This window comes from Canis lupus, chromosome 3 (assembly GCF_048164855.1).
Source record: "Canis lupus baileyi chromosome 3, mCanLup2.hap1, whole genome shotgun sequence".
NCBI lineage: Eukaryota > Metazoa > Chordata > Mammalia > Carnivora > Canidae > Canis > Canis lupus.
Genome location: NC_132840.1, coordinates 11,597,221 through 12,598,602, shown reverse-complemented (window position 1 = coordinate 12,598,602; position 1,001,382 = coordinate 11,597,221). Strand labels below are relative to the sequence as shown.

The 1,001,382-nt window shown below is 44.4% G+C and overlaps 13 protein-coding genes, 9 long non-coding RNA genes, 9 other non-coding genes and 4 pseudogenes across 78 annotated transcripts; 22 read left to right on the top strand and 13 right to left on the bottom strand.

Annotated features, from left to right (window-relative positions):
• Positions 1–11,954: 11,954 nt before the first annotated feature.
• Positions 11,955–62,474, bottom strand: ST3GAL2 (ST3 beta-galactoside alpha-2,3-sialyltransferase 2). Of its 3 annotated transcripts, none has more exons than XM_072818142.1 (8): positions 62,300–62,474; positions 27,130–28,507; positions 23,935–24,128; positions 18,866–19,045; positions 15,712–15,757; positions 15,295–15,414; positions 13,734–14,440; positions 11,955–12,890 (listed from the first exon to the last, which is right to left on the bottom strand). In XM_072818142.1, exons 2-7 carry the CDS (start codon positions 27,466–27,468, stop codon positions 14,267–14,269), a joined length of 1,053 nt encoding a protein of 350 aa, XP_072674243.1. In that variant the 5' UTR covers positions 27,469–28,507; positions 62,300–62,474; the 3' UTR covers positions 11,955–12,890; positions 13,734–14,266. The 3 variants fall into 3 exon arrangements, with proteins under 3 accessions (XP_072674243.1, XP_072674233.1, XP_072674254.1); XM_072818132.1 differs by lacking the exon at positions 62,300–62,474 and adding an exon at positions 61,729–61,940; XM_072818153.1 differs by lacking the exon at positions 62,300–62,474 and adding an exon at positions 61,729–61,940 and having other exon boundaries at positions 13,877–14,440.
• On the top strand, positions 14,141–20,359 carry LOC140628733 (uncharacterized). The gene is made up of 3 exons (XR_012026727.1): positions 14,141–14,377; positions 14,776–15,429; positions 20,012–20,359. It is a non-coding gene; the product is annotated as an uncharacterized lncRNA (long non-coding RNA).
• LOC140628743 (uncharacterized) lies at positions 36,269–38,327 on the top strand. Its single transcript, XR_012026734.1, has 2 exons — positions 36,269–36,551; positions 37,667–38,327. It is a non-coding gene; the product is annotated as an uncharacterized lncRNA (long non-coding RNA).
• LOC140631347 (U6 spliceosomal RNA) lies at positions 42,072–42,178 on the top strand. The gene has a single exon (XR_012028973.1). It is a non-coding gene; the product is annotated as a U6 spliceosomal RNA (small nuclear RNA).
• On the top strand, positions 62,195–74,352 carry LOC140628737 (uncharacterized). Its single transcript, XR_012026728.1, has 3 exons — positions 62,195–62,415; positions 62,759–62,871; positions 74,092–74,352. It is a non-coding gene; the product is annotated as an uncharacterized lncRNA (long non-coding RNA).
• A 2,151-nt stretch (positions 74,353–76,503) lies between these two features.
• FCSK (fucose kinase) lies at positions 76,504–97,480 on the top strand. Of its 10 annotated transcripts, XM_072818025.1 has the most exons (24): positions 76,749–76,917; positions 77,311–77,399; positions 81,145–81,249; positions 82,735–82,785; positions 86,121–86,246; positions 86,610–86,682; positions 87,075–87,172; positions 87,565–87,645; positions 88,244–88,363; positions 88,538–88,709; positions 89,046–89,158; positions 89,812–89,913; positions 90,026–90,196; positions 90,527–90,591; positions 90,982–91,352; positions 91,968–92,178; positions 92,355–92,521; positions 92,616–92,837; positions 93,192–93,335; positions 93,470–93,589; positions 95,413–95,600; positions 95,688–95,787; positions 96,293–96,516; positions 96,686–97,480. In XM_072818025.1, the coding sequence occupies exons 4-24, from the start codon at positions 82,783–82,785 to the stop codon at positions 96,770–96,772; spliced, it is 2,958 nt and encodes a 985-aa protein (XP_072674126.1). In that variant the 5' UTR covers positions 76,749–76,917; positions 77,311–77,399; positions 81,145–81,249; positions 82,735–82,782; the 3' UTR covers positions 96,773–97,480. The 10 variants fall into 10 exon arrangements, with proteins under 10 accessions (XP_072674133.1, XP_072674143.1, XP_072674126.1 ...); XM_072818032.1 differs by lacking the exons at positions 76,749–76,917; positions 77,311–77,399 and adding an exon at positions 76,504–76,726; XM_072818034.1 differs by lacking the exon at positions 82,735–82,785.
• LOC140631366 (U6 spliceosomal RNA) lies at positions 81,505–81,610 on the top strand. The gene has a single exon (XR_012028991.1). It is a non-coding gene; the product is annotated as a U6 spliceosomal RNA (small nuclear RNA).
• A 299-nt stretch (positions 97,481–97,779) lies between the features above and the next one.
• Positions 97,780–124,692, bottom strand: COG4 (component of oligomeric golgi complex 4). 2 transcript variants are annotated; one of them, XM_072818065.1, is made up of 19 exons: positions 124,513–124,692; positions 122,426–122,508; positions 121,602–121,716; positions 119,804–119,978; positions 118,831–119,024; positions 116,948–117,053; positions 115,666–115,823; positions 114,876–114,934; positions 112,710–112,843; positions 109,500–109,618; positions 108,837–109,003; positions 107,844–108,009; positions 103,352–103,414; positions 100,577–100,693; positions 99,910–100,002; positions 99,250–99,333; positions 98,921–99,022; positions 98,577–98,705; positions 97,780–98,355 (listed from the first exon to the last, which is right to left on the bottom strand). In XM_072818065.1, the coding sequence occupies exons 1-19, from the start codon at positions 124,678–124,680 to the stop codon at positions 98,221–98,223; spliced, it is 2,367 nt and encodes a 788-aa protein (XP_072674166.1). In that variant the 5' UTR covers positions 124,681–124,692; the 3' UTR covers positions 97,780–98,220. The 2 variants fall into 2 exon arrangements, with proteins under 2 accessions (XP_072674166.1, XP_072674177.1); XM_072818076.1 differs by having other exon boundaries at positions 124,487–124,688.
• A 46-nt stretch (positions 124,693–124,738) lies between these two features.
• SF3B3 (splicing factor 3b subunit 3) lies at positions 124,739–178,217 on the top strand. Of its 3 annotated transcripts, none has more exons than XM_072817976.1 (26): positions 124,739–124,844; positions 129,998–130,144; positions 131,187–131,513; positions 132,262–132,434; positions 132,962–133,103; positions 135,676–135,788; positions 138,019–138,156; positions 138,973–139,076; positions 147,176–147,341; positions 150,008–150,103; positions 153,170–153,242; positions 158,191–158,342; positions 158,637–158,792; positions 159,570–159,725; positions 160,241–160,384; positions 164,743–164,865; positions 165,592–165,746; positions 170,712–170,886; positions 172,074–172,279; positions 172,377–172,533; positions 173,508–173,633; positions 174,042–174,254; positions 174,956–175,054; positions 175,966–176,109; positions 176,938–177,042; positions 177,593–178,217. In XM_072817976.1, the coding sequence occupies exons 2-26, from the start codon at positions 130,075–130,077 to the stop codon at positions 177,731–177,733; spliced, it is 3,654 nt and encodes a 1,217-aa protein (XP_072674077.1). In that variant the 5' UTR covers positions 124,739–124,844; positions 129,998–130,074; the 3' UTR covers positions 177,734–178,217. The 3 variants fall into 3 exon arrangements, with proteins under 3 accessions (XP_072674077.1, XP_072674057.1, XP_072674067.1); XM_072817956.1 differs by lacking the exon at positions 124,739–124,844 and adding an exon at positions 124,925–125,074; XM_072817966.1 differs by lacking the exon at positions 124,739–124,844 and adding an exon at positions 125,504–125,635.
• LOC140631324 (small nucleolar RNA SNORD111) lies at positions 131,818–131,897 on the top strand. The gene has a single exon (XR_012028960.1). It is a non-coding gene; the product is annotated as a small nucleolar RNA SNORD111 (small nucleolar RNA).
• LOC140631325 (small nucleolar RNA SNORD111) lies at positions 137,663–137,747 on the top strand. Its single transcript, XR_012028961.1, has one exon. It is a non-coding gene; the product is annotated as a small nucleolar RNA SNORD111 (small nucleolar RNA).
• Positions 178,218–229,126: 50,909 nt separating the features above from the next.
• LOC140628692 (dnaJ homolog subfamily C member 7-like) lies at positions 229,127–235,775 on the top strand (annotated as a pseudogene).
• A 69-nt stretch (positions 235,776–235,844) lies between these two features.
• IL34 (interleukin 34) lies at positions 235,845–247,209 on the top strand. 8 transcript variants are annotated; one of them, XM_072818194.1, is made up of 6 exons: positions 235,845–235,987; positions 242,249–242,382; positions 243,323–243,400; positions 243,685–243,843; positions 246,210–246,345; positions 246,584–247,209. In XM_072818194.1, exons 1-6 carry the CDS (start codon positions 235,960–235,962, stop codon positions 246,754–246,756), a joined length of 708 nt encoding a protein of 235 aa, XP_072674295.1. In that variant the 5' UTR covers positions 235,845–235,959; the 3' UTR covers positions 246,757–247,209. The 8 variants fall into 8 exon arrangements, with proteins under 8 accessions (XP_072674295.1, XP_072674285.1, XP_072674277.1 ...); XM_072818184.1 differs by having other exon boundaries at positions 243,682–243,843; XM_072818176.1 differs by having other exon boundaries at positions 243,682–243,864.
• A 392-nt stretch (positions 247,210–247,601) lies between these two features.
• On the bottom strand, positions 247,602–268,785 carry MTSS2 (MTSS I-BAR domain containing 2). Of its 5 annotated transcripts, none has more exons than XM_072818102.1 (15): positions 268,649–268,785; positions 264,198–264,259; positions 264,034–264,107; positions 263,838–263,903; positions 263,128–263,212; positions 262,951–263,042; positions 262,794–262,868; positions 261,419–261,576; positions 260,904–261,011; positions 259,958–260,055; positions 258,300–258,522; positions 251,683–251,757; positions 251,181–251,357; positions 250,833–250,998; positions 247,602–250,745 (listed from the first exon to the last, which is right to left on the bottom strand). In XM_072818102.1, exons 1-15 carry the CDS (start codon positions 268,715–268,717, stop codon positions 249,997–249,999), a joined length of 2,277 nt encoding a protein of 758 aa, XP_072674203.1. In that variant the 5' UTR covers positions 268,718–268,785; the 3' UTR covers positions 247,602–249,996. The 5 variants fall into 5 exon arrangements, with proteins under 5 accessions (XP_072674203.1, XP_072674212.1, XP_072674204.1 ...); XM_072818111.1 differs by having other exon boundaries at positions 258,300–258,426; XM_072818103.1 differs by lacking the exon at positions 268,649–268,785 and adding an exon at positions 267,970–268,020.
• Positions 268,786–269,526: 741 nt separating this feature from the next.
• LOC140628740 (uncharacterized) lies at positions 269,527–288,374 on the top strand. Its single transcript, XR_012026729.1, has 2 exons — positions 269,527–269,903; positions 281,048–288,374. It is a non-coding gene; the product is annotated as an uncharacterized lncRNA (long non-coding RNA).
• On the bottom strand, positions 270,221–371,194 carry VAC14 (VAC14 component of PIKFYVE complex). Its single transcript, XM_072818087.1, has 19 exons — positions 370,840–371,194; positions 358,878–359,028; positions 358,426–358,593; positions 357,586–357,648; positions 356,749–356,856; positions 356,147–356,256; positions 355,743–355,849; positions 354,669–354,803; positions 354,032–354,184; positions 347,129–347,192; positions 340,082–340,226; positions 339,749–339,814; positions 321,699–321,855; positions 309,416–309,548; positions 279,650–279,824; positions 278,164–278,282; positions 276,897–276,976; positions 274,972–275,122; positions 270,221–270,807 (listed from the first exon to the last, which is right to left on the bottom strand). The coding sequence occupies exons 1-19, from the start codon at positions 370,941–370,943 to the stop codon at positions 270,645–270,647; spliced, it is 2,352 nt and encodes a 783-aa protein (XP_072674188.1). The 5' UTR covers positions 370,944–371,194; the 3' UTR covers positions 270,221–270,644.
• TRNAG-GCC (transfer RNA glycine (anticodon GCC)) lies at positions 352,945–353,015 on the bottom strand. The gene has a single exon. It is a non-coding gene; the product is annotated as a tRNA-Gly (tRNA).
• TRNAG-GCC (transfer RNA glycine (anticodon GCC)) lies at positions 360,754–360,824 on the top strand. The gene has a single exon. It is a non-coding gene; the product is annotated as a tRNA-Gly (tRNA).
• Positions 361,567–361,637, top strand: TRNAG-GCC (transfer RNA glycine (anticodon GCC)). The gene has a single exon. It is a non-coding gene; the product is annotated as a tRNA-Gly (tRNA).
• Positions 371,195–376,964: 5,770 nt separating the features above from the next.
• On the top strand, positions 376,965–385,976 carry LOC140628602 (uncharacterized). Its single transcript, XR_012026667.1, has 3 exons — positions 376,965–383,521; positions 385,081–385,209; positions 385,565–385,976. It is a non-coding gene; the product is annotated as an uncharacterized lncRNA (long non-coding RNA).
• Positions 377,708–760,838, bottom strand: HYDIN (HYDIN axonemal central pair apparatus protein). 7 transcript variants are annotated; one of them, XM_072817829.1, is made up of 87 exons: positions 760,701–760,838; positions 740,582–740,703; positions 681,202–681,359; positions 678,994–679,119; positions 671,447–671,566; positions 667,846–667,980; positions 658,453–658,652; positions 650,470–650,594; positions 634,614–634,815; positions 628,453–628,636; positions 615,311–615,410; positions 600,921–601,039; positions 595,708–595,931; positions 590,841–590,908; positions 584,552–584,787; positions 581,948–582,048; positions 579,107–579,242; positions 576,129–576,293; positions 574,284–574,436; positions 550,774–551,012; positions 547,739–548,012; positions 545,790–545,933; positions 539,645–539,788; positions 534,226–534,539; positions 516,437–516,571; positions 515,632–515,734; positions 513,512–513,631; positions 513,034–513,243; positions 510,676–510,813; positions 508,945–509,122; positions 506,282–506,403; positions 502,307–502,434; positions 501,738–501,874; positions 501,376–501,503; positions 501,035–501,226; positions 500,547–500,696; positions 497,628–497,867; positions 492,770–492,938; positions 489,792–489,971; positions 489,158–489,328; positions 486,491–486,661; positions 482,242–482,456; positions 477,345–477,482; positions 474,524–474,707; positions 471,913–472,054; positions 469,780–469,939; positions 467,551–468,174; positions 464,252–464,473; positions 461,801–462,009; positions 461,404–461,586; positions 460,150–460,269; positions 457,469–457,628; positions 457,194–457,366; positions 456,195–456,393; positions 453,959–454,058; positions 452,235–452,334; positions 450,185–450,353; positions 449,513–449,751; positions 447,671–447,788; positions 441,402–441,606; positions 440,408–440,643; positions 438,353–438,504; positions 438,050–438,239; positions 434,485–434,587; positions 433,981–434,259; positions 431,898–432,040; positions 429,249–429,467; positions 425,887–426,047; positions 423,772–423,869; positions 422,596–422,803; positions 420,851–421,063; positions 420,243–420,381; positions 419,003–419,168; positions 415,723–415,870; positions 415,077–415,284; positions 414,257–414,478; positions 409,251–409,420; positions 406,744–406,942; positions 404,533–404,691; positions 402,317–402,594; positions 400,863–401,082; positions 399,037–399,249; positions 397,931–398,094; positions 396,909–397,059; positions 386,843–387,073; positions 379,826–380,050; positions 377,708–378,290 (listed from the first exon to the last, which is right to left on the bottom strand). In XM_072817829.1, the coding sequence occupies exons 3-87, from the start codon at positions 681,334–681,336 to the stop codon at positions 377,808–377,810; spliced, it is 15,354 nt and encodes a 5,117-aa protein (XP_072673930.1). In that variant the 5' UTR covers positions 681,337–681,359; positions 740,582–740,703; positions 760,701–760,838; the 3' UTR covers positions 377,708–377,807. The 7 variants fall into 7 exon arrangements, with proteins under 7 accessions (XP_072673930.1, XP_072673939.1, XP_072673927.1 ...); XM_072817838.1 differs by lacking the exons at positions 740,582–740,703; positions 760,701–760,838 and adding an exon at positions 707,913–707,993 and having other exon boundaries at positions 377,708–377,974; positions 378,185–378,290; XM_072817826.1 differs by lacking the exons at positions 740,582–740,703; positions 760,701–760,838 and adding an exon at positions 707,913–707,993.
• LOC140628595 (uncharacterized) lies at positions 386,133–443,795 on the top strand. Of its 3 annotated transcripts, none has more exons than XR_012026665.1 (4): positions 386,133–386,258; positions 401,914–401,979; positions 402,562–402,730; positions 443,660–443,795. It is a non-coding gene; the product is annotated as an uncharacterized lncRNA (long non-coding RNA). The 3 variants fall into 3 exon arrangements; XR_012026662.1 differs by lacking the exon at positions 443,660–443,795 and adding an exon at positions 432,987–433,127; XR_012026663.1 differs by lacking the exon at positions 443,660–443,795 and adding an exon at positions 410,490–410,731.
• On the bottom strand, positions 461,295–461,389 carry LOC140631294 (U6 spliceosomal RNA; annotated as a pseudogene).
• On the top strand, positions 653,607–658,023 carry LOC140624476 (uncharacterized). Its single transcript, XR_012023954.1, has 3 exons — positions 653,607–653,749; positions 655,930–656,041; positions 657,637–658,023. It is a non-coding gene; the product is annotated as an uncharacterized lncRNA (long non-coding RNA).
• On the top strand, positions 708,003–711,911 carry LOC140628592 (uncharacterized). 2 transcript variants are annotated; one of them, XR_012026661.1, is made up of 3 exons: positions 708,003–708,271; positions 709,103–710,827; positions 711,571–711,911. It is a non-coding gene; the product is annotated as an uncharacterized lncRNA (long non-coding RNA). The 2 variants fall into 2 exon arrangements; XR_012026660.1 differs by lacking the exon at positions 708,003–708,271 and having other exon boundaries at positions 708,278–710,827.
• Positions 753,633–760,839, bottom strand: CMTR2 (cap methyltransferase 2). 2 transcript variants are annotated; one of them, XM_072817863.1, is made up of 2 exons: positions 760,701–760,839; positions 753,633–757,121 (listed from the first exon to the last, which is right to left on the bottom strand). In XM_072817863.1, exon 2 carries the CDS (start codon positions 757,100–757,102, stop codon positions 754,802–754,804), a length of 2,301 nt encoding a protein of 766 aa, XP_072673964.1. In that variant the 5' UTR covers positions 757,103–757,121; positions 760,701–760,839; the 3' UTR covers positions 753,633–754,801. The 2 variants fall into 2 exon arrangements, with proteins under 2 accessions (XP_072673964.1, XP_072673972.1); XM_072817871.1 differs by lacking the exon at positions 760,701–760,839 and adding an exon at positions 760,156–760,394.
• Positions 760,840–789,168: 28,329 nt separating this feature from the next.
• On the bottom strand, positions 789,169–813,067 carry LOC140624472 (uncharacterized). The gene is made up of 3 exons (XR_012023948.1): positions 812,935–813,067; positions 808,789–808,985; positions 789,169–790,162 (listed from the first exon to the last, which is right to left on the bottom strand). It is a non-coding gene; the product is annotated as an uncharacterized lncRNA (long non-coding RNA).
• A 749-nt stretch (positions 813,068–813,816) lies between these two features.
• CALB2 (calbindin 2) lies at positions 813,817–841,463 on the top strand. The gene is made up of 11 exons (XM_072811363.1): positions 813,817–813,981; positions 825,459–825,535; positions 828,025–828,114; positions 830,892–830,972; positions 834,497–834,553; positions 835,111–835,188; positions 835,672–835,727; positions 836,045–836,084; positions 836,470–836,523; positions 837,106–837,177; positions 840,877–841,463. Exons 1-11 carry the CDS (start codon positions 813,888–813,890, stop codon positions 840,991–840,993), a joined length of 816 nt encoding a protein of 271 aa, XP_072667464.1. The 5' UTR covers positions 813,817–813,887; the 3' UTR covers positions 840,994–841,463.
• Positions 841,464–861,648: 20,185 nt separating this feature from the next.
• Positions 861,649–861,721, top strand: TRNAM-CAU (transfer RNA methionine (anticodon CAU)). Its single transcript has one exon. It is a non-coding gene; the product is annotated as a tRNA-Met (tRNA).
• A 5,543-nt stretch (positions 861,722–867,264) lies between these two features.
• Positions 867,265–880,115, bottom strand: TLE7 (TLE family member 7). 6 transcript variants are annotated; one of them, XM_072817811.1, is made up of 10 exons: positions 879,845–880,115; positions 870,853–871,235; positions 870,732–870,754; positions 870,497–870,555; positions 869,570–869,779; positions 869,220–869,461; positions 868,879–869,020; positions 868,567–868,720; positions 867,968–868,031; positions 867,265–867,640 (listed from the first exon to the last, which is right to left on the bottom strand). In XM_072817811.1, exons 2-10 carry the CDS (start codon positions 871,137–871,139, stop codon positions 867,514–867,516), a joined length of 1,308 nt encoding a protein of 435 aa, XP_072673912.1. In that variant the 5' UTR covers positions 871,140–871,235; positions 879,845–880,115; the 3' UTR covers positions 867,265–867,513. The 6 variants fall into 6 exon arrangements, with proteins under 6 accessions (XP_072673912.1, XP_072673923.1, XP_072673913.1 ...); XM_072817822.1 differs by having other exon boundaries at positions 867,958–868,031; positions 879,845–880,113; XM_072817812.1 differs by lacking the exon at positions 879,845–880,115 and adding an exon at positions 879,210–879,385.
• A 1,976-nt stretch (positions 880,116–882,091) lies between these two features.
• Positions 882,092–917,941, bottom strand: ZNF23 (zinc finger protein 23). Its single transcript, XM_072811136.1, has 8 exons — positions 917,488–917,941; positions 917,210–917,388; positions 912,689–912,815; positions 912,046–912,159; positions 907,009–908,105; positions 889,954–890,104; positions 889,257–889,370; positions 882,092–884,353 (listed from the first exon to the last, which is right to left on the bottom strand). Exons 2-8 carry the CDS (start codon positions 917,309–917,311, stop codon positions 882,561–882,563), a joined length of 3,498 nt encoding a protein of 1,165 aa, XP_072667237.1. The 5' UTR covers positions 917,312–917,388; positions 917,488–917,941; the 3' UTR covers positions 882,092–882,560.
• Positions 917,942–920,718: 2,777 nt separating this feature from the next.
• On the bottom strand, positions 920,719–922,695 carry LOC140624466 (RNA-binding protein EWS pseudogene; annotated as a pseudogene).
• Positions 922,696–928,677: 5,982 nt separating this feature from the next.
• On the bottom strand, positions 928,678–928,784 carry LOC140631349 (U6 spliceosomal RNA). The gene has a single exon (XR_012028975.1). It is a non-coding gene; the product is annotated as a U6 spliceosomal RNA (small nuclear RNA).
• Positions 928,785–949,435: 20,651 nt separating this feature from the next.
• LOC140624347 (ragulator complex protein LAMTOR5 pseudogene) lies at positions 949,436–951,949 on the top strand (annotated as a pseudogene).
• A 4,403-nt stretch (positions 951,950–956,352) lies between these two features.
• Positions 956,353–982,876, top strand: CHST4 (carbohydrate sulfotransferase 4). 8 transcript variants are annotated; one of them, XM_072817796.1, is made up of 5 exons: positions 956,353–956,501; positions 958,380–958,503; positions 966,637–966,824; positions 968,193–968,268; positions 973,961–982,876. In XM_072817796.1, exons 2-5 carry the CDS (start codon positions 958,457–958,459, stop codon positions 975,114–975,116), a joined length of 1,467 nt encoding a protein of 488 aa, XP_072673897.1. In that variant the 5' UTR covers positions 956,353–956,501; positions 958,380–958,456; the 3' UTR covers positions 975,117–982,876. The 8 variants fall into 8 exon arrangements, with proteins under 8 accessions (XP_072673897.1, XP_072673893.1, XP_072673890.1 ...); XM_072817792.1 differs by having other exon boundaries at positions 956,373–956,600; positions 968,217–968,268; XM_072817789.1 differs by having other exon boundaries at positions 956,445–956,600.
• Positions 982,877–1,001,382: the final 18,506 nt, after the last annotated feature.

Here is a 1,001,382-nt window from a genome sequence, read left to right as displayed (position 1 = left end):
TGGAAACATTTATGGGTTTTTTTTGTTGTTGTTTTTAACATTTATGTTTTTAATCCATTCCCAACTTACCTTGCCAAAAATTTTTTTATCAATTTACATTATTGTAGTGATAGAAAAATACCTTCTTTCTCTTTTTTAAAGATTTTTTACTTATTAGTTTTGAGAGAGCGAGAACATGAGTAGGAGGAAGGGCAGAAGAGGAAGAAGCAGACTCCTTGCTGAGCAGGGAGCCTTACTTGGGGCTCCATCCCAGAACCCCAAGACCTGAGCCAAAGGCAGATATTTAACCAACTGAGCCACCCAGGCACCCCCCCCAAAATGCCCATTTTCTTACTTGCTTGCCAATCTTTTTTTTTTTTTTTTTTTTTTTAATTTTTATTTATTTATGATAGTCACACAGAGAGAGAGGCAGAGACATAGGCAGAGGGAGAAGCAGGCTCCATGCACCAGGAGCCCGACGTGGGACTCGATCCCGGGTCTCCAGGATCACGCCCTGGGCCAAAGGCAGGCGCTAAACCGCTGCGCCACCCAGGGATCCCTTGCCAATCTTCTCTATTACTAATTTTTACAAATTTGCAAGTTGAAAAATGAAATTGTTGCATTATATTTAGTGAGGTTTGGCAATTTTTCAGTTTATTGGATATTTGCATTTTTGTCTTGGGTGCTGCCCATTCTTGCCTCCTCGTTTTACTATTGGGTTGTCAGTCCTTAATGATTTTAATCCTCTGCAATTTTAAAGAAATTAGACTTTCTCTTGAATGGTGGATGTTCTCCTAGTTTGTCTCTACAAACTCATTTTTCATAATATTATTTAAAAGTTTAATGTTACTCAGTTTTCATTTCTGGATTTATGTCATGGCTAGGAAAGTTTCTCATCCCAGTATTATAAACCCCAATTTATCCTGTATTCATCCCAGTATTATAAATTATTTACTCATGTTTCCTATAGTGGCAATTCTTGAAGAGTAGATTTTCTAAGTTCTTGTAGGTCTTTAAATGTTTTTCCGGACTTATTTGCTGCAAGTGATTATTATGGCTGTCTCAAGAACAAGTGGGTGGCAGAACTGTGGGTGTGGGCTGGATTCCCTGCCACTAAGGGGGTGAGCATACAAAGGGTCCATTGGGAACAGATGTGAGTGAATGAAAGGCCGGGTGTCCATGCAGGTGTCACCAGGGGAAAGAGTGCCTGCAAGTGTGTGAGGGGTGGATGCAAGCGGGAGGTGGCAAAGGGGTTTGGAGAAGAAAGGTGGGCAAGAAGGGGAGCCAGATTCCAGAGAGATGGGACAAGAGGAGGGGGAAAGAGGTACTCAAGAGAGATGGCAAGGGAAGGAGGGAGGGGAGGGGAGATGGAGGAGGCCCGGTGGGGCACCAGCGTTCCAGTTAGGTGATACCTACTTTGACCCCAAAAGAGTGATACAGAAAAAAACCAGAGGGGAGCCTGGGAGGCTCAATGGTTGAGCATCTGCCTTTGGCTCAGGCTATGGTCCTTGGGGTCCTGGGATCGAGTCCTGCATCCAGCTCCTTGCAGAGAGTTCACTTCTGCCTATGTCTCTTGTGTGTCTCTAGTAAATAAAGAAAATCTTAAAAAAAAAAAAAAAAAGGTAAAACCAGAAAACACTCTGCCTGACCCAAAAACAAGATGAATATTTCTGTGGACCAGCAATGGGGTAAAAATGCAAAGCGGTGAGGCAGGGCTGAAGCCAAAAGCTTGCTCGGCTCCAATCCAGAAACAGTAGCTACGTCTATTAGGTCCTGTGGAGTAGAGGGCACCGGAAGCATTGCATATAAGACTGGAACCAAAGCCAGGCTCACTGCTGAGAGGGAGCTGGCCTGGAACTTGGCCTGCACGCTGGCTGGATGTGAGACCATTAAGGCCCAGGCCCATGAAGGCGTGGGAGGACTTGGACCACCCACCCCCTCTTAGAACAGGCAAGGGACACAATCCTGTTGACCGCCTACTGTGTGATATCCCCAGGTGACTGAATGTCAGCAGACCTGGTTCTAGAATAAAAGCCAAAAGGGCAGGAGCTGGATGGAGCCAACTGCTAAGCACCTGTGTGGATTGTCATGGGGAAGAAATCTATGCAGGCTGCAAACAAGATCAAATCCACCCCTGATAAAACTGTTAGGAATGGTCTGATAAAAGACTTTATATTTGAATGCTTAAAGAGAAAGAATACATTTCACTAAAAAAAGAGCATGCAATTATTAAGTAAATTTAGATAAAAGCAGTGGTGTACCAAAACTCAAGCTGGCTGTTAAGTCATTGATTACTGGCTCCACTGGGAGTATTTACCACCAAAGTCAGGAAACACTACAAATCAGGGTTTTATTTGGTTTTAAACAATTCACCAGCATACCACTGAAAAGAAAACAATATTAGAAATTTTAGAAAAGAGGAAGGTAGGCATTGAGATAAAGTCAATAAATGGGAATCCTAGATTTAAAATCCTAATTAGGGGTGCCTGAGTGGCTCAGTGGGTTAAGTGTCTGCCTTCAGCTCTGGTCATGATCCTGGGGTCCTGGGATCAAGCCCCACATCAGGCTCCCTGCTCAGTTTGGAGTCTGCTTCTCCCTTTCACTCCACCCCTCCCCCTGCTCGTGCTTATCTCTCTCTCACTCTCTCTCTCTCTCTCTCTATCTCTCTCTGTGAAATAAAAATCTTAAAAAATAAAATAATAAAAGTCCTAATTATACCCTTGGAGGCACCTGGCTGGCTCAGTCAGTGGAGCATACAACTCTTGGTCTCGGGATCATGAATTTGGCCCCACATTGGGTGTAGAGATTACTTAAATATAAAATCTTAAAATCAAAACCTAATTATTTTCTCATTTTAAAGACAATAAAAATCCAAATTTCAGTAGATTCACATAATAAAATTATTTCTTAGGGGGCCTGGGTGGCTCAGTTAAGCATCCAACTTTTTATCTCAGTTCAGGTCTTGATCTCACAGTTGTGAGTTCAAGCCCCGTGTTGGGCTCCACACTGAGCATGGAGCTTACTTAAAAAAACAACAAAGAAAAAAAAAAAAAAACAACAAAGAACTATTTCTTGTTTTAAAATCTAACATGAGGGATGCCTGGGTGTCTCAGTGGTTTGGTGTCTGCTTTGGCCCAGGGCATGATCCTGGAGACCCAGGATCGAGTCCTGCATCAGGCTCCCTGCATGGAGCCTGCTTCTTCTCTCTCTGCCTATGTCTCTCTCTGTGTGTCTCTCATGAATAAATAAATAAATAAACAAACAAACAAATAAATAAAATCTTTTTAAAATTATAATAAAAAATATAATTAAAAAATAAAGTCTAACATGGGAAGTCCAAAGGAACCATAGGGGCACCTGGCTGGCTTGGTGAAGCATGGTTACTTTTGATATCAGGATTCTGAGTTTGAGCCCTATGTTGGGTGTAGAGATTACTTAAAAATAAAATCTTTCAAAAATAAATAGGGGAACCTGGGTGGCTCAGTCAGTAGGATGTCCAACTCCTGATTTTGACTCGGGTCATGATCTTAGGGTCTTGGGATGGAGCTCTTCGTCTAGCCCCACATCCCATCAGACTCCAGGCTCTGCAGGGAGAGGGCTTGAGGATTTTCCTCCCTCTTCCGGTGCCCCTCCCCCTTTCAAATAAATAAATCTAAATAGGAAGGAAGGAAGATCACAGAAGTAAATTTTCATTTTCATCACATCATACCAAAGGCACATATAATCAACATGACATCAGTTGTGACCTGGCAGAGGTAATGTTTGTCAGGTTTTTCCAGTGCAAAATTATGTTCTTCTCCCTTTCCATACCTTTCTCTTTGAAAGGAAGTCGCTACATACATCTATGGAATGGGGAGCCATGCTCCCCCTCTTTGAGGGCAGAGTAGTTATGTAAATTATTTGGAATTATTCTATGTGGGAGATTTGTCTCTTCCCCATTTATTAATTTATTCAGTCGTGTTTTTATAGAAGTATGGACTGGTGATGTTAATTCTTGATTATTTGGCTACGGTGAGTTTGATATTTAAAAAAAATGAAAAAAATAAAAATAAAAATAAAAAATAAATTTAAAAAATGGAGGTACCTGGGTGGCTCAGTGGTTGAACATCTGCCTTTGGCTCAGGTCATGATCAGGGATCGTGGGATCAAGTCCCACATCGGGCTCCCTGCTTCTCCCTCTGCCTATGTCTCTGTCTCTCTCTGTGTCTCTCATGCATAAATAAAATATTTTAAAAAATTTTTAAGTATACTCGCATCTTAAAGTTTAGTTATCCTTCATAGCAAAGAAAGCTGAGATTCCAGACCCTTCCCTTGAATGGTCTTTAGTGTGGTGGTTCACGGAAACAGTTTCACAGGAAGAGCTGTGCAGACAAAGCCTGGGAGACTGGAAAAGTGGTCCAGAGTGGGTAGGGTTCTCTTTCCTTCTATAGAACCCTTTACCCATTTTATGACAAGTCATAAATACAAATGAAATATTGCACAAGCCTTCTATGTTTTACTTCATATATTTATGAGTTGTTTCAATTATTTTTGTAATGATTATTATTTTTTAATGTAAAATAAAAGACAAAGGTAGCAGAGTAGAGCAAAGAGAGGATTAAACTCAGAACCCTCTGAATGCAGACACCATATGTTTGCTCTACCTCCCAAGCCTTCTTGGAGAGAAGCCATGCTGCCAGAAAGAGCCTGTATTATTTTCCAGAACAGAAACAGTTGTTAGATGAAAGGTGTTAATTCTATATTCTCAGAGGAACAAGCTGGTCCTGATACCCATGGTTCAGCAAGAGTGGGGGGAGGGGGCATCTTCTTGCAATTATGTGGGTTAGTTGTCATCCAGGCGTAGACTTGCTGCAGAAACTGATTTTTCTGGAAGGGTAGTGAGAAGGGGCACCGATTCTTAAACTCAGAAAATAATATTTTAATTTTTTAAAATTTATTTATGATAGTCACAGAGAGAGAGATTGAGAGAGAGAGAGAGAGAGACATAGGCAGAGGGAGAAGCAGGCTCCATGCACTGGGAGCCCGACGTGGGATTCGATCCCGGGTCTCCAGGATCGCGCCCTGGGCCAAAGGCAGGTGCCAAACCGCTGCGCCACCCAGGGATCCCTATTTTAATTTTTAAAAATACAAGTTTAGGATCTCATCTTTTCCCTAACTTAGCAAGGAAAGAGGTTTCCTAACCTTGCCAAACTTGTCATAGGAAGTAGCGCCCAGCCTGCTGAATGGCAGTCTGCAGCTGTTCCTGCGACGGGTAAAATCCTTAACCCCTTCCTTCCCTTCCCCAACATCCATCCATCCCTGCCCAGACCATAAATCCAAGCACTTCTCTTCACAGAGCCCTCTGTGTCATAGACCGAGTTACTGCTCATCCAAATATGGTGCTTCACCCAGAGGAGAGTTACACATCTCTGCTAAGGGGCCAAAACTCAGGCAGGCCATGGAACTTCTTTGGCATCAAGGAGATATGAACTTGACAGAAGCCTTAAGAGCTAGTATGTGGCTCACCAGATTCTCTTTTTCCTGCTCCTGAGACCCAAGATCCATCACAGATGGTACCACTACCTGTCTGGGTCTTGAGTGACCATGATAAGCAGAGAACCCCGGGATGGAAATGTGGCTTAAGTGAGAAATAAACCTTGCTGTGTTGAGCCACTGGGAGTTTCAGAGGTGTTTGTTACTGCAACGTGATCTAGCTCATCCTTACCCCTCCACCCCCATGGAATGGCTGGTTCCCTGTCCAGCCACCTAATGCCAACCCGGAGTTCCCAAGCAGTTTCTTGATCCACTATTTCAGAGGAGAAAACAATCTTCAATTCCCAATTACTTAAAAAGCTTCCATTATGACAGAGAGGCGTTCAATAAGCAATTACAAAAAATCTACTCTGTGGAGACAGAGGGAAACCAAGGAAAGAAAAAGTGTCTACTAAGTACATGAATAAACATCACACATACCAAACTTTCCTTCCCACAACCCTTGTAACCTACAAGAATTGAAAAAGGAATAAACTCCCATGGACAAATCAAATGGCAATTACATCAGTAGAAAAAAAATTAACAAAATGTTTGGAACACACATACACACACACACACAAACACGATGAAAAAGCTCCCATTTTTAGCAATACAGAGGGCTATATAGAGCATGAATAAAATCCCATTCCAAATACCAATTACAAAGCTGAAATATGTATACAATCTGAACTTACCAAGCAGCTACCACTTTTAGGGTTTTTTTTTTATTTATTTATTCATAAGAGACACACAGAGAGAGGCAGAGACACAGACACAGGGAGAAGCAGGCTCCATGCAGGGAGCCTGACGTGGGACTCAGTCCAGGGACTTGATCCCGGGACTCGATCCCAGGACTCGATCCCAGGACTCCAGGACCACGCCCTGGGCCAAAGGCAGACGCTCAACCACTGAGCCATCCAGGGATCCCCCTCCCTTTTCTCCTCATCCTCATCAGCACTTCTCTCTCTCTCTTTTTTTTTTTTAAGATTTATTTTAGGAGGGAGGGGCAGAGGGAAAGAATCTTCAGACTCCTTGCTGAGCAGGGGAGCCTGCCACTGAGCTCAGTCTCATTATTCATGAGATCACGACCTGAGCTGAAACCAAGAGTTGGGTGCTTAACCAACTGAGCCACCCAGGCACCCCTCTCTCATCTTTTTGATAACAGCCATTCTAACAGGTGTGATATGATAACTCATTGCAGTTTTGATTTGTACTTCCCTGACGATTAGTGGTGTTGAACACCTTTTTATGTACCTGTTATAGTCGTCAGAGTATCTTCTTTGGAAAAATGTCTACTCAGATCCTCTGCCAACTTTTTAAACAGTCTATCATCTATCTGCTCTCCAATTGTAGGCATTCCTTATATATTTTGGATATTGCCCCTTATCAGATATGTGGTTTGCAAATATTTTCTCCCATTCTGGAGGTTGCCTTTTCATCTTGTTGAATGTTGTTTTGTTTTCTTTGCTGTGTAGAAGCTTTGTAGGTTGGTCGCACTTGTTTATTTTGTTTTTGTTGCTTGTGCTTTCAGTATCATACCCATAAAATCATTGCCAAGATCAATGTCAGGGAGCTTTTTCCCTATGTTTTCTTCTAGTTTTATGGTTTCAAGTCTTACATTTTTTAAAATATTTTATTTATTTATTTATTAATGAGACACACACAGAGAGAGGCAGAGACATAGGCAGAGGGAGAAGCAGGCTCCATGCAGGGAGCCCGATGCAGGACTCAATCCCAGGACTCTGGGATCATGACCTGAGCCGAAGGCAGACGCTCAACCACTGAGCCACCCAGGAGCCGCTCAAGTGTTACATTTAAACCTTAATCTAATAAAAATAAATAAATAAATAAATAAACAAACAAACCTTAATCTATTTGGAGTCAATTTTTGTGAGTGATAGAAGACAGAGATTGAGTTTCATTCTTTTGCATATGAATAAAAAATTAAGCCAACAATTCCACTTCTGGGTATGTATCTGAAGGAAACGAAATCTCTGTCTCAAAGAGAAATCTCACCTTCATGTTTAATGGGGTACTACAGTAATAGCCAAGACAAAGAAACAACCTAAGTGTCCATCAATGGATAAATAGATGAAAATGTAATGTGGTGTGTGGATATGGGTGTGGATATATACAAGAGTATCATTTAGTCATAAAAAAAAAAAAAAAGAAATCTTGCCACTTGTAATATGGATGGACCCTGAGGACATTTTGCTAAGTGTAATAAGACAAATACTGTATGCTCTCACTTTGGGTGGGATTTAATAGGTAGAGTCATAAAAAAAAAAAAAACTCATAGAAACAGCAGATTAGTGGTTGCTGGAAGTGGGGGTGGGGTGATGGTGGCCAAAAGCTTCAAACTTCGAGTTATAAGATAAATAAGTTGTGGGGATGTAATGTATAGCATGGTGACTATAGTGTACAATTTGTATGTTTGAAAGTTGCTATGAGAGTAGGTTTTAAAAGTTCTCATCACACACATAAAAATTTTTAACTATATTAAGATGATGGTTAACTCACCTTACTGTGGTAGTCACTTTGCAATATATACACATATAAAAGCACTATGTGGGATCCCTGGGTGGCGCAGTGGTTTAGCGCCACCTTCAGCCCAGGGCGCGATCCTGGAGACCCGGAATTGAATCCCACGTTGGGCTCCCAGTGCATGGAGCCTGCTTCTCTCTCTGCCTGTGTCTCTGCCTCTCTCTCTCTCTGTGTGCGACTATCATAATTAAAAAAAAATAAAAGCACTATGTTGTATACCTTACATACTTATACAATGTTACATGTCGGTTATATCTCAGAGAAGCTGGGAAAATAAACAACATTCTACTTTTTCTACTTCTTCTATATAACATGTTTGACTACCTCGTTTCTCCTTTTCTTTAGTCCATTTCAATAACCAAATGCAATGGAAATTGCTTTTCCTTTACCAAAGAAATCTATCTGTATTTATTTATTTATTTATTTATTTATTTATTTATTTATTTATATTTATTTTTTATTGGTGTTCAATTTACTAACATACAGAATAACCCCCAGTGCCCGTCACCCATTCACTCCCACCCCCCGCCCTCCTCCCCTTCTACCACCCCTAGTTCGTTTCCCAGAGTTAGCAGTCTTTACGTTATGTCTCCCTTTCTGATATTTCCCACACATTTCTTCTCCCTTCCCTTATATTCCCTTTCACTATTATTTATATTCCCCAAATGAATGAGAACATATAATGTTTGTCCTTCTCCGATTGACTTACTTCACTCAGCATAATACCCTCCAGTGTATTTATTATATATAATATTATCCTATCTTTGCTTTGCCAAATAAACTTACATTATGGAGCTTTTAAAAAATAACAATTTTTTAAAAATTGTTATTTTAAAAAAATAACAAAAACAAAGACCTCACAATTTGCAAATTGTGAAATTATCTATTTTTGTACATTTATCTGTATGTTCTTTTCTGCATATGTAGTATATCCCATGACAAAAATAGTTTAAAAACTTAATTTAAAAAATGCATTAGGGGCAGCCCCGGTGGCTCAGCGGTTTAGCACCGCCTTCAGCCCAGGGCCTGATCCTGGAGGCCTGGGATCGAGTCCCACGTCGGGCTCCCTGCATGGAGCCTGCTTCTCCCTCTGCCTGTCTCTGCCTCTCTCTCTGTCTGTTATGAATAAATAAAGAAAATCTTTAAAAAAATGCATTAGTGATTGGTACACCAATATCTTTGAGGAACTCTGTGGTGGCTGTCCTGTGTAAGAACAGAGAATAATGTGACCTCACTATCATAAAGGCCAAAAAGATATGGCCAACTAGTGTGTAACTGCTTGAGACTGTAGGCATATTTACCACAACAAACCACAGTATGGTAATTGAAGTTTTGACCTACAAGAATTTGGAACAAGTTAATGGACTATTAGAATCTCTAGAAATGACATAGATACTAAGCAGCCTACTAAGGTTCTGTTTATTAATGTGCATTTGAGGACAAATTCGAGGACTGAGGAAATGGAGTCACAGTGGATGAAGATTCACAGCTTCTCACCCAGTTCCCAGACCTAATTCAAGTCACACATGGAAATCTCTTATTCAAGGGGATCCCAGGGTCCTCTGAGGAGTGACTCTGACAAAACTCAGGTATGTAGCATAAATCTTCCGCAAGCCTTTCCTGTGAGACCCATTTTCCAAAGAAACAGTGTACTAGTGAAAGGGAAATACCCACAGAGCTTCAAGAGTTATCAGATATTAGCTCTGACATCTGAATACCAAAGTTGTCCACCAGTTAAGAGTCAGGGCTTATTATGGCAAATGACAGATGGAGCTCGGATCTAAGTCCATTTAATGGTGGGTCCAATGAGACCACAGATCCATTTTAAGGTATAAGCATACTTAGGGTGCTTGGGGCTCAGTTGGTAAGCATCTGACCCTTCATCTCAGCTCAGGTCTTGATCTCTTGGTCATGAGTTCAAGCCACACTGGGTTCCACACTGGGTGTAGAGCCTACCTTAAAAAAAAAATGGGTACAAGAATACCTCTGAGATATTGCAGGTTGAGTTCCAGAACACAGCAATAAAACGAATAGCATAATAAAGCAAATTTAAAGAATTTTTTGGTTTCCTTGTACATATGTTATGTTTACACTATAGTATAGTCTATTAGGTGTGTAATAGTATTAATTTTAAAAATATATATACCTTAATTGAAAATATTTTGTTAAAAAATGCTAACCATCTTCTGAGTTTTCAGCAAGTTGTAATCATTGATCACTGATTACTGTACCAAATATAATAATGACAAAGTTCGAAATATTGTGAGAATTGCCAAAATGTGACAGAGACACAAAGTGAGCAAACACTGTTGGAAAAATGGCGCTGACAGACTTACTTGCCACAGGCTGGCCACAAGCCTTCAATTTGTGTGTGTGTGTGTGTGTGTGTGTGTGTGTATATATATATATATATATATATATATATATATATATATATATATAAAAGGGTGGGGGATGCCTCCTTGAGCATCTGCTTTCAGCTCATGATCAGGGGTCTAGGAACTGAGTCCCCATTGGGCTTCCTGCAGTGAGCCTGCTCCTCCCTCTACCTGTGTCTCTGCCTCTCTCTGTGGGTCTCTTATGAATGGATAAATATTAAAAACAAAAAACAAAAAACTCCACAAAAAAGCAAAGACAAAGACCTCACAATTTGCAAAGTGCAATTAACATTGGTCATGCTTGTAATTTCTTCAGTCCCAAAAGGAAAGAGAAAACATTTACTACCTGGCAAAATTCCCATATTGGCAACCTGACCCATGGAATGAGGGTGATTATGAAGGATGGGCCAAACAAAAGTCCTTGGAACTATCTCCAAGATAGAAGCTCAAAAGAAAAAGAAAAAAAAAAAATCAATACCATACTCCAGCAGGATCTATAGATTGGTTCTGCCATCAAACTTGAGTTATACCAGGGGTGAGCGATTTCTTCCTCATTCCATTTACTCACCATCTTGAATCTTAGAAATTAAGTTGTTTATTGCAAATGCAATCAAATGGTAATTCCAACCTGTGGTTTCAGATGTGGTATCAAAGCAACACAGTCCTTGACCAACACGTAAAAAAAAAAAAAAGATACACAATTTGGTGGGACGCTTCATCTTGAAGGCAATAGGTACAGTATTTGGAAGTGCTGCTCCATGTAGGTGACCTATAAGGCAGTTTGCTTTGAGTGAAACCCAGACAAGAAATGTTTCTCAGCAGCCTAGGCTATGTGTGCACTGTCCTGTCACCAGGCCTTAGGATTTAGCCAACAAAATGCTATTAGTGTCTGTAGTACACAGAAATGGAGTCTCCGAGAACTCCAAGTACAAGAATTATAGCCCCAAGTTCTAGGGTTTTAGAAAAAGACCAAAGTATTCTCCATCTGAAAAGCAACTCCTAGCTTGCTCCTGGGCATTGGCACAAACTAAGTTGCAGGACACCAAGTGACTTTAGACTCTTATCTGTTGTGAGATCCATATTGTTTGAACCCAATGAACTATAAAATTGGATGTTCAGTGGCATTCCACCGCATAATGGCAGTAGACTAAAGGGGTCCAGGTATTTAAAGGAAATGGTATGAGGTGCCCCTGATGTCTGTGGCACCTCTCCTATCATTCTGTTGGCTTCCTGCCAACCCACACCTACAGCATCCACAGAACCTAAAAGTGTAAGGGGAAAAGCTCCAACCTAGTGTCTGCTGGATGCTATGGAGCCTCCTGCTGATCCACTCTGGTGTCCCCCAAATGGTGAAGAACCACCATTTCAGAGGGCATCTCAGGTTGGGAGGCCTCACGTATAAGCGGCAGGTGTCTGGAAGTCATACTCTTCCTCCTTCACACATTCCACCTGATGTCCTTAGTTCTTTAGTCACAGCTCTTCAGTGACATATATGTCTTCTTTCCATGATCGTACCCATTTCAGAATAGACAAATGACTATATAGGAGTTTTTTTTTTTTTTAATTCAGAAAGAGAGAGAAAGGGAAGAAAATAAAAAAACAAACAAACATTTGTTTAAATAACTATTGCAGAAAAGGAGATCTGGGCTGGATGCTGGGACCTACCTCTTCCAGAAAGGGGATTTATTAATGTTTTAAACAAAACAAAAAGAAGAAAAAGGAACAAAAAAGAAATAAATTATTCTGCTCAATACTGTTTGGCATAATTGCATTGTTTTTTTCATTTTCCGAACACTCCAAACAGCCTCTTCAGGAAGCACTGAGAGGAGACTGGCAAGAATGGCTGGTGCCTTGACTCTCTAAAATGGTGGGGGAAGCCCTGAGAGAGGCATTCCAGGATAGGCCCCCCCAAATCCACCCCCACTCGTTGCTCCTCCTACTTTTGGAATTGGGAAGGAACTAAGACTTAGGCTTAAGCTAAGTTCTCAATATATTAACTTTAGGGGTGCCCACTGCCCTGCCCCAATCCTCCTCTAATATACTCCCCTGCTGGTTACCCCAGCCAGCTGCAGGAATTACCCCAATGGCCAGGAGGCTGCTTGGTGGTATCAACTAAGATAAAGGGTGGTGTTTGTGTTCCTCATTGTTGGGAAGGGGGATCCTATTAGTGGTTTGGAAGCTTCACAGAAGCACTTTCCCCCTCCGAAACTTCCCCAACCTTGAAGGGTGAGAATATCATCAGCAGCTTCCTCTAGGGACTTAAGCTGGGTTCAGTCTTGGAAGTAACTTCCAGATGTAACTCCTGTTTGTAAGCGTCCCTGCCCTTCTAGAGCTGAAAATGGAAAATGGGTTGGAGAGATGAGGCAGGAAGTGAGCGTGGCAGAGGGAGGGGACGCAGGGGCAGGAGAGGAGACATGCAAGGCGGGCAAGTCAGTCGACTCCTCCCCAGCTAGGATCCCAGCAATTTGCATGGCCAGCCTGGAATTTTAAAAGAATCTTTGTTGGTCAGCCATCCCTGGTAACCTCAAGTTAACTAAATTAGGAGACCAAAGCAAATTCCACCCCCAAGCAAGAGGTTTCCTACTCCTCTTTGGGGTGATGGGCGGAGGAAAACGGTGCATGCACCAGGCAGCTGGGCTCCCCATCTCCAGCCTGCCTTCCTCTCCCTAGAGCCGGCTAAAGACGAGCGAGGAGGGGTAGGGGGTTGGAGAAGCCAGCAGTGCCCCACCCCCCACCCCCAATCCCAGGACGAGCAGGCTGGTGAGGAGGCCCAGGGCTTAAGAAGGGACACTAAAAAAGTTGTGGGCGAACAGTAAGGGGCCGCGAGAGTACACGAGAGTGAGAAGCACCTTACATCTGAAGTGACGGGGCTTCCGGGTCCCCTGCCCTGTTCCTTACCCCTGCGCTCGAGTTAGGCCATCGGCGAACTCCGAGCCCTAGCAACGGGTGAATACAGTTCTAGTTTCCAGGTGGGATGCTCAATGCCCTGGTCAGGAAGGCCATCCCATAGGGTGGCCAAAGGTGGGGATGGGGACAAGGGAGGACGAGGGGACCCACGCTCCACTGCCTTTCTTTGGTGGGTTTACACTCACCCATCTGGGCCCGACAGATAAAGGAAATACGCGGTCTAGAGTGCTCTGAGGCCTGAAAAGGTTTGAGAGGGATCTAGCTCTTCCCGGGGATGAAAGCGCGCTCCCCGGAAACCACCTGATTCCCCCCGGACCTCCAGAAGCGGGAGGCCAACGCCCCCGCCCCCCCCGCCCGCCCCGAGGTCGCGAGGGGCCCCCGGCCAAGGGAGGCCCAGCCGCTGCTGCCCCGCACCTTCTCCCCCGCTTCCTCCTCGGTGCCCCTGGCCGAGTACCGCCGACAGGCCACCGACACTCCTCCCGCAGAGCCTGAGGAAAGTACTCCACTGAGGCCGGAACCAACCACTACTCCTTAAAAAGCATAAAATAAAATCCTACCCAAAGCATAGGGGAGTGGGGATTCAGCGGCGGCCGGCCCGCCTCCGAAGGCCATTGATTGGAGGAGACCGGGCCCAGCGCCGGAAGTTCTCCTTGAGTCGCATGATTGGCTGGGAGAAAGAGCCTCCGCTCCCACTGCAGCGCTGATTGGGTGCCAGGCCTGGGCCAGCCCCCAAAGTCTCCTGATTGGCGGGGGACAGCCGGCGCTCGCTGGACTTGCAGCATGATTGGTCCAGACCGCGACTTGGCGTCGCTCCCAGGGCTGGAGACGCCCAACCGGGCGCCGCGCCCTCGCCAAGGCCGCCGCCCTCGGGCTGGCCGGGAGTCCCGGCTGCGGAGCGAGCGTCGCAGCCTCGCGGCTGGGCCGGAAGGGTCGCGGCGAGGCCGGGCTCAGTTGCCTCGGTAGACCTCGATCTTGCTGGCCTTGGCCAGCATGTCGATGATGTGGGCCTCGAAGTCGGCGTCGTGCACTCCCGTCTTCCGGAACTCGCCCGCATACCGGTTATTCTCCCAGTAGTGGTGCCAGTTGCCCCGGCTGTCGGCCCCGAACCCGTACACGTTCACCTGCAGGGGAGGGCGGCGCAGGTCACCCCGCGTCGGGGGCCGGGGGGCCGGGGCGCGGAAGAGCCTCGGGTCGTTGGCAGGCTGGGACACGGCGGCCGCGGCGACCCGACGGCAGCCAGTTGGCAGAGGCACCGGGGAGGCGGGACACCCAGGCCTGGAGCTGCGCACGCTGCCCGCTGCCCGCTGCCCGCTGCCCGGGGAAGGCCGCTGCTGCCTGTGGTTTCGTCCGCCCGCCTCCCCCGCAGCCCAGACGCCTCAGTCCGGCTAGGACAGCTCCCCAACCCTTGCTAACATCCCTTTCGGTTTTTGTCTTGTTGCTGTCGTTTGCAATGCAGTACTTTGACAGGAAAGCTGGTCAAGTACCCAGGACCACACTGAAGTGGGTGTGCTGGGCGTGAGCACTGCCGAGCGTGCACAGCAGCCCCGCTGGCTAGTGACATGCGGCTCCTGAACCACTGGCCTCCAGCGTTACACCCACAGCCGGCCCAGGGCCCACAGCTGTGGGAGAGGGCCATGCCCTGGAACTGAACTACATTGCTTCCTTTCTATTTATACTTTTGATTATTTTTTTTTTCTTTATGGCATGTAATAACCCATTATGGTGGTAGTCGTCTATTTCCTTTTTAAGTAAATTTAACTTTTCACTGAAGTGATTTAAGATTTGGTAAAATCACCAACGTCGTGAGTTTGGGAAATGAAGATGTATACTTGACAACCTAGAAATGGGGGAAATCAGAGCCACTTGATTTCTGCCTACAAAGCCACATTCCTCTTGCTCTGCTAAGCCCTAAGAAGGACTGACTCCCTCTGATCTGTGGGTGTCCCTATTGTACCCCTAACACTGGGCGACCCACCTCATCACAAACATGCAGGGCAAAGAAGAGCACCAGCATCCCTGTGGAAGGGTACCGCCCGTGATGCTCTGTCCACCGGTCGTGGATGTACTTGAAGAATGCCGGGTTGTAGATCTGAACCTGGCAGGAGAAAAGGTAACAGACCCATGAGGAGCTCTGGGAGCCTGGAGACTCAGGTCAAGGTGTCAGCAGCTTCTGCTTGTTCCTCCATGCTTGCCAGCAGACCTGTTCTTCCATGTTCCCTGGTTCCTCTGGCCTCTGAGGGGGTCAGGCATGCCAGCAGATGTGGGGGACTCAGGGGTCTGGAAGGGCACTGGGGGACACCTGAGCCACTGGACCAGACACACCGTAAGTCAAATCTGCACAGTTTCCTCCAATGAAATGGGGATGAAGAAGGGAAAGGAGGAGGGAGCTTACCTTTTCTTTGTCCACTCGAAGGAAGGACTTCACTGGCGCATAGGTGCTGTAAGCAGAAAGATAAATAACATTTAGGTGGCTCTTGGGATCTAGAAAGGCCCAGAGATGCCTTTCTTCCCTCTCAGGTCTGAGTGATGACAGCCTTAATACAGGTGCCTTGCTTCCAGACTGCTTCCCCATAACACATCACTGCAGTACCTTGCTCAGAAACCTTCAGAGGCTACCCATGTCCTTCAGGATAAAATAGAATGTTTTAGACAAACACTGGGGCCTTCTATTATCCAACCTCAACTTTGGTTTCCACAATACTCAGCTGTGAACTCTCCTCTTGATTTAGCCAATCATCTCATACCTACCATGTCTATGTCTTAGTTCTGCCCACAACGACCCTCTCACTACTATCCTCACATTTGGCACAAATCCCTCCTTCCTATTAATTAGCCCTTATGTCTCCCAAATATAAGATAAAGTCAGAAAACCGTAACTTTGTGTTTAAAAAAATACATGGCAGGACGCCTGGGTGGCTCAGCTGGTTGATCAACCGGACTGGGCTCCAGTCATGATCCCAGGGTCCTGGAATCCAGCCCCACATCAAGTTCTGTGCTCAATGGGGAGTCTGCTTGTCTCTCCTTCTCCCTCTCCCCTTCCCCATCATGTTTTCTCTGTCTGTCTCAATTATTTTTTTAAAGAATTTTTAGTTATTTATTCTAGGGAGAAAGAGAGAGAGTAAGCATAAGTAGGGGGAGGAGCAGAAGGGGAAGCAGACTTCCCGTTGTGCAGGGAGCCCAATGCAGGGCTTGATCCTAGGACTCCAGAATCATGACCTGAGCTGAAGGCAGATACTTAACTGACTGAGCCACCCAGGCGCCCCTCAAATAAGTAAAATCTTAAAAAAAAAAAAAATGTGAGAGATACCTGGGTGGCTTAGTAGTTGAGCATCTGCCTTTGGCTCAGGTTGTGATCCTGGAGCCCTGAGATCGAGTTCTACATCAGGTTTACCACAGGGAGCCTGCTTCTTCTGCCTATGTCTCTGCCTCTCTATCTCTCATGAATAAATAAATAAAATCTTTCAAAAAATAGAAATTTAGGGATCCCTGGGTGGCTCAGTGGTTTAGTGCCTGCCTTTGGCCCAGGGTGTGATCCTGGAGTCCCGGGATCGAGTCCCACATCGGGCTTCCTGCATGGAGCCTGCTTCTCCCTCTGCTTGTGTTTCTGCCTCTCTCGAATAAATAAATAAAATCTTTAAAAAAACATAAATTTAAAAAAATGTGGTGACAAGGGCGCCTGGGTGATACAGCTGGTTAAGTGTCCGACTCTTGGTTTTGGCTTTTCTCCTTCTCCCTCTGCCCCTCCTACTTGTGCTCTCTCTTGCTTAAAAAAAAAATTTTAAAAAGATTTATTAAAAAAATATGGTGACAGCAGGCAAAAAATGGAAACAGCCTAATTGTTCACTGATGGATGAATAGATAAATAAAATATGGTATATCCACATAATGGAATACTATCCAGATTCTAAAAGGAATGAAATCTTGTATATGCTAAAACATGGATAAACCCTGAAAACATTATGCTAAGTGAAATAAGCCAGACACAAAAGAACAAACACTATAATTCCACTTACATGAAGTATCTACAACAGTCAAATTATGAAGAAAAAAGACTAGTGGTTAGCAGGGGCTAGGTAGTGGGGGATATGGAGAGTTCCTGTTTAATGGGTACAATTTCCATCTGAAATTATGAAAAAGTTCTGGAGATGGATAGAGTGATGTTTGCACAATAAAATAAATTATTTAATGCTACTGAACCATATGGTTAAAATATATTTTATGGGGGATCCCTGGGTGGCTCAGTGGTTTAGTGCCTGCCTTTGGCCCAGGGCGTGATCCTGGAGTCCCGCATCAGGCTCCCTGCATGGAGCCTGCTTCTCCCTCTGCCCGTGTCTCTGCCTCTCTCTCTCTCTCTCTCTCTCTCTCTCTCTATCATGAATAAATAAATAAAATGTTTTATATATATATATATATATATATATATATATATATATATATATAATGTTACATACAGTTTTTTGGCTTATTTATATATATATTTTAATGTATTTTTTAAATTTTATTTATTCATGAGAGACAGAGAGAGAGAGAGAGAGAGAGGCAGAGACACAGGCAGAGGGAGAAGCAGGCTCCATGCAAGGAGCCCAATGTGGGACTCGATCCCGGGTCTCCAGGATCACACCCTGGGCAGAAGGCGGCACTAAACCGCTGCGCCACCGGGGTTGCCCTTATTTTTATTTTTGATGGAGAATGTGGGCAGTGACCTGAAAAAGGTAATTTTTACTTATTTTTAGTTTTTAAATAATCTCTACACCCAAGATGGGGCTTGAACTCACGACCCCGCGAATCACATGCTCCACTGACAAAGCCAGCCAAGTGCCCCATATGTTATATACATTTACTCTCACACACACACACACACACACACACACACACACACAGGATGAGACAGTAGGTTAGTGGTTGTTGCCTAGGGCTGTGGGGCAGGGGATGGAGGGAGTGAGGGTGATGCTAAGGGGTGCAGAGGTATCTTTAGATCTTTCATCTTCATCTTTAAGAAGATGAAATAATTCTAAAATAATTTGTGATGGTTATATAACACTATATTTAATAAAAGCCATTGACTTGTATACTTTAAATGTGTGGCTTGAATGGCATTTGAATTAGATCTCAATAAAGCTGTTAAAAATACTTGGTGATGAAACTAATGAAACATGCACCAACTAGACTTCAGTTAAAAAAAAAAAAAAACTTGGTGAATTGAATTTCCTGAGGCTTTTACCTGTGATTGGGCAACTGCCTCTAAAGAAAACTCTTAGAAGGCAGAGCTCCCACAGTCAGAAGCCACCTCCTGGAAAGGAGACCAAAATTTTCCCTCCCCTTTTTACCACCAGCTGGCTGTCACTATGTAGGAAGTGACAGTGAACAAGGGGTGGCCTCATCTAACCCACAATTTTGGGTCCTCCCTCTGAATGCCTCCCTCCTCACCAGCCCCTCTTGGTCAAAATATTCAGTTAAAGGAAGTCTAAGAGCCAATCCCTAGGAAGACTTTTCTCAAAATGCTCCTGTCTACCCATATTCCATTCCCAGGGGGCAGAGTGACTTACAATCTGATTTGCCCTGTGGACAAAGCGCTGGCAATCCATAGTAGGTCCAGAGCTTTGAAGGGCACCAACACAAAGCTGACGTTGGCAGGAAGGTTCTTGGCACTCTCGGGGTACATGAAATGGTGGGTAGTTCGGCTGCCAACATCCTGCTCAAAGCCCACGGTTGGCGCCTGATTCATCCTGCAGGGACAAGGAGGTGACATGAGAAAAAGTCTAGCCATGAAAACTGGTACAAGATTTTTAGAGGACAATTGGTGCTAGCCATCAAAAATGTGAATGAATGGGTGGGGGATTCCTGGGTGGCTCAGTGGTTTAGCACCTGCCTTCGGCCCAGGGTGTAATCCTGGAGTCCCAGGATTGAGTCCTGCATTGGACTCCCTACATGGAGCCTCTTTCTTCCTCTGCCTGTGTCTGTGCCTCTCTCTCTCTCTGTGTCTCTCATGAATAAATAAATAAAATCTTTTTAAAAAAATGTGAATGGGTGTACACTTTGACCCAGTAATTCTATTTATAGATATCCTACAAAAATGGTTGCATAAATCTGCAAAGACATATACAAAGATATTCAGTGCATTATTTTTTACAGTAGTGAAAAAGAGAATCAATTTAACAATAAAGAACTGGTCAGTGCATTTTGGCACACTCACATATGGAATACCATGTAGCCATGAGAATGAATGAACCAGATTTATATGTGCTAATAAATAAGTCCAGTGAAAAAAACAAGTAGTGTGAGGTATCCATCCCCTTCTTTCCTTTTCATACATATCTTTTGAATACTACTATGTGCTGCAGAGGGAGTTAACAACTCACAAAAGGAAAACTTAAAACTAGATAGTGTGAAACCATTTTGTGTAAAAATAGAAAAAGAGGCAGAAAGAGAGAAAGGAGGAGGAAAGAAAAACATACTTTTATATATGAATATAACAAAACCTGGAAGAGTACTAAAATTGGTTAAAAAAAAAAAAAAGGTTACTACTCTTGGGAGATGGGATGGGGAGGAGTAATTCATCTTTTAGTGTATACATTTCTGGACTTTTCCCCCCCAAGAACAGGCACATATTTAACTTTTTTTTTTTTTTTTTAAAGAAAAGAACAGTTTTCTACAGCTTCAACCTTACCTGGCTGTTCTGTTTTCTTTCCTAGAAGACAGTAGAAGTGCATAAGAAGCTGAAGTGTTCCTGGGCCAGATGACAGCCTCTATGCCGCCAGCACCAGCCCCTCCACCCCTGTATTTCAGCTTCTAGCTGCCTTTCTGTCCAAGGCCAAGAGGGATGCTCCGAATTCTGGCAGTACCCACTTTGGCTGTCCCCTGGTGATGTGCAGTGTGGATCTGTTTCTCCCACACTGCCATGGAGGAACTCAGAAACCCAGAGCAGGCTTGCCACCCTCCTGGGTATAATAAGCCAAGAAGGCTTTTACTGCCTTTCAACCAGTGCAAAACACAGGATCAATAAAATCAAGCTCCCTCTTTTGGCGAGCATCTTCAAAACAGGTGATTCAGCTTTGAACATAAACATGTTGGTCTTTTCTGCTGTGACTGTTTATGAGAACATTCCTGTCTTGTGTGAACCACTTTGCAGAATCATGACTACCCAGGGAGGTGACCATAACCTTGCCTTCCAGTGGGGAAAAAGGGACCCGGGAGAGAGGAAACAAAGTCTCCATGTGCTTTCCCTGCTTTTTATGCCTATTATGTAAAACCAGTATGAACATTACCTGTCCTTAAAATGGCTGGCACCACTTAGCTGGGCTGAATGAAGACCAGTCACTGGGGCTCCCACAATGCCTTCCTCCTGCTCCTCTCCCATTGGTAGCATGACATAGTAAAAGCATGTCCAGGGTACTCCACCACTGCTGGTCATATTGCTGTACCTCCTACCTCTCTGGTTCCCTTCCCTTCAGGAACTGGAGAGTGGTGGGGCTGGGAAGCCATAACTGAGAGGTGGCCTGATTTGGAACCATATAGTGAGTCTTTGTTCTTGGCCATTTCAATTCTAGTCTGGTTCAAGCAGATGCCTCAAATCTTCTCTGTAGGACCAACTATACTCTATTTCATTAGGTTAACTGAACTGCCCTCTGCCTCCTGTCTGGGTGCCCCTCTGTTCTCCTGGTCTTTAGAGTTCAGAGATTTTGTCTCTTAAAATAGCCTAGAAGTAGCTTTCCCCATGCATTAATGACAGTTTGCTGGGGCTACGATGGCTCTACATACAGCACTAGTGTCCTACGTCACCACAGCCAGAGTCTGGATCTGCTTTCTGCCACATCAGCCCTGGGGTCTGTGAGAAGCAGAGCAGTTTGGAGAGAAAGCCTTAAAAGGGATGGTGTTTCTCAGCTACCTGGTATATGTAAGGGGATAGCAGGAGTTGGAACACCTGAGTTGGTGTTGGTGATACTCAAGTAGGCTGGGGTCTGGACTGGGCGGGAGCTGGGGTCAAGGTTCACACTGGTGAGTACCTAAGAAACAAACCTCATTTCACCTGACATGGAGAGGCCAAACTGGTCCCACAGATCAAAGGGCTACAAGTACCCCAGGTTGGCCTCTGAAGACAATCCACCTCCCTCATCTGCCTTTTCCACTGCATCTGCAGCCACAGTTGTGACAAAGTCCCTTCTTAGACCTTCCACCTTCCTTGGGTCCCTCCCACTTGTTGGGCAGGCACCAGATTTCAAAAGTCTAGGGATGAATGGAGAAAGAAGTCCAAAAAGATGTTTCAGAGCCTCCAAGGTAGAGGGTAGGAACAGGGCATGCTTTTGAGGACAGGATATTGCATTAAGGCTCTGATTCATTCTGGAGAAGCCAAGCCCTGGAAAGGGGCCAGAGCAGGATGGAGGATGAACTACATCTCCATGACTCAGGAGAAAAACATTCTAGGATTCTATCTGTTCCTGGTTGCCTCCACCCACCAAAGCACCTGAGAGCAAAGGCACAGGAAGGGTGGATGTGGATTCATGCTTAGGGTTTGATATCTGGTCACCTAGTCTCTTTGATTCATTCACATATTTATGGTGAGCCTACAATCTGCCAGGCACTTGTTTGAGGAGTTGTGGATCTATCTGCTGGCTGGCTGAGGCAGGACCAGCTCGACTTCATTTGGAGTTGCTAGCAGGGCTCAGAAGACATAGAGGAGGAGGCAGTTGGGGAGTGGCGTAGGCAAATATGGATAACAGCTGTCATCTCACTGTAACTCAGCTCAGTGGGGTTTTATGTTGGTCCTGTTTCCAGGGAGCAGGGAGGTCTCCTCACTGGTTCCAAACCAAGACATGCCTATAAGTAAAGAATCACCTCCAGTACCATCTAGCTCTTTGTACAGATCAGCAAAAAAACAAAACAAAACAAAACAAAAAAACAATTCAATCTGGGTCAGCCCTTCCACAAAACATAAATCAGGTACTATCCAGATGTCATAGTAGCCAAGCTTTTTTTGTCTGCTTCCACCCTGGAGCTTCTCAACCATCACCCACATGCATAATGAAAGCATCTACTTGGTACAGGTGGCAGGGCATGGATGGCAGGAGCTTCAGGCACTCAAGAGCATTTCTCTGGGCTTCTGGAATGTCCCAGGGCTGCACAGAAGTGATGAACGTCTCATTTCCCACTTTCTTGGCCACTGTGTCTGGATGGAGAGAGCTCCTTCTCCAGCAACCAGCTTGCCTCCCTCACATTCTGAAAGCCAGCAACTGGGCAGGGGGGAGGGGGGGGAGGGGGCGACTCTCAGGTGGCTCTGGGTTCCTGGATGGGGCCTAGCATCCCTCCTCTCCCCCACCCCTTACCATTCTCAACATGAAAAAGGTTTTTGCAAGGAACGGGTGAAAAGCCTCAGAGACATACGGCTGCCTTGGTGTTGCCATGGAAACAGCAACAGTTTCTAAGACAAAGCCCTTCCTTCTGCCTCCTGGGGAACCTGGTCTTTCTGCAATGCTCATCCTAAGAGATGGTTAGTGAAAACTGGGCGTTTTCAGCATCTTTACTCTTAAGGCTCTTCTTCCACCAAGGAGTGGGATGGAAGGATCCCTACTTTGGCATTTCCTGTCCCCAAGTCTAGGGAGGAAGTCAGAAAACACAGGTTCAGGAGCAGAATATGCAGCTCATGTTCAAGTTACAAGTCTACCACCTAGGGACACCTGGATAGCTCAGTTAGTTAAGCATCCCACTCTTGATCTCCGCTCAGGTCTTAATCTCAGAGTGGTGAATTCAAGCCCTGTGTTGGACTCCATGCTAGGTGTGGTGCCTACTTAAGAAAACAAAACAAAAACCAAGTCAAACATCTAGTCTCCAGGGATCCCTGGGTGGCTCAGCGGTTTAGCTCCTGCCTTCGGCCCAGGACGTGATCCTGGAATCCCGGGATCGAGTCCCATGTCAGGCTCCCTGCGTGGAGCCTGCTTCTCCCTCTGCCTCTGTCTCTGTTTGTCTCTCTGTGTCTCTCATAAATAAATAAATAAATGAATAAATTAAATTAATAAATAAAATCTTAAAAAAAGAAATCTAGTCCCCGCTCACCTCCAGGCTCATAGCTCTGTTTTTGTCTGAAATGAACGCCCTCCTAACTCCTCTGCTTCCCTCAGGCTGGGTACAGATGTCCATTAAATGAATATGCCCCCACACAATCTAAGCCTTATGAAATAAAGGTAGGAGACAGCAGCCCAGAGCAAGCTCTGCCCAGGACCTCTGCCTTCTCTGAGTCTGCCAGAAGGAAACATCTGTGGTTATTAAGCAAGACACTAGTGTGGGGCTCTCACTCCCGGCCCAGCACTGAGGGGACCCAGCAGGTGAAAGGACCGCTGCTGGGACTTTTCACCAGAAAACACCAGGAGTCTACTCCCAGCCCTTTTAGGAGTAGACTCCAGTTCAGAGCTAGAAACTGAGTGCTGGCCTCAAGCAAGAATGGTGTACAAATTCTGGCTCCCCATCTACCCAACAAATAAGCCTGAAACTCGGGCCTTTATCGAAGGTTCTGGTATCCGAGACAGCAGCGGCAACTCCTCCACTGCCAGACAAGACTAAGGAGGCCAGTCCCTCCCTCTGGAGGCCTGTCCTGGGCCCGTCCCTGCGGCTCCCCAGGGCTCACCTCATGATGAAGTTATGCCCATCCACATCTGGGCCGTAGCCAGAGCCCCGCAGGTTGCCTGAGTTCCCCACTACCGCACAGCGCCGGCACTGGTGGGGGTCCCGGAAACGGTAGGGGTTCTCGCCTGGTACTATCTGGAACAGCTTCTCCAGTACCTCGTTGGTGTTGTGTGACTTGAACTGGGGCTGCAGCATCTGTGGACGTGAGGGGAGAAGGAAGGAGGGGGGATTATGCAAACAGGGAGGAATTCCTGCCTGCTGCCCTCACCGTCCAGTCTCAGAGAGAGCAATTCTCTCTGAACAGTTGAGGATGTTCCCCTTTTCAACAATGGTACAACATCCCCTTCAAGACTGGTGCCCTGCTCATCAGGAGTACTCTAATGCACTGGAGGGGCTCAGGGGTCAAGTGTTTCTGCAAAGCAAAGAAACTTCTGGGCTTGTCAAGCCTCCAGAGGCCCCTGCTCTGCTGTACTCTCAGGGGAGCTATGAGTCAGTCATTTTGAGGTGCAGTTAGCAGAGAAAACCCTGTGAAGTTCAGGGGCTCATTCCAAACCAGCCTACAGAGGGCGCCGCTGGGACTCAGCCTGAGGGCCCAGAGTTACAAAAGCCTCATCTGAGGCAATATCCAGGGATAACTGGAGACACCCCCTGAGCCCTGGAGGACAGGAGGCGGGAAGGCAGTGAAATATAGGAATTCTTTCAAAGTCAGAATGGCTGGAATCAAACTGGTTCCCTGCTCTTCCCACCACCAGTGACCGCAAAAGACTGTGACAGGAAGCTGGGGCAGCCCTCAAATGCCTACGTGCCAGGCAAGCAAAGCTCAGGAGTGAAGAGGCAGATGGGGCTTATGGCAAACAGGAGGCCTCCTCAAAAACAAGTGACATCAGCCAATGTTGCCATGTGGTATTGTGAGCCCAAAAGGACCAAATTTTCCAGTTTTTTGAGAAGCTGAAAATATAGATTTCATGTGAAATATCCTGATTTCTAAGTGTTGGTAACTATTGCAAATATTTTTTAAATATTTACAAGTGCGCCTGGGTGGCTCAGGTGGTTGAGCAGCCAACTCTTGATTTCAGCTAAGGTTGTAATCTCAGGGTCCTGGGATCAAGCCCCACTTTGGGCTCTGTGCTTAGCACAGAATCTACTCCAGATTCTCTCTTTTCTCTCCCTCTACCCCACCGCTGTTTGAGTGTTCTTTCTCTCTAAATAAATAAAATCTTTAAAAAAAATTTTTTGGGGGGCAGCCTGGTGGCTCAGCGGTTTAGCGCTGCCTTCAGCCTGGTGCCTGATCTTGGGGACCTGGGATCTAGTTCCACGTCGGGCTCCCTGCATGAAGCCTGTTTCTCCCTCTGCCTGTGTCTCTGCCTCCGCCCCCACCCCCCATGAATAAATAAATAAAATCTTTAAAAAATTTTTTTTAATTTAAAAAAATTGAACAGACTGGACTTGATCCACAAGCCACAGATCAGTAAGGTAGAAACTAGGGTGTTAAAATGCTCTGTGGGGGGTGTCTGGGAGGCTCAGTCAGTTAAGCATCTGACTCTTGGTTTCTGCTTAGGTTGTGATCTCAGAGTTGTGAGGCTGAGCCCTATGTTGGCCCTGCAATGGGCATGGAGTCAGCTTGAGGGTTCTCTTTTCCCCTCTGCCCCTCCCCGCTTCTTCTCTTAAAAAAAAAAAAAAAAAAAAGGCATAAAAAGCTCTGTATTCTGAGCCATAACACAAGGATTATAACTAAGCAGGAGCTGATCAGGGGATACCATAAATGAAGGAGACCACATAGGCCTGCTTCTCTGCCTCTCCTCTGCACACAGGAAATCCCCTAAGAACAAGAACACAAACTGAGTGTGGAAGGGAAGCTTAGCTCTGACACAGGAATTTCTAAGTTCATAGCAAAAGAGGGTGGCTGTGAGGAGTGAGAGCAGTGGTTTCTGCTGTGTCTTGGCCAAGGAACATGCTTGGTGCTTAAACTGCCCTGAGTTCCATTTCTACGGGAAGAAGGAGGCTTGGCCTATCCATAGGTCTACATCTGCCTAGAGTCCTGTTCTGCTCTTGATGACCACTACAGAGACCCATAACCTTGGGCAAGCCCTGTGCACAATCTGAACCATGATTTTCCTCACAAAATGAAGGCTGTGACTATGATTAACAAGCAGAACCCTTCAAAAGCTCCAGGCTGTTACAGGATTGGCCTGTGGGGCTCCTGATGATCCTTGCTCTGTAGATCTCCCCATTCTTAGGGACTCAGACAGTGGGTCAGGAAGTGGGATCTGTAAATTATTCTGATAAGCCTGATCACAGGAGCTCATCCTTATTGCTTCTCTGAATGTGAGAAACAGGGGAGTCATCATCCTCCCCATATGCCAGCTGGGGAAACCAGGAGCCATGAGCTGCTTCCCAAGGCCGCCAGTGGGGAATGTAGGTAGCCTCTGGGCCCCTAGGCTAAGTACCAATGTTGTTCTACCTGACACGACTGGCAACCAGATGGCCTTGGCAGAGCCTGGGGTGTGATACTCCAGAGATGACAGGGATGGAAGGCCAATTAAAAGCAGCTGAAAGGGGACAGGATCCAAAAGGGCAGGGAGCCTTGAACACGCCTGTCCTGTCATCCCCTCCCCTTCATTTCCCTTATCACCCACAGGAATTGACAAAGTTTTCTTACCCTGACCCGGAAGAAAGTCTTTCCCAGCAATTGTAAAAAGTCAAATAAGTGGCCCTCATGGTGTTTAAAATTATTGTGAGCCAACGTTTACAAATTAGGATAGTATACACAAAACAGTGGACTTCTAGGTTCTCTTAAAGGGTCAGAAGACCCAGCAATGATAGGTCACATCCCTGAAAGAGCACCAGTTGCTGCAGCTGAGTGGCTCCCTTCTTTATAAAGGGCAGACCGACCTTTTCCCTGCCATAATCCTTACCTTTCACCATCTTCCTCCTTGGGGCCTATTTCTCCTAGTTACCTCCCTGGCTACTAGGTATTTCTGGTCTCCTTGACCCTACAGACACTAGAAAACAGTTCTCTCCTTCCAGGCCAAAGCTCATCCTGCCTTTCAGAATCTGTGACCCTAGTAGGTGGCTCTGGTCAAATGAACGTAATATTTTGTCAAGGCTCTGGAGGTTCAAATCCCAGCAGGGGCTTGAAGAGTGACTCCCAAACAGGGGCCAGCAAAGGGGAGGCAGGAGGGGCTGCAGCTCTCACCATCCACCACCTCTGGACATCTGGAGGCAGATCCATATTCTCTCGGGTCCACACAGGGGAAATGTTGCTGTTGAAGTGGCTGTCAAACCAGTCAGAGGCGCCAGTGTCACCCATGCAGCGGCGGCAGGCACAGCTCTTACCGGTGAGCCCCTCCTTGCTGAGGCGCTGCAGACCAGCATAGCCAGGCACCAGCTTCACCCGGTGGGTACCGCCCAGGGCCCCTGAGTCCAGGTAGGGCAAGGTGGCCATGCTGTGGTGGGAGTAGGTAAAGAGCAGTGACATGATGAACACCAGCAGGAAGGCCACAGAGAGGAACCACACCCGCAGGGAGCACTTCATGGTTTGGCGCCCCGGGGGGCTAGACCACCAGCCTGGTGGGCGGGTGGGTGTCACCGTGGCCACTCCCTTCCCAGCCCACTGATGGGCCCGCCACAGTGTAGCCTGCGTCTCCTGGCACCACGTGCAAAGGGCATAGGGGCACGTGCTGAGGAGGGAACAGAGGCAGGGGTCCCTTACCACACCCTCCCTCAATGTAAGGAGAAAGCACAGTAGGCAGGAGTGGCTCTCCTGTCCCTGAGTCACTCGGGTGCCAGCTTATGGCCTCATCGGGTCTCTCTGTCACTAGCTGGGCCACAGAGGCTCTGACTCTCCTAATACCCTGGTGAGGGGGAGGTCAGTCCATCCCAGCTCTCTAGTCCCTTGGAGCTGCTGGCTGCCAGCTCTGGGGGCCCCACTCTTTGGTGGCTCGAAATGGTCCAGTCTGGAGCATTCGGGGTCCTTGTGGTTCATGAGCAGACACGGAGGCGGCCCCTCGTCCCCTGCAGTGGGGAAGCCCTCGAACCCCAATCACAGCAGAGAGCCCATGGGCTTCAAGTGGCCTGGATTCCATCCGAGAGTCGTCCCCACCTCAGCTGGCCCTCCTGGCCTACCCCCTCCACCAGAGGAGGAAACAAGGCCCCAGTCCTGAGAGGAGAAACCCAAGAAGCTCCACGGGTGTCGGAAGACTTTGCTGCAGAGACCAAGATCCTCCTGGCAGCAGGTTCTGCCCTTCTGCTTCCCATTCGAGGTGTTGGTCCCTTCTCCTGATGGTCACAGCCCCAAATGTGGTTGCTGAGGCGTTTGCGGTCCTCCAGGGCCTGGGAACAGCTGCTGCTCAGCAGGGACCTGCTTTGAATGCTGTCTGGGTCAGCTGAGCGTGTGCCGAGCTCCCTGCCAGGGCCTGGGCCTCCTTGGTGCCACTGGCCCAGCGTTGCAGGCAGGCTGCTATGCCCATCCCCACTCCCCTGAGGCCTGCTGTCCTGCTGTTAGCTCGTGCTAGCAGTAATCCCCTGGCAGGTTCCCCCTCACTCGTCAGGCGCCAGGCTGCCGCAGCATGACCCTAAAATTGCAGAAAGAAAAAGTAATGTGCAGATAAATTGCACACACACACACACACATGCTCTCTCCCAGCCCTGCCCCCACGTCCCAGAGAGGACAAAGCCAGCAGCAGAGGAGACGCCTATTTAACCAAAGGGTGGACGAAAGAAAGGGCTCTCCCCTTTACCCACCCATAGATAGCTCTCAGGGGCTGCAGAGGAAAAGATTAGCCTGCTCTCTCACTTATTAGCCAGAAAGTAAACAAGGACATAAAATGACTTCCTTGGAGTCCATGGCAAGTCACTGGCAGAACCAGGTTTAGAAAGTTCCTAGTGTAACTATGTAAGGTTAATTTCAGGTGAAACTGAAGAGAAAATGGTACAGAAGAAAAATCACAGGAGACTGAAGATATGGCTCCCTACCCTGGTGTTCTCTACCCTCTGAGTACCTGTGACAAGCTCTTCTGAGCAAGAGGTCATTGGGGGAGGACTGGGCCTCTGACCTGGGATTTGCCTTCTCCTCTCTTGACCCTCTATGGGCTCTAGATGAGGCATTTCTGGGTTAGTTCAGTTAACCATTAACAATCCTTCCAACTCTAGTATCAGGGAGAGATCCTGTCAGGATACAGAAGTGCTGGGCTCAGTGCCCCCACCACACAGCCATCTGGACAGCTGCCTTCGTCTATATGTTACAGATGAAATGAATGCCAGAGCCCCTGGGGCACGGACAATCTGAGGCCTTGTGCTGCCCTGGTGGGCAAGAATAGGGAGAAAAGCTAGCAGTTTGGGGATGGGCCCTGAGAAAAGGAGTCTGAATCCATGCCCTGTGCAAGGGAGCCTGGGTAAGAGTCAGGCACAAGGCTGAGAGCAGAGGCCCTGGGCCTTGGCTCCATGCCACGGGGATCACTTAAACCTGGCCACCTGCCTGTCCCCACCAGCTCTTCTTCAAATCCTGCTAGCCCTGGTTCTGACCAGTCCTGGGGCCTCAAGGCCCCTTGCTGACAGCTCAAGCTCCAGCCAGCCTTTCCAGAGTCCTCTGGCTGCTGCTCCTCTGAGACTGTGTTCAAGAACCTCAGCTGCCCCCTCCACACATGGCAGCTCAAATTTCTGGAGCCAAGCCAAACCACAAAGCCATCAGGGAATGGAACTAGCATGTTCCAATAAGGAAAACATTAACTGGGTGGGGAAATAATGTTCGCAGAAGTAAAGGAACTTGCCTAAGGTCACAATCTTGTGAGTAGAGGTGAGATCTGTGTCCAGGTCTATCTGGTTCCAAAGGCTGTGACTGGCCAGGGCACAGAAAAAGGCCTGTGAATTCTTTCAACTACCAAAGGGCTCTGGGACAAGTGACAAGGAGACATGGAAGCTGGTTCCCAAGGTCACGAGTAAAGCTTCCCTCTCACCCAGGACATCTGGCTCTAATTCCCAGGGGCTCCAGGAACACTGGCTCCAATGTACTTTACTTCTGATGTTTTATTGCACCCATTTGGAAGGCCAGACTCCAAGGCATGGCCTTTTGCTGATTGTCTGTAAATAGGAAGCCAGGTCATTGTCCCTTCCCATTCTCCCTTTGCCCCTTTCCACACCCAACATTTAAGTGAAAGAATTTGAGGTTTTACAGGTGTTGCTCCCAACATCCTGGGGCCTGGGAGCACCAACCTTGAGGGGAGTGGCCCAGGGAGGCATGACTTTCCAAGGGGCCTCTCCACAAAGACCTGGTTTCTGATGGACAGCCCACTGTGGCCACTGAAAGCAGGGGCTGGGCAGAAGCCAGTACGGAGAGGTCTCCCCCGATGGGGAAGTCAGTAACTCTTTGGGATTCTAACTCAATAAAGGAAGCACCTGAGGTAACAGGCTGCTTTGTGGGGGAGAGGAAAAGCTCTAGCTTCAACAAGGTGTTTGGGAAGAGCAGAGAAGTAGAGTAACCAGGAAAGCCCCTGCTTTGTGAACTCCATGGCCAGGAGCCTGAGTGGCTCAACATGAGTTGGGGGCAAAGACACAAGGAAGAACTGTTGCCGAGACCAAGAAACATCAGAGACCCTTAGACATGCACCTCAAACCCCAGAAGTCACCCAGTGCTGACCCTGTGAAGTGCTTTCATGCACCTTGTTTCCTCCAGTGGAATTCCTGTGCCCTCCAATTGCCCACTGCCTAATTCTGATTTCTCCCCTCACAGCTGCCCTGATCATTCACATTAAGTCCATGCATACACACATCAATATATAAAAATTGAAGGGAGGACACGCACTCTGGTACCACAAAGGGAATCAGATCAGGCTTCTGGTGCTACCTGGCTGCTGGGGAGTTGTTTGTTCATTCCACAGATATTTAATAGACCAGCGGTGGGCCACAGGGACAGTGTGGGACAGGACACACCCATCCTGTCCTCACAGAGCTTCTGTCTAGGTGCAAATACAAAGGGAAATTATAAAGACCCCTGAGAGAAAACAAAGAGTGCAAAAAGAATAAGAAGGAAGCAAGCCTGACCTGTTAAAACAGAGAACAAGAAGACCCGTGAAGCAGGAGATGGTGGCGAGGGTGGCGGAGAGGAAAGCAGAGCCAGCCACAGAGAGCTTTGAAGGGATTAGGATTTATTATGAAGCTGATGGCAGGGTTTTTGTTTTGTTTTGTTTTGTTTGATGGCAGGGTTTTGAAGAGGGCTGTGTCATGACCTGATTTACATCTTAAAATGGAGGAATTTTTGTTTTAATTCCAGTATAGTTAATATACAGTGTTACACTAGTTTTGGGTGTACAAAATAGTGAGTCAACACTTCTATACATCACCCCATGGTCATCAGGGCAAGTGCCTTCCTTAATCCCCATCACCTGTTTCACACATCCCTCCACCCACCTCCCCTCTGGTAACCATCTGTTTGTTCTCCACAGCTAAGAGTCTGTTTCTTAGTTTGTCTTTTTTCTTTGCTCATTTATTTTGCTTTTTAAATTCCACATATGAGTGAGATCATGTGGTATTTGTCTTTATCTGACTTATTTCACTTAGCATTATACTCTCTAGCTGTATCCACATTGTTGCAAATGGCAAGGCTGCATGCTTTTTTATGGGTGAATAATATTCCTTTTTGGGTGAATAATATTCCGCTTTTTTATATATACATATATCACATCTTTTGTATACATTCATCAATGGATGCTTGGGCTGCTTCCACAATTTGCCTATTTTAAATAATGCTGTGATAAACATAGGAATGCTTGTATCCCTTTGAATAAAAACACTATTTTATATTCTTTGGGTAAATACCTAGTAGTGTGATTGCTGGATCATAGGGTAGTTCTATTTTTAATTTTTTGAGGAACCTTCATACTGTTTTCCACAGTGGCTGCACCAGTTTGCATTTCTACCAAGTGCACGAGGGTTCCTTTTTCTCCACATCTTCGCCAACACTTGTTGTTTCTTGTGTTTTTGGTTGTAGCCATTCTGACAGGTGTGAGGGGATAGCTCATTGTGATTTTGATTAGCATTTCCCTGATGATGAGTGATGCTGATCATCTTTTCATGTATCTATTGGCTATCTGGATGCCTTCTTTAGAGGAATGTCTGTTCATGTCTTCTGCCCATTTTTTAATTGAATTATTTGTTTTTTGGGTTTTGATTTGTATAAATTCTTTATATATTTTGGTACTAACCCCTTTATTGGATATGTTATTTACAAATACCTTTTTCTATTCCACAGGCTGTCTTTTAGTTTTGCTGATTGTTTCCTTCATTGTGCAGAAGCTTTTTATTTTGATATTGTCTCAATAGTTTTCTTTTAAAGATTTTATTTATGTATTCATGAGAGAAATAGAGAGAGAGAGAGGCAGAGGCAGAGACACAAGCAGGCCCCATGCCGGAAACCCAACATGGGACTCAATCCGGGGTCTCCAGGATCACACCTTGGGCTGAAGGCGGCGCTAAACCCCTGAGCCACCCAGGCTGCCTGTGTCCCAGTAGTTTATTTTTGCTTTTATTTCCCTTCCCTCAGGAGACATATATAGAAAAATGCTGCTATGGCCAATGTCACAGATATTACTTACTGCCTGTGCTCTCTTCTAGGACTTTTATGGGAAAATAACAAAAAATAACAGTACCCAGAGTTGGGAGAAGATATGGAGTATTAACACTCACACACCACTGTTGGGACAATAAATTGGTACAATGCTTTGGAAAATAATTTGGCATTACTTAAAGACAGACATAAGTATATCCCAGTGGTGTTTTATGCTTTTTAAAAGAGAAATTAAAAACCATCTTTCTCACAAAAGGCATAGTTGGGAATAGAATGTGAGAGTAGAAAGTTCCCCTTGCTGTCTGGGCTAATTTATTTTATGACTTCCTTTGCGTGGACATCCTCAGAGATTAATCCTCCTCAGATTTGGGTGTGGGAATGAATGGCTTTCTCACTGAAAGGCTGAATACTTAGAATCATTAACAAATCCAGTGAGTTCAGTCTGCTTGTAATTTTAAGCAGATTTAAAGCTTAAGGTGAACTCTGACAACAGGTTAAGTATAGGGTTTCATTTTTTCCCCTGAAATCTCACCCCCACTTGGGACAGTTTTTTTTCCACTGGAATTTAATTCACATGTAATATAATGTAGAGATCTTTCAATGTAAACTTGATGAATTTTTACCTATGTGTACATCCGTAGAACCACCCATCAGAAAACACAGAGCATCCCGATCACTGCAGAGTCAGTTCCCTTGTACTCCTTGCTAGTCAATATCCAGCAATCCACCACTTTTCTGAGTTTTGTCACCATACATTACATTCACTTGCTCTTGAAATTCATATAAACACTTATTATGTACATTCTTGTGTGTCTGGCTTCTTTTGTTCAGTGCAGTGTTTTGGAGACTCGTCTATATTGTATCTGTCTATAGTCTGTTCTTTTCCACGTTTGGACATTTGAGTTGCTTCCAACTTGGAGTTGTTATGAATAAAATTGCCCTAAACTTCTTGTATAAGTCTTTTTGTGGACACTACTCTTATTTCTCTTGGGTAAATACCTGGGAGTGGAAATACTGGGTAGGTATATGCTAAACTTTACTAGAAATTACCAAATAGTTTTCCAAAGTGATTTTAGCATCTTACATTTCCACCAGTAATGTACAACATGTTGTTCCATTTGTTCCATGTCTGTGAATTTTTCTATTTTTTAAAAGCTTAGGCCTTCCTAATAGGTATATAATCAACTCTAGTATTTCTACTACCAGGTACATATGGATATGTACACCAAGAGACATACGAGGATGTTCAATGGATAAGAGCTGAAAACTGCAGACAGAAAAAAATGAATGAACTCTAGTTTCAGACATCAATAGGGATGAATGTAACCAAAAAAACTATTATATTGAGCAAAAAAAGTAAGTCAAGGATAAACGTCAATAGTAGGAGTTCACTCAAAAGTTAGAAAGCTTGCAAAGCTAAATGTATGCCTCCACATATAGAAAATAAAACAGTACATAAGATCAAAGAAGTGATGTAAAATTCAAGAAATTCCTCTGGAGGAACAGGATGGTAGATAAGATAGATCAAGGAGGGGCCTATAGAGGCTTCAGAAGTGCTAGGTAATGCATTACTCCTTAATCTAGGTGGTGGAAACAGTACTTTTTATTTTCATTCTTTTTTTTTAATTTTTTTATTTTATTATTTATTTATTTATGATAGGCACACAGTGAGAGAGAGAGAGAGGCAGAGACATAGGCAGAGGGAGAAGCAGGCTCCATGCACCGGGAGCCAACGTGGGATTCGATCCCGGATCTCCAGGATCGCGCCCTGGGCCAAAGGCAGGTGCCAAACCGCTGTGCCACCCAGGGATCCCAGGAATCCCCTTTATTTTCATTCTTTGAAGAATATGTATATGATATAAAATTTCCTACTAGGCAAATCCATAAGGCAGATAATGGTTGCCTAGGGCAGGGAGTTGTGGGGAGATGGATGGGGAGTGCTGCTATTGGGTTTGGTGTTGCCTTCTAGGTGATGAAATGTTCTAAAATTGTTTGTGGTATGGTTGCATAATCATGTGAATAGACTAAAACCCACTGAATTGTACACTTGAAATGGGTGAACTGTATGGTATGTGAATTATAACTCAATAAATGTTACCCAAAAAAGGAATGGGATAAAGTAGAATGTTAAGTTGGGAGATATTGCAGAATGTTTGTGTGCTGGTAGAAGGAAAAGTTAATGCTGCAGGAAAAAGACAGGACAGTCAAAAAGCAAAATCCTTGGGATGCCTGGGTGGCTCAGCGGTTGAGCGTCTGCCTTTGGCTCAGGGTGTGATCCTGGTCCTGGGATGGAGTCCCACATCAGGCTCCCTGTGAGGAGCCTGCTTCTCCCTCTGCCTATGTCTCTGCCTTTCTATCTCTCATGAATAAATAAATAAAATCTTTTAAAAAAACCACAGCAAAATCCATGAGTAGTAAGAAGGGATGGAAGCTGGTGCCTACATGGAAAAGGTCTACCTGAGAAACTGGAGGCAAAGCAGAGCATGAGGCACAGAGACAGGGAGTGATATGGTAATAGGAAATGAAGAGGGTCTCTTTATTGCTGGGGTTGGATATTGACAGAGACCAGATGTGAAACAGTCCTCTAAGAGACCAGGGAAGTCACATGGGAAATTTGGTAGGTAGCAGAGCAATGCTGTGGTCCTCTGACTGGATTGTGGTCACAAATTTAGCAAATTTGGTGAGACCATTCAACAATACATGTCCCCTGTAGGGCTGGCTAAGCTTGAGATGCTGAGCTGAGCAGGGGAACTGGTGATCAGAATTCAGAAGGTCAGGGGCAGCAAGGGCCTTGAACAATGGATGGGTTTCTCTCCCCTAGTGCTTTCTACCAATCAAAGGATGCATGCTTGAGCAACCAATGGAAACTAAAGGGGGCCTTTAGCTCACGGATAGAGAAGAGGAAAAACAGTCCTATGGGATCAAGCAGCAAAGGCTGGCCCAAAAGGAGAACGGAGGGACTGGCTTTTGGAGGGTAGGGTGGTTTTAGAGCCTTTCTTTGGTCAGTTCCCAGGAGACAAGCCACCGAATTAACCTAATGAAGCACAGGATAGCACAGCCTCAGAGCAGCACAGCTGAACACAATCTTCTTGGCAGGCAGAGAAAAGAAATGTCAAAATAAGGCTCGGAGGATGGGGGGAAGGGGAAGCTTGAATCTGGAAGGGGTGGGGAGAAAGGAAAAAAAAAAAAAAGCAAGATGCTGACAAAGTGCCCTCTTTCCACCCACTGACACACAGCCTGAGGATACGTCCCAGAGCCTCAACGTAAAGGCATCAAACCACAGATTACTCACATTGCATGATGTTGTATGCATTTCTGAGCATTTGGGGGCATAGCCTCTCATTTAGTATTCACAAAAATCCCAAGACTAACTGAACAAGGTCAGCCAGGCGGTAAGTGACAGAGCTTTAATGTCACTCCAGGCCTGATGGCCAGTGCTCTTGTCACAAGCACCCCCTGGCTACTAGAGTGGCTCTTCCTATTCACTGGGGTACAACAACTGAAGGGTTCTTTATGCTCCCAGATCCCTGCCAACCTAGTGACCCAGCAAACTCCCTGTGTCCTGGGTGTAGCAACAGCTTATCCTGGCAGAAGGTGTCCTGGAGGTCCAGTCACCACCATGAGGAAGAGACCTGAGGAAGAGATAGTCCCTCCCTCACACACATCTCAAACCAAGTGAGGCATCCTCTTGATGTGCCTGAGAACTGGTTGCTTTACCTCGGCACGATAGGCTAAGTGAAGTCATCTCATTGCAACATCCTGGCACCAGCTCCTGGCACAGACCCATCACAGTTCTCCTAGTGACTCAGGCCCTCCTGGCGCCCTAGTAATACACCCTCAGGCAGCCGCTGCCTCTCGAGTGCCTCCCTTCCTTGACTTCACATCCACTCTGAGCCCTCAGCTCTGGTACTTCTGCTGTAGCTGCTGCTGCTCAGGATTAGCAGTTGGGAAAGAGCAAACAAAGCCCATGGTCATCACTCTGGCTAACTTCCAATTAAGTCCTAGAAAAATAACCTGTCAGTCTTCGCTATGACAGGATCAGTGTTGCACCTTACAAGGTAGGCTCTCAGGGCAAGAATGCCGGGCTCTGGGGGATGGTGTGGGGGAGGAGGGGGTGCACTGGGATGTGGTATTCCTTAGTCAACTCCCTGCTTCACTCTGGCCAAGCTCTACTCCACACTCAAGGGGTCCAAGTGTAGTTCATTCTCATAGGGGAAAAGTCCAGGAATATGCTATACACATTCATACTAAGGTAGGAAGCAAAATCTAGAAAAACAATGTTATCCAAAGAGGGAGGCAGATATAGTCAGAGAAAAACATTTGGGAAGATAAGAGGAAATATGAGGCAAAGAACAGAAAGTTATTTAAAGAACAGAACCGCTTGGTGACAAAGGCCTGATAAGTCCCCAAGTCTGACAGGTCTCTCCACGCTCCAGATTACTTACTGGCTTTTTTAGCCAATGAGATAGTTTTTTTTTGTTTTTTTTTTTTTTAACATGCATTTAATCCATTACACTTATGCATTTGGACTTCTCCTATTACCTTATTTTGTTTTCTCTTTACTATTCCTTTAGTCGTTTTTTTCTTTCCCTTTAGTCCTTCTGTTGGACTGACACGCTATGCTATCCCTGATCCCACCATTCTTTTTCTTCCTGGCTTGGAAATTTTCTCTTTTTTTTAGTGGTTATCTTAAATTACTAGCATATACATTTTTTTAAAAAAAGATTTTATTTATTTATTCATGAGAGACAGAGAGAGGCAGAGACAAGGCAGAGGGAAAAGCAAGCTTCCCGTAGGGAGCCTGATGTGGGACTCGATCCCAGAACCCCAGGATCACGCCCTGAGTCAAAGGCAGACACTCAACTGCTGAGCCACCCAGGTGTCCCTATACATGTTTTTTTTTTTTCATTTTTTTTTTTAATGAAATCTCCAAGTTTTCAGCAGCACTATTCCCTTGAACAAGGCAGCAACTTGATGTGATTTAACAATGAATTTCCCTACTTCATTCTACCTTATTATTCTTCCCTGGCAGTGTGGTCAACAATTTGTTTTTCTTTTTTTCTTTAATTGAAAAGCAAATCAGACACTGGATCTGTGTGTGTTTTGCCATCTGTGGCATACACTGTTGATTGCCTATCAGCAGCTACTCCCCCTTTTATTTTCTTGTCAACAGAATCCTGATTTTGCTCAGGAAACAATGGAGCCAGTCCCAGGAGAGGAGGTGAGGCTGGTCAAAGCCAACCATAGTAAGCCTACTCTCTTTCATCTGGAATTAGTCTGAGGATGGACCAGCTCAGGCCAATGAGACATAAGGAGAGGTCTGCAGGGGCTTTCTTGGAAAGATTATCCTTCCTGAATGAGAGGCACATTCAAAAGCTTCCTTTCAGCTAGCATCTCTTTGTCTTCCTGCGTGGGATGTTATGGGAAATGATATGACACCTGGAGCTGCAGCAGTCATCTCAACACCATGAGGAGAGAGATCTTACACTCTGAGGATGGCAGAGGAGGAAGATGGAATGAATGATCCAGGGTCCTTCCTGTCAGTGCTGGACCACTGTCTCAACCCTGGAATTCCCTACCTCCATATTTTTCATTATAAAAGAAATATACATATATATACACACACATTTTAAGTCACTGTGGGTTATTCTGTTACTTATAGCAGAAAGTATCCTGATATATTGTCCTACAGTTAATTAAATTTATCAACATAATGTGTCAATTTCTGTGCTCAGGATGGTGCTAGCAATAAGCTCCTTTCCCTGGGTTTACTTTTCTTCTTAATAAAGCATACCTTTAGTATATCTTTTAGCAAAGGTCTAAAGGTGATAAAATTGCCTTAGTATGTCTTTATTTCACCTCATTCTTGAATGATAGTGGGTGGAGAGTTCTAGCTTCCCTAAGATACCCCTATCATCTTCTGGCATTTGCATTGATGAGATGTATGTCAGTCTAATGGTCATTCCTTTGAATTCTTGGTTTTCTCTGGTAGTTTTTAATATTTTCTCTTTATTCTTGCCTGCCACTTCACTTCATAGTGCCTAGATATCTATTTATTGTTCAGTATTCACGCTGTTTCTTCAATTCTGGAATTCTCAACCATTCTCTCTTCAAATATTAATTCTTTGCCATTTTCTTGACTCATATCTGGAATTCCTATTAGATGCATGCTAAAGCCTGTCAATCTGTTCTCCATGTCTGTGCGGCCTTCTGGATGGAATCCTCAATGTCAGCTTCCAATTCGTGGGATTCTGTGTGTCTAGGCTAGAGTTCTAATCTATTGTTTCAAATTCGAATGACACTATTTTTCACTGCTAGAATTTTTAGTACTTTTCATACTGACATTTTTCTATTTCTTTTTCTTTTCATAACTTTACTTTTCTTTTTTTTTTTTTAAGTAGGCTCCACACCCAACATGAGGTTGAACTCACAACCCCAAGATCAAGAGTCACATACTCCACTGACTGAGTCAGCCAGGTGTGTCTCATAACTTCGTTTTCTTTTCTTTAATGGATTTCATGTTTCTTTATCTCTTTGAGGATCCTCAATCTATTATATTAAAAAGACATTTTCTAATAACTGTTATTTTAATTTTTTCTGAGGTAAATTTTTCTTTGATTTTTATTGGTTCTTTTTTCTCACTAATTTTCCTCACTTTTTTTTTTTTTTTTTAAGATTTTATTTATTTATTCATGAGACAGAGAGAGAGGCAGAGACACAGGCAGAGAGAGAAGCAGGCTCCATGCAGGGAGCCCGATGCGGGACTGGATCCTGGGACTCCAGGGCCACACCCTGGGCCAAAGGCAGACGCCCAACCGCTGAGCCACCCAGAGATCCCTCCTCACATGTTTCTAAACTTTAGTGCATAAATTCATCTCCTCTCATATTTTACTTTTGCCTTCCCGTCTAGGGGTTTTCACCTTTCTCTCCCAACACCTTATGTCCTCTGCCTCTCCTAGGCTAGAATCAAATCTTATAGCAGCTACTCAGCTTAGGTCCAGGATGTGAGGTTCTTCTCCCTAGGTAAGCATCTTTATAAAACTCATAGCCCCAGGGCAGGGTTGCAAGCAACTTTTTTCAGCCTACTTTCCCAGCCCCTGGGTTCAAGCAGTGTACAACCTCTAATTCCATGGTTTATGTGGAGAACTTTACAGCTCTGTTACCCCAGATTTCCAACTGATTGTTCCTGCTTCTAGACTCAGAGACCAGCACGCCTTCAGCTTCAGCCCTGCTCTCCTCTTTGTGTTCCTGCTCCATTTCTCATTACAGGGATGTTTGTCTTTTCATGTGAGGGGAAGGAGGGGGAGTGTATGACTATGTTTTTAGAATTTTATCTTTTTGTGTATTACTGCTATGTGTTTAGATATAAATTTATAGTGCCATCTTGACTGGATGAGTTGGATTAAACCATCTGTACCAAGGAACTGGGGATCCCTGCCAATACCAGTCTCCTGGGAAGGCATATCAAACCATCTCTAACGAGATTCACAGAACTCCAGCCAGCACTCTGAAGGAAGCAGAATGAGATAGCCGGGCGTAAGCTGATCAAGAGCCCCAATTAAAACTGTTCTCCCAGGGCACCTGGGTGGGTCTGTGGTAGAGCATCTGCCTTTGGCTCAGGGCGAGGTCCTGGGATTGAGTCCTACATTGGGCTCCCTGCAGGAAGCCTGCTTCTCCCTCTGCCTCTGTCTCTGCCTCTCTCTGTGTCTCTCATGAATAAAAAATAAAATAAAATCTTTAAAAACAAAATAAAACTGTTCTCCCATCCCCACCCCATTTTCATTCCAGTCCACCTTGGGGGGTAGAGACAGGGGTAGGCACACATGCAAACAAGATCTTTCAGATGTGGTCTGACCAGGGCTTCACAGGGGAAGGCCACCCAAGTTGTCAGCTTCTCTTCCATACCACTTGACCACTTTGCAGTCTTTTATCTGGCCAGGGGGAAATGCATATTGGCTATAAGGACACCCTTGATGAAAGGCCCATCTGACTCTGGGAGTCCCTAGCCTGCCTACGGCAGGCTCAGCCTTCAATTTCAATTACATCAGAGGAGCAGTGGATTGGGGTGCCTGGCCGGCTCAGTCGGAAGAGCATGCAACTCTTGATCTCAGGGTCATGAGTTTGAGCCCCAATTTGGGTGTAGAGATTACTTGAATAAACAAACAAACAAATGGAGGAAGAGGAGAGCGGTGGATTCAGGAGTCAAATTCTAGTCTAGGCTGTCAGCAGGCAGCAAGCCACTTTTTCTTTTCAGGCCAAGATTCCTAAACAATCAGAAGAAAGCAATCCTACCCCCACCCTCTTTTTCACTATCTCCTGTTTGTTCCTGCTGACCACCACTTTCACTTCTAAGTCACTGCAATCTACTTTCTTGACTTAGACACTTCCTTGTTTCTTCCAGCTTGTAATGCATCCCAAAGGTTCTGCCCTCAGCCCTTTTGACTTCTTTGCCCCATCCTCTTCCAAATCTGTTGCTAGCCCGTATACTCTGGGTTTTATTATTATTATTTTTTTAGATTTTATTTATTTATTCATGAGAGACAGAGAGAGAGGCAGAGACACTGCCAGAGGGAGGAGGCTACTTGCAGGAAGCCCAATGTGGGACTCGATCCCTGGACCAGGGATCATGGCCTGAGCTGAAGGCAGACGTTCAACCACTGTGTTACCCAGGAGTCCCTACTCTGGGTTTTAGACCTACATTCTCAACAGCCTCTTCAGCATGTCTATATGGCACTTCAGATTTAACAAACTCATCAGGCTCCTACATCTAAAAGCCTATGAGATGGGGTGCTCACAAGGGCCAAGGTCAAGTTCTTTAGCATAGCATTCAGAGACCCTCAAACCAGGCCACCCTCCTAAGCTTCATCTATCCTCTGTATCCTATCCTCTTAGGGGTTATGAACTAGTTTGGAGCACAGACCAAATCTAGCCCATATTTATTAAGATCTTATACAGAGCCTAAAAAGACGCATACATACATATCCATCTCCTTTACTCAAAATATAAACTGTGCATAGACCATATTATTTAATTAATCATTTCTTTATCACTCTGGGACCTAGCACTGGCCTACATGTAACAGGCATTAAAAAATACTTGTCCGGGGATCCCTGGGTGGCGCAGCGGTTTGGCACCTGCCTTTGGCCCAGGGTGTGATTCTGGAGACCCGGGATCGAATCCCACATCGGGCTCCCGGTGCATGGAACCTGCTTCTCCCTCTGCCTGTGTCTCTGCCTCTCTCTCTCTCTCTCTGTGTGTGACTATCATAAATAAAAAAAAAAAAATTAAAAAAAAATACTTGTCCCTGGGACAGCTGGGTGGCTCAGTGGTTGAGCATCTGTCTTTGACTCAGGGTGTGATCCTGGAGTCCCAGGATCGAGTCCCATGTCAGGCTCCCTGCACAGAGCTTGCTTCTCCCTCTGCCTGTGTCTCTGCCTCTCTCTCTGTGTCTCTCATGAATAAATAAAATCTTTAAAAAAAATTGTCCAGCTGAGTATCATCTCCATATATAATATCTCAGCATTATAAGAATCAGAAGAAGTCATAGCAATGAAGATATGCTTTAAAATCATTTTACAGTGCTCGCTTTGGCAGCACATAAACTAAAATTGGAACGATACAGAGAAGATTAGCATAGCCCCTGCACAAGGATGACATGCAAATTCGTGAAGCGTTCCATACTTTTTATTTCAACGATTAGTCAAAATAAACATTCTGGTTAAATAAATAAATAAATAAATAAATAAATTCATTTTACAGGGACGCCTGGGTGGCTCAGGGCATGATCCTGGGGAACCGGGATCGAGTCCCACATTGGGCTCCCTGCATGGAGCCAGCTTCTCCCTCTGCCTGTGTCTCTGCCCTCTCTCTCTGTGTGTCTCTTATGAATAAATAAATAAAACTTTAAAAAATAATCAAATCAAATCATTTTACAAATCATTATATAAGGACACAGATGGAAGTGATAATTTTATTCTGCCTCCACTCTTCCAGTCCTGACATTCTAGAAATGAAAACTTTCTCCATTTTCTTGTGGACTACCAAGAAACATGTGGCCTCAAGTACAAACCAGATTTAACAAGTCAGAGGCAAAGGGAAAGGTGTGTATGTAAATGGTCTAAGTGCCCCACTCCTAAATTTCTGTCAGCAGAGACACACCAGGGCTGCTGAAATGAAACTCTCTCCAGTCACTCCCCTAGGCACTGCAGGCTACTGGTCGTAGTCCTTGCTAGCCAGGTCTTGGAAGATCTCTCATCTGTTCACCCCAGCTCAAAGCCCCTTTCCAGTCAAGCCTCCCAGAAGAAGAAAGCACTGGGAAAATCTTAGGCTCACATATGGCATCACCACTTGTCAGCTATTAACCATTTAACCTCTCTGATCTGTGTCCTTCTCTGTAAAATGAGAATATTGTCTCTGTAAGTGTTCCTATAAGGATGAAAGGCATAAAGCTTCTAGCTCAATGCCTGTGCACCTGGGTTGGTAGGTTTAGGGCCACCAGTCAGCCCCAGTTTGGGCAACTCTTCTGGGCTAGAGCCCCATGACCCTGGGTAGACATCATGAGGATAGCCCCCACTGCACAGCCCTGGCTCAGATTTCTCAGCATCCCCACTCCTACTCCAGCCTCTCCTGGGCCAGCACCATGAAGCTTTAGAGCTTCCTCTCCTGGCTAACCATAGGTACTGCCCCCTTCTCCCTACTTTGGCAGGCAGCAGCTTCCAGGGAGATGGGGTGATGTGTAGACTTGAGGTCTCATAGTCAGCTCCACCCTGGCTGATCCTTACCCTAGGCTGCGTAGAAAGGAATGCTATGTCTATCCTGTGGTAGAGCTTGTGAGTCACAGAGCCTGTTACATCTTTCCTGACTGCTACTTCATTAGACCATACAGAACACAGGCCTACCCTGAGATGGTTCTAAACAGTTCCTCAAGTCCCAACCATAGTTGTCTATGAGCTCTCTAGCCACAGTCTGAAGCAAGATTCAGGAAAAGACAAAGTTAATAAGGAGTTTCTCTGTAGGGCTGAAAACCTCAGACACTGAGAGGCAGGAGACAGGTGGAAGGCCCTGAAGGTAGGAGATTCAAAAATAAATCTAAGTTTCTCTGGGGACTTTTGGAGGAAGCAGGAGTGGGATGAATGAATGGTGGCCCAGGGCAAGCCAGAGAGGAGTCTGGAAAGCTGGGAGCTTAGATCTTACTGCCAAACTCTGCCTCCCTGGGACAATTAAACTTGACGTACCACCTCCCAGGGACAGGGGACTAGGATGCCTATAGTCCACTCTGACTCTTTACAGATAATGTTCAAATACCAGGTGGCTTGGCTATTCATCACTGTTTATGGTTTAGATCTCAGTCATGCCACAGATATATAACCAAAGAGCCGAAGAAAAGCTGCTGGGGCTTCCTTTTCCTTCTACACTTGTCTGGATGTCTGGGGTATGCTTTGAATCTCAAGAGAAAAGCAGAAGATGTGTTCATTCAACAAATATTTATCACCACCAAGAAGTGGCAGACAGCATGGAAAGGACATGGAAAGGACTTCAGTCCTCTCCCTCTCTCCACTGCCCCTTAGCAAAACCTCTCTCTCTACAGCTTTGTGGCTCTTGCTCTGTCAAAGAGCAGAGAATGGAGTTCATCTGTTTTGAGGACTTTCTCAGCCCCTCCAGCCTGCCTACCACCCAGGGATCCTTTGTTCTGCCACCCAGGCTTCCCCTAGGAGGGCTGCCCTACCAAGGGTATGCCATGGGGCAGATAACCTCAGAGACTGGCATTCTAAGTCCCAACTGTAGGTCTTGCCCTCTAAAGAGGTGGGACCTAGTGCTGTGTTTCCACAGCCTATTCCAGAAGCCTTTAGAGAGGCATATCAGAGCAATACCCACCAGCCAGAGCACTGGTTGAGGGCAGAGCTGAGGGCTCCAAGAAGGAAGAGATGAGACAATCTTCAACTTATGGCCTTCCTTATGGAAAAGGACCATGCTCTTCATCAAACTCACTCTAACCAAAGGGAGCCCTCCTTGCTCTTCTCAGAAATATGGATTAATCCAATTATCCTCAACACTGACTCCCTGCAAACACATACTCCCGCTACCCTGCAGAGGCAGGGGGGTGGGGGGAGTAGTGGGTCTAAGAGAAGGTTTAGAAAAGTGTCTTCTTGTACTCCATTCCCCTTACCAAGGGGAGTAAAAGGGAAGAGAAGTAAATGGTTTCTCTAGGTAACTTTCAACCCTCTTCTCCTTGAGCCCTACACCCACACCCACATGACAGGGAATCAGCCAGTGAAAACATGGCCCACCATAACCTAGATGGCTTCCTGGAACATTTCTAGGTGGGAGACAGCCGACTGAGAAGGAAGTTCCAGTGGCTGGGGGCAAAGGGCAAATGCTATCCTAAAAGAGTGTAAGTCATACAAAATGGTGGAGAGGGACAGGGCATTCCCTCCCTAACTCCCAATCAGCACTCTTTCTCCCAGCCCTTGGAGAGCAAAACCAGAATTCTTGACCACTTTCTAGTCACTTTTGCCCTCACTTTGGGGAAAAGAACAAGACTGGTATTTCTGCTTTCTGTCATTGTTCTTTCTTGCCCCTTTCGAAGCCTGGACCATCTCAAGGGACTCTGATAGGGTTCTCCCTTCCCTCTACCTGTAAGCACAGGAAGGTTGGTCACCTACAAGAAGGCTTAGGCCTTCAAGACCCCAGCAGGGAATGATGGAGAAGGGATGAGCTAGGGCACATACTAGTCTTGCCAATGTACACTAGGGAAGGGAGAAGCTATTCTAAAAGCTTCCAGGCCACAGTCACTGTGGTTCAAAACTCCAGCTAGGCTTTCGCCCAGGCCAAGTTAAAGAACTTCACTCAAAACTCTAGCATCGGGGATCCCTGGGTGTCTCAGTGGTTTGGCGCCTGCCTTTGGCCCAGGGCGCAATCCTGGAGTCCCGGGATCGAGTCGCGTCGGGCTCCCGGCATGGAGCCTGCTTCTCCCTCTGCCTGTGTCTCTGCCTCTCTCTTTCTCTCTACGTCTATCATGAATAAATAAATATAATCTTTAAAAAACAAAAAACAGGGATCCCTGGGTGGCGCAGCGGTTTGGCGCCTGCCTTTGGCCCAGGGTAAGATCCTGGAGACCTGGGATCGAATCCCACGTCGGGCTCTGGGTGCATGGAGCCTGCTTCTCCCTCTGCCTGTGTCTCTGCCTCTCTCTCTCTCTGTGACTATAATAAATAAATAAAAAATTTAAAAAAATAAAAAAATAAAAAACAAAAAACAAAAAACTCTAGCATCTATTCCCTCATCTTCTGTGAGAGGATAGGGGAGAGAATGCCAGGGAAGAGGTCATAAGCCAACTGCCAGGGCTATGAACCTGTAAGAAAGAGGTCCAGGAAGCAGGGTGCCCTACTGCTTCACTGGTAAGAAAGTCTGTAGGATAGGTCTATGCAGTCATTGCAGAAGACACGACCCAAAAGGATTCCAGGTCCTTGGCAAACCAGAGGGAAGATACCAGTTCTTCCTGGATGGCATAATAGGTTAGGCTTAGCCTAAAGCTCTAATGATTAGGACAAGCTATGACCTCAAGAATGATGACAGGGCTTCTGGGATATACAGGTCCAGAAGTGATGCTCTCTGAGTGCATCAGCTCTAGTTCTGGGATTCTCTCTCCCAGTCCAGGGGCTGGAAGTCAGGAGTAGCACACTCACTAAAAGAGGGCTAGTACTATGCATGAAGGTACAGGTGAGAGCAAGGCTCTCTGTCATCAGCTCCAGTAACATGTCATACCTCCCCCACTGGGCTAGTATGACCTTTGGTTTAGCTTTTCAGTTCTTGTGGCCTAGCTGAGCCACCCAGGTGGAATGTCTGCCAAAACCTCTGGGACCAGATAATATCATGAAGGTAACAGCCTGGGCTGTAGGCATGGAGGCCTACTCTGCACAGGGCAAATTTCTCTAAAGGGCTACAACTGTAGCAGAGTGGGGACAGGAGGCTGTACTGATGACAACCTCTCTTTTTCTATCCATCCTGCCCCCACATTTCCTTGTGAGGTGGTGGTTCTTTTGATTTTTTGTCTTTATCTGAACATTTGGTATGAAATGGGAGCATCGTGCATGCTGGCAGGCAGCAGTTTGGAGTGTGGAGACCTGGCTCCTGGGCACCATTCATGTGCCAGGCAGGACACAGAGGCAGTGCTGCAGGCTGAAAACAGCTTTGTGGCCAGGCTCTTACCTACTTCCTCAAGACTAGATGACTTGGGTTGTTTTTTGTTTTTAAACACAGACAGTCTTTTCCTCAATCCACCCAAAAAACTCCCATCGACCAGGCCCACTTCTTATCAGCTTCTATTCTTGTAGGCCAGGGGGAGGAAGGAACCAGGTGGGGAGACTTATGCAGTTCCTGACAAGATGTGATGTTGGAGAACCACCAGCCTTTCAATGGCAGCCGTGGGCTGAGCTGGGGCATAAGTACTGTGTCAAGAGATGGGTCCTATTACAAGGCTTACTTAGAATAAGACAGAACTCCTATAAGGTATGTTATGTAGGTGCCAATCCCCCAGCCCCCTGGGACCTAGGGACAAAGCCAGTGAGCCCTGGGTAGAGAGGAGAGTAGGCCCAAGCACTTGATCAGGAAGCAGTCCAGCTTGGGGAGGATTCATGGTAGTATGGGTTAGGGGTTGCCTTAGACAGGGAGACAGGTCAGCACTAGCAGGCCAGAGACTGTGGCCGAAGGGCATGCAGAGGTATGCCAGCCTGGAGGTCGGTATCTCTAGCAGTGGAGTACTCTGAAAACAAACCTGCCGACTACACTTTATGAGCCAGGCTGCTTTTATTCCCCATCTTTAGCTTTGTTTTGTTCTTCCTTTATACTTAGTAATGTCGTTTAGAAAGGTCAGCCGGTCCAGCTATGCTAATGGAAACCCAAAGAGAGTGTTTGCCGCCACACTTGGATGAGAGATTAAAGGGAAATGATGTCCCCTCTCTCCCTGGGAGTGGAGATAGAGAAAAGCAGAGTAAAAGAATGGAGGAGCCAGAATTGGGCCCCTTGTTTGGTCACTGTGTCCTCTGGATGTTGCCTTTCCAACGGAGACCTTGGAAGTTCCAGTTAGAGGCCCTGAGTCTGTGCTCAGCCTGGTCCCTTCAGTAATTTCCAGTACCAACCCTGAAGGTGGCTTTGGGAAGCACCCCTATCCTGTCCCCCTGGTTTTCTATGTGTTACTTCAGAAGGCAGAGAGCAAGTGGCCAGTAAATTGGAGAGCCCAGCTCTGGGCTGCGCCATACCCAACACTTGTTTTCATTTCTCCCTTGCTCTGGCTGAGCAATCTTCCTTTTTATTGACAAGTTGATAATATGTCAGACAAGGCCCCTGAGATAAGGACTATCCTCCAGGTTGCTAGGTAATGCTCTTCACCACCTCTGCAAAGTGGCAATATCAACTGCTATGAGAAGGGGCAAAGGGAGCTTTCCCCTTGCACTGCCTCTGCCCCTCCCTCCCATGGGAGGGGAGTCAGGGGTATGGAAGCAAGGAGCCCTCCACAGTCCTATTCTCAAGAAGTGACTCATCCCCCTGGATTTGGCGGAGATGATATCCATCATGACACGCATTACTGTTGTCAACTTTGGGGGGATGTGGAAGGGAGGAATACATAGACCAGTGTCCAAAAAAAAAAAAAAAAAAAAACCATAGACCAGTGTCCATTACAATGGTCCCCAGGGAACAATCTCTGTTGTCTGGTTTATTATGTATTTTGTGGTCACATAGTGATGTGCTTGTTTGGGACTGAGGCTATGCAGAGGCGATCTGGGGAGCCCAGGGCCTGCTTTCAAGCCTTTTGGTTTCCCTGGTGAGATTGGGGCATCCCTACCCCAATGTGTGCCTATGAGTTAACATTAAACAATGAACTCTGGACTAAACCCAGAGTATCTCAATTCCAGAAGTGGCTCCACTATTCAAGAGTTGCATCTTTGGGTAGATCATAGCTCTCTAGACCCCAGGTCCTCCAACTGTAAAATGAGCATGATAATGCCTGCCCCACTTGCCTCACACAGTCCCTGCCAAGATGAAATAAGCAATGACGGTAAGCTGCACTATGGACCCGAGGCAGCAGGGAGTTTCACCCTCACAGAGAACAGAGAGGCAGGAACAAGAGTGGACACTGGGGCTCAGCCAGAGGAACACGGAGGTCTGAGCCAGGCTGGGTGAACACTTGGAACATAGCCCCGGACAGAAACAGGCAGACTAGGGGGCCTCTGGAAGGTGAGCATGAGGGGCAGACAGAGCACACTAGTCAGTATGGGCCGGCAGACAGTTTGGGAGAGAAGAACTAACTGGCTGTCAGCAAATATCGAAGGGCAGGAGGGAAGTGGTGTGAGAAAATGGTCAAAATAAAAGACGAATTCTGTCCCAAACTCAGAAAAGCTCCACTGCACTCTCTTAGCACTGAGGACTTGGTGAGAATTGCCCTCAAGCTCCTAGAACTTCAAGCATTTTGTTAAATTATCATTCATGCTTTCAAATACCCTAAAGCTCCTCATGGGGACAGCCTTCCCTTTCTGGATCAGAGGCCACCCAAGGCAAGAAGGCTGTGTCCAACTGAACTTGATTGAAGCCTCCTCTTTCTAAGTTGGAAGCTCGAAGCCCTGAGCTCTTTCTATAATACCTTATTCCTGGCTCTGCCAAGCTTATTCTAATACCTGTTCCTTCACAAACTGGAGGTGATGGGAAATGAAGTAAAAATTGTGCTATTTGTCTATCTGTACCCAAAACTAGCACTGCTGTCCTGGGTATCCTTTTCCAAGGGAGAAAACAGAGGGGCACAACTCTCCCCAACGGGGAATTTCCCAACATAATCTGGAAAGTGCTTGATGCAATGAGCTCTGGGTGTTATATGCAACTGATGAATCACTAAATTCTACTCCTGAAACTAATCCATCCATCCAGAGCTACATCCCTATATAGGCTACACCAGAAAACAATACGGAGGAGGGTGAAAGTTGGGAAAGCCAAGAGGACAAATGAAGGCAGCACTAGGGTAGAAGCCCTCCATAGATGGGCTGATGCTTCTTCTGTTTACTGGGACCAGTATAAAACCAGAGTGAGTGTCTCCCCCATCTCAGACAGACCCCTGCATAACACTATGCATCATGCAGATGGCCCTGGCCCACCACAAAGAATGAACCCTATGCCATAATCCTCCTGCGTCAGTTCTTTGACCTGCAGTCCAAGGGATAAATCACTCCTTGTGGATGGGCAGCTAAAGGTGCTAGAAAACACCAAAAAAACCCCACTTCACACTGGAAAGAGTGAGTTTTGGTCTCAGTGCTGGGTTTTGGTCTCAGTGCTTCTACCTTCTGATCTGAGGACAGTGGACAAATGTCTCAACTTCAGATCTGTAAATGGAATGACTAAATGACTCTAAGTTCCATTCTATGCTTCAGTATTTAGCTTATAACAAGGTAAATTAATAAATGGCAATGAATCCTTAGTTTGTCTACGATGGTGTTTCTGATATGTGAGTCAGGCCACAGAACTCCTGCAAGATCTTCCTGAGTCCAAGAAGACACCTTGCACTGCTTGCTGCTATTTTCCTTTGAGGAGCCACCTCTCTTCAAATTTCCATTTCTGTGCCATGTCACCCAGGCCTGGCCAACCAGAGCATCAAATGCCCTCAGTCACAGTACTGGGTTCAGGGCTGGGTCCTGCCAGGAAGTCAGTGGGGACTACCAAGAATGGCATCACCAGAGAGAAGGGCAGAGGAAGATGGATGTTGTTTGAGCCCCGCATTTCCCCTGCATGCAGCCAGACATATAAGTCAACAGATTCCCATTTATCAATGGGCATTTCAAGATGCATTTTTAGTCTTTGTAATTTAGTAAGTCCAATGGATACTATCTTGTGCACATATATGGCCAGCTTCCATTTCATTTAAAAGAAATTTTTGGGCAGCCCGGGTGGTTCAGAGGTTTAGCGCCATCTTCAGCCCAGGGCCTGATCCTGGAGACTTGGGATCGAGTCCCACATCGGGCTCCCTGCATAGAGCCTGCTTCTCCCTCTGCCTGTGTCTCTGCCTCTATCTCTCTGTGTCTCTCATTAATAAATAAATAAAATCTTTAAAAAAAAAAAAAAAGAAAGAAATTTTTTAAAAGCCACAACAAACTGAGGGTTGCTGGAGAGGGTGGGAGTGGGGGGAATTGGGGAATTGAGTGATGGACATTAAGGAGGGTACTTAATGCAATGAGCACTGGGTGTTATATGCAACTGATGAATTGCTAAATTCTACCCCTGAAACTAATAATACAGTATGTTAACTAAATTGAATTTAAGCAAAAAAAATTTTTTTTGGTAAGTCACTTACTGTATAACTTGCCATCTGATGTCGAACTGCTCTGAACTTGTCCCTTTAAAATCCTATCCTTGGGATCCCTGGGTGGCGGCGCAGCGGTTTAGCGCCTGCCTTTGGCCCAGGGCACGATCCTGGAGATCTGGGATCGAATCCCACGTCAGGCTCCCGGTGCATGGAGCCTGCTTCTCTCTCTGCCTATGTCTCTGCCTCTCTCTCTCTCTCTCTCTCTCTGTGACTGTCATAAATAAATAAAAAATTAAAAAAAAAAAAGAAGTTGGAATCTTTAAAAAAAAAAAAAAAATCCTATCCTTGGGGATCCCTGGGTGGCGCAGCAGTTTAGCACCTGCCTTTGGCCCGGGGCGCGATCCTGGAGACCCGGGATCAAATCCCACATCGGGCTCCCGGTGCATGGAGCCTGCTTCTCCCTCTGCCTGTGTCTCTGCCTCTCTCTCTCTCTCTCTCTCTCTGTGACTATCGTAAATAAATAAATAAATAAAAATTAAAAAAAAAATCCTATCCTTGATAGGTCAACTCAGCTCAGAGGCCACACAAATAGAAGTCATCCTGGGATTCCCAGAAGTGGCTCAGTTCTGGCTAGGACCCAAGTCCTTCTCCAGTCAGGGACATTGCCCAGATATGCAGATGGTGAGAGAAGCTCTGACATGCATAGCTTTCCTGGGTGGTCTGGGGTCAGCACTGTCCACTGCCAGAGTTCCTCAACCCCAGGGAAGACTTAGCAGGGAAGGGTATTGTGCCTTTTACTGCCTGGCCAGGCCCTGACTGAATCAACTCAATCAGTCAGGGAAATAGAATATGACCCTGACCATGGAATACAATAGGAAGTGAGGACTCTAGATTCCCTTCCTTACCTGGCAATAGATTTTGGGGGATCCCCTTCCAAACCTGTTTCTCAACTTGTTAAGAGTCATATCTAGTGTCTCAAATGATGTCAGACATTCCCCTGAATTCCAGACCCATCTATTCCATTCATTTCTAGATGCTACTTCCCCTTGATGACATACCTTAGAAGTACCCCAAAATACCTCAAAACTCAACCTGCCTCAAACCAAACTCATGCATGCTCCAAGCCTCCAAACTTGATCCTTTTTCTGTGTTCCTATTTTCTGGGAAAGGGACATCATCCATCCAACCCTGACACCTGAAGGCCATCTATGACCCCCTCCTTCCTCCAACCTCCCTTAGCCAACCTAGTACCAAGTCCACCTGATTTTTACCACCTAGATCTCTCATCTTTCTACTTTTCTCTGTCTATCCACCTCACCATCCTTTATCTACAGAGAGAGCCCATTGACTGCTAAAGCATCAGACCTACTAGAGACCTTTCCAATGCATTCTCCACAGGGAGGCCAAAGTGATCTTCACAAATGCAAATTCCATCAGATCCCATCAGACCTGATCTCTGAATCCTCCCAGCAAAACAGCCAGAACTCCCATTTTACTTTGGGGCCAAGGAAGGATTCTCCAAATGCCTCTTGGCCCCAGACCTGACTGGGTGGTTGGCAAGGTAATCCTGAGACCAAAATAGACCAAGCAGGTCTGGGAGTCACCAGAGCCCTGACCCCAACCTGAGGTGGCTTCCCACCCTAGGGTCAGGCTCAGCATTGGCTTGGTCTTGCCAGTTCTGACCCCTCCCCCCTCAAGTGCAGGCCTCATCTACCACAGCTGGGAACGGGAACTGCCAGCTAGGCAGGGGAAACCCAGCTGGGCTGAAGCCAGGAACTGTGTATTTCAGGAAGGAGAGGAGACAGACCAAGAACAGTGCCACACTAGGCTGTCAGTATCTATGGGGCCAGCTGAGAGAAGGCAGCGGTTGGGAGTATAAAACTCAAGGAGTCTATCTCTTCCCTCTTATCAGACTGACCCTTGGCAGCCTCACTGCCTATCGACAGCAAACAGTCATTAACAACCCCTCCCACACTTCCATCTAGCACAATCCTTCTGTGACCAGCGCAGTCCTGCAAGAAAGCCTGTGCCTTCCTTCACTACAGTGGGTCTTGGGGCCTAGTTCTCGGCCAGACCCCTCCATCCTGGCCCCCCTTCTCGGGCAATTATCCAATATGCGTTATGCTTGATCCAAACTAGTCTCCTCAACGTCCTGAGTCATGTCCTGCCCTTTCATCTCAGGCCTTTAGTGCCCTTTTCCTCACTACCCTCCTTCTCTCCTCTACTATGAAGTCCTCTCCTATCCCCTTCCAAATGTCTTCTCAACTCCTGGCAGATTTGCCCTAGATCCATGCCACTGATGTGTCCCCTCCTGTGATCCATCACCCTGTGATCTCACCTCCCACCCTGGCTTTGGGGTAAAAAATCCTGGCTAGAGCAGAGCCCGGGGCATAAGCGGGTGAGGGGGAACTGGGAGAAGAAAGAAACAGGAACCCTGTAAACAGCCACCCCGAGGCCTGAGGCCTAACCGGTGGCCAATGAAGTAAGGGAGGAATGTGATGAAAGATCAAGATGGTTTTTCTGCCTAAACTCAGGAAAGAATCAGAGCAAAGATTAGAATATAAGGAGGAGGACAATGGGAGGCCTGGGGACAGATTTCCCAGCCACAAGAGCCCAAATTCTCCAGAGACACCAGAGCAGGCTGGCTGCTGTTTAATGCATTCAAGCAGGTTAGAAGAAAGGTCAAACTGATTCCCATTAAGTGTCCAGACCACATAGTGGCATCCTAGGCCCCCAGCACTGCCGCCTCATTCGGGACATGGTGTTCTTCTGTTGGGTCTACCAGATGGCTTGAGAGCAAGTCCCTGAGCAGGCCTTCAAACTCTGTACTCCTGAATGAAGACTCCAAGGCCTAGCGAGAGGCAGGGACTTGCCCTGGGTCACATAGCATCAAGCCACTGTGGTAGCAAAGGCAGCAAGGGTCCTGTATGCACACAGATAGAATGGGCTCTGGGCTGTGAAAATCATGGACGAGGCCCCCTCACCAAATAAGCTGCTTCCCCTCTAGAAAAGCCAAATACCCTTGAACTGAGGCTCTGAGGTCCTCAGCCTTGGCCTCATAGGTATCATAGCCTGCTGGCTGTTCCCTGTTTTGCACAGCATAAAGAGCAGGGTAGGCCTACAGATCCCAGATGGGTAAGAATTACTAGGATAGGTGGCTTGGGTGGAAGAAGACATCCTTCAAAATACCTCACCCATATGAAGGGAGGTGAGGTAGCTTCTTGTTATACACAAGAAATGTCAATTGAGAGATTAAAACTCAGGATGCCTGGGTGGCTCAGTGGTTAAGCATCTACCTTTGGCTCAGCGCGTGATCCTGGAGTCCCAGAATCAAGTTCCACATCCGGCTCCCTGCATGGAGCCTTCTTCTCCCTCCGCCTGTGTCTCTGCCTCTCTCTGTGTCTCTCATGAATAAATAAATAAAATCTTTAGGGATCCCTGGGTGGCGCAGTGGTTTGGCGCCTGCCTTTGGCCCAGGGCGCGATCCTGGAGACCCGGGATCGAGTCCCACATCGGGCTCCCGGTGCATGGAGCCTGCTTCTCCCTCTGTCTGTGTCTCTGCCTCTCTCTCTCTCTCTCTGTGACTATCATAAATAAATAAAAATTAAAAAAAATAAAATAAAATAAAATAAAATAAAATCTTTAAAAAAGAGAGAGAGAGAGAGAGATTAAAACTCCCATTGATCCTACAAGTTTACCCACTGCTGCTTTAGGGTCAGTTACTCTTCGCACTGAAGAAACTCTTTCATCAAAGAGCTGCCACTTTGGCCTTTGGCTGAACCTTCTTGATGTAAATTGTTTACTTCTCATTTCACAGCATCTTCCTGTCCAAGGAACATGTGGACTCCACTCCACCGAAAGAGCCTGGAAGAGGGTTCCCATCCCTCTCCTCACCTTTGTTCTCTCCTGTGGTACCTAAGGTCTCCTCCTAAGCAATGCCATAGACCCCAGGAAGTCAGAGGCTGAAAAGGCAGCTGTGGGTCCAGGCAAACACCAAGCCCTCTGGGATGGGACAGAAGAAGGTCAACCCCTGGAAAATCCCTCACAGCCTGGCAACCTCAGACTTGCATGGCTCCATAGAAAACTCAAGAAAGAGAGGAACCAGTAGGAGTTCAGGGGCTCTCTCCCTTCCCTTGCCTTGCCCATACAGCTTCATTCCCTTTAGCTGCTATTTTACCTGCACAGCCAAAGGACTCAGCACAGGCTCACAGACTTTCATTTCCTCCTGATTCAGTTCTAGATCACCATCAGCATCAAAGGATTGGTGTTTTGTCTTTAACTGAACTTGGGTGGGAATATGTGTTGGAGGGAACTCCACTCACTGGTCAGGAGGGATTCAAAGTTCTACTAATGTCCTTTTCAATCCAAAGAAAGCCTACAAAGAAGGAAGAAGGGTGTGGGAGTGGAGCTGTGGGGGTAATAGGGGTAAGAAGGGGGGCATCTCCAACCCCTTGCCCCCCTATCTGTGCCTCTTCCTACAATCCACCTCTCATCTTCCCCTCTTCACTACCCCTCCAAATCCCTTTAGCCATACAAATAACTTGTTGATTTTTCTTCACCAGAGCAGCTCCCCCTAGACCAATTAGCTATTTGCATTTGTTGCTGATTTTCTTCCTCAGAAGGCTGCTGATCTGCTCAAGCTGGAAGGATGTTGCCTGCTGGCGGTGCTAGGACTTTGTGGCTATAGGATTCCAGAAAGGGCAGAGCAGGATTAGGACTGCTCTCCAGGGTCCCTAGGTCATGTCACAACAGTTCAGGGTCCCCTGCTCTCTCTCAAGCCCTGCAATGCTGCTCTTTTGGGAGCAGGAAGGGCCTTGCCCCTTAACCACACAGAAGTGGAACTACTTTCAGTGTCCCTCTGGTATGTTGCTTACTCTGATCCGATAGAGGAAGAGAAGAGGAGAAAAGACACCCTAATGGGCGAACATGATAACCCAGGAAGAGATTAAAAACAGGACAACAGGACAGAGAACAAAGCAAAGCCCCTCAGGGCAGCAGACTCACTGGCTCTGGCTCCCTTCCCACCTCAGCAGCCAGTAAATGGCTTACCCTCCCTGGGCTTCCTCACTTGTAGAGTCTTGTCCCCCTGAAGGAAGAAGCTGGATTGAGTATGTTTTTATTTTTATTTTTATTTTTTTGAGTATGTTTTTAATGTCCAATATCAAAACTATTTGTTTTGTTTTACTATGCACACACAAAAAATTTAGCATTGATATCAAAATTAAAATGACATTTTTCTCTAAATTTCCCTTGTCCTCCCTTGGTTCACCTTATTACATATGGTACTATGCACTTCACTTATAGATGGTAAAAGATCACATATATTTGAATGCCAATAGCTGGAACTGAAGGAAGGAGTCCTCTTTACTCCAGGAAGATGACCTTCTCTCTGAGAACCTGTGGGGATAAAGTACCCTCTGGCACAGCACCTTCTGCCCTGCCCCAGAGAAGACCCTGATCCCTGCCTTCCATTCCTGTAAGAAAAAATTTCCCCAGTTCTCAGCTAGCAAATTGGGGTGGCCCAAAGCCCAGCCTATGCCCTGGAGTCTTACAGAAGATCTGTAATGGCAACATGAAGTCTCCACTGACAATATGCTGTAATTACAATAATGATTTATAAATCAGCACCAAGAAGTACTCTAGAATGACTGGTTAGGGACCCATGCAGGCATCCCTGGTGAGCACAGCATAACTAGAAGAAAAGCCTGCTTTCCCCAGATAGCAAGTTGAGACCTTCTCCTTCCAAAATGTCACTTGGAGATATCTGCCCTAATAGTTAGCAAGGACTTATTGTTAACAAGCATTCTGAGCAGAAAGGGAAGACAATCTAAAAACTAGTCCCCAGAGAGGTGGGCCAGGCCCTTTGGTTTGATAAGGGCTCAGGTTTGGAGAACATGTGGTAGGGAAGCTGAGGCATGGGAACTGAGAGTAGGGAAGGGGAAGGAAAGAGAAGCCCACCTCAGGCTCATGGGTAGAGAGAGAAGACATGCAGGCCTGCTCAACCTGGGCCACAAAGCCCCAGATGCTTTCCGGATGTGCAGGGCTCCTGTGGCTTTGGGACACACCTCCTCAGGAGTAAGGCCCCAAACCTCAGGCAGAGTGGAGTCAGAAGAAATGACCTCATCAGGGTTCCGGATGTGCTGTCAGCATCCTGTGTACAGCCCCTCCGAGGCAAGGGCGCATCACCTTCTCTTGCAAACACTTCCTCCTCCTGACTCCACCATGTCAGCTCAAGAAACCAACCTCATCACCCAGGCACTGAAATGTTACACCCCAGCCAATCAAGTGTCTGTTCCACAAGATGATAGCTACTTTTGCAATCTCTCTAGAATCAGTCTCTTCTTTTCCATTTCTACTGCCAAATTCCGTTTCACTACATCTCATCTGGACCGTAACTACCTAGTTTTCCATTTCTTCCCTCCCTTCTTTTCTTATCCCCTTATGACAGCCATATCCTGCTGCCAGTCTGTTCCTTGCCTGCTCAGTAACTTGTTAGAAGTGCTCCATTTGCCACCTGCCAATTCAAGTCTTCTTCTAGTGGCTTTCTGGACTGATCTCTTGTAGCGACCATTTCTTCTTCTTCTGGGGACTTTAACTTTTAGATAAAGTCCGGGAGGGACTGCCTACCATGCCACCAGGCCTCCCTGCTAGGCTGAGCCAACAGGACATTTCCTCCCTGGGATGCCCATCCCAAGCTGTGGGGATAAAATTACTGAGCATGGCTAGAGGAGATTTATCCTGGCGACAGTGGTACCTTGAAGTCAGCTGGCCTTTGGTTCCTGCTGTACCTACTCTGAGACCCTACAGGGGATTGGGTATTGAGTCATTCTCTGATTCTGGGAGTCCCCAGAATCTTCTAAGGAAGTCCTTTCCTGCCAAAGTCAGCAAAGCTGTTGCTTGTAAACAAAGAGGATTTTCTGGGATCCCTGGGTGGCTCAGTGGTTTGGCGCCTGCCTTTGGCCAGGGTGCGATCTTGGGTCCCGGGATCGAGTCCCGTGTCAGGCTCCCGGCATGGAGCCTGCTTCTCCCTCTGCCTGTGTCTCTGCCTCTCTCTCTCTCTGAGTGTGTGTCTATCACGAATAAATAAATAAATAATTCTTAAAAAAAAAAAAAAAAGAGGATTTTCTGGGATGCCTGGGTGGCTCAGTGGTTGAGCATCTGCCTTCAGCTCAGGGAGTGATCCTGGGGTCCTGCATCAGGCTTCTCACAGGGGAGCCTGCTTCTCCCTCTGCCTGTGTCTCTGCCTCTCTCTGTGTGTCTCTCATGAATAAATAAATAAAATCTTAAAAAAAAAAAAAGATTTTCTTAGTACTTTTTGACATACATTTCCTATGTTCCAGCCAAAAGGGAAAAGTCCCAATAAGTGCCATGATGGCCTTTTTCAGCACCCATTGGCCTGTACACCTCTCCAGCCTATAGGCACTGCTGAAGCTCTTCCTGCCAAAGACCTTTTTTGAACCCTTTATGGGGATGGCTTCTGCTTCCTTTAAACCAATAAGCCACTAGCTGCCCCTGCCTCCTTCCACTGTAGACACTGGGGTCTTAGCCTCCTCCTAGAGGACAGTGACTGGTCATTCTCCTCTCCACAACACCAGCAACCCAGCATAGTTTCAGGTTCAGTAAAATTCACCAGACTCTGGGGACAGACAACCCAAAGGACAATTACAGAATTACTGGGCTAAACAGAGAGCAAGTGATGAAGAATGTGGGGTGTTCCATGAGAAGGACTGGAGTTGGAATTGCAGATCCTCCATTTACTAGCTGTCTGAGTTTGGGCAAGTCTCATAAGTACTGTAAATCTCAGTTCTTCATCTATGAGGTAGTGACAACAATGCCAAACTTGCAATGTTCCTGTGAGGATTTGATGAACTGACATGTGAGGGTATCTAGCATGGTGCCTGGCTAATAGTAAGCACACAGATAACACCAGCCATTATTCCAGCATCTGGTTTAGCAGATGCTCTATTGGAGGGCTGGAATCAGGGGTCCTAGGGCTTGCTGTGTAACCCCACCTGTATCTGTATCTGCCTTTATAAGCCTTCTGAAAAACAACAGGTAAAAAATGCTTCACAAAGTAAAAGCACAATGGAAGTGATTCCTCCCATTTTTCTAAATTTCAGAAACTCCCAGGCGTCCTGTCCAGTGCGCAGCCATGGCAGGCCTTCACCTTGCAAATACTCCAACCTGCTCAGTCTGAGAGACAGAGTCAGGGCAAATGATGGTGTGGTTCAGTGTCTGCTTCCCCATATTCACACAGCCTTCCCTTTTCCAAAGTCTTAGTTCCTAAATGTTCTGCTTTTGTGGGGCCTTCCTTCAAATAACCATGGGGTAGTGTCTACTACAGGGGACTGCGAGCTCACGCACCACAATCACCCCTACCATTAACCTAGTCAACACTGGGCAGCATGAGAATGAAAGGCAAAGGCCAATACAGAGCAGCTGCCACAAGCCTAGGTTGGGAAGCAAGGTAGAAGGAAGTCCCTGTTTAAGACTTACATCTGCCTGAATTAATCTCCCAAGCAACTGTTAGAGCACAGACACTAGTTCTCAAAGTGTTCTCTCTGTGGAGCTGGGCAGAAATGCAAATTCGAGGCCCCACCCAGACTGACTGAATCAGAAAACTCTGGGAGTGGGGCCCAGCAATCTGTGCCTTAAACAGCTCTTGAGGGGACTCTGATGCCTGCTCAAGTATGAGGAACCTTGCCCTAAACCTTTAATGGCATGACCCGCTGCTTTAACTCAAGCATTTGCCAAACACTATGTGCCAAGGACCAAGCTGGGTGATGGTATTCCAGAAGTAAGGACACATCTGAAGAACTTCCACAGTCCAAAGGGGGCCCAAATCAAGTACACAAATACACAAGGCAGGATGTGGCATAAAAGAAGTCAAAAGAATCACTTTCCACTCCTCTCCCCAGACCCCTACTCCTCAGATCTGCTCTTGTCATAACTAGGGAAAAAAAACACCAGCTGTGGAAATCCACCCCCAGTGCTGCTATTTCGGACTTCTCAACCGCAGGTAGCTTTCTCAAGGAGATCCTCGCCCTGAGGCATGTCTCAGGTCCAAGAGCTTGACATGTGGGGAAATGCTCCCAAGGAGGCCACACACAGTGCTTCTGAGGGACTTCGAAATCAGCCCTATCATAGGTTTGGGCTCACAAAGTTCCTAGAGGGCCATGAACATGCCACAGCACATCACAACAATGCATTCCTGGGCAGGGTCACTCCCAGAGGCCCCTGGCAAGCTTGCACACGAGTGTGCAGATGGAGACATAAACACACAGACAGTTGGCCCCCTGGCTTCCCTTCCTCTAATCTCAAGTTACAAGGTTAAAGGCGTGCTATTCACAGCTAAGGGGGAGGGATCAAAAAAGGGGGTGCTGAAGCAGTGAGCCATCTGGTTCAGATCAAGATTGCGCATTCAGGACCCCAGCAAACTCTCAGAGCCTCCTCGAGCCTTCCTGGTGGCTCAGAGATTTCCCTCCCTCCCTCCCCCAAATTCCCACAGGGAAACTGAGGACTGGGCTGGAAAGGGGCGAGCCAAAGGCAAATTAGCCAAAGGAAGACTAGAAAACAAAAAACTGAATTAGGCAACTCTGTGTCACCATTCAGAGCTCTGGTTCTCTTCCCTTCAGATCCTGAACACCACGACTCAACTCGAGATCACCGCCTACAGACACTGTACCTTCCTCCACAAAGTGCTCAGGGCACCTAGCAGGCATCCTTCCTTGAATTGGCAACCCCCTCCAAAGTTAGCAGCAGAATCCAGATAAGTTTTAGGGGTGTGGTCTCCCAGACTCCTTTTATGTCACCATCTCCACTAAGGCAGGAAGTTCTCTCCATCTCAGAAGGACTTCAGGGCCCACCAGGCATAGTAAGAGGAAAGAATGACCAACTGGCGTCTAGACAATTGTCCCAAAGACAAGATGACAGTGTGAGTTACTGGCTAGGAATGACTATTTCCCAGGGGTCTCAGAGTGCCCTGAAGCCCCTCAGCAGCTTTGGCTACAAGAGGCTGCCACTCCCCTCCTGCCACCAGCACTTCTCTTCCCCCATTCTCCCAATACCTTAGAGTCTTATTTGGTGTTGTACGCAGCTGTAAAGCAAGAGACAAGATGGGAGATGGATGCAGTTGACAAGAAATAGAAATTGAAAGGCTATCTTGAGCAAAAAAGCAATGGGTGGGGGACTCTCTACAGGCAGAGAGGGTCAGAGGTGGGCTATGGGAAGGAGGAGCGGGTTAGCAGAAGTGGTGGAAAGCCAAAGGAGAACCTAAAGTGAGCTCAGCCCAGAGATGTAGCCGGGGGCTTGGGAAGTTTGGTCCAGTTACAGTGGAATGGCTGGAGGAAAGAAAAATGACTTCCATTCCAAAGCACGGTCTCAGGCCAGCCCCCAAAGGACTGGGGCATGGCCTTGACCAAGTTCCTGGTTTACTGTCATGCCTCAGTTTCTCCAAAGTGGAAAGGAGGTCAAGCTGTTAGATTTATCAGAGAGAACTGGGCCATTGGGGGTGGCCAGGGGGCAGTGCCAAGTAGGGGAAAGAGGAGAGAGGTGCTGATGGTGCAGACAGCCTGTGGCCAAGAGGAGCGAGGCAGGGGTCTCCAGGGGCTCAGAGGCCAGGAGCGCGCGGGGCTTGGGGGGACGAACCAGCCAGGGGGCAGGAAGTCGGGACTGGGGCAGGGGACGCTTCCCAGAGCTGGGGCTGGGGGCTGCCATCAAGGAGTGGAACGGCTTGAGGTGCAGAAGCAGAAGGCGGGGATGGGGACTGAGGCCAAGACAGGCGGACCCCGCTTCCCTGGGGGCACCCAGAGCTCCGACCCCGGGGAAGTTGCCGGGGTGGACCGGGCCGGTCTGGGCCGCTGGGCCGAGCCAGCTGCCCGCGCGCAAGGGGTTCGGGCAGCCAGCGGCCCGGGGCGCCCCGCATCCCGCCCGCCCTCATCCCGCCCGCGCACCTCAGTCAGCGCCGGGCGCCGCGCGGGCCATGCTTGCCGCTCCTGCCGCCGCCTCCGCCCGTGCAGAAAGCTCCGCCGCTGGCGACGTCCGGACCCGTTAGCTCCGCGGCTCCCCCGTCCGCCCGCAGCAGGCCAGTCCCGCCCTTGCCGGCTCTGCCCTCCCGGAGCGAGCCGCCGCCGCCGCCTCAGCCCGGCCCCTCCCCCCACCCCAGCCCGGCTCGAAGGGAAGGGTGGGGGAAGGGGGCGGCTGCCCCCTCCCCATTCACATCCTCTCCGTCTCTCCCCTCCCTCCTCCACCCGCACGCGCGCGGGCCTGCTGGGATATGGAGTGCAGGCGGCCCTGGGCCGCTAGGGGTGTCTCACATCTAGGACTACAGCTCCCGGAAGACAGCGCGCGCGCCCTAGGGATTGTGGGCTTTGTAGTTCGGCCGGGGCCGGGGGGGCGTCTACCGTGCAGGAGGTGGGGTCGGCAGAGGGGGGGATGGGAAATCTCGGTTCCCCGAAGGCTGGGTTCCCGGCGTCTGAAACAGAGGACGTGGGGTCTGCGGTGCCCCCGGTTCGGGTTGAATACCTGGAGTCCCCAGGGAGGTGCGGATGAGCCCTGGATGCCTCTGAGACGTGGCTGTGGCCAGCTGCGGCCGAGCCCGGCTGAAGGGGAAGCCTCCGGGCCCCCGAACGGCGCCCCGGGTACAGTTCCCACTCGCGCTCCCGGAGAGCCACGACCTGAGACCCGCTTGGCTTTGTGCCGGGCTCCGCAAGCCGGAGGAGCCGCGGTGGGGCCTCTGCGCTCGGGCGGGAGGAGAAGGAGCTCCCGGAGCGGCGTGGGCGTGGGCGTGGGCGTGGGCGTGGGGTCTTCCCCACCCGGGGAAAGGGAGCCGAGGGACTGTGGGTTTCCCGGAGCACCTCATTCCAGTCGCACTCTCGCTCTCTCTCTCTCTTTTTTTTTCTTTTTGGTCAGATGCTCTTAGCTCCCCTACTGTTTAGGGTAAGGCGCACACGTTTTAAATATTGTTTCCATGTCTTCTGTTAGCAAGTCCTTTCTCCAACTTCCAAGCCGAACTCAAACCCTTGATGAAGCCCCGGGTCGACCGCACTTTCACCCTCCAAGCTTCGTCTCTGGCAGAGCGGGAGCCTGTACTGTAGGTCAGTGGTTCTCAAACTTTGGCGTGTATCAGAGTCTCCTGGAGAGCTTGCTCAAGTATCGCTGGCCCCCACTCGCAGTTTCTGTTTCATTGACTCTAGGGTGTCCCTGGGAATTTGCATTTCTGACACTATGCCAGGTGAGATTGATGGCCTGGGGAACCACTTTGAGAACTGCTACTGCTGTTGCTCTTTGTTTGCTGGACTTCTGGCTTTGTCCTTCACGGTTAGGCCTGCTGCGGAATATTAGCCTCTGAAGAGCCAGGCCATGAAAGGCAGGGTCCTAGCGTAGTTTAGCACAGAAGTGCTCTTTGTAATTGTGATCAATAAACAAATCAGTTCATCCTGTAAAGAAAAATACGACGTGGACCATCTGACGGAAAGGTGTTTCAGACTTTAGCCCTTGATGTTTTTTTTTTAAGATTTATTTATTTATTTATGATAGACATAGAGAGAGAGAGAGAGAGGCAGAGACACAGGAGGAGGGAGAAGCTGGCTCCATGCACCAGGAGCCCGACGCTGGACTCGATCCTGGGACTCCAGGATCGTGCCCTGGGCCAAAGGCAGGCGCTAAACCGCTGAGCCACCCAGGGATCCCCCCTTGATGTTTTTTGTTGTTGTTTGTTTGTTTGTTTGTTTGTTTGTTTTAAAGCTGGGAAGGTTTTCTGTCGCCAAGGGCGGCAGCTGAGGTACACCTCGCGCTGACTCCACCCTCCACGCTCTCCCCTCCCTCGTAGATGTAAGCCAAGGAGTGTGATCTCAACTGGGAGTATTGTGGGTTTAGTAGAATCCATTACCTCTGGGCCGCTAGGACCTAAAACAGGCTGGGGAGGCGCCTGGGTGGCTCAGTCCGTTAAGCATCTGACTTCAGCTCGGGTTGGGATCTCAGGGTCCTGGGATCAAGCCCCACACTGGGCCCCCTGCTCAGTGGGAGTCTGCTTGTCCCTCTCCTCCCAATCCTGTTTTCTCTCTCATCCAAATAAATAAATAAGATCTTTTAAAAATAAATAATAAAAACAGGCTAGGGTAGTGAGAGGTGGGGAGGTGGCTTCCTGACCTCTTAGGTGAGCTTCTCCTTCCCACCTGCTGTCCTGATGTTCTGGGGAACTATAAACCCCTGAAGACAAAGTTTGGTGACCATCACACCACAGACACAATCCTAGAATCTCCCAGTTGTCAGGTGATAAAGATTCACTGCTTGACCAAACCCAAGCCAGGTTCCTCTGAGTTCTGTTCTCCAATAGGCCTCAACCTTGGCCTATAAAAACTACACTCCTCACCACAAATGATTTCATCCATCCTCCTTCCCGCACATTAAAGACTTAAACACCGTAATATAGTTTCTAACAACTCAAAGCCATTTACCTAGGATGACCCTAGCTCTACTAAAGTGCAGGCCAGATAAAGCTCAGGCCTGCTGGGAAAGAATTTACTGTTTGCTTTAGCCAACACCTAAAGATAAGAGACTACTCCAACTTAAGCATTTACTACAAAGGTTTTGCAACTGTGACTCCTTCTGTCCCTTTGAGATGTATATGTATCTCCTACAGCTCTGGTCTGCTTTTCCTAAGGACCTGAAACCCATTCCTTTGAAATGTAATCTTCAGGAAGAATAGGGCCTCTGTCTCCCAGTATCCATGGGAAGATAGAATCCTAACTTCCATAATTGCCAGCTAACAGACACAGCTGGCCTAAGCATTTACACTGACTAATCCTTTGTCATTTTTCACTTCCCTGACTCTATGGAGTCCCTGGTTCAATCTCCTCATTCCTCCAATCTCCCTCATTCTCTCTTTAAAATGCCCAGGCACCAGAGCACCTGGGTGCCTCAGTGGTTGAGCGTCTGGCTTTGGCTCAGGGCATGATGCCAGAGTCCCGGAATCGAGTCCCGCATTGGGCTTCCCTCATGGAGCCTGCTTCTCCCTCTGCCTGTATCTGTGCCTCTCTCTGTCTGTCTCTCATGAATAAATAAATAAAATCTAAAAAATAAAAATAAAATGCGCAGTCACCTGTACAAATAGAAAATGAGTTCAGTTCACATTGGACCCTCTTCCTTATTGCAGTAGTATATTCCTGGTTCAAATCTGTCCTTACCACCTTAGTGTCAGGCTTTGTTTATTTTTGACAAAGGGGGTAGGTACACTGAGTTCCCAGGGCCCAGGTTATCTAGACTTCCACCCATCTACTGAGAGCCAAAAAGCAAGTTATTCCTAGGTCCCTGGGCAAGTCGAAAAGTGGCCACCAGAGGCTTTGGACCTTGACTAAAATGAATGCCTCTCTGGAATGCCTCTCTGGAATGCCTCTCTGTTTCTTTAAAGATTTGTGTCTCTATCGCAGGCCAGTGGAGCCTAAGTAATCCTCATGCAACCTCATGCTCTGCCTATACAACCAGCTGCCAGGCCCTTCCTAAAGCAGATTGGTCTCAGTGCCTGAGTCATGTGCAATGACAACATTCCCTCACCTGCAGAAGGTATATGAAATTTTTTTGAGTTTATATCTATCTCCCAAATCTCTTTTGGCAGATGATTCAAGGAGAACTAAGATACCTTTTCTTTCTTTCTTTTTTAAACATTTTATTTATTTATTCATGAGAGACACACAGAGAGAGAGAGAGGTGCAGAGACACAGGCAGAGGGAGAAGCAGGCTCCATGCAGGAGCCTGATGTGGGACTCGATCCCGGGACTCCAGGATCACGCCCTGGGCCGAAGGCAGGCGCCAAACCGCCAAGCCACCCAGGGATCCCCTAAGATGCCTTTTCATGGGCAGGACAGAGGGACCCTCTCTCTACCTCAACTCCAACAGAAACCCTCACCATCACCCTTACCACCTCCCAATTAGATGTCAAATTGGTTTCACCCATTTTCCTCTTGTGGTTCTGCTTTCCCATCCCCTCCCCCAGTCCAAATTCTGTCTGTCTGAAAACTTTGAGTTTTCCTTCTTCGAGAAGGTTCTCCCCAACTGCCTCAGTGGAGCATTTGGATTTGTTTTTTTTTGTTTTTTTTTTTAAATTTATTTTTGTTTATTTATGATAGTCATACAGAGAGAGAGAGAGGCAGAGACACAGGCAGAGGGAGAAGCAGGCTCCATGCACCGGGAGCCCGACGTGGGATTCGATCCCGGGTCTCCAGGATCACGCCCTGGGCCAAAGGCAGGCGCCAAACCGCTGCGCCACCCAGGGATCCCGGAGCATTTGGATTTGAATCATTCATTGAAAAGCCTAGTTTTGCCAGTGAACTGTCCAGTGCAAGAGAGACAGTGGAACAGGAATTTGGGAGTTGGAACATGGCAGATGACAGCACAGGGCTTTGGAGGCAGACAGCTACTAAGTAGCAAGGCACAAAGAGGAGCTGGCTCCCTCCCTCCCTGAGTTTGGGGAACAGAAGCTTAAAGTCAGACCAATCTGGCAATTCCCACCCCTTTTATGCTGTGTGTGACCCAGAGCAAGTTACACAATTCCTTCAACTATAAAATGAGAATAATTAATAATAATAATAATAATAATAATAATAATAATAAAAGAAGACTTCATTGTTTAGAATTGTTATAAAGATTGGAAAAAATACGATCTTAGGTAGGAAGTCTATCCAAAATAAATCAAGTTAATACATAAGTTTAATGTGATTCCAGTGCAAGTACCAGCAGGTTTTTTGTTTGTTTGTTTGTTTTGTTCATTTTTTGGGAGATGGGATCACGAAGTAGATAAATTGATTTTTTTTTAAATTTTCATTTATTTATGATAGTCACAGAGAGAGAGAGAGAGGCAGAGACACAGGCAGAGGGAGAAGCAGGCTCCATGCACCGGGAGCCCGATGTGGGATTCGATTCCAGGTCTCCAGGATTGCGCCCTGGGCCAAAGGCAGGCGCCAAACCGCTGCGCCACCCAGGGATCCCTAGATAAATTGATTTTTAAAAATTATTCGGAGGGGCACCAGGGTGGCTCAGTGGTTGAGCATCTGTCTTTGGCTCAGATCATGATCCTGGGGTCCTGGGATCAAGTCCCACATTGGGCTCCCCGCAGGGAGCCTGCTTCTCCCTCTGCCTATATCTCTGCCCCTCTCTCTGTGTCTTTCATGAATAAACAAATACAATCTTTAAAAAATTATTTGGAGGGGGATCCCTGGGTGGCTCAGCCTGTGTCTTTCCCTCTCTCTCCCTCTCTCTCTGTGTCTATCATAAATAAATAAATAAATAAATAAATAAATAAATAAATAAATAATCTTTTAAAAATTATTTGGAAAAATAACAAGCAAGATAAAATTTTAAAAAAATTAGCAATAGGGACATCTGGGTGGCTCAGCGGTTGAGCGCCTGTCTTTGGCTCAGGGCGTGATCCCGGATTCCTGGATTGAGTCGCACATCAGGCTCTTTGCATGCAGCCTGCTTCTCCCTCTGCCTGTGTCTCTGCCTCTCTCTCGGTGTGTCTCTCATGAATAAATAAATAAAATCTTAAAAAAGAAACTAACAGTAGTAAAGAGTGTTGGCCCTCTCAGATATTAAACATATTATAAAGCCTACTCTTAAAATAGTATGATAGGTTAGTGACACAGACCTACTGGTCTAGAAATTACTCAAATACCATAGAAAAAAAAAAGCTTAAATACTTAAGGAAAACTGGCATATAGGAGAGAGATATCCTCAAATAAGTGGGAGAAAAGGTGAATTACTATATAAGGGTGCAGGGACAATTGGGGAACCTTTTGCTAAAATATTATGTCAACACTGAATGGATCAAGGTAAAAATCACCAATAGCTTTCAGTGTCATGAAAAACAAAAACGAGGAGCTTCATTTGAAGAAGTATGGAAGTATAATACTCTTAAAGCAGTGCTGAAGAGAGAAATTATCTCAAAGCTGACAACACCAATGTACAGATATGCTGGTATTAGAGGAACAAGTTACTTGAAACCATGGAAGATGTAATCAACAAAATGCAGTGAAAAACCATGCAGAACAAATGACTCAGCTTGTTCTCTGAATACCTTGAAAATTAAAAAGAGGGAGGGAGGGAGGGAGGGAGAGGGAGAGGGAGAGGGAGAGAGAGAGAGAGAGAGAGAGAGAGAAAAGAGAATCTATAAATTTTAAAAGCCCTATTAACCAATTACAATGTATGGACTTTATTCAAACAAACTGAAAAAAAAAAGTTGTTTTAGAATAGGGAAAATTTGAACACTGACCATTGGATATTAAGCAATTGTTATTAATTTTAGGTGTACTAATGACGCTGTGGTTAGTTTTTGTTTGTTTAAGAGACCTCATTTAATAATATACACGGAAATCATATTTATGGGATAATAAGATGTCTGGGGTTTGCTTCAAAAAATCCAGGGCTGGGTGGAGGTATAGACACAAGGTTGACGGAATTGATCATTGTTGGAGCAAGGGGATGATGGTTATTTGGGGTTCATTATAACATTTTTTTTTCTACTTTTGTATGTGTTTGAAGTTTTCCGTAATAAAATGGTTTAAACATCTTTTAGTAAGATCTCTACCCCATACTTAGCTAAAACCAACCACCAACAACAAAAACCGAGTTAATAGAAAATGAGAGGGAGTGTACCTGGGTGATTCAGGTTGCCTATGGCTCAGGTCATGATCCAAAGGTCCTAGTCTCTGCAGAGCCTGTTTCTCCCTCTTCCCTCTGCCTGCCACTCCCCCTGCTCGTGCTGTCTCTCTCTTTCTCTCTCTCTGTCAAATATATAAATAAAATCTTAAAAAAAAAAAAAAAAGGAAAGGAAAAAAAGGGCAGCCCCTTTTAAACAACAACAAAAAAAAGATGGCCTGGCGCCTTGGTGGGGGGGAGGGCATCCTGGAGACCTGGGATTGAGTCCCACATTGGGCTCCCTGCATGGGGCCTGCTTCCCTCTCTGCCTGTGTCTCTTCCTCTCTCTCTCTGTGTGTGTCTCTCATGAATAAATAAATAAAATCTTTAAAAAAAAAAAAAGAAAAGGAAAAAAGGGCAGCCCCTTTTATTTTTTTAATTTTTTTAATTTTTTTTTTTTTTATGATAGTCACAGAGAGAGAGAGAGAGGCAGAGACACAGGCAGAGGGAGAAGCAGGCTCCATGCACTGGGAGCCCGACGTGGGATTCAATCCCAGGTCTCCAGGATCACGCCCTGGGCCAAAGGCAGGCGCCAAACTGCTGCGCCACCCAGGCATCCCCGGGCAGCTCCTTTTAAACAACAACAACGAAAAAGGTGGCCTGGCGCCTTGGTGGGGGGTGGGGTGGTGGTGGTGGTGATCCTGGAGGCCCGGGATTGAGTCCCGCATTGGGCTCCCTGCATGGGGCCTGCTTCTCTCTCTGCCTGTGTCTCTTCCTCTCTCTCTCTCTCTCTCTCTGTGTCTCTCATGAATAAATAAATAAAATCTTTTACAAATAATAAAAAAGAAAAAAAAGGGGGGGATGCCTGGGTGGCTCAGTGGTTGAGCATCAGCTTTCAGCTCAGGGCCTGATCCCAGGGTCCTGGATCAACTCCCGCATTGGGCTTCCTGCTGGAAGCATGCCTCTCCCTCTGCCTATGTCTCTGACTCTCAATCTCTCATGAAAAAATAAATAAAATTTTTTAAAAAGGGAGACATTTTTGCAATTTATATTAAAAAGTGAAGAACTAATATAAAGTGCTTTTGTAAATCAGTAAAAATACCAAGAAACCCATAGGAAATATAAAAATTATATAAACAGTTCACCAAAAAAAAACCCCACAATGACTCTGATATGAAAAGATGCAGATCTTCAGTTTTTAAAAAAATTGTGGTAAAATATATGTAACATGAACTTTACCACCTTAACCATTTTTAAGTATACAGTTCAGTGGTTTTTTTTTTTTTTACAGTTCAGTGGTATTAAGTAACATTCACATTGTGCAACCATCACTGCCATCTATCCACAGAGCTCTTTTCATCTTGCAAAACTGAAAAGTTCTGTACCCATTAAACAATGACTCCTCACATTTCCCCCTCCCCCCGGCTCCTGACAACCACCATTTTACTTTCCATCTCTATAAATTTGACTATGAAGTCATATCAGCATGAGGACAGTGTTTGTCTTTTTGTGTCTGGCTCTTTTCACTTAGCATAATGTCCTCAATGTTCATCCACATTGTAGCATGTGTCAGGACTTCCTTCCTTTTTTAGGCAGAATAATATTCTATTGTCTGTATATTCCCCATTTTATCCATTTATTTGTCAATTGACACTTGGGTCACTTCCTTCTGTTGGCTATTGTAATAAAGCCACTGTGAACATGAGTATAAAACTCTCTTTAAGTCTTTGCTTTCAATTCTTTTATATATATGCCCAGAAGTGGAACTGCTGTATCATATGACAATTATGTTTTTAATTTTTTTAGGAACCATCATAATATTTTCCATAATGGCTGTACCATTTTATATTCCCACAACAGTGACAAGGTTTTCCATTTTCCACATCCTCATCAACCATTATCTTCTGAGCTTCACTCTTCATAGAATAAATGCAAATTAAAACCACACTGAAATATCATTTTTCACCTATCAGATTGGCAAAGACCAAAAAGCTTGATAACTATCTTGGCAAGAGTGTGCGGCACAGGATTCATAGCTGCTGCCAGTGTGACTGGAAATTGGTACAACCTCTAAGAAGAGTAACTTGGTAATATCTTCAGATTACACATACACACCATTTGACACAGTAATTTTTTTAAAAAAGATTTTATTTATTTATTCATGAAACAGAGAGAGAGAGAGAGAGAGAGAGAGAGGCAGATTCACAGGCAGAAGGAGAAGCAGCCCCATGCAGGGAGCCCGACGTGGGACTCCATCCCAGGTCTCCAGAATCACCCCTTGAGCCAAAGGCAGACTCAACCACTGAGCCACTCTGGCAGACCCTGACACAGCAATTTGTAAGAAAGTATCTTATTTACACATTTTCTTAGTTACTTACAGAGATGGCTATTTGTTACATTGAAAGAGCAAAGATTGAAAGTGATCTATATAAAAAAAAAAAAAAAAGAAAGTGATCTATACTTGTGGTGCTTGGGTGGCTCAGTCTGTGAAGCATCTGACTCTTGGTTTTGGCTCAGGTCATAATCTTAGGGTCCTAAGATAGAGCTTATTGGGCTCTACTCAGTGGGGAGTCTGGGATTCTCTCTCCCCCTCTCCCTCTGTGACCTCTCCCCCTGCTCACACTCTCCCTCAAATAAATACATAAATAAATATGTTAATGATCCAAATTAAAGATTAAATAAATATATTGAAGACATTCCAACTGATGGTGTCTTTTGTTTATCATTATCTCAATGGATAACAAACTATTAGAGAGCAGGGGACTGGCTTTTGTAGGTCTAAACAGACCTTCAAGAAATATTGATTAAATTAATGAAATTATTTCTTGGTCTCTGGCAGAACTGAATTGGCAGGCAGCTCGAGGAGGTTAAGTGACTCGTCCAAGGTCATTCATATATAATATGCACTACCTAGTCCTTATGTATAAAACACAGTGGGAGGCACTCTGAATTTGAAAAATTGGACCCTCCCTTCTAGGAGCTTGAGATCTAGTAAAGCACTCTGGCCCACACCATAAAAAATATCAAGGTTTTTGGGGGCACCTGGGTAGCTCAGTGGTTGAGTGTCTGCTTTTGGCTCAGGTCATGATCCCAGAGTCCAGGGACTGAGTCCTGCATCAGGCTCCTTGCCTGCTTCTCCATCTGCCTGTGTCTCTGCCTCTCTCTCTCTCTGTGTAACTATCATAAATAAATGAATAAATAATTTTTAAAGAAAAAGGAGAAGAAAATTACTAAAATAGAAGTCATCCTTCCATTAATACCCTATCCATGGTGCCCTAGGGATTTCAAGGGAACCATTCGCCATCAATATTCCATACACTGGAACAGGCTTCTCAAAGGTGTTCAGGTCCTGTGAGATGCTCCCCTATAGGAGGAGGATTCCCCAACCTGCATATGAAATGCTTTATGCATTAGATAAGGTTCAAGGTTCCCCATCCATATACGATTTTTTTCCTCTACCTTTGTTCAGTGAGAAGGCCTGGCAGCAGTGACGCCTCATTAGCAACAAGTGCGCAGAGCTTGTTGTTATTGTTTTTTAATTTATTTTTATTATTTTTAAAGATTTTATTTATTGATTTATAAGAGACACAGAGAGAGGCAGAGACACAGGCAGAGGGAGAAGCAGGCTCCATGCAGGGAGCCCGATGTGGGACTCGATCCCAGGTCTCCAGGATCACGCCCTGAGCCAAAGGCAGCCACTTAACCGCTGAGTCACCTGGGCGTCCCTGTTATTGTTTTTTTTAAATTGAGGTGAGAATCACATAACATAGAATTAACTATTTTGGTATCTTAATTTTAATTTAATTTTCTTGGAGGGGGCACCCAGAAATTAACCATTTTATAGCACACAATTCAGTGTATTTAGTACATTCATAATGCTTTATAACCAATACTCTATCTAGTTTCAAAACATTTTCATTATCCCAAAAGAAAATCCTGTACCCATTAAGCAACTATGCCTCATGCTCCCTCCTCCTAGCCCCTGGCAACCATTATTTTCTGTCTCTATGGATTCACTATCCTATATAATAAACAATGAACCCTTTCTGGAGAGCTTTTAAGTGTACTTCATCATTAAGTGGACCCTCTTCCCCAAAGCCTGACCACTGCCATTCATAAATATCTTGTGCAGTATTATTTCTGCACAAGATATTTATTTCATATAAATTTCATATAAATAGAATCCTACAAAATGGGGCCATTCATGTCTGGCTTCTTTCACTTAGCATAATATTTTCAAGGCTCATTCACGTTATAACGTGTCCATATTTCATTCTTCTTATGACTGAATACTACTTCATTGCATAGATATGCTACATTAAAAAAAAGAAAAGATTTATTTATTTGAAAGAGAGAGTGAGGGGATCCCTGGGTGGCTCAGCGGTTTAGCGCCTGCCTTTGGCCCAGGGCGCAATCCTGGAGTCCTGGGATCGAGTCCCACGTCAGGCTCGCTGCATGGAGCCTGCTTCTCCCTCCTCCTGTGCCTCTGCCTCTCTCTCTCTCTCTCTGTCTATCATAAATAAATAAATAAATAAATAAATAAATAAATAAATCTTAAAAAAAAAAAGAAATAGAGAGTGAGAGTGCAAGCTGGAGGCAGGAGGAACAGAGGGTAGAGGGAGAAGCAGACTCCCCACTAAGCAGGATGCCCAACACAAGCCTCCATCTAGGTACCCAGGATCATGACCTCAGCTGAAGGCAGACGCTTAACCAACTGAGCCACCCAGGCACCCTGAAATACTATCTTTTGTTTATCCGATATATTGGTTTCTTAAAATTGTGAGAAGAAAATAAGCCTGTCCACTTTTTTTGTGTGTCGACTTTTTTTTAATGGATCTACACCCCCTCTGCTGCAATGCTGGCTAATATCTTACAGAAGCATTCTTTGGAAAGGACTGCACAAGATATTTATGAATGGCAGTGGTCAGGCTTTGGGGAAGAGGGTCCACTTAATGATGAAGTACACTTAAAAGCTCTCCAGGAAGGGTTCATTGTTTATTATATCAAGTCTGTGTTTTAATTTTTACTTATTTTTTCCTTTAAAAAAAAACTTTAAAAAATTAAAACACATGGGATATCTGGGTGGCACAGTTGGTTAAATGTCGGACTCTTGATTTTGGCTCAGGTTATGATCTCAGGGTTGTGAGATTGAGACTCTCTGCCTGGCTCAGTGGGGAGTCTGCTTGAGATTCTCCCCCTTTGCCTCTGCCACTTCCCCTGCTCATGTACACACAGGCGTGCTCTCTCAAACAAATAAATAAACCTTTAAAAAACACTTTTATTTGTTTGTTTGTTTGAGAGAGAGTGGATCACCAAAGAGGAGGGGCAGAGGGAGAGGGAGAAGCAAACTCCCCACTGAACAGGGAGCCCAACGTGGGGCTTGATTTCAGGATCTAGAAATCATGACCTGAGCCCAAGGCAAACCATAAACTGACTAAGCCACCCAGGAGCCCCTAAAAAAATAATTTTTAAAAACCATACCAATGGCTTTATTTTTTCCCTTGGAAGACCCAGTAGAAGAGTTTAATAAACTCTATTTTCTTCAACTAGTTCCCATCTCTTTGTTACTCTTCCTGTAGTAAATACTGTGGGTTACACCCCTTTACAGCAATTGTGCACCCATTCTCTACTTTTCTTAGTTATTGTGTTGGCAGCTAATGACTCAGAGTTTCACCCTTCTCCAGAGAATTGTCCTCAGTCCACCTAAGCTGCTTCATCCAGATGCACCTGGGAGATTATGCTCCTGTTGTCCCAGCCTCCCAGGCACCCACAGCCTGTGAATGACTGAAGTGGGGTATGAAGTCCAGCTCCCTTGCTTCTGAGAGGAATAAATCTTGTGTTGCATTTTTATGCTTTAGAGCTCACTGTAGGATCAGATTGAGGCTAGACATCTTTGCTTGGCTTCTTCCCCTGCCCTATCCTGCTTCCCTCACTGCTAATAAATCACTTGCAAAAGAATTGCTGTCTCGGACTCTGTATCTAGGGAACCTAACCTCAGCTATCCCTGTGGGTAGTCCTGGTTCCCAGAGGTATTTCTGCTACCAGCATCTGGGATACATCTCATCTAGGGCCCTGCAGATTGCACCTCCTCAAAGAAGCCCTCCTGGACCTAGGCCCTCACACTCTGGCAGCATTTAATGAGGCAATTGGATGCCTCCTCTGGCTAGACACTGTGCTAACCCTTTTGTGTGCATTAGCACATAATCCTCCCAACAAACTGATTAGGCAAATACTATTATCTTCTCATACGAAGAAACTGAGGCTCAGAGCGGTTGAGTGTCTTGCTCACACAGTAAAGTAATAGAAACTAGGTAGCAAAAAAAAAAAGAAAAAGAAACTAGGTAGCATTTGTCTGATTTTCTGATTTCACACCCTTGTGTTTACCCACTATACTCTTAGATTATAGCTTCAGAACTTTTTATTTTTTATTTATTTTTTAAAATTTTATTTATTTATTAATGAGAGAGAGAGAAAGAGAAAGAGAGAGAGAGAGAGAGGCAGAGACAGGCTCCATGCAGGGAGCCCAACGTGGAACTCCATCCCAGGTCTCCAGGATCAGGCCCTGGGCTGAAGGTGGCGCTAAACTGCTGAGCCACCTGGGCCACCCCTGGAACTTTTATTTTTATGAGTCTGTCTACCCCAGACAGTGGGAGCTACATGTTGTTCTGTCTATTGCTGACAGATTGCACCGAGGGCTTCATCTTATTAAACATATTCCTTGAGTATCTTTGGTACTCAGACCAGGGAATTCTAGAGTGACTTTGGAGCTCCCCCCTCAGCATGCCTGCCCTGGGAAGTGGGGTGACTCCTTTGTCTCTCTCTGAGCTCCTTGGTGCACACCGTTGTCCTTGAGCCCCTGCCAAAGCCGTCGTTGTAGGCATCCCTGCCTTCCACTCCACTGCAGAGCGGGGATCTGCATTGCTGAGAACAGCAGCAGTGGGAGACAGCTTATCACTTCCCTGGAGGCTTCCTAGGTTCACAGAAAAAGGACAGGCACTGAAGTGGGGCCAAGTGAAGAGGGGGGAACAACGTCAGGGGGAGAAGACCAAGGGAAGGAGAGAGATTTAGGGGAGGAGGCAGGGTAGTGGGGACTGAGTAGGGAATCGTTGGTTATGCATTCATTTGACAAATCGTTTTAACCACTTACAATGTTCTAGGCACTGTTTTGGGGACTGAGGATACAATCATGGGCAAACCAAAGACCCTGCTTTAATGAAGCAAAGCGAGAAGAAGAATAAAAATAATCCTATTAATGGTTAATATCTTTTGAGCATTTACTACCAGTCAAGAATGGAGCTTATCCTCACAACCATCTCAGGCATTTGATACTATTATTAACCTGTGTTACAGATGGTGACAAGGAGACAGAGTAGCCAAGTGACTGGCTAAGGTTACGTAGAGTTGGAGCAGGGTCCCTCGTCTCCTTTGAGATTGATGCCAAGGCCTCAGGCTCCCTACCCAGACGAGACGGTAGATTTGGAAGGCATACTGTTGCAAGAAAAATCCAAACAATAGCGATGAAACTCAAGTTCTCCTGGCCCATCCCTAGCAATCTCCCTCCTGTTACGGAAACTGTGTCCATACACATTATTTTTGACAGGACCTGCTTCCTCTACAACTTGCCTCCCCCCCTAACGCTGCTCCCTACTGTGTAACACAGTTTTACTTCCTTCTTTCTAATTGCTGCATAGTATTCCATGGCATGGATGTACCCTAGAGAAAAGGTGTTTCCAACTTTTCGGTACAGACAAGGCACAACTTTTCCAAAAGCTCCGCAGATGCCCTTCCGACTGCAGAGCTGGAAAGTTTCTTCCGGAAGCGCCCGACTGATAAAACCCGCGAAAAGCACCAGCCAAACGCCAATCCGGTAGGAGCCGCTTATGATCCGGCAACAGCTGTTATTATTTATTTTACCCCTCAAAGGATTTTAGTTTCCTCCGAGAAAAGCAGCTGCCCCTGGTCCGGGCTGGGGGACCAAACAGACCCTTAAACTTGGAACCTCAAGCGCCTGAAACCGAGGCTGTGTCTTTAAGACGCATTCGTTCCTCTGGGAATTGTAGTTTTGCTGAGCAGCGGAGCCGCCTTCTCGCCTCACCTCCCTTCTCGATCTGAACGCGCACGCCCTTTAGGAAAGCGCGGCCCTCACCAGATCTGGGTACCCCGGCAATAAAGGGCAATAAAGAGCTCGGAGTCAGTGTTTTGGGGGAGAACGAGCCGGGACGGGCGGAGGGGTGAAACTACATTTCCCAGGGTGCGCCGCGAAGGGACGAGCAGCCCCGCGTTAAAGAGCCCGCAGCGCCCAACGCCCGGCGGAGGCTGGTAAGTGTGCCCGGCCGGCCCCCGCTCCGCACGCCCCAGCGCCCCCCACTGTTCTTCGGCCCTGGCTCTCAGACCCGCAGGACCGAGCTGGTCCAGTGGCCTCCGGGTTCCCGCTTCGGGACGAGTGTTCGTGAACTCGCCGGCGCCCCCGGGGTCTCCTGGCTGTAGGGGCGTCGGGAGGGCCTGCCTCGGTGGGTGCAGGTCTGGGACCGGCCAGCGCCGGGGCACCCGGGGGCGCCTGGGCGGAGGGTACGAGCCCCGGGAGCCCCTCACCCCAGGCGCTGCTGACTTTGCTTTGAGGCCACGTCTCTTGCCTCAGTTTACCCCATCTGGGCTCATCAGTTACGCACGAATCTCGATTATAGGACTTCTGTATAAGTTACTAAGTGATTTTACTCCGAGTCAACGTCTGTCTATTTTCCAGAAGGCAAATCAGATCCCTTCATGAGCCTGTTCTTTCTTGTTTGTTTGTTTTTACCTTTAAAGCTCTAAAATGCAAAATCCCCGCCCTACCTCTCTTCAAAAAGTATTTATGAAGAGGTTTTATTATTTTATTCTGTCCCTGGCTCCCCTTCCCTATCCAGTCTTCGAGTGCGGAACATTGGCCCAGCATGTTAAACTTGGCCTCCGTAGATGAAGCGTTCTTGAAAGTGGACAGAATATTGGAATAGAGGTCTGTATTCTCTCTCTCTCTCTCTCTTTTTAAATTTTATTTATTTATCCATGAGAGACACAGACAGATGCAGAGAGAGAGGCAGAGACCCAGGCAGAGGGAGAAGCAGGCTCCACGCAGGGAGCCTGATGTGGGACTGGATCCCGGGTCTCCAGGATCACGCCCTGGGCTGAAGGCAGGTGCTAAACTGCTGAGCCACCCGGAGATCCCGAGGTCTGTATTCTTTTCAAAGTTTTCTGTGAACGTCAGGCGTGACAGAGGGCATAGACTGCAGGAGAGGTGTCTTGTTCCAAGAGGACGGTGAAGAACGTGAACCTTGGTGTTGAACACATTTGGCCCGCCTGTACCAGCTGTATATGACTTTGAGCAGACTAATCTCCTTCAGTTTGTTACCTTATCTGTGTCATTCATGAGTGTGATAAGATCCAATTCCTAGGGCTATTGAAGGAGTCCTGTGAGCTGATTCTGTGGTGTCTTTGGCGTTGGTCCCTGTAAAAAGCCCTTCCTGAGCTTCAGCCACCAGTGTCCTTCCACTTTCTGTGTTGTCATAAAATACCCTTTTGGTTGATCTAGCAAGGCATGCTCCTTGATCCTGGCTTGATTTCCCTAGACCTTCCCTGACTTTTTCATCTTCAGGGGCACTTTTGGCCTGAAGAATGTTCAGAGCCTTCACTCCAATGGACTTCAGGGTCAAGTTGAACTCTCCTGTTCCCTTTCCCTGCTGGAGAGAGCTACCACTCATTGAGCCCCCACTGTGATCCACATCTTTTACGTCTTATTTAATACCAGCAGCAGTCTAGGAGGTTGGTATCTTTGGCTTGCAAGGGTGAGGTAACCTGCTCAGAATCACACAGGGAGAGTCAGTTATGGGAACAGAGCCCCAAGGGCTGATCTCAGCCCACTGCTCTTCTGCCCTAAGTCTCTGGGAGGGTGCAAGTCCAGATTGGCCTGCCCTCTGGCCAAGATCTGTCACCTGTCCATGTCTCCCAGTCACTATGCTGAGACTAAGATGAGGCTTAGATTTTCAGGGTCATTGGACCCTCCTTGCAGCATTTCTTCCTTACTCTCTTTCAGCATCTTTGCTTGGGACCAAATATTACCACCGTTACCTGTATGAAAATCGGAGTGACCCAGGTCCCAGTCTCCTGGCTGCAGCATCCATTAGCCTCTGTAAAGTGGAGACAATAATACTTATCCTGCGGGGGTGTTGTGAGGATGAAAAATCATAGTGTTTTAACTATGGACAGAGTGGTGAGCTCAGTCCCAGTGGCTTTTATCATTAACATTGTCTTCATTTCATTATCACCTTGTATTTGTTTAGGCTTTTATCATAATAGCTAATACACACTGAGCACTGTACATGTATTTACTCCTTTTACTGTTTCCTTGTGCCCACAAAGTAGATAGTGGTTAAGAGAATGGACTCTGGAGAAAAAAATGTCTGGTTCAAATTTGGCTGTGCTACCTGCTGGCTGTGAGACCTTGGGCAAGTTACTTAATCTCTCTGTGCCTCGGTTTCTTAACCTTTGAGGATAAAGGTAGTACTTTGCTGACATGAAGTTAGAGGTTCTTACAATGATTTTTTTCCTTTGAAGGTGGCAAGAGACAATCTGATATTATACTCCGCGCTTTGGTTCAGGTCCTTGGAGAGGCAGAGACCAAGATAGGACTAGACTTGCAAGAGATTTATTGGGGAAAGGGGAAAAAGGGGAGGGAGCTAGAGGAGACAGGGAGAGCTGTCAGGCTGCTGCCTCTGAAGAAGCACCAGAAGAAAGGAAGGGAGGAAGAGAGGGAGGGAGGGAAGGAGTGAAGGAAGGAGGTAGGGTAGGAAGATCTCTGACTGCCTTGCAGTTCTGAGACATTTCTTTTGGGTTGGTGGGGACCCCAGGATTCAAGGTTGCCTGTCAGAGGATCCTCATCTTGCAAGAATGGGTCTGTGTTCATGTCCCTAATGCATGGAGTCATTGATTGGTTGGGAACAGTTGGTGGGAAGTGTGGCCTCCACGTGAACAGGCTGGGGGCATTTGTCAGTTATACTCTGCCATGGGAGGCCTGAGAAGGTTAGGGGTGCTGGAGATCACACAGTGAGTTTGTGGCCAAGCTGGAATTCCTTGAAGCCCCTTTACTGGAAAGGCCAGATGGACATCCTAGAGAATGCCATTTTCCTCAGGTGGCTGGCCAAGGTCTCCAGCTCAGAATTTTCCCTCTGGATTTCCCTCCTGGGCTTAGCAGGAAGCAGAGCAATTTTTGTTAGTGGTAGAGGCTCTCCCCGAAAGCTGGTGGGAGTGTGGGTGTTGCTAAATGGTTGTATCTGTCAGCTCTAACCATAGGCTTAATGGCAGCAGAGTGTGGTATAAAAGGACGTTGCTTCTGTTGGCTCCTAGTGGGAGCGTGGGTTGACTACTGGACACACACTCTGGGCACCCCATCCTCACTCCCCATGCTGAGCTTTGGAAATCAGAGAGAAGAGGTGGGGTTGGGCTGCTTTGGAGGACAGCAGCTGGACCCCTGCCAGAGGTAGATGCCAGCGTACCTTTGAGGACTTGTCCGCAGATGGTCTTAGGGGGTCTCTGGAGTCACATTTGATTTCTCATCTGGTAGGAGAGAAATGTTGAAGGGGATGGGAGAGGGGAAAGCCATAGCTTAGGCCCACTTTCCCCTCACTTGCTCAGAGTGCCCTGGAAGAAGATGTCTGTCCCGTGGGTTGCAGCCCCCTTCTGGCTTGGAGCTTCTGGGAGGGGAGATCCCTTCTGAGGTCCCTGTAGTGGGCGCTGTTGACACCCCTCCACCAGCTGCTCCCTTCTCCAAGGAATTGCCCTTGGCCTCAGGAGCCTGGGAGGTTAGAACCTCCGTCCCTCTCCTCCCCCTAGCTCACAGGCAATAACTGAAGGATGAGGGACACCCTGGATATACACCGGCAGATGTGAAGGCTTATGTTCGCACTAAACCTGCACACAGTTGTTCGAAGCAGCTCTATTCATGATTCCCCAAACCTGGAAATAGCCCAGATGTCCTTTGATGGCTGGATGGACACACAGGCCATGGATACCAGTCCACGCAGTGGGATGCTGCTTGGCCAATAAAGAGAAAGTACTACTAATGTGTGCAGTCAACTTGGGTGAATCTCAAAGGCATTATGTTGAGTGAAAAAGCCAGTCTTAAAACATTATCGTCCAACTGGAGCTATGGAGAGCAGGGTGGTTGTCAGGGGTGAGGGATGGAGGGGGGTGTGCCAAAGGGATAGCATGCAGGAAGTTTTTGTTTTGTTTTGTTTTGGTATGGAAAGTAGTGGTATCCAGGAAACCTGGGTGGCTCAGTGGTTGAGTGTCTGCCTTTGATTCAGGTCATGATCCCAAGGTTCTGGGATCAAGTCCCGCATCAGGCTCCCCACAGGGAGCCTGATTCTCTCTCTGCCTATGTCTCTGCCTTTCTCTCTCTGTCTCTCATGAATAAATACATAAAATCTTAAAAAAAAAAAAAAAGAAAGTAGTGGTGCCCACAAGAATCTATACATGTGAGGGGGTTGGTTTTTTTTTTTTTTAGAGGGGGAGGGAGAGAGGCAGAGGGAAAGAGAGAGAGAGAAAGATCATGACCTGAGCTGAAATCAAGAGTTGGATGCTTAACTGAGCCACCCAGGTGCCCCTATACTTGTGTTAAATTCACAGAACTGTGTACCAGAAAGAATCAATTTTAGGGTAAGGTAATTGTTTTTAAAAGTTCACACACACTTATATCTCTGCTTCAGGGAGCCCCTCTACTTTGAACAGAATGGAGCAGCCGAAGGGGGTCGATTGGACGGTCATCATCCTGACATGCCAGTACAAGGATAGTGTCCACGTCTTCCAGAGAGGTAGGGGACCCTCCCTTCCCACTTTGCCTCTGATGTAGAATCCCCATCAGATACTGATCTGTACCCTTACAGCCCATGAGCCAGGAAGACCTAGGTTCAAGCCCAGATTCTGCTTCTTTCTAGCCATGTGACCTCAATACACATCATGTCATTTCATTAAGACTCAGTTTTTTCATCTGTTAAATGGGACTGGTTGTACTTACCTCATAGAGTTGGGTGAAGATCTAATGAGCTACTCCAAGAAAAGCTAACTAAGTGTTTACTTTGGCAGCACATATGCTGAAATTGGAACCACACAGAGAAGTTAGCATGGCTTCTCTGCAAGGATGACATGCACATTTGTGAAGCATTCTATATTTTTTCACAAATACTGAATCATTATGTTGTGCAGTGGAAAGTAATATAACGTTACATGCCAATTATAACTCAATTAAAAAGAAGCTCCTAAGTCAAAGAAGAGAAAGTAATGACTATCAGTAGATTTGCTCTAGATGCTTTGGAACAGGGTGGGGAGGTTGGGGGCCAGTCCCAGCTTGTGTTCTGACCACAGAGCTGGAAGTGCGACAGAAGCGGGAGCAGATCCCGGCCAGGACACTGTTACTGGCTGTGGAGGACCCTGAGACGCGTGTGGGCAGCGGAGGAGCCACCCTCAATGCCCTGCTGGTGGCTGCCGAACACCTGAGTGCCCGGGCAGGCTTCACCGTGAGTGCTCATGACGTGTTATCCTCTGCCACAGGTCCTGGTCCAAACAGGGATGGGGGCTCAAGACAGATTGTTTCCAGGGTCACCAGCTCTTTGGGCTCCATCACCTGGCCAGTTCAGCTTTTGGTACCAATTTCTGTACCCATAGATTGGACAGACTCATCAGGTGGGGTAGAAGTCAGGGCTGGACTTTCTAGTGCTTTTAGAACATCAGAGCCAGTACCTCAGAATTAGGCTTTCTGGCTTCTCTTGAAAATTTCCGTCTTACTATCCTGGCCTCTCCTTCCCCCATGGCAACTGTTTGCTGGAACTAGAATATGTGCCCTTTGTGTGGGGCACAGGGGTCAGTGTTCCCAGTGGGCCAGGTCCCCCCAACACACAGCCCCTTCGCTCAGTCACCTTGTCCTCATGGCACCCTGGGTGGTCACAGGAATGGACACGCTCTGGTGATGGATGTGGCACTGGCAGGGAAGGACAGCACTGTGTGGTTGCCATGGAGCTGACTTACCGTGAGTCACCCAGCTAGCCTCACATTCTTGCCTATAGCTTCCCCTAAAAAACAGGGACAGAGGAGTGTCCCAGGTGGAGGGCCAGTAGGCTCTTTTATTGAGGAGGGGGCAGGGCTGCCCCTTGCCTGCCTGTGGCCATTGGTCCTGACCTTGTCTTTTCTTCCTTTGGTACCTGAGTGGATTTGTGTTGGGGTATCTCCCTGGACAAGAGGACAATGTCCTTGGGTGCCATCTGCCCAGGATTCTGTCAACAGGGCTCTTCCACTTTTGACAGGTGGTGACATCTGATGTCCTGCACTCCGCCCGGATCCTTATCCTGCACATGGTTAGTAGAGGGCCATGTATGTCTTCAGGGGCCATGCAGAAGGCTGAAACCATTGATCCTTGGGGTTAGATAGGTCTTCTATCTTCGTGTTTGTGCAAGATGCTCATTGTGCAACTCCAGAAGAATCAGAATCAGAATCGATCCAAGGGTCTAGAAATAGGGAGCAGGCTGTATATATGCAGCGCATCCCCCTGGCGGAGTGTAGACAGTGATTTAAAAGTCCAGCTAACTCGGATCCCTGGGTGGCTTAGCGGTTTGGTGCCTGCCTTTGGCCCAGGGCGCAATCCTGGAGCCCCGGGATTGAGTCCTGTGTTGGGTTCCCTCCATGGAGCCTGCTTCTCCCTCTGCCTGTGTCTCTGCCTCTCTTTCTCTATGTCTATCATGAATAAATAAATAAAATCCTAAAAAAAAAAAAAAGTCCAACTAACTCTATGCATTGACCTGGAAAGAGACTTAACAGCTCTGTGACATTGGACAAGTCACTTGATCCTTTCTTTCTAGGTATTAGTTTCATCATCTGTAAAATGAGGTTGGCAACAGTTTCTACTTCATGGGGAAGTGCGGAGACGATCCACGGTAAATGCTTAAACGGGGCCTGGCCTGGCTCACTCTGAACATTCAGGGAATGTTTTCACTGTTTGTTTATTTATTTATTTATCTATTTTTTTAAAAATTTTTTTCTTTTTAAATTTATTTATTCATGATAGTCACACGGAGAGAAAGAGAGAGAGGCAGAGACACAGGCAGAGGGAGAAGCAGGCTCCATGCACCGGGAGCCCCATGTGGGATTTGATCCCGGGTCTCCAGGATCGCGCCCTGGGCCAAAGGCAGGCGCCAAACCGCTGCGCCACCCAGGGATCCCTGTTTTCACTGTTTAGTGGGAAAAGCCAGCCACACAAGTTATATACATTGATCTCAGCTTTTTATTTTATTTTATTTTATTTTATTTTTTTTTTTTTTTAAAGATTTTTATTTATTTATGATAGTCACACAGAGAGAGAGAGGCAGAGACACAGGCAGAGGGAGAAGCAGGCTCCATGCACCGGGAGCCCGACGTGGGATTCGATCCCAGGTCTCCAGGATCACGCCCTGGGCCAAAGGCAGGCGCCAAACCACTGCGCCACCCAGGGATCCCGATCTCAGCTTTTTAATTGGAAACTTTTTGCTAAACTTTCTTCAGCCATTCTTTTTGTTTGTTTAGATTTTTATTTTATTTTTTTAAAGATTCCATTTATTTATTCATGAGAGACACAGAGAGAGGCAGAGACACAGGCAGAGGGAGAAGCAGGCTCCATGCAGGGAACCAGATGCAGGACTCGATTCCAGGACCCCAGGATCATGCCCTGGGCCAAAGGCAGATGCTCAATCACTGAGCCACCCAGGCGTCTGTCTGTCTGTCTGTCTATCTATCTATCTATTTCTTATTTATTTATTTCTTATTTATTTAAAGATTTTATTTATTTGTTCCTGAGAGACACACAAAGAGGCAGAGACATAGGCAGAGGGAGAAGCAGGCTCTCTATGGGAAGTCTGATGCGGGACTCAATCCCAGGATCCTGGAGTCACAATCTGAGCCACAGGCAGATGCTCAACCACTGAGCCACTCAGGTGCCCCGGCTGTATGCTTTGTAAAGAAACTTATATTGGAACAAGGCAAAACCTGTTATTTTACATATTCCCTAAGGCTGGTTTTGACCTGCAATTACCAAGTTGAGTATAACAGAGACTATATATGGCCCCCTAGCCCAAAATACTGTCTGTCCCTTTAAGATCAGTGATTCAGAACAGGAAGTCCTTAACTAGGACTACATATTATGGTGTCTCCTGATCTGACTGGGGCCCCCAAATGTGGGGTGACCTGATCGAGTGGAAGCTGGAGGTGCAGACGGTGAAAGAATTCACTTGAGGTAGAACAAAGGAGATAGAAGTTTACTGAATATACCCCAAGGGAGCAGTGGGATATTGTGCACTGAGCCACCCAGGTGTCTCTAAGATTTATTTATTTATTTTAGAGAGAAAGAGAATGCACATACACACACACATGATCTAGGGAAAGGGCAGAGGGAGAGAATCTTAAGCAGATTCTCTGCTAAGCGTGGAGCCTGATGGGGGCTCGATTTCATGATCCTGAGATCATGACCTGAGCCAAAATCAAGAGTCAGTCACTGAACCACTTAACCAACTGAGCTACTCAGGTACCCCTTGTTTAGATTAAAAAAAAAAAAAAAAAAAAGTAATCTGTATACCCAACAGGGGGCTGTAACTTACAACCTCGAGATCAAGAGTCCCATGCTCTACCAACTGAGCCAACCAGATGCCCTTTTCATTGGAATTTTGGTTAAGATGAGGATAGATCCATGACATGCAAGAAATAATATGGAAAGAAGCCTTTGCAAACTTTGCCCAGATTCCCCCAGTGATGATATTTTTGAGAACTATAGTATAACCACAGCTAGGATATTGAAATTGATTTAATTCCCAATCTTTTCCCTTAGTTTTACTTGTGTGAGTGTGTGTGTGTGTGTGTATTAAGTTATTTTGTCTCCATCTTCTCATAATCTCATTAAAAAGTTAAAGGAAAACCTGCAAGGATATAGCTCAAAATGAAGGCAATGGCTTTTATCTCTGAGGAATTTTCTTCTTGCAGATCTGCATTTTCTAATTTTTCACCATAATCACATAGTCGAAAACATTATAAGAGAAAACACATTTTATTATTATTTTATTATTATTTTTTTATGATAGTCACACACACAGAGAGAGAGAGAGAGGCAGAGACACAGGCAGAGGGAGAAGCAGGCTCCATGCACCGGGAGCCCAACGTGGGATTCGATCCCGGGTCTCCAGGATCGTGCCCTGGGCCAAAGGCAGGTGCCAAACCGCTGCGCCACCCAGGGATCCCACACTTTATTTTATTTTAAGATTTTAAGTAATCTCTATACCCAAAGTGGGACTTGAACTCCACACACACACAAAATCCCAGGATCCAGTCGAATGCTCCACTGACTGAGCCAGCCAGGCACTCCAAGAAAACACATTTAAAAAGTCTAGCTTGGGATTCCTGGGTGGCTCAGCGGTTTGGCGCCTGCCTTTGGCCCAGGGCGGGATCCTGGAGAACCGGGATCGAGTCCCACATCGGACTCCTAGCATGGAGCCTGCTTCTCCCTCTGCCTGTGTCTCTGCCTCTCTCTCTCTCTGTGTGTCTATCATGAATAAATAAATAAAATCTTAAAAAAAAAATAAAAAGTCTAGCTTGATGGCTTCCTGCCTTTGCACAGCTGTCCCCAGGCTCTCTAACCCAAGGGTTCTTTCTCCTGTCCCTGCTCCCTCCCTAGGGCCGGGATTTCCCTTTGGATGACTGTGGCAGGGCCTTCACCTGCCTCCCTGTAGAGAACCCCCAGGCACCAGTGGAGGCTGTCGTCTGCAACCTGGACTGCTTGCTGGACATCATGAGTCATCGGGTAAGGCTGGCGGTGACCATGGGGCCTCATGGCAGAGAGAACCACACCTTTCCCACTGCACCACCAGCTATGTAGTCTGTGTTGGTGCAGACAGGAGGCACCAGGAAGAACAGCTTTGGAGGTACCTGGAGTTAGAGCTTCAGGAAGTTGATCTTGGCCATGTTGGTGGGAAGGTGTGGCCCTCAGAGTAGAGAGAAGGACCAGCCTTGGCACCACAGGGCAGGCGAGGCCCCATTATCTCAGCAGCCAGAGTCCTGGACAGGATGGCCACTGGAGCGCACACAACAAGTCAAGACGGGGTTGTGTGGGAGCAGAGGGAGGGCTGGGCCAGGCCACCAGCGGCATTCTCTCTCTCCTCCACAGCTGGGCCCGGGCTCCCCGCCAGGTGTATGGGTTTGCAGCACCGACATGCTGCTGTCTGTTCCTCTGGACCCAGGTGAGCCTGAGAAGGCTTGGGACTGCCTACCCCAGCCCCAGGCAGACACCTGTCTTCCTTGATCTCCGGGCCTGGCCTGCTGCCCTGCTCAGAAGGGAAGCTGTAGGGTGTGGAGCCTGAAGCCCAGACCCAGAGGCAGGGCTTCCCTTCCGCAACTGGGCTTCTGTCTGCCTGGCTATCGAATGGAGACCCCTAGCCCTGCCCCTTCGGCCCTGCCGGGCTCTGTGGAAGAATTTTGGGAGGGGAGGTATTGTCCTTCTCCCAAATGAATCTCCATTTGGCTTTGAAAACCATATTCCCTTTAGAGGTGTCTGGATGCCACTTGCCCTGAGCTCAACCCCCTTGCCTTGGGTTGGAGCCCTCAGGGAACCGCCTCACTGCCTCAATCACAGGGATCAGCTGGGACAACTTCCGGGGAGCCAGAGTGATTGCCCTTCCAGGGAGCATGGCCTATGCCCAGAACCATGGTGTTTACCTCACCGACTCCCAGGTAGTGTCCCTGGGGCAGCGCTGTGGGCAGCAGGACCATCAGGGTTGGCCTCCTAGTCCTATGCTTGGGGGAGCCTGTCCTCCTGGACTTCCTGGCATGGTCTTGGTTTGGAGGAGTTCCCCTCCAAACAGCCCTTGGGCTCTCTCAGTATTTTGCTAAACAAGAATTGTCCACTGGCCATGTGAACGGTTCTGTTCTTGGGTCCGTGAAGACATTCAAAACCTGCCCTCTACCGTTGGGGGTGGGAGTCTCTGGCGCTCGTGTCCCTGGGAGCACGCTAATACTTGTCAGATTTCTGTCCTTTGTTTTCATTTGGAGCACACCTTACCATGCCCTCCTTGCTGATCCTCTTTTGCTCCTTTCCCTAACTCTGTTTTCTCCCTCCCACATAGGGCTTTGTTTTGGATATTTACTACCAGGGCACGGAGGCAGAGATACAACTGTGTGCCAGGCCGGATGGGCGAGTGCCACTGGTACAGCTACCAGACCCACGCCGGGGGCTTTGGAGACCTTATGGGAAGAGGAAGGGAATATTTGCCTTCCTGCTCAGGGCAGAGATCTGCTCCTTCCAGAAGATTCTGGGGGCAGGCTAGAACCAGAATCTGAGTAAGGTCTAGAACTGGCATTCGGGGGAGCAAGTAGAGCTAGAATCTGAGGAAGGTGTGGCCTTGGAATTCAGGGTCTTGTCTTGAACCAGAAAGGCTAGAACTGGAATGTGAGTAATTTCTGGAATCTGACTTGGGGGATCCTTCTAGACCGAAAGACAAGGATAAGACTACTGGGTCAGGGTTTGGGACTGGACTTGGGGAAGATAGGGAACTATTTCTCGTTCTCTATCTCTAGTTCAGGAAGGCCTGAAAATTGAGGGGGGTCCCAGAACGTGCCTGTCGAGTGATCCCTGAATGGGAGCCACTCCCAGTACACCTGGAGCCTGGGTGCTGGAGTGGCCCAGAGACAGAGCGCTCTGCCTGGTATGGCAGCCAACCTTGCCTAGCTCGTCTGCATGTGCCCTTCCCAGCTCAGGCCCAAGCCTGGCCCCAGTGTCCCCCCAGCTGACCCTGACCTCTCCAGGTCTCCGGGGTTGCCTTCTTCTCTGTGGAGACTGCTGAGCACCTCCTGGCCACCCATGTGAGCCCACCCTTGGATGCCTGTACCTACATGGGCTTCGACTCTGGAGCCCGGCCTGTCCAGGTGACTGGGGGTGTGGGCAGGGGTCCCCTGGCCTTGGACAGAGGCCCTGATGCTGACAGCCTGGTCGTGTGGCCTTCGGCCAGTCCCTTTCCCTCTCTGGATCAGCGTTTCTGGGACTGCCCCAGCTCCACCTAGGAACCTTTCCAATAGCTGTGCTTCCTACCCTTGCCCCAGCTGTCTCTCTTTTTCGACATCCTGCTCTGCATGGCTCAGAATGTGAACAGGGAGGACTTCCTGTCAGGACATCCCCCGGAGATGGGGCAAGGTGACTCAGACATCGCAGGTTATCTGCAGGCTGCCCGGGCTGAGCTGTGGAGGGAGCTTCGCGATCAGCCCCTCACCATGGGTGGGTACTGCCCCTTGGCTCTCTGGGGTGGGGCAACAGGAGTGAGGACCCTAGGAACAGGCAGGCCTAGTGCACGCCAGACAATTCCCCTCTCCCAAACCAGAACCGATAACTCTTCTCTTCTTCCTTTGCCTCATTCCTGGGCTCCAGTTCCAATCTTTCTACTTTCATGCCATATGACTTGGACAGTGGCTGAGCCTCTGGATCTCAACTTCCCCACTGGCACAATGGGCTCATTGGCATTCCTAAAAAAAAAGAATGTGTTCTGGTGGGAGGTGGCCTGGCGGCAGAGCTGCAACAAGCATGGGGTTGGGGTCAGTTCTTGTATCTTTACAGCTTACGTCCCTGATGGCAGCTACAGCTACATGACCAGCTCAGCCAGTGAGTTCCTGTATAGCCTCACGTTCCCAGGGGCTCCCAGTGCGCAGGTAGTGCACTCCCAGGTGGAGGTAAGACCTGCCTGGAGGGAGGTGCACCTGCCGGGTGCCTGCAGACAGGTGGGGCAGGGCTTCAGGAAAGGGAAAGAAAAGCCCATGCTTGGAACAGACCACCTAGGAGTGTAGGCATCGTTATTTTTGTTCACATGAGGGAGGCTCAGGAGCCTCAGCGAGAGGTGAGGTGGCTTGCCTGAAGTCACAGCCGATAGGTGGCCAAGTCAGAACTCTACCTCCAGGTCTGCCTGACTGAGAAACTGGAGAAGACGCCCTCCACACTTTCTGCAGGGTCTGCCTGGGGAGACAGCACATGTGGGGTGATGGGCTGAGGAGGGGGTAGGGCGAGTTCGTAGGTGGCCCTCGGGGTGGCAGGGATGGGGGTGGTTGGATGGGTTGGAGAGGATTTCTGGGAGAGCCGTCAGCTGCTGGGACCTCCGTTACTGAGCGCAGACTCGCTCTGGAGGAGAACGTGGGCAGAGCGTGCCGGTGGGGGAGCAGCATGAACAAGGTGGGATGGGAGTTGGCGTGAGGTCGGGCCAGGGCAGAGGGATCTGGCTGGTCATCAGGCTCGGGGAGCTGCAGAAATTCGGGCTGGGGCCTTCCTTGGATGCGGAGGGTTGGGCAGCCCTGGGCCCTGGCCCCTCACGACCTCCTCCCTGGCTTCACAGGAGCCGCAGCTCCTGGGGGCCGAGAGCTCCGTGGTCAGCTGCCTGCTGGAGGGCCCTGTCCAGCTGGGTCCTGGGAGTGTCCTGCAGCACTGCCACCTTCAGGTGAGGCCCGAGAGCAGGGCCAGAGGGAGGGCAGGCTACAGGGGCCGGGGCCTGTGTGTGTTGGCGGGGGTACTAAGAGCCATGCTAGGATGCCTGCCTTTTCTTCTCCCAGGGCCCTGTTCACATTGGCACCGGCTGCTTGGTGAGTGGCCTCGATGCGGCCCAGTGTGAGGCACTGCATGGCTTGGAGCTGCACGACCTCGTCTTGCAGGGACATCATGTGCGGCTGCATGGCGCTCCCAGCCGAGTCTTCACGGTCTTTGGCCGTCTGGACAGCTGGGAGGTAGGTGTCCACCTGACCTCCCTCCTTGTTTGCTCTGTGTGGCGGGCTGGGTGGGGATTTTTATGCCCATGTTGCAGGCCAGACACAGGTTCAGAGAGGGTGTTGACTGCCTTGGACTGCAGAGCCAGGTATGGGGGATTGGGCCTAGAGGTAGGATACCGCTCCGGGTTCCTGAACTGGGCAGGCGCAGTGAGCCTCCAGGGCTTGATGCGGTGTTTCAGAACTTGCTCGTGTATGTGCCCATCTCCCTTCCTGTCCCCTCTGGCCTTCATGTCCATAACCCCCTTCTGTGGCCCCGGGAACCCTGACTGCCTCCTCCTCTTCCCCCAGAGACGGGGCATAGGAACGTATCTCAACATGTCCTGGAGTGAATTCTTCCAGAAGACAGGTGTTCGGTAAGGCGGATGGTCCCGCTGGGCCTCCGTGGGCTGAGGCAGCCAGGGTGGCTGCTTCCCTGAGGCTCATCCCTGCCCTTGTTCCTGCCCCAGAGCAGCACCTGGCCCCCCAACCATCCCTGGGCCTGGGGTTGTTTTGGGCAGCCTCATTTGCCCCAGCACCTTCCTGGGCAACTCCAAATTCCCACCCAGGATTGGGGATTTTGTTCACTGGTCTGGGAAAGGAGGCAAGGCAGCTGGGCCTCCATCTCTGAATTGTCCACTTGGGCTGCCTTAGAGGAATCTGTCCTGCCCCCATGAATGAGTCAACTCCCAGCTGATAGGCGGTCAGAGCTTGGTGACCAGAGCTTGCCCTTGCTTCTGCCCTAATGTGCCTTTTCCCCACATCAGATCCTGGGATCTGTGGGATCCAGACACGCCCCCTGCAGAGCGTTCCCTTCTTGGTGCCCGCCTCTTTCCCGTGCTCCACCCCTCGAGGACCCTGGGACCCCAGGACATGCTGTGGATGCTGGATCCCCAGGAGGATGGGGGCAAGGCCCTGCGGGCCTGGCGAGCCTGTTGGCGTCTGTCGTGGGAGCAGCTGCAGCCATGCCTGGACCGGGCTGCCACACTGGCCTTCCGCCGGGACCTGTTCTTCCGCCAGGCCCTGCTTAAGGCGAGGCATGTGCTGGAGGCCCGGCAGGATCTCAGCCTGCGCCCGCTGATCCGGGCTGCTGTCCGAGAGGGCTGTCCCAGGCCCCTGCTGGCCACGCTGGACCAGGGTGAGTGTGCTGGAAAGCCAGTCCCAGTGTCACCTGCCCTACTTGCCCTCTGGGTCATTAATCTGAGGGTACTAGGGAGCCATGAGACTTTAACGCAGGGGAGAGGTACAGTGGAGCGTACTCATAACTTTCTGGGAAGTTTCATCCCTGTCAGTGGGGGGTTTGATGAGAGGCTGAGGCCTAGGGCTGAGCCCTGGGGTCCTATGAGCATCAGCAAACCCTGCGTGTTTTGCAGTGGGCTGGAATGTGGCTGGCTGGATCTGGGGGTCCAGGCACACTGGCGGGGGGCTCAGCCTTAGCCTCATGGCTAAGCCACTTAAGTTGGTGGGTGGTGGGGCTGAGACTAAACCCAGGTGGTTTGATCCTGGAGCCTGAGCTCGTAACAACTATGGACATCTGGGTGAGGGGTGAAGAGGCACATCTGGGATGGGGCTGATGAGAAGACAGTTTCCACACAGAGAAGTGAGGAACATTCATAGGCAAAGGATACATCTTGGGCAAAGGTGAAGAGATGTGAGGGACCTGGAGTGTTTAGGGATTGCCGAGTAGTCTTCTGGGGGCGGAGGACTCTGGGGGCAAGCTCCTTCCCCCACCAGGTGACACCTGGTGTCTCAGTTGCAGCTGCTGCAGGAGACCCTGGTGTGGCAGCCCGGGCTCTGGCCTGTGTGGCGGATGTCCTGGGCTGCATGGCAGAGGGCCAAGGGGGCTTACGGAGTGGGCCAGCTGCCAACCCTGAGTGGATGCGGCCCTTCTCATACCTGGAGTGTGGGAACCTGGCTGGGGGTGTGCAGGCGCTTGCCCAGGAGCGGGACAAGTGGCTGAGCAGGTGGGTGCTAATGATCTTGAAACCTTTGGAGAAGTCCCTGGCCATCTCTGGAGGTAGAAACCCACAGAGGTAGGGTGTTCTACCCAGGGTTACCCAGGGCAGTCAGGTCCCCAGACCCAGGCAGTCCACCCCCAGCTTGGGGCTCCAGTCACCGTCTCTCCCTTCCCTCTTGGCAGGCCAGCCCTGCTTGTGCGAGCTGCCCGCCACTACGAGGGAGCTGGGCAGATTCTGATCCGCCAGGCTGTGATGTCAGCCCAGAACTTTGTCTCCACGGAGCCAGTAGAGCTGCCAGCACCTGGGCAATGGGTGGTGGCTGAGTGCCCGGCTCGTGTGGATTTCTCTGGTGAGCCCCTTGTCAGGGCTGGGGGTGAGGACAGCCACCCCAGAGCTGGGCTGGCAGCTCTTGTGACCAACTTGGTCTTGTCGAATTGCCGAAGGTGGCTGGAGTGACACGCCACCCCTCGCCTATGAGCTTGGTGGGGCAGTACTGGGTTTGGCTGTACGAGTGGATGGCCGTAGGCCCATCGGGGCCAGGGCACGCCGCATCCCAGAGCCTGAGCTGTGGCTGGCAGTGGGGCCTCGGCAGGACAAGATGGCCATGAAGATCGTGTGCTGGAGCCTAGATGACCTGCAGGATTACTGCCAGCCTCATGCCCCAGGTCAGGGCACTTGTGACATCTACAGGTGGGGATGGCACTCATAGCCAGCTGAGGGATGGGGGCAGAACCTTGAAGGCCCTGCAGGCCACAGAGGCTTGGCCTGAGGGTGAGCCAGTCTGGTGGAGGAGCCCTGAAGTCATCCTGCCTAGGTGCATACTGGCCCGGGAGGTAGGTCTGGGCACATCTGCCTCTGCTGGGAGACCAGAGGCCCTTTTATGGCCTAGAGATGGGGCCTACAATACTGCTGGGCTTTTGTCCCCTAGTGAGCCTCATGTTGGGCGGGCAATCGTGGAAGTAGCTTATGGTATTTGCTTCTGCCGTTGGAGACCAAATTCCTTGCTGGTCCTTCTGCAGGGGCTCTGCTGAAGGCAGCCTTCATCTGTGCGGGGATTGTGCATGTCGGCTCCAAGCTTTCGCTGAGAGAGCAGCTGCTGCATACCTTCGGGGGTGGCTTCGAGCTGCACACCTGGTCTGAGCTGCCCCATGGCTCTGGTCTTGGTGAGCAGGCCCTGTCTCCCCGCTGTCCAAAGCGCATCCCCTCCCTGGCCTCTGCCCAGCAGAGGGAGTGGGTAGGGCAGGACTGGGCTAGGCAGAGCTGGTTCATGGCTGGCACCTTCCTCTGCACCCTGCAGGCACAAGCAGCATCCTGGCAGGCACAGCCCTGGCTGCCTTGCAGAGGGCCGCGGGCCGGCTCATGGGCACAGAGGCCCTGATCCATGCAGTGCTCCACCTGGAACAGGTGCTCACCACAGGTACAAGATTGCCCTGGGGCAGGAGGGAGGTCATGGGTATTTTCCTAGGGCCCTCCAGGGGCTCCCTGGACTTGCAGACAGCCACATAAGTGTACTACTCCTTAAATTGGTTAGAACGTCTTCCTTACCAATCTGATCCCTTCTGGTGGTTTTCAACTTGAAATGTTTCTACCTACAAGGGCTTGATGCTTTAGGAGCCCCTATTAAGTGCTAGACTCTGTGCTGCACCTTTCATGTGTCTTGTTAGGTACCCATTATGCCAGGTGCTGTTCCTCATTCTTTCCCCACCTAGGACTGTCCCTCAGTATGGGGCTGGGCAAAGGTGGGTTTGGGATAGGGGACAGAACTTTTAGCTTGCCTTCTGGCAACTTGCCCGTCCCATGGGCTGTGGTCATTTGTGCCCTCCACTACCATATGGAGCAGGGCACAGAGAGCCAGTACATGGCTGGGATCATGATGGAACGTTACTAACACCTTCCTCCTCCACGCCATCATGGTCCCTTGGAATCCATGCACGAGGGAGAGCAGCTAGAGGTTTGTCTGACTCCAGATCATATGGCACTCTGGGCACTTCAGGATGCAGGGCCTCACCTGCATGATGCCAAGAGGGAAGCTGCTGCAAAAGACCAATAGACACCTGACTTTGGTATCTCCTCCAGGCACTCTGTAGCCCAGCCTCCTCCTTTCGTTGCCATGATTCACACCCCAGAATGCGTAGTCATTAGCAAAAGGGGCAGCCTTTTCACTTTCCTTCTGAGGCATACTATTCAAAGCCTTCAATTTGGTCAATTGACAACAAGTTATTAAGTATCCACTCAGTGTTGGGCCCTGAGGATAAAATGAGCAACAACAGGGTCCTTGCCCTCAGAAGTCTATAGTCTATTGGAGACAGATCTTAATCAATAACCACTCAAATGAATGTATAATTACAAGCTGTGCTAAGTGCTCTGAAGGAGAAGGGTGCTGGTAAGTTCTTGACATTTGGGGCCCGACACCAACCACCAGGTTTTGGCTGTAAAGTTCCAGATGCCTCCTGCCATTGGCATTTTGTACCTGCAGGCCCTTCCCCAGGTACGAAAGGCCTATCCCAGAATTATCTCAGGTAGTGTCACTTTTTTTTTTTTTTTTTTTATTTTTATTTATTTATGATAGTCACACACAGAGAGAGAGAGAGAGAGAGAGAGAGAGAGGCAGAGACCCAGGCAGAGGGAGAAGCAGGCTCCATGCACCGGGAGCCCGACGTGGGATTCGATCCCGGGTCTCCAGGATCGCGCCCTGGGCCAAAGGCAGGCGCCAAACCGCTGCGCCACCCAGGGATCCCCCTGGGTAGTGTCACTTTTATGTAGCTGCAAGAGGAAAAGAGATCCAAACCTTTCATTGCTAAAGCAAGATGTGAACAAGCTCTTTCAAGTTTAACAAGAGGTGCTGAAAGGCTGATTTCTAACATCAGTACCCTTTATTAGAAAAGACAGGGTGCAGAGGCCTGTTAGGCTGCAGGGAAAGTCCTATGTCATCTCTCCTTGAGGGGAGAAGTTTACTGTTAGGTCTCATCCTTTGATGTGGTTTACCCCAATTCCATTTACACACTGGGTCTGCAACAAAACTCAGGTCTTGTGAATTCCACTTGGCTTGAGAGTGAAACCCTTTCCCTGTGCTGGGCTGGTCCCGTTCCCTGGTCTGGGGGCAGAAGCTGCATAGCTCACCTGGCCCAGCCTGAGTGGGGTTAGCTGTCTTCCTATGCTGGTCCCTGCCAGGGGTGCAAGGCTGGGAGCCAGAAGATGAGCCAGATAGGCTCCAAAAGTGATGGGACCTTGGGCTTGCAGGAGGTGGCTGGCAGGACCAAGTGGGTGGTCTAATGCCTGGCATCAAGGTGGGGCGCTCTCGGGCTCAGCTGCCACTGAAGGTGGAGGTGGAAGAGATCACTGTGCCTGAGGGCTTTGTCCAGAAGCTCAATGACCACCTGCTCCTGGTGTACACTGGCAAGACCCGGCTGGCACGGAATCTGCTGCAGGTGAGCCCTGGCCCTAGGGGTAAGGAGGCAGGCAGCTGGCTCAGGTGGGCCCAGATCCCTACTGCATCCCTCCTGCCCCATCTGCAGGATGTGCTGAGGAGCTGGTATGCCCGGCTGCCTGCCGTCGTGCAGAATGCCCACAGCCTGGTACGGCACACGGAGGAATGTGCTGAAGCCTTCCGCCAAGGTGAGGTGCTTTTTGCCTGGGTCTCAGGGCACTAGGAGTACCTTGTGGTGTGTGGGCCTGAGGCCAGGAACTTTTGCAGGCTTTGCATAGGCTTCATGTATGAGGCCCCTGGGGGCAGAAGCCTACTGTCTTGTCCTCTGCAGGGTCTTACACTTATGTAGGGGCCATATCTTAGGATAACACATGCATCAGGAGGAAGGCCTCCAGCCCCACCTACCAGGCAGCAGCCTGGGGAGGAGGCTCATCCCCATTGCTGAGCTCCAGTCAGCTGATCAGGGTTCCATGTGTGTGGCTACAGTTGACTCAATACTGTACAGGGCACCATGCCGGCTGCTATATGCACTTTAGTCCTCGAACAACCCTGTTTTCAACCAGTACTGGGTCTAGGTTTTTAATCATGAAACTGGTTACATAGTGCCTATTGGCACCTCATTCAGTCTACAAATGGGTGTTGAATGAATATCCTGGTTCATGCATGCCGCTCCCCTCTCTGCCCCCTTCTCAGGGAGCCTGCCTCTGCTGGGCCAGTGCCTGACCACATACTGGGAGCAAAAGAAGCTCATGGCTCCAGGTTGTGAGCCCCTGGCTGTACGGCGTATGATGGATGTCCTGGCTCCCCATGTGCATGGCCAGAGCCTGGCAGGGGCAGGTGGCGGGGGTTTTCTCTATCTGTTGACCAAGGAGCCACGGCAAAAGGAGACTCTGGAGGCTGTCCTGGCCAAGACTGAGGTACCTGATGGTGTTGGGGGTGTGGTAGAGGACAGGAGCCCTCACTGTAGCCCACCACTAACCAGGGACTACAGGGCAAGTCCCCCTCACCACATTGCAGCATGTGGTTTGTGGCCTGATTCTTGCCTGGAGCCTCCTGTCCTCTAAACACCTTCTCTTTTGGTCCCAGGGCCTTGGGAACTACAGTGTACACCTTGTGGAAGTGGACACTCAGGGCCTGAGCCTGCAGCTGCTGGGGGATGAGACCTCAACCTGATGTTCCTTCCCAGAAATCTTATCCCTCTGTAAGAGGAGAAAACCTGGAGCTACAGTGGCCCCACCTTTTCTTCCCCCAAGGGAGTGTCTGTCAGCCTTCTACTCTTTACCTACCCTTTTGTGAATCTGCTCCCAAAGGAAGCCAGCCAACGTGAGTTTGGTCACAACCTTTTCTGGAGCTTGGTGAAACAGATGGTGCCTGGGAATAGGACTGTGATCTCCTGGTTGACCATGGCCTAGGTGAGGCCTCTGCTCCATCTGGACATAGGAAAGTCCTAAGCTCAGTGTCCCATGTAGCCTTTACAAATCCATGGCCCACCTTGGGCTTTGGCCTCCTCATTCTCCATAAGGGCCCAAAGAAGGAGTGGCAACCTGCTTTAGCAGATGGCTGGGGTCCCTTGATAAGGCCAACCCTGAAGAAGCTCATTGAGGCATTTCCTGTGGCCTTCCTTAGAGGTCAGGCTTCTGTTTGAGAAGAGTTATCCTGTTCAACACTCAGTCCTAGGATGACTTGATGGGGGAGTGGGAACAGGGGTAGGGGCTCATACTCCTTGTTTGTGGCCATGAGCCAATGCGGTCTTACAGCGAGTCACTGCTAATAGAGGCCTTAACCATTAGAACTACAGACTATGCCACATGACCCAGTGCCTATGGGTAGTTGGTTCTCAGGATTGCAACCTTCTTGGAATAAATTTGCTCTGCCCTTCCAGGTTGTTTTCATAAAGCTTTTTTTTTGTTCCTACCAGGAGTCATTCCCACTTGCCTTGGCACTGTGGGAAACTCCTCCTGATGATCCAGCTTCTCATGCTAAGGGCCCAAGAGGGGGATGAGGATCCAGGATTAGATGAGGTTGAGGTACCTTTCATGTGGGTCCTGACGGTGGCTGTACACTGCTCTGGGTGCGGGAGGAGGCTGAGACTTTAGGCTTTTGCCTTCACATCTCAGCACAACTGGTGGACTTGTCTTGTCCTACAGCATCCAGCCCTCCCTGGAAACAGCATGCTGGCATCCATCCAAGGAGTGTCTTTATTCAGGGTGATCATAAACATCACAGACTCTCCTCAGAGTAAACCTAATTCCCCCGGTCCCCAGATATACCCAAGTCCTTTAGGACTGGCAGGGAGGCAGCTGGTTTGCTGTAGTATCTAAGGAGAAGAGAACGACCACCCATGCAGAAAGCTGGCCTGCTTTGGCTTTCCCACATAATTAGAGGAGCCCAGGGGGACTCACCACTCTTGGTGAGGAGAGGCTGCCTGCAAAGCACCACTCAGACAGGTCTGAGTGCAGACAGCAGAGTGAGCTGAGCCTTATTTCCTGCTGTCTCAATGGATGGAACAGTCTGCACTGGCAAAGCTCCCCAAGCCAGACAGCCTTGCTCAGCTACTTGGCTGTGGCCACTTAGGGAATGGGACCTGAAGTATGACGGGCCAGATGGGCTCCCCCTGGCGGCTATAGGCGCAGCCTCTTGATGTCCTCGCTGCGGAAGTCTATGCGCAGAGCCAGCACCTGGCGTACTTCGGCAGGGGTGAGGCGCCACGTCAATGGGCCAGAGTTGGCGCCCCAGTAATCTAGGATCTCCGTGACCTGTGGGGAAGAGCGGCAAGTCAGCAACGAGAGGCCGTCCTGAGAGGAGGCCTTGAGCTCCATCAGAGGCAGAGCAGGGGTGGTGCCCAGAATGAAGGTGCTCTGTAGGGCTGGGCTGCTCATGGACACTTGGCATTGAGGGAAAAGCAAGGATCCAAATTTTGTCTCTGCCTGTCTTCCCAATCACCTTTCCCTCGCCAGGTCAAGGGAGCCACACATACCCGTTCCAGATTGAGGATTGTGGCCATCTGAGAGAGCCGGGCAAACTTGTCTCGGATGGTCCAGGTGGTCACCGTGGTAAGATAGGCAATTAGTGACCTCAGCTCCTTATCAAACTGCAGACCGCCCAGCTGCAAGGGAGTACAAGCTCAGTCACTGTTCAAGGCCTTGCCCTCATGTGGTATCTCAGTCAGCTTCAAGGCCTCAGATGCCAGGGCAGGACTGGGGTTACATATGCAGAGGCTGCAGGTAGCAGACAGAGGGCCTGCGAGTCCTCGGATTGCAGAACTTGTCTTCCTCAGAGGAAAAGCAAAAGAGCTAGGGACCTGTACTCCCTGAACCTTACCCGGTTAAAGGTGGATTTCAGCACCACTCTCTCCAACTCGACTGCAACAAGGCTGGTCATGAGGCCGGTCAGGCTGTCATAGATGACTGGGGACAGGCTGGCCTGCACACAGAGGATAGACATTAGCAGGAGTCCTACCTAAGTCCCTGTGCCTCCAACAGGAGTCTTCTGGGGGTGAGCACAGTTACAAGAGGCCATCGGGTATGTCTACAGGCTGGGACCTGGAAGAGTTTTCGGGGTTCCCAACAGAATGAGATGAGAAGCCAAAGGCTGCTGATTTGGGCAGAGGTAGGTAATTCCATACCCTGGTCTCTAGAGCCCCTGCTCACCTTGAACTCTGCCATTTGTTGCTCTAGGTTAAGGATGAACTGTTGTACCCAAGGGTCATTGGCCTCATAGTCGTTGAATTCTTCCTATTCAGGAAACAAGCTGGGTCACTACTGGGGGCCTCTCTAGATGGTACCATTAACCCTACCCCTACTTTCACCCAAGAAAACAGGGCTTTCCTCACTCATCCAGCTTAAAAGCAGCTTGGACATTCATGCTGGCATATGCTGCTGCTGCTTTTATATCATACTTCCAATCAGGAAATGGCCCTGGGCTGCAGCCGTGGCCCACACAATATGGTAAAGCTCCTGGCATTTTATTTCCTTTTGCATCTTATGTTCTACAGGAATGACATCATTAGGCTCGGAAAAAAAACAAAAACAGAAACAAAAAAAAACTCCCAAGTCTGATAGGTAGGGCAAAAAGCCTCAATAAAAGAGGATGTGTCAGGTCACGGCAAACCCCCTACACATGTTTTTTAGAGCCTCTGTCTGCAGGGACAACCTGTTTCTTGGGAACAACCTAGTTTCCAGGGTGAGGGAAGTGGGCCAGAGAAGTAGGCAAGGGCTGGTGTGTTCAGACAGCTCCACTGCCTTCCAGCCAGGGGGTTGGGAGAATGAGGAGTCATCCTGGGCCTGATGGCTGCCTATGGTCAGGCTGACCTCCTCAATGTTGTGGGAAACAGATAAGAAGGTGTTGATCCAAGGCTGCACTTGCGGCTTGATGGCTGTGCTGTTCAGCTCTGTCAGCCCTTCCTGCGGAAGGACAAGGCAGAGACGCATCAGACATAAAAGACACATAAACCTCTCCCTTCCCTTCTGCTCCATCCACCCCATGGCTGCCAGGGCTTTCTTCCAGTTCTCAGGCTTTCCTGTGGGCCTGTCCAAAGTCTACCAGAGATCATGCTAATCAAAGAGAAACAACCTGTTCCTTTGCAGATCTGTGCCAAATCAGGTCCAGGCCACGGGGGCTGGTTTGGCAAACGCAAGAGATTTCTGAATGCCTGGTACTAGGCGGGACCTTTGGCTAAGGGCAAGCAGCAGGTCTGAGTAACCACGTGGTTCCAATTCTTCTGAGCACCTTTCTGGGCTCTTGGCACTGTGGGGGCCAAGTGGAGACTCAAGGAGAGCTGAATCCTGGCTTGTCAGCATGACAACTGCTGAAAAACCTTTAATCTTCAAGGGACTCACATGAGTTCAGTGTCTTACTGCTATTCCCTCAGTCTTCCTTGTTTCCTTGTGTATATGGAGCCAGTAATAAAACATTAACAATATTCTCAGAGCAACATACAGGCACAGGATTCAGTCAGCATCTGATCCTGTGGCTTACCTGCAAGAGGTCTCGGAATTTGTTGGACACGGCAGCCAGGTCAGAAAGGCAGCTGTCAAACTTGGCCTGGGCCTGCTCCCCTCCAATGCCCTGGCTGAACAGCTTGGTGCAGTCACTCTAGGGGAGAGCACCCAGTTATAAGGCTTCCAAGCATGGCTGGGCCGTGCAGGGTGTGGGGAAGGTGGAGAGGATGCCCACGTATAACCAGCCATTTCTCCAACTCCAGCTTTCTCTGGCAGCAGCTATAGTTGATCCTAGGCAAGAGTTCTTTTTTTTTTTTTTAAGATTTTATTTATTTATCCATGAGAGAGACACAGAGGCAGAGACATAGGCAGGGAGCCTAGTGCAGGACCTGATCCTAGGACCCTGGGATCAGGCCCTGAGCCGAAGGCAGAGATGCTCAACCACTGAGCCACCCAGGCGTCCCCTAGGCAAGAGTTCTTGCTAGGTTTCAGAAAACACAGATTCTATCCCAGTGGCTAGCCATTTGGTTTCCTTTTAACTCCTTATAAGATGAGAGTATTGTATCAGGGAGTGTGAATAAGAAACATAAAAGCCAGAAGTTTTTTCATATCTTTAGAGCCAGACATTCTTGCTTCAAATCCTGGCTTAGCTACATATTGGTTGAGTGACCTTGGTCAAGTGATTTAAAGCTTCTGAGCTTTAATTTCCCTGTTTATAAAATGGGAACACAAATTTCTGTCCCCATGGTGGTTTGGAGAGGTGGAGGAGATGATGCACAAAGTGCCTAGTGCAGTTCCTGGCAAGTAGTAGACACTAAGGAGACACTAGCTTTCGTTGTTATAGTTTCTACTTTTTAAATAATTTTGGTCCCGGGAGCACCTGGGTGGCTCAATCGGTTAAGCATCTGACTCTTAACACCAAGGCACCCCAATAAATAATTCTTTTTTTTTTTTCCAATAAATAATTCTTTATAAAAAAAATTAAAAAATAATTTGGTCTGGCTGCCCAAGGAGATCATCATGATCACAGTTAAAATTTAAGTGCTTACTGTATGCCATATAACTTCTACTAACTAAAGTACCTATTTTATGAAGTAGGTACTATTACTATCCCTTTGTATAGATGAGGAAACTGAAGCAGAGAGAAGTTAATTTGTCTCACACCTCCCAACAGTTAAGTTGTGGAGCTGGGATTCAAGCTGGGATTCTGGCTCCAGAGTACCTGTTCCTAACCCCCACATTACACCTAGGCATAGAGAATACCACAAGGGGAACTGCTTGAAACTCATTATGTTTTGGTTTGCCAGGAGCTCCTTAGAAGTCTGTGCTGTTTTGGCTACCACAGGAGCCGCAGTGTGGAAGAGCTGCAAAGGGACGAATCCAGCAGGCACAAGCTTTAATTCCACAGCAGTTCCACAGCAGTTCCAATATGCACTATCTTTACCTAGTCTTTTAACCTCATCACACCATCCGACCTATGTCAAAGGGTTGCTGGTGGGCTTCAGAAAGAATACACATGAAATGCCAATCTAAGGTGGGTGGGATTTATGGGAATGGTTTTTTTCAGCTCTGCTAAACTTCTGTTCTTTCACTTGGCTAATTCTACTGGCTCAGTTCTGAATGTCTAGCATTTCCCAAAATATTCCTTCCAAATCCAATATTCCAATGTTAAGGACAAAGTCAGGAATACAATCTAAGGTGCTGTGACTCAACAATGATGACAGCTGCCTTGTTGAACACATACCGTGTGAGAGACCCACTATGCTTTTGGTACTTTGTAAGTATCATTCTTAATTTTATTCCATTTTAAGACCTTTTGGGGGTAAATTCCTAATCTGAAACTCCCACCTGGCCACTCTCCCTGAGCCTCCTTCAGGAATCCCATCAGTTACAAGGCCCTCCCGCCTTTGCTGGCTCCTGGCTGCCTGTCTGCCCAATCCTGAAGCCAACTCTTGTCATCAGCCTGTGCACTGAGCCCTGTGCCTCTGCAGCAACATATCCTCCTTGGAGTAGTGTCCAATGTGGTAGCAGGAGCCTGGCTTCTTTCCTCTCCCAGAGTTTTGGAGTGGGGGAGAGTTGGGCCCCTCATTTTATAACAGTTAACAAAATGAGTGCTCTGTGCTATTACTTGTAATTATTAGTATGATGATTAACTACCCCTGCGGCCTCTTACATACCAGGTATTCTATATTATCATATTCAATTCTCACAACTCTGCCAGGCAGAGATCATTCTCCCTATTTATACATGAGGATGCTAAGGCTCTGGGAGGTTAGAGAACTTGCCTTATGCCACACAACTGGTCAGCAGTCAAGTGAAGATATGAACTCCGGGATATCTGACTTCCAAGCCCAAGTAATTTCCACCACATTATGTAGCCTTCCTTTAAAAACTGGTAACAGCAACAGCTTTGTATAGGGTTTGGAGAACTCTATTTCATCTTAATTTCCTAACAGTTTTAGAGGACTTTATCTTTTTTTTTTTTACTTTATCATTTTTTAAAGTGCTTTCAATCCCTTTTAAATTATGCCCCTCAATAAACCCAAATCAGGGCAAGAAGGAGATCTGTTTTGTAGATGAGTGTGCTGAGGCTCAGGGAGTTAAGGGACTTGCCTGACATCACAGGTCAACTAGTGCTGGAAGTGCTAATTTGAATTTTGATCTTCTAACTTGTGGGTTGATTGTAAGTGAAGCCCCTCAAGTCGGCTGAAGGAAGACTGGCTTGATGCCAGGGAATGCACAGTACCCCCCTCCATAAGCAGGCCCAGAGAGGCTGCAGCTGCTGCAAACTGATAGGCAATTTTCTCCATACCTCCAGTGTCTTCTTCAGCGTGGAGATGTTTTCACTGCACACTTCCACGTTGTTCAGGGTCACCTGGGAGTTGAGGACAGAAGAATGTGACTTCCTGTTTACCAGTGTCTGTACCCACTTCAGTGCCAGACTGGCTACAGCTGTACTCCTGATGCTCAGAGGAGGTCTAAGGAACACCCATAGCAATGTCATCCGGAAGGGTGCTCGGTTCTCAGACTGGGCAGAATGGTGAACTAGGTTTGCCCTTCCTTCTGTGCCTGACACTAAGGTAGCAAAGCCATCTGACCTCAAGGGTAGTGACCCAAGGTTTCAAGTCTTTTTGTTCCATGTTTAGGCACACAGGACTAGGAGAAGTCCTGGGCTCCAAGCCCAGGTCTGTGAGGCAAAGGCTGACATTCATTTAAGAAATGTTTCCTGAAATCCACCCTGGCATAGAGTTCACATTCCAGAAGGCAAATCAGATAAGAAATATCAGTATATGTGCTGTCAAAGCGAGCATGGATAAGAAATATCAGGTAATGATAAACACCATGCAGAAAAATAAAGGCCTTGTAATAGGCCACAGGGCTAGAGCCAGGAATAGAAATCAGGTCTGTCTACTCACAGCCAAGAGCTCCTTCTTTCATAACTCTATCATAAGAAATGATAGCAGAGGGCAGCCCCGGTGGTGCAGCAGTTTAGCGCCGCCTGCAGCCCAGGGCATGATCCTGGAGACCCTGGATTGAGTCCCACGTCAGGCTCTCTGCATGGAGCCTGCTTCTCCCTCTGCCTGTGTCTCTGCCTCTCTCTCTCTCTCTGTCTCTATGAATAAATAAATAAAATCTTAAAAAGAAAACAAAAGAAAGAAGTGATAGCAGAAATACCAGTCATAAAAAACAGCATGTAACGAAAGTGATGATTAAGACACAAACTGCTATGCCATTTAGAAGAAACATTTTGGTCCAAGGCATTCAAGGAAAGCTCCATGGCAGAGCTGGTAACTGAGATGAACTTAATTCAGCTTGAAAAGGCTGGAGTAATTCTGACAAATGAGGGGGAGTAGATCTTTCCGCTCATAACAATGTTTTTCTAAGGCACTGTCTATCCCCTTTGATATTTTCTTAACGGTATTTAGAATTATCCAGAATTATTTTGTTTGTTTCTTGTTTGCCTTTCCCACTAGAATGAAAGCTTCATGAAGGCAGGGATCTATTGTTTTCTTTAGAGCTCTATCTCCAGTAGAACATTGCCCAACAGAACTTTCTTGATGATGGAAATATTCTAAAACTGTCTGGTACAGTAGTCCTTAGCCATCTGTACATTAGGCTAGTGAGCATTTGAAATATGGCTAGTTAACTCAGGAAGTGGATTTTTGGTTTAAATTTAAATTTAAATAGCCACCTCTGCCTCCTGGCTATTAATTACACTGGGCAGTCCAGTTCTAGATCTTAGAATGGTGCCTGATACATAGAAGCATCTCAGTATTTGTTAAATGAATGAATAAATGAACGTGTTCTGCAGAAAGGATAGCATAAACACAGTTGCAGAGTGGCAGGAAACCCTAAAACATATTTGGGGATCAGCAGAGTCATTGCACAGATATCTGCAGGAAATGGCAAGAGTAAAGCTGTAGATATGAGCTAAGTCAGACTGGGACTTGGTAGCTATGCTCTCCTGTGGCCAATGGGGTGGCACTGAGGATTACTACCTCCCAGGTGAATGCTGCATGAGCACAGCTGTGGCTTGGGAATATTAATCTAGAGGCTGTGGGGATGGAACTAGGATCTGAGAGAATCATATTGTCTCTGAAGTGGTGGCATGACCGTGAAGGCAGGGGTGAGGTAGCAGGGAGCCAATTTTTTTTTTTTTAAGATTTTATTTATTTATTCATGAGAGACAGAGAGAGAGAGAGACGCAGAGACACAGGCAGAGGGAAAAGTAGGCTTCATGCCAGAGAGCCCGATGTGTGACTCGATCCCGGGACTCCCGGATCACGCCCTGGGCCAAAGGCAGGTGCTAAACTGCTGAGCCACCCAGGTATCTTCCCAGGAGCCAGTTTTCAAGAGAGGAGTCAGAAGTGTCAGGATCTGGGGGTAAAAGAAGAATCCCAGAACCCCAGGGATTGAGATTAGGATGGCCTTCTTGGGTTCCCAAGAGTGCTTCCCTTATCACTGTCCTGCAGCCAATACTGAAAGATCGCGTTGTTGACAGTGCTGCTAAGGTCGCTTCCATGGGGGATGGATAAGACTGCATGCCTTTTGTTAGCATGCCACACACAAGGCTGCTAAAATCACAAGCTTCCAGAGAAATAAGTGCACTGTCATGACTGTCATGACAGCTCAAGGATGAAGGCCACAACTTAAATGTTTCCAAGGCATTTAAGGGTATAAGAAAAATCTACCATAAGGGGAAAATGGATTTGAGTTCAAAAGGTATTGATTTCAGAGTTTCCTTTTACTGACAGTCCTTGTAAGCATGGATTCACTAGGCTTATCCCTGGCTCATGACGACTGATATGTCAGCACCATTGGGGAATTCATCTTGACAGCCAAATGAATCAAGGTGACATAAGAAATAGGCGCTGCAGTGGGAGTGATGACATTTTAAGTACTTGGCATCGGGAAAACTAGAAACCTGTCACCAAGCATTTAGCATCACCTTTCTTGTTGGCCTTATCTTCTGGGCCCTCAAACAATGAAGCTGTCTGAGTGGCAGCCAGTGTAATGGGGACTTGTGGGACAAGTAGAGGACAATGGCACTAGAGTGACAGGATGGGAAGGACTCAGGGGGCTGTTAACAAACCACCAAAAAAGCTTTCAGGTGGTCGTTAGTAGGAACCATTTTTGAGCAGAGAAACGAAAAAATAAAAGTAAGTTCTATAGAAAATGAAATAACGAATGCAAACAAAATGAAAAATTTAAGTTGGTTCATGATCATATGAAGCTGGCTGCCAGACATTTTGGCAAAGTTGTCCAATGGTGTCGGATTTCAGAAGCTTCTTGGAGATGATCCTCTTTCTTGGAACAACCAGGACATCTCCAATCACCCATGCTCAGGGAAAATATTTTCAGTGACAGGAAGAGAGTGGAGGGGATCCCTGGGTGGCTTAGCGGTTTATCGCCTGCCTTTGGCCCAGGGTGTGATCCTGGAGTCCCGGGATCGAGTCCTGCATCGGGCTCCCTGTGTGGAGCCTGCTTCTCCCTCTGCCTGTGTCTCTGCCTCTCTCTCTCTCTGTGTGTGTCTCTCATGAATAAATAAATAAAATCTTAAAAAAAAAAAAAAAAAGGAAGAGAGTGGGGCGGCCTAAATAGACTCCAGAATGAATTTGTCTGAGGATGAGTTACTGTGGGTTCCCTTGCACAGGTGGGTAGAACACAGTGTGTTTATGCTTCTGTCTCTGAAAATAACAGCTCTTAATTCTTTTGGGGTCATAGACACTTTAAGAAGCTGATAAAAGCTAAGGATGCTGCTTTCAGATAAGGAAAAAAAAGGGACATGTTTGGCATCCAACCCCAGGGTGTTCAGAGACCCCCATCTATAGACTACTGAGAGCTCTGCTTTTGGATGTTTCCTTCAGACTCTGAACCCCAGGTGCCAAGTAGACTCAGACTCTGGCCAATGTGGGGGTAGAGCAGAATGACCTCTGACAGCACTGTTACCACTCATGCGAAGACAACACCTGCCAGAAAGAGCTGATTACAGGCTCAGGACTCTTCTGTATTCTTTTGGTTCATCACAAACTGGCTGTTAACCTTGTATAAATCCTTTCATCCTTCTATGCTTCTCCCTTCCCAGCTGTCATACAACTGGTAAGATTCACTGCTTCATCTTATCTGTCACTCTGGCTGAAGGCTTTAAAAAGGTCATGTTTTGGGATGCCTGGGTGGCTCAGTGGTTGAGCATCTGCCTTTGGCTCAGGGCATGATCCTGGGTCCTGGGATCGAGTCCTACATTGGCCTTCCTGTGTGGAGCCTGCTTCTTCCTCTATGTCTCTGCCCTCTTTCTCTGTCTCTCATGAATAAGTAAATAAAATCTTAAAAAAAAAAAAGAAGGTAATATTTCTGAGGAAATTGAAAGCCTAAGAAGTGAACTAGGTAAACAGCCCTGGTAGGCCTAAATGATCAGTATCCACCCATGTTGGGGACCGCCCTCAGAAAAGTGGTCTGGAGGCTTGGCACAGATATTACAGTTGATTCTGTGGCAGATACAAACCAAGCTTGATACCCTGAACAGCTTCATAGTGCTCTTGGGAATGAGCACTCAGGAGGGCTGAGGTGCCCAGCCTTCCAGGCAGGGAACAGTGATATCCTGGATTGGGCAGCTCAGAAATAGGTCCCTAGATAAGAAGTGATTTCAGAACCTTCTCGGAGGAGCTTTCCTTAAAGGAGTTTTCCTTCTATAGAGACACTAGATGAAAAGTCTCTAGTTGAAAGCTAATTATACTGTGGCTTAGAGGTCATAATTTAACTTCTTGAAATAAATGGACCAGCTCTCAACCTATGGGACTACCTACCAGGAAGGATAGCTTGGCCTCGTCAGTGCTCTCAATGCCTTTTGTGTCAAATTTGCCTTGCTGGAGGCTGCTGTGCATGATGTTCACGGCACTCGTCACCCCGCGCTGGATGTCCTGTAAGGTGGTGGCTGGGAAGCCCATCCTCAGCTTGTTACACAGAACATCCCTGGCGGGGCGGGGGGGGGGGGGGGGAAGAATGGCACATGGAGATTGACAGCATTCAATTGGCTTCCAGGACAGCAGGACCAGGAGCCCAAGACCCTAACCGAGTAGCATGAACTGCTCTTTGGGGGGAATAACCAATCCTTGAGATCACTGTAGGAGAACTTGAGCATCCAGGGTATGAAAGAGACCAATACCTTTTCAAAGGCACCTATATGATAAGAACATATAGAGGACACTGGCCAATTCTTTTCTCTCTATGAGGATTTCAGTTATCACCACTGAGCTCCAACAAGCTCAAGAGAAGGCTTAGTAAACAGCTTAGTGAAAGGCAATACCATGTAAGTGGTGAGAGAATAGAATAGGTTTTGGGAGTTAGTTCTGGGATCTATTACATATTCCACCATTTATGAGGTGTATGATCTCCCTGAGCCCTAGTTTCCTCATCTATAATGGTTCCTGCCTCACAGGGTTGTTATCAGGACTGAATAAGAGCAGGAAATTGGCATAGTGCCTGGCCTGTAGCAATGGTAACTATAACTGCTATATTACAACTACTGCCTTCAACTGAAGCTGCCTGTTCTCTTTCCTAGGTCTGAGGGCTAATAACCCTTCTAATCCAGTGCAGGGATCACAGATTTGGCTTGTAAGATATGTGGCTGCTGTAAAGCTGCCTGGAGCCAAGGATGCTGTACCATGAATAGGAGCTTATATTCTAGATAGCACTGAACTAGAATCATATGGAAGAAAAGGAAGCAACATGGGCCTCAGGAATCAATCACAACTAGGACCTTTTTGCTTCCTAGAAAGTAGAAAGGGAGTCAAACCTACCTGAAGTCAGACTCCAGCTCTGTAGTAGCAAGGTTGATCATGGCACAGAGACAGTCGATGCTGGAGCTAGACAGAGCCCGTCCAATGCACTTTTTAACAATGTAGAAGACATCATCCACCATGCTGGATGTCAACTGGCCTTTCTCATAGGTGTCCAGAGCCACAGCCTAACCGAAAGGCAAAGCAGCCATAAGGGCTCCAGTTCTGCCACTGTTCTAGATGGTTCTGCTCCCTTTTGAGCTTGTCCTTGTTTCTCCCAACATGGCTTACTCTGGTCACAACTTGGTGTGGATCCTTCTTGTCAAAACAGGACATTAAATTTTCAGGCCCTTTGCCCTGGGGACATTTGTTACATAGAATGTAAGACATCAGGAGAGGCCCTTCTTCCCCAAGGTTCCTCACCCACATACCTTCAGGGAGGCAGGGCACAGATAGGTTCCTTGAGGAGCTGAGGTGTTCTTTTGTGATCCTTGGGAAAGACAACCTAGCTGGGTCTTTGGAGGACATGCCAACTCCAAAAATGCCCTCTAACCATACAAAGGGGTACTGCTCCGTCTGCATGCAAGGATATTCTCAAAGCAGGACCAAGAAATGTGACATGCTTTAGCCATTTCCTTCTTAGACAGGAAGCCCCATTTCCAAGGGATGTGTCCTCTGTCCTACCTTATTGACAGTCTCCCTCATGAAGTACTCCTCCATGGTAATATAGAAGCCAATTAGCTCCTGCATGGTGCAGCTCAATAGGCAGTTATTAAGGAGTTTGTCCAGAGACTTCTGGTGCTCTAGGGAACAGTCAAGAAAGGGACACTCACCTTTCTTCCCCAAGAGAGAAGGTTCAACGGTTTTCATTTTCCCAGGTTCCTTCTAGTCTTTGTTCCCAATCTATGCATAATTTACATGGTTATAATCACAGTACAGATACAATTTTGTACTCTGCTTTAAAAAATTGTATCCTATACTCTTTGGGGAGCCTGGATAGCTCAGTCAGTTGAGCATGTGACTCTTGGTTTTGGCTCAGATTATGATCTTAGGGCTGAGATCAAGGTTGGCATAGGGCTCCAATCAAGGTGAACATAGGACTCCATGCTCAGCAAGGAGTCTGCTTGAGGATTGTCTCCTTCCCTCTCCCTCTGCCCCTCCTCCTACTCCTGCACTTGAACATACACACTCCTTCTTTCTCTCCCTAACATAAATAAATATTTAAAAAAATTATATCATATATATCTGAAACTACTGTAACATTGTGTGTCAACTATACTCAAACACAAAAATTTTTAAAAAAGATATATTTTCAATGTTCGTAGCTGCTTTTTTTTTTAAGATTTTATTTATTGGGCAGCCCCGGTGGCACAGCGGTTTAGTGCCGCCTGCAGCCTGGGGTGTGATCCTGGAGACCCGGGATCGAGTCCAGCATCGGGCTTCCTGCATGGGGCCTGCTTTTTCCTCTGCCTGTGTCTCTGCCTCTCTCTCGCTCTCTCTGAATGAATAAATAAATAAATCTTAAAAAAAAAATATTTTATTTATTTATTCATGAGAGACATAGGGAGAGAGACAGGCAGAGGGAGAAACAGAGAGACATAGAGAGAGAGAGAGAGACAGGTAGAGGGAGAAGCAGGCTCCATGCAGGGATGGATGTGGGACTCAATCCCGGGTCTCCAGGATCATGCCCTGGGCTGAAGGCGGTGCTAAACCGCTGAGCCACCTGGGGTGCCCACCTTCTTTTTTTTAAAGCTTACTTATTTTTAATGCCTGTGTGATACTTTATCAAGCAGATCGTCCAAATTTTTTAAAACTCTATTTAAAAAAAAAACAAAACTCTATTTTTAGACACCTGGGTTATTTCTAAATGTTTTGTCCTTATTCGAGATAATTGGAAACCACAGTTATTGGAGATTATGGTGATTTTTAAAAAATATTTTATTTTTAAGTAATCCCTGTACTCAACATAGGGCTTGAACTCACAACCCTGAGATCAAGAGTCACACACTCACATTCTCTAAACCAGTGTTGGTCCAACAGAATTTTCTGTGATGATTACAGTGTTTTGTGTTGTCTAATATGGTAGCCGCTATTAAGCACCTGAAATGTGGCTAATGTGACTGAGAAACTGAATTCCTAATTTTAGTTAAATGTAAATTTAAACAGTCACATGGGGCTGGTGGCTACTGTATTGGACAGTCATTATGAATAGCAATGAGCACCAAACTCCAAATGAGCATATAACCTCCCTTAAACACCAAATCAAAGCAATACCATTCTGGGTCATATAAAAATTCCCTTGCCATGTATTATTGAAACAAGTTATATAGAATGCCACAGATCCTGTGTTAGTTTCAAGTCTCTAGTTCAGAGAATCCTGCATGTACTTCACTAGCAGGAATTAAATAGTCTTCTTAAATACCTGGAGAATCAATTTGTAAATAAAACAAGACTGTGGCGCATATTTTTTCAATGTATTTTATCCGTTCAAAACTTTATTTTTTTATTTTTATTTTTAATTTTTATTTATTTATGATAGTCACAGAGAGAGAGAGAGAGAGAGAGAGGCAGAGACATAGGCAGAGGGAGAAGCAGGCTCCATGCACCGGGAGCCAGATGCGGGATTCGATCCCGGGTCTCCAGGATCGCGCCCTGGGCCAAAGGCAGGCGCCAAACCGCTGCGCCACCCAGGGATCCCCCGTTCAAAACTTAAAAAAGATTTTTTTTGACTTTTTATTTATTTTTAAAGATTTAAAAAAAATTATTTATTATTCATAAGAGATACAGAGAGAGAGAGGCAGAGACACAGGCAGAGGGAGAAGCAGGCTCCATGCGGGGAGCCTGATGTGGGACTTGATCCTGGATCTCTAGGATCACGCCCTGGGCTGAAGGCAGCACTAAACTGCTGAGCCATCCAGGCTGCCCCGTTCAAAACTTTTGACTGGAGGAACTGGAAGACTGAGGGAGGGAGTGAAAGGCTTTCTTTACACTATATACTCTTTTCATATACTCTTTATACTATATATTCTTTCTTCAGTATTATGACTAAATATTGAAGTTTTTAAAAAAATTTTATTTATTTGAGAGAGTGTGTACATGCATGAGCATGAGTGGGGTGAGGGCTAAAGGGAGCGGAACAAGAAGACTCCCCACTGAGCAGGGAGCCTAAAACGGGGCTTGATCCTAGGAGCTGGGATCATGACCTGAGCCAAAGGTCACTTAACCAACTGAGCCACCCAGGTGCCCCTGAAGTATTATTTATATACCATAAAATTCATACCTTGTATGTGTACATTTCAATGTTTTCTTAGCAGTAACTTTAAAAAGTTTTGTAACAGTAGTTACAATCCAGTTTTAGAATATTCCTATAACTTCCAAAAGTTCCCTTATGGAATTAAGTATATCTTTTTGCTCTACCTATATGTCATGTATACAAATCACTTACTAAGTTTATTCATTATTATTATTTTTTAAAGATTTTACTTTTAAGTAATCTCTACACCCAATGTGGGGCTCAAATCTATAATCCTAACATCAAGAGGCATATGCTCCATTGACTGAGCCAGCCAGGTGCCGTTTCACCTATTTAAATGCTAAACCTAACTCAGAGCTGGCAAGGAAACATGGTATGGAGAAAAAAATCAGAGGAAAATTAACCATTCTGAGTATTAGGTTTCCTCACCTGTAAGATGACTAAATAGGCTCAAAGATACAGTCCAATTCTAATATTTAGTAATTCTAGCTTTCCTTTTGGGAGTCAGTTTGCCCACAGACCACAGAGGCTAGAAGCTCTAGTTATTTTGTTAAGAGATCTGTGGTTTAACCATTAGAAAACAGTGCCAACTCTGTCCTAGCCCTCCCAGAAAATATTTCCTCCCAGGAAATGCCGTTTACCTTGCTTTACTTCTTCTGAGACCATGGAGTCCCCCACCTCAAAGTCAGAGCTGATCCTCTTCCTGAGGAAGCGTAAGTATAGCTCACTACGGGCATTCATAAGGGTGACCTCAGTCAGGATAGGGTCCAGTTCCCTGAGATACATGGAACAGAAGGAATAAGCAGGAGGGCAAACATAGTCTCAAACTCCCTCTCCCACTGGGCCCAGAAGAGTCAGCTCTGCCAGATGATCATCTTGGCTCTGCTGGCCCGACTGAACTCAGACAGCTGTCAACCACATATTCCACTTATCTGTTTTACCTGAACCATCACCTGTTAAAATACTGTCAGGGGCTGAATAAGACACTGGGATGTGTATTTTTGTTAGTGATTGGAGTAAAAATTATTTATGCATCACATGAAAGGAAACACATCTCCCCAACCTCTTATTTAGTGGTGAGATTTTAGAATACACTATTAAACTGTGTCCCACACCCATTCATCTACCCAGAGGAAGAGCCAAAACAAACTTGAAAAAAACAACAAAGTTGTAGGATTCATACTTCCCAATTTAAAAACTTACTATAAGGCTACAACAGTGAAGACAGGGTGGTACTGGCAAAAGGATATGCATATAGATTAGCTGAGAGTCTAGAAATCTTCACATTTACAATTAATTGATTTCCAATAAGAGTGGTCAGACAATTGACTAAGAATAATCTTTTCAACAAATTGTGCTGGGATAATGACGGATATCCATAATAAAAAGAATGAAGTTGAACCCCTCCCTTACATTATATACACAAATCAGCTCATTTTCCACATTGAACTCCAGGAGATCTTTTTATTTTATTTTATTTTATTTTATTTTATTTTATTTTATTTTATTTTATTTTATATTTATTTATTTATTTATTTATTCAGGAGATCTTTTTAAAACATAGATCTGGTCATACTGTAATCACATGATTTCTATAGGGCTTATAATATAGGACCCTGATTGGCCTGACTCTAATGACCTCTTTGGATTCACCTCATATGAGGCTCTGTCCAATTCTGTACTTCAGCTACACTGTCCTTTTAGTTTTTCAAATACACAGAGACTTTGCCCATGCTTTTCCTGCTCTACCTGGAAAACTCTACCTTTTTTTTTTTTTTTTAAATATTTTATTTATTAATGAGAGAGAGAGAGAGGTAGAGACACAGGCAGAGGGAGAAGCAGGCTCCCAATGGGGAGTCCAATGCGGAACTTGATCCCAGGGCCCCGGGATCACACCCTGAGCCAAAGGCAGACGCTCAACTGCCGAGCTACCCAGGCGCCCCAACTCTTTATCTCTTATGTCTAGTTACTCTTAAGGCCTCAGATCTAAGGTCATTTCCTCAGAGATTTTTCCTTGAACTTTATCAGCTTAAGTTATATCCCTTTATTATATGCTCTTCTGTACCCTACACTTAGTATATCATAATGATTAACAACATGAATTCTAGAGTCTGACTACTTGGATTCTATTTCTGGTCTGTAGTCTTCTAGCTGTATGACCTTGGGCCAATTACTTAACCTCTTCAGGCTTTAGTCTCCTCTGTAAAAAATGCTTCTGGATTAAATAAGTGATCCTCAAATGAAGGTAATTTTGCCCCCAAGACATTTGGCAGTGTCTGGAAACATCAGGCTACCAGCATCTCGTGAGAGGGTGGAGGCCAAGAATGCTACCAAACATCTTACAATGCACAGCACAGTCCTCCATAACAAAGAGTTATCCAGCCAAAATGACAACAGTACAGAGGCTGGAATAAATGACTGGATTATTTAAGTGCTTAGAACAATGTATGCCATATAGTAAACACTATATATATGTTAGCTATTATTATCTACTTTATAGACTACAAATGCCACAAGGAAAGAATGACTGTTTGGTTTGCTTACTTTGCTTGCTGTCACATCCCAGTACCAAAGACTAGTGTTTGACCCATAATGTGTACTCAGTAAAAATTTAGTGATCGAATGAATACAATTTTATGTTTGAATTTTCTTTTAACAAGCATATTACTTTTATTAGACAAAAGTAAAAGCTTGAGTCATAGATAAAATATTTTTAAAACACAGACCACATTGTAATAAAGTAGTCTCAGAATGGTGCACAATTACCAATCCAAATTCCCATGGGCTGAAGAAAAGAGGATTATTACCTTGGTTCTATTTTTTCTGTTGTAGAATTTCTCATCAAGCTGTTCTGGACATGCCGGAACTGCAATACACCAAAGAAATGAAAATGCTCTTCCCCACCCTCCTTCTATCTTCCTCTTGCTGGTCCCTCCAAAGTTTGGGCATACAAGAATGTTTGAGTTCAGTTTGCTTAACAGTAAGCTATTAGGAAGATAGGCCAAAGATTTACTTTTGCTTTAGATGCTAATGCTCATCTCTATTATTGCACTTAAAAGTGATGTTAATGATGTTCTAATGAACTACTGCCTAGTCGCCTAGAGTTCTACAAGTAAAACTGTATGGGTTACTTGTATTTCTAAATCCTACTCTTACTTCCTCTGCTCAAAGGAGAAAAAAAGTTCATGGAAAAGCAAGTGTTATTGTGAGCACTTAAGGAACTAAGAAGAAAAAAAAAAAGGAACTAAGGAGAAATCTCAGACAAATTACTTAACACTTAACAGGAACTTAAGTAAAATTTTCCTTATATCAGCAGAAGGCACTGTTGCACATTCTGAGATAGAGAGGTGCTCTAATGTTTCTATTTGTTTCTTCCAGGAAGCCCTTTCTACTTCTTTCTCAATTTTGCACTGTATCATCTTGAGAATACCTTAAATCCAAAGTAAGCTGGTGACAGGCAAGATGCAGTTTGCATTCAGCACTTATTTTTCTATCTACCTCTTTTTTCATCCCTTCCCTACCCCACCTCCAATTTATTGTATTCAGTATCAATGGCTCACACTGTTTCCAAACCCACCTGCAGCTTCCCCTGCTTACCTGCTGGTGGTAGTCCCTTTGTTTGATGAACTTGTCCACCACCTTTTCCACCTGTCTGTCACATTCCACCTGCAGATATTTTATCAGGGTGTAAAGTCTCCCTGGTCCATAATAGGTCTCCACTATTGGTTGGTGGGTCTCTACAATGCGGGCAATACCTACAATGGAGAAAATGAGAAGACTGGATTCCAAATATTCTTCCCATAAAATAAACTCCTTTCCTCTATCCGGGACTGATCTGGGGTCTAGTTCAATGCTTTAAGGCAATTTTAACTCCTAAAATAAATTACAAGTGGTTCTTGCCAGTGCTGGGAGTTGCCATTTAAACACTGCAGTGCTTGGTAAACCAGAAGGCATTTACATTACACTGATAGTTTTGTTTTTTTTTAAGATTTTATTTATTTATTTGAGAGAGTGAGAGAGAGCAAGAGCACAAGCAGGGGGAGCTGCAGGCAGAGGAAGAGGAAGAAGCAGGCTCCCTGCTGAGCAGGGAGGCCAGGCTTGATCCCAGGTCCCAAAGATCAGGACCTGAGCCAAAGGCAGATGTTCAACTGACTGAGCCACCCAGGCGCCTCTATACTGATAGTTTAATAGGAGTATTTTTGGAAATCAGCATCACTGTCCTCCCAATAATTTACTTTAGGGTTAAATTTACTCTTAGCATTTGGGTTTTGAGGGCTGGGGAGGATCAAAACACTTGAGAGACTCTAATTTTTCCTATTTAGATACTTAATTAGAAAGTTAATTAATTCTAAGGGCACCTGGGTGGCTCATGGTTGAGCATCTGGCTTTGGCTCAGGTCATGACCCTGGAGTCCTGGGATGGAGTCCTGCATCGGGCTCCTCGCAGGGAGCCTGCTTCTCCCTCTGCTTATGTCTTTGCCTCTCTTTATCTCTAAGAAAGAAAGAAAAAAGGAAAGAAAGAAAGAAGGATAATTCTACAGAGGCTCCTGGGTGGCTATGCCTTCAGCTTGTTAGGTATCTGCCTTTGGCTCAGGTCATGATCTTAAGGTCTTGGGATCAATCTCCACATTGGACTCCTTGCTCAGTAGGGAGTCTGCTTCTCTCTCTCTTTCTCCTTCTCCCTGCTTGTGCACATTCTCTCTCTCAAATAAATAAAATCTTTAAAAGAAAAAAGAAAGTTAATTCTCCGATGTATCAATACACAGCAAGCTACAGGATTAAACTAAAGGCATCAGGCTAGTGGGGAGAGAAGAAAAGCTAGGATGTGGGTGTTAGGCAGAAACATCTTTAGTCTTCTTCAAATGGAGAAAGAGGCTTGCCTTCAAAAAGAAGAGTGAGTGTATCTGCAAAGATGACTGCAGCTCTCCGATCACTCATGTCCGTCCCCAGCACCAACAGCAGATTCTCCTCAGCTTTACTGGCCACCTGAAAAAAGTGGAAAATCCACAGACAGTTCTCAAATCAAAGGCTAGCCTCAGTTTTCCAAAAAGACCTCCCACTGACTTTCTTTTTCCCATGTTTGCTTTGATCCTTGAAAGCCTAGGCAGCACAGAGGAACCTCTCTTAAGCTCGGAGTTGTCTGGGCCTCAGGCAAGACAAAGAACTTGAGCACAGCAGTAACTCTTCTTCAACTCAGAGATATAAATAATGCTTTCCTTTACTTTGAAGATATATATATTGCCAAAGAAAAGAATCCCCACTTCCAGTAATCACCTCAAAGTTTAACTCAAAGTTATCATTAATGGTGCTTCAATTGAGCAGGACAACAAATCTGGGTACTGCAGAGGGATTTTTTTTTTTTTTTTTATGATAGTCACAGAGAGAGAGAGAGGCAGAGACATAGGCAGAGGGAGAAGCAGGCCCCATGCACCGGGAGCCTGATGTAGGATTCGATCCTGGGTCTTCAGGATCACGCCCTGGGCCAAAGGCAGGCGCCAAACCGCTGCGCCACCCAGGGATCCCTGCAGAGGGATTTTTAAAGGATTAAAAGCAGAAGCCATTTCTAGGTCCCAGGTGGCAAAGTACTGATAAAAAAAAAGTGCCAGTCCTCCACCCCCCCGCTTATATTATATTTTATTTATTTATTTATTTATTTATTTATTTATTTATTTATTTATTTATAATATTTAATTCTAATTAATTATTTTAAAAGATTTTATTTATTCATTTTGAGAGAGAGAGAAAGAGAGGGAGCATGAGCAGGGGGAGGGCCAGAGGGAGACACAGACTCCCCGCTGAGCAGGGAGCTCAAGGCGGGGCTCAATCCTAGGACCCTGAGATCATGACTTAAGCCAAAGGCAGACACTTAACTGACTGAGCCACCCAGGTGCACCTTTAATTAATTTTTTTTTAGAATGGGTAAGACACACACTTAAACATTCCAAAGGAATAAAGGAATGTTCAGTGAAAAGCAGTTCTTCCCTTGGTTTCTCAGTCTCCTAAGTCTCCTCTCAAGAGATAACTGTTGTTAACCCTTTGAAAAATGCCCTATACTTATGCAAACATTTTTATTGACACCTATCATTTTAAGCAGAAATGCTGCATATAGTTGTTAACTTAACTATATGTCAGAGACTGAAATATGTCAGCACATATGGAACTCATTTTTCTTAATGAAGAGCAGTGTTCCATTATAGAGAATTTTGGGGGGAAGTGGCAGGATGCATTCTGATATATAGTTACAAACAATAACCTTTGCACTCATGCCTGCTGAGCTTTGCTTCTTTCCATCTAAGATCAAAGGGAAGATGCTGAGGCTTTAACTGAAACTTGTTTCTTTTTCAAGATTTAACCTTAAGTGACCTCACCTCCTTCATTTCAATGTGGCTGATTTTGATACTCAAGCCTGGTTATGAAGTCTTAAAATGACTAACAAAAAACTCTGAATGTTCTTAAAAGAAGCCAGGCCCTGGCTGATAGCTTAAAAAGGGTGATTCAACTTATCACAGAATTTACATTTTAATTTTCCTATGGTTTCACTTGGTCTGTTGGAAATGAATGTATATCAGTAGATGTCTAGGTCATGCCTAGATAAGTGCTGAATGAATGTGTGCATTCAGTCCTGCTAGGCTACAGTGAGAGCAAGAAAGGGGGAGTTAAATCCAGAAGAGAGAACATATCCACAGAAACTAGATCTATACAGTGCCCCAATCTATAGTCAGTGAACCATACCACTATCCTACCAAGCAGTCAGGGGCCATACCTGCTTGCAAAGGTATTCTGAGAACTTGCTTAATCCCTCCTCATGCAGACCCAGCAGTGGGAAGATCTTGAAGAAGCGTTCCACCTGGGGCAGATCCCCTTCTTTAGTAGCGATTGCAAACTTCTCTGTTACGATGGCTTTGAGACGCTGCTCAGCTTCCTGTAGCAATTTCAGGTTAGCATCAATCATGCTGCCTGCACAATGGGGAGAAATGGGAATGAATGTAAAGAATGGTACTATGTCAGTTCTATGCCACTTTGTGTACCACTATTCATTCGAAATATACATAGAAATTACAATCAAGCAAAAGAAATAAGATCCATGCATAAATAGATGTAACAAACTAAGTGTACGGTAAGTGTATAAGAATAGTGTCCACGAGTCAAGTTTTTGGTTGAAGTAATTATAAAGGTCTTCCTAGAAATGATATCCCATCTTTTAAAGATGGGTAGAGTTTTGATACCTGAATAGAAGGAACATAATGAAACAAAGGAACAGAAACAAAAAGATGAAAAAAGTATTTTTTAAAGTATTACAAGTAATACTCTGGCATAAAAAGGGCTCTATATATGCACAGTGAAAGGATGTATGAATGAATAGCATGAAACAAGATGAGAAAGACAGGGTGGGTTGAAATCACAGAAGGCCTAAGAAGCAGGGCTAAGAATTTAATTTTATAAGTAAGTGATATGGTCAAGTGGAAAGAACCCACTGGCCAGAGGAACAGCAGATCTGGATTCAGTTTCCTTTTCTATAAAATGGGAATAACAGCACCTGCCCTAGGGTGGTCTATGACCTATATAGGTTGAGTATTGGACAAGGAAATTGCCTAAGTTGCCCTTTTCTTGGTTGAGTTTGTCTTGTTCTGATTATAGCTGCTTGTAACTAGACCAGAAATTATAGGTGCTTACCAATACACATTACAAATGCTTGTAATGACCGTAGAAATCAACAGTTTGGGATGGATGCTCACCTTCTTTGCCCTGTCGGCTGAGCTCAATGACTGACTTGTCCAGGCACAAATAGCGATGAATGTGGGCTGCAGCCTGCTCATAATCTTCATTCCTCAAAGCAGTCTGAACTCCATCCATGCAGAATTTCAGGTCCAAGATATCGTCAGCTCTCTGAATGGCTTGATAGAGGCGATTCTGCAAAAAGACTTGATGCTTAGAAAAAATGTCCTATTCTTGCAAAACATCTGTTCAGAAGGTACAGAGATTCTGGGGCAGAATCCGGTTAACCAGAGGCCCTGAACCAAAACCACTACCACTCACAAAACTGTTATCGGTGATGATCAATAACACTAATAAGTATCATACAACTTTATTTATGTGACCAAATCATTCATTTTAATGGAAGCAGGAACAGGGACAAGGCATATTTATATTTGACTTATGTTGTTAAATTAATAATGGAATCAGAGTGTACTTAATATTTGAGAAGAGGACATTATAAACCAAATAATAAAATAGGTGAAACATGTAGAAAGTATTCTTCCTTTAGAATAAGCAAGATTTTTTTTTAAAAGTTTTATTTAGGGACACCTGGGTGGCTCAGCGGTTGAACGTCTGCCTTTGGCCCAGGGTGTGATCCTAGAGTCCTGTGATCGAGTCCCATGTCAGGCTCCCTACATGGAGCCTGCTTCTCTTCTCCCTCTGCCTGTGTCTCTGCCTCCCCCGCCCTGTGTTTCTCATGAATAAATAAATAAAATCTTTAAAAAAAATAAAAAATAAAGTTTTATTTATTTAAATAATTTCTATACCCAATGTGGGCCTAGAACTCACAACCCTGAGATCAAGAGTTACACACTCTTCCCACTGAGCCGGCCAGATGCCTCTAGAATAAGCAAGAATATTTTAAAGAAACCTTAACATGTGACTTGGTGGCTGTGTGGCTATAATGTATTGTTAAGTTACTTTTGCAGAATCTCAACAAATAGATCAGCAAGTTATGCTATTTCACAGGGGGTAAAAGGAGGCTGGGACTGACTTATTCAAGAGCCCAGATCTTGTGCTATTCGCTACAGTAGTCATTAATGATCTGTGGCCATTGAGTAATTGAGATGTGGCCAGTCCAAATTAGGATGTGTAAATCACACACTGGATTTCAAAGACTTAGTATAGAAATAAAGGTGGCAAAATATGTCAATACCGGTTTATAGTTATGTATGTACGTATGTTATGTATTTATTTATAAAAGATTTTATTTATTCATGAGAGACACAGAGAGAGAGGCAGAGACACAGGCAGAGGGAGAAGTAGGTTCCCTGCCGGGAGCCCGACATGGGACTTGATCCCTGGGATTACGCCCTGAGCTGAAGGCAGATGCTCAACCGCTGAGCCACCCAGGTGTCCCCATAGATGGCCTTTATCAGGTTGAGGAAGTTCCCTTTTACTACCAGTCTTTTGAGTTTATGCTTTTTCTGAGCTTATGAGAGGATTATGTGGTTGTTATCCTTTATTCTTTTGATACAGTGGATTATATTATTTGGGTTTCAGATGTTAACACAAGCCTGCGATCCTGGGATAGATTCTACTTGATCATAGTACAATCCTTTTTATATGTTGCTAGATTTGCTTTGCTGGTATTGTTGAGGGTTTTTATGTCTTTATTCATAAGAGGTATTGGTCTGACGCTTTCTTGTGGTATCTTTGTCGGGTTTTGGTATTTTGCATTAGATTTATATTGAATGGTGCTGCTCTAATTTCTAATGTGGCGGCTTTTGTACTGTGCTCTGCTAACTTCAAACATCAGAAGTTCAATGAGATTACCTTGGCCAAGTCAAGCTGACGGACTTTGCTGGACACATTCTCGGCTAGGTTGCAGGTAAAGGTGATCATCCCAGCTAGCTGCTTTGCATCTCCTTCAATCAACTGCAGGTTGGGACTGGAGACACATATCAGCACACACATATCCATAGGGGTAGAAGGTCAGAGTAAGAGATAGAAAATTTTTTACAGATGGTGACTATGATTTCTACTGTCTTTATACCTTCTCACAACTTTTAGCTCAGTTCACTCTACTCACAGCTTTTTCTGAAGAGTATTTTACTGAAACTCAGGCCTATACTAAGTAAAAAAATTACTTTTATATACTAAAGACTCCCCTAAATAGGTACTGCTAAAGAACTAGAGAACAAATACTCCCCACTGTGGAGTATAAAATGCACTAACCAACAATCAAAGAGGGTGATGAGGTTAAAAGAGCAATTTTTATGACTAGCAAATACACAAAGTTTGTAAAAACAGTGGTTCTCAAAACTTGAACCACACATCAGGATCACTTGGTGTGCTTGTGAAAAGCTTGTCAGATTCCCAGGTTCTACCCCCAGAGTTTCTTTCTGGTTCAGTAGGTTTTGAGTGGGGCCTCATAATTTGCATTTCCAACAAGTTTCTCAAAGATTCTGGTACTTACTGGTCCGAAGACACTTTTAGAACCATGTGACTAGGCGTACCTTAAGTATTTACTTAACCTTGAAATAATCCTCAAATTTCAAAATTAGATGGCATTTTATAATAGAAAGTTAGGAAAAACAGGAATTTATCCAGCAGAACTTGTTGGAATTACAATAGGTCTTGCTGAGATGGAGACTCACCCCATTCGGTGGAGAGTAACCATTTTACTTTCAATGGTATTTTGCTGTTCCAAAAGAGCATCCAGTTCTCTCTCCACCACTTTCTGAAACACAATCATTTTGTCATCAGAATGGTCAGAAGAAACCTTTTTTTTTTTTTTTTTTAAGATTCTATTTATTCATGAGAGTCAGAGAGAGAGAGAGAGAGAGAGAGAGAGAGAGAGATAGGCAGAGGGAAAAGCAGCAGGCTCCTTTTGGGGAGCCTGATGTGGGGCTCAATCTCTGGACCTTGGGATCATGACCTGAGCCCAAGCCAGACGCTCAACCACTGAGCCACTCAGGCGTCTTAATCAGAAGGAACCTTAAGAGTTATGTAACTCAACCACTTAGCTGAAGGGTGAATCCCATTTCAAATGTCTTTCACTTAATTCTCTTACAACTTAAACAAACAATACTTCATTTTTGTATTTATCACATTGCATAATGATTGATACCTTCTGTATATTTTATTCTCATCTAGCAGATGAATACCACAAAGGAAGGAAATAAACTCTTATTCAATATAGTTAGCATAGTATCTAACACAGGAAGGCATCTAAAATATAACGCCTAGGGCAGCCGGGTGGGTCAGCGGTTTAGCACTGCCTTCAGCCCAGGGGGTGATCCTGGGGACCCTGGATCGAGTCCCACATTGGGCTCTCTGAATGATGCCTGCTTCTCCCTCTGCCTGTGTCTCTGCCTCTCTCTCTCTCTCTGACTCTATGAATAAATAAATAAAATCTTTAAAAAATATATATAATGCCTAAACAAATGAAACTTTCAAAGTGGTAGTTAAAAAAGTCTCTTCATAGTGTACAGTTAGTACCCAGAAGGGATAAATACATAATCCTCTCAGCCAAGTTATATGCTGCATTACTGCAACTGACATTAACCTTAAATGCTTGACTTTCTTCATCTGTAGAATGTAATACATATCCTATAGGACTGCTGTATGAGCCAAACAAGGCAACAAACATAAAGTGCTTAACATAGTATGTGAAATATTGTTCATTAATAGCCATCAATATCAGTTATACATTTCTATTAAAATAACTCAGTAGGATTCAGAGGGAAACTTCCCCTTTGACATTCATCAAATACAAATACAGAACTAATATTATTCCATAAGATGGTCTTAATTTCACCTTAAACATGGACTCAATGAATGCACGCGTAGTACTGTTGGGAGTACTGAACTTTATAAAGCACAACTTGCTGAAAAAAATGTTATCAAACTGCTCGAGTTGGTGCACGTTAATATTTGAGAATATTCTTAGATATCAATAATCCCCTCTCCCTCCTGCTGCCTTTTGTACTCAATTAAATCTGAATTAAAAGTCTGGTTTCAGGAACAGCTACCAGCTCTGATCTTTTAGATCAGAGCTTGGATCTCTCTCTTCTGAGTGGCAAAGAACCCAAATGATTTTAAAAAATATATTGATAGCATCAGGTTGCCACGGAAAATGGAGGTTGCAAGCCATGTTCCTTATCTGACACAATGCAGAGGTGCAAGAGGTGAAAGGGACTAGTCCAAGATTAGACAGTTGTGCCTGTCTTAAGACCTCAAACTTCTACAAACCTGTGCATTTACCTAAACGCTAACTACCTAAATTGCATCCCCAAAAGTCGCAAAACGCTTCGAGTTTATTTGCGATGACTTCCTGCTTAACTGAGGTAACACGGTGAAAGCGTTTCATAATTTTTTTTTTTGCGTTTCATGATTTTTATATTGCTAAGTCAATGAAAGACTTATTTACTTATTCTTATTTCGAGAAACAAGCGAGTTGACATACGCTGTCAGTCTAACTGCTTTGGCCAAGAAATTTCCACCAAGGGCCTGGGCAATCAAGGGGAGCGAAGGAGATCGCCAGATAACAGGGAAAACAAACTTAGGGACATCAGACCAAGGGAACAGAGACGTCACGTCCCCCCTAATACGCTCAACTACACTCCTTTTTCAATTTATGCTTTTTTTGTTTCCCTCAGCAAAGGCAGAGAAAGAACTTCCCACAGCCCGGATTTCCCACGACTGACGGCTCCTACCCACTGCCCCGGGCTCAGCCCCACACCTCCTCGCCGCAGAGCCGTTCGTATACAGCCTCCAGCTCCTGCAGCTCGGTTAGGGAGCGAATGAGCTCGGTGGAGATTTCCGAGCAGCGGCCTCCTCCCATCCCCTCAGGCAGAGAAACCCCTGACAGCTTCGGAGGGGAATCGAGATCCGCCATCTTGGTTCCCATTTCGCGCTTCCGGCCCCGCGAGGCCCCCAGCCTCGTTTGAGCGCCAGGTCTTTGCGGCTGCCCAAGAAAATGCCCGATGGATTTATGTGTAGTTTTTTTTCTTTAAGTCCACTTTAAAGGGCGTATTTGTTTTCTGTTCTCCTGGGAAAAGTGACAGCCAAAAGGTATGTTTAATTTTCAATGTAGAGTCGAAGAAAGAAACATTAAAAAAAATTATATATATATATATATTCTTCAGGCGCTGGTTGGGGACTTTTTATACGTCGCGCGCCAGCCGGAAGGTCCCTGCCTTAAGAGCTAATGGCGGACGCCGGCTGGTTGGAGGTGGCGGTGGCTTAGGCCTTGAAGGAGCTCAGCATCTGTCGGATATCGACGCCATCCTTCCTGCTGCAGGGTAAAGAAGCAGCTTCCAAACTTCCCCGGACCCGGGGAGGCAGAGAGCGGTCAAGCAGGAGGGTTGGCGGAGCCTTTGGTCGGGTCTTTGAAGCAGGGTAGGCCCGTAAGGTGCCGGCAAAGCGGTGAGGTAGAGGGGAACGCTTGGGTCGAAAACGGTTTCCAGGAGTCCTCTCCCACTTCCGTTTCAAAGGTGGGAGCGAAGCTTGGATCAAAATAAGACTTCTGGAAATTGCCCAGCTCCTAGGCTCTGCGGGAGGTGAGGGAAGGGGCGGGATGGACGTACACGACACCAACTGTAGGGTGGAAAGATCTAGTGTGTTGAAAGCGTAAATAACGGAAACCGTTTTTGGTGCCAAGACCGACCCTCTTTTGAATTCGTGCTTTGGTACTCGGGCAGCTGTTTCAGTGATTTTCAGCTTTCTCGTTTGTAAAGTGGGGGACAGTAGTATCTGTTTGGAAGACTTCGCGAGGTTTGAATGCGATGACGTTCCTTTGGCACAAGGAAAAGGGGATGGAGGCAGCAATTAGAGGCGCAATTCGTGGCGATCACAGACAGGAGGTAGGATTGCCGGGAAATCATATTTACCAAGTTTTGGCCGTTAGGGGTTCCTGGTATATAGTTCTTGTGATTTTGTGCTGATCTCCCTCCAAAAGGCAACTTCTCCCATTACCTGATAAAAAAAAGAATAGCTGAGGAACCTGAATCCAAGTAGGTTTGAATTCTGGCTGTAATGGATGCCGGCAGTTATAAAAGGAACTGGAAAGTAGATGCAGTTCTTCAGGAGTTACAGAGAATGAAGAGTAGTAGGCTGGAAACTTTTACGGGCTTCAGAAGTGGCCTGTGGTTTCCTCTTTATTTTTCTTTTTAAAGATTTTATTTATTTATTCATGATAGACACAGAGAGAGAGAGAGAGAGAGAGAGAGAGGCAGAGACACAGGCGGAGGGAGAAGCAGGCTCCATGCAGGGAGCCCGACGTGGGACTCCATCCTGGGACTCCAGGATTACACCCTGGGCCTAAGGCGCCAAACCGCTGAGCCACCCTTTTTCTTTTTTTCTTTTTTATTTATTTTTTAATTTTTATTTATTTATGATAGGCACACAGTGAGAGAGAGAGAGAGAGAGGCAGAGACACAGGCAGAGGGAGAAGCAGGCTCCATGCACCGGGAGCCCGACGTGGGATTCGATCCCGGGTCTCCAGGATCGCGCCCTGGGCCAAAGGCAGGCACCAAACCGCTGCGCCACCCAGGGATCCCCCTTTTTCTTTTTCTAAATAGCAATTTCTTTCTTTTAGTTTAGTCAGTCGTGCCACATGGTTCATGTTGACATGATAGGGCTTTATTATGTTTTCTTGTTGATAACTGCAGTTTTGAAATTATGTTTGAAATTTTATAACCGCAGCAGGTTGTGATAGAACAAATTTAGCTTTGAGAATCACATTCCCTCCTTTTTTTTTTTTTTAATTGAAGTATAGTTGATCACATAACTATTTTTGCAAATCAGAGCCCTTACAACATATTCTTTGCCTCTTTTTCTTCAATTTTAACCTGAGAACAACTTTCCCTGGAACTTCTATAGAGTGTATAACTGCTAGGGATGCGAGTATGTCTGTGTCTCTGTCAGTGCGTTTTCTTAATTTTTCTTTTTGTAGGTCATTTCTCCAAATGCCCTCCTTTTTTCATCTCAACTTTTCTTTTATCTCTACCATTCTAGAATAAAGTTAAAGATGTTTCTTAATTTCAAGAAGGAAAATTTATACCTCTCAAGACCCGTTTCCAAAGTGGAGGGTTTGATCTTTTCCTATTTTATTTTATTTATTTACCTTTATTTATTCACGAGAGACACAGGCAGAGGGAGAAGCAGGATCCATGCAGGGAGCCCGATATGGGACTCAATCCCAGGACTCCAGGATCACGCCCTGAGCAGATGCTCAACTGCTGAGCCACCAAGTGTCCCTATTTTATTTTATTTTTAAAGATTTTATTTATTATTTGAGAGAGCACAAGCAGAGGGGGAGGGGTAGAGGGAGAGAGAACCTCAAGTAGACTTCCCTCTGAGCAGGGAGCCCAATGCGAGACCTGATCCCAGGACCTTGGGATCTTGACCTGAGACAAAGGCAGACTCTTCACCTACTGAGCGAGCCACCCAGGTGCTCCAGTCTTTTCCTCTTCTAACCATTTCTGGGCTGGGCAAAAGCTGGATGACTATTACTGTTATTATTTTTTAAAGATTTTATTTATTTATGAGAGAGAGAGAGAGAGGTAGAGGCCAAGGAAGAAGCAGGCTCCCTGCTCCAATATTGGACTTGATCCCAGGACCCTGGAATCATGACCTGAGCCAAAGGCAGACACTCAGCCTCTTAGCCATCCAGGCGCCCAGGTGACTATCATTTATGAAGCTGTTCACTCATAATTCTCTTTTCTCACTTAGAACATTTTTTTTGTGTTAGTTACACAGTGATTACTTTGGATTTTTCAAGACCTTTAATTGAAAAATAACTTTCATGGTAGTAATTGTATAGTTGTAGTTCTGGGTAATTTTATGGTAAAGGTACATTAGTTTGCAGTCTTAACAGTCTTGTTTAGTGAAAAGAATCCTTTTATGTGATTGTATGGAGAGGCCTCCTGAAATAGCAGGAATTGAGTTTTGTTTCAGTTTTTTTTTTTTTTTTTTATGGTGAGTAGATGCAAATTTTAAATTCTAATTGTCAAATACTGTGCTAGATAAGAGATGCAAAAGGAAACTACACTTAACAGTTTTATCTGTTAGATTAGCAAAAGCCTAGTTGTGCAGCAATAGAGGCTCATGCATTTCTGGGGATACAGACTGTTAGAATTTCCTTGTAAGGTAATTTGGTAATATTTGTCAGTATTTCGAATGTATGAGTCCATCAATCCAGCAATTTCACTTCTAGGGATTAATCTTAAAGATATAGTCATACAGGGACACCCTAGGTGGCTCAGTGGTCTGCCTTTGGTTCAGGTCGTGTTCCCGGGGTCCTGGGATCAAGTCCTGCATCAGGCTCCCCACAGGGAGCCCGCTTCTCCCTCTGCCTGTGTCTGTACCTCTCTGTGACTCTCATGTATAAGTAAATAAGGTCCTAAAAAAAAAATATATATATATAAATATATAGTCATACATGTATAAATGATCTATATAGGAGGGGTTTTATTTCTCTCTCTTCTTTTTAAGTTTATTGGGGCACTTGGGTGGCTCAGTCATTAAGTGTCCAATTCTTGATCTCAGCTTAGATCTTGATCTCAGGGTCATGAGTTCAAGCCCTGTGTTGGGCTCCATGCTGGGCATGGAACCTAATTAAAATTAAAGGGACACCCGGGTGGCTCAGCGGTTGGGCATCTGCCTTCGGCTCGGGATGTCATCCTGGGTTGGGGGATCGAGTCTTGCATTGGGCTTCCTGCGAGAAGCCTGCTTCTTTTCCCTCTACCTATGTCTCTGCTTCTCTGTGTCTCTCATGAATAAATAAAATCTTACCAAAAAAATGACAGTTTTTTTTCTTACTTAATCTCTACACCTCGTCTGTGATCAAACTCACCACCCTGAGATCAAGAGTTGCACACTCCTCCAACTGAGCCAGCCAGGTGCCCCAATTGAGAGATTTTCTTTGCAGCAGTATTCATAATAGTGAGATTGGGAACCTAAATGATTATCAGTAGGGTATTGGCTAAATTCAGTGAAGTACTCCATGGCTGGAAAACGAAAATGAGAAAGCTCTTTGTTGCTATCTTCAAAGTAAAGTAATAAAAAGTAAGTTGCAGGATAATATGAGGGAGCCTATAATATGTAGTATTCAAGCACTAGTTAAAAAGTATTAGTGTTAACATATTTTTGTGAAAATATCTGGAAGGACATATAACTAAATAAAATTGATTTTCTTGGGGAGGAGAACTGAATGGCTAGGGAATGGATAGAAGGAGCTTTTTGCTGTGTTTTTAAAGAATTCTCAACCATGTGTGTATAGCCTATGCAATCATAGGTACATGTAGAGCTCCTTAGTTTCTGTGACAGTAAAGGTAAATAGAGTTCTATTAATGGTACAGCGCCTGGGGGCGTTCAATTGGTTAAGTTTGCCTACTGCTCAGGTCGAGATCCAGGGTGCTGGGCTCAATCCCAAGATCAGCTCAGTGGGGAACCTGCTTTTCCCTCTTTCCTCTGCCTGTGTTCATGGGCATGTGTGTGCGTGCATGCATGTGTACGCTCTCTGTCAAGTAAATCTTTTTTTTTTTTTTTAAAGATTTTATTTATTTATTCATGACAGACAGAGAGAGAGAGGCAGAGACACAGGCAGAGGGAGAAGCAGGCTCCATGCCAGGAGCCCGATGTGGGACTCGATCCCAGGTCTCCAGGATCTCGCCCCGGACCGAAGGCGGGGCTAAACCTCCGGGCCACCGGGGCTGCCCTATGTCAAGTAAATCATAAAGAATGAATACTGGTACAAATCCTAAGATTTTACCGCTTGTTATTAATTTGACAGGTGATTTAATTTCTTAATTTTTTCATCTATATAATTAGTATAATAATGAGTTATTTATAGGTTCCTTGAGGGAATAGAGGCAAAGTATACAGCATAGTCCCTGGTATATAGAATACTTCCTAGTTATAAATCTGTTGTTAGTCAGTAAGCCTTACTCTGGGTTCTGCCTTCACCCTGAAGTTCCTATATAGAAACATCTGTTGGACGCCTGGGTTGCTCAGTGGTTGAGTGTCTGCCTTTGGCTTGGGTTGTGATCCTGGAGTTCTGGGATCCGGTCCCTCAACGGGCTCCTCGTGGGGAGCCTGCTTCTCCCTTTGCCTGTGTCTGCCTCTCTCTGTGTCTCTTGTGAATGAATGAATGAATAAATAAATAAATCTTAAAAAAATAATTGTTAAAGTAAGTTTCTCGGCTGATATTTTTCTGCTTTTAGGTCCTCTTAGCTTATTTTGACTCAATATAACTGAGGCCTGATTGTGGAGTTGTGAGTACCTCGGTGCTGCTCCCATCATGTTTCTATACAACTTGACCTTGCAGCGAGCCACAGGCATCAGCTTTGCCATTCATGGCAACTTTTCTGGTAAGATTTCTAGTTACTGTCTTTCTGAATTAAACATGTTCAAGATTAAATAGTTTCATGCTTCAGATTCCATTTCCAAATTCAAACTTTTTTCCTGAAATAAATTATAGAGAAAGTATCTTAATTCATCAGACAACATCATTTATATAATGCTTTACAGTCTCCAAAGCCATTTGAAGTACTTGATCTTATTTGATTCTGAGGGGACCATTGGGAAGGTGACCTGATAAGTAGTGGCCTTGAGCAAGTGAGAATGGATTGGGATGGATAAGAGTGGGATATCTGATAGGCTTGGAAGGCATTTAGACATTAGGTAGTAAAGACCTGTACTAGGAAAGTGGGGACAGATCGAGAAGAATATGAATTTCCAGCCTGGGCAGCAGAGAAAATGATAGTAACATTGATAGCAGGTTAGTTGGGACTAGAGAGGGAGTTTGGGAAGAAGGAATTTAGTTATTTTAAACCAGTTAAAAGTCGATGATGACAACATATCCAAGTGGAATTATGTAGCAAACAGGGAGAGATGGGGGAAAATTGGCTATTAAGCATTTAGAAGTATCAATAATGGTTATGAAGGCAAGTGAACTTTCTTAGGACTGACTTTAGAAGTAAATTATATATTTTACATAACAGCTTTAAAAGTTGTTTGAAATAATCCATCAAATTGCACAAAAAGTTAAAATGATTTTCTAGAACAATAGCCTTAAAGATGAGCTAGAAAGAGCCTTTGGAAATACTTAATTTTACGAAGCTAAACATTATATGTTAATACCATTTGTATACATCTCCTAATTATGCGGATTAATGACATTTTAGAAAAACTAAATGTTTTTTAAAGAACTATGTTGACCATTTTTAAAAGTTTTTTCTTTGATACCACTTTTGTTAAATCCTATCAATCGTGGGAATGAAATAGAATAAGAAAATTTAAAATACTGAGCCCCCGACTTACTTACATTTATTTTGAGGGGCATTTTGATCCATCCAGGTTATTTTTGACTAGTTCTGATTGTTCGTGATCTTTATTGTTTTGGTAATCTAGGAACCAAACAACAGGAAATTGTTGTTTCCCGTGGGAAGATACTGGAGCTGCTTCGCCCTGACCCCAACACTGGCAAAGTACATACTCTGCTAACTGTGGAAGTATTTGGTGTTATCAGATCACTCATGGCCTTTAGGCTAACGGGTGGCACCAAAGACTACATTGTGGTTGGCAGTGACTCAGGTCGGATAGTTATCCTGGAATACCAGCCATCTAAGAATATGTTTGAGAAAATTCACCAAGAAACCTTTGGCAAGAGTGGATGCCGCCGCATTGTTCCTGGACAGTTCTTAGCTGTGGATCCCAAAGGGCGAGCTGTTATGATTAGTGAGTAACTTGCTCTATTGAGTGTACTTCTGACTCTTACAGATGCTCAGTTTAGGGTAACAGTGCTGTGGTCTTGGCATTGTGCCAATAAATTCCTTACCTGGGTAAAGTTTGCACAATATTTGGATTAATGCCATGGTTTAAAGTTACTTTTCCTTTTAAAACAATGGGGAAAGTCGTCTTAACACACCTTTTCTATTGTCTGGTTGGATAAGGTGTTTTTTTTTTCATTTCTATATGTATAGCAGAAAGCCTACAATGAAATGATTTTATATAATTAGGCAGTGAATATGGTTGCTTTCATTAGCCTGAAGTGATGATTCACATTCATGTCTCTTCTCTGATAAATCTTTTGAAGGAAATTCTGTGTATCTGATCAGGCCTCTGGAAGGCAACTCTGGCAAGTGACAAAATCATTAGATCGAAGTTCAGAGAATAAAGCTGTCAATTTTACGAATTATTGTTTCCAGTATCATTAAATCTAGGGGATGCTGAAAAATTATGAAGAGTTAGTGGGATATTGAGATCCCTATTAGGAAATTCTGTTGTTTATTTTACTAATTCCAAGATCCTCTAAGTTAATACACTTGTAGAGTTAGTGCTGGATGTTAATGATTTTTTTTTTTTTTTTTTTTTTTTTTTTTGGATGTTAATGATTTTAAAGAAATAATTGTGGTGTGACTCTGGCTGTTCTGTAAGTCCTTTTATCTTCTGGAAATTTTATTTGTTTTGTCTCTTTTATGTATAGGTGCCATTGAAAAACAGAAATTGGTATATATCTTGAACAGAGATGCTGCAGCCCGGCTTACCATTTCATCCCCTCTAGAGGCCCACAAAGCGAACACTTTAGTATATCATGTGGTCGGAGTAGATGTGGGATTTGAAAATCCAATGTTTGCTTGTCTGGAAATGGATTATGAGGTAATGGGGACTCATTGACTCCATCCTCTCTTTCTCTCACTCTCTCCCTCCCTCTCCCCCTACATCCCCTTTAGGTTTCTTCCATTCATCTCAGTGCTTTAATGATTGTTTTCTTCATTGTTGATGTCTTACAGCTTTTGTTTTCCAAATGTCTTACTAATAAGATTTTTTGGGATGTTTCACAGCTTACCTAACGATATAATAGCACTTTACCTTGATTTGAACAGTCATCCTAAAAACGGTATTTATGGGAAACAGCGGTTTGAAAAAGGAAGTGAAACTGTATGTGGGGTATTTTTTTGCAGGGAGATAGTGAAAGGTGAGGCATACCATTTTTGCCTTTACTGGAATGCAGTAGCCTTGAGTAGAGGGAACCCTAGTCCCCAAAATAGGGGACCCAGTTTCTTGTTCGAGTTCTGCCATTGTCTAGTAGTGTGAGCTTTGGTAAACTGTTGAGGACCTTTGCTTCCCCATTTGTAAAATGGAGGAATCCTGATGCCTTTTTTTGCTAATGTACTTCTCTATAGGAAGCAGACAATGATCCAACAGGGGAAGCAGCAGCTAATACCCAGCAGACGCTTACCTTCTATGAATTAGACCTTGGTTTAAATCATGTGGTCCGAAAGTACAGTGAACCTTTGGAGGAACATGGCAACTTTCTTATTACAGGTACTTTTTTTTCTCAGAGCTGTTTTGTATCTTTTTATTTGGCTCATTTTATATGCAAACCTAGGAGAGTTTACTTAATGGGATTTGGAAACTATAATCTATTTCTAGTAAGTCTAATAAGTATCTTGTCTGTTTGGTGAAGTTAGAAGTACATGGAATGGTTGACTTTTATCTTATGATAGAGGCAAAGGAAGAAAGGATGGGGAAAGTACTCAGCTTGGAATATTGACTACTACTGAGTGCTCTGATATTTTTATTATAGATAGTCACTGTCATTAAGAAAATTAAAACAAATCTTTAAAAAGACAAATGAAATGGACAAATCAACAAGATAAAACTGTATTATGTCTGAATTTGAAAACTTAGGTGAAATAGGAATATTTTTGAAAATTGTTCCCAAATTGACTCTAAGAAATGAAGAACCTGAATAGACCAGCATCCATTAAAGAAATTGGAGCAGTAGTCAAAAATCTTTCCCAAAACATTTAAGGTCCAGAATTTTCAGGGACCTTAAATTTCTTTAGAGATTAGGAAAAAATTAAAGCTATCATACCACTTTATGAGCCTAATATAACTTAAGTATCAAAACTGAGAAAGATTAGTAACAAAAGGAATTCTGTATGCTAGTTTATGGTTATAAATAACAAAACCTGAAATCTTAGGAAATTGAAATCAACTTTATTTTTTTTTTTTTTTTTTTTTTTAATTTTTTTTTTTTTTTTATTTATTTACGATAGTTACACAGAGAGAGAGCTAGAGAGAGGCAGAGACACAGGCAGAGGGAGAAGCAGGCTCCATGCACCGGGAGCCCGACGTGGGATTCGATCCTGGGTCTCCAGGATCGCGCCCTGGGCCAAAGGCAGGCGCCAAACCGCTGCGCCACCCAGGGATCCCTGAAATCAACTTTAAATGATCATAGCTAAGTAAGATTTTTGTAGGAGTTCAGAGATGTTCACAGTTAGAAAATCAGTATCCGGGGCTCCTGCTTGGCTCAGTCATTGGAGTATGTGACTCTTGGATCTCGTTTTTTTTTTTTAAAGATTTTATTTATTTATCCATGAGAGACACGGGGGGCGGGGGGGGGGCGGGGAGGCAGAGACACAGGCAGAGGGAAGAACAGGCTCCATGCAGGGAGCCCGATGTGAGACTCATCCAATGACCCCGGGATCACGACCTGGGCGTGAAGGCAGGCGCTAAACCGCGGAGCCACCCAGGCTGCCCTGGATCTCAGGTTGTAAGTTCCAGTTCCACATTGAGTGTAGAGATTACTTAAAAATGGAAGTAAAATTTTTTTAAATTATTTTTTTAAGATTTTATTTATTCATGAGAGACAGAGAGAGAGGCAGAGACACAGGCAGAAGGGAGAAACAGGCTCCATGCAGGGAGACTGACGTGGGACTTGATCCCGGGTCTCTAGGATCAGGCCCTGGGCTGAAGGCAGCACTAAACCGCTGAGCCTACCTGGGCTGCCCTTAAAAATGGAATCTTAAAAAAAAAATCCGTATCAATTTTATTCATTATATAAAAAGACTAAAGGAAATGACTACTTGTACTCTAGGTTTCAGCAGGCATGGGGAAGACAGTGATCCTTTTTATGTGGAGTCATTTGTACTTCGATTGATGTCTAAAGTGAAATCTGTCTTTAGGAGGGAGGATTTTGGAGAATAAGATAGCACTTGTCTTTGAGTATTAAACCTTAGAAAGCAGCCATATATTAAACATTACACATTACATTACTTGCTGTAATATTACCTATATTTCATTGACAAGGGCTTCATTTGTTCAACATTTTGTTGTGTGCAAAGAAAGAATATGGTTCATTCAAAGAACTGGAAGCTGATTGTGATTGGATTGATAGACCTAACAGGCTGGGTAGAGGTTGTGGTGGGGAGGTAACTACTGAAAGATTTTGTTGTTACTCTTTTTGTTTCTGAAGGATTTTAAGCAGCGGAATAATAACTTGCTAAAGATGAACATTTTAGAAACATTACTTGCTTACATTTTGTTTAATTGAATAGAGGATAAGACTATAAGCCAGATTAGGAAGCTGTTTCACTAACCCAAAAGGTTGGCAGCATGAGCACTGCAAAGGAGTTAAAATCAATAGAGCTGTGAAGCGGGAGAGACTTGAGGAGTGACACCCAGGTTTTTGGTTTGGTCTGTTGGTTGATAGTCGTGTTCTTTGAGATGGAGGACCCAGGAGGTAGAACAGATTTGGGAAGGAACTTGAATTTGTTTATGAGTACAATGTATTTTTAAGCTGCTGTGGAATATCATTGTAAGAGTTTCCAATATGCAGTTGGGTTATAGGGCTAAAGATGAGAACTGAGTTTTGGGCTCGGAGCTAAACATTTTATTTTAGATGGATTCTCAGACATCTGGACAGGCTAAGAGCACCTGAACTGTGCTCATCCTTGTGTTATGCTAGTATCAGGGAAAAGAAATACTTTGAATGTTTCTCAGTCTCGGGCACTTAAACCTTCATTCAAATTGTGCTAAAAAGGAGAAGGAATTGAAAGATTAATTGTAAATCATGGTTATGTTAAATCATTGCTAAGTTTTTTTCTGATAGTTCCTGGAGGGTCAGATGGTCCAAGTGGAGTGCTAATCTGCTCTGAAAACTATATCACCTACAAGAACTTTGGTGACCAACCGGATATCCGCTGTCCAATTCCCAGGAGACGGGTAAAAATCTTTGCCATAAGGAAAGATATGGTGTTTGTGAAGTTTCTTTTTTTTTTTGTAATTACGATATAGTGTCTTAGTTTATTTGTTGTGAGGTTTTAGTTTCTTTGTAAATCTTTTTAATAAAGCTGGTATTTTAGTAAAAGCAAAATAAATTCTTTGAGAAAGGAAATTAAAAACAGTTTCCATTTTAGAAGAATCTCTGGATGATCAGTTTGAAATTCCTGCAAGTTGCTAGTTTGAAAAACCAGACATATTTATTGGAGGTATTTTCCATTGTTTGTCTTTTTCACCCCATTCCAACATACAGGAAATTTTAAAGAACAGAACAGTGAATTCCTGTTGGCGTTTTACATTCAGAAAAAAGATTGATGGGTGGCTCACCGGTTTAGCGCCTGCCTTTGGCCCAGGGTGCGATCCTGGAGTCCCGGATCGCGTCCCGTGTCAGGCTCCTGCAATGGAGCCTGCTTCTCCCTCCTCCTGTGTCTCTGCCTCTCTCTCTCTCTCTCTCTATCATGAATTTAAAAAAAAAAAAAAAAGATTGACCAATTTAATGTTTTACTGCATTTGGCTTTTTTTTCTTATGACATAGCTATATGCTTTTTTAGACAAACCGTTTGAATATAAGTTACAGTCATCACGACAGTTTAACTGTTCTTTCACTGTTTTACTGTTCTTTTTTGTTCTTTAGAATATTTTGTCTCACCTTTGCTTTTGGTCTTTTTTTTTTTAAAGATTTTTAAAAATTTATTTATTCATGAGAGACACACAGAGAGAGAGAGGCAGAGACACAGGCAGAGGGAGAATCAGGCTCCGTGCAGGGAGCCCGACGTGGGACTCGATCCTGGGTCTCCAGGATCACGCCCTGGGCTGCAGGTGGCGCTAAACCACTGAGCCACCGGGGCTGCCCTGCTTTTGGTCTTTTATTGACTTTTTTTTGAAGAGTCTAGGCTAATTGTCATGAAATTTGTCCCATCATGTTTTTCCTTATGATTATATCCATGTTAATTTTTTTTTTCATGTTAATATTTTTGATAGAATCATTACATAAGTGGTGACATATTTCCTATTTTATCACATTAGGAGCACATAATGTTGGGTTGACTTGTTGGTGATGTTAAATTAATCACTTATGTTAAAAGGTAGTGCCTGCCGGTGCTGCTTAATCATGAAGGTACCTTTTCCTTTTTATAATTGGTGTGGAAGGAGATGGTGAATTTTGAGATGGTAAATAATCTTTATCCAGCATCTTTTCACATAGTGCTTTTCCTCAGTTCAGTTACTACATTGGTGGTTGAAAATGGTATTTTATTGATTTTTTAAATTTTATTGATATTAATCTTAACAGTTTACTGTGGAGATTATTAAGCATATGCAAAAGTAGAATGTAATGAGCTGAGTATCCAGCTTCAGCTAATCTCATTTCATCTCTGCTCCTTCAGTCTCTCCTTTCACCCCTAGTTTTCTATCTTTTTAATATTAATTTATAGGTCCTGGGGTTAAATCTTTTAGGTCTTACTTAGTTGAACTAATATGATAACCTGGGTAAGATTCCATAAATTTTAGAAAATTTGAGAAGGAATCTATTAAATAAATTCTTGGTAAAGTGTGTGGGAAGTAATTCGATTTGGTTGATCAGACATTTATTGAGCGCCTAACTGCCAGGCACTGTAGGTGGCTTTGGGACTACAGAAATGTATAAAACATGTTTTGCCCTTGAAGAGCTGAGTCAGTGAGAGAAATACAAAATGTTGGAAACATAAAACAAAAACCCAACATCATAGTCAAGAAACTCCCTTGGAGGAATCAAGGAAGTTGATATGGAAAAGGGCTAATGAAGGATAATTTGGATGGACGTGTAAGAGTTTTTTTCATAGTCTGAAACGATAACTTTCAATTTCATGTCTTTGACATTTTTCTCTAGAGAAAGTTTTTTGTCTTACTCATTTGATGAGAATGTACAGTGAAATTGTGGCTGTTTTTTTGTACATAGGCTTTGTCACATTTACAGTAGACAAGCATTTTTGGCCATTGTGTTTTATTTTTGGCTGACTAGCTGCTCTGGGTCAAAGCTTGTATAGAGAGGTGGCAGGTAAAAAAAAAAAAAGAGAGAGAGGTGGCAGGTACTTCTAGGCCTTGGGCAACATGTATATCCATATTGGTAAGGTGCTACATTCCCTAAATAAGAAGAACTCCTTTCTAAATTGTTGGTTCTGTGTTTGACTTCTAGAATGACCTGGATGACCCTGAAAGAGGAATGATTTTTGTTTGCTCTGCCACCCATAAGACCAAATCGATGTTCTTCTTTTTGGCCCAAACTGAGCAGGGCGATATTTTCAAGATCACTTTGGAGACAGATGAAGATATGGTAAGCAGACCATGGATAGAGAAGGAAAACATGAAAAAACACTTTTATTAGGTTTAGTCTGGTTTGATAAAATGTCCTATGGTATTCTGATTTTGATATATTTAAGTAGCCTTATTTCAAAAACTTAAGTGTACATTTAAGGTTCACAAAGTGGTTTTATAAACCATTTGTTCATTGAAACTACTCTGAGATAGGACAATTAATACTTCACAAGTTAATAAAATGGAAACAGTGCCTTAAAGAGTGGTTGTCTAAGGTGTTTAAAGCTTTTAAAATTTGGAACTAAAAAATAAAATAAAATTTGGAACTGGTATATCGAATGTAGATTTTCTCATTTGGTTAACAGATTTCTGGTCTAGTAGTCTCATGAATGAGACCGAGTAGTGCCTCTTCTAGTGAGTAACAAGAGAAGACTCTGCTTGTCTAATGAAAACTGGTAATGACACTGTTACTGTTTTTGTCCTATGGAGGAACTCTGAACAACTGAGTAATTTTTTAGATATCTATTTAGCTCAGGAGTTGGCAGAATTTTTTTTTGTGAAGGCCTAATAGTAAACATTTTCAGCTTTTATGGGCCATATAATCTCTGACTCAACTATACAGCTTTGCTGTTGTGGCACTGAAGTAGCTGTAGGAAGTATGTAAACATTAGGCATGGCTGATCTTGGGTCTTAGTTTGCTAACCCTGGGTTTAGATACTAAGGATGATATTTTATTTGCTATTCTGTTTATGCTGTCTATCTTAAAATACTGGCTACCTTCTGTGACCTAGCTTCACTTGGCCTACATGCTAGAATATTTTTCCCCCCCTTCCAGGTTACTGAGATCCGGCTCAAGTACTTTGATACTGTGCCTGTTGCTGCTGCCATGTGTGTGCTTAAAACAGGCTTCCTTTTTGTAGCATCAGAATTTGGAAACCAGTGAGTAATCCTTTTATTACCCTAGTTCACCCTGATTCCTATAAAAGTTGACAGGTGGAGATGTGGTTGTAAGGCCATAGAACTTTCCACAAGAATGTTACAGTTTTTTCAAAAGTTTTGCCCTCCTTGACCCTTTACATTTTATTGGTTATTTACCCTACGTCAGTAGCTTTGATCAGTACCTTCAGGTAGCTGCAACCTCAGTATTTCTGTTAATGACTAAGGGGCCAGTTCTAACAACTTGAGTGTAACATCTCAATTTTTATGGATAAAAAAACAGTTTCATTTGAGTGCTAAAGTCTTTTTACTTCTGTATCCCTTTTTCTGTGGTGCTAATCTAGATTAGTTCACTAATTTTCTTACTAAGTTTAATTGCTTTTCCTGTAAAATTTAACCTTTTTTAGGGACGCCTGAGTGGCTCAGCGGTTTAGCACCTGCCTTCAGCCCAGGGCATGTTCCTGGAGTCCCGGGATTGAGTCCCACATCAGACTCCCTACATGGAGCCTGCTTTTCCCTCTGCCTACGTCTCTTCCTCTCTCTCTGTGAATAAATAAATAAAATCCTAAAACAAAACAAAAAACAACTTAACCTATTATAGTCATCTCATTCAGCAGCCAAGACCTAACCTCGATGAATTCCTTTCCCTTAACCCTGTGTGCGTAGTCTAAACTCTAGCCTTGGATTTAAGACCAGTATCTAAGTTGCCAAATTACCGGAGACTGGGTCTTGCCTTTTTAGTTTAGGTCTTGCTTTTTTTAGTTCAGGATTTGCCGGTATCTGCTAAAGTCTGCACAGACCACTTAACTATTGCTGTTTCCTCATAATTAAAATGAAGTATTCTAGGAATCTTTGCCATTTCTGCCTTTTCTCAAACTATTCGTCATTTCTTAGACATGCCTGGTACTCATCCTCACTGACTTTATTCTAGCTGTTTATTATTCATTTTCCATATTTATACCTCTTTTGTCATGCTTTTCATGCTTAGTCTGTTTTTTAGTCCATTTCCAATTTTCCAGTTTTTTCTTAACAAGGAATTTTCATTGTAGAAAAGTTAGAAAGTGCAATGCAAGCAAAAATGTCACCTGCAGTCCTTCTACCTGGATATAATATTTTTGTGTAGCCTTCCTGTGTGTGTATATATTTAAACGTTTTTTTGTTTTTTAAGATAAACTTATTTATTCACGAGACACACAGACACAGAGAGGCAGAGACACAGGCAGAGGGAGAAGCAGGCTCCATGCCAGGAGACTCACCCTGGGCTGAAGGTGGCGCTAAACCACTGAGCCACCCAGGCTGCCCTATTTAAATGTTTTTACAGAAATGCCATGATGTGTGATAAATTTATTGTAGCTTGCTTTATTCACACAGCAATACATCATAAATCTCTATGTTAATAAATATAGACCTATAACTCAAACTTCTTTAGTAGCTAATCTTTTTTCCTCCACTTTTTTGTGGTTAAGATACATAAAATTTGCCATTTTTTTTTTTTTTTTTTTTTTTTTAAATTTGCCATTTTAAACCATTTTTTAATATTCAGTTCAGTGGCATTAATTACCTTTATAGTGATGTGTTGCTATCTTTACAGATTTTTTCATCATCCCAAACAGAAACTTTATACCCATTAAGCAAGGACTCCCATTTCCCTCTCTTCTAGCTCTTGGTAACCTAAGTGAAGTCATACAGTATTTGCCTTTTTCTGTTTTGCTTATTTTACTTAGCATAGTATTTTCAGGGTTCCTCTATACTGGGTGTCAGCACTTCTTTCTGTCCCTGAATAATATCTTTTGTATGTATATACCACATTTTGTTTACCTGTTGATAGACACTTGGGTTGTTTAACACCTTTTGGTTATTGTGAATAATATTGCATTGAGCACTGGTATAGAAGTATCTTTCTGAGTCTCTGTTTTAATTGTTTTGGGTATATACCTAAGAGTGGAATTGCTGGGTCACATAATTCTGTTTAATTTTTTGAGGAACCACCAAATTTAGTAGTAGCTACATCATTTTACATTACTAGCAGCAATGCATGAAGGTTCCAATATGTACCAGTTGTTACTTTTCTCTTGATTATAGACAGTAGGTGTGAAATGGTATCTCTTTATTTTTTTATTTGTAAGACTTGTTTTTTATATATTCTGGATATTAATCCCTTACAGATACGTTGTTTACAAATAACTTCTCCCATTGTATAGCTTGTGTTTTCTTTTTTTTTTTTTTTCATTTTTTTGATATTGTCCTTGATGTTTTAAAGTTTTAAAGTCTTTAATTTTGATGAAGTTCAGTTTATCCATTTTTGTTTTGTTACTTGTACTTTTGGTATTTATAGCTAAGTATCCACTGCCAAATCCAAGGTGATGAAAATTTACGTCTGTGTTTTCTTCTAAGTGTTTTATGATTTTAGTTCATGTTTAAGTTGTTCTATTTTTTTGAGTTAATTTTTTATATGGTGTGAGGTAGGAGTTCATGTTCATTTTTCATTCTTGTGAAAATCCAGTTGTCTCAAACAGCATTTGTGGAACGTAGTACCATTTTTAGCGACCATACAATATTCTGTTATATGGACCTGAGTTAATTTGTTTAAATAAGCTTTTATTTGTTTTTGGATAGACTTTGCTTTTTTTTTTTTTTAAAGATTTTATTTATTTATTCATGATAGTCACAGAGAGAGGGGGGGGGCAGAGACACAGGCAGAGAGAGAAGCAGGCTCCATGCATCGGAAGCCCGACGTGGGATTCGATCCCGGGTCTCCAGGATCGCGCCCTGGGCCAAAGGCAGGCGCCAAACCGCTGTGCCACCCAGGGATCCCGACTTTGCTTTTTTTAAAAAATTGAAGTATAATTGACGCACAGTATTTTGTTAATTTCAAGTGTACAGCATAGCTATTTCACAAGTTCGTACATTATGTTATTTTTGCCACAAGTGTAGTTACGCTCTGTCACCATACGATGCTATTACAACATCATTGATTATGCTGTGTGTTAGACATCCATGATGATATAGTTACTGGATTAAAGAATATATACATTTTCAAAACTTTGAATTTTCCTGCTGAAGTTTGTGAGGATTTATACTCTTGCAGCAGTATGTATCCTATGATTTGTTACGTGTCAGCTCTAGGTATGTGCATGTTTTAAGGTTTGCTAATTTAGGGGGTTAAAAATTTATTAACTAAAGAGTTTGGACTTTGCACTTACTTGCCTACGAGTATATTCTCTGTTAATTGCTTACTCACATCTGCTTATTTTCTATGGTATTCTTTAGTAATGATCAGGGGTATTTTGGGGGAGGTGCTTTAACTTAGTGTAAACTCTGGAGTCACCCTGCCTGGTTGGGTTATTATCTTGGCTTTATGTTCTCTAGCATTATGTCCCAGTTTTCTCATTTTCCAAGGGAGATAATAATGATGTATATACTTCACTGGATTTTGTGGGTATTTAATAAGAATACAGATGGGTGGCACTATTACTTTGTGGTGTAAGCATTTAGTGAATATTGGTTGCCACCATTCTTGCTGTTTTACTCTGGCAATGTAGAAGGTCTTGGAAAATGAGTAAAAGAGTAAATAATAAAAAATCACCTGTAATCCTAGGAGTATTTCAGAATAGTCATACTAACACTTGTTGTATCTACTTCCAGTAGTTTTACTTTTTAGTTTTTCTATGTAAGAAGTGCATCATTCTGTAAAAAATTACTACTATTTTTTCAAATAAGCAGTGTATCTTAAAATTTTTTTTCTATCATAAATATTTTTCACTTAAAATTTTTATTACGGAAAGTTTTTAATAGGTACAGGAGAGAGAATAGTATAATTAATGAATCCATATGTGCACATCATTCAGCTTCAACAAAGACTAACCATGGTCAGTCTTGCTTTATTTATGCCCCACTGCTCCAAAATATAATTGAGAATACTAATTTCTGGGTGCCTGGGTGGCTCAGCAGTTAAGTTACCTGCCTTCAGCTCAGGTTGTGATCCCAGAGATTGGGAAGAGTCCTACATCAGGCTCCTGGCTTGGAGCTTGCTTCTCCCTCTGCCTGTGTCTCTGCCTCTCTCTCCCTGTCTCTCTCATGAATAAATAAATAAAATTAACAAAAAAAAATACTGATTTCTAATACTGATTTCTTGATATAATTAAATAGTATTCAAATTTCTTTGTCTCAACTTTTTATTATTTTAAGGATTTATTTATTTGAGAGAGTCTGCATGCATGCAAGGGAAGGGGTATAGGAAGTGGGAGAGTTTTTTTTTTTCTTTAAGGTTTTATTTATTTATTCACGAGAGACACAGAGATAGAGGCAGAGACACAGGCAGAGAGAGAAGCAGACTTCATTCTGGGAGCCCGACGTGGGACTCGATCCTGGCTCTCCAGGTTCATACCCCGGGCTGAAGGCGGCGCTAAACCGCTGAGCCACCAGGGCTGCCCAGTGGGAGAGAGTCTTTTTTTTTTTTTTTTTTTTTGGGAGAGAGTCTTAAGCAGACTCTGCTGAGTGGGGAGTCTGGTACAGGGCTCAATCTCACCACCCTGAGATCATGACCTGAGTCAGATGCTTAATTGACTGTGCCACCTAGGTGCCCTATCTCAATATTTTTAAAGTTGATTTGTTTAGATCAGGATTTAGCAAGACTCCTACATTGCATTTGGTACATAGAAAACATTTTTAGTAGCTGCATATTTTATGTCCATGCCTCATGTTGATGGATATTTAGGTTGTACTTTTGCTGTCACAAATAGTGCTGTAGTGAATATTGTAGGTGTATCTTTTGTATTAGCTGAACGCAACCATCATTTAAATTCATAAGTGCAGGATGAAATTTTGATAAGGAATGCTATATTGTCCTCTGAAAACGTGACATCAGTTTACATTCCTACCAATAGTATATGAGAGACCTTTTTCTTCTTGGTACATGACAGAGTTAATAAGCTCTTAAAAACCACCGAGAAAAAGACTAGTAGTTCAAGAAAAACAGGGACAGAATTTGAATATGCCTTTACAGTGAAAGAAATGAGTGGTCTAAAAGTATAATATGTAGAAGTATTTCAAACTTATAATCAAAGGAATGCCAGTCACACTATGTGTCTTTTTTCGCCTAGCAGATTGGCAGATATTAAAACTTAGATAATTGTCCTGGTAAGACTATGGGTGGAAGCAGTAATTGCATACAAAAGGTATCTTTCTTGCTCATTACCATATGCAAATAGTATGTTTGATAAGATTATACATTAATTTTATATTAAGTCTTATAAAATGATTTAGGAATAGGGACACCTGGTGGCTCAGCAGTTGAGCATCTGCCTTTGACTTGGGGCCTGATCCTGGGGTCCAGGATTGAGTCCCACAGCGGGCTCCTGCAGGGAGCCTGCTTCTCCCTCTGCCTGTGTCTCTGCCTCTCTCTCTCTCTCTCTCTCTCTCTGTCTCTCATGAACAAATAAATAAAATCTTTTAAAAAAATGATTTAGGAATAATACATTCATTCCTTCTGTTTTGGAGAATGATAGTGAAAATTTATCCAGCACTTGTCTGTATGTATCAGGCACTTTTCTAAATGTTTTTCTTATATTGTCTTGGCTTGAGTTCTCCTGCAAGCACAGCTTGAGACAAGGACTTGGATGCAGGTAGATTATTGGGGAGGAATTGCAAGAAGCAGGAGTTAGGGAGCAGTAGAAAGGAATAGGGAAAGAGGAAAAGCCAACATAAGGCTGTGACATGGAGATTCCTGCTGTCGGCAATAGGAACTTACTTCCATCAAGACCTGCTCCCAACAGCAGACTAGCAGAATGCCTCTGAGAATTGCCCACCTGAAGGTTAACAATATCTCTTCTCTCTTGGTTTGAGAATCACCTCTTGGAGCAGAGAATAGAAAGATTGCAGTATATAGGTGGATAATTGTCAGCGTGGGGTGGGTTTGAACTTGTGAGAAATTATCCATTGCTGCTAGAGTTGAAGTCTGGAACACTTTTATTTTTTATTTATTTATTTATTTTTAAAGATTTTATTTATTTATTCATGAGACACAGAGAGAGAGAGAGAGACATAGGCAGAGGGAGAAGCAGGCTCCATGCAGGGAGCTCGACACGGGACTCAATCCAGGGTTTCCAGGATCAGTCCCTAGGCTGAAGGCAGGTGCTCAGAGCCACCCTGGCGCTCCTGGAACACTTTTAAAAGGTGCTGATTTGGGGCATCAGAAACCTGTGCTAAGGGTATTAACTCAATTATAAAGCAACCTGTTTATCAGTTAGCATTTACAGTCCCAAGCATTGTTTTAAGCACTGCAAATAACACGAATGCATATATAATATTCCCAGTGAAACAATGCCCTTATCCCCATTTACAGTTTAGAAAACTGGGTCACAAAAAAAAAAAAAAAAAAGAAAAGAAAACTGGGTCACAGAGAAATTGTGAATTTATCAAAAATTTGATCACACACCTAAGTCCCAGACCCTTTGGTTCTAAAGTTCCTGTTCTGAAGCACTATACCATATTTATAGAAACTGTTTAATCCAGATTGGCCAAAGCAACCTTTCCTGTGATAGAGGTTGTGATGAGTCCAGCATCCTTTTGGTTATCTGGCAGTAGGTAGATGCTGGAAGTATCTTTGACAGGTGATCTTCATCATATGTGTATACACCTCTTGCCTGAGTAAGGGATTTATACTAATTAACTTTTTATACGTGTATCTTCTATTCTCCATGCTTTTGTACATTGTTCAAGGATAATGTTTACTTTTTTGTAATTTAGCATAAAGTCTTATTTGTTTACTAAAAGTGTTAAATGCTAAGGTTTATTTGGGAAACCTTTCTTGAATAGCTTATGTATTTCAGACGCTGACTTAGTCATATTAACCTGTTTCTAGAAAGCTACACTTAATGTTGTTAAAAGTGCTATGTATTAAAGGTCTTGGAATATTACTTATAGGGTAAACATGACCAGTGATTTGGTGTTTCTTTTTTAAATTGAGCTTCTTCCCAAAAGCTCCGTGCCTACTTAGCTTGTGATGGTATATTGTTACAGGTTATCTACTCTTCTTTTTTTTTTTAAAAGATTTTATTTATTTATTCATGAGAGACAGAGAGGAAGAGACACAGGCAGAGGGAGCATTCCCCCTGCGGGGAGCCTGATGAGGGACTCAATCCCAGATCCCCAGGATCATGCCCTGAGCCAAAGACAGATGCTTAACTGCTGAGCCACCCAGGTGTCCCTAGATTATCTACTCTTAAAGTTGCTTTATAAGATGAGTTTGTTGCTTATTACTTCTAATATGTTTGTTTTCTTTTGGGGAATGATACTGTAATCTCTGCATGCTATTATAAAGTGACCACCAGTTGTTTTCTGTTAGATTTGGCCTTGTTATTGGCTAGAATAGGAAATGGTAGTAGATTTTCTTTGGATTTCGTTTATGTATATTTCATTTTATTTGATACTGTTCCATGCCCTGTTCTAAGTATCCATTGAATTCTATGGGAAAGTGCTATTCATTTTTATAAATTGAGGCACAGTGAGGCAAAGGGATTAATAATATGCAGCTAGTTAAGGGGACAGAGCTGGGATTCAAACCTGGGCACTCTAGTGGAAGCCAGGTGCTTTTAACCACTGTGATGCTAAGGTTCTTCCTTTGTACCAATCTGAATCTAGTAGTCTTTTGTTTTTTTAGTAGTCTTTTTTGAGTAAGGTCTGTACCCAATGTGGGGCTTGAACTCAAAATCCCACATCAAGAGTCACATTCTCTACTGACTGACCGAGTCAGGTGCTCCCCGATTCAATAGTCTTAATTTCTTCATCCCATTCTTCTCTAGAGTTAAAAATCTTTTTTTTGTTTGTTTGTTTTTTATGATTTTATTTATTTATTCATGACAAAGAAAGAGGCAGAGACCTAGGCAGAGGCAGAAGCAGGCTCCATGCAGGGAGTTCGATGTGGGACTCTATCCTGGGACTCCAGGATCATGCTGTGAGCTCAACCGCTGAGCCACCCAGGCATCCTACATGTTAGAATTTTGATTAGATATTTGTAAAGTGCTCTATGAGCACTATGTCTGTAGCATGCATTATCTATAGACAGAAGGTGTGTAATTAAATTCTTCTCTGCTTTTTCCCAGTTACTTGTATCAAATAGCACATCTTGGAGATGACGACGAAGAACCTGAATTTTCGTCTGCCATGCCTCTGGAAGAAGGAGACACATTTTTCTTCCAGCCAAGACCACTCAAAAACCTTGTGCTAGTTGATGAATTGGACAGCCTCTCTCCCATTTTATTTTGCCAGGTGTGGGTCTTTCCAGTTACTTCCACAATGAACAGTGTCTGCCAAATGTTTTTGAATCTGAATGAGTTTAAAGCTGTAATTCCAGTTAGCTTTAACTGAGAGGTTCGTTAGCATATCTGTAGAATCAACAGAATGTAAAGGTGAAGCAATTAAAGGTGGAAGTTGGGTAACTAAAAACCATTACATCAATTCTTAGGGGTTTTTTTTGTTGTTGTTAATTCTATAACTCATGTTCAATATAAAAGTTCTAAACTGTGTAAAAGGTGACTGGTAAAATTCCTGCCCAATCTTATTTTCAACTTCCTATCCACTGAGGATGCTGTTATTAACAATTTATGATTGCTTCTAGGTATTTTCCCTGCATCCATCAGTGCACACGTGTGTGTGTTTGTGTTATATATTTCTTTTTATTATTTTTTAATAATAATAAAAGGAGGAGGGGGTGGGAAGAGAGAGAATCTCAAGCCGACTCCAGGCCCAGTGCAGTGGTTGATCTCAGGATCCTGAGATCATAACCTAAGCCTGAGCTGAAGTAGAGTCTGAACTTAATCTACTGATTAAGCTACCAGCCAGGTGCTCTGCCTCTTTTCTTTCTTTCTTTTCTTTCTTTTCTTTCTTTCTTTTTTCTTTTTCTTTTCTTTTTTCTTTTTAAGATTTTTTTTATTCATGAGAGACAGAGAGAGGCAGAAACACAGGCAGAGGGAGAAGCAGGCTCCGTGCAGGGAATCTGATGTGGGATTCTATCTTGGGACTCCAGGATCACGCTCTGGGCCGAAGGCAGATGCAGGCTGCAGATGCAGGGCAATGCAGGGTGCTAAACCACTGAGCCACCCAGGGATCCCCTGCCCCTTTCTTTTTAATGTAAATAGGCTCATATACTTCTCAGTGTTTTGAAATTGACCTTTTAGCACCTAATAGTTTAAGAATATTAATAATCAATACCTATGTCTATCTTATTTTAATACTGAGTTTCTTAAAATATTCCAGAGACATTGGGATCAGTCACTAATAGAACTTTTAAAAATACATCCTCAGGGAGGAACTAAAGGTGGCCAGGAAGGGGGACTGTGTCCCTATTGCTGGTGCTTAATTGTAGCAGAAATTTTGCCATGCCTTTGTATCCTGGATTGCTGGGTTTAAATGACCATTAGGTGCCCCCATACCCTGTCTAGTTGACCACACTTCTAATTGAGAGAGGTTTGTTGTTTACTGTGTTCTGAGGAACAAGTCAGCATTCAGGCACTATTCGTGGTAAAATTAACTATTCTGAAATTATCTGCTTGCTTTTTCTTTTTTTTTTTTTTTTTTTTTTTTGCCTTTTTGCTTGCTTTCTCTTTGAGAAAAGATTAACCCCATGGTAATAAAAAATACTAAGTAATTCCTAAGTAGATTTTTAGTGATTCCCCCCCCCTTCATTGAAATTTGAAGAAATAATTGTTTGTAGATAGAGAATAAAATTATTATAAAGTTTACGTATCTATAGCAGGGCTAAGCATTTTTTTTTGTGCCATGTATGCTGTTACCAGCTTGGTGGGGCAACTGTATTTCTTTTCTGAATAATATTTTTACTTATTTATTAAATTTATTTATTTATTTATAAAGCATGTGTGAATGCGCATGTGAACAGAGAGAGGGCCTGGAGAGGGAGGGAGAATCTTAAGCAGACTCTGAATAGTGCAGAGCCAGACAGGGGGCTCAGTCTCATAACCTGAGATCATGACCTGAACTGAAATCAGGAGTCAGATGCTTAACCAACTGAGCCTCCCTGGTTGGTGCTTCTGAATATTTTTAAGTGAATGTAGTAATAAACGTAAGCTAGCCAAGATAGCAAAATATTTGTAAGTTGTGAAAAAGTAATGTATGTGTTTATCAAGGCTTTAAATAACAAGATGATGCATTTGAAATAGATGAGTTAATTTTTTTAAAGAAGAGATCAGCGTGAAGGCAGTATGCACTCAACACATTTGTCCATATTACAGTGAACTGTATAGCCTTAATAGATCGTCAAGAATTTTCACTTGAACTGACCTGTTTGACAAAACTGCAGTATGGATGATTGGTCTCATTATATATTGACCAACAAATGTACTGGAAATGGAAAGCAGCTAGATGTCTGGAATACCAACACGAAAGTGCATGGCTTCCCCATCTGGTGGCTGAACAATCAGGTGCAGTTACCCAGTAGTTGGTCAGCTACATCATAGGAATATGTAGATAGGGCAACTTTGATAATGTGTAGTCTAACAGATCTAATGAAGGTAATTTTGAAGCAGTGATGAGAGGAATAATTAGAAGTATGTAATATGAATAAATGTGATTTTTATTTGTGACAGTTCCTGATACTGGTAATATTAGAGTATTTGTTTTTAGTTGAAAGGAAATACTAAATTTTAGTTTGAGGTTATATAATACTCATTTTACTAACTGTAAAAAAAAGTACTCTGCTCCCTGAAGAACTGGTATAAACCATTTTTGTTAGTAGAACTTGTTGCTTCAAACTGGTTTGCCTTTTGGAACATGAGGGTTTTTTTTCCCTTGCTACCAGGGTTGGTAGCCACTATATAAGCTTAATAAACTAAAAAGTACTTTGTCTCCTGAGAATAATCAGGGTTGGGTGGGAAAACTTGGTACAAGTAGACATTTTTTTTGCATTTTTGTCTGTGCAGATAGCTGATCTGGCCAATGAAGACACACCACAGCTCTATGTGGCCTGTGGTAGAGGACCACGATCATCTCTGAGAGTCCTAAGGCATGGACTTGAGGTAAAGCTGGGCATTTTTAGATCATCTGCAGGGTTTGGAGAGAAGCATTGAAAAAGCAGCTTATGACTCTTCCAATGACATCAATGATGTATTTAATGTTTTTATGAAAGGAAAAAAGTGTTTTTTTCCCTCTATTTCCATAACAGAGTTTAAATTTCTTGTCCTTTAATATATTAGGCACATTTTTAAAAATAGACAAATGTGGTTAAAAGGGAAAATAATCCCTACTGGCTGGCTCCGGGCTCACCAGCCAACTTGGAGGAAATCTGCATGGAGCATTTTATTCCATTTTCTTCTAGTCTTGGGTCTGTATTCAAAGTATTTATGTGTTGACTGTATTAATACTATGTATATTTGTATCTTATTAAGTTTATTCCTTATATGTTCTCTTAAGTTGTATTTTTTTTTAAGAGCTTCTTATTCATTTGAGAGAGCAAGTGAGTTTCAGCAAGGGGAGGGACAGAGGGAGAAAGAGAAGTAGACTTCCCTCCCACTGGAGCAGGGAGCTGGACTTGGGGTTGATCCCAGGACCCTAGGACCATGACTTGAGCTGGAGGCAGACGCTTAACTGACTGAGCCACCAAGGCGGCCAAAGTTACATTATTTTTAATGTTTCTGCAATATTCCATTATAGTGGATGGATCATAATTAATAAATCCTTTATTGTTGGATCTTTTAGGTGATATGGACACTCAGTGCCATATTCTCTTCTCACTTGGTTCTGAGAGGGTTGATGCTTTTTAGCAAGTTCCCTGGAGTTGATTTTAAGAACAAATTAAAGTTTCCTATGGCAGTTTGCTCTAGAGTTGGAGGTTAGCAGACTGTATAAGCTCTCAGTGGCCCACTGTCTTTGTAAATCTTTATTGGAACACAGCCAACATGATTGACCTTAGTTTTGAATTCTGGCTCTACTGCTAAATAGCTATTAGTAAGCTTTTGTTTCTCCTGTTTTATAAAGTGAGCTTAATAATGGTACCTGCTTTAAAGATTGTTGTGTGGGGACACCTGGGTGGTTCAGTGGTTGAGTGTCTGCGTTTGGGTCGTGATCCCAGAGTTCCAGAATCTGGTCCTGCATCAGGCTCCTCATGGGGAGCCTGCTTCTCCTTCTGCCTGTGTCTCTGCTTCTCTGTGTCTCATGAATAAATAAATAAAATCTTTAAAAAAAAGAAAAAGATTGTTGTGAAATTTTTTTTAAGATTTTAATTTATTCATGAGAGACAAGAGGCAGAGAGACATAGGTAGAGGGAGAAACAAGCTCCCCATGGGGAGCCTGACATGTTGTGAATTAAATGAGATAATGCAAATGAATCATTTAGATCAAGGTCTGACATACAGTATCTGTTCAGTTTATGCTAGCTATTAATACTGCCGTTTTAGGAAATTTGAAAGTTATTTGGTTCTGCCAAAACACTCATCAAGCCACTGAATTTTTTTTTTTAAGCCACTGAATTTTTAATGACTTGAACCCAATTTAGATAAATAGTTCCCAATTAGTTACTGCTCAGTGGATCCCATTCAGCATTTGACAAAAGCTCATATTCACTACCAAAAGTGCATAGATGCATTAACAGAAAATTTTGTGTACTGTGTAAGAGATAAAAGACCCAATTAAGAATGATTGTTTTTGAGACCCCCTCCCACTTTTTCCAGCTCTACAAAAGATCTCTTATACAGAAAAATATTTTTAAACTGTTAAACATTACTTTGTTCCTGTATATCTAGTTGTTGAACCTTGTTGTTTAGCTAGATTATGGTCTCATTTGAGCAGGGTTACTGTCACATAGTACATTTGGTGTAGAGTATAGCATTCTTAAACACTTATATTATTATTGGTGATGAAATTTTCCACAATTTTCCTGTACCATAATCAAGTATTCCTATTATTTTATCAGTAAAGTAAAAAAAAAAAAAAAATAATAATATCTTTAATGGATATACATGATTTCTGTCTATAAAATGTGGTTAATGGTATATAGTATATCAAGCAAATTGTTTTTGGTTGTTTAAAAATAGTAACATTTTTATATATTTGAATGGCTTTATGTTTACAGAAAAATATGGGATAGTACAGAGTAAATGTGTAACCTACATCTAGTTTTCCCCTCTAGATCATTTTTAGTTCATCTTAAATATTTCATTTTCTCTTCTGTTTGAGAACCCATAAGATATTCAGAGGATTCTTGACTCTAACTTTAAGGATCATAAAATCTAGTAAGAAGGACAGAATAATTCCTGGAATCACTTTTTAGATGAATGTCTTAAGAGGGGGTAATTGGTATTTCTGTGAGAGCTTATAGGAGGGGGAGTGGACTGTCTTACAAGAGGTTAAGAGAAGATTTTTCCTAAAGGGTATGACATTTTAATTGATCCTTGAAGAGAGATGGGATTTGGCCTTAAGGGAGCTAGGGAAGAAATGGGATGCTAATATAAATGGCCTAATTCCTTCCATGTGCTCTCTTTTTGAGGAGAATGCAGTCATGCCACACCAAAAGAAAGCATATGGTTTTTGCTGCAACAACTATCCTCTTAAATATTCTATCACCTTTTGCAAAAGTTTGTTATGGGGATTGCCAATATATCCAAGCCTTTTCGGTTCTTACGTTCTTCTTTTAAGTTTTTAAATTTTAATTTTTTGTGTTTTTTTGAGAAAATGATTCTGTTCTTTTAAAGATTAAAAAATTTTTAGGGGATCCCTGGGTGGCTCAGCGGTTAAATGCCTGCCTTCAGCCCAGGGCGTGATCCTGGGGTCCTGGGATCGAGTCCCACATCAGGCTCCCTGCATGGAGCCTGCTTCTCCCTCTGCCTGTGTCCCTGCCTCTCTCTCTCTCATGAATACATAAATAAAATACTTAAAAAAATAAAAATTTTATGTAATCTCTACAGCCCAACATGAGGCTCAAACTTAAGCCTCGAGATCAAGTCACATGTTCTATTGACTCAGCCAGCCCAGTGCCCATTCTTTTAATCCAGCATGCAGAGTGAGCATTGCCGTATTGGAATCTTATTATCTAGTGGGATGTAAGCAAGGAGCTAAGTTGGATCTGTGGTTGTCTACTCTCCTGTCAGGTATCAGAAATGGCTGTGTCTGAGTTACCCGGTAACCCCAATGCTGTCTGGACAGTGCGTCGGCACATCGAAGGTAAGCATCCCTTTCCCAATGGTCCAAGTGCGGGTCTGGGTGACACTGACAGTAGAAGGCTTAGAAGGATGCATTCATAATATTTCTATATTGCTTCATCTAGCAATATACTAGAAACATTTTCTGGCCTGACACCATGTTTATCAGTCTTTCTGAATCAGGGTGCCTTCACCTTTGTATGCATGAGTAAGGGGACTATAATCTTTAGGATTCTGGTTCCATCTGTGGAAGAGATGTGGTATGAGGGAAAGTTCTTGCTTCATATTTCTTCAGTGTTTTTCTCCTTTTGTGTTGAAACCACAGTGAAGTTAAAGGTGTTATTTTAGGTATTAAGAGATTTGACTTAATTTATTAATTAGTCCTGCTCAGTGGATATAGTGTGCTTTAAGAATGTTTAGATTAAGATTGAATGAAATCAGAATTTTAGAGCGGGTAGAAAAGAAGGGATGGAGTAAATAGTCTGAGCTCCTGGATAAAAATGGTTAACTTCATCCTAAAATTTTGAAATGTATGAGAAAATCCATGATAGTGCAGGAAAGTCTTGAGTCAATTGAATGAGAAATGAAACTTAATTCTCATTTTCCCTTGGATTCTTTGGGGGTGTAGGTCATTTCTATTCCTAGACTTCATCTTCCTCTTGTTCCCTCAGGAATGTGGGCCTGGTGAGTAAGATCACTCTGGCCAGCATACAAAACTTTTTCAAGAAGACAGCTGGAAATCTTCCTAATATTTTGATGTCCTGATATTTTGATGTTCTGATGTTTGATATTCTGGGAGCTGGGAAATGTGTAGGAGGGGAAATCTCTTCCTTTTAGTAGAATGCACATTGTGGTAGATTTTGTTTTCATGTGGGCATTTGAACCTGAGTTGAGTAGAAAGAAAAAAAAAGCAAATAGGAAATTAGTAGAATCAGTTTTGCTGAGAAGATAAGTGTTAGATGATTGATTTTTGAAAGATTTCCCCATTTTGTGTAATGTCTTCATATAGAAACTGCTCAGTATTGATGTTCACCTTTAGCTTTGTGGCTGGTTGATATTACAGTTCTTGATGAAAACATTGCCTAGACTTTGAGTTTTTTGAGCCTTTGTAATAAAACCTAGTATTCCTCCTTCTTGTGTTTTTGTTTCATTTTCTACTTTTTAAAATTTACTACAACATAAGTTTAGATTTACAGGAAAGTTACCCCTCATTTTTATGATAAAGGCAGAAAAATCACACACGTTGTCTTTTCCAAGATAGCAAATCGAGATAATAGAGGCTGAAAGCCCAGTCTCTGAACTTCCAATCCAGTGTTCTTTTGACTAATCCTGCAGTGGGTCTTGATGGTTCTATACTCTTATCCTGTAGTCTTTCAAGTGTCTACCTTGTACTTGAGTAATTAAGATAGGATCTTTACTCTTAGGGCACTTGCCATCTAAAAAAGAAGACAAGTATACAAAACTACTATGTGCTCTGATTTAATGAAGGCACACAGGCATGTTGCTGGGGCAGATTAGAGGACAGGGAATGGGCATATGTTGGAGAATCAGAAAAGTTTTTTTGGACAGTGCTTGATAAGTTAGTGATAAGCAGTATGTTGCATGATGGAACTTGAAGCTGAAAAGTTTTCTTCTCTAAATACCAAAATCTAGGAAAAGACTACATCCTAATTTTAGTTCTTTAGAAACTATAATTTGGGTGATCACCCACAGAAACAGATTAGATCCTCTCTGTTCATTCTTTCCAGATACTCCCAAGTTTCTGTTGAGTGAATAGCCCACATGTCCACACATGCTGTAGTCTTGCAGGCAACTACTAACCTTGGCTGGTACGTGGTGATGCACACTACCAATACCAAGCCTTTTTTTCTCTTCCACAGGTGGCTGGTGAAGGTGCTGATCACCACAGGTGTGTACGTACTGCTAGGGTCTACCATGGGGTCTTATAGTTTACCCAGGGAGAGGGATCTGCACAAAGTATTAAGACTGCCCTGATGGCATCTCTCAGAGGGTAATTTTGCAGTTGGCTGTCCTGCATTATAGTGATGCACACCCATCTGCTTGTATATTATGTGGTCTGAAGCAGGAATCAGCTTCCCTTATTTTTTTCCCTTAGTGGAAAATATGACTAATTTGTCTTTCACTAAGCTGAAAGAACCTGTAGCTAGGAAAACCTTAACTCCATATTCTCCTATGGAGTTTTGTATGTTCCAGTTGTTCTGACTCAAGCCCTGGAGAAAGCCACCTTTTTTGGGGGTATAATCAGGACTGCTGAAGCAAGACAGGCACCAAGTAGCCTGAGTATAAAGTGAGAATGAGATACTGGAAGCTAAGTCATCCATATCGTCACTCACTTTACCTTTTGGCATGAGCTGTTGAGCTACAGATACTAAGGCACAGGAAAGAAGAATAAAGCATTCCCTCCCCTGGGCTGCTTCAGCAGTGCTCAGATAGGAGTCCTATTTAAATGAAACAAAGATGCATTCTCATACCATAATAGATTCTTCACTGAGGTATGAACTAATATTCTTTTATATGAAACTTTTAACTTATGGAAAAAGGCAAGGTGGATATTAATGGTCATTTACCTTGATTTCATTCTGAACTCCAACTTTAAACCTATGACTACCCTAGGACATGAGCAACTAGCCTACTATAGGTCCTCCTGGCTGGAGAATGGAAAAGGGGAGAAGTTACAGTATGCTTAGTGTTTACAGGGTAATGGATGTTGTGAGGAAATGTGTGATGTAGAAGTAGCTCTACTACTTGTTGAATTGCTCAGTGAATGTAAGACCCTATTTAAGTTCACTGAGCATCTCTTTATATCTGAGCAGTCTGGGGCCTTGGGTCAAAGGGAAGACAAACACCTGGGCAGCCCAGCTTCCTCCCTCTCTTCCTTCTCTTGCATGTTTGTTAAAATTTGCATGGTCTCTTTGTTGGAAGTTCCTCCTTTTCCCCTTGACTAAAGGAAGAGACCAGAAATCTGGACCAGTTAAAAGTCCTTTGTTTGGCTTTAATTTGCTCTGGCACTGCTTTAAGGATATTAGGTTTCAGTAATGAGATAGTGGGAAAGGACATAATATTCATACAGTGTTAAAATTAAGCAATTCCTGTTATTTTTACACACTACAAATTTTCAGTTCAAAAACAGCTGGAGTAAAGCTTCCATGTTTGGTGTTGTGTGGAGGTTCATTTTGGTTTTGTTGTAAACTATTAAGACATCCATTTCAGGGCCAACCATGTCCTTACTCACATGATGGTGACCAATGTTGTCTTACAAAGCCATTTTATAAGGTGTCTTTAAAGCATGTGATACCTCTTGACAGTTGTAACAAATACTCTGAAACCAGCCATCCGCTTCTCCAGTGTTACTCCTTATGATTTGGGACTTGAATTCTTATTCTCCATTCCTGGTGTAGCCATTGGATTATACCCATTGGGAAAGATCTTTGATCCTTGCCTTTCAGCCACCTAGTCAATACACACATGTATTATTAAGTAAAAGTTTGGAAAACAGTACTCACCCTTACTGTGTGAGTGATTTCATGAGTAAAGCAATTTCATAAATTTTATTTATTCTATATATTTCTGTTTAAAATGGTATTACAGCCCATCAGGTTGAGTATGTCCTGCTCATATGCAGGATACTACTCTGGGCTACACCAGTGATACGTCTTCACTTGGCCTTTTCTATAAAGAACACTGTGCTGAACTAATTGAGTAATCTTGGTTCAGCTGAACCACCTTTAGAGCAGTCAGTCCAAACTGTCCTTGATATGGGTGGGATGGATTAGCCCTATGGTACTGAGCTCTGACAAGGGCTTAGGCATTGCAGGGTCCTATAGCTACTTCTGCAAGTGAGATAGCCACTTTAATACAGTACCTTGTCAAAAATTAAAAAAAAGAACTTAAGTTAGTACTTTGTCTACTTGTCGTTCTGTCCCTTGTTCACCTGATTTCTTATAAGGGAGCAGAGATGGAAAGGGGAATCGATACTGAAAATTCAAATGGAAAATAGGGAAATTTTAATTCTTCATGAAAAAATATGCCTTTCTTTATTCAGCATTTATCAACCTGTTATGCCAAACATTGTGTTGGATGTGGGAGAAAAAAAGAAACTGTTTTATGTGTGGGATGGAAAAATGGAAATAGGTAGCCTTTAACTCTGGAATCTGTATAAGAAACTTCTGGGATTGCCTGTATTCAGATTCACTGACTTTGAGAAACTCATTAGTGTTTGTTTATCCATAACTATGTTTTGTTAAATAAAAAGCAAATCCTAGTAGGGTTGCTCATGATCACCAAATAATTGCGTTTTTAAATAATGAGAGTAGAGGGGTCAATGACTAACAGTCTTAAACAGTCCCCTGCCTCCCCACTTCTTGTTAATGCTCTTATCTCATTCCTGTTGGGAAATTCTGGGATTCTCAGTTATGAACCTGAGAATGATAGTCTCATTGAGGCTTAAGTAATCTCTGTTTTATTCATTAGATTTTGTGTTCCCACATAAGCTTCTTTTGGAAAAGGCTGGGATCCTTTTCTGGGTGTAAGGATTATCTTTAAGAATGGATTGTGATTTGCATCTGGTACAAATAAACAAGCTCTAGCTTTCATATATATATAAATATGGTAGTATTCAGAATTTCTTCCTGCCTAGTTACCCTGCTTTGTCCTCTTGCATTTTTCCAGCAAATGTGTAAAAAAAAAATAGTTTTCAGAGTTACTGGGGTGGGTGAGTATATCTACTCACTAGTTTTAGGTATTTAAGGAAGCAAAGTATATCTGTAGACTGTTACAATTATCAGTTATCTTTTGGATCATTCTGTGCCGTTTGCCACATGAGTGTGTAATGGCTACACATAGAAGAAGTACCTTGGAAGGTTTCTGAAGAGAAAACGTAGTGTGTCTCACTTGGCTTTGTAACTAATGAGTTTTTAGCTGACCAACTCCTCTTCTTTTTCTTTTTGCAGATGAGTTTGATGCCTACATCATTGTGTCTTTCGTGAATGCCACACTTGTGTTGTCAATCGGAGAGACTGTGGAAGAAGTGACTGACTCTGGGTTCTTGGGCACCACCCCAACCTTGTCCTGCTCATTGCTAGGAGATGATGCCTTGGTGCAGGTGAGGATTCCCATAAAGTTACTTAATCACCTTTCTTTGTCCTTTCATTTTGGTGTTGGCTCCTGTGCTCACATTAATGAGCTTCAAACTCTTGAAGTGGACATTGCAAATGTGAACTTGTTCTAAGTTGACCTGTCTGGGCCCTGGTAACTCTTTTTTGTCATTGACTCACAAGGGGCAACTCAAATGCAGTGGCTCCACTCTGACAAGAGTGACCAGTCTGAGAGGTGAGGGGGACATGCTGAGCAATGAGTCACATTGGTAAAGTCCAGTTTCCTTCTGGTCACTGACTAGGTATATCCTGATGGCATTCGACATATACGAGCAGACAAGCGAGTCAATGAGTGGAAGACTCCTGGAAAGAAAACGATTGTAAAATGTGCAGTGAATCAGCGACAAGTGGTGATCGCCCTGACAGGAGGAGAGCTGGTCTATTTTGAGATGGATCCTGTATGTTATTTTATCATTCATTGTGGGACTTAGTGTTCGGGTTTAGAGGTAAACATGAGAGTTGTAGTTTGGTATTTAGATGATATTCACAAAAAGAATTGAGGAGGGAAAGTATACGTAAGGCAGTCCAGCTATTTGGGGGTGGGTATGGGATGGGAAGGGTAAGTTCATGTTGTAATTCTAACTGGAGTTACGAAATCCCATCTTAGTAGTGAAGTACTTGTTTTTTTTGCCCTTCACACTCTACTTTTCCACCAAATATTGGCCATGGGTTTTATTCAGTTTTTGTAATCTGAAGCCATTTCAGAAATTTGCTTTTGCTTTTCTGTATGGAAGGATGCTGGATATATTTAATTATCAGTCTCGGGAAGTTTCTGGCTGTGGCTAACCTGATAGTCTAACTGTACCTCTGATTGAGATTTCTTTGTCTTTTAAGTTCCATATTTGAATTCTCTTTCACCAAAAAGTATTCTCATGAACAGATAAGCAGTTTTCTGTATTTCTATTTGCTTTAGGAAATTTGTAGCAAGCATATTGTATTTGTCAAAGACAAAGATACTGTGTTGTCCCTTGAGTGTCTTGTCAGTAATTTTGCTTGCTGTTAGCCTGTAGAGTTCAGTCTTGGGATCTTAAGTAGAGAAATGCTTGGTCATTGATTATAATAAGAGGAGTGAGAGGAAGCACAAAGGAATTTAACAGTACCTCTTCCTTTCCTAGGCCCAGGGTTTAGGGGTGAGTTGGAGTGGTTTGTCACCTCTCTCTGTTTCATTTATGTAGTCAGGACAGCTGAATGAGTACACAGAGCGGAAGGAGATGTCAGCAGACGTGGTGTGCATGAGTCTGGCCAATGTGCCTCCTGGAGAACAACGGTCTCGCTTCCTGGCTGTGGGGCTGGTGGACAATACTGTCAGAATCATCTCTCTGGACCCCTCAGTGAGTGTTACCCTGGACTTCAAGGATCTTCTCACTGGAATCTGAGCTGCTGGCCCATTCCTGATGGGCATTTCTGGGATCAGCTAGGTTAGCCCCTGAAATCAGCATCTGCCACTTGTGATTATCATAGCAGCACACCTCAGGAGTCTTCTGCAGTACTTTAAAGATCCTGATCCCAGACTACTAAGTGCTTCCTTACCTTAAGCCTTGACTCCCTTTTATAGTTAAACAAAACCCAAAGACTTTGCAGAAAAGGAATCAGACTGGCTTTGGACCTTAGATAAGAATAAGTGCCCTTTGCTTATTTACATTTACCGTTATCCACTTTTATGGAAAGGAAAGCATGGTTCTTTCTAGAGCTTATTCTAACATTTGGTTTAACTAGTAGTAACCCATTTAGAACTCACTCTGTAAGATTCCCCTATCCACAAGAAAGTTGTTTCTTCACTCCTCAAATTAGATTTTTCCAAAATTGGTTATTTCCCATGTTTTATTCTTTTCTCTTTCCTCCTTAGGACTGTTTGCAGCCCCTGAGCATGCAGGCTCTCCCAGCCCAGCCTGAGTCCTTGTGTATTGTGGAAATGGGTGGAACTGAGAAGCAAGATGAACTGGGTGAGAGGGGCTCTATTGGCTTCCTATACCTGAATATTGGGTTGCAGGTAAGAGATCCAAGGCTCACATTGTTGTTTTTTTGTTGTTTTGTTTTTTATTTTTATTTAAAATTTTTTTTTTTACTTCTTCATTCATGAGAGATACACAGAGAGAGGCAGAGACATAGGCTGAGGGAGAAGCAGGCTCCTTCCTGGGAGCCCAATGGGAGACTCGATCTCAGGACGCTGGGATCACACCCTGAACTGAAGGCAGATGAGCATTGTTGATGTCAGGTCGTCTTTAGCTTTTATGCAGTCCTTGTTCAATATGGGCATTTGCTGAGCCTGTTCAGTTTACCACCTTATGAAAACTGAATGGTGCTGCTGTGTGTTCCTTTTCTCTTAGTACTAATCAGAAAGGTCAGGCCTAGGAAAAGATACTTTCATAAAGAAAGAGTCTTTGATATAAATGTGATCACTGCTTTGGGTCAGAACTAGAGGGAGTCTGAAGTGTCATCTGCAGTTTTCACAATATGCAGCTTTTGGAAACTAATACCTTTTGTTTTATAACGGACTCCTTTAGTAATAAAGGACCCCTAGATGTTTACTGTTGTCAAAGCATTGGGGCTTTTCAGAGCATGAAAAGCAGCAACCTAAGGATAGCAGAGTGTCAGTGTTTTTGACGATACACTTTTCGTTTTCCTTAATGATTATTTGTTCAGCTCCCTGGGTAAATAATCTAGCCCTGCTATGTCTTGCTATTTCTCAATTACTTCCTAATTGAGAAATTTCTCAAACATGCACAGGAGTTAGACTAATGTAACATGTACCCATCACTTGTTTTATTTTTTTATTGTATTTTTATTTTTTTAAGGATTTTATTTCTTTATTTATGAGAGACCCACAGAGAAAGCAGAGACACAGGCAGAGGGAGAAGCAGGCTCCCTGCAGGGAGCCCGATTTGGGACTCGATCCTGGGTCTCCAGAATCAGGCACCGGGCCGAAGGCGGCGCCAAACCGCCGAGCCACGCAGGCTGCCCTCCATCACTCGTTTTAATAGTTAACCAACATTCTACTGTTCTTGTTTTATCTATTCTTTGTTTTTTCTTTCTTCTGGGATATGTTAAAGCAAATCCAAGGTGATTTATCATTTCATCGATAAATCTTGAGAATGTAGCTCTACCAGATTTATGGGTTTTCTTTTTAGGCTTCAATTTTATTATCATGCCTAATACAACTTAACAGTTCTTTAATATCTGATACCTGTTTGTGTTCTGGTTTTTCTTGTTTCGTTTTTGTTTTTCCAGAAATGTTTTTGACTTTAGTTCTACCTAGGATCTGCATAAAGCTATCTGTAGTTTGCATCTGTGTGATCTATCCCTTTATGTTTCTTTTAATAAATTCTACTCCATTAAGTTTTTTTTTTTTAAAGAAACTAGATCATTTTTTTTTAATTTTTATTTATTTTATGATAGTCACAGAGAGAGAGAGAGAGAGAGAGAGAGAGGCAGAGACACAGGCAGAGGAAGAAGCAGGCTCCATGCACCAGGAGCCCGACGTGGGTTTCGATCCCGGGTCTCCAGGATCACACCCTGGGCCAAAGGCAGGCGCTAAACCGCTGCACCACCCAGGGATCCCCAGAAACTAGATCATTTTCTTGAATTTCTACCTGCTGGCTTTGGCAGAGTCCTTCCTTGTGTGTTTGATGTTTATCTATCCTCTATTTCTTGTAAACTATTGGGTGAGTCTAGACCATGCTATTCATTAAAAATATAATGCAAGTCACATGTGTAATTTAAATACTCAAGTAGCCACAAAAAGGGAACAGATGAGGTTAATCTTAATGTTTTCTTTAACCCAGTATATTTTAAATGTCATTTCAATTTGTAATCACTATAAAAATTAACATAACTCATGTTCTCTCTTTTTGAACAAAGTCTTATTTTTAAAATATTTTTTATTTATTCATGAGAGAGAGAGGCAGAGACAGAGACAGGCAGAGGGAGAAGCAGGCTCCACGCAGGGAGCCCGATGTGGGACTCGATCCCGGGCCCCCAGGATCACACCCTGGGCTGAAGGTGGCGTTAAACCTCTGAGCCATCCAGGCTGCCCCAGATTTATTATTTTTGGGGGGGCCCAATGTTTTATAAGTGGCACTCTTTACTTTCTATTATATCAGGAGGCATGTAATGTCTGGCTATCCTACTTGTAATGGTGTTAAGATGTTTGTATGTATTTTAAATTATTTGCTCCCTGTCAACCTTTTACCTAGCAGCAGCTGTCGATGCCCATTGCCTAGATTCATTATGTCATTAGGGATTGGGAAATGACGATTTTCTGTTTCTTTCTTTCTTTTTTTTTTTTTTTTTTAAAGCTTTTATTTATGAGCGCGAGAGAGAGAGAGAGAGAGAGAGAGAGAGAGGCAGAGACACAGGCAGAGGGAGACGCAGGCTCCATCCAGGGAGCCTGACGCGGGACTTGATCCCCGGTCTTCAGGATCAGGCCTTGGGCTGAAAGCAGCGCTAAACCACTGAGCCACCCGGGCTGCCCCGATTTTCTGTTTCATCTTCATTTCTTTAGCTGGAACTTGTCTCTGAAGACAAAATTTGCTTACCCCAAAGTATAGTTCGTATAGGGAAAGGATAAATACTTTGTTTTTCCCCTTGTTCATCTTATTTTCACAGTAAAGAGTTGGTGCCGTAGCAATCTCCAATGGGGGCTCAAGAAATCTATTTCTCTCTCTCTCTCTCTCTCTTTCTCTCTCTCTCTTTGATAACATAAAATTGCAGATTTTTATATATTTATGCTTTAAACTATTATGGTCTTTTCTCATTTTTGGATGCTAAATTGCCATCATTTTAGATGGGTGGGAGTTGGAGTTCCCTTTTGAAGTTAGCTTTTTTGTCCATTTAACATGATGCCATTATCTTTGGGTGCTTCCCTCCTTATGGTACGGTAGAGTGCCCCTGTATATATCTGGAATATTCTTGCCCTAGAACTGAATTAGCTGTTTCTCTTAAGAGTCTTAAGAGAGGGACACCTGGGTGGCTCAGTGGTTGAGGGTCTGTCTGTCTTTGGCTCAGGGCGTGATCCCGGAGTCCCGAGATCGAGTTCCACATTAGGCTTCCTACATGGAGCCTGCTTCTCCCTGTGCCTGTGTCTCTGCCTCTCTCTTTCTCTGTCTTTCATAAATAAATAAAATCTTAAAAAAAAAAAAAAAGCCTTCTGAGAAATGGCATGTAGAGATCACAATAGGCCTCGTTATTTTAAGTATGCATGTATCCTTTTTTTTTTTAAAGACTTATTTATTTATTTTAGTGCGTACACACAAGTGAGGGGAAGGGCAGAGGGAAAGAATCTTAATGAGGCTCCCCACTGAGCACAGAGCCTGATGGTGGGGCTTAATCCCACGACCCATGAGATCATGACCTGAACCAGAACTAAGAGTTGGATGTTTAACTGCTGAACCACCCAGGCACCCCTTTACTATGCATGTATCTTAAAATTTCAAATTATATAAAGAAGAGGGACGCCTGGGTGGCTCATTGGTTGAGTGCCTGCCTCTGCCTCAGGACATGATCCCCGGGTTCTGGGATTGAGTCCCACTCGGGCTCCCTGCGTGGAACTTGCTTATCCCTCTGCCTCTCTCTGTGTGTTTTTCATGAATAAATAAAATATTTTAAAAATAAAATAAAATTATAAAGAGGAGTAACATACATGGTAGAAAGAATTTTAAAGAATGTATAGTGGGAATGCCTGGATGGCTCAGCGGTTGAGTGTCTGCCTTTGGCTCAGGACATGATCCTGGAATGATCCTGGTATCAGGTCCCACAACAGGTTCCCTGCATGGAGCCTGCTTCTTCTCTGTCTTTGTCTCTGCCTTTTTCTCGTCTCTCTCTCTCTCTCTCTCTCTCTCTCTCTCTAAATAAATAAATAAATAAATAAATAAATAAATAAATAAATAAATAAATAAATAAATAATCTTTTAAAAATAAAAAATAGGGCAGCCCCAGTGGCACAGCGGTTTAGCGTCTCCTATAGCCCAGGGTATGATCCTGGAGACCCGGGATTGAGTCCCATGTCAGGCTTCTTCATGGATCCTGCTTCTCCCTCTGCCTGTGTCTCTGCCCCCCCCCCCCCCCCCCGCGTGTCTTGTGAATAAATAAAATCTTTAAAAATAATAAAAATAAAAAAATAAAGGACACATAGTGAAAAGTAAGTCCTTTTCACTTAGTAAACGTTCACTAACTACTTGAGTGACTGAGTGGTTTAGTGAGAGAGTGAATGAGTGGCTCGCTGATTATTAGGATATTCTTTAAACTACCAAGTCATTTTCTTCCACCCGTTCTGAACTTATGTATTCTGTGAAGTAGCCAAAGGAGCTTCCATTAGGGATAGGCTTCACCTACTCCTTTCCTTTTTATTAGAATGGTGTGCTGCTGAGAACTGTCCTGGACCCTGTCACTGGGGACCTGTCTGACACCCGCACTAGGTACCTGGGGTCTCGTCCTGTGAAACTCTTTCGGGTCCGGATGCAAGGTCAAGAGGCAGTAAGTAATGAAAGAGGCTGGGCAGCATGTTTTGACATTAGTGGCATCAACTGAGAAAAGTTCTTTTGGCATAAGCTTTGCTTTCATTAGTGCACCCATATATAGTTAGTTTGATATTAGCTCTCTTTTAGCTTTCCTATGGGAAGTCTTGGGACCCTTAATCCAGAGCTTTCCATGGCACTGAGCTATGCTTTGGTTATGGGTGGGATAGGTTAGCAATCTGTTCACTTTTCAGGCTGGGCAGATGGAGCTGACTGAGAAGCCCATTACCCATGAGCAACCTTACTTATATCAATACCTTATACCAGGGTTCACTATGTAATGTGAAAGAAATTGGGAAGCATTGTGTCCTTTGTAACTAAAAATGTTATTGTTGCTTGGGGCTTTGCTGGATCCTTACTTGTTACTGCATGTAATTCTTGCAACTATCCAGCCTTGTGATAGTTTTACCCATTTTACACATGGAAATTGAGGTTTAGAGAGTTTGAGTGATTAGGTCATACAGCTACTAGCCCATGCTTAGCAAATACTAAGCCATGCTGCCTTTTCTTCAGTCCTCTTTTTTTTTCTTCTCTCTCTTTCTTTTCTGCTTTTTTCTTAAGATAGCCTTTTAGGTTTCTAAAATACATTGGGTTATTCTGCAGATGGAAATTTGCAGATAGGCTGTTTGCTTAATTTCCATGTTTGTGCTTTCCCAAGCTTATTGGAGTATTTTTCTTTCCTCAGGTGTTAGCCATGTCAAGCCGCTCATGGTTGAGCTATTCCTACCAGTCTCGTTTCCATCTCACCCCCTTGTCTTATGAGACTCTCGAGTTTGCATCTGGCTTCGCTTCTGAACAGTGTCCTGAGGGGATTGTGGCTATCTCCACCAATACCCTGAGGTGAGAGTCCCACGGTTCAAGCCTAGTGGGAAGCCTTTCTGCCTAACCTAGTGGTTAGGATTGTGGTTCTGCCGAAGTATTGGAAGAAGTTATGAAGTGATGGCAGAGAGCCAACTCTTTACCATGGGACTAAGATGTTGCAACTGAAACCTTCTTTTGGCTCCGGATATTAAGTACCTGCTAGCCAAGTTTCGGTGTTTGGGGTTTTAGCTTCTGTTTAAATTTTCAGGGCCAAGTTTTAATATGCTCAGTAGTGCAGTTGAGTTTGCTTGAGATTTAAGCATCTTGTTTTCCAGGGCATTGCCATTGGATTAGTTTTAGAGTAGGCAGGCATTAGATCACTGATAACTTTTTCTCTTTCAGTCTTGTCATTTGCATTGTTACGTCTTCGAATTTTAACCTCAGTATGAATAATTTAGGCCTTTTACAACTTGACAGACTGTTATTTATGCTGATTATGTTGGAGTGAGCATTATTATATTGTGAGATGTCTATTCATTTTGAAAAATAAGCTGTGCAGTGTGACTGTCAAGTTTTGAGTTTTGTTTTTTAATCTTTTTTTTTTTTTTTTAAGATTTTATTTATTCACGAGAGACACAGAGAGGCAGAGGCAGATAGAGGGAGAAGCAAGCCTCCTCGCAGGGAGCCTGATACAGAACTCGATCCCGGAACTCCGGGATCATGCCCTGAACTGGAGGCAGATGCTCAACCGCTTAGCCACTCAGGCGTCCCTTTTTTAACATTTTAATGCCACTTATGTTCATGTCTTGGTTGTAACTGTTGGCTTTTCATAAGAAGAACTCTATCAAAAGGAACTAGAACCTCTTGATATATGGATAAATTACTAAGTGAACTCCCAGTTTTCTTTGCAGCAACTTTCAGGATCTTTTCAGTCATTGTTTTCTCTCTCTCTCTCACCCTTTCACCCTCTCACCTTCACACCTTTATGTACCTTCTACTTTTTTTTTTTTTTTTTTTGTACCTTCTACTCCAGCAGAATCACTCTCCCCTCTTGTTTTTTATATCTCTGTACCTGTCCCTAGCATGCTTCCCACACACATCTCTGCAGGTCAAGGCCTAGCCTCATTCATCAACATTTTCATGGTCTTAACTGGGTACTCCTTCTCTTCTCAATTCCTATAAATGTGGACACTCCCACAGATTTTTAAAAAATATTTTATTTATTTATTTATGAGAGTCACAGAGAGAGAGGGAGAGAGAGAGGCAGAGACACAGGCAGAGGGAGAAGCAGGCTTCATCCAAGGAGCCTGACATGGGACTCGATCCCGGTTCTCCAGGACCGTGCCCTGGGTCAAAGGCTGCGCTAAACTGCTGGGCCACCAGGGCTGCCCTCCAACAGATTTTTCAGACTTTTGTAGCAGTAGACCATTTCCTCCCTAGAACAAGAATCTTCAGGGAAGGTCTAACAGCAGAACTCTTAGGAACACCAGCATTTAGAGTACTTGTTGTCAGAACTAGTCACTTCTATTTTTGACTATTTATGAATAGTGCTGCTGTGGATATTCATGCATAAATTTTTGTGGGGGCATATATTTTTATTTTTATTTGGTTATGTACCTGAAAGAGTAGAATGGGTCATGTGGAAACTCTGTATTTAACCTTTTGAGGAATTGCCAGACTGCTTTCCAAAAGGGCTGCACTGTTTTGCTTTCCCACCAGCAAGGTATGAGAGTTTTAGTTTTTTCACATCCTCATCTACATGAATTTATTTGATTTTTTTTTTTTTTAATTTTTATTCCAACCATCCCAGTAAGTGTGAAGTGGTATCTCCTTGTAGTTTAGATTAGCATTTCTTTGATGCTTAATGATGAACTTCTTTTTTTTTTTTTTTTTTTTTATTTATTTATGATAGGCACACAGTGAGAGAGAGAGAGAGGCAGAGACATAGGCAGAGGGAGAAGCAGGCTCCATGCACCGGGAGCCTGACGTGGGATTCGATCCCGGGTCTCCAGGATCGCGCCCTGGGCCAAAGGCAGGCGCTAAACCGCTGCGCCACCCAGGGATCCCTGAACTTCTTTTTCATGTATTTACTTGGTATTTTTCTTTGGAGTAATGTCTGTTGAGGTCCTTTGCCCCTTTTTTTAACTGGATTATTTTTTGTTTTGTTAATGAATTGTAAGAGTTCTTTGTTCTAGCTGTAACTCCCTTATCAGAAAAGATTTGCAGATATTTTCTCCCATTCTGTAGATTGTCTTTTCACTTTTTTTTTTTTTTTAAGATTTTATTCCTGAGAGACACAAAGAGAGAGATGCAGAGACACAGGCAGAGGGAGAAGCAGGCTCCATGCAGGGAGACCGATGTGGGGCTCAATCCCGGGACTCCAGGATTACGCCCTGTGCCAAAGCCAGGTGCTAAACCGCTGAGCCACCCAGGCATCCCATCTTTTCACTCTCTTGATGATGTCCTTTGACACATAAAGGCGAAGTATTTTTTTTTTTAATTTTTATTTATTTATGATAGTCAGAGAGAGAGAGGCAGAGACACAGGCAGAGGGAGAAGCAGGCTCCATGCACCGGGAGCCCGACGTGGCATTCGATCCCGGGTCTCCAGGATCGCGCCCTGGGCCAAAGGCAGGCGCCAAACCGCTGCGCCACCCAGGGATCCCCTAGGCGAAGTATTTTTTAAAGAATTATATTGAAAAAAAATTTTTTTTTAAAGATTTATTTATTTATTCATGATAGAGAGAGAGAGAGAGTGAAAGAGAGGCAGAGACACAGGCAGAGGGAGAAGCAGGCTGCATGCCAGGAGCCCGATGCAGGACTCGATCCTGGGACTCCAGGATAGCGCCCTAGACCAAAGGCAGGCGCTAAACCGCTGAGCCACCCAGGGATCCCCTGAAAATTTTTTTTAAAGATTTTTATTTATTTGAGAGAGAGAGAATGAGCAGGAGGAGAGAGGAGAGAAGCAGACTCCTCACTGAGCAGGAAGTCTTAATGCAGACTTGATTGATCTCAGGACCTTAAGATTGTGACCTGAGCTGAAGGCAAATGCATAACCAAGTGAGCTATGCAGGTTCCCCTAAGAATTATATTTTTATTTTTTATTATTATTTTTTAAAGATTTATTTATTTATTTATTTATTTATTTATTTATTTATTTATTTATTTATGATATACAGAGAGAGAAAGAGAGAGAGAGAGAGAGGCAGAGACACAGGAGGAGGGAGAAGCAGGCTCCATGCCGGGAGCCCGACGTGGGACTCGATCCTGGGACTCCAGGATCGCGCCCTGGGCCAAAGGCAGGCGCTAAACCGCTGAGCCACCCAGGGATCCCCAAGATTTATATTTTTAAAAGTCCATCTGAAAACTGCCTGAAGTCCTGTTGGGTATCACCTGCGGCATAAGTTCTGCTTGGACAAACACTGGCTAGTCTCATATTTTCTCAGGAGTAATGCAACATGGGAATATCTGTGCTCCCTCTTGTGTGTCTCCCTGAGAGCAGGTGTTCTCTATGCTTAGAATTTGCCTGTTGTGGTGGTAGGGTGCCTTTATAAAACAGATTATTAGTGTGTGGGTTAGACCAAGAAGAATCAAAACTGAAGCATCAGTGGTTTTGATTTTGGTTTTATGTGATACTTTTTTTTTTTGCAGAACGACAACTTTTGATGCCTAAACACTTAGTTTCATTATTCAGATGTTTGTAAAATACTTGATTTATTGTTTTTCTCCAAATAGAGGAATATGCTAATTACTTGGAGAATATTTTGGATATCCCTGGAAGTCAGAATACTATTAACCATAGTGTATCAGGAAATAGTGTTTTTAATATTATACTCTTTGTTATGATTCTAAATTGGCTGTTTTTTCTTTGAGCACTTTGAAATGGTTTTCTTCTGCCTTCCATTGTTTTTTTTAAAGTCACTGTCAGATTGTATGCAATATGGAGAGAATATTTAAACTAGAAATAAAAATCCCTTGTTAGAGATCAAGTGACTGTGTGTGTGTGTGTGTGTGTGTGTGTGTGTGTGTGTGTGTAAAGATTTATTCATTCTGGGACTCCTGGGTGGCTCAGCAGTTGAGCATCTGCCTTTGGCTCAGGGCATGATCCCAGTCCGGGGATCAAGTCTCACATCTGGCTCCTTGTGTGGAGTCTGCTTCTCTCTCTCTGTGTCTCTCATGAATAAATAAATAAAATCTTTTTTTGGAAAAAAAAGATTCTTTCTAGAGAGGGAGAGAGAACGCACATTCATGCGCTAGCAGAGGGAGAGGGAGAGAAATCCCCAAGCAGACGTCCTGCTGAGCATGGAGTGTACAGAGCCCATTGCAGGGCTTCATCCCAGGACCCCAAGATCATGACCAGAGCCAGAATTAAGAGTTGGATGCTCGATAGACTGAGCCACCCAGGTGTGCCCCAAGTGACTATATTTTTAAGAGTACTTAGGTTCTGCTTATTTTGGACATAGTTTGGCTTAGGCACATCTCTTGGTCTCATTTGACAAAGGTTGTAGGTCCCCTACTCACCATCTCTTTTTGTATGGTTGCAGGTTTCCTGTTTTAGGTGATTTTTGTTCAGGAGAGCACCCACTTTATTTTAGGAAACACAGCACAAATACTACATGTTGAGGCAGTTTCAGTAATTTAGAATGAATTTGGAATTGACGTTCTTTTTTTCAGAGTTTGTCAGTAATAAGAGGAAGTTTTAACTCTTTACTGTCGCGTTATCACTGGAGTGACAAAAAAAAAAAATTTCACTAGTGAAAACCAGAATTGCAAAAAAAAAAAAAGGAAAAGAAAACCAGAATTGCTGTTGCTGAAGTAGAAGGCCCTTCTAGGATTTCCTTGTTTTCTGTGCAGAATCTTCTAGGTTAGAAGGCTGGTATTTGATGTTAATTTATGCTAACATGAGAGCTTTAGAGATTGATGCATTTGTGTGACTGGTTTTATACTTTTACCTGAGTTTCTAGACCCTGAGTGATCTATTAATTCCCTGCCTTTTGCACAATAGGATTTTAGCGTTGGAGAAGCTAGGTGCTGTCTTCAATCAAGTAGCCTTTCCACTGCAGTACACACCCAGGAAATTTGTCATTCACCCTGAGAGCAACAACCTTATCATAATTGAGACAGACCACAATGCCTATACTGAAGCGACAAAGGCTCAGAGGAAGCAGCAGATGGCAGAGGTAATGTAATGAGACTGGCCTTCAAGGTTCAGCTAAAAAGCATTCATGTGAAATTTTGTTGAAAAGTTTAAACTCGTGTAATTGTTGATTATATTCTGTTAGATTAAAAAAGACCCAGGCTGGGATGCCTGGGTGACTCAGAGGTTGAGTGTTTTGCCTTTGCTCAGAGTGTGATCTCGGGGTCTGGTGATCGAGTCCCACATCAGGCTCCCTGTGAGGAACCTGTTTCTGTCTCTGCCTCCTCTCTCTCTCTCTCTCTCTCTCTCTCTCTCTCTCTCATGAATAAATAAAATGTTAAAAAAAAAAAGACCCAGGCTTTTGTCCGGTCCTTTAAGCAGACCCCTTTGCCTGAATCCTTGTTTTTAGAGATTATCTTGTGACTCAGGACTAATACACTGACCTGGGTTTATTCAGTATTCAGCTTTCCTTTTGAAACAGAGTTCTTCAGTCCTTGAGCTTCCCAAACAGTTTATGTATGTGTTTCCTGGATTCAGGCCCAAAGGAGACAGATTTCGTTTTCTCCGTAACACTAGTTCTTTCCAGAAATCATCTCCTAGCAAAAAAACAAATAGCTCCAACCATGTAAAGCTGTGTCTGGCTTGGAAGAGATGAGACAAGGATTTGTAGCAAGGGAAATCAGATGCGATAGGTAGAAAAGTGGTGTTTTCATTTTATGTATCTCAGACCACTCAGGTATTTGCCGTAGTTGATGTTAGGGTTTTTTTAGGCATTAAAAAATGAAGTACCTGGTTTCCCCTTTAGTGGCTTTCCCTCTTCCCCTTATCTGTATACCTCTCCCTTTAATCTTTACTTTATAGGAGATTTGTTTTTGGCCTACAGACTTGGCTACTTACATGATATGAATTCCCCCTGGAGGTGTTGTATATTTGTCCACTTCTCACCCACTACCTACCTCTGAATATACCGACTCTTCCTTTTTTTTTTTTTTTTTTTTTAAGGTTTTATTTATTTATTCGTGAGAGATAGAGAGAGGCAGAGATCTAGGCAGAGGGAGATGCAGGCTCCTCTCAGGGAGCCTGATGCAGGACTTGATCCTTGGACCCCGGGATCACATCCTGAGCCCATGGCAGACCCTCAGCCGCTGAGCCACCCAGGTGTCCCATCTTCCCTGTTTTGTGTGTTTGTTTTGTGTTTTTGTGATTGATTGATTGATTGATTGATTTTAGGAAATGGTAGAAGCAGCAGGAGAAGATGAGCGGGAGCTTGCTGCTGAAATGGCAGCAGCATTCCTCAATGAAAACCTCCCTGAGTCCATTTTTGGAGCTCCTAAGGCTGGCAATGGACAGTGGGCTTCTGTGATCCGAGTGATGAATCCTATTCAAGGGAACACGCTGGACCTTGTCCAGCTAGAACAGAATGAGGCTGCTTTTAGGTAAGGAGCACAGGATGTCCAAGGTTTTGGGAGCTGGAATGAGAATACTTTATATTATAACTAATGCCTGACTCCTGCTTCTTTCTCTTTTTTGCAGTGTGGCTGTGTGTAGGTTTTCTAACACTGGTGATGATTGGTATGTCTTGGTGGGTGTGGCCAAAGACCTGATCCTCAACCCCAGGTCTGTGGCAGGGGGCTTTGTCTATACCTACAAGCTCGTGAACAATGGGGAAAAACTGGAGTTTTTGCACAAGGTAGGAACCAGCCAGTGGTACTCCTGTGTCTCTGGTCCAACTGAAGTCTCCCACTTTTGCTTAAGTTGTGGGTCAGGTCTTTTGGTGACCATTTTGGGAGCCAGCTCATTGATTATGTTCCGTCTCTTGGTGGGACACAGAAACGCTCTGGCTTTCATGCTCCAGTGAAGCTCCACTGCCCGGGGGTCCACAGGAAGCCTGTGTTCTAACCATCCACAATGATGACTTAGATACACACCGAATTGGCCCCTTGTTTATTGCTTTTACTAAGCAGACAGCAATTTGTGACCAAAATCTAGTAGATCTAAATAATTAATAATCTCTGGAGAAATGCCTTTAATGGATAGTTTCCCTTTGGAAAAATAAAGTTCTGGGGATGGTGGTGGTGGTTGCACAACAGTGAAAATGTTTGATGTTATTGAATTGTATACTTAAAAATGGAAAATTTTATGTGTATTTTATCGCAGTTTTAAAAATAAGGGAAAAATTTTCCTGTTCTTCCACATGGACAACAAATGCATGTAGTTCCTCTAGCCCTTTGAAGCACAGGGAAGTGTCCCCTACAAAATAACTACTTGTGGACTTTTTTTTGTGTTAAACTCATTGTATCTCCCTTAAAACTAAGAAGTCACTTGTCACTCCTTTCCCATCCCTCCACAACCAGCAGTCACTTTTTTGATATTGAGGCTTCACTGTTAGTGGCACCAGTTGAATTAACACAGGCTCTAAGACCACATTCATTAGGCTCCTTTGACTTGTGACATTGATCCATTTGCTAAGTGATTTGCAGTGTGTGGGACCTGTTTACGCAACCACCCCATTTCCTAGAGACTGTTGTATGTGTGGTTTATTTCTCTGATGAGCCAAAGGTGATCACTCACTGTTTCTTGTAAAAACATTTTTGGTTGAGAGGGTGGGGCTAGCCTATGGCTGGTGTCCTAATAGCTACATTACCTGCTTTTTTTTCCTCACAGACTCCAGTGGAAGAGGTCCCTGCTGCCATTGCCCCATTCCAAGGGAGAGTATTGATTGGTGTGGGGAAGCTTCTGCGAGTTTATGACCTGGGGAAGAAGAAATTACTCCGAAAATGTGAGAACAAGGTAAATATGCTGGTTACAGAACTTCAGATCTAGCTAGGGAGACAGGAGGAAACATTGACAGAACTGTGGACAGTAACTTAAAATCATGTGTCCTTAGTAGGACCTTGTATTTTCCCAATTCCAGCCTTATTAGGCCTTTTAGACTTGAGAAGGACAGAAGTTAGGTGGGTTTCTTGATTTCTTCATACTAAGAACCGGATTTCTGTCCTGCTTGCTTCCATAGGGTATTTGAGAATTGAACATATCCTTCCACTATAGTAAAACCAGTTCTTTTTCTATCTTTTAAGAGTTTATTGCTGACTGCCATTCTGTAGGCCCTATGTATATATTGCAGTCGGGGGAAGCTGGACTTTCTGTGGGTTCTGTGAATCTCAAGGTGACACCCATTGCTGTCCTTGTTTTTCCCAGCATATTGCCAATTACATCTCTGGGATCCAGACTATTGGGCACAGGGTAATTGTGTCTGATGTCCAAGAAAGTTTCATCTGGGTTCGATATAAACGTAATGAGAACCAGCTCATCATTTTTGCCGATGATACTTACCCACGATGGGTCACTACAGCTAGTCTCCTGGACTATGACACTGTGGCTGGGGCAGACAAGTTTGGCAACATTTGTGTGGTGAGTTGATGTTTACATGGGTTACATTGATGTCTAAGAAAGGTCTCTTTTCAGTGGTAAAGCCAAGGACCCAGGGCTATGATCTCTAATATGGAAAGTAAAAAATAGGTATAATATTTAATTCTATGAAGACTAGCTCTAAAAAGAAAACTTTGTGTTCTTGAAGCCTTATCAATATTTTATTTTTATTTTTTAAAGGTTTTATTTATTTATATATTTTTTACATTAATCTACACCCAGCGTGGGGCTCGAACTCACAGTCCTGAGATTAAGAGTCGCATTCTCTACTGACTGAGCCAGCCTGGCGCCCCATTCTTACCAATCTTTTAGAACTCTCTGTCCCCCATCCCTCCACCACCTATTGGTCCATCTTCCTCTGCCTTATGGAATATAATTTAATAGTAGGATATTTCGTTTGATCTAATGAGTAATATTTATTTTTACTTGGCCAACATTTTGGCTTCTCTTTCTGAGCCCAGTTTGACTTAACCTTATTAATATGTTCTATAGTCTTTGTTTTGTTCTTGCTCATGGGTTGATTTGTCACTCAGACACCAGGTTGCAGGAGATAGGCTCAGGCCTCTGCCAAAGGTGATGATGTTCCAGGCTTGCTTTCAAGGATATGGGGCAAACATGTTACTTGGTGATTTAGGTGTGTAGGTGCAGGACCCAGCCCTGTGACTTGTGTCATTTCCTTGTAGGTGAGGCTCCCGCCTAACACCAATGACGAAGTGGATGAGGATCCCACAGGAAACAAAGCCCTGTGGGACCGGGGCTTGCTCAATGGGGCCTCTCAGAAGGTAAGATTGCAAAGGATCCTGAAGGAGAGGTACCAGCCTGCAGGGTACATTTCCCATGACCCACATTGAGGGAACATTTTTTAGCTGCCTGCCGTGCACTGGGTACTCTCCTGTGTGTGGAAATCCTTTCAGTCATCAATCCTGTGATGCATATTTGCTGGGCCTGATGTAAAATGACCAAGTCACCATTTGATTTTTGTGACTGCAGAAATAGAATTTTTCCAGACATCTTAGTAGTGACTAGAGCATAGTGAGTTCCTTGGAAAAAAATTTGCACAGGGTCATTCTGATATTAGCCAGTTCTTCTCTCAGGGGTTGTTCTGGGCTCTTTTCTCCGGTAGGCATGTGCTTCTAGAGCATCTCTGAATTTTTAAAAGCTGATCCATTTTAGAGAGCAAATCTAATAATGATTGCTGCTTTTTAATAATTATTTGTGGATTTTTTTTTTTTGCAAACAAAATATTTTTGTTTTGTAATTTAACAAAATATTTTTCCATTGTAATTGTTCATCAGAAATGAACAACTGATCTAACTTTAGCTATGTGAGGACATTAATCTCAAATGTTAAGAACATTCTAAAGTACTTTTATTTTTTTATAAAGGTAATTTTGTTTTTAAAGATTTTTACTTATTTATTCATGAGAGAGAGAGAGAGAGAGGCAGAGAGAGAAGCAGGCTCCATGCAGGAAGCCTGATGTGGGACTCAATCCTGGGACCCCAGGATCATGCCCTGGGCCAAAGGCAGACACTCAACTGCTGAGCCCCCAGGTGTCCCCGCTGTAAAGTATTTTTAAATGTTAGTAATGTTTGGATTTGAAAGGAGGTGAAATCCTTTTGAGGCACTGCTTGCTCTTGGAAATCTGGAATGGGTGGAGGGCACACATTGTTACTAGTCTGTTTTTTACTTACAGGCAGAGGTGATCATGAACTACCATGTGGGTGAGACAGTGCTGTCATTACAGAAGACCACACTGATCCCCGGAGGCTCTGAATCACTTGTCTATACCACCTTGTCAGGAGGAATTGGCATCCTTGTCCCGTTCACATCCCATGAGGTGAAATCTCCCATACTCTTTGATCTTTGCCTTTTTACAAGGTTGATTCTTGGTGCTAAATCAGCCTAAGAGGGCAAATCTTTTGTCCCTACCTGCAACTAGTCATGTTCTGGAAATTTTATAAGGTGACAGAAGTGCCTACAAGATAAGAATCCTGATTCCCCCTGCTGGAAAGCCATTTGTTTTTATACTGTACCCGGGTTTGGTTCAGTTCTTTTTTAAAGATTTATTTATTTTTAGAGAGGGAGCGAGTGGGAGGAAGGGGAGGTTCAGAGCAAGAGAGGGAGAGAGAATCCTCAAGCAGAGTCTCCACTGAGCATGGAGCCCGCCTATGTGGGGCTCAATCCTAGGACCCTGAGATCATGATCTGAGCCGAAGGTCAAGAGTTGGGTGCTTGACAGACTGAGCCACCGAGGCACCCTGGGTTTGGTTTAGTTCTATTATGGTACAGGTTTTGTACAGATTAGGAATGATGGGTGATGTAGACTGTATTTACTGCCTCCTTGAATTGACTCTAGGACTGACTAAATTAGGTTTCTGTCATTTCAGCTTAGGAAGCTGGGATCAGGAATCTGACTTCACAAATCAGTCTATATGTATAGTGTTCTCTTGTGTTCTTCAAATATAGGTGGGGTTTCTTTCAGGCTTTAGGTATCTTGTAGGAGGAAAACCTGTAGTTGTCAGAGGAGCAATTTGATAGTTAACATCTGTTTGGATGGTTATTTAAAAAAGAATGGCTTGTCTGTTTGTTGTGCTTCTGAAAACCATAGACTAGTAGTTGAAATCACTTTCTTCTTTTAGTGACAGATTCATTATTTTTTCTACCAGGACCATGACTTCTTCCAGCATGTGGAAATGCACCTACGGTCTGAGCATCCCCCTCTCTGTGGGCGAGACCACCTCAGCTTTCGTTCCTATTACTTCCCTGTTAAGGTAGGTCTTTGTTGGAAATCTGGGCTGAAAAGGGAGACCCTTGGTCCATATAATTAGTCTTTTCTGTGTACCTCCCTCCCTTAAAAATCAGAAACAGTTGGGGCAGCCCCCGTGGCTCAGCGGTTTAGTGCCGCCTTCAGCCCAAGGTGTGATCCTGGAGACCCGGGATTGAGTCCCACATCAGGCTCCCTGCGTGGAGCCTGCTTCTCCCTCTCCCTGCGTCTCTTGTGAATAAATAAATAAAAAATCAGAAACAGTCCTGAACAAAGGAGCATCAAAGGAGTGGATTGATGGAGGCAGTAATGCGGGAGTGGAATGGCTAATGCTATTTAGGGACCTCTTCCCCCAGGGCAGACCACAAGCCAGAGAAAAGCCTTCACCCAGTTTTGCTATTCCGAACACAGGATACTAAGGATGAACTTAGTGTTCCTGGTTTTAAGACAGTGGTTCACATATCTGAGAGAATAAAAGCTTTCTTTACAGGTGCTTTAGCATGTGCCACTTTCTTTGAGAATCTGACCTCTTTCTTCCTCACTTTTCTATGTCTTAGAATGTGATAGATGGAGACCTTTGTGAGCAGTTCAACTCCATGGAGCCCAACAAACAGAAGAACGTCTCTGAAGAACTGGACCGAACTCCACCTGAAGTGTCCAAGAAGCTTGAGGACATCCGGACCCGCTATGCCTTCTGAGCCCTTCCTTTTCCTGTGGGGCTTGTGTCAGAGACTTTGTTTTGTTTCCCTCACCATCTGGCTCTGAACCAATGGCAGAGGAAGGGTGGCTGGATAATTAAGACTTTGTAATATTAATGCTAGTTAGTCTTTCCTATCCACTCTTTCCCTGGAGTGACTGGTTCCCCCTAAAACTGGCACTGAAATTTGCGCTGCTTCTTTCTGCCTAGTGCATAGTACTTTGCTCCTAGGTTTTGGTGTGTAATAAGATGTTCCCTCAGCCCCAAAGCCTTCCCTGCATTGATATTTCTGGCTCTCTTGTCTACTTTTGTATACACCCTTAGTTTTTAACTGGCTTTCCTGTAAATATAGTTTTGTACAATGTTATCTTTGTGGGAGGGAGGGTGGGAGGGAGTTAAGCTGAGGTGGGGACCAGGTGGAATATAGTGTAACTCCTGAGTTCTGCCACTCTGCACTCTAACCCGAAATACAAATCTAGTTTTTAAGGTGGCTTGTGTCCATGTGTCTTTTCTGGGGGCGAGAATTTAGATGGGAGATTTGAGCCTGAGTTGGAGCAGAAAGAATGGAGTATTCTTTTTTCCAGCTACCTGCTTGTACTTCTGGCACCCTGTGGCCTCCCACTCCCAGCTCTGTGGTGCTGGTTTGGCTTCCTCTAGTTCTTTTTGCTATGCAGATGCAACATGGGCTCTGTAATAACCATGTGGTGAGCCATGCCTCTTCGCATTGGATATTGAGGGTGGTGGCTGATTTCTTCCCTGTTTTAGCTTCCTTCTACTTTGAGGTCTTGGTATGCATTCCAGCTAGGTGGTCTCTTAACAGATGCTCCCTTTACTTCTACAGCTCCTGAAATGATCGTTTGCCATATGACTCCTAGGAAAGATCAGTAAGTACAGAAGAACCCAGATACTAACCTGCCCTTGGGAACAGTCAGTATATGTATGTGGTCCCTGTTTAAAGGCTCATGGGTAACCAACCATTGGGGGCGGGAGAAGGGGAGTCCTATCTTCAGTGGACATCTTAGACAAGCTCTGGAGGGCCTTGGAGTCTGAGGAGGTAGCACTATTAACCTGTCAGCTGCAAGTGTCCTGATGTCAAATGTTCTGGCCCACACCTGAAAAGGCAGCCTTAATCTTCCAGGCAGTCCCCCAGCTTCTTTGAACCTGGAGAGACCTTAGCTCACTGCTGTGAGCTCAGTCTTTCACAAAGTAAAATATTCCTGTGCGTAGGCTCAGCCACTTCCACAAACAGATTCTCTGTGGCTAGTACTGGTTTGGAATCAGGAATGGAGATGATTAGACAACAGCGTTTGGCCCTGGGCAGCCTATACTCCAGGGTTGAGAGGGTCACTGATGCTGCCCCTGAAGCTGTGGATCTCTTTAATCTTGATTAGGTTTTAGAGCCGGCAGTAGAAATCCAGATTTTGCCAGGAGTTGAATCCCTAGGTAACATTCTTTCTCAGTTATCTCACTGGTTCATTTAGCAGATGACGCTTTTGAATTGTTTTCATGGCCTAATTCCAGGGGTCTCATTTTTTTCTGTGGCCCCTACCTAAACCCATTTCGTTTAGTCTGTTAGATTGTATGATGTTAACATGTAGTAGTCTGGGAGACTTGGTGTTGATGTTTGAGTAGCAGTCCCTTAGTCCCAGTTTTTTCCTGAATTACTTCTTCCTATTGTCATTGGGGGTTTATGTAAGAAAGGAAAACTTGATTCTGTATAGAATTAGGAGTTGTCTTTTTTTGGATGGTATAAACAAGTTTATTAACAAAATCACAGCCAAGGGAAAGAGGACACTGCATACCATGCAAGGTGATGTGGGGATTGTACTTAACTCAGTAAATAGCTGGGGGCTTTGAGAGGGAGACAGGTTTTATAATACCAAGAAGGTGGGGTGCCTCCTTCCGGGGGGAAGATATGATTGTGATTGTCTTGTTTAAATAAATCCATAGACCAGCATGCGCTGAAACCTGCTGCCTAGAGGGGAGCAGGAACTGTCTAGTCCTTTGATAATGAGGGTTGTTTAGCTTAGGGAATCTTATTTGTTTTTTGTTTTGTTTTTTTAATATTTTATTTACTTATTTATGAGAGACCTAGAGAGGCAGAGACACGGGCAGAGAGAGAAGAAGGCTCTGTGCAGGGAGCCCGATGTGGGACTCAATTCTGGGACTCCAGGATCACACCCTGGGCCAAAGGCAGGCGTCAAACCACTAAGCCACCCAGGGATCCCCCCCGAGAACCTTATTCATAAGAGCAGAGTTGGGAGGGAAGCTTGCAATTAGGCCATTTGAAGCCTTTTTGGTTTTACAGCACTTAATATTAAATCTTAATTTTAGATCTTTTACCACTGTTGGGAAATGTGTTGTTACCTGATTATTGCCCCACTGGAGAGCTACAGGTAGGCCAGGGCAAAGGCTTCAATATTATGAGATTCTCTTTCCCATTCCTCTATTACCCAAAGCCCAGGAAAAATGATGACAAACTCAGTGGAATTGTCACTGAAATGTGGGTTGGGTATTGTAAAAGGTTAACTGGTAGGTGACAGCAGATCATGAGCTAATAATATTTTGAGTATTATACTAATAAAAAGCAACTAAGAAATTCACAGGGCCTGCTCAGTTGAACTTGATAGCCTAGTAAGGAGAAAAGGCTTTCACATGTGAAATAGTCAAAATGTGTTTATAGTAGGAAGCTAGGATCAGGCAACATCTGGTTTGGCCAGATAATAGCTGAGTTAATTTGGACAAACCATTTAAAATTTATGGGCCTTGGTTCCCAGATTTGTAAGTTTAGTAAAGGGAGAGATGTCATATAAGCTGCAAGCAAGTCCCTTAATGTGTTGCTTGGTTCCTAAAGAGTCCCAATATTTATCAAAAAAGAGTGACCCTGTATCTTCTGTTTGTATGTTTTATTTTTTTCTTAAGTTTCCCTAATCATGAAAATCATCCCTTAAGCCACTCAATATAGATTCCTGGGCATTTTCCCCTAAAGATTCTGAAACACTAAGTCTGGAATGGGAACCTATAAACAAGGCTAGACATGAACTCACAAGCCTGAGTTCAGTCAAGTCTTTGCCTTGCCTCTATGAGTAGATGTGAGACATTGTCTAGGCAGGTTGGCATCTCACCTGTAACATGGAGATAAAACAGAATTGTGAGGATAAAATGAGAGCATTTATCCAAAATGCCTAGCACATTGTAAGTGCTTATTAAGCCAAACCTGAGGTCTTAATATACTTGAGACTTAGGTCAGGAAGCCAGTGAAGTCTTGGATTTTCCTTTAGAAGTCACTGAAGAACCATAGACTGAGTCTCCTTCCCTCCACACCTTGTACATGTTACAATGTTTTCTTTCTCCCTTACATGATTTGCTTTTGATGTATATTGACTTTCTCACATTCTCTGTTGGTGTAACCACATGGGTGCTGGATGAGCTAGAGTTTTGAGGGATACACAGATAACATTTCAACTCCATAACTGAGGGGCCTTCGCTAGATTTGAGTTCTCTACCAGGATTTTAACACATGGAAAGACTTTCTTTTCTTTTTTATCCCCTCAGCTTTGAAATATAAGTGACATACATCACTGTATAAGTTTACTTTTTTTTTTAAAAAAGATTTTACAAAAAAAAAAAAATAATAAAATAAAATACAAAAAGATTTTACTTATTTAATTATGAGAGGCACATAGAGAGAGGCAGAGACCTAGGCAGAGGGAGAAGCAGGCTCCATGCAGGAAGCCCGATATGGGGCTCGATCCTGAGACTCCAGGATCACTGTATAAGTTTAAAGTGTACACAGCATAATGGTTTGACTTACATATATTTTCAAGTGATTATATTCACTATCTCCGATAAAAGGATATTAGTTTTTTTCTTCTTTTGAGCACTTAAGATCTACTCTCTTAACTTTCATATATATCACATAGCCGTGCTAAATAACTATAATCATATGTTACACCTCGAATATTTATGACTGAAAAAAAATTTTTTTTAATGACTGGGAATTTATACCTTCTGACCGACCACATTACTCTAGCATCGCTGCACCCTCCATTCCCAACTGTCTATTTCATCTCTTTTTAGGAGTTTGATGTTTTTTTAGATTGTACATATAAGTGAGGTCATACAGTGTTCTTCTGTTTGACTTATTTCACTTAGCATAATGCTCTTAGGGTCCATCAGTGTCACAAATGGCAAGATTTCCTGGTGATTTTTTTAAATGACCAAATAATACTCCATTGCATGTATGCATATATGTATGCATATACCAAAATTTCTTTTTATTAATTTTTTTTTAAAGATTTCATTTATTCATGAGAGACACAAAGAGAGGCAGAGACACAGGCAGAGGGAGAAACAGGCTGCATGCAGGGAACCTGATGTGGGACTGGATCCTGAAAGTATCTGAATGGTATCATCCAACATGATACCAGAATCATGCCCTGAGCTAAAGGCATACGCTCAACCACCGAGCCACCCAGGTGTCCCCAATTTTTTTTCCAGTTTAGTTAACATCAGTATTATATCGTGTTTCAGTGTTTGAGGTGTACAATTATATAGTGATTCCACAGTTCTGTACATTACTCAGTGCTCATCATGCTAAGTGTACTTATAATTCCTATCACCTTTTTCCCCTATTCCCCTCACCCACCTCCCCTCTGGTAACTGTCTGTTTCTGTAGTTAAGGGTCTGTTTCTTGGTTTGTCTCTCTTTTTTCTCTTTCCTCATTTTGTTTCTTAAATTCCATATATAAGTGAGATCATATGGTATTTGTCTTTATCTCACTGAATTTCACTTAGCATTATACTCTGTAGTGGCATCCCTGTCATTGGAAATGGCAAAATTGCATTCTTTTTTATGGCTGAATATTTCTTTGTGAGGATACACACACACACACACACACACACACACACACACACACACACATCTTTACTCATCTATTGATGGGCACTTTGGTTGCTTCATAATTTGGCTATTGCAAATAATGTTGCTATAAACAGAAGTGCATGTATCCCTTTGAATTAGTGTTTTTGTATTTTTGGGGCGAAAACCTGGTAGTGATTACTGGATAGTAGGGTAGTTATATTTTTAACTTTTTGAGGAAACTTCATATTGTTTCCACAGTGGCTGTACCAGTTTGCATTCTCACTAGCTGTAGGAGGGTTCCTTTTTCTCCATGTCCTCACCAGCACTTGTTTCTTGCTTTTGATTTTAGCCGTTCTGACAGGTGTGAGGTGATACCTCATTGTGGTTTGATTTGCATTTCTCTGTTAATGAGTGATGTTAATCATCTTTTCATGTGTCTGTTGGCCATCTTTGGAGAAATGTCTGTTTTTGCCTTCTCATTTTTAAGTTGGATTATTTGTTGTTTTGGGTGTTGAGTTGTATGGGTTATCTTGGATGCTGATCTTTTATCTAATATGGTATTTGCAAATATCTTCTCCCATTCAGTAGGCTGCCTTTTATTTATGTTGATTGTTTCCTTTTTTGTGCAAAAGCATTTTATTTTGATGTAGTCCCAATAGTTTATTTTTGCTTTAATTTCCCTTGCCTCAGGAGACATATTTAGAAAAACGTTGGCATGGCCAATGTCAGACATAACTGCCTGTGCTTGCTCTCAGGATTGTTATAGTTTCAGGTCTCACATTTAGGTCTTTAATTTTGAGTTTATTTTTTTATATGGTGCAAAAAAAATGGTCTTAGTTTCATTCTTTTGCATGTAGCTTTCCGGTTTTCCCAGCACTGTTGAGATACCACAAGTTCTTTATTCATTTGTCTGTGGTTGTTGTTTCCATGTCTTGGCTATTATTAATAATGTCGCTGTGAACATGGGGATGCACATACCTTTTTCATTTCTTTTGGATATATTCCCAGAAGTGGTATTGGTTAGGTCATAGGATAGATCTGTTTTTAATTTTTTGAGGATTCTGCATACTGTTTTCTGTAGTGGTTGTACCTATTTACATTCCCACCAACAGTACACAAGGGTTCCCTTTTCCCTGCATCCTCTCCAGCATTTCTTATCTTGTGTTTTTAATGGCCATTCTAACAGGCTTGGGATGACATCTCATGGTGGTTTTGATGTGCATTTCCTAATGACTGATGATGCTGAGCATCTTTTCATGTGTCTCTTGGCCATCTATTTACAATATATCTATATTGGAAAAATGTCTATTAACTTCCTTTGCCCATTTTTTTATTGAAGTATAATTAACATACAGTGTTACTAGTGTCAGGTGTGCAACATAATGACTCAGAAATTCTATACATTACTCAGTGCTCATCAAGATAAGTATAATCTAGAGGTGCCTGGGTGGCTCAGTTGAATAAGTAGCCAACTCTTGGTTTTGGCTCAGGTCATGATCTCAGGGGTTGTGAGATCAAGTGCCATGGGCTTGAGATTCTCTCACTCTCCCCCTCTGCCCATGCACATGTTCTTTTTGTCTCAAATAAATAAAATCTTTTTTAAAAAAAAAAAGTTTTCTTGATCCTCTTTATTTATTTATTTTTTTAAAGATTTATTTTTATTTATTTATGATAGAGAGAGAGAGGGAGGCAGAGACACAGGCAGAGGGAGAAACAGGCTCCATGCCGGGAGCCCGACGCGGGACTCGATCCAGGGACTCCAGGATCGCGCCCTGGGCCAAAGGCAGGCGCGAAACCACTGAGCCACCCAGGGATCCCCTTGATCCTCTTTATTTCACCCTTCCCTCCACCCCCTCCTTTCTGGGAACCACCAGTTTGTTCTCTGTATTTAAGAGTCTTTTTGTCTCTTTTTTCCTTTGTTCGTTTGTTTCTTAAATTCTACATATGAGTGAAATCATATGGTATTTGTCTTTCTCTGACTTATTTTACTAGTATTATACTCTCCAGGTCCATCCATGTGGTTGCAAATGGCAAGATTTCATTCTTGTGTATGATTGATAGAATAATATTTCATAGTACATATAAATATTTTTTTTAATTTTTATTTATTTATGATAGTTACAGAGAGAGAGAAAGAGGCAGAGACACAGGCAGAGGGAGAAGCAGGCTCCATGCACCGGGAGCCCGATGTGGGATTCGATCCCGGATCTCCAGGATCGCGCCCTGGGCCAAAGGCAGGCGCCAAACCGCTGCGCCACCCAGGGATCCCTCATAGTACATATATACCACATCTTTATCCATTCGTCTATTGATGGATACATGGGCTGCTTCTATATCTTGGTTACTATAAATAATAACTGCAGTAAACCTAGGAGTGCATGTATCTTTTTTCGTTAGTGTTCCCTTTTGCCCATTTTTTTTTTTTTACTATTGAGTAGTAGGAGGTCTTTATTTTGGATGCTTTATATATTTTGGATGTTAACTCCTTATCTAGGTACTTGGTTTGCAAATAATTTTTCCCATCCTGTTGGTTGTCTTCTCACTGTTGATTTTTCTTTTTTGTGCAGCTTTTTAGCTTGATACAGTCTCACTTGTTTTTCATTTTGTTGTTTGTGCTTTAGATGTCGTATACAGGGATTGTCACCATTGAGCTTCCTTCACTTTTTTTTTTTTTTTTTTTTTATATTTATTTACTCATGAGAGACACACACACAGAGAGAGGGAGAGAAGCAGGCTCCATGCAGGGAGCCCGATGTGGGACTCGATCCCGGGTCTCCAGGATCACACCCTGGGCCCAAGGCAGGCGCCAAACCGCTGAGCCACCCAGGGACCCGCTTCCTTCACTTTTCTGTCCATAAATTTGCTTCTTGTCTGCAAGTAGAATTTCTGGAGCACAGGCACAAGGAATTAAGCTTGAATATGTAGAGCTCAGGAATTTTGTCTAGTTCATAGCTGTTGCCCCAGAACATACAAAATGTCTTTAATAAAACTTGATGAGGGGCTTGGGGAGCCCTACCTTGTCATGTACCATCAATAAATTATACTGTACCCAGCCCCCCCAAAAAAAACAAAAAACAAAAAACTTGATGATAGGATGAGGATAAGTTATAAAACCCATCTATATAGGTGTTAAGGGGGACTAATCAATTCCTTTGGTTTAACTGAGCAGCCAGGTGAATGGGAACTCTGTGTAGCCTTATAAAACACATCAGAGCCTACATGGAACTCAGGAGGGATAATGCCTGAGTCATTTGCCCTTAGTTATTACTAAGATTGCTCCCATCCTATTGCTCTGTTAGGTTTCTGTAATTTGGGTCTAAGAAAGGACTGAAAAGTTTTCAGCTGCCTCATCTTTCCCTGACCTCATGGTTAGAGGTTCTGCGGATGTCATTTCCTTTGGAAGATCTCTTGCCAAGAATAGCATTCCTTGGGGGGAGGGGGCTCAAGTTGGACTATGGATGGAATGTTAGGTTTTTTTTAACGTGTTGCTAGCAAGACTGCTGTGGCTGGGAAAGGCTCTTGGAGTTCACTTCTCTCACGGGGAGAGTATTGGTCTTCAGAATGTGTGCTGCCCCTGTGATGTAGCCTCTTTTGAGTTTCTCATTAGTGGGAAGCCAGGAATGTTGGGAACATTCTTCAGATAAGATCAACCTGGCTTCCAGTTTTTTATTTTCTGACTTCCAATTTTTTAAAAAAATTGTAAATTCTATTTCTATTCAAAATAGAAATGACATGTGTTTGTCTAACTCATCTACTTGCTCACTTGCATATGGAATATTGTATTTGAATATTTTGTTTATCATACCTTTAAAATACATTCAAGGGCTATATCAAGACCTCAGAAGAACCATCTCTGCTACTGAAATCAATCAAATTGTCCAAAAAAAAAAATAATAGTGTGGGGGCCAGATAGCTTACTCTTGGGTACGTGGTAGGGCTTCAGTGAACACCTGTGGTCAGGGACTGATGTATATCTGAGGATCTGATAGCCCAATGTGTGGGGCTTTGTGAAGATGAGCTAACTGAAATCAGCAGAGACAAACTACACAGGAATCTGAAGAGTCCCCTTCACCAGTCTGCACCAGCATAGCCAATTGCTTGTATAGAAGCTTGAAAGCCAATGTCAGAAGACATGACCAATCCACTAGAAGATGCTGCTAAATTTGTTTATTCCTCCAGTATTTACCAGCACCTACTACGTACCACATCCTTGCAGGTCTGCTCTGTACCCAGAAGTTGAAGGAGAGTTATTATTTTATAACCTAATAGTTTTGGTAAGTCTGCTAAGAGAGCCTGGCAAGTTTCTGAAGAGCCTGTCTCATGTCTCTGGCAGTCTCAGATAAAACAGCCACAGCCTTGCAACTTCTGGGGAAAGTCAGAAGATCCCAAGTCGAAAAAATGGGGAGGTGGAGGGTGGGCAGCCAAAGGTTTTCAGTACAGAAATGCAAGGAAACCTGTGCAGTGGTTTTTAGCTCCAGCTAGATATTAGGATCATTTGTCAGATTGCTGGATTTTGTCCCTAGATTACTCTTAAATTTCTGCTGGTATCTGAGTATCTGTATATTTCACAGTCTAGTGGTCATCAGACTTGGAAATCGTTAAGTTGGGTGGGGAATGAGGGAGCAATGTTTCTTTTTCTTTTTTAATTTTTATTTATTTATGATAGAGAAGGGAAGAGAGGCAGAGACATAGGCAGAGGGAGAAGCAGGCTCCATGCACCGGGAGCCTGATGTGGGATTCGATCCCGGGTCTCCAGAATCACGCCCTGGGCCAAAGGCAGGCGCCAAACCGCTGCGCCACCCAGGGATCCCGGGAGCAGTGTTTCTTACTCAAAATGTAGCCAAATAAATAAATAGACCACGGTTGTAAATTCCAGTTTGGGGACAAAAGGTTGGGAGATTCAGATAGCTCAAAGCCTGTCCATACCATCCAAGCCCACCTTTACCCCTCAAATCCAGAAACCAATACACAGTAGGTTTTGTTGAAATCCCAGAGGCAAACCCATCTCAGTTCCCTACCTGTGCCTTCTAGAGCCTTCACATTTTCAATTCACAGGACTACCCAGCAGAACTTGTTGCCTTGTCTGACAACAAACAAAAGTCTCGGAATGGTTCACTTTGAATTAGTTCATTTGGAAAGAGTTTTCACACATTTAATAATTTGGGGCCATGAATAGATGTGTATAGGCTAGTGACATGATGGTCAAAAGAAGCATCAACATTTACTGTGAATTATTAGAATTTAGTGTTAAGGCAGTCTGGGCAACCTTTTCCCTTTATGGAGCTGTTGCTGCAGCTGGATAAAGGCCACTTAACCACAGAAAGCTGTCAGAATTAAAATCCTATCTGCCAAATGCCAAGTGGAGTGAAGGCCATAGAAAGAACCTTGGACACAGAGTCCAGTGACCTGGGTTCACTGGTCTCTCTGAGCATGGTCTCAGTTTCCTGTCTGTAAAGGAGAATAAAGCCAACCTTCAGGGGGTCATGGTAAGAGCAAAGTGGTTTTGCTGAGCTTCCAGAGCATTTGAGGAGGCATGGCCACTAAAGTTGGGTCTGGAACCCTGGGATGTCTAGAGCCATCCCCCATCTTGAACTGCAAGATGTAGGATACTTTGAAAAGAAGGGACATTTCAAGCCAAGAGGCCTTAGAGAGCACGGTGGAGTTTATTCAGACTTCTGTGAGGCTCTAGTGAGATCCTGTGACTGTGCCCTCATCATCTCCACTGTCTCCTGCCGTCCCAGCAGGCCACGACAGTATGAATCAATTTGGCAGAGCTTTGCCAAGGCCTCGTGGAGGGTGTGGCCAGGATAGCCACAGCCTTGGGGATGAGTGTGGGGAATTAGCCAAGTACATTTCTAGTGTGGGCCTTGTCCTGCTGGAAGTTCAGGGCCAAACCGGGAATCCAGTTTTGTCGACCCAATTCAGAAATCATTTCTTGAACTATTTTGCCAGGCATTGACATTCTGAATAAGACATGCTAACATGTATGCTAGCATCTTTCAAGCTAGGTGCTATGGAATCCTAGATGTTAATAAGAGGCCTCTTAATAAAAATTCTGTGCTCCCATTCAAAGAAACAGTACAAATTATTGTCTTAGATAGTTTACTGCTTTAAACAGAACCCTTCCCCTGTTCCCTGATCTCTGTTTGTAATGTCCACTGGTGGAGGAGCTAAAGGATCCTTTGAAGGGTTGGCCCACCCCTAACTCCAAATACAGGGATCTTGCTGTGAAAACAAGGTGATGGAGCTGCCCCATGGTGCCCACAGAACTCTGGGGGGCAGAGCTATTCTCTGCATTTGATCTGACCCAGGCAAAGTGAAAGTGCCCTAATTGGAGATGGGGCTGAGCAAAGGGCCTCCCTTCTATGCCCTCAGAAACTCCCTGTGCTGTGTGTCCTACCACAAATTACACCAAAACAGTCATGTCAGGAAGCCCTGACCGTGTGATCTTAGGTTAGATACTTCATTTCTGGGCTCGTGGCTACATCTGTATGCTGGGTAATTTGGTCCTCAACAGTGGTGATTATTTATCAAAGGCCTTTTCTCCATCTGTCCCTCTATGTACACATGCACTCCAGTTATTATCATGTCATCCAGTTTTATTAAGCTTTGCAGGGAGAGTATTTTTTGCCAGGGTAAATGTGTTCTAGAGAAGAGCTGGGGTAGCCCCTTAAAATGGCCCAACCTGCCTGGGAGCCAAAATTTGATCCTGCCATTAACTTGCCAGACGCCCTCAGTCAGGAAAGAGTTCCTGGCTGATCCTCTGGGTTTGTGACCCCCTCCTACCCGCACTCCCAAGGCAGGCTGGGGACACGTGGCCTTGCCCCGCCCTTGCTGGCTTCAGTTTCTGAATCGGCAGCTGCTGTGGCCTGCTTTCCCCGCCCTTCTCATCAGTCGGGAAGCCGGGATTGTGGGTTAGGGGAAGCCGCAGCCTTTCCCACCTGGCATCCACTGCCCCCAGTTCTTGGGCACCTGCTCCAGCTGTGGAGCCCCTCAAAATCTTCAGCAAGGCCCTAGAAGACCTCATCCTCATGGGTGAACAGGTAAGAAGGCATTCATTTTTTTTTCTCACGTGGTTTCCTTTTCCTGATTTCACCTCAATTTAGCTGCTGCTTTCACAGATCACAACAAGAGGGATTAGAGCAAGCCTTGAAAATACAGCCCCCGCCAAGAAGCTCTGAACTGTCTCAGAAATGGTGTGAATTCTCTGCGTGTTTCTTCAGCCTTGCAGGAAAAAAAGCAGATCCAAATGACCATAAAGCAAGTTACTTTTTCCATGTCCTCTTCTGAGTTTTGTATACCAACAAACCTACATTTTAAAATGATTGTTGTGGGTTACTGGGGGCTGCTTCACTACATACTGCCTTAGGTCATTAGGTACTATGGTGTGAGTTACCACATGCATGAATTCCCTGGTCCAAAATTAATTGATTTAAAGTTCTTTAAAAAAAAAAGGGCGGGGGAGGAGAAAAAGACATAGGTGAGTCTTCCTTATTCAGATGATATTCTGAAATTAAAATGAGTTCTACTTTTACATTTATTTTTTTTTGCATTTATTTTAAATGTATCAAACCAACTACTGTAGGTAATACTTAATGGTTTGTGCGGTATCCACTTCATTAACCCATCTTGGCACATGCATTCTTCGTCCCTCGGTTGTGAGGCTGGGTTGCTTCCAGGTGTTTTGCAATTAGTAATTCGGCCTTTACAGGCAACACTATGAAAATAACTTTTCCTGTTATTTTAGATTTTCCCCCTCTCCTTGGAGTTTATTCTCCATCCAGAATGAATGAAAACTTGGGCCAAAGGGCAAGAACATTTTTGTAGCTCAGCTCCTGTTGCACATGGGGTGAGCTCACTTAATTATGTGACTAATTCCTAATTTCCAGGACCATGATGGTATAAGGGGGTGGGTAAGGAACTTGCTTTCTCTGAGGATTTTCAGGAAGGAGGTAGTCTGGTGCTCACTTTGGCAGCACTTCTACTAAAATAGAAAGGAGGTAGTCTCCATAGTGCTTAAGACTTGACCTTTGAAGGCAGGCAAGCCTGGGTTTGTATACATAACGGCCTGACTTTGAACTCTCACCGAATAATTGTGCCTCAATTAGTTCACATGTAGAATAGAGATTATAAAATTTATTAGTGATACAGGATTTGTAAAAGCACTTGGCACAATGTCTGGCACTCATTAAGCACCCCTGGAAGGTTCTTCAAGCCTGTGGCTTCTCTTCCATTTTACTAGTTGGACAGAATAGGGGAGGTCATCTCAAGAGCATCTTCTTGACTCCCTGACTTTTTAACCCTGCCCCATTATAATGAGTGAAAGGCTTCACCCCGATAGAGGATTTTTTTTTGCCTTAGAACCCTATTTGGGTAATGGCTGGAGAGCTGGGTGTTGGAGGACAGCAGTTAATGTCTACATCTTTCTTTCTGAAGGTTTCTTGGCCTTTGGCCATCTGATCTAGAGGTCACCCTTCCATCTCTCAGTCACTTGTGTCAAAGCACAGGTTTAAAGGAGCCCTGGACAGAGTGGAGAATTCACCAGTGGTCTAGTGGTAATCCCTGTTTCCCACTCTAGTAGGTTACTGGGAGGCCATCTATGAGGCACAGTGGAATAAGCACAGGCTGGTCAGACTGGGTTCCAGTCCTATAGGTGGTCATTAGATTTCTCTGAGCATCAGTTTCTTCATCTGTGAAATGAAAATGTTAAGGTCTGTGCCAGGGAATTACATGCGATAACATAGGTAAAACATTTGGCACATAGGGGCCCATTACTGTGGAAGGTCAAGGTCATGCTCCAGAGCCTTTAGGAAAATACCAGAATTAGCCATAAAAGACAAGCAGAAAACTGACATGTTCATTTTCTTGGTTTACTGGGCTGGCTAGCCAGGTGCTGGAAACTCCATGTTCTTGATATAGACACAGTCCTTCATGGAACAGAGGAGATGGTGACTGAGCAGCCTGGGTGCTCTGGAACAGCCCCCTGCTTAAGAAGGAAGAATAAACTGTTCAGTAGAAGTGGGAGAAAGCAGACTTTGGGGGAAGGGTGGGAAGTTCAGGGGGCTGTAGGGCTGGAAGAGTAGGGTATGAAGTGAGAGGAGTCCGGGGGGGTCAAATTTGAAGGACCCTCAAAAGTCAAGTGAGAATTTGGACTTCATCTTAAGGATGTGGTGATTTAAGCCAATTTGGGGTTGCTTGTTCTGGCAGCTCTGAGGGATGGTATTGGAGGCCTGAAAAGTACCCATCCTTCTATCCCATCCCAGGGGCTTTAAAGGCACCCCAAATAAATAGGTGCACAGAGTGGGATTCTAAGGATAGGTTCAGTGGAGTGAATAGGTTCAGGAGCCTGGCCTAGAAGTTGAGGTGTTAGGTTCTGGGGTTCTGATCCCAGCCCTACCACCAGAATGGGTGGGTCTCTCTCTTCTGCCTCAGTTAATGGTTCAGGGCAATTAGGCTTCCTATAGCTCTTTCCCTCTGGGGGTGTGCAGAATGTCTTTGGAAATTGAAGCTCTCCCTACCCCGACCTCCCAGGCAACACTGTCCGGTGGCAGTCCCTGACTCAGTCTAGGTAGAGACATTTTGTCGAAGTGGACAATGTGGCCTTTTAACCCCAGAGACTCCCTGGAAGGTCTGAGAACTTGGCCTCCAGGCCCGTAGCTTCCACGGTTAAAGGTGGCTATGGCTATCTTACACACTTATGCATGACAGCCATGCCCACCAGTAGGGGTTTGTGTCCCCTGGGAACTGAGCTGCATTTAGCCTGGGAACCAGTCTCCTGAACTTCCCAGGGGCTACCAGGAAAGTTCTGTCTGTGCATCCCAGCAGGAAGAACCAGTGGCCACAACTGGAGAACTTACAATTTTTCCACATCTTCACCAACACTTACTATTGTCTGCTTTAACCAACTGAGTCACCCAGGCACCTGGATCTTATATGTTTGAAAGCGTTTTAATGGCCTTATTGGTTTTATAACATGTTTATTAGAAAAAAATAGTAACAATTCAGAAAAGCAGAGGAAGGAAAGAAAATCCTAATCCCACTCCCCTAGAGGTAACCATCCCCTAATAATATTTTACTGAGCAACTCTCCAGACAGTGCCTTACTTTATCACTTCTCAAACTGTAATCTACATGTGAATCACCTGAGGATTTTGTTAAATTCTGATTCCAGAGGCCTGCGGTAGGCCCAGTATATTCTATATTTCTTCTTTTTTTCTGTGTCATATGGGATCATCTATACATGACTTGTAATCTGTGTTTTACACACACACACACACACACTCATTTATTGCCATGGAAATGCCATATACTATCCCATTCCACGGTAGGATGCTAATTCAATCAATCCCTTTGGATGAAATTCAGTGTGCTACCAAATTATCACCGTTATAAATAATACAGTAGCAAACATCTTTGTGACTGTCTTTGTTTATCTGGAGGACTTACTGGTTTTTTTGTTTTTAAATTTTTACTTATTTATGATAGTCACACAGAGAGAGAGAGAGACAGAGACACAGGCAGAGGGAGAAGCAGGTTCCATGCACCAGGAGCCCGACGTGGGATTCGATCTCGGGTCTCCAGGATCGCGCCCTGGGCCAAAGGCAGGCGCCAAACCGCTGCGCCACCCAGGGATCCCGACTTACTGTTTTTTAAAAAAGTTTTATGAGTTTAAGTAATCTCTACACCCAACTTGGGGCCTGAACTCACAACCCTGTGAAATCAAGAGTTACATGCTCCTTGGATTGAGCCAACCAGGTGTTGCCTATTTATTTGTTTTTCTAAGAAACAGACCAGAGCTAATACATTCAGATGTGTTACTCCTGAAAGTCACTTGGGAGACCCGACCCTTTATCTCCAGGCTCTGCCTGTCCCCCATTTGTTGAGAGCAGAGCAGCATGGGATAGAGGTGGGGCAGGCAGGGGTATGGGAGGAGGCAGCAGGCCAGCACAACAGGCGTCCAGTCTGCAGCCTGGCATTGTGGATCTCTAGTACCCACAGCTCCCTGCAAGCTGTAAGTTAGTTTCCTGGTTTTTCAGAAGAAACTGAGGTGTAGGGCATACTAGCTTGCTCACGGTCATGTAGGTGGGACGTGGTAGTGCCAGGGATGTGCCAACTCTGCATCTGAATGCTAGTTGCTTGAGTAACCTCACAGGTCCTTCCCTGTAGCCCTACCCCTCCTTCCAGCCACTCTGGTCCTGGCTCCACTGCGCTGGGAAAAAACCGGAATTTATAAACTGCATGGGTACCCTCAGACCCTCCCTGCCTCCCCTCCTGTACTCCCTTCTAGATGCTGTGGAGCCAGCCTTGAACCCCACTCTGTTTCAGCCAGACCAGCCCAAGAGGGAGGCCCCCTAAAGAGGCCTCCAGATGAAAGGCTCTGCGGCTGTGCAGGGTAAGTCCTTTGTTGGATGCTAATTTCAGGGTCCACTGGGTCTGGGAGATCCAGGGCCTGGGGTTGTTGTGGGGGTGGGGAAGTCCTCTTCTATATCACTTCCTCCTCCCTAGCCAGGCCCTGAATGGAGCTCTGAGGACTTCCAGGGTGGAGGGCCACTGACCAGGTGGACAACAAGCATTTGCTGAGATGGGGGTTATTGAGAGCACTGGACAGTCGCAGACAGCCTCTATCCTAGCTCTGAACTGTGCTGCCTGTGGGACCTTGGGCAAGTCAGTGCTTCTCCAGTCCCACTTTGCTGTGAAGGAGGGATAAAAATAGACTCTCCCTATAGGTTGCATATGCTTTAGGATGGCTACTATTAAAAAACAAAACAAAAAATAACAAGTGTGGGCAGGGATGCAGAAAAATTGGAATGCTTGTGTGCTGTTGATGGGATTGCAAGATGGTACAGATGCTCTGAAAAACAGTTTGGCAGTTCCCCATCATACTATCATATGATGCAGCAGTCCCACTCCTGGATATATTCCCCAAAGAATTGAAAGCGGGATTTTGAAATAATAGGATACCCATATTTATAGCAGTATTGTTTGCAGAAGCAATTCAAGTGTCCGTCAAATAAATGGATAAACTAAATGTAGTATACACATGCAGTGGAATATTACTCAGCCTTAAAATGGAAGGACGTTCTGACATGGATGAACCTGGAGGATGTTCTCAGTGAAATGCACCAGGCAAAGAAAGGCAAATACTGTATGATTCCACTTACATGAGGTACTTAGTGTTGTCTAAATTATGGAAACAGAAAGTAGAGTGGTGGTTGCCAGGAACTGGAGGAGTTGTTATTTCATGCTTGTAGGATTTGAGTTTTGCAAGATGAAGAGAGTTCTGGAGATGGTTAGTAATGGCTGCACAAGAATGTGAATGTACTGAATACCACTGCACCGTACACTTAGAAATGGTTAAGGTTTTATGTACTGTGTATTTTACCACAATTTTAAAAATTGGGGTAAAAATAATACATCTCTCACAGGGGTTTTGTGAGGCAGTGCATATGAACTATTATTAGTGTCAGGTCTGGGAACACCCAAGACTTTCTGCCTCATGGACCCAGGTGTTGGGGGACGGAGGTGTCCTTAAAGGGACTGCCATTCTGCATGAGGTGCTCTGTGTGGGGCTCAGGAAGACTTCCTGGAGGACTGCGTGGGGCCCTCCTCAGGGTGATCCTAGCATTTGTGGGATGGGTGGATTCCAGACACTGGAAAGTCCCTGGCAGAAAAATCACTTCCACCGAGGGGCAGTTTGCAGCTCCACCTAGAGGACTTGTGGTCAAAACCTTCCAAATGTGGAACACCCCCCATTAGTGGAAGCATGGAAGGAGAGACTTGGCCAGCTGTGGAGGAGACTCATGCATGAGGCAGCGGTGGAGGCAGAGGCTCTTCCAGGCTCTGCACCTCTCTAATGTGATTCAGTCCAGATAGTTACACATTAACAGGCCGATGTGAAGGTGGGACCCAAGTCAGAGGGAGGGAGGGGGCAGGCTGGTAGGAGGGCTTGGTTCCAGCCCTCCCCTAAAGGACAGTAATAACAGCTGCTGCCATTTGCTCTGGGTAAGCACCATGTTTAAATGCTGAACAGGCTTGATATCAAATCCTCACTACTATGCTGTGCAGTGGGTGCTTCTATATCTCCATTTTATAGATGGCAGCTGAGGCCCAGGGTTTATGTCACTTGCTCAAGTTTGCCAGTAGGTGATGGAGCTGCAATTTGAACCTATACTCTGTCTCCAGCCCTCTGTGCTGGGTGGAAATCTCCAAAATCCACCTGCTACAAGTTGGCTGCTTTCTACCCCGCTGTGCCTGGCCAACAGTTCTCAGGCCCTGACACTCTCACAGGTATGGATTCAGCTGCTGCCACCTCCCCTTGCCAGGTGAGTCAGGACTGTCCCTCTCCCTCTGGCCGCTTTCTCTGTGGAGTCAGACCCAGTCTACTTGGGTCCCAGAGCCCAAGGATAAAACTGCAGACAACACTGGCTTTGATGGGGAGCCAGGCTCTCTGTTGCTCAATGACCCCCTTCTTCCATTAAATGGGACCCTCTTTAACAACTCTCTTCCAGGGCTTAGAAGTCTTTCCCACAGCTGTTGAGTACATTTTGCTTTTTTGCAACAGTGTTTTTTTCCTAACCTAGCTCTCTGGGTGCCAAGACCTTGTCCACATGATTCAGTTTGTCCAAGTTCCCAGTCCAGTACCCACAAGGCAATAAATTCCTTTCCTAATGGTGGCAATGCAGTGGCTTCCTCTGTCCTCAGAGCTGAGCAAGGAACCCTGGCAGGGATGGTGATTTATCTAGAATGACCCATTAGGCTGGGGTGGCATTCATACCTTATAAAAAGGCACAGGGAGCTCTCCCTTAAGGATACCTCTGTGCCAGGCAGGTTGCTAAGCCCTGTGCAGGTACTCCCTTACTGAATTGATACAGAAACTGGGAGATTAAGGACTGTGTTATTCCCATATTAGCGATGAGGAGACTGGGGATTGGGGAAGTTAAACCATGTGTTCAGGAACCCAGATTTTTCCCTCTTTTTGCAGCTGCCGTGAGACTCTGTATCAGTTGCTGGTATAGCAGCAGTAATTCCACTCACTGCTTGGTAGAATAATGACATTTAAGCTTTCTCTCCTACTGCCACCCTGGGAGTTGGCCTTGGTAGAGCTACTTTATGGATGAAGACGGTGATTAGGGGCTTTCCCCTTCCTACAGGAGAAGGGACACACCAGGGTAAGGTGGTGGTCCTTTTGGCCCTCCTTGCTCTGTAGGTACCTTCCCACCTCCACCGCCCTGGATTGTGGTTTATATAGCTAGCCCTCCTTCTTGCCTCCTTGGAGGAGCTGCCCCAGGCCCCGTGAAGCTGTGATTCATAGAGGCTGGCAGACTAGCTGGCCTGGTGAAGGCTGGACTGGGGCCAGGTACTTTCCAGTGTCTATTCACAGTTGGGAAACCGTTGAGTGACATCTCTGCAGAGGGTGCCTCTTGGTCCTCTCTGCCCTGTTCATCTCCTGGCCATGAGGCCACTCCTCTCCTTTTCCCTGGAAATTACATAGGCAACATAATTTTTGGCTGTCATACTGCAACGACAAGAGTTCTGGAACCCTTAACCCAACCCTATAAAGCACGACTCTTAAACCCAGGGGAGGAAACTGAGGCTGGTTCAGGATCTGGGACTTAAACCCTGGGCCAGCAAAGGACATAACACTGGCTGAATAATTTTTATTTTATGCTTTTTAAGCTTTCTTTTAAAAAACTATTGAGGGGCAGCCCAGGTGGCTCAGTGGTTTCGTGCCACCTTTGGCCCAGGTCATGATCCCGGAGACCTGGGATCAAGTCTCACGTCAGGCTCCCTGCATGGAGCCTGCTTCTCCCTCTGCCTGTGTCTGTACCTCTCTCTCGCTCTCTCTCTGTCTCTCATGAATAAATAAATAAAATCTTTAAAAAAATTAAAAAATAAATAAATAAAAAACTATTGAGGCTTTTAAGGATAGTTTTAGATTTATAGAAAAATTAAGCAGGGCAAAAAAAAAAATTAAGCAGGGCATAGAGTTCCATATAGGCATCGTACCCTAGACACACAGTATCTCTTGTTATTAATATGTATTATTAGTGTGGTACAATTTGTTACAATTGATAAATTGATACTGATACATTATTATTAAGGTTCATAGTTTATATTAGGGGTCACTTTTGATGTACATTCTATGGTTGTTTTTTTTTTTAAGATTTTATTTATTTGAGAAAGAGATCAGAAGCAGGGGGAAGGGCAGAGGGAGAAGCTGACTTCCCGCTGAGCAAGGAGCCTGATGCAGGACTTGATTCCAGAACTCTGAGATCATGACCTGAGCTGAAGGCAGATGCCCAACTGCCTGAGCCACCCAGGTTCCCTATTTTATGGGTTTTGACAAATGTATAATAACACTGTGACAGTTGTGATATTCACAATTACAGTATCTTACAGAATAGTTTCACTGTCCTTTTTTTTTTTTTTTTAAAGATTTTATTTATTTATTCATGAGAGACATACAGAGAAGGAGAGGCAGAGACACAGGCAGAGGGAGAAGTAGGTTCCATGCAGGGAACCCGACGTGGGACTTGATCCCGGGTCTCCAGGATCACACCCTGGGCTGGAGGCGGCACTAAACTGCTGAGCCACCCGGGCTGCCCAGTTTCACTGTCTTTTTTTTTTTTTTTTAAATTTTTATTTATTTATGATAGAGAGAGAGAGAGAGGCAGAGACATAGGCAGAGGGAGAAGCAGGCTCCATGCACCGGGAGCCCGATGTGGGATTCGATCCCGGGTCTCCAGGATCGGGCTCTGGGCCAAAGGCAGGTGCTAAACCACTGCGCCACCCAGGGATACCAGTTTCACTGTCTTTTAAATCCTCTCTGTTCCACCTATTCGTCTCCTTCTCCCCACAACCCCAGACAACCATTGATTTTTTTTTGCCATATTTGTAGTTTTGCCTTTTCCCAAATGTTGTATAGTTGGAATCATATAGTATGTAGCCTTTCTAGATTGGTTTCTTTCACTTAAAAATATGCTCTTATGGGGGTACCTGGCTGGCTGGGTTGGTAGAGCATACAACTCTCGATCTCAGGGTTGTAAGTTCAGCTCCACATTGGGCATAGAGGCAGCATTAAAAAAAAAAAAAAGACCAACAGTTCCTTCATATCCTTTCATGGCTTGATAGCTCATTTCTTTTAAGCACTGGAAAATGTCCCATTGTATGGATGTACTATAGTTTGTTTATCCATTTACTTATTGAGGAATATCTTGGTTGCTTCCAGCTTTCCATTATTGTGAATAAAGCTGCTATAAACGTGTGGTGCAGGTTTTTATGTGGACATAAATTTTCAGTTCAGTTAGGTAAATATCAAAGAGCATGGTTGCTGAATTGTAATGTAAGACTATGTTTAGCTCGTAAGAAATTGTCTTCCAAGGTGGTTGTACCCATTTTACAGGTGAGGAAATGGGCTCTGAAGCAAAACTTGTGCTTGTGCTGTAACACAGCGTGCTAGCACCCAGAATAGTGGCACACACAATAGGAGTCCTTCTCCCCAACTTGATACATTTGTAAGTGCCTCACTTAAACAGCTCAGATGCTGACTATCTGGGTGAGCTGAGACCCTTCCCCCTAGTTTGGGTCTGGGGTAGTTCTCTGGCTCTCACCTTCCTTCCTCCCTCCCTCCCTCCCTCCCTCCCTCCCTCCCTCCCTCCCTCCCTCCCTTCCTTCCTTCCTCTTTTTATATTTTATTTATTTATAGAGACAGAGAGAGAGACAGAGAGAGAGGCAGAGACACAGGCAGAGGGAGAAGCAGGCTCCATGCAGAGAGCCTGACGTGGGAGGGACTTGATCCAGGGTCTCCAGGATCACGTCCCGGGCTGCAGGCGGTGCTAAACCATTGCGCCACCAGGGCTGCCCCTGGCTCTCCCCTTTCCAAGTGGTCCTGCTTTGGGCCATTTATGACTTGATTATATTCTCAGGGCCCACCTTGTAAAAAGGAGTTACTCCTTCACAGGGTTCAATCAATTTTATGGTTCTTAATACAAATTGTCAAGTAGAGCCAACTCAGAAAGATTGCATTATTGTATCAATGAACATGTATCAGACATATGTACCTCTTACCAAATACATGTCTTTAATTCCTGGAGGCAGAAAGGACTCACTTAGCATGATAGTTACATTCTGTGCAAATGTGAGCACTGTATCCTGCATCCTGTGCTTCTACTGAATGGTAGCAATTTTATTTTATTTTTTTTAGAGATTTTATTTATTCATGGAAAACACAGAGAGAGAGAGAGAGAGAGGCAGAGACACAGGCAGAGGGAGAAGCAGGCTCCCTGCAAGGAGCCTGATGTGGGACTTGATCCTGGGTCTCCAGGATCATACCCTGGGCTGAAGGTGGTGCTAAACCACTGAGCCACCAGGGCTGCCCATGAGTGGTACCAATTTTAGTGAGTAGAAGATGGTTCTTTTATTTTTTTTTAAAGATTTTATTTATGTATTAGAGACAGAGAGAGAGAGAGAGCATGAGTGGTGGGGAGAGGCAGAGAGAGAAGCAGACTCCCTGCTGAGCAGGGAGCCTGACATGGGGCTCAATCCCAGGACCCTGAAATCATGGCCTGAGCTGAAGACAGACACTTTACCGACTGAGCCACCCAAGTGCCCCAGAGATGGTTCTTTATATGGCCTGGAATAGACCAGACAAATGTCTGGGTGGCCAACACTTTGAAGGGACAGTTCTTAAAAGGGCCTGGGACTCCATCCGGGCATGCATGGCCCAAAGTGCCTGGGAAAACTTCCCCTCAGCCCCTCCAGGCACATGAGCCTCCATTAGACACCTCTTAGGCTGTCTTCCTTCATCATGGGGCCTGGAGGGCTGGTTGGTATTCTCACCTCCAGCTTTTGCCTCCAACTCATCTTACACATCAGTGATCCCTAAATTAATGTGCTCATCAGTTCACTCCCCAGCTCAATAATTTGTATTGATTCCCTGCTGCCTGTCACAGCAAGAACTGCCTGGCTTTCAGAACCATCTATAGTCTGGCCTTGTCTTGCCTATTCAATATAAATTCCCATGACACCCCAACAGAGCTTCTTTGTTCCAGATAAACAGCCTTCTCTTTGCTGTCTAGAGTATCTGCCACATGGGCTTCATCCCCATGCCTTGTTCACTTGAGCCCCTCTTCTCCCTTCTCAGTGTCTTTTCTCATCCTCATTCTCTATCCTTCATCCTGTAGCCTGTCTACCCCTTTTCCTTGCATGAAGTCTCCTTTGACCAGCTGGCCAACTCCAGTCCATCCCTTCTCCAAACACCTATGATATTTATTGTTCACACCATAGAGACTAGTCCTTAAACATCCTATAGGTTCTTTGGGCCTGCCTCCAAGATCACCAACCTGACTGTGATTTCAATAAGGGTAGAGAACTGAATCCCACAGGGTGTAGGGTGGTTCTGGGCATATAGTGCCTGCACACTCACCATTAACAGTGAAACAATGCACATGGAAATATTCTGCAACCCTTAGGCAAGACAAATGCACAGCAGGGCTCTTAGTGTTACCATATTCCACAGATTATAAAATACACCTTTCTCCCACTCCTCGCATTTTGACCTCTCCTCTGAAATCAGGATCAATGGTGTATCATGATTTAATTGACAGTTTCTCCCTCTCTCTATTTCTTAGTGGAATATAAAATATTGGTGCCTTTTATAGTTAGTTATATACTATCTCATCAGTAGACTTGATGAAAAAGCACATTACTTGATGGAGATGCTGTTACTGGTTGATGTGAGAATCTGTCAATAGTGGTTTCTGGATTGTATCTTGGAGAATGTATTTGGGAGAAGTGAGATGATGTTGGGAAAGATGAAGAGACACTGGGAGATGAGGGTATGCTGGGAGAGATGAGGGATGCTGGGAGAAGTGGGGGTGTGCTGAGAAGGAAGGGGAGGGGTCCAGAAGCTTCCTGAATCACTCTGAATTGATTCAGCTCTTCCTCTCTTCCATTCTCCTGTCTCCCCTGTGTCTATGCTGCTTTAGAGGCTGATTCCTTGTTAATTGGAATTTCAACATCACCGGCCCGGGTGGGGTGTGAGTGGGTGGAGAGGCTGTCTTCCTTTGCCTGTGAGGAGCCTTCCCATGGCCTGAGATCCATGGATGCCTCTGACCAGCCAGCTGCCCAGCTAGGAAGACAAAAAAGCTGACCTCCCAGCTCCCAGCCCAGACAGCAAGGGACTAGGGGAGCCTCTGGGGCTCGGAGGCCACAGACAGCCTAGCCTCTGAGGAAGCACAGAATACCTCCCATCCAAGGTGAAAAGGAACAGCTCCTCTCTGGGCCCAATGGCTGGAGCTCTGGACAAATGTTCTGCCTCCACCAGCTCTCATCTTACCTCCAGCTCCAGGTGTTTATGGGCTCTATCCCCTGAGCCAGGCCTCTCTTGGGCATAGGCAGGTTCCTGTAACTGCATGAACTGCTGAGTGGGGTATGTGGCCATCCTTTTCCCTTTACCTGCAGGCCATCCTCTAATGCAGTTACCAGCAAGGTCTCTGGGGTCAAACATACTTAGATTTGATGCTTGCTCTCCAACCTGCTCCTGTGTGACCTCGGGTAACTTGCTGAACTTTCTTCTTCTTCTTGTTAGTAGGTGGTGATTTTAATAATAGCAAAGGGAATTAACATACAAAAGCTTGTCTTTTTTTTCCCCCGCATGTGAATTTTTTTTAAAGATTTTATTTATTTATTCATGAGAGACACACAGAGAGAGAGAGAGAGGCAGAGACACAAGCAGGCCCCATGCAGGGAGCCGGATGAGGGACTCAGACTCGATTCTGGGGCCCCAGAATCACGCCCTGGGGCGAAGGCAGGCGCTAAACCGCTAAGCCACCCAGGAATCCCCTCCTTTTTGTTTTTCATCCAGTAGAGTTAACATAAAATGTTCTATCAGTCTCAGGTGTAAAACATAGTGATTCAGTAATTCCATATATTACTCCATGCTCATCACCAAAGTGTTCTCTTAGCCACCGTGGCCTGTTTGCCCTGTCCCCCCACCCTCTCCCAGCCACCAGTTTGGTTTCCTCGTCTTTAATGTGAGGGTGATTCTCTAGTTGGTATGTGTGTGTGTGTGTGTGTGTGTGTGTGTGATTAAGTGACAAAGTGACTAACATTAGCCCCTATTTTTTAAAAAATATTTTATTTATTCATGAGAGGCATAGAGAGGCAGAGACACAGGCAGAGGGAGAAGCAGGCTCCTCACAGGGATCCTGATGTGGGACTCGATCCCTAACCTGGGATCACACCCTGAGCGGAAGGCAGATGCTCAACCACTGAGCCACCCAGGCATCCCAACATTAGCCACTATTATTATTATCATCACTGTCTCGTCAAAGGTGGTCCTAGCTCCATCCTAGGACCTCACCAACATTATCAACACAGGTTTTATGGGCCCCAAACATCCCTGAAGCAGAGGTAGCACGGTCTCCGCGTCCATCCCCTGACCCTGACAGAACGTTCTGGCTGTTTTCCCCTCATTCTACTGGTTTTCACTGAGCATTTCCTGGATGTACACTGGGAACTATGCCTGGTGAATGTCCAGACCTCTGGTTCTATTGAAGAAATGAGACAGGAGCCATGAAAAGTTAAGGCTAAAATAAACAGGAGATTCCTATCCAGCAAGATGGAAGATTTGATCATCTGTGGGGGAAAACTGTAAAACATCTAGAAATGTAGGACAGAAAGCACACATTTTATGCATAGCTGAGCTGCATGGAAATAGGATAGCCCTTGGGGAAGAGACAAAAGAGAAGTGAGGCTGCTCTGCCTGCCTGGAGGTCCCTTTGCTGGTCTGGAAATGCAGGGACTTGGGTTTAAATAGACCCAGGGGCGGGGACAATGTTTTGATCGTGTGTGAGGCAGAGGTAGAGCTGTGATGCTCACATACAGTGGGGATCCTCCAGGGTTTAAACTTCCAGTGGAAGTTAGGCCAGGGGCGCTAGGGTGGCTCAGTGGTTGAGCGTCTGCCTTCTGCTCAGGTCGTGATCCTGAGGCCCTGGGATCGAGTCCCACGTCCCGTGTTGGGCTCCCTGCGTGGAGCCTGCTTCCCCCTCTGCCTGTGTCTCTGCCTCTTCTCTCTCTCTGTGTCTCTCATGAATAAATAAATAAAATCTTAAAAAAAAAAAAAAAAAAAAAAGGCCAGGAAAAATACTCAGCTTCAAAGGCAGAAGAGAAGGAAACTCTTCTAATCTGGCTTGGTTTGGGGAAGGCCTCTTCTGAGAAATGTATAACAGCACTCCTGCCCTCTTTTGAATTTGGGATCCGATTTATACAATTCCTGTGAACCCAGAGCATCTTGAGCCAGGAAATGAATGTAAAAGCTATTCCTGGCTGGAAAATTCATAGAGACAGAAAGTAGGATGTTGGTTGCCAGGGGACAAGGGAAAGGGGAGATCGGGAGTTGTTTAAAGGGCATAGAGTTTCTGTTTCACAAGATGAAGAGTTCTGGAGATGGGTTACACAACAGTATGAAAGTACTTAATGCTACAGAACTGTATGCTTAAAAATGGTTAAGATGTTATGTTTCATATTGTGTGTATTTTGCTATAGTTAAAAAAAAAAAAAGAAAGCTATTTCTGACTAGTGTCTTTCTGGGACACCTCATAGAAGCAGAAGCAGAACCTCTTCGGAGGGATACACTTTCAACCCCGCCTGCTCAGGCTGCCTGTAGGATGCTTGTCAAATTTGAGCAAAAAGCCCAAATTACAAAATACATTAGGAAACCAGCAACCACGAGGGAGGCAGTAGCAGAATGAAAAAGAAAGCTAGAGGATAAATGTCACCAGAGGTTTACTGTGGAATTAATCAGAATGTCAAAAACAAAAAAACCCCAAAACAAAACCCCCCATCACCACAAACAGCTGGAAATAAAGCAAAAGTCTGGCAGCCAGGAAACATTATATAGCTATTAGAAGATTCAGAAGGATTTCCCTGAGGGATTTTATTACTGAGTGAGAAAAATAAGGAATGAAGATGGGTGCTAATATATTTTTTAAAAAGATTTTATTTACTTATTCATAAGAGACATAGAGAGGCAGAGCCATAAGCAGAGGGAGAAGCAGGCTTCCTGCAGGGAGCCCAACCAATGTGGGACTCAATCCCAGGACCCCAGGATCATGCCCTGAGCCAAAGGCAGATGCTTAACCACTGAGCCACCCAGGTGCTCTGAGATGAATGCTAATATCCCATTTTTGCAAAGCAACCCCACAGAAAGCAAATCTTGACCCCACATCCCACACAAGCATATATTTGTATATTTCTAAACAGATCTGTATGAAAAGGGAGCAAAGACTGCCCATTAGGATTGTTTGTGTGGGGCTGAAAGAGATGGAAGAGGAGGAGGGAAAAAAAAGGTTATAAGATTGCACTGAAAATATCTACAACACTTGGCCCTCAAAATATCTGCTATAATCCCATTTATGGAGGGTGATATCTGAACGTGTGTGTTCTAAAGGATTAACAAAATTATAATACTGACTTGCTGATTTGCCTACTGTGAAGTGGGGCAGGGGAGAGGGGACAAGTTCTGTGGATCTGGTTATTTGGTTTTATTAATACAAACAAGCAAACTTCCTCTATATGTGTACATATGTCCACATGTATTAGTGTGAGCGAGGAGAAAGATGGGGAAGTACAGGTGTTGGCACCAGTAATACTGCAAAGGAGAGAGAGAGAGAGGAACAAAGGGCAAGAGGGAGACATCAGATCTTGGGTCCTCCTAAGAAGAGAGACACAAGTACAGATGTCTCTGTACTGTATTGTGTTATTGGTGACAACAAACTTACATTGATTTGGAACACAAAAAACACCAAATAAGGACAACTAAAAACAAATGAGTGAACTGATGAAAAACTTACCTCCACTGCTTTTAAGAATGTCAGATGTCTGCTCTCCTTGGAGGGTCCTTTTGCAATAGCTTTCAAAAGTGTAAATTTTGTACCTGTTCCTCAACCCAGCACTTCTGCCTCTACCCGTGCATGTCTCCAGGGGCACTCTCCTGTCTGTACCAGGACAACCATCGCAGCATTAGCTGTGGAAGTGAAAGCCTGGAAAAGGCCTAGATGTTCATCAACAGGAGACAGATGAAATCACTTGTGGAATACTTAACAGCTAATAGGAAAAAACGAAGTGAGATAATGTCACTGTCTTCCAGACAGGTTGAGTCACAAGAGCAGAACAGGTTTGTGTTCATTTCCTAGGGCTGCAGTGGGTGGCTTAAAACAACAGATGTGTTTCATCTCACAGTTGGGGACTGGAAGTGAGATCAAGGGCCATGCTCCATCTGAATGCTTGGGAAGTGGGGGCGGGGGTGTCCTTCCTGGCCTCTTCCTAGATTCTTCTGGTTCCTGAAGTCTTTGGTATTTTTTGGCTTGCAGCTGCATCCCTGTGATTATGCCTCTGTCTTCCTCTGGCCTTCTTGTGTGACAGGTCACATTCTGAGGTTCCAGGTGGATGGGAACTCGGGGCTGCTATTCAACACACTGTTTAAGCACCGTGGCAGTCTACGTTTGGATTAAAAAGTAAGAGGGAGAGATAGAGATGCTTGTTTATGTCAGATGCTCTGGAATGGGAGGAGGAAGCAGAGGCTGTGGAAAGTGCACCTAAGGGATGTCTCTGGAAGAAAAAGCAAGTGAGGTCCAGAAGTAGGACCGTGACAGGGAAGGGAGGGAAGAGGATTTCAGTTGGAGTTCCTTTGGCTTTGAGGCCCACTGTGGGAAAGTCTGGGGGATTGGGTGAGGAGGAGGAAGCTGGGTGGTTGGTACAACCCAAAGTTGCTCATTCCCTGTATCTCTTTGTTGAGGATAGATGGGCCTGACTGCCAGCCTCTGGGCCCCTGACTCTGGTAACAGATATTTCTGAAAGTTCTGGAACAACCCTCCTTGCCTAGGCTGGGTCCCTTCATGAGGTACATGGAGCTGTTTCTCCTCATTTGTTGGAAGGTGGTAAAGGCCCCTTGCGGTTCCTACTCCAAGAAGCCTGCCAGCCCCTCCCTTGTCTCCTGTCCTTTCTGTACTCTTGCTGAGGCACCTATCTCCCCAACTTTTACCAGCCTGCTCTATGGTCAGCCCTCCCTCTCAGTGTCAGCCATTTGAGGCTGGGGCTTGCAGCTTTTCATCTTTGTGTGCGAAACCCTGGGCACTTGAGAGGCTCCCATTACAAATGCTGTGTATAGAACAGAATTTAACCCTGAAGTGGAGACTTCATGACCTGTTTAAAAAGTTTTGTGTTATTTTTTAAAAGATTTTAATTTATTTATTCGTGAGAGACACACACAGAGAGAGGCAGACACATAGGCAGAGGGAGAGGCAGGCTTCCTGTGGGGAGCCCAATACGGAACTCCATCCAGGACCCCGGGATCATGACCTGAGCCGAAGGCAGATAGATGCTCAACTGCTGAGCCACTCAGGTGTCCCCCAAAGTTTCATGTTCTTATACAAAGAAGTATGGACATGAGTGGGGCTTATGGGGGAGCCAGGCCAGTCTTGAGTCAGACTGGGCATGTGTGAGTGGGGAGGGGGGGTTGTGGTCTGGTGAGGAGGCTGGCAGCTCTCCCCTGGCCCCAGACCTTCCTATTCCAAGTGATGCAGGGACAGAGGCTCTATGTTTCATTCTTCCTTAGCTATGACATTGATGCATGTTAGCAGAAAAGATACCCAGCCCTTTGCTACACGCCTCCATGTGTCTCATGATAGGCATAGCTAGGAATTCAGGGGGGATGGTGTTCCTGCAGGGCAGAGAGATATGAAGCTTCAGTGAGTGATCATTTAATCACAGGTGCACTAGTTGTTACAAGCACAGGCCCGCATTGCTCGTGGAAGGTGTAACAAAACAAATTTGGAGGAAGCCCAGGTGGCTCAGCGGTTTAGTGCTGCCTTCAGCCCTGGGCCTGATCCTGGAGACCCGGGATCGAGGCCCACGTCAGCCTCCCTGCATGGAGCTTGCTTCTCCCTCTGCCTGTGTCTCTGTGTCTCTCATGAATAAATAAAAAATCTTAAAACAAAACAAATTTGACCATGAGCCAGAACAGGCCATCTGTGCACCAAGGGCAGGGGCACCCCCACCAGCATCCTTGGAAGAGTGAGGCTTGAACCCAAACTCAATAAGTCTGAGGCAAAGCTCTGCAGGAAAATGGACCTTGAGTGATCAAGGTGCTCCCCACAGTGGGGACCTGTGCAAACATCCCCATGTGCCCTCCCCTACCACTCCTCCTTCCACACTCACCTCACAGAGGAGTTCCCCAAGCTCCATTTTCAGATGAGGAAAGTGAAGTCTAGAGAAAAGAAATGATTTGCTCTCTGGGTCCAAGTCAGGAAGGGGGAGTCAGTAAGGAGAAGCCATGGCTAGGTTTCCTGGCATTCTGCATGGGTCTGCCCAAGTCTCCAGAGTCCGCCCTCCATGAGCCAAAAACTTAGAAACAAAGCTGCTCTGTTCACCAAGAATTCCATTTTCCCACATTTTTCTCCACTAGGGACATTCCTGAATTGGTAAAAAAGGGACTGGTTCAGCCCACATCTTGGCAGTTGATAGGCTGTGCAGGGTCTAAACTGGAATCTGAAAGTTGGAGATAAAGGGAGTTAGACAAAGTCTTAGACTTTAAGGGGCTCCCAGCTCAAAGATGAGACAGACCAGATGCACAGGACACTGTGATCAGGCCAAAGGACAAGGGCACCAGAGGTCTGGGGGCACAGAGGGACAGCCCCCTTCCCCTTGGAAAGAGGGACATCTGGAACAAGCAGAAGGCTGGCAGCCTTTTGTAGGTCAAGGGTGGCATGTGAGAACCTGGGTTGGAGGTGTGGGCATGGAAGAGGGAGAAGGTGGGAGGGTTGGCATGTGAAGAGGGAAGGGTATTCTGCTCAGGAACAGCAAATCCAAAGGGAATAAGGCCAGTCAGGCATCATGGAGGGGTGCCTGCTGCAGAGGTGGGGGCCTGACTGTCCCCTGGCAATCCTGGGTCCATGGAGCCAAGTATCATGAGGGCCTTGTTCTGTCAGAAGGGAGTCTGTCCTATGGGAGGAGGACTGTTTGAAACCTCTGAGGATAGACACCCCTTGATAGTTTGAGAATAGCAGAGAGCCCTCGTCTTTCCCCTCAAATGCAAGTGTCTACTTATATGCAACATTTTTGAGGGTTTTTTTTTTTACCTTTTTTTTTTAAAAGATTTTATTTATTTATTCATGAAAGACACACAGAGACAGGCAGAGACAGGCAGAGGGAGAAGCAGGCCCCATGCAGGAAGCCCGACATGGGACTCGATCCCGGGTCTCCAGGGTCACGCCCTGGGCGGAGGGCAGGTGCTAAACCGGTGAGCCACCCAGGGACTCCTTTTTTATTTTTACTTCTTAAAAATTGTGGTAAAATACACATAATATAAAAATTACCAGTGTAAGCATTTTTAAAGAGTATACAACTCAGTAACATTAAGTACATTCACCGTGTTGTCTAACCATCACCAGTAAATCTATTTCCAGAACTTTATCATCATCCCAAACAGAAACTACGCTCATTAAACAGTAACTCTCTTCTCCACATTCCCCAGCCCCTGGCAACCACCATTCTACTTGTCTCTTTGAATTTGCCTGTTGTGGGGACCTCAATTTATATGCAACGCTTAAAGAATAGCATACTGGGGCTCCTGGGTGGCTAAGTGGTTGAGTATCTGCCTTTGGCTCAGGTCGTAATCCCAGAGTCCTGGCATCCATCGAGTCCCACGTCAGGCTCCCCACAGGGAGTCTGCTTCTCCCTCTGCCTGTGTCTCTGCCTTTCTCTCTGTATCTCTCATGAACAGATAAATAAAAATCTTTTAAAAATAGCATATTGAGGGGAAATTGATGTACAATAAATTACACAAAAGTGCACAATTTGCTGATTTTGAATATTTATACCAGAACCCAGATAATGACTATATCAAGCACTGCCAGGATATTTTTTTCATACTTTGAAATTCCTCCCTCCCCGCCCACCCTCCCCACACAGCCACTAACTAGTGGCTTTCTGTCCCTATCGATTAGTTTGGATTTTTCCAGAGTTTTAAATAAATGGAATTACAAAGTAGTAATCTTTCTTTGGGGGATGTCTGGTTCCTTTCACTCAGTGTAACTATTTTGAGCTTCACTCATGTTGTGTGCATTGGTCGTTCATTCTTCCATTGTATTGGTCTCTCATATTTTTTATTCACTCACTGGTATATATTTAGGTTGTTTTCAACTTCTACTGTTATTAAATAGAAATACAATTGGTTTTTGTATGTTGATCTTTTGTCCTGAGGGTTTGCTGAATTTGTTTCTTGGTCATCTTGTTCCCAATTTTAGGGGAAAAACATTGCGCTTTCACCATTTAGCTGGAAGTTTCTCATACATGCCCTTTTTCAGGTTGAGAAAATTGCCTTCTATTCATTCATAATTTGCTGAGAATTTCTATTGGGAGTGGATATTGGACTTTATCAAAGGGGCCAAAATCTACTGCCATCTACTGAAGATGATCATCTGGTTTTTCTCTTTTAGCTTGCTAATGGGAGGAATTTACAATGACCGGTTTTCGAATGTTCAATCAACTCTTCATTCCTGGTACTGCATGAGACTAGGAGGTTAGAACATGGGGATCCTATCTCTTGTCCCCCAGTGAGTCTCAGCTTTGGGCACAGTCATCCCCACAGTGGGGGAGAGAGCGCTGCAAGACACTGCAGTCTTGGCTTGCCCAGGTGAGTGGCCCCAGGTGAACAGCCCCAGGGAGCCTCCAGCTAATTGAAGGTGCAGGAGGCTGCTCCCCACAGTATGTGTAGGGGAGACCTAGGGGAGACACCAGGGTCTCGCCCTAGGCATAGTGTGCTGCTCTTGAGCTCCCTGGAGCCCCCGGTTCTATACACTATACCTCTTGCCAAACCAAGATGGTGGTAGCTGGCCATGGGTTTTGGCCAGTCTGTGCACCTCATGAAGGGGTGCCTGGTGTAGTGGACAGTGGCCCACCAGGCCCGGGCCTTGTGACTAGTTCCCTTCTACATGAAATGAAGGTAATGATCTTACTTTTTTGGGCAGCTGTATAGTGACAAACCACTTAATGAAACTAAAGCATCCACAGCTGGGATTTGAATCCAGATGCCCCCACTCACTAGCTGTATGTCCTTCGGCCAGTGGCTGAATCTCTCAGTTTTAGTTTCCTCACTTGTAAAACAGATATGATGATACTGTGAAATGTGGAGTACCCACCATAATTCAGCATCATGCAGGTGAGTGAGCAAGTGTGCAACAAGCAGCTGGTGTGGTGCCTGGCTTGTGGAAAATGCTGCATAATCTCATAGGTGACCAGGGCCCTTGCAGGTGCAGTGGAGACTGTCCTGGAGCTTGAGGAGCTACAGAGAGGGCTAAGGGAGGGAATGGGGCCTTGCAAAGGGACAGGAATTTGCCCTCTGCTAGCTTAAGTTGGTGCTGTGTGCCTCCAAGGCTGACACTCTCAGCAACCCCTCCAGACTGGCACGATCACTGTGGCCCACTTGGGTACCTGTGGGGAAAGCGGTTCAGAGCTAGAGCTAGTAGTGGAACCCAGATGCCCCTAGTCATTTCAAGAGGTCTGAAAGGGGAAGGATCTCCCCAGGGTCGATGTTAACTCTGGCTCCAAATTGAGGGGTAGATGCTGAGAGAGGGAGCCGGGGGAGGAGAAAAGAATCAAGTATGCAAGGAAACTCTTGGTAGATTCTCTCCTTCTCCATCCTGCCTGGTTTTCCTCCTACTTCTTGGGGGTGCAGAGTGTTTAGCTAATGTACTCTGTTGGCATTTCAGCCTCTGGCTTAAATGTGCAATTCATTCATTTGGATGTTATTCACCAGGTGTTGTGGTCTCCAGTGTGCAAAGCCGGTATCAGGCTCTGGGGACAAGGCTCCTTGTAAAGGAAAGACCAGATAACATACAAGTGAACATAGTTGAGATAATGTCAGAGTGGTCAGTGCTGTGCTGACGTGCCACAGGAGGTGGGACAGGGAATGACCTGGGATGATCAGAGCAGGCCTTTCTATGTCAGTGATATTTGAGTTGACAAGAAGGAGCCAGTTGGGCAAAAAGTCTGGGCTGGAACATTTAGACAGAGGAAACAGGCAAAGTCCTTAGGGAGGAGTCAGTCTGATGTGTGGCTGGGCCATCAGTGCTGGGGACAGTGGGTGGAGCTGGGGGAGGAGCCACCTTGAAGGCTGCCGGGAAGTCAGGGCAGCAGTTAGGATATTCTAAGTGCAGATTCCAAGATTTTTGGAAATGAAAAAAAAAAAAAAAAAAAAGCTTGTATTCTTTCCTTATCTTCTTTCTCTCTTTTGTGATTTTTGGGGCTTCTTGTTTAGAAACACATCTGAGGCACTCTCAGAACAGGAGGCAAGGGTTGGCATCCACCAGATCCCCTTCACCCACTGTTGTACAGATTTCCCAGCAGCTGAGGGGTGGAAAGAATTGCAACCACAGCAGACCTATGTCCTCCTCCAAGTCACCTTGCCAGAGATACTTGGGGAGATTATACTCCTCCCCAACCCAGGGGGCCACTGAATGAGTCAGGGCCCAGCCTCCCTACTTCAGTTGGGAGGACTCTCGGGTGTTATTTAAAAATACTTCAGATGGGATACCTGGCTGGTTCAGCGGTTTAGCGCCTGCCTTAGGCCCAGGGCGTGATCCTGGAGTCCTGGGATCAAGTCCCACATCAGGCTCCCTGCATGGAGCCTGCTTCTCCCTCTGCCTGTGTCTCTGCCTCTCTCTCTCTCGCTCTCTCTCTGTCTCTCATGAATAAATAAATCTTAAAAAAAAAGAAATTGGGGTTCTAGGATCAGAGGACCAGAGGACCCCTAAGGGTTGTTCCTTGCAGCTCTGAAAGTCTCTAAAACTGTGATTTACTCAGTCATACAGCAGGTTAGTGGCAAAGCCCTCCCACAAGCTATTCAGAGCCATGAGGCACCAGGGTAGGGTGGAGCCTGCTGGTAAATGTGGTGCAGAGGCCAAGGCAGCTGCTGTGGTTTACCAGCAGCTGTACTCCCAGATCAAGCTCCATCTCAGGTAAGTCTCCCTCTGCCTTCATTAGTCCAGAGACCTTAGTGTCCTGAATTCTAGCCCTCTCCCTCTGTTTTAGCATAATTTGCTCTAAAACAAGAGAGATTGGCAGCTCAGAGACCATGCATCCTGAAAAGAAGATGCTTGTTAATCCAAGTAAATCTGTAGTTTGATGGACTCTTCAAGGTAATAAAGTGAGCTGGAAAAATGCATACAGCACAGGTGTATAGGTTTTGAGGTCATGAGGGAGCCATATATCAGGAGATTGTTTAGCTTTCCCAGGGATCTACTTCTCCCCACCCCTCTTTCCCCAGAATCCGGCCACACATGTTAAGAAATGCTGAGTGTCAAAAAAAAAAAAAAAAAAAAAGAAAAGAAAAGAAAAAAAAGAAAAAAAAAAAAAAAGAAAGAAATGCCTAGTGTCTTCTCAGGTTCCTGCAGGAGGGCCTGTCAAAGGTGTGAGTCACTGGAGGAGAAGGTGCTAAAAGCTGAAGAAATAATTTTGCCAAAAGTGCATTTTAAAAAAGAATGGACTGATGATTTGAGCAAAGTAAGCTCTCTGGTATGTGGCTTATTTCTCAGAGGATTGGAGGACTTTCTATGCTTTAATAAAATTTTTAAAAGATTTATTTATTTTAGAGGGGGGAGGGGCAGAAGGAGAGAATCTTTTTTTTTTTAATTTTTATTTATTTATGATAGTCACACAGAGAGAGAGAGAGAGGCGCAGAGACATAGGCAGAGGGAGAAGCAGGCCCATGCACCGGGAGCCCAATGTGGGATTCGATCCTGGGTCTCCAGGATCACGCCCTGGGCCAAAGGCAGGCGCCAAACCGCTGTGCCACCCAGGGATCCCCAGAAGGAGAGAATCTTAAGCAGATACCCCCTGAGTGTGGAGTCTGAAGTGGGATTCAGTGCAGGGCTCGAATTCATGACCCTGAGATCATGACCCAAGCTGAAGTCAAGAGTCAGACACCCAACCGACTGAGCTACCCCGGTGCCCCTGCTTCAGTAAATTTCCACGCCATCTACTAAAGCGTCGGCATCACTGTTGGTTCATGCAGCTTTGTAGGGTAGGAGTGGTGGCCACCCTGGACTGGCCCTCATCTGGTCTCTACCCTGACCATCCAGGGAACCTTGGGCAAATCATTTACCTTTCCCCAGACACAGTTTTCTGTCAAATGAATGGAATTGGCTATTCCATGAACCTTGGTATTCAGTGTGTGAAGAGGATTACCTGCAACACCTGGGAGCTTATTTAGAAATGCAGAGTCCCAGTCCCCATTCCAGACCTCTCGAATCAGAATCTGTATTGTAACAGAATTCCCAGGTGATTTATCCATACGTCACAGGTTGAAGTGCCTTGCTCTGGACCAGATTACTCAAATGTGTCCGTAAACCAGCCACATAAACATCGCCCTGAAATAGAAGTTCATTAGAGATAGGAGTTCATGGGCCCCAGACCTAGTGAATTGTATCTCTGAGGGTGGGGACTGGGAGCCTGTGCTTTCATAACCTCTCCCGGTGATTCTCACACTGACCTTTGAGAAGGGCTGACGCTCATGTCTAAGATGGTTCTAGCTGAGGCTCGGCGGTGGAGCAGCTGTTACATGCAAGAGCTTATTCTGCGCTGCTTTCCTGCACTCACACACCAGCACTTCACAGCAATTTTGTGATTTTATTTTCTCCTTATCTTTGCTGAGTTGAAAAGAAACTTAAAGGGAAGTTTAAGAGAAGTGAAGTGGGTTGCTCAAGAGCTTCCTTTCACACCGTGCCTTGGAATATTGATGTTTCTGGCAAACTCAGTGAACTGCTACAGGGTAATAAAACTCTTCGTAAATATTTAACATTACCTGATTATAAATGACAGAGGCTTTTGGAACAGGTGCTGGGGTAGCTCTTGGGGGTTTTGATCAAGAACCTCTTCTCTTTTACTGTTCACTGTTTTCATTAGATAATACATTCATATAGTTTTAACATCTTGTTAAAAAGGACTATACTGAAAGTTTTTCTTTTCCATAACCACCCAGTACCCTTCTCTCCTAGGCAACTGTTTTTAGTTTATTGAGCCTAATCTAATTAAGGCTGATCCTTGGGATAGCTAAGGAATCTCCTTATATATGGCTGCCCTCATGACTCCCAAAATCTCTGGATTTGCCCTATGCACATTTTTCCAATTCATTTTATCACTCTGACAAAAAGTCCTCCAAATGACAGATGAATGTATTTGCTTCTTAAGCACCCTCTTTAAAGGATGCACTATTTCTGGGAGGTTCTGAACTGCCAATCATTCATACTTCAGTGTGAATTTTTCTAATATAGAGTTTATGCAGATACAGGTATGCACAAGTGTACATATTTTATATAGTATATTTATATATACTTGTATATGATTGTATTTGCATGAATAAACTGTTTTATACATATATGTATGTGTATATATGTATATATATGTTTATATGTGTATATATATATATATATACACACACACACAATGCTTTGCTACCTCTGCTGAACACAATTTACAGAATAAAATACGTACTTCTGTGTGTTGCTTGTTTCCCTGAATATCATGCTATTCCTTTGTGTGGTGAACTCTCTCAGGCTGTATCCAGTCTGCTATCATAGATATTGCTTGTACATGTGGCACTTTGCAGGTGCATATTTTATATGCAGGATAGATGCCGAGAAATGGGATTCTAGGTATCTGCATTTGTAATTTAGGGAGCTATTGCCAACTTGCCCTTCATAAGATTAGTGCTCACGTGCATCTCCACCAGCTTTGGATGAAAAGTTACAGTTTTCCCACATCTTTGCCAATGCATTAAATTGTCACATCACTGGATTTTTACCAATCTGATAGGTGAGAAAGTGACTCAACGGAGGCTTAATTTAAATTTGTTATGAAAAGTTTTTTTTTTTAAAAAGATTATATTTATTTATTTATTTGAGAAAGAGAGAGAGAGAGAGAGAGAGAGAGAGAATATGAGAATGAGCAGGGGTAGGGGCAGAGAGAAGCAACCTCTCTGCTGAGTGCAGAGCCTGATGCAGGGACTCAATCCCAGGACCCTGAGATCATGACCTGAGCTAAAGTCAGATGCTTAACTGACTGAGCCTCCCAGGTGCCCCTGTTAAGAAAAGTTTTAAACTCATGATATGTTTAAGGACCATTTATTTTTCTATAGTTGACTTACTCATATTCTTTTCTTTGTTTTTAAAATTAGGGCAGCCCGGGTGGCTCAGTGGTTTAGCACTGCCTTCAGCCCAGGGCCTGATCCTGGAGACCCAGGTTCAAGTTCCACGTCAGGCTCCCTGCATGGGGCCTGCTTCTCCCTCTGCTTATGTCTCTGCCTCTCTCTCTGTGTCTCTCATAAATAAATAAAATCTTAAAAAAATTTAATTAAATTACTTTTTTTGTTTTATTGAAATATAATTAACATACATTGTTATAAAATTTAAGGTATATAGCATAATGGTTTGACTTACATATGCTATGAAACAATTACCATAATAAATTTATTTATTTTTCATTTGTTTTAAAAATTTAAATTCTGGGGCAGCCTGGGTGGCTCAGCGGTTTACCGCTGCCGCCTTCAGCCCAGGGCCTGATCCTGGAGACCCAGGATCGAGTTCCATGTCAGGCTCCTGCATGAAACCTGCTTTTCCCTTTGCCTGTGTCTCTGCTTCTCTCTCTCTCTCTTTCTCTCTCTCTCTCTGTCTCTCATGAATAAATAAATAAAATCTTTATTTTTTTTATTTTTTTTATTTTTTATTTATGATAGGCACGCAGTGAGAGAGAGAGAGAGAGGCAGAGACACAGGCAGAGGGAGAAGCAGGCTCCATGCACCGGGAGCCTGACGTGGGATTCGATCCCAGGTCTCCAGGATCACGCCCTGGGCCAAAGGCAGGCGCTAAACCGCTGCGCCACCCAGGGATCCCATAAATAAATAAAATCTTTAAAAAAATAAATAAAAATTTAAATTCCAGTATAGTTAACATGTAGTGTTATATTAGTCTCAGGTATACAATATATTAATATATATTAATATATTAATTCAATAGTTCTATATATTACTCAATGCTCATCCACAATAAGTATATTCTTAATCCCCTTCACCTATTTCCCCCATTCCCCAACTGTGATAACCACCAGTTCTTTATAGTTAAGAGCCTTTTTGTTTTGTTTTGTTTTGGTCTCTTTTTTTTCTTTGTTCAGTCTTTACTTATTTTTTTAAAAATTTATTTATTTATGATAGTCATCAGAGAGAGAGAGATAGAGAGAGAGAGAGAGGCAGAGAGAGAAGCAGGCTCCATGCACCGGGAGCCCGATGTGGGATTTGATCCCGGGTCTCCAGGATCGCGCCCTGCGCCAAAGGCAGGCGCTAAACCGCTGCGCCACCCAGGGATCCCCTTTACTTATTTTTAAAATTGGATGGTTGGCTTTTTCTTTTTTCTTTTTAGGAAGTGATTATCTATTAGGGAGCTTAGTCTTTTGCCTTTGATACAAATTGTGTCCAGTTTAGCATTTCTTTTTTTTATATAAATTTTTTTAAATTTATGATAGAGAGAGAGAGAGGCAGAGACACAGGCAGAGAGAGAAGCAGGCTCCATGCACCGGGAGCCCGACGTGGGATTCGATCCTGGGTCTCCAGGATCACGCCCTGGGCCAAAGGCAGGCGCCAAACCGCTGCGCCACCCAGGGATCCCAGCATTTCTTTTATTTTGTGGATTGTTTATTTGTTTTGCATGCCTGAATTTTTATTTTCATGTAGTCAAATCTGTCAGTCTTTTACAGCTTCTGAATGTTGACTTATGGGTACAAAAGTCTTTCCCACTTCAAGATAACAGGACACGTCCTTTATTTTCCTCTATTATTTTAACACTCAAATATTGATGCATTTGGAATTTATTCTGATGCATGCTATGAGGTATAAATCCAAAATCCCCCATCCCATTGCCTATCTCTTCCCTGCTAAAATGAGAAGCTAAGCTTTTTTCTCATGGTCTATGGGTCTCTTTCAGAATTAGCTAGTCTTTTCCATTGGTTTCTGTCGATTTATATTCATTAATTTTTCCACAGTTTTGCTTGGTAAGGTTTATAATATTTTAAAAAATATTTAGTATATGGAATTGCTGTTCCCCATATTTTTTTTTGTTCCCCATATTTTTAGTACATTTTGGGCTATTCTTGCTGATTTGTTTTTCTATTTGAACTTTAAAATCTTTTTATTAAGATTTACTTATTTATTTGTGAGAGACACAGACTCAGAGAGAGGCAGAGACACAGGCAGAGGGAGAAGCAGGTTCCTCGCAGGGAGCCTGATGTGGGACTCCATCCCGGATCCCAGGATCACAACCTGAGCCGAAGGCAGGCATCCACCCGCTAAGCCACCCAGGCATCCCTGAACTTTAAAATCTAATATCAAATTACACGCACATAGTTGGTGTTTTTATTGAAATTGCTTTAGTAAAAATTGAAGTATAACACACATACAAGAAAGTGAATGAATTTAAGTATACATCATGATAAATTATCACAAAGCAAACATAGTAAACTGTTACCCAGATCTGGAGCATAACCAGTGTGCAGAAGCCCCCTAACCTCTTATGAAAAGTAATCATCATCTTTATTTCTTTTTTTAAATTTTATTTATTTGACAGAGAGAGTACAAGCAGGGTGAACAGGAGAGGGAGAAGTGGGCTCCCTGCTGAGTAGGGAGCCTGATGCAGGACTCAATTCCAGGATCTTGGGATCTTGACCTGAGCCAAAGGCAGATTCTTAACCGACTGAGCCACCCAGGCACCCCATAATCCTCATTTCTTATGCTATAGATTGGTTTTTAAAAAGGCTTTATATACATGTACTATTTTGCTCAACATTATAACATTATACTTGTGAGATTTATTTATCTGTTCTCCAGGTGGACGTTTACATTGTTTCCAGTTTTTTTTTTTTAAGATTTTATTTATTTATCCATGAGAGACACACAGAGAGAAAGGCAGAGACATAGGCAGAGGGGAGAAGCAGGCTCCATGCAGGGAACCCAATATGGGACTCGATCCCAGAACCCCAGGATAATTCCCTGGGCCAAAGGCAGACGCTTAACCGCTGAGCCACGCAGGCGTCCCTCCAGGTTTTTTTTTTTTTTTTTTTTTAAGATTTTATTTATTTATTCATGATAGATATATATGTAGAGAGGCAGAGACATAGGCAGGGGGAGAAGCAGGCTCCATGCAGGGAGCCCGACGTGGGACTCCATCCCGGGTCTCCAGGATCACACCCTGGGCAAAGGCAGGCGCTAAACTGCTGCGCCACCCAGGGATCCCCACCTCCAGGGTTTTAAAAAAAGATTTATTTATTTGAGAGAGAGAGTGTGCATATGTGAGTGGGGGGAGGGGCAAAGGAGCATGGAGCCTGATTCGGGGCTACTATCCCAGGACCCTGAGCTGAAATCAAGAGTCAGCCACTTAACCAACTGAGCCACCCAGGCACCCCTGTTTGCAGCTTTTGGCTGTCATGAATAATGCTGCCACGAATAATGCTGCCACAAACAGCTTTTGATGTAACAGAGGGCTTTTGGTGCCCATATATACACATTTCTGTTGGATATTTACTTAGGAATGTCTGGGCCATGGGATATGCATGTGTTCAACCTGAGAAAACATTGCCAAACTGTTTTCAAATAGATATGTAACTATTTGCCCTCCTTCCAGTGGTGTCTGCAAATTCCCATTATTCTACATCCTTGTGAAACTTGGTTTTGTTGGTCTCTTAAATAGTATTCATTCTGGTGTATGTTGTGGTAATTAATTGTGGTTTTAATTTTCACTTCTCTAATGGCCAATGAATTTGAGCACTTTAAAAATATACGTGTTGGCCATTTAAATATCCTCTTTTGTGAAGTGTATTGAAATTGCTTTAAATTTGCACATTAACTTCATAGAAGGGACATTGAATCTTCCTATCCCAGAATATGGTATATCTTTCCATAAAAAAATCTTCTATGTCCTTCAGTATTGTTTATAATTTTTTAGTAAATAGCTTGTATATTTTTGATAAGTTTATTTCTAGACATTTTATCTTTTTTGTGGAGTCTTCTCTATTGCTTGTAGTAGTTTCTCAGTCAATTCTCTTGTATGGAATTCATACCGTATATAAATGGAAGCGATTTACCTCTATCCAATTCCTATATCTCTAATTTTTTTAGGTTATTTAATTGCACTGATTAGTACCTTCTGTATAATGATAGTGGGCACATGTGGATGTGCCCTGACTTTAGTGGGAATGCTTTTGGGGTCTTCCAGTTAAGCACAGTGCTGGCTTTTATCTGAATTTTATATGCCTTATCATGTTACAGAATTATTCATCACATCCTACTTTAATGAGGATTTTTATTTTATATATATATTTTAAAAAGATTTTATTTATTTATTCATGAAAGACACACACATAGAGAGAGAGAGAGAGGGAAAGAGAGAGAGGCAGAGACACAAAGGAGGCTCTATGCAGGGAGCCCGATGTGGGACTCAATCCCGGGTCTCTAGGATCAGGCCCTGGGCTGAAGGCGGCGCTAAACCACTGAGCCACCCAGGCTGCCCAATGAGGATTTTTATTTATTTATTTATTTATTTATTTATTTATTTATTTATTTATTTATCCGTCCAATGAGGATTTTTAAAATCAGAAAATGGTATTGAGTTTTGTCAAATATTTATTACATTTATGGCTCTCCTAGGACCTATTATTAAGTTGTATTAAGAGGTTTCCTAGTATTGAACCATTCTTGCACTCCTGGAATAAATGCCCCATGGTCTTTTATTTATTTATTTAAAATTCCCCATGGTCTTTTAATGGTGCTATGCCACTTTGCTGGAGAAGCTTTGTTGACTAAGCCAACTGCCACTGTGAACTCCTTATAGAATCAGTACATTTGGGCTGAAGTGGCCTTTACTCAAGTAAGGAATTATTAGTTTCTCTTCCAGGAAACCCAGCTCCAATCTCTTTCTTGGTGTAATGGGCAACAGAAACTGGAGTTGGAGCACCTGGCTGTCTCAGTTAATAGAACATGTAGCTCTTGATCTTGGGGTTATTAGTTCAAGCCCCAAATTGGGTGTAGAGCTTACTTTAAAAAAAAAAAAAGAAAAGAAAAAGAAAGAAACTGGGGTTTTCCACAAATTTAGGAAAAACTGCATGATTCTTATCTCAGACTTTTTATGTTTAGCTCCATTGTTGTTTTGATTAATTTCAAAACAAAACAAAACATATCAAAACCCCACAAAAAATGTAGCTAAGCAATCTTTATTCTATTATAGTCAGTTTTGTTTATGTAATACTTTAGAGGATGTTGCAATATGCTTTCAGAAACTCTGGGCTATTATAAACTTGGGACTCACTGCCCTAAGTTTTCTCAGAAAGGGGTGAAAAAGTTAAAAGAGTCTGGGTCTGTAACAAAGAAAAATCTTTGGGTTCTTGGTCACTGGAGGGATGGAGTCCCCAAGCCATAGAAGAGGTATCCACTTGGCAATGCAGCCTAGTGGTTAAGACTGAGCTTCTAGTCCCTATTCTTTGGTTTACTACCTGTGTGATCTCAGACAAGTTACTTCATCCCTCTGGTCCCTGGTTTCCTCATTGGAAAGTGAGGATGAGAACAGTTCCTACTTCTAGCCTCATTATAAGAAGTCAGTGAGTTTAATACATGGCAAGCTCTTTGCAGTAAATATGGAGGAGACTGAGTAGGGATTAAAACATCCAGTGGGGATCGAGCCAGGTGGTCCCTGCATTCAGTGACCTTCCTGACCCTCACTGACCTTAGTCCTCATGCAGATACCTGCAGGGTGTGCTTAGACAAGTGACCAGCAAGTTCTCAAGGTCAGGGGCTTTTAAGATGAAACAAAATATGAAGAAAAATAATCTTTTTGTCAGTGTCTGGGCTACAGAAGGCAGAGGAACGAAAGATTCCTTAAAGTTGACATTTCAGCTAATACATACGTGGGCTAAGGAAGAAGAGCTGGCCTAACACTCTTGGCTCCTGATCAGGTTTTTCTGCAGCCTTTACTTCCAAGACTTAGAGCTCCCTCAAGTGTGGGCTAGTTCGCTTTTGAATGCAGAGTCTGCAAGGTGGCTCTCTTGGGTAGCACTGCCCATACACAACTATAGTATCTGTTTTTGAGAGGGTGTAGGGGACATTTTTGCTGTGGGCAAAGGGGACAGCTTCTCATGGTGGATGAGTATGAAGGAAGTGAGGAGGGTCCAGCTGGGTAATGTCTGGGCTCTCCCACTGAGCAGCATTGGGCTGGCTCTCCATCAGGTGTGAAGCAGGAGCCAGGTTGGAGCCTTCAACACTAGCCTACTGTTTCCTTTTTTAAAAAATGTTTTATTTATTTATTTATTTATTTATTTATTTATTTATTTATTTATTCATTCATTCATTCATTCATTCATTCATTCAAAACAGAGAGACAGAGGCAGAGGCAGAGGGAGAAGCAGGCTCCATGCAGGGGGCTTGATGTGGGACTCGACCCTGGGACCGTGGGATCATACCCTGAGCCAAAGGCAGATGATGCTCAACCACTGAGCCACCCAGGCATCCCTAGCCTGCTGTTTCCAATGAGCTATTTAAAAATTTTTATTTTTTTAAAAAAATTTTTTTTAAAGATTTATTTATTTTATTCAGAGAGAGACTGAGAGGCAGAGACACAGGCAGAGGGAGAAGCAGGCTCCATGCCGGGAGCCCGACATGGGACTCGATCCCAGGTCCCCAGGATCACACCCCAGGCTGCAGGCGGCGCCAAACCACTGTGCCACCGGGGCTGCCCTATTTAAAAACTTTTAAATTGAAGTATAATTTACTTAAAATGCTCAGGCTTTAAATGTTCCATTTGATGGTATATTGTTTTCCTAGGGCTACAAGCAAAGTACCACAAACCTAGTGGTTTAAAAGAACAGAAATGTGCTCTCTCACAGGTCTGGAGCCAAAATCAAGGTGTCAGCAGGGCCATGATATCTGTGAAGGAAGGAGGAGGATCTTCCATTGCCTCTTCCTGGCTTCTGGGGGCTGCAGGCTGTTCCTGGCATTTCTTGGCTTGTAGACATACCATTTCAATCTCTGTCTTCATCATCACATAGTATTCTCTCACTCTTCATATAAGAACACTAAGTCATTGGATTAAGACCTACCCCTAACCTGGTATGACCTTACTCTGACTTAACTAATTGCATCTGCAAAGATCCTAATTTCAGATAAGGTCACATTCTGAGTTTCCGAGTGGATGTGAATTTTGGAATTGACACTATTCAATCCTGTACAGATGTTTTTAACAGTTGTGTATACCCATGATCACCACCCCAATCAAGAACTGGAACATTTCCATCATGCCCCTTTCCAGTGAATTCTTACCACCACCATCCACCCCAGACAACCACCATTCTGATTTCTGTCACCATAGGTTATTTTTTTTTTTTTTTTTTTTTTACTTTTCTTTTTTTTTTTTTTTTTAAAGGTTTTAGTTATCCACTCAGGAGAGAGACACAGAGGGAGAGAGAGGCAGAGACACAGGCAGAGGGAGAAGCAGGCTCCATGCAGGGAGCCCGATGTGGGACTCGATCCAGGGTCTCCAGGATCATGCCCCGGGCTGCAGGCGGCGCTAAACCGCTGCGCCACCGGGGCTGCCCTAGGTTATTTTTTTTTTTGCCTGTTCTTGCATTCACATAAATGGAATTATGTAGCTTGTGCTCTTTTGTGTCTGTTCTTTTGCTCATAATGTGTTTAAGATATGGCCTTTTGTTTTTCTCATGGATCAGTAGGTCTTTTTTCTTGCTGGGTGATGTTCTGTTGTGTTTTTATATCCTTTCTTTTGTTGATAGACATATCGATTTTTAGTTTTTGGAACTCTATATGATTCCAAATATGAATGTAGTGGCAATGCATATTCTTGTTCATTTTCTTGTGGACATATGTTTTGATTTCTTTCTTTTTTAAAAATATTTATTTATTTATTCAGAGAGACAGAGAGAGAGAGAGAGAGAGAGAGGCAGAGACACAGGCAGAGGGAGAAGCGGGCGCCATGCATGGAGCCCAGCGCGGGACTCGATCCCGGGTCTCCAGGATCACACCCCGGGCTACAGGCAGCGCTAAACCGCTGCGCCACTGGGGCTGCCCTATGTTTTGATTTCTATGGGTTAAGTATGAGGAGTGGAATTGCTACATCACAGGGCAGGTATATGTTTAACCTCATTCGAATTGCCAGGCTTCCAAAATGATTGTACTGGTTTACACTCCCAAGAGTGACGTGTGAGAATTCCAGCTGTTCTGTGTCCTCATGATCTCAGCTATTTCCTTGGTGCTAATTATTTTCTTTGATGCACAGAGAGGATAACCCTCTGCAGAGGTTACCATCCCCGGTGCTGTCAGGATCAAGACCCTCCAGCTACTGACTTCTACCTCACTCCTTTTTGCTTTGCTTTGTTTTCTTTTATCCTTGTTACTCCAAGGAAGTTTACAGGTGTTGAGATCTGCTGGGGTCCCTTTTTCTACTATCCCTTTCTTCCGAGAACAGCACTGTGTGGAGCCTCCATACTCTCTTCTTCCACTCTGGAGTCTCCTTGCTTGTTGGAGGTCAAAAGCTGGAGGTTAACATTGGAGGTCAGAGTCTGTCAGAGGGTCAGCAGCAGCTTTCTTAAAGTAGGGGCTATTTAGAGCATTCAGGGGTCCCACATGACTAGTTCCACACTGGGTTTCTTTCTTCTTTCACAATCAAGTAAGTGTTTTCCTCACAGATCTCTATTGATGGTGCAAAAGCAACAGCAATAAAGGGAATCATTCAAAAATAAAAGAGGAGGCATAAGTTTTCCAAAACTCATTTTTACTGCTACTTATAATAGTGAATACTAACAATGATAAATACTGAGCAAATCTGCACTCTACACCAGCTCATGGTCTGAGCTTTCCATAATAAGAAACTTTGTAAATCCTCATATAACCCTTTGAGGGTGAAAGTTCCTATCAAGCCCATTTTACAGATGAGGAGCCTGAGGCAGGAAGAGAATCCTCACCTCTCCCACCACAAGGCAGAGCCAGAATTTGAACTAAAGTGTCTCTAGCTTTAGAGTCTGTATCCTACAGACTTTTCCTTAGAGTCCTTTTCTTCCTTAGAGTCATTTACATTTCAGAAATCTAGCCACATTTATTTAAATGGGAGATCCATTTACCTGCTCTAAATAGATAACCACAAAAATGAATGCTCCGATAACATAATTCTAAGTTCCTCTTGGTCCTCCATCACCCCCCATTTTTTCCCATGGTTTGTGCTTTGGGTTTCATATTTAAGAAAATTTTGTCCATCTCAAAGCCACAAAGATTTTCTCCTAGGTTTCAGGTTATTTTTATGCATGGCATGAGGCAAGGGTTATGCTTAATTTTCTTTTTTTGTCTAAGGATGTCCAGGAGTTTCTGCAGTATTGGTTGAAAAGACTTCCTTCTCCTATTTTCTCAATCTGGTTTTTCTCAGTAAACAGGAGGGTTAATTCAGAGTTGCCACAAGGAGAAAAAGGTATAATCATTTTGTACACCCATTGGCACATGGTCAGCGCTCAATAGCAATTAGTTCTCAGATTATGCTAACTACTTTCCTGTGGTTTGGAAGTAAGCTATTTCCAGTGTTCTTTCTTCAAATGTAAATAGCAATGCAGTGGATATTCCAGGCACACAGCTCGCCCCTTATGGATCTTTATCAGTACTACAAGCTAGCTAGTGTTAGAAGTGTTTGGATCCTTGCCCTCTGATGGAAGCTGTGCATTTCCTTGCCATTAGTTCTGCTTCCAACCAAAGGGAGCTTCTTGGGAGGGTTAAGGATCGCAATCATTGTCTTTCCTGAGAAAACTTTTCTGCCTCTGGACCTCCATTCACCCCTGGTGATCCCCTGGTTGGTGGTTTCTCCTCTTCGGCCATACACACTTTCCAATGATGCTGTTTGTCCTCATTTATTTCCCTCTTGCCTCCGCCACCACCCTGTGTGCCTCTTACCAGAACCACAACTTACTAGATCCCAGCACGGGAGGCTTAGTACAGCAGTGACTGAACGAACGGTGCCCTAGTACTGCTGCTGGCCGTGTGGACCCCTCTGAAGTGAGCCTTCTGACAACAGTGTGCTTGGAGCACCAGTGGCTGGTGTTACCGCTGCTTCCATGGCACCTCAGCATTTCCAGCTTCTTCTAGGTGAGGGTATTGCAGCCCTGGTTAATGTTAGATGGTGTTACAGGGTACCTGGCTGATGCATTAAGTAACGTTGAATCCCAGAGGGAGGAAATTACTTTTCTGTTTGTTTTTTTTTCCCCCCAAGCCCTTCTTACTTATCTAGGAAGGGTTTCTCAGCCTCAGTGCTATTGACATTTGGGGCCAGACAATTCTTTGTTGTGGGGAGCTGCCTTGTGCATTGTAGGATGTTTATAGCATCTCTGGCCTGTATGCATTAGGTGCCAGTAGCACCTCCACCCCCAGTTGTGACAACCAAAAATATCTCCTGACATTGCCAAACATAACCTGGGAGACAGAATCCAGCTCCTGGTTGAGAACTACTGCTTCAGGGAAAAAAACTCAGTCTGTGCTAATATATTTTATTATTTTTTTCTTTTTTACAAGATTTTATTTAAATCTTCTAAATACCCGGTTAGTTAACATATGGTGTATTAGAAATTTCAGGGGTAGAATTTCATGATTCATCAGTTGTATGTAACACCCAGTGCTCATTACATCACATGCCCTCCTTAATGCCCATCCCCCAGTTACATCCCTTCCCATTCCCTTCCAGCAACCCTCAGCTTGTTTCTTATAGTTCTCTAACCCTTGCTAATCTCCCTTTTCCAAAAAGAGCAGATCCATAGCTCAGAGCCTTTAGCAGGCAGTTTTCTCACTAGAGTTTAATTACATTTATTTTTGCTTTCCTTGATATTGCCTTTTCTTTTCTTTTCTGTAAGATTTTATTTATTCCTGAGAGAGACAGAGAGAAGCAGAGACACAGGCAGAGGGAGAAGCAGGCTCCATGCAGGGAGTCCGATGTGGGACTTGATCCCGGGTCTTCAGGATCACGCCATGAGCCAAAGGCAGGTGCTCAGCCGCTGAGCCACCCAGGCATCCCAATATCACCTTTTCATTTTTGCAACTGACAACTGTTTTTCTCCTAATGAAAGTGTTATAAAGTTTTCTTGACAAGTTAATTTGAGTGAATATAGAGAAATATGTCTCACTATATGTAAATATGGTCCAAATAGTGTTGTGCTAGGTACCCAACTCTAGGGGAGAGGCTAGGTAACACATCTTCCTGTCTCAGCACTTCGATCAGCTGTAGTACTGGGCAGGTGTTCATGTTCTGTTTCATCTAAGACAATATACCTGGAAGCTTGGAAGTTCCCCTAGAGATCTGGCATGGGTGCCAAGCCTCCCAGTTGCTGCTATTAATCATTATATACCTGTGACACCTGCCAGAAGTACACTGCTTGCTGCAAGCATTTGGTCTGCGAACCCAGGAGTGAGTCTTGATAAAATCTTCCAGGTAACTTTGGATAAGTGTGAAGGCAGTGCATGTGTGGATCCCATCCAGTTTTGTCTGGGAAACAGGCATTTGAAAACAGATCACACAGGCCTGGAGCCGTTCTGATTTCATAGAGAGGTCAGATGTGGGAGGAAAGCACAATATTTCATTCATATCAGACATCTTGGCAAAACTGCTGATCTGCTTGCCTTGTGGGAAAGTCTTGATCGGAAGGATAGTAAAGTAAGTGGGAATATTACAGTTAGCAACCCTTAATGAATTAATGGGTCTAGGCATTGAGCATCAGCGGCCGTCAACATCAGAAAAGAATGATTATCAGATATTACATACCTCCTGTTGAAATAACCCAATTCCACTTATGCTGGTAGGGAGGAGTTTGAGTTTGAGCCTGATCCAACTGCCAATGTGCAGAAACAAAGGACAAGGACCATACTGAATTATATGATGAGTGTGCAATCAGCAAAATCTGGACTGGAGACATTCTACAGAGCAAATATCCTGCGTTGTTCAACAGATGAATTGTAAGGGGAAGAATGGGATGGAAGGGAAATCCCATAGATTTAAAGAGACTTAAACGATACATGAAATTTTAAAAAAGACAAAGTTTAAAAACTATAGTGTTGAGGGATGCACACTTGATAAAGTGTCCTGGGTGAAGCCATAAAGAAACCAACAAGGTGAGTGCTGTCATAGGATGGTGGTTACTCTTAGGAGGGAGCTGTGATTGGGATAGGTCTCATGGAGGGGCTTCTGGGGTACCTGGCCAACATTTATATTCTTGATTTGGTGGTAGTTCCAAGGCATGATTGTCTTATAATAATTGGTTAAATTGTACATTTGTTTTATATTATCTATAACTATGTTTTATTTTAAATATTTTATTTTATTATTATTAAGTATTCTCTACACCCAATATGGGGCTCAAACTCACAACCCCGAGATCAGGAATCATATGCTCTACTGACTGAGCCTGCTAGGTGCCCCTATCTGTGTTTTATTTTATTTTTTTAATTTTTATTTATTTATGATAGTCACACAGAGAGAGAGAGAGAGAGAGAGGCAGAGACATAGACAGAGGGAGAAGCAGGCTCCATGCACTGGAAGCCCGACGTGGGATTCGATCCCGGGTCTCCAGGATCGCGCCCTGGGCCAAAGGCAGGCGCCAAACCGCTGCACCACCCAGGGATCCCTGTGTTTTATTTTAAAATAAAAAGTTTTTAGGGGTGCCTGAATGGCTCAGTTGGTTAAGTGCCTGCCTTCAGCTCAAGTCATGATCTTGGGGTTCTGGGATTGAGCCCTGCATCAGGCTCCCTGCTCAGTGGGGAGTCTGCTTCTCCCTCTGCTTCTCCTTCTGTCCCTCCCCCAGCTCATGCTCTCTGTCAATCTCTCTCTCTCTCTCAAATCTTAAAAAAAAAAAAAAAAAAATATATATATATATATAAATAAATAAAAATAAATTTAAAAATTTAAAAGAATTAAAAAAAATCTCAAAAAGAATAAAAAGATAAACTAATTTAAAGATGGGTAAAGAACTTGAATCGACATTTCTCCAAAGAAGATATACAAATGGCCACTAAGCACATGAAAAGATGCTCAACATCTTTAGTCATAAAGAAAATGCAAGTAGAAACCGCATAAGATATCATTTCACACTGACTGACGGGTATAATAATAATAATAATAATAATAATAATAATAAAAAGATAATAACAAATGTTGACAAGAATGTGGAGAAATCAGAACCCCCATTCTCTGCTGATGGGATATATGAATATAAAATGGTGTAGCTGCTTTTGTTTTTTTTTTTTTTAAGATTTTAATTTATTTATTCATGAGAAACAGAGAGAGAGAGAGAGAGAGAGGCAAAGACACAGGCAGAGGAAGAAGCAGACTCCATGCAGGGAGCCTGACGTGGGACTCAATCCCGGGACCCCAGGATCACGCCCTGGGCTGAAGGTGGCACTAAACCACTGAGCCACCCGGGCTGCCCGGTGTAGCTGCTTTTGGAAAACAACTGGCTCTTCCTCAGAAAGTTGAACATAGAGTAACCAATATGACCCGGCAACTCTATTCCTGGGAATATACCCAAGAGAAGACATATATCCACACAACAACTTGTACATGGGTATTCATAGCAATATTATTCATTCAATATTATTCATTGTTATTCAGCCTCCCAGTGAAAACAACCCAGATGTCCATCACCTGATGAATAGAGAAAATGTGGTATATCCATACAATGGAATATTATTTGAGAATAAAAAATGAAGTGGTAGTCTCAGTGGTCAGATGGTGGTTGCTGCAGAGCACCATGTGGTAATGATGGCAACAGAGCCAGAGCTGCTCCAGGATGAAGTGAAGAGGGAAGCAAAGTCTATCAAGGAAAAAGAAAATGCAAACTATGCCAAGAAAGATTACAATGAAGCTTATAACTATTATACAAAAGACATAGATATGTGTCTTAAAATTGTTAGCTAAAGTGAGACTCGAGTAGATGCTCGAGCAGACTTGATGATGCTCAGAAGTTTCCAGGAAGCTCTGGGAGATGCATTGGCAGTGAGGCTGAATGACAGTTTTGTCTGGTGACATCTATGGAAAGGCAAATGCCCCCATCTTAGGGAATGCCATGACAGCATGTCATAATTTCTAGAGTGCCCTAGAACTGGATCACAGAAATGTTCAGGCACAACAGAATATATATGAACATGAGAAAAGACAGAAACAGATTTTGAGAAGCAGGATTTTTGGAAAATGGTTTTCTGCATAGACTATGCCCTAGAATTTGCCCTGCCTGCCATTGCTTCAAAATCACCAAAGCAGAATATTTAGCAATGCTGGATCAGTATCCAGGAGCGGTCTGCAGCCAGCGACATTCCACCAAATCCACGTTCTGTATGTACAAGGCCTCTGCCTTTGTTAAGAAGACCGTATGGAAAAGGCAGTTCAGTTTTTTGCACAGGCTCTCAGGATGGCTCCTGACCACAAAAATGCCTGCCTTGCTTGCAGAAATGCCGAAGCACTTAAAGCAGAGAAAGAAGATGGGAATAAAGCATTTAAAGAAGGAAATTCGAAGCTGGCCTATGAACTACACACAGAAGCCCTGGGGACAGACCCCAATAATATAAAAACAAGTGCCGAAGTCTACTGTAATTGGGGGATAGATCATTCCAAGCTTAGGAGACTAGTGGTGCAATAGAAGATTGCACAAATGCAGTGAGGCTTGATGCCACTTAATTAAAAGGCTCCTTGAGAAGAGGTCAGTGTTACATGGACACAGAACAATTTGAAGCAGCAGCACAGGACTGTGGAAAAGCATATCAGGTGGAGAAAACAGAACATACACAGCATCTAAAAAAAAATTCACAGCTGGAGCTGAAGAAAGGTAAGTAAAGAGGAGTGCGAGATTCTGGGAGTGTACATGGATGCCTCTGAGGACGAGGTCGAGAAAACTTAGCAGAAGTGAGCCTTGAGGGACGCCTGGGTGGCTCAGCGGCTGAGCGCTGGCCTTCGGCCCAGGGCGTGATCCTGGGGTCCCGGGATCGAGTCCCGCGTGGGGCTCCCTGCATGGAGCCTGCTTCTCCCTCTGCCTGTGTCTCGGCCTCTCTCTCTCTCTGTGTCTCTCATGAATAAATAAAATCTTAAAAAAAAAAAAGAGCCTTGAAGCTCCATGGAGACAGGCACAGGGGAGCCGATGCTGACCTCTAGGAGGAGGAGAAACGGTCCCCGGAGGTCAGAGGAGTGGCTCCTCTCCTCACTGAGCCAGAGGAGGACTCGCGGCGGAGCAGGCCCGGGGAGCAGGGCGCGGGTGGGCTGACTCGGACCCAAACCGCGTTTCCTGGCATTCCTTGGCGGCGCGGGGCTTCAGCTTTGAAGCGGCTCGTCGGGGGGACTTTCCTTTTTCCGTTTGGGTAAAGAGAGAAAACCATCCGGCACCAGGCGGTGTGGCCTGGCTCAGCGTGACCTGGAAGGTGGACGCCGCTCCCCTCCTCTCTTCTAGCACCTTCGCGTTCTTGGGGCAGTTTCGCTCCCTCAGTTGGAAACCCTGGGCCGTGTGAGCGCCTGAAGGAAAGGGGCCTGGCTGCAAGGGAAGGGCTTTGTGCATTTTTGCTTTACTGTTTTATTTTACTTAAAAAGGCTGGAAAAGGGGTGGGACACCTGGCTGGCTCTTGACCTCAGATCTTAAGTTCAAGCCCCACGGTGGTTGCGGAGCCTACTTAAAATAATAAATCCTCTTTTTTCTTTTAAAGATAGATAGATAGATAGATTTATTTATTTATTTATTTATTTATTTATTTATTTATTTATTTATTTATTTATTTAAGAGAGCAGAGAGGGGGCAGGAGCAGAGAGAGAGGGACAAGTAGACTCTACTCTGTGCTCAGTGTGGAGCCCGCTTCCGGGCTTGATCTCACTGCTCTGAGATCATGACCTGAGCTGAAATCAAGAGTGAAATGCTTAACCAGCTGAGCCACCCAAGCACCCCAATAAAATCCTCTCTTATTTTTTTAATCTATTTTTGTTTTTTTGAAGATTTTATTTATTCATGAGACACACACACACACACACACACACACACACACACACACACACAGGCAGAGGGAAAAGCAGGCTCCATGCAGAAAGCCCAATGTGGGACTCGATCCCAGGTCTCCAGGATCACACCCTGGGCGGAAGGCAAGCGCTCAACCGCCGAGCCACCAGGGTGTCCCTAAAATCCTCTTTTAAAAAGACAAAAAAAAAAATTGAAAATAAAATGTTCAACCCTTAAAAAAATAAAAGAGAGGGGCGCCTGCCCAGTTCAGTTGGAGGAATATGTGACTTCTGATTTCAGGGTTGTGAGTTTAAGCCCCACATTGGGTATGGAGATTATTTAAAAATCAAATCTTTTAAAAAAATTAAAAACAATTTTAAAAGGGAATGAAGGTTTTTTTTTTTTTTAAGATTTTATTTATTCGGGATCCCTGGGTGGCGCAGCGGTTTAGCGCCTGCCTTTGGCCCAGGGCGCGATCCTGGAGACCCGGGATCGAATCCCACGTCGGGCTCCCGGTGCATGGAGCCTGCTTCTCCCTCTGCCTGTGTCTCTGCCTCTCTCTCTCTCTCACTGTGTGCCTATCATAAGTAAAAAAAAAAAAAAAAAAAAAAAAGATTTTATTTATTCATGAGAGACACACAGAGAGATGCAGAGACATAGGCAGAGGGAGAAGCAGGCTCCATGCAGGGAGCCCGATCAGGGACTGGATCCCGGGGCCCCAGGATCATGCCCTGAGCCAAAGGCCACCCAGGCATCCCAGGAATTAAGTATTGATAGATGCCCTGTCTTAGCCTGTTTGGGCTGCCATAATAAAATGCCGTAGATTGGGTAGCTTAAAGAACAGAAATTTACTTGCTCACAGTTCTGGAGGCTGGAAGTCTGAGATCAGGGTGCCAGCATGGTTGGTTTCTGGTGTGGACTGTCCCCCTGGGTTGCAGATGGTTGCCTTCTCGTGTGCTCACACAACCTCCTCTCTGTGGGAGCATGCAGAGAGAGCGAGCAAGCTCTCTGGTGGCTCCTTAGAAAGGCACAAATCCCATCATGGGAGCTCCACCCTTGTGACCTCAACTACCTCCAAAATACCATCACATTAGGGGCTAGGGCTTCAGTATATGATTTTAGGGGGGCACATGGTAGGAGATGAATGAACATTGAAAGCATTCTGCTAAGTGAACAGACCATATGCCATATTACTCCATTGATAAGAGATGTCCAGAAAAAGCAAATCCATAGAGATAGAAAGCAAATTAGTAGTTACTTGACAGGGGCTGAGTAGGGGGAGGAAATAAACAGAGACTGCAAATGAATACAGTTTATTTTGGGGATGATGAAAATGTTGTGGAGTTAGATTGTGGGTTATTGTTGCACAACTTTGTGAATCTACTAAAAAAAGAATCCCACTGAGTTATACACTATAAAATGGCAAATTTTATGACGTGAATTACATCTTAATATTTTTTAAAAAAGAAAGGAAAAAACCGCAGAGACCCATCAGTCAATGGGCCTTGTTAGGCTCTAAATTCAAGCAAAGCAATTTAAAGACATTTTAAAAACAACCAGGGAAAATTGAACATGGGTTCTCTATTAGATGATATAAGGAATGATTAATTTGGGAATGTGCAATAATAGTAATGTGATTGTATTTTTTAAAATGCAGTCCTCACAACTGAACTGTGCAGAATATTCCAGCATCTACTTTCTTGCACACCCGTTCCTGTGTGAGCTTCCTAATGCCTGCTGTAAGCCATGGGGTAGACTGGGGTGGTGTGGGAGAGGCACATTCTCAAACTCATCACCTTCCCCCATGAAAGGAGGAAAGGGGGAGAGAGAGAGAGAGAGAGAGAGAGAGAGAGAGAGAGAGAAGGGTGCCTTGGGCTGTCGCAGGTGTGGGGAAGGCCACTGTCTCAGGCAGACTGCTCTCAGGCCACTGGTCTGGCCTCATTGGCTGGGGAGAGGCCCTGATTCTGGGGCCCTGTGAGCAGCTGGGTTGTGCTACCCCAAAGGCTCTAGCTCCTGTGTCATCAGGTGACTCCCACTGGTGACCTCCTTAGCTTTCACACATTTCCTCCCCTTTGGAGGAGTTCAAGGGCTAGAACCACAAAAGAAACCCAGGTTCAGGACTGTGTGGTGTGTGGAAAGGTGACTGTGACCGGTGTCTTACTTTCGTGGCTTCTCCATGGGGGTCTAGGGGGTCCAGGATGTGTGGTGGAGTTCAGTACTGAAGGCCCTTCTGGGAGATTTCTGAGTGAGGAGGCTGCCCAGAGACATTAGGGGGGCACAGGTGGGGGGCAGAACCTGATTCTGCCCTGCGAATGGGAGCCGGAGTTCTCGGTGGAGGTGAGCCCCAGGGGCGGGAGCAGGCCAGCAGCAGAAGCCCTCTGGGCAGCAAAATGCCTGCGGGCTGGCCCAGGAGATGGAAGCTTCTGTCCACATCAAAACCGGGATGCAGAAGCCAGTAGTGATTATTTTTAATCATCAAAAACTGGAAACAACTCAGATACCCCTCAGCTGGTGGCTGTAGGATGGAACAGTACTCGGGAAGCGAAGTGAGCGACCCACTACCACAACTGCCTCGCTGAATCCCAGATGCAGTTTGTCAAGTGAAAGGGGCCCGCACACAAGGGCACTCACGTTGTGTCTGTCTGGCTTTCTGGAAAAGGCAAAATGGTGGGACAGGACACAGATGAGTTATTGCATGGGGGTGGGGGTAGGAGGAGGGGCCGACCACAAAGTGGCGGAGAGAATGTTGCACACGGATGGAAATGTTTTATATCTTGATTATCGTAACAGTTATACAACTCTTGAGTTTTTCAAAAGTCCTAAAATTGTACACTAAAAAAGTGAATTTTACTGTATGTAAATTATACTTCAATAAGCCTTTATTTTTTTTTAAAAGATTGTATTTATTAATGAGAGACACAGAGACACAGGCAGGGACACAGGCAGAGGGAGATGCAGGCTCCATGCAGGGAGCCTGATGATGTAGGACTTGATCCCAGGACTCCAGGATCATGACCCGAGCTGAAGGCAGATGCTCAACCATTGAGCCACTCAGTGTCCCGAAAAAATGAGATTTTTATGGCCCAGCAAGATTCAATGGTGAGGATTCAATGAATATGAAGGCCTGAGCCCTGGGCCTCACCCATAGTGAGTACTCAGGAAAGGCAATCTCATTATTATCATAGGCTTGCTAAATTTAGCAAATAAAAATACAGGACTTCTGCTTAATTTAGAATTAAATAATTATTTAAATAACATGGAATCATTAAATCACAATTTTTTTCGTGTAAGTATGTCCCGTGCAATATTTGGAATATACTTATACTAAAAAGTACTATACACAATTATTGACATAATTATACAAAAAAATATGTATTGTTGGTCTGAAGTTCAAATTTAACTGGGTACCTGGTGTTTCGTCTGTCCCCCTGTTAAGAGGGACAGGGATTTGGGGAATAGGAGATTGGGACTAAGCCCGAAGGTGAGTAGAGAGATGAATGCTGCGCTGTTTTAACCTCCTGGCAGCCTGAGCCATGTAGGTACTTGACCTGCATGCAACCTCACCTCCTTCAGGAAGCGTCCTTGATTTAACCCGTTCAGCCATTCATTCCTTAGTCCTGCTTTTTGTTCAGACCCACGGCTGCCAACTGGTGTCATCGTAACTCACGCCTGGGCCAGTACTGCCCTTGGGATGTTCTGAAGTCATTTCTTGTGTACAGGCCTGTTTCCCCCAGTAGCCAGCCTCCGGGGCAGGGCTGCGCGCCTCCGGCCTTCCCGGGGGTCCCTGGCAGCAGTGGGCGCAGCGCACACAGACTCCCGGTGCCTGCGGCTGATGGCTGAGTGGCAGCACGGCTCTTACATAACCAGTTTCTCTCCTCCTTTCTCTTTCCAGAGCCAGATTTCACATTGAGCAGCTGCAGACGGAGAAATCAGAGAAAGCACAACCCAGCCCCAGATTCCGAGGGGACTGCTGGGGACTCTCTCCTCTTGCTCAAGAGGGAAGATCCCGAGGCCAGAGTCTCAGGCCAGGTCCTGGCTGCCATGGGACTCGCAGCTGCTGCCCCCCTGCTGCCCTCCACACTGCCAGGCAGATAAGGGTGGGCACTGCCCCAGGAGCACCTGCTGCCCCCTGCCGGGCTGCTCTTCTGTAGCCAGCCTTTCCCCAGCTTTGGGCCACCTTTGCTGACCTGAGGCCATGTAGGCCCTGCCTGGGTCTTTGTGGATAGACACACACGGCTGGGGACACTGCCTCTGCTCTCTGGGGACACAGCGCACCACCATGCCCCGGGGAATCGCCTGGCTGCACTGTGAGTACTGGGGGTGTCTGTGGAGACGGCCAGGGGGAGGCCTTGGCCCAGAGCTGGGCTCTGCCGTAACCATGGCAACCAGGCCATTCCTGCTGGTGACAAGTTGAGATGCTTCCCAGCCTAATAGCCTGGGGACTCCCATGGCCGCCCTCTGCCCTGCCTCTGGGCGACCCCAGCTCAGACCGGCGTGCTGGATACGAGGTCTAGGCTGGGTGGGCATGGTCATGGGAGGTCAGGGGGATGGGGCAGGCACTGGGGGCAAGTGGTAGCACCACCCTCTCAGACCCCTTGCTGCTGGGGTGTACTGGGTGGGGGGCGGAGGTGCAGAGAGGATTTCTGGCCTCCCTGGGTGTGGTCAGCTGGGGGCGGGAGCTTGTGAAAGTGGGCCTCGTGACACGTGGGGCAAGTGCCGCCAGGTGCTGGAGAAGGCAGCCTGTTCCCGCTGCCCCTCCCTCCATAATAGAACAAAATTAAAAGAAAGAGAACAGTGTTGTTGGTAAAAAGAAAAATAAGTTGAAATGAGGACAGAAAGCATCTAGAAGCCTCTCAAGCCTGCTGGTGGGAGGCCAGACCAAGATCCCTTCAGACTCCAAGATTCAATTGAATTGACTCAAATTCAACACATTTTTCTGGTGCCTCCCACATGCCCACTGGAGAGTTACTGCCATGGCAACAAGGACCTGGGCTAGCTCACGCCCCTCTCTGTGATGCCTGGCATGGAGTTAGGCGCTAGGACCTGTGTGCCTAATGGACAAGGTCCGCGGTTGGATCCTGCAAGGGATCCAGCCTGGCCCTTGAAGAGGGATACTGCAAAGGGTCAGGGCATTCAGAACACACAGAAGGACCAAGACCCAGTGTTCTGGAAGCTTCCAGTCACCAGAAGCCAGAGGAGCAGCATGGATGAGGTGCCACTTGAAATAGTTTCAGAGGTGGGCAGTGTTCACACAGGTAGATGTGGGAAGGTGAGGATGTGTCCCAGGTAGAGGGAACAGCATGAGCAAAGGTTCAGCAGTGAGACCGTGAGAGGCCACACTATAGTCGGTTTGGGCTCCGATGGTGGAGGCCTTGAATGTCAGTTCATGAGACAGCAGGGAGCCCTGGAAGGTTCAAGATCCGGGGATGGGCTTTTGCCTGGGAGTTACTCTGCTTTAGGAAATCAGTCCGTGGTATTTGCTGGCCCTGCTGTCGCAACCTTCTGGGCAGGAAGAGATGAAGGTCTGTTCCGGAGATGGACGTGGGAATGGAAGGCATGGTGGAGGCTGATTGCAGGCCTTGGCAAGGATCGGCTGTGGGGTGGGAGGCAGGGAGGGGTGTAGATGAGGGGCGTGTGGATGGGCTGGGTGCGGAAAGGGATGGGCTGCCGTAACAACTTGCCACAGCTCGGTTACTTAAAACAGTGGCAATTTATTCTGTCCCAGGTCTGGAGGCCAGAGGTCTAAAACTAAGGTGTGGGCAGGGCCAGTCTCCTCTGAAGCTCTAGGGGAGGCTCCTTTCTGCCTCTTTCTGCTTCTGGTGGCACCTGGCATTCCATGGTTTGTGGTGGCGTCACTCCAGTCTGTGTCCATCTCCTCCTGGCCCTTCCCTCTCTGTGTCCTCCCCTCTTCTTATGAGGACACTGGTCACTGGATTCAGAGTGGGCCTTAATTTTACCTGCAAAGACCCCATTTCTAAATAAGGTCACATCTGGAGATCTGGGTGAGCAAGGAGTTCTGGGGGGGGGGGGATGCTGTTCAACCCTCTCCTCAGGTTCAGATTTTGTCGCTGCAGGTGGGGTTGGTAGACAAGTCCCATTTGTCCCTGCACAAGGGGCTGTCCCTCGGGAGAGCACAGCCCCTCCCCTTCCAGCCAGAGACTCCGGAAGGGATCTCCTTTCTCACTTGCTCTTTCTTCAGCCTCCTCTTCTGTCTTGGGGGTGTCTTCCTTCTGGAGGACGAGGGGGCAAGACTGGCCCCCTTCCAGAGTTGGGGGTTGCACTGGCTATGGGACCCTCTGGGGTGCAGAGCACTGTGAGGCTATGGCCATGCTGGCCCTGGGTAGTTACCGGTTTGCTGACCTGTTTCTCGGGGTGGAGGCAGCAGAAGAGGGGCTTAAATTTGGAGATGGTGGTCATTCTGCAGATCTAAAGGAAGTCTGGGTCTGGGGGAAGGCAAAGCGTCCACGGACAAAGTTTCTGGCACAGCCCATGCATGCCAGGCTGGCACGTGGTGGCTTTCTATGACTTGTTCCCTGCTAGGGGCCCACAGTTGTTGGGCCCCAAAGACCCAGACCAGGATCTGGGTAATGGCAGTGAGGGTTAGATTTCAGGGGTTGACTAGGCAGCCATGGTGACTGCCCCATAGGAAGGAGGGCCAAGTGCAGACAGAGATACTGATTTTTATTTTTTATTTTATTTAGTTTTTACAAAAGATTTTATTTATTCATGAGAGACACAGAGAGAGGCAGAGACATAGGCAGAGGGAGAAGCAGGCTCCCTGTGGGGAGCCTGATATGCAACTTGATCCCAGGACCCTGGGACCACACCCTGAGCTGAAGGCAGACGCTTAAACACTGAGTCACCCAGGCATCCCAGAGTTACTGATTTTTAAAGACAAGATGCAAAGCTAGATTTTTATGTGAAATCTCTGAACCAGCTGTGGCCCACAGTTTGCAACTGTCTCTGGAGATCAAGGGCTCTGTGAGTATCAAAGGAAGGTCTCCAGACAGGCGGCAGCAGCACCTGGGAACTTGGTAAAAATACAAATTCTCTGGGCCCACCCCAGACTTATTGAATCAGTCTGGGCCTTAACCAGCTTTCCAGAAGATTCAGATGCATGTTTCTGATTCCTTGTTCAAGATGAACCCCCAAAGTGCTCAGTACACAAGACCATGTTGTGGTTAACTGCATTACGGATTCACGTAACAGGGGCCAAGTTGTCTGGTCAAGGAGCAAGTTGAACAGATGGTGCTAGAGACAGAGATTGTGGGGGCTGGTTCAGGCAGGGGAGCGCCTGCCGGGGGCTGGTAAGGAGTCTTGGTGAGACCTTGAAAGAGGTCTGCCATTTGAGAGGAAACCCGGGGAGGGGGGCAAAATGTGAGCAAAAACCTCGAACGGGGAGTGATCTTGACCTGCAGGGGTGCCAAGCTGAGGGCCTCAGTGATTTACAGACAAGATAGAAAGCCGGCAAAAAACACTGGGACGGTTTGTGTTTATCTGTTCTTTTGTCCAAATACCAGGACAAGCACTTGGGAGGAGACAGAGGAAGCGCAAGATGAGTTGCAAATTTGCAACCTTGAAAATATATGGCTGGCGGACTTCTGTGAGAAGGGCTGGTAGGCTGCAGCCGTCTTGGGCACAGGGCTTGTGTCCACCTAGGGAGCTCCTGGTGAGGACCCAGCCAGAGCACAGGCCTGGCAGCAGGGCTGCAGGTGGAGAGGCGGCAAGGAGCAGGCCTGGCGCAGTGAGGGATTAAGAACAAAAGTCTCCCTAAATTCCAGGGAGGTAAATGGAGAAAGTACAGTCATTCCTACTCATGACCAGGTAGGGGACAAGGATGACAGCTTGCCTGGCTATTTCGGGGAGGAAAGAAAAGGAAAAAAGAAAAGAAAACAAATGATTGCTTTTGACTATAGCAATAATATAGATATTGATTATATTGATTGTAGAATATAAAGTATGTCCTAAAGGGGCACCTGGGTGGCTCAGTGGGTTGGGCGTCTGCCTTCAACTCAGGTCATGATCCTGAGGTCCTCGGATGGAGCCCCATGCCAGGCTCCCTGCTCGGTGGAGAGCAGGTTCCTCTCTCTGCCTCTCCCCTCACTCGTGCTCTCTCTCTCAAATAAAATCTTAAAAAAAAAAGTCCTACAAAATATAAAGAATATAAATGTCTCCCATAGAGATTTGGTACATTTCCCTCTAGCACACTTGCACTGCATTTCTCACGCACACACAGATGTACGTAATCCACGTCGTGCTGTACACCCAGAGGAGGGATGTTGAGTCATGCTTTTTTTTTAAAAAAAATTATTTATTTATTCATTCAGAGACACAGAGGCAGAGACACAGGCAGAGGGAGAAGCAGGCTCCATGTAGGGAACCCGATGTGGGACTCGATCCCAGGTCTCCAGGATCACACCCTGGGCTGCAGGTGGCGCTAAACCGCTGTGCCACCGGGGCCACCCAAGTCATGCTTTTTAAGACTTTACTAGGCATGGGCAGGCCGGGTGGCTCAGCGGTTTAGGGATCGAGTCCCACATCGGGCTCCCTGCATGGAGCCTGCTTCTCCCTCTGCTTGTGTCTCTGCCTCCCTCTCTGTGTGTCTCTCATGAATAAATAAGTAAAATCTTAAAAAAAAAAAAAAGACTTTACTAGGCATGTCGTGAGTACTTTTCCTGTCACATAATCATATCATAAACATTCTTTGACAATGTGGTTTGTATTGGCTTCAGTCATCAATGAACATCGGGGCCATTTACAGATTCTCACTATTATTAAAGAGAATAATACTGCCACGGCACTCTTTGTCCACACAAATCTTTTGGTGATGACTCTCTTGTTTTCCTTCAGGTTTGCCCTTGAAATGAATTTAATGGGTCAAAAGATGCGAAGAAGTTTTTTAATTTTTTAAAAAAAGTCTGAGGGATCCCTGGGTGGCGCAGCGGTTTGGCGCCTGCCTTTGGCCCAGGGCGCGATCCTGGAGACCCGGGATCGAATCCCACGTCGGGCTCCCGGTGCATGGAGCCTGCTTCTCCCTCTGCCTGTGTCTCTGCCTCTCTCTCTCTCTCTCTCTGTGACTATCCTAAATAAATAAATTAAAAAAAAAAAAAAAAAAGTCTGAGAGAGGGATCCCTGGGTGGCGCAGCGGTTTGGTGCCTGCCTTTGGCCCAGGTCGCGATCCTGGAGACCCGGGATCGAATCCCACGTCGGGCTCCCGGTGCATGGAGCCTGCTTCTCCCTCTGCCTGTGTCTCTACCTCTCTCTCTCTCTCTCTCTCTCTCTCTGTGACTATCATAAAAAAAAAAAAAAAAAAGTCTGAGAGAGTGAGGCAGAGAGGGACAGAGGGAAAGTCCCAACCAGACTCCCTGATGAGAATGGAGCCCAATGCTGGGCTCACTCTCCCAACCCTGAGGTCAGGAACTGAACTGAAGCCAAGAGTCAGATGCTTAACCCCCTGCACTAACCAGATGGGTCAAAGGATGAGAATTTTTAAGGCTTAATGGGTCAAAAGGTTTGGACATTAAGTTCACTAATAATAAAAATTTCCAGATTGCTTTCCAGGATAAGAGCACCTGCCTCACTCCTTTGCCAGAACCAAGTGTTAGGAAAAAGAAAAAGAACCCCCCCCCCCCCCCCCGCAACAACTTTCCATTTTGATACGTGAAACATGGCATCTGATTGTTTTATTTATTTATGTTTAATTTTTTTTATCTGATTGTTTTAATATTATTTCTTTACCTCTATTGGTGAGTTTGATTTTTTGGATACGTTTCCTGCCCATCTATGTTTTCTTTCTGCTCTGATCAGTTGGACCGTTGTTCAGAATTTTTCTGTGTGTTGGGTTCCGGGCAATCACAAAAGCTGTTTTTAAAGCCCCGGTGCCCCCCAGCGGTGAAGGCTGGTAATGCCTGGGAGGCGGAGCCCGTTGGCAGGCAGGCAGGCAGGCAGGCAGGCAGGCAGGCAGGCAGGCAGGGCCCGGATCCTCAGGATGAGGATGAGCACTTCGTCAGGGCTGTGGTGATTTGTGCGTCTGAGAGGGATGCCAAGATCCGTTACAGCAGGGAGGATAATGGTTCCCAACAGTCACCTGTAGAGCTGGAACGAGCATCCCTATCTTCTGAACTCCCAGATGAAAACGCAGAGCCAGGCTTTGAGGACGCTCCCGCCCCAGATGCGGTGGGGGCTGAGGCTGCCCCGGGCAGGGGGCTGTGCCTCCCCCTCGGGTGCGAGTGTGGGGAGGGGGAGACGGGACGCTAACCTCGGGGTGGGACTGCTGGGGTGCTGGGCCGGCTGGGGCCAGGGGCGGGCAGGACGGCTCCTGCTCACCTGGCCTTGCAGGCTCTGAGCCTGGAGCCAGGGCAAGCACCGGTGGTGGCGGGAAGGTGGCGGGAAGGTGGCGGGAGGGTGGCGGGAGGGTGGCGGGAGGGTGGCGGGAAGGCCTCCGTGGGGCTCTGCGCCTCGGCCTCCCATGGGGCGCGGGAAAGGGAGCGCACACGCACAGCTTTGCACACGCGGGGGCACGTGAAGTGGCGGGGTGCTCATGTGTTCCTCTTGCGCACGGTCCGCAGATCTCGGGCTCCTCCTTGGCATGGCCTTGGGGAACCAGGGTTTGGAGATGTGGCCCTTGACCCAGAACGAGGAGTGTGCCGTCACCGGCTTCCTGCGCGACAAGCTGCAGTACAGGAACCGCCTTCAGTACATGGTAACGGTGCAGGCGGCGCCCTGTTCCCCTTCCCGGGCCCTGGGCTCTCAGGGCGCAGGCCTTGGGCGCCCCTCCTCCGTCGCCTCGGCCCTGAGCCCCCTGGCCCCTTTCTCCTCCTTTCCCACCGTACACGCCCGTGTACCTGGCCCCCAACACACTGTCCCCTCCCCTGCCAGCCAACCCGGAGGCCTCCACCCCTGCTGCTTGGTCTGACCTTTGACCCTACCTCCACAGGGCACTCACCCCACATTGCATGAATGGGTTCCGGGAAGCCTTGGGGGAACTCCAGGAGCTTATTAGCAGAGCAGATAAGGACCTAGAAATTGGAACACGCACCTCTGTGCAGGGTAGAGGAGCCCGGGGCCCTGAGGCTCTGGCAGCCTGCCTGTCTTCTTTTTTCTTTTCTTTTCTTTCTTTTTCTTTCCTTTCTTTTCTTTTCTTTCTTCTTTCTTTCTTTTTCCTTTCCTTTCCCTTCCTTCCTTCCTTCCTCTTTCCTTCCTTCTTCTCAGCTTTACTGAGATGTAATTCATATACCATACTATTCACCTGTTTATGTGTATAGCTCAGTGGTTTTTAGTATATTGGCAGATCTCTGCAACCAGCACCGTAATAAGTTCAGAGTAATCTTACTTAAAATAGTCTTCCTCACCTCCAACGAATATACTTCTTTTAGGGTAGTAGGTCCCTCAAATACTTCTTGGCCTGAAGTTTCCGCCATCATAGGAACTCCATGTTTGGCCTCAGCCTGGGTCCCAGGGGAAAGAGAGTTGTCATTGTCCTGGCAGGGAGCCGAGTGCATATTCTCTATGGAAGGCCACCTCTACCATCAAAGGGCTGGTCCTTGGTCTTCTCCTCCTACATCAAGTTGTCTGGGAGTTGGGGGGACCTGTCTGAGCCATTGCTGACTCTGACCTCATGGTTTGTTCTTGTACTTCCCCAGAAACACTACTTCCCCATCAACTACAGAGTCAGCGTGCCTTATGAGGGGGTGCTCAGAATGGCCAACATCACCAGGCTGGTGAGAATCCTGTCCTGGGCTAGGGACCTCTGCCTCCTGGGACACCCCACGGACCCAGCCCAAGGCACACTGGCCTCGCCAGTCCTGTTGCCAGGGGCCTTTCCCAGCTCTGCAAGCAAGCCTGCCCTTGGTGTCGGCCCAGGGGTGCTCCATGCCCACAGTGGATGCCTGTGGTCTGCTCTTGTTGTGGGGACAAGTTGGGTGGGGGTGGTCAGGGTGGTGGCAGGAAGGGCCCAGAGCCCCGTGTCTGTGGGCTTTAATGATTTCTCCTGTCCCCACAGCAGAGGGCCCGAGTCAGCCAGCAGGAGCTGCGCTATCTGTGGGTCTGGGTGAGCCTCAGTGCTACTGAGTCGGTGCAGGAAGTACTGCTTGAGGGCCACCCATCCTGGAAGTACCTGGAGGACGTACATACGCTGCTGCTGGATGTGCAGCAGAGCCTCACGGTGAGCTGTGCAGAGGTGCAGGTGGGCAGGTTGTGTTTGCGTGTTTGTGTGGTGGCTGAGGATTGTTGAGGGAAGAGGAAAACACATAGAAAGTTTCAGCATGTCCCGAAGGGAGAGAGAAATGAGAGGAAGAGATGGCCAGTGCCCAGTGGGCGGCCTGGGCTGGAGGACTCCTGCCCTTCAGGAGCCTCAGGATGTTCCAGGCTCTGTCTCTTGCTCTGTGATCCTGGGCAAGTCACTGAAGCCAGCCAAAGGAACTCTAAAAGTTCCTTTCGGGGGAGAGGGGAGGAGGCAGGAATAGGTGGAGTGATGAAAACAGGAGGTTTTTAGGGTAATGAAGCTTTTCTGTAGACACCGTAAATGGAGGATACATGACATCATGCCTTTGTCGAAGTCCATAGCACGTACACCACCAAGAGTGAGCCCTAATGTAAACTATGGACTTCAAATAATAACAATAATGATAATAAGGTTCCTGAAGTTTGCCTGCCCAGCAGGGTTGATCTGAGGCCTCAGGGATGTGTCCTCTGAAAAGCCTGCAGAGTCAGGTCACAAGATCAGTGTGAGCCCGTGCAGGCCACGTGCATTCTGCAGGACACCCCCCCCCACCCCGGTTTTGCCCTACTCCCCGATGCTAGCCATCCTCAGGAGCCTGCCCCGGGGAGCTGTGAGCTGTGGAGGGGACCAGGGTTTAGGAGCTCACCGCTGCTGGGAGTTCTGGGGACGCTTTGGTTTGGGCAGAGGCTTAGAGGCCCACTGGTCTCCTTCATGGCTCTTGTGCCCGTGGGCCATGTGAGCTGGATCTGACCTCGACCGACAGGTTTGTATCCTTGGTTTTCCTCGAGAGAGCCTGACCCTGAGTTCTTGAGAGCTGTCCACGAGGTTGTGAGTGGGCTGAGGCCTGCCCCCCACCATGCCCCCCCAGACTGTTCAGATTTAACCAGCGTTAAGTCTGTCTTCTTTCTCATGGAGTTAATGGCCTGTGACTCGCTCCAAATACGCCCAGTGTCTGGTGGGGAGTGGGCCATGGGGACAGACCCCTCCTTCCTCCCACCACACTCGCTTCTCTTTCCAAGCCTTTGTAGACTGGCTTTTCAGGATTGCTGTGACAAATTGCCAGTAACTGGTGGCATGAAACAATTGAAATTCTTCTGCCCCAGGCCTGGAGGACAGACACCCGCACTCAGGATATCAGCAAGGCCATGCTCTCTTGGAAGGCTCTAGGGAGGAAAGGCCCATCCTGCCTCTTCCAGCTTCTGTTGGCTCTACTGTTGTTGGCTTGTGGCCACGTCACTCCAGCCTCTGCTTCCACCCTCACACGGCCTTTCCCTCTTGTGTCCTCTTACAAGGACACCAGTCATTGGAGTAGGGCCCAACCCTAAATTCAAATTGATCTCATCTGGAGATGCGTAAGGACATCTGCAAATATGTTTCCTAATGGGGTCCTATTCACAGGTACTAGGGTTGGACACAGCTTTTTTGAAGGGGGATCAGGGTCACACAATTCAACCCAGTACATTACCTTAGGGAAGGTCTTGCCCTGGCTCAGGCCCCACATTTCCTTCCTATGCCATATCTCTTGCAACAGCTCTGGCCCCCTGCTCGGTCCCCCACTGTGCCTGCCTGCTCCCCTGTGGTGCTCCCTGTAAGTACCACGGAGAGACGCACCTTGAGCTTGGCGCCTGAGACTGGCCCGGCCTGTGTGCCTTGTACCTACGTGTCCTCACGATACGACCCTCAGGAGGGTCCTTGGATCTTGCTCCTTGCAGGCAGTGGAGACCTTTGAATCTTGAAGGACAGTCTCCCCGGGCCAGGACTCCCTGTGTGGTGCTGGTGGCAGGGCCTGGGCTAGAACAGCAAAGATGCCCCCTACTTCCCTATGTCCTCGCCTGCTCCCTGCAATCATTTTTCCTAAGATGGAAATAGAGGAGCCTCTGTGTTGGGCTTGGGTGAGGGGCATCAAGGGGGGACCCTCTGGGAACCATGTGTGGCGCAGTGGTTTAGCACCTGCCTTTGGCCCAGGGCGCGATCCTGGAGACCCGGGATCGAGTCCCACGTTGGGCTCCCGGTGAATGGAGCCTGCTTCTCCCTCTGCCTATGTCTCTGCCTCTCTGTGTGACTATCATAAATAAATAAAAATTAAAAAAAAAAAAAGGTGGGGGGAACCCTCTCAGGAAGGTTGGCGCCTGCAGGCAGGAGACAAATTACCCTCCTGGTCACAGGAAGTCCCCTTCCTCCCTGGTTTGTGCAGCTCCAAGCAGGGCAGCCTCCAGGGTTCTCCTGGGATGTGGCCCTGTCTCTTCACTGGTGTTGAGGGGCGGGGGTGCTGGTGATGCCCCAGGTCCTGATGGTCTCCTCCCTTCCAGGATGTGGAGGTCGGCCCCAAGGTGGAAGCGGTAGTGTCACTCCTGAGTGCCCCGAGGCTGAGCCTGAAGCTGGTGCGACCCAAAGCCCTCCTGGACAACTGCTTCCGGGTCATGGAACTGCTGTACTGTTCTTGCTGTAAGGAGCGAGCGGATGGGGCTGGGGCAGGACACCGGCCTTCTGAGCCTGGATCACTGAGCAGAGCCAGGACCCTCCTGGGCACGCAGCTCCCCAGGGCTCTAGGGCATTTCTGAAAGCCAAGATGGGCCCTGGGTATAGGAGCACGAACAACGTGGCTTGGTCTGGGGACGAGGGGGGCTGCTGACCACTCCTGCAGCCTTTTTTTTTTTTTTTTTTTCTCTCCTGTCCCCTGCAGGTAAACAGAGTTCTGTCCTAAACTGGCAGGACTGTGAGGTGCCGAGCCCTCAGCACCACAGCCCAGAGCCCTCATCGCAGTGCGTGGCTGCCCAGCTGTACCCCCTGTCCCAGTCGCCGCCTATCTCCCTGCCCCGCTCCCCACGGTCCAAGCCTGGAGCCCCAGCTCCGTGAAGTGCTGAGGGTGCAGGCAGAGGCCTGTTGCCCCTGGTGGCCAGTGGGGCGATCTGTGTGGGGCAGCTCGAGGTGCTCCCGCGGTTCAGTTGAGCCGGAGACTTGTCTGGGCGGTGGTGGGGAGCCCTCTCTTGGGGGAGGAACCCTCAGGAGAGTGTTTTTCCTTTGAGGGGGGTTCGGTGCCTAAGAAGGGCCCAGTCTCCCATTCGGTAGCTCACGTGGTCTCACCTGGAGCGGCAGGGGTCTGGGGGCACCTGAAGGTGCGCAGAGCTCTCTACGCCTTCCTGCGCCGCCCGGAGGTGGTGCTGAGCTGCGTGTCTCGGGTGGCCGCAGAGGCAAGACTGTGCCGGGTGGGCGGGGGCGAGACGGGAGAGGGCAGCGCCACACACCACATCTTGCCACAGTGGATGCTCTTCCAGTTTCTATTTTCTATTAAACACTTGCTTGGTTTGGTTTGGTTTGGTTTGGTTTGCATCCGCGAAGGTGAACCGCAGCGGGCTGAGAGCCCAGTCAGCTCCAGCTGGCCCAATGGTAGGACCCAGGAGACCTGGGGCCCGGGTCTGAAGAGTTGGATTTGGAATGGGTGAAGCCTTAGCCTGGGGGCCTAGAAATGGTGTTTGAGGGACTTGCTCCCAGACCTGCCCTCCTCAGTGCCTCCTGGGCAGGGACAGAGGAATTCAAAGGCATAGGTCCCGGCGCAAGACCTGGCCGCCCCTGCCCCTGGCCCACGGAGCCCGGGCTCCCAGGGTGCCCCTGCCCCAGGCCGGACCTGCGGCGGGAAAGGCGCCGGGGCTGCTGCAGGGGGCTGGGGAGCGGCCCTGGAGGAAGCCAGACGGAGGCAAGGGTGTTAATTACAGTACAACTTTATTAATACTGGAATCTTCACAGTGCATTTGTTACTTGTAGCAGTGACTATTTAAATCGAGGGGAGGGCGGGGTGGAGGGGGCAGGGAGGAGAGGATCATTTATCCAAAAAACGGACAGAAAGAAAAGAAACAAAATGGGTCAAATGGGACGGGGCTGGGTGGGGAGGGGTGGAGGGAAGAAAGGGTGAGTAGGAGCCAAGAGGGGAGACTCAGGGTGGGGAAATAAATTAAAAAAAGGAACAAGTTAACAACAGCACCAGAAAAGTTACTTCAGTCAAAAGACGCTTTTGAAAAGAATATTTCTCTGTACAAAAAAGAAAAAAAAAAAAAAAAAAGAACGTAAAGAAGTCCCCCAAACCAAAGTTTGTGATGTGGGATGGTTGGCTCGGATCCCAAGGGGGTGGGCCTAAGAGGTGGTCACTAACTGGGAGATAGGTGGTCAGGGGGATGGAGGAGTTATGTACACCCTGGGGTGGCTTGGAGGGGAGGAGGCATGAGCCTGGGGGCCCCTCCTCGGGCCTCCCAAGCCACCCCCCCCACCCTACCCCCCACCGCGCTCCTTACCCTGCTCACATCACACATCCTGCATCTTCCTCCCTCAGCCCACCGGGGTAAAGACCAGCACAGCCCTTCGGGGAGGGGCAGTGCAAACCCCCCACACCCCCGCGGCTCCTTACACCGGCCACCTGCTCTCCCGGCGCTCCAGGCCTTCCCGCACCTGGGCCCTCTCCAGGTGCCCTAACCCGGGCTCTCGGGTTGGTCTGAGCATTCAGCAAGGCTGTTCTCAGACCCAGCAACTTACAGAAACCTTTCTCCATCTGTGCTTGGGGAGCCCGGGGGGCTCCATCCACTCAGGAGCATCCTTGGTTCCCCAGACCTGCCTGGCCGCCTTACTTGGATCCCAGTTCCCTGCAGAACTACCAGGAGCTCCAGCCTGGCGCTGACTCAGACCCAACCCCACCCCATCCAGACCAGGAAAAGCCCGCTCTCCTGACCCCGGGAGGCCCCTGCCCTGTGGTCCTGCTGCCCTCCGAGCCCGGCCACCCTCTCTGCTGGCCTGCAGGACAACAGGAAGCCCTCCACTCGCCCTAGACTCACCTGCTTCTACCTGCTGCTTAGAGTTGGCGGGACTCGGTAAATGGAGGGGAGGGCACCCCCACCCTGCACCCACCGCCAGCACAGGACTGGGGGCCGGGGGGACTGTGCCGGGATGGCATCTCCTCTGGCAACAGAGAGTCAAAGCCAATCTCCCCGGATCACACCTCACCCCCATCCAAGTGGTCATGCTGGAGGCCCCACCTTGGCCCTCCCCAACCTTATTTTGGCTTTGCTCCAGAAACTGGAGGAAAAAACAACTACCCCTTGGCTTTGGGGAAGCCAATTTGGCCCTCCTCCTCCGGCCATGGGCCCACCGGGCCACTGTGAGGACCCCTTGTCCCTCAGGCACTCTCGGACACCCTGTACTGTCCACCCTGTCCCCACACATAGTCCTTGTCCAGTCAGCTTTATTTTATTATTATATTCATAAAATAACCCCCCATACCCTCTACAGCTCCAGCCCCTACCCCCAAAGGTGGCTGAAACCGTGACCAAAGTGCCACCAGAGTTAAAGTCTCATCTGAAAGCAGCTCCCAGAGGGCTGGCCAGATGACTGTCAGGCCTCTGGATCCTTCCCCACTGCCCTGCCCTCAACCTCAGCCACACACTTCAGCGTCCATGGCCTCCTCCACACAGTTCCCCAGGATTTAACTTGGGGCCCTGGGCCTGTGGGCCGCATTCCCCCCACAGCAGGGTGGACCTTCCCACCTCAGTCTGTGCTCCCCACCCAAATGCCATTTTGTGTAGCTTCAGTCAAATCTGACACCTTGGCCCGACTGGGTGCCTGGCCCCTCCACAGACAGCCTGCCTCCCTGACTGAGGGGAGCCGGGGAGAGGAGAGAAGGGAGGAGAGAGGAGCCCGGCCAGGGGCGGGGTGGGGGGGGGGCTGGCATTCAGGAGAAGCTGGGCCTGGTCGCCTAAGCTGCGGCCCTAGGGCCCAGACCAGGGCGCGCTGAGACAGGGAAAGGCAGGGCCTTGGAAGAGGAAGAGGAGGGCAGAGCAGGCAAGAGACGTAAAAAACAGGCTCCAAATCCAGTTCAAGGCCTGTAGGCTCAGAGCTGGCGAGCTGTGTTAAAGAAGTCACTTCCCGCTTAAGTACTGAAATCCAAGACACGTGTCTTTCCATCCAGTGGCTTTGCCTCATGTGACTTAAAAAACAAAAAACCGAAAGCTTGCCTGGTTCTGCTCTCCACGCTGTGCCTTCGCTCTGAGCGTCTGCTGTTCACCAGCCAGGCCACGGCCTCTCAGGGGGCCAGAGGGCGGGAGGGCGGCGCCATCACAAGATGCGGGGCGCCGACCTGTCGTTGGTGACGGTCCTGCGGAGCCGCACCCCGCGGCGGATGGCCACCAGCATGTCTTCGGCGGGGGGGTCCCCGGCGGCGGCGGGGGGCGGGCTGGGCGTCTCCTCGGCGGGGGCGGCCAGGGCGGTGGGGAAGGGGAACTGGCCCTCGCCCAGGGCGTGGGCGCCCGCCACCAGCTCCCCGAGCTTCTCCACCAGGCTGTGCCGGTTGGCGGCCAGCTGCTGCTGCTGCTCGTCGTCGTCCGCCGCCAGCCCGGCGTAGCTGGCCGCCTCGGGGGCCGGGCTGGCCCAGGCCGTGTTGGGCAGGCTCAGCCTCTTGGGCGACGCCTTGGCCAGGTCCGGCGCCAGGGGCGAGGCGGCCTCGTCGCTGTAGAAGACGCACTCCTCGCTGCCGGCCCGCGTGGGCCCCGAGTAACCGGGGGAGTCGGGCACCGTGGGCGTCTTCACGGGGACGATGGGCGGCCGGATGGGGATGGGGCCGGCGCTGGAGAGCGCGCGGCGCACGGCGGGCTTGGTGGACGGCGTGCGGCGGATGGTGGCCACGCCGGGCGGTGCGCCCGAGGCGCTGGGCAGCCCCGCCGTGGAGGCCGGGCGCTTGGTCTGGATCAGGCGGCGGTAGTTCTGGGCGATGTTGCTGTTGCGGGGGATGGTGGAGGACTTGTCGAACTCGGCGGGGCCCTCGCCGTCCGCGTCTCCGTTCACGGAGTAGCAGTCGTAGTCGGAGCCTGAGGGCACGGGAGGCGGTGGGCCGGGGCCGGGGCCGGGGCCTCGAAGGCCCGGTGACCCGGCCCGGCCCCGGCCCCAGGGCCTACCTTGGGACGGGATGGTGTCCTCAGAGCACGACGGCGTGGTGGTCTGCGTGCTGTAGCCGCTGGAATACTGCAGCGAGTCCCGGCTGCTCTTCTGGTGCTCCAGGCTCAGGCCGCGGGTCAGCACCATGGCCAGGTCGCTGGCTGCCGGGGACACCTCCTCACCGTGCTGGGGGTGGGAAGACTGCAGGCTGAAGCCGGCTCCCTGCTGCCCCCCCTCAGCCCAGATTCCAGGGGGCTCCTGCCGGGTGGACAGGGGCCGGCCCGAGACCACTTCCCGGGCCCTCCTGGCACTGGCCTGGGAGTGAAGGTGGGGCCCCGGGCTGGGCCACCAGGGGAGCGGGCACCTACCTTGGCTGCGATCGTGGCAGGGGACATGCGGGGTCGTGGGGCCTCCTCCCCACTGGGGCCCAGGGTGCCCCCGCTGGCCAGGCCTGCCTCTGTGTCTCGGGGGTGCTCAGCCCGGTCCTTCCTCCGCTGCAGGCTGGTGCCTGAGGGCTGTTCGTGGGGGCCTGCCTTGGCCCAGTCCTGCAAGGTGTGGCAGACAGGTCAGGGGGCCCTTGGCCCTGCGTCCTCGGTGAAGGATCCCCTTGTTACAGTTGAGGTTCAGGGTTTTCAGACCCACAAGGGGCCTCAGGCTCGTGATCGTGGCCAAGGGCAGAGAATGGAGGACGCCATGACCTCTCAGTCCCTCCAGGCCCGGGGTAGGAAGGCACGTCTGGGAGGGAAAGATGGTGTTGGGAGTGGCTGCAGGTGTGCCCAGGCAGCTCCTCCTGGGGGAGCAGGCACTGTGTGCACCCCCCGGGGTAGACCCTGGGCCCTCCCTGCATCCCACACAGGCGGGAGCACTGACCGAAGTGGGGGAGCTGCACTCGCTAACGGACTGGCAGGTTTCCGAGGCCTCTGAGGACGCGGAGCTGGAGGACTTCTGCCATGCGGGGGCAGGCGGGGAGGCCACGAGGAGAGGAGAGAACAGAGCTGGTCACAGCACCGGCATGCAGCACGGCCTTCCGCTTTGGCGCCCCACCCGCCACCCTGCGAGCATCTGCAGCAGACCTCAGCACCCCGAGTGCACGCCGCGGGCGCTGACCAACCCCGTGGCCTGGCCCAGGAGCCACAGGTTGTGAGGCTGAATGGCAGGACTCGCGGCTGACGGCCTGGAAGTGGTGGGCAAGGGAAAGACACTAGGGAGGGCAGCGGGGTTGACAGTGTCCCTGTCATGTCAGAAGGGCTGGCCTGCGGGAAGGAAAGAGCCCAGAGTTCCATCCTGAGCTCCCTGTTAGGTATCTACGCACAGATTGTGATTAGGTAACCGCATTTACATGTCTGGAGTTTAGGGAGAAGACAAGGTTGGAGCCACCGATTAACAGCCATGCGACAGAGTAAGGTCACTTCAGCAACAAGGGCAGTTAGAGAGAAGGTTCAAGGACCTCAGGCATGCCCATGCTCAGCGCTGAGAAGAAAAGGAAGGTCCAGCAAAGGAGAGGAACAAGTAGCTGCCAGAGAAGTGAGAAGAAAACCATAAGCAGATGATGTCACAGAACTTGGAAGGACCTACCATGTGGAGGAGGGACAGTTAGTGGTGCTGATGTTATGGGGGATCCTTCAGATGAGGGCAAAGAGGCATCCCTGGAGACCTCGAGAACCGTTTCACAGAATGGTGGGGGGAGAAGATCATTTTTGAGTCTACCAAGAGTGCAGGGGAGACTCCTGCTCCGGGTGGTAGGTAGCCTGGGAAGCCCCCAACTCAAAAGAAGACAGAGGAATGAAGACAAAAGCAGCCAGGGTAGGCACAGGGCCATGAAGGCTTCCTGGGGCACATAATGAGTGCGGTACAGTGGCTGGGAGACTGGGCAAGGGGCAACGTGGGGGGCTTGCCCTGTGATGGCCCGGACTAAGCCAGGGTACCTGGAAAGGATCCATTATTAGTAGCACGTCTGCCCTGCCAAATTCTCCATATTCTCCTTAATTTAGACCCCCAGATTTTTCTTACAGTTTATGATGAACCAAGATCACCAAAATAAAAGGAAACAAAGTACCATAGGCGAGGATTCAGATGAAATATGAAAATTTGGATTTTCACCAATATAATTGTTAAAGCCAACAAAAAACAATGGAAAAGCATTTGGAACACTCAGTGGAAAAATTCAAAGTTAGTTCATGAACAAACAAACTAGGGATAGAAAAGAGCTTCCTTAGTCTGATAATAAGGAATATCTACAAAAATATCAATGTATTTCCCTCTGAGAGTGGGGAAAAAGATAAGGATGCCCATGATCACCATTTCTGCTCAGTACTGGAAATCCTAGCAGGGCGGTAAGGTGAGAAAAAGTAACAGAAAGCAAAAGGATTGGAAAGGAAGAAAAAAGTGGTCATTACTTATAAAAGATAGGACTGTCACATATATAGAATACTCAAAAGAATCTACAAGTATTAGAAATAAGTGGTTTTAATAAATGTGAGTGTAAGGTCAATATACCAAAGAAAAAAAATCAAATTTCCAGCAGCCAAGAAACAAAAAACCTCCTCAAAAGCCAATAGAATTTAAAATAGCATCAATAGGGGTGCCTTGTTGGCTCAGTTGGTTGAACATCTGACTCGATTTCAGCTCAGGTTAAGATCTCAGAGTTGTGGGTCAAGCCCCACGTTGGGCTCCAAGCTCAGCATGGAGTCTACTTTTCCTTCTCTCTCTGTGCCTCCCCCTGCTCACTCCCTCTTTCTCAAATAAATAAATAAATAAATAAATAAATAAAACCACCAATAAACATCAAATACCCAGGAAAAAAATACCAATGATAGATGTGCAAGATCTTTACATGCAAACTACAAAACACTACCAAGAGAAGGAAAAGCCGAAATAAATGGAGAACAATCCCTAGTCAAAACCCCAGGAGTTGCTGTTACTGTTTTTTTTTTTTATGGAAACTGACAAGCAGACATTAAAAATCAAGGAATTTCTAAGGGCCAAAAGTAGATAAGGTGATACTGAAGAATAACAAAGATGGAAAACTTTTGTTACCACATATCAAAGTTTTGTATAGTTACATATTAAGGCGGTATAGTATTGGTATGAGAACACAAGTTAACCAGCAGAACAGAATACAAACTCCAAAAATAGCTACAGGCATGTAGATAACACCTGATTTATAACTGAGGCAACACTGTAGTGCAAGAGGGGAAAGATGGTCTTTTCAATAAATCACCAATTAGATATCTGTGTGGAAAAACAACCCCTACTTCAAATGACACATGTGCACGTGTACACATGCGTGTGCACACAATCAGTTCCTGATGAGCTGCACATCTAAATGAAAAAGGTAAAAAGGCTTTTTGAGGAAAATATCTTTGTGACCTTGGAGTAGACAAATATATCTCAGGCCAAAAAGAGCACAATTTGAAAAAAATGAATAAACTGGACAAACGACGTCCACTAAAATTAAGAATTTTATTTATTTATTTATTTATTTATTTATTTATTTATTTATTTATTTTTTAATTTATTCATGATAGGCACACAGTGAGAGAGAGAGAGGCAGAGACACAGGCAGAGGGAGAAGCAGGCTCCATGCACCGGGAGCCTGACGTGGGATTCGATCCCGGATCTCCAGGATCGCGCCCTGGGCCAAAGGCAGGCGCCAAACCGCTGCGCCACCCAGGGATCCCTAAAATTAAGAATTTTAGATCATTAAGAAATCCATTAAGAGAGTAAAAAGGGAACCCACAGAAACAGAGAAGATCTCAGATGAAGTAGTTGTATCCATAATATATAAGAAGTTCTCAGAATCAGGAAGCAAACAACCCAGTAGAAAATGGGCAGAAATTTGAATAGGTCCTTCATAAAAGAGGACAGCCCAGTGGCCTTCAGAAGTATGAACAGATGTTCAACCTCATTCCTCGTTAGGGAAGTGCAAATTAAAAAAATACTGGGCACTACCACTATCCACCCTCTAGAATGGCTAAAATGAAAAAGATGCAAAATACCCGGGGTTGGTGAGGATGAGGAACAATATGATGTCGTTGTGGTATTCTTGTCAGAAATCCATGACCTCAATCTAATTTTGGGAAGACACTAGACATACCCAAACTGCGAAATGTTCTAAAAGATACCTGATTGGTAGTCTTCAAGAGCATCAAAGTCATGAAAGGACTGAAGAATCACTACAGATCGGAGAAGCTGAAAGAGATATAACAACTAAACGCGACCTGGGGTCCAGCCCTGGATCCTGCACTCCTGGATCAGAAGAGGGAATTAGTGAGAAAACTGGCAAAATTTGAAAAAAGACTGTATCCACACATGCCGGTGTTTGTTCCTGGTTTGGTAGCTACATAAGGGGTTAACATTAGGGGAGGTTTGGGAGCAGCCAGTGGGAATTCTGTACTTTTTGCAACTTGTCTACAAGTCCGAAATTATTTTAAAATAACAAGTTAGAAACGAGCCTCAATGGAGAGGTTAAATTGCTGTTAACAGACAGAAAAGGAAACTGGAAGACAGACCTGCATAAATGATCCAGAACATTGTACAGAGAAGTGAGGGGATGGAAACTGTGAGAATTAAGAGAAGACACAGAAGGATAAATGAGGAGGTCTGATAACACGCGGAATTGGAATCTCAGAGGGAAAGAATAGAAAGGACGAATGCAGGAATACAGAAATAATGCCTGAAAATTTCCAGAACATGTGAAAGACATGAATACACAGATATAGGAATATAAACATATCAAATGAGGCTAAAAACAAATCTGCAACTAGACACAAACTGAAGAGCCAAGATCTTAAAAGTGATCAGGGAGCAAAGTAAGCTCACTCATGAAGGGCAACAAAATCTGGCGGACGGCAGACCTCTCAACCAACAACGGAAGTGAGAACACAGTGGAAAAATACCTTCAAAGTCTGGAGAGGGAATGACTGTCATCTCAGAATTGTGTCCTTGGCCAAACTTTCAAGAAAGATAACAAAATGAAACATGTTTACAGATAAACAAAAACCAAGAATTTACTACTACAGATCTGTTCTTTCTTTTTTTTTTTAAGATTTATTTATTCATGAGAGAGAGAGAGAGAGAGAGAGAGAGAGAGGCAGAGACACAGGCAGAGGGAGAAGCAGGCTCCACGCAGGGGGCTGGATGTGGGACTCGATCCCAGGTCTCCAGGATCAGGCCCTGGACTGAAGGCGGCGCTAAACCACTGAGCCACCCAGGGCTGCCCAACAGATCTATTCTAATAGAACTTCCAGGGCAGCCCCTGTGGCGCAGTGGTTTAGCGCCGCCTGCAGCCTGGGGTGTGATCCTGGAGGCCTGGGATCGAGAACCACGTCGGGCTCCCTGCGTGGAGCCTGCTTCTCCCTCTGCCTGTGTCTCTGCCTCTCTCTCTTTCTCTGTGTCTCTACGAACAAATAAATAAATAAAATCTTAAAAAAAATAAAAGTTAGAAAAAGAACTTCTAAAGGATATATTTCAGAAAGAAGAAAGATTTGAGGTGCAAGAAAAAATGATGAACAAAAAAAAATGTGTAAACATATGGATAAATCTAGACAAATGCTATGTGTAGGAAATGATAATGAAATTAAGAAGAAAAGTGTCATTTGTGTTACCAAAAAAGTAGAGATAACATATAATACCTTACAAGTTGGGGAGGAAGTGAGTGACTAAATTAAAATATTTATTAATGTTATTGAATTATTCAGAAGGTGAGCCTGTGTAAGGATGCATGATAAAATTTCAAAGTACCCTGTAAAAGAAAAGAAATAGAATACAATTTATAATCTAGTAGGGAGGAACGAACGGGAAAAAGAAAACAATCAAATGGCAAGGGAAGAGACAAAAGAGGCACAGAAAAAGCAGAATGAATAAAAAGACAGAATAAGTCCAAATAAGTCAGTAATCGTAATAAATATAAGTGGACTAAGAATACGGATTAAAAGATAGAGATTGTCAGACTGGATAAGAGAAAATCTGGACATCTGTTGTTTATAAGAGACTCATCTAAAACATACAAATATAGTGAGTTTAAGAGCAAAGAAGTGGGAAATGGTAATATAAATCTTGAACAGAACACAGCTGAAATAGCTGTAGTAACATAAAACAGACTTTAAGATAGAAAGCATTATAAGGAACAGAGGATCAACTACATCATGTTAGAAGATTCAATCCACTATGAAAAGCTGACATTTTAAACTTGTATGCATTTAATAAAACAGTCTCAAAATATATACAGCAAGTATGGATAGAACTATATGGGAGAAATGAACAAATCTAAAAATTTTCAGTCATAAGATAGGGGAAGCAGATAGGAGTCAATGGGAAATGAGGTAGAGATGTTTAGCGTGGAAAAATCTTTTAAGAAGTTCTGTTGTGAAGGATACTAGGTGGCTGGAGGATAACCTGGGGGAAGGGAGGGCTTTTTTTTTCCCTTTTTAAAAATTTAAATTCAACTTGCCAACATAAAGTATCATCCCAGTGCTCATCCCATCAAGTGCCCTCCTTAGTGCCCGCACCCAGTCACCCCCTCCACCCACCCTCCCCTTCGGCAACCCTTTGTTTGTTAGGAGTCTCTCGTGGTTTGTCTTCCTCTCTAATTTTTCCCCACTCAGTTTCCCTCCTTTCTCTTATAGTCAGAAGGGACGGCTTTTAAGATGCGTGATACAGGACGCCTGGGTGGCTCAGCGGTTGAGCGTCTGCCTTTGGCTCAGGGTGTGATCTTGGGGCTGGGGATCAGTCCCACATCCGTCTCCATGCAGGGAGCCTGCTTCTCCCGTTGTCTGTGCTTTTGCCTCTCTCTCTGTGCCTCTCATGAATAAATAAAATCTTAAAAGTAAGATCCATGATACTAGAGCTTGTGTGTATACTGATGGGAATGAGCCAGCACAGGGAGAGAGACTGGAAGTGTAATGGGGACATCCTTGAGCAAAAAAACCAGGAGAAGATAAAATACCCAGCCCAAATGGGGTACTAGCCCTGGTGGGGAGGAATAGCAGGCTGGATCCTAATGCAGTCGCTCCTGACACCCTCAGGATAGCCCCCTGGGCAGGTGGCTCGACTTCCCTTTGCCTTCTACTGGGCTCCCTCTGTTTGCCCATTTCACTGAGGCTGCAGGATCTGCGCCTGCATCTGAGGAGGTTCACGGGCCAGTCTCTGGGCTCAGCATGAGCTGGCCCAAGTGTACAGAAGCAGGAGGATGTGCTGGGGCTCCCGGGGATGCCTCCCACGGCCAGCCACCCCATCACAGTAAGCCTATGTGGGAGGAGGGTCACAAAGGATCAGAACTGCTAAGCTGTCCCCTCGGGGCTCCCCAGGCTAGGCGAAGGTGGTAGGTAAGGAGCCAGGGAATGGTGAGGAAGGGGAGCCACAGAAGCCCCCTGCTGACACTGCTGAGGCAGATGCTGGCCACTCTAAAACCTTCACCTCTCCTCAGCCAGGGTGGTCCCCAGTGAGGTGGTCCTGGGGACCTCCAGGCCCTGCAGATGCCTCCTCACCTGGCTGGTGATGTCTGAAGGCATTGGTGAGGGGGGCTTGGAGTAGGTGGCATCCTGGGAGACGAAGCCAGAGTCGTGGGAGGAGACGCTGGAGAGGCGGGCAGCGGCGGTGGCTGGCTGTGCCAGGCTGCGGTAGCGACAGGTGGAACTGGGTGAGTATGTTTGGGCACCCCCGGGCCACGGGGCTCCGCCACCCTTGGCGCTGCTACCACTGCTGGGGGCACTGGGGGGAGCGAGGGAGGAGGTACAGCAGCCAGATACAGGGGTACAGGGAGACACGAGGGTGTGTATGGAGGGGAGGGTGACAGACAAGGGTGGAAGAAAGAGGTGAGGGGCAAAGGAAGGAAAAGATAAAGTCAGACTACAAGTCCTGAGATTTAGGTGCCACAGAAGAGTTGGGTTGTGGGATGGGGGTGGGGCCCAGGCAGGGAACAGCCCCCAAGAGCTGGCCCAGTACCTGCCCTCGGAGCACCCCAGCATTCCAGGGCATTCTTAGGGCCGAGCAGTCACTTTGCTTCCTACTTTGCCATTAAGAACAGTAGGCTTTATGTTGGTGATGGGGAAACTGAGTCTGACCGTTTCTGGACTGCCTCCTCAAAGTCTGATCTTTGCCGTCAAACCCTAACTGGATACCTAGGATGTGGTGATGGTTTGTGTGGGTCCTGGACCCACTACTGTCCTCACCCCCTCCACCCCCCTTCAGTGTGTCAAGTCCTCCGTAGCTCACGTCCTCTGTGCAACCACTTCACTCTCGGGCAACGAAGGCTGCCTTCTTTTTGAACATGATCCTGAAGCTACTCAGCCCCCACCCTTGGTCACAGGTGTCCTCTGCAACCCTCCCTGCTGTGATGGACACCTACCCGGTCGTCCAACAAATCCTAGCTCTCCTCCCTCTACAGGAGCTGCTGATGGCCGTGCCTGGCTTACCTCTCGTGCCCAGATGCCCAGCCAGAGGTGGTTCTGGGGAAAGGGAGCCTGGGACAGAGGAGCCTCCCCCAATAGGGGGGGGAACTCGCCCTGTGCTCACTGCCTTCTTGCCCAAGGAACCTTGAATCTTAAATGTCTCCTCCAAATCCCACCCTGATGCCAGCCCTGGAGGCCTCCCTGATCCTGGGGCTGCGCGGTGACTGAATGAGACTCCGGGGCCAGGGTTTGGCCTGAGGCATTGGCTGGAAACCAGCCAGGCTGGAGTGTCCCTTTCCTTGTGGCCTCAGCACATGTTCCCAGAAGTGTCTGTGCCCCTCCCTCCTGTGTCTTAAGTCCTTACTGTCCTCCACCTGTACTGACTTTGCTGGATTGGGCAGAGCCGGAGAGTGAAATGCTGGGACCCCGCGCTTCAATTTCCCCTTCAGTGAAACGGAGACCATGGTGGGGTGAGGATTCAATGAAGAAAAGGCATTAAGCATTTAGTGTGGCAACTGGCACACAGTGACTGCTCCCTAAATGAAGCTGCTCCTGCCCGCTTCCTGCTACCACATGCCTGTGCTGGCAGCAGCCTGGAGACGGGGTACGTGTCCTCTACACTGGCAAATTCCTCCGTGACGTAGTTGTGTGAATCCTGGGGCCCTGAAGCAATTCTCAATGCAGCTTGGCTGGGAGCTTCCCCATCCCCCCTAGGATCCCCCTGCCTCCTCCGCCTCCATCAACCCCGCACTGACCTGCACATGCTGGACTTCCGTGAGCCAGAGCCGCTGGGCGACGACGGGGGGGTCTGGTAGGACCAGCTATAGTCTGAGCCCTTCAGGTCTTTGATCACCTGGAGAGGAACAAGGGTGGGGGTCATGAGAGGCGGCCCTGCTCTGCAGAGTGCCTTATCGTTTTCTGGGGGACCCCCCCAGAGGCCCCCCACTCTCTTCCCTAATGAGAGCCAAGCCCCAGGATACTTTGCAGGGGAGTCTGAAGGTGGGGGTGAGGGTGGAGCATCAGGGGAGACTCCTCCCTCTCGGCTTCTCAAGGATGCTGTCCCCCTCCTGGGCCAGGCAGGGGATATGGGAGAACCAGTGTCCCTGGGGACTCACTGGCAGGGGAGCCAAGACAGTGATCATGAGAGTCAAATCCTGGCTCTGTTGAGCCCCTTGGGCAAGTTCCTGGAACCGCACTGAACCTGCTTTCTCCCGTGATGTACAGCGAGTCGTCCTGTCTTGTAGGCCACGGGGTGGTTCACTGGGATGGCTGCGGAAAGTGCTCAGCAGAGGGCTGGGCACACGGGAAGGGCCTAGCGAGGGCGACGCCCCGGGCCTGTCGGGTGGAACTGACCCTAGTGCAGTGGGCGCACAGTGCTGAGCCGAGCAGGGTGGCCTGTGTCAGCAGGCCTGTGTGCCTGAGTCTAGGGGAGGGGACAGGTTCTGGGTGTGGATGACTGGCAGGCATCACCAGGTCTGGGGCTCACTGGCGTGGAGCCTGGGGGCAGAGGCGGGGTAAAGCCCCACGGGACCTCTGCCCATGTGCTCTCAGATTGAGGCCCCCACCCTCACCTGGGCAGGTGCTCCTGGGTGTCCCACAGCATGTCTGGGGACATGTCTGGTCCTCTGTCCTCTTTTTTCCTCCACTGTCCCCAGCCAATGGCAAGCTGCCCCCTCCACGGCCCTAGCTCCAGGACGATACCTGCTCGCTGGCGGGGGGCAGCTTGTGTGGTTCCGCGGTCAGCACCACTAGGTCATCGATGATGCCCTGCAGGTGGGTGATCTCTCCCAGCATGGTCAGCTCGCCGTTCTGAGGAAGCAGCAGGTGAGGCCCACCGGCCCGGCCCCTGTCCCCCTACCCCCCTGCCCCTGGAGGAATGGGCCTCCCCTAGCCTCTCCTCTCTCACCCACCACTGCTTGGGTCTGGCAGAGGTTGGAACGAGACACTCTGGGGCTAGTGTGACCATCTGTCCACTACGAGACCTGTCTGTGGGCTATGAGCACGTGGGCCCAGCTACCTATCACTGAGAAGTGGCCTTTCTCGGAGCTCAAGTGGTCAGCCCTGGGTCCGGCCAAGTGGCTGGGGCCTCTGAGTCACCTAGAACCCCCACCAGTGGTCCCCAAATTCTGATTCTTGGGATTTCCTGAGATTCTTGGAGACCCTCCAACTAGCACAACCGTGGGGATGCTCAGAACACCTGACTTTGAGGGACCCACCACCACGGGCTGCAGGAAAGTGATGAAGGTGCAGAAGCGCCCGCGCTCCTCGATCAGGGCCCGGCGCACCGCCTGCTTCTCTGTCTCCTCCAGCAGCAGGTACATGTCGTTGACGTCCTGCAGGGCGCTGTCCAGCTGCGGCTGCAGGTCTCCTTTCCCTGGAAGGGTTGGGAGGAGAGGCCGCGCTGGGGATGCCAGCCTGGCTCTGGGCCTATGGTGCTGTCCCTGGCCGTGGGGCTGGGGACCGGGGAGGGCGGCCAGGACTCTGGGGCTTGTGCAGGGGCTGCTCCCAGAGCAGGCAGAGAGGACAGACAGACACACACACACACAGGAAAGACACCAAAGCTGCAAAGCCACCTGGGACCTGGGAGCAGGTGTGCTCAGGCGAGTCCAGCAGGGGCCTCCCCAGCTGAGCCTTCCACCCTCAGGATACCCTCACTGCCCATGGACCAGCAACCCCTCACCTGACAGGGCACAGGGAGAGGGTGAGGGCTGGACAAAGTAGAACCTGGGGCTCAGCTGTGGGCCAGGCCACTGAGGGGCGTGGGGGTCAGGAGAGCTAGGGGGTGGGCCCCGGGGGCGGGGAAGGGGCTGTCTCGGTGGGGGCTCCCACTCAGCTCAGAGAGTGATGCATAAGGACAGCAACGGCGACACAGAGAAGCAGCGAGAGAGACAGAGAGAAGCAAGAGGATGATGTAGAGATGGTGAGACAGGAAGTGAGAAGGCGACAGGTGATTGGGCAGGCCTGGTGGGAGCGGGGCAGCCGGGGCCTATGCCCCCCCCAACCCCGCCCCCGCCCCGTCCAAGCCCTCTTGGCCTGGCAGACTGACCCAGCAGTGGCCTGGGACTCTTCCCTGGCCAGGGGCCCCCAGGGCCCCAGGGGGTCTGTGCCCCAGGCCCCTCCCTCGCTGGACCGACCGCCTTCCTCGCTCCTCCTTGGCTTGGAGAGGCTCCTTCCAATGGCCCTGAGCTGGGGGAGACAGACAAATGGGACAAGGACGGGAGGAGCAGCTGGAGGGACGGACATTTGACTTACCAAGTAGCTCTACAGGAAGGATGTGGGAGGAGGAGAGGAGGAGAGACAGAGAAAGAAAGAATGTGTGAAAGACAGCCGGATGGAAAGAGCCACTCCTGGGGCAGGGGTGTGGGTGCCTGGGCCTATTGGGCCTCCTGCTGCCTCCCTGAGAGGGGAGGGCCTGGGCCAGGTCTGGGGTGCAGGGAGGCTCCCTCTGTCCCACCCAGCGGGTTGGAGGGTCCTGGGTCCAGGAGAGGGCCCCTCCATCCAGGATGACGCCCTGGGGTGCCCCATAGGGTGTGGGGTATGTGGAGCAGGGCCCCGTGGGGCTACGCTTCCGTGGGCCACTGTGGGCTCTACCTTTGCGCGCTTTCTTCTGCAGCTTCAGTGTGTCTGAAGACTTTTTCTTGATCTCATGCCGGGCTCGTTTGTACTCTGTGCACGGGGTGAGAGAGGAGTGCTATGATGGGGGCTCTGCACCACGGGGACAGTAAGGCCGCCCGAGCCCAGGGCCCACCTTTCGCGTGGTCCTTGTCCAGCTGGTTGGCCGACTTCTTCCAGTCCTCGATGCGCTCTTGCAGCGGGTTGATGAGGCTCTCCAGCAGCGCGCTGCGGTGGGACGGGAGGGTCAGGGCCACCAACCGGGTGTCCCCGGCCCCGCGCCCACCCCCTGCCGCCCGCCGCGCCCACTCACTTGGTGAACTGCCGCAGCTTGGTCTCGATGCTGCGGTGGCGCATGCACATGCGCGTGAGCGCCGAGCCAATGTCCCGCGTGGCCCCTGGCGAGGCAAGCGCAGCGTGGGAAGGGGCCCGCCGGGGCATCTGCAGTCCCGGCCTCGGCCACGAGGGGGCGCGCCGGCCCGCGAAGGCCGCCCTCGCAGCCGCAGCCCGCGCCCCGCCCCCAGCTCTGGGCGCTCGGGCGGCCGCGCTCCTCCGAGGACCCTCCGCGGTCCGTGCGGGGATCGGGGATCGGGGATCGGGGATCCGGGATCGGGGATCGGGGATCGGATGGGTCCTCAGTACTTGCGAGGCTCCTCTGCGCTGGGGCAAGGCCCTGCCTATGCGGGCCGGGCCGCCTGCAGGGCGGGTGTTCCGGGGGCCAGCCCAGCGCCTCCGGCTGGGAACCCCGCGGGGGCCCAGAGGCAGGCGTGAGGGCGCCAAGCGCCCGCTACCCCGGTTCTCACCTCCCGAAGGAGCTGGGGCCCCTGTCCCTGCTACTTGAACTAGAAGGCAGAGGAGATGGCAAGGCCAACAGGGGCTCGCCTGCCCCGCGTGCCCTCAGACGCGGCAGAGGTGGGTGGTGCGGAGAAGCCGCGGCGGACCCCTGCCCTGAAGGCTGAACTGTGGCTGAGCATCCAGCCGGCCGCAGGGCGAGGGCGAATCCCCCACTAACATCCCTGTCACCTTCACACTCCTGCTTGCATGCCACTCGTGTTGGAGGCTCACTCTCTCCACGACCAGCCGATTCCACTAGGGAACAGAATTCAAGGTCCCAACTCTGGGCCCAGTGTCCTGTCTGTGGCTCCTACTCTGCTCAGCCTTTGCAGCCTCCAAGCCCAACCTGGGGCATACCCAACCTCCAGCCACGCCCCCTCCCCACCTCGGGTGTTGGTGGCCATGTCTGCCACTTTCTGGAAGGCATCCAAGAAGGCCACAGCAGCCAGCACAGTGGTCCTGGGGAGATGGACAGTGGATGGTCTGTGGGTGAGGTGTCCTCTCCTCTGCCCGTCCCCTCCCCAACGGGGGCACCCTCAGCAGCCTCACCTCAGCTGGGAATGCAGCTTCGTGGCCTTGGAGTTGAAGTCCTCCCAGATGGGGTAGGAGCTCTGCCGAGGAGATGGGAGAGGTAATGAGATTATGGAGACTGTAAGGCTTCACCTGGGCTGGGCTCCCCACATGCCTGTGTCCAGATTCTGGGCAGTTTCTGAGGTCTCAGCCCTGCCCCCAGGAGAGAGGCTCCTGGGCCTTCTGGGGCTGCAGAGGCCCAAGGACAGAGCCATGGGCCCTGGGAACAGGTGCCTTTGCTCATCCCTCCCTCCCTGACAGTCAGGAAGTCTGGCCTATTGTCTATAGCGGCCACTGTTTTGGTTCACACCCTCTCTTGGGGGAGGTGGAAGCAGTATATGGCAGGTCCTGTCTCCTGGGGGCTCCCTTGGGTTCCAGCAGGGATTCTGGGCTGAGCCGCATGAGGGGAACCGTGTCCCTCCTGACATAGGTGTAGTCCACATGGCACGAGGGCAGAGACATGGTGTGCCACCAGCAGGGCTCAGGCATGCCAGGTCTCAAGCGGGGCCTCTGCGGGCCCCCACCCTGTGGTCCGGAAGCTGTGGCCAGCCTGGCCACCCATCCATCCCAGGCCAGCCGCAGTGGCTCCCAGGCCTGGGGAGGCTGTGACTGCTGCAGGGCCCAGCCAGCCCGCCTGGGAGAGCCAGGCCCCAGGCTGAATGGGGCCTTGTGCGGCCAACAGAGCCACCTTTCTCCACCCCCGGCTCCCCTCCCCTCCTGGGGACACAGTGTGGCCTTTATCCCAGCCTGGCCCAAAGCTCTGAGTTGGGAGGGGGTTTCCTAGTAGGGAGACTGGGCTCTTGGCGACTAAGTTGTCCAGTGTGATCAAGGGGCTTTTCTGGCTAATGCGTCCTTCCATGGTGGCTGGGTCCTGGAGAAACCTCAGCCCTCGCCTGAGCGCCCTGTGGAGGCCTTGAAGCTTGAAGGGGAGCCAAAGGGCAGTAAAGTCCCAGCCCCAAAGGGCTTCTAACACTCCCTTCTATGCAGGCTGTGGAGTGGGCTGCTGGGGAAACAGGGAATGCAGAGACCCCAGCCCTCAAGGCTCCAGAAGCAGGCTCTGCCAGACTGGAACCCAGGGGCAGGTTTGAGATGGCCTCTCCAGCAGAGGACAGCCTGTAGGGGTGGAAGGAGACAGGACAGCTTCTGATAGCCTTAGAAACTTCCTCCCCTCCCAGCCCAGCCCAGCCAGCGCTCAGGGAAAGCAAATATTTGAGTTCACACAGGCTGGAGCGGGATGGGAGAGGTGGTGGGTGGGCTGTCTCCATGTGCGCGCAGTTCAGGGTAAAGGGGCCTGGTGGGTTGTCCCTGGCAATCCCAAGGAGCTGACCCTCATCTCGGCACCCCAAAGAGTCTTCTGAAAGGTGGCACCCTGACATCACTGCAACATCTCAGCCCCGAAGCCTTGCTAAGACCTCCGGGGAAGACAATGCTGAGGATGCAGGGATCTGGGGGCAGGTGTCCTGACCCAGAGCACCTTCCCAGCCACTGAGCAGCCTCTGTGGGACCAGGAGAAGCTGGGGACAGATAAGTTCCTACTCCATTAAAGTCCTCAGGCTGAGGTCCATTTCCCCAGCCTCTAGGCTCACTGCATCCCAGACCTTCATACTCTCAGCTCCCGGTAGGGAGGGGACAAGACAGGGCTGGGGGAGGCCAGGCCCAGGTCTTCCTCCTCCCCAGTCTCTAAGCCCGGGAGCCCACCCCCACCAGTAGGTCACTCCTTCAGGACCCTGGAGATGGAGAGGTGGAGGGGATGGAGCAGCCAGGGTCCAGGGGTGGGGGGAGGTCCCTGTGTTCCCCTGGGCCCCTACCCTCATCCTGGCCATGCGCTGGCTGGCAGGCTCTCAGACTGGCTTACCACCACTGGGGCAGTGACTGCTGCCGGCCAAGGGGCTGTGGTAGCCAGGCACTGCGCGAAGCCCATTTCACTGTGTGAGTACGTTGGGTCTTTAGCACAGCCCCATAAAATAAATATGCCCGTCACCCTCATTCTACAGGTCAGGAGACTGAGGCTCAGGGAGATTAACTGACTTGCTCAAGGCCACCAAGTGGCAGGGGCAAGATCTGATCCCATGTCTGACTGGTCACTACACCTACTTCCAGGGGGTACAGAGAGATGAGCATCTGGGCAGCAAGGTGGGGAGGGGATAGGAGCACAGAGACGGGAGAAACACCCACCCTTGTCCCCAGGGCCTGTTACCAGAGTTGCTCAGGTGGATGGCACAGGACCGAGGGGGAGGCCCTCGGAGACTGTCTCTGACCTGGCGGTGGTTGTCGTCCGGCATGGGCTGTGGGGGTGAGCAACCAACCCCACGATGGGATCCCAGGGACAGGGCTTTCTGGGGAATCCTGGACCAGGCCCCCTTCTGGGCCTGTTTCCTCACCTGTCACATCGGGCTGGGGGCTGCCCCCACGTCACTGGGTCCTAGGGGAGACTGAAGGAGACACTGCGTGGGAAGCACTTAGCACTGTGCCCAGGGCACAGTAAGTGCTCAGTTAACGCTGGCTAACCCCACGATCCCTGCCTCTCCACTAGAAGCCCCCCGCCCCTGCCCTGCAGCAGGGCCCATGTCTGGGCCACCTCCCCACTTTCAGGAGGAAGGCACAGTTTACAGCCCCCTTTTCTGGATGGGCCCGGGCTGAGTGGGAGGCCTCCTTCACTCCGTTGAAGGCACTTGGCCTGGTCCCGCCATCTGGGGCAAGCCCTTGCCCTCTCTGGGCTTCAGCAGGTGGCCTGGCCCCCCAGTGGGCATCTAGGCTGAGTTCAACAAGGCACAGAGGCAGGGAGCCCCAACCTTGGGCCGGTGCCCTCCCCCGACCCATCCGGCCTCCGGCCTCCGGGTGTAGCTGAGGGAGGCCTCCCTCCTGCTCGAGTGGACGTGCTGTGCACGGGCCTCACGGGCAAGCTCAGGCTCCTCAGCTCAGCCCCCTCTGTCTGGGGAAGCCCTGCTGCTTCTGCGGCTCAGATCACTACAGCCAGAAGCTGTCCCTCAAATCCAGGTGATCACCCTCCAGGCCCAGTCCCCTGCTCTGTCCCTGTCCTGAACACAGGCGTATGTCATAGGTCCCTGGCATCACCCCGGGTGAAACCCCCACGTTGTCAGAAAATCCTGCCTGAATCTCCCGCTATGTCTCCCTCTTCCTTCTGTCTGCTCTCAAAGTTCCCTGCAAATTGCCTGGAGAGGGGAGACAGTCCTGTCCCCGTCCTCTATGCAGAGAAGCTGCTGCTCCCCGTAGTGTGAGCAGAGAGGCTGCCAGCGGGAGGAGGGTGGAGGAAGGTCCCAGCCCTGGGAGTAGCTGGGAGAGGGTGCTCGAGGCTGCCTGGTCCTGGGAAGGAGTCCCGCGGCCAGGGCTGTGATGTCCACAGCACGGGAGGGGCTGCTGAGGGTGGAGGGGCCAGGACTCCTGACGGCTGCCCGAGGGGCACAGACGTGGGATGGCTAGGGACGGAGGTCTCAGGGGAGCACCCTATATGGGGGCGGAGGACGCCCATGTGCCGCTAATCCTGAAGTCCTAGGTGGGCATGGCCTCGGGCCCCTTCCAGGGGCAGGGGTCTGGCTGCTGTCCCTGGGGCTGACCCCTGGCAGTGCTGGGGGCCTCGGGAAGGGCCTGCCTGGGCACCGCGGGGCCTCCTCCTGGGCCTGTGATGTCCCCGTGGGACTGTGTTGGGTACTTGGGAGTGTGTGTCGGGGTGGGGGGCGCTCAGGAGTTCACGCGGAGGGCCCACTTCTTTCCCCTGCCCCCAGAATCCTACCCTCAGGAAGGGCAGGAGCGCCGATCCCCGCCGCATCCTATCACTGGAGCGGGAACCCCTCCCTGCCTGGTCAGCCTGGGCCAGCCCCCCGAACCCTGGCCTCTCCCCAGAGAGGATCTCCCTCGGCCGGATCCGCGGAGACGGCTGAGGTCAGGGACAGCGCCGGCCCATCTCCTTGGTGACCTTGAGCCATTCCCAGGCCTCAGTTTCCCCTCCTAGTGAGCCGGCGGTGGGCCAAGAGTTGGCGGCCTGCTCCTGCCCGGACCTGGACGGAGATGCTGGGGGTGGATGCGGGGAGGGTGGTGGCGAAGGCCGGGTGGACCCCAGCGCCTCCCTCCCCCCGCAAGGTGAGGCCAGAGGCCTGGGGACCCGGGCCCCGCCGCAGGGGGTCGGCCGGCGGGGAAGGAGTTAACGGCTCTCTGCTCTATTATTTTTCCCGGCTTTCGGTGGCGGTGACAGCATTGTCCGGGCCCCAGGGCCGCGGGGAGGCGGCGGGTGGGGAGGGTGCGCGGGGGGCGGGGGGCGGAGGCGCCGGGCCGGGCCGGGGCGCAGCGGCCGCGCGGGAGCAGCCTCGGCGGGACCCCGCGCCGGGACCCCCGCCCCGCCCCGCCCGCCCGCCCGGCCCCGGCCCCGGCCCCGGCCCCGGCCCGGACGAGGACACGCACGGCCGCCCCGTTACCTTCATGTCGTTGACGATGGCCTGGAAGAGCCCGCCCAGGGCGCCGCACTCCTTCTCCGCCGTCTCCATGCTCGGGCCGGGCCGGGCCGGGCCGGGCCGGGGGGCGCGGGGGGCGCGGGCAGGGGCCGGGGCCGGGGCCGGGGCCGGGGCCGGGGCCGGGGCGCTCCTCCGAGGCGGGGCCTGCGCCTCCCGGCGGCGCTCAGCGGCGGGGCCCGGGGCGCTCGGGGGCGGCGGGCGGCGGCGGGGCGGCGCGGGCCATGGCGCGGGGGGCGCGGCGGGCGGCGGGCGGCGGGCGGCGGGCGGCGGGCGGCTGGCGGCGCGGCCTCGGCGCGGGCACTGGCGCGGCGGCGGTAATCGGAGCCGCGGCGGCTCGGGCGTCACGTGGGCGCGGCGGCGGGGGGCGGGGGGCGGGGCGCGCTGTGGGAACGGCCGGCGGGGCGCGGGGCGCGGGGCGCGGGCCGGTCGGCGCCCGAGCGCGGCTCTGAAACCCGAGCCCGGCGCGGCGGGCCGGGCCGGGGGCGGCCGGGGGCGGCCGGGGGCGGGCGGGGCAGGGGCCGCGGGCGGGGGGCCTGTCGGGGGGCCTGCCCGGCGCCCTCTCCCCCGGGGCTCAGGCCGCGGTCTTCCCGCGCTTTTGGCGGCCGGCGGCAGGCTGGGCTCCTCCGGGGGCGTCCGGCGGGCGCCACGCACGGGGCGCGGCGGGGGGCGGGGGGCGGGGGGCGCCCGCCTCGGACGCTTCATCCCCGGCACCGCGAGTCCGGGCGGCCCTCCGGGAGCTCTTTGGCCGCTTTCCCACGCGGAGCCGCAGCCACCCGCGTCGGGCGGGGGCGGGGGCGGGGGCGGCGACCCGGTCGGGCTTGCTCAGCAGCGGGGCCGGTGCCCGACCGAGCACAGGGGGCTGCAGCCTCCGGCGGGCGCACGTGTGTGGGTCGCCCGCGCGCGGTCCTGGAGACTCCGGCGCAGATCCCTCCCTCCCTCCCTCCCTCCCTGCGCAGAGCCGGCCCCGGCGAAAGGCTCGCCCGAGCCCGAGCTCGGTCTCCCCAACCCCAGGGGCCGCCTGGGAGCTCATTAGACCGAGCCTGGGACCAGGTGGACTCGGCCCACGGCGGGTAACGAGGCTCACTGAGCCTGAGCCGCCCAGGCGGGCACCTGCTCTGGCCCTGGGCCGCGGGGTCCGGGCCTTCATCTCCAGGGACCGCAGCCTGCAGGGCGTGCCCTTTCATTCAGAAACTCCAGCTTTGGTTCATCTGTTCATTGGGTATGTGGCCCGTTCCCACGGGGGAATCCGGGTGGAAAAGTCGGAGGAGGTGCCTGGGAAGGCAGGGTTCAGGGTTTCAGGCCAGACCAGTGCTGGGCAGTCTCCAGGACGCGGTGGGTCCTCAAGGCGAGAACTGGCACCTGGAACACCCCATCAGGGCTGTGCGGTGCCCAGCCTCTCAGGTGCGGCCAGCGCTCCCTGGGGTAACCCCTGGCATCAGCGCCCCGGGACAGGCAACAGGGTCCTGGAGCAACTGCGGGCATCAATCAGGCGGGGAGCAGGTGCCAGGGGAAGGAGCAAGCAGGTGCGGTGGAGGGTTTTCTGTCATTTCTTTATTAGGGCAGGGGGTGTGCCATCACATGGACTTCCGTGCTGGTCCCTCGGTGCAGACAGGTGCGCATACCAGCAGGTGCACACGTCAGCACGGGGCCAGAGCTGTGGGCTCTGGAGCGGCTGGAGAGGTCGAGCTCCTTTACAAGAGGATATTAGAAAGAGACCAGTTCCAGAGAATGGGGCGGCACCTGAGGCTTCGGCCCCACCCTGGTGGGGCGCCCGCTCTGTGTGAAGGCCAGGGTGCAGCTGCCTGCCCTGGGGGCCCCGGGGGCTGGGCTAGGAAGGGAGCTTGGGTGGACAAGCCCCACCCCGCCCCCCAGGCAGGTCTCTGAGCTCCTGGGGAAGGGGCCTGAAGACCCTGAATGCTCCGTGGGGCCGCTCCTCCGGCCCTTCTCCTTGCCAGGCCCGTCAGAGGACAACCCTTCGGTCCAGGTGGTCCCCGCGCCCACTCCGCTGGTGTCTCACTTCCAGGTGCTTCTTCTGGACCTTCTCAAAGTGCCGCAACAGCTCTGCATAGTCGATGCTGGGGGAATCTGCTTTCTGTGACTTGGGGGTGGCCTGCGGACTGTCTCTGGGGGGAGAAGGACTCAGCATCAGTCTCAGCACACACAGGAGGGAGCTGGGGGTCAGGGGGCAGCCCCAAAGTAGGGGAGCCCGGCAACATCCCCTCCCCCCTCTTGCTGGGACCAGTCAACACTGCCGCTTGGATAGGGTCTTCAGTCTCTGGAGCAGCATCTCATCGGGAAGCATTTCCTGTTTACGACTGGCTCTCTTTGGGGTGAAAGCCAGGGCTAGCAGCCAGCCAGGAAGCCAGCTGGGCCCTGGAACAGGGTCCAGGGAGAAGGGGGAGGAGGCAGCCTGGCTCTTTCTCTGGGGCAGGACTAGGCCTGTAGACAACAGGGATTGTCTACCGCTCAAGAGTCTCTACTGGGCCTTCCTCTGGCTTGGCAGGACATTGATTTTTGAGTGTTGGGGTCCAGAGGCCTGTGGTCATTCCCTGTTCCTGGGGAAGGAGAGCTGCTTCCACCACCGGGCATGCTGACAATCTCTACAACTCCTGTTGTTACCACCCTCCCTGGTTGTTCTGTACAGCTGCACAGGTTGTACACAGCTACAAATGTGCGGGATGCCCTCTCGGGGTGGTGCAGTGTAGTAACCCTGTTCAGCTTGCCCCAGGGACTAGATCCCTTGGGCCCTGTTCCTAACCACCCCTCCAGTGGAATCTCAGGAAAGTCTGCTCCTCTCGCAATGTAGCCTCACTGGCTTAGGAAACAGATCTGTGTGGGCTGGAAAAGTATTTGCTTCTAGCTGCTGAGGCCTGGTGGCCCAGGTAACAGGGTCTCACGAGGGCCATGGGCTATTCATGAGAACCCTCGGAGTTCATGGAGAGACCCCAATACTGGGGCACACACAGCATCTGAGCACACGAGCTCAGTAAGCCTGGATCCGGCTATAACACGAGCACTTCCCAGCCATTTGACCTTGGACCCGGGACTCTGTTTCCTCATCTGTAAAGGGGAACTGCCACCGGAGCCACCATGGGGTGGTGGTGAGGATTCCTTCAGATTCAGCATGCCAGAGCTTAGCCTGGCGTCCAGCCCCAGCCTAGGTGCCTGCGGGGCAGCCAGTGGAGCTTTAGCTCTGCCCCGAGGGGAGGTCAGAAAGGGCCCAGCAGCCCCAGGCCTGCTGTTCATCAGCGGCTTAGTCCACTTTGGGGGAAACGATGGTTCACCCAAAGGAAACCCACACCAATGAGCTCGGGCCCTGATCGGCATCTCTGACCTGGCTGTGAGGGCAGGACCAGGGGCAGCGGGAACCCTTCCCGTGGTCAGGATGCCATGTGGAGCTTGGGGATGGCCCCCACGCCCCTACCCACTGTGTTCCCTTTCTGTTGAAGATGCTCCACCAAAGACACTTGGATGGTGGCTTGGCGGTTGCTCTCCTGGGCCTCAGGCGACGTTAGTCCAACAAAGATCAAGAGAAGCCAGGTGGGGCTGGCCCAAGGGGGGGCAGGCTGTGGGCAGCATTCTGAACTCTGGCTGCTGTATTCAGCAACCCTAGGAATGGGGAAGGGGCCGCCCTGTCACAGTAACTCTCTGGTCCAGGTGTCACTGCCCTGAGAGAGTAACCTGGGCTTCTGAGGCCACGTGTGACACCCTGCAGCTTAGAGCTCTAGCCGGGCACTGGCCAGGTGCTTCCTCAACCCAGTAGGCTGACATGCGGGAGAGATCCGTGGGCTGGGAAACACGAGCCCAGACAGGACACTGGCGAGTGTCGTCGGACGCTGGGTGTCCACGGGTCTGTACACCGCTCCGCTCCCCTCAACACGAACGACAAGCTCAGGCGTTAGGTCCCGAGGTAGTGCTGAGGTGAGGGGTTTCCATGGAGATGCCAACAATGGACAGCAAACCTGGGTGACAGGCACAGATGTGGCCAGGGGAGTGGGCCATACCTTGCACCCTCTGGGCCCTCACGGTGGCAAGTAGCGCTGCCCTCAGTGACTCGGCCTCCCTGGGCTCCTCCTGGCCTGAAGCTTATGAGTAGGGAGTGGGTCCCGGAGGGCAGGGGGAGGGCGGGCAACACACTCTGCCAGGAGCGGAGATGGGATTCCGGTACCCAAACCTGGCCCTCTTACCTGCCGCCCCACCCACCCACCTGTCACCAGGCTAATGCCGGTGAGCAGCCCCAACTTTTTCTTCAGGGGATCCCCCCTGCCTCACTGAGATGGTCTCTGGGGAGTGGCCTGGAAGCCTCAGAGGGGCCGGGGTCTCCGAGGCCTCCTGGCGCCTTGAGCACATGGGATGAGGGATGGGTGGCGGGTGCAGAACCCCCCAGCTGTTCCAGGCTTGCAAGCCTGTCAGGCAAGTCAAAGCCGGCTTCCAGCTGCCTGCCCCTCCCAGGCTGAAACTGTCCCAGTCCCCCTCTCCAGGGGGTGGCTGTCCCTCTGTGCCCAACCCTGTAATCTGACCTCTCCCCCAGCTGTTCGCAAGGCCCCCTCCCTGCTCGACGTCTCCCTGCCCATCCTAGTCCAGGCCTATGACCAGCCCACTGACCAGAGAACCCAGAGGCCTCAACCCCTTGGCCCGAGACTCCTCTGACTCTGACCACAGGAGGCTGGGAGAGAACCCTCGTTCCCCAGCTTCCGCCTGCAGATGTGTTGTACCAGGGCCTGGAGCACGCAGGGAAGAGTCCTACTAACGCAAGCTTTACACCCCCACCCCAAAACGGAGATGCTGTGTATAGAGCTCCAACAGGGGAATGGCCCTGAGCAGCACAGGGTCTGTGGGCAGGCTGGGTGGGGGTGGGGACCAGAACCAGCCCTCCCGCCGCCGCCGCCTCCTCCCCTCCAGCCGCACCTCTCCTCCTGAGTGCCTGCCAGGGTGACCCTAACGCCCCCCTGACACTGGAGACACTGCTGCAGAGGCCAGGCCAGCGAGGCATACTGTGGCTTCAGGACCTCTGGAGTCCCTGGGGTTAGAGGTTTTCTGAACAAGGGAATCTAAGGGCAAACCCAACTCCCTGCTCCCCTGGGAGAGTACATGGGTGTCACTATGAACAGCTTCGAGGGTGCCTAGCCCTGCCGCCCCAGAGCTCTGCTGTCTGGGAAGAGGGGTGGTGAGGGGGCCACACCTGCTGAGGACTCAAGCCCCTCCCACCGGCCCAGGGTAGACAACTTGTCAGGTGGCCCACACCCAGGCTCCAGAGAGGCTGAGCTGGACGGGAGGGTGGTGGGAGCCTAAGCCCAGGGCTCTGGAGAGACAGGGGCTTGGGTCCGGGGCCTCAAGCATCAGGCAGGCCAGGCCCATTTCGAGGCCGCCTGCATCAGTCCCAAGGGCCCAAACCCGAGGCCCTTCTGGAGAGTGAGGTGCCAAGCCTGCCAAGTGGCTCTAACAGCCTGGGAGGGAATTCTAGACACATAGGGCATCTGATGCAAGCTGGGTGCGCTCCATTCAGCGTAAATCTTCTCAGTGGCTCTGCTTGTTTCCATGGCGACCTGACAAGTGAAATTTTCCATCTCGGATGCCAAATGCCTGTGGATGAGGCAAAGCCTCCAAGGGTTACCAAATATAGACACAGCCCAACAGGCTCTGGAGGCCGGGCCAGCAGTGGGTTTGGGGTGGGAGCCGGGCTGGACCTCCACCCCCCCTCCAGCTCAGGGGGCTACAGCTCCTGCCTGGAGGCTGCCATGCTGGGCTGGTGGTGGAGGCATGCCCAGGACCTGTTCTTCCCATGGGCAGGACTCTAGCAGGGTAGCCACGGGGGCATCCTGCCTCCCACCCCACCCAGGATGGGGTTGGGAAGGTCACAGGGACACTGGGGTCTCCCTGAGGCCCAGGTTGGAGACTCTGCCAAAGATGTGGGGAGGGGAGGGCCACCTGAAGCCTGGCTCTCCTATCTGCCATGGGACCAGACACCATCTCTGACCGAGGACGTAAACTCCTCCTCCACCTTCTCCTGCAGTTTCTCTACAGGGGCATCTGTTTGGGTGACTGGCATGCTCTCATTTTCTAGATTAACTCAACCCTGACTGCTTACCCTCTGCCACCTTATAAATACTCCCAGGACCCCCCGACCTGGTGCTCTGAGGCCTCAGGGCAAGTGGCGGTGGGGTGGCCAGTGTCCACAGTGCCAGACGGATGTGATTCTGAGGCAAGGGAGACCCTTCCAGGTCTGACCTCTCTCGGTGACAAAAGCCACAGAGGCAGAGGGTGGCAGTCCCCAGCCCGACACTCACTCGGTCTGTAGCAGCTCGGGGTTGGGCACACACTGCAGCCGGTGGGAGAGCAGCTGGAAGGCTCCGCTCTGGGGCAGCAGCATGAGCAGGCCGTAGAGGGCCTTGATCAGGTACGGGTTGTTCTTCACGTCGAGCAGCTGCAGGCGCAGGTCTGTGGCAGGACGGAGGGTAGAGATTGGGGGTCAGGCACCACCCTGGGCTGCGCCTCGGCCTGCCTGGGAGAGGGGTCTACCCTGGGGAGGGCTGGGCAGGTGGCAGCGGCTTAGAGGGACGGAGGGGCTCCTCCTTGGCCAGACCCGCCCACCCTCTCCTCCAGCAGTGCCTCTGCTGTCCCAGGATGTCCTCATTCTTTCTTCCTGCCCACCCACCTCCACCTGGTCATCTGTCCTGAGAGTCACCTCAGCCTGGTGCCCCCCAGGCTGCTGCTGGGCCTTGTCCCTGAGCCCCTACACTCACTGCAGCCTAGTAATGAGGGGACCCGGGGCCTGTAGTGTAACAGATTCCCCGGTCTGCTCTGCACGTGCCAGCACAAGAGAGCTATAAATAGAGTGAGCAGGAGAGAAAGACCGGATTAGGACAGCTTTAAGGGAGGGCAGGATGGAAAAACGCTTGTGTGTGTGGCTAAACACACGCCAAGCTCAGAAGTGTCTGGTAGGTGCTTCTGGAAAGCCACCTCAGATACTAGCCCTGGGCGTACCCCACCAGATAGGAGAGGTGCCCCTGGGCCTGCCCAGTACCTGTCCCAATTAAACAGGCCCACGCTGCCCTCCTCTTGAGCCTTTCTGGGAGAATCCCTGGCTCCTGCCTTCTTGTATCTCTAAGGCCCAGTCCCAGACAGCCTTTGTGGACGATGAGCCACAAACTTCTGGAAAGGCCATGTCACCCCAGCAGCAGCTGTGTGTGTGGGGGGAGGTCTGGGTTGACGCTGGAGCCAGAGCAGCCAGGTTTTGCTGCCCCACCCCCAGCCCTCCTCTTGGCACAGGGAGCAGGAGCCACCAGTGGAGACCTGAGTAGTCATCTCTGGGAAAGCTGGGGCTGTGCGGCCAAGCCAGTCCCCAAGGCGGGGCCAGGCAAGCCAGGAGCGGGATGGGTGCCGAGCAGGCCCAGGGTGTGTCTATGTGGTCTCCCCGACGGAGCCCTGGGCCTGGTGAGGAGGTGTTTGCGGCTTCTCCGGGGTCACGCTGGACCTGGAGGCCCTGGGGGAAGTGAGATGTCAGACCAGGGGACCACTTGGGACAGGCTTTGATGCACACTGCTGGGAACAGGGTCTCCCACGCATCCCACTGTGGTGGCGGTTGTGTGGAGTAGCTTGGGCAGGTGAGAGGCGCTGCCAGAGCGCCGGGGGCCAGGGCAACCAGCTGGGCAGGAAGGAGGCCGCCGGGCGGGCTGCCTCCCAGCCTCCCCACCGTCCCGTGAACACAGGAGTTTGATTCAGCGGGCTGCCGGCTTTGGAGGGCAAGCACTGCACGTGCCGAGGCGCCAGGAGCTGCGCTCGCCCTAGCCAGCTGCCACTCCGGCACATTCAGCCTGGATGTTACGGTCACACCGTCGTGCCTGGGCCCCCGGCAAACGCCGACGCTGCCTTGCAGTGAGAGGAGCGGGTGGCTGCTGGGCATGGAGAAGCTCCTGCAGGTGGGCCCTGTCCCCGGCCTCGGAGAGCCCTGGGAACAGCTCCGGGACAGCTGCGCCCCCAGCCCCGCTGTGGAGACATTCTCGGCCTCAGGGTGGGTTTTGCCGTGCACTCGCCTGGGTCCACAAGACCCACCTGAAGATGCTCGGCCTGATGCCGCACGGACAGGGCTCCTTGGCCCTGACTTCTTACATTCTTGACATTCTAGGAATCATCCCTGGGGTGAGCCCCCCTCCCCCCCCACCCCCGCAGAGGCGGCCCCACTCCTGCTGCACGCAGGAAGCAGGGCTCTCACATGTGAAGATGGGGCACTCGATCAGCTGCACCAGCTTGTCCACCTCAGTGAGGAAATCCACCGTGACCTCCAGGTCCCCGCTGGCCGGTGGGTCAAGGAAAGGCTGACCACTGGGCGGGGACGGCCCCTGTTGGGGTGGGGGCAACCGGAGAGCTAGGCCCCAGGGCCATGTTCTTCCCACCTGAGCCCTGGCTCTGCCTCAGCACGAAGGTACACACAGGACACCAGTCTATTTGGCGCTTTGACCCCTGTCCCTCTAAATGAAAAAGGCCATGGCGATCTCTGCCCCCCCGCACGGGCACTCGGGTTCTGCCCCGTGGCTCTCTCCTCTGTGCCCTCCCAGCTCTGAAAGGCTCTTATCTCAGCCCTGTAGCCTGGGGGCGGGGGGCGGCTGAGCAGGAAAGGTCCTCTTTCCTCCCTGAGTGGACGCCTGTCAGCAGGACCAAGGTCAGGGCTGCGGCACGTGTGTGGCCTGCAGTCCTGGGCCAGGCCAATGGCTGAGAAAAGCAAAGCTAGGGCATGGAAGGAGAGCAGGAGCCCTCAGGGAGCGAGGAAGGCCACACCGACCCTCAGTGGAGGAACCTGAGGGCCCCTTTCTCCTTACCCCTAACTCCTGGTCCCACGAGCAAAGGAGGCCCATTGTGCATTCTAAGTAGCTCCTCGATCCTGGGTCACACGCCAGGCATTCAGAGAGAGGCTGCTTTGCTTCAGTGTTTTAAGAACTGTGACCAATCTGCCCATGGATGCCTTTCACAGGCCCTGAGGCATGCCGGGGGTGTTCACTCTGGCTGAGGCCTCTCACCCAGCCTGCTTCTCCCCTCTGCGTCACTCCCAACCTGGGTTCTCTCTGGTTCTGTGGCCCTAGAAGGTCCCTGAGCTCCTCCCCAGAAATGCTGATACACCAGAGCTCAAGCCCGCAGGCCTCACCTAGCTGCACCCACTGCAGTCCACCTGCCTTCCCCATTCCTGTGGTCTCTCCCAGCCCCCGCCCTGGGGCACCCCTCAGGCTGGATCCCTGGCTTACAAGGTGGGCAGCCCCAGCCACAAGACCCAGATGACCCTGTCTGTTGCCAACAGCACTCTCCAATCCGCCCCTGTCTGCGCCCTCGAAGGTCCTGATGTCACAAGGCCTGGAGGCAGAGCAGAAGGACAGGGGGATGGGGCAGAAGCGTGCCAGTGGGGCCTGCCACCTGGGCAGAAGGGTAGCACTTGGCCCCTGCCTGTCCCCCAGTGGCTGGATAGGAAGGATGGCGAGAGCGAAGGATACAACTTCTGGATGAGGTCGTAGGCGTGCCGGTAGTTCTGGGTGAGGAAGCACAGGGACACTGTTGTGACTGGGTTGTGGCACCAGGAGCGGTACAGGCAGCAGAACAGGTTCTGGCTCTCCTGAGGGGGAAGAGGTGTGAGCAGCTCACAGAGCCCCCACTCCTGCCCAGCCGGGGTCCACGTGGGGCCTGGGATCCAGGGGCCCTTGCGCTGTGCCGGGGAGCCAGCTCAGCACCCAGGGCTGTGTTTGGCAGCCCAGCTGGGAACAAGCTGTCACAAAGGAAACGCTGACAGCTCCTCCTCAGACCCTGTCATTACTCCCGGTCCCGCAGAGCCACGTGGTGGTGGCTGTGAAGGCCTGGTCAGGCGTGAGCCTGTCCTCTGCGCTGGCATTTCTGCCCTCGGCAAAAAGCAGCATTGTCCTCTCCAGATCTCTGTGGTCCTGGAGCCTATGGGGCTGGGAGGGCTCGGCCGCGGGGAGGGAGGAAGCTTCCTCAGGGCTGAGGCTCTCCAGCAACCTCCCATCTCATCCTCAGATGCCATTTCCTCCCTCCCCCGTGACCCACCTGGCCCTCAGGAACCAGCCCAGGAGTGAAGCCCACACCCAGGGAACCCCTGCACTGAGGAAAATTATTAAATCCTCTGCAAACGTCTGGAAAGAACCACAGGAAGAAGGCAGAGGTGTGGCTTGGATTATTCTGGGCTGCCTGACCCCAGATGCCCTAAAGTAGGCTTGGATGTCCTTGAGACTCTCTGAGTGGGAGTAGAGGCAGGGTCTGAGCTGGGAAGGAGGGGGTGGGGGGCAGAGACCACAGCCCACATTGGGAAATGAAGAGCCACCAGCACATCCAGAATAGCAGCCATTTCCAGAGGCCCCTGGAAGCTCAGCCTCCTGCCCTTGCCCGGTGTCTCTGAGCAGCCCCGGTGGGTCCTTATCCCAAGCCTGGGCCAGGTAGCACTGTGACAACCTGGCTTAGGATAGGGGGCCTTGTGAGACAGATGTGTTCAACTGTTTGAGAGAAAGGCCAGAGCCAAGGCGGAGGGTGGGGAGAGCAATAATCCCTGATGTCCAGCAACGGTTATAGCCCAGAAGCCTGGCTCAGACAGGGTGGTGTGGCCCCGAGGGCACGAGCCTTTGGCTCCCAGGAGCCAGTCTGCTCAGTGTGTGAGGGGGCAGTGCTGGAGTGGGGGGTGGGGTGGCAACAAGTGGAAAATGTATGGTCTCTGGCGGGTCAGGGAGGGCATGTGGACCCTAGAGTCCAGAGCCTTCCCTGGGCAGAGACCCCTGCAGCGGGTGGCCCCAAGTAAACTGGCTCTGACTTACTGCCATGGTTGGCATTCAGTAGGCAACCCAGGCAATCTCAGATTTCATCCCATCTCCCCCCTTCCCCCTGGGAGCCTCCTGGGGTAAGGGGCGGGCTACTGCGGCTCTGTGCCATGGGTATGCAGGATCGCACCCGGGGCCCGAGCCCGTGGACGTGGAGTACCAGAGTCTTCAGGTCCTTGAGCTGGTTCCTCAGCTGGAAGAGCTCTGTGGAGGTGAGCAGGATGGTGTTGAGCGTGTGGACCATGGTTGAGGCGAACTTGAGGTCCTCCTCTCGGAGCAGGATGTCTGCCATCGAGTGAAAGATGTTCTCTGCATTCAGCAGGAGGCAGAGCTGCCTGGAAGAGAGGCCGAGTGGAGGTCAGAAGCCTCTGGGCTTAACCTAGGAGGTCTCTCCCCGGTCCTGCAGCATCCTGATAGAACCTGCCCTTTCCTGGGTTTGGCCTGGGACCCCAGCTCTCGGGCCCGTGGGGGACGGTGGGGTGCTGCTCACACTGGGCCTGGCTCCAGGCCTTCCAACACTGCTCACCCGGGCCCAGCAACCCTGGAGCCCACCGGCTGGACTGACTTCTCTCCCTACCTCCAGCCCCAAAACGGAACTCTGCGAGCAAAGGCGGGCCTCCCTCTTCCTACCACTGTTGCCACAGAAGCCCCGGGTTACCTTTCTGATCTTCCACAGGCCACAGCAATGCCCCCCACAGGCCGAGGTACTCCCTACCCCTTCCCCCCTTTACTTTTTTAGAGATCATTTTCATGGGACAAGTAACACTGCACCGGTCATCTAGGTACTGTCCCCCTGCCTGCCATCCTGGGGTCAGGAACTTGTTTTGTTCACAGCTGCCAGCCCCCCACCTGGAGTGCATGGTGCCTGCTATGACAACCCTGAGTTTTATCTTTGCTGTTCAGAAAACGAAACTCTGGTGCAAGGAGGCAAAGTGACTTGACCAAGGTCATGGGATGAGTTAGGGCCACTTCTCCTTCCCACCATCTCTCTAGGAAGTCCTGCAGGGATGAGGCTCGGGCTGTGTGGAAAGGAGTCTCCATTCTATGAAAAGGAAAACAGGAAATCCAGAGAATGGAGAAAAGCAGATTTTTCAGGGTCCCTGGGCCAAGACAATGTCAAGTGAGAGACAGGTCTCAAGGACAAGTTCTGAGGAAGCCTGCTGACTTCCCTTCTTTGCTATGATGCCCACAGAGGCTCAGCCTTGGGGGAACAACCGGGTCTTCCTGTTGGGAGTCCAGGGATCCCACGACTTCTACAGACTGAGAAGGACCAGCCAAGGAGCTGGCAGGTGGGCCTGGAGGAGGGTGTGTGGCCACAGAGCTCCTGACGGCACCAGCTCAGCATCCCTGCCCTGTCTCCCCTTTGGGGTGCGCATCTGCTGGCCTCACTTCTAGTCCCTTCTCCTGGGAAGCATAGACTTGGACTCAGGCTTGTGGGGACAAGGGTCTGGGGCCTCAAGGTCTAGTGTGCTGATCAACATGAACCACATTTGGAGCCAAGATGCTGGACGCATAGCCATCCTGGGTCACTGAACTCACACTAAACTCTGCATTTCAGGGTCTGGTTTCCTGCTTCCCTCTGAATACCAGCCATGCCTTGGGGCCAGACAGAAGATTCTTCCCACCCCGGCTCCAGAAAAATCCCAGAGCATTTGGTAACAGAGAGGCCAAACCACGAAGTGCAAACACTGGGCAGGCCGTCTCCAGCCCAGGCCCAGCTGGAACCAGCAGCCTTGGGCAAGAACGCAGCAGAGAAGAGGAACAAGGCTGTTGGGGGGATGGAACTGGACGGTGTGGGTTGGGCTTTGCCATCGCCTGAGGGGCGCCCCTGCTCACCTCTGTGTACCCAGAGCCTGCTATGTCCGCCCAGCTGGGTGACCCCTTGTGTCTGTGCCACAATTTCTTCACCTCCTAGTTGGGGGTAATCCCCACCTGCACGAAGGGGGCGACTCAGAGGAGAGCGGCTCATGTGGGGGTGTATAATATGTGGCTAATGGGATCCCCGTTCAGTACCCTAGTGGTACCATGGGTCGGGGGGGACAGCCAGCTCCTAGGAAGAAGCCTGGCCTTTCTGTGGAGCACAGACAGTACTCCTTTCCCTCCTGGGCCTCCCACTCCTGGATGAGCCCTGTCTCCAGGGCCGTGGGATAGAAATGTTCCAGAAGGGCAGGCCAGAGAGGAAGGGGAGCATTCTGACAAATGGTCACAACTGCCCGTCGCCTGCAGCTGCTGCCGTCTCCATGACAGAGGGGGACAGCTGAGGCTCTGCCGGGCAGCGCTCTCCAGGGACCAGGGGGCACAGGGACCTGTGGCAGCCGGGGAGTGGGGGGTGGTGCTCTCACGTGAGGACAGCTGGGGAGGTGTGGAGGGGAAAGCAAAGGAGGTGGTGGTGAGCACAGGCAGGCGCCAAGACCTCCTGGTGTCCCTCAAACCTGGGAACACTGATGATGCTACAGAAGATCAGGGATAGAGTTTTCTAGAAATGCTCCTCTCTGACCACCAGTGAGAGCACACCGACCTGGCTCTGCTCCGGAGTGCACGTGCTGTCTCTCTCTCTCTCCTGTGTCTCTCGGTGGCCATGCCTGGTCATGTTTTCAAGGCCATCTCTAGATCTGGATCAGGGCCCCAGCACAACTCTCTGGCTCCCCGCCTTCCCATCTCAGGGAGCAGCGTCACTGCTGAGGCCACCCAGTTGCTCTGCCCAAACCAAGGAAGGAATCGGCCTTGATGCCCTGGCTTCTCTCTCCAGGGCACCCGCCAGGCCGACAAGTGTTGGCCACCTCTTCTGGTCAATTCCAAGCCATCTCCTCACTGTCTCCCTGCTGCTTCTCCCACCCCTACAATCCACCCTCCCAGTGTACTGCCCACCGGGGCAAGCCCTGGGAAGTGCTCATCAGAGCACGCTACTCCCTGGTGCTTTCCCACTGGATCGAAGCAAACCCCAGCTCCTCACCACGCCTCTAGGAACTCCTATCCTCTGGTCACTTCTCTCCAACTTCAGGTCTTACCACTTCTCTCGCACTCACAACAGGCTGGCCCCTTAGGCTTTTCTTCTGTTCCTGACCTCTGCCGTGGCCTGGAAAGCTCTGCTGAGGCAACAGCACGTGGCCAGCCTGCTCTGGCCATGGAGGTGTCAGCTCCAACCCCAGGCCCTGGGGAGGGCCCTGCCAGTGCACCTCTCTTGCCACCACCAGCCCTTTCTAAGGGAAGTCCCACGTCTTTCTGAGCATTTCTCACTACCTGCATCATCTGGGAGGCAGACTTGTTCGCTGGGTCCTGGCTGTCTCTCCCTCTAGAACGAGAGCTGCAGAAGGCAGGGCCCTGCCTGTGACCCTCATGAGGAGGGCCTGGCACTGAGGAGCTGCTCAGTAACCACTGCTGAACATTACCGCGTGGAGGAGCAGTGCAAAGGCCCAGAGATATTCCTGCGCCCTGCTCCGGCGCACCACCTTTGCTCATCCTGGGCAGGCCCCTGCCTGCTGTGCACAACTTGTCCGCAGACAGTAGCTTCCCAGATGTCACGTTTCCACCCTTATCACCCATGGCCCAGCTGGGGGCCTGTCCAGGGCATGTGGGAGGCCGACTCAGCTCAGAAGACCCCTGAACCGGCGCTGTCAGGACACAGCCACAACACGTTGCACCAAGGAGCCTCTCCCAAGCTCTACTCATGAAATCCCTGTAGGAGAAGGCAGAGGAGCCAGGAAGGCCCTGCCTTCCCACCCCCAGAGGAGCAGGGGGGAGTGGGGGGCACACCCTCTAGCCTCAAGCCCCACTGTGCTCAGGACGTTTGCTTCAGCAGGGCTGTCCTGCTCCCCACCCCTGTGGCTGGGCCAGGGGACAGGGAGGTTCTCAGAGGCAGGGGCTGCACCTCATCTCCTCTTATCCAGCTTTTGTCATCCTGTCCCAAGGTCACCTGAGGTTTGGGGAGAAGGAAAACAATTCCCAGATGCTGGGTCACGAAGCCTCCAGAAGGCAAGAACAGTGAAGTATTAGCTAGTGCACCGGGAGCTCTTACCACATGCCAGGCACTGCGCTGGGGGTGTTACATGCCCCTGGGGGGATGGGCAAGGGGCGATGAGCCTAGCTCATGTCTTTGTGGGCTCACTGGGTCCTGGGCATTTTAGGGGGCAATTTTGGTAGGCCAGCTCGGTCGTACCCTGGGGGGGCCTCTGAATTCCTGAATGGGACACTGATTCCTCTTTCCCAGTAAGAAGGGAGGTGGCTAGGGGGAGAGGGAGGCACCCAACTTTTCACTTCAACCCTGAGCCCATGAAATGGCCTGCACAGGTGGCCTCCAAGTCTCCAGAGGCCCAGACCCAGGGTCCTCCTGTGGCACCTCGCTGAGTCCTCACACGCTGCGGGGTGGGGGGTACGACTCACTCCACACGGAGAAGACCATGCTGTCAGGCACCTAGCTGATCGGGGGAGGAGGGAGGCCCTGACCCAGAGAGGCCACTTCCAGACCTGAGTTCCTGTTCCTACTCTGCCTCCCCGGTGCCCGTCCGTGCCCAGTGGGGGCCTGGCAGATGGCTGCCTTGCAGGGCTGCTGCGTCATCACTTCTGCTGAGCCCCGGCCCTCCTGGGCTGCCTGCCTGGCTCTCAAGCACAGCATCAATAATGGAACACAGCTTGCAAGCGTTAAACATTTGCCTGTATTTTTTAATACCCGTATTAAAGTACTATTCATCACGAGACAGCAGCTTGGAGAACTGGGGACGCCTAGAGAGATGAGGCAGGAGGAAGCCTACATGGGCCCTGGGAGGGCAGGACCCGCAGACCCGGCTCGGGGCTGGAGGGCAGGGGTCCACACTCGCGCCCTGGTGTGGCCTCTGGCACTCAGCCACTCACCTCAGGCAGGACTCCGCCTCTCCTTCCTCCAGCCTCCTGCACAGCTGCTCCCTGGCTTCTGGGCCTGGGATCACGCTGGGGAGGGAACAGTTCTCTTTGGTCCCCGTGTTATATATCAGGAGCTCGCTGGGGAGCAACCAGCCTCCAGCCTGACCCAAGAGAGGGACTCCACTTTCCCTAGTGGATTGAGAGGACACGCCTTGCCCAGGGAGATGGCTTCTTTGGGGGTCACTTCAAAAGGTCAAGGTCTATAGCAGAGCCAGAGGAAGGCACTCTGGAGCAGGGCCTGCCTGGAAAGGGCTGCACCACACCTGCCAGGCTGGTGTGAGCTTCGTGTCACTGTCCCGTCAACCACTAACACTGGCCAAGCATCCTCGTGCCCCAGGCTCTGACTCTGAATGGCCACCAGCCTCAGTGTTGTCCCACAGTGGAAGATGCTCTCCTGAGCCACTGTTTCAGGTGATATGTGGTCCAGAGCAGGTAGGAGGAGGAAGGTACCAACTAGCCTTACAGGTGGCTTGAGACTGGCCGGTCACACCCCGAGGCTATGCGCCCAGGCTGGCCAGGAGGATCCCGCCTATGAGGCAGCAGCTGCTGCCCGCTGCATGGGAGACAGGCATGGGCACAGGCTGGCTCCTGCTAGGCCAACCAGGAGCCTGGCACTGTCCTTTACCCTCTCCTGGCAGTAAGAAAGGGGCCACATGCTGCTTTTCCTCCAGGGACCTGGACAGGTCACCAACTCAGACAAGGCCAAGACTTGGGTTGGAGAAAGAAACCTACCCAGTGGTTGTGTGCCCCTGTCCCCCATCAGGGCTGTGTGCAGAGCAGGAAAGAAGAGGCCATTGCCACTGTCTGAGCGTGTGAGGTGGGGGCTGCTTCTGCCTCCAGATGCCTCTTTCCAATTAGCCAGCCCTGTCCCCCACCACCTCAGGGCCTGGGCAGGGCAGGAGGGGATAGAGTTCAGCAAAGAGGAAGACTGCTTTGGTAGTGGGAGTGGTAAAAAGAGGAGAGTGAGCAGTTCCTTTCAGGACAGATGACCCCCAGGGCCTGGGGAAGGCCATGGTGGGCCCAGAGGAGGGGGCAGCCGTTAAGTGGACTCCTTCCCAGGGCCAGGCCCACCTGCAGGGGCAGAGGCTCCATAGGAGGGTGTGGGCCCTGGAGCGCAGAGTCCTCGGCACGGATACCTTTCTTGGGGAGGAAGTGCTCTAGCTCCTTGCCATGCTGTGCTCTGGGGAATCTGAACCCTGCCATGTGGCTTGGGGGAAGATGTAGTGCTTCTTCCCATGGCCCCACTTCCCTGTGCCCTCTGGAAACAAGACCAGCAAAGTCACCAAGGTCAGAAACTGTCCTCCCCCTGCTTCGCTGTCAGCCGATCCTTCCTAGGTCCCTGGGCCATTTGTAAGACACTCATGCTGGTTTCCTCCTGTGGCTCTCCTCCACTCCCATCCCCAAGTAAGGGCAGGCTGATGCCCCCACCACCCCCACCTCACCGTTCTGACACAGTCCAGAGAGGAGGGCTGGCTGGGGAAGTGAAGTGAGCTAAGCTACACTCACTGCGGGCTGTTGCCCTCCACTCCCCTGCCCTCTCCTTCCACAAGCCTGGCTTTTTAAATAGAGATGGAAGCATAAGCAGATGGTGTGTCTGACCCTCGGAGGGAGTGCCTGGGGTGAACCTTCAGCCCAGAGGGTCCAACAGCAGTGGGCACAGCCCACCCCATGGCGACTCAGCCCAAGGCTACTGGACAGGGATATGGGAAGGGCACCAGAGAGATTCAAGTGAACTTTAAGGTGAGGCCTTTCCTATTCTTGACTGTCCTCAGCTAATGAGAAGGCCGCCAGCACAGGACATGAACAGCTGGCCTGATGGGGAGAGACTCTGGACAGTGGCACACTTGGGTGGAAAGAGATGCCAATGCTGAGACAGAAGCTGGAGAACCACCTCCCACCCCCAACCTCCCCCCGTTGCTATTCATGCCCTCTTCTTGCTTCAACCCTCCTGCCTCTTGGTGCCAACTGCTCCGTGATGAACACAGAAGTCGGAATTAGCCTTCAGAGAGTGGGCCCTGGCTCATTAACACCCCCATCTCCTGTGTGATCAAGGGAATGAGCCCTCTGGGCCGCCCAGACCCAGGAAACCGAGCCATTAGTGTCACATGGGAGGTGGGCGACATGGCTGATCTATCCGGCACCTCCGGCTGGGCTGAGCCCAGTAAACAGCTTCCCAGATAGAAACAGGGAGGTCTGTTTGCGGCCCCTAAACCACCTGCCCGATGCTGCCCGGCCCCACCTCCGCTTCTGTGCTCTTGCATCAGGAGTCCTGCCCAGGCAGGCCAGGACTCCAGCCACACTGGGCCACATTGGACATGGCTTGCGGCTCAGCTCTCTGGCAGGTGGTCTGGGGAGGGGATGGTTAGTTCTGGGGTGGAGAACACTGTCTGGCTGGGGTCTCCAGGGTGACTGGGCAGGCAGGCCTGGTTCTAGGTCCCTTGCTGAGGCTAAAACTGGCTGCTGCCTCTGAGGAAAGCACAGGATGGGGTGGGCCCCCTTGGGCCTCTGCAAGGTGGCTTCAGTGCCAGGCCCATAAGGGCGAAGAACAAGTTTCAGGTACCTCTTGTGCAGGTGTCCTTGGCAGTAGGGCCAAGTCATTTCTTTTTTCTTTTCTTTTCTTTTCTTTTCTTTTCTTTTCTTTTCTTTTCTTTTCTTTTCTTTTCTTTCCTTTTTCCTTTTTCCTTTCCTTTCCTTTCCCTTTCTTTCTTTTCTTCTTTCTTTCTTTCTTTCTTTCTTTCTTTCTTTCTTTCTTTCTTTTTCTTTCTTTCTTTCCCTCTCTCTCTCTCTTTCTAAGATTTTATTTATTTATTCATGAGAGACACACAGAGAGAGGCAGAGACATAGGCAGAGGGAGAAGCAGGCTCCATGCAGGGAGCCTGACGTGCAACTCAATCCCGGGACTCTGGGATCACACCCTGGGCTAAAGGCAGGTGCTCAACTGCTGAGCCACCCAGGCGTTCCATGGGCCAAGTCATTTCTGCTCAGAACCCTTCCCTGTCCCTCTAGGTGGGCCTCCTTCCTTTGTCTCCATCCCTAGCGTCTGCGTCCTGACCGCAGGATACACGGAGGTATGGGCCCTCACTTCTCTCCTCTGGCTGTGGTCCATATGCCCTCAGTAGTCTAAGGCCAAGGGGACATGGGCTGTCCCAGGAGACGCCTGGAGTCTCACAACCATAACTCCAAAGTGCAGCCTGATGTCAAGTATAGAAAACACAGGAGCCCAGAGCCACTGCCACCATTCCCGCTGCAAAGGTCCTCCAGCCTTGGCCTTGGCCCTGCCCCTGCCCAACAGCTGGGATCCTTTAGGAATTTAAAGAGAAAGTGGCCTTCAGGTCAGAGTAACATTAGAACGGGAAGTAGGAGTAGCCTCCCATCTGAAGTTCAGAAAGCGCCAGAGCCACACTGCCCCCACTTCTCCTCATCCCACCCCGCCCCACACTCCTCTTCTCTTCTAGTTCCCTGCTTCCCAAGTATGAAAATTGTAAATCTGTTTTATTTATTTCAATCAATCCTCAGCAGTGTGCCCCTCAGGGCAGAGGCAGCCATGGTAACCCTGCCAACTCATGCCTTAAAAATTCATCGTGTTTAATGCAGTCGATGTGTCTGATACGTTTAAAAGTTTCTTTGCGGGGTGGGGGGTGGTGGTGGTGGTGGTGGGAGGAGGCACGATGACTTGTTTTTCTGGGTCTTGCTGAGAGCTGATGGAAAGGGATGGAGGGAGGGGCACAGCATGACGGGGAAGAGGAAGAAAGGGGTCTTTTATCTACTTAGTTCTCTGTTGCTCTATTACAGAGCAGCATGGCCAGGCTCCTGGGGGCCACAGACACCCGGGCTGGGCTCATCTGGAGACCTCCAGGGAAGGCCTCATCCGGATGGGAGCAGCTAAGAAAACCAAACGGTCTCTGCTGCCTTGTGGTGAGCCAACCCCTTTCCAGGGGCCAAGATGAGTGTGGCTCTGAGCCAGGAGAGGTGACTCCCGGCTCATACACTGCCAGGGGGGTCAGGTGGCCCTTTCTACCATGTGAGGGGTTCCACTCACTTAGGAGAGAAGCTGTCTCCTGCACATGGCCCAGCTGACAGCCTAGGCCCTATCTGCCCTGTGCTCTGTCAGCCTGGCCAAGCCTGCTTCCCAGTGTCCATCCTTAGAGACCTCTCCAGTCCCCTTCAGGCCTTTGACCCCTCTCCTGCCTCACCTTGGCTAGTTGCCCACAATCTCCTTCCTTAAGATCTGCACAGTCCCTCTGAGCTTCACCTCCCAATATTTGCTTGTGTGTCTCCTTTCTTAACCTCTGCTTCCCAAGGCAGAATGAGCCTGGAACCACATGAGGCCTGGCCCAGGGATGGATACTTATGGAACAGGAGATGAACTGCCAGGAGGCTTGGATGACAGCTCTGGAACATGGCTTGCGTGAGGAACTACATGCTCAGAAGCCAGGGGGTCAGGGGGCTTTGAACCCTGCAGGGGGGTTGGGGTAGGCGGTAGGGTTGTGCAGCATCTAGTTCTGGCTGAAGCACTTACAAAATTTGCCAGGAGAGGCCTCTGAGGGGACTCAGCAGGTGTCTGACTTACAGACGAGGTCCAGGTTTGTGTCCCAGAAAAGATGCTCTACCTTCCATCCCACATGGTGGAGATACCCCAGAATGCAGCTGGATGCAGGTGCGATGGCAGGGGCAGGATCCCCATGCTGGAGGTGCTTGATACCCACAGGGCATGGAGGGAAGACCCTGGGGGCTTGGCTGAGCTGTGCCCGCACTGGAGGAAAAGGCACTGCTGGGGGGTGGGAGAGGTGGGAGGAGCTGGAGGCCCCCCCCCCCCGACCCCCGGGAAGCCCACGGCTCCTGAGCATTTCTTTCTTTCTTTCTTTTTGTATATTTTTTATTGAAGTTTGATTTGCCAACATATAGCGTAACACCCAGTGCTCATCCCATCAAGTGCCCCCCTCAGTGCCCGTCACCCAGTCACCCCATCCCCCCCACCTCCCCTTCCACCACCCTTTGTTCGTTTCCGAGACTTAGGAGTCCCTCATGTTCGGTCACCCTCTCTGATATTTCCCACTCATTTTCTCTCCTTTCTCCTATAATCCCTTTCACTAGTTTCTATATTCCCCGTATGAGTGAAACCATATAATGTTTGTCCTTCTCCGATTGACTTACTTCACTCAGCATAATACCCTCCAGTTCCACCCACGTTGAAGCAGCTCCTGAGCATTTCATCTTTTGAATAGTCAGCAAATAAAAGCAAAGGGAAGGGTCACTAACAGAAATCCTGTTGTTTCCACGACAATCGATTCTGAGAAACACCGACACATGGAAAGCCCTCGAGGACAGGTGGCTCCCACCTTCTCCTGTCACAGAGGCTCCTGCCCGGTAACGACCACACACGGCAGTGCTTCTACATTAGGCATGTCACGTACCTTGAATCCCATTAACGTGGGACAGGTGTAATTTCAGCTGCCCCTCTTAGCAGCGAATGAAAGCGAAGCACAAATGAGAGCCCTGCCAAGCCCCTGTCTGGTGGCCCAGCCCCGTCCCCCTATGCTCTTAGTTGCTGCCAGGCCACACACCCAGCCCTCGGGTCTCACAGCCCAACTGGCACAGGGGCTCAGACATGGTCATGATTTGGGGGTACTTTGGCTGCAGGTATCACTGGGCCCTCTGATGGACTGAAGTCTCAGTTTCTCCAGAACGTTCCTGTGGCTCTGGGGAAATTTACCTGCAAATCAGCTACTGCGGCCTGACCCTCAACCTGGGGCTGCCGCTGTGGGTGGCAGGCAATGACCGCACAGGCCACACCTGGCCAGGACAGTGCTGCCCTGTACTTTACACGTAGTTCCGATGGCTTTTCTCCAGGGGTCCATGGGAGGCAGAATCGGGGAAATGCACCCACAGCTCTGCTAGCCAGAACCCAGACTCAGATATGGCTGAGGTGGAGGCAGGGGAATGACCTCGTAGGGGTGACTCCATCAACAGCTTCCCAGACACCTCTGCTAGGAGCCCTGGCTCCTGAGTGCACGTCCCAGGCCGGCTGCTGCCTGAGGTCTGAAGGGAAGGGGAGACCGGGGCCCTGAACGCAGCCAGGGAACCAGTACGTCTGAGCCCCACGTGTCTGGGAGTCCCCGGGTTAGCCATTAGAGAATCTCAGACGGAGACTTTCTCTTCCTTTAAGGCCTCTGAGCTCCTACCCTTCCAAGCAGGATTTCCTCCCGAGGAAGTGCTCAGCCTCCAGCTCGTGAAGTGGCTGCATGCTGCCCTGATGTTAACACACAAACAGTTGGGAAAACTGTTTTCAGGCCCCAGATGTGCCCGCCCATCCACACTCCTGCCAGCTTCCAGCCACACGCATGGGGGTCCTCAGGGATCAGGTGCTCATGGGCGGAGGGCGAAAGTGAAGCCAAGCACTAGTCCAAGGCCACACTGCCATGCCTGCAGGGGAGCAGAGTTCCTGACCCCGAGTTCACGTTCCATTCTGCCAGACAGTCTCACACTGTGTGTCACCTGCAGGACACAGACCCCAGCGCAGCCCTTCTTTCCACCAGACTGAGGGCTCCAATCCTTGCAACTCAAATATCCAGTGCAGAGACACCCCTTTATCCCATGGCTTGTGACGCATTTCCAGGGAGAAGTAGATAAATAGAGATGTCTTACAATGTGTCTTAGGATGGGTAAGGGTAAGCACCCCCCGCCTTGCCCCATCTCTGCCATTTCCACTTCAGATATGGGGATGACCTTCTGAGAAATAAGGCAAGCAAATAAAATAAGTGCCAGGAGCCAGAGGAGCCCACCCAAGGCTGCTCCACTGTACCTGGGGATGGCCTGGGGACACCCCTTACCCCAAATGTCTTCCTGTTACCGAGTTGTTCTGTTCAGATTTTCTATTACTTCATCCCATTATTCCCAAATGAGTCCTTTGTTCCAGGCCAAGGGATTACTCCCCACTGCTGCTTTTATGACCACAAACTTTTACAGACGGTGAGCATCTCCCTTCCGCGTGCTGGGCACTGAGCCCAGACCCCGAGGCCTCCTTGCAGCTCTGCCTCTCTAATCTTAAAGCCACGCGCCCCACCTGTGTCCAGCAGCCCGCAGTAGTCACTGCACTGAGGCCAGAATGCCTCCCCCAGCAAACTCTTCATTCAAATGGGCTGGCTGTCCTCATGGTTTTGGGTCCTCAGTCATCACAGCGACGAAACCTCTATCTCACATTCCCCTGGTGACTTTTCTTTAAGGGATGTAACCTGCCCTGAATGGTTCCAATCAGGGGCTGCCATTTTGCTTTCTGGTGGCAGCCTCAGTCCTCTGCTCTAGGGCACTGGCCCCCCACTTCTCAGTAGGGAGCCATCACCCCCACGGCCCATCAGTGCCCTCACCTACCCACAAGGTCACACAATTACCTTTCAGAAGCAGGAAGGCCCTCCAAGCCAGGAACAGCACCTTACCAAGAGACCCCTAAACCTGGTCACCTGAAGACCTTATGGGACACCAAGTCCACCCTCAGGCCCACTCCAGGAAGTGGTGATCTGTGTGAACAGGCTTTATAGTCAAGACTGAGAACCACTACCCCCAAACTGCCTTCCCAGAGCTACAGCCACAAGCTCAGTGATAACGACTCTCGGTTAGAAATGGGGAGATTTAAAAAAAAAAAAAAGAAATGGGGAGATTTTATTAGCATCCCAAAGGGTGCGCAGCCTTGGAGCTTTGGGTAAGGCCATGGATGCTGTCGTCATGACGTCATGACGTCATGACGTAACCTCACCTCCCCAGAGCCCAGGTCTGGTTTTCCTAAGTTTCTACCCGAGATTTTGCTATTTCTCTGCTGGTCCACCCGAGAGGTCCCCAGCCCATTGTGCACAACCCCGACTTGCTCTGTTTGAACAGAAGGAAAGGAGGGCAAGTCAGGTCAGACGGGTGCTGCACCCTAGCCTCAGGCTGTGGTTTCTCTGGCAGTCATGTGCTGGGGTGTCCCCCAACCTCGGATAACCCCCGGGGAGGAAGCTCAGTTCACCAGCCACTGTGCTGGGCACATGCCACTCCTGCCTATCTGGCCTTCATATTGTTAGTCTTGAAGGTTTTGTGAAATTTTATAAACTGAGATTGCAGTCTGTAGCTCTTTACAAGTACCTGCTTCCAGGGCATGGAGATAAATGTCAGAAACAGAATGGCAAGTGCAACAGTAATACCCACAGCTGGTCACAGAGCAAGTCTCACAGCAGTCTCACTGCTGAGTCTCTTGGAAAATGGTAAGAAGATCAGAGAAAAAGGGCTGTGCAGAAAAAAGGGTCACAGCAGAGGTGACAGGACAAAGACAGCAAGGACGAGATTCCCTCAGTCCTTGGTGGCAGAGTGAAGTAGCGGGGAGAAGGGGAGGGTTCTCTTATTTGTACCTTCCTTCACCTCCTGCCAGGAAGCTGAAAAAATTCCTCTCGTGATCACTCATTTTCAGGGAGTTTTAAGACGCATGAAATGGGCTTTTCATCTGAATGTTCCTTTCCAGCCCAGGAAATCCGCACAGGATTAAATGAATAGAGCGAGCAAGGGCCCCAGGCGGGAAGCGTCCGTGGAAGTCCCTTTGGGGAAAGTGTCGGCAGGCTTCTGGAGTCCCAGGTCCCAATTACAGACCAGGTCCTGGCGGCAGAGGTGGGCCAGGCGAGTGGCCTGCTGGGGATCGGCCGTCCTGCCCTCCCCCGGCACCCGCCACTGCCATGGAGCAGAGGCCAGGCCGCCACATCCAGAGACAAGCGATGGAGTTGAATACGGCGAGGTGGTGGCCTTGGTAAGGGAGGGTGACCCCGAGCCAGTGTGCTTGGAGCTCAGAGCGCAGTGCCCCACAGCTCGGCATCCTGCGGGGGGCGCGCTCCGAACAAGGCGGGCTGCGGGGCGAGCCGGGGCCGGACCCGCTGCTGGCAAACCACAGCCACAGCTAGACGCGAGCTCGGCCAAGCTGTACATTTGTAAGCGCAAGACCAAGTTTTGGAAGGAAATACAGGATACTAAAGCGGAGGCTACTCTGGGGGAGGAGGTGGTGGTGAAAGGTCGTCTATGTTTTATGGTGCATCTGCTGCATTGTTTTGATTTTTATCTTACATGGTTTATATTTTTTTGAACCATAGATGAGAAGGAAGTTAGAATGCTATACTTCCGGGGATCGTCTGGACTGTCCTGGAGATTCTCAGGGGAGGAGCAGGGATAGGGTGCAGAGAAGGCGGTGCCTCCTCCAGCCGAGATGGCGGAGCTTCTCTCTCCCTGGTGGGGGCTGCTGCAGATTTGCAGATTTAACAATGGAAACATGCATTTTACAAATGAGAGGATCAACAGCCGGGAGATGGTATTTTTAGCTGCTGTGGCTCTTTGCTTCAAAGGCGTAGGTTTCATCTAAAACCAGGCAAACCTCCTACAAAGTCTGCCTGTTTGCAAGGAGTGATTAGCATAATACGAGCGAGCAGGAGAAAAGGCCTGGCTCCACTCGGAGGCAGGAGTGCCTACTACAGGGGAGGCTTTCTCCTGAAATAGAATCACGAGGAGAAAGTCTCAATGGAGACGAAGCCCCTGCCTTCAATGAGGAGAGCCACCCCACACGATGGCCCAGGCAGGCCGAGGATCGTGGGTGCAAGCAGCACACAGGGTGAGAGGTGCATCCACATGCGACCGCAGCTGGGCGCGGCAGGGCCACCCCCTGGGCTGCTAGTGTCACTAGGGCCCCACGCAACCACCTTCTTCCAGGAGAAAGAAGTACAGAGGATTTCGGGGCTGCCTTTCGAGATGCCCCTTCTGAGGGGTAGGGCAGAGCCAAGCCGAGGCTGATGGAGGGGGGGGGGGGCAGTCACAGCAGGAGGGCTCAGGGGATGAAAGCACAGGGAGCTGTCCTCCCTGGAGGCTATGCCAGGGCTCCTGGCCCTTGAGACGCAGCACAGCTGTGGGGGAGCCTGCTGTGCCCCCCCATGCCCCTCGGGCACTCATGCCTGTCGGGGGCTGTCCATCCTGCCCTCCTTTCTCTGGCCTCCCCTACTTCTGCCCTGCCATCGTGTTGGCTTGGGGAAGACTGCACATGTGGAGAGGGGCTTTTCTTCAAACACCACAAAATTCAATGAAAGCTGTGACCTTCTGAGAACCAGAATGACAGATTCTCATCCGGGGAGCCGAGCTAGGGACAGATAGCGCCCGGGCAGCTGCTTGGTCACACCAGTCCCTGAGCCCCATCCTGGGGAGAGTGTGACCTTGGGCTGCGGGTGGGGGGGGAGGGCAGGGGGGCGGCTGGGGGCAGAAGTGGCGGTGCTGCTATCTTGGGCACTATTGGCACAAGAGGGAGCAGCCGGTTCTCCACAGCCCCCTCCCCTCGGGGTCCTCATGGCAGGAAGATCACAGGTCTTCCTGCGGAGGGTCAGGGGACCGGGAAATACAGACAGGGCGCACGGCTGAAGCTCTAAGAAACCGATTACCACACTGCTGGGGGGCTGGGGGGAAGCAGAAGGGATGGGACCGGGGCAGCTGCTCAGGCTTCAAGGGCAGGAAGGAAGTGAGGTCATTCTAGGAACCGGCCAACTGTCTGGGCCAGAGGCTACTGACACAGGTGGGCAGGGAGGCTCCTTCAGGAAAGGGGCTCAGCTCACGTGGGAGGAAGAAAAAAGCTGACTCCTCTGGAGAAATGACTAGACGAGGCAAGTTGGCTGAATTCACAGGCACCTGGAATTAACTGGCTGAAGGCAGTGTCTTCTGGAGAGTCAAACAAGTTGGGGCAGGGATGTCTGGGGTGCTGAGAACGTTTTTAAATTTAGTCCAGATTCGCTGCTCAAAGTGCTGGTCCCAGTGACACTGAATCTTCTAGAAAGATGTAGCAGCCAGACCCCTGGTCAAGCAAGCTTCCCGAGCCACTCCTAACTAGTCTTTGGTGTTCTGGGGGGCGGGGTAATGAGGGAGAGACCTTAAGGTCAGAATTGTAACATAGCCCTGAGTATGTCCGCCCCCCCCCCCCCCCCCCCCCCCCCCGCCCCGGGCCACACTTCCCTTCCACTCAAAGGATGTTCTGGAAGCAGGGCAGGCCACTGGGCTCTCGGGAGCCAGCCACCTCAGCGTGGCCTCATGCAGACCCACAATCCTTCCTTGGCTGGGGGAGATGGGGGCTCACTCAGTGCCATCCTGAAGACTCTAGGGGTGGCCACAGATCAGTGGTTTCTCCTCTCAGTTCTTAGGGACACTCATAGCAGGTGGAGAGTTTTCTGAACCTGCTCAGTCCCTTTGGTAGGTCACTGGGTGCCTCAGGGCTGCTCTTGAGGCAGCCAGGAGCCTGGTCGCAGCCATACTCCCAGCTCCCTGCCATGCCGTAGGCAACCCTAATACCTGCCCTCCCAGAGGCTAGTGGCTTCCAGGCAGACTGCTTGCTATGTCAGAAACCCCTTGTCATCCCCCACCCCCACCCAGGCTCTATCTTTCAGGGCTCAGTTAGACCGCATCTCTTTCTAGAAGCTTTCCTGGACCCCTCCATCGGGGCTGGGCACTCCCTCTGTCCCTGGGAGGGCAGGTATTAGCTCTGTCCACTGTGGTGTCCTGCCAGTGGGCACTAAGACAGGTCTGCTCAGTGACAAATGGCATTTCCTGGCAGCCCCCTGGGGAGGTGGGGGCAGCGCTGGGGAAGAGGCTCTTATCTCTCCTCACCAGGGAGGGGCTGAGCGCTTGCTCTAGGCATTTCCATTCTCACAGAGAGGACTCTTGCCTGGCCTGACAGCTGTGGCCTAATTTCCAGGGCTATACCCAGGCTCCTTATTTTAACCCACTTGGTATTTTTCATTCCTGAAGCATGGGGGGGGGGGGGGGGAGGAGGTGGGGGGGATGGAGAGGGATTCGGGAATGGGGGAGGTGTAGACAAATGGAAGAGATGAGCTCAGTGGGGCTGGAGGACTCAGGCATTCTGGGGAGGGAAAGAGCCAAGAAGGAAAGGGATGGGGTGAGGAGGGCCAAATTGATTTTTAAAAAAGAATTTTAAAAAGGAAAAAAAAGTCCCAAATCCTACCCCCTTGATTTCCCTCAGTAAGCACTTTCAACAAGGTCACAAATGCACTGGCTCTATAGATTTTTGGCTCCAAACCACATTTCAGGCAGCCTTTAAAAGCCAGTTCTTGGCATAGCTTCAGCTGAGCCTGAGGAGAGGAAAAACTAGGGCACTTTTATGCTCCGAGAAAATATCAGATCCAGGTCACAGGTTCCTGGGTCTGGTGAAGCTATGGGGTAACTCCCTAACACAAGCCCAAACCTGAGGACCCCCCACCCCCACCCCATTTCCTCCAGAGCTCAAATCACAACACCAGGGCACACATTTCTTGGTCACTTGTCACCTGTCTGCCTATGTCCACTACACTGTTCCCTTGGTGAAGGGAGGAATACGCTGTCTCGCATGTGTGCAAGGCTGGAGGGGGGGGCCTGGCACGGTGCAGGCGCTCTAGGAACACTCATGGAAAGGACTTCGTGGGGAGTGAATCTTTGACCCTTACGCCCAGCTGGGCTAGCTTGAGCTCGTCCCTCTAACGGTGGACCAGATCCATCTGAGGCCCTGTCCGCTCAGTGTGTGGGCTGCGCTTGGGCCTACCAAGCCCAGGCTATGGCACGATGGCAGCACGTGGAAACAGTTACTGGAAAAACCAGAGTCTCAGTTCCTCATGTGTGAAAGAATTCAGTTGACTCTTAAGGTCTCTTCTGGCCACGCTGAACTGAGCCTAGAATTTGACGGAGACTCTCCTGGTCTCTCTTCAATCAGGGCCTGGAGCCACCATTCTGGGAGCACGCACCACGTGGCCCTGCTGGCAGGTGGTGGGCCTGTGTCTAAACAACAAGGCCACATCCAGCCACACAGCACACAATCTATAGTCTGGTGGGGTGCAGGGTTCAAAAGGAAGGAAGCCACAGAGACAGGATCAGCTGGAGGCTGAATTCCATTCTCTGCCTGCCCTTGTGGTGGTCTCTGGGAAGGTCACAAGTTGCTGGTCACTACACAGCTCCACCCCTGGACAGATGGAGGATTTGGCTGCTGGGAGAGTGGAGGGGATATGTCCTCTTTCTGCTGTCCCCCAGTAGGCCCTGCTTCACATCCTCCTTCAGTCCACATTTGGACCTAGACCACAGCATGGACACTGGTTGAGTCTCCCTCCCCTACCAGCAGCCTCGGGTTCTGGTTCCCATGAAGAACTGCTTTTCCTCCTGCATCTGCAGGTGGGCACAAGGTCCTGTCCTGGACAATCAGGGCACAGGCATTCTCCGGCCACAGTGACAGGCCCAGGAGAGCCAAGCCCAGCACCGCTGCTGAAGGCTGGGGCGCCAAGGGGCAGGAGATAGCCAAGAGCTGTGGGTGGCCATCCTGCCACAGGATTTGCTGACAGAAGAGGAAGAGGAGCCAGCTGTGGAGGGGAGAAGGCAAGACCAAGTCCTGAGGACACGAGGATGGCTCTTGGTACACATGAACCAATCCTTGTCCCTGGCTGCACCCCACCTTTCTGTTTTTCAACAGAGAGCCAGTCTTCTGTCACGTGCAGTCCAGAGTCATGACTGGGCAGCACTGCACAGGGCAGGGTCAGGGCAAGGGCAGAGGAAGAGAGAATGGCGGGCTCATGTGTTGGGTTGTTCAATGGCTTGCTCCCTTACTCTTCCTTAGAAAACAATAAACAGTAGAGTCAAGCCCAGAACACGGAGGGAGACGTGTGTGCCGCATTGGAGCGAATGAGCAGCTGAAAAGGGGGCGGGTGGGTGTCAGGCCTGGCTTGGCGGCCAGCGACCACCCACGCCCCAGGTCTCCGGGCTCCTGCCTGCACAGAGAAAGGGTAGATGCGACTCATCACAATTACTGTCACAGTTGCTGCTGGTACTTACTGCACGGTTGCCAGGTGCCAGACACACTTCTAAACACTTTGTTACGTCATCAAATCCTCCCGAGGATTAGTAGGAGATAACGATGCTCTGCATCTTCCTTTTCCACATTAGAGAACTACTCAGGAAAGCAGATGCGCGGGCCCCCGGTGGCTGTGGCTGGTCAGCAAATCCTTCCCTTTCTCATGGGCACAGTGGCTCCTTTCCTCTGGAGAGCTGTTGCTTCCTATTCCATGCGGATTCTGTTGGGGCTGTCGCTTGTAGCACCCGACCACTGCTGCCCCACCGAGGTGGGCATGTGACCCTGCATGAGCCAATGAGACCTTCTTCCCCTCAGCCTACCCTGTAGGGACGTGGTGGCCACATCTCTGCTACTTGAAGAAACCAAGACAACACGGCCGATCTCAAACAAGGGCCAAGAAGGGAGATGGCACCTCAGGGAAACGCCGAGTTCCCGGATTTTGCTGCTTTCCGCCTCTGTCTGGTCATGCTGGCTAGTCAAACTCCAACTCCCTTGCTCATTTTGGTACCTGTGACCTGGGTTTCTGCCCCCTATCGCTCTGAGTGCCGACCAATACTGCTAGATTAGTGGTTCTCAACTCCAGGCTGCAGCCCACTGCTGGCCTGGCTGCACCAGAAGCCCCTGGGATTCGGCCGGGTGGGGGGATGGAGGGAGACTACGACTTTTTGCTTTGACAAAGTACAAGCAGGCTGGACTGGGTGGCCTCCAAGACCCTGTCCAGACCTAAGAAATGATACCTTTGGGTATTAGGTGGATTATTTTCCAGCTCACTGAGAATGCTTAAGAAACATCAACCAGAAATAGGCAGCTTTATGGTTAGTTTTCATGGGCTCCTAATCCTCTGAAAAAGCACTACAAAACATAAAAAATGCTGAAGAAAAATGGATCACCTGAACTACATTAAAAATTAGTAACTTCTATTTAACAAGAGATACCATTAAGAGAATGATGAAGCATGCCACAGTGTAGGAGAAGATAACTATAGTATACACATCCGAGAAAGACTTGGATCTAGAATATATAAAAAAACTTTCACAAATCAATAAGCATCAAAAACCCAATGCAGAAATAACCTGAAGAGGCTCATCACAAAAGAGAGTATCCAAAAGGCCAGTAAGCAAAGAGGAGTTCTCCTTAGGCTTCAGCGAAACACAAATTAAAGCCACACGGTGATACCACCACCACACACCTGCCAGAATGGTTAAAAGCAAAGAATAATGACACCAGGCGCTGGTGAGGATGTGAGCCACTGGAGCTCTCATACATGGCTGGGGGCGTGGACACTGATGCAGCCACCTCAGAAATGTCTGAACTGCACGATTCTATTTATATAAAGTTCAAAACCAGGCAAAACAAACCCTATAGCGATAGAGGTCAGGGTAGCAGCTTCTCTGGGGAGGAGGAGAGGGGTCATAACTGGAAGGAAGGAGACACAAAAGGGACCTCTGGGTGCCGGAAATGCTCTACTTCTTGATAGAGTGCTCGTTATGTGGGAGTAGACAATTAGTGAAAAATAAGTGAGCGGTAGTACCCTTATGATTTGTGCATGTTTAGATAGTATGTTGTTCTTCAGTGAAAAATCTACATTGACAAAGGCATCACAGGCACCCAGGCTGCATGGGAGGGAGGGAGGGCTGCTGCACTGCCCTGGTCAGGAGAAGGGAAGAAGACAGATCTGGGGCACTGATGCAGAGTGGTACATGCTTGAGAAAGGAAGAGGGTTGTGCCAGAGAGATGCCAGAACAAGCAGTAAACAAGTCAGAGCTCCTGGGCATGGTCTTCTTTGAAGCCACATGAAGGCCATTCTTCCCTCACGGGGAGGGAAATGCAGACGGCAGTCTAGGGCACAGGGGTCCACCCCATGGCATGTGTCTACTGACCACAAGGCTGAGGGTGAAGTGCAAGTGGGAGTGTCATTATGGACTAAGGCAGCAGCAATCTGGGGGTGCACAATAAAGAGGCTGAGATGTCCCCACATTCAGGAAACTCGTCCTATGTGAGAGCTGGAGCCCCCTCTGAGGAAATGGAGAGCATTTTCCCACAGAACACCAAGCACATGGGAAAGCAGCCTCCGAGAGGAAAGAGAGACAAGGCTCAAAATAAACAGCATGGGATGCTTGGCGGCAGGGGACTGGAAAGAAATGAGGGAAGACTCTGGAGGCACCTGAAATCCATCTCAGCTCAGCTTCAGAGAGAGGCCGACACAGAAGGTGCAAGCAACTGTGATGAGGCAGAGGCAGCACAAATAATCTGGGATAAGGAGGGGGTGAGACAAGTCCTCCTGAGCAAGTCAAAACAGAGATTTAGACCAAGAAAGATACTCATTGTCCAAGTGCCAGGCAGTTCCAATGAGATTATGTCATCTAAATATAGACCGGAAGTAGGCCACGATAATGGACGGCAGGAGGCCGAGGCCCAGAAGGAAGACAGGAAAGGACACCTAGACTCAGCGTTTCACTTCTGTATGGGAGGCGGTAGCTAGCAGGATGAGCGCCCTCATAGAGGAGGCGGCTGCGGCCACATCAGGATGGGTCTTGGTGGGGATTTTCTGTGGGTTAACGACCCTGGGTGAAAGGGAGACGCCACAAGAGAGCACAGCTTAATTTTCATGAGGGCTGAGGAAAAGCAGAGTCCAGAGTGAAAACTGGGCAGTTTTCCCAAAGGGCCTCTACCACCCAATCTGTAAGATAGCCAAGATACTCAGCTCTGGGGTCTCTGGACCACTGTACAGCAGCCCCCTGGAGTAGGGAGCATGGAACATGTCCCAGGACTTGGGCTGAGGGCGTTCCTGGAAGGTGAAACTGCAAACTTTTAAAGGAAGTTCCATTATCCACTTTGGATCCCAAGAGCCTCTTCGGTGGGCCATCACAGCCTGGGTTACAAAGTGCCTTTCCCTGTGGATCGTAGGGACTTCACATGGGTTTGTGCTTGCCTCCTGAGGCTGAATTCTGCACAAAGGTTCTCCCAGGTGAGGGTCCTCATCATATATGCTGAGACAGGAACCCTCCTTCTATGTGGAAGGAGAGGCTGGTCTGAATGGCCTTTCAGAAACTGCACATGATAGAGACCTCCTCTATATTTTTCGGAAGACAGGGGCATGGTGTGTGTGTGTGTTCTTCATGGCTACCTGCTAAAGGAAAATGCTGTGGGGAGAGAGGGAAAAACCCACACAGGGGCACCCCAGAAAACCTGAGCTAAAATGACACCATGATAAAAGAAAGAACTTCCTAAGAAGCACTCTACGATGGGTGAACGGGACACACTCTAGAACTGCTGTTCTAGGAGTTCAGAAGCACCTTTAAAACCAAGGACACCTTTTGTCTGTCCTGGCACAGATGCAGCCCTACCCCAAGGAGGCAGGAGGATGGAAGCGGTTTCTAGGGGCCAATTCCTGTCACTGTTTTGTTGAGATATTATATTATGATACTCATCAGCTACTTGCTAATTAACTAAGCTGTCTGACTTACCAAGGTCAAAACTTTGTTAGTTTCTTGGCATCCTTAGGTAAAGTATAAACAGATTCAGAGAGTACTGTCCAGTCCATCTGGAAAACCTCTCAAACTTCAGAAGGAAATTCATTATCAAGTTCTCAGCCACTGACAACAGTTCCTGACAGTCACCCCCGCCCCGCAGGCTGCCTGAGCTACGGGCTGGGGAGCTGATGCTTCTTAGGTGTGGAGACTACAAGAAAGTGCCTTTAATCTGCAGCTGGAAAGAACTCTGCAGCTGCCAGCACCTGCACGACGGGGAGTCCAAGGGATGGCGTGTGATGGGCACAGATGAGCTTCCTGCCGGTCCACCCGAGTGCTCATCCCCTCCAGGAGCCTCGAGGTGCGTGGGGGACGGCTGGCTCCGTGGCAGGAGGGCTGCTTGGGTCACCCCTAACACCACCCCCCAACAAGTTCATCTGTGACCTCTAACCTCCCACAAGCTCTGCTAAAGCGAGCGGACCCTTGGCCTTCTTCCAGGCCTCAGTCATGGGGATCCATGAGGAGCCCTGAAACACGGAGATGCTTTCTTCTGAAGCTTCTCAGACCTCAGCGCCTACTGAGCCAGGCTCCCTCTGGCCAGCACTTCCTCTCCTCCTCCCTCCCCCAGTAGGACCTAATTAATCCCAGCCTTGCCTAACAAGGCCCACCACATGTGGTTCCCATTTTCCAGAAGGAAATACGCCCTTCTTACAGGGAGCGCCAGTGTGTGTGACAGTGGGCCCTACAGGGACAGCGTGGAGACTGCCCGGAGGATGCAGAGCAAAGCCACTGGCCCGCCTCCAGGTCTTCAGTCCTCCCGGGCACTTTTGGGTCACAGATGGTCTTGTGAGGTGCTGGGATGTGGCACCTCTCCATGGGCTAGGAGACTACAGAAACAGATCAGGTTGGGCTCTCTGGGCTGCCGGAATTTTGCCCTTCCCAAGGACATCTTTGTATTTTACTTTTGAGGGCAGACTCTTCTCTTACTCTTGCCTGGCCTGTCAGATCATCCCTGCCAATCACGTTTTCTCAGCATTGTTTCCAGTTAGATCAAAGCCAAGAGCTGGTTGTGCAAAACAGCTCCTGCCACACACTCCCTTTGCTGTCCTGCATCTCCACAAAAGCACCCCAGCCCCCTGGTCTCTGGGGAAAGGATGACTGTGGAAACCTTCAGAAGATTCATACAGGACTGGGCAGACTTAAAGTCAGCAAGAAGAGAAGCTTCTGAGAGGTTAGAAATTCCTTGGAAGGGATCCCTGGGTGGCGCAGCGGTTTGGCGCCTGCCTTTGGCCCAGGGCGCGATCCTGGAGACCCGGGATCGAATCCCACGTCGGGCTCCCGGTGCATGGAGCCTGCTTCTCCCTCTGCCTATGTCTCTGCCTCTCTCTCTCTCTCTGTATGACTATCATAAAAATTAAAAAAAAAAAAAAAAAAAAAAAAAAAAAAAAAAAAGAAATTCCTTGGAAGAATTCCTCCAACCCTGTTCAATGTCCCTTCTCTTTCCCCTCAGCTGGGGACCCAATCAATATGGCTTCAAACTAATAAAAGATCCAAACCCACCTGTATTCTGGGTAGGTGCATCAGGGTCCCTTCCAGCATACATACAGACTTTGGTTGGCACATGTTCGTCAAGGAAATTGATTTGTATTTGGAGCCAAAGAACACATCCCATTAAAGGGGAGCATGAAAGAAAGCGAGTAGGGCCTCTTAGAAGTTCTCTCCTGAGGGTTGGGGGCCAGAGGTAGTTTTCTAAAATGCCATTCGAACCAGGGATCTGGGTCTTGCCACTTAACTTGGATTCATCTTGCATTAGCATCAGCATAGTGGACTTTGGGGGGCCTGGCTAGTGCCCCCCTGGCATGTCAAGTGGCACATATGAACAATGTAAGAGGGGTACACGATGCCAATGAGCTCCAGAGGCTGGAAAGGTCTGGGAGGATGCAGAGTGAGAAGGGGAGCTGAGTGTGGGAGGGTCAGCCAGAGTGGGCTGCCCTAGCCACAGTGGTGACACAGCTGGCCCCAGCCGACGGCCTGTCTCACAGGTGGACCACATGAGGACAGCAAAGTGGAATTTCCCCATTATGGCATGAAATAGAGTTTCTTCTCTTGAGGCCCTCCCCCTGATGCAATTAAATACAACTCCAGTTTCTAGTGGCTTCCTAGGCCCTAGCTCCCCTGCCCCACCACCTACCTCAGCAGCCAATCGAACTCCTCCTTCCTCCCCCACCAAACACAGGGCTTTTATGCAAACCTGGGGCGGGGGGAGGGATGCAGTGGGGGGTGAGTAGGGCAAGGGCAGGAGGATTAGGGGTACACTTTAGGGACTGTGAGCATCTGCTGAGTTGGAAAGGCTGCGATGCCCTTGTGTATTAGAGGTGAGGGGGCACCAGAATGAACCAGAAACCTTATCTCAGGGCTTCTCTGGGCTCGGGTCTCATGGAAGAAGACCCACGCCTGGCCCCTGCTCTCCCACTTGGGCTCCCAGCCCATCCTCTTCAAACACTCTCAGCTTAGGGGCACCCATGTCCTCGGGATGGGTGCTCAGGGCCTCATCCGCCATCAGCTGGGCTGGTTGGGGTTGGAGCCTTCGAGTTCACAGCAGGCACTTGTTAAAAAGAAAGCATTCTCTCTCTGGCAAGTCCTCTCTGCGAGGCAGCAGGGAGGAAGAGGAGGGGGGGAAGCACAGTTGGTTAAGCCAAAGGACGGCTGGCCAGAGGGCCATCTTGGCGGGCAGAGTGGAGCGTCCTGAGACTCACTCACTTCCCAGCACAGAAGCAGGCCTTGTAAGGATCACAGCTGTTGGATCACGCTGCAGTTCATATCAGTTTATCAAACAGGCTGCGTTTTCTCCCTCCTCTCCCTTTCTACTGAGTATAAGTGGCCTGGTTCATGGGAAAACAAGCCCTGCGCTTGTTCTGCTGCATTGGCATGGAGGGTGGGAAGAGGCTGGAGGAGGGAAATGTACACCAACACCTACTTGGGACAGAGTTGTTTTAATGGGGCTGGGGCCGGGCTGCTGGTGGGAGCCCGTGGTGCCGGGGCTGTAGGCCGGGCGCGCCCAGGCCAGCTCTCGGCACGGAAGGTTTAATTATTTCATCCTCTCTGGAGTCTGGTTTCCCGTCCTCACAGACCACCATGGGAGGCAGAGGCCATGTCATGAGGCGGAACAAGAACTCTCCTTTGTCAAGCTGTGCCGAGCGCAACGGTGCGCATGGTCTTACGTAACCCTCTCTGCAAAACGACGACGAGGCAGGCACGACTATAGTAACAGCCAGCCAAACGGCCAAAACTGGAGGAATTGGGATTCGAACCCAAGTCTCTTTGACTCCAGAAGTTCCAATCTTAATCTGCATCCTGCAGACCTGCGGCAGGCCCATCTGCCCCATTTCCATGGAGTCCAAGAAAGGGGGAGAAGAGTGGGCAGGGCTGGGGGGTATCTGAGCCCCTCTGGTGCCTCTACCCCACGACCCCTTCCTCCCCATGTGGGCACAGCCTCAACTGCAGCTAAGAGAGGGCCTGGGCCAGAGTACATCTCAGCAAGGCTAGATGAGATGAGGCTTTGGAGCTACCCACTCCCCAAAATACACATGCGACTAAACTGTTATGTCCACTAGATAACAAGGCCACACAGACACAGAGGAGGTCCGACCTGCCCAGGGGCCTGGTGGGAGTTCGGGGGCCCTATTCCCACCCCCCCACGGAGGTGCAGCCTGGGAAAGCTGCGTGGGGGAGAGGAAACACTCCAGGGTCCTGAGGGAAATCATGCATCTTCCTCAACGCCAAGACGCCCACCAGATGTTTGTCTTTAACTCCGGCCGCTTTTGTCCTCTGGACGGCAACCACTCCTGCTCCCTGAGCTAAACGCACTACTGAAGAAACAGTGGCTTTTCACTCTTCGCCAGAGGAATCTCTTTCTCTCTCTGCGGAACACCTGAGGGGGGGGTTAAATCGCTCTGTGTTTCTGATCAGCAGTCTGCACGGACCATTATTATGCTTCTCTTTAAAGCCATCAGCAAAAAATAAGGAAATGAAACGAGAAGCAGACAGGCGGGCTGATACTCCCGACGGCTGGTTCCCAGCAAACTTCACTGAGGGGCCTCACCCCCCCTGTCTGATCACAGGAAGGAGGAGGAGAGCACATCTTCAAGGCCTCCTCCATGTCTGTCACTGTGTTGTGTGCCCCAGGAGCCTAGGCTGGTGGGCTGGGACCACAACCAGGCTGGTCAGCAGTGGCCTGGCACGCTGGCTTAACAGGCAGCCAGCCCGTAGAGCCAGTGCTGCCCAGAGGAAGCAGGTGCTGCTGCTGCTTCCAGGTGGATGGCAGGCTGGACAAATGACGCAGATGACTGGGAGGGACAAGTGTGAGGGGCCCAGCCACAAGGTTCATTCCATCCCAGCCCACTGGGTTCCTGTGCCAGTGCCAAAGGCCAGGAGACCGCTGGTGTGTGGTATAGCAGTGAGGCACAGCCTGGAGGTCAGGTTTGCTGCCTGAGGTCCCACTGTGGTCCCTGAGGGATATGAGCCCCAGAACAGGGAGTGATCGCCAGAATCTAAATCCCCAGAAGGATGAGGGAAGACCCCACAGGCCCAGAGGACCCTTGGACCCTCTGAAGAGCTGGGCTCCAGGTGGTCCTGGGCCACATGCTGTGCAGGGCCCCTCAAGGCATCTGGCCTCTGCAATCTCACAGAAAGGATAAAGCAGTGGGTGAGGAATTAGCAGTGGGCAAGGGTCTGCGCTCAGCTCCCAGCACACCTGGCAGGCATGTGGCTTTGTCTCATTTCCCTTCTACAAAATGAGGATTCTGGTCAGCCCAAGACACCGAGAAGACATGAGACAAAGCAAGTAAAGTCTCACTACTTTGGAGGCTGTAATGGGAACACAGCAGTGGCCACTGGGCCACTGGCTTCACGGAGCCCTTGGGTCCCTGAGGGGGTGCAGAGAACACCCACGCATGCCCCTGATGCCCACACTTCTGCTTGACGCAGACTGGGGATGCTGTTGACTGCTCTGAGCTCTCTCTCCCCAGGCCCCTGATGGGGCATGTGACGCTGCTGGAGGATGGAAAAACCCATTATGGTCCAGTTCTCCAGAGGGGAACTAGTTGTAAATGCCTTCTTCAAAGGCCTCTCTCTCCACTGGATCCCAAAAGGCTTCCAGGCAAGGAGGGCTCATCAAGAGAAGTGACACGTCTGCAATTTGGAAAACCATATAAACTGCCACTCATGTGGGGACAGACCACTGCTCTCCTGGTGGTGGTGGGGGGTCTCCTATACCACTTCTAATCCCCACTCTAGTCCCAATGACTGTCCAACTTGGTGGGAAGTAAAATTAGAAATCTTCCTCGTCTGGCCAATCAGGGTTAAGAATCCATTTCTGTCCCTGTGTAACTGCAGTTCTCACCTGGGATGATTTTGCTCCCCAGGGGGCATCTGGCAATGCTGGAAAACATTTCTGACAGTCCCAGCGGGGAGGGCAGGGGGTGCTCCTGACATCAGTGGGTGGGGGCCAGGGGTGCTGTTCCCCCGGGACGGGCACATGCGATGGTCCCACCCACCAAGGACTACCCAGCCCCAATGCCAACAGTGTTGAGCTTGAGAACTCCCGCTCTATGTGACCCCAGAAATGCAAGAGGGCCGTGACAGCCTCTTACCATCACAGGGACCCCTTGTGGTGGTCTGGACCATTAGAAGCCCGTTCCTCCCAAGGGGCAAAAACTCGGTGGTCCTATTTGTCCTTCTGGCCAGGCAGATCTGTCTCCTCCTACAACTCAGTCCTTTGGTCTATGCCCTCAACTCCACCCTCAGCTCTGGAGCTAGAGCCCTGGCAGGCAGTGGTAGATGAAGGGGCCAGGGGCTGCTCACTCCATTTCTTTCCTTCGGTTCGCCTTTATGGCTGGGCAGGTTCCTGGCATGGCTCCTGGCAGACCCCTGTGGGCCTCATCTCCCCTCACTGTCTCCTGCCACTCCCTTTTGCTTCTTCCCACCTCTTGGACCCTTTTTCTCAGCCTCTGTTCTTGCTTTCCTCTTCTTTTACACACTGGAGCTCCCTAGGGCTCTGCTTCAGGCCCCTCCTCTTCCGCCTCTGCCCCTATTACCACTGACTGTTCTTATTCCCTAAGAATGAAAGCTCCACAAGGACAGAGCCATCAAGAGCTGTTCTTGGCAGAGTCAGTACTCAGTAATACTATCTGCTGAATGAATGAGACATAAATGAAGGAAGAACTATGCTATCCTTTTCCACATTTGTAACTAGGGCATAGGTCCCTCTTTTGAGGGTCCAGGATAGCAACCTGCTTCTTCATCTCTCCTTTGATGTCACCAGAGCAAACTGAAACTGAAACTCAAAACTCCGCCCTCCCTCCTCTTCTAGAGCTCCCATCGCAGGGACTGCCACCACCATCCACCCCGTGCTCACACCAGAGTCCTGGGTGTCATTCCAACAGCTTGTCTTCTCAGGCCCTCAGGTAATCGATCATTAATCAATGATACTTCTTACAAATTATCCAATACTGCTGCTTCTTCCCATCCCCCTACCAAGCAGCCACCACCTCCCACTTGGACAACAGCCTCCCAACTGGTCTCCCACACATCCACTTTGCTCTTTCCACCCACCCCTTCTTCTCAGCAGCACAGTAATCTTTAAAAATCTTGTCTCACTGTCCCCCGCATCCAAGCCCTTTCAGTGGCTCCCCCCGGCCTCTGGGTGAGGCCTCCACCCTTGGTGTGGCCAGCAAAGGTGGGTCTCTCTCCCCTTTACCCTCTGAATCACAGCAAGATGAACTCTCCATGTTCTTTGCTAACTGTACAGGCTGGACCCTCTGCCAGCAATCCTCCTTCAACCCCTAGAGCCCGCAGATAGCCTTGGGAATCCTCCCAACTCCATGGGCCACACTGGTCTAGTCAGCTCCCCAAGCACCCCGGCCAGCTTTGGTACCCCAACACATTAGAAGTGCTTATTTCACACATCGGGCAGTGACTAACAGTCATTAACTAATAGTCACCCTCAGTGACTAACGGGCAGCCAGGGCTGAGAACTACTGCCATAGAGCATTAGAGGCCACTCAGACTATTTGCCAAAACTCTTCTGCCTGGCTTTACTGGGGAGCCTGAAGAAATCTGTGCCCCATCTAGATTTTGGTGACCTGAGGGGCACTCTTCAGTGACCCCGGCTCCATGGAGCTAAGGAGGAGGCAAAGGGCCAGACCTGGCCATACTGCTGGTGATGGGAGTTCTAGAGGCCAATAGGGGATGGGGCTCTGGGACTGACTGTCCGGGCCAGGCTCACATGACTCAAGATTCCAGCTCTGCCAGAGCAACTGTTACCACCAACTCTGGCCAAACCCTGTGCTGGCTGGGCACCTGAGCACAGCGCCGTTTCGTGTTCCATCTGGCTCACCTACTTTCTTCCCCAAAGACTCCAACAAGGGCGTGCTGAGAGGACATTTAACCTCAAGGGAAAACAGTGTCTCGACAAACAAAAAATTTACTCATTCGTTTGAGAAACGGAGACATTGACCTCTCTGGTGTTGGCAGCACCAGCAACCTAGTGTGAAGGGGGGTTCGGTTTCTTTAAGAATAAATGCAAAGGAAAAAGAGGGGAGAGAAGTGGAAGAGAAAATGGTTGCTTGGACCCCTTGCACTGTGTAAAGTGAAAAAGCGTGGCTGTGTGAGGAAGAGAAGGTGCGCCGCGCCTGACCTGATGATGAAAGCGCCTCTGGCCTCCAGGAGCTTGCGTTCACTGCTGAACCTCTTGAGAAGGTTGATCATGAACTTATAAAAGTAGGAGTTCATGGTGGGGGTGGAAGGAGAACATTCTAAGCCTTTGGTACCTGCAGAGAAAGGGACAGAGCTGAGACTTAGTCCATGGTCACAGGGTGTTGGGACCCCAAAGAACATACACAATTATAAATGCCAGAAAGGTGGTGGCGGCGGGTCTGTGTATAACAAGGTGAGGGAAAAATCTTCAATTCTGGGCCTCAGGTCAATGGCAAAAAAAGCCAAACTATACAAGTACGTACAAGCAAATACAACTGCTTACTGCACAAATACCCACGAACCCATCCAACTCTCCAGCCATCCCCCTATTACTTAGTGAATGCCTCCTATCTGTGAGACCCGCTGCTATGTGCTATGAATTTTTTATAAAACAAACCTGGACCTAGTATCCCAGTAAATAAAGTACACTTGGGCTTCATTTTGGCTGGTTAAGAACAGATGACAAGTCAAAGAGAAGTGAGGGGTGAACACCACCTTGACAGTCAACAACACACACTCTTTTCCCAGCGGTGCTCAAGGACAGGGCAACTGTGCACACACCTGCTAGATTAAAGACAGCTCACACTGACGAAATGGTACCAAGGGCTTTAAGCTTCACTCAATGTTTTAAAATCAGACATTCTTCTTTAGGCAAAGGTGCTCTTTTATTATTTTTTAAGCTTTTATTTATTTATTCATGAGACACACAGAGGCAGAGACAGAGGCAGAGGGAGAAGTAGGCTCCCTGCAGGGAGCCTGATAAAGGACTCAATCCAGGACCCCAGGATCACGCCCTAGGACAGGACCACTGAGCCACCCAGGTGTCCCAAAGGTGCTCTTTTAGACTAGTACTCTAAAGACTTTGAAAGCCCAGAGTTGGCTTTAGAACCAGAGGCACTTTCAGGGTGTCCCCTGATATGCACCCCAGCTGAAAATACCCTGAGGGCCAGATACAGTCTCCCTCCTAAGCTCACCCCAGCACATGCTCCCCTCCGCAAGATACCGGCTACGGAGGTGACAAGAGCAGGCTGTCAGAATGCTTGGTTGATCCCCGTGCGATCTCCTAGTCTTTTCCTCGTCACACAAGCTGACCTCAATAGCACTGCTGGAAAGAGGAATCCTTACTCCCTCTGCCTAAGGCACTAATAGGGCATTAACACACACACACCAGCTTAAAATATAATTCACATATAAAGTTCACCTTTTTAAACTGTATAATTCAGTGGCTTCTAGTATATTCATAAAATTGTGCATTGGGGGACCTGGATGGCTCAGTGTTTGAGCACCTACCTTTGGCTCTGGTCATGATCCCAGGGTCCTGGGATCGAGTCCTGCATCAGGCTCCCTGTAGGGAGCCTCTCATGAAAAAATAAACAAGAATCTTTTTAAAATTGTTCATTGATCACCACTAATTCCAGAACAGACCCAGTAAGAAACCTTGTAAGCATTAGCTGCCACTCCCCATTCTTTCCTCCACCAGCTCCTGTCAATCATTAATCTATTTTCTGTCTGTGGATTTGCGTATTCTGGAAGTTTTGTGTTAACGTGGCTTCTTTCACCTAGCATATTTTCAAGGTTCATTTATTTCATCTATGTTGTAGTATGCATCCATTCTGTATGCATTTTTGTGGTTGAATAATACTCCACTGTATGGATATACCATATTTTATCCATGTATCAGTCGCTGGATGTTTGGTTGTTTCCACTTTTTTGGCTATTAAGAATAATGCTGCAGGGTGCCTGGCTGGCTCAGTCAGTAGAGCACGTGACTTTTAATCTTGGGGTGGTGAGTCTGAGCTCCATGCTGGGTGTAGAGCTTACTTAATTAAAAGAAAAAAAAAGAATAATGCTGCTATGAACATTCATATGTAAGTTTTTGTGTGAACATGTTTTCATTTCTTTTGGCTATATACCCAGAAGTGCAATTTCTGAATCAGATGGTTATTCTATGTGCAGCTTTTGAGCAACTGCCAGATTGTTTTACATGATGGTTACGCCATTTTACATTCCCATCAGCAGTGTATGAGATTCCAATTTTTGCATGTTCTTGCCAACACTTGTTATTACTTGTCTTTTGATTAGAGCCATTCTTGTGAATGGGAAGTGGTATCTCATTGTGGGTTTGATTTCCATTTTCCTGATGACTAATGACATCTTTTTATGTGCTTACTGGCTATCTGTAGATCTTTGGATAAACGACTATTCAAGTCCTTTGCCCATTTTAAGATTGGGTCATTTGCCTTTTTATTGCTGAGTTTTAAGAGTCTTCCTAGATACAAGTCTCTTATCAAATATATGATTTGCAGATATTTTCCCCCATTCTTTGGGTTGTTTTTACTTTCCTGATGGTGTCTTCCTTTGAAGCACAGAATTTTAAATTCTCATAAAGTCCAATTTATCCATATATTTTTGGTTGCTTGTGCTTTTGGTGCCTTATCTAAGAAACTATTACCTATTCCAAGGTCATAAAGACTTCCTGATACACTTCCTTCTAAGAGCTGTGTTTTTTTTTCTTTTTCTTTAAATTTAGCTCTTATATTTAGGTCTTTGATCTATTTTATTTTTTGTTTTTTTTTTTGATCTATTTTAATTTTTGTTTATGGTATAAGGAAGGAGTCTAAATTCTTTTGCATGTGGATAGATATCTAATTGTCCCACCATAACATGATATCTGCTTTCTTTTCACTTTATAGATGCTTTGTTTTTTATTACTTTTACAAGAAGTTTTTTAAACATTATTTATTTATTTAAGTAATCTCTATCCTCAACGTGGGGCTCAAATTCATGACCCTGAAGTCAAGAGCCAGCCAGGTGTCTTGATGCTTTATTTTCTACATTGTATTTTTTTCTAGCTTTGCTGAGATAACATTGATATATAACATTATGTATACAATGTGTTGATTTCATACATGGACATATTGCAAAATGATTACCACAGTGCTGTGGAGTCAGCCAATACCTCCGTCACCTCACATAATTATCATTTGTTTTTCTATGGTGAGAACATTTATGATGTACTCTCTCAGCAACTTCCAAGTATAATCTATAGTATCATTAACTGTAATCACCGTCCTGTATGTTAGATGCCCAGAACTTATCAAACTCTAACTGGAAGTTTGTACCCTCTGACCAGCATCTCCCCAACATGGTATCTTAATAGGCAACCAAGAGCTACAACTTACCAGGGGCTGAACTATGTGCTATACATGTTTAAAACCTTCATGCATAGTATCTAATATAATCCTCAAAATAATCCTTGAAAATATGTGCTATTACTATTCTCATCATATGCATGGAGAAGCTGTGGATTATCCAAAGTCACAGAGCTGATGAGTGGTGGTGTCTGAGTCCATGCAGCTGGTCTCAGAGCCCACATTCTCAGCAGCTCCAGCATGCTGCCCATTACCCGGGCACTGGTGCTTGGGGAGGTTTGGGGTTAGCAGGTTAGCAGGTGGTATGTTCCTAAACAAGAGGCAGAAGACTGAAATTAAGGTCTTGCCAAGACTGAGGACAGATAGTGACACTGTCAGACACTGTGGGGGAAGTACTTGGCTGCAGCCCTCTGGGAACACAGGGCGGACACTGGGGAAAGCACAGCGGCCCACACAGACATTGCTTTCCAGGCTGGCCTCTCTCTCTGGCCCTAAAGCCCCAACTTCTGCCCCAGACCAGGGAGAGGGTGGTCACACACCTGCAAAAAACAGGGAACCAAGGGGTGCCTGGGTGAGGCTGAACGTCTGTCTGCCTTCAGCTCAGGTCACAGTGCCACGGTCCTGGGATCAAGCCCTGCATCAGGCTTGCTGCTCAGCGGGGAGTCTGCTTCTCTCACTCTGAGCACATACTAGCTTTCTTTCTCTCTCTCAAATAAATAAAATCTTAAAAACCAAACTAAACCAAACCAGAGAACTAAACTCGGCTGTGGGAGGGGCTATTCGTTCCTAGAAGCATCAGGTCCAAGCACACAACACGAATGTTCAGAACCATCCACGGTACTAGAAGCAAGGCCTATAGAGGAACCCCACTAGCTGACTCCGTTAGATGTCAGTGGCCAAAAGCAGCGGTAAAACCCTCCTTTCAGGAGCTTTTTTGCTTAGCTCAGACTTCTCTGATGTCCTTGCAAGGTCCTTGGGGGGGGGGGGGGCTGGGAATGGGAAAAGGTGCCTTTCTGCTTTGTTTTTCCCAGCTGTGCATTATTCTATGAGGATTCCTTACCAGGAGCCATACCTTCAAATTACTGTTCTTTCTCCTGAGAACCTCCTAGACAGCCCCTGTGAACTGAACTTCTTGATGTTTGCAGTGCGTTTTTCTGGGTCCCTGCCCAGAACAGCCTGGCCTGGGAGGTCCTGAGTGGCTCTGGAATGGCAAACAGTCTCTGCTCCCTGGCCCAGAGGGGCTGTTTGCAGAATCAAGTGTCACATTCTTACAGATCGAGTTACCCCGGGCCCAGCTGGGGCTGATCTCTGAAGAGGTGGCTGCAGATACAGCTGCTAAAGCCCCTCCTCCCTGTCCCCACACTGCCCCTGTGGTGGCCTGGCTGTACACCACCAACACTGGTGGTGGTGTGGACTGGAACCTTCTCTGGGACACTCATCTGTGATGGCTCCTGAGTCCCTGTCCCCTTCTCGCCAACCTACATCATTTCCAGGCTGAGGGCCATTTAGGTTCCAAAGTATTCCAAAGGACAAAGAGACCCAAATAGGGAGTGACCATAAAGAAATCTTCCACGATGTGGGGCCACAGTCTCCATTCTCTGGGGGCTGGGTTATCTCAGGCAGGTGGAAACATCGAGCACAGTGTTTAAGAGCAAAGCTGGGGAGTCCATCAGATCTGGTTCAGATCAGATATTTACCTATTATTGGCTGTGCGACTTTGGGCAAGTCTCAAAGTTGGCTCTCTCTTTGGGCCAGGGAGCAGAGACTGTTTGCCATTCCAGAGCCCTAAGCCTCAATTTCTTTCCCTGTAAGGTAGGGCCAATTAGAACCTCTATTCTTTCATTAAAAAAAATTTTTTTTCATTAAGTAATCTTTATGCCCAAGGTGGGGCTCAAACTCACGAGATCAAGAGTCCTGTGCTCCACAGACTGAGCCAGCTAGGCAGCCCCAAAAAGAGTCCCTTTAAATGAGACAAAAAATTTAATGCCCTGGGCCTGAGGCCTGCCACACAGTTCATTTCAGTGAATTGGGGCCGCTGCTGTTAGCAAACGTGTCGGAACTCTGAGCACTGCAAGGGGCAGACTGTTCCCATCTCTCAGTGTTGGAATACATGACTGAGGGCTGGGGGACAGTCTGGAAAGTCTGAGTGAAGAGATTTCAGACCTGGGACAACTTTACAGTCAGTGCTTTGCTGGGAGGCAGGGAGGCTGCAAGGGGAAGACTGAATCACCTGTAACTCCCCTGAGTGCCAGCCCAGCATTTGGGGAGGGAGCTGTGCCCACCTCTCGGCTGACAGCTGGCCCAAGATGGTGGAAGAGAAGGCTTGGGGCTGTTCTGAAGACAGCCTGGTCTTCTTAGCCATAGCCCCCTCTGGGCCACAGGATTAAGTCTCAATGTCCGGCCCCCATGGCAACCCCTGGAGCTGAGGCCCCTAGTGGGAGGGAGGAGGAGGGCAGAATGACATCTGGGAGAAGCCATGGCAAATGACTCACATTCTCACAGTGCAATGGTTGCTGGGAAAGCTTTCATAGCTCAGCCCTCCCAGCGCTCCTGTTTAAAGACTACAAAGAGCAGGAGGCTGGGTACAGAGTAGGGGCCGGGCCCCTGCCGGAGAGCCAGAGCCGGCTTATGGGAGTGTCAGGGAGTTACTGGGGCCTGCAGCTGTTGGGCAGAGACTTTTGTCCCTCAGGCTCCCACCCACCAGAATGGGCTCTCTTCGAGGAGGAGCCTCTGCAGGACTGGCCTGGGAGCTTGGAAAGCTCACTGCAAGGCCAGCCCGACTGTATAGAGATGACAGGTCTGGGCAGGAGAGGCAACCCTTCCCAGGTGGGCTGGTCGAGGACAGGGCCGCTTGGTGCTCACCATGCACAAGGTGAGGGCCTCCTCGGTCTCTCCTTCTCCTGTTCCCACTGGTTCCTCAGCCACTTTTCTGACTGACCAGCCCCCGCAGGCCCAGCTGGCTTGAGACAGAACCTGAGAGATGCTCTTGGGCAGAGCTGCAGGCTCAGAAGGGAGATGAGGTGGAGAGACAAGTAAACTCACGCCAGGAAGTGTTACTACATGGAATGACAGGCCTCTCTCAGCTGAACTAATTTCTGCCCAACCGCAGCCCACTCTTCCCCGTGGAGGGTACACAGTGCCTCATTGGCTACTGCTGCCTGCCTTTGGCTCTTGCTCACCTCACCCTCGACAGCAGGGCAGGGAATTGGCCTCTTTTCTCAATAGCTCTGCTAAGAGCCAGCTCTGCTTGTGGGGTCCTGGGCTAGGTGCTGCTGGCCCTTTAGGAAGGGGGCAGAGCCTGGCCAGAAGCCCAGCACCCAGTTCCCGGCAGGCCATCCAACACTGTGTCCTGAGGAGGTGCTGGGATGCCAGGGCCAGGAGGCTTTTGCTTGGGTGGCACTGCCAACAGCCTTCCAGGCCCACCAAAGAGAGGTCTGAGCTGTTCTGGCTGGGGCCCAGGAAGTGGGGTAGTTGGGAACCACCTGGCCTTGGGTCTCAATAGAGTCATACTCTTCAAGGGGACAGGAGAATGGGGTTTCCATTCCCTGATCCTGCCTAAGACCAGCCCCTCGGCTGAATGCCGCCTGCTTTGCATTTCTGATTTGGAGAAGTTTGGAGAAGTGGGCTCTGGCAGGAAGTTCACGTGACTGCTGGCTAGCCCAGGGGCAGACAGATGCTGTCGGGAGCGCTCTGTGTACAAAAGCAGGCTGGTGGGGTGGGCGGCCAGGGAGCCAGCCGTGCAGATGTTGCTAAGTGAAACCTGATGTGGCGACATGAGAATCTGCAGAACGTCTCACAAACAACCTTCCCTGGGATGTTTTAGATTGAGTTTTGTGGCTATGACGTGAAGGAGCCTCACATGTCAGGATAAAAATAGCTCTGGCCTCAATAGGCAAAGCAAGCTACAGTTCAACAAAACCAGATGTGAAGGCCTCCGTGGCCCAGCTCAGACCCGGCGTGGTCCCTGCTCAGCTCCCCACCCTCTTGCTCCTGTCTCCCCCGTGGGTTGGGGCCCATGTGCTCGGCCAGCCCCTCGGATGGGCATCTGGCTCTGCCACCCAGAGAATGTGGAGGAAAAGGCTGGGGGACCGGGGCAGATCCAGGCCCCTGGCTGACTGGCAAGGCAGGGTTGAGGAAGTGACACCTTCTCTGGGGCTGGTTCCTGTGTGTGAAGCTCACAGAGAAACAGAGCCTAGCACAGTGCCTGGTACAGGGATTGCACTGAGGAGGGGCTGTGTGACTGGGAGGCTAGCACAGAACCCAGGGACACAGGTAGGGAAGGGGCAGCTTCCCCTACTGGATCAAGGGGCCAGAGGGAGGCCAAGGACTCTGGTGCAGCGGGGTCTCGGGAGACATGGAGTCTGCTGAATCGGAGAGCCCAGACCTCACAGCTGCAGGGAAAAAAGAGTGGTGAAGATGTAGCAACGGCACCCTTGGGACTTGATCCAAGAGGCAGTCATTTTCTTTGCTGCGAGCCGGCCCAGCTGAGGCTGGGGAGCCCTCCACCCCGGGCAGTGACCCAAATCCAGGAGGCTTTCCAGCTGCCTGCCTCAGAGAAAGAGATAAGCTAATGGGCCACAGCAGGGCCCAGAAGGAGCTTCCAGCTGACAGGGCAGTAGAGAGGGGCTGCGTCAGGGAAGGCTGCTGCTGAGAGGGGCCGGGCCAAGAGCAGCACTGGAGAGACACAGGAGGCAGGAGCCTCAGGGCCATCGCTGAGACCGGGCCTGGGATGCAGAGGGCTACTGGCTCTCTACCTGGGGACAAGCAAAGACCTGGGTGGTGGTGCTGACACAGCACTGATGATGGGGTGGCCAGCTCTGGTGCCCCTTCTCTCCATCGTTGTAATGACTGTGAAATTACCCCGACTGGACGCCTGACTCTGGGCATCCAGGGATGAATACAGCCTAGACCCTTCTGACCCTGGCACCCATGTTGTCTGAAAGAGTATGTAGGAAGAAGGCCTTTTAAGATTCCAAGAGCAATGGAGAAGGCTTTTGGGGCTAGGAAGTAGGTCTGGTGTGGCTGGAAGAAGTGGAGGCACCAGAAGGCATGAGTTGCTGAGGTGGACAAGGCCAAAATAGGGTCCCTGATGTCACTATGCAGAGAAGGGAGATCTTCAAGGGTATGCCAGGCTGGGGCTGTGGCCCGCCACCCCAAAGGAGAAGCCTGGACTGCTGGCCTGGCCACCACTGCTCGGCTCCCCCTCCTTGGGTGGTGGAAGCTTCCAGTCCTGGGCAAGTGCTTTTGTCCTCTAAGCATGGGGTAAAGAGAGCAGACTTTCAGGCTGGGCTCCTGGGTCAGCACCAGCACCTACTGCACTCTTGTGTCAGGTAAGAATGACAATAGCGCTTCCTCTCACAGTTGTTGTGAGGAGTCGAGGGGTTACCCCACAGTGAGGTTCAGTAGGCCGACACATGGGAAGTACTCAGAACAGCCTCTGGTCCTAACAAGCTCAATGTATTATAGTTGCTGGTACTACTGGGAAAAATGCCCAGGGAGGGCTTCCTGGGTTTCTTCTAGAACTTGTTTGTGAATATGGCCACACCAGCCTGGGTGATAAGGAACGGAATGGAATCAGAACATTTAATTTCTGCCCCTGCTTTTAGAGCTGGGATCAAACTCCACCTTGGACCAGAGAACCCCGCAGGGCACTCTGACATGAGTAGTCCTCCACCAAGAATGCACCCCCTTGGCTAGAAGGGAAAGAAAGGGAAGACTGGGTTTTGGGGGCAAACATCAGTCCTGCAGTGACCTCTGATCCCAGATGCCACAGTGCTGCAGTTCCTGGCCAAGGCTGTTCCCTCTCCTGCGGTAGGAACATCCAGGCCCCAGGAGGGCCAGGCACGTCTCAACTGAGGGACTGATCCCAGAGGCCTCCTGCTTCTGCTGAGCCTTCTGTTGGGCTCAGGATCAGGCCCCTCAGGTCTGCTCGAAGGGGGCTCATCATCTGTTCTTCCCAGATCCTAGGAGGCCTCAGCCAGCATCCCCAAGTGGAGATAGGAAGAGAATACACGAAAGCCACTCAGTTAAAGGCGACCTGAGTGGTTTTCGTTTCATTTCTCCAAATCACAATTGGGAGACTGCAAAATGTTGGATCCCTCCACTGGCTTCCCTCAGGGCTGCCCACTCAGGCAGCTCCCCTCTGGAATGCCCCAGAAATGGCCCTCTTCCTGGCCCGCAACTCTGTGAAGATCAACAACAAAGTGGGGGGGTGGAAAAAGCAAGACCATCGCCTCTGCCCACACGCTCCACGCTGGAGAGAGATGTTCGCACTAGACCAGGTGGGAGGAACATCCCGCGTGGGTAACTTGCCCGTGGGCCCTGGGCCTACGGCTATGGTGTATTTAGGCCCACATGGGCAGCTTCCCAACCCTCGCATTAAATCTGCACCATTTGAGTTTATAGATCTAGCGAGCAGGAAGGACCATTTGGTTCCTGACAAATGTGCTGATTTTGTCTTTGCTAGATTCCCTGCTTCCTTGGCTTTCCAGAAAGACCCTTTCCTGTGGGGGTGGTGGTGCTCTATCCTAAAGGGACAGTACCGCACCCTGCGAGTTCTCAGAGCTGTGCCCTGGAAAGCCAGAGGGAAGTAAAATCCAAACAGGAAGAGGGTCTGGCCTTGCAGCCTCTGTCCACGTGCATGGCCAGATGGTAAAAGACAGAATGACCCTCTTACATGCCTGAGAAGCACTGGGAGAAAAAGCAGCCCACAGATGAATGACACTTCCTGCATGCTTTCTGACCTAAATAGCCACCCCCAACATCCTTGGTGCCGGGCCAGTGCCCTCCCCAAGGCAGCTGAAGCAAGAGAGGGGACAGGGCCCAGCTCTGGTTTTCTGTGCTCTTCTCTTACTGGTTTGAACTTGACCTTTTAAACATCATGGACCCATCTGAAAAATTTGGTGCCAGCTGTGGACACACATGCATGTGTGGTTCCCACACACTCTGCAGCAAACATGTGAGTCTCAGGCTCAGGGCACGTGGCCCATGGTGCTGCGTATCCTTGAAGAAAGAAATGTTATTAACTGTAGGCACTTCCTCAGTGTTCTGTCCAGGATGGAATTTTTTCTCATCTGGCATATTTCGTTGTTTTTCTATGAATTCAGGGTGAGTCCCTGGCTGGTATGAGCCACTCTGACAGGCATGGTGAGTTGGGGCAAATCTTCACCATCTCAGCCTCGCTAGTGGCTCACTCACCTTGGCAGGGCAAGGAGCCAGGGTTCAGAGCACTGTGTCCTCTGAGACTCCCCTCAGCTCTTGCTCCTCAGGGGCTGAGACTGCCCCTCATGGAGCTTCCTGTCTGGGCCTTCCCAGGGCACACACCCTGCCCTCTCCAGCAGCCCTGGGCCCCAAGCCATTTGCCAGGTCCATCTGTCCACTAATGAATAAGCATTTCAGTCATCAACTTCCTGAATCCCAGAGAAAGAAAAAAAACATGTTAGAGACAGAGGGACAGATCCTGGAGAGTCCTAGAGACGGAGGTCTCCTTTCCCTGCTTGAGGCTGCGCTGCCTCAGGTTTGGCTTCTCCTACTCTGAGGAGGAGAGAAGATTCCAGACAAGTGTTTCCTGGGGAGGGAGTCTGAAGGCTGGCTCCAACCCACAGGATGCCGTCCCCTGGCTCTACCCCTCTTGCAGTCACTTCTCACCCTCACCCCCCAGTTGCTGCACCTCCCTGCCTCAGTGAGACCCCACCCCCACACTGTGGCCTGGCGCCCACACTCAACCTCTGGCGTTCTTGCCATCCGCCCCAGGGGCTTCAGGTTGACCCCCCAAGTGCTGACGTGGAACACAGGATGGAAAATGGAATCCTGGGCTATGGGACAGAGGGTGGGGACCTCCCCAAGGGTCCAGGGTCAGGATATGGGAGCCTCCCAACCATGGCCTCTGATTGCCCAGAGGAAACTGGGCTCATGGGCAAGGAAGCCACTACATCCTGGGGAAACAAGAGAAGGAAACTAAGCTGCCACCAGAGCCCCTCACTCTTTCCTTGCTTTAGGTAGAAATAGACGGACACTTGGGACCAGTCACAGGCAGAGAATATGCAGGAGTGGTGACCTGAAGCCTGGGGTCCTATGTGGTACCCCACTGCAGGAGCTGGGGGAGCCCTTGACTTCACATGTCACCAGGGACACGTCTCCAATACGAGGGCCTTCTGTGACTTAGCCTGGCAGCCTTGGGATGCAGCCAGGCCTGCAGGGCTCTGGTGGCTCCAGCGAGCAGGCGTTCTCAGGGCCAGGTACCAGAGTGCCTCTGGGGGTGTAGCCTGCTAGAGTGGCAGGAGGGAAGCTGCAAGGTCCTCAATCTATTTGACATTTGGCTTCTGCATCAAAGGAGGAGCCATCTAGGACCTTGTAACTGGATGTCAAGAACCACTCAGGGGACAAAGAGATACCTCCAGGCAAACACCCAAGATTAACTGGGGACTTTCCTATAAACTTGCATCCTTGGCATTTCCTGGGATCACGTCACTGGAGAGAACTGGCGTTTGCCTGGGAGGGAGGAGCTGGGAGTTGCACTGGCCCAGGGAGAAGAGCCACCTGCTGTTTGAAGGACTCTGAGGGATGAGCCCCAGGAACACCATGGCCACCTTTATGTCCAAGGACTGCCCGGAAACATCCTGTTTGAATTATCCCCTCTCTTGCCTGGGCTGCCTGCCATGTTGTTTGCTATTTTTAGCTCCCCCTATGAGGAAGGAAATGGCTGCCTGGTCTTCCACCTGTGCGACCCAAGGCTCCAAAGCCCCCAGATTCCTGACTGGGGAGATGCTGCCCCAGCGAAAGAGACAATCAGCTGACTCAGATGGTTTTATATTTAGCCGGTGGCTCAAAAGTATGAAGGGTGCAGGAAGATGAGGAAAAGAGGATGTGAGGGAGGTACAAGGGGGTGGGGAGGCAACAGGAGGGCGAGGTCTGTCTGCCTCTCAGAGAGCAGAAGAAATTTCTGACTGCTCATATCCTAGCAGAGCTCTGGCGCTCAAGCGGGGCAGCTCAAAGGAGTGCTCGGTCTAGGACAAGACTGAGCACTAGCATTCCCCGGGTCCCTGAGGCTGTAACCAGAAGGGGACTACTTACCAGGAGTATTCAGTAGGTTGGCTCTGCCAGGGGTGGGCACCTGAAGCTCTGAGTGGCTGACCCGGAAGTCAGGGCCATCAAGGGGGCCTGGGTCATCCGTCTGGCCTGCAGGGGAGGAGGCAATTTCTGCCAATACCTCTAGATCCTTCAGGATAACCTGGGAGAGAAAAGCAGAGGATGAAGGACAGGAACCTCTGGAGAGCTGTGGTCAGAGACAGAGAGCTGCCTCCAGGGGGAGGGTGGGGAGAGGTCCGCAGAGGGTGACAGGCTGGTAAGAGCTACCAAGACTATGGCTGTAACAGTACTCAGAAAGTTCTGTAAAAGACACGATTGAAAAGAACACAGACAGGCAGAAGATGGGGGCAAGTGGAGGAAAGAAGCTGGAGTCTGAGGCATGAGAGTAAGCTTTGCCTTATGGTCACTCCTCTCTGGGCCCCTAAGCAGGGACTCGAGAGGTCTCCAGAGGATGTGAGACTCAGGCATCAGGGTGCGGTCTGTGAGGTGTGTGTCCCAGGATTCCTGGGCTGCCCATGCCCTGAGGTTAACCTGTGCGAGGGACCAATAGTGCCCTCTAGGCTGGTTTGCTGGCCACAGTTCAGCCCACCACCGGGCCATGTAACAGATTCTTTTTTTTTTTTTTTTTTTAAAGATTTTATTTATTTATTCATGAAAGACAGAGAGAGAGAGGCAGAGACACAGGCAGAGGGAGAAGCAGGCTCCATGCCGGAGGCCCGATGTAGGACTCAATCCCCGGTCTCCAGGATCACGGCCTGAGCCAAAGGCAGGCACCAAACCGCTGATCCACCCAGGGATCCCCGTAACAGATTCTTCTAGAGGTGACACCAGGCTACTCCTACATTCAGAACATGATTCTACGCTCCAAGATGAGGGACTTCCTAACTTCTGGACACACTGTTCAATTCTCCACCGCCTCCTTGATGTTCATATGTAGGCCTGATCCCTGCCCACTAAGTTCTTCCAAGGAAGACATGGAATTGAGCATGAGGAACAGCTGACTGTTAGCCCCAATCAGTGCTGTGTGTCAGAAGGTTCCCCAGAGCTGCCTCCGTACCCTCCATATCCTGTCCGCCATGCACAGGCATCTCCTCTTGCCCTTCATCTGACATTCATAGCCAGCAGGGCGCTGCCTCAGCAGGGCAGGGTGTGTGTGTGTGTGTGTGTGTGTGTGCGCGCGTGTGCGTGCCTGCATAGCACACCTGTCCCAGCTCTATCAGCAAGGCTCCCGCCACACTGCAGGTAGGGCTGCCTGCCCCTCCCCCACATTCATCTCTGCTCTGTGCCTGTCCTAGCACAGCTGTGCCAGCAGGACTGTCCATAGCACTCAGCAGATACCTGTGGGCATGGATGGGTGACTGTCTCTGAACCCAGGCTGAGAATTACTATGGCAATTGTGGGCTTTGGTTCTGGACTTGTGGCAGTGACACAGAGCATCCCCACGGGGAGTGGGCTGTGTGCGCCATGACAGACCAGCTAGCTGGAATATGGTGACAATAGTCAAGATAAGGCTATTCCAGGGCTTTCTATGAGATGGTGAAAATGATCTGGAGTTAGATAATAGTGATGGCCACACCACCTCATAAATATACTAGAAAACCACTGAACCATTTATTTTAAAAGGGCAAATTTTATCTGAAAAAAAAAAAAAAAAAAAAAAAGGATAAAGCTACTCCTCAAAGCTTCAAAGTGGTTCCTGTCTCAGTACCACCAGTGCGTCCTCCTGCCCAGCCCCAGTTGTCACTTCTGGTATCCTCTCTGCCAGCCCTGGCTCTCCAGACCTCTCCCAGCAACACAGTGTGCTCAGCACTCAACTGTTCCACAAGCCGGTGGTTTTGTTTTGCTTCCTGTCCTGCCACACTCCAGCCTCCCCCAGGCTGGACATAGCGCGCGTGCGTGCACGCGCGCACACACACACACACACACACACACACACACACCTCCCACCTGTGTCCTTTCCTTCATTCCTTCTCGGCTCTCAGCACTGCCTGAGCCTCCACTGTGCCAGCCACTGTGTGGGTGCTGGGCTGCAGGTGAGTCTAACATGCCTCTGCCCACGGCCTGGCAGGGAGACCCATACTCGCCTGCCCTTACAAGCACAGATACGTAAAATTTTGGAACATTCTGACTGCTAGGCCTGCAGGGGATGTATCCATGCTGGCTGAAGATCGTGGCTGCTAAGCAGCCCTAGACAGATGGCAGGAATGAGCACTGCCATGCCGAGGCCAAGAGCTGAGGGCCGGAACAGGTCTAGGCCCAGAAGCAGAGAGGCCCAGGCCATCTGCTCCCCAGGAAGCTCTCTACTTCAACAGTGGCAAGAAGAGGACACAGGGACAGGGTGGGATGGGGGAAAAGATAGCTAGACAGGCAACAGTGTCGTGCTACTTGACAGAGTGGCCCGAGCACGGGCCACACACTCAAGATCCTCAAGTGTCCAAGCAAGTCACTGTCTAAAGGGCAGGGAGGTGAAGGGAGACCTGGGAGTCCGGTGGGGGAATGGCTCACTCTAAACAGTGAGGCAAGAAGCAAGCCAACTGTGCCCTAAGAAGGTAAACAGTCACCACAGGTACACTTCCACCCCTAGCGTTTACCCAAGAAGGCCAAAAATGTGTTCACACAGGACACGTTACATAGAAATGTTCACAGCCTCAGGGATCATCATGGCTAGAAAAGGGAAACGACCCCCAAGGTTCTGATACCAATTCTGACGTGTTTTCTTCTGATACGGGCTGACCATCTTACAGTTCAACTCAATTCTGACCACTGACCTGGAGGTAGCGCCAGGTCCCACAGGCTGAGGGCCCAGTCCTACAAGCCTGCCCCCCTCCGCTGCCGCCCACCCCTGCTTCTGATGCCAATCCCAAGTCCAGGCTGTCATCTGTGCTTCTGATGACCAGCTACAAGAGCAAAGGTTCCAAAACCCCCTCCTTGGGTTTGACTAATTTGTTAGAGTGGTTTGTGATACTAGAAACACTGTACTGACTAGATCACTGGTTTATTATAAAAAAACGTAACTCAGGAACAGCCAGATAAAAGATATGCGAAGGGGCACAGAGCTTCCATGCTCTCCGGGGTGTCACTTTCCCCAACTCTCCATATGGTCACCAACCTGGAAACTCTCTAAAACCCATCCTTTTGGGTTTTTAAGGAGGCTTCATTACATAGGTAGAGCTGATGAAATCACTGGCTGTTGGCAGTTGATGTAACCTCCAGCTACTCTTTCCTCCTTGAAGGCTGGGTTGTAAGTTCAACCCTCTCATCACATGGTTGGTTCTCCTGGCACCCAGGCCCCCATCCTCTGGGCATCTCAGTCACTTCACTAACCTAACAAAAGTCACCTGTATTATTTTCAACACTTAGGAAATTCCAAGGGTTTTAGGAGCTCTGTGTGCCAGAACCAGGGATGAAGACCAAATATGTCTTTCTTACTCTATATCACAATATCACAAACCCAAATGTGTATCAACTGATAAATGGATAAACAGAACATGGCATATCCGTGCCAGGAACTATTCTTTGGCAATAAAAGGAATGAAATTCTGATATATGCTATAAAATGGATGAACCTTAAAAACATTTGCTAAGAGAAGCCAGATGCAAAAGGCCACATATTGTATGATGATTCCACTTATGTGAAATGTTCAGACCAGACAAATCCAGAGAGACAGAGTAGCTTGAGGCTGCCAGGGGCTGTGGGAGGGAGTCATGGGGAGCGACTGCTAATTGGTACGGGGTTTCTCTTTAGGGTGATAAAAATGTTCCAGAATTAGCTAGCACTGCTGTTTGCACAACCTTGTCAAAATACTAAAACCCACTAAGTTGTATACTTTATTTTTTTAAAATATTTTATTTTTTTAAAGTAATCTCTACCCCGAATGTGGGGCTTAAGCTCACAACCCCAAGATCAAGAGTTGCTCGCTCTGCCAACTGAGCCAGCCAGGTGCCCCTAAACTGTGTATTTTAAAAGGGTGAATTTTATGGTTGGTGAATTGTATCTAAAAAAAGAAGAGAAAAAAAAAGGAAAAAAAAAATTTAAATAAAAAAAGCAGAGAATCAAATCAAAACCTCCAATTGGCACCGTAAACAGTCCAGTGGTACCTCTGGAGCAGTCTGCCCTTGCTGTGCCCATGGGCAAGGTGGCAGGGCCTCGCTGCCTCCCTACCATCTCGGGCCTGGTTCTGACTCACAGGAGGGCTGAGAGCACTCAGGGAGGCCACTTGTGTCCCTACATCTCCTGGCATCTGCACCCTGCTGCAGCCCTGAGCTGCAGGCTACTCTCCCAGGGCTGGCTGTGCAGGTGGGCGGAGGCACATGTCTTCTAGGCAGCAAATCCTGGAGGTCAAATGTGGCCGAAGAGAAAAATGCAGAACGGCTGGGGCCAGCTTAGCACTCTGCCACATCCCAACCCCATGAAGGCCAACGTGGCCCATACCAGGCTTCTGGCGGGTAGTTCCTTCCCTAACATAAAAGATGCTCCGAAAGAACTACCAGCACCTGAGGCCTGGCCTGTGAGATGCTCCAACCCTCAGAGTAGCCCCGAGGCCAGGCTGCAAGGGACAGGGAGAGCCGAGAAGGAAGCTCTCCTCACTCCCGGCTAGAATTAATGCCTTCATCTGCTGTCACTCTCCCCATTGCAGAGTGACCTGCTCAAAGGATCAAGGAGTCCACTTCAAACTCAGCTCTGGCCCCCAAACCAGAGCCCTGTAAGTGACACTGGGCTTCGTGGTCAGACAATCCTGACGTCCAGTCAGTTAACTTTGCCCCTCCAGCCCCTCCCTCAGCATCTACTGATACCTACCCACTGTGGGCCAGCACCTGTGTTGACTGGAGATGTGAAGCCAAACAGGATGGCCCTGCCTCTCCTGACAGTGACCTTGGGGAGAGAGGCGGTAAACAAACACTCAGGATGCAGTGCATCTGCAACTGGAGCCAGCAACTTGGCCTGTGGGATCCGGAGGCTTCAGAAGTACCTGAGCAGCAGTTTGCCAGGGGCCCGGGGGTAGAGGAAGGCTTGCATTCTCTTACCTAGCATAAACCTTTCATGGACACAGAGGCAGAATCATGTGACACATTCCAGGAACCTAAGCTTCAATCTAGCTCTGGAGTGGGGCACGGGACTGGGTTGGGCGTTAAATAGGAGATAGCAGGCTAAAAATGGAGTCACTTGCGCTATATCCCATGACAACAAACCAAGACTTAATACCTAACTTAATTGCAGTTTCAACCTTTAACTTTTAAAGGAACATAGCCTTTGGCCAGTCAACATGGAATTACCTGGTCAACTCTGGTGAGATAATCCTCCTGGCAGACTGCTTTCTGTCCTCTTAGGAAGGGGACTTTGCCCAGAACAATGCATTCTTTGCTAGTACTTCTCTCTCTCTGCCCGCTTCCTGCCTTTAAAAACCTTTCTTCTCCTACAGCTTCCTCCTAGGCTACATGGGGATGCTGCTTGTTTCGAGAATTGTGGAATAAAGCCAATTTGATCTTTAAATTTACTCCGTTGAAGTTTTGTTATTTACCAGGGGGCCATGGCCAGAAACCAGGCAGAAGTCAGAGGCAGGGGCAGGACCCAGACAAAGAGGTTTAAACTTGGTTTTACAGATGATGGGGGGACGCCTGGGTGGCTCAGCGGTTGAGTGCCACCTTCGGCCCAGGGCATGATCCCGGGGATCCAGGATCGAGTCCCACATTGGGCTCCCTGCAGGGAGCCTGCCTCTCTCTTTCTCTCTCATATCAATAAATAAAATCTTTAAAAAAAAAAAAAAGCTTTACAAATGATGGGGAGTCTGTTTCCTCACATCTGCCAACAGAGATTCACCCTTGGAAGGCTGTCCTGAAAATTACAGAGGATATCCCTACGTTCCCCTTCGGTTACGAGATTGTTGGCACCACAGCGGAGTCTGGTCAGTGGCCCTGGCTCAGGGACTGGGCAGCAACACCAATGCATACGCGGAGGGCTTCAGATTTCATTTCCCTACCATAGAGAATCTGCATGGACATCTTGGTACCACCTCCTCCTCCTGCCCCACTGGAGAGCAGCAGCCAGCAAAACTGCATATTTTATGTTTTGAATTTCCTTATTTTGGAAAGTTTAACACCAAACGGCAAATGAATGCAAATTATACTTCAATTGCACAATTAAAGCTAGAAATGTTGTCTACAGGTTCCTTCAATAATTCCAGCCACTCCTCTTGTGCTTACGTATCAAAAGATTTGTTTCTGGTGCCTGGGGACTGGTAAAAAAAAAAAAAAAACCTGACAGCCCTGCTTGGGGCAACACTACGGGTACTTGTGGGCCTGTGCATGCACGCGCGTGTGCGAGCGCGCACACACACACAGACATGCACACACACACAGGGCGGGCACCCTCCTGGTTCTTTGAAATGGGAGTCTGAGAATAGTAGCGCCATCTCCTTCAGCCTCTGAGATATGAGGAGAGGAAGGGGCTGCCAAAATGGAGAGCAAGGTGTGGCTTGAAAAGAGTGAGGAATTTGTGGGGAGCCGTTCCAGGGCTCCTGTGCCCATCCAATCCAGATGCTGGTTCTCTCTTCGCTGACAGCAAATCCCACTGAGCCCAGAGGCTGGACTTGAGGCCATGGAGCAACGCTCCTGACACAGGCCCAGGCCAGGACTTGGCCTCTGCTCAGGGAGTGAGGTGTGGCCCAGGGACCAAGGAGGCGATGTTAAGGTGGGAGTGGGTCTGGGACAGGGCAACACAGGGGAGCTGTGCGCCACCCCCCTGCTGAACCTGGCTTTGCATCTCTGTGCCAGGCCAGGGGTCTGGTGCTGTGCCCTTCCTGGAGACCCCTGGGGTCTGTGGACAAGAAGCTTGGGACAAGGACACAGCAACCTCAGCAGCCTTGCTTGTAGGGCACCTGCTCCAGGCTTGGACGAAAGGCCCCCTGCTCGGCCTCTAGAAACACAGTTAGTCCCCTTCCAAGGAGCGGGCTGGCCCAAACCTACACTGGCCTATAATCCTGGCTCTGAGAACGAGGCAAGGCTCAAAGAAAGCAGGAGGAAGCTGCATCAATTAGTATGCGCTACACAGCTTTTTGCAAAATGAATATAAAACACTTGTGCTTTCTTTTTGTGTGAGAGAAAGAGAGGGGAGGGGGAGGAAGAAGGTTACAAGAAAGCAATATTCTGCAGGGGCAGGAGTGCCTGCAGTTGCCATGGCAACAGGCTGGCGGTGGGGGGGGAAGCGGCAGGAGAGAAGTGATGATGGGGAAGGCACATCAGCTGGTCCCTGGTCCTGGGGTGGGGTGAGCTGGAGCTGGCTATTGTGGGTCGGTGACAACTGGGTGCAGAAAACATCTGACAAAGCAACTCTGAGAGGAAGGCCTGGGGGGAGGGTGAGGCCGGCACACCCCCTGTGGCAGGCCGAGCAAGGTCAAGGAGGCCAAAGAGTCCTGAGAAAGCCCTTCCTTCCAGAAGGTGACCTGACACCAGCAAAGGGCCTATCTGAGCGTGGGAGGGCAGTCCCCACCTGCAGGCTGTCACCCTACTCACTGTACTCCAGCAGGCCGAGGACTGGATCTCTAGGACGGTGCCAGTTTCTTATTTTACTAGGCTGGCCAGGCCCTCCTAACACCTTGTCCACAGAGCGGCCCTGGAAAATTGCTCATCGTGGGAAGCTCCCTTCCTTCACTCTCCCTGGCTGCTCTTTCCCCACACTGGGAACGGCTGGAAGCCCATTCCCTGGGCCGGAGGTCTGTCCCGGCCTCCTGCTGAGGCTCCTGACTCTGAAGTCCCAGGACGAAGCACTGAGCAGATGCTGAATGAATACTTGCTGACCAGCAGCGCCAGGCAGGAAATGGAAACTGTGGATGGGTCTGAATAGCTTCTGCCAAGGGGATGGATGGAGAGGCCTCTGACTTCACTCTACCCACTTATCTCTAAGAAACTTTTGTCACAAATTTGGCTCTGCCCCTGGTCAGCTGATTAGGCCCCAGATGTCAACTGGCTCAGTCTTCCAGCCCTGCAAGGAGGGGAGGAAATCCCCAAACCAGGCCCCGTCTAGTCCCAGCCAGGAGGAAGCCCCAAGAGTGTTTCCAAGGGACACAGCTAGGTGTTGGCAGGAGAGGTGAACTCAGGCTAAAGGCCCTGGGGGCTAAGGTCTGGCCTGACCACTGCCAAGGCTATCTGAGGCCTCTGCCCAGAGCAATGGGGCCACAGGGCTGCGCGTGAGATCTGGGTCAGGTCGGGCTGCTCCTTGTTCTTGGGAAGTGGAGCTGAAATTAAGTGTGGAGGCATGGAGGATGGGCATCCACAAGTCTTGGGGCCCTTTGCTTCCGGCTGCCACACAGAAGCCTGTCCATTTCCTTCACAAGGGGTACAGGCCCAGTAGGTCAGGCCTCTTAAGACCTGACCACATACAGAATGGCTCCTGTGGCTTGTGGAGTCAGCCAAGGAACTGATCCTAGGAAGCCTGGTTGCCATCCCCAGGGAGAATCCCCTTGGGGGTGCCAAGGAAGGTCACAAGACCTCCCACGGCCCCAGAGCAGTCAACCGATGGAACTCTGGAAGAAGGCACCCACCAGCAGCAGCCAGCGCCAGGGCTGGAAGCTCCCGTCCTCGACACAGAGTAAACCTGAGCCACAGAAGGCAGCAATCGGGCCCTGGCCAGGCCCAAGAAATGGGTGGTCTTCCAGAAAAGCTTTGGGCTACAACGGGGTCAGAGCAGGCCACGCCCAGTACCTCCTGGGGGCGGTTCCCTCAGCCCTGCCTTCAGGGAAATCCAGGAAATCACTGCCAAAAATTTAGATTTGGGGGCAGGAGAGGAGTGCTTAGGCTTGGATCTATTTGATTTCCCATTGAGAAAACCACTCTGATGAAACACCTTTTAGGTCTTAGTAAAGCAACTTAAAAAAAAGGAGGATTATCGCTTTTTTTTTTTTTTTTTTGCCTAACTTTGAACACATGCTCATAGGAATCAAGACTACTTTCTTTTCTTCTTTCCTTCCTTTCATTTTATATACTCTGAAATTCTTCTCTCAGTGCCTATATGCAAAACGCCAGCACTTGGTGCCTACTGTTAAGTCCCACTAACAGTGACTGCGCAGTGTAAGTACTGGCTGCCTACACCCCTCTAACTCCATTCCTCGAAAGGGAGAAGAGAGGAGAAAGGCCAGCCTGGGTAAGACAAGTTGGAAGCCAGTTCTCAAGTCCCCCCAGTGTACCCCCTCACCCCTGGGTCTCCCTCCTGGTGAGGCCAGCCATTGCTCACTTGCTTCCTGCCAGGCCCGTCTGGTGTGGGTGGTGGTGGGGGTAGTATGTGCATCTCTCAGTGTTACACATTCTCCGAGAGCGAGCCAGAGGCTGGGGAAGGGCCCACTGTGCTCCAGGCAGCACGGGAGCAGCACACACACACCGTTAGTGCTCGGTTACCAGGTGATGAGCCGAGGGGCCAGCTGTCTCCGGGCACCGGTCCATGGCAACCGGGGGAGCAGCGCAGGGCTCCTTGTCTCCTGCCCTCCTCCAGGCCTCTGCTTCATGCCAGAGAACTTGCCAGCTACACACACCCTGCCCTGAGGAGGCAGGTCTTCTCTGGCAGGGCCAGGGCCCAGCAGGGTAGGGGAGGCCAGGGGGGTTTGGCTCACCATCCACTGCCCCTCCTATTCACTTTCTCCGAAAATGTTTCTGAGCACATACTACATGCTGTACACAACCTCTGTCTTCCCAAACTGTGACAAGGGCTATGGAGGGTCCGAGTGCACAGGATGCTGTGATACACAGATGGGGACCTCTCTGATATGCAGGAGGAGGGGGCGGTGTGTGACAGACAAGGTTTCATGGGGCATCTAAACGGAGGCCTTGACCAAATTACTTCACTTCTCTGAGTCTTGGTTTCTGCTTCGGTGAAGTAGGGGACACAACAGAAGCTACTCTGGAAGGGTTGCTGTGGAGATGTGCTAAGGTCATGCACACTCGATGATGTCCAGCACAGGGTCTGGCAGGCAGCAAGCGAATGGAAAATACCAGAACCCAGGCAACGACGCCCGACCTCAGAGAACAATTCAGGAGGTCTGGGCTGAGGCCTAAGCAGCTGGGTTTTAAAAAGCTCCAGAGGATTCTGATAGCAGCTCTTGTTTGGATGGCTCCACTGTGGGGCTGATGTCTGGGTTACTGGACTTGGGCCTTTCTAGGTAAGGTTATCTATCACTTCCTAAGCTCAAGGGGAGATGGGCTGGTGGCAGGCAGTCAGGCCCAGGGCCAGGTAGCGTGCTCAGCCCTGCAGGCCACTCAGCCCTGCAGCTTGGCTTTGTAAGAGCATCCTGCCCTGTCCCCGGGGGAAGGCAGTCCCCAACTTGGCTTCTCTTTGTGGAATCCTTCCTGCGATGCTGGGCCCTCCATCGGGGAAGCCAGCTTGCCCCCTTATTCTTCCCTTCCCAGCCCATCTCTGTCTTCCTTGGGAGCCCGTGGGCACCACGCAGTAGGCCCCCCTGCCTGCCCTCCTCCATGTCCACCAGTTACTGTGCCAGCTTTGGGTTCTCACTTGCACATCAGGGGAAGAAGTCCACACAGAAAGAAAAGCTAAAGACCCTCTGGGCACATAGACCTGCCTTCCCCAGAGCCGAATGCTGCCGGGCCAGCTGTGGTTACTTGGGTCCCCTTTTACCTGCAGCCTTCTCACCAGGTGCAATTCTGGAGCCGTCACCAAGGCAGTCCTCTCTCCTCCCTAGTAATGATCTGCTACCAGGACTCCTTTCCAAAGACCAAGTCTTTCTGAGACCCCTAGTAGTGACTGCTGGTGCCTCCGCTGGGCTGTGGGTCCTGGTTGGCTATCCCTGGGGACTGTGAGCCGAACCCCCGCTGGCCTTCTCCCTGCCAGTTCCTCCCTCCTCTCACTCTTTCAGAAGCCCTCAAAGGAAGTCGCAGTGTCAGCTACAGGGAAAGCCATGTGGAAGAGTGCCCTGTGTCTTTTGCATGGCTGTGGCGAGGGGGGACAGCTACGGTAGGCAAGGAAGGGCCCACACCTTTCCTGTTTGGGCTGTCCATGCTGGAACCCCACTCATGCCCCAAGGCCGGGGGGAATCTTGGCAAGAGGACCCAAGTTCTCGGCTCTCAGTATCCTGCCCCTTGGTTTTTCTGGCTGGTATCTGACCCGATGGCGTGACCTGATTGTAAAGCAATCTCGGGGACCGAGGCGGGGGTGGAGGAGTTGTTTTTGTTTGTTTTGGAGAGTGGATGGAATGAAAACTGGAGTGAAAGAAAAACTGAAGCAGGGATCTCAGGAGGAGCAAAACCCATTCTTATGGGAGACGGTCCACTCTGAGCAGGCCACATTAGTATTCCAGGGAGTGGGGTCAGGACCACACAAAGTCAGAGCTGGATGGGACGAACACAGACCAGGCCAACTGCACTTGATGGAGGCGTGGAGATGCCGGGGACTTGCCGAGTCCCATGGAGAGCGGGGGCAGCGCAGGGCAGAGGCCTGCCCTTGCTGATCCTCTCCAGGCCACTTCCCACACCGCTCCTCACCCACCCAGCTGCCAGCACCATTCCTTCCGCATGCACCCTGGGAGGGTGAGGAGCCCAACGGGGCAGGTCAAGGTTCAATGCTCAGAACTGAAGAGGGGAGTTGGGGCTGGCCTGAAGGAAGCTGTGCCTCCACCCTGCCTGGACTCCTGCTCTGCAGTAAGATCAGCTCTTGTGTGCTTTTAGATGTTCTAGAATCAGAGAGATCCATCTTCTGGCTCCTGGTGGAATGAGTTTGGGCAAGTTATCCTCCTCACACTTGGATGTCCTTTTACGTCAAACCGGGGATAATGAAAACTAGTCCAAAAGTGCCAGGCGGCGTGGTCAGAATAGAAACAATACACTCTGAATAGGGGGTCTGCCCCCATAAACTTTGCCTTCTGCCCTTTCCTGCTCCCAGCCTCCTCCCACAGATGCAGGGGTCTGAGCCCAGCATCTGCTGTGAATTCCAAAGGTAGCCAGCAGCAGGGGTGCTGGACGGGCAGTCGGCTCCTTGAGCTGCCCTCAAACGAAGGGGCTCTACTGAAGTGGAAGCCACCATTTCTGGGGCAGACACGGAGCGATGACAGATTTCACCAGCTGCTACCCCCCCAACCCTGTCCCTGCATGGTCCCATGCAGTCCCGGTCACCCGGGACCATAAGAAGAAGAACCCATGGGGATGCTCACCTCTGGTTGAGACCCCCACGCTGGAGGCCCTATCATCACTAACTAAACCTTTTTAGAGTGGAGATGAGCTCCTGGGCCCAGGTGGCCGACCCACCAGACCAAAGTGACAAGAGTCCTTGGGAAAAGCAAGGCAGAGGGAACACTCACAGGTACGGCGTGGGAAGAAGGGACAGGATGCGACAACGGGGCTGCCACTCCCGGGATCGAGGAAGCCAAGGGCAGCCTCTGCTTGCCAGTCAGGGGCGGCAGCGCCAACAGCCTGGCGTTTCAACGGTTCAACTCTTCCGCCAGCAGTGACCGGTCTCCTGTCGGGCGTGCGGCTCGGCCCCGGTGAGCTCTCCCTGTGCAGCCTGGAGAACCGCCCCATTTCCCTCGGGACTCGGATCATGGAAACATGAAATCCTCTCCCGCCTCCCCAAAGCCAGTCGCGGGGTCTGGCCACTCCCGAGCCGCGTGGTGGGGCCGAGGACGGGGACCTCGCGGGGTCCTGGGAGTCCCTCCGAGGGCCCCCCCTCGCAGCCAGTCTGCTAGCCCCGCATGGCCCCCCGCACTGGAAACTGCCCCTGCTGCCAGCGACGCCCCTCAGTCCCGCCCACCGCGCTTCGGACAGACGGCGGTTCTCGTTCTCTTTTCCTGCTTGGACGTCAGCCACTTGAGCCATGAAGTCCGCTCAGCAATGTCTCTTCGCGGCTACCGTGAGGCTAGCGGAGGGGAAGCGGGCCTCTCTCCCGCGGTGAGAACGTCTGCTCTCAAGTGTCAAGGACACCTCGGCTCCAAGAGGTGAGAAGACCCCGGGGCAGGTGCCTCCAGAGGCCCCAGTGGGTGTGCCCTTCTGGATCTCCGCGGACCCCGAGGTCTGCTTTTGCCTGAGCAGGCCCTCTGCTGTTCCTCCTCTTCCCTGGAGCCAGGGCCACCAGCTCCTCCCTTCCCCCTGTGATGCTGGGAACACAGCCCACTGACTTGGGGCATGGGCGCGGAGGAGGTTCAGTGACCGGTGCTGGGCCTGCGGCCCATTGCCTTCTCCTTGGTTTTTCTATGGCCTGGAGATGGACAACGAGCCCCTCAAAAGAAGTCTGTCCACCTAGCCACCTGCACGGGGCCTGCAGGTCCTACGACAGGCAGGGACACAGAGGGCAGAGACCAGCTTCTGCTGCAACAGCTGGGGCAGGAAGGATGTGGGGAAAAAAACAGAGCCTGTCTTCCTGGTTTCCATGTGCATCCTTGCCATTTTGACAGAAAGGAGTACCAGCATCAGAGAAGCTAGAAATTACTGCATGTTCACATGCATCGTATATTCTACATCCCTGACCTTTTTTAATCCTCACCTGGGAACCCAGACCTGAGAGGGTGCTTCTACCACTATTCTTGATTTTCGAATAAGCAAACTGGGGCTCGAGAGACCAACTCACCGGCTCAAGCTCAAGGTTTGGTAACTATTACGTGGGCAGCCAGGACCAGAGTCTTGGACTGCCTGATTCCAAAGCCCATGCTCTTAAACCATCAAGCTGCACTGCCATCTGGGGAGAAACTATTGCCGCAAAGGGATGCCACTCGGTATCACAACAAAATTTAAAATACCGCAAATAAACTTTATAATGAGTAAGACCTACAAAAAAGACCTGAAAGCTTTACAAAATGACTTACAGAAACAGGGACAAGCTCTGTGTCTGGGGGGAAGAGTTCAAGGCAGCAAGATGCCAGTTTCCCACTGAAGCACTCATAATGAGGGCGTTATGATGGGCGAGGATCTGGTCAGGAGCTTGGTCTCCTCTAACAAGGGCCTATGAGGCAAGTGTGGGCATCACCAGCCCCATTTCACAGGCCAATGAGGTTAGACTCCTTGCCCAAGGTCTCTGGTGAAGAGGGTGAGAGCTGGAAGTCAAGAGCGGTTTCTAGCGGCCAATTGTCTGGGGTGCTACGTTCTCTCAGGGCCACCAGACATCCTTCTAGCTCTCTTCTAAGACAGATTTCTTTTTTAAAGTTTTGCATTTTTGTTTTGTTTTTAAATATTTATTTATTCATCAGAGAGAGAGAGAGAGAGAGAGAGAGGGAGGGAGGCTGAGACATAGGCAAAAGGCGAGGCAGGCTCTTCACAGGAGCCCGATGCAGGACTTGATCCCACATTCCGGGATCACGACCTGACCAGAAGGCAGCCGCCCAACCACTGAGCCACCCAGGTGTCCCCGTTTTAAGTGGACTTTATTTTTTAGAGAAATTTTAGGTCCACAGTAGGATTGAGCAGAAGGTACAGAGATTTCCCACATACCCCTGCCCTCACCCCCGCATGGTTTTCTCCATAACATTCCCCACCACAGTGGTGTTATAATCAGTGAACCTTCACTGATACATCATTGTCCCCCAAAGTCCACAGTTTACTTGAGGGCTCACTCCCGGTGCTGTACGTTCTATGGGTTTGGACACTTTTATACCCCGTGGATTCTGAATGCAGGCTGGGAGGCAGTGGTGCTTGGGGTGGGTAATCAGGTAGGGAATCGGGGAATCAGGAACCACACTTTCAGGGACACTGAGAGGAGCCATCCCCTGGTGCTCATGGGCGGAGCTCACTCAGGCAGCTGCGGGCTTAAGAGGCAGCCAACAACTGGCATCTTCTGGGCAGGGGAAGAAGCAGGCCTACCACCCTACCAGGGTCCAACAGGAAGCTCTGAGCAAGCACCCTACATTCCACACTATTGAAATCAGGATTGCATTTTCACTTAAAAACATGTAATTGGATCTCTGGCTAATGGGAGGATTTCTTCTCTGGTGCCAAGAATTTTAATTTGACACCTGCAGATTCTTTCTGACAAAAGGGATTTTCATATAAAGTGTGCGAGGAGGAGGCAAAACTGAGGAAACAGCCACTTATCCTGAATGATGGAAAAGCAGAAACAACTGAGGATGCCAGAGGGTGTGGACTACCACACACCACTAGAATAGAACTGAGCAACAATGGCAGGCAAGACGCCCCAGCAAGGCCAAGTGCCAGTGGGACTACGGAACATGGTAGTGTCTCTGAGGCTCTGCCCTTCCCTGTGCCCAGCTCTTGCATCATTAACACCTGGGTACACTCCGTTTCCTGAGGCCAAGAGCCCTCACCAAGGGTAAGGAGCATATGAGTTTATCACAATTATCCTGGGGGAAAAAAACTGCAACATAGATGACAAACTGAAATGTCCCCAATATACAAAGAGCTTCAACAAATCAATAAGAAGATGGACAAAGGGTCTAGGGGCTGAAATCTGAAATTTTACCAGAATATACACTGCTCTTCACATCACATTGACAACTGTTAAGAACCTGTGGATTAGGAGAAGGCAGCCAGAAATGGGGATGATGATACAACTAAACACAAGCTCCCTACCTCCCATCTGGTTCTGATGGGACCAACATTGGGTGGAACACAGGCACGATTGTTAAGCAAGTTAGAGGATGGGCTTTGCAGTCAAACAGATCTGGTTTTGAGTTAAGCCTTACCACTTCCTAGCTGTTGTGTGGTACTTTACCTCCCTCAGTCTGAGTCTTCGGAACTGTAAAATGGAAATAGTAACAGTACTTCCCCAAGAACAGTCAAGGGTTCCCCAGATACCACCAATCAAAGGTCTAGCATAGTTCGTGGCATAGGAATGACTTCACACAAGTCATTACTAAGAATCATTCAAGACAATGGGATAACCTAAGCCTCAAGGCCCCTCGGCTGGATGTAACATTGTGCTAAATTCTGTTAGTGAAGGAGGTTCCATAAGCTGTTAAGAGGAAGGGGCCTCTCCCCACCAGTCTGGCTGTGGTCTGATTTGACTGAATGGGCTTTCAGGATCTTAACCTTGAGGAGCTCTGATTGAGATCAGGGCTGTGTTTGGAAATACTGGAAAAACCCACCAAAGAGTGGTTTCTAGATAGTCTAGAAAGGAAGCTCCAGGAGAAGGGGGACTTTGTGTTGTTCATGGCTGTATTTCCACTGCCAAGTACACAGTTATGCCCTCAAGGTTGCCAAAGAGACTGGGCAGGGGACACTTAGGAATGTGATCTGGTGAAGGACCAGAATGCAGCAGAATCAGGACTCACCACGATTATCATGGTCCCCAACTCCCTCCCCTGGAGAAGGGAAAGCAGGGACTCTGCTCCTGTTGGGTAACAACCCCCCTCCAGCCCTGCCCTGAGACTGTCTCCAACAGCAGCTGCAATCCCTTCCCAGCAGGGACCTGCAAGATGTGCCCAAAGCTCCGACAACATTTGGCACTTCAGCAAATCGAGTTTCCACAGCCCCAACCTGAACAGAGCTGTTTAATGGACTGCATCTCCTTCTGCTCCCTGTAAATGCACACGCACACAGAAACCCATCACGAGCAAAGAGAGCTGGATGGGATTAAACAACTCAATTTAAAGGATTGAAAACTCAGCTGCTTCCAGTGAAGTCCTAGGGAAGGAACCAATCAGCGAAGTTCTGCTTTTCCTTTCTGTACTGAAATGAGGGCTGTGACTACGCAGTGAGTCACCCCTAACTCCGGCAGAACCGGGCCGTGTCCTCCTGGGCCCCATACTGCAGTGAGGTGCTGAGGGGAAGGGAAGGGAGGCTGTATGTACACGCGAGTGCGCGTGCATGCGAGTAGGGCAGGCAGGAGAGGTCAAGGGCAGATGCCCAGACCATCTGTTTTAGATTTTTCTGGAAATGCAGGGTACTTCAGAGGATGGAGAGGTAGACACCTACCCATCTGCAATCTCTTTTCAGCTCAGGTTCCAGAATGTAAACTCAGGCTGCAGGAAGACTACCCTGGGCCTCACATAGTTTGGTACCAGCCTCAGGTGCCTCATATGCCTCATGCACAGGAAGTTGGGAACCAGTATCCCTCTCTTGTCCCGTTCCCCCCCACCCCAGGCCAGCTCCTGTCCACTCCCATGTTCCCAATGGGCCATGTGGGGGAATCTATGCATTCATGTGCCCATTGCCTCACAGGGCACACACCACTCTGCCTGGAGCCCACAGCTGCCCAGAGCCCAGAGGAGGGAAGGAGAGGGGTCAGTAGAGGCACAGCCCACCAGCATCCAAAAGGCAGCCTGGAGCTGGTATGGGTGGAGAGAAGGGATGCTACAGTGGCCGACGGCAACACCCAGCCACAAATCTTGTCCCTTGGCTGGGAGGCTAGGGAGTCCTGAAAAGAACTACCTTAGCCTAATTGCATGGAACGGAACGCTGCAGAGAATGGGTGGGGACCGGTGGGGCCTCCCCCAGAGGGCTGAAGAATGCAGGGCCCAGCTCTCCTTCCCTTTCTCTGGGTTAGCCTCTCTCTTTTGCCCTTGGTGACCCCAACAAAGCAAGCTTAAAGGGACAATTTCAAACCAGAGGTCAGAATGGAGTCTGGGGGAAATGAACAGAATGAGAGCTCCGGAGAGGCCAGCACCATGTGGCCTGGCACTCAGCATTTTCTGAGGGTCTGTTCATCCCCACAGTGCATGTGCTGCTACTGCTCCTGCTACTGAGCAGAGAAGGAACCAGCATGCAAGGTTGTGAAGCAACTTACTCACGGTCAGGCAGTTAAGTGGGGACAGACCTTGCTTTTGGGTGCCCACTCACAGCTGAGCAGCCCACCACTACGCTCCCTGCCTTCTACAGATAAGCCTGATGCCCCCTGAGCCTGGTGTCCTTGCTCACGTGATGACCCACCGTTCTTCAGAAGGGCTGGGAGAGTAAGTCCTTGTTCCCAAAGCTCAGAGCATGACAACACAGCTGTCCCTGTCAGTGACGTACCTTACCAGGTAGAATGAGAGCAATTTTCTGGGTGCTGATTTAGGAGAACAGTAAAACGAGCTCCTCTCATCTACCAGACCCCTCAGCCACTCAGAAAGGGAGGCTGGGCAGCCATGCATGGAAGGACGGGGGCACATGTGACCTACCTCATCAGATTCGTCCGATAACGTCTGCAGTAGGATGGGGAAGAGGCTGTCCGTGTGCCGGAACATCTGCAGGGCAGAGAAGCCGGGGCACCCATGAGCTCCCCATGCTCCGCCACTAGATTTAGCGCGGACGGGGTCATAACAGCACTGCAGGGACCACCCCACGCCTTCCCGGGGCTCCTCCAGCATCTGTCACTCTGCTTCCCCAGGGCTTTCCAGAATTGCACTGACCAGAATCCTACCAACCCCAAGGAGCCCCTGAAAGCCGAAGTGAACCCCAAGGCAGCCCCTCGCTTGGAAGCGGGTATGAGTGAGATGGGCCCAGGGACTCACCTTCCGGGGAGTCTTGATATACAGATGGTAGAGCCACTTCAGGACAGCAATCCTGGTCATCATCCCGATGGCCATGTCACTGAGGTGGCAGTTCAGGACCTGCACAATCCCATCGAGGTGGAGGGTCACTGGGGCCCTTTCAGTGCTGTGGGCAAGATCAGGGAGGAGACAGGAGTTGAAGGCACTGGAACCCCTCTCCCTAGGCTGCAGCACCACCCCGGCTCTGTGCTCAGAACCACACTCTGCTTCACTGTCGTGGGTGCAGTGGTTGGGAAGGGCAGGTGGCATACACCCTTGGTATGGCTCACGGAGGGCTGGTTTTACTCCTTGATTTCCCTCCTCCCTTTCCAAGGCTTGGAGCTGTGACAACCACAGGTGAGGTGAGAGAGCCAGTCTGCTGTGTGCCCACCCCACTTCCCCAGCACTAGCCCGGCTTGGACAGGAAAAAACCTCTCTGATGTCACCAAGCTGGGTCCCAGCAGACCTCAAGCCTCAAAGGCTGTTTAGCATTCTCAGAGCATTGAGTCCAGACCCTTCATTGATAAAACAAAACCACCACATCCAACGAGTCCAGGGGAAAGTCCTAAAAACAGCCCTTGAGAGTCAACAGGTTTTTTACCAGGCAGATGAAGAACTTTTCTCGCGTAAGAACAGAGGTCATGGCTTTAGATCTTGCCATACTCCAGGCCACTTGGACCAGGGTTTGGCTTGGTTGAGAAGCCTTGAGAGTTGCTTGTGAAGTTGTAACAGTTTTGTCTGAGCCGGGAAGAGGCAACACAGCCTCTGCCTCTGGGAAACAGAGCTTGTTGAGACTGTGCTTTGCTCCAGTGGGGCTCAGGTTCCCTGGCCCAAAGCCTCGGTGATCCCTGGGCAGAGAGAAGTCCTGCCGAGGAGCCCTCAGAGGGTCAGGGGCTGCTGGGACAGTGACACAGCCTTCTGCCCAAAGCATGGTTCCCGTGAAAAGGCTGGAGTTTTCAGGGATGGGGACAGCACGGGCAGAGAACCTAAGGATGTCAAGGAGTGGCTCCCTTCCTGCGACGAGTCATACCGTATTTTGCCTAAAGGTGTCCTGACAGGTGCAGCTCAGGGGCTGCCTTTCCTGAGGACCCAGGCCAGGTAGTTCAGCTGCCTGCCTGTACAAAACGGTCTTGTGTGGTATTTCTAGGCTGCTCAATTATTCATTTGCAGCAGGAACTCGATGCCTGTGCTTCCCTAATTCGCCTGCAGCCTCTCTGAAGCTCATCTGATGTGAATTCCTAAAGGGCCCCATTCTCAGCTCTGTAACTGCTCAATGGAACCGCTATTTACTATGGTTTGATGATTTCCCATGGTGCTCGTTTCAGGGGTGAGAATGTCACTTCTGTCCTCTAGTAGTGGGCAGGGGTGGGGTGGGGGGACTGAGTGTGCAAGTGACGGGACCCGTGGCCCTGAGCCTCTGGCTGGGGCTGTCACTGAGATTTCCCCAGGAGTCATGTGGCTGGGAGTTCTGGGATCTTCTGAGAATACCCAAACATCTAGATTCTTTGGGAGTCTAAGACAGATAGGGAAACTAAGGCACAGACAAGTCCAGGGTGGCAAACACAAGCTCCTAGCCAGTCTCTTCATCGATTCCTCTCTTATGCTCACTGTCTAATAGATCTATAATGTGAGCCACATGTGAAATTTTACACTTTCAAGTTTTGTACTAACGAGTAACAAGTAAAATTTTAATGATATATCTTTTAATGAGTTTAACACATACTCAAAGGGTATCATTTCAACACATAAACAATATAAAAATCAATATACACATCACTCATGGGATACTTCGTGTTTTCTGTGTCCCAAGTCTTTGAAATCCAGCATGCACCTCACCCCCTCACCCTGACAGCACATCTCTGTTCAGACCAACCACACTGTACATGCCCAGCAGCCCCATGACAGCGGCTACCGCCATAGACAACACAGTGCGGCAGTGTCAGGCTAGCGATCTACCCTACGGCTTCCAGAGCATCTTCCCTCCTTCTCTGACAACTTCCTAGACATTCCCAGTGTCTTCCTGCCAGTGACCAGGACTTACTGTCTTATCTCTAAGTGCCTCATTTTCCCGTCCTGCTGGCCTACCTGGCTCCTTCCAGCATGCTATTATAGCTCTCTCCTTGAGAAGCTGGAGAAGCTCTAGAAACCTAAGCACAGCCCACGGTCTTAACAAAGTAGGAGCTCAGGAGGCTGTGAGGAACGAGTGGAAGCCATCCCATCCCTGCCTCCTATCTCCTACCCTGGTGAGTGCCCAGCCCATAGTGAGTCCCTTTCCCTAGCAGGAGCTGCAGGACACTCAGCTGCCATATGGGGAGCTGCATTTTGTGCACTACCGTCCTCTGCCCTATCCTACAGCAGAATTCCCTGGACGTGGGCACCAGGGTGCCAGAAGGACCCTGTGCTTGGCAGGCCACCACTACTTTCTTAGCTGAAACGGCCCCCTTGGGGGCAAGGCCTTGTTTTCACTGCCCTGGGGGAGTCAGAACTGCACTGGCAAGCAACGGCTGTGTCCTAAGCTCTGGTGGGGAGGAAGGCAGTGCCAAGCCCAGCAGCTCCCCCAACTCCACCCTGCCAATCGGGCCCAGGAAGTGGTGAAGCCAGCAATTTTGAGTGTGAGCAGTCTGAGTCTAAAGCAGTCTTACCCACCACGCAGCCCTGCCTGCTAACGGGCCAGGCTCAGGAGAGTCTATTTCCAACTGTCCCCTGGCAGGGGCAGCAGAACAGTCAGTGGGCTGGCCACTCCCTGACCAAGTCAGACCCGGCAGCGCCCTGTGTACTGGAGGGAGAAAGGGGCTGTCACATACACCTTTCAATATATTTTTTTTGTCAGTACGGTAGACAAAGTCTCTATGTGGGGTGAGAGAGGATACTGGAAAGGCCTGGGGCTGATCTGTGGGGCGGGGGGTGGGGGCACTCCAGATCCAAGCAGCCCAAAAAGAGGTCCAAGACCCTAGATGGTCCCTGGGCCAGCTGGGCTCCTTGCTTCACTGTGGTCCCAACATGCTTCAGGCCAGCTCAGCATCTCGACTGAGGGACAAAGCAAGTGCCAGCCCATGGTGGCATCTCCCTCAGTTAGTAAAGCGTCAAGGCCAAACAATGAAGGATTTCATGGGCCCAGTGTGTGAGAACTGGCAGCATTTTGTGCACTACCATCCTCTGTCCTTCCTATAGCAGAATTCCCCGGACGTGGGCACCTTCAGATTGCTAGTGAGGCAGGTGTCAGCTTCAACCAGCCAAGAACACGGGAGCTAGAAGGGACCTCACAGTTCAAGTAACCTGATCCTTCAGTGCACAGATGTGACAGCACAGGATCTGTCCAAGGCCATGTGGCCAGGCAATGAAATCCCATTCCCTTAGAGCTCAACACTCTCCCTGGGGCTCGCTGCCCCTGGCTGGCTGGAGGGGAGTCTCATGGGAAGCAGGCACGCCCCAGACTGATCTTCGTGGCCCAAAGATCTCACTCACTGTAGAGGAGGCAGCTCTCAGTGGCTCCACTGGGTGGGGCTGGCTGCTGTGAGTGCGACTCCCCACCTGCTCTGCCGGCACTCCCGGAACTCTGCGAGAACCTGAGCCCTTCTTCCTCCGGAGGGCAGGCTGCATGGTGTACGGGCTCTTGACCTGCTGCAGGCCTGGAGTCTGGGATGGGGCAGCCTCCACCTGGGCTTCCCTTACCCAGAGAGCAGAAGGGAGCTCACTCATAGCTTAAAATACATTTCTGCGTCAGTTCCAAAAAGTCTAGACTAGTCACTCCTGGGGGCTTCTGAGTTATTTCAAGGTGTCTGCAGAACTCCATTTCCAGTGAGCATTTTTCTCATAAAGCATCTCATAACTAATGTCTTACATATACATATATGTACTACATTTTCCAAATGCATGGCACTACTGTGGCTATTAAAATACTGATTTTTAAAATAAGACTTCTGAAACTACCAACAAATAATGATAAATTCCAGTGGTTCTCTCGGAGAGGCAGTACTTCATCTAACTTCTTTTGGTACTCATGTTTCATCTCTAATCAAATTAGGACAAAGGTTAATAAAGAATGGCTTCTGAATTCAATTTTTTTTTTTATAAAGTATCTTTACAACTTCCTTTCATTAGTTGATGCTAAAGCTTGGGAAGCACTGAATTCTAGATCTTTCTGCTTGCCTTTATGCAGCCATCTATACCAGGAGACCTATCCTGAATGTCGCTGATGACACCATGGCCCTTGGCGAGGCCTAGGGCATTGGAGTGGAAGCCTGTGTGCATGGCAACACCTGTTCTGTGCTTCCATGTCAGGTGAGTGGGGGAGGCTGACATGCAAAGCTTCTGTAACTCTCCCAGTGCAACCAATAAAGGTCACACTGGTGGAAGTGGGGGTCAGACCAGCTGAGCTTGAATTCCAACTTGGCCACTAAGTAGCTGAGTGACTTCGGGCAAGAAGTTAACCTCTCTGGACTTGTTTCCTCTTTTGTAAAATGGGGATAATAATGAGGTTCTTGTAATAGTATCTGTAGCTAAAACATGTAAAGTGCTTTCTGAGGGCTGGGCACCATTCTATTTTCTTTACCTATTCAACTCACATGAGCTCCAAACGCCTGGGAGGTAGGTACTATCATTGCACCCAGTTTACAGATGAGGAAGCTGAGGCAGGAAGCAGTTAAACGGCTTGCCCAGGGTCACAGAGTCAAGATGTGTGCCCAGGTGGTTGGACTCCACTTTGCAGAGGATTCATGGGAGCTGAGGGCAGGCAGCAGGTCTGGATAGTCACAGGGTAGGTTTTGTTTCTTGGTGATCCTGGAAGGTGCCTTCTTGCCCAAGCTCAGTCCTCCTCTGGCAGCACCTACTGGAGGAAGCATGCACCAACCCTACTGTCCTTAGCTGCCAACTCCAAGGAGAGGGGGGCCCAGACACCGTGGCTTAAGTTTCATGACTCTGAAGGGCACCCTCCATCTGGCACAGCTACTGATTCAGATTGGCAGTTGCCATGAGGGTATCGCCATTTGTGGGAGACAGAAAACATGAGATGATTCGTTCTTGGTTTTTTAATTTTAGAAGGGGGAGGATTTGGCTCCTGAATGACAGGTATAAACCAAAGCCTGGTTCCAATTAGGTAGTTCCTAACCTCAGCCTTTAGACTTGCCCCAGCAAATGGCACCCCTGCCTCCCCAGCAAGGCAGGGGTGGGTCGTGCTCGCCTGCATGGTCGGGCAGTGATGTCTGATCTCTGCCTCTTCCTAGACCTCCCTTCACCTCCCAATGCCACTTTGGTGGAGCCGGACAATTTCCTGTAGCCTAGACAACAGTGACGAGTCAGCAACAGGCTCCTGTGCTCTTACTTTTGCCTCTCCCTCATTTACCCTCCTTTGGGCTGCCAGAGGACGTGCCAAGTCACAGGTCTGCACCTGGCAGTGCCACTTATCATCAGGCTCCCATGGCCTTCAGAACAACAGCTGACCCCTCTGCAGGGCACCATCTCCCCGCACCTCCATCCAGATCCCTCCCCCAGCTCCGGAATCTGAGATCCAAACCTGCCTCCTTAACCACCCCCGGGGGTACTCAAAGCCACATGGCACAGAGCCCTTGAGTGGCCCACTCACACACCTGTTCCTCCTTCCACCTCAGCTTGGGAAATGCCAGGATATCCTGAGTTGGCTCAAGCTCCGAATCTAGAAGTTATTCTTTCCCTCATGTCTCTCCTCTTACTCCAACACATGCATCTGCAAACCCTGTCACTTCATCCTTCAAAACAGATAAAAAAAAAAATCCAACTTTCTCCATGTAAGGCCACCTCTTTGGGCTGAGCCTCTTTCCCCTCTTACAGGGTGGCAGCAGTGGCCCCTAACTGGTTTGCATTCACTTGGCCCCTCCTAAATCCCTTCTCTACACAGCAGTCCAGATCTTCTGTCCCTCCTCAGCCCAAAAATGGAAATACTACTAATGACCCCCTGGGATTTAAACATCAGCAAAATCCAATGACGTGACACAAAGTACTTGGCACAGTGGGCCTACGAGGCACTCACCAAGTGATCATCCTTGTCAGCCACTATTCCAGCGAGCCTCAGCTCAGGCACCATGGCTCACCCCCAATACCCTGAGTCCCCCACCACAGAAATCACTGCCTGGTGTCTGCCTCCCCATCAGAGAACCTTAAGATTGGGGGCCACATTCAGGGATCACATTTCTACCTAGGAACCCGCAGGGCTGAACACATGCAGGTATGCTGGGGTATGTGACAACATAACAGGACAAGTCAATGAATTAATGGTTATTGACTTGCTCAAACGATTAGGAGCAAGCCACATTTATAGTCCGTACCCACACACTTTGAAAATCTCCACTGGGTCCTTAGAGAGAAGGATAAATGAAAAAAATGATACAAGAGGAGGAAAGATCCTAAAGGTCTGCGGAGTGCAGATTCTCTCTTCTTGAGAGACTAAACGGTTCCCCAGGGCTTAGGTTCAGTGTTGAATTTAGGGGGAAGAAACCCCCTGCAGGAGAATACCATCCATTGCGGCCCCACAGGTGCTAATTCTGCCCAAAGAAAAACTGACAAAGGGCAAGTCCAGCAGACTCAGATAGAGGCAGAATGGTGAGATCTCCCTCCAGGGGAAGGTCATCAATCACCCTGCATGCGGTACAGGGAACTTCGAGGAAGGGAGTGATCTTGCTGTTTGGCCTGCACCGCCCCCACGTGGAAGGCTGTGCTATTACAGCCGACCTGGCGCTTGGGGGAGGAAGCTCTTGCTGCCCAGTCTATGCAGTCTCAGACCCCAGAATGGCCTTCCCCTTGTCAGTCTCATTACCCTGACAAGCAAAAATTCCAGGCAGGGGCGTCTGCAAGGGTCTCCTTCCAGCCACCATCCATTGCTTATACTTTTACAACTTGTACTTACTGACCTCCAACACCTTCTAATCCCTCCCCAACAGAACTGGGTAGACTGGGTTTGCTCAGTTTCCCTGAGTCTTCACTGCCATTTCCTGCACTCAGGAAAGATCTAGACCATTTGTTTTCTACAAACACCTTTGGCTGGCACAAACCACTTACCTGGCTGGCGTGAAGACGCTGATGCTGCTACTGAAGCTTGAGTCACAAGAACCATCGGGGCCTCCTAGAGACAGTGAGAGGAACGAGGTGTCATGCTAAAGGGCTGCTGGGGTCTTCTGAATGAACACGATCCCAGATATAAGGGCACAGACTCTCTAGGTTCCCCGCACCTTGACTCTGGCTCTTGAAAAAAGACTGTAGCTCAGGAGCCCTGAGGACACAATGCCAATCATTCCCCAGAGCTTTCTGCATAGTATTCATGCTTGTATGTTTTTAGGCACGGTGATCTCAAAAGGAGGACACCAGTGCTAACACGTCTGGGAAATCTCAGAAAGGACTGCTGGCCCGAGGGCAGTGGATATTAAAAACGACTCCTGGGATAGTCTACATCATTAGCCATCAGGGAAATGTAAGTCAAAGCTGCAAGGAGGTACCATTTCACACCCACTAGGATGGCTGAAACAAACATAATAAGTGGTGTGAGAATGTGGAGAAATGAAAACCCTCGGATCCTGCTGGTGGGAATGTAAAATTGTGTGGTTGCTCTGGCAAACAGCCTGGCAATTCCTTAAGGGCTCAATGCAGTTGCCCTACGACTCAGCAGTTCCACTCCCAGATATATACCCCAGAAAAAGGACACTTCTGTCCATGCCGGAACCAAGCACCATGTTCACAGCAATCTGAATGTCTATCAACAGATGAATGGATAAATAAAATGTATTAGAGTCACACAATGGACTACTGTAGAGCAACAGAAAGGCATGATATACTGGCATGTACTACAACATGGATGAACACTGGAAACATGCCAAGTAAAAGAACCTAGTTCGCAAAAGCCCACATATCATATGATTCTATTTGTATGAAATGTCCAGAACTGGCAGATCTATGGAGACAGAACATAGAAATTGCTGAGAGCTAGGGGGTATTAGGCTGTGATCTCCATTCTCTTAAGTTAAAAAAACAAAAAACGTTATATTCTTAATAATTTTAGATTTATGAAAAGTTGCAAGAATAGTACAGAATTCTGTTTACCCTTTACCCCACTGCTTTTTTTTTTTTTTTTTTTTTTTTAATGAGAAACACAGAGAAAGAGGCAGAGACATAGGCAGAGGGAGAAGCAAGCTCCTTGAAGGGAGCCCAATGCGGGAATCAATCCCAGGATCCCAGGATTGTGACCTGACCCAAAGGCAGATGCTCAACCACTGAGCCACCCAAGTGCTCCTCACACTGTTGCTCCTCATGTTAACAAGATACATTATCAAACCAGTAAAGTAGCAATGATACAAGACTATTAATAACAAAACTACAGACCTAATTAAAATGTTACCGGTTTTTCCACTCACATCTTTTGTTCTAGCATAGAATCTGGGAGCACATACTGCATTAAGTTGTCCTGTCTCCTTAGTCCTCTCAAATCTGTGACCATTCCGCAAGCTTTCCTTATCTTTCATGACCTCAGGATCACTGAAGCCGTCAGTTACTTTGTAGAATATGTTGTCATTTGGGTTGGTCTTGTGTTTTCTCCTGATGAGGTTGAGGTTACATGTTTTTGGAAGAATGCCACCAAAGTGCTATGCTTTCTCCATGGATCATTTTGGGGGTATGTGATGTATGTCTTGTTACGGTTGATGCTAAACTGATCACTGACTGTGGCAGTGTCTGCTGGTTTCTCTCCTGTAAGTTGTCAGTCTCCTTTTTTGTAATCAATAAATAACTTGGGGAAGGTAATTGAGACTAGGCAAATATTCGTTTTTTTTCCTCAAACATTCCCCTGCTGATTTTGGCATCCATTGGTAGATCTATAATGATGATTGCTGTTGAGTTCCTCTAATGCTGATTTTCTGTTTTTCTCTGTCCTGCTATACTTATTAATTGGAATCTTTCTATCAGGAAAAGCTGTCCCTCCCCATCCAACCATGCATCCATCCATCCATCTCATTATGGGCATATATATATATATTTTTTTACTCTGTGAATTAAAAAATTAGAAGTTTTATATATTGTATATAAATATATACAGATGGTACCACCCTTGGCCTCTTAAAAGTTTTAAACTATACAAGTGAAATGTTCTCATTCTGAAAATTTCAAGCAAAACAAAGCATGCCCCATCTCTCCCTAACCTTCAATCTTACTTCACTCTATGTGCAGGCAACTACTTTACTGGTTAGCAAGTATCTCTCCTCATCTTTTGCTTTCTTTTTGTTCTGTAACGTAAATGGAATCAGAGTACATTTTCTGCGATTTTTTTTTTTTTAACACTTTGTACTATGTCCTAAAGCAGTGTTATTCTTGTGGATCATGGTAAAGGGGGCCTTGACTTCCATGTTGAACAGAAAGGCTCCAAGCTGCCTGTCTCCTCTAGCCCCAAAGGCCCTTGAGGGGCTGGGGCCTAGCTTAGTGGGGACAGGCATGGGCTGCACGTGATGGGACAGATCTGGGCCCAAAGGGGAGGAGGACTTGCAGGGAGGCCTGGGTGGGCTGGCCTGGCCTGGTGGCCTGGACTCCATGCCCTTGGCAGCCTCCTCCCTCTTGACTTCTAGAGCCATGCACGTTTGCAGATGAAATGATGTAATGTCAGACATCGGCTTCAAATTAATTTCAACTGTTTCCTACTTTTACTCTTATGTCTCCCCCATGTTTCTTCCTGGGTGAGCACATTTCTCCAGGATCCCGTGTGGGCAGTACTGTTGGGGAAAGGGTCAGGCATTTTATATTTTATTCCATATTGATAAGCTGCTCCTTAGGAAAGTTCTACCAATAATAAATGCACTTCAGGAACGGAGGAGCAGTCAATCCCCACCAAGCCTCACACAGGGATATTATGATCTTTCACATTTTTGCCAAGTTGATGAGTAAAAATGGTATATTGTTTTACTCTGCAACGTTCCCATTCCCAGTCAGCTGTAAATCTGTGGCTTCCCTGTTGGTATTAACTCCCTCCTCAGAGAACTGCATTATCAACAGCACCAACAGCATAGACTCAGAGCCCTTGGGCCTAAGTCTAAGCCTGGACTCTCCTCTTTACTAGAGGACCTCTTTACTGTGTGACCATGGGCAGCTGACCTGACTTCACCTCCAGCCCCTCCCTCACCTGTATAATGGGGTCACCAGTGCTTACCGCATAGGCTTGTTATGATGATAGGTGAGCTAACCTTTGTTAGGCATTTAAAATGAAAAACCTTACCTGTATCTCTATTTATTTCTTAAGGACAAATTCTTAAAAGTTTATGGCTTCTGACACGTGCTGCCAAGTGCATCTACCAGACAACATATTTTACTCGTTTACTCTGTGCTTCCCCTGCTAGGAAAGCTTCTTCTCCCTATATCTCTACAAGAGACATGTATAATATGGGGGTGGGGTGGGGGCAGAGTGGAAGCTAATGAGAAGGAAAAGATTCAGTTCAAATGACCTCCATGGCCACAGTCCTCTGTGACCACGTACAGGGCCACATCATTAATCAACTGTGGGTCTGCCCCTGAGCTCCCTACAGGCAGGACCTGGGTCTGATTCACCTGCATCTGCAGGGTCTGTAGGAGCTGCTGATATATCCAGTCCCATCAAAGTCTTACAAACGGATGGATTCCCTTACATGTCCACCAACAATGGTTGCAAACCCTCTGCTAGAAACTCTATTTACAGCTCTGCCCCTCACCTGCCACATGAACTTCTATCCCTAACCCTCTATAGTCCCTAATTTAGGACCTACCAGGGGCTCATTACCCTCTGGGAAATACTGGTGGTGGGATCCCTGGGTGGCGCAGCGGTTTGGCGCCTGCCTTTGGCCCAGGGAGTGATCCTGGAGACCCGGGATCGAATCCCACATCGGGCTCCCGGTGCATGGAGCCTGCTTCTCCCTCTGCCTGTGTCTCTGCGCCTCTCTCTCTCTCTGTGACTATCATAAATAAATAAAAATAAAAAAAAGAAAAAAAAAAAGAAATACTGGTGGTAAAAAACAAGGATACAAAAGCCCTGCCCTGAGAACTTTGCTAAGTGAATGGATATGTGATACACATGTATTAAAACAGTTTGACATGAAAGCACCTGTTGCTGAGAGTGTCTGGCCTTTGCCACATACTAAGAGCTTTATAAGCAAAAATCTTATTTAAAGCTCACCATCACACTATAAGTCTGATATTACTGTTATACTTGTTTAGCAAATAAAGAACCTGAGGCTTAAAAAGGCGAAGTGGCTTGTCCAAAGGCAACAAAAAGGAAGTCCTGTCACAGAGCCAGGACTCACCAGCAGGCCCTTCTGATCCCAGAATCTGGGCTAGGACACCTGAGACAATCCCGCAGCATCATGGAGAGGAAAGGGAGAGCTGTGGAAACTCAGAGAAAGGACAATGCATTATGTACCCCTGAAGTCACAGGGCCCAGGTTCAGCCAGAGCAAGCAGAGAGGGACTGGGAAACAGTGTGACTCAACGCAGGCCCCGTGCTCAGATGTGAGGCTCATGCACAGAAGGCTTGGCTGACAGCCTCATCATAGGTCTTGCCCTTCCACACCTTCCACAGACGGAACGAGGCAGGAGGTTTCTGCCCTTAGCCAGGTGACCGGGGCTGGAACAAAATAGTAATAGGAAAAAGAGGCAAAGGCTGGGATGAACCTATCAGCTAGACCAGCTGAATCATTGCTGTCTCCTGGCTTGCTGGGACCTTTTCCTGGCACTTTGATAAAATGGCAGTTATGAGCCAAGCAGGTCTGGAGTGGATATGGAGCCCCCAGATTAGCTGTGATCATCTCCAGGAACTACCATAAACTAAGCTTTGCATCTGCTGAAATGCTGTTTATGAGGCAGTAAAATCCAGGGCCAAGCTGCCTGAATGTATCCTGGTCTTACTGAGAGTATCCTAAGCAGAGAGCTGTTTCAAGAGTGCTTAGGAAAACTATCTAAGAGAATAAAATAAGCTGCCTTGGCTGACAATGGCACCCTGGCAGGTGAGGATACTACTGCTGACCCACCAATGCCCCAGGTGGCAGGTTTTTAGCAGCTGCCACAACCTGCGGAATACAGGGGTTCCTCCCCAGAGGGCCTGACTTGTTGTCACGTAAGCAGAAAAGGTGGGTTAAGGGCTGCTGGGTTCCACTTTGGGGGAAGAGGCAACAACATTATTTAAAAAATTGAGACACATTTCACATACATGAAGTTTCATAACATAAAGTTCACCATTTTAAAGCATACAACTGGGTGATTTTTGGTAAATCCACAAAGTTATTTAAGTGTCACCACTATTTCATTCTAGAACACTTCCACCACTCCCTAAAGAAACCAGTTATCCAGTTCCCTCTTTCCCTCCAGCTTGGCAACCATTATTCTACTTTCTGACTCAATCCATTAAGAGGCACTGACTTTTAGAGTCAGTATAAAATATTCAAAACTTCTGTAAGTTGCAACTTGTCAAGCCAAAAACAAAACAAAAACCAAAAGAAGCCTTCACACAAACAAAGCAGGATGTGGAATTATGTAAACCATATGATTTCATATGGTTTCCATATATAGTGGAAAAGAATATATGAATATGGAAAACATGTTGTTACATGTTACGTGTACATAATGGAAAAAATATTCTGAGATCACACTAATTGCCTCTTGGTGGGGACAGTCTTGCTTTTTTATATTTTTCTCTACTGTCTAAATTTTCTAAAATGAGAATCAAAAAATGAAAAGATAATAAAATACTCATACATCAGTGAAAATTTACAAAACATGTCTATCCCTGTGATTCTTCTAGGTTCTCCCAGTAAGAAAGCTCTGCCTTGGAGAGCCACACTATCTTTTCCAAGGATTTGCCAAAAAGTTCCCCGCATCTGCATTGGCCGGGAATCGAACCCGGGCCTCCCGCGTGGCAGGCGAGAATTCTACCACTGAACCACCAATGCTGCGCTGGAGTAAAGCCCTGCTTCCAGCTGTTTTGCTCTTACAGCTCACAAAGGCCATGCACAGCTGTAACCCGACACCTGGAACGCTGCAGTGTGGAATGCTGCCGGTTCAGCCAGCTGAGAGCACAGGAGGCCCAGGGGGCTCACATGCCCGCACACTGCTCACATGTGCAAGAGACGTCTGGGAAGGGCAATGGGAGAAAAATGCTTGAGAAACTCTTTTGGCTCCTGGACTTACAGGTTCCAGACTGAGTCCATTAGCCTTAAAAATACTGAGTAAGCTCTGCATCAGTTTACTCTCTGGCTGACTCCACAAGGAGAACATTACCCGCAAGCTGATCAGAGCCCTCTTAGTGAGGATAGGCCCCCTGCCCCGCAAAGTCAGAGTTCTAGATAATGTTGATAGAGTCAAATTTCAGACTTTAATGGACATAGGAGTGGCTTCCTTCATGTGATGGACAAATAAGACAGTAACGTTGGGAGAGGACGCAGAGCCATTTCATTTTGCAAAGACACCAACGTTGGTAGAACCCCAGGGCTGAATAAGCTGCATTTGTGGCTTTCTTAGCCTTCTGCCTGGGAGCAGCCAGCAGAGCAGAGGCAGGTGGCTTCTGGGTGGCTGGATGGCAATGGCCAAGACTCACATGAGCCCGGCAACCTGCACTCCTGCCAGACTCTGAACCTTCCCACATTGAAAACAACACAGCTGGACACAGAAAAGATTTTAAAAAGGCTTAATGCTTTTTGAGGCAGTAAGAGTTGAGAGCATGGGTTTTGGAGGCAGACTGCCAGGGCTCACATCCTGGTTCTGTTACCCTGTGGCGGCCAGACCCTGGTCCTGTTACCTGTCTTCCCTGTGTCCATCTGGGCAATAAGGAAGAACAGCAACTTCTACCTTACTGGATTGTTTCCAGAATTAAATCAAGTCGCATATGGGAATCAGCTCTGGTTGGTTAGGCGAGGCCCCAAGTCAAGTCACCCAGGGAGGCTAGGGGCAGGAGGCGGAGCCTACTCACCAGTGGCTGTCCCTTCCTGCTTGGCCACGGAGTCATCGGGATTGGGCTCTGCCTGCCTCTGTACCACTGGCTTCAGCTCGTCAGGCTCATCATCCTCAGGGGTAACCAGCTTCATCAGGCTTTGGTTACACACGTTGGCCACCTCCTTGATGCCTGAGTCCGCTGATGTAAGGAGTAGCCCCACCCAGGGGGTGTTCCCTCAACCTGAGGTCACTGGCATTGGCCAGGGACCTGGTCCTCCCTCGAGGTGGATCAGTGGGCAGTCTGTACCGAGTCCCCGTGAAATGCTCCTGTCTTCTTGTAGGACCCTTCCTGGTGGGCTTCCTACCAACAGGATATCCCCCACCCAAGACAGGGCAGTATGAGCTCAGGGGCTTGAACTGTGGGAACTGGGAGAGCTGCTCCAGTTCCCATACGTAACCAGGGTGAGGTTTAGGGCCAGTGGCAGGAGTGCCGTGGCCCCGGCACTGCCCTGGTGCTCCCAGTCCGTGCCCTGCTGTGCTGCTTGCTCCCTAGGTGCCAGGGGCTATCTGGAGGCGATGGATCCTAAAGGAACCCCCATCCCCCACGCCAGGATCCTCAGCTTCATAGTCTCCTTTGGGGCTACTCTGGTTTCCTCTCTCAGGGTGAAGGATACTTTTCTTGCGGTCATCGTAGGCCAGGCAGGGCAAGACAGCGGTCAGGATTCCAGATGAGTAGGGCAACATCACTCGGCCAGCCAGCTGGATGAACTCTCGCATCCAGCACATGGCTGTCAGCTGGATCAGGTCATCTGGAAGAGGAATTGGGTTCCAGGAGGGTTCCCATGAGCAGCCCGAGTGCTCCCTCCCAGTGACCATGCCTGGAGGATGGGACGGGAGGGGACCTGAGAGCTTGCCTTGCTTCTAGCCTCACTGATACTCTCTTGCCTTCCAAAGGTACACACAGGTACCAGGATGGGAGGGAACAACAATCTCGTAGCCAATGTAAGAGTAGCCTTGATTCTCTACCTTCCACACTCAGAAAAGGGCTCCACAGCTCCTTTCGTCAAAGGGTGAGTTCACTTCCCCACTGCTTGAATCTGGACTGGCCTTCCTACTATTGCCACCAGAAGATGTTGGAAGCGAAGGTGTGGCTGGTTTAAACCTAGGCCTCCAGAGGCCTTGCTCACCTCTACCATATGTCTTGAGACATATATATGTATCTGGGTTAGCAGGCTAGATGATGAGACATATGGACCAACTGTCCCGGCTCCCCAGGTGACAGCCAGTTAACTGCCAGACATCAGTGAGGCCACCCCAGACCACGCAGCCTCAGACGACCCTTCAGATGACTATAGGTGCATAATCAAGAGCAGTCAAGCCTAGCTCAAGTGAACAGAACCACTCAGCTGACCTATGGACTCATGACTAACAATAAGTGGCTGCTATATTAGGTAATCACATTTTTTGGTGGTTTGATGCTCAATGGAAGGTCACAGCTTCAGAGTCCCAACCTCCAAGCATTTCAATTTATAGTGAAATGCCAAGCTTCCCAGCAAGAGGGTCTCTGGATCTTATTCCAGGGTCAGAACAAGCAAAGGGCCTCCACATTGATGGAGGACCCTAATCTCTTTCTCACAAGGACCCAGCACCCCACCACCCCGGGTCCAGTGTTGTGCTGGTTTATACTCCTACCAGAGCTCTCTCTGCTTCTGAGGAGGTGGCAGTGGCCCTGCAGCCTTCACACTCACCTGTGGTCTGGCAGTGGATCACCAGGATGTTGGCCATTTCAGCAAACTTAACACTGGAGGGGTTCTTCTTGATTTCTTTCAAGAATTCCCCAAGGACTACCTCACACCTACCAAGGAGAGAAGGAAAATAGCACATGCCAGCCAGGGCTGGAGGAGCCTCTGCTGGTGCCCGCTTCCGCTCTGCGTAGGCTACCGAGAGGGGGACTACACCTCATAGTTGCCAGATGACTATCTTCCCGGAGGCTGGGGGCTGATGAACTCTTTTGCTCCTCGAGGCAGGAAGCACATGAGCCAGGAGGCAGAGAGGGAACTTATTCTCCTGCGGGTCTGGAGGTACCCCCGTCTGTCGGGTGTGGGGGTATATGTGCACACAGAGTGGCTGCCCGCCCCCTCCCTCCACTCACATTTTCCGAATCTCTTTGCCGTTGTCGCCCAGGATCTGGAAGAGTCCATCCAGGATCTCCGGCAAATAATCCAGCAGGTTAATGTCTGGCACGGACTCCAGAACCAGGATCTGAGCCAGGGTAGGAAACAAGGAGGGAAAATTAGACCAGCCTGTGAACCTTCGTCTCCTCCTCCGGTGCTCTGGGACTGGGCAGGGCGAAGGCAGCCCCGCTGAGGTAGTGGTGCACGGCACCACAGGTGCCCCCTGGCGGAGAGGGCTCTTGCTAAGTGTGCAGGAGAATGGTGACTTAGCTCCAAGAAAATTCTGATGCCACAGGGAAAAGGGAAGGCCCGGGAAAGGACAGCACCACTGGCTTCAAAGAGAAATGGAGGTGTTTCCTGGGGCAAGGAAAGAACTGTATCCTCCTTGAAGCAAACATGACAGGCTCTGGGGCAGGCTGGAATAAACATGTTTCGGACTACTTGAGGTTGTTGGCTATCAGAGGGATAATAACGAGGCTTCTCTCAGCCGCAAGAACTGCCCAGGGTGTGCCAGAGGGCGGATTTTACTAAACTAGAGGCTCATTACGGCTGGAGAAACTGTCGTGGGGCTGGCCCTTACCCAGGAGATGATGAACTGCCGGGCGTACTGGTTGTTGGAATAAATCCTCTCCCGCAACAAAGGGATGAAGCCCACCAGATCAAACTTGTTGCTCTCTGTCACAATGTCCTGTGGATCAAAGGCATTTGAGCGGCTGAGAGTCAGAAGCCAAGGGCAGGCTGACCTGACTGACCCCAGGGCTAAAGCTCTAGGGGGTCAGGTGGTCACAGAACAAAATGGCAGAGCCCATGCTAGGTAGCAGAGGTCCTGGAGGAACCACCCTCTCACAGACCAAAGGACAAGCAAAAATGCTGGAGTGAAAACAGGAATCAAAGTCAAGAGGACTGATCATCTGGATCAAATGCCCCAGGGAGCTCAGCATAAGCACCCCCAGTCATGGGGTGGAGGGGATGATGGTAGGTGGTGGGCAGTCTCCTTTGCCCTGAGTGGGGCTAGCACAAAGAGATGTTTAGGGTGACAGAATGTCTCTGTATTTTGATTGTGTTGGTGACATAGCTCTGTACACTTGTCATAGAACCGTATACCAGGGATGCCTGGGTGGCTAAGTTGGGTAAGCGACTGCCTTTGCTCAGGTCATGATCCTGAGGTCCTGGGATTGGGCCCTACATTCAGTCCCCTGCTCAGTGAGGAATCTGCTTCTCCCACTGAACCTCCCTCTGCTTGTGCTCTCTCGTTCACTCTCAAAAAAAAAGAACTGTACACCAAAGTGAATTTTACTATATGTAAATGAAAACATTTTTAACAATTAGGAAGAGCAGCCCCAGGGATACAGTTTATAAGCTATACAGACAGATGGAAGAAACACATTCCAAAACAAAAGCAAAGACCAAATACTACCTTTAAAAGGCGGTCTAGGAGCTCAGATCCACTTTTTACATTAGGGTCTGGGTCCGCCGCCAGCTATGAGAGATACAGAAACAGACGGTTACAGTCAATATATAGGACAAGGAATCTACAAAAAATCCATAGCCCAGGTCCCTGGCACAGTCGGGAATATAAATAGACATCTCTTTTAGGAAATAAACTGAAGCAAGGGAGGGGAGGTAGGGACAGGCAAAATGGAACCTGGCTAAGGAACCGAAATGCAGTAGACTTCTCATTCTGTTCTGGGACCTGCTGCCTCCAGGTCAGGTGCTTGTTCTCACAAGCCTTCCTCAAGGGTTTCCAATCCTAAAATGCTAGGTCCTCTCTCCACACCTGGAGGTGGGGCCGAGGCAGCTATGAGGCTGGTGCCCTGGAAATGACTGTGGTGGGCAGCAGAGCTTCCAGGCTATTCTGTGCCTCGGCGTGTACTTTGTGGGGCTGATCGAGGTGCTAAGGAGGGTGTGGTAGGGGCTCTGCAGCCTTTGTAAGTGCAGCTTTTTCTAGAGCTTACAGGCTGGTGCTCCCCTCACAGGGGAAATACAGTCTGTACTATGGATTCACCATCCTCACCTTCTATAAGAGGAGTTAAGGCTTTTCAAGCTGTTTTTCCCCTCCACTCTGTGGTGAACTGATGCTTTCATCAAATGCGATAAAAATCAATAGAGAAATAGAAAAACCCCGTCAAAAGTCAATACAAGGCCATGAAAGAAAATGGCAATGAGACTGAACAGACCAGTGTATGTATCTGTGATGCCTACATCTAGGAGACAGGGTGTGGGGACCCGGGGGCCCTGCCGCAGAAGGGGTGGTCACCTTGCTGAGCCCGTCGAAGAGCACGTTGAAATGAGGCAGCACGGCGCCACGGGCCACCTTGACGATGTTGTAGAGTGCCTCGCATGCGTAGTAGCGCAGCCTGCTGTCTGCATCATTGAAGCAGGTCAGCACCGGCTCAATGAGCTCCTTTAGGTACAGCCCTGAGTCCTGCAAGGGGGCAGGAGGAGACACAGCTCACTGTGGGCCAGGTCCCCGGCCCCTGGAGACATCCCGGCTCCCCTGCGTGGGGCTGGCCCTGAGCCAGGTAGGCTCCTGGGCCAGGGCCAGGTGCCATGCCACGGGATGAGACTTGCAGTGCCGCAAAGCCAGCCTTGCTGGTCTTAGGCGTGGTGAGAGTGGGAGGAAAGCAGCAGTCTACGGCTGCCTGCTGGGTCTGGGCGGTGAGAGAAGGCCACTGCTGCAGTGTCTGTCCCTTCGGGAGAAAGGCCCACCTTGCCCAGTGCAATAGAGCAGGCGGCCAGGCCGATGAGGCCCCCCTTCCGGCTGTGGGGGTGCTGGGACAGGGCGAACTCCTGAGACAGGGTCTGGATCACATGCTTGATTTGCACGGTGTTGTTCTGGGCCACGAACTCCCGGACCAGCCTGGAGAGAGAGGAGAGAGGGGCTGCAGGCCAGTGGAGTCAAGCTTACCCCCCCCCCATGCTGGCTGCTGGCTCCAGGGTCAGGGGTGTGGCAGGGAGATGACCTATTCAGAAAGAGGAATCAGGAGTCCTGCATCTCAGGGTGGGCCTCTCCCAGGTCTGCCGTCAACTGGAAGGTGCGGGCTGGGTCTCGGTTCGTTTCCCTATTCTGGGTCACGGTTTCCCTTGTGCATGACATAATGTGGAACAGCAGGGCTGCCTCACTTCTGGGAATCAGAGAGAATGCAAGGGAATGTCTTGTTGGGAACCAAAAACTGCAATGTGACCAGCTGGTCAACCACCTTTAGTTGACACTGGCTAACCCCCCCATTCCCACACCTGAGAGGTTCTCTGAGTCTGTGTCGTCATTTCCAGGGATGGCACTGAATCAGTGGGCAATATTCACATACACACAAGTAACTGTCATCATATGGTGCAAGTGATACCAGAGAGGCCAGAAAAATGTCATGCGCTGATCTCCTTGGGCTGAATGGGAGATGCCATTTGGGTCAGGTCTGGAAAACACCCACAGGCACTTTCCAGGTAGAGGGCAAGGCATCTCAGGCACAGGAAAGAGATGTGGTGTAATCAGAGAAGGACAAGGAGTTCGGCCTGTGGAAGGAGCAGCTAGACAGTTCAAGGAAGACAACCTAGTAACAGTTTTCCAGCAACAGGATGACATGCTTAGATCTATGTTTTTATTAGGTATCTCTGGTAGCAGCCCGGAGAGGCTGCACTGCATGGGCTGGCTTGACAGGAGATGGAAAAATCCCCATGGAACATCACTGGCTCTGGCCATTCTAGCCATGTCAGATTAGGGAGAATGGATCTCGCAGCATGGGTGACAGGGAAGCGTCTTATGGTTTTTGAAGAACATGGTGGAAGAGCATCTTGGGAAGCTGTGAGACGGATGGAACCCGTCCCATCATCCGAGGGTGAGGGACTGCTACCAGCGTAGCAGCCAAGGGGCTGTCTACAGAATACAGACTCCTCAAAGCAGCTGCCTGGACTCACTGTCTAATTGGTTTGTGTCCATCGTGGCAGGACCACTGCCCGCATGGGTCTCAAGTTGTTTCGAAAAATTTTAAGGACAGTTAAGTCCAATGGGTATCAATTAGTCTACGTGGTTCCAGCTCCATGTCAGGAACCTGCCAGTAATTAGAGCTGTTCAAAAACACACGTGCTGCCCTATGAGGCAAGAAGCCCTCCTACAAAACAGCTGCTCAGTGAGGGGTTGACACCATTAGAGGGGGATTTAAGGCAGCAAGTCATTCGGCACCTATTCTGTGCCAAACACCATGAGCGCAGGTGGGACCAAAACAGGCCTGGTTCCCCTGCTGGCGGATGTGGGAGCAGGGATGGCTGTTTCAGAAAGGTGCTGCACGAATGGCCTGCGAGGTCTCCCTCTGATCTTTACAAGGTGAAATTCCACCAAACCGGCCCCAGGGGGCTAGGAGCTATGAGCGGACCAACCGAGGTGCACGTTCAATGCCAGTTCCATAGGCCAAATCCCTCCCCCTCCTCCTCCCGGAGCAGGCCCAGCAAGGACGGTTCTCTGGACACCTGCCTGGCTTCCCAAACGGGACCGACTAGCCAGGCGAGGCAGGGACCGCCAGAGCTCCTGTGCGACTGTCCAGAGACACGGCCCCTTGAGAAAAGCCCTGCCGCTGCGGCAGGGAGCAGCACAGCATTGGTGGTTCAGTGGTAGAATTCTCGCCTGCCACGCGGGAGGCCCGGGTTCGATTCCCGGCCAATGCACGGCTGCTCTTTTGCCTTTTCCTGGCAGGCTTCCCATCAGAGATCCTGCTGGAGGAGCCAATCTCCTCACCGTGCCGCCTCCGGCAGCTGGGCCGGGGAGTCTGGCCTCGCCTCCCTGCTCTGGAGGAACCCGGGCTGTGGGGGCCTTCGTGCTCTCTGCCAGCGAGGGGCTCGGCCCAGGCCGGGGTCTGGCAGGGAGCTGGGGTGAAACCTGAGAACCGCAGGAACGGGACCCACGCTCCCCACGCTCCGAGGCTCCGAGCGCTGTTACCGAGGAGGGGCTTGAGCAACTCTCGTTTCTATCCTGAGGTCCGAGGCAAAGCAATCTCTCTCTCTCTCTCTCTCTCTCTCTCACACACACACACACACACCCACACGTACCCACACGCACACTCTAAGGGGCTCGAGCAACTCTCATTTCTATCCTGAGGTCTGAGGCAAAGCAATCTCTCTCTCTCTCTCTCACACACACACACACACACACACACACAAACACGCACCCACACGCACACCCTAAGGGGCTCGAGCAACTCTTGTTTCTATCCTGAGGTCTGAGGCAAAGCGATCCCCCCCCCCACACACACACAGACACACTCCCCCCCCCCCCCCAGCTTTCTGCTCTTGCAGCTGTGCTGACGTGGCAGCATCAGAGGCTGGCCTGGCATCCTGAGAATCGCGCACCCACAAGGAGGCTCCGGACAGGGGTTAAAGGGAGGCGCTCACGCAGCCGCTCACAGCTGGAGCATTGGTGGTTCAGTGGTAGAATTCTCGCCTGCCACGCGGGAGGCCCGGGTTCGATTCCCGGCCAATGCAAACAGCAAATATTTTTTTAAGCCCAGCAGACTGGATTTGGGATTTCACACTGCCTAAAGGGTACGTGGGTACAATCTGAGAAGTGAGAATGACTTGTTTCTAGCTTCAGGTTTAAATATCTTGGACAAAAAGTACTCAGTGCCTTGAATTCCACAAACATCTAGAACCCGTGTCTCTGTTCTTGAGGAGTCCAGGATACGGGGATCACCAAAGCCACTGGAGCGGCCGTGCCTCCCGCTCCTGTCCCCACTCCTTGCCCGGCTCCTGCCCGGACAGCCCGCCCAGGGAGCTGGCTGCTGAGAGTATTCCTGAGGAAGCCAGGCTGTGTTTCTGCTCAGGACAAGTTAGAGCAGCACCCAGGGTGGGAATAAGCACCCACAGGGCATCTGTGGCATATCCAGCTGTGCCAGCAGCACAGTCCATCCTGGAACCACGGCCTCACCTGTCTGCTTATTTCAGGTCGCAAATGGTCCCTGAGCACCTGGAAAGGGCACCCTCTCCTCTTTTGGAGCCAGCATAGGGATGCATTCCCCGCCATGAGGGGCTCTCTGCTGCGGTGAACATCAGGGAGGAAGCTAGACAGCACACAGGACTCGCATGCAAAGTGGAGACAAAACGATCTGCTGAGAAGCTTGTGAGGCGAGAAGCGCAGGCAAGAGGGAGCAGGCCTGCCACCTGGTGGGGAGGGATTAGGCATGGTTTCGAGATGGTCAGCATTTGAGACGCACTCTGAAGGATGAGCGTTCGTTCTGGAACTGTTTAGGATCAAGCAGCCCAGACAGAGGGAAGAGCGTGAACAATGGCTCAGAGGAAGGAGAGAGGCATTTGGCTTGGCAAAGAACACAGGTAGAAGAGAGGCGGGTGACAGGGCCGGGGAAGCTGCTTCCAGTCTTGTGCGTGGTAAAGGAATTGGCATTTACTTCTGGTGGTAGTAAGGAGCCACGGAAGCTAAGAGTAATCCTCAGTGATGGGTTGTTATGGGTCTGAATGGTGTTATGGAGCTTGGAAAAACCCAAAGGCTTACAGGGACTGCATAGTAAGAGAGTGTGAGGAACAGGGCTCTCGTGTTGGGGTAACAGCCTGCATGAGCATAAGGATCTCCCGAAGGCAGGGGATGGGCAAGCAGGAGGTTCAGATTTAGCACTACCTGACTCTGCAGGCCCAAGACTACCTTTCTCATTTGCTCAGTACCAGCTGGATGGCCTCCCCACCCTGAATCCTTTCAGGGCTCAACACAGGGCATCCCAGGCCACTGCAAAAATAGTGGCCCGTTTGGGGCACCTGGGTGGCTCAGTCGGTTAAGTGTCTGCCTTTGGCTCAGGTCATGATCCCAGGGTCTTGGGACTGAGCCTTGCACTGGCCTTCCTGCTCAGAGGGGAGTCAGCTTCTCCCACTCCCTCCGTCCCCTGCTTGTGCACTCGCACTCTCTCTCTCTTGCTCATTCTTTCTCAAATAAGTAAAATCTTTAAAAAAAAACAGTAACCCATTTGAGTCTGGAGGCCCCAGAACCCTGCACACTTGGGGGTATGTCCAGGAAACCAAGACAATGGTTCCCCTGGAAGGGAAGCCACAAGAACATGCTCTCACCAATGCTATCAGCTTGGAGAACATGGGGCTGGCTCTGCGGGTCAAGCCCTGGGGCCCCCGCAGGAACAGCGGTCTCACAAGCCAAGGCTATACTCTTTACCTGGCACTCAGGGCAACAGTGTACTCCAGCCAGACCCACCTACATCCTGGAAACCCGGACCCTACTCACTCTGTCCCTAGTGCCCTACTCTCTGGGAAAGCTCTGCTTCACATCCTACCCAGCCTTCAAAGCCTGGCTCAGATCCAAGCTGCTATTCTTTTGGACCATCCCAGGAAGGGGTCACTCCTCGTCTAAATTCTGAAGGACTCAGTGACCCTCTCATTCTCTTCCCAGCAACGCACTGGCAAATGTCAGGGCTCATTTTCATGTGTACATTTCTATCTCCGCAGTTCCTTGAATGAAGTCCTTGAGGACAGCCTGGGGCCATGACTGCCTGCGTCTCTCATGCCTGCCCTCTGGGAGTCTGGTGTCATGCTCAGTGTGGGGGACAGCCAGCACAGGCTGGGGACTGGGCTGGGAGGCTGGCGGCACCAAAGGATGGCACAGGTTGCCGGGTGAACACGGCCAGAGCCCCACACTGCCATATGGGTGACACAGGGTAGCCTAGTATTCTAAACCTAACCTGGTGGCCTAACCACTACCGTATCTGGGGGGTCCTAAGCTCTGAGTGTTAGGAGGAGCAAAGGGCACTCCACTGGGATCCCCGAAGGCGCATGGTCAAGGGCCCAGGTCACCAGAGCTGTGGCTGGGGAAAGATGCAGAAGCTATGGTATGTTCTGGAAACCACCTGCCAAGGGGCCAAGGGGTGCTGTACCCCTCTCTAGTACTCCAAAATAGGCCCACCAACCAGACTCGTCTCTCTGCTTCACAGGAGTGTGCACACAAAGATGCACTACAAAGGGAGGCAGAGTGAGTGGAGTTTAAACTCCAGCACTCCTGGTTGCAAGCCTAGTCTCTCTTCAAAAGACCACATTGTTTCCTCTTTCATCCACAGGCTGCAAGCCACAGGCAGGGATCTGAGGCTGCACTAGTTTTGAAGTGAATATCTGGCCCGGAAACTCTCACGATCACAAATCCCTGGGACCCTCCCTGACGTAAAGGTCACAAGTATTACTGTTCTATGTGCCAGAGAAGGGGGTCTGCTTCTGCCTGCTTCCTTCTGAAAAGGTGTGGAAAACCGAGGCTGATGAGGTGTCCTCAGAGGCTGCCCGGAACCTCCATTCTCATGGTCGGAGGCAGGAACACCTACTTCCCACAAGGCACAAACTCAACTTGGCAGCTCCAAGCTTGTGACGCGGCCGTCAACAGTGCGAAGCGCCACACCGACTCCCCCCTGACAGAAGGAACCCCAGACAGGGGAGGACGTATTTGGAACTGTCATCAGAAGAAACCCGAGGCCACCGTCTCAGCAACGCAAACACAGCCCCTCAGTGGACCCCTTTGGTCTCTGCAACAAGGCAATGACAATCACAGGTCACACAAGGACTGGTGATGGACCCCTTCCCAGGCACACACTCTACACTCTACTTCTGTTACCCCCTTGAATAACAACCTCCTTCTGCACTGATTACCCTCTCATCCTCGAGGTGAAACAGTCTCAGGGAAACCGAATCCCCTTCCCAGGGTCACGGCGGATCTGAACCCATGACACACCTCAAAGCCTGAGCCCTTTCAACTGTACACCAGTTCTTCTTGCCCAACTTCTTAAACCGCATCAGCTGCAAAGTGAACACACCCAGTTATACAGCAAACTTCCCTTGTGGAGAACTGAGGCCCTAAGTGAAATGCAGCTTTCTCCACACATTTTCCCATCCTCTTCAGTGTTCAGACATCCTCGAAGCATTCCCCCACCACACACACGGAGTATGGATGACGTGCAAACTTGAGATGTTTTGAAATGCTCTATAGCCAGGCTTCTACTGTGAAGGCAGGTAATAAGTAACCACTTGCTGAGCTCTTACTAGCTGCTAGGTGATAAATGCTAGATGCTTTACATACATTACCTAATTTAAACTTCAAATTAAACCACTGGGTCAAGTACTATATCACCCATTCTATAGATGGGAGAAACTGAGGCTCAGAGCCATTAAGAAACTCACATGGTCACACAACTTTGAGACAGGTATGGAAATGAAACCTAGGTTTTTCTGACTCCATGGTTTAAAGTCATTTCCACTATGTTGCACTATCCCCCTCCTCAAATATCACAGCTACCACCTGTTGGATGCCTACTGGGCACCAAGCACTTTATATTTCTAATTTTATTGAATCTGAACGCCTTTTCATCTGGTGATATCCAAATGTCCTAGTCAGCAGGTGGCAGGGGTTTTAGCCACTGCACTCATGTTCCTATGTCTTCAGAGGAGATGTCCTTGGTTATAAGGTGGGGCTATTAATTTCAGTGACCTTACACTGTTTTTAGAGAATAAAATAAGGCATATAATCTGCTCTGTGTTGCACATGCTCACATAGCGGTACCAGTGCAAACTCAGAATCAGAGAGACAAACTGTGATCTCACACACCACTCAAGATCACATTCATTCAGTAAAAGTTGACCAAGAACCTGTCATACCCCTGGCTCCAACAGAGGAGAGGAAGAGAAATCCAAAGTTGTGTTTATTCTTGTGTTGTAAAGCTTTCAGTATAGCCTTGGGGCTGCTGCCTTTTCTTGTCCTGGTTGAGTCCACTTATCCCTCAAGGTTTTCTATTTTTTACATCATGTGCCGTGTTCAGGAGGCATATCCAGGTAGCAACTGCCCAGGGATAATCTGGGGAAATATCTCCATCTGCTCTGCTGTATATTTAAGTAATTTGGTTTCCACTTGCTCACTAGTCTCCACTAAATGAACAGGGAAGTGGAACGTTTGCCTCTGGGTAAGGACCAAAGACCATCTGAAAAGGCCTCCGAGGTAACTGACAAAATACCCTGAGCTTCCACTGGATGGAATCGGTGGGAAGATCATAAAAAGGGGAAATGAGTCTGAAAGAGCAGCTGTTTGAAACTCAGATGACAATAACTGTGACCACTTAACAAGTGATTCCTTCACATTATAATAAAACACTACTCTTATTTTTTTAAAGCGCTGTAATTCACATATCGTAAACTCACTCTTACTGTGTGCAGTTCAGTGGTTTTTCGTGTACTTATTAGCAGTCACTCCCTGTATTCCGCAAACCCTGTCCCCTTAGCCCTAGCCAACCACTACTCTACTTTCTCTCTCTCTGAATTTGCCTATTCTAGATAATGCATAGAAGTGAAATTTTCATATAAATGAAACACATGGCCCTTCGTGACTGGCTCTTTTCACTTAGCCTAATGTTTTCAAGGTGCATTTGTGTTTAAGATGAGGAAACTGAGGCACAGAGGAATGAAACCAGAGTTCACAAACTCACATGCTCGCAGAGGCCAGGCAGGAGACACAAGGGAGGACAGGCTGTTGTGGACGCGCCAATACAGGAAGCAAACTAGGGAGCCCATGTCCTGGCCCACAGGGAAGCTCCTAGGTTGCCCGTACCTGCTATGGGGAACTGTGTGCCCCACAGAGACACACTTTCCATTCCTCAAGAGAAGCCAAAAACCTGAGCTTCACTGTGAAATTCCTCAATTTAAAATACCTTGCAATTCAGGTCAACCCAAACAGGTCTACCAGCAGGACAGAGTCCCTAGCTACTGGTCTGTAACCTCTAGATGGGGCAATTTGTGGAAGGCAGGGCTGGGTGGAGTTCTGACCCATACCTGCCTTAAGGCACTGGTGATACAGTGTCTCCTCGCAGCAGTGGTAGGCTCCAGAGCCAGGTCAAATTCAACAGTTACCCTTTATCTGCTCATAGTGCCAGGGATCCTCAGTTCCTCCCTGGTAGGCAAAGGATGCATTATCCCCCAGCCCCCACCCCCTCTTGGTCTTTGGTATTCTCAGGGGCATGGCCTGGGCACCTACTTACATTTGCTGGCTTTTGGAACTCAAAGTTCAGGAACACTAGAGACTGGGCACTGGGCCCATCTTTGCTTACCATGAAGGGCGCTGCCTCTCTCAGCCTGCAGTCAGGGGGCCCTGCCACCAGAGCATGGGGCATGGCACCCCTGGCAGAGTGAGCATCCATTGCAGTTATCCTAGTGCCTCCTGGCATTTCTCCCTAACACTACACTCTCCTGGAGAGCTGAGCCTGGGGTCTTACCAACCTTTGCATCAGGACTGAGCAATGACGATATCCCCTGAAATCGAGAGCCCACTAAACCTGAAACAGCCATCCTAAAATCTTAACCTAAGTGCCTTATCCTTTAGCAAACCGGGCACATCGTGGGGAGGCTATGCAGGAAAAAACTCTCCAGGACTGCACACAGCAGGCTGACACATGTAGTGATCAGATCTTGGGTCACTTGACCCGGCCTGCTCTTGAGATTCTAGAGTTCAAGGTTCTTCAACTGAGCCAAGCATTCATGTCTCTGCATTTTAATGTCTGTGAGGCCTGTCATCAAGAAGAAACACCCTCCTCTTATTATGAATTTTAATCACTTATTGGAAAACCATATGCAGCATGGGCTCTGTCCAACTGAGCAGATGATTCTGGAAAATCAAAAGTGTCAGTTAAAACCACTATGGAAATGCTCGAGTATGAAACATGCTTTATCAAATATATGTGCTCTTCTTGGCAGAGAAAACCATTCATTGTAGTAGAGAAGCTTTTCGAGACAGATGAACCCGGGGTTTCCTATCCAGGTTCTAGCTGTGAAACTCTGGGAAAAGTACCTAACCTCAAGGAGCTTCTGTTTCCTCATCTGTGAAATGCAACTACCTAGCTCATGTTTGCAGCCATGCAAAGTAAAGAGATGAGGGGTGTGCGGTGACCAAACAAAGGCTTCTCTCTATCCTCCTCTCCCCAAATTGGGCAGACAGTGCTTTACATGTAATCACTTAAAAACATATTTTATTTATTTATTCACGAGAGACAGAAAGACAGAGGCAGACATAGGCAGAGGGAGAAGTAGGTTCCATCTGGGGAGCCTGAAGTGGGACTTGATCCCAGGACTCTGGGATCACCAACTGAGCCAAAGGCAGATAGATACTCAACCACTGAGTCACCCAGGTGTCCCTACATGTAATCACTTAAAAAAAAAAAAAAAGATTACTATTACAGACTGAATTATGTCCCCATCAAATTCATATGTTGAAGCCCTAAACCCCACTATGACTGTATTTGGAGATATGGTCTATAAAGAAGCAATTAAGGTTAAATGAGGACATGATGGTATGGTCCTCATCCAATAGGATTAGTGTCCTCATAAGCAGAGACTCCAGAAAGCTCTTTGGTGAAGCACAGATAAGTAAATCTTTATTCCTAAGCAATTTGTGATACGTATATTTAGGAAAATATCAAATTGGGCACGCCTTATTTCAAACACAGCTGAAGAAGGCTAGAAACAGATTAAGGACCTCACCTAGGGATCTTATCAAAATGCAGATTCTGATCCAGAGGTCTGGGGTGATGCTGGAGAATCTCTTTCTGACAAGCTCCCAGGTGATCCTGATGCTGCTGGTCTATGGGATACACTTTGGGGTAGCAAAATCCTTAGACTGTAATGTTACTTCCCCACCAAAAATGTACGGTCAGGGATCCCTGGGTGGCGCAGCGGTTTGGCGCCTGCCTTTGGCCCAGGGCGCGATCCTGGAGACCCTGGATCGAATCCCACGTCGGGCTCCTGGTGCATGGAGCCTGCTTCTCCCTCTGCCTGTGTCTCTGCCTCTCTCTCTCTCTCTCTGTGACTATCATAAATAAATAAAAATTTAAAAAAAAAAATGTACGGTCATTCACTCATTAAGACACCAACTGTCAGATGCTGTGCCAAGTGCTGAAGATAAATAAAATAGGGTCTCCACTCTAAAGGAATCCATACTCTAGTTAAGGCCCTAGGAGGTTTCTCTGAATTCCACAAATTCAACCCCCTTGAATGCAAACAGAACCCCATTAAAGACAGAACCCTTACAGTCTGCAGAGTGAGAGCATTTATATGCGCTGGAGGCAACAGTAATGCTGAAATAAATACCTCTATTCACGGACTCAACAGATGATTCAAGCTATGATGAAAATCAGACATTCCCAAGAAGCAGACTGGGTGATGGCCAAACTCGGGTAGCAATGTAGCTTCAAAGCCAATAAAACCCATGGACATGGAGCCACGTCTATACATCAGCTCTGAGTCTCCTCCTTAGTGCATTGATACCCGACTTTAAGACTTGCTAGCATTAGTAAAAGCCAGGGCATAAATAAGTAGCAGTATGGAAACAAAGCAGTCAAGAAAGTGGTGCCTGATGAGAGAAGAAGCTAGGTGGTTTTGGACATACTGAATGTTAGCGCTGAATGGGAAGGTCCTCTTAACACAGCCTAAACCCTTTACATGAGGAACAAGGGAAAATCCAAAGCAGTTAAGACGGTGCTTCTCACCTGGGGTGATTTTGGACTCCCAGGAGACATTTGGAGACACTGTCTGGAGACATTTGGAATACTTCTGGTGGCTACTGGATAGAGATCAGGGATGCTGCTAAAAATCCTACAATGCATAGGACAGCACACCACAACCAAGACTTCTCTGTCCCAAAATGTCTATCATGCTGAGGTTAAGAGGTCCCCAGCGAAGCAATCTTCCCAAGGTCAAAGAATGGGCTTCACTGCATGGATTAGACTGGAGCTGTCCAATGTTCTGCAGTGATGGAAATGTTCTAAGACCTGTACTGCCCATTATGGTAGTCAACAGCCACATGTGGTAACTGGACATCCGAAATATGGGTAGTCTGACTAAGTAACTAGATTTCTTTTATTTTATCTTTAATAATGTATGTATAAATAGCTATGCATGGCCAGTGGCTACCCTACTGGAGAGGGCAGGACTACAGTCCATGTGTCCTGACTCCCAGCCTGGCATTCTTCCAAGTTTCACAGCCTGATTCTTTCTGCTCTTCTCAAGTCATCCAGCCACCTGACTTTATCACAAAGATCTGACTGGAAAAAAAAATACAAATATAAAATATTAGAAAATCTTAATGAAACATTCCTAGCTGAACATCTTGGGAAATAGAGCAAAATGTCAGGTCATGGTTACACATACGTGTTATAAGACTGTAGAAGTAATAAAGGTCAAGTTATTCCTACTTCCACCTGCAGGGAAGGGTGATACGGCAGAGATAAAATAAACAGCCCTCTAAGTCTTGAGATTTGGGACCTGATTTCTCCCCTTGGTCACCCAATAGTCTCACTTGTCAGAAGCTTGGGTAAGAAATGAGGCAGGTCAACATCATTAGCAGATTCTCATGCTTCCCACTTCCCTCTCATCACAGAGGCCCCTCTCTGATTTGCTGGTTTTGGTGGAGTCCACAAGACGCGCCGTGTGCCAGGCACCGTGCTGAGCACTACACTACACATTCGCTTTGTCGCTTTAATTGCACGGCAGTCCTTTGGGGGCACCAGGCGGTTAGAGAACTCGGCCCAAGTCATACAGCCCATCAGAAGCAAAGCTGGGACTCCTGATCCCCTGCACGGCGCTGCAGGGGCCCCGCATCACCAGGGCGGGGTCCTGGCTCCGCTCCCCACGCCCAAACCTGGGGGCCCGCGGCTCTTACTTCTCAATCTCCAGCGCTGCCACCTTCCGCTTTTCGTAGAGCTTGTCATTGAGGGCGCGCACGATGTTGGGCGTGAGCGGCGCGAAGTCCTTCTCCGGGTTCATGGTGGCAGCTCCAGGCGCTCCCCGGAGCCCCGCGACTCCTCAGCCCGCGGCTGCCCGGGCGGCGCCGGGGCCGGGGGAGTCAGCGGCTCCGCGCTGCCTCGGGCGCCGGCTCATGGACCACGCAGCCTTGGACCTGCCGGCCTTGCTCCGCCGCCGCGCGCCGCCTCGGAACCCGGCCTGGACCCCGCCCCCGGACACCTGCTCCCCGCAGCCAACGGCTCACGCGACCCGCTCCCGCCAGGCACCGGCAGTGCTCAAGGGGCAGCGGCCATGTTACTCAGATCATGTGACTCTGCGGCCGCTTCCGCCTTCCGCCCCAGGCCCCGCCCCCTGCCCGCCACGCCCCCGCACGCAGGCTGCAGGTGGGTTTCCCCGCCCCCACAGGCGCCCCTTCTCCTCCCGCCTGCTGGTGGTGGTCCGAAATCTTTTTTGTGTGTGTGCGTTTTTAAAAAAGATTTATTTATTTATTCATGAGAGACAGAGAGGGAGAGAGGCAGAGACACGGGCAGAGGGGGAAGCAGGCTCCATGCAGGGAGCCCGACGCGGGACTCGATCCCGGGTCTCCCTTATCACACCCTGGGCTGAAGGTTTCGCTAAACCGCTGAGCCACCCGGGCTGCCCTTATATATATATATATATTTTTTTTTTTTTACTGGAATTTGATTTGCCAACATAGAGCATAACACCCAGTGCTCATCCCGTCAAGTGCCCCCCTCAGTGCCCGTCACCCAGTCACCCATCCCCCGTCCCCTTCCACTGCCCCTTGTTTCCCAGAGTTAGGAGTCTGTCTCATAGTTTGTCTCCCTCTCTGATATTTCCCATTTTCTCTCCTTTCCCCTATAATCCCTTTCAGTATTTTTTATATTCCCCGTATGAGTGAAACCATATAATGTTTGTCCTCCGATTGACTTACTTCACCCAGCATAATACCCTCCAAGATGGGGTTTCTGAGGCTCGTGTCCCATGCACGCAGGTGCCCGCACGTGGTGCGCTTCTGTGCACCTTTGGGAGCACGAAGGGGTTCATGGAGCCTGAACTAAGCATAACTTTCTAAATACTGAACCCACTAGTTCATTTACTACTTAGTCAACAGTTTCGCATGTGGGAGTGTTTCCCAAATTAGAGTAATACCGTCGTGATTTTTGCCATAGTCTAGCCACTTGTACTGTTATATAAAAAAAAAATATTTTTCTCAAATCAACTTATTTTCGGAAATCTTATATTCTTTCTTTAGACTTGCTTATGTGCTGAAATCATGGCTGTAAATAGTTACATGTTTCTAAAACATTAAATTCTCAATTAAAAACAGTGCTACCTGTCTGCCATCTAAAATCTCAGGTGTCAACAGTGGCTGTCACCCCACCACTTGGGACTCAGGGGAGTCTGTTTGCCGTGCTTGGGTATCTTAGAGGGCTGGATTACAGGCAGCAGAAGCCCCAGATCTTCTGGGTGCAGGTCTCCAGATGGATCCACTGTAAAGCAGCCTTTCCAAAAGCTTTGAGTGTCACGCTAAATGGTGGAATAGAAATTGAAGCTCTGTGGCAAAATTTTAAAAAGCACTTTATGACATATTGTGGCTAACAGGGAGATGCATCAGAGTTCTTTATTGTAAGCTTCCATAGTGGACAGGGATTTTAGGACAAGGGCTAGACCTCAGTGGAGCACAAAAAGCATTAAATACCAGCATGATACATGATAGCACTTTTTTTCTACTGAGTGAAAAGTACTCACTCAATAGTGTGCATGTGATTCTGATAGCAAAGTTGAGAAGAGTCTTTTTTTTTTTTTTATGATAGTCACATAGAGGAGAGAGAGAGAGAGAGGCAGAGACATAGGCAGAGGGAGAAGCAGGCTCCATGCACCGGGAGCCTGACGTGGGATTCGATCCCGGGTCTCCAGGATCGCGCCCTGGGCCAAAGGCAGGCGCCAAACTGCTGCGCCACCCAGGGATCCCGAGAAGAGTCTTATCCTCAATCCGTAGATCAGAGTCTTTGGGACCCAGGTGAGGAGGGTACGCTAAGCAGAATTTTGATATGGCCCCCGATTCCCACCCCTTTGGGTAGGTGGTACCCTGTTTAATCCCCTCCCCTTGTGTGTGAACAAGACTTGTAAATACAGTGGCCTGTCACTCTAACAATTATGTTATATAGCAGAAGGAAATTTGTAGATGTAATTAAAGTCCCTAATCAGTTGACTTTGAGCTAATAAAAAGGGAGATTATCCTGGGTGGGTCCAACCTAATCAGATGAGGCCTTAAAAGTAGACAGAAGGCATTTGAAGCAGGAGAGAGATTCTTCTGCTGACCTTGAAGAGTAAACAGTAGCAAAAGTGAATGGTCTATGTTGTACCACATGGGAAAGACATTAGAATAGCCTCTAGTTGCCTAGAGGGATCTCCTGAGGGTTGTCAGTTGCCAAGAAAATGGGGACTTCAATCATAGGCTGCAAGGAAATGAATTTTGTCAACACATCAGGGGAACTTGGAAGTGGCTCTTTTCCCAGTTGAGCCTCCAAATAAAGATGCAGCTGGCTGGCATTTTGATTTCAGCCTGTGAGACCTTGAGCCAAGAACCTAGCTTAGTTCATTCCGGACTTCTGACCCATGGACACTGTGAGATAAGAAACTCGTGTTAAGCTGCTAGATTTGTGGGAATTTGTTATGCAGCCATAGAAAACAATGACAAATGCTAACCCAAAATTCAGTAAGTCATGGAGGAATTGTGTCTGGAAAAATCTGTGAAAACCCTTCCTTTACTGGTAGGGTTTTCACAGCTTTTAAAACCTTTGACAAAAAAAAAAAAAATAAAAAATAAACCTTTGACAACACAATGCAATGAATGAAGGTGGGTACACCACCAATCTGAAACTGCCCCAAATTTAGATTTGTCTCCAGTGAAAATGTTTTGCTTAATAGTTTCCTCCTCTTACCTTGGTACCAAGTGGCACTGATAAGTACATTTCCAAATATCTTTGCAAAGTTTTTGTCTTTAGAATTTTGATGATGGTTGATGCAAAACAATGAAAAACGATTAAATCAACAGGAATGATTTGGATCTATTTCTCTAGTATGTATTCATTTCCACTGGACCCATATCTAATATAGTGTTTCATCTGTTTCTTTTGCTGTTTGGTTTGGCTTTTTCTTAAAGGTGAACCAAATTTCCCAAGGGTCATAATGAGATACAGTTTTTAATAATTGAAACAGCAATGTTTTGACCAGAAGGAACTCTTTTCTCCTAAAATCACATCCTGGACATGGTTGCTAAGAAACCAGTTTATTCAAGGCCTAAACCCATGCTTTGTCCTGCCTTTTGTTCAGAAATTCCTGGGGAAAAAAAGTGGTTTCTTTTCTCTGATATCTTGGAAAGTACCAACTAATTAAGGTTATTTATGCATCCTGGAATTGGCTGTGGCATTGAGCTGTGGCATTGAGAAGAAAGCCCAAGGCCACCATTGCCTTCTCCATGTGCTCACGCCTCTAACCCTCGTGGCCACCCTGACTCAGACACTTCTAGACTAGCAGGTAACTGATATGCCTGGTTGCACACTAGCCATCATAATTCGCAGCTGTAACTCATCTGCAGCCATGTGACACCTGATTGTTAGTACATACGCTATGGACATGGTAGCAAGTGGATGCTGGTGACCACTGTGAGAAATTGTGCCCAAATCTTGGAACCATGCCAAGCAGTTTCTCCAATAGCAATGTAATTTTGCTGGAGTTTCAGGGTAACATGTTAAAGATTTTTTTTTATTTATTTATGATAGTCACACACACACACACACACACAGAGAGAGAGAGAGAGAGAGAGAGAGAGGCAGAGGGAGAAGCAGGCTCCATGCACCGGGAGCCCGATGTGGGATTCGATCCCGGGTCTCCAGGATCGCGCCCTGGGCCAAAGGCAGGCGCCAAACCGCTGCGCCACCCAGGGATCCCCCTCAGGGTAACATGTTGAAGGGGAATCCCACACTTGGTATCTGGCAGTGTCTCATAACATCACAATATTGTCACTCCGGACCTGGGGCCAGTCTTCCCTAAAGACAAGGTTAGATAGCAGGCCACACTCACCAGGGCCTCTGAGCTGAATGATGTCAGGAGCCCCCATTCACATGATGTTCTGTGCATCTGTTCCCTGGAGCTGTGTCAAACTGCAGCCCTGATGTCTCTGAACACCCCCAGTGAGATGCCTCCTGGTCTGCTTTGCTGAGAATGTATCCTTTCAGAGGTAATTTCCCCTAGCTTGTGTCAGAATGTTCATTTTCACTGCGCTTCTTCCCCAGCCCACTGTTGAGCTACTTTGTCATTTCAAATTTCCCAAAATGAAACAATTTTTGTAACTGTCTTTTTGAGGCAGAGGAAGTAGGAGAACAACCTCAAGGGAAGAGATGCACCACATCTCAAGTCACCTGGAAAAGGGGTGACTGGGGTGGGTCTGAGCAGACTCCGGTCCTAGGGAGAAGGCCAGCCTCCTCACTTGAGGCCTATGAGACTATGGGCTCTAGACTCAGTGGCTTGGGGAGAGCTGAGGCAGGGCTGAGGTAGGAGCAATTGTCCCTGGCCACCAGGCAGCATTTTGCTGGTAGTGACTTGGGAAGTGGCCAGTTTCCATAGCAGCCAGTGTCTGGGGCGGTGGCTGGGAACCTTCTGGCTCAACAGAACACACTTAAAGCACTGACCCTCATTGGGTGGGTGGGTGGTGGTGGTGGTTCCCAAGGCGAGTGTCATAGTGCTCTGCCCTGTTGTGGCTGACTTTCACACAGCTTTTTGTATCTTCTCTTCCATCTCAAACCATCTGCCATACCAGGTTTCAAACTGTTGAGAGGATGCCCCTTTTGAAGAAGGCGGTGGTAGGCAAATTGTTCCCCCACCCCCAGCTATGCCTCTGGTGGGAGGAGGGAGGAGGGATATATTGGGAAAGGCCGGTTTCTCGGGCAAGGTCAAAAGCAGAGTTGGTGAGAGTTGTTTCCAGGGTCCTAATGGAGAGCACCAGAGCTGTGGATTCCACAAAGGCCCAACTTCCGTAGTTGCCTTTAAGGCAGCCACTCTCAGCTGCAGAGCGCCCATCATCCCCTAGAGAGGGCTTATAATGCGAATTCTGATCCAGTAGGTGTGGGGCAGCTCAAGATCCTGCATGTCCAGCTCTGCCTAGCTCGTTCCCAGGTGGTGTTGGTGAAAGGCCGCTGAGGCTTCACAGCTGTGCTGGGCAGTGTGCTCCTTGGACCGTAGCAACGGCCTCACTGGGAACCCGGCGGAAACGCAAATTCTCGAGCCCACGAAATCTACTAAATCAGACCCTCTGAGGATGGGACCTGACAGCCTGTGGGTTAGCGAGCCCTCTGGGTGATTTTGAGAGATAATAAAATTTGAAAAGCACTGGTTTCATCAGATTCTGGGTGTTTGCTAGTCGTAGCACGTGCTCATTGATCTTGGTATCCTCTCAGATGGCTGTGTAGTGCATTCTTTGCTCATTTAACCATCTGGAAAATCTGTCATCTAGTTTTTGTCTTTATGCCCGTTAGCATCTTTAGTGGCTGTGCAAATGAACTATTACATGTAGGTCTGCAAATACTTTAGCTGAGTGTAGGATATACTGGGCTGAGGATTAGAAGAGTCTCCTTGCATTACAAAAACACATCTCTAAAAGCACTAAGGGCTTATTAAAACACAGGTTGTTGGGCCACACCCTTGGGGTTTCTGACTCCGCAGGTCTGGGTGTGCTGTGAGCATTTGCATTTTTAATAAATTCTAGGTGCTGCTGCTGTTCTAAGGATCATTTTTCAGAACCACTTGTTTGGAGCATTCGTTATCTCCTTTCATGCTTTCTCCCTCTCTCGCAGGTGGGCTATAGCAGATGTGAAGGGCAGAGGACCCTCAGGCATGCCTGTAGAAGCAAATCCACTCCAGGGCCAGTCTGCAATCATCTTTATTTCATCAGGTGGTGCCATAAGATAAGTGGTCCTATTATTATTATTATTATTATTATTATTATTATTATTATTAAGCGGTCCTATTAACACACATTGCAGGACCCAGTTGCAGCATTCATGGCCAGGTGGGTGTATGATCTGTAGCACTGGTTCTCAATGTACAGGTTTGGAAGAGAAAATGATGCCCACATCCCTCACCAGACCAATTAAATCAGAATTTGGGGTGGAAGGGTCTGCACCAGGCTGATTCTGACGTGCAGATGGGTAGAGAATCATTGTGCTGCAGGCTGCCAGCTATGCACAGGGCTGGGAGTGGGAGTGGGGGACGTGACCCTCAGTGAGAGCTTTCTGTGGGGAACAGATATGGGGTTCAGAGGTAGAGGGAGCATCCCCAGCCCCTGGCCCTGCAATAATGGCACAGGTGTTATGTGTGTTATCATTTTGAAAATAGTGTCTTATTTGGCTTTTATGTGAAAGCAGGATATAATATCGTATCAAAATAGAGGCATGTCTAAGGGCTCTTTAAGCCATTATGAATTTTTAAAAGGCACTGTGGTGCCCTGCCCCAGTGTTATGCACTACTAAGTGCTAGCTGATAGGGGGTCATGAGTGTGGTATCTGTGTCATCTTATTAAAGATAAGGATTATTACTTGAGCTCTCAGGATATGGTTAGAAGCTAAATTCAGAGACTCGCCCTGGCAAAGTACAATATAGCTCCATTTTTTTGTAGTTATCATGTGTAATATGACTATATATTTCATATATATATATTTGAAATGCATATAATATGGAAATAAGTGGCCCTATAATTGAATGAGGAGATAAAACAGTAGCAGTAGAATTCTGTTTTCTCTGTTCTTCACCAGGGTAGAATAATACATAGATTTTAAGGTTGAGGAGATGCCTTTACATTAACACAGCTGGTCTTAGGTACCACTAAGGGGTGATCCCCTTCAGATAATAAACCCACTTAATGCCTGTTTCGTTGCCTTCACTGGGAGGACAAGACACAATCAGCTTGCTGGTGATGGGTGTTTTGCTGCCTGATGGGTTTCCTTCGAAGTAGACTGTGATATTGTTGATCTTCTTGGGCCGCACAGAGTCTACAGCACGAACAGAGAAGGCTGGGTTCTCCACCATGAAGGAGAAGTTGACTGTCTGATAGAAAATGTTCTTGAAGGGTATGACTATGCTGTACCCTGCCCGGATCAGGAAGGGACCTTGGGGTTTCGGGGGCAGAGCCACTCCAAAGAGGGGGATGGTATACTCCCCGCCAGTAATCGATGACAGCATCAGGATGCCCTTGGTCTCACCCAGGTGGCTGGGCTCAAAGTAGACTTCCACGCTGACTTCGGTGCCTCCTTGAGCTCCTGGGGCTGCGGTAATGACTTTTTCCATGTGGAAGTCTTGACAGTCAGTCTGAAAGAGAAACAAATGCACTTGGTTCACATTCACACAGGATCCTAAAGGGCACACTGGCAGCTCGGGCCCATCCCTGGCCCGTCCACTCTCAGACTGGAAACAGCCTACATTTGTGTGAGGCTGAGCAGGTCATAAAAAGTCATGCCCTTACAACTCCCTTGAAGAGTAGGTAATACTAATTATTATACCCATTCTACTACAAAGAAATCAAGGCTAAGAGATGTTAAATAAATTGCCCAGATATACAAAGCTGGATTAAGTCAGTGCAGCATTCACTGGCACTACTCCCCCCTCTCTGGCTCTCCTTTTCTCTCACATGCACAAAAGACTGCACAGTCTGGTTCCTCATGGATGGAGGCAGGGGGACTAGTTCTTGACAGTTAGTTGCAAGCAGAAGTGAAAGGTGTCACTTCCACACCAGGGCGTCCAGTTGTCAGTGCAGGTCCCCATGGGATCTTTTCACCCCTCTGCACTGTGACCTGAAACATCTGAGCTGGTGGGTGCCCTTCAGCTTGGATCTCTGAATGGCTGTGATGAGCAGAATCCCCTGCAGAGTTTCACTGGATAGAGAGCCCAAATGAGGGACAAACCTTTGTTTTTTAAGCCACTGAGATTTTGACTATTTGTTACTACAGCATAATTTAGCTTCTCCTGGCTGGTATGACTGATCAAGAGCCTATGCCTCTTGACTGTAGCCATGGAACTGCTGAGGGCCACCCTGTGTGAAGGCCGAACCTCCTGGCTCCACTTGTTGCTAGGTGTGGTCTTACGTAGTGTTGTTCAAGGGAATGTGAGTGGAAGGGATATATATAGCTCCCTGCCACTCCCCTGTAGCTGGCTGGAATGCAGACATCATGGTAAGTCATCTCGGTCACTGTGGACCAAAGCAGCTCTTTACAGAGGAAAGAGCATCGGAGCAGAAGGAGTCTGCATGCCTGATGTCATGGAGCTACCATTCCAGTCCAAACTGCTTCTTATGTTCACACTGTTATTTTACTTTGTTGTTATTTTGGGTTTCTGTTTCAGTAGTTAAACCTGGATTCCAGTTTATATAATTGGAACATATATGAAGTATTTACTATGAGCCAGCTTCTATGGAAACAGTTTCATATGCATCTCTTAAAAGCCTCAGAGCAATCTTGTGAGGTTGGGGTATTATTGCCATTTCTGGAAAAGGTTAGAGAGGTTTAGCAAATCATTCATACAAAGATTAAGTGGAGAAGCCAGGGTTCAAATCCAAGTTTGCTGGATTTCATGGCCTATACATGACCACTAAGCACCACTGTCTCCTTTGGTGACCACTGTGCGTGCTGTGGGAAGCAAAACTGTCCCCACCCCAGCTTGTTAAGATAGCGTCTGTAAGGAAGAACCCAGGCCTGATTCTGTTTATTTCTAGCTGGGAGTTTCTCGGCTGGATGAAGCACCTGACTCCCTCCGAGTTTCACATTTCGGCACCCCCTGTATCCTCCTATTATTTTTAAGCTCCGACTTCTGGCAAGGGAAGGGCAGAGCAGGGGACAGCGGCTGCTCACCCTGCAGTAGTATTCGGTCTTCTGCCGGGTGTAATTGGTGAACTTGGCAAAGATGCTCTGACCACTGCCAAGAGTGGTCTGGAAGTGGATGGGCTTTTCAGGCAGTGCTGGCGTGGCCTTCAAATTGAGCTCATACAGGTAGTAACCCAAATCACTGTTGTGCAGTGTTAGTCTCCCAAAGGTTTCTCCAGCTCTCAGGGGCTGGAATTCAAATGAGAATATTCCCTGCAAGAGAAGACAGAGGCTCCTGTGATGCCGAGAGTCCAACCCATTACTACCCAGTGACCTCAGAGTAGGTTGGTGGCAGAAATGGTGCTTTATATTTATAGCAAATGCTCACACTGATCTTGAGCCCAGGGAATCTCTGTCCAACTTTTGGAAGCAAAAAACTTTTGCTTCCCTGTACCCTTTCTAGTTTTCCCTAGAAACACCCTAGAGTTATTTATGTTTCTGGAATCTCTTTGAATCTATGAGGTATTAGATCTTCTCTTGAGAAGCTTGCTTATGGAGATGGGGGTGAGTGTTGCCAGCAGGAGGGCTGAAGTCAGCAGCAACTTCTTTGCTCATAGCCGATCTCAAAACAGCTTCCTGGGTTCTACTTTCATTTGGAAAGATTTTTCTCCTTCCTCTATTATTGCCCATGGCAAAACAAAACAAGAACCAAAGAGTGTGGCTTATGAACTTGGCTAAATAGGGGCACCTGGGTGGCTCAGTGATTGAGCGTCTGCCTTCAGCTCAGGGTGTGATCCCTGGGGTCCTGGGATTGAGTCCTGCATCAGGCTCCCTGCAGGGAGGGAGCAGGGAGCCTGCTTCTCCCTCTACCTATGTCTCTGTCTCTCTCTGTGTCTCTCATGAATAAATAAATAAAATCTTAAAAAAAGGAACTTGGCTAAATAAATAATATCTACTTTGGTGGAATAGTATATATAGCCATTAAAAAGGAAGAGGCAGAGCTATAACCATTGCCATGAAAGGTGTTGATGATATTGTAAGTGAAAGGAAGGATGTTCCATACATGTATATGAGGCATGTGCCCATATCTATGGAGAAGAATATGTCTATGCAAGTATAGAAAAGAGTAAGGATGTATATCAAATTGTTAACAGTAGTTATCTTAGGCTGAGGGAAATGGGATTTGAGGACTTTCATTTTCTATTCCATATACTTTTATATAGTTAAAATCTTGTTTTTACCATGAGTAGGTATCATTTCTTTTAAAAAAAGAATTAGTTTTTCTCATTGAAAAATAGCATAAAAAGAGGATATCATTAAAGTTGTAGATGTTTAACAGAGAAGAATATTGTATACAAATTTAGATGATTTTACAATTAAAAGAATTAGATGAAGATGGACAAATGTATAAAAGATAAAACTTACAAAACCAGACTCAGTAGATAAAGAAAACCTAGGTAGTTTTGTAACCATTAAAGACATTTAACCAATAGTAAAAAAGTTTTCCTTTAACAAAATTCCAGGATCCTAAAGATTTACTTGTAAGTTCTATTAGACAATCTAAGAATTCCACACATTCTCCCAAAGAAGAGAAAAAGAACATGATTTTGATACCAAAATCCAACAAGGCTAATAGGAGAAAAGAAAATTGGATGCCAGTTTTTCTGAGCATACACACAAAGTGCCCAATACAAATGTTAATCCCGGCAGCCTGGGTGGCTCAGCCGTTTAGCGCCGCCTTCACGCCCAGGGTGTGATCCAGGAGACCCATCAATGGGATCGATGTCCGGCTCCCTGCGTGGAACTGGCTTCTCCTTCTGCCTGTGTCTCTGCCTCTCTCTCTCCTTGTGTCTCTCATGAATAAATAAATAAAATCTTAAAAAAATGCAAATGTTAATCCAACTGAATATAGCAATATATAAAGAAGAAAATGTTCTATGATGAAGTTGGGTTTATTCCATGAATGAAAAGTTTAATATTAGAATAACCAATCAGTTGCCACATTGACAAATTAGAAGTAGAACAATGATTTGAACATCTCAATAGATGCAGTAAAGGCATTTGATAAAACTCTACATCCACTCAAGGAGTTTTTTTTTTTTTTTAAAGCTCTTAGCAAACTAAGAATAAAGGGACATCCTTAATTTGATAAAGGGTATCTATTAGAAACCTAAAATAAACATAATAAATGGTGAAACTTGGAAAGCTTTCCCTTCAAGATTAGGAGCAAGAGAAGGATGCTTTCTATTACCTTTCTAGTCAACATTGTTTTTCACATCCTAGATAGCCCTACAAGGCATGAAAAGGAAATTAAAGGAAGAAGTTTATAATGGAAGAAACAAAATTGTATGTATGTACAGGTGATATGATTGTACATGTAGAGAATTAAAAAAAATCTATAATTGAAATTATTGATAAATGAATTATTTAAGGTGGTTGGGTACAAAGTCAATATTTAAAAAGTTAAAAATTGAATGACCCTATGATCCTGCAATCACACTACAGGGATTTACCCAAAGAATACAATACATGCACCCTAATGTTTATTGCAATATTATTTACAATAGCCAAGATATGGAAACAGCCCAATTGATGAATGGATAAAGACGTGGTATATATAGTCAATGGAATATTGCTCAGCCATCAAAAAGAATGAAGCCTTGCTATTTCCAATGACATGGGATGGATCTAGAGAGTATAATGCTAAGCAACATAAGCCAATTAGAGAAAGACAAATACCATATGATTTCATGCATATGTGGAATTTAAGAAACAAATGAGCAAAGGAAAAGAAAGAGAGACAGATCAAGAAACAGACAATTATAGAGAACAAACTGAAAGTTACCAGAGGGGAGGTGGGTAGGGTGATGGGTGAAACAGGTGATGGGGATTAAGGAGTACACTTGTGATAAGCACCAAGTGATGCATGGGATTTCTAAATCACTATATTGTACACCTGAAACTAATATAACACTGTATGCTAACTAACTGGAATTAAAACAAAAACTTAAAAAGCCAAAAACTAAAGGCCAAGTCAATATACAAAAGTCTCTAATATTATTACAATCTTGCAACAAATAGAAAACAAAATTTTGAAAAGATACCATTTACAATAGTATCAACATATATAAAACCTAGAAATAAATCTGACAAATAATAAGGCCTCTACATAGAAAATTTAAAAAATATTATTGAGAAAAATTAAATAAGACTTCAATAAATGCAGATCTGCTCATGGATTGAAGATCTCAATAGTGTAAAGATTGGAATTCTGTCTGTGACAGATATGCCCCCAGTGGTTCCCACATCTTGCCATTCACGGTCTTGTTTCTTCCTCTCCCATGTTGTGCCAGGGCTGGTCTGTGTGACCGCTAGTATATGGCAAAGAGATGGCATATCACTTCTGAGATTAAGAGGAAAAGACTGTGGTTTCTGTCTTGTGCACATTCTTCCTCGTTTGCTGTCTCATTTTCTCTCAGATCACTTGTTCTAGGGGAAGCAAGCTATCATGTAGAAAGCTGCTTTAGGGAGAAGTATATATAATGAGGACCTGAAGCTTTCAGCCAACAGCCAGCAAAGAACAAAGACCTTTCCAAAAACCACACGAAAGAGTTTGGAAGCAGGTTATCCAGCCCCAATCAAGCCTTTGACTGGGAGTCCTGCAGACAACTAACTGCATCCTCATGAAAGAGCCTGTGCCCAAACTACCCAGCTAAGCTGCTGCTCTTGGATCCTTTTATTTATGTATGTATGATGTATGTATGTATGTATGTATGTATGTATGTATGTATGTATTTATTTAACGCTTGGATTCTTGATTCTCAGAAACTGTGTAGATAATAAATGCTTGTGGTTTTAAGTTGCTAATTTTTCAAATAATTTTGAATCAACAGATAACTAATGCATTCTTAAAATAATACAATCAAAATCCTAACAGTTTATTTATTTATTTTTTTGGAGGAACATGATAAGCTGAGTTATATGGAAACGCAAAGAGCCAAGAATAGCTAAAATACTCTTGAAGAACAAGAATGTAAGAGATTATCAAGTCTTAATATAATGTCACCAGAAGGAATTATAATTTTAGTTTAACTAGTAATATAGCTTCAAAGTATTTAGAGCAAAAATATGACAGAACCACAAGGATAAACAGACAAATCTCCTATTACAATGGTGACTTTAAATACTCTCTTAAATCTGACCACACAAGTAGACCAAAATATCGGAGAATTAACACTGAAATGACAAACACGTGCTTTTAAAAAATAAATGGAGGGATCCCTGGGTGGCACAGCGGTTTGGCGCCTGCCTTTGGCCCAGGGCGCGATCCTGGAGACCCGGGATCGAATCCCACATCAGGCTCCTGGTGCATGGAGCCTGCTTCTCCCTCTGCCTATGTCTCTGCCTCTCTCTCTCTCTCTCTCTCTGTGACTATCATAAATAAATAAAAATTTAAAAAAAAATAAAAAATAAATGGAGAGTTAAAAAAAAGATCATATATTGGGCCATCAAGCAAGTCTAAACAAATTCTAGAGGACTGAAATAATATGGAATATCTTCCCTGACCACAAAATAATTTAAAAAGCAACACGTAGAAAAATCCATGTTTGGAAATTAAGAAACACTTATAATAACCCACAAGTCAAATAAAAATGAAGGTCAGAACATTTTTGAACTTATTGCTAAAAAAATGCTACATATAATATAAAAATTTGCATACTGTGGCTAAAGCAGCACTTGTAATCCTAATGTGTGTATGGGAAAATAAAGATGACTAGAAGTAAATGCACTTAACATTCATCTTAGAAATTAGATAAAACACTAGTAACCCAGAGTAAGCAGAAAGAAGAAAATAATTAAAAGCAGAAATCAAGCAACTAGAAAACAAACGTACAATAAAGAGTACCAACAAAACCATAAGATGCCTTTTTGAATATAACACTGAGAAACCTCTAACAAGACTGATCAAGACATAGAAGGCACAATAACCAATATTAGAAATGAAAAAAGGATGTCACATAGAAGAGGTAGTAAGAGGACATTAGCAATGTTATGCCAATATTTTGAATATATGGAGGTAACAGGCATGCTCTTGTTACTGATTCAGGAAGAAACAGAAAATCTAAATAGTTGAATAACTCACAAAAAGAATCAAATCAGTAGCAGACAATCTTCCCCGAAAGAAAACACCAGGGCTCAGTGGCTTCATCTGTGAGTTCAAGGAAGACAAAATTTCAATCTTTTATAAAAACTCTTTCACGGAATAGAGAAAGCAGAGAAATCTTTTTCTTTTTCGCTAGCAGAACTGACACTCCAATTGGACAAAGACTACATACAAGTAAGGAAAACTGGTCCATTTCCACTCATGAGCACAGAGGCAGCTCTGTTACACAGCCTACTACCCAACTGAAGTCAATTCTGTTTGTAAAAAGGTAAATGAAGGGATCCCTGGGTGGCGCAGTGGTTTAGCGCCTGCCTTTGGCCCAGGGCGCGATCCTGGAGATCCGGGATCGAATCCCACGTCAGGCTCCCGGTGCATGGAGCCTGCTTCTCCCTCTGCCTGTGTCTCTGCCTCTCTCTCTCTCACTGTGTGCCTATCATAATAAATAAAAAAAAAAAGGTAAATGAAGATCACAAGGAACTTTTAGTTTATCCTGAGTTTTCTCAGACTGGGAAACCTTTAAAAATCTGACAATGGCAAAAGTTGGTGACCTCTCATTACTGACTGGAGGTTATGATTGGCAGTTAAAGGCACACACACGCATGACCCAGTAATTCTCCTCCTAGGTGAAAACCATGGACATCAGGAAGGCACTTGTGCAGTGAAGTTCACAGCAGCATTTTTAATGGCAGCCAAACGCTGAAACCACACAGAGGTCCGGCTGCAGTAGAGTGGATATCCAAATGGTAGTATAGTCGTATGATGGAATATTCTGCAGCGATGGGGGATGAATGAACCTCCACTGCGTGTATCAACAGGATGACCATCATAACACATGATGTTGAGAAAAATTAAAGAATGCATATAGCACGATTTCTTTTGTATCAAGTACAAAAACAGGCCAATCTAAACCATTTGGCTTAAAAGCAAGAAATTATGACAAAATGACGACACTAGAAATTTTTAGGGGTGAGGGATCATACTATGAATGAAGATAGAGATTTCTGGGGTGGTGGTGGCAGTTTTTAATGTCCTGGCCTGGGGTTGGTTATACAGATATTACTGTATATTACAGATATACAGTAATTAAATAAACAATTACTTTCGTAGTTGTTTAAGTAAACATGTTTTAGTATTTTGTATACATATATGTACAATTCATTATATATGTGAAATATGTACTTTTATGTGTAGATTGTATAATTCCATGATGAAGAATATAAAGACAAAATAAAGGACATGGAGACTCTCTGAAGAACAAAATGGACTTTGGGTTCTGAAGGGGAAGGAAGAGCTCTAGTGAGCCCTGGGAAGAAGCAGGTAGGCTCAAGTTGGAGAAACAGAAGGGATTTTGATGGAATCTGGACAGCGAGAGTTTGCAGCCATACATCAAAAAGAGTCAATAGAAAGTTCATCTCCACATCAGCTCAGAATTCCAGGCCGTGTTTCCCCCACCAGTCATAGGATTTTTGTGCCATGTTCCTGAAGGGGTCTGGGCATAGGCAAGCATATGTATGAGACTGCACACGTGTTGTTCACTTGACATGCTGCTACTACGTTCTTTGCTTTCCTTTTTGCCCTGCATATTCCATGTTGCCTTTATAATTAGCAAAAAACAAAAATATTTTCAATTTGAACAAAGCAAGCAAGCATATGACAGAGGCAAGGGTTCCTAATTAAAAAGTCCCTTTGACACATCTGAGCCAGAGCTCTCGTGTGCCCGTGGGCGTGTGATGACTCAGGCATGAGGGGAAGAGGAAGATCAGGAGTGTCACTGAGGGATTGTCCCCCACTTCCCCAACCACTGTCAACCTCAAGGATGCAGAAGGCCACAGATCCAGAGGCCCTGTGGGCAGAGCCTCTGTCACAGATAGCAGGGGACCTCTGGGGGAGCCAGGGCTTACCTCAGAGTTGGCGGGCACCACGAACTGGGAAGGCAGGCTGATGTCAGGCACCCGGCAATCCGTGGAGAAGGTCACCGAATAGGGCAGAGGGTTCTCCACCTTGATGGAGGCTGACGTGCTCTGCCGCACAGGGCTCACCATCTCGATGGTTCTGATGACACCAGAAGGGATGACCCTGAAACTCACCATGTAGTATAAGAACTCACTGGTCACTTCGTTTCGGAAGATCACCTGGGTTCACAGGTAGAGGGGGAGCAAAAGGGGCAGAGGAGAGAGGTTAGTGGAGGGGCTCTGCTGTCTCATAGGTGCTTTCTCTCTCTTAGCATCGCCCAGGTTCGTGACGCATGGGTGCCTGGCTGACACCGGCTCTCCTGCCCGGTCTGCATCCCCATCCACCAGCCTTTCTCTTTGGGTGTTCTGCTCTGGTTCCTCCCAGGCCAGAGATGAGGAGACAGCCCAGGGTTTGCTCAGAAGAGGCTAGGGCAGCGCTGTCTAGTAGCGAAGGTGAAGGTGACCTGGCGGGGGGGTGGGGAGGGAAACACAGCTAGCTGACCCTGGAGAAGAAGGGACCTCCAGAGGTCCATGCTGTAGTGGGCTTCACTCCTGTGCCAGCTGCTGCTGGAATAGACGGTGATACCAGTGATGATAATGACAGCATCTAACATTTAATGAATGATTACTGAGTGCCAGGCACTAGGAGTACTTGCTTAATGTATACAGTTGGTAGGCAACATTATTTTTCCCCTTGCTATTTCCTTTCTTTCGTGGTCTTATTTTTGTTGTTGTTTTGTTTTGGTTTATTTTTATTTTTGTTTTTGTTTCAAGTCAAGGAAACTGAAATTGAACAGAGTTAAATATCTTGCCAAGGTCATGTGCAGAGAGAAGTGTCAGAGCCAGGATGTGAACAAGGTTGAATTACTCCAGAGCCCATGCTTGTGTCTGCAGTACATCGTCCCCTCACCCCTGTGACTGACACACTAAGCCGCTCACTTTTTTCTGTCCTTTTCCCTGGGTGATTGATGATGTGGGGTGTCTTCTCATGTGCTTATTGGTCATTCACACGTTACTTCTGTGAAGAAGCATCTATCTTAAACTCCTATGCCCCTTTTAATACTTTGAGTTGTGTATCTATTATTACATGGGAATAGTTCCTTCCATATGTCACTTTTGCCTTTCAACCTCTTCCTGTATTTAGCTTTAGAGTGCTTCTGGCACCTGTGTCTTTTACTTGGAGTGTTTATTCTTTTACATTTAAAATAATTCTTTCTTTCTTTGGGGTGAAGTCTGCCTACTTGCTAGTTGTTTCCATTTGTCTTATTTATTTGTTTGCTTGCTTATTTACTTATTTGTTTCTGTTGTTCCTTTCCTATCTTCTTTTGGAATTATATACAGTCTTTTGGAATATATTGTATTTCTTGTACTGGCTTCTTAGCTATATACTTTTTTTAGAGATTTTTTTTTTTAAGAGAGAGAGAGCGAGAGCTAGAGAGAGAGTGTGAGCACAAGCATATGTGTGAGCATGGGGGGTGGGGTGTAGGTAGAGAGAGAGAGAGAATCTTAAGTGGGCTTCATGTCCAGCAGGGAGCCCAAGGCAGGGCTCGATCTCATGACCCTGAGATCATGACCTGAGCCGAAATCAAGAGTTAGATGCTTAACTAACTGAGCCACCCAGGTGCCTCTAAATATTTTATTTTATTTTACTTATTATTTTTTTAAGATTTTATTTTTTAAGTAATTTTTATACCCGATGTGGAGCCTGAACGCTCAACCCTGAGATCAAGAGTTGCATGCTCCACTGACCAAGCCAGCCAGGCACCCCTATATTTTTTAATAATAGATTTTTTTAGTGGTTGTTCTAGAGCTGACAATATGAAGTTTTAACTTGTCAAATTTATTTAAAGTCAGTATTTTATCACTTCCCACTTTATAACTGATCCTTACGCTTTCTATTCACACTTCCAACCTGGCAAATGTATTGACCTTACTATAGTATAATCTCATTGACCTAACAACTCCATCTTTTGTACTTTTGTTGTCATATCTTTTACTTCTACATACATAAGAACACTCACCTTACAATGTTACTATGTTTGTGATCAAATGTTGTCATTTTAAGAAAGTTCTAAGAAGCAGCAGCATATATGTTATATATATATATATTATTTATATAGTATATACTTGCTTATTAATCATTTTGAGTGCTCCCTTTCCTTCCAATAGACCTAAATTTCTGTCTGGTATTATTTTCCCACTATCTGAAGAATATGTATTAGTATGTTGTCCAGTGATGCAAGTCTGTTGCAGTGACTTCTCTCATGTTCTTTTATCTGAAATTATTTCTGTTTTAAAGGATATTTTCAATAAGTGAAGAATTCTGGGCTGATAGAATTCAGCATTTTGCAGATGGCTTCCCCTATATAAGAGAAGTCAGGGGTCATTTTAATTACTGTCCCCTGTATAACAGATTTATTTATATCTGATTGTTTCAAGCTTTTCTCTTTATCTTTGGTTCTTAGCAGTTTTACTCCGATGGGCACAGAAATGATTTTTTTTTTTTTTGTATATCATGGTTTTCCTTATGTTTCTCCTGCTTGAGGTTTGCCATGTTTCTTGTATCTTAAATATATATATTCTACAAATCAAATCAGGGAAGTTTCAGATTTTTTTTTTCTGAATAGTTTTCTGTCCCATTCTCACTTTCTTCTCTGCTGGGACTCATATTACTTATGTATTAGAAAATTTTATATTTTTTCACAGGTTCTTGATGCTCTGGTTCTTTTTATTCAATCTGCTGTTAGCACATCCAGTGACATTTTAATTTCAGCCTATTGTAGTTTTCAATTCTAGAATATCTATTTGGTTCTTTTTTTTATAGTTTCCATTTCTCTGCTCAGATTCCTTATCTGTCCATATTTATTTGAAATACCGTCTTTCAGTTCTGAATATGTTTATAATAGTGCTTTGAGGTCTTTGTCTGCTAGATCCAATATCTAGCTCATCTTGGAGTCCATTTTCACTGAATGTATTTTTCTTGACTATGGGTCACATTTCCCTGTTTCATCATAAGTCTAATAATTTCTGCTGGTGCACTGGACATTGCTGATGATCATTGTAAAGATTCTGGATTCTGTTATCTTCCTTGTAAGAGTGTTGATTTTTATTGTAGGAGGCAGTTCAATCCTTGATTTATTAACTTATCACCTTAAACTTGTGTGGGTTTGGTTAAATGCTTTATTAGAGCAGATCTGTAGATAGCTCAAGGTGTTTCTCAAGACTTTCCAACTTGGTGGGATTCAATCTCTAAATTTTGTCCTTCCTGCATATCTTGCAGATACTTAGTTTTAGGCTTTTTAAGTCCCAAAAGGACTTATCCTAAGGGCATGGTCCATTCTTCTGGTCTTGCTGGTATTTCATCTAGGTTCCTAGGATGTTAATGAGATGTTAATGCAATCTCTTCACTCTGGCTGGGCCAAATTTCCAATGTTCCCCAGCATTGATTAATGTAGCTTTGTCCCTTTATCAATCTCTTTTGGAAGCTGCTCTCTGATAAATCTCATGTAGTCATCTTGTGCATGTGCAGGACAACTTTCAGCCAAAGACTTTGAAGGAAACTCCCATACAGACTTTTGTCTCTTTTCCCCCCAGCACCCTGCCACTCCATGCACTGCTCCCTCTGCTACTCTCACACTCTGTAGACACCAGCTATTTCAGTCGCACCAAACTCTGATTTCTGCGCTGTCAGTTCACTGGGGCAGCTGTGCTAACTCACTGCGCTGTAGTCAGGAAACTGTCCCTTGGCAGAGATCCAGGACAATTATGGAGATTCATCTCATTAGTTTTTCTTCTCTTTGATGGATTGCAGTCTTGTGCTGCATGTTGTTAATGCCTGAGAAGACTTGCCTCAGATATTTTGTCCAGTTTTATAGACATTTATGGTGGGAAGAGTAGTTACCCCATCATAATCAGAAGTGCTTTTGTTTTTTTTTTAATTTTTTTTTATTTATAATAGTCACAGAGAGAGAGAGAGAGAGAGACAGAGACACAGGCAGAGGGAGAAGCAGGCTCCATGCACTGGGAGCCCGACGTGGGATTTGATCCCGGGTCTCCAGGATCGCGCCCTGGGCCAAAGGCAGGCGCCAAACCGCTGCGCCACCCAGGGATCCCCCAGAAGTGCTTTTGATTAAAAAAACCTTTTTGTTGTTTATTTTAATGCATATTATTTTAAAGAGACTCTGATCTGGGTTCACCGTCATTTTTACTTAACACTTTAAAACATATATTTACTTATATTTTTCTGTTCACATGTACAGTTTATGACTATCTCTGTTCTTTCCTTACCCTTCTGATGAATGAAAAAACACCTTTCATTGCCCCATTTGCTTCCCACTGAAAGAGAAAAAAATTTTCATTGCCTTATTTTATTCCTTCCCTTGCTATTTCCTATATTGAGGTCATTTGAAATATTCATTTCAGATTGCTTTTCAAAAGTTATTTGGAATTACCTGTCAAATGAATTTTGATTCTTTGTTTAGTGTATCCTTATGTTTTCCTTTTGAATTCACTTACTTATTTAAAAATTTTTTCTAATTAAAAAACTTTTAATTTTACAGTACTTTTTAAAAAAGGGATTCTATGTATGGGTAGGTTACTTTGAGTCCTTGCATGTTTAAAAATGTCTTTATTTGCCCTTGTAATTGTTTTGTTTGGAAAAAGTTCTATATTGAAAATTACTCTGAATTATGTGAATAGCTTAGTCCACTTCCTTCTTTTTTTATAGACTGAGTGAGCATGTATGTGTGCACATGTGAGGGGGGGCAGAGGGAGAAGGAGAGAGAGAATCTTAAGCAGGCTTGAGGCTCCACGCTCAGTGCGGAGCCCAATGCAGGGCCCAAGCTCATTATCCTGAGATCATGACTTGAGCCAAAATTAAGAGTCAGACCCTTATCCTGCTGAGCCACCCAGGAGCCCCTCCACTCTTTCTTGCATTCAGCATTGCCATGAGAAATCTGATGTTACCATTATTATTTCCTTTTACTTTATCTAGAAACATTTAGGAATTTCTTTTTTATCCCAGTTTTCTACAATTTTGTTCTTATGTATTTAGATTCTTAGTTTGTTCTCTATCATTAAGAGTCTCTTATGGAAAAAAAAAAAAGAGTCTCTTATGGGTGACGGGCACTGAGGGGGGCACTTGACAGGATGAGCACTGGGTGTTATTCTGTATCTTGGTAAATTGAACACCAATAAAAAATAAATTTATTAAAAAAAGAGTCTCTTATGGCTTGTTTCCCTCTCTTCTTTTTTGCTTTTCCCTCTCCCCATATGTTCACCTGTTTTCTTTCTTAAATTCCACATATAAGTGAGATTATATGGTATTTGTATTTCTCTGACTGACTTATTTCACTTAGTATAGTACTCTCTAGCTCCATCCACTTCATTGCAAATGGCAAGATTTTATTCTTTTTGATGGCCAGGTAATATTCCATTGTTTATATTACCTCTTCTTTATCCATCTCCTCTTTATACATTCATCAGTTAATGGATATTTGGGTTCTCTCCATACTTTGGCTATTATTGATGATCTGCCATCAACATTGGGGTGCATGTACCCCTTTGGATCTGTATTTCTGTATCCTTTGGGAACATACCTAGTAATCCAATAGCTGGATCATAGGGTAGTTCTATTGTTAACTTTTCGAGGAACCTCTATACTGTTCTTCAGAGTGACTGCACCGGCTTGCATTCCCAGCAACAGTGCAAGAGGGTTTCCCTTTCTCCACATCCTCACCAATACCTGTTTCTTGTGCTGTTAATTTTAGCCATTCTGACAGTTGTGAGGTAGTATCTCATCATTGTTTGACTTGTATTTCCCTGATGATGAGTGATGTTGAACATCTTTTCATGTGTCTGTAAGCCATCTGGATGTCTTCTTTGGAAAAGAAGTCTCTTCTTCTTCCCATTTTTAAACTGGATTATTTGTTTTTTAGGTGTTGAGTTTCTTAGTAGGTGGATATTAGAACTTTTTGATTTATATTTTATGTCTCACATTTCCTTTCATTCTTCTTTTGAAACATCTTTATTGAGATGCAATTCACATACCATATAATCCACTCATTTAAAAGTGTACAATTTAGTGGTTTTTAGTATAGTCACAAAGTGGTACAAATATCACCACAATCAATTTTAGGCCATTTTCATCACTCTGAAAAGAAACTCTGTCCATTACCAATCACTCCCCATTTCATCCTAACCCATTCACTCTAGCCCTAGGCACCACTAATGTACTTTTTCTTTCTATAGAGCTGCCTAATGAATTTGGACATTTCATATAAGAGAAATCATACAACATGGGCATTTGTGACTGGCTCTGTTCAGCTACCATGTTTTTTTTAAAGATTTTTTTATTTCTATTTTTTACATTTTTAAATTTAAATTCAATTTGCCAACATATAGTATAACACCCAGTGCTCATCCTATCAAGTGCCCTCCTTAGTGCCCGTCACTCTGTTACCTCATCCACCCACCCATCTCTCCTTCCGCAACCCTTTGTTTTCCAGAGTTAGGAGTCTCTTGTGGTTTGTCTTCCTCTCTAATTTTTCCCACTTAGTTCCCCTCCTTCCCTTATAATCCCTTTCACTATTTCTTATATTCCTTATATGGGTGAAACCACATGATGACTGTCCTTCTGCAGTTGACTTATTTCATTCAGCATTACACCCTCCAGTTCCATCCATGTTGAAGCAAATGGTGGGTATTCATCTTTTCTGATGGCTGAGTAATATTCCATTTTGGTGTGTGTGTGTGTGTGTGTGTGTATATATACACACACACATATTGCATCTTCTTTATCCATTCATCTGTCAAGGACATTGTGGTTCCTTCCACATTGTGGACATTCCTGCTGTGAACATTGGGGTGCAGGTGTCCTGGCATTTCACTACATCAGTATCTTTGGGGTAAATACCTAGTAGCACAATTTCTGAGTCATAGGGTAGCTCTAATTTTAACTTCTTGAGGAAACTTCACACTGTTTTCTGGAGTGGCTGTACCAGTTTGCATTCCTACCAACAGTGCAAGAGAATTCTCCTTTTTCCCACATCCTCTCCAACATTTGTCTTGTTAATTTTCCCCATTCTCACTGGTGTGAGGTGGTATCTCATTGTGCTTTTGATTTGTATTTTCCTGATGGCAAGTGATGTGGAGCATTTTTTCATGTGCTTGTTGGCCACGTGTATGTCTTCTTTGGAGAAATTTCTGTTCATGTCTTCTGCCCATTTCATGACTGGATTGTTTCTTGGTTGTTGAGTTTGATAAGTTCTTTTTTTTTTTTTGATACGTTCTTTATAGATCTTGAATACTATCCCTTTATCTGATATGTCATTTGCAAATATCTTCTCCCATTCTGTAGGTTGTCTTTTAATTTTGTTCACAGTTTCTTTTGCTGTGCAGAAGCTTTTTATCTTGATTAAATATCAATAGTTCATTTTTGCTTTTGTTTCCTTTGCCTTCATAGATGTATCTTGCAAGAAGTTACTGTGGCCAAGTTCAGAAAGATTGTTGCCTGTGTTCTCCTCTAGGATTTTGATGGATTCTTGTCTCACATTTAGATCTTTCAACCATTTTGAGTTTATTTTTGTGTTTGGTATAAGAGAATGGTCCATTTTCATTCTTGTGCATGTGGCTGTCCAATTTTCTCAACACCATTTATTGAAGAGACTGTCCTTTTTCCAGTGGATATTCTTTCCTGCTTTGCCGAATATTATTTGACCACAGAGTTGAGTGCCCATTTCTGGGTTCTTTATTCTGTTCCATGGATCTATGTGTCTGTTTTTGTGCCAGTACTGTACTGATCACAGCTTTGTAATAAAGCTTGAAGTCAGGCATTGTGATGCCCCGGCATTGGTTTTCTTTTTCAATATTCTTCTGGCTATTCAGGATCTTTTCTGATTCCATACAAATCTTAAGATTATTTGTTCCAACTCTGTGAAGAAAGTCCATGGTATTTTGATAGGGATTGCATTGAACGTGTAAATTGCCCTGGGTAGCATAGACATTTTCACAATATTTATTCTTCCAATCCATGAGCATGGAATGTTTTTCCATCTCTTCCTTAATTTCTTTCAGAAGTGTTCTGTAGTTTTTAGGGTATAGATCCTTTACCTCTTTGGTTAGGTTTATTCCGAGCTAGCATGTTTTCAAGGTTACCCATGTGTTGCATGTATTAGCACTTCATTTCCATTTCTTTTTAGTGCCAAATGATATTCACTGTATTTATCCATTTGGATTGATGCACATTTGGTTCATTTCCATTTTTTGATTCTTATGAATAATGCTGCTATGAACAGTTATGTACAGGTTCTTGTGTGGACATATGTTTTCATTTTTCCTGGGTATATACCTCGGAGTGAAACTACTGAGTCACATGGCAACTCTGTGTTTAATCATTTAAGGAATGCCAGACTGCTTTCTACAGCAGCTGCACCATTTACACTCCTGCCAGCAATGCAGGAGGGACCCAATGTCTCTACACCTTCTCCAGCACTTATTATTTCCTTCCATTCTTGCCATTTTTCTGTGATCATGTGTTAAAGTCTGTGCTATTACCCAGCTCTATCTTCTAACTTCCTAGTAATCTCTTCAGAGTTCATTATACTACTCAGCCTTCCTCTATGGTTTTCTATTATAAACATTCAATTTGTTTTTAAATTTCCCGGGTCTTTAATTGATTGTTTTCCACAGTAGCCTGTTCTATAATGGATAGGATTATCTGCGTTTATTCCTTTGAGGATATTAATAATATTCATTAAAAATCTTTTGTTTGCTGGGATCCCTGGGTGGCTCAGTGGTTTAGCGCCTGCCTTTAGCCCAGGGCGTGATCCTGGAGTCCTGGGATCGAGTCCCACGTCGGGCTCCCGGCATGGAGCCTGCTTCTCCCTCTGCCTGTGTCTCTGCCTCTCTCTCTCTCTCTCTATGTCTATCATAAATAAATAAATCTTTTAAAAAAATCTTCTGTTTGCTTTAATAACTCCTTTATCTTAGGGGTTTCCTCTTTGCTGAGCTGGTATTTTCTATTTATGGTGGCTTTTTTTTTTCTTCAGATGTTTCATGATATGTTGATTTTAAGGTTCTCTGTTAGCCTGTGAATGTGAACTGAGTGGAGCAACCTATCTCAGTGATTGTAGGAGAGGAGATGACCTCCTAATGCATAGGTTTTGCTAGTATCTCTTCTGGAGGAAAGATCCTAGGTTCTTTGTTTTTTCACTTTAAAATCTTTCCTCAGCTTTTTTCATCTTCATGATAGCTTCTAAAACTATCTATAAATGAGTAATTTCTATGTATTATCTATAAATGAGTAGTTTCCACATATTATCTTAAGCCTTAACCTCTCCTGTGAGCTACTGACCTATATATGCTCCTTTTCTTCAAAGCATGTATTTCATTTTGTAATTATACATTCACAGTACCATTGTTTGGTTAAGACCCTTCTTCCTTTATTGGACTGTGCATTCCATGAAAACAGAGACTGTGCCAATTTTTTATCATTGCTGTGTTGCCCGCATTTAGTATAGTATGTGGCATATGTGCTTACAGATGTTTGTTGAACTAATGAATGAATTAGGAGAAACAGTTCATGCATGAAAGACCCCATGGTATGTTGGAGCTGATAGCTCTGAGTTGAGTCCTGGCTCTGACATTACTATCTATATATACTGGGTGTTCAGTACAATGTTGGCCACTATAAGCATTCAGAAAAAGGGATCTTTTCTCATTATTGTGGTCTGGTGTTTGCTGGCCTAGTGTTATATTCTGCTTAAGGATTTTCATGATTCTGCTGCCTTGAATGTTTGGCGTGTGTCTACATTATGGATGGAGGGCCCTGCATTTGGCTCCATCTTAAAGAGGCTGGGAATTCTGAAAGCCTTTTTGCCAGGTTACTAAATGGTGAGCCCAACAGGAGAAGGATAGGCTGACAGTGAGAGGACATCTTCACTCCCTAATACCAGGATCATCATCCTCAGGGGCAAACCTCCAGGGTCCCAGGGAAATGCCTTTAACGTGTGGATACCTTTGCACTGTATAGTCCCTCCTTGTGGGAAAAGAAGTTCAGCTTGTAGTCTTTCTTGGAGCCAGACAGTACATCAATGTAATCAAGGCCTTTTAGGGTGACGCTTAGGTCTGGCCTCTCTGGTTTCACCATTTCCACAATGACTCGGAATCTGGGGGAGCACAGTAGCACATGAAGAGAGGACAGAGAAAGTGAGACCATCTGCCCAAGGGAAAGAAGGAAAGGTGCTATATCTTTACTCTTGATTTTATGAAAAGCATGGGGGTCCAGGGTTCTGGTCTTCACTCTGTCTCTAACAGTATCAACAACTACCATTTATTGACACCTGTTATGTGCCCTGTTATGTGAAGTTAGAGCTGGTTCAGTGCTTTTCATGCATCACAGGCATTTAATCCTCACAGTGTCTGTAGGAGGTACATATAATTATCACCTCCTAATGAGGAAGTAGAGGCCAAGAAGAGGAAACACACTTAGATAAACATGACTGGTTATGGGTAGAACCAGGATTCAAACTTAGGTCTGGGCCTTCATCTACTATGCTACCTGGCAGCTTTCAGTAAGTCTCTTCTTCTAGTCTTTAGCTCCTTCTCTGTAAAAGAAGGGGACAAACCTGCTTGTCCTCAAGCTTTTCTAACCCTCCTCTTCTATTCTACTTCCACTGCCAGTAAAGATCCAAGGGATGTCCTTCTCTGGCCAGTGGCTTAGGCAATAAAGTAGAGCACTCAATAATAACCACCATGATTCTCATTTTGGTAATAATAATAACAGCTAACATTTACTGAGCACTTATTTTGTGCCAGGCACTGGCCCAGGAGACTCAGGTAATCAACTATTCACAGATAGCACTGACTGCCTGGAAGCTTAGAGTTCAGGCAATGCCTGGCCACATCAGGGAACTTTGTCTCTGATACTTTCAGCCCCTCAGTGTCCTCTAGAGGTGCTGACCAGGGGAAGGGCCAGGCTAGACAGTGGAAGTCCTCTCTCCATCTTCTCCACTCTGACACTTTGCCCCAGTCCCTCACCTCTGGGGCTTGTTAAGCCAGTTGTTGATTGGCAGGAGTTCCATGTAGGGTGTCTTACAGGGTACTTCACGGTAGATATTTGCCACAGCTTTGGGGAGCTCAGAAACCCCATGCAGCATGTATAGCCAGCCAGTCCCATCTGGGAGGGGGAAGAAGAGGGTGCCCTAAGGAGAAGAAACATGGTCAGAATGGCACAGAAGGTCCCTTATTATCTACCTCTTAGGCGTAGTAATGACATAGGGTTAACAGAGCCCCTCACATAAGCATAATTCTTAGAAAGCAGCTTGGTAGTAGATTTTAAGAGTCATAAAAATGTTCATATGTATTTGAACCAGGAACCCGGCCCCAAGGAATTTAAGAGTCTCATCCTCTACCAATTGAGCCAGCCAGTGGTCTTACTCTAGGGAATTTAAAAATTCCTTCAGAGGAAAAAGGTGCACACACACACACACACACACAAGCACACAGATATATTAAAACCATTTATAATATTGATGAAAATTTGGTAATAACTTTAATATTTATATTCAACAACTGGGGGATGTTAAGTAAATTATGGAACTCTCATTTAAAGAAATATTAGGTAATCATTAAACATGATTATCACAAAGACTATTTAGTTAAACAGAAAAATGCTCATGATATAATGTAAAGTGAAAATAAACAGAATGCAAAATTGGGTATGCTATGATGGCAGCTATGGTTATATCTGAATGAGGGTCGGTAGTGAAGATAGAAGAAAATAGTTCCCTTTTTTAGGGTGGAAGATTGTGGCTTCTTTCCTTTTCTATTTGTATTACAGCCACAATGATGGTATTTGTGCAATTAATCTAAATATTAATTGCTTGATCTTAGTCCAGGACTCTGTTCAAAACTGTGACCCTTGTTCCAACAGAATCCCCTATACATGAAAACATGTGCGTGCCAAGGGAAGCTTTGGACTCAATAATCTTCATGATTCCCTACTGTTCCAACATGATTCTTGGGGACCCCTCTCCTTTTAATATGCTCCGAGCTCCCAGACTCTGTCTCCTCACCTCTTTTGCACGACTCTCCCCTCCAACCACACAGAGGAACCACCATGGGTCAGGGGGGCCTCAGTCTACCTGATGTTTGCGGTTTTCCAAGTTCATGGTACGAGGTCTGTAGGTAATCTCATAGGGCTTGTTTTGCTGATGGGGCTCCAGGGTGATGAACTCAGGCCCCTCCCAGTGCTCGCCCTCAAAGATGGGGTGCAGATTCCAGGTCTGGTTGGTGCGGTTTGAAAGCATGATGGTCTGCGTGTGCTTGGAGCGAACCTGGCAGGTGAAATTCACTACCTGGAAGAGAGCAGGCATTTAAAGTAGGCAGTAGAATTTACAAGTGAGGAGTTCGAGGGAAGGTGCAGGCTGGAGTTACATATTTGGGAATTTCAGGGCATGGTGATTTTTTTTTTAAGGCCAAGAAACTGGATGAGATTGTCAAGAAGTGTTTTTAGGAAAAAGAAGAAATTTAATTCTTTATTGGCACACTCCAATGTTAAGAAAAATCAGAAGGGGAGATGAGAGGGAGCATCTAATAAGGTAGGTGGAAACCCAGGAAGGGGTGGTATCCTAGGAGCCATGTGGAGAAAGTGTTGGAAGGATCCTCCTTCAAGGGACTTGTTCAAGGTTTCACATGCTATCAACAGGTCAACAGTTGAGAACTGACCAAATTTAGTAATGTGGACAGTGTGGCATTGGCGGTAAAGAGAGTCAAATACGTTAGAAGATAAGACCAATAGACCTGCAGCTGTGGTCAAGTGGATTCTGACCAAGGTGCAAAGGTATTTCAATGGAGGAAGGATAATCTTTTCAACAAATGGTACTGGAACAATTGGATATCCATATACAAAAAAATAAAATGAAAAGAATTTTGACCCTTATCTTGTACTATGTACAAAAATGAACTCTAAACAGATTGGAGATCTAAATATAAAATTTGTGTCCTGAATATATGAAGAACTCTCAAAACTCAATAGTAAGAAAACAAACAACTCAGTTAAAGATAGACAGAAAATTTGAACAGATACTTCAACGTAGATCATATATGGATGGCAAATAAATACCTGAAAAGATGCTCAACATCGTTAGTCATTAGTGAACTACAAATTAAAAAAACACAAGGAGACACCACTGCATATCTATTAGAATGGCTAAAATTAAAACTGACTGTACCAAGTATTGGCTAGAAGTGATATAAGTGGAAATGTCAGACATTGCTGGTAGAAATGTAATATGACACAACTACTTTGGAAAACAGTTTAGTAGGTTCTTTAAAAAAAGTAAATATATACTTGCTTTATGACCCAGCCATCCCACTCCTAGATATTTACCCAAAACAATGAAAGTATATGTACTTGCCAAGACTTGTACATACATTTTCATAGCATACTGACTGATTCCATTTACATAACACTCTTGAAATAATGGAAATATAGAGATGGAGATTAGGTGTCATTTTTACCATAAGCAGTTTTTTACCAAAAGTGGAACAGAGTCCACTCTTAGGTTTCTATGGACATGGTCAGCAGAGGGTTAATCCAAGGCCCCCTCTTTTTTTTTAATGAGAGGAGAGAAGGGTGTTTACCCTTTACTTACAGAGCTTGTAACAGAATTTGATCTAGCCAGAGAAGTCAGTGCAAGCTTCCTTGAGAATGTGATGCTTGAGTTGAGAGCTGAAGAATGAATAGGAATTAACTAAATAAAGAAGGAAAATGAATATTGCAGTAGTGGGAATAGAATATGCAAAAGTCCTATGGCAGGGGTGGGGGAGCAGGTCTGAATGTTTGATGTTGGCACCGAGCACTGTTTGAACAGAGTCACTTGTTTCTAGAAGGCCTAGCTGAATTCACTCGTGGAGCTTGCTGGGCCCACTCTGACCACTGGCCCATCTGTGGGCAGCATCTACTGACCTCTTTTACTGCAGGTGGTCCCACGCAGACTCCAGATAGGGTTAGGCTCAGAGGACTGCCTCCCTGGATGAAGCAGAGCAAGTTTTTATAGAGACTTTCCTTGCCCACCTCAGTGGGATGGTAGGTCACTTCGAAGGAAACCTCCATGCCTGCGGTGATGTAGCCTTCTTCTGGGCGGATGGAGAAATGAGGCTCAAATTTTCTGACATCCCACTTAAACCTTTCCAAGACAAAGGAGACAAGAAAGACAGTTTACTAGTATCCTGGGGGGTCTCCTCAATGCTGCTGGTATCAACAGACTTTGCCTAGGCTTTTAGCTGAGAGGTATACTCCCTTGAACACTCCCTGGGACCTGGGGAAAAGATCTTCACTGGGTGCAGCAGAGGCTGGTAGGGACAAGAGCTAGGTCACCGCTGGGTAAGATGGCTTGGCTGCGTCTCAGACCTGAGCAGGGTGGGAAGTGGCTGCATCTTATCTTATTGTCCACAAGTGACTCATTGGGGAACAGGTGCATGAACATGCTAACACATGCGTGTTCAAGATCACACAGCTAGGAAGTGATTGTGCTAGGACTGGAACTCTCCTGAGACCGTGGCTATAAGCACCCCCTGCGCTTCCTCTCAGGTCAGATCCAGGAGGGCAGAGGGGATGCCCTCATGTGAGAGTTGTACTTGCTTTTTGTGAGAGCCCCATGTAGTCATCCCTCTGTGGGCCAGACAGGAGACAGAGGGTGGTGGTGCAGACCTGTGCTTCCAGCAGTAGGGCTGCCACACTGCATGCTCAGGGTGCTGTTCACCCTGAGGCCTGAATGAGGGTGCCCACTGCAGGTGTGCAGTGCCCACCCACATAGCCATGGTGGCATGCCTGAGTAATGACTGGGGTGGGCACCTGCTGGCCCGAGGGAAGAGTCTGGAAAGGAGAGCAGTCACAGATATATTTGGGTTCCAGTCCTGTCTTTCTCACTTCTGAGCTATGGGACCTCAGGTAAATCACCTGATCTCCTTGAGCCTCACCTTAATCTGTGAAATGAGGACAATATCATATCTTACAGGGGCCTGCCTGGGATAATTAAATGGGAGCTGATATGCAAGAATGCTCAGCACTGCACCTGCACAGCGTAAGTCATTGCTAAATGTATGACTTTGGTAAAGTAATCTCAGTTGTCTCATCTGTAAAATGAGATCAGCCATAGAACTGTCTGGGATTAACAGAGAGGAACCATGTAAAGGGCCTGTAACAGGCACCAAGCAAATGTTACTTATTACATTAATTTTAGTAATCCTGGCAGCAGCAATCACCCTAGCAGGGCCACTGTTGTCACATCTTGAGTGAGGGGAGGGGAAGGGAATAAAAATTTGGCCACACTTGCAAAACAAACATCCAGTTCAAGTCCAGGGCAAATTCAATGTCAGAGGGCTGTGCTCAGCCTTGGGGTGGGCACCCCACTCTCCTACCTCGCACCCACGTCACCCGTGTTCAACATAAGGATGCGACGCGTGGCTTGTGTCTGATACACGACTGGCCCGAAGGGGAGATGCTCCTGGTCCAGGGAGATCTCCAGGGCCTGGCAGCAGCCGCTGAGGAGGAAGAGGGGACGCAGGAGCCCCATACATTCCATGAACACCTCCTCAGAGAAGGGAGGGATGCGCTTCTTTGGGGCAAAGATGACTTCCAGCTTACAGACCTCTTTGGGCTTCAGGGAGATGTTGGAGAATGGTATCAAGGTGATGACCTGGACAAAACAACGAGACTCAGCCACTGAGGGCAGGGGTGTCTGAAGCTTCCATTCCTGGGTCTTGCTGTCAGGATGGCAACAGCCCAGGGGTCATATCCCTTTCTGCTCCCTCCTACTGGCGGGGTCACCTTTGGTAAGTAACTTAAGCTTTCTGTGACTTTCTCTACAGTGAAGATTTGGATCATCTGAATAAATGTGTGGCACACAATAGGCCTTCAATAAATGTTAATTCTCTCCAGCCCCTTGTAGCCAGTGACCCCTGCTCTCTGGTGGAGGAAATAGTAAGGTAAGAGGAAATAGAAAACACTCAGCTTTCTGGTGTCTTTCCAGAGCGCTCCCTGGACTCCCTGCAGCATGCTCCCTGGTGTGCTGTTTAAAATGCACATTCCCAGGTTCTACCCTGGGCCCACTGAATTTTGGGAGAATCTGGAACTCGCATCTTCAAAAGTGCCCTTACCCGTGTGTTCTAGAGTTTGAGAACTGCTGTTTAAATTCATCTGGCTTTCCCATCCCCCTTTGTCCTGGTAGGAATCAATCGAAATCAGCTTTAAGGAAGCTGAAGCCCCTTCCGTGCTTGCGCTGCCTGGGGTACAGGGTGCTGTGCAGTTGCCAGCAGTGGACCGGTGACGGTGTGAGTAACAGGTCACTTATCACCTGAAGAGGCAAAAGTGGCTCGGCCGATGGTCAGGGGCCTGGCCCAGCTGCACTGAGGACTCTGCCTTGGACAAATGAGGAAATGGAAGCAACGAGTCTGCCCTCCCTCTGGATGGCAGCCTGGGCCCTGACATGAGGGATGCCCACCAGCTCTCTTGCTCTGGCTAGCTCTCTCAGCCCATTTTCCCATATCTGGCAAGCCCCAGATGGTTTGCAGCACTTGTGCTATGCTGAATCACACCTAGATTTCCACAACCACAGACCCTTTGGAGCATATGTACCTGGGAGCATACTTCTCCCCAACCTGTCTGTCTGCAAGACATCTCTTCACTCTAAGCTTGGTACAGGCCTCCCTCCACCAGGAGGCCTTCCAACAGCCCGTGGCCATGCTCGAAATGGCCCTCTCCCAAGTCACACCCTGCCTCTGCAGTTTCTAGGCTGTTCTGGTGTTATTTCTGTGTCAGTGATCCCTGGAGACTGCAAACTCCATCAGACCACTCTGTCGTATTCATCTTTCTATGGACTAAATTGTGTCCCCCAAATTCATATGTGAGTAGTGCTCAGCCTTTAGGGTGTAATTAGGTTTATATGAGGTCATGAAAGTGGGATCCTCGTAATGGGACTAGAGCCCTTCCAAGAAGAGATGCCAGAGAGCTTGATTTCACTGTCTCTCTGCTGTGTGGGCATATGGCAAGACGGTGGTAGTCTGCAAGTGATTGTTTAGGGTGTGGGATTATGGGGAAAATGTTTTTCTTTTTTTAAAAAGATTTTATTTATTTATTCATGAGAGACACAGAGGGGGAGGCAGAGACATAGGCAGAGGGAGAAGCAGGCTTCCTATGGGGAGTGTGATGTGGGACTCCATCCCAGGATCCCGGGGATCATGACCTGAGCTAAAGGCAGACACTACACCACTGAGCCACCCAGGCACCCCCAAAATGTTTTTCTTTATGAGCTTCCATATTTTTCAAATTTTCTACAGGATATATATACTCATAAGAATTCATATCTATTGAATCCATCCCTTTTTCTTTCACTCTGCTGCCTTTTGACGTATGCAGTTTCTCTAAGCCTTGATATCCTTATATGTAAAATGAGAATAATAAAAGTACTAGCTCTCTACTGTTTTTCTGAAGACATTCAGAGGTAGCACATGGGAAGCTCTTAGAATGGTCTGGCACACAGTAGGTGCACAAGAAGTGTGAGCTGTTAGTGTTGCTAGCACAGTCATCTGTATCATTGTGAAGCACAAAGAGCCCACCGGGAGCCCTGAGCACCAACCTTGGGTTCTTGGAGTTCTGGAATTGAGAACAGGACTGACTGGCTAAAGGTGAGCTGGGTGTGGCTGTTGTTCATGATGGAAACCGTTTTTTTCACAACCTGTCCTGGCAGGACAGCTCCTAACTTCACAATCCTATTGGCTGGATCTAGGATCGAAATCTGCAGAAAGAGATTGGAGAGGAGGGTTCTATCAATTACCCAGAAAAATAATGATCATGATCATCTACTCTGGTGAGGCAAGTGTGGTTCCTCTCTTTCAGTGTCCTGCCTTCTTCATACAGGTGGGCATTCATGCACCCAGTAAACATTCATGTGCAAAAACTACTCCCCAAGCAGCTCATTAAACAACTACATACTTTAAAAAAATATTTTATTTATTTATTAGAGAGAGACAGAGAGAGCGAGCAAGCATGCACAAGCTGCGGGGAGGGGCAGAGGGAGAAGCAGACACCTTGCTGAGCAGGGAGCCTGACTCAGGGCTATGTCCCAGGACCCTGGGCTCATGACTTGAGCCAAAGGCAGATACTAACTGACTGAGCCACCCAGTGCCCCAACAAATACATAATTATAACGGGGTCAAGAGTCATGAAGGAAAAGCTCAGGGTACCTTGAGAGCGCATACAGATGCTGAACTGGCTGGGGGTCCTGGGGAGGCCTCCCTGAGGAAGGCATGTCTACACTGCATGGAGAGCTAAAGGCAGGGTAGGATCTAGTCAGTTTGAGTCAGGGTGTCTGTGAGATTGGAGGACACCCGGAGCCAGGGGACACCCCGTGGCAAGGCCCTGAGTTGGAGGAGTGGCTCAGTCAAGGCCTGTGGCCAGGAAGGAGGGGCACACTGAGAAGACAGGCTTGGAGGTAGCCAGGGTTTATGCTGGGAGAAGTGGGAAGCCAGGGAAGCATGGAATGACCCGATCAAACGTGTATTTTGTGAATGCTCTGGCTTGTCACTCTGTGAAGACGGGCTGGAAGATGGCAGGAGAGAAAACTTTGAGGAGTGACAGTAGCTGACCATTCAGACTAGAATGGTGGCAGCACAGATGGACCAGCAGACACGCTTCCAAGTCCTTATAAGGCATTGATTGCAATGCTGCCCTGGATGGATCAAAATCAGGCTGGGCCTCGCCCACAGGACAGCACTGACTCACACTCAGCAGCACCCACTGGTCACTGTCATTTGATCACTCACTAAACTGCACACGCCCCTGCTCCTCAGCTTCATTTATATCCAGCCCACATGTTTCCATTCTCTCTAAAAAGCTGAGAGTCTCTAGCAACAGCCTGTGCTACTGGAGGGCAGAGAACATGTTTAAGTCATCTCCGGATTTCCCCCAAAGTACCTAGCACACGGTGGGTGCAGAATGAGTGAGTGATAGAACGAATAAGTGATATTGGAAGAGACCTCCACTCCTCTGGCTTGGGTGCAGACACACCAGGTGGCAATGTCCTGTAGTTCCTCTAGCTTGGTGGGAAGGCATCCAGGGGACACATCCCCTCCATCCCTCCCACATCTCTCTCTCTCAGTGGCTGCAATGTTCTATGCACTACCTGAGCATCTTGGAAGGCCAAAGTCTTCCAAAACCTTCTATTAAAAATGCAGATATACCCACCAAACAGACTCCTTAAATGTTTACGAGACACTGGGGAGAAAGGGATTAGCAGCAGGATTTTCATTAGGAGCTCCTACTTGGAAGAGATGCCCTCAAACAAATATAATCCTGGAATTTGTACCTGGCTCAGGAATATTAATCAGTGTGGCTTTAAGGAGAGATGTTTCACAATTGAAACGTATGTCTGCATACATATCCCAAACAAACTGCTATCCAAAACAAATTTTGCCTATTTTTTTTTTCAAATCTTGCCTATTAAACCTGAAAACAAAACATGGCCTGATGTAAGAAAAGAAGGATGTGGTCAGGATTATACATCTGACAGTCCCAAAACAAACTTCTCCAAGAAAATGTTTCTCCGGTGCCTGTGATTAGTTGTAACCTATGAGACACGAAAGTTTGGTATTGAATAAGGTCTATGATTCACTTGAGTCAGATTTGACAGTTCATCTTTTGGAAGGGACTGGCTGGCCTCTGACAGAGGAGCTTGGGGGCTGGATATGGGGAGAGGGGAAGAAGAGTGGCCTCGGTGGCAGGGGGATAGGTGGCCGGGAGGGCAAAAAGGAGGATGCCAAGCCTGAGGATCTCCCCAACTGTCTCTTACCTTCATCTCGGTGCCTTTCCCTTTGATTTCAATTACTTGTTGTGAGAGCCCATTGATTTCAAAGGGGATGAGTTCTCGATAACTGATACTTTCTCGAGGATAAAAGGTGATTGGAATCTCCAGTGTCTTTCCCGGCTTGATCACATCAACACGGAAGTTCACCTCAAGGTGTGCGGTATTGGTGTAAAGACAGTCTAAGCTACAGAAAATCAGAAGGAAGGTGTGTAAATTAGAGGGTCCACATACTTCTTGTTTTCTCTACAAAGGAAGAGCATTGGCAGCACCAGCCTGTGCTCTTGGAGGTCAAAGACCAGAAAGACTGATTTTGTCCCCTTGGTTCTCTGAGCTGGGTACTGATAGTTTCCTGACCTGCTGCCCTAGAGTCACAGCATTTAAGGGCTGTGACTCAGCAGTGATCCAGCCCACACTGCCCTGGGCATAAAGTTACTTACCCCAAATCACACCCTGAAATCCTGGTAGAACCAACCCTCAAACTCAAAAGTGCCACAGCCCTTTGCTCAATGCTCTTTGCACTGAATTTGTCCTCTTTTTCTGGAAAATGCAGCTCATGGCTTTGTATCCTCTCATAAGAAGGACGTTTCCTGGGGTGCCTGCGTGGCTCAGTAGGTTAAATGTCTGACTCTTGATTTCAGTTCATGATCTCAGGGTTGTGAGATCGAGCCCTGTATCAGGCTCCATGCTGGGTGTGGAGCCTGCTTAAGATTCTTTCTCCTCGCCCTGCCGCTCCCCCTGTCCACCCCCCGCCCCCGCTTGCTCTTTCTCTCTCTGAAAAAGAAGAAGAGAAGAAGAAGAAAAGAAGAATAAAAGAGGGAGGAGGAGGAGGAGGGGAGGAGAAGAAGAAAGCACTTCCTAAGTAACTGGGTGGCAAAGCGCAGAGGAGTATGTGTTCTGAAGTCACACAGACAGGAGTTTGGATCTGGACTGTATCACTAACGAGCTATGAGATCTGAGAAAAGTTACTTGGCCTATTTGGGTCTCTGTTCCCTTATCAGTAAAGCTGAGACAGTGACAGCTACCTCATAGTTGTCGTGAGCATTAAAGGGAATACAGTGACCAAGTCAGTTGCTAAGCCGGGCACAGAGGAAATGTTCCACAAATGTTCTCATTATCACTAAGTGCTCAACTACACAGCACCTTCGAAGACCACATCCGCTCTGAAGACCATGGCCATGACCTCTGGCCCCTGGACCTCTCCATTACAACACTTCCTTGTCTGTCTTCCAGGTAGTTAGAGGAGTCCAGCTAGATCAATAAACCGCACTTAATGCCTTTGTGTAGGACTCCTATTGAATTAAATCATGCAGGAGAGTGCAGGTAGATAAGGTTTTTAATTAGCATTTCAAATCACATGACACTCTTGTAACTTACCCTTCAGGATGCTAACCATCATTATTACAGCAGCAGCAGCGGATAACTGAGCATTTCCTATGTTCCAGGCACTGTTCTCAGTACTCTCTCTAGAGGAACTAATTTAATCCTCCTAATAGGCCCATGGGTGAGATGCTATTATTATCCGCCATCTCAGAGGAGGAGAGTTTAACCTTAGAACTTAGGCTTAGGGGATCCCTGGGTGGCTCAGTGGTTTAGCACCTGCCTTCGGCCCAGGACATGATCCTGGGGATCTGGGATCGAGTCCTGTGTTGGGCTTCCTGCATGGAGCCTGCTTCTCCCTCTGCCTGTGTCTCTGCCTCTCTCTCTCTCTCTCTGTGTCTTTCATGAATAAATAAATAAAAAATCTTAAAAAAAAAAAGAACTTAGGCTTAGAACTTAGGCCTATGCTATCTGGTACAGTAGCTACTAGACACATGTGGCTATTCAAATTTAAATCCAAATTAAAATGAATTAAAATTTAAAAAATTAAAAATCCAGTCCCTCAGTTGCATCAGGCACATTTTATGTGCTCTGCAGCCACGTGTAGTCACAGGTTGCCATATCAGACAGCACAGATATGTAACACTTCCAGTGTCCAGGAAAGTTCTATTGCATAGTACTAACCTAGAGAGCTTTGAGGAAACAGGTCTCTGGGTCAGCCTCTGGAAATCCTGTTTCAAAAGGTCTAGAATAAGGCCCAGAAACCTGGACTGGAATATTCTACACAGGGATGGTACAGAGACGCTGGATTTTAATCAGAAGACTTAGGCTTGGTATAGATCTGTTATTAACTGGAAAATAATGGGCTGAGAAATTCACTTTTTAACTCTTCAGACCTTGGCTTCCACATCTGTTATGTGAAGAAAATAAATGCAAGCCACTGAGCCTCTTGTCGAGTCATCTGGCATTGCCCTCCTCACTTAAAGAAGATTTTTAGCAGAAATCTGAATCATGGCTACCCAAGCATTAGTTATGGAGAAAAGAAACTTCAGATTCTGGCCCAACTGTCTTTGACTCTGTACCATAATCTTTCTTTTTCTGTTTTGGCAAGACTTCACCTTTAGGACCCACAAGGAGCTACAGAATCATCTGGAAGCTCTGGGAAGTCTGCTTACCTCATAGACGTTTCTTCCTTGTTGGTGACAACCAGGATTTGTTTGTATGGGGGCATCCCAGCTTGGTAGATGAAGCAGGTCCCAAAGTTGTAACTGGTGAAGGAGAAATGAACGGCTGGGCTCACAGCGCAGCCTGAGATGCTGCACATAAACATCGGGCCATGGCTTATCTGTGGGGAGAGAATGGCAGGCAGAGAGTGATTAGAAATGTGAACAAAGGCTCCTCAAGTCCTCAGGTGAAAGAGGAAAGCAGTTGGTGCTTCCCCCCATCCCCCTGCCAAAAACAAAACAAAACAAAAAAACCCCAAACAGGTCCGTGGACTTCATCGGCAGAGATTCTGACTCACAGGTTAGAAGGATGTTTCTAGCAGCAATGTCCACAATAGCTAAACTGTGGAAGGAGCCTCAGTGTCCATTGAAAGATGAATGGATAAAGAAGCTGTGGTCTATGTATACAATGGAATATTCCTCAGCCATTAGAAACAACAAATACCCACCATTTGCTTCAACGTGAATGGAACTGGAGGGTATTATGCTGAGTGAAATAAGTCAATTGGAGAAGGACAGACATTATATGGTCTCATTCATTTGGGGAATATAAATAATAGTGAAAGGGAATAAAGGGAAAGTAGAGAAAATGAGTGAAAATATCAGTGAGGGTGACAAAACATGAGAGACACCTAACTCTGGGAAATGAACAAGGGGTAGTGGAAGGGGAGGTGGGCAGGGGTTTGGGGTGACTGGGTGACAGGCACTGAGGGCAGCACTTGGAGGGATGAGCACTGGGTGTTATGCTATATGTTGGCAAAGTGAACTCCAATAAAAAAAAACACTCAAAAAAAAAAAAAAGAAGTTTGTTTATGTGAGGAAAGCAAATTGGGTGCTCTGAGATCAGATACTGCACTGGTTCCCGCAGTGATGACTCAGGTGGCAGGCAGAGGGGTGAAAGACACTGCTAGTTCCTGCCCCACATCTGCTTCCCAAGGGTTCCTTACTCATAGGGCTTGGGTTAGTTGCCAATGTGATTGGGTGAAAATACTTGAGTTCCTATCCTTCCTTGACACTATGTCATCAGACATAGTTCTGGTCATCAGGATATAAACACAAGAGGACAAGACCGGTATCCTATTTTGAATACAGAGGCAGTCTTGCTGGGAAAGTTCAGTTGGTTGGTTGTTGTTGTTTTTTTGGTTTGTTTTGCCTTCAGGCTCTTCCCTCTTATTTCCACTTTGAATGCAGACACAGGGCATCCAGGGAATGGCCATCTTGTGACCAGGAAAGGACAAGAATGAGGTCCAAGGCTCCAGTGTGAAGGGTGAAAAAGTACAAGATATAAAGAGCAATGGGTCATACCCGGATTCTCAGCAAGATGACACATGTGCCTGTTGGGATTTGAACTTAATTTGCTCTTCAGAAATTTTTATAAAATGAAATTTTGTAAGTTGATAATTGATTTAAAACAATATACCCACTATTCATCCTAAACGTCATTAGAATAAACATAACGGTCACTGCTACAAGTTTTCATTAATGACTTTACAGTTGAAAACAGTTTCTTACTTAAGGCTTTACAAATTAAAAAGAAAATTGAATTCAATTAGCCAACATATAGTGCATCATCAGTTTCAGATGCAGTGTTCAATACTGTATCAGTTGCATGTAACACCCAGTGCTAATCACATACGTGCCCTCCTTAATGCCCCAAGCAGTTACCCCATCTCCCTGCCCCCGCCCCTCCAGTGACCTTCAGTGTGTTTCCCAGAGTTAAGAGTCTCTCATGGTTTGTCTCCCTCTCTGATGACTTCCCGTTCAGTTTTCCCTCCCTTCTCCTTGGATCCCCTTTGCTGTTTCTTATATTCCACATACAAGGGAAGCCATATGATAACTGTCATTCTCTGATTGACTTATTTCACTCAGCAGGATACCTCCAGTTCCATCTTTACTTAAGGCTTTTAAACTCTTTACATTTTGTGGCTGATTCCCTGAAAATGATTAAAATGGACCACCTTCGGCTTTTCTGCCAATTAGAGCAGGAAGGTCCTGTGACATGTGTGATATTTCTTTTTGCTGTAAGGCACAAAAGTTCTGAAAAAGATGGTTCTCAACAGGGATGGGCCCTTTCTGAGGTGGCGTGCCTGGCACTTGGCAGAGAAGATGGCTGTAACATTGCCCTTGAGTTCCAGGCCAGGAGTTTTACAGTTTTATTTTTTCTAATTGAAAAAAAAATTTTTTTTGGACCGTGTTATGACTTCATGTCTAAGTTATGGACTGGCCAGCAACTGACCTTGGGTTCCAATTGTTGTAACCCTGGTTCCCTATCAGTTGCCTTCTCCTTGAGGATATGAATAAAGACAATGTCTCCTTGCTCTGTTGATTGTTGCTTTTGCTGTGCAAAAGCTTTTGAGTTTGAGGTAGTCCTGCTTCTTTATTTTTGTTGCCTGTGCATTTAGTATCATATCCAAACCAATGTCATGAAACTGTCCCCTGATGTTGTCTTCTAGTAGCTTTATAGTTTTAGGCCTTATGTTTAAGTCTTTCTTTTCTTGTAAAATTTTTATTTATTCATGAGAGACACACACACAGAGGCAGAGACCTAGGCAGAGGGAGAAGCAGGCTTCCTGTCGGGGACCTGATGTGAGACTTGATCTCAGGACCTCAGGGATCACGCCCTGAGCCAAAGGCAGATGCTCCACCACCGAGCCACCCAGGCGTCCCTTATGTTTAAGTCTTTAATACATTTGCAGCTGACTTTTGGGCATGGTGTAAAAGGCTCAATTTCATTCTTTTGCATATGGATATCCAGTTTTGCCAGCACCATTTGTGGAAGAGACTATCCTTTCCCATTGTGCAGACTTGGCACCCTTGTCCAAGGTCAGTTGGCTGTATATGTGCGCATTTATTTCTGGGGTCTCTGTTCTGTTCCATTGAGAGTCAATGAGTCTGTCTCAAAGTTGGTATTTTACTATTTTGATTATGGTAGCTTTGTAATGTATTTTGAAATCAGCAAGTGGAATGTCTCTAGCCTTGTTCTTTTCCCTCAGGATTGATTCAGCTATTTGTGGTCTTTTGTGGCTTCATATGAATTATAGAATTATTTTTCTGTATTTGTAAAACAAATGCCATTGGTATTTTGATAGGGATTGCACTCAAACTATAGATGGCTTTGGGTAGTATGGACATTTTTACAATATTGGGGCTTCCCATCCCCAAACAAAAGATGTCTTTCCATTTGTTTGTCTTTAATTTCTTTCATTGATGTTTTGTAGTTTTCAACTTATAAGTCTTTTACCACTATAGTTTATTTCTGACAATTTAATCCTTTTCTGTGATATTGTAAATGAGATTGTTTTCCTAATTTTTTTCCAGATAGTTTCTTGTTAGTGTATAGAAAAGCAACTGATTTTTGTTTGTTGACTTTATGTCCTGCAACTCTACTGAATTATTTTATTAATTATAACAGATTTTTTTATTTAAAGATTTTATTTGTTTGATAGAGTACATGAACAGAGGGAGGGGCAGAGGGAGAAGGACAAGCAGGCTCCCCTTTGAGAGGTGAGCTTGATGTGGGACTCAGTCCCAGGACCCTGAGATCATGATCTGAGCCAAAGGCAGATACTTCACTGACTGAGCCACCCAGACGCCCCAATTCTAACAGATTTTTTTAAATGGAATCTTTTGGGTTTTCTGTAAATAAGATCATGTTGTTGGCACACAGGGACAATTTTACTTCTTTTCTGATTTGGATACCTTTTCTCTTTTTCTTGTCTAATTGCTCTGCTGAGGACTTCCAGAAGAGTGGGCATTCTTGCTTTGTTCCTGATTTTAAAGGAAAAGCTTTTAGCTTTTCACTGATGAGTATGATGTTAGCTCTGAGCTTTTCATATATGATCTTTATTATGTTGGAGTACTTTCCTTCTAATCCTAGTTTGTTCAGAGTCTTTGATGAATTTTGTCAAATGCTTTTTTGCCACTTCTACTGAGATAATCATATGATTTTTGTCCTTTATTTTGTTAATGTCAGATATCACATTAATTGATTTTTGTATGTTGAACCATCCTGGCATCTGAGTGATAAGTCCTACTTGGTTGTAGTGCATGATCTTTTCAATGTATTGTTGGATTTGGTTTATTGATATTCTGTTGAGGATACTGGCCTATAGTTTTCTTGTGGTGTCTTTGTTTGGCTTTGGAATCCAAAAGAATTGAAATGAGGATCTTGAAGAGGTATTAACACTCTCATGTTCAGTGTAACACTATTCATAGTAGTCAAGATGTGGAAACAACCTAAATGTTAATTGACAGATTAAGAGATAAAGAAATTGAGGCATCTACACACAATACAGTCATTTTTCTTGAATAAATGATCCTAGGAATGTTGCAAACCTTTTAAGAGTTCTGAAAAAGTTGATTTTGCTGGTTTTTGCCAGTGTTCTCATCACTGTGGAAGAGCAGCTCTTCAAGGGTCCTTTTCTGCCATTCCTGAGGACATCGTAATTCCTTGGGTTTTCATTCAATAACTTATTTTAGAAAATGTTACATATATTTTGTCTCTCTTGCTTCCTCTTTACTTCCCGTTCATCTCTCTTTTTAACTTATTTATGTTAAATATTTTGTTTATTTATTCATGAGAGACACACAGAGAGAAGCAGGCTCCCTGTGGGGAGCCTGATGCAGGACTTGATCCCAGGATCCTGGGATCATGACCTGAGCCGAGGGCAGATGCTCAAGCATTGAGCCGCCCAGGGGTCACTCCCTTATTAATTTTAATAGCTGCACAGGATTCCAGGGCATGGATGCTCAACTGCTTTTCAATGGACACTTATTCACCAGCTGCCTCAACTGTAGGTGAGGCCTTTATACTAGAGATTGTGAGACTGTCTCCAACACAACCACTGTCTAGGAGCTTCTGGCAGGGTAGAGAAGACAAGGGACATCCAGGAGAATTAATCTCTCAAGACAGAGTGCTGTGAGTGCTTTCAGTGTCAGACGATGTTAAATGGTCTCACCTTGATTTTGAGTTCCAGGCCTTTCAAGACACACTTCTTAAATGGCTGGAAAGACAGGGAGGCATGGGCACTCTGACCCACATCCACACTGCCATCAATGGGTGAAAATTCCAAGTACTGCAGCAGGGCTTTGGGGCCGGAGAGCTCTGCCTGGAAGCTGAAGTTGAACTTTCCAGTGTTGATAAAGCTGAGCTCGCACTGAACACATTCGTTCAACTCTACCTGAGGGACAGGGAACAGAGAAGTATGTTGATGGAATGCAAGTCATGGTTCCCTTCTCTGGGGTTAGGATATGTAATATGTTGGGGAAAATACCCTTTGGGAAATAGGGATGACAGATGATATTAGTGAGGTGAGTATCATGGACTTAATGTAGTCAGATGTACCAGCAAGAGCTACTAAGAGCTGGGGGACCCTCATACCTGAAGAGTGAGATGGCAATTTAATTCTTAGACCTCCCTTGGTAGCCAAACATCCTTCCTCTATGTTTAACACAAGTGTTCTTACCTTCCCTACCATCTATCCACCCCCTGAAAAATAAGTAAACTATATGCACTATATACACTAAACTATATGCATTCTGAGGATGGAGAAGCTTCTGGCATGTTTCTGTTCTCCTAGCCTCCCTGGAATTTGAAACAGATTCAGCTAACACTCACTTGTACAGCTTTTTCCAGCCAGTGTGAAGAGAATGAGACAGAGAGAGAGAGAGACAGAGGAGAGTGTAAGAGAGAGAAGGGGGTGAGAGAATGAATCAAGAGAGAGAGAGAGAGAGAGAAGGGGGTGAGAGAATGAATCAAGGCTCTCTCAACACTCTTACCTCATAGAAGTTGATAATGTTAGTCTCTTTGGGACTCAGGAGAGTGATTAAGCCAGTTCTGTCCTTGCACTTGACCTCTGCATTCATTGTGTATCCCTCAGCCTTGACATTTAAGGTCAGAGGCTGGGCTTTCTTTTTCACATTGCAGATCAAATTAAAGTTCACATCTCCTTCTTGCTTTGGTGTGAAGAAAATATCAATTGGGAATCTGGTCAGGGAAGAAGACAGCAGATTAGCTGACAAGGCCAACCTGCTATAACCTGCTGAAGAATATGAGCCCGATGGATTAGCATACCCACTATGAGGAAAAGGCATCATCATTCCAACTTACGATGAGTTTTGAAGATTTGCCAGACATGGCGGGACATTGCTTTATGAATTCACAAATACGGTAGATGGCAAGGAAAAAAATATAGAAATGAGAGAAAATATTGAGAAGAGAAGCTGAGAGTTCTCAGTGCTCTACAATTTATCAGGAAAATGAACAATGGGAAATAAGTAGACAGGGATGGGACTGTTCATATAAATTTTAGAGTTGGAAGAGACATGATATAGAGCACTCTGAGGGAAAAAGATTCTCCTGACTAGCAGGCTTAGAACCCCTGCTATATTGGGAGGGTACAGTCATGGGAGACTTTTGCTGTACCTGGACAGTGGTGGGATCCAGCCTTCCATGGGACATATCACCAGGCTATTGCTGAAACCTTCAGAATATCGGGAGTTGTCCTGGAATGCAAAGTGGAACCCCTGCTCCTCCTTGTTGATGATCTGAACGGTCTCCCTGGCTTCTCTGCCTAAGGCGGAAACACCAGCCCTCAGTGGAAGAAAGCCTCATGCCTGCTCCTGAAGTATCTCAGGAGACACTACTCCTCTTAGAACAAATTCTTCAACTTCTTTTCCCTCTCCTCCCAAGCTCTTCAGTTCTTGACTACCTCTCTTCTTTGATTCTGGTCTACAAGTGACCCTCTTCCCTTGGGGGAGATTCTACCTCTTACTTCTAGAACTTTATTCCATCGGTTGCCCGCTCCTGCTAGGTGGGTCCTCTGTCTTGCTCATGGCATCCTAGGTGACTCTGATGACTTTATTTTCTCTCCCTGTTTCCTTGGACCCAATGCCTTTCCCTGCTTTTGTTAGTGAGGGCTTCGCTTTCCCCAGTAGGCCCCTTAACTCTGCCCATATCTTTGTAAATAGTCTGCATTAAACTCTTTTGAATCAGAGCTCGGGTATGTCATGAGTGTCCTGACAGGGCCCTAATACAGCTTCTGTCATGATTTTGCTTTTTCTTACTTTCCTTGATTACTGTAGAGCATCTATTTTTTTTTTGCATATACTTTAGAATCATTTTATCCAATTCTCCCCCCACCCCTAATCCTTTTGGGATTAAGGTTGCCAGATTTAGAGGATATTATATTAGTATAAGTATGTCCCAACCATTGCATGGGACATACTTATACTGACATACTTATACTAAAAAATTACTCATTGTTATCTGAAATTCAGATTTGACTATGTATCCTGTATTTTATCTGGCAATACCAGTTGGGATTCTAATTGAAACTTGATTTTTTTTTAAATTTATTTTTTTTAATTTATTTATGATAGTCACAGAGAGAGAGGCAGAGACATAGGCAGAGGGAGAAGCAGGCTCCATGCACCGGGAGCCCGACGTGGGATTCGATCCCGGGTCTCCAGGATCGCGCCGTGGGCCAAAGGCAGGCGCCAAACCGCTGCGCCAGCCAGGGATCCCTGAAACTTGATTAAATTTGCATTTAATTTTGAGAGAACTAGTAAATGTTCACATCTTGTTTGGGGGCATTTTATAAGATTCCATAGTTTTCTTCATATAGGTCCTACGCTTTTCTTGTTACATTTATCGTTCGATATTATATAGGTTTTATCAATATTGAATGGATTTTTTTGTTTCTGTTTCTAGGTGCTTATCACTAAAAGAAAGAGAAACTATTTATTTTTACATAATTGTCTTGCATCCAGCCACTTACTAAATTATCCTATTGATTCTAGTGGTTTGTTTTGCTTTTCTCTAGAGCCTCTTGAGGTTTTCTATGTATGAAGTCACCAGCAACAGCAAATAAGACAGTTTTGTTTCTTGTTCCCTAATGTTTATGCCAGTTATTGAATTTTCTTGTTTTATTGTATCTGCTAAAATTATTAAGAAAGTATTCAATAATAATGGTGATGATGAGCATCCTTGCCTAATTCTTGATTTTAACTGAAGTGAAAAGAGTTTAGTGGCTTATTTACAGGATAATATTTGCCTCTTGATTTTGGTTAGTCTTTTTTTTTTTTTAAGAGAGAGAGAGAGAGAGAGAGAGAGAGCTAGCTCTTGAGCATATGTGTGAGCAGGAGTGGGGCAGAGGGAGAGAAGAATCCCAAGCGAGCTCCACACTCAGCACAAAGCCTGACTTGGGCTTGATCTCATGACCCTGAGATCATGACATCAGTGGAAATCAAGAGTTGGAGATGCTTAACTGATGGAACCACCCAGGTACTCCTGGTTCGTCTTCTTTAAGTTTTTCCCTCTATTCCTATCTTACTATTAGAATTTTTTGTTGAGAATTTCTGCTTAATTTTAGCAATGATTTTTAGTATATGATCACATGGTTGTTCTTTAATCTGTTGATATAATCATTATATTGAAATGCACCACCCTTGCATTCCCAGATTAAATTCTGTTTGTCTCGCTTTTGCTGTTTTTAGTTATTTAATTAATATTTAACATAACATACAGTGTTATATTAGTTTCAGGTGTACAGTATAGTGATTCAACACTTCGATACATCACCTGGTGCACATCATTACAAGTGCATTCCTTAATCCCCATCACCTGTTTTATCACCATCTCTCCAACCCCCCTCTTCCTCTGGTAACCATCTGTTTGTTTTCTATACAAGAGCGCTGTTATTATTCTTATACTATACTGCCCATTTATTTGTTCAGAAACTTCTGAAACACTATAATCTCTTCCTACCTACTTATATATATCAGTATAAGAAATGTATGGAAATATTACATAACAAACTGTCAACATTTTGTTTCCTTGATGGAAAGGATGGGTGGAAAGAGATTAAAATTTTATACAGATTGATTGTCTGATTATAAAGAATATTACTTTTCTAAATATAAAAATCTAATGAGTTACTAAAACATCTTCTGGCTTTAGTTGTATTTTACACACACACACACACACACACACTCCCCACATCCATGTGATAAGGGATTTGGCAATCACCTCCTTTATTTCCTTCAGGTCTCTGATCAAATGTCACTTTCCCACTGCATACTAGCATCCTTTATTCCCCCTACCCTGCTTTATTCTTCTCTAGAATACTTATTAACATCTGACATGCTATATATTTTCTTTTTTCGTAGTCTGCTTTCTATTACTAGAATGTAAGCACCATGAGGGTGGGGACTTTGGCTTTATTCACAGCATTTCTAGGTCACAGAAGAGTGCCTGGGTCATACAAGGGCTCGGTAATATTTGTTGAGCTGAATAAGTGCCTAAAAGGATGGCAGGAAAATCTGACCCCCTGTGGCACAGACTGAGAGGCAAATACAGCCCATATTCTGGAGGCACATACAAGTAAGATGGGGATAACGTGAGGCTCTAGAAATGAACATAGTCCAGAACTTCAAGGAATCTTAAGAGTAGGATCTGTAGCAAGGCTCCTAAATTTTCTTAGGTTATAGTGTGTGGGTTTAGAAGATACCTGATGGAAATTAGATTGAGAGATAAATACTTTGTGGCTTTGTGAACAGTGATAGAGCACCTCTGACATGCTTCTGGAAGGCACCAGAAAAGTTTCCCACCCAAGTCTGTTCCTGGAGTTCATTGCTGGGTCAGTCCCACTCCCCTCCCTCACAGGTCACACCAACTCAAACATAAACCAATGGGGCAGCCTTACCAATAAGGAGACAACTGAAATTGATGTGTGACTTGTCTAGATTGATGAGAGGATCGGTGGCTTTGCCTACCAGTAGAAAAGGGATGGTGATGTTGTGTTCGGGGATTAAGAAAGCCCAGAATGCTTCTGTGATGTCCAGATGGAAAGGTGTGAACTGGAAGACAATCTAAGGAGACAATTTGGAACAGAGTGGTAAAAAGCATTTAAGTTTGCTCCACATGCCCCTGGAAGCTGACTAGTGCTGGAGTTACAGTGGCTGATATCACCAGATCACCCCTACTCCTACTTTTCTACCATCTCTGTGAAGGCTATAAGTGTGGCTGTTCCAGCAATATCAATATCTGTTTGCCCTGCTCACAGGTCCTTCTGAGGGCCTCTACCCTACCCATAGCCTCTGATGGCTGGGCTGCCGTATTTTCACACCATGTCTTTGTTTGGCATGTGAAAAATAGAGAGAGTCTGATAAAAATATGGAATTTTGGCTTTTCCCAAAAAGTTTGGGAAAATTAGCAACACCAGGCCTACTTGTCTGTGTGGTGATCATCTGGCAGAGAAGCACTGCAGCCAGCCAGTGTTGTGCTCAGCATTCCCTATCATTGTACCCTTGGCCTGCTCCATGCATTTATTTGTGTGATCTCCCTCAAGGCATGTGAAATCATAATTTCTGTTTCATGGATTTGTTTCTGCCTCTGACATTCTCTGCATAACTTACAGGATACAAAGACCATAGATCTATTTTGGCCAATGAATTCATGTTTCTTTAAGTCTGACCCACACCCCAGACCCCTACGTAAACATGAGGACTAAACTGTGGGACATGACTCACTTCTCTCTTTTGCCCTTTGGCCTGACTGAGTAAAAACACATCTGTATCCTTTTACTGCTGTCAATCCTTGGGAAAAAAATAAGTCTTCATGTTACTCCATGAGTCCTTGAGTCCCCAGGCATTAATGTCCAGCTCTCCTTCCCTGCTTTAATAATTTCAGTTTTTAAAACAGCAAATACTAGAGCTCTCCATCTCTCCATGACCAACCAAGAGAGCACAGCTGTGTCATGTTCATAAGGACTGCCTAATGTCTATGCCACTCAAGAAATACGTATTAATTGATGTGCCCTTGGGCTGTCCCCCTCACTCTACCTGTGGTCTACAGCACACTTGCTATGTAGAGAAAGAGAGAGAGAGAGAAAGAGAGAGAATGATTAAAGTACTCTGTTGGGTGGTCTTCATTCATACACACACCTCAGCTTTCTTTTCAGGGTGGATGAGGCCCTTCTCTGTAAGGCATGTGAAGGCTGGAGGGTTCTGGAGACTTTCAGTTTCTTCAGAGGTCCAGCAGAAGGAGTAGGTGCTATTAGTGGGATTCAGGATTGTGAAAGTCCTGGCCGAGGGGGAAATAATTTATTGCAGAGAGTGAAATGTGGGCTGAGAAATAAGAGAAACTTTCTTAGGACCTTCCCTAGCACAGTTTCCCTATCTGGGAATCAGAACTTGTCTGGGCACTTCATTACCTTGGAAATGAAAACTGCATCTCATTTGGGGGTCCAGACTATGACTAGAGTTCTGGACTCTGGAGTAATAATGATGCCTAGGGCACTTTTGTCCCAGTGATCCTCTGTGGCTAAGGTGGTGGTCAGGGATTCTATTTTTATGTATTCTAAAATCTCCCCAGTATTGAAACCAAGGAGATAAATCCAGCTTCCTTATGGAGCAGTTCTCTAAAGTCCAAACCCAGTAGTTCAAGCTTGCTTCTAGGAATTAGCCTCACTCACTTCCCTGAATTCTTCCTCTATGTTCTTTAGAAGGATTGACTGGTATGAAATCAACTGTTGTAAACCTAGACAACTCACCGGAGACTCTTCCCTCCTATGCCCACACTGGTGAACTCAATGACCCGGGTGTTTGAGTCCAGAGCTGCACCACTAGGCCCTCGGAGATCTGGGTTGCGCCGATGACCACTGATGTAGTCAGAGTGTTTCAGGTCAAAATGGCAGAGGGGCAAGAAGCTCCGCCCTTTTACTAATAGGACTGGGCCTTGCTCTCCAGGTGGCAGGTTGGGAATCCTGAGAAGATAAGGTTATTATTACTTATTTTTAAATCAATTGTTGCTTTCTTAGTTGGCTGTAAATGAGTTATATCACCAGAGTGTGAGCTCCATGAAAGTAGAGACTGGGTCTGTCCTGGTCAACAACATAATCTCAGTCCCTGAATAGTGTGTGATACATGGTTGGTGTTCATTCATTAACTGTTTTTTTTTTTTTTTTTTAAGATTTTATTTATTTATTCATGACAGTCACACAGAGAGAGAGAGGCAGAGACATAGGCAGAGGGAGAAGCAGGCTCCATGCAGGGAGCCCGATGTGGGATTCGATCCCGGGTCTCCAGGATCGCGCCCTGGGCCAAAGGCAGGCGCCAAACCGCTGCGCCACCCAGGGATCCCTATTCATTAACTGTTGAGTGGATGAATACATGAATGGGCTGAGTAGGAGAAGGCTGAATTCTGGCTCCTTTTCTGTAAATAAGAGTGGCCCCAAGTTATTTCCTCCAGCTGTGGTGACAAAATCTCCGTGCTATAAAATAAGCTTACCCCCTGGGCGCTCTTATAGGCATCTAGTGAAGTATGAAAATTGACAGCGAAATCCTAAAAGAGTATCATGAGATCCTTGGAGAAGGTAAGGTGGATGTGAGCAGACTTAGGTCCAGCACCAAGTTTAGGTGGCCCAGATCGTAGGGGCTCCATGAGGCTCTTATGTCTCATATACATCTCACTACCCCCATGCCATGGTTCACTCAATTCCTTTGTCAGGTGGGTGTTCTGCACAGAGCTTTCCTGGGAGTGGTTAGCACATCAGGGGCTTTCATTGCTAGGAGTTATTGGATTGACTTTTCCTGAATTGGGTCTGAGCCCCCTCTATTCCTCATCTATAAATCAGCCCCACTACCTCCACTCCTGCCATGTGTGTTTACTGTGCTTATTGTGTGCCAGGTACTGTTCTAAGTCTTCACTTGAATTAACTCATTTAATGTTCATGATGCCCATACAAGGTAGGTATTGTTATTTGCTTTCTACATGAGGAAATCAAGTCTCAGAAGGGGTACTAGAAAGTTTTCCTAAGTTCATACATGCCCAAGGCCTGGAACTCATCTGTCTGTCAGCCATTCTGTTGTTCAGTGGAATCCTGTTTGTGGCTGGGAAGGGGGAAGGAGGAGGGGGAAGAGTCTAGAGAGTTGGTGAGTAACACAAAAGACCCAATTCTCTGTATCTTCCAAATTCTGGGCCCCTTTGAATCTCCCCAAAGGGGGGCACCTGGGTGGCTCAGTGGTTGAACATCTGCCTTTGTCTCAGGTCATGATCCCGGGGTTGTCCCACATGAGGCTCCCTGCAGGGGAGCCTCTGCCTATGTCTCTGCCCCTCTCTCTGTGTTTCTCATGAATAAATAAATAAAATCTTAAAACAGAATTTTCCCAAAGGGAACTGTGGCAATTTGGGGACTGTACAGGGGCCCCAAGGCTCAAAAGAATGGTGGTGGTAGTGGTGGGGTGGAAGAGAGGATAGGAGATGTGGAACTTTGTTCTGGGGACCAAGTCTCCTTACTGGCAGAAAAGATTGCTCTCGAAGTCTCCAGTCTCCAGTGGGGAGAATTTCACTTTGAGCTTCTGAGTCTTCCCTGCTGGCACAATGCCTGAGGAAGGGTCCACAGAGAAGGGTGGCAGGGAAACATCATTCCAGTGGTCTGTGGCACTGTCCAGAGTGCTGACCGTGTGCAGCGTGCCCTGGCTAAGTTCGTCTTTTTGAGAGGAACCTAGGGGCAAACAGACAGCCAGTGATATTCTGCATTTGCAGTGGGAGCGCAAGTCCTTAGGGACCCTCTGTGGGGTCTAAGGGCTCACCTCTTCTAGCAGATACATTTAACTTTGGGCACAAGGGGTAAGGATTGGCTCATATCTCCTGTAGGAGACTCATGAAAATACTTCTATTAATTCTATCAAGTTTTCAAAGTTGTTTCCTTTTGGCTTGAGGAGGTGGGTTGAGGAGATGTCTCAAGAAAAAATGGACTGTGAACATAATTTTTGGAGAATCCTTGTTTTAAAATAGGGATTCACAAACTAGCAGCCTATGGATAAGGGCCCATTTAGGGGATCCCTGGGTGGCGCAGCGGTTTGGCGCCTGCCTTTGGCCCAGGGCGCGATCCTGGAGACCCGGGATCGAATCCCACGTCGGGCTCCCAGTGCATGGAGCCTGCTTCTCCCTCTGCCTGTGTCTCTGCCTCTCTCTCTCTCTCTCTCTCTCTGTGACTATCATAAATAAAAAAAAAAAAAATAAAAGGTCTGGGAATCTCCAAAACTGCAACAAGAGTAATGGGTTATTTGTCTACTAAGTACTGAGGCCTTTTTCAAGTGCTTTATATGTATCAACTTGGGTCTGAGTGTATATATTTTGAGGGAGACCCCTCATAGCTTTCATCAGTTTCTGCAAGGGCCTGTAATCTCCCACAAGAATAAGGCCTAAAAAGACAAGATTCCCAGGGGTCTGTGACCATGCTGGCCCAGTGGATGGCCAGGGTCCAAGTTCTCCACTCCAGGAGGACTGAGGTCAGGTATTGAGTTTCTTAGGCATGTTTGGCTCTGTAGACACCATGAGACATTTGCTCTGCTTCTTGTTGGCTACTGAGGGGGCCATTGGAGCAGTGTTCATTGCTCCATGAACAAGGCTCTTCTACTAACTGGGAACTTAGTTCAAGCCCTGGGTTTTGCCTGCCATCATATTTACCTTGGTTATCTGGCTTTGCAAAACTGACAGCTTTTGCAGTATCTTCTGAGACCCAGTTGAATTCCAGCTGCACATTTCCTGAGTTAATCAGCTCAAGCCTGCAGATAGATCAGAGAATGGATTTGAGAAATGTGCTGTCGATGATTTTTTTTTTCTGTCTGCACATCATGTAAACTGTTATTTAACTTTTTAAGTCATCACTGTGTTTCTTAAACATTTTTTTCAAAAGGCAGCTTTTAAGCATTTTATCTGACGCCATGCATTTGCTATGCTATATTTTCTTCTAAAGCATGTAAGATATATACATGGCTATTAAAAGTAAAAAATCCAAATGTTTAGCACTTAAAATCATCTGGCACACAACCAGAACCCTATGCAGTGAGCTCTCAGCATGCATCGCTGTAATCCTGAAAAAATTCCATGAGAGAGGAATCAAAATGTTTCTGACAATGGTACCTTCCTTAGGTGCAAATGCCACAGTCCCTCCCTTCCTGAATCATGTCTCACTGGAAACCATGTCCCTGTGGTCAGAGGCTGTTTGACCTCTGCCTGAGATTAATTCACTGGCTGAGATTTGTCTCAAATTCTGAATTAGTGGAGCCTTTCTCACTTCAAGTTTCTCTGCATCTAAGATAAGAATAGAAAATAGAAGCTTTTTCTAGAATCACTTTTGAACTTGATCACAATCACAGGAGAAGGATGAGGCCTTGGCACCAGAAAAATGATTGTGTGAAAGAAAGAAACACAAGTGCTCTTCCTAGTTTTAGGGAAGAGCAGGAATTGAGGGTTAGGGGGCTGTAGGTCTAAGGTAGGGTGTAAGGATTAGGCTTCCATGATCTAATCCAGGTAGACCATGTAGGTATGCCCAAAGTCAAGTGCTTTGACTTCAAGGGCTTGCATTTATTGTGTAAAACTATGAGTACTGGCCATTATCTAGAGAAAATTTTTATAAATTGGAGCAATCTTAGTGGTACAGAATACTTTTGATAAAGAAGTTCTGGGTTTAGATTGGGGTTGACAAACTTTTTTTGCAAAGGGCAAGAGAGCATTTTTTTTTTTTTTTGGCTCTGTGTACCATGGGTCTTTGTAGCAACTACTCACTCTGCTGTTATAGTGTAAAAGCAGCCACAGACCACACATAAGCAGATAGACATGGCTGTGGGCTAAAAGAAACTTCATGTACAACATAGGCAGCTGGCTGGATTTGGTCTGTGGGCCACAGTTTGACAACCCCTGCTTTAGGTGAAATAGGTATCAACAGAAGGAAGGTCTCACTTCCTGCCTCATCTCTTTTGGTTCTATAATAATTTGAGAGAACATTTAAAGTGTAACAAAGGCAAAATGAGTTGAACAAGTTAATTACGAATTCTCATAAAGTTGAAATGTCAGTGGTTTACATTTTTGTGCTTGTAATTCTCAAAGAATAGTCTTTCACTGTCTTTGTATATATTGCTCTCTCTGCCTAGAAGGACTTTTTTTCACTTCTTCACCTGGGTACCTCTTATCCTCTAACATTCAGTTGGGGCACCACTGTATTATCAGGGAATGTTGTTTATAGTGAAAATGACCCCTGATTGGTAAATTGCATCTAGTCTGGAGGAATTATGATTCCCTGGAGGGAAGCCATAGCTTGGGGTTCTCTGAGAATAGCGACTCATAACTGGGCATGTCCCCTATAAGCATCTTGGAAGCTGTAGAATGGTTATGAGGATTATTGCCTTCTGTAGGTTGTGGGGCTTCTAAGCTAAGATGGACCCATTGCCTTTCGTGTGGATATTGTCCAAGCTGTCACCTGGGATCAGGGAGAAAAGAACAGTTCCTGGGGAGTAGTGTGGACTGCTGTAGGGACAGTCCCCACTGAGGCTGATGGCCAGCTGCTGCCCTCCTGGTGGACTGTGTTTCCTGACCTATATTTTGATTTTTGGGTGTGAACTTCAACAGCTTTGTGGGCCTGAGTGTTTCCCTGCATCCACGGAGTTACTCTGGTGCATGCCACATGGCTCTGATGCCTGGCATGTGCTATCATAGACACTGAATAAATGTGTGGTGAAGGAATGGACAAATGATGAAATGGAAGAGCTTCTCTGTGATGGTGGGGGGCTTTTGAAGACTCACTCAAACACTCGGGTCTGGTAAACCAGCGTTTCTTTAAAGTGCACGTTGCTTGTATGGCATCGATAGGAAGCGAAATTCACATTGGCACTAATCTGAAGATGCAGTTCTCGATAGTTCTCTTCTACTATGGAGTGGGCAGGCTCAGGGTCTGTCTCTATCACCTGTAACAAAGGTGGAGTCAGCTGACTGACAGGAATAAAGGGCTGGGATGGGGGTTTGGGGGAGACACAGTACAATATTTTACCTGTGCAAATGAGCACTAATGCATAAATTCAAGTTCTAGAGAAAATGATTAAAGCAAGCCTAACAACAAATTACTGAGAGCAGTAGGATTGCAGAGATAAGAGTTTTTTGGTTAGATGGACTCAGAAGAAGGTAGAAGAAAGGAAATCATAAAGATAGGGATAGGCATTAATGAAACAGAAAATAAATAAAAAAAGAGGACCAACAAAGCTAAAAGCTATTTATTTGGAATGACTTAAAAAGTCTTCGATGAGATTGGTCAAGAAAAAAAATGAGTAAAAAAAAAAAAAAAGAAAAGAAAAAAAAGAAAAAAATGAGTAAATACAAATAACCAATATCAAAAATAAAAAGGAGGACATTACCACCAATCCTACAGATTCAAACAGAGGATAAGAAAATATTATAAATAATTTTATGAAAATACATATGAAAACTTAGTCAAAGGGCAAATTTCTAGGAAAATAATTTAATAAAATTAACTCAAGAACAAATAAAAAGCCTGAAGAGTTATAATACTATTAAAGAAACTGAATAGTAGTAAAAAAATCAAAGAAGACCTAAAGAACTAAAATTTGTTAATAGATAAATTAATATTATAAAATTGTTAATTCTTCTTAAACTCACTTATAGATGCAATCCAATTCCAATCAAGCTTCCATTAGGGTTTCCATAGTACTTGGTTAGTGGGTTCCAAAATTAGAAAAATAAAGGACTAAGAATAACTAAAGCACTTCAGAATAAAACAGTATGGAAAAGAGGCTTGCTTCAGATACTGTGGCTGATTATGAAGCTTTTTTTAAAAAAGATTTTTAAAAAAGATTTTATTTATTTATTCATGAGAGACACAGACCGAGAGAGAGAGAGAGAGAGAGAGAGAGGCAGAGACACAGACACAGGCAGAGGGAAAAGCAGGCTCCATGCAGGAAAAGCAGTCCCGCCCAACGTGGGACTCGCCCAACGTGGGACTCGATCCCTGGACTCCAGGATCACGCCCTGGGCTGAAGGCAGATGCCAAACCGCTGAGTCACCCAGGGATCCCCTCAACCACCCAGGGATCTCTAGATTTTTTCTTTATTTATTTGAGAGAGAGAGAGAGAGAGAGCGCACAGGCAGGGGGAGAGGCAGGCAGAGGAAGAGGGAGAAGCAGGCTCCCTGTTAAGCAGGGAGCCTGATGTGGGGCTCAATCCCAGGACTCTGGGATCATGACCCGAGCCAAAGGCAGATGCTTAACCAACTGAGGCACCCAGGCGTCCCTGATAATGAAGCTATAGAAATTAAGGTAGGGTAAAATTGGCATAGGGATAGAAAAATTGACAATGAAATAGAATATTGAGACAAAAAACACCCTAGGTATATATGAAATTTAGATGACAAGGGAGTCATGGCAGGTCACTAGGAAACAGAAGGGATAAACAAAAAAGGGAGTTGGCTAGGTTAGTTATCTAGATGGAAAACTATGAAATTGGATCCTTGCCTCATACCATCATACATAAAATCCAGGTGGGCCAAGGGCTTAAATAGAAACAGCAAAGTTCTTAAACCTTAAAAAAATGCATATTTTTTCTTCCCTGATAGGGAGGGGTTTTAAAAACAAGACACAAATAATAATATATATAGAAGATGAGATTAATAAATGTATCTTTATCCATCAAAAGATACATCAAAGACAGTAAAAAGATAAGCTATAAATTTGGTGAAGACATTTGCAGACAAATAATAGGAAAGAATAGTAGAGTTTATCAAAAGTAAAATAACTCATACAAAGGATAAGCATCATAATTGAAATGACCAATAATCATATGAAGACATATTCAACTTTATCAGTGGTTAGGGAAATGCAAAATAGCCCCCAAAGAGACCATTTCCCATTCATTTAAATGATAAAAACCAAGAGGTCTGGCAATGCCAAGTTGTGGAGAGAATGTGGATCAGTAAGATCCCTTTGCCGATAGGAGTGTACATTGGTATAGCCATTTTGGACAACATTTGGGCATTACTTTGGAAAGCTGAATTTCATATATCCTATGGCTTGGCAATTCCACTTCGAGGAATATAAACGTTTGCAAATGAACACCATTTGACATGATCAATAATGTTCACAGAAATACTGTGCATGATAGCAAAACCGCAAATAGTTTTCAAAAGAAGAGAGAATGACAAATAACAGTGGAATTTTATATAGCAGTGAAATGGGTATACTATAGCCACATGCAATGATATGGATCACATGCATTACAACCTTTTTTTAAAAACTAAAGTTAAAGACTACAACTAAACAGTATGCCTTTTACAATGCATAGGTAGGGGCGCCTGGGTGGCTCAATTGGTTAAATGTCTGCCTTTAGCTCAGGCCATGATCCTTTGAAGCAGGGAGTCTGTTTCTTCATCTCCCTCTGCTGGTGCTCGTGTTCTCTCTCTCTCTCTCTCTCTCATTTGCTTGCTCATGCTCCCTCTTTCCCAAATTAAAAAAAAAAAAAGAAAGAGTGCATAGGTTAAAAAAGAAAGAAAAAATAAAAATCAAGGGAGTAAGTAAACAAGATTCAGGATCGTGATTACCTCTAAGAGGGAGGCATGGGGATGAAATGGCTGAGAAGCACACACCTAATCCATGTTTTACTTCTTATGTTGAGTGTGAGTTCATCTCTATTTATTCTACCATTAAAAAGAAACCAACCAAGGACTAATTAAAAGAGGGGCATGCTTGGACCACAGATGAGATTCCATCATGAACCAAAGATTATAACTGATCTAATTCTGGACACCCGAGAGAAAGAAGAGATAACTAGAAGGCTAACCATGATGTTGAAGAAGATGGGAGGACTTGCTTCATGAGGCATCCAGACTGAAACTAAAGCTGTATGGATCAGGATGTGCACGTCGTGAGGCTGGCAGGTGACATGCTTGCAAGTTCAGTTTGTCACTTCTGAAATCAAGGTCAAGTGAAATGGAAAACTTTTTTTGTTTTGTTTTGTTTTGCTTTATCTGTTGTGTGTGTTTGTGTGTGTGTGTGTGTGTTTTGTCTGTGAAGGAAGGAAATGATGAGACACTGCAGTGGGGAGCAGCAGGCACTCAGCTATATGGCAGGCCTCGTCAGATTTGTGCCTGATGTCCTCACTTACCTTTCGTTTTGTAGCAAAAGTCCCAGGTGTGTTTCTGTGAACATCCACCCATTTAACCGTGCGCATGCGGTCATCCCAATCAGGGACCTGGTCTGCAGGGAACTGAAATGTGATCCTGGAGAGCTTGCACTTGACCCCCATCTTCTTCAGATTGATGGGCACATCTGACTTCATGGTCACCGCTATATCCTTGGCACATCCGGGGTGGAGGTGGCCAATCTGGGGAAAAGCCTGGTATTAGTATTTTTGGAAATCCGAGCTTGAGGACTTTTGATACCTGATAGTGACATTCTAGAGAAGGGGTAGAGCCAAAAGTCTTCACAAAAATACATCATTCAAACCTGCATCTGTGAATTGTCTTAAATATGTACAAGAGGTTCTTTTTTTTTTTTTTTAAAGAGGTTCTTATATAGAAATACAATCCTAAAAACAAACCATTACTTGCCATGGGCACTATTCTAAACCTTTATACAATTTTGCTGATCCCCACAACAACCCTATGAGATGTATAGCTATTACCTCTATTCTATAGGCAAGGAAACTTGTAACTTGCTCATGGTCCTCCCATGAATACTGGAAGGTCTGGATTATGCCCCAGACAGTATGGCTCCAGGAACCACACTGTTAACCTGTGCTTCTTCGTCAGTGTCACCTGTATGAATTATGGACAGATGCACACAGTACATTAGCAGTTCTCAGAGTGTGATCAGGTGACCCTTGGGACCCCTAAGACCTTTTCAGGAGCTCATGAGGCTCAAAACTACTTTCATCATAATACTACGATGTTAGTTGACTTTTTCACTTTCATTTTCTCATGAGTATACAATGGAGCTTTCTACAGGTTACATGACATACAATATTGCCACAGATCCAACAGAGAAGCAAATAGGAGAATCTAGCTACTTCTATTAAGCCAGATATTAAAGAGATTTGTAAAACTGTGAAATAATGCCACTCTTTTCGCTAAATTTTTATTTTGGAAAACAGCCATGTTCATTAAAAAAATGGTATTTATATTAACATTAATGGGTTTATTATTTAAAAATGAATAAATACATGTTTTCAGATATTCTCAGTTTTAATTTATAATATGGTAAATATCAATAGACATAACCCACATAAGCAAAAGCTATTTGGGGTTCTTCAATAATGTTTAAAAGGGCAAAAGAGTCCTTAGGCCGAAAGGCTGCAATTCACTGAAGTATACCAGATAAATGGGAAATCTAATTTGGTCTATAGCATAAAATCATTTAGGTTTAGCATGTATAGGGGATCCCTGGGTGGCGCAGCGGTTTGGCGCCTGCCTTTGACCCAGGGCGCGATCCGGGAGACCCTGGATCGAATCCCATGTCAGGCTCCCGGTGCATGGAGCCTGCTTCTCCCTCTGCCTGTGTCTCTGCCTCTCTCTCTCTCTCTCTGTGTGTGACTATCATAAAAAAAAAAAATTAGCATGTATAAACACACACGTGTGTGTGTGTGTGTGTATACACACACACAATAGTCCTATCATATTTCTGACAGATATAGAAACTCTCCCTCTGCTGGAAGATGAAGGAAGAAGAAAGCTTAGTATTTTCCAAGGCCACGAATGCGTGTATGTGTGTGTGGGGTATATGCATGAGTGTGTGCACATGAGTACACTAAATAAATGGACTATCTGAAGCTTATCTCTACCTGTTTTGAGTGACACCTTACATCCCTCCAGGAAACAAAGCTTCCTGATAGCCCTCAAAGATTTAAAAGCGACAAAGGGGGCTCCTGGTGGCTCAGTCAGTTAAGTGTCCAACTCTTGATCTCAGCTCAGGTCTTGATCTCAGTGTCATGAGCTCAAGCCCTGTGTTGGGCTCCATGCTGGGCATAGAGCCTACTTAAAACACTAAAAAAGTGACAAAATAGGGTCCCAACTCTCCTTGCTCTATCCACCCTAGAATTCTATAGGTTTATTGAACAGACTTGGTGACTGAAACAGAGCAGGAGGCAGCAGATACATCTGGGTATATCCATTGTCCTGGGAACTCAGCAGTGAACTGTCTATGAAAAACAACAAGTAGCCAGAGGCTAGATCAGCTACTGTGTTGTCTCAAGCCTTGTATGATGTCAAACTTTGGTCAGCAATTTATAAAACGTGTGTGCTGTGAGATGCTAAAAGAAGGGGTCAGGAAATTCCAGGTAAAACAAGTTAACCAGGTTTGAGTATGCTGACTGGCCCTGGGCACCTTTAAGACAAAGATGTAATTTGCAGATTTGCTAAATCTCAGCTGTCCACAGAACCCAGTACCCCCATTTTAGCTTGGAGTGAACCACTTTGGCAGGACTAATGCTCTAAAGAACATACACCTTGGGGGATATAGGTCTACACTCTGGGATAGGAAGGCTGGGACCTGTTTTCATCCACACAGGCTTCTATGGAATTCCTCAACATCGGCCTAGCAGCCATTGTGGCGGAGCTCATTCTCTGTTCTGAGACTAGAGGAGACACAAACGGTGTCCTCTGGTACCTGGTCTGATTAAAGGGATGGTTACTGGGCTGTTTCTCAGCTTGAGAACCATCCATCCCATCCCATGTATTCATGGGAACAGACTGACAATCAAATAAGAGTTGGCTTATGCATAAAGAAGTCCAGAAAACAGTGAGTGGCTTTCACTTACCTGTGGGGAAAAGGAAACTGTAGCTAAAAGGGGCCATTCAAACCGTATGACGTTCACTTGGCTGTGATTAGTGATTGTGAAGCTCACGTTATAGCTGTTTCCAATGTGGCAGTCCCCAAACTGGATGTGGTCCACCAGAGCAGCTATGGATGGAAGCAGAAGGTGAGTCCTCCCTCACCTCTCCTCCTAGGGCTCACTTCCCTAGGAGGCAGCACCTGAAAGACATGGGGCCTCACCCTCCTGCATCCCTCCCTCCTTTGATGATTATTTTGGAAAAATTTAGAGTCCCTTAGCTTAAGCTTTCGCTCCTTGGGAAATCTGTTTGTCTATCCATCCATCCGTCCATCCATCCACCTTGGCCCTAACCTCCAAGAGAAAAATATAGGTCCCCAACTCTATTTGTTTGCTGAAACAATACTACTAACAGCTAAAAGAAGATAAAATAGGATAAAGAAGATGTGGTCTATGTATACAATGGAATATTACTCAGCCATTAGAAACGACAAACACCTGCCATTTGCTTGGACGTGGTTGGAACTGGAGGGTATTATGCTGAGTGAAATAAGTCAATCGGAGAAGGGCAAACATTATATGGTCTCATTCATCTGGGGAATATAAATAATAGTGAAAGGGAATAAAGGGGAAAGGAGAAAAAATAAGTGGGAAATATCAGAAAGGGAGACAGAACATGGAAGACTCCTAACTCTGGGAAATGAACTAGGGGTGGTGGAAGGGGAGGAGGGCGAGGGGTGGGGGTGACTGGGTGGCAGGCACTGAGGGGGGCACTTGATGGGATGAGCACTGGGTGTTATTCTATATGTTGGCAAATTGAACACCAATAAAAAATAAATTTATTATTAAAAAGATAAAAGAAGATAAAATACAAAAGTCTTTGTTATACTTGAATCATAGATAAATGATGAGTAATTTTTAGTATCAGTATGTCCCATATAATACTTTGGGACACACAAATAATAAAAAGCTCTTCTTTTTTAAAATCTGAAATTCAAATATAACAGGGACTCCTGTATTCTGATTTTCTAAACCTGGTAACCCTATTTTAAGTATCAAATCTGCTTTCTGAACTAGGGTCACTGCTGGCTCCTGCTTGACCCCTGACAAGAGAGATGTCACCTTGTAGCTGCAAATGGGTGAAACGCCATACATATGAGGAGTGTTGATTTTAAGCCATATCATATAGACTGTCTAATGCTACATTCTAGCACTATAATAAAGCTCCTAGAAAAAAACTATGAGAATGTGTTTATAACTCATTTCATACTAATTAGCTACACAATTAGGGTGCTTTTTGATAATAATGATGAAATAAATTTTCTCCTACCCCAAAGAATATAGTCAACCAAATGAAGCTGCAGTACTTGATAAGACCACAGAGGAGCAAGTCTTAAGCTTTAATATATGCACAAGTCACCCCAGGATCTTGCTAAATAAAATGTAGACTCTGCTTCAGTAGGCCTGAGGTGCAGGTGTGGCTCTGCCATTCTCATTTCTAACAACTCCTGGGTGCTGCTGCGGCTGTAGGTCCTCAGACAGTGCAGTGAGTGGTGAGGCTATAGAGAAAGATGTTCTAGAGACAGCACAAACCTACACCTTCTTTAATCAGGGAAGCCCACGGTTTCTCTTGGAATGTCTAGGATACACGGTTCCTATGGAACAGACAATGTAAATGCAAGCCAGCTGAAAGAAACAGGGAAAACTAGACAGATACATATCTGTGCTCCCTTAGCTAATCTAGAATATGAATTTTGAATTTCATGTTTTAGCTAAACTGAAATTAGCTAAAACTATAAGCTCCCCAAGGCAGAGACTCTCTTCTTGCTCTTTGGAGCTCCAGGGCTCAGCATGGTGCCTGGTACATACATGCTGATGCTCAATAAATAGTCCTTAAGGGAACATGTGATTGAAGTCATTGTCTGAGCCAGGAATGATGGAACATACAGTAATGAAGAGGAGATGCTTTCCTAAATTCCCAGGAAGCTGGATGATCTGTTATTTAAATTGTACTCTTATTTAAAATGACCTGAGCCAACAGTTGTCAATACCTTACTGCTCTTTCTCTCACCTGTTACCAAGTCTTCCATAGTATTTTCCTCGATGATCTCAGAGATCTCTGGGGTCTCGGGGCTACTGGAAACCACCAGCCCATGGATGTTGTCCAAGGTGATGTCATCCTCGTAACCCTCTCCTACCATGTGGATGATAGTCTCCTCATACTGGTTGTTGATCACTGACAAGTGGATGATACCTGTCATTCTCCCAACCTTCTGGGATTGGAAAACAACCTCAAATCCAGCTGTGTTTCCAGGAGGAACAACCAGAGAGGCTGTGTGAGCTTTCTTTGCTGCAAAAAGAAGAGAGAGACCATAGAGAGTGAGAAGCAGTTTAAAGGAAGATGTAACAAAAAAGATCCTGACTCAAGGGAGGGAATGTGTGGGAATGAGACTTACCTACAGAGGCCACTGGTGATGAGATGGAGCATCTTACTCTGGCTGGGTCCTCATTAGTTCCCTAACAAAACAGCTCCTGGGACCCGTTGCCCTCTAGAAGCTATACTTCCCCTACTTACCTTTTGCATGTGGTTTGTTTTCCTCTGTGATGTAGATGTAGGAGGTGGTGGGGCTCCGTTTCAGGGAGAAGACACCTTGTTGGTCCTTCAGATCAACATGTAGCTGGCAGAAGGAAAGCAAGGTTGAGTGTTAAGCTTACAGGCTGCTCATGGGTTTTGAGTCTGGATTGAGACACAGCACTGTTTGGGAAGTACCCAAAAAGTCATTGTGCCCAGTGTTCACTTTTTTGAATTTTTGATTAAAAGGTAGATAAAATAAATATCAGACAAGGGGAGGAAAATGAAAGTTTAGTTTAGCCCTTACTATCCAAGTAAGGAACTGGGGGTCCAGAGAGTATAAGTGACTTTCCAGATCACTCAGCTAAATAGTATCAAAACGGGCTTGCCAAGAACTCTGCTGTTGACAGAGCTGGCTGTAACATATACACTAGACTAATAAAATGGAAATTAATACTCATCATTCTATAAAGGCTTACATGAATATGAGTTCCTAAAAATCAGTATCTCCAGGTGCTAACGCATTAGTTGCCTGATAGTGTCATATTGAGCAGCCTGACAAGTTAAGAAGAAAACCAAAGTGGGCTTCTGGCCTAGGTGGAGAAAAGGGATGCTTTCTGGACCACCATAGCTGATTAAAAAACTAAAGTCATTTATCTGATTTTAGGTATGGCAACTCAGCAGACAGTTTTAGAAGATAGTAATGCTGGTACCATCACAAATATGATTGAACAGTATAAGAAGTGAGGCAAAAAGAAGAAAGAAATAGTGACACTTCAAAGGAAGCTTCTGAGAAAAAATATATGTTTATAAACAATCTTAGTAAGAAACTACATGGAGGATTTATATGAAAAAAATTGACATAAAAAGATCTTGGTAAATGGATGGGAACTCTAAATCTTGCTCTTGAGAGCCTAAATACTCTAAAGGTAGAAATTCTTCCCAAATAATTTCTAGGATTTCCAGTTGGATTTTCTGAGAAACATTATAAAATGATGTCTAAAGTTCATCTGAGAAACTAGATATGCAGAAATTGCTTAAAAATTAGAAAAATGGGGAATGGGTAAGCAGTAGTTTACTGAACTAGATGCTAGAACATTTTATAAAACTACAATCATGGTCTATGGGGTGAAGGTCACCATGGCAAAGGCATGTGAGCAGCTGACGACATACAGCTTATTAGGTTCCACTTCAATGGAAATAATTCAGGGTAATGGTACACTAGGTAATATGGATTCAAAACAAACAAAGTAAGATGAGAACAACAAGAGAAACACATTTTTAAAGCATCACAGAGCTAAGAACATAATGAAGAGTAGCCAGACCAAGGTCTAGGAGAGCATGGTAATCCAGAGAGGCCAGCCTAAATTTCTGAGGGTGTTTTTGACTTTGAGTGTTTGCCAGTCTAGAAGAGGCAGGTGGGAAGCTCAGTTGTGCTTTTGATGGCTTCTTGGTGCTAAGAGGGCAAAAATCTTGTGAAAGGTGGATATCTTCTTTCCTATAGACTAGGACCCCAAAGGACCTGCCAATAGGACCAAAGATAGTCTGGATATAAACCAGCTGCCCCAAGGGTAGCAATGCTGCTTTGAGTCATATATATAATCCAGAAAATCTCAAGCCCAAAACTAGTTTTTGTGATCCTGAGTTTCTAATGTCCCCAAGTACTTGGCAGAGGCAAATGAAAATGGTCTCTGAAGAAAAATAACATCACCCTTAGTCTTGTTATTTCTTTTTTTTTTTTTAGTCTTGTTATTTCTAAGTAATGTTTCAAGTATAATACTCAACACATGATTGAAGATAACCAGGCACATGAGGAGAAAGGACAACATGGGCAAAAATGAGCAGAAATAGCAGATATCAGAAACAGTTCCACAGGGATTCCAGATTTTGGAATTACCAGGTATAGATGGCACAATGGTTGTGATTACTATGTTCAAGAAATAAAGCCAAGTCTGAAAATTTCAGCATAAAACAGGAAATCCTAAAAACGGATTATGTGTATTTGAAAAGCAGCCTAACAGAAATTCTAGAACTGAAAAATATAATAACTTAAGGGCTCAATGGAAGGTTTAATAGAAAATTAGATACAGCTAAAGGGAAAGTTAATGAGCTGAAGATAAGTCCCAAGAAATTATGGAGAAAAATGGATGGACAATGTAGTGAGGTGGTGAGACATATAGGACACAAAGGGAAGGTCTTCCACACAGTGAATTGCCCCCTCCCCAGAAGGAGAGATGAGACAGTATGGAATAGGAATAATATTTCAAGACATGTTTAGAATTTTCCAAAACTGACTTAAGACATAAACTGCAGAATCAAGAAGCCTGGTGAATTCCAAGAAGGAGAAATGAAAAGAAATCCATACCTAGACACATCATAGTGAAACTGCAGATGACTAACATAAAGTGAAAATGCTAAACAAAGCCAGAAGAAAAAGATCGCCTTAACAGAACATTTTAGACACAGCTGGAATGATAGCTCTCATTTGCTGAAAGAAAACAACTGCCGAGTGAAAGTTCTATAGTCAGTAAAAATTACACTAAAAATGAAGAAGAAATGGAGATTTTCAAATACAAGCTGAGAGAATTCACTACCAGCAGACCTGCATGAAGGGAATAGTACCGGCTATTATTCTTCAGGAGGTAGGCAAAGGATCTCAGATGGGAGGATGGCTATGCAGGAGTGAAGAGCAATATAAATGGTGACTATGTGGGTAAGCTGAAATGAGCCTTGACTGTATAAACAGCAAAACCCAACAATGATAGTAAGAACATCTTGTAGGTTTTAAAATATAGAGAGAATCCAAAGCCTCCCACGAGTTGTCCTTATTCCACCCTTCTATGTTTATCTCCCACTGCTCTTCTAGTCCCTGTGCTCTCACGAAGCTGGGTGCTTACTCATTCCTGTTTGTACTGGACACATTTTTTGCTTTTTTGCCTTTGAATAGTTTTCTTCCTCCAGCTGGGATGCACTTACTGTCATGCTCCCTTCCTGAAACCCACCTATCCTGCCATGCCCAGCTTCCATGTCACTTTATAGTGAAATTTTCCTTGATTCCCCTAGATGGGAATAGATCACTTTCAAATGTCCTACAATTTTCTGTAGAACCCTTACACAATGTATGACCTTTTTTTGTGTGTGGTTAAATGAAAGCACAATTTAATCACTGAACTAAAATCCCTTCAGATGTGGCATTTCTCACCCCTATGGAGGTTTCTTTTGTTTCTTCCTTATTAAAAATGCAGTGCTCATTACAGAAAGAAGTGAAGGACAAAGAAGACACCAAGGACACCCATAGTCCTCCTCACTCTGCTCAGGGTATATCACTGCGCACTGGCTTCACATAGTAACTATCAGTGCGCTATGTAATCTGCTTCCTTACGCTCCTGGAGTGTGGATGCTATGGCTGACGCGGCTCTGCATGCCCCATGTCTCACACAGGTTAATGTAGGAGGAAAATCAAAGAAGTCCTTTCGAGGATCAGGTATGGTGGAGACCTCTATGTTAGAAGTCTTACTTCTGAATCATTCTTCTCCCTTTCCATCCCACACTTTGCCTCCAGCAGTACCTGGGCAGGGATGGTGCCATTATTCTTGAGGATGAGAGGCAGCTTCTCTGAGTGACCAAGCAGAAGCCTCTTAAAGAGGAGCAAGGGGTTTCCATATTGGTTGCAGAGGACTGGCCGCACTACGGTCACCCGAGGGAGGTTCCCTTCCCCGACGATATCAAACACAAGGCTTCGGTTCTTGGTCAGGCTGCTGCAGGGAACAGGAAGACAGAGGCCTGTCAGCCTGGCATGCCAGGAATGATGTTCCATAGAGGGTGTGGCCCGTAGCCCTGCCCCAGGAGAGGGAGCTGGGGGTGCTGGTACCTAGGCAAGCCATCCAAGGTAGCCTCGAAGATACACTGGTAGGTCTGCATGGTCTGCGGGGTGAAGGTCACCGTGGCAAAGGCATGTGAGCGGCTGGCAACACACATCTTGTTAGGCTCCACTTCAAAAATGTCAACGATTCGAGCAACGAGCTGAGGAGGAGGAGCAGGGATCAGCGTGTTAGCCACTTTGCATCTACATAGGGCTTCCTTCTTGTCTCGACTGCCCTTGCTGTGAAATCTTCCTCACCTCAACTCTGTGGTTGACAAGGTCCATTTCCTACATAGTCATACCCCTAGAAGGAGCAGCCTACACACTCTGGGACCCACCCCTGAGCAATAACTAGCGGGACTTGGCTACACCCATTTGACTCAAAGAGATGAATTAACCCAAATCTCAGATACCACCTCGCTCTCTCTCTCTCTCCCTCCCTCTCCACTCTCTCTCAAACAAATTAAGATGACCAGAGATCATTGGCAGTTGCTGATGGAGAGCTGAACTGAAGCCAGACTAGAGAATAGAACAACGGAGATACCATGAGTGAGTGGCATGTGGCCTTTGAGCTTCTGCTGGTTTTCTGAAAGTTGCATTACAGGTGACAGTTCCAGTCCCATACAGCTCTGGCTACAGGGTATGTTCTGACCTTTGTCTGAGGTCTCTGATTTATTGAAGCAAACCTTTCTTGTTTGGACTATCCTGAATTGGTATCTGCAACTCCAAGAGCTTTAGCTGCAACAACCTCCCATAGCATTTTATCTGTTCCCATCTTGTGGCAGATTTTTGGGAAGACCGTAGGGACTATAGGGACCCTGGTAAGGCCTCAAAATGATTTTTTTTATTCTTCAGAGTGACAAATGGGATTCAAGACTGACTATTCGCTCTTGTTTTTAAGCTGAAGGCACTAAGATTTCTTTGCTCTTTTCAAGGGATAGTCTGCAGATTAGGGAGGAGGAGACTATATGTCTACAAATCCCCTATTAAAAATCTTTTAGAAATCAGGCTCTCTCACTCTTTGTTTTTAGTGTAGAATAGGAAGAAACCTTCCCCTGTCAAAAAAAGGTCAGAGGGTAATGACTGGATGTCACCAGGGCCTGAGACAAGTCATACAAGGGATGAGATAGTCTTTCAAACCCTACCCCTCTGTAGTGACAGTCCCTTGGGAATGCACACCCTCTCTGCAGCCCTAGACTATGCCGACCCTGCAGTGATCTCCCCACCACTATCAGCCATGTGAACGATGCCAGCTCTGGGGGCACGAGGACCACCTGAGCTAAGAGTCCACTTTTGGGCAGAGAACAAAGTGGCCAAGGTGAGATTAGGCAGTATTTGTAGCACATCTGATTGATTGTTATTGACTGAGCTCTCTCTTTCTTGGCATCCTAAATTTTCTGTTCCACTGTGAGGACAAAGGATCTCAGTATGGTCTCACTTGGAGAGGAAGGGAACTCTGAATCTACAGGCCCTGAGAGGGACATTTATTATTTACCTCCTGTATGGGTAAAGCTTGGCTTTAAACCTAGCCTATATCCCTAGGCTTCATTTTCCTAATTAAAATGAGGAGAGTAATATAAAGTCTAATAATACAAACTTTCTGTGAGGGTGAACTGAGGCAATAAATGTAAATAACTTAACACAGTGCCTAGTATGCGGCAGGGGTCAATAGATGCTCATCCTTTCTCCTTGCCCTTATAACCTGACATCCCCCAAATTCTTACCGGACAAATGCACAACATGAGACAGCCTGCCTGAGCTGGCACTCATCTTTGGCTCTCCCCACAATGCTTCATCTATTACAGACAGAGCTGGGTGTTTGCTGGATGAGTGAGTTGCTCATCAGTGTGTACCACTCTCAAACCCAGAGGAGGCACCCACTGGGACAAATGTATACTCTTGGCCTAGGGGGAGACCGCCCAGTTACCTCACATGACTTCCAGCAGGGGTTGAGAGCCAGATAATCCCCACTCAGGTCTAGTGGCTCTAGATCAGGGTTTCTAAGAGCTCATTCCAAGGCTTCATGCCAACTACAGTGGGCCAGGGCCATTTGGGGCTGCTTACCTTGTTGGATACAGGCTTAACTACGATGTTCACATCGCAAGCAATCTTTCCCACATTGCTAATCTTGAACCGAGCCTTGGCCTGATGACCCACCAGGACATTGCAGAAGATGAACTTGTTCTCATCCTCCACGAACAGCCCTCCATTCTCTATTGTCTGTAGGATGTTGAGCAGGTTGGCACTGCTACAAATCTGGTGCTCCTCAAATATCAAGGCATTGTTGTCAGTCACAAAGGCTGGAGAGAATGAGAGACAAGGCCTGATAGCCCAGTTGCTGTTTTTCTGTAATTGCTAATGTCAAGATGTGGATTCTGATGGAGGACAGTCATATATAGAGGAGCTGTAGAGGAATTCACACAAGGGGGTGGGAGTGATGGCACAAATTCCATCTTCTCTTCCTTTTTTTACTGCTCTTATTTGTTGTCAGACCCCAACCAATATGTTTCTCCCAGTGGTAAGGAGAGGTTAGATCTGGGATCTGGGGTGGGCTCAGGAAGGAAGTGGGCATTTGGCCCATGTTGATGCAAAGCAACAGGGTTCTGATGGTCAAAGCAAGAGGAGTTCTCTCTGCACTTTACCTGAATCTTGCCTAGTTAAAGCTAGAGTATGCACAGTCATTGATCACTGCTCTCTGTACATATGTTGCCTATAGGGAATTGGTGGGCCGTGAGCAGGATTCAGTGGTCCTGGGTCTTGCGCCATATCCCATTACACCATGACTCCCAGATAGCACTATTTGTCTGAGAATTCCTGGACCAAACTCTAGAAGACTAGAAGTCTAAAGCTGCAAATCTTTTAGGTGTATATGCCTTGTAAGTCTTTTAAGGAAAAATATGGCTAAAGACACTAGAGGGAGTTCTAAGGACCCATAGGAAGCAGTGCAGCCATTTCGGCTAAACATTTGCATGGTGAGAAGGGGAGGGTCTTTTAAGAGGGTGCTGTCCAAAAAAAAAAAAAAAAAAAGAGGGTGCTGTCCATTCTGAGTGCTCAGTACCTGGCAGACAGGCTTCGGCCAGCAAGCTGTAAGGAATGCCAGCTGGCTGGTCTCTTGGGTCTCGGTCAGATATATCGATGGCTATGAATTCCTCACACCTTCCCACCGGGTCAGCCACGCAGTCGACAGTGATCACTTGAATTCCTCCGGAAGGGATGGAGCCGAACCCGGGGTACACAGTGAACATGCCATGGGTAAAGCGAGCCTGCAGGAAAGGTGGAGGGGTTGGGAGGGGTGGAGGTAGAGTGAGTGAGAGTCTAAGCCCTTACACCAGAGTTTTGAGATGGTGTTAAGAGGGGACTGGTGGGGCCTCTCCTCCAGGCTCTCTCTGAACCCCAGGTTTCTCCTGGAGGAAGGGAGGGAATGGGGAATCTTTAGGGACAGGCTCCCTCTGTGTTTCTTTCTATGCACATTCCTTCTGACCAACTGTGACTGGATGGGAGCTTAAGGAAACAGACATATTCCATGTCTGTACAACTCTTACCCAGATAGGAATCTGCTGGCAAAGGGGCACAGAACACTGTTAAGGTTGTAGATTTCTGAGTCAGATACTCATGAGTTTGAATCCTACCCCTGATATAGTTTAACTATTTGATCTTTGATAAGTGACTTTCCTGAGTCTCAGTTTATCCATGAAATGGGGCTAATGCCCCTACCTTGAGTTCCTGGAGGCTTCAGTGAAAAAGAAAAAATGTGTGTAAGGCATTAACATAGCATCTGGCAAGAATTAGTACTCAAAAAATGGGATATTATCGTACACTCTTCTGGTTCCTAGGAGCTTCCTTCCTCTTCTTCCCCCCACAACTAGCTTCACTGATATATAATTGACATATGACATTGTATTAGTTTAGAGCTACAATGTGCTAATTTGATACTGGTATATACCACAAAATCATTACCACAATAAAGTTAGTCAACACGTCCATCAGCTTACATAATTACCATTTTTTTTGTGATGAGAACATTTAAGATCTACTTTTAGCAACTTTCAAAAATATAATACAGTACTGTTAACTAGATTCACCATGCAAATATTAGATCCCCAGAACTTATTCATCTTATAACTGGAAGTTTATACCCTTTGACCAACATCTCCCCATTCCTCCTACCACTCCCAGATCCTTATGATCACATCGGGCTGAGGATAATCCAAGATAATCTCCCCAATCTCGAGGTTCTTAATATAATCATACCAGAAAAGTTGATCACCTATCATCTGGGAAATGCAAATCAAAATTATGAGATATCACCTCACACCTGTTTGAATGGATAGTATCAAAAATATATTGTGCACTGTTGGGGGAATATAAATTTGTAAGAAGGAGAAGGTTTGGGAAATAAGAACACAGTTGAGTGTTGTCTCAAAGGAGCTAGGTCACACTGAGGACAAAGAACAGCTGAGATGCGTAGACTTGAAGCAGTAAGTGGGGATAAAGGAATGATGGTCAGAGAAAGGAATCTTAGAAATCAAGAGTCCAGAGGTACCTAAGTTTCCTTTGATGTGAGATCCAGGGTGTGACCTTGTAAGTGAACTGCCAAGGTGAGAAAGCAGACAAGGCCATTGGAACTGAAAGTTAGGGTATTATAGAGAGGCTGCTTCACTGAGGGCAAAGAAGATACAGTAAGTGAAGAAGGTAAAACAAACAAGCAAAAATGAACAACAAAAAAACCCCAACCCCAAACATAACATATATTAGAAGGGATGAGAGTTATAGAAACATATGTAGAAAATTATGTATGTTAAATAAATTTTATTCTGTTAAAGAAGAAAATATTTGAGAAGACATAGAAACCAACATGTAGAAAATTCAATCCAAATGCAATCAATAATTACTGGTGTCCAGAGAGTGCAGAGTACCTACTTTCTCTTTATTTTTGCCTTCAGTGCATATTTGGTGGCTGGAGCTGCTACAGTCATGTTGGGGCCATGAAGAAAAGTTAGGAGAATCACAAACGCCAATGAGTCTCTAAGCCAACACAAGCAACTGCCTACCTTATTTAAACATAACCGAGGCAAACCATAAGAGACTCTTAACTCTAGAAAACAGACTGAGGGTTGCTGGAGGGGAGATGGGTGGGAGGATGGGGTAACTGGGTGATGGGGATTAAGGAGGGCACTTGATGTGATGAGCACTAGGTGTTATATGTGACTGATGAATCACTAAATTCTACCCTTAAGCTAATAAAAAAAAGAAAGGAAGAACCTCCCATATCCTATCTATTTAGATCACTAATGTTGGATTTTCTCTTACTTGTAGCTGACCACAATCCTAATATACAAGTAAATTTTCCTCCTCTGTGAAGCCTTCAATGACTTTTAACAGCTACCAGGAACACTAAGACTTCATTCCTTCACCTTTCTGGAGCTTTTTCCTCCACACACATCTCAGGTATAGTATTTGCCATGTTGTCGATCAATTGCTTATTCACTCTCTGCCTTTTATAAGTGTCTAAAATATTTCCTCTACATCCACTTAGAACCATATCAGACAGTGTTATAATTTTTTGCTTTAATTGATAAACATTATTTAGAAAATTCAACAGGAGAAGGGAAGTCTATTGAATTTACACACATAATTGCCTGTCATGTTTTTACTTCCTTCTTGATGTTTCCTAATTCCTTCTTTTTTAAAAAGGATTTTTAAAAAAGATTTATTTCTTTGATGGGGGCGGGGGAGAGAGTGAGGCAGAGAGAGGAGAGCCAGAATCTCAAGCAGATTCCCCACTGAGTATAGAGTTCAAAGTTGGGCTCAATCTCACAACCCTGGGATCATGACCTGAAATGAAATCAAGAGTTGGACGTTTAACCAACTAAGCCCCCACAAGTGCCCCCCAATTTTTTTCAAGAAATCTCTACCCCCAGCATGGACTTAAACTCATGACTCTGAGGTCAGGACTCATACATGCTCTATTGACTGAGCCAGCTAGCTGTCCCCATAATTCCTTCTTTTATTATTTACTTTATGTTCAGGGAACTTCCTTAAGCCAGTCTTCTGAGAGACCTGCTGGTAACAAATTAGTTTTCCTTCATTTGAGAACGTTTTAATTTTCCATTTGTTTCTGGGGTATATTTTTGCTGGATATAAGATTCAGGCTTCAGTTACCTGTTTCCTGCACTTGCAAAATGTTGATCGACTTTCCTTTGGCCCCTATGGCTTTTTATAAGAAATCTGCTATCATTCAAATAGTTGTCCCCCTATGCGGAAGGTGTCTTCTTTCACTGCTTTTAAGATTTTTTTGTCTTTATTTATTTTTTAAAAGATTTTATTTATTTACTCATGAGAGACAGTGAGAGAGACAGAGACATAGGTAGATGGAGAAGCAGGCTCCCTGTGGGAAGCCTGATGCAGGACTCAATCCTAGAATCCCAGGATCATGACTTGAGCCAAAGGCAGATGCTCAACCACTGAGCCACCCAGGTGCCCTGATTTCTTGTCTTTAGTGTTTAGAAGTGTGACTATGATGTATGTGGGTGTGGATTTATTTAGGTTTGTCCTATTTGGGATTTTCCCTGATTCTTGAATCTATAGGTTTATATCTTCTGCTAAATTTGGAAAGCTTTCGGGATCCCTGGGTGGCGCAGCGGTTTGGCGCCTGCCTTTGGCCCAGGGCGCGATCCTGGAGACCCGGGATCGAATCCCACGTCGGGCTCCCGGCGCATGGAGCCTGCTTCTCCCTCTGCCTGTGTCTCTGCCTCTCTCTCTCTCTCTCTGTAACTATCATAAATAAATAAAAATTAAAAAAAAAAATAAATTTGGAAAGCTTTCAATCATCATTTCATTGAGTACATTTTCAGCCCAACCCTATTTCTTTTTTTTTAAGGTTTATTTATTTATAATCTCTTTCCCAAAGTGGAGCTCAAATTCATGACCATGAGATAAAGAGTAACATGTTCTACCAACTGAGCCATCCAGGGTAGCCCCAGCCCAACTCTATTTCTTAACTCTTTCTAGAACTTCGATGACAGGGATGTTAGAGTTTTTCCACAGGTCCCTCATGGTCTGTTAATTTTTTTATTCATTAGACTCAAATAGATTTTCTTTTCTTTTCTTTAAGATTTTATTTATTTATTCATGAGAGACACTGAGAGAGAGGCAGAGACACAGGCAGAGGGAGAAGCAGTCTCCATGGAGGGAGCCCAATGGGGGACTCGATCCTGGGACTCCAGGATCACGCCCTGAGCCGAAGGCAGATGCTTAACCACTGAGCCATCTGGGTATCCCTCAAATAGATTTTCAACAGAACTCAAAACAGAGTCTATTTTCTCTCTGGTTTGGATTGGGCAGAATAATGGCTCCCCAAAGATGTCTACATCCTAATCCCTGGAACCTGTGAATATGTTACCTTATATGGAAAAAAAACTTTGTTGATATGATTAAGAACCTTGAGATGGGGTATTATCCTGGGACCAGTGTAATCACAAGGGTCCTTATATGTGGAAAAAGCAGGCCTAAGGTACATCATTATGGAGGAGGCTGGAGTCATGTGATGTGAAAAGAACTTGATCCACCATGGCTTGTTTTGAGGATGGAGGGAGGAAATCATGAATCAAGAAAGACAAATGTCTTCTAGAAGCTGGAAAAGGCAAGGAAATGGATTCTCTCCCAAAGTCTCCAGAAAAGAATACAGCTTTGCCAATACCTTGACATCAGCCCAGTAAGACCTATGTCAAGCTTCTGACCTACAGAAGTATAAGCTAAAAAGTTTGTATTGTCTTAAACCACTACACTTGAGGTAATTTGTTATGGGAGCAATAGGAAAGAGATACAGGAATTTCTATTGTTCTGTCTTCAAGTTCACTGATTATGTTTTCACTTTCAAAATTTCCATTTGGTTCATTATATCTTCTTTTTCTTTGCTGAGAACTGACTATGTTTTCATTTATCCCAAGCATATTTGTAATTGCTCTTTAACATTTTTATGTCACTGCTTTACAATCTTTGTCAGATAATTCTAACAGTTATATCAATGCTGGAACTTATTACCTGTCTATTTTCAGTTTGAGATCTTTCTACTTTTTGGTATGGTGTGTGATTTTTTGAGTTGAAACCTGGGAATCTTGGCAATTATGAGACTCTGGATCTTATTTAAATCTATTTGGGCTGACCTTCTCTGACACCACTCTGGCAAAGGACATGGGGGCACTGCCTCATTACCACTAGGTGGGGTGGTAGTCCAGATTCCTCACTCTTACAACTGCTAGGCAGGGATGATAGTTCCTGTTCCCCACTAGTCTTAGACAGATACATACCTGGTGGGGAAGGGTAGAGTGCCTTGTTGCTCTTCTGCTGATGCCTTAGGGTAGGGAAGTCCATTGTAGGGGAGGAAGGAACATTTCATTACCATTGGGTTGGGGTGGAAATCAAGGCTTCCCATGGGGTGGCTTCACTGACAATGGTAGGGGATAGTGAAAACCCTAGCTCCCTGCTGGGCATTCTCAAACACAACTTTGTCAGGGTTTTGGGGTACCTCATGAGAAGCTGGATAGGGTATAAATCTAGACTCCCCAATGTCCTTTGCTAGCAGAGATTAGGTAGGGCCACAGATTTTCCTGTTGTGTTTGACTGTAATAGAATAGTCCTTATCTGAAAGTTTCTATCCTGCTAGGCTGCTCTTTTTCCTGGTCCTTTGGCTAGTGGGAGCAGGCTTTGGTTGGGGTTTTTTTTTGGTCTGTGTCTATTGATGTTTCTGAGTTGCTGGCTCCTTTAGTACCCAGTTTTAGATACATGAAGCAAAAATAAAACTCAGGGAACTCACCATTGTGATGTTCATTGGGTCCCAATGGTCTGGGTCTGATTTTTTTCTCTCTACTTTTTAGTCTTCTAATGTTTGTTTTGCACATAATGTGCAGAGTTTTTAGTTGTATTTAGTTGGACAGAATAAAGAAAGGTATATCTACTTCATTGTACAAGAACAGAAGTCTTAAAATCTGCTTTTATTTAAGCTAGTCCAAATGGGCTTTCTTTCTTATAAACAAATGATTCTTGGTTATAATATATATGAAGGCTGAAACTTAATTTTAAGGTGATGAGGAGCCAATGAAGGTTTTAAAACAAAAGAGAATATCTAAATTAAAAGCCAATGGCTTAAAAAAATAAATATCAATGGCTTGTCTGAAAATGAAGTGGTGTTTCAATAGAACTAGTATTGCTGCCACAGTTGGTTCAGATCCTACTAGCTAGGGAGGTAGCTGTTGCAAGGCTTACTCAGGAGGGAACTAGTGGGGAGGTGGCCTTCCAGAGTTCTTGTGACAAGGAAAGGGTGCTCACCTGGTTTGGGATGTTTACTTCTTTTTGAACAGCATCAGAGAACTTGGCTGCTTTGGAAGGGCTAGTCTTGTAGAAGCTATCGCTTTCCCGGGATCTTGCATGTCTAATATGGCTGACTCTGATTAAGGAAGCAAGGGTACACTCTCAGGTTGAGGTGGTGACATTAAATACTACCTATCTACTAGTTCTATTGTCTCTTTTCCTAGGAAAGGGGTAGATGGCCACGGGGGTACCCCGTGACTTATAAATAAGTCAGCTTATTTATATATCATTAGCCAACCTCATTTAACAATTGTAAGAAAACTTTGTAGTCATTAGAGTTATTAAATATGATTCATAAGGACATTGAAAATTACTGCAAGAACACAATAATGTTTAAATGTTTACGTGAGTTCTCTGAAAAGCAGTGTGTGAAAATTATTTCTAGAAAATCATTTGTAGATTAACCTGATCTTAAAAAAGTGAAATGTCAAATAAACTTAAATTCTGTCCTTTTTTCTTCACATTTATAGTCATGGTGTTTTAAAACTGAGTTTAAGCAATAGCTTAAACATAGGTTCTGGTAGCTGTTTTACCCAATAATTAGTTTGTCTAGAGGCCACTTAACCTACAATGTCAAATGCATTTGAGGTGCAATCTTAAACTTTTGAGAGTTTTATACAGTTGAGCATTCACTTGCTTAATGACCATAACAACTAAGTTCAACCCCCTTTGCACATTTTGCATGAATTTGTACATACTAAAATGAAAACCAAACTAAAATTAAAAACAATTTAAAGCAAAATACAAATACATCTATAAACAGTATTAAATTATTATAAAATAAATGCTAGAAAATTAAGTTGAAATTAAATTTGGAAGAAAGAGACATTATTTTTTGTGTGTGTGAAGCAAATATCAGTATTAATAAGCAAGAATCGTTCACCAAGTTTTATTATAAAAGCCACTGAGAAAAAGGGTAGGATTTTTTTTTTCTCTTTTGAAAGAGTCTTTATATAGCTTAACTCAAAATTTCTTAATAGGTCCAAACTTAGCAAACAATGGAAGAGGATATCTACAAAAATGCAAAACGATTACAAACAAGGTGTGTCGGATTTAAAACAATTAATTGGAAAGTCCATTTCAAATTAATTAATTAGAGAGCCAATTAATTAGTCAGGACAAAGCGCCTTGGGAATGGGTAAAACTATCCTAAATTTGCCATAAAAAGAACATAACAACTAAAAGCAGTCAAAAAGGTAAATTGTTTCAGTGCATTGATTAAGAGCTGCTTTTTGAAGGATGCGGAGTTTTGCTGTTGGAACAACTAAGCTGTTGTGATACAGCATCTTCATGCAGAGAAGGTAAAAGCAAAGCAGTCCTGGTGGATAGAAGGTGTAGCATGCTTCTCTAGTCTACGTTTCCCAGGTACCTTCTGCACGCCCCCACATGAAGCACAGTTATGATTTCTTTTGACTTAGCTTGTGGTTATAATAGCCCCCCAGCATCCTACAGAACAATAACCAGGACAATGACTTCCTGTGAGTCTTGTAGCATTCTAGAAGCACCAGGGCAATAGACACAACCCCATGAGGAAGCCTTTACATCTGTTCAATTAAATTTATCATATATCTGACAGCAGTAAGAAAGCATATGAAATCTGTGGTCAGAGATATGGGTTCAGAACTGAGATCTACTGTTGATTTCTTGCCCAATCTTGGATGAGCCATTTTAAAACCCTATTGACCTCATCCCACAGAAGGGGATTGGGTGAATTTAGATAAAATAAATGAAAACTCTTTGTAAAAGAGAATGCGCTAATTAACCAGGGAATGGCCTGAGTTAAGTAAATACTTGTCTTACGCTTTCTTTTGATGAATGGGGCTCTCCCCTGTCAGCCTGTAGAGGGCGTACTTGAAGTCCGTAACACCTTGATTTTCTATGGTGAAGGTGATGCTTTTCCGACTGCCGCAGATCAAAGCGCCAAAGTTGATGATGGAGGAGGGGCTGATGTTGTATTTGGAGTACACTGCGTTCACAGAAAACTTAATTGGGATGCTGGCAATGATTTCACCTCCTTCTGTGATATTGGGCTCGATAATCTAGAAAGGGAGGAAGAAGTAGGAAGATGTCAGCCACAGTGCCCCAGGGTTCCCAGGACTGTCTATTTCATTCTCTGTTTTCATCACTAAAATGAAGTCAATTTCATTTTCTTTATGTTATTGCATCAACAATATTAGCAAACACTGATATTAAACTTACTATGTACCAGCCATGGATCAACGTGGACTGACTTGACCTCCTCTTTCACTTCCCCACTCTGCTCTTGTACTTGACTGAACAGGCTATATTGCCTGTCTGGCACTCTCGATTCCTGATGACTTTGCACTCCCACCCCCACTTGACCTACTTCTGCCTGCTAGCTTGGGACCAAAAACACAAACCCTGGAACATGGGCTAGACCATGTACTCTTCCTTTTGAAATGAGTCCAACAATCCTGCCACTGAGTGAATCCTCCCTGTGAGCTGTTGTACCTGACAGCGCAGAACTGGCTGGTGCTCAAACTTCACTTCCTTTTTGGCACGAAATGACACCTGGACATTTGTGGGCTTTTCCGTTGGAATTAATGAGCCTTTCTTGGGTTGGACTGAGATCATAGAATTTACATTGGTTGACAAAATCCCTAAGGAATCCACAGAAAAGCTGAAAGAGAGGAATGAAAGGTCAGCTGCAGTCATTATGGGGAACCCAAGATACTAGAGAGGAGACTCCAGACTGTTGAGTGTCGCTTTGCCTCTGGTCCTGCTTAAGCACTGCGTCTAGAAGTACCACTAGAGAGATCTTGTGGGAGATCTCTAACAGGGCTACTTGAGGCTGGATAAGGACCAACTAAATTAATTCATCCATTTGTCTGTCTGTCTCTGTATCCCTTCCTTTCCTCCTCCCCTCTCTGAGACTGAACACAGCCCACACACAGGGAACAGTGATGCAGAAGTCAGAGGATCTAAAGAGGGAGAGAAAGTGGAGGGAGAGGCCATTTAACAGAGGTACTTGTACAGGGAGGCCATGGCCCAATGTGGACGAGGTGAAAAGCCACAGAGAGCAGCAGACTCATGAGAATGACAGAGGGACTGGAGCAGGAGCAAGGAATACAAGCTGAGGTGGGACATCTGGAGTTGCTGTGGGGACCTAAATGGTGTTCCCACACTCTAGGAGACCTGGCCACTCCACTGCTACATGCTTGCTACCTGAGCTTCCTCCATTCTCTGCAAGTCCTTCCTTCCTTCCTTTTTTTAAAAAAATTTATTTATTTATTTGAGAGAGAGCAAGAGGGAGGGAGGGAGGGAGAGAGAGAGAGAGAGAAAGAGAGAGAATGAGTAGGGTGAAGGGCAGAGGCAGAAGAGGAAGAAGTAGACTCTCCACTGGGCAGGGACCCCAATATGGGGCTCAATCCCAGGACTCTGGGATGGTGACCTCAGCTGAAGGCAGATGCTTAATGGACTGAGCCACCTAGGCACCCACTGCAAGTCCTTTCAATGAATTTTGATCATCTGCTCCAACCTGAGGGTGGTTAGTCCATGTAACCTAGAAGAACAGAACTAATGCTCCATGATAACCTACAACAAAGCTCACAAGTGGCCAAGACTCCATTCAGTGCTAATTCTAAGGTGACAATGGCTTTCTTCTAGGTTTGTTAAGTTTATATTTATATTTATATATTTCAATGTATGGGTCTAGTTATGGTAGCCCTGAGGTAGGACCTCTCTCATTTCAGCCTTTTTTTTTTTTTTTTTTTTTTTTTAGCTGAAATGAAACTATCATGAATGCATGGAATTTCTTCTAAGTCTATGAGGGCAAGTCCCTTTATCAACCATCTATTCTTCCAGGGGAAGGACAATCTTCCCCAGAAGAGACTGGCCATGGGTGTTGGCACTGCCTGCAAGGGTTGTGTGGCCCTGCCTGAGTGACCTCCTCCCTCCCCCACCCACTGGCACCCTTTCCTCTCTGAGAAATCTCCCTTATTTAGTGTTTCATATTTTATCTCAGGAGATGAGCACAAGCTGGCACTCCTTTCCACCAGGCCATCATTTGGGTTCTACAACACAGTAGTTCTTAAAATTAAAAAAAAGAAAATTGCAAAAATCCCTTTTCTTCCCCACATGGAATCTTACGTGTAATGCCAACGTATGAAACAGATATGAGCCGAAAGGAGGGAAGGACAGCTGAAGGCCAGCCAGGTCCTCATCTCTAGTCTCTCCCTCCACCCTCAGGACCTTCCCTCACCTAGTACATCTTCCTCCCAACCTCTCCCTGTGAGTCTCTCTCCCACCCCCAGATCTCTGTGGCTCTGGGCGCTTCGAGAGGGACCTTAAGGTCCCTGTAAAGCCACAGAGTTGAGAGAAGTGTGAAAGTCTCTGCTCTTAATAGTTGGAGTTCCATTCACTTGAAGCCTGAGAGAGGCTAAAAGCAGAGATGGTTCTTATGATTTCCTCAATCAAGTTTCTGTTTTTTTATCTCTCAGATAACATTTTTCTCCCCATAAGTGGATGTGGATGACTATGTGCCTGATGGTTTTCAGGTTACCTGAACATGATCTCATATTTCCCACGGTTCTTCAGCTGCAGGGGCTGTTTCACCTCTTCCATGACCCTCACAATCCCGAAGTCGAGGCCTCCTTCAGCTCCTGCAGAGTCCAGGGGCCAGGATGGGGGGTGGGAAGGGTGAGAGGATGGCGAGGGAGTGAGAAGTGGGGGAACTTCTTTTTGAAGTCACATGGAAAATCCATGGTGACAAGTTCAGAGAATTTGTTTTCTGAAAACACTGTGGCTAAAAAGCCCTCCTATAATTGAGTTTCAGCAAACAAACAATAGACGCTGCTCTTACATTGAATTCAACTTCAGTAGCTCTAGCTTCCATCTTAGGACCACTGTATTTCCTGTCATGCTTTCTAATAGCTAAAGTTTTTGGTATTTAAATTTTTTTTTGCATCAAGTGTCTAAGAAATATAGTTAGAATATTACATTTAAATTTGTATTGTTTTAACTTAGCACTGCATCATAAGCATTTCCCCATATAATTAAAAGTTTCTTATAAATGTAATCTTAATGGTCATATCATATACTATGATATGCTATTTCACAGTTTACAATATTATTTCTATAGTAATAATGTTCCATCTTCAATAGATAGGTTATTTCGAATGTTCTATTATTACAAATAATGGTGCAATAAATATCCTTGTGCGTAAGACCAATGACATCTAGGCAAACATGTAGCTCTCATGTCCTATGAATCTTGCTGAGAAGGAGGGCAAGAATAATAAAAGAGAAGAAGGAAGAAGGAAGAAAGGAAGAAGAAGGGAGAATAAAAGAGAACTGCATGCTAAAATGGAGGGGCCTAATCTGGCATGAAGGCAGTGTGGTGGGCAGAATAATGCCCCGTGCTCCCAAAAGGTGTTCACGTCCTAATCTCTGGGACCTGTGAATATGTTTGGTTACATGAGGAATGATGGATGGAATGAAGGTTGCTAATCATCTGTCTTCTTTCTTTCTTTCCTTCCTTCTTTCCTTCCTTCTTTCCTTCCTTCCTTCCTTCCTTCCTTCCTTCCTTCCTTCCTTCCTTCCTTTCCTTCCTTTCCTTCCTTTCCTTCCTTTCCTTCCTTTCCTTCCTTCCTTCCTTCTCATCTGAGTTTAGAATAGAAAGATCTTGGATTCTCTGGGTGGACACAACATAATCACAATAAAATAGAAGAGGGAGACCTAAGTGGGAGAAATGGTGGCATGAGAAGGACCTGACCCAGGATTGTTGGCTTAGAAGATGGAGGAAAAGGAACCGTGAGCCAAGGATGCTAGAAGATAGAAAAGGCAAGGAAATGGATTCTCTCCCAGAGCTTTCAGAAAGGAATGTGGCTCCACTGACACCTTGATGTTAGCCCAGTTAGCTCAATTTTGGACTTTTGACCTACAGAACGGTAAGATGATAAATTTGTATTGTTTGGAGCCACACAGTTTGTGATAACCTATTACAGCAGTGATAAAAGGCTAATGCAGGTAGGAAGATAAGTACTTACTCTCGGATGGCTGTTCAGAAAAGAGTTCTGCCAACTTTATTATGGCCATCCTTTGTCATCTCCCGTTGGAGAAATTGAGATTCGTAGTCATGTTGCCAACATTACTCTGGGACTTGCATTACTATTTGCTGAAATTCCACACCCTCCCCAACAACTACTAGTCTTCTTCTACATAAGAAATCTATTGCATTAAAAGATGTGACTTCTAAATACCCTATCCTTGAAGGGGCCAACAGACCTTTGGGGAAGGTGATGTCTAAGGCGACGTCATAAGACTCTGCAAAGACCAAGATGTTTTCAATCTGAACAACACCAACAAGATTGTCTGCATCTAAAACCTGTTAGGATAAAAGGGATTCTTCAGTAAAAGCAAGATCCACAGGGACTTGGAGCTTGAACTATGTACCATGCAGTGGGAATGATGAGGAAAGAGACGTGATGGAGAATATTTTAAAAACGTATTTAGTTCTTGTCTTCACTGAGCATTTGGTACCATTAGTGTACCCTCATAACATCCTTTGGGAAATGCAATATGAGAATGGGGAAAAGGGACTGCATTTTTCATCTTGTCCATTTATGGGGTTTAAATTTTTTGCATGATTGCCACTACGTTATTGAAGTTGGGGCTGTGAGTATGCACTGCAGAAAAGTGTTCCTTGGAACTTATAAAATAAACCTGAGGGCATTTTTCTGATAGTTGAAATGGAAAACCTACACCTTGTAAATCATCCTTGCTTTACTAATTTTATAAATCTGAATTCTTCTGTTCTTTGTTTCTGCTTCAATCAATGGAAAAAGTGCTAGAGTTTCATATAAAATAAGTGTTTTACTGTTTCTCTTCAGGAAATTTCAGATGTTTTATTTAAATGAACACTTGTACTATTCCAGTTGGAAATGTAAAAAACAAAAAACAGACAAAAACCAAGCCTGCCCCCTCCCAGCTGCTCACTGTCCCCTCCTTCCCTTCTGTCCTGAGGAACACCTGAACTAGTGTTGGCTGTCATCTGGACTCAACTTTTAACTCTTGAGACAAACAAGGGGCAGGGGGTGATAAAGGGTCCATTCACCAAGGGGAAGAGCTGTTGGCAGTGAGGGTAGCTCTCCTGAAGACTCCCTGCCTCTCTACTGAAGTCTCAAGTTGAGAAATGAAGTCACCAGCAACCCATTACTTGTGCTTTGGTGTTGAGGGGGAAATTTATAGCTGTCACCAAACTCAAGTTTTAATTCAGTTTCCATCTTTTTTTTCATCACACATTTTGTCAATGTTTCTCAGAGCAAATTGAACTGACTTCAGTTTTACCTTCTTTTGCTGTTTACTCTTTGACAGAGATGACAAGAAGGACTGGCAGCAGGAGGGAAAAATGGGACAAAGAATTTGTATTATCAGCTCCAGAATTTACACCGTATCTTTCTCCTGATAGATTCCATGCACCCAGAGCGTTCTATTTCCTTTGCTTTCTTATTGGAGTGTGTGTGTGTGTGTGTGTGGGGGGGGTGGTGATGGTGGAGATTAAATTTATAATTGGGGAAAATAGGATGAACAATTTAAGAAGTGCACAAATAAAATAAAATGAGTTCACTAGAACACTTTTCAAATGGACCAGAAAGCAAGGCATTTCCTCATGTAGATGTTGAAGGAATATAATCTGGGGAAGAGAAGCCTTAGACCACTTTGAAGGGGCTTGAGGGGAAACCCACTGTGTCTGCTCTGACTGGAACACATAGGGATGCCGTATCATACCTAAAATTTAAAAAGTTTCCATATCAGTTGGTAAATAGCTGTCACTTGACCTCCAAGTATCTCCTCTTATCTGCCTCCCCCACCACTCTCACCATGGGAACCTCTAGAGTCTCCATGATCCAGCACCAGAAGGATGAAGCTGACACCAGCCATGTGGCCTGGGTTCATTGTGCAGAGACTGGTGTCTGGATGGAGACTGATGTTTAAATGTTGACTATCACCCTCTGATATTCACACACAATTGTTGATTAAATGAATCTATCAGTATCTGTGTTCAGCTATCTTAAGAACTGTCATAGGTGGGTGATAAGAGAGATTGGGTCCATTGAATGGGCCAAAAAGTAGAAACAGGATTAATTTATATAAATAACAGTTGGAAATCTGAACTCAACCCAAGGAAGAATTATTAATAGTCAGACCTGTTCAAAGGAAGATCAGGCTGCTTTGAGATGGTAACATCATTCACTGCCTCACTCATCACTCTGCACTCAGTGAATGTTTTGTTTGTGGCTTCAGGAAATCAGCCACTAACGAGACTGCATTTATGGAGCTTACAGTGATGTGCAGAGCAAGATACTGTGGGTCCATGGTTGTTAAACAGGGATCAATTAGGAGAGTGTAACAGGGAGACCTGGCTCTGTGTGTGTGTGTGTGCGTGTGTGTGTTGGTAGTGTGTCAGAGACCAATATGTACACATTTTGATGATCAGGTCTGGAAATGTGTGAAGCCTCACCTCTAGCCGGATCATCTTCTTGATGTAGACAGGTTTGGAGGGCTGGAAGTGCACTTGCAGGCTGTACTCAGCTTTCGGGAGGATGATTCCCTGCATGGTGGACACGGTGAAGTCATCACCCAGGTGCTCCAGGCTGGTGATCCTCCATGCCACAGGCAGGGGTGTGATGTTGCGCAGAAGAATTACCTTGGATTCTTTTCTGCAAAGACCAAAGGAAATTTCATGAGTTTTGAATGATCCTTTTTTTTTTTTTAAGATTTTATTTATTTATTTATTCATTAGAGACACACAGAGAGAGGGGGGCAGAGACATAGGCAGCGGGAGAAGCAGGCTCTCTATGGGACGCCTGATGTGGGACTCGATCCCAGGACTCCAGGATCATGCTCTGAGCTAAAGGCAGAGGCTCAACCACTGAGCTACCCAGGCATCCCATCAGTTTTGAATGATTCTGATTTATTATGGCAGGTCAGAAAAACCACCTCTGGTTATTTCAATCATTGCTTAGCTCAATAACCAGTGTTTATCAGGGATTGGGGCCTGGTGGTAATGTCAAGGAATGTAGGATACATCTCATAATATTCTCAGCCAGTAGCCCCCCAAATAAACATTTTCTATTTAGAATAATATAATGCCAGTGAATGAAATGTTAAGTTCCAGTTTGAGTCTAGTGTTCTCTGTGCTGTAATTTCTAAACCAAAGATTCTTAGCCTTTGAAGGTAATGGACTTCTTAGAGAATCTGAAAAAAAAAAAAAAAGAGTCCTGAGAAAAATGCAGATATGCACACACTTTGGCAGTTGATTTGGCAGGGGGTGAGTGGGTTTGGTCCTGGACATGTTACTAATCATCTTGGTTTGTATAGGACCAGAAGTATTCCCAGATGTAGGACTTTCAGTGCTAGAATGAGGAGAGTCCTGAGAAAAATCAGGATGAGTTGGCCACCCTAGAACTAAATGTTCTTTAAATCCCATCGCAATCCTCGGATCATCCAGAGCTCTAACCTGTGCAACAAGAGCCGGTCAAAATGCAATTGTCTGGGTTCCAGCTCTAGTTCTGGACGGACCCCTTGGCAGACTAATTTGAAGACAGCTGGCTCTGGGTTCTCCTTGATGCAGCAGATAATGCAGTCTTCAAAGACACCAGCTGCAGTAGGGTAGGCCCACACGTTCAGTGTCTAAGGGAAGCATTAAAGCAGTACATTTATGCAGAGAATGCCAAGACCTCAAATTTCCAAAGAAAGACTTGCCCTGGTGGACTTGTTACTATGAGACTATACCTGCTTCTCATTGGGTTTCAGAATCATGTTGATGGGCTCCAGGAAGTAGGTGCTTGCTTTGACATCATTCTGAAAACAGAAGAACACCTCCGCAACCATTGGGGAATTGTTCAGGATTGTCAGTGCCTCCATGTTACCTGGGAACAAGGAGGACTTGTACCTGGAAGTGAACAAAAATTAGGGATGCTGATGTAAGGATTGACTGGGAGTTCAGGTGGCAAAGGAGACTGTGAAGAATATGGCAATGCCAGAGGGTAGTGTGGTACACGGAGGCACTGGTGTGGCAGCTAAGAACACAAGCTTTGCAGCTGCGAAGACTTGCAGCTGGGCTTGACCTCCCTCCCTGCCAACCTTGATCTCCTCATCTCTAGGATGGGATGACAACACTTCTTAGGATTTCTACGAGTATTAAATGTAATGGTGCACCTAAGGCTCTTCAGGAAAGCTACAGATATCAAATGCCCAATAAATGTGAGCTATTATTGCAAAGAATTCTTTTTTAAAGTTTGTTTATTCATTTATTTAAGTAATCTCTACACCCAATGTGGGGCTCGAACTCACGACCCTGAAATCAAGAGTTGCATGCTCTATTGACTGAGCCAACGAGGTGCCTCATTATTGCAGAGAATTCTGAGAAATGTGTGGCTCTATCATTCCCAGGGCTTATATTCCCACAAGACATGATCCTATGAGAGTCACTTGTTATGTCACATCTGCCTTAGAGATTATCACATTTCCCTCCTTCTCTTAGACCCGTACAAGACCGTTACTGTTCTGACATGGATCCATGTGGCGTGGTTCACTTTTACGAGGCTGTTTCTGTTCCTTTGTGACTTAGGAAAAGATCCATAGCATTGAGCATTGTTGGCATGAGAAGCTGCTCAGTGAGTAGTAATGAACAGAAGAGGAACCACAGAAGGCACAGGAATGCCAGTGAAGATGCACATCATCAGAGACCAGAGCAAAGGCACCACAGCACTCATGGGTGCCTGGGAACAGTCTGAAAGCTTTTTGGATAGGTGGTGTTGGAGGAAGGAAGGAGGGCAAATGGCAGAGAACAAATCGGGGTCAAGGAGACAGAGTGCTGGTCTTCACCACCAGCCAGTACTGTGCTAAGTCTCATGTGCTAAGAAGTCATTATCTAGTGCAGCTTCCCAAATCTGTGGGTGGGTGTCATTATTTTCCCATTTTGTAGATGAGAACACTGAGGCTCAGCAAGGTTGAAGAAAATAAATAAATAATACCTGGTTGTACCGGGCCTTGTTTTGGGGCTGCTGTAGTCCCTCTCCTCCTGGACCAGGGCTGTCTGGCCCCAGATTCTGGGGGTTCCAGTGCTCTCAGAACACATGCCTTTCTGAATTTCCCTGGCTCCTGACCCTGGGCTGCTGTATCTATCATGTCCATCAACTGGACCCCCCTCCTTCTCTCTAAAGCCCTTCAACTGGGCCTTGAAGATTCACTGCATCATCAGCCAACCCTCTTCATCTTGGTTTTCTGGCCCAGCCTCTCAGGAAATAAACTCCAGGGATGAAGGCACTGGAGGACAGAGAGCATTCCTAGTTCCAGCAAGTCAGCATGAGCACAAATACTCTACTTCTCACAATAAATGCTAGACTGAACTGAGATGTGCTGAGAGCGGGGTCCAGCTTTGGTCTTGCCTCCCTGCCAGCACAGTAAGAAGTGTGTACACATCTGAAAGAACTGGTTATCCCTAAAACCGAATGACCATCGACCTCACTCAGGGCTCCCAGTTCTGTCTGACAACCTTAATCTGTTTCTCTAATATTCTCCCTCCTTCAACTTGCCACGAAAACTGTGGCACATTTTCTCAACATTTTTATCTTCCCTCTACTTCCTTCTCTCTTGGGAATGACCTTGCAACATGCGTCATGGAGAAAAGAGATGGTACCATTGGAACTTTCTCACAGGTCCAACCGAATCAGCACCTGAGGCCATCCACCTTCCTCTCTCCTAGTGGGAGGCAGTGGCTCCTCTTCATGGCAAAAACAGCATCTTTATATCCCATTGTGTTGTCTCAGGGCAGCTGTACCACCAATGGCACTTACATCCTCTTGAAACTCCAACCTCTGCCTCCCTGTGTCCCCTTAGCCTCCGAACAGCCTAAGAACAACAGTGTGTGAGCAGTGCTCCCTGGACTCCATGTCTCTTCCCATCCTTGACTACCTCTGTCTCTCTTCATAACCAAGTTTTCCAAAGAACTACCTCTATACCTTGTCTCTATTCTCTCACCTCCCACTGACTCCTCAACTCACTCTGCTTGGGCTTCATCCTTAGAGATCCCCAAAAGGCCCCTAGGGCCCCTAGGACCTGACCTCCATGTTGTTGAACCCCATAGATGTCCTCTATGAACCAAAACCACAGAGCTTCTTCCTTTGTGTGACTACCAGCTACACCTCCTTATAAGCATCCAAACAACATATCCCAAAGTGAACTCTTGATCCTACCCTTTCCCCACAAAAGGCTTTTCCAGCTGGGAAGATGGCAGCTGCATTCATCTGGGTGCTTAGCGGAAACTTGGAGCACCAGAACCCAGCTCTCCTGTGGTTCCAGGCTGACTGAGGCAGCACTGGTAAAGTTATGTCCACGTAGCAACCCTGTCTGTACTATTCCTGAGTCCAAGTGAGAGTCTGAAATTGGCACTGAAATAATGGAGCACTTACTTATCTCTTGATTTCCCACAAAGGAGTGGCCCGAAGTAAAACGTCCTGGTATTGATAATATACTTCTTAAAGATGACCTCATTTAGCTTCATGTCCAACTTCCGCTGAGGAAATACCACTCTGAACACAGGGGAGGGAGAGAAGAGGAGAGGCTGTCTGAGTGGAAGTTCCATGCCTCCACATGCTGTTGACCTGAACCCAATGCTCCCTGTTATGCCAAGGGTCCAGGTATCTGGAGACAGAATGATTCTTAATTTGAGGACCTCAATTAAGGCTTTATTCCTGTTCCCTCCCACCCGCCACCCCCAGGGATGGTAGTTCGGCTTGAACTTGAGAAAAAAGATTCCCAGGGGTGTCTTTCACAACGAGGGGCTGGTGATAGAGCTGAGTTAGATTTCCTGTTCTAGTGCGCCAGCCAGAAAAACTCCTGACAATCTCTCTGGAAAACTAGTTCTGGTGGATAGTAACTAGTTTCTGAGTTTCTTGTCCAGAATGGCCCCCTGGTAAGAACCACAAAAAAGCTCTTCTTGGTGGAGAAGCTATAAAAGGCATGTCCCCTAGAGGGCTTGTCCCACTAGCTTGCTCAGCCCGGTGACTTTCTGTTGTGCATAAAGGGCAGAGTGGTGTTCCATAGCTCAGAAAAAGGTCTGCCCAAGGAGATTCACACACTTAATCATATTATAGGATAAAAAGTCTGGCAGCACATATAAAACCTGCTGAAATGTGAGGATGATGTTTCCCCTGCCATCACACCCGGGAACATTCTCTGTAGCTCACTTTGATGGCTCATGCTGTTCCTGTGGCTTAGTCAGTGCCTAAGACACTGAAGGCCAATACGACCAGAGGGCCGGGGTGCTGTCCCAGTTCCACATTAGTAGTAAGAGCTACCTTGCTCAAAGTGGCATGGGGCCAAACAAAAATGTTTGTCAACTCATTTATTATCTATCTATCTATCTATCTATCTATCTATCTATCTATCTATCATTTATCTATTTATCATCTATCTATTTATTTAATTTATTATTTTCTCAACCTTCTCTCCCTTTTAAAAAAGATGTATAAATTGTTTATTAACAGACAAGGCCTACGAATTTATTTCTTCTTGGATCTACCCACAGTACAGCCACAGCAGCCCGCTGGTGTACAAAAACATGGGACCCTTCATGAATTTGCGTGTCATCCTGTGCAAGGGCCACGCTTCTCTGTATCCTTCCAATTTTATCAACTCTCTGTTATAAAGTAAGATACACTTACTTTGGGTCTTGGCAAATGTAAGGGTAACTGCAGACCCCTCGGCAATAAAGCTGGTACTGGCGGTGAGTTCCAAGGACCTCAAAGTTAAACGTCTGGTCAAAGTTCCCGAGGTCATTAGAAGAGAAATGAATCCGCAACGTCACCTCACCATTGGCTGGCACGATCCACCGGAAGTGATTCAGCCTGCAATGACCACAGGGCTTTTAAAGAGAGAAGGCTTCCTTCGGGCCAAGAGCCGAGAGGACTGGTGCCTGGGAGAAGTCCTGGCCTGCTGGGGTCAAGCACAGCAATCCAGAGGGGCCTGCTGGCAGGACAGCCCTGCTCTCTCGTGCTGTGGTGGCCACACCCTCTACTTGAGGCTTCAGCATTCCCTTCCCTGGGTGCTTCCGAGGCCCACCTGATGAATTTCTCCTGGGAGAACTGCCCAGAGAAGCTGTTCTGGTCCATATCTGACAGGGGGGCAACGGCTCCTGTCGTTCCCCCAGAAAGCGCCTTCTTGTTGATGGCCATGCGACGTTTGTCCTTCTGAGTGTCTCGGGCCTGATCTGCTTTTTCTTTTGGTTTCTGTCTGCTCCCCTTAGAGGAGGTGGCCTGCTCCTCCTGGGTCTTAAACACAAGCACAAGTCTTAAATATTCACTTACATGTACATGAACAGGAGACACAGATACCTAGCACATGTGTTAGGGTCTAGGAAGCCGGTGGCTGCTGGGGGCAGAGAAGGGCCCAGCCTACAGCACTAGAGCAGAAGAGGAGTACAGAGAAGTCTAGTGCTTTCCTTGGCACCCTATTCCTTGAGAAGGAGGCCAAAGCCTAGAGAAAGCTTCAAGCTGCAGGGAGTGTGTTCTTATACTGCATTTTGTTGTGGTGTGGTTTTTTGTACCTTTTACTCTTAGACCCCTTGCTCCTTCCCAATCACATTGACTCCTAGGCAGACCAGATCAATATTATTTTTTCTTTTTTTTTAAGATTTTATTTATTCATGAGAGACACACACACACACACAGAGAGAGGCAGAGACACAAGCAGAGGGAGAAGCAGGCTCCATGCAGGGAGCCTGACGTGGGACTTGATCCTGGGTCTCTAGGAGCCACTCGGGCTGCCCCAGATGGGTATTCTTATAGAATATTCTTTTTTTTAAAGATTTATTTATTTATTTATTCATGATAGACACAGAGAGAGAGAGAGAGAGAAAGAGAGAGAGAGAGAGAGAGGCAGAGACACAGGCAGAGGGAGAAGCAGGCTCCATGCCGGGAGCCCAACGTGAGACTCGATCCTGGGACTCCTGGATCGCCAGACCGCTGAACCATCCAGGGATCCCCCTTATAGAATATTCTACACTGAAATTTTCTGACTATTCTTAGAGTATCCTTTCATTCATTCCTTCATTCTCCATTTTTTTTTCTGTAGACTGGAAATTAGGCTTAAAAGTTTGATTAGATTCATAGAAGGTGCTGTATACATCACAATAAGGGGCAACAACAAGAAAAAAGCCACCTCAACCCATGATGACAGATGCACTGTGTTCACGTGGCTGGTGTGGCACCTGCCAGACTTGGCCTCCATAACACAGGCTTTCCCCTTTTCAGCTGGCTAGTCACCTGTGGGACAATGCTCTGGCTTGCAGGGAGTGTCTTGTTCCCCAACAAAGTACTGCTTTTTATATTAGTTGGTGCTTCTTAATTAATTAATTACTTCCCTGGGGATAACAGAATAGTGTTTTTCTATTTCTACTAGTCTTAGCTGCCATTCTTCTAGAATGAAGAGCTTTCCTTTGTCAACTGGGGATGAACTAGAGTTCCTCCTAAAATGGTAAGTTAAAGAATGCTTAACCCTTTCCTGTTAATGGTTAATTTTAAGGAAAGAGCTTGGTGTTATAATCACTTCTGATGATGGCAATTTTTTAATCTTTTTTTTTTTTTTAATCTGGACTTTGTTCTAGTAAAGGTCTGCCCACGCATGCCGCTCATCTCAGATAATTCTTTACTTATTTGTAAGTAGAAGTGTGAGGCATTCTCTTCACCTAATTCAGCATTAGGTGAGGCCTGCAGGTGATTTTATTTCCTACTGATTTTGTTATTCTTTGCTGATGGGATGTGCTTGGTTTGTGGGAGGCTGTGTGGAGAGATTCAAATTTGGGGCTACCATATTCTTCTGGGAATAAATAACTCCTCTTTAGTTTTTAATATATATACCTTCTGCATATTATTGGTCAAATCTATTTTTCTTTTGTGATTTATTTGATTAATTGCATATCAGCTTTCTTCTAGTCATGTAGGATTTTATTTGGATTAAAATATTTTTATCCAAATTTATTTAATATTTGAATTAAAATATTTTATATTTTTAACTCAGCTGCAACTAACTTTACTATATTGTGTCAGGCAAAGAGATAAAAAGTGAGTTTACCAAAATGCCCAATCTTCCCCTCATAAATTCTATGATAATCTGTCCTTTTTCTAGCACTGTGTCTGGTGATTCTTGTATTTTTTTACACTGTGTGAACTACCTTAGCTTCCCAAAACATTCTATTATCTTTTTAAAAAGAGCTGCCTTTACTTATTATTTTATTATTATTATTGTTTATAAGCATCAGAGCAATTCAATTCAACAAGTTCCCTAGACCATCCCACAGGGACCGGAAAGGGTGGAAGATGGGAATCAGCCATTTCGAGAGAGGCTTATGTGGGGTCCTCAGCCAGTATCTGGAACGAGTCAAGGGCAAAGGCATCAGCAAGCATGACAACCAATACCATACTTCGTTTTTGGCCTTGTAGAGGGTGACCTTTCCTGTCTGCCCATCTGAAGTCCTGCAAAGTCAGAAGAAAACATGACTGGCTCGCCCTTTACCTTCCCGGAGCCCATGGTGGTTGAAAGCTCTGCTTCTGCTTCTGCTTCCCTTTTCTCCTCCAGCAGGGAGAGCTCATCAGATGGTGGAATCACAAACAGGAAGTGCTTCAGGATTTCTGTTGTGGCTAATGGCAGCCGCTTCATGGGGTAGGAGATGATGGAGAACAAGGTGGGAGATGGGATGGGTGGTCCAGAGGAACCCAGACCCAAGATGTCCAGGATCTAAAGGAAAAGCTCATGGTTAGTTTCCTATGCAGAGAGCGGGCTGCACCCAGCTGCCTCCCTGAGTGAGCACAGAGTGGTTTAGACCCTCCTGCCTTTTCTTCAACTTTCATGGTAGTGGGAAATGCCACTACCATGGGCATGTGTTGGGGAAGGGGTGTGAAGTGCCTGTGACATAGCGCTCTGCAGGTCTTTCTAGACCCCTGTGCTCCCAGACCAGGCTGGGGCTCTTGCCGTGGGCGCTCACTATACTTCTCTTATCATGGTCTTAGTCACCTTATCGTGTCTGTCTCAGCAATTGGATGATAAACTCTACTGGGACAGGAGTCAGGGTGATATAGCACAGGGCCTAGCACACAGTAGGCACTCAAAGGATATGGTTTAGAGGCCAGCTCTTAAGATTCTGTTGTCTATAGTACAGAGTTGTTCCTTCTGCTTTCAGAGTCCATGTTAACCTTTCATTTACCTTTTTTTTTTTTTTTTTCATTTACCTTTAAATGTTCTCTCTTTCTGTTGCTGAAAGTAAGTTAGGGTTGGAGCAGGTCCGGTACAGCAAAGAAAATAAGCCAACGTTTTGGGAATTGGGTAAAGGATGGGAATAAGGAGAGAAGCCAAAAAGAAGAGAGAAAATTCATTCCCCTCTTCTTCTCTGATATATACTGAGTGAACATCCTCCAGAGCAGGCTGCTTGAAAATTTAGCAGCAACTCCCTTCTCAGCACAGAAACCCCTCAGAATAAGCATGCTATCTCTACGTAAGTTGTCGTCATGAGGGTACATGTGACAGCCCATCAAAGCATCCATTCTGTGGACCAAATGGGCAATTAGGCTGAACAGACACCTGTCTTCATGGAATTCTGGGTTTCTAACCCAGGTCAGGCAGCTAAAGACATTTCCTGACTAATGCATAGCCAGCATGAACTCCTAGGGCTTGAATGTCTGTGAGGGAAAGGAATGAATATTTGTGCCAATTATTAAATGGAGGCAGGGGTAAAGAACTGTAACCAATAGCCTAACCTGTGACTTGGAGTGTGGAGAGAATGAGAAAAGGCCAGAAGATAACCTTGGCTATAGTACTGGCGCATAAAACAAGGTAAGAAGAGGTTCTTTTTAAAAAACCCTATTTCTGGAGAGAAAAGTGGCCATGATTCCTCACTGCAGGCTGAGTGGAGGCAGAACAGTAAACGGAGTGGTATTGGTGTCACGTGTTCCCCAACTGTCTTCGGGCCTCTGGCCCACCGGGACCACTGCTGTGAGACTCTCATTGTGAGGCCACACCACACCCCAATCTGCCCCCTTGAGGAACTGCCTGTGTCTTCCCATCATGTTGCTCCCAGGCTCTGTTCCCTCCTTGTTAAGGCTGTCTAGTTTCTGCTAAACTAAACCAGAGATCAGCAAACTCTGGCCCCCTGGCCAACTCTGGCCTGTTAGTTGCTTTTGTAAATAAAGTTGTATAGGGATAGAATCATGTACACTGGTTTATATATTGTTGCTGGTTGTGACAGAGGTTGTCGGGTCTGCAGCCTGAAATATTTGCTTTCTGGTGTGTTACAGAAAAAGTTCATCCATGGACAAAAGGCTAGAGTGACCATCTCCTTCAAACCACCACCTAAGGGGCTTTGGGTATGCCATATTTTCTAGGATCAAAAAGCTGTGATTTCTGTTACTCTAGGAAGCTTGTAGGAACAAGATTTACAAGTAATTGAGACTCTTGCTTCACTCCACAATATATCTATCTTGCCAACCTGTAACACCAGTACTGTCAATATTAAAAATCTTCTCTAAAAATCTGTGATGAACTTAATAAACTCAACACTCCCAAAAGCCAAATAATACAGTTAAAAAATGAGCAGAAGGCACGAATAGACATTTTTCCAAAGAAGACATTTAGATGGCTAACAAACACATGAGAAGATGCTCAACATCACTCCTCATCAGGGAAATACAAATCAAAACCATGATAACATACCACCTCACACCTATCAGAATGGCTAAAATTAACAACACAAGAAACAGCAGGTGTTGGTGAGGATGTAGAGGCTTATGTGGGAGAAAGGGGAGCCCTCTTGCACTCTTGGTGGGAATGTAAATTGGTATAGCTACTCTGGGCAACAGTATGGAGATTCTTCAAAAAGTTAACAATAGAATTTTGATCCAGCAATTGCACTGCTAGGTATTTACCCAAAGGATACAAAAATACAGATTCAAAGGGGTACATGCAGCCCAATGTTTACAGCAGCATCAACAGTAGCCAAACTACGGAGAGAACCCGGATGTCCATCAACTGATAGGGATGGAGAAAGAAGAGGTGGTGTATATAGCCACCAAAAGGAACGAAATCTTGCCATTTGCAGTGATATGGAGAGAAGGTATTATGCTAAGTGAAATAAGTGGGTCAGAGAGGGGCATCTGGCTGGCATGGTTGGTAGAGTGTGCGACTCTTCATCTCAGGGTTAGGAGTTTGAGCCCCGTGTTAGACGTTAAGCTTACTTAAAAAGTAAGTCAGTCAGAAAGACAAATACCATATGATTCCACTCATATGTAGAATTTAAGAAACAAAACTGATGAACATAGGGGAAGGAAAAAAAGAGAGAGGGAAGCCAGCCGTGAGACTCTTAATGAGAGAGGACAAACTGAGGGCCGCTAGAGGGGAGGTGGGTCAGGGATGGGCTAGATGGGTGATGGTTATTAAGGAGCCCACTTATCATGAGCACTGGGTGTCATATGTAAATGATGAATCAGTAAATTATACTCCTGAAACCAATAGTACACTGTGTGTTAACTAACTAGAATTTAAAACTAAAAAAAAAAAAAAAAAAAAAAAAAAAAAAAAAAAAAAAAATCAACTCTATAGGCAATTTTTTTTATGAGGTTAGTTGGAATAATTTAGACCTGTGGAACTTTCTATGGATTTTTGCCAACTAGAAAAAAGTCCTGTTAGCCGCTGTTGTCTCACATCCAAAGGAGCCTCAGAGATGAGTGGAATTAAGGGGATACGGAAAGGAACACTTTAATGGCAACGAGCACAGAACCTGCTACCTGAGTCATCACATCTCCATCCTGGAGAAGAGTCTGTACCTGATCCCCTTTGGGGAGCCTGTCATTCTCCAAGGCCTGCTTCCAGCTCAAGCCTTCGAAGTCAGGCGTCTGGATGTTCATGAATGGCACCCCCAGATCCTTCTTCCCCTCGTGGTGCTCCTCCTCCCCCTCTCCCTCTCCTGCGTCGCTCCGCTCTTCCAGCGCCCTGAGCTTCTCCAGGCGCTCCCTCTCGGCCTTCTCCCGCTCCTGGCGCTCCTTCTCGGCTCTCTCCTTCTCTGCACGCTCCCTCTCGCGGTCCTTGCGGCCTCGGCGCCCCCCTGAAGGAACCTGGCGCTGGTCATCGGGCTCGTGGGGCATGTCCTCGGCGGTGTGGTGCAGCAGGATGCCCTGCTTCCGGTCCCAGTTCATGAGGATGTTCTGAATATCCTTTAGAGTCAACTCATAGGCCTTAAACTTCTGGGCCAAGTGCCTGTCGGCATCCTTCAGGAGGTCCCCTTCGCTGTCCTCTTGCTCCTGGGCCAGGGGAAACCCAAGCATATGGATATCTGCCAGCTGGTTCTTTCTTCTCCTGTTTGGATCCTCCTTCTCACTGATATGTTCCTTGACAGATGCTTTCCTTTCTAGTGCATCCATCTTGACCTCTAGTTTGGAAAAAGTCAGAATCTAGAAGGTAAAACACAGAAAGCATGCTTGAAACAGTTCTTTAAGGGAGAACAAACTGTATAGGAAGAGCAAGGTGACATTGTGTTTTGAAAGAAGGCCTCCCAGGATTCCAGGCACTTCTTCCATGCACACCAGGGCTGGGGCTGTGTCTGAGAATCACCGCGGGGGTCTTTGTTTAAAATATCCTTTCCATAGTCCTTTGTTGGGAACAGATAGGAGTTTAGAATTTGGCTATGCCCTCAGGCTTTTAAAAAATAAATATGTATTTATTTAATTAATCTCATGGAGAAACCAACTTGATTTTTTAAACTTGCTGTGGGCTCTGATTTTCTTCTCCCTTGGGTGAAATCCTTGGGGAGGCTCCATAGGTTTTTGGTCATTCTTTGGTGACCTATAGTCCAGTTGATTCTGATGATGATTGCCCTCAGTACAGCCCAAAGCCCCTTCCCCAGTGACAATACTGCATAAGGTCGGGCCTGGAGGCAGGCCTGGCCAGGGTTGGCTTTCCCCTTGCCTCACTGTACCACTCCTCCTCCACATATGTCTGCACCTCTACACAGACTGGACAGTGTGGACAGGTCGGTGCTGGCAGGGCTGTCTCGGTGAGCCGGGACGGGAAGGGCTTGGCTACCACTGTATCTTTCTCCTTGTCTCTCATGCCAAGACATGGAGAGTTCTGTTCAGATATCAAGATTTCAGGCAGAGGACTTTGTGTGGAAGGAGGGGCCACAGAGGGACAGGGAGGGCTTACACTTGGAAGATTTTGGGAGCCCAGCACAGAGCAGCCAGCGGCCAGTAACAGCCTATATAACTTCAGGCCTGCTTGCTTCTTGTGCTTGTTTTTGCTTCTTGAGCTCTATCTGCTTGTGAATCCTGGACACTAATTCCTCTGCTCCTTTGTCTACCCCGATGTGGTCACTGTCTCTTGCTCACTTACTGGGACCAGTCTGCACCTTGTCTGGGCGTCTGGCATTAGCTTCACCCACAGAGCCTCTGGTGTTGAGATAGCCACTGTGAACACCTGCTAGCTACCCTTCTGGGCTGTGAGCGCCACCCTGGGCACTGCCTTGGCTCTTCCGCCTTTCCCAGGTCATGGCAGTAGACAGGTGACTTCTAAACTTTGGCAGGCTGATAAACTATCGCTACTTGTCTGCCAGGTCAAGCTTATGTTAGTTGTCCCTGACTGTTGTCGAGATGAGCTCTCAGTAGAACACAGGGCCTCCACTGACTTTGTGGCTAACTGGAGGCAAGCTGTTAATACCAGCCTATTGGGCATCATCCAGCAGACTTGGGAGGGACAGTGGAGAGAGCAAGGTTTGTGGTCAGATATAAACTGGGTGAGGTCCTGGAACTGTCTCTCTCAACCCCAGATGGGGCTCAGGCCTCTGAACCCCCGCAGGGCAGAAGGGGTGCCATAATAAAGTACAAGCAGAGCTCTTGGCACACAATCAGCTTTCAACAAATGCTGGCCCCTTCTCTCCTACCTTCTGCTCTGCCATAAAATCTAAATAGTATTGGGTCAATTTTGTAGAAGGGAAGGGTACCAGATTGATGGGCTGGTTCCTCTGTTCTGTCTCAGGTTAAGGAGCAAGTGAGGGTTGCTACCTGCCGGCTTGTCTGAGATTTCTTTGGGATAGGTTCCTCCTTCACTGGTCCTTGCTTTGGCCTTTTGATTCTCCGTTTTTGCTCATCTTCTTCCCTTTGTCTCTCAAGCTCCTGCTGTAGCTTCTTTTCCTGCATCTCCCTTGCCAGTCTTTCCAGCTCCCTTCATCAAATCAGGCAGAGAAAACAGAGTTCAGAGCCCCTCCTCTGCATGGAGTGTCTAATGGAGGGACATGGGAAGAATTTTCTTGGGCATAAAAAGAAAGAACAAACAGAAGAAATCTGGGAAGGAAGGAAGGGAGGGGAGGGAGGGGCAAGGGAAAGGAAGAAGAAAAGAAAGGAGGGTCTCTGAATGGTCATTCAGCAAAACTGATTAACTCAAACTCAACTAAGAGGAATTCACAATCTATTTCTATTCCAATCCTCTTTCATAGGAGAACAAGGCAAGGGCTGAAAATAAGCTTGATGTGAGCGGTTTTTAAGAAGTAACTTCCAGAAGTGCCTGGGTGATGCAGTGGGTTAAGTGTCTGACTCAATTTTAGATCTCAGGATCAAGGAATCAAGCCCTGCATGGAGCCCTACCTACAGCCCTGCGTTGGGCTCTGAGCTCAGTGGGGAGTCTGCTGGAGATTCTCTCTCTCCCTCTCCCTCTGCCCTTTTTCCTGCTCCCGATTGCTCTCTCTCTCTCTCAAATGAATAAATAAATATCAGTTCAAATGAAGCCCAGCTTCCTACACTGTCATGTCTAATGTTCAGACAACAAGAAATTGTGTTTTAAATAGCAGTCCCTAAAGGCTAGCTTGGAGCCATGGCACTGGATCTGAAAGCCACATTCCTCTTTCTCTCTCTGTCTCTCCCCCTCCACCCTTCTTCCCTCCCTCCCAGCTATGGATTCAGCTATACCTGCCCTGCTGCCAATGGCAGGGTGGGTATTAAGTACAAACAAGCCTGGAGAGGACAGCATTTCTGAAAATACAAAACCTATCTGTTTTCATCTCTAGGAATCCCTGGTTGATCCTGGTTTCTGTGACTCTCTACCCACTGAAGCCAACTCTTCATTACTGTGTGTGTGTGTGTGTGTGTGTGTGTGTGAGACACAAATAAATCATTGCTGAGCTTTGAGGATCAGATTCATATTTTCTAAGTCTACCATGAATTCCTGAAAGCAATGACCTGGATGAGAAAGAAAAGAGACTCCTTAGGAATCCCAAAGCTATGCCTTTTTTTTTTTTTAAACTAGGCTTTTTATACTCTAGAGGATTAGGCATTTTTACAATGGATCATGCAGATAAAGAAATGAGGGCATACTATAGAGGCAGAGAGGACATAAAAGCTTTTTTGGGGTCAGTGGGAGTAATCAGAGGTAGAGGGAGAGGAGAGAATGAGGTTAAATAGTAGGGCAAATATCTTGGCTCTATCCCTTCCAATGTTTGGCATTCTATGGAGGGTAAGCAATATACCCTCCTCCGCTGGCATGTTTAAGATCTGAGGGCAGAAAGGACATATATCCTGCTTCCTGTACCTGAGATAGCCTATGTCTCCTGGGCCCCAGGTGGCATGGAGGGGATCTAATCATTCCTGTGTGGTCCCCAATGATGGGCACAATAATGGCCAAGAGCCTGCCTAGGGTCCCTGGTGAACTTCCCAGGCTGAGCATCAAGTGGGAGAGGCAGCCAGAATGCAGGGGACAGATACCACCACCAAAGGTCAAGATGGTGGCCGGGGAAGGAGAAATGGCCAAGTTCTGGGGAATGACCATTAAGCTCACGTTAAGAGAGTGGCCCCTTGGTCAGCAGCTGCAGACACCTAAGTACAGATGTGTGGGAGGGCAGTGGTCAGGGGAAGCTGGTGGGAGTTCCAGGACAGCACAGGGGCCAGAAGTGTCCCCCATTACATCATCTAACCTCCCCCCTAGTCTCAGATGCCCTCCAGAGAGAAGGAAGCAGTGGAGAATGGGAGAAACCCAGAAAGGCCGCAGCAAGGAGCACCCTCAACGGGTGGGGTGCTTTCCTGCTCTCAGCAGGTCATCCTCCTGGGTCTCCCTCTGCTCCCCGGAAGGTGATCCCAGTCTCCAGGATGGGCTGTGTGTTACTCGTGGGGGGACCACCTCCGCGCTGGCTAGTGCTTGCCTCTGACCTCTTTTTCCTCTCGCGGAGGGCCTGCTGAACCTCTCGATTGAACGTGACCTTCTCCTCCTCTGTCATGGCATCGTATTCTTCCTCGTCCATGTTCTGGAGCCGTTCCTTCTCTTTCTCCAGTGCCTCCCTGTGTCTGTGCTCTGGGGAGGGAGCAGAAACAGGGGGGCGGGGGGGGGGCGGTAAGTTCCCAGCCTTGGCTGCACGGACCCTCAGAGGCTTAGCTCCCAGCCCACACAGGCTGCAGAGGGTCTAGGCCAGGGAGGGGGAGCTCGTGCCACAGCTGCGTTCCTGATCTTGGGGGGCCTTCCTTCACTCTCACGGTTCCAAGCCCCGTCTCCATCTGGGACAGTAGTTCCAGAGATGTCCACATCCTAACCCCCAGAACAGTGAATATGTGGCCTGGCATGGCAGGAGGGATTTTGTAGATGTGATTACACGAAGGACCTTGAATTGGGGAGACTGTCCTGGATAGTCTGGGTGGGCCCAGTATAACCACAAGGGTCCTTGTGAGAGGAAGGCAGGAGGGGCAGAGTCAGAGAAGGAGATGAGACCATGGAAGCAGAGGTCAGAAGGCGGTGAAGTAGGCACCATGAGCTGACGAATGCAGGTGGCTTCTAGAAGCTCAAGAATGCAAGGGAAAGGATTCTCTCCATGGAGTGAGTCTTCCAAGGAACGTAGCCCTGCTGATACCCCGCTTTTAGGACTTCTGACTTCCAGAACTGTAAGATAGCAAATCTGTGTTGTTTGAAGTCATCAAGTTTGTGGTAATTTGCTACTGCAGCGATAGGGAAGTCATATGCCACCCATTGACTTAATCCATTAGGAACATATGCCACCACAGTCCTCGGGGTGACACAGCCAATTTGCAGACCAAGGGGAACCATCTTCCACACCCTACAGATTCCAGATCCAGAAGTGTGATTTGCACCCAGCACAAAGGCTTTCTCTTCACACTCCACTGACACAATTTCCCACCTTACATTCTTGTAGGTTTGAGCTTTGGGCTCAGAGAAATGTATCTAGAGATCTTTCTCTGACACTTACCAAAGGATAGAAACAGGTAAGAATAAGGATTCTTCTTTTACAGGCTGTGATGGGGATCAAATAAACAATCCTGTAAAGCATCTTGGCTGGTGCCTGGCAAATTCATAAATGTTCAGTAAAAAATTAGATTTTAATATAATAATGTTACTGGATGCTGCCTTAGGACTTTTTCAAAAGCAGATGATTTTGTGAAGAGGAGCCTATAATGCAACTGTGAAAAACTTCAATCTGCAGGTAATTGAGAAAATGAAATGGGACGTTTTCTTCTAAGTTGATGATTATGGGGAAATTAACTTTCTGGGAAGCCAGGAAGCTGGAGGTTGGACCACTGCTGGGGAAGCCTGGTCATTCTTCCTAATTTTTCTCTAGATGAGAATATAAGGAAGCAGTCTGAGCTCTGTTTAAGAACTAAGAGAGCTCATGTTTCTAATTATTTTCTTAAATGGAAAAGCATTATGATTTGTGTAGATTTTTCCAGAAGGGAGAGGTCAGGCCAAATAAGGAAGGGCAGTGAGTGATGTGACCAGAGCTGAGGGCCAGAGCAGGACTCTGCATCCCAAGGACAGGATGGCCTCCTCCCCTGGGGACCAAGATTTGCTAGGTCTGTGTCTGACCAAAGCGGGAACTCAAGCTAACATTACTCTGTGTGTGTGTGTGTGTGTGTGCCTATTTTCAGTCATTGAAATATTTTTCAGGCCACTGGTAATGACAGAAAAAGCAAAGGTTTCACAGTTACACAGACCATACTAATTTGCTGTATGATCTTTTCTTTTTTTTTAAGATAGATTTATTTATTTATTTGAGAGTAAGAGAGGAAGAGGGGAGAGTATGAACGGGGAGGAAAAGCAGAGGAAGAGGGAGAAATAATCTCAAGCAGACTCCATGCCCGGCACGAAGCCTGACATGGGGCTCAACCTCACGACCCTGAGATCCTGATCTGAGCTGAAACCAAGAGTCGGATACTTAACCAACTGAGCCACTCAGATGCCCCTTTGCTGTGTGATCTTACACTAGACTTTTGGTATCTCTGAGACTCATTCTCCTCATTTGTAATAGGGGGACAATGATCTTCAGAGATTTATTGAGAGGATTAAATCACCCCAACTGCCATTTAGAAACATTTCAAGAGTAGAGAACGTTGGTGGCAGTGCCTGGGATGTGGCAGGCTAAAATGTAGAAGTTGGTTTGTAAAGGTTATCAGCACCTCTAGACTGTCAGGAAATGCCTGGGTGCCGTAAACAAAACCAATCAGCCAACTGGTCACCTGAGTCAGGATGGGACTGGTGATGTGTTCCCCTGGGGTTGGTGGTGATCACAGAGAAGACAAAGGGACACAGTGTGCTGTTGGGGGAAAGGGGAATGTGTCTGTTATGGGTTCATTCCTTGTCCTGTAGTCTCTCAGCAGGTCACCTGCATCTGCCAGGCACCTCCCAGGGTGGAGGTGGGCACTGGTGCGATGGCAGATAGAATAGTGTCTTCTCCTAAAGGGTCGCCGTGGAGGGGGAGCATTGCAAAAGGCTTAAGGCTCTGCTGAAGGGACGGCCCAGAAGGGTACGGGGCCTCACCTTCCTGCTCCTTTTTGGCTTTCTCCTGGGCCTTCATGGCTGTGTAGTCCTGGGCCATGTTGATAACGTAGATGTGCTCCCGGTTGCCGATGGCCTTCAGCAGGCAGAGGAGAGCCGTCGCTGCGTTCCGAGCGAAGAGGGTCTCGACGCTGTCGAACACCACTCCTCGGAAGCAGTCGCTCAGCTGAAACCGCAGTAAGAGCCAAGACAGTTACAGGGATCTGCCCTACGACCAGCAATTGCACTGCTGGGGATTTAGCCCAAAGATGCAGATGCAATGAAACGCCGGGACACCTGCACCCCGATGTTTCTAGCAGCAATGTCCACTATAGCCAAACTGTGGAAGGAGCCTCGGTGTCCATCGAAAGATGAATGGATAGAGAAGCTGTGGTCTATGTATACAATGGAATATTCCTCAGCCATTAGAAATGACAAATACCCACCATTTGCTTCGATGTGGATGGAACTGGAGGGTATTATGCTGAGTGAAGTAAGTCAATCGGAGAAGGACTAACATTATATGGTCTCATTCATTTGGGGAATATAAAAAGTAGTGAAAGGGAAAAAAGGGGAAAGGAGAAAAAATGAGTGGGAAATATCAGAAAGGGAGACAGAACACGAGAGACTCCTAACTCTGGGAAATGAACTAGGGGTGGTGGAAGGGGAGATGGGTGGGGGGTGGGGGTGACTGGGTGGCGGGCACTGAGGGGGGCACTTGATGGGATGAACACTGGGTGTTATTCTATATGTTGGCAAATTGAACACCGATAACATATAAATTTATTAAAAAAAATAAATTGAAAAAAAAAGACAGTTACAGGGGCCACAGTCCCTAAGTTCTCTACGGAGAGCGCTGCTCGTTCTTTCCATTGGGGCTTTCATGGGGGCTGCGGTGGGCTCTGCACACCTGCGGGGCCCCAGTGAAAATACCATGAAGCCACCCTTCCACTTGCTACTTTCAATGTGCTGCTATGAAATACAAGAGAAACAGACACATATTTTATCAGTCATGAAGGATCTTTATTATCTGTATTTGTAGAGTGAAAGATTTATTCTGCCTCTATGGAAAATAAGGAGAGCAAACTGGGTGTGAAAGTGAGGGTCAGGCAAGGCCTGTGAGGTTCAGGGACCACAGACGGGAAGGCGCGATGTTCCCATCACCGCGTACCAGACAGCAGCAGTAGCAGGTGGGCACTTCGTACCTTCCTCCGCGTTATTAATGCCTTGCTGTGTAGTGATCTTGATAACACTAATCATTGAACGGCACCCTCTGCTGGAATGCAGTGTTACTCAAAGGGCAGTACATAGGCTGGCCACCCCTGGCTGGGAGCTGATCACTACCAGTTTTGCGTTTTTTTTTTTTTTTTAACATTTTATTTATTTATGAGAGAGAGAGAGAGAGAAAAGAGGAAAGGCAGAGGGAGAAACAGACTCCCTGCTGAGCAGGAAGCCCAATGTGTGGCTCGATCCCAGGACCTCAGGATCATGACCTGACCTAAAGACAGTCACTTAATCCATGGAGCCATCCAGGCACCCCATAACTACCAGTTTTTGATGAGACAAGAATCTTGTGTCAGAATGTAAATCAACAACATCACTAAATACATGATTTACATCAACTGCTAGTTTTTGTTTGTTTGTTTGTTTTCTTTGTAGCACGACTGCCAAGGAAGGAAGCAGTGCAAGCTTCATGTTTCATCAAAGATTGGTACGTTGAGTAGGACGGCTCGACAGGTTCACTTTGGGCTGTCCCAATGATTTAACCCAGGTACGTGGCATACCTGCACACCTATTGGCCCTCCTGGCTCAGATAAGCTAACAGTGACAGCACCAACACAGTAGCAGTTAAACATTACTATGAGTCATTTCTGGTGATGACATTCTTCCCCTCCTGGGAAGTTCAGGCCCTGTTTTGTTATATTTAATTGTGCAACTAATATTGTGGCCTTAATTAAAAAAAAAAAAAAACAAAAAAAAAAAAACAAGGCAAGTGGACAGCTCCAGGACCTGGTGAGCAATGTAGCTCTCTGTCAACCATAAGCAGCAAACAGCCTCAAGTGGTACCCCTCCCAAATCCTGCAATCTTGTCTTCTTTAACTTAGAAACTGGAAACATTTATTGTGTTTCTTGACTTTAAAAGTAATTATCACTGTGAAATAAGTCAGAAACGTATGGAGATAACTAAAAATCCACTATCCTGCTAACCAAAGATAACAACAGTTACATGTGCCTCTATAGTTTTGACTGTTTGTATGATATACACTTAGAAATATTTTTATAGAAATGTGTTTGTGTTTTACATACTATCTCATAACCTGCTTTTCTCAATAATATATATTTTTAAAGATTTTATTTATTTATTCATGAGAGATACACAGAGAGAGAGGCAGAGACATAGGCAGAGAGAGAAATAGGCTCCCTGTGGGGAGCCTGACATAGGACTCTGTGAGCCGAAGGCAGATGCTCAACCTTTGAACCACCCAGGTGCCCCTCAATAATATATTGAAGACAAATTTTTATACCAATTAATATAGTTCTAAGTTCTAACTTTCCATGGCTCCATGTTATGATTTTTAATACATTACTGTAGGGCTATATAATAACTCTTTCTCTCTCTCTTTTTTAAAATATGTAACCTGCTCACTGGTCCTTTAAGGTGAGTGGCTTCGGGATGCAGACTGCACCAGGGCCAGGGCCTGATGAGGCTGTCAAGAGGACAAGCAAATGAGTGTTGGGGCTGAAGGAACCCATCTTTCCTCTCCAAGGCCTCTGGAGATGGAGTGTGAGCCCTGTAGCTCTGTGGGGGTGGGCATGGACTCACCTGGATGCGCTCGGCCAGGATCTGGGTGAACAGGTCCTCAGGGAGCACACAGCTCATGAGCCCGGTCTCACCTCCGATACTGGCGCTGATACTGAGCCGGCGCTGTGTGGGCCCTGAAGGCAGCGGGCTGGAGGAAACCTGTTGGCAGGAGAAGGATCAGGAGTTAGAATCCAACGTGGTGTCCCAGCAGCTCTCACATTTACAAGCCGTATGACCTCATGAACATCGTGAAATCTCTCTGGGTCTCATTTCCTCATCTGTAAAATGGGGATTGTGTTGTAAAATGGCAAATTCCTATCTTCCTTAAAGAACTGTTGTAAGCTTCAAGTGGGAACACGGTGGGAGGTGTTTTGTACATGTACTGAACAGCATGAATTTATTCATTCATTCGACAAATATTAATTGAGCACCTATTATGCATAAGGGACCCCTCTAGCCCTAGGGATGCAACAACAAACACAGATGGCGGTGTTGAAATGGGGCAGCCAGAAAAGGAGCACATGATCTACAAATCAGCAGCACAGTCTCAGGTAGTGACAAGTTCCAGGGAGAAAAAGTGTGAGGTAAGGGGCCAGAGAGCGGTGACAGGGTTGGACAGTAACATGAAAGAACGAGACAAGAGTCTGAGAAAAGTCTTTGCGTGAGGGAACAGTAAGCTCCTTCCACATGAGTGTACTTGCTGGGGTCTGGGGAGCACATGGGAGCCCAGTGTAACCGGACTGAGTGAGCAATGGACAAGATGGTTGGGCTTCGTGAAAGTCTGAGACATAGTCAGGTGTGAGTATGCAGGGCTTGTAGACCATAGCAAGGAATCTGGATTTTATTCCAAGTGTTATGGGAAGGTGTTGGCATGTTTCAGGCAGATACGTAATCTGGGTTTTATTTTTGAAAGCCTACTGTGCTTGCTGCTTGAGGTGACAAGAGTAGAAGCAGGAAGCCTAGTTAGTTAGATATTTCTGTGCTTCAGGCAGGATGGTGGTGGCAGGGATGAGGATGGTCATGGTAGAGGCGGGGAGAAGTGGCTGATACTTTTTTTTCCACATCCCATCCCACAAGGACTTGGTGCCCCTCTTTCTTTCACCTCCACTCCCAACAATGAACTCCTTGAGTTTGGCCTGATCAAGTTGGAAAACAATAAAGTCATTTATTAAGAAAGGAAATACTGAGGGAAGAGCAATTTTTTTTGTCTTGTTCTGTTTTGGGGGTAGGCAAGGATCACTTTTTGGACACAGACATTTTGAGATGTCTCTAAGCCATTCTACAGAGATAGTGAATGTGAGCTTGGATGTATGAACCTGAGCTGGGGAAGAAATTAGGGGTGAAGATAGAAATTTGAGGGTCACACGCATACTTGAAATATTTAAGTACTTAAGCCATGAGATCACCTATAGAGAAAAGGTAGATAACAAAAAGAAAAGAGTAGAGGACTCAGTTCTAGCCTATTCCCAAATCCTAAGGATCTGGAGGAGGTAGAGAGGCTGGAGGAGAGGAGGGAGTCCTTGATGAGGCAGAGGGAAAGTTGGAAGTGTGTGGTATTCTGATGGCCAGGAAGTGCTTCCAGGAGGCGGAGTTATCAGATGCTATGACGTCACATGAGATGAGGATAGAATACAGGCGACTGGATCTGGCAAGATGAATGCCTGCGACCTTGAGAAGATTGACCATGGAAGGACAAAGGAGGCCTCCCTGGAATAAGTCAAAGTGAGAGGGGAATCTGGGGTCTTGGGGCAGATGAGCGGTAATACAATATGCATAGATGCTGATGGGAAGGATCCCATAGGACAAAAAGCAAATAGGAGAGAGGGGATGACTGGAGGAATTCAGATCTCGAGTGAGGAGTGGGGGAGGTCCAGTGCACACGTGCAGGGCTTAGGTGAAAGCTGGGACAGTGGCTCTGTGGCAGGGAAGGCATGGTGCTGGGCTAGGTAGCAGCTCGGCTCGTCGATCTGGTGGTGAGAGAATAAGGTGGTTGACTTCTGGTGTTGCTGCTCCCTCCATGTAGTCAGGAGAGAGATCATTAGCTGGGAATGGGGAACAGGAAAGGGCCTTAGAGGTTTGGAGAGTGATGACCTCAATAAAATAGTCATCTTGAAGAGGAGGAGGGCAAATTGCCCAGGGCAGACTAAAGAGTCTATGTGAGATTTGTGGTCTTAAGTTTAAACGAAGACCATTCAGGAGAGAAGAGGATTGTTCCTAGCTGTGTGCAGCCACCCTGCACAGAGGAGGTGGAGAATCTGGCTTACCAGGGATGAAGTTTTGCTTGCAGAGTATAATGAAGGGGAAGGGGCAAGGGAGTGCCTATAGTGACAGACATGGATTCCAAACTGGGTAAGAAAGGAAGTGAAGGGGGAGGCAGGCAGTGAAGATGTGGACTGGAGGCTTGCACGGGACCAGTAAGTCATCAGGAAAGTTAGAAGATGGCTGTCAGGAAGTAGGATGGGTAAATGCAGAGGTCTTGGAGTTTATAGGTAATGATAAATATGTTCTAGAACATGACCACAGGAGGGAAAAGCTGAGGAGGCCATGGAATTGAGAAGTAATAGTATTAGATTAAATGTCATTCCAAAAATTAGGATTGCCAGCGGGTGCTCTCTTAGAACATGGTGATATATAAATAAATGACCTTATATTAGGGATCATATCTTCATTATATGACATATTACACATTTCTTCCTTTTTTAAAAAAGATTTTATTTATTTATTCATGAGAGACACAGAGAGAGAGAGAGAGAGGCAGAGACACAGGCAGAGGGAGAAGCAGGCTCCATGACGGGAGCACAATGTGGGACTCGATCCCGGGCCTCCAGGATCACACCCTGGGCCAAAGGCAGGCGCTAAACCGCTGAGCCACCCAGGGATCCCCTACACATTTCTTCCCACTTTAGCAACATGACTAAACTTTTAGTCATTGGGGAGTTCATGCTTTAGGAGAGCTTTCGAAAACCAAACAGCCATCTCTGGGTGAAGCATGCTGACAGGGTGACAGTTGTCCAAAGCGTGAGTCCTGTCATACTGTGGCAGCCACATGGGGGAGGGGACAATCTTGAGCAGGTTTTAAGTTAACCTGTTTATTGAAAGGGATTTGGGGTCAGAAATGGGCTTTTCTGCTGCTCTGATATACTCTCAAGGCCTTACTTCACTGTCCAGATGGATGGAACCCAATAGAAGAAAATGATTCCTTACAACACCCTGTTTAATACAAATATGAGTTCTAGATAAGCCATAGACTTCTTTGTAAAGAACATATTAGATCTTGAGAAAGAAGGTTAAATAATGCTGCAAAAGGAAGTGAGTCAATGGTTTTAATTTTCATGGAGAAGAAGGTGTGACTGAACTGAAGATCAGAGACATCATCTGGCACAAATTCAGCCCCTGGGACATCCCATCCAACCTGCACACCTCCTCTCTTGTGCAGACCGTGGCTTCCACTCTGTCTACTTGCCCCATCCAAACTTCCACCTGCCTAGCCCATCTAACATGTGGGCCTCCTCTCCTTCAGGGGCTTTCACCTCTACTGGGTCTACCTCAGCCACCTCCTCCAAGATGCCTCCCCCTCCCCCCTCCCCCACTGCGCTCTCAGAAGGTAACGAGACCCATGGACTCTTCCTCTCTTCTTGTTTCTCCCATTCTGCTGCCCTCCCCTTGATTCCTTCTCTTTGGAGACTGGGCTTCCTGTATACTGATGCCACTCTCACCTCCCTTACCCCTGGTTCTAAGCACACTCCCGCCCCTACAATAAGAATTTCCCTCTCTACCTCTGAATGGAGGTTGCCACTTGCCGCGTAGGAAAATCTTAACAACTGTGAAGTTATGGCTTCCTGTCTCGGCTGGGACATCAGCATTTGCAACTTTCTTTTGTCCACCACCAATTTCTGGTTTTATCCCCCCTGCCCCCAGTGGACACTTCAATGCTTTGCCAACTTCCTCAACGCCTCCTACAAAGACTTTGTGTCCCGCATGCGTTCCCAGAGCCACTCAACAAGACCTTCCCCAGCCTCTGCTCTCCACCTTGCCTCCCCAATGCACAGCTGCATCTGTTTTCACCTTTACTGACTCTGGAAGAAACGGGCCTCTGACTGCATTGACTATGCTTTGTCCTGTGCTCCCTGTCTTCTCGAGGAATCTCATTCCCTCTTGGGCATATCATCACTTTATACCCCCCTAGCAGCTCCCTTCCTTATAGACCTGCTTGTGCCTCCACCTCCTTCCAGGGAGAGAACTCTCTTGACCCTAGGTCTGCTCCTCTAACAACTAGTCTTTTTTCCTTTTCTTTTAAACATGGTGGAAGCCTACACCCACCTGACTCTGCTTTCCCACTGGCAACTCCTCACCCACCTGTCTTTCATGGTGCCATGCACTATCTCTTGCTACAGCACCTGCTATCCCACCAAAATTGTTTCTCAAAGTCCCTTGGCTGAGGCTCAAACTCTCTGACTTCTTCACTTTCTAAGACTCCCGTGCAGCTCCCTAAAAACCCTTGCCCCTGCCCTGCCCAATTTACACAAATGGTTTCATACTTGGCATTCCTTTAGTATTAGGCTGAGCCATATGAAGTTGCTGTTCCAGCAGCGGAATGTTGGCTATTTCATATGGCTCAACCCAATTATTTTGGGTTTTTGTCACCAGTCTCATTCTATTGCAAGTATTTGAACATGTGGTTATCTCCTTCATCAGACTCTTGGCACCGCTGGAGTGCAGACTCTTGGTTTTGCTTTATTCATCTTCACTTGGTAGCACTCAACCCAGTGCCTAAAATTAAAGCTACTGCTGACCACCTCTTTGGACCTGCATCATGAATCTGCAGAGGCACCCACACCAATGGAGGCTGCAGGATGCCAAGGAGGAAGGACTGGGGGGAAGGACCCCCACCCTTATTGTGGGGGGCCCTGATTGGTACCTGCGGTGTTTCAGACGCGTGCTGGTGATGCTGTTTCTGAGACCCAGAGCCATGGCTCTCTGCCTTGCTTTTGGAGATCAACATGCTTCCACGCAGCGTCTTCGCAGGTTTCATTTCAGGGGTTACCAGGGTGGATTCTGATGTCAACTTGCCCAGGGTATCGCTGCTCAGTCGTGTTTGTCCCACAGCAGTTTGACCCGAAGCAACCTCCTGGGCTACACAGAGAGAGTGGATTTATATTAAAAGTTGCCTTAGGATAATAAGAAACTAATGGTGGGGATGGCACAAAACCTATCCCCACCTGGTGCAATTCTCCCGAGGAACACAAAACCATCTCTACCTGCAGCTGGCTGGGAGGAGCTGGGAGAAAAGGCTCCAGTCCCCAAGGCTGGATGACGATGGGCCTGGAGCCCAGGTTTCTCTGCTGCACATCTTCCCAATGGGTCCTATGTTAGTCTGCCCCACGTTCTCTTCCAGCCCAGAGGGCAACTCTTCTGAAACTGCTGGTACACTACAGCCCCGCCCTGGGACCCTAACACTAAGATGAGGTGATGCGGCTGCGCGCTGGGCAGCTTCATGTTTCTCCAGCGCACAAGCAGACTTGGGAAGACTCATTATTCCTTGTTGACTGTTTTGGCAAACAGACCCTCAGGACTCCCTTGAGAGTTGTCACTATGCTTTACTTCGCTTTATCTTGTTGTGCATCTCCCTCAGTCCTTCCCCCAGGAGATGATTATGGATACAAGGACTCCATGTTGCACCTGGAGGTGGCTGGGGGTGGGATGGGGGGTCAAGAGCCTGAAGCCACCAGTGGAACAGTTGTGCCTCGTTCTTCTGGCTGGTCCTGTGTTCATCCAGGCCCTGTCACCTCCAGCCCCTCCAGGCTCTGCCTCCATAACCACCACTCCAGCCTCCCCTACCTACTCACTTTGCCTTGAGTCCTGTGCCTCCCTGGGCATGGCCTTCACTGATGGCTGTGCAGTCTCTTCTGTGCTGTCCTTAGGCCTTTCAGCTTTCCCTACCCACGCTATCATTCCACTGTATCTTAAAAAGCCAGCTCTTCCTGGTATAATACTAACAAGAGTTTTCATTCCACTTTGCATTTCTTTTAAGAAATCATCATTTCATCTCCTCCCTTTCCCTCATTGCCCAAATTCTAAAACAGTAGTGTGGACCACGTCTGTCCAGTAGATATGTAATATGTATGTAATTTACAATTTTCTAATAGCTGCATTAAGAAAGTCCAAATGGATTTTAATGGTATATTTTCTTTAACCCAATATATGCAAAATGTGATCATTTCAACATGTAAACAATACGTAAAAATTGTTACTCTGTTATTTTATAGCCTTTTACTCAGACTACATCTTCAAAGAAAACCCCTAGCTGCACATTTCAATTTGGATTGGCCACATTTCAGGTGGCTAGTGGGTGCTGTGTGGGACAGGCAGGATTAGATTTGTCACTTCCACTCCAGGACAGCCTGTGGACTCCATAGGGAATAGCAGCTTTGGGGTTAACCCCTCCATTGAAAGGGTTTTCTCCAAAGTGCCCTCTGAACTGTGAACCACAGTGGCCCTCTCTAAGGGCTCCTTCTATCTGTACTTTCAGCTAACTCTGACTACTTTCACTTTTTGATTCAGTACATTTTGGGAAGTCTTTCCTCTGTGTCTACTCTGTGCCAGGCACCATTCTAGGTGTGGGGAATATATCAGTGAAGAACTAACATGCATCCCTGCTTCCAGCTGACATTCTAGTGGAGTCGACAGATAGTGGAATAAGGAAGTCAAGTAAGTGTTGTATGAACCAGAGACAAGGCCTATGAGACAAACAAGGCAGGAAGGGTCCCCCCAGGCCCCATGAAGTCTCTGGAGAGGTGTGAAAGCCCTTCTCACCCTATTCCCTCCCGCAGCTCAGTCTCCTTGACTTCCTTGTGTCCTGCTCTCCTGACTGCCCACCACCCTTCTGACCCTCCTCACTTTGCTTTCTTTGGACTCTTTGGCTTCTCTTCCATCTCCTACTCCTAAAATGTGAGTGTTCTCCAATGGCCCATCCTGTCCTTCCCATCCCTCTCCTCTTTCTGCAACTTTCTGGAACTTCTGGAACTTTGCTCTCTTCCAGCAGTTACACCTCTTGCTTTGTTGAGGAAGCCTCCCCCAGTTATGTCTTTAGCCTGACATTACCTTCTCAGATAAGAAACGCAAATCCAGAATTGGTTATGGGACACCAACACAGCTCCAAAGACCTCTGAAATGTAGTTTAATTGAGAGAAGAGGAAGCAAAAATCTAAGAGAACTAGAATTATGATGCAGCTTGGAGTTCCCACTAAAGGTAGCAGAATAGGTTACCCCAAAATATGACTTTAGGAGTTCAGGGTATGCCCCCTCAAAATATGCTGCTCTCTTTTGAGCTGTGGGCACCTGAACAACAGCAAATGCAGGGAGAAGTCTTCTCTGACCTTCCCTTATCAGCCTAAGGAGAGGCATCCAAAGGGAACTCATTGCTCACAAATCCTTGCCCTGGGAGTTCCATCTACCAGGAAGGATCCACTGACTCATCACAGGAGAGGAGACTACACCCAGACACACTTGTCACAAACTTTCTACTTTCATCCATTCTTCTATGGGACCACTCGTCTTTCTTAAAACTCATTTGCTCTCCCCCTAAGAGGACTATCTCCTTCCTCTTCTTTCCCGGTGAAGATGGTATTTAATTCAGAATTGTAAGGTACCTCATTTCCTCCTGAGTATCTCCCATGGACATGTGAAAGATACATGTTAATAAACTTGTTTTCTTCTTGTTAATCTTTCATCACAACAGTTTAAGCCAAGAATTCAGAAGGACAGAGAAAATTATTTTTCCTCCCTTACTCTACTAAAAAAGCTATTTCTCTTATCTTCCCAGCAAAGAATCCTCGATTTCCCTAAGCATCCCATGCAGAGTACTGAGGGGAGAGGACATACCTGAAAGCTGCAGGCACTTTCATCAATCAACTAGCAGTGCACTGCTAGAGATGATGTTATGCGGGCATCTGGGTGGCTCAGTTGGTTAAGCAACCAATTCTTGATTTTGGCTCAGGTTATGATCTTGCAGTTGTGGGATCGAGCCCTGCATTGGGCTCCATGCTGAGCATGGAGCCTAATTGAGATTCTCTCTCTCCCTCTTCCTTTGCCCTTCCCCCTGCTCTCTTTCTCTCCCTCTCAGAAAAAAGAAATGATGTTATGCTGTTATGAATATTTATATAGAAATAGTTCGCTCAGAGCAGTCACTCTACTTCAGTATATTTTCCCATTGAGCAGCCATTCCTCTGCCTTCTAGGTCCTTAGACAATCAAATGGAGCCAGGATTCCCAACCTCTGGTAGACAGGCCACATTAGGCCTCACTACAATGGGGTTCAAAAACTTAATTAATATTCTTCTCCAGCAAACTTTCTCCTCCTCCCATGTTTCCTATCTTGGTAAATTAAATGACATCAGTCTCCTGGTTTCTATGACTAGAAATCTCAATGTGACCATCTGGAATGCCTCTTCCCCCTTGGGGCAGCTGGCCCGAGCCTGTTCAGCCTCAGTATCTCCACTGCTTCCTTTACAAGACATTACAAGAGCTCCTGCCTTCCCACTGTGACTCTGACCATTTCTCCCGAGGGTGAAAACCACCTGACTCCTCTGTTCCTTCAAAATAAAATCCAAATTCTTACTCCTGGCATCAAGGTCAACTACGATGGACCTCAGCCTGCATTCTTACCTCTCATTTACTGTTGGTTCCCTTGCCTTCTCAGGCTGGAAGGTCCTTGTCTTCACCTTTGCCTGTCAATGTTCTCCTGCTCCTTCAAAGCTCATTTTCACGAAAACTTCCCCAGATCATGCTTGTTGGAACCCAGCCATCCCAAAGTTGCCCTTTGGCCCTTCCCATCCTGTCCTTCCCATCCCTATTACATTATTTCCCTGTGCTCTGAACAAACCCACGTCTGTTCCCCTTTCACAGGTCACCCTCAAAGGCGTAGGCTGCATCTTATTCACTGTCCTGTTCCCTGGAGAGCCAAGTGCATGCCTGTCCTGGGCAGCAGGGAGAGCTGTAGATGCTTGGTGAAGAGAATTCTTCCTTGGGCTATAAGCTGGGATCATGTTGTAAGTCAGCCTTCAACCGGGCTTGGGGAGAAAAGCTCAGTGGGGGACACAGAGAACCTGGGTATTAGCAGCAGGGGTACCAGCCACTTGACCACAGAAAACCAGGAGAAATGGCTCTTACCAGACTCTTCCTCCTTCATGGACTGCTCTATGGCAGCCCTGATGCAGAGCTCACGGGCCCGGATCCCCGGGATGTTGTTGCCGTCAGTGATCGCTTCAAGCACGATGGAGTCAATGTTCAAGCAGGCTGCATTGTAGTATCTAGCCATGCTGATTGCAGTGGCTGTCTTTCCTGCAAAAAAGGCCAGGAGGTTGAATTTCCTGGCTCTCAGGTGCCCCATGTCCTAAATGGAAGAAGCTTCTAGAACAGAGATCCTGGTGAAGTGATATCTCCAAGTGCTTTGCTGTTAAGTCTCTTGTGTGGCCAGAGGTGGAAGGAGAAAAGAGAAGGAAGACCTGAACCGCATGGGTTCTGGTTCTCACTCTGCTGTGCCCTGTGTGATGGCAACGCACAATCTCTCTGTGTCTTCTCCTCAGTTAAAAGGTGATTCTACCTTTAAAAATTTTTTTATTTTAAAAAAAATTTTGTAGCTCTACTCTGATTCTAATGGGAAGATTTTTTGGTTTAAAGGATAACTTGTGTTGATCTTTTTTGCCCCCTCCTCATTTCAAAATATCTGCTCATTAAAAAGAAAACAGAAAATTCAAATAACAAACAGGAGAAAAGAAAAAAATCCATAATCTGCTCATCCAGAGGTATTACAGTTAGTATATGGCTGCTAAGTATGCATATATAACTAACTTATTTATATTTCTCAGGAAAAAGAAATGGGTTCTGTGGTAGGCTGAACATGGACCCACCCCTGGCACCACCACCAAAAACATCCACGTCCAAATGCCTGCGACTCGTGAATATGTTATCTTATGTGGTAGAGAGGCTTTGCAGTTGCAATTGAGTTAACGATCCTGATATGGGAAATTATCCTTAATTATCCAATGTAATCTCAAGGGCCTTACCGGAGACAAGCAGGAGGGTCAGAGTCAATAGATGATGTGATGATGAAAAAGGAAGAGAGAGTGGAAGATGTTATGATGCTGGGTTTCGTTTTTGGTTTTTTTTTAGAGGCTTATTTATTTATCTACTTGAGAGAGAGTCATGAGCAGGGGGAAGGACAGAGGGAGCAGGAGAGAATATCAAGCAGACTCCCTGCTGAGCGGGGAGCCCACTGAAGGGCTCAAAGTCACGACCCTGACATCCTGACCTGAGCCAATTGGGAGTCAGATGCTTCACCAGCGGAGCCACCCAGATGCCCCCATGATGCTGGTTTTGAAGATGGAGGAAGGGGCCCCGAGCCAAGGAATGCTGATGACATTTCTAGAAGCTACAAAAGACAAGGAAATGGATCCTCTCCTATATACTCCCAGAAGGAATGCAGCCTTATGGACACATTTTAGATTTCTGATCTGTAGAAAGTAAATTTGCATTGTTTCAACTTATTAAGTGTGTGGCTGTTACAGAAGCAATATAAATTTAATACAGATTGTAAATCCTAAGTCTGACATTTTTTTCTCACTTAAAATAATGTATCATGTACATCTTTCCATTAATTCAACACACTTCTATGGCAACTTTTAAAAACTGTAGTGATATACATACAAAATTTATCATTTTAACCATATTTAAGTGTACAGTTAAGTTGCAAAAGCACATTCGTATTGTTGTGTGACCATCTCCACCATAGAGCTCCAGCACTTTTTCATCTTCCCAAACGGAAACTCTGTACACAAAAAGCACCCCCCACCCATCCTTCTCTTTGCCCAGTCTGGAAACCACCACTCTACTTTCTGTTTCTATGAATTTGACAACTCTAAGTACTTCATATAAGTGGAATCATACAGCAATTGCCCTTTGGTAATGATTTCACTGAGTATAACGTCTACAGTGTTCATCCATGTTGTAGCAGGCCCCTCTTTTCTGGGCCTATTACACCATATTTTGTTTTTCCATTCATCTGTCAATGGACGGTTGGGTTGTTTCCATCTTTTGGCTATTGTGAGTAGTGCTGCTATAAACATAGATGTATGAAACGCTGTTTTTAGTGGCAAAACAACTTACTATGTGAGTGTACTAAGGCTTAATTAGCCAGTCTCCCATACTGAAAGCTTCAGTATGGAATGGTAAGGAATGCTGCAGTGAACATTTGTGCAGTTAATCTTTGTCCACATCATTAAATATTTTCCTAAGGTAAATTCATAGAAGGAATATTGCCAGTTCAAAGGGTCTACACACATTCCCCCCCCCCTTTTAAATAATTTAATGTCTTGGATTTTTCTCTAATATTTTTAATATTTTAAATTATTGAAAGAATATAAGCTCAAACAATTCAGAGATGTATTAATTAAAAATAAAGGGTCCCTGCTCTTTTCTCTAGCTCTGCATCTCTGCGGTTGGCAATGTAGTAGTTTGGGGATAGTCCTGTGCTATATAAATTTCAAACAAAAGAGTCTTTTATTATCTCAAAAATTACATGTGCAACCTTCACCATAAACCCAATGGGGGGCAGCCTGGGTGGCTCAGCGGTTTAGCACCGTCTTCAGCCCAGGGGGTGATCCTGGGGACCCAGGATCAAGTCCCACATCAGGCTCCCTGCATGGAGCCTGCTTCTCCCTCTGCCGGTGTCTCTGCCTCTCTCTCTCTCTCTTGCTCTGTGTCTCTCATGAATAAATAAAAATAAAATCTTAAAAAAAAAAAAACCCAATGGGGCAACCCTTCAAAGTTATGGCATACCTGACAATGGCGTCCCATGGATGATAATGGCAATGCCTTTCCTGTTCTTGGTCATGCGGCCTTCTGCAGAAATATCAATGCCCAGGTGGCGAGCGATTGCCCTGCTCACTGGGTTGTTCTCTACTTCTCCAACTTCTGTGGAGTGGCTGTCAATGCTCTGTAACTTGTCACCTGCAAATTAAGAGTATATGTGTGCAAGTGAGTGCATGTGGACAGGTCTGGAATTCACTTGGTCTGATGGAAAGGTGAACAACATTTTCTTTTTCCAACACTATTGTACAATGACAATCTGCTACAAATGTTCTCACTCCCCCGTGCAGCATATGAGAGTGCCCTTTTTTGTTAATAATTTGTCCACAGCTACTAGAACTGAAAATACAGATACTTTCTGACTGTTAACTCTGTTTGGGGGGAATCTGCCCTGCTGAAAAAATAATACTAGAAACTAGCTGAATTTGCAGCATGACAGGAAGTGGCTGAATAATCGATGGCATATTCATACTGCAGAATTAATATGCAGTGTTGCAAGAAGGCTCAAGGGTGCATTTTAGGGAGAAAAGTAGAAAGGCACTGGACAGTCTTCCCATCTCTGTGTAGAGAGAACTGGTACCAAAATGACAAAATGCTTATTTACTTTGAAACATTATTTTTTCCAGGCTCTCCTCATCTTCCTCTTCATCAGGATAGGTCTTGGACTCGACTGTAGGGATATGCCGCTCTTCCAGGTTGGATGTGACCGAGATCCCTTGGCTAAGTGAGGTCCTCTTCGTACTGGCAGAGGTTCCCAACTCTGATGAAGGCATGTCTTCATCCTCTGCCAGAAAGCCAAGGACAAAAACACACGAGGAACAGTTGGGAGGGGGACAAGGGAGATGGGGACAGAAAGTGAGAGAGACAAAGTGGAGAATCACCTGGTTACCATCACCCCTGACTAGCCAACCCCAAGAAATAAGAACTGCAACTGCAATCAGTTGGCTGTTAAGAATTTTCTTTGCCCAGAGTGTTTCTACATCTTAACATTAAAAAAGTACTAAAATTATACAGTTGCTTCAGAAAATTTAGAAAATTCAGGAGAGCAAGAATTATAAAATTCATCTGTGAAAGAGACATAGAAAGGAAATAGTGACAGAGAAATTGCAGCTGTATTTTATGATACCAGTATAGAAGAGCCTCAAGCTCTCTGATTGTTCATTTCATTTCTCATTTTTCAAAGCTGAACTTGGGATCATATTGTATATTCCAATTTGTAGCCCGTGTTCCCTCATGAACATTTGTGCATGTCATTGCTAAGCACATGTACCGTTTTGTCTGCCCAGCACTCTCCCCACTGTTAGTCACTCACCCTACAAGTGGGCTGTGATTGCACGAAATGACCCCCTCTACCCTGGGGAAGGGGAGGGCAAGACATTGTCTTTGTTAAGAAGTTAAATTTGAAGCAAAGAGGTCAGTGCTCTTCCTTAACTCTCCTCCCTGGCCATGGTGCAGGAAGCAAGGAGGACAATCTGCACATGAGAGTGGAGGGAGTAGAGGCTCTGAGGAAAAGTACAGCATGCACCTGCCTGCTCCCTCTGGACCCTTGGGTCCCCATTCTTGGCCACTTTTCAATGGGGCAAATGAAAAAATGGACCCCTGACTGTCCATTGGGGACAAGAGTGATAGGGCCCTCCTCTGACTTCATAGTGCCCGTTGTACCTGGCAGCCCCTGCAGTTTTCTGCTCCAGGCCACTGGGCAGTGGTTTTGAGTTTCAGAATCTCTACTCTGCATTCCCTTCCTGACTCTGGCTCTCAAAGACAGGGCCTTGTTTAATTGATCTCTTTATAGTACTTCAGCTCCATTCTTGGAACATAGTTGGTGTTTGTTGTAGGCTTAACTGGTTCCCCTAAAATTCTTAGGTTGAAATCCTAATTCCCCAGTGCCTCAGAATATAACTATATTTGAAGATAATGCCTTTAAAGAAGTAATAAAGTTAAAATGATGTCATATGAGTGTCCTTCTCCACCCACATTCCAGTATGACTGGTGTTCTTTAAGAAGAGATTTGGACAAACACCCACAGGGAAGACCATGTGAACACTGGGGGAAGATGGCCATCTACAAGCCAAGGAAGGAGGCTCAGAAGAAAACAACCTGCTGACACCCTGATCTTAGACATTGAGCTTCCTAAACTGTGAGAAGATAAATTTCTGTTGATTAAGCCACCCCATCTGTGGTCTTTGTGATTGCAGCTCTAGCTCACTAACACTGCTCAATGACATTGACCAAGAGATTTAGGAGAGAGGTAGTCTTCTCTCATTTTCAGAAGCTAGCATTCTCTGACTAGCTTCCTTGAGAGGCAAGACAAACCCAAGGGTAGGAGCAAATGGACTCCATTCAATTTATTCATTCACTCTCCTGGCATGTATTTATTGGGCACCATGATGTATCAGGTGCTATTCCATGCTTTGGGTTTATAAGTGGGGAATGCTTGATCACTGCCTTTATGGGGGCTTCTCATTTGGGGAGCAGGCAGGTATGAAGAAAACAATTACACATGCAATGGCTGTTACATAGAAAAAGAGAGCATGTAGCAACAGGGAGGGCACTGAAATGTAGCATTTTCAGGATGAATCCATGGTAAACAGGAAGCAGAAGCATGAATCATTACAAGCCACACAGTGCTACAGGTCATTCAGGAGCTCTGATGCTCAAGTGCACACAGGGAGCCCATTGGTGGATGATGGGCCTGGAAGAGGCAGGTTACAAGTGCATAGTCCAGTTTTATGATTGAAGTTTGGCCTCGAGGACCATGGAGGGCCAACCTCTCCCTTGTGTGAACCTCTACTTCCTACCCTCTCTTAGGGCACCAAGTTGTACCCTGTGCGATGTGTTACCTCCCATCACCTGGGCACACCGAAGCTATGGAGCATTGTGGTTACCACCATGGACTCTGGAGTCAGAGTGATGTGGGCTTGAACCCTTCAAAATGTGGACCTGGGGCAGCCCGGGTGGCTCAGTGGTTTAGCGCCACCTTCAGCCCAGGGTCTGACCCTGAAGACCCAGGATCGAGTGCCACATCGGGCTCCCAGCATAGAGCCTGCTTCTCCCTCTGCCTGTGTCCCTGCCCCCCACCCCCGTCTCTTATGAATAAATAAATCTTAAAAAAAATGTGGACCTGGACTCTCAATGCGTTAGTTTCTCATATATATATGTAAAGCCGGCAGCACAAGGCTTGGTAACTAGCAAAGGTTTATCTATACCTATGTCTGCTGTTTTTTTAAAAAAATTACTAATTAAATTCAATTTAACTTAACATATACTGTATTATTAGTTTCAGAGGTAGAATTTAGTGATGCATCAGTTGCATATAACACCCAGTGTTCATTACTTCAAGTGCCCTCCTTAATGTCCATCACCCAACTGTTTTTAAGTCTTAACTCCCCACTAGACTCTAGTGGGAGAATGTATCCCTGACTCTGCATCCATACAGTGGGGATATATAAATAAAATATGTGAGGTGCCTAGCACGTGCCTGGCACATAGCAGGTGCTCAGTAACTGGCTGGCTTCTCAGCAGGGATACTTCCAGGGTGCCAGGGCAGGGGTGGAAGGTGGGCTACCGGCACTGAACTCTCACCATTTTCCTGGACCAGACTCTCCAGGTACTTTGCCTTCATCTGTTCCTCTTTTGACCGTTTCATCTCCTTAAAGTAGTCATACAGCTCTGGGGGCAGCTTTTCCCCGGGAAGGCGGGGAGGCAGCAGCAGGGTGTTGTAGGAATCATAGCCCTTCAGCGTTCGCAAGATCTGCAAGAGGGTAAGGGGGAACTTCTGTTGGCTGTCCTGGAAGCTTCCTCCTGACAGCCCTCAGAGGGGCTACCCACTTGTAAGAGCTTTGCTCCTGCCTGAGCCTGAGGAGTGTACAATGGGCCTTTGGAGATATCTTTTAAAAAGTAAGGCTGGGCCCTGAATTTGGGGATATAGGATCTTGATTTTGCCCCATTTGAGCCTGGACATGTCACATGTGGAAGAGATTCCTTCTTGTTTTACAAATAACATATACTATTTTTCTTTTTTCTATTGACAAAAGTATAGAACTCCATTATCCACTTTGAGTGACATATTCTTGAAAAATACTGTGGTTAGCAGTGTTATACAAGGAAAGTGGCTGTCTCGTAAATAGAGGATCCAGGGAAAAACTGGTAAAATGGTATTACGTGTGTGGGGGCAGGGGGATGTGGAGGGGTAGGGAGGGGATGTGTTTCAGGCTTGTCAGATAAAATATGGATGCCCAGTTTAATCTGAATTTCAGATGAATAATTTTTTAGTGTATAACTGTCCATATAAAGTATTTCCTGTTTTTTATGTGAAATTCAAATTTAACTATGTAACTTGTTTTTCTTCCTATTAAATTTGATAACCCTAGTGTTTCTATATATTTATAAAACATGGTGCAATAGAGTTGTAGAAAGCAGCCGCTTCCTATACAGCCTAATATATGTGAAAAATCTGTTTTGTTACATAACCTTTCTCCAGGATCACTATTTTCAGTTGTGTGAAAACCACTGTTAAGAAGCTCAATCTAAAGTTTATATGGTAAATAATAGTGAAAGGGAAAATAAGGGAAGGGAGAAGAAATGTGTGGGAAATATCAGAAAGGGAGACAGAACGTAAAGACTGCTAACTCTGGGAAATGAACTAGGGGTGGTAGAAGGGGAGGAGGGCGGGGGGTGGGAGTGAATGGGTGACGGGCACTGGGTGTTATTCTGTATGTTAGTAAATTGAACACCAATAAAAAAAATAAAAAAAAATAAAAAAAAATAAAGTTTATATGGAATAACAAAGGGCTAAGAATAGTTAAAACACATAAAATTGATATAATCATGTATATTAATTATACTTGAATGTAAAATATGGTAAAAAAAAATGCTGGGGTCCCTGGGAGGCTCAGTTGGTTAAGCATCTGCCTTTGGCTCAGGTCATGATCCGAGGGTCCTGGAATTGAGCCCCAAGTTGGGCTCCCTGCTCAGCAAGGAGCCTGCCTCTTCTTCTCTCTCAGCTCCCTTAAATAAATAAATAAATAAATAAATAAATAAATAAATAAATAAAATGTTTACAAAAAAGAGTGTTAAAACATTAATGAAGAAGAATAAAGATTGCCCTACTAGATATTAGGACTTTTGAAACTGGAGTAACAGACAGTGTGGGATTGATACTGGGATAGATTAACTGACCAGTGATATGATATAGAAAAGAAAGCTTAGAATAGACCCATTCATATACTGAGCTTTGATACCAGACAGAGCTGGCATGGCAGGTCAGTGGGAAAGGAAGGAATATTCCAAAGATTGGGTGATGCCGACATACAAAGGCCTGGCTGATTTGCTTCAACTGGGGCAATTCTGAAGAGCTAGCCCAGCTCCGGAGCTTCTTTTGGGGTTCGCTGAGGTCTCGGCTGTACTTCCATCACAATGCATTTCTCCACCCAGGTCTACTTGCCTTATTTTTTCCTGGTTCCTTATGAAACCTGCATGCATATCTCGGAGTCTTATTAGATTCTGCTTTCCATTGAACCTGGCCCACAGCAGGGGATGCAATGCCAACATAAGCCATTGAGCATTTCATAGATACCTAATGAAAAGGCTCCTTTCCAGTGGGAAAAATTCCCCTTCTGAAAATAACTTCTAGGTGCAGAATCTAAATTGGGCAGAGCATAAGCACTAGATGTAAAGAAGATAGAACACTCAAAGGCTGAGTTGGGGGAGAGTCCAGAGGAAGCAGAACCATCTTAACTAAGCCATTCCTAAAATTCCTGACCCACAGACAACATGAGATCACAAATGTTTATTGTTTTAGGTTGCTAAGCTTGGGGGCAATTTGTTTTGCAACAATAGATAACTAATTCATATGCAATAGAAAACTAAGTATCAGACTTCAAGAATAGTACAGGAGAAAATAATGGAGCAATGCATTTAAGATATTCAAGTGTAAACATAAGCAAAAGGTACTGTAGCCAACCAAACTCATCTTTAGGCATAAAAGCCACAGATGAAGAGTTATGAACATGCATATATACTCAGGGAATAGTGTTCCTATGGCCCCTTCCTGAGAAATCCACTACAGACCACACAGTGGTGACTGGAGAAGCTTCACCACAAGGACTGGTGTTGAACATTGAATACATGTAAATATAGAACTAAAACTAAGTGATAGAAATTAGGTTCTGACATCCTAATATTGTAAGCTCTGACATGACAGATACAAGAAGCAAAATATGGAGGGTGTGCCCCTGAGATTATTACCAAGTAATCATTAATTGAAAAGATTATCATTTTAAATTAGAGGGTGGTGAGGAGAGAGAAAAAGAGATTAGTAGCTAACTTCATAAGTGCTCATAGTAGAGAACTAAGTCAGTTTCTAAAAAGTAAGGTATTAAGGGCTTTAGATAAATGAGTAGTTCATACAACTCAGCCTCAAGGTAGCAGAACAGGGTTGAGGGAATAAAAATGGACCCAGATAGATCAGTGGAATGAACAGAGATCCCACAAATAGACCTAAATGAGTATAGTCAACTGAACTCTGACAAAGGAGCAAATGTAATACAAGAGCAAAGATAGTTTTTCCAAAAATCAATGCCAGACCTGGATATTCACATGTAGGAGACCCAAATCTAGATGGAGCTGACACCTTTCACAAAGCTTAAAATGGATCATAAGCCTGAATGAAAAACATACAGCTATAAAACTCCTAGAAGGTGCCATAAGAGAAAATCCTGATGACCTAGGGTGTAGTGACAACTTTTTAGATACACACTAGAGGCACAGTCCATGAAAATAATAATTGATGAACTGGACTTCATTAAAACTAAAAACCTCTGTTCAGCAAAAGACAATGTCAAGAGAATGAAAAGAAAAGTTACAGAATGGGAGAAAATATATGCAAAAGATATATCTGATAAACTTCTGTGATTCAAAATATGTAAAGAACGCTTAAAACTTGACAATGAGAAAACCACCCAATTAAAAAATGGGCCAAAGACCTTAACAGACACTGCACCAAAGAATATATACAGATGGCAAATAAGCATATGAATAGATGCTCCACATCATATGTCATCAGGCAAGTGCAAATCAAAACAAGATACAACTACATACCTATTAGAAAGGCCAAATCCAAAACATGGACAACATCTAATGCTGATAAGAATAAGGATCAATAGGAACTTTCACTCATTGCTGATGAGAATGCAAAAATGGTCAGCCACTTTGGAAGACAGTCTGGCAGTTTTTTTTTTTTTTTTTTTTTTTTTTATAAAACTAAACATACTCTTACCATATGATCCAGCAATTGTAGTACTTGGTACTTGTCCAAAGGAGATAAAAATTTATGTCCACACAAAAATCTGCATATGGATGTTTATGGAGGCTTTATTTATAACTGCCAAAACTTAGAAACAAACGAGATGTCCTTCAGTAGGTTAGTGGCTAAATAACTGCTATACCCAGACAATGGAATGTTATTTAGTACTAAAAAGAAATGAGCTACAAGCCATGAAGGAAACTTAAGTGTATATTACTAAATGAAAGAAGCCAGTCTGAAAAGATATACTATATGATTGCAATTATATGAAATTCTAGAAAAGGCCAAACTACAGAGATAGTAAAAAGATCAATGGTTGCCAGGGATTGGGAAGAGGAAGGGATGAATATGTGGAACACAGATATTTTTAGCAAAGTGAAAATACTCTGTATGATACTATAATGATGGATACATGTCATTATACATTTGTTCAAACCCACAGAATGTACACCACCAAGAGTGAACTCTAATGTAACCTGTGGATTTTTGATGATTATTATGTGTGTGTAGATTTATCAATTGTAACAAATGTACCACACTAGTAGGGGACGTATGTGGGGCGGGGGACAGGGGGTATTTGGGAAATCTCTGTAACTTCCCCTCCATTTTGCTGTGAACCTAAGACTGCTCTAAAAAAAAAAGTCAAAAAAAGTACATGGAGGAACAATTGGAAAATATGTAGCCCAGAACAAACAGGAAAAAAAAGTGGCAGATTTAAGCCCTAACATAATTTTATTAAATGTAAATGGTCTAAATACACCAATTAAAGACAAAGACTACCAGATGTTTTTTTAAAAGAGATCCAATTACATGCTCTCTACAAGAAACTCACTTCAAATATAATGACTGCTGTATATGTTCTTTAGTGTTTGAATTTTAACCAGGAGCATGTATTAGTTTTTCACTTAGTTGATTAAAATGTGTAATGAGATCACAAAGAAGCAATGAACTCTGCTCAGAGCAAGGGAAGTGGGTTAAGAAAGGCTACAAAGTGATCTTTAAATTGACAAGGAAAAGTTTAAGGGGAAGAAGGGGCAAAGGTCAGGAGGAAGTTGTCCATGCTGAGGGAAGAGCACAGGTACATGGCAGGGCCCAGGAGCGGTAGGAAAATGGAATTTGGTTTTGGCCTCTGCTCACCTTCTCTTCTATGAGATATTGCTGGTCAAATTCTAAGGAGTAAAACTCAATGGGAAAGCCACAGGGATTCTTCACCACCACCTCAGCTTCATCTCCAGGTGCATAAGGCAGCAGTGGTCCCAGCTCCAGAATTGAAGGACTAAATTCCAAGTGTGGCTCTAGACCTTGCCCCTGTGCCAGCAGCGTAAGCTTCTGAGCACTCTGGGCAATCTGGAACACCAGGGTTTGGCTATAGAATTTCTGGAAAATGTAAAAACAAAACAAAATCTTAACTTTTGTTGTTGTTATTACATGCCATGTAAATCTGAAAACCACTGTGGAGACAAAACTGAAGCTACTGAGATTAAGAGAGAAAACTTTTCATGTAAAATTGCATGAGACCAATTTGTATTACTGTATTAATACCAGGTCTCCAGCATGCCAGGCACTGTACCAAGTGCTTCATCACTCGTAGAGGACCTCTGGATGTCAACACTCATATCCTTCAGACCCTCCAGTGGGGTCAGATGGGTCACTGTCTGCACATCTGGGCTCTCATTTCATGGGCCCTACTGCCTCTGGGCAGGCCAGGGCAGGGGAGAAATGCTGGGGACTAACATCTTCTGGGAGCAATCTTCAATCAATGACTTGGGAAATACCACATAAATACCGCAGGTCCCTTGCTCTTCGGAAGGAATAATTCTGAAATGTGCATTTTGTCTATTTCCTTAGAGTTTCCCAGTAGGATTATGTTTTAGTCTCCAAGGCAGCTAGCTCACTTGCATACCCTATTAGCTGCCTTCCTTTCCCTGACCACCTTCTCCATCAATGTTCCCTACACTTCCCAATTAATCTGCTTGCCCTTGAATCCTTGTCTCCAAGTCCATTTCTTGTAGAATCTGAATTAACATATTTTTATTGTTTGAAGATACAGTTAAGCAGCAGGGCAGAGATGGTCAGCGAGAGCATCAGTTTATCAGATATATTTACAGTCTGAATACCAATTGATAGTGATACCAACCACCCTAATCTGGTTTTACTGGGGAACCTACCAAAAGTGTGGATTCATAGGCCCCATCCCTAGAGATCCTGACTTGATAGTGACTGGGTAAGGCTGGGAAATCTACATTTTTAACCACATGCCCAAATCATTCTGATATAATTAGGTTCATGGCTTGGGTCTGGAGGCCGTGATTGGCTTCATGATTTGAAAAGCTCCTTAGTATCTTAGCTCAAGAAGGAAAATCAGATGGATAGAATATGGATGGACATACATACACACCCAGAAAATATCACTGGAGACATTAAGAGAATGAATTATTGCCTACAAGAATTTTCTATATGGTGATGGTCTTAGCACCTTCTGATCTAAGTAAGCTTCTATATTTTAATTGTTTTATGAAAATGTTTCTAAGACATTTTATTTATTTTTTTGTTTTCTAACAGAGTATTCTGAACATATATTAAAACATCAGTGATTTCTTTTGTGCTTCTGATGCTGAAGGAGATACAGATGTAGAATGTATGGGTTCCTTGTATATAGCCAATAAATTCCTCTCCCAGTTGGTAGAAACATTTTATTAACTTTGACTAGCTCCAACTCAACATTTATGGAACCACCTGAACAAATCTATTTTTTTTAAAAACTATTTTCTGATATGTCTCTCATTTAGTAAAATATCCAAAATCTTGGCAACCTCACGGTAAACTCCCTAACAGTGTTAAGACCCTATGAATGACAAACATATTAATTATCTTTTCTTTTCAAAGGGTTGGGGAGATTTTGAGAATGAAACAGGGGCTTTATTTTAGAATCAGATATGAAGTCATTCACTTTTCTTTCTCACTACAGACTCTTCAGCATTTCTTCAAAGCATTTCCATTACCAGGAAAATAGGAGTTAACTGTAGGTATTCTATAAAACCCACATCGATTTTTTTCTTTTAAAAGAATAAAGAAGAGAAAGCATCTCTCTAATGCCTTAGGCTCTGAGCACAAGTCTTTACAGTGTAACCTCTTGAGATCCTCTCTGGCTCTAGGATTTTATTTTTACTGTGTCATCTTTGCTAGGAGTAGTTTTGTGCTAATGGCATTCAAAAAAGAAATGTCTGTGAGGTCCATGGAGTACATCTACCAGGAAATACTTGTTATTATCCCAACTACTGATGATAGCAGTAAATAGTTATTGAGATACTGCATTTTGAGCAGTATGCTGTGCGTTTTATTTACATCAATTCATTTAATATTCAAAATGACCCTAGGAAGTAGGTATGGCAGGTTGATACTGTCTTAGCTGAAACCCTAGGAGCCAGATGCTTGCAAATTGAGATTTCTAAAAAAGTAAATGCAGTGCACAGACTCTCTGCTACATATATCCTCAGCAGGGGCTAAGACATGTCCCTGAAAATCAAATACTGATATTTCTGCAGTTGTGATGTTTGTGCAAACTAAGTGAAATAAATAAAGGTTAAGTAGTCTCATGTCAGTTTGGATGAGATTTTTCTACCAAATGAATCTGAGTCTGAAACTTATGAAATCCACCCTCCCCCCCCCCCCCCCAGTTTCTGGAGTTTATTGGATTTTAGAATTGCAATAAGGGATTTCTAATGTGTGATATTACTATTTTTCATTGTATCTATGAGCAGACTGAGGTTTAGAGGCTAAGTAATTTATTGAAAGCCATGCAGTCTCTAAGTACAGAGGCAGAAGGCCACTCACCCAGGTCTGCTGATAAAAGTCAATGTGCTAGATAGATCTGATTCTGGAGCTGGTGCTCTTAACTTGCAGGCCACACAGCTCCTACATGAAACAAGCACTGGGTATCCTTGTCACAATAGCAAGACAAAGGTCACTCAAAATTTCCCTGGACACCTGCCTCATCAAGTAAAGCTCAAAGAAACCCAGAGAGTCTGAATGAAATCATATTTCTTTAAAGCTCACCTCTTCTTTAGGCATGAATTTCACTTGGACGTTGGATCTCTCACCAGGATCCAAGATCCCAGAAGTGGGCTGGATCTCAAAGATGCGTGTCTTTGGCTTTAATTCAGCATGCAGTTTCCGTCGTAAGTACTTTGGCATATGTTTCTCCAGCTGGTTGATAGATATTAGACAATTGGATAATCTTTTATGGAAATTGGATTTATTCCATCTTCCACTCACTCAGCCTACATTTACTGAGTCCCTTCCAGGTGTCAAGGAATGTGTAGATGTCAGGGCTACAGAAATGAGCAGGACATCCACCAGCGTAGCCTGGTAAGTCTTTGAATGTGGGGCTAATGACCTAGACTATATTTAGGAAGCAATAGCTGTCACTGCAAGTCTTGAGCAAAAGACTGAAATAATGAAAAACTGAAGGCCTAGAATTATAAATCTGGCCAAAATAGAAATAGAGATGGAAAAGGGGGACCGATGGGCCACATCTCATTTACCTTGTTAACTGGCTCATGGCTGTGGACGAACCATTCACAAGGGACTTGGAGAGGATTAGAAAACTGAATTGTTTCCACGAGGCATTGTCCACACTGAATTGTGGCAAACTCCACTTTTTCACAAGACAGTGTCATAGTGGGAATGGTCACCTTGGCTTGGAGACAGATATGAACTGTTGGCCCTCCAATCACCTAGAACAGGCATAGAGTTGCTGTTACCACACGGCAGGGGGTTGAGGGAAGAATCGTGGCCCTGAAATGGCAACTGGATCATCCTAAGGTAACTGGCAAGCCTAGCTGGTAGTTGGGGATAATTGGCTGGGCCCAGTAGTGCATCTTACCTTGATGGGCAGAATGACCTCTTTGTTTCCAACAGGAAGACTGGCCCCTTGTGGGTCAAATTTCACTTCAAATGTTTCCGTTTCACAGTAGGGCAGATTCTTTACACGATCTAACTCAGTACTGAAGCCTGGACCAAGATAAACAAAATTTCTTTGTGGGAAAGAGAAATGGCAAAGAAAAGCTGCTGAAGACAGAGCCCTCCTGGGGCAGGATGACCATTCAAAGTATCGATTAATGGCCCAAGAATTCTTTCAGCTGATCCCAGAAGAAGCATGAACACTACTCTAGAAGAACAGTACAGATGGGCACCTTGTTGGAAATGACAAAGCACAAGAGGAAACCATCTTCCTAGCCTGATTACCTGTGTCATGAAGGACACGCTTTTCTGCGTGGAAGGACACTGGGAAGTAACTGGTGTTGGTGATCTTGATGATGTGTGTTCGGACGTCACCAAAGATGATGTAGCCAAAGTCCAGGATATACTCTGGCAGCTGGACTCTGAAACAGTTAACAAGTTCTCTTTACCAGTCACTCTTCCAAAAGAGCAACTGTGCTGTTCTCTTCCATATCCTGTCACAATTCTGTCTTTGGGAGTGGAGAAGAACCACCCTCCAGAGAGGAGCCTAGGCACAAGATACTCCCTCTCCCAGGAGTCCACACTGCTGTTTCAGTCATTATCTCAAAACACATTCAGCATGTGCCCTCATGAACCTGAAACCAGGCCTCTCCTTTAGGTAAAGCCAGAAGTTTCTGATTTTCAGAGGCAGAGATCTTCCTGGGTGGCTGGATGCTAGAGGATGGCAGATACAGGAGGCAAATGGATTTCATTTCTAGATGATCAACCATTAATTAACTGAAGCAGCATTTTGGCAGGTGACACTGTTTGTTCTGCTGCCTTCTGAAACAAACCCAACATAGAAGGACACTCACTTGGCTAGTTTGCAACAACTCCGATAGCTGAAGTCATCTGGAGAATCGGGGATAATTGTTTTCTGATGTTCCATGGCATATCCTTGGACTATAAGTCGCTCTACTTCCATCTGGAGCTGAGGACTTACCTGGAGTAAGAGAGAAGAGCAAGTGAGCAAATTCTTCTAGAACATGCATTCTCAATGGGGGCAAGTCACCACGAAGAGGGAAAGAATTGCTTCATGGAAGGGGGAATGAAAAAGTTATAGATATTACAGTGATTTGTGGCCTTCCAGAGAGGGCCACAGTACATAAAGAGATATACAGTATATTTGTGATATTAAAATTTTCATGGGGGTGGGTGGATGGGTGGGTAGAGTAAAGAAACTGGTATATCAACATCCTGGAATACTACTCAACAATGAAAAAGAACTATTGATATGAATGGATCTCAAGGGCATTACTCTCAATGAAACAAGCCAGTCTCAAAAAGTTATATGCTGTATGATTCTGCTTACAAAATATTCTTGAAATAACTAAAGTATAGAGATGGAGAGCTATAGTAGTTGCCAGGGGTTAGGGATGGTAGATTGGGGGTCGCTATGAAGAAGCAGCTTATAAGGCCAAATACAAATGAAAAATCAAAGGTTTAGTTCTCCTTGTTGAAAATAAGGGGAAAGACTTCTCCCTCCTCCCTTTTCTTAGAACACTTACTTTTTTTTAAATATAAATTTATTTTTTCACCAGTTCAAAAAAAAAATTTATTTTTTATTGGTGTTCAATTTGCCAACTTATAGAATAACATCCAGTGCTCATCCCATCAAGTGTCCCACTCAGCGCCTGTCACCCAGTCACCCACCCCCCGCCCACCTCCCTTTCTACCACCCCTAGTTTGTTTCCCAGAGTTAGGAGTCTCTCATGTTCTGTCTCCCTTAGAACAGTTACTTTAGAAAACTTGTGAGTGGGGATCCCTGGGTGGCTCAGCAGTTTAGTGCCTGCCTTTGGCCCAGGGTGTGATCTTGGAGTCCCGGGATCAAGTCCCACACCAGGCTCCCTGCATGGATCCTGCTTCTCCCTTGGCCTGTGTCTCTGCCTCTCTCTCTGCGTCTCTCATGAATAAATAAATAAAATCTTAAAAAAAAAAAAAAAAAGAAAACGTATGAGTTATTTCTCTATTTTTCTGAAATGCATATAAAACTTTTTAAAGCCTACATAAGCCTACATAAAGCCATAGCTTTATAACCCGAGTGTCTTCATCAAGGCCCCAGGAACCTTCTTTTTGAAATGCGATCACCAGGTAAGATAGAGGTCCCATCCCCAGTTTCTATGAGAGGTGGAGCCTGACTTCAGAGGGTCCTGTCATTCACACATGAGAGGTTTCCCTCTGGATAAAGCCAATTATCCAGTGCAGATGGTCACCCCGATTACCATGTGAATTTAGGATGAACTATGTGTGACGGATGGTGCTGCCAAGTTCTCTTACTTGAGGACTAGTTTTAGTTAGCTATAGTTCTTACTTGAGGACTAGTTAGTGTTTACCTCAAGAATATGTATGTATTGGGTCGTATGTTTGGTTACATAAAAGGCTGAGACTTCTTTCTCTCTTTACAATCTTGTAGTGAATTGCCTGAAATGTGGATCACATTCTGGTTTAATGCTTATTCAACAATGAAATTGTTTTCTTTCTCTTCTACCTCTGTGGAGAGATTTTCTGGGTTGGCAGGAGATTTTGTTTTTAATTGTATTTCCTCAAGCACGTGGGATCTTTGTGGTGATGGAACAATTCTGTACCTTAATTGTGTTGGGGGTTATATAAACTTGCGCGTGCAAAAAAATTACATAGAACCACACCACACACACAAATTAGTGCATAAAAAATTGAAATCTGAATAAGCTCTGTGGCTTGTACCAACAACAATTTCCTGGTTTTGATATTATACTACATCTTATAAGTTATTTAAGATGTTATCATTGGGAAAAACAAATTTTTTGCCACTTCTGTGAATCTTTAATTACTTCAAAATAAAAAGTTAAAAATATTTAACATCAAGCTATTCAAAGACATTATGCTTTTTTATATATAATAAAAATATTTCATGGGGTATTAGGAAAAAATGTCTTGGGAGGTGATAGTGAAAAAAAGGTTGAGAAATACTGTTCCTAAAGGCTCAAATCATAAATCAGGGGCCAGGCAGGGAAGGTTAATGTGTAGAGTGGCCAGTAATGAGACCACAGGCAGGGGTGACAAAGCGGGAGAATAGCATGCCTCACTGACAGGTGTACCCAGTCATCCCGGTGCTAGCACAGCCAACCCTGTGTTTGCTCCTGAGCCAGGAGAGGTCAACTGCCGTCTTGTGCAGGAGGAGGAGCTCGCTCTGCCTGGGCCTTCACCACATTCTCAGAAGGCCCACCCCAGGTCTGGAGGGCTGCCAGAGACACTTGTGCTAAGGCTCCGCTGAGGAGCCACCTAGAAACGTGCTGACCACAGTAGAGACTCACTGCTGCCTGTATGGACAGATGGGCCCAATGGGAGAGAACAGGGGCTAAAAACACAGTCTTAGGAGTTGGACAGCCCTGGATTCAAATCTTAGCTCTGTTGCCTACCTGGGGACATGCATTTCACTTCCACAGATCCTGTAAAACTGTAAAATTAGGACAATAATGGCACCACTTTCCCCATTGTGGGAGGGGTTGATGAAATAATAATACAGGTCTGTAGTGTGACACAGGCCTGGGCAACAGTTCAATAAATGGAAGCACATGTTATTAATTATGATCATCCTTGGAGCTAAGGTACACTTTCAAATTCTGCAAAACAAGTCACTGTTAGCGGCCTTTGGGGCTCCCAGTGTCCCCAGTGACACCGCTCTTAACCAGCCTAAGGGCTCTCTAGCTACATAAATAATTCTTCCTCAGGACCATATTCTCATGCACATTTACATTTTAAAGATGAGCACAGGGAGAAAGCAACCCTCATGATCAGGAATGGACTGTTAAGAGAATTTCAGGGAATGGTGATGAAGGACATTTTGGGATTTGGCTTTCACTTCCCACCACAAGGGGCAGCCTTTATTTACAAGCTGGGGCACTCGCGCCTTCTCTCTCTCTCGCTTTCTCTCTCTCGACCAACTCTTGGCTTGGCTCCCACCTTGGAGGCACCACACTGAACTTCTTCTTCGGCTGCCCCTTCTAGTTGCCACTTAGCTGGTGGGGACTAGAGGGCTCTACTCTGACTCCACTCTCCTGTTCACTCAGTACACTTTCCAGGGAATCTCACATTTCCTGTGATTATAATGACCATCTGGTGACTCAGAGCACGTTCTCCAGTCCATCACTCTCCTCAGGTCCATAGCAGTGGGTCCACCTCCCTGTTCGAGCCTCACTTGGATAATGCTCAGAAATCTTGTGTGTAACAACGAACCCTCAGAGCTCATTTCCCTTCCTCCCCTCCTCCCAGACTTGCTTCCCTTCCTTAGTCTCCCATCTCAGTGCCCCCTCCTTATTTTGTCATCCAAGCAAGACTCTGATGGGAAGGGGGTATCATTTCTGCCTCACCCCCACATCCAACCAATCCTTGATCACTAACCACCTTGTGTCATCACCCTTGTTTACACATCTACCACCTCTCATCTAGAGTTACTCCATCTGCTTTAAAAAAAAAATGAGCACATCTCAGCACATCTACTCTCACCACCCCCCAAGCCCCTGAAAGCTTCTCAGAGCCCCACAAGGCAGCCAGAGAGATTTTTTAAAGATCCAAATCCGATTACCCAAGGCTCCACTTGAAACACTTCAGTGACTTGCTGTTACCCTCAGAATAAAGCTCAAAACCTTTAATAGGTTCCCTAGGGGGCTCCTTACCTCTCCCCTTCTTTGCTCTAGCTCTATTTTTTTCTCCATGAGATACCAAAGATACCATGTCCTTCTTGTCCCTGGGCCTTTGCACCTACTGTTCTTCTGCCACATTTATTCTGTGCAGGCTGAAGCTAATCTTACCTCAAAAGATTCATCCTCAGGCATTTCCTCAGTTGTCTCTAAGTGATTGAGTATTTCATATTTGTTCTCTTTCTCTAGGTTTTTTCTGGCCTGATTCAAGAAGGCTTCATACTTTTCATTTCCTGTGAGATTGGAAGGAGAAGGAAATCAGGATGATTAGAAACACATGAATTATGCCTAAAATGCAGACTGTCAGCTCAGGATCCATAAAGTGAGAAAGGAAGTTAACTTTCTGGTGCTTTGTCTACCATGTTTTCTCTGCTGCAGAGAGTGGATGTAGTTTGTGAGTGAGTTTAGTTTGTATTAGAGACCCCACTGAAGTTCATGAGATCATGTTATAGCGAGTTCCTAGCTGGTTCTCAACAACTTGATGGCAGTAACATCCTAAGTCCCTCATAGGGTGATCAATCAGACCCCAGCTGGCCTGGTGCATTTTGGGGTCTAGCGCTGAATGCCCTATGACTTGGGAAGTCCCCTCCATGCTGGACACACTCAGATTGCCAGTCATCCTTTAAGTCACTTTGCATGTTTATTAAATCTCAGTAAACAAAAGGACTATATTTGCAACTATAACTGCAACTAAACAAGCTACAAGCCCGAGTCAGGGATATTGGCAATCAATGGAGAGACTTTCAGACACCCAAATTCACCAGTAAGTCAGTGCAAATTCAAATGCTTGAGGAACAAGGTAGACAGAGAAATTAAAGTGCCTATGATGGAACAATAGGAAGCACTGAACTTGTAATGAACTGGAGCACAGGAGACCCAAGCAGTAGTATTCAGAACAAATCATATTCAGATTCAAATTCTTTGAAAGCCCTCTGCTGGCCAAACATGTTTACTGCTTAATGAGGCCAGCTGGGCACTGGGTTTTAAGTGGCAAAAACTTTCACTTTTTAAAAAAAATAATAAATTTATTTTTTATTGGTGTTCAATTTGCCAACATACAGAATAACACCCAGTGTTCATCCCATCAAGTGCCTCCCTCAGTGCCCGCTACCCAGTCACCCCCACCCCCCGCCCTCCTCCCCTTCCACCACCCCTAGTTCATTTCCCAGAGTTAGGAGTCTTCCATGTTCTGTCTCCCTTTCTGATATTTCCCACCCATTTCTTCTCTCTTACCCTCTATTCCCTTTCACTATTATTTATATTCCCCAAATGAATGAGAACATATAATGTTAGTCCTTCTCCGATTGACTTACTTCACTCAGCATAATACCCTCCAGTTCCATCCACATCGAAGCAAATGGTGGGTATTTGTCATTTCTAATGGCTGAGGAATATTCCATTGTATACATAACCCACATATTCTTTATCCATTCATCTTTCGATGGACACCGAGGCTCCTTCCACAGTTTGGCTATAGTGGACATTGCTGCTAGAAACATCGGGGTGCAGGTGTCCCGGCGTTTCACTGCATCTGTATCTTTGGGGTAAATCCCCAGCAGTGCAATTGCTGGGTCATAGGGCAGCTCTATTTTTAACTCTTTGAGGAACCTCACACAGTTTTCCAGAGTGGCTGCACCAGTTCACATTCCCACCCACAGTACAAGAGGGTTCCCTTTTCTCCGCATCCTCTCCAACATTTGTGGTTTCCTGCCTTGTTAATTTTCCCCATTCTCACTGGTGTGAGGTGGTACCTCATTGTGGTTTTGATTTGTATTTCCCTGATGGCAAGTGATGCAGAGCATTTTCTCATGTTCTTGTTTCTGACCCCTTCCTTATTTTGGCATTACACACTTTAGAGACTGACTTAGACTTTTATTAGTTGTCTGCCCACAGGCTTAGCCAAGGTTTCTCTGGTAACATCTAGCCTGTGGAGCCATTCCTCTGGACTAGAAGACTCCCATCTTGGCAAATCTCAAAACTTAGCTGAGCTGTTCTTAGCTATGGACTCTGTGGCTTTTTCTCCCTGGCATGGGGTACAGGATAAAGGGTTAAGACAAGCCTGTCTCTTCTTCGTGTTTCCTTGAAGCTCCTTGAAGTTTTTCCACAGACAGCTTCAGACTAAGCCCTCGTAATCAGCCATTCCTTTTCCCCTGTGCCCTAAAGTCACTGGCTCACCTGCTGTCAAGAGGGAAAGTTTTTTTTGGCCATGTCTATGTCTTCCTCTGTGAGAAATCTCTAAGCCTGTGGGCAGACAACTAATAAAAGTCTAAGTTAGTCTCTAAAGTGTGTAATGCCAAAATAAGGAAGGGGTCAGAACCTTGGTTACCTTTCTGTACAGGTTATGTTTTGCAGATTCTACTCCTTGGAGTAAAATCAGCCTTAGCCTCTCAATGGCCTCTGTGAGTGTGCCACATAAGGACAATTCAGGGAGAGATTGTGGCTGGAAGGTTTGTGTGCTGTAGGAAAAGGCCTTTCAATTACAACTCCTTGATCCCTCTTATACAATTCACTGATGGCAAATTGGCCAGGGGTCTTAATTTTAGGACTGCCATAGACCATATCCTGTTATATTAAGCTCAAGTTATCAGGTCAATTTCAACTTGTTTTGTTGTTGTTGTTGTTACTGTTGTTTTATCTGCAATTGTGGAATCACACAGAATAAAACCAGTGAGGACTGCCAAGCAAATAAAGTGAGTGCTAATTAACCTTCAAATAAACAAGCAAAATGCATCTTTTGTCCCCCAGTGGGAAAATACTAGAGTGGGTAGTAATACCTTGGAGTTTCCTGGGGAGATCAAGGCAGATTCGGGGAAAGATTCCCTCTCCATGCAGAGTGATATTTTCTGGGTCCAGGTGGGCAATCTGTATCTGGAAACTCCTTTGAAAGATCTCAGGTACTCCAGGTAAGTAATACACCTTCAACACCTGCTCCTCATTTGAACTAATAAAACCCTACATAGCAGAAAGACCAGAGAGAATGTTAATATTTACAATGGACCCTGCTTCTGGAGATTTAATGGGCAAGACAGTCCCACAGGTCTATTGTGCTGGTTATTCTCCATTCATTCATATGAAGCTATGAGAAAGTGACAGGTGAGCCACAGAACACTAGGTAGCATATGTGGACAGCTATTTCATAAAAGAGGAAATACGAATGGCGAATAAATGCAGTAAAAGATGCTCATCCTTGTAAGCAATCAGGAAAATGAAACTAGGATTGTGATGAATTTTTTAAACTACATATTGCCAAAATGTACCAAATTTTGGTGAGAATATGTATCAAAAGAAACTTATTTGTGTCTGGTGGGAATGCCAATGAGGAAAAAAAAAAACACTATGAAAAATGTTTTAGTGTCATTCTATCAAATTGAACATATGTGCAGCCCATGACCCAGAAATTTCACTCCCAGGAAAAGTCCCTAAGAAAATGCTTCTATCTGTAGACAGGAGACAGGTATGAGAATATTTGTGGCAGGACTGTTTCTAATAGCAAAATTTTAGGGGAAAAAATCCCAAATATGCTTTGACAGGAAAAATAATGCTTTCAATATAGTTATAGAAGGGATATTATCTAATAGTGAAAACAAATGAACTACAACTACATGCAACAATGTGCACTAGTCTTAGACACACGATATTGTATGAAAGAAAGCAAAAGGCACGAGATTACATTACTGATGCCATTTTCATAAAACTCAAGATAGAGCAAAATCTGTTAAGATAAAACTTCCAAGTTTGGGGATTAAGTATATTTGTCTGTTTTGTTCACTATACTATGCTATTCCCAGTGCTATGCCTGGTCATAGCAGGTGCTTAAAAGTTTTGAAAGATTAATAAATTGAAAGTAGTTTAAGGATACATACATGCGGAATAAAACTGTATTTTGAAAAGGAAATGATAAGTCCAAGAGGGGAAGAGGCCCTTGGCTTCAAGTAATTAACAAGAGAAGTGTGAGGACATGAGTGGAAACAAATCATTCTTATAATCATGAAAAAAAAAAAAAAAAAAAAAAACCAACCCGTGGGGTTATATATTGTCTTGTTCATAAGGGGAACCCCTGGTGCCTGAAGAGTGTCTGGCTAATGCAAGACTCAATAAATACTTGTTTAATAAATGAGTAAAGTGCTTGGATTTATTTATTTATTTTTAATTGCTTCTGAGGACTCTATTTTTTTGTTAAAAAAAAAAATCGCAGGCAGCTCGGGTGGCTCAGCGGTTTAGCGCCGCCTTTGGCCCAGGGCATGAGTCTGGGATCGAGTCCCACGAGCCCCACATCAGGCTCCCTGCATGGAGCCTGCTTCTCCCTCTGCTTGTGTCTCTGCCTCTCTCACTCTGTGTCTCTCATGAATAACTAAATAAAATCTTTAAAAAAAATCACACCCATAATCCTAGCAGTGAATGTTTAGCATAACCCCATGTGCCACGGGGGTGCAGCTTGTAGGTTCGAACTTGGGGGTCGTTCCTATCACTGCCACATGGCCATTGTGGGCAAGAAGGCTACTCACCGAGAGGGGCAGGATTAGGGGCACTCCGGGCAGAAGGTTGTCTGGTGAAGATAGGTGGTCAGTCAGAACCTTGAACTCAAAGCCAACTTTGCCAGTATTCTTCAGTGTGATTTCATTCTCCGTGACGCGATTGAACAGCTTGAGAGGAGAAGAGGAACTGCTGGTGGACACCCTTTGGGATGCTGCCATCATCCCCGCCAAGGTGAATGGACAAATAAGTCTCATGGACACGGATTTCAGTTTTCATGATATAGACACTGGGCAATCCACATTTCACTATCGCCATAAGGTGGCCACCGGAGCCGGAGGAGCAGCAGATCCTGCAAACCTGGCTCCAGGTTAGCTCTTCTAACAACTAATTCAGGTGAGTGGGGCCGCATGTGGGGAGGTCTGACCCTGAGCACCTCACCCACTTCACCCACAAAGAACTGATAACAGAAGATCTTAAAAGTAAGCTTTCCTAGACTAATATTTATTTACTCTTTGGATACAATTTATGTTCAGAATTCAATTTTTTTCTATTTATAGAGAAAGACATGGAAGTAATAGGCAAGGCATGCCCTTTTTGCGGAGATTTTACTAACATAACTCAGCAGCTAATCAGCAGGTCTGATAACTACAAACTGAGGCCACTTCAGGGGTTCTCTGCATAAGCTAGGGCAAGGATGGGCTGCTTCAAAGAATATACTCTGAGCTGAGCCAGAATCAATTGCCCAGAAGACCCTGGAGATAAGGAATGAAAGAGAATTCTATTTGGTCAACTCAATGGACAAAGTCCCAATAGGTGTTGGGTGAATTTGTTTTTAGGCACAATCTTTAACCTATAAACACACATACACACACGCAATTCAGTAATTATATATGCAATAGCTATATAATGCAGGGGGGTTAATTCCCATTAAATTTGGCATGAAATAGGGTCTCTGAGTACATTACATAAAATCTAATTGGGAAAAGGAGATGTACAGACATAGAATTAACAATTTTTCCAAAACGAAAATTAGAATGTACATTACAGCAAAGAATATACTTACATGCCAAGAGAATGCAAAGTAAGAGAAAGAAAACTCAAGTATGGAGACTGAGCTGAGTCTTACAGTGTGTGTAGACTTGGGGTTGGCAGAGTGGAGAAGAGGGATAATATAAAAGGAAGTATTGAGGCAGAAAGGCCTGGGAAGTAGTAGCATTGGTAGGTAAACCAGCTGGACCACAAATGGATGAATGGGCTGTGATATGAAATGACAAGAAATGAAATCTAGTGTGTAAGGAGCATCAGTTAATAGAGGATACCCTCTGCCAGGTGGAAGAGCTTGGCTCCGACCCAGTGGGTGACAGAGAAAGGGACTCAGGCTTGGAGGCCTTCCCTGGCCCATGCGCAGTACTGACCAGATATTTTACTGAAGTGACCACAACCACCTAGGGAGAGAGGCATTCTCCTATCTAGGAATGTGAACCCATCCCTATTTTATAGGGGTACTGAGGGGTACTGTGGCTTGGAGAGGTAAGGTGATATGCTCAAGGTTACATACTAGGAAGTCGAACTGGGGTGAGTAACATCCCAGTTCTTCTGACTACAACACCGTGCTCTCTTCTCAATACTATGTTGCTTTCCCAAATGCTGCTGGGGCTAATTATTCTGAGACTGATGGGATGAGAATGCAGTTTTGGGAAAGTCCATGGGGCAATGCTGTCTACATGGGTTGGTGGTAGAAACTATGAACGTGGTGTAATTCCTTGCTTCCATGGGGTCCTCAGCGTCACCTGGGAGCTTATAGAAATGCAGATTCTGAGGCTCCATCCTAGACCTATTGGATCTGAATCTGCACTAGAATCAGATTCTCAGGTGACTCATATGCATGTTATGGTTTGAGAAGAAGTGCTGTTATATCTCAAGCATGGCTTGATAAGCTCCTGTGCTGTGAGAACCTCAGTAACCACAGGAACAACAAACCGAGGCAGAGAGATCCTACCTGATGAATTAGCAAGCCTGGATGCCAGTAAGGATGTGGGGAGGTGATGGAGAGAGTGCAGTGGAAAATGCCTTGGAGATTGTAAACGTAAGGGACTGAGAAGGTGGTAGTGCTATTGAAAGAAACAGAGAGGTCGGTATATGGGCTTCTGCATGGACAGGGAAGGCATCTAACATGCTGAATTCCAGGAGAGAGAGAGAGGCAAGTGAAAATGCCTGGCCAGCAGCTGGAGGTGGGATGATCAGGGTTAGGGAGGTGGATCGGGGATCAAGGTTAGGGGTGCTGGTGAGACTGCGATGATCTGGGGTTCCAGGGTGGGTAAGAGCACAGGACTGTGTGCGATGTTTAAGGCGAAGCCATGAGATCTCCTCCCTGTCACTGGCAATACCTGTAATCCATAGTTAATGTCCTTGGTGTCAAAGGAATAGTTGACCAGGGAGGCCTCTCCCCTCAGCAGTATCTCATAGGTGGGCCCTCCTTCCACTTCGCACAGGGCTTTAGCCTGTGCAATGATGTCACAGTGTCCATAGAAGGTGACGGATATCTGGTGGCTACTATGTGGCCGCAGCACTCCATACAGGGGCAGAATATCAAACACCTGTAATATGAAACATCCATAAAAGTTCTGTCGGAGAGCATCAATTGGGGGGATGAGCCTACAAAGAGTGGGTTAAGCTTCAGTTTACAGAGGAATTCCTGACTTTGACTTGGTTCCACAGAAGGTACCTAGCCCAGCACCCTGGACATAAATGATGGCAACAGGGGGGAGAGTGGCCTGGCAAGACTTAAACCTCTAACTTGAGACAGGAGCTCTGTTAAGAAGAGTTAGTACCCCCTGACTTTAGGGCCCTTGAGGTGTTACTTACCTCTTCTATCCCGATGGACAGCATTTCTTCCCGTTCAAAGAGCCATGGGGGTTCCTGAAACTCCATTTGGCTCTGGTTTGGGTCTGTTTTTTCTGTTTCAGCAGAGCTAAGTTTTAATCCCTACAAATTAGAGGTGTGAGGAAAAACTAGCAAGCATTCACAACAGGTCATTGATATGCTCCTCCCCACCTAGTGAGAGAAAACTGAAGTATATTGTTTATACCTTAAAAATAGTACAGTTTTTCCCCTATGGAGATAATTGGACAAGTGCCCAAAACATATGTCCAAGGATGTTTACTGCAGCACTATTTATAATAGCAAAACTCTGAAAACAAACTAAATGCATATCAATATGGGATCACTTTATTTTTTTCTAAAGATTTTATTTATTTATTCATGAGAAACACAGAGAGAGAGAGAGGCAGAGACACAGACAGGGAGAAGCAGGCTCTATGCTGGAGGCCCGATGTGGGACTCGATCCCAGGACTCTGGGATCATTAGCCAAAGGCAAATGCCCAACTGCTGAGCCACCCAGTAATTCCACTACTGGATACTTACCCAAAGAATATGAAAACAGTAATTCAAAAGAATATATTAACCCCTGTGTTATTGCAGTATTACTTACAAGGGCCAAATTGCAAAAGCAGCCCAAGTAGTCACTGATAGATGAAGAGATAAAGAAGAGGTGGCCATAAAAAAGAATCACAGGGGCACGTGGGTGGCTTAGTGGTTAAGTGTCTGACTTTGGATCAGGTTGTGATCCCGGAGTCCTGGGATCGAGTCCCACATCTAGCTCCCCAATGGGAGCCTGCTTCTCCCTCTGCCTACGTCTCTGCCTCTCTCTCTGCGTCTCTCATGAATAAATAAATAAATAAAATCTTAAAAAAGAAGAATCACATTTTGTCATTTGCAACAATATGGATGGACCTAGAGAGTATAATGCTAAGTGAGATAAGTCAGTCTGAGAAAGACAAATACCATATGATTTCACTCATATGTGGGATTTAAGAAAGCAAGCAAATGAACAAAGAAAAAGAAGAGACAAACCAAGAAACAGATTCTTAACCACAGAGAACAAACAGGTGGTTACTAGAGGGGAGGTGGGTGACAGGCCGGGTGAAGATAGGTGTTGGGGAGTAAGAGTACACTTATCATGAGGAGCACTGTGTAATATACAGACTTGTTGAATCACTATATTGTACACCTGAAACTAATATAACATTGTATGTTAACTATACTAGAATTAAAATACAAGAAAATAAAAAATGTAGAACATGCATGTTTTAATGATCAGAGATTGCTCTAAATCAGTATTAGAGAATTTCCTCATTAAAAAAAACAATGTATAGTATTGCCTTGCGCAGATACAATTTGGTTTATTCCGCCAGTCTTCTATTGGTGGAGTAAAGTTGTTTCCAATTTTCCTTGCTTTACCAACAAAGCTGTAGTATACAAGGAAAATTATACCTCTATGAGAACATAAAGGTGTATCTCAAGTAAAGTATCCTAGCAGAGGAGCTGTGCATTTTAAATTTTGGTACACTTGCCAAATTGTATGTCAGGGAGGCCATACCAATTCGTAACCCTACCCACAAAGTGTAAAAATGCTTGCTTATCCCCACTCTGCCATTACTGAGACAAACCCTATTTTAAAAGATTGTATATTTTCATGGACCTACAGTAATTTATTTTTCTGATTTTTTGCTATTTCTAAAGTGTTGTGACAAACTTCTTTGTACCTAAATCTTTATATCTCCAATGATTTCCTTAGGCCATTCTTCTAGAAGGAGAGTTTAAGGGTATGAATTTTTAAAATCCCTTGATCTCTCCCTTGTTTTTACTATGGAATTACTGAGGAAAACCTTTCTCCTTTTGTAGATTATCTGGGGGCTGGGAAGAGTGCCACGGATTAGAGGTAACCAGCTTTTTCATTACAGAGAAAATCTAGCTGCTGAGGTATCCGGCTCTCAATGGGGTGCCGGTTCTGTGAGTGTTTGGTTGGGGAGCGACCTGGATAAGGTTCCACAGCCGCATCCCACCCAAACCCCAGGATTACACTTGCCACTGCTCCTGCCTCTGTTTTTGTTTTACAGGAAGGACCCTCGACTTGCCAACCCACCGCATGGAGAGGAAACCGTACATCTGAGATGATCATGGTGGGCACTTCGGGTTTTTTGTTTTCTCTTTCTTCAGAGCCAACATCTTCATCCATGAGGATAGTCCTGGAGAGTTGAACGCAATGTGTTGAATCACTTATTTGGTAACCAACACCACACAGTCTTCAGCTATGTCAGAGCCCTACCTTCCTCTCTCCCTCTACTGCACCCCAAAGGGTAAATGGGGTTTTCACTCAAATGATGCTTTTCTCCAGAGGTCAGCTGGGCAGTGCTGTGTTCCTCCCTGGCCTCAAACACGGAGTCTGGGTCATCAGGCTCGTCAACTGTACACAGATCCAACCCCTCTTTCCTGGCCTACTATGCCCGGGGCCACATTATGAAAAGCTCTAGCAATTCTTCAGACAATTTGCTGTGTCCCTGGTTCTCAACGTTAAGCTTCATTATTTACTGCAGCATTTTATTGTGAGGATATGCTGTTTGGCCAATTGTCATATCCTTTTCTGCTTGTTACCCTTGACCTGACCCTGGCTGCAGACCCTGGACAGATGGAGAGGGCAATGTGATGGGAAGGGCTTAGTCCTCCAGGACTCAGGAGCTGATGACTTCCTGAGGGCAGAAATGATTTTCCACCCTATCCCAGATGCATAGTCCAGGGTGTTATGCACAGAAGGCACTCGCTAAACTCCTGACTACTGAGTGGCTGGATGAATAAATAAGGGATGAGTTTGAGATTGTAAGTCAGTGTAGAGAAAAAAAAAATGCTATTAAAAAAAAAAAAGTACATTCTGGCTTTGCATTTGCACTTACTTAAAATCATTTAGATCCACCTCGGGGGACTCTGTTGCTGGCACTGCTGGTGAATTGACAGAAACTGAGGTTATGGGGATGGACTCCACCTGGGACAGGGGGGTACTGTAGGCTTTCCGTGGCCATGACCCAAACCTACAAAGGCAGGAGAGACACAGGCACACATCAGCTTTTGCAAATCAGTGTGCAGTGGGCTCTTGATTTCTGAGGCTACACTCCAAATAAATCTCATACCAGACAGGTCTAGAAGGACCTGCCCTGTACCATCCCTTAGACTTACCTTTTCTAAATCTTAGGTTTCACTTTCTCCTAACATGTTTCCTGACCACTCTCTGCCAGTCTGGGTCCAGTGACTCTTTTCTGAGTGCCACAGCCCCTGGACTTCCTCTTCATACTTCTTTTTTCCATCCCTGGTAGACTGTGAGCTCCCTGAGGACCTCTATGTAATATGGCAGCTAGTGCAGTGCCTGGCCTGGGGTCAGCACTCGGGCATTGGTTACGAAGAGGTGAATGACCAAGGACCCTGCACCCACGTAACCAGGACTAGGGCACCAGAAAAAAACCTGCTTTATATCACTGTGGATTAGATATGGCTACAGTTTTATAATAAGTAGAATCATAAATATGTACTCTTTTGTGTCTAATTTCTTTCATTCAGCATAATGTTTTTTAGATTCATCTATGTCATTTCTAGGAGCAGTAAGTACTTTGTTCTTTTCTTTTTTTCTTTTCTTTTCTTTTCTTTTCTTTTTTCTTTTCTTTTCTTTTCTTTTCTTTCTTTTTTTAATCACCAAGCAGTATTCCATAGTGTGGATGATGAACGTGTTTATCCATCTTTGTGTTGATGGACAACTTGGCTGTTTCCAGCCTTTAATCCTATGAATACAGTTGCTAAGAAGAAGGGAAGGGGGGCTCTGGTGGCCCACATCCCCATGCATACTTGGTGTTCAGTGTTTGAAATTTTAAATTTTAATCATTCAAGGATGCTGTTCATTAATAGGTGATTTTAAGGGAAAGTTGTATGTCATTGCCATAAATTAAAACCCAGTTTTACCTGCCATATTTAGAAAAATCAATATGACAGAAAGAAAATCAGTGTTCTTTTCTCGCTTGGTGAGGGCTCTGAGCTGAGCCTCGTTTGCTCTTTTTAAGAAGAGACAGAACATGAAAGACTCCTAACACTGGGAAACGAACTAGGGGTGGTGGAAGATGAGGTGGGTGGGGGGGGTGGGGGTAACTGGGTGGCGGGCATTGAGGTGGGCACTTGACAGGATGAGCACTGGGTGTTATTCTGTATGTTGACAAATTGAACACCAATAAAAAATAAATTTATTTAAAAAAATTAAAATTAAAATTAAAATTTTTTTTAAAAAAAGAAGAGAGATCATCTCAGGGGCACTTGGGTAGCTCAGTCAGTTAAGTGTCCGACTCTTGATTTCAGCTCAGATTGTGATCTCAGGGTCCTGGGATTGAACCCCACGGGCTCTGTGGTCAGTGGGGAATCTGCTTCAGATTCACTCTCTTTGCCCCTCCCCTGTTGCACTCTCTCTCAAATAAATAATAAATCCTTTTTTTAAAAAAAAAAAAAAAAGAAAGAGAGAGAGATCAGTTCAGCTTTCCCTTGAGAAAAAACAATGGGCTAACACCTCACTATGGAACTGTGAGGACTTAGAGGGTGGATCCAAGAACCCTCATTGCCAAGGGTCTTCTAAGTAGAGCATGAGTTCAATATATGTCTGATTAAACAAATAGTTGATGGATGGATGGATGGATGGATGGATGGATGGTTGAATGGGAACAGGTAAACAGCATATAGGATAATTCAGCTATTTGATGTGTTTTGTATCCAGTCTCAGACCATCAATAACTGATATGGTTTGACCAGCCCTGTGGTTCTTATTTTTTGTTTTTTAGGATTTACTATTTATTTTAGAGAAAGAGAGAGGGAGAAAGAGAAAAAAAGAGAGCCTGAGCTAGGGTTTCTCAGGCTCACTCCCTACTGGTGAATTTAAAACATGAGAATGAGAATTTACAGTTTGGGGAAGAGAAAGACAGGTAGCCCAAATGATCGCTTATCAAAAACAACCAAATCTCTAAATCGAAGGAGCCTCAGCCTGAGGAGGCAGCCTGGCTCCTTATCTCCTTATATGGCTGGCAATGTGTTTATTCGAGATTGCTGCCTCCGAAGTGGTGCCTCTTTGAAATGGATGCCTTGGCAATCAAAGCTTAAATCAGACACTTGCATTACAAAAAAAGAACATACCACCACCATCCATGGGTTTACATTCCACTGCACCTCCATCCCATCCCCACCCATTCCATTCTGTAAGACCTTGGAAAAGAGTGCAAAAGCTCTTTTCATCTGCTTCCATGAGCTTCCATTTTGGCTTATTCCAGGCCAGATGTCTTGAGCTGACATTACCTTAGGCTGAAACCAGACCAGAATGGTTCCTTAGGCTGAGGAACCATGTTGGGCTGGGTGCTGGGAAGCTCATTAAAATAAAGTCTCCTGAATCCCATTCTCAGGTAAATTCAGATTTGGCAGGTCTCAGACATGGCCCAGGAATTAGATTTTTAACAGCCTTCCCAGGTGATTCTAATTTACAGCCAGATTTAGGACCCACGGTAGGTAGGAATGGCAACAAGAAGGCTAAGGACTGGAGCTGATAATTAATATGAGGCTATCACTCAGCCTTCCCAGCTAGGGACAGTGCATATAAGCAGAGGACCATTTGGAGCACTCATTAAATCACCCCAGGTCAGCAGAGATGCCTGGGGAGAGTCTGCCGAGCTGCCCCACATAATAGCACTCTCTCATCCAACATTTGCACATCCCTGCGATGTTGTGCTGAATGGAAAAAAAAAGAAAAAGAAAAAGCATATGGGAATATCTGCAAAGGAAAAATTCAAAGCTGTATCATGTCTGCAGACCTGAGGAAAAACAACACTTCCATTGATAATGATACCTGAACAATTGGAAGTGAGAGGTCTCTGGAAACAAAGGAGACTGGGCAGGCAGCCTTACTGCTAACAGACTGAGCCACAGGAGACAGTGAAACCTTTGTCATAATGAAGGCTTTAATTTATCATTAAAATAAAAAACCTGCTCCAAAAAATTGAAATAGAATGTTGGTGGTTTTTGGGATCAGATTTCATTTTACCCTCAGGAACAGATGATTATTTTCCTGTTATGCTGACCCCAACAGGATTACATTCAGTTATTTTTAAAAGAGAGTACATAGCAAACAAGGAAAATCAATATTGCTCCAATTCCAGAGCCACCCATATGAGAGTCACAGGAGGAGCCAGGGAAGAAACCCTCCCTTTAGCCGTGACAGATCATGGGAACACCAGACACACTGTCCATCAACCACACTGGTTTGGGCCCAGCAGATTCCCTCCTCATATTTGATTTTCAACTCTTAGGTAAGTTAGGATCAATATGCTCTTTCGTGCTACTTTAAAAGTCCACCAGTCTTATTTGTTATTTTCTCTTCACTGGTGGTAGGGCTGCATCATAATTAACAGCCCTGAATGTGCCTGCGTTTCAGTTAAGATTTTGTGCTGTGGTTCAGGTGAAATCTGGAGACGGCTGGGTGTGTGCTGGCCATGTGCTGACATCTGAGCAGGCAGCCCAGGTCTCGGGAGGGTGGGGGAGTGGGGAGCAGCCTTGAAGTAGACACAATGACTTCTAATTCAAGGAGTTATTGATTCATTGCACCTGGATTCTATGAAAGGGTGAAAACCACCACTGGCTGGAAAAAAGGTGTGTTTTGTTTGGCTCATATGCTGATTTTATATATATATATATATATATATATATATATATATATATATATTCATTTTTATTTAAATTAATGACTATAGCAGTTACGGTTGGCACAGTGTTTAGCTCTCTTTCACCATGCACTGGGTGCTCTGGGTGTTGGCTGCCCCTTTGTCTGGAATTGCTTTCCCTGACTGTGAGCTGCCTGGAAGATTATGCCCTCCTTCCCAGTAGGGTGTGAACTGCAGGCCAGGATGGCTGGATGAGCTTGAGGGTTCTGAGTGGGACAAACTCAGAGACAATTTACATTCCAGAGCTCTGCATGATGTCAGGCAGGTCCCCTAGTTACCCCTTGTCCTATCTCATTTTTTAATTCTCTTACAGTTTCCCCCAAGAGCCTTACTTGATAAATCACCTGCCCAAGAATCGCCATCTCAGCCTCTGTTTCTAAGGAGACCACCGCAGCATTGTAGGATTCCAAAGATAAGAAAGCCAAATCTTGCTTCAAAGGACTCAGAGGCCAGTGAGTCCGAGACATATGAATGGGTACCATTCAGGACACAATTGCTCCAACAGTAAGGTGTGCAGAGTGCACAGGGGGTCAGTTCAAGACCAGGAGGGTCAGACAGCCTGGGTTTGAACTCTGGCTTCTCCATTCACACACTATGTAACTCTGTGATGTGGGTACTGCGTTAGTGATAGACTTCTCCTCATCTGATAGTTTGAGGCTTAATAAGTGGGGAAGCTCTGCAGGGTGCCTGAGTCAGGGTGAAAGTCCAATGCTGTGAGTTGCTCTTGTGCTAGGACTGCTGGGGAACACCTTCATTGTTGGAATTCAGATGAATTCCCTCCCTGCCTCCCTCCCTTCCTCTAGCTCCACTGATCACAAACCTGCTCCAGATTAGATTAGCCCGTTTTCTAAATAGAGATTATAATCCGTTGCTTTAAGTCATGTTAAAAGTAGGCAAATTCCTGAGCTCCTCTAGGCACAAAGTCCCAGCCATGTTTCCTTATTTATTGCCTGGCTTTGTGGTCTTACAGTTGCTGAACCTCCCACATTGGGAAGCAAATGACAGATGGGGCTGGCTCAGTGCCTCCCCTACCAGCTCATTCTAGCTCTGCCACAGGAGAAAGGAAAGCAAACTGCAGACACATACCCATTATGAAAGCAGCCTGCCTTAGCCCTTTGACTTTACTGTGTCCCAGAATGCTTCCAACTGGTCACCTGTGCAAAGGGAGAAGGTGGTGGAACATAATTGAGTAGCTGGAACTCAAGTTACCCAGACCTTAGGGGTTGAACTCATATATTTTTTAAAGGTTCTCAAAAGGAGTTGCAATTGGAGCTTCTAGAACGGTGGTTCTCCCTGCAGCTGTCCACTGGAATCACCTTTGGAACTCTAAGACCAAATGATGCCCAAGTCCCAACTGTAGAGATTCTGATTTACTTGGAGTCAGGATATTTAAAAGCTTCCAACATGATTCTAATGTGCACTCAAGGCTAAGAGAACCATGGGCTAAGAAGATGGTGGCAAGAAGGTCACACAAATTGCTGGAGAGAGCTAGCTCAGCCCTTCAGACACCATCTGTGAACCAGAAAGCAGTTGTCACCAGACAGCAAGGCTTATGTGCCATCATCTGGGCTTTGCAGCCTCCAGAACTGTGAGAGGTGAATGTGTGTTGCTTATAAGCCACCAGTCTCTGCTATTTTGTTATAGCAGTCCAAACAGATTAAAACAGACCCTAATTATATAACTGCAGTCACTTACTCTCTACCAGGTACTATATTAAGCACTTAATAAGGACTGTCTAATTAAATCTTCACAACAGCTCCATGAGGTAGGTACTAGGATGGTCCTCAGTCTTCAGATGATAACACTGAAGCTCAGAGAGCAAGTAAGTGGCTAAGTTAGCCTAGCTCCAAAGCTCACACTCTTAACTTTGTTGGATGGTCTACCTCATTAATGGTTAAGGGCTTCTCCTTGGTTGCATGGCAGTGACTTGCAGGCTTTTTCATTTTAAAAGTAAGTGGAAACTACAACATAAAGAACATACAGCATATTGTCTAGAACCTTTATTTGGATAATGAAGGTTCTGTCCTAATTGTAATCTAGGTAAGAAAAAGAAAGCCACAGTTGACCTTGCCTTGAAGTGATTTCCTACAAAGAGTTTTGCTGCAAGGTGAGTAGTGGAGGAATGTACCCAGAATCTCCTTGAAGCTCTCCAGAGGGATTTCTGTGAGAAATGGCCACTTCTGTAAAAGCTCCAGAAGGTGTCCCCACTGCTACATACTTTTCGAAAGACAGCCTAACAGGTAGGTAGGCTGTGAAATCTCCCTTGCTATCAGTTTCAAAGCCCTTTAGAAATACTTTCAAAACAGGATGGTTTTTTCAAGTTGATTTCTTTTTATGTCTGGTCTTCAGTAGATGGAGCTAGCTTTGGGGGATTTTAATTAACATGAACACGTAGATAAATCAAATAGACTCTTTTTAAGAATCAGATCACTAAATGAACCAAGCAGACATAACCCTAACTCAGGTTCAAATATGCACTGATGCTTTCCACTGATTTCTTTAGAAGCCAGCTTAACTCACACTGGATATCTACGAGGCCAATACCCTCCACCAGTGTTGGAGGCACACTGACTGGAAAGATGCCTTAAAAGAATGAATCTGTAATAAGGTAACTAGAGTTCTTCTGTAACAACATAAAAGCAGGATGAAAAGTTTCATAATACTCAAAAGTGAAATGAAAACACCTCAGTTCATTTCTTTATGGGGTAACAAACATGGTATCTCAGGAAATTGGATGAACCAACTGCAAACAGAAGTAGATGATACCCCTAACGGTGATCACCTTTAAGTTAAATATGAAATGAGCAAAAAAGTCCACCCTCTTCAAAGGTCTCCTTCAAAGGGTTGGCCTTGATTTCTTGTGGGCCCACTACAAAGGCAGGAACTTGTTTCTGGAAGCTAAGACTTGAGAGATGGCTAGAGTCTTCCCATCAGTCCCAGATGCTAATGTGACTCCCTAGTCAGATAAATTAGCTGGCCCATCATAGCCAGAGAGGGAATTCTAGACGGATGGGCCATCAGGGAGGCCTGATGAGGGAGACCTGGGAAGCTTCTAGAGACATCACCATGCAGTATAGCAGGTCAGCTGAAAGCTGACATCACACTGTTTTCTTTTATGAGGGGCTTCAAATTTACTAAGAATGTCATATTTATAATGAGGGTGATACAAGATTTACTTTATTATTATAAAATTTGGAAATTTGGTTATAGAGGGAAGGCATAAGGGGAAGACAGTCATCTCCAAGCCAAGAAGATGACCTAGAATAGATCCTTCCCTCACAGCCCACAGAAGGAACCAACTCTGCCACCACTTTGATCTCAGATTTCTAGTTTCCAGAACTGTGAGAAAATACATTTATGTTGTTTAAGCCTTCCAGTCTGAGGTAAACTAGCAAACTAACATAAAACAGCACACTAATATAAATGCTCAATGTTTCTTGGGACTTTATCTGTGGGAATTCCTGTTAGCTCATCTATACCTGAAATTTAAAAATATATATATATTCAAATTGGCATTATAGCCCACCATATCACTGGAAATGGAGCTGTTTTTGCTGTCATTTAGAAACAAATTCCTTTTTTTTTTAAGTTTTGAGTAGTTATTTTTACTTTTTATGTATTTTTCTAAGTTGATGTGGACACCTTCTTTCTCAGCCTTCTTTGCCAAGTCCTCTAATTTTGCCTATTCTTCCAATCAAAGTCCCCTTCTTGTGCCTCCTCGAATCACAGAAGGCTAACACGAGAAAGCATATCATCTTGATATCCCCAGCACCTCATCTACAGAGTGAGCATAGGAAGATGGAGGAAGACAAAACTGCACATCTTGCAAACTCCTTGTATGTTGTCACTGGCTTCAGAAGAACTCAGATTTCCATCCTCATTTTTGCCACCCCATCCCTGCCAGAAGTTCTTAAATGAACAGATGGGGTCAAGGAGCATCTGTAAATGCATTGTGAGGAGCTAAGTGTCTATGACAGAGACTTACAAATCCGTTACTTAAAAAGAATCCCGGAAGTCCTGTTTAATGGAAACTATTTCTATTGTTCACCTGCTGTCATGCAGCATCTGGCTACTCACCAGGTTGTCTTGAAGGAGCCCAATTTCTACATTGATTCTTGCTCTATGGTGGGGCAGGGTGTGGGGGTACATATTCATGGAACTTCATTGCCATCCTTTCCAGTCCCAGACCCTCTTTATCCTTCTGCCACCAAATCTGGACTGTTCCTCTCTTCACCCATCAGCATTATCACCTATCTAGTTCCTTGAACCAAAAATCCAGGCATGGACCTTGATATATACACTTTTCTTCTCCCTCATATCCAGCCCCTTAGCAAGTCCTATTTGGTTCTCCTCTAAAATACCTTCACCTGGCTACAGACCATGACAGTTCTCATATTACTGAGGTCCTTAGTACAACAACTTATACGTTGAGCTCATTTTTGGGACCTCACTTGTCAATGTCTCTTTCCCATTCTCTCTCCTAAAGCCAACCCAATAGCTCCTCCAAAATGACTGCTGTCAAGCCCTGCTGTTACTTCCTGCTCAGGTCAACCTGATTCTTAGAGGGCAACGTGGTGTCCTTCAAACATAAAAAAAAAAAAAAAAAAAAAAAAAAAAAAAATCAAAACCAAAGGTTTTAAAGGGAGGCTCTGCAGTGGTTCTCTGGTTACACACTGTGAAGTATAAGAATAAGGAGCCAGCTGAGTTTGGGGTCCTGGCTTTTGAAGTACAGGGAGGTGGCTGGGCCCCACACTCTGCCTCTCCACTTCTCAGCACATGCGTTTTCACACACATGTCCTTCCAGAGTCTTTGATGGTGAGTGGGGATGAAAACATGCAAGAATGAATCAGAGAATACTAAAACCACCACTACCGCCACCAATGGTTTATCAATTCATATGGAGAGGGAGGGGTGTCATTTATCTTTGTAATCCCCACAGCACCTAGCACAATGTTTGGATAAAGTATTCACAAAAACTCATTTAAATGAAAGATGGATATTATTAATATATAGAAAAATGCTCTTTGATATGTCAGTAGAAGATAGTGGTTAAGGCAGGGGCTTTGCAGCCAGTGCACACCTAGAGTCTTAGATGCATTGTGTGGGCTCAATTTCAAGTAGAGAATATTAATACCAGGATTGTTGTATGATATGAGCTAAGATACTTAATGGGGTTAGAAGTGTGCCTGGCACAAGATAAGCACACAGTTATAGTTACTTTTATGGTCAAAATTACAGAATCTTTCTCTCATGCTCTTAATATTAAGATTTCAAGGGGGACCCCTGGGTGGCTCAGTGGTTTAGTGCCTGCCTTTGGCCCAGGGCATGGTCCTGGAGTCCTGGGATCAAGTTCCATATCGGGTTCCCTGCATGGAGTCTGCTTTCCCTCTGTCTGTGTCTCTGCCTCTCTCTTTCTCTGTGTCTCTCATGAATAAATAAATAAAATCTTTAAAAAAAATTAAGATTTGGCTGACACAGTTGTCTACAGGAAATAAATGCTATGGGAGAAGAATTTTGCTCTGGAAGGCTGTTCAAGGAGGTTTTTCTCATAGAAGAGATGTAGATTTGAGACCGTATTGGTGGTCTCATTATAGGTCTCAAAGATAGAGATGTTATTGTTCATATGAAAGATCGATGCTGTAGAAGCTGAAAATGTGAAGGTGCTTACAAAGCTGGTGCTCTGCACTCTACAGTGACAGGCAGAGCTGGGAGTAGGTGCAAAGGCCTCATTGTGAGTTGCTTTTCCCATGTCTGAGGGGCCTGGCAGCTTACCATGTCCCTGGGGCCCTGGTAAGTTCCCTCACATAGCTTTCCAAGAAGCTGCTATTTAATTTCATAATTGGATGCCCATTTCTTTGGCTTGGAGCTCACAAAGGAAACACAATGGGGTCTCATCAGTCATCGGGGTGGGCATCTTTGCTCTTTGCTACCTGGGATCCAGCCTCCCTTTCTCTGCTCAGGTGCCTTATGTTCTGCTCTGGCGATTAGCCTGTCTCTAGACTTGCAGCCTTGCTCAGAGGCATGACTGAGCTCCCTAGCCTTAGTTGAGGATGGACACAAGAACCAACCACAGCCAGTAAGTTGCAACAAAAACATTTGCCAGGGCTCATTTCAGACAAAGAGCCTCTACCTCTTTTCCCTGGACTTGAACCAGGCATGAGAGCTGGAGCTGCTGGAGCTTCTGAGTCATCTTGCAACTATGCATACAGGACCTGCCTGAGAATGGAGCTGACACAGCAGAGGGCAGAGCAAAGAGATGGGGTGGGAGATATGAGGTATCTCATATTGCCTGACCTTGGATCAAGCTGTGCCTGAAGCCTACACCTGGACATTTTCTGTTACATGAGCCAGTGCATTTTTTTTTTAAGTTAGTTTGAGTCTGGCTTGCTATAAATTAGAACCAAAAAGTTCCTTATGGCATTATAAAGTCATCAGTAATCAAAATCCATTTTTTTAGAAGCCAATTTGGACTGGCAGAGAATGAAGAGAGTATGAGACCTTGTTGCTGGCAAAGTTGGGGTATCTGGTAGGTGGAAGAATGGGCATCCTCCACATGTCTCTGTTTGAATTCCCGTAACCCAAGAATGTTTCCTTACATGGCAAAAGGGACTTGGCACATGTGATTAAGTTAAGGTCTTGACATGGGGAAGATGGATCTGGGTGAGGCCAATGATATAATCACAGGTGTCCTTACAAGAGGGAGGCAGAGAGTGATACTACCGCAGAGAATAGAGAAGGGGATGTGGTGATCTTAGCAGAGAGGGAGAGAGATGGGAAGACACTATGCTGTGGGCTTTGAGGAAGGAGGAAGGGGCCAGGAGCCAAGGAATGCCAGGAATGCAGTTTTAGAAACTGGGAAAGGTAAGATAAGGGATTTTCCTAGATTTTCTCTAGAACCTCTGGAAGGAGTAGAGAGAACATGGCTGAGGCCACACTTGGCTTAGGCCTAGTGACACGGATTCAGACTCTTGACCTCTAGAACTGGAAGAGACAACTTTACATTGTTTTAAGCCACTTAGTTTATGGTGATTTGATGAGTAATAAGAAACTACTAGGGGGAAGGAGGATAGCCTCCATTCCCATTGGCTTCATTCTTTGGATGGTGAAATTGTCATCGTGGCTCAGACACATGTAGGGGACAGTTAAGGAAGAAAGGGGCCTGGAGGGGCTTAGAGCTTGATTCTGCATTGTGCCCAAGGCCAGCTGTGGCCACTGCTTCTGTTCCCACTTTGGCTCTATTTGCTCCCTCATCAGAGCCTTATTTCTTCTTGTGCCAGGGCTCCATGCTCGCTTCCATCTCTCTTCCTTTTTTTTTTTTTTTTTTTTAAAGATTTTATTTACTTATTCATGAGAGACACAGGCAGAGGGAGAAGCAGGCTCCCCGCAGGGACTTGATCTCAGGAGCCCAAGATCATGCCCTGAGCTGAAGGCAGACGTTCAACCTCGCTTCTATCTCTTAAACAAACTTAACTCGGGGAGGTGGAAAAGAAAAAAAAATGTGAGTGCAGAAGCTTAAAGCATTCTGAGGCATGCAGGGCCAGTGGGGGACACAGAGGGATATTTATGGAAGGAATGAAGCTTAGACCAGTGAGAGGCACCTCAGCCCTCAGACATCAGGCTTCAGACTGATTTCAGAAGAAAATGTCTCAAAGTCACACCTGGGATGTTGCTTCTCAAACATAGTCTGATATTAACATTTAATTAATGAACATTAATGAACAGTAGCCTCTTCAGTTTCCTCCATGAAGGAATGTTTGTAGGGGCTGGCATTTACTGAGCATTTATTACATGCCAGGCATAGTTCCAAGAGCTCTGCAGGTAGGGGAGTCCAAGGTCACAGCTAGCAGGCAGCCGAGCAGGAGGATCCTCAGAGTCCAGGCTCTTGGCCAGCACACTGAGCAGCCTGGGACTGTTGGATGCAAGGATACCCCGGACCTGCCCCCATGCCATCAATAAAGCTGTTTTTCTTTCCAAAAAAAACCCTAAAGAACCTGGCTGTGAGGAGGTGTGGTGGGGAGGAGAGGGAAGTGCACTGGGCCACCTGGCTTCAGCCTTGGTGAATGCGGCCTGGCACAGGAAACAGATTTTCTACCCTTTGTCAGAAAGAGTCAGCCCACTGTCTTGGTGTCTAAGGATCCTAGAGCTCCAGAACTTTAGGGTGCTGGGGAGTGCTTTACTTAGCAGCATTTGATATCAAGGAATGAAAGAGAGGAAGGGACCCTTTGAGAACCTGGAAACAGCTGCCAGCTTCAGATTTTCTTTCTTCTCAGAGACTCGTGGACTTCATAGACACATCTCCTTCAATCCTCATGACAGCTCCTTTAGGTGTCTACATTATCCACATTTTACAGGGAAGTAAACCTGAGCAAGGGGTCATAGGGCCAGGAAAACAGAGCCCAGATTCTAACCAGCCATGTCCAACTTCACAGTCCAGGACCTCAACTACCTGTTGAGGTAGATCATGTCTTACAAAAGTTCCACTTTTGAGGCAAATTGAGGAGTGATGCAGAGACAGATGGAAGTATCTAGAAATGAAGCTTCTCCAGTCCTTCCACTCTCCTCTTCCAATCACAATGTTGGACAACTGACACTCATCACAGAAAAATCAATGTGAGAACAATACATGTTCCTTTGCTGCAGGACTGGGTGCCCTTAGGCCCCTGTGTTCTATTTATCTATAATCTGATTTGGAAACAAAAACGCTGTGCTGGAGAAAGGGGAGCCCTCTTGCACTGCTGGTGAGAAGGCAAGCTGGTGTAGTCACTCTGGAGAACAGTGTGGGGGTTCCTCAAAAAGTTGAAAATAGAGCTAACCTACTACCCAGCAATTGCACTACTAGGTATTTATATCAGACATACAAAGGTAGTGATCTGAAGGGACACCTGCACCCCAATGTTTATAGCAGCAGCATCAATAGCCAAACTATGGAAAGAGTCCAGATGTCCATCAACCGATGAATGGATAAAGAAGATGTGCATATATACGTGTATATGTAACAATGGAATATTACTCAGCCATCAAAAAGAATTAAATCTTGCCATTTGCAACAATGTGGATGGAGCTAGAGGGTACTATGCTAAGCAAAATAAATCAATCAGAGAAAGACAAATGCCATATGATCTCACTCATGTGCGGAATGTAAGAAACAAAACTGAGGATCATAGGGGAAGGGAGGGAAAAATAAAACAAGGCAAAATCAGAGAGGGAGACAAACTGTAAGAAACTCTTAATCATAGGAAACAAACTGAGAGTTGCTGGAGGGGAGGAGAATGGGGTAACTGGGTGATGGGCATTAAGGCGGGCATGTGATTAATTAGCACTGGGTGTTATAGAAGAATGATGAATCACTGAACTCTACCCTTGAAATTAATAATACACTATATGTTAATCAATTGGATGTAAACAAAAAAAAGATAACAAATTTTTTTAAAAGGCCATGCTGTCTTTGGGGACCAGTTGGCTATGTACTAAGTTCCAGCAGCATCTCAGCTTTGTGGTCCTGAGCCTAGGCAGAGATACCAGCGAGCTAGTGTCCACTTGGCTCTCTCTGGCCTCCTAGAGGTAAAGGCTGCTTCGAGGGTGGGCTGCCCCGTGTGCCTCTTTCATGCAGATGCTGTGAAGCATCATGTTCTTGACGAGTTGAGCAGTCATGCTAAAGAGACAGACCCAAGAAGGGGCACATTCCTGCAGTGCTGGCTCTGTCGGCAGCCACACTCACACCTTATTTCTCATCCTGGCTTCCTCATTACATGTGTATATATGCAGAGCTTGGACCATCAGCTACCAAAGTCAGTCTAAAACCCAGTCATGCACATGAACTCATGTGGATGAGCAGGTGTCTAAGACAATGACCTGCTTTCCTCTTAGGGAGTGCATTCTTGGCATGTGTGTCCATTTTCCTTCCTTCTTTGTTCTCATATGTGACATGAGGGCCAGCTTGGGAAAAAAAAATGCTCAATCAAGAGAGATGCTTTAAATGGCCTGGTCAGAATTGCCTACAAAGTCACACACATGCACACATGCACGTATACACATGTGTACCCATGGCAGATATGTGTGCTGTGATAGGTAGACATGCTGCATCTGTCTTGGCATCCTTATATCTTGCCCTAACAAGAGAAAAAACCTCTTTCATCCTTCTGTTTCTTTTATTAGCTGTAAGTCTTACGAGAATTCTAATTGGAAAAGAAAGGTTAGTGTTGGTATACTTGATAAAAGTGACCTTTAGCCAATGAGTGGTTTATGTTTTTTTCCGACGGTCTGTGGAGAAAGCCCGTCTGAAAGGCAAGTGGCATTTTTTTTTTCTACTCAAGGTGACATTTATACCTCGAACTTTTCCATTTGACAGGTGCCAAGAAGCTGACAGAAAAGAATCTTTAATCAGTTATGAAATGATTCTCCCTCACCACAAATACCCGGGAGGGAGCAGTTACAAATTTGAAGATACTCTTTGAGGACCTACTCTTAGCACTGCCTCCTCTGTGTTGGGCTCCGGGGTCCAGAGGTGATAGGACAGAAGTGCTCCCTGGCCTTAAGGGGGTGAAGAGCCAGCTAGAAAGTTGGATACTGAGCCATAATTATGAGCGTGATGTGTCACGAAGGCGATGGGCTACCAGGGCCTATGACAGGGGAGGTTATGTAGGGAATGGTCTCAAGACGGCTTCCCAGGAAAGCGTACTGGGGACAAGGGAGCAGGGGCTGGTGAGTTGAGGTGTGGGAATTGCTTCGGGCAGAGAACACAGGCTTAGACAGGAATGGCCCTGGACAGGAAAGGGGCTACCAGCATGGTGAGGGCAGAGTGAAGTGAGAAGAAACTGGAGAGGAACACAGGGGCAGCCCAGCTAAGCCTTGCTGAACTCAGGAAGCATGTGTACTTCATTCTAAGAAGCATGGGTGCTCTTTGAAGGTTAAGAACCAGGAAGTGACATGTTCATCACTTGGCTACCTGGGTGGATGATGGAGCCCAACAGGGGGCATCAGAGTGGTCCAGGCAAGAGAGGATGGCGACTTGAACTAGGATAATCACCACAGACATGGGAACGAGGGGGTTTCAGAAGGCAGATTGGGTGATGGGTCTGATGAGTGAGGTCAGGGAGAGGAAGGAATCTGAAGGACTCTCAGGACAACGTTGTCATTCATGGGGGCAGGGGGCCCTGGAGGAGAGGCAGGGAGGCGGGCAGCGGCAGAGCCTGAGTTTAGTGTGGGGCAGGTTGGACATGAGTCATCTAAGAAACATCTAAGAGAAGCTGTCAAGAAGGAGATGCCCTTGGACTCAACAGAGGGTCTAGGTAGAGACGGTCGGAAGCCTTGGCAGCAGGCGCTAAGTGCCATTGCAAGAAGAGCAGGGGCCTAGGAGGGAGTCCTGGGTCCCATGCACAACGTACCTGTTGCCAGCCCAGGGCTGAGAAGGAGTGAAAGGTTGAGGGGCTAAGCAGGAAAGCAGGAGAGAGCAGTGTTATTCAAAGTAAGAGAGGCAGGTGTTTTGGAAGGAGGAGTTGGGTAGCCATGTTGAATGAGGCTGTTATCTTTCTGGAAAAAAAAAAAAGCAGACTTTGTCGCCTCTTGATTACAAATCTCTCCAGTCTTTCCAAGAGTCTAAACTCCTTGTCCCAGGCACCAGGCCTCTCACACACTACTGCCAATCTACATCCCAGACTTCTCCCCCGCCAGTGAAGTCTGTATTGTAGCCGCGCTGACGGGCCCTCTGTGGACACTGGTAGATGCGTGTCACTTGCCCTTCCAGCATTCATTCTCCCGTATGTCAGTTTTTGTCTGGAGATCTGCCCCACCCCCACCCCATTCAGTCCACGGGGTGCTGAGGTCATCACGGCAGCCCTTGGTCTGGGGCACGTAGCCCAGCCAACACTGATCAGTGCTTTGCCCTCCACTTGTAGAAGGGACAGGCAATGTGAGTGAGTTGGTCTGATCAGAGCGTCTCCAGACAGTCCTGGTACAAAGGCTAATAATGTGCCTTTCTGGGAGCTCAGATCTGCAAGGATGTGGCCCCAGGAGCACTGGCAGCCACGTGGGGACCACAGGAGAAAAGTTAACCTGAAACCTTGGCTAACACTAGAAAGAGCGAGAGCGAGAGAGAGAGAGAGAGAGAGAGAGAGAGCAGGGCTGAGAGATGGGGCCCCTGGCTCGGGTGACTCTGTTTGAGGCTTTGAGTTAAGCTGGGCCGGAAGCCAGAGTGAATCTGGACTTTTGAGTCGTAGGAGTCAGTGAATGTCCTTCCCTTTTCATTTTTGTTTAGGGTCAGGTTTCCTGTCACTTGCGACAGAATGGAATCCATGAATCCTAACTAATATAAACATGCTATTCCTGTTCGGTGGTGTTTCCTCACTGCTCTGCCGGAGACATTGAACTGTGCTTCTCGGGGCAGCCTTCTTGGATTCTTTGGAGCTGTCATCCCTGCTCTGTCCTTCCTCAGAGCCTGGCGTTATCACATGTTCCCTCTGCTTCCCCAGGAGCCTCAGGCCAGAAATCATGTCTTACTTTTGTATCCCTGATGCCTCACACACTGTCTGGTGTATAAAAGTCACTTATCTAATATTTTCTGAATGACTCTCTGAATGAATGAATGACTTAAGTGAACAAATGAATTATAAGCAGAAGTTCGATATCGAGATATAGAAAGATCCTGAAGACAGGGGAAAATGCTTAAATCAATGAAAAATTAAGTGCATCATCTCTAGTAGTGGCCAAGTACATTTTTAAAATGCCATTATTTTAATTATGGAAATGGCCTCTCAAAAATGAAAAATAAACAAAGCATGTCCCTTCCTCCTGCATAGAATAAACTCATGTAGCTATGTTACTTCAACAGAATAACTTCACAGAATCTGATATTCAAAGCTCATTAGGGTAGGTTGGCTGCTTTCATTCCAAACCTAAACAGTCCTTGGCACCTAATGAGCAGGCTCTGTCGTTCAGACCCCAGGCCGGCTACGCTGGGTCATCATTAGATGTCTTGGGAAGACATCCAGAGCGAGCCGTGGTTACCATGGTAACAAGCAAGGGAAGGGAAAAGCTGGCTGTCATATACAAGATGAGGGGTGCATACGGGAGGTACTGATGAGCTGAGGAAACAACGTGAGCCTTCCCTATTCAGAGTGGCTACCGGACATTTGGATGCTGAACACAGAGCTGTCCAAACATCCAAGAAGGAGATAATACATAAGTCAAAGACAAGTACATTTGTCCTGGTCGCCAAAGAGGCTTTGGGCTCAGAAGAAAATGTTCCTAAGACTTGAGTGAAACAGGCTGTTTATATTTTTTTAAGCAGTGTTTTCCAAATCAAGTCTGGCTTTAGCTTTTAATTGAACAGAGAGACACTTCTAAATCCAAATATTGTGAAGACAGCTTTCCTCGTTCAGCACTAGCCACCTCCCACTGCTTTGGGCATATATACATCTGCATGCATCATATGTGTCTAAACATGGGGTAGACCAAAACCCTCTGAAAGCTGCAGAGCATGGAGCTCAGTGCAGCACGTACTCAACATAACTTAATACTCGATTTGTGCTTTGGGTTTGAAATGCTTAAGAAAACTCTATAACGACTTCATTTTTTTAGTGACAAATGTCTAATGATCCAACCACTCAATTCAAAGTTAAAGTAGGCTTATGGATATTATTCTGCTAATTTGGTGGTAATTGGGGCTTTCAAAGATCTTTTATATGCTTTTCCTGCTTGAAAATCTAGGACTGGGTGTTATTCTGTATGTTGGCAAATTGAACACCAATAAAAAATAAATCTATTATTAAAAAAAAAGAAAAAATCTAGGATGAACCATGATTTGAAGCCTTTGCTCTTTCTGTCAATAATTGGTTTTCGGAACTGAAGTGTGAAAGCCCCCGTACACAGAATACAGGAAACCCAGTGCACGGCCCAAAGGAGAGGACAATGAACAGCAGGGAAGAGCTCTGGTGGACTGCGGGGCAGGTGTGTACCTTATCCGATTTTCCTCATTGTCAACCAGGAAAAACCAGCGGAACTTCACCATCAGGGGGCTGCAGTTGGTGATTGTTATGTATCGGATCACCTCAGTATCATTCAGGATACAGCCAAAATCCAGCTCCATGGTCTCAAAGCTGAGGTTAGGGTAGTGCACTTCTCCACGCAGGTTTAGGCTGTCGATTTGAGGGTGTTCCATGTACTTGATCTCTAGAATTTCTTCTGCTACCCAGTTGTTCAAATCACTTCTGTAGGAAGGGTCAAATTTGACCAGCAAGTTTTTTTCTCCATCAACCTCCAGCTTAATAGGCTACAAATAAGATAATGGGGGTTACCAATCTTTGTCCTATGCATTTCCAACCTGCTTTATGAAACAGAACAACCAGGGATTTATGCATATTTATGTACATAAACACATGCAGATACACACCTACAGACAAAGAGATTAGTATGAAATATATATATATCCACACATCTTTGGTCCATAATTATATATTTATACTTATACATAATTAAATAGCCAGTATATATAAATCTATATAGATATCTATACTATCTGGACAGCTATAAGTATTTTATATACATATATGCACATGCACATATATTTTCTTAGTTGAAAATGAAAGCAAGGAAAATCTGGACAGGAATCATTTGAAGGAAGGGATTTTGGTAATAGTTGTGAAGTTATAAGGATTGAGGAGTTGCAAAAGGGAAAGTCTGCAATGAATAACTATTATAAAATATTCTTAACTGAAAATAAATTCGATTGTAAAATGTCCTTCCTACACAAGTGGGAAAAATCCTTTGCTTAAGAAATTTTTCAAAGGCTTTCTAAAGCCCTGGGGGAGAGGCTCTGGAGCGGGTGACCCAGAAAAGGAGGGATTAGGCAATTTAATTTCTTTTCTCACGCCTGCAATTCTAACTCTTAAGTGCAGTGTTATCTACTTTCTGCTGTTTTCTATTCAACTTAAAATGACACTCGGAAGCTTGACAGAGTTTGTTCAGTAGATTGTGTTTATCCTTTTCTCTCTTCGATTTAAGTCCTCATGGGTTCCTTGATGCCAAGGCCTCTGGAACATCTTACCATACAAAGACTGGCTATGAGTTGGCTTTTTCAGGAATTGCTTTATTCACAGTTAATCCACAGGAAAGGAACCTCCTGGTTTTACAGAAAGTGCCCCAAGGCAGTTGGGAGGTGTGCACACAGGGATGAGTGTTTTACAGAGCTCTTCCCTCTCCACAGAGTTTTCAGGTTCCGGTATTTAACTGCGTGACTCTGTGACATGATTAGATGGCTTCAGGGGATAAAGCCAATCACCTGACTCAGGCGTCAGAGAGAGGGCAGCTAATCCCATCTGAGAGCAGGGCTGGCCACTGGTACAGGTGGCAGGGTACAATTTAGAACCCATCCTTGCAGAACACACCATGTGCGGCAGAGCTCACTATTGCAATGCCTGGTGTTTAAATATATTTGAAGACTGACTTAAATGTTTCCCCCCTTTTATTGTTTTATAGAAATGATACACATCCACAATAGTTTGCATTATATATAAAACACAAAGAGGAAACTCAACTAAAATGTCACCATATGTTATTTCTCAGAGTTAGCATTTTTTAAACATTAGTGCATACGTAATGGATGGCTAAATACAATTTTTACAAAAATGAAATTAGGCTAATTTACTTTTTTAAATATTTGAGTTTTTCTCAAAAAGAAACACCTTAAAATATTCTTTTTTAAATTAATTAATTAATTAATTAAATTAATTACACACAGAGAGAGGCAGAGACATAGGCAGAGGGAGAAGCAGGCAGGACTTGATCCCAAGACACGGGATCACAACCTGAGCTGAAGGCAGACACTCAACCACTGAGCCACCCAGGTGCCCTTAAAAAAATATTCTTACACAAGAGATATTAATCCTAAAATCATAGACTCTGGAGCCAGACTGCTTGGGTCCAAATCTGACCTCTGCCAGTTACCAGGTCTGTGAATTTGAGCAAAGCTGCTTAGCCTTTCTAGCCTTCAGTTTCTCCATCCATAAAATAGGGGTGATAATAGTCACTTCCTCTTTTTAAGAGGATGAAATAAGTTAATATTTAGGTGATGTGTTCAGAGCAGTGTCTGCCACATGGTGTACAGTATGTAAATGCCAATTACTACTATAATCAATCCCTTTATGATAAAGAAAAACGATGGTCAAGTATTCAGCAGTTTCAAATTTAGACAAGAGTTTATTGATGCCCACCTATAAAAAGGGACAAAATATCAACACATTTCTGTTCTACGTATCTCCCAGTTTTTGTTGGCTATCGTGTTACTTTTTAAAAGTACAGGTTTCAAAATCCTATTCCAAAGTCATCACCACCAAAGTTGTGTAGTCTCAGTTCGATAGCTGAATTGGCTCAGTGCTTCTTACCAATCTTTCCCTTATTGTTTTTTCTTCATTCCTGAATGCCTTATTCGGTTCTTCTCCTCAATGGTTGTATTTCATTGGCAAATTGGTTTTTCAACAAAGTTGTAGGCAAGCTGGGTTCACTGATTCCTGGCATTCTGAGAGTGTCTGTCTGTTGTCTTTATACTCAAAGGACAGCAGCTGGGTTGCTCTTTCTCTCAAAACTCTGTAGCCATTGGTCCATTGTCATCCAGCATTAAGTATTATCTTGGAGAAGTTTGGGGTTAGTCTAAGCTCTTCCCTTGATGGGTCCCTTCTTTACTGCTGAGAGGCCATAGAATTCTTTGGTTATCAGTAAGACCAATAATTTCACTAAGATATGTCTCCCTGTTGAACATTCCATAACATTTTGTCCCAGGAGAAAATGCCTTACTTTAAAAGATCTAAACATCTTATCTGAGACAACTAGTACCCCTCTCCTGAAGTAACCAAGGTTACAAGTGTCTTGCTTGTCCTTGTGGAGATATTATAGGGAAATAAAATCACGTTCACATATGTATTTTTAAATATTTTTATATATACGATAGCATACTGTGCACTTTTGTTCTGAAATTCGCTTTTTTCACTGGGAGAGCACTCTTCAGTGCATATGCAGTTGCCTCATAGCTGAAATATATTCCATCATAAAATTCTGCCAACATTGATTTAACCAATTTGATGGATATTGGCTCCCAATCTTTTGTTGTTGTAACCAATGTTGTAATGAATATCCTTGTCTATATGTTATCTTATATTGCCAAAGGGTAAATTTCTAGCAGTAGAATAACTAGGTCAAAGATTATGGGCATTTAAAAAATTTTGATGGCTATAGCCATATCTGGTGTATACAGCCTTCTGATGTATATTTCCCCAACAATGTGGGAGCACCTGTTTCCACATGCCCTCCCAACACAGAGCACTATCCAATTTTTGCTCTTTGTCAAACTGATAGGAAAAAAAAGTTTCATAGTCATTTTAATTTGCATTTCTTCTAATGTGATTAAAGTTGAGAACGATTTTCATAAATTCAAGAACTGCTTTATTTTTCTTTCCGTGAACTCTGTTCATTTCCTCTACCTGTTTTTCTATTGGGCTGTTGGTATTTTTCCTGTTGATTTGTAGAGACTCTGTATTTTTTTTAACTATATGTATGCTTTTATTAAAGTTACATGCACAAATAATACGGAAGGTCAAATTGTGCTATAAAAGTTATAAGAAGCTATAGTTCCTGACCCAACCTGAGATCCTAAAGATCCAGAGGCTGCCATTTCTCAATGTGTATAGTAGGGCTGGTCTACAGAACAGCTTTGTTGGGTGAAGAGGGGATGATCAGTTGGTGGACATACCCCAGACACCAGGGATTATCCTGGAAGGCTGAAACTCACACTAGAAACATTACATTTCCCCTGACATTTTGATTAATTTATCTAGGGAAAAGTACTTATCTGTAGGTCTTGGGATAAAAGCCAGCTGCTCATATTTTTTGTGTGGCGTCAGGTGGGACAACTATCTAGGGCATGGAATCCCTTTATTTTCAGTGCTCTCCTCGCACCTGTTGTCTCTGAGCTCAGGCTACTTAGGTTGAAAGACTCTCATATCGTTGCAGTTTCTCTGGAGAATTTTCTAGAATGCACGCTTTTGTGCTTTTTTGTCAGTCCATTCCATCTTCATTCTATCTTCTAGAACTTGTTTAAATCTCTCATTATCTAGTTATACCCATTCTTTTCTCCCTTTATTTTATTGTTCTAGGCTTCTTTCCTTCTGAACATTTCTACTTTTAAGGTTTCAGGAGGGACAAGAGAGTAGGTCTAATCTACCACCCAGACTAAGAAAGCTGTTCTTGCCTAAATTTGTATTTTGGAAATGGATTATCACCCATTTTGTTCTCCTCTGCTCTGTGAGTTTAGTCTTCATCTCCACTTTGTTCACTTGTATCTCATCTTTAAGCTCTTTTTAAGACAAGTCATATCATCTATCATTTCTTTGAGACTGTAGAGAACAACATTTATACTTCTGGTCTTCTTTGCATAGGTTCCCTGGCAGTAGGTTTTTCTTTTATCTCTCCTTCCTTTATGCCTCTGTTAAAAGATCTTAGCTGTTTTTCCCCCCAGCTCAGGCTTGAACAAAACCCATTAAGGGACTGTGGGTGGGGAGGGGGAGGGGAGTGTGGTAGTGCAGTGTACAGCCACCAGTTGGGTACTGTCTGAAACCCTCTCACTGAGCAGCTCTGTCCTCCTTCTCCCCCCACGATCCAGCTCCCTGAGTAAGGCTCACAGCAAATCTCCTTCAGTCATGGGCTCCTTCTGAGATCTCACTGTTGCTGCCTACCCTCCCTTTCTCCTTTATATCACTTCTTCATTAGCTGCCTCCCTAGACTGGGAGGATGTACACAATGGTGTGTGGATATGGTTTCTCCTTCACTCCTTCCCTTCAGCTCTTCAGTACCACTTAACCTTGACCACTTGCCCCATGGCCTGGCCATTCCCACTGGCATCCTCATGCCCAGCAAAGGATCACAGGGGTGATGTTGTAGGGATCAGTCTGGACCCTGAATCAGACTGGTGCCTTGATAAGCTCATAGTCTCCTCCCTCAGCCCGGTTCAGATTTCTTAGTATCTGGAGATGGGATCTTTGGTTTAGGGATTAGGTTTTAGCTATTTCCTTATTGCATAGAGTATGGAGCTTTGGTGGGATTTGAGAAAAGGGAATGAAAAGATCTCTATTACCATTAGTAGGAAGTCACTATTTTCTAAAGATTGCAATGGACAGGAATGAAGGGTTATCATAAGTTCTTACACCAGTAATAATAGTTGATTGACATTGGAATTTATGACATCTTTCTGTAGTGTTTCCTTTTTTGTTTCTTGAATTCTTTCTACTTGCCTGGGCCAAAATTAGGTAGTATACTGGCATTATTCTCTTCCTTGGTCACACACTCAACTCTCGTAGGAGCTTGTTAGGACAGTCCTTGTCAACTCACCTCAGGAGTTAATGGCAGGGGAGATTTATCAGTTTCACAAATAAAGAAGGGTCCGCTGGTTGAGAGTAACACATTCACAGGCAGGGTGGAAATGTTCTTCATGACCAAGGGCTGGTAATCAGGTTCTAGGATGGTGTTAGGCTTCTGCAAAAGAGGAAAAAGGAAACCAAGTTATGGTAAACATAGTAAGCTTTTAGCAACCACAGCCTCATATTCATTGTTAACAGAATTAGCTTTTCCTGCTCTTCCTTGTCATCTGTCTCTCTTTCTCTGTCTTCCCCTAACCCTTGTATAGATTTAGATAATCATTTGGAATTTATGGTGGACTACTGAAAAGGCCAGAAAACACAGATTAGATTTCTTCATCTTCTGTTGCCAGGCTAAAAACACCTATACAAGCCAGGCCTCTCGGTAGTGCTATTACTATAGAAATTTCCAGTCTCATAAAACAAAGTCTAGTAAACTAGAAATATCTTGTAAAAGAACCTGTGCCTGATTATAATAAAGATTATTTTCCTTATACAATATTTTTTCTATGCTTAAAAAAATCACACTTGCAAAAATTTATACATTTATAATATATTGTTATATTGACAAATGCTCATAACTACTTCCTGTAAATATTTTCCTGATAACACTGGGATTTAGAAGCATCTTTTCACTTTCTTAGATGCATCAAATTTAATTTTTCAAATGGAGAATGCATCAGAAATGGATCTTTAGCTGAAAATTTTTCTCATTCTAATTTTGGAGTCCACATTATTTCTTGTGTGCCTTGGAAAGGGGGTCCTTTAATACCAGCAGGAGGCAATCAGCCTCAATCTACTATTTCCAAAGAGAGCCTCCCTCCAATCATTCCCACAACTCTAGCCGGTTTTCACCAGACCTCATCATTTTGATTTGCTTTTTCTCCTTGTTCCAATTTCAGTTAAATCCTTCCAGTTCTATATATTGGTCAGAGTCTGTCTCTGCTTCTTTGTTCAAAACAGTCTTCCTTCTGCTGTGGTTCCTGGCCCTGCCTCTGGCTCTGAGGAGCTTGCAGAACTGGTGCCTGTCATGTCCATGTCAGTTTGGGCTGCTAAAACAAATGTCACAAACTGGCTGGTTTAAATGGCAGACATTTAGGCCTCATAGCTCTGGAGGCTGGGAAGGCCAAAATCAAGGTACCAGCAGATCCAGTGTCCGGCTTCTGATGGCTGTCTTCTCACTGTGTCCTGGCATGACTGAGAGGGAAATCATATCTCTTGTCTCTACTTCTCAGGGCACTAATCCCATTGCTGAAGGCTCTGTCTTCATGACTTCATCACTGCCCAAAGGCCCCACTCCAACCATCACATTAGAGATTAGGAGTTCACTTATGAATTTGGGGAGAGGAGGCACAGACCTAAGCACCTAAGCCTTGCAATAGTTGTACTGTGCTGGTCCCCTGTACGCTCCTCGAGTTCTTTCAGGGGTTCATTCTGGCACTTACTGTGAGATGCCAGGCATTGTTTTCCTCCTTTGAACATGGTAACACACCTACTGAACTCACCTTGTACCTGCAGATGATATACTACGGTTTTGGGGGAAGCAGACTTTTGTGTCATGCAAAGGCTGTCTACCCAGTGACCTTCCTCCAGGCCATTGTGTCACTGCAGGAAGCTTTGAAGCGAAGAAGCCAGACTTGGTTGGTTTTGGCAAGAGGCCATTTAGAGGTTAGCGATGAGAAGGAGTCGATGCACACAAGTCATTCTATTTTAAAATGACCCCTTCTCTCTGGGTTGTTTGTCTCCCCAAATATCATGAGACAGGATTTGCTGCTGGACTTCATGAAGTAAACTGGCTGCTACTTTCAATTGACCTTTTCAATTCCACAGAGATGTGGCTTCGTCTGTGTGGCTTATGAATGGTACTATAGTTATAAAGTAGATCAAATCTGAGAAAAAATCGTCCCGTAGGCAGGGCTGGCATCATTATAGTCTAATGTACTAAATCAGACACGCTGCCTCGAGCCCCAAACGAGACAGGACAGATAATTGGGTGTTATGTCATTAAATCTGAACGTCAACACCGGCAGGCCTCTTGTGCATGGTGGGTAACAAAGTTGCATTTCTTTGCTGTCTCTGATATGGCTTACATGTGAGCAGGAAATAAACGATGAAAACTACAGTAGTTGGACAGATTTTGCAATTATGATATTTGGGGAGAAGGAGAGAAGGGCAAAAACAAACGAACACAGAGTTGTGACAATTTGATTTTTAATTCAGTAAGTTGCTGCCATATTCAAAATATTTGCTCTTTTATTCTAGTGATAAACTCAGAGATTTAAACAAGAAATAAGATGTTAAAAAGCCAACGCTTAAAGATATATATATGTATAAAAAGGAACACTATGCACACATTTTTATGAGTGTTTATAGGCTTAGAAAAAAAAGTCTAATAAGAAACCAGGCTGCATATTTAACATACACCGTAATGTCTTGCATAGAACATTCAACATATATTCACTGAATTTTCTCTGAGTAACCAAATTGAGAGGAAATATAATGCCACTGAATTTGGTGCAGCTGTTGCCAATAAATATCTTTCCTGATTACTTTAAGACGAAGATTTAAAAACCAACCAATGAAAATGTGGTAGCTGTAGCAGGAACTCGTGTAGCATTATCTTTTATATGTCTTATGGAGCTTGTCATAGTTAGTTGCCCATCCTGTGGCTGAAATTTATAATCTAATTCTTCAATGTCTAATTCCCCATGAGTCCATTAAGCCAGGTTTTTGCTTTGTCTTGACTGCCATACAATGTAAGTGCTCAAAGACGATCTGTTGGCTTTAAGTGAACTTGTATATCTCACCTCCCCTACTTGATGATAAGCTTATCCATGGTGGATGCTCAATAAATATTTAATATGAACAAAATGTAATGGAATCCATGACCAGAATAAATGGTCTTAAACATTTTCCTGCAAGCCTCCAGGTAATGAAAGGACTCCTGATTATGATTGCCCCATAATCAGTTAGGCACTGCCAAACTTGGTTCATCTGTATGACACCATGTCAGGACTTAGCTTTGATTATGTATGTCCCACAGCACAGAACAATGGCTTACTTAACACTTAGTTTTTCCAGTTGGCTGTGAGGTTCATCTGGGAGGGACTATTCTCACTGTTATATCCCTAGCTCCCAACATAGTGCCTGGTACATGGTAGGCCCTGATAAACAGTCCACTCAGCAGCCGGCATGACTGTTTCAGTGAGTATATCTGACCATGTCACTCTGCTCCCTCCCTAAAGGCCCTCCAAGGCCACCTGGAACAAAACCCAAAGTCAACAACATGCCTTTCAGTCATGCCAAACTCATCTGGCATATGCCCACTTCTCTAGATGGACTTCGTGTCACTCTGGGAACATTCTCTAAGATGGCCCTTCAGTTCTGTATACTCACCAAGCTCTTTCCTAACTCAGGCCCTTTGCATGTGCTGTTCCCTCTGCCTATCATTTTTCTTCCCCTCCCTTGTCACCAACTAACTTCTATCTCTCCTTCAAGTCTCAACTTGAGGCACTTGGTGAAGGAAGCCATTTATGACCACATGTACAAATACAGCCATGTCTCTGAGACATGTACTCACAGCACCTTTTACCACTTCTTCATAGTACTGTTTAGAATTTAATATTAAACAACACAATTTTAATAATTTGTTCGCAGTCTGTAACCTTGACCAGTCTCTTAGCTTTGACTATGTTGGGTTGGTTCCCCAGATTTCCAGCACCAATACAGTCCTCAACTTGGAAGAGACATTCCCTACATGTCTTTTTTTTTTAAGACATATTTATTTATCTGAGAGTGAGCAAGCATGAGGGGGAGGAGAGAGAATCTCAAGTAGACTCCCCACTTAACGCAGAACCTGATGCAGAACTCATTCCCAGGACCCTGAGATCACAACCTGAGCCAAAACCAAGAGTTGGCTGCTTAACCGATTGAGCCACCCAGGCACCCCCCTACATATCTGTTTTGAATGGTACATAATTCTAGGATGGAAGTCTACCTAGGTGTAGGTCACATTCTGCTGTGATGTGTCCCCCACCTCCTCACCATCCTGACCCCCTGCCCTGAGCAGCAGCCCTTCCTAGCTTTCCCCTGTCCTCTGCCTCCTCCATTCATTGCTTGTCCCTAATGGCCTTACAAATTAAATTCATGGGTGTTATAAAATTAAAGCCACATAAATTAAAGAATATGAATCAAACAGTATTAAGTTGATTATTCTCAGGCAGTATTAGGTGATTTGCATGACAACTTAACTTGAATCTCCATTTCCTCACATGTGTGATGGGAATGACAACAGAAGCTACAGCATATATTGTGAGGAAACAACTGGGAAAGTATATGTGAGGAGCACGACTTGTCAGCATATACCAATCAGTAAGTGGTGGCTACTCTTTTTTTTTTCTTTCTTCAAATTTTTATTTAAATTCTAGTTAGTTTAAATAGAGCACAGTATTGGTTTCTGGAGTAGAAGTCATTGGTTCATCACCTACATGCAACACCCAGTGCTCATCACAAGTGCCCTCCTTAATGCCCATCCCCTACCTAGCCCATCTCCCACCCATGCCCCTCCATCAACCCTCAGTTTGTTCTCCATCATTAAGAGTCTCTTATGGTTTGTTTCCTTCTTTCCTTTTCTTCCCCCCTCCCTCCCATATGTTCATCTGTTTTGTTTTTTAAATTTCACATATGAGTGAAATTGTATGGTATTTGTCTTTCTCTGACTAATTTCACTTAGCATTTTATACTCTAGCTCCAGCCATGTCATTGCAAATGGCAAGATTTCATTCTTTTTGATGGCCGAGTAATATTCCATTGTGTGTGTGTGTGTGTGTGTGTGTGTGTATACAAATTCACCCCTTTGAGTACATGTACCCCTTTGGATCTGTATTTTTGTATCCTTTAGATAAATACCCACAAGTGCAATTTCTGGATCATAGGGTAGTTCTACTGTTAACTTTTTGAGGAACCTCCATACTGTTCTCTAGAGTGGCTGTACCAGTTTACATTCCTACCAACAGTTCAAGAGGGTTCCCCTTTCTCCACATGCTTACCAACACCTGCTGTTGCTTGTGTTGTTATTTTAGGCATTCTGACAGGTGTAAGGTGGTATCTCATTGTGGTTTTGATTTGAATTTCCCTGATGATGAGTGATGTTGAGCATCTTTTCATGTGTCTGTTAGCCATCTGGATGTCTTCTTTGGAAAAGTGTCTACTCATGTCTTTTGCCTATTTCTTAACTGGATTATTATTATTATTTTTTGGAATATTGAGTTGATAAGTTCTTTATAGATTTTGGATACTAACCCTATATCAGATATGCCATTTGCAAAAATCCTCTCCCATTCTGTAGGCTGCCTTTTAGCTTTGTTGATTGTTTCCTTTGTTGTGCAGAAGCTTTTTATCTTGATCAAGTCCCAATATTAATTTTTTCTTTTTTCCTCCTTGCCTCCTATGATGTGTATAGTAAGAAGTTGCTACAGCAGAGGTCAAAGAGGTTGCTATTCTTACTGATTATTACACTTATCAATAATTCTACTCCAACTCCTTCTATATTATGATGTTTATTTAATCTAGGTAGAATAAAAGGATCAACTAAATTGCATTTTCAGGGGCACTTGGGTGGCTCAGTTGATTAAGCATCTACCTTCTGCTTAGGTCATGATCCCAGCGTCCTGGGATTGAACCCTGCATTGGACTCTCTGCTCAGTGGGGAGTCTGCTTCTCCCTCTCCCTCTGCCCCTACCCCCGCTCTAGCGCTCTCTCTTACTCTCTGTCTCAAATAAATAAATAATGTAATATAATATATATATAGTATAACAAATCTTTAAAAAAAATAAAAATAAATAAAATGCATTTTCAGTGCACTGGAATTCCCTTACACTTACTTTGTTCTTAAAATCAGGAATGATCGAAGTAGAATTTCCATAACAATTTACATTTCAGAGGAATGTAGGTTTAGATTCAGAAGTTTTAGTTGAATGTGTATTAACCTCTGAAACTTAAAAAACATTGGCTGGGTGTGGGTGTAACAGGCTTCCCATTAATTTAGCTTCCAAACTGAAAATATGAACATGCTGACCCCTACTCGGAGCACCTACCCCAAGGCCCCAAGTCCCACTTACCTTTTCCAGTCGGTATATGAGCTGCTTGGTAGACAGCTGGATAAGTGGCGCTATAAACTCACAGATGATATTCACAGTCATCACTAAGCTCTTCCCCTTTTGTGCCCCGATAATGGCATGGCACACCAGCTTTTCTTTGACTACCTGTAAATGAGATACACTGGCACTTTTGGAACAACCAGAGCTCAGAAAGCTTAATTCTCAACCATCTGCAAGTCAATTCTCCACTACCCACCTGGAGACATGAGGGAAAAAAGGTACATTTTTCTGAATAGTGCATTTCAGAGATTGCTCTCTGTCAGACTATTATTGGGTCTTATTGGTTGACTATGTCCTGGATGGATCCTGTGTTTGTTTCTGACCACTCCTGAGGACACAATTGATTTACATTCAGTTCAACCTGTATGATGCACCAGGACTATTAGGGACTGGAGATACAAAACAGTGGCAGACAGAGCAAGTAAAATCCTTCCTGGGCTTCTAGTTCAATGGTAGATACATGATTTCTTATCAAGCTGGCCAGGAGCTATGGCTAGAAAAATTTTGCCTTTCAATCTTGAATATTTAAAAATCATGCTATAGAAACATATTTCTTTGGACCCAAGAGGCCCAGATTTTCATAAGTACAAAGGGCCTAGAGTGAAGTGATATCATGAATAGCTTATATTGAGGAGTACTCAGGCTTTGGATGTTAATGAATTCAAGTCCCTTCTCAATTATGTACTACAACAGGGAAGAACATTCAGGGAAGCTTTTAGAAATCTCAAACTGAATTTAGAAACCCAGCTGCTCAGATTTAATGCCTTTAAAGATATGATCGGCTATTGATAACAACATTGTAAATGCGCTCCTGCAACAGGCTGCCAGTGTCTTGAGATGAGGGGCTGCATTCTATTTGTCTCTGCATCCTCAGTGCCTAGCACAGTGTTTGTTATATGGCACATACTCAGTAAAAGTTGGCTGAATCCCTGAATCACAGAAAGAAAGGGCACATTATTTACTCTGTATGAGAAATGACCTTTTTGGTTTTGCTTTTGCACTGAGGATGTGTTTTGCCTAAAAATGCTCTGTGAAGAAAGTAAAGGAAATCAAGTACAATCAGTGACCCTAGAGGAGATAAGGCAAGGGGACAGGCTTTCCCTGGGAAAACAGGGAGACAAATTTCTATCATTTCCTATTTCATGCGGAAAAAGTTCAGTACCACCTCCTACTTCAGTGACAGCAGCAGGAGCTCAAGCATGATTATTTCTCATTCATAAAGTCTGCATTTGTGAGGCAGAAGAGGCTCAGGAATGATTTAGGAAGTTTCTTTTATTTATTTATTTTTTTGATGGTTTCCCATTTCCATGAGGGAATAGAAATAAATAGACAATAATTTGGAACTGCTTAAATGTTTAAAGAAAAATAGTGATGATATAAATATGAGCAGGATATCAGAGTTGCTGAACGATAACTCAGTTTTTTTAATTGACACATAAAAAGATGATGGTTATAAATAGGAAGCTGTTGTGTCAGGTTGAGAGGGAAGGGTCCAAGGATGTTCCAATCTCTGGATAGCAGATGCATCTGAAAGTGTCTATAAAAACATCCTTTTTGAACAAATATGAAATTAATATCACTAATTGTTAAGAGGAGGCTTAGCTTTGGCTGAATGTTGGATGTCCCTCTGCCAGAGACTTGCTGGCTGGTCCCTTCTGACCCTGGGGATGAGAACCTACTTGAAATGGTATTTTAAGGTTGGGTTCATGGTAGCTGTAGGAACAAACAGAAAACTGAGCAGAGCCGAACCCTGAAAGCAATGGGTGCTGCCATGGTAACTCCGTGCTGTGTGAAAACCATGAGAAACCATGTCCTTTCTTCAGATAAATGTCAAAGGACTCTCCTAAGAAATAGATAGAGCAAAGATTTATTTAGGAGAAAAACAGCTTCTGAATGTGCTGTCCTCTTACCCTGGGAGTAGCAGAATAGCCTTCGAGTATCACATCGATGGTCTGGTTTGGGTACAGCTCCATCCTGACAGGGTGGAGCTGAAACACTGGACTCTGGGGAGCCCTGGGCTCCTGGGAGTCCTGGGGTTGGGGCTGGTTCTTAACAAGTCCCTTCTTAGCCAAGCCCTTCTTGCTCAGCTTGTCCTGGGGATGGAAATCTTCATTCATCCAGAACAGCTGTTGGACCCGACGTCCCTTGTTGGTCAACTTGAAGCGGTAATAATAGGTGTCCAGGCTGGAAAAGAGGAGGCAGGGATTGAGAGAACTCAACTTTGGGGTGTTCTGTTCAGCTCTATACATGTGGGATTTATTCCTCTGAAAGTATTTAAAAAGTGAGCAATGAAATAGACATTATTTTTAAAAATTTAGGAAGGCCAAACGCTACAAGGAACCACCACAGTAATGGGACAAGGTCATATCTCCTCATGGGGTCCACAGACTCAAGTCTGGCACCTGGGTTTGATCTCTGAGTTGCCATCACTAGGGAAGGGGCTCAGAACACAGACTGAGTACATGTGAAAACCACTCTAATTTATAAGAAATGATTCTGAAGCCTGAAAGGAAAGCAAAATACCTACTGGAGGAGAAACATATTTCAACATGTTTTGAGCAAATTTCTACTGATTGAGGAAAATATGATGAGCTCAACTTTAAGGGTACTTCGAAGAGAAACCACACATACCCACCAAGCCCAACCAAAGCTCATGGGGACTGTACCATGGGCCAGAACATCAGCTGGATTGGTCATTTTTCTCAGAGTAGGGCTTTAAAAATGCTATTTCATTCATTAATTCATTTGTTTATTTGTTCATCTAGTCCATAAATATTTACTAAGAACCTCTTGATTGTCTGGCTCTTTGTGAGACACTGGAATTTCTAAGATCTTGGCGGTGGCTCAAATGTGATTTTGTCTGGGATTTTTTTTTTAACTGATTTTTAAGCTTAAGATTTTTTTTTTTCCTAGGGAGAAAATTCATCTCAGGACTATTTTTTATTTTTAAAATGTTATCAGGCTTTGAGATTTCATCCCCGCTGTTCCTCATGAGAAATAGCATCATATCTAATAAGTAAGTTGAAGCTTCAGATAAATAATGAGTATTTACCAACCAGCAGATGTAACCATTTCTATCTAAATATGCATTCACAGGGCGTGCTCACTGGAGTAGTTTGACTTCATGGCTAAGTCCAGGCTTTAGGGAAATAATAATATAAACTGTTTATAAAGAAGGCAATGTCACTGTCACTTATACATAGTGTATCTTTCAATCATCACAGCAACCCAGTCACAAGAAGTCTATTGTCTCTCATTTTATAGATAAATAAATAGAAACTCTGAAAATTTAAGGGAGTTGCCCAAAAACATGCAATCAGAAAAGGTGGCATATCTGTATTTCTTTAGGCCCTTACGTTAAAAAAGTTGGCAAACTTTTTCTGTAGAAGGATGAATAATAAATACTTCATATTTCTTGGGCCATGCAGTCTGTCACAACTACTCAGCTCTCCATGGTAGTGTGAAAGAAGCCACAGAAAATGTCTGTATAAGAATGGGCATGGCTGTGTTCCAATAAAGCTTTATTTATAGAAAGAGGCAGTGGGCTGCAGTTTGCCCAGCCCTGCTTTTGATGATTCTCCTGGAGATTGCTGGCATCATGATTTTATGGCAAAAAGAATAACTGCAGGGTTTGTCCAGAGGAGAAATTGGCAGCTAAAAGCTGTGGTTTGCTTCTACATTCATGGAAAACTATTAGCGTATCCTCCATTTCTAGGCAAGTGTCAGAAAATCCTTTGGGGCTATTTGACACTATTTGTAGACTATGGAGAACATGTAATTAAGTCTGGCTTGCCGTATATTGTTTTCTATAATTATATTTGAGTGCACTTAACAAGGGATTTGGAAATAGAAGCATGGTATGCCATGACAAATGCCCTAGCTTATGACCAATAGATGGGTGGAGAAGAGCATTTTCATATCTAGTTGACTTACAAAAACTGTAATTGGATGCTTCTCTGAAAACACATGCAATTCCAACTATCTGACACACCTGTTACTTAAAGCCTATTGGTTAATGTATTTTCAAGAAAACATCATGTGTTGTAAATGGAGCAGAGGGAAGGAGGTGTGGATGGGCTTTTGGGGAGGGCTTCTCACTGATTTTTATCAGGAACATCTTCCTAAGTATAGTGTGTCCATCTTGGTGTCAAGGCTTGTTACACCAGAAGGCAGGAGCATCCCTCTGAGATCTGTTCACAGTGTTGCAACAGATAAGCCAAATTCAACTGGCCCCTGAGAGTTGACTAGTGGCAGCCATGTGACTCTTCTGAGGAACCAGGAATAAACCCCCATATATATCCTCCACTTTTAGCATTCAGATTTCATACATTTTCAGAGCCTCATTTAGACTGTTCTGCTCAAAGATATCTATACTGTACCACCTTTTCTTTAAATATTGAGATTCTTTAGCTTTTCATGTGGAGTCAATTGCAACCATCTCAAATGTTGAAGCTTTGGTAGGGAGACAGACAAGCAGAGGACATAATACCAAAAAATGTACTGACCTTGCAATACCTGATAATAAACAATACATTTTTAACCTGCTAAGTTATACTCTACTTAGGTCACCACCAAGGTACATCTGTACTTTCTACATTCATGGAGAGGAATTAGCAGTACACTGGAATTAAAGAGGAGAAATCATGGTTGAGATTCTAAATTTGTTACAAAGAAGCCACTGCCTGTTTGGGGAAAAAATGCACTTCTATAAGTTTCTTCTCTAGTGTGGAGGGACACAGTTTGGAGGACTCCACTACCCTGTGCCTAGTAAATGTCTTCTTGGGGCTGATGTACCCATTTGAAGGGAAAATGAAGACAATAAAAGGGAGATGATGCTGAAGACGCAAGTTCTATTTACTAAAAATAATTTCTCAAAGTAGAGGTGATGCTCAGTGAATGCAACATCTGTAGTGTCTAGAAGAATCAGCCCAGGATGTCTCCCTACCTAAAACGTGCTCCCAAGTTGAGTTCTGGAGCAAAGGGCTTATCTGAGACAATGGTGGAGCCAATTCCTGAAGCCTGGACAGGGATTCGGTAAGTGTTGCTATTCTCTATATCCAAAATGACCGTGTCTTTAAATGTCAGTATGTCGTTCAGTTTTGCTGTCAGGGTCAGCTGAACATTGGTCTCCGGGGGAACCATGCCTTCTTTGGGTTCAATCATCCACAGAGACTTTTTGTGTGCCTGCAACACAAGACCACAAGTTAAGAGCAAAGATATTCTTGGCTTTTCATTCTGCACATGTCAAAGTCCTCTACACTTCAAATGGCTGGCACTGCAGAACTCCACATCAGAGACAAACATTGTTTTTTTGAATCAAAGCAGCTGGGTGTTTTTTGGCTTTTCTTTTTTCCAAAAAGCAATCTGATTCTGAAAAGCAAACCTACAATTCTACTTTTGAATGCTCTGCGAAGATTCTTTACATCTCTTTCTCAGGATGACAGTCCAGTTCTCCAACAAGAATATACTAATGATCTACTCTAATCTACAAATTCTGGGATACCAACAGGAGATACAACATCCTTCCTGGAATTTGTAATTTTTAAAACAAATGTTTTTCAAGGGCACAGTTTCTATGGTGTTATAGTGAGGATGAACAGCTCTCATTAATAAACACAATACAAGAAGTCTTGATTTGTTATTTCATAATAATCAATGGAACTTTGTTTGCTAAAATGCCAAATTTATTTTGAAATATATGACAGGACTAAATTATAGAGTTAGAAATGATATAGCTCATTCTTCCTTCCCTTAGGTCTTTGGTCAAATGATACTTCTCAATGAAGCCTACTCTGCCTATCACATTTTAAATTGTAAACCTGCAGTAAATTGTAAACCTTCAGTAGTCCCGATCCCTTTTACCCTGTTCTATTTTTCTTTCCCTTAGCACTTACCGTCTTTATCATGTCTGTTTGTCTCCTTGTGCTAGGATATAAGTTCTCCATAGAAGGGATGTTTATGTTTTCTGTTCTTGTTGTTGCTCACTGATATAACTCCCAGTACCTATAACTATGTCTGGTGCATAGTAGGTACTTAATAAATATTTTATAAATGAATTAATGTATTTGCCTTTGATGCAGGAAAACTCAATTTTCTTTTTTTTTTAAAGATTTTATTTATTTATTTATTTATTTATTTATTTATTTATTTATTTATTTATTAGAGACACACAGAGAGAGGCAGAGACATCGGCAGAGACAAAGGCAGAGGCTCTGCAGGGAGCCTGAGGCAGGACTCAATCCCAGGATCCCAGGATCATGACCTGAGCCAAGGGCAGATGCTCAACCACTGAGCCACCCAGGTGCCCCATTTTGGATGTTTTGAGCTATCTTCCCATTCACTAATTCTTTCTTCACTGTGTGCAAGTCACTTTTAAACACATCTATTATGTTCTTGCCTTTACATGTAAACAATGAAAATGTGAGTCAGAGGAGGCTGGGGTAAAGGTGCTTCAGGAAACCTAAAGAATGAGATGCTTCTCCAAAGCAGAAGATACTGAAATCTTTTGGTTGTGACGTGATTAGCTTGCAGCATCAGAGCGTTCTAGACCCTGACATCCAGATGGCCAAGAAGAGAAGAAAGAGGGTGGAGGGCTACATGCTGAAACTTTATGTACCAACCCTGGCAGTGTTACACATAATTTCTGCCACTTCCACTGTCCAGAACTCAGTCACATGGCCATGCTTAACTGCAAATAAGGCTGAGAAATGTCATCTGGCTCTGAGTCCAAGAGTAAAAGGGAATGAATGGGTGTGGTAAATCACTAGTCATGCTGATGGTTAAGTCTACTGGCAGATCCTTAGGGTCTTCCCCCAACTGCCCTGGATCTCAGTTGGAAGGTAAAGAATCTACTCCATTCAAACACAGAAGTGAGCACCTAACTTGGCATTTCAATTTCTTTGGGAATTGCAGGCCTGGAGTTCATATCTATCTGCTGTTAGGACAAATGGGGGCAGCTAAAAGAGAAAATAAAGTTCTAAGCCAGATCATCTCAGCTGTTGGCCCCAAATTAGTGGCCTTGGAGCACTCTACATAGTTTTACTCATCTATGAGACTCAGCTTACAATTAAAACATAAATCAATGCCATTTTTGTCCTTTTATCAGAAAGCAAAAGCCTTTCAGAAGAGGTTCTGTCAATGTCATCTCTTTGTTATAACCATTTATTTTTCCTCTGCTAGCCAATAGCACACAGGTCAATCCTCTGTTCACAATGAAGATAGGATGTCACCAGCATAAGTGCTATTTCAAGTCAGGGGACATTAGTTTTCAATGGATGGGTACTATTTCTATTCTGATTCCTGCTGACACAGGTTGGCTACCCTGGAAAGAAGATACAAAGTTGCTCTCCAGGGCTGAATTGGTGAGTTTTCTTTTTGATGAAGCTTATTAATCAATGTTTGGCATAAAAACAGGCAACAAAGTATATCACAGAAACCACGAACAAGGCACATTGTTCGTTAAGTTTTAAAGTCAAGTTTTAAAGTGCTCTTACACCCTTGTGTCTTTTTTGCTATTTGACTTTAAGGGATGTCCTTTGCTACTAGGAAGGACTTGGCACATCTGACATTTTCTGTTATTATATGGCAGATCTGATGGAAGAAGGAATGGATGAATGATGATCATCATAGCTATGGAGGGCACTCTACAACCTTTCAAAACTACAATAGAGTAAGACAACAATGGAGGGAAATAGGTTAGGAAGGAGGGCTCTGAAGAAAAAGGGATGTGAGCTTGAGTCCCAGTCACAGGGCTTTCCAACTCTTGGATCTTGGGTGTGTTACTTAACCATGTCCAGGCTCCCTGTTCTCATCTGGAGCTTGTGACACTGCTGTACCTTCTGCAAGGATTATGGTGATGCTTCAGTGAGGTGATGCATGTGAAACTCAGAGCAGTGTCTGACAAATAGTAAGTCCTCATAAATTATGGCCACTGTCATCATTTCACCAAAATATGAAATGCCCCACATGACACATAATTATAGGCTCAATATTTGCAAAAAATAGTAGATTACAAAACTGAGAAAATAAAGATGGATGCTAAGAAAGCATATAAGAGACACTACTCTTGCCAGAAGAGAAGCAGCCTATTAGAGTTTTTGATAGGTAGAATTATAAGGTGGCTCCCAAGATGTCTATCTCCTGGTGTACTGGTATCTTCTCCCAGTTATTTAATTAAACATGAATTTAGGTGCTACTGTGAAGGAATTTTGCAGATGGAATTAAGGTCCTAGTCTATTGATTTTAAGCTGGGGAGATTATCCTTGCTGGATCAGATGAGCCCTTAGAAGGGACTGGGCTTACTCTATAAGACAGTATGGAGGTGCCTCAAAAAGTTAAAAATACAACTATCCTATGACCCAGTAATTGCACTATTAGGTATACAAACAGTGATTTGAGGAAATGCACCCCAACGTTATAGTAAAAATGTCCACAATAGCCAAAGTATGGAAAGAGCCCAGATGTCCATCAACAGATTAATGGATAAAGAAGATGTGGTACATATATATATAATGGAATATTACCCAGCCATCAAAAAGAATGAAATATTGTCATTCGCAACGATGTGAATGAAATTAGGGGGTATAATGCTAAGTGAAATAAGTCAGTCAGAGAAAGACAAATATCATGTGATTTCACTCTTACGTGGAATTTAAGAAACAAAACAAATGAACATAGGGGAAGGGAAAAAAGAATAAGATGAAAACAGAGAGGGAGACAAACCATAAGAGACTCTAGAAAACAAATTGAGGGTTGCTGGAGAAGAGGAGCTGGGGGAGGGTAACTGAGTGATGGGCATTAGGAAGGGCACATGATGTACTGAGCACTGGGTGTTAAATGCAACTGATGAATCACTAAATTACCTCTGAAACAAAACAAAAAACAAAACAAACAAAGGTGGGGAGACTATCCTTGGTGGATCAGATGAACCCTTAGGGTATCACATATTTGTTCCAAGAATGATAAAAATGAGCTTTCCTAATCCTTCCATCAACATGTCAGCAACAGCTGCCTCTGTGTTTTTTTTTTTTTTCCTGTAAATTGGGGGTAAAAAGCTCAAGTCATTAGAGCTGCTCATGAACAACATGTACAGAAGGTTAGTTCATGCGTGTACGCAGGACTGTGAAAGATGGAAAGATAGTGATCTGCTGCAATTCTGAATTCCATGCCCACTGGTGATAAGCGTGACACCCTGAGGCTTCAATGTCTGAAGGTAACATTTGCTTTTTATTTGATAATAGCACATCAGCGCCCTTCTTAGGCAGCACTCAGCTCCCAAGGTAATACAGTCAGAGCTTTTATAACTTTCTTTATGGTATATTTGATATTTGCCATGAAAGACAGAAGTGATTGCTAGTGTTTGCACATGTCAGTTCAACAATAAATGAGAGTGAATATATGTGGGCAAGACCTCCTCTTCCATAGTGCTAATGACCATGGAGAAATGCTGTGCATTTTCTTCAAAATGACTTGTTTGCCAGTTGGAATCTGCAAGAATTTCCTTCCATGGAATTAGAAGACACAAATAACAACAGGAACCAATGTGCAGAGCCAGGGATTTCTTTGGATTAATACTATCATCTCAGCAGACGATCAATTCTTTGTGGAACAAGAACAATGAACAGTCCCTGAGGCCTTTCTCCCTTTCCTCTACTAAATGGTATCTCCACTCATTTGATTCTTTTCCCTGAAGTGAGTCACTTTGCTACTTAAAGTAATTAACTGAGAATTAGGAAATGAAGTAGGAAAGAAATGATGCCCTCCATTGGTGGAGGGCAATGTTTAATAAAAGAGTGGGCTTTGAAGTCACATGACTGGGTGGTCAACTGTGGATTCTGCCATTTGTAGCCAGGTGATCCAGGATTAATTTTAAAATCTATTTCAGTTTCCTTGGCTGTTAAATGTGCTGGTTGAAGATGAAATAAATTAGGTGCCAAGCATCTAGCACTTTGTCTACCATAGAGTAAGTGCTCAATAAATGGGGGGTATTATTAATGTTATCTATCAAAACTTCACATCCAGTTCTTCCTGCTTCTGCCCTCCCCAATCTACTTTAGTGACAGGTTCTTCTTCACAAGCCTGATCCTGTTTGTCTCCTGCTGAAGATACTGGAGGGCCCTCCAAGGTCTAGACCAGTGGTATTGAATGCTTTATCACCTTTGAGAATGCTATGGAACCCTACCACAGAAAATGCACACACACAAACACACACACACACACACACCAAACTTTACATATACTTTCCAGGATGTATGGTGGATATTTGTCACTTTTTCTGTTTGAAACATGGCAGCCTGTAATCAAGACTGGTATACCAGACAGAAGCCTTTGGTCTGGAGAATCTATTCCAAATTCTTTGGAAGAGGGCCCTGATGCATTTTTCCAGGTTTACTTCCTAGGCACTGTCAATTTCCAACATGCACCCTTGGCTTCAGCCATATCAGCTTACTTAACCCTTCCCAAGTTTACTATACATCATCACTGTACTGGACTGTACTATCACTGTACTTAGCTACGCTCTGGAATCATATAACCCATTTCCCTAGTTTCCTCCTCCTTATCCTTCAAGTCTCCACTCAAATGTTTTACGTAAGAATGTTTTAAGTTTTATAGAAGAATTAATCACTTCCTCCCCTGTGGTTACATATCATTATCTTACCAGTAAGCCAAAGAAACACTAACAACATCTCTTTTTTATCTGCCAGATTTGGCAAAAACAAACAAAATGCTGGCAAGGGTCTGGGAGAGGGTGACATTCTTCAACACTACGGGGGGCAGGACATAAATTGGTATAAATTTTCTGGGAGATAATTTCCTAAGATATATTAAGACTTTTAGTTTTGTTTGTGCCATATGACCCCTCAAATGCATTTCTAGAAGTCTAGTCTAAGGAAACAGTGAGGAATGTGATCAGCAATTAGGACAGGAACACTGTTTACAGCGGTGTAAACCTGGAGACAATGTATCAGTAGGGGACTAATTAAATCAACTGTAGTGGAGCCAAGTGATGCAATAAAATCAGTCACTGAAATGATCTGAACAGGACTATTCCTTAATAATTCATATTGAAAGTGACTACACTTCATTATTGAGTGAAAATAGCTGGTAATGAAGTAGTATCATCCCATTGGAGGGGGTAGGAATACACACACACACACACACACACACACACACACACACAGTGACGTTTCAGAAGATATACCTGAAAATTTAACAGTGGTTATATGTGTGGTGGCATTGTGAGTGATTTTTTTCTTCCTCCATTTGTTCTACAAGGATAATGTCAATTGCATAATAAGAAGACATGCATTTATATTTACTGAAGAAAGAACTCATCCTAAAAGGATATGAGCATTCTCTTTTGAGCCCATGTAATTTTAGCTTTGTTTGCTCTCTTGCTTCCATTTCATTCTCAGTTTCTTTCTTTCTTAGAAGTTTTTCTTTGTAAATAAATAATACAGGTAGACAGTGTAAAATTCAAATGACTATAAGGGAAAAGAGTCCCCCCCCCCCCCCCCGTCTGTTGATGGCCACTAGCTGCCCTCCTGAGAGGCAGCCACTCCAAGCAATTTTCTGCATATCTTTCCAGAGATTCTTTATGACTTAAAAAAAAAAAAGCACATTTGCATACATACTACTTTTTCTTACATAAATGGCAATAGCACTATAATACTTTTCTGCAGCAAGATTTAAGTTTAAAATTTTTATTTTTATGAAATGTATGCATACAAATAATTTGCAAAGTCAATGGTTCTAGGAAAAAAAACCCATGAAAACCAGTACTCCCTTAAACCCACTCTCCCACCCTTCTTCATCCTCATTCATCAATGGAGGTAACCACTGTCAATTCTTCTTGCATTTTCTTTTGGTTTTTGCCTTCCTCTCCCGAAGGAATCTATTGCTACTTCTTCATTTTTCAGTTTGAGCATTATCAATTTACTTTCTGTAGAAGAAAATGACAGCTCTCTTCTCTCCCACTTTCTCTCTCCATCACTTTCTTCCCCCCATCCTCCCAATATAGTTAAAACTTATTTTCTGGTGACAATCTATGCCATTATGCACACGCAAATACTATTCACAGCTGAGCTATGAAAAGCATACTATGATTACATTTCATTTTGTGTACAGCTTTTATTTTCCCAGAAATTATTGTCTTGTCTTTGTTGTTTAATGTATCTATCATGGACTCATCCCCAAATTCTCAAAGGGATAAATCTCCTCTCAGTATTTTCAGAAACATCAGATTTTCTATCAGCTCCAATTTCTTAGAGACAAATCTCTCCCAGAGTCATCTGTTCTGCAACTCCTGTCTGGACTGGCTGCTCTCCGGGCCTGCAATACAGCTGGCATCCTAAGAATGCCTCACAGCACATCCTGTGTATTCCTTGAGCTTCTCTCCTGTGTCTGAGCTCCTGTATCCTGGATCTCAGGTTTTCCTCACTTTGGTAGAGAATATTTTTCAGTACCTTCCCAAGAAAGGATTCATGGAGGGTAAATGTTTTGAGCTCTTGCCTGTCTGAAATGTCTTTATTTTACCTCCACACTTGATTAATCTTGTGGCTGGATGATGAATTCAAGACTAAGATTTATTTTCTTTCAAAAAGTCTTTTTTTCCACCCCAGTGTTGCTGTCTAAAAATTTCATGTCACTCCGGTTCCTGATTTGTTTTTGAGCACTAATATTTTTCCATCTGGAATTTAATGATGTGTTTTCATAGGGGCCTATTTTCACCAACTATGAAGCATATTTGATGAGTCTTTTCCATAAACTCCTCTTTGTTGGTTCTGAATACATTCCTTGAATTATTTCTTGTATAATCTCCTCACCTCCATTTTAAAATCTGTTCTTTCTGGAAACACTTATTTGGATCACTTAATTTTCTAATCTTTCTCTCCTTGTTTCTAGCCTTTTCTCCTGGTGTTCTACTCTCTGAGAGCTTCTCAATTTTATTTTCCAATTCTTTTATCAAAATTTTATCTTCTGTGATTATATTTTTAACTTCTATGACCAAATTTTTTATTGCTCCTTTTAAAAAAATATCACTATTCTTGTTCATGGATGCAAATTCTTCTTTTATTTTCTTGAGATTACTAATGATCATTTTGTTTTATTTTAAGCTTTCTTCTCACTGTATTGCCTTTGTTTCCTCCAAGCTCTCAATTTTATGTTTTCTGGTTTATTGCTTCTACATTACAGGTTTTCTTGATGCCTTAGTTAAGTACTTAAGAAGCACTAAAACTATTATGTGCTCAGGTAGCAGTCAGCCAAGGGCTACCAGATACTTTAGATGCCAAGCTATCAATTTATTTCTGCTTTCCTCGTGGCTGGTGAAACTTCCCAGAGAATATTCCAATCTGCTACCCATGTGATGAGTACTGAGGGAGAAGGGGCCTTTCAGGATGAAGACTCTCTGGTACTCCTCCTAATTTCATAATGGTATCCTGCTCTCAGCAGTGCCTGAGAAGTCAGCAGTCAGTTTACTATTATTCTTTTTTAAGGTAAACTGTCTTTGTGTCTTTGGCTGACTTTAATATCTAGTCTCTGGTCTTAAATAAGTTTTACTCTAATGTGCCTAGATGTGATTTTCTTTATATTTCTCTCACTTTACGTTCATAATGCTTTTGAATCTGGCTTGACATCACAGCCATGATCTTCTGCTCCATTCTCTTCTCTCCCTTGGTACTCCAATAACTATACTCCCTGTGTGTATTTGTCTGTTTGACCAACTCTTCTACATTTTTCATCCTTTCATCACTCTTCCTATTCATTTTGGGTAGTTTCTTCTGACCTATCTCCCACTTCCACAATTCTCACTTCATCTGTATTCAAAGGATACAGTCAACAAAACTAAAAGACAACCTACAGAATGGGAGAAGATATTTGCAAATGATGTATCAGATAAAGGGCTAGTTTCCAAGATCTATAAAGAACTTATTAAACTCAACACCAAAGAAACAAACAATCCAATCATGAAATGGGCAAAAGACATGAAGAGAAATCTCACAGAGGAAGACATAGACATGGCCAACATGCACATGAGAAAATGTTCTGCATCACTTGCCATCAGGGAACTACAAATCAAAACCACAATGAGATACCACCTCACACCAGTGAGAATGGGGCAAATTAACGAGGCAGGAAACCACAAATGTTGGAGAGGATGCGGAGAAAAGGGAACCCTCTTACACTGTTGGTGGGAATGTGAACTGGTGCAGCCACTCTGGAAAACTGTGTGGAGGTTCCTCAAACAGTTAAAAATAGACCTGCCCTACGACCCAGCAATTGCACTGTTGGGGATTTACCCCAAAGATACAGATGCAATGAAATGCCAGGACACCTGCACCCTGATATTTATAGCAGCAATGGCCATAATAGCCAAACTGTGGAAGGAGCCTCGGTGCCCATCAAAAGATGAATGGATAAAGAAGATGTGGTTTATGTATACAATGGAATATTACTCAGCCATTAGAAATGACAAATACCCACCATTTGCTTCAATGTGGATGGAACTGGAGGGTATTATGCTGAGTGAAGTAAGTCAATTGGAGAAGGACAAACATTATATGTTCTCATTCATTTGGGGAATATAAATAAAAGTGAAAGGGAATATAAGGGAAGGGAGAAGAAATGGGTGGGAAATATCAGAAAGGGAGACAGAACATAAAGACTCCTGACTCTGGGAAATGAACTAGAGGTGGTAGAAGGGGAGGAGGGCGGAGGGTGGGGGTGAATGGGTGATGGGCACTGGCGGGGGCACTTGACAGGATGAGCACTGGGTGTTATTCTGTATGTTGGTTAAATTGAACACCAATAAAAAATAAATTTATTAAAAAATAAATAAAAATAAAATAAATGGGTGAATGGAAAAAAAATAATAAGCACTTAAACCCATCTAGTGAGTCCCTAATTTCAATGTATTTTTCAGGCCTTGAGTTCCATTTGTTCTTTTCTATATTTTCCATAGTTCTACCAAAATTTTAAATCTTGCCTTTTAGTTCCTTGAACATATTAAGCATATCACAGTTTTCTATTCAGTATCTTATCTCCTTGTATGCCTGGTTGTTTTTAAATTAACTGTTGGACTTTGTATATAAAAACAGCAGATACACAAAATACTTTAAAGCTTAGAATAATGGTTTCTTCCTTTGGTGAGAGTAATATACATTTGCTTCTGGAAAGATGTGGGGAGAACTAGCAATTCTAGATATCCTTTATCCATGTAGAGATTAAAATGATTTGAAATGAGGGTCTGTACTAGTTTACTTTTGTTTCCAGGGTATAGCTTTATCAGAGTCCTAAGCAAAAGTCTAAGAGTTTTACCAAGTCCAATCTTCTCCAATTTTTATCTCTCTAGCCAGTCCTGTTTCAAATTTTTAAAAGGTTTTATTTATTTGAGAGAGAGAGAGAGAGAGAGAGAGAGAGAGTGTGTGTGTGTGTGAGAGAGAGATCATGAACAGGGGGGAAGGGCAGAGAGAGAAGCAGACTCCCCACTGGGCAGGGAGCCCAATGCAGAACTTGATCCCAGGACTGTGGGATCATGACCTGAGCCGAAGGCAGATGTTTAACCAACTCAGCTAGCCAGGTGCCCTTTGATTTCAATTTTTATCTTCATAGGCCAGTGGGTTTTCTGAATGCTCTTTTCAGTTTTTTAACCTCTGTTGCGACTACATAGGGAAAACAAGTCACAAATGCTGAGCATATATTTCTTTTTGTTTGTCATTGGCTTTGTTGCCCTTAAACTCACAATTTTTCATGTTTTGTCCAGATTTTCTCCTTGTTCTTATAGGAAAGTAATTTGGCATAATACACTGAATAGTAAGGGCTTGGTCACTGATCTGCTGAGAGTTGTTAGAGGTCAAGTAATTTCCCTACCTCGTAATGTCCCCATTTGTTGGGGGGAAAAGTCTGTATAAGAATTTTAAGGCCAGGTGAGTTTGGGTGCATGAGAGGGGGAAGGTACAGGTAATTTTACATTGCTCTTAAGTAATATGTACCAACAATCTTTTCAGGTTACTAGAATGTATCTTTGAACAAAGACTGTAATGTTCTTTCTGAAAATTATTGGCTTCTCAAAACTCAGTGAAAGATGTCAGATCAAATACAAAGCTTGAAGATAATTAGTAAAAGGAAAGAGGACAGCTCCTGAGCACGTAGACATTATTGGCACAGATTCCAGGGAGCATCTACACAAATAAATGAATAAATAAGCTCCAAGGAGATAGAGAATCAGAAAACTATTGAACTTGAAATTTCTAAATAGTAACCTATTTTCCAATAAACTTCTTTTCTTTTATGTGGAAGAACATATATACCTTCATTCAAACAAATATTTTCTATTTTACAGGATGGCTTCACTGTCAAAAATTTAGAGAAACAAGTGAAGAGTGGGGGGAAAAGGCAGCATTAGAGCTCCCATTTCAAAGAGCTCTGTACTATATGGATCAGTTAGTTTGAAACTTTAAGGCCTCTCCGTACCTTATTTATTTTTCTTTCTTATCTAAGAAAAAATTATAAAAGGTCTTAAGATATATATCATAAAGATTTAACTCTTTCCATAAGTCATTTCACCTAGATATTTTTGTCTGATAACATTAATCATCAAAGCTAGCATTTATTGAATGCCAAATGCTTATTTTTCACCAGGCACTTCCTAGATATATTCTCATGGTTAATCTCCTAGATGCCATTATTACTTCCATTTAAAGGGAAGGAATCAGTCTTAGAAAGGCTAAATAACTTTCCCCGAGTTTGTGCATGTAGAGTTAGGACTTCATTCCAGACCTGCCTGACTACAACACCCTTACTCTTGATAGTGTGAAATGCTACTGCAACACTCATATACTAAACAACTCTACGTTGAGTGACTACCATGTTAGGCAACTGTGTATGACACATGACTATGCCTTCCCTCAGATAATGTTGCCCTTTCCTCTGAGACACATCCCAACTTAATGTCCTAACATCCCAGAGAGGGATTTTTTTTCTCAAAATTATGAATCTGAATGCTGCATAAATAATTTAATGATAAATGACACTAAAAGAGACAAATCACAAGTGCCATCCTACAGAGAGCTCTACCATGTCATATATGCCCCTCTAGTCTCTGTCTTTTTGCTTGTGACAGGGAAGAGGAAATGGGACTAAGAAAGAGTATGTTTAGGACACCTGGGTGGCTCAGCAGTTGAGCATCTGCCTATGGCTCAGGGCGTGATTCTGGAGTCCTGGGATCGAGTCCCACATCAGGCTCCCTGTGGGAAGCCTGCTTCTCCCTCTGCCTGTGTCTCTGCCTCTCTCTCTCTCTCTCTGTCTCTCATAAATAAATTAAAAAATAAATAAATAAATATTTTTTAGAAAAGGAAGAGTATGATTTTCTTCCTGAAAAACATCATATAATCTTGACATATGTGTGTTGGGGATTTCATACCATTAATAAACCTTTACGCCATACTACTGATTGCATCTCTTCCTGTCTTTGTTCATTATATAAAAGTGTTTATTTCATTTCATACTAGCTTATTATTGAATATGATTGTATTCTCTCAGTACACAATCAGAATAAATCCTTTAGTTGATAATGACAATGATAGTCAACCCTTAAAAGTGATGTGAATTGGTATCTTAGTCAGTTAAGGCTGTTGTAACAGAATACCATAGACTGGGTGGTTTATAAACAACGGAAATGTATTTCTCTTGGTTCTGAAGAGTGGAAGTCTGAGATCAGAGTGTCAATATGGTCAAATTCTGGTGAAAGCCCTCCTCCAGGTTGCAGACAGCTCTTTTACTCATTGTGTCCTCACATGATGGAAAAAAGTGACAGCTCGCTGGGGTCTCTTTTATGAAGGTGCCAATCTCATTCATGAGGATGCTATCTTCATGACCTAATTACTTCCCAAACCTTTCACCTACTTGTATCATATTTGGGGTTATGGTTTCAACATATGAATTCTGGAGGGACATAAATGTTTAGTCCATAACAGTTGAGTAGATGATGATGATGGTGATATATTTTTATGGAGGAGGGGGCAGTCCCAGTGGCCCAGTGGTTTAGCGCCACCATCAGCCCAGAGAATGATCCTGGAGACCCAGGATTGTGTCCCATGTCAGGCTCCCTGCACAGAGCCTGCTTCTCCCTCTACCTGTGTCTCTGCCTCTCTCTCTCTCTCTCTCTCTCTGTCTCTCATGAATAAATAAATTAAATCTTTAAAAACATTTTTATGGAGGAGGGAAGGTGGAATTTGGGGAAAAAAACTTACATCTGATCCATATAAAGAAAGTTTACCTTAATCTCCCTCTGTGGTGACAAGTATTAACCGTATGCCTGAATAATAATTAATTAGAAAAAACAATTTGCTAAAGCTAATTAAAAGCTGGGACTGGCAGAATGAAGATGGAAAGTCTTACAAAGCATGTAAGAAACTCATATATTTTTCTTTTATTTTCTAGATAGCCCTTTAATGGCTATTAAGGGAGAACAAGGGAACAAAACCTCCTCCTTTCATTTTGGCTTTAGCTTACATTCAAACTAATCATATTAAATCAGTAGAGCTGTTGTTCTAAATTCAGGGATGGTGCTGACCCATCATTATATTGAATTGATATAACATTGAATTGATAGCTTTCCTTTTTTTCAGTGTGGTTTATAATCAGTACAAACTGCTGGAACCTACCTTCTGAGTTTTCACACTTAGCTTTGTCAAAGTAAAAGAGTGAGAGTCAGGGTAAGACGCCCACAGCTCTCTGTCAAGCACAATCCTTTCTTCTGTAAGTCTCTTGATATTATTGTCATTGATAACCTCTAGTCATTAAATATGTTCCTTGGAATGTCTCTCAGGAAAAGCACGAATGGCTAACACATGACACATTTATGTATTAAAGAAAGATGCCCACCATGATAAACTAGAATGTTATTCTCTCATTTACCTATTCTTGTGAATTTGTCTTCTAGATTTTTCATACTAAAGCAAAGATATAAAAACTTTGCTCCCTTATGCCAAATGAAGACACAATTCATCACCTTTTGTAAAGACTCACTGATAGCATATGAAGCAATATAAAAATTAGTTAAGAAGACTGACTATAAATCAATGAGTTCAAGCTTTAAAACATGTCCTTCACTCTAACACACAGGAAAAAAGAGACACAATTTTGAAACAAGGAAGAACCAGTCATAGTTATACTAAAAAACAAGATTAACACTGTATGGACCAGAAGAGGAACAGAAGCAATAAGAGGGTCCTGAAGCCACAGATCTCCTGGGCTCTAGGCCTTAAAATCAGTAAAGAGAACTTGAGGGGGAAAAAAATGAAAACCAAAAAGGTTCTGCAGGAAGTAAGGGATAAGGGCCAGGGTTCCCAGCCAAGAGAGCTTCCCGGGATTGAAAGAAGTCAAAAATACTGTGATGTTCCCAAGGTAATAATCTATACACACTTGTGCCAGTGTGGTGGTGAAGTACAGACTGTCATGTAGAAATGCCCATATCAAACCACTGTCAAGTATAATGACTTAGTCTGTGATTTTTTTCAATATCTTCATGGGAAAATAAAAAGCTCAATACTTGATTCTGGGCTTGTGATAGTTGTTCAGGGCAACAGCAAATGAAGAAAATATTAGACAGGGAAGCAAGACTATTGAGAATGAGAAAAAAATATACCTCATGCCAGATTAATCTATCTTTTAAAATTTCAAATGTTAAGAAGGGCAGCTACAAACAATCAGCTAATGAATTTATTCCCAAGCAATCTATAGACCTAAGAGAAATTGATTAGAAAATGTTTCTTAGATCCTCAAAGAGGCAGGGTAGGATAATATATGTAAAACAAAAATTATGAAACAAAACCAGATATGAATCAAGAATAGTGGCTATAAGTAATCAATTACAAATCTTGGAATTGAAAAATATAGTCACTGAAATTAAACTAAAAAATTAAATACACGAGATAAACTTTAAATTTGCCAAAATCAATGCCAGAATTTATAAACTGGAGCATACCACTGAGGAGGCAGCACAGAGAGATGAAGAGATGAAAAATATGGATGAGAAATAAAAATAGATATGTAGAACTCTGGAACGTGTGTGCGTGCATGTGTGTGTATATTTTTCTCAAAGTAAGAAATACAAGTACTGGCAAAGAAGAAACATTTGAGGATATAATGGCAAAAACTTTCCAGTATTTAAAAGGGTCAAATCTTCTGATGCATTTAAAGAGAAATCTACAAAAATCAAGAATAAAAATACAGTCTTAAAAGCACCTTGTGAGAAAAAGAAATTATAAAGGAGCAATAATCTGACTAACAATGGAATTTTATCAGCAATGATTGATGCCAGAGATCAAGCTTCAAAGGAAAAAAAAAACCTGTCAAACAGAATTTCATACTTAGCTAAACTATCATGCAAGAGTGAAGGTGAAATCAAGATATAGACAAATATACATAAACTATGAGATCTCTATCTAGAACAGAATTCAGAAGTATATAATTTAGCAAGAAGAAATAGAAACCAAGAAGGAAGCAGAGAGATAAAAAAATAAAGAAGAATAAAGAAATATCAGCAAATGATTTTGGTAACTAATGAGTAGTTAATTACTGACTGACAAAAATCAACAACTTTGTGGCAAAGAAGAGAAGATCCAACATTCTACACACTAATCAAAAAATTATGAAGTGGGGAAAGGCCAAGGGATAAAAAATGTGTGATGGAGTCCTTGTCTTACTCTTGAGGAGGACCAAGATTCTTTCATTATTGTTAGAGAAAAATTATTTATTTCTTTTACGTCTGCCTGTCGTCTGTCTGCCTGAAATTATTTATTTCTTAACAATGTAAATAGAGCTACTTAATAAAATAAAATCAATAGCTTTCAAATGAGTATAGAAAAAAATGCCTGAGAGGTAATAGCGGCTGGAGTAGGACTTGGAGAAAATTGATCAATCAATACAAAGCAGAAAAAGAAATAGAGAATGAAAAAAAAAAAAAAAACCAGCACAGTATATGGGAAATGATAGGACAGAAGTGAGCTCATCTACATCAATAATCATAAAACGTTTTAAGAGGTCTTGATATGGTAGTTGAATAATGAGCCTTCAAAGATGTCCATGGTCGGGCAGCCCCGGTGGCACAGTGGTTTAGCGCCGCGTGCAGCCTGGGGTGTGATCCTGGAGACCCGGATTGAGTCCCATGTCAGACTCCCTGCATGGAGCCTGCTTCTCCCTCTGCCTGTGACTCTGCCTCTTTCTCTCTCTCTCTCTCTCTCTGAATAAATAAATAATAAAATCTTTTTTTTAAAGATGTCCATAGTCTAATCCCTGGCATCTGTGAACATGTTGCTTGACATGTCAAAGGGGACTTTCAGATTTGACTAAAGATTTTGAAATGAACAGATTATCCTGAGGTACTGGGATAGTGCTAATATAGTAACAGAAGTCCTTACATTAAAGAGGCAAGAGGGTCACAGTCAGAGATATAAGGATGGAAGCAGAAGTCAGGGAGTAGGGAAGATGGTATACTGTTGGCTTTGAAGACAGAGGAAGGGCCCACAAGCCAAGGAATGTAGGTGGCCTTCAAAAGCTATAAAAAGCAAGGAATTATATTCTTCTTCAGAGTTGCAAAAATTATATAGCCTTACAGACACATTTTAGACTAATGTCCTCCAGAACTATAAGATAATAAATTTGTTACAACAGCAATAGGAAACTAATATACTTGAAAATTAAAAGACAGAGTCTATCATTAGATTTTTAAAAATCCAGTCACCTGCGACTTAAAAGAGATTTTAAGTTGACACACAAAACAAATTAACACACACATAAATCTGAAAATAAAGGAATGAAAAGACATACCAAGCAAATGATAACTAAAAGGAAGCTGATGTAGCAATATTACTATCAAAACAGAATTTAAATTAGAAAGCATATACAGGGATTAAAAAACACAGTATATTATTAAAAAAAGGAATAATATACCAAGGAGAAATGTAAGTTATGAATTTATATGCACCTATTAATATAGCTTTGAAATACATGAATAAAAAATGGACATAATTACAGGGAGAAATACAAAAATGGATTATTTTGATAAAATTCTATCAGAAAGTGTTATACAAATAATTAGTAAGGCTGTAAAAGATTTAAACAATATATAATCAATAAGCTTGATCTAGCACAAACACATAGACAGATAATCTGTCACACTCAATCACTAGAGAGTCTATATTCTTTTTTAAGATTGTGTGAAATATTTATAAAAACCAACTGTAGGGCAGCCCGGGTGGCTCAGCGATTTAGTGCTGCCTTCAGCCCAGGGTGTGATCCTGGAGATCCGAGATTGAGTCCCACGTCAGGCTCCCTGCATGGAGCCTGCTTCTCCCTCTGCCTGTGTCTCTGCCTCTGTGTGTGTGTGTGTCTCTCATAAATAAATAAACAAATAAAATCTTAAAAAAAAAAAAACAACTGTAATTATGTCTCCCAAAACACAAATTCAAAAACTACATGTCATGCAAACCATGTGTTTCAACTTCATTATAGTTAAAAGTTATCTATTAAAACTCCATAAAAAAGGGAAATGTAAAGAATTAAAAATATATACCCATATATAACTCACATATTAAAAAGGAAATCACAGTAAAGTTTACCAAATATTTATTTTTAAAAAGTATTACAAATAAAAATGACTGTTATGGGGGGGATCCCTGGGTGGCTCAGCGGTTTAGCGCCTGCCTTTGGCCCAGGGAGCAATCCTGGAGTCCTGGGATCGAGTCCCGCATGGGGCTCCCAGCGTGTAGCCTGCTTCTCCTTCCTCCTATGTCTCTGCCTCTCTCTCTCTCTCTGTCTAAATAAATAAATAAATAAATAAATAAATAAATAAATAAATCTTTAAAAAAATGACTGTTATGGAGCTAAAATGTTGCATAACAAGAATATTTGTAAGCTTTAAATGCATGATTAAACTAAGATGTAAAATATTGCTTAAAAAAATTAAAAAATATTGCTTAAAAATATTGCTAAACATTCCAATTAAGGTTTCTTGAAAAAGAACAAAATAATTGTAAAGAATGTAGGAAAAAATGATAAAACTAAGAGTAGAAATTAGTATATGAATATTTTAAAATCATATGAAAATATTTGGATTGATTTTGTGCCAATACATTTGCACTTGGATAAAATGAAAAATTTCTAGAAAAAATTAAATCTAAATAATCTTTATAGAAAATGAATCGAAAAAAAAATGAATCGTTAGGGGTGTCTGAGTGGCTCAGTCAGTTAAGTGCCTGTCTTTGGCTAAGGTCATAATTCCAGGGTCTTGGGATCAAGCCCCACAACTTTGTGGTCAACTCATCTTCAACAAAGCAGAAAATAATATCCACTGCCAAAAAAAACAGTCTCTTCAATAAATGGTGCTGGGAAAATTGGACAGCCACTTGCAGAAGAATGAAACTGGAGCATTCTCTTATACCATACACAATAGTAAACTCAAAATGGTTGAAAGATCTAAATGTGAGACAAGAATCCATCACAATCTTAGAGGAGAACACAGGCAACAACCTTTTTGAACTTGTCCACAGCAACTTCTTGCAAGACACATCTATAAAGGCAAGGGAAACAAAAGCAAAAACAAACTATTGGGACTTCATCAAGATAAAAAGCTTCTGCACAGCAAAGGAAACAGTCAACAAAACTAAAAGACACCTTACAGAATGGGAGAAGATATTTGCAAATGACATGTCAGATAAAGGGATAATATCCAAGATCTATAAAGAACTTATCAAACTCAACACCCAAGAAACAAACAATCCAGTCATGAAATGGGCAGAAGACATGAACAGACATTTCTCCAAAGAAGACCTACACATAGTCAACAAGTACATGAAAATAATGCTCCACATCACTTGCCATCAGGGAAATACAAATCAAAACCACAATGAGATACCACTTTGCACCAGAGAGAATGGCTAAAATTAACAAGACAGGAAACAACAAATGTTGGTGAAGATGTGGAGAAAGGGGAACCCTGGGACTCCTGGGTGGGTCAGCAGTTGAGTGTCTGTCTTTGGCTCAGGGCATGATCCCGGGGTACTAGGATCGAGTCCCGCATCAGGCTCCCAGTGAGGAGCCTGCTTCTCCCTCTGTCTATGTCTCTGTCTCTGTCTCTCATGAATAAATAAAGAAAATCTTAAAAAAAAGAAGAAAGAAAGAAAGAAAGAAAGAAAGAAAGAAAGAAAGAGAAAGAAAGAAAGAGAAAGAAAGAAAGAAAGAAAGAAAGAAAGAAAGAAAGAAAGAAAGAAAGAAAGAAAGAGGAACCCTCTTGCACTGTTGGTGGGAATGCAAGCTGGTTCAGCCACTCTGGAAAACAATGTGGAGGTTCCTCAAGAAGTTGAAAATAGAGCTACCCTATGACCCAGCAATGGCACTACTCGGTATATACCCCAAAGATACAGACGTAGTGAAATGACAGGACACCTGCACCTCAATGTTCATAGCAGCAATGTCTACAATAGCCAAACTGTAGAAGGAGCCATGATGTCCTTTGACAGTTGAATGGATAAAAAAGATGTGGTATACATATTCAATGGACTATTACTCAGCCATCAGATAGGATGATTATTTACTATTTACTTCAACGTGGATGGAACCGGAGGATATTATGCTGAGTGAAATAAGTCAATTGGAGAAAGACAATCATCATATGGTTTCAATCATATGTGGAATGTAAGAAATAGTGAAAGGGACCATAAAGAAAAGGAGGGAAACTGAGTGGGGAAAAATTTGAGAGGAAGACAAACCATGAGAGACTCCTAATTCTGGGAAACAAACAAAGTGTTTGCAGAAGGGGAGGAGGGTGGGGGTTTGGGTGACTAGGTGACAGGCATTAAGGAGGGCACTTGATGGGATGAGCACTGGGTGTTATACTATATGTTGGCAAATTGAATTTAAATAAAATATTTTAAAAATGCTTTAGTGCCAGCTGAGTCCCAAGATGTCACTGACCTCTGGAAGCAACTTCTCAAGCTAATGGTTTCCCTAGGTCGAATGGATTCTAGATGTTTCCAAACAAGTGCTGGGCAAAGCACTTTCTCTGCCTAGTGAGGGAAGACATCTATCTTCCAGCCTGGTGCTGAGGTCCTAGGGTCCAGAGGACTACTGTATTCTTGCCTTATTTCTGCTGTCACCCAGAGAGAAGGCAGGAGTGCTGTGTGTACAAGCAGAGCCCACACACTCTTGCCAAAATGGCTTTTCTCAGCTCTGCTCTTACATTTTGATATTTTTAACCCTCCAAACTGGAGGTGACTTACTCTAGTGTTTTGAGTCCTTCAGTTTAAATCCAAATAAATCAGGCACAGGGAACCTTTAGGGGAGGCAGGTATTTCAGGCATTCCAAAGCAAAGAACTTACTACTCTAGGTCACAGAACACCTTGCTTTTACTAATAAAAAAAAAAAATTTTTTTTTTTTATACTCGGGACATGTTAAGCTTTGCTGAAACAAACAAACAAAAATTATCTTCACTGTTTCTTCACTCTGTATTATACTAAGAAGATTCAGGGTTTTTAACTATTTTTTTTTTGTACAGCATTTATTTCTGAGAAATTAAAAATCACTCTAAGTGTCATGTATCTTCCCAACAGCACGGTGAAGGTGGGCTTCCAGCTTCCCATCTCCTGACCCTCCAGCTGATAACAAACACACATCTCTAGCCAAGCAAGGGAGAATCTAATCACAGTGGTTGCTGTGATGTGCAGGCCACGCACAGGGTTGAGTGTGACACACGGCTGACAATGGGCGCTGCATCTGGGAAAGTTGACATTTATGGACAGCCAAAAGAGGAGAGAGGATGAACCCTCCTGTCAGGGCACCCAGCAGGAAAAGAGAACTTCCATATATGAATTCTTAGTAATCATAGAAGAAGCAAAGAACATGCCGTTGCCCTGCTTATTTCTGAGTGAGAAATTAAATGCCACAAATATGTGACCATCGCTAACCTGGGTATTGAGCTCTAGGCTCAGTTAGGGGAAAAAAAAGCAACTATTATTTGAAACTTTTTCCTAATGTCTGGTAATTTCTGTGAGAATGAGTTGGCAGGTTCAGCACTGTACATCAACTTGAAATTTAGTAAATGGTATTTCTATTTCATCCCACTGTAGTTAATTTCCAAGTTAGTGTCATTCAATTCCTATAATATTAACATATATAGCATTTATTTACCAGGATATGCATCAAAAATCCAGCTGAAATATGAAAGGAGTTTACTTTTCACCCATGAGAATTACAGTTGAAACCACTTTTATGCTGGAAGGACAATCAACTCAACAAACATCAGTTTTTCAAGAGAGGATTTGCGGGGAAAAAAACTATATACAATGGATTGCTTATATCACCCATTTGGCTGTTTGGAACTGGAGCTTGCAGATTTAAGATGATACTAAAGAATCAAAAGATGGCATCATGAAACCTTTGTGGAAAAGAAAAAGTCCCATTTTAATAACCAGCTAGGTCACTCAATATATAAACTATATTAGTCAAAATCAATAGATCCTTGGTGTTGCTTTCTGGTTTTTAACATGTATCAAAAAGGTGTCATAAAAAGTGAAATCTAGAGCTATCTGAGAATGAACCAGCTGGCGGTTACTATCTTGGTACTTAAGTGTTCCTGTGGTTTCTGCCAATCTCCTCCTCTGTAATTCACTAGGACTCTCCAGGGCCACCTCTCATCATCCTCAACAACTTGGCTGCCTCTCTGCCTCCTCCACTGTGAACTCTGCACACACAAAACTGGACCAGAAGCAATACTTCCTAGGCAATCCCCCTTGCTTTCCACCAAACACATCAACTAACTCATTGAATAAAGACTAGCCAAGGGGTCTTTTCTGTAGGATTTTTTAAAATTTTTTTATTTATTTATGATAGTCACAGAGAGAGAGAGAGAGAGGCAGAGACACAGGCAGAGGGAGAAGCAGGCTCCATGCACCGGGAGCCTGACGTGGGATTCGATCCCGTGTCTCCAGGATCGCGCCCTGGGCCAAAGGCAGGCGCCAAACCGCTGCGCCACCCAGAGATCCTTCTGTAGGATTTTTCTTTAAATATTATCAAACATTATTCTCCACATGAGATCCACAAGGTGCTGGGTTAAGGGTGGGGTAGTGTCTGAGCCTCATGCTAAACAGAGCCATGACTGTACTGGAAATGGCCGCCTTTATAAAAACTAATAATAAATGATAATAAAAAGGAATAATAGTAGTGATAAATGAAAGCTAACTGGGACCAATGACTCCAAGGAGCTGCCACAGGTCAGTGGAAAACCATGATCCTGTTCCTTCTAATTAGTGACTTTTAGAGAATTAATAATTGATTTTTCAGAAATATCTGACAAATGCTGAAACCAAATGTTAGTGTTCAAATATCAATAATTGGGGATAGGAGGAGGACTATACTATTGAAAATTTTATATTTAAACTTAGAAACCTTTTTCTAAAATCAAAAATATTTTCAATTGTGGGATGTAAAATTTCTAATTTCTGTAAAAATTGGTATTATCTCTGCTAAAAAATTAGCTTATAGAAGACTAGCAGAGAGTGAAATAAGTCAATTGGAGAAGGACAAACATTATATGGTCTCATTCATTTGGGGAATATAAAAAATAGTGAAAGGGAATAAAGGGGAAAGGAGAAAAAATGAGTGGGAAATATCAGAAAGGGAGACAGAACATGAAAGACTCCTAACTCTGGGAAATGAACTAGGGGTGGTGGAAGGGGAGGTGGGTGGGGGGTGGGGGTGACTGGGTGACGGGCACTGAGGTGGGCACTTGACGGGATGAGCACTGGGTGTTATTCTATATGTTGGCAAATTGAACACCAATAAAAAATAAATTTATAATAAAAAAAGAAGACTAGCAGATCTAAATATCATTATAAAATACATAGATATAAGACAGACTCATTTCTAGAATTATTATATATCTATTTTTGTATCAATCTTTGTTTTGCTGTTTAATTTCTACTTTTGGCAAATACTATCTTGCTGTATTTTATACATCTCCTAAAAAACTACATTAAAATATTGCTAAAAGGATGATAGAATAAAACTAGAATAAGCATACCAACATATTTGTGGCCAAAAGGGTTCAAATTAAATATAAAAAGGCATTTTCAGTTACAGAGACATTTAAAAGGTATTTTCTGGAGGTGGGGGGCTGGGCTTAGGTATACTTCAGTAAGAAGATCTTTGAAGCATCTTCTCAAAATTATATTTGCTTGTTTACCAAACTATATGCTTATTGTGTTGCTTAGTCAACAGAAGGATTATAATAAAGGGGAACTAGGGATGAGAATGGCATAGTTTAATGTAGTCAAATCATATAAATCTCTACTTTTGGGGATCATTCTCAAAGGCATTTTGTGAAAACAGGACCACTGCCTATAAGGTATAGGCAAAGCAGTATTTTCATCACATGACGGTCCTGCCATCTACTCACCATGCGTGCCTGAAACAATGCAGGGATGAAGGACTGGTTAGATAGGTTGAGAATCCTTGAGGAGTCCTTTAGGACATAGATATTGCCAAAATCAACTTGAGTGGGATGTACATAGATAACTGGGCCTTCTCCAATGCTCCTTAGGTGACATACCTGTGTTCCACGCAAGAGAAAGAAGAGAAGAATAGCTGAAAATGGCAGGGCTTGAAACAAGCTTCTGGCCATCCCTTTTACAAAGAGAAGGGGCATTAAAGCATGCTTATGAGAACTGTCATTCCTTCTCTCTGTCCTCTGGTCAGAGGGATACAGAGACGGCCCGTGAATCCAGCCTGGAATTCCTCCTCAAAAGGGATGATTGGCTTCCCTGTTCAACCCGACCCGTACATTGCGAGGAAACCAGAATACTGGTCCTCTGCATGCCACCGAGCATTCCAGCCTCAAAAACCCTCAGTGTGGGGGTAAGGACAGGCACTTCCAAGTCAGAAGTGGCTGGATTGAGTCCCCACCCTGTTTCTTTACTAGGAACACAATGGTGCTGTCCACTATGCAGGTTGGGGACTGAAATCCACCTTGTTCTGCTTCCCAGCCCTGTGCCTCCATGTAGGCATTGCATCTGCCTGAGGCAGGGGGCCCTTCAGCAAGTGACCTTCTCATGGGTAGCATCTGTGCAGGGCAGATACCTGGACTGGTGGCACCTTTTGAGTTGGCTTGCCTTTGTGATGCTGCTTTCTAAGTCAGGTGGCTTATCTATGGCACCATACATGGAAGAGATAAAAGCAAAACCCTGGTTTATTCTACTCTCTAAGTATTCAGAACCACTTCAAACAAATACATGCCCACATCACTCAGCTCCCAAGTAAACCAAATGTCTAGGGACTCATAGCCTGTTGGGCAACTTCCTTCAAGATTCAAGATTCATCCTTTGATTCAGCTCAGGCAGTGGATAGCTTTCCACGTCTCCCTCTTCCCACACTTGGAGAGAGGCTACTTCCCCTCACAGCTTTAGTAGGTTAATTTGGGTTATGATTCCAGTCAAAGTATTGGGAAAGATCCAGTGAGAAGTCACTGAAATCACTCTCAGAGCCCACATGCAGCAAGTGAGTGATACTCAGATTTGCACCAAACAACTGAAGAGGATGTTACACACACAGATATGCTCTCCCTCAGAGGTTCTAGAAGGGGGACTGGCCCCCTCTGTCTGTGCATGTATGAGAAACTCCTAATAGGAGTTTAAGAACAGATGCTATTGATAAAGTAGATGTGGTGCATATATGCAATGGGATATTACTCAGCCATCAAAAAGAATGAAATGTTGCCATTTGCGACAATGTGGATGGATCTAGAGAGTATAATACTAAGTGAAATAAGTCAGAGAAAGACAAATACCGTATGATCTCATGCATATATGGAAGAGACTCTACTATATAGAAAAAATGGATGGTTACCAAAGGGGAGGTGGTTGGGAGGATGGGGGAAATAGGTGATGGGGATCCAGAGTACACTTACCTTGCTAAGTACTGAGTAATATATAGACTTGTTGAATAACTATATTGTACACTGGAAATTAACATAACACTGTTAGCTATGCTGGAATTAAGTTTTTCTAAAATTTAAAAATAAGATTTAAATGTAAAAAATTTACAAATTAAAAATGTTTTAAATTAAAAAGGACAGATGTTATAAAACACCACTACTTTTAGATGGATCTGAAGATAGATTCCTTTGGTAACACAGCACTAGTATTCTACTATCGCAGAGTGAAAATGTAAAACCAGAAAATATGCAAATATGGAGTATGCAAGGAGTACAGCAATTTTAACTATAATTCAGAAAATTGGCTCTCACCATAGGGGGGTCTGGACTCCCAAAGATCGAGATGTAAACTATGGATCTATATTCCCCAGTGACCTGGGTCTCCAGGGCCAGAGGTATGTGAGCGGTGCTGCGGGGAGGGATGACTCCACAGGGCATAGGACTGGTGAGTAACACAGCAGGCGAGTCTTCATGCACCTGGTGGGAGAGACAAGCCGGATGGATAAGCAAACCCCTGGCAGGGTATGGACTAAACATCATATTCGATTATTTGGAAGCAAGTGTCATCCCGAGTCCATGGAGATTCTTTAAGAGTGTATCACCATTCAGGCAAGTAAAGGGGGATCAGCACCTCATCTCTGCTAAGGGGAAGTGGGTGTGCATAAGGCCTCAAACCAAAGTGCACAAACCCAGCAAGATGCAGAAATTATCCACAATTAGTGGATAATGTGAATTAGTCCATGGGCCAAATTCCTTGGCCTGTCCTTCCACACCTTCAAGCTTTATCCCCTACCACCTCGTCCCTTTGTGTTTCTATCAACAGAGGCTCTGGGTATTTCCTGAGCTCAGGATACTGCTTTTTACTTCCAACACTATGCACTATGTTACTCTTTCCGGAATGGCCTCTCCCTTCAATTGACCTGCACATCCATCCTGAATACCCACAGGTACCCCTAGGGGTCTAGAGCCAGGGCTTTTCCTCTGTCCCCAGGGGGCATCCTGCAGTCCTCTTCCACAGTGCGTACTATCTATGTGTCCATCTGTTCTATGGACTGTCAACTCCCTAGGGCATGACCTGAGCCTCTCCTCAATACATACCCATTTCTTGGCCCAAAAATATATGCTCAGTACATATTTTTTAAATGGCAAAATAGGGAGATGAATGAATGAATATTAACCAGCGTTTACCACTGTAGGTTCTTCAAAATGCTGCTCTGCAGCAATTACTAGTTTTCTTTTAAAGATTTATTGTATTTTATTTATTTTTAAAGAGATTTTATTTATTTATTTATGAAAGACACAGAGAGAGAGGCAGAGACATAGGCAGAGGGAGAGGCAGGCTCCCTATGGAGAGCCTGATGCAGGACTCGATCCCAGGAACCCGGGATCATGACCTTAGCTGAAGGCAGACACTCAATCACTGAGCCACCCAGGGGCCCCAAGATTTATTTATTTTATTTGAGAGAGAGAGAGAGAGAATACAAGCAGAGGAAAGGCAGAGAATCCCAAGCAGACTCCTTGCTGAGCATGAAGCCTGACACAGGGCTTGATCCCAGCACCCTGAGGTCATGACCTGAGCTGAAATCAAGAGTTGGGCACTTAACTGACTGAGCCACCCAGTCACTCCACTAGCTTTTCTGAAAAACAGCAATAAGTAAAACTTTAAAAATCCTATGGCCAAATAAGTTTGGGTGATTCTGGGAAACCTCAGCTCCTGGAAAGACAGAGTATATGGAGCATACAAATTTCGCCTGTTCAGAGACACCCCCCCCCCCCCCCCTTGGTCTTTGTACACCTGGGCTGGCCTAGCCTAATCTCAGTGTGTCAATATGGCAGTGCTCTGTCTGGCCTTACTGGAGCACAGACCAAAAGGGAAAATTGGCAATAATGATTCTGTATCTACTATTTTTGTATTTTGATTTAATTTAGCATTCATTTTAATTTCTTAAAATGTGACAGAAATCACAATTCATCTTGATAACTGAGTTTTTTGGCTCCCCCACTAAATTATGTGCTCAAAGCAAGTGTCTCACCATTCTCCCACAGGTACCCAGCTGTGTAGAAAAAGTTCCTTCATCACCACAGAGGCAGGCTCTGCTGGGTTCTTGAGATGATCATGTGCTACTCAAGGCTAGCCTGTTCCAATGATGCTGCCAATCATCTAAAAGTTGGAAAAGTTGTCTCCTGTCAACCCAGCCCTTGGCTTCTGATTTTGTCTCAGGGAAGCCCATAGAATAATTCTAATTTCCTCTTTTATGTAGTAGACCTTCAACTAGTGAAAGGTGGCAATTTCATCCTAGCTAAGTCTTTTCTGTCCCTGATTAAACACTGTGCTTCTCCTATAACTTGGATTTCCAGATAATGTCAATTGCCATTCCGGTTACTTCACACACGATTTTTTTTTTTCATGTTTCCACTAAAAAAACATGATGTCAAGATCTGAAGACAAAATTTGGCACTGTCTTTAGCTGACCACTGTGTTTCTCTGATGTAGCCTAACCTGCCTTGTTTCCATAGCCTCCATACTTGTCTTTGAACTCATTTTGAACCTGTAGTCAAATAAAAACTCCATAAAAAATAAATAAATAAAAATAAAAGCCCCATTTGATTTTTTTTCATGAATTTTTAGTAGAGTACTGTCCTTACATAGTAATAGGGTTTTAAATACAAATCCATTCTTGTAAATTGCATCCCATTAGTAACCTTCCATTACTTTGGTCTGTACAGATTTTTTTGAACCTTTAATCCAATGTCTTTAATTGCTTAGTGTCCCACTTAGCTAGGTGTAGCAGTATATGGACAGATCTATTTCATAAAACATTAGAAGACAAGTTCTCTTTTTCTTCTTTTTGTAGTATTTCTAGACTTCTAGTTGAACAAGTCCATTTATAAATATTGCATTACCATAACTTAGTGACGCTGTTCAAGTCACAGCCATGGCCATAAATGGAAACTCCTAGCTCTGCCTCATTTCCCAGGAATGATTATCTCATAGGCAATTATTTGCAGGTTCAACTTCTGCATGTTGGCTTAATTGACCCTTTCCTTTCTTTATCAAAGGCAATTTCCCTGGAAAATTAGTAACTGTTTAAACCTGTAGTTGCATAATCATGGAGGTGGAAATCCAGCTGTGGCTTTACGACTCCATGCCCAGATTATCCCAGGGTTAAAAAAATCAGAATTACAGAGATCATGTGTTCAGAAATATGGTTCCTTGGAAGGATTTCTCTTTCTCATCGAGAAAATCCAACCGAAGAAAAAGCAACACTGGAAAAGGATAATATACTCACCTGAGGCAGGACCTCATAGCATCCTGGGAGGTCATCATGATTGACAAGCTGGACCGTTTTCTTATAAGGGTACTTGAGGAAGCAGTGCCCGAAGTCCACCTCTGTGTTAACCATGTGGATGTTAGGTACAATACATCTGCTCAAAGGAAGGAGCCCATTAAAGAATTCAAAAGGACAGAGAGCTTGTTTACATACGGAGAACACAGAGTCCCAAGTTAAACTCATTTGTCACTGTCACAAAGTTTTTCTCTAACAACTACATTAATCATTTTCAAATCTTCTCTCCTGTCATCCCCATTCCTTCGCCCCCAGTCACCACTTTTTAATCAAAAAAAGGGCTAGAACCAGGACTCCTTATACAGCAGACTTCCATGGGTAATGAATAACATTTCCATTGTTTTTCATATTTGGCCTTATTTTGCCAAGGGGCCTCCACAGTGCAAGTTCCTTAGGTTAGTGGATTTGTTTCCAAGTTAAATAGGACCAACACCACCCGCATGGCATCCTAATGAGCTGTGACACTTTGAACCAGTCACAGTCCCGCAAGGACTAGCTACCAGTTTGTACCACCTAAATTATGGTAATAATTCTAACTCCTGTGCAGAACAGCTGTCTTGGATCAGTAGGCTGCTCGGCCCAGGACTGGCACTGACAGTGGTGCTCAGTGCAACGGTGGCTATGGTAGGGGAAGGAAGGTTGCTGAAGCCCTGTGTGTGAGGTTGGGTTTTATTTTGTGCCTGAATCTCAAAGTCTGCCCTGCCTTTCTGCACTGTGACAATACAATGCCACGGTGAGGAGTACTGGCGTCTGAATCAGGGCCAGGCTCAAATGCTGACCTTAACAAGGACAAGCCTGAGCAAGTTGCTTTCCCTTCCTGAGTCCCATTTTGCTCAGAGGTAAAATGAAGGTAATTCTAGGGACTGACATTAGCATAATGAACTCTAAGAGTATTGTGGGAAATATGGGGGTGGGTGGGTGATGAGAATGAATAGCACAGCACAGTGCCCATAGCACTGAGCAAGAGCTCAGTCAGTGAGAGATGATTAACCTGTGGTAGAGGGCACAGCAAGCTGTCACTGCTGGCTCTCTGAAAGTTCTAAAAGCCAATTCTTTTGTTGAGGGTCTTCAAGCAGTTTCTACAGATTACACCAAAAATGATGACATGAAAGAGAGTCTTGTTAACCCAAAGTTTGAGGTTTAGCATGGGATGGGTGTTCATTTTCAGCTAGAATGGAGTTGCCAGTTGACCTGATGACTTTCATAAAGCTAATCATTTACTACCTGAAATACTGTGGCTGATAGGACTTACAGTATTTGACTTGGGTCACAGAAAAAAACATGGTAGGAAACTCATAGCTGCTTAAGACCCTTTTTTAAAAAAAAATTCAGAGTTTCCTACTGATACCTGCAGGGAAAGAGGGCTCCGAGGGGGAAAGTGTCAGAATAAATCCAACCAGAAAAGAAATGAAATGCAAGACTAGACAAAAAGGTAAATCTGGGAATAGAAAGGACTAGATGAAAGTTTTTGCTGTTTTTTTTTTAAGATTTTATTATTCATTCATGAGAGAGAGAGAGGCAGAGACACAGGCAGAGGGAGAAGCAGGCTCCATGCAGGGAGCCTGACGTGGGACTCGATCCCGGGTCTCCAGGATCACGCCCTGGGCTGAAGGTGGCGCTAAACTGCTGAGCCATCCAGGCTGCCTAGTTTTTGCTGTTTTTAAGCAAACAAAATAATCAATTAGGTCTTTGGAAGGAACACTAAGTAGACCATAGCACAAGCATAGCACAAGCATAGCACAAGCCTCGACCTTCAAATCCTTTACAATACAGCTTCTGAAATTCATGAGACCTAAACTCCAGGGATGGACATGTTATCAGGTTTTTACTAAGTAATTTCACAAAAATGGCATTTTCATACATTCCCCTTAAAGTCTCAGACCTGGACACCTGTTTGCTTTGGCCAAAGTATGGCCCATGATTTTATTATTTACTTAGGATCACTATCATCAGTGGTGTCATGCTCCACCCTTGGAAAGACAGTAACTTAGTCAAGGAGACACACTCAACAAATGGCAGAGCCAGGATCTTCACCTGGCCCCAGAGACAACTGCTGCCTCTATTAAAACACAGGGAAGGTGGGGATGGTTCTGAGGAGTGTGGTTAGAGGCCCCCATTTGGGTGGTCTACCTGTAGCCAGCATTAAGTCATAGTAACAATCTCCCGAAGAAGAAATTTCTTGCTAGATGGATCTCCCACTGCAGGACTGTGAGCACTGCTCTTTCTGGGCATAACCCTGGAGTATTATATTTAAAGATAAAAATAAAAAGCAGCAACTGTTCACATCTTCCTGGTAAAGCCTTTTTAGGTTATATAGTTGGAAAGTCAGACCATTCAAAAGCACCATTATTCCTTTTTTTTTTTTAAGATTTATTTATTTATTTATTCGTGAGAGAGAGAGAGAGAGAGAGAGAGGCAGAGACACAGGCAGAGGGTGAAGCAGGCTCCATGCAGGGAGCCCGATGTGGGACTCGATTCCGGGACTCCAGGATCACGCCCTGGGCCCAAGGCAGGCGCTCAATCACTGAGCCATCCAGGGATCCCCCAAAAGCACCATTATTCTTAATGCTGCAAAACACACACATCCCTTCTCTTATCTCCACCAAAGGTGCAGTTTGCTGTTTTAAAGCTTTGTCATTTGAATATCAGATCCAACTTCGCTTCCCAGGAAAGCAGAACAAATGCAGTGGGAACCGAATGCAGGTATGCTGCCTCTTGGAGAGACAGCCCATATTGGCAGCTCAGGGGAGACTCAGGAAGATAGAAAGTAGGTGAGCATGATACCTGGCTGTAATTAGGAGTGCCAGCACTTCTTCCCCAATGCCCTCCACGTCCACCACCAGGGCCAGCTCATATTTCTGCACAGTGTTGGAGCATAAGGTCACCTGGGAAGAAAAAGATGAAAAGCCGCTCTTCTACAAGGCCAGCCCTCCCCCTGCACAGGGGAGAAAGGAGCAGGGGAGGACCACACTGATGAGGACAACTTCTAAGTACTCTAGTAGGAGATGTACGGCATTTTACATTTTTATTGGGACAAGTTACATTTTGGGGTCAGGGCGTGCTGAGGTTTTTCAAAGGCCAGGTTAGAAACCAAATGGCTTTAGTTACAGTAGGTTTGCTCATTTCTGAGAAGAAGTCATATACCTGCATAAGGGGAAAAAATGACTCTGAAGGATGAGCTGTATCAAACAACTATAATTACTCAATTTACATTGTTCTCTATGCCTGTAGGCTATATCAATTATGAAAATTCAATAAACTGAAAAAACACAATAGGTAAGTTTCTCTTACAGCAAAATAAATGAACATAACCATGTCAGTTCTAAAAAGTGGCATAAGGAATCAACTAGTCTTATCTAAAAAAAAAAAAAAATCAAAGTCTGTCTCCCCCCCCTCCCCTTGCCCTCTATACTCATTAGTGGAGCAGAAAGCAGGAAGCTCCGAGTAAAGGTCTATTCAAGGACAATATGTGCCCAGTGTATATATTTTACTCTGTGTTTTTTATTCATTATTGTGAAATTTTATATTCAAGCTGTTGAAGTCTCGTCACAATTTTTAATTGCTTGAAGATGATTTGTAGTGGCAGAGATACCTACAAGGAGAGAGAACAGCTTCTGGCATAGGTGAAAGCTTTTCTATCCATAAATTATGTATGAAGGACTAATTAAACTTTTTTTCTTGGTTGCAGAGGGAAACATTGGATGCAAATTCGAGTCTATACAGACATGGCTGAAGTTTAGTTCAGGAGCAAAAACTGAAGCTTGCAGGAAGCTTTTCCAAATATAAAGAGGGAATGAAGATGGAGCCATTGATTTGGAAAGAAAACTTGTCAAATTTGGAGAGAAGTAGCTGCCCCAACATGCAGAGATGCTCCGAGTTAGGAAGCCCTGTTTATATCTCTGAGCTATGGTTAGAAGGGAGAACGAGTGGCTCTGGCAGAAGGCTGCTAGATGAATGCTATGTCTTCTAAAATCTTCCTGTGCCACGTGCAAGAGCAAAAAGGAAAGGTAGGCAATGTGTAGGTTGAACACTAAGTAAAAAATAAAAGTATTTGCAACAGCACTTCTTCCTGGGAAAGTCACAGTTAGCAACTGCTATGATCTGAATGGTTGTGTCCTCGCCCCCCATTCCCTCCCACCAAATTCATAAGTCAAAATTCTAACCCTCAGTATGGTGGTAATTAGGAGGTGGGGACACTGGGGGGGGGTGATTAAGTCATGAGGGTGGAGCCCTCATGAGGAGGATTAGTGCCCTTATAAAAAAGACCCCGCAGAGCTCCCCAGCTCCTCCCACCATGCAAGGACACAGGTCGGCAGTCTGCAATCTGCAATCGGGAAGATGCCCCTCACCAGAACCCTACCATTCTGGCACCCTGATCTCAGACTTCCAGTCCCCAAACTGTGAGAGATAAATTTCTGTTGTTTATAAGTCACCCAATTTCAAGTATTTATAACAATTAAAAATAGCAGCCCAAATGGACTAAGACCACAACTCTGAGAAGTTATAACAATAATATGACATAAACCTCATTAAGTCCATGGAGAAGCCCTTGGAAGAGCCAAAAACTCCCAGAAAAGATTGAGGATGAGTGGATTCAGGTGAGCTATTATAAAACACTTAAAACAAATGTGGGGGATAAAACCACAGCTGAATTAAATATTCAAAGATAATGACTAAAGAGAAAATTACCAACCTTAGCTATGGGAATCTTATTTTGTCTTTCCCAGAAAAGATAAAATCACTTCAATTTAGCAGCCTTCAATAATGCTAAACCTGACTATTTGGAGAAGCAAAAGTCAGTGAGGGAGGACGGTAAAACCTTTCTCTGTTAGCTGTGAAATAATTCTGCTAGTGGCCATAATCAGAGTATCACACTGAGTGTCTAAATATAAAGCACTGTTAGGAATATCACATCTACATTCACCATGAAGCCCAGATTTGTATTAAAAATCTGAATAAACTGAGTATCATCTGTGGCACAAATCTGAACCTTTATTGGTATAAATGATTTGATTCTGAAGGAAAATAGAACCTAATTATCAATGAGTTCTTAAATCTTTCTGTATTTGTACCACTAAGGGTACTATCTATATAGAGCAATGGTTGGTTGTACTACGAATTTCTAGAATCCATTGTTCTGGTGAAGGCAATGCATCTAGAGTGATAGAAATCCACTAGAGCAGTGTCAGTTCTTTTGCCCAATATATTTGTATCTGGTTTCTTTTGCTCCAATAATTCACTGCCTTATAGGCCCACTTTTTCACGTGAATTAGAAGCACTCCCTCCTACTGACAGTTGGACATATAAAGCATACCCTGTCTGTGGTCCTATTAACTATTTGAGAGTTTGGCTCCTTGGCCATGTTTGCTGGAAAGCTGTGTACTTTACCCTGATAGCAGCAAATCCTTGGGGGCGAATGGTGCCACTGCTGGGAGTGATGGTGAATTCTTTTGGTTTCATTATGGGTATTTTGTCCTTGTTCCAAGATGGTATTTTGTTGTCTGAATACTGCTCACAAGTTGAAATGCTTTTACGGCCATTGCCATCCCCAGGGACACGTAGTTTGAAAGTCATGGGGACCAAGGAGGTGTTATTGAGGGAACATATCAAGGTATGAGGGAATCCTGGAAAACAAAATAGGAAGTAAGAAGTAAGAGCCGCATTCTCCCCTCCCTTGAACTTCAACTCCTACTAGCATTGTCAAACTTCTCAAATGAACTGTCTATGCAACTCAGTGCTACCTGATTAACTCTACCTCTCCCAGATTACAGTCTTCAATTGTACAATCAGTGAATGCATTTCTTTCTTTTTCTTTCATCCAATGAATACTTTTATACACTTACTATGTAGCAACAATAGACATAAAACCAATCCCTTGATGTTCATCCAGGACCCCCTCAAGAAGCAGCCTCTGTAATCTGTTTGGTGAATAGTCTTCCAAAAGTAGATTTTGCATTTAATTTTTGCATAGAATACAGATTTTTCTAAAAAATTGAATCATATTTGCTCTTTTTATTTGCCAGTGTGTGAAAGGAGAGGAGTCTGTGTGGTTTTCCCCATTGTATGATCTAGGCCTGCCAAGACATTATGTAACTCATCCTGGACCTGTCTGAGGCTCCTGCTTTCAGGGTAGATGACACAAGATTGAATGACCTCTCCTGAGAGAGACTTTATAATCTGCTTTTGAGCCAGCTAGAGACTAACACAACAGTTGGCTTTTACCTCCCTTAGACAAAGCTACTTTGTTATGTTAAATTTAGCCTTCCTATATTCAGTTCAGTTTGGGGAGACTCCTCATCCCTTTCTAGGAGATATGGATCCTCCTTGCCTGGCAAGCAATAAACTGAACCCTGATTTTGGATTCTCTAGGTAGCCACTGTATCTGCCACCACTTTCAGAACAAGAGGAAAACAAATATGTATATTTCTACTAGATGCAAACAGTACTTTTTCTACCTTGAACCCTACTGCAATAAAACACAATTGGTTTCTGGAGTAGTTACTACATCATTGCAAGGCGTATTTTGACCTGATCTAATTCTTGAAGATTCCCATGATTGAGTCTTTGTGTACACATTAGGACTGCTGGAGGAAACACATTTATGTCTCCTTTGTGATATCACCTGCCAATCTACTTGGAAGAGATCCGTTATGGAAAAAGAATTGCCCAATTAAGTGTACCTGAAGGATTTTCTTGGAAACCCCAGAGGAACTGCTTGAAAGTCAGTTTCACAATCATGTATTACTGCATTCAACTTTTCTTAACTTTCCCAGCAAAGACTCTTGAAACTATAGATCCCTTACACTTATTTCACCCCACCTTTTATGGGATAAGCACTCCTACAATGTAATGAACGTTGCTCCGGAAGTGGTTAGTATAAGGATTCAGATGGGTCCTTCCAAATTATCGCTCTATTTCTTTGTACCTAGAAATTTTTCTGAGAATAAAGTCAGTTATAACTTCCTAGCTAGGACAATTCCTTGTACAACTACCTGTAAACCCCATATTTCTAGTTTAGAAGCTTAAAGAAAAGGATATCATTTTATTAAAGACTGCAGGGTCATTAATAATATGTTACTCCTAGACTTCTGCTTGCACCAAATCCTAATACTACTGGGTTTAGGCTTTCCTGATGCTTTCTATGGTTTCCTTTGTTAACCTAAGATCTTCCTATAATCATTGCAGTTAAGATTATAAGGGACAATTACAACGAATTGTTCCTGGCTCTCTACTTCACACCCTCCTAAAGTCAATTTAAATATTTCTTCTTGAGTGAAATACTACCAGTTCATACCTGGGCCATGGAAGACAACTATCATGCTGCTTTTTTTTTTTTTTTAAGATTTTATTTATTTATTCATGAGAGACACACAGAGAGAGGCAGAGACACAGGCAGAGGGAGAAGTGGGGAGCTTAATGCAGGACTTGATCCCAGGACCCTGGGATCACAGTCCAAGCCAAAGGCATACCCTCAATCACTGAGCCACCCATGTGCCCTTACTTTTTTTGATCTCTATATTTATCCTAACAACTTTGCCCTCAAACCCTAACTTCTCTGACCAAATTACCCAATGGTCAGGTCCACTGAGTACCTGGAGCCTTCTAAACTCCTTATTTTCATTCAACATATTCTTGTAGCTCCTGAAAAATAGTGAGTGTACACATACTGTCCCTTTTGGTCCCTTTTGGTCTATCACCTGGCATATCAGTTGTTACTTGGTCCATTGTACTCTTTAAGGAATCTGAGGATTTATCAAAGCTTCAATGTTCCTTCAGGGACAGTCACCACCCACATTCTATAATCTGAGTCTCTGACACTACTGTAGCTTCAGTCAACCTAATTAATTGTTAGATATGTCATCCAACATCCAATCCTACCATCAAAATATTTATAGCCATACTTTAGACATTTCAGAGGCCAATCAATAGTACTATTACCTCTCATCTACTTTAGTGTATTTATAATAATCTAACACCATCAATCCCAACAGGCCCTGATGCCAAATCTAGAATCTTTATCTCTGAGCCAAATAACTAACCCATATCAGACACCTCTTCAAGAATGGACCTTAGTGCCAATATGGGAACAACATTACCAACTTTACTTAGCTCAATGTACTCCCCAGTGCTACAAGCTTCTGTAACCTTTTTTAAACTCCATACAATATGCCAGTCATCCTGAAATAACTAAGAAAATTCCTCCAATTCTTGGCTTGTTCCTTTAACAGTTACTTTCTCTTGCATCTGGAACTATATGCACCCTTATTGGTCTTTCATCCCTGAACCAATAACATGTTTAGTTTTGTCTGTCTCATCAAAGCCCTAATTGCACATGTGAGGTAATAATTAGGAAGTTTCCAATAAATAACTCTTCCATGCCAATAAATAACTCTTCCATGGATGGTGTTTCTTTGTGACAGGAGGCCAATCTTCCTGGAGAAATAAATAATGATACTTTGGGTAGGATTCATGAGAGAACTCTAGTTCCAACTCTGGGATTTAAAAATATTATCATAAAATAACTTTGAAATTGTGTCACAAAATTGTCTCGGACTTTGGCTTTTACAGTACAGAATCCAGAAGCACAGCAACGTAGCTTGAATTAACTGACCCAATTGGTTTTGAAAATGAAATAACCCTAGATTTCTTGCTGGCAAGCAAAAAGATATGTTTTTTGTTAACATTTCCTGCCACACTACAGAGGAGATTAATGAATTCATATCCAAACTAAAAGAAAGGCAACTTGAATTTTGAAGGTGGGCTTAGGAGGGGTGTTTTCATATCTCAGACCTGAGGAATCTTGGGTCATGGGTCTGCAGTGTTTTCCTGCCTCTTGTCTAGCTGCCTTATCACCAAATGGTTCAATAAGATGTTATACAACAAAAGAAAAATAAGCTGTTTCTATTTTCACCTAAGCTTAGTTACCAAAACTTCTAGCTGACCAACCATGAGAAATAGCTGTTGATTATTATCTCTACAGCTCAAAGAAATAATGAATTAATTACTCAATAATGGCCTTTCCTATACTTAGGGATAATAGGAACAGACCAAATGGAAGACATTAATTGGAAAAACCTACCTAGTTTGGAGCATCACAAATGGATTCACCCACTGTGTTACCCAGAGCTTGCCAACATCAAATATAGCATTTTGAATACATCAATAGCATCTTGGGGATATATATACACTTCCTGTTTGCCATATTTTGTTGAAATGTACTATCAGGGACATTGGTGCTTTTTTTAAAATTTTTTTTAAATTTTTATTTATTTATGATAGTCACAGAGAGAGAGAGAGAGAGAGAGAGAGAGAGGCAGAGACACAGGCAGAGGGAGAAGCAGGCTCCATGCACTGGGAGCCCGATGTGGGACTCGATCCCGGGTCTCCAGGATCACGCCCTGGGCCAAAGGCAGGCGTCAAACCGCTGCGCCACCCAGGGATCCCACATTGGTGCTTTTTAATGTTTGGATTCAGATATTCTTGGGGCTCAAATATTGGCTTATTGGTATAGTATTGACATTAAACTTTCAGCAGTGAACAATAATAGGGCAGATTCTAGACAATGAACCAGTATGAGATTTCTTGGAGTGACTGATCCAAGGTGCTTATTTAGATTCTATTTTCTCTCTCCAGAGCAATATGATATAGGGCACATTTTCCAAATATTCTGTTTTGGAGTTCATATTTAAATGGTATGCTGCTATCATGCATCAGTTGCCCAGACCTCTCTGTAGACTCAGTTGAGCTGTCTGGAGGATAACTGCATAGGCCTTTGGGTAAGTAATTCACCTCTTATTGTATATTAGTCACAGTTACCCTTTGAGAGAGTACATCTTTCTTTGTTGGCCATGAGACAATTTTCAAGTTGTAGGTCACTTTTACTTCCTTGCAAAAACTCTATTACTCAAACATGCCCTAAAATTTGTGAACATGTCTCCAGCCATTTTCATATTCTACGGTAATAAACAGACATTCAACTCCACTTACATAGATTTTCCTATATTTTGGGAGATGTCAAAAGTTAAAGCAGCTGATAAAGGCATTATGAATAAGCTTTTTGTAAAGAAAAGATATTTTTGTAGAAAAAAATTTCCCCAAATAGATGGGCCTGCTTGAAGTAAAATAATTGAATGTCAAAATGGAGGAAACAAAGAAAAATGGAAAGGATGGTGGACTATAGATTCAGACTAGGGTTTCTCAGCCTCTTCTAAATTATTATAACCCCCTAAAAGAACCACTGTGATGAATTCATTTTCAATGAAATTAACTAGCTAAACATAATTTAAATTGGATTAATTTCTCCCTACTGAGAAAAAAAAAAACTCTAAAGAATAAAATTCTGTTGGGCGGAGCTGAACTTTGGAGGACCACAAACGTTGATTAGGTCCAAGCATTTTTTTTCCAACCCCAAACAAACAATTTTTAACCCTTTTGGGGCAATATCACTCTTGTTCATAGTGCACAGTTTAGACAGATCTCAATTGAAATACTCATTCTGCTACTGCTGTGTGACCATTGGAAGTTACTTAACTGTTCAAATGCTCAGTTCTTCCAGCTCCAAAATGGGAATCCTAAATAGCATCTCCCCAAAGGATTGCTAAAATGTTTAAATGTAGTACTGCATGTAATTCACTTAGCAGTGATTGGAATATAAGAAAGAACCAATAAATGGAAACTTTTACTGCTAATGCCATCGTTTTTATTATTGGAAATGCTGAGACAGGAGGAAATGACTTAGGGAAGTAACTCAGCAAGAAGACAACACAAAAATATAGATGCCTCCCATTTGTTTTTTTTTTTAACATTTTTTTTAATTTTTATTTATTTATGATAGTCACACACACAGAGGGAGAGAGAGAGGCAGAGACATAGGCAGAGGGAGAAGCAGGCTCCATGCACCGGGAGCCCGACATGGGATTCGATCCCAGGTCTCCAGGATCACGCCCTGGGCCAAAGGCAGGCGCTAAACCTCTGCGCCACCCAGGGATCCCAGATGCCTCCCATTCGAAATGATGGAATCCACCTGAATCCAACCACCAATAATTCACTTGAAACTTGAAAGTATCTCTGTGAACAGGTTGCTGTGTAGCCAGACTGGCAAATCAGAATCTGCATATAAATAGAGTGTTCGGGGGAGGGGGAGCGGTGCATGGTTGGCACATTGGTTTAGTGTCCAACTCTTGCTTTCAGTTCAGGTCATGATCTCGGAGTCGTGAGATCAAGCCTGGCATTGGCTTCCCTACTAAGCGCGGAGTCTGCTTGAGATTCTCTTCTTCTCCCTCTGCCACTCCCACTTGTGCTCTCTCTCTCTTGAATAAATAATTAGGTAGATAGATGATAGATAGATAGATAGATAGATAGATAGGCAGATAGAACGTTCAGAACATTTAGATAGGAGTGTGAAGTCTAGGGCTTTCCATTGTTCCATTACTGGAAGAGCCAGGACGACCACAGCCTGACAGCCCGCAGTGTCCAGGATATGGCTATAACTTCCACATATAAACTAGGAAACAGCACTAAAATATACTGCTGCAGAGGAAGGAGAGAACATTTCTATATCTATTTAGCTATTATCCATAAAAAGATGGTAAGAGAGGTTCTTTGGAAACCTTCCTCCTTCCATGTAGAGAGAAATGAATTCCACTCCATTTCCTACTTCAAATGGAAAAATACTCACCAAAGGAAACATCACCAAAGTGCAGGGCAGGAACATTGAAATGGAAGGTAGGTCCAATGACGCAGCCCCTGGAAGTAGGAATACAGGTTGGGGGAGTGGATAGAGAATCCAGTGAATTCAGAGTAACAGGAACTAGGGAGACACTAAGTCCTGAGAACCATAAACTAGCATTAAGTCAAGTATAGAATCTAGCACTTAAAGAAACTACGAGATGATGGTCTATCACTGTGGTTCTTAGAGTTCTTTTTCGAGACTCGAACCACTGGGTTTTAGCAAATGATGATGTGCTTAACTTATCACCAAATTCTACCAATGAATGAGGCAGAGCAGACACAGCACCAAATCAATGACAGAGAATATTAATGTGGATAAGATACACATTATGAAAAGTTATTCTCAGACAAGAAATAAAAATTATAGGGCTGGTCATATAACAAACATTAAGGACTATCAATGATACTAATATTCCTTGCCCCATATTTTTATAAAATCATTTTAATCTAGTTCCTACTGCCAACTAGCTATGATCTTGGTGGGTCATTTTGCCTTGATAGGTTTCTTTGCCTGATGTATAAAAGATAAGACTCAAATAGATGGCCTATAAGGACCCTTTGCTGTAAATGTTGGTCCATTTCTCTCAGTGCAGGGCCTCATGATCTTAGAATGATGCTCTAGCTTACAATAAATAATAGATTCTACAGCTTCCAGTTGGCTTCAGGTGCAGTAGAAAGCATAATGTTCCCCAGTGATATTTGTGTGCTACTCCATAGAATATGTTAGATTACATGGTAAAGGGGAAATAAGGTAGCAGAAGAAATTAAGTTTCTTAATTAACAAGTCTTAAAATAGAGTGATTATCCTAGATTATTCTGGTTTGCCCAATGCAATCACAAGGGTCTTTAAAAATACAAGAGGATGCTGAAGAGGAGGTCAGAGTGATGTACTGTGGAAAGGACTTAACCAGTTGTTGCTGGCTTTGAAGAAAGAGAAGGGGGCCCCTGAGCAAAGGACTGTAGGCAGCTTCAAGGAACTGAAAAAGGTTAGGAAATGCATTCTCTCCTGGAGCCTCCAGAAAGCAACACAGCCCTTCCAGCACCTTGATTTTAGCCCCGTTAAGACCTACGTTGGACTTTAGATGTATAGAACTGTAAAACAGTAAGTTTGTATTGTCTTAAGTTACTGAGTTTGTGGTAATTTGTTACAGCAGCAATAGAAGGTATTTGTTTATTCTTGATTTTCACCATGATCCATATCCCTAAATTCCATAGACCAAAGGTAAGAACTGAAATATTCCCCATCTATGTGCCAAGCTTTTAAAAGATCCCAGAAGACATGCTAATCATGACCCTCCTAATTTACCCAGCTACATGTTGGGGAAGTATGTGTCAGACCACACTGAACACGCTGGTGCCTAGCAGTACTTCTGGCTGCTGTGTGTCTGACAAAATGGGCTAAGAGGCTGTTATAAGTCTGGGAGGAGCCATCAGAGCAAAGACTCAATTCTAAAAGCAAATCTTGGTTCTAAAAGCCTTTCTTGGGACCATCTATTCTATTTCATGCTAATGACCCAAAGTGGTTTCAAAAGCAGTGGCTAGTAATAGGCAAGGAATTGGGATCTAGTTGAGAATGAAGTCAAACAAGCCTATTGGTTACATACTTGACTTGTAAAAGAAGTTCTGTGAGGCCGAGTGACAAATAGATCAGAAGCATCTGAAATGCATAAAGACTAAAGAAAGTAAGAAAGAAGCTCACAAAATTGTACAAAGCAGTTGTTTAATTGGTACAGAAGTAGAAGGAACCAAAATTAAATCAAATTTGTTCAAAGGCATATATAACTAAGGGAATTTAGACATGGCTACTTTCATTCTAGCAGGAATTCTGAGTATTTGGACAGTCTCTGCCAAGTTTGTACCTTCCATCAATACAGTGGTCTGTTAAAAGTATACAGTTGACCATTGAACAACACAGAGGTTAGAGGTGCCAAGCTTCTGTGCAGTTGAAAATCCTGTATATATTTTGACTCCCCAAAACTTATTAGTAAATAGCCTACTGTTGATCAGAAGCCTTAATGATAACAGAAATAGACAATTAACACATACTTTGTATGTTATGTGCATGATATGGTGTATTTCTACAATAAAGTAAACTAGACAAAAGAAAATGTTATTCAGAAAATCATAAAGGGGGTGCCTGGGTGGCTCTGTCAGTTAAGCATCCAACTCCTGATTTTTGGCTCAGGTTATGATGTCATGGTTGTGAGATCAAGCCCCGAGTCAGGCGCTAGGCATGGAGTCTGCTTAAGATTCTCTCTCTCCCTCTGCATCTTCCCTCCCCTCTTAAAACAACAACAACAACAAAAAAATCATAAGGAAGAGAAAATACATTTATTATGCTGCATTTATCAAAAAATATCCACATATAAGTGGACGGTGTAGTTCAAATCCATGTTGTTCAAGGGCCAACTGTAATTTTAAGGACTAAGAGAAATAGGAAGATTGAATTATGTGAAACAAGTTGAATATAAAATACACCTTGTTATGGTTAAAATTTTATGAAATTGCATTTGTAAAAACCAGAGGCAGCAAAACTACTCATGGGTTATTTTAAAAATCACATTAATTTTACAGTGTTGTTTATCAACCACTTAAAATCCTGTGTCACATAGTTAGAGGAGTAAAAAGAAACAGCAAAAGCATGATAATTGTTCTGATCTTTCAGGCAGACTGGCCAAAATTATGTGGTATTGAGAAAAGAAGCATACCTGACAATAAAATGATAAGAAACAAAAGTTCAGAATCCCCAATATTAACTTTATAGAGATTTCTTAGGCCACAAGGCTCAAGGTAGTATTTCTGGAAAAGTCATAAGTGAGGTCAGTATTAATGTGTAGAGCTGGGAATATATAATAAATTATGCATGTATTTCACCTATTATCATTAGACAGATATTTACCAGGATTTCAAAATTATAGTTCATGGTTGAAAGTGCTGGAACCCTTCCGGACACATGCAATTTAGATAAGAATATTTCTTTTAGAACAAAATGATGGTTGCCAGAGGAGAGGGGAGGTAGGAAATGCGCAAAATAGATGAATGGGAGTAGGAGATAATAGGCTTCCATTTGTGGAATGAATATGTCACAGGAATAAAAGGAACAGCATGGGGAATATAGTCAACGGTATTATAATAATGTTTTATGGTGAACAGGTGGTAGCTACACTTGTGGTGAGCACAGCATAATGTACAAACTTGTCAAACTATGTTGTGCACCTAAAACTAATATAACATTGTGTGTCAATCATATGCAAACAAAAAATTTAAAAATTAAAAAAAAGAATATTTCTCTTAGAAATTTGTGATTTGTTTTAAGATGCACACAAACATTCTTTCCCCAAACAAGTTTTCCTTCCCTTTTAAAGAAACCAGAAATAACATCCAAAATAAGAGACTGACCTGGGAGTTTGGGCAAACATAATGTCCAGAGGATAAAATGAGAGACTTAACCTCCACGAGGAGCCAAAGTATCACGAATCCAAGTTTGCATGTGAGTAGGTCCCTGAGAGATTCCTAAATCCTATTACTCACAGCGGAAAACCCCAGTACAATCTAACCTGTTCACATATTGCTAGTGATGTGTCAGCAGGGTTGGTTTCTTTTGAGGGACTGCTTCCTCAGCTTGTAGATGGCCATCGTCTCTTTGTGCCTTGACATGGTGTTTTCCTATCTGTGTGCCTGTTCTTTGTGTGTGTGTGTGTGTGTGTGTGTGTGTGTGCCTGTTCTTATAAGGACACCAGTCACATTGGATTAAGGCCCACTCATATGACCTCATGTTACCTTAATTCTTTAAAAGTCGTATCTCTGAGTGCAGTCCAATTCTTAAGCACTGGATATTAGAATTTCAATATATAAATTTGGGAGGACGCAATTCACTCCGTAATAGGGACACTTAGGTAGAATTGAAAGAAGTGGTAATAACCTTTAAGCTTATCTTGAGATTCTGAATCTGATGAGACCAACACATTTTCCTAGGATTCTTCAAGACACATATGTCTGTCTCTTTTCTATGTTACCTCCAGACCCCAAGGGAGACCTTAGCTGTAGATGGAAGGAGGTCCTGCTAGCAGTAATCATAATAAGAGAGACTGCCATGGTAATTAACAACCTGTTGCTGTGAAAATCCAAATAGGATCTGCAATGTGTTCTGAAGACATGATCTTTCTAAGCACCAGGTGCCAAAGTTGTAGATCTGCCCAATGGGTTGGTCATAGAGAACTTTTTAAAACCTGAGGACAAACTCTGCTATTAATGATTTTCAATTACCACAAACAGCTGGAGAGGCTATCAAAAGACTTCTAGCACAAAAGCTGCAAATGTCTAGCCTTGGATGACTGATGCTATAAGTAGGCTTTTTTCTTACAATACCTGGAAGTATTATAGGTGAGAGCATTTTAAATTTCCTTAAAATAAAAATGAAAGATTAAAGTTTTGAGAAATTGGGATAATAGCTAAAGCCTAGACCAGAAAGTGATTTTATCCAGGTGTTACTGTAATGATTTATTTTCCCTAAATATCCTAAAACAGAGAGTATAACTAGGAACTAGCTTAATTTTTAAGTCCTTATTTTATGAAGCTATAGCTTGTAGAAAAACTAGATCCCTAAATAGCATTTGTATCCATGTTACAATAATAAGCTACATGTGCTCAGTAGGTAAACAATGGTAGAAATTAAAATACTCCATTATTTTTGACATGTTCCTACCAACAAAGACAGTTGAGGACATCCAAGACATGATCTGGCCTTAAAGTTTAAGAAGGCAGTAGATCAAAGCTTCAGTTAGCTTCCACATTACTTATAGATAATATCTTACCTAATGATCAATTTCACAGGCTCAGGGGACCCATTGACATTGACCAGGAACTCTTCTTCAAAATGTCCCAAAATGGCAGAACTGAAAGAGATCTGGACCGCCTGGACTCCATTTGGTTCGATGATGCCTTCCTTGGGGCTGAAAACAAAGCAGGCCCCCAAAGCCGAAGTTGGAGGGATCACGTTGAAGAGGGCATCAATGCTGCCTTTGTTGGATAGCATTGCCTATATCAATAAAAAGCCAAGAATGCAAAGATAGAGCATGGACATCTGATTTGTTTTTTTTTTTTTTTTTTTTTTAAGATTTTATTTATTTATTCATGAGAGACATAGAGAGGCAGAGACACAGGCAGAGGGAGAAGCAGGATCCATGCAGGGAGCCCGATGTGGGACTTGATCCCAAGACCCCAGGGTCACGCCCTGAGCCAAAGGCAGATGCTCAACCACTGAGCCACTCGGGTGTCCCTGATTTGTTTTCATATAAGCATGTGGCTATACTGTTTAATACCAGCACATAGACAGCTGCAGGAATCAAAGCCAGAGAGAAACTCCAGGGGAGAAATGAACAGTCTTCTGCCTTGAAGGTCTGAAGATAAGAATCCCAATGCAGAAATAATTCTGTGTTTTTAGTATCCTCTTTGGAACAAAGTTGTCACGTGTATTATAGTCATGTTATAAATACTGATTGTAATTACATCCACTGAAAAAAGAGCCTTAAAATGCCTTTTTCTAATACTCTTTAGGGTAACTGAGGGAAGGGAGGTATTTATCTTATATGTACAAGAAGGTCGAGAACAAGTGGCATACTGTAAAATAAGAAATCAGAACAGAGGAGCGATGCTACCTAAGCCAATGTTTTTAGTTTAGCCTGGAGAATGTGAACGAGATACCGCTGTGGATTCCAGATGACAAGGATTCTCTTTGTTGTGCTACAAGATTTCATTCTATTGGGATACTTTCATCTCAAACTCTATTGCGTGGATATAATTATTTGGGGCTGCTTATGTAAGCAACTGTTTTACCACAGGAAAGTTTTATTTCTGTATGCTATAGGTCCATATTTGCTTGCACATTAGGTATGTGTATGTAAAAAATTCAGGCCTGGCATTCAGAGTTCTCCACTCCTGGCTCAGTCCATCCCTCCCACCGCCTGCAGTGCCTAAGGTGCTTCTGCCTCTGCTATAACCATGCAACACTGTTCCGGGGCTTCTAAGACAGTTCCTTGCCAATGCTTACACCTGAACAGGTGAACAGCATGTTTTTCTATTTACAGACGCTCTTCAACCTACTCTCAAAGCACTGGAGGAAAAAGAGCCTAGGAGATCATGAAGGAATGTACAGAAAGGTATGTGGGGACATGTCAACACCTAGGGAGGTTACTTCTTACATATCAGAAGCCAAGGGAGGAGAAATTTCCAGAAAGGATTGAATGTAGTCAGAACCAAAGGGGAATAAACTTTGGGAAAATGTTACAGATTTTTTAAAAAAGATTTTATTTATTTATTCACGAGAGACACACAGAGAGAGGCACAGACACAGGCAGAGGGAGAAGCAGGCTCCATGCAGGAAGCCCGACGTGGGACTCGTTCCCAGGTCTCCAGGATCACGCCCTGGGCTGAAGGTGGTGCTAAACCGCTGAGCCACCTGGGCTGCCCAAAATGTTACAGATTGATTGATTGATTGATATATTTTTTTTAATTTTGTGGGACCTTTTATTTGCCATGTGAATACTTTTTCTCATACCATATTTATTCTTAGGGTTTGTTGTTGTTTTTCTTTTTGGAGTTCAATTTGCGAACATATAGCATAACACCCAGTGTTCATCCCACCAAGTGCCCCCCCCCGTGCCCATCACCCAGTCACCCCAACCCCCCACCCACCTCCCCCAGATTTTTGATTTTTGACTAAGGTCTTCCTGCCCTTAAGAAGAAAGTAACTCTAATGGAGTGTGACTGCAGAATCCAGAGTCCAAATGTTTAGGGAGTGAGTGAGTATGGAGGATACAGTGGTTGACTATTCGAGATTCCTGTTTTGAGAAGATTAAGGGGTGTGGAGCGAGAGTGGGGGCAGCAAAGCCATGGGAGGTGTGGCAGAGGAGCCCCAGGATAGTGATATTAAATGAGATAATACATACCCAGTGCCTGGTCCACATGATTGTTGTAGTAAGATAAGAGGGCTAGGTAACCAAGAGAATGGGGTCTGGGTGGATGTGGGGTGGCCATCGGCTCTGGTTGCCTCCCGAGAAGCAAAGAAGAAGGAATCAAGAGTATGTATAGAATAGAGTCAGAGACCTTTGCAGAGAAAACCACCACTTCTTCCAAGGGAAGATGGATGATGCGCCAAAAGAGATACATAACTAACTGCTGCTTGATATATTATTCATCTTTTTACATCCATTTCACATATCCCTCACTCTGTTTTAAATTCCCTGGTCATAGAATTCATGCTTCACTTTTTGATCCTTTTAAAGAGACCATGCAGAAAGTGATTATGGCCAGGGACTCAGAAGCCAAATTGCCTGGGCTCAAATCCCAGCTTTACCATGGATTTCTTGGTTGTGTGACCTTGGGAAACCTGCATTGTTTCTCTATGCCCCAGTTACTCCTTAGGGAGATGCATGGGTTGTCTTTTTACTTTCTGGTTAAGAGCAATATTTTACCCAGATTTTGTATAAGGCACTGGCTCCTCCATGTTCAAGAACATGCATGTCATTCCTCTCCCCCTGGCAAAGGGGCATCTTCATGTGAAGGCACAATCCAGAAAGTCATTTGGGATGAAATTCTGAGACCTTTTTATTACCTTACCCTTGCAGTCCAATTCCTTGGGGAGGAGAAAATTTATACTAGAGCTGTCACCTTGTTTTCCTTCTAATTATATTGGGGAACCGTGTACACTCTTGGGGCTGTGGTTTACTTTTATGTATTTGCTAAGCTCAGCAATGACTACGGGCAATAACTAGTTATTCAAATTTGTCTCAAGTAGGTAACATAATAAATTGAAAGAGAGATGCAATGAGGCATCAGCACTAAATACGCAGAGAGTGCAAAATATTCCCATAAGAAGCACCTTACCATGTCCATGTCCTTCTCTGCCAATGCACAGCCCTCAGAACTGCCCAATCTGATGCAGCACCTCATATAACACTTATTTAGCTGGCTATGGTTTGCTTTATTGTTCAAATCTAGGAGGGTGGGAAGTAGTGGCCTCAAATATACTTCGGTTAAATTTGTAAGAAATTATTACTACACTCCGGGAAAACCTATCCATTTTGCATCAGAACTAAAGGGTTTTTTTTTTTTTTTTTTTTTTTTGGTGTGGCATCCACTAGGAACAGTATGTAAGATGTAAGGGAAATGCACATTGGATAAATTATGGACAGAATGTCAATTTCATTAGAAGCATTGCACATTTTTTTCCTCCCAGGGTGACCCTTTTTTCAAAATGCAAAAGCCAATACAGCATCGTAGGCATGCCATTGTTCACTTCATCATAGTCATGTGACTGATTTCTTCATTTAAGAAATGCTCTTATGTATATTCCGTCTCACTATGACAGTAACATTTCTATTTACTTTTCACATCATCCTGCTTAGGCCACAGTTACTTTAGTGAATGTGGGGATAAAAAACACAATAGAAAGCTCTGGGTAGCAACCAGGCATTTGCCTCCCATGCCAAGGTTAGGTGGACTGAGGGTTGAGTTGGCTGTAGGCTGGATTTGCTCATGATGAAAGCGCCGGGATTGAAAGGGCAGCAAAAGCCCTTCTCTTCCCAGGATACAAGGCCCTAGTAACCCACCACTTACTAATATTTACTAACTGAATGACCTAGCCAAGTTACTTAACACACGAGGCAGAGTCAGGTTTGCTCTTCACTGAACCCACTCCCTCTTCCTCCCATGTGTTTCCCAGCTACTATTGTAGCTACGGACAGCTGATGGGAGGTGAATGAAAGTGACGAGTGCCACCTATAGGCCCAACTCCTACAGGAGATCTTCCAAGGGCATCTCTCCCTGCTCTTTCCCCTTCCTCCCGTGTGACACATGTGAGGCTGCAATCTTGCAGGCATATGTTAAGGGTGGCAGAGCTATGAGCTGGAAGGAGCCGGGGTCCTGATGCTCTGCTGGCAGAGAGCCATGTGCTGATAGACCTCATGTAAGCAACAAAATAGACTGGTCATGTCTGAGAGAGTATAGATCTTTGTATTTGTTACAGTATCTAGCATTACTTTAACTAGTAAAACTTCTCTAAGCCCCTGCTTCCTTGGCTATAATACGAGAATAGTCATTACACCTACTTTCTAGGGTTTAGAGAGGCCCAAACAAATGAATGTAAAAGTACTGGTACTGTGCTCAACATACATGAAGGGCAATGTTGTTCATGGTATTTACCACTCTCTGCCACTTATTTTTCATTTGTAGAATAGGTACAATAAAACCTACCTTTCACAGTTTTGCAAGGATTGGAAACTAAACACACATACATAAACATGTACACACAAGAAAGCCTGGAACCTGACCCCTATTTGTCACTCATTAAATAACTTATTTTATTATTATCTTTAGACAAACACAAACATTTAAAGTTTATGAATCTTTGTAAAATAAAGTTTTGATGGTTACAATTTGACATAACATAAAAAAAAGTAGATACAAAGTTAGTGGCAAGGTGACAATGAAGTAACTTTGATACTGAAGAACCCATGAGTACATCTTGTGAAAGGATCATTTTCTATCTAATTGGAAAGACAAAGCAGGGAAGTTTCAATCAGAAAGTTCCAGAAAGTACAATGACTGGTTTTAAGTCATGGGTTGGAGACTAGTGCATTCAGAGAAAACTCTGAAGTGTGAATAGAGCTATCCCCATTGGGACATTCCAGAAAATGTGAAAGTTTCTCTGTCCTCTGGTCTATAGGATTTGTTATCAGAAAACAAGCATTAAACAGATGGAGAGAAAATTATGATTTTCCTCTTTGCAAGATACAAGAGGATGAAGATAAAACCAATTACAGTATGGCTTCGTTGCCTCCAGGAAATTTAGAGGAGAAACCTTCAACAAGGCTAGGAAGACAAGGAAGAGCCAGATCATTCCAGAGTCTGAGTAATGGCAAATGGATGTGACTGCACACATTTTCTATCAATAAACACATACACAAAATAAAATAAACCAAGAAAGGTAAGTATTATTTGAGTCTCAGTGAACAATTCTAGTGCTTACCTCATAACAATGTATAGATCCAACAAAGACTTTTCCAATGTCCAGCAGTTCAAAGTTGAAGTGGATCTTTGGTCCCATTCCTTCCCCTCTGATTCGGAGAGGCAGACGGATCTCTCGGCCTATAAAAACAATTTAGACTTTATTACCTTGAAAGATGCTTCATTACCCCAAATTATGCACAATGTGTTGCCAATGTAAGCAATCAACAGTACTGCACCATCTCCCTGCAATAGACCCAGGGAACTGCAATTTAAACAACGCTGAAGATTTAGCTTATCTAAAAAAAAAAAAAAAAAAAAAGATTTAGCTTATCTTTGGGAAACAGGAATACTGGTAGTTTCTTATCTTTAGAGAGCAGGTTATCTTCCAATTAGGCAGATATTTTATCAGGAAAAAAAGACAAAAAAATTAACCTAGTCTTAGTGGTATTCTTCAGTTTCTTATTAAAAAAAAAAAAACTAATTTCTCTAAATTAGAGACATGTGACCACTAATTGATGCTTCTTATGAGAATCACCATGGGGCTCCAAAGGACATTGTTCTCACGGATTTTCAGTAGATTTAGGAAGATCAGGGTATTAAGGGATATGGGTCTAGGAGTCTTACCCCTACTTTGTAGACTTTCTTTCAGTAGAGGTAATGGGATCCATTAAACAATATCTGTAGTTGCACATCCACAGTGGGCCCAGGGTGAAGAGAGAACACAATCTCTATAGTATTAACTGATTTTTTTCCTTTTTAAAAATGGGTATATCTTCATTTGATAATACATGACCATTATAAAAATATTATAAAGTGGAAACTCTCACATAATTCCACTACCCAAAAATCACTATTAGTTTTTTAGTGTTTATCCTTCCATACTTAATATTTAAATACTAAAATATTACATGAAATCATATTAAAATAGTAAATACTATATTAAGTTTAATATGAGAGCATATGCTATATACTATTTAGTAAACTGCTTTTTTTCACTTAACAATATACTTGCAACATTTTTACAAACCATCACTTGAAGATTAGGTATTTATTTTTAATTTTTTACAGATTTTATTTATTTAAGAGAGACAGAGCATGAGCATGAGCATAGGGGGCGGAGGCAGAATGAGAGGGAGAAGCAGGTTTCCCGCTGAGCAGGGAGACCAATGTGTGGCTCAATCCCAGGACCCTGAGATCATGACCTGATCCAAAGGCAGATAGATGCTTAATCCACTGAGCCACCCAGGCACCTTGAGGTAAGTAAGCCTTTTTAACCAGTGACTCTTGTTGGATATTTAAACGGCTTCCAATTTTTCTTTTATTTTAAAATATTTTATTCATTTGTTTGAGAGCAAGAAAGTGAGCAGAGAGGAGGGGCAGAGGGAGAAGGGCTTCCAACTTCTCACTCAATAAATTATAATGTAATTAATATCCTTGAATGATTTATGAACAATTTTCTTATATTTTCTTTAAGCACTTTGAAGATTTTCTATTGTTTCTTGTCTTCCACTGCTTCTATTGAGAAGTCAGCTTCTTGTCTTATTGCTCATTTGAGGTAATGTCTTTTCCTCTGACTACATTAAGATTTTCTTTTTGGTTTTGGTTTTCAGTAGTTTTACTATGATGTTCCCAGGGGTGGTTTGCATGTATCCTTCCTGGGGTTCATAATGGTTCTTGAATCTGTAGATGAATGCCATTCTTCAGGTTTTGGAAAGTTTCCAGTCATTATGTCTTAAATATTGCCTATGCTCCATTTTCTCACTTATTTCCATCCAGATAGATAAACTTTTGCTACATCTTATTTGACTCTGATGCTCTTTTCTCTACTTTGTCTCTGTATGCTTCATTATGGGCATTTTCTTTAGATTTATTTAATTTTCAGTTTATGAAATTTATCTCTAGCTGTACCTAACTATTTAATTCTACTGAGTTCTTAATTTGTCATTATAACTTTTCAGTTCCAGACTTCCCATTAGGATTTTTTATAGTTTCCAGGCCTCTGATCAATCTTTCTTTAAAAAAAAAAAAAAAAAAAAAAAAACTGAAAATTTGTTTAACATTTAAAAAAATCTGCCAAATAATTCTATTTTCTGGCTCTCTATGGAGGTTCTATTGTTTTCCTTGGTGTTCTATCAGACTGTGTTGTCTCCTCAAATGTGTGGTTATTTCTGACTGAGTGCTAGTCAGCGTGTATAAAGCCAAGAGTGGTCATTTGAGGCCCTGAGAAGACATTATCTTCCTCTAGCTTCTGGCTGGTGACTAGAGGGCATTAGGATGCCCTAACCTTTCCACTCTCAGCTAAGATTCTGTGAGAGAATTAAGCCTTGTACCAAAGTCATTTGAGTGACTATCTTCTCAATTCTCCTAAGAAGAATATATAGCTAGTAATATCCTAGATAAAAAGGAGAAGTCAATTCCTCATACACAATCATGCTTTAAAATATTAGAGATGTTCTGGAATCCCAGTGAAGAACTGTTTATTTTTTTAATTTTTATTTTTTGAAGAACTGTTTAAATTAAATTGATAACTGAAAAAGAAGCCAAAGCTGAGCTTCAGTCATTGTGAGGATTGGTGCATTTCCAGTCCTCATTTCACTGGGTCCCATCCTAAAGTCTGGAAGGCTACTAGGGCCCTTTCTCCTTGGGCATCCCATGAACTCCTATGTATCTTCCCTAATTCCATTTAATGTTTAGGCTTCTCTGTAGTGTCTACCAAAAAGGTGGTATTGCTAAGGATAAAGTGGCCCCCAAAGTCTGATTGTCTTGGTCTCCGTCTCTTGGGTGTTGGCCCTGTAACTCTTCACTGTTCTAGTAGTTCTCTTTTGCCTTCAAAAAGGCTTTGAAAATATTTTTCCTTGATCTTCTAATTATTTTTAGAGGGAGATGGAAGTGAGGGGAGAGAATATCTATCTAAATTGTCTAGCCCACCATTACTGTAAATAAAATTGCCAGAACAGAGATACACATTTGACATTTTGATAGCTATGGCCATATTGCCCTCCAGAATGGTTGTAGAAATTTGCACACAAACACCAAGCAGATTTAAAGGTTTCTATCTCTCCACATACTCTGTAACAGTGGGGATATTACCATTTTTGAGAATCTTTGACAATTGGATAGATTATCCTTAAATTTACACCATTTAAAGTTCTTTAAGCAAAAATAATATATTTACTCCATGTGTATCATTTTGAAGATTAAAAAACTTTGATGCTCTGTTAGCATTTAGTATTAGAGGAAATTGTGTTAACAATCTTCTAAAATATAAGTAAAATTTTCAGAGAACCTTATCAACTTACTCCATTATATATTTTAGAGTTCTAATCTATTAGCAATGATTTGCATTCCTTGGTCAAGAAAAACGTATTTTGACAGGGATCCAACTTTCGGAATGGCAAAGAAAGAGAACTGCAGATATATTGTGGAATAAACAGCAAGACTATTTATAACTGTCAGGCTTAAAGCTTTCCCCATCTGTTACCCTGACTGCATTCCTTAATAACAACAATAATAATAAAAGATGCATTGTAATAAAGCAATGAGCCAATGTTTCTTTGGGAATTATTAACTACTTCAAGCGAGACTGTCTTATTTGTAGCTAGCCAGGATAGAATGGGAGTACAAGTGATAACCAGCCTTGCTTTTTAAGAGTTAATCTAAATTTTAAGGTTGCATTACAAATGCTACTTTTCTGCAAGACTTACAAAGCAGGGATTTTTCTTGTCTTGGAAAAAGACAGCAAGAGGGACAAACCTAAAGGAACTAGTAAGCTCTAAGGACAGATCCCTTGTTAGAAGAGTAAAATATTTAAATGTTTTTTAAAATAGGGAAGTTTCCCATCTCTGATTACAGTGTCTTATTAGTTTCACACAAGAGGCAGAGAGATGCACTATAAACCCCCTTTCACAGCTCTTAAGTCTCTGAATGCAAGAGATCTCATTGCATTAAATTCCAAGAAATATAACTAGGGGCTTTCAAAACCTTGCCATCTATCTTAGATGTCCAGTATTATACTTGAGCTCCATTCCCATGCAGTAAGACAAGAAAAAAGAAGGGGAAAAATACAAATAGTGAGAACAAACTGCCACTATTTAAATGTTTTGGGACTGTCCACCTGGAAAATCCTAAAGAATCTATAATTTTTTTAAATTAATAAGATAGAGTAATAGTGATGGTTACCAAATCAAGATACAAAAGTCAACTGCATTTCTACATACAGCAACAATCAGAAAAATTAATTTTCAAGAAACTATTTATAATGGCAACAATATAAAGTACCTAGAAATAAATCAAACACTATATGCTTAAGATCTTCAAGGGGAAAATCATAAAACTTTACTGAAAGATATTAACAAAGATCTAAATAATGGAGAACTAGCAAATGTTCTTGAAAGGAAGACTCAATATCATAATATTGTCAATTTTCCTCCAACTGATCTATATCTATAATCTCAATGCTCTGCTAAAACACAATGCCAGCAGGCAGAATTTGGTGGAATTTGACAGGTTGATTTATAAAATTTAAATGTAAAATCAAACGGCTAATAATAAGCAAGACATTCTTCAAAAAGAATAAATTAGACTGATTTGCCTTTGATATATTAAGATCTATTATAAAGCTATTATAATTAAGATAATGTGGTACTGGGGAAGAAGGTGCAAAATGACTAAGGAAACTATAGAACTGAGAATAAATGTACACATATATATGAATTTAATTTATGACAGAGCAGGTACTGAATGTTAGTAAGGGAAGATGGGCAAGGCTATACAGAGCCAGAACAACTGGGCATCCACATGGGATCTGTAGTAGACTGAATAATGGCCCCCCAAGGATGGCCTGTGTCCTAATTCTTGTAAATATAAATATATATATAAATATCTTACATGGAAAAATATGTGGTTGAGTTAGGAATTTTGAGGTGGGGAGATCATTCTAGATTATCTTTATTACTATAGCTTAAAAACTGTCTTGAAATCAGGTAGTAGTGGCCTTCCAATTTTGTTCTTTTCCAAAGTTGTTTTGGCTGTTCTAGGCTCTTTGCATTTCCATATGAATTTTAGAATCAGCCTGTCAATTTCTACACAAAAAGCAGCTAGAATTTTTATTCAGATTGTATTGAATCTGTAGATAAACTTGAGGAAGAAGTAACATCTTAATGATACTGAATTTACCCACTTTTTAACAAGGTACAATTCTCCATTTATTTAGGCCTTTAGTTTCTCTCAGCAACATTTTGTAGTTTTCTGAATGCAGGTCTCACACATCTCTTGTCAAATACACCTCTAAGTATTTAGGATTTCTTAATGCTATTGTAAGTGATATTGCTCTTTTAAATTTCAATTTCCCATTATTCACTGTATAAAAATACAATCAATTCTCTCTATATAGATTCCATATCCTATAACCTTGCCACACACTTTTTAGCCTTCATTTAAAACAGATATTCCCTAGTACAATCTCCACAGGTTTTGCTTCAATAAAACATAGATGAAACCCAAGAAATCTACATTTTTAATGATCAGCCAGAGTGAGCCTATGCAGATTCTCTAGGGACATTACCTCATGAATGAACACTGTTAACTATGTTAACTTCCAACAACATAGCAGAGTAAGCTGACTCAATCCATCCTCCATTTCAAATACCAAAAAAAAATTCTTATTAAAAATATAACAAATATGTATTTTTAATACTTATCTGCGCTCAAAAGGAAGAAAGGAAAATACCAGGCAACAGAAATGAAAAAGGAATTTGGAGATTTGTAAAGTTCACACAGGTCTTATGGTCTAGTGGCTTCAGTTTTAACACCTTCACAAAAACAGGACATTTGGCTTTGTTCCTCTCTGGGAATAAGGAACTGAACTTAGATCCTTGCATAAATCCAGGACCTTGGAAAGGAAACAAGAAGAAAAATTCTATCTATTGGTCTAGAGAAGCAGTAATGAAAATTGTCGTCTCCCTAGTTCTCTCAATAGGGGAAAGAGGTTCCTATGAGATATCGAAATCCCAGATACAGATATGGATCTAAATTTACCCTATATGATAGGTGAAAGAATCAGAAGCTGAGAAAACAAAAGTTGTAGGATCCTGAAAAACTGCTCTGCGGGAATACTTCCATGATCCAGCACCCATGCTGTCTTAGTCTATTTGGGCTTTTGTAACAAAAATACCACAGACTGGGTGGCTTAAACAACAAACATATTTCACAGGTGGAGGAGCCCAAGATCAAGGTGGCAGCCGTGACGGGCACTGGGCCTGTTCAACAGTCTCCAGGTAGACAAAAGAGGAGTTGTCCTTGCGGAATCCTGACCAAACTACAGATCTGTGAGCAAAATAAACGGCTGCCACTAAATTTAGGGTGGTTTGTTATACAGCAAAAGATAAAAGGAACAAAATGGCTTAAATAAATTAAGGCTTTTATTTTGCTCACCTACCACGGACATTAGGAAATGAGGATTTCAGGGAGGGGAGGGTTTAGGGGCTTAGGACATGCTGCTGCTGCTGCTGCTGCTGCTGATCAGTAAGGATGAAAAGAATGAATATTGATTGAATAGCTTTCTTTTCATGTTCTAGAACCATCCAATTGTACTTATTGTAGCTTTTAAATAAGTTTTAACATATGGTAGGGCTAGTCCTCCCACATTATTCTTTTTTTTCTGGATTTTCTAAGCAATTCTAGCTCATTTATTTCCTCCATAAGAACTTTAGAATCAACCTAACTAAAAACAAAAAACTTTGATATTACCACTGGGATCACATTTTATTTACAAAGAGAACTCATCTATCTATGATGTGGATCTTCCTGACCAAAAACATCGACATACCTTTCCATTTGTTCAAGTTTTCCTAAATCTGAGTATGCATTCATAGATACTTATATATTATTCCCTGTATTCCTTATGCTTGGAATATTTGATAATTGAACATATAACTTAAAGTAAATAGTGTAGTTGATCAAGAAAATAATTTCTTATTCATAGGACTAAGAAGCCTTATATTATTATGAGGTGGCAGTCTGATGAGTTTTGAGAAAGAAAGCCTACAAATATGTAAAGCACTACTCACTTATTACTCCAAAAACCCAACAATGCTTTCAATGATTGAGGAGTTTTAGCTTTCTCTCCCCTAAGTATCCATTCTTTACTTCAATTGGGATAAAGATCAAAAGCTCTAAATTGTGCTAAAAATTCAGATACTTCTTCTGACGGACAGAATGAAAATGGACACTGCAGTTTCATTTTAATTGGGTCCTTAAAGGAAGCAGATACATCTGGCATCCTTTCCACCATGCTGCTTTTTCACATTTGACTCTGAAGCACCCACTAACGATGTTATCTAGCAATATATTTCACAGTTTAAATCAGAAAGTGTTGCTTCCTTTGAAGTTCCCATATGGTGATCCAAACCAAATGTGTGCAGTTTCCCGTTGAGTTTTTTTAAAAAAAGGTAATCTTCATGATTAGATTAGGAATTGGAAAGTCAAGAGAGATAAAAAGTCAGTTTCAAGCTACAGAGCAGACCATCAGCAAGTCTTTATAAATATCTAACATACAATTTAACTACTTCTAAGAAAATCTGAAAATTTCAATGAAGAAAAAACTTCAGTTTCAGATGAACTGAAAAGATTGGAGTGATGTTATAGTTCCTATGTTCAGATTAAAGCAGGTCACTTGCTTGCATATGGCCCTTCCGTGATTCCCCATGGCAGTCAGGAGGAAGGCCAGGGTTCTCAGTCTGGCAGTCAAGGGCAGCTCTCCCCGCACTACCTACTCCCCTGGATCCAGCTCCATCTCCTGCCTGCTCCTTTCCCCTCCCAGTCTCTCTGTCTCTGTCTCTCTGGCAATTCTTTTTCATTTCATCCTCTTGCCATGTACTTGCACAAAGTGTTCCCAGCCCCACATCTTTTTTTTTTACTTGACTAACAAATACTTCAAAAGGGTCACTTTCACTGGGGAGCCTTCCCTCAAAACCCCAGACTGAGATGTGCGCCCTGTATGCTCTTCTGTCTCACACTCATTCACTGTGTAGCACTGCAGTTAATTGTTGAAGATGTTTAAATTTCACGTGTGTCAAGAGGCCTCCTTCAAGACCAGTGATGCTGGCCTTCCCTACTACTCCCTGTCTCTGAGCTTATATTCACAGGGTGGAACACTATACAACAATGAAAGTGAAATGCAACCAAGGCTGCAAGCAAAACATGGATGAGACATGCAGATTGATTCCAATTATGTATGTTTCAAAAATAGGCAGTACCAAATTCCTTTGTTCATGTTGCACACACACTGGGGTAAAAACTAAAGATAGAAGCAATGAAAGATGACCACTAAGGACAAAATGGTGATTTTCTCATGGGGAGGTTGGGGTGAATGGAGTGTGACTGTGAAGGGACACACAGGGGGCTTTCTCATGACCTGTGTCAGGTCATGTAACACATTCACAGTAACATATTCATAGGTTCTGGGGATTAGGGCATGGACATCCTTGGGAGGCTGTTACTCTGCCCACCACAGTATATTTTATGCACATTTGTGGATCTATGTCCTATTTCTTAGTGACAAAAGGTTAAAAATTAAAACTACAGTATGTAAATACAAAGGATTCCTATAAGACCATGAAAAAGAGTAATACTTTTTATTTAGTATTAATGGAATAATCTGCAAGAGATATTTAAAAAGCAGTGTTAAGGGGTGCATAGGTGGCTCAGTTGATTGAGGGTCTGCCTTCGGCTCAGGTCATGATCCCAGGTTGGGCTTCCTACTCAGTGGGAAGTTTGCTTCTCCCTCTCCCTCTGCCCTTCCCCCTTGCTCCTTCTCTCCCTTTCTCTTTCTCTCTCTCACTCAAATAAATAAACAAAATCTTCAAAAAAAATAAAAATAAAAGGCAGTGTCAGAACCACTGTGTAAAGTATGCTATCATTTATGTAAAGAGGCATGAGGAGGAAGCATAGCCAAACAAAGCAAAACAAAACAAGGGAAGGGGCTTTTTCTAACTGCCTAAGAAGTATTTCTTAGTGACCTAAAGCCAGGAGGTTTTACCAACTCTTTGAAAATAATACCAAGGAATCATCAAGAGCTCTTGAAAAGACACAGAATTACATGGAATTTACAAGGAAGATAATATGGAATTACAATGTAAACAAAACCCTTCTCTGGCAATCATGTCTTTTAATAAACCACTAACAAAATAAAGAAGAATGTCATCCAGATGGAAAATTATACTATTCAGTTTATCCAGGATGTGAATTCTGTGGCAGAATTCAGAACTGCAAACAAAACAATAGATGAATACAACTAGTTATGTAATGTTTGGGAACCTCCTGGAGAGCAGCCAACCCCCTGGAACATGGCCAAGCACGACATCCCAGGGGAGTTATAGATGGGAGGGAGGTCCCACCACCTGTGGCACCCCTGCCACTGGAGCATTTCCAGCCTGTGTCTGAACACTGCCGTACCAGCATTTCCTCCAGACCCGTTAAGAAGTCTCAGGCAAATGATGCTGGTGGGAAGTGTGGAACGAGATTTATGTCAATCCTGAAACTCCTAGTCCATTCTACACTTGTTCTGGAGCCATTTTGAGAATCCTACATTCACAGGCAAAAGGGAGACCAGATCAAACTAGGATTCATTCACTCATCCATTCATTGTTTTCATTTAGTTGCTCATCCATTTAATCAATGTTTACGAGTGGCTTTATCTTCCCAGTGTGATCACAGCATAAGACATAGAGTGTAATTTCAATATATAGATTTTTTTAAACCAGCCAAACTATACTATTTTGCTTAGACATGACTACATAGGCAGTAGACTTATACATGAAATAAACAAATAAAAATAACTATCACAAAAGTCAAAGTGATTGTTACTTCCACGGAAGATGAAGGAAACATCATCAGGAAGGGACACACATATCTAGGGGAGGAAGATGTTTGGTTTTTTTTTTTTCCCTAAATATCTTGTTTTTTTTTTTTTTTAATTTTTATTTATTTATGATAGTCACAGAGAGAGAGAGAGCGGCAGAGACACAAGCAGAGGGAGAAGCAGGCTCCATGCACCGGGAGCCCGATGTGGGATTCGATCCCGGGTCTCCAGGATCGCGCCCTGGGCCAAAGGCAGGCGCCAAACCGCTGAGCCACCCAGGGATCCCAATATCTTGTTATTGATAGTTTAATTCTATCAATGTTAGAGAATATGTTTATGATTTCAGTCTTTTTAGGTTTTTTTTTCTTTTTAGTTTTATTGAGACTCCTAATATAACCTGTATGCATATGATTTGCTTTGGTGAGTGTTCCACATTCACCTGAAAAGAATATGTATTCTGAAACATTGGGTGAATTTGTTCTGTAATAACAGGTTATGTGATTAATACAACTGTTGTTCACATCTGTGTCTTCATGGATCTTTTGTGTCTTTCAGGTTTTAAGTGTTGTTAAAATCTATTATGATTGTGCAATTATCTGTTTTTTAATTGTATCAATTTTGCTTCATGTTTTGAAGGCCTGTTACTAGGTTATGTCATGTCCTCCCTAATAAATTGACCACTTTATTCTTAAAAAAAAAAAAGCAGCCCATTCTTCTGCACTGTTCTTAGACTGCTTGACCCCTTGATACACAGAGAAAAGTGACTATGTAGATATGGACTAAAAACATGCTAGGTAGAGCAGAATAGTGGGATTTCTGCACTTGAAGCTACTAGCACTCTTACTATTCTCTCTCTCACCACTTAATATTTTATTATTAAAATAACCATCACACCTGTAAATCCAGGGAGACCTACACATTACAGAGCAGAGATAAGCAGCACTAACTACTCTGAAAATTAAAGCCATTTTCTTATCCTTATATACAAAGAACAACCATGGATCAGAAGGCATTGGAAGGATCCCTATGACTGCATACTTGCTACCTTGGAATTTTCTAACAAATAAATATTTCTCCTGGCATCCTTATTTAATATCATTGAATGGCATTTAATGTCATTTATTACTCATGTTTGATTAAAATCTGGTTCTTTGAGAACAGATGATCAGCCCTGTAGGTCTAACATCAGACTGTTAAGATTTTCAGAATAAGAAAATGAAGAGTAATGGAGGATAGTACATTTAAAAATTATATATTTTCCAAGAACTAAAGTAATACATGAGTAATCAGACTCAAATGGTCCACAGAAAGCTGAGGAGGATGAACTAGAAAACTCACTCCTGGACATTGCTTCATGATATTTCAGACCTCAAGTACAAAAAGAAAACTCTAGAAAATATTGAGAGAGAAACAAAACAACAGGCCACCCATCAAGAAATGCAAAATAGTTGACTTCAGACTGCTGGGCTTTTACCATACAGTTGGCACAATGTCTTCAACATTTCTGAGAGATGACTTTGAACCTAGTAATGTCAGCTAAACCATCAGGTGAGTATGAGAGCAGAATAAGACATTATCAGGCATTCAAGGATCAAAGTTCCCCTTCCATAGGCCCTTCCTGAGGAAGCTACTTGAGCAAAGTAAGAGTAAAAAGATATAATGGAACACACATGGAAACTTAAAAAATTTCTTAGTAACAGCTGTGCAGAAGAAGGTGGCTGATCTGACTTAGAATGAGAAGCTGTGAGGCTCTAAGAAAAAGGACTTCAAGGAAAAGAAGAGCATACATTCTACAATTAGACAGGGATGAAGAAATGAAGAATTAGAAACATCCCAAAACCTGCACAAAAGACTCAACTCAGTGATGAAGTGAGCTAAAATGAGGTATAATAGAAGCGATGAACAGCGAAGAAAGGGAAACTACTTGCCACAGACCTTGGGGCCATTTTTTTAGTAGTTAGCATTCACCAGAGGAGGTCAGTACATTCAACCAACAGAGGATCAAATGTAATCCCAGAGTAAATTTGGCCCTTCAGTGTATAAAATCCATGTGGACAAAATAGAGGACTTAAATATGGTTACCAATCATTTTATTTTATTTTATTTTTATTTTATTTTTTATTTTTTAAAATATTTTATTTATTTATTTAGGATAGTCACAGAGAGAGAGAGAGAGAGAGAGAGGCAGAGACACAGGCAGAGGGAGAAGCAGGCTCCATGCACCGGGAGCCTGACGTGGGATTCGATCCCGGGTCTCCAGGATCGCGCCCTGGGCCAAAGGCAGGCGCCAAACCGCTGCGCCACCGAGGGATCCCGGTTACCAATCATTTTAATACAAAAGTAGGACAACTCACAGAAGGTAGGAGAAACAGGGTGGAACCGTGGTAGGCAGGTCAGGGGTCCCAATACCCTTACATGTCAAGAGATACTATACAATTAATGGAACAAAAATATAGTTTTCAGTATATTATTTAAGGCTATAAATAAAACTCATAAAATAAAATATAATAAAAATAATTGGGTTGCCAGGGGTTGAGGTAGGGAATGCCTGCAAAGCAGCATGAGGGAACTTTATGGTGTGATACAAATATTCTGTATCTTTTTTTTTTTTTTTTTTGGTGCCAGTTATATGACTGTTTAGGTTTGTCATAGTTCACAGAACGATACACCAAAAAATGGTGAACTTCACTGCATGTAAATTATAACTCAGTAAGGCCAGCAAGGGGACAATGAGATCATATATGAACTAAATCCTCATCCATCTTAGTGGGGGAACTTAACAGGTAATATGTGAAGCTGATAAATCAACAAAAAGCAATTGATATAGGCATAGAATTAGCAAGGAAAATTACTACCACAAAAAACAGCTAAAAGTGCTGCACGAAAGCAACATTGGAGAAAGAGACTACTAGTCAGCTTTATAATCTTACTATTTACCTGTTTTACTTATTTATTGGCACCAGCATTTAAAAAAAATATGAGACATTTTTTAAAAATAAAAAAGCTTCCAGAGTAGCACAAAGAACTTCCATACACCCTTTACCCAATAACCTCCTTTATAGCAAAGGATCCAGTCCAGGCTCACGTTACACCCAGATGTTATGTCTCTTGAGTCTCACTCAATCACACTCAAGACAAGTCTTTTCTTTTCATGAGCTTGATGTCTTTGAGGATTACAGGCTGGTAATTTTGTTTTGTTCTTCAATTTGGGTTTGCCTAATGTTCCCCCACATTTAGACCCATGTTAAGTATTTTGGCCCAAATATCATTGAAGAGATGCTCTGTTCTGATTGTGTCCTAGTGAGTAGTACATGTGGTTGACTGCCATATTACTGCTGGTATTAACTAAAATAACATCTCCCAGATTTCGTACTGTAAAGTTGGATTTCTCCCTTTTATAATTAATAAGCATTTTGAGGTAGGATATTTTGAGACCCACTAAATCTTCAGAATGCTTTTTATCTGAATTGGTCATTACTATGGTTGCCAAATAGTAAATTTTTCTTTAGTGGATTCATAGATTCCTATTTATTCAGTGGATTATAATCTATTAGCATCATTATTGTTTTTTATTCTTAACTTGTTACTAAGTGTGGTCAGTGGGAGTCCCTTTTCTGGCTTCTGTATCATTCTGACATGCCCCTGTCATTCTTTGAGCATTTCCTTAGTTTCCAACATAATAGAATGTTCCAGGCTCATCTTGTTCTCTCCCTGCCTCAGACCTGGAAAAAGTCCCTCTTAGAAGAGGTTGGGATTCAGAAACCAAGCTTTGGGTATGCGGTGTGCTCTTTGCTACTAGAGTCTTGAAGCTGACAGGACCTCTCAATGGTCACAGCTAGGAAATATGTACATGTATATACATAAACATATAACATTTACACATATATCCTATATCTGAGTATATCAACAACCATGAGTTCATAGTGATAACTCCAATTCCATTCCAATACCAAAACTCACCTTAGCCTTTCTCTCTCTCTCTCTCTCTCTCTCTCTCTCTATATATATATATATATATATATACACATATCTGCCTCCTCTAAGAGTGAAAAATACTGGCTTTTGTTATCCTCAATATATTTACTTTTTTGTTTAATTCCTCTATCTGTATCCAGTCTTCTGAAGCTATTAGACTGCTACTCTACCTGCTATTCTGCCACTGCCAGAATCCTCCTTGGCCTGCATTATTTTGACTAAAAGTTTGAAAAGGAAAAATTAAATAGCCAAATACTATAAAAAGAACAAAAAAGTAAAATTTTGAGAATTTGTGTCAAGTAATATTCTTACTGCTCCAAAAATCAAGAGTAAACCCAGATCCATGGTTTCCCATTCCCCTCAACCACACCACAATTGTAATGTACTTCAAAGTTCGATCTGTTCTAGGAAAAAATGAGAAGTGCACAACTTAACTCTATTATTCCTCTAGTAATATCACATACTTCCTATAGTCTAAACACACACACACACACACACACACACACACACAGGCTCCCCACTTGATGCTCTGGGCACTTGGTAACTTGAGTTTACCATACGGGGAAAGTCTTTACCTGAAATGTCACAGTAAACTGTCTGCTGGTAGAGCTTGGCTTCCAAAGGATTAAAATACACCGTAATTTCAGCTGATGAATTAGGCCAGATGTCACCTTCCTGAAAACCAGGAAAGAATCATTGAAAAATAATGTGATAAAAAGGTGCCTGAGTGTCTCAGTCAGTTAAGTATCTGACTCTTGATTTTGGCTCAGGCCATGATTTCAGGGTTGTAAGACTGAGCCCCAAGTCGGCTCCACACTAGCGCAGAGTTCGCTTGAGATTCTCTCTCTCTCCCTCCCTCTCTGCTTCTTCCCCTGCTTGGACACACACTCTATAAACAAACAAACAAACAAACAAATAAATAAATAAATAAATAAATAAATAAATAAATAAATAAAATATTTAAAAACAAAAAAATCCCAATGTGATGAAAAGAAGGCACTGCTTTTAAATGTTGCTATTATTTTACAACTTCAGGAAATTTAAAGGAAATATATTTACAACAAATAAAAGCACTATTTTACTCAACAGATAGTAAATTTATGCTACTTGCTAAGAGATGGTACAATTTGGAAATGAGCTTCAAAGATATTTTAAGTGAGTTCATGAATATAGAATTACTAAAGGATGTTTAGAACATTTTTAATATTTGAGTATTCAGTGGACATTCATTGTATGCCAACAGATGGCCAGCACTGGGCTGCAGAGATGAAGAAAGGTGTGGTCTGACATTGCATGGAATGCACATCATAACAGGATGATAAATATGTATTTAAATATTTTATAATATGTGTGAGAGATGCGGCACCTTATATACATACAGGGTCCAGATGGGCTTACTCTTGAGGTGATAGCATGAAATACTCTATTCTGTGAAGACATAGCAATGGCCCAAGGCAAAACAATGTCCAGATCAAATATTGATTCTAATCTCTTGTGACATTTCTTGTTTTAATGCAAGCCACTCAAAAGTCATAGTAAAGAAACTGAGCTTTGAAATTATAATACAACATGCCACATATGAAAATCCCCTTGAGGTATTCTTTGAAAAATATTTTTGTATTAACCATGTAACCTGGAACCTCTTCATTAATTTTTCAGGGCTATAAAAGATTAGTAGCACCTGCCTCAAAGGGTTTCCCACCTGAGGTCTGACAAAGTCATGCAGGTCACATGCTTTGCCCCATGCTTGGTACAGAGTAAGAGCTCATTAAATAACTGTTTAGTATAATTGATGCTATTTTTATGCCACCTAGAAAAAATAAGATGAAATTATTGAAAAAACTGGGGAAGAAAAAAGTATGTATTTTTCAATGATTTTTATAAGTAGACCAAGTAGGGCATAAGTGATAATCACATCCAAAGATCTACATTCCCCTGGTGGGTTTAGATACGCTTTGTTTGGGGGTGTAGAATGGACACAGATAACCATTTTATCTAAACCAACTGACTAAAGGAGCCACCTTGGATCCCAAGAAAACCTATGCTAGAAAGTCTCACCAGGACAGGAGGAAGTGGCCCTAAGGATATACTGGAAATCAGACAAGCTCAGTACTTGGGGGAAAATTCAAGCATCTTATAGTTTGGGGTAAGCCAGACCACTTTCAAAAGCATTATCCCAGCAAAAGAGTCCAAGGTCCATATGCATACAAGAAGGCAACACACTTAAGTTCTATCCCAGAAGAATTCCGGGACACCCCATCTGATGATCATCTGATGATCAGAACTGGTAGGTTGGAAAATGGTAGGAAGACAACATTCCAGAGGTGACCAGAATCTCCCCAGAGAAGGGAGTACTGATGATTGGATGTGATACAGAAGAGGATCATCTGATACAGAGGCTCCCAGAGACTGAGAAGCCCTTCTGCTTCAGACGGAATCTGAGTCCATAGGGTTCAGCCTGAGTGAATGGGACCATGGGCTCAGTGCTTTCTTATCCTGGGCTGTGATGGTTTTACTGTGCTTGCAACATCTGTTAGTAAATTGTAGCTTTTACTGAGCCCTGGAAGAAAATTCAAGGACAAATCCTATCCTAAAACCCTCTCCTGGGCTTGTTGTAGGTAATGTGCATTTAGAGGACTATGTCTATCTATAAAAACAGAAGTGTGGTCATTCGTTTTCCTCTCACAGAGGGATGTTTCAATATTAACTCATTTGAAGGAGTTAGGAACATGTAGAAGGACAGTTATTTTTCAGTTGGTATTAAAATAAAAGTGGAGCAAAAACTCCACTTTTCTATTTCTTTGGAGCAAAAACTCAACATAGCACTTCCTAGCAAGTCGAAGAAAATAAACCTCAGAAACAGGTGATCAGCCTAAGTTGACCCCACTTTCACTTACATTGCTCTGAAACATTTCATATTACTTCTCCAACCCTCCTGAGATTAGCTTCCATGTCACTTGAGTCTCCGAAAGAAATGTTCCCTTCATTATTGCTTGGTTTTAAAGTCTCTTTCTGGAAACCAAAACATTCAGAATTTTCCCTGGCCCACTCTACCATCAATATCCTTTCTTCTAAGTCCTCTAAAAGCAGCCTCATCACACAGAAACCCTGCTGTTCTGCTTGTCTTCCACGTATGACCCCTCTCCCATCACTGTCTATTCTGTTCCAAATGAGAGATTGAGTCTATAGGATATGATCTGTAAGTGACCATGTTTTGTTTGCTGAAAATAATTGTCAAGCTGGCCTTCAGTAATGCTATAATTATGTTCCTTTGTGGTCTTATTATTTTGTCTTTATCCTCAGATCCATAGCTGCATTTCACTTATCAATCAAGTGGCCTTCTAGAAGGAATCAGCTTTGAATTGAATTGAGTTCAAATTGTACTTTGAATTTGGATCAACTTTTCAGGTCTAAAGCTAACTCTCACATTGCAGCTTTTACTCAAATGTTAAAAGTCTCTGGAAATGGAACTTCATGTCTCGTTCTAGAACAAGAACAACCAACCAAGTGACCTAATGGATATAGTTCCGAGACTTTCAGTAAGATGTCTATGAACACACTGCCACTAGTTCATAACAGGTGATTGACACCATCATGAGAAAAGTATCCTTTTAAAATTATCTTCCAAAAAAAACTTACATTGATGATGACTAAAGGGACTCTTTTAAAAATCTCCCTTGAAAATCCTTAAATGAAAAATATTTTAAAAATCATCTTCCTTCCCACCTATCACCCATCTCCTTCTCTCCCTCCTTTCTTTCCTACCTCCCTCCGTAGTTGCCTCCCTCCCTCCCTTCCAATTTTAGTATATGTGCTGCCAAAGCGAGCACCCTCCCTCCCTTCTAATGAAGGATTATTTGTGAATTTTGCAAAATCAGAACCCAATGCAAGAACGGAGTTACATATAGGTTTAATCACTTCGTTTATCTGGAAAGTAGTTTACAGTATGACTCAATGCTTACACTGGTCACATAAAATAGTTGCATTTTAATCTCCAGCTTAAATTTAGAAGAGTGACTTAAACATTTGCTACTCAAATATTATACTTTCTAATCATACTCCCTAATCTGATGAGACTGAATCACATCTAACACTACATCATAATATTGGCAACCATTAACCCAGAGCTCATGTTCCCAGCACTGTGTTAAGTGCTGATACACATTATCTATCTTAAACTTTACAACCTTGTGAAGTATTATCCCCACTTTAAAGATGAGACAACCAAGGCAAACAGAAGTTAAGTATCTCACCCAAGACCACACCAACTGTTAAGTGGCAGAGCTAGGATTTTGGAATATATTTTTAATTTCCTGAACCCGCCTGCAATTATAAAAGGCCAGGCCTCACCTTTCTCACATTGTAAACAAAATGGCAGAAGATCTCTAAAAACACTACAACTGGTAATCAGGCTTAGATGAGGCCAGCATGACTTGGTGTTCCCATCTGGTGAACAAAGCAGGAGGCACTGTATGCTCATATGTTCAGGTACCTTGGAAGGTGACTGACTCACAGGGGGTTCTTTTGGATGCTACAGTCAATATTAGTATGTTGCAGCTCTTGAGAAATGCACTGGAAGATCTTTATAAAGCTATCCTGGTTGGGTCGGGGTGCAGTCAGCTCAGAACAAGGTCAGTGAAAAACTATTTCAAAGCAGCTGTATAATGTGTGATGAATTCTATCATGTTCCACCAAAATGGAAAAAATCCTGACTACGTAAACAGATATTTTCAGCTGTGTTATCATATTTAAGGAAAAATTTTAAAATTTCTCTTGAGGAAATAAAAAAATCTTTTTTTTTTTTTTTAGGGTTGCTGTTGTGGTTTGTTTTGTTTTGTTTTTTGAGAGAGAGAGAGAGAGGGAGAATGAGCAGTGGGGAAAGGCAAAGGGGGAGAGAGAGAGAAATAGAGAAGCAGACTCCCTTCTCAACACCCTCCCTTCCTGTCTTCTCAACAGGAAGTCTAATACGGGGCTCGATCCCAGGACCTGGAGATTGTGGCCTGAGCTGAAGGCAGAGGCCACCCAGAATGCCCCCCAAAATATCTTCTTAATAAAATTTCTATCAATCAATTAAAAAAAAGAAGCACTGATGAAAAACCACATCTGAGTCACCCCCTGAGATTGCTCTTCCAGAATCTGTCAGAGCAGTGAGAGAAATTACGGCTCCCCTCATAATCACTCAGGCCAAGCTGAAGTTGTCTTAAAGAGAAATAAGTGGGGGAGAAATGGAAGTTGATATATTAAAGGTAAACTTCCCTAATCATCCTTGAGAGAAGAGATTGAGTTGGCACATGACATATCAGGAGACTTTCTACTCCAATGTAATTCCTGGGACAAGACACTGTGATTTTAGTAATAGTTTTAGCAAAGTTTTTATTCTCAAAATAATGGCCAGTAAAGTTTCTAAGAGAGGGGTCTAAGATCTGGTCATCTGTCAGAGCAAGTTTCACTAAAGGTATGTCCTGTTTTCAGAGAGATACCCCAACCCACATGCACGGCAAATTCCACTGGGGTTTTCTAGGAGCTGAGGCAGTTGTGGGTGATGTTCATTCACATCCTTCTCTGCAGAGAAGAGATTAGTGCCTCTTTCAACACTGAAGGCTTTATTTATTAATTTATTAATTTATTAATTTATTTAATGAGCCATGAGGAGCTCTGCTGTTTCTAAGACTTCCTCCAGACCTCCCTCCACCTACAACGGTCCTCCAGTCCAATAGTGGATGTACCAGCACAACTGGAAGAGGTTTGCCTGAGTGCAAGGATGGGAGAGGATGAAGAATAATAAAGGGGGGGGGCTGAAGGATGGAAAACTGTGCTGCCAGAAGAGCTGTGACTTGTCAAGGACAGTTTGCTCTCAGCAGATTCCTGTCCTCTTTTCTCCCTTCTGGTGTCCATTTCCGAGGAGTCAGCTCCCATATGTTTGCAATGTGACTCACGACTAATGGTACAAGAAGTGGAGGGGTTTGCAGTAAAAAGTTAGATCTTTCCTCTTTGGTAGCTATCTGGGCTTCCACCCAACCTGGTTCTGCTGAGCCTACATGCTATGCCGATTTGGGGAAAATAAAGCAAACTAAATTTGAGCTGTGCTTTCAGCCTGAATTGCTGAACCGCATGTTTTCTATGGGCTTAGATGACGACAAAGCATGGTTTACGATTACTTACATGGTAATAAAGAAATGATCAAGTTTCCCTCCCTTTTTGAGGCTTAGTTAAATTAAGCTAAAGCTTCCCTAGGGATATGGATGAAGTTTTCTTTGATGGAAAAGACATTTGCCAACAGAAGTAGAAATGTTTTCCCTGTTCCCTGATATCAGCAGTCAGTTAGGATCAGTTTGGGCAAATACCTTTTCATTCCCAGGCCTTTCTTTTTGAGAAAATATCAAGTGCTCAACATTCAGAAAATTGCTGCATCTTAAAAGTGCAACCTGAGCCAGTAGTACCAGAGTCCAGAAGCAAGGCTAGCACATCTGTGCTGTGATTTCTCAGAGGACTCCTGGACACCCATGGAAATTGAAAGCTTAATTCTCTTTTTGCCCTGTGATGTTCTTCTGCCTCGCGATTCTCAGATTTGTGGTTTTGTCTTTGAATCTCTCTCACTCATGGTACCCAAGAGACCTAAGCAGAGGATATAACATAATGAGTCTGTCAAAATTCTGTATAGCCAGAGTCCATCTAGTAAAATAGAATATTATATTTCTGAAAATACTCAATTCCACTTGCTTTTCTGGAAGGCACAAAACATGCATAATAGACTTAGTTTTGTCATTTTTTCCCCCAAAGTGGTGGAAAAAACTATACAGACGCAGATAGCCTGGGAAATAATCAGTATTCTATAGAACCCAGTAACTTCCCTACGGAAGGCATAAGTGGAAAATTTCAGGCTAATATTCTAAGACATTATCAAAAGAATTGACATGAGGAACTTGATATAAATAGTAGTATACACCACATGCACTAATGACTAGAATGACAATCATGGCTATCACTAGAATATCAATAAATTACCAAGTAAAGATTTAAAAAAAATCCTTCCAGCCTTCTATCCTGTATCTGCCCTGATGGTCACTCCGGGTCCTCATCTACCCCCCCCCCCCTTTTTTTTTTTTTACCAGTGAACACCCTTCAGGTCTCTCAAAAGACAAATTACCACCTCTGCATTCTGAGGCCATATCAGTACCCAAGACATACTCCAGCATAACTCAAGGTTTGGATAACAAACTCTATGGCAATGTTATACAACAGGCATATTGAGAACAAAGTGAGGCAAGACAATGGAACTACCCAGTGGTCAAGTGGTGAACAGGTGGTAGAGGAGACTAGGAACTTGCAGTTCTAGAGTTTGGGTCAGCATTGAGTTAAACTACTTCTCACATGATCAAATTAATAAAATTTTACTAAATTCAAACTCATCACTACCTCTAGGCATTTAAGAGACAGCGACTGATTGGGATCTTAAAGCTACTTGTTTCAAATTATGGGAACAACATTCCCATAAAACATTCATTATGTGCGGAACACAGTAAGGGCTAAACTATCCTTGGTTTTAGGTGATGCATTGAAGAACCAAGATATTTAGATGTGTGTCAGAGAAAATAAGCATATAATTTCTTATTCTTTTTAAGATTTTATTTATTTATTCATGAGAGAATAAATAGAGAGAGAGGTAGAGACACAGGCAGAGGGAGAAGCAGACTCCATGCAGGGAGCCCCATGTGGTGGGACTCAATCCCGGGTCTCCAGGATCACATGTCTCCAGGATCATGTGGGGGAGCCGAAGGCAGTGCTAAACCACTGAGCCACCCAGGCTGCGGTCCTTTCTTATTTCTTTTCAGACTCTAAAGTAACAGGTATTTTTCAAGTTTACCTCATTTGAAGACAGTGTCCTTCCTTAGTGGATACAGAGGCTGAAGAGTCCATCAGAAAGCAAGGTGGTCTCTAAGCCCCTGCATCCACCTTTTATATTTATTTTTTTGGACAGGGTAACCATTAGCAATTGATTGTTAGATCAGAAGGTGACAACTGCTTGGTTTTAATCTTCCCTGATTCTACTGTGAACTCCACTTATATCAAGAAGCTAATTAAAAGGGATCACATCCTAATAAAAAAAAAATAATTGACGATGCATAGAAAGTAAATAGTGATGATGTGGCATAGCTGATCTAATACAGGAGTAAGATTCAGAAGAGTACTTCAGGAGAAAATGGTGATAAAGCTGCCAGAATAGGATAGAAAGACATGTAAGATACGCTGATGTGCTCTCAGCTGTGGTTCTCTTAGCCATCCTTCTCTGTGAATCTATAGCCTCTCCTCTCTCTGCAGGGACCCCAAAGGTGAGCATCTGGGGGCTGTCTAGGACTGTCCACAATTTTTCTAGTTTGCTCTGCTCTTACAATCTCCATCTTCTTTGCATGCCTTCAATGAAGATTTTTTTTTAAAGATTTTATTTATTTATTCACGAGAGACACACAGAGAGAGGCAGAGACACAGGCAGAGGGAGAAGCAGGCAGGACTTGATCCCAGGATGCAGGATCACAACCTGAGCTAAAGGCAGACACTCAAACACTAAGCCACCCAGGTGCCCTTAAAAAGAATATTCTTACACAAGAGATATTAATCCTAAAATCATAGACTGTGGAGCCAGACTGCTTGGGTCCAAATCTGACCTCTGCCAGTTACTAGGTCTGTGAATTTGAGCAAAGCTGCTTTAGCCTTCCTAGCCTTCAGTTTCTCCATCTGTAAAATAGGGGTGATAATAGTCACTTCCTCTTTTTAAGAGGATGAAATAAGTTAATATTTAAGTGATGTGTCCAGAGCAGTGCCTGCCATGGTATACAGTTTGTAAATGCCAATTACTACTATAATGAATCCCTTTATGATAAAAACGATGCTCAAGTATTCAGCAGTCTCAAATTTAGACAAGAGGCAGAGGGAGAAGCAGGCTCCCCACAGGGAGCCCGATGCGAGACTCAATCCTGGGACTCTGGGATTACGCCCTGACCTGAAGGCAGACACACAACCACTGAGCCATGCAGGCATCCCAAGATTTCTATATAATACAAATCTTGCTTCCACTTCTGATTCTTCTCCTACATTATTTATTAGTAAAATTCCAAAACTTCCTGGACATCTATTATCATCTCAAATTCAACAGATTCAGAACCAGATTCATCATCATCAACTGACTTCCCTCCCTCCTTCCCTTTCCTTCCTTCTTTCCTTCCTTTCTCCCTCCCTCCCTCCTCTCTCCTTCCATCCTCCATTTATTGGCACTGCAGTAGACCTGGGGCATAGATAAGGCTAAGGCACTCCTTGACTTTAAGGAGCTCAGAGTTTGTTCCCAAATTGGAGAATCAAAATTTATGAGTCAAAAAGGATCTAAGTGTCCTACCTCAACATCCTAACTTTGTGTACAAGGTAACCAAAGCCAAGAGAGATCAAATGTCTTGTTTAAGGTAACATGTGCTATTGGCAAAGCCTGGAGTTAAACCCAAGATTCCTGATTTGATAATTTCCATCAAAAATGTCATAATTCTCCTAGCCACTCTAGTTCAGATCTGAGGAGACACGGGATTCCTTACCATGTCTTACCCTCAACAATGATTCAAAAGGCACTTTTATATCTTTCTTTTGAACATTTCTCACATTCCCCCATTTCCTTTGCTTTCCAACTACCAGCAGGCTGACCATCTAGGTTAGCATGACCTTCACACATTACCCTGAACTTGCCTGCAGAGATGTTCAGTCTCCCCGGTACTCGCGGCACTAGCACATGTCCCCTACCTGACCTGCACTACCCTCCCACCTCCAGTCCACCCTCCTCCAAATTGACCCACACATGGCTACCAAGATATTTCTAAAACACCTATACATGTCATGCTTCTGCTTCAATCCCTACAGTGAGGCTCCAATATACTGGACATGCTGTGTGGGAGAAGGGGTTGTGGTTATGGGGAAATACTGCTTGCACTCTATCCCCTGAAGAATCATTTCCTCTTGAACTAGTATTTCCCAAACTTATTTGACCACAGAACTTCCTTATTCCAAAGAACACACATTATCACCCCTCAGATCCAGTATTTGCAGAAACACATGTGGGAAGCAGTAGCCTACAGGCTAGAGTTCAACAGATTGGCCATGCAGGCCAGACTTCCTCTCTTCTCCTTCCCATCCTTCCATGACTGCTTGCTCCAGCAAAACTGGTTCATTCATTGCTATTGAATACTGTATATTCACAATTTCTCGAACTGGAGGTATTCTTCTTCCTTTCCACTTACCCTTCCTCCAAAATTCAGTTCAGGTCTCACCTCTTTATAAATCCCTTCCCAATTCTCTCATCCAAAACTACTGTAGCATTTATTTACTTGTACTAGAAAACCAAAATCTCAACAGTAGAAAATATGCATAGCTCACATTTCTATCAAGAAGCTAATGAAATGGCAAAATTTTGCCTATCAAATAACTTCAAATTAATTTATAAGGTAAGATTATATTCCATTCACAAGAAACACATTTCTATAAAACTATCAGGATCTTGAAGGAGGGGGAATAAAAGGAGATTTAACATCAATAAATAATTCACTATTACTGACACTGAGTTTGGCTGTTCTGACCAGAATAACTTTAGGAACATACTAGCTAAGTTCAATGCCTTCATTTTCATTTTGCAAAATTGTCAAGAACCAGCTAATGAATACTATCATGAGAAAAAAGTGAACAGTGCACAGAAAAAAACAAAATCATTACAGATGCCATAAATACCACTTATACTCTGAATATTATCCCCTTCCTGTTTCCAGTGACTTTTCACAGGATACAAACAAAATTAGTCTCATTATTTAAAAGATACCATTCTATATATCCTTATTTTAAAAATCTTTTCTTTCTAATGGTGAGAATATGCCTTGTGATAATAACACACAGTTTAGCTCCTATCTAAAATTCAAAAGCAAACATATTAAATGTCCATTTTAATACATATGTATCACTACAATCTCCATAAGAAGCTTCAAGTTATGGAAGAACTCATGAAGAGAAGGAGAGCTGAGGTAACCCTAGTCTACTTCCTCAATTGAAAATATACCAAAAATCACCTGTGGGCCTCCCACCTCCTCCTGGCCACCAATGTTTACCATTCTAGAGCCATTCATTCCCAAAAGGCTATAACAAACAGGACAGTAGTTATCGGCCTGGATCTACAATACTAGCCGGGATGAATCTTGGACTGCCGATACTCTGGACCTTACCAGTGTGTCTAACATTACCATGACTGATTGCTCCTTCTTGTCTCTGTCCAGCTCAGCCTTTGCTTGCTTAGACTTATAATGCCTTCCTAATGTTTTTTAACATCTTCTGGTTTGACCTATTATCACAGGGACCTGTCCTGTATTTCCAAGACTATATGTTCATCTTGTTTTAACCTCTTGCTGGTCTAGCCCATCATACCTGAAGATTCCTTTGCTCAGCTGTGCCCTGGACAGTCTTCTGAGGTGAGAGGAGATTTAGCCTCAAGCCATACATCCCAGATGAGATCTTTACTTCAAACAAACTGGTCCATTCATGGAGCCTTGAATTATCCCTGCCATACACATTCCCCATTTTGTTTTTCCAAAGCCTTGTCCTGTAAGACCTAGTTCAAGGCTCTGCTCCCAAGAAACCTTCCCTAATTTGGCTTATGGTAATCACCTCAACCTCTGAGCTAGCATACAGACTGTCTTCACCAGAGATTCATACAGCAGGTCTGCAAAACAATAGTCCCAAAGCATGTCTCCAAGGAGAAGGCTCTCTCTTGGAAATTATGATGTACATTATCATATTGAAAACTTAGGCTCTCTCTTGGAAATTATGATGTACATTATCATATTGAAAACTTAGACATCTTACAGCAAAGAAACTTTTCAAACAATATTGAACCCCCTGTTTCTTTTTCTTTCTTTTTTTTTTCTCTTTTTTTTAATTTTTTTTCTCTTTTTTTTTTTTTCTCTTTTTTTTTTTTCTTTTTCTTTTTTAAGATTTATTCATGAGAGACATAGAAAGAGAGGCAGAGACATAGGCAGAGGGAGAGCAGGCTCCAGGACCCTGGGACCATAACCTGAGCCAAAGGCAGACACTCAACCACTGAGCTACCCAGGTGCTCCTGAATACCCTATTTCTGAAACTCATTTAGCTATGGAATCCCTTTTCTATCTTCCAACCTCCAAAAACAATTTGGAAGGGGTGCATGGGTGGCTCAGTCAGTTGGGCACCCGACTCTTGATTTCAGCTCAGGTCATGATCTCAGGGTCATGGGATCAAGTCCCACATGAGGCTCCATGCTCAGTGCAGAGTCTGTTTGATCCCCTTCTCCCTCCCCACTGCTTGTACTCTATCTCTCTCAATCTGTAGATTGAATAAGTGAATAAAATCTTTAAAAAACAACAATTTGGAAGTGCAGACATTAAGAAAAAAATGCACCCACAAGCCAGTGACATTTCCCACTAGTGATCCTGCATTCTAATGTGTCCATGTGCCATATCTTCTCTCCAAATGGTTTTAATAGTAACAATCCAACAGCTCTGATTAGCTTTGGGCTTTCTCAACTTTTATTTTTAGCAAGAAAGAAAGAAAGCGTGCATGAGCAGAGAGGGAGGGGCAAAAGGAGAGGGAGAAAGAGAATCTTAAACAGGCTTTATGCCCAGTGTGGAGCCCAATGCAGAGCCCAACACAAGGCTTGATGCAGGGCTGGATCTCACAATTGTGAGATCATGATCTGAGACAAAATCAAGAGTCAGACACCTAACTGACTGAGCCACCCAAGTACCTCAAGGCTTTTTCAACTTCTACTGCTATTTTTACTCTTATATCCCTGTATGCTTGATAGGTATAAGGTCATGCACAGTGCCTAGCACATAGTAAATATAGAAGATTCTAGCCACTTTCATTCTGAAGCAGTAGGGAATGTGGTCAAGAGCTAGGTCTGTGAAATTAGACCCACCCTGTTCTAAGTCTGGCTCCGCCCTTACCAGTGAGGTTGAGGACTATGTCTCTTTTGTTCACTCATGTCTTGTACAACACATAGTGCCTACTACAGGACATAGAGTTAATAAGTATTTATTGAGTTAATTAAGGACAAAGGAATTCTCAACTCGAGTTATTTTGCCCACCAGGGGGACATTTGTGATGGCTGGAGACAGTTTGGGCTGTCACAATTAGCATCTGTTGGGTAAAGGTCAGAGAGGCTATTAAACATCCTACAATGTACAGGACAAGGAATTATCTAGCTCCAAAGGTCAACAGTGCAGAGGCTGAGAAAACCTGCCCCAGAGTCAGATTGGTCAGGGATACATTTCTAAATATGGACCCTGCTTGGCTCGGAGCAAGTTACTGAATTTTTCTAAGTCATAATTTCCTCATCTATAGCATGCAGAACTGATAATATCTTATAAGGTTTTTTTTTTTTTATCTTATGAGGTTGTTGTAAGATAACATAAACACAAATGAGATAAGTTGAGTAATGCACATGAGATGTTTAACACAGCAATTGCTGGGTAGAGAAAGTAAGATCTTTGAGCATTCTTACCATTAGCCTTCATTCACTGTCTCATAATGATATGAGGCTTTCAGCTTAAATCTTTATGTTCTCAGAATTCACTATCAATCCCAGAGTGAGTACTTTAATCAAAATAAGCCCTGCACCCCCACTTATGTTTACTGTATAATCAGATTTTATTTCCATGCTCACCAGGGGCTCAATGGTGAAAATGTTACTCAAGAAGAGCATGCTGTCTGCCTGAACCAGCCTCCTCTGATTCTCAAAGGTGCGGGAGAGAATGGAAAGACGTTCTCGGAGTGAAGGATCAATAATGCACTCTTCAAGAAACTCATCGGTCTCATTCTTTTCCTCTTTGCTCAGATCATCACAGACCCTGAAGAAAATACAGCAAATGTGAGACTCATTTTGGTACTCCCATGAATATTGTAAAGGGCTCCCCTCCAGTCCATCTGCCTGGAAATGGTCTCACCCTTCACCCTGGGGTGGTCCCTTTGTGCCCTATGTCGGTAACATACTGAGCTAAGTGACCTTGGACTTTAACCTCTCAGGACAGTTTGCTCATCATTATTCACTTGCTCTAACAAGCCCTCCTGGGCTTCCTGTTCTACTCAATGACCATTTGTTTACTCCTGAGCCGTTATGTATATTTAGTCAAATATTTTCTTTCAGATAATTATGTTTCCCAGACTGCTTTTTATATATTTAATATCTACCCTGCCTTTCACATGTGAAAAATTATTTTATTTCTTTTTAAACTTGCTTAGCTGTTAGTTACCTAGAGAACAGGCTCTGAAAGCAGCAAGGACTAGACTTGGATATTGATTTCTGCTACCATTTACTAGCTCTATGACTTTGGAGGTTACTGAATTCCTCCCAGCCTCAATGCCTTCATCTACACAATAGAGGTAATAGGAGCTCCTCCATCATAAAGATGTGTTGAGGATAAAACATCATCAAGGACCTGGTACAGTTCCTGGGACAGAACAGGTACTCAATAAATACCATTTTCTCCCCAGGGTCAACCATAGGCAACTACCAAGCTGTAAAGCTTATAAAATGCTCAAATCACACTTAAAGACACCTCCTTTTTTCTCTCCTTCTAGCTTTTAATATCATGATAAGTCAAAAAAGCAGCCTTCCCCCAACCCTCTCCTCATTGTCCTCACAAAACTGTGTTCACACTACTCCTAGTACGTGTTAGTTACTTCATCTGCACTTCGAAGACTAGATTTTATCTCTTTCCAGGACATAGAACCATTTTCCCAGCATCTTGCTGGTATTGCCAATGGAGTGCTCAGTAAGAACATGAGTCACTGAATTCCTGTCTCAGCCCCAACTACTTTCTAAATGACTTCAAGCAGACTGTATGTTCAGCAATGCCAAACAGCTCTTTTTAATAACTTTAGTATGCAGGGTCCCTTGGTCACAGAGCACAAAGAAGTCAAAGAAATGGGTTCAATGTGTTCTGGTCCCATGAAGAAAGCACCCTGTGCTTCCTTTCCATGGCTAGCTGGAAAGCAGTGCCCAAGGTAACCAGAACAGCAGTCCTTCTACACTGCTGGGCAGAGCTGGACAAATTAAAGAGAAATCAGTCCACAGAAAGAAAGGAAGTCACTTACTCCTGTGAGTGGATTTTATACCTACTTTTGGGAAAATATCCTGAAGAAACAGTCATGGATGTGAACAGTAACATAGCCAGAAAGATGTTTATCAAAGTGCTAGCAATAATACTAACAGATGTGGGTAAATTTGATAGGAGAGATCAAAGGATTGGTTAAACACATAATAGGAATCACAAACATTACATTTCTCTAGGGGGTTATAGTGTGGAAATAATACATCTTATATGGACCAAGGATGATAATGCTGCATGAACTGATGAGCATGATTTTACTCAAATCTTACAAGAAAAAACAAAAGAGAATAAAACAAAAATTCCCAAAAGGTCTTCTCCTACATTGCTATGACTTACGAGTCACTCACAGCCACATGATGTGAAGCGGGTCATAATGTATCATCCTCTTTGCCCTCTGATTAGAGAACTGGGCTGTGGCTGAGTCTAAGAAGGGAAAGTGAAACACTTTGAACTGAACTGTGAACTGAACTGAGTCCAGCAAGACTTCTATAAACCTCAGTCGATTGTTTGGCCATCTAGTCCTCCTGATACCTATTGTCTCCTATGTTCAGAGGTGCTTCTGTTTTACAGAGGAGGAAACCTCTCATCAGAGAACATAACAACACACTAGCCTTTTCTCTCAGTAAAACCATGGATTTAAGTCATTTTATAAATGGTCAGGCAACAAATACAGTCCAGCCTATGGACTACAATGAATGGGAAAGCCTTGTGTCTCAGTAATGAAACAGTAATGCTCCCTCATAATGAGGTGCTAGAGACCCTGTTCCTTGCAGCACCCCCAAGAAGTGTAACTGGATGCTGAGGAGATTAAAAACTAAAAGCTTTGGCTTTCCAGAAAGAAATACTCTCATGTACACACTTGGCATGGAAAAGATGAAGTCATCCATCTTCAAATGGACCGTGTGAACCTGGACATCGAGCAACTTTGTAATGACTATTATAAACTGAAGACTAGGTCCTCCTTCCTGTTTACCAAGTACCACTCAAGTCTTCAGATTCCTCAGTGACCTTAGGGAAGAGATGAGGCCCCCAAACACAAGTAAGATTAAATTTATTATTAGCCAGGTGGTAAGCTCAAAGCCCAAATGAAATTGATCTATCCAGAGAAACATGTCCTTTCCTGCACCTGAATGTTGTGAAATAAATCCATGCTGACAACCTTGTGGAGGTTCCATTGAGGATTCTGAGAGTTCTTGTATAAAACAAATCTAGAATTAGAGCCAAATGCTACTGAAACAATGGCCATGACTTTCATGGAGAAATGGGGAGCAAAAATCCTCAAGAGCCCATGCCAAGTCTCTGAATCTAATAAATTGTGATAAGAATGAGTATGAAAGAATCTTGTAGGATGTTTTATAATCCCTTAGGACAAGAGAGAGGAAGTAGAGAGAGATGAATGCAGCTTCTATTTCTGAAGAGATTAATTTCTCTGCAAGTCCCAGAAAAAAAGTCAACAAAGAAAAAGACCCAAAAGATAATTTTTTTAAAGCTCCCTATATCTCATTCTGAAGGCTTTTAAAAAATGAAAAAATAAAAACAAAATTTTTCAAAGCCCAAAACTTCTTCTCAGGGGGAGTAACATCTTCATTGTCAGAGTCTAGAGCCTGGGATTAGCCTAAGGTTCTCAAATATGAACATATGTCCTAATGTTGGTACCAACATGTTTTGGTTTGGTAGGTAAAGAGGAAGTCATCCTTCTTGGAATGGAAATAATAATTGCCAGAAAGGAATAGGATTTCCTATTTTTGATTAGGGCTAGAATTCCTCCACAGGGAGAATAGATACCCAAGCCTTGACCCAAGTCACATCATAAAGAGGCTAGAGGAATGAGGTGACTGCGTGGCACAGTCAGTTCAGTGTCTGACTCTTAGTTTCAGCTCAGGTCATGATCTTGGGGTCCTGAGATTGAACTTCAAGTCGGACTCTGCTCTCAGTGTGGAGTCTGCCTGAGACTCTTTTCTCCCTCTCCCTCTGCCTCCCTACTCATTCTCTCTCTTTCTTTAAATAAATAAATAAATAAATAAATAAATAAATAAATAAATAAATCTATCTTTAAGAAAAAAATAAGATTCTGATGGCCAGAAACCACAATGACTAGAATAGGGTCTTGAGGGTATCCATTAAAGTGATTAGCATTTTCAACATGCTCATTGAGCAACTTTTAGATCCTGTAAGATGAATGCCTTAGGACTACCTTTAAGCCATATTATAACTGGACAGCAGTGGGCAGACTCTTGAGTATCACCTAAAAATCTTCACTGAAGTCTTTTATTTTTATTTTTAATTTTTAAAGATTTATTTGTTCATGAGACACAGAGAGAGAGGCAGAGACATAGGCAGAGGGAGAAGCAGGCTCCATTCAGGGAGCCCAGTGTGGGACCCAATCCCGGATCCCAGGATCATGCCCTGATCCAAAGGCAGATGCTCAACTGCTGAGCCACCCAGGTGTCCCTACACTGAAGTTTTAAATTTTAGGTCCTTGGGGAGCTGAAAATGGAAACTTTTCCTCTCAAAGTGTACATGAGCCCATTTAGAACAGATCCTCTCTGCTCCAAGTTGAAGACCAAACTAAATGTTCAGGAAAGAGCAAACCTGTCTGTATTTGTCTTGCTTTTCAAGAGAATGGGCATTCCATGGTTAGTTATGTCCAGGACAAAAATTCATGACTAATAACATGAACTTCAATTTTAAAAATACATTAAAAAAGGGAAAGTTATGGCATGCTTGGGGATATATCAAGGAACAAGAAAGGCATAAGACGGAAAAGATATCCTCACCAAACAAGAAACTGGGCATAAATGGCCTATTTACCCTCTAATTCTATTTCCCCTCTTGCCCTGACCATCTGACCCTAGGAAAGGGGCAAGGAGAAGGTAAAGAACAGCATATTCAATAACCTCTTCACTTAAATCAACCAATACAGTTTGGAGAAACAGGAGTTGTGTTGCCATGTGTCACCAAAAGTGAAAATGGACGTATTCTTATTTGGTCATCTGAAGCCACTTTTCAAGTTCATTGTTTAATGGAGGAGCATCAATGATCAAAGTAGGCTTCCAATCACCATTATGAAAACGCTATTCCACATTATTCCTTTGCTACAAAAAATTTGCTAGAGGAACTAATAGAGCAAGAAAGATAGCAAAAGAAGGACAACACAAGAGAAAAGGAAGAATAAGCCTCAGGATGATATGAAAGAGATAAGGGGTATGAATACTGAGGGTAGTAAAGTAAAGGAAAAAAAGAAAGAATGTCCATTCATGCATAGTTAAAAATATATTCTCTATTCCTGGAACTCTGATAATAATTGGTTTAAGTTTTTCTTGAGTTTCACTGTTGAAATTGACTTCCTTAAACACTTTTTGGACATTGGCGTGGCATCAGTCATGTCTTATACATGTAGTCAAACGCACATAGCTGAAGGTAAAGCTGGCTTTCCTACTGATAGTGTATACCCATTCTCCCTAAAAGATTATGCCCACAGGCCAAGCAGGATATTGAAACACTATTTACTAGAGTTTCTTCATTTGTACCTGCTTTCCCATTTTATCTTTAAGCATGCCTGGACCATTTTGATTGTTGGTACACTCACGAAAGAGGGAATCAGGATAAATGAAGGAGTAGATGAGCAGTTTCCTCTTGCCTTTTTGAACCACTGGTATTTCTATACTATGAGGCAAACTGAAGTTTTTAGGCAGGAAAGACTTTTCTTTTCCCACTTTTTAAAGATGGCACAGTGGTAATCCAGTGATTAAAGCTCATTGTCTGAATGATAAAGCTTCTGGTCCACTGTGTCCTGCCATTGTCACAGCTCCTTCTGATTCAATTAGGGACAGCACACTGGGGGATTTCTGCCTGGTTTCCATGGACCTAAGATTTTTATTTTTATCACATACTAACTTGGTTTTAAACAAAGCTTTGAAGCTTCCCAGGGCTAATCTTTAATGAAAATGGAGAGGCAAATAAAAAAGGCTGAAATAAATTCCAATGAAAGCAGCAAAAGTGCTAATTCAGGGAGGGTAGAAGGAGATAAAAATGAAAATGGACTTTAAAAGAGGCAGGGATAGATTCAGTAAAAAGAAATATTCAAAATTTAACCATGATGAGATTAGTTTAAAAGGTTTGGTTTGCCACTTTATTAATTTTCTCCACTGCCTTAAGTACTTTAAAAAGTAGAAGATTAAAGATACCAACAAGAAATCATTATTAAATTATATGGTTAGCAGGGATTTAGCAATGCTACTAAAACTGAGAATATAAAAGCCATTATATCTAAGCTCTTCTTTTTCCTCATTCTTCATATTTTCTGAAAATATTTCCTCACTGAAAAAAAAAATCCACACTGATCTCAATCCAAGAGATTATTTTTAGAAACTATGAAATCTGACCAATCTGATTAGAGTTATGAAACAAAATACAGACCTGTAGGTTAATTTTGAGAGACTAGTGAAAAAGGATTTATTTGGTCTTTAAAATCCAGGAGTTTAGCTACTAATAAATTATAATCAGGTTAAGATTAACCGGGGATGGACAACATTGTGTTCCTCAATTCAAGTTCTTTAAATGAAAAAAAGGAACATCATACACCAGAACCAAGTTTATAAAAATCTGATCTTGAATTGGTTAAAAACTTACCACCAATGTCATAGATTTTTTCATAATAACTAAGCTTTATGTTCCTCCAAATTACAGCATATTGGTAGTTTTTCTTACAAACCTGCATTTTTCTCTGTCTTCCTCTTCCTGAGTAGCAAATATCTTCCACTGGAAATGGGCAATGATGTTGCTGCGGTTGTGAATTGTTACAGTACGCTGACTGGCCAGAGATATGTAGGTTTTCTCAATGAACAATGAATTCCGGTCCAGCCTTATATTCATGTCTATGGCAGCTCCATATAGAGATAAAAAGACTTTTTCACCTAGAAATCAACAAAGTGCAAATACCCCTTGAGATTTATTCTAAAATGAGCTACTAGCTCTTTTTTCCCCCAAGGTGAAGTTATAGCACAAGCATTAGACATTTTATTCTTTTTCTTCCCCCCTCATCAATCCGGAGATCAGACATGATCAGAAAACTTAAATATTATGTTTGGTGCAGTTATAGAGAATCAAACTATCTTATTTGGTCACTGTAAAAAAAACACATAAAATATGAACTGTTACAGTGGATGTTACAAGACCTTTTCTTCTTTGAAAATTTTTTAAAATTTTTATTTATTTATGAGAAAAAGAGAGAGAGCAAGCATGGGGAAGAGTAGAAGGAGAGAGACAACCAGACTCTGCATGAGTGTAGAGCCCAACAAGGGGCTCAATCTCAGGACCCTGGGATCATGAACTGAGCTGAAACCAAGAGTCAGATACCTAACCGACTGAGCCACCCAGGTGCCCCTTCATGGTAGTATTTTAAAATCCTACAGCCGGACTATGAGGGCACCATGAGTTCTAGAATTATAACCACATGTCTCATCTTTATCCCAAGCATGAGCTGGAATTTTGATTCTTAAAGTAGCTGTACAAGTATATCTAAGAAGAGCTGTTCAGGATGCAGGGATCTAAGTCCAACCAAAGGGGATCAGAAAGAAAGAATTAATAACTTCATTAGTAAAACAAACAAACAAACAAAAAACCTCAACAAACAACTATTTAAAAAGAATCACTTCCTTAAGCAACAACAATTAAAACAATGAAACACACACACTATATCTAGGTAGTAGTTACATAGAAAGAAAACAAAATAGAAAGACCAAAGTTATGTTTAAATTTTTAAATGTTTAATGTTAAGAACACCTTTATTCAGCATACTACTTTAAGTTCCTGACTTCATTCAAGATCCACCAATTCCCTTGATTCTAAGTAGCATAACACATGAGCTCCTTAGCTCCCAAGAAGATACAAACTTATAAACTATGTTCCATCTGATCTCTGCAATGTCACAGCTGGTGCCTCACTCTGATATCAGAGTAGAAAAAGGAAATACTTAAATACCATGAATGTCCTGTTGATCTGTGCTGCTATAATTTTAATGAGAACCCAGAAAGCATAAGCGCTATGCCTTATTTTTTAGCACATATTTCTGCTTCATTCACCATTATATTAACCAAGCAGACACTTAGTAAATAACACCTTACACAGAGCAAACATCCTTTATACTCTAACACTTTGAACACAGCAAAACTTTCTCCAAAGTGTAAAGAAACAGTATCTAGGCATTTGACTCTAAAATTTAAACTTTAAAAATGAATAAAGTAAAATTTTCAAATTATAAAAGCATATACTGTGAAAATAAAATGTCTTCTTCTCTTCATTCAATCCTACAACAGCTTTTCAAAGGTATGAGTTGTTAATATTTTCATGTATCCCTTCCCAAATAAGGGTATGCACTCTTGCCAACTTTTAAACTTTCTAATGAGCTAAATTTAATAATATGATAAGTGAAAAAAATCATTGTTTTAATTTGCATAGTCTTAATTTGGGATGATGTTGAACATCTTTTCATTGATTAAAGACTTTTTTTCTCTGAGATGGTTATTATAGCATTGGTCATTTTCCTTTTGAGAAGTTTACCTTTTGCTTATTGATTTGTGACATTTTTTTGATATTAAAAAATTAGCTCTTTGTCATATATGTTGCATATTTTTCCCTTGTTAGATATTTGGATTTCTTTATGACTTTTTTCTGAATAAGTCTTTTTTTTTCTTAGTCTTTATGTAGTCTATTTTAATTCTTTTCCTTATGGCCTTTAAAAATAAGTTTATATTTTTTAAAATTACATTTTTAACCTCATCTTGCACCTTCTCTTTAAAAGTAGTTCTTTTCTTAAAGAAACTAAGGAGACCATAAATAGGTCTGGTTCAATAAACACATGAGCCCCTTGGCTCTTAATAGGTCTGTTAAAATGAGACATAGGTGATTTTCTTTTTCTAGCAGTGATAAGGTAGGTTATGTTAATAGACTTTCCTGCTAAAATAACCTTAAAATCTGGACAAACATCTTAAAGTCACTTGAGAACCATGGTGATAGTAACAATAAAATAAGTAGCAAATGAATAAAATATTTAAGTGTTCAATATTAAACCACAAAAGTAGAACAACACATAAGAAAATTTCCTTGTAACTTTTGAGGGGAAAGTTTTCTAACTATGTCCCAATATCCAGATTCCTCTAAAAAGTATTAAGAATTTTGATTACATAAAAATGAAAAAAGAAATTTTGGGGTGCCTGAGTGGCTCAGTTGGCTAATGTCCAAACTCTTGATCTCAGCTCAGGTCTTGATCTCAGGGTTGTGAGTTCAGACCCCACATTGGGCTCCACACTGGGGGAACCTACTGTAAAATAAAAGGAAAAAGAAATATTGGAGGTACAAAAATTTAAATAAAAACAAAAGAACAAGTGGTTAAAATATTTGCAACTCAATCCCCAAACATGTAAATAAGTCTTAGAAATCAATAAGACAATCCAGTACAAGATTGGGATAGAGTTGCAAAAAAAGAAATATACAGGTCCCCCATATGTATCAAAAGATGCTCAACTTCACTCCTAGTAAGTGATACCACTTTCCCCAAACATATTGGGTAGAACAAAAGTTTGAGAACTTTTGAGAACTCCTAGTAAGTGATACCACTTTCCCCCAACACATTGGGTAGAACAAAAGTTTGAGAATATAATCTGTTGTCAAGACTGTAGGGAGAAGGCACTCTTATACATTGCCATGGGAATACAAAATGGTACCATTCTTCCTCACTCAATGGAGTGAATTTGGTGACACAGATTAAAATATACATCAAAAAATAAAAATAAAACAAAATAAATATCTATCAAGCTTACAAAACAACTTACCCTCTGGCCTACTTCCAGGAAAATATCCTATAGATGAGTTAGAACAAGATCAAGAGTATTCATTACAGCATTGTCCTTAATAACTACAGAGTAGAAACAGCCACCAAATACCTAAATAATTTGTGCTACACCTAAAAGTGGAATGCCATGCAGGTATAAAAGTACAGAGTGATATGGAAAGATCTCCAGGATATATGATTAAGTGGAAAAAGTAAGGTTTAGAACTATTCATATAGTATGCTATTTTTATATAGGGAAGGAAAATAAAAATATGCATTCATGTTTGCATCTATGTACATAAAAACACTGGAATAAAATAAGAGCCGGGGGAGGGTGGTAAATGAGGTAAAGTAGAAATGACACCTCTCAATGTACACTTTTAATATATTGCTTTAATTTTTGAACACATGAATATGTTACTCATCCAAAAAATTTTTTAAGTGGGTTTCCAACCAGTGCATTTAATTTTCTATTCATTTTTTATAGATTTTATTTATTTATTTGACAGAGAGTGAGAGAGCACAAGCAGCAAGAGTGGGAATGGGAGAAGCAGAATCCCAGCTAAGTAGGGAGCCTGATGTGGAGCTCAATCCCAGCACCCTGGGCTCATGACCTGAGCAGAAGGAAGGCAGACAACCAACTAAGCCACCCAGGCACCTCACTTATCCAAAACTTTAATATAAAGAAGGATGATAGGGTCTTCAGGAAATATGTAAAGCTGCCAGATAGCACTAGTAATGAGAGAAATATAAAATAAAATACCATTTCATAACCATCAGATTAAGAAAAATCAAATAGTTTGGCAATACTGTTTTGGCACTATATTAAGGATGTAGAAAAACAAGAATTTCCATATACTGCTGATGAGGCTACAAATTGGTGCAACCACTTGACTAACCAATTTAGTTTCCAATAAAGCTCAAGATACACTTGTCCTATAACTCTGCTGTTGCACTTCTTAAAGAAAATCTCATACAGCTGCACAAGACATATACAGAGATACTCATTGTGGCATTGTTTGTAATAGCAGAGAACTAGGGAAAACATCCTAATATTGGATAGGAGAATAGATAGATTGTAGCATGTTCACATGCTGGAGTGCACTACATTAGTTAAAATGAATCAGAGCTGTATGGATCTATGTGTTTAGATCTTTAAAACATAATGTTAAATGAAAATATCAAGTTGAGAAACAGTAAATAGGGATCCCTGGGTGGCGCAGCGGTTTGGCGCCTGCCTTTGGCCCAGGGCGCGATCCTGGAGACCCGGGATCGAATCCCACGTCGGGCTCCCGGTGCATGGAGCCTGCTTCTCCCTCTGCCTGTGTCTCTGCCTCTCTCTCTCTCTGTATGACTATCATAAATAAACAAAAATAAATTAAAAAAAAAAGAGAAACAGTAAATACTGTAATATCATTTATGTGAAGTTTAAAACTACTTGAGAAGAGTGCCTAAGTGGCTCAGTCAGTTAAGCAGCTAACTCTTGGTTTTGGCTCAGGTCACAATTTCAGTGTCATGAGATTAAATCCCATGTAAGGCTCTGTGCTCAGTGTAGAGTCGACTTGTCCCACTCCCTCCCTCTCTGCTACTCTCATCACACGCTCTCTCTCTCTCTCAAATAAATAAAATCTTTAAAAAAACTACTTGAAGCAATAACATATGTTATTTATGGATAAATATATAAAAATAGCATAAAAATGTACCCTATACAGCTCCTCTGAGGACCAAGCCAAGGGAATTAGAACAGGATAAAGTAATGAGATGACTTCAAATCTGTAACCAGTTTAGATATCCATAAAATAAAACATCTGAAAAAAATGTGTATAGTAAAATGTTGAGATGTGTTAAATATGATGGTTGTTGATTATATTATTTGTGTAGTGGTTATTTGAAGTATTTCATCACTTAAAAGTCTAATCAAGGAAAAAGATATCCAAGGGCTTAATTATTTCATACAAATCTCAGGGTCAGAGGGACTAATGTCATCAATTTTAGTTGCTCACTGCAAAACTGTTCCTTCCAGAAATATAGCAAAAGCCATTATACTCTTTTTAAAAACCATCTAATATTGATTTTTTTCAATCCATCTTCCAAAAATCATCAGATCTACGCAGTACAGGAAGCAATAACTCTTGTCTCCATAGCTTTAGGGACTTGACTTGCTTTGTACACCCACTTTCCTGAAGATAGCCCTAAAAAGTGTTCCCAAACCCTAGCTACTTAGAAAACTGGTAGGATGAAGGGATGTTATACCTGTCAGAATGAACAAAGTTACTGTTCCCCAGCATTGGTATTTTTGTGTCTCATTGGAGTGCCTGTTCTCACTCGGCTTCCTATTTGGTTTCTGGGGTTGAATGTTGCAATCATTGTAGATGAGGTTAGCCATCGTCATTTATTATGTCCTAGTAAAAATATGTTTTGTGGAAGTATCATTACCTCTTGCTAGTTTTGCTACTATCAGTCAAGCAAAAATGTATATGGACAAAACTGAGTTTACAAAAAAAATATGAAGCTACCCATATACACAATACACTTCATACTGTGGTTTCAGCACTTTCAGACAAGAGAGGGCAATAAATAAAATATATGAGTGGAGCCACAGATTCTCTACGAACTAGCAAATTGATGGAAAGAGTATTTCTCATCTCTTACTCACTATAGGCTCAAATTCACCATGCAAGTGAATTGCTGAATCAAACTTCTTCAGAAGTGCTCTTTCTTTGAAGGGTTCAAGAAGTAACCTACAAGACTTAACTGAGCTTACCCAGCACATGAGTGGCAATGTCACAGTCAGTATTCTTCCTCTACATGAAAAACAGTGTAGGATTACAGAATGTATGCTGGCCTCAGAGGACATCCAAGACCTGGGTTCAAGTTCCAGCTTTACTTAGGGGTACAGTCATTCAATTCCTCTGGGCTACAGCTTACTTATCTCTAAAATTAAAGGAGTTACATAAACACAGAGAACAATCTGGTAGTTGCAAGGGAGGGGGAGTGAAGTAAGTGAAGGGTATTAAGAGGTACAAACTCAGTTTTAAAATAAGTCACAGGAATGAAAAGTACAGCATAGGGAATATAGTCAATGATACTGTAATGATTTTGTATGGTGACAGATGGCAACTATACTTATCAGTGGTGCACATTTTGTGATGTATATAAATGCCCAATCACTATGTTGTATACCTGAAACTGATACAACATGGTGTGTCAACTATACATCAAAAGTTTCTAAAAATAAAATAAAATAAATGGAGTTAGGAGATGTCCTCTAATGTTCCTTTAAATACAAACACCTAATGACTTGAGTCTTCACTTGCTATGTAATTTAAAGAAAGCTCATTCCACTCTCCTAAACAATCCCTGACCGTCCGTTTGTCCAAGCTTCTGCTATTCCCTACTCTAAGCTATGGAATAAGAAATGAAGAAAAGAAAATTTGGTCAAGGAATGTTTCCATTGCCTCTGAAACCTCGTGAAAACATTTACTCTTTTACCATAACTATGTTTTGCTAGGTTTTCCAATTAAAACAGCACACACTTATAATTAATTATAACAATCACACAATTGAAACAAAGCTTATGCAGATGAGTCTGCACAGGTATATCCAGATACATATTATTTAGTAGTTTCAACTATAAAGTAACATATTGAACTCAATTACTTACTATGTTCTATTTTGGTATTCCTTTATTGGCCTTTAGTAGAAAAAAAAGAACTTCTCTATGGTTTATTAGAGTACAATATATAAATGACTATAAAGCTGTCCTGTGAAATACTAATATTATGATTACTTGTATCTTTAATAATAATTCATCATCGTGCCTTTGTGGGAAAAGAACCTATTTGCCAACTTCTGACTCCTGAATTGAAATATCTCCTTTTCAGTAAGAGACATAATACTTAAAAAATGCTGAGTAAGTGCATCAGCTCTATTTCCTGATTATGCCAGTGGTTAATGTCACCTCTAAGGTGACAGCAACCTCACCAGCCATTGAATAAAGAACACTTCTATGTTCCTACTTCTAGGGTTCATTTAAGTAACCAAAGGTTTAATAAGAATGTCTTTTTTCTTAAAGTCTATTCTAAATACTAATATCTCCTTGAACCCTTAGATTATATAGTTTCTCAATACTCAGTTGAAAAGTGTAAAACATAAGCAATTAACCATTTATTTGTCTTTTAACAGTCAAATAATATTTTCACACCTCAGTTTTATTGAAATGATAGAATTATTTAACTCATTTGTTTTGTTTCTATTTTTGTTTTATTTTGTTGTTAAGAAAGTAGTCTTGAGTAATTGTGTTCCTAATCTTTTTTGGAGGAATTAGTTTGTAAAAGGAATCAAGTTACTTTAGTCCTTCTGTTTTGGACTATAATAAAAAGGTAACTAAATTATTTCTGGGGTAGAATCAATTCCCTAAACAAACTTAGTTTCACCTCAGAAAGGCATCCTTAGGAGAAAGGAGGGAAGAGTTTTGGTTCAAGTAAACGTTGATGAGTAAAATATTAGATATTGGTGAAATTTACACTCAAGTTCCTTAATTACTAGAACACTGGTTCAAACCCTGGTTGATGAAAAAGAAAAATCTCTTTGCTGCATTTATTAAGGATTTATAACCAATGGAGAACCAGCTACTGAAGGGCATAAATACAACTGTTAGAATTGTGATTGAGTACTTCCCACTGAGGATTATCAATGCTCCTCCTTCTGGAACATTGTTTGAGGACATGTGAAAAAAAAACATGCTAACTTTCCCTCCTCAAATCAATTCATACTTCAAACAGCTGCAGAAAGTTCAATCAGATCCTTATTTAGTGAAATGAGAAAGCAATGATCATGGCTGTTTGGAAAAGCTCCATGATTAATTGTGTTTAAACAGTCATTACTGTTTTTCACTAATGAAAGGTTATAGGTTCCGGTCATTGATAACCCACAATACAGATGAAAGCATATTCTTATCAGCAGTTCATTTCATGTAAAGAAGAATGCTACAAGATAGTTTACCTCTATCTGCATCTTTAGAAAATGACTTTGTGAACCAAAGTTGACACTAGAATCTCAAAGTGTGGAAATCGACTTTGCCATGGGGATTAAATTTTAATACACAATTATTTGTTTCCTTTAGCACAGGACTATAAATGTAAGTACGGGTATCAATTCAAATACTTAGCGAAAAGTTAAAATCTAGATTGAAGGCCATTGGGAGAAAGCAGCTGCATTTACTTCGTTAATCAACGTAAAAATGTTTAGGTAATAATATGAGAGACTAGGGAGATGATCCACTCTGATGGAAAAAGCACTGCACGGGAGATTAGAGTCTGAGCCTGGGTTATAATTATGCTTGTGCTACTTGAGCAACCTTGGGCAAGACACTTAATTTCTTACAGCTTCAGTTTTTCATCTGTAAAATCTAAGGACTAGATTTGGTTATTAGTTAAGTCTTCTGTCAAGCTTTGATTCTACTGATCTATGAGCACTCTAAGATGTTGGCCTTAAAACCCAAACAAATAATATTTTTAATATTATACCATCACCCTGTGTGCTTGTTCATTTATAAATCATACTATATACTACTCTTATGTCAAATATATTAAAAATATGACCCAAAATATTTAAAAGAATGAACTAAAAATGAATATTTTAAAGATATTTTGGAATGTTTATCAATAATTAATGTTTACCAAAAAAAGGATCAACTATGTTTCATTTTTTTTTAACTCCTGATTTAAAACACCTTTTGATAAAGTAATCCAAATATAATTCTAAGGCCACATTTTTTTCCAAGACTTAATTTTAGGGGCTGACATAAATGAAAATGATACTTCACAAAGATATAGAGATCCAGATGAAAGAAATCATTGACCAAATTTATTAACACTCATATTTTTCACTTTCATCCACTATCAACACTAACAACACAAAGGCTTTTGTTGAAATTCAAGGAAGGAAGGAAGACACAAGTTATCAATAATGAAAGAAAAAATTCACTATAGATGCTACAGACATTACAAAGTTTGGGGTTATTATGACAATTTTATGCCAATAAATTTAAAATTTTAGATTAAATTGAAAAATTCCTTGAAAGTTTACCAAAAATTACATAAGAAAAAAATAGAAACACCTCAGTAGAACTAAATATACTAAATAAACTGAATAACTAAAAACCTCCAAAAAGGCTCAGGCCCAGATAGCTTAAAAAGTGAACTTTTCAAGCACTTAAAGAAGAAATAACATGCATATTAGAAATGACAACCCTTCCAGAGAATTAAAAAGTAGAATAATTCCCAACTTGTTTTATGAGACCAATTTGTTTTCTCAGATGAAAGACAAAGCCATTACATGAATAGGTGAAATAATGTATGATCATCTCAACAAATGCAGAAGTAATGGATAGAAGCCAACACTCATTCATAATTAAAGGTCTTAGAAACCTAGAGATAGAAGGGAATTTTCTTAATTCAATAGATAGTGTCCATTAAAAACATTATGCTAAGTGTGTGATTCTGGGGTCCAGGGACTGAGTCCTACATCAGGCTCCCTGAAGGGAGCCTGCTTCTCCCTCTGCCTATGTCTCTGCCTCTCTCTGTGTGTCTCTCATGAATAAATAAAAATAAAATCTTTAAAAATAATAAATAAATAAATAAATAAAATAAAAAATTATACTAAATCGTGAAACACTGAGAACTTCCCCTCTGAGACTAAAAACAGAGAAGGATGCTTGCCATCATCATTTCCATTGAATGATGTCCTAAAGGCCTAGCTGTGCAAGAAACAATAAGAAATAAAACGCTTAAGGTTTGAAAAGGAATAAAACTTCCATTATTTACAGATGACCTGACTGTATATATATAAAATCCAAAATCATTTACAGATAAACTAGGAGTCAAAAAGTTAAGTTGTCAAAGTTGAAGATATAAAAGCAATGTACAAAATTCAACTTCTTTTTAATATACACCCCAAAATTTAGAAAATAAAGTTAAAAGAAAAATACCACACTGGTTATAAAGGAAATGATAAACTGTACTTCATCAAAATTAAATTATTTTGCTAATAAAAAGGTACTAGTAAAAAAATTAGAAAGACAATCCAGTGTAAGAAGATATTTTTAATGATTATTTCTGAAAGACTTGTATTGAGAATATATAAAAAACTATGAGTCAATAACAAAAGAACAAACAATCCCCTAAAGAATAGGCAAAAAAAATCTGAATACACACAAGAGTAGAAGACATAAAAATGGTCTAGAGCACATGAAAAGATACTCAACATTATTAGTCATTAGAGAAATGCCAATTAAAAACAAAATATATAGGCTTTTGTTGATATTTGGCTAATAACTTTATAACCAGTATGATGACTAAAATTAGAAAACTGACAATGACCCTGAGTTGATGAGGATGTGGATCATCCACCGCTGTAGGAGGAGGTGGCGGTATGTAAAATGCTTTAACTATTTCAGAAAACTATTTCAAAATTTCTCAGAAAGTTAAGCATATACCTTCTCGATGACCCAGAATCTTACTCCTAAACACTTATCTGAGAGAAATAAAAACATATTCACACATACACACAACTTGTACAAGAATGGTTATTCAAGCTTTATTCATAATAGTCCCAAACTTCAAACAATGAAACGCCAGGACACCTGCACCCCGATGTTTCTAGCAGCAATGTCCACAATAGCCAAACTGTGGAAGGAGCCTCGGTGTCCATTGAAAGATGAGTGGATAAAGAAGATGTGGTCTATGTATGCAATGGAATATTACTCAGCCATTAGAAACGACAAATACCCATCATTTGCTTCAACGTGGATGGAACTGGAGGGTATTATGCTGAGTGAAGTAAGTCAGTCGGAGAAGGACAAACATTATATGTTCTCATTCATTTGGGGAATATAAATAATAGTGAAAGGGAATATAAGGGAAAGGAGAAGAAATGTGTGGGAAATATCAGAAAGGGAGACAGAACATAAAGACTCCTAACTCTGGAAAACGAACTAGGGGTGGTGGAAGGGGAGGAGGGCGGGGGGTGGGGGTGAGTGGGTGATGGGCACTAAGGGGGGTACTTGATGGGATGAGCACTGGGTGTTATTCTGTATGTTGGTAAATTGAACACCAATAAAAAATAAATTTATTTAAAAAATAAATAAAGTTACATTAACAGGAGAATGAATGAACCATGTATAATCATACACTGGAATACTGCTCAGGAGTAAAAAAGGGAATTTGATACACAGAACATGAATACATCTCCAAAACATGATGTTGAGTGAAAGAAACCAGACACAAAATAGTGTGTACTGTATGAGCACATTTATTTGAAGTCCAAGAACAAGCAGCACTAATATAGAATGATAGAATTTAGAATGTCTAGGATGGGGATGGAAGGATAACTGGAAAGGTCATGAGGGGACACTCTAAAGCTGTGGATGTTCTCTATCCTACATGGAGTGGTCGTTCCACAGATCTTGACAAAACTCATCAAACTGTAATTGAAGATCTGTGCATTTCATTGTATCTATAACTCAATAAAAAAGTAATTAAAAGTTACAGAATAAATATATAGCTAATAAACATAAAAAATAATGAATATAAAGGAATAAATCTAACTACAGTGTTTAAGACGTCTACCCAGACAATTACTGCTGAGAGAAACTAGAGAAAACCTAAGTACATGGAGGGATAAACTGTGTTTATACTCTGCTACACAGGATTCTAAAATAGTAGGAAAGGATGAATTACTCTAAATAATGCTGAATGACATGAAAAAAGATATAAATTTGAGTCAGTTTTAAGCAGCAAATTAAACTGAAGATTAAAATAACTAAAATAGCTGATAAAATATTTTTAAACTACTTTAAAATTCATCACTAACTCTATCAAAAAATAAGAATATCAAAGTGAAGTTAAGAATTGCAGAAATTATTATAGTACCAAGACTGTCCTTTGTCCTAATGGCTTTTGTTAACACTTGAACTTCTGCTTTAATTACTGAATTGTATACAAATGACAGGAGATGAAGTCTAGGGCCTACAGTAAAAGTGATGCTAAGTCCAAAAGTTACAAAACATGAAAGAGCATAAAATATGATGAGGTTCAGGACACACTCTCCCAAAATATGGCACACCTTGGCATATTGAATATTTCAAGTTGAAGGAATCTGAGAAACAGTAAGAAAGGATTTTCTTACCTTCTACCAAAGCACTATAAAACCTTCATTTAAAAAGTTCCAGCTATAATTAGATGGAAGGAGCACCCTTGTCTTCAAAGACAGAGGGACACTGAGAAGAATCTGAATGAACAGGACTTTCTGTTTTCCCAAGTTTACTACACTTAGCTCACACCCTTTTTGGTCCTAACACATTTTCCCACAACTCTCTACTCTTCATCAAACTGAGCAAAAACAATTCAGATTTAATCACTCCTCCAGGTCTTCATTTCCTTTTGAAAGCTCCCATGCTTACAGAAGGGAAAGGACAGGACTTCATAAAAATCTGCTTTTGCTCCTTATCCCACTTTCTATTCTTGCCAGGACCTGCACCCTACTTCACACATGCCTCAGAATGTCCACCTTGTAAGGGACAAGGAGTTAATGATTTCTCTAGAATACATAACATCTAAGGAAGAACCAGGTAACAGTGACCTGAGGAAGCCATCATATGCTCATTCCAGACCAAGGCTCTAGACATGTCAATGCCAAGGCCCCTGGCTCCAAGGAATAATACTTGGGCCTTGGCCATTGTTCAGATGAATTCCTGGGTGTCTGAAGGGACATGTATACCAGGCCCCAAACAAAGACAAGACTCCCTCTTTTCCTTTCTGAGTCTCCCAGAAGCTCCACTTGTATCTGTTCTCTCCATATCTTCAATAAACTCTGCTCTCACTTCCTGCAGGCTCATATTTGATTTCCAACCTATGTGAAGCCAAGGACTCCCTTGGCTACTCCTGCGGGACCCCTTTGAGTCTTCAGATTTGGCTTGCCTGCATCAAAGGAGAACTTACAATAAATCATTTTTGTATGTTTTTCTCTTCTTAATCTGTCTTTTACTACAGTGGCCCCCACCAAAAGCCTAGAAGAGTGGAGGAAAAATATATTATTCCTCCTCTACAGATATTGTGGTTGAAAACCATCAGAAATAATAAACAGCAAAGTAAATAAAAAAGCAGATTTAATATATATCTAAATGCTCAGAAATAGAATGAAAATAACAATGTTTAATATATTTAAGAAATAAAAGGGAAACTTGAAAAATAAAAGAGCAGAGAGCAATCAGATTTAAGAACAGATTGAATTAAGAACCAAATAAAATTACAGAAATGAAAATACCTATAATAGAAAAATAAAACTCAAGAGATGAGACTTCATGGAAGAGGGAATTATTGAATAGAGGAGAAAAGTATTCAGAGAAGTTTGACAAAGACAAAGAAATGGAAAAATAAAATAGAGGTTAAAAGGAAAATAATTGGGGCACCTGGGTGGTATACTCAGTTAAGTGTCTGACTCTTGGGTTCAGCTCAGGTCATGATCTCAGGGTCCTGGAATCAAGGTCCACATTGGGCTCCACACTTAGTGTGGAGTCTGCTTGAGATTCCCTCCTTTGCTCCTCCCTACCCCCCACTTGCATTCTCATTATCTCTCTCTTTCAAATAAATAATTTTTAATGTTAATCTATTATTTAAAAAGGAATAAATAATAGAGTAATAATAGACTATGAAACAGAGTAACAGAGTAACTGATTGGAATTCCAAAACAAGATAATAGAAGGAAGAAGAGCCAATAATCCATATGGGGAGAAAAAATTAAACACAGTCCCGGGATCCCTGGTGGCTCAGCCGTTTAGTGCCTGCCTTTGGCCCAGGGCATGATCCTGGAGTCCCGGGATCGAGTCCCATATCAGGCTCCCTGCATGGAGCCTGCTTCTCCCTCTGCCTGTGTCTCTGCCTCTCTCTGTGTCTCTCATGAATAAATAAATAAAATCTTAAATAAATAAATAAATAAATAAATAAATAAATAAATAAATAAATAAATACAGTCCCTACCTCACACATATACAAATATGAAATCAAAGATCAATCATCAATATAAACAAAGGAACTACAACTATTACCCTTCTTAGAGTAAACATAGACCATGTTTGTGATCCTCAAGAAGGTAATGATTTCCTAGCAAGAAAGCAAAAAGCATTAATCTTAAAGGAAAACACTGATAATGTCAGCTTTATCAAAATTTAGAAGTTCTGCTGATCAAGAAATATGAGAAGGCAAACTACAGACTAGAAGAACATATTAACAATACATTTATCTGACAAGTGATTAGTATTCACAATATCAAGTTATAAAGTACTCTTACAAATTAATAAAAGAAAAAAAACAACTCAATAAAAAATGAGCAAAAGACTTGAACAGACACTTCATTAAAAAAGATATATGAATGGCTGTAAGCACAGGAAAAGGTGCTCAACAACATTAATCATTAGATGAAAGTTAAAACCACCAGAAGATACAGCTTTACACTACTAGTATGTCTAAAATGAAAAGACAATACTATGTGGTAGCAGGAAAAGAAAGACAACATTGCATTTATTGGCAAGGATGTGAAGCAACTGGAAGTCTCACGCTTTGTTGGTGGGAGTGTAAAATGGCACAACTACTTTGGAAAAATTCACCTTCCTGATGTGTTATAAGCTATGCTTTTTACTTTCCTCTTTTGGGTTACATGGGTCAAAACTTAACCCTTTTTGCTTAAGCTAGTTCAGGTTCAGTTTGTCTTGCTGGCAGCCAATAAATTCTGACCTACAGTAAAAGATTAGGTACATAGATAGTACAACTGGATATCATTCCGCCAGGCAATGTGGAACTGGGACTTAACCACAGGTCCTTAGGCAAGGACTTGAACTGTCCTGCTCAGATTGGTATCCACAATGCCAGCAACTCTGAACTGTGACGGAGATGGCATTTGTTGCTTTTTCCTTGGCTGTGTACTTGTGTTTTCTGCCTACAGTGCCCTTCTGATGCAGACAATCTGGGTCAGTAAACACGAATGAGTAAAAAAGAAATGAGAGAGAAATGAGAAAAATCATGAAATAATAAATGGCAGTATTAAAATATTCATTTAAAAAACAGCTTTGGAGACTTGCATAATGTACATGCAGCCTACACAACTATAAATTAAGTATTAGCAAAAACAATGTATAATTTTCATGATTATGCAGACTGTGGCCTTCAAGAAAATGCTGGTGGCAATAGACACAGAACTACATTTAAGTCAGATATTAAGTAAGACATTTGCATATTCTAAGGATTAAGGCAACTGGATCTTACATAGACTGGTTGGCACATATGAGAATGTTCCGAACTGGGGTTTACATTTTTTTTTTTCATTTTTTAAATGTTAGACAAATTCAGTAATAAATCAAATGGAAAACCCATGGTGTATTAAGTTACCTTCAAGTTCCATTTACATATAAATAATGTTAAGCTACTGGTGTGAATTCAGGGGGATGTTTCCTTCCTGACAGTTGTTATTGCTCCTGCTTTCAAGTAGTGGAGAAACCAGTCAGGTGGGATTTATATCTGGCTGAACATTACTTTTGTTGGAGACATCCATTCTTTGGTTCTTTGCCTTGTGGATCTTAGCTTACTCAAATGCAGCCAAAACAACCATTTCCTCTTTTGCTTCACCCTATTCCCCATCTGACCTTTCTTGACATGTAGGACTCTTAACAAAGAATAACGCATACCTGTGTCGTAATGCACAAAAAGTCTTTTGCTGTGACTGCCCACAGTCCGTGGCTCAAACTCCACTTCTAGTTGCATGGACTCTCCCACATTAAGAGTTCCAACAGATGGCTCTACAGAGAAAGGCCTGCAGTACACAGGGAGACACACTATCAGAGCACATTGGTGGCCAGGGAAGAAAGAGAGGGTACAGGAGTTCTAGTTCTGCAGACAGCTCAGATCCCACACCACAATTCAGTGACGCAGAAGTAAAGTGTACATTTCCCCCCAAAGTGAAAGAACTTTGCTTTTAATGCTAAAATAGAAGTTCTAGAGCAGCAAGTGTAAGAGAAACTTAAATGGTATGGTAGTAGTCTTGTTTGTGTCCTTGCCATTCAGCCATTCTTTTAACATTTGTTGAGTGATTCCAGTAGTCAGACTTAGAACATGTATGCAAATACTGTAATTAGCAGAAGAAAAGTACCTTGGAAGGGATAAAAATCAAGTTTTGTGACAGTTCAGAGAAGAAAAGTTTTCATAATGGAAATATCTATCAGAGTCCCAAAATATCACACAATCACATAGGACAATTTGAGAGCAGTTTAACTAAGGCTCTACTTTATTTTTATTTTTTATTTTTTTGCTCAAATATAATAATTTTAATAATGTCTTAAATATTTAAATTTTTTTACATTTTTTAAATTGGAGTTCAATTTACCAACATATAGCATAACACCCAGTGCTAATCCCATCAAGTGCCCCCCTCAGTGCCCGTCACCCAGTCACCCCCACCCCCCGCCCACCTCCCTTTCCACCACCCCTTGTTCGTTTCCCAGAGTTAGGAGTCTCTCATGTTCTGTCTCCCTTTCTGATATTTCCCACTCATTTTGGGTGAATATAAAAAATAGTGAAAGGGAATAAAGGGGAAAGGAGAAAAAATGAGTAAGGCTTTACTTTAAAAAAGGGGAAGGGGAACTACAAATGATACAGTCCCCCAGGGTTATAGACAGCAAAGCCATTACAACCTCTAGGCCCAAAGAGACAAGGAGGAGTTGCTTTGAACTTCACAAGAGTCCTATGAGAATGCTGCTTTACGAGGAGCAAGGAGCTTTAGTCAGGAGAGAGAGTCAGCTCCAATGGCCTCACAGGGAAGACACTAAGGGGAAAAGCACCCTGACATCATATTCTCCATATCTGATCACCTGCTGGGACTCCCACAGGCTGAACCCACCCAGAAGCCAAAGGCATGGGAACCTATTGACCTATGCCATATAGGTCAGCCTCCTGAGTGATAGCAAGCTGCAGAAGAGTGGAGAGCATTTAGGAAGGCAAGCTGGAAACAAGTTTTGTGCCTTGAAAATAGAATTTGGACATGTAGACATGATGGAGTGATAGGGTAGTTTGGAAACAGGAAATCATTTCATTTAGTTTCCCTGGAAGGAAGTGGTAAGTGAGAAGCTGGATCTGATCATGAGGTATCTTAAATAACTTATGGAGTTCTTCCTTCTAAATAGAAAACCCAGCCCATTTAATTATTTTCATGGTCCATTTCACTTTTCTTAATTGCTAGTTTTTCAAAGTAATGCGTTGTACAATGTATCTGGCAGGCTAAGCTGTTTCTGATTATTTACTTCTATCACAACTATTTTTTAGTTTCATCTCTTAAATCGTCCCTTAGTTAATGAACGAATGTCAGAAAGCCTAAGTTTTCTTCCGTGAGGGTACAGAGCTATGGCAAGGGTAGCACTTAGTGGTACCTGAGATCATCACTGCAGGATGTCCAATGCTTCCTACCAAGGGAAACTTTGTTTTCTCTGGGGCTCTCTCTTTGGATCTCCCTTCACTTTCACTTCCCATTCCTTTGTCCTTTTCCCACACCTATAGCACCCATCCTCCAGGGAACCCCAGGCATTGCTGTAGAGGCCTATGGGGTAGTGATCACTAGCCTGAAGCCAACCAAAAAAGTTCAAAACTCAGTTCTGCCATGACTTTGGGACAAGTCATTGAACCTTCAGTCTCCTGGTCTGCAAGATGAGGGTAAAGACAGCACCTACTCCATAAGGTTGTAAGGAGAACTACAGGAGTCGATGCAGGTAAAGAGCTTAGAATAATGCCTGGCACGTAGGGAGTACTAAACTAATGTTTATTATCATTTCTGTTTCTCATCACTGGCAGCCTCTAGATGGATGACAAGCCTGAGGATGATTTTGGGTGTTAAGATGAGTTTCAGTTTTTATCATTCTCCTCTCAATCCTTCACACTGCTCTAAGGATACTGTAAAAAAACATACACAGGTCATAACACATCCATCTCTAGTTCAGACACCTTCAGTGGTCCTCATATCCTATGTAATAAAGTTCAAAGTTGCAGGCATTTGAGGTTCCACACCATCTGCTACCAATTAGATTTTGTGTTCTCATTTCTCATCAAACACATACATCTGTACAAGTGTTCCACATACCTGTTACATTCCAAGTAAGGCTGGGGAAGAGAAAGGGTGGAGGACTCTGCTCGCTTCACTATAACCTCGTCTAGCACTACACCACTCTCCCTTCCAAAACACTGTGCCCCCTACACAGACATTCCCCAAACACTAGTGCCACACAATACTTACCATTTTCCACAAGTTGTATTTCTTCCAAAGTCACTTATCACTGTCCAGACTCAAAGCCACCTCTCAACTAGAATCTTCCTGGATTCTATCTTGTTAATAAAGTCTCCTTCCTCTCAGAGGCTACAGCTTTCTTTTTACTTCTCACTTCAGTTCACCTTGGACTATAGTTAGCTTTCATGCCTGCCCCTGTCAATAGCTACAGACTCTTGAGATGACAGGAAAGAGAAAGCAAATAAACTGCCACAAGCATGGATTCCATACTGGGCACTACACTGGGCACCTTACTTATGCCAATCCTTTTAATCCTGGGAGAAACCTGCATAAAAGAGGTATTGTTATTTGCACTTAAGATATGAGAAAACAGATGCTCTGAAAGGGCAGGTGATTTGCCCAAAGTTACCCAACTAGGTAGTGGTGGAGCTGGAATGGAAGCCTGTGTTCTTTCTGCCTGCCCAAACCAGCCCTGAACATGGAAGCCACCTAGTGAGATGCATCTTTGTGTCTCTCACCCCATGCATAGTTCTTTACTCACAGAAGCCTCTCAGAGGAGTTTTTTATTGAATCACAACCAGCTTTCAGAGGGAAATAAAAAACATCTGTAATCATGAAGTCATCTTTATAACATCTTGGTGGAACAGAAAAAGAGCAGACTTTTAGTATCTCAAGAATCTCTGCTTCCTGAGATGAAGGTAAGTGATCCAAAATAAGCAGTCTTATAATTCCTTCCTCTGTCATGGCATCAGTAAGAATGTAAAGAAGTGAGATCTGGGCCCAAGTTTCCTGACTTTGGGAACAAAGTTTTAATATTTTCTTCTATTTTTGCCTCCCTAGTTCCTGATATTTTTCTTCCTACATGGTGCTTTCATTTTCTTTTCAAGCATTTCTTGGTTGTGAAAGAATGGTTTTGAAACGAACTGGATAATGTTACACAGCAGAACATAAGCTAATTTGCTATGGACAAAGAGACCCTTCTCTAGGACCTCCAGAAATCCAAATTCTATACAGAGGTAACAGATACTTTTCTATTGTGCTCCCTATTGGGATTTATGTTACACTAAATTTCTTCAGTAGTTGAAAAATCACCTGAGACAACTATTGCTACTTAGAGCTGCCTAGGCTTTCTCAATAAATCAGAAGTTAATTGGATAGAGTGTGTTAAGTTCTGCTGCTTAAACATTGTCTATAATTTGATTTTACAAGCAGACAGGCTGAACTGGCCAGAAAATATCAAGTATCAGAAAATGTTCTTAACCAAGAGGCATTGTTTCTCAAGGGTCTAAGACTGGCTCTGTCTACCAAAATATTTTATTTTTATATAATTTCCTCATTAATATTGAATGCTTGATTAGGAAGGGGACTTGGGCTCATGAAAAATCATGAGTCACAAGAAAGATTTTGAGTTTTTGTTCAATCCACTATAAACTGCTCTTGAGAACTGAAACTCTCCTATCCATATGAATTGGTATTTCAGCAGAAGGCCAAATATTGGCTCTGTTATATTAAATATGGAATTTAATATTAGTATGTTTTCTTCAGACAATCTTTCTTATTAACTGATTCTTGACATGGGGTTTTGGATTTTTGAGATTGCTTCTTAATCTTCCTTCTAAAATTAATCCTACTTTAATAGTCAAAATTATTCTGGTACCTACTAGAGTTTTAGGTCAAATCTGTAATAAACTTGAAGAGTAATGGTTTATGTTCTCTGTATATTTTATAGCACACTGTAACTCCTTTTATTAGCGTAAAAAACATTATGCCTATTTTATAGTACTTGGAGCATTTTTTTATTTTAAATTACTGTACAGGTTTATAGTTGTAGCTTTGCTTTGTGATATACTGTTGGTTAGGCATCCTATAAACATTTATTGAGTACTTGTTTCTTCTACGCACTATATTTGATGCTGGGAAAATAGAAACGAAAAGAGATGCAACTCTTGCATTTTAGAAACTCACATTCTAATGGAGGCAACAGACATATATAAGGAACATTTTAATTTTTATGATTTATATGGACCTAATCTTTTATAAACTTAACTATTAATTCAATCGTTATTTCAGTGAAAAGAATACAATCTGTTTTTTAAATAATTTCGTGTGAGATGCTGTGTATTAACTCTAAAAGTGATGAGAGTAAGAGCAGACCCTGGGTTTTTTAACTCCAAAATCTCACAGTGTGTCCATTGCTCTACTGTATCTATTGGCAATCATATTACCTGAAAGAGTGGTCCTCACCTCTGTGAGGGCAACACGATCAACTGTGCATTTTTTTTTTTTTAAGAAAAGGACATTTTTCAGGGCATCTCCCCCAAGGTTCTGATTCAATACAATTTGGACACAAGTTCAATCATGTCCTTTCTCATTGTAGCCAGCAGGTTTCTCAGTTGCAGACAACAGAAACCAACTCTGGCTAACTTAAACAGAAAAGAGATTTATTGGAAGGATTTGGGGGTAGCTCACAGAATTGATGGCATGGTTGAAAAACATGCATTTTATGGAAAGAACATAAAACTACTCTATATCATGAATAGATATCTAAACAGGAAAGCAGAAATATTTGCAAACAGGGAATTCAGTTGAGAGATTGATAACACAGAAGATGAGAGAGATGAGAAGCACGACTTAAGATGATGAAGTTGCTCAGGGATTAGTAACAGCAGTTATCCATCTCCACCCCTGGGCTGAGACAAGACGAGGAGGAAGTGTTATCAGACCCTGGGGACCTGGCAAAAGTTGGAACCATGACAAGCTAGGCCAAGAGGAATTTGAACCCTAGAAGAGATGCAGCCACCGCCGAGGACTCTGCTGAAGTTAGAGAGGGAGGAGGAGAAACGCCCTGGCTCCTTGCTACCCTGAAATCTCCTTTTAGTGCCCCCCAGTGGTCAAAACCAGCTGGAATCCAGCCTACTGAGACTCCTAGGAAAGCTGACTGCCCAAAGGTACTGAATAGAGCCTGGGAAGGGCAAGGAGTGGATCCCAGGGTAAGTAAGCCCAGAACCGGCCCATGTTCCTTCTAACCCAGGTTTTGCTGTTTACTTACTGAGGGAACTTGGATAAGTCATTTCCCTTCTCAGGCCTTATTTCCTTCATCTGCAAAATGAGAATGTTGGACTAGAGTTTCTAATGTCTTTATGATTCCTGGCTAGTCCTGAGTTGGCTCATTGTTTTACCTTGGAAGTATTTGTATATTAGGAGGGGAGTCACACTCATAGTTACATGGATAGAAACGTTTCAGATCTTTTCCTGCAGCTTCACACCATTAAACCTATGACATGATTTTGTTTCACTTTTGTATGAATGTAATATATAATAAATTGTCGTTTCTATGTAGCTTTTAAGAGTCAGCCACAGTCCAGGAAGATATCCTGCCTGTACCTGTTTTTCCACCTTAGGTAGATTTTCTTTTTCATAAGAAAAACATGAGTATAACAGGAAGTTTTTAATGTGTATTATGGAAAGTGACTGTGGGAGGCCTTTTTTAAAATCAAAAAAGATTTGTTTTTTCTTAAGTCATGGTGAGCCAGTTAACTTGCTTCCTTCTCCTTTAATCAAACTATGTGAATTGCACCATGAGAATGACAAAGGCTATATATAAGCACTTAGGGACAAGGTCAAAAGACATTGATCTTCAAAAGAACTTTGCCTTTGCTGGTTGATTTAGCTAAATTAGTTCAGGGGTCTTGCTTCTGCCTGGGATGCAGAAAGCTAGAAAGAGATTGCCCACCCTAACAATGAAAAAAAGCCAGGCAAACACAAAATCACAACCTTTCTTGGACCATTCAGAAAACAGATATTGCAGAGCAAACAAGCAGCCTGAAATCTAAAGATGGACAATCCCTCTGCCTTCCAGGAAGAGAGAAAGGTGCAGACTGTCTTAATTGTGACAGACAGAACTTACCTATATGCAGAAGAAACAGCAAGAGACAATGAAACAAAAGAAATATTTGAAGAAAAAAAAAAAAAAGAAATATTTGAAGAGATAATTGCTGAGATTTTCCAAAAATAATGAAAGGTCTAGGAAGCTTGGAACTTCATGTAGAATGAAAACCAAAACTAAACAAAAGCAAAACAAAATCCTTAAAAAACAAAGACAAAACCCATGCCTAGACATAGCTTAAAGGACCTTTGTGATTACACTGGGCCCACCCAGATAATCCAGGATAATCTTTCCCATTTTAAGGTTATTAGTAACCTTAATTACATCTGCAGCCCAAATCCCCCTTTGCCATGTAGCATTTCACATTCACAGGTTCTGGGGACTAGGACATAGACATACTTGGGGAGCCATTCTGCCTACCACACTGGCAGCTCTTCTGAAGAAACAAATAACAACAACAACAAAAGCTACTTGTTATATAGCATTTTTTATGTACCAGCAGTTTGTTTATTTATTTATTTTTAAAGTAAAATCTACACCAGCATAGGGCTTGAACACAGGACCCTGAAATCAAAGGTCATGTGCTCTACCGATTAAGCCAGCCAAGTGCCCCCTATGTGCCAGCAGATTATATTCATTCATTCATTTTTTCCTCACAACCTTATGAAGTGACTACTACACTTTTTCCCATTTTTTCAGCCAAGGAATGTGACATGTGAGCCAAGGAATGTGGATGGCCCTAGAAGCTGGAAATGGCAAAGAAATGGATTCCCCCCTGAAGCCTCAAGAAAATAATACAGTCCCACCAACACTTTAATTTTGGCCCAATGGGGCACTTTAATTTTGGCCCAATGGGGCAGCCACCAACACTTTAATTTTGGCCCAATGGCTCAGCGGTTTAGCACCACCTTCAGTCCAGGGCATGATCCTGGAGACCGGGGATCGAGTCCCATGCCAGGCTCCCTGCATGGAGCCTGCTTCTCCCTCTGCCTGTGTCTCTGCCTCTCTCTCTCTCTCTCTCTCTCTGTCTCTATGAATACATAAATTTTTTTTTAAAAAAGTCTTTAAAAAAATAAAATAAATAATTTTGGCCCAGTGAAGTTTCTGGTCTACTGAAATATCAGATGATAAATTTCTGTTGCTCTAATCCAGTAAGTTTATGATCATTTGTTACATTAGCAATAGAAAACTGATATAGCCAGTTATAAAATTCTCAGTCAAAACTCATATTTATTAATAGATTTCCGTGGGCCAATCTGTGCTAAATAGAAAAGTTTGTGTCAGCATTTCAGAAAACCACCCATACCCAAACCCAAGGTTACTCAAAGGTAACCTTGAATTTTAGCTTCCTCTTGGATTGAAGAGGAAGTTTGCCCTACATCAGTGAGGTTTCTCAGCCTTGCAACTGAAGATTGTAAAAAGCAGTTCCGCTCTGACTGCTATTCTAGCAAATTACTTTGTGCTGACTAGATTTAGCTATAATCAATCAAAAACAAGAACTGAAGGAATGCATACCTATGGGTTTTGATGTGAAACACAGCATCTTTGTTGCCAATGTTTCGTACCAGCAGAATCTTCTGAGTGCTGTATTTGACAGGGCAAGTGGAAAAATTCAGCTCATCGGGAAAATCTAGGATGGCTCGTGCACCTCTAGCTTTGATAGGCACAATAAACTTTTCTCTTTCAGTTATACAGGTCAACACATGAGCATAATCCTACAAGAGAAGGGTACAATCATTATTTGTGGAGATGCCAACATGATCAAGATAACTGTGCAAGAAGTATGGCCATATGCCAGCTATCTTGCAAAACAACTTAATGTATTCTATGAAAACTCCTCAAGACAATTATAGATATACTTTCAATGAGATACTCTTTTCTGAGAGAAAGAGAACAGTTAAAGTGTTAAAACATACAGGTCAATGGAGAAGCTTACGCTTCATTTTCCAGATACTAGAGAGCTGGGATGGGGGCCAATCAAGGCACATTCTTCTTCAGATCAGAGGAAGTTCACACTAGTTCCTTTATATCCTCCTCCTCCTAAACCGTATTCATCTTTCAAGCCATTAGATTAATGAAAATTTATGGTCTCCAATTTACGGTATCTTTAAGCCTATTCTCTTTGCAATATGACTTTGCAGTGTCTCCATCATGAGTAGAGTCTATTTCTCCATCCCATGCTTTGACCAACGGAATGTGGTAGAAACTATGCTATGCCAGTTCCAAGCTGAGACCTCAAGGAACCCTGCCACTGCCATGTAAATAAATACTATCCAGCTTACTGAAGGATGGGAGCCCAAATGTCCCAGCCAGGACCATGCCAGACTAGCCTACAGCCCCAGATATGTGAGAGAGCCCAACCAGCATGAGCACAACTGCCTACCCAATGCATGAGTGGACCCAGTCAAGACAGGCTGAACCAGGGTCTGGTAAGCAATAATGTTCATTATTTGAAGTCAGTGGGCTTGGGGGTAGTCTGTTATATACAATAACTAACTGATACATAGCTCAGTTTAAACTTCATCTCTTGAGCAAAGCCATCACTGACCATTCTATATAAAAATGCTGAGGTCTAAGACATGTATCTTCCCCAGTCTGGGGTTTAAATGCAACATAAATGCAAGCCACCGTTTGTGTCATTTCATAAGATAGAAAAATAGAACTCTTATCCTTGATATACCAAAGTTAAAAAAAAAAAAAACTCTCACCAACAAACAAAACTAGACATAAAAGTACAGTATTAATAGTCCTCTCAAGAATAGACCAGAAGCTCACAAGTTACTATGAAAGGAACTTGTTATCTAAAACAGGCTTTTATTTTAAGTTTTCCCATCATTTAGCTTCAAGGCAGTATTGGTAAATGTAAAGTCCACTTGGAACTTAAATTTCCTTTCAATTATCATGTAGTAAATGGTATTAAATTATGGAGGTTTTTAGAAAAACCTTCTTTGAGCTTTAGGCATACAGTAGGAATGGGGATGTCTGACATACAGATTGACATAAAATCTGGCCATGCACTCAATCTCATGCAACCCACAGGACAAGTATAAAGCAATGGTCTCCTCGATTAGTTTATTCATTCAACCACGTTTACCACGTGTTCAGATACTAAGTACTGAGCTAGGTGTGTGAATACACTGAAGCAGAAAACACAGGCATGGATCACTTCAAGCTTACATAATGATGTACAGAATGAAAAGGTAAATAAAGCACATCTAATATACAATGTAATATATAAATAAACATAAAGATAAAATCACCAGGGATGCTCACATGACAGTGCCTTGTATACCCAAAGTCTGACTCCCTGAACTCCAGACTCATACCCAGCTACCCAGTCAGCACCTCACTGGGTGCACATCCCAAAAGTAAACTGATCAATGCCTGCAGTTGTGCACAGATGCCCTGTCAAGGAGGAATGGGGACTGAAATCCAGCCCACTCTGCTGTCTCCAACTGCATCAGCCCAGCGGGGGAGTCCTTTCCTCTTGCCTACAAAGACTCTACAGTGCCACTGGGGGTCCTGCTCATGGCCCTCCCCCGACCCTCCATCAGTTCCCCCTCACTTCCTTCCCGTCTTGGTACCACCATTCCAGTGGCCTGTATTTACAACCCTGGAAAGAGGCATTCTTGATTACTCTATTTCTCAATTTCTTACTATATTCTATAGGACCGACCTTCAAAATATATTCAGACCAGCATCATTTCTCACCATCCCTACCCTGCCAACCTGACCTTAGCTGCTCCAATCTTCCTGGGCTTAGTGGACACAATTTCGACCCTTGCTCCCTTATAGTCTATGTTCCACACAAGGGCCCAAGGGATCCAGTTAAAATGTAAGTCAGCTCTGGATGCTTCTCAGTTCAGTCTCCCAGGCTGAGACCTGGAGACTGTGAGTGCTACAGCCTGGTGCCCTGTTACCACTCTGGCCACAGCTCCTCTTCCCACTGCTCACTCTGCTCCACTAGAGGTGTCCCTGCTGCTCCTCAAACAGGAACTGCTCCACCTGCAGAGCCTTCCAACACTTTCTGTGCAGAATACATTTCCTTTAGTCACTCACTTAGTTTGCATCCTCACCTCCTCAGGACGTGGGAAGGCATGCTGCTCACTGAAGCCTCTTCTGACGCCCTATTTTAAACTTAACCCCTACTCCTATGCCATCACACCCCAGTCTTTCCTCCTGCTTTACCTTTCCTGAGGCATTCAACATAATCTATGTTTTACCTATTTATTGAGTCCACTATCTGCCTGCCTCTAATATTTCCAAGATCAACAGGGACTCTGCCCATCATACTGACTTCATATATCCAGTGCCTAGAACAGGGCCCAGTACATAGTAAACATTCAAAAAAGATTGGCTGAGGACAGGAAAATAAGTAACGCAAGGTTGGACAGGAGCAAGTAGTGAAAAATGAGGCATGAGAAGTGGATGGAGAGTGATGGCTTGCTTTTTCACACGGCATGCTTGGGAAAGGCCTCCATGAGCAGTAACATTTCAGCAGAGATCTGAGCAAAGTGACACCTGAACCACGTGTGGCTGGACAGTCTTCTGAGCCACGTGTGACTTGGACCCAGTGGCCATAAGTCAGGAGAGGTTAGAGACAGGGCAAGGAGGTAATAGGGGCCAGGTCACACAGGGCCTTGTAAGCCAGTTAGGCCCTGAAGATGGTCAAAAGCCTGCTGATGCTGAAAGCTGCTCATGACAGCTGATTTATGTTTTATGAAGATCACTAGCTGCTCTGTAGGCAGCAAACTGCAAGCAGCTAAAATGGGAAAAGGTAGGCCAGTCAAGAAGCCCCTGCAGCATCCAGGCAGAGAGGCCAGTGACCTGGCCTAGTGTGGTAAATGCTTCATCTAGCATTTGCTGACTTGTGAGTACTCCATAAATGCAAGCCATCATCATTAAAATGTTGTGTAATGTACATGGGAAAAACTCAACTTGTGCTTACCTGATTGTTAGGATAATAATAATGATAATCCTGGTGATGATAATAATATAAGATAATTTCAGAAAGCAATCAGGGCTTTGAAGAAAATAAAAGATGGTAAGGTTATAATGTTGGAAGGGGCTGCTTTTGGTTAGAACAACCCAAGAGGCCTTCCTGAGGAGGTGACCTTGAGATGGAAACCTGACCAGCAAAAGGAGCCAGTCAGGCGACATCTAGGAATGGAGTATTTCCTGGCAAGGAGAGTTGTAAATGTAAAGGTCTTAAGGTAGGAACAAATAATACAAATTAATGGACAGTATTCATGAAATTTGTTAAAATTGAGTTGTTGGACTCTTAGCTCTTCAACTGATTCTGGTTTCTAGATGGTAATGCCAGGCTCAAAAAATATGCTAATCACACATGAGCAAGTACAAGTTACACAAAGCATACTTGATCCTAGAAAACCCCACAGCATTCACCGAAGAAACAGTCTAGTCTGATTACAACAGAATCCTAAAGAGATAAGTACTGTTTTCATTTTTTCTTAGTAGATCAAACCCAGCAAGCAAAGATTTGGTTGGGAATTTGGAACTGGAAAGCTTCTGGCACATGTGGAAACTTAATATTACCAAAGGCTTTGAGAGAAAGAACAAAAGATGCTGCTGAATCCAGAATGAGAGGTGATCCCAAAGTAATTTATCTTATTCTATTCTATATTTACATATTCTCTGTTTTGTTCTATAAGAATTGAAGATAGTTTAAAATAGTTTAGGGGACTAATGGAAATATTCACAGAGATGTTTTCAAACCGTTCCAAAGTTAGGGCAGCCTGGGTGGCTCAGGGGTTTAGCGCTGCCTTTGGCCCAGGGCGTGGTCCTGGAGTCCTGGGATGGAGTCTGGCATCGGGCTCCCTGCGTGGAGCCTGCTTCTCCCTCTGCCTGTGTCTCTGCCTCTCTCTGTCTCTTTGTGTCTCCATGAATAAATAAATAAAATCTTTAAAAAAAAAAACCGTTCCAAATTTCCATATGAGGAAGATGTGAATTTTGATCTGAATTACATTATTTTTTTCATAATCAATTCACATACTCATAAAAGAATATGAAGAAATTATTTAGACGACTGCATTAAAATGTATTCTAATCTCTGAAGTTCTACATTCAATACGACTATATTAGATTATGTAATACACAATTATATATTGCTCTACTGGCTTACAATTAATTCAGATGTAATGCCTGCGGAGGCCTGCCAGCCTTCAAGCTAAGCAATTACTTTAGTTTATATAATCCCTTCCACTGTATTTAGATTCAAAGCAATCAGGTCACCATTTAGAGCCAAAATATTTATTCCAGGCTCTTTCCCCTCTACTATGAGAGACTTAGCCACGAATTACTATCTATCCTAAAATGTTATCCTTTATAACAATGCTCACCGGACGAAACATCCAGTCTACTTTTTGTCCATTAGCTTTCCTTCCAAAACATCTAGCCCCCAAACTTTAAAAACCAGAGCAGCAGAATATGAAAATGGCAGATTTGACTTTCCGAGAAGTGAAAAGAATGAATCTTGATTTTATATTAGCTCCATGATAGAGAGTATACACGCAATAATTCTGTCCTTCACAGTCTCAGGCAAAGGAAAATGGTGTTCTCTCCTGCAGCCAGTGGCTCTCCAGGCATCCGTCAAAGGCAAGTGTGGTCAGTGGGGTTAGACCCTCACAATCCTCCTTCCGCCTTTCCTTCACTTCTAAACCTGATGGAAGCATGGCTCACACAGAGTAAAATTAGAACTAGATTTGATTAGGACTCAGTGAATTTAATATCCGGTGTCCTGGGAAAATGTTAGAGATTCCCTAACCAGTTAAAGTATTATATAGTATCTTTTCAATTCAAAATTCATCCCTCAAAAGGGAAGAATCAGTTCTGAAGTCCTAATCATTTTGAAAACGCGACTGGTCAGGCGTTGTGGGTCTTATCTTCTGACACTCTGGCTCTCCAAGTGGCTCAGCTAGAGACTCAGCTGGGTTCTCAGAGTGAAGGAAAGAATATTACTCATTTTTAATATCTTTATTTGGGTATTAAACTCTCAAGAGTTCCTCACAAAGAGAATTCCCAACATTCTCGCTAGGCTTATTATAAAATTATATTTATCAAGTCCAGAATGCTAAAAAGTAGCGACAGAAACTCACTGAAGATATGAAATAAAATGGAGAGAAACAAGAAAAAGTTAATGTCTAATATATTCGTGGCACAAGAAGACATCTGAGCCCTTTATATATGCTTTTGCTTTTATCACCTGGAGGCCATCCTCGAGTTGAAGAAACTTCCTTAGATTTTCTTGAGATTAACTTTTCCTTACTTATGTTACTCAATAAATATCTACTGCATGCTTCTTATTTGCCAGGCACTGTGCTAGGCCTTGGAGTGCCAGGGGTGACCCAAACAGACTTACGGAGGGCTAATTCAGGCAGGAAGGAGACAAAATCCCTATCAGAATTTTTTGCCAACAAAAATGGTTGATTGTGAAAAAAATATGGTTGATTGTGTAAGATTTTGTGTTATCTACACTTGAATTAAAAATTCTGGCAGTATAGTTCATTATCATCATACATTTAGATAACATAAAATACATTAACATTTTTCTAGTCTTTTCAGACCAGAATTTTTAAATTTCATAGTAGCAAACCAGGAAAACTATTTTGACAACGTTATATATTTTCCTAAAACATAAATAAGCAATAAAGTTGATCTTTAAACCACCACGGTCATATGCATATGACAATTCTATAGTAAATAGATGCTTTCTTAATTCTTTTTTTTTTAATTTTTTATTTATTTATGACAGTCACACAGAGAGAGAGAGAGAGAGAGAGAGAGAGAGGCAGAGACACAGGCAGAGGGAGAAGCAGGCTCCATGCACCGGGAGCCCGACGTGGGATTCAATCCCGGGTCTCCAGGATCGCACCCTGGGCCAAAGGCAGGCGCCAAACCGCTGCGCCACCCAGGGATCCCTGCTTTCTTAATTCTAAGGAAGCATCCAGTTTTGCTTTCCTACAGAAGTCTAATATTTTTCATTCTCCTTTTAGTAGTAAAGATACAAATTTAAAAGGTCAAGAAAAGTGCCAGGCTCCAGAATTATACAGTGTTATGATAACACTGACTATCGTACTTCCACCGCATTGACATACACTAGGATTATTAGATTAATAACATATCCAGTCATTTCTTTTTTAAAGTCTGTGTGACAAGAAGAGATAAGGACAGCCAGAGTGAATTTGCTGCACCTGTTATCTGGGGACTTGGCATTCTTAACAAGTTAAATCCCCAGGAAGCCAGATTAAAAGATGACAGGGAAAAATGTAAATTACATTATCATCTTCGACATGCTAATATACATGGGTGCTGAAAATCCAATTGAAAGGGGACTGGCTTATTAAGCTGTGGCATGCTACAATTTACATATCTCGCCCTCCAGATGTGAGGAGGGTAAATGAGAATGGAGTGTGCTCAGATCAGCAGGGGATAAGGAAGAAAAATACATATGTACGCTGGCTATCAATTTGGCCAACTGAAGAAAAAGTGACACAGTGAAAAGACTGGCTTCTATCTCCTCTAAAATAAACCTGGCTCCGCTGTCACATTCTGGAGCAGCACGAAAGACTAGCTGGGTATTCTGTACGTGGCCCTGCTGGCTTTCCAACAGTGAATAAATGCAGATGCCAGGACGACTGGAAAAAACTCATGAGAGTGGCCGGGCCCCGCTGGTGGTGCAAGTGTAGCAGGATCTTTGTAGAAAAGGGAGATCAAAACAAGTAGTAGGAGTTTCCTCAAATTCCCACAATCCATCTTAGACAAGCCAGCCAAAGGAAAAATCTCTATGGTTTAAAAAAACAAATTCTATAAATCATGTTATAGCTGAGAGTCCAAATCCAATACAAAACGTTAATGTATCCAAAATTGGCTACTTAAATTTCTCACAAGTAGCCATTATTCTCACTTGTGTCTCCTCATATGGGCATGTGGCCTTTGATAACTTTTAAATACTTAGCAGAAATAGTGAAATGATCCTCAACTTGATTTTTTTTAAATTAGGGGTTTACCAATAGACAGGCAGTGCTGGAGAAATGGAAAGGTAAGAGGGAATAAAAATGTGAAGAGTAAGAAAAGCAACTACAAAATATAGCCAAGTAATAACCCTTAATAGGAATGTTAGCATTTCATATTTATATGGTAAATACAAATATGCTAACATACGTTTCAATTCTTTATTTGCTGTATAGATAAACAGCAATAACATTTTTCTCTTAGCTTCTGAGTAGGAAAAGTTTAAAATATACACAATGAAAACAAAAGAGTTTAACAAACCCTATGCACCCACCACCCAGCTTCAACAAGTATTAACACTCTGCCATTCTGGCAACATCTATATCTACATCCACTACCTGCTTCCATTGTTGTATTATATTTTCTAGTTTTTAAGGTAAAATTTAGATATATTAGAAAGCATACATATTAAATGTACAATTCTGACAAATGAATTCATCCATATAACCCATACACTTGTCACAAATATAGAACATTCCACCTCCTCAGAAAGTTCCATGTGTTCATTTCTCAGCCAGATCTACAGGGAGAACAATACTTATCCAACAGAAGACATATTTTTTGCAGCACCGGAAAAAAGTAAGGAAATTCAACTCCTCAAACCCAGCAAGCTTTGTATTTCAAGCTGCACAAAGTTTTAGTAATCAGTTTCCTACCAAAATGACAGGTTAGGAATTTGACACCCAAACTAAATCCAGATAATCATTCTCTTCACAGTTAGTATTCAGATACAGAGCCTCAAGAAAAAAAAAAAAAAAAACAAGGACCTTGATAACACTGAACAATAATGGCAACATTAAAAAAAAACCTGCAACACTTCTGGAGCTATTTATCTTTTCCTTTATTTCAATAGGACCCCAGGCAAAATTACAGGTCCTTAAACAGCCACACTACAAAGTGGCAAAATAATAACAGCAGCATTATTACAATAGAATTTCTAAGCACTCACTAGAGTGATACAGGCTTGGCAGACCACATTGTATTCTCTATCCCAGCTCTAGAAAAGTAGCAATCATAGCAGGAATTCTAGTAATGGCATTAACAACACCTAATACGTATTAGCAATAAAGAGGCAGGGATTCAAAGCTAGTTCTTTCCGTCTCTAACATGCTTGATTCCAACCCTAACAGCACAATACAGATAAGCACACACAGAACTGACATTATATATAACCTGACATTTTCTTATGATTATTTGAGTCTTGTTTTTTGTCCTCACGCCTTCAGTTATGCTGCTAAAACTCCTTGGCTCCTCCTCCTCACAAGTCCCCACTCTGGCCCATAGTGAAGAAAACTCAACCCACAATTTTGCACTTCTAGAAATGGGCCGGATAGGAAGCCTCCTGCCTCAGTCCCCCTTAGCTGGTCCTTCTTTCCAGGAGGAACTGGGATTTCTACAACGGAGAAGGGCTTGAGAATGGACTGGCTTTCCCATAGCTGGAGTGGTGCTGAGGGGAAATGACCTGTTTCATCCTTATCCTTTGCCTCCACTCACTGCATCTGGAGCACACCATTTTTTGTGACCTTAGAGCTCATGGTCAAATATAAATATGCTGAGGCAGGTGAAGGGAGGTGCAGTGCATCCAGAAGGATGTACCCTTCTTTATACCCTGGCTACTCACAGCTCATGGAAGCCCTTGGCTCTGGTTGACAGTTCTCCCCTTAATCCAGAGGTGCACTATCCCTTCTTCTCAGCCAACCTGTCTGCTTCTCTCACCACCATTACCCACTAACACCATCGACACCATCACCCTCAGCAACACAACCACCTGCCCCCACCACAACCAACACCACTAACAATACTACCAACACCAGCACCACCTCCAGGAATCTTCAGAATTGCAAACTGCTAGCGACCAGTATTCCACCAATTTCTTACCTTGTTCTCCTCTGGAGTGAAGAGGATTCGGAATATGGATGGGACTCCCGGGGCTACTTTGTGGCCAATATCTTTGGGGCTGACTACTCTAAAGTAAGGTGAACTTTCCTCAACAACTTTCACCATTCTTGGAATCTGCAAGAAAAACACACCATGGTAGACATCCTGCCCATGACAAAAAGCAGAAGCAAAAGCACAGGCTTTGTCGTCCACCAGGAGATCTCCATCTACTACTTACTAGCCACACATGAGCTTGGTCAGGGCTTAACTTCCAGTTCCCCAACTGTGAGAGGAGATGACTCACTCGGTGCATTTGAGCTTTAATTTTTAGTAAAATTATTGTTCATTTTTATTGTGATTGTCAAGCCTTTGTTTTATCATTTAAATGAGACTATCTTCAAAGAGGAGCTGCTTGACCAGCTAAACCCCCACCCACACAGGGGAGGAATGCTGGATTCCCCAACATTTGAGAAGTGCTCTGGGAGAAGTCATACTTCCTGCACTCCTACTACGGACCATCCACATGAGACGCCAATCAATCCTCTCAGTAACCAGTGAGTTTCATTATGACCTCCATCCTACAGATGGGAACAAGATGTTTGTCCTTATGGTTACATCTTTCCCAAGTCCCAGCCTATTATCCACACCTTCCCTCTTAGGGGACTGTCCTCCGTAGACAACACTATGAGCAAGAATAAACAGAGGAAGCAGTACAGAGTCCCCAGGCCAGTGTCAGAGTGGCTTCAAACAGTTTCCTTTGCTTCAAGGCTTCCTCTGCTATGCTTGCCTCGCCCAGAGTATCTCTGTTTATTGAAGATAGTCAAAGCAATAAAACAAATAGGATTGTGAGGAAAATGGGGTGGAGATTCCAGGGACACAAGAAAAGGGGGAAAAATTTTTAAGAGACTCAAAGGGGGGCAGAAGAAACAAATACAGGGGCACCTGGGTGGCTCAGGTGGTTATGTGTCTGCCTTCAGCTCAGGTCATGATCTCGGGGTCCTGGGATCGAGCCCTATGATGGGCTCCCTGCTCAGTGGGGAGTCTGCTTCTCCCTCTCACTTTGCCTGCTGCTTCCCATGCTTGTGTTCTCTTTCTCTTTCTAATGAATAAATAATTTATTTTAAAGTGAACTATAGTTAAGGGTGCCTGAGAAGTCTTAGGTAAAAAAATGAGTACAAAAGAACCTGTACAACCTCTCAAAAATGAAACCCAGATGAGCACAGTAAGAAGAAATAGAGAGAGAATTCAGAGAGATCTTAAGACTAGAGATTGGGGAAGTAAGGAAGAGATGTGTGCAAATCTGATAGGAGTCCAACTGGCTTTGCTGGTAAGGGGAATGTATGGTGTCATTTATGACATGCAGAGCTTATGTAAGCTTGCTGGGAATACTTTTGGTAAGAGCATAATTATGGGTTAAAAACTAGAAAGAAAAACAACAGCAATACTAGTACTACTGATTATAATAACAATAATAATGGTTTAGCGTTTCCTATATGATAGGCACTGAGCTGTATACTTCACATTCATTATCTCAGTTAATATTCCAAACAACCTATTGAAATGGGTACTATTAGTATCATCAAGGCCCGGAGAAGCGAAGTGACTTACCCAAAGTCTACAGCTGGGAAAATCTACCAGATTAGTCTGACTCTAGAGTCGGGGTGCTAATAATTATATCCCAAGTAGAATTGAATTGTGGCTTATAGAGTGCTCATAGCTTACTCTCACCTTATGTTGTGTGAGAGATAGAGAAATAATGACCAAACAGCCTCTGTCTTCTGCATTCAGTGAGGAAACACTGGTGAATAGCACAGAAAGCATTTCTTGGTGCCCTACATCTATCCCAGCAGTTCCTTATGAGTCCATGAACTAAGGAAGTAGAGAGGCAGGCTTATATCAGTCACCCAGTTAAGAGCCCTGAGAGTAATTTACCCAAGAACAAGCTTGCCTAGGCTAGAGAAATCTATCTGCTTTTTTGGTAGGTGGACTTTCCCTGGATAGGGACCCTCCTTTCGTGAGGTCCAACACTGTAGCAGCATCTAACCAAGAAGTGTTGGGTTACCCATGAGAACTTAGTGCCCCTTTAGCAGACAAAATGCCCTTTACTTGCCCATATATGCCTAATGTCAATCATCTCTTGTTTAGGGCCAAGGAGGGGTGGTCAAAGTATCCCTTGGGCTAGCTCCTCTCTCTTTAACAGCCTTAAAATATCTGAGCAAAAGTCAAAAAGTCATGGAGAAAGGGAAAAAGAGAACTGGAAATGACAAAGGGAATTGTTTGGCAGCCCTATATGAAAAGAGAAGAGTCCTGATGTCTATGTAATGTATCTCTTCTTGAGGTCTAGGGGCATGATCCTAAGCATCTCAGATTCTTTTTCTTCTCTCTGCCTATCCTTTTAACTTCTATCCCTTGAGCTTGTCTTGCTAACAGTCCGGAAGCCAAAAACTAAATATACCGTTTTCTCCAGAGTCTGACTCTGCTGTCACTAAATCACCCCATTGATCTCTGAAAGGCATCACTGATTCCTTTAATGAGCTACTGTACCAAATATAACTTCAAGTATTCTTGCATAGTCTTCATTTATCTTCCCTTTTTTCTTATAGAGAGAATTTTTCTCTCCACGTTCTTAAACTCCTGAGGTATTCCTACCTGCCTTCACATCTGAAGTTCAGCATCTCTCAGATGCCTTCCTCCCCATCTGACTACTTTTCACACTTAACTGTGCTTCATGCTGACTTCCCACATTATTTTTTCTTCCATTATTGTTAGATGTCAAGGAAATCTTCAGGCACTTAATACCTTTTCTTGAAGTAAACCATAATTTATCTCTAGGGAAAAAAAGGCATATGGATGGAGAAGAAACTCTCAGTCGCAACCACAAAAGGACAAGGAATATACAGTGGGAGAAGCTGTCCAAAACTATCTGTAGACAAAATCTGAAGGCTATTTAAGGTAGAAGGGAGGAGATAGAAAAAGGGGAAAGAAGGCTCCATTTTTTTTAAGTTCTTTTTTAAATATACAATTTGTAAAGTATAAATAATTAGAGTAGAGTTTATACCTACATTTGGGGAAACAGTGGCTCTAATGCAGAGTAAGTGAATATGAATCTATGCTTCACCTTATCTTGAATGAAAGCCTCACTGAACCAGTCACACATAAGAAGTTCATGACATTTGGAGTGCCTGGGTGGCTCAGTCGGTTAAGCGACAAACTTGGTTTCAGCTCAGATCATGATCTTGGGGTCATGAGATCAAGCTTGACTTTAGGCTCCATGCTCAGAGTAAAATCTGCTTAAGGCTCTCTCACTCTCTGCCTGTCCCCACTCGCTCTCTATCTAAAATAAATAAATAAATATTCTTAAAATTTTTCATAACATTACCTAGCTAATATTTTACTCAACAAAATGTTACTGCACATGTTGAGAGTTGACCATTTGGTAGGCACTGACCTGGGCCTGAATACATATGAATAAACCAACATAGTCTTGTCTTCATTAAATGGTCTCTCAAATTAAAGAATTTATCGAAGATCCTACAGGATCCCATTTTATTTGATACCTTCTTATATATCCATGAAAGGTACATCCAGTAAACATACTCACTTTGTCATTATTCCTCAAAACCAGTGGAACTTCGTAGACTTCACAAGGAGTATAGTTCTGAAACACAATTTCTGATGGAAAGGGCTGGAATAATGCCTGATCCAGGTCAATTCCTGAAAACTGCATTGAAAGGGTAAATTCATTATATAGTCACACAGTGGCAGAAATTACAGGGGAAGATATGAAAATACTACATAGGTTTATGGCTATTAATACTAAAAAACATAGGAAACACTCAGAAAGGGGTAACTACTATAAGCAATAATTGTTATAAGTATTAAGGTTACTGTGATCAACTTGTCTAATACAAAATAAAGTAGAAGATTTGGCCCTCAGTTTTAAAAATACAGGTTAATTAGAACACTAACCCCAAACTTCCATTACAGCAATGGTGAATAAGGTCATTTGAACCAATTTCCCTATGAAAATAATAAGAAAAACTATATCAACAAATATATGCTAAGAGGCACTGAAGAGCTAACAAAAACAGTATGATCTAATGTCAAAACTATGAATTATCTCAAGTTATTAGCTTGGGTAGAATCCAACAAGTTTTGAGTACTACCATGTTTCCTTAAAATTTTAGAATATCCTATGATGCCCTGTGAGTACACAGTTGCACCCTGGGGCACCTTAGTATAGTTTGCAAAATGAATTTTTAAGTATCCATCTCAATAATTTAGAAAAGTAATAGTAAACATAAAAAAATAATAATAAAATTCAAATAAATGAAAAAATGAGATAACAAAAACAACAAAAATAATAAAATAGAAAGTAAATATACTACAGAATCAACAAGCCAAAAGTCAAGTCTTTAAAGACTACAGAATTGATAAAATACCTAGTGAGTATGATCAAGAAAATAAGACAAAAGGCACAAAGAGTCAATATAAAAAACAAAAATAGGGACATTACAACAGAAACTGAACTAACTGAAAAGATAATAAATGGATATTATTCAATAAATGTGAAAATTTATATTAGAAAGTACAATTTATCAAAACTAACACAAGAAGACATAGAAAATATGAATAGTTCTGTAGCTATTAAATTGAATCTGCAAGTAAAAACTTTTCAAAGAAAACCCCAGCCCAAATAACTTTACAAGCAGATTCTAGCAAACATTTAAAGACACAACACAAATATTACAGGAACTCTCTCAAAGGAAAGAAAAAAAATTAACGTCTCCCAACTCGATGATGTTAGCATAACAATGATGATGGGTGGGGTGGGGGGGCAGAATATAGGCTAATCTTACTTATATAATAGATTTTTTTTAAGTAACAAAACATTAGCAAACTGAAACCCACAATATATAAAAATAATAAAAGATTAACATATCATGACCAAATTGGGTTTATCTCAGAAATTCAAAGTTGTTTTAATATAAGAAATTGGTTAAAAAGAAACAAAATTGTCATTTGCCCCAGAAGAAAAAAAACTGCTTATTTAGAAAATTCAAAATAACCTATAGATAAACTAATAGAATTAAAAAGTTATTACTAAGTACAAGGTCAACAAACAAAAATCAATTATATTTCTATGTACTAGCAAAGAACACTTAGGAAATGAAATTTATAAATAATACTATTTAAAATAGCATCCCAAAACATAATATACATAGGGATAAATTCAATGAAAGCTGTGTAAGACCTTTATCCAGAAAAACTATAAGATATTATTGAGAGGAATTAAAAATGACTTAAATAAATACAGGAATACACCATGTTCATAAATGAAAAGGCAATATTTCAAGGATGTCAAGTACTCCCCTAACTGATCTAAAAATTCAATGAAATCTAATTTTAAAAATGTGGTAAAATTTTTGTTTTGGAAATTAAAAAGCTGATTATAAAATTTATATGTAAAAGCAAAGGATCAAGAATAAGCAAGAGACATTTAAAGAACAAGATAAGAGGACTTGCTTTATGAAGTAGCAAGACTCATTATATTATAACATATCATATATTGTTATTTATCAGAATAATTAAGATAGTGAAATATAGTATATGATTTATCCTAAAAACAAATGTACCAGATTTAAAAGCCCAGAAACAAATCTTTAAATATATGGACACTTGATTTATGACAAAGGTAATACTAACAAGCATTGGGAAAGAGATATGTTCTCTTTAATGAACAGTGTTGGGTTAAATGGATATTCCATATGAAAAATATCAATTTAACTCCTATCACACACCACCCAAGTGAATTAAATCTCTCAATATGAAAGGTAAAACAAGAAAATTTTCAGAAGAAAACCAAGAGGAATATCTTCATGATGTTGAGGAATGCAAAATTTTCTTTAATGGGGCATAGAAAATACAAAACATAAATGAAAAGATTGGCAATTTTGTTATATTGAAACTTAAGACATGCTCATCAAAAGATACCCTTTAAGAAATGAAAAATAAATCCAAAGAATTAGAAATTATTTGTAATACACATAATTGATAAAGGACTAGCCTCCAGGATATATGAAGAACTTTTACAAATCGCCAAGAAATGGACAAAACACATAAACATATAATTTCTAAAAGATGATATACAAATGGCTAATAAGCATAAAAAGTTGCTAAACCTTATTAGAATCAAGAAACTGCAAGTTAAACCACAGTGTGACAACACTACACACCCAATAGAACAATTTCAGTTGAAGAGATTGATAATATTAAGTATTAGCAAGTATTAGCAATTCCAACTGCAATTTTCAAACAGTTAATGGAAGTATAATAGTATAAACACTTCAGGAAACTATCAATTACTACTAAAGAGACACACATGCCTATAACCTAGAAATTCCACTTTTAGGTGTATGCCTAATATTGCATATATGTGCACTAAAAGAAATGTACAGGAGTGTTTATAACACATCATTTATTCGGAGTCAAAATGTGGAAAAAACAAATGCTCATCAACAGTAAAATGGATAAACAATTGGTGGTATAGTCATACAATGAAATACTATACAGCAATAAAAACGGACTACTACTAAACACAACATAAATCTTCAAAACAATATATTGAATTAAATTAGCCAGAAATTAAAGAGTATATGCTGTGGTATTCCACTTATATAAAGGTTAGATATAGAAAAAATAAACCTATGGTTAGCAGTTCTTCTGGAGAAGAGGGACAGGTAATGACTGGGAAGGGCATAAGAAAGCTTCTAGGATGCCAGTAATGTTGTAGCTTACATTCCTTCATCTGAGTGGTGGTTATACGAATATCTTTACTTTGCTAAAATTCATCAAGCTATATGTTCATAATACATATACAAATTCAGTAAAAATTTTACTTAAAAATGTATGGGGGGGCACCTGGGTAGCTCAGTCAGTTAAGCAACCGACTCTTGGTTTTGGCTCATGCCATGATCTCACAGTTGTGAATCAAGCCCCCCAAAGGGCTCTGTACTCGGTATGGAGCCTGCTTAAGATTCTCTCTGCCCCTCTTCTGTCTCTGTTTTTATTATAAATATATAATCCATAATATCTACAGATTTGAATAGAGAAATATGAATATATATATATATATATATATATATATATATATATATATATATATAAAACACTGTGTTTTGGATTTGAATAAACTGACCAATGGTGTGGAAAAGTCCAGAAACAAATCCTTGCATATGGATCACTTGCTATACCACAGAAGCCCTCGAGTGCAGGAGCAAACAATGGATTTCAGCAAAAATGACTGATGCCAAGATGGACTCTGTGTAGGTCTTAACTGATAGCTTGAGGTCTCTCCTCTACCTCTCCTGCCACAAATAACCAAGGTTAAGAGAATATGTCCAGTGAGAATGTCCACGACTTCAGATCTCGAGTAAGGCTTGCACTATACAGATCTCCAAAGCAGGTGACACACTCTCATAGGCATAACCACCAACTCCTTGTGTAGAATACCAGGGATGGCAACAAGAAATTCCCTGTTGCCATCTGGCTCCAGGAAATAATAGAGAAGGCAGGGCCAAATGGCAACACATCAATTCGCATGTTCATAGGAAGCAGTGAGTCATTGAGACAGGCTATAAGAGCAGGACTCTGGATCCTAAGGTCCACACAAGTCACAGCTATGGGGAGAAAGAAAGGTTAATACAACTCAGTCATTTTTCCTTCCTTCCTCTCAGCCTCCTTCCAAAACACACACACACACACACACACACACACACACACACTCCTCTTTCATAAAATGCTGTGCTGAGAATCATGAAGGATTCCTGATGGTCTGGGACACTGCTAGAACCTGCCTCAACAATAACTGCCTGCAGATTGCAAGTCCAGGAAAAATGTCCTTCTTTCCTCCAAAAATGAGTAGTAACAATAATGGTAATGATAAATCAAGATTTATACAAAAATATTCAAGGAAGACAAAGGAATAAAGAAAATGGTAAATGAAGAACAGTTAACAGAAAAGTTAATAAGAAACAATGAAAATATTGGCTATGCTGTTTCACTATAAATGCAAAAGACATAATGGAAAAAATCTGAGAGCACAAAGCAAATAATTAAGAGTGTAGGGAGTACTTAATCAATCAAAATGATGAAAAATTCATGTGATCACTCAATAAATACTAATTGAGTTACCTATATTTTCCCCGTGTTAAGCACACAGTCATGAACAAAGCCAAACAAAGCCCTTGCCCTCGGGAAGCAGACTTTCTTAGGGAAATGGATAAAAAAATAAAGAAATGCATAATACAAGTTCAGGCAGTGATATGGCTACATAAAAAAACTAAAGGAAGATGAGACAGAGTGAATGCAGGATGTATGCTCTTTTCAATAGATGTGAAGAGATGGCCTCTCTGAGGAAAAGACATCCAAGTAGAGATCTAAGCAAGTCCTGCAAAGACATGATAGAAAAGCATTCCAGTTAGCAGGAATAGCAAGTACAAAGGCCTTGAGATGGGGATCATCATTCAGTGTTTAAAGAACAAGAGGGGGGCACAATGTGAAGACAATGAGCTAGGGAAGATTGGAAGAAAAAGAGGTCTAAGAGGGAAATAGGATTAGATGATGCAGGACCCTATAACTCTGGGGGCAATAGGAAACAACTGTTGGATGGCTTTATATATGGAATAACATGTTCTAATTTACATTAAAAATACATTCTTTCCTCTTTGTGCAGAATTGATTATGGAGCAATGAGATGGAAACAGAGAGATTATTTCAGTAGTCTAAAGGGTGATGACTTAAACTGAGAGGGTAGTGGTGAGAGGGTAGTGGTGCAGGTGGCGAGAAGCAGTTTGATTAGAGATACCGTTGTGAAAGTAGAAATTTATAGTACTTGTCATTGGATCTCAAATAAGACGCAAAAAAAAAAAAAAAAAAAAAAAGAGGCATCAGAGATAATTCCAAGGTAGTTTTCTGGCCTGAAGAAATGGATAAACGGGGGTACTATATACTAGATGGAAGAGACAAAAGAGAAAAGATCATATCCTTAGGGAAGGAAGGTAACAAAAACATTAAATCTTAAATATTTTAAGTCTGAGCTGCCAATCATTCATTGGGCTGAATATGTGATCCAGAGTTCAGAGCATTAGCCATAGCAAGAGAAATAGTTGTGAAAATAATCATCTACAAAGTAGAATTTAAAGCCTGCTTCTAAAGGAGTTATATAAAGGATAAATTCAGAAGAGAAACAAGTTCAAGGACCAAGTACTGGGGAGCCCCAACATTTAGTGATCAGGAACAGGAGAGATCCAAAAAACAAATTAAGAAAAAAACAACCAGTGAAATAGGAAGAAAATCAAAGGAATATGATATCTGAGCCATGAGTAAATAAAAAGGTACAAAAAAGAGACACTGAATCAAATGCTGTGAGACAACCAGAATGCCGAACTGGTCAAGCATAAGGATGAATTATACAAGAAACACACATAAACACAAAACTCAAAGGAAGGGACACAGAGGATAGCCTGATAGATATAATGACAATGAAATGGAAGTGAACAGAAAATGAAAAATGGATGGAGAGGAAATACAAGATGTAAAAGGACAAAGAAGGTCTAGCATGCTCATAATTGATATTCCTAAAGAAAAGAACCAAAAATGGCGAGAATAAAACACTGGATAAGTCAAGAAAAACTTTCTAGAAGTAACTAAAGATACATAATATCTCAGGAAAGTTTAGTCATGTCCTAATAAAATTACTGGACATTAAATTAAAATAAACAGTCTTTGGACAAAAGAGCAAAAAGATTCACATAACTGTAGTGGGGTATAAATCAAGCTGGCTTCATCACACTTCTGCATACCATTATGCATCATACTTCTGCTTACCATTAAAGCCATAAGGTAGTGAGGAAAGTGCATGCACAGCTCTTATGGGTAAAATGTGTTACCCAAGAATTTTAGGCCTAACAAATCTGAAGTTTGGCATAAAGGCAACAGGCAAACATTGCCTTTATGCCAAGGAAGTATCGTTTCCATAAGCTCTTCTTGAAGATATTGGTGGAGGATGACTTTCACCCAACTAACAAATGAAACTCCAGAAAATAAAGTAAAAACAACCCAATGAGTTGAGAAAGAAAGAGGAGCAATGATGAGATATACTATACTAATTTCATCATCCTTCATAGCAGGGGTCAAAATACTAAAACACACACAAGCAGTACACAGAGGAAAATATGCATGGCCTGGTCTCAGTTATGCTATGGAAAGAAGCAAACAGCCCTTGATCATGATGAATTAGCATTGGGAGAAGCCATGTCTCCTGCCCTCAAAAGTAGAGGATGCTAACAGAGAAGAAAAAATAGCTAAAGCTAGCAGTGCTCAGAGGAAGAGCAAATTTTGTGCAGAACTTAAACACGAGTGGCAATGGTGTTGTAGTGAGAGCAAATAAGTCTGAGGGACTCATTTATCACATGGGAAAGATCTCTGAAAATCTCTCAGAAATAGGCCGGGAAGCCTTTGAGAGGAGACAGATCTCCATCACTTTGACTGATGGAGCTTCGCACCATCATAATCTGTATGTAACAAGTAAAGCACATAATTCAAGAAATAAATTTAAAAGTAGGAACTGAAACCTTATTTATGATCATAAGCTCCTAAAAGCCTAGAATGTATGCTTCACATTAGAATATAGAAACAAGTTCAAATAACTATCCTTTAGAGACGACAGGATACATTGGCTCTTGGGAGTGAGCCAAAACAGACAACAAATGCCTCCTTTAGAAAACAATTCCACCTTCTTCCTTTCTAGTGATGACACTTCAGGGAAGAAGGGATTTCTTGTTGTGGTAAAATGACTTAATTGGATTTGGCCCCTATAATCCTTGGAACTACTCCTAATCTTTAAACAACAGTGTCCAGAAGTAGCCAGGAACTGTGACTAGTCAAAAATTATTTGTATTTATTAATTGTATTTCTCTCCATATTAAATCACAGATATCAAAATCGACAGAGGTAGAAAAAGAATATATAACACAAAAACCCAATAAGGAAATTAGCCCAGAAACAATAACTACTTAGGGACTGTTGTTTTAGAATGTTCACATTATTCACACTGCCTCATAAGCAGGTATCACAGAAAGCAGCTACCTTTTGATGCGTTGTTTCCCCCATATCTAAAAGTTCGATGATCTGTGGTCGGCACATCAAACGTGTATTAGCCAGTCTCTGCTCTGTGGTGAGGGACATTTCCTTCAGGAACTCCGAGGGTGTCAGCTAGAATTTAAAACAAAACAGCTGAAGATTCATAGATGATTATACTGAAAAAGTGTTTCCATAAGTGCCGGTAATGAATAATTTGTGTTTGCAGCTTTCTGGACAATTCTGGAATGCTGCTAAGTTCCCTTATAAAATATTTAAATTAACTAAATAATACAAGAGAAGTACATGTGCGCTTTTGAGCTCTTTGCACACTAATTTGAAATGACACGGGTTGCCATTTCCTTGTGATTTTGAAGAAATCACACAAAAGAAACTGGGTAGGGGTAGGGGAGTGCAGAATCAGGAACTTGCAGGAATATGCCCAAAGAGTTTAACATTGATGCTCAGAAGAAGCATTTGAGCATACAAATCTGCTTCCAAAATCACTTATAGTCTTCAGAGCTAAGGAATTTGAAATGCTTCTACTTCTCAACTGAAGTTACAACAAATAAGCAAAGCATTTGGGTGTTTAGCTATTCTGCTATAGTAGTTTCAAGAGGAATCTTGTGAAATGGGGAGGATCCTCTAGAGAGAGTGACCGGAAAGCTTACGAATGAGTTTGAACTTTTTAGAAATCACAAAAGTGCATTTAGAACTTGTATTAATAGGGCCCTAAAGCCATCGTCAGATCCAGCAGCCACTCACATTCACATATCCAAATAGGAACACAAAATGCTTTAACACTTTCTGATGTTATGAGAAAAAAAATGTAATCTATCATTTAAATAAAATCATCTTAATAACTCAACAAGGCTTAATTACCCAGGACCAAACATTATTATTATTACCAAACAATAGTATATTGTTGTTCTGGAATATTCCAGGGCTTACTTTATATGCGGGGAGATGATGATCACTCACAGCAACATAATGCTTAACTATGTACCAAGACTTCTTAAAACATTCGGAGGCATATAATTTAGCTGATTCATTTTACCTTTGGGTTAAAATCAATGTTCTTCAAAATCCCTACAAAATTAATTTCTGTGATTGAACCCATTTAAATGAAGGCATATTTCAATGCTGCTTCCGACTCGGTTTTCAGGTTCTTTTTGATTGGAACCCAGATTACAATACTAAAATGTTAAGAGGTATCAGCTGTCTCACAGTTTAAATAAAAATAATGAATGAATGAATGAATGAATGAATGAATAAATAAATAAATAAATAAATAAATAAATAAATAAATAAATAAAATAATGAAGCCTTAAAAGCAAAAAGTCGGGAGTTACTTTAAATATGAAATGATAACCACCATAAAAGAGAGTGATGGCAGGTCTTTTTTTCTCCTCAGAACATAACTTAAGACTGGTTTTTAAAATTCAGTGTGTACTATCTTGAATCCTATAGATTGTTATTGATATTTTCTATGGCATATAGTTTATAATTTGGTTCTCACCAAATTATGATAACTCATTAAAAATAGAAGTATGGGGGCGCCTGGGTGGCTCAGTGGTTCAGTGTCTGTCTTTGGCTCAGGGTGTGATCCTGGGGTCTTGGGATTGCGTTCCACATCAGGCTCCCCGAAGGGAGCCTGCTTCTCCCTCTGCCTATGTCTCTGCCTCTCTCTGTGCATCTCTCATGAATAAATAAATAAAATCTTTTAAAAAATAGAAATATGTTTTGTTTTAAAGGACAGAGAAAAAAATGTATTTTTCTTGATACCATATAGTCACCATTTTGATACTCTCTGTTCTACAAATGTGCCAACAGAAATAACTGTTGCCAATCAACAGGTAATAAATTGTTAAGGTCAAACCCTATGGAATTCTGATACCTCATTGTTTTTGAATTACACAAAAGACAGTCTCATAAGGTTCAACCTAACATTTAGAAAACCATGATAATTTCATTGCACGGTCTTACTTCAGCTGATTAACTTAAGCAACTCAAGCCTCTACCTTGAGGTATGTAATTTCGAAAACTTCTCGGGCTTTAAGAGGTGCCTCAGCTCTGTGGCAAGCTACCATGTTATCTAAATTGATATTATTGGTCAGTAATTCTCTGTTTGATTTCTGAGAATGCCAAGTAGCAGCTGTCATCCGCCTGAGGAGACTGCATTAAGTATTTTACACTTGAAAGTCTTGGGTACATTACCATTCGATTTACTTCTTCTTTTGTAACCACCCTTGGACTCAAGGGGGGCAGAACCTTGCTTTTGAATCCTTTCAGCATTTCGACTAACCCCATCTGAACAGCCCCCATGGACTCCTCAAGTCTTCTACTGGTCATTTTTAGTTATTTCCTTCATTCACCTAGGAGTGGGGAAAAAAGGGGTTTAGAATAAATACAGTTAATTCCTGAATACAGATCACAAATTTTTTTAAGCTTTTTCAAGTACAAAGGTTTAGAAAAGACTAATCTTCAAAAATACATCAAATGCTTATAACAAATGCCTTAACTACAGGAGTCTATGCCATGTAATTAGTCCAGAATTAACCTTATTCCAAAGTCTAGGATTCCTTTTAAATAAACCAAGTGATTCTGCAATGAGCTTAGGGAAGAATCGGAAATCAAGCAGTTCTTACATTTGGTATTTTTATCCCCCCAGAAAAACAAATAAACACTGCTCAATAAAGATAAAAACTTTTATCCCCTCAGATAAACAAACACTGCTCATCATTTGCTACTTTATATTTATTTGACAATTCTCTCTCATGACACCATCCAAATATAAAAAAATATAAGGCTTCAGGCTTCCACAGCTGGGCAGAGACTAAAAAAGTAGCATGAGATAAGATAAGGAAGAGGAAGTTTCTGGAGAATTTTTGAAGTTTATAGTCATAAATAAGTTATTAAACAGCCACTCCATATCTCCAAATCAACGAGATAAGACATCTACCCTCTACATATCCTTCCTTATGCCTGTCAGTAGGACACTTGCAACTATGGAGGCCTATTTATGACAAAATGGAGATTTAAAAACAAAACAAAACACAACAACAACAACAACAAAAAACAAAGTGGAGATTTGTTTTCAGTAATAGCCAGCTGGTTTACCCAACACTGTGCCCTGCAAAACACACAAAAAACAAAAACTAAAAATGCTTGATACAATGTCAAATAAAAAACCATAAAAGTCATTAAAAAGATCACAAGACAGTAAGTCATTACCAGACCAAAACAATGAGGAAAGAGGTGCATAAAGAAAAATAGATCTGAATGAAAATGTAATAAGGTACACTGAAGCAAAGCAGTAAAATACTCAAGGAAATGAATATGAAATTTTTAAAAAGAAAAAAAACAAAGAACAAATGGCTGAAATCGCAGACAGTCAAAAAAAAGATCCAAGACACTATAACTGGAGCCCATGAAGAAGAAAAATTAAGTACTGGAGTGGAACTAATATTTCAAGCTACCATCCAATAAAAATTTCCAGAAATAAAAGAAAACATAATGAAAAGGGATTGGTAAGTGCCCATGAAAACAGACCCAGATGGTCAATTCTGAGCCATATTTTAGCAGAACTATTAGACATTTAGAGAAAATTTTAACCTCCTCACAGCCTCCAGGCAGAAAGGTAAAATAACTCACAGGGGCAAGAGAATTAGATGTCACTGGACCTTGAAAAAACAACCTATGAAATGGGAAAATAGAAGATAATATTTTCCAAAAACTAAAAAGTGTGAGCCAAGGATTTTACATACAGTCAAGCTCTCCTTCAATTACCGAAGCTACAGAAAAGGAGTTTTGAACATGTAAAAAGCTCAAGGAAAATAGTAAACAAATTCCCTTCCTGAGGACTCTACTAGAGGATGGGCTTCAGCCAACCAAAAGGTGACTGGGGAACTTCAGCAAAATGACCCACAATGAACACTTCATGTATTTAATTGTAGGGCTAATTTTAAGAATGAAGTTGAAGACATGAGGAGAAAATAGAATTTAAACAGTTTCTGACAAAGTTGAAAGAATGCAATTTTAAAAGAAAAGTAAAAAATAGAAATAAAGTCAAAAGTAGAATAAGATCATTAATAATTGAATAAGTAACAGGTAGGAGTCAAACTATTAAACCAGATAGAATAAAGGAGCTTATGGGAATTGTGGTAGAAAGCCCCTACGATGGCAGTGATACCTGTTTCCAAGCACTCATGTATTGCATAATACCCTGCCCTTGAGTGTGGGCTGTCCTTAGGTATTCTAACAAATATGATACAGCACAAGTGATAGATGCCACTTCTGAGATTAGTTATAAAGAGACTCAGTTCCATCTTGGGTACTGTCTGGCTCTCTTTCAGATCATTAGCTGCCATTTTGAGAGGACACTCAGAAAGCTTAGAGAGAAGCCCATGTGGTGAGGGACCAACTCTGCTAGCAGTGACATGAGTGATCTTAGAAATGGGTCTTCTGAGGCCGGCCAACAACCATGTGAATGAGCTTGCAGGTAGATTTCCGAGCCTCATTTGAGTCTTTAGATGACTACAGGCCCAGCCTACAGCTTGACTGGAGATGCATAATAGAGACTGAGGAGGAGGCACCCAACTAATAAGCCACATCTAGATTCTTGACCCATAGAAACTGTGAGAAAACTAATATTCACTGTCTTAAGCTACTAATTTTGGGGTACTTTATCATACAATAGTAAATTACTAATGTAGGTATTTTAAAGGGTTTATACACCAAAAAACTACTAAACATAAAGGTAAATCTTTCTAAATACCAGAAGAAATTTTAGAAAAAGCAAAGAAGACATACTAAACAGAGAAAGGCAAACAATAAATCAAATGTAATGCAAAGAATTGTTATAATACAAGGTAATATGGGATGTGATGTCACCAACATGGTGGAACAGGTGATTGCCAACTTCAGTCTCTCTCACAAAAAGACCAACTAGAAACTATCCAGAGACAAGATACCTTTGTGAAAATACCAGAACCAGGGGTGAGGCTGAAGTACCCCCTTAGATCACAGAGACATGGAATAGCCTCAAAAACATCATCCTCAGTAAAGTGAGCCAGTTATAAAAGACCACATATTATATGAATCTATACACATGAAGTGTCCAGAATGGGGAAATCTCTAGAGAGAAGGAATAAATTAGTGGTTGTATAGGGCTGGAAGTAATGAAGGGATGGGCAGGGGGTAGGGTATGGCTAAAAGATATGGGATATCTTACTAAGATGACAATGTTCTAAAATTGACTGTGGTGATGATTGCACCACAAATATGTATTTGTAAATATGCTAAAAACTGCTGAGTTGTATATACACCTTAAGGGTGAATTGTATGCTATGTGAGTTTTATCTCAATAAAGTGGTTAAAAATACATTCTAAAACACTTAAAACAATTTTTTAAGATTTATTTATTTATTTGAGAGAGAGAGCATGCACAAGTGGAAGGGGCAGAGTGAGAGAGAATCACAAGTAAACTCCACGCTGAGCATGCAGCCCAACACAGAGCTCGATCTCATGACCCTGAGATCATAGCCTGAGCTGAAACCAAGAGTCAGTTGCTCAACTGACTGAGCCACCCAGGAGCCCTTAAAAAATCAATTCTTAAAAGCTGAAAAACAACTGAAAGAAATGAACTTTGCTGTATATCAAGCTGCTTTCATAACCACAAAGAGAAAACAATTACTCCAACTGACCTAAAAACATAGTATTTTGACTGTCTTCATTAAATGTAGTCTTATTGTTAGTCATAATATGAGTAATAATATATATATTTTTTGCTCTAGGCCCAACATGAGGCTTGAACTCACAACCCGAAGACCACGAGTTTGCATCTTCTACTGACTGAGCTAGCTAGGAGACCCAGTAATAATATTTTTAAAACAAGTAGTTAAAGCAATATTGTTAAGAACTGAGCAATTCAGGATGCCTGGGTGGCTCAGCAGTTGGGTAGTTGCCTTTGGCTCAGGTTATAATCCTGGGATTTGGGATCGGGTCCCACATCAGGCTCCTGATGAGAGCTTGCTTTTCCCTCTGCCTATGTCTCTCTCTCTCTCTCTCATGAGTAAATAAATCTTAAAAAAAAAAAAAAAAAAAAAAAGGAACCGAGCAATTCATCTTAAGAAAAAATAAAGCCAAAGAAGTTCTCATATTAAGAAATCTTATAATCTTACATTTAAATTGGAAACAAGTGTGAGCTCAGGATTATTTTCTTCTTTTAAATAACCTGCCTACTGAAAAAGTTCAGAAACAATGAAGGCCCAGTAAGCAATAACAGTCCAAGGACATACTGCAGACTCTAAATACCATTTCCCACTAAAAGGAACCACATCTCCTTGGAGAAATGGGTAATTTGAGGTCTGATGCATAAAATGTATAAGATGAACTTGGAACATTCTATTTTACTATAAAACAAGGACATTGGGGATCCCTGGGTGGCTCAGCGGTTTAGCGCCTGCCTTTGGCCCAGGGTGCAATCCTGGAGTCCCGGGATAGAGTCCTGCGTCAGGCTCTCGGCATGGAGCCAATTTCTTCCTCCTCCTGTGTCTCTGCCTCTTTCTCTCTCTCTCTCTCTCTCTCTATGTCTATCATAAATAAATAAATAAATCTTAAAAAAAATAAAATAATAAAATAAATAAAACAAGGACATTATCAAAGGCCACTGGGATTGTGTCTAAAGGATCCAATAGGAGTTCCCATTCACCAAAGATAGGACGATTTGAAACATTTTTTAAGTCTGCAATGGATAAGTCTCTGAAAATTCAAGTTTAAAAGATACCAGAAAAAGAATCATTGGTCACCTACGGAAGTTCTACAGCACCAAACTAATTATTTTGAAAATAATAAAAGGAAAGAATCAACCACTTTTTTGGTACAAATTGCACTGCAAGCTAATCAAACAGGTAAGGAAGGAAAATGATTCTTCACAGAAGAACTCCAGCTAATAAACTCAGAACAAACAACAGAAAAATCATGACCATTATGTAACCCCTAATAAAACAAAAGATCATCAATGCTAACATAATTAGGAAGGCTGTTGCTGAAGAACTCTATAATGGCTCAGTTGGGCTAACAACACCTGAGCCCTCTAAACCAATCTCAACATTAAATGCTTGAAAACCAGACATATCATGTGTCTCCACACATGATGCACTACACAGCACCAGCTATGTAGAACTACTAACAAAGATCTATGAGCCAGGCTGCAGGAAACATGGCGAATGGAGGAACAAGCATATTCTGGAAAAATACAATTAAGCCAAATCAAAAAGGTAGGAAATATTATAGGAAAATGACCTCCTTTATTCAACTAATAAATAGCATCAGAGGGTTGTGGGCAAGGGATAGTTATAAATTAAAAGAGTTCTAAACAAACCAAGTGCAAGGATGCACCTTGTTTAGATCATGACGCAAATAAATGAATAATAGATATTAAATAATTATTGGGTTTTTTGTAGAATAATGGCACTGTACTATTCACATGCTACAGGTAGCGTGTAAATCTGTAACTTCCTTTTGGCAATCCTTTAAAACTGTACATATCCTTTGATGTATAAATAAATATCTTTTGCTAGTGGATGTACCCCAATTATGAAAAGATAAGCTATACTGTAACTTAACAACAACTTCAACAGATGAGAAAAACAATGACTTTCTCTTTATCAAACCAAAACACAAAGCAGTTATGTTGTTAAAATTTGATGATTCTGGCATTTTTTATTAAAACTAATTTCTTAAAATAAATAAAACTAATTTTTTTCTATAACTGATTTCTTAAGCACTTTAAGATTCTTGACCATTTTCCTGTTTTGTTGTTTTCCAGTTTTGATCACTAACACCTTATTACAATTCCAGCCTGCAGTACTTGGATCATGCCTTTGTAGCTCAACTACAAGAGTTAATATATTTTTCCCAAAAAATCTGCTCACAATGCTCCTTCTGACTGCAATGTCCTTTCTTTTTACCTCTGCACAGATCCCTTCCTGATTCAAATGTCATTTCCTTATCGAAGCAATTTCTTTCTGATCTTACCAGCTGGAAGTGACTGTTCAACAACTCTGACCTTCCAATATCTTATTTCTCTCTTTTATGACACCTAAAAATTTCTACTTTACAGTTATGTGGGTGCTTATTCTGATCTTAATAGACCATAGACTCCTTGAGTAGAGACTGTAATGCATAGTGCCTTGTATTTAAATGGATGCCTGTGAATTTCTAATGAACCATCGACCAGTAAATTAGACAGAATCAATAATCAAGAGTGTTATTAAAAATGACAATCACCTAGCCCATTGCTCAATATCTAACACAAAACTGAATCCATGCAAATAGGCCAAATGCATTAACATCCCTGGAATGCTTTGACTCCTGTAATCCATCAGTCATCTTAACACCCTGCTTTTAAAGACCACCCTCAGGTCAAAAAATATGGTAAAAGGGGCCATGACCCAAGACCTTTTTTTTTTTTTTTTTTTTTTTTTTCACCAAATAACTTTTTAACTAAAGAGATAACAATACTTTTATTAGGGCATGTATAGTACCAGCTAGACATATCACCAAATCTTCAGTTTCCACCAAGAATAAATTTTTATTTTTTAAAATTAACTTCACAAACTCCTAGAATTCTATTTTAATTAAATAGCCATTATATCTCTTTCCACCCTCCATTCCCCTGTACAGCCTGCACGCACACTCACGTAGGCACATATGCACCCACATACACACTCCTTTATTTCTCATCATCTTGATTTCCATGATCACGTTCTCAAGCCAGGTAGTCCAAGAATCACCCTAAACTCCTTCTGCTCCCTTGCCCCTTCTCACATCTTCACTCTTGTCTCTGCAGCCTACATCTCACAGTTAACCCCTGCCCAGTCTCTGAGCAGTCCTGTCAACATCCCAATTCCAGGTCTTACCATCTCAGCCAGTAAAACCCCAATACTGGGGCAGTCCAGCTGCTCTTCTCTCCTATCCCCAGGCTGTGAGGATTGCTGGAGAAAACCGCACAACAGTGCAACTTTGTCACTATAAATCCAGAGTCTCTGGCTCCCACTGGGCCCTGTACACCTACCACCCTGTTGTCCTTGTCAGCTTTCTTCCCACAGCCTATTCCAAAGCTTCCCTGTATTCTGTGCCTTCCTGCAATTCTAGAGGATTTAAGCCTACCCAGATCCTTTCTGAGCTCCACTCCATTGACCACACTGCAAACAAGATGCCTCCACCCACCTATGTCCCACAGCTGCCTCCAGCCCAGCATGCGCCCCCAGACCTGCTCTCTCCTGTAACCCTCTGTGAATGGAATCACCATCCACACAATTGTCCACACCCCAAATTCACCTCTCATCTATGACTTGTCTCTCCTCCAGTCATTCATATAATAACTAAATGTTTATTGAACACTTCCTACAAACAATAGTGTTCCAAACATTATGTACTAGATGTAGATACTATTATTCTCCCCAAATCACAGCTTTAAAAACCCAGAGGCACAGAGAAGATAACCTGCCCCAGTTCTCATACTAGTAAAGGCTAGAGCTGGAAAGACAGCCAGTCAGTCACTCTGGCTCCAGAGTCCACACTCATGACGCTATTCTGCCTAGACCTCCTGGATATCTCACACATCCATCTCCTCCTTTTCATCCCTGTGGCCCTCCTTTGTTACTGTACTCCTCATGTCTTAACCAGAACAACCTCCTAGGTGAACTCCCTGACTCCAGCATCTCATCCTCACAGTACTCCATTCTCTAGCCACCCTGCACTGAAGCCACAGTGACCTTTTTCAAGGGAAAATAAGGTCATGTCATTTCTCTGCCTAAAATCCTTTAGACCAGAATATTCTGTAAGCTCCTTAGCATGACATACATACCAGGAACTTGCTCTTCTTCGTTTTATGTGCAATTTGCAGTTCACAATCTCTCAAGTGCTCACACGCCTCCAGATTTATACATACCACCTGGAACACCTTTCCTTCTGCACCCCCAGTCCCACCACTAACTCCTATTTGTCTTTCTAGGCTCAGATGTCACCTCTTTCAGAAAGCCTTCTCTGACCTTCCAAGGCTGCCCCTTCTCTGTATCATGCTCACCCCATCATGATCATCTCCCTCTACCAATAGATTGTAAGCTCCTTGAAGACAGAAACTTTGTCTTTTCCACCACTGTATTCTCACTGCCCAGTACATATGCTTATTTCATAAATGTGTTAATTAATCCACACAAATGACTTTCCACAATCCCCAAATGTGTCTATTTCATACTTCTAATATGCTTGTATAAGTTCATCCTTTCCTCTCACTTCCCTATCCCCATCTGCTGGCAAACTTCTATTCATCCCACAAAACCCATCTCAAGGGTCCCCAGAAGTAAGGCTTTCCCTAATGCAAACAGAGTGTCAATCACTCTGTACTTTGCATATGCCTCTATTATTGAAGGTAATACATTGTATTGCAATTATTTGCTAACAAGCCTGTCTCTACCTCTAGAACATAAGCTTGACTGTAGGGATCATGTGTGAATACAAAGAAAAAGGCTCAGTTAATATTTGAATTTAACTTCATATTAATTGCATTTATTAAAAGAGAATTTTCACAAGACTAAAATATTTCCCAGAACAATTTCTCTCTTTTGTTTTATGTTCCTTAATTTAAATGTCAACCTTGGGCTCCTTCTGTGTTTCTATGGAACAGAGTCTAGGTTCTTTCAGAAAAGACAAGAAAATGTATTCTCAGTTAACTCTTAGGATGAAGAACCTTGTAGGACGGTTTGTGTTAAAACTCTGCCTTACTGATTTTGCAGTACTAAATTCTAAAAAGAAAAAAGGAAAAAACATTTTAGGATAGATATTCTTAAGCACAAAATTCATTTTCTGCACAAAAATGAGTTTTGCTTACCTCTAGGAATTCATAAGGGAGCTGAGTCTAAAAGTGATCAAATGTAGAATGGGCTGCTGCCTAGTAAAGCAGAATTTACTGACATATATTATTAAATTAGTGAAAGCCCCCAGACACTATGGAGACATGTATATGTCACATAAATATCTATCATGATGACCTGAACTCTACTTCATCCCGCATCTCAATTCATCTCTTCTTGTTTTCCCTTCATCTTAAATGTCTCAAAGACTTATTTCCTTACATTTTTATTCCTGCCTTCTTATTCCATCCTCAAGTCCCTCCTTTGCTGAAACACAAAACTAAAATACTGTAAAATTGAGATAATGGTAGTTACCTATTACAACATAACAAATTGCCCCCAAACTTAGTAGTTAGAAACAACACAAAACATTTCTCACTTCTCACAGTTTCTGTGACTCAAAAATTTGAAAGACACAGGTCTAGGTGATTCTGGCTTAGGATCTCTTACATTGTGATCAAAGATGGCAGTGAGGGTGGCAGCTATCTGAAGGCTTGACTAAGTCTGGAAAAATATACTTCCAAGGTGGATGGCTCACATGGCTAAGCAAGGTGGTCCTGGCTCTCGGTGGAAGACCTCAGTTCCTCTCCTCATGGGTCTCTCAACCGGGCTGCTGGAGTCTCTGTGTCATGATGCCTGACTACCTTCACAACAAGCAGTCAGCAGACCATGGGAGAGGCTGCAATGTCCTCTGTGACCCAGAAGTCACACATTGTCACTTATGCAATTGGTCCCACTAATCAGCCCTATTCAGTGTGAGAGAAGCTACACAAGGATATGGATACAGGAAGGGAGGATTGCTGGGAGCCATCTTGAAAGCCAGCTACCACGTATACCCCAGGTGTTTAGTGTGAGGATTAAATGAGAGAATGTGTGTAAAGTGCTTTGCACAGTATCTGGCATATCTGTTCTTAGTATTAGCAGAAAGTTTGGTTTAAAAAAAAAAAAGCAATGAATCTGTTCGTGTCTTCAATTTCTGCTACTGTTGGAGTGAGAGCAGGGCAATTATACTCTGGAATGTTAATAAATGTTTCTTTACCCCCAAACACCATTTTAGCAGGAAAATATCAAAGAAAAAATTAGGGAAAATGCTCAAATGCAATAAGACTTATGTTATCAGTGAAGGGTTCTCCAGGAACTCAGAATAAAAGAACTGATTTTAGTTTTTTTAATCTTACTTCATCTTCTGTTTTTCTACTGTTTCTAAAGCTGTTATGCTCCTTGGTTTTCTGTTTTATCTCTTTTAAATTGAATACTTTAGATTTCATAGGTTTCACAATGGCCTCTGTTCTCTTCTCCTTGAAATACTTCCTGAAAATAATCTGTCTCTGCAGAATGTGTGACCTATTATATCTGATGCAGATAAAAGAGACAAGTTTCAGAAAAGAATCTTCTTGTTTGACCCTTTTCTTGTCGAAGAAAAGGAAAATGAAGATGTATTTTGCTCTGGTCACCAATTCCAATGTGGGTGGGGAGGAGAGGGGAATATTCCCTACAGTTGGCTGTCCTACAATTCAACTCAATTCTGAAACTATCTACCCAGCGGTAGCATCAGATTCTGTAGATTAAGGGTTCAGTCCTACAAGACTATCTCTCCCATTACCACCAGATGCTAGTCACAAGCCCAGAGTGTTACCTGTAATTTAGACCAATTAGCAATAAATCAGAGGTTCCCAAGATCCTCTTCTTAAGTTGGACTAATTTGCTAGAGTGACTCTCAGAACTCAGAGAAACATATTACTTACTAGATCACTGGTTTATTATAAAAGGATGTAATTCAGGAACAGCAGATAGAAGAGATGCTGAGGACAAGATATGTGGGAAAGAGTACAGAATCTCTACACCCTCTCCAAGGGTACCACTGTCCCCAAATCTCTATGCGTTTGCCAACCTGGAAGCTCTCCAAATCCTGTCCTTTTGGACTTTTATGGATGATTTACTACATAGGCATGATTGATTAAATTTGGCCATTTATAAACTGATTCAAAAAACAAAAACAAAAAAACTGATTCAACCTCCTGTCCCTTTCCTCTTCAGCCTCCCCTCCCCAGAGGCTGGGGGTGGGACTGCAAGTTGTAATCCTGGAATCACATGGTTGGTTCTTCAGGCAATCAGCTCCTCACCCTTAGGTGGAGTCCAAAAGTCAGCTCATTACCATAACAAAAGACCCCTTTATTGTTTTCCTCACTCAGGAAATTCCAAGAGTTTTAGGACCTCTGTACCAGAAAGAGTGAAGACCAAATACGCGTTTCCTGTAAGTCAAAATACCACAAGATGCAGAGTGAAAACTAATTTTCCTAGGCCTCAAATTACAAAAAGAACTGCTTCTCATAGAAAAGTGTCAAAGTTTGAAACTTGTTCAAACTGTAGAACCAGGCCAGGAACAGCCAACTATGGGCCACATAGGAATAAGGCAATGTTAAAAAACGAAATTCAGAGGTGCCTGGGTGGCTCAGTTGGTTAAGCATCGGACTCTTGGTTTCGGCTCAGGTTGTAGCCTAGAGATAGTGAGATGGAGCCTGTTTGAGATTCTCTCTCCCTTTCCCTCTCCCCCTCCCCCTCTTGCTCTCTCATTCATGCTCTCTCTCTCTAAAAGAAAAAAACAAAAACAAAATTCAACTGAGTAAATCTGAAGATCATTTGACTTTATTCAATTATTGATGAATTAGGCAGCATCCCAACAAGGAAAAAGAAAGGAACTCCAAAAAGCGCTACAAAATGGAAGGATTTTATTGGCAGACAGAGGTATGAAAAGAAAGTTAAAATAATGGATTATTTCAAGCAACCTCACCTTTCTGTGGAGTATGGATGGGATATATCCAGCAGATTACCTCACTAGTGCTGCCCAGGTAATTCCAAATTGACTGGTTAAAGATAACATTCCGAAGGATCCCTTGGGTGGCCCAGCAGTTTAGCGCCACCTTCAGCCCAAGGCGTGATCCTGGAGACCCAGGATCGAGTCCTACATTGGGCTCCCTGCACGGAGTCTGCTTCTCCCTCTGTCTGTGTCTCTGCCTCTCTCTCTCTCTCTCTCTCTCTCTCACTGTCTCTCATGAATAAATAAATAACATCTTAAAAAAATGATAACATTCCTAGGAGAGGTTGAGACTGTAATCAGATTAGGTACGAAGTCTGGGTTTGCTGACATGAGTTTAGCACAAATGACACCACTTGGGGTCTGTTGTTTCTTTTTTTAACAGTAACAACAAGAAAAGAGAGAGCCACAGCTGCAGAAAGAGCTTATTTGTTATTTGTGAGCCCCAATTCACATCATTTTCATGATTTAAACCAAGAATCTACAAGTAATACAGCTCCAAAACAGATTACTTTTCTCACATGGGAATTCAATTATCTTTTAATTTCATAGAGTTATCTACTATTTGCAAAGTACTATACTAATTATAAATAAAATCATATTGTTTTTGAGGAGTGAAGATGAAACTTAGTGATATGGCCTCTAGCATACAGTAACAAGCACCCAGAAATCTAACTGGATTTTGACTTTGCATATCCATCCACATTCAGACTTGGTCACATCTCTTATGTGAAAAGCATTGTTACAATTCGAGCACTTGATAAATTCTACTTTTAGTTACAATGAGGTGGGTAAAAGTTAAAATGATACTGCCTTTTAAAAGATTTTATTGTGAAATTTTATATATACAGAGAAAGGTATCTCCAAAATGTACAGATAACAAATTTCTTATAAAGTGAACATCTGTGTAATGATCATGCCAGTAAAGAAACAAAACACTGTCAGCAACTACTACGTCTACCGAAGGACCCACACATCCCTTCTCAATCACTAAGCCATCTCTCCCCACGAAAGGCAATTACTATCTTCACTTTTATAGAAATCACTTCCTTGATTTTCTTTTACTACCTAAGTATGCATCCCTAAACACTATAGCTTTGCTCAGGTTTTAATATTTGAAACAACAGACTCACACAGTGTGCAATCTTCTATGTCTGGCTTCTTTTATTCTACTTTATATAACTATTTCATTGCATATACCTGCAATCTGTTTCTCTTCATTTAAGTTTAATAGTTCACTGTTTGAAATATACTACTATTTATTAATCTATTCTACTATCGGTTAACATCTGGGTTGTTTCCAGTTTGAGGCTACCATGAATAAGATAGCTATGAACAGTCTTATAAATGTCTGTCTGCACACAAGGCCAAACAGTATCTATCTAGGAATGGAATTGCTGGATCATAGGGTAAGCATATCTTAAACTATGGTAGATAATGCTAAACAGTTTTCCAAAGTCATTGTACCTATTTTATACTCTCAGCAGTGTATGAGAGATCTGGATACCACCCAAACTTGCTAACACTTGCTATTAGAAACCTAAATTTTAGCTATCCTGTGGGTGTATTATCACAGCTCACTGTGGTATTAATTTGCATTTCCCTGATTACTAATAAGGTTGAGTATCTTTGTATATGTTGCTTGTCCATTTGGATGTCCCCTTTTATGAAATGTCTTGAGGTGTCAAGTCCCTTGACTTTTTCCCTTGGGTTGTCTTTTTCTTATTGATTTGTATAAGTCCTTCAAATATTCTGAATGCAGTTACTTGTTTTTGCAGATGTCTTTGCCCACTCTATGGCTTGTTTTTTTTTTATTCAAGCAGCTTTATGCACCAACTTCCAGTTCATCTCTATTCCTTTGAAGCAGCCCTTTGAGGTCCAAACCCAAAGAGGAATTCAGCAGGTGCCCTCTATCCACCAATCCCTGCTGCCTTAGCCCACAAAGACTGCTCTGTCTTTTACTCTCTTGGCTTCTTCCTTGGAATTTATTTGCATATGCTCTCAGGGGTTCTAAGTTTTGAACTCACTTCCCTGGGTCCCTGTTCCACTTAGAGCTGGCCTGATAATTCTTCACCATCTTGTTAGCTCTCTACTGCCTTGAAGCAGGCTCCTGTTGATAACCTACCCAAGTTTTCCAGTTGTCCTTGGCAGGAGGACAGACCTGTACTACCTCGTCTACCCTTCTCAGAAGCAGAAATCCTCATTTGCCAAAGTGTAGATAGTATAAGGGGAGAAAACCTATTCCATGACTGAAGAATTTTCCAATGCAAAAATGAAACTTTTTTTTTTTATTTGAAGATAAAACCCAAAAATGAAGCACAATACACATAGTTCCCAGGACTGGTAGAAGTTATAGCACTGCTCAGATGTCTGGATAATAACCTGGATTATCCATTCATGCCACCTAATCCAAGATTTATAGAGCTGATGTCTTAACATTGTGATTCATTTTAGGTATCAGACTGAGATATAGTTAGTGCTACCTTGTTTTATTAACAATGAATACCTATTTACAGAACTTTAATGGCCAGAAGTAAACATTTAAAATTTCTCTGCCAAGCAACCAAGGACATATTTATTCTTCAGCCCCTTCTCACTTGAAGAACCAATAAAAGCAATAACATTTTTTGAAAATGTATATTAAACTTCAGACCCTCTGAGCTTTAGCTAGATCTTTCAGAAAGAGTCTTAATCTGGGATCCCTGGGTGGCGCAGCGGTTTGGCGCCTGCCTTTGGCCCAGGGTACGATCCTGGAGACCCGGGATCGAATCCCACGTCGGGCTCCCGGTGCATGGAGCCTGCTTCTCCTTCTGCCTATGTCTCTGTCTCTCTCTCTCTCTCTCTCTCTCTGTGTGACTATCATAAATAAATAAAAATTTTTAAAAAAGAGTCTTAATCTGTGTATGGATCCAAACTATGAGACACTATTACAGGCACCCTCAGATGACATGGTAAAGTGCATAATTGTCTCTGGAATGCCCAGTCTCTCCTTCCAAGTCCATTAACCCTACCAGGATACTCTGGTTCCTTTCTGTCTAGGTTGTCAGGCTGCCCTGTTTCTCTTGATCACACTAAAAGGTTATTTTGAGGTAAAATCTCTGGAACTCTCTCCCTCTCATTCCTTTTCCCCATGCTAACTTAGATTCATCTCACAGGTGTCATTTGAAACATCACTGCTTCTAGAAAGCCTTTTCCTAAGGTCTCATAGCAATTTCACTTTTCACATATTGAGTAAATAACTTGTGTAACTAGATTTCTCTGTCTGTCTTCTTCACTAGAGAACAAGCTTCATGGGTCAGAGACCTTGACCATCATCCTTATCATTGGTATATAAGCCTAACATAATGCCTAGCATGGAGTCAATAAATATTTCAGGAGTGATTGGATGGGTAGCTGAATCACTAAGCCATCTATGCTTTCTTTCTCAAAGAGATCTTCATTTTTTTTTCTAGAAAAAAAATTTTTTGAGAGAGAGAGCATGTGAGGGCGATGGGGAAGAAGAGAGGGATGGGAAAGAGAGAGAGAGAGAGAGAGAGAGAGAATCTTAAGCAGGCTCCATACTCAACATGCTGAGCCCAAAGTGGGGCTTGATCTCACAACCCTGAGATCCAAAATCAAGAGTTGAACACTTCACCAACTGAGACACCCAGGTGCCTCTCAAAAATATATTCATTTTACAAAGGAATCATGGGACACCTGAGTGGCTCACCAGTTGGGCATCTGCCTTTGGCTCAGGGCCTGATCCCGGATTGGGCTCCTTGCATGGAGCCTGCTTCTCCTCCCTCTGCCTATGTCTCTGCCTCTCTATGTGTCTCTCATGAATAAATAAATAAAATCTTTAAAATCAATCAATCAATCAATAAATAGGAATCATTTGGGGCACCTGGGTGGTTCAGTGGTTGAGCATCTGCCTTTGGCTCAGGTCATGATTCCAGAGTCCTGAGATCAAGTCCCATATCACGCTCCCCACAGGAAGTCTGCTTCTGCCCATGTCTCTGCCTCTCCCTCTGTCTCTTATGAATAAATAAATAAAATCTTTTAAAAAAATTAAAAAATAAAAGGAATCATTTGTCAGGTATTTATAAGTTTTTACTACCCTGGATCTATTTATCCTTTTTCAGGGATCAATATCATTTTTCTTCAGAGCAACACCCCACTCCTTACCCCAATCCAGGAGTAGCTTATCCTAATATCACATCTCTCTGGCCACAGTGATTAGTTCTAGATATGGCAAATGACTAAAGTTAAACCAGTCAGAGCCAATGAGGCATAATTCTGACTTTATTGGAACTGCTGAAAAAGAGGCACACTTTCTTTCCACTGAGGTTGCTGAAAAGTGGGATATGGGCTTGAAGCAACAGGCAGCTTTCTTGCCCCTATGACAGGAGAGAGGCTCTTAAGAATGAAGCCACATATGAAAGCAGTGTCATAAGCCTGAATTCTGATGACATTATTTAAATCCTTAGATCCAGGCAGGATCTTTTGAGCTATTTGAGCCAATTTATGTTCTTTGACACAAGTGTCATCTGAGCTGTATTCTGTGGTCACAATCTCTTGACAAAGTGAATTCATTATAAATAATTGCAGTTTATTTATTATTTGTAATGTGTTACCATAGCATGAATAACTTGAGAACCATTTAGACCAAAATTTATAAAAGCAGTTTTTGATAAGTCTTGTTCATTTTGTCAAATATGCTATTATAAACATAACAAACTATTTTAAATCCATGTTTGCTTTATTAAAATATAACAACTTCTATTTTATATACCACTGATTCTGTTACTACCAGATTATAAAGGCCAATTGGCTTGCAACAACACAAACGGAATGCCTCTGACTTCTACAGCTATTACACATGATGAATGTTGATTTGGAGAATTTGCTTCAATTTACACCATACATATATATCACTCAAGGTGAAGTATTTTAGAAGCTTCTTATGAATCCTAGGCAATTCATATTATTTTCATTGTATGAAAGAAATACATATGTATTTGTTTATGAATTGCTGCAATAAAGAAGAAATACTGAAATTACCATTCACTGATAACTAAAATTCCTTATTTTGGAATTAACTATCAAATCAATGAGGGCTTACTCATATTTTAATATCAACAACAAATGTAATGGCCCCCTCCTGCTAATTTAGCAAAATTCTAAAATAATTTTTTTTTAAAGCTGCAGTCTATCATTTCTTTGTGACTCTTCTGTGGAAGAAATATAAGCAAAGGAAAATATTGGGTATGTTAATTTATTTTCCTAACACAACAATCCCTAATTCAACTGTCCTTCCCTCCAGTGTGCCATACCAATTATTCTACTTAGGAAATTTTCTAACATGAGAAAACATCTTCTCATATGCCTACAATGGGTTTAGCAGATCATTTTCTCAAATCTATTTATCTTATTTGGATTCAAGAATGCATACTCAATAAGGAATACGCTTCAACAGCTTTTGATTTGACAATCTATCTTTATAAAGTATTTCTTCTGATTGTCTAGCAGTTCTAGGGACGCCGGGGTGGCTCAGCAGTTGAGCCTCAGACCGTGATCCCGTGGTCCAGGGATCAGGTGGGAAACCTGCTTCTCCCTCTGCCTATGTCTCTGCCTCTCTCTCTCTCTCTGTATCTCATAAATGAATAAATAAATAAAATCTTTTTTAAAAAAATAAATAAATAAATAAATAAAATAAATAAAATCTTTTTTTCAAGCAAGCAAGAAAGCAAGCAGTTCTAAACTTTGAGGCCCTGATACAAATGGTTCATCTTTGGTCTTATCAGCCATCCTGGTGTCCTAGCTAAATGGACTAATAAATTCCTTATTCTAATTAAACTGTACTGAAGTTTGAACTAAGTTTCTATTACTTAAAACCTAGCACTCTCTAATGATAATTGTTATATTTTTAGAAATCATACGTTTACTTAAAATTTACTCCTGGGGTTTATTAGGAAGACTTGCAAATAACTAATATGTAATGGTGTGAGTTGCTATTTCCAAAGCAAGCTAAAAATGCCTTACTTCTATTAGAATAGGAGAGAATAAGTTTAAACATTTTGCACTTATATATAATGCATAGACTAATTCATTTGAACCATCAGGGTACCATCCAGGGTGCCTAAAAATCTGGAAATCATGAAAAGTCATTAGATATCTGCATTAATTAACACAGCACAGGTAATTTCATACACAAATAATTCTGCTCTTCCCGAATCCACATGTGACTAAAACTAGCACATAGCAAGATCTCTGCAGAAATTCACATGGATTAAAAAATTCTGGGTCATCTGAATCCAGAAGAGATAACTAGAAATACTTCATTTTCATACTTTAAAGACATATATAACTTTATTGAGGGTTACAGAGAAAATTCTTTACAGAAAATCAGTAAATTTTCTCCAGGTACTAATAAATTCAAGAGTTTTTTGCAAACATTATTTAAAAGTGATCTTATTTGTTAACCAAATCCCTCTGACGAAAATAAAGCCTGGGAATCATATTTCCTTTCACAGAAAATATTTAGAATCCCTTTAAGAAAGCCAGCTATACATAGTAGAGCAAATGTGGATTTACTCATTGACCCTTCCAAGGCTCCAACTACCATCAATGAAGAAAGAGACTGGGGTTTTCATCAATCTCCGCCAGCCATTAGGGATGTGGTATTTCCCAAGAACAAATGAAGAACAAGTTAGCTTGTCCCTGCTCAAACGGAGTGCTTTCAACACTGATCACTGTCTCATACACCCTTACCAGCAGCTACTTGTTAAATGCTATATGTCTACCTTTTATTAAAATGTCAAATATAATTTTTTTAATTCATACTGGATGGCTGTCATAACAGAATTCAGTAATGAAAACCAATGACAGGGACTGGTTGCATACTATAAAACTGTACCTGAGCTGTCTGGCATATAACAGGGTCATTTTTCTTCTTTCATTATCACATTGGTAAATACTGACTGGGAAATTCTTTGTACACTGATATTAGAGAGCAGAACTTGGTCAGATCGATTTTCATTATGATAGTATGAAAAATACTTATACCAGCCTACATTTCTAATAAGGACAGAAATAAATTTTTCTCCTAAAATTAAAGATGACTTTCACTTCCAGTAATGGCAGATAACAATTGGTTGAACCAACCATTCATGTGAACACTACTTAAAAACTTTAGGGGAAAAATAAATGTTAATTCCCCCTAAAAGTATTAAAAAGCTATCAATACAGTGAGCAATTACCAGGCCAATATCTAAATGCAATCAAACACCAGAGAAGTAAGCAAAGAACTAAAACTCTATAGCCACTTCTGTCCCAGGGCATTTGCTAATCCTGAACAACTGGGGCTTTGTTTGGTGAACTTGCTGAGGCAGAAGTCAATGATTAGAATCTGCTCAAGATGAGAAGTATAATAAGAAATCTTTTCACCTTAGGCACTCTCTCAAATAAATAAATAAATTTTTTTTAAAAACTGGGGAATATGAACATGGAGTGCCTATCAGACAATAGTATATCTTTTTTAAGTTTGTAGACTGTGATAACAACACTTTGGTTACATAAAAGAATGTTCTTAATCTTAGCAAATAACTCCTAACTATAAAATTTATAAAATTTAATTTACATTGCTTTCAAATGGTTCAGAAGAGAAAGAGAGAGAGTGTGTGCAAAAGCCAATGTGGCAGAATGGAAACAACAACTGATGGCCCCAAGTAAAGGGTATTTAGGTACGATGATTACTTCAAGTTTTCTTTAGATGTTTTAAAAACAAAATGCTGTAGGGGGGAGTTGTATAGAAGATTCAAAAAAGATTCAAATAGAACATCTGGCAACAAAAGATACAGAGACTAAATTTACAGATTTGGAAAAGTAAAAAGCATATTTTAAATAGCTGAAGAGAACATGACTGAACAAGAAAATGGATCAGAAGAATTAGGCAGGTTAGTACATGGAGTGACAAAGGAACAGAAAACACACAAGGGAGGTCCAGAGACATGAAGGACAGAGACTGAGGTCATGAGAGCCTTGAGTGACCAGAGAAGAGTCAGAGGCAGTAACTGAAAACTAACTAGCTGGGCAGTCTACTGAAATGCTGGGAGAGACCAATTTATAGGTTCCAAAAACCCATCGAATCCCAAGCTACGTAGATGAAGGGGGGTGGAAAAATCCATACCTGGACTCAATCTTAGGGTGAAGAAAACCAAAAATAAAGAGAAAAATGGTTTAAAAAGCCAATAAAAATTATTTTCAACAGAGCTGTGGTTACATTAAAAGCTAATCTATCAATATAGTGAAAGCCGGAAGATGGTAGAATGATGAATTCAAATGTGTCAGAAGAAAAAAAAACTGCCATTTTTAAATTCTATAACCAGCAAAATTATCTTTCAAGAATAAGGGTGAATTCAGGACAATTTCAGACAGATAAATATGGGAAGTTCACCCCAGCACCTCCCCTTCACACTTAACATTGTTCCTGAACTTAAACTGCCTTGAAATGTAAGACTGCTCTCCAGCATTCTGTTGTTTCTTCAAAAATGTAAGACTCTGCTCTCCAGCATTCTGTTGTTTCTTCTTCATATTATATGTATACAATAACATACAACTACTGGATGAGTACTAGAAAAATGTACGACTGTTGCTGAAAATGACTCTGCAATGGTTAATACACCAATTTACCTCATGTAAAGTTTCTGTACAAGTTCACAAATATACATACATCCATATTGATGTGCCACTTTTTTCAAAATAAGTAACCAAAACAATTTGAACTCAGCAGGGATCTCATTGTCCCTGGCTCATCATAATATGGCTGTCCTATGGTTCTGTTATTAATTGCTTTACAAATAGAAATATCATTACCCATATATAAATTTCACTTCTGAACAAAACAAAATAAAACAAAGATCCATGAGTGGTGACCTCCAACTGAACTGGTTAAATTTAGGGGCTCATTTGTAAAGGTCAGTGTCCTTTGCTGCAAACCCACTTCTTATGCAGATGAGAAGTTGAACCTGCCCTAGGGCACCGGGCATAATTAGCCAGCTGCACTCCCATAATAAAGTGCAGATGGTTAATTACCCCAGCAAATAACTGCTTACTTGTGGGCACAAAAGCCTGTACCTAAAATCATTGAAAGTATATTCGGGCCTATTTGTGCTCGTGCAAACAAAACACTTCTTCCAAGGTTTCATCTGTGAACAGAGCACCACAGGCTCAAACTGCACTGCTCTGGGGGAGACCCATTAACACTGCTGGGGTCTGGTTCCAGGGAGGGGCCACTGGCCACAAAGCTATATTTTGAAAGGCGAAATATTTCACAGGGCACTGAATCCTTGTTGAAAAATCTCCTAAAGTTTCCTTGTTGTAAAAGGAATTGTAAATGAAACAGAATTTGGTTTTCCTGGACTCCAAAGTAAATTCTATATTCTTTTGATTAAAAACTCCAAAATGAAAGAATTTTTTCACAAGCAAACATGTCAATATTCGTTGTCTTTTTTTTTTAATTTTTTTTTTTTTGAGAGAGAGAGAGAGAGAGCACAAGCAGGGGGAAGAGTAGAACAGGGAGAAGCAGGCTTCCCACTGAGCAGGGAGCCCAATGTGGGGCTCAATCCCAGGACCCTGGAATCATAACCTGAGCCGAATGCAGATGCTTAACCAACTGAGCCACCCAGGTGCACCAATATTTGCTATCTTAAGAAGGAAAAAAAAAAATCTAATTTTCCTGTGCCCTTAAGGAATTTCATGGGCTAGCTGAGCAATTTAGAAATTGTAAGAATTTAGAAAGAATTTAGAAATTCTTCAGAATTTAGAAAGCTATGTAAGATACAACACATCCAATGGTTTTTAGAGACTGTTCCACCAATCCCAGTTAAAAATGTAATCTATCAGGGGGACCCGAGTGGCACAGTCGTTTGGGCATCAGACTCTTGGTTTTGGCTCAGGTACCATCTTGAGGTCCTGGGATCAAGCTCTGAATCAGGCTCTGCACTCAGCATGGAGTCTGCTTGAGATTCTCTCTCCCTCTCCCTCTGCCTTTTCCACTAGCACTGTGTACGTGTGTGTCTCTTTCTCAAATAAATAAATATTTTCTAAAAATAATAAAAAAATAATCTATCAATCTCCCTACAGCAAAAATAGGATTCAGGGAGAAAGCAGAGAAGCGGTAACTACTTCCTAAAACCCATGTTTGGAAGTCCTCTGCAGCTGCAAAGCTCTCAGTTTGCAGGGGCAAGATGACAGGGCTGCGGAACAGAATACTAATCTACTTGAATCGACACAGAACCTTTCCTTTGAAGAACCCACAGGGTGTGTGATTCCATTCAGTTTAATTGTATGTTGGGGAAAAGGAAAAGCAGCTTGCCATAGTTTTAATTGCTAAGAACACACTATCTTTTCAGGAACCATCTGTTTAATTATAATTACACACAGCGATGTAAAAACACAAATGCTTAACAAGTACAAAACTCCCCTACCACTAACAGTTTTAACATAACGAGCCATATCGTGAAAGAGTATATTGCTTTTTCCCTCTGCAATAGTTCATGATTTAGCAAAAGACAGCTTACCGTTTATTATGGAATTTCATTCTGATAAAGCTAAAGTTATTAATTACTCTTCATAGGTTATATCCCTTTGTTTTTCTTTTTTATTAAACTCTAATTCCCTCTGAGAGTGACAGGAATTATATCAGAAATGAAATACAGGGGATCCCTAGGTGGCTCAGCAGTTTAGCGCCTGCCTTCAGCTCAGGGTATGATCCTGGGGTCCTGGGATCGAGTCCCACATCAGGCTCCCTGCATGGGGCCTGCTTCTCCCTCTGCCTGTGTTTCTGCCTCTCTCTCCCTCCCTCTCTCCCTCACTCTCTCTCTCTCTCTGTCATGAATAAATCAATAAATAAATAAAAGAAAAAAAATGAAATACATCAGGGCCCTCTTTTTCCACCTCCTGCTAAAATCTTTGAGGTTCCATATAATATACATCAACTATAATTAATTACCAGGGACATTCCAAAGTATTGCAAGACTAATTTTTTGGCTTTCATAAACACAAATTTCTGCCTTCCTGGTTTTGAAATATGCTTACAACACTGTTATTATTTTAAAAGCCACAAGTATCGGTAATTATTTTCAGGCATGAATAAAAATAGCTTAACCTTGAAATTTATTTTAATTAGGGATTTTTCAAAGCCACGGCTGCAAACTTGGGTGGATTATTTATAATAAAACCAAGCATCAACAACATAGTTGTACAGAACATAGAATTAGGCAACATTATTTAACTTGGGCTTACAACAGTGACTTAAATAACAACAGACACAGATGCAATCAGGTCATAATGTTATTAGAGCAATCCTACATTCAGGACATTTTAGATAGCCTATTAAAGCAAGAAGATGCCAAATAAAATGCAGGAGATTTATGAACTGCCAAGAAATTACAAGAAATTTCTTAGTCATTTCATTCTTATTTTTCTGAGCCACTCAGGCGTCCCCATCACTTCCCTTCCTTAATGCCCATCAGCCAGGTACTCCATCCCCCTACCTACCTTACCCAGGAACCTTTTTTTTTTTTTCTTTTAAGTAAAGAACATTTTTTAAAAGCCGAATCTTCTTCCCTACCACCACAAGGGGTAAATATAACTCTTAAATCAGAACTTAAAGCACTTGAAATCCTCAAAAAAATGAAAAGACTAACTTTATGGTTTTTCAAATGAAATCTCTGTGGAGGCCATCTGGTGATTTGTCAATTCTTCACTTATCCTTCTCTGCCCAACCTGAAATCCTCCCAGCCATGATCCAACAGTCATTTTTGCCTTTTTTCAAGCCCTCATTCCCCCTGCAAGGCATTTTTATATGAAGACTAGCCAAATACTAAGTGCCTCTGCAGTGTTCATAAGGGAATAGATCTTAGAAGGAATCATTTGAGACAAAGAGACTGCCCACAGGTTGTTTCTTCACCTTCAGTGATACCAACCTTTATCAAGTGTATTACTATCCCCTGTGCTCTGACATGTGTTCATTCTAAACCAGCGATCCTTGATCTTTGAGGTCTGAGTCCCACTAGGAATTGGATAAAAGCTATGAACACTGTCCCCCAAAAGATAAACGTAAACACATATGTCAAGAATCTCTACACAGATCCCAAAATATGTTAGCTAAAACATGATTTCACAAGCTATATGGGTTTCTTTCAAACTTGATGAAAATTTTCATGTTCTATATTTTTTTGCTAACGTGGAGAAACATTCTCAAAACTCTTTTGAAGTCTGTGAAACTATGCTGCGAACTAATAGCAAATAATAACTTCCCCTCTACTTTGTGGTTATAGAAATCATTCTCACACACATGTCAGAGGCATTTTATTCCCCCCAAATAAATCTAAGTTTGCTCATATGCAAATAAAATAAAACAAAATATCAAAACAACAAAGTGATTGAATGATTACTTGGGTTAAGCAAAAAGTTTTAGATAGCATAATCTATGGAAGACAATGGTGATAAACTGGACTACCTCTAAATTTAAATTTTTTTTACTTTAAAAGACAACTCAATAAGAAGACAACCAAATAAGACAGGGGCAAATGATATGAACAGAAACTTCACCAAAGACAAAATAAAGTAACAAGCACATGTTGTTCAACACCGTTAGCCATGAAAGAAACTCAAATCAAAAATAGAATGAGATACCACTACACATCTACAAGAATAACTATAATTAACAAAATTGTCACCTGCTGGCAAGGTTATAGAGTAAGCAAAACTATGCTGGCAGAAGGGCAAAAAGGTACAGTCACTTGGAACACAGTTTGGCAGTTTCTTATAAAATTAAACATATACTTACCATAGAACCTAGCAATCCCACTCCAGAATAAAATATATTGATACAAAGACCTGTATGTGAATGTTTATAGCAGCTTTATATATTCATAATCACCAAATATGAGAGACGACCTGAAGTCCATTGACTGGTGGTACATCCATTCAATTGAATAGTACTCAGCAATAAGGAATGAACCACTGTTACATGCAACAGTGTGTATAAACCTTAGAATCAATGTGTTAAATAAAACAAGACCAAAAAAGTGCTGTGTATTTTATGAATACATTTACATGATATTCTGGAAAATACAGAAATGGAAATCAGATCATTGGTTGCCAGGGGCTGGAGGTAGGGAAAGGGGATTGACGACAACTGGATACAAGGGAAATTTTTGAGCCAATGGAATAATTCTATATATTAAAGTGGTTACATGACCATATATTTTTCAAAAATCATGGAACTGTACATCTAAAAGAGGTGAATTTTATAGTATATAAATTATACATCATAAACCTGACTTTAAAAAATAGCTAAGAACATACCAGTAGTAAATATTAATTTAATTTATATTTCAACATGGCATACAAAGTATCAATATCCAGGGTATGAACAGTAATCCTAAAAATCAATACAAAAAGGTCAAATTTAAATTGGGCACAGATAAAGACAGGCAATCCACAGAAGATCAGTTATCAACAAGTCAATAGACATCTACTGCTCAATCTCACTAGTAATCTGGCAAATGTAAATTATAACAAAGTGATAACCATTATTTTCTCATCAGAAAAACAAACTCTTCAAACACTGAAAATACCAAATGGTGATGCTTACGCAGAGCAAATACAACCCCTAAAATAAGACCCCAAGAAAATTACATCAATGAGGATGATGGAATTTCAACTACATTCATACTTAGCCAAATCAAAAGACATAAAAATAACCTTTAAAATAGTTGGGTGGTACAATTAAATTAAATTAAATTAAATCAAATTAAATTAAATTAAATTAAATGTTGGGTGGTTGTCTTTCCTGTTCTCGTCAGTGGGTTGTAGAATGAGGTGAGATAGTCCTGAAAATGCTAGTGTTGGTTTTGTCACTGCTGGAAAATCCTGTCAGTCCAGTGCAGACTGGGAACACCATGGAAAGTACACATGAATGATTCTAAGGATTTACTAGCCCAACATGCAAAGAGTAATGTCCAGGTAGCCCTTCAAATGGTACCAGCTTCCTTGACATTGTCAAAAAAGAAAGCAAGTATGAAATGAGGGCCGCAGCAAAATTTAGAAGAATAAAGACATAACGGAACTGATAAATTTATCCTTCTACTAATTTATGGTGACATATAGGAAAAGTGTATAAATTGGAATCTTAAATATTCTCAGAATGAAGGCTTTTCAATGGTTCAATTTCTGAACTGGTTTGTTCGAAGTGATTTAAGGGACTGTCCAGGGATATTTCTGACTGAGGCCAATTTTGTTCTTAGCAATGACTTCTGAAACTAACAGAGTAAAATGTGACTCCACCAAATAGCCTAATCAAGAGTATGTCACAGATCCTGTGGGTAACACTATTTTTTTTTTTCTCCTGCAAAATACCTTAGTACTGGATATGAAGTAGGACGTTGATTACTTTAAGGAGTAAAGAAGAGTAGGGAAGAATCATCTTGATAAAATACATAGTATTTGAAATATTATGAAATGAAAAGGCCAAGACTTACTAGAGGAAGGGAGCAAGAAGCAAATCCAAGGTAAACAGTTGAGCACACACAGAGGACAATACACCTGGCATCCAGCATAGGTGGTGAGTCATAGCAACAGGCACTCACTCGCCCTCATCATGGGGCGCTTGCTGGGCCTAGAATGCTCCACTGTAAAGGCGAGCTAATCCTTAAAACGAACCATTTTAGAGCAGGACCATGGCTATGAAATGCGACCATTTAGATGAAGTACATCTGAGGGTGTATTGGTGAGATGAGACATTGATCGTCACGGTCTTCCTGGGAAGGAGAGTGCAGAGGACCAGGGGGTGGGAGCGTGGCACCCCACCTGGGCCACAAAACACAAAATCTTTGAAAAATGATTGCTTCGAGGCCTCAGGGCTAAATAGAAGTTAGAAGCAAAGTGAACACCCCGGGTCGGAGGCTCTGCTATTGTCATGGGAATGAGAAGAAGGGGCCGGGAAGGCTGAGGAGGAGCGGGGTCTGGAAAACTTGAGGGGCCCTGAGACGAAGGGTGGGAGCACGAGGAGAGGATGCCCCGGCCAGTCCCTAAGCCCCTCGCGCGGTGACCCCTTGATCGCTGCCAGGACCTCGGACCCTCGTGCAGCCCCGACTGCCTGTCAGCTCTGCGCCCTGTTCCCCCCCAAGACCCTGCTGCCAACTCACAGGCGCCGCCGCCCAGGGGCCCGCACCCGGCTCCGAGCTCCTGCTCCTCTCGTCGGGCCGGAGCTGTTGCCATCCGTTGCCACAGCAACCACGGACGGCGCAGCTGAGCAAGCCGCGGCGCGATTGGAGCAGGCCAGCGTCCATAGCAACTGCCTGGCTGCGCTGGTGGGCGGACTTGAACTCGTTCTCGGGAATTCTTCAGGCACCCTCCGTCTTTAGAGGCCCCGTCAGCAGGCACCCGTCCTACCTCTTGAAGGATGCTCCTGCGTTATCTCACTCAACATGTGTCTCCCCGTGGTACTGTGAGGGTTCGCATTTCCTCAGGAATGTTTAACTTGGAGTCAATTTTACCTCTTCAGGTAAAATGTGCATGAACCTTCTTAAGTTATCTGTAAAAGCTTATATCCATTTAACCGGTAGGGTGGTCTCTAAGTACAGATTCTCAAAGGAGCCTGGGCCAGAACCCAAGACAGTCGGAACGAATAGTTTCTATATGCATTAACCCCTTCTTCCTTCTCAGAGATCACAGACACAAATAGTGTGTTTCTTCCCAGACTTCATTTAGACTGTGGCTTCATTCAAATCCTGCCTTGAGACATCTCTCAAAGACTCGAACTATCTCTTGACTTTCATTCGTTCATTCATTCATTCATTCATTCAATAACTATTGATCATTAATTATGAGCCATACATTTGTCAAAGAAGCACCTTTCTAGCCACTGGAGTATAGCAATTGTAAAGACAAAAGCCCTAATTTCTTAGTTTTCCTTGTGGTGTAGGAAACAACAGATGAATAAACAAGATCATTTCAGTTTCTGATAATATATAAAATGTGGTGATATGGTAGAAAGTGTCTAAGGTAACATGCCCTATAAACAGGGTGGTCAGAGAGGTTCACGCTGAGGAGATGGCATTTGAACCAAGATGTGAGAAGACACCAGCTAGAGAAGACACCAGCAAGGAAGACAGCAACACAGGCAAAAGAAAAGCAGTTAAAAGAAATGAACTTGAATGTTGGAGAAAAATGAAAGGCCAATACAGCTGAAAAGAAGACAGTTTGCAAGAGTGTGAGAAAAGACTATCAGATTGACCTTAATCTAGCTTTTCAAAGGACTAGCAACTTCTCCCTCCTCCTTTACCCGCCCATCCCAAGTCACACCCTATCATATCACCCTTTCTTTCCTTCATAGCCCTTGTGACTCCGTATTGTCTGTGAGCTCCCTGAGGATATGACTCAACACAGGATCCCCAGCACCCCAAATAACTGGCTTGGCACAGACACGAAATAAATATCCGTTGACTACATGAACCTCCATATCACAAAACTAGGAACTACAGTGGATCGTGAGGATAAGAGCAAAACATCTCTGCCTTTATGAAGCATAAATGCTTAGGGGGTAAATGAATTACAAACCACATGGACTAACTTAATGTAGGCAGAATTGAATGATTTAGACTATACATGGTGTGGAAAGTCATTGAACAAGTCTCTGGATAATTTCTTCATTCTATTATATTCCAGTTCTATTTCACAAATATCCAGTGTTTACCATATGCCAAGCACTGTGATATATAGTGATGACCAAGATCACCCGTCTTGCCTATAGAGCTCACTCTACCGCCATACAGTCTATTACAGTAGCCACCAGACACATGTGACCATTGAGCATTTGGTGTGTGTCTGGTCCACACTGGAACGTGAAGCAACTATAAACTGCAGATTTCAAAAACATAGTGCAAAACAATACTGTAAAATATCTCATTAATAATTTTTAATATTGATTTCATACTGAAACAACATTTTGGATATATTGGGTTAAACAAGATTATTATTATTAAAGTTATTTTCACTTGTTTCTTGTTTTTAATCATTAGGTTGAAATGCTAGAAAGTGTTAAATTATGTATGTGGCTTGCATTATATTTCTACTAGCTAGCACTGGTCTAGTGGGAGCTTAATGCTAGTTGAATAAACAAGTGACATCTTATTACAGATATTAAGACAGACATTTCAGGGAGCACCTAGCTGGCTCAATCAAAGGAGCACATAACTCTTGATCATGAGTTTGAGCCCCATGTTGGGTGTAGAGATACTTTAAATAAATAAATAAATAAATAAATAAATAAATAAATAAGTAAGTACATAATCTTAAAAAATGAAAGAGACATTTCAACTGAAAGCAGGATAGACAGCAACCTCAAATAGAAGAACTAGAACAAGAATTTCCAAAGAAAATAGGTTCGGGAAAAGGTGACTGGGGAAGAGAGCTCAGCTGTGAACCCCATCTCCTAATCTCTAGTCTAAAGAAAGGTTTTTACAGGGACCACCAGTGAGTTTGCCATATCAGAGGGCACAGAGGGCTTGTGTCTGAATCCTACCTGGAAGTTCTAAAGGGCAAGAGATGGGTGAACTAGTCAGCAGACAGCAAAGGAAGAATTGGTTGGTTGGGGACAACCTGCCCCCAACCCCCAGGATATATCAAGGTAAAAAAAAAATGCATGGGGGTTTTCTATAGAGCAGGTATGGGCCACACAAGAAAGACGGGTAGGGTCATTTTGGATCCATTCTGAGAGGAAAATCTGGTGCAACAAGAGACTTCATCAAAGATTGTTAGGTTCCTAGGGGCCAAGGACCAGGCAAACAAGAGATGCCTTTGACCCCATTATGAGAACTACAGGGTACAGATGCCTGGTGATGAGGGTAAGCTTTCTGAAAGATTCCTGAAAGTGCCCCACAAGTAGAAGTATCATCTTAATCATGGCAGTATCAGACAAATAACAATTTTCTTATTGTCTATTTCTTTCCTCCCTCTTCATGCTCCAATCCCAACGGGGCCAGAAAACAGTTGCCCAACTTGGGGCACAGGTGCAGAGGCTGGCAATGAGCCCAAGTAGAAGACAACAGGAAAGAAGAAGGTGACCCCACTCTCATTCCCCAGCTGTAGCGTTCCTACTTGCAGCAGCCCGAACTAAAACAGGAGAGAAGCCATACTTAAAAGTTTTGACCATCACCTTGGACATAACATTTTAACAACTGTACTGAGACTGGATCTTGACACCCAGGAGGGTCTGTAAAGGTCTTGGCACCTGAATTCAGCCACAGACAGGGAAACAATTTGTCCCACAGAGACATTTTAAAAAAGAAACTACAAGACAAAAATCAAGTTGCTTTATGACTGCAGCCCACAAGTCATGCTTGTCTGACTTAAGGGTTACAGAAGAAATATGAGACAGGCTATAAATACAAGCAGGAACATGTGTTATTCTTGAAGTGTACAGAGCAGTAGAAGATGTATAAAGTTAAGGATTAAAGTGCATATTATTACAGGGAGAAAAACAGATTATCTAAAGTCGCATAGCACCTCGTAGCCAGACCTAAGACTGGCATTTAATCCCCAACCCCTAGAGGCCTTTCTGGGGCTTCTGAGAGCTGCTATTCCCTCAGGGTCTATCTGCAGCTGCTGCATGGTGATGAAAGCCTGGCTTGTTCTCAGTGCTAGATAGACAGGTGGGCAGGCAACAAAGGGAAAAACAAATGCAAAAATGTTTAAAAAGCCATGCATCTAGAAATGGATATCCCGCTGAAAACTAATTTCGGCATTAATAAGTGGATCAAATTTAGGGATCTTTGCTAACTTCCATTTATGTGCCTTCAACAGGAAAGATGAAGACTGTCTCAATTCTGCATCTGCCAGACCCCTACAGAACCTCACACTCGTATGGGATAAGAGATGAGGCCAGGCCCTCTTCTTTCCAAGGTGTGAGCAGATCACTGGGTCAATGAGCAGTGAAGACTGAGCCCTCCTTAGACTTCAGAGTGGTTAAGTTGGCCTGTTACCCTGGGGCCTCAAGCCTACCCAGCCCACCTCAGCAATCCTGGTCCAGGGGACCCATGCAGAGAAGGGCCATGGTCAAGAACGTAGGGGGCACATACCCAGAAAGCATGAATTCACTGTAAAGAGCCATAGAAATAAATGTGTATATAATTTTTAGAATAATACATGAGCAATAATTTTTCTTATTATTATGACATGACTTCAGTTCTGAACTTACTCCCTGTGTGGAGTTTGCTACGTAACCTCTCTGTAGTTAAGTTACCACACCTGTAAAATAGGATCAACTACTGCATACAATTGGTGAAGCATGAGACAATAACATAAACTAAGTGTTTAATAAAGGAAAAATATCATTCTATTAGTATTATCACCACCCTTCAGTCTAGTTTTCTGTCTCTTTGCCATCACCTCCAAATAGTTGACCAGTGCTAAAGACTAAGTATTTGTGTCATTATCCAAAATTTGAAATTCACTAACCCCCAGTGTGATGGTATTAAGAAGTGGGGCCACTGGGTGATTCGATCAGGAGGGTGAAGCCCTCATGAACAGGGTTAGTGCCTTTATAAAATAGACTGCAGAGAGCTCCCTAGAACCCATCCACCATGTAAGGTTACAGCAAAAAGAGTCTACAAACCAGGAAGTGGGCTCTCAGCAGACACTGAATCTGCTGACACCTTGATCTTAGACTTCCCAGCTTCCAGAACTGTTCAACTCACTCAGTGTATTGTATTTTTGTCATAGCAACCCAAACCAGCTTAAGACATCTGACTTCTGCTTAAGCTCTTGCTCTTTACCAAGCTTTGACTGAGAACCCACTAAGCACTGAGCTTATGTTAGGTACTGAGTGTACTCAGCAAATACGATACTGTCCCTGCCCTCAAGGGGCTCAGTCTTTTGTTTCTTTAAGCTGCTTACTTCTCACACTTTCTCAAACCTAAGATCACACACTGACACTCCATATTCGAACAGTGAAAATTTTTGAAAACTTCTTCCTGAAATTACACAGAATAGGACTCCTAGATCTCCTTTATGAGACAATTTTTCCAGTTTAAAAAACATCCATTGTGGCTAAGTCCTCCATTTTACCTAAGTCTCCCAACAGTTTTTCACAGGGCATGAGTTCTAGTTGGTCCCTTTGTATCCTGACCATGCTGGGCAAATCCCTGTGTTTTCCTTCACTGGAGCTCAAGGTGAAACACATTTCTCTCAAGTGCTCTGAGGAGTGTGTAGGATGGGATTATTGTAGAAAAAATTTTAATTCCTCACATTCTGAGACAGTGAAGTAAATGAACCACTTTTTCCTGTTTCGTGTTAAAACACACACACACACACACACACACACACACACACACATTCTAATCAGCCTCATTTTGTGAGTAGCCACTGCCAAAATTTTCTGTTGATGCTTGGGTAGCATAAATCACAGGCTTAAGGAGACCGAAGGTTTGCCAAAATTGAGACCAATCTCCCACCCTCCTGCTATTTTGCCTTCATCAAGGCTCTTGGTTGAAAATTAGAGAAACTCACTCCAACTATCTTAAGCCAATAGGAGAATTAACTGAAGAATTCACCTAAATCATAGGACCTGAGGGCAGCTGGATCCTTAGGGTATAGGAACCAAGAAATGGAAAATTAAACAGAACCAAAGCAGGGCTGGTTCCTCTGTCTGCCTACCTCTCCCTGTGCCCAGATGCCTCTCCTTCTCTATAGATACCTGTGTTATTTTTTTCTTTTCACCTTAGACCTGTCTCCATCCCCTACCCAAATCTTACAAAACAGTCATCCCAATGCCATAGATACCCATCCTCTCTGCGCCCAAGTATCTCTAAGTCTCCAAGGGTAGTGGGTTAAATGGTGGCTTTGAAAAAGGTATGTTCAGATCCCACTACCCATACTGTATGAATGTTAGCTTATTTGGAAAAAAAGGTCTTTGCAGATGTAATTAAGGGTCTTGAAATATGAGATTATCCCAAATTATCCAGCTACATCCTAAATCTATCAACCCTGTAAAAGGTAGAATGAGAGAAGTCACAGACACATAAAGAAGAGGTAGCAACGTGAGCACAGAGCAGAGATTGGAGTGGTATGGTCAAGGAAGCCAAGGGCCCCCAACAGCCACCAGTAACTGGAAGAGGCAAGAAAGGATTCTCCCCAGAGCCTCCAAAGCAAGTGTGGGCCTGCCTATGCCTTGATTTCAGACTTCTAGCCTCCAGAACTGTGAAAGAATAAATTTCTGCTGTTTGAAGCCACCTAGTTAGTGGTAATTTTTTGCCACCATCATAGGAAATGAACACAGTAAGTTTTAATCACAAATTCTTGGAAGGGAAAATCCAACTGGCTTAGGCTGACTTGAGTGCAACATACTCCTCCAGTTCAATCCTCTGCCAGAGGCAAGTCACACTGAATGGTACAGAGGCCAGGGCCACTCCTATATGGAGGACAGTAGTCATTCTTAAGAAAATAAGAGTCCTCAAAGCCCTCTACTACATAGGAGTTCTCTCAGCCAGGCCCCAAATTTCATTTTCCAAACCTCTTTCCTCCATCCCCACATCCTATTCCTTTGCCATTTTTAGAGAAGTTTTCCCTGCCTTCAATTTTTCACTTCCGTACACCATCAGATTTTCCCACTTCTTTCCAATTCTCTTGCCACTAATCTACCTCAAGCCAGCTTCATGCCTGGTCTAGTGTCACATTTCTCAAAGTGTGTGCTGAGGCATCTCAGGGCACTACATTGAATTCACAGGAGTGTCTCTGGATATTTTAAATTTTCACAGGAATCACAGATGTATCTGTTGGAAAACTACTAGCTTAATAGTCCACAGTTTCAACACTAGATTATTATACTGTTTTCAATGACCAAATCATGTCAAAGTGGGGTTTCCAATAACTGCTGTGATGAAAACAAGAACCACTTGAAAATTAATGTGGCACAGGAAATGAGAATGGCGGTGTGTGATGATGATTCCAAGGCTTGAGAAAGTGTGCAGTGATCAACAAGCACTACGCCGTTAGGACATATGGGCTTATTAAGTTATCTGGACCTGCCCGCCCCCGCCGAGGCCCCGGGTCGCTGCCCGCCGCCCCGGCCCCCACCCCTACTCCTCAGGTGTCTGTGGAAGGAAAGAAAGGCCCGCGGCTTGCTTCCGCGGAGGAGAACCAGGCATGAGCAGCCTGGGCGCCGGCGGCCCTGTGCCCTTCACCTGGGGCTTCTCAGGCTCCCTTATTTTCAGTGACCAGAAACACATGTAACTCCCAACTCGGAGGAGGAAGGTGTGTACCGTGGGAGGCTCCTTTCCAATTTCTTTGGTATCTACGTTCTTCCTTTTCCCACTCAGCCTATTAAACACAATCTCTGAACTATATCCTACATTTTGCAGCTTGTGACCTCTGGACTGCCTAACCACGTTTTAACTATTGAGCCACCCGACCATGGAACAAGGTCCCAAATCCAGTACCTTGGAGTATCCCACCTAAAGTCACTGATGAAAGAAAGTAGATAACCTGTGTGTGCGGTCACTCACAGCAGTTGTAGAACTTGGACTGTGCGCTCATTAAATAGAATGATTCAGTGTATGTATATAAAGCTTATGACCAATGTCCCGTCTCCGCCTGTTTACAAGCTTTCAGACACATTCAGGATAGAAAGATTAAAGTTTGGGGGCATAGGGACTGCAGTGAAGTCTGAGGCATGGGGTTTCTGGCTGGGGAGTGGGGTTGTGAACATACTGGAGTCCCTGTCACATATCCAAGCACTAAGGGTTCTAAGGGCTTTGCATGTATTACCTCATTTAATTTTGTGAAGTTTTTTTTCAGATTCATTTGAATCTCTCGGTGCTTACTTCTTTTGATATTTTTTTGAATCCCTTAGTGTGTAGTTTTGTCGGCACCTCACCTTGGCATAAAATATTTGCATTGTGAATATTAGTTATTTTGATAAGGTCCTTAAAGGCAGCATCTCTGTCATAACTTGGTATTCTCCCGTACTACTAAGCATCTCACTTTGTTAGGAAACAGTACTTTAAAAAAAAAAAAAAAAAAAAAAAAGGAAACAGTACATTGGTGTATTTGTGACTGAAATCAATAAATAATAGATGATATTCAAAAAAAAGTTATCTGGACCTGATTACTTAATAAATGGAATTGTTGGCTATTTCTTTTGGCCCACAGATGCTGTGAAACAATTGCTAACACACTACAAATATTTTCCACCTTTTTATTCTTATCTTACCAAGAGCAGGAGATGGCATTGAGTTCCATTTCAAAGATGAGTCATGTAGAACGCATCATATAACTCATAAAAGAAGACTAGAGGGACTTTTCTAAATGTAATGTCTGAGATCATTGATTGTATCACTTAGAAAATATAAGCTTGTTTTGCTTCCTCTTGTAAAAATGTCTAATATGTTCAAAAAGCATATGTTGGATATTTATTAGTTGGCTTAGAATAAGAAGCACAAGAGCCAGGAAACGTAGGTCGGGGACTCAGTTCTACTATCCATCACCTTTTGGTCCTGAGGCTAGCTACTTCACCTCTCCGAATCTCAGTTTCTGCAGCTACTATCAAATGGCACAATTCAGACATTCAAAAAATATTATTTATGAGCTATGCTGTGTTCTATCCTATAAAGCAGTGTTCTCAACCTTTTTTATTCACTATGGTTTCCCTAAGGAAACTTTTTAGACACTTTTGTTATAATTATGCTTCCCAAATTTTCATAACATGTATATACTGTATATCAGTCTATGTACTATATATACACCTGTGTTCTACACATTGAAAAGTGAGATTTGGGGGCATCTGTGTGACTCACTGGTTGAACATCTGCCTTTGGCTCAGGTCATGATCCCGGGGTCCTGGGATCGAGTCCTGCATCAGGCTTCCTACAGAGAATCTGCTTCTCTCTCTGTCTCTGCCTCTCTGTGTCTCTCATGAATAAATAAAATCTTTTTTTTTAAGTGATTTTTTTGCCTCCTCAAGAACCAGTTTTTGTCCCTTGGGGATGATATCATACCTATTGAGAATGCATGCCCTAAGGAAACAGAGGAAAACATTTCTGTTTTCACAAGGTTCATGTTATAGCATAAGAATTTAGATAAAAAAATAAACAAGTAAAGTATCAGATGTGAAAAGTGCTATGAAATAGTAAACTAGGACACTATGAGGGAGAATAGCTAAGGAGGTGAGCCAGGGACCCCTGTGAAAAGGTGACCCCAGAGGTGAGATCTGGATGACCAGCAGGGGCAGCCAGACATTTACAAGGGAGGAGCTACTAGTGTGGCAGGCTTGCTGGGCACCAGCCTGGCAGGGGCAGGGGAAGGGCAGAGCATGGTGAGCTCGTTGACACCACCATTAGAGAGAGGATCATTCTGAAGCCTGAGTAGCAAAGAAAAACACTTTATAAATAGTAGATTGTTAAATGAATGGGAGAGATTATTATTTGCAAAATGCTGCAGAAAATGACTTAGTCCTGAACCCTGTTATCAAAAAAAAAAAAAAAAAAGTTGATTTTGAAAACCAGTTGGAGAGGCTGGACTCTGGGAAAAGGCTTAAATAACCAAAGATGTTAGATAGCTAGATAGACCTAGAAGAGAAAGAAATGTTAAAAGAAATGATACCTAACATTCTGAAGTTCTTATCCCATGCTTCTGTAAAAGTGCTCTGCAAACATGAATCCTCACAAGCCCACAGTAGGTTAGTCTTTTCATTTCATAAATGAGATGCTGAGGGATCGAAAGCACGAGTGACTTGCCCAAATTACACAGGCAGTAAAGTGGCAAGACTTAGGTCGGCCTGGCCTGAATCTAAGGTCAGGATGATGTGACCCTGTTTCCTCATCTAGTTCTGTAGGCACTCCATCTTCTGTGTCTGCCCCTCTGCTATGAGCAGTTTCTATTTATTCAATTTGGGGAACTGGACTTCTGCTAGGACATCAGACTCAGCTCAACAATTAAAAGATGAATTATAATGTTCTTACAGGGCCTAGGAATAAAAACTGTCAGCATCATGTTTAATTACCCACTGTCTTGTTTGTAGGGAGGAAATATATCTTGCTTCATGTCCTGAGGATTAGTCAATATAGACTATGTCTGGTTTGAAAGGGAATTTAAAACAGACTTCATTGTTTTAGACTTCCTAAAAATGTAAATCCAAGACATGCCAACAGGACTGTTGATTAACTGTCAAGAGAAGACCCAGGGAGAAATGCCTGTCATGAGGAGACACCAGACACTTGTTGTGTCTGGAAGCCATGAGTCATAATTTAAAAAGTAGTAGGTGTGAACACCCAGGATCAGGGACTGATATGAAAAATCATATGGAATCAAACACATGTGGTCAAGAAAACATATAGTTTCAAAGGGCTGGGCTGAGAGCTCATCTGTGAAAAAAATCTACCAATCATGAGGTATGTATCATTTTAAGCAGAGGTTTTCATTCTTATCAATACTCAGGCAAAAATCCAAATTTTCTCTTGCTAGGAAAGTACTTGATAATGCACTGTATATGATTACAGAAGCACTATGCTTTCTTTTCGTTTTGAATAAGCTCTAACAAAATAGAGTCCCTGTGTTTGTAGAGCCCACAGGTATCGCAGAACTGCAAAGAGTAAATATGTCTATGTGTGAGATAGCACACAAAAATATATAGGAAACTAAGCAATAATTAAAAACACCAGTTATTATCAACCATCCTAGAGAAAAGACTGAACTGTCTATTTTCTCTAGAAAATGATACTACAAAACCACTATTATATGAAAAGGCAGTCAAAGATTGGGCAGACAAGGGGCACCTGCGTGGCTCAGTGGTTGTCCGTCTGCCTTCGGCTCAGGGCATGATCCCACGGTCCTGGGATGGAGACCTTCGCTGGGAGCCCGCTCCTCCCTCTGCCTATGTCTCTGCCTTTCTCTCTATGTGTCTCTCATGAAGAAACAAATAAAATCTTAAAAAAAAAAAAAAAAAGATTAGGCAGATGAGTACAGAAGAAAATCACAAAAATGCAGCAGGGGGCTAATGAATAAAATCTTATTTTTTATTTTGCGACGTGTGTGGTACTTATCAGGGTTTTTTTAAGTTTTAAGTTTGTTACAACTCATCCTTTTTAAAAAATTCAGTTTTGTTTCTAGTTTGTATTTATACTAAAGGGCTTCCAAAATTGTATAAACTTCAAATCCCATAAAAATTAGCTCCCAATGAAGCTTTGCAATCAAGGGGAGATGGGACACTGAGACACACAAAAATTAATGTGCAATAATAATACATCACAAAATAAACATCACTGTAATAATCTATTAAAAGATTCACTAATACAAGACTGGTTAAGAAGAGAAAGACTGGTTGGCTGGATTCTTCAAGAAAGCTTCAAATGAAGTTGAACTTGAAGTAGCCATTGAAGGACCAGTAAAATTTTGACTCACTTATTCATGTGCTTTGATGGATTCTTCATATAGTATACTGAGTCCTTGCTCTAAAGCAGATCATGCCAGCCACTGGCAGGGAGGGGGGTCACCAAAACCTTATTTAATATATCCAACAGCTATTCATGAGAGCTGCCTCCATGCCAGGCCCTGGGGATGCCACTGGAAACAAACAGAACCCCAGGGAGCAGAGGGAAAAGAGGGGTGAAGCTTCCAGATGTGGGGCTACATACCACATTCCTATAAATGGCTCATCCGGGCTTAGCCATGGTGAAGAAGGCAATTTTGAAGATAAAATGTAATCTTAGGTGCTTGGGAATGAAAGATGGGAGAATGACAAAGCCAAGAACTATAAAGAGGAGAAAATGGGGGTGAGCTGCTACCTGGACTTAAGAGGAAAGGTGAGACAACGGTCAGATTCTCTTTCTGGCAAAATGAGGAAGGATGTGCAAAATGTCTAGATGACCCAGAAGAGAAGAAAGAAATGTTTGGGAGCGCCTAGGTGGCTCAGTTAGTTAACTGTCCAACTCTTGATTTCAGCTCAGGTCATGACCCCAGGGTTGTGGGACCCAGCCCCGGGTCGGGCTCCACCTGAGATTCTCTCTGTGCCTGCCCACCCCTAGCCCCTGCAAAATAGAAAGAAATATTTGAGTCCATATAAAAATTTGCTCTGATAATCATAATATCCTGTTACAGAAATGGAGAGGCATATATAAGAACTCACATATTCATTCATTTAAACACGTATTTCTCAGATACCTAGAATTCAAGACTGTATCAGCTGTGTCAGATACCAGGGATAAAGAGAGGAGATTTTTCAGTTGTTTATTCTCCAGCCAGACTAAATATAAAAGATAGAGCCTCTATCATCACGCCATGGGAAAAAGCCAGAAGGAGGCAGGCACTAAGCTAGCGGTCTTTCGTAAGCTGACCAGGCTGAATGTTAAAAGTAAATAAGAAAACAAATTTAAATGCGCCTCATTTGCCCTCCTCTTCCCATTAGACCAACCCTGAGGCTCTGGAGCGTCCTCAGGCCCCTGGCCTCATTAGAAAAGCAGATGGACATATCAGAGGGATTAACCACAGCCAGGATGACCCTAATATGATTTGGTCCTAGTTGCTGACCCTATAGAGACAGTTATGACTTTGAAATCTGAGGGCAATGACTTTTACTTCATGCTGCTTAAGCAGTGAAATGCAAGGTAAAATCTAAAATTATGTTAGGATTTAAGAAAAAAAATCCCCCTTATCGGAATGGAGGTGTTGGGGGGAAGAGAAATAAAAATTAAAATCAGGTAGCAGCAACATCACAGACCATTTATTAAATCAAGTATTGCCTATCTGCACTAATAAAGGTAGTCACAACATGGATAATACACCAAAAGTGAGTATTTCAAAGAATTCTTAGTATTAACAAGGGAAAATTGGGAGCCTAGTGGAGGAACACAGCTGACATACACATGGGTGGATGGTGAGTGTGTGTGTTTCTAAGTTACACGGATATAGTGGAATTACGTGATTTGTTCTGCCCATGTGTTCTTCCTATTTCTGACCAACTGTCTTGGTCTGTCAGTGTCTGCACCTTACTACCTAACCCCTTAAAAAATGGCCTTTCCTTCTGCCATGGGCAACACAGAATTATCTGAAGTCACGTAAGATGAAAGCATTCTACACCATGGATAAATGGGATTCCCAGAGGCTGTGAAAACATCAATGGTTTGGTCACAGTAGCTGCTTTTATTAGAGGATCCGTGGATGTTTCCCATCCCAGAGTAACAGCTCTTATTCCACTCTCAGAAAATAATTTCATCATTTAGAAGCTCTGAAAATGAAAATAGTTTCTGAATCAGTGTGACTATTTCTGCACAGTCTCTGCCTTTTCCCATAACACAGATTCACTGAGCTGCTAAGAGCTCAATATTTATAAGTATGCCAAGAGAGCATTAATCTTCCTGATTAATTAATTCAATGACTTATCCAAAATCTTGCCTGTGAGCACTCCTGGGCCCATAGTTCCCACTCTCTCTGCTCTTGTTTCCCTCCCTCTGTTGGCCTTTCTCTTCATCTAGGGCTGGGCATAAAAAATGGTCTCTGGTCTAGACTGCTTATGCATTCCTCAGCAAGCACCTAGGAGACTTTGACCAATTCTTCGTGCACTTCTAAACTTTAATAATGAAGATCGTGGACTTGCATGAATAATTGGCAGATAGAATTTGAAAGCCAATTTCTTTTGCTTATTAAAATTTCAGACAACCATATTATACATTCAAGCACAATGAAGGAATTTAATGTTCATTTAAACACCATTCCCGGAGTGTGACAAAAGCTCTCAGAGCTATAGAAGTTTGAAGTAGTTAAGGTTTAGCCAGTAAATTTTAGAAATTGTGGCCCTGTGGGAAATCCAGAGCCAGAGGAGCAGCTAAGTTGTGCCAGGACTTCTGACCCACAGAGAGTGTAAGAGAATAGAGGTTATAGTTCTAATTCCAGAGGAAGGAAAGCAAGTAGAGGTTTTGTTGAGCATACATATACTTCTGAGAAATTGTATTTCCTCCTTACCTTCTTTTTCCTTCTCATCTTTCCTAATTTGATACAAACTATGCAGCAAGTGGACCTGTCCTAGTCATATCAGACTTGAAGTCATGGGTAGCTCTTTTGTCCAGAGAAAGTCATGGTGTGGAGAGGAACATATGGCCAGTGAGGTACACATACCATACACATACATACAACACACCGTTTCCTTTACTCTAATGGGGGGAGATTTGAGAAAACATTTAATTTTGAGATAAATAAATTCCAAAATAACATTAACTGTAAGAGTAAGGCAACGAATATTTACAATGGCAAACAAGGTTACTCAGAGCTAGCACTAGAAGATCCTTGAATTCCACACCAATAATATAAACATTATTCTGTATGTGATGGGGAACCATTCTGAGATTTCTGAAGGCAGAGTTGATATTAGACCAATGAGGAGGAATGACATGGAGAGGTAAGGAAATGGAATCAGAGAGACTAGGTAGGGTGCTATGGTAACGGTTTATGGAAAAAATAACACAGAGTTAACCAGAGACAGAGTGAATGAGAGACAGGGAAAAATAGAAAGCGACAAGACACTAGTATCTTAGTAATTGATAAGTATGGCTAGTTGGATGGAAGATGGAGAAGAAAGAGCAGATGCAATTTGTAGTCTTCATGACTATGTGTGTGGTGATGCCATTAACTGAGATACAAAATACAGATAGGAACACAAATTTGAGAAGAGGAAAGAGTTATTATATGCTGACATTTTGAAAAGTTTGCTTACACTCTTGATATGACATGATGAAAATGACAACTTAACTGTGATCTTCCTCCTGTGGAGATGCAAGCTTCTTCTTCCCTTGGAAGTGGGCAAAGACAATCTATGGTAGATATTTTGCTCAGAAGCCAGTTGACCTCGTGAACCCTCAGGAGGCTGGTCTCAAATTCTCATTGCTTTTGTCAACTGATAAAGTTCAAAGAACTCAAGTTCTATGACCAGAAGCAGTAGTTCCTGCTGGACTCTGGCTCTGTGGCTTTGCTGCCCTGGTTGGTATGGAGGAGAGGCATGTGGTGAGATAATAAAGGGTAAAGACTCTGTAGTACGCAGACTTGGCTTTGAATTCTGGCCGCATCACATACTAGTGATATTGCTCGTCACTTGGATAGGTGACAATTACTTTACCTCTCCATATCTGTTTCCGCTTTTGTAAAAATGGAAATGGGTGCAACAGTACCCACTGCAAAGGAACTGTTGTGAAGATCAAACATTATATTCTAGGTGAAGCACTTGTATGAAGCCTGGCACGTGGTAATCAGACTTAGCTGGTAGACAGACGCCTTTTGCAGGACCAGCCTGTACCAGCTCCACTCTGTGCCTTTGGGTGTGTTAACACCAAAGCAGCACACACATTAAACGCCTGCTGTTTGTATGACTAGAGGCGTGGAGCAGTGGTACATATTGCTTAAAGGATAGAACTCAGATGCCAGGGTTTGAATCCCAACTACTTCACTGCCAAGTTTTGTGGGCTCCAGCAGTAATGTACCCTCTCAGCACTCACTTTCCTCATCTGTAAAATGAGAGGAAGAATAAGAACTACCTCATCAAGCTACTGTTAGGTAAGTGAGATTCATCCAGTGTTGCATGTAGTTGGAGTTTATTCATCCCGATTGCTATATAGTAGAATGTTTTGTGAATATTCTATAATTTATTTATCCATTCTACTCTTGATGGAGGTTTCAGTTGTTTCCATTTCGGGGCTTTTACAAATAGTACCACTTTGAAATTTCTTATACATAAATATACGTAAAATATGTATACATAAATATATGTAAAATATGTATACAATTTCTGGGTTAAGTAGAATCTCTTGGTCAGAGGGTATCAGCTTTAGCAGACACAAACCAATTTTCCAAAGTGGTTGTTCCGATTTAAATTCCTATTAGTAGTAGTATATGAGACTTTAGTGGCTGTACATTCTCACCAACACTTGGTATTTAGTGATGTCTTCATTTTGGCCATTCTATTTTTTTTTAAGATTTTATTTATTTATTCATGCATGACACACACACACACACACACACAGAGAGGCAGAGACATAGGCAGAGGGAGAAGCAGACTCCCCACAAGGAGCCTGATGTAGAACTCTATCCCAGACTCCAGGATCACATGCCCTGAGCTGAAGGCAGACGCTCAACTGCTCAGCCACCCAGATGTCCCTGGCCATTCTATTCTAATGGTATGTAGTATTATCACCCTATAGTTTCAGTTTGTATTTTTCTGGTGACTCAATAAAGCTGAGCATCTTTTCATGTATACATAAACACTGTGTCTGCTATATAGTAAGCATGCAATAAATGTTAGTCATTATCATTATTATTATTCTCCAGTGACCAAAGCACAACTTTTTAAGTGGACTCTGAGTCCAGACATGTTGAGTAAGAAGAAATGAAAGCCAGGTGAGACTTCTGACCTCCACCCCAAACAGTTTCCCAACCTTGCTCAGATGTGCCCATTCCAAGAGAAACAGGATCCCTACTCAGAGGCTCCAGGTCACCCAGAGTCTCATCCATCTGACCTGATCTCCCTCTAGCTCTTTCTTGATAAATGGCTTTGACAACTTTCTCATTATTATGGTGTCTGGTACAAATCAGACTTGAATCTTTAATGCTTCCCATTAGGAAAAATGCATCACTTGATTTTTAAGATGCAGACACAATTCCCCTTGCAAAGCCAGTATCCTGAGGGGTTCGCTAATGCATCAAGCCACATACTTCTGAGTAAAATTCCATGATGTCCCTAAAACAAGAAGAGAGTTAAGCTCTTTTCTTAGTTTAGCCCTTCCTAATAAACTCCAGGAGAAAAGAGCAAAAAATGTGTAATCGGGGGTGGACTTTTATCTTATAAGATCTGGGCAAAGAGACAGAAAGAAGATGGCTTGGGCAGCCCCGGTGGCGCAGTGGTTTAGTGCTGCCTGCAGCCCAGGGCGTGATCCTGGAGACCCTGGATCGAGTCCCACATCAGGCTCTTTGTATGGTGCCTGCTTCTCCCTCTGCCTGTGTCTCTGCCTCTCTCTCTGTGTGTCTATCATGAATAAATAAATAAAATCTTAAAAAAAAAAGAAGATGGTTTAATTCTTCCCAAATCAGGTCAGAAATTTTCATCCATGTTTGTATAAGATATTTATTATGTAATGTAATAGGCACAATTTTATTCTCTACATAGCTGGCTTAAGATTTTCTCGTGGATGAGACCCACCTTTGTTAAGAAATTTTGTGGTAGGCAGCCCGGGTGGCTCAGCGGTTTAGCGCCGCCTTGGGTCCAGGGCCTGATCCTGGAGACCCGGGATCGAGTCCCACGTCAGGCTCCCTGCATGGAGCCTGCTTCTCCCTTCTCCCTCTGCCTGTGTCTGTGCCTTCTTTCTCTCTCTCTCTCTCTCTCTCTCTCTCTCTCTCTGTCTTATGAATAAATAAAATTTAAAAAAAAAAGAAATTTCGTGGTATATCCTCACGGGATAAAATGTGGGACCCCTGCCACCATTGACCTTGAGAGGCAGAAAGAGTCTGGATGAGACAAAGAAATCAAAGCTGCTGACTGCAATCAAGGTTGCAGGGAAGAGAAAGAGGGACACTAAGCAGCCAAAGACATGGTTGACAGCTGTTCAGGGGTCTATGTGACCCCTTAAGTCTTTGGGAGAGCTGCATACTTCATTAAATGCATAGTGCGAGGTGAATCTTTCTTGGAAATCCATGAAGTGCTGGAGGGCTCCTGACTCAGTGGAGCTTGGGGCAACCAGTGTGCAGTGGTTTGGCATTAGCATTCCTAGCATTCCAAGGATGCCCTCTGGTCCAGGCCAACTCTAGCCAGGCTGTAAAAGGGAGTATTTGAATCAAGTTTCCCTAAACTTCCTAAGACTAGGGAGGTCCCAGCTGATAACTGAATTATAATTAAAAGAGTATATACACTACTCAACCTTTAGTTTCTGAGTGTAACAACTTCCAATACGCAAACATAGACACAGACACACAAATATCAAGAGGATGTGCTAAAATTAATAAAAATGCTTCCTGACAAGTTAAATCCCCCTCCTAATCAATAATTTAAGTTCTTCACGATGGTTTACTTAAGAGCTTGCTTTCCTTTGTGCATTGAGGAAGATCCACAGCTTCTCCCCAGCTCATGTTTAAGCCCTCGAAATCAGCTGCCTTTCCACTTGAAGATATTCATTCTGATCCTGTACTTTTTCGAGGGAGAGAAAAAGCAGAAAAGCAAGAGGCTTGCTTCTGGGACTCCACTCACCTCCATTTCCCCCTCCCCCACTGACATGCACACAATATGGAAGAACTGATTGAGGGAGAACGTGTGTACTTGCAAAGTCTGGGCCCCTGAGCTCCTCAGCTAAAATTAAATTATATTTCAATACATTTAACTCTAACTTTCTATTTTTGTAGTCTTAAAAACCAGTAGAAATAAATGTATTAAGAATGTGATCTTGGTCAGGAACAATACAGGGATGTCCACTCTCACCCCTGCTATTCAACATAGTACTAGAAGTCTTAACCTCAGCAATCAGACAACAAAAAGAAATAAAAAGCATTCAAATGGGCAAAGAAGAAGTCAGACTCTCCCTCTTTGTAGATGACATGATACTCTACATAGAAAACCCAAAAGACTCCATCCCAAGATTGCTAGAACTCATACAGCAATTTGGCAGTGTGGCAGGATACAAAATCAATGCCCAGAAGTCAGTGGCATTTCTATATACTAACAATGAGACTAAAGAAAGAGAAATTAAGGAGTCAATCCCATTTACAATTGCACCCAAAAGCATAAGATACCTAGGGATAAACCTAACCAAAGAGGTAAAGGATCTATACCCTAAAAACTACGGAATGCTTCTGAAAGAAATTAAGGAAGACACAAAGAGATGGAAAGATATTCCATGCCCATGGATTGGAAGAATTAATATTGTGAAAATGTCAATGTTAACCAGGGCAATTTTACATGTTTAATGCAATCCCTATCAAAGTACCATGGACTTTCTTCAGAGAGTTGGAACAACTTATTTTAAGATTTGTGTGGAATCAGAAAAGACCCTGAATAGCCAGGGGAATATTAAAAAAAAAAAAAATAACAAGAGCTGGGGGCATCACAATGCCGGATTTCAGGTTGTACTACAAAGCTGTGGTCATCAAGACAGTGTGGTACCGGCACAAAAACAGACACATAGATCAATGGAACAGAATAGAGAATCCAGAAGTGGACCCTCAACTTTATGGTCAACTAATATTCGACAAAGGAGGGAAGACTATCCACTAGAAAAAAGACAGTTTCTTCAATAAATGGTGCTGGGAAAATTGGACATCCACATGCAGAAGAATGAAACTAGACCACTCTCTTTCACCATACACAAAGATAAACTCAAAATGGATGAAAGATCTAAACGTGAGACAAGACTCCATCAAAATCCTAGAGGAGAACACAGGCAACACCCTTTTTGAACTTAGCCACAGTAACTTCTTGCAAGATACATCCATGAAGGCAAGAGAAACAAAAGCAAAAATGAACTATTGGGACTTCATCAAGATAAGAAGCTTCTGCACAGCAAAGGATACAGTCAACAAAACTAAAAGACAACCTATAGAATGGGAGAAGATATTTGCAAATGACGTATCAGATAAACGGCTAGTATCCAAGTTCTATAAAGAACTTATTAAACTCAACAGCAAAGAAACAAACAATCCAATCATGAAATGGGCAAAAGACATGAACAGAAATCTCACAGGGATCCCTGGGTGGCGCAGCGGTTTAGCGCCTGCCTTTGGCCCAGGGTGCGATCCTGGAGACCCGGGATCGAATCCCACGTCAGGCTCCCGGTGCATGGAGCCTGCTTCTCCCTCTGCCTATGTCTCTGCCTCTCTCTCTCTCTCTCTCTCTCTCTCTCTGTGACTATCATAAATAAATAAAAATTAAAAAAAAAAAGAAATCTCACAGAGGAAGACATAAACATGGCCAACACGCACATGAGAAAATGCTCTGCATCACTTGCCATCAGGGAAATACAAATCAAAACCACAATGAGATACCACCTCACACCAGTGAGAATGGGGAAAATTAACAAGGCAGGAAACCACAAATGTTGGAGAGGATGTGAAGAATCCTTGCACTGTTGGTGGGAATGTGAACTGGTGCAGCCACTCTGGAAAACTTTGTGGAGGTTCCTCAAAGAGTTAAAAAGAGATCTGCCCTATGACCCAGCAATTGCACTGCTGGGGATTTACCCCAAAGATTCAGATGCAATGAAACGCCGGGACACCTGCACCCCGATGTTTCTAGCAGCAATGTCCACAATAGCCAAACTGTGGAAGGAGCCTCGGTGTCCATCGAAAGATGAATAAAGAAGCTGTGGTTTATGTATACAATGGAATATTCCTCAGCCATTAGAAACGACAAATACCCACCATTTGCTTCAACGTGGATGGAACTGGAGGGTATTATGCTGAGTGAAGTAAGTCAATCAGAGAAGGACAAACATTATATGTTCTCATTCATTTGGGGAATATAAAAAATAGTAAAAGGGAATAAAGAGGAAAGGAGAAAAATGAGTGGGAAATATCAGAAAGGGAGACCAAACAGGAGAGACTCCTAACTCTGGGAAACGAACAAGGGGTGGTGGAAAGGGAGGTGGGTGGGGGGTGGGGGTGACTGGATGACAGGCATGAGGGGGGCACTTGATGGATGAGCACTGGCTGTTATTCTATATGTTGGCAAATTGAACACCAATAAAAAATTAATTTGTAAAAAAATAAAAATAAAAAAATAAAGAAGACCTGAAGAAATAGAAAAAAAAATGTGATCTTGGGGATCCCTGGGTGGCTCAGCGGTTTAGCGCCTGCCCAGGGCATGGTCCTGGAGTCCCAGGATTGAGTCTCACATTGGGCTCCCTGCATGGAGCCTGCTTCTTCCTCTGCCTGTGTCTCTGCCTCTCTCTCTGTGTCTTTCATGAATAAATAAATAAAATTAAAAAAAAAAAAAGAATATGATCTCATCTCCAAACATTCACTCAGTCCACGGTCTCCTAAATTAGAGTGCAAATTCCAAGAATCAGATCAGAATTACCTTTCAGGCTAATAGGATTAGAATAGAGCAGTATAATCGAGGTGTGTTTTAGAACAAGACATGCCTGGATTTTAATTCCAAACCTGGTCAGGAGTCTCACTAAGGCCTTTGGCCACAGTCCCTGTGAATGAGGGTGTGAAAGAGGAATCAAGGACCTGGGCCTGAAAAACTGAAATGGTGCAGAAGTTACAGCTGAGTTGGTACGGGCTGCAGTTGCGCCAGGCTGAGGAAGCAAGAACCAGAGCTGGGTACGTTAAGGAGAGCATGCTACATTGAAATAGAAGTTTGGGAGTCACTGACCACAGATAAAGCTGTGACCAGATGAGATTCCTAAGGGAGTAAATGTCTGTATGTGCACAGGTATTACACACCAGCATGAAGCTGGCTGGCCTGTAATCCCACCACACTCCCTCTCCCTGACCTATGCTCAGTCAGTCCATCACTGGAAGTTTCAGAGCTCCTCTGCAAGAAGCCAAAGGGGTAGAGGACAAAGTGTAGGCATTTCAGGCTTGGAGATAAGAGGTACTTAGCTTCAGCTCAGCCAATTCCAAGGGTATTACTTAAGGCAAATCACTTAATCTCAATGAACTCTCATTTCTTCATCTGTAAATTGGAGATCACCACCTCCTTCTAGCATGTCTGTGACTGTTAAATAAGTAGAGTACTGTTTACAATATATATTACTTGGTAACATACTTTATCCTTTACAAATCATTATCTGAGAATTGAGGGGAGAAAATGTTTCTATTGGTGCTTACATATAAAGTTTAGGACGGTATCTACCAATGTTTAAAATGTACATACTCTCTGATGAAGCAATTCCAACTATCCTACAAACACCGCTGCATGAGCACAAAGATAAACATGTTAGACACTGGTAATAATGAGAAATTTGAAAAAAATATAGATTAGTGATGGGCCGAGTAAATAAACTATGGCACATTTTACTTTGGAATGCCAGTTGTGATATGTAATGACAAATTTTATGTGTATTGATATGAAAAGATGCCCATGACATTTATGTAAAATAATAAACTGCAAATAATATATAGAGCACGATCAAATTTGTTTTAAATCTCATATATTCATAGTTCCCATTTCAATACACTCAGAGCATAAAGGCTAGAACTATTGATAGTGGTCACTGTGTGTGGCTGAGGAGCTCATGTCCCTTTGAGGAATGTGACTGGTGTTAGAGAGAATGGCTTTCACTGTCTCCTTTTTACACTTTGAAATTCTTTGAAGTTTTATAACAAACAAAAGATATTTTAAAGACATACCCTAAACTAATACCTGGACCCCAAGGTCCTTGAGAGGGTTGGTACACCAGGACATGGAACATACAAAAATGTCCCTGTTGGGTTCCTGGTTATATTTCAATTCTACAAGCCATGACTTTCCTTCCCACCAGTCCATGTGGTGACATAGAAGCAGTCCACTGAGAGGGAAATACAGGCCTAACATAGGGCCACTTTGGGAAGGAAAGAGGAAATGCAAATGTATTCTGAAAACAGATGATGTCTGGAAGAGAAAGTGTGTTTGGCAGTGAGAAGGAAAATCACAGGAAGAGGAGAAAAAAGCAGTAAAAGAGAAACAGCCAAAGGAGGTGGTAATTAAGTGTGAAGCTGAAGATTTCCAAGGGATTTTTCAGCTTTGCAAGAGGCAGGCCTCTGGACAATTCTGCTTAAGTGTGTAGACATTGTTTTACATTTCTAATTTTTTTTTACTAAAATTATTCCACTAGAGCAGTAGCTCAGAACCATGATATCCTAATGCTATTTGTTAGCAATGTTCCAAGTATTTACATTTTTGAGTAATCTACTTAATTTCCTGGTTAAAGAGGACTGACTGGAGGTTAGCCCTCTCATTCATTTTGATATGTTTCCTAGAGTGAGAGATAAAGGGTAGCATTGCTTCCAATAGTGAAGAAGTTGTGTATAACCTATAGACTGTGTTCCTACCGCTGTCACTCCTCTTCTCTGGGCTCTAGAGCCTCCCGTGGTCACTGCTTGAGTAGGCAGGACAACCTCGGTGGGAAATGCCTGTGACGATCAAGAGTCATGCTACTTCCCATCTCATTTATAGTCAGACACAAGTGTCTGAAATGTCCACTAACAAAGAGATTCATGGATGGATGATTTTACACTAAATTGCTTGCTGTTACAGCTGCTGAGGATGTCAAAGAGCATACAGGAACTAGGACCATTTCCAGCAGGGACCAGCTGTGGGGGTTAGAGGTCAGCTCCCCTACCCAGTGAAGGATAGAAGCACTTATGTCTGGTGTCAATCCTTCCTGTCATACCTGTGACAGTTCACAGACAAGATGACGAAAGACAGGTTTTGCATTTAGACCTAAATAACTGTTTAATGTCACAAATGCTGAACCAAAGCCATGAGTACCTTATGATGTCTCAAATGATCAGTTCTATCTTTGGAATAAGATGTATACAATGCACCAAACTAGGGGTCAGGAAACAAGTCTTCTTCTCTAGACACAGTCAAAACCTTTCTGGGTCTTATAAAACAAACAGGGCTTGTGATACAACATTAGTTTAACAGGAAGCTTTTGGATTACATGAGCTCTAGACTTTGGATATAGGGGGGCTAAGATTCCAGACACTTTATACACCAAGTTATTGTATATATGTCTCTGTACATATATGTATATGCATACAGTGTATATATACATGAGTATATACATATATATGGAACAATAAATTATTTACATAGTCCTTTCTATCTATATTATCTCATTTAACCACTTTGAAGAGAGAGTTCACTTTTAAGTATGTCAGTTGCCTCTCTCAGATCAAAATCTTTTATTAAAAAGATTATTTATTTGAGAGATAAAGAGCATGGGGGAGGGGCAGAAGGAGAGAGAGAGTGAGAGAGCATGCATCCCAAGCAGACACCCTGCTGAGCACAGAGCCCAACATAGGGCTTGATTTCACGACCCTGAGATCATGATCTGAGCCAAAACCAAGAGTCAGATTTAACTAACTGTGCCACTTGGGCACCCCTAAAGATCTTTTTTTTTTAACATAATCACAAGGTCTTTATCCCATATAACAAAATTAACAAGTCCCTTATATCATCTAACTCCCAGTTTCTATAAAGTTTCCTCAATTATCTTAAAATGTCTTTCTACAATTAGTTCATCTGAATCTAAATACAAACAAGATCCACACATTGCATGACATACACATACATACACACACACATATTCCCTAGCTAGGGAATGAGGGGCTAGGGTGAGAGGGGCTGGGGGCATGACACCCAAAATCTGATCTTGGTCTCTTAAGAACTATTCCCCACTAAAAGGAACCAGGGAGAAATGGCTGACCCAAGAGTTAGAGTAAGGAAAGTACAAGATGCACTTGAGACATCTTGTGCCAGGAACAAAAGAAGTACTCAAAGAATGATGGGACAGATCAGTGGGGCTCCTTCATTTCTAATCTGAGTATCAAAATAATTACTGTAACAGACTATAACCCATTAAATAAAACAAAAATCCATTAATTTGCTGACATAAATAAATGAATAAAATAAATGTTTGACAAAGAACAGGATATTTAAATATTTCCAAAGTGCCTCCTCATAAAATACTTTTTAATTATAAAGGGAAAAGAGTAACTTCACAGTGACGAAGTCTGATAGACTCTACCTTAATCAACTAATCGAAATGAACATCATCAGTAATGGGACAAATCAAAATCAGATACCACTTGACACAAAGGTACAAAAGGAAGGACTCCTGCTACAAAGGATGTTATTAGTAAAACTGGACATCAATGTTAATTTCTTAAATTTGATGACTGTGTCATGGTTATCTAAGACAGTGTCCTTATTCATAGGAAATGCAAAATATTTCAGGTATTAGTATCCAGGGTTGATGGGGCATCAGGTTGGTAACTTCCTTTCAAATGGCTTGGGAGAAAGGTAGCTATCCTTGAAATTCTGGTAAATTTGAGATTACTTCAAAATTTTAAAATTACACAATTTTTAAAAATACTTTTTCTGCAACTATTGACCAGATCATATGGTCCTTATCCTTTCTTTTACTAATGTGGTATGTCACATTGATTGATTTGTGAATACTGAACCACCTTCGTGTCCATCAACTGCTGAATGGATATATATATATTCACTTTTTACTCTCTCTCTCTACACACACACACACACACACACACACACACAAATGGAATATCATTCAGCCATAAAAAAGAATGAAATCTTGGTCATTTGCAATGACATGAATGGAACTAAAGAGTATTATGCTAAGTGAAATAAGTCAGTTAGAGAAGACAAATACCATATGATCTCACTCATATATGGGAACACATGAACATGAACATGTTCACAAAACAGGTGAACGTAGGGGAAGGAAGGAAAAAAAAAAGAGGGGGAGGCAAACCATAAGAAACTTTTAATGACAGAGAACAAATTGAGTGTTGTTGGAGGAGATGATTAAATTTACGATACCTTTTCTCATCCTGGGCACTAAGAGATCTAGAAGTTAACATGTTTTATTTAAAATTGTTTATTTCTCTGATAAAAACATTTACAAGTGGTAAGCATCTCATCCTAAAGTTAGAGCTCCCAATGTTATATTATTCACTCTAGTCTCCTAACATTCAAATTCTATCTTTTTTCTGATGTGAGGAAGGCTAACCCAAAAACCGCTCACCAATGCCAGAGGGAACTCATGCATCCATGCAACCAATTTCACTGAGTACCTATCATGGGCTAAACGCCATTCTTGGCAATGACAGTACAACAGTGAACACTACAGGGATATACTCCTGCCTTGGCGGAGCCTACTTCCAAGGGGGAGGAAACAGACTACAACAAGGTAAATAAGTGCACTACAGAACAAACACACACACACACACACACACACACACACACACACACACACAAGCGGGAAACCTTGATTGAGATACAATGTTATATAAATGGTTTCAGGGTGAACCCCACTGAGAAGATGGCATCTGAGCAAACACCTGGAGGCGAGAGAACAAGCCACATGCTTTTCTGAAGCAAGAGATTTCAGGCAGAGGAAACAACTTGTGTGAAAATCCTGAGGTACAAATATGCTTTGAGTATTTGTGAAAATAGTAAGGAAGCTGCTGTGGCTGGAGTGGAACTGGCAAAGTGAAAAGAGGAGAAGAGGTCAAAGGAGTAATGTGAAGGGCAGAGGGGACAGAGCACCACTGCAGGCCATTCAAAGGACTTGGGCTTTTTATTCTAAATTATGTGGGACACCATTGGTGATTTTTTTTGTGAAGAGGAATGACTTTATCCAACTTGCATTTTAATAACAGGATGGCTCTGGCTGCTGTGTTAAGTACAGAACAAGGGGGAGTAAGTACAGACACAGAGAGACCAGTGAGAAAGCTACTGCAATGACCTACAGGGAAGAAGCTAGTGGCTATGACAAAGGTGATAGCAGGAAGGGAGGGGGAAAGTGGCCACATTATGGATAGCTTTAAAAGTAGAGCCACCAGGATTTTCCTGAAGTACCATAGATAAGATATGAGAGAGAAAGAGAGCAAAGTCAAAAATCATCCTTAGCTTTTGACCTCAGCAACTAAAGGGGTAATTCCATCAACTGATAAGACAACGACTACAAAAGAAGCAGGTTTGCAGGAAGTTGCTCAGGAGCTCAGTTTTGGACAAACTAGGTGTCTAATGAACAGCCAAATGGAGAAGTCAACTAGGTAGTTGAATACTTGGTTCTGGAGTTTGGGAGAATGGTCTAGGCCAGAGACATATTTATGGGTATTGTGGTATGCAGAACAATGTCTCCCAAAGATGTCCATGACCTAATGCTCAGAACTTGTGAATATATTACCTCCCATGGAGAAAAAAGAAAAGACTTCACAGATGTGACTAAAGGTATGCACTTTGAGATGGAGTGATTATCCTGGATTATATGACTGAGCCCAGTCGAATCAGATAGGTCCTTAAAAGCAGAGAACTTCTCTTGGCTATGGTGAAAAGGAGAGCTGACAAAAGAAGAGGGTTCAAAAGATAAGACATTGATGACTTTGAAGACACAGGAAGAAAACCACAAACTAAGGCACGTAGAAAGCCTCTAGAAGCTGCAAAAGGCGAAGAAATGGATCGTCCACTACAGCCTCCAGAAAGCAATGTGGCCCTGATGACAGGTTATTTTAGCCCAGTAAGACTGTCAAAACTTCTAACCTAAGGAACTATAAGACAATAAATCAGTGTTGTTTGAAGCCACTAAATTTGTGGTCATTTATTATAGTAGTAATGGAAAACTACTACAATATATGCAAGTATCAACATATTGACAATATTTAAATCCATAAAGGGTGGGATATCCATGGTAGAAAAGAGAAGAAGTGTTGGGACTGAGATTGGCAAATTAGAATATGAAGTCAGGATAATGAGGAAGACCAGCAGAGATAACTGAGAAGGAGTAGACATGAGTAGGAAGAAAACAGAAGAAAGCAGTGTTCCAGAAGCCAAATGAAGAGTTTGCATCCCATGATGCTGAAAGGTCAAGTAAGAGAACAGAATTAAGAAACAAAACAGACAGGGAGAGCAGGTATGTTCAGCCCAGCTGATCCACAGAGAAAGGACATACACAGAAGGAAAAGAGTAGACGTTGGTCCTCACCACTCAAGCAGCATAGATGAGAGAGACACATGAGTGATACCCCACCCGGAGCACCCATATTTTCATACACAGGGATTCTAGAGTCTCTAGCCAACTTGGCCAACTAGAACCCTGGAATGTTTCCAATCAGATCAGCACTCTTTTGCCTGGGGGATGGGGGAGTGAAGGTCAGTAACAAGAGGAGGAGGGCAGAAGAGAAATGAACAGAAGGACTTTCAACTTTCTCTTACAGACCTGCACAATCGTCTTTCCTTTTACCATATGACACAGCCTTAAGCCCCTCAAGGTCCTAACTTGTTAAAAGGCATAAACCCTAAGGCCAAGAGAGTTAACATAATATCTTAATACTAAGAACTAACTTTTTCTTAGAAAAAACATGACCTCATCAAAAAGACTAAAACAAAGAACCACACAACCTTCCCGGACCTAACATTTCATGTCAGTAACAGCTTCAGACAACCTTCTATATTTTGCCTTCCTTCACATCAAAACTCAAGATTAGGTGACCGTCTATAAAAGACTGATTGAAGTCATGCCCAAAGGATTGATTCTTGGAGCATGAGACAAACATAGCTTAAGGAAAACATTGCATCACACTGTTATAATTATTTACCTGTTTATCTTTTCCACTAGACTCAGAACTCCTCAAAAAGGTGAGACTATGCCCTTGCATGAGTTAATTGTAAGAATAATAATTCATTAACTTCTCTTTCACTAAACTAGTAATATGTGTCAGACATGGTGCTGTTTTCAGGCATTTCATCCTTAACATGACCCTATGAGATCGGTATTGTTTATTCCACTGCCCAGATAAAAAGATTGAGATTCAGAAAGATTAAGAAACTTACTTAATGGTCATGTTGAGTGGCAGAGCTGGCCAATGCCAAATTCTGTGCTAAATAATGGCCTCTGCAAAGATGTCCACATCCTAATTCCTGGAATTTGTGGATATTTCTGTATATGGAAAATGAAACTTTATAGACGTGATTGAATTAAGGGTTTTGAAGTGAGGCGATTATCTTGGATTACCCAGATGGGCTCAATGTAATCACAAGAATCCTGGTAAGAGGGAAGTAGGAGATCGTATTGAGGAGCAGCAGATGTAACAACAGAAGTAGTAGCTGAAGTGATTTAAGGAAGGGGCCATGAGCCAAGGAATGCAGGCAACCTCTAGAAGCTGGAAAAGTTAAGGAAATAGATTCTCCCCAGAGCCTCAAGAAGAAACTCAAACCGCCAATTTTAGACTTGATTTTAGACTTCTGAACTTCAGAACAGGAAGACAGTAAGTCTCTTGTTTTAAGTCACGAAATTTATGAACACTTGTTAATGACAGCAATAAGAAACTGACAGAGTGCTCTTTGCCTCTGTCCTCGTATGGTCTTTATATCCCCAAGACCTAAGGCAGTCAAGAGATATTTGCTAATTACTGAAGGAGGAAGAAATTTTCCTCCAGGGTATCTCCCATGTGGCCCACCTGAACTCCTAACAGGGAGAATCAAGCCTTCTTCAGAGAGGAGACAGAAGCAGCCCAGGTGTATCTGCGGTAGTATGTTTTCCTCATTACTAAGCTGAATGGATGAATGTACTAGTAATAATCTGAAGCTCATTCTATGTCACTAAGCGTACCCTTGGAAGACATGACAAAATGCAACTGTAATTTACAGCTGTGATTTAGAGCCATAGGGGCGGGCGGGGGGGGGGGGGGGGAAGCGCTGGAGGGACATAGGAGGAAGCTATTTTTAGATCATCAACTTAGGCTCCTTTTTCTATTTCCTATAATTGTGCCTTAAATATCAAAAATGATTCAGTTGAAATTATAAGCAGCATCAGTAAAAAGATGAGCTGAGATCATATTTTATAATCTAATTCCTTAAATTATTTGACAAACAGGAGCAATGAATACACACATGCATACTGCAAATCCACAAGCTCTATCTTCCTCTTTCTGAGACCCTCACAGCCCATTCTTAAAACAAGGAAGAAAATATCAATCCCAAATTAATAAATTCAATACACCTCATAGCTCAGCTGCTTAAGAAATGAAGAGCTGGATATCTAAACATTGCTTAGATTTTGCGAATGGCTCACCATGCCATGAAGGGTTACTCCCCTCTACATCTCTAGCCAAGTTAAAATCCTATACTTTGAAAGTAAAAACTTCAAAACACCTTTTGATCTTTTAAGAACAAGTACTACATAAGTATAAAAATGGTTACAATCCCGACTAAAAGCAACCATTTACAACTGAATCTCAAATTCAGTATTCCATAATCTATGTGTAGTTGACATAGAAAGTAAAATAAATTGGGTAGACCTAAGGTAAAATCAGTCACTGCCCTCAGTCAAGACCTTCTGATTACACTGGCAATCCCCATGGTGCTCCCAGCTTGCTGCTTTTGCAGCCAAGGTTCCCTGGAGTCATGAGTAGCTTCAGAATCTGAATAAATCACACACACTAGGGGTCCATTGAAACCACCAGAAACTCAATTTATTTGTGACCTTAGACAGGATTTTATTGCTCCTCAGATTAACAGTTAAAAATGTTTTGCTTTTCTGCCTTGGGGGTGTTAATTTGATGTATGAGGCAGGGAGATTATTAAATCTTCGGTGCTTCCAAAGATGTAAATTAAACCATAGCACCTCCTTAGCCACCTTCCTTGGATGAGCTGGAGATTTATTATTAACTTGTCACTCTTGCATGCTCATCAAAACAAGAAGACCATGATTAATTACACCTCTATCTTTAAGGATACCTGTCATTTCAATTTTTTGTGGACAGGATATTACAAAGTCTCTCAATTTCCTCACAGAGCTATATAGCATAAGGACTTTTAGAGGGGAGAATCACCGTCCTCTCCTAATCATTTCCGTGAATATATTTGACAGCAAGGTGACATGTATGTAACTGTATATTGTTCTTTTAGTTTTAAATGAAATTACACTTCACTGGCTTCCCTTGCCTGTGCACAGATACCGCATTGGCTGATTCTGCTCATCTAAGCATCTTTCAAAGACTCTGAAGAGGTCCAGCACTTAATGGATATAAACTCTAAAATTCTCTTTTTAATCATGTCACTCACAATTCAATTCAAAAATACAATATTTATTGGGTTCCTTTTATGTGGTGAGAAGCGGATGTGATTTTTATTCATTCATTTCTTCATCCAATATTTATTTAATGTCTTTTATGTGCCAGTAATGGTATTCAGTTTGCCACTCACTTCTAAAAGCAGTGAACTTGCCCTCATGGAGCTTATAGCCGTGTTACCTCTCCCCTTCTAATGTAAGTTTGCACATCTAACAGACATTTACACCAAAAAAAAAACAAAAACAAAAAAAAGACTGAATCCCTTCTAATGTAAGTCTTCACAAAGTAGAAACTAAATGGAGTCAGCATTAAAAAGACATCTGCAAAGTTCCCACCCTCCTCCTGGTCCAGGAAACTGCAAGACTGAACTGCATGGAAACCATGGTATTTCACCTCTTTTTTGTTCTCCCTATATGTAGCATAGCACCTATTATCTGTTTTGCTAAATAGTTACAGAAGCACAGAACGTTTTCAAAAGAACTTTGAGGCATGCCTACCTGGCTTCTGACTGGCCACAAGAAGAAATTCACCTTTACCAGTTTAAACTGTAGGATAATTTTAAAAAACAAAACAAAACAAAAAACTAGGTTCCTGATAATATCCTTGTCTCTTTTTAAAGTTTTTATTATGGAAATTTGTAAAAATAAGAAAAAGATGAGATAATAAAAAAATGCACCCCCATATACATATCACCTAACTTCAGTAATTACCATTTTGTAATTCTTGTTTTTATCTATTACATATCTCTTCACCTTTTTTGTTTTTGTTTTTGAGTATTTTTTTAAGATTTCATTTATTTATTCATGAGAGAGAGGCAGAGACATAGAGATAGAAGCGGGCTCCATATAGGGAGCCTGATGCGGGACTCAATCCTGGGACCCCAGGATCACATCCTGGGCTGAAGGTGGATGCTTAACCGCTGAGCCACCCAGTCATCTCTGTTTTTGAGTTTTAAAAGAAATTCCCACAGTCATGCCATTTCACCTTGAAATGCCATCAGAATTTTTCTCTGAAAAATGAGATTTTTTGAAAACATACCTATAATATCATTATAATACTTAACAAAGTCACAATAAGTCTTTAACACTTCTAATATCTAGCCCATGTTCTAATATCCCTGATTGCCTAACGAAACTCCTTTTGGAGTGAAACAAGACGCAAAGTTTACACATTGGATTTGGTTGATGTGTCTTTCATTAATTAATTTCTGCTTGAGTCCTTGTGAATATCACCAAAATAATCAATATTTTAGTTTTATCCAGGATAAACAAATCCATCCAGACTTAACAAATGCTCCTGGTGACAGAACATAAAGACTCCTAACTCTGAGAAACGAACTAGGGTGGTGGAAGGGGAGGAGGGCGGGGGGTGGGGGTGAATGGGTGATGGGCACTGAGGGGGGCACTTGATGGGATGAGCACTGGGTGTTATTCTGTATGTTGGTAAATTGAACACCAATAAAAAATTAATTTATTAAAAAAAAACAAATGCTCCTGGTGAAACCTTATTTATGTAATATTTTTGAGGACAGGATGATCATTTATCATTCAAACAGAAAAACTCTTGAGTGAAAGGGGGATGCTATTAATAATTATACTGGTATAAGCCAGGACAAATAGTCACCCTACCAGTAGTGATATCAGGAATAAAAGGGAAGATCCAGTTTCTGGTTTCTACTCGGGTATAGAGAGCAGGAAAAGAGCTAGAAAGAATGTCCCTCCCACCCTGACAATTAAAAGAAAAAAAAAAAAGTTGAACATACCACAAGTGAATAACTTTTCTGGAACCATCAGAGTTGAAGTTGAGAAAATGCCAAGTAGTCCTAAATCTGGGTTGAGACAAATGCCTACAGGGAGACACTGAATGCAAGCACTTGTTTACTTGGAGCAGGTGAACACTGGGAAGAAATATTCACTGGAATTGTTAACAAAATAGTGGAAGCTAAGTATTGGCTGGAAGCACAACATGGAGCAATAAAAGCTACAGATATAAGGGGAGTTAATACCACTTGCAGGCTTCTTCCTCTACAGATGCCAATAGATACTCACAAAAAAATGATGGCAAGAGCCCTTGAGAAAGCATCTCTCAGGGTACAGGCTTAAGGGTGAGGAAGTGCAGCTGCTGCAGGAAGGCCATGGAGCCCAGCCCAGATTCTTCTTCTCTAACTCCCCTATAAAAACAAAAACAAAAAAAATCACTGGTGATGTGGTATAAAAAAAAAAAAAATCAGAGGAAATAACTTTGTAATGCCAAGAGACAAAACAATCAACAGAACCAAACCCATATATAACACAGATGCTGGAGCTATTAACGTTTAATTTACAATAACTACAGGGGCGCCTGGCTGGCTTAGTCAGTGGAGCGTGCTCCTTTTGATCTCAGGTTGTAAGTTCAAGCTCCACATTGGGTGTAGAGATTACTTAAAAAATAAAATCTTTTAAAAAAGTTTTTAATAACTATGAAAATATGTCAAATGGAAAAACTAAACAACACTCATTGTCATATGAGCAATTTCAGCAGAGAGATGATAACTAAGAAAAAATCAAATGAAGATGCTGGAAATAAAAAACACAATGTTAGAGATGCAGATCATCACTGACAGGTTCATCAGTAGACTTAACAGAACTAAGGGAAGAATTAGTGAACTCGAAAACACCCAAACTGAAAGAGAGAAAAGAGTAAAAAATAAAAAGAAAATATAGCATCCAGGAGATACAGGACAATATCAAATGATCTAACAGATATGCAATTAGAATTCCAGAAAGAAAAAAAGACAGGGAATTGAGTAGAATAAATATTTGAAGGGATAATGGCTAAGAATTTTCAAAAGTAATGGCATTTATCACACTACAGATCAAACCACCAACCAAGATAAATATTCAAGCCAGAGACAAATATATTCAACTTCTGAAAACACATAACAAAGAGAAAATCTTGAAGGCAGCCAAAGGAGGAGAAATTATTAAAGAGAAATAAACAAGAATTTTAATAGCCATTTTGTTAGAAACATGCAAGCTAGAAGACAGTAGAATGACATTTTTAAAGGACTGAATGAGAGAGTGACATCATCAAGGAGGAGGAGTAGGAGCCTCCAGCCTCCATTCCCCCACAAAAAAACAAGTAGATACTAATCCATGAACAAAAAATAGCTCTGGGAGAGTTCAGAAGTCCACTTAAGCTTCAGCAAGAGGAGTGTCTGTGTGCCACAGTTGGTTAAGCATTCAACTCTTGATTTTGGCTCAGGTCATGATCAACAGGGCTATGGGATCGAGCCCTGTGTCAGGCTCCCTGCTTGCCAGGGAATCTGCTGGTGATTCTTTCTCTCTCATCTCCCTCTGCCCCTCTCCCCTCATATAAACAAATAAATCTTGAAGAAGAAGAAGAAGAAGAAGAAGAAGAAGAAGAAGAAGAAGAAGAAAGAAAAAAGAAGAAAGAAGAAGAAAGAAGAAGAAGAAGAAGAAGAAGAAAGAAGAAGAAGAAGAAGAGGAAGAAAGGAGGAGGAGGAGGAGGAAAAAGAAGAAAGAAGAAGAAGAAGGAAGAAGAAGAAGAAGAAGAAGAAGAAGAAGAAGAAGAAGAAGAAGAAGAAGAAGAAGAAGAAGAAGGAAGAAGAAGAAGAAGGAAGAAGGAAGAAGGAGGAAGAGGAGGAGGAGGAGGAGGAGGAGGAGGAGGAGGAGGAGGAGGAGGAACTTCTTCAGCATCATAACAGAGCAAAAGACCTGAGAACAACCACACAAAAAGAGTAGGAAGAAGTTATATTTTGCCTGCATCATCCCATTCCCTAGGCTGGCACTATTCTGTCCCCAGAGGGGACTCCCCAGCCCAAGAAAGGTCCCCTTACTTGTAAAAGGATAGTGGGGTGAGCAATAAGCTCCCCCAGCCTTTCGGAGCACTGCACGAAGAACCCACTTCAGTTTCACCCTACCCAGAAGCCAGAAACCTGAGACATCTTGAAATGGCTAGGAACAGGGAACAAGGGCAGGGGCTACCAGTATCAGCTGCACAGTGTGAGCAACTGCTTCCTAGTGGCCTGTTCTGAAGAAGACCACAAATATCTTCAGGGCTAAGTACCTCAACAGCCCTTACAGATGCTACAGACCTCATCCCTGGCTTTCATCACTGAGAATCTCATTACAGACCCCAGCAGATTGTTTGCTGCTGAGGAATCCAACAGCTAGCACAGCCTCTGCAGACCTCCTGCAGATTCTGCCAATGAGATTTTCACCCTCCAGGCTTTCATGTTCACAGATACCAGCTACCTGAGTCACTCCATACTCCCTCCCCACCAAAGCCCAGAGTCTACACTGCCAGCCTCAGCCTCAACAGCTATGTGCTGTTGCAAGATGCCAGCCTAAGCCCCAGAGCTGCTCCCCATGGATTTGCATGTACCCAGGGCCAACTACTGCAGTTACCCAGGTGCGTGTAGACAGTTAAGGCCCACAGAATTGCCTGTAGTCTCAGAGATGGACCTGACTACAGTCACTAATCTACACTGCCACAGGGGGGCCCCAACATAGGAGTGCCTAATTATATAAAGCAAATATTAACAGACATAAAGGGAGAGAGAGACAGCAATATAATAGCAGCAGGGGACTTTAATACTTTATTTTCATTAATGGATAGATAAACCACACAGAAAATCAATAAGGAAACATTGGCCTTAAACAACCCATTAAATCACATGGACTTAAGAGATATATACAGATCATTCCAAGCATGAGTAACAAAATACACATTCTTCTCCAGCAAACATGGAACTTTCTCCAGGACAGATCATATGTAAAGCCACAAAATAAGTCTTAATAAATTTAAGAAGACTGAAGTCAGATCAAGTATCTCTTGCCAACCACAGTAGTATGAAACTAGAAATCAATTAAACAACATGCTACTGGCAACCAATGGGTCAAAGAAGAAATCAAAAGATACCCTGAAACAAAGGAAAATGGAAATACAATGTACCAAAAACTTGTAGAATACAGCAAAAGCAATTCTAAGAGGGAAATTCATACAGTAAATGCCTACCTCAAGAAACAAGAAAAATCTCAAATAAACAACCTAATCTTAAGCCTCAAGGAACAAAACAAAACAAAACAAAACAAAAAAAACGAAGCCCAAAGTTAGTAAAAGAAAGAAAAAACAAAGATCAGAGTGGAAATAAATGAAGTAGACTAAAAGGACGACAAAAAAAAGATCAATGAAACTAAGCGTTGTTGTTCTTAAAAAATAAATTGACAAAACTTGAGTAATACTCACCAAGAAAAAAAGAGAGAGGGTGAAAATAAAATCAGAAATGGAAGAGGAGACATTACAGCTGATACCACAGAAATATACAGGATCATAAGAGACTATGATGAACATACCAACAAATGGGACAACCTAGAAGAAATGAATAAATCCCAGAAACATACAACCTACCAAGAGGTAATCAGAGAAAAGGAAATCTGGACAGATTACTCATAAGAAGACTGAATCAGTAATAAAAACCACCAAACAAACAAAAGTCCAGGGCCAGACATCTTCACTGGTAAATTCTACAAATATTTAAAGAAGAACTGATACCAAGCCTTGTCAAACTCTTCCAAAAAACAGAAGAGGAAGGAACATTTCCAAACTCATTTTACAAGGCCAGCATTATCCTGATACCAAAACCAGACAAGGATGACACAGGAAAACTACAGGCCAGGGGAATCCCTGGGTGGCTCAGCAGTTTAGCACCTGCCTTTGGCATAGGATATGATCCTGGAGTCCCGGGATCAGGTCCCACATCGGGTTCCCTGCATGGAGCCTGCTTCTCCCTCTGCCTGTGTCTCTGCCTCTGTGTGTGTGTGTGTGTCTCTCATGAATAAATAAATAAAATCTTAAAAAAAATAGAAAGAAAGAAAACTACAGGCCAATATCTGTCATGAACATAGATGCAAAATCCCCAATAAAATATTAGCATACCAAATTCAACAATATGTGAAAAAAAATCACATACTATGATCGAATGGGATTTATTCCAGAGCTGCAAGGATGGTTCTACATCTGCAAATCAATTAATGTTTTACACTACATAAACAAGATGAAGGGTAAAAAATCATATGATCATCTCAACAGATATAGAAAAAGTATTTGACAAAATTCAACACCAATTTATGATGAAAACTCTCAATAGATTGAGTAGAGAGAAAACATACCTCAACATAATAATGGCCATAAATAACACTCCCACAGCTAACATCATACTCAATGATGAAAAACTGAAATCTTTTCTCTAAGATCAGGAATAAAACAAGGATGCCCACTCTCACCACTTTTATGCAACATAGTATTAGAAGTCCTACCCAGAGTACCTCAAGAAAAAGAAATAAAAGTCCTCCATAAAAAATTTTTTTTTAATTTAAAAAAGTCATCCATGGGGTGCCTGGGTGGCTCAGTCAGTTAAGCCCCTGCCTTCAGTTCTGGTCATGATAATAGGGTCCTGGATCAGTCAGGCACCCTGCTCAGTGGGGAGTCCACTTCTTCCTCTCCCCTGTTCATGCTCTCTCTCTCAAATAAAATGTTTTTTTTTTAAGTCATCCAAATTGGAAAGAAAGGAGTAAAATTGTCACTATATGCAGATGATGTTATATACAGAAAACATTAAGACTCTGCCAAAAAAAACTGTTATAACTAATAAAAAATGTATTTCAATTGCAGGATACCAAATCAATATACAAAAATCTATTATTTCTATACATTAATAAACTATCACAAGAAAAATTAAGAAAACAACCCCATTTTCAACTATCTCCAAAAAAATTAAAAAATCAACCTAGGAATAAATTTAACCAAAGAGGTAAAAGACCTATACAATGAAAACTATAAGACACTGATGAAAGAATTAAAGAAGACACAAATAAATGGAAAGATATCCCATGTTCATGGATTGGGAGAAAAATATTCACAAATGATATATTTGATAAAGAGGTAATATCCAAAATATATTAGAACTCCTACAACTCAATAGCAAAACAACAACCCAATTAAAAAATAGGCAGAGAATCTGAACAGACATTTTCCAAAGAAGATGTACAGATATCAAACAGATAAATGAAAAGATGCTCAACATCTTTTATCATTGGGGAAATGCAAGTCAAAACCACAATGAGGCATTACCTCAAACCTGTTAGAATGGCTATTATCAAAAAGACAAGAAATAAGTGTTGGCAAAGATGTGGAAAGGAACCCTCATAGGGTTTGTGGGAATGTAAATTGGTGCAGCCTCTATGTTTTACTCCAATGAAACAGTATGGAAGTTCCTCAAAACATTAAAAATAAAATACCGTATGATCCAGCCACTTGAGTTTTTATCTGAAAGAAATGAAAATATTAACTCAAAAAGATATCTGCACTCCCACGTTCACTGCCGCATTATTCACAATAGCCAAAACATGGAAATAGCCTTAAGTGTCCACTGATGGATGAATAAAGAAGATGAAATATTATTCAGTCACTTAAAAAAAGGGACATCTGACATTTGCAACAACATGATGGACCTTAAAGGCTTTATGCTAAGTGAGGTAAGTCAGACGGAAAAAGATAAATACCATATGATCTCATTTATACACAAAATATGTTTTAAAAACTTTTTAAATGAGTTCATGAATACAGAGAACAGATTGGTGTTTGCCAGTGGCAGTGATTTTATATATATAGTTAATAATACTGTGTTATATTCAAAAGTATGTATAAAAGTTGCTAAGAAAGTAGATCTTTCTCATCATAAGAAAAGTATTATAACTATGTACAGTGATGAATGTTAATTAAATTTATTATGGTGATCATTTCACAATATATATGTATATTGAATCATTAGGTTATCCACCTGAAACTAGTATCATGTTATATATCAATCATTCCTCAATTTTTAAAAATACTGCAGAAATCGATGAATTGGAAAAAAACAGTAAGTAAACCAAAATAGCTGATTCTTTAAAAACGAATCAACAAAACAGAAACTATTAACCTGATTTTTAAAAGAGGAGAAAACACAAGCACACAAAAGAAATAAGGTCAAAACAGGATTTTTTTTTTTTAATCCTGAGACTACTTTGTACAACTTCATGAAATAAAAAAGGTTTTAAAGAAAATCTAGATGAAATAAACAACATTCTAAACAAGTGAATTACGTACAAAGAAACACAGAAAGTCATAAAAGAGCTCCTCTGCCAAAAAGACACTAGGCTCAGCCAGTTTCACAAATAAGTCTACCAAACCTGTAAAGATCAGATGATGTAAATGCTACTTAAACTCAGAGCATTGAAAGAAAAAATGTCCAAATTATTTTTATAATGCAAATTTAACATCGATTCCAAAACCAAACATTGCTCAATAAAATACAACTATAAACTAATTTCATTTATTAATATCAATGCAAAAATTGTAAATAAAATAGTAGCAAACAGAATCCCAAAATCTATCATTGTTTATTGCAGAAATGTAAGAGGGGTTCAGTATTTGGGAATCCATTAATGAATCACTTTAGTAGAACTAAAGATAAAAATATACTCATCTTCGCAGATTTTAAGCAGTAGAAAAACTGAACATTTATTAATGTTTTTTAAAAGCCTCAAAAATAGGAATATCTCATTGATATAAGTAAAAATAATAAACTTTTAAAAATCAGCAGCTGATATAATGGGAATATACTAGGACACCAGTTCTTAAACGATCATCTGTGGTTCCAAACCAAAACGTTATTTATTTCTCCTTTGCACAACCCTATGAAATAGTAAAAATAATTAAATGTATTAAGTGAGTACATGCCTTTAATATTCTAGGTGAAGAAATGGGAAGTATAAAGCACTTCTGTTGCAGTGGGAAGGTTGTTGTCACCAGGAAAAGCATCTGTGCAATTCAGTTACAAACTGAAGTAGTATATATTTTTTTTAATAAATTTTATTTATTTATTTATTTATGATAGTCACAGAGAGAGAGAGGCAGTGACATAGGCAGAGAGAGAAGCAGGCTCCATGCACCGGGAGCCTGACGTGGGATTCGATCCCAGGTCTCCAGGATCGCGCCCTGGGCCAAAGGCAGGCGCTAAACCACTGCGCCACCCAGGGATCCCTGAAGTAGTATATTTTTCATGGAGCATTACATTTACTTGGAAGAACAACTGAGAGACAAACTATGGTTATTATATAATTGATAGTTACAGTTTATAGTTATAGACTTGGGTATTCGACAGGTATTTCCTCAATAAGAGGAGCTCTCATTTCAAGGGAAGCAATTGACAATATTTGTCACTAAGAGAAAATTCAAGCATTCAAACAAAAATTAAAATACTAGAAAATTTTTGTCAACCACTTTGAATTTGACAGCTTCTCCATACTTAGATTTTCTGATGAGATCAGCAGAGATGTATAAAAATATGATTTTTTGAACCATATATATATCAAATGCATCAAACATTTGCAAGATCTGCATAATTCAATGAACTCATTTTTCAAATGACAAATTTGTGGGGTTACAAAACTACATGTGAGTAAGCAATCCCTTCAAAGTGCAAGACAGACCAATGGATTTTAAGAGTACAAAAAGTTCATTAATATAGTTTAAGATTCTTCTTTGCAATCAACTTTTAAGAAACTATCACCTGTCAAGTTTTGGAGTAGCATCAGAGAACATCCACAATTACCTAAAAAAGTTATTAAAACACTCCTTTCTTTTCCAACTACTATTTGAGTCCAGATTTTCTTAAGAACTTCAACCAAAAAAAGTATTGCTAACAGACTGAATATAAAACAGGAGAATCTGTCTTCTATTATAAAGACAAAAAAAAATCTGCAAAAATATAAACACTGCCATGCTTCTAACTTTTGTTTTCAAAGTTATATTTGTAAGATATATTTGTTAACACAATAGTTTTTTATCAGTGTCATTTCTCAATAATAAAATTTCAAATTGTTATGAGTTTCAGCTTCTGACATGGAACATCTCAATAGATATAATTCCAATGAACAAAAGCTCTTTGGATTCTTCAATAATTTTTAAGAGAGTAAAGGAGCTTTGAGACCAAAGAGCTTGAGAACGACTACATCATAGACATTCCCATTAAGGTCAGGATTAAGGACATACCAAGGATGTCGGGTCTGGGCAGATATATACAAGATGAAACGGGCATATGTTGTGTCAGAAAGCATAGAAGGTATCAAAGATTGAATTATATAAAAAATGACATAGGTATCAACTTGAAGGAGCCCTTCGTTCACCCACCCAAGTCAAAATAAAATAATATGAGCATCAACAGAGAACAGCATTTGTGATTAAAATACATAATCATCCATGAGCTCCTAAAGATAGTTTAAAACACACATACACAAAAATTTCATTAATCATCCTTGAGGGTTGCTAAAACATCAGCTTATTTTTCTGAAAGCTGATAAAGTGTTTTAATAAATGAAGCACTTTTCCCATGTTTTTACTGAACAAACTATTTTTAAAAAATAGTGGATGACTTCAAGTACATATTATAAAGTCCAATTAATACTGAAGCAATGTAAAAATAAATAAATAAAAAATAAAAAAAAATACTGAAGCAATGTGGTTAATCACTAATTTGCAAACTCTAATAAAGCTAAGTATCAATATCCATTAAATGCTAAAACTATTAAATGAAGATCAATAGAAAAATTAGTAGCCTATAAATAAGGTTGGGGTGCCTGGGTGGCTTAGTCAGTGAAGGGTCTGCTCAGGTCATGATCCCAGGGTCCTGGGCTGGAGCTCCACCTTAGAGTCCCTGCTCAGTGGGGTGTCTGCTTCTCCCTCTCTCCCCCATCCCTGCTTGTGCTCTCTCATGCTCTCTCTAAAATGAATAAATATTTAAATAAATAAGGTTGACATTTGAATCTGATTAACCTTAATGTCAATGAGAGGGGGCAACTAGTCATTTTGTGCTTCATGATCTGACAAAAAAGAAAGTACATAATATCACTTAAAAAGTTTTCTTGCCAAAGGTAATCAATCCTCTAGATCTAACTACCAATTTATAGGAAAAATGTGGCATGAAGATACAAAGCAAAAGATAAAATAATCAGCCAAATCCAGCATGTGGAGAAGTACAGGACAGTTAGCATGGCACAGAAAAAAAATGTTAGGGCTGTAGAATGGGGTGGGGAACTTTTAATAGACTTCAGAGGCATACTAAGCAAATACAATGTGTCTACCTTATTTGGATCCTTACTTGATCCAACTATAAAAAGGCACTTTGAGACAACCAGGAAAATTTGAACATGGACTAAGTATTGAGGGATAGTAATTTTGCCAGCTGTGATAAAGTCCTTTTCTGTTAAGACAGATTTCACGAATTTGTTTTAAAATCCTCAAAAAAAAAAAAAAAAAAAAAAAAAGGTGTAGGAAGATAAAGCAAGTTAAGCAAAATGTTGATAATTATAGAACCTGGCCAAGGATACATGAGGGGTTGTTAACATGATTTTAATGTGTGCTACTAAGTTTTCCATAAAAAAAAAAATCAAATAGTATTCTGAAGACACCTATATTAACAATATGCAATATAAAATAAGTATATACCATAGCACTCTGAATTTATAATTCTGTAAAGAAAATGAAAGGATGGAGAAAAAAAGAAAGAACAATGTAATATTGCTTAATTTAAGGTAATGCTCAGATTAAATGATTCAAGCAGTAAATCCAACAGCTCCAGGAAGAGATTAATATTACTGGGGTTATCAATTACAGGAATGTTTACTCCAATAAAAATAAATACTAGAATATGTTTGTGCTTCTTTTGAATTTTCTCAACCAGTCTAGTATGCAGACTAATTTTTCAATCCTGAAATTCACTGAAAACAACAGAAATTCTCAAAAGTTGAGACAGTAAAAGCACATCTGTCTTGCCCAAGCAAAATAATTTGGTGTTGAAGGACAAGCTTAAATAGCAAAAAGATGCAGATACACATGCAAATAAAATGTTTATCCACAAAGGTCTATAGAATCATTTTAATAAAAGTAACTTTTCAGCAGAATGTATCTACAAATGTTTTCCTTAATTATATCATGACAAATTTAACCCACGAGTCAACAATGTGGCTGTGATTTTAAATAATATTAAATATCCAATTAACAGGCTACACTGATGCTGCTGCACTTGGCACACATAAACACAGAATTCCACCTAGTCGGTCTATAAAGATACTCTGGAAAGGGAAGGAGTTAAGATCTCAAGAAGAGAAAACACTACTCTGGGTACAACCTGTAAATGAGTATGCAACCTATATGTGACCACAAACAGATTAGACTTTTAAATAAAATTTTCACTTGAGTGAAATTAAATGCTAACCTATGCTCATGACTGACAGGTAACTTCTAAATATTGTCATTCATAAAAAACAAAATAATAAGCAAGAACTCATTATAAATTTTGAGGATTATTGCTTTAATTACATGCTCTAAAACATACCTACATACTTTAGTTACTATAGGTTGCATGCTTTTAGTTCACTTGATACTTGGCCATTAGGCCAGCTCTAAAAAATGTTTACTATCCACATACAAATTCATTAGGGAATACTGAAATTTTTGTTCAATGGTTAGTTCTGCTCTTAAGATCAGCCTAAAATGACTTTTGTCTTAAAAAAAAAAAAAAAAAAAAAAAAGGTGGGGAGGCCAATTATCAAATAATTGAGTGTCTCTGTTTTCAATAGTAATTATGGTAAACAAAATTTTTATTCAGGCCTTGCATATCTGTACCATCTATGTATAATAAGTTTTCAGGTTAAACAGGTAACAAAGGACATTTAAATAAGGCCTAATGTTACCAGTTTAATTAATAAATGTTATTTTTTAGAAGATAAAAATTAGCAAAAAAAAAAAAAACTTCATGCTTTAAAAACTTTGTAAGTATATACTTTTCCAAAAAATGATAATCAATATTTAAAATTTAAAATATTGAAACTAAAAATGTCCTATTTCTTTTATCTTAGAAAGCAAAAATACACTAAATATCAATGTTGTTCTTTCCTTTTCAAATCAATTTAAATATGGAAAAGTATTTAAACATGGAAAATAAGATTTTGGTTGAGCTTATAATCAATATTTTCATTTCTAAAAATGTGAGAATGTAAGGAATTAACTGGTTTCCTATACCCAAGCTATAGCAGTACAATTATAATGAGTTCAACTGGAAATAAAAAATGAAGTTTACATATTTTTATTTTTTTTAAAGATTTTATTTATTTATTTGACAGAGAGGAAGAGAAATCACAAGCAAGGGTAGCAAGAGGGAGAAGGAGACTCCTCACTGAGCAGGGAGCCTGATACAGGGCTCAATCCCAGCACCCTGGGATCATTACTGGAGCCAAGACAGACACTTAATCAAATAAACCACCCAGGTGCCCAGGTTTGCATTTGCATACTTTTAAAGACCGGTTATAGAAAAAAAAAAAAAAGACCAGTTATATTCTCATCAAAAATAAATAACAAAAGCATCAATTAACTTTTTTCCCCAACTCTCCCTAATATGCTGAATTTGCTTCTTTCATTCCACTCCTGTGGCTCAGTGGCTAAGTGTCTGCCTTTGGCTCTGGTCGTGATCCCGGGGTACCAGGACTGAGTCCCACACCTGACTCCTTCCAGGGAGCCTGCTTTTCCCTCTGCCTAGGTCTCTCTTTCTCTCATGAATAAATGAATAAAATATTTTTTTTTAATTTCATACGAATTTCTTTAAACAAAATATTCTAAAGATGAAGACCACAATTCAATCTTTAATTTATTCCAGAAAAGAATCTTTGATGCATTTAAATATTTAAGTAACATTAAGCTAATATATAGAAGCCTCACTAAAATATAAAACTTTTCTTAGGGAGGACAAAAATTAACACTGACGAAAGTAAACTTGTAAGACCTACTTCTTATCAAAGTTTTTTAGAAAACACATTTGTAAAGTTGAAATTTTCTGGCTATTAAAAAATCCATTTTATTTTTTATTTTTTCCTTTAAAGATTCCATTTATTTATTCACAAGAGACACACAGAGAGAGAGAGAGGCAGAGACACAGGCAGAAGGAGAAGCAGGCTCCACACAGGGAGCCTGACCCGGGACTCGATCCCAGGTCTCCAAGATCACGCCCTGGGCCAAAGGTGGCGCTAAACTGCTGAGCCACCTGGGCTGCCCTAAAAAATCCATTTTAAAAAACACCACAATTAAGTTAAAAATCTCAAGATCTACAAAAAATATTTTTTTTAAAGAAAAGTAACTCTGATACACAAACCACCTCTCACCTTACGGTCTTCTTGCCATCCATTTTTGGACAGCATTTTTCCTCCCCTTTTTCTCAAAGAGAAGTTCCTATAAGTCATTGGTACCTGTCATCCACATCCAGTTCATTTCAAACCTTCAAGTCCTATCTCACCTATAGAGCAAATTTGAATCCAAAAAATCAGATACAGCAACTGATTCCAAAAGTCAAGTTAAATATCAAAATATATTCTAATATACACCAGGATGCTATATATTCCAACAAGAGATTGATTAGTGTTAAAAAACAAACAAACTAACAAACAAAACAAAACAACTAAGCATTCAATACTTATTTCAGGTGCTTAAAGTAAAGTTTTAATACCAGTGTCTGGAACTAGGCTTTCAAACTTCACATTCAAATGAACTAGTTAAAATAAGCAACAATAAACTGTGTCATTGTATTAGACCAAACCAATCAAGGCATATTAAGTGCAAAATGTTTTTCCAAGAATAGTTTTTAATTCTCTCCTGGTAATCTTGTATAAATTTTCTGTCAGACTTCTATCACTATACAATTAGAACTGCTTTCACAAAGTCACCAGTAAGAAATTACATTTCTTTGGAAATCTACCTCCAGGCCCTCACACCCACCCTGGCAAGAACTCAATCTACCCCTACTCCTCCCCTCCCTTAAGTATTCAGTTTCTTTCCCGAAGTAGAAATTCCATAAATATTACAATATTAAGGACTAAATTTTAATGAATACAAATCAGAGGAAATGAAGGAACATTAACTCCCATTCAAACCTTCCTTTAAAAAAATGTTTCCAAGTTATATTTTTAACTTCCCCCATGATTCTCTTTTAAAAAGACGAACACAAAATCTCTCTGCTAATGACTTTATTCATGAATCTATAATGGAACTCAAAATAGCAAAGAACATGAAAGAAATTCAGATTAATATTTATCAACCAAATACATCAGAGAATACATCTATTTTTTATATAACTAACAAGTATGTCTAAAATACATATGTGAGAATATAAACATTCTCCACTTTGTGGAATTGCAGAGTAATGACGATCTGCTTAATACAGTTTGCCAGAAAAGCTCATTTACACCGTCAAATACTCGAACTCTCAAGAAACCAAACACAACTGATAAAATAGCTATCTCATGGTCAATCTTTTGGTAAAGTGCCACTTTCAAAGAAATAAGATTTAAAAATTTTAGGTGCTGAACCATCATTCCAGAAGTGTTAAAATTTTTTTCAGGATTCACTATGTTCATTACATTCATATGTCCCCAATATGAGTCCATACACAATATTTTACAATCTAAAAACATTAGCTCAGAGATCATCTCCTGGAAGTTAAAAATTACTACACTGTTGTAAAAGAAAGTTTTTCATGATACAGGTGTGTATTAGACACAGTGATTTTTTTCATTATTTTAAACATGATTCTTTGGTTTGAAGCTATCCTGATATCCTTTCTGGCTGGATGGTTGTGGTCATTAATATACACATAAAACAACTACACAAGTAAATTGGGTCAGTGGCCTAAGGGCAAGGAATGGCACATATTGAGCATCTGGCAAAAGGAGTTCCCCAAATTCGTAACTGACGTGGTCAGTATTAAAATCCGTGGCTCACCTTTCATCAAAGCCTCTCTCAATTTATTAACAGCATGAGCCACTGAGGAAATTAGTTGGGAAAAAAATCTAATCTGAATGAAGGCACATGGGTGCGAATCTTAAAACAGATAAAAAAGACCAAGTAAACTGCTTAAGTATGGGTGTGTCCATCCCAACATATATGCACATGTCATATTTGAGGTTGAATATCACCACTGCATAGATTGCACCACATGGAAAACTATGGGCGTATATATGAGATCAGAACTAGCTGGCGGTTTTCCAGAAATAATAAGACTTTCCATGATGCAGAAGTTGGCCTTTCCCCCACATGAAAGGTTTTAAATAGCAAAGGACTGAAATAACAATGGAAACTGTAAGCCACAAAGTCAAATCTCAGAAAAGACAAGTTCTATGTCATAGCTGAAGGCTGCCAATGATTTCTTCTCTCTCTCCTTGAATAATTACATGCAAATGCCTTTTAGCAATGGCAGCATTCAAATCCCACAAAAAGTCAAGTAGGGCCCCCTTAAGGAGCACCTCCATTGGTACAAACTGTAAAACCTGCTGGGGTGCATCAGATTTAAGCAAAGAGCTCAATAATTCATTCACATTCTGCAGATACTGGAAAACTGGATTTGGAAGGTCCTGATAACCGACACACAGCAGGACTGCACAGGTCTTCAGGGGCTCAGAAGAAGTAGGACAAGAAAATGTGATGAATCTAAAACAGCTGTGGAGTACAAAGATCAAGCCAGCCATAAATCTTGTAAAACAAGAAAGTACAGGCAAAATCATAACATCTCCTGTATGAAGCTGCTGCAGTGAATGTAGAAGACAGTCCAAAAACAGTTGCTGGTAAATCGGGTCTCCATCATGAAGCAATGAACAGCTGAAAGTCATGAGTTCAGCCGATTCCAGGAGTTGAACTTCCAGTGGTATATGCGTTTTGATATCACGGAGAGTTGGAAAGCCCACAAGCAGGCACTTTATCTGGTTGCTGGGTTCTACGACCTGATCATCCTGAAGGCACGTGGTAAGGCTAAACAACTCAGAAAATATCAGGTCTTCCGTAAAAATGTGACAAGGACAATAATACTGCTGTTTGGGCCAGAACTTGGAATCCAAATTCAAGGCTCCTCCTAAAGACTTTTCAATCGCTTCATTAAGAGCCTTTAAAATTTCACCATCACAGAAAGGAGAACACTTTACATTTGGGAGTTTCTTTCCCTCTAAAATATGCCATAAGTGACACTCAAGATTGGAAGCTGTCCCTTCTAAGACAGAACTTTGTCCAGAATGATACACAGCATGTTCTTCCGCCCAACTATTAAAGTATCCTTTGGCCACCTTATCTTTCCATGAAAGGGATTCCAGCATTTTCCTTTCATTATAGGTTTTAAAATATCTGTTCCTCTGTCCAAACCATTTTGTATTTGTACTACAACCAATATTAGATTTTTTCACTAGCCAATTATTTCTGGAAAGGGGCTTCAACTGAAACTTTTGCATGAAATATTGAACAGCACAGTCCCTTAAATTATTCAGCTTTGTTTGTTCTCCTTTTCCCATGCACTGAAACAGACGAATGTTCTCAGAAATAGTCTCGAGCTGGTATTTATGAAAGAACATACAACATTCTTCATGCCTTTTAAGAAAAGATTCAGGGATCACATGATGGGGAAAGAGGGCTTTCTGGGTCATTTCTGTTCCAAAATTTAGCACCATCTTAGATAACAGAGGATAGATTGCCTCTTTTCCCTTATAGCGAAGACAAACCACATAGACTTCTGAGTTCCCTGCCTTGCTAGTAGCAGGTTTAAAAACATGGACTTGGTCAAAGGAACAGTTTAGCAGGTACATCAGGTTTATGGAACAATGTTCAAACAAAGTAAACATCTTCAGAACAAAAGAGCCACCACTTCCAAGAGTCATCAGAGCAGTGACAACTTCACAGTAATGCAAAGAAGAGACTAAAGCTTCTTGTTCACCTGGGTTTCCTTGGCAATCAAAACTCCCATCTGCGGTGATCAAGTGAATGGTAGCCATGTTGCTTACGAAATTCTGAAGTCCAGTCAGATATTTCAAGGTCATGATATCACCAGTGTTATCTGGACCAAAGTACCACCAATGCAAGGTATTTGCAATAAGTCGGTCATCCATAATCATCATAAGATTGTCATTTGCTTCGTGGTATGGATTCAAAGTATTAGCTACCCAACTCCAATCACAGGGGAATCGATGGGATTTTAAATAGTGATTGAGACTCGCTATAAAAGCTCCAGGAGCTTCACAAAGGTGTAGAGAATTCAGTTTTCCATCCTGAAAAGCTTCCTGTGGAATAAGTGGAAAACTGCACAAAATTTCATGAAATTTACACCATGCTTGAGTACAAAGTTCAGCGTTCACAGATTTTTTCACATGAGAAATTATTTTTCCAGCTTTATTAGTGAAAGCAGTGTGTTCATGCCACTCATCCAATTTCTTATCACTCAGTAGGTTTTTTACTTCATTTAGGGAGTTCTTCAAATCAAGCAATGTATTAAATTCCGTGTGGTCACAAGTAAAAATCTCACTGGGATCTGGTAACTGCCACTCATTATTAAGTGGCTTGCCATAAGAAAAGTTCTTGGCAAAGAGTTCAAAAATGTCAGCAAGAACATCTGGGCTGAATGTCTCAGGACTTGAACCCAGTGGTGGCTTTCTGCACTTACTCATTTTCAAATTAAATTAAAATCTAGAAAAAGAAAACACATAATTAAATGAATCAAATTTATTAGTGAATGAAATCTCATCCACAGCAAATCCCATCACACTCATGACAAACCACATAAAATGGAAAGGCTAATGTCAGCACATTCTGTTACATAATGAGGCAATTTGGAATAAAGAAAGAGTAAAGGCTTTTACATCCAACAGACTTGAGCTCAAATCCAGTTAAAACGTGGCCTTGGGCAAATTACATCTTTAAACCTGTTTCTTATTTAAAAGTTAGGATATCATATTTTTGGATGAGGAATAAACATGCTAGCATATAAAAAGCATACACCAATGAATATTCATCAGTGATGGCAGCTCATGTTACCATAGTAATCCATCTAGCTCCTCCCCAAAATTTTCCTCCACCCATGGCTGAGACACCACCACCCACATGGCCCCAAAAGCACTCCCAGGCTAAGATTCATCCCTTGACCTTTGATCAAGCTTTAACAAATGACTTTTAGCTTTTTTTAGGTCCCTCCAAATCTCACCTCCTTCCAGAAGACTCTACACCTGAACCCAGTACTGGTATTGCTACCAGGCCTCTCAGCCACCACATACTTATTCACTAACAAGGACTGCCAAATACGCCCTCTGTCCAGATCTCTCACTCTTGCTAAGACACGTACTTTGGTGGTACCCAATCACCTTTACAGGCCACAAACTAACACTCTCATCACCATACTGCTTGTTACCTGTTGTGTACTTGACTGGTCAGCCTCTGTTCAGCTCAATGCTGAAACTGAACTATAATATTCAACCTGGCATGTCTCTGAACAAAATCCCTGTCTCATCTGCTCCGATAGCTCCATGCCTCCACTATAAAATATTACATCTTCTTGCCACTAAAACATGTCACACTTTGATAAAGGATCTTCAAATTGAAGAAATATCCTCACCGAATATACAAATTATAAACAGTCACCCTACATTCTGTGTTTTAACACCGTCTAAGAAACCAAAAACATCTGTCCACTAGAGAGGGAAAGAGATATAATGGAAAGAAGCATGGCTTAATGGCACAGTGTTGGCCTGAGTTATAAATTCCAGCAGATAGAGCTCTAAGTATTACCTAGGACTTGTTGGCTCAATGTTAATTAATAGGTGCTTTAGTTCAAAAGTTCCACGTTTACTCAGCATATTCAATGCTACACCAGTTTTTCAAAAAGTATCTAAATTGTCAAACACAAAAAACCGACAAAAACCCACAAAAAGCCAATGTGTGATTAAGATGAGAAATAAAGTGAGCTAATGCCACAAAAAATACAATAATATATAGAAGGCTGTATTCTATTACCATTTGTTTTGTACTATATTTTAGCACACTTTTCTCATCCTCTTCTATTTTGTTTAAAGTATTTACAACCCTGTGTACTCCACTAGCCTATAAGCTTCTTGAGGTAACAAGTATCTTCTTAGTCATTTTTGTTTGCCACAACGTATTTACAATACACATAAATTATCAGTTAGTAGTCACACTTGCCCATCAATACCTTGTCCATATATATATATATATATATATATATATATTTTTTTTTTACTGTTAGAAGCTATATTCAGACAGATTTCTGAAAGACAAAAATGAGGCATTGTCACATTCACTAAAACCCTAAATAAAATCAAATGAAAGTTTATTACAAGTTATTCTGTCTTAATTCACACTGTGCTTACTGGAAACTATGACCATGTTTAGATCGCAACTATATTCTATTTTGGAAAAAGTCTGATTTTAGTCTAACTTCACATACTAATTAATGGCTGTAGGTAAGCTCTGAAATCTTGCCTAAGCTAATAGATAATTATCTTTACATGAGAAAAACTAAAATGATTCAATGATTTAAATCATTGATTTGAATCATTTGAATCATTTGAATCTTGATTTGTGTACCACAAATGTATTTTATGTATTTATATATAAATTATGTATTACATATATCTTATGTGTTTATATATCTTATGTATTTATATATAAACTATAAATATTGAACATGTATATATTGAATAATGTTCAGGTCTACAATCCCACCTTTCTTTCCTCCTATCAAATTCCCAGGCTCAAGCCACTCGCTCACCCACCTCCACCTACCAGCCTCCTACAGACACTGTCAATTTTCTGCGGGGCTATTGCCAGAGCCTTCTAACTGGTCTCTTCTATCTTTGTCTCCCCTGGCTCCCCATTTCACTCAAAGTAAAGGCCACAGTCCTTACAATAACCTCCAAGGACCTTGAAGATTTCTGCCCTCCAGCCCCAACCCATCTCTAAACTAATTGTCTATTGTTCCTCATATTCTTTCTGTTCCAGCCACACAAGCTTTCTTGCTGTTCACTGAAGCACCAGGTACACTGCAACCTGTAAGCCTGTGCACTGGGCAACCCCTCTGCCTGGAACACTCTTCCTTCAAATGACCTGCACAGCTCACTCCCTCACCTCCTTCAAGTATTTACTCACATGCAATTTCTCTATGAAACCTACCCCAACATCCTAATTGCATTTTGCAATACCAATGGTAAAGGGAAGGACCTTGCTGTACTTCTTTTTTCCCCCATGACACTCTTTTTTTTCCTTATAACATATAGTTCGTTTGCTTATTATGTTTATTACTGTCTTCTCCCAAAAAATAGAATCTAAGCTCCACAGGGCAAAGATCTTGGTTTTGTTGATTCATTTATCACACCGAGGTTATAACAGTGCTTAGGACACGATAAACAGTGAATATTTAACGAATAAATGTTAGCACAAACGGCACTCGTCAGATTAGGTTCTGAATGAGTCATGATAATGCACTTCAACCTCACTCCGGCATGACCAATGCAATACCCAAAAATTAAAAAAAAAAAAAAAAAACACGTGGTTTATAGAGAAAAAAGTTTCCCGTGGGTTCCTCTGCGCCTTTCACTGAGCACGCCATCGAGCTCTGAGGCATCACAGCTCCGCTAGGAGGGTCAGCAGTAACACTCCTATTTTGCAGTCAAGTAGGAAGTCATGCAGCCCGAAGCCTCGAAGGAAATACCTGCAAAATCGTTGGCCTGACACGAAACGCACGAGACCTCATCAGCTGTGCTCTCTCCAATTAACGTCGACTAAGGAGTTTTAGAAGTTACCTCCCGCAGCTCGGCTCCCAGCGACTCCGGCAATCACAGCCCGAGTGTCACCTAGCGCCTTCGCTACTTCGGGCCGGGGCGCCCAAGACCCCGTTTCACCGGACGGAAGGGAGTCCCAAGCTCCATTCGGGCGAGCGGCCCGACCCCGGGACGAACCCCCGGCCCACGCCCCGCCCCCGCTCCGGACCGGCCTCGGAACCCGGGCCTGAGGACCTCCGCTCACGCCCACCTCACCTCGCCCCCCGCCCCGCCCCGGGGGAGAGGTAGCGCCTCCCTCCTCTCCTCACTCGAGGGAACCCTCCTCCGCTTCCGCTCCCGGGGCCGCTTCCCGGAACGGCCGCTGCTCGGGGCGTGCGGCGCCGGCGCCCCCGGCCGCAGCGGAGGTAGGCGGCGCCCCGAAAGGCCGGGAAACTGGCCCGGACGCGCCCTCGCGACCCCGGCAGCGGGAACCCACCTCCAGGCAGCGCCGCCGCCCGACGCCGGCCGCCCGCGGCCCGAGGGCCCCGACACACACATTGCGCACGCGCCTCGAGGCCGGGCTGGCGTCACGCGTCAACGTCACGCACGCCGGGACTCTCGTAGCGCCCAAGCCCTCGCTCGCTGGGTTTCGCTTCTCCTTCTCCGCGGGGTCCCGGGGACGCCAGCCGCCTTGCCCACGGCTCCCATGGCAACGGAAGCCGCTCGCGGAGGTGGGGCGTCCTTTGGCCCCGCCCCGGCGGAGACGGGGGGGCGGGGGGACGGGGGGGACGGGCGGGGCCAACCTGTCCCGGACACGCTGCCTCCGCCCACCGGCCCTGGGCGGGGAAGCTTTCTAACCTCGTCCGGCAAAAGTTGGTTCCTAACTCAGGCTGAGTTAAAACTCGTGCTCTAAAAACAATATGAGGTTAAATATGATATATAATATCACATAAAATCATATCAAATATGATATATAATATTTATAATATTGATATGCTATAAATAATAGCATATTGATATATTTTATATATCGATTATATATTACATATTACTATAAATAATAGTATATTGATATATTTTATATATCGATTATATATTACATATTACTATAAATAATAGTATATTGATATATTTTATATATCGATTATATATTACATATTACTATAAATAATAGTATATTGATATATTTTATATATCGATCATATATTACATATTACTATAAATAATAATATATTGATATATTTTATATATTGATTATATGTTACATATTATTATATATTATATATATATTTTTTTTTAGGGGCACCTGGGTGGGTCAGGTTGAGCGTCTGCCTTTGGCTCAGGTCGTGATCCCGGGGTCCTGAGATTCAGTCCCTCATCAGGCTCCCTGCGTGGAGCCTGCTTCTCCCTCTGCCTGTGTCTCTGCCTCTCTGTGTCTCTCATGAATAAATAAACAAAATCTTTAAAAATAAATAAATAAAAATAAAAATACATTATTTTACAAGTCCTTCAGGATATGCATCGATCAAAGGGAAAAAATTGTCTTTCCAAAAAATGGTGCTGGGTCATTTGGATATTCGTATAGAAAAAAATTTTATGTGGACTCTTACCTCACATAAAAAAAATAACATTTCATTTGGGTTGCCAATCTATATTTTAAAAAGGCAAACAACTCTTTTAGCAGAAAACATCTTTGTGACCTTGAAATAGGTAAAAAGTTTACAACAAAGCAGAAAAAGCACTAATCATAAAGAGTAAGTATATAAATTGAACCATATTAAAATTAAGAATGTCTATTCACCATAAGACACCATTGAGAATGAAAAGACAACCTACAGAGTGGGAGAAGATATTTATAACACATATGTATGACAAAGAATTTGTATCCAAAATATATAACTCCTACAAATAAGTAAGAAAAAATGCTCTAGGGATCCCTGGGTGGCTCAGTGGTTTGGCGCCTGCCTTTGGCCCAGGGCACAATCCTGGGGACCCGGGATCAAATCCCACATCGGGCTCCCGGTGCATGGAGCCTGCTTCTCCCTCTGCCTGCATCTCTGCCTCTCTCTCTCTCTCTCTCTCTCTCTCTCTCTCTGTGTGACTATCATAAATAAATAAAAATTAAAAAAAATGCTCTAGTGGAATAAATGGGGCGGGGGGACACAACAAACACTTCAAAAAGATGATATCCAAAAGTCCAATAAACATGTGAAAAGATGCTCAACTTCATTAGTCTTTGGGGAAATGTAAACTAATCCCATAATGAGTTAAAATTATACATTAAATAGGCTAAAATGGAAAAGATCAAATATAAGTGTTGGAGAGTATGAGGTGCAATCAATGGAAAGCTCTTTGGAAGGAAAAGATCTCCCAAGGTCTTCCAAATTCACAGGTTGATTGTCCTTTAAAAAAAAGTTTTTTTATTTATATACAGATACTAAGATCCTATGTGTACTGTTCAACTACTTTTGCCAAATGCCTATTAAATATTCCAGAAAGTTCCTATAAGCCCCTTCCCAATCTCCCACTCCCAAGAAGCAACCACTGATGTTTTATATCATCATAGTTTAGTTTTGCCTATTTTAGAATTTTATATAAATTCAGTCATTACGGTTTGTTTGCAGCCTATTTCCACTCAGTAATCATTTTTTTATATTGTAAGGGAGAAAAAAATATTTTCCTTCTAAGTTCTCAGCTGGGGCTCCGTAACAAAAGGTAGATTAACAAGAGAAAAGCATGTGAATTTACTAACATGCTCTATGTTACATGGGAGCCTCCATAAGGAAATGAAGATCTAAAGACACTGGTAAACCTGAGTGTTTTTATACTAAGTTTAATGAGGAGTGGAAAATTGTGGGAAAATGAGACAAATGATATGAGCTAAAAGGAGTACGCTGGGGGAAATTTAGCAAGGCATGTTCACCCAGATTCCTCTTGAATCTCCTTTCATCTTCAGAAATAAAGATGTTCCTTTCCTCTGGTTATAGGGAGGGCATATCTCACATGAGGATCTTGTGACCTGCTTCAGGGCAAGGTCAGAGGATCCTTCCTGCAACCTGCCATTTCTCAAATTCCCTTAGTTTAAAATATGCCAACCACCATATTTTGGGGCTGCATGTTCTGAACCCTCAGTATTCACCCATGTTGTTTTATGTATCTGTAGTTCCTTCCTTTTATTGCTAATTAGCATGCTAATTAGTATGCCATTGTATGGATAGACCATTATTTAGTTCTCTATTCTTTTGTTGATGGATATCTGAGTTTTTCCAGTTTGAAGCTATTGTGAATAAATCTGCTAAGAACATTCTACTACAAGACATTTTTGGAGGCATAAGTTTTCTTTACTCTTGGGCAAATACCTAGGCATGGAATGAATGGCTGGGTCATGGAGTAGATCAACGTTTCTCAGTCTCAGCATTATGGTCATTTTGAGAATCACTGAGGTAAATCTATGTGTAACTTTGTTGTTGTTTTTTTATGTGTAACTTTGAAGAAACCTCCAAACGGTTTTCCCAGAGTGCTTGAACAATTTTACATCCTTACCCACAATACCTAAGAATTATGGGACTTGCAAACACCGCGCCCAGTCGAGGTCAACCCAACCTTGTTCTTGGACATTGCCACGGATGGTGAGGCCTTGGGCCAGGTCTCCTTTGAGCTATTTGCGACAAAATTCCAAAGACAGAAGAAAACTTTCATGCTCTGAGCATTGGGAAGAAGGGATTTGGTTATATTGTTTCCTGCTTTGATAGTATAATTCTAGGATTTATGGGCCAGGGTGGTAACTTTATACACCATAATGGCCTTAGCAGCAAGTCCATCTATGAGGAGAAATTTGATGAGAATTTCATCCTGGAGCATACGGGTCCTGGCACCTTGTCCTTGGAAAATCGCTGGACCCAACACAAACAGTTCCCAGTTTTTCGTCTGCACTGCCAAAACTGAGTGATTGGATGACAAGCATGCATTCTCTGGCAAGGTGAGAGAGGGCAGGAATATCCATGGAACACCTTGGATCCAGGAATGGCAAAACCAGCAAGAAGATCACCATTGCTGATATGGACTAATCTGATAAATTTGACTTGTGTCATAGCTTAAGCACCAGGTCTTTCCTTCTGGAGCTAAGAGAGGGCCCCTTCACCCCCATCTGCTGAAAATACCCTAGAATCTTTGTGTTCCCTGGGGCAGCTTGATGGGTTCTGTATTTTCCTTATCTCTCTCCAAGTCAAGTTAGATTGCAGAGTTAAGTTTATCAATATGAAGTAAAAGCTAAACAACAACAGTAAAGTATTCTAGTTCCTTCATATCCTCACCAACTTTTGATGTCATGAATCTTTCATCTTAGCTATTGGTGGGCATTGGTTGCTTTATACCTCTGATTCGTAATAAATATTAAGAGTGAAAAAGCTGTGGATATTGTTCTTATATGGGACTGGATGCTGGATGAAGGCTATATGATCCCTTAAATGTTCCCTGAGGTTTATAGATATTATTAGGAATATTCCAAATGACAAAGCATATACTGAGCCAGTCTTTACTAAAGTAATCACAGTATTAACTAGCATTTTTTGAGTATATAATATGTGCTAAGCACTGAAAACTGGTCCCTTTTTAAAATTTATTTAATCCTCTCAACAATTCCATAAAGTAGATACATATATTGTCCCCCTTTATAAACAGAGAAATCAGGGTCAAAGTGATTAAGTGATTTGCTAAAGGTTATGGAGTCAGTAAGTAGCAGAGTCAGGGTTTGGATCTATTTCTGCCTCATTCCAGGCCAATCTGTTCTGCAGAGAATTCCTAGAAATTGCCTCTAGTAATTTAAAAGCAACATTATAGTCCACATTCAAGTCCAGAAATGTTTATATAAAGCCAATTCATTTTATGAAAATGATGTTTCATTTATTTTGTTCTAAGACCAGAAGAGTTTGCAAAATTTTTGGAAAAGATGAAATGTTATGAATGAATGTATCTGAAACTTAAGTTCAAAGAAAATAACCAAGCCCTGCACCAATGTATTTGCAAATTTGGATAAAAATGTAGTTATGTGAATGCACCTGGTATCAACATCTAAATATGTACTTTAACAAATACACGTTAGTATCTGAGTGGAAGCTAGCTACAATTATTCTTTCCCATTCCGGAATGTTCTTTATACTCAACTGGCATGCCAATGAGACTATAAGTAGCATACACAAGAATTAAAACAACCAGCTCTCCAGCCTCTGCTCTGATTATATTTCTCTGTCAAAGCAAACAAACAAAACTGCTTCTGTAGTCATTTATCACTAATCAACTTGCTGAGCCTCTAATTACATCTTCAGACAGATTTTGTGAGGTGATAATGTATAAATCACGATTCTGAAATCTCAGAGTGAGTTGTCTGAGATGATGGAAATGTTCTAAAGCTTGATGGGGGTTTAGGTTCAGAGATACATGTATCTGTCAAAAGTCATCAAATGGTATAATTAAGATTTGAATATTGCACTAAACATAAATGTTATCTTTTAAAAAAATAAAGAGCCATAAACAAATATTGAACTCTAGTTACCCATATGCATGCTCAAGTGTTTAGAGAGAAGTATACTGATATACACCTTACTTTGAAAAGCACCACACATAAGATGGATTGATAAATGGATAGAGGAGTGAATTAATGGTGAAGTAAGTATAGTATGATGTTCACAATTATAGAATTTAGACGGTGGACACATAGCTGTGCACTAATTCAGCGTTTCTGTTGAAATTTTTTCATAAAAAAATAGTAGGAGAAATAAACAGGGATTTGCATCATAAAGGCAGGAATGGCATCTCCCTATTAAGAAAATATATATATATGTATATACAATGAGTATCTAGCATTTTCCATTAACACAGGAAATAAAGCCACTGAACACGTGTTAAGTGAACGGCATTGGATTTGGTGCCAACCAGGGCAGTGTTCTTATGTCCTAGCCACTCAACCCATTTATTTGATTTGGTGAACACCATTCAGGCTTGGTTTTGACCATTATACAATCTTAAATTATTCCCATTCTTTGTCACATAACGGTCCATTGTCTCTTCTTGCCACATGGAATGCACCATTGCTTAAAGGCAGCAAACCAAGGAAGGGAACACTGACATGGAGTTCCAGATGTCAGCAAAGGTTATAAAACTAATAATAATTTTTCTAATTTCTCTCATGATGATCTTCACTAGATCTTTAAATGGCATTCTGATCAAAATTCTTACATAGCACCCTACACTATTAAAATACAATGTTAAAAAGGGAAAATATATTAAAAATTATAACCAACTTGTCTATTCAACTATTCGGTAGAGTATCTGAATGGTAGTATTTGTGGGAAAGTGCTTGAAAGCAGCAGCCTGAAATCTCTTCTTTCTTACAGTTCCTACTGAGCAAAAATTATTATAAACAAATCAATAAGTTTTTAGACATAAATACAAAAAAAGCGTAAACATTGGGTTATCAAAGCAGTTTTTGTCTATTTTGGGTGCTATATAACACATAATTAAACCTCATTCTGCATTTTAATTAACATTCAGAACTAAGATGCTGTATGAAATGTCTTTCCCAAAACTTATTTTTTAACAATTCTTTTATTTCCTTACATAACTAAAGTTACCAGATTGAATCACTAAATGGGGAAAAGTCAAAAAATGAGCTCTTACCTTGTGACTATCATTAAAGATTATATTTTAGAAGAGTTTTAAAGTAAGGTTCATAATACAATTATTAATACTACACTGGCCTAAGATACTTATTTACTTAAAATTCCACACAAAAAAATGACCAAAATGACTTTTTCAAAAATTCTTAAGGGTTTAAGAAACAACATATATTATTGTGAGATGGGTACAGGTTTAAAAAAAAAAAAAAAAAGAAGTGGGATGCCTGGGTGGCTCAGTGGTTTAGCACCTGCCTTCGGCCCAGGGCATGATCCAGGAGTCCCAGGATCGAGTCCCACATCGGGCTCCCTGCATGGAGCCTGCTTCTCCCTCTGCCTGTGTCTCTGCCTCTCTCTATCTCTGTGTCTCTCATGAATAAATAAATAAAATCTTTTTTTTTAATGTTGAGAAACAAAAAAATATATAAAAATAAAAAAAATAAAATGTTGAGAAACACTGGCATATGAAATAGAACACAAGACATGACCCACCTTTGAAGCATTAATCATTTTACTGTAGACCCACGATGCTTAAAAATAAATACCATGATACAACTAAATGCTCTATTGTATGGCACAGGTTAAGTGTTGTAGAAGTCTAAGGAAGGGGAGATAGTAGGAAAAATATGGGGAAAAGAGACTTTAATTTTCGTCTTAAAAAGGTGCTATTGGGACACCTGGAGTGGCTCAGCGGTTGAGCATCTGCCTTTGGATCAGGGCGTGATCCCAGGGTCCCAGGATGGAGTCCCACAGCGGGCTCCCTGCATGGAGCCCGCTTCTCCCCCTGCCTTGTCTCTGCCTTGCTCTCTGTCTCTCATGAATAAATAAATAGAATCTTTAAAAATAAATAAATAAAAAGCCTTAATTTTTTTAAAAGAAAAGGTTCTGTTATTTTGGGAGAGAGGATACCAGCCTAGCTCAGGAAAAGAACATGGATAAAAAAAATATACCAAGAACATCGATAAAAAAGTATACCAAAAGAAGGGTAAATGCAGAAAAGGAATGGAAGTTTAGTAAGACTGAAATGCTACAGAGGTAGTGTCTCAGTGCAGGCTGCTATAAGAAAATACCAGAGGCTGAGTGACTTAAAGAATAGAAACATGTCTCACAGCTCTGAAGCCTGGGAAGTCCAAGATTAAGGTTGCTAGCAGACTTGGTTCCTGACAAGGACTCTCCTCCTGGCTTGCAGATGACCACTTTCTACCGTGTTCTCATGTGGCCGAGAGAGAGAGCAAGCTCTCTGGTCTCCTCTTGTAAGGACACTAATCCTATCCTGGGGACATCCCCCGTGTAAGCTCATCTGAACCTAATGGCCTCCCAAAGGTTGCATCTCCAAGTACCATGACACGGAGGGCTAGGACTTCAACATGTATGAATTTTGTGAGGCACTATCCTGTCTACAACAGGTAGTGAAAAGCCAGAGTATAGAGGATCAGGGAAGCCATGTGAGATACCAGAATCTGCTGCACTAGGAAATGGTCAAGAGGGAAAGAAATGATTGTCTGGTTCATAGAGAGTTAAGGATGATGGTGGAACAGCCAAGCAGAAATATCCAGGAGGGAGTTGGAAATCAATGGGTGGCTGAAGTTCAGGCAAGCAAACTACAGTAACATTCAAACCTGTGAATTTTGTTTTGTTTTGTTTTGTTTTGTTTGCAAAAAAATATTTTTACTGAAGTATAAAATACACAAAGTAAGGTTCACATCTCATAAATGGACAGCTTGGTGAATTTTCATAAGGTGAATACACCCTTGTAAGTAGCAAGCATCTCAAGAAATAGAACTTCCCTGCCCTCAAGACACCTTCCTCTTACTCCACTCCAATTGTTACCCCTAAAAGTAAACATGATTTTTTAAGAAATGCAAATGTTGTGTTATTATTATTGTTTTTATTGAGATATAATCCACATATAACATTATATTAGTTTTGTGTGCACAAAAATAATTCGATATTTGTGTATATTGCAAAAAGATCATCACTAATAAGTTGAGTTAACATCTGTCACCATAGGTAGTTAACAAAAGGTTTTTTCTTGTAATGAGAATAAACAAGCTCTTTTTCTGAAAACCAAAAATTTGTCTAAACATTCTTTGTTTACTGCTTTGTTATTATTTGTTACGAACAATAATTATGATACTTAATTTGGAAATAGAATCATACCAAAAGTTGTTAAAGCACTAGCTCTGGGGGACTCCTCACTGTTAATAGCTCACCTAGCACTGTCCCTTCTTGGGATCAACATGGCTTCTCTTTCTGAATGGTTAAGCACAACAGCTCTGGATCCTTGGTTAGACTCTCCACCTACTAGCTCAGGGCCTTGGGCAAGGAAAACCTCCAAGGGTCACACTGAGGATCACCAAACGAACGTAAAATGCTTAGCACGGGTTCTTGCACTTAGCCAGCATGTGATAGCTGTTAGCTGCTCCTGAAAAATGTCTGCTCTTTTCTGGAAGATGGGTGCTAAAGTCACACCCTCCTGACAAGCTTCTCCTTTTGCTGTTTCTTCTTATATTCAAAATCCTTAACAGAGCAAGAGAGAAAAAGAGGGAAGGGAGATGAAGGGGAAAAAAGGACAGAAAGAGAAGACAATTGAGACCAAATTATTTCATATCTTCCACTGAGAATCTTTCAGATGTATCTGCTTCTGTTTTCAACAATTTGGGCAAGTTTCAAAGAGCAGAAGACTGGCTGTAAAATGAATGAACACATGAGTCAACATGGATACATTTCAAAAACATAATGTAGAATGATAAAGGCAAGTTGCAGAACAGTCTTGTGTTGCCTGCCGTTTATGTAATGTTTGAAAACACATAAAACAATTAGGTTTAATGTTTATCAATATAAACATAGCAAAAATATATAAACACAGATGAAAAAAACACACTTCCAGAGAGTAGTAACCTTTGAGAAGGCAGAGGAGATGGGGAAGAGGCACAAAAGAGGCATCAACCTTACCTGTAATGTTTTTATTCTTTTTATTAAGCTCTGAAGGTATAGTAAAATATTGGCACTTTTAAGATCTAGGTAGTGGATTACATGGGTGTTCTATTATTCTCTTTTCTGAATGCTTGAAATATTTCCTGAAAATTTTAAACAGAAAAAGAAGACCATCGGCCTCATTTCTAAATCCATTCAAACTCCCATGCACTTTAGAAATCCATCTGTTCAGCTAAATCACACGTATGCATGATTTTCAGGAATGAGTATGCTTCTCAGATTCAATTAGAGAAAAGTAATAATGAATCCATTAAAAATGGGTTATGCCTTGTGCTGGTTTTCACTGCCAAAATATATTTCACATTCTGATATCTGGGTTGAACTACACATATTATCATATTTCTAAATTTTCATTTCTTTCACACCTCATTACATTTTGGGGGTGTTTTGTGATTAACAAATTGCTTGTGTGTACTTTAAGATCTCCAACTGATTTCATATCAGGGACAAACTCCAATTGATTGATGGTGGCTGGCTAGAGTGCTCAGCTGGGACAGTTGAAAAAATGTACCTTGGCTCCACAGAAAGGGCTATGATCAGAGAGGGAGCTATGTCAGGAGCACAGTGAAGGGCTAATTCCCTGTGTCCCAATAATATTCCTGACACTTTTCTGGCTCTCCTTCCACCTCTCACTGCTCCATCTCCAATTCCCATCACTTATCTCTTCTAACTTGGTGCTCCTAGAATTCCCCTCCCAAACTCCCCTTTATCGTTTTTTAAGATTTATTTATTTATTTTAGAGGGAGAGAGTGAGAGTGAGCGAGAGAGCAGGAGCAGGGAGGAGAAGCAGAGGAAAAGGGAGAGAAATCCTCCAGCAGACTCCCCGCTGAGGACAGTGCTGCACATGGGGCTCGATCCCAGGACCCTGAGATCATGACCTAAGCCCAAATCAAGAGCCAGTGCTCAAGCCATTGAGCCACCCAGACTCAGTGTATCTTTACTTACACTACAATAATCCCTGGCTGGTTTCATTGTCATCCTTAGCAACCCTACAAGCTGATGGGTCCCTCCTCTTCTGTTTCTCTCTGAAGCCTTCCCAGTGCCATCTGAGCCAGGTGAGATAACTCCCCTTCATCCCCATGGCACTCACACAGCATTTCTCTCTAGGTATTCCAACTATTTGTTTACCCATTTATCTCTGCTATGGGCTTTGAAAGGACAAGCCTGGATCTTATTGATCTCTGCACTCCCAGCTTCTGGCACATAGTAAGCAATCAATAAATGTTTGTTAAATGGAAGAATGATTCAATGAACGGTGTCCTTATTTTGCAGAAAAGGAAAGGAAGGAAAGAGACTCAGAGTTGGGATCTTTCTCAAGGTTATGCTTCCTCTGAAACCTTCCCATCTTTCCTCTAGAACAGAGACTGACGAACATCTTCTGCAAGAGGACCAGATAGTCAATATCTTCAGTTGGTGGTCCAGAAGATCTCTGTCACAACCACTCCGTTATGAAGTGGTAGCTGAAAAGCAAACAGAGACATGGCTGTATTGCAATAAAACTTTATTACAGAAAAAGGCAGTGAACTGGATATGGTCCATGGGCCAAAGCTTGTGACCTTGCTGTAGAAGATGGTAATAGACATTCCCACATGTCTAATTCCTTCACTGAACATCCTCTTTGCCACAGCTCAAATTCTAGGGTCCCAATTTCAGTGTTTCCACAGGGCCTGCTGTAATTAGATCAACATCCCCTCATGTCTCCAAGCCAAGGAACTGAGGTAGGCTCAAAGAACTGTCTGCAAAGCTGAGACCAGAATGGACAAGAGGAATTTGTTGACAATGACCTTTAAGGGACCTAGAGGAGAGATGTGGCTCAGTCGGTTAGGTGTCTGACTCTTGACTTTGGGTCAGGTCATGATCTCAGGGTCCCGAGATTGAGCCCCATGTTGAGCTCTGCACTGACCATGGACCCTGCTTCAGATTCTCTCTCTCCCTGTCTCTCTCTGCCCTTCCCCCACCACACAATATAATACAATTTTAGAAAGACACCTAGAGGAATTCAAGCCCAACTTATCCACATCCTTCCTGAGCATCCATTTTGAACACTCAACATTTAACAAGAAAAGAGGTCCATTTCTTGGGTGCAGGGGACAAAGGAGAAAGAGGGACAAACAACTCTCGTACATTCTTCCCACTCCCTTTTCTGTGTTTCCAAGTGACTAGTCTTTTTTTCTTTCCCAGAGACTATTTTAAAACTCTTCTACTTTCCTCATACTTCCTACCCTATCATTCTCTCACTCACTGTCAGGAGATGACCTCACCTCCTCCATCACAAAGGAAATAGAAGTAATCAAAAGAGAATTCCTTCAGAATTGTGCCACTCACCACTAATTTATCTGCATCTCTACCCATTCTCTTATCCTTCCTGTCATAATGGAATAGGTGACAAAGACTACTCCTTTCTGTTCTCTGTGTCCCAGGTCCTTCTGCCTTCTCAGGGAATCTGATTCCACCAATTCTCTCTCTCTTTCTCTCTCTCTCTCTTTCCCCCTCTCCCTCTCGTTCTCCTGTATTTATCACCCTCCCTTCTGTATCTCTACCAGCTTCATCCCAAAGGCACAGAGGAGCTTCTTCTCACCCTGAGAACTTTTCCAACAATCTAGACATGCATGTCTCTTGAAAGGACGTTTCTGAAACCTGTCTTCCTCCAAGTATTGCCCTATCTCTCTCCTACCTCTTTTGCAGCCAGAGTTCTCAAGAGAGTTGTGTCCTCATGGTTTCCACTTCATCTCCCAGTAAGTTTTCAACTCATGAAAAATTTGTTTCTCCTTCATTATACCCCCTGAAAGTCTTTCATTAAAAGACCCCAAGTAGGACAACCCCAGTGGCCCAGTGGTTTAGCGCCGCCTTCTCCCGGGGGTATGATCCTGGACCCCCGGGATCAAGTCCTGTGTCCGGCTCCCTGCACAGAGCCTGCTTCTCCCTCTGCTTCTCGCTCTCTCTCTCCCTCTCTCTCTGTCATGAATAAATAAATAAAATCTTTAAAAAAAAACAAAAACAAAAACAAATAACCTCCTTTGTTGCTACACTCCACTTAGAATTTTTTGCCCTTATCTCTACTGAATGCCTGGCACTATTTACTCTTGTGATTTTCCATCTTAAAACAGTCTCTTCTTATGACTTTTGTGACTACATGATCTCCTGGTTTTCCTCCCATGGTTATTCTTCCTTAGGCTTCTTTGTAGAATCCAATACCTCTGTCTAATTGTTAAATATTGGTGTCCTCAGAATTCTCTACTAGGTCCTCTACTTGTCTCAGGCTACATGCTTCCCTAGGATATCTCATCTAATCTTCAGACAATCTTAAATATGTTGATGATTCCCAAATTTACATCTCCAACCCAGAGCTCACTACTGAGGCTAGAGCTAACCAGTCAGTTGCCTAATAGAATTAGAAATCATCCCTCTTCTCCTTTATTCACCACATCCAGTCCCATTTTTTAAAAAAATATTATCTTTACCCATCATCCTAGCCAGCTACCATCCCCTTTATTTGCCCCATTTGCAGCAAAGTTCTTCAAATGTCTTTAAAACCTTCCCCAAATATAAAAAATAGTGAAAGGGAATAAAGGGGAAAGGAGAAAAAATGAGTGGGAATTATCAGAAAGGGAGACAGAACATGAAAGACTCCTAACTCTGGGAAACGAACAAGGGGTGGTAGAAAGGGAGGTGGGGGGGAGGGTGACTGGGTGACAGGCACTGAGGGGGGCACTTGATGGGATGAGTACTGGGTGTTATTCTATATGTTTGCAAATTGAACACCAATAAAAAAATAAATTAAAAAATAAATAAAACATGTACATATTTTTAAAAATAAATAAATAAAACCTCCCCCAATCAGGCTCTCAACTATACGACTCCAATAAAACAGCTCTTGTCAAGTCACCCACAATAAAGGCAACAACAATTCTTAAGTCCCATTTTACTTTGCATTTGACACAGCTGGTCACATACTTCTCATTGATACCCATCTTTCCCTTGGCTTTCCAGATACCACCCTCTTCTGGTTTACCTCCTACGTTACTGGCCTTCCTTCTCCATCTCTGCTTGCTTTTCCTTTCTCCCTAATTCTTAACATTGGAGTAAGCCAAGTCTCATTCCTTGGCCCCCTTCTCTACATTCATTCCTCGAGTGATCTCACCCAACCCCCAGCCTCAAGCGTCATCTCTACATCTATGATTCCCAAATGTATATCTTCCTCCCAGACTTCTCCTTCAACCTCTAGTCTCTTATATACAACTACCTACTCAACATCTCCACTGGGAATGCCTCACAGACATCTCATATTGAACTGAAATTGAGTTTCAGTCCCAAAGACCTCTTCTGCACACAACTTCCCTCATGTCAATAGATGGCAACTCATTCCTTGATGTCATCATACCTAAGTTGCTTCATCTGGAGTCCTTTTACCATTGTTTCTTCATGTATGGCATTTTTTTACCATGGTTTTAAGAACTTTTTTTCAAGAGGGCTTATAAGTGCCAAGTTTGAACAAGTTTAAAAATGTCTCTCATGGCCTTTATCCTCAAAGGACATTTATACTTTCTTTCCCTGATAAAGTCTGTAGAATTTACTCTATGATCTACTACAGATGAGCAATGCATTAGTCTTTCTTTTCTTGACCTCTCCATTCATCTCCTGTTTTATTAAATTCCATCAGTGAACTGAGGTTTTTGTTTTTTACTCTTGCCTTATTGAATTCATGTTCTTATTATTTTTCTCTGTGCTCAAAGCAATTGCAGGGGACTTCTCTTATGTTCTTTGGTGTTTTTGTTTCTTTGGGGGTTTTTTTGTTTTGTTTTTTTAAAGATTTTATTTATTTATTCATGAGAGACACAGAGAGAGGCAGAGACACAGGCAGAGAGACAAGCAGGCTCCATGCAGGAAGCCCAATGTAGGACTTGATCCTGGGACCCGACGATCACACCCTGGGCCAAAGGCAGACACTCAACCGCTGAGCCACCCAGGCGTCCTGGGTTTGTTTGTTTCTGGTAGTCCCCCATCTGTTTGATGCTTGCTATGCTCATTTAACTCTTCCTTTCATTTTATTCACCTGCAAAATGCTTCCTTAGTTACCATGTTGCTTCGGCTTCAAATGGACAGCTTTCCCCAGTTCTTCCTTTTGCTTTGATAGAAAATGGACTCTCATTGACAACTTCTGAACCTTATCTGGGACCTTTTTCCCTGCCAGCAACATTCTCAGGCCTGGGGATTGCAATCCATGCACTTTCTTATAGCCTGAGGGCAGGAATGTGGAAAGAACATGGCAAATTTCCTGCAACTTTGGTATAGGACTGGACTTACCCTCTCTTCTGAGATTCTGTCAAAATCCAAATGGAGGGGGGGATCCGGGGGGTGGCTCAGCATTTTAGCGCCTGCCTTCAGCCCAGGGGGTGATCCTGGAGTCCTGGATCAAGTCCCACATCAGGCTCCCTGCATGGAGCCTGCTTCTCCCTCTGCCTGTATCTCTGCCTCTCTTTCTCTCTTAAAAAATAAAAATCCAAATGGAGGTTCCCCCCCCCTTATTCCCACAAGGGTAGTATCCTTTTTTTTTTTTTAAGATTTTATTTATTCATGATAGAGAGAGAGAGAGAGGCAGAGACATAGGCAGAGGGAGAAGCAGGCCCCATACAGGGAGCCCGACGTGGGACTCGATCCTGGGTCTCCAGTATCACACCCAGGACAGAGGCGGCGCTAAACCACTGGGCCATTGGGGCTGCTCCTGCCAGGGTAGTGTCCTTAGGCTTCACCTCAGTCCTCTGCTTCAGCATGGAATCCTGGCAGATGATGACCCCCGGGCGCTCTTCCCAGCTCCGCTGTGATACTGAGATCATAGACCAGAACCTCTGCTCTTGGAAGGGATTTTTGGACTTTCTCTAGGCTCCCTACCCCAACCTTCATCATCTTCTATCCAAATCAGAGGGCATTGGGTAGAATTCTCAAAGTTTTGCAAGTCACTTCCTTCCCTTGTATCGTGTCTTGGGGAAAGGATGATTCAGGAGCTGCATAAAGTCACACCAAAATCTTCTGATTTGGGGGCCCCCGGGGGGCTCGGCGGTTAAAGCATCTGCCTTTGGCTCAAGGCGTGATCCTGGGGTCCTGGAATCGAATCTTGTGTCGGGCTCCCTGCATGGAGCCTGCTTCTCCCTCTGCCTCTGTGTGTGTGTGTGTATGTGTGTGTGTGTGTGTGTCATGAATAAATAAATAAAATCTTTAAAAAAAAATCTTCTGGTTTATTTTCTTGTTGGGCACTTTTCAGTTTACAGCATGAGGATGACTTCTTCATTGTTTGGTTGTTGGTAGTAATTATTTTTAACTAGCTTATTTCACTGAATGATAGGGGATGGTGATTCTAGAAGCCAAAAAGCATTGTTGTTTCATAATTGCGAGGAGACCGGCCGTTTTGCCCCACCATCCTCAGGGACAGGGTTGGAGTGGGGAAGAAAGATGAAATGCAGTCACCCCAGCACACCCCAGCACACCCCAGTTTCGCAGTGGCAGCAGGCCCTACTCGCGGAGCCTGGGATTTTTCATGGTCTGTCTGGCTGCCACACTTCCCATCTACTCTTTCTGCCGTCCCTTGTTTTCTCCAACACAAAGGGCTTTCCTTGCGCTTAACTTCAGGATGGAGAAGTGAGGAAAGCTCAGGAAGCTAGGCCCCACTCAGCAGCTCGGCCCTGAGAATGAGTGGAGAAGCGGGGCTGGCAGGTGGAGGAGCCCCTGCTGCTGCAACAAGCACACAGTACGGCCGGAGACAGGCAGGAAATCAGGGCCTGGGCAGTGGCCTTGGGATGCAGGTATAAACAGGGAGGCGAAGCAGGTGGGAAATCTGCAAATTCAATACCTCCCACCACCCACCCACCCCCTCCCAAGCCCTATCAGCTCCCAGTGAGAGAAAAACAGCATCCCTGAGGAGAAATGAAAACCTGATAACTAAGCATTCAAGCTTGGAATTAATGAGCAAATCCCATCAAACCTTTGACATCGAGGGCTTTGGCCTCAGAAGGCAGAAACCTTTTAAGCACCAATGATTACCCCTGTGCTCTTCATCTTCAGGTTTCGTCTCTGTGATAAATTGCCACCTGCATAGTGCCCTGGCATTTCCACACAAAATAATTGGCTGCAGGCAGTTGTTGGATGCCTTTGTGTAAAGGAAACTGTGAAAACAAATTCCATTCCATCAGCTCAAATATTTTTTGATATTTTGAATCTGAGACCATGAATTCTGTTATTTGACTTCTCTGTGATATGAAATTATTCTTCACTATAAAAACCAAAGTGAGTGGAATGGAAATAGTTCTTTATATTTAGTAGTTAAATAGCCATTTGCTTCAAAGAGATTTTTGGATATTTTATGTTCCTCTCTGCATTCTATAAGGGGCACAGAATTCTTTAGACCCTAAGAAGAAACTGAGGCACTAGTAACCCGGTGGATAGGTTTAGCAGAGCTGTGAAAGCTCAGTAATGGTAGCAAAACTTCATTGATATTACTAATATTAATTGATTTAATTAATAATTAATATTAGCATAACTAAACTACATGCAGGCACTAGGTTTACTCATTTAGTCCCCATAACAATCACGTTAGTACTATTATCCTTATTTTACAGAAGAGAATGTGACTGGAATCGGTAGGATAACTTGCACAAAACCACACAGCTGGTACATGGTGCAGTTAGGACAAGACCCAGGTCATGTGACCTCAGAGCCTCTTTACTCACCAGGTGCCTATATTCGTTATCTATTGTTACATAAGGAAGTACCCCAAAACTTAGTAGCTTAGGGGTGGAAATTCTGGAAGGGTAGAGCAAATCTTAGTGGCTTCAAACCACATGTGTTCTCTCAGAGTTTCTGTGGGTCAGGAATCCTGGCATAGCTGAGTAGGGTCCTTTGGCTCTGGTGTCTCACAAGGCTACATTCAGAATGTCAGCCAGGGTCACAGTCATCTCAGGGCTCAATTGGAGAAGGATCCACTTCCAAACCCACTCCCGTGATTGTCGGCAGGATTTAGTTCCTTTCTGGTGCTTGGCCAGACACCGCCCTCTGTTCCCCACCACATGGACGTCTCCGGAGGGCACAATGTGGCAGCTTGCTTTATCAGAAAAAGTACGCAAGAAGAACCAGAGAGAAAGAGTTTGCACAAGTCCCAGTCTTTCATAACCTGATTTTGGCATAGTCTACTCAGTAGAATCAGGAATCGCTATCTCCAGCCCACACTCCAGGAGAGGGGATTACACAGAGGTGTGAACGCCAGGAAACAGTGATCGTTGGGAGCCATTTCAGAAGCTGCCTACCATAGGGTCCTCCTCAGGTAACTGACTCCCTCCTCACCACTCACATGGGCAGGCTGAATCGTATCACATAACTGGGACCCCCTAGCCACAGGGCGCTGAAGATGGTCACCTGACCCAAACCTGACCAATTAGATTCTTTCCCCCTAAGAATTCTGAATTGCAGCCCAGAGACTCTGATTAGTTTCTGCTAGACGCTTGAAATGAAATGATCTGTTGTGCTCAAAGATAAGGACAGAGAGCCAGATATGAAGTGACGGGGGGAGGGGGGTACTATGCTTCCTCCCCTGGATTTGGAGAGGTACAATAAAAACTACAGGTTTCTGTCACTTGCATCCAGAGGTGATAGTCATAATACTTACTAACCAATGAGGCCCAAACATCAAACACTCCAGAGGGAACTCACCATAAACAGTGGTAAAGCCCATTCCTGGATGCTGGGTGCCCACCAGCGGTTTGCCATGCCGAAACATAGCACCTGCTCACCTCAAACACCCTGCTATCCTCAGGGAGTTAAGCTTGCAGGAGGTCAGACTCAAGAACCTCAGGATCACCTGAGTGGGAGTCTTGTGACAGACTAGCACAGAAACCTCAGTGTGATCACAGATTTGCTCTATAGCCCACTGGGGAGTAAGTACCTCTGCCAGACAACTCACAGATGAGTTTTGGTGATAATGTCAAGTGATCCCTGGAAGAACATACAGGGATGAAATGCCTCCATCTGATCTGTGTGAGAAGGGGCTGGAAAGATCCATTATTGGGTAATGGGACTTGGTAAACTTGCCACTCCCTTTAAAACAGAATCTTGGAGCTCCTTGATGCACTTGACGGACTGTCCCTTGACTGTATACACAGAGTGTTCTGGGTATTCATAAGTATAGAGCCAACATCAGAAACCCCAAAACCATGACCAAGACAAAACAAAACAAAAAAGGCTAAGAGCCAGTGTTTAGGGAAAGGGTCAGGTTTATTTTTTATTATTTTTAAATTTGATCAACTGAGAGTCAACAAAATCAGTGAATGCTCACCCAGCCTAACTCTGCTTAGAACCAAGAAGTTGATATGGCATTCCTCTCTAGTCTAGGAAGAATTTCCACCCTGACTCCCCATCTCCCTCACAATTGTCCTTCTCCACTAGGAATAAACATCAGCTACTATATCTGAAAGCTGGTGAGGAGTTGATCACCAAAGGAAGTTTTCCCTGAACATTAAACGTTTTCAGATCTCCTGTCAGATTAAACTTTTACATGAGAGCTATATAGTCAGATGATTTTTTTCCACCTTAGACACTGTGAATAATTGCTCTGTTTCCTTGTTCAACAAAATAGAAGGTAAGTTGTTGCAACTTGCAACAAACAGAGATTTATGCCCCTGTCTCACAACTGAGCACGGTGTGCACATTTCCTTTCTAAGAAAATAAGGTCTACCACGATGCACTGAAGTAGGGTTCAATATTCATAATTATAAGTCGTAACTCAAAATACAGATTTTCTTTGAATCAGGAATTTTGCCCTAGAAGAGCTTTTGATTAAGGTAGACAATATAGGTTACTTCTATAATTAAAGAAAGGAGGAAAAATATATATGCAATTGCAATTCTTCTTTTATCAAAGCTTTAGAAGAATTCACACTGCAAAATCCTGTCCTGGATTACCAGTTGCACCTGCAGCAATTATGGGACAGTATGCAGCAATGTCATCTAGAGGTTAGCATTTATTCAGCACTTGCTGCATGCCACATACCATACTAAATACATAAGTTATCCCAGTTTATCCTCACGACCTTCCCAGTAACTATTATCATCCCCATCGTATAGAAGAGGAAACTGAGTCATAGAGAAATTTGACCAAAGGTGCATATTTAGAAAGTGGTAGAGCAGGGATTTGGAACCAGGTCTGTTTTATTCCAGTGTTTACCCTGAGCCACCACGTACTATCTCTGAACTTGAGCCTCTAAAAATATCATACCACTTTAAGTATTCAGCAGCACAGTTCGTAACCTTCCAAATAGTCTCACCCCACATTACCCTCCACCAGTTAGCTGACCTAAAACTTTTAGTGTAGCAGTTAGCTATGGCTGCATAATAAACTCTCTCCAAATTAAGCAATGTTAAGTACTTGTTACATGATATATGGGTCAGCTGAGCAGTTTTTCCAGTCCCAGCTGGGCTTCCTCATGTACCTGAGGTCAACTGTAGGTACAGTGGGCAGTCCTGCTGATCTCAGATGGGCTCTCTCACATGATTGGGGGTCTATGGGCTCTCTCACATGATATGGGGGTCTTGATCTGATGTCTCCTGCTCGGACAACTGAGCTATGTGTATCATTCTCATCCTCCAGCAGTCTAGGTGGGCTTTTTCATACCATAGAGGCAGGGTTTCAACAGCAAGCAAGGGACTACAAAAGAGCATAAGCCCCTGGAGGCCCAGGCTTGAAACTAGCAGACACCACATGCTACTGGCCAGAGCAAGACACAGACCCACTTAGAGCCAGAGAGGGTAGGGTCTAGAAATTATCATGGCAAAGGATATGAATACAGGGGGTCATTAATTGGAGCCATCGATGTAACCAATCTTCCACAAGAGTAGCTCTGAAAATAGTGAATCCCCTGTTTGACACCAACAGCAATATGGGTTGAACGCAGAGTGTGTGTAGACTCTGTCATGACTGCTCTATTACAATCACCCCTTATATGAGAAGAAACAAGGTTCAAAGAGATGAAATTTGCTTACAGTCCAATGTTTCTGAACAAAGGACGTGGTCTTAGCTTTCACTGGCTCAGTCCAACAAAATGGACCCTGAGACAGGGGCTCTGAGGGCTTCTTTTCCTAAAAAGCACAAAGATTATCCATACCCACCTGGTCCCGAGTGTGTATTCAAAGGGTTTCACCCTTTGGCTTGCAATCCTTTCAGTGGAGACCCTCGTGAAACAGACAGCTCTCCGTGGCCCTCAACTCTGAATGAGCCCCTTCTCAGTTTGGTGCTTTGCCAACTTTTGCTCTAATTCCAAAGTCAATGTGGGGCACTGGTGGTACAATTGCCTTCTCTAGAACGATAAACAAGATAAACCTTGACCATTGGCTTTTATGTCCTATAAGTATATTAGAGGGAAGAACAGGGGCTAGGGACCAGGCACCTCCCTGAACCTCTGTTTCTTCATCTGTAAATGATAAATATCTAACCTGGCCCTGCCTCGCTCAATATTTGGGAAGATCCCAGAAGGCAATGGGTATGATGAACATGCTACAAAGATAAAAGGTGATGAGACATGGGGATGTAAGGCAGAGCAGAGGATGTAGAACAGAACAGGAGACAAGAGGAAAGAGGGAAGAATGGGATCCTGGAAGAGAAAGAAGGAGAAGGTGTTGTTCTCTGCCCAGAACCTGCCCAGACAGGTGCAGTTTCAGGCTGCCTAAGCTCTTCCCCAGACCCCCACCCGAGCTAACAGTAGACAACCCCTCACTCACAAGTAATACATTGGCTACACTGCCCCCTGCTGCCCATTATGTGGAAGAGCACAGACACTGAACAGTTTGTGAAAACTGTGAACTTAGGTTTCAGAGACCACCAGACCATGCATGTACCAAGAAATATATGAGGACTTTCTGCCCTCCTAGCCCCAAGGCTGCTTATTAGGTCTCATTCAGAATCCTCTCATATGAATCCACTTTTCCTTTTTCTTGGGAATCCAGAGAATGGGCATCTGTTCCCTTCCCTGAAACACCTTACATCTACTCTGTAAGCCATGGCTATAACATGGGACCCAATCTTCCCAGCTTCTCCATTCTTTACAAAGCACAAAGGTCATATTTCTTTCCAGAGTTTTATAACTAACCACCATGGGACGCTGCAGGGAGAGGGATGCAATATAGCAAAAATTCCAACCATATTACAAACAGTGGAGTGACCTGCCTAGGGTCACAGAGTTAGTAAGCAAGAGAGCTGGAACTTGAACACGGACTGGCTGGCTCTTCAACACCCACCTGCCTAGGCACTAGGCAATACTGCCCCTCATTACAAGTAATGGGACTGATCTTTGTGGCATATAGGCTCTGGGAGTTAGTTTGGGTCTTAATCCTCACTCTGCCTCTCTGTCCTTTGCTATCTAGGTGAACTTAAATTCTTGAAGCTTCACTTTTCTCATTCATAAAATAGAAGAATGGGACCTACCTTAGACAATTAAAACAACGATTACATAAAATGCTGTATATAAAGCATGTCACACAGGGTGTGGCAACACTAAGCATTTAGCAAATGGTAACTAACACTTTTATTTTTTTATTTTTCAACTGAACTGAATCCATTTGTTGTTGGAAGAAACCTAGTATTTTTTACCCCTGGCTCTGCCATTAAGTCACTGTGTGATTAAGGAAGTATCACTTATTTGGATGATGCTTCTCTGGTGCCAGCATCAATAGACTATTTTCCTTAAACAGCCAGAGTAGTCCTTTAAAAAAAAATAATATATCACTTTGCTTCCCTGCTTAAAGCTTCTCTATGGTTTCCTACTGCACAAAGAGTGAAATCCAAACCACTTGCCATGACTTGCAAAGCCGTGCATGAGATGACCACTGCCCATCTCTCGCCTCCCCCTCCTCCACTGTGATCCTGTTACACGGGCCTTCTTTCTGTTCTTGAATCTAATGACTTATTCTCATTTTGTGCTATTTGCCAGAGAAGTGGCTAGCAATTCTTAAGTGGAACTCTGCAAGACTGACTCCTTGTCATTTAGATCTCAATTCAAATATTTATTGTAGAGGCATGTTCCCTAATTCTCATATCCAGCCCCTCTCCCAATCATGGTCTCGTCACCTTGTTTTATCTCCCTCCCAGGATCCACAACTATCTGAAACAATCTTGCTCATCATTTACTTCCTCAACTGCTTTTCTCTGTCATTGGAACATAAACTGTACAAGAGTGAAGAGTGTAGTTAGGACTTTCCCGATTCATTTACTACTGTGCCCCTGTAGTAACACAAGCTCAGTGCCTGGCATCTGATAGATCTTTAAGGCACAGAGGTTGAATCAATGAATAAATGAAGGGATTCAATCAGCCTGAAACAGTTATGAGACAAGGTCATTTGGATTCTGTGATATCAAAAGTTCTTTCCAGCTCTAAAATTCCAAGAAGCTTGGAGCATTTAGGGGTCCTGAGCCAATACAGAGGAGAGAGAGGGGTCTGTCTGGATTGTGGAAGTCCAGGACATGTTATAAATAATTGATATTTGCCCAGCGATGGAAATAAGCTTTAATTATCTTTCCTGTAATTCAAAGAGACATTTTGTGCAAATTTCCCCAAAACTTCTCTCACTGCAATACCTAATGGCCCACTCTAGGTTTAACTTTCTTATCTCTTCTATATGCCCATCATCACATCCCATGACAATAAAAAGGGCATTCTCAGAAAATATGGTGGTTGACATTGGCTGCTATGGCCTTTGCATCTAATCCAGAGATGTTTGTTGACTCTCAGAGTTTTCATTTTATAAGTATTTTCTCTTGAGAATGCTCCATATTATACCACTAGGAGCAATGAAAATGATTTCTAGATGGACCTGGGCTTTATTCAACGTCTTGGCATGAAGACCATCATCACATGGATACGGGCTCATATCAGGTTCTGATTAATTCAACAAACAGGTATCCAGACCTACCATTTGCAGTCAAAAGGAAATCAAAAAAGATACCAATACCTACTCTTATGAAGTATCAGTTGATCAAACACCAAAATCATCTATGTGCTACTTGTTAACTATGATAAAAAATGATGGCAAAATATTCTCAGGAATCTTGTACTGTAGGTAAGAGAATGCAGGTTGAGAGCAGAACAATACTTATTGGTGAAGAACAAAGGACAGGAAATATTAACCCACAACATCAGCAGAGTTCGGAATAGCTTTCCACACTTACCCTCTTTGAAGCCACCCTCTTCTGAGTCTTTGCTTGTTTGAGGGGTTCGAATTAGCATATTTGATTATTTGATATTTGAGGAACCATGGGGAACAGAGCCTATCATGTCTGCACAGGGATAACTGGTTTTCTTAAAATCCTGATGTTACCATGTGCTGGTCTCCAGTGCACACATTAACTTGTGTTCATCTCTGGGGAAAAGAGGGAGGAGTTTGCAAAAAAACAGAACAGAAGAACCGAGAGAGACAGATGATGCCTCGGGCAATGCACAAAGCCCTGTAACAGGCAGTTGTGGAAGGGGAGAGACAGCATCACTTCAATAGCAGATGAGCCTTGTCTTATTTTTCTTTGCTCATCTGACCAGGTACTCCATAAATGTCAGACAGAGGATGAGAAGAAGTAAACACGTTATTATGAAAAAAGAAGGGAGCCATCTGGTTCATGTCACATGTCTGGACTGCAAAATATTGCAATGCCCAGGTGACCTTGGGGGAGCTTGCACTGGTATAATATTGGCCATTTACATAGCTATATTCAACACTCTGGTTCGAGCTACAGAGTGTATTTATGTAGCTTGCAAATAGATGGACTCTGAATATGTGTGCTCCCTTCCTGCTCTCTTGAGTTGGCCGTGTTCCCTTGGCTGGACTCGCAGTAAGCCAACATACAGGCATGTGGAAGGCATGTTTTGCTGCAGGAGGGCCTCCTGGGTTTAGCAGTTCCTCATAAAAGAAGCATTTCTCCAGATGGCAGGGTGCTTGGGGCTTGGAGGAATGCAGTTCTGGCCATCAGCAAGGCTTAGTCATCAGTGTTGGCCAGTCACCCGCACTGAACATCACGCGCAGTTGTGCGCTATGACAATCCACCACAGCCTGGGCCCCAGGGTGAGCGCTGTTACTTAGACCTTCTGTGAAAAAGTAAATACTATGCTGTGGAATTGGTCTAAATTATTCAGCTCCTGTTCCTACACATCTTAAGGAGAAATCTGACTGAAAACCTTTGAAGTCAGAGAGGTCTGGATTTAAATCTCAACTCCACTTCTATATAACTGTGTGACCTTGAGCAGGTTATAAAATCTCCTTGAGAATCCACTTATTTGAATATTGAGATAAGAATTACGTCTACTTCTTATGAACGGGGTTATGACAAGGATTAAGAAAGAGAATATGTGCAAAGTGCTCAGAACAGTGGCTAACTGCTAGCAAGGGCTATTTTCATTACACAGTTCTGCATTGACACATCCAGCCCTGTGGCCAGAGAATATTTTTTCAGGGTGGGAAAGAGGAGAAACTGAGCGTAAAAGTGCATCTTCTGTTGGCTAACACAAAAGGTTTTAGGATGCTTTTTCCTATACAACAAGTCAATCTAGTAGGTAAAATCAACAATGTGGACAGCTCTACCAACAGCAAATAGGGCAGAAGTTGTTGGCTCTGAACTTGGACCATCTATAGTGGTTTTTTCAAAACTCTAAGACTGTGTAAAATCAATACTAGAGGGTTTTGACCAGCATTTTGAAAAGGAAAGAATGGAATAAAAAATGCACAGTATGCTTGCATATAGTCAGGCTAAGTATTTTGTCATACACTGTGTGCTTCTGTGTGTATATATATACTGAAATTTTCAAAAAATATATATTTACATGTCAGAAGTTGGAAAACCACTGATCATTAGATCTCTAAAAAAAAAAAAAATCTACCTCAAACTATTTCTGGCTTGACTATTGATGTTTCCCTTTAATTAAAGTTACACATGCCATTTCTTCTGGTACAGCCACAATGAATAAAGCAGCCCAGATGACCCAGAAGAGCACTCCCCCATGGGGAACTTAAGGTAGCACCCTAAATATAAAAAATATTGACTCTTGGGGCACCTGGGTGACTCAGGGGTTGAGCATCTGACTTTGGCTCAGGTCATGATCCCGGGATCCTGGGGTTGAGTCCCGCATCAGGCTCCCTGTGGAGCCTGCTTCTCCCTCTACCTGTATCTCTGCCTCTTCTATGTGTCTTGTGTGAATTAACACATAAAATCTTTAAAAGAAAATATTGATTCAAAAATTCAGTCAGACATTTAGGGTTTGATCTGCTTGATGCCAAATAATTAGCAACTACTTTTCCCCACAAGGCTGATCAATTTGGAAGTTCTACCTACAAGTTGGTTCATTTTGAGGCACTTAAAGTGCTTATGAACCAGGGAGGCCTCCACAGACTCATCTGCCTTAGAATACCAATCTGGGTAATATCAACAGAGGAGAGATACTGGGAGGTTTGTCTTGGCCTCAAGCCACAGAAAAGTTTCCTAGAGAGCATTTTGCCAAAGATCTCTTCTCACAAATTAGTGAAAGGAATCAGGGCTCAAAGACAAATACTCTATTCATGTATTCATTAAATCCCACATCTATGGGATTTTGTCATTGTCGTTTTACACATATTAAGCTCAGAGCTTTACCTATATTAAGCAAAGTAAGAACCTTTTGCTCCAGGCACAATGATTTTCTCATTAAATACACAAGTTTGGTTAGTATAATCATGTAGTGTTGAAATATAAAATCTCTGAGAAAGAAAAAGGCACTTCTTTCCCATAAATGATCAGAGGATAAACTTTGCCATTGCTTTCCAACCTTATTGTTTATAGCAAAACTCATCTTCTTTCCATCCCACAATTAATCCACTAACGAGCAACGGACCTAAATTTTTCTCCCCCAGATCTAAGAAGGCAATATATTGGATACATGTTGCCTATTATTGTTATTTATTTATTATTTATATTGATTTTATATTTATGTATTTATTATCATATGGGGCCTAAACTCATAACCCTGAGATCAACACCAGAGCTTATATGAAGAGCCTCATACATACTGCCTTGACCACCTAGCACCTCTGTTTCCTTTTGAGAATTCACCTCTTTGGGATACAATAATCTGGGCTTTGCCCTCTGCCACTCAAGTTGTGTCTGGCTGACCAAAGTCTACAACAGTGAGACCCTCCCTCTGGATTTTAGTCATGATCAGAGAGACTGACCCTTGTGGGGTCCATCCTCACCAGCATCAGATCCTGACTGTGCAGTGTGTCCTGCACCACACCACTCTGAACTGGCATTCATGACCTACAAAATAATCTTCCTTAAGAGGGATCACAGGGATGGGAACAGAGTAGGGCTCTAATGAATGTCAAGTCAGTGAGTGGATTAATAAACTAACAGCTTCTCAGAAAGAGATCTAGGAGGATGGCATACCTAGCTTGCCACCTATATATAAGCCACAGCTCGGCATACACTTCTTTCTGCACGGGATATAGACCTAACGCATTCCACAAATGGCATGCAAGACGTGTAACTAACATGTGGATAAACCTTTATAAAACCTTAATGGCCAGGTAACTTAGCATGCCTTACTGTTCCCTTCTATTTATGGCAAGAAATAATGGTTCTGGATTAACGGTGGTGACAGAAATTTCCCTTAGGGAATGAATTATTTAAGCAAAAATATGGTTTAACTGCTTTAAACTGTGTTAATGAGAGCAGAGGTAAGTGGTACAAAGATGAGGTAAGAATCATCATGGCAACATAAGAACACCTGATATTTAGGAAATACTCTATTATTATATATGGCAGGCAAATAGCCTAAATTCAGAAGCTTGGCTTCTTGGGCTCGCTAAACTAGCAGGACATCCTCCACCACCTCAGTCTCTATAGTCACTAAACAGGGAATGACAGTGCTGGCAACGTTCACATATTTGTTATGAAAGGTGACACCTAAGCACAGCAGCAAAGTGGTATAGAAAATGCAAATATCATAGCAAATTGGGATCTCGAGTGTCTCACGCATGGTCCACTAGGCAGCTGTTGATGCTTACACGTTTTAGACAGTTGTGCCTTGGGCTGGATGGAGTTCAGTGACCTAGACGTGAAAGACTGTCTGTGTCCTAGTTCTAGGTTCTCAGTTGAATCATCCTCTCCCCCTGCTTACTATTCACATCGAAGTGGGCTCTAAAACACCAAAGAGTCTTCCTTAAACCATCTTAACTAAGGTAGCTTTCAAAATCATAATATCCACATAGCTAAATGCATGTTTATGCCTACATAACCCTGCATCCCCTAGATACGCCTCCATCATCTTACTAGCCAGAAGGCATATTTTAGACAAATTATTCTTAAGGGGTAATAGTTGTAGAGCTAAAGTACCAATCTTGAATTTTTAAAAAAGAGTAGCAAAGATGAAATAGTATCTATTAAATGCACACTGCCACTCTTATGTAATCTAGATTACATAAGACTTTATAAGACTTTATAAGACTATAAAGCAAAAATTGCAAACCAACAGCTTATAAATTGGATCAGATTCATGGGGGGAGGCGTGAATGCATATAGAGACGGACAGAGGGGACACATGGGAAGATTTACTAGAATAAATTGCCCATATCTTAAAATCAGGAGCTCTCACATAAAAATGTAAATATCCACCCTCTTTTGATAAAAACACAAATAGCTAATCACATTGGGAGTCAGGACCACATTCAGCTGGAATTCAGGACTGGCTGTCCCCCTTAGATGAGCCATGAACTTTCTAGTTAGTGCCCCACTTATTCTATTGCACTATACCCAACTACTTTGCCCTCCTTATATTACCTACTGAGACCAGAGGATAGTATAAGGTCACTCTCACTGCCCATCATAGAATTGGCCTTCTCTGTTCAAAGGCACTCAGAGAGGAGATGGCAAGTTTCATGAGAGAAGGCATTCACTGTGTGCCTTTATTTTCTGTTGTATCTCTACCATGTAACATATTCGGACCATCAGTATATTTCTGGATGGATGGATGGATGGATGGATGGATGAAAAGATCATCAGCCTCATTTGAGAAGAGAAATATGTGGAGCACCTCAAAGTCATCAGAGACTATTGTCTTGTTAATGTTCTTCAGGAGAAATTTAGTGGCTCCATTGTCCAATCAAGGAAAGGGTTATCAGCCCACACTCTACCCATTGCTTGAAAGACTTTTTCTCAGAAGAGGAAAAGAAGCAAATGAAGGAAAGAGAAGAGAGATTTCTCCAAAGATATTTTTAATATTTCATTTTTAAATTTATTTTGGGAGAGAGAGTGCGATTGAGCAAGCAAGGGAAGGGGCAGAGGGAGAGAGGGAGAGAAGAATCTCAAGCAGACTCCACATTGAGCTCAGAGTCCAACGCAGGCTCGATCTCCCAACCCTAAGATCATGACCTGAGCTGAAATCAAGAGTCAGATGATCAATTGACTAATCAACCCTGGCGCCCCTCCCCAAAGATTTTGTTTTTTAAGTACATTGGCTAAGACTACAGACTTTAGCATCAGCAGAACCCAGATTTGAATCTTGGATCTGCCACTCACTAGGTGGATGACCTTGGCTAAGTTGTTTGACCTCCCTGGCCCTCAGTTCTCTAAATTCTAAAAGGAGGATAATGTTTGTGAGTATTTAAAAAGATGATTCATATAAAGCATTCAGCAAATAGTAAGATCCTAATGCATAATTATAGTTATTATCCTTTCTTTTTAATGAGATGCTAGTTTCTTGACCTTACACTTTCTTAACTCCTGGACAACTAATGAGTAAACATGAGTTCTCAGCATTCCCTGCAGAACTTCCTGGCTCAGAAGCCATTAGTTACAGAGGCAATTTATTCCTGTATTCATTCATTCAATATTTATTCACTGAGTACCTAGAATGTGTCAAGCACTGAAACAGAGTACAAGATCATCTGCTGAATTATTTTCAACTGGAAAATATTCCCAGGAGGTCTGGTTCACCCTGGAGATCCAGGACTAGACAAGATGACTGTAACATGCCCTTCCAGCTTTGGGCATGCCGATCCTGGGTACTCCTGACACTGTTCAGAAAACCACAGAGTGATGAACAGGACAAACCAGCAGCGCACGCATCCCAAACACCTGGCTGGCCACACTGCTCAGCCCTTGAGTGAAGCTGAGAAGTTCTGAAATAGCCACACAGTGTTCCCTGTGGGATCTCCAGGAAGCTTTGCTAGGGTCCAGTTGGCATTTTCCATACAGGTCTCTTAAATCCGGGTCTTCTTCTTACAGCTAAAATCTGGGACAGTACCTGCCAAACAGTGGGGAAGAGATGTTGAAGTCACAGAATGGGCTGCAATCAGAAAAAAACAAAACAAAACAAAACAAAACAAAAACAAACCTCCTGTTTGGTGCTGGCAGAAGGATAGCTCCATCTGATGCCTGCTTTTCTACAGGGGCAGCGGCAGGTGCCATCCTGAGGGAGTCACACAGTGCTGGAGGGCTGGGGATGGCAGCAAGTTCAAGAGCTACCGCATGCAGGGCATGGCAGGGAAAGGCTTTGGTGGGTCTAACCAATTTATTCCTATTGATTTTCAGATCAAAGAGGTCCAGCTCACAATTCAAAAGATGCTCATCGCTCCCCTCCTGCTAGGGCTGCAGCTTCTCCCGGACAGTCCACAAATCTACCTTTGGCCTTGATTTGTCTGGGTTGGAAATGGTGAGGAGGGGGCAGGGATCCTAGGTGTAATTCTGAGCCCTGTGAGTCGGCTTGGCCTGGGCGATGCTCCAAGGTCCTGGGCAATGCTCCAAGGTCCTGGGCGATGGGACCATGCAGCTCAGCGGTGAGAAGGCTAGGAGCCTGGGTCCTGAGGTTGGCATCACCACCCACTTGGTTTATAAGCTTTTACAAGCCACTTTAACCTCCTTTGGGAGGGGCACCTGGGTGGCTCAGTGGTTGAGTGTCTGCCCTTGGCTCAGGTCATGATCCCGGGATCCTGAGATCGAGTCCCGCATCAGGCTCCCCACAGGGATCCTGCTTCTCTCTCTGCCTATGTCTCTGTGTCTCTCATGAATAAATAAATAAAATCTCAAAAATAAAAAATAACCTCCTTTGGGTTTCTTTTTCTCAACTATCAAATAAGAGTAAGAGCTAACCTAGCCTTATGGTTAAGGAGCAGGGGGTTCAGAATCAGAGAGAACTGGGTTCAAACCCCAACTACATCCTCTGTGACCTCAGACAAGCCAGTTCATCATTCAGAGCCTCCATTTCTTCATCTGAAAAATGGGCTTCCAGCAGCTCTGGCCCCTCGGTCATTGTAAGAATGTAGCGTGTAAAAGTGCTCCGCATTTCTATGGCATACAGCAAGAGCCATCGACACCACCTGCTAACTACCAAATGAGGCTTTAGTGAAAATAAAGTAGAACTGTGTGTGCAAAAGACTTTGAAAGGCGAGTACCAAAAAAGAAACCGCAAACTCTGAAAGTTTCTGGAAATCATGACACACCTCAGAGCTGAGGTTTGGAAGGATGTCCTTCAAGTAGAAGTCAAAGGAAGGACACACCAGAGCAAGAAGAGATAGGAGGCCTGAGGGAACCACTGCCATGCAGGACGGGTGACTTCCTAGGACCCCTGGGCATTTCTATATGATTGTAACATTAATGTGCCTTACCTCAGCCCCCCAGAGTTGCCTGTTCTGTGCCAGCTCCCCTTACAGGGGAGAGCGATGCTGGTAATACTGCCAGTTGAGAGAGCCTCTGGCAGAGGCAGAGGCTGCTGGGTGCTGCTCCCAACAAACCATTTTCACCTTCCTTCTCTATAACAGGATGCCAGTTGCATTTGGGTGGTGATACTTCCCAGACTCCCTTTGAGTTTAGTCCTGGCCAATGAGATGTAAATGGAAGTGTCAGATAGGACTTTTAGAAAGACTCTTAAAAGGAAAACATGTCCCCATTTATGTCCCTTTACAACCTGGCCCTATGGCCTGGCCTGGATATCCAATGACTCGTGCACTAACAATCATTTTAGACCCTGTGGGGACATAAGGGTGGCTGTGCCCTGGAGATGGCAAAGCAGAGAGATGAGAGCTGGCCTCATGGCACTATGAAGCCTCCACTATGAGGCCCAGCCACCCAGTTCTGGATTTCTTCTACACAAGAAAAGGTCTCTTCTATGTTTGAGTCTGTGATCTTTTTCAGCTTTTAGATCATGAGAAGGAGCATACTAGCTTGAGCCATTTAAAATTCTATTCAAGGTGCTAGTTTCTGGATAGGTTATTCCCACCCTAAGCCCTGACATGACTTATTTCCAATGGCTTTCAAATCAACAAGAAGCAATTTGGGGACCTGTTCATCCCCCTTGTAGGTAAACACCAACTAAGACTCCACCTGTGCCTTAGAGGTAGGAGAGAGTGTGGGCTTCTCCCTGGGCTTCCATACATAGGCATGTCCTATGTAGAGGACTACTCTCTTCTGCCCCGATTGGTAGGACCAAGGAGGGTGTCATGGAGAGTGCTTGTGCTATGTCCCAAAGAACGAGTCAAATTTCAACCAGCAAAAAGGAGAAGAGATGTCAGACAAGGGTAATGGTGCAAGGAAAGGCATGAGCAGATAATCTCTGGAGAGTGATGGAGTAGTGTAGGCTACAGACAGCTTTGGATGTTAAATCAGATTGTTCAGGCTTGGAACGCCTGGGTGGCTCAGTGGCTGAGCATCTACCTTTGGCTCAGGCCATGATCCTGGGGTCCCAGGATCGAGTCCCACACGGAGCCTGCTTCTCCTTCTGCCTATGTCTCTGTCTCTCTCTCTCTCTCTCTCTCTCTCTCTCTCTGTGTCTCTCATGAATAAATAAAATCTTTATTTAAAAAAAGATTATTCAGGCTTTATTGTATTGAATTGTCCCTTAGAGGGACTCCCATAAGGGATGGCTGCTTTTTTTTTTTAATTGTCTCAAGTAAGAACTATTAAGAACTGTAATAGTTTCAAAAAACCTACAGGTTATACATACACACATCTAATATACAAATTAGATATGCATATACCTATGCTTTTTAAAAGATTGGAATGAACTAAAAATAGCTAACACTGATTGAAGATATATCACAGTCTGGGTGTTCTCTGAGCATTATTTAAATCAATCCCCATGACAACACTCCCAGACAGGTGTTTTTCTGTTGAGAACTTCCATCACTTGTCCAAGGACTCACATTTAGTACGTGGCAAAGCCAAGCTTTGAACCCTGCTGGGTCAGTCCATCTCCAAAGTGTACTCCTCAACTACCAAGCTCGGCTCCTTCCAAAATGATACATACCAAAATGTCAACTTCTAAGTAGAGTGATTGCATGTGACTTTTCTCTTTCTATTTTGTACTTTTTCCTATCTTCCTAATTTTCCACAGGTAAAGTATATCATTTCTATATTTATACTGTGAAGCATGACACATTTAGGGGGCAGTGCATAAAACATAAATTTTCAGCTTCATAAAAAAACACCCACGTAACCACCACCCGTATCAGACCCCAGAAGCCCCACTTGTGTCTCTTCTGACCCTAGCTCCTGCCTTCCCCCCTAAAGATAACCATTTTCATTGTCTTACTCACATCCTTCTTTTTCCCCTAAAACCACCACCTAAACCATGTATCTCTAAACAATGTAGTTGAATTCTGTTCTTTCTGAGTGTGATATAAATGAAATACTATAGTCTGTATTCTGTTATATCTGGCTTCTTTCACACATGATGATTTTTGTCATGTTATTTAAAAGCATGTTATTATGACTATATTATTTTCATAATCTGAAAAAAAGCATTAGCATTACTAAATATACTTGAAATCTGGAATCATACAAGTGCCTCCCGGGACTGACTCAGTCGGTACCTTCTTAGTGATCCCTTCTAAGTAGGACTACAGCACCCTAAAAAGTAGGATTAGTTCCCTTTACAAGCCCAGGGCACTTAGCTCCCTGTTCCCAGGTTTTCTCCACCAATGCCCTATTCCCAGCTGCCCTGCCGCCAGGCCAGCTCAGCCAGCTGCCTCTAAATGAATTATCCAATCCACTGCTGTGATTTCCGAGTCTCTGTCTAGGTCACCAGTCACGTGTCTCTTTGCCCAAGAGACACTGTGACCTTTGGGGCAGAGACAAGTGGCTGAGCTCCCTGGAGGCCTGGACTTCTCTAAGAGGACAACCTAAGATTCCTTTAATTTGGGAATATCTATGGAATACCCCCTACTCTTCCTTCTCCTCTTCCTCCTGCTGCTTCTTTTCCTTACTTAAAAAAAAAAAAAAAATCTATGTAAATTTTCAAACATACACAGAACTACATGTACAACAAACCCTCATATCACCAATGATCAGTATGTGCCCCAACTTTTTTTCTTCTAATCTCCACCTACTTCTCCTCCCATTCCCGCTGGATCATTCTGAAGCAAAACCAAGAGTTGTCATCTGTGACTACTTCAGTATATATCACTTTTTTTTAAGATTGTGTTTATTTATTTGACAGAGAGAGAGAGCACAAGCAGGGGGAACAGCAGAGGGAGAGGGAGAAGCTGACTCCCCGCTGAGCAAGGAGACCAGTGCAGGGCTCGATCCCAGGATCCTGGGATCCTGACCTGAGCCAATGGTAGATGCTTGACCGACTGAGCCACGCAGGCGCCCCACTTCAGCATATATCTTAAAAAGGTAAGATCTCTTTTTAAAAACAGAGCCAAAATACAATGACTATAATTCCTTCATTCCATTAGGTATTTTCCAATCGTCTTCCCCATCATTTCATAAATGCTTCTTTACAGTTATTCTGTTCAAATCAGGAGGTAAACAGGTCCTATACACTGCCTTTGGTTGAAATATCCCCCCTTCCAGTGGGGAACGGTTTGGGAGACCATGACCTGGGCCCTGGGCTTCTCACTGCTATGGAGTTGGGTGGTTATTGGTCTAGGCTTCTAGAGTTCACAGACGTAGGAAATACAAATGTGTGTGTATATTTCAAAAAAGAGGGGATCCCTGGGTGGCTCAGCGGTTCAGCGCCTGCCTTTGGCCCGGGGTGCGGTCCTGGGGTCCCGGGATCGAGTCCCTCATCAGGCTTCCTGCTTGGAGCCTGCTTCTCCCTCTGCCTGTGTCTCTGCCTCTCTCTCTCTCTCTCTCTATCATGAATAAATTAAAAAATAAAAAAAAGAAAGTGCATCATACATTTAAACTGATATTTCCAATGCAAATTTTAAATTACAGAATTTTTCCTGAGGCTCTTAATTTTAAATTTGCATCTCTTCTCTCATGTTGAAACCTTACTTCCCAATAACATCGTTATTTATTTGCTTTATTTTACCATGTGTGTGAAATGGTTTTGAATAATAATATCAATATTATTTCCAATGATATTTTTGCTGAAAGCACGTGAAGATCTATTTTTCAGTTACTTTGCCCTTAGGATATATTCCACTAAGTGTATATAGTTAAAATACTGCGTTTTAAAAGTCAGACAAAAAAAATAAATAAATAAAATAAAAGTCAGACAAAATCTTTCCGTTTTGGGCAGCTCGGGTGGCTCAGCAGTTTAGCACCACCTTCGGCCCAGGGCATGATCCTGGAGACCCGGGATCAAGTCCCGCATCAGGCTCCCTGCATGGGGCCTGCTTCTCCCTCTGCCTGTGTCTCTGCCTCTCTCCGTATGTCTCTCATGAATAAATAAGTAAAATCTAAAAAAATAAATCTTTCCTTTTTGTGTGTCTCCAACCTGACACACAATTAGGTTCACACGATTTGTGTTTTTCTTTGTTCAAAGACTGTCATTTCTGCTTTTGAGTTAATTTTTTTTAATCACAGAAAACATTTACACTGTTTCAAAATCAAGTCTACAGAAAAGGTTACAGGCTGCAAAGTTCAGCTTGGATCCTTGTCATGTCTACCTGTTTCCTAAGTAGCTTGTTACTACTATTATTTCATCTGTTAATATTAAAGAATGAATTTCTAAGTGACAAAGATTGCCTTTTTATTTTATTTACTCTATTTATTTCTTTTTTAAGTAGACTCCACACCCAGCATGGAGCCCAATGTGGGGCTTTAACTCATGACCCGGAGACCAAGACATGAGGTGAGATCAAGAGTTAGCCTGAGACACCCAGGTGCCCCAAAGACTCCTTTTTGAAATAATAATCATGGAATGTTTCTTGTTTTTTATTGTTGGTTTGGTTTTTGTTTTTTTAAGATTTTATTTGTTTATTCATGAGAGACACAGGCAGAGGAAGAAGCAGGCTCCCTGCAGGGAGCCCGATGTGGGACTTGATCCCGGGATCATGATCACACCCTGAGCCAAAGGCAGACGCTCAACCTCTGAGCCACCCAGGAGTCCCATGTGATGGTTTTTGATGACCATCAGGGCTATGTGTTTCTTTTAAGATCTGTCATCTGAGAATTTCTAAGTGTTGGGAGTCACTTGCAGAAAGGGGATTTACTTGTTTTCATAAATAAAGAAATGGGGGGAGGGAGGAAGAAGCTTCTCTAAAGCCCACAGCAAATTCAGTTGAGAAAGTCTCACTGGCTACTGTTCAGGTACTGATCTAGCCAACGGAGTACACAGGCCAGCCCCGCCCGAGATATCCTGATTCTTAAGTCTAAGAGCACATGGTGTGTGTGTTTCCACAAGCTCCCCAGGGCTAACTGGCAGCCCTGGTGGATAAACACAGCCAGTCAGGCTCCTTTTTGAGAACCTCAGAGCAATGTGTTGGGGGAATAAATCTTGCATCCAAGACTCAGGACTGACTGCAAGAAACATTACCTTATTTGTCTTTAATGCAACTTAATCTCTGTTCTCACCTCTCATCCCACCAGAGAACAGACACTAAATCTGGGCCAAATTGAGGACCCCCAATTTCATTTCCCCACATACTCGCACTTAGGTTTCCAGGACCACTGAGGGCCCGGGGTGGAGGAAGATCTGATTCTCACAATCCATGTCCACTTGGGCCTCCTGATTCAGCCACCACCCCATCCTTCCTGATTGCTGTTCCAAACAGAAGGCTGCTCAGTCATGGCCCACCCCGCCCATGGGATCGTTCATTTTCAGCAGTTCCCTGGCTGGCTCCGATGCTGCGCCCACAGCACTGAAATCATCCTGCCGCTCTTCACCCTTTGAGGCTTAGATCCAGCATGCAGCCCTTTCTTTGCTGGAGTTGCACCTGGGAAATAGGGTATGAGCCTTCTGAGACCCCTGGATTCAGCAAACTGATGGGGTTTTTGCCACACCCCCTTACCCTGACCTGGACTTAGCCCAGGTTGCAGAGTTCAGGGTCCTCTTCTCAATGGGCTACCACCTCTCTTCTCCCTCTGATACCTCAAGGAATCTTTATTTAGACTGCGGCTGAAGAACCCTTATTCTTGGTTATCCACCATTCTCTCATTCTTTTATCTATACTTAGAGTTCATTTCATTCCCCCAAGGACATGGCTTTTGAATAGAAAATCCCTAAAGCATCTCCTTTTTCTTTTGTTACCTCGTTCTCAGTGCTGGCATACAGCACACTTCAGGGAGTGTCATGCACACAGCCTGGATGGACTTACACAGTGCACAACCTGAACATCTGTATGCACATGCACAGCTGTATGTGTTGTCCTATTTGACCCCTCCTCCAGCTGGGGTCAAACACTGAGCACACAACATACAGACTGGGAAGAAAAAATGCCATGGGGAAAATAATATTAGTTAACGTTTCAAAAACATTGTCCTACCACTTGAGAAAGCTCCAGGAGGAGAAGGTACTCACAAGCATGGATTGTTACTTGCAAGTTTGACTGGAACAGAACATTAAAGGTGACAGTGATCTTCCTCTGCCTGCTTTGCTATGCCCCTCCCCAGTCCTATCACTTCAGTGTACCAAGAAAAATCTCAGCCTGCCTCCTCTGAGCCCCAAACAACCCGGGATCCAAGAGGATAAGCTGAAGATATTACAAATATGGCCAGCAAAGCCCCTGAAGATCCCTTCCTAGAGAGAGGGAAGCCCTGGCTGTCAGCAGTCTGGAGCACTTGGGCAAAGTCAGGTCTCCTTAGTGAGCTTCCACACCAGCGCAATTCAAAAAAGCCTATTGAAAGTTACCTGGTCTCTGGTCTGTTCCCAGTTCCCAAGTTCTAAGATTCAGCCAGTTACCATGGCAGCTGCTGCCCAATTGAAATGTTCACATTTATAGAAACTGGCTGGAGCATTTGAATCTGCCAGGGCTGGGCCACCAGGCAGAGAATGTCACTCCCCTAGACACATAAGGATGCTTTATCCAAAAAACCATAGGAGTGCCTGGCCTGAGACAGACCCCGAGACTCCAGGCCCTGGCGGCCATCCACCACACAACCGTGAGCAAGTGTCCAGTCAGATGTCCCCCGACCCCCAACACTTTCGGTGCCTTTTCATCACCATTCATTCATTCACTCAACAATATCAAGCACCTTCTCCGTGTCAGGCAAGGCACTGAGGATAAGCAGTGAGGGATGCAAGGTCCCTGTGTTCACTGGACAGTTTAGTTGGTGAGGCCAGTAAGAAAACACAGAGTTAGAAAAACCCTGTGAATACAAGTGTGGAGGCTGCAGAGGCACCAGCCTGGAGTGAGGGGGTGCGGGGCGGTCAGGGTACTTCTCAGGCAAGCCCTGAGCTGAGCCCTGAGAGGTAGTGGGATGCAGTTGGGAAGTAGATGGAAAGGTCCTCCCTGCAGAGAGAACGGCATCCGTAAAAGCCCTGGAGTGGGGAGAGCATTCAGGGCAGCAAGCAATTCCAGGCCACTGCAGCAGAGGAGGAGAGTAAATGAGAAGGGAGATGCAGCCTCAGAAGAGAGCCAGCTCAGGGCAAGGAAGGGCCCTCAGTTCTTCCCCGGGCTTCCAGCTGCCTGGCTCCCCTTCAAATCAAACAGCCCAAGGACAGATTCTTTGAGAGAAGGTGCCGTGTTTGAAGAAGGGGGTTGTCCCCTGAGAAGGGAGCAGAGAGGGGAGACAGGGGGCGCTGTGGCCACACACCCCCAGGGCCCATCACCCCAAGTGCCAATCCCTGTTCAACCAAGAGCTGCAGGAGGGGTCAAATAGGACATCCCTCCCACCTCCCACCTCTTGTCCCTTCAATGACACCGCTGCTCAGACCCGCTGGAAAACACCATCCCAACCTCCCAACTATCCCATTCAGCTCTTCTAGTTGGTGAATAATAATTTATTGTGCACTGGCCCGGGCTTGGCTTCATACGCAAAATTCATCCACGCCAAAAATTCTGTTTGAGCACCTTCCATGTGACAGGCAATGTAAGTTCAGATGCTAGAGACATTGTCATGAACAAGATAACAAACTCCCTGCCCTCAAGGAATTTTTATCCTCAGGGTGGGGGAAAGGGACAAAAACAGACAGGGTAGCCCGGGTGGCTCAGCAGTTTAGTGCCGCCTTCAGCCCAGGGCGTGATCCTAGAGACCCAGGATCGAGTCCCACATTGGGCTCCCTGCGTGGAGCCTGCTTCTCCCTCTGCCTGTGTCTCTGTCTCTCATGAATAAATAAATAAAATATTTTTTAAATGTTATAAATTTTTTTTAAAAATATCTTTAAAAAATAGACATGTTATACATCAGGAGGTCATGATGGTCTAAGAAAAACAAACCAGAAAAAAAAAAAAGAAAGAAAGAAAGAAGAAAAACAACCCAGTGAAGTGACAGAGAATGATAAAGAGAGAATGGTCAGAAAGAGGGTCAAATGAGTCAAGACCTGAGGGAAGTAAGGAAGTGAACCATGTGGAAATCTGGAGGAAGAATGTATCACACTGAAAGGACAGCAAGTGCAAAGGTCCTGTGGTGGACCTGCCACTCATGTGTTCCCTCAGTGAGGCTAGGGGAGCAGAATCAAGGGCAAAAGCAGGGGAGGACGCCACCAGAGCAGTGGCAGAGAGTCAGATCGTTATCCCAGGAGCACAAAGTTGGATAGTATTGTTGTTCCAACATTACATAAAGAAACTGAAGTGAAGTAATATGCCCAGAGTCCCAAACTCTTTTTTTTAGGCAGAGCTGGGATTCAAACCCAACTGCTCAAGCTTTAGAACATGTGCCCTTAATTGCTCCCTCAGAATGTCTTGTCAAGAAGCTGTAGATAATTTATAGCAGATCGATAAGATTTCAGCCTCCCCAAAGGTTACCCCAAGCCCCAGCCATTCCATACCTGAAAAAAGTAAGGATCATCAAGGACCCAAACAAAGACTTAGCTACTTTGTTTATAACAATAAAATGACTAGGGGCACCTGGGTGGCTCAGCTGGCTAAGCATGTGCCTTCAGCTCAGGTCATGATCCCGGGGTCCTGGGATGGAGCCCCGCACAGAGCACCCCTGCTCAACAGGGAGTCTGCTTCTCCCTCTCCGTCTGCCCTCCCCCCACACACACTCATGCATGTGCTCTCTCTCCCTCTCTCATGGATGAATAAAATCTTTTAAAAAAAATAACAGTAAAATGACTGGAAGCGATGCCTTTTCCCTAATAATAGGGAATTGGTAAGTAAAGAAGTTATGACACATGCATGCAAAGCGTGTATCATGCATGGTCATTTCAAAAGACATTGTAGAAAAGCATACAATGGCATGGTCAAAATATGCCACTGACACTCAGCGAAGGACCTCATTTTTATAATAAATAAATAATACATAAATATAGGCAGAGGCAAAAGACTGGAAAGAATTAAACCAAAATGTTAATAAATCGCTAACCCAGGGAGTGGGACTGTGGGTGAGTTTTCTTCTTTTTGTTTAGCAGCATTTTCTACAATGAATATAAATTATTTTACTAAGAAAAAGTTCACACACACACACACACACACACACACACACACAGCTGGCCAGAAAGCTTCCTGGGTTGCTGAGCCCCTGGGCGGGGGGCTGGGCTCCCCCTGCTGCACCCCACTCCCTGACACATGCAGGAAGCAGGTTCTGCGGCATCCCTGCTAGAATGGTCCTGGTTGGAGACCCTTATAATGAAGCAGCTCCCTGGCCTGAGCCAGAAAATTCGGGGCATACTGACAGCCTCACCTCACTTCTCCACAAAGCCTTCACGATTCAGGGCAGGGGGTGGGGGGAGGGCTCCAAGCCCACGCTGTGGCGGCACAGCGGCTGGGGTGCCAGAGCCTCGGGGTAATTAGCGCTCATCTTGTCAAAGGGCCTGGTGCTATTTTTAAAATCTTTCCAACACGTCGGTTTCGCAAAGGATTCCAGGAGCCCTTCTCAGTCCACGCGCCTTGAGGAAGGCAAATGAGCTGATTGATATTTTAGTGGCAATCGCCCAGAACTTGAGAGGAGATGCATCCCTGCAACCCCACTGCAAGCACACCACTGCCAGTCCTCCTTCTGGAGGTAGAAGAGAGTTAAGCCAACCAGAACATTCTCACTTGCCACCGTTTTCTTGCCTCCTGTTAGGCACCTGGAACCATGAACTTAACTAAACCTCTGTTGCAGGGACGAGTCCAGCCTAGAGGCTTCAGACTCAGTCCGCAGGCCCTGCCTATATGTGATCCGTGGTGACCTAGGACCAGCTACTTCTCTGTACCTCAATTTTCTCATCTATAAGAATGAGGATGGAGGGCGCCGGGGTGGCTCAGTCAATTAAGTGTCTGCCTTTGGCTCAGGTCATGATCCCAGGGTCCTGGGATTGAGCAGCATCAGGCTTCCTGCTTGCTCAGTGGGGAGCCTGCTTTTCCTTCTCCCTCTGCCTGCCATTCCCACTGCTTGTGTTCTCTCTCTTTCTGTGTGTGTGTGTGTGTGTGTGTGTGTGTATGAAATAAGTAAATAAAATCTTCAAAAAAAAAAAAAAAAAGATGAAGATGGGACAGAGCACCAACCTTCTAGGGCTGTTGTGTTCAGCCAAAGGTCGGCAAACCATGGCTCCCAGACTAAATCCGGACCCCTCCTCTTTCTGTAAATAAAGTTTTATTGGAACACAGCCATGCATATTCATTCACGTATTGTCTATGGCTGTTTTCCTGCTACAATGGCAGAGCTGAGTAGTTATGACAGAGACTAGATGGCTCACAAAGCCTGAAATTTTATTATCTGGCCCTTTGCTGGAAAAGTTGCCAACCCCATCTTACATCGGAGTCTCCAAGCAGCAGAATGTGAGACAAGGATTTGGGGGCGAGGGGTTTATCAGGAAGGAAGTGCAGCCAGGAGGAACCAGTTAAAGGGAGTGGAGGGAACAGGACAGAGCGGAAGGAGGCCAAACCAGGGTGTGACATCAAGTCACTTCTTGGTCTCTGCCTGACCCCCTATGAGCACGTCCAGGTCTCTTGGAGGTGAAGTGGCTCAGATGGTCCCTGAAGAAGGGAGCAGGTGCGAGCTGCTAGATGCAAAGCCCATAGAAGCTGTCACATGCCCGTGTCATCGTGCCAAGTACTAGGTACATTCTAATATTTGCTCCTCGCTGCAGAATTGGGAGCTGGAAAGTGTAGGATAAGGTAAATGAGGTCGTGCAGGTGAAGTCTCAGCCCAGAGCTGACCTCCAACAAGCACTCACCAAGAGTTGCCGCATATATCACAGGTCTCACCGTGTGCTGAGTTCTGGGGCCACAGAGATCAATAAGGTACAGGTCTTGTTCTCCAGGAGAGCTAGGCTGGCCGTTGGCGAATCCCATGTGTAACACCCACCAGAGCCCTACTTGGCATTCCCATCAGGAAGGTCGGAAGAGGAGGGGTACTGGAAAGGAATCCTGAGGGAGGGAGGGATTGGCAGGTAGAGGAAAGAGCCCACAGGGCACAGGGCACAACATATGCAAAAGCTTGGCTTTGGGGAACGGGTCACACTCTGGAGAATCCAAGAAATTGTCTGGTGTGGGTGGATGAAGGCCGAGAGCGAGGGGTGGCGGGAGCTGAGGCTGGGGGGTGGGAGGTGGGGGGGAAGAGAGCCACGCAGAGTGCAGACTTAGGTGACAGAGAGTTGAGGATTTTAGACTGAGAAGTAAGCTGGTGTCTGTCCTCTAGGGCTGCCATAAGCTGCATCGCTTCAACAACAGATTTTTCTTTTCACACAGTCCAGGGGCTGGAAGGCCAAGGTCAAGGTATCAGCGGGGTTGGTTTCATGCTGATGCCCCTTTTAGGCTTGCAGGTGGCCCCTCCCCTCACTCTGTGTGTGCACCCCCAGGATCTCTCTGTGTGTCCATATTTCCTCTTGTCAGGACATCAGGATGGACTAGGGCTCCCCTCAACAGCCTCACTTTAACTTAATGATCTCTTTAAAGGGTGTATCCCCAAACCCAGTCATACCTGAGGTACTAGGAGGGCAGGAGGGCTTCAACACAAGAACTGGGGTGGGGGGGTGGGGAGCACAATCCAGCACATAACATCTCATAACATCTGGCATTTCAGAAAGCACGCCCTGGTTCTGGTAGGGAGGGCAACTTGGAGAATTCACACAGGGGCGGGGGCAGTAGAGCCCCACTGGAGCCAGGGCTCAGCCCACAGTCTGGGGGATGGTGGGGCAGCAGGAGCCACAGGCAGAGGGACTGGCAGGCCGCTCACCAGCTGGGACTGCCCTTCAGATCCAGGCTGCAGGGGGAAGAGGAGACAAAGGCACGCTACTGTACAAAGGCAGCGACGGCCTGCAGAGGCCTGCAGAGCGAGTGTCAAGGCCAATGAAGCCATAAAGCCAGCGATCACCTGTCCTCTGGCCAAGCCACGGAGGGTTTGAATTCCTGGGCAGAGCCTTGGGGGAGAAGTGATACCCCCGTTGTTGCGACTTGTTCTCCAATTCCATGTCCTCCCACTTCATCCAGCCATCGAAGGAGCCTTGCACAGGTTTAGAGCTCACATCAGAAGGGCCGGGACTGCTCTAACCTATCCCCCGAGGTTCCAGGAGCCGCTAAGGTGAGCTCATACTGCTCACTCCCAGGTGGTTCAATCACAGAGAATCTATTTGGCCAGTTCCTTTGGGCCAGAACTCAGCAGCTGCCACTCTCTGTGATTACAAATTTCTCTCTCTCCCTCTCATGCACGTGCACGCACACACACAGGTGAGCACACACTGACATGCTCCACACTTCCTAAAATTCCACCACGCAAAGATGTATTCCTTTAGTCCAATCTCCTGGGAGAAGAAGAGTGCAGTGCATTAAGTAACCAACACCTTAGTATGAGTTTATTCATCAGACTCTTCCCTCTGCATCAGCCAGGTATTAAGAAAGTACCAAGCATCGGAAGAGGATGAACAGGAGGCAGAGGAAAAACAAACGTGAGCAAAGGAGAAACATCTTGCTTTCTGCTTTTCTTACTTTCTGACCTCGCTTGGTCAGCCTGATGCTCTCAGTCAGGGCCCGGCCCACTTGTTTTGGAAAGGGCCAGAGAGCCAGTGTTTTCAGCTTTGCAGGCCATAGGGTTTCTGTGGGGATCACTCCCTTCTGCTGCTGTAGCATGAAACCAGCCACACAGAGCATGGCTAGGTCTCTAAAGCTAGTATGGATAATGAAATGTGAATTTCATATCATTTTCATAAAAATATTACTTTTTTTTTCACTGCTTCCAAGCACTTACAAATGGAAAAACCACCCTTAGCTTGCAGGCCATGCAGACACAGGAGGTGGCTGGACATGCTCAAGAAGCACACTTTGCTGACCCTTCCCCTCGTGAAAGGCAGTACTTGCACCTTTCCCATCAAACCATCCTCTCTGCAAGGACAAGCCCTTAGTCACTCTTGGCTATTCACCATCCTTGCTTCCCCTTCTCCAGACCTAGAGAGAAAAGTGGCTCCTTGTTCTGCGTGCAGTGCCCATGATCCCTGGGGATTTGCTTTCAAGTGTGGAGAGATGACAGGGTGACAAATGGGCTGGCTTGCCGGCACGCTGCCGGCAGCAGGCTGCAGAACAGTGGCCTTAGGGTTCGTACTGGTTGGCTGAGAAGTGAGCTAGGATGGGTTCCATCTGCCTACCCCTCCCCAGCCCACATCCCATGCACCAGGTCCCAAGGGTCCAATGTGCCACACTCTGGGCTACCTTTTAGGCACCTCTCCCAAATTACCAAAGATATTATTATTACCAACTAACTTTGCACATATACCCATTAACAAGAACAACACTCACTTCGTACTAAGTACGTAGTCTGTGCAGGCACCATACAAATCTCTATGGTTAGTGTTTACTAATGGGCCAGGCTTTGTATTAAGTGCTGTACGTGTACTCAGTGCTCTCAGGAACCTATGACTTCAGTACTAGTATTAGCCTCATCTTATGGATCAGAAAATAGAGACTAGAAAAATTAGCAGCACACTCAAGGTCACACAGCTGGGCAGGTCTGTCTGACTATAAGCCAAATTCTTTGTCACCATCTCCCCTGGCTCTCCCTATCTTACAGCTGTCTTGCAAGATTGTATTATGATCCCAATTCCTCAGATGCAGAAATAGAAACTCTAAGAAGCTAAAGTATTGGTCCAAGTTCAAATGGCTGATGAGCGGTGATGCTAGAACTCTGTGTTAGAACTGCTGACATGAGATGCTGGAAGCCACCCTGCCCTCAGGTGAAGACATGTCTCTAGATACCATCAGAAACTGGGGTCCTAGGCTGTAGAGCTGGGCTTCCCAGCAAGTGGAAGAGAGGTTTTAGTCTGAGGCTATATCTTAGGTCTAATCTGAAGGCAGAGTCTGAGACAGGGATTCTTGTGCAGGTGAGTTATCGAGGGACGGGGCCCAGGAGAAACTGGAGGGAGCAGGGACGAGGGAAACTCCAAGCAAAGGTACGGGTTCAACTGAAGCATGGCCTTGGCTTGATCCCACAGGGAGTTCTGGAACAGGAAGGCTACCACAGGGTCCTCTCACCTTGAGGCAAGAGTCAGCCCATGATGCCCTGTATCCATCAGTCACTGGCTATGGTTTGTCCCCCATGGGGTTGTGGGGAACATCTCTGGACAAGGTGGCAATTCTCCAGAGAATGATGCCTTAGCACTCAATACTCACAGCCTCCGGAGAATGTTGTTCCATTGCTAGAAGAACCTTGGCAGGGCGCCATTGGCATCTACTATAAGCAGGTGACCCTGGTGACCTCACTAACTGATTCTGCAGCTCCTGGAAAAACACATTCCCTTCCCTTTCCCTTCTCCCTCTCTTCCTCTCTTCCTTCTGGATCTCCTCCTTTGTCACCCTCCAGCACTGGCTGCACGGGGCTTGGCCTGAGCTTCTGGCTCCTGTATCAGACCATCAGCAATCACAGCCAGAGCTCAAGATTCTAGGAAGTGTCCCACTGTGGTCTCTTCCAGCCTAGACCTGGTCCCCACAAGCCCCATCCTGCGGCCTGCCTCTGAGGGGATTCCCAGTGACGTGATCAGGAAGGCAGGGCAGGGCAACAGCCCAGGAGCCAGGCCTGGGGATTAGTGAATGAGGGGAGAGGCTGAGAGCCAGGCCCCTCCTCCCCACCAGCCGGTGCTGCACCCCCAGCAGGGCGAGCAGCTGCCCTCCTGAGGGCAACCCAAATGGGCCCATTGCCTGGCCCTTGATTGCCAGGAGTTGAGCAGGCCAGATCAGTGCCTGGGGTCACTTCTAGAGCTTCCAGAGGGTCTTGATTTTATACACAGAAACATCCTCTTCCATTCTGCTGCCATTCATTCATTCATCCATTTATTCATTCATTCAACAATTATCCATATGAGAGCTGGAAAAAATATGAACCAAACAGACAGGTCCCTACTTCTATCCCAGTGAGGGTGACAAAGAACTGAGTGTAGCAGGGTCGCAGGTCACTCAGACAGATGTACAAGAAATACAGTTTCTTTGTTTCCCATAATTGATGCAATCATCCTCCAGGGCTCCCATCCTGCTGGGAAGCAGGGACAGGATTAGGGGAACACACCTTAAAATTGCCAATTTATGGCACCTCCATGCTGGTTCACTTAGAAGAGGACATTTGGAGGAGTTCATTTCTTTTGGATAAAAGCTATCTTTTAATCTTCTTCTTGCCTCTGTCTCCAGGACAGTGTCTGAGTGTGAGAGAGGCCAGGGATTACCAGATAACTAGTGGTGGGGGTTGGAGGTCACATGGAGAAACACTGGGTCCTCCCTGTTGGCCACTGGTCCAGAATGGCTGGCCTTGTGTCTCCCTGCCTGGACCACTCAGTTGTATCTGATCCTATCTGGGGTGCGGTAAATACTGTTGGGCACACTAGCTTCCCTGGCCAGGGGTTCCACCTCAGCACAGATGAATTAAATTTTAAATGAATTCACTAATGAATGGAATGCAGCACTTCATTCCAACATCCCTGCTGCATCCTGGGAAATCCTGGAAGTGGGACACTGCTCCTTCAGGGACCCTTTTCCTAGCCTTGGTGAAAGGTTCCAAATTCCTGGCCACCAGGAAGTCCCATGCTGGCAGGAAGCGAAGCAGGTTTGTTTGCAAATGGAGCCCAGGGATCCCTGCCAGGTCCCTGAGCAGAGGCCAAGCCAGCCTCACATGGAGGCCATACAGATTTGGATTTATTGCAGCTACATTTCCCTTTGCCCTCCTTGCCTGAGTCTTACCTTTCTCCACTTCCTCCAACTCTTTCCTCAGCAATCTCATCCCACCCTCTGAAAAGAGGGATGACAACCCTACAAAGGGTCATTTCTAGACTCACAAAGCTAATGGGTGGATCTAGAGTCCAGTTATTCCGCGATCCCTCCCAATGATAAAGAGAATAAAAGCAGCCAATGTCTATCACTCTGTGCCAAACACTGTGTTGAACAATTTACATATGTATTTTATTGACCCATCACAACAGTCCTTCTCCGTGGGTTCTATTACAATCCCTATTTCAAAGAAGAAACTGCAGTGTAGAGAGGTTAGAGAGAGTCTAGAAACCTTTCTACCAGATCAGGGTTCGGTAAATTATGTCCCCTAGGCCAAACCCAGCTCGCGACATGTTTTTGTAAATAAAGTTTTATTGAAACAAATGATGTTCATTTGTTTGCATATTGTCTGTGGCTGCTTTCCTGCTACAGGAAATGGCAGAATTGAGTAGCTGAGACAGAGACCCTGTGACCTGCAAAGTCAAATAAATTTACTACACGGCCCTTTACAAAAAAAAACATTTTTGCCCAAAAAAAGAAAAAGAAGTTTGCCAATCCCTGTTCTAGATGACATCCCTCTCTCCCATCCTGCTCTCTGTTTTACATTTGGATTCACTGGTCAGAGATTTTTACTCCGTTTACAGCAAATATGTCCCACTGCCTGTTTGAGTTTTCCACCTTGAGCGCCCAGTGTTAGAGGTGTTAACCAATGCCACCATGCCCCCAACTCTAAGAGGAACATCCCCCTCCCTGACCCCAGCCACAGCTGACTGGATCAAGGGGTGGGTGCCACACACACTGAGACAGCCCCTAGGATTTGGATGGCCCAAAACAAAGAGATGAACTAGACCAATCACATTCTTCTCTTGGGAATTTGGAATAGGGAAACAGGCTGAGCCTGTCAGGAGAAATGGAAGCTATGACTTCAGGACAAATTGACGTTGAGTGGCTATGGTGGGAAAGAAAAGGCAAGGCTTAAGGATGCTTGCTGTGTGAGAGAAGAAAATGGAGGAAGGATCGAGATGGAAACAGAATCTATGAAAGGGCGACCCAGCTATCCCAAGAAAACACAAAAGAGAGAAGGCTTGTTTCCAAAAGGTTACCCAAGTCCAGCTTCCATTAGAACAACTGCACTCATCTTGAGTTAGGAGTTAGAACTTTTTGGTTGCAAATGAAACAAAATCCAACATAAACACTAATAGGTGTCTATTGATGCATGTAACAGGAAAGTCTAAAGGTACTTCAGGCTCATTTTATCCAACAGCTCAAATGATGTCAAAGGCCAAAGAAATGTAAAAAAATAAAATAAAATAAAATCTCCTTCCAACCCGCAGCCCACTGACAAGTACTTGAGACAGGCAGAGCGACCTTCTTCCATACCAGGAATTCAACTGCTTAATGTTAATACTTTGCTAGATGCAAAAGGCAATCTTACCTTCACATTTGCTTGACCTCCAGGATCCTGTAAGTCTTCTTCAAAAATCCCTTTCAAGGGGCACCTGGGTGGCTTAGTTGGTTAACCATCCAACTCTTGATTTCAGCTCAGGTCATGATCGCAGGGTCCTGGAATCGAGCCCCGTGTTGGGCTCCGCACTCATCAGGGAGTCTGCTTGAGATTCTCTCTCCCCCTCTCTAAAAAACATTTAAAAGTAAAAATAAATAAATAAAAATCCACTTGGAAACTTCCCCTATCTCTACCCCCACTCCAAGATATAAGCTAGCAATCATCCTCCAAACATATGGCCAAGGATATACATCAGAAGGGTCTCCTGAACCTTCTCTTAACAGCAGCTAGCCCCCTCAAGGTCCTGGAAGCCTTGCTTCCAAATTCCTTAGAGACTTACGCTCTCCCTAATCCCCTAACTAAAAAGTATATCATCAATCACTCCTCACAATCCCCGTACAGCTCTTCTGCCCACAAGGTCCTGTCCCATGCTATAATAAAACCACCTTTTTTTTTTAAGATTTATTTATTTACTCATGAGAGACAGAGAGGCAGAGGCACAGGCAGAGGGAGAAGCAGGCTCCGTGCAGGGAGCCCGACGTGGGACTCGATCCCGGGACTCCAGGATCACTCCTCGGGCCCAAGGCAGCGCTAAATGGCTGAGCCACCCGGGCTGCCCTAAAACCACCGTTTTTGCACCAAAAATGTCTCAAGAATTCTTTCTTGACCATTTGCTCCGGGACCCCAATATCATATCAACTCAAATTCCTCCAGTCTCTCTGCCCCACCTTGTGCAACATGGGCCTCATCCTCAGTCTCCACTCTGTGCCCTTCCCCATCTTAGGTCACCCAAGATTCTTCACTCAGGGTGTCAAGATGGCTGCAGCAATTCCAGACCTCACAGCTTCATACCAGAACATCTGCAGGTGGAGAGGGAGCCCTTTCTGTGGCTCCTCCACATTCTGAGATACACTCTCTCATTGCCTATCCTGAACCAATCACGTTGGCCGGAGGGATGGGCTACACTGATTGGATTAGACTTATCAACCGCCATCCGTTTTCCCATCTATAACATCTGAGGGCTTATTACGTTCCAGGCCTTACATCACCCTTTCCATGGGCTGCCATGTTTAACCCTTACAAAAGCCATTCAAGTAAGCTACTAGAATTATCCTCATTTTGCCAATGAAAACATGAAAGCTCAGAGAGGGTAGACACCTTGCCCAGGGTCACACAGCCATCACTCGGCACAGCTGCTGATTAGCAGCAGAAGCAAAAGCTGAAAGGGACCTATTGGATTCTGGAACCTGAGCTCTCACCCCCGTGCCGGCCTACTGGGGGAGGGCGTCACCCAACAGCCCCCACCTGTTGTTACTCCACATCCAGTTGCTTTCTGGTGACCCAAATCCCTTCCTCGGGAGGAACTATTTTGGCCATAGAATCTCAGGCTTCAGACCGAGTTTACTCAAAAGTGCTGCTCCCACCTCTGGGTTCCTCTAGACTATTCTCCTCCACCTGATCTGTTTCCATGGAAACTGCTGGGCTCCTGCATCCCTTTTATCCTTCTTCCTGGGAAGCAAGGCCAGCTTTCTGGTACCCGGATAGCCAGGCCTGACCATCATAAAGACCAAAGAAGCCATACCTGGAAGAAATATTTCCAGGCAGAGAGAAGAACCAGATCGGGCTTCTGGTTTTCTCTTTGATGGGCTCCAAACTAACACCAGGTGCTCTGAGGAGCCCTGCCAATTATCTGGGCCCAGTGGGTGCTGGCTGCAAGGTTGTCATCTGTTCTCCAGCCTCTCACCACCTCACCGTCAGCAGACCTCCCTCCCTCCGGAAAGCGACTCTGGGGTCTGAAGCAGAGGGCAAGTCGGGCAAGCCTTCTTGCCAATCCTTGGCATTGGGTTGCAGCCCTCGAGGTGCAGCTGGCGGGCTAGGGGAGCAAAAAGGAGGACGGTACGCAATATTCCCCTTCTGGGGAGGGGGGGCCAGCCATCAGCTTGAACTCATGGGCATCCTGGAAACAGTGGCCATGGCATCACTCTTGGCCACAGAGAGGCTCCCTATGGCCAGGATCTCAGAAGCACTCTGCACACGCTGGCGCTGGCGGGGCGGGAGGAGAGGAGGAACTCCTGTCACCTTTCTGGTCCCCGTGGGCTGGAGGAGCTGCTGCTGCTACTCTCTGGGGAGTCAGGGGGTCCAGCACAGCGGAATGAAGGTTTTCCCAGAGCAGTTTTCAGCTCTACCCTGACTTCCTTCAACACCAAAGGCTGACCAGCAGGTATCCGGCTTCTGCTCTGCCCTTAAACTCGGTGCACCTTTCTGAGGAGGCACAGCCACCTCCAGAGACTGCAGAGAAGAGGAATGGGGTACAACCCTTCTAGGCACAGGACAGGACAGTGTGGGCCTTCAGACCACTCTAAGTCAGAAACAGCACCGCTTCTGTCTTCACATGGGGTCAAGACTCCAGAATTCTGCTCCAGGACTGGCTAGGCTTGTCAGAGTCCCCTGACTGCAGGCACTCGTCCGTGACCTGAAAGGGCCTTTTGGAGCCCCCCCCCAACAAAACATGTTTCAGAACAGCCACAAATGCTGCGCTCCGCAAAGGCTAAGGCTCCCTCCACGCTCCACTCCACAGCCTTCGCTTTGTAGAGCCCATGGCCTTGGTTGGAAGTGAGGGGGACAGGCTTAGTGAGTCCCTCAGACAGGAGGTGTCTGGCTTCTGTGGAGCAGCTTTACAAGTGGGGTACTTGGCCCTTTTCAGAACAACAAAAATTCATCCTAACATCCTATGTTAATATAATAACTACCTTTTAAACAAACACATACATACCACTGCCAGGATGCTTGCTAGCTAACTTTTTGACTACATTATTTTTGGTCCTTACACTGATTTTGTGTGACCAATATTACTTTTATCACCTCTATTTTTTCCTAAGGGTTAAAGAGGTTAAAGAGCCTGCTCATGGCCTCACAACTACTAAGTGGGTTTTGAACCGGCAGCTTTCTGACCCCTGAACAAAGCTGGTAACTCCTCAACACGACTGCTTCTGCAGTACCTGGCTTGGGGACAAGGGACAAAAGGACTTGCTTGGGCTTCACAGCCCTCTGTGTCTGAGATGGGCCCAGGGATGGGCCTCCCAGAAAGATTCCAATCATGCCTCTAAAATGAATGATGCAAGGTTGTTCCAACGCAGAGGTGGAGGTCACTGTGGTCACACTGCAGTCATACCCAAGACCTCCCCCGATCAAGGCAACACCTGCCCCAACCCCGACACCCAAGCCCTATCTCAGCTCGTCTGGAAAGTAGGAAGCAAGGAGCTCTACTCGCTCCTCATCACCGGGAAAAACCAAAGCAGCCAGGTGGTACTGGCTTTGGTCCCTTAGAGAACCAGGGATGAGCTCTCTGCCCCACAGATCTGGGCCAGGGGAGGAGCAGGGGGGGAGATGGAGGGAGCCAAATGACAGTGTCAGAGCTGGAAGGGGCTGAGCGTGGCCCCCGCGGCTCTGCAGCACTGTGGTGAAGAGCTTCCCCTCCGCCTCCCTCTGGGGCTGGCCCCTTCGGGAGCCATTCGCTACCCCAGGAGAGGGATGCTGGCCAAGGAAGATCTCGCCAAGCTAATCACTGCTGATCTCTGGCTCCATGAAGGGCAGCGGAACATCAATTCATTACACCTCACAACAATTCTAAGGTGAATACCCGCATTCCCATTTTGCAGAAGAGAAAATTTGAGACGCAGCTGGGTTATGTAACTTGCCCAAGGTCACCCGGCTTATTCTGGGAGTTCAGACCCGAGCACCCCGATTCCAGAGTGGTCCCCGCTAAACCACGGAGCCATCCTGCCGCCCCAGAGAGCGGACAGGCCGCCAGGCAGCAGTGTTGGTGAATTTCCCAGCCGGGGACTCTGGCACAAGGGGGAGGGGGGAAGCCTTCGGTCCTCAAAAGCTGGCCCTTGAGGACTCCTCTCCCTCGCGTGTTCCTGCAAGAAACTCTACACACATTTGCTTGGAGCAAAATCAAGTGCTTTGGAACCTGCCCTCTGTTCTGCCCCGCGAGGCCGGGCTCTGGCTTGTCCCCGCCTCTGAGGGGCCACCTTCCCCCGCGGCCCCTGCAACCTTCTTTTGCCTCTGGCTTACCTCCTTCCCTCCAGCTCTCCTTTCGGCAGGCAGTTGGGCTAACGCTCATTAGCACGTGTTAATGAGCCTCAACTCACTTCCCGGCGCTCAGCAGGCGAGGGAAGAAGCGGGGGCTGCTCCAGGGGTACCGGGCGCGGCCGGGCTGCGGGGCGCCGGGCTGCTGGGCGAGCGGGGAGAGCGCCGGGTCCCGGGGTCGGGCGGCGGCCGCAGCAGCGACCCTGCTTGCTCTGAGACCCGCACGCACGGAACCTTCCCGGTCAGCAGGGGCGTTCCCGCGCGCCCCCAGGCGACTCCCCCGACGTCCTAGTGGGTGCAGCCCAGACCTGCCCGGGGGGGCGGCCCTCACCTCCCCACCTCCGGGAGCCCGTCCAGGGGCAGGCGGGCAGGCGGGCAACCGGTCCCGGGGGGCGGAGGGGAGGACGGCGGCCTCTGACCCCCCTGGGCATCCCCATCCCCAGCCGCCCCATCGAAGCCTTGAGAACGCTTGGCTCATCCCGGGGCCCAAGTCCTAGCTGGGCCCCGTCGGCGGGGCGAGTCCACGTGGCCGTTGGAAGGCTCCAGGCTTCCTCATCCTGTGGTCCCCGTTCTTCTGCTGCGGAGGGTCGCACGAGGCCTCGAACACGGCGAGGCGCGGGTGCCGAGGACCCGCAAGCTTCTCGTGGATCGTGGGCGGCGGCTGCGCTCCGGAGGCAGAGGGGCGCCCGAGGGGTGTCTGCGCCCACGGGCGCGCCCCCCGCCCCCCGCGCCCCCCCTCCCCCGCCTCCCCCCGCCCCCCGCGCCCCCCCCGCCCCCCGCGCCCCGGCGGATCCCTGAGCGCGCGCGCCCCCCTGCCGGCAGCCGGGCGCGGCCGCAGCCCGGAGCGTATATAAGGGCGGCGGGCGCGCAGGACGGCCGAGTGCGGAGCCGAGCCGCGGGGACGACGCCGCGCTCCCGAGGTCGCCGAGCCGCTCGCCATGGCCAGCCCGCAGCCACAGCCGCCCTACCTGCACCTGGCCGAGCTGACGGCGTCCCAGTTCCTGGAAATCTGGAAGCACTTTGACGCAGACGGTCAGTACCTGTCAACTTCTGAGCCCGTCGGCCCGGGGCCGCGGCGGGGAGGGGGCGGGGAGGGCGCGGCGCGGGGGTCCCTCTGCCCCGGGCGCTGTTGCGCCCCCAGCCTGCCGAGGTCGCGGCCGGGAGCGGGGGAGGCGCCCGGCTGCTCGGCTGACAACTGCCAGCAACTTTACTCCTCCGACACAGACAGACGGCGGAGAGCCCACCGGCTCTGGCAGCCTCATTCCGGGCGAGGGGAGCCCCCACCCCCACCCCCCGGCGGCCGGGCCGGCCAGGCTCCCCACCCTGCCCCTGCCTTCCCATCTTCTCCGCCTTTCTCTTAAGGTAATGGCCTGCCTTCAGCTGCTGCAGCCACAGGTCTCAAAAGCCCACTTGCTTCTTTCTTGGGGTTACCCTTCTAATACCGGCTCAGCCCCCCTTCACTGTCCTGGAGGTTGGGGCCAGCTGGGGGATACTGAAGGGAAAGCCTTGGCGTCGCCAGACGTACCGGCCGGGGGTGGGAGCGGAGAGGGACGTCGGGGCCCTGAACACCCCTTGGGCTTCCTTTGTCCATTTCCCATCCTCCCTGGACAAATGGGTCCCCTATAGAGCAGCAGTGGGTGTGGTGGGGCAGGGTTGGGGGGCCATCCGAATCTGACCTATTCCCTCCTGGTGATAGTCCTGGGTGCTTTTGGTGACACCATCTCTGGATTGGGGGGTGGGGGACGCAATCTTAAATGCCTACTGAGACACTGACTCACCCAAAAATCAAGGGCTGGACTGAATGACCTTAGGACGCATCTCTCAGTGCTGGTATTCCAAGAGCCTATGATGGTCTGACTGAGGGATAAAGAGCCCCCCCCCCCCCGCCTCTTTAGGAGCTTCTGATATCACTAAAGATGTTTTCTCCACCCCTCCAAGAAAATTAAGTGATCTAATTCCCTTCTCTGAGGTCCTGGCTGGGATGGGCACCCAAAATGTTATGACATCTCAGATCACTGGCAGGGCGTTGGTGTCGGGTGTTTATCCTGGGACTGACAGGGGTGGGGGGGATGGGAACCAGAGGAAGGATCAGTGGCGGCTCACTTAAATCCTTCCCTCTGCCTTCCTGCACCTGCAGGGCTAAGCAGAGGCCCTCTGCCCAGAGGGCTTGGAGAGGCAAGGGTTAATGTCCAGTAAAGTTAATGAGTAAAGTTTTGCTCCCTTGGAGCCAACTGAGCTTGAGAGCCAGGCGGAGGACTAGGCCCAGCTGGGGCCGTGATCTGCCTGCGAATTACCGAAGGAGGTGGATAGATTGTTAAATCTGTAAAATGGGGCCAAGGAGGGGTGTACTTTCAATCCCCAGCTGGTGCCATAAAACTGCCTCGGTGAAAAGGGCTGTAAGGTGCAGCCTCTTGGTACCCGGAGGACGTGCACATTCCCTAAGGATGCATCTGCCAGTTTATCTGCACCAGAGACTGGCATGATTCAAGGAAAGTTACCAAGTGGCCAAGGTTATACTACCGGCCTCCTGCCAGATGAGTCAGCTCTAATAAACGGAGGACTCCGTAGCTTTACCCCTGGCCTCGTGGGGACAACCAATAGCACTCCCAATAATCCTGCAAATCCTTACATTTATCTGAGACCTCATACTGTTCAAAACACCATCACACCTTCTGGAGTCCTGGTGAGGCTGCTGGGCAGGCCGTGGTGTCTTTTGTGCAGATGAGGAAACAGGCACGAGGGGTGAGTTCTCAGAGGCTGGTTCTGGGCCAGTGTTCGTCCCCAGGTTTGGGGTCAGACTTTTAGGTTGGGGGAAGGGTTTTCCCATGATGATAGGTACCAGTTCCCCCCCACTTGCCCACAGAAGAGCCTCCACCACTCCCAGCCTCGGAGGGGATGAGCCTTTCCCCTAACCTCAGAAAGGGGTTCTTGTCTTGGCTGGAGCAAGGAAAGCTAAGTTAGCACTAGATGCAAGAGCCCCCCAAAGACCCCCAAAGCCATTGTGCCTCTGGCTCCCTCCTGCTTTGATGTGAAATGGGAGCCGAATGCCTGCTCCCTGATTCCTCTTCCACACACCCCGTCACCCTCTCTGGTCACTGCCTCAGGGAGGCCCCCAGGAGGAGCCACAGACCTCAGAGAGAAAGAAGACAAAGGGGCTTACAATGCCAGAGATGGCACAGAAGCGATTCAGGAAAATGAGGATACGGCCAAATTGGAATTCCACTGAAGGACCGAGAACTAGGCTGTGGACTGCCTTGCTGTGTACCTACCCTGCCCAACCCCTCCTGCATTCCTAGAGGCGGCTGGGGTGCCCATCCCAATCCCCTGAGGCGCTCCCTGCCCTATCTGGGCCTTCCCCTCACCAACTCTGGCTTCTGTTTTCATCTTGGGGTTTTTTCCTGGTATGAAGTCCCTGTGCCACTTACAAACTTAATGAGCTCTGGGACGACTTTCCCTTGCAGCCCACCAAGTCCCTGGAGCCCAGTTAGGCGTAGCCCCCAGGGGACAGAACCACTGGCCCAATCCTCCTGGACCCTCTAGGAAACAAAGACAAGGCGACCTTAGGAGAAGCTGGATGCCAGACAGTGGAGATGGGGTAGGGGGGCCCTGACCCTAACTCAGCCCATTCCTCACCCAGAGAAAGAGTCATCCGGGTGACTTTGCCTTAAGAGTTAGATTCTTTTCACAATCATCATCACTCTTGTGCAGAAAGGAAGGAGTGGGTGTTTGGACAGAGAAAAACTGGGACTCAAAAAGGCAAAGTTCTTTCCACAAGATCACATGGCAAGGGGGGGGGGGGCAAGAAATCCTATCTCCTAGTACCCTGCACCATCCCTGGACTCTTCCTTGGCAGTCACTGAGGTCATGCATTTGGGAGGGTTTGGGTGTCATCTCTCAAAGGCAGAGGTAGGGAAGACCGTAGCCAAGCCCACGCTATGACCTACATACCACCTCCATGCTCTGAGTGACCCTTACATGACCCTATGTGTCTGAGTCCGCTGTCCAGGTGTTGCCCGGTCACCGCTTTGCCAGGAATGTCCTCCCTCTGCAGGATCCAAGCAGTGAGGGATGCCCAGCGCAGAGCTCACACTGTCCTGTCTAGGTGGATCTGACCAGACGGGCTCCCAGGCTCCTGTTCCGCCGATGACCAGTAGGAATTTCCATGGAGAGCCAAGGTGTGGCTCAAGAGGGAACAGCCTTTAGGAGCCACTGCAATCACAGAGATAAGAGGGGTTCACTCCCAGAGGCCAGGGACATCCTGGGTCTAAGCAGGGGATGTCACTCATCCCCAGAATCTACCTGACATAGAAACACTCTCATGTGTACAAAAAGGTTATATGAACCGGGGCGTCTACTACCGAGTTCTTTGGAATACCGGAGATTTGAAGGGAAAGGTGCTTCACCAGGGAGCAGAAAAATGAATTGTGCCATTCTCTACGGGGGAATATTATGCAGCCAAGCAGAGTGAGGTGGAGCATTTCCACCGATGTGCCCAAATGCCCGAGCTGTACTATTAGGATTTTTTTTTTTTAATGGTAGCAGGACATGGTTACCGCATGAACCCATTTTCATTATTCACGAAACGCATACGCTAGAAGATACTTGAAACATGTTAGCAGGGAATGGAGAATTCTCTACTCTCTCTACAGAGTGGAGGAGGTAAAATTAAAAGGCATTTGCTTTTATGAAGTTGATTTCTGTAGTGTTTGAAAATTTTATAAGAGCTTCTGTTTCTTGTGTGAATCTGCAAAACAGTAACGAGGTAAAAAGAGATACATCTCCAGGTGTGCGAATCTGCCCAGACTCTTCGGGGCGTTTGCCTGCCTCCGGGTGGCCCTGGTGACGCAGGGAGGGAGCCCAGGCCCTACCTGTGGGGACCTCAAGACCTTTGCAAGTTAGACCCTCCTCTGTCCTCCTACACCCCATGGTGAGCACAGAGGCTCCGGGACCAGGGACTGGGAGGAAGCTAAGCCACAGGGCCCGTCCAAGGTGGCGAGGGGCCTGAGCAGCTTGCCCTGGGATCCCGAGGGAAGGCTCTTGGAAGAGTAAAGAGGACTTGCCAGACAGGGTGACACTCTCCGGGATAGATGAAGTAGTTACACAAACACTAGAACATTTCCAGCGCAGTGGGACGGTGCTGTTCCTACGATGATTAGAGGACTCGTTAAAACGATCACTTCCAGGCCCAAGAAAGTCAGAGGGGTCTGGCGCAGGGAGCGGAGATCGAGCTGTCTTTACACGCTGTCGCCGAGTCCCCGTGGGGTCTGTGTGTCTCATCTGGGACAGCAGGGCATGGATTTGGGGTTCCTGATGGCAGGATGTGGGCTTCTTTGGGAGCTCCCCCTGTCCCACCTGGGGTAAGCCCTAGGATTCAGTCCCCCACCCTGTTTGACCCCTAAACCCCCGCACCCTTTGCTCACAGTGCCCTTGCTCTATGCATCTGCAGCCAGTGGTGGCGGTGGCCCTGCGCCGGTGGCCCTGCAGCCTGCCCCTGGGGGCTGATTGCACCAGCCCGGGAGCCACGGTGTCTGCGAGGAGCTGGGCTCCCCCGGGAGGCAGCCCCAGGACGAGTTCTCACAAACAAGAGGCTCGAGCCGCCTCCCAGGGCAGCCAGCAGCCCAGCTCCCAGCTCGGCTGGCCTCTTCCCCCCTGGGCCTCGGTGGCTGTCCTGGCCGAAGGGGAAAGCTCTTCCCACACCTGGGGAGCCAGAATTATGTGATGGGGAACCACACCTGGGGAGCAGGGTTGAGGCTCCTCGAAAACACCACCTCTCCTGGCAGCTGTGCTGGTAGCTGGTCTGGCCCATGGCGTCCCAGGCCCCTGTTTGCCCAGCGGGGCCCATCGGGGCCTCTGACCTCGCTGGGCCCCCCGGCTCCGCCTTGGCCCTCTGCTGTCCACCCTGACCCGCCTCTGGCCTCCGCATGCCTGGGAATCGGCCGGTATTGGGCTACCAGAGGTCCTCAGGTTCGGAGGACCCAGCCCAGCTCCAGAACCACTGTTCCAGAAGCTGCACAGCCCCGGAACTCAGATTAAGAGTTGTGTCTGAACATTCATCCGGTAGCTGTTTGCACTGTGTTTTTTCACCCCTGGAAGCCACTGGGAGAGTTGTGTGCAGGAGCGTGTGTGCACGTGTGTGTGCTCATATGACTGACAGGCCACACAAATGTAGGTGTGGGCAGGGGTCGTCCCTGGGATGAACAGGGAACCAGGCTGTTGACTGTAACTAATCTCTTTCCCCCTCGAACTCCCCCTCTCCTCACCTGTGTGCTTACCTGGCCGAGCCCTGAAGACCAGGTGGGCCGGGGAGTGGGACGCTCCTCGTAAACAGTGCATACCCTGGAATGTAGTATTAATACCAGGGCGGAATCTGAGGAAGCCAAGTTCTTGCCCCAGAGGGTGGTGTCTGGCTGTCCCAGAGGGTGCTCAGGCCTGTGGGGCCTGAGGGCTATTTGCCTTTCCATAAATTTGAACTCCAGACAGACAACCAAGTGGCTTGGTCTCATGAACACTTTCTTAAGGAGGAAATCTGAAACTTAGCAACTCCTGTCCTTGAGTCCTCTAACCTGTGCGTCTCAGAGAAACAGACTGGTGAGTGCTACTGCGGCTAGGCCAGTAGTTCTCGAACTTGGGCATGTGGGAGGGCCTGTGAAAAACAGATTCCTGGGTCTCACTCCCTGCGCTCCTGCCTCTCCTGCCTCGGGAGATCTTAGGTAGGGTCTGGGAGTCTGCGTTTCTAACAAGCTCCTGGATAATTCCAGCGCTGCTGCTCCACAGACCCACTTGGAACAGCCAGCACTTCTACTCCAGGCCTGCTAAATTAGACTCTCCACTTTAATAAGATCCCCAGGTAATTCCTGCTCACCTTAACATTTGAGACTCACCGTAAAGCAGTCCTTAACCCTGGCTACACATTAGAATCACCCAGAGAGCTTTGAAAGCATGCCCAGGAGAAGTCCCCACCTCGGCCGTCAATTAAATAAGAAGCTCGAGAGGCGGGGCCCAGGCAATGTTTTTTTGTTTTTTTTTAATTTTTTTATTTATTTGTGATAGTCACAGAGAGAGAGAGAGAATGAGGCAGAGACACAGGCAGAGGGAGAAGCAGGCTCCATGCACCGGGAGCCCGACGTGGGATTCGATCCCGGGTCTCCAGGATCGCGCCCTGGGCCAAAGGCAGGCGCCAAACCACTGCGCCACCCAGGGATCCCGGCAATATTGTTTTAAAAGCTTCCCAGGTGACTCTGGGTACGGCCTGGGCTGCGAACCAGGAGTATACTCTTTGAGGTGAAGAGTTTACAGCCATGGACTGGTTTAGAGGGCAGAGTATAAAAGCGATGCTTTCCATTCATGTGAGATTTTACACTTTCCAGAATGCTCTTCTCAACATTACCTCGTGTGGCTCTCACAACAGCTCTATAAAGTAGAAAGGGCATGCATAGGTATACTCGTTTTAGAGATCAAGGAATTGAGGCTCACAGATGCTGACTTGCTCGATGTCACATGGACAGTCACAGAGCTGGTGGCGGAATTACACCTCTTACTCCTACCTGTCCAGCTCTTAGAAAATCTGTACACACAAACCTCAGTGAGAAACAAGTAGCCCTCTTTCCAACGTGGAGCACAGCAGCCTTTCTTTGGTCAAGGCTTTCCAGGTGTCTGTAATCAGCTTAATTGTAAAGAAGTGTCTCTTTTTAAGATTTTATCTGTTTATCTGAGCGGGAGCGTAGGACGAGTGGAGGTGGGGAGGAGCAGACGGAGAGAGAAGCAGACTCCCTGCGGGCATGGAGCCTGGATAAGGGGCTCGATCTCAGGACCCCGGAATCATGCTGTGAGCCGAAGGCAGACGCTTAACTGACTGAGCCACCAAGGTGCCCCCCAAGAAGTCTTGTCTCAGTTTAAAGTGGGAGAAACTGAGGCATGGTGGTGGTGAGGCATGGTAGCAAGAGGCCAGTAAGAAAAGATGCAGGGTCCCTGACTCCCACCCCGCCCCCTCTTCCTAATGTTCACGAGATGTGGCTTGTTAGGAAGGTAAGGAGTGGCAGTTGCTATGGCAACCACATTGTTATCAATGCCCATCCACATGAGGTTTGCTTGGTGGCCAGTCACCCCACGCCCTGATAAGAGGGTCATAGAGAAAGCAATCCGTTTGTCTAGTGCTGAAGTCGGCCTTGGGAGGATGTAGGTCAACCCATCCTCCACCCCGGACCGGGGAGAGCAGCTGCCGCCTGGGTGATGGATGGGGGCTGCTCTGAGGGGGACCAAGTAGCAAAGACCTTTACCCCCCAGTGATGGAGGACACCCCTCCCGGGCCGCACAGCCCCTGCTTCCCTAACCGACCCCTGCTCCTCTCCCTCTGCCGTCCGCTGGTAGATCCTGGCAATTCTTGTTTGACAGCCTCGCCCCACTAGACCATTGAATGCTCCTGGGAATAAGCCCACATCTAGAACATGTCTAGAGCTCCCTGAGCACCGGGCACAAAGTGGAACTGTTGTTTACTTCCAACAATCTAGGCTTGTTGATTTGAGCCACCGTTTGTCCCTTTGTTGGGGATACAGAGGGGAAGCGGTAGGGGGATTCCTAGCAGGGTGCAAGGGGCTGGCCAGCCTCTGGGACCCTCCTGCTGCCAGGCTGTGCCAAGTGCATTTGGGGAGGGGATTTCTTTCTATTGTGGCACCCTCCTAGGCTTTGGTTATATACCTCTCTTTCTCCTTCTCCACCTGATAGCTGGGGCTTCTCAGGCCTTCCCTGCCCACCACCTACCCCATCAAGTAACCCTGGCCGTCCCTCTCTGTTCTGTTACATCATTTTTCCTCTCCCTTGCTGTCTGTCTGCCCCTGCCCCATCCCCACCCAATAAGATCATAAGCCCCATCCTGGCAGACCTTGTCTCGCTCACTTTTACACCCCTGGTGCCTAGCGTACAGCAGGCACAAAGTGGATGCTCAATAAATGTTGAATGAATGAATGAATGAATGAATGAACGAATGAATGAAACCTAGATCAGGAATTAGGATACTCCAGTTCTGGTCCTGCCTTGCTGTGTGTTCTGGAACAGATTGCTTACGTTCTCTGTGCCTCAGATTTCTTTGTCACAAGAAGAGGCTGCAGCACTGCCATACTGTGATCCTGTGTGTGGCAGGATTGCAGCAGCTTGGAAGACAGGAGCTCAATCTCCTGCATTTTCCTATCCCCACCGTGCAGCCTACACAGGGCCCTCCACGTAGTGAGGCCTCACATTATCTGCTGAAGCAAAGAAAGGAGCGAATGTGCTCTGGAAAATTAAAAGTCTATCTGTGAGGCGTTACTGCCGTTCACAAGCATCCGTGCGCTCCTGCTGGGCAAGACGCTGGCTGATTGTCTGGTTCTGGAGGTCATTAGACCACCTTAAACCTTTCTAGAACAAGAATAAACAAATACATTTATTCTTCGTAAGCTTCAGAGAAACCCCGAGGAGAAGGTGGGTCCCATACTTCTGTGCTTGTCTTCTTCCCGTTCACACTGCTCCAAGGGACGTGGCTCGGTGCCGGCCTCACCTGCTTCGGCCTCCCTCTGCACCCCAGAGCCTCCCAGCCTGCAGCCAGCAGCCCAAGGCCAAGGTGTCCCCCAGGCTGGGCAGTTGGCAGAAACACGAGCCGCGGTGGGAATGACCGCTGGCATCCTGGAGGCGCAGTAGGGGCCAGCACGCGCCACGCGTTATTGTTCCACGGAGTCTTCGCTGCTGACCGCATGAGGAAGGCACCGTCATTATCCCTGTTTTATAGGTGAGGAAACAGATCCCGAGAGGCGACATCCCCAAGCGAACCAGCGAGTGATAGAGGCAGGAGAAGAACTGGGTGCGGGCGCCTCTGCAGAAGTGTCAGCAACCCGCCCCGCCTCCCCTAGAGCAGGTGCCCAGCCAGCAGACTAGTGGCAAGCAGGACCCACGCTGGTGGCGGGGGGTGCCCGACAGAGCTCAGTGGGCACTCCCTCAAACCCATCCTCCCAGATCATTGCAGGGAGTGACGAGAAGAGAAAAATTAGTTGTTCCTTCAGCCCAGAGGCATCATCCACTAGACTGCCTTTTGCCTAGAAAGCCCTTGGCTCTTCTGGACACCCCCTCTCCAGCGGGCCTCACAGGCCAGGAGACACACGCTCGTGCAATTTCACCAAGAACGATGACCACTCTAGGCCTGGGGAAAAAGGGAGCTCAAGTCTCCTTTCCCCACTCCCGAGATACAATCACATCTTTTCTCTGCAGACAAAAATACATCATTTATCTCAACGGGATTCTCTCCACGCAATGTTTAGTGCGGCAGCTTCTCCACTAGGGGGCGCCTCTAGGGTTAGTTATTGGGAATCGAAATTCTCAGGGGATGAGGTGGGGGGAGGGTGAGAAGAGCCCCCAGTCACCCCATCCCACTCCCAAAGGCCAAGTTAAATACTCCTTTTTCATTTTCTTTAAGATTTTATTTATTTATTCATGAGAGACACAGAGAGAGAGGCAGAAACAGAGGGAGAAGCAGGCTCTGTGCAAGGAACCCGATGTGGGACTCAAGATCCCAGGATCACGCCCTGAGCTGAAGGCAGATGCTTAACCGCTGAGCCACCCGGCATCCCTCCTTTTTTTCATTTTGTTTGTTTTGTTGGTAATCCCATTGGCCCTTGAGGAAAGCTACCGATTGACTATTCTCTCTAGGAACTTTGCTCCATTGTTGTACATCAGATTTGAAACTTGACTTGAGGCCAGTGGCTTCCAAACTTCCTGCACATTGAAATCACCTGGGGAGCTTTTAAAAAAAGACCATGATGTTTCCTTCACACCCCAACCCAATTACATCAGCATGTCTAGGGGGTGGGAGCCAGACATCCATATATGTTTTTTTTTAAGATCCTAGGAGATTCCAATTTGGGGGAGTGTGGAGAGCACTGCCTTTGGCCTGACTTGCCGCCCACAGATGCCTCCTCGCAATCACAGCAGAGACGAGTGACCTTAGCCAGGGACTCAACTCACCCAGGCTCTAGGCCATCTGGGTTCAAGACTTGACAACCTTAAAGGTCTCTCACCACTTATGTGATCTTAAAAGTCAGGCACTGACCTTGAGGCCTGGTCCTGGTAACTGCAGTGTTCACTCGGATTTGACCCATTTCCAATGACAGGTTCTGGTCATTGAACTAGAATAGCAACATTTGCAGTCCACGCATAATGGGTGGCTTCATAGGCTTTACACACAAAATCCCACTTAATTGTAGTAACTCATTTTGCAGCTGACATGGGTTAAATGACGTTCCCAAAGTCACACGGGGAACAGGCTTTGACTCCATTCACAGACCCCACAGCCTCCCTCCCCATTACCAGCAGCCATCGCCTCCCCTACATAGAATCCCCGGGGCTGACTCTCTCGGGTGCCCCCATCCCGAAGGATAGATGCCCTTTCTCTTCCCTTCTGGGTTAGTGTCCCAGAGCTGTTGTAACAAATGCCACAGACTGGGTGGCTTAAAACAACGGAATTTTTTTTCTCTTACAGTTCTGGAAACTGGAATTCCAAAATTAAAGTGTCAGCGGCCTGGCTTCCTTGTGGAGGCTCTCAGGGACAATCCTTCTGTGGCTCTCTCCTAGTTCCTGGTGGCTGCCACCAATCCGTGGTGTTCCTCAGCTTGGAGCTACATCACTCCAGTCTTTGTCTTTCCATAGTCTTCCTTCCCTGTGTGTCTCCCTGTGTCTTCACATGGCTTTCTTAAAAGGACACAAGTCGGGGCCCCTCGGTGGCTCAGTGGTTGAGCTGCTGCCTTTGGCTCAGGTCATGATCCTGGGGTCCTGGGATCAAGTCCCAGTTCGGGCTCCCCACAGGGAGCCTGCTTCTCCCTCTGCCTATGTCTCTGCCTCTCTCTCTCTCTCTCTCTCTGTTTCTCATGAATAAATAAAACTAAAAAAAATAAAATAAAATACACAAGTCATTGGCCTAGGGCCTACCCTAATCTAGTATGGCTTGTCTTAACTCATTCCCCTGTTTCCAAGCAAGGTCCCATTCTGAGGTTCTGGGTGGACATGGGTTTGGCAGGGAGCAGAGGGGACCCTTTTCAATTCCATAGACCCTCCCACTCCAGAGACCCAAATTCTGTCTGGGACCTTATTCACCCCTGTAACCAGGCCTGCCACTTGCCAACAAACCCGGATGCTGATAACCTGTTGTCCCCGTTGGATCCTAGGTCCTGGGGCTTGCCCAGCCAGTTACAGACAGTTCCCGGCTTGTTCCACTTCTACCAGCTTGGCCCAGATGCTGGTCCCAGTGTTTTCTGGCTACTGAATGTATACCCCAAAGACACATGGTTGTTCTTGCAACTGCACAGTTGAGAAGACTCTGAGAGCAGGACCCCCATCCCTAACACCACACAGTCCGAGGCTAACCCAGACACCTGCTGGTTAGCCAATGAGAAGTCCTCCCTGAAGCTGCGCCTTCCCCATCCCCCTACCCCCCATCAGTCTTACTATTTAGCTCCAAGGTCAATTGCTTTTTTTCTTTGCTTTCTTCACAGGAAATGGATATATTGAAGGTAAAGAGCTAGAAAACTTTTTCCAAGAGCTGGAGAAGGCAAGAAAAGGCTCTGGCATGGTAAGCCCAGTACTCTTTCCCATTGTTTGATTTTTCTATCATCCTGGTCATGGCTTTGGTCAGCGTTGTCTGTCCCAAGTTATGCATTGCATAAGCCAGCCTGACACCTCTGGTCTTTGACCTTCCAAGTTTTTATTTTATTTGTAAGGATTTTTTTTAATTGGAATAATCCCTTAAAAAGAAAACTTGGGTGTCTAGGATTGAGGGGTATTCATGAAAGGATACCAGGGGTTCCTGGGCTCCCCCACCCCACCAACTGCGAATCTTTGTATATGTGCATATGAAAGATTTTTTTCCCCTAAGGAATAGTCCAGAGCCTAGCTAAGATTCTCAGGGGGATCATGACTCGATTAGATACCTCAGGGGTTTCAAGTGTCTTTATTCTGGACCAGAGTTTCTTAGCCTTGGACTATTGACAGGGCTGGATAATTCTTCATTGTGGGGGGCATGTAAGATGCTTAGCAGCATCACTGGTTCTCCCCATGAGATGCCAGTAGCATCCCCTCCAAGTTGTGACAATGAAAAATGTCTCAAGAAATTACCAAATGTCTCTGGTGTGGGACACAGAATGATCCCCACCAGAGAACCACTGTTCTAGACCAACAGTCTGGAATCCTCAGCAAGGAGCTAGAGAAGAGGATTGCTCCAAACCAGCATCTGAACCAGATAGTACTGACTGGCCTCGCTCGTGGAGGTGTCCAACTGCCTTTCTTAGCCTGCCTGCAGCGACTCCAAATCACGTCCCAGCCCCTTAATGGCAGGGTCACTGTGGGGCCTGTAGTCACAACCTGGCGCTCTTAATTCACTAAAGTCCTCTTTAGAGGACTGTCTGAAATACCGAAAAGCTAAGGTAATCGGAGCTAGTTTATTGTGATTCCTACGTCTGGTTCTCAGATACACACAGACTCATTACCTCCCCCCAGCTCCCGCTGGTCCTTTGGGGGTCTCCCCTCTCTCCCCTGCTGCGTGTCTGTTGGTCAATCTGCTGCTTCTTAAGAAATCTTCATGGGGCAGTTTGGGAGATGAGTCACAAATCCACCAGTGAACTCCCGGCCCGAAGCTCCACGGACTGCCCCAGCAAGGAGGAGGTCCAGCCATGGGCTTAGGCGATGGGGGTGATTCATGAGTTTGTTTATCAACTGTTCCCTCATCACTCCTCATTACTAGGATAATGAAGCCTGGATCACTGAAAACACAGGCTTCAAGACTGATTCTGGGATCATGAGGTAGGCGGAGGAATGTGTTTTTATGAAGTGCTTCTAGTCTGAAATCTTAGTCATCCCTTCCTCAGATGGCACCATGGGTGTTTCTCAAGGCTGTCAACAAAAATCTCAACTGACACCGTCCAGGACTGGTGTTCAGTGCAGCTGTCATATGGTAGAAGGAATATGGTCTTAGAAGCAGGCGCCACAAATTGCAATTCTAGGTACGCCGGCCGGTGACCTCAGAAGACGCTTCACCTCAGCCTGCATTTGTGTGTAAAATGGACAGGCTACTCACGTCACTGAGGCTGTTGTTAAAGCTAAACTGGATGACCTCGCTTGTGATAAGAGCCTAGGGACATTCTGTGCATAGTTGTAAATGTAAGGCAATAAATACTGATGAATAAATAGTGGCAAATTGAAACCAGTTCCCAGGTAGAAAGCAATAGAAGGGATACAGAAAAGACTGTCTTCTGAAGAATTGGTAGTTTCCCGGGCCCAACCAAGGACGTGCACAACCCACCCAGAAGTCATCAGAGAAGCCAAGAAGAGGCACCAGCTGCTCCAGTAGACTCGCCATTGGTGAGGGAGGAGGAGGAGCTCATTCATGCATATAGTGATTCAGCAGCACCCAAAACAGGCTAAGATTTAACAATCTCGGAGAGCCTTAGATTTAAGGTAGGCAATGATGCGCTAAAGGAGCGTGTCAAGTTCTCTGCCTTGGTAGTAGTCACAATAATCTAGTGGATAATTTAAATTACCTCTCAGCTATTGGAAGACTGTCTCCTCACATTCCTCCTGGCATAAAATCAGAGTGAAAAATACGGATTGCCTTTAGACCTGAGAGAAGAAAATACGCAATTTATGTTGGTTTGGTGCAGTGCTAGTACCTACTGGGGTGTCCTGGAATAAGTGGGTTGTATTAGAAGCTGCCTTGGTAGACTGCTGGGGCCTCAGTTCTCACATCTGAGTGATGGGAGTAAGTCCTCGCCCTTCTGATTGAGCTGTGGTTTAATCCCATCTCAAAGGCAGTGGGGCAAATTTAATTACACAAATTACATGGTACAGGTGAACCATCCTCATGTGACTGAGCCTCAAAGGAGAGATCACTTGGATTTGAGGGACCCTGGAAGAGAAGAGTGCAGCCCTGACCACTCAGAGCATTGACCCAGCCTGAACAGATTTGGGGTGCAAAATGAATCGCACTACTGCCACACCAAGCGGGTGGGAGATCCATGGTTCACGTGGGGCCCAGCAGCACAGTCAGCCTCCTTTGTCTTTCCCCAGATGTCAAAGAGTGACAATTTTGGGGAGAAGATGAAGGAGTTCATGCAGAAGTATGACAAGAACTCAGATGGCAAAATCGAGATGGCCGAGGTGAGTCCTACTATCCTAGCTAAGAGCTACACGGGAGGGGCCATCCATCACCTCTGCCACACACAAGTATTCTTCTAGTCTTCTAAATGAGGGGGTGGTCTGGAAACCCCCACCCCACCTCTAGCACTTAGGCTGACCAACAAGAACAGGTGGGACTTTTTCTGTGTCTCACAAGGAAGGAAGCAACAAACATTGGCCTAAGACAGGGCTGGAGACCTTAAATGCTCTCAGGGTGCCAACAACTATTGCATATGTGTGATGAGCCCAGCTAAAGACAGAAAGGAGCAGAGCAACGAGAGAACAAGAGAGTTCATGCCCCACCTAAAGGCATCCAAAGGCAACATTCTTAATTAATTGATTTTTAGGTACACAATTTATATATAGAGCATGTATCATTTATATGTAATATATATACACACATTTATATTTGAATAAATGCATATCGTTAAAACATAAATTGAAGCATATTAAAATTTTTAAGAATTTATTTGAGCAAAAATTGATTCAAATGGGGCAGCACCAAACCAAAAATGGTTAGGAACACTCCACCAACTGTAGCTGGGGAAAGACTCTTATAGAGAAGAGGTGGGAGCAGAGCAAGGAAATTATTTGATTGGCTATTTGACATTATTTGATAGCTTAAGTGGTTGCATTATTTGGGAAAGCCTCATTGGCTGTTTTGACTGTTTCAGTTCGGGTTTGCTCACATAGGCTCCTAAGGCATTAAGGCCACCTCAGTTTAATGGCTTCCTTGTTTGACTAAACAATTTATGCATACACACGTACACACGTTCATACATGCACAATACATATGCATGTGTGCGCCAGCCTAACCACACACCTCTGGCCACCAGCTTGTCGTGTAGTCTAGGGGTCAAGAATAATGGAAGCAGCACACCAATGAGGGCATAGCTCCTCCCAGGTGACTGGGTGGGATGCTGCCTTCAGTCAGTCCCCCAGAAGCAGAGACTGAGGCAGAGATTCAAGTAGATGGGATGCATTGAGAAAGAACTCTCAATACCAGGAAAGAGCGCAGCAGGAAAAGGCAGAGGAAGGAGCCAAGGAAGGATGTGGTCTCAGCTGGAGCCTGGTCTTGGCCTGATCTCACCGGGAGCTCCGGAGTGTGGATTGTGCCACACTTGGTCTGACCTCGGGCAAGGGGTGGGGTGGTCCTTTGCACTCCCATTTCAGTCATTGCATACAGGCTGCCCCCTCTAGGTGGGGGAGTTGGGGAGGAGGGCTGGAGCAACAGTGGTTTGGTGGAAGGCAGCTGTGCTGCAGGGGGCAGCTAGTGGCCTTTAGTGGTCATCCTTCACTGCATGAGGGATGGCCCACCAGCCTAGCTAAAGGGGATCTAGGAAGGGCCCCAAGAGCATAGATGCCTACGCTGCAAGTCTCAGAAAATCCTGACTCAAATGGGCTTAGCCCAGGGGTTACCAGACTTTTTTCTGTAAAGATCCAGATTATGGTAAATGTTTTAGGGCCTGTGGGCCATACAGTCCTTGTCCCAATTCTTTCAACTCTGCCACTGTGGCACCAAAGCAGCCATAGACAATATGCAAATGAATGGGCATGGCCATGTTCCAAGACAAGTTCATTTACAGAAACAGGCATTGGGCCAGATTTGGCTCCTGTGCCATTTTTTACCTACTCCTGCCTTAAACTAGAAGAGGCTCCCAATGAGAAAAGCCATGGGATGGGTTGGCTCCGGATGAAAGAAGCCAGGTCCTCGGCCCTGCTTCTCTGCAGTCCTCTGCTCCCAAAACAGCTTCACCCTCAGGCTGGTAGCAAGATGGCTGGATGGCATCACATCCAGATACAACCATGTCCAGATCCATCTCTTTTCCCCACTCCTAGGAGCATGGAACCTTTCCCAGGAGGACTTTTCGCAGACCTCCCCTCACATCTCATTGGCCAGGTCTTGGTCACATGGCTCCTCATAAACCAATCATTGGCAAGGGAAGCAGGGTTCCCCCATTTAGTTGACTCAGACCCAGGAGGATTTGCCTGTGACCCAAGGAAGCTGAGAGCAAAACAAGTAGGGGACAGCCAGCAGCATTTGCTAAACAAGAGTCTTTTTGCATTTTCTAAAAACCAGATTTGCTGAGGTATAATTCACATGCAATAAATTGCATCGAGTGGAAGTGCAAAGTTCTGTGAGTTTAGACAGTTGTGTACAGCCATGTAATTATCACTGCAATCAAGATGCAGCACTCCTATCACCATTAAAAATCCCAGGCAGCCACTAATCTCAGATTAGTTTGCATTTTTTTAGAATTTTATATAGACGGAATAATCCATTAAGTATTCTTTTGAGACTGGATACATGCGTTTTATTTTAAGATTTTATTTATTTGAGAGAGAGAACACATGAGGGAGGAAAAACAGCAGGGGGAGATAGAAGGAGAAGTAGGCTCCCCGCTGAGCACGGAGCTGGATGTGGGGCTCATCCCAGGACCCTGGGATCATGACCTGAGCCGAAGGCAGATGTGTAACATGTTTAACCAACAGAGCCACCCGGTGCCCCTGGATACTTGTATTTTAAAGTGGCACCACCTTCTGTCCCTCCAGCTGCTCATCCCCTAAGATGTGGGGTGACCCAGATGCACTTCTCCGAACATCCTTCCTCCCTTGTGAAGGGCTATTCTGGGGGAAAAAGCAAATTGCGAATCCCCCACTGCCTTGCCGCTGGCCATTTACCATCCTCCCTCCAGGAAAGTCTCCTCTGCTCCCTGGGAAGGCCCTCTGTAATGTCTGTCGCTCTCTGGCCCCCACAGCTGGCGCAGATCCTGCCAACCGAGGAGAACTTCCTTCTGTGCTTCAGGCAGCACGTGGGCTCCAGCACCGAGTTTATGGAGGTGAGGCCAAGGCGCTGCCTTTCTCCCGTGTTCAGAGCCAGGCCCACCCAAATGCCCGGGAATGGTCCCCTGGGAGATGCTAACCACCCCCCCACACCCGAACGCCTCCCCCTTAGAGCTCCACTACTCAGAGTGTGGTCCATGAACCAGCAGCATCAGCATCGCCATCTACTGAGTGCTTGTGAGAAATGCAGAGTCCCTGACCCACTGAATCAGAATCTAGATTCCAAAAAGATCCCCCAAATGACATGAGCGCGTCAAAGTGTGCAGAATATGGTGAGAAGTAAGTCTGGGCAAGTACACTTGGGAAATTCCATGTACACACTTATCTCCCCTTTGAAAATTGGTCATAGACATTTGTATCCTGGGGTCTCTGAGAAATCCTGCAGTGAAGAGACCTGCTTCACATCATTTGGCTTCAAGATGTCACATACTTTGTTCTCAATAACATTAGTGTCCCTTGAAGTCAAGCTTCCAAGGAGCATGCATTTATGTATCGTTCCAAAGCTGGAAGAAGACCCAGGGGGAATTCTATTTGCAGTATCTTCCGGTTCTGATTCTTCACTGTGGTCTGGACTGCAGTGCCCCCCTTTAAAAGAGATCTTTGCAACAGAAATGCTTTGAAATCCCCATGTGAAATAAAACATCCGAACTCATGTGGGGTTTTTTTTTAAGTAATATTCAACCACTAGATTGAACCATGTGAAATTGCTGATCTTTGACCATTTTTGATTTGCAAAGATTGGTTATCCCAAATGGTTCCACCAAGTACACGACTAATCCTGATACCCAGCAAACTACCAATTATTTCTTGGTATTTTTCCGGATGCAGCACCCTAGTCATTCAATATACGTGTCCCTCGGAGTGAAACTCAACCCATACCCCCCGCACTTTGCCTGCTATAATGCTGACTGGCTTTCAACTTGACTTGAGTTGCCATTCCCCGTGTTAAATCCACTCCCAGACACCGGTAATCCCCTCTCCGTGATTTACTGCCTAAAACTAATGGCGAGTTAGCCCAGAAACCCACTGGCATGGAGTTCCCCACGTGGGTAGCAAGTTGGTTAGAAATAACCAAGTCTCTGGGCAGAGAAGTCAGTTTTTAGGTGGCAGCTTGCCTAAGCATCAGATATGGATTGAATTTTATGGCACTTTAAAGGATTTTCTCCAGTTTTTTCAAGATGGGAAGATTCCATAAGCTGGTAAATGACATTCTGACATTCTTAGCCCTCCTCTAGTGTGTCTGGGGGAAAGTCTGCAACTACTTGTCAGAGTGCAAAAGGGAGCATTATGCCTGATGGCTCCCTCCCTGACTGGGGGGCAGCGAAAGCTTGGCCACTATTCCACCTCTGATCTGGAAAATGGGGATAACAGTAGTTTGCAGGGGAGCAGAATTGCTTAAAGAGAAGCAAAAAAAAAAAAAAATACAACCTTTCTCTGTCTCTGTCCCCTTCTCTCAAAGTCATTAGAGGTTTCTCTGTGTCATTGACATGATTCTATATTTTTATCTGTCTTTATCCTTTAATCCACAGTATAACTGCTGAACCAACACCCCCACCAAGTTTCTGGGGACCCACTATCCCACAGCACACACACACACACACGCACACACACACACACACACACACACACCCCGATTGTCCATTTGTTCCATTTTTATCAGCTGGAAACATGAATTGGTCCCTCTGCTGCCCTGAAAAGCTAGTGCGGTCAGAAAGCTCCATCCCACTGCTGAGCACAACATTGTAATTTCTAATTTTAGTGACGCCTCAGGATTTCTTTGAGATTTCACAAAGCCCAGGTCCCTTGAACTCTTTTCCTTGAATGGGAAGAGAATGGCCCACTGAAGGCCGAGCACAAAGTGCTGGTGGGCAGAGAAGTGAGCGGGAGAGTGTGGGGGCGGGGGTGGGGCGGGGAGGGAGGAGGTCAGCCAGCTGGGAGGATCTCTCCAGAAAAAAAGCAAAAACCAAAGTGATGCTTTGCCCTGAGTGGGGACTCGGGCCCCTTTGGGTTGCCCTCCTTTTAGGCAACTTAGTGAGTATCTGCCTTTTTTCCCTGTCAGGACTCAGATGAACTAATTTTTTTTAAGATTTTATTTATTTATTTATGAAAGACACAGAGAAGCAAAGACATAGGCAGAGGGAGAAGCAGGCTCCTGCAGGGGGAGCTCAGTGTGGGACTCAATCCCAGGACCCCGAGATCATAGCCTGAGCCAAAGGCAGACACTCAACCACTGAGCCACCCTGGTGTCCCAGATGAACTAAATTCTAATGCACTAAGTATATGCAGGTGGCTGGTGAAGTCGTATCTGTAAACCTGCGCATATTAGTACTTTCTCAAGGGCAGGCTTTCTGGGCCTGGGAAGAAATATTTTGATGGAACCAAAGCATTTTTTTCCCCCCAGAGAAAAGATGGTCCCCTAATCAAATACCACCTATCCAAATTGTCTGTGGTATAAGTCTACCCTTTCGTTGGGATTTGCTCACATCTTAAAACTTTTTTAAGAATCAGGATTAAAAAAAATACTATTAAATTTCCTGAGCCACCACTATACCAGGAGAACTACACAGTCTTGTCTGCTGATGTGGAAAAAAGATTCTGGGATCTCTAAAAACTCACACTCCTGACAACAAAAGGGAGACATGAAATGGCGAGGGGAGGGGAGGCAGGGGATCCAAATTTGGTAAAATAATTAATGCCTGCTGATTCTCAGTAAACCAGGTGTCACTGGTGTCCACTGCGCAGTTTGAGCTGGGGAAGAAGAGACAAAAAGTCAAGGGGCGAATACTTGAAAGAAAATCTAAGAAATATGACCAGGAACCTACAGAGATCAAAGATTTGGGGAAGTGGAGTTCTCTAGACTGAGCACAGATGGGGTGGGTACCTTAAAACAAAACAAAATGGAGAAAGGAATGCTTTTGGCCTTGAGATAGTCTGAGCAAGCTGACTACACTCCCAGCTCTGCTCCCCCTCAGACGTGGGTGCTGTGTGCACCATGACTGGAGGGATGGAGGAAGGAATACAGTGAAGAGTAACCAAAGCCTGTTTCTGCCCCTTCCAGAAGGTTCTGACCCTTGCTCCCTCACCCCAAGAATGAGAAGCTTCCAGAGCAGTAAAAGAACACGCTATATGCCCACAGCAAAATCGGGTCCACTGGACCCTAGATCTAGAAGTTGCTTGGTTAGCACCTCAGAAAACCATAACCCTATCCAGAAAAAGAAGAGAAAAGAAAACCATAACCCTAGTTACAAAACAACCCAAAAAGAGACCCCGGCTTGTAGCCAGTTGGGGTGGAGAGACATTGTCCCAGCAGGTTTTTTCCTTCTCTATGTGACCTTGGCCAAGACACTTCCCTTCGTTTCTTCATGTGACACAGAAGCGATGGAGCTAGACCATCTCCATGTCCCAATCCCTCTGTAATATTCTTGAACATCAAGACCCAGTCTGGTCCACTAAAGGAAATAGGAAGGAAGCTCAGACATGTTGGCAGGTCTTTGCAAACAGGTTGGCATTCCCCTTGCAGGCTTGGCGAAAGTACGACACCGACAGAAGTGGCTACATTGAAGCCAACGAGCTCAAGGTAGGATGGGCCTTGGGGACGGCACGGAAGGCACAGAGAATGGGACTGAGGCCCGGGGGCTGGTAGGTTTAAGGAACCCGGGGAGGGGGGAGGCGTTGGATGAGGAACCAGGGTTGGTAGGCTGCTTGGGAATACTTAAGCCTGGCTCGGAAACGGGGACGTGTTCAGGACGGCCGGGTGAATTGGTAACGTGGAACTGTAGGGCCACCATGGAGCTGGGCCAAACTATACTCGTTTGCAAATGAGTGTCCAGGACAGGCACCTTCGTGGCAGTTCCAGCAGGCTGGCCTCCCGGCTTGCCCCCCTACCCCTCCATTCCTCTGCAACTAGTGACCCCCAGGCCCTGTGTCCTGGGCTCTCTGAGGGGGTGAAGTTGCATCCAGGAGGTAGCTCCAGGCCTTCGTGGCCATTCTGCAAGCATTAGGGATTAGCACATTATGAGGGATGTCGACCATCCAGGTGGGAGACCTCAGAAAACAAGCTGACTAGTGACTGATGGAGAAGGAATGGGGGCGCCGGCTGAGTCAGGAGCTCTGAGGAGACCTTTTGTATTCTAGGGATTTCTGTCTGACCTGCTGAAGAAGGCAAACCGGCCATACGATGAACCCAAACTCCAGGAATACACCCAAACCATAGTGAGTGGGCTGAAGGGCCCCTCCCCGCTGCAGACGCACAGGACAGGGGGCGCCAAGCCAGTGGGATTCTGGGTTTGCAGCGTCTTTTGTTGGCTGAGTCTTCAGACCCCGGTGAAGTGACTCCCAGTGGCAACTGGCAGCAGAGATGCCGGTCCCTGGCCCCACACACCCTGTCTGAGGTCCTCGCTGAGCTAGTGTGAGACTGGGAGCATCTGTTTCCATGACAACCTCCAGAGCTCTGGGAGAGGATGGGCTTGGAGAGGGTGGGCCTTGGGTGCTGGCCTGCTGTGCTTCTGGGGCCCCGAGAAGGGGAGAGAGGAGCGGGGACCAGTTTAGACCATGCTGGCCTCTGGCCCCCGGGTGACCTCGGAGGAGGCAGGAACACACCCACAATCTCCCCTTCTCTCCAACGAGGGGATGGCAGGTCAGGGCCACATGAGGGGTCAGAGCCAATCACCCAGCACCTCTGTCTGTCCCCAACAGCTGCGGATGTTCGACTTGAACGGGGATGGCAAACTGGGCCTCTCGGAGATGTCCCGGTAAGTGCCCGACCTCACCCCTGGGGTCACTCTTCCCGGGACCTCTGCAGACCACTCCGTGCCACCCTCCCTGGCTCTAAGACCAGTCAGTGGGGAAAGTGACAGGGTATCATGAAGCTCAAGACCAAGCTAGAGTGAAGGCACCTCAGTGTGTCCGTGTCCCTCCTTGTAGAACTTGCCACTAATTCCTAATGCCCAGAGACTGCTTCTAGAACTACGGGCGCCGCTTCCACCCCCAACCCCCCTCCCACCCCTGCGTACCGTTGTTCTTGCCTCTGCCCTGTCTCCTAAGCTCTGCTCTAACACTTTCTTTCCAGACTCTTGCCTGTACAGGAAAACTTCCTGCTTAAATTTCAGGTAAAAGAGCCACTCTGCTTTCCTTCCCTTCCCTCATCCCCATGCACAGCACCCTGCCACCCTCCTGTCTGCCCTCCAGCACACACATGCACATTCACATACATGCACACGTGCACACACCCAGACACACTCGCTCACACACATGCACACATGCAGACACATAATGCTGGTTCATTTGTATATACATACAGACGTGCAGACACATACGCTCGCTCACTTGTGCACACATGCACATGCAGACACGTGCTCGCTCACACATGCCACGTGTGCACACACATGCACAAACTCGTACTCATTCGTGTACACACTTGCACGTGCACGCACACACACACACACACACTCTGCTGGGCTTCTGCTTCTCTCTTTAATACCTCGGGCCTTACAGGGCATGAAGCTGACCTCAGAGGAGTTCAACGCGATTTTCACATTTTACGACAAGGTAAGAGGGAGGACAGCATGGGATGGAAAAGCAGGGGTCACGTCAGCAGGGGAGCCCCCAGGCCCAGGTGGCTCCACTTCGTTCAGAGTCAGGAGGTGCTCAGTACTGCGCCCTCCGAGCCAGGTCATAATGTTGCACTGGAGCCAAGTGCTTTGCTAGGACGTTGGGAGGGAGAGGCCCTCCTTACCGCCCATCACCCCTCCTTCGCTTGCCCCCAGCTGTGTGGCTTCAGTAGCCTTCCTCATAACTAAAGGGTGGGGGTAAACTATAAATAAGCCCCTGTGCCTGTCCTGACATCTTAGGGAGTTAGCTAAACGCTTCCTGAACCCCATTTATATGTTCAGTGCAAATGAAAAACCTCAGACGTAAATTTGCCCTCAAGTGTCCTGTTCCTGCCTTGGCTGGTAAAGTCAGCAGTTAGGTGTTATTTTGACACAGTGCGGTGTGAACGCCTTTGCGCAGCAGGAAGGGAGGTCAGGCTGCAAGCTCCCTGGGATGAGCTGGGGGAACTAGGAGGCAAGCTGGGGAGAGGGTGGGGGCCGTGAGTACTAGAGCTCTGCGCTGCCTCTGCTCCCCCACCAGGACGGGAGTGGCTATATTGATGAGAATGAGCTGGATGCCCTTCTGAAGGATCTGTATGAGAAAAACAAGAAGGTAAGCAGCTGAGAAGCCTGGGCAGGTGGTCCTTGGGCAGGAGACAGGCTCCTGAGGGGCGGGGGGGGGGGGGAATGTGGGCTGCATTTTGCTCTCCTCTCATCACCCGTTACTAGGCAATGGCAGCTTGGGGGCTGTCACTTTTTGTTGCTGGTTGGATGCTTGGGTGATTGGTTTATGTTTCTTTTCACTGTAGTAAAATACACGTAACCCAAAGTTTACCATCTTAACCATTTTTAAGTGTATCCTTCAGCAGTATTAATACATCCACATTGTTGTGCAGCCATCACCAGCACCACGTCCAGAACTTTCTGCCCCGTGCAAAACTAGAACTCTGCACCCATTAAACAACCCCTCTCCATTTCCCCCCTTCCCCAGCCCCTTGCCCCCACCATTCGACTTTGTCTCTGATTTGACTGCTCCGGGTACCTCACAGAAATGGGATCATCCAAGACTTGTCCTTCTGTGACTGGCTTACCTCCCGGAGCATAATGTCCTCTGGGTTCATCCATGTTGTAGACGTGTCGGCATTTCCTTCCTTTTTAAGGCTAATATTCCAGTGTTTGCATTCACCACTTTTTTATCTGTTCATCCATCAACAGCTACTTGGGGTGTTTCCACCTGTTGGCTCTTTTGAGTGAATCTCTGATGAGGCACCGGCAGCCTGTCTGGCGAGGTTCAGGCAGGGTCGGCCACGCTGCCATCAAAGACAACTTTTTCCACCAGGAGAGATATGGGAAAGAGGGGGCCGGGTGGAGGTGAAGGGATTCCAGATTGATTAAATGCAGAGTCCAGAGGTGAGCAAGAGGCTGAGAGGAGCCACGGAAACATTTGTTCCCCTCAAAGCAAAGGCGGAGGGCTAAACTATTACTTTGCTTGGTGGCGTCGCTTCCAGGACAGACAGCAGGTGGCAGTGGGCTCATCCTGGGTCCCAGGGTCAGACGGTGGCAGGGGGGACCGCGAGCCGGCAGCTGTCTTTGCAGCCACCTTCCCTCACCTCCTGGAAAATGCCTTTTTCTGAGCAAACGGGTTTGCTGTTTTAATTAGATGATGAACACTCCATGAGTCCTTGTGTTGCCTAACCGCCTTGGCTGCCAGGCAAGAGCTAAATTTACTGCTCCGTTTCAGGGGGAAAAATTCACTGCAGCCTCTGAGTCTGTCTCCCCTTCTAGCTGCTTTCTGACTGTTTCTTCTTTGTCCTGAATATCATTCTTCATTTCTATAATCCTACATTAATTTTGTTACCTACCTACAAGTGGCTTTTGAAAGAGGCAGAGAATAAATTATAAGGGAGCACGTACTTCTTAGGAAGAAGGACATCTTCACAAGGAATTTGAACTCGGCAGATTCTTTCCTGGCCCCAAATTCTAGGAGAAAATTATTTATGCACCCTTATGAGTCCAAGAGATATTGGGCATCCTAATGGAAATTATCTTTAACTCTAATTATATTAATGAGGCATAATTATTCTCCATATGGCCCTGTTCTACACCTGAGGCTGATCAACTCTGAAGGCAAGCATTAAATCTAGAGTGACCTGAATTTTCTGCTCATTGCCTCGCTGGGCTTTTTTTTTTTTTTTTTTTTTTTTTAAGATTTTATTTCTTTGAGAGAGGGGATCCCTGGGTGGCTCAAAAGTTTAGTGCCTGCCTTCGGCCCGGGGCCTGATCCTGGAGTCCCGGGACTGAGTCCTGCATCGGACTCCCTGCATGGAGCCTGCTTCTCCCTCTGCCGGTGTCTCTGCCTCTCTCTCTCTGTCTCTCATGAATAAAATATTTTAAAAGAAAAATTGAGAGATAGAGCACAAGCAGGACAGAGGGACAAGAAGAGGGACAAGCACACTCTCTGCTGAGCGGGGAGCCCAATGACATGGGACTGGGTCCCAGGACCCTGAGATCATGACCAGAGCAGAAGGCAGATGCTTAATGGACTGAGCCACCCAGGTGCCCCTGGGCTCTTTCTTAATTACCACAAAACACAAGTCCTGTGGCCAGTTTCACTCCAGATGTGAAAACAAAAACAGGTGTTGGGGTTACGAACTCCAACTCTGAAGGTTAGAGAAGGAACTACAGCTGTTTACCTGGGAGTCTTCCACCTGTACAAAGCTCAACATGTGGCACCTGGGGATGGAGAACATGATCAGGAGCCACAGGACCATAGCAGCAGCTCCTGTGCTGGGAAGAGAGAGGCCACTTTTTTGTGAATCCACACGGCAGATGCACATTCCATTTGAATGGTGCCAAGTCTGTGATCCAGATTCTGAGCAGATTCATGTTTGAGGCTTCTGAGGGACAGTCTGGTGAGATCCAACCTCAGTATTTCTCACCACTCCTGAGGCAACTGCAGCCCACCAACTCCTTCCCCAGCTTCGAGCAGAACTTCTAGACGTAGAAAGTGAGCTGCCCTCTCCCTTCTTGCTGCTAAGATTCTTGATGCCACATTGAATCACTGGCGAGGGGCAGTTTCAAGCTCCAGGTTAATATATGGGGTCCCTCCCTTAGCTCCTAATTTGAATGGTAGGTAGTATTATGGACTAGGTGTTATGTCCAGGGACTTCACTTTAGGGAAGATGTTTCCCAAAGCTAGAGATGCTTGTAGAGTGCCTTTGAGGTGGGTGGTGGCACAAAACCAGCAGTCAGTCAAACAACACAATAAAAGGCTGACCCTTGAGCACAAAAAAGGAGGTGCCTGAGGACAGGTGAACCAGATAAATAGACTTCGGGACTCAGGAGACTAAGGATATTTGTGGCTGTAGACTTGGTCTAGTCCTTTAGCAAATACCACAGTCTTTTTACGTCACTTTTCTCATTAGCTGAATGGGGGAAAAAGACCATCAGCCTGAAAGGGGAGGTACTAAAAAAAAATTGCCAACATTTTCAAGACAGGTAGAGAGGAGGGAAGGGGTGGAAGAGGGAGAGTGTGTGAGCGAGGGAGAGAGGAAGAAAGGGAGAGAAAAAGTGTAAATGGTTGATACCTTTACTATATTTCACACCTGTTGCTTATTTTATCCAGATCAATTCTTGTAAAGCATGCATTCAACACAAGGCATATTAGGTATTGACACTGTTTAATGTTGGCCTCCGTTGTACATGAGACAACGGCCACGTATGTCTGTGGGTCACCTGTCTTCGTGGCCCCTGAAGTAGGCAGGTTGAGCTCTGCTGCTGGAGGAGGCAGGAGTTAGAATTCTTGCTGACATGGGTGGGGTTTAGGGAAGTATGGTCTGTGGGGCCTGCTGACACCACCAGGGAGCTCCCGGGCTGCAGGGACCCGCGCTGAGTACCAGAGGCCCAGGGAGGCGGGGACTCGTATCAAGTCCCCAGTCCCGCAGAGAGAGTGACCGCCGTCAGGAGAGCAGCCGATTTTGGAGGGCATGGTAGTTGTCAGGGGCCTCGCTAGGCGGGATTCCCCGTCATCCCTCACTAACCATCCTAACACCTCGGTGAGGCCCCGCTGTGCCTGTGCCCATCGCACAGATGAGGCAGCTGAGACTCAGAAACGTTGGATACTTGCCCCAAAGCAATGCAGCCAGGATGACAGAAAGGGAGGCTTAAGGCAGGGCTCTCGGACTCCAAAGCCCACGTTTGCAGGGATGGGATTGGAGGAAGGTCCTGGCGGGTGGGCTTGTGAATGAGTGGATGGGCCGCCCCGGGGGAGCCATCCCGAGAGGGGCTCTGACGCCCTCCCTGTGTCTCCCAGGAAATGAATATCCAGCAGCTCACCAGCTACAGAAAGAGCGTCATGTCCTTGGCTGAGGCCGGGAAGCTCTACCGCAAGGACCTGGAGATCGTCCTCTGCAGCGAGCCCCCCATGTAAAGGGGGCCGGGGGGCGGCTCCCGCACCTCCCCCCCACCCCGCCCCTGCTGCCCTGCCCCGGCCCCGGAGCCCCTGAGCGCCCCTCCCCGCCCCTGCAGCCTGCGCACCCCGCACCCCGGCCTGCCGAGCAGGAGAGGAGAGACGGAGGGCGGCGGCCCAGGCCTGCGGGCGCCCCCTGCGCCGAGGGACCCCCGCCGGGCGGGGCGGGGCGGGGCGGGCTTCCCCCTTGGCTGATGCATGAGCTCGTCCGCTGTAAGTTCGGCTTCTCCGCCCACGGGAGCGGACCCTTGCTCCCGCCCCCGCCAGCACCCGCCCGCGCCCCCAGGTCCCCACCACCTGGTGACGGCGCAGCTGTCGTCTGAGTCCCCGTTCCCGTCCTCGCTCCGCGTGCTCCCTTCCTCTGTGGGTTCCTCGTCTCCTTGTTTACCAAAGAGTTTACAGACAATAAAGTGGAAACGTCCCGCGTGGAAGCTCACCCAGTTCCGGTCGGGTGGGGTGCTTCCCTCTGCAGTCAGCAGCCCTTCTTGACAAGGAGAGGGCCTGTTCTACTGGGTGGGGGGAGGCACTGGGTCCACCCAGCTGGGGGGTAACCACAAAAAGCGGGGACTAGGGCTTCCGCTCGCCATCCACGCGTCTCTTCATCAACCTGTCCCTTTGCTCCATGTTCCTTTCTACATCTCTGAGGTTATGACAGCAGCCTTCAGTTCACGGAAAGCTAAGCGCCAGGTATTGTGCTAAACGGTTGACCAGAGGTCTCGCTCACTCCCTGCGGGGAGGTGGTGTGACCACCTCCACTGTACAGACAAGGAAACTCCAGATTGAAGAGGTTAAGGAGCCCCACATCTCGTGGCCAGTGTGAGGCAGAACTAAGGTACGGATCCCACAGATGGGATCTACAGATTGGGTCCACACTCTCTCCAGTAGGGACACCACTGGGTGTGACAACAGCGGTACCAGGTGATGTCCTCCAAGAAGAGGGCACCTCCACCAGTTCTGGACCACCACGAGTTTGACCTCTTCTCTTCAAAATGTAATTTACCTCACCACTCACCAGATGCCCCATGGCAGAGGGCCAGCCTGGCCCATGGGTCCATAGAGCTGAGATCCTAGAATAATTTTTTTTTAAATCATTCACTGTCTACAGGATGCATTTTGACATCACATCATTTTAATGCCACAGCCATTCTATGTAATAGATTCCATTTTCAGATGAAGAACCTCCTCTAGGAGGTGCATCCTCACTATAGCCCGTAAACTAAACTGTAGCCCCCTGCACCCTATCACCCCATAGCTCCTCCCCAGCAGTAATTCCACCACCACCACCACGAGTGGCACCATGAGCATGTGACCCAGTATGCGTTCCAGCTGCTCCCCCAGCCAGAGTGGATGTCCCCAAGGGTGCCAAACTTGCCCTTTACAGGTCCTGCCCACACCTGCACAACCCACAAACCTGGGGGCACCGTTCCTTCCTGCTTCTCCACCCAGGGACCCAAAACTCCCCAGTATTATGAGCCCCCAAAGATGTCAGGACATAGCCAATATGTTATCTTAACTGGCAGAGGGGAATTAAGGTCACTAATCAGCTGACTTTAGGAAGATCACCCCGGTGCTGGAAATATTCACAAGGGTCCTTAGATGGAAAAGAGGGAGGCAGATGTCAAAGTGAGGCACTGTAAGAGGCACTGCTGGCTTTCAGGATGGAAGCAGGAGGCATCCAGAAACTAGGAAGAGAGTGAGAACAGATTCTCCCTTAGAGCCTGCAGAAGCCCACGAAGGCTTGACTTTAGCCCATTTTGGACTTCGGACCCCCAGCGCTGTAAGATAATACATCTGTGTTGCTCTAAGGAAACAAGTGTGTGATAACTGGTGACAGCAGCAATAAGAAACGATATCCAGGCAAAGACACAGGCCACCTACACATTAGTATCTGTGTTCCCATCCCATTATGAAATGTTGGTAAGATTGTATCTCCCTGTTTTCGTGTGGGTTAACCCTAGTTGCACACACACTCAGCATACTGCCTGCCACCAGAGTGTCACTAAATGACAGCTGTGGGATCTGATCTACTGTGGTTGCTAGGGTCAGAATGGCAAAGGCTTCCTCTACTTCTAGCTGGGAGTTCTGTGGCTGCCTCAGGACTCACAGGGACTCAGAGGGTTCCCAATCTGGGAAGTCCTACTCACCTTTCAGAGAAGGTGCCCACCTGGCACACTGCCTCCTCCTTCCAGGCTGTGAGTCCTCCGAACCTGGCAGATACCTCAAGGGGACAACTTTGTCTGCCCAGGCCCAGGGGATGACCTGCACACACTAACCCCCTGGCAGAGGCAGGGAAGACACTGAAAAGTGTATATGAATGGCTAACACACACATAAAAGACTGACATCATTGGGGCACCCAGGTGGCTCAGTCGGTTAAGAGTCCAACTCTTGATCCCAGCTCAGGTCTTGATCTCAGGGTCATGAGTTCAAGCTCCATGCTGGGTATGAAGCCCACTTAAAAACAAAAACACACAAAAGATTACATCATTAGCCATTAGGAAAGTGCAAATTAAAACCACAATGAGATACCATTATACACCAGTAGAAACTGAGCATCATTTTTAAATGCTTTATTCGTTTCCAAAAGCAGAGTCTACTAAATTGTGTGGATTACAGGGAGCCGAAGAAGAGAAAAAGGCTTCCCCATAAAACCAAAAATAGAGCCACAAAACACTACCAGTAGTTTAAGCAAATAAACTACCACAAATAAACTAATAAACTATTCACCACAATAAAATCCCCACATCATTTCATGCAGTCGTGTGTAACTGGTTCTTGTTCCACTGGATCTTGGATTAGCAGTCTGTTTTCATGAGGCTGTCTTGCTTCTGGAATGAAGAGTCCTGGAAATCCTGACATGGCCCACAGGGACAGTCTGAGAGTTGCTCAAGTGATGTCTGCTCAGAAGCCTTGCACGCAAGAGTATATTCTTTAAAGACTGGATAGTTCAAAGTGCCTGGTACAGTCGTTTTTCATGAGGCTGTAAGACTGTCCTTTGTCACTGAAACACAAACTGCAGCCTGCAACTTTAGAGCAGAGCCTTGGGGAAGCATTAAACAAAAACATCTGTAAGATGACAAAACCTGCATAGTAGCTGTGGTTCATCCAGGACTCTCACCAATATTGCCAGAATGGGGGGAGAGGAAAGGTCTCCATCTGGGGACAGTACAGAACTATTTCCTAAGACTTTAGATGAGTGTTTCTCCTGAGGTTTGTAAAAACATAGGTGCAGTGAGGGCACTGACAAATCTCCAGGGACTTCCCAATCAACACACACACACTCTTTCTAAAATACTTACATTAACCTTTCAAGCATATAAGCTTAACTTCAGGAAGACAGAATGTGTCCTCTGATCTGACAACTCCTCTTGTGCACATCTTACAACAATAACACATCAAACCTAATTATTTCTAGCAGCTCTCTTGTAATAAGAAGCAAAAAACAAATCTTTGTGATGTTCCAGGGCTCCCCTGGGACATCTCAAAGATCACCGTAGGTATAAAAGACATCCTAAAAAGTTCCCTTTTGTTTTTTTTCCCCCTCTATCTATTAAATTATTTGGGAAGGCAGAAATCTCAAGGGTTGTCAGATGAGACATGGACACTTGTTTAACATTGATGTGCCTGAGAAACCACCCTTGGTGACTCAGGTAATGAAGTGCCAACGTTTAAAAGTAAACAGACCCGAGAATCTCAGGAGCCATCCATCCACATAAACACTTGCACGCAGTGTTCACAGCAGCATTATTCATAATAGCCGAAGAGTGGAAGCAATTCTAATGTCCATCAACGATGGGTAAGCAAAACACAGTATATCCACACAATGGGATTATTAGTCACCCATAAAATGCAATGAAGTACTGACACGTGCTACAAATGGGTGAACCTCAGAAACGTGATGCTAAGTAAAAGAGGCCAGACCAAAAAAGGCCACATTTTGTGTGACTCCATGTATTGAATGGCCATGAGAGGCAAATTCTTCGAGACTGAAGGTAATGGTTGCCAGGGGATGGGGGCAGGGGTTACATAAGGGGGAGTGACCACTCATGGGCACAGGGTGTCATTTTGAAATTAGGAACTGGGGATTAATTAGGGCCTCAACAATTAGGAATTCATAAATTAGGAATTAATTCTATCTGGAATTAGGCAGAATTGGATAGAGGTAGGGATGGTTGCACAACCTAGTAATATACTAAAAACCATTGACCCATAGGTGAATATCATCTTCATATTCTTTAAAAAAAAAAAAAAAGCCTATGCAGGCATGGATTATAAAATAAGTAAAATAGGGACACCTGGGTGGCTCAGCGGTTGAGTGTCTGCCTTTAGCTCAGGGTGTGATCCCGGGATCTAGTCCCACATCAGGCTCCCTGCGTGGAGCCTGCTTCTCCCTCTGCCTGTGTCACTGCCTCTCTCTCTATGTCTCTCATGAATAAATAAAATCTTTTACAAAAATAAGTAAAGCAAACAGGAAATGCCCGTTTATATACATATATACATGTGGCACATTCATAAGTGATGAGTTTTTACTAGGTTTTAAAATCACCTATTCTAGGACATGACAAATTCAACAAAAAACACCAGAAAGTCTTCTGGTAAGAAGACTTCTGCTATCTAGAAGAGCCTTCCACAAGGAGGCAAGCCCATTAAACCTGAGGAAACTCTGCTAAAATACAATATATATCATAGCTTTTCTTCAGATGCAGGTTTTATAAAGCAATATACATAAAATTCACTTTCCAAACTTTATACCGTTCCTACTGACCTTTTGCATTCTGGAACAAATGGACACTTTACTACAGGGCAAAGAGGGTCCGCAGGGTCAAAACTATTTTCATAATAATGCTAAAATATTATTCACCTTGACTTGCAATATGTTCACCACTGCTATTTGCAAATGAATCAATAAGTATTGGTAAATGTTTCGATTTGTAATGTGCCAAGTATCGATAGTTTTAACCCACATAAACAAAAGCTCTTTGGGTAATCTCAATAGGCCTTAGGAATGTAGAGGGGGAAACTGCATCTTAAAACACAGTGCTGAGAAAGAAAACAGAATTAAGAAATAGTATAATACCATGTAAGTGAATTAAAAGTGCCTATAACAAGAAAGCAATGATGTTTTGTTAGAGCATTAAAAAAAAAAAAAAAAAAAGACACCCATCGAGCATTCCAGAATGATTGTGTCTGTGGGAGGAGGAGGAATGGCCATGGGAAATCTCATCGAAAGGGATTACACCACCAAGAGAGGGACCTCACATACACCGTTGATAATGATGCCAGGAACTGAAGAGTGAACTTAACACTCATCCTGTGCACGGGGGTCCCCACGCCCCCCACTCAAGAGAATAAAGTACCCAGGGGCTTCCCCACCCAGCTGCAGCTGCCTGGGACAGAGCGGACGCCACACACAGACCCTCTCATAGGCTCCCAGCACCATCTCCTTCCGGGAATGCCAGACCTGGAGGATTTTCTCCAGCAAAGCCAGGCACGGTAAGGAGCAGGGGAGCATCCATAGTGTGAGGAGCAGCAGCAACCAGGATAGGGAAGCTCAGAGGCAACGCAAGCATCTTTATTATGTTCAGACTGCCTACATTGGTGACCAAAGGGTTTTGTTCAGTTGCAGGGATGAGGGTGGGAGTGCTGACCGGGTGGGAAGCACATGCAGGAAGCATCTGTCATCCTGTTAAGTGGATATTTTTAAGATGCATGAGTTAGAGCACCATAGTGCCCATTTGGTGCGGGGGGAGGGGGTTAGGGTACATGCTCCATCGTGTTAAACCAACAAGAAAAACATCAATGATCAGTATCAGATGAGGGGCTGGTTTCTGCTTACCAGGACCCCGACTAGAAGAGAACTTGCCACTTGCCAAAGCAGCACATTCCACTGTCACTCAGCTATGAAGTCTGTCATTGTTTGACCACTACCTGCCCCCTCTGGGACCTGGAGAGACAAATGAGCTGCTAAACCACCAGCCCAGGGCAGAACGGGACAGGCCGGCCTGCAACACCCAGGCCCGGCCAGCTTGTCTTTCCACAAGCAGGGGATGGGTTCTCACTACTAACAGCTCCAAACAGGACCCAGTCTCACCAACTCCCCCTTCAAAGGGATGGCTAAAATCTTCGAGAGCAGAAATTGCTAACAGAACTTAGAGGCTTAAAGCAAAAGCTAGTGTCCTGAATGGTCATTTTAAAAACCGCAGTAAAGTCTTAAAAAGAGTTCTTCTTCCCCACGACAAAACCATGCTCTAAATCACAAAAGCCAAAGCAGCACACCCCGGCTATGGGGCGGTGTGGGGACAGGGCATCGCATCCCCAGGGGGTGACTGTCGGCACACAGGAAGGAGAGGCTGAAGGGGTGCCAGCTGTCCCTAGAGTCCCAGCTTAGAGCAGAGCCTCTGTCCCCCTCCACAGGCGGCCTCTGTAGGTCCTGCGGAGAGGGCTGCTGCTCACAACTCACTTTCCAGGGTCACTGTTCTCAGCGCCCCCCCCTCCCCCGTGTCATGAGAACCACTGAAGTCAGGAGACACTCCTCAGAAGACAGGGTATTTCATCAAAGAGTAAGCGGCTGAAGCCACAGCTGGATTAAACGGTAAGGAGCTGAAGAGCCAGAGGCAGAAGAAAATCGAACCCCAAAAGGGTTCAAAAGTTCTGGAGAGTTAACAGGGGCACAGGAGCCCTCCACCGAGGAGGCGGCGGCGGGCCGGGGCCCACAGCTCACACCCCAACCCCCAGCACCGATGCACCGCGAGTCAGAAAGCAGTTCAATCCCAGCACAAGAAAACGTGAAGCGCGATGATCCACGATCGTGTGATCGAGTTTGATCACAGTGATCCCAGGACAAAATACTGTCGCCACGACGGCTTCAAAGTGTCGGCCTCTGTCTCCTCCACGAGGAGAGGGGGAGCTATCGCTGCACCGTAGCAGGAAGGACAAGGAAGGTGTCGGCCACCCGCTACCCAAAACTCGAGAAGAACATCACACAAGGCTTTGGAAGGCCACTGGCAGCGGGCCATGGCTCGGCAATAGAGCCGGGAAGAAAGAGTGGTTTGAAAAAAGATGTGGCCTTCCGAGGCCCACTGTGCGATGAGGTGTCCAGCATGGGGGGGAACTGGAAGAGGACGCCAAGCAATGGAGGCGGCAGGTGCCCCCTGGGCGCTGGGTCAGCGCTCCCCTGGAACACGAAGGCAACGCCACACAGGACTGAATGAGGACCACAGGCAACAAGTCACGTCCATGCACAGACAGCCGATCAGGAAGGAAAAAGAGCAGAAGCTGCCTGAGGACGTGAAAATGAATTAGCAGAAAATCCAAGCCCTGGAGAAAAAGTTAAAAAAAAAAAACCCACAAAATACAAGAGAGATACTATAAAATTTACAGTTGTACTTTAAATAGGAAAGCCATGAACTCTCACTCAGGTACAGGATGTTAGAAGAGCTCTTGCCCCCTCCCCCGGGGGTACATGCCAATTTGAGATTGGTTTTAGGACAAGCACACATAGAAAGAGAGAGAGCTTCAATAGCGTGTCCTTTCAAAACAGCTCCAAGAAGCAAGCAGCCACCAGAAACTTCCAGGAGAGCGCCCTTGGCGATCAGAGGGCTCCTCTGGCTCGGCCACCAACACAGGTGGGATCCGGCTCCCGGCACCAATAATAAGCCCACCCACGGGGCCTTTCTCTTCTTGCCAAAGGAGCACGTCCAGGCTGGCCTGCAAGTCCCAACACCAATTCCTAGCGGTCCTCTGAGGCCTCAAGTGCCTGGCATGCCTCCCAGTGGGTCCAGCTAGGGTCCCAGATGCAAGAACTCCTTCTCTCCTGAAAAGTTAGATGTCCTTTCCAGAATTTTCCTGATTTCTAAGAGGAAGGTGCCCAGCCCCCTGGGGAGATCACCGCCTCACCCAGGACTTCCTGTCCTTCCACCCATGGTTGGTTCTCCTTAGACCTACCGAGAAAACACAATCTCTACCTTCCCCAAATAAGAACTTCCCTTTGCCCAAGACGGTACATGCAGACAACAATCTGAGGTTTGGGGGATTTAAAAAAACTGTCTAACCACTATTATAAAGTGGTCAAACTGTTTGTTTTGCTCAAACTGTTTCTTCTCAGCATCAACAAGCCCAACTACAAGATCCTCATCATTCACTGGAGGAGCTTAGCCTCCACTAGGGTCCATGTCTGCTGAAGAAGCCGCCACACCTTGTCCCAGGCTTGTCTGAGGTCTCAGCTCCTGATCTCGTTCGTATCTATGCTCTGCTGAAACCCCTCACTTCTGCAGGTTAAGGGCAGGAGAACCACTGTGTCACAGTATCAAAGGGGACCTCACGCGGTGCCCACAAAGATGGCCAATCCAGGGCCAACCCAGTCACCACCACCACCACAATCCTCCCTGGCTCTTCTAAATGAGACTGATGAGATTGCAGGGCCCACCAGTGGAGCCTGGACACACTCTAGCATCAGCTCACCGTCTACATAGCAAATGAGAGGATTCCGTGCTGTTAGGGCAATTTGTACCACTACCCCTGATGCAGTCTGCCTCACTTGAAGAGACTTGCCCATTTCCAAGGAACTGCAAACCTGATACCCCGCCCCATGGCTGCCATGCCCATCTGGGAAACAGAACCTCCAATGGCACAAGTCTATGATAACTTGCAACATCAACTTGGTCCATACGGTACAGCATCTGAGAGTGTTCTTGAAAAACCCAGGAATAATAACCACACTCCCCCTGCAGAGAGCTGGCTCAGTGCCTTTAAAGCAGCCAGCATCATTGCTGGGGTGCACACACCTTACTCAACCCTAGATGTCTTGGTGTGGGTCACATCTGTCATAGCACAGCCGTCGTGTCACAAGAAGCTCGTTGGAATCCTTATCATCGTGTCCACAGGACCAGCTGTGCAGACGACAGTCCAGGTCAACGAATACAAAGGGACTCAAAAGATCACACTAAATGCTTCTGACACACACCTCCAAGCACTGGACACCACATTGATTCTTATACCTGGAGCTACTGACAAGACCCCCAGATCCCACCAGGCGGAGGTGAAGCTCCAGGCAAACCCCAGCCCCCTGGTTTAAAGGCAATCCATCACCCAGGGGTGCTTGTTGCTGCACCCACAGCATTTCCAAAGCTTGCTTCTGCTGCCTGCCATTAGACATCACAGTCCCAAAGATGGAGCCAAAATGTTGGCAAACCCACAACGGAAGGACTGCCCAAAAGCAAGCTCCATGAGCATGCAGAGAAAAATCTTCCAAAGTCTGGAGGAACATTCTTCACTCCTGGGCAGTGACACAGGAATTCCCGGGGACATGTTTGAGCAGATATACAAGGAGTCAAGCCAGAGGAGAGCAGAATGTTATACATCTATGGAGGAGGATTAATCATTTAAAAGGCAGGAGTCAAAGACCCTCATCATATCCAGGACGCCCCAGCACAAGGGCACCCAGTGTCGGGTCCTCTTAGACCACTTCCTAAATAGTGGGGACTTCAAATGCTTCAGATTCTTCTTCCACACTGGGTCCTTCTCCTTAAAACCCTTCTCTGGCTTTTCCCCTGAATGAGGAACTACCAACTTGCGGTCTGTGGTTTAAAAACAAACGAACAAACAAACAAACAAAATGTATTTACCACAAAAGATTACTTCAAGATCTTGTTCTCCACAGAATTAACTATTTAATTTTAATTGTAGCTCAGGTCTTACTAGTAAAGGACTGAGTGATTAAGTTGCATTTACTGCTCTAAAATCCCTGTAGGTCTGAGTGAAAAAAAGAAATACAATAAAAACCAAGTTTCAATTGATCCAGCTGCCCAGCCAGGTTAAGGAACCAGTCGTTTATATCAAACGGGGCTGGGGTTCGGAAAGACTGTGGCCCGTCAACTTTGAAAAATCCTTTGCCAGGATTTCACTGGACCCTCCGACTGTGCACAGAAGTTGGCAGACACGCCGAGGCTCAGAAAATTAACTTTTGCTATAAATTTCAGTACAGCGCATAATGGCCACTCGCGGAGGGCTCGCTGCATAGAGAACTGTACAAAGCAGGAGCTCTCTGCCAGAGGCAATCTGTCCCCCCTCCCTGAGGACATTTAGCAACACTTGGAGACATTTTTGATTATCATAACTAGCATCTCATGGGCAAGAGCTACAGATGCTAATCATCCTACAATGCACAGGACAACCCCAAGACAAAGAGTTATCCGGCCCCAAATGTCAATAGTGCCGAAGCTGGGAAATGGTAGTCTGGAATAAAGACACTTGAATCCCCCAAGATATCCAATCTGGAGTCCGGACCCCCACCACCACCCCGCAACCCCCCCATCTTAGACGTAAACTCTGTGCTTGGGGAGAAAAGTGACTTATGCACAAAGACACAGACACAAGGCTCTGCGGTCTTGGAGGGGGTAGTTCACCAGTCCCTGATGCCAGTCAAGCCCTGACACCCTCCCCTGCAATATCAAGCACCCAAAGATACTGAGGTCAAGAACTCTTCCATTTTTTTTCCATCCTTCTAAGTAAAAGAGAGAAAGCCTGATCAAAAGAACCTGTGGCCCATATTACCCCATTTAGACCTCATAGGCCTGTAATCAGGTCAGGACTGTTGCAATCACCAGGTGACAGAGAAAGATACTGGGGGACAGAGAAGGTTAGATAACTTTTCCAAGGTGACACAGCCAGCAAGTGACAGAGCCGCAGGCATGGCCAGAGCGCTCCACGTTCAGGATCCTGGCAAGGCAGGGCACTCCGACTCCAGTCTGGCTTCCCCTGGGGTTTGCGCTCCTGGGCCGCTTTCAGCTCGCCTGGAGACAAGTCATCAAAGACACCTGGCCAACCCTGCCACACCACCCTCGGCAGGGCCAGCGGCGCCCGAGGCTCTGGCGTAGACGCGGACCACTGGAGTAGAGCGGAGGCCGCGCCCTCCTGGGGCCACCACGCTTGCAGGGAGAGGGACCCTGCAACGCCTCTCCCGCCTCTCCTGAGCTGCGGGACCGGGCAGGTGGCGCGCTGGCACCGGGCAGGCCAGGAGGCCGCGGTCTGGGTCAGCTCCTTCCCATCTCCCACCACGCTCACCTGTGAACGCGACCCACTGCCCAGGGCAGCCGATTCACGAAGCTGGCAAGTCAGCTCCAAGGCACATCCCCCCTGCATCTGCGGTCACCCAAGCTGCCCGCCCAGATCCTGCCAGGCCCCTCTCTGTGCTCCCCAGAGGCCTGCAGCCAGCATCTGGAAAATAATCAGTACTGGCGAATCCCTGAGGAGTCCTCAGTCTTCCTCCAGGAAACCTCTCCTTGGTTCCCCAAGTCTCTTTGCTTTTGTTCCATAGCAAGAGGTGGCTCTGGGCGCTGGCGGGCTGCGGTGCAGGGACCGGGCTGACTCCTCCTCCAGCTCAGACCGATGCCCAGGTCAGACATCTGTGCCCCAGGGCTCATCCTCTGTCCTCTTTTCCTGCCATTGACTCTTCAGTCTCACCACCGGCTTCCTGTTGAAAGCCACCCAGCGTGGCCCCTGTGACAAGCAGGAGATTGCATTGGAGCAAACGGTCTTCACAGGCACATTTTTCTTACAGTTTGCAAATATGTGTATTCAAATAGAAAATGTTTTGTTTCAGAAAACAATAGCCAACCCAGTTTGGCAGGCGTTACCCATTTGCCATATGTGCAGTACTGCCCCATCTGGACCCGACTGGAGCTCCTTTTTTTTTCTTTTTTAAAGATTTTAAATATTTATTCATGAGAGACAAAGAGAGAAGCAGAGACAGGCAGAGGGAGAAGCAGGCTCCCTGTGGGAAGCCCAATGTGGGACTCAATCCTAGGACCTCGGGATCATGACCTGAGCCAAAGGCAGGCGCTAAACCGTTTAGCCACCCAGGTGCCCTTGGAGCTCCTCTTTTAAGGGGCCTCTACTCTATTCCTTAACTGGCCTCTCTCTTCCTCCTAATTGTGCCTGGGTGCCTTTGGGGAGGATTGGGGGTGGGGGAGTGTGGAATGCCAAGTGTAGGCCCAGTCCCCACAGCAGGAGGAGGTGAAATGTTCTGGACTCTGATTCCCTCAGGGCAATGTTTGAGGCCACAAAGCATGATGGTCCACACAGCAGCACCACAGCTCAGGATGATTTGGGGGGGTGCTCTGCATTCTAGAACAGGCTGGAGAGTATGAACTCTGCCATTTGATGGAGAACAAAGAAGCCCATAAGGGAAGTGAATGTGTCAAGATCACAGTGTCAGGGTAGGGACTAGAGCTGCAAGGGCTCCAGGCTTTAGAGTATTTGTGAGCTGGTGGCATCATCAGAACCCTCTTTTCATCCCAGAGAATAGGCTGTGAAGACCAGGGTCTCCTCTCCCTGACTCGGCCCTGAGAAGAGGAGCCAGCCAACTGCCCTAGGTTCAGAGCTGCTGCAATTTCACTTGTGGGCATCCTGCCCCTGAGGTCAGCATTTCTGGTCAAGAGGGAGAGGACCACGGCACCAGAGGTAGGGATCCAGGTGGGGCCAGAGCACCTCTTGCTGTCTAACTGCTAAGCAACCCAAACTTCAGGTCTACCTCTCAGATTTCTTGGAGTCCCTGCCTGAGAAAGCTGAAGGTAGGGTTCAGGGCATACCCCTCCTGGAGAGTTCCTCCTTTCGCTCTAGACAATCCTACGGGAATACTGCTGGGATCCCTGTTAATGGGAAACTCATGCCACCATCATTTCCTTTCTCTCCCTTGCTGCACCACATAGTGTGGTGTTTTTTCTACAGCCCAGCCAATCAGGTTTGGTACTTTAAGGATCAGACATGATGAGCCCCGGTTCCAGTCCTTGTGGAGTTTCTTAAGTGAGGCAGATAACCAAAGAAAACAGTGAAGCAAAGATTTGATGGGTTGAGTGCAGTGGAATGGGGGACCAAGCACCCAGAGGGACTCTAGTGGCAAGACATCTAGAGCTCTGAAGAGGAAAGAAAGGTAGACAGAACATGGAAAGGCCATTTCTGGAGGCAGGAACAGACACAGCCAATGCCCCTTCTCACTTGTCCCTTGTCCCAACTGCTTCCTCTTCCTCCTTCCTGCCCTCCCTCCTAATTCACCATGGATCACAGTGGTTGTCACCTCAAGAATCTACCCACCTCTCCTGACTGGCCTGTCTAGCTAAGTCCATGTCTGGGGGGATCCCTGTGACTCTCCCAGCCCTCTTACCTCAGCCCTGCTGATGAACACTTGGTTTCCTGAATCCTGTACAAGCCTGTCCACAATCTGGACACTTGAGAATTCATTACGTGAGAGATACTTCTTACACAGGGGATTCAGCAAAGTCTAAACCATCCTTTGCCTTTAAGAAAGAGAAATCATCCCAGGGAAGCAAGAAACGTAAGAGTCATGCTGAGGGAAGAAGTTTCTCTGCAAGTTCAGAGGAAGGATCAAGCTCACTCTGGGCCATTTTAAGGCAAGAGGAAGTGGGGAGGAAGAGATATGATCCCTATGGGTAACGGTGGTGGTAGTGGTGGGATTTGCATGTGGAGAGGCAATGGAGTTAGGAGCAATGACTTGGAGCAGGAAGCCTCAGGATGAATCGCCTGGACGACCACAGGGAATATTTCCCAGGAGGCAACTGGAAGCAAGAAAGAAACATAATAAAAAGTGTGCTTATAGAGATTCCCAAGACAAAGGGTGGCCAGTCTCTGCAGAGGCTACGATCAACCTGCACTGCAGCCCAGGAGGGTGGGAACAGCTTAAGGTCACCTGCATTTAGCAGAGCCTTGGCCCTTGAAGGCATCCTGCAAATGACCATCTCCATGGGAGGCCTGCCTTTAACCCAAGGGCCATTTAATACTCAAGGTCCAGATCAGAAGAAGTTATACTCTTGTACCTTAAGCTTGTTTCAGCATAAAGTAGGGATGATAATAAAAAAAATAAATAAAAACCGGGATCCCTGGGTGGCGCAGCGGTTTGGCGCCTGCCTTTGGCCCAGGGCGCGGTCCTGGAGACCTGGGATCGAGTCCCACGTCGGGCTCCTGGTGCATGGAGCCTGCTTCTCCCTCTGCCTGTGTCTCTGCCTCTCTCTCTCTCTCTCTCTGTGCAACTATCATTAAAATAAATAAATAAATAAATAAATAAATAAATAAATAAATAAATAAATAAATACCTCCAAAGGCGACATTAAGGACACTTCCATATTCCATACCTGGCATCCAGTGACCACTTGCTATCATGAGACTGTTCTATTTCTTAAAAGCCGCTCTCCCCCGGGCTTCATGGCTTTGCACCAGCCCCTGGTCTTGCTCCCTCAATCTCTTCTTGCCCTCTAATAGTGGCATTCCTGAGTACTGCACATATCTGAAAGCTCTTTACATACGCGGGTCATTTAATCCCACCACGGTGCTTTGAAGATACTGTTCCTTCCCAATTTAAAGGCAAGAAAACTTAAGGACAGAGCTCCCACGTGCACAGTAGGGGACTGAACGGGATTACTGGATCAGACACCCCGCTCCTAATCACGCGTGCCCACGGCCCCATCCAGGACCCTCGAGCCACACCTTCTCCCTCCATAACCTCTCCCTGGCAGCTGTGGGGGCCAATCTCACTTCGTTTTGAGCCTCCCATCTTTTCCTTTGATCAACGGACCCACATTTCCAAAGGCCAGTGGAATATACGCACATGGAGGTCTGTCTTCCCCTGAAACCTGACCAGCTCCAGCACCCCGACCCTTTCGTCCAGCCTCAGCCTCAGGGCTCCTCCACCAGGGCACAGGGTCCATTCTACCCCGAAGTCTCGTTCAGCGTGACCAGGCCCATCTTCCTGCCTCTGAAGTGGGGGCCTGGAGGGCAGCAACCTGTCCTCAAGGGGCAGGCCGGCTCACAGACCCACGCACAGTAAATGCAGGACCTACATCAAACCGGTGACCCTCCCGGCTCCCCTACTCTGGTTCACAGCAACCACCTTTCATCTGGTCCTCCGAGACTGGAAGCTGTCCCCTCGACCCATCCCTCTCCAGCAGCCTTCCCGTTCCTCCAACTGTCCTCTCTGCTTGGAACCACCTACCCCTCAACTGCTTCTCGGATTGTTCCCTTTCCCCACATTCTAACTGACCAACGGTACACCACAGGCCCCAGAAGGTTCACTCAGGTCAAATCCAAGCCCCCTTGAGTCTTGACCACACCCTGGCCCCTGTTAGCATGAACTTCCAGCGTCCATCTCACCCAGTGAACCAGAAACTCCTTGGGGACAAGGAACTGGCTTTTCTTCCATTTTTCATCCCTATAAGACTGATCAGCCTGGCACACAAAACCTTTAATGTATTTTTGAGTAAGTGAATTTGGGTATTTAGTTAAAGCAGAAAGTGTCTCATTCATAAGGGAGCATTTTATTTAATTAACATTTAAAAAATATCATATGTATTTCCTGACAGAGAAATTGCCCACACCCACAGCCCAGGTCTACGCTCCTCATCACGCAGCCATCACACCTGCCACGTTTTATTGATCCATTTGTTTATTCTGTTTGAGTGTTGATGAGTCCTTCAACATTTCAAGGACAAAGTTCACCTGATCCAGGGGAATTTGCACCTCAATACCAGAAACACCCAGGGAGTGTGTTAATACAATCTGAGCCCCATTTCTAAGATTCGCTGAAGCAGAACCTCGTTTTTAATGTTCAAAACTTTCCAAGTAATCATTAAAGCTCCCACAGACCCTCCACCCAGCTTCTCCAGATGTTAACACGTAACAGTTACCACAAGGATCAAAACCAGGAAATGAACATGGAGATGTTAACTCAGCCACAGACTGCACCCAGGTTTTACCAGTTGCTCATTAATGTCCCTTACATGTTGTAGGAGCCAATCCAGGGTACCATCCGGCACTCAGCTGTTTGAGTTTCCATATCCCCATGTGATGAGTGTGCCTGAACACATTTCCATGTTTGAGGACCATCGTCATTGGGTCACTGGGTGTGTGTGCAAATTGTCTGCTTACATCTTTTCTCATTTTTCTTTTGGAGATTTTATCCTCTGTCCCTCAATTCTCAAGAGTGCTCTATGTGTCAGGATTTTAAGCATTCCATCTTTGTAGCAAAGCCCAAGTACTGGGGGCTGCGAATATTTTCTCTCAATTTTTTAGTTATTTTGACTTTATGGTGTTTTTTGCCATGTCCAGCTTACCAATGATTCCTTCACTCGCCTCTGGATTCAGAGTCAGTTTGAAATCCGTTCCTTACACTGAGCTCAAGGGGAACTTACCCATGCTTCTTTTCCCCCCACTAGTACTTACAGGGTTTCATTTTTTACATGTAAATTCATGATCTGTTTGAGTATATTCTTCTATATGTGAGCTACGAATTTAAGTTTATCTTTTGAAATGACTGCCCAGCTTCCCAGCATCATTTATTAAGAAGTCTATCACTGCTCTGAGATTCAAGATGCCATCTTTATCATACACTAACTTTCCATCTGTATTTAGGTTCATTTCTGCACTTTCTATCCCACTGGTCTGTCTATTCATGTGCCACGGCCACACTGTTGTAATTACAGAGACTTTATGGTTTGTTTTAATGTCTGGTGAACAAACACTAAAAGACCTTCCCCCCTTTTCAATGTTTCCCTAGATACACTGCCAGGCTTACTTTTCATATGAACCTTTCTATCAATAAACCACGTCCCTCTCTCTAAACAACTCCAAGAAGTAAGAAGTCACCAGAAACTTCCTAAAAGACACCTTCAATGCCCAGAGAGTTCCTCTGGCCCAACTATCAACACAGGCAAAATCTGGCTCCCAGCACCAATAATAAGCTAATAATAATAAGACCCTGTGGGGTCTTACTCTTCCTGCTGAAGATGTTTCATTTGGACTGGAAGCCCAAAAACCAGTTCCTAGGAGTCATCTGGGGTCTCAAGTGCATGGTATGCCTCCTAGCGGGCCCAGCTGGGGGTCCCATCCACAGATAAAGAAATCCTTTTCCTCTAAAGAACTGGATGTCACAGACCACCTGTCATCTCTCTGATGTCCATGGTCACACCAAAACAAAGATGCCGGCTCCATCAGGACGCTCCACCACAGCCTCACCCAGGAGCACCTCCCGTGCTACCCCACACCCCAGCCCATGATTCCACATCCAGTTCCCTGAGACCTACTGTGAAGACACCATCTGTGCTTTCCCCAACTTCCTTTTGCCCAAGAGGGTGCATGCAGACAACAATCTGAGGTTTGGGGTTTTCTTTTTTTTTTTTTTTTAAGATTTATTTCTTCATGAGAGACGGGGGGGGGGGGGGGGGCACAGAGACACTGGCAGAGGGAGAAGCAGGCTCCACACAGGGAGCCTGATGTGGGACTTGATCCCGGGTCTCCAGGATCACGCCCTGGGCTGAAAGCAGGCGCCAAACCGCTAAGCCACCCAGGCTGCCCAGGTTTGGGGTTTTCAAACACTGTCTGACTGCTACAAAGACCACTGCCTTCTATAGAATGATCTTAGTTCAGCTCCTACCAGCTCTATAAGTAACTCAGAAATATATGATGAATTTAACGCTGTAAATCAGTACTTTTTTGTGGGTGAAGAGCAACCATTCCCCAGTTACTTTGATGTGTAGTCGGTTTGGAAGCCAAGGAAATGTAACTGACCGGGCTGGGCTGCGGCAGCTCTGGGGGCTGCTCCTACTCCCTACGGGGTGCCCTTGAGAACAGCTGGACTCTCCATACCAGGTAGTGAGTAGGGGAGCTCAGCAAAGCCAGAGAAGGCTCTCCAGCTCACACGGCTTCAAAGGATCAGTGACAAGCAACAGTCACCGCAGCTGCCTCTCCATGCTAGGCGAATGCTGCACACTCTAGAATAGTATCTCCCTTCAATCTTCAGCAGCCCAGGGAGGCAGATTCAGGTATGATCGCCATTTTATGAGAATAGAGGGGTTAAAACAACCAACCACGGCAGACCCGGAGATGAAGAGGCACCTCACTCCAGCAGCCGCACACAGTTGTCTCCAAAACCTGGTCTTCTAAGGGCATTATGAGAAGTGCAAGGCAGAGGACTCGTCCCCAGGCCCCTAGGTTGCATGGCCACAGCCCAGGGAACTTATGGGACGCTGGTATCCTAAAATAAGCTGCAAGGGATTCACCTAGTTGCTTCACAGAGGAGAAACAAACCCAGAAAGTGAAGAGACTTTCTTCAGATCACAAAGCCAGTCAAAGTCCAAGCAAAGACCAGAGTCCAGGTCTCAAAGGCAAGGCTCCTGACATTCCCGCAAAGCATGTAGGTGTTAGAGGTGATGCAAGGCTGCCCCCTGAAGGAAGGGTAGCAAAACTGCAGGCATTCCTTCTGAGACCCTGGGCAGCTTCACTTTGCTTGCTGGTGGACTTCATGACCTTGGCCCTCCCTGGGGGCCAGGCGGGGGTAGTTCTCCTTTCTCTACTGGTGCCCCCCTGTGGAATCCTCAGGACCCCCTATCTGGGGCCCAATACACACAAAGCAGTTTTCCCACTCACTGCGTCCCTGAAATCAGGGCCCCAAGGAACACCTAGAGAGAATGGCTCTTCATTTCTCTAAGAGGCACTGGGATGGGTGCAGAATCTGAGACAGTAAACCTGTCCGTCTCCCCAAAGGTGATAACTTGCTGGGTGTCTCAAATACAATCTCCGGTGACCCGAGGGCTGGAATGGAAACAGAGGGGAGGACTAAAGAATCAAGGGAGGGGCTCGTGGCAGGCATTGTAGCTGAGCTAAGTGTGAGGAGGAGCTGATTTCAGAAATGAAGAAGCCGGTAAGAAAGTCCCAGGGAAACAGAGAAGACAGGGCCACCCCCCCACCCCCACCCCCCCGGCTCACATCCCCTGGTGCCTGCATTTCCCCTCAGTTCCCTGCCCACCCAAGTTTTGGGGCGGGAGGGATCTCCAACATTGACTCCTTACAATAAGCCCGTACCCTCTGCTGCACCTGCCTCTCCTCTCAGACCCTCCACTCTCAGTAAGCTAAAACTAGTTCTTCTGTGCCTGTGGCAGAGGGCCCAGAAAAATCCAAAGGGCCCAGAAAAATCCAAACCAACCTCTGCCCCAGAGAAAGAGAAGTCATCTCAGGGGAAGAGCAAAGCTTTCGAAGAAGTGACCAAGAGCAAGAAATATCTCTGCTTGGGAAGCTTGGCTGGCTCAGCGAGTGAGCATCTGCCTTCGGCTCCGGGCGTGATCCCATGGTCCCGGGATCGAGTCCCACATCAGGCTCCCTGCATGGGGCCTGCTTCTTCCTCTGCCTGTGTCTCTGCCTCTGTCTCTCTCTCTCTGTCTCTCATGAATACATAAATAAAATCTTTTAAAAAAGAAAGAAAGAAAGAAATATCTCTGCTAGCTCCAGGCTGCTGTGCAAGAGGAGCCCAGGAAACAGATTAGGATGAGTGGGCAGCGGGCGGGGAGAAAGGCAGGAAGGCCCTGCAGACTCACGGTGGGAGAGGTGGAGGGAGCTCTGGCTTCACAGCTCTAGGGGTGCCTGGGAACCCCTCCTGCTGTTGGTTTCCACCTCCTACTCTGGGAGCAGAACTTGTGCCACCCCTGGATGAAAGGGAGAAGCCACAAAGGCAAGGTCGGGTAGCAGCTGAGAGAAAAACAAACCCAAGCCCCTGACTCCCGTGCAGGGCTGTTGGCTCAGTGCAGCCTCTCCCACCAGCTGCCAGCTGCGGGTCTGGGCAGGAGATGGTAGCCGAGGGTGGCTTGGGGTGGAGCCCAGAGCCCCCACCACCCACCACTGAATGTGGTGTTCTTAGGGGTGCCTCAGATCCCGTCCGTGGATCACAGATCATCCAGTCAATAGAAGAGGCAACTGAGAGCAATCTGGAAGCACAGGATACCCTACCGGCACTTACTGCTCTGAGAAATCAGGAAAGGAAGAGGGAATCCGTGTGAACTGTGGTACAAGAGATCGCCTGAAACCTGTTTCCAATGGAGCACCAAACCCCTTGAAGGCGCAAGCACCCGGGAGCCGCGAGTCCTACCAGATACAAAAACATACGGTTACTCTGCCCAAAGCAAGAATTCCCCGAGGGCTGGGGCGCGAACACGCTGACAAGGCCGCACAGTCCTCTTACCCCATAACAATGGGGCAGGAGGGGGACAGGCGGCGATTCCCTGGGAGCCGCCCCGCTGGGCATCCGCAGCAGAAGCTTCCCCGCAGGACTGGGGGGGGGGGGGGGGGGGGAGGCGTCCTGGGGACGGTTGTGCTCGGGCCCACCCAGCCCTCTGCCCGCCCGCTCGGGAATGGCGTCGCTCGTCTGCCCTTCAAGACGAGATGCCCCCGCATGTAATAAGGGAGCAGACCTCGGAGAAGAGAATCCAAAACTACAGAGTCTAGTAAACTGGCAAGACCGAGGTAACCGCAGACTCTTCCCTGTTTTCCTACTGAACCCACACCCCAAGAGCCTTCTGGAGTCCTCTCTCCCGCTCCCCGTCCAGCACCAGGGCTTGGAGGCCCCCGCCCCGCCCCCGCCCCGCCCCGCGGGTGAGCTCCGCCAGCCTGAGGTGCCCCCGCGGCCAGCAGCCGCCCTCAGGCCCACACCCCGGCCCCCTCGGAGCCGCCCCCCGCCCCCCGCCCCCGGGGTTGCCGGGAGAAGCCGACGCGCGGGGGCGGCTCGGGCGGCGGACCGGGCCGCCGGCGCTTCCCTTCGCCGGGAAAGGGGCCCTCCGGCGCAGCGGCCCTCTTGGCGCAGTGGGCAGCGCGTCAGTCTCATAATCTGAAGGTCCTGAGTTCGAGCCTCAGAGAGGGCACGGCGTTTTGCTGTGCCGCGGCGCGAGGCTGCTGGAAGCCCCGGGGAGCAGGACGCCGCCCGGCCGAGGAGCGGGGACGCAGCGCAGGCGGGAGGAAGGACGGGCCGCCCGCGCCCGCAGGCCAGAGCCGTAAGTGAGGCGGCGCGGGGAGGCGGACGGAGCGTGGCCGCAGCGCGGCTGCTTTTGCGGCATCCGAGGAAGTGCCCTGCGGACGCGTCCGGTCGCCCCGCCTTGTCTGCTGCCCGGAGTCCGCGGCCCCCGCGCCGTCCCGGCTTCTCCCGAGGCTGCACCGTCGCTCCGCCGCAGACCCGGCTGGCGGGGGCCGGGGGGGGGGGGCACCTGGGCAGCCGGCCCCGCCCCCGGGTCCCAGGACGGCCAGGTGGGGCGCCCGCAGGTGACCCAGGCCGCGCCCCGGTGCCCCGGCGGAGCCCCGCGGGCCTCGGGATTCGTCCACCGGGGCCTCGACTGGGGTTTCGTCCCCGTTCATGCTTTACGAGTATATTTCTTCTTCTTTTCCGAGATAGAGAAATTTCTAGTTTTCTTGATTTCCTACTTTTCTTTTCTTGATTCACTTCTGTCTTAAAGGGTCGCGTGGTGGTCACAGGGATATGGTTTGAGGCGGGGCTCCCGAGCCAGCGGTTAAGAATTGTTGAGGGGTTTTTGGTGCAAAAGGGTGGTTTTATTATAGAGCCTGGGCGGGGCCCGTGGGCGGAACGAGCTGCACTGGGATTTTTGAGAAGCCTTCCTTACATACTTTGCAGTCGGGGGAGGGAAAGATGAGGGAGTTTCCAAAAGTATTTTCATATGTTAAAGAAGATTTACGGGATCCTGGAGACCTGGTTGTGGTGCAGCCGTGGGTGTTTTTCCCTCTAGCAAAGCATTCGCTGTAAGACACCTGGGAGTTCGCACGAATGTCCTACTCCGCCCGCCTCAAGTGCTTCACTGGGCTGCAAGTTGTAAGGAAATCTAATTTTATCTACATTTCTTTTGCCTTTGTTCTTCACAGCAACAAAATATTTTTAGTATATTTTAAGTTTTTTATGTTATATATTTTATACTTTTATATCTTTTAAAATTATTTTTATTTTATATTTATTCTTTTTTTATTCTTTTTTTTTTTTTAATTTTTATTCTTAAGTAAGCCCCACAACCCCCAGAGGGGCTTAAACTCACTGCCCTGAGGTTGAGTCACGTGCTCGACCAGCTGAGCCAGCCAGGTTCCCTGGTCATAGAATATATTCTGTAAGAATTAAATCCTCTGAAATTGATAGCTCAGTGTTTGGTTGCATTTTGTAAATGCTTTTTTTCTGAATGTGGGAAAAAATATGTATTCTGTACTGGTTGTATGCATTGTACTCACGTTTACTCATGTTTCCTACTCACGTTAATCTTCTATATTCTCTTTTAAAATCTGTAGGTTGTTTTTTTTTTTAAGATTTTATTTATTTATTCATGATAGACATAGAGAGAGAGAGAGAGAGAGGCAGAGACACAGGCAGAGGGAGGAGCAGGCTCCAGGCCCGGAGCCCGACGCGGGTCTCTAAGCCCAGGACTCCAGGATTACACCCTGGACCAAAGGCAGGTGCCAAACCGCTGAGCCACCAGGGATCCCCACCTTCTGTTATTTTTAAGACTTCTGTTTGAACTATTGGTTATTGATAGATTTTTTCTATTTTGTCAATTTGTATATATTTTTTATGATTACATATTTTATATGTATGTAAAATTTAATATATATTTATGCATTAATAAGTGCATAAAGCATATAATTCTTGTATCTCTGTTGTGAATTGAACCTGAACACTTATAAAATGTTCACCTTTGCTGCAAATATTGCTCTTTTTTTTTTTTAGATTTTATTTACTCATGAGAGACAGAGGGAGAGAAAAGCAGGCTCCATGCAGGGTGCCTGACCTGGGACTCGATCCTCGGTCTCCAGGATCACACCCTGGGCTGAAGGCAGTCCTAAGCCACTGAGCCACCTGGGCTGCCCTGCTTTTTATTTTAAACTACATGTGGTGGGCAGCCCCGGTGACGCAGCGGTTTGGCGCCACCTGCAGCCCAGGGCGTGATCCTGGAGACCCCGGATCCGTCGGGCTCCCTGCATGGAGCCTGCTTCTCCCTCTGCCTGTGTCTCCGCCTCTCTCTCTCTGTGTCTATGAATAAATAAATAAAATCTTAAAAAAATAAAATAAGCTACATGTGGTCTAATAGTAATATATCAGTTTACTTTTATTTAGTGTGTACAAGAAAGCATCTTTTTCCATGAGTTTCATACTTTCGGTCGGTATCCTTGTTTTAATGTCTCCTTTAAACACATACACTGGAGCAGCTACCTTTGGCTCAGGTCGTGATCCTGGGGTCTGGGATTGAGTCCTGCATCCCCTGTAGGGACCTTGCTTCGCCCTCTGCCTGTCTCTGCCTCTCTCTCATGAATAAATAAATAAAATCTTAAAAAAAGAATAATAAAAAATAAACACCTACATTTGTTGTATTTTTAATCCAGTCTAATAACCCCTACAGGTTAATAGGAATATATACTCTATTCAAATTTAACATAATTACTGACATGTTTGAATTCAAATCTACCATTTTAATAAGGTTTCCCTTTTTGTTCTGCCTGTTGTCTGTTGCTCTTTTATTTTTGTTTCAAGTTTTTATTTAAATTCTAATTAGTTGAGACGTCTGGGTGGCTCAGCGGTTGAGCATCTGCCTTCAGCTCAAGGCATGATCCCTGGGGTCCCGGGATAAAGTCCCGGATCCAGGGATGGAGTCCCAGATTCAGCTCCTTGCAAGCCTGCTTCTCCCTCTGCCTATGTCTCTGCCTCTCTCTGTGTGTGTCTCATGAATAAATAAAAAATCTTTAAAAAAATTCTAATTAGTTAACATGTATCTTTTCTTTTGGATTGCTTTATTCTTATATTAATAGTAGATTAATATCAAATTAATGGGTTAATAGATTATATTGATTATAAATATAAATACTAATATTAATGTTATACTTGTTTATGCCAGCATTTTCCCTCTTTTTTTGAAAACTATACCCTTGTTTAATATTCTTTTAGTAATTAACCTAGAAATTTCAATGCTACTACTTGACTTATGGAAACTACTGCTAACAGGGGTTTTTACCTTTTTTTTAAGTTATCTCTGTGCCCAACGTGGGGCTCAAACTCACAACCCTGAGAGATCAAGAGTCGCATGCTCTATGGACTGAGCCGGCAAGCACCCCAGGACTTATACCTTCCAGAAAAAATTTTATAATTCTTTTACTTTATCACTCCAGTTATTACTCTCCCAAGTTACATGCTTTTTTCTTGTTTCAGTTCTCTTGGACACATGCCTAAGAGTGGGGTTGCTGGGTCACATGGTGATGCTATGTTTAGCATTTTGAGCTACCAATTATTGTTCAAAGCAGCTGCACTATTTGGGATTCCAGTTTCTCCACATCCTTACCAACACTTGCTGTTGTTGGTTTTATTCTAGCCCTCCTAGCAGATGTGAAGTGGTATTTCCTTGTGGATTTGATTTGTATTTTCCTAATTATGGTGAGCATCCTTTCCCCTCCTTGCTGGTCAGCCATCAGTATACCTTCTTTGGAGAAATGTCTATTCAAATCCTTTTGCCCTTTTAAAAATTGGTTTCCTTGTCTTCTTATTTTTGAGTTCTAAGAATTCTTTATATGTTTTGGATAGAAGCTCCTTACCAGAAGCAGGATTTGCAAATGTCCTTTCCCCTTCTGTGGGTTGTCTGCCTCTGTTCTTGATGGTCTCCCCTAGGTGCTCATTTTTTATTCTGATGAACTTTATTTTTGAAGAAATAAACATTGCAATTGGAGTTAAAGCTCCTTTTTTGTCACTTAATGACACAATTTCTCTCCCTACCTCCCCAGAGATTACTTCTATTCTAGATTTGATCTCTAATTTCCTAGTTGTTTTTTTAATCCTGTAAAATACACATAACAGAACTTATACCATCTTAACCATCTTGAGGTATACAGGTCAGTGGCATCGAGCACATCCACATGGCTGTGCCACCATCACCACCATCCATCCCCAGAGTCCCTCTCATCTTGCAACACTGAAACTCTGTCCCTGTCAAACACCAAGCTCCCATTTCTTGCTCTCTCTCAGGCCCTTGTAACCACATTCTGCGCTCTGGCTCTAGGAATCATCTAAGTACCTCATAGGACTAGAATCACAGTATATGTCCTTTTGGGATTGGCTTAGTTCGCTTCCCACGCAATCTTCAAGGTTCATCACATTATAGCGGGTGTCAGAATTTCCTTCCTTTTAAAAGGCTGAATGATAACATTTCCTTGTGTGTCTGCATATTACATACACATCACATTTTGTTTGTCAATTCATCTTTCAGTGGACACTTGTTATAAATTTGTGTCTAGCCCAGTGGGCTAGATCTACTGTTGACCTCTACCCTCTGTATCATATTTTTTAGTGGATTTTAATTACTCCTATTATTTAGAGACACACTAGCTATAGCAGGGGTCGGCAAACCTCATCCAGCAGACCAAATATGGCCCACTGCCTGTTTTTATAAATAAAATTCTGCTGGAACACAGCCACGTGCATTTGTACATTAATTGTCTATGGCTGCTTGCATGCTACAACAGCAGATTCTCACCAACAGCAGAGTTGGGTGACTGGGGCAAAAACCATAGGGCAGAGCCTAAACTATTTATACTTTAACCCTTTAAGTAAAAGTTTGTGGTTTCCAGGGCAATAGTAACAAATAGATTCCAAAATGTGTAACAGCTCAAACACCAGTTTACTTTTACCATACCCCAAAGCAGGCAGTTTTCTCCATGTTCGATTTGTGGACAAGGGATGCTTCCATCCCGCGGCTCTGCAATCCACAGGGGCCTCCACATCATTGCCTTGAGCTTGTAGAGGCTACTACTCCTTTAGCCTCTGGTCCAGGAACAAGCCTCCTTCCTCACTTATGATCCATCGGCAAGAACGAGGTACCTGACAGTATCCCGGTGCAAAGAGTGGCACACTCGGTCACCTCCTCCCAGTGGCAACCCTAAGCTACCAACTGTAGCTGTCTCAGCCTCGCCAATACCAACAAGCAAGGCAGAGTGGTCAAGGATAGGACAGCAGGCCTCTACGGCTTGGTGTCAGGAACTGGGCTTTTTATGCCTGCAAAGGGCCAGACAAAATACTACAGAATGCCAGAATGAAAATCAGGCCTTCGAAAGACTCAGGCAAAGCCAGGTGAGCTACAAGGAGAGAGCACCCTTCCTCGGGATATGGTTAAACCAGCTCGTGGAGTCGTAACCTGGGTCAAGAATGGAGTGTTGTTGGTCTGCTGACTCCCTGATACAGCCTGAAAGTTTGTACAGGTACGTACCTTTCTTCTTGAGCTTTCTGAAGGTTCCAAGAATTCTGACCACCGAAAAAAAGTTACAAACAAAACTAACTCTAGTCTAATATTCCTTTCCCACCCTGGAAGTTGCTGAGGGGGTTGTATGCAATCCATCCAGTGAGTTTGTTATTTGAAAAAACTGACCACGTATCAGGCCATTTTGGTTTTTGCTTTTCTATTTTGTTAATTATAAAGGCAAGTTTCCCCCACTGAAATGCAGAAATCAGTGGTAGAATAATAACAAAGAAAAACTCCTAAGCCATATCATAAAAACCTGAGAGCACAGACTAGGTGTGTACTGGGAGGAGGGAATGGCCAGATGACCGGCCATCGAGGGTAAGGTGGAGGTATCAGGGCATGAAGATGGTCATCCCCTCAGCCTGCCGGCCTCCTCTGGGTCTTCACCATCAGGAGCACAACATGCAAACTTCAGTACAAGAGCTGGTAAACCGTGGCACTATTCTTGGAGCCCGTGACCAGATACTGGTTGTCTGAAGACACATCACAACACAGAATATCCGTAGGCTCCTCTGCCTATAGGGAAAGAGAGGCCAAAAGTATGACCACAGGCAGCGGCCAGGCATGGGCTAGAGATGAAGGCCTCACACGGGGCTGTTTTAAGGCAAAGGTTGGACCTGAGGTTCAGTCTGGAGAGCATGGGGCAGCTCTCAGGGCTCAAGGTGGAGCCTGTGAGGTCACAGAACCTTGAGTCCTCATTCCCCTTCCTCTATTAAATGGCCCCAGATGCCAGCCCAGAGGTACTTTCTGGGACTGTCCTTGGGACCTGACCCACTAGGATCTAGGTCTACTAGTTCTGCTTGCCTGGGGTTGCGCATCCCTCCTCCCAATACCTGAAACAACCTTTGTAGAGAAGGTGCAGCTATGCAGTGGATCGACTCGTCCAGTGTGGTCACAAAATAGCTCCCTGGTGAAGGAAAGGCAGGTGGAGAGGCCAGAGACCAAGCTTGCATTCCAGTCCCAGCTCCATCCCCAAGATGACTAGGGAAAGGGCCGCTCTTTCTCTGGCTCAGTGTGCGGGTCTATAAAAATCAGACCCAAGAGCCAAACCATTCCCTCATCTGGCCCTCCTGCCACATATGGGATCGTAGTCAGTATCACTGAGCAAAGAACAATCAGATGGGGCGTCTTCTGCCCGCCTGAGTCTCTGGGCTGCTGTTCAGTGTATGAAGGCACTCAGAAAGCCAGAAAGGAGAGGGACAGGGACAGGAGACAGGTAGGGCACCAGGCCACAGAAGGAGAGGCAGCGGTGGGGAAGGGAGACGTGGATGCGGAAGTAAGAGCGGTAGGGAAACGGACACCTGGGACTCCACTTGGCCAGGGCCTGAGGCTGGAGAGGGAGGAACAGAGCCTGAAACCAGGCTGGGCCCAGACTCTGTAGATGAGCGGACATCTTGTGATACGATGGGACCCCTAGAGGAGGTCGTCTGGCTTCTACTCACCACAGGAGGCAAACTTGAGGTTGTGGTGGTTGACGTATTTATGAAGGACTGCCTTGAACTTCTCTCTCCGATGTGTGTGGAGGATTATGATATCACTTGTTCTCAAGCCTACCAGCACCCATTCCTCACTGGGGTCATGGGTAATGCTGAGGATCTGTGTGGAAGAAGGATGGAGTCACCACTCTGAACTGCCCACACCCCCATCATCCGTGCCCTCTCTTGAAACTCTGTCCCCACCCCTGCGAGCGCCCCCGGCTCCCAGCCACAGGGACTGCCCTCAGCCCGGTGGTGGCTGCCCAGATGCCCAGACACCTCATGCTGCAAATCGTGCTGCTGTAACCTCTGGTAGCTCCTCAGGTCCCAGGAATATAGTCTGGTGTCTTCACCTCCCGTCCAGAACTTATTGCCCACGATGTCCACACATCGGGACCCATATTCTGGGACTTCATGCTTCCTGATGGGAAAACAGTTCAGAGGTGCATGCACTGGCTAAATACCCGGAAGTCGTGGGCCCAGGAAGCCGCCAGCAGCACCCTGCATATATTCTCCACACACACTCACCTAGTCCTCCTGCACAGAGGGGGGAGGGAGGCCCAGAAAGGGATACCAGCTTTCCCAAAGACCTTACCATCAAGCCCTCCCCTAGATCGTACCTGATCAAGATCTGGTTCCGCAAATCCCAAATCTCGACAAATCCTTTGAAACAAGCCAAGCAGATCTGGGCATTGGAGGAGAGTGCCAGGGAATAGCACATGGGGCCCGTGGAGGCCAGCTGTGCCCTGATGCGGGGTGTGGGTGCCAGGTCCCAGAGAGTCAGGCTCCGGGACAGACCCCCAGTGATGAGGCTCCGCTCGTCAGGGAAGAGCTTGCAGGTGAGGACACAGTTCTGGCGGTCCTGTAGGAATAGTTCCCACCTTCACATCACCTCCTGGAGGTGTGACCTCTGAGTCTCACGACAGAGGTCACATCTGGGTTCCCACGGCCCGTCCTGAACACCACTCACCTGCAGGTCCAGCTGGGCCTGCGGGGGCATGTTGTAGCTGTACAGAGCGCTCTTGTCCCACACCTTAATGTAGCCGTGGCCACACGTGTATACATGGTGAGTTGAGCTAATGGCAACGGCATAGACTTTCTTTCCATGGCGGAGCCTGCCAACCTTCCAGGACCTCCGTGGGACCCTCTGCCTGACGACCACTTCATCTGGAATGGGTGGCTGAGGAGAGGAGAAAGTGGGTGGCCAGCAAAGGGCACAGTCCTGGCCTCCTGTCATCCATGCGCGACAGCCTGCCCCATCTGACTGTTCACCTGACAGCTCTTCCTGACCCAGAGCGAAAAAATGTCCTCATCTGGGAACCCAACCATCAACAACCTTTTGCACTAGCAGCATGGTGCCAGGCTTCCCTCCTGGATACTCAGGCCATGTTCTGAGACAATTCTGTGTGCCAGCAGTAAGAGCAGGACCGGTTAGGAACCCCCTCCCCCCCACCCCACTGCCCCTCAGACACAGCTCTAGAAGAGGTGACACTATGAGCCAAAGGCTCTAAACACTGGTGGTGAGAGCTGGGCAGCCTAGTTCAAAAGAAGCAGGGATGGGATGTCTGGTGGCTTAGTGGTGGTTGAGCAGCTGCCTTTGGCTCAGGTCCTGATCCTGGGGTCAGGGATCAAGTCCCACATCAGGCTCCCTATAGGGAGCCTGCTTCTCCCTCTGCCTGTGTCTCTGCCTCTCTCTCTCTCTCTCTCTCTCTCTCTCATGAATAAACAAATAAAATCTTTAAAAAAAGAAAAAAGGCAGAGAGCTACAGGAAACCCACCACCTATGGGAAAGAGAACGAGGACACATTGCATGTCCTCACCTTCTCTTACTAGCTTCTTGTTTTGGGAGGTAGTAGGGAAGGCAAAGATCCCAAGTTTAGAAAAATAATACACTTACAATTGCCCTGAGGAATGACCAGACTTCTTCACTGGGCGGAGGCGAAGGGCAAGCCTGGCCTGCAGGGAAAAACCAACACCCACCTGCTCACAGAGAGGGCGGCGAACAGCAACAGAACCGCAGATTCAAGGGGAAGGTTGCTTTCCTGACACCAGGCCTCGTGCCTTGCCCCCCTCCCCCATCTGAGGCCCAGCCTTGCCACCTTCCCTGCCCAGGTGACCCAGCTGAGACTTACCAAATTCGGGTCCTGGCGGGAAGCTATGACACATGGAGAGGAGGGGGGACACAGTGTGATCGGGAGAGCTCTGTGCTAGGATCCCCCCTCCCACCACCAGTTGGGTTCAAGCAAGACCCACCTGGGGTTCAGCTCTGCTGCTGCTTCTGGCTCCGTCTCAGAGAGCCAACTGGCCTGGAGCTCAGATCTGTCTGGAGTCTGGAGGACCCACTGCTGCTGATAAACTGGGTCATGCTGCATCGGGGACCCAAGAGGCTGCTGGGGTGTCCCATACACCCCCTCAGGTTGGGTCTGTGCTTGGTCTTCATCCTGGGAAATGCCAGAACTTTCCGGCATGTTGCTCCCCTCCTCTGGCTCATCATATATACTAAGTATACTAAATAATGCCTCTTCCTTCTCTCTACTCATGTTCTCAGATCGGTGAAGTGTCTGAGCCACCGGGTTCTAGGGCTTGAGAAAGGAGCCCATCAAACAGCACCTGGGTGACCAATTTGTCCTGAGCCCCTGTAGCAAGAGAGAACAGATACAGTATACATGCACACTGTTTAGGATCTATTTACAAGGGTCTGAGAACACTCTCAGGTCAAGAACAGTTCTCAGATCAAGAGTGATGAGAGCATTCAAAAGGTTGACTGCTGAATCATGTTTTATCCTAAATGCTGGCAGTGATGGTGTTAAAGGTGAAAGTTTCACGCACCCGTTTTGAGATGTTAGCAGCAGGTGTTATGTTTTTCCTTCTAGACACACAGATGGTGTTTCCAGTCCTACAAAATCAAAGTCACCCTTTCATCTGGCAATATACCTCTCAAATGAGGACTCCTCCCCAGTGTGAACATGGGGCAACAGGAAACTCTACTCAGGTCATAGGCTCTTTTTTCTGCCTTGAGACAACAACAGTGGAAGCACCCCAAGGTGTCATGCAAATGTGACATTCCATTTGGAGGGGCAAGGTCGCACAATGACAGAGAAGTTGGCTGGTGGGGATATTCTTCTCTCCTACTCTATGGGATATCCTGGGAACTGAATGGAATTATGTGTGTAGGATACTCAGAATTACATAAGGCTAGGGACAGACCCTCACCAAATGGCTGCAAGGGCAGTTATCTGTGGGCTGCACTGGGGACCAGAGCTTTGAGGATTTAAGGCTGTCCTCCAGGCTGCCTGACAGGTAGCTCGAGCAGGCCTGGGGAACTGTTGTATGGCCAGACTCTGCTACTCTGGACACTCTGAGGTCTCACTCTGCATATGGCCGAGAACCAAACACTTTATACGTAGTTGATCCCATTTCACCCGGATTACTGCGTGAGCTGCATTTTACAGATTTTAAAAACTGAAGCTCAGGAGAACAGATAACTAAAAAACACAGGAGAAAGGTTCAAATCCCTGTTATTCCCCCACCCCCTAACCCGAGTCTGGCTCTGAACAGTCACCTTCCCTACCTCCCTGTGAGAAGAGGGAAGACACACTCACTGTAGGCACAGATGCAGTTGCCCTCTGACTTAACACTTAAATATAGGCAAAATGATGTCCCAGCTGAAGTGCTGTGACAGCAGATAATATAGACAAGTCCCATAGCCACAGGAAGGGACTAGTGACATGTTACAGTACAGTACGTGCATAATGTGGAATACTACACAACTGTTAACGATAATAAGGACACATCTGCAAGGACCAGGAAATTTTCTAGGTGTGTTAATGAGGGGAGTGGTGGATCCAAGGTTCAGACGAAGTGCATAATATGCAGCTTCGGTGTAAAAGAAGGATGGCAATCTGAACCTATCTTTGCATAAATTTGTATGCACATAAGAAATTAGGAAGAGTAGTGGCCTTTGGGAGTGCAAATTGACATAGCGACAAGAACTAGAGGAAGATTTGCCTCTGCCCAACTCAGGAGAATTTTTGTACCTGTGTAGCTCTTTGAACCTAAATTTAAAGTTGTCAGACCTTGAATGTTTTTCTCCACCAAATCCACTTTCTTATCTTCCGCCAAATGATAATTTGGGGTCCTTGTGATGCTTAGTTACTTGTTTAAATAATTTAACAAATTCACCCTGACTTGCATCAGGTTCCTTTAAGTGGGTGGAAGCTCACAGCACACACCCACCAGTGTGACAAGGATGGGCAGGGAGGGACCAGCAAGCTGCCCTTGGGTAAAGCTTAAAGGCAGTGAGGCCATTTAGTCAGAATTTCACAGATGAAGAGGATTTCACCCTAAGAGTAAGACAAGACTTTCTAGAAAGAGCAGAAGGAAGGGTCCATATGACTGAATCCCACTCTGCTCTATCCCCAGAGCTGGGAATGCAGAGACCACTCCCCTCCCCTCCCAGGGAATTCTTATGCAAGTTTCAATACAAAATGCTAGTGCTGGGCGTCCATCCGGTCACCGATCCCCCCCACAGCAGGAAACTCACCCTGAAGGCAGAAGGTCAAACCCCCAGAGAAGGGGAAGCAGAACTGAGACCTAATCGGTGCCGGTGCCGGTGCCGGTGCCGGTGCCGGTGCCGGGACCCTCCCTCCCACACCCAGCGCCCAGGCACTGCCCCACTCCCCTGCAGGTCTGCTATTTTTAAACCTTAGCCTAATTGATAATCAAGCTCTGGGTCAGAACCTGCATTAAGTATCTTCCCAGGCATGGCCTCAACCTGCCATTTCCAATTAGCCCCCCAATCCTTGGAAGAGGGATGGGACAGGGGTCTGCCGAGGGAAGTCCTGGCAGGAGGCTAGATGGAGCAACAAAGTTTTAGGGGGTAAGTCTCTGGATCGGGTTCAGGCCGCCCGCAAGAGCCAGTGTTGGCGCAGAGACGCAGAGACGGAGAGCTGGTTAGGCTGTCCCCAAGAGCCCGTGCGGGTGCTTATCTCCAGGTGCATCCCCTTAGGGTTATGACGGGAGGTGGGGCACTAGTCCTCCTCTGGGGCCCCGACTGAGCCTGGCTCTGTGATCGTTCATCTTTCATCAGAGTCTCTGAAACGGATCGCCACGGAGGCCTGTCTCATCCGGCAGCTCTTAAATTTGAGTATTCATCAGAATCTGGAGAGCAAGGCCCACCCCAGAGACTGAATCTGTAGGAATGGGGTGGGGACCCAGATGGTATTTCTAACAACTTCCAGGGTGCCACATTTGAGAACCACTGCGAACCCCTGTGTCTGGTGGTCCTTCTGCAGGAGTGAAGGGGCAGTGAACCGCATCCCCTCTTGCTCTTCCCCTCCACGCACCCCGGGCCTCTGGCCCACCCCTCCCACTGAACACACTCTCACTTCTACTCTGGTTCCTTGCTCCCTTCTTTGGAAGCATCAGTCCTCAAATGGCCACTACATCCAGAGAAATCTTTTACTATCTCTGACCTCTAATCTCCAAAGCTCTCTGTCTCTCCCTTTCTCTCTTTTCCCATCATTTATGCACCCCTCATCCGTAAAACTTTTATGGTTGCCTGTGGCCTTCCAGATAATGTCTGGTATTATCTTTGGCTCGGTATTTAAGATCCATCATCCCCTTCTGGGCCCAGCCTGGTCTCACTTTTCCCCTGATAATACCTTAACCTGACCCCCCAAAGAGCTTGACTGCACCTTTCCACCCTCGCTCCCCTCATGCTGTTCCCTCATCCAGGAATGCTGTTCCTCGTCCACCCATGTATCACATTTATACTCCCATGTACTCCGGGCACATTGCTAGCCATCAGGTTAAGACCTGGCCCAAGTCCTTGGGGAGCTCCAACCTGAGAGGGAGGGACAGAGGAGTATTGATAGAATTCCCCAGCTGACCCATGATCCATTTTTGGTGAATTATCCCTTTTCTGATTCTCACAGGAAACAACAGTGAAACATGGATTTTATCCCCACTTTGGAAATACAAGAATTAATTTAGGGAGTCAGAACTTCATGGAGATCTCACTGAACAGGTGGAAGAGCTGGGTCCAAAGCTAGGCCTACATAATTTTTAAAAATATGTTTGTGAGGGAGCTGTAGTGAATAATAGGGGTCCTTTCTGTATTCTGCCTATGAATCCTTTGGCAGAACGTGTGCACTGCCAGTTTGTGGCTGGCCTTTTAGCTCTCTTAATGGTGTCTAGATGAAAAGAAGTTCTTAATTTTTTTTTAAGATTTTTTTATTTATTCATGAAAGACACACAGAGAGAGAGGCAGAGACATAGGCAGAGGGAGAAGTAGGCTCCATGCAGGAGCCCAATGTGGGACTTGATGCTGGAACTCCAGGATCACCCCCTGAGCCAAAGGCAGATGCTCAACTACTGAGCCACCCAAGCGTCCCATAGTTCTTAATTTTAATTCAGTACAGCTTATCTAACCTTCTAAGGTTAACTTTTTTTTTTTTTTTGGAGTCATATTTAGGAAATATTTGCTGCCCTCAGTATCATGATGATATGCCCCTTTGTTTTATTCTAGAAGGTTCTCTATTTTACCTTCCACATCTAAATGTATAAAGTTTAGGAGTTTGGCAATATCTAGAAAGAGTTGCAGGGAACACAGAGGATCCAGGCCACAAGCCTAGGTTTCTCAATGGGAGGCCACCAGCCCTGCAGTGAGGAGCCCAACCCTTCTGTCAAACTGTCCTGATTTGAAGCCCAGGCCTGCCACTTCCAGGCACCATGAGCTCTCACAAGTTGCCGGCCGGTGCCTCAGTTTTCTCTGCCTGTGGCCTTCCAGATAATGTCTGGTATTATGTCTGGTAAAATGTCTGGTAAAATGGAGAGGGCAAGATAAATTCCTTTTTTTTTTTATTTTTTTATTTTTTATGAATTCCTTCCTAAAGCTGAAGTCAGACCCAAAGGTTAATAGGGCTTTGACAAGACCAGGTTTCAAGTAAATGCTTTCAAGTAAGGGTGAGCAACTCTAAGGGGTCTGAGGAAAAGGAAAGAAAAAGAGGTGAGAGAGGCCAATGGGAAGACCCTTGTGCAGGGAGGCAGCCCATGGAGAAGAGATTTGCCGGAAGGCGCATAGGGTCTGGATCACAATCAGCTACATTCATTGCAGGGCATTCACTAGATGTGCATTTCTGGGTTATCGGTGTCCATTTTCAGCTGCTCCAGCAGGGAAGTTACGTTTACAGAAAATGAGATTCAGAGAGCTTAAGTAACTTGCTCAAGTAACCTCATACAGCAACAAAGGGCTGGAGTTAGGATTTGACGCCAGGTCCACACAATCCCACATGGCCCTCTTCCAGGCTGCAGAGAGATGGAGGATGCCAGGAACAGGTGGCCATTTGGCTTCAACAGCCTGGAGAGGATGCTTCCTGCGCATTCTTTGGCCAGACACTGGAAATGCTAAGATTTGAGTTGTCAGACACTGGGAAGAACATAAGTGAGGGTTATGTGGGGGGTTATAACAGGGTACTCAACTGAGACATGAACAAAAGAAGAAACGGGGCAGCTCTGAGGGGTGCAGTGTCAAGAACAGTGGTTCTCAAACTTAGAGGCAAGTTAAAGTAACCTGGGTGTTTATCGGTGCTCAAGGACCTGTGCCCTCTCCATTACTATTAGTAGGACTGTGGCCTGGGTGTCAGGATTTTTCAGAGTTCCCACTGTGGTTCCAATGTGAGCTAAGGTTGGAAACCACTCAAGTAGAGGGTTCTGCAGAGAGGGAAACAGGACCATTGTGTTTGTGAGAGGGTAGAGGGAAGCAGGTGGGAACATTCAAGAGGCTGAGGATGGAGGGACCAGAGTGACAAAGGAAGGTCAAGGGCACAGAAGGAATTTATTTTATTTTATTTTTTTAAATTAATTTATTTATTTATGATAGTCACACACACACACACACACACAGAGAGAGAGAGAGAGAGAGAGGCAGAGACATAGGCAGAGGGAGAAGCAGGCTCCATGCACCAGGAGACCGACGTGGGATTCGATCCCGGGTCTCCAGGATCGCACCCTGGGCCAAAGGCAGGCGCTAAACCACTGCGCCACCCAGGGATCCCGGAATTTAGTTTAAGATAGAAAAGGGAAATGACCACAAAAGGAATTTATAACCTAGATGGAGAAAAGACAGTTTCGCTCTATTGTCTCTCAACTGTGCCTGTGGATGGTGGCACCCATCTTGAGCCTAGACTGTACCCGGGCTGGTGGCCATCAGGTAAGACCAAAGATGTGTGAACCAGGGTGTTAGAACTTCCAGGTGGAGTTAGCAGACTGGATCCAGGACCTCAATCAAATACTGTGTACCCACCCACTCACCCATTATCTTTCCCTCCAAGTGGCCAGTGAGCACAGGTTTATTGCACCCCTGCTGCCTTGGGCTCTGAGGACACAGGGCTGAGCCTACAAATCTGGCCTTGACCCTTTTGGATTTCAGTCTTTGGGGTGACACTGATAGTTGAGCTGTGAATTACAAATCAGAATGGAAAGTGACAGGATGGAGTTAGGGAGGGTGTGACAGGGGAGCACAGGGAAGGGGGACACACCAGATGTGAAAGGTCATGAGGGGTCAGTGAGGTCTGCAACATGAAGGATGAAAGGTATTCTGGGGGGAAGTGGGGTGGAGAAGAGCACAGGAGAATGTTCTGGGTAGAGAGAATAGCAGGTACAAAGGTTTGGATTAGTGTATTTTAACAACTGGGAGAAGCTTCTAGGGCCTGGAGCACAGAGAGTGTGTTGTGGGGGCCAGAAAGGTAGGAAGGTGTGTTCTAGTCTAGGGAGAGTAGGTGGGGGAGCCCCCGAGGGGTTCTGAGCTGGGGGAGACAGGATCAGACTTGTGTTTTGAAAGGACTCAGCCTACTCTTGAGTGGATAGATGGGGGCAAGACCGGAGTCTAAAGACCAGTTAAAAGATGCTCAACATCAGTAGTTATCAGGGAAATAGAAGTCAAATCCACAATGATATTCCACTTCACAGGATGGATATAACAACAAAAATTTACAGCAAATAATAAATGTTGGTGAGGATGTGGAGACGCTGGGATGCCTGGGCACTGTTGGTGGGAATGCAAAATAGTGCGGCCCCTGTGGAAAACAGCTTGGCAGTTCCTTCAAAAGTTAAACACAGAATTACCACCTAACCTCGCAATTCCACTCCTAGGTATACACCTGAGAGAACTGAAAAGAGAGCCTCCGACAGATTTTTGCACACCAATGTTCATAGTAAGCATTATTCACAACAGCCAAAAGGTACAAACAACCCAAGCGTCATCAACGGATGGACAAACGAAATGTGGTCTATGCACACCATGACCATTAGTCGCCAATAAAAAGGGATGAAGTACTGATTCATGCAACAACATGGATGAGCCTTGAGAACATTACACTGAGTGAAAGAAGCCAGACGCAAAGTTCCACTTACGGGAAATATCCAGAACCGGCAAAGCCCTAGAGACAGAGAGCAGACTGGTGGTTGCCAGGGGCTGAGGGGGGGGGGGGGGGAGTGATTCCTTAATGGGGTCTCCTTTTGGAGTGATCTGCAACTAGAGAGTGGTGATGGGCACACAACACTGTGAATGTACTTAATGTAACCGAATCATACACTTTGAAATAGTTAAAGTGGTCAATTTTATGGGTATTTTACCACAATAAAGAAAGAAAAACTGTCATCCTGTCGCGAGTGAGAGGCCTCGCGAGTTCCCACAGCATTTTTCCTTCTTCATCCAGCAAACACCGGGCAGTTTAGCTGGTGGTTTTCGTAACCTTTGCTCCCCAGGAGAAGAGCCCGCCAGCCGCCGGGTGGCCCTACCTGCCCCGGGACACCTTGGCCCCCCCCAGTGGCAGCTTGGGGCGGGCAGGAGCGGGCGGACGCAGCGGTACCCGGTGGGCAAACCCCGAGGCCGGAGCCGAACTCTCAGACCTGGACCTCAGTCGTCGGCGTCCAGAGCTTTCTCTGGGGGGCGGAGCGCCCTCCGGTGGGCGCTGGGAGCGCAATCAAGCGCTGAGACGTTTGCGCTCCGAGGCCCGGCGCGGTGCGCGGAGGTTGTGCTCCTCGGTGGCTCCCCGAGCCCGGGAGTTCCTGCTCTCTCGGCACTAGGGCCTCCCCGGGAATTCACCTGACGTCCGACGTCGCTGTGAGTGGGTAAGCCGTCTAAGCCGCAGCACCAAACACTTCTTGATTCAGTAACAGGGCCCGCTGGCCTGGAGCTAGGGAGCCAGGGCCGCCTCGCCCAGGGAGCCCCCCCCCCGACGCTGTGGGAAAACAACCCGCGGGGAGCGCTGGCAGCTGGTGGAGGTCGCGGCCGGGGCCTGGGGCTGAGGCGACCGCGGGGCGGCGAGGGGGCTGGGCGGAGGCGGGAGAGCCGGCGGGGGGCGGGGGCAGGGGCAGGGGCACGGCCCGGGCTAGGCCCCCGCCCACCCGGTGCCCGCGCCGCTGCTCGCCGCCCGCTGCCCGCGGGGCTGACCGGCCGCTCCTGCGAGCCCCTCCCGGGCGAGCGCGGCTGCGGAGGCGGCTCCCTCCCCGGGGTGCCTCCCCTCAGCCGCCTCAGCCGCGGCCCCGCTGCAGAACGCTCCGGTTCTCTGGAACGCGGTCCCGCTTCCGCCCTCGACGCCCCTTACCTGCCGAGGCATCTTTGGGCCACACCCCGCCCTCCGGCCCCGGGCCCGCGGGCAACCGGCCCCTCCTCGCCGGCTTCACCGGGCGCCCCCTCGGGCTTCCAGGCGGCGCCTCAGACTTGCGGGGGCGGGGGGACGTCGGCCGAGGGCCACCTGGAAGGTCTGCAGGGCGCTGGCGCAGCGTTCTAGGGGTCCCCGGCCCGCGTGCACCCCACCCCCACCGCGGCTGCCGTGTGCTCAAGGGGCAGCCCGGGCTCAAGGCCGGGGGGGGGGTGAGCCCCCCGCGGCGGCCCCCACGGCGGCGGGCCTGGGCTTCCCGCGCCCTGCAGGGAGGGACGCGGCCGCCGGGGGCAGCAGGGCGCCGAGGCGGGCGGCCGGCGGCTGCTAATGGCTTCTCGCGCCCAGGAGCAGGTCGCGGCCCCGGCGCGCACAGGCCCGACGCCCCTGCCCTCCTCGCACCGAGGCTGACGGGGCGCGGGGGCGGGAGCGCGCGCCCAGCCGCCGGGACTGAGGCGGCCGCAGACGGCTGCCAGCTGCCCCCCACGCGGCGCCGCGGCCCGGGCGCCCGGGATCCGGAGCCTCGGGTCCCCACCCCGGGAGCATGCGGGCCAAGGGCGGGTGGCCCAACTGCCCCTTACCGTGGCGGGCTGCAGGGAACGGGCCGGGCAGCGCGGGGGTTCCGGGAGCCGGCGCGGCTGATCACCGGAGCCACCGGGCCCGCGCCGCAAGGAGCAGGCAGCGCTGGAGCAGCAGGGAGGCTCGGGTCGCCGGCAGCCCGAGGCCCGGCGCAGGAGCCCGGGCCCAGCAGAGCGGGCTCGGCCCCAGGGCTGGAGCCCCGGGAGCCCTGGGACGTGCTGGATTTGCTGGGGACCACGTGGTCTGTGCGGCGTCCCCGCCTGAGCTGGGGGAAGGGACTGTAGGGAGCTCTCAGCCCGAGGACTAGGGACGCGGGGAGGCCACGGTTCGCCTCATCTCGGCTTCCCCAGCACGGTCGACCTGGGCCTGTGGGAGGGGGTGTCCTCAGGTCCCTATGAAGAGACAGGGTAGCACACAGTGGGGCTGTGGTCTGCCGACTCTGGGGTCCGCAGAGGCAGACTGGGTCCAGAGGCCTCTTCTCACAACCCCTAGCCCTAGTGTCAGGAGGAGGGGGATGCCAGCCCAGGGGTAGCTGTGCTGGGCCTCTTGGCCCCCCAGATGACACTGGAGCCTCGTCCTGCTTCGGCCTTTCTCCCCAGGCTGTCCCCTGACCTGCTGGGTGCCTGTGGGCAGCCACATTTACCGCTGACCTGGACAGGCCAATTGCCTCCTTACCTGGATGGGACAGGACCAGATGTTCTCTGAGGGCCCTTCCAGTGTGACAGGCTGGGCCGGAAGGGTGTGCTAACTGGGCTAAGGGAGAAAGACTATTTAATCCTGGCCCTTCCAGACCCACAGCTCCAGTTCAGAAAAATAGAAGAGCTTTTGTGAGGGAACAGAAGTCTCTGGTGCCGTGGCTCCTTTGTTCCTGGTAAGGCTTCCACTGGACCCAAGCAGCTCTGCGCTGGAGTAATGAGCACTGAGGATACAAGATGGTAGGACTACTGGGATGATGGAGCCATGTGACTTCATGAGGCTCTGCAGGTATCTTTCTTCTTCCTCTTGTCCTCGGGATCCGAACAGAGGACCTGTCCTGGACAGTAATAAACCTAGAGAGAGAAAATCCTCAGGAACCATCTGGTGGGAAGGGCCTGGAGTTCCGGGACCAGCCCCCACCCTGCACTGACAAGAGCCTGAGACCCAGAGAGATTGTGGTCACACAGGACACCGGTAGCAGATCCCAGACAGTAGGTGGCTCTTGACCCTCCTAGAATCCCTGCCTTGGTCTTGCCATGGCACAGAAACTGCCAGACCCTGCCAGGAGCCAGGACTGTGGAGACCCAGCTAGTGGCTGCTCATGAACCAGGATGACTTGGGTAGTGCTGTACCCTTCCCACCTGGGTAAAAGATCACATTAGCACTTGATTTGCTGTGGGACCAGAGGTAGTGCCATCCCTCTTTGGGCCTGTTTCTTAAGTAAATTAAGGACTTGGACACCATGACCTGGGGCACTTTGGTCTTAGGGTATCCTCTGGAACTGCCCAGAGGAGTAGGGTCAGATAGGGGGAAGAAAGCCCGTGCTCCTTCCTGTGTTCTGGGAGCTCCAGGGTCTGGACTCTACTCATGCTCAGCTCCCAGAAGCCTGGGGGCAGAGAGCAGTGGGACTTCCACACAGTGGCATCCCCAGGATGACGCTCTGCTGAGGTCCTACAGCACATCATTGGCTTTCTAACAGGAATGGTTCTTTTGAAATACACAAGACAGCATCCTTAGCCAACAATGTCTGCTCAAGCTACAGAACATGCAGGACCAAGTGTCAGTGGCCTATGGGGGTGGGGCGTACAGCCTCTGTGTACATAGGGTACATTGTATGTGTCTGTGTATGATTATGTGTGTGTTTATGGGATGGTCTGTGGAAGAGAGGTCTGAAGGCTCCCTGTGTATGACTGTGTGCAGGTTTCCTTTTCACTCCTTAGAGGACTGAGACTGAACATCTCTTACTTTATTAGTCATCTTGATATTTTTTTAAAAACTGCCTGTTAATGTCATTTGGGGAGGGGTCTATTAGATTACATATCTTTCTCTTGATTGTAAGACCTATCTTTACATGTTAAATATCTATATCATAAATCTTACAAAGGTATTTCCACTTTTTGTGTCCCAAACTTCATTTGGGATTGTTAAGAACATAAATATGTAATTTTGAAAAGTCACTGTATTGGTATTTTCCCTTATGGTTGGTTTCTAGCTTTCATATGATGCTTAAGAAAGGTTATCTCCCTTCCATGAAAATAAAAAGTTTACTCATCTTTTCTTTCTAAGGAAATCTTTATTATTTATCCTCTTTACAAAAGTGATGCATGCTTGGCGTCAAAAGTGAAAGGGAAGTAAATTTAGGTAAATTGACTATCTTCATGAATTATCCTATCCAAGAACAAGGTTTCTTTCTTTTCCCCATATACTTTTCCTTTAGTGGCTCCCAGTGTGGAGATTTCTTTCTCCGTATAGATCCTGTGTAAAAATTAAGTTTATACCTAGGAGATCCATTTTTTCTTGATGCTATTGGGAATGGGATCTTTCATCATATTTTCTAACTTGTTGTTGGTATAAGACAAGCTATTTATTTTTAGATGTTACTTTTTAACCAGTCATCATTCTTGATTCTTAAAGATGGAAAATGCCATATTCATTTCCCTCAGAGTTTCCCAGCAGGGTGAATCTGATGAAACTTGATCCATTTCATTAACCTTGAGAGTTTTCTAAGAAATATCCTTCTCATTAGGATTTGCCTTCACTATGGACACTCTGATGCTGACTAAGTTGGAAGGTAAACCTGAAGGCTTTCCCACACACATTACACAAGTAGGGTTTCTTCCAAGTATGGACAGTCTGATGTATAATGCAGTCAGAACTATAGCTAAACCCTTTGCCACACTCCACACATCTAAAGGGTTTCTCCCCAGAGTGGCTTCTCTGATGCCGAATTAAATGGGCATTAACATGGAAGGCTTTTCCACACTCCTTACATTGAAAGGGTTTCTCTCCAGTATGGATCCTCTGATGTACAATGTAGTCAGAACTACAGCTAAATGCTTTTTCACATTCCATACATTTGAAAGGTTTCTCCCCAGTATGTATTCTCTGATGCCTAGTTAGTTTGGCATTGATACTGAAGGCTTTCCCACATTCCTTACATTGATAAGGCTTTTCTCCAGTATGGATTCGGTGATGATCAAGTAGGTTTCTTTTAGAAGTAAAGCATTTCCCACACTCCTTACATTCAAAAGGTTTCTCCCCAGTGTGAATCCTCTGATGCTGCATTAATTTTGCATTAACATTGAAGGCCTTTCCACACTCATTACACTCATAGGGCTTCTCCCCAGTGTGGATTCTCAGATGCTGCCGTAGCTGGGAATTACACCTGAAAGCTTTCCCACATTCGTTACATTCATAAGGTTTCTCACCCGTGTGGATTCTCTGGTGCTGGATTAACTTCCCTTTGACACTAAAGGCTTTCCCACATTCGGTACACTCATAGGGTTTCTCACCTGTGTGGATTCTTTGATGCTGAATGAGTTTTGCATTATTACTAAAGGCTTTCCCGCACTCTTTACACTGATAGGGCTTCTCCCCGGTGTGGATGCTCTGATGCTGCCGCAGCTGGGAGCTGCACCTGAAGCCTTTCCCACATTCATTACACTCATAAGGTTTCTCTCCAGTGTGGATTCTTTGATGTTGAATTAATTTTGCATTAACATTGAAAGCTTTCCCACAGTCATTGCATTCATAAGGCTTCTCTCCAGTGTGGACTCTCTGATGTGTGATGTATGCAGAACTGCAGCTGAAGCCGTTTCCACATTCCTTGCACTGATAGGGCTTCTCTCCTGTATGGATTCTCTGATGCCGACTTAGACTCCCGTTAACACTGAAAGCTTTCCCACACACCTTACACTGATAGGGCTTCTCCCCACTGTGGATTGTCTGATGTGTGATATAATGGGAACTGTAACTGAAGCTTTTCCCACATTCCACACATTTGAAAGGTTTCTCCCCACTATGAAGTCTTTGATGCCAAATTAATTTTGCGTTAATGCTAAAGACTTTGCCACACTCCTTACACTGATAGGACTTCTCCCCAGTGTAGCCATCTTGATGCTGAGAGTTACACCTGAAGGTTTCCACTAATTCTTCACATTTAAAAGGTCTTTCCCCAGAATTAATTATTTCATGCTGAAGAAGTTTTGTGTCAAAGCTGAAGGCTCTCTCCAATGCTATATGTTCAGGGGGCTGTTCTTTAGGGGTGACGGTGTGACATTGATCCAACTTTGAACTCTGACTAAAGAAACACTCCTCTATGGAGCTGGTGTCATCTTTCACTGTTCTGTCAATGACACTGCTGTTTTCTTTCTTCATGCTTCCAACTAAATGGACTTCCTGCTGTTTCTCTAGAATACAAGGTTCTGAAAAGTCTGTTTCCTGGGAAAAGTCCCTCTGAAGTTCAAATGATGTACTATGTTTTTCTTCATACATTTCCTTTGTCAAATTATTGTCAGTCTGGATATCAATATCTACTATAAAAAAAAAAGAAAACAGAAAAAGGTCATGTAAGAACCATGTTAGAAAAAAGAAAAGAACTGTGGTCAAAAGAATAAAGAATCGTATTTAACCAAAGGTCTCTTGAAAATTGCCAAACTCGGCCAAAGAATCTAAGGTTCATCCATAAGGTGGAATAATATGTAGCTGGTAAAAAAAAAAAAAAAAGAGAGAGAGAGAGAAAAGAAAAGAAAAGAAATCCATATATGCTGACACGAAAAGATGTCCATGATACACTGTTAAATGGAAAAGCAAGCAGAGAAATGGATGTAAGGTAGATTCAGCTGTATAAAGGAAAAATAAAATAGGCCATTATATACTTATATATTTGTATGTGTATGGCTAGAAAACTGGAAGAATACACAAGAAACTGAGCAAATTGGTACAGGAAATTTGGGAGACTTTTTTCTACAATATGCTTTATACACTTTCTGTATAGTTCTGAGCATGAATGATTTATAAAGGTTACCAACCTCTATGCAAATAACCAAAACAAAATGGTTAAATGTGACAGCAATGGAAGAAAATCCTAGGTTTTATCCACCAGATGAGCATTCTTCCTATCACACCACACCTTAATATACTCAGCAGTTTCGTCTCAGCTATCCTTGTGTCCCTAAGTCCCTTGTTGATATAAATGGAAACTGCTCAAGAAGGAAAAAGTACAGGATCCAACAATATGTAGCAACACTGAAGATGGCAAGAGTTTGCAGCACCAGGAGGTGAAAGGGAGAGAACTTGCTTTTCTTGGAACTTAAACTCTTGGCTTTCCAAAATTTCTCCTTCACCTTCTTTTTTCTCTGCTTAGAGAAGGAGACTTTAGGCTCTCTTGATCTCTTCAATCCATCTCTTCCCAACCCTCCAGAACACTGCTGCATTCTCCTTGCCTTTCCTTCTTCCTCTTCCCTCAATCCTGAAAGTCATCAGTCCCTAATGTTTTGTTGTTGTTGTTGTTGTTGTTGTTGTTTTTAAGATTTAATCAATTCATTTGACAGAGAGAGAAAGCACACAAGCAGGGGGAGAGGCAGAGGGAGAGGCAGAAGGAGGCTTCCCACTGAGCAGGGAGCCCAATCCCAGGATCCTGAGATCATGACCTGAGCCAAAGAAGACACTTAACCAACTGAGCCACCCAGGTGCCCCATCTCTAACATTCTTTCTGGAATCCTTATAGTCCCAGTAGGGAGTTAGGTATCTGGTCCCAAATTTCTCAAAATTGCCCTCAAAATGCTGCCTCTATTTTTCTTCTCCCATCTCTCCTCAACCACATGTAGTAAGTCGCCTGAAGAGACCCAAATGACCTGAATTTCCCTAGCAAGCATTTTCAAAACACTGGTTGGTCTTTACCCAATATCAGAAACGTGCAAAGAAAATTCAAGTTACGTGAAATACAACCATCTAACAACCACATCTAATCTTCTGATGTATCTCCTCCCCCAATCATTTTCCTCCCAGTTTTCTAAAAAAATTTTGAAAGATTTTACTTATTTATCTGAGAGAGAGAGAGAGGGAGAAGCAGGCTCCCCAAGGAACAGGGAACCCAATGTGGGACTTGGCCCCAGGACCCTTGGGATCATGACTGGAGCCGAAGGCAGACACTTAACTGACTGATCCACCCAGGTGCCCCTAAAAATGTTTTCAAAATTGAAAATATTTTTCTTTCTTAACATTAATAATGACAATTTTCCAGTATCTTTAGATATTCTGTAAAAATATTTTGTAAATTGCTAAATAGCACTCCATCCTGCAGAGGTATTTTATTTTAACCAATTCTCTGTATACTGAATTCCCACATTTTATTATATAAAATTATGATCAACTCTTGTGCATGTACATCTTTGTCTGTATCTGATTACTTTATTAGGATACTCTAAGAAGGAATATCCAGACTATCAAGGACAAACTTTTAAAAGGCCCTTGAGAAGTATTTTCTAGAAAGACTACTGATCCACATTCATCTCCAAAAGTCTATTCCAGTTTGATTTATTGTTCTAGTATGAACTAGGGAAACTGAAGGAACTCCATGAAAAACTGCTTTTTGCTTATTTTCCTGCTTCTGTTCTTGCTAGGACCTGTACTGCTGCCTTGTGTATGTCTTATAGTATAAATGATATCTGTTTTTCTTATAAGGGTCAAGAGGTTAAGGAGTTTTCGGCGTCTTCCAGCACAGGTGATAACATCTAAGGAATGACCAAGCAAGGCCGTCATATACATTTTCTAGACCATTGACTCTAGACATCTTAATATCCAAACCTCCTGACTCCAGGGAATAAATGCTTTATGGAGGACACCTGAACACTTGTCTTTATTCTGACCAGTTCCTGGGTGCCTGAAGAGGACATGTACACCGGACTCTAATCCTCAATAAAAACCGAAGACCCTGAACAAATGAGATATTCACTTTCTTTTCCTTTCTGAGGCTCCCAGACACTCCACCTGCTATACTCTATCATTTATGCTATTCAATAAACTCCTCTCTCACTTCCTCCTGGCTCATATTTGATTTCTATCCTGTTCAAAGCCAAGGACCCTCATGGTGGGTCCTGCAGGACCCCCCTTGGGTCCTTGGACCCAGCCTATGTCAATATGTTAGGTGAAACATCTCTGTTTTAATTTATATTTCATTGGTTTTACTGAGGGTGAAGATTTTTCATATTGATTAAAATATGTACTTCTGGGGATCCCTCGATGGCTCGGCGGTTTGGTGCCTGCCTTTGGCCCAGGGCATAGTCCTGGGGGCCCGGGATCAGGTCCCATATTGGGCTCCCTGCATGGAGCCTGCTTCTCTCTCTGCCTGTGTCTCTGCCTCTGTGTGTGTGTGTGTCTCTCATGAATAAATGGATAAAATCTTTAAAATAAAATAAAATAAAATATGTACTTCTTATGTGGGTCACTTAAAATATGCTTTGACAATTTTTCTGTACTAGTGACCTTCAATTTACCAAATCCTACAATGTGGCAGATGCTACCAGTTACTTAACCAATATCCAATCTCCCTTTCATCCTTACTAGTATATCCTCCAATTTTTTTGAGGTAGCAATAAAAACTACAGATAAAAACTATATTTTTCCACCCTCTCTTGCAGTGGTGGGGGGGCATAAGACAGTTTCAGCAAATGAGATTTAAATAGAAGTCACTGTGTGGGCCTTCTAAAAGTTTTTTTTTTTTTTTTTTTTTTTAAGATTTTATTTACTTATTCATGAGAGACAGAGAGAGAGAATGGCAGAGATACAGGCAGAGGGAGAAGCAGGCAGCAGGCTCCATGCAGGGAGCCCGATGTGGGACTTGATCCCAGGACTCTAGGATCATGCCCCGAGCCAGAAGACAGATGCTTAACTGCTGAGCCACCCAAGCGTCCCAGTTTTTTAAGAGAGTCAACTCTGCTGATGTGGGCCTTGTGCCCTTTACCTACTTTCCCCTTCTGTCTGCCTAAAAGCCATTTGATTCCTCACTTCAGTTAACCTACAAACACCAATTAATGTTTTCATTCTTAGCTAAGATCATGATGGGTTATTTGAAAACTTTAAAGACTTCAGGATTATCTGCTGCTTATGGAATAAAATCCAGACTCCTTTTTTTTTTTTTAAAGATTTTATTTATTTATTTATTCGAGAGAGAGAGAGAGAGAGAGAGAAGCAGAGACACAGGCAGAGGAAGAAGCAGGCTCCATGCAGGGGGCCTAATGTGGGACTCAATCCTGGGACTCCAGGCTCATGCCCTGGGCCAAAGGCAGGCACTAAACCGCTGAGCCACCCAGGGATCCCTTAAATCCAGACTCCTTTGAGGTCCACAACATCATCTCTTTTCCCTTAAACTTTTCAATTTGCAAACATGTCCTCCTTAGTCAGGGATCATCTGGTTGAATGACCACAAGGAACAAAAATCCACTGAAACTATCTTTTTAAGAAGGAGGATTCACTGAAAGGATACACGACAATCTATGGACCACAAATGCAGGAAGTAAATGGAAAATCATCTGGCAACTACTCTGCTTAAGCCAACAAGAAGCTTGCTACTTCAAGTATGGTCTGGGAACCAGAAACATTGGCAGAACCTGAGAATTAATAGAATTGCAGAATCTTGGCTCTATGCCAGACTTACTAAATGACAATATATATATCTGCATGACACCCCAGTGATTCATTTGCACATCATTTGAGAAGCACTGAATTGAGAGCACTTTCTCCTTTCTGCCTTATTTCCTACATCTTACTATATACAGTTGTCTCCTCAAAAAAAATAAAAAATAAATAAAAATAAAAACTAATACTTCACTGAGCATACACAGTAAGTTAGACATTTAATATGTATTATCTCATATAATCCTCAACCCACAAGACCAGCACTATTCTATCACTTTATTATTCCATTTTCAGAGATAAAAACACTGAACCTTGGAGAACTCAAATAACTGACCTGCTCAAAGTCACAACTAGGAAGTCATATAATTAGGAATAGTAGTTGGGACTGGAGCTCAGGGAAGTCTACTCCAAAGACTATACTTTTAACTGCCAGGCTATTCTCCCTTTCTGTATAAAAAAACCTGTTAATTCTCCATCTATTACATGAACTATACAATGCTTAGGAAGTAGCAAGGACCCCAAAACACCACATTCATTCATTTCATCTGAAAAAGGTAGAATCCCAAAATTAGGACTGGGATAAATTAGAATGAAGCATTTGAAAAAAGATCTGTTCTTAGAATTAGAAACAGCAAACTACAAAAATAGTCAAATCTCAACTATACCTATCTCTATAAATCATCATTTATTTAAATTTTACTGTGTACAGCTGGCTCATAAATACGGCATGCTTATATGCTAAAGTTGACTTCTTAAAGAGTTAAACTCTCCCCTGTAAAAAACAGCCTGTGTGTCCCTTACCAGTCCAGAGGCCCTGGGGGCCTATTTCTGTTCCAGCTGCCAGCGGAGATGGGCCTTCCAGCTCACCTGCTCCCTCCAGTTGTGAGATCACAGCAGGTTTGAGAAGCGAAAATCCTGTTAAGGGGAAAAGAAATAGGAGAGACAGGTGAATAATCTCCCACAGAGGAGTTTTAAGCATCTCCTCAGGCTGTCCTTGGCAACGGGAAGGCAAAATAAGAGCACTAGGGGATCCCATGCCTAAAGACTATGGGAAACTGAGGGGGTGGGGGGTTAAGTGGAAAGACGGGGGTTTGGAAGGTATATGTGTTTGGAAGGTGCCTGAAGTGTGAGAGTTGGGAATGGCCCAGACTTGGGCCCAGAAGACCTCAAGATATGCAGGTTGGGTAAAGGTGAACCTGAAGATAATACTGTGTGTGCAGCAGTAAGTTTCTTTTTTCCTCGGTGTCCAAACCACAACTTCTAGAGGATGGATAAAGAGTGCATACCAGTCCCCAGCAAAGTCCTATACTGGCCCCAAAAGGTCTTGAAGTTCACCCTTCCCAGCAACCCTTGACACAAGGGGTATTAGGAATCTCAGCCTCTGGGGTTCCCACTCAGTAAAGGATTACCAGAGACCCTACCTCCAACCTGTTAGGGGGCTATAAGCCAGGAAACCCCAACTGGCAGAGTCCGGGTCCCAGGGGGAGAGAGGCCTTACCCAAGGAGGCCACATTCCCATAATTCTCCAGCATCACGTCCCTGTACAGGGCCCTCTGTGCAGGGGACAGGCCATCCCATTCCGTCTGGGTGAAGTACACAGCCACGTCCTCGAAGGTCACCGACTTCTGAAACAACAGGTTCCTGCTGCCCTAGGGCCAATTCCATGGCTCAGGCCCTAAGTGAGGGGCAGAGGGTAGTATAAGGGCTTGGGGAGGGAGCTCGTCAATAGTACAAAATTAATAACAAGGGGAAAGGTTAGAGAAATAGCACCTGGAAAGTAAACAATGGAGAGTATCTGACTTCTCTCACGGCAGGGAAACCTCATGCCGTATTTTACATTTATAAAAGACATCCTAAAAAAATAATTCCCATAATCAAGTTCCCCCAAAGTAACTCCATTCTTTCAGTAAAACCACATCCTCAGTGGCAGATGCAGCTCAGGACCAAGCCACCAGCATTCCCCCTTGAGACGGCTCCTCCATCCTGCCCCCTCACCTATAAACCTCTAGCCACCCCAGAGAACAGCTATGGCCTCCATCTTGTCCAGCCCCCATCTGTCACCTGACTCCTGTCACTGCCCCTGCTTCAAAGGGCTGTGTGGTTACTTTAGCACCTCCAGCAGCTCAGCACTGCCCAGACTGGCTGGGGCAGGGGGCAGCAGCCCATTCTGCTTCCAGATGCATCTCACTGAAAATCCAACATTTTCTGTCATCCTCTCCCATTTATGTCTCTCATCCTTTCCAACTTTACCCAAGAACTCACTGTTTCTCCAAGAAGGTTTGGGAAAGAGGGCAGATTAGCCTTCCCATTGGCCAGCTACTCGGCCACCCTTCCAGCTGTTCCTCTTTGCATCACAACACCATGTGCTCAACACAGGCTCTGCATCAGGATTGATGCCTCCCTTTTGGGCGGCTGCAGCCTCTGGTCACTCTCTCTGCCCACCTCAGTCTTCTGTAACAACCTTAGGGACCCACTGGCAGGGATATGCTCTCATTCCTCTCTGCCAGGTTCTGTCTTGCTTCCTTCTCCTGACCTCCACCCATCAACAATTCCAGTCCAACCTCTGGATGAGTCTGCAAGTCACCCAACTGTGACCAAGGAACTTCTCTGAACAATATTAAATGCCTTCACTGCTACTGCCACTACCATTACCCTGGTAAGCTGGTGCCTCCTCCTGAATTCAAACACCCCCCTACCATCTGTGCAGGAAACCTCAGCCAGAACCCTAAGGATTGTTCCTGATCCCTCCTTTTCCCATACGCTAACCCCCAATCCTTTGACTCTACATCCTAAAGATTTTTATGTTAAGCATTAGTTGAATTGGATTTTTTTTTTTTTAACAACTACTTTCCTTGATGAAGCCCACATCACTTGGACCAATGGAATTCTTTCTGGAGTGGTCATCTTCCTTTAGAATCATCTCTAAAAATTATTCCCTACAAAGCCATCGCAATTCTGACCACATTAACGTCACTGGTTGCACACATCACAGGGATGAGCAATTAAGAATGAAACACTGGTTGTGTGACCTTGGGCAAGGCACTCTACTCCCCTATACCTTCACGTCTTTTGTAGCAGAATGGGCACAACACAGCACCTATTTCAGAGGCCAGGTGTCTGGACTGAACAATCCATGCAAGTGCTTTGTATGGTGCCTGCAGCACAGCAAGCCTCAAACGATGCTACTGGGACTGATTATTCCCAACCTGTAATCCATGGAGGTCCATGGATGTGCTTCAGGGTGTCCATGAAGTCCCTGAAATTGTATGGAAAATTTGGTTTGCATGTTTATTTTTCTTGGGGTGGGGAGAGGGTCCAGATCTCTTATGAGAGATCTAAAATTTGAGCCCCGATCCCAAGCCCTGAAAGCCTCTCCAGGACAAAATGAGACATCCTGTTCCATTGGACTTCCTGTCTTTTTCCCTCTCCAGATCCTACTCTCAATTCCCCAACCCCCACCAAATTAGAGGCACAGCCACCCTTTGTGATGAGCTAGTCCTACTACTACTCCTCTTCACCTACACCCCGGTCCCTGAGCACCCTAATCTTCTGCTGTCCTCCATGTGAATGGAGATTCACATCCATGCATGGAGTATCCTCCATGGGCAGCTTTAATGTTCCCTGTTCACCAGAGAAGCAAAGAACCTTGTTGTACAGAACATTTCACTCCTGCCTTCAGGGATGCTCTCCTGCTGCTTCCATCCCTTCACTTCACTGCTCTTCCCACAAGTTCCAGGCGGAAGTGAGGAGGGCCCCTCCAGCTTCCACCACGAAGCTCACCAGCTTCCCTTCCCAATTTTCTTCAATTTGAAACTGTTCAGAGGAAGAGCTGAAGGACCCACAGCTCACCTGGGGCCAGACTGTCAGAAGCATGGCTGCTATCACCTGCTCTCCCTCTCAGAGAAGGGCTGGAGCTGAGGAAAAAGAGAGAGGCAAGTGTGAGGCAAGCCCCATCCCAGGAGGAACAACACACTCCCTCACAGAAGATTTGAGACACAGGCAGCCAGTGTCCAGATAGGAGTCCAGTGGGAGCTGCCACAGGAAGAAGGGGGTGATCTGTTCACTGGCTTGGTGCCCAGGACCCCTCCCAGCCATGACAGTGATGCTCACTGCCCGGAACCCTAGGATTTCACAATTCTGACACACATAAAATGTTTCCAGAGCCTAAAGCATAATAAACCAAAGACCTACATAGCAACAATTCAGCTCAAGAAATAGATCATTACCAAGATCTTGGACTTGCTTGTTTTTCTCTAAACAAGTATCATCCTTAATTACTCTGCAAGAGAAGCCAGGCTGGCAGAAGCCAGGCCAGCACAGAGGCCCGAGTCAGGCCCCATGGAGCTGGAGGAGCCGTTCCCCTACCTCCTGCCTGCTCCCTCACACAGCAGAGTGTCCTCTACTGCCCTGTCTGTAGAGACCTTGGGAAGCCAGCCTCCCACACAGCCCAGGCTTACCTTTGAGGTCCCAGGCTGTCTCCTCATGTTCTCCAGCCCTCTGATAGTGCAGAAGCCAGGGCCTCAGCTCCCTGAGAGAAGGGATCACTAGATCATCTAGGGTCCCATGACCCAGCACCCCGTGTTCGCTGTATTCAAAACACATGGACTTGTTATTTTTGGGTTTATACTGCTCCCAAAGTTAGTCTTGAAAACATGTGTTTTTCTGGGATGCCTGGGAGGCAAAGCAGTTGAGTGTCTGCCTTCAGCTCAGGTGGTGACCCCGGAGTCCCGGGATCAAGTCTCACATCAGGCTCCTCGCAGGGAGCCTGCATCTTCCTCTGCCTATGTCTCTGCCTCTCTCTGTGTGTCTCTCATGAATAAATAAAATCTTAAAAAAAAAAAAAAAGAAAATGTTTTCCTAAAATATCTATGTCTTCTAGGATTTCAACTTGAGTGCAGAGTTGTGAAAAACACTGGTTCATGATTCTTTCCAATTCCTCTGAATCTGGAGCTACTTTGCTTTTCCCACTTCTTTTGAATATATGTGTTTTCTAGACTCTTTCCCCTTTGTTAATATTATGGATGGAATGCGCCCCCCATCCCCCCCAATTCATATGTTGAAATCCTATCCTCCAATATGACTACGTTTGGGATCTAGGACCTGTGAGGAGGTAATGAGGTAAACAAAGCCATAAGGGTGGGGCCCTACTCTGATAAGGCTGGTGCCCCCTTATAAAAGAGAGGAAGAGACACTAGAGTTCTTTTTTACCACATGAAGACAAAGTGAAAAGGCAGTCATCTGCAACCCAGGGAACCAAGAACCAAATTGTCTGGCACCTTTAAACTTGGGCTCCTCCAGAACTGTGAGAAATAAATTTTGTTGGTTGAGGCATGCAGTCTATGGTATTCTGATCTGGTGGTCTGAGCAGACTCAAAGTTAAGTTGAACGATGGTTTGTCTATTTGAATGTTGTTTTCTTTTATTTTTAAAGTGCAAATTTTTCTATTTATTTACAACACTACTCTTTTCTATTTCCTTGTGGTTCATTAAGTTCTGCTTTGTTTCTTTAGCTCTGTGAGAGCTATACCTCTGTGAGAAGTACACCTTCTGTTCCGCTCCAAATCCTCTGGTCTTAGTCCAGTGCCAGAGGCTTTGACCAGCTTTGCACCGGTACAATCTACCAAAGTGTCCTCAAGGATCTACCACATGGGGCTGGCTCCTCCCCTGGGGCTTCTCTGGTGTCCTGTGTGGGACACCTGCTAGGTCTAAAAAGCAGAGAAGAGTTAATGTCTGTGAGGCCACCTATGACCAACAGGAGACAGAGGTCAAGGGATAAAAATTTTCCCCTTCAGTCTCCTACATGAAATTCCAAGGCTCCTCAAAGATCCTACAAGACTGAGCACTAGTCTTGCCTGTAGACAGGCCAGCCTGACAGTACAACCTCGTATTGGCTCTCCCTCCTGTTTCACTCTCCTTGTCTTTCACTCTGCCCTTGGAATACATTCCCAAGTGCACCGCCAGCACATAAACCTCTGTCCTATGTTCTGCTTTTGGAGGAAGCTAGACTATACAAAAGGCTTTTTTCTACCTTCATGAGGTTGCATGATTTATTCATTTATTTTCATTCTTTCCTACCTAGCAATTAAAATTTATAAGGCCGGGATCCCTGGGTGACTCAGCGGTTTAGCGCCTGCCTTTGGCCCGGGGCGTGTTCCTGGAGTCCTGGGATCGAGTCCTGCGTCAGGCTCCCTGCATGGAGCCTGCTTCTCCCTCCTCCTGTGTCTCTGCACCTCTCTCTCTCTCTCTCTCATAAATAACTAAATAAATAACTAAATCTTAAAAAAAATTTATAAGGCCATAAATTTTCCCTCTGAATACACTATTAGCCACATGCCAGAGTTTTTAAAAAATATTTCATGTTTTAATGATATTAATTACATTTTGTAGACTATCAGCACCTGTGTTTTATCTCTGATCACAGAATTGTTTAGGATAGTTTGTTGCTAATTTCTTCCCTGCTCATAATTTCTGGCTTTATTGCATGTGTTTAAATAGCCTGATCTATTTACCTCTGCTTTACGGATTTTTGAGGGCTTTTTTTTGTTTTAGCTAAAGTGTGAATGCTTACAAAAAAAACTTACTCTATAATAGAAGAACATATAATTCTATTTGAATCTAATAAATCAACTCTACTAATTTTATTACATAGATATTTCTCTGTAATCCATGACTACTTTTACCTAATTAAACTGAGCCAGCAAAGAGCAGACTCACACAAAACGGTGAGCCCACAGGTTATCATGGACAAATCTTTTCGAGTGTTTAAGACATGAGTAATTCTAACACTACTGAAACCGTAGGAGAAAACAGCAAAATAAGTTTCCCGGTCCTTTTCATGATGCCAGCACAACACTGATACAAAAACCACAGACCAGTCTCATTTATTAATACTGACAGAAAAATTACTAATATAAAGGAATAGACCCCAGTAGTTCATTAAAGTGACATACCATGACTAAAAAGGATCATCCTGTGAATGCAAGAAAGCTTCATATTAGGATACAGGTTAGTATAATTTTCCACATGAATAAATCAAAGAAAGATAAACACACTCTCCATCCCAACAGATGCCAAAGGCAGTTGATAAAATTCAATATTCATGCTTACATTTGAAAATTTATGCTCTAGAGAAACCCTCATATGTAGAAAATATGTACAAAATTATTAACAGTCTCTGAAGAGCAAAAAACTAGAAACAACCTACAAATACATTGAAAATACATAAATAAATAAATAGGCCTATCATTTTTTAAAAGATTATTTATTCATGAGAGACACAGAGAGAGGCAAATATAAATATGAATGTTTAATAAATAATATATTTATATATATTTCATGTTTTCATTACTATTTTATGATTTTAGTGTAGTATAATTTTCGTGATGGTATTGAACGAGCGATTCCGGAACTATTTTACGTGTATTCCAGGATCGAGCAAACCACCGATTACAATGTTGAAATCATCCCCGGGTCATCGTCACCCCACCGGCCCGAGCCTAGGGCCAAGTTACCTTTGAACTGCCCGCTCCAGACACAGTGCCCTCCAGAAGCCGGGCCGCTTCTGCTCCGGGGTGACTGGGCTGGGCTCTGCTTGTTCTGTGCTCCCACTGAGCCTGTCAGGAGTCGGAAACACACAGTCCGGACGAGAAATGCCTGTAGTGGGAGCCCCGCACGACGTCGACACGTCAAACGCCTCAGGGCGCCACAATGCGCTTCACCCCTGATGTTCCACCCCTGGCTGCTCCGCACATCCCCGAACAGACGCGGCGCGGGGCTCGGCGGCTGGGACAGCAATCCACGCCTCGCCTCCCACGCGAGGGAACGTATTCGGTCATCAAGCCCGAGGCGGGCACACGGGACAGACACGGACCCCCGCCCTCCCCGGCCCCCGAAGCCCGAGCGGCATCCCCACCGCAGCCACCGCAGCCACCGCCGCCCGCCAGGGCACCGCCCCCGCCTCGGGCAGCCCCGCACTCACCCCCGCCGCCCGCCGCCCGCCGCGCCGCGGCGCAGCCGGAAGTGCGTCACCGGCCCCGGCGGAGCCTCTCTAGCAGCCGCGGTGCTCCTGCTCGGTGGTGCTCTGGCTGCGCCCCTGAGGCCCAGTATCCGTGACCGCACCCCAGTGCCCCGCGGCCCTCTCCTGGGGGTCACGGCTGCAGGCCCGTTGTTCCTGGAGGTGGGCTGGGGAAGCGTCAGGCGGGAGCGCTGGATTCACCCCCGCGGGTGGATCGGGGAGTCCGTACTTCAGGAATTAGAGTTTCAGGCCTGGGCTTGTGGATCTCAGACCTAAGGCAGCCTTTTGTGACAAGTTAATTCCCCAGTGAACGCTTTACTCTCTTGCCATGAAACTCATAGATACGGACTTAGAAGATGATAGGTAATATAAACAACCCACACTTTAAAAACTGATGAATGGGTAAAGAAGTTGTGAGACAGGTAGATGTATGAATGGAGTATTACTCAGCCATCAAAAAGAATGAAGTCCCATCAAAAAGAATGAAATCTTGCCATTTGCCATGACCTGGATGGTACTAGAGGGTATTATGCTAAATGAAATAAGTCAGAGAAAGACAACCATGTGATCTCACATGTGGAATTTTAGAAACAAAACGGATGAACATTGGGGATAAAAAGAGAGGGGGAGAGGCAAACCATAAAACAAACTTTTTTAAAAAAAAGATTTTATTTATTCATGAGAGACACAGAGAGAGGGAGAGACACAGGCAGAGGGAGAAGCAGGCCCCCTGTGAAGAGCCTGATGTGGCACCGGATCCTGGGACCCCAAGATCACGCCCTGAGCCAAAGGCAGACGCTCAACCGCTGAGCCACCGAGGCCTTCCCATAAAACAAACTGTTAAGGGTAGAGAACAAACAGGGTTGATGGAGGGAGGTGGGGGGATGGGCTAGATGGGGGATGGGCATTAAGGAGGGCACTTGCTGTGATGAGCACTGGGTGTTGTATGTAAGTGATGAATTGCTAAATTCTACTCCTGAAACTAATGTTACACTGTATGTTAACTAGAATTTAAATAAAAACTTGAAAGTTAAAAAAAAAAAAACACCTTAACAGTCTGCTTTAATAGAGGAGATATCAAAGGAAAATAATTTGCAAAAATACACATTTCAGCATGTATACGTCCGGTCATGACTGCTATGGACCTAATGAAGTCGTCAGATATTTGCCTTCTCACATGGAATGTGCCTGAATGCCACAGCCACAATGCTGTCTTTTATTGATGTTTCAAAAATCACAAACTGTAATCAAAATGGTGAACGCTTCTTGATAAAGTAAAAGTGAAACAGTAAAACCTTCTTTTGGTTTTACAGTAGTTACATTCCTGAAGAATCAGCTATGTTAAAACTGTAAAAATTCATTTAGCTGAAAGACAGGTTCTAGATTCAGGTCATTTAGAAAGTTTTTACGGGGATCCCTGGGTGGCTCCGCGGTTTAGCACCTGCCTTTGGCCCAGGGCGCAACCCTGGAGTCTGGGGATCGAGTCCCACGTCAGGCTCCCGGCATGGAGCCTGCTTCTCCCTCTGCCTGTGTCTCTGCCTCTATGTCTATGAATAAATAAAAAAGAAAGTTTTTACCTACATGAATGTCCAGAAAGACCTGAAAGTCTGTTTCCAAATAGGCAGAACCCTTCAATGCCTTTTAGGATTTGTGGCACTCCTGGCTCCCATCTACCACCACCAAACACTAACAAAAACACTCCAATAAAATTTCAAATTGAGCCAAGGCAGAAGGGAAACACCACTAGAAGCCCCTGGATTAGATTATCCTTGTTCCCTCCCAAGATAGTGCCTATCTTCTAGCTACGATGCCTCCAAAGCTACAGCACTGGAAAGTGGTTGGTGGGCCGCCTTACCTGGCTCTCCAGCCTCGGACCACCCTCATTCCTCTTCCTCTCTCAACTTCAGCCCGCTTGCTGAACATACTGTTCTCTAAACCTAGGATGCCTTTCCCTTCCCATCCCCACCCTCCATCTATTTCTTGAAGTCTAGGCTCAAATCCCATTTTCCTTGGAAAACAAGCTTTTTCTGACCACCTAGAATAAGGCAGGCCCCCCAGGTACATACCATCACAGCACTCTATTTCTCAGTACTTGGCACATCTGTGCTTATTTAATGATGACAGTTTAAGTGTCTGTCTTCTCTGCTCCCTCTAGGAAGCAAGGACTGTATCTATCTTGTTCAACACCATCATCCTCAGCTAAAGCACAAGGCCCAGCACAAAGGAGGCATGCAACAAATATCTCGTGTTGACATGATCCTAAGACTCCAATCCCAACTCGAGTAGAACCCTTCTTTATGTCTGTGCCACTGGAAATAGGATATATCTTCTGCCTGGAATCACAACACTGACCACTGTCAGGAGCACTTCTCTGTTTCGCCTTGACCCTGATCATCACTATTTCCTAAATTGACCACTTTACACAGCTTCTCTTGTTCAGATAGGAAACTAGTCCCAGGATTTGGCAGTGATAGCTAGGGATAATGTTGCACTTGGCAAGGTTTTTTTTTTTTTTCCTTTAGTAGAACTTTAGATAGGGCTGAGGGCTTGTCTAAAGAAATAGGAAGGAATTAGGAGACCAGAGTGTCACAGAAATGCTGGACCCAAATGTTGGATCATAAACCAGTCACTAATTTTACAGGTAAGAAAATAAGGCCTCCTAAATAACATGAAACTCTTAGGACATGCACAGGCCAAGTTACAAAAGGCCTGCAGAAGCCGAGACCATCTCTGTTCTTCCCTTATATATTAACAGAATCTCTAGCAAGCCAAAGACAGTCCAGAAAAAATAACACATTTCCTGCTCCTCTTTAAATTTTTTTTTTTTATTTTATTCATGATAGACAGAGAGAGAGAGAGAGGCAGAGACACAGGCAGAGGGAGAAGCAGGCTCCATGCACCGGGAGCCTGACGTGGGATTCGATCCCGGGACTCCAGGATCGCGCCCTGGGCCAAAGGCAGGCGCTAAACCGCTGAGCCACCCAGGGATCCCAAATTTTTTAAAAAAGATTTGAGAGAGTGAGCAGCAGGGGAGAAGCAGACTCCCCACTGAGCAGGGAGCCCAACACAGGGCTCCAACCCAGGACTCCGAGATCATGACCTGAGCCAAAGGCAGCTGCTTAACCAACTGAGCCACCCAGGCAGCCCTAGTATGGTTTTCATGTCTAATACATCTGGCCCTCTTTACAGCCAAGTGTGATTACGTGACCAGCTTCTGGCAAACAGGCTGTAAGAAAAAGTGATGCCATACCTTTACGAGAAGGAACATGCCCTTCCAGGCCCAGTATCCCCATCAGCTAGGTGGAGTGCTGACAAGGGGGTGAGTATCTTAAACCATGTCAATGAGGATGTGGTCCCTGGGGAATGACAGAGCAGCTAGGAGATACCATAGAGCTGCTGTACCAGCCCTGGACTGCTACCTTCAGATGATATACAAATAAGAAATATGCATTAATCACTTTTAACCACACTGTTGTGGGTTCTTCAAACCCATACCCAAGATCATAGCCTTATGGAATACTTCTAGGAATGAGGGACGATGGAAAAATCACATGCACATACTTAAAAATTTAGGATGGTTCTCATATTTCACTGCTCTGGAAGTTCATCTCTATGCTGGGCCTGCAGCCAAGTGTCCTGCTCAGCTCTAAGTGCCCTCTGGCCCTGCAGTCCCAGAGCCTCCCTAAAACCCTTTCTCCCTGCCCACCAGGAGAAAATGACAAATCTTCTCATGTTAAATAATATGTTTTTGGTGTTTCCAGTTTTAAGATGACATAGTTAAGGTCGTTCTGCCTGCTTCTCCTCTTGAAAATTATGAGAAAACAACAAAAGTCTGTTTGGGGTTCATTCCAAGAATTCAAATAGGTTTCAATATTATAAAAGTTTCCTTTACTTATGGACATTATGAATGGAATTACTATATCACTCTATTATGTGTAGAAATAGGGCAGGGAGAGGTCTTACAAAAACAACAAAGCAACCAAAAAAGTTAATACATTTATTAATAAATGTATAAGACATATATGAAGAAAAACTTAAATACTCGGAGACTACACCATCACCTTTGCCACCATCAGTAAGAAGTTGTATATAGAAAGGCACAGGTAATTTTTCAAAGAAAGGACATTCATCTTGATTTAATCTTTAAGTCCAATTTCAAACAATTTTGGGGAAAAAAAAGAATAAAGTGGGAGGAACTGCCATACCCAAATAAAACCACAACAGATTTGTTTTGTTTTAAAGATTTTATTTATTCATGAGAGGCAGAGAGAGAGGCAGAGAGAGAGGCAGAGATAGAAGCAGGCTCCATGCAAGGAGCCCGATACGGAACTCGATCCCAGGACCCCCGGGGGATCATGCCCTGAGCTGAAGGCAGACACTCAACCACTGAGCCACCCAGGCATCCCAATAACAGGATTTGTTTTGGAACTCGTGAAATGATCCTAACGTTCATCTAGGGAAAAAATGTTATATATTTATTAGGTACTACCAAAACATAAAAATGCAAAAGGACTGAAAGTTAAAGAATGGATATACCAGACAAGTGTTAAAGGAATAATAGCATTAACTATATTACTATAGCAATGATTTTGAGACCAAAAATATCTCTAGGCAGTGTTTCATTTAAGGCAATATAGTGAATGATATAAACTAGTTATCTAGAAATTTAGGATAAGATATAATTTAAAACATCATTTTAGCTCACAGGAAAATATACCCAGGTACCAAAACTGAACAAGAAACTAAAACCAGAGTTTAGCTGCCCTCACTGCTTTGGCCAACACGACCAGAAATAGTAGAAATTTGAAGATCTTGATATCTGCAGAGGTTGAATTATAATATTCAGGAAGCCACATGACGCAAGGAGGAACTGGGGCTACACACACACACACACACACACACACACACCACAACCAACCAAATGCCTGGACTCATGAAAGTAAAAATTAGAAAAAAAAAAAAAATCTTCCCACTAGCAAAGAGAGATAACAAAGGTTATAGTCCTTGCCTAGGTTTTGGAGTGATAGTGGGGATGTCCCCTAAGAATTTATAATCATAGTCTGTATTACTGAGCACAGTTTATTTTTAAATTATTTATATATATATTTTTAGATTTCATTTATTTATTCATGAGAGACACAGAGAAAGAGGCAGAGACACAAGCAGAGGGAGAAGCAGGCTCCATGCAGGGAAGCTGATGCGGAACTCGATCCCGGGACTCTAGGATAACGCCCTGGGCCAAAGGCACGCACTAAACCGCTGAGCCATCCAGGAATCCCTTATTTTTTATTGTTTTTTAAAAAAATATTTTTTAAATTTATTTATTCATGAGAGACACAGAGAGAGAGAGGCAGAGAGAGAAGCAGGCTCCCCAAAGGGAGCCTGATGTGGGACTCGATCCTAGGATCCCAGGATCATGACCTGAGCCAAAGGCAGGCACTCAACACTGAGCCACCCAGATGCCCCTGAGCACAGAGTTTAAAATTAATACTACCTACTGGACTAGTAACTCATAATCTAAGAAATTAAAAATGAATCCTAGCAAACTGCTGAAATTGTCCCTACAGAATTTGGAGACAATGGCATTTAAGTTATTATAACAAAAATAAATAAAAAATAAATAAAATAAAAAAATAAAAAAAAATAAAAGTTATTATAACCACATCACAGATTATAAAATTAAGTAGAGACATGGAAAATATAGAAATGATCTAAATCAAACTTCCAGAGATGAGAACTGTAATGTACAATAAAAAGTCATTGGACAGAATTAGGAGTAGATATTTTTTAAAAATACCTTTTTTAAAAATGTAGTGAACTTGAAGTCATAGCAGTAAAAACTATCCAGAAAGAAACACATAGAGAAAATTAAAAATAAATAAGCATTAATAAAACATGCATAGGACTTCCATGTTGAAACCCACAAAATGCTGATGAAAGAAATCAAAGCGGATCTAAACAAATGAGGACAAATACCAAGTTCACGGATTAGAAGATTCAGCAGAGGAAAGAGGTCAGCTCTCCCCAAGTTGATATACAGGTTTAAAGCAGTTCATACTCAAGTTCCAGCAGATTTTTTTAAGATATAGACAAAATTATTTAAAAATTTATATGAAAAGGTAAAGGATCTATAATAAGAAAACCAGTTTGAAAAAGGAGAATAGCATGGAAGGACTAGGTCTACCCAATTTCATGTCTTATTACGTAGTTACAACAATCAAGACCGTGTGTTATTGGAAGAGGAATATACACATAGATCAATGAAACAGAATGAAGAACCCAGAAATAGACCTATACGAATATGTTCAACTTATTTCTTTTAAAAAAGTGCACAAGCAATTCAATAGAGGAAAGATGGCTTTTTCAAGAAACAGTGGTAGAGCAACTGGACATCCATAAGGGAAAAATGAAATTCAACCTAGGTATCACAATTTATAAACCCAAAATTGATCACAGACATAAAAGTGAAATTATGTAAAAATGTCAAAATGTAAGCATAAAATAAAGTTTAGAAACAAGTGAGAGAGAAAATTTTTAGGACTTAGGGTTAGGCAAAGAGTTCTTAGACCTAACATAAAATGCATTAGTCATTAAGAGAAAAAATGGATACATTAGATTTCATCAAATTTCAAAAAAATCTCTACAAAAGATCCTATTAAAAGGATGAAAAGACCAGCTATAGAGTAGGATAAAATATGTGCAAACCACATATCCAACAAGTACTAGCACATACTTCTTGCTTTATTTCTGGAATATATAAAGAACTCTCAAAACTCAACAGTAAAAAAACAAGCAATCCAAGTGAAAAAACACTTCACTGAAGAAGATACACAGATGACAAAAAAAAAAAAAAAAAAAAGTTCAATATTACTAGCCATTAGGGAAATAAAATTAAACCACAAAATCATTAACATAATTATCAGAATGACTGAAACAAAACAATAGTGACAACATCAACTGCTGGCAAGGATGCAGAGCACCTGCATCATTCACGTTACTGGTGGAAATGTAAAATAAAATGGTGCAGTCACACTGGAAAAAGGTCTGTCAGTTTCTTAGGAAACCAAACATGCAATTATCACATGACCCAGCACTTCTGGGCATTTAATTAAGGACAAACGAAAACTTACTTTCACACAACAACCTATATACAAATGTCTATAGCAGCTCCATTCACAATAGCCAAAAACTAGAAATGACTAAGATGTCCTTCAACAGGTGAGTGGGTAAACAAACTGTGGGATATCTACACTAGGGAATACAATCAGATTTAAAAAGAATAGATTATTTATACAATCTCAATCTCCAGAGAATTACACTGAGTGAAAAGGCCCATCCCAAAATGTTGTACACTGTCTGGTACCATTCATATAACAGTCTTAAAATGACTTTTAAAAAGGAAATAGAGAATAGGTTAGTGGCTTCCAGGAGTGAAGGAGAGGGTTATGGGTGGCTATAGAAGGGTAACACAAGCGATCCCTGTGAATAGGGAAGTACGCAGTATGTTGACTGTATCCCTGTCAGTATCCTGACTGTTGTCTTGTACTTTAGTTTTGCAAGATGTTACCTTTGGAGAAAACTGGGTAAAAAATACATGGAAACTCTCCATATTATTTCTTATAACTGCATGTCGATCTATGGTCATCTCAAAATTAGAAGTCTAACTAAATAATAAATGAGATCATAAATGGTGGGACAACTTCAAGCAGACTTAAAAGGTCAGGAGAAGAGAAATGCAACTACATTTTTATATGTATTTAGCATAAAAACTTGTATGTATATGTATACAGGTTTTTATGTATTATATATGTATATATATAAAAACCTATATACACAGGTTTTTATGCTATACGTGAAGTGGTATAATATTACTTAAAGGTAAAGTATGCTAAGTTTAAGAAATATAGTCTAAATCCTACAGAAACCCTAAAACAAAAACTGTTATAGCTAAACAGCCAGAAAAGGAGATAAAATGAAATCACAAAAAATTAACTGATCCAAAAAAAAGGGCAGGAAATGGGGTAGTAGGGAGAACTATGGGGCAAACAGAAAACAAATAACAAGATGACAGACTTAAACCTAAGAAGTATATCAAATACAAATGGTTAAATATTCCAATTAAAAAACAAGAGATCACATTGATGATAATGGTAAAAAAGCAGAAACTACATCAACAGCCAAACCAAGTACTTCTGGTTCCTGGAGGTAGTATTCCCTGAATGACCTCATTTGGCCACTTTACAAACCACATTAAATCAGCAAGCTGCTAATAGCACAACGTGTTTTGTATCTTCAGGTCATGTAAAAATGCAATATAGATGGTGGGCAGGAAATGAAAAAGAAACAAACAGGTAAGTTCATTTCGTGTTACCAAGTGCACTAACTTAACACGTGGTAAGTGTAAAACACTTAGCAGCCAGCTTTCAACTCAGTGTGACCTAGTAGGAAGCCTACTGAGGAGTCCTGGCTCCTTCAAGGACTAGCTAGGAGACACTGGGCAATCACTGCATTTTCCTGAAACTCCATTCATTGATCTGAAAAATGGAGTAAAAGCACATAGTTATTGTAAATACTATATGTTGTTTCACTTAAAGTGCATACAGTATGGCCTGGGATTCAGGCATTGCTCAATGTTAATTTCTTTCCTCTTCTATCTCATTTGTGTATCTGAATAACAGCCAACCAAAGACACCAGGTCCTGATTTCTGGAACCTGGTAAATGTGACTTTAAATGGCAGGTTTTGCTGGTGTATTGTGGATCATCTGGGTGAGTCCTAAATGCCACAAGTGTCTTATGAGAGAAGCAAATGGAGATTAGATACAGTGAGGGTGTGATGTGAAAACAAAAGCAGAGATTGAGGAGTGATGTGGCTACAAGCTAAGGAATGTTGGCCCCCACTAGAAGCTAGAAGAGACAAGGCAGAGATTCTGCCCTAGAGCCACCTCAGGGAGCGAAACTCTCCCAACACCATGATTACAGCCCAACAAAATAGTTTCAGACTTCTGGCCTCCAGAACTGAGAATAAACTTTTGTTTTCTGCCACTACATTTGTGGTGATTTGTCACAGAGCCACAGGAAACTAATACACTAACCACAGACTAAATCAAAGATGGCTACTCAGTTGGAGGGGGGCTTCCTGACAGTGGCTATGGGGGTCAGGGACCATGGATGTTGATTACTCAATAAAGAAGTCCACTGGGACGCCTGGGTGGCTCAGTGGTTAAGCATCTATCTTTGGCTCAGGGCGTGATCCTGGAGTCCCAGGAGTCTGGAATGCTGCAGGCTAATTGCTACAATGGTTGGAAGCAAAACAACACAGGAAGCAGATTACAATAATCATCTAAGGAAAAGGGCCAGCCAGCTCTTTGGTTTCCTACTGAGATCCCTCAGCACTCTCTCTTATGAGAGACCGAAAGGGTTTCCTTGGCCCACTAACAAATCACAGGGCAAGGTGGGCATGCTATTTTAGAGAAACTGGTCAATGGCATGCTGTAAATGCCAAAATAGCCTGGCATTTACTAGTGTAATCCCTAGAATAGCATCCATCCCAAATAAAAAGGAGTAAAAAGGGATCCCTGGGTGGCGCAGCGGTTTGGCGCCTGCCTTTGGCCCAGGGCGCGATCCTGGAGACCCGGGATCGAATCCCACGTCGGGCTCCCGGTGCATGGAGCCCGCTTCTCCCTCTGCCTGTGTCTCTGCCTCTCTCTCTCTCTCTCTCTGTGACTATCATGAATAAATAAATAAAATCTTTAAAAAAAAAAAAAAAAAAAGGAGTAAAAAGAATGAAAGCTTTATGAGCAGTAGCTTTTGGTTTCATAGTTAAGACTTACCTTGAGAATGGACTCATTGATGCAGACATAGTTTTGCAGTAACAATGAAACTTCCATCGCAGAGCTTAAGTAGCTAGAACTTCTATATACTGGTACCCTGATGCAGCCCAGGCTCTTGCATTACAAGGGGTTTTCCATTCTTGTTACAATCACGAGGACTGCTGGAACTATAGCTAACGGCTTTCCCACACATCATATACATAAAACATTTCTCCATCAGGTTTGTTATCCCTGAAGATTTTTGTTACACCGATAAAGCTCTCCTGCAAGGGAAGAAAACCTATCCTAAGCTTGCGTGAACAAAAAGACAACAAAAACAAAGTTAAATGTGTTGGTTACTGGAACTCAAAAACCCAGATGTATTTCTGGCTTCAGATATGGTTTAAAGTAGTTGTTCAAACAGAAACTTTGAGGGTGATTACTCCTCAACTCTGATTTGTCTTTTGTTGTGCTGACTTCCTCCTCAGCCTCCACAAGAATCTAAGAGTTCCTCTCAGCTTTAAGACTAAGGGAAAAAGAGAAGAGTATTTCTTCCTATTAACTCTTGCCAAGTCCTAGAGCTATAACTGGATCATCTTAGGTAAACTACTGACATTTGAACCTATAGCTATGGCTTAGGGAAAAAAATGTGCAGCTGACCCGGGCCTGTGTCACACATCCTGCTCCTGAGTGGAAGATGATATCCGAAAGGAAATTTAGTGTATTATTACCAGTAAAAGGGGGTGAAAAATTCTGGGAGGCCAAAATGACAAATGTCCAGGACAGGTTTCTCTCCAGGGCAGACATGCTCATGATGACCTAGCTTGGAAGTCCTAAAGGTTTTTTCATACTTGACACACTCATAGGGTTTCTCTGTAGTATGGCTTCTTTGATGATAAAGAAGATTTCTTCTGCTAGTGAAGACTTTTCCACACTCATCACATAAATATGAAGATTCCTGAATATGGATCCTTAGATGCCTTTTTAATTGTTCCTGAGCACTAAAGGCTTTTCCACAATCTATACAGTCAAAGGGTTTCTCTTCACTGTGGACTCTCTGGTGCCGAGTTAGTTTTGTATGAAAATTAAAGGCCTGCCCACATATTTTACAAGAATAAGGCTTTTCCCCTGTGTGAATACGTAGATGTTGGCTTAGATGAGAAGTCCTTCCAAAGCTTTTGCCACACTCATTACACTCATAGGGTTTCTCTCCAATATGAATTTTCTGATGTCGAAGTAGTGGTGAATTACCAACAAAAGCTTTTCCACACTTATTACACTCATAAGGTTTCTCCCCAGTGTGGATTCTCTGATGTATAACAAACTCAGAACTACTGGTAAAACTGTTTCCACACTCTCCACAGAGATAGGGCCTGTCCCCACTGTGGATTCTCTGATGCCTGATCAGATTTGCATTATCATTAAAGGCTCTCCCACACTCTTCACATTGATAGGGTTTCTCTCCAGTGTGGATTCTCTGGTGCCGAATTAATGAAGAATTGCCATTAAAGGCTTTTCCACACTCATTACACTCAAAGGGTTTCTCCCCAGTATGGATTCTCTGGTGTCTAACGTAGTAAGAAAAATAACTGAAGCATTTCCCACACTCCTCACATCTGAACGTTTTCCTTGCACAGTGGATTCTTGGAACCTTTTCTTTAATATTTTTCACTGTGGGAATTTCCTGGTGCTTTTGTGGTTCACAGGTTTCTAGAAAGTTGGTTCCCTGAACAACATTCTTCTGCAAACCATGTGACAACATCACATCTCTTTCTTCAGAAATTCCCTGTGTTGATGTGGGTTCATTGTCAACGTTGGTCTCAGTACCTAATACAACAGAAAACACAAATGCCACCTGAGAATTATGCTACAAACAAAAGAGCATAAAAAATGAGAGGGCCTTTAGAGATTACTATTACAACCTCCACATCAGACTGCTAGCAACACCAGGATACTAAAATGAAAGTGCCAAATATCACACAGAATAGTCAAGGAGAAACAGGGTATCGATATACACAGCACATAATCAGATTGCTTCCTAAGCTTTTCCAGACTCCATACTTTTTGAATGACTTCTCTCTGGTACATTCTAGTACCTTTTGACCTTAATATATTCATAGGCCAACAAAACACCAAAGGCACAGGCCCTAAGATCAAGTGGTGACACTGGGCTGGCAAGACTCAGAGTCAGAAAGTACAATAGAACAGAGTCAGAATACAAAGATGGTTCTTTAAAAAAATTCATACCCTGCAAATGGCCCAAAAGCCTGGAAACACTGAGCATTACAGGCACTAGGCTGTGACAAGACACAGAGAGAAGATTACACTCAGAGGTTCCTAACTGTAGGACATCCCCCAGAGGTTGTTAACTTTAGGTCCACAGAAGACAATGAACTCGCTAAAACTGCTGGCAATTCCTGTCTTGTTATCAGACTCTCAGAAAAGTCTGAATCTCAAACATGCACAGACTTTATTTGGAAAGGGAAGAACAGAGTTTACTTAGATACACCAAAACTGTAGAGTAGTTCTTCTCATTTTAGCAAAAAGAAAACAAACCACCATAAAATGGCATTTGTGTTCCAAGACTGGATGCCCTTTTGCTTCACTTAAAGTCAATCTATTTTATATAAAATGTTGGGCTAATTTTGTTTTAACATTAATCTGGGTTATCTGGGTTAATTGGCTCATTAATCAAGTTCATCCTTCAAGTGTGAGTCAAGGGAATAAGAGCCCTTAGAGAAAGGCAATGGGAGAAGAGACATTGGAGACTTAAGTCAACAGGGTAAGGTCTAGTCTGGAAGACAGTGATCGAGACAACTGGACCCAGTGATGGGCTCTCACACCACCTTCTTGCTACTAGGGTGCTCAGTTATAAAACCAGGACTGAACAATCGATGACTTCTTTATTTTCCTGCTGCCCCTACTCTACCATCATCTAGATCAGGATCCTCACAGCAAGTCTTCCAAGCAATCACCTTCCTAGGTCTCTAGCCATTACCCCCACCTTCCTGCTGAAAGAAAAAAGCTGCCCAGATGCAGTGCCCTCAACGTCACACCCACTCATCTCAAGCCATCCACTACCCTCTCAAGTCTCACGTTTCTCAATCATCCCTGATGCCATCTCCTCCCTTCCCCTGCTACACTGCTCCCTACCAGATGTATCATCCCTCCTCTTCATCACCAACCTCTTTCTGCAGATCCTCAAATCTTGGGCTTAACAGTCATCCCTTCACATCCAACTTTTTTTATAGTAGTGTCTTTCAAACTGCCTACCCATTAGTTGTGAAAGTGACACAGTATTAACTATCAAACACTTTTTCAAATGAAATACACTAGCCTAACCTAGAACAGAATTCACATACATTGCAATGCCAAGGTAAGTTTTATCTCTTGATAATCAAGTCTCAAAGTACATAATGAGTAGTATACAGGGTTGTGATACAAAATCTAAAACCTGCTGAAGCTCATAATAAAAAAAGAGTTGGTACACTTATATTTCATTTCATAATAAAAAAAGAATTGGTACACTTATATTTAATTTTTTAAGATGTTATTTATTTATTCATGAGAGACAGAGAGAGAGAGGCAAAGACATAGGCAGAGGGAGAAGCAGGCTACGGAGAGCCTGATGCGGGACTCAAATCCTGATCCCAGGATCACATCCCATGCCAAAGGCAGACACTCAACCACTGAGCCACCCAGGCGTCCCTTATATTTCATTTCTAAACTTACCAAAATAAACTTATCTAAAATGCTGCCTCAATTTCATTATCTCATTTACTCCTTCTCTATGAAGTATCCACCCTGAAACTCCTACCCTTGCCTTTAGTTCCTTGTTCCCTCTTGGGAACCCTCCTCTGCCTATATTCACTTCCCTCTTAGAATTAAATATCCCTTAATATTCTTAATATTTAAGTTTCAGCCCCTTTTTCTCTCTAGGTGTCTTTTTTTTTCTTTTTTTTAAGATTTTATTTATTTAATCATGAGAGACATAGAGACAGGCAGAGACATAGGCAAAGGGAGAAGCAGGCTCCATGCAGGGAGCCCAAGCAGGACTGGATCCCAGGACCCCAGGATCACTGCCTGAGCCAAAGGCAGATGCTCAACCACTGAGCCACCCAGGTGCCCCTCTGGGGGTCATTTCAATTAAAACTCTGGTAGAGTACACTCACATCTACCCCTGTAGATCTGACATTAATCTCAGACTCTACACCTGTTTTCTCATGGCTTGTTCTGGCCATCCATTTATACATATTCTAAACGAACCTCAGATTCTGTGCTCAGATCTGAATTCACATGTATTTAAATAGCTTCTTTTATGTCATGACTTCCCAGTATTATCTGATTCAACTCTCCTCTTTGATGGATAAGTTTTGGTAAGATCGGGTCTTTCCTCTTCCATTTTTGCACTGTCACTGTCCCCTATCCAATTCCCTCACTCAAAAGTTAACACCTGACATATAGTAATGGTTTAACGAGATTCTATGCTTTCAATTTCCTTCAGCTCAATCCAAAGCACACACCATGATAATATTTTGCAAATACAATTAAATACGGGCCTATGTCACTAGAGGCAAGGTCACTGTGGCAGGGGTCACTGTTCCTGCTCCTTGTTTGCTTTTACCAGCTCTATCATTTCCTGTTTCCACGCCCTAAGTTCTTTAGGATAGAGCCTTCAGGTCCACCACAAACTCTGCATTCTAGACTTTCCACACAAGGCTGGGTGGGTAAGATACACCAACTATATTCTTCTAAACCACCTGAGTAAATGGGGTCAGGGTGTATTATAGACTCTGCCAGCCCCAGATTCCAGGAAGTCTTACTTGGGCTTTGAGTCCTAAGCTTCATGCTCTTCAACTGCTTACTAGAAAAGACAAATACTTGTAGGTGCTCCAGAAATATCCATTTTAAAAAATGCTCCCCAGGCAACTATCCCTGAACATTAAACTGTTAACATTCTTCCCAACAATTTATTGGATCCTCTACTCCTTTTCTTAGGCCAGATATCTACCTTCTTTTTTTCCACATGGGATCCATTGTCATAAGTCAAATTTGGAACAAATAGCCTGCCAATGAAGGAGCTTACTTAAGCTTCTAAATGAGAATTTCTCCTCCTGCTGTGCTCCCACAGCCCACTACCTATATATCAACAACAGCACCTAACGCACTTTTTTTTTTTTTTTTTAAAGCTCTTTACATCTGTCTCCATAGCATGTATCCTCCAGAGCTTCTTAAATAAAGCTTGGCATGTGTCAAGTGCTGAAAACCGCTTTTGAACAAATCCATCCTGTCCAAAGAACAAGAACCACTGAGATAGGAAATGCTGAAACTCAGGAAGGAGTAATGGATTAAAAAAATCACATGAAACTTACTAAAGGGAACTTGTTATCATGGTGACAGTTAAAATTAATGGGAAAGGTTTCATATTTTACTTGTTAAGAGAAATCATCCATTTTATTTAAATCCTTCCCAGCATGGTTCATTTTAAAACATACTGCTCTATACAGCTCCATAGTTGCCAGTTCTTTTTTTTTTTCTTTTTTTTTTTTTTTTTTAAAGATTTTATTTATTTATTCATGATAGTCACACAGAGAGAGACAGAGAGGCAGAGACACAGGTAGAGGGAGAAGCAGGCTCCATGCAGGGAGCCTGACGTGGGATTTGATCCCGGGTCTCCAGGATCACGCCCCGGGCCAAAGGCAGGCGCCAAACCGCTGCGCCACCCAGGGATCCCCATAGTTGCCAGTTCTAAAGCTTCCTTGCTTACCTTTACAGATGCCTTTGGACCTCTCTGCAGATGGGTTATTCTGTGCCTCCAAGCCCCAAGGCAAATTCCCTCCCTCCAGAAGGGAGACCAGAGCAGGTCTGGGAACTGGGTATCCTGAAAAGGAGAGAAAATGGCACCTTTCAGCTGTGTGTCTGCTGTATCAAAAGAAGGAAAACCCCAAGAGCCTCCCTAAGAGTAAGATCCACAGAAGGCAGCTCAGGATTGGGAAAAGCCAAGATCTGATCAAGAAGGAATCGAGCATTTGCGATCCCTTTCTACTTTAGAGTAATGTAAGTTAGTGAGATCCTATAAGACAAATGCAAACACAGAGAAGGGGTCACACCCTTCCCTACACAAGCTAAGATCTTAGCTCTAGTAACACAAACTATGTATTCCTTACTTGGCAGAGCCCCTGGAGGATGGGACATACTCTTACCAGGGGATAGCAATTCCATACATGGTGACCAAACTGACCCAAGATCTCTTCATACCCAGCAATCTTTGAAGTGGGTCATTTGGTCTCAGCCTTGGAGCCAGAGTGGAGGATACCAGAGACAACCATTCCCTCCCATACTGCACAGTCTATTAGAAGAGAACAAGGAAGGAAACAGCAGAGAACAGAGCTGAGTTCCAGCAACCTTACCCAGGGATGTCAAGTTCCCATAATTCTCCAGCATCACACTTCTGTACAGGGCCTTCTGTGCAGGAGAAAGTCCAGCCCATTCTGTCTGGGTGAAGTAGACAGCCACGTCCTTAAAGGTCACCAACTCCTAAAACAAGAGGTTCCTGCTGTCCCAGAGCCAATTCTCTGACTCAGGGACAGAGTGCAAAGCACAGGGGACAGTATGAGGGAGAGGTCCTTTTAGGGATGGCTAATGAGAAAAAATGAAGGAAATGGATGTTAGACCATTAAATGACTTTTTACAGCCAAAAGTCTGACACTTCTCTGATGGAAGAGCTTCCATTAGGACACGAAATGTACTAATATAAAACATGGTAGCATTTCAAAAACCCTGGAAAATCTTGCATTAGTTAAACTTCCTAAAGCAAATTCTTTGGTTTTATAAATACTTTTATTTTTTTTTTTTTAATTTATTTATGATAGGCACACAGTGAGAGAGACAGGCAGAGACACAGGCAGAGGAAGAAGCAGGCTCCATGCACCGGGAGCCTGACGTGGGATTCGATCCCGGGTCTCCAGGATCGCGCCCTGGGCCAAAGGCAGGGGCTAAACCGCTGCGCCACCCAGGGATCCCTATAAATACTTTTAATCTTTCATTGTTACACCTACAAATGGACATGAGCTTCAATCAGTTTAGACACCCACTCACAGGTGGCATGTCAGGACCCACCCATTCCCCCTTCACTGCCTCAGCACCCAGGTAATCCATCTGTATCCACACATGCTCATTCTGCCCCAAACCTCAAGCCCACTTAACAAGAACAGCATCGTGGTCTGGAGTGATGAGCCAGTCTCATCCAACCCCCACCTCTGCTTGTTCTTAAGAATGATCAGCAGAGAGCTTAGAGCCGCCCAGAGCAGTCATTTCTGAGAGACTTCCTGATGGGTCTTCCTAGGAGAATTTGCTCTTGGAATCAAATTGCTACTGGGCAGCTCTTTTAGCTGCTCTTCTGTATATCTCCAAGACAATCTATAATAGTTCCTATCAACCAAATTTCAAGATTTTTCACCAGCCCCTTTCTCTTCTCTGACAGTTCCAGCTCTACCTTCCTAGAAAGCACCAGCATCTTGTTTAGATCCTCTATCTACTCTTCAGACTTTGGTATCAAACTGGTTACCTGAACATGCAATGAATATCCTCCTACCTTCTAACACCTCCATTGATGCTGCAGATCCCCATCTTCCACTAGTTCCAGCACTGCCTCAGACTGCCTGGTGACCTAACATGGCTGACCCACCAACTACACCAAACTTATCTTCCAACCAAAACTAACTTTTCTAAATCATATAAACTCATTGGCACTGACAATTTTGTTTCCCTATCTCAATTAACAGTACCAATTTCAGCCCAGACTCCTACACTAGAACTTGAGATTCACCTAGACTAACTCACCCCAGGCCCTGGTCATTTCTCATATGCAGTTGGTAATCAGATCCTGCCAGTTTCATTGCCTAAATATTTCTGGCATCTGACTCTTCTTCACCCTCATACAATCAGTACACTAGCTCAACAGCTGGGAACACTTAAACAGCTCCAATTCCAGGCTGTCTTGCACTGAATCCATCCTCTGCCAACACATACAATGATCTATTTAAAATGACAACATAACCCAATAAACTCAATGACTTAATGAGTCAGCACTAACTACAATAGTGGTTATCAAAGTGTATCCCCCTCCCAGCAGAAGCAGGAGGAGGAGAAGGAGCAGCAACAGCAACACCTGAGAACTTTTTGGAAAGCAAACTGGTAGGCCCCACCTGAGAGCAATTTCTGCCTTAATGAGCCCTCCAGGTGATCCTGGACACACTAAAGTTTGAAAAGCCTGGACTACAGGATAAAATCAAAGCTCAGGAAACTGAGCTGCATCAGGTGATAAGTAGTGAGAGGGGGAGGCATGAGAGTATACATAAACTAGCTGGAATGCTCTGCTAACAAAATCCCAGGGAAAAAATGACGAAACCTGAATGATGACAACATATATGGGACAAGCGGAAGAGACAGCAAGCAGAAGTTGGACTTGGTGCCTCTCTAGAAGTGGTATCAAGGGAGATTGAGTCAACAACTCACCCGTACTTATAGAAGATCAGAAGAGGGTGGAAGCTACAGGGAAGATACTGCATCAATTAAATTCAGGGAGAAGGACCTACCAAATGTCAGAAATCCAAGATTGGGACTTGGGATATGGTTCATGGGTGCTAAGTTACTGGATAAATAAGTCTCAGCACGAGGAAATGGTAATCAGCACCTAGAAACTCCCTAGTCAAAAAGTGAACTACAACCCAAGAAAGGAATTGGCCAGTCCCACAAATGCAAAGTACTTAACGTTCACTTTACAGATGAAGTCCATCAAAATACAGAGTTCAAGTGATTGGCTCAAGACCACAGAGGCCTAATGGGATCCCTAAATTCAGATGTCCTGTCATAGAGCATATTTGTCCTGGTGCAGATTATCCTCAACATAGCCTACTGGTGCCTCACCTTAGCCAGCAGCACTGACCTCAAGGACGATACATCTGTCCTGATCATGAAGCCTAAATTTCTTTCTTTAGGAGGACAAAGGCTAGAGGCCCCCTTTTCTTGTCTTCCTCCTGTTAGCTCCCTGCTCCCACCTCCCAAGAACCTTGCAACCTCAGTGATCTCAATCACTCCCATTGAACACTGGATACTTCTACCACCAGCCTGAGTCCCTCATTCTCACAGATCCCTTCATGAGAGTCCCTCCTGAACCTGGGAGCTCTCCAGTTCAGCAGAGATCCATGGAGAACAGGAGGCTGTACTTCTGATTTCTCAGACACTCTCTCCAGCCAATGTTTTCAGGGCTTCTAGCTGCTCAGCTCCTCACCATCAGCTTTCTCCCCAACATCTAGTCATACTGGAGACAATCAAGAGGTGCCTTCCTGCTGCTTTAGTTCTAAGAGCCTTGCCAGAATTATCCCTCTCGTGCCCCATTTCCTTCAAATAAGATCTCTGAAGGCTAACCTGAGTCACAGCTCACCTGGTGCCAGGCGTTCAGGGGCATGGCTGACATCACCTGGTCTCCCTCTCAGTGAAGGGCAGGGGCTGAGGGAAGAAGCAAAGAGAACCATGAGTGAGCCTGGCCCAGCCAAAGGCTCTCCTTTAAACCCAGAAACCTGTGGCAATAACAATAGCAGCCATCATTTACTCAATGCCCACTGGATAAGTGGCATGTGTTTCTTCTTTCAACCCACACCATACAAGTTTGAATTTGGAAGAAACAGATTTTCAAAGGGTAAGTAACTTGCCCTCGGGCACCAGAGCCTACCACCATCAAGCAACGCTGCCTGTCCTGGGTAAGACGTAAGAACAGGGGGAATGGAAGTACACAAAGAGTAAAACAATACTAAAACCAAAACTAAACAAAACTAAAGCAAAACCTAACAAGAGGATATCTAGATCTTTTTTCTTAAAAATAAACGTTTGGAACACCTGGGGGGCTCAGCTGGCTAAGCATCTGACTCTTGATTTCAGCTCAGGTCATGATCTAGGTGTCGTGGTATCCAGTTTCACATTGGGTTCCCTGCTTGGTGGAGTCCACTTGTCCCTTTCCCCCTGCTCCTCCCCCTGCTCGTACTCTTGTGCTCTGTCAAATAAACAAATGAAATTAAACAAAACTTTTACTGAGAAACATAAAAAGTAAAAAAAAAATACATAAATATATATAGAGATATAGGTTATTGGATGTAAAATACATATCCCTTCATTCAGTGTCCACTTTCATCCTCTGAATTTTCTTTCTCCCAAATGAGAAAACAAGGCTATGAGAATAATTTTCTTCATAAGGTGGTGGATGAACCTGGATTCCAACCAGATGTGCCAGATTCCAAAGGCCACGTTTTTAGTTAACTACACTAGATCACTTCCAATCATAATCCCAAAAGGATCTCTTAGAACCCGATAAAGTAATTCTGAGGTTCACATGGGGAGAGCTGTCACCAAGAAAGTTCAGATAAAGAATCACAGAGTAAGTCTTCCTTTTCTTGGATCTCAAGGCAGGCATCTTGTTCACCACTCTGTTCTAGGACCCAGCGATGACCGAAACTGATTAGCAAAGGGCCCGGAAAGGCCACCTCAGCACGCCCAAACGCTGGGTTGTTACTTTAATTACATCGTCCCCTACGACACTCTGTTTTCTTGCTCAACAGTCACATTCTGCCCCAAGGCCAGCATCTTCCCTAACCTCACTGCACTCTGTAACCTCCTGCTAGCCTCATCTGCCACCCTCCTGTTTAGCCACTCTGGCCTCCCTTCAGTTCCCTGTACTACGAAACTCAGGGCCTTTGTGCTTACTGTTGCCTCTGTACGAACTACTCTTCTCCAACCTCAGGACCTCTGTAACTGATACGGTCTGCCTACAACACTCTCCCGCAGCCTGCCCCTTCCTCCCCTCGGTGATGCTAGATCATCCTTCAGATCATCCTCTACAAACCAGGTAGAGGTTTCCCGTTAAACCCTCCACTCACACGGTGTTCGCTGTCCTGTAGACCACGTCTCCAAGTTTGAGAGGATGTATTTGCATTAGTCTGTGCTTTCTTCACCCAACAAACATTTATCAGATACTTCATTCATTCCAGGCCAAGCGTGAGATACGGTGGAGAGAGGAAACACGGGTGTGACCTTCTGGCCTGGAGCTTTGTCTAGACTAAAGGAAAGGCGCACATTAATCGGAGATTCTCGTAAGTAACTTCAAGATCACAACTGTGATTATCGTAGACCGGACGACTTAGGGGTAGGAACTGACTAGGTTAACCACGCATGCCGTGGAGGTGAAAAGCCAAGGCTGCAGCACAGCCGAGACCGCGTGCCGCCAAGCCACGGCGGGGTCGCCGCAGAGGATGAAGCCATGCGGGGATCTGCGCGCACGTACAGGTTGGTCTCCCGCCGAAAAACCACAGCCGCAGCTACCGGGTTACAAACAGGTGGAGTGAAGCGATCAGATTTGATTACGAGGTGACGTTCCCGTTGGACTGAAAGCCCCCCGAGGGGGGCCGACGCTCGTCTCCTTTAGGGCCGCATCCGGGGGCCCAGGGCAGCGGCCGCCCCTCAGCTGTTGGCTAAGCAGCGACCGGCAGGGCCCGGGCCCGCGGCGCCATCTCCTTTCCATCCGCAGCCTCCCTGCCCCAAAGCGGCCTCCCCCCACCGCTGCTTCAGGGACGCGGGGCAGCTCCTGGAAGGGCGCAGCGCGCCCCCCCCCCCCCGCACACAACACCCGCCGCCGGAGCCCCCGGCTCACCTCAGGAAAGGCGCCGCGCGCGGCGGGATCGGAAGTGCGTCACCGCGCGGGAGCGCCGCCCGAGCCTCACGTACGTCCTCTCTAGGACGCCGAGCGCGCCTCGCTGCTCTCCTGGCTGCGCGCCCCGGGGAGGCCGGCGGGGCTCCTGCACCCCCGCCCGGGAGACCTGCAACGGCGGGGAAGTTGGCGGGGGTTGTCGCTGCTCTCTAACCGGTAGCCTTCTCTTCAACTGAGTGTTGGCAACAAGCCACGGTACTATCAGGAGCACCTGTGGATTGTCCCCAGTGGAAAGCACAGATATTTTCTTTTTTTTTTTTATCATTATTTTAAAAGATTGATGGATTGATGATAGACACAGAGAGAGAGCGAGAGAGAGGCAGAGACACAGGCAGAGGGAGGAGCAGGCTCCATGCAGGGAGCCCGACGCGGGACTCGATCCCGGATCCCGGGATCACACCCTGGGCCGAAGGTGGTGCTAAACCGCTGCGCCACCCGGGTGTCCCCAGATATTTTCATTTATCGCTCCACAGATGACGCAGGTTTCTCAAAATACACGCTATTCACATCCCTCATTTGAAAGTATTATCATCGTTGTTATTAGGGCTCACCTTTGGATCTTGTCATTTCATTTCACCAAAGTGGCAAAAACACACGTATATTAACATATCACAGTTTTTTAATTGTTTTTTAAGGTTTTATTTATTCATGAGAGACACAGGGAGAGAGGCAGAGACATAGGCAGAGGGAGGAGCAGGCTCCCTGTGGGGAGCTCTATCCCAGGACCCCGGGATCACGGCCTGAGCCAAAGGCTGACCCTCAACCACGGAGCCACCCACGTGCCACTCACAATTTTATTTTTTAAACCTCTTAATTGTTTTTTAATAGAATTAGTTTCAGAATGGTCCACAGATGTCCTCACAATGCCAAAGAGGCAGTCAGGCAAAAAACAAAAAACCCTGTCTCTTTATAAATGAATGAATGAATGAATGAATGAATGAGTTAAAAAAAAAGAAAAAAACCTGTTTTCCTGAGGGATAAAGATCCAATCACATTAAGAAAGACCAGGACTGTGAAGGGATACTATTCCAGAACTATTTAGGAAATGAAAACAGCGGAGATTTTTTTAAAAGACTGAATAACAGATATGAGAGACAGGGAGCAATCTACTATAGCCATGAAGTTTGAGTGACCTGATAGATGAAGGTGTCACTAACGGAGATTCAGTTAATTCAGGAATTTAGGAAAAGTCGCTGGTTTCAGGCAGGAAGATCACAGAATTTGGTTTTAGAAATTACACACACACACACACACACACACACTAGCTTTATTAAAATGTAATTCACATCCCATACGATTCATCCATTTAAAGTAAACAACTTAGTTTAGTTTTTGGTATATTCACAGAATCGCACAACCATCACCACAGTCAATTTAGAATATTTTCATCATTCCCAAAAAGAAACCCTGTAACTATCAGCACCAGCGCTCACTTTCCATCTTCCCACTGATAGGCTAGATACTGTTCCCCTCAAAGATGTCTGGAATTCATATGTTGGATTTCATGACAAAGGAACATGAAGGTTGCAGACGGAATTAAGTTGCTTATCAGCTGATTTGAAAATAAGATTATCCTGGATTATCTAGATGGGCCCAATGTAATCATAAGAGTCCTTATAAGTAATGGAGGTCATGAGAAGAGCCACAGAGGTGACAAATTGAGAGAAACTTGTCCCATTATTGCTGGCTTTGAAGGTGGAGGAAAAGCGCCACAAATCACAAGTGGCTTCTAGAAACTGGAAAAGGCAAGAAAATAAAGTCTCTCCTTAGCCAACACTTTGAATTTAGCCTGGTGAAACCCATTTTGGACTTCTGACTTCTAGAACTATAACATAAATTAATAAGTAAATTGAATAAATGTGTGTTGTCTTGTAAGTCACTGTTCGTGGTAATTTGTTACAGCAGCAACAGAAAATTAATACAATCCCTGTGTGAGGGATTAATACAATCCCTTCCTCCATTCCTAGACAACTACTGATCTACTTTCTGACTCTACAGACTTGCATATTCTGGGCACTTACATCATATAATATCCATTAAATCTGGACATAAAACAAAGATCTTTATTGTTGGCCATTTTATTAGTCTTTGGAATAATGGAAACCTATGTGATCCCTGGCAAGACTTGGGAAGAGCTTGATTTTTTTTTGCTTGGGAGGGGTTGCTATACTTTTAATATGCACAAACCCTCAACAACAACAACAACAACAACAACAACAACAACAACAACAAAAGACTATCCCAGTGAGGAGAAATGTCTCAGTTATCTCCGGTAAGTGATCACTCCGAGCAGAGAAGCAGTGAAATTTGAGATGTGGTGTTCTTTTTTGTTTGTATATATATAAACATTTGGAATTTTATTTAAACAAAAATCACAACCATGAACATTGTTACAGTTAGAGGCCCTCTTGGTTCGCCACAATGATACTGAGCACGCTCACACGGAGTTCCCATTGTTTAGTCTTTAAACAACCATCTTTAAAAGAAGGAAAAGAAACTCAGCACACTACCATTTAACTTGTTTTAATGTGTCTTCACAAATGGTGAAAAATACTAAAGTACAGACAAGGAATAATCATAATGTTGTGGCCAACATTATAAATATGGAATTATAAATTTAAAACATTTTCTGGTTTAAAAAATAAATCTGGTAGTCAAGGCAGCTCTGTGGGGTCTCCGCATCTAGTAGGGCCGGTCTCTGTGCTCCTGACGGTGCTCACCTTTATCCATTTTCCAGGTCCTCCATGCCTGCCTCTTCTTCCTCCCATCTGTTCCATCTCAGGTCCAGGGAGCCCACCAGGACCACCTTGTCTTCCTCCGCCACAGCCACCTGGGTCCATGCCCCGGCCACCACGGAAGCCTCCTCTGTCTCAGGTCACCTCTGAAACCCCCACCCGGACCCCTTCGGTCCATGAGGCCACCTCTTCCTCCCCGCATGCCACCACGGCTGCCTCTGTCCTGGTCACCACCCAGGGGCGGGAAGGGTGGTGGAAGGAAGCCTTCAGGCTTCAGAGCCTTACACTGGTTGCATTCTGTTCTCCAGGCAAAGTTCTGGTTTCCACACCCCGGATTGGGGCACTGCCAGTCCTTAGCTTGGTGCTGGACGTTTTCTCCTCCGGATGGGTTCCCTTGGGAACCCTAGGGTCCTCCTAGGGGAGAGCCACCTCTGTCTCCTCCATGGCCTCCCATGTGACCCATGGGGCCCCCAGGACCTCCTGGGCCCCCTGGACCTCCATGGAGTGGCGGTGGCATCCCTCTGCCCTCACGGGAAGGCATACCACCCCGCATGCTGTTCGTTGGAGACCTCTTCCGAGCAAGAGAAACCTTAAGTTTGCTTCCTTGAAAATCTTTCCCATCAAACAACTCCACAGCAGCCTTGGCAGTTGGTGGATCTTCATAGGACACTGTAGCACCACTTTTGGGTTTTCCTGTTTCCTTGTCCAAGTAGATATGGATCATGGGTTGTCCGGTTCTCTTGCTCATCTTAACAACTCCACACTGCTTAAAGAAGACTGCCGGATTGTCTAGAGTCACAGTGTCATTTAAGCCTTGCACATAAATTGCACTGTTGTCAGAATCTTCATCTGGATCTACAGGTGGGCCTAGATCAAGATCTGGTCCTTCATCCATGGGTCCACCAGGCTTATTGAAGCCACCTCACTCTCCAGCGCCCATTCCACTGAGTCCTCCTCCCCTCCCACCTCTGCTCATGCCTCCCCGATCAAATCCCCCTCTTCCCCTGCCCCGGTTATCAGGGCCACTTATGCTCTGGTTCTCTTCTGGTCCAGAAAATCCTCCAGACTGCCACCCATAAACACCCATGCTACTGGGGTGGTCCTGTTGGAATGAACTCTACTGCCCGTAGCTGCTGCTCTGTTGACTATATTGACTTGGAGCGTAGCTGTAGGATCCAGTTTGGAGGGGACAACTAGTGGGCGGCTGCTGCCCATAGCTGCTTTGTTGACCATAGCTACTCTGCTGTCCATAGCTGCCCGGCTGCCCATAGGTAGCCGAGAGTAACTGCTGAGAGTAACTGCTCTGATCATAACTAGTCGGCTGTGTAGAGGAGTAGCTGGTAGGAGGATAAGATGGTGGTGCTGTGACTGGCTGCATGGGGTAGCTCCCAGGTACCCGGGGATAACTGGATAACTGTAGCTACTCTGTCCATATCCTAGGCTGGGCTGGTTGTAACCCCCTGTTCTAGATTGAAGTTGACTAGTCTCAGCGGGTTTGTTACCGCTGTGGTCTTGCAGGTGTGGTGGCTGCTGGCTGCTGCCCAAAGGCTGGGTAAGCAGGCTGAGTGCCATATGCAGACTGAGCGGCATAGGAGGCCTGAATATTAATGAGCGTCGCAGTGATGGTATCATAAGAACCAGTGCCGTACCCCTGGACAGGCTGACTGTATGCTTGGGGGGCAATTGGAGTCGTATAACCAGCAGGAGGCTGTCCATAAGAAGTTGCCTAGGTGGTCTGCCCATAGGTCACAGTGGTCTGAGCCTGGGTATAGCTGATATCAGTGGGCTGTCTACAGGTTCCATAACTTTGCTGCCCATATGCCTGGGTGGCCTGTGCATATCCTTGAGTTGGTTGGGCAGTGTATGCACTATAGCCCTGGTAGGCTGCAGCTTGGCTGTAGGTACTATAATCTGTGGATGCCATCTTCTCTCCTTCCTTCTCGTTCTCTCACCATCTGTCTCCCTCTCGCCTTCCCTCTAGGCACCCTTGAGATGTGTTTTGAAGTCCTTTGGACAAACTACATACTGCGGCACCTTTCAGCCCTGGCCATAATGAGCATTAGCAGATGCCTCCTAGCAAGGCTTGAACTTAAGTGCCCTGTTTCTCCATGATATTTTATTTATTTTTATGTAAGGGTTTTTTTTTCCTTCAAATCATTTAGTAAATAGAGCAAGATTATTGTTGCAGGTGAATGGCAGGTCAACAATACTGTCACAAGCGACTCATGGGGAAGGGTTAGAAGTTAAACAGTGTTGCTTATTTCTTGCATAGTCATATTTTATGAATCAGAGTGTATACTATTCTTGATATTTAGAGAGAAATTCAGTAGGATTTTGCAATTTGGGTTTCCCTGACCAAGACTCTAATCCAATGTTCTTTGGACCTTTAGAATGGGGAAATGCTAGCCCATCTGAAATCCTTTTTGCTTAAATGGTGAGTAACTTCCACTCCCAGTTATCTACATGGTATCCCAGTGCATCTTTAGAATTAATAAACAGCTAATTGGTGCTGTCCTACTGGACCACCTACAAGAAAATGTACACTCATATCCAGATCTATTGTGGTATCTACCATCAAACATAATTATCTTAACGCCTCAGCCGCTCCTCAGATTCCACTGGGAGCCACCTTCTCCTGTGGTCACCTTATGGCCTGAATACCTGGCTCTCTCTCTAACTCCTATGTTATCTTTTTTTTTTTTTTTTTTTTTTAAGATCTTATTTATTTACTCATGAGAGATACGGAGAGAGGCAGAGACAGGCAGAGGGAAAAGCAGGTTCCATGCAGGGAGCCTGATGTGGGACTCCATTCCAGAACTCCAGGATCACACCCCGAGCCAAAGGCAGACGCTTAACCACTGAGCCACCCAGGCGTCCCCTATGTTATCTATCTTTAATTTAGACTAAGAGCACTGTAAGTCAGGAAAGCCAGAATATAGCGTATGATCATGGCACATTTGCTGTTTGTTATTCTTGACTTTAAAGTGGTGGGGAAAATATCAATTTCTCTCCCAGCTCTCTGAAAACCATAGCCACAAAATAGACTGAAGTTATAGTGGAACTTAAATTTCATGCACAAAACTTGACTGTCCAAAAATGTACAAACTCAATGTTTTGTTGCAGTGGCTACAATGACATAGGATTTTATGTGAATTATTTCCTTGCAGCTGAAAATATACTGAATGGTGACAGAGAGCCTTCCATCCAAGATTGGGCACAAGACAGGTATGTCTGCTCTTGCCACTACTATTCAACACTGTCCTGGGAGTCCTAACAAGTGCAAGAAAGCCAGAAAAAGAAATCAAGGGCATACATACTGGAAAGGAAGACATAAAACTGCTACTATTTGCAAGAGGACATAACTGTCTACATAGAAAATCCCAAGGAGTCTATAAAATCTCCTAGAATTAACAAGTGAATTTCACAAGGTCACAGAATTAGTGGTTACAAAAAAGAAAAAAATCAATTGTTAGAAACTGAAATTTCTGATAATAAAATTTCCTGTGAGACAATACAATTTTTAAAAAAAGATTTTATTTACTTATACATGAGAGACAGAGAGAGAAAGAGAAAGAGAGAGGCAGTAGCAGAGGCAGAGGGAGAAGCAGGCTCGATCCCAAGACTCTGGGGTTATGACCTGAGCCGAAGGCAGATGCTTAGCTGCTTAGCCATCCAGGCGCCCCAATACAATACAATTTTAATAAAATTTCAAAAATAGTACCATTTACAATAGAACAAAAAAATCACAAAATATTTAGGTATAAATCTAAGAAAATTTGTCCAATATATGCATGCTGAAAATTACAAAATAATGAAAAATGAAAGAATACCTAATAAACAGAGAAATATGGTGTTCATTGGCTGAAAAACAATATTAAGATGTCAATTATCCCCAATTGATCTATATATTCAAATTAATCCAGTCTAAATCTCAGCAAGACCCTTTGTAAAAATCAAGCAAATGACTCAATTGTATGTCAATCATACGATAAAGCTAAAAAAAAAAAAAAAAAGCAGTGGAGACAGGAGGGCAATGCTGTGTAATGGTTAGCACATGGGCTCTGAAGTCAGATTGCCCAGGTTTGAGTCTCTGCCCTTCCACTTATTAGCTGTATCTTTGGGCAACCTGCTTAATCTCTCTGTTCTTCAATATCCTAACTGAAACAAGATAACAGTATCTACTTCAAAGGCTGCTATGAAGATCCAGTTAATGGGGATTACCTAGCATAGGAAAGCACACACAATGTTACTGGTTATTAGTGTTTATTAAAGAACAGCTATAACAAATAAAAGGGAGGCAACAACTGGAATAAACAAACCTTGACTTAGGTGATTTCTATCATTTCTTTGCCTGAATCACTTTTGGTGTGTCTGCACAATTTTAAGTCCATTACTAAGAGATGACCTCCCAGTGTCTTCTCCTATTTGAACAAATAAGAAGATGGTAAAGCTGTCTCTCAGGGCAATATTTCAAACATCAGGTTAAGTCTGGGATTGAGAACTGTCATGAAGTAGATGATAGTACAAGGAGGCATACGACATAACAAGGCACAGACTGACAAGCCTGCAAAGAAGAGAATCTCTATATTCTCTAGATCAGTGGAGACAATTTTGATTTTCATGAGTGGGGTCAGGCAGAGTGTTACAAAGAGTATCTAGTGGGTAAAAGTCAGTGGGTAAGCTAAACACCCTACAGGACAGCACCAACAAACAATTATCAGGTCCCAAATGTTAGCAGCGTCAGGTTTGAGAAACTCTGCTTTAGATTTAGGCCAAGGAAATGGCCTTGGTTATCATATCCCCTTACCAAATCTAAGGTCATGGCAGCCATGCTATTCTAGGCATTATAAGGACGAATGTCAAATTTTGCATGCAAATATCTGAGTAATAAAAACTCTTCATACAGATTTTGTCAACCAAAAAATTTAGGAATGCCAAGGAGCATATATCAAAAAAAAATTTTTTTTAAATACAATACATAAGGGCACCTGGGTGGCTTGGCGGTTGAGCTTCTGCCTTTGGCTCAGGTCATGATCCCAGGGTCCTAGGATAGAGTCCAAAATCAGACCCCCTACAGGGAACCTGCTTCTCCTTCTGCCTGAGTCTCTTATGAATAAATAAATAAAATATTTTTTAAAGGGTACACAATCTGCGTAAAAGGCAGGGCTAATGATTTATAAACGTCAGTAAGAAATTATAAATTACCAACATTGGTTCAAGAAGTAGACAGTGTCATTGGATCAATGCCAGAGAAGGGAACTGAAAAAGTAATCAAAGACCTCTTCTCCTCTATACTGTCCCCAACAAAAGTAACTGGCCCAATCAGCTTTATTAGATGGACTTTTTTTTTCAAATTTCCAAGGAACAGATAACTGCTAGGCTTTTGAAACTGTTCCAAAGTACAGGAAAAGAACAGCCTCCTAATTATTTCTAGCAATCTCATATAATTCAGCTCCCAAATCCCAACAAAGATGGAAAAAAATTATAGGACAATCACACATATGAATATAGATGACAATATCCTAAATATTAACAAATACTACCCAGCAAGATATAAAGAAATGTGTACTAGTGTATCCAACTACTATTATAAGAGCATAAATATTACTAAGTAATAGGAAAACATTAATATAATTAACTATAGGTGGGTCAAAAAAGAAACATCCAGTAAGATCTAAAATAAGATTGAAAATTCAGCATCTACTTCTGTCAGAAACCGAGTAGGAAATAAACAAGGCTTTCCATTTAATACATGCATCTTCCTTACAGAATATTCATTGACAGAGATTTAGTTTTATAGTAACTTGAAGGGATGCCTCGCTGGCTCAGTCAGTAGAACATGTGACTCCTGATCTCGAGTCATGAGTTTGAGCCCTACGATGGGCACAGAGCCTAATTAAAAACAAAACAAAACAAGAAAAGCACCTATACAAACTTGAAATTTTCATTATAGTGCTTAAATTGCTAGAACTTCCTTCCAAATGGGATCCCTGAATGTTAACCTGGCTTAAGTGAGGGTTAATGGCCTTCCCACATTCATATTGAATGTTTACCTCTGTGCAAACCACCAGAATCAAAGCTACTGTGTTTCTAAAACATCACAAATATGAAAGGTTTCCTCATACTATGGACTCAGTGATGCCAAATCAAGTTTATATTATCTGAAGGTCTTTGAAACATAGGAGACATTGAAATGGCTTAGTATCAACAAGGAAAGAAAACTCAACTCAAAACAATTTAAGCAAAAAACTGAAGTTTATTTTTTATTTTTATTTTTTTTTATAGATTTTTTTAAATTTTTATTTATTTATGATAGTCACACAGAGAGAGAGAGAGAGGCAGAGACACAGGCAGAGGGAGAAGCAGGCTCCATGCACCAGGAGCCCGATGTGGGATTCGATCCCGGGTCTCCAGGATCGCGCCCTGGGCCAAAGGCAGGCGCTAAACCGCAGCGCCACCCAGGGATCCCAAAACTGAAGTTTATTGATTTATGTCACTGAAAAACCCAGAGATAGATTTGGTTCTCTCCATTTCTCTCTTATCTGCAGGGCTGGCCTTCTTTTCATCCTTCATGATGGATCAAGGCTAACATCTGAGTCCAGCAGAATAAAATGTTGCTTCTAGGCAGGTTTTGCACCTGATTGGATGAACCTGGTCACTTGAATCCATCGTTGTGGCAGGGGGAAGGAACAGTATAGATGGGCTAGACTAGGCCACAAGTTCCACCCCTGCTGTGGGGAAGAGAGCCCCACCTATATACCACAACAATTGTTGAGTGAGGGCAGGGTGGCTTTCCAAAAAAAGCAAGGCAGTAATTACCATGAAAAGGGGGTAAAAAATGCTGGGAGGCCAAAGGAACCAAGGTCCAGGACAGGCCTCTCTCCAGGGTGAGCATATGCATGATGATGTGGCTGGGAGGAAGTCATATGGTTTCATATGGTTTCTCTCCACTGTGTATTCTCTGATGCTGACTTAAAGTTGATTGACAGCAAAAACTTTTCCACGCTCATTACACTCAAGGTTTTTCCCCAGTGTGGATTTTCTGGTATCTAACAAAGCTGAAGCATCTCCCACACTCCTCACATCTGAAGGGTTTCCTTGCACAGAGGATTCTCTCATCCTTTCTTTTAGTATTTTTCACTGTGGGGATTTCCTGGTATTTCTCCAGTTCACATGTTTCTGGAAAGTCACTTTCCTGAGAGACACTCTGCAGCAGCCCATATGATAGCATCATATCCCTTTCTTCAGAAATTCCTTGAGTAGATGTGGACTCACTGTCAATGTTGGTCTCAGCATCTGACATGAGAAATGGAAGACACATGACACCTGAGACTTATACTGGAAAGAATAGAGCATTGAAATTATAGGGCCTCTGGAGATTACTATGGCAACCCCCATGTAGCCTACCAGAAATATAAACCTATTAAACTGGAAGAGCCAAATATGAAAGAGGCAGAAAGTAGTAGCTGGGGAATAGGAAATGAGATTGTGAACCCAGTTCACTGCACTTTCCAACACAGAAGGCTGCTTATTAAGCTTCTCCAGACCTGTATGTCCCCAGTAACTTGTGTTTTCGTAGTACTTAAATGCTTGAAAATGCTCATGGAGGAAGAAGCATCGAATCTAAGAGCAAGAGGCAACGCCTGATGGGCTACAAGTTTGTGCCTATGCTATCAAACTATTAGAAATGGCTGAGTCAGCTGTTGTGGACTCAAAACAGGTCTGCTCAACTGCTTAGAAAGGAGAGAGCAGTTAGCTGTGAGGCCCAGGCTCCATTTGCATATTAAAGAACAGGAAAGCCGTAGATGAGAAACACAACAGGAACAGGCTCTCTAGTGGCATTTGTATTTCCAAAGATTGAAGGACATTTTCATTAAGTTTGTTGAAATCCAACCCATTTTTTTTTTAAAATATGGAACGGTTCATGAATTTGTGTGTCATCCTTGCGCAGGGGCCATGCTAATCTTCTCTGTATCCTTCCAATTCTAGTATATGTGCTGCCGAAGCGAGCACCCATTTTTTCTAAAATTTTGAGTTAAATTTCATATTCAAGTGTTGATCTTTATGAATTTGTACACTTGTTAAACATTTGTAACTAAAAGTGGATAACAGTATTTTTATGCCTTTTGCAAATAAAATGATGTGCAGAATGTGTTTATCTTTCCTTTTTTCCTTTTTTTTTTTTTTTTTTTACAAACTAGCTGCCCTATGCCCTTAAACCACTAGAACATAAGCTCCATAAGAGCAAGGGCTTTGTTTTCCTTCCTGCTGTATCCTAGGTGTCTTGAGCAATTCTTGGTACACAGATACTAATAAATGTGATAAAATGATTGAATAATTATTTGTTATCTATGAATAGGCATAGAGACACACCGGGGTGGCTCAGTCAATTAAGCGTCCAATTTATCATTCTGGCTCAGGTCATGATTTCAGGGTCAGACTGCACACTGGGCATGGAGCCTGCTTAAGATTCTCTCTCTCCCTCTCTCCCTGCGCCTCTCTCTACACCACAACCCCAACTTGGCTCGCCCTCTCTCAACAACAACAACAAAAATATAGGCATACAATTTATGTACTATAATATAAAACTATTATGGCTCAAAAATCACTGGATCCATATTATAACATAAGTTTTATGTTGGGTAGATAACTGGGGGTTATCTACCCAGTTCTCTGCACACACCTACATGTGTGTGAATTTGGAGAGGGGGCTTCTTCCAAAGGGAAGTGCTGGGAAACAGGAGCAAGGAGACAGCCGAAACTGTGAACACACAGGGAAATAACAATCTGAAATACAGTGACCAGAATAATGTGGACCCTGGAGGTCAATTCTTATATATCTTTTCCCTCACTGTTTGGCAGAAAGGTGTGTTGTGTCAAACGATCCAAATTAGAGTAATAGATGACATGGAAATCCCCTCTTTCCCTGACACCCTAGAACCCTGTCATTTGGACTGATCAGTTTCCCCACAGCGGTCCTTCCAAGCAATCACCACTTTCCCTGGACCTCCAACTGCCCTCTCACTCAACTCTCCCAACAGTATCATCTCTTCCTCGCTTGGAAAACCAAGACGGCCTCAAAGGTGCACCTCAAGCTCCACACTGTCCACCCCCACAGGGTGGCGCCCATCTCCCATCTTCCCTTTAGGGCTGGCTGTCTCCTCACCATGATGCCAACTCTGTCCACTCCTCTAACGAAGCTCATTGGATACATCCTCTCCCTTCTCCCCTTTCACCTTTTCTGACTTTTATTATTTTTTAAAGATTTTATTTATTTATTCATGAGAGACACAGACATAGGCAGAAGGAGAAGCAGGCTCCATGCAGGGAGCCCGATGCAGGATCACACCCTGGGCTGAAGACGTACTAACCTGCTGAGCCACCCAGGCTGAGCACCTTTTCTGACTTCAGCTATTCAGGTCCACTTGAGGGTAATTACCTTTCCTAGACTAGTTTTTGTTTTTTTCCTTTTTAACTGTTTGATGACCCACCAGTGGGTCATGAAATAAATGTAGCAGATTGTAAACAGAAAATTTTAAAAGTGAAAGACATCAGACTAGATTTGAATAGACAATAGAGAATACCAGGCATCAGAGCAAACAGAAAGGTAAGCTCTGAATCTGAAACTTTGGTTTCAGTTACTTATAGAAGCATTTATATACTGGGTTATGACTTAAGTTGTATTTCTTACTGTAGGTGACAGTAAAAAATGTTTGCAAAACATTGCCTTAAAGCCACTATTTACAGTCTTTCTTTCATTCCTAAACCACACAAAAAGTGTTTCCTCAACATGTTCACATCCCAGTTACTTCTCCATGGGCTTCTGCTCCATTGCCCACCATCTTCCTTGGAAATCTTCCCTCCTTTAGTTTCAATCTCACCCTTCTCTCTTTGTGATGTTTCTAGTCTTTATCTCTACTTCCTCCTCCCTCTCTCTTCAACCCTAGAAAATCTTTAAGATTCTCCTCCCCACCCCCTTCTCTATTGAGGGGACATTTCAGCTACATGGAGTCCTTTATACAGAACAAGGTGTCTCAATCTCAGCACTACTGACATTTGCAGCCAGATAATTCTGTTGTGTGGGGTTGTCCTGTGCAGTGGAGGATGTTTAGCACCCTTCCTGATAAAGTAGCACCCCCTTCCCCAGTCTGAACAAACAAAACTGTCTCCAGACATTGCCAAATGTCCCCTAGGGGACAAAGTGACTGGTTCCTAGTGAGAACCATTGATCTGGAGGATTCCCAAAACAGGATGATCATAAAGTCTGGAAGCAGATGTATTTTTTAATAGATTGAAGATGTCTTTCACATCATCATTGTGTATGTCTTCCTAGGTTTCTAGACTTTGACACCCTGTGTAATTCAGCCTTGACCTTGTCCCAACATGACAGAGTTGCATTCTCAAGAGTTTGCTATATCCAGAGAACTGTGTGTTGCAGAGAAACTCAAACTTCATGAGATAAATACACTGTCATCATCACCATAAAAGCTATTATTATATCATGACTTATTTATGTTTACTGCTAATTTTTATCAGTGCTACCCTGACACCTCTACAGTCCTTTCTATCCCTGCATCACCCTGTCCCTACCCTTGCAGGTCTCCAAAGTTATTAACTGCAATATAATAACAATGTAACAAGGTTTTATGCCTTAATTTCCCCCACAGTCCAAATTACATACTACATTAAGTTAATATTTTTATTTATTTTTATTTTTTTGAAGATTTTATTTATTTGAGAGAGAGAGAACATGAGCGAGGTGAGGGGCAGAGGGAGAAGCAGACTCTCTGCTGAGTCTGCTGGGCCCCACCAATATGGGGCTCGTTCCCAGGATCCTGAGATCATAACTCGAGCTGAAGCCAGACGACCAACTAACTGAGCCACCCAGGCGCCTCCAATTAATATTTTTAAAACATAGCAATCATGAACTTATGTCATATGCCACTAGTGGCAAGGTCACTGTGGCAGGAGTCACCTCTCCTGCTCCACATTGTTTTGCCAGCTCTCTCATTTCCTATTCCTATGCAGTTATGTTCCTTAGGACATAGGGGACAAGTCTTCTGGTCTGACATAACCTCTGTGCTCTAGGTTTTCTGTACACACCAATGATGTTTATGCATGGTTGGCTAAGTAAAAGGGCTCAAGGGCATGCTCTGTAGTAAAGCAGGGCTGTTCAAAAGAAATATAATGTGAGTCATAAATACAATCTATATATTTAATTTTGTTTTCCTGGGAGCTACATTAAAAAAGTAAAAAGAAAATGGTAAAATTAATTTTTAAAAAATTTTATTTATTTATTCATGAGAGACACAGGGAGAGAGGCAGAGACATAGGAAAACAGAGAAGCAGGCTCCATGCAGGGAGTGGGTCTCGTTCCTGGGTCTCCAGGATCATGCCCTGGGCCAAAGGCAGGCACTGAGCCGCTGAGCCACTCAAGGATCCCCACTACTTTGTTTTAAAATTTGTTTTTCACTTTAGTGGTCCTTTTGCTTATTTCATTCTGATCTTTGTTTTCAATTTCTGGTCTCTGACCTTAGCAGAATCATCTAGGGTGAAATTTACTTAGGTCGTGGTTGATATTCTTGACTCAGCCCACTCATACAGCCACTCTGCACTGAGCAAAATGACTAGAAAGAAGAACTCGCCACAAAAGAAAGAATCAGAAACAGTACTCTCTGCCACAGAGTTACAGAATTAGATTACAATTCGATGTCAGAAAGCCAATTCAGAAGCACAATTATAAACCTACTGGTGGCTCTGGAAAAAAGCATAAAGGAATCAAGAGACTTCATGACTGCAGAATTTACATCTAATCAAGCCAAAATTCAAAATTAATTAAATGAGATGCAATCCAAACTGGAGGTCCTAACGATGAGGGTTAATGAGGTAGAAGAAAGAGTGAGTGACAGAAGACAAGTTGATGGTAAGGAAGGAAGCTGAGGAAAAAAGAGAAGAACAAAAGACCATGAGGAAAGGTTAAGGGAAATAAATGATAGCCTCAGAAGGAAAAATCTACGTATAATTGGGGTTCCAGAGAGCGCCAAGAGGGACAGAGGGCCGGAAAGCATATTTGAACAAATCATAGCTGAGAACTTCCCTAACTTGGAGAGGGAAACAGGTATTCAGATCCAGGAGATAGAGAGGTCCCCCCCGCCGCAAAAAAAAATCAATAAAAACTGTTCAACAGTTTGACATTTAATAGTGAAACTTGCAAATTCCAAAGATAAAGAGAAAATCCTTAAAGCAGCAAGAAACAAGAAATCCCTAATTTATATGGGGAGAAATATTAGATTAACAGCAGATTAACAGCAGACCTCTCCAAAGACCTGGCAGGCCAGAAAGGACTGGCAGGATATATTCAGGGTCCTAAATGAGAAGAACATCCAGCCAAAAATACCATATCCGGCAAGGCTCTCATTCAGAATAGAAGGAGAGATAAAGAGCTTCCAAGATAGGCAGACACTATATACAATGGAATATCACTCAGCCATTAGAAATGATGAATACTCACCCTTTGCTTCAACATGGATAGAACTGAAGGGTATTATGCTCAGTGAAGTAAGTCAATTGGAGAAGGACAAACATTATATGGTTTCAATCATTTCGGAATATAAAAATGGTGAAAGGGATTAAAGGGGAAAGGAGAGAAAATGAGTGGGAAATATGAGAGAGGGTGACAGAGCGTGAGAGACTCCTAACTCTGGGAAACGAACAAGGGGTAGTGGAAGGGGAGGTGGGCGGGGGGATGGGGTGACTGGGTGACGGGGACTGAGGGGGACACTTGATGGGATGAGCACTAGGTGTTATACTATATGTTGGCAAATCGAACTCCAATAAAAAATATACAAAAAAAGAAGAAACCTTGAAAGTGATAATATTCTTCTACATGCTTTTGAAAAATCAATGCCTATGTTTCTCTAAAGAAGTATTTTGAAATACATACCAGTTGCCTAAATTCATTAAAAAGAGCATAAGCCAGATGGGACACCAGTGTAGTTTGAGTCCAACCAATGCATACTTTATGTGGTAGATGCTGTGGAGTGGTTCACTCAACATGTTTTCCAGCCTTCTTCTGGTGTACCTTTTTTTTTTTTTTTTTAAGATTTTGTTTATTCATGAGAGACACAGAGAGAGAGACAGAGACATAGGCAGAGGGAGAAACAGGCTCACTGAGGGGAGCCGGATGGAGGACTCGATCCAGGACCCCAGGATCACACCCTGAGCTGAAGTCAGACATTCAACCACCGAGCCATCCAGGAGCCTCTGGTGCGCCTTTCTGTACACAAGATGGAAAGCTAAACACCAAATGTCCCATATTCCCTGCGAGTGGGCTTCTGAGTAGGCTCCACTGATGTATCCATGCAGGGCTAACTTGTGTGATTCACCACAGAGGCAGCATTGTTCAGAAGCCACCAACTGTAATATAGAAGAAAGTTTCAAATCTATTGCAGGAATTAGAGTCCCTTTGATTGTACAGTCATGTAGTGTTGCTGTGGGAGTCATTCCCAGAGATTTAGCCAGAATCTATTTCTTCAAACTTCCCAGTGATTTTATAAGTTTCTAAAATCTTGTAATACGGACACTTGGGTGGCTCAGCAGTTGAGCATCTGTCTTTGGCTCAGGGCGTGATCCCAGGGTTCTGGGATCAAGTCCCCCATTGGGCTCCCTGTAGGGAGCCTGCTTCTCCTTCTGCCTATGTCTCTGCCTTTCTGTCTCTCATAAATAAATTTTTTAAAAATCTTTTTTAAAAATCTTGTAATAAATCCGGTTTACTTAAACTAAACTCTGACAAATACATACTGTGTCTTATTATAATGAATTTGAATTTCTGTTTAATTGCATCCATTAACAAAGACACTTGCTAAGTGTATGCTTGTTGTAGGAAATTGAGTTTATTCACTTAATGTGTAATAAGCATATTACCTCTACTGTGATTCATTACCTTCATTCTATAACTCCCCTATTATATAAGTAGCATGAACTTAACAGCTATTAAATATGGAGACCTCTTTGCTTTGGCTTTCTCCCTACAGACCTCTTTGAGTTTGTGTCTTTACAAGGATATTCACTATGGCACTCCATGAAATAGTGCGAGTAGATAAGCAGGCTGTAGAGAATCCTATTCATTAGTTAAAATGAACTGGAGCTACAAGCTTCAAAATAAAATCTCATAAAAATCATGCTGAGTTTAAATCATGTGACAAAAGGACACAGTGCAAAATGTTTTTACATTTAAAAAATACTTAAATTATAAATATATATAATATTTATGGATAATTTTTAGAACTTACATATATAGTAAAAGCTCAAAAGAAAAACATGCATAGTTCATGATACACAATAACCCCAGAATAGGTGCTTACACTAAGAGAAGGCAGAAGGGAAGGAGAAAGAAGGAGGAGACACAGGGGAAGCGGGGCTTTAGCTATGAAAATATTTTTGAAATGTTGGAAAAAAATCCCAGTATTTGCTTAACCTGGGTGGGGGGGGCGGTGCAAGAGAATTGATTACTTTTACTACTTTTCTATGTCAGTTATTTCACGTGAAAAACAAAGATTTAAAAGTAGAAATAATGCTTTTATCACATTCGTTATTATTAGACTTTTACCTTGGAATGGACTGTCAGGTGATATATTAGTTCTGTTTTAACACTGAAGCCTTCCAGATGTATTATTAGAACTTGTTTCCACAGGGTAAATCCTAGGCTGTCTAAATTCAGAGTAACTCTTTTTTTTTTTTTTTTTTTTTTAAGATTTCATTGATTTCTTCATAAGAGACACAGAGAGAGGCAGAGACACAGGCAGAGGAAGAAGTAGGCTACTTGAGGGGAGCCCGATGTGGGACTCAATCCCCAGACTCCGGGATCATGACCTGAGGATCATGACCTGAGCTGAAGGCAGATGCTCAAACACCAAGCCACCCAGGGGCCTCTAAATTGGGAATAACTCTTCCTGTACAGTCACTGAATTTCTCACCTCTAATGCATAGTATCAATAGAACCATAGCTGAAACCTCTCTCACACTTTATACATACAGAGTTTCTTCCTATCATGATGCCCATTTAATTTTGCTTTAACAATATCGAAGACTTTCCCGTAGCACTCACACTGGTAGAGTTTTTCTCCAGATACTCTGATGCTTATCAAATTGGGAGGTACTTTCAGAACTACAATTAAATCCCCTCTCACATAACATGCATTTGTTGTTTATTCCCATGGCAAACCTGAATCCCTGATTAATTTTGCATTAACAATGTGGGGGGAATCTCTTCTCTAATGTAGGTACTCTCCTATTAACTCACTTGGGAGGCATACCTAAAGGCTTTCTTGCAATCACTTCACTCATAAGATGTCTCCCCAGTGTGGATTTTCTGATGCCAACAAAGTCTGAAGTTACAGGTTTAAGAGCTTTCTCAGACCTAATAAAGTCATGGCTTCTCTTGGCTGTAGATTTTTTTTTAAGATTTTATTTATTTATTTATTAATGAGAGAGAGAGAGAGAGAGAGAGAGAGAGAGAGAGAGAGGCAGAGACACAGGCAGAGGGAGAAGCAGGCTCCATGCAGGGAGCCCGACGCGAGACTCGATCCCAGGTCTCCAGGATCACGCCCTGGGCGGAAGGCGGAGCTAAACCGCTAAGCCACTCGGGCTGCCCTCGGCTATAGATTTTTTGATGCCGAATTAGTTTTCCACTGATGCTGAAGCCTTCTCCACACACCTTACCTTGAAAGGGCTTCTCTCAGTATAAATAAGCTGATGCTTTCCACACTGGGAGCCACATCCGAAGGCTCTCCCACCCTCATTATATTCATAGACTCTTCCCAGTGTGGATTCTATTGATGTTGAAGATAGAATTACAGCTGAGACCATCCCAATATTCCATATACAAATAAGGTTTATCATTATTATGGTTTCTTTGATTGGATTTGCATTGACATTGAAAGCTTTCTCCACATTCATTACATGCATAAGGCTTCTCTCCAGTTCGATTCTTTGATGTCTAATATAGAAAGAACTATACTTGAAATCTTTTCCACATGCTATATATTTGAAGGGTTTCTCCACGGTGTGGCTTAATGCCAATTTAGTTTTGCCCTCATATTTAATGTTCTCCCACATTCCTTACATTGATATAGATTCAATTCAAAACTCTTCTGTGGACTTTTCTGGTGCTAAGTTGGGAGTTAAATCCAAAGATTTTTGCACACTTTCTCTATATATTTTTTAAGATTTTATTTATTTATGAGAGACAGAGAGAGAGAGAGAGGCAGAGACACAGGCAGAGGTAGAAGCAGGCTCCATGCAGGAAGCCCAACACGGGACTCGATCCTGGGACTCCAGGATCACACCCTGGGCCAAAGGCGGCACTAAACCACTGAGTCACCCAGGCTGCCCAAATCTTGTGTTTCTAATTGGAGAACCTTTGTTTTTTTCACTCAGGACAAGACCCCATGTACACATGAAGTATACTCTCTTAAACAGAAATTCCTAAATTCCTAATTCCTAATGCAACAAATTAAATATAAGTGAGCTCTCTTCTTACTAGTTATCCTGTTATAGTTCACATACAATACATTCTTTCTTGACATTTCTTGCCAAAGTCCAAGAATCATTAAGACTGGGAACAATAACTTCTGTGTGTTACATGTAATTTTTGTACCAAATTGGTAGATTTGGATGCTACAAAATAACTGGACACTACAACAGCCTTGGTTAAAGCTTCAGCCTTTGGTTGATAGAACCCAGAAGGCTGTTGAGTTTCCCAGGGCCAGAAAGTCTCCTCAGTTAACATGTGCATCTAGCTCTTTAGGACATGGTCTCCTGTCTCACCCTTTCTCATGCCTGAGCAGTGCCACCTGCACACACTTCCTTTGTGCTCCTGAACCCGGGGTTGCTCTCTTTCCAACTCCAGTAATGGGGCTTGCACTTGTGAGGCCTCAGGGAGCAGCCAGCCTGGGTCCAAGGCAGAGACACACAGGAACCCTGCACATGGCCACCCTTCACAGAAAGCACTGAGGCAGGTACCCTCCTTTGGTGTTCCTTAGAGCTTGGCCCCAAGAAGTACCAAGTATAAGACATGTAGAATGAATCATAAATAAACAAGAGAAAATCAAGGTTCGAGGAGTTTTGGTAAAGCCATAGCAATCATATTCTGGCATCAAATGGGAGTCAAAAAAATGAACAATCAAAAAAAAAAAAAATGAACAATCTTCAAACACTTGAAAAGCCTCACCCTGTCCTAAATATTAAATAGCACTCCTGAGTCTCAGCTACATGTCACAGCACGATGGTGACATCTAGTGTTGGTTGGAACACTAGCTAGCTCTGCAATTTACTTAAAATTTAAAGAAACAGATTTCTTGGTGCTTCCCTTTCTCTTAGGTTTCCTACAGGGACAAGAAATTTGTTTTTGTTGTTGTTTTTTTTCTAGTTTGTAACTTGCCTTTTAATTTTCTTAATAATTGCTCTTGGGGGGATCCCTGGGTGGCTCAGTGGTTTAGCGTCTGCCTTTGGCGCAGGGCATGATCCTGGAGTCCCAGGATCCAGTCCCACGTCGGGCTCCCTGCGTGGAGCCTGCTTCTCCCTCTGCCTATGTCTCTGCCTCTCTCTCTCTGTGTGTGTCTCTCATGAATAAATAAATAAAATCTTAAAAGAAATCGCTGTTGGGGAGGAGGAGGCAAGATGGCAGAAGAGTAGAGGTCCTCATTTCATCTGGTCCCCCAAATTTAGCTAGATAACTTTCAAACGTCCTGAATACCTATGAATTCAACCTGAGATGTAAAGAAAGAACAGCTGGAACACAACAGAGAGAAAAGTGATCACTTCTTACAAGGGAGGAGTGTGGAGAAGAGAAATGGAAGGGATAAATGGGAAGATAAACTCAAACCCAGCGAGCCTTTGTAAACTGGCTGCAGGATAGCAACTCAGCTCATAATAGAGACCTTTAGAAATTTGCTCCTGAGAGAGTCTTCCCTGACTGAAAAGTGCTTATTGGGGAAGAATTAGAGGAGCGGCAGTGAAGTCTCAATATTTCCGGAGACACAGAAAGAACAGAGGTACCTGGGAGAAAGTTCAACTTGTGCCATAAACTGCAAACCGAGGTTAGGTCGGGGGACCAATGCCATCCTAGGTCCTGGCAAAGGACTAGAATGCAGCAACCCTCTGCAGGCATCTGGGAGAGGTGGAACAGGTGCACACTGGAGCGGGTGAATGCTCTGTACCTCAGGGCCAGGCAGCGGACAGAGGCAGGCTATCCTCCATTCTCTCTGGGAGAGGTGGAGCCAGTGAGCCACAAGAGGGTGAAAGCTCTCCCACTGCCAAGCACCTTTCAAACTGTACCAGTCAGTGCCCCCCGCACCTGCCCCAGGAGGATGTGAGCCAGTGTGCACTGAGAGACTGTAGTTTGGTACATGCTGGGAGCTCCTGGCTCCAAAGCTGGAGATCTGGCCACTACCATTTTTTTTTTCTCCTTTCACCTGGGAGAGGTGTTGCCTCCAGGGAACAAAGGCCTCACAGGGCAAACAGCTTCCATGGAGCCCAGCCACCTGGCAAGGGGTGGAACATCCTCACCCAGGCACAGACACCTGAGAATCATCACAGCAGGCCCCTCCCCCAGAAGAACAGCTGGAAGAACAAGGGAACAGCAAGTTTACTGAACAAGCAGCAATGGAAAACTCCAGGACTAAGGGGAAACAATATATAGAACTTGAGGGTTTTTTCCTTATGAGTCATTTATCTTTCAGGTTAAAAATTTCCAATATTCTTTCTCTTTTCTTATCTTAACTACCATATTTTATCAACTCTTCATTTTTAAGTTTTTTCCTTTTTGACTTTCATATTTTTACGATTACATGTCATAGATATATTTTTCATTTTTGGCTTCCTTTCACCATATTCAACTTAATTTTTGTAGATATGTAAGTTTTGTTTTGCTTTATAATTTTGGAATTTAGTACCTTCTAACATAAAGACTAAAATACACTCAGAACCAAGTGGAGCACCATGTTGGTCCACATTGAGATTATATTCTCTCTTCTTTCCCATTCTGCACCCCACTTTTGTCGTCTTGTTTTTGTTTTTGTTGTTGCTGTTGTTTCTCCATATAAGTTTTGCTTGTTTATATAAATTTGGAATTTATCACCTTCTAATATACAGGCCAAATATACTCAGAACCAAGAGGATCACCATCTTGTTCTACTCTGTGAGACTATATTCTCTGTCCCTTACCACTTCTTCTCCCCTAACTTTTTAAAATTTTTACTATTTTTTAATTCATTTTTCAGTTCCATGGTCTTTTTTTTCTTTTTCTTTTATTTTCAGGTCCTTGACCTCTTCAGAATTGTCTGGGGTGTATTTTACTTAGGTCGTGGTTGATATTTTTGACTCTGCTCACTCATAGAGCCATTCTGCACTGGACAAAATGACTAGAAGAATTCGCCACAAAAGAAAGAACCAGAAGTAATACTCTCTGCCACAGATCTAATAGATATGGATTTAAGTAAGATGTCAGAGATACAATTCAGGAACAATTATAAAATTACTGGTGGCTCTTAAAAAAAAAGCATAAAATACTTTAGAGATTCTCTTACTGCATAATTGAGATCTAATCAGGCTTAAATTAAAAATACTTTAACTGAGATGAAATCTAAACTGGATCCTCTAACAGCTAGGGTTAATGAGGCAGAAGAGAGAGTGACAAAGAAGACAAGTTGATGGAAAGGAATTACTTGATAGTTTGAGAAAGAATAATATTCATCTTATTGGGATTCCAGAGGGTATGGAGAGAGAGAGAGAGAGGACCAGAAACTATGTTTGAACAAATCACAGCTGAGAACTCCCCTACTCTGGGGAAGGAAACAGGCATTCAGGGACTGTATAGGTAATACTATGACACTAAATTCATATCTTTTAATAGTTACTCTGAACATGAATGGGCTAAATGATGCAGTCAAAAGACACAAGGTAAAAGCAAGACCCATCTATATGCTGTCTACAAGAGACTCATTTTAGACCTAAGGACACCTTCAGACTGAAAATGAGGGAGTGGGGAAGAATTTACCATACAAATGGTCCTCAAAAGAAGGCTGGGGTAGCAATCCTTATATCAGATAAATTAGATTTTAAACCAAAGACTGTAATAAGAGATGAAGAGGGACACTATATCATATTTAAAGGGTCTATCCAACTATAAGACCTAAGAATTATGAATATTTATGCCCCTAATGTGGGAGCAACCAATTATATCAACCAATTAATAACCAAAGTAAAGAGACTCATAGGTAATAATACATTAATAGTAGACTTCAACACAGTGCTCTCAGCAAAGGATAGATATTCTAAGCAGAAGATCATCAAAGAAACAAGGGCTTTGAATGACACACTGGACCAAATGGATTTCACAGATATATACAGAACATTTCATCCTAATGTAACAGAATGCACATTCTTCTCAAACACACATGGAACTTTCTCTAGAATAGACCACATACTGTCACAAATCAGGTCTCAACCAATACCAAAAAATGTGATTATCTCCTGCATATTTTCAGACCACAATGCTTTGAAACTAGAACTCAATCACAAGAAGAAATTTGGAAGGTACTCAAACAATCAGAGGTTAAAGAGCATCCTACTAAAAGATGTCAACCAGGAAATTAGAGAAGAATTCAAAAGATTCATGGAAACTAACAAAAATGAAAGCACAACTGTTCAAAATCTTTACAGCAAAGACAGTCCTAAGAAGGAAATATATCTCAATACAAGACTCCTTCAAAAAATTGGAAAAATCTCAAATATATAAGCTAACCTTATATGTAAGGAACTGGAGAGAGAACAGCAAATAAAGCCTAAACCAAGCAGAAGAAAAGAAATAATAAAGATTAGAGCAGAACTCAGTGAAATAGAGACCAGAAGAACAGATCAACGAAACCAGGAGCTGGTTCTTTGAAAGGATTAATAAGATGGATAAAACCCTAGCCAGACTTATTAAAAAGAAAAGAGAAAATATTCAAATTAATAAAATAATGAATGAAAGAGGAGTGATCACAACCGATACCAAAGAAATACAAACAATTTTTAAAAATGTATTATGAGCAACTATATGCCAACAAATTAGGCAGCCTGGAAGAAATGGATGCATTCCTCAAAACCTACAAATTACCAAAACTGAAACAGGAAGAAATAGAATACCTGAACAGACCCATAACCAGCAAGGAAATTGAAGCAGCAATTAAAAACCTTCCCAGAAATGAAAGTCCAGGAGAATTCTACCAAATATATTTTTAAAAATATTTTATTTATTTACTCATGAGAAACAGAGAGACAGAGAGGTAGAGACACAGGCAGAGGGAGAAGCAGGCTCCATGCAGGGAGCCCAATGTGGGACTTGATCCCGGGTCCCCAGGACCATGCCCTGAGCTGAAGGCAGTGCTAAACCGCTGAGCCACCCAGGCTGCTCTCTACCAAACATTTAAAGAAGAAATTAAATGTTCTACTAAAGGTGTTTCAAAGGATAGAAATGGAAGGAATACTTCCAAACTCATTCTATGAGGCTAGCATTACCTTGATCCCAAAACCAAACAAAGACTTCACCAAAAAGGAGAATTACAGACCAATTACATTCCTGATGAACATGGACACAAAAATTTTCACCAAGATACTAGGCAATAGGATCAAACAGTACATTAAGAGGTTTACTCACCATGGTCAAGTGGGATTTATCCCTGGGAATGCAAGGGTGGTTCAACATTTATAAAACAATCAATGTGATAGATTACATCAAGAAAAGAAAAGACAAGAATCATATGATCCTCTCAATAGATGCAGAGAAATCATTTGACAAAATACAGCATCCATTCCTGATTAGAACTCTTCAAAGTGTAGGGATCGAGGAAACACATCTCAATATCATAAAAGCCATCTATGAAAAGCCCACGGCAAATATCATTCTCAATGGGGAAAAACTGAGAGTTTTCCCCTAAGATCAGGAACACGACAGGGATGCCCACTCTCACTGCTGTTGTTCAGTTTAGTACTAGGAGTTCTAGCCTTAGCAATCAGACAACAAAAAGAAATAAAAGGCATTCAAATTGGCAAAGAAGAAACCAAACTCTCCCTCTTTGCAGATGACGTGATACTGTATATAAAGAAGCCAAAAGACTCCACCCCAAAATCTCTAGAACTCATACAGCAATTCAGCAATGTGGCAGGATACAAAATTAATGCCCAGAAATCAGTGGCATTTCTATACACTAACAGTGAAACTGAGGAAAGAGAAATTAAGGAACCAATCCCATTTATAATTGCACCCAAAAGCATAAGATACCTAGGAATAAACTTAACCAAAGAGGTATATAATAATATGTATATTTATATTACATATTTAATATAAAAAATTTTAATGAAATGAGTTTCATATTCAAAAAATTTGAAAGTCTCTAGAATTTTTCTTTTACCATAGAGGATTGGATGTGATTCCAAGGTCCCAAACATGGCCCCTAGAGCATGCCTAAGGGTACCTTGAATATAATTGAAATATAAAGGAAGTGGAGGGAATCCTTTAGAAATAATGTTCGAGGATATGGGGGATTTTTTATGTTACAACTGGGAATCCTAGAACACAGTGTTGGGGGTAACGGGGAGCTGTTGGAGGATGTCAGTCTGAGATGGACCAGAATGAGTGAGAATCAGGAGCAGCAACCAGGATGTCTTCTTTCTAATTCCCATCGAGGAGGCAAGAGGGCTCCATAGTTATCAGGGGACAGAGTACCACCAATGTAGCATCCAATCCAGGAAACATCCTGAGTACCTACTATACTCCAGGTTCTGGGTTAGGGAACATAGATGGATACAGGACTAAGATGCTGTTCTTGTCTTCAATGAACTAGCAACCTATCCAGGGGAGACTGCCAGTCTTCAAGTTCCCTCCCATCCTGAGGGAGGTCCCTGCTGTCCTGGGGCAGACATGTGGGTCCCAAGAATCTTCTGTTACTTTCATAGGCCCCTGCCTAAGCACAACTTTGTGCAGACATGCCCTCACTTCCTCACTCTCCTCCAGCCTGACACAGAAATGTCTTCCCCAGAGCACTCCTTCTCAGTTTGCACAGCCAAAGGTCCCTTCTGACTTCATGTCAAATCAACAAATAAGGATGTAAAAAGCTCATTACGTGCAAGGGGCTAGCTAACCTTGGCATTCAAAGTTAAAGTCTTCAAAACACAGGAGAAAAACACACACACACACACAAAAACAAAAACAAAAACAAAAACAAAAAACAAAACAAAACAAAACACAGGAGAGCTAATTTAGCAGGTAGCAGAGAAAGAAAATTTGGTACTATAAATTGTAGTTTCAATCTACACAGACCTTCAAGCCACCCCACTGAGAAGGGATTTTTTTTTTTATTTTTAGTACTACACCTCTAGATGGGAGAAGGGTCACTCAGACAAATTGTCAGAAAGCTTTGAGGCAATAGCATGATGCTGCTGAAGAACAGAAGGGTACTAGACAAGATCTACAGAAACACAGTGGCTTACATCTACAGGTGTAGACCATAACATTTTTGCTTGCACACGTTCTAAAATAATTTTGCAAAAGTGAGATAGTCATGGCCAACAAGCACATGAATAGAGAGATGTTCACATCATTAAGGAAATGCAAATTAAAACCACAGTGAGAGGTGCCTGAGTGGCTCAGTCGGTTAAGCATCTGCCTTTGGCTCAGGTCATGATCCCAGGGTCCTGGGACTGAGTCCTGCTTCAGGTTCCCTGCTCAGTGCAGGGACTGCTTCTCTCTCTACTCCCTCCCCCTGCTCATGATATCTTTCTTTCTCCTACTCTTTCTTAAATAAATAAATAAATAAATAAATAAATAAATAAATAAATAAATAAATCTTGTAAAAAAAAAAGGAGATACCACTCTATACCTACTAGGTTAATTATCTTTTTAATGGAATAACAAGAGTTATCAAAGAAGCAGAGAAATTGGAACCCATGGTAGCTGCAAATGTACAATGGTACAGTGGCTGTGGAAAAGTTTGGCAGTTCCTCAAAAAGTTAAACAGAATTATCAGCAATTTTGCTCCTAGGTAGAGAATTGGAAAGAATTCCAAAAGAATTGGAAAGGAGTATTCAAACAAATACTTGTACACTCATCCTCACAGCAACACTATGCATAATAGCCAAAAGGTAGAAACAAGACAAATGTCCATTAGCTGATGAACAATTAAGTACAATGTGGTATACACAGATGATGGAATGCTTTTCAACCATAAAAGGGAATGAAGTACTGGTACACACTACCACTTGAATACACCTCAAAAACAGCATGCTAAATAAAAGAAATCAGACACAAAAGGTCAAATATTGCATGATTTCATTTATAGGAAACATCCAGAATAGGTAAATCCGTAGAGACAGAAAACAGATTAGTGGGTGCCAGGAAACAGGCAGGGCGTGATGGCAGTTATTGTTTAATGAGTACAGGGTTTCCTTTTGAGATGATGCATATGTCTTGAAATAGAGGAAGTGTTTGCACAATATTGTAAACATACTAAATGCCACCGAATTGTATGCTTCAATGTGGTTAATGGTTAATTTTATGTTATGTGAATTTTACTCAAAAAAATCCATAAAAGAAAAAAACCTAAGTAGTCTCCCTAAACGTTTTCAGTTAATATTTAACTTTTTTAAAAAAGATTTTATTTATTTATCTGAAAGAGAGACAGAGATAGTGAGAGCACGAGTGGGGAGGAGAGGAAGAAGCAGGCTCTCCACTGAGCAGGGAGCCCAAAGTGGGGCTCAATACCAGGACCCCGGGGTCACACCCTGACCTGGAAGGCTCAACCACTGAGCCACCCAGGCATCCCTCAAAATAAAACTGTTACATTGTTCTTTTAAATATATCCATCTAAATGCTCTAATTTGATACCCCGTTGCCTTTTTTTTTTTTTTTTTTTAAGTAACCTCTACCACCTGCATGGGCCTTGAATTAATGACCCAAGATCAAGGGTCTCCTGACTGAGCCAGCCAGGCTCCCCAACCCCATCACCTATTTTTAAAAGTACATGAACAACATCTTCTATAATTATCAGTTATCTTATTCCTTTTTCTCCTTGAAATTATATTTCCATTACATTTCCTCTCAGATTTTTATCTTTGTGTAATTTTTATTTTTTTAAGATTTATTTATTTATTTTGTAGGGGAGGGACAGAGGGAGAAAGAGGGAATCCCAAGCAGGCTCCCAACTGAGTGTGGATTCCAACATGTGGCTCAATCTCACAACCCTGAGGTCATGACCCAAACTGAGACCAAGAGTTGGTGCTTAACCAACTGAGCCACGCAGGCACGCCTCTTTGTGTAATTTTTAAAGTTTTTATTTCCCTGATTCCAAAGTCTCCAAATATTAAAAATTTATTCTGGATTGAGTTGTTATAGTTGGTATTAATATACAATTGATCAAAACAACATAAATATAACAAACTTTGATGAACAATTGGCACACCTGGGTGGCTCAGTTGGTTAAGCATTCAACTCCTGATTTTGGCTCAGTTTGTGATCTCTGGGTTGTGAGATTGAGCCCCAGGTCAGGTTCTGCATTGAGCATGAAGCCTGCTTGAGGTTCTGTCTCTCCCTCTCCCTCTCCTCTCTCTAAAAAGAAATAATAATATGGGACACCTGGTGGCTCAGCAGTTGAGTGTCTGCCTTTGGCTCAGGGTGTGATCCCGGCCAGAGTTCCAGGATGGAGTCCCATATCAGGCTCCCTCCATGGAGCCTGCTTCTCCCTCTGCCTCCTGTGTCTCTGCCTTTCTCTCTCTCTTTCTCCGTCTCTCATGAATGAATAAATAAAATCTTAAAAAAAAAAAGTCAGATATTTAGCTGACTGAACCACCCAGGCATTCTTCTTAAGTCTTTTATTGTAAATTTTTAAAAAGATTGTATTTATTTATTTGAGAGAGACAGAGAGAGCATGAGCGGGGGGAAAGGCAGAGGGAGAAGGGGAGGGAGAAGCAGACTCTGCCAAGCAGGGAGCCCAACACAGGCTTGATCCCAGGATCCCAAGATCAGGACCCTAGCTGAAGGCAGACACTTAACTGATTGAGCTATAGAGGCACCTCTTAAATCTTTTTTTAAAATCAAGAGATTTTTTTCCTTGTTTTTCTTTCCTCTTACAACTGATTTATTGAAAAACTGGGTCATTTGTCCTGTAGATATATTTTCCATGTTCTGGATTTTGCTGATTATATCTCCTTGACCTCTGTATTTCCTGAAAATTGATATTTAGATCTTGAGTCTTGAATAGATTCAGATATGATTCTTTAGCAAGACTCCTTTATAGCTGGTGTGTATGTAGTCTTTATTTCATTGGAGGTACCTGAAGTCTAGGTGTCTTTTTTTTTTGTGATAGACTGTATCAGTGGGTTCAGTGTTATAGGCTGTATCCACTCATTACCAGGGTCCCCATCAGCTTTTCATCTGATAGTTTAGCAGCCATTAATGATCACTACTTAGATCCATCATTTCATTACATATTTTTCCTTCAATTCAATGAAAATAAATAATTGAGACCCCAGACAATAATCTGTTCCCTAATCATTAGTCATTCACTTTATTAATTTATTTTTTTAAAGATTTTATTTATTTATTCATGAGAGACACAGAGAGGCAGAGATACAGACAGAGGGGGAAGCAGGCTCCCCATGGGGAGTCTGATGTGGGACTCAATCCGAGGACCCCAGAATCATGCCCTGAGCCAAAAGCAGATAGATGCTTAACCACTGAGCCACCCAGGCGTCCCACACTTTCTTAATTTTTGAAAAGTAGTATACTCAAATAACTTCAAGAATTATTAATTATCAGATTATACGCTTATTAATATTGAGAATTATATAACTATAGTTATGCCTGTTACCTCTTTTTTTAAAGATTTATTTATTTATCAGAGAGAGAGGGTACTCATGTGGGTTGGGGGAGGGGTAGAGGGAGAGAATCTTCAAGCCGACTCCTCGCTGAGTGTGGAGCCTGAGGTGGGCTTGACCCCATAACCCATGAGATCACGACTTGAGCCAAAAACAAGAGTGAGATGCTCAATCACTAAGCCAAACAGGCACCCCTGCCTATTACTCTTTCCTGTAAGAGACATCTTGTTTAATATGATATACTCAGAAATATTGGAAAAACCAAATATTAATTCTAATGCATCATAGCTAATTCAATATTTTTCAATAAAATTAATTTTCTCATCCCACATTTTAAATATACTTTTGTTGGGCACCTGGGTGGCTCAGTGGTTGAGCATCTGCCTTTGGCTCTGGGCATGATCCTGGAGTACTTGGATCAAGCCCTACATCAGGTTCCCTTCAAGGAGCCCACTTTTCCCTCTGTTTATGTCTCTGCCTCTCTTTCTGTGTCGCCCATGAATAAATAAATAAAATCTTAAAAAATAAATAAATATACTTTTGTTAAAAGTCTTGGAAGTATGTCTCATTTCACTTATGAAAAACACTCACCATATTACCCAATTGTCAACTCTGATCCTCATTTTCAAACCAATAAACTAAATCAGCATTAATTTCTGCCTGAATTTAAAAATTCAGGTAAATATGTTAATAGACATTCTTAAGGAATATTATAACAATTACTGAGAAATAAGTTATGGAACACATCAGTAAGATACATTAGTAAAAGCAGGTAAGATTCAAATAATGGGGCAGCCCCAGTGGCTCAGCGGTTTAGTGCTGCCTTCAGTCCAGGGCGTGATCCTGGAAACCCAGGATCGAGTCCCACATCGGGCTCCCTGCATGGAGCCTGCTTCTCCCTCTGCCTGTGTCTCTGCCTCTGTCTCTCTCTCTCTCTCTCTGTCTCATGAATAAATAAATAAAATCTTTAAAAAAAAATAATGCAGCTCACATAATTAATTTATTCACATTTAGAATAATTTATAAAAACAAGATATTTATGCTATTTGCCATCACTTAGTTATAGTCTTTCAATGTTCAACTAACATTGTAAATTATTTACAAAGCAAGAAATATGAAGAAGATATGTTATTTCTTTGATGTGTACATATGCATATATAAATATCAGGTGTTCAACTTTTGAAAATAAAATTATGTATAAAAATCAGAATTAACTTTACTACTTTAGTTTGATATCCAGATTGAACTTTTCAAAGAAAGAGAAAGGCCTATTAAATTAATTAGCCCAGCACTTGATTCATTAAACATTTTAGAAGAGAAATAAGATGAGAATTAACTGCTATTGTAATAAATATTTCATGATATGTTTTGATAAACTACCACATTGATTAATGCACACAAAATCTGAAAGAAATCACATGGGATTTTGTTGGCAAATTTATCCAGTATATCTTGAATAATTTGATAGTCCCAGGTGAAGTTTCCTTAAAGGAATCAGCACTATTAACTTGTACCCCAAGGGGCACCCGGGTGACTCACTGCCTTTGGCTTTGGGGTGTGATCCCGGGGATCCGAGATCGAGATGAGTCCCACATCAGCTCCCACTGGGAAGCCTGCTTCTCCCTCTGCCAGTGTCTCTGTCTTTCTCTCTCTGTATCTCTCATGAATAAATAAATAAAATCTTAAAAAAAAAAAAAAAAAAAAAAAAGCTTTAACTTGAACCCCTTTAGAGGTACCTTTTCTTTCCACAAAAGATGTCCTGTGGTGAGTACTGAATGAAATGTACTGAATGGACTGGTTTATCTTAAATATGAGGTGGGGGAAGTCATTTTGGGGATTTGATATTTGCTTTGATTTCACGGGGTTGTTGCTAGGAGCAAAGGTTTTTTCAACAATAAACTAGAGATGGAAGAGGTGAAATGATTTCCACCCCCATACCCATGCCACTACACAATATCTGCATTCAGACTGTCAAAATGCAGGCCAATTCTTCCTAATAAAAAATGTATAAGACAATGGAAGACAAAAAGTAGGTGGGGTTTGTTTTTCCCTTCAATTAATTATTTAGGGAGTCTTTTCAGAAATCTATATTTTAACCTATCTCTTCGGTGCCCCAGAGGTTTTGACTCTGTAGGGCAGGTCAGGGCAGCTTAAGAGTATGTGTTCTTTTTATAAAGCAGAAGGGCAGATTATGAAAGCGGCTTTGGAAGGAGAACCTGCAAGGGCAAGCAGCCCTGCTTCCACACGAAACTGAGGATCTGGATATAGATGCTGCTAGTCTCAATTTGAAGACCACACTGACCACTGACCTCCAGCTTTGAGGGTATTTCCTTGGACTGGGAAAAGGTAGATAATAACAGGCTCCCCCCACTGACTTGCTTTGGAATTCAGGGAACGTTCTTCAGCTTTCTTGTTTCAATCTCGCAAGTGGAACCAATGTCTAGTTTCTGGTTTCCTTCCACAGTATTTTTTTAAATCTTTTTTTTTAATGTTTATTTATTTATGATAGTCACAGAGAGAGAGAGAGAGAGAGAGAGAGAGAGAGGCAGAGACACAGGCAGAGGGAGAAGCAGGCTCCATGCACCAGGAGCCCGATGTGGGATTCGATCCCGAGTCTCCAGGATCGCGCCCTGGGCCAAAGGCAGGCGCTAAACCACTGCGCCACCCAGGGATCCCCTTCCACAGTATTTTGAGAATTAAGCATGAGAAAGAGTTACCAGGACTACTTAGGTTTCAAACAGTACTTTTAAATTTCCAAGACTTTGTTGTCTGGATCTTGTGTTTTCCTCCCAACTGTCCTTCAAAGGCAAGTCTTCCTCTTGTGTGATAGATGTGAGTTATGGAGATCCAGGCAAAACTTGCCAAAGATCTCACAGAAAATAAGTGACCTGGTTGGGAACAGCACCTTCTTTCTCCAACAGCAGAGAATGAAGAAATCACCAATTACATCAAATACCAGCAGATTAACATAAAGCATGAAGCATATCCAGTATGTATGCTACATACAATATATAGCATATCTAAGTTTATGGTCCATCTGGATTTTTTTAAAATATCATTTTCATGATCTAACAGAGGTCAATGAATATTTTTTTTTTTTTAAGATTTTATCTATTTATTCATGAGAGACACACACACAGAGAGAGGCAGAGACACAGGCAGAGGGAGAAGCAGGCTCGATCCTGGGTCTCCAGGATCACGCTCTGGGCTGAATGCAGGTGCTAAACCGCTGAGCCAACCAGGGATCCCAAGTCAATGAGTATTCTTAGTTTGCTCCCTCACACTGTGACTCAGTTAACTGAAGAGCAGAAAAAGCAAAAAACATAAAGCTCCCCAAATGCACATTCGTTCTTCACTGTCCAGTATCTGTGATGTACTTTGTACTTCTTCTTTTTTAATAAAGATCTTATTTATTTATTTATTTATTTATTCATGAGAGACACAGAAAGAGGCAGAGGGAGAAGCAGACTCCATGCAGGGAGTGGGCTGCATGGAGTCCATGTGGGACTTGATCCCAGGACTCCAGGATCATGCCCTGGGCCAAAGGCAGACACTCAACCACTGAGCCACCCAGGTGTCCCTACTTTGAACTTCTGTAACCACCCTGCAAGATGATCCTTCCTGGGGGGGAATGATGTCAGCCAAACAAGGAAGTTATTTCAGGCTAGACTTTTTTTTTTTTTTTTTTGGCTTCATTTGAAACAATATGTTTCTTTATTTTTGACTAGTAATTCAAAAGATTTTACAAAAGAGTAGGTTTCCCTTCCAACTCCTCCTGCCACCTTCTTCCTTTCCTCAGAGGTAATCAATGAGAAAGAATTTAAATCATGAAATCTGTTATAACCCTGTACATGCCAAGGCAACATGAAATAAGACATTTGGAGCTAATCTGTAGTTTGGGAAGTGTTGGGATATTATAAGATCTTCATTTATGGAAGACTAAATATAGAAAGTTGGTGGCAGGGCCGGGGCTGGGTGGACCATAGGCGGGAAGGAGATGACCTTTGAGCAGCACTTGGAAGACATAATAAAGAATCCATCCATTGTTGGGAGTCCTCTGCGCAGATTCACAAGGACTTAATCTGGGCTGCTGTGGGAGGCTGTCAGATGAGCATCCTGGGGCGATGTGTATTCTAGCCCAGCAAGTAGCTAAGCTAACCTCAGACCTCACTGATATTCCTGTGGAGTGTCTCGAATCAGATAATGGGAACATGATGATCCAGAAACATGACAGCATCACAGGGGCAGTGCACAAAATGGCCTCTTGACATCTCATATCAGTTCTCCAGCAGCCTGTCATAGGGACTCAGTGTTAATTATCTTGTAGAACTATTAATATTCTGGTAGGCCATTTATTTAGTGAGCATTAGGCACTTTTCCATTAATTTTAGAGTAAGCTGCTTTTTGACACTCATAGACTGTCTTATCAAAATATTAGGAAGAAAGGATCATGTTTTGAAGGAACAGGTCCAGGGTATTTTGTACACAGAATTTTGGCATATTCAATAAATCTTGTTAGAGGATTAAAAAAAGAAAGTTGGAAACAGGGTCTAGTTAAGGGTCAAGGTAAAAGTTGACACACATCATATAAGCATAAGGATGATGAGGGATAAAGAGTGAACTACTGAGTTCAGGAGAAATGAATTGCAACTGGGAGTTATGGGTGAGTCCAAGGGAACATGGGTTTCCAGAAGTCCATAGAGCAGTTAAGAGCAGAATAAATCCAGGTGTCCAAGACAAGTCAAAGTGAAACCTAGGCACAGAATCCAGTCCAAAGATGGCCCCTCTTCTCTGAGCTGTCCCAGAGACTGCCTCATGATCTGAAACCCTTGCCTCTGACTTCCAAAACTTACGTATACCTAAACTGCTTCACAAGCAGAGATCCTTTACATTTCAGAGCAGAGAAGAAAAATATTACCTAATACATCTAATTCTCAAGCAATTTGATCCCTGGGCCCCATAATACTCTTAAAGACATTAAGGACCCCAAGGAGTTTTTGTTTATGTGTGGGCTATAGCTATTGATATTTACTATATTAGAAACTGACAATGATAAAAATGTTCAAGTGTTTATTCATTTTATTTTTTTTATTCATTTTAATATAATAACAATAAACATATGTTAACAAATAACATGTATTATGAAAAACAACTGTATTACAAAACGTAAAAAAAACGAAGTAAAAAAATTGGCATTCTTTTACATTTCTGAAAATCTCTTTAGTGTCTGGCTCAACAGACAACAGCAGAGTTCTTATCCCTACCTCTGCATTTAGGGTGTTTGATAGCACATGGCGTGTAGCTTTGAGAAAATCACTGTAGGCACACAAGAGTGGTTTTCAGAATACAGACCCCTTGAAGGCTTCCGGATTACCCTTTGAGAACTACTGATCTGGTGTAATTTGGGAATGCACTCTCTTGTCATGTCACTTATTAGCACTTTGGCATGTGACTTAACCTCTCTACTCCTTACCTTCCTTAGCTGTAAAGTGAAACTAAAAACAAGTCTTTTTTTTCCAGGATTTTATTCATTTATTCATGAGAGACACAGAGAGAGAGAGGCAGAAACATAGGCAGAGGGACAACCAGGCTATTGTGGGGAGCCTGATGCAGGACTTGATCCCAAGACCCTGGGATCACAACCTGAGCCAAAGGCAGAGGCTCAACCACTGAGCCACCCAGGTGCCCCCAGAAGGTCCCTATTATGACCATGTACATTTTTATGGATGTTGTAACCTCACAGGCATTTAGATACATAAGTGAGATGATGGATACCTGTAAATGTTTAATACAGGGCTTAACTCATAGTATTTATTCAAAAACTGGCTTTTCCTACTATTGTTGTTAGTAAGTTGTTATTAACTACATTCCAAGCAATATGCCAGGCACCAAGGGTCACATCAAAATGAGTAGGATGATGACCTGAGTTGCTTAAGAGTACGGGAAGTAAGAAAAATACACACCTATAGAGAACAAAACATATTATGTCAAGAATGATACAAAAAAGGGAGAGGCAATTCATTCATTCATTCAACAAATATTGGGGAGCAATAGCCAGGAAGGGGCCAATGTAGTGGAGCCAAGCAAGGAACAGGAGAGTGGCAGGAGGTAAGGGAGGGCCACAAAGAGATAGGGGTGGCCCATGCACGCGTTGTATAGGCCTTTGTAGGCCAGTGTGATTGGGGATATAAGGAAATGTTTCATGTGAAAGTGGCATTTGAGTTAGAACTTGAAAAGAGGTAAGATTTGGAAATAGAGTTGACATACACATGCTTTAGATCACTCATTCAACAAACATTTGATTTTCTTGCTGAGTCTGCTCCATGTTGCATGAACAAAAGATTCCTACTTTTTTAAAAAAATTTTTTTCTTTTTTAAGATTTTATTTATTTGAAAGAGAGAGAGAGAGAGAGTGTGTGTGTGTGTGTGTGTGTGCGCGCACAAGTGGGGGTGGGCAGAGGAAGAGGCTCAATTCCAGGACCCTGGGATCATGACCTGGGCTGAAGGCAGATGCTTAACCAACTGAGCCACCCAGGTGCCCCAGGGTTCCTACTTTCAAAAAAGTAAATTTTGTATTTGTTTTTATTATATAAGGAATACCTACCTGGTCACTTGAAAAATTAGAACATACAGATGAGCAAAAATGAGAAAATAAAAACCACCCACAAATCCCCCAATCCAGAGAGAATCCCTGTAGGGCCAGGATTAGAGGGAGGTGAGTAATACAACATTTAAGGGAGTGGGGCAGAGCCAATGCTAAAAAAATTCAGTAATCAAGATAAATAATATTTTAATGTAATAGTTTTTAAGAAGCAAAATTATTGCAAAAAATCCAGGATGACACAATACCTAAATTTTAATAAAGGCAGGATCCCACCCTGCACTTGCCTTGCTCAGCCTCCCTCTCCTTCCCCTCATCCTGGTGCTGCTGTCCCTGCCTGTCCCTTCCGCCCCAGTTGTGTTCAGCCAATGGGAAGCACCTGTAGGAAACCAGAAGCTAGGTGTTTCTTCCCCACTCCCTCCCTTCCCATCACCAAAGTTCAGGCAGTGGCTGCTTCTTCCACAGAAACAGCTCCTGTCCAGAAGCCCCTCTCCTACACTTTCAGCTTTTGCAGAGCTCCCTCCCCTTCTTCAGGCCTATGGGTGCTTTCTGCTTTTGCCAGATTTTGGGTACTTCATGTTCTTTTGTTGATTCCTTTATTTTTTTTAATTTTTAAATTTACTTATGATAGTCACACACAGAGAGAGAGAGAGAGAGAGAGAGGCGCAGAGACATAGGCAGAGGGAGAAGCAGGCTCCATGCACCGGGAGCCCGACGTGGGATTCGATCCCAGGTCTCCAGGATCGCGCCCTGGGCCAAAGGCAGGCCCTAAACCGCTGCGCCACCCAGGGATCCCTGTTGATTCCTTTAATGCTGCTTACATTTCTGTAAGTTGACCCTTTAGAAGAAATTCCCTACTAAATTGCAATTTAGGGTGCCTTCTGCTTCTTATGGGAACCTTGCTTGTTACAACTACTGTCAACATTTCAGGTCAACAATTAAGGTATTTGCATTTTTAAAAGAAAGAAAAGTTTGTTAATTTCAAGACTCCAAAACGATGATATTATAATTGCTTTATGTGGTTATATTATGTGTTAAGGAAAACTGTCACCATGCTGGCTTATAATATCCTACTTGTGGAGATTTGCTACAGAAAAATACAAGCAAAAATCCACCATTCGTGCTACCTTTTCCCCACAGGGGACTGACTGGTCAACTCTGCTTCATTCTCTTCTCCTAGGCCAAACTATTTCCAACAATTTCTAGCCTGGGGCCTGGAGACTCTACCTTGAATTGTTCCCTTAATGAAATGCAGGGTGGGGGGAATGGCTGAACAACCATCTGACTGTATCACCAGGGAAAGTACTTGGGAAAAGAGCCTAAAGCTAAGAGCACTGGAGTCATTGGGGCTGTGCTTTGTTACACATTTAAGGAGCTCAAGGGGGTTAACAGCATGCCTTTGCCGCAAGTCCATTCTCCACCTTTCCTAACTGGTGCTCCACTCAGCCCTTGAAACTTGCCCGCTCCTTCCCTGTTTCTTTTGGCACCCTGAGAACTGGGCTGTGTGTGAAGCTTCGTGACTTGGCTTCCCAAGAACCATGTACCAGATTCAACCCTAAGCCGGGGTGGTACCAGTGGTTATAACCATAGGAAGTTAGAAGAAGCCGGAAGAGCCCGCCTGCCAGTGTAGACTTATTTCTCTCCTCTTAAATAAATCCTGCTCATGTTCATTTAGCCCTAATTACCTACTGATTAAATCTCATGCCTATCTGATTACAGATTTGAAAAACTGGAAAGAATGTACATTAAGGAAAATATACCAGAGGGCCCAGGCGATGACTCTTCCTCTGCCTGCTCTCCTACGAGTCATTGGGTGGAGAAGGATGTGGTGGGGAAGACAGATCTCCTCAAGAGGAAGTTCCTGGATGGAGGAAATGTGAGAAAACCAGGGCAAAGTGAGTAGAGTAAGCATCCACGTGGAAGACTCATTGAGGCAGAAAAAGTAGCCACACCTGGTGGGGCCCCTGGGAGGGGTCAAGGTAATAGGGAAGAGCTCAGCACACAAGTGCCGGAGTCCACAGGTGGAACCCCGGAAGTGAACAGTGTCAGGTTTGATCCGGTTGGTAGTGAAATGAAATAGGCCAGGCAGAGGTCAGTGGAGACAAGCTTTGAACGGACGCGCTCTCAGGCGAGGTTCCGTGGCCCGCAAGGGAGTGAGATGGGAAGGCGCGGGCCGGGGAAGAGCGCCCAAAGGGAGTACACGCCAGCTTAAGGGGAGGGTAAGGGGTTGTGTCTGTATGGGGTCATAGGTTTTAGGGCATATTACTGGTGGAATCGGTATGAGTGATGACTGCTTATGCCCTTTTATGGGGGTCCAGGTAAGGAGCGGTTCCTGTTTCCTGCATAGGCCCTGTTTTTCCCATGATGACGTCTGCTAGTGGGAAAGTCCCGAGGGGAGAGTAACAAGATGGAGGGTCGGCCGCCATTTTGTTGGCGCCTGCGGATCCCCCTTGATCCCGCCAACCCCACACACACCACAAAGGAGCAGCGCTTTCATTTCCTCCATGGCTGCAGGAAGCCTGGGAAATCTCCATTCCCAAACATTTTAAAGAAGAAAAACATAAGAAGAAAGAAGAAGAAGGAAGAAGAAGAAGAAGAAGGAAGAAGAACAAGAAGAACAAGAAGAACAAGAACAAGAAGAACAAGAACAAGAAGAACAACAAGAAGAAGAAAAACATGATTTTTTGGTATTTTTTTATTGGAGTTCAATTTGCCAACATATAGTATGACACCCAGTGCTCATCCCGTCAAGTGCCCCCCTCAGTGCCCATCACCCAGTCACCCCATCCCCCCGCCCACCTCCCCTTCCACTACCCCTTGTTCGTTTCCCAGAGTTGGGAGTCTCTCATGTTGGGTCACCCTCTCTGATATTTCTCACTCATTTTCTCTCCTTTCCCCTATAATCTCTTTCACTATTTTTTATATTCCCCGTATGAGTGAAACCATATAATGAAAAACATGAATCTAAGTGGAGATGGTTTGGGGCGTTGTCCCTTAATTCTCTGCTTAGATTGTTAGAAGAGTTTAGAATTTTCCTTTTCACTTTTCTGTTTTCTCCCTTTGGATTTGCAACATTAACGGAGCTCCTACTGTGTACCCCAGCCTGTGCAACCTTTCCTCCAAAGGGAGGAACAACCAAGGATCCTGGGCTCCTTGTGTGACTGGCATAAACCTGGATAAAGGGAATCGTGATAACAGATAATGATGCTCTCAAGGAGGACCGTCATTGGTCTATTGACTTGGCCTATGCCTTAAAGTAGCCAAAGTGAATACTGTTGGGTGTCCAAGGTGCACTTGTTCATGCTTGACAGTGATGATGTGGAGCCAGGGCAGGGGCATTGTCTTATCCAGAGCACCTGAAACTCCAGAAATTTAGAAACTTCATCCTGGAGAGAATTAGTGTCACCTCTTCTGCAAATGATGCCCAGCATCTGGAGTTAGCTCAACTGGAAGAACTGGAGTTCCATTTGAAGGAAGAAAGGAAGGTAATGGTTGTGCTTGCAGCACTGACTGGCACAGCAGTTCCTGGGTGCTGAGCCATAGGACAAGGCCATTGCTGTGGCTCAGTGGTGCAGTTAGGTGCTATCTTTATGTAGACCTTCAATCTGATGATTATTGTGTCATGGTCATAAGTAGGCCACTGCATATCTAGGACTCACATCTGAATTCCAGACCAAAAATGGGGAAAAGAGGTAAAGGGTACATACATTCATCCTCTAAATGTACTTTTCTAAGTGCCTTTTCCAAGGACACATCTCACCTGAGTTTTGGTAAATACTACTGGGTGTGAAGGTGTCACTATGTTCTTGGGAAAGGTTTCATAATTCACTAATTGTATTTGCTACATGAGTGTCACTATTTCTTTTTATTCAAGTAGAACTTAGAGTCAGGAAGGTAAATATCTAACCCCAAATCTTGTCATGTTAGTGATAGAAGCATGTCTTTTTATACTCCATTCCTTTATGCCTTAAAAAAAAAAAAAAAAACGAATGCTCTCCTCTCTACCTTACTCCTAATTTCACTTTACAAACTCCCATTCAGCTTTCTTTCTTTCTTTTTTTTTTTTTTTTTAAAGATTTTATTTATTTGTTTGACAGAGAGAGAGCACACAAGCAGGGTGAGCTGCAGGCAGAGGGAGAGGGAGAAGCAGGCTTCCTGTGGAGCAGGGAGCCCCATGTGGGACTCAATCCAAGGATCCTGGGATCATGATCTGAGCCAAAGGTAAATGCCCAGCCAACTGAGCCACCCAGGCGCCCCCATTCAGCTTTCTTTTTAAAAATATTTATTTATTATTTTTTAAAGATTTTATTTATTTATTTATGAGAGACACAGAGAAAGAGAGAGGCAGAGACACAGGCAGAGGGAGAAGCAAGCTCCTCACAGGAAGCCCAATGTGGGACTCGATCCCAGATCCCAGGATCACAGCCTGAGTCGAAGGCAGATGCTCAACCGCTGAGCCACCCAGCTGTCCCGCCATTCAGCTTTCTAAACCCTGTTCAGAAATGCCTTGTCTGTGCAACCTTTCCTAGTCATGATTCCCTTTATCCAGGTTTATGTCAGTCACACAAGGAGCCCAGGATCCTTGGTTGTTCCTCATCCCTTGGATTTCATCCCAAATGGCTCTGTACATGCTGTTCTCTAACCCCATTTCCCAGCTCCCCCACCTCCTGAAATCCTTAGCAGTTAATCATCAGAATTGACAAAATCCCTCTTTTTTCGAAGTTTCTGAATTTTTTTTTCACGTTTTTGCTCTAAGGAAACTGGGGTTTCTTTTGGGGACACTGCTTCCTCTGTAGCCCTCTCAAGTTGTGGCTCTTTTTCTCCCACATCCCACAGTGGAATCATCATTGTCCTCTGTTATTCTCTAACGTTCCCCATTGCTGCTTCCAGACCATTCTACTTCCCTCCTTCTTAACATAGCTCAGCTTTGATTCTGATGATAACCAGACTATGCTACCCTCCTTGCAGCCTTATGGCCATACTCCCTTTGTAACCCAGCTCCTACACAATCTCAACATCCTTAGGAATGATCCTTCCAAAAGGCTTATTTCTAAAATCCTTGACCTCCTTCCCTCAAAAAGCCTGTCTTCCTCCTTAGCTCAGTTATTCCTCTCATGTCCTTGTTTCATCTCTTATGCTCTTAGATTCTGTGGCTCTTTATTATCACTCTTTTGAATACACCATTGGTTTCCTTTCTCCTCTGTCATTTCATTAGACTCTTGGACAGAACACCTTAATTAACAGCCTTAATTAAATCTAACTCTCCACCTGTCTACACAATTGCAACAGCTAAACATGGCTGGAAAATTCACACACTTATGCCAACTGTTCTCACTTTAAGTTTATGACCACATACTTTGCAAAGGCCTTCAATGTCACTCATCAATACTACTACTTACATTACCCTAGCATAGTTACTAACCCATCCTCATTAATGGCTATTCCATCCTTTCTCCTCTATCTTCAAACTTTCCACAACTTCTTTCCTATCCTCAGACTCAGCTAAAAACCCTGTCAACTAGTTCACTGAGAAAATAAAAAACAGTAAGAAGATAATGTTCACAAACTCTCAGAACATCATCCCCCCACCTACCTGCAGCTGGGTTACATAGTCCACCTTCCCTTCTATTAATAAGGACAAACTATATGTGTTCCTAACTTAGGCCAACTCTCCATTTGTGTACACTTTATTCCATCACTCTAACCATTCTTCTCTCTGTCCTGTACCATTTCCACCAATAAATAAACAAGTTGTTATTTCTCCCATCTTAAAACAAAACAAATAAACAAAAAAACCTGTCTCTTGACCTTACTTCCAACTACTTACTGTCCCATTTCTCATCCTATTTAGACGTTGACAGTTGGCTATCTTCCCTACTTCCAATTCCTTTCCTCCCAACAGATTTTCATGCTTATAACTCTATAGAATGCCCTCCTGTCAAGGTCATTAATAACATCTATCTTTCTGTATCCAATCAATATCCAGTCTCTATCTTTCTTAATCTTTCTGAAGCTTTTAACACAACTAATTACTCCTTTCTCTTTTTTTCTTTTTAATTTTTATTTACTTATGATAGTCACAGAGAGAGGGAGAAGCAGGCTCCATGCACCAGGAACCCGACGTGGGATTCGATCCCGACTCCAGGATCGCGCCCTGGGCCAAAGGCAGGTGCCAAACCACTGCGCCACTCAGGGATCCCTCCTTTCTCTTGATATACTTTTTTCTCTTGGCTTTCAGGACACCACAACCCCTTGTTTTCCTCCTAACTTGCTAGTGACTCCTTCTACTGGTTTCCTTTGTCATCTTCTCTATCTTCTCACTCTTCCAGAATGTTCTCATCCAGCCTCATGGCTCAATATACTATCTCCATCTTAATGGTTCTCAAAAGTGTGTCTCCTTTGATCTCCAGACTATTTACCTGACTACTCCAACATTCCCACTTGTATATCCATAGGCATTTTGAAATTAACACAGCTCAAATCAAACTCCTGATGTCCACCCCAATCATAATTCTTCTTCTGTTCCTTCTTCTTTCCTTATTTTTTTTTACAGCACTTAACCACAATCTGATATTTATCACACATTTGATGTATATGTTTGTCCTTTATTCAGTAGAATGCAAGTTCCACAAAGGCAGTGAATTTTGTCTTTTGTCCAATGTGGTTTTCAGGGCCTTGAGCAAAGCCTGGTATGTAATAGGCAACCAACAAATATTTTTGGAATTTATTGCATGAAGAAGATTATAACAGAGGGTAGAGAAACACCTGCTCTTAAAAGGTGCTTAATAGCAGGCCAAAAAATCTTTCACCTTGTCTATAATGAGCTCCATCACAGCATTTTATCGGAGAAGTGATTGGGACTGGATCTATACAATGAAAGATCACTCTAACTGCGGGGTGAAGCAAAGACTGGAGGGGGTAGGATTGGAGGTTGAGAGAAGAGTTGAGGGGTTTTTGGCAGAAACTCAGACAGGAAAAATTGAGAGCCTGAGCAAAGACAGCGTCTGTGAACAAAAAGAAAAAGGTAGCAAATTTGAGTTATATAGAGGTGACCAATGTGATACATGGGGTTAGAGCCCAGCAGAAGACACCTCTTTACGCTCCCCAGATTTCATCCCCAGAAACTCCTTGACTAAACCATCATGGATCGCCTATATCAATCTCTGGAGATCTTCTAAAAGCCTGGAGGTAGAATTCTCATCTCAGATAATACCCTGGCCCAATTCCAGATAAGGCACTCATTGTCCAATAATGTCAAGCTCCTGAACCACCAACAACATACAAGACTTAGCTTTAGGAGGAACTCCTGACTCTATTCCCCATTTTCTCACCCCCTCTGTCCTATTCAGGAACCTCAAGAAAGTAAGAACCAACAAGAAACATAATACCATGTTTACCTTTTCCTTCATCCTAACCTACTCTAATCCAACCTGTTCTCCCACTATTGAAACAAATACTTTTAACACAGAGATAAGGGCCAAGGGATTCCCAACCAGGTGTCTACCCCCAGGGCCCAGCTCAGGAAAGAAGGTTCTACTCAAGGCAATTGTCCATTTGATAATAGGATTTATAGCAATGAAAATTCCCCTTCTGGCACACTTCTTCAGAAGGTGCTGGCTCTCTAGGATGCTGAGGTCCAATCTCTGCAGCCTGCAGATGCCTAACCAAAGTAAAAAGCTCTAGTCCTCCTAACCAAAGTAGAAAGCTCTAGTCCTCCAGAATCCATTCTTTAAACCCAGCCTGTACCCTCATCAGGCCTGGCACCAGGCTTTGGTAAGTAACATAGGGCTGGTGATCGATATAGGGAGTACAATGTCACTCAGGTTTCAGGTATTGACATTCATGCTGCAGGCTGATCCATATTGAGTAATGTATAGAATTCTGGAGCCCCCATGGGAAAAGGAACTTAAGGAAAGCCTAACTGTTTTAAGAGGCAGGGAGGGGCAGAGGGAAAGGGATAAAGAGAATCTTAACCAGACTATGCTACCCTCATTGCAGCCTGAGATCATGACCTGAGCTGAAATCAAGAGTGGGGTGCTTAACTGACTGAGCCACCCAGGCACTCCTGTTTGTTTGTTTGTTTGTTTTTAAAGATTTTTTATTTATACATGAGAGACAGAGAGAGAGAAGCAGACAGGGAGGGAGAGAAGCAGGCTCCATGCAGGGAGCCCAATGTGGGACTCGATCCCAGGTCTCCAGGATCACACCCTGGGCTGAAGGCAGGCACTAAACCACTAAGCCATCCAGGGATCCCCTTATCTGTTCTTTTAAGGTCAGTGAATAGGAAAGACATGTAGCAAGTATAGCATTCAAGAAACTCCAATCCTAGTACATAGGGAGCAATGGTCTGGGTAAAGGTAGGAGTATAACTAATAGAAAGATTCTTCTTGACCCCTAAGAAAATCAGACTCTGGATCAGTGGCTGACTCTTTACCATGTGAGGGGGTCCCCAGACTATAAAGATGGTAAAAGTCCAAGAGGGAGAGTTGGGGCACATAACTGATGAACAGTGGTCCCTGGAAGATAACTCTTGAAATCATGCTTTGAGAAGCACCTAAGGTACATACAGTCTTTTGTCAGGATTCTTAAGTAGGGACTCTTTGCAATTGGATATGATATTGTGTTTGTATAATGATCAAATGTACATTTTTCTAGAGAGACAGTCTTTATTTTTCATAAGATTTTCTGAGACCTGGTACATTAGCCACATTTCAACTGTCCAGTGGCCTCACATAGTAGTGGCTGCTGTATTAGGCAATGCAGATACATAACATTTCGCCATCACAGAAAAGTTCTATGGATGGTGCTGACTTAAAGAAATGGTTTTCCCTGTGAATGTTCTACTCAAGGCTTAAATGTTCTACAAGAAGGCTTGGATATCAAACACTGGCATTCAAATTTCTTCCTGGTGCTGTGGAATACTGTAGACTCTTTTTTTTTTTTTATTAAAGATTTTATTCATTTATTCATGACAGACATAGAGAGAGAGGCAGAGACACAGGCAGAGGGAGAAGCAGGCTCCATGCAGGGAGCCTGACGTGGGACTTGATCCTGAGTCTCCAGGATCACACCCCAGGCTGAAGGCGGTAGTAAACCACTGGGCCACCAGGGCTGCCCAATACTATAGACTCGTAAAAGCCACATATCTGAACATGCTGACTACTACCAGAGACTAATGATCAAAGGAGGCTTTTCTTTAGCTGCCTGGCATTCTATCAGCACAAATTCCTATCAAGAAAAAGATGGTAAGTGATATGAATTATTTAGGGTTTTGGTGTATATGAGTGACCTCGTTATATTTGGGAAAGCTTCAGAAAAGCATAAAAAAATAGTAGAAAGGGCTGGATTAAAATTATCGGTATTAAAAATTAATAAATAAAATTATCGGTATTCATCAATGACTGACAAAGACCTAATTTCTCTCTTCTTTTTACATAAGGCTAGTAGAATCCCCCAAAAAGACCAGGGATTACAGGTGATGCAGGGAACTGGAACAACTCCTTCCTCTTTATGAATGTTAAATTTCTATTCCTACAACTGTAGAAAGAGTTCTGCCCTGAATGAACTATCAACTACTCTTAGGAGGACAGTAAAAGGTAATAGACTTAATAGTCCTATCCATGATGAGACAGAGGTAGCAATGTCGATGAGTAAGACTGGACTTTGATCTCAGATGGAAGATTGGGTCCATATTTTCCCACTATGAGTTATGTAACTGTGGAAATATTGTTTAACTTCTCCAAGCCTCTATTCTATCATCTGGAAAATATGGAATTTACTTCATCAGGCAACGGCAAAGGCAACAATGCAATGACCCAAATAAGCATGCAGTGCAGTGCTTGGCTTGTAGCCAGCTCCGAACAAGCAGGAGCTATCATATCACTCTCTTCTTTCACAGTCTTCATGCCTCCTAATTCCTTCCTGGGAATGCCCTCTGTTTGGGATACCCTGGGTTTCTGATTACTGTGAATACCTATTTTAAATGGCTGTTTCCAGCCTAACCTTTCCGAAAATTCTTCCTAACTGATGTAGAGTCACAAACTAAAGAGGCTAAGATCTGTGGTATTACATGTAAGAAAAGGGGTGGGGCAGCTACTCACACTGAGAATTATGCTAGGTGTTTCATTAATCATTAAGATCACCATATTTATCACAGTGTTATATGTAACAGGGAAACTGGGAACAATCTAAATATCTGACAATAGAGCACTGGAATGTTGGCATGTGACAAATCCTTTTGAAGTGATGTCTTCCATAAATACTTGTTTACATGGGTAAATGCTAAGTATATGGTATGAGGTGAAAAAATCAGAGCCAAACACACCACATGTCCTAGCATCCCCTAGAGACACTTGGGTAAATGTGTGCCTGGAGACATGTCAAGAATATTTAAGTCATTACTCCAAACTACAAACACTTCAGATGTTGATTAACAAGATCATGGACAAATTGTGGTATATTCACACATGGAATGTTAAAAGGATAACCAAAAACAAATTTTAAAACCCCTATAATTATATGCAACAATATGATGAATTTTACAAGGATAATATGAAAGGAAAAAAGCAAAGCTCAAAAGAATACATGTGGTATGATTCTATTTACAGAAAGATCAAATTGGGGAAAATTTAATTGTCTTAAGATAATAAACTGTAGGGGCCACCTGGCTGGCTCAGTTGGTGGAGTGTGCAACTCTTGATCTCAGGGTTGTGAGTTTGAGCTCCACGGTGGGTGTACAGATTACTTAAAAATCAAATCTTAAAAAAAAAAAAGACAAAGTGTAAGGAAAAGCAAGGAACCTCACATCATGATAGTGATCACCTCTGCATAACAATGGCAGGAGGAGGTTGTGGGAGGGAAGGGATGCTGAAACAATCTTGATAGTGTCCTGGTTTCTTTTTTAAGTGGTAGCTCCTTCATATTACTTGTTAAATTGTACCTACATGCCCTTATTCTACTTTTGTAATTTAAAATATTTTAAAATAAAGACAAGGGGAAAACAAGTAGAAATGTGTATTTTCCAGTGTGATCTCAATTATACAGAGTTCTGCAAGCATGGGAAAAAAGCAGTTCCCTCTGCATGGCAAATGTAAAGGGATTTATAGTATATTGTCTTTCTTATACATTTTGTAATTTTCACATTTTTTATAATGAACAGGTACTAACTTTTATAATAAGAATAAAAACAGAACTACCAGCTGCTCAGTTCTGGCCCTTCAATTTATACCCTGGCATGGAATGACTTTGAGGAAGAGAAATTTTTCTTCTCCCTGCCAGGGAGAAATTGGGAGAGAGGGAGGGCCACACAATTGAAATCCCATTACCATAGGTCTGGTCATTCGAGCCAATGATAAGACCTTAGGAGGCTCAGCTGAGAAACCAGCAAAGACACTTCCTAGATTAGCTTAGAACTCATACATAACTCTCCAGCCACTGAGCAAGGAGGTATTATGACTATCACTTAAATTTTTTGTTTTTACTCTTTTATTTCAGTGGGAGAGAGAGAGTGCAGGGGGAGGGGCAGAGGGAAAGGGGGATAAAAACTCAGGCAGACTCCCTGCTGAGCAGGGAGCAGGACAAGGGACTTGATCTCAGTACCCTGAGATCAGACCTGAACCAAAACCAAGAATGAGATGTCTAACCGACTGCACCAACCAGGCGCCCCTTAACTACCACTTTTTAACTCATTATTGTCATAATGTTGTATTAAGGGTGCTATATGCATTAATCTTGCTCTAACATTCACAAGAATTCTATAAAGTAGATATATATTTTACACTAATATTCTGGGGCTCAGAGAAGTGGAAAAGGACTTACTGAGATGTCTGACTGCAAAGTCAGTGACTTCTATACTTGGCCACAATTTATGTTTACTTGAGTTTTCTCATCTACAGTTTATATTCACAAAAATCATGTAAAGTGGCCCAGAGTAGTTGTGTGATTTGCCCAAAGACACACAGCTAGTAAGAAGCTAATTTTTTAATAACTTGTTTCTTTTTTTCTTGAGGAGGTAATATTTTTCCTGTACTCCAACCAAATGCCAATACATCCACGTCCTCCCATACATTTAGTTATTGCATGTAGGTAATTATCTAGTTATAATCTCCTGTAAGAAAGGTTGAAGATGTTGAACATGACACAGAGGCCAGAAAAATGTTATCTCCCTAAATCCAGTGGAGTAAGCGGGCAGGTACATTCCAGAAACAGCATGCAGTTTTTCTCTTCTTTTTGGCATCAGAGATAAGATTAAGGGCAAGGCTTAAAATCTTGTGAGTATTTGGTTGTAATTGTCACTGATTTCCTTATCGACCTCATCTCCCAGGTCTTCTTTTTCTTTTTCTACTCTGTCCTAAGGGATTTAACCTTTTCAGCTGCGTTCAAGAAGCCTACTTTCCAGCACCAGCTTCCAGCTGTGGGATACAGAACTTCCTCCTTTGCGTCTACTGCGAGCAGCCTCTCCCAGTGCTTGAGTGTCTCAGTGTTAAAGCTGCTAATATCAAGGCTACTCGGGAGTGAGCGCTTTCTCAACACTGTTCTGGAAGGTGGGTCACTATTCCGGCAGAAGGGAGAGGTCAGTGGAATTATTTCTGAGCACAGTTTATTATGCAGAATGTAAGGAGGAAGTGGAAGCCGATAGGGGAGTTGGTGGGTGAGTCAGAGGAGAAAAGCACAACTTGGCTTGCAGTGAGCCTTTCTAAAGCAGTGGAGAAGCCTAAGTTATTATCAAGGTAAGAGGAGAATTTTCTCTGTATACGCCTCCATAGCAGGGCCACTGATCCAAGGCTCCTGGAGTGGAGTATCAGAAAGTTACCCGAAGCTAAGCTAAGGATTTTAACTGTGGTGTCAGAGGGAGGGGTTGTGGAGGGCGGCTAAATCAGAATCACCTGGAGAATCTCCCTGAAAAAGCGCAAGCTGCCTACCAGCAGCTCCCTCATCCCCACTGGCTCCATCTCTGAAAGGATCCGAAAAAGCCTAGAATGCCAGTAGGGCTGTCTTGATAGATATTTTGTAGATGGTCCCCTGATGCATCTAACTTGCTCAGATCCTGGCTTCTGAGTGCAAGTTTCTATACTTCGTGTAGCTTTTCTGCTCAGGTGCTGGAGGTGGCAGGTGGGAGGTGGAGGTAGCTGTAGGTTTGGGATGTGATAATTGAATGCTCTCAGCCCTGAGACTCAACAGACCTGGGGTCTGATTAAGGTGGGCTATTTCCGCCATTGGATCAATCAGTTAAAATTCAGTTTACTTATCCTGAAAAACGGGTGTGTGAATTATCACTGTCCTGTATATCTAACCGGATAGCTGTCATGATTGTGACTAAATGGGGTTTCAAAGTTGTGGAGTGCTATTCAGATGTAAAAGAAGATTAAGTTATGAGGCCAGCGCATCAACCAAAGTAGAAGAGACTTCTGTCTTGTATGGCCTCAGATAAATCTAGAACTTCTAGTTGGAATTGAAATAACTTTATACACGCAAAATAAGAATATCTTGTCCTACCTTCTTTATCCACATCAATGAGGGCACCTCAAACAATAAAAACTGCCTTACAAATGACGTCATTCAGTCATCATTCAGTAACTTTCTCGAGCACCTACTATGTGCCAGGCACTGTTGTTGACACACCAGAGACACAGCAGTGATGAGGACCCAGGTCCAACCCTAACTTTCAGTCTAGTTACTGTTTGTTGCCTTTGCCTGGGTCCTTATCCCCATGGTTTTCCGGGCTCTATAGGTATATGTGTAGATATCGGCTTCCCCAACCCAGCTCTGATCTCTTGGTTTGTGAAAATATCTCCTACAATCTCTGATTTCGGGTTATGGGAGCATAATCTTCCTGAGGAATCCAAGTTAGGAATGTGCCAGTGGCTGGAATCCAGGGCTCTTAAATTGCTGTCTGTTATTTTTTCCCTCAGAAGTCTTCATTTTGTTTCTAAAAGGCTACACAGCATCCATTTGGGAGTCATCCATAATTCAGCCCTCTGTCATCAGGTAAGGTCATGTTTATGATGGTGATTTTTTTTAAGAACAATACCACTCATCCCTCCTTGATGCAATATGTTTTTTAATTATTGGGGGGTGGTGGTGACAGATGTGCTGAGGGTTTTCTCTGTTTTTTCTTTTTCTAACTGAACTAGTTAGACAAGAGAAGCAGTCTGAGTGGTCTTGTGTCCTGCAATACAGTTTTTATTTTATTTTATTTTTTAAGATTTAGTAATTTTTTAAAGATTTATTTATTTAGGGAGAGGGAGAGAAGCAGACTCTTTGCTGAGTGGGGCTCCATCTCAACCCTGAGATCACAACCTGAGCCAAAATTCAAGAGTCAGATGCTCAACTGACTGAGCCACTCAGATGCCCTGCTTTTATTTCTTATTAATTAAAAAAAAATAATAATGTTCATGGCTTTTTTTCCCCTAGTTTTCATGAATATATATTCAGTGTAGAAACTTTTTTTTGGAGTAAGGTTGATTGTGCCATGCCATCAAACCTATGCGTCTGACTTTATTAATATTTTGCTCCATGCAATTGAGATAGTTTTGGTTCTGTGCTCAATGCTCAACGGAATCACCTAAATTTTAGTAATTGATACTAAAGAGACACCCATGTGCATTTAGGAAAGGCCAAGTTTTCATTTCTTGACAGGTCTCATTCAGTTGTCTGCTTTCCAGCATGATTATTTCTTTTCCCATATTCAATTATTAATTTATTCAACCAGTGTTTAAAGAGCCTTAATCACTTATAAGTTTCATGTGCCTGTAAATAAGATAAGACAGCACTTATCCACTTACCCTTAAGTTATAGCAGCCCTGTCGCAGAAACATTCTTCTACAGCTATTTACAATAGAGGGGAGAGATGGATGCTAACTGAAAGTTCAAAGAACAATTAAATCTCAGGAGGAATGACTTCTAAGTAACAGGAAAGAACCAAAAATCTGGAGCCTACGATGCTGAAAAGCAAGGGACTGGCAGGGTATCAAGATCAAACCTGAAGGTCCTTGGCTACAAGATTTGGGGATTTTGATTTAATCCTGTATGTGTTGGAAAGTTACTGAAGGATTTCAAGGAGGGAACTGATAGACTTGTACTTTAGAAAAGACAGTTTTTGGCAGCAGTGGATGATGAGACAGAAGAGAGAGGCTACTTATTATCAAATGCCAGGCTAGAGACAGCAGACAACAGACCAGAGATTCTGACAACAGGGAGGCAGGATTCAAGCTTGCCAATGAGCAGCCAGGAAAGTACACTTGGCAAGGTGGACCACGGACTCTGAAATGGAGTCATGTCACATACTTCTCACAAATGCTGACCAAATCCAAAGACTACAGAGGATGTTAGTGGGAGAGAGGTGGGAGACAGGAGAGGATTGAGGAAATAGCTGTAAAAAAACCCGACTTGCCCATTCTTCATGGAGCCACACCTGCTCACTTCTCCCAGGCCTTCAAGAGTATCCATCTCTATCACTGATTACAATCTCTGCAGAAATGAACTTTATCTATAGTCTTCCCTGGCTGTTCTGGCTCACCCCATCATGGTACTTCCAGGAAGTACCTAGAGCCCAGTGACAAGAGATGGGACTCACTTTACAAAAGCACACTTTCTTTCTGGCCAGGGTGAGTGCTCATGGTAAGAAAAAGCAAAGGAAGGAATCGAAGGATTTCCATGGGAATTCCTGAAACCACGGACAACTAAAGCCTGAGGACAACTGGGGATGGAGTTCGAAGGCCTGGCTCCAGCTCTGAGAATGGGCATGAGGCCAGGAGCTATACTGGTAGGCAAGGAGGACTTAAAGCCATTGATCCTGCTGAGGACACTGAAATGGCCCAAAGCCGTGTTGGGAAGAAAGGGTGTAACTTTGAAAGGTCTATATTCCTAATCCTTAAGAAATGTTAGCTTCTTTTTGAGCTGATTACAGTCCCTGCATAAAGTTCTATCATGGTTTCCTTATAATTAATTGTATACAGGTCAAGTTCTTCTCTTCTTTACTTTTCTCTCTTTTGCTCTATTGTTTCCTATCTTTGTTCCAAATTTTTCTTCATACTTACATTACCTTTGGGAGAGGATCTCTTGCTAAAGTCATTTCCTCAGTCTTTGGGAGGTGGAGGTAGAGGAGGACAATCTTTGGCTATTATTAATAATGGCCTAGTTTCTTTTTTTTTTTTAATTTTTATTTATTTATGATAGTCACAGAGAGAGAGAGAGGCAGAGACACAGGCAGAGGGAGAAGCAGGCTCCATGCACCAGGAGCCCAACGTGGGATTCGATCCCAGGTCTCCAGGATCGCGCTCTGGGCCAAAGGCAGGTGCTAAACCGCTGCGCCACCCAGGGATCCCATGGCCTAGTTTCTAATAATTTCCTCTTAGGCTTGCGTTTGAAAGACCTAAGAGCATATCTTAGCTGGTCTTATTCTAAACTTCAGGGCCAAGAAAAGAATTACCACTCATTGGCATTTCCCTGGCTATAGCAAAATAACCTTGGCAGTGAAAGAGAGATGATCCTCATTGGATCCATTTGACACAGAAGGAGGAAATGCATTGTTGTAATGAATGGAAGTGAGGAGTTTCTGTGCCACTGCCACATAAGGTCTGGCTTGGGTCGGTACACAGTTCCCAGAAGGTTCAGGGGACTTCCAAGGGAAGCCCATGAGCTGGCAAAGCATGCTGTACCTCTTCAGGAAGCACGCTATAAAATCCAAGAGTCACATCTATGGCTGCCCAATTCCTCCTCAAAAACCTACTCCCTGGTGGCCCCGGTGGCTCAGCGGTTTAGCGCCGCCCACAGCCCGGGGTGTGATCCTGGAGACCCGGGATCCAGTCCCACGTCAGGCTCCCTGCATGGAGCCTGCTTCTCCCTCTGCCTGTGTCTCTGCCTCTCTCTCTCTCTCTCTCTCTCTCTCTCTCTCCTCTCTGTGTATTCTCATGAATAAATAAATAAAATCTTAAAAAAAAAAACCTACTCCCTAGAATCTCTGCAGCTCTTGATATAGTGAACGGTTCATGACCAGTATGAATGCTATCTGAGTGATAAATAGCAAAGTTACTCACATGTGTATTTTTGGACTTTATGCTTTCACTTCTGGGGATTTAGCTTACATGCATATGTAATGATCATGGTCAGTGCTGAAGTTTGTGAAATGGCAAAAGAGCTGGAAATAAGTCAAAAGCCCATCAATGAAGAAACTATTTAAATAAATTGTGGTACATCCATATAATAAACTCTATGTAGTGGTAAAATGGAATGAGGAAATGCTTTATGTGCTACCATGGAAAGCTCACCAAGACATACAGTAAAGTTAAAAAAGTATGGTGCGAATAACTTGCTACTTCTGTTATAAAGAGGGGGAAAATTAAGACTACATGTACATTTGAATGTTCTTGGGTATGCAAAAAGCAACTGAAAAGACACATGAAAAATGAACCCAGTTGCTACCTGGGAGCAAGGTGGGAATGGGCAGATAAGGGACACATACTGGAAATAGACTTTTGCTGTACAGTAATGACAAAACACTAGCTAGTAGATTAATCCTAGCTGTGAGTAGAGATGAGGTTACTGAGTCAGCTGCCGGTAAAATTCTTGGGTGTTCTTTCCCTCAGGAAAATACTGTGACCCATCATTAAGGTAAATCATTACCCCTGTTTACAAAGAGCTCTAGAAGTTTTCTGGTTTATGAGTAGAGGCTTTACCCACAGACATAACTGCTTGTCATAGTATTTCCCCCATCTATTAAAGATTTGCAGTGTGACACACTAGGCTCTGGCTGGTAAGCAAGCACTCCCGTAATGCTCTTCCTGCATGCAGAATTACAGGAAGCCTTCTTTTAAATTCTAAATCTGGATTCAATGTTTATGATAATGATACTTTTTAAAACAATTTGAGCTGTGTAACTATTACTCATTAAAAACTTTTTAAAAATTACTGATAAGATCTGTCACCAGGAAAATAACCCTAAATCCAGCTCCAATTACTTTCTAGAAATGTATTCTTTGTCAAAGCTGGAAAGAAGAATATTACTAGTATATAGTGATGTGCAAATTAGCACATTGTGGGTGCCTGGCTGGCTCAGCCAGTGATGTATACGATTCTTAATCTCAGGATTGTGAGTTTATACCCCACATTGCATGTACAGATTACTTAAAAATAAAATATTTGAAAAAAAAATTAGCACGTTGCTTCTATTAATATTTTACACTGTGAAATAGCTTTCTCTCAATAGTTGTTTATGCTAGGAAGTCACCCAAAACAATCCAGAATTATCTTAACCCTTAAAGAACCCTTAACCTTAAACTTTAAAAACAAAAAACAAAAAACTCCTCAGAATAATATTCTAGCATGGCACCAGGAACCATGGTCTTTTCATACCAAGTAAGCCTTGATTACTAAGGGAGTAAATTGAGGGTTGCCATCAGGCTGTATGAGCCTTCGTGTGAATTACTAGGAAGAATTCATTTCTCTAAATATATTTTTAAAGATTTTATTTATTTATTTTAGAGAACACATGCACATGTACACACACAAGTGAGGTAGGGGCAGAGAGAGAGAAACCCAAGCAGCCTCCCCACTGAGCATGAAGCCCAACCCAAGGCTCAATCTCAGAACCCTGAGATAACCTGAGCCAAAATCAAGAATCATCTGCTTAGCCAATTGAGCCACCCAGGCACCCCTCTCTAGGTATTTAACATCTAAAAATTGGAAAATCATTTTAATGTTATTATTCTCTTGGACTAAAATACTTTACTGTCACCTGTGAGAACATTTTTTAATAATAAATATCTTAAAGTTTTCATGAGATGGCATTCCCTAGGATTATAGTATACAGCCTGGCCATCTGTATTGAGCAGCCCTGATTGGGTTGTGTCAAGCAGTTAACAGGCCATAAGTAGCACTATTGCAGCTCTTAGGTTGGCTTGCCACACTTCCATAGCGTCAGCTGTTAAGGAGACAACAATTCAAGTCAAATAGATAGTTTCTTAGCTACACTGATGTAAGGTCAGCATTGGGTCAGTTCCTCATGTCCCTAGTCCCACAGGATGAGACCCGATCAGAGGAGACTAACTGACAAATGCCATGGGCACTTGGCTCTGTCACTGAGGAGACAACCCCAAACTCAAGCCAAACAATTTTATAGCCTGTGACCATATCCTTCAGGAGATTGAAAGGCTTGTGCTTGCTCAAGATGAAGGAAGGTAATGAGAAATGATCTATGGCAATCTTCCTCAAGATAGGGGAGGTGGGTGAGCAATGGCCTTGAGGTAGTTCCTCCCAAGTCAGCTAATCTCTCTTAGTTTCAGAAGGAATCACAGAGCAGTCAACCAAAACTTGTGTCAGACTATGGTTAATCTTTGCCTAAGTGGCCTGTGTGGAGACATGCATGTCACCAAGGCAGAGCTATTCTTCTATGTCAATGAAATATGGCTGGGTTCAGGGATTTTTGGTAGTTTACTGGACAAGAAAGACCACAAGGGAGGAAGTAAGGAGCCTAAAATAAACAGAACTTATTGACACACTAACTGCAAGGGACAGGAATTGATTCAGAGAAGGATTTGTATAGCTGGTTGCCAGAAGTTTCCAGCACTCTATGTTGCTCTTCACTGGGGGTCAGAGGAAAAAAATGGCATTGGCAGGAAAGGGGATGGAAGGCAGACACCAAAATAGAAACATAACACAGCCCTTCTGCTTGTTCCTTAAGGATCTTCCACTTCAGCGTGATGATACTGCCAAAAAAGATGAAGCCACTGCTGTTTCTGATTTCCCAGATGGCCATCTTTGCTCTATTCCTCCACCTGTATGGCCACAACTCCAACTCCCCATCCACCACAGAGGAGCCCAAGCCCATGCATGTGCTGGTCCTGTCTTCCTGGCGCTCTGGCTCTTCTTTTGTGGGACAGCTTTTTGGGCAGCATCCAGATGTCTTCTACCTGATGGAGCCTGCCTGGCACATCTGGATGACCTTCACACACAGCACTGCCTGGAGGCTGCAGATGGCAGTGAGGGATCTGATACGTGCCATTTTCCTGTGTGACATGAGTGTCTTTGACGCCTACATGAAACCTGGTCCTCGAAGACAGTCCAGCCTCTTCCAGTGGGAGAACAGCCGGGCCCTGTGTTCCCCACCTGCCTGCAACATCTTCTCCCGGGATATGATCATACCCCGGGCTCACTGTAAGCTTCTGTGCAGTCAACAGCCCTTTGAGGTGGTAGAGAAGGCCTGTCGTTCCTACAGCCATGTGGTGCTCAAGGAGGTACGCTTTTTCAACCTGCAGATGCTCTACCCGCTGCTGAGAGACCCTTCCCTCAATCTGCGTATCGTGCACTTGGTACGTGACCCTCGGGCAGTGTTCCGTTCTCGAGAACACACCACAGAGGAACTCATGATCGACAGCCGCATTGTGTTGGGGCAGCATTGGGAGAAACTCAAGAAGGAGGATCAGCCCTACTATATGATGCAGGTCATCTGCCAAAGCCAGCTGGAGATCTATAAGGCTGTGCAGTCCTTGCCCAAAGCGCTGAGGGAACGCTACATGCTCATACGCTATGAGGACCTGGTCCGGAACCCCATTGCCCGGACTGCACAAATATATGAATATGTGAGATTGAAATTCTTGCCTCATCTCCAGACCTGGGTGTACAACATCACTCGAGGTGAGGGCATGGGTAATCATGCCTTCCACACTAATGCCAGGAATGCTCTCAACGTCTCCCAGGCCTGGCGCTGGACTTTGCCTTACGAAAAGGTTTCTCGACTTCAGAAAGTCTGCAGTGATACCATGACTTTGCTGGGCTACCAGCTTGTTAGATCAGAGCAAGAGCAGAGAAACCTGTCACTGGATCTTCTGTCTACATAGACTACCTCCAAGTAAGTCTACCAAGAGGGTTGAAGAGGCTGTGTGTCCCCACTTGGCACCAGCCTTGGCCACATTAACAAAGGCTTCTTAGTCTTAATTACATCTCTTTTGGTGTACATGTGAGCATGAGTTGTGCCTATACGTGCTCAAGCTGAGAAATCTTCATGTCTCCACTCAGGCCTAGAAGAGATTCAGAAACGTATACGAGCAGCATGTTCCACCACCTAAAAAGGAGTATTGCCTTTCTTCTCTTCTTGGTCTTCCCATCTGCATGTACCTCAAAGACTTTGTGGCCTGGGGTCCTAATTGGCACCACACAGTATCAGTGGGATAAATCCATAAACTTCTCTATCCACATCTTGCCCAGTAGGAAAGGAGAGAGACAGGAAATGGGTCTTCTGCCAAAGAGCCCACCAGCACATTCCACAGGGATATGAACTTTGAGCCCATGGAGCTCCTGGTGGATTCACAAAGGGAACAGAGAAAAGAGTTGGATGCTTATGGTGGGCTTGGCCATTACAGTTATCAGTTATCACAAATACAAAATGAGATCTCCGCATAATAGAGCAAGCTCTTAAATTCATGGAGTGGCTAGGCCTGATATGGACATTGTTTCCCCTCAGTGTTTTCCTATCGCATAGAAGATTTTGATTTGTGAAGCTGCTATCCATTAACACTAAAATTCCAAATAGGATTCTGTTTGGAGTTTTCCCTTTTATGCTTTCTAATTACTTAGTAGTAAATGCTAATTCTTATGGGATCCTAACCTGATAACATAAGCATCTTTAGAGACTTTTTTTTTTTTTGTGTACTTTTACTATTATCTATTACCCACACACAAAAATTTCTAAGACAATATTTGGTGTCAGATGATGAGCTGAGTCTAAACTGATCAATACTGACCACATTGTGCTCTTAAGAATCTGTAGAAAGTAGGCAACTAGCAACAAGCCCTTTCTTTCTTGTGTGAGGTGTGAGTTGCAGTAACACTCTAGGGTCTGGGCAAAGGGTTCTTCTAATGTGATCCTCAGCCAGAGGACCTCAGGGTTAGTATGGCTAGTGATGTTCAGCTCTTCCTGGGTCACCTCTCCACCTGATAGACGCTGTTTCTCCCAGTCTTTGCAGTACTCCCCAGGTCTACTTATACATCAGAATCCACTGTCAGAAATTCATTTTGCCATGCCCAACCTCAGATCTACTGGAATTGGAATCCACCAGGGTAGGGGCTGGGATTCTATACGTTGATCAAGCAACCCTGGTAATTCTTTCAAGACCAGCCTAATAACGCCACACCCTCCATTGGGCAGCAGCACTGTGTGCCTTCCCACTCCAGAACAGATGCCTTTTCAGCACATGCCAAGTATCCATGCTGCTTGCTCCTGACATTGGTCCTGTCCTCAGGTTAGAAGGAATAGGAAGAAGGGTGGCTCAGCAGTTTGGCGCCTGCCTTTGGTCCAGGGCACGATCCTGGAGTCCTGGGATCGAGCCCCACATCAGGCTCCCGGCATGGAGCCTGCTTCTCTCTCTGCCCCCCCCCCCTCTCTATCATGAATAAATAAATAAAATCTTTGGTAAAAAAAAAAAAAAAAAACAAGGAATAGGAAGAGGGTCTCTATCGGTCTGGAACTCCAGGGACCTCTGAGTCCCGACTTGCTTAATATTTCCTGTCCAAATCTAAAAGATACCATCATTTCATCTTTCCTTTTGTTCCCACTCTGGACATGGTCCTTACCTCATAAAGTGCTCTCAGTGTCAGATGGGAATTCTCATACTTGATTCTGCCAAGGAGCTCTTGGGCTGTGGCATCACTTAAGATATGTGAGCAGCTACCTTTCCCAGCTGGGTCTAGCAAAGTTAATTTATATGTGAATCTAAAGGAGTGGATTTATTCTAACACATAAACCTAAGCCACTCTAGACACACCTCAAGAACCTAGCCAGGATCTCCCAAGCAAATGTTTCTTGCTTCTACAAACCTTCCAAAACTGTGAAAAGTTTCCCCAACACTGAAAATAAGGCCAGGGCAGCAGGTATGGTGCAAACAGTGAAGAAGGCAAGTGAGGGGGGAAAGACAGTGAGAGACTCAACCACCTCTGATTTCCCCTCTGAAATTCCAGCCTCCACCTGAATTGTCTTAATGCTAGCAACTTCCTTAGGAACCATTTCTATGAGATGCTGGAGTACAAAGCTGTTTGCTTTTCATTCTCCAAAGGAATCGTTATGTGCTCATGAGCACATGGGCTCTGGAATCCTGCTGCCTGGGTGACTCTACTATTACCAGCTGGGCAATCTCCAGCAAGTCCCTAAACATCTCCATGTCTCTGTTCCCTCATCTGTAGGGTCGGTTGAATAATGGTGGCACTGACCTCTTGGAGTTGCTGGGAGAGCTGATGAATTAATAAATGGAACATGCTTAGCAAGCATCTGGCTCATAAGCAAGCACTCACTAAGTGGTAGCAGTGAATATATTGGTAACAACACTAGTTTTAGCTCTCTCAAGGACCATCTTCTATCATTCTGGTAATATCCTCATTAAGGTGATACTCAACAGCAGATTACAAGCCGTTTGTGGCATGTCTGATCATACTGAAACAATTAGATTTACAGCTGTCTAATATTCCAGTTTATCCACATCCGTTGTTCTCCACCCAAGGTGATTTTGTTTCCTAGGGAACATTGGGCAATGTCTAGAGACATTTTGGTTATTACAACCAGTAGAGTGTTAAACCTCCTATAGTGTACAGGAAAACCCCTATCCCCAACAAAAATTCTCTGATCCAGTATGTCAACAGCACATCTGTTAAGAAGACCTACTCTAGGGACGCCTGGATGGCTCAGCAGTTGAGGGTCTGCCTTTGGCTCAAGGTGTAATTCCAGGGTTCAGGATTGAGTTCTACATCAGGCTCTTTACAGGGAGCCTGCTTCTCCCTCTGCCTGTATCTCTGCCTCTCCCTATGTCTCTCATGAGTAAATAAACAAAATCTTAAAAAACAAAAACAAAACCCTATTCTAGGGGTGCCTGGGTGGCTCAGTCGGTTAAGCATCTATCTGCCTTTGGCTCATTTCATGATCTCAGGGTCCTGGGATCAAGCCTCACACTGGGTTCCCTGCTCCGCAGGGAGTCTGCTTCTCTTTCTGCTGCTCCCCTTGCTTGTGCTCTTTCTCTTTGTCAAATAAAATCTTAAAAAGAAAGAAAGAGGAAGAAAGAATCCTACTCTACATTCATCAGATGATGCATATATGCAAGATGAAGAGTCAATGATTAAAACAAATTTCTCTTCTCCTTTTTTATTTCTCTTCTCCTTTTTCTCAGTCTTATGCAGTCTTACTCAGACAGTATACCCCCAGGCCAAGCGTCCTGATGGGGGAGATGTTGCAACCAACCAGTGATCTGGCACCCACTCAAGTCCTGTCAAAGGGAGTAAGTAGTGAAGCAGGCATTATCAAAATTCAGAGCAGAGGAAGCAAGCAAAGCCAGGCTTCCTGGGACCAGTCATGCACTGGCCAATCTGTGCCTTAACTGGTCTCGGCTTATGTCCACCCTAATTCAGTCCACTGTGGCCAGAAGAGGAGTTTAAAGTGGGCAAAACATGGGATCCCTGGGTGGCTCAGTGGTTTGGCGCCTGCCTTTGGTCCAGGGCGTGATCCTGGAGTCCTGGGATCGAGTCCCACGTCGGGCTCCCAGCATAGAGCCTGCTTCTCCCTCCTCTGTGTCTCTGCCTCCCTCTCCCCCGCTCCTCTGTCTATCATAAATAAATAAATAAATCTTTAAAAAAAACAAATAATGTGGGCAAAACATAGTCATTGAGGGTCTTGGGGAAGATGGACAGGACAAATGAAGCCAGAAGCAGACACTACACTAGACAAATGAGCTAACATTTCTGGAAACGAAAGAATCACTCATGAATGTCAAAATATTCCACAGACACTACAAGATTTAAACCATGACTCCCCAATATTTTTTTCTGTTATCACCTCCTTCCCTTAGCAAGCCTATGGTAGACATTTTTGTTCTAATCGTCCTCTATCATGAAATGTTAATACCACAATAAAAACTGCATAAAAATATATGTAGCTCCCCCAAAAGCTACAAATCACAGTAATGCTTTCATTCCCCGCCCCCCGCCCCAACAAACCACTTTTTACTGTCGGTGGTAACAGCAGCTCCACTGAGAATGTATGATCTTAGCTCCCTTCCTGCTCCTATTTTCCTCATCATGCCTTTTGTCATGCCCCCAAACTATGTTCCTTGCTCTCACCAATAAGACTTGTACCTTGCTCAACTGTAATTAAATGTGATCATGCAAAATAACACATATGAGAGCAACTTGTAAATTATAAAGACCTATGAAAATGTTGCTTATTATTATTAGAATAATAATAATAATACAAGTAACTCTCATTGCCACCCTCTTAGCCCCCACTCCCACTAGCACTAATCTTAACTATTTGGGATGGCCACTGGCCTTGTTTGCCTTGCCATGTTTTGAGATGACTTCTTATGATCCTGGAAGAACATTTTGTTTGTGTCTTAAGTGTATGATAAGAAGTGAACAAGTAGAACAGGCACATAGGGCTACTGTCCATAAAGAATGAGGTGTGTTTCAGGAAAAGTAACCTATTGTTCCACCCTAAATCAATATGGATTTAAATGGCTAACGACAGATAATGTAAACATGTTGGATGAAAGGGATAAAGACTCCTGTCCTTTTAGGTAGGGGTGAGGTAAAAGCCTGATTACCTGATCAAACAATGAATAAACTAAACGATGAGACTTTAATAGATGTAGTACACACATACATGCACGTACACACACAGCATTCTGGAAACAAATAAGCTTGAAAAAGTTGACAATACTAAATTTAACCAGGTTTTTATTTTTTTATTTTTTATTTTTTTATTTTTAAATATTTTTTATTTATTTATGATAGTCACACAGAGAGAGAGAGAGAGAAGCAGAGACATAGGCAGAGGGAGAAGCAGGCTCCATGCACCGGGAGCCCGACGTGGGATTCGATCCCGGGTCTCCAGGATCACGCCCCAGGCCAAAGGCAGGCGCCAAACCGCTGCGCCCCCCAGGGATCCCTAACCAGGTTTTTAAATGCAAGACCCTCAGAACTTTCAAATATGTTTGTGCATATTAAGAATGGGAAAGAGCAAAAAGTGATTCTCCCATATTTCTTTGACCAAGAGGTTTTTTTTCTTCAATATACCTATTAACATCTGTCAGGATAATATTTGGAGAAAGGCCAATCTGGGAAATGCGGAGTTGTCTTCAGCAATCCTAACTCTGGATGACCCCAACACTTTGGTTTCTTTTTGCCTCCTCCTGAGCACAGGCAGGTGAATGCTGAATTGAGGGCATTGCAGGCAGGCATGTAATTCACAGGGGCTTTATGATAGTCCATATCAATTTATGATCACTTCAACACTCACAACTCTTTCCCTCTTAGCATAAGAACTTTCCCTACTCATCTTCTGGCTGCATACTTTCCCAAAGAAAAGAAAAGTCATCTAATATTAGACTTCTCTACTCCTCAATGCAAACATCTGAACCACTCCATGCCAGTATCCATTCTTCCTCCTTATACTGTAGTACAAGATAGAGATTGTTCTGTCTTCTATTGAAGGCTAGCCTCCCCTCTATTGGAGCTTTGGATTCTATCCACTCACCTTTTCAAGAATTGTATATTTTTAGTATTCATTCTCTTTCAACTCAACTTCTCTTTAACTGAATCCTTCTCTTTGGCCTTTTAACTTAGTATACTCCCATTTTGAAAAAACTCTTCCTCTCCAACTACAGATCTTCTTCCACTTATGATGGAGTTAAACCCATCCTAGGTCAAAAGTATCATAAGCCAAAAATGAATTTAATACCCTTAACTAAATGAACATCATAACTTAGCCTGGCCTACGTTAAACATTCTCAGAACACTTACATTAGCCTACCATTGAATAAAATCATCTCCCACAAAATCTATTTTATAATAAAGTGTTAAATATCTCCTGAAATTCACTGAATACTGTATTGAGAGTGAAAAATAGAATGGTTGTATGGATACAGAATGGTTGTCAGTATATCAGCTCTTTACCCTTGTGATGGTGTGACTGATTGGGAGCTGTGGCTTGTTGCCCTGTCCAAGCTCACAACAGAACTGAAGCACATATCCCTAGCCTGGGAAAAGATAAAAATTCAAAATTTCATGTATGGTTTCTACTGAATGTATGTTGTTTTCACACATTATAAAGTCAAAAGATAATTAGGTTGAGCCATTGGAAGCTGGAGACAATCTGTACTAGCTTCTCCTCATCTCACAGCCAAATTGCTCTTACGAGATGTCTATAGTCATTGGCTTTTTATTTTTTCACCTTCTACTTCATATACTTCAATCTGGATTTTGTCCCCTTTTCTAACTGTTCTAGCTGGTAACAAAATTCCAAGTTATTCATTCACTCAATGGACATTTTCCAATTCTCATTTCACCTGACTCAGCAATAAACTTGAGAATTTCTCCCTTCTTGAGACACTGTATCCTAGTTTTCCTCCTATTCTCTTCTTTCTAGCTATTAAATGTTGGAGTTACTTAAAACACAACATAGATCCTCTTCTTTTCCCACTTTATACTTTCTCTCTAGACTATCTCATTCATACCCATGTAGTTTTAAAAAAACACCCACATGTAGATGATCCACAATTTTATATCTTTGATGTTTATCTTCTCTGATCTCCAGATCTGTAAATCCAATCACCAACTGACATCCCTAGAACATCTCAAAAGATGTTTTAGACTCGGTATGTCCAAATATCACATTCACAATTTTCCCCTCCTCCACCCTAGACCATGCCAAACATCTTCATCCCTTCTGGGTCTCTTCCCACCTTTTCAACCTGTTGCCAAATCAAAAAACTGGACTTTGCCCTTGACTTCTTCCACTAATCAATCAACAACTGTTGATCTATCCCATCGACATTTTTTTTAAGTTCATTTACTTCTCTTTTCCTGGTCCCTCCAAATCCTCACCCCTGTTTTATTCATGCCATCACCATCTCTTTCCTGAAGCACTAACTGGTCTTCCTGCCTCCAAGCTTCCCACTTCAGTACAATCTACACTGTATTGAAAATTCAGAAAGTTCAAATTTCTTATTATAGTTGAGATAGCCTTTCATGATCTGGCTCTTGCATCTTTCTCTTGTCACTCCCTCTTAGACTGTACTTTCCTAACACCTCAAATTTGTAGTTTTACCAATGTGCCACATATATGTCTAGATCCTAGATCATGCTATTTCTCCCACCTAGAATATGCTATTCTGCCCCATCCCCAACTTCTCTGACTCATTTTTTAAATTCCTTCTCAACTAAAATATCTCCTCTGGGAGTTTTTCCCAGCTTAACCTTCAGTGCCACTTGTACAGGCTTTCCTATCATCACAGCACATATTGCAATATAATAAAACCACCCAATGTATGTGTCTTTGAGCTCTTTGAAGGCAGAAACTATCTTTTTCACTTATTATAACTGATGCCTAGCACAGTCCCTGGTACAGTCTCTGGCATTCATTAAATGTTTAATAAATGAAATGTTAATCTTATCTGCATTATATGTAAAGAGCTCATTCTTTATGTAAGACTTAGGAAAAAAAGGCTAATCACAGAACCTTCTATTCTGAGAAACAGAGTTATATGTTTAAAGATTCAGATAAGAAAGAACCAACATTTAAAAGTTTCCTGTTTAAGAAAAATAAAGGAAGTTGAATCTCAAAGCCAACAGCTCAGAAGTGCTGGGTCAAGTGGGGTGGCAGATGGGAGGTAGAGGATAAAGCAGAGATTCAGAAATTAAGCTGACATGTATTTCTAATAGTGCTATTACTATGGCAAGAAGAGCTGCAAATTATGCTGGTTTCTAAAGAGTTGCATGTGTTCACAGGGTGTAGTATATGAACGAATCAAGTGCCACCTGGAAGCATTTGGCAAATACTTGCTTAGTGGTTGCCTTCTGACTGATTTTTAGCCAAATCTCCAAGCAGAAAAAGTTACCAATCTTAAGCCAGATGGAAAAATAAAAAAAGACTATAATTACTAAAATTGAGAATGAAAGTGGGGATATTACTACTGACTTTATAAAAATAAAAAAGATGATACGGGAATGCTATCAACAACCATATGCCAACAAATTAGATAACAGACAAAATGAACAAAGTCCTAGAAAGACACAAATTGTCAAAAATAACTCAAAAAGAAATAGAAAGTCTGGAAAGACTGATAAGTAAAGAGACTGAATTGGTGATTTACAACTTCCCACAAAGAAAATCCCAAGCCCACGTGGCTTTACTGATAGATTCCACCAAACATTTAAAGAATTAATATAAATTCTCTTGAACTCTTCCAAAGTAAAGAAGAAGAGGGAATACCTCCCAACTTGTTGTATAAGGCCAGTGTTACTCTGAGACAAAAACCAGAAAAACTTGTTACAAAAACCCCTACTTACCAATATCTCTTATAAATATAGATGCAAAAGCTTCAACAAATAATAGTCAGGCAGCCCGGGTGGCTCAGCGGTTTAGCGCCGCCTTCAGCCCAGGGCTTGATCCTGGAGACCTGGGATCGAGTCCCACATGGGACTCCAATCCATCCAATATGGATGGCTCAGCCAGTAGAGTATGTGACTCTTGATCTCAGGTTTGTCACTTTGAGCCCCATGTTGGGTGTAGAGATTACTTAAAAATAAAATCTTAGGGGTGCATGGGTGGCACACTCAGCTAAGCATCCAACTCTCAATTTCGGCTCAGGTCATGATTTCAGGGTCATGAGATCGAAAAAAAAGTATTCTAAAATTGATAGTGGTAACAGTTACACAATCCTGTGAATATACTAAAAGCCACAGAATTGTATAATTCATCAGTTTTTTAAAATATTCATTCATTCATTCAATATTTGACCGAGAGAGTGTGTGAGCACAAGCAGGCAGAGTGGCAGGCAGAGGGAGAAGGAGAAGCAGATTCCTGGCTGAGCAGGGAGCCCCAAGTGCCAATCGCAGGACTTTTAAATCATAACCTTAGCCTAAGTCAGACACTTAACCGACTGAGTCACCCAAGTACGCCTACACTATTCTGTTTTAAGATTTTATTTATTGGAACACCTAGGTGGCTCACAGGTTAAATGTTCACCTTCAACCCAGGGCGTGATCCTGGAGTCCTGGGATCGAGTCCCACATTGGGCTCCCTGCATGGAGCCTGCTTCTCTCTCTGCCTGTGTCTCTGCCTCTCTCTGTGTCTCTCATGAATAAATAAATAAAAGCTTTTAAAAAAATTTTTTGAGAAAGAGAATGTGCTCAAGTTGTGGGGGAGGTGAGGGTGGACAGGCAGAGGGGGAGGGAGAAACAGACTCTCTGCTCAGCAGGATCCTGAGATCATGACCTGAGCCAAGGCAGAGGATTAACCGATTAACAAACTGAGCCACCTTGGCGCCCCCAAACTGTAGACTTTAAATGGATGCATTGTATAGGAATTATATCTCAAGAAAGCCATTAGAACAAACAGAAGAGAAACCTCCAGGGGTTTCCCAGTCCACACAGTACTTCTCCCTTCATTCATTCACTTCTATCCATGCTCTCTTCTTTGTACCAATTTTCCAACCTTTGCACCTGTGGTTTCTACTTAGAACATTCTACCCCAAATTATCACAAACTGATCTCTTTCTCATTTAGCTTCAATTCAAATGAATCCTCCTCAGAGACATTTTCCCACAAGTCTCTCTCTCTTCAAACGATGTCTTCTATATTCTGTCAAGGAACAAAAATTAGTTGAAGTGACTCAGGTTAAAGTGACTCAGGTATTTAGCTGATTGTATCAGGCAGTCCCTCAGGATGACAAAACTCCCTGAGCTGAAGCAGGATTGGAGTTTTTACATAGAGGGCACAGAGAGAGGGGCCTATGGTTAGGATATTGTCCCAGTTGCAATTTTCTTTATCTGTAACTGCTGCAAAGCTTTGCAGCTGGAATGATGGGTTATGTTGGGGTTTTTCATGATTGTTGTTGCAATCTTACTTTGGTAGCTGTTGAAACAGTTCTTTTGAGAGCTATCTTTGTAAGTCCTTTGAGTCATCTAATGCTAGTTAAGGTTCAAGGGAAGGGGAGGTAGAAAGGGGGAAACAGAGGGAAGGAGAAGAGAGAGAAAAAGAAAGAAAAAGGAAAGGAGATGAAGATTAAAACAAGGAAAACCAGGGTCTGTTTTAATTCTTTCATAATTCTTTAAAATGCTTCTCAGTACATAAAAGTTGTCTTAGTTATTTGCATGTTTATCTTCCATCTTTCATCCTCTGACAGGATGTTTCCACCTTGTTTGTCCACATAGCAGGTGCTTATTAAATATTTGATGGTTGAAGGGACAAATTCCACATCGACATGATAAATCCAGGATGAAACATAAGCAAACTATTTGACTTTTTCTAACCACACCTCTCATTTCTCCTGAATATAACTAACTTCTAAGGAAGCTATGGGCTGAGTCTCTATCATCTGGGTGCTTGTTAAAGCTATAAATTCTTGGGCTGCACCTCCACAAATAGGTTCATCTGTGCTTTTATTTTTTTTTTATTATTTTTTTTAAATTTTATTTATTTATGATAGTCACATAGAGAGAGAGAGAGAGGGATCCCTGGGTGGCGCAGCGGTTTGGCGCTTGCCTTTGGCCCAGGGCGCGATCCTGGAGACCCCGGATCGAATCCCGCGTCGGGCTCTCGGTGCATGGAGCCTGCTTCTCCCTCTGCCTGTGTCTCTGCCTCTCTCTCTCACTGCATGCCTATCATAAATAAATAAAAAAAATTTAAAAAAAAAAAAAAAAAAAAAAAGAGAGAGAGAGAGGCAGAGACATAGGCAGAGGGAGAAGCAGGCTCCATGCACCGAGAGCCTGACGTGGGATTCGATCCGGGGTCTCCAGGATCGCGCCCTGGGCCAAAGGCAGGCGCCAAACCGCTGCGCCACCCAGGGATCCCTCATCTGTGCTTTTAACTACACTTCTGCCTTGCCCGGAAAAACAAATATATATTAAAAAGTTAAGATCAAAGTCTGTGTAATAAGTCTGTGCAGTGCTTCCACTTGGGGACCTGTGTGTTAAGAAAAACAAGGAAGACTCAAAAAATAAAACTCAAAAGTAATTCCAAAGCTTTGAGTATGGTTTTACTTTCAGATAATATGAAGAGATCGTATTTATTTTTTTAAAGATTTATTTATTTGTTTGTTTGTTTGTTTATTTATTTATTTATTTATTTATGATAGACTGAGAGAGAGAGAGAGGCAGAGACACAGGAGGAGGGAGAAGCAGGCTCCACGCCGGGAGCCCGACGCAGGACTCGATCCCGGGACCCCAGGATCGCACCCTGGGCCAAAGGCAGGCGCCATACCGCTGAGCCACCCAGGGATCCCCAAAGAGATTGTATTTAATTTTGTTAGACATTATGACATCATGGTTGTGTTGTATGTATATATACATTTATACATATATATATTTTTACATATATACATAGTCTTTGTTATTGATGTACCACACTGAAGTACTTATGGATGAGTTTATATAATTTGGATTTGCTTTAAAATGCACCAGAAAAAAAGGGGGGAGGGGACAAACTGACAAAATGGTGATCATTTGATGATGTATACACTGAGATTCATTATACTACCCTCTCTACTTTTCTGTATGTGTGAAATTTTTATAATAAAATATTCTTTTAAAAATAGTCTCAAGTCCGTGATAACTACCAGTCCCCCCCCCCCCCCCCCCCCCCCCCCCCCCCCCCCCCCCCCCCCCGCCAAAAGGCACTTGGCACTTATGGTGGGAAAGTATAGTTAGAAATGTTGTGTATTTGTCCCAAAGTGAAAGAGAAGGGGAAGGAACAAGAAGTAAGGTTTATGGGCCAGACCCTTTGGGTACATTCCTCCATTGAATCCCCCCAACACAACTCTGTTACAGTTAACACCCCCTTAACTGTGTGATGGAATTTAGCTTGGCTCATCCTGTGACAAACTGGTATTACATGCCTCCTGGTGGAGTATATGGGGAAGTACAAATCATCATTGAAGTGGTCCTCTTGCCAAAAAATGTTTAACTTCAATCTAATCATGAGGCAGCAGTCAAGTGCTAAACATGGATATTCAACCAGACAATAGGCCTGGACTCTTCAAAACTGTCAATATCACCAAATACAAACATTTCTTAAAGACAAGTATATTGCTTAAAGAAGACTAAAGACATAGGACATCAAAATGCAATGGGTGAACTTCAATTGGATCCTAGATACAAAAAGGCAGAAAAAAGACACTTATGGGGACAATCAGAAATTTTTAAAATGGACAATATATAATATTTTTGAAAAATATTAAATGTAGTGACTGTGATGGAAAAAAAAATAACCTTATGAAGTAAGTGGTAACCCTCTTTTCCAGACTAAGGTTCAGAGAAACCTTGCCCAAGAATCCAGAGCTGGCAAATGTCAGCACCCAAACAAACCAGATATCCCTGCCTCCAAACCATAAGCTCTTGGCTAGTGGATGCTTCTTCCTCTGAAGCATCCCCAGTAAGTAAGAGATAAGACTGTGACCTACATTATCTCCCAGGGTATGGTAGTAGCGAAAGGTGGTAAAGAGGCACCCCTCACTCTTGTCACCAGCAGTAATTAATTTATTCAGAATTTAATTGGTGTGTGACAATGATAAGAAAAAACACAAGCCAGTCCCTACACTCAAGATACTTCCAGCCTAACGAAGGAGACAAATGTTAATCAAATATTGGAACCACCCAAAGGAATATATAATAACAAAAGGTAAAAACAATGAAGAAAAGAAAGCTGATCAAAGCTGGGGGTCTATGGAAGACTTCTATGAGTTGTACTTTGAAAAATGAATAGAAATTAATGATACAGACAGAGGGAAGAGTATGAGTAAAAGGCCGATGGCAAGAGGGAACGGGACTTTACAGTAGGAAAGCCCCAAAAGCTTGCCTGGTGCAAGGTGAAAATGGAGGAAAGCAGACAGAACAGACAACATAGGACCCCAAAAGCCATGCCAGGTATTCTTTTTTTTTTAATTTTTATTTATTTATTTATTATAGTCACAAAGTGAGAGAGAGAGAGGCAGAGACATAGGCAGAGGGAGAAGCAGGCTCCATGCACTGGGAGCCCGACGTGGGATTCGATCCTGGGTCTCCAGGATCGCGCCCTCTGCCAAAGGCAGGCGCTAAACCGCTGCGCAACCCAGGCATCCCTCTTTTTTTTTTTTTTTTAAGATTTTTTGTATTTATTTATTCATGATAGATACAGATAGAGGCAGAGACATAGACAGAGACAGAAGCAGGCTCCTCACAGGGAGCCTGATGTGGAACTCAATCCCTGGACCCAGGAACATGCTCTGAGCCAAAGGCAGAGGCTCAACCACTGAGCCACCCAGGCATCCCCTTGCCAGGGATTCTGTTTGATTTTTAAAGCAATGGAAATTGATAAAACCAAAAGACAACCAACAGAATGGAAGATGTGTGCAAATGACATATCAGCTAAAGGACTACTATCCAAAATCTATAAAGAACTATCAAACTCAACACCCAAAGAAAAAATAATCCAATCAAGAAATGGGCAGAAGACATGACAGACACTTCTCCAAAGAAGACATACAAAAGGCCAACAGAGGAGATCCCTGGGTGGCTCAGCGGTTTAGTGCCTGCCTTCGGCCCAGGGCATGATCCTGGAGTCCCCGGAGCAAGTCCCGCATCAGGATCCCTGCATGGAACCTGCTTCTCCCTCTGCCTGTGTCTCTGCCTCTTTCTCTGTGTCTCTCATGAATAAATAAATAAAATCTTTTTAAAAATGGCCAACAGACACATGAAATAAATGCTCAATATCACTCAGCATCAGGGAAATACAAATCAAAACCACAATGAGATCCCATCTCACACCAGTCAGAATGGAGAAAATGAACAAATCAGGAAATGACAGATGTTGGTGAGGATGTGGAGAAAGCAGAACCCTCATACACTGTTGGAGGGAATGCAAATTGGTGCAGCCACTCTGGAAAACAGTATGTAGTTCTTCAAAAAAGTTGAAAATAGAGCTACCTGGGCAGCCCCAGTGGCTCAGCGGTTTAGCACCACCTTCAGCCCAGGGCCTGATCCTGGAGACCTGGGATGGAGTCACACGTCAGGCTCCCTGCATGGAGCCTGCTTCTCCCTCTGCCTGTGTCTCTGCCTCTCTCTCTCTCTCTCTCTGTGTCTCTCATGAATAAATAAATAAATAATCTTAAAAAGAAAAAAAGAAAATAGAGCTACCCTACCACCCAGCAATTACACTAATGGGTATTTACCCCAAAGATACAAATGTAGTGATCCAAAGGGGCATCCACACCCCAATGTTTATAGCAGCAATGTCCACAATAGCCAAACTATGGAGAGAGCCCAGATGTCTATTGACAGATGAATGGATAAAGAAGATGTGGTATATATATATATTATATAACACACACACACACAATGGACTACTACACAACCATCAAAAAAAATGAAATCTTGCCCTTAGCAACAACAGGGATGGAACTAGAGGATATTATGCTTAGTGAAATAAGTCAGTCAAAGAAGGACAATTACCATATGATCTCACTCATATGTGAAACTTAAGAAACAAAACAGAGGATCATTGGGGAAAAGAGGAAAAAATAAAGATGAAATCAGAGAAGGAGACAAACTATAAGAGATTCATAATTAAAGGAAACAAACTGAGGGTCACTGCAAGGGAGACGGGTGGGGAGATGCAGCAATTGGGTGATGGACATTAAGGAGGGCACGTGATGTAATGAGAACTAGGTGTTATATAAGACTGATGAATCACTGATCTCTACCTCTGAAACCAATAATACATTATATGTGAATTAATTGAATTTAAATTTTTAAAAAGACAACAAAATCAAAAGTAATAAAAGCGATGGAAAGTTATTATTTAAGCAGATGACAAAATCAGATTTCAGGTTAAAAGACAACAACAACAGACTTCAGCTGCAATGTTGAGAGGATAGTGGAGCAAAATAGATGTTGTTAGACCAGTTAAGAGATTATAGTAGCCAGTGGTAATTTGGATTAGAGTGAGCAGTCTACAAAGATGGAAGTGGCCAGCCAGATCTAAGGGATAATTGGAAGTATATAGGAAAATGCAAGTGAAGGAGGTGTTGAAGAGATTCTTAGGTTTCTAGATTGTACAGTTGGATGGAGATGCCATTTTCTGAAAGAGGGAACAGTGGAAGAAGGCCAGATTTGGGAAGATACGAGTGGAATTGAGGAATTGATGTATTTCTTAGGTCTCCAAGTGGATGGGAAGAGGAAGTTGGATGTGCAAGTCTGAAGTTCAGAAGTCTAGACTGACATGTTCATTTGAGAGTCATCAACTTATAGTTACTGAAATAAGGGTAAGATGGCCTCAGAAAGGGAGGAGTTAGGAGTTAATTCCAATTCCCTGGAATTGGATGGTTCTTAAAGAGAAGGCAACTGAGACAGAAATACTGGAAGGGAGCTGTGGAAGGGAGAAGGTTGAGTGAGGAGCCTGAGGGAGAAGTGGTGGGCTGGAGAAAAGCTTTAGTGTCATTCTCACTACTTCTAGAAGTGCTGCCTTCTGCCACCAATGGCATGTTTTTCACTAGTGTTGGAGGATGGTTGATGTTCTTCTCCACCTGGTGGGCTCTACCATTCACCCTCCAGGTAAACCTCTGGTAGCCTCCACATCTGCTGCCATTGCTTCATGGGGAAAGTCGCTCTATCGCTGGGCTTCTCTCCTGGTATCCTCCAAATAAGCAATTAACTTATTTATTAGCTAATCCCTTAGTGATGTGCAAAATTTATGGGCAATAATTATGGTATAATCATACTATGGAATACTATGTAGCAGAAGAGAGAGAGAAATTTCTCTGTGCACATATATGGAGAGCTCCCCAATTCATATAATATATATTTTATATATTGTACATTACATTATACATTATATACTTATACACAAATATGTATTTTTAAAAATTTTTTAGAAGATTTTATTTATTTGTTCATGAGAGGCACAGAGATAGAGGAAGAGATATAGGCAGGGGGAGAAGCAGGCTCCCTGCAGAGAACCCGATGTGGGACTCATCCAAGGACTCTGGGATCATGCCCTGAGCTGAAGGCAGATGCTTAACTGCTGAGTCACCCAGGTGTCCCACATATATGTATATTTAAAGAAAAAAATCAAAGCACAAGATCCTGACTCATGCTTTTATATTTTTTTCATGCTATCTTTTATATTAAGGGGAGAATATATAAATCTATATTCGAATGTGTTTGTATACGCCTATACACCATGGAGAATACATGAGACACTAAAAGCAGTGACCCCATAAGGAATAAAGCAGGTTGGATTGGAGATGAGGAATAAGGATGAAAGGACAACTTTTACTGTATGACTCTTTATCCTTGAAATTTTCTGACCTTTATGACTATACCACCTATTCAAAAAATTTAATCAAAAAGCCTGGAAAAATGTCATTTCCAATTTTCATGAGTTCATGTTCTATATTTTCTAATGAAACTGATTTTGGCTGGTATGATATTTTTGTAATTAATTTTTAAAGATAATTAGATTGTAGATTCACAAACAGTTAAGAGAAGTAACACAGAAGGATCCAATATACTTTTCATGCATCTTCAATATTTTTTAAATGGCACATAGTAGTGATGAAATGTGATGAAAATTGCCTGTATTTTGACTGTATTAATGTTAATATCCTGTTTGTGATGTTGTATTGCAGCTTTGCACGATGTTTTTATTGTAGGGGAAAATTAGGTGAAAAGTATATTGGATCCTTCTGTATGATTATGGATATATATAAACCTGCAAGTAGAACTGCTATAGTTGTATGTTTATCTTTCCAAGAATCAATAGATTGTTTTCCATAGCAACTATACCATTTTGGGGACTCGCCGCCTCTGTTCCCGAGTGGCCGCTGATGGCGGCGGAGGCGCGGAGCAGGAGCAGGAGCCGGAGTCGGATCCGCCCGCCCCGCCGCGCCCCGCCGCGCCCCCCGCGCCCCCCGCGCCCCGCCGGCCCCTCGACCGCGAGCAGGGCTGCGGGCCGCCTGCTGGCCCTGGCGCTGGCGCTGGCGCTCGTGCAGGCGGCGCTGGTCCGGCCCGCCGCCGCGGAGCCCTTCCCTTCTGCCGTCACTATCAAGTCATGGGTGGATAAGATGCAAGAAGATCTTGTCACACTGGCAAAGACAGCAAGTGGAGTCAATCAGCTTGTTGATATTTATGAAAAGTATCAAGATTTGTATACTGTGGAACCAAATAATGCACGGCAGCTGGTGGAAATTGCAGCCAGGGATATCGAGAAACTTCTAAGCAACAGATCTAAAGCTCTGGTGGTTCACTTTCCTTGATCGCATGGGATAATCTTGTCTCTTCAGTGAAGAAATGGAAGAGCTAGCAGAAATGAAATACTTCAGTAAAGGTCACAACAAATTTATCACAGCTTTGCTAGATTAAAAAACATCTGTGAAGGCAAAACTCATCTCTGGTGTCAGAGCACAAGGGATGTTAGTGGATGCTAGTAATTTCTGTTTTTTCGATTTATATGCATCATATGAAAACTTCTACCTTGTTAGAATCATGATTCATACACTTTTTGTATGTATGCTATTATCAACAGTAGGTTAAACTAGGAAAAAAGTTGCAAACACCTGTATAAAATTATAGAATTGGTCATATTATGAAAATATTGATATGTTGAGGTTAAAATGTTCTTTGAAACATAGTTCTATATAGTATTCACTCTAAGAGGCTTTAGGATTATTTCACCTAAAATAAATTTTTTACAAAGTGTGTTTTTCCCCTATAATTAGCTAAAAGCCAGGAAAGAAAACGATGTCTTCATATGATCACTTAAATGCCTCTATGTCATAAGAAATTAGCTAACTGGTTTTACATGTTTCAACACTTCTGCTTGAAAGCGGTCCTGAAGCATCTTTGTAATTAGTTTATTAATTTTTTTCTTGCTTATTTAGGCTGTTATACTAGAAACATGAGCTATTCTTTACCCCGAATTTTGTAAAAATAGAAGCAGTTACTATATAATTGTCAGCCTTAAATTAGATGACATATGAGAAAAGTCTGTAGCGTAAGGTGTGGCACGTGATGTATTTTCAGTAACAGTCAGGTTTTTTTGTTTTTTTGTGTGTGTTTTGTTTTTTCTTTTTCCTCTGTGGAGATCTTATTTCAGTCTGCTGTTGGAAATGGGTGGATTTTCTGGCTTGTTGGCAATACAAAGAAATGAACATTTGTTGCTTTGAAATATGCATCATTTTATGAGAGCATTAGCCAGATGAAAAATCTGTGTTGTAGATGGCGTTTCTCAATGTGCTGAGTATGGGCTAAATGGACATGGTATCTTAATTTCATCTGCTACTTGGTTTTACATTCTAATACTGTGACTATGTAATATGTAAAACTGGCAAAATTATTTTAGGAACAATAAATACGTTCATTCTCTTTGAAAAAAAAAAAAAACTATACCATTTTGCTTTCCCACCACCAACAAACAAGAGTTCCTATTTCTCCATGGCCTTGCCAACACTTGTTACTTTATTGTTTGTTTTTGTTACAAGTCATCTCAGTGGATGAGAAGTGATATTATACTGTGTTTTGACTTGCATTTCCTTAATGACCAATGATGATGTCAGTCATCTTTTTATAAAATTGTTGGGCACTGCATATTTTTTTCGAGAAATGTCTATTCAAGGGTATATGGTTTTTTTTTTTTAAAGATTTATTTATTCATGAGAGACACTGAGAGAGAGAGAGGCAGAGACACCAGCAAAGGGAGAAGCAGGCTCCATACAGGGGGCCCGATGTGGGACTCCATCCTGGGACTCCAGGATCATGCCCTGAGCCCAAAGGCAGACACTCAACCACTGAGCCACCCAGGTGTCCTGATGATTTTTTCTTTAAGATTTTATTTGCAGGGATCCCTGGGTGGCGCAGCGGTTTAGCGCCTGCCTTTGGCCCAGGGCGTGATCCTGGAGACCCGGGATCGAATCCCACATCGGGCTCCCGCTGCATGGAGCCTGCTTCTCCCTCTGCCTATGTCTCTGCCTCTCTCTGTGTGTGTGTGTGTGTGTGTGACTATCATAAATAAATAAATAAAAAAAATTAAAAAAAAAAAGATTTTATTTGCAAGTAGTCTCTGCACCCAATGTGAGGTTCAAACTCACAACCCTGAGATCAAGAGTCACAGGCTCTACTGACTGAGCCAGCCAGGTGCCCCCAGGGGTGTATGATTTTTAATTGTATCATTAATGATATATTTTAAAACAAAGGGATTTTTAAAAGATTATATTTGTTTATTCATGATAGACACAGAAAAAGAGGCAGAGACATAGGCAGAAGGAGAAGCAGGCTCTCTGTAGGGATCCTAATGCGGGACCCAATCCCAGGACCCCAGGATCACTACCTGAGCCAAAGGCAGATGCTCAACCACTGAGCCACCCAGGCATCCCTGGGGTAGGATTTATAGCTTCTCCAGTTTAAGACCAGCAGGAGGCCTGGAAGTTAGGGTATTAGTCACAGGAATGTTGAAATGTCCCACGTCTCAAGGTCCTAAGTAAACAAAGGAAAGTGCACAGAAAGGGTATAAAATAATATAGCCTATATTTTAAAGAAGGATGGTTATCACAGGACTCCCTCAGAGAGATAGTTTGAACTGGCTCTAGGCATGGCAGTGTCTCTGGGGGAACAGCCAAGTTACAGTTAAGGCAAAGAGGTAAAGGAACATTCTAAAGAATCTGGGAATGACGGGGAATTTTATCTGCATTGGAATAAGGATTCCAGGGGGAAAGAATGGAAGGAGGAAGCATCAGATTAGAGGGAGCTACAAGTATGGCAGTTTCTAGAGCCATATCAGAAACTAGATAACATATGAAAATGTTTTGCCTTCAAAACACCTAGATATGCTGGATCAACTCTAACAAATATTTTCAGATTAGAGCTAAACTTGCAAGACAATAAGGTAATCTCCCAAGGCACAAAGGTAAAGAGGAACTGAAAAGCAGAACAATAAGAGTACACTTACGCTGGTACTAGCTCAGCAACCCAAGGGTTTGGATTTTAATACTAGGAGGGGAGACCTTAGGCCCATGTAAGGCAGGGAGTTAAAATTTAGACTCTGCACAAAGTCAGGACCCTCCAAATACTAAACATGAATGAAAAGATGGATTCAAAAGAAATTTCCTTTTTCTGGGAAGGAAAAAAAAAAAAACCTCTCCCCCTAAGAATCTAATCATGAGTGTTCCTTCACATGGGCTTGATGTTCAAATTATCTGAATAGTCTGGGACCCCAAGTTGAGAAATTCACATGAAACGGGTTTCCTGTCCAGGTATTTTACTACCGAAAAAGAGGAGAAATGGGTGTCAGGATACCTAGCAGTCTGCCATTTCAGTCTATATTTTTGTTGAAGAGAAATATGATCAATACAACACTTTCGGCGATAATAAAGGACTACATTAACACAAAATTGGGGGCAAACATGGACTCGAAATACAAGATCAAGAGAGAAAAGGAATGATGTAAATTTTCTAATATCATTCCTTTTGAAAATGCATGTTCTAGAGTTAAAATTCCATTTAATGGACATCTGGGGTTTAGAAGAATGAGTTAAATGACAGCAGCAGGAAGCAAACAAACACACTTAAAATGAGTGTAGGACATTCATTCCACAGGACAACGATTTCTGCAACAAGTCAATGGCATGAAAAGATTAAAAGAGATTTAAGAGAACTAAAAGTAAGTTTGAACCTTGTTTGGATCCTAATTTTAATTAACCAACTATAAAAGACATTTTGAAGACAACTGAAGAGATCTAATTATTGGTGTAATGCGTCACTGTGACTAAGCAATTACAGTTTTGGAGATGCATACCAGGAGTTTGAGGGAAAACAACACATGCCCAGGATTTACTTTATAATCCTTCAACAAAGGCAGCAAGCAGGAAAGAAGAAATACGGCAGTCTTGATAATGGATGACGAGTATATGGGTGTTAATTGTACTTTATATGTGTTTAAAAATTTCAAAGTCAGAACTCAAAATTATTTAGAGAACACATGAACCAAAATTCTTATTTTTTTTTTTTACAGGTTTTATTTATTCATGAGAGAGGTAGAGATATAGGAAGAGAGAGAAGCAGGCTCCCTATGGGGAGCCTGATGTGGGACTTGATCCCAGGACTCTGGGATCACAACCTGAGCCAAAGGCAGAGACACTCAACCACTGAGCCACCCAGGCATCCCTGAACCAAAGTTCTTAAAGAGGACTAGTGTAGCATATAAATTACACTGGAAATTTCTTATCTTCCACTTGTGGAAGCCAAACTGACAGTCGACTTTTTTTTTTAAGATTTTATTTATTTATTCATGAAAGACACAGAGGAGAGAGAGGCAGAGACACAGGCAGAGGGAGAAGCAGGCTCCATGCAGGGAGCCCGACGTGGAACTGGATCCCCGGACACCAGGATCATGCCCTGGGCCAAAGGCAGGTGCCAAACTGCTGAGCCACCTAGGGATTCCCACTTTGTCTACTTCTATTATAAAATGTCAGATCAGTGATCACCTGGGTGGCTCAGTGGTTGAACCACTTAACAAGTGGTTGAACCACTTAACAAGTGTTAAGTAACCACTTAACAAGTTTACTTAACAAGAAGATAAAAAGTAATGGCAATATATTAGTCTTTGTATTTTTCATTCATTCATTCATCCAATGTGGTTTGAGTACCTATTATGTGTCAGAGGCTGTTCAGGGCACTGAACATATATAAGAAAATAAAACAGACAAAAAAACTTTACATTTTTGTGGCTTTCAATTTTTATCCCAGTTTAATTGAGATATAATTGACGTATAGCACTATGTAAGTTTAAGGGGTACAGCATAAGATACATATTGTGAAATGATTTCTACAGTAAATTAACATCCATCATCTCATATAGATACAGCAAACAAGAAAAAAAATTGTTTCCTTCCGTGTGATGAGAACTCTTAGGATCTACTTTTTTTTTATTAGATAGAAAAGAAACAGCATAAAATTTACCACCTTAACTAAGCATAAGTGTACAGTTCAGTAATGTTTAGTATATTCACATTGTTGTAAAAGAAATCTCCACAACTTTTTCATCTTGCAAATATGAACTCTATACCTACAAAACAAGATGCCTGGTAATCACCATTTTACTTTGATTCTGTGAAATTGACTACTTTAGATAACCTCGTGGAAGTGGAATCATAAATTCTTTGTCATTTCGTGACTGGCTTATTTCACTTCACATAATATTCTCAAGGTTTATCCATGTTATAGCATTTCCTTCCTTTTTTAAGGCTGGATAGTTTTCTGTTGCATGTATACACCACCTTTTGTTTATTCATTCAATCATCAGTGAACATCTGGATTGCTTCCACCTCTTGACTCTTGTGAATAATGCTGTTATGAACATAGATTTACAAATATCTCTTTGACATCCTGCTTTCAATTTTGGATATATACCCTGAAGTAGTATTGCTGGATCATATGGTAGTTCCATTTCTAATTTTTTGAGAAACTGCCATAATGTTTTCCATGGTGGCTGTACCATTTTACATTCTTACCAACAGTGGACAACGGTTCCAATTTCTTCATATCCTTTCCAGCACTTTTCTTTTCCTTTCTTTCTCTCTTCCTTTCTCCTTCCTCCCTCCCTCCCTCCCTTCCTTTCTTTATAATCATCCTAATGGGCATGGGATGATAGCTCATTGTGGTTTTGTTTTGCATTTCTCTGATGAATAGTAATATTGAGCATCTTTTCACTTTTCATCTTCTTGGTTAGGTTTATTTCCAAGTATTTTATTCTTTTTGATGCTAAATGAGTCTCTTGATGTCCTTTTCAGATTGTTGTTAATATACAGAAACACAACTGATTTGTGTTGATTTTGAATCTTGCAGCTTTGCTGAATTCAATTGTTAGTTGTACTAGGTTGGGTTTTTTTAATGAATTTTGCTTTTAATTTTTATTTTTTTATTGATGTATAGTTGATATGCTCTAGTTTTCTCATGGACTATTTAGGGTTTTCTATCTATAAGATCATGTCATCTAACAATAGAGATAATTTTACTGCTTCTTTTCTAATTTGGATGCCTTTTATTTCTTTTTCTTTCCTATATGCTCTGGCTAGGACTTCCAATATGGTGTTGAATACAACTGTAGAACTGGTGAGAGTGGGCATCCTTGGAAAGGCTTTTAGCCTTTCACTATTATGATGTTAGCAATGGATTTTCATGGATGGCCTATAATATGTTGATGTCATTTTTTTCTATTTCTAGCTTGACTGTTTTTAGCATAATAGAATGTAGAATATTGTCAAATGCTTTGTCTGCATCTATGATGTGTTGTTTTACCCTTCATTTCGTCGTGGTTGTGTATTACGTTGATTGATTTTCTTATGTTGTAAGATTCTTGGATTTCTGGAATTAATCCCATGACCAAATGGTGTATAATCCTTTTATTTATCTATTTTTTAGATTTATTTATTCACGAGACAGAGAGAGGTAGAGACATAGGCAGAGGGAGAAGCAGGCTCCATGAAGGGAGCCGAATGCGGGACTCGATCCCGGGACTCCAGGATCACGCCCTGGGCTGAAGGCAGACACTTAACTGCTGAGCCACCCAGGCGCCCCGGTGTATAATCCTTTTAAGGTGCTGTCGAATTTGCACTGCTAATACCATGCTCATCTCTGTATTGTTTCAATTTTAGTATGTGTGCGGCCAAAGTAAGAACTCCTGTGAATTTATTTTTTAAATAAGGAATAACCTACCTCCCTTGAATTCCAAAAAGTACTTTGCATTTCAGTTACCAAATGAGTAAACGTCTCAAAGAGCAAGAATTCTTTCCCATGCTTGAAACACTGACAAAAATTAAGACATACTTGCTAGTTCATCCCACTGTTTCCTTAGCAGAAATAGCATCATCTCCCACATGATATACTTTTTTTTTTTTAATTTATTCATGAGTGACAGAGAGGGAGAGAGGCAGAGACACAGGCAGAGGGAGAAGCAGGCTCCACGCAGAGAGCCCGACGTGGGACTCGATCCCAGGACTCCAGAATCACTCCCTGGGCCAAAGGCCGGCGCTAAACTGCTGAGCCACCCGGGGATCCCATATACCTCAATTCTTCTTTGGAAGGTGCTGTGTAACAATCTGACCCACAGAAATCAGGCAGATTTGTAGGTTCTAGGAAACCCTATGAAACTTGCTTGTAAACATACCCAAATTGTTTAAAATAAATGAGCGTGAATAAGAGGCACCGGGAATTCAGGTCGACCTTTAGGGTACTTAACATACAGCCCCTTCTGGTAGTAATACGGATAGTGTGTGGAGCCTAGCGGTGGATTCATTTTCCTGCCCAAGTAGAGATCCAAACCTACAAGCCAGGTACTCAGGATTATAAAGGACACAATTCTTTGGGGGGAAAAAAGTTCCAGGGACCACACATTTGCTGTCAGCTACTAACAGCTACCGGGAATCCCTGTTTCTGCCTCTCATCGGACTCGCTGGGGCGGCCCAGGGTGAGGAAAAGAAAAACGTACAGTTCACTTATTTAACAGGTGTTTACAATACCTAGGGATGTGTCAGCTTCCGGGAAGCCTCCTGCCACATGTGGCCCAGACAGCGGGCAAACGAGGAAGAGAACTTCTCCACAGGGTGCGGGTCCGAGAATGAAGCTGGAGGAGGCAACAGAAGGGAAACCTCCCCAACTGAGGAAAACCCAGCACCTGCCACCTAGAGCGAGGCTCGGCGGCTGCTCGCGTTCTGCGCCTGCGCCCTGAGCGGCCCTTCGGCGCCCGGGACCGCGCATGCGCCCCGGGCTGCACCGCCGCCCCCCTCCGCCCGCCCGCCCTTGCATCAGCGCCTGCGCAGCCGTAGCTTCTCCTCCCTCGGCTTTGCTCCCGCCCGCTGCCTTGGCGTTGAGGGCTCGTGGGGCTGGGGTGGGAGGCGGGCTGGTACCAGCCGTGGGATACTGGCCAGTTACCCGATGGGCGGTGCTCTGGCTTAGAAAGAAGGGTGATTGCACAGACTTGAACGCATTGCTTTCTCTGGGAAGCTCAGACGCCACCCACCCTCCTGCCGCAGCTGCCCGCGAAGCATCGAGAAGCTCTCTCCGGGGGGGATTTTAATCTTGTTTGCAAGCAGCCCGGCCCTGGGGTTCTTTTTATCTAGAAACACCCAGGTGATGGGCGCCTCAGAAATATCCTTTCTTTGTCTTCCATAGAAAGCTGAATTATAAAGCTGAGTAATAGTTACTTTGAAAAAGGAGAAAAGGAAAACACACACGTTTACAGATGCACAGAAGAATCTCTAAGAAGGGACCAGCAACTGCTAACTGGTCACCTCAGGGGACAAGGGTCTGGGAGGCCGGAGGACAGGCATGAGGAATGTTTCTGGGTTTTGTTCGTTTGCATCTTTTGAAATGTGCTGTGTGCGTGTATTATTATTATTATTATTTTTTAATGTTTGAGTATTTCCTTGACTCCTTTATCAAAACATAGACATGAAATTCGGATGTTTAAGAAGTCTGAGTAGAATCCAGTAAAGCTGGATAGAATTATATGTACATGTTAAGATCAAATGTCTTGTGTAAACCACCAAGTGTTCCTGTGGATTTCTGGACGGAGATCTTTCAGGGGTTGGTGCCAAGGAGGTATAGGGGGAAAGGCGCTTTGGGAAAATTCTTGGCATTGATGGCATACAGGAAACAAATCTTTATCATCTCAATTGTTCTATGTTCCCTCTGGATTTGCCAAAGAAAATTAAAACGTAAATTTTAGTGGGAACTCACTCCATGCGGACATTCGATGTTTATTTTTGTAAAGGAAACTAACTGGGTGTGACTGGCAGGGTTGAGACCTGATGTGTCTCTTCTATAGATAAGGAAAATTTCTCTTAGTGACTAATCTCCAGACTGAAGATGGTATGCTCCTCCTCCCAACCTCGCAAGATAACTTGATGCTTTCCTCTAAGGGAAGTTGTGAGGGAAAAACTAGTCAACTGTGCCTAAGAGGATATGCAGGCAAAAGGCCCCTAATGAAAGATATTTAATACCTCTCATTTCCTGGGTCAACTGAACCCATTCAGTTTCATTCACTAATGAGTGGTTAGTGGATCCAGAGCATAGGAATTTGGGACCAGAGATTGGAAATTCCAAA

Excerpts from the sequence above, each read along its gene's own strand:
- FCSK (XM_072817987.1), top strand. The coding sequence starts at position 81,168 with ATGGAGCAGCCGAAGGGGGTCGATTGGACGGTCATCATCCTGACATGC. Across the intron at positions 88,710-89,045 it reads CGATCAGCCCCTCACCATGG|CTTACGTCCCTGATGGCAGC; the intron begins GTGGGTACTGCC and ends GTATCTTTACAG. Across the intron at positions 90,197-90,526 it reads GCCGTCTGGACAGCTGGGAG|AGACGGGGCATAGGAACGTA; the intron begins GTAGGTGTCCAC and ends CTCTTCCCCCAG.
- CHST4 (XM_072817789.1), top strand. The coding sequence starts at position 956,579 with ATGCCCTTTTATGGGGGTCCAG. Across the intron at positions 966,825-968,192 it reads TCTCAACACTGTTCTGGAAG|AAGTCTTCATTTTGTTTCTA; the intron begins GTGGGTCACTAT and ends TTTTTCCCTCAG. Across the intron at positions 968,269-973,960 it reads ATTCAGCCCTCTGTCATCAG|GATCTTCCACTTCAGCGTGA; the intron begins GTAAGGTCATGT and ends TTGTTCCTTAAG.
- CALB2 (XM_072811363.1), top strand. The coding sequence starts at position 813,888 with ATGGCCAGCCCGCAGCCACAGCCGCCCTACCTGCACCTGGCCGAGCTG. Across the intron at positions 828,115-830,891 it reads GCAAAATCGAGATGGCCGAG|CTGGCGCAGATCCTGCCAAC; the intron begins GTGAGTCCTACT and ends TGGCCCCCACAG. Across the intron at positions 835,728-836,044 it reads GGCCTCTCGGAGATGTCCCG|ACTCTTGCCTGTACAGGAAA; the intron begins GTAAGTGCCCGA and ends CTTTCTTTCCAG.
- TLE7 (XM_072817811.1), bottom strand. The coding sequence starts at position 871,139 with ATGAGTAGAGAGAAGGAAGAGGCATTATTTAGTATACTTAGTATATAT. Across the intron at positions 870,755-870,852 it reads GCAGCAGAGCTGAACCCCAG|CTTCCCGCCAGGACCCGAAT; the intron begins GTGGGTCTTGCT and ends CATGTGTCATAG. Across the intron at positions 869,780-870,496 it reads GGTCATTCCTCAGGGCAATT|CCACCCATTCCAGATGAAGT; the intron begins GTAAGTGTATTA and ends TCCTCTCCTCAG.
- HYDIN (XM_072817829.1), bottom strand. The coding sequence starts at position 681,336 with ATGACCAGTAGAAGACTTGAGGAGTCCATGGGGGCTGTTCAGATGGGG. Across the intron at positions 501,227-501,375 it reads AGGTCATTCTGCCCATCAAG|GTGATTGGAGGGCCAACAGT; the intron begins GTAAGATGCACT and ends TGCCTGTTCTAG. Across the intron at positions 422,804-423,771 it reads TGCAAAGCCAGATAACCAAG|GTTCCTCTCAAAAAGACGAA; the intron begins GTAAATATGATG and ends GTTTGCCCCTAG.
- ST3GAL2 (XM_072818142.1), bottom strand. The coding sequence starts at position 27,468 with ATGAAGTGCTCCCTGCGGGTGTGGTTCCTCTCTGTGGCCTTCCTGCTG. Across the intron at positions 15,415-15,711 it reads TTCGAGTGGACAAAGAAAAG|GTTCAGATCTACAACCCGGC; the intron begins GTAAGCTCCCTC and ends TTCTCCTGCCAG. Across the intron at positions 14,441-15,294 it reads CCCTGCATGTTTGTGATGAG|GTGAACGTGTACGGGTTCGG; the intron begins GTGGGTCGCCCA and ends CCTCCCCTGCAG.
- IL34 (XM_072818172.1), top strand. The coding sequence starts at position 241,810 with ATGAAAACGCAGAGCCAGGCTTTGAGGACGCTCCCGCCCCAGATGCGG. Across the intron at positions 241,904-242,248 it reads GGGCTGTGCCTCCCCCTCGG|ATCTCGGGCTCCTCCTTGGC; the intron begins GTGCGAGTGTGG and ends CACGGTCCGCAG. Across the intron at positions 243,401-243,681 it reads TGGCCAACATCACCAGGCTG|CAGAGGGCCCGAGTCAGCCA; the intron begins GTGAGAATCCTG and ends CTGTCCCCACAG.
- COG4 (XM_072818065.1), bottom strand. The coding sequence starts at position 124,680 with ATGGGAACCAAGATGGCGGATCTCGATTCCCCTCCGAAGCTGTCAGGG. Across the intron at positions 117,054-118,830 it reads CAGAATACCTTTGCAAGCAG|GTGGCCAGTAAAGCTGAGGA; the intron begins GTATGGCCCCTG and ends CACTTTTTTCAG. Across the intron at positions 112,844-114,875 it reads ACAGAAAAAATAGAACCAAG|GGAACTGGACCCTATCCTGA; the intron begins GTAATAATCCTC and ends CATGTATCTCAG.
- CMTR2 (XM_072817863.1), bottom strand. The coding sequence starts at position 757,102 with ATGAGTAAGTGCAGAAAGCCACCACTGGGTTCAAGTCCTGAGACATTC.
- ZNF23 (XM_072811136.1), bottom strand. The coding sequence starts at position 917,311 with ATGAAGTATCTGATAAATGTTTGTTGGGTGAAGAAAGCACAGACTAAT. Across the intron at positions 890,105-907,008 it reads TTTTCACCCCCTTTTACTGG|GGCAGCAGGAACCTGTTGTT; the intron begins TAATAATACACT and ends AATTGGCCCTAG. Across the intron at positions 884,354-889,256 it reads CCCCCAGGGCCTCTGGACTG|TAGATATTGATATCCAGACT; the intron begins GTAAGGGACACA and ends TTTTTTTTATAG.
- VAC14 (XM_072818087.1), bottom strand. The coding sequence starts at position 370,943 with ATGAACCCGGAGAAGGACTTCGCGCCGCTCACGCCCAACATCGTGCGC. Across the intron at positions 356,857-357,585 it reads TCCTAGACCGCCTTTTAAAG|GACATTGTGACAGAGAGCAA; the intron begins GTAGTATTTGGT and ends TTTGATCCACAG. Across the intron at positions 321,856-339,748 it reads TATCGGACGAATCTGATGAG|GTTATCCTGAAGGATCTAGA; the intron begins GTAGGTCACATG and ends TTTCTCTCCCAG.
- SF3B3 (XM_072817976.1), top strand. The coding sequence starts at position 130,075 with ATGTTTCTATACAACTTGACCTTGCAGCGAGCCACAGGCATCAGCTTT. Across the intron at positions 131,514-132,261 it reads AGGGCGAGCTGTTATGATTA|GTGCCATTGAAAAACAGAAA; the intron begins GTGAGTAACTTG and ends TTTTATGTATAG. Across the intron at positions 158,343-158,636 it reads GAGATGATGCCTTGGTGCAG|GTATATCCTGATGGCATTCG; the intron begins GTGAGGATTCCC and ends GTCACTGACTAG.
- MTSS2 (XM_072818102.1), bottom strand. The coding sequence starts at position 268,717 with ATGGAGACGGCGGAGAAGGAGTGCGGCGCCCTGGGCGGGCTCTTCCAG. Across the intron at positions 264,260-268,648 it reads CCATCGTCAACGACATGAAG|AGCTCCTACCCCATCTGGGA; the intron begins GTAACGGGGCGG and ends TCTCCTCGGCAG. Across the intron at positions 250,746-250,832 it reads GGACACCATCCCGTCCCAAG|GCTCCGACTACGACTGCTAC; the intron begins GTAGGCCCTGGG and ends CCGTGCCCTCAG.